The sequence below is a fragment of the Schistocerca americana genome, chromosome 4 (genome assembly GCF_021461395.2).
Source record: "Schistocerca americana isolate TAMUIC-IGC-003095 chromosome 4, iqSchAmer2.1, whole genome shotgun sequence".
Lineage (NCBI taxonomy): Eukaryota > Metazoa > Arthropoda > Insecta > Orthoptera > Acrididae > Schistocerca > Schistocerca americana.
This window is the reverse complement of record NC_060122.1, coordinates 119775002-120928434: the sequence shown is the minus strand read 5'-3', so window position 1 is coordinate 120928434 and position 1153433 is coordinate 119775002. Positions and strand designations below refer to the sequence as shown.

The following is a 1153433-nucleotide window of genomic DNA, read 5'->3' as shown; positions in this document are numbered from 1 at the left end:
TGGAGACGCAATCCAAGAACAACGACCAGAAAGGCTGTGTGAAGTGATGCTAACCTACGATAACATCCGCCCGCATTGTGCTAGACTGACAAAGAAACGCCGCACAAGAGATATGTTGGGAAGTCACTCAGCAGCCACGTTACGCACTTGGGTGTGTGCTCTGAGATTTTACCCTTTCCCGCTCTCTATCGAACAGCCTTCAAGGAACTTTCTTTACGGATGAAAATGCTCTCCGAACATGCATCTTCCAGTTCTTCGCCTCAAAACCACGTGATTTCTACAGTCGCCGAATGAAAGCTACCCCAGCGTTGGCAGACTGTTCTACATAGTGAAGGTGGATATATTATTGATGACTAAAATCACTGTTATATGTATCTGTTGTGTTTATTAAAGTTATGGATAAGCGCATATTAACAGACTATCTGAAAACAATATAAATAGGCCAAACTTAATTTAATAGCAGTTTCGTAAACCAATATTTAAAATTTACCGAATATCGGCTGGGTCCTATACAAGATATACAGGGAACAATTAGTGAACTGTATAACAAGACGTAAATTACGGCGTCCTCACACTTTAGTCAACATGTAAACGTCACAACAGATATTCGGATTTAGGTTATGAAATAACTGATATGCCTACTATCATTGGTCATGATGTGGAGCAGACGAACAGCGAAATTCTGCGTGACCCGCTGAAGTGTCGAAACATCGATGCTGTAGCTGACCTCCTGAATGACTGTTTTTGCAGCTCAGCAATGGTTTTGGGGTTATTGCTGCACACCATATCTTTAATACAGCCCCACAAAAAGGAGTTGCATGTATTCAGATCCGGAGAGTATGGCGGCCAATCGAGGCCCATGCCAGTGGGTCCTTGGTACCCCAGAGCCAGAATGCGGTCCCCAAAGTGCTCCTCCAGGACATCAAACTCTCTCCTGCTTCGATGGGATTGAAGTCTATCTTGCATAAACCATGTCTTGTCGAAATCATTACTTTGGGTAATGGGGATGAAATGATGCCGGCCGGGTTCGCCGAGCGGTTCTAGGCGCTACAGTCTATAACCGCGCGACCGCTACGGTCTAAGGTTCGAATCCTGCCTCGGGCATTGATGCGTGTGATGTCCTTAGGTTAGTTAGGTTTAAGTAGTTTCAAATCGAAACTGAAGAGTTTCCTTATGGGTCACTCCTTCTATTTTGTCGAGGAGTTCCTTGAAAAATTAAGATGATTCTCATTGTATTGCTGATGGCGTTTGCTTAAACTTATGGACTGATTTTCTTTCAGGTTCATGAACATTTATTTTTATCTGTTATTACTTTTTATGTTGTAAGTTCATGTACTGACACGTTCCATGACCTTGGAGATTTGCTCCTCAATTTGGTCCTACGGAACTTGACATTTAAATAAAATAAATAGTTCTAAGTTCTAGGGGACTCAGCAGTTAAGTCCCATAGTGCTCAAAACAACTCGAACCATTTTTTGATGAAACCATCTTCCAGAACCTTCAGCTACTGTTCTTCAGTCACAGGGCCATCAAGGAATATCGCACCGATTATTCCGTGGCTGAACACTGCACACTAAAGAGTCGCACGTTGAGGCTTAAGAGATTTCTCGATTGCGAAATGCAAATTCTCAGTCCCCCAAATGCTCCAATTTTGCTTGTTGACGAACCCATCCAACTTGAAGTGGGCTTCGTCGCTAAACTAAACCATACCACGCGCATATTAATTCCCATCTTGCCCTACGGCCAACCGTGCAGTTTGAACGTCCTAACGCAAACCGTTCACAGTTATGACGATTTTATATCATACAGTTCAATAATTGTCACTCTGAGCTTACGTATTGGTGTTCCACTGCGCTAAATATAACGCAAACGAGGTACTGAGTGAAAAGATAAATATATTAAAACTCGATGTATAGTTGTCATACAATATCCCTAGTGGTACTAAGACGTCTTAGAGGAGACACCGTTGCCATGGTGTCATGGTAAAAAAATGGCGGCCGGAAGTCAAAAAGTATGCTTCGTTGTTTGTTGGCAATTATATTTACAACAATACGAAGTGTGACACTGTTTGTTAGGGCCTAATTGAAGAATACGTTGCAAATTCTGCATGTGACCCCTAAGTACAGCATCGAGCGAAAATCACTTAGTGCTGATAAAAAGTTCTCAAAAAATGGTGACAAGGCAATGGCTAAAAAGAATCGCTTAAAGTGCCAATACAGTCATTTAAGCACTTCAGCCTGAGATCTGATCGAGTACTGAACCGTGTTGGTGGGCTCACCTACAAGGGATGGATACTAAGACACGAGCATACATCTTAAGATCACGTGAATATTGATAGCAAGGATTTTAACAGTTTCTGGAATACAGAAATGAACTAAGGCATGAAACTCTCCATTCCCTGACGTTAAGTGCACCTAGGAGCATTCGCTCAAAAAACAAAGACTATCTCACTAGTATCCTTGTACGCGTGCAAATGTTTGAAAATAAGCAAAACTATTTATTGCAAATAATTACTCCGTTATAAGTGAAAAACAACTCAAAGTATTACTTGATGAAATAACTACTCTAAACTACAACAGTAAGTTCATCAAGAATTCGATATCGAATTCACACGAAGGTCACCAGAAAAGTGTCTTCCGATTTCAACGGGGTCGTTTCTTCAGACTGGAGGGGATAGTCCCTACTGTTAACTGCCTTGCCAACCACAGGACAAAGTGGTTCCAAGCAACAAATCATCTTTGACCCTGTATTCTTCGTTACACCTGTGACTACCACATTATTGCAGTGTTGGTATACCTCAAGCGGGATGGAATTGAATCTCTGGTCGCCGCGGAACATTTGAAACATGTTCACTTATGCACTAATTCAAGAAGGCTTTTAGGATGGAAAGTGCAATATCAGATATCAATGGGTGATAAATTCTGCTCATCCTCCCTCCAGAGGCCCCTCTAACAGTAAGAAAGTCAGATGAAATGTTACTCACACGGAACAGTCACCCGTTTGGGCAGTGACAGTTTATATAACATGGAAATGACTGTGCCGTTTCAGTGCATAAGCAAAAGCAAAGAGAAGAAATTTTCCAACACTATCGCAAAGGAGAATCATAGAAATTTAAAATCTGACGAAAGATAACAACAAGTTTGTATTGGAAAAGTTCCAAGTTTCTTGTTTAAGTGAGGTTCGAATATTTGGGAAACTCAATCGACATGCTTGTTCAATTACCGCAAAACTGAGTCGCAGTGAATTATGTGTGCTTCCGCAGTTTCATGCACATCGCGAACGCAGCGGGTGGGATGAGGCGTGAAAACTGGTAGCGCCGGCGACGCGTTTGCGCTGCAGCGTTGGCTGTGAAAACCGTTTTTGAGCTGCCTTACAGCTCGTCGTACGTAGGAATTGTTCTCCTTTCGCTTCAGCAGAGCGAAAGAGAATTCCAATATTCGAGTGCACCAGAGTGAGTGCTTTTCTTTCCTCCGCTCTCGATGACTTCCCGTAGCGCTAGTGCCCGCAGAAAAAAAAAAAAAAAAAGTTCTGAGGAAGATATCCACTGCACGTCAAACGAGGTCCGCCAGTTCGAGAAGTATCCTGTCACTTAGAAAAAAACTCTGAGAAGCTTGTTCTGTCCCTCGGTGTGACCCACATACGGTCAGTCGCTACCCATCTCAGTGTATTTGCAGTCTGTATCGTTCTCGTATTGCATATACGTGCGCCATATAGGACGTTGTGCTGTTTCGGCGTAATCTTGCATTTTCAGTCGTAGTTCTCCGAGTCAAATGCTGAATGAAACAAGCGCAGTGAAAGAAGCAAGTTTACCTGACCCATCTAGTTGCGATCCACTCCCTGCCTCTGCAGGATCAATTCCGCTAGTAAATCTCTTCCTAAGAGGGTGGTTGTTGGAGTGTCCATGTAACTCAATCACATGACATCTCCCAGAAAACAGGGGTCCGTGTACGCATTGCGGATCAGTAGGTGGGTTTAATATGTCATGGTTTTTCACAGCAGCATACATTCAGCTTCAGAGCAAATAATGAAAGCTTACACAATTTTGTCGAAACTACAAAGCCATGTAAAGCACGTCTAATGAAGATATCACCGTCTAGATAACGTATTTTTTATTGTAATGACAAGTTTCAGCCGAATTAGCTGGTTTTGAGCACTATCTCATAATGGTGAGGGCTATTACGTTATTCACATTTTAGATCCCAAGATTGGCTAATTTGGACGAAACCCGCCTTCATAATAAATAATGTATGACCTAAACTATGCTTTGTTCACAAAAATTATGGAACAAGATCGCTGTGTACACAGTTAGGCACTGCTGTAAATAAAGCTGCCTTCGACAAAAACTTGACCAGTATCAGACTCGGATACGCAGTTGGAAAAGGTGATTCTTATTGCATGACACTATACAAACCTTTGCCACAGCTTAATCGTGGGTTCATCAGCAGAAGTTAGAACTGTAGGGGAGCAGTGTATGTTCTGGCAGGAATTTCGCTGACCTAAACATTCCTGGAAATGATGACATAACCATCTGTCGCTTTTCCATTTTCTGCTGAACAATACTCCCCTTGACTGTAGTCATACGCTCCTCCATTATCATTCCTTTGCATTCTTGATGTAGAAAGCTGTGAGCAACTTTCCCTGGTGGATGTTTACATCGAAGAGACTTCTTAAAGTCTTCTTTGTTCAATAGGAGAGTCTCGTCAGATGAACACATGAGGCCTAGACGTATATACAGACAGTGATTAAATGATGACATTCACGGAAAATGATTACAAAAATTAAATTTTGCTCAAAGGATAGAAGGCTGAGCTTATATGGCATTGGCGCCCCAGCACCCACCCACATTTCCCCAGATCGCGTAACGCCATTGGTCGCAGGGGGTTAGGGAAAAGGAGGGAGGGGGAGAACGGAATTCCTGGAATGATGTTACCGCCTGAGTTCTGGGCACTTGGGTCAGTGATTCTCAGAAAGCCAATGCTGAAGTCTTCAGTTTCAGGAATGCTGATGGTGAAGTCAGAGAAATTCCTACCACAACATACACCGCTCCCCTACTTAGGAGTAGGATCTTTGACTAGTAAACAGTGCGTCCTTGGCCCTGAAGACTTCCCGCATAATGAGCCACCTCTGTTCTGCCAATGGCCTTGTTAAACAGGGCGGAGGAGCGGACTGAGTTTCAGGAAACACCCCTGCCGTAGCGGTGGGCACACGCCCTCAAAACGCAGAAGAAACGGTAATGATGAACTGCATGAGGATGCAGAATGCAATGGAAACCACTGATTTAAAGTTACATAATACGCATCCACAGGATTTGTGGCCTATAGTTGAAGAAGTGCCATAATGACCTCTCCATCGCCGACTCGGTGACCTCTATGGTCTATGCTCCACCTGTAAGCATAACTTATTCGCAGCATCCCAGAGAATAGGTTACTAAATAACGACCTGAAAATCGACATCCTGATCGGAATTCTGTATTGAATAGCCTGAACGGTTTGTGATGGTGAATCTGGATTCACTCGCTACTGCTAAAGCAGAATGACTTTTTTGTACACTCAAGCACGTGCCATCGTTTAGTTTCTTGCATAATAATCTCCGTTAAGTCTCTTGCAGCATTGTAAGATAAATTTATGTTTCCTGCTACGTTTGAGGATAGTTAAGGGGTGACAGTTTTGGTGCCATGTGATCGCCAACGAAGAGGAAAGTTAATGATTGTCAAACGGCTGTTTAGTCCAGTGATTTGTTAATCACTTTTGACGGTCAGTTAATGTGCTTGTCATCGTTATATTCTTTTGTTCTCACCAGAACCTCCACTTGCGGTCAGCTGAGAGATCTTACGTCTTTATTTAACGTCGTACTTTCGGTTCTTCGCGTTCCGTCCGTGTTCTATACTCACTGTACCCATCATTCATTCCATTCAAACCGAGCAAGGGGCCGCAGTTAGCGAAGTCGGCTTCCATCCCGGAGAACGGCGGTTCAGATCCGCATCCCTCCGTTACGGTGTCCATGATTTCCCTAAATCGCTCCAGGAAACCGCCGGGATGGTTCCTTTGAAAATACACGGCCGATTTACTTCCCCATACACGAAGCAATACGACCTTGTGTCCGATTTATAATGACTCAGTTTTCGACCAGACATTAAACCCTAATCTTACTTACTTTTCATTCCATTCAACAATTCCTCTAATTCTTTTTCATTTTCGATAGGAGTAACAATGTCAACAGCGGATCTTAACGTCTACATTTTTCCACCCAGTATTCTAATCACTCTTTTGAACCGTCGTTTTATTTCCGTCATTGCTTCTTCGATATGTAAATGGAACAGTAAGTGTGAAACACCACATCTCTGTCTTATAACCTTTTAATCCGAGCACTTCCGTGGGTATGGGTAGAGGGCAGGCTAGCCGTCAGAAGCTGCAGACTGGAGGCAGAGGTTGAGTAAGTCACCAAGCGCAGGCCCTAAGCTCTATTGTTCGTGCAGCCCGGGAACAGCCGTGGAACTACAGGCACGTATATAATCTGCAACAGAAAGAGACTTCACAAAACAAAAGCTGACTAATGAACACATCCTGTGGTCGTAGGAGTATAAACAAAAAGCGATTTTTTTTTTCTGACAAGGGAACCTCCCCATCGCACCCCCCTCAGATTTAGTTATAAGTTGGCACAGTGGATAGGCCTTGAAAAACTGAATATAGATCAATCGAGAAAACAGGAAGAAGTTGTGTGGAACTACGAAAAAATAAGCAAAATATACAAACTGAATAGCCCATGTGCAAGATAGGCAACATCAAGGATAGCATGAACTGAGGAGCGCCGTGGTCCCGTGGGTAGCGTGAGCAGCTGCGGAACGAAAGGTCCTTGGTTCAATTCTTCCCTAGAGTGAAAAGTTTACTTTCTTTACTTTTGCAAAGTTATGATCTGTCCGTTCGTTCATTGACGTCTCTGTTCACTGTAATAAGTTTAGTGTCTGTGGTTTGCGACCGCACCGCTAAACCGTGCGATTAGTAGACGAAAGGATGTGCCTCTCCAATGGGAACCGAAAACATTTTATCGCAAGGTCGTAGGTCAACCGATTCCTCCACAGGAAAACGTCTGATATATTCTATACGACACTGGTGACGAAAAATGGCTCTGAGCATTATGCGACTTAACTTCTGAGGTCATCAGTCGCCTAGAACTTAGAACTACTTAAACCTAACTGACCTAAGGACATCACAGACATCCATGCCCGAGGCAGGATTCGAACCTGCGACCGTAGCGATCGCGCGGCTCCAGACTGAAGCGCCCAGAACCGCACGGCCACTCCGGCCGGCCCTGGTGACAGCATGTGCGTCACATGACAGGAATATGTTGTCGACCCACCTAACTTTTACACTTGGCGAATGGGTAAAAAGATTCTTCTACCTTGCCCGATTTAGGTTTTCTTGTGGATGTGATAATCACTCCCAAGAAAGTGATGAAAACATAAGAGTTTGTCATGTAAACCGAAAATAAAAAATTAAAAATTCTCACTCGAGGGAAGGCTTGAACCAAGAACCTCTCGTTCCGCAGCTTCTCACGCTAACCATAGGACCACGGCCCTTCTGAGCTCACACCTTCCTTGATGTTGCCTATCTTGCGCATGGACTACAGTTTGTATATTTTGCTTATTTTTTTCATAGTTCCACATAACTTCTTCCTGTTTTCTCGATTGATGTGTGTTCAGTTTTTCAAGGCCTATCCACTGTGCCAACTTATGACTAAATCTGAGGGGGGTGCGATGGGGAGGTTCCTTGTTAGCTTGGAAAAATCCGGTAGTTGCTGATGAACCAGAGCTGGCCTATTACATGCACTGACATGCCTGTTCAAACGTTCACAGAAAGCTTCACCTGTATGCCTGAAGTTAAGAAACGTCAACGTTTGCTGGAACGTTGTGATCGACTTTGCTTGTCTCTTTCTCTCTCTCTCTCTCTCTCTCTCTCTCTCTCTCTCTCTGAGTGTGTGTGTGTGTGTGGTGATCGCTGAATGACAGCGGCAACCATCACACTCGGTGGCTGATTGACCATGTCCATCTTGGCGCAGCTCCACTGCCGTTAGCCCTCACTCAGATGCCCCCGGGAAATCGAGCAGTCAAGCGCATCGCGGTCAGAATTGAAATCGTCCAGTGACGACACGCTATTAAGTACTCCAATCGTACTGCCAACGATTCTTTTGTTACATAGTAACGTTAACTAAAACACCGGTGCAACAATTAGAGATTTTAATTTATATGGCGGGCGTTTTTTAATTTCTTGTTTCAAACATAGTTAAACAAAGCTATTAACTGTTCCATAAATGTCAGTTCTAAAAAGTAGCCGAATTTAATTGCCCATGTTCAAAAAAATTTTTAATGCAAATAAAGCGGTCTAGTTGTCCCAATCCATTTATCTGTTAAATTAACTTCAAATGCCACACTCCAAGTGCTGTTACGTTTTTGTATCGGTCTACTCTCGGAAGACCGGTTTGATGAAACACTCCACAGTAGACTCTTCATCTCTACATAACTGGCGTAACCTACAACCGTTTGAACTTGCCTGTGGTATTCAAGCCTTGGTCTCTCTCTACAATTTCTTCCCTCTACGCTTCGTTCCAGCACCAAACCGACGACTCCTTCATGCACGATGATGAGTCCTGTCAACCGATCCTTTCTTTTACTCACGTTGTGTCACAAATTAATTTTTAACCAATATTATAGAGCACCTCCCGATCAGCAATTTGATGTACCAGCTAATTGTTAACATTCTTTTGTAGCACCACATTCCAAAAGCCACTATTGTCTTTCTGTCTGAACTGCTAATCGTTGTCAGCAGCTCGTGGTCGTGCGGTAGCGTTCTCGCTTCCCGCGCCCGTGTTCCCGGGTTCGATTCCCGGCGGGGTCAGAGATTTTCTCTGCCTCGTGATGACTGGGTGTTGTGTGTTGTCCTTGGGTTAGTTAGGTTTAAGTAGTTCTAAGTTCTAGTGGACTGATGACCACAGATGTTAAGCCCCATAGTGCTCAGAGCCATTTGAAACATTTTGCTAATCGTTCGCCTTCACTTCAGTACAAGTCTTCAGATATACAGCTTCAGGAAAGACTTCCTAACACTTCAATATTTGTTCGGCTTGCGAACTGCCCCGTCTTCGCACTAAGCATCCACGCATCGACCACTTGTCTGGTTTAGCGGCGACATGTACACAAACCTTCCTCGCGATTCAGTCAGTCTGTTAGTGAAAACTATATCAGTCCCAACGTTGGTTCATGAGATTTTCCTTCACATACCCACAGAAAAATGTGGGGGATGATTTTCATTTACAATGTGTATAGGTGATAACAAATTTCTCTTTCTCGGAGACGCTTTCGTGCTATTCATGTCAGCCTGAATTTCGTATCCTCCTCTCTTCAGCGAGGCACCTGGTATTTTGCTGTCCAAACATCAAAATTCATCGTCTTCTTTTTACTGTTACATTTCCCAATCTAATCCTGCCATCAGACCAGATTGTATTCGACAACATTCTATTACTTTTGTTTTACTTTCGTTCGTCATATAATCTATTTTCAAACATCATTCTTTAAATTCAACCGTTCTTCAAAGACTTTGCCATCACTCGCAGTACTACAATGTCACTGACAAACCTCAAAATTTAAATTTCTTCTTCTTTGAAGTATAAAAAGCAGAAATCGAGCCAAAAGAAATTGAAGACAAAATCATATACAGAGACAATATTCACAAGTTGAATGTTAGATCAGAGACTGGAGTCCCAAAGAAACCAGGGAAAAATAGGAACAGACACCTTGGGGGAAAAAAATGAGAGGATCGTGGAAGATGAAGCAGAATGCTTTGCGTGATCCTTCTGATTCTCGACGCATGATAAAATTGTAATACATGACAGGGTAGAATGAAAGAAAACAAATGACTAGAGTTTAAAAAACTAGATTTATCTGTTCGTCAAAATAAGTTAATCTTTCCTTACAAAAAGTATATTCCACTTGATGAACTAGTTCCTTTTAAAAAAGATATGTATGTGTTTCAATATAACAAAAACAGTATGCCTAAAATGTTGGATTTCTCGTAATATTTATTTCAACACACAGAAAGCAAGGCTAAAAAGCTGTATATATATAATATTTACATAAAATAAACTAAGAATTTACAAGAATATATACACAAAATAAGTATTGCAGTTTATGTTTTCCTCTACAATTGACTTGCCTTTCATCACCTTAAAATACTCGTAGCTCAGTTAACGAACAGTTGATGCTCTTGAAGTACCTGGGCTAGCAGGACAGAGCGGATTAGGTTGTGGGAAGGGGCCAAAATAACTTTCTGTCAGTTGTACCCTATATACAAACTTTATTATCAACACACAATGCCGGCCGTTGTGGCCGAGCGGTTCTAGGCGCTTCAGTCCGGAAAGCGCTGCTGCTACGGTCGCAGGTTCGAATCCTGCCTCGGGCATGGATGTGTGCGATGTCCTTAGGTTAGTTAGGTTTAAGTAGTTCTAAGTCTAGGGAATTGATGACCTCAGATGTTAAGTCCCATAGTGCTTAGAGCCATATGAACCATTTTGAACCAACACACAATAGTACAACAAGGATGCAAAGCACTCAAAACTTTAATCGACCTCCTTTGATTAACTTTAGATCGGCTGAAGGGCACACTCAAAATCCAAGACACAAGGTCTAAGCAAGAAATTCTTCTGGAGGTTTCACCCAAAAATATTTTCTAAATCTTCAATATAAACAGGCTGAAGGCCTTAGAAATTTAATTTTAACGGAACTTGGCTGGAGGCCGCATATTAAGCAATAAGAAGAGTTTCAATCAAAAGACAGAAGGCCTTAAAACATTTCATACAAAATTCAGCTGAAGGCCCCTATAAAGAATAACAATCTCATGCCTTAAGGGCAAGACAAGAACATTAACTTAAGAGATATTAATACTCGACTGAAGGCCACATATAAACAAAATATGTTTAACGGCATAAGGCCTTGAAAAACAGTTTCAGCTTAAAAGGGAGAAGACATTATCTTAAAACATCTCATGTAAAATTCGGCTGAAGGCCCCATATAAAAGAATAACAATTTCATGCCTTAAGGGCAAGACAAGAACGTTAATTTAAGAGATACTCATACTCGGCTGAAAGTCACACATCAACCAAATGACTAAAACCCAAAAAGGGAATTACTATGTAACACGCAAGGAACGGCGCTCAGAACTTTCCAAGGGTTGGCCGGAGATTGTAACACTAACGCCCGTTTAGGTGAGACAGGCAGCCTGTTCAACGACTTCTTAATCTGAAGACAACCCAACCGACAGACAGCCGACCGAGCAATCAACAAAATCAGTTCCGCTCCAAATACCAGCAAAACGAGCACAAGATTTCAATACAACGACACACAGAATATTGACGCCCACGACGAGCACCATCACCTCAGCCGTCGAACTACACGCCGCGCTGGACAGAAACAACACGACGAGGAAAACACACTGCCTAAAATTACGGCAACGACCAGTGCAGGTAACCGGAACATCAACGGCCACAAGGCAGAAGATACCGCTGGTCAGCTTCATTAACAGGGAATAAATTAGGTTAAACTCCACAGGAAGGTGGCTGGAATCTTAGCTGACATGAACACACACACGTTGTTGCTCGTGGGAATGGCTCTGAGCACTACGGGACTTAACATCTGAGGTCATCAGTCCCCTAGAACTTAGAACTACTTAAACCTATCCAACCTAAGGACATCACACACATCCATGCCCGAGGCAGGATTCGAACCTGTGACCGTAGCGGTCGCAGCACCCGCAGCAGCACCTCACACTGCAACCCCGCGCGCACACCGCCATCGGCCCTGGCCAGAGTACGCGCGAGAGAGACTTCCTTGCTGCTCCACGCCAACCAACCGACTGGTCCAACACCGCCAGTTGAAAAATATATACGCCACACCAAAGGTAGTACAGAAGTACTAGTATCGATACACGCTGCTGCTGCCATCACGGAGAGGACAGCAACTTTATCGCGATAACTGCAGGAGAAATAAAACCTAAGGACTGGAACCAAGGTTTAACCCAAGACAAGCATGACTCGAGACAGCCACGGCTTAGTACTTATATATTTTCTTTCAACAGCCTGGAAAAGTCGTAGCATAGTTTATGAACAGTTGAAAGACACACATTTTCTGCAATTTAATTACATTTCACATGTAATATTTCTTTGCAGTTTCCCTGCGAGACACGTCACTAATCTCAGTATAATCACTTTTGATATGGCCAGCAGCAGTGAAACTTAACATACTTTGTAGATAATACACATAGAGAGCAAAACAGTATAGCTCACAGTGAACAGAACAAAAAATGACATACATAGTTTGCAAAAAGAAATTCACTCACATACACAGTATGCAGTCACACACCATATACTCTTCAAGATTTATAAACCTATGTACGCAGGTGATCAGACAGGATGCATACGTACGTGTCACCTGTCAGAGTCGTATCTAGCACGAGTCCCATATCACTCCAATTGCACATGTCACACACCATTACAGAGCATCCACCACCTTGAACAGTCCCTTGCTGACATGCAGGGTCCCTGAATACATGAGGTTGTCTCCATACTCGAACGTGTCCAACCGTTCGATACAATATGATACGAGACGCGTCCGACTAGGCAACTTGTTTCCAGTCACCAACCTTGAAATGTCGGTGCTATCGGGCCCTGGCGAGGCGTAAAGCTTTGTGTCGTGCAGTCATCAAGTGTACACGAGCGGTCCTTCGGCTCATAGCTCACACTGATGATGTTTCGTTGAATGCTTGGCACGCTGACATTTGTTGATAGCCCAACATTGAAATCTGCAGATATCTGCGGAAGGGTTGCACTTCTGACACGTTGAACGATTGTGTTCAGTTGTGGTTGGTCTCGTTCTTGCAAGATCTTTTTCCCGCCGCAGCGACGTCGCAGATTTGATTCCTGATATTCATTGTACACTTGCGAAATGGTCGTACGGGAATATCCCCACTTTATCACTATCTCGGAAATGCTTTATCCCATCGCTCGTGCACCACGTTCAAACTCACGTAAATCTTGATAACATGCTATTGTAGCAGTAATAGCCGATCTAACAACTACGCCAGACACTCGTTGGCTTATACAGGGTGGTTCATTGATAGTGACCGGGCCCAATATCTCACGAAATAAGCATCAAACGAAAAAATTACAAAGAACGAAACTCGTCTAGGTTGAAGTGGGAAACCAGATGGCGCTATGGTTGGCCCACTAGATGGCGCTGCCATAGGTCAAACGGATCTCAACTGCGTTTTTTTTTAAATAGGAGCCCCCATTTTTTATTACATAATCGTGTAGTAAGTAAAGAAATATGAATGTTTTAGTTGGACCACTTTTTTCGCTTGGTGACAGATGGCGCTGTAATAGTCACAATCGCATAAGTACGTGGTATCACGTAACATTCCGCCTGTGCGGATGGTATTTGCTTCGTAATACATTACCAGTGTTAATATGGACCTTTTTCCAATTGCGGAAAAGGTCGATAGCGTGTTGATGTATGGCTATTGTGATCAAAATGCTGAACAGGCGTGTGCAATGTATTCTGCTCGGTATCCTGCACGACATCATCCAAGTGTCCGGGCCGTTCGCCGGATAGTTACGTTATTTACGGAAACAGGAAGTGTTCACCCATGTGTGAAACGTCAACCACGACCTGCAACAAATAATGATGCCCAAGTAGGTGTTTTAGTTGCTGTCGCGGCTAATCCGCACATCTGTAGCAGACAAATTGCGCTAGAATCGGAAATCTCAAAAACGTCGGTGTTGAGAATGCTACATCAACACCGACTGCACCCGTACCATATTTCTATGCACCAGGAATTGCATGGTGACGACTTTGAACGTCGTGTGCAGTTCTGTCACTGGTCACGTGAGAAACTACGGGACAATGACGGATTTTTTGCACTCGTTCTATTTAGCGACGCAGGGTCATTCACCAACAGCGGTAATGTAAACCGGCATAATCTGCACTATTGGGAAACGGAAAATCCACGATGGGTGCGGCAAGTAGAACATCAGCGACCTTGGCGGGTTAATGTCTGGTGCGACATTATGGGAGGAAGGTATGGTGCAATGTATGCTGATTTCCTACGTAATGTTCTACCGATGTTACTACAACATGTTTCACTGCATGACAGAATGGCGATGTACTTCCAACATGATGGATGTCCGGCACATAGTTCGCGTGAGGTTGAAGCGGTATTGAATAGCATATTTCATGACAGCTGGATTGGTCGTCGAAGCAGCATACCATGGCTCGGACGTTCACCGGATCTGACGTCCCCGGATTTCTTTCTGTGGGGAAAGTTGAAGGATATTTGCTATCGTGATCCACCGACAACGCCTGACAACATGCGTCAGCGCATTGTCAATGCATGTGCCAATATTACGGAAGGCGAACTACTCGCTGTTGAGAGAAATGTCGTTACACATTTTGCCAAATGCATTGAGCTTGACGGACATCATTTTGAGCATTTATTGCATTAATGTGGTGTTTACAGGTAATCACGCTGTAACAGCATGCGTTCTCAGAAATGATAAGTTCACAAATGTATATGTATCACATTGGAACAACCGTAATAAAATGTTCAGACGTATCTACGTTGTGTATTTTAATTTAAAAAACCTACTTGTTACCAACTGTTCGTCTAAAATTGTGAGCCATATGTTTGTGACTATTACAGCGCCACCTATCACAAAGCGGAAAAAGTGGTCCAACTAAAACATTCATATTTCTTTCAATACTACACGAATATGTAATTCAAAATGGGGGTTCCTATTTATAAAAAACGCAGTTCATATCCGTTTGACGTATGGCTGCGCCATCTAGCGGGCCAATCATAGTGCCATCTGGTTTCCCCCTTCAAGCTAGACGAGTTTCGTTCTTTGTAGTTTTTTCGTTTGACGCTTATTTCGTGAGATATTTGGCCAGGTCACTATGAGTGGACCACCCTGTATAGGCCTTGCCTACCACAGCGCTGTAGTCTGCCTGTTTACATATCTCTCTCTATTTGAAAAGGCATGCCTATACGAGTTTCCCTGGCGCTTCAGTGTATATTAATAGTTGTGCCGATTACTTTTGAAACACAGGCAATCATCATAGGCCGCACCACCCGCTCCTTTCGTCTCCATGATTTCTACCTCACCCTTTATGGTAGTCCTATCCAGCTCACCCCCACCCTGAGATACCTTCGCCTCACCCTCGACTGACACCTCACCTGGACCCCTCACCTCCAGACCATCCAGCAGAAAGCCCATTCCCACCTTCGCCTTCTGAAACTCCTGTCTGGCTGGACATGGGGATTGCATCCTTCTACCATGCTCCACATCTACAAATCCCTGTCCTATCCTCTGTTATGCCAGTGTTGCCTGGATCTCCGCCCCCACCCGCTTTTACAAGGTCCTCCAAATCCTTGAACGCCATGCACTCTGCCTTGCCTTCCGTATCCGCCTTCCTTCCCCCACACAGCTCCTGTATGACCTCATCCCCTTCCCCTACCTCCTGCTGTTCCTCCAACATCTGCATCCTTTACATTGTCTGCAGGATTGATGCCCCCCACCCCCTGGTTTCCTCTCCACCCCCCACCCATTGCAGCGCCTCTATCGCTGCATCCCTCCCTCTCTCCACCTCCTCACCCTCCATCTGCTTCATCAGGGCAATTTCCAGCACCTCCCCCTCCCGGGTGATGAACTTCACCATGACATCTACCCTTCCTTCCATCTATAACCTGGCCTTGTTCCCTCTCCCTCCCCAGGGACCCCTTCTTCCTCTCCCCTCCTTCTCCCAGAGCGGATTTTCCTCCTCACCCCCCCCCCCCCCCGAGACCCTGCACCGCATCCTTGCCTCTTTCCTTAACACATTACTCCCTACCTGGCCCTCTGCAGCGTGCCCCCTGCCCATCTCCCCCCTCTCTTCCCCTCCCTCCCTCCCTCATCTCCTTGCGCTTGGCAGATCCTCCGTTTTGATCATCGTCAGTGTGCCACATCAGTGTTGTGTTTAGTGCTGTTTCTCCTGTGTGTCGCCGGCCGAAGTGGCCGCGCGGTTCTGGCGCTGCAGTCTGGAACCGCGAGACCGCTACGGTCGCAGGTTCGAATCCTGCCTCGGGCATGGATGTGTGTGATGTACTTAGGTTAGATAGGTTTAACTAGTTCTAAGTTCTAGGGGACTAATGACCTCAGCAGTAGAGTCCCATAGTGCTCAGAGCCATTTTTGATCCTGTGTGTCAAGAGATGTGATTTGAATTGTGTGCTGCCTTGAGGTTCGCTGTCAGTGTTTGTTAGTGCTACGCCATCCGTCGATACTTTTATGCTCTGGTCATACTGTGCCTTGTGTCCTTTTAATTGCCCCAGTGTGTGGTTTTTTGTGTGCGCTACATTTTTACGGTTTTTATCTCCATTTTACAGTCGCCCCTTTTTTTGTCTAATGCCTTCCATGATGTTCCCCCTTTTTTATATCGATGTTCCCCATATTCTCTCCTTTGTATATTTTTAACTGTCTTCTATTGTTTGTTCTATGTCTTTCAGCTGAAGAGCAGCGCATATGCTGCTGCCAGCCCACCCCGATGGGGACTTGAAATACAATAAAGAAAAAAAAAACTTTTGAAACAACAAACAGTTTACTTAGTGTTTCCTATCTGTCTCACTTTCATTTAACTGCCGCTTGTAAAATAAATTAATTTATATTGTTCGTAAACTGTAACAGCACGACGGTTCCAGTACAGTGGTGGAAGTGATCCACGAACGAGTAGAAGTGCAACAACTGCTACTACCAGTAGCGCCATTGGCGTTGGGCCAGTATGACGGACCTGCGTTGACAGCCGCGGAGCACGCATCGGGGCTGGAGGCGTGACGCCGCCGGCCGGCTTGACGGAGTGGTTTAATTATCGGCCGGGAGGCCGGCTGTCCCGGATAACGCACGAGCCCCAAATACTCGGGCCACTGCCCGGACGCGCCGGCACGCCGCAGGGCGCACTCCCCCTGGTGACGTGTCCGCCCCGAACCAGTCAGTCCGCAGCCGCTCACAGCGCGTAGCCCGCTCTGGCTGTGTGACTCCGAAACTAGATCAAGTTCCATCGACAGTCCACAAATGCCTCTCAGCAAGGATGTGACTCTGGATGTGGAACAGACGCAGACGCACGTGACGGAGGGTTGAACCCTCAGCTGGGGTCGAAGTCTTAGCGCCTCTGGGCGCTTCTCCTTCTTGCATGGTGTGGTGGTGGGAAGATGACGTGATGGTTCTGGCATTTTACTTGGCTTTCCTGCTGGCGAACGGTCCGATTGACTGGCCGGCTAGGTATTTAAAAATGAAAGCTGACAGGACAATAGAAGGGACAGTGGGAGTTTGAGGAAAGAGAACGGCCCATTGGCTAGCCAGTAGATTACAACTAAATGACAGAGTAAAGGAGAGGAGGAGGGACAGTTGGAGTTATTGAAAGCGAAAGGCCATTATCCTGGCCTCATCTTCGTGGCGGTGTCAATGATGGCGGTGGCAGACAATCTTGAGGTGGTTCAGAGGGTGGGGGGGGGGGGGGGAGGGGGAGGGGGAAAGAGAAAGAAGTCAGAGAGTGGCAGGTGAAGATGTGAAAGAGGAAGGGCCTGTCTGGATTAGGCCAATGTTGGGGGAGGGGGGGCAGTTTGATCATAAGTGAAAAGCTACTGTTCCGACCATATCGTGTCTGTTCTTCCTATGCTGTATGACAAATACTAGGAAGGAAATAAACCATCGCTGTTGAAAGTTACCTAAATAAATAAAAAAAATGACTTACGTACTGCTTCTGATTATAAGCTCTGAGAAGCAATAATAGATGAACTGTCGTAATGTGAAGGAAAAGCTCCATTGTAAATATAATTAATTGTCGTAATGTAAAGGGAAGTCAGCACTGAAAGACCTAAGTCAAAACAAGGCCCCGGGAGTAGACAACATTCCATTAGAAATACTGACAGCCTTGGGAGAGCCAGTCCTGACAAAACTCTACCATCTGGTGAGCAAGATGTATGAGACAGGCGAAATACCCTCAGACTTCAAGAAGAATATAATAATTCCAATCCCAAAGAAAGCAGGTGTTGACAGATGTGAAAATTACCGAACTATCAGTTTAATAAGTCACAGCTGCAAAATACTAACGCGAGTTCTTTACAGAAGAATGGTAAAACTAGTAGAAGCCGACCTTGGGGAAGATCAGTTTGGATTCCGTAGAAATATTGGAACACGTGAGGCAATACTGAACTTACGCCTTATCTTAGAAGAAAGATTAAGGAAAGGCAAACCTACGTTTCTAGCATTTGTAGACTTACAGAAGGCTTTTGACAATGTTGACTGCAATACTCTCTTTCAAATTCTGAAGGTGGCAGGGGTAAAATAGATGGAGCGAAAGGCTATTTACAAATTTTACTTAAACCAGATTGCAGTAATAAGAGCCGAGGGACATGAAAGGGAAGCAGTGGTTGGGAAGGGAGTGAGGGTTGTAGCCTCTCCCCGATGTTATTCAATCTGTATATTGAGCAAGCAGTAAAGGAAACAAAAGAAAAGTTCGGAGTAGGTATTATAATCCATGGAGAAGAAATAAAAACTTTGTGGTTCGCCGATGACATTGTAATTCTGTCAGAGACAGCAAAGGACTTGGAAGAGCAGTTGAACGGAATGGACAGTCTCTTGAAAGGAGGATATAAGATGAACATCAACAAAAGCAAAATGAGGATAATGGAATGTAGTCGAATTAAGTCGGGTGATGCTGAGGGAATTAGATTAGGAAATCAGACACTTAAAGTAGTAAAGGAGTTTTGCTATTTGGGGAGCAAAATAACTGATGATGGTCGAAGTAGAGAGGATATATAATGTAGACTGACAATGGCAAGGAAAGCGTTTCTGAAGAAGAGAAATTTGTTAACATCGAGTATAGATTTAAGTGTCAGGAAGTCGTTTATGATAGTATTTGTATGGATTGTAGCCATGTATGGAACTGAAACATGTACGATAAATAGTTTGGACAAGAATAGAATAGAAGCTTTCGAAATGTGGTCGTACAGAAGAATGCTGAAGATTAGGTGGGTAGATCATATAACTAATGAGGAGGTATTCAACAGAATGGGAGAGAAGAGAAATTTGTGGCACAACTTGACTAGAAGAATTGATCGGTTGGTAGGACATGTTCTGAGGCATCAAGGAATTGCCAAATTAGTATTCCAGGGCAGTGTGGAGGGTAAGATTCACAGTGGAGGACCAAGAGATGATTACACTAAGCAGATTCAGAAGGATGTAGGTTGTAGTTGGGACTGGGAAATGAAGAGGCTTGCACAACATAGTGTAGCATGGAGAGCTGCTTCCAATCAGTCTTAAGACTGAAGGTCACAACAACATCAACAACAACAACAAAAGGGAAGTCTTTCATACTGTAAAAGTTAGCAAACTGACTGCAAGAATTCCGAACAGTATAAACTGGCTGATTAATGAACTTTGACATGAAACCTGCGATAATTAGATTTGCAAAACTCATCACAAAAATTGCCTCTGAATGAGATAAGTTAACCCTAATTGAATAAATAGAAAAAAATATTTGTTCTCACCTCTGTTCTGCGCAAATACGGATAATGTGTTACAGTACTGCTCTGTAATGCGCGCCGCTGTGCCAAAGCTGCAAATTACTGCATCTACACAGAGACACTAGAGAGGTGCAATGAGTTATCTGATAGTTGCAAATCGAAGTATTTGCCGAACAAACTTGGTGCCCTGATCAATTAAAAAATTGTAAGAGAGACGTTGGTAAAAAATGAAATATGCCCATGGATGACAACACTAAAATTTTTTGTTTACTGTGAAAAAGTGCTCATGGCTGATTTTAAATTTAATGAACGTCGAAACAATACACTTTCTTATCTCTCAAATCTAGCAACTCTCAGTACCAAGTACCAAGTTCGTCCAATGGCGCAGCAATAGTGAAAAAGAAAACGTCATTATAATATTTACCCCGAACATTCCATTAGACTTCTTGCTTTGCAAGTCAGTTTCCGTTACAATCTTAATATAATCATGTTCATTAAACACATTGGTAAATTGAGACTTTACATTTGAAACATAACATTGCCATTGCTTCCTCAGTCTAACATAGTTTAACATTGTGTGACCCACAGCGCCCTCGCGCACGTCAGAGATAATCACTTAGCTTCTGCGATACAGCTTTATAACATAGCTGCTCGCTCACAATTATGACGCCTATCACCATCGTATATGAATATAGAAAACAACACTTAGCTTGTATAAGCGACAGTCAAATGAAAACAAACAACCGCCACAACGAGAGCTTGGAATGGTCTGCACAGTATTGTAGACATCGACGGATAACGTATCTACTGAATACACTGACCTATGAAGAGCAGTCAACTGAAAACGGAACAGCCATCACAACGGGACTATGGAATGGTCCAATTCGAAAGTAATCACCACACGTGTTAAGACATTTATCCCACTGGGAGACGATCACTTCCTGTTCCGTTAAAGTCAATCGCCTGCTGACAGATCCGCAACCACACCCACTCTTGCACTCCTTCCTACGACTGAAACCGACGTCTACCCATGTCTTTCATCAGGTCGCCAAAGACGTGAAAATCGTACGGTGAAGGATCAGGGCTATACGGAGGACGTTGCAGTGTTTCGCAACCAATCACCGAAGCGTAGCCTTCGTCCGGTTGTCAGTGCGGGGCGGGTTTTATCGTGCAACAGGATGATTCCGCCCTAAACCAGTCCCACAGCCCGATGGCAGACGGTAAAGCCAACAGTGCAAACATCCCACATTCTCCCCGCCAAGGAAATCCAAAGATACTCGCACAAGCTCCCATTATGACCTTCTTCTTCAACTGCAGTGGTCTCTGCTCCCCATGTTCCTCAAGCGTCGAAGCGCAATTAGTACACAGCGCTATGAAAATACTTTGCGGAAAATGCCAAGCGCCTTGAAGTCGAAATGTCCAGGATTGCTGTGGGACGGAATCATCCTTTTGCACGATAACGCCCGCCCCACACTGCTAATCGGACGAAGGCTACACTTCAGCGATTTGGTTGGAAAACACTGCAACACTCTCCGTGGGCCGGCCGGAGTGGACGAGCGGTTCTAGGCGCTTCAGTCTGGAACCTCGCAACCACTACGATCCCAGGTTCGAATCCTGCCTCGGGCATGGATGTGTGTGATGTCCTTAGGTTAGTTAGGTTGAAGTAGTTCTGTTGTGGATTGGCAAGACAGCCAAACCACTATGAGAGGAAGCCGAAAGGCACGCGTTTTAGCTCACGCAGGCTGGCGTGGGGTCTGGAACAGGTCAAGGAAATGAGACTAACAAAAAACGTCCGTAGCTGCTGGAATACTTAACTTTAATCCACAATTGGTGAACATCGCTCTTGACGGCACATGTTTTACAGCATCAATAGTAACTGGTAATGGCGCCTTGCTAGGTCGTAGCAAATGACGTAGCTGAAGGCTATGCTAACTATCGTCTCGGCAAATGAGAGCGTATTTTGTCAGTGAACCATCGCTAGCAAAGTCGGCTGTACAACTGGGGCGAGTGCTAGGAAGTCTCTCTAGACCTGCCGTGTGGCGGCGCTCGGTCTGCAATCACTGACAGTGGCGACACGCGGGTCCGACGTATACTAGCGGACCGCGGCCGATTTAAAGGCTACCACCTAGCAAGTGTGGTGTCTGGCGGTGACACCACAAGTTCTAAGTTCTAGGGGACTGATGACCACAGATGTTAAGTCCCATAGTGCTCAGAGACATTTGAACTCTGTGAGCAAAATGATACTGAAACATAGGATGACAGACTAAAGGCCGAAATACTAAATGTCTTTTTCCAAAGCTGTTTCACAGAGGAAGATTGCACTGTGGTTCCTTCTCTAGATCGTAGCACAGATGACAAAATGGTAGGTATCGAAATAGATGACAGAGGGATAGAAAAATAATTAAAATCGCTCAAAAGAGGAAAGGCCGCTGGACCTGATGGGATACCAGTTCGATTTTACACATAGTACGCGACGCAACACGCCTCACTACTGGCAGCGGTGTACCGTAGGTCTCTAGAAGAGCGTGGCGTTCCAAAAGATTGGAAAAGGGCACAGGTCATCCCCGTTTTCAAGAAGGGACGTCGAACAGATGTGCAGGATGTGGTAGCGATAGGAACGATGCCACGGCGTAGGTGATAGTTCATGAGTTGGCGCTACGAGACACCGACGACAGCGCCCTCTAGCCAGCGCTGTGGCGCTGTACGAGCGTCGCTCCGGATTCAACCCATTTGATTCTGAGGAGACGACCTATCAACATTGTTTCTATTTCACAGTGGGCGAACCACTACTTGTACGCGAAGTTAAGTAAAGGTGATTTTAGTTCACACTGCAGTGCCGAGAGTTCTACCTCATCTGCTCCTCCTAGCTTCCTACCGCCTACCTTTCAGTTTTCAGGATCAGACCCAAAGGCCGCCTTCCAGGCGGGATATAAAACATAACTATATACCTCTATCTCTAACGTTGATTAGTTGTAGAATTTTGGAACACGTATTATGTTCGAGTATAATGACTTTTCTGGGGACTAGAAATATACTCTGTAGGAATCAGCATGGGTTTCGAAAAAGACGATCGTGTGAAAACCAGCTCACGCTATTCTTTCACGAGACTCAGAGGGCCATAGACACGGGTTCCGAGGTAGATGGCGTGTTTCTTGACTTCCGCAAGGCGTTTGATACGACTCCCCATAGTCGTTTAATGAACAAAGTAAGAGCATATGAAGACCAATTGTGTTATTGGATTGAAGAGTTCCTAGATAACAGAACGCAGCATGTCATTCTCAATGGAGAGAAACCTTCCGAAGTAAGAGTGATTTCAGGTGTGCCGCAGGGGAGTGTCGTAGGACCGTTGCTATTCACAGCGTATATAAATGACCTTGTGGATAACATCGGAAGTTCACTGAGGCATTTTGCGGATGATGCTGCAGTATATCGAGAGGTTGTAACAATGGAAAATTGTACTGAAATGAAGAAGGATCTGCTACGAATTGACGCATGGTCCAGGGTATGGCAACTGAATCTCAGTGTAGACAAGCGTAATGTGCTACGAATACATAGAAAGAAAGATCCTTTATCATTTAGCTACAATATGGCAGGTCAGCAACTGGAAGCAGTTAATTCCATAAATCATCTGGGAGCAGGCATTAGGAGTGATTTAAAATGGAATGATCATGTAGTGTTGGCAGAAGAGCCAACACTATTTTTCTAGAGGAGGCCGAAATGCACGCGTTTAATTACACGCTGACTGGCGTGAGGTCTGGAACAGGACAATGTCTTGAGAATTGCAAATAAAGCAAGTAGTTGATATAATACCTAACTTTAATCCACAATTGTAGAACATCTCTCGTCACGGTACATGCTTAATAATATTAATTATCAATTGAATACGGCGCCTTGCTAGATCGTAGCAAATGTAGCTGAAGGCTATGCTAACTATCGTCTCGGCAAATGAGAGCGTATTTGTCAGTGAACCATTGCTATGAACGTCGGCTGCACAACTGGAGCGAGTGCCAGTACGTCTCTCTAGACCTGCCGTGTGGTGGCGCTCGGTCTGTGATCACTGACAGTGGCGACACGCGGGTCCGACGTATACTAATGGACCGCGGCCGATTTAAAGGCTACCACCTAGCAAGTGCGGTGTCTGGCGGTGACACCACATTCCTCCCCCGCAAATCGGCGAACGGTTGTGTTATAAGGCTTCCGCCCGCCGTGGGGAGGACCCCATGTTGACGTATGCGACGAGGTGGGGAGCCTAACAACAGGCGAGGCTGTGCCACCCGCACCCGGCCATTCCGTCCGAGGGGAGCTAGGAAACGCCTGAAACCCTAGTCCAGGGTGCACGCCAACATGCGGTGTATGCGCCCGTAAAGAGACAGGAGGGGCCGTAGGGTCGACCTCCATCGCGGCGGGGCAGCCGACGGGCGAAGACGACATCTGGTCCGGAGCCGGCAAGAGTTCCAAGGCGGAGGACAGCTGGTCACGGGAAGCGATCGGCGGCGCGTGACCCAGGAAGGCGACCGGCGGCTGCAGCGAAGCGTCCACTGCGGGCGGCGCCGGCGGGAGAACAGGCGGCGGCGGCGCCGGCGCGTCGCCACGGGGCAAAATGGAAGGCACCGTCGGTAACACCTGGGGATGAGGCGAGCCAGCAGATGGGTCCCCAGGGCGCTGACCGGACGGCACCGTCGCTGAAAGCAGACGGGGAGCGGCAGAACCCGTGCGACGACAGAGGCGCAGCTGATTGAGATGCCGACGCACCTCACCAGAGGCCCCCAAAACCAGAAACATAGCGCGGCCGAGGCAGCGAAGAATGCGCCCTGCGAGCCAACGCCGTAAACCTCGATAGTTGCGATAGTATACAACGTCGCCTGGAGCAAAAGGAGGTAGCTGCCGCTGCACAGGAATCTGATGCGGCGGATGCAGCAAAGACATCAAGGTTCGATGAGGACGACCGTACAACAACTCAGCCGGCGAGCGACCATCACGGGGCTGAGAGCGATACGAAGACAAAAAGAGCAACAACGCTTCCTCCCGAGAATGCGACTCTTTCAACTTCAACATATGCGACTTGAAAGTCCGGACCAATCTTTCAGCGGCACCGTTTGACTGAGGCGAAAACGGCGCGGATGTCAGATGCTGAATACCATTGGCCTGGCAGAATGACTGAAATTCTGCGGCATGAATTGTGGGCCATTGTCGGAAACAATTGTCTGCGGAAGACCTTCAATATAAAAGATAGCGGATAACGCTTGGATGGTGGCAGATGACGTCGTGGAAGACATCCGGACAACAAAAGGAAAATGACTGAAAGAATCGACAACAACCAACCATCGAGCATTCCAGAATGGACCAGCAAAATCTATGTGTAACAGTTGCCAAGGGGAAGTGGCTTTCGGCCATGCAAAGAATTTCCGCGGTGGTGCGGATTGTTGTTCGGCACACGCCATGCAAGAAGAGCACATATTCGTAATCGCAGCATCGATTCCGATCCAAGTACAGTGCTGACGGGCAAGTTGTTTCGTTCGCACTGTACCCCAATGTCCTTGGTGGAGAAGCTGTAAGACAGAGGACTGTAACGAACGTGGGACCACGACCTGGGACTGATCAGTATCAGAACGCAACAGCAAAACACCACGTCGTACAAAAAGTCTCTCCTTGTGAGCAAACAATCGGCGAACCAACGGATCCTCGATCCGTGACTTTGACAAGGGCCATTGCGTAGCAACAAAACGCACAACGGTAGCAAGGACAGGGTCAGCAGCTGATGCTGTAGCTACACGACGAAAATCAATCGGAAACGATTCGACCACGTCATCGGTTTCCGAATCAATGAACATGCAAGCAAGTTCGGAAGAATCGAATGCTCTATCCTCAGCAACAGGCAAACGGGACAACTCATCGGCGTTTCCGTGCTTAGCAGTGGACCGATACAAGATATCGTAGCAGTATTGCGAGAGGAAAATTGACCAGCGAATGAATTTCTGCGCTGTACGTGGAGGTACAGGCTTGTTCGGATGAAAAAGCGATGTCAAAGGTTTGTGGTCTGTGATGATGGTAAAGTGACGACCATACAAGAAATCATGAAACTTAGTAACACCAATTACGAGAGCCAAGGCTTCTTTCTCTATCTGTGAATAAATTCTTTGCGCAGACGAGAGAAATTTTGACGCAAAGGCAATAGGGCGATCATGCGAACCATCGTTGTGCGCAAGCACAGCACCGATCCCGAAATCCGATGCAACTACCATCAACAAAAGGGGTTTCTGGGGATCGAATGGCGTAAGGCAAGTATTTGAAAGCAACGCCGATTTCAACTGGCGAAAGGTGCGTTCGCAGTCCGTCATCCAGACGAACGGAACACCTTTACGGTGTAAGCGATGAAGCGGAGCTGAAATGGAAGAGGCATTGCGCACATAGCGATGGTAGTAATTTATTTTACCCAGCACACTCTGTAGCTGCTTCAAATTCTGCGGCGAAGGCAAGTCTTGGATGGCACGGAGGTGCTCGGGACTCGGATGTATGCCTTGGGCATTGAGTACGTGGCCCAGATACGGTAAGTCACGAGCAAAACACACACATTTGTCCTTCCGCAAGCGAAGACCATTTTGTCGCAAGACCTGAAATAATGTTCGGAGGTTGGCCAAATGTTCTTCTTCCGTCTTTCCGGAGATCACAATATCGTCCAGATAGTTTGCTGCAGGAGGGATCGAGGCACAAACAGTTTGCAGATATTGCTGAAACAATGCAGGGGCGGATGCACATCCGAATGGCAGTCTTTTGAATCGGTACAAACCCAGATGCGTGTTAACCACCAAGGATTCGTCGTCTACTGGTATTTGCAAGTGTGCATCTGCTAGGTCCAACTTCAAAAAATATTTACCCAGGCACAGTTTGTCAAAAAGATCTTCCGGGCGGGGTAAAGGAAAAGTTGCAATCACTAGTTGTGGATTCACTGGAGCTTTGAAGTCCACACAAAGTCTCAATTTTCCGGAAGGTTTTGGCAAAATTACTAAGGGTGATGCCCAGAGAGAAGCCTGCACACGTTCAATCACACCTTGTGATTCCAAATCGTGTAACGTTCTTGCGACCTCATCACGCAATGCGTGGGGAACATTGCGCGCTCTGAAAAATTTCGGTTGCGCGTTTACTTTCAGTTCCAAATTTGCTTTATAGTTCTTAGCGCAACCAAGGCCCGGAGCAAAAATGTCTGCAAACTCTTCACATAGACGAGAAACACTGGCTGAAGGCACAGTCTGATTCACTGATAGGACCTGATTTACTATAGACAAGTTAAACAACTGAAATAAATCTAAACCAAACAAGTTCACTGCAGAAGAAGAACGAAGAACGTAAAATGACACAAGTTTTGTTTGTCCCTTGTACGTTGCAAGAAGACTGCACTGTCCTAACACAGGGATATTCTGACCGGAATAACTATTTAACTTAACATTCGTGGCACGCAATGGAGGTGTGCCCAGTTGTTTGTACGTGTCTTTATTGATCAATGAAACTGCAGCTCCGATATCGAGCTGGAATGGGATCACGTTGCCACGAATGTCCAAGTCTACAAAAAGTTTATTGTAAGCGTACGCTTCCGCGGCCGTTGTCTTCTTCAATAAAGTTCTTCAGGGTATCAGACCGCATCGTCATAATTTAAATTGCGCCAACGTTTCGGCCAGCGTTGCAGCTAGCCTTCATCAGGGCCTTACGTTAACTGCTAAATGAATTTTTCTTTTTTTTACTTTATTGTTATTTTAAAGCCTGTACAAAATCAGGTAGGCTGGCAGTGGCACACTACGCCGCTCTTCAGCCATAGTGTTTACAATAGTAGAAGAAACGGAGCATGAAAATGAAACAAAGTGACGGGCAAAAGAGAGAGGTCACAGAGACACAAAAAACACGGAGTCGTTCACACGTGACGATAACAACACTGAAAACACGTTGGCACGGCGCACAGAACACTGACGAATCCGACGGCACAAGTGAACGTAGTAGTGGGACGGCGGACACCAAAAACACTAAACGACGTCACACACACGAGACACAGAAGGCGATGATCTCCGGCGCGCGAATGTTCATTTTGCGTGTGCGAGTCCGGGGACCTGCCAAGAGAGGAGGAGGAGGAAGGGGAGTGGGAGAGCGAGAGGGGAGAGTAGAGATGCCACGGGCAGGGGAGATAGGGGGGAGGGAGGAAGGGGGAGAGGAAGCCGGGGGAATAGGGGGGAGGGAGGGGACTGGGAAAAGGAAAAAGAAGGGAAGAGAAGAGAAGGGAGGGAGGGTGCCGAAAGGAAAGGACACCGGAAGTGGGGGGTGGGGCAGGGTCAAAGTTGATAGGAGGGGTAGATGGAGGGGACGAGGACATCATCAGGGAGAGGGAGCTGGCGGAAGCCACCTTGGAAGAGGGTAAGGAGGGTGGAGAGATGGAGACCGGGCGGGACGTGGGAATAGAGGCGCGGCAGCGGGCGGGGACGGGAGAGGATCGGGGATACGAGCGGGTGAGGAGGATCAAGTTTACGGGAGGTGTACAGGATCCGTATCCTTTCAAGGAAAAGGAGGAGGTGGGGGAAGGGGATGAGATCATACAGGATCTGCGTGGGGGAGGGGAGACGGATACGATAGGCGAGGCGGAGAGCATGGCGTTCAAGGATTTGGAGGGATTTATAAAAGGTAGGGGGAGCAGAGATCCATGCTGGATGGGCATAACAAAGGATAGGGCGGATGAGGGATTTATAGGTGTGGAGGATGGTGGAGGGGTCCAGACCCCACGTACGGCCGGAAAGGAGCTTGAGGAGACGGAGGCGGGAATGTGCCGTGGCTTGGATTGTCTGGAGATGGGGAGTCCAGGAGAGGCGACGGTCGAGGGTGACGCCAAGGTACTTAAGGGTGGGAGTGAGGGCGATGGGACGGCCATAGACGGTGAGATAGAAATCAAGGAGGCGGAAGGAAGGGGTGGTTTTGCCTACAATGATCGCCTGGGTTTTGGAAGGATTGACCTTGAGCAACCACTGGTTACACCAAGCGGTGAACCGGTCAAGATGGGATTGGAGAAGGCGTTGGGAGCGTTGCAGGGTGGGGGCAAGGGCAAGGAAGGCAGTGTCGTCAGCAAACTAGAGAAGGTGGACGGGGGGTGACGGCGGTGGCATGTCCGCCGTGTACAACAGGTACAGAAGGGGGGAGAGGACGGAGCCTTGGGGCACACCGGCGGAGGGGAAAAAGGTGTAGGAATCGGTGTTTGGATGGTGACATAGGAAGGACGGCGGGAGAGAAAGGAACCGATCAGACTGATGTAGCTAATGGGAAGGGCGAAGGTTTGGAGCTTGAAGAGGAGACCGGAATGCCATACGTGGTCATAAGCGCGTTCGAGGTCAAGACAGAGGAAGATTGCGGAGCAACAGGAATTGAGCTGTTCGGAAAGGAGATGAGTGAGGTGAAGGAGAAGATCGTCGGAAGAGAAGGACGGCCGAAAGCCACACTGGGTAACGGGAAGGAGGCGGTGCTGGCGGAGATGCTGGTGGATGCGTTGGGTGAGGATAGATTCCAGGACCTTGCTGAAGACCGAGGAAAGGCTGATGGGACGGTAGGAGGAGACGGCGGATGGCGGTTTGCCGGGTTTAAGGAACATGAGGATACGGGAGGTTTTCCACAGGTCGGGCTAGTAACTGGTGGACGGGACTACATTGTAGAGCCTGGCCAGGGTGGAGAGAAAAGAGACAGGAGCTTCACGAAGGTGACGGTAGGTGACACGATCGTGACAAGGAGCGATGTTGCGTTTTGTGCGGAGTGTAGCAATGAGATCCTGTGTAGTGATAGGAGTATTGAGGTCCGTGTGTGCAATGTTGTCCAAGTACTGGAAACCAGGAGCGATGGGAGGGACAGAGGTGTCAGTTCGATCGCGGATGTCCGGGAAGAGGGAGTAGTCGAACTGGGGATCATCGTGGATGGAAAACACATCGGACAGGTAGGAAGCAAAGTGGTTGGCTTTACTAAGGGCGTCAGGGAAGGGGTGATCATCATGGAGAAGAGGATAGTAGGGGGAGGGCTTAGTTCCGGTAAGGCGATGGAAGGCGGACCAGAACTTGGACGAGTTTATAGGGAGGGTAGCATTTAAACGGGTGCATGTCTGTCGCCAGTCCCGGCGTTTCTCAGCCGCGAGCAAATTACGGATGTGTTGCTGGAGTTGCCAGTGGCGCCGTAGTGTGTCCGGGTTACGCATGCGGAGGAAGGCACGGTAGAGACGACGGGATTCACGGAGGAGGAGGGCGGCCTGTGGGGGTAAGGTAGGACGATGGGGGTGGATGGCAACAGTAGGGACGTGGGCCTCCACGGCCTTAGACAAGGTCTGCTGGAGAAAGAAGGCGGCATGGGTGACATCATCGGGAAGGCGATAGGTGAGAGGGTGGCTATCAACCTGGGTGGAGAGGGTATCCCGGTAGGCATTCCAGTTGGCACGGGAATAGTCATGGATGTACTTAGGGGGAGGGCCATTACGAGGGTCAGGGCGGGGGCGACGACAGTCTGAAACGGTGAGGAGGACAGGGAGATGGTCGCTACCAATAGGCTCCAAGACATCCACCGTAATGCGACCAAGGAGGTTGGGGGAGGAGAGAAGAACAGCGGGAGTGGAGTTGGATTCGGGACGGGTGTGCTGGGGGATGGGGATGAGGTCGCCTTGAAGGGAGGAGAGGAACCGATGCCACCACCGTAACTGGGCAGCGGAGCGACTGTGGATGTTGAGGTCGGAGGCGATCACATAGGAGGAGAAGGTACAGTCGATGTGGGAGAGGAAGTCGAAAGGAAGAGGGGCGTTGGGGCGGACATAGATGGTGGCACAGGTAATGGTAAGGCCGGGGAAGAAGAGACTAAGGTTCAGGTGTTCGGTGGGGTCGGGAAGGAGAGGTTGGACCCGAACGGGGATCTGGCGGTGGTGACCAGTGGCATCTCCACCACACGCAGCTGGGAGGGGATTATTGGAGCGGTGGAGGAGATAGGGGGAGGTGTGGATGGAGTGGTGGGGTTGGAGGAAGGTTTCATGGAGGAGGAAGGCATCCACACAGTGGGTAGCAAGGGTGTGCAGGAAGAGGTTCTTGTTGGTGGGAAGGGAGCGGATATTGTTGAAAAGGATACGGTGCTGTCGCGCCATGACAGGGAGTTAGACGAGGGTGTCAAGACGGGAGAAGGTGAAATGGGCCTGGTTGTTGGAATAGGTGGCGTACATTTTAAGGTGAAAAATGGAACGGGCGGCGAGGGAGATCTGCTGGAGGGTGTGGGGGCGCTGAAAGGGATGAACATTCTGGAGGACGATAGTGAGGAACGTGATGATGTCCTCAGCGGTGGGGGGGGGACGAAGGAATTGCCAGGAGGGGTGGGGGCGTCCAGAGGACGGACAGGTACGGTGAGTTCAGGAGTGGTTGGACGGGGCCGGGCTTTACACTTTTGGGAGTAGGTGGGATGGGGGAGATTGCAGGTATTACAGGAGGGAGGGGATTGGAGGTTAGGGCACTGCCGGAGGAAGTGCGCTTGCCGACAATGCGGGCAGGTGGGGGCCTCGCGGCACTCAGCTGTTGGGTGTGCATTATAGCGCAGAAACTCTGGCAGCGCAGGGATTGAGGAGGGGAACGGGAGGGGTCGACCTTGTACCGCTGGTGGTAGAGGAGGGCACCCTCCTTCAGGAGACGGTCAATGGAGGGGGCGTCCTCAGAGAAAACCCGCATAAGGCGGGTGGGGCCGGCCTGCTAAATGAACACACTTCCTTCCTTAAATAGCTGCACGAGAAAACCGTGTCGTTACTTGATTGGCTGTAAAAGGCGGAGGAGGAGAGGTGAGAGGTATGCTTTATTGGTGTTTCCTTTATTATCTGTCATTGGCTGAAATAGCTGTTTTCTATTGGTCTTTATATTAATCCACCCCATTGGAGGAGACGGACGAATAGCGAACAGGTGATGGCTGTGACGTCACACTGCTTCCATGCTGTCCAGAAGCTGGCTGCGGCGTGCCATTGCTTTGTGTGCTCGCGACCACTACTGCAGCTCTCCGCGTGTCTGCATGGGCCGCCACGGCTCTGCCACCGCTCCGTAGCCCTGCTATTGCAGGCAGCCAAGACCTCGGAAGCTTGTACCCGTCCTCTCTATTCATGTTGGCGGGTCTTTTGGCTATTTCTATCGCCTCTCTAATCTTTCTTTTGAAAGTGAGAGGCTGTTTCGCCAGGACGCGGGCTTCTTGAAAAAATATTGGTTTTCCGCACTCGTCTCGATGTTCCGCCCCCTGCTGACTTAGTGTGTTGTTTCAGGCGGATATATCTTTCATGTGCCTTGTGCTAATCGGACGTCCCGTCTCACCTATGTAGACTAATCCACACGCACAACCAATTTCATACATGCCAGCTGTGTGTAGTTTGTCAACTGCATCCTTGGTAGAACCGAGCATGTCTGATATTTTGTTTCTGCTTCGGAAAATTGGTTTGATGTCGGCTTTTCGTAGAATTTTGCCAATACGTTCGGTGACCCCTTGTACATATGGTAACACAGCAATACTCTGTGCCTCCTTCTCCTCTTCCCTATTAGTCTTCTCTCTTGTCGACATGGTGCTGTCTATCATCTGCTTCCCATAGCCATTAGTTCCGAAGATGGACCTGTGGCGTTCAAGTTCTGTCTTCAGATGTTCTCCGTCGCTTATCCTGTACGCTCTCTTCGTTAGCGTGTGCAGGGCGGACTTCTTCTGCGTGGGGTGATGGTGGGAGGAGGCGTGAAGATACCTGTCCATATTGGTTGGTTTCCTGTACACTTTGTGGCCAAGTTTACCATCAGGTTTTCGATAAACTTCCACGTCGAGAAAAGGCACCACCCCATTCTTCTCTGTTTCCATTGTAAACTGAATTTTCCTATGCTGTTGGTTAAGGTGCTTGTGGAAGTTCTGTAACTCCTCTTCTCCGTGGGGCCAGATGACGAAAGTATCATCGACATAGTGAAGCCAACAATTTGGACGTATAGGTGCGGACTGGAGGGCTGTTTCCTCAAACGCCTCCATGAAAATTTCTGCTGCGATAGGCGATAGGGGTGAGCCCATAGCTACACCGTCAGATTGTTCATAAAATTGACCTCTCCACTTGAAATAGGTGGTCGTCAGACAGTGGCGCACAAGCTCACATATATCAGGTGCCACGCGTTCTTCTAGGATGTTCACAGTATCTGACACTGGGACATTCGTGAATAGGGATTTGACGTCGAAACTAACCATCAGATCTTGGTCCGTAACACGCATTTCCTTTAGGAGAGACACGAAGTGAGTGGAATCCTTAACGTAGGACTCGGTTTGATGCACTAGGTGGCGGAGCCTAGGTGCCAGTTCTTTCGCTAGGTAGTAGGTCGGCGAATTTATACTGTTTACTATGGGCCTTAAGGGGAAGACGATTTTGTGTACCTTCGGTACACCATATATCCTTGGTGCCTGTGTCACTTGCGGGATGAATCTTCTGGCCTTGTCGAAGTTGATTCTAGAGTGCTTGAGCAGTGCCTGCGTCGTTTTGATTACCTTGGCCGTCGGATCTCCCTGAAGTTTCTTGTAGATAGGTTCTGCGAGAATATCTTCCATTCGTTTGTTGTAATCAGTTGTGTCCAAGACTACAGTGGCGTTACCCTTATCTGCCTGTACCACTACTAAGTGGGGGTTGTCCCTGAGTTCCTTGATGGCATGGTATTCCTCAGCGTTGATATTTTGCTTCGGTGGCTTAGCTTTATTCAGAACTCTGACCGTTTCCTGCCGGATCTTCTCCGCCTCGGCCTGTGGCAGATGACGTACCGAAGCCTCTGCGGATTCTATGATATCTTCTTTTGGTACTCGCTTAGGTGCGACTGCGAAATTCATCCCCTTGGCCAGAATTGCTGTGGTTGCTTCGCTCAAGGTGTGGCTGGAGAGGTTGACCACTGTCCGTCGCCTGTCCAGCGTCAATGTTTCGTCCGTGGCTTTCTGTTGTAGTTTGTCGTACTTTCTCATCTGGCGGTTAGTAATACTATTGCTGGTCCTTGATGCTTGCTGAAAGGTTAACCTGTCGACTTTATCCCAGTCTTCCATCTGAAGTTTTCCGGCCAGAAATAGGTGCAGATCACACAAATTCCTGTTGTGAGCATCGAGACTTATGCGGATGTGGCGGATCCCTTCCTGTAGCAATGCTTTACTGGCTTTAACACAGATATTCCTCGCCTTGTTCGTTTTTATGTGAGACGTCAACCGCAAAGAATATGGCACAACACTCGCGTCTCTGCATCTCTTCAAAAAAGCAAGGTCATTCAGCAGTTTACATCTTTTTAAACGCAGTGCTTCTAACTTCTTGATGTTTCCGTGGATTTCCTGCCCATACAGGTTGGTTAAATGTAAGCGTAGGCTTCCGCGGCCGTTGTCTTCTTCAATAAAATTCTTCAGGGTATCAGACCGCATCGTCATAATTTAAATTGCGCCAACATGAATAGAGAGGACGGGTACAAGCTTCCGAGGTCTTGGCTGCCTGCAATAGCAGGGCTACGGAGCGGCAGCAGAGCCGTGGCGGCCCATGCAGACACGCGGAGAGCCGCGGTAGTGGTCGCGAGCACACAAAGCAATGGCACACCGCAGCCGGCTTCTGGACAGCATGGAAACAGTGTGACGTCACAGCCATCACCTGTTCGCTATTCGTCCGTCTCCTCCAATGGTGTGGATTAATATAAAGACCAATAGCAAACAGCGATTTCAGCCAATGACAGATAATAAAGGAAACACCAATAAAGCATACCTCTCACCCCTCCTCCTCCTCCTTTTACAGCCAATCAAGTAACGACACGGTTTTCTCGTGCAGCTATTTAAGGAACCAAGTGTGTTCATTTAGCAGTTAACGTAAGGCCCTGATGAAGGCTAGCTGCAACGCTGGCCGAAACGTTGGCGCAATTTAAATTATGACGATGCGGTCTGATACCCTGAAGAATTTTATTGAAGAAAAAGTTTATTGTCCTGCCGACGACAAGAGCGACTGTCTCGTGCAATTTGAACAGACACTGGTACAGAAGCACTTGCTACTTGACATGATTTCGTGCGACGTCAACGCACTCTATTTGTGGGACGAACACAGTCACTGTTAGAGAGAGTGGCACTGGGCGGAGTGGTATTAACTACATGAATGTCCATGGGTGAAGGTTCACGAGCCTGAGTATTCTTGGTTCGATTCTGGCGCGAAGCAAAGGGTCTGGAATCGTTGTGAGTGTCCGATCTGAGCTTTTTCTGGCAAACACTCTGAACATGTCCGTTTTTATTACAGAAGAAGCAAACAGCTTGGCGTGACGGGCAATTCTCACGCGAATGTCTGGCTGCACACCGCGGGCATTATTTTAGCACTGCATTTGCTTGCTGCCACGGGACACGTGGTTGAGAGCTTGGCGACAGCTGCGCGGACGAGCGCGAGGGCTGTTTACTGTTCCGTGCAGCTCGCCCGGCGGGCCAATTAACGTGACACACAGCTGGCGAAGGTTCAAACGATTCCTGAGCAAAGTCAAGTGTGTCTTGCCTATCCAATATGTCTGTCACTTGTTGAAGGGAGGGATTGACTAGTTCCAAAATTTGCTCCTGTATAGAAACATCAGAAACGTTCTGTGCAATTGCATCACATACCATTGTATCTGAATAAGGGAGTCCACATTCACACTCAAACGCACAATCCCTTGTAAGGCCTTGCAAAGTTGCAACCCACTCCCGATTAGTTTGACCGGCTGTACGTTTTGTATGAAAGAACGTATACCTTTTTGCAACTACATTGACTGATTCCTTGAAATATGCATCTAAAGCAGACAAAATTTCTTCGTAGGACAGAGTTGCTACGTCGCATCGGGGAAATAATTTCACTACCACACGGTACGTCTGGACGCCGACACATGATAATAAGTGAGGCTGCCGCTCATTACCTTGAATTCTGTAGGCAGCGAGATGGAATCCAAATTGGCGTGACCACTCCATCCAGCTTTCCAGTGCCACATCAAATGGACGAAAAGGTGGTGCAACTGCAAGTTGTGGCTGCGGTAGCGGTGGAGCGGCGGCTGCCGCATCGGTTTGCATTGCACGTTGTCCCTGGACGAGCTGTCCAAGGGCATCCAATAAGGCCTGCGTCTGCTGATTCTGCAAGCGATAAAATTCGGACAGTACATCTGGAGATTGTGGCGAAGCCATGACACAAGTAAATTAGTTATATATATAAAGGAGACCGTTTGTATCCGAGTCGCCAATTTGTAGTGTTGGCAGAAGAGCCAACACTGTTTTTCTAGAGGAGGCCGAAATGCACGCGTTTAATTACACGCTGACTGGGGTGAGGTCTGGAACAGGACAATATCTTGAGAATTGCAAATAAAGTAAGTAGTTGATATAATACCTAACTTTAATCCACAATTTTAGAACATCTCTCGTTACGGTACATGATTAATAATATTAATTATCAATTGAATACGGCGCCTTGCTAGGTCGTAGCAAATGTAGCTGAAGGCTATGCTAACTAACGTCTCGGCAAATGAGAGCGTATTTGTCAGTGAACCATTGCTATGAATGTCGGCTGTACAACTGGGGCGAGTGCCAGTACGTCTCTCTAGACCTGCCGTGTGGTGGCGCTCGGTCTGCGATCACTGACAGTGGCGACACGCGGATCCGACGTATACTAATGGACCGCGGCCGATTTAAATGCTGCCACCTAGCAAGTGTGGTGTCTGGCGGTGACACCACAGATCATATAAAGTCGATCGTCGGTAAAGCGGATACCAGACTGAGATTCATTGGAAGAATCCAAAGAAAATGCAATCTGAAAACAAAGGAAGTAGCTTACAGTACACTTGTTCGCTCACTGCTTGAATACTGCTCAGCAGTATGGGATCTGTACCAGATCGAGTTGATAGAAGAGATAGAGGAGATCCAACGGAGAGTAGCGCGCTTCGTTACGGGATCATTTAGTAATCGCTAAAGCGTTGCGGAGACGACAGGTAAACTCCAGTGGAAGACTCTGCAAGAGAGACGCTCAGTAGCTCGTTACGGGCTTTTGTTTCGAGACCCTTCACCGAGGAGTCAAGCAGTGTCTTGCTCCCTCCTACGTATATCTCGCGAAGAGACCATGAAGATAGAATCAGAGAGACTAGAGCCCACACAGAGGCATACCGACAATCCTTCTTTCCACGAACAATACGAGACAAAAGGAGAACCGATAGAGGTATTCAAGGTACCCTCCGCCACACACCGTCAGGTGGCTTGCAGAGTATGGATGTAGATGTAGGTGTAGACGTCAGTTTCAGGAGTGCGAGAGTGGGTGCCGATGTGGACCCGTCAAAGGACGACCGTTTTCTACGTTAAGAACTGATCGTCTCGCTTCCCAGTGGGATAAATGGCTTAAGCCGTGCGGTGATTACTTTCGAATGGGACCATTCCATAGTCCCCTTGTGCCAGCTGTTCGGTTTTCATTTGACTGTCCCTCATATTTTAATGTATTTAGTTAATACGTTAATCGTCGATATCTACAATACTGTGCAAATCTTGACTACGTGAGATATATTTGTGTATCTGACAACCTGAAGAACTCAACGGAATAATATAAAATTCTTCACTGCACGAGGAAAGAGAATAGTGTGAGCTACTCGAGAACATTAACCGAGTCTACGAGAATGCACAAGACGTGAAGTACAAAAATGAGGTGATGTACTGTAGCGAACGAATCATACTTCACTTACGAGAAGCATTATTTTTAAATTTTATCTACTGTAACGGAGTATTTTTAAATTTTATCTACTGTAACGGAATTTGTAGTGTCTTGAAAGGAGAATATAAGATGAACATCAACAAAAGCAAAACGAGGTTAATGGAATGTAGTTGAATTAAGTCGGGTGATGCTGAGGGAATTAGATTAGGAAATCAGACACTTAAAGTATTAAAGGAGTTTTGCTATTTGGGGAGCAAAGTAACTGATGATGGTCGAAGTAGAGAGGATATAAAATGTAGACTGGCAATGGCAAGGAATGCGTTTCTGAAGAAGAGAAATTTGTTAACATCGAGTATAGATTTAAGTGCCAGGAAGTCGTTTCTGAAAGTATTTGTATAGAGTGTAGCCATGTATGGAAGTGAAACATGGACGATAAATAGTTTGGACAAGAAGAGAATAGAAGCTTTTGAAATGTGGTGCTACAGACGAATGCTGAAGATTAGATGGGTAGATCACATAACTAATGAGGAGGTGTTGAATAGGATTGGAGAGAAGAGAAATTTGTTGCACAACTTGACTAGAAGAAGGGATCGGTTGGTAGGACATGTTCTGAGGCATCAAGGTATCACCAATTTAGTATTGGAGGACAGCGTGGAGCGTAAAAATCGTAGAGGGAGACCAAGAGATGAATACACTAAGCAGATTCAGAAGGATGTAGGTTGCAGTAGTTACTGGGAGATGAAGAAGCTTGCACAGCGTAGAGTAGCATGGAGAGCTGCATCAAACCAGTCTCAGGACTGAAGACCACAACAACAAAATCTACTGTAAATGTTTGGTAAAAGCCTGCTTATGTAAAAGCAATGAGTTTATATTTAAAATAACTTTTTCTGCTACCCTTCACGGTTATCTTTCCTTTACTATTTTGCAAAACGTGTTTCAGGAAATTATCCCCATTTTTAGTGGGTTTTTCGTGTAAAATGGCATTCATTCGCTAGGTTTCGATGTGTGAGGTTCTGTACTGTCCTACAAACTCGCGAAATTTTATAATTAACGATCGATTTTTACAGAGAGTAAATGAGAATAAGTAACTGACAATAATTTCTACTTACGGATTTTTCCAGTTTCGACATTAACTCAAGACAAACATCGATCATTAATTACAAAATTTCGCGGGTCTGTGCACCGCCCAGTAACCTTAATGTGACCACCGCCCATGTTCGACGTCAGTGTGCAGAATGGCGATTGCGACTTGGGCCAAGCAGAGAACTTTCGTGGCGGAGCGGACTGATTTTCCGCACATGCGTCACACGTCGTCTTTTCTGTTCGGGTGTCCATGCCCTGCCAAGTACTCTGTCTACGCGCTAACTGTTCCGTACGAACAATCCCCCAGCGTCCTTGGTGAAGTAGCTACAAAGCATCTTTTTGCAAACCTGAGGGAATGCCGAATTGCGAAGTATCGGCACACTATAGGGATCTTTATGCTACGCAATGAGCGAGGCCAAGTTGAGCGAATGTGTTTTAGCAAAATATTCAAATCTGAATCAGCTTCCGTGGCCTGTGCAATTTTCCTATAGTTCATAGGAAAGGATTGAAGAAATTCAGAATCCTGAGCATCGATGTGATAACGGGACGTAGCCAAAGCGTCAAACTCTGCGTCAGGACAAATTGGAAGACGTGAAAGTGCGTACGCATTAACATGTTGAGCCGTCGGACGAAACACAATCTCGTACTAGTACTGAGACAACTACAAAGCCCATCTTTGCAATTTTTGTGCAGTTCGTACAGGAACTAGCTTCATCGGATGAAACAAGGACTGCAATGGCTCGTGACCCGTTACTAAGAAGAATTTTCTGCCGTACAAATAGTGGTGGAATTTAGTGGCACCATACATAATAGCCAATGCCTCTTTCTCTATTTGTGAATATTTGAACTGAGCTATGGGCAAGACTTCTGATGCGAAAGCAATAGGCCTGTTTTTATCACCAAATATGTGCGAAAGCACTGCACCGATTCCGTAAGAGGAACCGTCAACTTGCAACACAACTGGATTGTTTGGATGAAAGTGAACCAAGCATCGATCACTGAGCAACGCATCTTTAAGTTTTTGAAAAGCTTCTTGGCACTCATCTGACGAATCAAAGGGGACATTCTTGAGTCGCAAACGATGCAATGAAGCTGTGATTTGTACTGCATTCAGTATGAACTGAATATAATATTTCTTTTACCCTAAGACTGACTGCAACTCTCTGACATTGCGAGGAAGTGGCAGGTCACATATCAGATAACACACGATGAAAGAGATCCATGACTAAGGAATTTATTGCTAGCGCACTCGAGCAGATGTAATTTCGATGGATTGCTCACGCGCTGCCTGCGATATGTAAGCTATAAGAGAATCTCAGACCAGAGAGCAGTGCTGGCAGCAGTAGTAGTTGTAGCTTCGGCAGTAGGAGTAAGTAGTAGGTAGTAGTCTGGTGTATGGAGGTGGCGGGGCCCGTCATGGAGAGCGATGGCGGTGCCTGAGCGATGTAGTATAAGGTAAAAGCAGTCGCGCGCATATCTAATTTGTTACAACTAAATTTGTACTATTGTTATATCAAGTCCCATGTAAATTTTTTAAAGAAACATTTTAATAATAATTTTTTTATAAAATTAACTTTTTGACAATAATTCATCTGAATTTAAAGAATTTAGTAATTTCTGCAATCCATGGTCATCCCGATTATCGTAAAGAAAAATCAGTTGTTTCTTTTTATACATGACAAATCTAGTGGCGATCATGGCACTGGTGGGCTGTGCCAGAAGAATTTCTTATAGGACCAGGTATATACGCGTTATCCGGCGACTTAATTATGGTAAGAATTTTCAGTTTATTCAAAATGATCTTTCAGGGCCATGACGCGGCACTGCTGACATCCAAATTTACCATTTTAGATTCACAGTCAGTTAATTATTGAAAGGTTATATATGAAGCACACTTTTTATTGGGAGGTTAGTCACCTTATTATTGCAAGGCTACAGAATAATAAACTGTTGGGAGGTTACACTAAACGTGAATGTTATAGCATAATTTATATATTTCTGCTGTTGGAAGGTTACAACGAAACATAGCACGCAGATTTGCAATTTGTTCTTCAGGCGTACGACCTGTTACGACAATATCATCCTAATAGTTTGAACAGTTAGGTACTTGAGCACCCAGCTGTTCCAAATACCGTTGGAAAATTACTGGTGCAGAAGCACTGCCAAAGTACAAACGAAAATATTTAAACAAGCCGAAATGAGTGTTCACAACACTCACGGTTTGAGATTGTAATATTAGTCATTTTCGCCTCATAAACGTGAATAGTAAACACCTGATGGCCTAAAGTTGTCGAACAATTGTAAAGTAAAAGAAATGAACCATCGCATAGCACCGACAGAGTCTATTATTCTTTATCATTGCCGTTCTTGCGCGGTGCCTGTAAATCTCTATGTACATGTATCGATTAATGGTATAAAAAAAAGAATTCTATTGTTTCAAGACAAATGAGGCATTGGGCGCCTCACCTTTTACTGTTTGTATTCCATGAAAGGCGGATTAAGGTGATTAAAAAAAGCTTTCAGTGCATAGTGCTGTGGAATGCAGAAAAAACAGCAAATTGGCGCTCATAGGAAGAAGAACAAGACCAAAAATGCAACAGGAGCGTAATATGTAAGAAACTGTCTACGCAACCTGCCACTGATGATGCCTTGCAGAAAATAAAGGCGAAACGCGTATGGCACTAAAATTGTGTTTTATTCAGTTGCTGTCAGACGGTCCATAAGCGAAAATCATCAACATACCGTAGTATTACGCGCAACTGAGGAGGACAGGACCCAAAAATTGAAGATATCAGCTACATTGTACACGATCGCATCATGCAACATAACATCTGAATATAAAGCACCACAAGCACATCTGAATTTGCATTTCCTCGCCATACCCTGAAAATCTGTTACCCACTCGTGATAAGTTTGTTCTGACCTTTTCTTGGAACGAAAGAATTGGTACCTAGCTGCCACCACATTCACTTGTTGGTCATAATAGTTAGTTAGAGAACCTACAACCTGATCATAGGAAAGTTCTCTCGGAGCGGCGTTAGCGAACAATTTCTGAATGAAGCGAAAGACTGCACTTCCTACCGTTGACAAAAAGTAATATAGTTTCACAGTACCTGATACCCTTTGAGCAATGATGTGGGCTTCATACTGCTGCAACCACTCGAGCCATTCCTTTTCTATTTCATTAAACTGGCGAAAAGGCGGTATGGCACATGGAACTACAGTTGTGGCATGTTGGTCGGTTGATAACTGCATTTATTGCTTGGTCGGTGAGTAACTACTGTACATTGTTTAGAAGCGTTGCAATCTTTTGCGTCTGAAACTGAAACATATATGGTAGTTGCATTGCATTTATTGCTTGCAACTGAGGCGCCTGAGCACAGGGTGGGAGAGGTGGGTTGCTCATTTTGGAACAGACAAATGCGATAAACAGAGAATGCAAGCAACAAAAATAAGCACGCAAGCGAAGAAAATTTCTGCAATGCCCACCTGAAAGCACAGAACAGAAAAAGCACTTTAAGAGACATTTGAGCCGTGCGCGGCTGGTGTTCATGCCCTTTATTGTTTGTCATCTGCTCTTTACGATACTACCGCCTCGTTTTCTTATTCGATTTACTGGCATCACTAAGTTCCTGTCTTACGTGCCTGTGAGTGGCAGCAGCAGCGCTTATCGATAAGAGTACTGTCGTATTATCTTTGAAGCGACCGCTAGTGTTTCCGGCTCGTGGTGTGTCGGGAGTTCGGTCGGGACGCAGCAGCAGTGAAGTAGGGGACGGAGCGCCAGTGAAGCGCCGACAGCCAGTGCCCGCCGACCGCTGGCGACACACGCGAACTGTCCGACGGAAGGCGATTGGAGCGGGACGACCGTTGGTTGGCCGTCGGTCGGTCGTCTCATCGGGAGACGTTTATTTGGTCCTTTGACCGTTTCTGGGCCTCGTCGTCATCTGGCCGGACGCGGGTCGGTTCCTTCCTTGTGCAGAGATGTCTCGGCCAATGCGCAAGAGTTACCTCTGCGTGGCTGGGTCAGAGCCAGTGTGCCCGGGTCACCGTATCTCCGAATTCCGAACGGACATCGGGTTGAGTCGGGTTGGAGCTGCAGTTAGCTTCGGATAGCCCAGAATCGCCCGACCGTTGCCGACACTCATAACTTCAGTGGGAACGACCTGGGTTGGTCGTTCGATCGGTCGTCTCATCGCACGACGTGTATTTGGTCGCCGACTGCTTGTGGAAACTCTATGTATGTCCAATTCGTTCGTCCTTGTTGTCCCACAGAGATTACTTTTACGATTGTTCGAGTTCTTGTGCAAGTGTGTTTACGTGGAACCGTATTTAGCTTCTGTGATTACGGCTGAGTAGATGAATGCTGACTTAGTACTGGAGTAGTCAGTCGGTCGGTTGAAACAGAGCAGCGAGTGTGTCGGGTGGAAGGGAATTGATGGAATTTATTAGACTGTTGGTTGGTTCTTCAGCCGCCCCTACGTCGTGTTGCCACCCCATTGTTCAGTGTTACATTTGGCTGCCAGTCTCACCTATACTGTTGTTAGAGTTTCCTCCCCAGGTCGACCCTTGGAACACTTCTGAGCACCACTGTTGGTTAATGGCCAGTTTGTTTGGGCGCACGTACTGCGACAGGCCATCAGCCGGGTATTAATATTGTGTCTTTTATGAGTAGTACATGGCCTTCAGCCAAACTTCATGTCAACTGTTTTAAAATTAGGCCTTCAGCCGTCTTTTATTTAAAATTCTTGTTACTCTGTATTTAGACCTTCAGTCGAGTTTGTTTCAGAATCTGTGGCTTTAATATGTAAATCCTCGTCTGAAAGCCTACTCTTTAATTATCTTGAATTCTTGAAATGGCCTTCGGCCGTGTTCTGTAAATGTTTATCTTAAGGCTGTCTTTAATTATTTTTGAGTAATTGTTTGGACCTCAGCCGCACGCTGTGGCCGAGCGGTTCTAGGCGCTTCAGTCTGGAGCCGCACGACCGCTACGGTCGCAAGTTCGAATCCTGCCTTGGGCAAGGATGTGTGTGATGTCTTTAGGTTAGTTAGGTTTACGTAGTTCTAAGTCCTAGGGGCTGATGACATCAGATGTTACGTCCCATAGTGCTCAGCGCCATTTGAACCATTTGTTTGGACCTTCAGCCGACAAGATACTTCAAGTTTTCGTAAGATGTTTTTCTGTTGTACTGTCTAAATTAATTTGAATTTTCCTTAATATGGCCTTTAGCTGAAAGTTTTAAATGCTTGGCTTTTAAGGAATTTCCTTAGCTGATCTGAAATATTACTTCGGCCTTCAGCCGAGAAGATATTGCAATTTTACTTAAGTCAGGCTTTCAGCCGTTTCTATAAAGCCTGGTGTTTTTGAAGAAGTTAGTTGCACAAGCTACTTGGGTCCTCAGCCGTGAATTGATCTTTGTTGTTTTAAAGAGAAAACTGTGCATATGTTTCGAGGAATTGTGTGTTTTGATATAACTAACAGTAATTGATCTTGGCCCCTTTCCACAACCTGATCCGCTCTGTAATGCGAAACACCAGGTTACGTTTAAACACACCCCTGCAAAGGAAAGACAAGGTAGAATTCAAAATTGGCTCTGAGCGCTATGAGACTTATCGTCGGAGGTTATCAGTCCCCTAGAACTTAGAACTACGTAAACCTAACTAACCTAAGGACATCACACACATCCATGCCAAAGGTAGGATTCGAACCTGCGACTGTAGCAGTCGCGCGGTTCCGGACTGCAGCGCCTAGAAGCGCGTGGCCACCGCGGTCGGCTCAAGGTAGAATTATTGCGGCACCAAAACACAGAAGCCCACGACAAAAGAAGAGAGAGACAATCTGTGGCAGGTGGTGGCTCTGGTTTCGAAACGTTAACAGGATGTCGCCATGTTATTCCTTCTATATCGACGGCACCATGTTATGCGGACATCTCGTCGCCATGTTGTTGTGTCTAGGAATTCTGCTTACTCCGTTCGCTATACAGACAATCAAACAACTCTTATTAATGAGTTCTATTATAACAATACAAATTCAAATACTTAACTTTGACTGGCCGGTATGGCCGAGCGGTTCTAGGCGCTTCAGTCTGCAATCCCACGACCGCTACGGTCGCAGGTTCGAATCCTGCCTCGGGCATGGATGTGTGTGATGTCCTTAGGTTAGTTAGGTTTAAGTAGTTCTTAGTTCTAGGGGACTGATGACCTCAGATGTTAAGTCCAATAGTGCTCAGATCCATTTGAACTTCTTCAGAATAGACAAACACAAGTAACACTTCTGATCCTAGCGACCGCTTGAAACAAATATGGTGAACTGCAGTGACTGCTGATCTCTAAAATAAGAGAGATTGCTAATGAAGAGGCTACAATGCGCCAGCTAACGAAGTGGCTAACGTTGAAACTGCTATCGAAGTGGGCAGCCTCTAGTCGTGCGCGGCGCTTACGTCGACTTCACGTAGGGGCCGCTGCTGTCGCGTTGTCTTCCTGCAGGGAGGTCGGTCAGCGTATGTTTGCCTGATGTCTTCTCACAGCCTTCTCTTCTCTGTAGTTCCCGACTGGCGTGCCGGAGCTGACTTTACGCCGTGACTGTTATCGTAATGCCGAAACGGAGCGCTTTTTCTAACGTCCAAAAAGGCATCGACATAGGCTTCAGAGGGGCTTCAAGGGTGAAAGCCTTCCCGAAACGGCTAAGTTTGCAAACGTTTCGCGTGGCGCCGTGTTTTGAGTCTGTCGTGCATGTAAAAAAGGGTGAACCACGTTTAATGGTCCATCGGACTGATGGCCGTTGCATATACTGCCTCAGACGTTTGAAAACAATGAGTGAGCCTTATGGCTTGCCTTGCGGAATGTTCTCGGGGTATTCTCTGTGTGATCTCATTCTGGAAGGCGCAACGGATCAACGCAAGTATGCATCTATCCTTGAGCACCACGTTTACATGTACACTACTGGCCATTAAAATTGCTACACCACGAGAATGACGTGCTACAGATGCGAAATTTAACCGACAGGAAGAAGATGCTGTGATATGCAAATGATTAGCTTTTCAGGGCATTCACACAAGGTTGGAGTCGGTGGCGACACCTACAACGTGCTGACATGAGGAAGGTTTCCAAGCGATTTCTCATACACAAACAGCAGTTGACCGGCGTTGCCTGGTGAAACGTTGCTGTCATGTCTCGTGTAAGGAGGAGAAATGCGTACCATCACGTTTCCGACTTTGATATAGGTCGGATTGTAGCCTACCGCTATTGCGGTCGTATAGTGACAGTGCTGCATTGGTCGAGAACCAATGTTAGCAGAATATGGAATCTCTGGGTTCATGAGGGTGATACGGAACGCCGTGCTGGATCCCAACGGCATCGTATCACTAGCAGTCGAGATAACAGGCATCTTATCCGTATGGCTGTAACGGCTCGTGCAGCCACGCCTCGATCCCTGTGTCAACAGATGGAGACGTTTGCAAGACAACAACCATCTGCACTAACAGTTCGACGACGTTTGCAGCAGCATGGACTATCAGCTCGGAGACCATGGGTGCGGTTACCCTCGACGCTGCATCACAGACCGGAGCGCCTGCGATGGTGCACTCAACGACGAACCCGGATGCACAAATGGCAAAACGTCATTTTTTCGGATGAATCCAGGTTCTGTTTACAGCATCATAATGGTCGCATCCGTGTTTGGCGATTTCGCGGTGAACGCACATTGGAAGCGTGTATTCGTCATCGTCATACTAGCGTATCACTCGGCGTGTCATTGGTTACACCTCTCGGTCACCTCTTGTTCGCATTGACGGCACATTGAACAGTGGACGTTACATTTCAGATGTGTTACGACCCGTGGCGCTACCCTTCATTCGATCCCTGCGAAACTCTACTTTTCAGCAGGATAATGCACGACCGCATATTGCAGGTCCTGTTCGGGCCATTCTGGCCAGCACATTCTCCAGATCTCTCACCAATTGAAAACGTCTGGTCAATGGTGCCCCAGCAACTGGCTCGTTACAATACGCCAGTGACTACTCTTGATGAACTGTGGAATCGTGTTGAAGGTGCATGGGCAGCTGTACCTGTACACTCCATCCAAGCTCTGTTTGACTGTATCCCCAGGCGTATCAAGGCCGTTATTACGGCCAGAGGTGGTTGTTGTGGGTACTGATTTCTCAGGATCTGTGCACCCAAATTACGTGAAAATGTAATCACATGTCTAGTATAATATACTCGTCCAATGATTACCCGTTTTCATCTGCATTTCTTCTTGGTGTATCAATTTTAATGGCCAGTAGTGTACATGCAGTTTCTTGTTCTTCGGCAGGATCGTATCTACCAGTAGCACAGCTAGTAGTGCATGTGCGTGGTTCGAAGAAGAGTTCCACGATGAGTTTACTGTCCTTTGCCGACCAATAAACTTGCCCGATTTAAACCCAATCGAGAATCTATGGCACGACCTCGATGGGGCCGTTCGTACAGTGGATCTTCAACCGAGAAACGTTGCGCAGTTAGCCATGGTACTGGGGTCGGCATGTCTCCACGTCCCTGTCGGTACTTTCCAGATCCTCACTGAACTAAAGGTGGAGGCCCAGAAAGGAAAGTAAAGGGAAGGAACCAGTGATACTGGCTGCATCAGGGCAGTACGTAGAGTCAGCGGCAACCAGTGAAAATGTGCTGTGGATCCGGACACGAACCCGGGCTTTCCTGCTTACTAGGCAGTTGCATTAACCTCTGCACCACCCGGACACTGTGTTTATCTAAAATGTGCGGACCATCACGGCACGCTTCCAGCTTGCCCACGTTCACACCTAGCGCCTTCTATCCGAAGTTCCCGTTCTTGCTGCCAATGCTTGTTATTTTTAGATCCCTGCTGTTCTTCCGGAATTCACGTGGGATCCGCAGCTCTGACACATATTACGTAAATTGAAGATGGACAGGGAAGAAAGAAGAAAGGGAAGGGAAGGAACTAATGATACCAGCTGCATCAGGACTTTATGTAGAATGATTGGCAATGAGTGAAAAATTGTGCCGGCGCAGGACTCGAAATGGGTATCTTCTGCTTACATGTCTGAAGGAACAGACTCCACCGATTCATATAACTGACTCTCTTCCTGCATGCCTCACACCGCTCCTCGCATGCAGTGGTTATTCAGGCTTTCTGACAGGCGGTCGCGATAATGTGACTCTACAGAGTAAGTTACAGTAGAGACAACCGAACAGTGCAGCCCCTCACACATGGAAAACATCACAAAAGAATGGCAGTAGGCACGAAAAAAGCAACTGAAAATAGGAGTCATTTCCCAAAACTCGTCGTGCAAAGTTTAAATGAAGTGGAAATCATGGCTGCTAATTTTTTATTACTATTATTTACTTGGCGCCGTTTGCAAATAACTTGCCACCTTATTACTAAGTCAGGCCTTACTTTCACAATACGAAACTGTACACGTGCAGAATATGATACTTATTTGTTATTTGTTATTTTTAAAAAAGGATTAATAATATAGCAGATTTAAATACTTATAAACTTAAAAGCAATTAAGAAACGAAAATCTTAAAATTAGTGATTTATGAATGGGAGACAGGAATTTATGAAAACAGGGTTATGACATATTATAACTTATGGACATATTATGAATTCGGAAAAAAATTTCTAAAATAAAAAAAATTCTTACATTTAAGATAAATAGGTAAAAGATACTAAACACTTATGAAATTAACAAAATTTTGGAAAATTGAATTATAAATCTAACGATATTTTTAGGAAGACTAAAAACAGAAGTTAGGAAAGATGATAGTGGAGGAAGGTCCGTTCACCAAGTGTGTATGATGGTGATTCTCTTGGAATTGTCCATCAAGGCACCGACCACCAACCACAGCTCTTCATCTAATTCTAACATCTATTCTAGATTTCCTAATAAGTAACCTTAACCTCATGTTGTGTTGCTTATTTAGGGTATTTCTTAATTTTCATTTATGGTCGTGTCGGGATGAGTGTCATCACCTGATTCCATGTCGGAATCAGTGCCGTTTTCCAACCTGTGGTTTCCTTCCTGTCATTGCATGTAAGCTCATTGTCTGGCCCGGACATACCCTCTACTGGTCACTTTGAATATATCGTCAGTGAGTATGTCTAACGTGATCTATTGGTCTTCTTCCCTGAGCACTGCGTGTATGGTGCCCTGAATTTTTTCAGGTTTAAGTGTACTGTGTGTCTGATGTTGGTATATTGTCTGCAGAAAAAGACGATGTGTTCTGGAGAGCCTTTTTCCCCACATTTACACTTTGGTGTCTGCCTCAAACTCACGTGGTTTAAGCGCATGGGAGAAGGGCCGTGTCCTCTTAAGAAGTGGACCATACCGCGGCTGCGATCGATATGTTTGTTTAGGTCTCTCCCTTTCATCGGGAAATAACTGGTGTAGCCTGAGGCCCGTATCACTTGTGTCCCACTCACCTCGCCAGGTATCCATCCTCCAATTTTTCAGTTGGCATTTCGTGTCAACTGGTTCGCCAGTGATCTTTCGAACCTGGTCGTGCGTTCGCACCTTAAGCCACTACTTAGCCGCTCCATATCTTACCGCAATGTATATTGGTTAGATTCCGAGCAACACAGAGTGATTCCATTGAGGTGATGCCGAAAGCTCCCGATAGTCTAAGTAAGTCTAACAAGTGTCCAGTTTGTTGATAGGCTCAACTTGTGAGCCCATGTGCTGGCGGCGAGCTAAGTACCAACTCGAAGAGAACACAATGGCATGTCCGTGCAATTGACCATGGGACTTTAAATTGTTCTGACTTTAGTTTTGCCAGCTTGTAAAGTATTTTTCCTGCTTTGTTTGTGACAGTACGCATATGTTCGTGGAAATTTTGCTTTACGTCTACGTGTACACCAAGACACCATGTGGTAATTGTCCGTTTAATGTTAGTGTCCCCTATTTTTACACTAGCGTTTCTCTGGAGAGACCCTTTCAGTAAAGTGTATGTTCTTTTGCTATCGGCTATCTTGAGCTTGTTGTTGTGACACCATTGTGTTATTGTTTTGAGTGTTCCATTTGCTCTTTCTTCTAGCTAGAACCTATTGTTAACAGACACTATGACCAAACAGTCGCCTGTGTAAGCGACAACTCGATCTGTCGTTATTGTTCCCTCCAGTAGTTGCAGAGAGGTTCGACAGTGACGTCCCAGAAGATGGGGCCGCAGGTCGTCTCTTGGGGGAGCCTTTTGTAAATCGTTTGATTGTTTTTCGACAGTCCATTTGGCATATGACCACTCTCTTCTTACAGTAGTCTAGTAGACTGTTATGTAGTGTTTCGAGTACCTCCAGTTGTCTGAGCCTCTTGAACATCGCTGACAACCAGAGATTATCAAAGGCACCAGCAATGTCGATCACAACTGCCATTGCCTACTTAGCCCGAGTGTTGTTGGCAAACTGGAACGCTTGATTGATGACATCATCAATCGACTTTGACTCTCTGAAGCCGAATTACTGTTGGCTTAGGCCTTTGAAAGCTCTGTAAGCCTGTAAACGTCTGCACAGGAGCTTTTCCTGGAGTTTGGCAAGCATATTTATAAGACATATAGGACTATATGACCTGATGGATCCTTGTCAGCTACCGTCTTTATTACGACCCGCCTTGGAGACCTTCCAAACTGTAGGCCACTGGACTCGCATTCGTGAGGACGACGGTTCAATCCCGCGTCCGGCCATCCTGATTTTCCGTGATTTCCCTGAATCGCTTCAGGCAAATGCCGGGATGGTTCCTTTGAAAGGGCACGGTCGACTTCCTTCCCCGTCCTTCCCTAATCCGTTGATACCGATGACCTCGGTCTTTGGTCCCTTCCCCCAAACAGTCCAACCCAAACTGTAGGCACACGACCCAGCCGCAGAGCGTCGTTTAGCAGAGTTGTAAGGAATGCGGTGATCTGTGACGTTATCTTTTTTAATGCTCCTGAATGAATTCCGCCTGGTACAGGTACTCTGAGATCGCTTTCTTTTTTGTTTTTGAGCTCTAGTAATGCAAAAATTCTTTATGAAGTAACCTAAAGAGTCTTAAGCAGCAGTATAACGTGTTCTACAGCTACGTATCGTCGTCGCAGCTAGTGCGACATAATCTGAGGCCATTCGGTGTTCTTACGAAGGACGAATTCACCGTGCTTCGTTTGTGGCGACCATCGTTTTTCTAGCGGCGAGTGTGTTAACGGTCTAGATATTTTTGTTGCAAGTCCTAACAGAAAGCGAGGGTGTGTAGGTGAGGATGGAGCCTGTCCAGTGTTTCGTGGCCTCGCGGTTTTATTTACGCTCACGCTCTAGTTGTTTGGCAGTTGCCTGCCTGCGGTCGTGTCTGCTTGTTTGGCCTGTACGCTATCGAACAACACGAGCTCCGGCGAATGCACAGTTTTGCTGTCGCAGGCCTAGAATTACCGTATACACCGCTGTCGTAGCCACTGTCCGATCAGAAGAGCCTCTTTATGGTTTAGCACGCTCCTCTTTGAAACTGTGTTGCTTTGCTATTGCAACATATGCATTAATGCTGTATGTTAATATTGTTCATTCCTTATATTATCACTTTTCTAATGTGGACAACGCGCGTTTCTTTTGTTCTTAGTCCGCAGCTCGTGGCCGTGCGGTAGCGTTCTCGCTTCCCGCGCCAGGGTTCCCGGGTTCGATTCCCGGCGGGGTTAGGGATTTTCTCTGCCTCGTGATGACTGGGTGTTGTGTGATGTCCTTAGGTTAGTTAGGTTTAAGTAGTTCTAAGTTCTAGGGGACTGATGACCTGTTAAGTCACATAGTGCTCAGAGCCATTTTTTTGTTCTTAGTACTCTTTCAATCATTCCCCCAATCTCATCTTCGATGGTTATTTCCCAACAATATAGATAACACTTCTTTCAGGATGAAACAAGATGTTGGACGTTAGAAACGTTTAATTTCTTTCGATGCAGAAAATGTGGACAACATAATACTAGAATGCCCAAAACGGAAAGCCACCTCAGAGCGAATACTAAAACAGGTGAGTGCTATGGTGAACAAGAATCAGATACTACCTTATAACAATGTTGGAAACAGCAGACGCTAGAGTAAGTAAACTTTTGTACAAAGCTATTTGCATTTTCCAACTATTGGAAAACTTACATCCTATGAGTAAGCCAAATTACTGCAGTACGCATCGCCGGAAAGACGGTTTGGACCAGAACGTGCCGGAGAAGGCGTGCGAAGCGCGACCACTTGCGAATACGCCGACTCGGCGGTGCCTACATCAGGATGGTGAACAACCAACATGAAGTCAGATATCGCGTGTGTTGACTCCAACTGCAGAAAAGATAGAAGACGAAATGCACATACACACAGCGAATTTTACTATAGATGTATTAAAATCATACTCCTTATTTGTAAATGAATTTAATTTTTCTTTCTCGAAAATCTGGTGTCAAAAATCTGGGACATCACTACTGAACCCCGCCTGCAACTACTTGAGGGAACAATAACGACAGATCGATTTGTCGCATACGTAGGCAACCTTTTGGCCGTAGTGTCTGCTAACAATAGATCCTAGCTAGAAGAAATCGAAATGGAACACTCAGAACAATAACAAATGGTCTCACAACAACAAACTCGAAATAGCCAATAACAAAACAACATACACTTTCTCTACAGAGAAACCCTAACGTAAATATAGCGCTGCTGCTACGGTCGCAGGTTCGAATCCTGCCTCGGTCTAGGGGACCGATGACCTCAGATGTTAAGTCCCATAGTACTTAGAGCCATTTGAACCATTTGTAAATATAGGGGTCGCAAACATTAAACGGGCAGTAACCATAGGCTGTAAAATTTTATATTTTCCTGCGTATGTCATTCGTCTATTTCACAGAGGTAGCAGTAGGTCTTGAGTCGTCTCCCAGAAGAAAGGCAACACAGCAGCTTGACGATCGCTTGTGTGTTGGTTGTGTGAGAGGTCGGAACTTGTTTTTACTGTACTGAAAAAAATAGATATCATCTAATCTTTTATCTACTCCTTCTCAGATAAGGAGTTTGTTTAAACTAATACGTGAAAATAGACTTTAGTTATTGTCGTTTCATTTCGCTTTGGATTATATACATTTTTTCCTGTAGCGGAGTTATTCAGTTTTAATCTTAATATGGGGAGACGGTTCTCTGGTCCAACAGCGTCCTTCGGGGCTTTTGTAACATCTAACAAGTGCCCTCATTGAAAGTGAACAGTTTTTGTGTCCGTTTGTGCATTATTTATCATGTTTGAATGGTGTTATCAGACTATTCTTTAAATTTACAGTAGGCCGAGGAATCGTGAGCGTAAAACAGAGAGGGAACAACTGCCACGTGGAAGTATGCAAGTTGCAACTGCGGAAGATTCCAGTTCCAGAGGGTCGGTGAACTCTGTGGCGAGAGAATCTGGCAAATGTCACGCACCACTGCGTAAATGTTACTACAAAATGAGGAACAAAATGAGTAGACTATAAAACAAAGCGACGATAATTCAACTATAAGAGAAAGAACCTAATTTTTTTTTTTACCATCTACGGCATGCGCACACTTTATTCAAAATGTAAACGTCACTACAGATATTCGGATTTAGGTTATGAGGGTTCGATACGCCTCCCATCATAGGCAATAATGTAGCGCATACGAATAGCGAAATTCTGCATAACCCGCTGAAGTATCGGAATATCGATGCTGACGATGACCTCCTGAATGGCTGTTTTCAGCTCAACAATGGTTTTGGGGTTATTGCTGTACACCTTGTCTTTAATATAGCCCCACAAAAAGAAGTCGCTTGTATTCAGATGCGGAGAATATGGCGGCCAATCGAGGCCCATGCCAGTGGCCTCTGGGTACGCCAGAGCCAGAATGCGGTCCCCAAAGTACTCCTCCAGGACATCACTCTCCTTCTTCGATGGGGTCGAGCTCCGTCTTTCATGAACCTCATCGTGTCGAAGTCCGGGTCACTTTGGATAATGGGAATCGAATCATCTTCCAAAACCTTCATGTGCCGTCCGGTAGTCATCGTGCCGTCAGGGAATATCGCACCTATTATTCCATGACTGGACACTGCACACCACACAGCCAAACGTTTAGGGTGAAGAGACTTCTCGATCACGAAATGCGGATTCTCAGTTCCCCAAATGCGCCACTTTTGCTTATTGAAGAACCCATCCAAATGAAACTGGGCTAAACCAAACCATACTGATTCCCATTCCCAGCCGTGGAGTTTCAACGACCTAACGCTCACCTTTCAGCAGTTGTGACGATTTTAAAGTTCAATAATTGTCAGCCTGTGCAATAACCGAGTATTTAGTGTTGACCAGGAGAAACTTGCCTACTACATCAAACATTCTTCCTACTTGTACTAAGAGTTGTCGACAAGGGGTGTTAGAAAGTAAGCATGTAAGTGTGCTGTACAGTACGGACTTAAGGACCCCGAAGTAGGACGCGGAGAAATGGCCGGAGTACACTGGCTGAATGCCTTTCTAAAATGGAATAGGTCACTATCGCTTCGCCGTGCATAGGCAACTGATCTCGACCGAGTAACGAATATCAACGAATAAAATCTGCCAGCTTTATTTACGCGTCTATCAAAAGTATTAGATGACCATAAATTTCGGCCCCAGAATGTGTACAATGTAGTCTAGACTGGTGTCCATAACCGTGTAGGCTGCAATACAAATATTGTCAGGGAAAGGGATGATTCAGTTTGGAGTGTCCGCCCCCGGTAGCTGAGAGGTCAGCGCAACAATCCTAAGGGCCCGGGTTCGATTCCCGGCTGGGTCGGAGACTTTCTCCGCTCAGCGACTGGGTGTTGTGTTGTCCGAATCATCATCATTTCATCTCCATCGACGCGCAAGTGGCGTCAAATCGAAAGACTTGCACCTGGCGAACGGTCTACCCGACGGGAGGCCCTAGTCACACGACATCTACATTTACAGTTTGGGGTGTTACTTCTACAGAACGCGGAACTGTAGAGGCAGTTTGCGTTGCAATAATTGCTGCGGGAAGCTGTGTTCCTTCATTATAACAATTCTCTAGTAAAGTCTTCCTGGACGATTTTCTGCGATGTTCTTCTTTTACTACTTGAGTAACCTATGTCGTAACGTATTTTGAAGAAGATGTCACCACAACACCTCAGTTATCTACATCAAATGAATACGTTGTACTAACTGCTATGTGTGTTCCTGTTGACACATACCTGGGGGCAGACGTAACACACCACTCAAGATCGGATGCAAGGACAGAGACCTTTCCAAGGATTCACACTTAAATTTCGATGTAGTGATAGAAAGAAACGGTGAAAATATATCTTTGGATGACCGTTTCAGATTCCATCATCAAGTCAAATGAAATGAGAAGGAGAATAGTAAATTAGGCAGTATCCGTCTTTCTTAAGACTGCTTAAAAGATTTGCCAAGTATTACATATCATGAACATACAAAGGGCGTTCAAAAGGATTTGCACAGTCGTCTCAAATTTTTTTATTTCTTGCAGGAGGAGAATGAATTTTTTTGTGAATGTGCTTGGAACATTTAGGTATAAGTTGGTGTATAAAAGTATTTTTTTTATTTACAGGTGAGCCATAATGGACAGTGAAGTAGATGTCAGGTTGCGACGACGGTCGGTGATGGAGTTCCTCTTCAAGACCGGCGATGACTCTGCCACATCGATTCACAGGAAGTTGCTCCCTGTTTATGACGAGGACACAGTGGATAGCAGCAATATCCAACGGTGGTTGCAGAGGTTTGAAGGAGGTAATTTCCCTCCACTGGACAATCCACGATGCGGTAGACCATCGACGACAGTGAGTGATATGAATAAGCAGACAATTGATCAAACCATTCAAAATGACAGATGTGTGACGACATAACAGCTTGCTGAAATGACTCGTTTGTCATTGGATAGTCTGTATCACTGGTACAGTCGCTAGGATACAGAAAAATCTGTGCGCGCAAGGTGCCTAGATTACTGACAAGAGAAATGAAAACTATGAGGAAGAATGTCTGCGAGCGTCTTATGAAGACCTTTACTGGAGAGTGGAAACAGTGTTTTGACGGCGTCATTACGCAGGGTAAAACATGGTTGTTTTTGTCTGGACCTGAGTGCGAAACCCAATCCATGGAGTGGCGTCATCCGGGTCCCCCTCAGAAGAAGAAACCAAGACTTTCACGAACAGGGATCAGTGTGGTGTCATTTTCACTGACTTCTTGGAACTTGGCTCCACAATTAACCTGAACCGTTACTGTTTGTCATTGGACAAACTGCGACGTGCCATCAAGACCCACAGACCACAGCTTCAGGGTCAGCTCATCAGACTACACCATGACAATGTCAAACGCCATACAGCTCTTACGGCGCAGGAGAAAATCAGGATAATGGGTTGGAAAATTGTTCCTCATCCTCCCTACAGTCCGGAGTTGGCTCCGTCTGATTTTAACCTCTTTGGACGTCTGAAGGCCCACATGCGCGGTAAAACATTGGATAGTGAGAATGACCTGTGTTAAGCGATGGTGTAAAAGTTAACCCCCAAAATTTGACCAAAGTACAAAACATCATGGAAAGAAAGTTGGACCAAATGCGTCACATCTGATGGAGCCTACATTGAGTAGGCTCATTGTATAGCTAAATGTTCCAAGTATGTTCCAAAAAATTTCATTCTCATCCTGCAAAAAACGACTGTGCAAAACTTTTTGAACGCCCTTTGTATATTAAGCTTAAGAAACAAAGAAATAGCTTATTTGTTATTTCATGTTTCGTAAACTTTATCTTTGACTAGTGAGGGTGTCGTGGTCCATAAACACACAAAGTAGAACAAGTTATATTTCCGAATGGTCTAGTTTTCATTCGTGTTAACCTTTATGTCACAATCCCCTTCATCAATATTCGACACACACCCTTTTTTTCCTCGTGAAGCCGGTCAGTGTGGCCGAGCGGTTCTAGGCGCTTCAGTCTGGAACCGAGCGACCGCTACGGTCGCAGGTTCGAATCCAGTCTCGGACATGGATGTGTGTGATGACCTTAGGTTAGTTAGGTTTAAGTAGTTCTAAGTTCTAGGGGACTGATGACCTCAGATGTTAAGTCCCATAGTGCTCAGAGCCATTTCATCTTGAAGAGTTTTGTTACGTTTATGTCAAATTCTTTAAAAACATTAACCTCTGACGTGCTCTCGTAAAATGAGTTTCTTTCCCATGCTGAGAACAGGTGGGTCACTTTGAGATGAGACAGGGTACTCACTTCACTCAGGAAGACTGAACTGTCTCACACTAAGCTACAAATTTCCAGTTATAATAGCTCAAACTCTCATCACCTGGAACAATAACAGAATTAAAAATTTTGTTAAGTATTGATTTGAAATGAGAAGAATTATGTACCAGACATTTATTGTTGAGTTAGAGTTACGGACGGATACGCATTTTCAGAGTGTCACAAAGACGCAGTTGCCTGCACAGGCCGTTGCAGAATTACGTTTCAGTCTCGTATCGATTGTCTCATAAAAAGTAAGGAAATACAATGTTTTTAAATTGAAGTGTGACTTATTTACTCATAAGATAGTGTGACGTTACTGTTACATATCGCTATACCATATTTTCTGCTGCTATTTCGTGGTTATTTTAGTCAGAATAAGAGTGTCGTGTGCCTGGAAAGAAAGCCTTGCAACTTCCACGTGGATTGTCGGCACCATGTGACCAGCGTGGAACAGTCGCGTCCGCTCAAAAAATTTGATTCTGCTAGTCCAATTGGATCCCTCTAGATAGTGTTCTTTGTATGTGAGGCTGACCAGTCGTTCTGGCCCAGTATCAATTTCGTGTATAACTGTGTGCATGTAGTAACCAAAAGAGGGGAAGGTACGTGCGCCTTCCCATGCCTTGTAATGAATGTAGACAATTCTCGCCCGTGAACAATTTTTTTTAGATAGGACGTTGGGCAGCACCGTGTAAGTTAGATGAATCGGTGGCTAGCAACCGTCTGTGAGAGGTAATGCCCAGTGGTTAACTCCATTGTGTCGACGTTGTGCTTGTGCACTGCGGCCAAGTACAACAATAATTTACTTATTATTTTGTGAAAGCGACGAACAGATAACAGTACGATTTAGTTTTACTTGTTGTTCCTTGACAGCAACGAACGTTGTACGCACTCGTTTCACGTCACTACGATTTGTTTTCTTAAGAGGGGAGAGTTGAATCCACTTCCCTAGGAGTAAAAGCCGGTCATAGGCTAGCATTAATTCACAATTTAAACACTAAATAAGGAACTGCCAGGACGACCAAAATACAGTACCTACATTTTGCTGCTTTGAGTTTGCTGCAGTAAGAACGGCACAGTGAAACATCTCTTGGGGTACAAAAAGTTGTAACCACTATATTTCCCCATTTTACATTCATGTGTGCTTGAACCAGCAGATGCAGCATATGAGAACATGGCTCACGCAGACTTTTTTGTGCATTGTTATTTTGTATGTACCTTACTTTGGAGTATTCTGCTGAGTTCTTTTTATTTCGTGTGAGGATTTTGTATTGCGTGCGAAGATCTTTTTGTATTGCAGGTGAAGACTTTGTACTTTCGCGTGATAGAATTCTTGTGTGCAAGTTTATTTTTTCATGCTAAAATTTGTGGAGTAATTTTCAGTTTCTCCTCCATACATACATGGATAGGTTTAACCGAGTGCGATTCAGAGAAGCATGAAAAGTTTTTAGTCAAGACGATTCGATGAAATCGGGTCAAGCCGTGTCGGAAATTTCTGTGGGAAAGGCAGCAGCAGCAGCTTCGTTGTCTGAAACACAGGAAACTGTAGCGGCGAATCAACGGTGCGAAACTAGCGAGATTTGCGTACTGAAATCGACAATACGATACATCACTTCAAACTCTGGAAACATGTGGTCTATTCCATTGTGGGTAAAGCACATGGTAGAGTAAGCGGAGGCAGACTGAGACGAACCAGAAGCGTACAGTAAAAAGCATAGGACAGAGACTGAAAAGCCTAAGCGGGTAGGAAACAATCAGAGGAAAGAGAAAGAAAAGCTCACAAGATAGGATACGAACAAGGTCAGACAGAGAAAAAGCGGAATCAGAGACGAGATATTTTAGTGGAGGCTTGTTTACTTGGTACAAGAACGTTCCAGAGGTGCTCAACAAAATCCAGAGGCAGATGCTACAAGAGAGGGGCTGTGCATCACGGACAGGTTTGCTACCGAAATTTCAGGAGAGAAGTTATTAGGAAGAGTCTAACAACACATTCATCTAGCCCAAATATTCGAGAATTTAGAGCTAATGAAGAAGGATACCGACAATCATTCTTACCACTCGCCATTCGCGATTGGAACAGGTAAGGGGGCGTCAGTTGGTGGTTCCAGAATAATCTTCGGCCATACACCGTAAGATGGCTCCGCAGTATCGATGTAGATTCAGATTCAGATGGCGGTGTTACAAGGGGTTTGCTTTATGAAATCGGTAGATGAAAAAGTGGTTGAGATGTCAAAGACAGTGGAAATCAACGTTACCAGGCTAGTTCGGGCAGATAAAATTCTGAAGAAAGTGGAGGAGACGAAGAACTCGCTTTCCGAAAGGGCGCAGGTTACGGAGAAGTGTACGGAACCTGATGCAATAGAAACCGTGCGATTATCGGAAACTTAGGAGTTCGCCTCACTTAGATGAGGTTTTGGTAACGTAAGTAAGAGGACTAAACGGTCGCGAGTTGCGAAGCCATCACTGCCTCTGGCAGAGAGTGGGATAAGAGCTCATAATGGGCCGCTTGTTTGTGACAGTTGTGTAACTAGTGGCGTACCGCCAACGGCCCAAAATGGGTTTATTGTGTTCGAAATGTGTCCGTAATCAGAGTCAGTGCCTGTGAACAGAAGGCAGATAGTAAACACTTTTTTTCAGTAAGAAACTATCTCACATACACCACAGGCAGACACCTGTATATTAACACTTGGATACGGGAATTTAAGGAACTCCTTGAAAATCCAAAGATGGTTAGAATTTACAGGTAATCATATGAATGGAGCGTCTGTCTCAAGAGTTTTCACAGTCACCATACGGTGTACGAGCATTGGTAGGACTCGAATACCACGAAGCTGTACTGGCCGACTGTAGAACAAAACAGGGTACGGTAAAGTACAATGAAAGTCTCTTAACAGGCAGCAAGCAACACGCTTTCAACATTCTCTGCAGTACCTTGAGGAGACTCTAAAATGGAATAAGTAATGCCGAGCTGATTCAGCTCTTCATTAGTACAGTGCCAACAGAACACAAAGGATCCTTCTTCCGTTTTGAGAGAAAAGACATGGATGTATTTAAGTTACTCCTAGCTGATCTCGATGAGTAAGTACAAGAAAACGAGAAAATGAGCTCTGCATCAGAGAAAAATCGGTACAGAAACTCAAAAGACAATGACTGGACGAGTTATAATGTCAGGGAAAACAGCAACAGCAGTCCGCCACAAATGTGAGGAACAGCTGGCGCAACACATCAGCCAGGCGTTATGAGGTGAGGCCACGTCCTGGAGAGGCTGCGGCTTAGAAGAACAGCTGAGACGCGCCACTTCTCTAAGCACAAGGTTTCTGTATTATGGTGTTAGTTTATGGTGGGTAATTTCTGTATGTTAAGTAAGTTAGTTAATGATGCTCCTTTGCCGTAAGTTCTTGCTACCGGTTAGCAGAAAAATTTTGGCGTGACCTGCATCGCTGTTTGACTTGTAGTTACTATATTCTGTTCATCTCCATCTAGCCTTTACAGGCATGTATAAGCTAAACAGATACGTAGGGCGTTGGTGTTAAATGTTCCTCTCAATATCGTTCTGTTTTAAAATTCGTATGACCGTCAGTGCCCGCAGATCTCAAAATCGCAAGGCACGATAATTCCTTACGGCAAAAACATAAAGCCTGTTCCACAGACTTTTTAGATTGAAGCGCAATCACAATCAGTGAGAATGAACGCTGGATCCTGGAAAAATTGTAGTTTTGTTTCAGAAGTACGACATAAGGTAACAAATCAGGATATCATTCCTCTAAAATGGTACCTCACTTAGTTATTTTGTTTCTTAACATATAGTCTGTATGAAATAGGTTTTTTGGTGAAACAGTGAATTTCTTGTGACAAACGCCATTAGTTTCAGGCCCTTCAAATGGTTCAGATGGCTCTGAGTACTATGGCACTTAACAGCTGAGTTCATCAGTCCCCTAGAACTTAGGACTACTTAAACGTAACTAACATAAGGATATCACACACATACATGCCCGAAGCAGGATTCGAACCTGCGACGGTAGCTGCCGCGCGGTTCCAGATTGAAGCTCCTAGAACCACTCGGCCACTCCGGCCGGCTTTTTCAGGCCCTTGTCGTAGAGTTTTGTAGGGTGTAGCGAATCGTAATGAGTCGGAGGGAATGACATTTTTGAGTGTGGAGTGAGAAGGATTGATAGAATTCGTTATTTGCCTGGTCACAGAATGCGCTGCAGATGTGATAATGAGGGTTTGTTTTTTTTTTTGTTTGTTTTTTTTTTTTGGCCTGCCGACAACATATGGAAAGAGTGGTCTGCGGCTCTTGTTAATTTTTAGGATTTGTTGGACGCCAGTTTTGACAATAGAACGCTGAGCAGTCTTGAATATTTTCCTTGTTAGGTACTGTGTACCCCTCTACATCATTTTCTTCTACGTTCACCGATCAGTGCAAATGTTGTTGTTATTGTGGCCTTCAGCCCTGAGACTGGTTTGATGCAGCTCTCCGTGCTACTCTATCCTGTGCAGGCTTCTTCATCTCCCAGTATCTACTGCAACCTGCATCCTTCTGAATATGCTTAGTGTATTCATCTCTTGGTCTCCCTCTGCGATTTTTATTCACCACGCTGCCCTCCAATACTAAATTGGTGATCCCTTGATGCCTCAGAACATATCCCACCAACCGATCCCTTTTTCTAGTCAGGTTGTGCCACAAACTCCTCTTCTCCCCAATTCTATTCCATACCTCATCATTAGTTTTGTGATCTACCCATCTAACCTTCAGCATTCTTCTGCAGCACCACATTTCGAAAGCTTCTATTCTCTTCTTGTCCAAACTATTTATCGTCCATGTTTCAATTCCATACATGGCTACACTCTATACAAATACTATCATAAACGACTTCCTGACACTTAAATCTATACTCGATGTTAACAAATTTCTCTTCTTCAGAAACGCTTTCCTTGCCCTTGCCAGTCTACATTTTATATCCTCTCTACTTCGACCATCATCAGTTATTTTGCTCCCCAAATAGCAAAACTCCTTTACTACCTTAAGTGTCTCTTTTCCTAATCTAATTCCCTCTGCATCAACCGACTTCATTCGACTACATTCCATTACACTCGTTTTTCTTTTGTTGATGTTCATCTTATATCCTCCTTTCAAGACACTGACAATTCCGTTCAACTGCTCTTCCAGGTCCTTTGCTGTCTCTGACAGAATTACAATGTCAGCGGCGAACCTCAGAGTTTCTATTTCTTCTCCATGGATTTTAATACCTGCTCCGAATTTTTCTTTTGTTTCCTTTACTGCTTGCTCAATATACAGATTGAATAACATCGGGGAGAGGCTAAAATCCTGTTTCACTCACTATCCAACCACTGCTTCCCCTTCATGTCCCTCGACACTTATAACTGCCATCTGGTTTCTGTACAGATTGTAGATACCCTTTCGCTCCCTGTATTTTACCCCTGCGACCTTTAGAATTTGAAAGAGAGTATTCCAGTCAATTCCAGTCTGTGCAGATAGAAAATGGTATTTCTTTGAATTTTAGTTACCCTGCCCGAAGTTGGCGCACAGCACAAACCTCACTTTGGTCACCATGTGGTCAGACCCATTGTTGAGCACCAGTAATTATTTGTTTGACTGAAGACTTTTGGGAGAAACGACATTTTAAGAGTTCTTTTTTACAGTAAGGAAGATTTTTCAGTCAGGATACGAAACAAACTTTTGGTGTAGTAATTATGAATAATTTTGCTTTAAAATGTGGTCGAATAACTATTACATTCTTCGCGGCTCCATTATGTCATTCTTGGAAAATGTAATGACAAGATTATCATGTGCTATGCTGAGGTTTATGAAGTGGCCAAACTACGCCCATTGAAGTTTCTGAGTGTTTCAGTAGCGGGCGAGTTATGCGGAGATGCAAGAGGGAGGGGGGGGGGGGGGGAATCAGCTGGCAGATACCATGGGGAGCCGCTCTCCCTTGTAGGGGCACAAAGACCACCACCACAGCACGCTATCTTACTCTGCTCGGTGCTCAGCCCGGCAAATTGCAGGCACCAGGCTGAGTGGAACCATAGCCGCAGGAGTGCCAGTCCATTCACAGCCATTGTCACCGTGCGTGATGACATAAACGTTTTTCAATATAAAGGCACACAGCGAGCACATGCGAAGAAAATTCATTTATTCTGATTTCGCTAACGAAATGAATTGTAAAAGATACACTGTGTGATCAAAAGTATCCGGACACCTCCAAAAACGTTTTTCATATTAGGTGCATTGTGCTGCCACCTGCTGCCAGGTACTCCATATCACTGACCTCAGTAGCCATTAGACATCGTGAGAGAGCAGAATGGGGCGCTCCGCGGAACTCACGGACTTCGAACGTGGTCAGGTGATTGGGTGCCACTTGTGTCACACTCCTGTAAGCGAGATTTCCACAGTCCTAAACATCTCTGGGTCCACTGTTTCCGATGGAGACCGACCTCGTATGTTGACTGACAGAGACCGCCGACAGTTGAAAAGTATCGTAATGTGTAATAGGCAGACATCTATCCACACCATCAGACAGGAATTCCAGACTGCATCATGGTCCATTGCAAGCACTATGACAGTTAGGCGGGATTTCATGGTCGAGCGGCTGCTCGTAGGCCACACAGCACGCCAGTAAATGCCAAACGACGCCTCGCTTGGCATAAGGAGCGTAAACACTGGACGACTGAGCAGTGGAAAAACGTTATGTGGAGTGACGAACCACGGTACATAACGTCGACATCCGATGGCAGAGTGTTGGTATAGCGAATTCTGCAGGAGTGTGTACTGTCAACAGTAAAATTCGGAGGCGGTGGTGTTACGGTGTGGTTGTGTTTTTCGTGGAGGGGGCTTGCATCCCTTGTTGTTTTGCGTGGCACTATCACAGCACAGGCCTACACTGATGTTTCCAGCACCTTCTTGCTTCCCACTGTTGAAGATCAATTCGGGGATGGCGACTGCATGTTTCAACACGATCGAGCACCTGTTCATAATGCACGGCCTGTGGCGGAGTGGTTACACTACAATAACATCGCTGTAATGGACTGGCCTGCACACTCACCTGAATCCTACAGAACACCTTCGGCATGTTTTGGAAAACACCATACTGGATTCCAGCATTACCTACGGAGGGGGCCACGAATTTGTAAGTAATTTTCAGCCATGTGTCCGGATACTTTTGATCACATTCATATTTCTGCATAAAAACGTGGCAGTCCCTACCACATAAACCGGTGGCCTGCCATTTTTTAATTCATAGTCACTAGATTCTTTTAGAGTAATTCATTTATTTTATGTCATTTTTTATGCAGAAGGCAATGGAAACCACTGCATTAAAGACACGTAACGTGTATCCACAGAACATGTGGCCTGTAATTGAAGAAGAATCATGATAATCTCTCCATTGGCAAAAGATTCCGGAATAGTCCCCCATTCGGATCTCCGGGAGGGGACTGCCAAGGAGGAGGTTACCATGAGAAAAAGACTGAATAATCAACGAAAGGATAACGTTCTACGAGTCGGGGCGTGGAATGTCAGAAGCTTGAACGTGGTAGGGAAACTAGAAAATCTGAAAAGGGAAATGCAAAGGCTCAATCTAGATATAGTAGAGGTCAGTGAAGTGAAGTGGAAGGAAGACAAGGATTTCTGGTCAGATGAGTATCGGGTAATATCAACAGCAGCAGAAAATAGTATAACAGGTGTAGGATTCGTTATGAATAGGAAGGTAGGGCAGAGGGTGTGTTACTGTGAACAGTTCAGTGACTGGGTTGTTCTAATCAGAATCGACAGCAGACCAACATCGACAACGATAGTTCAGGTATACATGCCGACGTCGAAAGCTGAAAATGAACACATAGAGAAAGTGTATGAGGATACTGAAAGGGTAATGCAGTATGTAAAGGGGGACGAAAATCTAATAGTCATGGGCGACTGGAATGCAGTTGTAGGGGAAGAAGTAGAAGAAAAGTTACAGGAGAATATGGGCTTGGGACAAGGAATGAAAGAGGAGAAAGACTAATTTAGTTCTGTAACAAGTTTCAGCTAGTAATAGCGAATACCCTGTTCAAGAATCACAAGAGGAGGAGGTATACTTGGAAAAGGCAGGGAGATACGGGAAGATTTCAATTAGATTACATCATGGTCAGACAGAGATTCGGAAATCAGATACTGGATTGTAAGGTGTACCCAGGAGCAGATATAGACTCAGATCACAATATAGTAGTGATGAAGAGTAGGCTGAAGTTCAAGACATTAGTCAGGAAGAATCAATAGACAAAGAAGTGGGATACGGAAGTACTAAGGAATGACGAGATACGTTTGAAGTTCTCTAACGCTATAGATACAGCAATAAGGAATAGCGCAGTAGGCAGTACAGTTGAAGAGGAATGGACATCTCTAAAAAGGGCCATCACAGAAGTTGGGAAGGAAAACATAGGTACAAAGAAGGTAGCTGCGAAGAAACTGTGGTGTCACTGCCAGACACCACACTTGCTAGGTGGTAGCTTTAAATCGGCCGCGGTCCATTAGTACATGTCGGACCCGCGTGTCGCCACTGTCAGGGATTGCAGACTGAGCGCCACCAGGTCTCGAGATACGGACTAGCACTCGCCCCAGTTGTACGGACGACGCAGCTAGCGATGCACACTGACGAAGCCTCGCTCATTTGCAGAGCAGATAGTTAGAATAGCCTTCAGCTAAGTCAATGGCCACGACCTAGCAAGGCGCCATTAGTAACATTGCATGTATCTAAAGAGTCTCACTTGTATCGCCACAATCTCCAGATGTACCAAAAGGATGGATTAAAGTTAAGTATTCCAGAAGCTACGTACTTTTCTTTATAGCATTCATTACGTATTCTGTTTCAGACCTCACGCCATCCTGCTTTAGCTTAGCGCGTGCCTTTAGGCTTCCTCTCATTGTGTCTAGGCTGTCTTATCTAGACACAACATTTTTGGCGACGAGTCCGAAGAGGGTCTTGTTCTTTCTACTTGCTTACATTTACTTGTGTCATGGCTTCGCCAGATGTACTGTCCGAATTTTATCGCTTGCAGAATCAGCAGACGTAGGCGTTATTGGATGCCCTTGGACAGCTCGTCCAGGGTCAACGTGCACTGCAAAACGATGCGGCAGCCGCCGCTTCACCGCTACCGCAGCCACAACATGCTGTTACACCCACGTTCCGACACTTTGACCCAGCTAAGGAAACATGGACGGAGTGGTCACGCCAGTTTGGATTTCATCTCGCCGCCTACAGAATTCAAGGTAACGAGCGGCAGCCTCATTTATTGGCGTGTGTAGGGGTGCAAACGTACCGTGTGATAGTGAAATTATTTCCCCGACGTGACGTAGCAACTCTGTCCTACGAAGAAATTTTGTCTGCTTTAGATGCCTATTTCAGGGAAACAGTTAATGTCGTTGCAAAAAGGTATACTTTCTTTCGTACAAAACGTATGGCTGGTCAAACTAATAGGGAGTGGGTTGCAACATTGCAAGGCCTTACAAGGGATTGTGCTTTTGAGTGTGAATGTGGACTCCCTTATTCAGATACTATGGTACGTGATGCAATAGCACAGAACGTTTCTGATGTTTGTATATGGGAACAGATTTTGAAACTAGTTAATCCCTCCCTTCAACAAGTGATAGACATATTAGATAGACAAGACACGCTTGACTTTGCTCAGGAATCATTTGCAACTTCGCCAGCCGTGTGTAACATTAACCAGCCCGCCGGGCGCGCTGCGCGGACCGGTAAACTGCCCTCGCGCACGTCCACGCAGCTGCCGCCACACGCTAAACCAGGTGTGCCGTGACAGCATACAAATGCAGTGAAATCATGCCCACGGTGTGCTACTAGACATTCGCGTGAAAACTGCCCATCACGCCAAGCTATTTGCTTTTTCTGTAATAAGAAAGGACATGTTCAAAGTGTTTGTCAGAAAAAGCTCAGATCAGACAATCACAACCATTCCAGGCCTTTTGCTTCGCGCCGGAATCGAACCAAGAATACTCAGGCTTGTGAACCTTCGCCCATGGACATTCATGTAGTTAATTCCACTTCGTCCAGTGCCACTGTCTCTCACAGTGACTGTGTTCGTCCCACACAAAGTGTGCGTCGACGTCGCCAGAAATCACGTCAATTAGCAAGTGATGCTGTACCTGTATCAGTTCAAATTGCACGAGACAGTCGCTCTTGTCGTCAGCAGGACAATAAACTTTTTGTAGATTTGGACTTTAATGGCAAGGTCATACCATTCCAGCTCGATACCAGAGCTGTTGTTTCATTGATCAATCACGACACGTACAAACAACTGGGCAAACCTCCGTTGCGTGCCGCAAATGTTAAGTTACATAGTTATTCAGGTCAGAATATCCCTGTGTTAGGACAGTGCACTCTTCTTGCAACATAGAGGGGACAAACAAAACTTGTGTCATTTTACGTTCTTCGTTCTTCTACTGCAGTGAACTTGTTTGGTTTAGATTTATTTCAGTTGTTTAACATGTCTATAGTAAATCAGGTCCTATCAGTGAATCAGACTGTGCCTTCAGACAGTGTTTCTCGTCTGTGTGAAGAATTTGCAGACATTTTTGCACCGGGCTTAGGTTGCACTCAGAACTATGAAGCACATTTGGAACTGAAAGTCAACGTGCAACCGAAATTTTTCAGAGCGCGCAATGTTCCCCACACATTGCATGATGAGGTCGCAAGAACATTAAACGATTTAGAATCACAAGGAGTAATTGAACGTGTGCAGGCTTCTCTCTGGGCCTCACCCTTAGTAATTTTGCCAAAACCTTCCGGAAAACTGAGACTTTGTGTGGACTTCAAGGCAACAGTGAATCCACAACTAGTGATTGCAACTTTTCCCTTACCCCGCCCGGAAGATCTTTTTGATAAACTGTGCCCGGGTAAATACTTTTCGAAGTTGGACCTAGCAGATGCGTACTTGCAAATCCCAGTGGACGCCGAATCCCAGCGCGTCTTGGTGGTTAACACGCATCTTGGTTTGTACCGATTCAAAAGACTGCCATTTGGGTCTGCGTCCGCCCCTGCATTGTTTCAGCAATATTTACAAACTGTTTGTGCGTCGGTCCCTACTGCAGCAAACTATCTGGACGATATTGTGATCTCCGGAAAGACAGCAGATGAGCATTTAGCACACCTACGAACATTATTTCAAGTGTTGCGACAAAATGGTCTTCGCTTGCGGAAGGACAAGTGTGTGTTTTTTGCTCGTGACTTACCATACCTGGGACATGTAATCAATGCCCAGGGCATACATCCGAGTCCAGAACACCTCCGTGCCATACAAGACTTGCTTCGCCGCAGAATTCGAAGCAGCTACAGAGTGTGCTGGGAAAAATTAATTACTACCACAGGTATATCCCGCGTGCCTCTTCCATTTCAGCTCCGCTTCATAGCTTACGCCGTAAGGGTGTTCCGTTCGTCTGGACGACGGAATGCGAACGCGCCTTTCGCCAGTTGAAATCGGCGTTGCTTTCAAATACTTGCCTTACGCCATTCGATCCCCAGAAACCCCTGTTGTTGATGGTAGATGCATCGGATTTCGGGATCGGTGCTGTGCTTGAGCACAGAGATGGATCGCATGATCGCCCTATTGCCATTGCGTCCAAATTGCTCTCATCTACGCAAAGACATTATTCACAGATAGAGAAAGAAGCTTTGGCTCTCGTATTTGGTGTTACTAAGTTTCCTGATTTCTTGTATGGTCGTCACTTCACTATCGTCACAGACCACAAACCACATCGCTTTTTCATCCGAACAAGCCTGTACCTCCACGTACAGCGCAGAAATTCATTCGCTGGTCTATTTTCCTCTCGCAGTACCGCTACGATATCTTGTATCGGTCCACTGCTCAGCACGGAAACGCCGATGCGTTGTCCCGTTTGCCTGTTGCTGAGGATAGAGCATTCGATTCTTCCGAACTTGCTTGCATGTTCATTGATGCGGAAACCGATGACGTGGTCGACTCGCTTCCGATTGATTTTCGTCGTGTAGCTACAGCCACAGCTGCTGACCCGGTCCTTGCTACCGTTTTGCGTTTTGTTGCTATGCAATGGCCTTTGTCAAAATCTCGGATCGAGGATCCGTTGGTTCGCCGATTTTTTGCTCACAAGGAGCGACTTTTTGTTCGACGTGGTGTTTTGTTGTTGCGTTCTGATAATGATCAGTCCAGAGTCGTGGTCCCACGTTCGTTACCGTCCTCTGTTTTACGGCTTCTTCACCAAGGACATTGGGGTATAGTGCGAACGAAACAACTTGCTCGTCAGCACTGTACTTGGTTCGGAATCGATGCTGCGATTACGAATATGTGTTCTTCTCGCATGGCGTGTGCCGAACAACAATCCGCACCGCCGCGGAAAGTCTTTGCATGGCCACAAGCCACTTCCCCTTGGCAACGCTTGCACATCGATTTTGCTGGTCCATTCTGGAATGCTCGATGGTTGGTTCTGGTAGATGCCTTCAGTAATTTTCCTTTTGTTGTCCGGATGTCTTCCACGATGTCAACTGCCACCATCCAAGCGTTGTCTGCTATCTTTTGCGTTGAAGGTCTTCCGCAGACTATCGTTTCCGACAATGGCCCACAATTCATGTCCGCAGAATTTCAGTCATTCTGCCAGGCCAATGGTATTCAACATCTGACATCCGAGCCGTTTTCGCCTCACTCAAACGGTGCCGCTGAACGATTGGTCCGGACTTTCAAGTCACAGATGTTGAAGTTGAAAGAGTCGCATTCTCGGGAGGACGCGTTATTGCTCTTTTTGTCCTGGTACAGCTCTCAGCCCCGAGATGGTCGCTCGCCGGCTGAGTTGCTCCACGGTCGTCCTCATCGCACCTTGACGTCTTTGCTGCATCCGCCGCATCAGGTTCCTGTGCAGCGGCAATCTTCTGCTTTTGCTCCAGGCGACGTTGTATTCTATCGCAACTATCGAGGTTCTCGGCGTTGGCTCGCAGGGCGCATTCTTCGCTGCCTCGGCGGCGCGATGTATTTGGTTTTGGGGGCCTCTGGTGAGGTGCTTCGGCATCTCAATCAGCTGCGCCTCTGTCGTCGCACGGGTTCTGCCGCTCCCCGTCTGCTTTCAGCGACGGTGCCGTCCGGTGAGCGCCCTGGGGACCCATCTACAGGCTCGCCTCATCCCCAGGTGTTACCGACGGTGCCTTCCATTTTGCCCCATGGCGACGCGCCGCTGCCGCCTCCGCCGCCGCCGCCTGTCCTCCAGCCGGCGCTGTCCGCAGTGGACGCTTCGCTGCAGCCGCCAAGCGCCTCCCTGGGTCACGCGCCGCCGATCGCTTCCCGTGACCAGCTGTCCTCCGCCATGGAACTCTTGCCCGCTCCGGACCAGATGTCGTCTTCTCCCGTCGGCTGCCCCGGAGGTCGACCCTTCGGCCCCTCCTGTCTCTTTACGGGCGCATACACCGCATGTTGACGTGCACCCTGGACTTGGTTTTCAGGCGTTTCCTAGCTCCCCTCGGACCGAATGGCCGGGTGCGGGTGGCACAGCCTCGCCTGTTGTTAGGCTCCACACCTCATCGCATACGTCAACATGGGGTCCTCCCAGCGGCGGGCGGAAGCCTTATAACACGACCGTTCGCCGATTTGCGGGGGAGGAATGTGGTGTCACCGCCAGACACCACACTTGCTAGGTGGTAGCTTTAAATCGGCCGCGGTCCATTAGTACATGTCGGACCCGCGTGTCGCCACTGTCAGGGATCGCAGACCGAGCGCCACCACAAGGCAGGTCTCGAGATACGGACTAGCACTCGCCCCAGTTGTACGGACGACGTAGCTAGCGATGCACACTGACGAAGCCTCGCTCATTTGCAGAGCAGATAGAATAGCCTTCAGCTAAGTCAATGGCTACGACCTAGCAAGGCGCCATTAGTAACATTGCATGTATCTAAAGAGTCTCACTTGTATCGCCACAATCTCCAGATGTACCAAAAGGATGGATTAAAGCTAAGTATTCCAGAAGCTACGTACTTTTCTTTATAGCATTCATTACGTATCCTGTTTCAGACCTCACGCCATCTTGCTTTAGCTTAGCGCGTGCCTTTAGGCTTCCTCTCATTGTATCTAGGCTGTCTTGTCTAGACACAACAGAAACCATGGGTAACAGAAGAAATACTTCAGTCGATTGATGAAAGGAGGAAGTACAAACATGTTCCGGGAAAATCAGGAATACAGAAATACAAGTCGCTGAGGAATGAAATAAATAGGAAGTGCAGGGAAGCTAAGACGAATGGCTGCAGGAAAAATGTGAATACATCGAAGAAGATATGATTGTCGGAAGGACAGACCCAGCATACAGGAAAGTCAAAACAACCTTTGGTGGCATTAAAAGCAACGGTGGTAACATTAAGAGTGCAACCGGAATTCCACTGTTAAATGCAGAGGAGAGAGCAGATAGGTGGAAAGAATACATTGAAAGCCTCCACGAGGGTGAAGATTTGTCTGATGTGATAGAAGAAGAAACAGGAGTCGATTTAGAAAAGATAGGGAATCCAGTATTAGAATCGGAATTTCAAAGAGCTTTGGAGGACTTACGGTCAAATAAGGCAGAAGGGATAGATAACATTCCATCAGTATTTCTAAAATCATTGGGGGAAGTGGCAACAAAACGACTATTCACATTGGTGTGTAGAATATATGAGTCTGGCGATATACCATCTGACTTTCAGAAAAGCATCATCCACACAATTCCGAAGACGGCAAGAGCTGACAAGTGCGAGAATTATCGCACAATCAGCTTAACAGCTCATGCATCGAAGCTGCTTACAAGAATAATATACAGAAGAATGGAAAAGAAAATTGAGAATGCGCTAGGTGACGATCAGTTTGGCTTTAGGGAAAGTAAAGGGACGAGAGAGGCAATTCTGACGTTACGGCTAATAATGGAAGCAAGGCTAAAGAAAAATCAAGACACTTTCATAGGATTTGTCGACCTGGAAAAAGCGTTCGAAAATATAAAATGCTGCAAGCTGTTCGTGATTCTGAAAAAAGTAGGGGTAAGCTATAGGGAGAGACGGGTCATATACAGTATGTACAACAACCAAGAGGGAATAATAAGAGTGGACGATCAAGAACGAAGTGCTCGTATTAAGAACGGTGTAAGACAAGTCTGTAGCCTTTCGCCCCTACTCTTCAATCTGTACATCGAGGAAGCAACGATGGAAATAAAAGAAAGGTTCAGGAGTGGAATTCAAATACTAGGTGAAAGGATATCAATAAGATTCGCTGATGACATTGCTATCCTGAGTGAAAGTGAAGAAGAATTAAATGATCTGCTGAACGGAATGAACAGTCTAATGAGTACACAGTATGATTTGAGAGTAAATCGAAGAAAGACGAAGGTAATGAGAAGTAGTAGAAATGAGAACAGCGAGAAAATTAACATCAGGATTGATGGTCACGAAGTCAAAGAAGTTAAGGAATTCTGCTACCTAGGCAGTAAAATAACCAATGACGGACGGAGCAAGGAGGACATCAGAAGCAGACTCGCTATGGCAAAAAAGACATTTCTGGCCAAGAGAAGTCTACTAATATCAAATACCGGCCTCAATTTGAGGAAGAAATTTCTGAGGATGTACGTCTGGAGTACAGCATTGTATGGTAGTGAAACATGGACTGTGGGAAAACCGGAACAGAAGAGAATCGAAGCATTTGAGATGTGGTGCTATAGAAGAATGTTGAAAATTAGGTGGACTGATAAGGTAAGGAATGAGGAGGTTCTACGCAGAATCGGAGAGGAAAGGAATATGTGGAAAACACTGATAAGGAGAAGGGACAGGATGGTAGGACATCTGCTAAGACATGAGGGAATGACTTCCATGGCACTAGAGGGAGCTGTAGAGGGCAAAACCTGTAGAGGAAGACAGAGATTGGAATACGTCAAGCAAATAATTGAGGTCGTAGGTTGCAAGTGCTACTCTGAGATGAAGAGGTTAGAACAGGAAAGGAATTCGTGGCGGGCCGCATCAAACCAGTCAGTAGACTGATGACAAAAAAAAAAAAAAAAAGTCTTTTTTCAACGAAATCAATAGAACAAACTTTTGCTAACTTAGAAAAGAAACGGGAACTTTGTAGCGTCCTGCGAGCAGTTGACGGGGCCACCTGATGCTGTCTCCACTTGTGAAGTGGCTGATCCAGCTCGAAGAACTGTTGCCTGTGAATACAAGGTAGAATATTTGTAGGTAAGGAAACTACTTGGGAAGAAGACGAGGAACTCCGAATAATATTTGAGACACTGATGAAGGATAAGAACCTATTATCGAATCCTGCGAGACATTAACACACTGATAGAGGCCTCAGTCTATGCATTTCCGGACAGTAGATCTTTTTTGTTCCACATCCTCTCTTCGATCAGTTCCTAGAGTTTGTACACTGTGAAAAAAATTACCCTGTATAGGATCCAATGAAGCGCCTCCCACTCGATCACGGGTGTGTCCTCCTGACCTCGGCTCCTTCTGGAAGCTTCTATGCTGCTAGTCACGCAGACCACAGTACCCTTACCACAATAACACAATTCCTCGTACTTCCTAGCGTCCCTTTTGACGTTAGGTACTCCTTTACTGGCACACCTTGTGCGTCATTATACCTTTAGGTATACATTCTCAGCACTTCATTCTACTCATTCGCGATACATAAGCGATTTACCCCTCCCCGAGGTAAAACGTTACAGCCTCTGCCCTCGGAGGCTGCAAAATGTTTCTGTCAGCTGTGTTTGTTTGCGCCTCTTTGATTGGATTCTTTATTTACATTCATCTATACATTTTTCTTCACAAAATTATTTCTTTTTCTTCTTTTATCCATCCTTTCTTGAAAATGCACTTAGTTACCTCTGTTTGTATTTAGTTCGCCTTCCAATTAATCTTTGCCCTTATTGCACATATTCTATTTCTATGCACAATGAATTATATACTTCTTTCAGCATGTACTTCCCAATTAATTTTTTTACTTGTAATTATGTTATTTACAGCACTCATATAAAATCACTACAGTATTAACTCTTCACTTTAATTTACATAAATTCTTTCAATACATGTACAGCTGATACATTGGATACACAAAATAATTGTTTTATATTGATTTTCTGTACAAGGCTTACATTAAAACAAAACACCTCTCTTTACCATAAGCACAACATAACTAGTATTTAGCCAGAGCTACATACCAGTTTATACAAGAACTTCATGAATATGCCAAACACAATACACCTTTGCATAAACAAATTCTTCATGAGCACATCATGATCGCTCACCTATGAAGGGTGTAGAAACAATATCATTTTTCTCTGAAACACATTATAGTTTCTTGCTTGTAATAGGACACACTCGAAATCTTTCTGTTATGAACACGTCATGAATTCTTCCTTTTTAAGGGTTCACAAAACATCATTTTACCTACAATCTCATAACTTTTACCACACAATTATATATTTCTCTTATTTACCGCTTCCACTTTCCTGTTTGTCTCTTGTCTGTTTTTGGCGTTAACATGAAAAGCTCACTGGCATTCTTTCAAATTCAGTTTCCTCGGTTTCTCCCAAATCTTTTCGAGCAGACTGATATCTTACCAATTCTCTACATGGATACTTATTTACAATATTATTTTTTAGACATATCTTCTTACTACAATAGTCACCAATTGCTTTACACATATCCGAAAATACTCTTTACAATATTTTCAACATTTACAAATACACACTATGCTTGATCCTACATAACTACAAGCAGTTATGCTGCTTAACGAAAATCCACTAAAAGCAGTTCTTTGTTGTCGCAAAATTTGGCTTTCTAACTCGTCCACTTTATACCCTGCAGCATTTAAATCATCTAATTATTTCATTACATGTTCAAAAGGCAGATTCAAAATAAGTTTTGTTGCATTCCTGTTTTCCTGATTAACAATCCCACACTCTATGTCAGTATTCAAATTGGGAACTATTTTATTATTTGTTACATTTTTTCTAATAATATGTTAGACTGTAATTATATTTGAGCACCATATCTTCTAAGCTTGCTCAGAAATTTTCATTTTTCCTGTACCACGAATAACCACACTGTAGGTTTATTAGTGCAATATAATATTGCAATCCTTCATCCTTTGGTGCTACAAATAACCATTCATTACCTTTTATTTGTGTACAGACACTTTCATTTAACAGTATGAATTTAGATACAATCTTTCGGTATTTTAGTTTACAATCATCAAAAAATGGTTCAAATGGCTCTGAGCACTATGGGACTTAACATCTGTGGTCATCAGTCCCCTAGAACTTAGAATTACTTAAACCTAACTAACCTAAGGACATCACACAACACCCAGTCATCACGAGGCAGATAAAATACCTGACCCCACCGGGAATCGAACCCGGGAACTCGGGCGTGGGAAGCGAGAACGCTATACAGTCATTATTTGGATTAGCTGCTCATTATAACAGCTCTCTGAATCTTCTATCAGTGACATTTTCGAATTATATTATGTGCTGACTAAGCCTTTTCATTCCCTGTGTGATATCCTGTTCATTTCTGCTATGGAGCTTACTGTTTGCTAAAAACTCGTTAGTTTTGCTTTTGCTATGATAACCTGCTCCCTTGTTAAGCCTAACAACTGTTTCTGCTCTCCTTCTCAATACATCAATTTTTGCCTTTCCCAGTTGCTTTTATTGCCTTTCTTCTCGTCTGTAGCGGTTCTCAGATTTCTGATTCTAGATAGGGCATCTGTAACATAATTAGGCTTTCCACTTTTGTGCAGAATTTGATAATTATATTCTTCCAGTTTTAACCTAAATTTCAACAGTTGGGATGACGTGTGCGTAGTGCTACTGATCCATTTTAATGACTATTGATCAGTGAATATTGTGAATTTTCAGCTGAATAAATACGGTCGAAAATGTTTAACTGCCCAACATATGGATAATATTTCCCTCTCTATGGTGCTGTATGACTGTTCCGCCTTATTTAATGTACTGGGCACATAAGCAAGAGGTAGATCACTATTCAGTTTCCCGGTGCAGCCACGTCAAAGCTATGGCTAGCGACAGTTGTCACAATGAACTTTTGTCTAAAATCAGGATACTGCAATATTGAAGGACTTAACAGTTTTTCCTTCAACTGTTGAAATGCTTCCTCCTGTTCCCCAATTGTTTGCCACACCTTTCTTCTGCAAATCATATACGGAATTTGCAAATTTGCTCTACTTACGTATAAAATGACAGTAGTATCCGCTTAACCCTAGAAAGGCTTTTAAGTGTGTAGCACACTTTGGTTGTGGGTATTGCTTTACTGCCTTGGCCTTCTTTGGATCAGGCTTCAATCCCTCTACTGTAAGACCATGCCCCAGGAAAATAACATCTTTGCGCAAAAAATTCACATTTGTCTGCTTTAGCGTTTTAATCTTTCAAAGACCTTCTCAAGCCGACTATTATGCTCTTCTACTCAGCAGCTAAATGTTAATACATCATCTAGGGAAATGAATACTTTTTCTCCTTGCAGTCCCATTAGAACGGTATTCATTAACTTTAGGAATGCACATAGAGGTGTTTTCAAACCCACTGGCATTCTCTTGTACTCATAATTCCCATATGGTTTACTAAACCCTATTGTCACCCCTTGGCTAAATCAACTGTTGAGAAATACAGGGTGTTTCAAAAAGAATATACATGATACAAAGTATTCTTTTGTCCAAACTATCGATCGCTGTGCCTCGCCTCGGCTATTGGAGAAACGAATACATAGCCTAGTTTATATTAATAGCCGCCAGACGTCAGTTGTCTTCTGTTTGAACATGTACGAGATTTGCCCAAAGTCAACGTGTTTTGTGCGATATCCCGACATCTGTTTGCATCTCATTCTTCTCTGATGGAAACATGGTTAACGTCAGCAGTATCTTACTACATTACAAAACTGGTTGTTTCCGAGGCTGCACGAAGACAACTTCATTTTTCAACAAGACGGGGCACCCCCTCGTTGGAGTCGCCAAGTGCGTTAATATCTGAATGAAGCTCTACCGAACCGTTGGATTAGTCGTCAAGGACCTGGCTACATAGCATGTCTCAGCTGGACTCCACGGTCACCGGATTTGACACCCTCTGACTTCTTCCTGTGGGGTTTCGTTAAAGTCAACTTTTATCTACCACGACCGGATCGGTACAGCTATAACATGAGTGACGAAGAACATGCTTGCCCGAGTATGGGAGGAATTTGAGTATCGATGCGATATTGTTCGTGTCGCTGATGTAGGACATATTGAACATCTGTAATTTGAACTTGAGAGATTGTTAAATATGTGTGAAAAGTTTCATATTCGTACGTCTTAAAGTTTAATAAATATATGCACTCTAAATACGTATATTCTTTTTGAAACAGTCTGTACTTAGCTTTTCCTAGTCCATCCAAAATCTCGTCTATTCTAGGAAGAGGATACACACTATTAACAGATATCTCGTTCAGGCGCCTATAGTCTGCTACAAACCGCCAAATGGTTCAAATGCCTCTGAGCACTATGGGACTTACATCTGAGGTCATCAGTCCCCTAGACCTTAGAGCTACTTAAACCTAACTAACCTAAGGACATCACACACATCCATGCCCGAGGCAGGATTCGATCCTGCGACCGTAGCAGTCGCGCGGTTCCCGATTGAAGCGCCTAGAACCGCTCGGCCACCGTGGCCGCCTACAAACCGTCATTTTTGCTTCCTAATACCATCCATTTTCTTCGGAATCATTACAAGGAGAAAATTCCTCCGACTCCTACTTGTAACTATGATATTATCCTGCAACATTTCATCAATTTCCTCTTGAAAGACTTCTTTCTGTTCCTGTGGTATTCTATATGGCCTCAAACATATAATCCGACCTTCTGATTCTGTCATTAAGTTTATTTCATTCCTTTACACATCTGTATGCGTCAAATGATTTAATGGCAAGTGAAATAAATCATTGTAAAAATGGTTCAAATGGTTCTGAGCACTATGGGACTCAACTGCTGTGGTCATAAGTCCCCTAGAACTTAGAACTACTTAAACCTAACTAACCTAAGGACAGCACACAACACCCAGCCATCACGAGGCAGAGAAAATCCCTGACCCCGCCGGGAATCGAACCCGGGAACCCGGGCGTGGGAAGCGAGAACGCTACCGCACGACCACGAGATGCGGGCAAAATCATTGTATGGCGTATACATTTCCACTATGGTATTTCTTTCTTCACTATTTAAGTGCTCAACTCTGGGATTCTATCTTAACTTACCTGCCCTGAATTTTATGTCTGGCTTTTTTTTTTACCTGCATTATCCTCTAAATGCCTCTTCGGTTGGCGCTTCCACATCCACCAGTATCGGACACTTCATTGACAGATCCTCCTCTGTCGTCTTTAGCAAACTCGTTATGCATGTACCATATTTTAGTGACACCAGTGCTTCTGGTACATACAATCGTGACCTTATTTCTTGCATAGGAATAATAAATTTGTAACACATTCCTTAGGTCTACCTTCAATCGAAAAATTCGCAATTCTCTTAGACCCATTATTACTCTTTGCTCTTTTTTCGTCTTTTAGCTTACAGATTTTCTCACTCACTGATATTTCCCTAGTGTTGCTATTCCAACTGCAACTGAATCGTCTTCTTGTTTCACGGCTTCTGCTGTCATCGAACCGGCTCCAACCCCATTCCATAACACTGCTTTCTGTCTCGCGGCTCCAACCACAATTAGACCAACACGTTACTCTCTAGTGGCTCCAACAACTATTAAGTTACGTTTTCGCTTTTCTGCGGCTCATACCGCAATCGAAGCGGCGCCTACCCTGTTCGACACCCTTCTCAACGTTACGTGGGCCTGATCACAAACAAACAGATTGCTACCTTGCGGCTACCACCGCACATGCCGCCCTATCGTTTGCGTTTTTGTTTTGAAATTATCTCGTTCCCTTGCAGTTCGCAACTCGAATCGTTTGCCACGAATCCAGAACTTTTCATGTCGTAATTTATCACAGTATTCTGATTAGGAAATCTCTTCCTAACAGTCCCTCAAACGGTTGATCTACTTCTGCCCCTATTACATAAACTGTATGCCCTACTAAAAGGTCTCTTGTGACCTGTAATTCAATACCTATAATACCTTCCACGTTATCAATAATATTAGTGATCCCTCTGATTATAAAACCTGTCTCTGACATTCTTACATTCCATAAACTTTCTTTGTTCATTAATTTAATTTGTGCTCCACCACCTACTCACACCCTCATGGGATTCCGTTTTCCTTACGTAAACCACAATTCTACGAAATCATTCTAATTTGTGCCGTCGACAGTAAATATCTTGCTGATAAGGCGCAATGCGATGTCTCATTACGCCTCTTTTTAGTTTCTCGGTCTATTCTTTCTTTCTGCTAACCACGCGCAGTCATTGCTCTGTCATAATGGCCTCTTAGGCTGCACTTAAAGCATATTACGTTACTTGATTCTGCATATGGAGCTCTGTATCCCAGTAACTTGCACTGGGAACTCTGAAATGGCTTTACAGATTCCGTTTCTCTACAATGTCCTTTGAATTCTCGTTCAATTTCTGCTAGCTTTTCCGTGTTTTCGCGTTCTAATTTCATTAGCCTTTCCGCCTTTTCTTTTTCCTCCTTGATTTTGCTTTCTGTTTTTGTCTCAATTATTCTTACTCGTTTTTGGAGACGACAGTCTGTTGCCATATGTTCTGGTTTATGACAGTTAAAACAAGTTAGGTTTGTAGGTCTCTCTGTCCTCGGTATTCTAACAACGATTCTCTCTGTCGGCTTTTCCTTTGCCGATGCAATAGCACGTCCCTCTGTAGAGGCAATATTGACAGCCTCAGACACTGTTACTGTTTCTGCTCTAGCCCTCACTATTGTTTTAATTCTGTCACCACGAAGTCCTTGTATGAATATTGCCCTAAACAGTTTTAGAATCAGAGAAATAGTGCCAGCTCAATCGGCTCACTCAGCCGACTTTGATTGCCTCTGTAAAATGATGCTGCAAGGCATTAACGTGCAAAGCTCGTGCAATGCTTTCGCCATGTTCTTGTCTGCTTGCGAACATTTTCAAGCGGTAGTAACTCAAAGTCTGCCTGCAACAAAAGTGAACCGTGAATTTACTTTCAAAACCTTTTCTTAAGAATTTACTTTACTTACTAGCGATTCATCAAGAACATTAACACATTTAATAACACTATGTGAGCGTGGAAGTAGTTGCCAGTGGGTAAGTTATGTAAAACAAATTAAATTTCCTTCAACAAATGTGAATTTTATTCCTAAAAGCCCTTTCTTTTAAACAGATTTAAAATTATAATCAGAAAGCACCCTCTAAATATCAAGTTACAATTTATTCAGAGCCAGAAAGAACATATTTTGACAGTATGAGCTTTCGGGCTGAGAACCTTGGCGCTTCGTTTTGACACGGCCGTAGTCACGACCGCTCACAACAACCTCTGAAAGACTACACTGGTGCAAATCTGCAACATACCAGATTACTTTAAACTAAAAATTCTCACACAAGCACATAAACCATACACCCCGTAGGGAGGGATGGAAATGGTACAAAACATTAACATTTTAAAAAATTAACTTGCTACCAAAGATGTAAACTGATTAAAAAAAACTCTTACGGTGGAAGGGTGGCAACTTTATATACTAAAATGACCATTTAAATAAAAACCCATGATATGCAGTCTTACATAATATATATACAAACAAGCTCTACATTACGCATATAACGCCTGTCAAAATGATAGGCAAGATATATTTCAGGAATTCGGCCGTTACACTTCAAGCAATAAATTCGTTAGCACCGAATCCGACAAACATGACAGAGGCAGCTATTAACGTACGGCAGACCGACAGACAGACAGACACTAACTGCCTAACAAATGATAATACTGGAATATTGGCTGGATTAATATTTGTGGCAGACAAATTCGGATGTGGCGCTCTCGACTCGCTGCCTTACACAGAATACCTTTCCTCAAGCTGTAACCTTCGACTACCTCACCCGACCTAATCCGCTGTTTGATGGACATCCTGTTCCTGGTTTTCTTCGAGATTACTAAACAGATGGGGTACTTCCTCCAAAACCAAAAGCTGACGCTGAAGTGGACCCTGGTGGTGCTCCTCCGAGCAATCGGATGGTGGGTCAAACATCCGGCTGAGGGCATCAGCGGCCACATTCTCGGAACCCTTGATATGCCTAACATTAAATTTAAAGGCTGAGATTCTTACGGCCCATCGTGCGATCCGACCGGTCTTACGTGGCCTAGTCAAGACCTAACTCAAGGCTTGATTATAAGTCTTCTGCAAAAAAGGTTTGTGCTCAAGGTAAAACCGGAATTTTTCTAATGCAAATAGGACCGCCAAGGCCTCACATTCTTAGACTGAGTACTTCGCCTCAGCATCATTCAAACGGCGCGAGGCATAGGCCAAAGTTTGCCGCTGACCTTGCCATTCTTGTAATAAGACGGCTGACACACCCGCCCTCGACGCGTCCGTCTGAACTACAAAAGGCTTATAAAAATCAAGCACCCCAAGCACCGGTGGATTACCGATGGCGGTTTTGATCTGTTCGAAGTCCGCCTGCTGGGGGGGGGGGGGGGTACCCCAAGTAAATTTAACTCCTTTTTTACGAAGCTGTTTCAAAGGGGCAGCTAAGGTCGCAAAATTCGGAACGAACCTCCTGAAATAATTTGCCATACCAATGGACTTAGCGACTCCCCGCTTATCAGTCGGGGGTGGGAGCGCGCTCAAGGCTTTAGTACGATCTTGATCGATCCGAACCGCATCGCCTGAAACAACATGGCCTAAGAAGGAAGTCTGGAGCCTCGCAAGTGTGATCTTGTAGAGTTTAACGGTTAGACCAGCCTGCTGAAGTTTAGTGAATACTTGGTGCAAGTGACTCAAATGCTCTTCAAATGATTTACTGCATACCGCAAGGTCATCCAGGTAATTACAGACAAAGCGTAGTTTAAATTCACCTAGTATACTATCTAATAAACGAGTCAAAACAGCAGCTCCGGTGGCAACCTTTCTCCTTTCCCACCAGAGGGAGACACCAAAGCTGCGATTGCCACAGTGGCGCTACCGTCAGAAACGAGGGGCGACTGCTTCACACAACATGCTGCGGAGCGCTCTTCAAAACAGCCATTTTTACCACCCCTCACAAAGTTTTCCATCAAAATAGCATGTACAGTTGACCAAGTGACGTCTGATCCCTGATTAATAATTTACTGCTGGCAGCTCCAATTATTTGTTCCATAACGAAATTGAGTAACACGTCACACATGGCCGCACTTATCTAGAAATGCACTTAATTGTGTGTTATTACTATCAAATGATTGCGGCAATAACTTCAGAACATCACCTAAACTAATGTACTGCCTATCTGGTAAGGAATGTGCAACATTACTACATTTACTTCTGCCTGACCGTGTGATAGCATACTGTACCAACAAGTTTTCTTGCCTTATTTGAGTTTTTCTGGAGTCTGCGACGCCTCATGAGCGCCCTGTCTTGTTGCGTCGCCTTCCAGCCATGCTGCTTAACGCTGCCGACGGTGTCACAGCTGTCACGCACCTTCGATTACGTTATCTTCTTTCCTGCTGCTGGCTGCCACCTCTGGCCCGTCTGTTGAGTGATGTTGCCGCCTTCCTCTTTGGAATGGCGTTCTCCCACACCTCCTGCCGACACGCACCCCACAAAGTGTAACCTGTTGGGTGACGGACCTGTCCCATCCGAACACCTCGCGCCTCTACCTCTCTGAAGTGGCTTGCTGTCACGCCTCGTCGCCGACCCACCAATCACATAGTCGAAACCGAACCGTAATGGACCTCCCCGGTCCGTTAGAATCGTCTTCGCCTTTCTCCTCTCTTCTTTCTTTGCCTCAACATGCGTACTACACCTCGTTGCAGGTTTATATCTTAAAGCTGGCAGCCCTTTCCTGACTTCGGGCTGAGTACCATCAGAAACTGACAGCGTCCTACAAGTATTTTTCAAATCTGTGGACCGGGTAACGCCGGTACGGTGCAGAAACACAGCAACGTTGTGTCTCTGCGTAACCAAACCTGACAGAAACGAGGCCTAATGTGTGCTAACAGCACAGAACCGGATGCCACATTTTAGCCAACCCTAAACATAGTACCAAATAATTTCATACGTTTGTAGTGTCCTGTGTGCGGCTCAGGATGCAAATTACGAACTTTCTGCTACAAAAGATGATTTTAACCTAAAAAACAAGAGAAAGACCCGACAATACGTATTATAGCAGCATATTATATCTACCACACAATTAATTTATTGTATGCAAAAAAAAGGAAACGTGTGTTACAGGCCACTGTAGATGCTTCCCAACCAAATGAAATGAAAACGTGTATGGCAACAAACAAACTGCTTTCAATTGGTTGCGTAGACAGGACATACCTATACAATATAAAGCAACTAAAGGAAAGACGGAAAACAGGAAAAAATGACGTGAAAATTATCCGTTTCATTTTACATCTCTTAAGACAATACTCACTGTAGCAAGTCTGCACTGTAACCCAGGCCGTGGTCAAGTTTTGCAGACATTTATACCCTTTTTTATAACACAAACAATCTACACTGACGGAAAAAAGTCCCAGTACTGACAAGGAGTTGTGCGACATAAACAAAAGTTGGCACGCGTGTTTCTAAACCTGATAGATGAAGTCTGGTCGATAGCAGCGCCACTATGAGGATGTAGATCACATTTGCTTTAAATATGCACTGTACAGCTGGCTGAGCTTTACTTACCTTTAAGACTGGACGTGCCTCTGAGGCGACAAAGGCGGCATTATCAACTCCTCACGAGGTCATGCAATAGAGCTACGAGAAGCTGAATGTTCCTTCTGCGATATTGCAGAAAGATTGGCAGTAATGTAAGTCACTGCACATGACTGTTGGCAGCAGTGTTCACGACAATGTGCGGTCACAGGAAGACCAGGCTCCGGATGGTTACGTAACTCTACCGACAGGGAAGACAGTCGTGTTCGACGTATGGCTCTGGCGCATTGGACCGCATCTGCAGCAGCAATTTGAGCAGCAGTTGGCACCACAGTGAGACAACTGACTGTCACAAATTGGTTACTTCCAGGACAGCTGTCAGCCAGGTGCCCTGTAATGTGCACTCCTCTGACCACAAACATTCAACATTTGCAACTGTTGTGGTGCCAAGCGAGAGCTCATTGGAGGGTGCTGGAGATCTGTTGTGTTCTCTGATGCAAGCTCGCTGCCAGTTATGGCCATGTGTTGGTTATAAGGTGGCCAGTTTAGGGTCTGCAGCCAACCTGTCTGTGTGCTAGAAACACTGGACTTCCACGAAGAGTTATCATCTGGGGTGAAATTTTGTATGACAGCAGGAGCACTCTCGTGGTTATCCCATGCACACTGACTACAAATTTGTACGTCAGTCTGGTGATGCGACCTGTTGTGCTACCATTCATGCACAACATTCCAGGGAGTGTTTTTCAACAGGATAACGCTCGCTAATATACCGCTGTTGTAACCCAACATACACTACAGAGTGTCGACATGTTGGCTTTGGTCTGCTCGGTCTCCAGATGTGTCTTTAGTCCGAGCACGTATGGGACATCATCGATCAACAACTCCAGCGTCATTCAAAAATAGCGTTAATCGTCTGCGTATTGACCGACGAAGTGCATTAGGCATCGAACTCCGTCTAGCAAACTGCGGGCTTTCAAAACGACTACGCACCCACCGACTCAATGTTGCAATATTAGAAGTTTTGGCTGGTTTCGTTGTATAGGGGCTGCGATACGTAGTTGCCACATTACAGGCCAAATACTGCTGAGTCTACAGTACACGATAAGAGTGCACATATGAATGGTCGAAGGTTTCTATCACTCGGCAATTGCGAATTATGAAAGTAACATATAAATTTATAAATGAAGGATTGCAAGTAAATAAAATCTGCAGGTACTATCTTAACGACATTAAATGATGAGTACGATAGCAGAAGTACTTTTGAGAATGCGGTATATTTCTGCAAAACAATTATTGGTGTCGATGATCCAGCAATTAAAATATAAGTTGAATAACAGGGGAACAATAGATTCCTACTGCACGTAATTAGTTATGAACAACAACACAGCTCGCGAGATATTCACTTCTGAACGCACACTACGTCTTCACTGTAGAAGCCACGGAAATCTCACAAGTCGGCACTCCAAAGTATTTCTATCTGTCGCGACCACGCGCAAACCGCTCCAGACTCCAAGTCTCTGCCGCGACCGAGCGTCCGCCACGCCGTCACGTCCAGCACTTCTCGTCGCGTCTCGAAACGATGCTCTTCTCCCACTTCCATCCAGTCACCGCATTCACGAGAGCTGTGATTAGCTAGAGCGCTCCCTCCATGTCTCCAAGCTCACAAACGTATTGAAACACATACGAAATACTGTATTTACATTTAAACATCTTGACATTAAATAAATATCCCTACGGCTGGACCATAAACACGCTCTAACACGCATTATTAGATATATAAACAAATTAAATAAACATATATCAAAGGAATAGAACAAAAGGTAGGCCAGTAGCCTAATGTCTCTGTGCTTTCTAAAACACAGTAAATATTTGACCAATCTCATCATGAACAGCATAAAAATGGTTCAAATGGCTCTGAGCGCTATGGGACTTAACATCTGAGGTCATCAGTCCCCTAGAACTTAGAACTACTTACAACTAATTAACCTAAGGACATCACACACATCCATGCCCGAGGCAGGATTCGAACCTGCGACCGTAGCGATCGCGCGGTTCCAGACTGTAGCGCCTAGAACCGCTCGGCCACTCCGGCCGGCTCATGAACAGTATATATCGGATATAAACAAAGACATAGACGAATAAATACGTTTATAAGCATGCTGCTACCGTTTTTTCGTGTAACTGTGGAGTACTTTTGGCCTGACGCGATCAATAGTAATCGACCACTTTGACCTCTAATATCTCATGTACTATTTAAGTTACATGCCTGTAGTTCATACCATTTTCGGTTTACACAAATAGCTTTCTAAAGACACGTAGATCGAAGAAATCGGATGAACCGTTTAAATTTTGAAAGTTCGTTGCTGGGTTGTTGTTGTTGTGGTCTTCAGTCCTGAGACTGGTTTGATGCAGCTCTCCATGCTACTCTAACCTGTGCAAGCTTCTTCATCTCCCAGTACCTACTGCAACCTCCATCCTTCTGAATCTGCTTAGTGTATTCATCTCTTGGTCTCCCCCCTACGATTTTTACCCTCCACACTGCCCTCCAATACTAAATTGGTGATCCCTTGATGCCTCAGAACATGTCCTACCAACCGATCCCTTCTACTGGTCAAGTTGTGCCACAAGCTTCTCTTCTCCCCAATCCTATTCAATACTTCCTCATTAGTTATGTGATCTACCCATCTAACCTTCAGCATTCTTCTGTAGCACCACATTTCGAAAGCTTCTATTCTCTTCTTGTCCAAACTATATACCGTCCATGTTTCACTTCCATACATGGCTACACTCCATACAAATACTTTCAGAAATGACTTCCTGACACTTAAATCTATACTCGAAGTTAACAAATTTCTCTTCTCCAGAAACGCTTTCCTTGCCATTGCCAGTCTACATTTTATATCCTCTCTACTTCGTTGCTGGGTGTTACTTGTATGATTTACCAACAGACACTAATCTTTAAACTAATAAAGATATTGAAAATCTGATTACACCATCAGAATCGTCGTGCAAATAACAGTAACGTACATGTTTCTTTCTGAGGTATCGTGATTCATCTGGCTACTATCAATTTCTATACAAACCGAGAAATGTCTGGCGTTAAGGTCTCACGAAGTCCGCCGTCTTTGGCACCCCGGGCATAGACATCTCCTTCATCGACACAAATCACCGTCATCGTCACAGCGGAATTCCCAGCCACGTGGCTGGACCATGCGCTGGGGTTACCCCTCTCGTCCGGCTAACGGTCGGCACCATTTGTTTGCTGCCAGGTCCCGGCTGCCCGAGCAGCCCGTGCGGCCACGCCAACTTGGAATATTTTCAGGGCGCCACAATTTGTCCGTTACCTCACAAAAGTGACATCCGGAACCTAATGTTTACACAGATTATTAAAGTAGCAGCATTTCAAAGTTGCAATGACTTATGTCGCTTAGTCTGTGATGTTACCATGATAATCAGTTAGATATGTTACCTAGATAATGTATTCTCGAAATGCCATTACCCTATCGTAATGAATTATTTGTTTCGGTTGGTATATTTATGAATTTGAGGCTCTATATTCATCCTCATATTATGTGTAAATTATGAAACAGTCAGCCAATATACAGGGTGAGTCACCTAACATTACCGCTGGATATATTTCGTAAACCACATCAAACACTGACGAATCGATTCCACAGACCGAACGTGAGGAGAGGGGCTAGTGCAATCGTTTAATACAAACCATAAAAAATGCACGGAAGTATGTTTTTTAACACAAACCTACGTTTTTTTAAATGGAACCCCGTTAGTTATGTTAGCACATCTGAACATATAAACAAATACGTAATCAGTGCCGTTCGCTGCATTGTAAAATGTTAATTACATCCGCAGATATTGTAACCTAAAGTTGACGCTCGAAACCTCCGACGTTCAGTTGCGTGTTGTAACAAACAGCTGCAACATACATCGCGTTTCTACAGAATGATCTGCCAACGTTGCTCGAAAATGTCCCACTGGAAGCGCGTCGACGTATGTGGTATCAGCGTGATGGTGCACCTGCACATTCCGCAATTAACACTAGGCTGACCGTTGACAGGATGTTCGACGGGCGTTTCATAGGACGTGGAGGACGCATAAATTGGCCAGCCCGTTCTCCTGATCTTACACCTCTGGACTTCTTTCTGTGGGGTACGTTAAAGGAGAATGTGTACCGTGATGTGCCTACAACCCCAGAGGATATGAAACAACGTATTGTGGCAGCCTGCGGCGACCTTACACCAGATGTACTGCGGCGTGAACAACATTCATTACGCCAGAGATTGCAATTGAAAACGGAAACCACGTGTGTACGTGTACCTCACCCCTCATGGTAATGTACATGTGCGTCAGTGAAAAAGACCAATAAAAAGGTGTTAGCATGTGGACGTAATGTGCTGTTCCAGTCTCTTCTGTACCTAAGGTCCATCACCGTTCCCTTTGGATCCCTACGTAATTCAGTGCTCTCCGATACACACGATCGAACAGCGGAGGAGTGGTACTCAAGCGTCAACTTTCGGTTACAATATCTCCGGATGAAATTAACATTTTACAATGCAACAAACGGCACTGATTACGTATTTGTTTATATGTTCAGATGTGGTAACAAAACTAACGGTGTTCCAATTAAAAAAACGTAGGTTTGTGTTAAAAAACATACTTCCGTGCATTTTTTTATGGTTTGCATTAACCAATTACACTAGCTCCTCTCCTCAGGTTCGGTCTGTGGAATCGATTCGTCAGTATTTGATATGGTTTACGAAATATATCCAGCGGTAACGTTAGGTGACTCACCCTGTATACCTTCCTGTTCTTCTCCTACTGGAAGACTGTTAGTTTACCGGTTTTGGTGGTCATGTGAGTCAATCGAATTCGAAGCTGCCCATCCCATGTGATGAACGACTTTTGAAGTGTGGGGAGTTCTGTTTTATTGATTTCTTTTCACTTTTTTTGTAAGACTGAACAAGGGGTGATGTGACGTTACTGTCACATATCAATGTTGATTCATTTTCTGCCGCTATTTCGTGGTTATTTTAGTGTGAAAATCAGAGTTGTGTACTTGGAAAGGTAGCCTTCCACGATCCACACTACGGTGTAAACACTCTCCTTTCATTGGACAGACACGTCCGGTCCTCTTTTGTCTGTCGCCCGTCCTAACCTCCGAGTTGCAGCTGACACAAGAGAGCCTGTGTGTTATTCGTTCCCAGAAATAGAAACACACACACACACACACACACGCACACACACACACACACACACACACACACACACACATATATATATATATATATATATATATATATATATATATATATATATATATATACAGGGTGGTCCATTGATAGTGACCGGGCCAAATATCTTACGAAATAAGCGTCAAACGAAAAAACTATAAAGAACGAAACTTCTCTAGCTTGAAGGGGAAACCAGATGGTGCTATGGCTGGCTCGTTAGATGGCGCTGCCATAGGTCAAACGGATATCAACGGCGTTTTTTTTTTTTAAATAGGAACCCTCATTTCTTATTACATATTCGTGTAGTACGTAAAGAAATATGAATATTTTAGTTGAACCACTTTTTTCGCTTTGTGACAGATGGCGCTGTAATAGTCACAAACTTATAAGTACGTGGTATCACGTTACATTCTGCCAGTGAGGACGGTATTTGCTTCCTGATACATTACCATTGTTAAAATGGACCGTTTGCGGAAAAAGTCGATATCGTGTTGATGTATGGCTATTTTGATCAAAATGCCCAACGGGTGTGTGCTATGTATGCTTCTCGGTAACCTGGACGACATCATCCAAGTGTCCTTACCGTTCGCCGGATAGTTACGTTATTTAAGGAAACAGGAAGTGTTCAGCCACATGTGAAACGTCAACCACGACCTGCAACAAATGATAATGTCCAAGTAGGTGTTCTAGCTGCTGTCGCGGCTAATCCGCACATCAGTAGCAGACAAATTGCGCGAGAATCGGGAATGTCAAAAACGTCGGTGTTGAGAATGCTACATCAACATCGATTGCACCCGTACCATATTTCTATACACCAGGAATTGCATGGCGACGACTTTGAACGTCGTGTACATTTCTGCCACTGGGCAAAAGAGAAATTACGGGACGATGAGAGATTTTTTGCACGTCTTCCATTTAGCGACGAAGCGTCATTCACCAACAGCGGTAACGTAAACTGGCATAATATGCACTACTGGGCAACGGAAAATCCACGATGGCTGCGACAAGTGGAACATCAGCGACCTTGGCAGGTTAATGTATGGTGTGGCATTATGAGAGGAAGGATAATTGGTCCCCATTTTATCGATGGCAATCTACATGGTTAAATGTATGCTGATTTCCTATGTGATGTTCTACCGATGTTACAAGATGTTTCACTGCATTACAGAATGGCGATGTACTTCCAACATGATGGATGTCCGGCACATAGCTCGCGTGCAGTTGAAGCGGCATTGAATAGGGTATTTGATGACAGGTGGATTGGTCGTCAAGGCACCATACCATGTCCCGCACGTTCACCGGATCTGACGTCCCTGGACTTTCTTCTGTGGGGAAAGTTGAAGGATATTTGCTATCGTGATCCACCGACAACGCCTGACAACATGCGTCAGCGCATTGTCAGTGCATGTGCGAACATTACCGTAGGCGAACTACTCGCTGTTGCGACGAATGTCATTACACGTATTGCCAAATGCATTGAGGTTGACGGACATCATTTTGAGCATTTATTGCATTAATGTGGTATTTACATGTAATCACGCTGTAACCGCATGCGTTCTCAGTAATGATAAGTTCACAAAGGTACACGTATCACATTGGAACAACCGAAATAAAATGTTCAAACGTACCTACGTTCTGTATTTTAATTTAAAAAAACCTACCTGTTACCAACTGTTCGTGAGACATATGTTTGTGACTATTACAGCTCCATCTATCGCAAAGCGAGAAAAGTGATCCAACTAAAATATTCATATTTCTTTACGTACTACACGAATATGTAATAAAAATGGGGGTTCCTATTTTTAAAAAAACGCAGTTGATATTCGGTTGAGCTATGGCAGCGCCATCCAGCGGGCCAACCATAGCGCCATCTGGTTTCGCCCAGCAAGCTAGACAAGTTTCGCTCTTTGTAGATTTTTCGTTTGACTCTTATTTCGTGAGATATTTGGACCGGTCAACATCAATAGACCACCCTGTATATAGTGGGACCAACACTGAGATAAGTCATGGGATAGAGATATACACGATTACAGATGGCCATAGTACCGCGTGCACAAGGTGTAATAGGGCGGAGCATTGGCGGAACTGACATTTCACGTTCAGGTGATTCACGTGGAAAGGTTTCCGACGTGATTATGGCCGTACGATGGGAATTGACAGACTTTCAACGCGGAATGTTCGTCGGAGCTAAATGCACGGGACATTCCATTTAGGAAATTGTTAGGGAATTCTATATTCTGAGATCCATAGTGTTAAGACTGTGTCGAGAAAACCAAATTTCAGGCATTAAATCTCACCAAGGACAACGCAGTGGCCACCAGCCCTCACATAACGCGTTTGAGTAGAGTTGTCAGTGCTAACAGACAAGAAACACTGCCTGAAATAGCCGTAGAAATCAATGTTGGACGTACGACGAACCTGTCCGTTAGGACAGTGCGGCGAAATCTCGCGTTAATGGGCTATGGCAGCAGACTAATGACGCGAATCCCTTTGCTAACAGCACGATATCTCCTACAGCGCCTCTCTTGGGCTCGCAACCATATCGTTTATACCCAAGGCACCTGTAAAACGGTGGCTTTGTCAAATAAGTCACGATATCAGTTGATAAGATCCGATGACAGGGTTCGAGTGTGGCGCAGACACCACGAAGGCATGGGCCCAAGTTGTCAACAAGACACTGTGCGAGCTGGTAGAGGCTCCATAATGGTGTGTGCCGTGTTTCGTGGCATGGGCTGGGTTGTCTGGCCCAATTGAATCGATCATTGAGGGGAAGTGGTTGTGTTCGGCTACATGGAGACCATCTGCAGCCATTCACGGAATTGCGATCTGAAGTTTTCCCGGCGTATTTCCAATATGAACAGTTCTCGGGTATTCGACCGGGTAGCGTCTCTGCACCCCAACATACAGTTCACGATGGAGGTGGAGCAGAATGGTGCCCTACCGTTTCTTGACGTCCTGGTGAAACGGAGACCTGACGGCAAGCTGGGACACAGTGTATACAGAAAACCTACACACACCGATTTGTACCTAAATGCCTTCAGTTGCCACCACAACTCCCAGTGTGAAGGCGTTTTGCGCACACTTGTTCACAGGGCACGATCGATCTGCGATCAGGAAAGACTTCAGCAGAACTGCAGCACCTCGAGACAACATTTCGGAAAAATGGGTACAACCAGAAGCAAATAAGATACGCACTCAGACAGACTGCTCCAAGAGAACAAGAAGAAGAAACAGAAGAAAACAAGTCATTGGCGTGCATTCCGTTTGTCGGAAACACCTCAAGTAAAATCGGTAGAATCCTGGGGAAACACAATGTGAAATGTATATTCCGACCCCGTGCAAAAACCTTTACTGGGTTCAGTGAAAGATGACCTAGGCCTTCGAAAACCAGGCGTTTATCAAATTCCCTGTCAGTGCGGAAAATCATAAGTTGGGGAGACAGTCTGCACTGTAGAAGAGACGTGCCGCGAACAAAAGCGGCATACCGAATTACGCCAGGCCACTAAATCAGCCGTGGCTGACCATTGTATAAACGCTGGCCATACTATGGACTATGAGAAAACAAAAATACTCTGTCATTCCTCTTACTTCTGGGACTGCGTAACTAAACAGGCCATCGAAATCCCTGACTACAGGACGATCTAATTAACAAAGACGGTGCCCTTCAACTTAGTCATGCTTGGAAACCTGCACTCAACCTGGAGAGAGAGATGCGGTCCCAGAGATCGAGGACCGTCCCCGACAGCGGCAGCAGGGAGACTGTAAACCCCAATTCAGACCCAGGCGCCGCTTCCTCCACCACCTCCAGTAGGCGCCGCGCCGGCTGCACCGAAGACACGAGGAGAGGAACGGTGGAGGGCGTAACGGCTAGTAAATATAGAACGCCGAGAGGAACAGCACAGCATTAGTCAGGAACCATCTGAAGATGACAGCGTGTACGTCTACCGAAATATTGTAGAGAAATTACGACGCTACCCGGTCGGATACTCGAGGACTGTTCAAATTCACGGAATTTATGTTGCCAAACAACTATCACCGTTTCACTGGACCACAATGTTCGCTATTGCTTTGAAGATCGTACGGGACAATTCTATAGAATGATTTGGTCATCCATATCGCCCGACATGAATCCCAGCTAATATTTATGGGACATAATCGACAGGTCAGTTCTTGCACAAAATCCTTCACGCAATTAAGGACGGCTGTAGAGACAGCATGGCTCGGTATTTCTCCAGGGGACTCCCAAAGACTCGTTGAATCTATGCCACGTCCAGCTGTTGCACTACGCCAGGAACGAGGAGGGCCGACAAGACAGCAAGAGGTGTCCCATGACGTTTGTCAGTCACCTGTGTGTACGTCAGCCAATCAGATGCTCCTGGTATGGGTGAAACTTGCCGACAGGCCATGTCAAAAAAGGTGCCACGTTGGATCCTCCGCCTCATTCCGGTGCCATATGGTCCCCACATGCAGATAGTAGGCTTTGCATGGTATTGCACAACCGTATGACGACTTAGACAACTGTTACCGAACATAAATGTTAGTTGCGCTCGCTCTAATGATTGATTCTGCCAATAGAATTGTGTCGCTCTAGACAGTGTTCTTGGAGCATAACGCTGGCCAATTATGAAGACACAGCTTGGACCCCGTACCAATTTTGTATTTAAAAATGTGTGACTCGTACGCAAAAGAAGGAAAGTTACGTCTGCATTCCCCAGCTTTTTCGTGGATTTGGCAAGAATCCTCAACATTATCAGCAGCGTAGATTTACCGCTCCAACTACAGTTTTTTGAAATGGTAATTTGGGAAGGAGCAAGCAAAAGGAATCAACGGCTGGTTACCATCTGGAGACATGTTGGCTCTCTGCAGCTGTTCGGCACACTTCCCTGTCCTTGAAGAAATATAATGTCACGATCTGCAGTAGTGCGATCCATACTTTGAGCAGCTCGCTTACTTGTTGGTTTCTGGTACCAAATCAATTTATCGTAATCCGCAATTCCGAATTCTTTAACTTTGAATTTGCGAGCTTAAAGGTAAGGATCTTGGTGCTTTGTAGTCGATGGGGTCCTTCAACAAAATTTTTGTACTTCCCACAAATATAGATCTCCTCTTGGTCAGTTTAACTCAATATTCAGATAACCTTGCTCGGTATCAGTTGGTGTTAATTTCTTGAACCATACAGATTCCTTTTATATGCAGGCCTGACTTACATTTAAAGATCCTTTAATTTGCCGTACAACTTTTCTTGACAAGATAACCCAGTAAAAACTAAATATAGCCTGATGTATACCCAAGGCAAGTTAACCTCCTTTGTGGAAAGTGGTTAAGTACAAGGACTACAAAAATTGAAATGGCTCTGTGCACTATGACACTTAACATCTGAGGTCATCAGTCCCCTAGAACTTAGAACTACTTTAACCTAGCTAACCTAAGAACATCGCACACATCCATGTCCGAGGCAGGATTCGACCCTGCGACCGTAGCGGTCCCGCGGTTCCAGACTGAAGCGCCTAGAACCGCTCGGGAACACCGGCCCGCACAAGAACAATATACTTACTATTTTGTGAAGACAACGAGTTTTGCATACCATCATCTGGAATCAGTACGATTTAGTTTTCTTTGTTATTCTATGACAATAACAAGCATTGCATCAACTCCTCTTGTATTACTACTGTTTGGTTTTGTTGACTAATGAGAGTTCAGACCACTTCCGACAACACTGTAGGCTTGTCGTGGGCTGGCATTGATTCATAAATTAACCAACAGGCTAGGAACTGTCAATAGTTTTGGTCAAAAGACATAGAAATAGTGTTTCAAACGTATTTTCGGAAACAAATTGCTTTGGAAATACGACTTTTTGTCGAGATCGTTCAATACGCAGTGATTTAAAGTGTCTCCCTGTTAAAGTTCGTTCCTCCATTTAATAATAATTGTACTGGTCTCTTCATTCGACCCAAGGAACCCGGTGCTGATATCAGTAGAAAACAGAAATCAAGAGCTGAAGATCCACAGAGAACTGCTTGTATTTTTTTTTTTTTTTACAAATGATTCGGAATTCACACGGAATGGAATAATAACGTACAAATACATAAACACATATGGGCACACAGCAATCCTGGAACGTTCATAGCAACAAAGGTAAGATTCGCTGTAAGATCAACGTGTGGCCAGGAATGGTATGCCGGGATCATACCCAGTACAGTTTTAGTTCTGAATAACCGGTATTTTTAGGTGTATGTTTCGTCTCGGTTATAAGAGGTATTGTTATTTTTTACTTAGCCATAGCAACAGCGCTAAAAGTTTTCGTTTTCAAATAAACCTTTTTTTTATAGAATTACTACATTTTTTCAGTAAGATTTGCGTTGTTTTGAAATATTGCGTTATTATAGAAAATGGGAAAAGCTGCCAGTGCCGTTTTAATAACAATGCTGACAGGAACGAGCAACAAAGTCATGGCATTAGAAACAGTACAGAACTGCTGAAACAATAATGACGTGTTACCATGTGGCGTTGCCTATTAGATGGTACGTGTGTACATGGAGTGTGCAAGACTTTCTGCAGTTGGTCAACATGATATACTTCCTCGTTGCCGCCTTGTACATTAGTTTTGTTATAGAAAGGCACCATCCTTAGTCTCGAAATACAGGGCGTGGTAAATAAGAGCGTCCCGGAAGAGTGGTCACAACTGGACGTGAATGTAGGCTCATCACACACTCCGTGACAAGCACACTACATTTACGCCCGCCACCCCGATCCACTCCGATTCAAAGCGTAGTGCCGGCTATGTCAGTGTGAGTGGAGCACTGCACGGCGACGATGGTACTCACAGTGCAGTTGCGAGTGTTCATTACCGAAAACGACAAAGTCGTGAATACGGTGTGGTCTGTTGTTTGCTGAGAATTTTAATGGTGTCAGAGTGCCAGCAGAGAGTGAGTGCCATTTAACGCTTAGTCCTAAAATGTCTTCAGACAGGACCTGCTTTGAGCAAGTAAAAAAATTCCAGTACGTTCCGGCACACCAGTCAATGTAGCTCTAGTTCACCAGAAAAAGCTTCAGGGTCCTACCAAATCAACCCGTCGGCTGTCGCAAGAGACCGCTTCAAATGGTTGAAACGGCTCTAAGCACTATGAGACTTAACATCTGAGATCATCAGTCCCCTAAATTTAGAACTACTTAAACCTAACCTAAGGACATCACACACATCCATGCCCGAGGCAGGATTCGAACCTGCGACCGAAGCAGCAGCGCGGTTCCGGACTGAAGCGCCTAGAACCGCTTGGCCACAGCGGCCGGCCAAGAGACCGGTATATCACGGCGATCCTGCAGACGAAAACTCTACCTGGGCCTGCCAGGCATGCCTACAGAGCGTTTGTTGTTCATACATTAAAACCAGCAGATGCTTCTCAGCGCCTCTGATTTTGTGAGTAGCTGTTCATTGAGATAACAATGAATGGAAATGGATTTGTTCTTTATGTCTGATGAAGCCTGGTCTCACCTGAATGGTTATGTCATCTAACAGAATCACTGGTTCCCGCCAAGGAAGAACCCGCATAACTTCCACGAAACACCACTGCACGATCAGAAGGTTGAGGTTTAGTGTGTCGTGTCTGCTCGCCACATTATTGGTCCCATCTTCTTTCATTAGACGCTGATCTCGGCGGGTTACATTACCAACATTTTGAAACCATTTAAGGTAGCATTAACGGAGAATGAAAAGATCTACAGTTACTTCCAACAGGATGGAGCAACTGCCCATACAACCGGCCGAGCCTTGGATCCCTTTTACATAATCTTCACGCCTTACACAGTTGTTGCCAGAGACCAGTCTGGTCGCGGCGCAACGCAGCAACCCTTATAGTCTTCAGGAACTGCAGCAGAACATTTCGGATGAGACTGCAGCATTCCAGCAGTCTTGCTTCAATCCGCCTTCACCGACTTGCTGATCAGGGCCCAAAAGTGACAACATACGAATGGCGGTCACTCCCAACATCTAAAGACAGATAAGTACTGCATCTCCTTTCCTCTGCTGTGTTTCTTTGTACAATGTAACTTGTTCTCCGAGCCATTTTGTTTGACCCTCCCCGTATTTTACTAAGTGCAGTTTCAATGAAGTACAATGATCCATTTGCTCTGGAATATTAAAAACTGGAGGAGCCACAACCAGCTTGTGACAAAATGTAAGGGGAAGACATAAAACTTAACAGTTCTCTCACAGTTCAAAATAAAAATAGAAAGAAACTGATCTCCTGCATGTGTCTACATAACGTGCTTTTATCTGCCTGTAGCGCTGACAGACAAACTAACATTAAGAACAGAGCTATTCAACTACAGTTTTCATCCTTTAGCACTGTCTATTGGTAATTTCCAAATGGTGGTATGATCCCCGTTTATAACATGACTTCTGAGGCAATACTAGTGATTTTTTCTAGTAGTCAACCACTTATGACTTTTCGAGAAAAGAAGCGAACCATGGACGCTCTAAGTTTTCTTTTATTTGCCTTTTTAATTTAATATATTTGTTTACTATCTTGAAACCAAGTGAGTCAAAATTATTCAATGTATGTCGATTTCTGCATTTATTACAGGATATAAAAATAATAAAAGCCGATAGTCGGTTATTTTAGAAACCGGTTATTTTGAGCGGTTTTAATAGCCCTATTAAACTGGCTTTGAAAAGAAAACGATGCAATAGAAAACTGGTTGTTTCAGCGATAACCACCATCCCTAACGCAGCATTAGGAAGTTTTCATCACCAGTCTCTGTGCGGAAAATTAACCACAGTATCATAAACGTCATTTGTGGAAAAATAACAGATTTGTAAGGCCTCATGTCGCAGTATTATTAGTTTATTGTTCCGCTACCTGAGGACACCATATTTAGATACTGCTGGTGCGTGTTACACAAGTAATATGAGTATATGTTGCCTTTAAATTACCGCAACCCAAGACTCCATTAATCGCTCTTACACCCACAGGGCAGCCCTGTCCTTAGTAATCACGATTGTAGACTGTGCTAACGGGACAGCATAACACTTCCTACGTCTCTTACGATGCTAGCTAACATGACTGACAGACTTAGTGGTGGTAACGCTATGTAACACCTAGTATAGGATAAAATGGTCCATATCTCAAAAGTATTTATTTCCGAACGCAGATTTGGGGGACTTTAGTTTTAATATTTGGCCAATACTTCCTCCTGAAAGAATATGGAAGACATTTGTTAAAATACTGTGTATGAAGTAGTCAACAATTGCAATGAAATTGTCAGAACTCTAAAAAAATAGCCCTCTTGATTGCGGCTTTCATCAAGGTCGATCAGAGTCTGAAAGCGTATGAAATCCACACAATACCACAAAGCCACAGGATACCCGCGCAACACTCTCGCTTTCCAAAAAAGAAATTCCATTTCCGGCTGATGAACAGGACTGTCGGCAGTGGAAAGACGTTTGTCTTTCGGAGCCTCTTACGGCAGCCGTCCGAGGTCCTTTCCAATATCCGGCTCTCCCAATTTTCAGAAGAAACTCTGTCAATGTTTTGAATTTCCGGTCACCGCAGATTATCTCGCGACGCTGACATGCGTCGGGGTCTCTGTTATATAATGCCAGATAAGAACAGCCCGAAAAAAATTCTGTCTTTTTCTCTTCAGGCTCACATACTTATTTCTCGACGTAGCCATCCTAGTGACGAACACATCTCTCCCGACGAGAGAGCAGGTTGTTGATACCTTGACTGTAGAATGTTTGACTATATTGACGGAGCCACCTCTATTTGTGCCGCTTCTTCACTATCAAAGTGAACTCTTCGAAGGTTTTCTTTAAGTTTTGGAAACGGATGAAAATGGGATGGAGCCAAGTGGAAACTGTGTGTAGGATCATCGATGACAGTGAACCCAAGGCATCGGACTGTTGCACATGTCGGAGCAGTCGTGTGTGGTGTGGCATTGTCATTCTGAAGGAGAGGGTGTTTCAAGTATGGATGAATTCTTCGATTTGGGGACTCGATTACAGCGCCGACATAGTCACGCTACACGCAACCATGTTACACGCTACATTTCTGAGCCCTCAAGTGGCAAAGGGCTGCAGATTTGTAGACATGAAGATGCAGAATGTTATCAATGTCAGTTTTACATAAAAAGGTTCAAGACTTCTTACATAAAAATTTGGGAGGACTTAATTTTAAGCACCATACATAAGGACGCTTGGAAGTTCTTGAAAATGTGACAGAGATACTGGTACACTGTGGGACAGAACGAAATGCGGAAAACCAATGAAATGGGTCAAATGGCTCTGAGCACTATGGGACTTATCATCTGAGGTCATCAGTCCCCTAAAACTTAGAAGTACTTATACCTAACTAACCTAAGGACATCACACACACCCATGCCCGAGGCAGGATTCGAACCTGCGACCGTAGCGGTCGCGCGGTTCCAGAGAGTAGCGCCTTGAGCCTCTCGGCCACCCTGGCCGGCGAAAACCAATCAATAACGTTGACAACTGTACAGTTATCTCCTCTTGAATACATATTTATTTTGGATAAGACTCAGGTTAAGCTGTAGTTTGCTCCAGTGTCGTATAACTGAAATGGACAAGCAGATAGAGGAAGATTTAATTTTATGAAAAGGTACAGACAAGCCAGTGGACGTATTCGATCTGGTATTACAGTTATCGAATGATGATATCTGATATGGCAGGACAACAATGACGAACAAACCGGTGAACGACACAGAATGGATGAAACTCACGTCGCCTATCCTGCCGCACCGACTCTAACTGAGCGTAGGAAGGACCGGAGTGATCAAACAACTGAACATAACACACATACATAGCAGTGTGTTGAGCTACATTACAGTAGTATGGATTTGACAGTGCAAAAGATTGGACTACTTTTTATTCAGTTTGATGTGGAAACATACTGATGAATTTTTGGAAATGTACGAAGCCAATAACAGCTGCTGTAACAGATTGTTCTTCCCATTTTAGATGCTTATCCAAAAATATCCCGAGATTATATACTTTTTCATGAAAATATCCGTGGTTAGTTTTCGGTACGGTCTGGGGACGACTTCAGACTTCTTAGGGTTTAGATTAAGAGACAAGTTTTGCTTCCATCATGATACATCGTGTTGGCGCTCACACAAAATTGGATGTCGTCAGCATGTGAGTGGTAGTTGCGAGAACGCAGCTCAGATGAAATATCATTTATATACAGCGAGATACTCAATGGGCCAACTACTAAATTGTGCAAGGCACCAGAGTGTGCATGTTTCAACCATGTCTTCTCCGATCCCCACCTGCCGGACTACTGTACTAACATTGTTTGGGAAAATCAGCTGTACCATATTCGTAAGTAACAGAACTAAATCAACAGTGTAACAAATTTTGCTGAAACCAAGCAGTGTTAAAAGGGTTGTTTCTTGCCTGTCCTTGGCACGTTTGATGTCGTCGTTCACTTTGATTAATTCACCTGCTGCGCTGCATTGTTTTTGGAAACTTTAATGATATTTATTGACCATGTTACAAGTTTTAAGGTAATATATTAGCTATTCACAAATAAAGTATTCCAAGACTTTAGAAACTGTGTGCAACATAATCATCGACTCAGCTGTGCCTTGATTTTGGATGATCATTCTACGGTATTGTTCGAAATAAGCCTTGCTTCCACTCAGTATAAATATGTATTACTAGCAACAGAGAATCTGAACATGTCCGTAAAGCAACTACGGACAATATGATCACACAATTCAAGAATTCGAATAATAATATCGACAGACTCAATAATTACCTCCTGCCTTAAAAGAGATTCTCTTGATTGCTTCCGTACTGTGTGCATAGAAAAACAAATCTCTCGCAATTATACTGTCTTGTATCTAATAATTTATGGTAGCCTGAGGGCTGACTGCTGTTGAGAAAAAGACTTTTAATTTAGATCTAATAATACAGATTTATAATGGCCGTCAAAAATACATGCTTTAATTGCACCGAAAAGAGGACAGAGGGTGCTTCAATTATCCAACCACACTGCAAGAACAATTTCGGTAGACATGCTTCGGAAAACACAATAACGAAATTCACAGAGCTAAGAAAAATTAGATATTAAGCAGCAAGAGAGGCACGTAGATGAGCGTTCATACAACGGTAGGAGGGAGTTACTTGAGAGGCAGCTTGGTTGACCTCGAAGCTTGATAGCGATCGTGAATTGTGCTACCATCGTTAATTTAGTTAAAGAGTCATCGCACCTTACGAGTAACAAATCCATTAAAATGATTGGTCGTCTGGTGGTTGCTTTTCTTTTTAGCGATCTGATGTTTTAGCACAGTACGTCCTGGAGGAAAGTACCCGTGGTCTAGAGGAAGCGTCTTTGATTCATAATCGATCCCCACCACTGCCTAAATTTTGATAAATAATCAGCATTGGCGGCCGAAGACTTCCGGCATAAGAAGTCAGCCTCATTCTGCCAACGGCCTTGTCAAAGAGGGCGGAGGAGCGGATAGAGGTTCAGGGCACTCTCTTGTCCTAGGTATGGGAAATTGCCCCTAAAGGCGGAAGAATCAGCAATGATCAATGACATGAGGATGCAGAAGGCAATGGAAACTGTGGTGTCGCCGCCAGACACCACACTTGCTAGGTGGTAGCCTTTAAATCGGCCGCGGTCCGGCAGTATACGTCGGACCCGCGTGTCGCTACTGTCAGTGATTGCAGACCGAGCGCCGCCACACGGCAGGTCTAGAGAGACTTCCTAGCACTCGCCCCAGTTGTACAGCAGACTTTGTTAGAGATGGTTCACTGACAAATTAGACTCTCATTTGCCGAGACGATAGTTAGCATAGCCTTCAGCTACGTCATTTGCTACGACCTAGCAAGGCGCCATTATCAATTGATATTTATCTTGTGATGCATGTATAGTCAGAGCGATGTTCACCAATTATGGGTTAAAGTTAAGTATTCCAGCAGCTACGTACTTTTCTTGATAGTATAATTACTTTACATGTTCCAGACCTCACGCCAGCCTGCGTGAGCTTAAACGCGTGCCTTTCGGCTTCACCTCCTAGTGACTTGGCTGTCTTGCCAAGTCACAACAGAAACCACTGCATTAAAGACACGTAACGTGTATCCACAGGACATGTGGCCTGTATTTCAAGAAGTGTCATGATGATCTCTCCATTGGCAAAAGATTCCGGAATAGTCCCCCGTTCGGATCTCCGGGAGGGGACTGCCAAGGGGGAGGTTACCATGGGGAAAAGATTGAATAATCAACGAAAGGATAACGTTCTACGAGTCGGGGCGTGGATTGTCAGAAGCTTGAACGTGGTAGGGAAGCTAGAAAATCTGAAAAGGGAAATGCAAAGGCTCAATCTAAATATAGTAGGGGTCAGTGAAGTTAAGTGGAAGGAAGACAAGGATTTCTGGTCAGATGAGCATCGGGTAATATCAACAGCAGCAGAAAATGGTATAACAGGTGTAGGATTCGTTATGAATAGGAAGGTAGGGCAGAGGGTGTGTTACTGTGAACAGTTCAGTGACCGGGATGTTCAAATCAGAATCGACAGCAGACCAACACCGACAACGATAGTTCAGGTATACATGCCGATGTCGCAAGCTGAAAATGAACAGATAGAGAAAGTGTATGAGGATATTGAAAGGGTAATGCAGTATGTAAAGGGGGAAGAAAATCTAATAGTCACGGGCGACTGGAATGCTGTTGTACGGGAAGGAGTAAAAGAAAAGGTTACAGGAGAATATGGGCTTGGGACAAGGAATGAAAGAGGAGAAAGACTAATTGAGTTCTGTAACAAGTTTCAGCTAGTAATAGCGAATACCCTGTTCAAGAATCACAAGAGGAGGAGGTATGCTTGGCAAAGGCCGGGAGATACGGGAAGATTTCAATTAGATTACATCATGGTCAGACAGAGATTCCGAAATCAGATACTGGATTGTAAGGCGTACCCAGGAGCAGATATAGACTCAGATCACAATATAGTAGTGATGAAGAGTAGGCTGAAGTTCAAGACAGTAGTCAGGAAGAATCAATATGCAAAGAAGTGGGATAAGTTTGATGCGGCCGTTTGATGCGGTCCGCCACGAATTCCTTTCCTGTGCTAACCTCTTCATCTCAAAGTAGCACTTGCAACCTACGTCCTCAATTATTTGCTTGACGTATTCCAATCTCTGTCTTCCTCTACAGTTTTTGCCCTCTACAGCTCCCTCTAGTACCACGGAAGTCATTCCCTCATGTCTTAGCAGATGTCCTATCACCCTGTCCCTCCTCCTTATCAGTGTTTTCCAAATATTCCTTTCCTCTCAGATTCTGCGTAGAACCTCCTCATTCCTTACCTTATCAGTCCACCTAATTTTCAACATTCGTCTATAGCACCACATCTCAAATGCTTCCATTCTCTTCTGTTCCGGTTTTCCCACAATCCATGTTTCACTACCATACAATGCTGTACTCCAGACGTACATACTCAGAAATTTGTTCCTCAAATTAAGGCCGGTATTTGATATTAGTAGATTTCTCTTGGCCAGAAATCCCTTTTTTGCCATAGCGAATCTGCTTTTGATGTCCTCCTTGCTCCGTCCGTCATTGGTTATTTTACTGCCTAGGTAGCAAAATTCCTTAACTTCTTTGACTTCGTGACCATCAATCCTGATGTCAATTTTCTCGCTGTTCTCATTTCTACTACTTCTCATTACCTTCGTCTTTCTCCGATTTACTCTCAAACCATACTGTGTACTCATTAGACTGTTCATTCCGTTCAGCAGATCATTTAATTCTTCTTCACTTTCACTCAGGATAGCAATGTCATCAGCGAATCGTATCATTGATATCCTTTCACCTTGAATTGTAATTCCACTCCTGAACCTTTCTTTTATTTCCATCATTGCTTCCTCGATGTACAGATTGAAGAGTAGGGGCGAAAGGCTACAGCCTTGTCTTACACCCTTCTTAATACGAGCACTTCGTTCTTGATCGTCCACTCTTATTATTCCCTCTTGGTTGTTGTACATATTGTATATGACCCGTCTCTCCCTATAGCTTACCCCTACTTTTTTCAGAATCTCGAACAGCTTGCAGCATTTTATATTGTCGAACGCTTTTTCCAGGTCGACAAATCCTATGAAAGTGTCTTGATTTTTCTTTAGCCTTGCTTCCATTATTAGCCGTAACGTCAGAATTGCCTCTCTCGTCCCTTTACTTTTCGTAAAGCCAAACTGAACGTCACCTAGCGAATTCTCAATTTTCTTTTCCATTCTTCTGTATATTATTCTTGTAAGCAGCTTCGATGCATGAGGTGTTAAGCTGATTGTGCGATAATTCTCGCACTTGTCAGCTCTTGCCGTCCTCGGAATTGTGTGGATGATGCTTTTCCGAAAGTCAGATGGCATATCGCCAGACTCATATATTCTACACACCAACGTGAATAGTCGTTTTGTTGCCACTTCCCCCAATGATTTTAGAAATTCTGATGGAATGTTATCAATCCCTTCTGCCGTATTTGACCGTAAGTCCTCCAAAGCTCTTTTAAATTCCGATTCTAATACTGGATCCCCTATGTCTTCTAAATCGACTCCTGTTTCTTCTTCTATCACATCAGACAAATCTTCACCCTCATAGAGGCTTTCAATGCATTCTTTCCAACTATCTGCTCTCTCCTCTGCACTTAACAGTGGAATTCCCGTTGCACTCTTAATGTTACTACCGTTGCTTGTAATGTCACCAAATGTTGTTTTGACTTTCCTGTATGCTGAGTCTGTCCTTCCTACAATCATATCTTTTTCGATGTCTTTTTCCTGCAGCCATTTCGTCTTAGCTTCCCTGCACTTCCTATTTATTTCATTCCTCAGTGACTTGTATTTCTGTATTCCTGATTTTCCCGGAACATGTTAGTACTTCCTCCTTTCATCAAGCAACTGAAGTATTTCTTCTGTAACCCATGGTTTCTTCGCAGCTACCTTCTTTGTACCTATGTTTCCCTTCCCAACTTCTGTGATGGCCCTTTTTAGAGATGTCCATTCCTCTTCAACTGTACTGCCTACTGCGCTATTCCTTATTGCTGTATCTATAGCGTTAGAGAACTTCAAACAATCTCGTCATTCCTTAGTACTTCCGTATCCCACTTCTTTGCGTATTGATTCTTCCTGACTAATGTCTTGAACTTCAGCCTACTCTTCATAACTACTATATTGTGATCTGAGTTTATATCTGCTCCTGGATACGCCTTACAATCCAGTATCTGATTTCGGAATCTGTGTCTGACCATGTTGTAATCTAATTGAAATCTTCCCATATCTCCCGGCCTTTTCCAAGTACACCTCCTCCCCTTGTGATTTTTGAACAGGGTATTCGCTATTACTAGCTGAAACTTGTTACAGAACTCAATTAGTCTTTCTCCTCATTCATTCCTTGTCCCAAGCCCATATTCTCCTGTAACCTTTTCTGCTACTCCTTCCCCTACAACTGCATCCCAGTCGCCCATGACTATTAGATTTTCGTCCCCCTTTACATACTGCATTACCCTTTCAATATCCTCATACACTGTCTCTATCTGTTCATTTTCAGCTTGCGACGTCGTCATGTATACCTGAACTATTGTTGTCGGTGTTGGTCTGCTGTCGATTCTGATTAGAACAACCCGGTCACTGAACTGTTCACAGTAACACACCCTCTGCCCTACCTTCCTATTCATAACGAATCCTGCACCTGTTATACCATTTTCTGCTGCTGTTGATATTACCCGATACTCATCTGACCAGAAATCCTTGTCTTCCTTCCACTTCACTTCACTGACCCCTACTATATTTAGATTGAGCCTTTGCATTTCCCTTTTCAGATTTTCTAGTTTCCCTACCACGTTCAAGCTTCTGACATTCCACGCCTCTCTTGCAACCTATGTCCTCAATTATTTGCTTGATGTATTCCAATCTCTGTCTTCCTCTACAGTTTTTGCCCTGTACAGCTCCCTCTAGTACCATGAATGGAAGTCATTCCCTCATGTCTTAGCAGATGTCCTACCATCCTGTCCCTTCTCCTTATCAGTGTTTTCCACATATTGCTTTCCTCTCCGATTCTGAATTGGACCTCCTCATTCCTGATTTTCGACATTCGTCTGTACCATCACATCTCAAATACTTCGATTCTCTTCTGTTGCGGTTCTCCTACAGTCCATTTTTCAGTACCATGCAGTGCTGTACTCCAGGCGTATTTTCTCAGAAATTTCTTCCTCAAATTGAGGCCTTTGTTTGATTTTAGTAAACTTCTCTTGGCCAGAAATGCCATTTTTGGCTCTGTCCATCATTGGTTATTTTACTGCCTAGGTAGTAGAATTCGTTAAAATCATCTATTTCGTGACCACCAGTCCTGATGTTAAAATTCTAGCTGTTCTCATTTCTACTTCTCCTCATTACTTTCGTCTTGCTTTGATTTACTCTCAGTCCATATTCCTTACTCATTAGATTGTTCATTCCATTCAGCAGATCATGTAATTCGTCTTCACTTTCACTCATGATACCAGTGTCATCAGCGAATTATTGATATCGTTTCACCTTGAATTTTAATTCCACTCTTGAACCTTTTTTATTTCTATAATTGATTCTTCGATATACAGATTGAACAGTATGGGTGAAAAACTAAATCCCAGTCTTACACCCTTTTAATCCGAGTACTTCGTTCTTGGTCGTCCTCTCTTATTATCCCTCTTGGCCCTTGTACGTGTTGTATATTATACGTCTCTCCCTATAGCTTAGCCCTATTTTATCAGAATTTTGAACATCTTGCATCATTTTACATGGTCGAACGCTTTTTCCATGTCGACAAATCGTATGAACGTGCCTTGATTTTTCTTTAGTCTTGCTTCCATTATCAACCGCAGCGTCAGAATTGCCTCTCTCGTGGCTTTGCCTTTCCTAAAGCCAAACTCATCGTCATCTAGCACATAATCAGTTTTCTTTTACATTCCTCTGTACATTATTCTCGTTAGCAATTTGGATGCATGAGCTGATTGTGCGATAATTCTCGTGCAGTCATAGGAATTGTGTGGATGATATTTTTCCAAAAGTCAGATGGTATGTCGCCACACTCATACATTCTACACAGCAACGTGAATAGTCGTTTTGTTGCTCAATGATTTTACAAATTCTGATGGTGTGTTATCTATCCTTTCTGCCTTACTTGATCGTAAGTCCTACAAAACTCTTTTAAGTTCTGTATCTAATACTGGATCCCCTATCTCTTCTAAATCTACTCATGCTTCTTCTTCTATCACATCAAATAAATCTTCCCCTTATAGAGGATTTCAGTGCATTGTTTCCACACACCCGCTCTCTCCTCTGCATTTATCAATGGAATTCCCGTTGCACCCTTAATGTTACCACCCTTGTTAATGCCACCGAAGGTTGTTTTGATTTCCCTTTATGCTGAGTCTGTCCTTCCGATAACCATTTCTTTTTCGATTTCTTCGCATTTTTTCATGCAGCCATTTCGTCTTAGCATTCCCCAACTTCCAATTTATTTCATTCCTAAGATACTTGTATTTCTGTATTCCTGATATTCCACAAACATTTTTGTACTTCCTTCTTTCATCGATCAACTGAAGTATTTCTTCTGTTTACCCATGCTTTCTTCGCAGCTACCTTATTTGTACTTATGTTTTTCTTTCGAACTTCTGAGAGATGCCCACTCCTCTTCAACTGTACTGCTTACTGAGCTATTCCTTACTGCCTTAGAGAAATAAAAGCGTATCTCTTTTAGTACTTCCGTATCCTACTTCTTTGCGTATTGATTCTTCCTGACTAATGTCTTAAACTTCAGCCTACTCTTGATCATTAGTAAATTGTGATCTGAGTCTATATCTGCTCCTGGATACGCCTTACAATCCAGTATCTAATTTCGGAATCACTGTCTAACCATGATGTAATCCAACTGAAATATTCCCGTGTCACCCGGTCTTTGCCAAGTATACATCCTGAAATTTATTACAGAGCTCGATTAGTCTTTCCCATCTCTCATTCTTTGTCCTAAGCCCATATTCTCCTGTAACCTTTTCTTCAACTCCTTCCACTACAACTGCATTCCAGTCAGCCATGACTATTAGATTTTCATCTCTCTTTACGTACTATATTACTTTTTCAATGTCCTCATATACTTTCTCTCTCTTTTCATATTAAGCTTGCCACGTCGGCATGTTGGTTCAAATGGCTCTGAGCACTATGGGACTCAACTGCTGAGGTCATTAGTCCCCTAGAACGTAGAACTAGTTAAACCTAACTAACCTAAGGACATCACAAACATCCATGCCCGAGGCAGGATTGGAACCTGCGACCGTAGCGGTCTTGCGGTTCCAGACTGCAGCGACGTCGGCATGTATACCTGAACTATCGTTCTCGGTGTTGGTTTGATGTCGATTCTGATAAGAGCAACCCATCACTGAACTGTTCCCAGTAACACATTCTCTGTCCTACCTCCGTATTGATAACGAATCCTACTCCCGTTGTACCATTTTCTGCTGCTGTTGTTATTACCCTATACTCATCTGACCAGAAATCCTTGTCTTCCATTTCACTTCACTGACTCTTTCTATACTGAGCCTTTGCATTTCCCTTTTTAGATTTTCTGGTTTCCCTACCACGTTCAAGCTTCTGACATTCCAAGTCCCGACTAGTAAAGCGTTATGCTTTATTTGATTATTCAGTCTTTTCCTCCTGGTCACGTACCCCTTGGCAGCCCCTCCCTGAGAACCGAATGGGAGATTACGCCGAAAACTTTAGCCAATGGAGAGATCATTATGACTCTTCTTCAATTACAGGCCACATATCCTGTGGATACACGTTACGTGTATTTAATGCAGTGGTTTCCATTGCCTTCTGCATACTCACACCGTTCGTCATTGCTGATTCTTCCGCCTTTAGTGGCAATTACCTACCCCTAGGACAAGAGAGTGCCGTGAACCTCTGTCCACTCCTCTGCACTCTTTGAGAAGGCCGTTGGAAGAATGAGGGTGACTTCATGCCGCCAACACCATTGCTGAGCTGGAAACAGCCATTCAGGAGGTCATAGTATCAATGTTCCGACAATTCAGCGGGTCATGCAGAATTTCGCTATTCGTCCGCGCCACATTTTCGTCAATGATGCCAGGTACATCGAACACGTCGTAACCTAAATTATAATATCTGTAGTGACGTTTACATGTTGGTTAAAACATTTGCACACCTTAGTTCGTAACTAATTTACGTTTTTTCCCCATATAGCTCAATAATTGTCATCCTGCAAATTTCCTTTACAGCCGTGGTTGACTTAACAGTGGGAACAAAGACCATTAAGTTTATATAGGAACCCATGTCTGAAAAAGTACCATTTCCCCACTACACGCAATATGCCACGACACACGGTGCCCTCGGACACCTGCTGCTTGTCGTCTGGGTTCACTTGCAATTAGGGCTCGATGTGATGACCAGCAATGTACCCCTGTACCTTGTTCCGGTACACGCGATCTCAAGTCCCTGGTCCTAATGTAGGTCTTCCTTGCATGCCAGAAGGATGTTGTATATCAAGGATTTCATTTGACACCATAGGTTGTAGCGTAGCAGGTCAAGTCGGGAGAACGTGCAGGCCAAGCAATTGGATCACTCGTGCCCAGATCACTGGTCCAGATTATTTCGGACTGCATGAAAAATGAAGTGGTGCGCCGTCGTGTTTTGGCGTGGGTGCAGTGGTACATTTTCCAAGAGTCCATCCAGTATTCGGTCGACGAACTGCAAGTACGTGGCACCCGTGAGATGTGGTGAAAGAACGTATGGCCCAATCACACATCTGCCGAGGAACCTGCCCACTTGTTCAGAAATCCACGGAGGGGCGTGCAGCATGCAGGATTTCGACAACGCACACTTGACTTGTGAGAACTGAGAACACCTTCCCTGATGCACGGGGCTTCATCTTGCTCGTCCACAAAATGGTGAAAGAGCCACCTGCTGAAGGGGCTCGTGATGCAAAATTTCCTATACCTTCTGGGTGTGGTAAGGATGTAGACAGTGCTCATCCAGACGTACCAGACACATTGGTAAGTCACATTGAGTGAACCTGCTATGGATCTGGAGCTCGTTGTAGCGTCCTCTTCCACTCCATGGAGTAAATCCTCTTCAAACTGGGGTATGCAGCGTCGCCGTAGAGGTCCACAGTCTGCCGTGCTGGTGGTGAGTGTACCCCCCTCTGAGGCGTGCTGGAACACTGTAGTACAGATGGTGTGCGAAGTCTGGCGGTGCGGGAAACGCTCTACGTAGAACTGACGAGTAGCCCGCATTCCAAACATGTGCAGTTCATCATGGTCAGGAGCAACACTTTAGAAATGACATTATGTACTGCATTCATTCTGTACTGTCGTGACTGATTACTACTGTATACAAGCACAGTATGAACAAAGACCACACGCACAACAACAGGCACAAATATCTCCGGACAGATCTCAAGCTGAACTCAGTGGCATGTAAACAAGCCCATAGCGGGCGTGGGACATCAAGTGATCGGTGAATGATGTCCGTAATACCGTAGTCGGTGTCGCTGAAAATGTGGCAGATTAGAACATGTACTGTGATATTCTTATGTAGCGGAAACACGGTATCTTCCCGGACATGAGTTTCTACGCTAAACGTAGCCACACTGTGTCCCACTCCAAGTCCTCAACGTCTGTAAGGGCGACCTAGTTACTCCCTGTGTAGTAATAATGATGCAGGAAGAGTCACGGGTTATCCGATTTCAGACAATGCCAGTTGGCTATCGAGCGAACTCGGGAACAGGCATGGAACCAATTCATATGAACACGACATCCAATCATAACTCGTTTGGTGATAAACAACGAAATTACGAGAAGTGTTTGCTCTGGCGCTGCACCATATACAGGGTTATTACAAATGATTGAAGCGATTTCGCAGCTCTACAATAACTTTATTATTTGAGATATTTTCACAATGCTTTGCACACACATACAAAAACTCAAAAAGTTTTTTTAGGCATTCACAAATGTTCGATATGTGCCCCTTTAGTGATTCGGCAGACATCAAGCCGATAATCAAGTTCCTCCCACACTCGGCGCAGCATGTCCCCATCAATGAGTTCGAAAGCATCGTTGATGCGAGATCGCAGTTCTGGCACGTTTCTTGGTAGAGGAGGTTTAAACACTGAATCTTTCACATGACCCCACAGAAAGAAATCGCATGGGGTTAAGTCGGGAGAGCGTGGAGGCCATGACATGAATTGTTGATCATGATCTCCACCACGACCGATCCATCGGTTTTCCAATGTCCTGTTTAAGAAATGCTTCTGCTTTAGCCTTTTCCGTAAGATTTTCCAAACCGTCGGCTGTGGTACGTTTAGCTGCCTGCTTGCTTTGTTCGTCGACTTCCACGGCTACGCGTGAAACTTGCCCGCACGCGTTCAACCGTTTCTTCGCTCATTGCAGGCCGACCCGTTGATTTCCCCTTACAGAGGCATCCATAAGCTTTAAACTGCGCATGCCATCGCCGAATGGAGTTAGCAGTTGGTGGATCTTTGTTGAACTTCGTCCTGAAGTGTCGTTGCACTGTTATGACTGACTGATGTGAGTGCATTTCAAGCACGACATACGCTTTCTCGGCTCCTGTCGCCATTTTGTCTCACTGCGCTCTCGAGCGCTCTGGCGGCAGAAACCTGAAGTGCGGCTTCAGCCGAACAAAACTTTATGAGTTTTTCTACGTATCTGTAGTGTGTCGTGACCATATGTCGATGAATGGAGCTACAGTGAATTTATGAAATCGCTTCAATCATTTGTAATAGCCCTGTATAACCCTTGGCGGTCCTATGCCCCTTTCCGCAACCCCCCTCCCCCCCTCCGCCGCCAAACAAAGGAACTTTAATGTGTTGGTACCATGCATTACGAAATCCTTACATTAATCCACCATCAGATACGCTTAAGGTCGTCTGAGCAAGATGCAAAGTATTGCGTTGCACGTGAAAGTTCTTGGCAGTTTTTACTTCAGGACTCGATGATGAGGTCATCAGATACAACCACAAGCTGACTGGATGGGGAAGGATGTGAAAGGCAATCTCGTATTCACCTTAAACTATTAATGTAAATGGAAAAAGACAGTCAGACGGAGATTCTAACTGCTGTTATTTGGAATGGAAATCCAGTGTCTTAATACTGCGTGACTTTGTGGTGTCACCGCCAGACACCACACTTGCTAGGTGGTAGCGTTTAAATCGGTCGCGGTCCGTTAGTATACGTGTCGCCACTATCAGATTGCAGACCGAGCGCCGCCACACGGCAGGTCTAGAGAGACTTCCTAGCATTCGCCCCAGTTGTACAACCGACTTTGCTAGCGATGGTTCACTGACAAAATACGCTCTCATTTGCCGAGACGATAGCATAGCCTTCAGCTACGTCATTTGCTACGACCTAGCAAGGCGCCATGTTCAGTTACTATTGATATTGTGAATAATGTACAGTCAAGAGCGACGCTCATCATTAATGGATTAAAGTTAAATATTCCACCAGCTACGTCCGTTTTTCTAAATTCTAATTTCCTTGTCCTGTTCCAGACCTCACGCCAGCCTACGTGAGCTAAAACACGTGCCTTTCGGCTTCCTCTAATAACACGGTGTTGGCTCTCCTGCCAACCCACAACAACTTAGCTTGGCACACACAAAAACAATGCAAGACTGCAGGCCCTCTGACCTCCCCATACTCCTATTAAGAGCCATCAATCCAGCCTATGTTGCATTTCTAAAATCTGAATCTGCATACATGCAAATTAACGTCATTCCTCTACGGTACTACACTGTCACGCAAAGTAGATTATCAGTCGCTGTCACGCAAAGTAGATAACCAGTCGCTGTGTACCGGCATGTACCTGATTTGGAGTCGGATGCATGTATATCACAATTCTGTTAATTTCATGTTGGAGACAAGCGGAAACTCTTGGGCTGTGGGGAGGCTAATTGCTCACAATAGCAACGTGGGTTAAAAAAATGGTTCAAATGGCTCTGAGCACTATGGGACTTAACATCTGTGGTCATCAGTCCCCTAGAACCTAGAACTACTTAAACCTAACTAACCTAAGGACATCACACACATCCATGCCGAGGCAGGATTCGAACCTGTGACCGTAGCAGTCGCGCGGTTCCGGACTGAGCGCCTAGAACCGCTAGACCACCGCGGCCAGCAGCAGCGTGGGGTCAGAAGGCGGAAGAATCGGGTGACTGCAAATTGTGTATGGAGTCCAAACCCGTCGCTGGAGGCTTTATCTTTTGATGTTGGCCCCCATGGGTCAGAGCGTCTGACGCTCGATCTTTTTACAATGGCTAGGGGAAGTTTTCTCGCGAAAGCCTCATATTTTGGGCAGGAACGAGCCAGCTCAGCTCCACGGCTGTGCTACTGTTTGGGACGTTTAGGGTTAATGGTCGCTGAGCGCCAGGGGACAGCTGACAGAACTGCGCCACATATAGCACACCAATTATTATATCCCGTTGGCGGCCAGCACCAGTCAGCTTCCCAAGCAAAGGCCTGGCAGAGGCTGTGATAGGCTACTTGACTGTTACGTCAGCACATGTTTTCGGTCACTGTCGGCAACTGGGGAGAAGGAATGGTATTGGCATCTATGGTGGTGGCGTACGGTAGTGGGAGTCTATACGAATATGATGTAAGGCCATAATTGGCGAAAGCTGTAGAAGTTGGTTACTGGCCACCACAGGAGTCAATCGCATACTCTGCCAAACTTGCCCCATAGTAATTTCATTCGCAGTTTCATTTGTCCGGCCACCTGGACAAACACTTACTTTCTTCGCACTCGCCCTTCGATCGTCTCCAAGGCGGAGGCCATCTCCATGCACCAAGGGCAGCAGCCATCACCAGAATGCCACATAGTTCTGTACTGCCGGCAGTACACGCAGCTCCTGCCTGTAGGGTTTCAGTTGATCGTTCAGCCACCCAAAAGTCAAATTGTGGTTTCTCAGCGGTGCCATCCATAGAACTACTTTGCCTTCTTAGGTGATATCGTGGTACTGCATCCTATTACTCACTTGTTTATCGATATTATACATTTCACTACTTCTCTACGCTCCCTTTTCTCTTAGTAGAGAAGCAGACTACATTCCATGCAGTGTCGTTCTACTAGGTTCTTGGCAACACCTCTCTATCAGGTGAGGACCATTTACACGTTAATACACTCCTGGAAATTGAAATAAGAACACCGTGAATTCATTGTCCCAGGAAGGGGAAACTTTATTGACACATTCCTGGGGTCAGATACATCACATGATCACACTGACAGAACCACAGGCACATAGACACGGGCAACAGAGCATGCACAATGTCGGCACTAGTACGGTGTATATCCACCTTTCGCAGCAATGCAGGCTGCTATTCTCCCATGGAGACGATCGTAGAGATGCTGGATGTAGTCCTGTGGAACGGCTTGCCATTCCATTTCCACCTGGCGCCTCAGTTGGACCAGCGTTCGTGCTGGACGTGCAGACCGCGTGAGACGACGCTTCATCCAGTCCCAAACATGCTCAATGGGGGACAGATCCGGAGATCTTGTTGGCCAGGGTAGTTGACTTACACCTTCTAGAGCACGTTGGGTGGCACGGGATACATGCGGACGGGCATTGTCCTGTTGGAACAGCAAGTTCCCTTGCCGGTCTAGGAATGGTAGAACGATGGGTTCGATGACGGTTTGGATGTACCGTGCACTATTCAGTGTCCCCTCGATGATCACCAGTGGTGTACGGCCAGTGTAGGAGATCGCTCCCCACACCATGATGCCGGGTGTTGGCCCTGTGTGCCTCGGTCGTATGCAGTCCTGATTGTGGCGCTCACCTGCACGGCGCCAAACACGCATACGACCATCATTGGCACCAAGGCAGAAGCGACTCTCATCGCTGAAGACGACACGTCTCCATTCGTCCCTCCATTCACGCCTGTCGCGACACCACTGGAGGCGGGCTGCGCGATGTTGGGGCGTGAGCGGAAGACGGCCTAACGGTGTGCGGGACCGTAGCCCAGCTTCATGGAGACGGTTGCGAATGGTCCTCGCCGATACCCCAGGAGCAACAGTGTCCCTAATTTGCTGGGAAGTGGCGGTGCGGTCCCCTACGGCACTGCGTAGGATCCTACGATCTTGGCGTGCATCCGTGCGTCGCTGTGGTCCGGTCCCAGGTCGACGGGCACGTGCACCTTCCGCCGACAACTGGCGACAACATCGATGTACTGTGGAGACCTCACGCCCCACGTGTTGAGCAATTCGGCGGTACGTCCACCCGGCCTCCCGCATGCCCACTATACGCCCTCGCTCAAAGTCCGTCAACTGCACATACGGCTCACGTCCACGCTGTCGCGGCATGCTACCAGTGTTAAAGACTGCGATGGAGCTCCGTATGCCACGGCAAACCGGCTGACACTGATGGCGGCGGTGCACAAATGCTGCGCAGCTAGCGCCATTCGACGGCCAACACCGCGGTTCCTGGTGTGTCCGCTGTGCCTTGCGTGTGATCATTGCTTGTACAGCCCTCTCGCAGTGTCCGGAGCAAGTATGGTGGGTCTGACACACCGGTGTCAATGTGTTCTTTTTTCCATTTCCAGGAGTGTATATATGATTGTTGACATGTGGAATAATCGGGTCTACTGCCGGATGTTTGTGTCGCTCTGGCACAATATTTCGGTCACGTAACTCGTTGCCTTCTTCAGGTGCTACCTGAGACTGAGACCTCAGGAGCAGCACCAAGCGGGCGTGGACCGCGACCGGAGCGCCCGACACAGGAAAGGCCTCAGACAGCCGCCACAGATGGCGACCAAGTCGGGCGCGGATATCCGAGGGAGCACCGAGTAAGAGACAACACATTACAAACAGCGCCAGGCGGGCGCGGACGGCAAAGAGAGCAACCAGCACCCTCTGGGCATAAATACTGGACAAGATCCTCCAATAGTGCAGTCTCAGGTATTACCTGAAGAAGGCAACGAGTTACGTGTCCAGAGAGACACAAACATAGGGAGAAATTGATGATCAGTTTTGTGTTCCATTTAAATTAAATAAATGTAATTTTTTAAGATGTCATATATCTGCTGAAAAGTCCCACTCACCAGGATCCTACTCAGCGGAGTCCTTTCCCATCATCGTTTTTGGATGGTAACTTTGATCATTTAATTTAATGAGGACAGCCACCCCAAGTAGGATTTATATTAGGGCCATTATAATTTTGCATGTCACACCTTGTGAAGACTCCATATAAACCTACATCGGGGTAATTTGTATAATTTCGTGATTATACCCCTAACTTGCATGTCAGTCAGCGCTCCCATGATAGCAAATACGTGCTATTTTCAAACATAACCTCAATGATGGCACGTACCGAAGGCTTACTTCCTTTCGTTTTCTTTAATTCAAGGCATGTGCACAGGCATGTTTAATACGCTATTATGTAGAAACGAAGGCACTGGGACAGTTGTGACGTTCAGTAAAGAGGGTTCAAAGCAATTGCGTACTGCTTGTCTCGATATGCAGATGAACTGGGTAATTAGAGATGAGGGATCTTTCTTTCCCTTGACTAAGATCTGATAACATATTTGTGTTGCCATTGCGTGGAGAGAGACACGCTGTTCTGAGATACCTCAAGGCTGCTTTAGCGGGCTAAAATTCTGGGAAGGTGTAAAAATGCAGGTACAATGGCAGGGACTGTTCGGGGACGAGTGGCCGCTCTCACATCCCGGTAGTGGCTTGTGGATGGCCCTTGTGGCCGGCGAGTCACCCAGCGAATAGCAGCGTCGTGCTGTTAACGCCCTACTGCGTGCTTGCTCTCATTAGCCACAAGGGTTTTTTACAACATTCAGGCTTAATCGCACGACGGACTGGCGCCCAGGAGATTGCTCCTGTCAGGAGAGAAACTTTTTCGAAATCTGCAGATGCAGGGTGTCCCACATAATACAGGTACGCCTCACGCCCAAGATGCAGGTAACAGTAAACTAACCGAAAAAGAATAGATAGCACACAACGGTAAAAAACATAAGGTTACCTGTTTATAAGGGATTATGGAAGTGGTCAACATGGGCATTCAGGCATCACCGACTTCGTGTGGTGACGTTACCAGCGACACGCTGTTATTCTGCAGGAGTGATGTTAGTTTCTTTAGCAATGTCCCGTTTAAGTCCGTATGTTGTTCGAGGAATGCCAGGGTGCACTTGGCTTCTTAGGTGATATATAAATAAAAATCACGTAATGTTCAGTCCGGGGACCTCGAAGGACAGAGGCCTTTAGTGACAAATCTGTTTTCGGGGAACGCGTTGGTGATGTATTGCTTGGACGTGTTAGCGATTGATCCATCTTCTAGGAATACTGCATACAGATTCACTGCATATGTTAATTGCGCATAGAAAGAGTCAAGGGTCTCTAGATATCTGGCATTGTTCAAAGTGTAACTGAAAAATATGGGGCCAATAACGGGCATGCTGGGCAATTCACAAAAACACCCTTCTTCTGTCAGTAGAGAGATTCTTCATACAAAACATATGTGTTGTACTGTGACCAATATGTGCAATTCTGTGAGTTTACATAACTTGCCAAATGATAACAAGCCTTATCTGACATGAAGTTAGGGAACGGGTCCAAGAAAGAATCAGCAATTGACGATCACAGCCAGTTACACTAATGAACTTTTTCATGACTCTCAGATTTCAGCTCTTGGACCACACTCACACGAGAGGCTTTTAATTTCATATTTTTTAGCACATGATAAGATGCACGAGATGCACCATCCTGCTGTGACAACCTTCTTACAGAATTGCGCGTACTTCTCGTAACATCCGTGTGAATTCCGTGTTCAGGGGTCTTCACTCTCTGTCACCTATTCCTCTGCTCATTCTGAAGCGATTCTAGAGTCTTCATTTCTTGAACAGATCTTGAATAGTGCTGGTCGTGGCAAGTTTCCTACCAGGATATTTCGCTTGAAACATTTATTTACAGTCGGAGCTTGTCTTTACATAACACTCGACAACATCAATTCACTGTCCTAACGCAAACAGCCCCATTCCTGTAACAACTCAAAAATGCTACCTTCTCGCAACAACTGATGCACGAACAAAGCTGCACTCAACCTTCCGATGAAATGCAGGGTAGCCAACTTTCGAGGCGGCGTTGCCACTTCACAAGCAGTTCGACTAGAGACGATTAACCACTACGTAAGGCATACCAGTGTTACGTGGGATGTCCTGTGTTTGCGGGTTAGATTACGGATTGAGTTCATAGGCGAACTCTGATGCTAAAATGTGTTTTCTCATCGACCTTGTGTACATAATCATGTTTTATAAATGGAGATGATGTCTTAACTACTGACGACGCCTTTGGCACAATTGTTTTATTAATCTCCATTGCAGGGTGTAATTTTAGATATTTTACTTCAGATGAAGGTATATTTATATACACCGAAACCTTGGTCAAGAATTTTAATAAATCTTTATCCTGCAACTGTTCTGGCTATCATCATTTACCATGAAGTTGGATAACGTAGGCTTTTTTTAAAAAAGAGAATCATATATAATAGATTTCAGCTATCAGTCGTCCTTTTTAAATTTTATTGGCAGATCGAGATTTCAGCTAGAAACTAGCCATTCTCAATGCACTATCATTTTTGATCAATGAATGTAATGCCTATTGGTCGGGCTACATCCACAGTTCATTGAATATGTATCTGAATATTCAATGAACTATAGATGAAGCCAGACAAACAGGCATTACATGCGTTGATAAAAAATGATAGTGCATTGAGAATGGCTAGTTTCTAGCTGAAATATAGATCTGCCAATAAAATTTAAAAAGGATGACTGATACCTGAAATCTATTATTTACAAGTCAATATAACAGTCGCTGAGTTCAACAGCCTTCTCAATGGAAGGTAACCTGATGAGAATCGTACATGCTACGATTACAATAAGGTTCTGAAATAGCCACGCATGGAGGTTGCCCGACTGTGTGTCGCGAGCGCAGCCGGTTTTTCTTTTTTTTATGTTTTGGTTCCATTACCAAACGATTTTCCGTGCACACTGAAAGTAAGTCTCATGTCTGAGAGTCAGACGGTGATGTCAGAAGAGGTGTGGGGGAGTCAGTAATTTTTGACGGGGTGCCACTCTATTGGGGGAGGGATTTTTGCCCGTCTCATAGAAGGAAACTGGTTGCGTGTAGTTGATAATGTGACTGACGTGGAGAAATCCTGCCGCGAGCAGTTGGTAGTTATAATTTTGAGAGGTGCTCCACGTAGTGCGTTTCTCGGTGGTGGAGGATTTGGGACAGCTTTGGTTGTCGGTCCGGTGACGGCGGAGAGTGCAGATCGAGTGGTGCTGATCTAGCTGAAGTCCAACGTTCCATTCTCTCTCTGCATGGGCGCGCTGGTCGTGTACTTACGGATTTGTAGGACCGAGCACGGAGTTTAATCGTGATGGTAATTTTCAAAGGTACCATCCTTCTTTTGATGTGTAGCACCAGTTGTTCAACTAACGCGTGTAACACGACCTTACGGTTTAGTGGTTTACCATGTACGTCTACATAGATACTCCGCAATCCACCGTACGGCCCGTGGCGGAGGGTACTCCGTACACCTCCAGGGATTCCCATTTGAGTTCCGACAGCATGTCTGTAACACCTGCATGTTGTTCGAACCTACCAGTAACCAACTGAGCAGCCCGCCTCTGAATTGTTTAGATGTCTTCCTTCGACCTGACCCGGTACTGATCACAAACACTCGAGCAGTACTCCAGAATGTCTCGCACCAGCGTCCTATATGCTGTTTCCTCTACAGATGAAATAACTCTTTCCTAGAATTCTGCCAGTAGACTGAAGTCGACCATTCGGCTACCCTACCACAATCCTCACATGTTCGTTCCATTTTGTATCGCTTTGCAAAGTTACGGCCACATTTTTGAAGGATGTCCTTTCTACGATATTACAGAAAGACTTGGCAGGAAAGTAACCACTGTAAATGATTGTTGACAGTGGTCGCCACGAGAATATACAGTTGCAAGAATACAAAGCTTCGTCTTGCTCGGTGTATGGCTCTGGCCCCAATTGCTGGATCTGAAATTCGAGCAGCACTTGGTACCACAGTGACACAAATAACTCTTATAAATCTGTTACTTCAAGGACATCTCCGAGCCAGACGCGCTGTAGAGTGCGTTCCACTGACCCCAAACCACCGCCATTTGCAACTTCTTTGGGATCAAGTGAGGGCTCGATGGAGGGCATGGTGGAGGTCTGTTGTGTTTTCTCTTGAAAGCTGGTTCTGCATCGGTACCAATCATGGCCGTATATTGGGTATTCAGCGGCCAGTTGAGGGCCCTGCAACCTACACCTGGAGTTAAGGCCCAGGGTGCGATTTCGTATGAAAGCAGGAACACTCTCGTGGTTATCCCATGCAACCTGATTGTAGATTTGTACATTAGTCTAGTGATTGGAACTGTTGTGCTGCCATTCATGGACAGCATTCTAGGAGTCGCCCACAAACCGCTGTTGAACCCAACAAGCTGTATAGAGTGTCGACATGTTGCCTTGGCCTCCTCGGTCACTACATCTGTGTCCAGTCGATCACATATGGCACGTCATCGGACGACAACTCTGCCGTCATCCGCAACCAGCATTAACGGACTCGTATTGACAGACCAAGTGCACGGGGCATGGATCTCCATCTCACAATCTGACATCCGGCACCAGCACAACACAATTCATGTACGTTGCATGCTTGCATTCAATATTTTGGTCGTTACACCAGCTGTTAATTTACCACAAATTCACATTTGCCATAGCTTATGTCGTGCTTACGTAAACCTGTGATCTTGCAGTGTTAATCACTTGAATATGTTAGCACTTTCTTTGTTCAGATGTAAAGAAGGACAGCAGTCAGCAAAGAACCCGTAAGTTATTGCAGATCTAGATGTCAGCTATAACACAGTCATCATCGGTGCCTTACCAGAAGAGTCGTACGGGTATTAACATGTCAGACCATAAACATGTGACAACTGTTTACGCTCTGACATAGCTATGCCTATATGACTATTTTGGTAATGCACCAATGACGGCTATGTTATAGTGGAAATCTAGATCCCCAATACATTACGGAGTTTCCAACTGACTGCTGTCCTTCACATTTGAATATTCAATGGCCGCTCTGCACCACCAGCATCCAACGGACACCAATTTAGTTAACTTCCTTTGTTGGTTTTACAATAGGAAGGCAAACAATTGTACTGTATGCAGAGACCGTAAGGCGCCAGACCATTTCAATATGTTCCGTATTCACGCGAAACGAAGCAATAATACCGTCAGTGTCTGGATATTAATCATTTCATTTAGGTACTGACTACTATCTTGTTAACAGTTCGATTACTTTATACCAAAGGATTGGGAAAATTTTTCTCTATTTAAAGAGTAATTATTAGACTTCATAAAAGACGCGATAACGTCGAAAGAAAAGCCGGCCAGTGTGGCCGAGCGGTTCTAGGCGCTTCAGTCTGGAACCGCGCGACCGCTAAGTTCGCAGGCTCGAATCCTTCCTCGGGCATGGATGTGTGTGATGTCCTTAGGTTAGTGAGGTTTAAGTAGTTCTAAGTTCTAGGGGACTGATGACCTCAGATGTTAAGTCCCATAGTGCTCAGAGCCATTCGAAAGAAAATAATCAACAAATTTCAGAATTAATTGTAGTCATGGCGCCAATTCTAAATTCGCTGTAGTTAGTCATATGATGAGTGCGTCTAATAGAGAAGTTGGCAAACGTGTGTGACCACGATGAATCTAGCATGCAGCCAGCATTGGAGAATAAGCTGCATATTGCCGTATCATCAACTAAATTGCACAGAGGGCCTGAACTTTCGTTTGGAAATGTTAAAAATCCAGATGGAAACATATATCTAAAGAAATTACGAAGCCATTAAACACACAATATTGTGGTAGTATCGGCCGGCAGCAGAGACGTCGCCTCCGTCTGCGACGAAGCACTTTCTTCGCACAGAGACCGCCAGAAGACTTGAAGACTTTATCTAAAACCTCGTCTGCTTCCCGAGGTGCATAACCCAAATGCGCCTGCGGTACACCTTCTACAGTAGACGGGCAGGACCCACGTGACTCCCGTTTCTAAGATGGTGAAGAGTATTTCGTCAAGAACAAACGGAAAAGAGAATCAAACAATTACCATGATGTCAGAATTTACTGCAGAGGGAGCAAAGGTGCGCCTCTATGTAGACATACAGTGCAAAACTTTCTCCAAAGAAAATTTCGTAAGGGTTTGCTGTCAACGGGTTACCTCCTCTTTGGGTGAACTGCTCTGTAAGGGAACTATAGACTGAGGTGACAGAAATCGTGGGACACCTCCTAACGGCCGGCCGTTGTGGCCGAGCGGTTCTAGGCGCTACAGTCTGGAACCGCACGACCCCTACGGTCGCAGGTTCGAATCCTGCCTCGGGCATGGATGTGTGTGATGTCCTTAGGTTAGTTAGGTTTAAGTAGTTCTAAGTTCTAGGGGACTGATGACCTCAGATGTTAAGTCCCATAGTGCTCAGAGCCATTTTGGAACACCTCCTAACATCCTGTCGGAGCTCCTTTTTCCCAATGTAGTGCAGCAGCTCGACTTGGCATGGACTCAACAAGTGGTTGAAAGTCTCCTGCAGAAATAGTGAACCCACAGCAGGCTCTATAGCCGTCCGTAATTGCGAAAGTGTTACCGGTGTAGGATTTTGTGGGCGAACTGACCTCTCTATTACGTCCCGTGGACATTCGATGGAAATCATGAAGGGCGATCAGAGTAGCCAAATCGTTTGCTCAAATTGTCCAGAATGTTCTTCAAACAAATCGTCAACAATTCTGGCCCGGTAATATAGCCCATTTTTATCTATAAAAATTACTTCGTTGTGTGGGAACATGAAGCCCATGAATGGCTGCTAATGGTCTCCAAGCAGCGGAAAAGAAGCATTTCCGGTCAATGACCGGTTCAGTTGTACCAGAGTACACAGTCGCAGTCAAAAATGGCTCAAATGGCTCTGAGCACTATGGGACTTAACTACTGAGGTTATAGTCCCCTAGAACTTACAAGGGAACCTCCCCATCGCACCCCCCTCAGATTTAGTAATAATTTGGCACAGTGGATAGGCCTTGAAAAACTGAACACAGATCAGTCGAGAAAACAGGAAGACGTTGTGCGGAACTATGAAAAAATAAGCAAAATATACAAACTGAGTAGTCCATGGGCAACATAGGCAACATTAAGGATGATGTGGGCACAGGGGCGCACTGGTCCCGTGGTTAGCGTGTGCAGCTGCGGAGCGAGAGGTCCTTGATTCAAGTCTTCCCTCGAGTGAAAAGATTACTTTCTATATTTTCGCAAAGTTATGATGTCCGTTCGTTCATTGACGTCTCTGTTCACAGTAATAAGTTTGCGACCGCACCGTGCCTCTCCAACGGGAACCGAAAACATTTGATCCAGGAAAATACGTCTGATATATTCTATACGACACTGGTGACGGCATGTGCGTCACATGACAGGAATATGTTGTCGACCCACCTAACTTGCACACTTGGCGAATGGGATAAAAATATTCTTCTACCTTGCCCGATTTAGGTTTTCTTGTGGATGTGATAATCACTCCCAAAAAAGTGATGAAAACATAAGAGTGTGTCACATAAACTGCAACAAATGAATGCAACAGTTTCCCAGTCCCACAGCTTTCTCTGTGCTCTGTCAAAACATATGTTTTTAACGTTTTCAAATTTTTCCGTGTGTATACCGTCAAATCCTGCATATGTCCAAGCAAATCTGAACATGTCCTGGGATTTTGGAGAGCGAAATAGATTGTCTGTGAGTGCCTGAACTCTGATAATTGTCTGAAAATAAAAATTTAACCTTTTTACTGGAGGGAAGACTTGAACCAAGGACTGCTTGTTACGCAGCTGCTCACGCTAACCACGGGACCACGGCGCTCCTGTGCCCACATAATCCTTGATGTTGCCTATGTTTCCCATGGACTACTCAGTTTGTATATTTTGCTTATTTTTTCGTAGTTCCACACAACTTCTTCCTGTTTTCTCGATTGATCTATGTTCAGTTTTTCAAGGCCTATCCACTGTGCCAAATTATAACTAAATCTGAGGGGGGTGCGATGGGGAGGTTCCCTAACTAACCTAAGGACATCACACACATCCATGCCCGAGGCAGGGTTCGAACCTGCGACCGCAGCGGTCGCGTGATTCCAGACTGTAGCGCCTAGAACCGCTCGGCCACCCCGGCGGGCCAGTTGCAGTCCATTCCTTGTAAATACAGCCCACACCATTATGGAGACGGTACCACTTTGCACAGTGCCTTGCTGACAACCTGAGTCCATGACTTCATGGGGTCTTTGCCACACTGCGACAGTATCTTCAGCTCTTACCAAGTTGAATCGGGACTCATCCGACTAGCCACGACCTTCCAGTCGTCTAGCGTCCAACCGATATTGTCACGAGAGGCGCTGCAGGCGACGTAGCGCTGTTAGCAAAGGCACTCGCGTCTGATGCCATAGCCCATTGACGCCAGATTTCGCTGCGTTGTCCTGACGGGTACCTTCGCAGTACGGCCCACAGTGGTTTCTGCAGTTATTACACACGTTGTTGCCTGTCTGTTGGCACCGACGACTCTAAGCAAACGGCGCTGCTCTCTGTCATTAAGTGAAGGCCGTCGGTCACTACATTGCCCACGGTCGGACATAATGTCTGAAATTTGGTATTCTCGGCACGCTCTTGACACTGCCGATTTCGAAATATTCAATTCCCCACAGATTTCCGAAACTGAATGTCCCATGTCCCTATCGTGAGGCAATGACCACATCGGAAAACGTTTCACATGAATCACCTGAGTACATATAATAGCTCTCGTAATGCACTGCCTTTTTATGCCTTGCACACGCGATACTCGCACCATCTTTACATTTGCATATCGCTATTCGACGACTTTCTGTTGCCTCAGTATACTAGTGTTACATGCCTTAAACGATCAGCTTACAGATCATGTAGAGAATAAATTCCCTGCTCTGAAGGCGCACATAGTCTTTATATCCAGAGGTATGACTTGAAAATTGCGGGTCGGCTATTTCTACCTTTTTCAGAACTTTATAAAATCCTAAAGTGATGGAATATTATCAGTTTGGATGTTCTGTAAGTTATAGATGCCATTTTATAGTGTCAATCATAATATTTTATGAGAGACAATAACTTTTTACGAAATTTATAGCTAAGCATAAGCCTCGTTTTGTTTTTATTTAAAAAACAAAAGTGTTCTGACTTTGATGCCGTCCATTGTGGTTCGCTTGTGGTCCACCCGGTTGGCCGTGCTGTCTAACGCACGGCTTTCCGGGCGGGAAGGAGCGCCTGGTCCCCGGCACCAATCCGCCCGGCCGATTTGTGTCGAGGTCCAGTGAGCCGGCCAGTCTGTGGATGGTTTTTAGGCGGTTTTCCATCTGCCTCGATAAATGCAGGCTGGATCCCCTTATTCCGCCTCAGCTACACTATGTACGCGTAGCATTACTCTACCACGAAAACTTTGGGGTTACACTCGTCTGGTGTGAGACGTTCCCAGGGGGGTTCACCGGGGGCCGAACCGCACAATAACCCTGGGTTTGGTGTGGGGCGGCGGAGGGGTGAAGTGGACTGCGGTATTCGTCGTGAAGTTGCAGACCACTGCGGCTGCGGCGGGGAGAGAGCCTCTCCGTCGTTTCTGGGTGCCCGGTTAACATAACATGGTTCACTTTCCTGTGGAAATCACTTCTTCTCAAAGCAGCGCTTGTATATCTGGCATACCTATTTACGAATATACCATCTTCAATATGACCACTCGGACCAAGTACGAGGGCCGGCTCTTGGTTTTAACAAAGTCAGTGAAATAAACGAATTTTTGTGCAAATCGTTTTATTTTACCTCAAAATAATCGCCTTTATCACTAGTACACTGGTACATGCATTCAAACCAAGTGAAGAAAAAGATTTTACACACCAATATTTGCGCCTCAAAAATATGATTTTGAAATAATTCAGCAGCTGCTTGAGCTGGCGAAAATTGCCATCCACGAATTTTTAGTCTGAAACAAAGGAAAAAAAGTTGATAAGCGATAAATCTGATAAATGTATGTGTTAACTTCTGTAATTTTCATCGTCAAACAATGAATTGTTTGAGGTGCCGTGCGACAGCTGGTGTCACCATTATGAAGAATGATGCGACAGTTTTGGCTGTGTTTCCTCATTACGTCGATCACCTGTGGCAAAATGACTTTTGTACGCCATTCGGCATTAACTGCTCTCGCCTCTTTAAAGCAGGGGCTGCCAAAGAATTCGGCTCGCGAGGAGTGCGCTGGCTCACGTGCCGTAACTGTCAGCCAGACGGCACACTACCCTCACTGCATCGCCGTGCTGTCTGAGCTTGAGGAGGGGGGAAGAGGGGGAAACTGCGAGACCGCTTTATTTAGATGGGAATTTCCTTTTTTGGGTTTTGTTTCAGGGCGAAAAAGCAACTGAGGTCATAAGCGCCCATGTCATTCATAAACACTAGTACCAAAAGGAGGCTAAAATCGGCTACACGTACACGTTGAGACCAATCGGCGGAAGGAAAAAGAGCTAAGAACAAGCACTACCTCTTCGAGAAAGGTCCACAGAATACCCCGTAGAGACAGCGCAGGTCCCGAATCAAGGGTAACGAAGGATAAAAAGCAAAACGAGATCAGCACGCTGCATGACTTTCGCTAAAACGGCCGTTAATTCGGACAGCAAACATATACTAGAACGGTCGGTGGTTGATGACAATGAGCACAAAGTTCTCTGATATCACCACTTAATGAATGGCGATGGCTAGAAAGACAGTGCCCAATGCACAACCGAGCTAAAATGATCTCCACTTGGTGATAGCGCCGAGACGAGGTCGGCCAAGCCGCTGGGAGAGGTTTAATTCCCCGCTCCTCGTTCCCGTGAAAAGAAAACCAGTGGTGATGCCAAAGTGACACCTCCTGCCCGCAGACATGCATACTACTTGGTTTCATATTTCTCAACAACATAGATCAGAAGAAAAACGACTTTTCAATTTTATTTAATTATTGTCGACATGCTATAGACAAAATATAATTTTTATTTGCTAGAAAGTGTCTCCATATAGGAAGGCAGAGTCAGTTTCACATATTTTTGCTCTCAGCTAGCCAGATAATCGTGACTTATTTTGTTTCATAATCGAAAAAGCCTTTCGCTCATACATGTTAATCGAAATATTGTAGCATTATTGCAACCTGGTTGTGGAGACATGGAAGCTCTACATGACGAAAACAATGAAGACGTCCTGGACGATTTTAACGTACAAGGATATGTCTGTTAGTACGGGATTTACACTAAAGATTTATCAGTTGCGTCGGTACATGCACAGCGGCGATTTCCACAGGAATGGCAAAAGATCTCGAAAGCAGCTCGAAAACAGATGTAAGATTGGCATTGTCCTCAAAACGTTTAGAGAACTATCCTTGTAATTTTTTCAAGGCCACGATTAATTCTTCAAGCCTCTCGTTTCCTGTAAGGTCAGTTAGCTTAGGGACCTGGATTGTGTTTATCAGAATTTCTCCCTCGTACATTACGATTATCTTTTTACATGTTTCCCAATCAAATCAGAAATAAATTGTTAACACCTTGCAGTGTCTTTCTGTGGGGAGTGTCCAGAGAATTCACTTAAATTGCGAGGTCTGCAATCCATCCTGGATGTTCTGATTTTCGTTCCTACCAATTTTTCCCTTCATAAATTCAGCAGTAGCTGGTTTCTAATATAAAAAATCATTCCAGGCATGTCCACTGACTTATTCAACGTGGTGTGCAGTAATATACAGGGTGTATAAAGAAGAATCATCCGATTTCACACGTCTATATTTCTGAAGGTAAGAAATGTATACAATGAACTTTGTTTTTTGACAAACGGAAAACTCAAAATGTTTTTTTTTTCTTTTTCATACCTTTTTATAGGTGTTCAATATGACCCCCTTTGAGATGCACGCCATATGTCAATGCGGTATTCAAATTGTTCCCACACTGCAGCGAGTATTTTTTGAGTTAGTGGTTCTCCTGCTGTTATGCGATGTCTCAGTTCATTCATTGTTGTTGGTAACGGAAGCACATAAGCAGAGTCTTTTATAAAACTCCATAGAAAACTATCACATATAGTCAGGTCCGGTGACCTTGGAGGGCAGTAATGTATGGCCTAATCATTTGGTCCAGTCCGACCGATCCATCGTTCAGTAATCCCTTGATTTAAAAATTTCCGCAATTCCAGATACTATCGTGGCGTTGCCCCATCCTTTTGGTAAATGAAGTCGGTCGTATCAGTCTCCAACTGTGGGAAAAGAAATTTCTCAATCGTATGGAGATATGTGCTTCCTCTAACAGTGTTCCCGGCAAAGAAAAACGGACCATATAACTTTTCCCATGAAACTGGACAGAACATATTAAATTCTGGAGAGTCCCTCTTAGCCGGCCGGATGTCCGTGCAGTTCTAGGCGCTTCAGTCTGGAACCGCGTGACCGCTACGGTCGCAGGTTCGAATCCTGCCTCGATCGTGGATGTGTGTGATGTCCTTAGGTTAGTTAGGTTTAGGTAGTTCTAGGGGACTCATGACTACAGATGTTAAGTCCCATAGTGCTCAGAGCCATTCGAACCATTTTTAGTCCCTCTTATGTTGTACAACTTCATATGGTTGATTCGTATCCCATATTCTCACATTATGACAGTTCACTTTCCCGTTTTAATGGAATGTTGCCTCGTCATTAAAGACTAAGCGTAGAGGAAAACTGTCATCCTCCATCTTGCCAAGAACGAAATTACAGAACTCCACACGATGTTGTTTGTCACCTTCACGAAGAGCTTGTAGTAGCTGAATTTTGTGTGGTTTCATGTGTAAACGTCGACGCATAGACGCCAGACGAACATCGGGGGAATGATGGGCTGTCGAGCTGCACGGTGAACGGATTTCTGCGGACTCCTTGTGAAACCATGGCGGATGCGTTTGACATCGGTGTCAGACACTCGGGGACTGCCCGGCGATTCGCCTTTACACAAACAACCTGTTTCTCGGAATTGCTTATGCCATCGTCTAATGTTTTGTGCTGTGGGAGGATCCATACCGTACCTAGTACGAAAGTCACGCTGAACAGTTATTACTGACCCTCAAAGAGCAAAATGTAGGACACAAGGCTCTTTCTGTTGTCCTCAGTTTACTAGAACTGAAGTGGGCGCACACTCCTGCTGCCTAGCGGGAACCATAAAAAAGTCGAGACTTTGCTCTTTCCCGCAGTACGTTGTTCACAAGCATATCTCAGACAACATAATAGTTATGATTTTTTAAAATCAGATGCTTCTTTCTGATACGCCCTATAAAAGTCTTCATAGTATTGTTTCAACTCCATCGAAAACTGGTGCAACTGACAGAGGAATAACAGTGCGGCTTCAGAAGTTTTATAATTTGTACAACCAATTCCTTCAATGTCAAAACTCAATACTGCTTTTTGAAATCTCAGAATTTAAACGTCGTACCCGAAAATTTTTGCATCTACATCTACATAGATACTCCGCAAGCTGTCGTACGGCGCATAGTGGAGGGTACTCTGTACCACTACCAGTCATTTGCTTTCCTGTTTCACTCGCAAATAGAGAGAGAGGAAAACGTCTATCTGTATGCCTCCATATGAGCCCCAATTTCTCTCATTTTCGTGGTCCTTACCCGCAATGTATGTTGACGGCAGTAGAATGATTCGGCAGTCAGCCTCAGATGCCAGTCCCCTAAATTTTCTCGATTGTGTTCCTCGAAAAGAACGTCGCCTTCCCTCCATGGATTCCCATCTGAGTTCCCGAAGCATCTCCGTAACGCTGACGTGTTGTTCGAACCCATCGGTAATAAATCTAGCAGCCCACCTCTGACTTGCTTCAATATCTACATTCAATCCGACCTGGTACGGATGCGAAACACTCCAGCAGGTCGCACCAGCGTCCTATATGCGGTCTCTATTATTGATGAACCACTCCTTCCGAAAACTGACCCAATAAACCGGAGTCGACTATTCGCCTTCCCTACCACAGTTCTCACAAGCTCGTTCCATCTCATATGGCTTTGCAAAGTTATGCCCAGATGTTTAAACGACTTGACTGTGTGAAGCAGGACACTGGCAGTACTGTACCCGAACATTACAGGTTCGATTTTCCTACTCATCCTCATTAACTTACATTTTACCAAATTTTTGTCTACGAGGGTCACTCCAAAAGAAATGCACACTATTTTTGTAAAAATACAGTTTTCATTCTGCATCTGTGAAAGTTTTACAGTGCATAGATACACCCTTCCCGCTTGTTTTCCAACTTAGTTCAACCTGTTCCCGTGAGTGGCGCCGTCACAGCATGTCTTCAAGATCACTGCTACACTTGACGTTCGTCAAAAGCAACGTGCTGTCATAAAATTCCTGTGCTATGAAAACGAGACAGTGGGAAACATCCACAAGAGGTTGAAAAAGATGTATGGAGATGCTGCTGTTCGATCGCAGTACAGTTAGTCGATGGGCAAGCAGGTTGCGTGATGAAAGCGGGCACGGCAATTTGAGGATTGTCCTCACAGCGGCAGGCCTCGTACTGCACACACTCCAGACAATGTGCAGAGAGTTAACGAACTGGTGACTGCTGACAGACGCATCACAGTGAACGAATTGTCACGCTACGTTGGGATAGGGGACGGAAGTGTTTGCAGAATACTAAATGGGTTGGCGTTAAAAAAGGTTTGTATCAGGTGGGTTCCCAGGATGTTGACAGTGGCTCACAAAGAAACAAGAAAAACGGTATGCAGCGAACGTTGGGAACAGTATGAGAATGGTGGAGATGAATTTCTTGGAAGAATTGTGACATGTGATGAAACATGGCCCCATCGTTTTTCACCAGAGACGAAGAGGCAATCAATGGAGTGGCATTGGAGTGGCATCATGCAAATTCACAAAAGGAAAAAATTTCAAAAACCACACCTACTGCTGGAAAAGTTGCGGCTACGGTGTTTTTCGATTCCGAAGGACTCTTGCTTATGGACATGATGCCAAGTGGAACCACCATAAATTCTGATGCGTATGTGGCGACACTGAAGAAACTTCAAGCTAGACTGAGTCGTGTTCGACCACATTGGCAAAAGCACGACGTTTTGCTGTTGCACGACAATGCACGGCCATATGTCAGTCAAAAAACCATGGAAGCGATCACAAAACTCCGATGGACAACACTGAAACACCCGCCTTACAGTCCTGACCTGGACCCATGTGACTATCATCTCGCTGGGAAACTGAAAGACAAGGTTTAAAGATGATGACTCCTTTGTGCAAGCTGCCAAATATTGTCTCCAACAGGTTAGTCCAGAATTTTACCGTGCGGGTATACAGGCGCTGATTCCAAGATGACGTAAGGCAGATTAGAGGGATGGAAATTACGTGGAGAAATGAAAATATTGTTCCTAAAGGATGTACCTACACACTGATAAACTTTCAAACATGTAGATTAAAAGATGGATTTAAAAAAAAGTGTGCATATCTTTTGGAATGACCCTCGTACATCTTTAAATTCTTCTGCATGGTGCTGTAAAGTCGTTTCATAGCATATTTACCGTTCCCGTCGACTATACGACTGCATAAAAGATGCTGAGAATTCTCATCCCTCTCTTCTGTCAAATGGTTCAAATGGCTCTGAGCACTATGGGACTTAACATCTATGGTCATCAGTCCCCTAGAACTTAGAACTACTTAAACCTAACTAACATAAGGACAGCACACATCACCCAGCCATCACGAGGCAGAGAAAATCCCTGACCCCGCCGGGAATCGAACCCGGGAACCCGGGCGTGGGAAGCGAGAACGCTACCGCACGACCACGAGATGCGGGCTCTTCTGTCGTTCCCATTCATTTTTAAATGTCTGTGACGATAGATCGTTAGTTTACCTCTTTTTGTGCAAACAGCCACTGGACCTTGAACGTCCTGTATACAAAGAACAAGTACCATGCTGATGCCACGATTTTTCCGAACTGAAGAGAATCGTGCCGATCAAAAAATGCTGCACCTCAGTACTAAATGAAATATCGTGCCTTACCGGAGAGCTTATCGTGTACTTCTGAGAACGGCCGGAAAAAGCCGGCACAGGCCGAGCTTCGCCCAACTCGTGGCCCGCACACCTGGCAAGCGTGCGGTTTGGTGCTCCACGGCCAGCCCCGCTTTAAAGCAGTGCTCACGACGTGTTGAGCGTAAAAGAAGAAGCGAGCCATCAATTTCCTACAAATGCATTGCTAACGAATCCTACTCATACGAATGTACTCAAGTTTCGTCTCCTGTTGCGTTGCTGTATACGGATTTTGGTTTTCTCGATCACATGTTTGAAACATGTCCTTTTATAGAGTGACATGAACCAGTTCTTTATGTTTTTTTCTTAGCTTCGATAAAATTCTGCAGATTCCCTAGTAAACAGATCTTTCTCACAGCTAAATGTTGATACAAAATCGAATGCAGCCTTTGTCATACCTAAGGATGCCTGTCTCACATCCAGATGCTCAAACTTCACGTTGAGTCCGGCATCATGTTTTTGGGAACAGCAACCGATTTTTGTTTACCTTGACGAGAAAGTTTCTGAACAGTCAGTATTTTCACTATGACAAATTACAAATTTTGTAACAACAGTAATGTCACAACTCAATACAGCTTTTTGAAATCTCAGAATTTAAACGTACCTGGAAATTCTGTGGGAGTATTAGAAGAATGGAGCCAATCAGGTTAACTACGTTTGTGGAAAAAGGTGGGAATTTAAGGAGATGGGACCTGGATAAACAGACTAAACCAGAGGTTGTACAGGGTTTCAGGGAGAGCATAAGGGAACAATTGACAGGAATGGGGGAAAGAAATACAGTAGAAGACGAATGGGTAGCTCTGAGGGATGAAGTAGTGAAGGCAGCAATCAAGTAGGTAAAAAGACGAGGGCTAGTAGAAATCCTTGGGTAGCAGAAGAAATATTGAATTTAATTGATGAAAGGAGAAAACATAAAAATGCAGTAAATGAAGCAGGCAAAAAGGAATACAAACGTCTCAAAAATGAGATCGACAGGAAGTGCAAAATGGCTAAGCGGGGATGGCTAGAGGACAAATGTAAGGATGTAGAGGCTTATCTCACTAGGGGTAAGATAGATACAGCCCACAGGAAAATTAGAGAGAGCTTTGAAGAAAAGAGAGCCACTTGTATGGATAGCAAGAGCTCAGATGGAAACCCAGTTCTAAGCAAAGAGGGGAAAGCAGAAAGGTGGAAGGAGTATATAGAGGGTCTATACAAGGGCGATGAACTTGAGGACAATGTTATGGAAATGGAAGAGGATGTAGATGAAATGGGAGATACGATACTGCGTGAAGAGTTTGACAGAGCACTGAAAGACCTGAGTCGAAACAAGGCCCCGGGAGTAGACAACATTCCATTAGAACTACTGACGGCCTTGGGAGAGCCAGCCCTGACAAAACTCTACCATCTGGTGAGCAAGATGTACGACACAGGCGAAATACCCTCAGACTTCAAGAAGAATATAATAATTCCAATCCCAAGAAAGCAGGTGTTGACAGACGTGAAAATTACCGAACTATCAGTTTAATAAGCCACAGCTGCAAAATACTAACGCGAATTATTTACAGACGAATGGAAAAACTGGTAGAAGCCGACCTCGGGGAAGATCAGTTTGGATTCCGTAGAAATATTAGAACACGTGAGGCAATACTGACCTTACGACTCATCTTAGAGGAAAGATTAAGGAAAGGCAAACCTACGTTTCTAGCATTTGCAGACTTAGAGAAAGCTTTTGACAATGTTGACTGGAATACTCTCTTTCAAATTCTAAAGGTGGCAGGGGTAAAATACAGGGAACGAAAGGCTATTTACAATTTGTACAGAAAGCAGATGGCAGTTTTAAGGGTCGAGGGACATGAAAGGGAAGCAGTGGTTGGGAAGGGAGTGAGACAGGGTTGTAGCCTCTCCCCGATGTTATTCAATCTGTATATTGAGCAAGCAATTAAGGAAACAAAAGAAAAATTTGGCGTCGGTATTAAAATCCAGGGAGAAGAAATAAAAACTTTGAGGTTCGCCGATGACATTGTCATTCTGTCAGAGTTGCAAAGGACTTGGAAGAGCAGTTGAACAGAATGGACAGTGTCTTGAAAGGAGGATATAAGATGAACATCAACAAAAGTAAAACGAGGATAATGGAATGTAGTCGAATTAAGTCGGGTGATGCTGAGGGAATTAGATTAGGAAATGAGACACATAAAGTAGTAAAGGAGTTTTGCTATTTGGGGAGCAAAATAACTGATGATGGTCGAAGTAGAGAGGGTATAAAATGTAGACTGGCAATGGCAAGGAAAGCGTTTCTGAAGAAGATAAATTTGTTAACATCGAGTATAGATTTAAGTGTCAGGAAGTCGTTTCTGAAAGTATTTGTATGGAGCGTAGCCATGTATGGAAGTGAAACATGTAAAATAAATAGTATGGACAAGAAGAGAATAGAAGCTTTCGAAATGTGGTGCTACAGAAGAATGTTGAAGATTAGGTGGGTAGATCACGTAACTAATGAGGAGGTATTGAATAGGAATGGGGAGTAGAGAATTTTGTGGCCCAACTTGACTAGAAGAAGGGATCGGTTGGTAGGACATGTTCTGAGGCATCAAGGGATCACAAATTTAGCATTGGAGGGCAGCGTGGAGGGAAAAAATCGTAGAGGGAGACCAAGAGACGAATACACTAAGCAGATTCAGAAGAATGTAGGTTGCAGTAGATACTGGGAGATGAAGGAGCTTGCACAGGATAGATTAGCATGGAGAGCTGCATCAAACCAGTCTCAGGACTGAAGACCACAACAACAACAACCTGGAAATTTTTGTTGAAGAAGACAGATGGTGTAGATTGAAATCCAAAATAAAAAATATATATAATATCCCATTCATTATTAATATTCTCGTTCGGGCCCAACCGCACCACGCGATGTATAACGAAACTTTCAGTGTTTTGTTGTAGATTTCCCTTGTACACATTACTATTTTCACTCTCGCAGAATGGGCTATTTTTCGCTCGTCAGACCAATCCGTTCCGATCTTTCTGGGTTTCTCGACCAGGTCAACTGTCCAGTCGTGAACTTCCTGCCGAAAATTTTTTCTGTCCGTGCGTCAACTTGTGTTATTTCTGGTAAATTCGTGTCTTCTTTTACTGCACCAGGCTATTCTATTGTTTCATTTTTAGCTTTATTGCGGGTTTCGTAGAATTCCACAAACATAGTTAACCTGATTGGCTCCATTCTTTTAATACTCCCACAGAATTTTAGCCTATTTTTTTTAATATCGCAGTAAATGTTGGTATATTTTTCAATTTATTTAGTCTGTATGTTCCTTCTACAGTATAATTTTAAAGACAGTTTCCTGGTCAATTTTCATTCCCTCTTTTGGGTTTTTTCAATGTCCCTTTCTGTTTGAAATTAGTGTTTGAGCCCCATTTGGCGATACCGTACAGCTAAATGAGAAATGCTGTCGACGCTGTGATCATGGTTGTCTTTCTGACGTAAATATTTCAAACTTCTTTAAATATCAGGTTTCCTGAAGCAGAAACGAATCAAGAGACGCAAATTGGTGGCATAGATGTAACAGTAAACTGAATGCGTGTCGTAGTGTGACATCTGACTTTAAAGTACCTCAGTAAAAATGCAGGTCACGCCTGGAGATGGAAATACGGCATAGAACGCTTAACGCGTAATAAAAATTGCATAAATAGCTTACAACCGCCTCTCTGAATTCAGGCCAGCTTTGTACCGTTCTTAAAAGTCATAGTGTCCCAGCGTTTCGCTCAGGAAACCAGCAGATACAGCATTTCCTTCATTTTTGTTAGCCTTGATCCCTTTTTGCGCAGGCCTCATACACTTTTAACTCTCTCGTAACGAAAAGGAGTCGCCGGGAAGCAAGAGAGACGTGAGCTCCAGGAAACCGTACGGCGCCGGAGAACTGGCAGCAAGTGGAGCGAACGCCTGATATAAAATTCAGATAAATATGCAGCAGAGCGGGCCCGGAAAAACCCGCAGCGAGTAGCGGCGTTCCTAACACAGAACCAGTGGCGATCGGGGGCACCGGAGATGTCGTCACTGCTTATTGTTCTCCCGTGTGTGTGTGTGTGTGTGTGTGTGTGTGTGTCCTTTCCCGGACAAAAATACGTGAAGCAGACGTATCAGGACCTCGATGTTTACTGGTAGGTATCGCATCGCATACAATCAGTGACCAATAATACCGTACCATCATTTCTTTGCGGTTACTGAGACGTTCTATTGTCACTGAATAGTGTAGGTGCATGTCTAAGAATTTTGCGATCTGCATTCTGAACTTGAAGAACCACGAAACTTGAAAAATTTTTCAAGTAATGAAATACAGGGCGAAAAAAACACTGGTAAACTTTTGGGACGCATTCCTTACACCGGAACAAGAAGAAATGTCTAGTAAACAACGTAGATACAGCACAAGTTTATCGTCGATTCTATGAAATATATCTGTTCTATTGTAAGCTCTTTGCTTTTCATATATGGGAGACGGGGGGGCGAGGGGGAGGGGGAGGTAGTGAAAGGACCAAAATTACACTACTGGCCATTAAAATTGCTACACCAAGAAGAAATGCAGATGATAAACGGGTATTCATTGGACAAATATATTATACCAGAACTGACATGTGATTACATATTCGCCTCGTGATGATTGGGTGTTGTATGACGTCCTTAGGCTAGTTAGGTTTAAGTAGTTCTAAGTTCTAGAGGACTGATGACCATAGATGTTAAGTCCCATAGTGCTCAGAGCTATTTGATTACATTTTCACGCGATTTGCGTGCATACATCATGAGAAATCAGTACCCAGAACAACCACCTCTGGCCGTACTAACAGCCTTGATACGTCTGAACATTGAGTCAAACAGAGCTTGGATGGCGTGTACAGGTACAGCTGCCCATGCAGCTTCAACACGATACCACAGTTCATCAAGAGTAGGGACTGGCGTATTGTGACGAGCCAGTTGCTCGGCCACCTTTCAATTGGTGAGAGATACGGAAAATGTGCTGGCCAGGGGATCAGTCGATCATTTTCTGTGTCCAGAAAGGTCCGTACAGGACCTGCAACATGCGGTCGTGCATTATCCTGCTGAAATGTAGGATTTCGCAGGAATCGAATGAACGGTGGAGCCACGGGTCGTAACACATCCGAAATGTAACGTCCACTGCTCAAAGTGCTGTCAGTCCGAACAAGACGTGACCGAGACGTGTAACCAGTGGCACCCCATACTATCACGCCGGGTGATACTCCAGTATGGCGATGACGAATACACGCTTCCAATGTGCGTTCACCGCGATGTCGCCAAACACGGGTGCGACCATCATGATGCTGTAAACAGAACCTGGATTCATCCGAAAAAATGACGTTTTGCCATTCGTGCACCCAGGTTCGTCGTTGAGTACACCATCGCAGGCGCTCCTGTCTGTGATGCAGCGTCAAGGGTAACCGCACCCATGGTCTCCGAGCTGATAGTCCATGCTGCGGCAAACGTCGTCGAACTGTTCGTGCAGAGGGTTGTTGTCTTGCAAACGTCTCCATCTGTTGACTCACGGATCGAGACGTGGCTGCACGATCCGTTACAGCCATTCGGATAAGATGCCTGTCATCTCGACTGCTAGTGATACGAGGTCGTTGGGATCCAGCACGGCGTTCCATATTACCCTCCTGAACCCACCGATTCCATATTCTGCTAACAGTCATTGGATCTCGTCCAAAGCAAGCAGCAATGTCGCGATACGATAAACCGCAATCGCGATAGGCTACAATCCGACCTTTATCAAAGTCGGAAACGAGATGGTAAGCATTTCTCATCCTTACACGAGGCATCACCACAACGTTTCACCAGGCAACGCCGGTCATCTGCTGTTTGTGTATGAGAAATCGGTTGGTAGCTTTCCTCATGTCAGCACGTTTTAGGTGTCGCCACCGGCATCAACCTTTTGTGAATGCTCTGAAAAGCTAATCATTTGCATATCACAGCATCTTCTTCCTGTCGGTCAAATTTCGCGTCTGTAGCGCGTCATCTTCGTGGTGTAGCAAGTGTAACGGCCAGTAGTGTAAAAAAAAGTCCCTAGTAAACATGGGCTCTAAGATGCATACTTTAAGAGCTATGAGCACTTCTTCAGTAAAACAGATGTGGTTCACACTGGTGAAGATGAACAAATGGTAATAGCTCCCAACGAAAGCATTTTAGATCCCATACTACTTGACTTTGTTCTTGGTTTGGTCTGTACTTCTTCCTCGCATGGTATAGAAAGCAAAGACGTCGGACTAAAAGAGATCTGTTTCATAGGATCGAAGATGAACAAGTCCTCATACCTCTCAAGACAGATATATCAGAACCCACGTTTACTGGACTTATTTATATTGCATCAACAACCTGCCGGCCGTTGTGGCCGAGCGGTTCTAGGCGCTTCAATCCGGAACCGCGCAGATGCTACGGTCGCAGGTTCGAATCTTGCCTCGGGCATGGATGTGTATGATGTTTTTAGGTTAGTTAATTTTAAGTAGTTTTAAGTCTATGGGACTGATGACCATTTGATCCATTTGTATCATAACTTGTCCGTAAAGTTTTTTGGCGTTTATATTGGGACATCCTGTGTGTGAACGCTTTACTGTACTAATTTGGAATAGATCCGAATAATACTTTGTATTTGGGACAAAAAGGTAGCTAGGTGTGTCAAGATGCATGAAGTTGTTATTAGAGAGTTTGTGCATCACAGATAGCGAGAGGCCTCAGCACTTCACAGTCACGACAGTGAGAAATGACATATATAGTCTGTGGTTGGTTCTCTGTACTGTGTGATACGTTGGCCATAGCATCGCAAAAGCAAAGTCATCATCAGTGAGAATAAGACAGTTTTGGTGTGTGGTAAAACTGATAGTGATTAACAGACTACTCACATTTGTATTATTTATTTATACAGGGTCAACATTAATAAAACCGGCGGATTAAGGCGACGGATTCCTGACTGGAAATGGAGAAAAAACCTATGAACATGTATTCGGAAATGAATAGTTCTACTAAAGTATGAAAGTTCCCCTGACCAAGTGCCGCGTGTTCGTTGTGTGTTGCAGGCTGTGTGATAGACGCCGCGTTCTGTAAGCAGGGGAATGGTCCGGTATTCATAGCGGTAAGAAGCCGAGATGGTGTTCGTGAACGGCCAAGCAGATGGAGACGGTCGAGAGGCAGAACCTGGTCCTCCAAATCTGGTGTACACACAGTCCGCCACCTTCCTGCACGTTCTCTCACTGCAAACATACTTTCTAGTTTGTACCATACATATACGATAGCGAAATTAAGACGTATACAAATATTTGTTTCGTAAGTAAAACCGCCGTTTCTTGCTGCAACTGTAACATACTTCTGCCAGACGCGTTTCGCCTTTAGGCATCTTCAGTGGGTTAGTTTGTTGGCATCTGCAATTCCTCTCATCTAGTCTACATTAAAAGGCTAACATTAAATGGGTTTGTGGCCTTTAACTCTAAGGGATAATTCTAATGCTTGTAGTTGCTTTTCATTGCAAATTTTCTGTGTGTGTGTGTGTGTGTGTGTGTGTGTGTGTGTGTCTGTGTGTGTGTGCGTGCGTGTACGTGGGCATCCGTATGTTTGTTGCCGTTATTAAACATCTTAATTGAGTGATGTGACTTCTTGTCAATGGCTGATCCTAACAGGTTCATGTTACAGGCATCATTTTTTTTTTTTTTTTTTTTTTTTTTTTTCATCAGTCTACTGACTCGTTTGATGCGGCCCGCCACGAATTCCTTTCCTGTGCTAACCTCTTCATCTCAGAACAGCACTTGCAACCTACGTCCTCAATTATTTGCTTGACATATTCCAATCTCTGCCTTCCTCTACAGTTTTTGCCCTCTACAGCTCCCTCTAGTATCATGGAAATCATTCCCTCATGTCTTAGCAGATGTCCTATCACCCTATCTCTTCTCCTTATCAGTGTTTTCCACATATTCCTTTCCTCTCCGATTCTGCGTAGAACCTCCTCATTCCTTATCTTATCAGTCCACCTAATTTTCAACATTCGTCTATAGCACCACATCTCAAATGCTTCCATTCTCTTCTGTTCCGGTTTTCCCACAGTCCGTGTTTCACCACCATACAATGCTGTACTCCAGACGTACATCCTCAGAAATTTCTTCCTCAAATTAAGGCCGGTATTTGATATTAGTAGACTTCTCTTGGCCAGAAATGCCTTTTTTGCCATAGAGAGTCTGCTTTTGATGTCCTCCTTACTCCGTCCGTCATTGGTTGTTTTACTGCCTAGGTAGCAGAATTCCTTAACTTCTTTGACTTCGTGACCATCAATCCTGATGTTTAGTTTCTCGCTGTTCTCATTTCTACTACTTCTCATTACCTTCGTCTTTCTCCGATTTACTCTCAAACCATACTGTGTACTCATTAGACTGTTCATTCCGTTCAGTAGATCATTTAATTCCTCTTCACTTTCACTCAGTATAGCAATGTCATCAGCGAATCGTATCATTGATATCCTTTCACTTTGTATTTTAATCCCACTCCTGAACCTTTCTTTTATTTCCATCATTGCTTCCTCGATGTACAGATTGAAGAGTAGGGGCGAAAGGCTACAGCCTTGTCTTACACCCTTCTTAATACGAGCACTTCGTTCTTGATAGTCCACTCTTATTATTCCCTCTTGGTTGTTGTACATATTGTATATGACCCGTCTCCCCCTATAGCTTACCCCTACTTTTTTCAGAATCTCGAACAGCTTGCACCATTTTATATTGTCGAACGCTTTTTCCAGGTCGACAAATCCTATGAAAGTGTCTTGATTTTTCTTTAGCCTTGCTTCCATTATTAGCCGTAACGTCAGAAATGCCTCTCTCATCCCTTTACTTTTCCTAAAGCCAAGCTGATCGTCACCTAGCGCATTCTCAATTTTCTTTTCCATTCTTCTGTATATTATTCTAACGGGCATCATAAGTTAGTCTAATCAGAAGGGCCAAGACGTGGACTACTGCAAAGAGAAAAGCCCGAAAGTGTACTGAAGGACCTACCAATTTTGTAAAACTGTTACCAGTATTGTGGCGCATAAACTTCCTGCCCCCACAAGTTAGGTACTGTTGTTTATCTCTTGGTTTCCGATGGATTCACAAGGATTATATCTTTTGTATAATGCATTGTGTTGAGTGATTTCTTGAGTTAGCCGTTTGTGAAATTATGAGTTGTAATTATTTGTTTCAAGGGGAAAGGTCATACTTGAAGAATCTTGGAATTCTTTGTACATATTGTTTATTGTCAATATTATTTTACCGTCAGCAATCAGGGTTGTAAAGTTAATAGTGTTCTTTATTACTGGAAATAAGAGTTGGTTTGAAGTTTTTTTAACTGACCATCTGTGGTCAAGTGTTTAAAACTTAGAAGAGACTAACAATAAGTGGCTTGGTACCTTAGCACTCCCCTACCGCTCCTGTCATTTCAATGTGCCATTGAATTTATATTGGAAGTGGTGCAAGCGAAGAAGCAATAATCCCTTTAAATGTCGCACTGGGGCAATTTGCAGGAACCGCTGTCTGTACACATACATATACATGTACAAGGTGATTCCTTGATGATGTTGGGAACTTTCAGGGATAATGGAGAATGGTAAGTGTATTACTTTGAGGTAAGGAGCACTGGTCCGGCAAAGCCCCAGACGAAAGTTATAAGCGAGAATCGTTCTAGTACCTCTGACAATGGGCCTTTTCTACTGCAAGCTCCTTGCTTTCTACGTTTTGGGAAGAGGCATCATGGACTAAAAAAAGAAAAATGTCTCTGGGAACATGGGCTCTAGAGTGCGTACCTTGTGAGCTCTGAGTACCTGTTCATCTTTCCTGCTGTGTAACGCATCTCTTCTAAAGTACTGTGCGTGTAAGAAGCACCTAGCATGGTGATGAAACTGCTTGGTAACACCTGACATGTATTCTGCCATCACGAAAGGTATGTTGTGAACGTTATACAGGAATGCGTTCCTGGGGCTATAAGAGCGGATAGGCATGACCGAGCATAGTGAGGGGGAGGAGGATATGCTCAGTGAGTTAGGGAGGAATATGAGTTGAGAGAGAAACGTTGGGAGGAACAGATGGATCAACAGGAGGGGGTAGAGAAGACGGATATCTAGAGGTGGGAGGGACAGAGAGAGGGGAGAGAAGAAGATGGTCAGATGTAGGGGGAGGAGATGAACAGACGTAGGGAGAGAAGGAGATGGACAAATATAGGGGGAGGAGGATATGGAACGAATGGGGGAGGAGATGCACAAAAGGGTGAGGAGGAGATGATAAGAGAGAGATGGACAGGAGGTCTACTGAGATAGGGGTCAGATGAGTAGGACAAAGATGGGAAAAGAGAGGAGGGTAGTAGATGAGCAGGGAGAGGGGAAGGAGGAGATGGGCAGAGAGAGGTGGAGGAAGAGATGGACAGAGGAGGAGAAGTTGGAGAGAAATAGAGAAAGGAGTAGATGGACAGAGTGGGGGGGGGGGGGAGAAAGAATGGCAGAGGGAGGAGGTGGTGTAGGACAGAGAAAGGGGGGGGAGAGGGGATGTGAGCAATATATCGGTATGTGGTGTACGCAAACACTAGTGAAGCCGCCGGTGGAAAGCTAGCAAGAACAAGATAAAGATTAGTCAATACGTAGCTACAAAAAAAAAATGGCTCTGAGCACTATGGGACGTAACATCTGAGGTCATCAGTCCCCTAGAACTTAGAACTACTTAAATCTAACTAACCTAAGGACATCACACACATCGATGCCCGAGGCAAGATTCGAGCCTGCGACCGTATCGGTCGCGCGGTTCCAGACTGTAGCGCCTAGAACCGCTCGGCCGGCTATGTCTGAACCTCTGTACATGTGACTGTTTCTGTTTCTGTTTTGTAGTGAGAAACTACCGAGTCTGAATGTCTATATTTGTCGTACTGAGGTAACCTGTTAATACGATCGCTTGCAGAGTACCTAATTGTAGCTTTCAAATTACGCGAGATGTACTCCAGCCGTTGAGTTGCACATCCTCTGTTGCGGAGCGGTCGTCCATGACAGCCCCCAGCGCTAACGCCGCCCCCTCCCTTACAAGGGTGACTGCGCAGGCACGAACCAATATATTTTTAGAGCACCCTACCTCTGTACCTAGAAAGTGACTCTGTAACGTCATTTTATATTTAAAATTTTTTGTAAAGAAATTGCAGGGTTATGCGTAACTACCTCCAGATTTTCGGAAGACTACTGAACGAAAACTAGAAGACAACAAGGGAAATTGTTCATATCAACCTATAGAGCATATCTCCAACTTTCGCTTCTAGCACACACTGCAGTGTAGTTGAAGAAGCACCACTAGGGGCCGGTGTATCACAACGTATAGACGAATCATTCACTTTATACTGTAGATCTTCAAAGCGTACTGTAGTCATTATGCCTTCCCGGGCAGCAACAGCAACAACAGCCTGAATGAACGGCACGCACGTACACAAGCTTGGAGGGAAGCTCTACCCACTTATGTGTGTCTGTCTTCCGTATGTCTTGTAGTTTCCTCGCAGTTGTTAACCGAAAGCCCAGAGTTAGTTACGTCCAGTGCCACAGCTACATTGATGTACTACAATTTAATTATAGTCGTTAGATGGGAGGGGAATTATAGCTGTTCACAGGTTAAAATCTGTCATCATAGGAGAAAACCACAAATTTAATCAGAGGTTCAGTAACTTCTGACATCAGCAATGGTATTTCCATATTGTGTTGCAACACTCTAGCCCACTCCGAAATTCTAATGCGAAACGTCACCGGATAAGAGTACTGCAGATAAAATTAGGCGTTCTTATTCCCTCCAGGTACATCACACTACAAGAGATCTGGAATCAGCCTGGTCTTGATGCAAAGTACACTCGTCTCTGCAGGTTGTACACAGTCTAAAGTCATCTAATGTGTAAAATGAAGAAGTTAAACGGCAAGTAGAACGAGCAAAGGAGCGCCAGGACGGAACCCACACACCGCCGAAGTCGGTCGGTGCTTGCCAGTGAACTGCGTCGTCAGTGGCTTCGCGACCGCCTCTGTGTTGACGTGTCTGCCCCACCGAGCGAGCCTTTAGTGAGGCAACGAGGTCTGATTAGGGTGGCTAGGTCGTCGGCCCCAACCCAGAATTTTCTGTGCTGCTTTCTAAGGCCGACGTTAGCGAGACATCAGCACGAAGAAGCCGTATTGAGGGACGCACGAACCAGGCAGTAATGTGCCGTCGAGCCTGTGCTACCCCGCGTTGCACTTATGATGCAGACGTTTCTCGTAAATATTCTTTGATGGTCGGGCAGCAACAGCCAAAATTCGACAAGGTGAATAAAATCTTTCTCACTGCACATTAAAATACGTTCATTAAAAATACATTACCGGTTTCCCAAATGAGAGTCAACAAGTTGCAAATAAAAATGCCAGTTACGCAACCTGAAACTTAAGCACTACACATCAGTCATACGACCAGAAGCCCTGTATGCCATTGAATGTCTCTCCATGAACCGGACGGGTCTGATGGAGAAACTGGCACTCAGAGAGAGGAGAATCCTCTGGAAGATCCTATGCCAAATAGAAGAAGATGGTAAGTTCAGAAGGCGATATAAATCTGAGCTCTATGAACATATCAAGAGGCTATCTGTCTGTGCAAGAAAAAGATGGGTATCTTTGTAAAGCCATGTTGCAAGATTGCCTCCAAACAGATTGACTATCCGTCTATTCACCTTCTGGCAAACAAGAAGGTTCGCACCACTTGGCTGACAGACATTGAGAAGGACATTAAAGAACTGGGAATAACTTATCTCCAGAACAGACAGTCTGTGCGAAGTACCCTGAAGGAGGTCCGAGGATTTCAAGAAATGCCCCGAAGGAAAGGTACCTACCCCCTGGACAGAAGAAAGGAAGGAATTACATCGGCAGAGGATGCGACAGTACTGGGCAAAGATCAAAGCCCAACAGATGAACAAGCGTCATCCAAAGTAGGTGCATTCGAAACAAGAAGAAGAAGAAGAAGAAGGCACTACTGGTTTCGTATCAGAGACGCACCTTCAGGTTCTTGAAAACGTCATGACGCGGCATGGAGATTTATTACTGTTCCACGGCGTGACGTTTTAGAGAACTATCAAGTGAAGATCTATCTAGAAATAAAACACCAGATCCGGATGGAATCCCAGTTCGATTTTACAAAGAGTACTCTACGGCTATGGCCCCATACCTAGCTCTAGTTTATGTTCAATCTCTGGCCCATCTCAAAGTCCCACGCGACTTGAAAAAAGCGCAGGTGACTCCAGTATACAAGATGGGTAAAAGAACGCACCCGGAAAATGACATATCAGTATCCGAAAGTTCTGTTTGCTGCAGAATCCTTGAACATATTCTTAACTCGAATACAATAAACTCTCTAGAGACTGAGAAGCTTATGTCCACGAATCAGGAATTTAGAAAGTCCCCAGGGGACTTCATCTAAAAGTACGCGAGTGGCGACCGCAGGGCCCCGAGCTGAGTCTGACGCTGCTTCCACTTTTTTGTGTCAAGTTCTTTCTTTCTCCATCCCTGTCTGCCTCCCTTGGCCAACTCTTGCTTTTTCGACCCCAACGGTATTAGTTTTCGAGGCCCGAGGGTGTCTTTCCAATTTTCTTATTCCTACTTATAACCCAACTCCTGAGGGGAGCCCACCCCTCAAGAATAGCCAGCAGTCCTATAAGCTGTGAGGGTAACACCGCAGGTTGGACGGGAGGCCAGCACCCTCTCTTCGTAAAAAATTAAACATGCTTTCAAGACTACAAGTAAGCCTCGGAACATTACTGACAAAAATAGACGACGTCAATGGCAAAGAAACGGTATACAATTTGGAACGTGGAACGAAAGGACAGGAGCTGCAATCAGTGTGGTCAAAGAAATTCAGAGGTACGAACTAGACCTAGTTGCACTCAAGAAATCCGGTGGGACGATGCTGGCAGCACTGATGTTGAAAACTGTACAATTCTGTATGGAGCCTGTGAGTGAGGTCATCAGGTAGGCACTGGTTTCTGCGTCAGTAAGACATTGGCCACTTATGTTTCAGAATTCGTTTCAGTCAAACCAAGAATATCTGTTCTAACACTGAACGTAAAGCATATTAAGGCGACTTTTGTGAACTGTCATGTTCCCACGGAGGAGAGCTAAAGTGAAGTGAAAGACGAGTTCTATGCACAGCTAGAGGCAGTGATGGACGCTATGCCAAATGGACACCTGAGGATCCTCCTTGGTGATATGAATGCCAAGGTTTGGAAAGAACAAATATTCCAAGACACAACAGAAAGGCACAGTCTACACAACCTAAGCAATGACAATGCGGTTAGGTTCAACAGCTTCGCTACATCATTAGTGTTGTTCATCTCCAGCACAAACTTCCAGCGGAAAAACTTACATAAAGGAACCTGGGTGTCACCAGATGGGAGAACTGTAAATCAAATAGACCATGTTGCCATTGATCTCAGAGCCAAGAGATGGGTGTTAGACGTAAAGACAACGCGAGGTGCCGAAGATGGGAGTGATGATTTCCTGGTCACAGGCCTTTTAAGCATACAGTGTAAAGGAAGAACAGGGCCTAAGTTAAAAAGAGTGGAAAGGTTGCATGTGCAGAAACTAAAAGACGAGGCAACGAAGACCGGATACCAGTTGCAACTTGAAACACGTATGTATTCAGTTGCAGCGATGGCGAGGCATGACAGAATCTCTGACCAGAGGGTTGTTTATCGTGGCTAGTCTGCGCTTGACCGCGCGAGTGTTCAGTTGCGAGAAAGTTGTTGTACGTAGCGAGTCGCGAGAGCATGTAGTTGCAGTTGCCAGTCGGAGTTGTGTGTGAGGAGTCGGCAGGCGTCGACATGGGTCTCTGGTCAAGGTTCGGGACGAGGTATATTGTTAAGTAAGGTAATGAAGCAGCATTGCGCACATCTGATAATGTAATGTATGTTAATTGTAATTAATTTGTTCAAGAAATGCCCCAATAATAATTTTGTTTTCAAAGCAATCATTTTAAAGAAAAGAATCATTCCAATTGAAACAATATTTCCTATGCTTTTCCTCCCAGAATCCATTTATCAGATTAATTATTGCACAGGGCCTAGGGTCAGCGCAGCTGCCCTTATAAAATTTATCAGGTTGATCTTAACTATAATTTTGTGGGGACTTAACATTTTTGCACATTTTTATTATCATTGATATTTATTACTGTGGGAAGCTAACATTTGGCACTATTTGCAATACTATTCAATTCATATCATTTAAAAATAATTACGGGGAGGTTACACTTGGCACGATATCTATTCTCATTTAAATATTTTCATTTATTTTTGTAGGGAGGTTACAAACTTAGTAACCGCTTTGAAGCACTCAGTGAAATTGACGCGAATCAGGACCTTGAACTAATGTGGGGAAACATCTAGAGCTAAGCTATGGATACAGCAAAGGAAACACTCATGGGAAACCCAGAGGGTAAGAAGATCTGGTTTGGAAAAGAATGTGCAGATGCCCCGGAAAAGAGAAAAGAAGCCAGGAGCAAGTGGCTGAATGGGACAAATCTGGCACAGGGCAAAGCACAGTTTGAGGAGGTCCGAAAGACTACACAGGCAATTCTGAGAATAGCAAAGAGGAAATACATAAGGGATATCATCATCGAAGCAGAAACAGACTTCAGAGGACGAAAGACTAGGGAAATGTTTCTGAAGGTGAAGTACCTCTGCAAAGGTCACCAGCCCAAGCAGAAATTTTTCAAAGATTGCCATGATAAGATCCTTACGAACGATAGGGCCACAGCTGAGAGATGGAAAGAGTACTTTCGACAGCTACTAAATTGTGATGAACCCGAACTGCAGTTTGATTTCCAGTACCAAATTACAGCCGATGCAGAGTATCCCCCACCTACCGTGGTTGAGATAAAAACCAGAATCAGACACCTTAAACAGAATAAGAGTCCAGGTGAAATGCAATATAGGCTGAAACGGCCGTTGCAGGAGGAGAGAAACATGCAGAAAAAATACACCGACTGGTACAGGCAATATGGACCAAAGAAGAACTACCAGGAGAATGGAAAACGGCTCTGATTTGTCCAATATATAAGAAGGACGACAAACTGAAATGTGACAACCATCGAGGGGTCGCCCTGCTTAACGTCTGGTAGTAGATCCTGTCAAATTGCCTCATACATAGAATTCAGCCAGTGGCAGAATGGGTGATTGGGGAGTACCAAGGAGGTTTCCGGCCAGGACGTTCAACAGTAGATCACATCTTCAGTCTCCGGCAGCTGAGACACTGGGTGACTATGCTAAAGATTTCCATATTTTATTCGTTGATTTTAAGAAGGCCTATGATTGAATACATCGCAAGGGTCTGCTCAACTGTTTAAGGGAGTTTGGCATAGCAGAAAAACTCATCAATCTGATAAAGACTAAACGAAACACGTGCAAAGGTGAAGATGGGAAATCGCGTAACTGAGGAGTTTGCAATTGTGACAGGACTCAGGCAAGGAGATGGGTTGTCCCCTATCCTGTTCAACTTTGCCCTCGAGAAGATCGTACGCGAGACCTTCCAAGAGAACGAAGAGATTGAAATCGAAGGAAAGAGACTGGCATACTTAGCCTATGCAGACGACATCTGTTTACTGTCTAGGTCGGAAGAGGAGTTGCGCAAAGAACGAAAGCACTAAAGGAAGCTGCCAGCAAATTTGGGCTAAACATAAACGAAGCCAAGACAGAGTACCTCGTTATGATGCGTGGTCATTGTCAGGCTGCTGATCATCTACAATCACTGCAGGGTGGGGACCAGTCCTACAAGAGAGTGCAAGAATTCAAATACCTAGTGGCACTTTTCACTGAGAACTCGTCATGTGAAGCAGAAATTATTGCCAGAATACAAGCAGGAAACCGATCTTACCACAGCCTAGCACAACTGCTTCGGTCCAGATATCTCTCCAGACAGTTCAAGATTCGACAGTACAAAACCCTGATCCAGCCTGTTGTTCTATATGGCTGTGAGTCATGGAGTATCCGGAAACAGGACTTCCATATGCTCCTTGTTTTTGAGAGAAAAGTGCTTCGGAAGGTCTTCGGTCCAGTTGTGGATGCAGATGCAGGGGAATGGAGGATCAGATACAACCAGGAGCTTGAGGAACTATACCAGTAGCCCAGCATAGCAGGAACTGTCAAAGCCAAACGAATGCAGTGGGCCGGCCATGTGGCTCGGATGGAGGATGACAGATGGCCTCGGAAGCTCCTGGATTTCACACCTACAGGAAAGAGTCCGCCAGGGAGACCCAAGAAGTCTTGGAGGGATGGCCTGATTGAAGATTTAAACCAAGTGTCAATAGATGTGAACGGATAGCGGATAGCAGCAATGGACAGAATACAGTGGAGGAGGAAGCTTGTAGATGCGTGCGGTCCACTCGGCCTGATCACGTGGTAGTAGTAGTAGTATCGCTAGTGCCTCGTGATGACTGGGAGTTGTGTGATGTACCTAGGTTAGTTAGGTTTAAGTAGTTCTAAGTTCTAGGGGACTGATGACCATAGGTGTTAAGTCCCATACTGCTCAGAGCCATTTGAACCATTTTGAACCAGTATCGCTAGTGCGAAACGCAGCTTGTCCTTTCCTTACACGATGTACTGCGAACTATGGGCGAAAGGCAATAGGCAGATTGCATATTTCTAGATTTCCAGAAAGCATCTCACACGGCGCCCCATTGCCTGCTGTTAACGAAGGTACAAGCATGTGGAGTAAGTTCACAGATATGTGAGTGGCTCGAAGACTTCTTAAATAATAGAATCTAGTATGTTGTCGTCGACGGCGAGTCTTCACAGAGACAAGGGTATGGTCAACCGGGCCCCACGGAAGTGTGATAGGACTGCTGTTGTTCTCTACAAGCACAAATGATTGGGCGGACAGGGTGGGCAGCAGCCTGCGTTCGTTTGCTCATGGTGCTGTAGTGTACAATAAGACGTCGAAGTTGAGTGACTGTAGGAGAATACAAGGCGACTTAGGCAAAATTTGCAGTTGGTGGGATGAGTAGCAGCTAGCTCTAGATGTGGAAAAATGTAAGTTAATGCGCATGAGTAGGAAGATCAAACGTGTAACGTTCGGATACAGTATGGTTAGTGCCCTGCTTGACACAGTCAAGCTGTTTAAATTTCTGGGCGTAACGCTGCAAAGTGATATGAGATGGAACGAGCGCGTGAGGATTGTGGCAGGGAAAGCTAATGGTCGACTTCGGTTTACTGGGAGAATTTTAGGAAAGAGTGGTTCACGTCTCTGCAGATATCATGAGACCCTGGCACAAAATGGGGGTGATACGCGATTATAAGAACTCAGCAAGAGAGTTCTCACAGCCTCTGTCACCTCAATTCTCCAACTTCCTACCTACACGTGGTGCCCCTGTTAAGCCGAGCAACTCAGCGGAAGGTTGGGTAACCAACCCCAGCGGGAAACTGAGTCGGTGAGCAGATAGGAGTTGGAGGACAGTGGAAGGCAACGGGAAACCACCACTGAACTATCCCAAGAAAACCCCATCGCTTCGCTCAGCTCAAAATGTTCCGGAGTTTCAAGTTCCCCGATCGGATCTCCGGGGGGAACCAGGTTGAGAGGAGCTTCACGAAGAGTAAGATGGTGCAAAGAGAAGCACTGCATAGGAACATGGAATGTAAGATCCATGTATCAAGGAAAATTAGACATAGCGAAAAGAGAAATGGAGAAAATTAACATCGACATATTGGGAATAAGTGAAATGAGGTGGACTGGCATGGGAGAATTTGCTTCGGATGGCCATATGGTGTATTATTCTGGGCACGATAACAACAGAAGTAATGGAGTAGCCTTCATAGTTAGTGATAAAGTGAGAAAAGCTGTGATGGGATGCAAATATAAAAATGATAGAATGATGTCCATCAGACTTCAAGGTCAGCCCCTCAACATCACAGTATTCAAGTTTATGCACCAACAACCGATGCTGAAAAGGAAATTATTGACCAGTTCTATGGAGATTTACAAGAATTACTACTGTCAACACCAAAAAAGGATATCGTCTTCATAGTTGGAGATTGGAACGCAAAAGTGGGAAATGAAGCTGTAGAAGGTATAACAGGGAAATATGGTCTTGGTACAACAAATGAAGCTGGACAGAGACTCCTAGAATTCTGCCAAGAAAATTCATTGATAATTACTAATACACTGTTTCAACTACCAAAACGACGCCTATATACCTGGACTTCGCCAGATGGCCAACACTGGAACCAAATTGATTACATACTTTGTAAACAGAGGTGGAAGAGCGCGGTTCAGTCAGCTACAACAAGACCTGGGGCTGACTGCGGATCAGATCATGATCTCCTGATTGCAAAATTTCGGCTGAAACTTCAGAATGTACCAAAAAGTATCCCAACTTGCAGATACGACCTTAACTCTATACCCTCCGACTATGCTGCAGAGGTACAAAACAGATTTAATGTATTACAGCTGGAGGACAAAAGCTCGCAAGAGATGTGGACAGAAGTAGCTAATACTGTCAAGGAGGCCGCAGAGAAACACATTCCCAAGAAAAGGAACAGTAAGAAGGCTAGATGGCTATCAGTTGAGGCACTGCAAGTTGCAGAAGAACGAAGGAAAGCAAAAATCAAGGGAGATAGATCAGCTATGTTTGAATTAAATAAAGATTTTCAGAAATTCGCTAGAAGAGATAAAAATATATTCTTTAATGAACAGTGCAAGGAAGTTGAAGATAGTAACGTAATGGGGAAGACAAGAGATCTTTATAAGAAAATTAGAGAAATTAAAGGAAAATTCCAGGCAAAAATTGGAATGATAAAAGATAGAAACGGGAAAGATCTGAGTGAAGCAGAGGATGTTAAGGAAAGATGGGCAGAATATGTAGAAGACCTATACAAGAAAGAACTGCATCATGACAGGGCTCCTACTGCTGATGTTAATGTTAATTTAGAACTAGAGCCAGATATTTTGGAGAGCGAAATCCAGTGGGCCCTTGAAAATATGGCTGATAGCAAAACTAGTGGACATGATGAAATACCAGCAGAATTGTTTAAAGTCACTGGAAAGGATGCAGTGAAAGTGCTGCACTCAATATGTCAAAAAATATGGATCACGCAGCAGTGGCCAGAAGACTGGAAAAGATCAGTATTCATCCCCATTCCAAAGAAGAAAAGTTCTAAAGAATGTTCAGATTACCGAACAATCGCACTTATTTCACATGCTAGCAAAGTTATGTTGAAAATCTTACAAAATAGACTTCGCCAATATCTAGATCGAGAGCTGCCAGAAGAACAAGCTGGATTTAGGAAGGGAAGAGGAACTAGAGATCAAATTGCTAACATTCGGTGGATTATGGAAAAAGCGAGAGAATTCCAGAAAGATGTGTACCTCTGCTTTATTGACTACGCCAAAGCCTTTGACTGCGTCGATCACAACAAATTATGGAACGTACTGAAAAACATGGGTGTACCAGATCACCTCATTCATCTGATACGGAGTTTATACCTTGACCAAGAAGCTACGGTGAGAACTATGTATGGAACAACGAAATGGATAGATTCAGAAAGGGGTCCGGCAAGGCTGCATACTGTCACCGTACTTATTCAATCTGTATGCAGAACATGTCATGAGGAATGCGAGGCTAGATGAAGGAGAAACAGGAATTAAAATAGCTGGAATAAATGTAAACAACCTCAGGTACGCGGATGATACGATCCTATTGGCAGAAAGTGAAGAAGATTTGAGAACACTCTTACTGAAGGTGAAAGACGAAAGTGAAAAGGCTGGTCTTATGATGAATGTGAAGAAAACGAAAATTATGGCAACTGCACCTACCAATTCGTGGTATATAGCAGGAGAAACCATGGAGGTAGTGACCACATTCAGTTATCTCGGTTCCCAGATCTCTGCTGACGATGACTGCAGCCATGAAATCCGGAGACGCCTGTTGCTCGGTAGACAGGCGATGTCAAACCTTGACAAGGTTATAAGGTCCAGAGATATAACACTAGCAACAAAGATCCGTATTGTGAGGGCTATGGTCTTTCCAGTTGTGATGTATGGATGTGAGACCTGGACCATTAGATAGGCTGAACGGCGAAGAATTGACTCCTTCGAATTGTGGTGTTGGAAGAAACTTCTTAGAGTTCCATGGACTGCAAAGAGAACCAACAGATCAATATTGCAGCAAATTAAACCAGATTTCTCCCTGGAAGGTCTAATCTTAAAACAAAAGCTGACCTACTTTGGACACACAATGCGAAGGCATGCCTCGCTGGAAAAAACATTAATGCTGGGGAAGATTGAAGGAACTAGAAGAAGAGGACGTCAGAGGATGAGATGGATCGATGGCATCACAGAAGCAATGTGTTCCAACCTGGAAGGTCTACGGGAGAAAGTGCAAGACAGGAAAAAGTGGCGTGATTTGGTTCATGGGGTCACGAAGAGTCGGAACCGACTGAACGAATAGAGAGAGAAAGAGAGAGAGAGAGAGAGGTTCACGTGCAAAGGAAACTGCATATAGGATCCTGGTGCGACCTACTCTTGAGTGCTGCTCCAAAGTTTGGGATCCGTACCAGGTCGGTTTGAAGGAAGACATCGAAGCTATTCAGAGGCGGGATGCTAGATTTGTTCGAACAACACCTAAATGTTACGGAGATGCTCCGGGAACTCAAATGGGAATCCCTGGAAGGAAGGCGACATTCTTTTCGAGAAACACTATAGTCAAAGTTTTAGAGAACCGGCATTTGAAGCTGACAGCCGAACGATTCTACTGCCGCCAACATATATTGCGCGTAAGGACCACGAAAATGAGATACGAAAAATTTGGGCTCGTGCGGAGGCAAATTTGTCCCTCACTGTATTTGCGAGTGAAACAGGATAGGTAATGTGTAGTAGTGGTACAGGGTGCATTCCATCACGCACCATTCAGTGGCTTGCGGAGTATCTATGTACATATACGAGGGACACTCCAAAAGAAATGCACACTATTTATTAAAAAATCTGTCTTTTATTCTACATGTTTGAAAGTTTTACAGTGTATGTAGATACATCCTTTAGGAACAATATTTTCATTTCTCCACATAATTTCCATCCCTCTCAACTGCCTTACGCCATCTTGGAACCAGCGCCTGTATACCCTCACGGTAACATTCTGGACCAACCTGTTGGAGCAACTGTTCGGCAGCGTGCACAAAGGAGTCATCATCTCCCAACCTTGTTCCACGAAGAGACTCTTTCAGTTTCCGAAAGAGATGATCGTCACATGGAGCCAGGTCAGAACTGTAAGGCGGGTATTTCAGTGTTGTCCATCCGAGTTTTGTGATCGATTCCATGGTTTTTTTACTGACATGTGGCCGTGCATCGTCGTGCAGCAGCAAAACATCCTGCTTTTGGCGATGTGGTCGAACACGACTCAGTCGTGCTTGACGTTTCGTCACTGTCGTCACATATGCATCAGAATTTATGGTGGTTCCACTTGGCATGATGTCCACAAGCAAGAGTCCTTCAGAATCGAAAAACACCATAGCCATAACTTTTCCAGCAGAGGGAGTGGTTTAGAATTTTTTTTTCTTGGGTGAATTTACATGATGCTACTCCATTGCTTGTCTCTTCGTCTCTTTTGAAAAATGATAGAGCAATGTTTCATCACCTGTCACAATTCGTCCAAGAAATTCATCTCCACCATTCTCGTACTGCTTTAAAAGTTCGTTGCATACCGTTTTTGTTTCTTTCTGAGCCACTGTCAGCATCCTGGGAACCCACCTGGCACAAACCTTTTTTAACGTCAACACTTTCAGTATTCTGCAAACACTTCCTTCCCCTATCCCAACGTAGCGTGACAATTCGTTCACTGTGATGCGTCTGTCAGCAGTCATCAATTCGTTAACTCTCTGCACATTGTCTGGAGGCCTGCCCCTGCGAGGACAATCTTCAAGATTTCCGTGCCCGCTTTCATCATGTAACCTACTTGCCCACCGACTAACTGTACTGCGATCGACAGCAGCATCTCCATACACCCTTTTCAACCTCTTGTGTATGTTTCCCACTGTCTCGTTTTCACAACACAGGAATTCTATGACAGCATGTTGCTACTGACGAACGTCAAGTGTAGCAGTCATCTTGAAGACATGCTGTGACGGTGCCACTCGCGGGAACAGGTTGAACTAAGTTTGAAAACAAGTAGGTAGGATGTATCTACACACTGTAAAACTTTCACACATGCAGAATGAAAACTGTATTTTTACAAAAATAGTGTGCATTTCTTTTGCAGTGACCCTCGTAGATGTAAATGCGAAACTGGTAATGACATTTTAATAAAAGAATTTTAACGCCCACCGTGGGAGATTTTATTCACCACCACAGACCCTTCTGCCTCAACGGAGAAACAAACAAATACCTGTCGCCTATGCACCTGGGCAACGGCGGCGGCCGCGTGCTCGCCCACCGTCCAGAGAGAACGACGGGAAGATCCAGCCATCTCTACCCCTCGCTGGGGTAGCAATAAAGTTCGAGTATAATGACTTTTCTGGAGACTAGAAACCTACTCTGTAAGAATCAGCATGGATGTCGAAAAAGACGATCGTGTGAAACCCAGCTCGCGCTATTCGTCCACGAGACTCAGAGGGCCATAGGCACGGGTTCCCAGGTAGATGCCGTGTTTCTTGACTTCCGCAAGGCGTTCGATACAGTTCCCCACAGTCGTTAAATGAACAAAGTAAGAGCATATGGACTATCAGACCAATTGTGTGACTGGATTGAAGAGCTCCTAGATAACAGAACGCAGCATGTCATTCTCAATGGAGAGAAGTCTTCCGAAGGAAGAGTGATTTCAGGTGTGCCGCAAGGGAGTGTCGTAGGACCGTTGCTATTCACAATATACATAAATGACCTTGTGGATGACATCGGAAGTTCACTGAGGCTTTTTACGGATGATGCTGTGATATATCGAGAGGTTGTAACAATGGAAAATTGTACTGCAATGCAGGAGGATCTGCAGCGAATTGACGCATGATGCAGGGAATGGCAATTGAATCTGAATGTAGACAAGTGTAATGTGCTGCGAATACATAGAAAGGAAGATCCCTTATCATTTAGCTACAATATAGCAGGTCAGCAACTGGAAGCAGTTAATTCCATTAATTCCATAAATTATCTGGGAGTACGCATTAGGAGTGATTTAAAATGGAATGATCATATAAAGTTGATCGTCGGTAAAGCAGATTACAGACTGAGATTCATTGGAAGAATCCTAAGGAAATGCAATCCGAAAAGAAAGGATGTAGGTTACAGTACACTTGTTCGCCCACTGCTTGAATATTGCTCAACACTGTGGGATCCGTACCAGATAGGGTTGATAGAAGAGATAGAGAAAATCCAACGGAGAGCAGCGCGCTACGATACAGGATCATTTAGTAATCGCGAAAGCGTTACGGAGATGATAGATAAACTCCAGTGGAAGACTCTGCAGGAGAGACGCTCAGTAGCTCGGTACGGGCTTTTGTTGAAGTTTCGAGAACATACCTTCACCGAGGAGTCAAGTAGTATATTGCTCCCTCCTACGTATATCTCGCGAAAGAGACCATGAGGATAAAATCCGAGAGATTAGGGCCCACACAGAGGCACGCCGACAATCTTTCATTCCACTAACAATACGGGACTGGAATAGAAGGGAGAACCGATGGAGGTGCTCAAGGTACCCTCCGCCACACACCGTCAGGTGGCTTGCGGAGTATGGATGTAGATGTAGATGTAGAAAGTCCCTACTCAGCAGCACAAATGCTTTCTCAGCACAGTTTCCGAGCCTGCCCTATGCCATCAGTGCCATCCAGTTATAGTTGTACGACCAGTCGCCGGAGTGAAGACCGGCACACAGTGGAACCTCGTCCTCCCCAGACGCCGGCCTCCACATGTATCTGACGCACGGGGACTAACTTGGCGACCGCAGGGAGCGCCAGCAGGTGTTATTGAATTACTGCCGGAGCAGCCAGCCGGTGGCGCGCAAATCCCGGAGACGAGACGACAGGCGGCGTATATTGCCCGTCCGAATTACGCGCTTGTTATCTCACTCAGGGTAGCCGGCGGCGAGCGGCATTTGCATGTTGAAAAGCCTGCGCTCCTCCGCACCCGCCGCTGGGGTTTCGCGTGTGCTCGGCGCGTCCGAGGCGCTGGTTGACGTCCGCGCGGACTGCGGCGAGAACAATGCGTGCGTGGCGCCGTCTGGGGGCCATTGTGGCCGCCAAGGAGCAGCCTCTTTGTTCCAGCGCGAGTAATTACCGATAACATAAAGGCCCGGCCGCGGCGAAAAAAAGCCCCACCTCTTCCCACTCTGCTGCGGCTTTGCGACAGCGCCGCGCCTTTAACTGGCTCTCATGTCCTCCACTCTGCACTACCAACACGTTTTGCTCAGCTTTAAAAAGTCGACATAGGTATCTCCCGCGGGTGAATGCAACCGTGTGCACGCGAAGGAAAGCCAATTTTTAATTACCAAAAGGATTTCTAACCAACTACCATGTTTGCAATTATTGTGAGTCTTATGGAACAATAAGAGCTTTTTCGATAAACGTGGGCAAAGAAAAACGGGCCCAGAAAGTATTTCTTGCATCTTAAGATAGGCATCCGCCCCGGGTGCAAATAATGTACGTACTGTTGCCTATCTTAAGGTGTACGAAATATCTTCCAGCCCACTTATACCCGTATTTTGCTCACTGTGTAGGTGTGAGAAGGTAGAGTCTCAGATTCAGATATCAGGAAGTTTTTTTCCACTAAGTTATAGTGCAGTGCTAGCTGACAACTGGGCATTAAAATTGCTACACCACGAAGATGACGTGCTACAGAAGCGAAATTTAACCGACAGGAAGAAGATGCTGCGACTGCTGCGGTCGCAGGTTCGAATCCTGCCTCGGGCATGGATATGTGTGATGTCCTTAGGTTAGTTAGGTTTAAGTAGTTCTAAGTTCTACGGGACTGATGACCACAGATGTTAAGTCCCATAGTGCTCAGAGCCATTTGAACCATTTGAAGAAGATGCTGTGATATGCAAATGACTATCTTTTCAGAGCGACACCTACAACGTGCTGACATGAGGAAGGTTTCCAAGCGATTTCTCATACACAAACAGCAGTTGATCGGCGTTGCCTGGTGAAACGTTGTTGTGATGCCTCGTGTAAGGATGAGAAATGCGTACCATCACGTTTCCGACTTTGATACAGGTCGGATTGTAGCCTATCGTGATTGCGGTTTATCCTATCGCGACGTAGCTGCTCGCGTTGGTCGAGATTCAATGATTGTTAGCAGAATACGGAATCGGTGGGTTCAGGAGGGTAATACGGAAAGCGATGCTGGATCACAACAGCCTCGTATCAGTAGCAGTCGAGATGACAGACATCTTATTCCCATGGCTGTAACGGATCGTGCAGCCACGTCTCGATGCCTGAGTCAGCAGATGGGGACGTTTGCAAGACAACAACCATCTGCACGAAAAGTTCGACGACGTTTGCAGCAGCACGGACTATCAGCTCGGAGACCATGGCTGCGGTTACCCTTGACGCTGCATCACAGTGAGGAGAGCCAGCAATAGTGTACTCAACGACGAACCTGGGTACACGAATGGCAAAACGTCATTTTTTCGGATGAATCCAGATTCTGTTTACAGCATCATTATGGTCGCATCCGTGTTTAGCGACGTCGTGGTGAACGCACATTGGAAGCGTGTATTCGTCATCGCCATACTGGCGTATCACCCCGCGTGATGGTATGGGGTGCCATTGGTTACACGTCTCGGTCACCTCTTGTTCGCATTGACGGCACTTTGAACAGTGGACGTTACATTTCAGATATGTTACAACCCGTGGCTCTACCCTTCATTCGATCCCTGCGAAACCCTACATTTCAGCAGGATAATGCACGACCGCATGTTGCACGTCCTGTGCAGGCCTTTCCGGATACAGAAAATGTTCGACTGCTGGCCTGGCCAGCACATTCTCCAGATCTCTCACAAACTAAAAACTTCTGGTCAATGGTGGGCGAGCAACTGGCTCGTCACAATACGCCAGTCACTATTCTTGATGAACTGTGGTATCGTGTTGAAGCTGCATGGACAGCTGTACCTGTACACGCCATCCAAGCTCTCTTTGACTCAATGTCCAGGAGTACGAAGGCCGTTATTACGGCCAGAGGTGGTTGTTCTGGGTACTGATTTCTCAGGATCTACGCACCCAAACTGCGTGAAAATGTAATCACATGTCAGTTCTAGTATAATATATTTGTCCAATGAATACCCGTTTATCATCTGCATTTCTTCTTGGTGTAGCAATTTTAATGGCCAGTAGTGTACTTCGAAATACATTTATGTTATATAAGAACAGATTCGGATACAGCACATTGCTAAAATCTTAAGACAATCTGCATGAAGCGTTTCTAAAATATAGTATCATTTACACCTGCAACCTTCAAGCCCCGAAAACAATAACCAAAAGGGTTAGGGTTAACTGAACTAAACATTCGGCTTGCGTTATCATCATAGTACGAGAACAGAAACCTGTATACAAACTCATTCGTGAGTTACAGCCTCGAATACACAAATTTATATATTTTCATCATCTGTCGTTTCGTCTTAAGACCTTACGTTCAGATCCAGTCGTTCTAGCCATCTATACTTCTTTAGGTCGCCTGCTTCTCTCTCTCTTGTGTATTGTCCCTGCTCTAGCGTATAGGCCACTCTGCTTTAGGCTATCTGCCTGAGTCTTCCGTGTAACTTTCGCTTGCTCCTCTCTCTGTTATTCATCACTCGTCCCTATAATACCACTATTCCTTTCTGACATATTTTAACTTTTGGTTATAAACCCTGCGCACCCATGCAGCTGGCATATGGTGTAACTACATCCTTCTTGCAGTGTCCCTACGTAACCCGTAAACTGGAATAAAAGATGACATTTTATTTGAATTCAAAAATTTCAGTCGCTCCTGACAACCACTTGCTTCATGTTGTCCATGTGCCCACTCAACGTCCGGTACTCCAGAAAGAACATCTCACTGTTAACTTCGTTACAAAGTTGACAAAGTGATTACACAGCAACGTTGACAACATTCGACATGAGCACATTGTGTATAATATGAAGTGGTAAAGCAATCGAAGATGAGCATGGCAAAGAAGTAAGAAAATTACATGTTCACAGTACACGAAAAATATTTGATGATATAAACGAAGTAACTATGTAGATGAACAGAAAATGTGAACCAAACTATCTTCGGTCGTGGCTCCGAACTAAAACAGTACGGACAAAACAAAATTCCTGAAAATAACTGACCAAAGCAAACTATCTTACTTATTTAAAGCAGTAGAAAAATGAACCTACAGTAGTAAGCACACCGTGTTGTAAATAGCCGTGTATTTTGTAACTTATTTCTTACACCGTACTGCAGTTTTGCTTGGTACCTAGTGATGCGTGAAATATTTTCCACGCCAATTTTATTTTGCCCATTATGATAAAAATCCAGGGTGATTAAAGACTTTCCAAGACTCTCTTTCCCTTGGTTCACAGCTGAGAGTTTCTGTGCAGTTGAGACCAACCAGCCTCGTTTAGAAGAAGCTTCTTCAGGCCTTTGTAATTTAATCCTTTCTCATTGTTTTTAGTCGTCAGTCTTCTGACCGATTCGATGCATCTCCTCCACGAATTCCTCTTCTGTTTCAACCTTTTCAACATACGTTCTCCATTCTTTGTTGGATTCATTCCAATTTCTGTCATTCCCTACAGTTATTACTCACTACTGCTCTCTCAGGTACCATGGAGTTATTCCCTGATATCCTAACACACATCCTACGATCCTGTCCCTTCTTCTTGACAATGTTTTCCATATGTTCCTTTCATCACCGATTCTACAGATAACATGCCTATTCCTTATCTTATCAATTCACTTAGTTTTCAACACCGTTCTATAGCAACACATCTTAAAAGCTTTGATTCCCTTCTATTTCCCAGCTTTTCCAAAGTCCACGATAGTAGATTATCATTCCGTATTCTAGTCCAGACAATGCACTTGTCACAAAGTAATTGATAAAATAACGGGATATCAGGTTAGACATCTGGTGTCAGGTTACAACCTAGGGCGACTTGTAATCATGCCCCCCCCCCCCCCCCACCCCCGCCATACTCCCTTCCCTCCGAGGAACCACTGTGAATTGATCAAGATCACCCAGTGGAATACCCTCACCCTCACCCTCTCCTCTCCTGGACTAGTAGGAAGACTGGACCAATAGGAAACAAGGTCTCGCCTACACCCCCTTTATTATATTACGAATCCAGTAGCCAGGGGCCCCCTTCATTCGAGGTCTGACATTTATAGTGAGAGGATAACAAAGTTCCAGATGCAACAGCAGGATCCAGCAAACACCTCCACGCTCAAAAAGAATAAGAGTGTTGATTTTTAGACATCAAAATGGCTCTGAACACTATGCGACTTAACTTCTGAGGTCATCAGTCGCCTAGAACTTAGAACTAATTAAACCTAACTAACCTACGGATATCACACACATTCATGCCCGAGGCAGGATTCGAACCTGCGACCGTAGCGGTCGCTCGGGTCCAGACTGTAGCGCCTAGAACCGCACGGCCACTCCGGCCGGCTTTAGACATCACAATTGTGTGGAGCTAACAGCGATTAATTTACTTATAATCAATTATTCAAAACGACAGTCACAATCGCATTATTTATTTTGCCACCAACCTGTTTCAACCCGCAATGGGGTCATTTTCAGGGCAATTTACACTATTTGGTCGTTCTCTGGAGTCGTCACTCTGCAAGTGCACGGTTGGTAACTATCTAACCGTGCACAGGCAAGGTGACGACTCCAGAGAACGACCAAACGGTGTAAATTGTCCTGAAGATGACCCCATCGCGGGTTGAAACAGGTTGGCGGCAAAATAAGTAATGCGATTGTAACTATCATTTTGAATAATTGATTATAAGAGTGTTGGATTTTGAAGTTAGTATCTAATGATATTATTATTAATAAAACTAAACTCACTCTGAACAGGTCGCAGAAGACTCTAACGGTACTGGCCGACAACTGTGTCATCCTCAGCTTATAGGCATCTCTGGATGCGGATGTGGACAGGCATGAGATCAGCACACCGCTCTCCTGGCCGTTGTCAGTTTTCGTCACCGAAGTCGCTACTTCTCAATTAAGTAGCTCCTCAATTTGCCACACAAGGGTTGAGTGCACCCCACTTGCCAATAGTGCTCGGCAGACTGGACGGTCACTCATCAATCCCGACAGCACTTAACGTCAGCGGTCTGATGGAATCCGGTGTTACCATTGCGGGAAGGCCACTGGTTATTGTTATTAATACTGTTACTAAAAGAATTAAAAGTTTGAATAAATACCTTCCTTTCGGTCTGCAGTGTTTCCACTGTTCCTCCCGGTCCGTAGCCACCGCCAGCCACCCTAAAGAGTCCAGCCACACTCAAAAGTGCGTATGGTAATGAATTCATTGAATAACTTGTCGGTTCCTACAAGTACTTTAGATTGTCCTGTTTCAAAGTGATAGTAAATTCGCTTTATCGTGGACCAACTGCTTTGGCACCCTTGAGCATGTCTGTCTCAAATAAAGTGTATCAACTTGTCTATGATGGCCAAACCAGAAATAGTTCAGGATCCCCTCCTGGTTTGCCACTACGAGGCCATAAAGCACGTATACAATGTTTTGCTTCAGTTTTTCAGATTGCGGAATATTGCTGCTTTTGAGGAACAGCTGTTATATTGCTCCCTCAGTGTTGTGCAATGTCTCCTACAATAGCTGATATCTCTGTTGAATCAGTGTTTTTGAAAAAAATATATACACTCTCGAAACAGATCCCCGCAGGATGTTTTAACAGTATTAGAATAAGACTATATTCCACACAAGGTCCTGTAATTAGATCACGTATGTCTTCGGGAAGTAATGAGTCATTCTTCTTCTCCTTCTTCTTCTTATTCTTTCGGTTTCCATCAACATAGCAGGACCAATTGTTTACCATACCACTATTGTAAAGGGGATGTTTTGTCCACGCTGTCATGACGACTACGTGCTCACATTGGCATGGAGGGTATTCTATAGAGAACTCAAACACGTGTAACTCATCTTTTTTATCTTCAATTACCTGACACTGTCAGGACTGTAGGAGGTGATCAATAATTATCAATAGTGTAGTCGACCCTATTAGCCTGCATCACAAATATTTATACATAGATAATTACTTTCAACAACTTAAATCTCCATCCTCAGATCACTTACTACATGGCAGAAGTGCCATAGCGATCTGTACAGTCAGACAATTCAGTTCACACAAAAGCATTATGCTATGTCCCACAACATTACGTAATGCAGTGGGTACATTGAATAGATATAATAAGCAGGTAGCAAAGGCGTCGTCGAGACAGATCGCACGCTTCAGTTGATAATGGAAGCAAGACACGTTCACAGAATTTTTTGACCTGAAAAAAAGGGTTCGACAGTGTCAAATGGAGCAAGATGTTCGAAATTCTAGGAAAAATAGGGGTAAGCTATAGCGGAAGACGGATAATATACACTATATACAAGAACCTAGAGGGAACAATAGGACTGGAATACCAAGAACGATGTTTCCGGAATAAAAAGTGTGCTACAGAGGGATGTAGTCTGTCACCCCTATTTTTCAACCTATGGCATTCCTGGCCATTTTCTGTTACATTCAAACATGGGCCTTATTTTGAGGAAGAAATTTCTGAGAATGTATATTTAAAGCACAGCATTGTATGCTAATGAAATATGAGCTGTGGGAACACCAGAACAGAAGATAATCGAATCGAAGCATTTGCGATTTGGTGCTTCAGACGAATGTTGAAAAGAAAGTGGCCAGATAAGGTACGGAATGGGGAAGTATGTTCAAAATCGGTGAGGGAAGAATATATAGAGAACACTGACAAGAAGTAGGAACAGGATTGTAGGACATCTGTTAATACATTAGGGAATAACTTCTATGGTTCTACAGGGAACTGTAAACCGTAAAAACTGTAGAGATAAACAGTGATTGGAATACATCCAACAAATAAGTGAGGACATACGTCTGGAGTGGAGATGGCTGACCCACATTCCTGCATCCATGTGCAGATTCCCAGAAAAACTGAAAGAAAACCCCGAGGCAGAATTGGCCCCTCTAGGTGTGAGCACTCCCGCGTTGGAACAGGTTCGTCCAAGTAGATCGGTCTTGCGGCATATGACGCTCAAGAGGAAGCCGGTTGCAGCAGGGACAGCAGAGGATGCGGTGGCGACAACAGTAGTGGGGACACTGGTGGCTGAGATGACAGAGACTGTGACACCAGGGCCTCCCGCAGCTGGGTTGAGGGTGCAGCACCTATGGCTGAGGTGACCCAGGCACCAAAGGCTACGGCTGTGGCAACGATGCTCACTGCAGAGGAATCCTGCTGGAAGAGGAAGGTGGTTGGTATGGAACCTACCAAGGATGACTGCTAAGAAAGACACCATCTCTTGGAGTGTCTCCTGAAACAGAAATGTCCACAGCATGATCAGGAATAGCACGAGCCTGCTGCTGGTTCTGATGTTTAGACCTACTCTGTTGAAATCAATTGTGAGCCATTATCGTACACAATGGTAGTTGGTAATGCCTCCCGACAATCATGCTGGCATATATGTTGGAATTCAGAGGAAACCACAAAAGGAAACCTGTAAAAAGCGTCGACTACTATTAGCCACTGTGAAACCGAAAACCGCCGCGGGAAAACGGTATGAATTTATTGCCAGAAGACGTCTGGTCAGGCTAGTCAAAGACTGCTGGGAAGGAGCAGGGAAGATTCCTGCGCACTCCTTGCGGTACGAGATCACGCCCATGTCCATTCCCAGCCACGTACAGAGCTGCCTGGCCAATTGCTTTGTACAGGTGTCCTTCATGACATAACGCACCTGCTGCTGCGAAGATTCTGGGATCACACCTGGGTTTGTTCGTTTGATGAGTGTAAGAGCACAACTCAATTTCTGACCGAAAAGGAGTCCCCCTGGGAAAACCAAAGACGAAGACACTCAGTGAGCAGCGACTTCCTATCAGATGGCCAGCCTGACTGGATAAAATGACGAAGGAACTAGAGGGGGTCATTTTTTTTCCATAGCCGTGACGATTTCGTGGTGGTCAGACGGAAATGTAAGCACTTTGGCTGCTTCAATCTGGTCGATGTGAAAGCAAGATTCCTCAGGTGAATCAAATTCCAAATCTGATCAAACAGGAAGACGAGATAATGTGTCTGTGTTGGTGTGATGTGCCATGGAGTGGTAGAGAATTGCATGATTATATTTGGCCTAGATAAGCACCTAGTGTTGAAGCTTCTGCGCTGCCGAGATAGGCACAGGCTTGGCAGACTGAAATAACCTGTTGAGAAGCTTGTGGCCCATGAGCAGAAACAGTTTCAAACCATAAGGACACTGAAGGGGCTTCAACATGCTGTGGACGATTACCAAGGCCTCTTTCTCCAGCTGACTGTAATTTACCTGAGCAACTTGCGGTCCGTGGCGCTGATCCTGTGGGCCAGCACTACCCCAGTGTTACAGAAGGAGGCATCCACCAAGAGAACTAGTGGTTTTGAAGGATCAAAGTGGACTCGACATGTTATGCTAAGCAATGTTTGGAAAGGTGTTTCTTGCTCACGCAACGAGACGAAATGGAAATTTTTCCACCAGAGAGCATGCAAGGGTACATGATTCAAGTAGGATTAGGCATGAAGCGAAGATAATATAATATCTTGCAGAGGACAGCCTAAGGTTCGGTGAGATTTTTCGGGGAAGGGAGCTTCGAAATAGCTCAAAATGGTTCAAATGGCTCTGAGCACTATGGGATTTAACATCTGAGGTCATCAGTTCCCTAGAACTAAGAACTTCATAAACCCAACTAACCTAAGGACATCACACACATCCATGCCCGAGGCAGAATACGAACCTGCGAACATAGCGGTCGTGCGATTCCAGACTGAAGCGCCTAGAACCGCTTGGTCACAGCGGCCGGCTTCCAAATTGACTTCAAGTGTTTATCAGAGGGGCAAACATCATGGAATCGATGACAAGACTGAGGTATTCGATTTGAATGCAGAAAAATTCGCATTTCTCCCAATAGCATCTGAATCCTTTGTCTGTGAGGGTTTTGGAAGCGCATTCCAGGTTCTGGAGGTGCTCTGGAGTGCTCGTACTGCCCAAAATGAAGATGTCGTCCATATAATTGGAGCTGGCAGGCATCTTCGACGTTAGTTACTCCGAAAACCGCCGGAAGATGGCCGGGGTTAAGGCGCTGCCAAAGGGGAGACATTGATATTGGAACAGCTCGATGTACGTGTTGAGGACAAGGAAGGATTTTCTTGTGTAATCCAAAGAGAGTTTCAGATAGGCGTCCTTTTAGAAGAACATGCCCCCTTGTAATTTATCCATTATCAGTTCATGGCGAGAGAGAGGATATGAATCCACAACAGACTGTGCGTTAACGTTGGACTTAAAATCTATGCTAAGAAAGAGTTGCCCATTGGGTTTTCTACGACTGACGATGAGTGGCACCCACTGACTGCAGGAGATGGGCGTTATAAGCCCCAGGTCCTGCATATGTCTCAACCCTGCCATGGCATACTCCCAAATAGCGTGGGAAACCTCTCATGCTCTAAAAACTTGTGGGCGGAAAAGTCTTTTGTCATACCCAGAGAATCCTCAAAAAACTGACAGTTTTTCACAGAGTTACATGACGTTATCGTAGGGGACGTTGGAGTTAATCGTTTGTAGGCTGAAGGTGTCAAAGGCATTAAGGCTAAAAATGTTATGACTGTTGAAAGAGTTGAGCATCATGACGGGACTTGCCTCAGATGTAGATTGGTACTGCATATGTAGAGGGCAAGTGTCTAGGATCGCGATGCGATCGCCATTATATGATGTGATCCCCTATGAGCATCGAGCTGTGGGGAGCCGAATATCTCGAACATGGTCCTATTGCTCAACATCACAGAAGCCCCAGTATCCAGTTGAAAATTTACAACATGATTCTAATATGTAGCGAAATTAAAAGCTTGTGTGCTTCATGTACAAACACAGAGGGACGCTGGGGTCGACCAACAAACTGGTGTGACTCCTGCCGAGCCGAAATATTGTAGCAGGTCTGAAATGGGAACGACTGGTCAGAAACCGAATGGTTCATCGACCTGATGGACATCCGTTGCCTGAGAATGACGCATGACCATGGGAAGAGACAGGCCCTGCTCTTTGTTGGAGGAAACGTGTTGGATATGCCCAACTTTTTTGCAATGCAAACATTTGGCTCCGAGGAAACGATAAGCGTCCCTCTCATCTTTCATGAGAGATGTAGCACTAGGGCAGAATTGCAATTTGCCGCCACTATGGGACTGCCGCAAGTGTTGTAGATTGTTTATGGTGCCTGGAAGTAGCAGACATACTAAGTGGCGAAGACCGGCAGGTGGAAGAACGGCCACCACAAGAGGCGACATTTGTGTCAAGCAGTTCCTGTGCCTCCATTATGAAATCCTCAAGCAAAGGGTCCGGTAGCCTTAGGACCTCAGCCCGCTATCAGGAATCGGTAACACTCTGAAAAATAGCGTCCCGCAACATGGTGTTTGCGTAAGATTTACTACAAGGACATAAAAATTTGCTGGCACGGCTCATGCAGCGTAACTCCATGAGCCCCTACCGTTAGGAATGAGTAGATTGGCGCTTCATTCGAAAGAACTTATATCGAAAAGCAGACACCAACTCCTATGAGTCGAAATACTTATCGAGAGTGGCAGTGCCTTCTGGTAAAAGAATAAATTCAGGTTGAGTAAGGGGCAAAAGTTTAATGTACACGCAAGAACAGAAACATCACCCGAAATGTTGTGAAGTGCGAAGTGATGAAACAGCTGCAGTTCGTATTCATCCCACTCCTCTATGGCAGCGCCAAATTTGCAGAACGGTGGAGCTGAACGGTGCTGTTGTTATCAGTGTAGGCGACGCTTTGGAGCAGGGCTTTCTACAGAGGCTGTCGGTCCCCCAACAACAATGACATCTTGTACACCTGACTGCATCGGCTGAAACTTAGGAAGTTCGTGTAACGAGATAGACTCCTCTAGCTGAGCAGCCACCACGGAGACACGTATCTCAAGCCCAAGTACAAAGAGAATCTCTCCCGAATCTTAAAGCTAACCACCGTGAGCTCGGGAAACCAACAAACAAAAAAAAACAAAAAAAAAAAACAAAACAAAAAAAAAGCAGAGATCCCCCGTCAGAGGTGACGAGGTACAGCCACGAAAAGCAAGGACGTCACCAGAGCAGAAAACGGAAAACACTACTAGAACCAGCCTTTGTCACCGGTATTTGTTGTGTCTGTGAGTGGGGAACAACAAATAACAGGAGGCGTGCGTAGATATCTACATCTGCATCTACATGGATACTGTGTAAATTACATTTAAGTTGGAGAGGGTTCATCGAACCACCTTCACCATTCTCTATCAATTTCGTATAGCGCGCGGAAAAAACGAACACCTATAACTTTCCGTACGAGCTCTGATTTCCCTTATTTTATCATGGTGATCGTTTCTTTCTATGCAGGTCGGTGCCAACAAAATATTTTCGCATTCGGAGGAGAAAGTTGGTGATTGGAATTTCGTGAGAAGATTCCGCCGCAACGATAAACACGTTTTGATATGTCCATCCGAAATCCTGGATCATTTTAGTGACACTCTCTCCCGTATTTCGCTATAATACAAAACATGCTGCCCTTCTCTGAACTTATTCGATGTACTCCGTCAGTCCTATCTTGTAATGATCCCACACCGCGCAGCAGTGTTCTAAAAGAGGACGGACAAGCGTAGTGTAGATCGGTTACATTTTCTAAGCGTCCTGCCATTAAACACAGTCTTTGGTTAGCCTTCTCCACAACATTTTCTATATGTTCCTTCCAATTTAAGGTGTTCGTAATTGTAATTCCTAGTATTTAGTAGAATTTACGGCCTTTGGATTTGACGGATTTATCGTGTAACCAAAGTCTCACGGATTCGTTTTAGCGCTCATGTGGATGACCGCACACTTTTCATTATTTAGAGTCAACTGCCAATTTTCGCACCCGTACAGATATCTTTTCTAAATTGTTTTGCAATTTGTTTTGAACTTCTGATGACTTTATTAGTCGATAAACGGGAGTGTCATCCGAAAACAACCTAAGACGGCTGCTCAGTTTGCCTCCCAAATCGTTAAGGAACAACAAAGGGTCTCTAACACTACCTTGGGCTACGCCAGAAATCACTTCTGTTTTACTCCATGACTATCCGTCAATTACTACGAACGGTGACCTCTCTGACAGGAAATCACAAAGCAAGTCACATAACTGAGACGATATTCCACAAGCACGCAATTTCACTACAAGCTGCTTGTGTGGTACAGTGTAAAAAGCCTTCCGGGAATCCAGAATACGGAATCAAACTGTAATCCCTTGACAATAGCATTCAACACTTAATGCGAGTAAAGAGGTAGTTGTGTTTCACAAGAACGATGTTTTCTATATCCATGTTGACTGTGTGTCAATAGACCGTTTCCTTCGAGGTAATTCATAATGTTCGAACACAATATATGTTCCAGAATCCTGTTGCATATCGGCTTTAATGATATGGGCCTGTAATGTAGTGTATTACTCCTACTACCATTCTTTAATATCGGTGTGACCTGTGCAACTTTCCATTCTTTGGGTACGGATCTTAAGTCGAGCGAACGGTTGTATATGATTGTTAAGTATGGAGCTATTGCATCAGCATACTCTGAAATGAACCTAATTGGTATGAAGTCTGAACCAGAAGACCTGCTTTTATTAAGAGTGTAGTGTTGGCAGAAGAGCCAACACTGTTTTTCTAGAGGAGGCCGAAATGCACGCGTTTAATTACACGCTGACTGGCGTGAGGTCTGGAACAGGACAATATCTTGAAAATTGCAAATAAAGTACGTAGTTGATATAATACTTAACTTTAATCCACAATTGTAGAACATCTCTCGTTACGGTACATGCTTCATAATATTAATTATCAATTGAATACGGCGCCTTGCTAGGTCGTAGCAAATGTAGCTGAAGGCTATGCTAACTATCGTCTCGGCAAATGAGAGCGTAGTTGTCAGTGAACCTTTGCTATGAACGTCGGCTGTACAACTGGGGCGAGTGCCAGTACGTCTCTCTAGACCTGCCGTGTGGTGGCGCTCGGTCTGCTATCACTGACAGTGGCGACACGCGGGTCCGACGTATACTAATGGACCGCGGCCGATTTAAAGGCTACCACCTTGCAAGTGTGGTGTCTGGCGGTGACACCACAAAGTGATTTAAGTTGATTCACTACTCCGAGGATATTTACTTCTACGTTACTGATGTTGGCAGCTGTTCTTCATTCGAATTCTTCTGTGAAGGCATTTCAGTAACTCTGTTTTGGCAGCACTGTCTTCGATAATATCTCCATTGCTATCACTCAGAGAAGGCGCTGAGTGGGTCTTGCCGCTAGCATATCCCATATATGACCAGAATCTCTTTTGATTTTCTGGCAGGTTTCGGAACAAAGTTTTGTTGTGGAAACCATCATAAGCATCTCGCATTGAAGTCCGCGCTAAATTTCGAGTTTCTGTAAAAGGTCGCCAACCTTGGGGATTTGGCGTCTGTTTAAACTTGGCATGTTTTTCCACAATAAGGGAAATGTCGAAACACTTATACAACAGTGAGGGCCTAGAGAAGCCATTGGGACAGCTGTTAGAAAGGTCCGTGGATGACACCGAATTTTGAGTGCTGTGAAGCAGAATACCTAGGGTAGTCCAGTTCCAGAGCAGGGTTGAAATCCTGATGGTGGAGGATGTTGTGGTGTCGTGGTATCAGTGGTAGCGAAGTCCAAAACGACACTACTGAAGCGAAGGGCTGCATGCACTTACAAAGCCCAGCAAAATGTCCGTCGTCGATGTCTACTGCGACGGGGCATAGTAGCGTGATTAGCGCGGTACCTTCGTGTAGGAAACTGACAATGGGTACGCTGGCCGGGCGTTGCTACGTTACCGCGGAGACAGCTATGTGCATGGGCCACCCTGCACTGTCCGACTCGCCAGCACTGCAACTGCGCTAAGAATGGCCGGCCGTGGACTCTGCGACCTGTAACCTGCAGTAGCGTGGCAGTAGCGTTGATGGTACCACACATCTTGAAGTACAAATTGCCATAGCACATACGCGTCTTTCTCGCAATTTGAGAGGGTATGATGCCCACTTTCTCGTAAAGCACTCACGTGATTTCGAGCTACAGGGTCCTGGATTCATTTCGCTTTATTCAAGTATCTCTTCAGAGACTTTCTGATACACTGTATGATGAAGATATGCATATCATCTGAGTTGCATGTCCTAGTGAGCTAAGGTATCAGCTTGTGGCAAAGAAGGATGTTTTCCACACATATACCTGGGTTTAATGGAAAGATTCCATGAAACCATGTTACCTGACATAACCAGATTCTTTATATCACTAACAGGCACTGATGTGGAGTACGGGCAGGCAGTGAATGTTTAACAGGAGTTCGGCATACCTGAATTAGAAGAACCTGCTAGATTGTATATGAACACGTATGTGCACCTGCTCGCCGACATCTTCGAGGGATTTCAGAATGTATGCCTCGGCGCATACTATCTGGACCCTGCCTTCTACTTCAGTGCAACAAGGCTTTCATGGGACACAGTTCTAAGGAAGCTGAGTGTCAGCATCAAATTGTTGACAAATATTGATATGCTGCTCTTAAGCAGACGGCTCTCACATCGTGTGAGTTTCAAAAAGACTTTTACAAGTTAATGAACAATCCAAATTTATAACACAAACATGGGAAACATTAAAGAACGCCGTGAAATTCATTTAGTTTACAGGTCGGATGGGCGTTATGGCACAAGAGATTACTTCACCCCACCAAAGTTCAAATATGGCTCTGAGCACTATGCGACTTAACTTCTGAGGTCATCAGTCGCCTAGAACTTAGAACTAATTAAACCTAACTAACCTAAGGACATCACACACATCCATGCGCGAGGCAGGATTCGAACCTGCGACCGTAGCGGTCACTCGGTTCCAGACTGCATTGCCTAGAACCGCACGGCCACTCCGGCCGGCACAAAACTTCAGACTGACCACCATCTTCAGTAAAGGATTTGTCGCTCTCGAGATGCCCAAGCTTTCAGAGGATTGCACTAAGCCTGTCTGGACCTCTACAGAGTTCACATGTATCGATTTCACTATGACTTTGCGAAGCCAAATTTCGCCGACTCCAAGTAACAAACAGTTCATCTGTGGGGATGGGATCGGCACCTTCCTGTACTCACACTTTCACTGGAGTGATTGAGTGTGTGACTGTGTACTTATTTGTAATAGTTGGTGTGACAGAGTGTGTGTGAAATATTACGATTAAGTGCTTGTCATAGTTGTGTGTGTGTGTGAAATATTACGATGAAGTGCTTGTCATAGTTGTGTGTGTGTGTGAGGTCTTTCCTTCACTTGGTGCTGCTTGTCTCCTGTTTCCCAAGTATATTGTATACATGAAATAAAATTAAATAGAGAAAAATGATTAAAGTGCAAATACTGTATATAGAATGATGAGAAATAAAATGTGTGTATTGTATAAAAGAATAACAAGTACACATAGAAACGAAAAATGGAAAATTAGTATTTCTGTTCTTCTTCTCTACACCAGTGTAGTGTAAATAAACGTATCCGAAAGTCATAACTCATCATAATAAAATAGCTTTTCAGATGAAACCAGTGTACATATCTGTAAGAACAAAATAGCTGTGTAAAAAATTTGCTGCGGAAATTATTCTATGTAAGAAAAAATAGCTTTTCTAAAAAAAATCATTGTGAGCAACGTCATTATAAACAAATAGCCATGTACTATAAGTGAACTATAACGTGGCATATGGCGAGTGGCGGTTGTGAGAGCTGGTGGGGAATCGGGACAGCAGATAAGGTATCTTGCGAGGAGAAGTGGAATGTTGGGGGGGGGGGGGGGGGAGGGAGAGAAACTCAACCTCCATATACTGTAAATATGCAGTGCAGACAAGAGAAACCTGCGTTTTGAGTCTCCGTAAGCTCCTGTTAACAGATGTCCTTTACGAATTGGAGTAGAAAGTAACCCACCTGATGGGCAACCAACTGCATCACCACTCATTTTCGCAAACATCCCAGTGAAACTAGCTCGAAAAAAAACAGACATCGACAGCACAGCTCAGCAACAAAGCAGTCCGTTTCAGTTTGCAATAAACAACTGGAAATGGCTACAGCACCAAGTCTCCCGACTGCTGACCACTCCTTCCCATCAGAACCGTAGAGTTATAGTTCCACATAGTAGATAGAAGACACAATTTTTCAGCAAGCAACAAACAATTAATGTAAAAATTGTATTGTAAAAATAGAAATTATTAATAATAAACCATGAAGTTCGTCTGTTATATCAATTATCTTCAAAGTCTGTAAGTAGCCTGTTTAGGTTTTTATATTGGTAACGCCACGTAGCGCTCTGTATGAAAATCACTGGCTGTGCTGTGTGCAGTGTGTGGCTGGATGGCATTGTTGGAATAGTCGCTATTGTAGTGTTGGGCAGTTAGATGTGAACAGCGCGCAGCGTTGCGCAGTTGGAGGTGAGCCGCCATCAGTGGTGAATGTGGGGAGAGAGATGGCGGAGTTTTGAGAGCGGATGATCTGGACGTGTGTCCATCAGAGACAGTAAATATGTAAGACTGGATGTCATCAACTGATATATACTGGGTGATCAAAAAGTCAGTATAAATTTGAAAACTGAATATATCACGGAATAATGTAGATAGGGAGGTACAAATTAACACACATGATTGGAATGACATGGGGTTTTATTAGAACCAAAAAAATACAAAAGTTCAAAAAATGTCCGACAGATGGCTCTTCATCTGATCAGAATAGCAATAATTAGCATAACAAAGTAAGACGAAGCAAACACGATGTTCTTTACAGGAAATGCTCAATATGTCCACGATCATTCCTCAACAATAGCTGTAGTCGAGGAATAATGTTGTGAGCAGTACTGTAAAGGATGTCCGGAGTTATGGTGAGGCATTGGCGTCTGATGTTGTCTTTCAGCATCCCTAGAGATGTCGGTCGATCACGATACATTTGCGACTTCAGGTAACCCCAAAGCCAATAATCGCACGGACTGAGGTCTGAGGACCTGGGAGGCCAAGCATGATGAAAATGGTGGCTGAGCACACGATCATCACCAAACGACGCGCGTCGGACATTTTGTGAAAATTTTTTTTGTTCTAATAAAACCCCATGTCATTCCAAGCATGTGTGCCAATTTTTATCTCTCTATCTACATTATTCCGTGGTTTATTAAGTTTTCAAATTTATACTGACTTTTTGATCACTCGGTATATTATGACTTTTGAATACTATTAAGGTAAATACATTGTTTGTTCTTTATCAAAATCTTTCATTTGCTAACGATGACTATCAGTAGTTAGTGGCTTCAGTAGTTAGAATCTTTAATTTAGCTGGCAGTATTGGCGCTCGCTGTATTGCAGTAGTTAGGGTAATGAAGATTTTTGTGAGGTAAGTGATTCATTAAAGGTATAGGTTATTGTTAGTCAGGGCCATTCTTTTGTAGGGATTATTGAAAGTCACATTGCGCTGCGCTAAAAATATTGTGTGTCAGTTTAGTGTTGATCAGAATAAGTAAAGAGAGATATGTCTGAGTACGTTCAGTTTTGCTCAGCTGTTTGAAAATCAAATAACGTAAGGGGTTTATCAGCACAGTAATTCATAAATTTTTCTAAGGGGACGTTTCAAGCCTTTCACTATAGAATTATTGTTTATAGCTTAGCTGCACTTCTCCCCCCTGATGCTCAGACCTAGGTTGAAGAGGTTGAGCTAGTTTTAAAAGGTGATAGTAGGGGGGCTCGAATCTTATTGGTTCATGGGTTTCCGACTATTTTATTGTGATCCCATCACCTGAGTGACATAGGGAGGTGAGAGGGTTTTCTCGCCAGTTTTATATCACGCGAGCAGTATCGAGTTATGTCATGACCTTGGATGCAACGACTTCGTAATTTGTATGGGCGCTACTCCTGAGTGAACTTGATCGGTTCCTGGTAGTTCCCCAGGAGGAGGGGAGTTGTAGGTGACCTTGAATATAAGCTACCCAAGTGTGTAACCTGACACTGGATATGTAATCTTTACCCCCTTATCTTAGCAGTGATCTTGTGACAAGAGTGTTATCTCTGCCAGAAAGTCCACTGATAACCTACTAGCGATTCACTACCGTATAATGCTCTGCTTCAAATGTACATTCTCAGAAATTATTTCTTGCTACTAAGGCGTTAGATTGTTGCCAGTAGTCTTCTGTTGGCCAGCAACACTTTATTTGCCTGTGCTAATCTACTTTTCATGTCATCCTTGATTTGCCCATGATGGGTTATTTTGCTTCCAAGATACCAGCTTTGATGTTATGTTTATTGCTGATGTCATTTCTGCTGCTCCTTATTACTTTAATCTTTCTTCCATTCACCCCTACTCTACATTCATTAAATTGTTGATTCCATTCAACAGGTCCTGCAGTTCTTCTCTGCCTTCACTCGGGATAGCAACGACGTAGCGAGTCTTGTTCCGACGTAACCACAAGCGCCGGAATGAAGATGTGGAACGCTAGAGTAGAGAAAGGGGTGAGGGAAAGGCGGCCAATGGTGCGTGGAATTGGACCGCGTCGCGCTTAGAGCGACACCTGGAAGGAGGGAGTATAAACGCCATTCCTGCTAGACTCGGCCGCTCAGATCGGCACCGCATCGTGGGCGTTAGTTATGACGTGTGTCAGTTTGCCTGAAGAGTTCACCTATCAGGGACTCTAAATTATATTGGTTGTCGCCCCTCGTTTGCGACTACTGCTTGTAAATCTCCAAACTTAAGTATTGACAATTGCTATACAGAAATAAAACTACTAATGCTATTTGTTTGTGTTGTTGTATAGCATTGTGAGAACGCAATATCCCTTAGACACGCTATTAGCGACGAGTGGGAAAGATCCCACAAATCTTATCATTGGAGCCTTACACTCCAAATTTTAATTCCACTGTTGAACCTTTTTTCTATATCCTTCTTAGTTTCTTTGATGCAGAGACTAAACAGTAGGGTTGAATAACTAAAGCCCTGCCTTACAATCTTTTTAATCCGAGGACTTCATCCTCGGTCTTCAGTTCTTAATGGTCCCGCTCAACGCATTTTTTCTTCATGATGTGGGGTCACAGTCATAATATATTTCTTTAAAGTCAGTACAGGCATTAGACTGTTTTTTATTTGCATTGTTACATTTCCACGATCATGATTTCGGCTTTACAGCGTCATTATCAAGTATTTTATGAAACTTCCTGGCAAATTAAAACTGTGTGCCGGACCGAGACTCGAACTCGGGACCTTTGCCTTTCGCGGGCAAGTGCTCTACCACTGAGCTACCCAAGCACGACTCACGCCTCGCCCTCACAACTTTACTTCTGCCAGTACCTCGTCTCCTACCTTCCAAACTTTACAGAAGCTCTCCTGCGAACCTTGTAGAACTAGCACTCCTGAAAGAAAGGATATTGCAGAGACATGGCTTAGCCACAGCCTGGGGGATGTTTCTAGAATGTGGCTAAGCCATGTCTCCGCAATATCCTTTCTTCCAGGAGTGCTAGTTCTGCAAGGTTCGCAGGAGAGCTTCTGTTCAGTTTGGAAGGTAAGAGACGAGGTACTGGCAGAAATAAAGCTGTGAGGGCGAGGCGTGAGTCGTGCTTGGGTAGCTCAGTGGTAGAGCACTTGCCCGCTAAAGGCAAAGGTCCCGAGTTCGAGTCTCGGTCCGACACACAGTTTTAATCTGCCAGGAAGTTTCATATCAGCGCACACTCCGCTGTAGAGCGAAAATTTCATTCTAGAAACATCCCCCAGTCTGTGGCTAAGCCATGTCTCCGCGATATCCTTTCATGCAGGAGTGCTTGTTCTGCAAGGTTCGCAGGAGAGCTTCTGTGAAGTTTGGGAGGTAGGAGACGAGGTACTGGCGGAAGTGAAGCTCTGAGGACGAGGCGTGAGTGGTACTTGAGTAGCTCAGTTGGTAGATCACTTGCCCGCGAAAGGCAAAGTTCCCGAGTTCGAGTCTCGGTCCGGCACACAGTTTTAATCTGCTAGGAAGTTTCATATCAGCGGACACTCCACTGTGGAAATTTCATTCTACATAGTGTATTACCCGTGTTTCCATTTAGCTTCCTCCTGTTTCATGATTTCGAATATCATACACCACTCTCCATTGTTCCACACTTTTTTAGGTAGGCAAATTCTATGAATGTGTCTTGATTTTTCTTAAGTTTTACACAGGAACTTGGGTAGTTGCTTGGTTGCCATTTTCCCAGTGATTTCAGAAACTGCAAAGAAACGTTATACAACCCTTGTGTCATATTTGGTCGTAAGTCTTCCTAAGCTCTATTACATTCTGGCTTTGAGACTGGATCCCCCTTGTCTTCCCTGTTGACTACCATTTCTTCCCCAGTCTCGTCATCAGATACATCTTCTCTCTCGCTGAAGCATTCAGCATGGACTTTCCAGTTGTCTGTTCTCTCCCCTGCGCTTAGCAGTGGAATTTCCACTGTACCTCTTAATGTTGACGTTCTAGCTTTTAATTTCACCAAAGGTTGTTTTGATTTTTCTGTGTGATGAATCTGCCCTTCAGACGACAACTTCTCTTTCGATTTCTTCACATCCTTCCTGCAGCCATTTCGTCTTGGAATCTCTGCACTTACTATTTATTTTATTCTTATATGAGCTACGAGGGCTATTCGGAAAGTAAGATTCGATCCTTCGCGAAACGGAAATCACAGCGAAAATCAAAAATGTTTCGTTTGAAACAGTTAGCTACAGCTTCCAGCTACGTCTGTACATAGTCGCCGTTCTGACTGAGATATTTGTCGTAACCAACTATTCAACACCCTCGTCATAGAAGGCAGCCGCCTGTGCTTTCTGCCAATTCTCTACGCTGATCTGCAGCTTGTTGTCTGTGCCAGAATGCTGACTTCATAGCAGGAGGTTCACGTGAGCAGACATGACAACCAGAGGGAGCCGAGTCCGCTCTGTATGGTGGGCTATCAGACACTTCCTATCGGAAACGCTGCTGGAGTGTCATCATTGCCCCTGCTACGTGCAGTCGTGCATTGTCAGAAAGACGGAAATGGGCTGCATGAAATCAGGCGCAGTCTCTTACAGGTCCTCACTCTACACGGGAGACACTGTTTTCTACGCACCTTTGCGTGCCGACTGTTCGCTCAGGACTGAAAAGAGCGGCGACACGCGACCGGCGGGAATACTAGAGACACTGTTTAACAAATGTTTGCAAAGCATCGTCGTATTTTCACTGTGGTTTCAATTTCACGATCGATCGGACTTTGCCAATATCCCTCGCGTATTTCTGTATTCCCGAAATTCCCTGGACAGTTTTGTACTTCCTTCTTTCGTCGATCAACTGAAGTATTTCTTCTGTTACCGAAGGCTTTTTTCACGTATTAGTTACTTAGTTTTGTCTTCTTTTGACTTACTTCCTTTGTGAACTTCAGAAAAGTAGTCTGAGATCAGTAAATATTGATTTCTGTGATGTATAATTTTTAGAGTTCGTTCAGCGTTACCTGTAGGTCATTTGATAGCACGTACTCGTAGCAAAGTCTTCTTGTATAGATTTAGCTTGATGAGGAGACTCATGCTATGTTACAGGGCTCTAATAGAAAGCCTACCATATTGTATTACTTGAACTAAATGACGTTGTGAGGTTTTCATCTGTAGTCTCCGCAGACATATTCTTCAACAAGACGACTAGCTCATTTCGCTGATGCAGTGAAGATATACGTTATCAGAGCAGGCGACGTTTCGGATGTATCACATTATGAATTAATTGCCACGAAGAAAATAGAAAATAAAGATTAGGTTTTAACGTTCCGTCGAAGATGATGCAGTTAGAGAAGGAGTCGAAGTTCTTATTGAGGAAGAAAAGATAATGCCTCCTCTACAAGTTAGCTGTCCCGGCGTTTGCCTTTAGCATTTTCCGAAAACGATAGAAACTCTAAATCTGAAGGGTGAGACTGGCATTCAACCATTATACTCCTGAATACGAATGGTGTGGCGTATAGCGGAGCCATCACTCTTAGTTTGCCAGAAATAGGTTGCAGGTGAATGGCGAGCAGTTTACAGACTTAATACACAAAACGTTGGGCTGTTGCGAAACTAAATACTCTGTCAATTGCTGCGTGTCTTTCTCGTCGTAGCTGTGGAGCAAAACTAATCGACTACACTGAAACTACGAAATTAGCAGTGGTACTGCACAATCTAATAAGATATACGATCAAATAAGGCAGAAGGGATAGATAAAATTAACTATTCTGAAATGTCTGGAATTAGCAATGGTACTACACAGTCAAATAAGGTATACGATCAAACAAGGCAGAAAGGACTCATAAAGTTGCATTGGTATTTCTAAAAGCATGGGGGAAACGACAACCAAGTGACTATTCAAGTTGGTGCGTAGAATATATGAGACTGACAACGCACCATTAAAGTCTCTGAAAAATAACACCCCCACAATTCCGAAGATTGTAAGGGCAGATGAGTGACAAAACTCTCGCAGAATCATCTGAACAACTCATGCGTCAAAGCGGCTGCCGACAAGAAAAATATACAGTAGAATGGAAAAATAAACAGAGGATCTATTAAATGACGATCCATTTGGTTTTAGGATAGGTAAAGGCACCAGAGAGGCTGTTATCAAGTAGCATCTCATAATGGATGTAACGCTGCAGAAAAATCGAGACATGCTCATGGGGTTTGTTGTGGACCGGCAAGACAGCCAATCCACTGTGACGGGTAGCCGAAAGGCACGCGTTTAAGCTCACGCAGGCTGGCGTGAGGTCTGGAACAGGTAAAGTAATTGAGACTAGCAAATAAAGTACGAAGCTGCTGGAATACTTAACTTTAATCCATAATTGGTGAACATCGGTCTGACGGTACATGCATCACAAGATAAATAGCAAATGATAATGGCGCCTTGCTAGGTCGCAGCAAATGACGTAGCTGAAGGCTATGCTAACTATCGTCTCGGCAAATGAGAGCGTAATTTGTCAGTGAACCATCGCTAGCAAAGTCAGCTGTACAACTGGGGCGAGTGCTAGGACGTCTCTCTAGACCTGCCGTGTGGCGGCGCTCGGTCTGCAATCACTGACAGTGGCGACACGCGGGTCCGACGTATACTACCGGACCGCGGCCGATTTAAAGGCTACCACCTAGCAAGTGTCGTGTCTGGCGGTGACACCACAGGGTTCATGGATCTCGAAAAAGTGTTCGGAAATGTAAAGTGGTGCAAGATGTTGGAATGTCGTATTTCTGAGAATAGCAGTAAGCTGTAAGGAAGGGACGGGTAATATACAAACTGTGCAAAAATAGGAAGGGGATAATAATACTGAAAGACCGAGACGAAGTGCTCGGATTAAAAATGGTGTACGGCAGCTATGTAGTCTTTCGCCCCTACTGTTCAGTTTGTACACTCAAGAATCAGTGACGAAAAGGAAGGTTCAAGAGTGGCATTACAATTTAATGTGAAATGACAGTGATGATAAGATCCGCTGACGACACCGCTATCCTCCGTGAATGCGAAGAAGAATTACAGAGAGTGTTGGACGGAATGTCTAATGAGTAAAGAATATGTATTGTGAGTAAACCAGAAAAAGACAGAGGTAACGAGATGTAGTAGAAATGGTAATAACATAGGAATTGTAGATCACGAAGCAGACGTAGTTAAGGAATTCTGTTACTTTGGAAGAAACATAACCCATGAGAGACGAAGCAAGGAGAACATAAAAAGCAGACTAGCACAGGAAAAGAGGGTATTCATGGCAAAGGGAAATCTCTTAGTAACAAACATAGGCCTTAATCTGAGCAGGAAGATCCGGAGAATGTACGTTTGGAGCACAGCACTATACGGTAGTGAATCGTGGACACTTAGAAAACTGAAACAAAAGAAAATCGAAGCGATTGAGACGTGGTGCTACAGAAGAATGCTGAAAATTCGGTGGACTCATAAGGTAAGGAATGAGGAGCGTCCCCACAGAATCGGTGATGCGAGGAACATATCGAAAACATTAACTGTAAGAAGTGCAGGATGATAGGATACATGTTAAACCTTCAAGGAATAACCTCTTTAGTGCTAGAGGGAACTGTAGAGGGTAAAAAGTGTAGGGGGAGACGGAGATTCGTGTAAATCCAACAAATAATTCTGGACGTAGAGTGCAAGTGCTACTATGAAATGAAATGGTTGGAGCAGCAGAGCAATTCGATGCGGGCCGCATCAAACCGGCCAGAAGACTAATGACTCAAAAAAAAATCATAAATTACTCAGTCATCTTTTATGCAGCTGCTCTGTTACCTGTTCACCGAAGATATTTCCCATTATTGCGTAGAATTAAAGCAATACGTAAAAGCGGAAGATGTAAACCATTTAAATGTCGTCGGGTGAAGATGTCATTTTCTGTGGTCATCTATGTGCAAATAGAGAAGTCTAGAGTAAGTGCCAGTAGTGGTTTTCACCTACCCTCTTTTCCCTAGTCGCAGTCTTTTTTTTTTCAGCAGTCTTCTGTTTGATTATATGTGGCCCATCTTGCATTCCTCTCCTGTGCCAACGTTTTCATTTCGAAGTAGCAGTTGTAAACTACATCCTGTATTGCTTGTCTTAACTGATGTCCTACCATCCAGTCCTTTCTTCTTGTCAGAGTTTCCCGTATATTCCTTTCCTCGCAGATTCTGTGGAGAACTTCCTATTTTCAACATCCTTCTGTAGCACCGCATCTCAAATGCTTCGATTCTCTTCTGTTCTGGCTTCCCCACAGTCTACGTTTCACTAACACACAATGCTGTGCTCCAAACGTACGTTCTCAGAAATTCCTTCCTCAGTGTAAGGTCTATATTTTATACCAGTAGATATCTCTTGGCCAGGAATGCCCCTTTTCCCAGAACTAGTCTGCTTCTTTTTATGTCCTGCTTGCTTCGTCCGTCTTGGGTTATTTTGCTGCCTAGATAGTAAAATACGCTAACTTCATCTACTACGTGATCACGAATCCTGATGTTAAGTAGGGGACTGATGACCATAGATGTTAAGTCCCATAGTGCTCAGAGCCATTTGAACCATTTTGATGTTAAGTTTCTCGCTGTTCTCATTTCTGTTACTCCTCATTAGTTTCGGCTTCCTTCGATTTACTCTCAATCCAAATTCTATACTTATTAGACTGTTCATTCCAATCAAAACATCCTGTAATTCTTCTTCACTTTCACTAAGGATAGCAATGTCATCAGCGAATCTTATCATTGAAGGTCTTTCACCTTAAATTTTAATTCCACTATTTAACCTTTCTTTTATTTTCGTCACTGCTTCTTCAATGCATAGATTGAACTGTATGGGGAAATGACTACATCCCTGTCTTACGCCTTTCTTAATCCGAGGACTTCGTTTTGGGGCTTCCACTCTTTTTTCTTGGTTCTTGTGCATATTGTACACTACCGACGTTCCCTGTAGCTTACGACTATTTTCCTCAGAATTTCGTAGATCTCGCACCAGTTTACATTGTCGGACGCTCGTTCCAGGTCGATAAATTCTGTGAACATGTCTTGATTTTTCTTTTGTCTTGTTTCCGTTATCAACCGCTTCAGAGCTGCCTCACGGATGACTTTACCTTCCCTAAAGCCAAACTGATCGTCATCTAACACATCGCCAGTTTTCCTTTCCATTATTCTGTGTATTATTCTTGTAAGTAACTTCGATGCATTAGCTGTTAAACTGACTGTGCAGTAGTTCACGCACTTCTCGGCTCTTCCAATAGTCGGAATTGTGGTGGATGATGTTATTGCGAAAGTCAAGTGGTATATCACATATTCTCCACATTAACGTGAATAGTTCTTTCGTTACCACTTCCACCAATGATTTCAGTAATTCTGATGGAATGTTATCTATCCCTTCTGCCTTACTTGGTCTCCCACAGCTCTTTGAAGTTCTGCTTCTAATAATACAGTATTGGATCCCGTATCTCTACCTTGTCGACCGTTGTTTCTTCCTATAACTTCATCAGATAACTCTTCCCCTCATAGAGGCCTTCAGTGTACTCTTTCCACATGTCCGTCCTCTCCACTGCAAATGCAAGTGGAATTTCCATAGCACTCTTAATGTTCGCACCCTTGCTTTTAATTGCACCTAGGGTTGTTTTGACTTTTCTGTATGCTGTGTCAGTCGTTCCGACTATCATTTCTTTTTCGATTTCTTCACATTTTTTATGCGGCCATTTCGTCTTAGCTTCCCTTCACTTTTTAATTATTTAATTCCTCAGCGAATTGTGTTTCTATATTCCTAAATTTCCCTTAATTTTTTTGGATTTCCTTCTTTCATCGATCAACTGAAATATTTCTTCTGTTACCCGTGGTTTCTTCGCATTTGCGTTCTTTGTACCTATGTTTTTCATTCCAACTTCTGTGATTGCCCTTTTTAGTGTTGTCCATAACTTCAACTGTACTGCCTACTGACCTATTCGTTATTGTTGTATCTATTCCCTTAGAGAACTTTAAACGTATCTCTTCATTCCTTAGTTGAATCGTTGATTCTTCCTGACTAGTCTCTTAAACTTCAGCCTAATCTTCATCACTGCTGGATTGTGATGTGAGGCTATATCTGCTCCTAGGCCCGCCTTACAATTCAGTATCTGGTTCCGGATCTCTCTGCCTGGCGATGATATATTCTGCTAGAAATCTTCCTGTATCTCCCGGATTTTTCGAAGCATACCTCCTTTTCTTGTGATTATTGAACAAAGGATTCACTATTACTAGGCGAAATTTACTGCAATACTCAATTAGTCTTTCTCCTCTCTCATTTCTCATACGAATCCGTACTCTCCTGTAACTCTTTCTTCTACTCCTTCCCCCACAAACGCATTCCAATCCCCCCATAGCGATTAGATTTTCACCCCCTTTATGAACCGAATTACCTGGTCAATATTGTCATATATTTTCTCTATCTCTTCATATTCGGCTTGCGATCTCCGCATTTAAACCTGAACTTTCGTTGTCGGTGTTGGTTTGCTGCCGATTCTGATGAGAATGACCCTATCACTGAAATGCTCGCAGTAGCTCAATCTGTGTCCTCTTTTCCTATTCATAACGAATGCTACACCCGTTACACCATTTTCTGCTGCTGTTGATATTATCCTATATTCATGTGATCAGAAATCCTTGTCTTCTTTCCATTTCACTGACCCCGACAACATCTAGATTCAGCCTTCGAATTTCCCTTTTCAGATTATCTAGCTCCCCTACCATGTTCATATTTTTGACAGTCCATGCCCCAATGCGTAGAACGTTACCCTTTCGTTGGTTATTCATTGTTTTTCTCCTGGGCACCTCCCCTTTGGCAGTCCCCTCCCAGAGATCCGAGTGAAAGACCAGTCCGCAATCTTTGGCCAATGAGAAGATCATCGTGACACTGTTTCAATTACTAGTAGCATGTCTCTTGGATACATATTTTGAGTCTTTGATGCAATGGCTTCCATTGCCTTCTGTATCCTCATATCGTTGAATATTGCTGATTCTTCCACTTATAGGGACAGTTTGCCACCCTAAGGGCAAGAGAGTGTCCTGAACCTTTCTCCGTCCCTCTGCCTTCTTTGACAAGGCCGATGGCTGAATGGGGAGGGGGGGGGGGGGGGTGACATCTTCTCTCATAAGTCTTTGGCCGTCTTTTCGGATGATTTTTATTCAAAATTTAAGTGGAGGTGGTCTTCGAATCCGGCACTGACGACGTTTTCATTACCAATTAAAGACGCTACACCCAGACCACGGATGTCGTCATCGACATCAATGTTACGCTACGCACACGCTGATCTCAGTCACCAACATCAGATAACTACAATTACGACACGATAGGTCTTCAAAAGGTAGCGGTAATTTTGTAATTTCACGTGTTTTATTATCCTGGCATCCACGCTTTTTGCACTGTGCTGATAAACGTGCGTGGAAAGTATCTATACAGTGTTAGCCATATCAGATATTTAATCTATTGTCAGCTGTCAAAAAGGTTACATATGTTTTGGTAGTATCGGCGATTATTCATTTGTATAAAAATTGGAATTGAAACGTGTCATAACGGGTGATGGAATACGAATTCACAGATACGATGTCGAAACTATGGCTCACTCGTCACAGTGGAAATATTTTGGATCGCCGAGAGCGAACAAAGCTTAATAATTGCGATAAAATGTAAGGGCTATACTCACTGTGTTCTCCGATTCTAAAAAAATTATCCACTATAATTTCTTTCCAGCGGTCGGACGATGAATAAGGAGTATGACTTACACAATCAACAGCATTTGAATCAAGCAGTCCGAAAAAAAACAGCCGGATTTGTAGCGAAACAATTCTTGTCTTTTGCACCACTGTAGTACTCCTCCTAACACTTGGTTGCTTGTTCGTGCATTTTTGGCCAGAAACGATACTGCATTGATGCTCCATCGCACTCAGTCGTAACTCCATGGTGTTGTTTGATGGTCACAACAATAAAGAAAATCTTGAAGCGTCGTCATTTTGCTTGCGCAGATGAGATTAGAAACATCGCGCTGAGAGAGCTAAAAGCTGTGCCAAAGACCAAGTTCCACAAGTGTTCCTGAAATCGAAAAAACCGCTTAATTAAGTGAATAATATCTGATGAAGACTATTTTGAAGGGGTTAACATCGATGTGCAGGGATAAATGAAGGGCTTATTTCAATAGTGGTACAAGTCCATTACCTCCAGTTTTCTGGCTATAATGCCTCTGACATTAATGGTCCAAACAAACAGAAAGAGAGATTCATCTCTAGCAAGAAGCCATATGCTTGAATATTTCTAGTATCTCAACTGCAGATTTTTCAGCGCTCATTTAACTTTAGGACACTGTAACTCAGAATGAACAAAAATGGCCTTGTACCACTATTGCAACAAGCCCTTCAAATAAAAGTATTTCCGGAAATAGTTATCTCTTGACCACTCGTCGCACATGATGCTAATAGTGTGAAATATACGCACAATTGGACTGCTGTGTGCAAAATCATTTACGTTGTTGTATGCACACTCTTTTTAACGTTTGTCTTTGTTGCTGTTGTGTACAGCCGCGCGGGATTAGCCGAGCGGTTTAAGGCGCTGCAGTCATGGACTGTGCGGCTTGTCCCGGCAGAGGTTAGGGACTGATGACCTTAGCAGTTAACTCCCATAAGATTTCACATACATTTGCACATTTTTTTTCTTTCTCAATTTGTGAAGCGCTTTTTCGTGACTAAATCATACAATTTTCTGAAATTGTAACCATTTATGTCTGCAATGTACATCACGTCTTCTGATTTACGTACCATTCGGATAAATCCTACTCGGTGTGTCATGATTTTTTGTTTTTCTTTTTTTTACTTTTTTTGTCTTAGAGTTTATTTGTACAGGTTCTTTTTAGCGTAACGGTATTCCTTTATTCAACAGCTATCGAAAGGCGAACAGTTATATAAAGTTTCTCTTTTTAGTGTTTATAGATTTGCAACGCCTGACAAAAATTGCGCAAGACATTTATTCGGTCTACTCAATTGATGTAGGCCACATTCGTGAGCATTGTTACGCAAGCATTGCAGGAAGGAAAGTAAATCCGTCTGTTGGCCAACATTAATATTATTTCGAGATACACCTTTAAGTACATAACACTGCAGTTACACAGTTTAACAATATTGTTTCAAAGGATAGTAAATTCGTCTCTTATGGTTCTTCTCTTTCAAGGAATGTTAGTATGTATAACACATATTATTCACATCTTTTTCTATGTCTTCCTGTACTCTTTCGACTCACTGGCATTTAGTAGGAAACTGTTTACGTTATTCTGAAATTCGCCATCATATTGGTTTCCTCCACTTCTTTCTACCATCTTTTATTTTTTCATCAACTTTAAGCTCACTTGTGACTACATTGTTTCTTATCATATCACGTAAAATATATCATTTGATTTCTGCTGCTTCTGTCCCGTTTTCGATCTACATGGTAATATCCACAAGGAAAAAAGCCATTAGCTTGTGTTTCTGTTCTCGTTTCTCATTTAGGATTGCGTTTAATTGCTCCATAGTTAGCTTGGATTGTGTTTAGTTTCATCTGTTTATCGTTGTCGTACAATCTCATAGATATAGAAGGCGTTTGAAATGGAATTATCAGAAATATTAGTGGGTAAAACAGGTGGTAGACTTGAGTTCATTGGCAGGATACTGCGAAAATGCAGTCAGTCCACTAAGGAGATTGCTCGTAAATTGCTCGTACCTCCCATCTTAGAACATTGCTCGGATGTGTCGGACCAGTATCACATAGGACTAAAAGGGGATTTTGAACGTATACAAAGAAAGGTGTCGCGAATGGCCACAGGTTTGTCGATTCACAGGAGAGGGTCACCGAAACGTTGGAAAACACGGGTTGGCAGACTCTTGAAGATGGACGCAAATAATCTCGGGAAAGCTTGTTTGGATAAATTTCAAGCTTGAAGAATCGAGAGGACCCGTAGGGATCGCGAGCACAAGATTAGGTTAATCACTGCCACGCGCAGAGGCGTTTAAGCAGTCATTCTTCCTGAAGTCCTTACGCGACTGGGAAGAGATGAAAAGCTAACATGTGGTGCATCTACATCTACGTCTCCATCTACATCTATGTTTATACTCTGTAAATTATTGTGAAGTGCATGGCAGAGGGCACGTCCCGCTGTACCAGTTATTAGGGTTTCTCCCGTTCGATTCAGGTACTGAGCGTGGGAAGATTGATTGAAGGCTCCGTATCTGGTGTAATTAAGGTAATTTCGTGCTCACGATCCCTACTGGAGAGATACATAGAAGGATGAAGAATATCTCTAGATTCTTGAAACTCTATAAGTAGGCTTTCTCAGAATAATTTACATCTATCTCAAAGAGTCTACCAGTTCAGTTTCTTCAGCGTCTCAATGACACTCTCCTATGGATCAAACAGACCTGTGGCAATTTGTGCTGCCTTCTCTGTACAGGTTCAATAACACGTATTAGTCCTATTTGGTACATATTCGATAAATATTCTAATATGGGTTTCACAAGTGATTACTTTACCCACGACTGAGTCTAAGTGATTATTCCATTTCAAGTCCCTACAAAAGGTTACTCTCAGGTATTTGTATGACCGGTTCCATCAGAGACTCACTGGTCACAGGAAAATATGTGCTTTTCGTTTTGTAAGGTCCACAATTTCAGATTTCTGGACATTTAAAGGAAGTTACGTATCTTTGCACAACTTTGAAATTTTATCAAGTTCTGACTGAATATTTATACAACTTTCATACAGCATCTCATTATAGGTAACTGCATCATCTGCAAAAAGTCTGAGGTCACTATTAATATCGCCCTCAAAGACATTAATATACAACATGAGCAGCAAGGGTCTCAACACACTTCGCTGGGGTACACGCGAAGTTACTTACTTCTGTCGATGAATCGCCATCCAAGGTAGCTCGCTGCATACTCCCTAAAAAAAACTATCGAGTCACAAATTTCGCTTGATGCCCATCGTGTCTTTAAACGACGATCAGCAAAAACAAAACGAGGATGTTGGAATGTAGTCGAATTAAATCAGGTGATGCTGTGGGTATTACACTAGGAAATGAGACATTTAAAGTAGTAAATGAGTTTTGCTATTTGGGGAGCAAAATAACTGATGATGGCCAGAGTAAAGAGGACATAAAATGTCGACTGAGTATGCAACAGAAAGCGTTCCTGAAGAAAACAAATTAGTCAATGTCGAGTATAGATTATGTGTCAGGAAGTCCTTTCTGAAAGTATTTGTATGGAGTGTAGCTATGTAAGGAAGTGAAACGTGGACGATAAACAGTCTAGATAAGATGAGAATGTGGTGCTACACAAGAATTCTGAAGATTAGATGGGTAGATCACGTAGCTAATGAGGAAGTACTGAATACAACTGGGGGGAAGAGGAATTCGTGGTACAGCTTGACTAGAAGAAGGGATCGGTTGGTAGGACACATTCTGGAGCACCAAAGGATCACCAATTTAGTACTGGAGGGAAGGGGGTACGATAAAAATCGCAGAGGGAGACCAAGAGAAGAATATGCTATGCAGATTCAGAAGGATGTAGGCTGCAGTACTTATTCTGAGATGAAGAGACTTGCATAGGACAGAATAGCTTGGAGAGGTGCATAAAACCATAGTATTTCATGATAAGCCAATTTAGATGTATTTTAAAACTGATTCTACAAACAAAATTATTAAGAACATTCCTCTTTTTCACAATATTTTGGTTTATACACTTGATAGTAATTTAAAAGATTATTGTTACAATTCAAAAATTGTTCTGACTACAGAAATGTTTTAATCTCAATTTTATAAACTTAACATGTATAAGTTTCTTCATTCCAATTATGGACTATTTCCTCTGTATGTTCTAAACTATTTTTTCTATATTTTATGTTTCTTTTTATAATCAGTACAACCGATTTTTGAGTGTAAATTCTTTTTTCTTACTTCAATTGGCTCTTTAATTATTTGCTTCTTTACACAAAGGAGAAATCACTTGAATTTAACTCTCTATTATAGATAAAAAGTGTAAAAAATGAAAATAATAAAAATTAATAAAAAATTAGGAACAATAAGGAAACAAATGAAATAAAAATTATAAAAATTAATAAAAAATAAAAACGATTTCGAATATTCAATTAAGTTTTATTTACATTAATTTAGTTTGTTGTAAGAACATAAGGAAGGAAAATTAATAAAAAATCGACTTTGGTGTTAGACCTTGACAAAAGTAATTAACTGATCATTCATATAATTTTTCCTAATGTTATAATAATTTACATACATTTAAATATTATGACTTAGTTCTGCTATAGTTAGTTCATCCTTTGATATAAATTTATAGATTGGTTCATAATCTAAAATTATTAATGTTTCAGAATTAGGATGACTATTTTTAAATGTTTTTCAAAGTTTTCTAACGTAAATGAATTAATAAATTGCTTTTCATGCACTTTTTTATTTCCAAATATTTGTAAAAACAATAAATTACATTGAAAAGCAGAAACAATAGAATTTAATAATCAAATTATTGAAGCTAAGAAAAGTTATTGTTAAACATATTCCTAAAATTATTCCATTTGAATTAATCAATGTAAATTTTAATCATGCTAATAGAATTCTTCTACATCTACATCTGCATCTACATCTACATCTAGAGGGGAGAACCGATAGAGGTACTCAAGGTACCATCCACCTCACACCGTCAGGTGGCTTGCAGAGTATGGATGTAGATGCTGATGTAGAATAGAATTCTTGTGGCATATGCTGATAATTTTCATAAAGAAAGTAATGTTATTGCTTCATTCTAGCCTAATGACGATATTGGTGGTTCAATAATTTATGAGGGACATTACCTCATATATATATTCAAATTCTTCATTCTACACAAGATTAACAATTAAGTGTAAGTGATGAAAATATTTGATTGACTTCAATGGTGCTACTGTAACAGTTTGAAAGTGTTGTAATAAATTATATCCTTATTAAATGAATAAAATCCAAAGCTACCACTTTCATTCATTTCCTGTGGATGAGAAGAATAAAAATAACCCAAATATTCTCAACAAGGCTATGGATATAAATATAAATAATGGACATAGTTGGATTCATATTGATCATGTTCAACTTCATATTAGCATCAGTATTACTGGAACTGATGGTAAAGATTATCCAACACATTATGGGCAATCCAATAAAAAAGTTGATTGATAATTATGTAATGGAGCTGTTCAAGGTTATCGCCATGAAGAAAGGAAAGAACATTCTGTCTTGAGTGGAACATCCATTTATTTCTCCATCAGCCCATTTCCAGTTGTCTTGTCTAGCCACTGAGTTCACCATGGAAAGTCATATCCTTAATAATGGGAGGATAAAAAGTAAGACATACATGTGACCACACTTCGTAAGGAAGGAAAAATACTTGTAGTATCTATGAAAATATATGTTCCTCTAGTTAGACATGAACCAGAATACTCTCTCCAGGTGGTCCAGAAAAGACTAAAGATACAGAGATTCCCATATCTTTCTTTGAATCACAAACCATACAGATTGAAAGATTAAATTGAAACAGAATTTTTAATTAGATATCACCAACTACTGTAATTCTACAATATTTGATATGCCTTACTTTATCCTTGTTGTTTTTCTAATGAATGGAGAAATTATTCAGTTGATTGATTCTTTTCTATTCGATCATGCTACATTGCAGAATATATATATAAACAATGGAAGAAATGAAGATTTTCCTCGAGAAGTGCGAAATCTAGATCCTCCAAACTATTATCTGAAGACATATGATGCTTTTCTAGTTTTTAAATGAGCAACACTGTTGAACAGTGTTCCCATCTATGTCATAAACATAGTAAGTCTAGGAGAATGAAATTGTTAGGTACACAAATGTTTACTATCGAATTATGTGCTACTTACAATAACAAAATTCCTGATGATACTTTAGCTTTCATAATTTTCTATGGAAAAAAGAATTTAACTTATAATGCACAATATAGGATTCTAATTCAAAACTGTTAGGTAAAATTTTATTGAAACAATTAGAAAATATTATACTTATCTTTTGGATAGCTTTTTTGGTAGATTATGTGAACTTCTTGAATTTTTGAAATGAATTAATATTTCTCTCAGAAATTCAAGAAAATCGATCTGTTTGGCTGGCGCTGGAAGCTGAAAGGGGGAGCTGTTATGTAATTCCTGTCCCTAGCGAGCTTCCCTAGCGAGCTTTGCGCGTGACTGAGTTCTCTGGCACATACACCATCCTCACTATGAACGCTGTTTTCTTGTTCTGCAGAGCACAGCTGAATTGCTATATAACTGTTTCAGCTGTCCAATACTATTTTAATTTGCTACTGTCGTCCATTGTTCAAGTCGATCAAGAAAAGTCCGCCACTCTCAGCTCTACCATCTACACCATTTGCCGCCAAGACGCTGCCGGAAGATGAATATGGATGGATGATAATTAGCACCAAAGTCGCAGTCCAACAGTGAAGTTCAGCAGAAAAAAAAGGATGGAGTGAAATGAAATAAAGAGAGTTCCATCAAATGGTGCCATAGGTTTTTGCTGTTTTAAAATGAATTTATTTTTTTCTTAAAGTTAGTAGAAACTGGGTAGCTTAAGGTAATGTGAAGCTTTTTTATAAAAATGAAAATTGTGATGAATTTTAAACCAAAATAATTATTTTTGTTTAAATGTTATCCCATTTTTCATCTTTAAAAATCTAAATAATTTTTTTGCATATAAATAAAACCACCACACTTAGAAATAATACTGAAGAATTATCAAGCGAGTTTGATAGTGTAAATTATGGTTTCACAGGAGGGTTTACTAAATTAGTAGAATTGTAATAAAATTAAAACTTACAATATTTCAAAAACTAAATCTAAACTAGCTACATTCGGTAAAAAGTTACATTAGTTCCAGTATAGAAATTTAAAATTCCACTTCCAGATCTAAACTAAAACCTTTTCAGAAGATGAAAATAATCTGGAGGGTCTCATCAGTTTAACATTTATAAACTAAGTCAAAAACAAATTCAAAATTATTCTGTTAATGTTATTGAATTTGAATAAGTTGTTTTAGAATTATTTATATTTTTAATTTTTTTATTCCTTACTGTTCAGTTTTTTAATTCTTTAATTTTTTACTTGTTTGATTCATAATTTTGTATTTTTGTAATGCCTTAATTTTTAATTTTTTTAATTAATTAATTTTTAATTTTTTAAATTCCTTAATTTCTTCAATTCCTTAATATTTACTTCTTTAATTTTTAGTCTCTTTTGTTGTATTGTGTTAAGATCAGGAAGTAGTTTGGATTAAAAGGAGTAAATCTAAAAATTGTGGTTTATTCGAATTGGAAAAATTTTTAAATTTGCTGTTTTCTTTCTGCATTGGAGAACTATCATTTGGTATCGACTGACATCATCGTACAATAACCACTCACAGACGGCAGGTGGCAGCACAAGCAGAGAAGTGTATATAGAGCATGTCAGGGATATATAGGAAACAGTGCAGTTATTGTTCAAATGCAGAAACAGAGCGATTTATCTGACATCCAAAAGAGTATGATCGTTGGCTTTTAGGGCAGGGGTGGAAGTATTTCCAGGATGGATAAGTTTGTAAACTATTCGTGTGTTACTGTGCATGGCAAAATGACAATTTGCAGAGCAGGCATTCAGGCAACTGTGTTGCATCTTGGACCATAGATGACTGGAGGACAGTTGCAGAGACGTGTGTGGGTGAATAGACATGCAAATGTTGATCAACTGACCGCCCAGGCGAACGAAAGGGCTACCATTAGTGTCTCTTTCACGACGACTCAGCTAATGGAGCTGCACATGGGCTTCCACGGCAGCCTCCTGTTTCATGTAAACATGCTGACATCTGTTCATAGGTGACGAGGGCTGGTATTTGCGCGTCTATATCCCAACTGTATGTCCGCTGAGTGGCAACAAGTGGCCTTTTCAGATCAACCACGTTTTACCATTTTACATTCAGTCCGGCAGATGGCTGTCTGAAAGCAAACATCCTGTAACAGTCATCGGAATGGTAAAGGCCATAAGAGGAAGCGTTATAATCTGGGAAATGTCATTCCAGCCTGTGGGTGATCAATTTGGAAGGCATACATTGTTGGATACCATGTCCACCCCTACGTCCAGTGTGTTTTACCTCGGCATGATGGCATCTACCAGTAGAACAATTTAACGTTTCACACAGATCGCTGAGTGCGTGCGTGGTTTCAAGAGCACCAGAACGAGCTTACCATATTCCTCTGGCCAACACACTCCCCAGATTAAACAAGAGGATCTGTAGGACAACGTCGATCAGACTGCTGGCATCATGGATCTGCAACAGTTAAACCTAGTGGAGCTGTCGTAGGAAATGGGGTCAGCATGGCTCCACATCACTGTCGGTGCCTCTGAGAACCCCATTAACTGTCTTACTGCTCTTCTCATAGCTCTCTGTGATGCATTACGTGGTTATTAATGCTTTTGATAAGTGGTCATTAATCGGCCAGACAGTGTAAATAGCTCTACAGTAAGGAGGGGCGTACCTGTACAAAGAAATGAACTCCGTCCTTCGGTGAGTAAGCTTATAACCACCCGCCTCTTAGCTAGACAGATTTTATGACTGCAACAAGTACGTCTCCTGCGGACGCAGTGAGGAGAGGGAAGAGTGACCCCCGGGCGCAGCCCACGCGGGGTACTTACGGTCTGGTAGAGAGCGCCGACTTCGCTAATGTGTTCAGCCGGCTGGCCCGTGTCCGGATTACCGGAGCTTACACCAAACTCGCTGCGCCACTGTTGTCCCTCCACTACCCGCCAGCGGCTCTGCCCTGCTGCCCTGATGCTCCCAGACCTTCTGGTCCCTGCGGCATTGTTGATTTTGTTTATCAAGCGAGGAAGCCCCTCTCGCCGCCGGTGTTGTTTCTGCTAGAGCTCTGGACGATCAAAAACACATTGCAAAACTGTGCTCCGGGTGTGTTAAAATTCAGTAGAGCAGCTACACATGCATCAGCATAGTTTCATGTGGAAGGAATATTTAATAAAGAGCTATAGCCAACATAACGAGACAGTGAATACACAGTATATCGCAAAAATACCTTCCACAAAAACGAAGAAAGATGTCTAGTAAACATGAGCTCTAAAATACATACATTAAGATCTCATCTTCAGTATTACGCTACAGATCTCTTCTGCTGCAAGGACTTTGTTTTCCATATTTTGGGAGGAGGTAGTACAGACCAAACAAAGACAAAATCGTCCATTAAACATGAGGTCTAAACTGCATACTTCAAGAGCTATGAACACTTGAATGTCTTCACTGCTGTGAAACACATCTACTGAACAACTACTCATAGCTGTTAACGTATCCATTTTACAGACAATGTTTATTATACGTTCTTTTCTTCTATAAAGAACTTGTCCCTCAAGCTTGCCACTGTTTCTTTGAAACACACTGTAGATATCGCTTGTGGTTTCAATACCAGAGCATCTCTTGCAATGAAGAGAGAATACCCCTACTCGTTTAAGCAAATCCTATACTTCATGCAGTAATGTCGTTAAAAGGCTGTCAGTTTGCAGCAGTTTTCAGTGTTTTTGTAACCATAGCGCCATGACGCATAACGTCTCGAAAGAAGTCACCTTAACAACTCCAATTAATCTTCCTCTGTAGAACCACGTATGGGCTGGTCCCCAAACCTCGCAGAAAATAAAACAATACGCAAATAGTTAAAACACACGGAACAAAATTTTGTACGATTCACAGACAATGGTGGACATGACTTGCCTCCCTTATGTCAACTGACGATTGTGGCACTCAAAGGGCGTCCAACCAAGAAGCTAAAATAAAATTGATTAGTAAAATCACGAAAACAATCTACCTCATGTTATGGGATAAACTTCAAGAAAGAGAGAGATGAGCAACTACTTCCGTCTCACTGGGTCTTAATTCCTTTTGTACACTATCAGATCGAAAGCACACCCGTGTAATGCGGAACTGGACTCCAGATGTCACCACAGATTGTCCTGCCACTATAAAACCATCCCGGTAATGTTGTGTCGTCTTTCCTATTAAAATTATTCTGATGCTTATAAATTTCAATGGCTTCTCTACATAGTTGTGGATAATAATTTGACGCTACAGATAAAATCTCTGTTTCAGAAAACTTCACTTCGTGGTTTTCTGACTGAAGAGCATGCAGTAGCAGCAGAGTGGTTCGGTCAAAAGAACTCAGTAACATCGAACGTGCACTACTCACTGGACGTCACCCGAGTAACAGACACACGTGGGACACTTCAGCCCTTCTAAAAAGCCCTGATAGAATGAAGGCTTTCACGACAGGATGACATAGCTGCTGCTAAATCTTTCAAGATGTGAGGTCGTGGTCCAAGAAACTCTTCTGTTCCTGACGTTTCCTCCAGGTCTGTGCTCGACATAAATACTGTAGAAAAGGGGGCGTGGTCAATTTCGCCATGAGAATGGAAAATTATAACAGAATATCTTTCTTGGATGTTTTAGTTATGAGACAGTCCAATGGAAGTTTGGAACATAAAGTTTTTCCTAAAGTAACGCATACCCACAGATATTTGCATATAAACTCTGCCGGCCGTGGTGGCCGAGCAGTTCTAGGCTCTTCAGTCTGGAAATGCGCGACCGCTACGGTCGCAGGTTCGAATCCTGCCTCGGGCACAGATGTGTGTGATGTCCTTAGTTTAGTTAAGTTTAAATACGAGTTCTAGGGGACTGATGACCTCAGATGTTGAGTGCTCAGAGCCATAAAAACTCCAGTCACCATCCACAACAAAAGAGAGGTGTCATTGAAAGTCTTTCCGATAGAGCAGAACGGATATGCACATCGGAACACCTGGACGCTGAAATAAAACATCTGAAGCAGGCTTTCGACAAACGTGGCTTCTCAGGAAAAGAGGTAAAGAGAATTTTGCCACCAAAACAGAAGAGTGAAGGACAAGGATGAACCACAACGACAGAAAAATACAGTTTCTCTTCCCTTTCATTAAAAAAGTAGCGGATCAGATCGGTAAGATTTTTCAGAAACATGACATCAGACCGGTCACTAGACCAACAAAGAAAATAAGTCAAATACTAAAACCTGTGAAGGATAAACGCCCTCCTCTGTCATACGGTGTATATAAAATTCCGTGTACGTGTGGTATAGTTTATAGTCGAACTACCAAGAGGAGCATAAACACAGCATGATCTTCAGTCAGGAAACCACGAAGTTTTATGAAACAGAAATTTTATCTGTAGGGTCAAATTATTATGCATAACTATGTACAGAAGCCATTGAAATTTATAAGCATCAGGATAATTTTAACAGGCAAGAGGACGCATTGAAACTTAGCGACATCTCTACAGAATCACTAGAGAGTTTTTTACCTTTGACAAGACGACAATCGATAGTTAAGTTTTATCTCTGGCAAGGATTATCTCTGCTCGTCAAGCGTTACTTTGACCACGCCCGCTTTCCTACAGTATTTATGTCGGTCTCGGACGTCCGACCGGTCAGTGGGCAAGACCCAGAGGAGAAGCGCCTCAGAGGATGTCAGCGCAGTCCTGGACGAAACGGCAGGAACAGGAGAGTTTCCTGGACCACGACCTCACATCCCGAAAGGTCTACCAGCAAAGTTCTAAAGCTAAGTCGAGTGTTGGTGATGTGATTGTGAAGCGAAAACGCAAAGTAACAACCGCTACTAAACCAAAACAAGACAGACCTCCCGGACATAACGGACAGAGGACGTGGAGCATTGCGGGGTAGTTGTGAAAAATCGTGCACAGTCAGCAGAAGGAATCAGTCGCGAGTTCGATAGTACTACCAGCAGTCCAGCTAGCGCAACGACTGCTTAGCGATATATCTGGTTTATGTGGTGTATGTTCTTTTGGACATGTCCCAAAGAACTGATACCATTTTGATCCAACAGCCACTATGAATCAAGACACAAAGTTATAAATAACATAAGCTGCCAGTGGGTACTGATTTAAGTCAATGTTGAAAGTTGAAATACGTGCCCGACTCGGATTCGAAGCCAGTTCTCCTGCTTACTAGGCAGATGTGCTGACAACTACAACATCTAGACACAGTGGTCACTGAATACTGCATGCCCTACCCTAGCACGTCTCCTTTCATATCCAAATTATCTCCTTATCCACACGCTACTGATGTAGTCCCCCTTGCCCAGTATCGTCATTACTTGCAGCAATTCGCTGATTTCCATAAGAGTTCGAGCGAGGTGTGCATCTGCACTTTCAGGCATGCATCTCAGTGTCTATCTGTGTAAGAAACACCGTAAGCCGCGACGACAAAAATATTACGTCACTGATGCCAAACCAGCAGCCCTTTAAATTAATTATTCACCCTTCAGTCGTCTCGATGATTTAGAGAGAGCAGTACGAATTCTGGGTGCTACTCGTAAAACGACTATTTCATTATACCAGAGAAAATCGTTGACTCAGTACTTGACCTTTCACGTATATTTAAACTGCAACGTCAAGCTACCGCTAATAAAAGAAAGGGTAAACAATTTTTGGGAAATTGCTTGTTATTTAAATGGAGCTGGACAACCAATAAAATTTTTAAAAATATTTGAATTTCCTGTAAGTTTCAGTTTTTCTTATGACCTCATTTCTTTTACTATAAACGCACGTTTTGAATTGTCCGGTATTTGACAGACGTTTCGAAACAGATGTTTGAAAAGGGCGTTTAAGGATGCTTATAATGAACCCTTACCACAAGAGGCATTATTTCGATCGGAGCAATGCTACAGCATCCAGAAAAACTTCATTTGTTTCCCGGAGGAAGCGAAGGAGAACATAATTTTGTAGTATCGCAGAGGCGTTATGCTTTGGTCCAACTGAATATGCAGAAGGTTTTTCTTTTGTTGGCCCCTCGTCTTGTGGACGAAAAAGGACACGTATCACTATTAACACCATTTACTTGGCATGCAGGGCACTTTGAGCTCGCTGTCGGATAGACGAAGGCGATTCATTCTAATGGCGACAGGCATATTAGGAGAAAGTCTGTAGGTGGAAGGAACAGCTTTTGCTTGGAATTTTCGGATCAGATTAGCGTACATATGTAATTCCGAAAATAATATTATTGAATATAAAATCACACAAGATGAGGAGGAGTCCAGGTTTTAACATCCGCTCCAATCATTGGAGACAGATGCGCGGCACTTTGTCCTGGCTACCATACGAAATAATACAGGATTCACTGTTTACAGTATAAAACTACAGCAAATGGCATAGAAACTCACCTGCAACTACTCAGCATATATCAAAGTCTCGTCACTTCTGCTGATGCCCTTCACCATAGCTGTCGTAGCTGCAAACACAACTGCTTGATGTCTCTACACAGTTAAAATATCCGTTATGTGTTACCTTCTGTTATCTGCCAGGTGTAAATACTACTGTTAGCTGCCTGATACTGAGTTAATTGACTTTGTGAAGAATCTAATAATCATTGATATTCCAAGTAACGCACATTAGTTGTTGGGGTATAAATGCAGAAAATGTCATTGGTGACTGAGGACGATGTACTGATCAACATTAGATCAGTATTTAATTTATTTTCAGGCTAATAATCATAGCTATTAGGAGTAGTATGTTTGTAGGTAGGCTAATATCTGTCGCCTTCTGACGACTTAATTACTTGTACGTTACTACGCTTCAAGCTGCTGGGAGCCAAGAAGGGCACAATGCAGAGAGCTGGAACAAGTGGTGGCGTTTAGGTTACCGGAGCTAAATACTAACACTAGAGTCTCCTGCAAACTGAAGTCGCTTTGGGCAGCTGTCCCAGGGGAGAAGTTTCACTTCAGAGAATTAACTGGTAACTCCATACACCGCCTACACGCAATTGTAAGGCGTCACAGAAGCAGATGACCACGAAAAGGCACGTTTTAGCAGAGGCAGCAAGCTTGATACTTCCTCGTGAGAACTGCAATGTCAGTGGGTTTATAGAGGTTAGAGTGCTACTACAGCAGCCCTCAGCCACAAAAGAACAAAGTGCGGGACCGACTGACTTAAACACTGTCGTCGCTGGCCATAACAGGACTGACAGTGACTTTTAGCTTACAGATGAACGCTGTTGACACCAAACGTGGAGCTGGTTAAAGTAAAATCTAGAGGCATCCCTACCTATCGAAAAGGAGCAGGGAAGGAATCTAGATGTGGCTGGCTAGAGGCGCCCTGGAGGGGCACAGCGACTCGCCAGACTGTTAGGTGCCGGTGGATCGGCAATGTTGTTGTTGTGGTCTTCATCCTGAGACTGGTGTGATGAAGCTCTCCATGCTACTCTACCCTGTGCAAGCTTCTTCATCTCCCAGTACCTACTGCAACCTACATCCTTCTGGATCTGTTTAGTGTAGTCATCTCTTGGTCTCCCTCTACGATTTTTACCCTCCACGCTGCCCTCCAATACTAAATTGGTGACCCCTTGATGCCTCAGAACATGTCCTAACAACCGGTCCCTTCTTCTAGTCAAGTTGTGCCACAAATTTCTCTTCTCCCCAATTCTATTCAATACCTCTTCAGCTTTCTTCTGTAGCACCACATTTCGAAAGCTTCTATTCTCTTCTTGTCCAAACTATTCATCACACATGTTTCACTGCCATACATGCCTACACTCCATACAAATACTTTCAGAAACGACCTCCTGACACTTAAATCTACACTCGACGTTAGCAAATTTCTCTTCTTCAGAAACGCTTTCCTTGCCATTGCCAGTCTACATTTTATATCCTCTCTACTTCGACCATCATCAGTTATTTTGCTCCCCAAATAGCAAAATTCCTTAACTATTTTAGTGTCTCATTTCCTAATCTAATTCCCTCAGCATCACCCGACTTAATTCGACTACATTCCATTATCCTCGTTTTGCTTTTGTTGATGTTCATCTTATATCCTTCTTTAAAGACACTATCCATTCCGTCCAGCTGCTCTTCTAGGTGCTTTCCTGTCTCTGACTGAATTACAATGTTATCGACGAACCTCACATTTTTTATTTCTTCTCCATGGATTTTAATTCCTACTCTGAATTTGCTGTAGGAATGGAGAAATAGTGGGTCGCCACGATTCTTTAAAAATATATGTTTTTGTATTCTCTGTCAGACTGCTGGGACGCCGACTCTGTGTCACTCGTGGTCAGCCTCAGTAAGCTCCGACATATCTATTTTTCTCATCTGGAGTGCTGCTCTCAAGTTTGTACTTAACGTGCTGCTAATGTTCCCCACTTCTCCTAGCACCCACCCCCGTCGCTTCATACACTGACTTCTGTTGTGCGACCAGTTTCCTCCGTTTCTTTTTCTTCAGTGTAGCAGTTAGTCCGATCGCAGATAAATAACGATAAAAAGGCCCCTGAGTTCCAAGAGTCTCCTGCTGCAAGCATCCTATCGAGTCCCAAAATCGTGCGGCTGGTCCCGGCGGAGGTTCGAGTCCTCCCTCGGGCATGGGTGTGTGTGTTTGTCCTTAGGATAATTTAGGTTATGTAGTGTGTAAGCTTAGGGACTGATGACCTTAGCTCTTAAGTCAAATAGTTCAAATGGCTCTGAGCACTATGGGACTTAACATCTGTGGTCATCAGTCCCCTAGAACTTAGAACTACTTAAACCTAAATAACCTAAGGACATCACACACATCCATGCCCGAGGCAGGATTCGAACCTGCGACCGTAGCAGTCGCGCGGTTCCGGACTGCGCGCCTAGAACCGCTAGACCACCGCGGCCGGCGCTCTTAAGTCCCATAAGATTTCACACACATTTTTTTTTAACAGTCCCAGAATACGCGCCTCTCGTAGGTGCCCCGTGACAGTGTTTGGCGCTGATCCGTGTCAATCAACCTGGCTTCACTGGAAAATCTGTCTTTCGGCATTTGCTCCTCACACCTCGGAAACCGCGAACTGATCTCATACCTCCTGACTTTATGCTGTGTCAGGACACCACATATCTAATACTACGTGTGGCAAGAACAAGCCATTGATTCTTACTTTGCCCCATGCAGCAGGTCAGGTGTTGAAGTGTGGACATGTGGATGCGAAATGGTTAGCATTTTCTGCCAGGTGTAGTCTGCTTAGTGATGCAGTTATGAGCGTGCAGAAAACATCAGGCATCAAATTACACTACTGGCCATTAAAATTGCTACACCATGAAGAACTGCAGATGAATAACGGGTATTCGTTGGACAAATATGTTATACTAAAACTAACATGTGATTACATTTTCACGCAATTTGGGTGCACAGATCCTGAGAAATCAGTAGCCAGAAACACCACCTCTGGCCGTATTAACGGCCTTGATACGCCTGGGCATTGAGTCAAACAGAGCTTGGATGGCGTGTACAGGTACAGCTGCCCACGCAGCTTCAGCACGATAGCGCAGGTCATCAAGAGTAGTGACTGGCGCATTGTGACGAGCCAGTTGCTCGGCCACTATTGGCCAGACGTTTACAATTGGTGAGAGATCTGGAGAATGTGCTGACCAGGGTAGCAGTCGAACATTTTCTGTATCCAGGAAGGCCCGTACAGGACCTGCAACATGCGGTCGTTGCATTATCATCCTGAAATTTAGGGTTTGGCAGGTATCGAATGAAGGGTAGAGCCACGGGTCGTAACACATCTGAAATGTAACGTCCACTCTTCAAAGTGGCGTCAATGCGAACAAGAGGTGACCGAGACGTGTAACCAATGGCGCCCCATACCATCACGCCGCGTGATACGCCAGTATGGCGATGACGAATTGACGCTTCAAATGTGCGCTCACCGCGATGTCGCCAAACACGGATGCGACCATAATGATGCTGTAAACAGAAACTGGGTTCATCCGAAAAAATGATGTTTTGCCATTCGAGCACCCAGGTTCGTCGTTGAGTACACCATCGCAGGCGCTCCTGTCTGTGATGCCGCGTCAAGGGTAAGCGCAGCCATGGTCTCCGAGCTGATAGTCCATGCTGCGGCAAACGTCGTCGAACTGTTCGTGCAGATGGTTGTTGTCTTGCAAACGTCCCCATCTGTTGACTCAGGGATCGAGACGTGGCTTCACGATCCGTTACAGCCATGCGGATAAGATGCCTGTCATCTCGACTGCTAGTGATACGAGACAGTTGGGATCCAGCACGGCGTTCCGTATTACGCTCCTGAACCCACCGATTGCATATTCTGCTAACAGTCTTTTGATCTCGACCAACGCGAGCAGTAATGTCGCGATAGGCTACAATCCGACCTTTATCCAAGTCGGAAACGTGATGGTGCATTTCTCCTCCTTACACGAGGCATCACAACAACGTTTCACCAGGCAACGACGGTCAACTGCTGTTTGTGTATGAGAAATCGGTTGGAAACTTTCCTCATGTCAGCACGTTGTAGGTGTTGCCACCGGCGCCAACCTTGTGTGAATGCTCTGAAACGCCATTCATTTGCATATCACAGCATCTTCTTCCTGTCCGTTAAATTTCGCGTCTGTAGCACGTCATCTTCGTGGTGTAGCAATTTTAATGGCCGGTAGTGTATGTAACGTTTTCGGAGGAAGCCTGTTAGAAGCAGAAAACAATCAACCAATACACTGAAGTGGGCACATGTTGAGGTACCAATGATCACAATGTCTGCACTTATATTCCTAAAACCCAGTGTAATTATTTTCCTAGATATGACTTCAACTTTATCAATTTACCTGTGTACGAAAAGGTGTGGTATATGGAGGACAGAATACATATTGCAGAACACTTAGTGTAGCACATATGCAAAAGTGTAATATGCTTAGTACAAATCACTACTGTATTATACACTGAAGAGGCAAAGAGACTGCCTCATATCTTGTAGGGCGCCCTCGAGCACGCAAATGTCCCGCTACACGACGTGGCTTGGACTCGACTGATGTCTGAAGCAGTGCTGGAGGGATCTGACACCATGAATCCTGAAGGGCTGTCCATAAGTCCGTAAGATTACGGTGGGGTGGAGATCGCTTCTGAAAAGCACGTTGCGAGACATCCCAGGTATATTCAATAATGTTCATGTCTGTGAATTTTAGTGGCCAGAAGTATGCCAGTCAGGGGAAGTGTTTAAACTCAGATGAGTGTTTCTGGAGCCACTCCGTAGCAAGTCTGGACGTGTGGAGCGTCGCATTGTCCTGCTGGAATTGGCCAATACCACCGGAATGCACAATGGACATGAATGGATGCAGGTGATCAGACAGGATTCTTATGTGCGTGCCACCTGTGTGAGTCGTATCTAGTCGTATCAGGGGTCTCACATCACTCCAACTGCACACGCCCCACACCATTACAGAGCCTCGATCAGCTTGAACAGTCCACTGCTGACATACAGGATCCATGCATTAATGACGTTTTCTGCATACCCGTACACCTCCTTCCGCTCGATAGAATTTGAAGCAAGACATATCCTACCAGGCAACAGGTTTCAAGTCATCAACAGTCCAATGTCGGTGTTGACGCGCTCAGATGAGCCTTCATCAAGGGTACACGAGTGGGCCTTCGATGATGTTTCGTTGAATGGTTTGAACACTGACACTTGTAGATTGCTTAGCACAGATATCTGTAGCAATTTGCGGAATGGTAGCATTTCCGTCACGTTAAACGATTCTGTTAACTCGTCGTTGGTCCCGTTCTTGGATGATATTTTTCCGGTCGCGGGGATGTCGGAGATGTGATGTTTTACCTGATTCTTGATAATCACGATACACTCGTGAAGGGGTCTCACGGAAAATCCCCAATTCATTGCTACCTCGGAGATGTAGCGTCCGACCGCTCGTGCGCCGCCTATAACACCACGTTAAAACTCACTTAAATCGCGATAACATGCCATTGTAGCAGCAGCAACCTATCTAACAACTGCGCCAGACACCTATGATTTTATATAGGCAATGCAGACCGCAGCACCGCATTCTGCCTGTTTGCATTTCTATCTGAATGGGCATGCGTATACCAGTTTCTTTGGCGCTTCAGTGTGCATGCGAAGAGCACTGTGCGTGGAGTGCGGGGTGGGGGAGGTGGTGTGCGCCATCGGAGAGCGCCACAGGTCGGCGGCTGGCGGCCAAGGCCGGAGTCGGGGGTCGAGTCGTTTCATTAGTGGGGGACAGGCGTCGGCCGCGGGCCATTGATTGAGCCCAAATATTTCATCACCCGCCGCGGTCGCCCACTTATATTGGTTCCGCCAGCCCCCGCCGCCCCCACCTCCGCCCCCACCGCAGCGGCGGCACTCTCTCAAAATATTTGCGAACTCGGCCCGGCAGCCGGCGGCGGCGTCTGACGCCTCCGCCTCCGGGCCGCAAAGTGTTTACCGCCGCTGCAGACAAAATAGCCGGGTCTCTGCCCGAGAGAAAATGCGTCCGAGCCGGTCATGTCGCAGAAACTTCGTGGCTTTAATTGCTTATTGCTCTGTTCAAACTGACACTTCCTCTGCGGGCATTGGAGCGAGCTCGAAGCTCATGCGGGTGACGCTTCTAAGCTGAGATCATATTTACGTAAATTTTAAATTTCCTTCTCAATACTTATCAATGGCCGGCCATAGTGGTCGAGCGGTTAAAGGCGCTACAGTATCGAATCTCACGACCGCTACGGTCGCAGGTTCGAATCCGTGCCTCCGGCATGGATGTGTGTGGTGTCCTTAGGTTAGTTAGGTTTAAGTAGTTCTAAGTTCTAGGGGACTGATGACCTCAGAAGTTAAGTCCCATAGTGCTCAGAGCCATTTGAACCATTTGAACTTATCGAACTCCATGTGTCTCTAAAAACTCATAATTTCAATGACCAGTAACTCTACAATCAAAGTGAATTTTAAAAGTGCATGGATTTCTCTAATCTGTTAATAACCAGGCTTATACTATACCGTTACACATACAGCAACTTTCTGCATCACTTTATATTAGTATTTCACTATCGTCCATCGTTAAGTTATATTGATGGCTAGTATAGAATTATTCGTAAGTACCTGTGGGGTTTGCCGGCCGGAGTGGCCGAGCGGTTCTAGGCACTACAGTCTGGAACTTCGCGACTGCTACGGTCGCAGGTTCGAATCGTGCCTTGGGCATGGATATGTGTGATGTCCTTAGGTTAGTTAGGTTTAAGTAGTTCTAAGTTCTAGGGGACTGATGACCTCAACAGTTAAGTACCATAGTGCTCAGAACCATTTGAACCATTTGAATCTGTGGGTTTTCAGAAGACGACAGCGTGAAATCTCCAAGTCATGCAGAAAATTTATATCTAACCAAAAGAATGCATAACGTTGTATTTAACAGTTCAACCAGTGCAGTCCGGGGGCACTTTTCTTTGGGAGAAATCACGCATGGGGTTCCGCAAGACTCAGTGTTAACTTCGTAATTGTTGCTCATGTACGAGGGCAATTCGGAAAGTAATGTACGACCGACTACGAAATGGAAACCACAGGGAAAGCCAAAAATGTTTTATTTGCAACGGTTAGCTACACCGTCTAGCTACGTCTCTACGTAGTCACCGCTCCAACTTAGACGCTTATCGTAGCATTATACCAACTTTCCAATACTCTTGCCATTGAAGGCAGTCTTTTGTGCCATCTGCGTATTCTCTACGCTGATCTGCAGCTTGCTGTGTGTTCCAAAATGTTCTTGTCTTCATAGCCAGAGGTTCATGTGAGCACAGATGAACATCAGTGGCAGCCACTTCAGGGCTCTATGGTGGGTGATCAAACACTTCCCATCGAAAACAAATGTCTCAGGAGAGTCCTCACTGCCGCTGCAGTGTGCGGCAAACAATTCTGAATTAAGAATAAAATGCATGATAGTTAAGTTGTACAGCCTGCGTGAAATCAGGAGATAGCTCTCACCAGGCCCTCAAATTTGGCGTGAGACACTATTTCCTAGGCATCTTTACGTGCTCACTGTGCGCTCGGGACTGCAAAAAGCGACGGGAATACTAGAGACACTGTCCAACACATCTATCCAAAGTTCCGTTGGACTCTCACTCTGTTTTTGATTTCGCGATCGAGCGGAGGCTACTTTCCGAGTAGCCCTCGTGTGTTAATGATCTATCTAACATACAACAAGCATATGACACTAGTATTGTAATCAGTCCAAGAATACAAAGAGATGCAGAAGAAATGGTAACCGATGTTCTCAAAACTATTATTAACTGGTTTTCTGCGAATAGTTTAACACAGAATTTTAAAGAAGTGGTTGGATATTCAGTTCTGCCGATCTGGGAATACTAAACCAGTGATGAATGTAACACGTGGTGAGGAAATAACAAATAGGACGGAAACTTCAGAATTCTTTGGTGTAGATAATTTTGAGAATTTAGAGCGGAAAAATCATATCTTGGAGCACCTAAAACAACTCAGCTCTGCCACATTTGCACGATAAATCATTGCAAATATTGAGGAGGGACGAATCAGTAAGTTGACATATTTCGCATATACAGGGTGTCACAAAAAGGTACGGCCAAACTTTCAGGAAACATTCCTCACACACAAATAAAGAGAAAATGTTATGTGGACATGTGTCCGGAAACGCTTAATTTCCATGTTAGAGCTCATTTTAGTTTCGTCCACCTACGCTCAATGGAGCACGTTATCATGATTTCATTCGGGATACTCTACCTGTGCTGCTACAACATGTGCCTTTATAAGTACGACACAACATGTGGTTCATGCACGATGGAGCTCCTGCACATTTCCGTCGAAGTGTTCGTACGCTTCTCAACAGCAGATTCGGTGACCGATGGATTGGTAGAGGCGGTCCAATTCCATGGCCTCCACGCTCTCCTGACCTCAACCCTCTTGACTTTCATTTATGGGGGCATTTGAAAGCTCTTGTCTACGCAACCCCGGTACCAAATGTAGAGACTCTTCGTGCTCGTATTGTGGACGGCTGTGATACAATACGCCATTCTCCAGGGCTGCATCAGCGCATCAGCGATTCCATGCGACGGAGGGTGGATGCATGTATCCTCGCTAACGGAGGACATTTTGAACATTTCATGTAACAAAGTGTTTGAAGTGACGCTGGTACGTTCTGTTGCTGTGTGTTTCCATTTCATGATTAATGTGATTTGAAGAGAAGTAATAAAATGAGCTCTAACATGGAAAGTAAGCGTTTCCGGACACATGTCCACATAACATATTTTCTTTCTTTGTGTGTGAGGAATGTTTCCTGAAAGTTTGGCCGTACCTTTTTGTAACACCCTGTATACACTTAATAATGTCATATGGAATAACGTTCTGAAATAACTGCAGGAAAGAAAGTCTTTATAGCTCAAAAATTTGTTGTAATTATAATATATGGTGCTCACCCACGATTATCTTATAGACAGCTGTTTAAGGCTTGGGTATTCTTACTTTATTCTCTCACGATGTTTATTATAAATAAAACACGGCACATCAAGAAGGACAATGATTTGTTTGTTTATACCAGGAGGAAAAATAATACAGTGCTGCAACTAAAATTTTGGTCTTTCATCCAGTGGTATTTGACAGAAAGGAAACTGAAGAAAATTCTCCTTGACAACTCCTTCTATTCTGTAGCATAATTTCTAGTACTGTAATGTGTAAAAGGTGGTTGGTAGGAATTACTAACTCACGTCTGTATATCTAATAATAACAATAATAATATATAAAAAGTGATTATAAATGTTCGGCATGTAGCTAAGTTTACAAATTAATTAGCCAAGTGAAGGCAAAGTGACTCATTCCATATTATTACGATTTATCGCGCAAAATGATCCATGGAACATGAAAGTAAATAATTAACTAACACAAATCTCTCGAAGTTTGTGACTCACGTTATGAATACTCAAAACGGACTTAGTTTGAGAGACGGCAGACGTCAATACGTATTCTTTACAGTTGCTGACAGGAGCTGCCCCGACAACAGGTCACTTTGGAAATTTCTTCATTTGGTAGCCTATCTGCAGGCGCTAACCAATTCATTGTGACAGTACTGAACTCATGATTTGCCTACATGTTCTGACCCGCCTTGCCTCTCGCACAGCTACATTACGGCGCACATTAAGAACCGAAGCATACTGAGGCACGCCATTTACCTGTGTGTCTTGTAATTTTGTGCAGTCGTCTTCAAAAAATCTCCCAGAATTACTTAGGAATACGCCTGTACATTTTTTGGCTACAAGAGGAAAATTTTGTTAGAACTGTCACTGACAGAGGTATTGTGTATGCTGTCTGATACATATAAGTCTGAATTGCTATTGTCTCTAATTTGATGCCTTTACTACTAATGCAAGGAAAACACAACATAAACAATAAAAACTTAATTTTTTAATGTTTTATAGAAACGTTTACGAAATAATTTCACATTCTGCTAATATTTATTAACACGATGCATTTGAGCAGCATCGTCAGGTGCATTGCAGTTACTGTACATTGCTGAGTGTGCCAGTGCGGTTATGTAAGGAAATACAAACCTGTACAGAAAGATACATTTATATTAGTGTGAATCTTGAGTGAGTTGTATGATTAACCCATTAATGTATAAACGTACTTACATTTTTGCTTGAAATTTATTTGTTTAGCACACAAACCACATTAACAAATACATCACCACAACCCTTTTACATTCAGATGTTTACACCTTTCCAGAGATTCCTAACTCCTAAGATAAATGAAGATGAAAGCTTTTCTGTGTATGTGTAACTATGTCATGGAATGGCTTGGATACTATTGTCAGGCAAATTCTTCTACAGAACAGCAAAAATTTTCAGTCTGTACAACAATGACATTGCTTTCACAACACATAATAAAAACTGTTACACACACTGTAACACAGCATAATAGCACTGAGATAAAAATACCCAATTAAACATTTAGAAAATGGTATGTAGAACATGCAACGCCCTCTATGTAGCAAAACTGGTAGAAACTTTGAAAGAAGATACAACGATCACATAAATTCAAAGGTTTTCGATTACATTAGCTGCATTTGTGCGGTGAGATGAATCAGTGGTAAAAGGTGAAAATTCGTGCCACACCACAACTGGAAGCCAGATCGCCTGCTTAATGCGAGCAGTCGCCTTAACTGCATTGGTCATCCTAGTATACTTCCCATCTGACGAGATTCCAACCTATTGTTGCACACTACCAGCACAGTGTCACTTACTCGGAAACCTGTCACTCGCCATTTTAGATTCCCACAGGAGACTGCGCTGTGCGTCCGCACTCAGAGAATGGATCTTTGGTCGTTGCGCCTTATATATACGCTTGTGTTTTTGTGATTGTGTTCATTGTGTATACAACTGCAATTTGATAAAATATTTCTTATTTTGTTGCACACGAGGTTGCAGTCGCCAGCTTTAATACACCTTTGGGAATGTCCACCAGATCCCTGCACGTGACACCTTTCCTGTAGCTGAAGGAGGTACGGAACTTAGTTGCAATGGCATATTCCCCAAGGGCTTTCATTTTCTGCTTGTTGTGTACTGAAGGCTTCAACCAACAGTGTCCCACTGTGCAATCACTTCTCAGACTTTAAGCTGCCAGCAGTGCCTTTCAAACCTCTTATAATGGAGAAAAGTGAAACTCTGTCAAGATGCCCTTTTTCCTCTTTACTATTAAAAACACGTTCTGACTACCAGCATGCATTCTGTTCTAGAAACAGTGGCCACATGAGCCCTCTTATTGAACTGATTGTTGTTATCTACAAGAGGTACACTAGAGAATCTGATGCTCATTGACACCCCAGAGAATGTGTGAGTGTGTGTGTGTGTGTGTGTGTGTGTGTGTGTGTGTGTGTTCTGTATGTGTGCATGTGTGGTACATTATATACATATAATGTGCAGTTTTTCAGTAAGATTGTAACGATGAGGGTGGGTGAAGTGTAACCCTGCCCAATAACTGTGGACACCATCAGCAGTCTCTTGATACAGATCGGTGCAGCACCTAGTCTGCATGTACTGCAGATCAAAGTAATTTGGCTGTGAGAGCTCATAGGGAATGACACCAGTCACTGAGGAACTGTTTCTTAAGTAGCAGTTCATTTTCTCTTCTACAATAATAGTAACTGTTACACATATAATTGCATGCATTACTTGCGAGATGTTCTTGCTTCTTTCTAGATGCACTCAATGAAGATGTGACTACGGATGGATGGTTTGATGCAGTAGTCACAGATACCCAACTAAATACAGCATCACAAGCCGTGACACCATCCTCCAGTGTTATCTGATCGGAGATGGCTCCGATTGTTTTGAGGGACAGATGTATGAGTAGTAGTACTCCATTTTTCTACTCTACACCAGTAATAACTGCCGGCCGCAGTGGCCGTGCGGTTCTAGGCGCTACGGTCTGGAACCGGGCGACCGCTACGGTCACGGGTTAGAATCCTGCATCGGGCATGGATGTGTGTGATGTCCTTAGGTTAGTTAGATTTAATTAGTTCTAAGTTCTAGGCGACTGATGACCTCAGAAGTTAAGTCGCATAGTGCTCAGAGCCATTTGAACCAGTAATAACTTGTTACACTTGCATGCATTACTTACGAAGCTTTGATTATAGGTGCACTCGATAATAATATGAGTCTGGGTGAACAGACTGACGCAATATCTGTTGAGATACAACTGAATTTGCTACCTCAAGCCATTACACCATTCTCCCGTATTAGCTCATGGAGAATGGCACCAATTATTGAGTTCCAAATACTTAAGCACTTCATATTTCTTTCTGTTCTACATTCATAATAATTTTTTATCCACAATTGCAATCACTTCTTATGAGATTTTTGTTTTTGTTTTTCTAAGCACACTCGATAATAACGTCGTAATGAGTGAGGCGGATGTAGACCTATGTGCAGAATTGAATAATATACCGGACAGTATAATGGCAAATGATTATGGTATAAGATTTCAATGGATTGATAAGGATGACAATGATTTTACAGGTGGCTACTACTACAAACTATTATTGCAGATTTCTGTGTAATTTATATCTTTGTGGAATACTGACACATGATACACCGCTTTTTTATTTCTCTGTGGATGTGTTGCATGCAAGTGGAGGTATTGTTGTGCCTACAACTCTGCGTCTGGACCCAACAGTTACACGCTCACCACAGCTGGGCCAGCAAACAACGATGCATTCACTGCAGACAGGTCTGTCGACGATGCACTCCCCTCCGCTATTTCCAGTGACTAAGCATTCACTGTGCACTGGACCTCCTCAGCTTTGGATTTCTACTTGTCCTGGGTCATCACCTTGCCTTGGACTTGGCAGCAGCACTTCGGCGTACTCTGTTCCAGATCACAAAGTAAACAGCACGTCTGCATTGAACTATTCTGTGATTCCTGGCACTTTTTGGGATCGGATCCAAAAAGCTCACATAACCAAGTCTAATGCAGGCTGCCGAGACACTGCCCCTTTTCTGAATGCATGTCAAACCATTTTGAAAAAGTTGTTTCCTGATTTCTCAGTGAGCCATGCTATCCACCATAACATACAAGCCAATTATATTATATTGTGAGCTCACGAACATCCCAAAAGAGGTTGGTTATGATGGTAAAAAAAAAAGAGCACTGTCCACATTTGGAGGTAAGTGGTATGAAATTGTGCGACAAATCAATGACAGAGTGGTTCAGTACTTACACCAAGAGTTTTATACTGGGTCATTTCACCAAGATACAATACAGAGTGATATGATCCAGTAAATTAGAGTGCAATTTCACCCCTCTTTCGAAACACATTTCCGCCAAAGAGGCATGTATTAATTTTGAAAATACTGCTGAGGACGTGAATTTTGCTTGACACGGTTGCTTCTGGTTTGTGATCTACTTTAGCTGACAAATGCAGTGCTTGCGGGTACATACAAAACATGTAATGTCTGTCAGAACTATAACTACAGTTTCATTCCCCTTCAACATCCAGGACGTACCTAAATTTGAGAGGTAGTACACAGATTTTTCATTTCATTTTTACAACCTGACCAAGGATGCCTGCCAGGATAGCCGCGCGGTCTAACGCGCTGCTTCCCAAGCAGGAAGGCGTGCCGGTCCCCGGCACGAATCCGCTCGGCGGATACACACAGTACAAGCCCAAGGATGACAAAGACTATACTGTGTAGAACAAGCAGAAAGCTGTTAAGCATAAAGCAGGCAGTCCCCCTACATTTCCAAAGTAGCTGGTCAGTGCCACAGATATGCAGTTTTAGTGCTATTCTCTGACGGCGAGAAGCAACACTGCATCTGCATCAAAGACATATCCTGCCTACTTTCCTCGTAAGGGAGTAAACACAAGTACAAATGACATTTTTGTCATAGATGCCTCAAATAGGGCTTACCTCGTCGTATACAAGGACTTCGATTCCCTCCTACCTGCTGTGGCGCATTGTGAAGGTGACCCCATTGCCTCTCATAATAACTTCACTGACAGCATGTACATATGTGGCGTTGTATGAGGTTATATTGTTATATGACTCTCATCTTAACCAACTGGAACCATACGTTGGGGATAATACTGCTAGATAGTTGCTCTTTCAGCTCAAAAAAATTTCATGGTGTGTTGATACTATCTATAGCAAAAATACTTCCATGACCAAATCTCAGGAGAATTATGCTTTAGACGAACAGGCAGCTGACTGTCATACTAGTGGGCCGAAAAATGGACAGAAAAGTCGAAACTCCACATAAAAACCACCGTCCTCTAATGGAGAAATTCTGTGATGCAGCTAACAATGCATGTAGTTTGAAATACCATCTTCTACGACACGCACACGTCTCCTTGCATAATGAGGGTATTATGCTCATTTTATTGTTGAGCGCTTGGGTATTTTCGATTTTACAGTAATAAGGTCAGTTTCATTCCAGACGCAGCTGAAAAAGTACTTGTCATTTTCCAAGCAAATCACACCAAGAATAATGTTCCGACCACTGATTTCACTACGTTTCATGCGCACATCTCTTCAGAAACTTACTGAGACAACACATCAGGAGAACATGCATATCATCAGAACTTCGTATCCCAATGACGCAATTTTCAGCTTGTGTAAGAGACGATGGTCGTTCCTTATGAGTACCCGGATTCAACATTCGACATAATCACATTCTCTAGTAAAGTGACAGGCGTTGTCACAATGGATACGGATTACAGACGTGTGCTGAATGTTTGGCAAAGGTTCAACGTTCGTAATTCAGGGGAATACGTTAGATTGTACATCAACACCAGCGTAGATCTGCTCACAGACATTTTGAGAAATTTCTGAGTGCGTGGACACATACACTCTGGATCTTGCCCAACAGAGCTTTCATGGGTCGCAATGTTAAAAAAGAAACGAATCGGCATCGAATTTATGACCAATGTTGACATCCAGAATGATGGAAACAAATCAATTGTCCTATATATCGCACGAACCCTATCCCCCCCGTCTCGGAACAATCAGTTTGTAGTATTAGAATATGGCGCCAGATATGATGTAAAATTACGTAACTTCTACTTGAAAGTGGTTAAAGCCGATCAACTAATAACTAAAGCCTAATATCGAACGCCTAATGGCTAAAGGCAAACGCCTAGCACTAGAAGGAGTAGTATAAATTGAGATCTTTCCTTGTGATCTGTTCAGTCGTGATTGTGCACTGCAGTTGTCAACATGTCTCTGAATTCAACTGGCGGGAAGAGTTGTCCCATGAGACAGATGATGAAATCTCGAGGAAATATCCGTATTGCTTTAAGAAAGACTAGCTGAGGCTCCTGACACTGGGCTGGAAAAAATAATAGCATCTGTTTCTCAACCATGAGGTTGAAGAAGATGAATACATAGATGATAGAGACAAAGGTTCAAATGGCAGCACATATTTCGTTAATCCAACATGCAAACTGTGTGTTAACACGCATGGCATTACATTTGTACTAACAGCAAGTTTGAGGATGATTGGTGATTCACCAGTAGATGTAACAATCTGATATACCTGCGTACAAAATGATTACATAGCCTATTGTTTAAAACTAAACCTGTTGAAAAGATTTACATACCGTAAGTCTTCAAAATTATTGTAAAATTCTCAAGGCTACCACTGGTCATAAGCAAAGCTATCTCGCCTGCAGATAAATAAATTCAACGAAGGTTAGAAGTATATGCATATCGTTAAGGTTGTATTAGATAAAATTCGAGGATCATTGCTGAGAGATGATGAGATGTACATCAGTATGGGAGAAAACGCAATTCCAGCTGTACATCTACATCTACATTTATACTCCGCAAGCCACCCAACGGTGTGTGGCGGAGGGCACTTTACGTGCCACTGTCATTACCTCCCTTTCCTGTTCCAGTCGCGTATGGTTCGCGGGAAGAACGACTGTCTGAAAGCCTCTGTGCGCGCTCTAATCTCTCTAATTTTACATTCGTGATCTCCTCGGAAGGTATAAGTAGGGGGAAGCAATATATTCGATACCTCATCCAGAAACGCACCCTCTCGAAACCTGGCGAGCAAGCTACACCGCAAATATCTCTTGCAGAGTCTGCCCCTTGAGTTTATTAAACATCTCCGTAACGCTATCACGGTTACCAAATAACCCTGTGACGAAACGCGCCGCTCTTCTTTGGATCTTCTCTATCTCCTCCGTCAAACCGATCTGGTACGGATCCCACACTGATGAGCAATACTCAAGTATAGGTCGAACGAGTGTTTTGTAAGCCACCTCCTTTGTTGATGGACTACACTTTCTAAGCACTCTCCCAATGAATCTCAACCTGGTACCCGCCTTACCAACAATTAATTTTATATGATCATTCCACTTCAAATCGTTCCGCACGCATACTCCCAGATATTTTACAGAAGTAACTGCTACCAGTGTTTGTTTCGCTATCATATAATCATACAATAAAGGATCCTTCTTTCTATGTATTCGCAATACATTACATTTGTCTATGTTAAGGGTCAGTTGCCACTCCCTGCACCAAGTGCCTATCCGCTGCAGATCTTCCTGCATTTCGCTACAATTTTCTAATGCTGAAACTTCTCTGTATACTACAGCATCATCCGCGAAAAGCCGCATGGAACTTCCGACACTATCTACTAGGTCATTTATATATATTGTGAAAAGCAATGGTCCCATAACACTCCCCTGTGGCACGCCAGAGGTTACTTTAACGTCTGTAGACGTCTCTCCATTGATAACAGCATGCTGTGTTCTGTTTGCTAAAAACTCTTCAATCCAGCCACACAGCTGGTCTGATATTCCGCAGGCTCTTACTTTGTTTATCAGGCGACAGTGCGGAACTGTATCGAACGCCTTCCGGAAGTCAAGAAAAATAGCATCTACCCGGGAGCCTGTATCTAATATTTTCTGGGTCTCATGAACAAATAAAGCGAGTTGGGTCTCACACGATCGCTGTTTCCGGAATCCATGTTGATTCCTACATAGTAGATTCTGGGTTTCCAAAAACGACATGATACTTGAGCAAAAAACATGTTCTAAAATTCTACAACAGATCGACGTCAGAGATATAGATCTATAGTTTTGCGCATCTGCTCGACGACCCTTCTTGAAGACTGGGACTATCTGTGCTCTTTTCCAATCATTTGGAACCCTCCGTTCCTCTAGAGACTTGCGGTACACGGCTGTTAGAAGGAGGGCAAGTTCTTTCGCGTACTCTGTGTAGAATCGAATTGGTATCCCGTCAGGTCCAGTGGACTTTCCTCTATTGAGTGATTCCAGTTGCTTTTCTATTCCTTGGACACTTATTTCGATGTCAGCCATTTTTTCGTTTGTGCGAGGATTTAGAGAAGGAACTGCAGTGGGGTCTTCCTCTGTGAAACTGTTTTGGAAAAAGGTGTTTAGTATTTCAGCTTTACGCGTGTCATCCTCTGTTTCAATGCCATCATCATCCCGTAGTGTCTGGATATGCTGTTTCGAGCCACTTACTGATTTAACGTAAGACCAGAACTTCCTAGGATTTTCTGTCAAGTCGGTACATAGAATTTTACTTTCGAATTCACTGAACGCTTCACGCATAGCCCTCCTTACGCTAACTTTGACATCGTTTAGCTTCTGTTTGTCTGAGAGGTTTTGGCTGCGTTTAAACTTGGAGTGGAGCTCTCTTTGCTTTCGCAGTAGTTTCCTAACTTTGTTGTTGTACCACGGTGGGTTTTTCCCGTCCCTCACAGTTTTACTCGGCACGTACCTGTCTAAAACGCATTTTACGATTGCCTTGAACTTTTTCCATAAACACTCAACATTGTCAGTGTCGGAACAGAAATTTTCGTTTTGATCTGTTACGTAGTCTGAAATCTGCCTTCTATTACTCTTGCTAAACAGATAAACCTTCCTCCCTTTTTTTATATTCCTATTAACTTCCATATTCAGGGATGCTGCAACGGCCTTATGATCACTGATTCCCTGTTCTGTACATACAGAGTCGAAAAGTTCGGGTCTGTTTGTTATCAGTAGGTCCAAGATGTTATCTCCACGAGTCGGTTCTCTGTTTAATTGCTCGAGGTAATTTTCGGATAGTGCACTCAGTATAATGTCACTCGATGCTCTGTCCCTACCACCCGTCCTAAACATCTGAGTGTCCCAGTCTATATCTGGTAAATTGAAATCTCCACCTAAGTCTATAACATGCTGAGAAAATTTATGTGAAATGTATTCCAAATTTTCTCTCAGTTGTTCTGCCACTAACGCTGCTGAGTCGGGAGGTTGGTAAAAGGAGCCAATTATTAACCTAGTTCGGTTGTTGAGTGTAACCCCCACCCATAATAATTCACAGGAACTATCCACTTCTACTTCACTACAGGATAAACTACTACTAACAGCGACGAACACTCCACCACCGGTTGCATGCAATCTATCCTTTCTAAACACCGTCTGTACCTTTGTAAAAATTTCGGCAGAATTTATCTCTGGCTTAAGCCAGCTTTCTGTACCTATAACGATTTCAGCTTCGGTGCTTTCTATCAGCGCTTGAAGTTCTGGTGCTTTACCAACGCAGCTTCGACAGTTGACAATTACAATACCGATTGCTGCTTGGTCCCCGCATGTCCTGACTTTGCCCCGCACCCGTTGAGGCTGTTGCCCTTTCTGTACTTGTACAAGGCCATCTAACCTAAAAAACCGCCCAGCCCACGCCACACAACCCCTGCTACCCGTGTAGCCGCTTGTTGCGTGTAGTGGACTCCTGACCTATCCAGCGGAACCCGAAACCCCACCACCCTATGGCGCAAGTCGAGGAATCTGCATCCCACACGGTCGCAGAACCGTCTCAGCCTCTGATTCAGACCCTCCACTCGGCTCTGTACCAAAGGTCCGCAGTCAGTCCTGTCGACGATGCTGCAGATGGTGAGCTCTGCTTTCATCCTGCTAGCGAGACCGGCAGTCTTCACCAAATCAGATAGCCGCCGGAAACCAGAGAGGATTTCCTCCGATCCATAGCGACACACATCATTGGTGCCGACATAAGCGACCACCTGCAGATGGGTGCACCCTGTACCCTTCATGGCATCTGGAATGACTCCCCCCGGTACGCACACGGAGTGCACATTGGTTTTCTTCCCCTCTCTTGCTGCCATTTCCCTAAGGGGCCCCATTACGCGCCTGACGTTGGAGCTCCCAACTACCAGTAAGCCCACCCTCTGCGACTGCCGGGATCTTGCAGACTGAGGGGCAACCTCTGGAACAGGACAAGCAGCCATGTCAGGCCGAAGATCAGTATCAGCCTGAGACAGAGCCTGAAACCGGTTCGTCAGACAAACTGGAGAGGCTTTCCGTTCAGCCCTCCGGAATGTCTTTCGCCCCCTGCCACACCTTGAGACGACCTCCCACTCTACCACAGGTGAGGGATCAGCCTCAATGTGGGCAGTATCCCGGGCAACCACAGTCGTCGTCCGATCAGGGGATGCGTGGGACGAGCTGGCCGTCCCCGACAAACCCCCATCCGGACCACCACAGTGATGCCCATTGGCAACAGCCTCAAGCTGTGTGACCGAAGCCAACACTGCCTGAAGCTGGGAGCGAAGGGATGCCAACTCAGCCTGCATCCGAACACAGCAGTTGCAGTCCCTATCCATGCTAAAAACCGTTTTGCAAAGAACGTCTGAACTGATCTACAGAGAGCGCAAACAAATCGACAAAATTTAAACGGTTATTAAAATACAAGATTGCCTAGCAAATGCAGTAATGCTGCTACTTGCGCACTGCTGACACTTCTCGGCGGCGGAAGGAGACTACGCGAATTTACACTATTCAGGTACTAAAACGCGATGCTACACTCTCAAATACTATAATACGCCCGAAATTTATGAATTAAACAATGCAAGTACCAAAAACACGCAAAGAAACTAAGAATTAAACTATGTAACAAATGCGTGAGCTAGGAGTATACGACTTGCTGCTGCAGCTGCTTATCCAACGGCGGCAGGGAGCACACTGACTGTGACCAACCGACACTGGCCGTTCAAAACAAAAACAGAAGACAAACGACTACGCGAATTTACACTATTCAGGTACTAAAACGCGATGCTACAACTCTCAAATACTATAATACGCCCGAAATTTATGAATTAAACAATGCAAGTACCAAAAACACGCAGAGAAATTAAGAATTAAACTATGTAACAAATGAGTGAGCTAGGAGTATACGACTTGCTGCTGCAGCTGCTTATCCAACGGCGGCAGGGTAGCTAAAAGTATCGCCAGGTACTGTCAAAGGATACCACGGAGGTGCAATTCAACAAGTATGGCTTCAGCTCTCTTCTCAGTGATTAGGACAGTTACGCCAAAAGGACATTAACAGCGAAATATTTATGAAAACATTAGGTAGAGGAGAAGAAGACAATGATGATGGTTACTCCTAGGAAGATGAAGATTATGACGGAAAAGAAGAGGAGCAGGATGACACATTCGCGATTGCAAGAAAACGCCAGCACTTTTCGAAACGGATAAATGGTGGAGCGGTCTGTTTTCTTGCTGCCTTCTAAAGAATAGAGCAATAATTCGTGCGATATCGAAATATTATAGAAAATAAAGCGAATAGAGCTATTAAAGTGTACATATAACCACAGGAACCAGATAAAAACATCGACATTCGTTATACAAAAAGTATAAAATCCAAGGGAGACAATGACTCCATCAAGATGATGTAGCACGTGGTGTGGCTGAACTACTAATGTATTTGGGAAATAATGTTGCCCATCCTGTCGTTTACGATGGGAGCACGCAGCGTATTTAAAAGACGTAGTGTGAGCCACATTTGTCAGTCGTTGTCTGGATGTCGAACGAGTAACAGTTGTGGCACAGAACAATTCTCTCATTATTCGTTATAAATATAATCTAGGTAAGCTTTTTTGCATCATATAGTTTTTGATGACGAATAAAATCAGGCATTGTACATTCTCTTTCATGTTTCCAAATTGTAGCACGCTGCAAACGACTGCAAGAAAGAATGGAATGCAACGGTCGATACATTTCTGCAGTCGATACTAAGTAGTGCTGGAGGTGGTGTAAAGAGCCTCTCCACCTAGTAGCGGACTGGAAACGAGTGATTTGGAGCGGTGCACGCTAACTATCGTCAGTGAAGTACACTAGGTGATCAGAAGTATCCGGACACCTGGCTGAAAATAACTTACAAGTTCGTGGCACCCTCCATCGGTAATGCTGGAATTCAATATGGTGTTGTCATGCCCTTAGCCTTGATGACAGCTTCCACTCTCGCAGGTATACAGATGCTGGAATGTTTCTTGGGGAATGGCAGCCCATTCTTCACGGGGTGCTGGTCTGAGGAGAGGTATCGATGTCGGTCGGTGAGGCCTGGCACGAAGTCGGCGTTCCAAAACATCACAAAGGTGTTCTATAGGAATCAGGTCAGATCTCTGTGTCGTGTAACCACTCCGCCACAGGCCCTACATTATGAACAGGTGTTAGATCGTGTTGAAAGATGCAATCGTCATCCCCAAATTGCTCTTTAACCGTGGGAAGCAAGAAGATGCTTAAAACATCAATGTAGGCCTGTGCTGTGATAATGCCGCGCAAAACAAAGAGGGGTGCATGCCCCCCTCCATGAAAAACACGACCACACCATAACACCACCGCCTCCGAATTTTACTGTTGGCACTACACACTGGCAAATGACGTTCATCGGGCATTCGCCATACCCACACCCTGCCATCGGATCTCCACATTGTGTACCGTGATTCGTCACTCCACACAACGGTTTTCCACTGCTCAATCGTCCAGTGTTTACGTTCCTTATACCAAGCGAGGCGTCGTTTGGCATTTACTGGCGTGTTGTGTGGCTTATGAGCAGCCACTCGACCATGAATTTCAAGTTTTCTCACCTCCCACTTAACTGTCATAGTACTTGCAGTGGATCCTGATGCAGTTTGGAATTCCTATGTGACGGTCGGAACAGATGTCTGCCTACTACACACAACGACCCTCTTCAACTGTCGGCGGTCTGTGTCAGTCAACAGACTAGGTCGGCCTGAACGCTTTTGTGCTGTACGTGTCCTTTCACGTTTCCGCTTCACTATCACATCGGAAACAGTGGACCCAGGGAGTGTGGAAATCTCGCATAGAGACGTATGACACAAGTGACACCCAATCACCTGACTACGTTCGAAGTCCGTGAGTTCCGCGGAGCGGCCCGTTCTGCTCCCTTCACGATGTCTAATGACTACTGAGGTCGCTGATATGGAGTACCTGGCAGTAGGTGGCAGCAGAATGCACCTATAATGAAAAACGTATGTTTTTGGGGGTGTCCGAATACTTTTGATCACATAGTGACGTAGGTGATTATGGTGTTACGGTATGGGGCTGTTTTTCATGGTTAAGGCTATGCCCCGTTATTGCAACCGAGAAAACTCTAAACGCAGTATTGTTTTACGTACAGTAGAGAAGCAGTTCGGAGACAAAGAATGTTTTTATCAAAATCAACATCTGTGAAACGATAATTTACGGATGACAATATTTCTGGAATGGAGTGGCCGGCCTCGATCCGCGACCTAAGCCCGATGCAACACCTCTGGGATGAGTTAGAACACTGACTTCCAGAGCTGGCCATCCAATATCACTGATGGCGGCTACTGCGGGAGAATGGGCGGCCACATCTCCACAGACATTCAGCTAGGGAGACAGTCTTTCCAGCTGAATACAAGCCACCATAAAGGCAAAAGATGGGCACGTCTCTCATTAATTTGCGCAATGTCACAGTTTTCTTTTGCTAGGACAGTCTTCTGTAACATGAACCAATCGAAAGGGAAAGATAATATCATGTAATGAAGAGAGAAACATCGTTTACTGCCTAAACGTTTACGATATCTAATGAAAATACTGCTGTAAGAGACTCGAAGTTGCGTACTGAGGCTCTCCACCGATTGAGAGACGTCCACAAGAAGTTCGTTTCGCAGATTCGGAAATAATTCTCGTATTTATTGACTTGGATTCAACAGCACCGATTGGATTATGGGCGAGAGACTGTAGTCGCTTCCACAGTAGAACTGAAAATATTAGACAAACAACTGGGACAGTCTCTCATCAACAGAGTGTAGCGCGAGATGAGTGAGCAAGCACAGGTAACAGTCTACCGGTGGTAACACCGTGCCATTGTCACAAGGTCTCAGCCAGTGCTGATAGGGCTCCCATTACCATTGCACCTAACGCTTGTATTGTCATGGTGCACTCGTTAAAATATTTTTACCACAACTTCTTTTTGAACGCAACTTTGTGCTGTTGCAGAAGGGAGGTCGTCTGTTTAATCTGTTTTCTTCTTCAACACACTCATTCGGAAAGGCAGAGAAAGAGTGTGTTCTGGAAATATCTAGAGGAGGACCCTTTTTCCTTGGGAAAAGTGTGCTGCAAACAGGATACAAAAAAAAAAAACTTGGTGGCTAAGCCTAGTAATCACATTTTTGCCTGCCGTTTCAGCAGGGAGGCACATTATAAAACAGAGGAAAAACTCGGTAAGAAGTTACAAGGTGATGCTGAATCTTTGGAGAGTCAGCATCGCAGCCACTGTCTTCGCAAAAGATGTAAGTACAACAGGCATTTTTACTAATAGTAATCTACACATTTTGTTGACAAGCTGATTACTGTGTTGATATGAAATTGTTTCTTTACACAAAAATTTCAGTTTACGTTCACAAAGTATCACTCAATAGCGCAATAAGAGACGTAAATATTAGAGCTCTAAAAGAAGACTGTTCTGACTCTTTGTTTTATTTCCAAGAGTGTTTAGCTCTCATATATAAAGTCATTGGTGATCCAAAAGCGTTTACCGAAGTTAATGAGCGAATAATACAATCGCTTCAGAGAGAATGCTTTATCGTTTGCGAACGCGTTCTTGTTTTTGAAGCGTGCAACAGATACGAGGGTATTTACAATTTACAATACAAAACTGTTCCCGTTCGAGTATAGGAAGCCGGTAAACTGCTATGTGGTGTCACCGCCAGACACCACACTTGCTAGGTCGTAGCCATGGACTTCGCTGAAGGCTATTCTAACTGTCTCTCGGCTATGTGAAGAATGGCTGGGTGCGGGTGGCATAGCCTCGCCTGTTGTTAGGCTCCCCACCTCATCGCATACGTCAACATGGGGTCCTCCCCACGGCGGGCGGAAGCCTTATAACACGACCGTTCGCCGATTTGCGGGGGAGGAATGTGGTGTCACCGCCAGACACCACAATTGCTAGGTGGTAGCTTTAAATCGGCCGCGGTCCATTTAGTACATGTCTGACCCGCGTGTCGCCACTGTGTGATCGCAGACCGAGTGCCACCACAAGGCAGGTCGCGAGATACGGAATAGCACTCGCCCCAGTTGTACGACGACTTTGCTAGCGACTACACTGACGAAGCCTTTCTCTCATTTGCCGAGAGACAGTTAGAATAGCCTTCAGCTAAGTCCATGGCTACGACCTAGCAAGTGTGGTGTCTGGCGGTGACACCACATGCCACATTAAAGATATTATTCATAATGTACTCAGTTTGTCCGCAAAATCCTGTCAGTGTCGTTTCTATTTTATTACTGTGGATACAGTAGAGATATCTTGGTAGTCTAACGGAATTGTTTAAAATATCTACTCAGATTGCGAGATATTACTATTTGCAATACACGATGCTGTAAGTGTGGAGTGTGGTGTATGATGCGCTTTAAATTAGTATACTTCCACAGTATAAACCGCGAAAGTCCTCCCTGAAAATCTTTAAACAAAAGAATTATTATTTATATATATCTCTTGTTTCTCCTCTAATTACTCAGTAATATATTAAAATAAGAAGGTGATTTTGATACAGTTGTGTGTGTGTCTCAGACTAGAAATGATTACTAGACAACACGGTTGCGTATAGTATTTTTTGGTGAAAGAAATACTGAATACTCGTGTGTGTGAACGCAAATGATGCGCAACGTTTTGACCATGGAATCATTTTTTAATATTGTTAAACCAGAACTACCTATGGACATAACTTTGCCAACGGCATCACTTCAGTATTACGTGGAATATGCTGAAAAGAATGCATACCTTTGACTTTCATGAAATAATGAGACTTTGAAGTGGAAGTTACGTAATTTTTACAGCATATCTGGCGTCATTTTCCAGTACTAAAAACTGATTGGTTGGAGGCAGGAAGTTGAAGGGACTGGTTTGTTTCCATCTTCTTCGATGTTTCGTACTGCACTATGACTAAGTGGCGATAAGGAGGAGGGCATTGCTTTCAATTCCCCATTAACACGACTACTTTCTAATAGGTTTAAAGGTATACCACACAAATGGTATGTTTCCATCTTGTCTTGCATTTTTTTTTAATATTTTGCTTTGATTTACTGACGATGAGGAGGGGCAGGCGTGTGACCTGATGGTTACTCCAGAAATAATATTTGACGCAATTTTTACGCATCATTTTAATACTCTGCTGTGATTGGTCGGATACAGAGAGAAGGGGGGGGGGGTGCGGTATAAAACACACATTTGACCTGTTTCCATTATCTTGGTCTTTAAATCCTGCAAATGATTGACTGGAGATAACGAATGCTGTGCTGTGATTGGTTAGGGATGGGGGAGGGAAGGGTCTATTTAATTTCCTACTAATGCAACGGGGCTGTTTCAACTACGTATCTTGGATTTTTAAAACTGCGCTATGATTGGTTGGAGTTAAGGAGGGGCGAGGAGAGAAGGAAGAAAGGGGAGTGTGAAATCCCGTGGATAAGGATGATGGTATGAGCGACGGTATCACGCATGACCTTGAAAAAAGATCAATGACGAATTTCAGTATGTAGTGACGAATTTCAGTAGGTAGTGTATGAGTAAGGATTCTAACTGCGCCAGAGTCACCATAACTATTTTGTTGTTGTGGAGGCGCAGCTAGCATACGCTACTGAATTGCAGGTTGCTGCTGTGTCCAGAGCGCCTAGTCCTGCTCAATGGTATCATCCTCAAGCTCATACAATATTGGGAAATAAACAGAGATACATTCTGCACGCTACAGAAACCTCCAGCAATATCTCAGTTTAGGGATGAAACTTAGTAGAGTCACTCATAGCATCTCCCTCAAACAGGCATACTGGTTAAATGATTACATTATGTAAATACCAAAAAAATTATATTTTTGGAAAAACCATGTAAAAATGCAAGACACTGCAACGAAATTCTTTTAGATTACCACTGGGAAGGGGTTGTGGTGGAAGAGGTTTCGTTACAAGACAAAATTTCACGTGGACCACTATCTTCATTCAAGGACTAGTCGCTGTGGAGATGACTATGAGCGGGAGAAGCGTTATAGTGCAAGAGATTATACGTATCTCCAGGCCAAATTTTAAGTGAACCGCTAGTATCAGTCAGGGCTAGTCGCTATGGGGATGGCTAAGATTTCAGTGCAGTTCTCGAAGCCTGTCTATGTCAGTGTATGTATTCTGGACCTTCCCAGACTCCACATGTACCGACTTCATTATATGTTTGCAAAGCCACACTCTCCTATTTCATCGACTAGGTGAAAAGCTGCACTCCATATTAAGTAATTAGGCACCACCCCGAAACACTCAGTACATCTGTATATACGCCCGTTAATCCTTATGGAGTAACCCCACAACAACGGCCTGATGAAAGAGGAAGTCAATGGGTCATAGTTTGTGAAGTCTATGGCGTTCAGACTCAAATGTATGTGTGCAATACAGCAATAGTGGATTAAGGCTGAATATCACATGTTCTCAAACCCTCTAATGATCGAAGACTACAAGGAGTGTATACTCAAAAGTATTAGAGATATTCTGTCTCGACCTGGTCATATAATGCATCCAGTAGTCTTCTGATCATGAAGCCATGAGATACGTACTGTAATGCAACTGAAAGTCAGCCTGTTGTGACATGACGACAAACATTTGTTCCATGCGGCTAGGATAGAATTCCTACACTCTTCTTCAGAGAGACTGAGTGTGTGGATGGGTTTTATTTGTAAATAGTGAATTTGTGTGCACGAGTGTAAGTAGAATAGATGGATGCATTATTTGTCGTAGTTGTATACACTACTGGCCATTAAAATTGCTACACCACGAAGATGACGTGCTACAGACGCGAAATTTAACAGACAGCAAGAAGATGCTGTGATTAGCTTTTCAGAGCATTCACACAAGGTTGGCGCCCGTGGCGACACCTACAACGTGCTGACATGACGAAAGTCTCCAACCGATTTCTCATACACAAACAGCAGGTGACCGGCTTTGCCTGGTGAAACGTTGTTGTGATGCCTCATGTAAGGAGGAGAAATGCGTACCACCACGTTCCCGACTTTGATAAAGGTCGGATTGTAGCCTATCGCGATTGCGGTTTATGTACGGCGACATTGCTGCTCGCGTTGGTCGAGATCCAATGACTGTTAGCAGAATATGGAATCGGTGGGTTCAGGAGGGTAATACGGAACGCCGTTCTGGATTCCAACGGCCTCGTATCACTAGCAGTCGAGATGATAGACATCTTATCCGCATGGCTGTAATGGATCGTGTAGCCACGTCTCGATCCCTGAGTCAACAGATGGGGACGTTTTCAAGACAACAACATCTGCATGAACAGTTCGACGACGTTTGCAGCAGCATGGACTACCAGCTCGGAGACCATGGCTGCGGTTACCCTTGACGCTGCGTCACAAGCAGGAGAGCCTGCGATGGTGTACTCAACGACGAACCTGGGTGCACGAATGGCAAAACGTCATTTTTTCGGATGAACCCAGGTTCTGTTTACAGCATTATGATGGTCTCATCCGCGTATGGCGACATCGCGGTGAACCCACATTGGAAGCGTGTATTCGTCATCCCTATACTGGCGTATCACCTGGCGTGGTAGTATGGGTTGCCATTGGTTACTCGTCTCGATCACCTCTTGTTCACATTGACGGCACTTTGAACAGTGGACGCTACATTTCAGATGTGTTACGGCGCGTGGCTCTACCCTTCAATCGATCCCTACAAAACCCTACATTTCAGCAGGATAATGCACGACCGCATGTTGCAGGTCCTGTACGGGCCTATCTGGATACAGAAAATGTTCGACTGCTACCCTGGCCAGCACATTCTCCAGATCTCTCACCAATTGAAAACGTCTGGCCAGTGGTGGCCGAGCAACTGGTTCGTCACAATACGCCAGACGCTACTCTTGATGACCGAGCGAGATGGCGCAGTTGTTAGACACTGGACTCGCATTCGGGAGGACGACGGTTCAATCCCGCGTCCGGCAATCCTGATTTAGGTTTTCCGTGAGTTCCCGAAATCACTCCAGGCAAATGCCGGGATGGTTCCTCTGAAAGGGCACGGCCGAATTCCTTCCCTAATCCGATGAGACCGATGACCACGCTGTCTGGTCTCCTTCCCCAAACAACCAACCAACTACTCTTGATGATCTGTGGTATCGTGTTAAAGCTGCATGGTCAGCTGTACCTGTACACATCATCCTAGCTCTGTTTGACTCAGTGCTCAGGCGTATCAAAATCGTTGTTACGGTCAGAGGTAGTTGTTATGGGTACTGATTTCTCAGGATCTATGCACCCAAATTTCGTGAAAATGTAATCACATGGCAGTTCTAGTATGATATATTTGTCCAATGAATACCAGCTTATCATCTGCAGTTCTTATTGGTGTAGAAATCTTAATGGCCAGTAGTGTAGCAAGAAAGCGTTGACGATCCCCACCTGAAATTAGGCAGAACAATTACCCTTTTGTCAGGATGCGCCCCGTCCCGTGTCGATACTCCAAGGCAGTCGCTAGATACAGCGCTGGGTGTGGCGCGACAATCGGGCCAAGTATGATTACTGTCTTCTACTTGAGGCTTTCTTTCAGTTAAGTTCTCCACTATACTGTAGCAGTTCTTTCTATGAATGGTCCAAGTGTCATAGACCTACGTTACTTGGCAGAGACACACCATGCGGAAATTACTTTCATTCTTAAGTTTTTCACACCAGTCTATTCGATTTCTATTAAACCGATAAATGACGATATTTACTTATCAGCTAGGTTTTTCGTCACTATCTTAGACTTTCTGAAAACCCACTTTGCTGCTCTACAATTTTTCCCTTATACAATTTTGCTTCAGACTGCTCAATTCTCAGATATGTCATTATCATTCGAACATAGTAGAGTAAACGTAAAAGAAACCAGAGAGATTATCCTACTGTACACACTACCCCTTCCTCTCTCCTACATACTCTCGCCGACAGTAACAACAATTTCTGCAGTTTCCGTGAAGTTTCCAGGAAATACTTCTAAGCAGCTGGTGTATGAACGAACGTCGTCTCTCTATGCCTAGCCTCAGCAACTTAGACTATTAGATGGGGCTACCTAGAGAGGATATAAAATGTAGACTGGCAATGGCAAGGAAAGCGTTTCTGAAGAAGATAAATTCGTTAACAATGAGCATAGATTTAAGTGTTAGGAAGTCGTTTCTGAAAGTATTCGTATGGAGTGTAGCCATGTATGGAAGTGAAACATGGACGATAAATAGTTTGGACACGAAGAGAATAGAAGCTTTCGAAATGTGGTGCTACAGAAGAATGCTGAAGATTAGATGGGTAGAACACGTAACTAATGAGGAGGTATTGAATAGATTTGGGGAGAAAAGGAGTTTGTGGCACAACTTGACTAGAAGAAGGGGTCGGTTAGTAGGACATGTTCTGCGGCATCAAGGGATCACCAATTTAGTATTAGAGGGAGCGTGGAGGGTAAAAACCCTAGAGGGAGACCAAGAGATGAATACACCAAACAGATCCAGATGGATGTACGTTGCAGTAGGTACTGGGAGATGAAGAAGCTTGCACAGGATAGAGTAGCATGGAGAGCTGCATCAAACCAGTCTCAGGACTGAAGATCACAATAACAAAAACCTAGATTTGCAGATTACACTGCAATCGATTTCAAATTTTTTTTTAGCTTTTTGACCGTTTCAGGAACGGTGTGGACCCCTTAAATCTCCCCCCCCCCACCCCCCACCCCTCTAGCTATGACCGTGAGATTAGTAACAGCGGGCACCAGAGGCGTTGAAACAACCATTATCTCCAAGCTCTCTTCTTGAATAGAATGGGAAGAAGCCATAGGAAATAATGCAATGGGAAATAAACACACCCATGTACTTCACAGTGGTCTGCAGTGTATATATGCAGACGGATACTGATGTGCCGTAACATTATGACCTGCGTGCGACTGAATGTCATTTCGTGGCGTTGTGGGCACCTGATGCGGCAAGGAAATTATATGAGGGGAGCAGAGACGTATGGGGAATCATTCAAGTGGAGAGAAGGCCCGCAAAAATGGAAATCCGCTGACATAAGCAACTTTGACAAATAGCAGGTTATTATGACCCGGCATTTCGGAAACGACAGAGGTGGTAAATGTGGTAAGTGATGGACGTTTTCAGTAGTGCTCAGTCCACCTGTGACTGTATCTGTCGTAAGAAGGAAGATTTATTGTAAAGAACGGCATGGATGAATATGATGTATATATATTGGAAGGGGAATGGGATATAAATGTTGCATAATTTTATTGTTTTTGAAGAGAAGAAGTTCAAGGCAAGACTGCAGCACTGCGCATCTGGTTTCTTGAAATAATTATTGTCAGCCAGTTAACTTGCTCGGAGCTGAGACAAAGTCCACCCCGCTCCCCTGAGTCATGCGTTAAGATATCAATTATTTAAGCTGTTTGGTTTTATAGTAACTCTGTTTTAACATTATACCCTTTTCAAATCTTTTTAACTTTGTTACGCATAGTATTGTTCAGACCAATGTTACGTATGAAGATCAAGCGAAGCTTTAATCCGTCTTCATTCTAAAATCGTTGCCTTGGAATATCATTTAATTGGAATGGTCACTCTACCCTTCTCAATGATTATAGAAGGTTTATTATTAGCATTACCACATTGCACAATATGGTGTGCAACAGTAGAATATTGCTGGGAAAGGTTATTTAAAAATAGAAATACAGCTCAGCTGCTGCCTGCTTGCTGTTTCCTGGTGTTCTTTCGAGAAATCTGAGAAATCTTGTCAAGACGCGAAGTAGCGGAAATTTTGATTAAGGCCAGATAATTGTTTTAGTTCAGTTGCGCATTTAATATAACGACAAGTTGTATTCAGACCAGTTACAGTTCAGTTCATATTTGGTTCTGTTTAGTTAAAGGTTAGAAATCCAGTTTAATTTGGATAACAGTTTATGGATATGTAATTTTGTTTGTATGTAGAGTTTTTATAGAGTGGGAGGTTAAGTTAGGAGAAATTTCATACAGGAAGGTATGGTGGGGAGCTTACAAGGGTAATGAAAGTATAAATATATTTAATGATAGGAAATTGCGGGAATATCGAATAAATTGAAAATTATATAATTTAGAAATTTCTAATGAAAGAAATTTTCAACATTGACAGTATTACATGAAACTGATTTTGTCTGGGAAACGCTCAGTCACAGTGGCTAAACATTAGGTACTGAGAATGTGTTAACATCTAATTTATTTCAGAGCACGTAACAAGGTAACGTCCTTCCAAATTGGGGGTGTTATTAGGGCCTAATAATGTCTTACCTGCAATGGATGAACGGTTCTGGTCTGCATCAGCATAGCTGCCAGTGACAGTGTTGTTGCGACATAATAAGCTGAAAGAGAAAAGGGTTGCGCTGCGTGCCGTAATTTACCGCTTGTCGAGGAAGACAACACCCTATCCACTCACCGTTCTGTTCTCTTAACAACACTGCATTCAAAACGTGTGTCATTTAAGAAAAGGGAGAGGATAATTATGAATGAAAAATAAAGTTAAATCAGAACTTATTTAGTTTTTTTCTAAATTGCAAATATAACATCGAAATTCATTTTGATAAAATTACTCATGCTTATAAAGCTATCAAAAGAAGGGGCTCGAACTTGCTAACACAATGGACATATGACTGACAAATCGTCTCCTTTACCTAAAGCTCGAAATCGCTGAACAATGAATATTAACAAACCTCTATTGCACACAAACCAATATGTCAAAACAGGGTGCAACTATTCAACCATATGAAAAAGGGATGAGATAGTGAAGGCAGCAGAGGATCAAATAGGTAAAAAGACGAGGGCTAGTAGAAACCCTTGGGTAACAGAAGAAATATTGAATTTAATTGATGAAAGGAGAAAATATAAATGTGCAGTAAATGAAGCAGGCTAAAAGGAATATAAATGTCTCAAAAATGAGATCGACAGGCAGTGCAAAATGGCTAACCAGGGATGACTAGAGGACAAATGTAAGGATGTAGAGGCTTATCTCACTAGGGGTAAGATAGATACTGCCTACAGGAAAATTAAAGAGACCTTTGGAGAAAGGAGAACCACTTGCATGAATGTCAAGAGCTTTGATGGAAACGCAGTTCTAAGAAAAGAAGGGAAAGCAGAAAGGTGGAAGGAGTATATAGAGGGTCTATACAAGGGCGACGTACCTGAGGACAATATTATGGAAATGGAAAAGGATATAGATGAAGATGAAATGGGAGATATGATACTGCGTGAAGAGTTTGACAGAGCACCGAAAGGCCTGAGTCGAAACAAGGCCCCCGGAGTAGACAACATTCCATTAGAACTACTGACAGCCTTGGGAGAGCCGGTCCTGACAAAACTCTACCATCTGGTGAGCAAGGTGTATGAGACAGGCGAAATACCCTCAGACTTCAAGAAGAATATAATAATTCCAATCCCAAAGAAAGCAGGTGTTCACAGGTGTGAAAATTACCGAACTATCAGTTTAATAAGTCACAGCCGCAAAATACTAACGCGAATTCTATACAGACGAATGGAAAAACTGATAGAAGCCGACCTCGGGAAGATCAGTTTGGATTCCGTAGAAATGTTGGAACACGTGAGGCAATACTGACCCTACGACATCTTAGAAGAAAGATTAAGGAAAGGCAAACCTACGTTTCTAGCATTTGTAGGCTTACAGAAAGCTTTTGACAATGTTGATTGAAATACTCTCTTTCAAATTCTGAAGGTGGCAGGGATAAAATATAGGGATCGAAAGGCTGTTTACAATTTGTACAGAAACCAGATGGCAGTTATAAGAGTCGAGGGGTATGAAAGGGAAGCAGTGGTTGGGAAGGGAGTGAGACAGGGTTGTAGCCTCTCCCCGATTTTATTCAATCTGTATATTGTGTAAGCAATAAAGGAAACAAAAGAAAAATTAGGAGTAGGTATTAAAATCCATGGAGAAGAAATAAAAACTTTGAGGTTCGCCGATGACATTGTAATTCTGTCAGAGACAACAAAGGACTTGGAAGAGCAGCTGAACGGAGTGGACAGTGTCTTGAAAGGAGAATGTAAGATGAACATCAGCAAAACAAAACGAGGATAATGGAATGTAGTAGAATTAAATCGGGTGATGCTGAGGGAATTAGATTAGGAAACGAGATGCTTAAAGTAGTAAGTGAGTTTTGCTATTTGGAGAGCAAAATAACTGATGATGGCCGAAGTAGAGAGGATATAAAATGTAGACTGGCAATGTCAAGGAAAGCGTTTCTGAAGAAGAAAAATTTGTTAACATCGAGTACAGATTTAAATGTCAGGAAGTCGTTTCTGGAAGTATTTCTATGGAGTGTAGCCATGTATGGAAGTGAAACATAGACGATAACTAGTTTGGACAAGACGAGAATAGAAGCTTTCGAAATGTGATGGTACAGAAGAATGCTGAAGATTAGATGGGTAGATCACATAACTAATGAGGAGGTATTGAATAGAACTGGGGAGAAGAGAAGTTTGTGGCACAACTCGACTAGAAGAAGGGATCGGTTGGTAGGACATGTTCTGAGACATCGAGGGATCACCAATTTAGTATTGGAGGGCAGCGTGGAGGGTAAAAATCTTAGAGGGAGACCAAGAGATGAATACACTAAGCAGATTCAGAAGGATGTAGGTTGCAGTAGGTACTGGGAGATGAAGAAGCTTGCACAGGATAGAGTAGCATGGAGAGTTGCATCAAACCAGTCTCAGGACTGAAGCCCACAGCAAGTTTAAAAAAACGTAAATTAGTTATAAACTGCGGCGTGCACACACATTATTCAACATGTAAACTTCAGTACAGATATTCGGATTTAGGTTATAACATGTTCGATATGCCTGCCATCATTGGTGATGATGTAGCGCAGACGAAAAGCGAAATTCTGCATGACCCGCTGAAATGTTGGAATATCGATGCTGTCAGTGACCTCCTGAATGGCTATTTTCAGCTCCGTGATGATTTTGGGGGTTATTGCCGTACATCTTGTCTTTAATATACCCCCTCAAAAAGGAGTCGCATGTGTTCAGATTCGAAGAATATGGCGGCAAAGCGAGGCCCATGCCAGTGTGCTGGGCACCCCAGAGCCAGAATGCGGTCCCCAGCGTGCTCCTCCACGACATCAAACACTCTCCTGCTTAGATGGCTTCGAACTACGTCTTGTATGAAACATATGTTGTGGAAATCAGGGTCACTTTGCGTAATGGAGATGAAATCATCTACCAGAACCCTCACGTAGCGTTCGGCAGTCATCGTACCATCAAGGAACATCGCACCGATTATCCCGTGACTGTATATTGCACACCACACAGTCACCCGTTGAGGTTGAAGAGACTTCTTGATTGCGAAATGTGGATTCTCATTGCCCCAAATGTGCCAGTTTGGGATCTTGACGAACCCATCAAACGAAAGTGGGCTTCGAAAAAATTTGCATGCGCATGCTAATTCCCAGCATACCCCGCGGCCAACCGTGCACCTTCGACGTCCTAACGCAAACAGTGCAGAAGTTATGACGATTTTATTTCATGTAGTTCAATAATGTGACCCTGTACCTTTTGGCTGCTGAGTCGTTTCTGTGTCAAAATCAAATTCCTCCAATAATATTCAGTTCTTAGCTATTCTTCACTTCTCAAAATTTATCATTTTCGAAAGGGAACAATTTGCTCTGACCCAGAGCTTCTCAGCTAAGCCAACCGATCACCGGCTCATCTCGCCCGAGACTCGACTACGACTCTCACTCCTCGCTACTGCTGTCCTGCCTACTGTATGCTACTTTACTCAACAATGGTTTTTTTAATACTCAAAAAAACGTATCCTTTCGTGTATCCAAGCTTTGCATATGTATCTATGGAGTTAAACTCCTTGCAGTCAAATCTGTTACACAAGTGATTGATAAATTCGTGCTATGGAAAAGTATAAACGAACTATTATCATAAATAAAATATCTCCATGATACAAGTGGCAGACAATGTATTTTCTAAAGTTCTTCTGTAAATCAAGTCAGACTAATGAAACGTTTCCGTATGATGCAAAGTAGGTGGCTTTCTCTTTACACAAACCTTTCAACAGTGAAAGCCCGAGCAAGCAACAAGGCGTTGGACATGCACGCCTACCCACAGAACGTGCAGGCAGAAGCCTTACCCACTCTATAAATCAGAATAGGTGGTGAGTTGTGGCGCAGCGGGCTACTTCAATACTGATATGTGCCGGAATTGTTTCGGAGCGCAGCAGTCAGCGGACATTGTTGAACAAGGGGCGCCTCAGCATGTGGCCCCTGTGTGGTCCTATATTGACCCAACGACATCGTCAGTTATGACTGCAGTTAGCAAGAGTCATCGAGATTTGACCATGCATCAGTACAAATAAGTCGCCCGCGCAAAAAATCACGTTTTTTGTCACACCATCTCGATAGTCGTTTCTCGATTTGGCAAACAGGTGGTGGAAATAGCCCGGTGTGGGCAGTATTATGCTATGGAGGACATTCATATACCGCAAAATTTGACGCTGAATGTGTGTACAATTTAGAAGTTTTGTCCACAAGGTTTGTACTGTCATGCGCAGTTCAACTTTGGATACATTCCATTTCAGTCGCGCCTTCAGTCTGGAACCGCGCGATCGCTACGGTCACCGGTTCGAATCCTGCCTTGTGCATGGATGTGTGTGATGTCATTAGGTTAGTTAGGTTTAAGTACTTCTAAGTTCTAGGGGACTGATGACCTCAGATGTTAAGTCCCATAGTGCTCAGAACCATTTGAACCATTTCAGTCGCGCGCTGGAAATATGTATACTCTTCTGATATTACGCCACTCTAATTGAGCCATCATCCTACCTGTGGGATGAGATGTGTAACTCGCTTTTGAAGTGCCTACGTAGCCGTATGGTTCAGTTACATTCAGTCGGAATAACCACGCTTTGCAGTGCGGACGTGAAGGCAGATAGTCAGTGACGTTCTGGAAGGTACGGACAGGGATGTGACGTCACGCTGTCTCTAGAGCCGTGGCCAGCTGTGCTAGATTTCTTGGTTGAGGATCCAAGGCGCGAACGAGATGGTCCTACAGATCCTTACGTGGATTTAACTCCCAGAGAGTTTGGTGGCCAGGGTAGTACAGTAACATCATATTAGTGCTCTTCGAACTATGAACGTACACGGTGAATTGTGCAAGATGTTACATTGTCTTGTTGGTAGATTCGATAGTGCCGAGGAAAAAACAAATTGTATGTAGGAATGGATATAGTTCCCAGTCCGCCTGCTTAGCTGAGTGGTAACGTGTTTGCCTTCCACGCAGCGAGGCCACGTTCGATTCTCTGCCAGGGTGGAGATTTGCTCCACTCGTGAACTGCGTATTGCGTTGTCCTCATGATCCTTTTATCATCATCACCGACGCACAAGTCACACAGTGTGGCGTGACTTGCACCCTGCAGTTGAACTTCGCCAGATGGGGCTTCCTAGCCATCAATGGCACACTATTATTTCATTTTTTAATGTCCCAAGAATAGATGCATATTAGTGTAGATCCATTATGTCTTCGAAAATGACGACATCACCTAGGGAATGCCACAAGAACATTCCACAGACCGCAACGCTCCTTTCTTGTTTGCTTTCAGACGTTTCACACCGTACACACCAATTGCCATCTGTGGACCATAAAACGTGATTCATCTGAGAAGGCCACCTGTGACGACTCAGTAGATCTCCAGTTGCCGCACTGGAGTGCGAATTTCAGACTTCGTCGCCGATGAACAACATTCATCAAGGGTGCATGAACCAGACGCCTGCCGCGGAGGCAGGTCGTTCAGGAGACACTGTTGGTAGCCTCTTGGTTCATCTGGCTGGTCACTTCATCAACACTGTCACGTCTGTTCACCCATATACACCTCTGCTGCCGTCCTTCACCTCTGTCATCTATGACCCACGATGCATCACAGGTGCCTAGTCGCCGATTTTGGATAGCGCCATTTTGCTGTGCACGGTACGCCTTAATCACGGTGGCAAGAGAGCAGTTACCAAACCTAGCGGTTTCAGAAATGGTTCCACCTTTGGCCCGAAAGCCGATGATCATGCCCTTTTTTACGTCAGATAAATTGCTTCGTTTCTGCATTACGACAACGGCTGCACTGTTTCCCTCGTTCCCCCGACACCTGTTACATATCCTCTGCTGCTAGCGCTGCCACCTGCTGTCTGCTAGATGTTATTGCACGTTGACGGTGAATATGGACGGTGGTCACATTAATGTGACTGAGCTGTATAAGTAGTTTTGTGTTAGCAGAAGCCAACACCGTGTTACAAGTGGAGGCCGAAAAGCACGCGTTTTAGCTCACGCAGGCTGGCGTGAGGAGGGAAGAATTATACTGACGTGAGGTCTCGAACGTGACAAGGAATGAGAAATCAGAAAGCGGGCGTAATTAGTTTGATACTTAACTTTAATCCATTAATGATGAACGTCACTCTTGACGGTACGTGATTCACAATCTTATCTGTTCAGAATACATTCTGGAAGATAGCTCTTATAGTAACTGAATACGGCGGCTTGCTAGATCGTAGCAAATGACGTAGCTGAAGGCTATGCTAAACTGTCGTCTCTACAAATGAGAGCGTATGTAGACAGTGAACCATCGCTAGTAAAGTCGGCTGTACAACTGGGGCGAGTGCTAGGGAGTCTCTCTAGACTAGACCTGCCGTGTGGCGGCGCTCGGTCTGCAATCACTGATAGTGGCGACACGCGGGTCCGACGTATACTAACGGACCGCGGCCGATTTAAAGGCTACCACCTTGCAAGTGATACCGCTTTCGTTCATCACTGTATATAGTGTTTGTGTTCTAGGTTCCTTGCCGCAGTGGATACACCGGTTCCCGTGAGATCAACGAAGTTAAGCGCTGTCGGGCATAGTCGGCACTTGGATGGGTGACCATCCAGGCCACCATGCGCTGTGCCATTTTTCAGGGTGCATTCAGCCTCGTGATGCCAATTGAGGAGCTACTCGACCGAATAGTAGCGTCTTAGGTCAAGAATACCATCTTACGACCGGGAGAGCGGTGTGCTGACCCCACGCCGCTCCTATCCGCATCCTCCTCCGAGAATGGCACCGCGTTCTGATGGTCCCGGTAGGTCACTCGTGGCCTGCAGACGGAGTGATTGTGTTCTAGGTTGCTATCACTGCAAGTCAAGCTGGCTTATTTTGCCTGGAGTGATGCTGCAATCTGTAGTTATGTATTAATTTTATTCTCCTCTATGAATGTCGTAGCCATTTGTACTAGCGAGGGACGAGAGCCATTTCGACTAGGCAGACTTTGTGTTTTTAAGATCTGCTAATCCGAAGTTTTAAAAAGAAAACGCCGCACACTCCCCTCGAAGGAAATCGCACCATTGCGGAGAGGAACTTCTCCCGTTGGGCTGCAGATAGAGGCCCGAGAGAAGAAATAAAAGCGTGGGAAGCCCACCGTACGGCTTCCGCTCCCCGCTGCTCAGTACAGAGAGGAATCCGTCAGTTTGTCAGCCCTGCCGGGGCTGTATCGGGCGCCGCCCGTCCCCGGCTGCTGCGTTACGGTAATGACCCGCGTAAAAGTTGGCCGCCCTGGCGAGGCGCAGCGCGGCACTGAGTAACGCTCATCCCCGGCGACGGGGGAGCGCGCCCCGCCCCGCCCTGCCCTGGAGCTGGAGTTGGAGCTAGAACTGGAGACCGGGCCGATGCGATTTACGAGCGCCGAGTTTAGCTGCGGATCCCGCCGCGTAAATCATGGCCCCCGGCCGCGCCTGCGCGTGCGCGCTGCGCTACCCACTCGTTAGGCGGGCCCAGCCTGCGGCCGCTATCGGCACTTGATCGGCGCGGGCAGCAGCCGAGACAACAGGTGCCGCGGGGATAGGCTGGCTCCAGCTCCAGCTGTCGTAATCCGAGCGCTCAGCGCCAACTCCATTCCGCCGTGGGGCTCACCCCAACAGCACCCAGCCAGTAGTTATCACGCCGCTTCCAGCGCTGACGCACGGTGTACAATTTCACCGACCGCGGCAGTACTGTGAAACGTACAGTGGAATTGTAAAGCTATCCTACGTTACCATAGACTGTTATAAGTAGGTGTAGACTACGGTAGCTTTCCTAGCAGCTTTGGTCAATTAAGGTCGCACCCGCGTCACGTGTACATGTTGCATACCTATTAGGCGTTACCACATAACGATCGCTTTTTTTACGTATTCAGTCGGAGTGTTAATCCATTCCCATAAAAATCGGAAGGGGGGAACTGTCTAGGAACGGTGTGAGGATACATAAAGGGCTAGGTAACATAGGGAACATTTTTGTTCTTTATAATTAACCTCTTGTCTGCTACTTAAAACTAAACCGTCAATATTAATTCAATTTTTGTTCAAAAATTGTTGTTCTGTAACGTGAAACTGAGATGTTGTAGTGAAAGTGAAGAAAACAATACAGATTTATCATATAGATCTACAAAACGCAACCTCTTCAACGAAAAAATAAAATAAAATAAAGGTAAAAATATGTCAAACATCGCTTCAATGCATCGTCGAAATTATGTAAAAGACGTTTCTGCTATTCATAATCAACTTACACATTTATCAATAATAATGGGAAGCTCTTGAATTTCAACATAATGATGAACGTTCTACTGAGTATAAAACAAAACCAGTAAATATATATATATATTTTTTTTATTTTTGTACATATAAATTGTACTTGCATCAAAAGTACAGTTTGGTTACATAAAAGTGCGGAACTTACATGATCAAATAATCTTTATCGCTTATAAAATGCAATATATATTCTGTAAGGATATAAAATAAACGATGGACCAACACTGAATGACGTGCGGTTCTAACTATATGAAAAGCAAACAATAAAAACAAACAAAAACACAAACTGAAGTCGTCGACTCCCACTTTCTCTCTTACATATTCTCTTATGTTTCTTTCCCTACGAATGCTACCAATAATACCGGCAATCCTATCATTTACTACCTCATGTCTACCGAAAAGTAGTTTTGGTAGAGCGACATTCTACGTAGGAGCGTTATGCTCTGCAGGCATCGCATCCTACACTTGCGCGCCTTCCGTGTACGCTCAGTAAGACCTGCTTGCTGTTTTCAGTCTACGCGACCGTCTGAAGAACTATAAACGAATTACGTTCACAAGATAAGAGATATCACGTAGATACCTAATCAACAACCGCCGGTCTCAAATACGATTAGTGTATTACATAGCGTCCATTTTGCCAGTACCAGCACCAATAGTAAAAAGTCAGTTATCAGTAGTTAGATATCTCACATGCCCTGAAAATATTTTCAAACTAAACCACAACACACTAACATTGCCCTTTGAAGAAGATAGTATCGCATTAATAGCATTGGGTCAAAATGCAAGTCGTTTCTAGTACTCAATGTCCTTAATAAAGATATAAGTAAATAATAATTAATAAAGATTTAAATTAAACCTTACAATCTGAGCAGTATATTGTAACAGCAGTTCAGTCAGAAAGCGAAATTTTACCTGTCTATGTTAAAGGCATACATCTAAAGTCCAACTTCCTCAGAACCGCCAAGCCGGGGACAGCTCTGTAACCAAGGGATTCAAAATGTGCAGCGCAAAGAAGTGGTGCCAGCAGATTAAGAAAAGATCGGGTCCTAACGGGATGGAAACTAAATACCGTCATGCCAGTCGTCCCGAACAATCACAAGAACCAGCTTACATCGGACTTAGGGCAACACGGCCCAAAAATTCTCAGGCATGACTCCAGTGTACACAAAGCTATACGCTTTCCATCCTGCGGATTCACCAAATTGTGACAACAGATTAAAGTCCATATACTTATATCCCTATTCACATGTGACCACACACGGGAAAGCTACTTTCATCACTACTGAGTCGGGCACAACAATATGTCAAAACAGAACAAGTTGTGACACCACAGCAAATGTGACAACAGAGTAATCTTCCTATCATGTTAACTTCATCAGTACCGAGTTTAACGGAATTTAAGTGTAGAATAGCAAGATTATAACATGAAATGGAGAAAAAAGGAAATTATCAAAAGAACTTTGTGAACTATACAAGAACAAGTTATCTCTGAATCTCAGATACTAGGACGAATCCAGAGATTCCTGACTCATGTACTTTTTATTTAAGATTACTCGTTTGAATCATTACCTTAACTGTATTTTAGATGTAACTTAAGCACTTGAAGTATGGTAAAGGTGGTAATACGAACCTTTTTCTACAAAAACGGCGTTAATGCATGAATGTGCGGTTGCGTTTGATGGAGATATCATCAGTTCGAATCCTGGCACTGGAAGAAACTTTTACCTCCAGCGTTTGGTAGCTGAATAATCAGACGTTTTACATGCTCAGGTCCAGTAGATAGTAAATGAATGATGATCCGCTTCACTAATTACTGTTAGGACTTGTAGCTTGTAACTCTTCCTTTTGCAGGTTCCGAGCTAGGGCTTTTCTTCGACGCAATATTCTAGCGGTTTAAGTGCGTACTTCCGCGGATTTTCGGCAACGAAAGTTTCAGACGGAGGTACCAGTGTTAGCAGTGACATCCTACGTGGGCAAAACTAGACGTTAGACAAGTTCTCATTGTGGAAGAGAACTACCATTGAGGGACACGATCAAAATTCGTTAGCATGGTAATAGCTCCAGCAAGAAAGAGGTCGCAAGATAGAAAAAGAACCTGGAGTCCCCTTTGCAGCGAACGAGTCTTGCAGGTCACAAGGGGGCAAGTGTAAGTGGCAAAGAATAGCTAAGGCCCTTAGGCAGTGGCGCAGCAGATATAGAGGGTGAAGAAAAATTTGCACTCTCCGACTTCGCAGCGCGTTTCCTTGCATTCCAGCGTACAAAACTGTCTGTCACTAAATTTAGTCCTGCGCGTATTTCCGGCAGTAAATGTGCGTTAAAGACTGGCAATCTGGCAACAATGTAATCGCATGTACGGTAACTCAGTTTATAGTAGTAGTGCTATGTAGCTGGTGCAGGGGATGTCATTTTTGGTTAGCATGCAGGAGGGCAAGGGTTCGATACTGGGTCAAGCCGTATTTGTTTCTAGTTGCTAAATAATCTGCGTGGTACGGTATCTGGTGTCTTAATCGCCATACAGCGATTACAATGGGCCTTCCAGACAGCATCTTCACATATATACAACGAACACAGAAATGGAAATAAGAGGGCTGTTCGGAAAATAAGGTGTGACCGGTCTCAAAATGGAACCCATTGTGAAAACCAAAAATGTTTTGTTTGCACCAGTTAAATGGGTTCAAATGGCTCTGAGCACTATGCGACTTAGCTTCTGAGGTCAACAGTCGCCTAGAACTTAGAACTAATTAAACCTAACTAACCTAAAGACACGACACACATCCATGCCCGAGGCAGGATTCGAACCTGCGACCGTAGCGGTCTCTCGGCTCCAGACTGTAGCGCCTAGAACCGCACGGCCACTCCGGCCGGCTGCACCAATTAGCTACACCTGCCTGGTACTTGTCTGCATAGTCCCTTCTCCGGCTTAGACAACTGTCGTAACGTTGTACCAGCTTCCCAATATCCTCCTCATAGAAGGCAGACGACTGTTCCTTCCGCTAATTCTCTGTGCTGGTCTGCAGCTCGTTGTCTGTGCCTAAATGCTGTTTTTATAGCTAACAGTTGATATAAGCGGATGTGGAACCCACGGGGAGCCAATGATCGATTGTATTGTGGGTAATCAAACGCTTCTCATCGAAAACGCTGCAGGAGCGTCTTGTCAATAAGAATGAAGTGCATGACTGTTATGGTTAGGTTAGGTTAGTGTTTTTTAACGTCCCGTTGACAACGAGGTCATTAGAGACGGAGCACAAGCTCGGGTTAGGGTAGGATGGGGAAGGAAATCGGCCGTGCCCTTTCAAAGGAACCATCCCGGCATTTGCCTGAAACGATTTAGGGAAATCACGGAAAACCTAAATCAGGATGGCTGGAGACGGGATTGAACCGTCGTCCTCCCGAATGCGAGTACAGTGTGCTAACCACTGCGCCACCTCGCTCGGTATGACTGTTATGCTATGTGGGTTGCATAGCATTAGGCGAAATCCCTGGCCAGGCCTTCATGCTTGGCGGGAGACACTATAGTTCTACGCATTTTCACTTGCTCGCTGTGCGCTCAGAACTGAAAAGAGTGTCATAACGCAACCAGTGGGCGTACTAGAGAAACTGCCCAACATATTTGTGCAAAGCTTCATTGGAAATTTACAATGGTTTCCATTTCTCGCCCGATCGGAGATTACTTTCGGAACAGTCCTCGTACAATTGTTTTCACTGGTTAGCTTTTAAAGAAGCCTTTTGTAGATCGTGGACGCGAAATGTTTCACACCACTGCATCTACTAGATTCCAAACCTGTTTTCTGTGTATCCTTCCCTAATGGTCCCATCGATTAGTACCAACTACTTTATTATTCTTGCCATATTCAGGTCCATTACATTTCGTTATCGCCTTAACGTCATCAGTAGGGCTAGCAACAGGATTTTCAAATGATTTTGAAATGTGTACTATGTAAATATGGGATACATGTGGTTTAAGAAACGGTATCTACTATAGTATTATATGGCAGAATAAACTGGCAACAATTACACTTCAACCCAGTCTCGAACCCTCGACCTACTGCATGCTAGCCCAAAATGCTACCCACCGCATCAACTGCACACCACTACTGCTGTATCCTGACACAAGTAGTTACCATACATGCGATTACAGTGTTGCCAACTGACAATCTTTAATATCCATTTACAGCCAGAAATGTTCGCAGGACGCAATTTTGTTCAAATGGTGCAAATGGCTCTGAGCACTATGGGACTTAACATCTGAGGTCATCAGTCCCCTAGAACTTAGAACTACTTAAACCTAACTAACTTAAGGACATCACACACATCCATGCCAGAGGCAGCATTCGAACCTGCGACCGTAGCGGTCGCAGGATTCGAACCTGCGACCGTAGTGGTCAGGCGGTTCCAGACTGAAGCGCCTAGAACCACTCGGCCACACCGGCCGGCTGAAATTTTGGGACACATTTTTGCATTGCTGGTATGTCATGAATCGCGTTGCGAATTTCGAGTGCGCTGGTTTTTCTTCACCCTGTATATAACCTCCGGTCGTGAGTTCGGCTCAAGTCTGCCAGCAGCAACTCACATGGAATCCTTGAATATCCTATCCACTAGCGCTAGCGAAACGCACGAAAACAACTAAACGACCGTCAGCCGACAATTGCTAGTGGAGTACTAAAAGTGGAGGCATCAAGAAGTGGCCGCGAAACACTGACATTTTATCTTACTCAGTAGTAAAACAGATCTAGGCGTTCAGTGTCCTTCATCTGTTTCAGTTACTACCGAGGCATGTCGGGTTGTATCGATTTCTCTTCCGGGCGACTTCCTCTGCTTGGTTTCTCCTCTGGTCGTCCGGTGGCACTGCCGTCGCGCCGCGGCCGTTGGGTCGAATATTCGCGGCGTGCGAATCTCGTTTGGGCGCTGGGAGGAATTTGGGGCTCCGAGCTGAAGCGGTCCGGACGACGGTTGGCCCATTGTGCGGGAAGTGACCAAAGGCCTCGCTACGCGAGATACTGACGGCTACTGGTTTTCCATCGAAAGTGTGTTGCTGCCGCCGCCCGTTGTGAAGCCGTCCGTCGAAATGTCCTCTTGATAACATACTGTCAAATGGCGATTTTCCCTTGTCTGTGATATCAGTGGGAACAACCGTTGATTGGTCTGTAGGTCGTCTCCGCGGACGACGTGATTAATATACACTAATGGCGATTAAAATTGCTACACCACGAAGATGACGTGCCACAGACGCGAAATTTAACCGACAGGAAGAAGATGCTGTGATATGCAAATGGTTAACTTTTCAGAGCATTCACACAAGGTTGGCACCGGAGGCGACACCTACAGCGTGCCGATATGAGGAAAGTTTCCAACCGATTTCTCATACACAAACAGCAGTTGACCGGCGTTGCCCGGTGAAACGTTGTTGTGATGCCTCGTGTAAGGAGGAGAAATGCGTACCATCACGTATCCGACTTTGATAAACGTCGGATTGTAGCCTATCGCGATTACGGTTTATCGTATCGCGACATTGCTGCTCGCGTTGGTCGAGATCCAATGACTGTTAGCAGAATATGGAGTCGGTGGGTTCAGGAGGATAATACGGAATGCCGTGCTGGATCTCAACGGCCTCGTATCACTAGCAGTCGAGATGACAGGCATCTTATCCGCATGGCTGTAACGGATCGTGCAGCCACGTTTCGATCCCTGCGTCAACAGATGGGGAAGTTTTCAAGACAACAACCACCTGCACGAACAGTTCGACGACGTTTGCAGCAGCATGGACTATCAGCTCGGAGACCATGGCTGCGGTTACCCTTAACGCTGCATCACAGACAGGAGCGCCTGCTATGGTGTACTCAACGACGAACCTGGGTGCACGAATGGCAAAACGTCACTTTTTCGGATGAATCCAGGTTATGTTTACAGCATCATGATCGTCACATCCGTGTTTGGTGACATCGCGGTGAACGCACATTGGAAGCGTGTATTCGTCATCTACTCTTGATGAACTGTGGTATCGTGTTGAAGCTGCATGGGCAGCTGTACCTGTACACGTCATCCAAGCTCTGTTTGACTCAATGCCCAGGCGTATCAAGTCCGTTATTACGGCCAGAGGTGGTTGTTCTGGGTACTGATTTCTCAGGATCTATGCACCCAAATTGCGTGATAATGTAATCACATGTCAGTTCTAGTATATATTTGTCCAATGAATACACGTTCATCATCTACATTTCTTCTTGATGTAGCAATTTTAATGGCCAGTAGTGTACTTGGCCCTGTACAGAAACAATTTCGGCTTGTTCCCGAGATGAATATAGGACCACTCTGCTGCTTGCAGCACGTTAAGTCAATCACACAGCCTGCAACATACAAAGACCACACGTACGCGGTCAGACAAAACTTTCATTCGCCAGCGTCTTCTGGTGTGGCGACGATGTACACACATCACAAAAAGTTTTTCATTTACCTCGGTTCTGAGAGTTCCGGAACCAGTACAGAAAACTGCAAAAAAAATCAACATAAACACTATCTCCGCCCTTTTTACTGCTCATGAAAACCACACATTTCATGTCGTACCACCACACAGCGAGACCTTCGGAGGTGCTGGTCCAGATTCCTGTACACGCGGGTACCTCTAATACCCAGTAGCACGTCCTCTTGCATTGATGCATGCCTGTATACGTCGTGGCATACTATCCACAAGTTCATCAAGGTAATGTTGGTCCACATTGTTCCACCTCTCAACGGCGACTCTGCGTAGATCGCTCAGAGTTGTTGGTGGGTCACGTCGTCCATAAATAGCTCTTTTCTATCTATCCCAGGCGTCTTCGATAGGGTTGTTGTCTGGAAAACATGCTGTTCACTTTATTCGAGCGATGTCGTCACCCTGAAGAAAGTCATTCACAAGATGTCCACGATGGGGTCGCGAATTGTTGTCCATGAAGACAAATGCCTCGCCGATATGCTGCCGATATGGTTGCACTGTCAGCCGGAGGGTGGTATTCACGTATAGAACGGCGCATTCCATGACCACCAGCGACCTATGTCGGCCCTACATAAAGCCACCCCAAACATCAGGGAAACTTCACCTTGCTGCACTCGCTGGACAGTGTGTCTAAGGCGTTCAGCCTGACTGGGATGCCTCCAAACTCGTCTCCGACCATTTTCTGGATGAAGGCATATGCGACACGCATATATGAAGAGAATGTGATGTCAATCCTGAGCGGTCCATTCGGCATGTTGTGTGGCCCGTCTGTACCGTGCAGTGTGGTGTCGTGGTTGCAAAGATGAACCTCGTCATTGACGTCGGGAGTGAATTCACGCATCATGCAGCCTATTGGGCACAGTTTGAGTCATAACACGACGTCCTGTGGCTGCACGAGAAGCATTATTCAACATGGTGGCGTTGCTGTCAGGTTTCCTCCGAGCCATAGCGCTCATCCACTTCAGTAGTAGCCCTTGGGCGGCCTGTCTACTCCATGTCCGAACAACATCGCTTCACTCAGAGACGCCTGGACACTTCCCTTGTTGAGAGCCCTTCCTAGCACAAAGTAGCGATCGAACCGCGGTATTGACCGTCTAGGCATGGTTAAACTACAGACGACACGAGCTGTGTAACTTCTTTCTGATGGAATGACTGGAACTGATCGGCCGTTGGACCCCCTCTGTGCAATAGGCGCTGCTCGTGCACGGTTGTTTACATCTGTGGGCGGGTTTAGTGACATCCCTGAACAGTCAGAGGGACTGTGTCTGTGATACAATATCCACAGTCAACGTCTATCTTCAGAAATTCTGGGAACCGGGGTGATGCAAAACTTTTCCGGACAAATATTCATAGGACATTTTTTCCATTATTTCCAGTCAGGAGCCCGTCCCTGCTGTTTGTCGGTTTTATTAATGTTCTCCCTCTATAAACGGGCACAAACGAATGTGGAATAATTCTAGCGGCGATACGGGCCGCAAATAGGGAAATCGATCGACGTAAGTGAGCGGGGCAAAGGACAGATCATTAAGGCTCGTAACAAGCAACTCGTAAATGGGGAGACTGGTCGGCCATGAGTAACTATGATTAGTGGCTGAAGGACAGAGTAACCACGGGTAGACAATAAAGTATTCCACGTGCTCGCTTCAGCGCGGAACGTAAAGTTAAGAGTCTTGTGCGTTCTGCAAAGAAGGCCTCGGTGCGACGTGTGGCAATTCTGGTGATAAGAGTACAGTACTGGTGTAGGCAGAAGTGTTTCGTAGCACATGGGTCACCGCACATTGTTGAACATGGGGCTCCGCAGCAGACGTCACCTGCGTGTTCCCATGCTGACTCAACAGCATCGTCAGTTACTACTGCATTGGTGGTGGGATGATCAGCATGAGCTTGTGGATCAATAGAAAAATGTAGCCTGGCCGGATGGATCAAATTCCTTGGTGTACCAGATCGATGGTCGTTCCTGATACGCCACGATACACGCAAACGAAACTGGTAAGAATGTATATAAATGAACTAGTATAAAGCGCTGGAAGCTTTTTAAGAGTGTTCGCAGATGAAGCAGTTATCTATAAGAAAGTAGCAATGCCAAAAGACAGTATCGATTTGCAAAATAACCTGCAAAGGAACCTGGACGTAAATAAATGTAACACACCGCGCATACGTAGGAAAAGAAATCCGGTAATACTACTCTATAGCTACACAAATTGCTGGAAACAGTATCTGCCATAGTACATCTAGGAATAACTATCCAGAACGATCTTAAGTGCAATTACCACAGAATACAAATAGGAGGAAAAGAGGTTGCCAGATCGAGATTCACAGGAAAAATCTTAAGGAAATAAGCTCATCCACAAAGGATATGGCGTACAAGGTGGTTTTCCGACCGATTCTTGAGTCCTTTTCATAAGTTTGGGACCCTTACCAGATATGATGGATAGAAGAGATAGAGAAGGTCCAACGAAGAGCGGCACGTTTCGTCACGGGATCGTCTAATCGGTGCAAGGGCGTTACAAAGATTCTCAACAAACTTCAGTCGCGGAAACTACAAGAGACGCGTTGTGCACCACTGACAGACCACCTGCTGAAACTTCGAGACGGTATTTTCTGGGAAGAGTCAGACAACAAATTACTTCCTCACACGTACATCTCGCGATATGATCGACATTAGAAAATTTGGGATATTAAAGCTAATACAGAGGCCTACCGACAATAGTCCTTCCCATGGTCCATTCGTGAATGGAACGGGGAAGGAGGAACCAGTTAGGGGTACCAGAGGTACCCTCTGCCAGAGTATTGACGTAGATGTAGATGACACGGTCAATTTCACTGACATCGATTTGTTGTAGGATCATGGAACATATTGTGTGTTCAGACATAATGACCATTCTAGACGCTGAGAAGCTGATCTGCAGAAACCAACACGGTTTTACGAAACAGCAGTCATGCGAGACACAGCTGGCCCTCTTTGTGCATGATTTACAACAGGCTCTAGATACCGGCTCCCAGGCTGATGCCATATTTCGCGACTTTCGGAAGGCGTTAAAGTCAGTTCCGCACTGTCGTTTGCTACAAAAACTGCGCGCTTACGGTCTATCCAATGACATATGCGGTTGGATAGAAAGTTTTCTAACAGACAGGGAGTAGTATGTCGTCCTGAATGGGGTAACTTCAACAGAAACAAGAGTAACTTCAGGTGTGCCCCAGGGCAGCGTAGTAGGTCCTCTGCTTCTTACGATTTACATAAACGATCTGGTTGATGGTATTGAAGGCGGCCTTAGACTGTTTGCCGATGATGCTGTAGTCTACAGGAAAGTAGTATCACACGAAAGTTGTGAACAAATCAATGAGGATTTGCAGAAAATAAATGCGAGGTGTAATGACTGGCGGTTATCTCTCAATATTAGTAAGTGTAATCTACTGCGTATAACAAGGCGAAAATCCCCATTCATGTATGAGTACAAAATAAATGATCAGTCTTAGGAAGCGGTAACATCAGTCAAGTATCTGGGTGTGACTATTCGAAATGATCTCAAATGGAATGATCAGATTACACAAGTATCGGGTAAGGCAAACTCTAGATTGCGGTTTCTTGGTAGAATCCTGAAGCGATGCAATTCTTCAACAAAGGAAATAGCTTACAATATGTTACTTCGTCCAGTCTTATCGTTCGTCTGTATGGAACCCTTACCAGTTGGGTCTGATTCAAGAGATTGAGAAGGTCCATAGAAGAGCGGCAAGATTCGTGACTGGTACATTTAGCCATCGCGAGAGCGTTACAAATCTCATAGAAAGTTTGAAGTGGGACACATTTTCATATTGACGACGCGATAAACAGAAGGGGCTGCTCTCTAAATCTTCACCGATTATTACCACCAACTTTCAAATCGCGTAATGATCATCATTCAAAGATAAGGGAAATAAGTGTTCGTACTGAGGCGTTCAGACAGTCGTTTTTCTCTCGCGCGATCCGCGAGTGGAACAGAGGGGGGGGGGGGGGGGGGAGGGGGGGGGAATATGACTTTGGCGCGAATTGTGCCCTCCGCCAGACACCGCTTGGTGGTTAGCGGAGTCTATATGTAGATGTAGACACGCGCTATGAACGCAAAATGGTGAGGGCAGTATTATGCTACCTGTGATAGTAACTGAAGGCACCATTAAAGTGGGCTACCTGAACATCAGTGTGGACTTCCTGCATCCCTTCATTGTTGATGTTTTCCCCAATGACGATGGCATCTTCCAGGAGGAGAACTGTCCGTGTCTCAAGGCTCCTGTATTTTGAGAGGAAGCATGACTGATGTCTTAGCCATCAAATTCGCCTGGTATGAACCCAATGAAACACATCTGGGACGCTATCGGGCACCTCTTCTCCCAGGAGAAGTCCCATATGTTGACCGTAGGCTCGTTACTCGCTCAATGAGAAGTCGCCATGGATCCTTTAGAATTGAATAGCGACCGCAATTTACGGGAATGTGCGTAGACATCTGATGACATACACCACTAAAAACTTTTCACGGACTTTACGAATCCATGCCACGCAGAACCGCTGCTGAAGTCGAGCAACACACTGTCCAGCCGCTGGTCACAATGTTCTGGCTGATAAGCATACGTGTAATTGTTTCGTAACTGGAGACAGCCGTAACACACCTTCACCGCTTTGAGCGACGCTTTCGAGGAACAGGGTGTCTTTGTGTGAAAAATAATGGCGATGGAAGGCCCGAAACTGTAGGAACTTGAAGATCCCGTGATAGAGAGGTTTAGTAGTTACTTTGAACCAGAACACCTGTTGTGGCACAAGCTGATCACGTAACCGTTTGTAGGTTACTACTGAAAGCTTTTTAAAAGACATCATATTCGCCATTTAATGCAGAAATTATTTATTTTCGTTACTGCTGTTCCGGCCTTAAGGCCTTTATCAAGTGGTATACTCCAAAACATATGTGCTGAAGCACTGTATTTTGCAGTATGCTAATTTGGTAATGGTCTAAAGGTTGAAACTGCAAATCAACCGCATACTGCAAAATACACGTCCTCAGTGGTGTGGTATCTCAAAAGGTACGCTACAGTCTCAGTGTGTTTTAGCACCTGATGTTATTAAGACATTTACACCATTTTTTCCTTCCGTTACAGACAAATTCATGAAGTTTTGCTTGCGTCTACTGCAGGTTGTCGCGAGTGAAGCGTAATGACAACGATTCAAGAAAAGGCTGAGTGTGTGCAGCGGTTTATTCAGACAAAATCTGACGCGGGTAGAATTCCCTGGTTACCTAGGTCGCCTGCATTAAACTGATGGATGTCATTCTATGGGGCTATGTCAAGGACAGAAACTACCAAACACCTGTCAACCACCGAAGCGCTGCTGCCACTGCCACAGCTGATGCGGATATGTTGCGCCGAGTGCGGACAGTGCTTGAATACACACTGGATATTGTGTGCGCCACCAGAGGTACATATGCTGAAGGTGCCTGAATGGCACAAAACTGCGTGAGGTAGTCTGCCACATAGCCAAACATGGTGTGGATATGTTCATTAGTTTGGATGGTTCAAAATGGCTCTGAGCACTATGGGACTTAACATCTGAGGTCATCAGTTCCCTAGAACTTAGAACTAGTTAAACATAACTAACCTAAGGGCATCACACACATCCATGCCCGAGGCAGGATTCGAACCTGCGACCGCAGCGGTCGCGCGGTTCCGGACTGAAGCGCCTAGAACCGCTCGGCCACCTTGGCCGGCAGTTTGGATGCTACAACAGATTAAAGTTGTACTGTACCTTCTGAGCCACCCTGTACATGCTCTGAAACGCAGTGTTTTGCTGTATACTATATGATAATGGCCTTAAGCCGAAACTGCAAATGTCAAAATAAATTATTTCTACAGTCAGTGGCGGATATGATGTCTTCTGAAAAATATGTGTTATAGATGTGTGCTTGTCTGTCAGATTGCACAGTTATTTATTTTATAGCCTGCTAAACGAATGCATGATAGCTTCAGCAAGTGGTAGAGCATTTATTCGAAGTTACTTAAAACAGTGTAAAATATTGTTTGAGTAGTCACTGGAGTGCAAAGCTTTTTAATGACAGAATGTGTTAAAAAGTAGCAATTACCTCAACATTTACCTACTATCACAGATGCTACTCAGGATCAGTAGGCCGGTCGGGGTGGCCGAGCGGTTCTAGGGGCTATAGTCCGGAACCGCGCGACCGCTACGGTCGCAGGTACGAATCCTGCCTCCGGCATGGATGTTAGTGATGTACTTAGATTAGTTAGGTTTAAGTAGTTCTAAGTTCTAGGGGACTGATGACCTCAGAAGTTAAGTCCCATAGTGCTCAGAGCCATTTGAACCATTTTTTCAAGATCAGTAAGAAGTTAAGGAATGAGGTGTTCAGCTGTATATAGCACATGCGCTGCCGAAAGATTTGGAGCTGTACGCTGAGATGACAAAAGTCACAGGATACCTCCTGATATCGTACCGGACCTCCTTTTGCATGGGGAAGTTCAACAATTCGGCGTGGAAGTCCCCTGCAGAACTATTGAGCCATGCTGCCTCTACAGCCACCCATAACTGCCAAAGGATTTTCTGCACGAACTCACTTCTCGATTATGTCCCATCATTGTTCGATGGGATTCGTGCCGGGCGACCTGGGCGGCCAAATTATTCTCTCGAATTGTCCAGAATGCTCTTCGAACCAATCGCAAACAATCGTGCTCCGGTGACATGGTGCATTGTCATCCATAAATATTTCACGTTTTTTTTGGGAGCATGAAGTACATCAATGGCTGCAAATGGTCTCCGGTCAGTGACCGCTTCAGTTGCACCATAGGACCCAGTGCACTGCATGTAAACACAGCCCACGGCGTTGTGGAGCCACCACCAGCTCGCACAGTGGATTGTTGACAACGTGGCCTCATGGCTTCATGAGGTCTGCGTCACATTCGAACCCTACCGTCAGCTATTACGAACTGAAATCGGAACTCATCCGACAAGTCCGATGTTTTCCACTCGTCTGGAGCCCAACGGGTACGATCTAGAACCCAGGAGAGGCACCGCAAGCGACGTCCTGCTGTTGGCAAAGGTACTCGAGTCGGTCGTCTCTTGCCATAGTCCATTAACGCCACTTTTCTCCCCACTGGCCTAACGGATGCGTTCGTCGCACGTCCCCCATTGATTTCTGCGGTTATTTCGAGCAGTGTTGCTCATCGGTTAGCAGTGACAGCTCTACGCAAACGCCGCTGCTCTCGGTCGTTATGTGAAGGCTGTCGGCCACTGCGTTGTCCGTGGTGAGAGGTAATGCCTGAAATCTGGTATTCTGGGCGTAATATTGACACCATAGCTCTCGTAGAACTGACTTCCCTAACGATTTCCGAATTAGAATGTCCCATGCGTCTAGCTCCAACTGCTATTTCGCGTTCAACATCTCTTAAGTCCCGTGGTGTGACCACAATCACGTTGGAAACCTTTTCACATGATGATCTGAGTACAAGTGAGAGCTGTGCCCTTTTATACCTCGTGCACGCGACACTACCGCCATCTGTACATGCATGTATCCCTACCCCACCGAGCGAGGTGGCGCAGTGGTTAGACACTGGAGTCGCGTTCGGGAGGACGACGGTTCAATCCCGCGTCCGGCCATCCTGATTTAGGTTTTCCGTGATTTCCCTAAATCACTCCAGGCAAATGCTGGGATGGTTCCTCTGAAAGGGCACGGCCGACTTCCTTCCCCATCCTTCCCTAATCCGATGAGACCGATGACCACGCTGTCTGGTCTCCTTCCCCAAAACAACCAACCAACCCTACCCCATGACGATCGTCTCTTCGGTGTATTTGCTACATTCAGACTAAATGTAAGCGATTCATAGATCCAATGAGTGGAAATGGATCAATGAACTGACATGCTTTCCGTGATCGCCTATTTCAGAAAGTTAAAGTGGTGTTAAAAATTACAACCACTTTATTGTAAATGCCTGTCCTTCATCTTTGTCAATGTGTGTAGCTGTCTCAGTCATTTAGAACGTCACTTCTGTGGCACGCCGATTATGAAACAGTTTATTACGAATGTCAGCGTTTTCTGCAGAGTAAATATTTACTAGCGCGCTTACGCCGATTACAAAATTAAGCGGAAAGCTGCCTGTCGACCAGTGGAGAGCGCTTCATTAGGCAGCATGGCAACGTCCTTAATTACACGGCGAAAGCGATCTCTCCAGCAATTATCCGCAACAAGCACCCAACTTGCGTTTATCCCTGCGATATTGACATACCGGCAGCGGAACGTCGAGTGACTGCCTGCGGCCAATCAACGCATCGCATGTGGGAAGCCGTAACTTAACGGCATTAAGTGACTCACTCTATACATTCCAGTGCTCCGACTAGCGCCCAGCTGCTTCACATTGCGTGGTTTAGCTGTCTGTACCCGCCGCGAATTAGTTCACATAGTTTTAACAAACCGGTAGCTTCTTCAGTTACGGAAACTTGCGATATCACTTTATTTCAGTTACGATCGTACCGATTTCACATGACGTATCTGAATCATGTTCTTCCAAAACTACACAATGCATGAGCATTCTCGTGAAGTTCGGTATTATTCAAAATTGATCCAACAGACAATATAATTTTACATGCAAGGAATGTGCGACGAAAATTAGTTGTCCTATAAGTGTCTTAACGAAGTACAAAATACAAGCTTGTTTTTATTTCTGTATCATAAAATCCACGTAACATCATTCACAACAGATGCCACTTACATTTCATTAATTTACAAACTTGTTTTACGTGAACCTCGTTAGTTGGCATATTTCGGAAAAATAGTTAGTCTATTTTCAGAATCACATAAAATCTTTCGGTTCTGTAATAAGTCTAAAACTCCTATATTCATAAAAAATATAATTTTATTGAAATCTTTGTTCTCAAAAGCGGAAATGATCTTGTAGTTAAGTTGACTTACAGAATGTTCTGGTAGTTTACAGAAGGAAATGTAGTTTATATGTACAACGAAATTAGCGCCAAAGGTGTCACGTGTAACCCATGGACTCAGCTGATCACTTCAGGACAGTCTCCCCTTTTAAACTCTTGGATACTGCGCGTTTAGTCTTTGTTTGAACATTACGACATACGAGTTGCGGATTAGAAAATGTTTCTGTTGTTACTGTTGCTGTGGTCTTCAGTCCGTAGATTGCCTCGATGCAGCTCTCCATGCTACACTATCCTGTACACACCTCATCATCTTCGAATAATTACTGCAACCTACATCCTTCTGAATCTGCTTGCTGTACTCATATCTTTGTCTCCCTCTACGATTTTTACCATCTACACTTCCTTGTAACATTAAACTGGTGATTCCTTGATGTCTCAGAAAGGATCTCCTCTTTTTGCCAGGTTGTGCGATAAATTTCTTTTTTCACCAGTTCCTTTCAGAACCCCCTCATTAGATACGTAATCTACGCAACCAATCTTCAGCATTCTTCTATAGCACCACATTTCAAAAAGTACTATTCCCTTATTGTCCACATTGTAAATTGTCCATATTTCACTTCCGTATATGGTTACAATACATGCAAATATTTTCAGAAATACTTCCTGAGACTCAAGTTTTTTTCTATGTTAACAAACTTCTCGTCTTGCCATCATAAGTTATTTTGCTACCGAAATAGCAAAACATCTAGTACTTCAAGTATGTCGTTTCCTAATCTGATTCCCTCAGCTTTGCCTGATTTAATTCGACTGCATTCCGCTATCCTTGTTTTGCTTTTGTTGATGTTCATCTTACATCCTCTTTTAAAGACACAATCTATTCCGTTGAACTGCCCTTACAAGTACTTCGGTGTCTAACAGAAATATAATGTCATCGGCAATGCACAAGGCTTTTGTCTCTCTGGACTTTATATCCATCTCCAAATTTTTTCGGGGTTCCTATACTGTTTGTTCCATGTACAGATTGAATAGCATTTGGGATAGGCTACAACCGTCTCTCACTGCCTTCTAAACCACTGCCTCCCTTTAATGCATCCCGACACTTATAACTGCCGTTTGCTTTCCGTACAAGTTGTAAATAGCCTTCCACTCTCTGTATTTTAGCCTTACTACCTACGGAATTTCAAACAGAGTATTCCACTCAACATTTTCAAAAGCTTTCTCTAGCTCTACAAATGCAGTAAAAGTACGTTTGCTTTTCCTTAACCTATCTTCTAAGAGAAGTCGAAGGGTCAGTATCGCCTCACGTGTACCTACATTTCTCCGCAATCCTGACTGATCTTCCTAACGTCGGCTTCTGCCACAATTTCCATTCTTCTGTAAAGAACTAACGTCATTATATTTCAACCATTATTTACGAAATTGATAGTAAGCTAATCTACAGACTTATCAGCAACTACATTCTTTAGAATTGGAATTATTACATGGTTCTTGAAGTCCAGGGATTTCGCCTATCTCATACATCTTGCAGATCAGATGGAAGAGTTTTGTAATGGCTGGTTCTCCCAAGGTTATCAGTAGTTTGGAAGGAACGTCGTCTACTTCTGGGGCCTTGTTTCGGGTTAGGTGTTTCAATATTCTGCCAGATTCTACTTACAGCATCACATCTCCCACATCGTCTAAGAGTATGTGGTCTTCCATTTCTGTAATATTGCCTCCCTTTTACACACACGCTATATACTTCTTTACCTTTCATTTTTCCCATATTATTTGTGAAGAGTGAATACAAATAATAAGTGTAAATACCAAGAATCTGGTATTAATCTTCATTATTATCAAAGAAAAAACATCCTGGACCATATATAATTTCATCAAGGTTGTGTAGTGGAAGCTACTTTTGGACACTGAAGGCATTTTCAAATTAAGTAATAATATATTGTTACAACGGTATGTTGACAATTTTTGTTTTTTTGCTGTTTAATTTCAACTGAATGAAACACGGTTTTCGTGACATAAGTGTTTCCGCCTTTATTCACTGCAAGGCATCTTCAGTGGAATACGTACATATTTTTACTATTTAGTTTACATTTTGGGACAACGTACATACAGGGTGTTTCAAAACTGATGGTCAGTATTCAGGGATATGACAGGAATGATCATTCGAAACAAAAAGGTCAAGTAAACATGGGACCTAAAACGCATAGCTTAAGATCTATCAGCATTCCTTACCTTCGATGCTCTGAAACAAATCTCTTCTGCTGCAAGCTCTTTGCTTTCCATATTTTGGGAAGTGGTAGTATGGACCAAAACAAGAAAAAAAATCAGTAAACATGTGCTCTAAAACGCATACCATAACAGCTATGAGCATTGGTTCATCTTCACTACTTTGAAATACAACTCTTCTAATGAACAAGCGCTCATAACTTTCGTGGTATGCATTTCAGAGCAGATGTTTACTGGACTTTTTTTTTTGTTTTGCTCCATACTACCACTTCCCAAAACATGGAATGCAAAGAGCTTGCAGTAGAAGAGATTTGTTTCACAATATCGATAATCAATAATTGCTCATAGCTCTTAAGGTATGCATTTTACAGCCCATATTTACTTGACCATTTTGTTTCAAATGATCATTCCTGTCATGGCCATGAATATTGACCATCACTTCTGAAACACCCTGTATAGGTTATAAACAACTTTGGTGATTGGCTTTTCTATGGCGTAGTAATGTTTGAATTCTACTTACAAGTCCCATGGATGATGTTCTACATCATGCTTTATTTCTTTTTTCTTTTTTTTGTTCCATTTTTGGCGCTGTTCTTCTTCATTTGGGTTTACATTTTACACACTTCACAATACTAGTTCGTAGGCACTTTGTTTGATTCTACGTTTTGATTTGTCTTGCCGACAGTCGAATGTCATTCCAAAGATCGAACGTTATTGCCACCTTTCGAGCGGAATTTTTGAGATATCTGTGATTTGTTTGTGGATACTTGTGTGTGTGTGTTGAAAGGTGGCTACACTGAGCCACAGCGCCAGAGATTGCGCCAAAGAGTATTATTCAGCCGCCTCCACTAGCAGTTCTTGTCGAGAAGTCGTGGTGGAGAGTGCTTGTTGAGATGTAGCAGTGGTGAGTCGTTGTTGAGAAGTTCCCATGGAGAGTGCTTGTTCAGATGTTGTCATATTGTTTTGATGGGCTAGACACCAGATGTTGTTGGATTGGGGATGCTGTAATGATCAGAGTGTGCTTTTCGTCAATATATGTGAAGGTAAAAATTTCCTGTTTTTTTCATTATTTCAATGTCTTAAACAATAATGCCTCTTGGTCACAGGTTCAGTCAACAAAGCATCTGGCTCGTGTTCTTGTATTAGACTGTATTTCTGGTTTCTATGTGCAATTATAGTATTTTTTTGTTTTTTTTAATTACTTCAGCATAAATGGTGCTTAAAATATCTGGTCTTATTGAGGAAGAGCCGTGCCAGATGTGTACGTTGAATCACACTTCCACACACAATTAATTAATTGTGTTAACGGAAGTTTTCTTTCATTCTTTGTTGTTATTCTATGCAGTCAGATTGCGTACAAATACTGGTCAGGGCCAACCGGTTACGAGACCTCGTAATCGTACATACAGCGACAAAAAATTAAAAATTATTTGCATTATATTTAATTAAGCCCCCATGCAGTGTGTGTGTGTGTGTGTGTGTGTGTGTGTGTGTGTGTGTGTGCGTGATCAGAAGGTGCGAAGAGAGAGAGAGCGAGAGAGAGAGGAAGATATGTATTTGTTTCATGTGGCTGCATGCGCAAGAGGGATGATTTTTATCTGTACCGAAGTGTTTCTGTGCATTTATCACATGTTTGTTGTTTGTTTTCAGCAATGGTTTTCTGGATGTGGAACTTTTCTTACATTGGTATAAGGTATTTCTCACATTTAAAAATTTTAAACATGGCTGAAGCAGCAACTGTTGAAAATCTTCACGGTAAATGATAACAGCCGAACAGTTGCACGATAGAGATTTATCGTAATCCTTGAACACGGTTTCGGTATACCTAAATACACCTTCATAAGAAGCAAAATACACCTGAACAGGAAGTCACCTTCATTAACTGAAAATTTAGCATATGGTATTTTTACGGTTACTTAAAGCTATAAGTGTTTTTTCTCTCTCAGTTATGGTGCTAAATTTTTTGTTAAGGAAGGTGTCTTCCAGTTTAGGTGTATTTTGCTTCTGATGAAGGTATATTTAGATATACCGAAACCGTGGTCAAGGATTTCAATAAATCTTTATCCTGCACACTGTTGGGCTGTTATCATTTACCGTGAAGTTCCTCATAGTTGTTTTTTAGAGTTATTTTTGTGTGTTCTTCCATGTCTGTAGGCTGCTGGTTGTGGATTTTTTAAGTGCTCTGCAAATATTGCATGGTTTGTTTCATAATTCTAGTACCTGACGCGTCCTTTGTACCGCGTTTTAAAATTCGTCCATGTCATGCCTTTCTCTACATCACATCACAACTTCCTGGAATTGATGCTTCTTGGTTGCTGGTTAAGTTTGATTGTAGGGTTTGCACAGTTTTATATTCTGTTCGGGAACCCTGTTCTTTTAGTATATTTGCCACTCTGTGTGTTAATTTACGTATATAAGTCATAGTGTACCATCTGTTTCTTTCCTGTGTGGTGATGCCACTGCATATTTGTGTAGAGTGAATGAGTTCGCAGTTTGTGAGTTATCTTGTATTCTGGTAATGTTTTGTTTATTTTGTATTTGTGTTCTCAGTTTTCGTCCTTATTACGTGTCTTCTGTGTTCGTTTTATTACGCTTTTAAATTTTTTTCACTAATTTCCTTGTCATTCCTACGTCTATTTCACAATTACTTTGTTGTTCTTCACGTGATAAAATCTGTACAGTTTCTACAATGAGCTTTGCTATGTATTGGTTGTTTAACTTTCTTTTGGTGCAAGAACATTTTTACTTTTTCGTGTAGTTCTGTCTCGCTCAGGTTAACTACATGTGTGTGGAATGTGTGTTGGTGTTCTTGTCTCGTCTTGCCTTAGAACAATACAACATATATTTCAGAATTAGAGGGTAACACTAGACTGCAATAAGACTTTCACTTAAATACGAAATATCTAGGGGGGCGGGGGTTCTATGTAGTACATTTCTTTGTGTTTTAAACACATTATCGTCGTACGTCTACAGCGTTGAGATACAAAACAGGAACGTCGTTGTTCTGCGCGCAAACGTGCCTCGTCATACTGTTTCACACATCGGATCGTTCGACGAATGCTGCAACAGATTTAATTTCATCCGTACAAATTTAGGCTGTGCGAGAGATGATCCTAACGACTTTTTCCAGCGCCTGCAAATTTGTGGGTAACTGTTGGCTAAGATCAGTGTGGATAAAAACTTCATTTGGAATCTAAAGACGTCCGATTTGCACTTAGGCTTCTTTCACAGTGACAACGATGGCGGTTGCCAGAGGTCGCCCGGTAACACCGGCTAACAGCTTGGTCATGGTGCGTCCAGTCTGCTTCGACCGAATTAGGTGATCTGGATGCCACGACTCTTCTGCTCTTAGACGAGTCCTGAATGGTGGATTCTGCTATTAAAACGACGCCGAATGAGGTCCCTGTGAATGAGCTTTATTTGTCTCAAGAGAAATGAGGCGGATAGCATGCACTCTGTCCTCTGTTATAGAAACAACGAGACAAGTTTTAAGGTTATATTTCAACGAAGAGGAAAACATTCTGTAACATACTACAGATGATTCTTGGAGACGCGGGAAGGCAACCAATGTGAGATACACCGTTTCAGCGCAAGAGAGGCTTGTAACCATGCTGTAACCATTTTTTATTCATTTTAATTAACAGTTTATTTGCAAAATTGAGGCTGCTTTTCATCTGTTATTAACTCTATTTCTACAAGAGTACTACTCAGTAGAGCGTCTCACACAAAGTCTCGGGAGGTAATGCTATGAGCAGGGTAGAGTTTTTTAATTGAATCTGCTCGCAAATCACCTGCACCACACAGTTCATGGTCTCAGTCGACTGTAAGCGAATATTTGTATTTCATCAATCATAACAGACATTCCATAGTTAATATAGAAATAATGTTGCAGATTTGAAATGACAACAGAATGAAAACAGTTTTATTACAAAATATGAATCCACAGCGCAAAAAGCACACATTACTCATTCGGCCAAATGCAAGGTCTGAAGCAGAGCTTTCAACTTGTGGTTTCCAATGAAGTTGCGATTTTAGACCACAAATACGGAGATACACTACTGGCCATTAAAACTGCTGCTACAAGAAGAAATGCTGATGATAAACGGGTATTCATTGGACAAATATATTATACTGGAACTGATATGTAATTGCATTTACACACAATTTGGATGCATAGATCCTGAGAAATCAGTACCCAGAACAACCACCTCTGGCCGTAATAACTGCCTTGATACGCCTGGGCATTGAGTCAAACGGAGCTTGAATGGCGTGTACAGGTACAGCTGCCCATGCGGCTTGACCACGATACCACAGTTCATCAAGAGTAGTGATTGGCGTATTGTGACGAGCCAGTTGTTCGGCCACCATTGACCAGACGTATTCAGTTGGTGAGAGATCTGGAGAATGTGCTGGCCAGGGTAGTAGTCGAACATTTTCTGTATCCAGAAAGGTCCGTACAGGACCTGCAACATGCGGTCGTGCATTATCCTGCTGAAATGAGGGTTTCGCAGGGATCGAATGAAGCGTAGAGCCACGGGTCGTACACATCTAAAATGTAACGTCCACTGTTCAAAGTGCCGTCAATGTGAACAAGAGTTGACCGAGACGTGTAACCAATGGCACCCCATACCATCACGCTGGGTGATACGCCAATATGGAGATGACGAATACACGCTTCCAATGTGCGTTCATCGGGATGTCGCCAAACACGGATGCGACCGTCATGATGGTGTAAACAGAACCTGTATTCATCCGAAAAAATGACGTTTTTGCCATTCGTGCACCCAGGTTCGTCGTTGAGTACACCATCGCAGGCGCTCCTGTCTGTGGTGCAGCGTCAAAGGTAACCGCAGCCATGGTCTCCGAGCTGATAGTTCATACTGCTGCAAACGTCGTCGAACTGTTCGTGCAGATGGTTGTTGTCTTGCAAATATCCCCATCTGTTGAGTCAGGCATCGAGACGTGGCTGCACGATCTGTTACAGCCATGCGGATAAGATGCCTGTCATCTCGACTGCTAGTGATACGAGGCCGTTGGGCTCCAGATACGAGGCCGTTGGGATCCAGCACGGCGTTCCGTGTTATCCTCCTGAACCCACCGATTCCATATTCTGCTAACAGTCATGGGAATTCGACCAACGAGAGCACCAACGCCACGCTAGGATAAACCACAATCGCGATAGGCAACAATCCGACCTTTATCAATGCGGAAACGTGATGGTATGCATTTCTCCTCCTTACACGAGGCATCACAACAAAGTTTTACCACCCAATGCCGGTCAACTGCTGTTTGTGTATGAGAAATCGGTTGGAAACTTTCATCATGTTAGCACGTTGTAGGTGTCGCCACCGGCGCCAGCCTTGTGTGAATGCTCTGAAAAGCTAATCATTTGCATATCACAGCATCGTCTTCCTGTCGATTGATTTTCGCGTCTGTAGCACGTCATCTTCGTGGTGTAGCAGTTTTAATGCCCGGTATTGTATGTTCCTGTTATGATATTTGTCATCCTCAGGATGCAACAAACTCTGTGTTTCTCACAATCTGTGTTTTTCGTATGGGTTCGACTGAACAAATTCCCCCAGCCGTCGTCCGGTTACTGTACGTTATGGGGTTGAGATCGACTGCACTGAGACAAAGCACGATCTGGCGCACTGATCTGGAAACATCGGCCGAGTTTGGCCGACATCGGAACCCTCCGTTGTCGTAAACAGGAACAATTTAGTTACTGGGGTAAAAGAAACCCTGCTCAGCTTCCCCAGCATTCATTACAGTACTGTGTGCAGTATCGTGTTGTGGGGTGACAAGGTCTTTTATTTTTTTCGGATGAACGGGGGGCTGCTGTCACTACGACTTGTGAACCACCCCCCACCCCCCACACCCCACACACTTCCCTCCAATATTGACGACTCCTTGTTGTTCCAGAATGTGTCCCATTAAGCGATCCCTCCTTTTAGTAAAGTTATTCCACAAATTATTCTCCCCGGTTCTGTTCACTACCACCTTATTAGTTACTTGATCTACCTGTCTGTTGTTCAGCATTTTTCTGTAGCACCACATTTCAAAAGCCTCTAATCTCTTCTAGTCTGATTGCTTAACGTTCACGTTTCACTTCCATACAAGGCTACATTCCAGGCAAATGTCTGCAGCAAACACTTGCTAACACTTAAATTTATGGTCGAGGTTAACAAATCTCTTCTTCTGGATTGCTTTTCTCGCCCTTGCCAGTTTAAATTTTATATACTCTCTGCTTCGACCATCATCAGTTATTTTACCGCTCAAACATCAAAACTCGTCTACTACTTTTAGTGTCTCATTTCTTACTGTGATTCTTTCAGCATTACCTGATTTAATTAGACTACATACCATTACCCTTCTTTTGCTTTTGTTAACGTTCATCTTATATCCTGCTTTCAAGACATTATCCACTCCTGCCAACTGCTCTTCCAAGTCCTTTATTGTCTCTGATAGAATTACAATGTCTTGGGCAAACCTCAAAGCTTTCATTCCTTTAATTTTTTCTTTAGGCTCCTTTACTGCTTGTTAAATGTACGGACTGAATAACATCTCGCACTTGGTACGGCTCTGTCGCCTTTTTCAAGCAGCGCATCTATTTTACACTCTTTGAATCTTGCCTCCTGGTATCTATATAAGTTGTATATAGAATTCCTCTCCATGTGTTTTACCCATGATCCAGTACCTTCATAATTTCAAAGGTTGTATACCAGTCAGAAGCCCTCTCTGAGGCTACGAAAAGCTGTAAACGTAGGCTTGCCTTTCATTAACCTAACCTAAAAGTCGTTGGGTCAACACTGCCTCACGTGTTCCATCATTTCTCCCGAATCCAAACTGATCTCCCTCGACGCCGGCTTCTACCAGTGTTTCCTTTAATCTGTAAATGATTCGTGTCAGAATTTTGCAACCACGACTTAGTAAACTGACAGTTCGATAACATCCAACTGGCCAAAGTGGCCGAGCGGTTCTAGGCGCTTCAGTCTGGAACCGCGCGACGGCTACGGTCGCAGGTTCGAATCCTGCCTCGGGCATGGATGTGTGTGATGTCCTTAGTTTGGTTAGGTTTAACCCTTTGTTGCCTGATGGTACTTGAAAGTACCAGAAAGTTTTGACTCTCATTAATTTCTCGTGGTGCAGTTTCGTGATCTGAGAGCCTGTCGGTATGTAATAGTAACTCTGCTCTATTGTTTCATAGATGTTATTATGCAATACATAGACCTCTCTGCCTGTCAGAGCTTGAAATTGTTTTTCGCGTGCTTCTGTGAAAACAGAAGATTGTATGTGCTTGTTTCCATGGTGTTGCCTGAATTTGTACGCAATTTATTGAAACTTTCGCTGAGTATTCCATAAGTACTTACCTTCTTTGTTTTTTTATAATAGTTTGAAGCATTACTTTACAAGTGAATGAGATAAAGTGGAAAATATAAAGCGGACTTATTAGTACCGTCAGGTTGTGCGAACACTTTACTGTAGCAACAGTGCGTTACCTCTCACTAGTTGGTCTGTCCACTTTTTCACACACAGATGGACGAAAATCATAAAACTGGTGGCTACTTTCAACCTTTAAATGATGCAGAGATTGAAGCAATTTTGTATGAGGACATCCCTTCTGGTATTACAGAGGATACTGACATCGAAGATGATGACGAAAATGTTAATAATTTTGACAAAGCTTTTTCGTGCAATTTGCAAGAGGCAGATTGTGAAACAAACTCCACTTGTTCGGATGATGATGCCTCAGAGTGTTCTTTGCCGTTTACACCTTCACCTCAATGTGAATACTGGACACAGAATGAGGAGAGACAAACACATAGTAAGGTAAATTTATGCGAATTTAAAAAAAAATCAGAAACATCATATTTTTGTTAATTAATTTTCTGATGTAAAAATATTTAATATTTATGTGGAATAAAGTACAATTTATAAAAATTGGAGCATTTTTCTGCGCATGTTGTGATTCTGTCCATGGAGTCTGACGGTACGTCTGAGTACCAGGAGTGAAAAAAGTTGTAAAAAATAAAATAAAATTTTACAAAAAATCCTACCGTCACTTGAGGCCACAATAGCATAAATTCTGCAAAGAAAATGTTAAAAAGTAAATTTTTTCTTATGTCAGGAAACAAAGGATTAAGTAGTTCTGATTTCTAGGGGACTGATGACCTCAGATGTTAAGTCCCATAGTGCTCAGAGCCATTTGAACCATTTGATAATATCCACGCCAGTCTGCACCTGATTTCTTTAAAATTGGAATTATTACGTTCTTCTTGAAGCTTTAGGGTATTTCCCCTCTATCACACATCTTGCACACCAAGTGTAATATTTTGTCATGGGTTGCTCTCCAAGAGTATCGGCAGTTCTGAGAGAATGTCATCTACTAAATGCCCGTTGTTCCGGCTCACGTGTTTCAGTGCTTGTCAAATTCTTCTCGTAACATTATATCTCCCATCTCATCTTCATCTACTTCCTCTTCGTTTTCTATAATATTGCATTCACGTTCATTTCCCTTGTGTAGCCCCTCTACAGACTCCTTTCGCCTTTAAGATTTCCGGTCTTTGCTAAGTACCGGTGTTCCATACAACCTACCTACTTGTTCTCCAAAGGCTTACTTTTTCTCTAAAGGCATCTCTAACTTTCCTATAGGCGATATCTATCTTTGTCTTAGTTACATGCTTCTACGGACTTACATTTGTGCTCTAGCCATTCCTGCTTTGACATTTCGCACTTTTTGTCAATCTCATTTTTTATTCATTAGTGTTTCGTTACGCCCGCTTGATTCGCTGCACTCCTGTATTTTTCTTTTCGTCAGTTAAATTCAATTTCTCCTGCGCTGTCCAAGTACGTCTACTAGACCTTGTCTTTTCGCCTGTTTAATCGTCTGCTGTTTCATGTTACTCACGTTGCAGGGAGTTAGCGAGAGTTCCCTCTGCTGGTATTTGACTTTTTGTCAATCTCATTTTTTATTCATTAGTGTTTCGTTTCGCCCGCTTGATTCGCTGCACTCCTGTATTTTTCTTTTCGTCAGTTAAATTCAATTTCTCCTGCGCTGTCCAAGGACGTCTACTAGCCCTTGTCTTTTCACCTGTTTAATCGTCTGCTATTTCATGTTACTCAGGTTGCAGGGAGTTAGCGAGAGTTCCCTCTGCTGGTATTTGACTTTTTGTCAATCTCATTTTTTATTCATTAGTGTTTCGTTTCGCCCGCTTGATTCGCTGCACTCCTGTATTTTTCTTTTCGTCAGTTAAATTCAATTTCTCCTGCGCTGTCCAAGGACGTCTACTAGACCTTGTCTTTTCACCTGTTTAATCGTCTGCTATTTCATGTTGCTCAGGTTGCAGGGAGTTAGCGAGAGTTCCCTCTGCAGGTATTCGTGGGGCAGTCTCCATAAGATGGTCCACAAGTGGACGGACGCATTCGCTTGTGTATAGACGTTGGTGCGATAGCTGGAGCAGCTTAGTGTATGCCGAGTCGAGCCAGCAGTGTGCGGGTTGTGAGCTACGTTCTAGTATTAGCCGCTGTTTCTTCAAATGAACAAAAAGCCGCATTGCATCACACATATCAGAAAGGCGGATCTTCAGGGTGTTGTCCGACACTAGCTATCGTGTTGCCAATGGATGTTATTCGAAGGGAGTTTGTACACCATCTTACATCAGGGCCCCACTGGAATCATCACCAGCGTTCGTTTGGTACCCTGAATTTTGTTTACTTCTTTCTTCTTAAGAACATTATTGGTTACGCGCTCTCATAACAACATTGTTGATTACACTGTATGTTAATGAAGTTGTGGTCCCAGCTGTTTAAAGATTTTCTTTCTGGTTATTGGTTGTTCTGGGTCGTTTGTTTGCACATTTGCCTCGTAGAATAACGTAGAAAAAAAGCCGGTATTAGCTACCAGTTAATAATATGGAATATTAGTTATATGTGTACAAGACAGAGAGTATGTGAAGTCTTACAAGCAAGTTAATCATATGTGCAACATATTAATGTAATATTGATCTTGCGTACGCGTACAAGTGTATGAAAATCATCTGACTGATCAAGAAACTTTCATGTAATTTGAATTGTTTATTTTCAGTTTGTGCTTTTTAAAGCTCTTCTAAACAGGAGCTGACAAATTTTGCAACTTATTTTACATTTCCAATTTACACTTATGATTTTTTTAAAATTATTATGTTAAATTCAAAGAGTTTATCTCATGTATATTTATTGAATGTTGTCTTAACATCAGAAATTGTTAAATTAATATTTATTACATTTGTTGGTAAATGAAGTGGTAATGCTCTTACAGTTTACCTAAAGCTCTGATATTTTTCGAAAAGTGATTGGACACCGGAACTATAAACCGTAAATGTTTACCTTCAACTTATACTTACTCTTGTATAAACAGCAAAAGGTAACTGTTCTTTAACTGTTGTTAGGCAGAAATAGAGAAACCCCCATGTTCTACTTTCCACGCCCGTGTCTCTTCCATTTCACATGATGGCACTTTTCACACGTGAGTATAGGACAGCTTGAACAGGAGATCTGAATTCCTATTACGTTGCCAGCACATTGCATATCACGAACACTTACACATTGTACTCACACAAACATTCAACTGAAGACAGTCGATAGAAAGACGGCTTTGCAGTTTCCCTGTGTTTAAAGTTGTTTACGGTCAACTCTAGCAAGTGGGCCAGTTACGCGAGTAATAGCGCTGTGTGGAACTGCAGGAAAGAGAAAGTCAATTTTGTGCTCATTTTTAACGACGCCAGGTGCACATGATACTTTTTTGAACAGGTGTTGATGATCCTATTGCTTAAAAATGACATAGCCCTACAGCTGTTCGAAGTTTCGTAACTAGAAATGTTCCAAGAAATGGTTCAAATGGCTCTGAGCACTATGGGACTCAACTGCTGTGGTCATAAGTCCCCTAGAACTTAGAACTACTTAAACCTAACTAACCTAAGGACATCACACACATCCATGCCCGAGGCAGGATTCGAACCTGCGACCGTAGCGGTCGCGCGGTTCCAGACTGTAGCGCCTAGAACCGGTCGGCCATTCAGGCCGGCTGTTCCAAGAAAGACAGTCACGCACGTTAAAGTAGCCCTGATTGCTAAAAAACATTTCCTTGGTAAAATTTTTATCATGTTTCTGAAAAAAAAACTTGTTTGCTGTGGTCAAGAGAAATAGTACGCTATGCATTAAATTACATTGTGTGTGAAGTTGTAATATATACTGAAGGAAAAAAATAGCAAAACCGTGAGGAAGCTGTGCGACATAAACGAAAGTTGGTAGGCGTGTCTGTTCAAATTTCAAACCAGCCACATAAGAGTGGCGCAAGTAGTGCAACTACAGCCTGCAAATCAGGTTTGCTTTAAATACACGGTGAAATGGTCGTTAGTCATACTTACCTTGGATATTGGACGTCGTGAGTTGATCAGTCAAGAATGCCTTTAAGGCGACAAAGACGCCGTTCTCAACATGTCACTGAATTTGTACGAGGTTGCGTAACAGGGTAACGAGAAGCCAGATCTGCAATTTTGCAGAAAGACTTGGCAAGAATGCAACCACCGTACATGATCACTGGCAGCGGTGGTCACGGGAATGTATGGTCCCAAGAAGACTGGGCTCCGGACAGGCAAGTGGCATTAACGAGAGGCAAGAACATCGTGTTCGACGTCTCGCTCTGGCGCATCGTACTGCATTTGCAGCAGCAATTTGAGCAACAGTTAGCACATCAATGACTCAACGAACTGTTACAAATCGGCTATCTTAAGGACAGCTCCGAGCCATATGCCCTCTAGCACGCATTCCACTAACCCCAAACCTAGCGCCAAAGTGGAGTCAAGCGTGAGCTCATTAGAGAGAGGGGTCGAGGGAGGTCTGATGAGAGCTGGTTCTACCTAGGTGCCAGTGATGGCTATGTGTTGGCTAGGCAGAGGCCGGTTGAGGGCTCGCAACGAACCTATCTGCTTGCTAGACACACTGGACCTGCACCTGGAGTTATGGTCGGGTGCTATTTTGAATGACAGCAGAAACACTCTCGTGGTTACCTCATCCACCCTGATGGCAAAACTGTACGTCAGTCTGGTGATTCGAGTTGTTGAGCTGCCATTCATGATGAGCATTCCATCGTGTGTTTTCCAACAGGATAACGCTCGCGCACATGCCGCTGTTGTAATCCAACATGCTCTACAGGCCGTCCAGGGTGGCCGAACGGTTCTGGGCGCTACAGTCTGGAACCGCAGAGCAGCTACGGTCGCAGGTTCGAATCCTGCATCGGGCATGGATGTGTGTGATGTCCTTAGGTTAGTTAGGTTTAAGTAGTTCTAAGTTCTAGGGGACTGATGGCCTTAGAAGTTAAGTCCCATAGTGCTCAGAGCCATTTGAACCAACCATGCTCTACAGGGTGTCGACATGTTGCCTTGGCATCCTCGATCAGCAGATCTGTCGCAAATCGAATACATATGGGGGATTATCGCACGACAACTCCAGCTTCATCCGCAACCAATATTAACCGCTCCTCCATCCCAATCGACTAAGTGCGACAGGCATGGAACTCCACCCCACAGACAGACATCCGGCGTCTGTACAACAAAATATAAGCACGTTTGCATGCTTGCATTCAACATTCTGGCAGTTACACCGGTTATTAATAGACCAGCACTTCAAATTTGCAGTAGCTTATTTCGCGCTCACATTAACATGTGATCATGCAATGTTAATCACTTAAGTTTGTTACCTAGCCGCGCGGGATTAGCAGAGCGGTCTAGGGCCTGCAGTCATGGACTGTGCGGCTGGTCCCGGCGTAGGTTCGAGTCCTCCCTCGGGCATGGGTGTGCGTATTTGTCCTTAGGATAATTTAGGTTAAGTAGTGTGTAAGCTTAGGGACTGATGACCTTAGCAGTTGAGCCCCATAAGATTTCACACACATCTGAACATCTTTGTTACTTAGAGAAATGAATTCCCGAAATTTCATTACTCCACATTAACTGCTTTTTTTCGTTCAGGCTTTTCCCCGCCAGTGTACTTAGAGAGTACAGTATTGCATAATAAATGTAACTAACGGTAAGCCCGTACTTAAATAACGAAGTAGCGGTACGTATTGTGCCAGTGCTAGTCCCTGAGTTTAGCCGCCGCAAAAATAGATGACACGAATGACGTCACTGTCAGTCTGCAGAGACTAACGGTCCGAGCCGAGTGTAAGGGAACGTCTGCCTCTTTCACTTAGTGACGGGCCGCAAGCAGGGCGGAAGGCAAACAGAGCCACCGTCTGAAGACGATCCGGACACTTCAAAAGAGAATCGTCCCCTTAGCGCTGTCGCCGGCGACACAATAAATCAAGTATCCCAAGATGAATGAAGATAAATGCGTAATCCGTAAGGCGGGCGCCGCGCCGGCTCATATTTCAGCGGCTGTCGCCTGATGGATGGCGCGCTCGCACCTGCCAGCTGCCAGCTGCCAGCTGCACGGACCGGCGGACACACTTCCGGTTGCCAGCCAGCGTCTGCCAGCGAAGCTAGGGAGTCTACCGACCACGTCTTGATCCACCCTCAAAGCTTGAACGCAGTATCTAAACTACCAACGGAATTACCCCAGCCGAATCAGAACGATTTTGAAATCTTAAAATGTATCTATTCGTCCCTCATTCACAGCCATTATTCTGTAAATCTGTGTACAATCGATGCATCAAGGTTAAAGGATCTGAAGACTACATAAGCTCGTGATACTGTACAATCAATATTGGGTAACGGACAATTATGACCATTGGCTTTACAACAGTCTAAACAGCCGTGTACCGCAAGTCTCTAGAGGAACGGAGGGTTCCAAATGATTGGAAAAGAGCACAGATAGTCCCAGTCTTCAAGAAGGGTCGTCGAGCAGATGCGCAAAACTATAGACCTATATCTCTTACGTCGATCTCTTGTAGAATTTTAGAACATGTTTTTTGCTCGCGTATCATGTCATTTCTGGAAACCCAGAATCTACTATGTAGGAATCAACATGGATTCCGGAAACAGCGATCGTGTGAGACCCAACTCGCCTTATTTGTTCATGAGACCCAGAAAATATTAGATACAGGCTCCCAGGTAGATGCTATTTTTCTTGACTTCCGGAAGGCGTTCGATACAGTTCCGCACTGTCGCCTGATAAACAAAGTAAGAGCCTACGGAATATCAGACCAGCTGTGTGGCTGGATTGAAGAGTTTTTAGCAAACAGAACACAGCATGTTGTTATCAATGGAGAGACGTCTACAGACGTTAAAGTAACCTCTGGCGTGCCACAGGGGAGTGTTATGGGACCATTGCTTTTCACAATATATATAAATGACCTAGTAGATAGTGTCGGAAGTTCCATGCGGCTTTTCGCGGATGATGCTGTAGTATACAGAGAAGTTGCTGCATTAGAAAATTGTAGCGAAATACAGGAAGATCTGCAGCGGATAGGCACTTGGTGCAGGGAGTGGCAACTGACCCTTAACATAGACAAATGTAATGTATTGCGAATACATAGAAAGAAGGATCCTTTATTGTATGATTATATGATAGCGGAACAAACACTGGTAGCAGTTACTTCTGTAAAATATCTGGGAGTATGCGTACGGAACGATTTGAAGTGGAATGATCATATAAAATTAATTGTTGGTAAGGCGGGTACCAGGTTGAGATTCATTGGGAGAGTGCTTAGAAAATGTAGTCCATCAACAAAGGAGGTGGCTTACAAAACACTCGTTCGACCTATACTTGAGTATTGCTCATCAGTGTGGGATCCGTACCAGGTCGGGTTGACGGAGGAGATAGAGAAGATCCAAAGAAGAGCGGCGCGTTTCGTCACTGGGTTATTTGGTAACCGTGATAGCGTTACGGAGATGTTTAATAAACTCAAGTGGCAGACTCTGCAAGAGAGGCGCTCTGCATCGCGGTGTAGCTTGCTCGCCAGGTTTCGAGAGGGTGCGTTTCTGGATGAGGTATCGAATATATTGCTTCCCCCTACTTATACTTCCCGAGGAGATCACGAATGTAAAATTAGAGAGATTAGAGCGCGCACGGAGGCTTTCAGACAGTCGTTCTTCCCGCGAACCATACGCGACTGGAACAGGAAAGGGAGGTAATGACAGTGGCACGTAAAGTGCCCTCCGCCACACACCGTTGGGTGGCTTGCGGAGTATCAATGTAGATGTAGATGTAGATTATTTCGTAAAAGGTTACATATATTCTTGAAACAATGTAGATTAACACACAATAATACTTACAGCGACAGATTCCCCAAATGACAAATGGCAACGATGTCAAGAGTTCTTCCCTTGTTGGTCACGGAAGTGGAAATGGTGAAGTTTCAGTAAAGTGATTAAAACAACGCGGCGAGATTCTGGATACTGTGATCGCTATGGCTTCTGATACAGGCCTATTGCTGCAGCGATGCACAAGCACTTATGTATAACGCGCACGAGTTGCCGTTTTCAAGTCTACGTACTGCTCCATTCCATTCCATAATCGTAATAAACAAGTCAGTTGGTGTGTAAGGGACGGTGTTGCTGCTGTTGTAGTCTTCAGTCTGAAAAGGGTTTGCTCACGCTCTACATACTAGTCTGCCCCGGCAAAGTCTCTACATCTCTGCAAGCTACACTATTGGCCATTAAAATTGCTACACCATGAAGATGACGTGCTACAGACGCGAAATTTAACCGGCAGGAAGAAGATGCTGTGATATGCAAATGATTAGCTTTTCAGAGCATTTACACAAGGTTGGCGCCTGTGGCGACACCTACAACGTGCTGACATGATGAAAGTTTCCGACCGATTTCTCATACACAAACAGCAGTTGACCGGCGTTGCCAGGTGAAACGTTGTTGTGATGCCTCGTGTCAGGAGGAGAAATGCGTCCCATCACGTTTCCGACTCTGATAAAGGTCGGATTGTAGTCTATCGCGATTGCGGTTTATCGTATCGCGACATTGCTCCTCGTATCACTAGCAGTCGAGATGACAGACATCTTATCCGCATGGCTGTAACGGATCGTGCAGCCACGTCTCGATCCCTGAGTCAACAGATGGGGACGTTTGCACGACAACAACCGTCTGCACGAACAGTTCGACGACGTTTGCAACAGCATGGACTATCAACTCGAAGACCATGGCTGCAGTTGCCCTTGACGCTGCATCACAGACAGGAGCGCCTGCGATGGTGTATTCAACGACGAACCTGGGTGCACGAGCGGCAAAACGTCATTTTTTCGGATGAATTCAGGTTCTGTTTACAGCATCATGATGGTCGCATACAGAAAATGTTCGAGTGGTGCCCTGGCCAGCACATTCTCCAGCTCTCTCACCAATTGAAAACGTCTGGTCAATGGTGGCGGAGCAACTGGCTCGTCACAATACGCCAGTCACTACTCTTGATGAACTGTGGTATCGTGTAGAAACTGCATCGGCATCCAAGCTCTGTTTGACGCAATGCCCAGGCGTATCAAGGCCGTTATTACGGCCAGAGGTGGTTATTCTCGGTACTGATGTCTCAGGATCTATGCACCCAAATTGCGTGAAAATGTAATAACATGTCAGTTGTAGTATATTTGTCCAATGAATACCCGTTTATCATCTGCATTTCTTCTTGGTGTAGCAATTTTAATGGCCTCCATGCATTTGAACCAGTTTAATGTAGCCGAGTTTTTATCTTCGTCTACGATTTTTAGCCCCACACTCACGCCTCCATCACCAAATTAAGAATTTTTTATGCCTTAGGATGGCTTCTCTCAGTCTAACCCCCAAATGACAAAAGTGATACTTAAAGGTGATACCTCCTAATATCGTGTCGGCCCTCCTTTTGCGGCGTAGTACAGCAGCTAGACGTGGTCTGGCTTCAGCGAGTCGTTGGAGCTCCCCTGCAGAAATATTAAGCCATACTGCCTCTATAGCCGTCCATAACTGCAGAAGTGTAGCCGGTACAGGATTTTCTGCACGAACACACCTCTCAGTTATGTCCCATAAATGTTCGATGGGATAGCAGTCTACGATCCGAGTGGTCAAACCACTCGCTCGAATAGTTCAGAATGTTCTTCGAACCAGTTGCAACTACATCTGCTCTGGCGACATAACGCATTGTCATCCATAAAAATTCAGTCGCTGTTTGGGAACATGAAGTGCATGAACGGCTGCAAATGGTCTCCAAGAAGCCGAAAATAAACATTTCTTGTCAAGGATCGGTTCAGAGGACCCAGCCCATTCCATATAAACACAGCCCACACCATTTTAAAGCCACCACCAGGGTTAACGGCTTCTCAATGTCTACGTCACACTCGAACCCTACTAACAGCTCTTACGACGTGAAATCGGTACTGACATGGCCACGGTTTTCCAGTCTTCTATAGCCCAATCGATATGGTCATGAGCCCATGAGAGGCGCTGCAGGTAGCAAAGGCACCCTCGTCGTTCGTCTACTGCCGTGGCTCGTTAACGCCAAATTTCGCCGCATTGTCCTAACGGATACTTACGGAGTACGTCACACATTGTTTCCTGCGCGGTTGTTTCACACAGTTTTGCTGGTCTGTTATCCATGGCAATTCTACACAAACGCCGCTGCTCTCGGTCGCGAAGTAAAGGCCGTCGGCCACTGCGTTGTCCATGACGAGAGATAATGCCTGAAAGTTGGTATTCTCTCGACACTGTGGATCTCGGAATATTGAATTTCCTAAGGATTTCCGAAATGGGTTGTCCAATGCATCTAGCTCCAACTATCATTACATGTTAGTAGTCTGTTAATTCCCGTCTTGTGGTCACAATCACGCCAGAAACCTTTCCACACGAATCACCTGAGTACATATGGCAGGTTGGCCAACGCACTGCCCTTCTATACCTTGTGTACGCGATACCACCGCCATCTGTATATGTGCAAATCGCTATCCCATGACTTGTCACCTCAGTTTATGTCACCCTTCACGCTTATTTGTGTTAATTATATGTCATTGTGCTATGAAACTCGTATCATTTATAGACTGATGTTCATCTTTTTGTAAAGGTCCTCACCCAGTCTCGAGTAAGGAAGAATACGACCCTTTAAAGTTATTTATTTCGCTCTTGATGCAGGTCCATCCCTTCTACTTTTTACCACTGAACACATGCGTTTCTTGCAACTGGGAATGTACGAATGATTAACACTCTTGTAGGCACAGATGATCGGAGTGTTCTGGGGATGTAGCACCAACCTAGTCGTCTCATTTGCCTGGAAGGAATCGGAGTCACGGCAGAACGGGGAAGGCCAGGTTCAAGGTTGGCAACGGGTACGAAATTCCGTCCCCTCCCGCTCCGCAACATTGGTGCGGAACGGACAATACACAGCGGCACTGTGCGGTGAGACCCGGGAGATGAGTCTATGAGGATAATGGTACTTGGCCGGTGCTATTTGCAGAGACTTTAGATTTAACTCTAAACTCATCACGTTTTCTCTTTCGACTGCTAGCGATAGGAAAGTGTGCATCAGATACAATACACTAGATCGAAATTGTGCCTTATAGATTCGATAGCCTTCCGCCACGACGTATGTAATAGATAAGCTGCCGGTTCATTTCAAAAGGGTTATATATATGGGTGAGTTCTAAAATAAAGCAACACAGATGAGATAAGCCCACTGCGTGTGCGTAGATTAACTGAAAAAGCTGCCCAGATTTCAATCTGGTACTAGGAGCATAAAATAAGTTCTGGCTCATCTCAATAACGGTGCAGTTCTCAGTATCTGTCGGCAGAATGAAATGTAGCTACCGTGTGAAGCTCTGGGTAGTAATTTTGAGCGATTTCCCTTAATTCGGAGTAATGCTCAAATTGAGCGCATAGCAGCCTTTATGTGTTTCTTGTGTGAGCTTGTGAAAGCCATCGCACTAAATGAGAACCCACGTATCTGGCCGTTTCCTAACGGTCAATGGCTTCCAAGATTTTTGTGTCACTGTACTTCCGGTCCCTTTGTTTCATAATGTAATTTCGGTTCCTCCTAGCGGTATTCTGAATAACCCTCCACCACTGACATTAGTTGCATGCATTCGAGATGTAGTATATGCTTACGGTTGCGTAAATCTGTGATATGCATTTGGCACTTAATCCCCCATTTCCCGCCTAATCGAACTGCAACCAACTAAACTGTATCTAAAGAAATTAGTTGATTCCCAGCAAATGTTCATGTTAAATAATTCGGTTACACTACAAGGCGACCGTAATGTTCAGCCCATATTAATTGAATTATATGAGTGACTTGAAAGAGTTAAATTTCGTATCTAATATTAAATCACTATCACTATTAAATCTTTTTAAATGCACTGCACAGCCACAGCCACAGCCAATAAGCCAGTCCTACATTCCTTCCGATAGAACTGAAATCTAAGAAAAGATAACATTTGTCTTGAGATCTCATAGTTCGAAAGGCTGCCCGCTCATTACTCGATTAATAATGTTTTGCGTCATGGGGTTGTCTTCAAAGGGAGCCTGTATTCCTATGCAATCTTATACAGTCTTAAGGTCATTATACATTTCCCCATATAGGAGATTAGCTCAAATATTTTATCTGAATATCTTTGCCTGCCGAATAATCACCCCTATTTATGTTAAGGCATGCAGGCTACTGTAGAACACGTGGCTGAGCCAATTGCCATTTTTGAAGTCCTCATATTCGCACAGACGATCACGCAGACACAATAATCATCTCTGATAGCAAGTCTGCCCTAAAACCGATTATAATCCTATGTTGTAGTTGTACCAATGTATGAGTTGCTGCAATTATCGACGTTGTGTTTCGGATGCAAAGGAACTATCACGACATCTTGATGGTTTGCATGAAAGACCACGCTGGGGTACCTGGAAATGAACAAGTAGACGCCCTAGAAAAGCAAGCATCTCCACATGGAGCTATTAAATATGATAAGCTCCCTCGCACAAATATGACACCCATGCACAGAAAGCGGTTGTCATCATACTGGCAGGAAGAATGGTTGATGACATATAACATCATAGGCACTCACTACACACTAATTGATCACACTATTCCACGACTACCATGGTATAGTAAGACACAAACATCGTGGAGCTTCACTACAATTACAGCATTACTTAAGTTTAATCGTTAGAAGTTCAACAAATAACTCTATTGGTTCAACCTAAGCACCTCTTCTCTATGTTTTTGCGGCGACGAAGAATATCCAACCCAAATGTTCCTAGTATGTCTTCAGAATACGTATCACATCAATGTCCTTCCGAGTTAATCTCTGGGCGCTTGGTCATCAGTTGCCGAGCAGCGTCCAAACCTTGTTAGCACCCAGTAGGAAATCGTTAACAGAAAGGACGTCCATATATAGTTTCATGCACTGCTATCTACTGCTCTAGACAGAATGGCACGAACTGTTCAGGTTGTTCTTCAAATCACAATTGTGGTCCATTGTCAGCTCCAGCGTTTTTTGGGACCATAAAGTCCACGAATGGGTGCAAATGGTCTCCAAGTGGCCGAACACAACCATTTCCAGTCAATGATAGATTCACTTGCACCAGAAAACTCAGTCTACTCCATGAAAACACAGCCCCCACTATTACGGAGCCGCTACTAGCTCGCACACTGCACTGTTGACAACTTGGGTCAATGTATTCGTGCGGTCTACGCGACACTCGAATCCTACCATCAGCTCTTACCAACTGAAATCGGATTCGTCTGACCAGCCCACGATTTCCAGTCATCTGGGGTTCAACCGATACGTTACGGGCCCAAGAGATGCGCTGTTAGCAAAGACACTCGTGTAGGTTGTCTACTGCCAGAGCCCATTGACACCAAATTCCTCCGCACTGTCCTAACGGATACGTACGCCCAACATTTCATTTCTGCGGTTATTTCACGCACAATTGGTTGTGTGTTAGCACTGACAACTCTGGGAAAAAGTCGCTGCTCTCGATCGTTAAGAGAAGGCCGTCAGCCATTGTGTTGTCTGTAGTGAGAGGAAATACCTGAAATTTGGTATTCTCGGCACACTCACGACACTGTTGATGACGGAATGTTTAATTCGTTATTATTTCCAAAATGGAATGGCTCATGCGTCCAACACCAACTACCATTCCACGTTCAGAGTCTCGTAATTCCCGTCGTGAGGTCATAATCACGTCGGAAACCGTTTCACATGAGTCACCTGAGCGCAAATGAGAGCTCTTCCAGTGCACTACCCTTTGATTCCTTGTGTACCCAAAACTACCGTCATCTGTATATATGCTGTGACCTCACTTTATATGTAAGTGCCTGAATACTGGTGTATCTATTCGTATCGCTGTAATACCCAATCCTGATTACTGTTACTGTTCTCATAGTCTGTCTCGATAGTACTCATAGACTTGCACTAATATCTAGCCCAGGATTTTGAAACAATTCTTACAGGACTAGAAAAAAACATATTATTGTAAATTTGATACATAGTCACTAACATGTGCTAAATTTGGAAGATCCCAAAGCGCAGCAACAACGCTTCATGGTTTTTTATTGCGTTACCAGTAATATTTTAATTGCACACTACCTCTGTGTATCCTGTGCTGCATTTTTGTGTTGTTTAATCGTTTCAGAATGCTGTTCATGTACAATTTGTTTTATGTCACAGTCTGGCTCTGTTAAGCATACATAACATTATACCAGGTTACCACTTATACTCCATATTGGCACCAAATTTTACCCCAGTTTTGTCCATTGCCACCGTGGGCGTGTCACACGCTAAGAAGGTCACCACATCCCCCTTACCAACATCTTATCCCTTGTCTTGACGTTGTTGTGATGGAGGCTACAACCACGATACCCAAAGTTTAAAGCACGTGGTTTTCTTACGGGTGGCCGAGGTAAACATTCCACACACTGCAGCTCAGAATCGACACAAAAAGGCTTCAGCAGGCGACATGAAGGGCGTCAATGAAAGCAACCCTTCCCTTTCGACGTTCTTTTATACACATTTCACGGTCGAAAGTGACAGTTTTTAGTGTGATGTGTGTTGTGACCGTGACCTCTTGTAATTTTTTGTGGTTCCTGGTTGGATGAGGAAAGGGTGGTATGATAGGTAGGTGGCCAGATTTCTCTCATTACAACACAAAATGAACACGTGGTTAAATACGCTTTATTAAAGGAACCAACCTAGTACTTCAATGATGTCCAATCTGAATTTCTGTGGTTAACAGCAATCAAATAACATGTACTAGTTCTTGAATCTCGTCCGTGTTCATATCATAAGCATATACAATGACTAAAGTTCCCGCACAGCTAGCTAAGGTGCGAGGCGGCGAATATCAGTGTGGAAGACCAGAGCACAGTGCGGCGTATTGAGGTTCAATGCGAGCTGACTCCCGATGTGCCGTACTGAGGTACTCAGATTGAGAGAGCTCTAGTAGCGGCGGCGGCCTATATGCACGCTGCCCAGGGGACGTTATCGGCATGCAGCCTGGAAGCGTGTCTTTGTCTTCTCATGTAATAGGCGCGTCTAGTTCAGCGCCCGCTGTATACAAGGTTTCCTAGTGCCGACCGGTGTGCTGCTGAAGGCGTAAGCCAGCACAATGTGCAATAGAACGACTCTTATGACCACCTTTGCCACCATTGTGGTGCTGGGAGCCAATGAACATCATGTGACGCCTTTGGAATGTAGTGTGACCACAAATTTTGCCCAGATATACAGAGTGAAACCCTTGGAGACCATTCAAAACCATTCAACGAAATCTGAACGTGATCCAAAGCAGCAAATGGTTTTCACATTTTTTTAGCCCTTGTGGTTCATGTCTTCCATTGGCGCGATCAAAGAGTGATATAACATTGATGCTTGTGGAAAATAAAATGGCAAAATATACCTCTATAACACCCCACTTCATCAAGACCCGCAGTGCCACTGGCACACCTTTGTTGAGCATTTTAAAAATGCACCTGTAGGGAGACAAACCTTGACTGATTCCTAGGCGCCTGCAGGCATGCAACCCCATCTACACCCTCAGATTCCGTATGCCGAGAAGCAGGCGATAGAGCGGCAGTGCACTGCCAATCAATTGAAGGGTGTCGAGGAGTTACCTGCCCACAGGCGTCTAGACACTGTTCAGGTGTTGTCTCTGTACAGGTCAGCTTTTAAAGTGCTCGACAATGGTGTGCAGGTGGCACTGAGGGTATTACTGAACTGGGTGTTTTAGATGGACCCTTTGCCATTTGAATTAAGCATGTGTCGATGTTGGACTCTCCCCATTAGCACAGCTTAGGAGGACATGGGACAGAAGAGCTGAAAAGGCAAACACCCTTTCCTACTTCGGATCTCCTTCAAATTTCGTCGAATGGCTTTGAATGGTCCCTAGTGGTTCCATCCTGTATACTTCAGCAAAAATTGTGGTCGCACTAAAATACAAAGCAGTCAGATCATGTTCAGATCATGTTCAAAAGTATTGCTGCCCCTGACATCCTTAAAGAATACTGAAGCGTCCGGAGGGCGTTAGCTGTTTCAAAGGTTGTCAAGAACGTCGTTCTATTGTACATCACACTGTAAACTGGCGTCTGTTACCGTGAAATGTGTGTAAACGAAACCCCACAAGGGAGGTGGTGATTTCGGCGAAGGTCTTCAAACCACCTCCTGAAGCCATTTCTTGTCGTTTCGGAGGAGCGGCGTGTCTGAGTGTATTTCCCGACCACTCATAAGAAAACTGTGTGACTTCAACGCTGGGCAATGCGGTTACTATCTGTAACGCAAAAGCGTCAGGAGCAAGAGTGAGATGTGGGAAAAGATTATGTTGACGACTTTCCCATCGAGTGACACGTTCCCTACGGCTTTGGGCACAATTGTGGTGAAATTTGGTGCCCATGTATCACCATCAACCGACGTTACACCTCACATGAACTCCTGAGCTATGGCCTCTTGTCGCATGTGTCAATACCCATCTGTTTGAAGCGTCGCCGAGTCCGAAGGTGATGTCGCAGGCGCAATTCTTTTCTATCAATACAGAGGAAGGTTGTCGGCACCTTTGAGCCAAATTTCACATTTCTATTTCGCAAACTGGGAAAATGACGGAGCTTCAAAAAAGATACTCCTTAATTCTCTCGCGCAGTGCAGTGCAGGGTATACGCTTCCTGCCATGTTAGGAAACAGATTTCCTTACAAAAGTAAGTCCAGAACATGCCCAGAAATGAACAATGCTCTCTGATATAATGTTTAGACCAGCGATGTCCAACCTCTTAGCTTACCTGGACCATAATGGAAAATCGATTTATCGCATCTTTGATTAAACGGAATTCCATGTCCATTTCATGCACTGCAATGATACTTCCTTTAGGCCACCTGCAGCCCGTGGGCTGGACACACCTGGTTTACACACACGAATCAAATTTGTGACACGATCTGTCTGCAAAATTCATAAAATACGACTTAGGCTAGAAAGGCTTACCTTTGCAGCATATCAAAGGTCAACTGAATTTACTTTAACCTGAGTAGTAGTAACAAATATCTCACTTCACATGAAAACGTGTAAAGCAACGGCTCTTATCGCTCCGTGCCTTGCAATGGCCATGTACATACACACTGTTATGACAGCTCACAAAAGCAAGACACCAAATAATCACACTTCCTACAGAATGAAAGACTGCGACTTTGCCAGCGCATCAGACTCATGACACCTACCTTTTGTGTTGAAGAATCATGCATAGAAGCACGAAGTATAATGTTCATACTTACTGGGTCTTTCTTTAGATTAATAACAGTAAAAACACTAAAAAGTGACCACTTCTGCTGAACGCACGTTGTTCATGCTGCATTGAGTGCTACCTACTAAGTGTAATTACGTATATACTCGAACAAATAGGAAGGTGGTGCCATGGAAAGATAAATGATTTAAAAGATATTGAATATAAACCCATCCAATTATTGTACGTGCATAATTAGCGCTCAGAATACACTTGGCACACAAAGTTTTTTTCTTTTTTTTAACATGTATACGAAACCTATTCAAGTTATAAAATTTCGACAAAAGCCCATTGGAGGGAAGAGTGATGAAATTAAATGTTCTACCATTCGGATGGATTAATTAGCAAACACATTCCGTACTGAGCATGGAAACTCCTTCTCCTTAGAGAGCCATGAAGACCAGATCTCCATATCAAAGAAATGCTACCAAGTCATGATAGTGAAATCCTCTACCTTAAGCTTCACGAAGCGAATCAAGGGAACAAATGCCTGTGAACCTCTGTAAATGATTAACAATCTCGCATTGTAAACGTGCTCATCTTGCTCACAGCCAAATTGTATCCTACCACCGCCATTATTCAGAAAAGGATCATCATCTGCCACTGATTTCTAAATCAAAATCTGGACTTCACGACGGTGGAATGATCAAGTACCTTCAAATTTAACGGCGACAAAAATAGCCACGAAATTTACCATCAGTCAGAAGAAAGAGCAAGACAAAGCACTTCTGCAGCAAAAATACTTGCGATGGACCCATTCCTGAAACAATTATCAGTCGTTTTTTATATAAGAGTAGTTAAATGATACATATTCCGAATTTCTCAAATATACAGCAACATCATTGCTAGATGATATTGCATCACCAACACACTTGATAACGTCGTTGCAGTAAGATTAGTGTTCATCATTCTTTCCTTGGTAGAGATGAGTACCTCGCAACAGATTAATCCCGGTCACTGGATTGGCCGCCACAGACCCCAGGTGTAACTCCATCTCATTATTTCTTTTTGGGATGCCTCAAAGACACCGTGTATCATCAATGTCCCACAACACAGCATGTTATGCAGGATGGAATTCCCGAAGCATCCCAACTGCTCCTAGATGCCGAAGTATTTTTGGGTACGCAAAATGTGCGAATCGGGCATCACTGTGCAAGCCGGAAGCATTTTGCAGGACTATTAGCGTAAAGCGAAATGGAAAACTTTGATTGTTTTGTAATTTCTTATACGCAATAAAATTACAAACAAAATTTAATAATAGTGAGAAACGTAAGAACAGTTTTCCTTCACGGTGATAATAAATACCTCATTCGCTATAATAAATACCTCATTCGCTACTTCAATTTTTTTTCTTTTCTTATTAATTGTTCAAATCGTTAAATATAAATCGAGTTTTTTGCTAGTATCATCAAAATAGTGTAAATTACAAAAAAATTGTTTTGACTATAAAATAACGTTCGGTTTTCAGATTATTTTGTAGCGGTATTGCTTCGGCACAAAATAACTAACTATTCTATTCGTCCTTACTGGTTTTCCTTAAACGCATTCCACACACAAAACACTGGATACACGGTTTCCAACAAAGATGACTGTACAGAAGGTCTGAAGATTTGTGTATTTGCTTATCACATAGCATAATGCACTGGTGAGGTCTGTAAAACACAGTTTCAAATAGTTTTATTAACAATGAATACCAGATACTTGTGAAATTACAAACTGAAATTTGTTTCTTAATCGCTGAAGTCGGGCCTTGATGTCAACCAACCGCTGCCACAGATTATAGAATCACACCGTCATGTGCTATGGAGTTTGTTCCGCAGAAGGGCTGATGCTGTTTATTTATTTTACAGTAAGATCCACAAGGTGTCTAATATCAGCCCTGCTCACTTTCTTTTAAGAATTGTTTTTGTGATTTTGAATGAGGAGTTCAACACATACCACAAAGGGATCACTAGGTTGCTTTGACGGTAGAAAGTGAACAGTAAAACAGCTTCCGAAATGGAACGAATGAAAGAAACTAGATGCCTGAACCAGATGATCACCACAGAAGCCAATTGACCTCATGATGATACTTCATATTTTTCCTTGTCCCCATGTACGCTGCTGAGAGACTATTGATTCTGACGATGCTAATTGACTTCAATGTGGATAAAACATCAAAACATGCTTCACAGTTATGAAAAAATGAAGGCTATGTTATACACCCATGAACAACACAAACAGCTTTTTTTCTATCGAAAGAGAATCCGAAGTCTAGGAAATCACTCGCTATTTCAAATCGAGATGCCAATAACGACTGACGACAAGCCATGGACACCACATCCAAATCCTCTTTATGATTTATGGGTGCCGCAGCCTATCACCTCAATCCAGAGATGAGTGAAGAGCAGAGGCCTCACCACTGGTGCTCACTTCCCAGCCCACGTCCACACTGTCTCTACTGTACCCCAATAAATTTCAACACACGCTTCTTCCAGATCCTGAAATACTTGCTACAAGTTACAGCGCTTGCCCTCATAACTTTTCCTTACATCCAGACCCCCCAGCATCTGGTCTCACTGTAGCTGCTTTCAGTTCCAGCCTCCATTTATGACCCTTACTTCCCAACCCAAATGCTCACAGACATAGCGATAAATCTGGTGTTATTGTCTAGTTGCGCCTCATATTCCCTTTCCACCCATACAGGCTTTATTGGGAGTTAACCTCAAAGGACGTGGGTGGAGCAGCACTGCCATCATCATCATCAGCAGCAGCATCAGCATCATTACCACCACCACCATTCGTGTTTTTGTACCAATTATTCAGTGATGTAATTTTTTGCATTTCACTCCCGTTAACTGTAAAAAATCACGCGTATGTTGTAACATCATTCGCCTGAAGAATAGTAGTATTCGTGCTGCCAGTCCTACTTCCTTCCCCCTCAGCTCATCTTGACCAATACAGTAACAAAACATTGTCATTAGATGCTCGAAATTGAAAGAAATGGTCGCTTTAACTGTTGACTTGTGGTACACAATAGACCATGATGATGGGAGACCATGAGAACGAGGAAAACCACGTGGGAACATGCATCACATTTCCAATGAGGTGCCGTTCAAATAGGTGGACGAGGTATTCTTGTGTGCATCTTACAAAATTGCTCCCTTATTTATGTTAGAAAAATAAAACAAATTTCCACATACATGATAGTGACTATGTAATCCCTCAGTCTGTTGAAAATAATACTACTGAACACATCATAAGGCAATCAAGTTATGCAAATGGGCATGGGAGCAGTCTAATCCTCTTCAAAGATTGTGTAGAGGTTACAGATCAGGAAGGCACCTCATTGCATTCGGTATCTAGTAGAGTCCATGCCACTACCCACTGCCACACTTATCGGGGTAAAAAACTACACAGTACGTTCCTCTGCAGTAGCTCTTCAGTAGTATGGAAAATAAGGTATAGTAAGGAGTAGTACACAAAAAATACTTCTTTTCTTAATAGATATCAGACCCAACATACACCCTTCCTGAGAGTACAGTACCTCATACAACTAACTATTTATGCACAACATGAGCACTGTGTGGCATATTTGGAAATTAATACTAGATAGGCAAGCTGAGATTACCACATATGCTATGGCCTGTTCATTATACTGAAGCAGATGGTGCATTGGTTTTAGGCTAGACAATTTAGGAGTGCCCCTAATCACAGTACCTTTACACACTGGAGGGTGGTCAGTCAACAGCATCTTCTTTCAAAGCTGTGTGCAATCTCAAATGTCAATTGATAAGTATCTTCGATTTTTTTTTTCGTGAGTTCATACAAACCAATAAATGCAGTCAATCGTCATCAGAATAAAAAGCATTCCAGGATCATTCTCTGCATGATGCACAGACTGCAATAGCAGATACAATACTGATGTTGAGCTATAGTATCTGAATGGGCCAGTTGATTCACTACCATTGCTTTATAATGTTCCAATCTGACACTGTGAACCGCTCCACAAGCACCAGTCTGAATTTCATTTCACTGCCCTTGAAGTTACTCGTCAAACTGTAATGTAGATAGCGTATATGGACACAGGTAGCTAGTCTTTATGATATCCATGTTTGTTGCATATGCTGTGTTTTTTTTTAATTTGACACTTTGTTATACCTGATAGCCTATTTTTCCATTTGTGTATTAATCTCTGTTTACTGTTTCTGTTTCATTCAGTTTCTATATTCACTTTTCTTCATTTGACCATTACTATTTAAAACTGTAGTTCCATTTCTTTTCAGTCATTCTGTAATGTGCACGTATCTAGACAACAGTTAAACAGAAAAAAATGTGATGAGTTAGTTTTATTGATTTATAAGTAGCAGTAATGAAGTTGAACAATGATCTGTGAATGCAATGAGAAACAAAACGCAACTTCAGGTAAAAATATATATCTTAACATAACTTTCAATGGCCTGCATAAACATTTAATCATACTTAAGTAATAACAGTAAAACATGATAGAGTTAGTAGAATATATAGAACATTTTATAACTTTTATGATTCAAGATATGTACAATAATTCCATTGGTAATGGCACTTTGTAGTTCGGTGGTTGTCAAGGTTTGAGACGCATATATTTGCCCGCAGGAAACAGCCAATTACGCCTCAGGTGATGACTGATCCTTCATGAGACTTCTACGAGATCCTGAAACAAAAGCAGTTTGTTCAAAAATATACTCAATAATCGCACACAAACATTTATCAGGAACAAGGCAACATTACTGTGGAACAGGAAATATGTTACATGAAAGCTGAAATCATTTTTGTAGCAAATGCTTCCCTAATACTAAAAGTAATCCCCTTTCTCTCCCATTCTCACATCCACAAACACATACAAAATTTTACTCAAGTTCTACAGGTACTTTGCTTTGAAGTTTATTTTACACACTTAACAAAGCAGGAAACTTCCTGTTTCTACATCATCAGTCACACAGGACAAAACCAAATAGAAGTAATGTGGACAGTTGAGAAGAAAACATTCTCCACCCTTGGAAAAGCCTAATGAAATAGCTATGCGACAAGTCGTGTACAAATGTGTCTCAATGATGACATGGTTCTGTTTTGTTTTTCTTTGGTAAGAATTGATGTACTATTTTACACTCTGTAACTCTGTGGTAGAGCGCCATACCACAGTTTCAAAGATCTGGTCTTCGATCACATTTCAGCCATATGATATTGATCTGTCACTTATCATTTATTTTCGCCTCTGGCAATGTTTGTTGATGTGAAAAACGGCGAGCTGCATGGATATGGGAAAACCACTTTAAAATATAGGTCCTCAGTAAGAAGCTGGGTAAGCCAGTTCGTGCGTTGGAAGATGTCAGGGGCATACCACTTGCAAAGAACTGAACCTAGCAAAGCAATATGGCGTTCAAACCTACCTTTGGGTAGATGACAGTCACCCTTATTTCCCATAGGGGATAGCTAGCACTGATGGAGCGTAATCTTAACAATGGTCCTAATAATCATTCCAACGATGCATCACGTGTGTGTTCAAAATCCGGAACATTTAACACCATCATTCTTTACGCTACGCCACTTTGCAAAAACACTGGCGAAACAGCATTCAAAAATGCAACAATGTATCAACTATTTACCACTTTTATAAAAAGTATCGCCTGCAATACACTACTGTAACTGAGTGTAATGTGAGCGTATATTGACAGCTGAAAGTGTTTTGGAGAGAAAGAAAAAGAATTGTCACTTTATTTTCACAGCTGAATTGTTTTTTTTTAAAAAAACGTGAATTTCTGTTTTCACAGGTTTGACAGAACCCAGTATTTAGCAGAAGGAAATGCTGTCTACAAACCAGGCTTGTGCATCCAGCTAAAAGATATAGATGGTGTTTCGAGATGACACCGACTGCTACAGAGTGTTGAAGTAATAGGCACCGGTGCCATTATATTTATGTATATACAAGACAATTCCGTGATGATGTTACAGACTTTCAGGGATGATGAAACAGGAGAAAAGTATAAATTTCAGTTCAGGGACCGTGGTGTGGAAACGAACAAGTGGTAAATTATTAGTGAAAATCGTCCCGATACCTCTGCCAGTGGAAAACCTGTACCAGTGACGTAGTGGCTAAGATTCCTGGTTAGACAACTTTCAGGGATTTTAGTATGAACCACAGCTAGAAAAAAATTTCCAGTAAAAGTGGGCACGAAATGCATACCTGAGGAGCTAGGGAGAATGAGTACCACGTTTGAGGTTGTTCAGACCGGTAGCGCCGGGCGGAAAATTCCAAGGAAAACAGTTTTGTACACAGCTAGATGCGTTTTGCTCCGAAGAAAAGGCAAATGATTTCCTTTTAAGAAAAAATTCAGGGAGTTGGTAGATGCCTAAATTGTGTAGCGGGAACCGACTGAGGGCTAGATCAGATGAACGCTTGAGCATTACGAGAGATTTTCAAGTGTACAAAACAACAAGCGTTTTGCAGTTCTGTCAAATATAGACGTAACTGGAGATCATGGCTGTTCTGTGAAAAAAAAAAAAGCTGTTGATGGTGAGCCGGCAGCGGTGGCCGAGCGGTTCTAGGCGCTTCAGTCCGCAACCGCGCGACCGCTGCGGTGGCAGGTTCAAATCCTGCCTCGGGCATGGATGTGTGTGATGTCCTTAGGTTAGTTAGGTTTAAGTACTTCTCAGTTCTGGGGGACTGATGACCTCAGACGTTAAGTCCCATAGTGCTCAAAGCTATTTGAAACATTTGTTGATGGTGCTGATGTCAAATGCACTTACATCCTTTGCTTTCCATTGTTAAACACATTAGTTGGACTACAAAATAAGATACCAACGTGCACCATGTCTTTAATACTGAAAATCAACTTGTACGAGTGGAAAAATACAAACTACAAAATAATTGGCTAAATGGTTCAAATGGCTCTGAGCACTACGGGACTTAATATCTATGGTCATCAGTCCCCTAGAACTTAGTACTACATAAACCTAACGTAAGGACATCACACAACACCCAGTCATCACGAGGCAGAGAAAATCCCTGACCCCGCCGGGAATCGAACCCGGGAACCCGGGCGCGGGAAGCGAGAACGCTACCGCACGACCACGAGCTGCGGACACAAAATAATTACCGTTAGTTGAAGAACAATTGCAATAACATATTTCCAGACGGACATTTCACGCCAACTCACTACTAACCCAATATAACATCTGTTGTGACGGAAGATGAACCGTCTGATGATGAACTAAAAAAATATTCGACACCATAACGCTACATTTTTCATAAAAGTAACCACCAATCTGTGGCTGCTTACAGCTGTGCAACATCAACAACAAGTGTGCTGTATCTGCTCCGATCTTTAGTCTGATCCGAGCACAATCGCAAACTTACAGGATTAGAATGATTTTAACCAGGCAGCGACCGGTGAAAACAGCACTTTTAAAAATTGTACGCCGAGTTGCGGACTCCGTTTCTGGAGAGCTGCTCTGTGCAGACACCTCGAGTATTCTATGATGCGAACTATGTCGGCGAACTTTAACTTTCGTGGGTAGGCCTGTGACATTTTTAAAAGAGTGACATCGATCAGGGAATTTAAATAATTTTGATTGGATGTGTTCAAGTGTGGCACTCTGGCAAATTTTCGTATGGATTGCATGCCGTGCTATATAAACCACGTGTCAGTATTAATTTATATCGGACAATGATGAGCGTCAGTGTTTTCAGCCGAGCAAATATTCTATGATCTTGTATTATTTTTTATCCTTAACTCTTGCGATATTAGGATTTTGATCAATTTTATATTGGGTTGTTTCGAGTAAGAACCAGTGCATCTTCTACGAGAATATTTATAATATGAGGCCATAAAAAAGGAATACACCCACAACACAAAAATCTAAGAATATACATTACTGGTCATTAAAATTGTTACACCACGAAGATGACGTGCTATAGACGCGAAATTTAAACGACAGGAAGAAGATGCAGTGATATGCAAATTATTAGCTTTTCAGACCATTCACACAAGGTTGGCGCCGGTGGCGACACCTACAACGTGCTGACATGAGAAAAGTTTCCGTAAGGAGGAGAAATGCGTACCATCACGTTTCCGATTTTGATAAAGGACGGATTGTAGCATATAGCGATTGCGGTTTATCGTATCGCGACAATGCTGCTCGCGTTGGTAGAGATCCAATGACTGTTAGCAGAATACGGAATCGGTGGGTTCAGGAGAGTAATACGGAACGGCGTGCTGGATGCCAACGGCCTCGTATCACTAGCAGTCGAGATGACAGGCATCTTACCCGCATGGCTGTAACGGATCGTGCAGCCACGTCTCGATCAGTGAGTCAACAGATGGGGACGTTTGCACAACCATCCGCACGAACAGTTCGACGACGTCTGCAGCAGCATGGACTATCAGCTCTCAGACCATGGCTGTGGTTACCCTTGACGCTGCATCACAGACAGGAGCGCCTGCGATGGTGTTCTCAACGACGAACCTGGGAGCACGAATGGCAAAACGTCATTTTTTCGGATGAATCCAGGTTCTGTTTACAGCATCATTATGGTCGCATCCGTGTTTGGCGACATCGCGGTGAACGCGCATTGGAAGCGTGTATTCGTCATCCCCATACTGGCGTGTCACCCGGCGTGATGGTATGGGGTGCCATTGGTTACACGTCTCGGTCACCTCTTGTTCGCATTGACGGCACTTTGAACAGTGGACGTTACGTTTCAGATGTGTTACGACCCGTGGCTCTACCCTTCATTCGATCCCTGCGAAACCCTACATTTCAGCAGGATAATGCACGACCGCATGTTGCAGGTCCTGTACGGGCCTTTCTGAATACAGAAAATGTTCGACTGCTGCCCTGTCCAGCACATTCTCCAGATCTCTCAGCAATTGAATACGTCTGGTCAATGGTGGCCGAGCAACTGGCTTTCACAATACGCCAGTCACTAGTCTTGATGACTTGTGGTATCGTGTTGAATCTGCATGGGCATCTGTACCTGTACACGCCATGCAAGCTCTGTTTGACTCAATGCCCAGGCGTTTCGAGGCCGTTATTACGGCTCGACGTGGTTGTTCTGAGCACTGATTTCTCAGGATCTATGCACCCAAATTGCGTGAAAATGCTATCACATGTCAGTTCTAGTATAATATATTTGTCCAATGAATACCCGTCTATCATCTGCATTTCTTCTTGGTGTAGCAATTTTAATGGCCAGTAGGGTAAAGATATTAAAAGAGAGAAAGGCAACTTCACGTTAATTTTAGCTTGCATCCTTAAGACACAATCGCAACTAGAAGAGTACAATTCTATAATTCTCCGCCTTTGTTCTTATTTCAGCAATGGTAGTTTCGTGAGTACCGGAACCGCTGTTCAACTGCGACGGCCAAGTAAACCTTTTTCCCACGTCGTCGTCACAGTAGTAACTAACAAAGAATCCCTTCAGTGCGAGGTCAGAAGTTCAATCTTTAGTAGGACTTGTTTGAAAATTTGTTTTAACAGTAATGAAACGAAAAATATTAGCTGCTAATGTCCCATCATGTGCATCAGGAGAAGAACAGAGTGCTGGGATTGGAGGGGGACGGGGGGGGGGGGGGGGGGGCAGAGATCAATCTTCTATGGGATGTATGCACACTGAAGAGCCAAAGAAACTAGTACATCAGCCTAGTATAGTGTACCGCCCCCGCGAGCACGCAGAAGTGCCGACACACGACGTGCCAAGGGCTCGACTAATGTCTGAAGTAGTGCTGGAGGGAACTGACAGCATGAATTTTGCAAGGCACCCCGGATATGCTCAATAATGTTCATGACTGGAAAGTTTGGTAGCCAGCGGAAGTGTTTAAATTCAGAAGAGTATTCTTGGAGCCATTCTGTAGCAATTCTGGTTGTGTAGGGTGTTACATCATACTGCTGGAATTTCCCAGATCCGTTGGAACGGACAATGGACATGAACGGATGCAGGTGATGAGACAGGATGCTTAAGTACGTGTCACCCGTCAGTCGTATCTAGACGTGTCAGGGGTCCCATATCACTCCAACTGTACACGCCTCACACCATTACAGAGCCTCCACCAACTTGCAGACCCCTGCTGACATTCAGTGTTCATGGATTTATGAGGTTGCCTCCATAACCGTACACGTCCATCCGCTCGTTACAATTTGAAACGAGACTCGTCCGACCAGGCAACATGTTTGCACTCATCAACAGTCCAGTGTATGTGTTGACGGGCCAAGGTGAGGCGTAAAGGTTTGTGTCGTGCGGTCATCAACGGTACACGAGTGGACCTTCGGCTCCGATAGCCCGTATCGGTGATGTCTCTTTGAATGGTTCGCACGCTGGCACTTGCTGATGGCCCAGCACCGAAATCTACAGCAATTTGCGTGGAGTTGCACTTCTGTCAAACTGAATCACTTTCTTCAGTCGTCGTTAGTCCCGTTCTTGCAGGACCTTTTTCCGGTCGCAGCGGTGTCAGAGATTTGATGTTTCACCGGATTCCTGATATTCACGGTACACTCGTGAAATGGTCGTACGGGAAAAATCCCCAATTCCCCCAATTCATCGCCACCTCGGAGATGTTCTGCCGCATCGCTCGTGTGCCGACTGTAACACCACATTCAAACTCACTTAAAACTTGATAATCTGCTGTCGTAGCAACAGCAAACGATCTAACAACTGCGTCAGACACTTGTCTTATATAGGCGCTGCCGACCGCAGCGTCGTATTCTGCCTGTTGACGTATCTCTGTATTTTAATACGCTTGCCTATACCCGTTTCTTTGTTGCTTCAGTGTATTACACTTCACAAAATGGACATCGTCGACATTCAATAAATGTTCAAAGCAACCCATTAACTTGCACCACGAACACTAATGAAAATGGCGCGCTACAGTGACCATATAAGTTCGCACCATCAAGATCGAATGAGAACTGGGAGTTATAAACCGTGCAGGACGATCAGCTACTTCTCCACTCTTAAGGAATGGCTATAGAATCTCGATATTGTAGGGATCAGTGAAGTGAAATACAAAGTAGACCAGGATTTCTGGTCAAGCGAGTATATGGTAATATCAACCGCCTCACAACATGGTATAAGAGGCGCAGGGTTCGCAATGAATTGGCAGGTAGGACAGAAGTGTGTAATCTAACAGTCATGGGGGACTAAAATGCAGTTGTAGGGGAAGAAGTAGGAGAAAAGGTTATAGGTTAATATGGGCTTGGGACAAGGAATGAGAAAGGAGAAAGAGTAACTGCGTTCTGTAATAAATTTCACCTAGTAATAGCGAATATTCTGTTCCAGAATCACAAGACGGAAGGCCAGTAATACAGGAAGATTTCTGTTAGATTACGTCATGGTCAGACAGAGATTCTGAAATCAGATACTGGATTGCACAGCGTGCCCAGGAGCAGATATAGACTCCGATCACAATGCAGTAGTGATGACGAGCAGGCTGAAGTTTAATAGATTAGTCAGCAACAATCAATACGCAAAAAAGTCGGATAGGGAAGTACTAAGGAATAAAGAGATACGCCTGAAGTTCTCTAAGGCAGTAGATACGGCAATAAGGAATAGCTCAGTAGTCTAAACAGTAGAAGAGGAATACATCTCTAAAACGGTCAATCACAGAAATTGGAAAGAATAACATAGGAATAGAGAAGTTAACTGCGAAGAAACGATGGGTAACACAAGAAATACTTCAGTTGATCGATGAAAGAAGGAAGTACGAAAATGTTCTGGGAAATTCAAGAATACAAAAATACAAGTCGCTGAGGAATGAAATAAATAGGAAGTGCAGGGAAACTACGACTAAATGGCTGCATGAAAACTGTAAAGAAATCGAAAAAGAAATGATTGTCGGAATGACTGACTCAGCATATCGTAAAGTCAAAACAATCTTCGGTGACATTAAAAGCAAGGGTGGTAACGTTAAGAGTGCAAAGGGAAGTCTATAGTTAAATGCAGAGGAGAGAACGGACAGGTGGAAAGAGAACGCTGAAGGCCTCTAAGAGGAGGAAGATTTGTCCGATGCGATAGAAGAGGAAACAGGAGTCAATTTAGAAGATATAGGGGATCCGGTATTAGAATTAGAAATTAAAAGAGCTTTGGAGGACTTCAGATCAAGTAAGGCAGAAGGAATAGATAACATCCCAACAGAATTTCTAAAATCAATGGGGGAAGTGTGAACAAAACGACTAATCACGTTGGTATGTAGAATGTATGACTCCGGCGACATACCATCTGACTTTCAGAAAAATATCATCCACACAATTTCGGAAGACTACAAGAGCTGGCAAGTATGAGAATTAGCGCACAATCACCTTAAGAGCTCATGTATCCATGTTTCTGAAAAGAATAATATACAGAAAAATCCAAAAGAAAATTGAGGATGTGTTGGATATCGATCAGTTTGGCTTTAGGAAAGGTAAAGGCACCAGAGAGGCAATTCTGAAGTTGTGGCTAATAATGGAAGCAAGACTAAAGAATAAACAAGCCATGTATATAGAATTTGTCGACCTGGAAAAAGTGTTCGGCAATGTAAAAAGGTACAAGATGTCAGAAATTCTGAGAAAAATAGCCGTAAGCTACAGCGGCAGACGGGTAATATACAATATGTACAAGAGCCATGAGGGAATAATAAGAGTGGACGACCATGAACGAGGTGCTCGGATTAAAAAGGGTGTAAGAAAGGGATGTAGTCTTCCGCCCCTACTGTTCAACCTGTACATCGAAGAAGTAATGATGGAAACAAAATAAAGGTTCAGGAGAGGAATTAAAACTCAAGGTGAACGGATGTCAGTGAAACGATTCGTTGAGGATATTACTATCCTGAGTGAAAGCGAAGAAGAATTACAGGGAAGAAGAAAATAGTGAGAAGTAGCTGAAATCAGAACAGCGAGAAACTTGACATCAAGATTGATGGTCACGAAGTAGATGAAGTTGAGGAATTCTGCTGCCTAGTCAGCAAAATAACCAATGACTGACGGAGCAAGGAGGACATCAAAAGCAGGCTGGCACTGACAAAAAAGGCATCGCTGGCCAAGAGAATTCTACTAGTATCAGTCATAGGCCTTGATCTGAGGAAGATATTTCTGAAAATGTACGTTTGTACCACAACATTGTATGGTAGTGAAGCATGGACTATGGGAAAACCGTAACAGCACCGAATCGGTCTGAGATGTGGTGTTACAGACGAATGTTGAAAATTAAGTGGATTTATAAGATAAGGAATGAGGACGTTCTGCACAGAATCGGAGAGGAAAGGAATATGTGGAAAACACTGACATGGAGAAGGGACAGCTGTTAAAGACATCAAAGGACTGGCTTCCATGGTACTACGGGGCGCTGTAGAGGGCAACAACTGTAGAGAAAGACAGAGATTGGAATAAAATGGTTCAAATGGCTCTGTGCACTATGGGACTTAACAGCTGAGTCCATCAGTCCTCTAGAACTTAGAACTACTTAAACCTAACTAACCTAAGGACATCACACACATCGACGCGAGGCAGGATTCGAACCTGCGACTGTAGCGGTCGCTCGCCTAGAACAGCTCGGCCACTCCGGCCGGCAGATTGAAATACATCCAGTAAATAATTGAGGACTTAAGTTGTAAGTGCTAGTCTGAGATGAAGAGGTTGGCGAGGGGACAGGAATTCGTGGCGAGCCGTATGAAACCAGTCAGAAGACCGATGACTCAAAGAAAAAAATATCACACTGGTGTAAGGAAGCGATGAGAACGGATACGATGTGATGGAATGCAAACAAATGCGTAACAGTGTGGCGTGCAACTTGTTGTGAAACTGGCTGTCCTAAGGGGTGGCTGCAGGTAGTGCTATAATAAAACTTACAGGCACGGAAAAAACGAACACCCAGGGGCTGAATTTGTCCAGTTGTTTCAAATTGTATGAACTGCAATGTCACATACTTTTCAGGAGAGTTTTCGCTAAAGGAGTATGATTTTTACATGCAGACCAGGAACCAAGCAAAAACTATTGGCCAAAAGAAGCGCCCATTACATAGTTGTACTTCTCTTAAGCCTATTTTTCCACTTTTCCTTGCTGCGACGAGAATATTCCGCACTGTCCTTGCAAAGATACCGCATGCGAGAAAGAATCGCAGGGGGCAGAGCACCTTCTAACATCCTACAAATTGTACTGGGGATGATGTTCCACGTACGTAAATACGTATAGTATCCGCTCCTTGGAAAGCTATTATCCTTTAGTACGTTTCATTGGAGACGGGATTTGTGGCTACCTGTCCGACAAGGATGACGAAACACATGAGTCGACACCTGTTTCAGTATCACTTTCACTCGTTAAGCATCTATCCTCGCCATTGTACTCGTCGTGCACAGTGTCCGTACAGTCGAGCGCATACGACACCACACATTCCACTAACTCATCTTGTAGAAACACTAATTTTCATCTGCCACTTCTTTCTCACTCTGTGAAATTTCTTGGGTTCCCTTCTGATGAAATGTCTTCTTCGCCAAATGTTACTGTGAGTATAATGGAATGTTTGCCTGTTTTTATCGTTGCCACTGCTCTACTTTGGATCAACACCACTAGCACTGTAGGCCTGCTGTGAGTTACTCGTGGACTAAGCAGTTCAACTACGCTCCGTAGCCTCTAGCTGTGCTTACCATTGGATAACACCAGCCCCGCCCTCTTTTAGCATCAGCAGTCAATATTGTGGTTGCATGGTAGACAATACGTGGGGCGTTGTAAACCGTAAAGATCATTGGCCTTTTGCGACCTCGCGCTCATGGGGTTCCTAATGAGGAGATACCTTGTGCATAGTATCAACTAAGTAGGTACTCGCTGGCTGAATTTTAATACGTCCTACCTTAATATGGCCATCTGGGCTGAATGTAGTCGGAGGTATACGAATTATCTCCACCATTATTATTATTATTATTATTATTATTATTATTATTATTATTATTATTGATTTAATTTATTACATCTTTATCCCCAGCCATGGAGAGCGATTGAACTTAATTTTCCTGAAGTGCTTGATTTCTTCTTCTCAGTTTCACGTATCCAGTAGTTACTAATCTCCATTGACAGCGCAAGCCAGAGAATCCTTTTGGCCGCTGCATTGGCGTCCATTAAAATTTTAGTCGTCTTTCCTTGAAAAGTTTCTGAGGTTTTCTCCAGTGTTTTATAAACTCGTTAGTCTTCCGCCACGTCCAGATTCCCTCAACACAAATAGGACCAAAAACTTTCCTTACAAGGGAACCTCCCCATCGCACCCCCCTCAGATTTAGTTATAAGTTGGCACAGTGGATAGGGCTTGAAAAACTGAACACAGATCAGTCGAGAAAACAGGAAGAAGTTGTGTGGAACTATGGAAAAATAAGCAAACTATACAAACTGAGTAGTCCGTCAGCAAGATAGGCAACATCAAGGAAATTGTAACTTGAGCAGTGTCGTGTTCCCGTGGTTAGCGAGAGCAGATGCGGAACAAGAGGTCGTTGGTTCAAGTCTTTCCTCGAGCGAAAAATTTATTTTCTTTATTTTCGCAAAGTTGTGATCTGTCCGTTCGTTCACTGACGTCTCTGTTCACTGTAACAAGTTTAGTGCCTGTGTTTTGCGACCGCACCGCAAAACCGTGCGATTAGTAGACGAAGGGACGTGCCTCTCCAATGGGAACCGAAAACAGTTGATCGCAAGGCCATAGTCAACCGATTCCTCCAGAGGAAAACACGTCTGATATATTCTATACGACACTGGTGACGGCATGTGCGTCACATGACAGGAATATGTTGTCGACCCACCTAACTTGTACACTTGGCGAATGGGTAAAAATATTCTTCTACCTTGCCCTGGTTAGGTTTCCTTGTGGATGTGATAATCACTCCCAAAAAGGTGATGAAAACATAAGAGTTTGTGACATAAATTGAAAATAAAAAATTAAATTTTTCAATCGAGGGAAGGCTTGAATCAAGGACCTTTCGCTCCGCAGTTGCTCACGCTAACCACGGGACCATGGCACTGCTAAGTTCATACTCTCCTTGACTACTCAGTTTGTATATTTTGCTTATTTTTTCATAGTTCCACACAACTTCTTCCTGTTTTCTCGATTGATCTGTGTTCAGTTTTTTAAGGCCTATCCACTGTGCCAACTTATAACTAAATCTGAGGGGGGTGCGATGGGGAGGTTCCCTTGTTAGTATTTTCCTTTCTTCTATTTCTGTATCTTTAATTAATGACCTACCTCTAATGATTACTGTCTCTTAGGTATATAACGCTTCAGGTTTGCTTACTGTGACATTATTATTTATTTTTAGTGGTTATGATATGTAAATGAGTTATCATGATCGATTTCCAGAGCCGCAGATCGTTCGTACTGAACCGTAAATTTCTTCAATGAGTATTGTGCTACACCATTCGCAGATTCAGTAAATTAACACAAAATGGTATTATTCGTAAGTCATATTTAATCTGCAAACAGCGTACCTAGTGTAGATCGCACGGAATCTACTGAAGCGTCTTCCACAATCTCTCACTGACAATGTGCGTAACAGTGAGTGTTGGCCGATTTTGACTGTTCCAAGGAAAACTTACATTCAGTTTCCCTAATGAATACTTACTCACATGTAACAAGGCCAAACCCGCGAGGCGGATTAATGACATAAGGTTTGTATACTAGCCAGTTTGAGTGTGGTACTTCGGCGGTTTTCCCCGCCCGTTCAGACAAATGCCAGGCTAGTTCCCACACTCCGTCTCAGCGAGTACGATACACAAAACAGTTAAAATAGGTAGAACACGGAAGAAAGATTACGCGAAGCACGCGATTTCCCTCAAATGAGTCACTTCGATGTGGCTGACCGCGGTGGTCTAGTGGTTCTGGCGCTGCAGTCCGGAACCGCGGGACTGCTACGGTCGCAGGTTCGAATCCTGCCTCGGGCATGGGTGTGTGTGATGTCCTTAGGTTAGTTATGTTTAAGTAGTTCTAAGTTCTAGGGGACTTATGACCTAAGATGTTGAGTCCCATAGTGCTCAGAGCCATTTGAGCCATTTGAACTTCGATGTGCCAAATACGGTAAAAAGCAGACCTCGTACTAGACGGGATAAACGTGGGGAAAAATAAAAATGCGAGTATTCGTTAACACCTGTCCTGTTGAAACCGCCCTTCCCAACAGCCGGCCGACGTGGCCGAGCGGTTCTAGGCGCTTCAGTCTGGAACCGCGCGACCGCTATGGTCGCAGGTTCGAATCCTGCCTCGGGCATGGATGTGTGTGATGTCCTTAGGTTAGTTAGGTTTAAGTAGTTCTTTAGGTTTAAGTAGTTCTAAGTTCTAGGGGACTGATGACCTCAGATGTTAAGTCCCATAGTGCTCAGAGCCATTTTTTTCTCTTCACAAGAAATTCTCTGTGGCAAAATCGATTACACCATCTACGTCGGCAAACGTGATGTGCAACTGTCCACAGAACCACAACACCACTTTGTATTGCACTGTATGTTGACCGGGGGCCTAGAACGAAGGAGAGGCTCCGTCCCCGCCGCAGCCGCAGTGGTCCACAACCCCACGACGACCCCAGGACACGTCACCCCTCCGCCCCCCACATCGAACCTCTTATCCGGGGTTATTGTGCGGTTCGGCCCCCGGTGGACACCTCCTCCCCCCCCCCCCGCCCCCCCACCCACGGGAACGTCTCACAGCAGATGAGTGTAACCCCTACGTTTGCGTGGTAAAATAATGGTGGTGTACGTGTACGTGGAGAACTTGTTTGCGCAGCAATCGCTGACTTAGAAGTCCGCCGGGCGGATTCGTGCCGAGTACCAGGCGCTCCTTCCCAATCCGGAGTTCGACCCGATAGCTCAATGGTCAGCGTGGCGGACTACTGTCCTAAGGGGCCCGGGTTCGACTCCCGGCTGGGTGTTGTGTTGTCTTCATCATCATTTCATCCCCATCCGGCGCTCAGGTCGCTCAATGTGGCGTCGAATGTAATAAGACCTGCACCAAGGCGGCCGGACCTGCCCCGTAAGGAGCCTCCTGGCCAACGACGCCAAACTCTCATTTTTCATTTCCCAATCCGGAAAGCCGTGCGTTAGACCACATGGCAAACCCGGCGGACCACACCACCACTTACACTTGGTGCATATTAACAAGGGTGATCGCGCATTATTTAAGCCGCTGGATTAGTGTTTAGGAGGTTAGAGGATCTCAAATCATGTACGCTTTTATTTTTCACGGTATGGTTTCCAGTCAGTAGACTGACGACCAAAAAAAAAAAAATTTCAATGAACAGTTCGAGGCTAACCCTGGTGTAATTCCTTGGACTATATCACAGCTGATATTATTCCCCATTATTTCTGTCCGGCTGAGAAAATGCTCCATCTCGAGGAGTGATGGGTCATCAAAACGCCAAGCTTCGTCCATTCCTTCCTTGACAGCAAGCTTCTATCAACCTGTGAGACTTCTGTTCTCCAATAACAAAAATGTACAAGTTTCTCCACTCAGTGGCGTAACCTATAAAGCACTCACATGATGAACTGCTTTCCTCGAAAAGGACGGTAAATAATGCAGGTACCACCTCGACATGACAAAGGACACTGTTCACATTGCTCGTGAAAAATTTATTGTGGCTTTTAGAGTGCGACCTAAAAATAGGTCCTTACTCTCTGATTAAAATCTGCCAACTCCGTGGTACTCATGAGCAGTATACTAAAGACACGATCTCGTAGATGTTGTGTACAGCAGAAATTACGACGATGCTCTCAACTACTAAACATGTTGAGTTAGTATAAGTCGGCTGTTCACGTTCTTACTGTTCAATGCATTTATGGCTAAATTTTTCCGCGAAGCAGCGCAGTTGCTCCGCCCATCATTGCTTCCGACGACAACGAGCGCAAGAACATTCCATGTGCACTGCCACTGAGTCGGTCGATAATGATGGAACTTCTAATGATGTACGGATATAGTTCATGGTAAAAAAAATTTGGCACTATCCGTTACACCAAATAGTTCCTCAGTAATTTAAGTGGCACGGTTTTTTGCGTTGACTAACTATTTGTTAATTGTTCGCGAAAAGTGGACGTATGAAATAGCCGAACTACAAAAGGTGCGTTTGGTGAATGCGTCGATAACCAAATAGGCTCGTGTATTAAAAACACATTCATCCCCAACGGCAGGATGTCTCTGATTTCTTCGTCATGCTCGTTTCATTAGATGTATGTGGTAGGAAGTAGTACGTTGCCCGACTATTCGTGCGAAGCAAGCCCTCGTAACTTCACTGTAACGCACAACGCCTCTGTCGAAACCACATGGTCCTCTTTCGGATTGTTGTGCTGAATATCTGCTGTTTTTACACCTCTTTCAGTGACCGTTCCACTTCAGCTCGCTCCAGACACATACTGCTAAGTATGTTGTTGCTACACCTACTAGTTCCAGTGATCAGAGGCCAGTGATGTAACTGAACAACGTGAGTCCTTCTGCCCGTTTATTCTCAGTACGCAACATTGATTTATAGCCAAAGTGAGCGGGAAATGAATAAATGGAGTATCAAATTGACCATCGTGATTCGAAACAAATATTTACTTGGTAGGAATCAATCAGGGTAATTAAAAAATACTTAGTGAACTGAGGAAAAATTTATACAAGAATTACAAAGCCAAGAGAAGAATGGGAAATCGGGAAATGAGATATCAAACTGACCAGCCTGAGGTTTAGTATTAAAAAAATTACTTAATTGGTTAAGTCGCGTAATTAAGAAAAACTTAATTAGTGATTTGAGGGAAAAGTGCACCATTTCACGAACTAGCTATGTGAATAAAGTGTCAAAATTATCGATCACTGCATAAACAAACTTCTCTGCTTTCTCTTAATCTGCATACTTTTAATAACAAAAAGTATTCCAATCGATATTTAAATATATTTTGTCAGATTTCTTTGACCAAAACTTGAAAATAAAGAAATTGCATAAAATAACGGTCAAATGTTTCGTGAAATTACTTGTCTAAATATAAGAAATAAAATAGATTACAGAAACATTTGACGCGCCTTCGAATGTTGCTCGAAATCATGAACCGCAAATGAGGTACCGATGGAGAACTTAGGAGAGTTCAGATTCCAGAATGTTTCTTAAACTTCAGTGTTTAACTCAGAATTTTAAAGACTACTAGAGGATATTTGTGTAGGTGCCGATTTCTTTACTCTGCAGTCACTATTAATCAAGACACAAAGGAATGCAAGACATTAGCTGCCCGTGGAAATTGGATCGAAATAATGGCAAAATTTGAAAATATGTTCCCGACCGGGATTCGAACCTGGCTGTCCTGCTTACTAGGCAGATGTTGTGACCGCTGCTCCATACAGACACAGTGGTCATTGAAACTGCACGGACTACCCTAACTCACGTACCGACGGATCCGAATTCTCAACTTATCCACACGCTACTGATGTAGCCCAATATTCTCATTATTCGTGGCATTTCGCCGATCCCTGAAAGAGTTCAAGCTTTGTATCTATGTGCACTGAAGAGGCCAATGGCCGTTTCCGCCTTAATTACACGGGAATCAGCGAAATGCACGAATAACGAAGATAATGTGCACGGGGCACTATACCCAGAGTGTGTGAATAAGTTGACAACTTGGGTCTGACGAGAGGCATGCTAGGGTAGTCCGCGCAATCCCGAAGACCACACTGTGTCCGGATGGCGCAGTGGTGAGTGCATCTGCCTAGAAAGAAGGAGACCCGGTTTCGAATCCTGGTCCGGCAGAATTTTCAACTTTCTTCATTGATTTGAGTCAATGATCACTAGCAGCTAATGTCTTTAATTCCCCTGTACCTAGAAGATATTTATCTGTTGCAACTGCACTCAGCGAACTCGCGTCACAAGTGTATGAACATCTATTTTTTTATTTTTTTTTCTATTAACACGTCAAGTTCCGTAGGGTCCAATTGAGGAGAAAATCTCCAAGGTCATGGAACGAGTCAGTACATGAAATTACAACATAAAAGTAATAAAAGATAAAAATAAACTTTCATGAACCTGAAAAATGTCAGTCCATAAGTTTAACTAAACGCTATCAGCAACACAACAAGAATCAGCTTAATTTTTCAAGGAACTCCTCTACAGACTCATGAGGAAACTCTTCAGTTTCGATTTGAAAGCGCGTGGATTACTGCTAACATTTTTTGAATTCGAGTGGCAGCTTATTGAAAATGGATGCAGCAGTATACTGCACACCTTTTTGCACAAGAGTTAAGGAAGTCCGATCCAAATGTAGGTTTGATTTCTGCCGAGTATTAACAGAGTGGTTGGTTGGTTGGTTTTTGGGGGAGGAGACCAGACAGCGAGGACATCGGTCTCATCGGATTAGGGGCGGATGGGGAAGGAAATCGGCCGTGCCCTTTGAAAGGAACCATCCCGGCATTTGCCTGGAGCGATTTAGGGAAATCACGGAAAACCTAAATCAGGATGGCCGGACGCGGGATTGAACCGTCGTCCTCCCGAATGCGAGTCCGTAACAGAGTGAAAGCTGCTTATTATAGGGAATAAGGTAATATTGGTAACAAGAAACGACAATAAGGGATATACATATTGAGAGGCCAATGTCAAAATACTCAGACTCGCGAACAGAGGTCGACAAGAGGTTCGTGAACTTACACACTTATTGCCCGAACCGCCTGTTTCTGAGCCTAAACTATCCTTTTAGAATTGCAAGAGTTAACCTAAAATATAATACCATACGACAAAAGCGAATAAAAAGAAACAAACTAATTTTCGTGCCCACAAAAATATACCACCATACGACAAAAGCGAATAAAAAGAAACAAACTAATTTTCGTGTCCAATGATCACTCACTTCTGATACCGTATACTGGCAGTATTAAGTCTTTGAACAAGATCCTGAACGTGGGCTTTCCACGACAGCTTACTATCTATCTGAACACCTAGAAATTTGAACTGTTCAGCTCGACAAATCAATGCCCGTTCTGTGAAATTAAAATGTCAGGTTTTGTTGAATTGTGTGCTAGAAACTGTAAAAACTGAGTCTTACTGTGATTTAGCGTTAGTTTATTTTCTACATACCATGAACTTATGTCATGTACTGCACTATTTGAAACCGAGCCAACGTTGCACACAACATCCTTTACTACCAAGCTAGTGTCATCACCAAACAGAAATATTTTAGAGTTACCCGTAATACCAGAGGGCATATCATTTATATAGGAACAGGAGTGGCCCCAACACTGATCCCTGGGGCACCCCCCACTCACCGACTGAGACACCCAAGCAAAACTCACGAACCGCGCACACAGAGTTTCTTCCGCCAGTATCTTTATCTCCTACCTTCCGAAGTTCAGAGAATTTCTCCTATGTAACTTGCAGGACTAACACTCCTGGAGAAAGGATATAATGAACAAATTGTTTAGCGACAGCCTAGACCTATGGGGTTGTGTCCAGAACTACGTTTCACATCGCGCCAATTGGAAGTCAGGAGAGACATATTGTGACACGTGTGAGGCCGTGGGTCAGCATCCTGGAGTTTCCTTCGGAGCGTTTCGAAACGAAGGCATCGCGGACACTTTGTAGTAGCTTTAAAACTGCCCTGTAATTTGCAGGTTGCGTTTGTGCTACAATGGACGCTATAAGAATACATGGAAGTCACGGGTTGTTAGTGTCTATTTTCTTCAATTACGCGTATTGATTTATATATCATTATCAGATAAATCAGGGTTTGGGTGAACACTTCATACATATGCGTTGAGTCATCTGTCTTATCCATAAGACAATAACTACGTATGGAGTCATCTCTCTTATCCGTAAGGTAATACCTATTGTGTTGTCTTATGCGTAAGATATACGACTCTATACATATGTACGACGTGTTCACCCAAACCTTGATTTACCTTGTTATATCGTAACCACACAACCTGTTACTTCCTCATATTTTTATAGTCCATTCTAGCACTTCAAATTATGTAAAAATAGACACATAATTCTTACGTGACTTCACGGTACACTTACACTACTGGCCATGAAAATTGCTACACCAAAAAGAAATGCAGATGATAAACGGGTATTCATTGCACAAATATATTACACTAGAACTTACATGTGAGTACATTTTTACCCAATTTGGGTGCATAGATCCTGAGAAATCAGTACCCAGGACACCCACCTGTGGCCGTAATAACAGCCATGATAAGCCTGGGCACTGAGTCAAAAACAGCTTGGATGGCGAGTACAGGTACAGCTGCCCATGCAGCTTTAACATGATACCACATTTCATCAAGAGTAGTGACTGGCGTATTGTGACGAGCCAGTTGCTCGGCCACCATTGACCAGACGTTTTCAATTGGTGAGAGATCTGGAGAATGTGCTGGCCAGGGCAGCAGTTGAACATTTTCTGTAACCAGAAAGGCCCGTACAGGACCCGCAACGTGGGGTCGTGCATTATCCTGCTGAAATGTAGGGTTTCGCAGAGATCGAATGAAGGGTAGAGCCACGGATCGTAACACATCTGAAATATAACGTCCAATGTTCACAGTGCCTTCAAAGTGAACAAGAGGTGACCGAGACGTGTAACCAATGACACCCCATACCAACACGCCAGGTGATACGCGAGTATGGCGATGACTAATACATGCTCCCAATGTGCGTTCACCGCGACGTCGCCAAACACGGATGCGACCATCATGATGCTGTAAACAGAATCTGGATTCATCCGAAAAATGACGTTTTGCAATTCGTGCACCCAGGTTCATCGTTGAGTACACCATCGCGGGCGCTCATGTCTATGGTGCAGCGTCAAGGGTAACCGCAGCCATGGTCTCCGAGCTGATAGTCCATGCTGCTGCAAACGTCGTCGAACTGTTGGTGCAGATGGTCGTTGTCTTGCAAATGTCCTCTTCTGCTGACTCGGGTATCGAGACGTGACTGCACGATCCGTTACAGCCATGCGGGTAAGATGCCTGTCATCTCGACTGCTAGTGATACGAGGCCGTTGGGATCCAGCACGGCGTTCCGTATTACCCTACTGAACCCACCGATTCCATATTCTGCTAACAATCATTGGATCTGGACCAACGCGAGAATCAATGTCGCGATACGATAAACAGCAATCGCGATAGGCTACAATCGGACCTCTATCAAAGTCGGAAACGTGATGGTACGCATTTCTCCTCTTTACACGAGGCATCACAACAACATTTCACCAGGCAACGCCGGTCAACTGCTGTTTGTGTATGAGAAATCGGTTGGAAACTTTCCTCATGTCAGCACGTTGTAGGTGTCGCCACCGGCGCCAACCTTGTCTGAATGCTCTGAAGAGCTAATCATTTGCATATCACAGCATCTTCTTCTGTCGATTAAATTTCGCGTCTGTAGCACGTCATCTTCGTAGTGTAGCAATTTTAATTGCGAGTGGTGTATTAGTGACATGTAACTAGGTTTGCATTTTCTGTTCGTCCTGTACTCTTTTTAGGCACTCTGAGTACGTCATTGTCCTGCGACTGACAACACAGGGCACGTAGGCGAGTGGGCTGCAACGGAGGAGGCGAGGATGAGGTAAGAGGCTGGCAGCTCACCGCGTGGGCCTGCCGGCGCCCTTGGTCGGCGCCCTCGGCCGCTCCTCCGGCAACGCCCGCGCCCACACCGCGGCTCTGCGCATGCGTGCGCGCCGGCCGCTGCTTCTCCGGCGCCAGCTGCGCGGTCCCGTCGCCGCCGCCGTCGCCACTGCCGCCGATGCCGTTGCAGGCCGCCTGTGAGGGAGGGGGCGCTTCAGCCACCTCTGGAGTGCTACCCCCCTCCTCCTCCTCTTCTTCCTCCTCCTTCACCGCGGCATTGCCCGCGTGGGAGCTGCTCTCCTGGAAAAAAATTGCCTCGTTATAATTGGCCAGAAGAGGAGAATTGTCGTTTCTGAGCCATTCGCTAGACCCAACAGGTGGCTCCGGAAGGTTTCCACTCCCCATAAGATGATACGACGCGACGCAAACGTTACGTTTAACAACTCCAGCCTCTTTTTTTGACAAACGCTCCACTGACAACTCATTTCTACCAAATCGTTTTATCCATTTACCGGATATTTTACGACCGAAATAGGTCAATTATGACGCAACAACAATTACATGTATCATAAAACTGAAATCTTTATGAAGCTTCTTTAATTTCCATACGTCATTTTCATTTAGCAAAATTTGTGTAAGTATTACAGTAATAATATTAAGAACTACGCCACAGCGTGAAAATCTCGTAATCAAAAAATTGATTAATCCATCTTATATCATTGGTGTTGATATTCATAAAACCAGGGATTGCAACTGGGACTATCGTCACGCTGCCTCTCCACATCTTAATTACTCACAGCACGTACAGGTCTCGTATTCAGCTGGCTGCCATTTATTTCAGGAACCTTAGTTCACCAATAAAGTAAGCTGTTCTGCAATTAAGTTAATACACTGACGGAAAAAATATCGCAGCACCAAGAAGAAGTTGTGCTACATAAACAGATTGGTAGTCGTCTGATGGTGCCTGTTCAAATTTTGTGCCAGTCATAGAAGAGTGGCGCTAGTAGATTTGCTTTAAATACACGCTGTAACGGTCGTCACCGTTAGTTACTGTTTAGATTGGACGTGGTACGTTGATGATAGTGAAGAATGTCTTTAAGATGACAAAGACGCCATTATCATCAGCTCCTGGTTTTCAACGAGGTCGTGTAATAGGGCTACAACGAGCTGGCTGTTCCTCGTGCGATATTGCAGCAATTATGTACAGTAGCCACTGTACATAACCGCTGGCAACGGTGGTCACCATAACGTACGGTCGCGAGAAGACCGGACTCCCCTCTGCGGCACTGTACTGCATCTGCAGCAGCAATTTGAGCGGCACTTGGAACCATAGTGACACGACGAATTGATTGTTACACATACGTTACTTCAAGGACAGCTCCTAGTCAGACGTCCCGTAGCGTTCATTCCACTGACTCCGAACCACCACCGTTTACGGCTTCAGAGGTGTCTGGCGGGAATTCACTGGAAGGCAGGGTGCATTTTTGTTGTATGTTCTGATGACAGTTGGTTCTCCCTCGGTGCCATAGATGGTCATTTGTTGGTTAGGGCTTGAAAACAACCTGTGTACGTGCTAGACACACTAGACCTACACCTGGAGTTATGGTCTTGGGTGCGATTTCGTGTTAGAGCAGTAGCGCCTTCGCTGTTATCCCACGCACCCTGACTGCAAAACTGTACGTCAATCTGTTGAATCGGCCTGTCGTGCTGCCATTGATAAACAGCATTCCACGGGGCATTTTCCAAACGGTTAACGCTCGCCCACGCACCACTGTTGTAACCCAACACGCTAATAAAGAGTGTCGACATGTTGCCTTGATCTGATCGATAACCAGATCTGTCTCCAATCGAGCGCATATTTTACATCAACGGACGACAACTCCAACCTCATCCACAAACAGCATTCACCGAGCACGACAACAAGCATGGGGCTCCATCCTACAAACTGGCATCCGGCATCTATACAACACACTGCATGTACGTTTTCACTCTTGCATTCACCACCTTTTATTAATGTACCAGCATTTCTCATTTGCAATGATTTATCTCGCTCTTACATTAACCTGTCACGATAATCAAATATGTAACCTAGAGAAAAATATTCCCCAATACCGTTACTCTACATAAATTATTTTTTGGTGTTGCGGTTTCTTCCGTCAGCGTATTACCTGGGATAAAAGGCAGAAGAGAAAATTAACAAAGTGAAATTGATTTAAAAGGGACAGCACAGTGTTTCGGTAGAGTAGTCTGGGGATGGGGAATATGGTAAAGACGATGCTCGGAATGTAGGAAGCTACAGTGAAGTACACGATAGACGTCACGATGGTCGTACAAGCCAAGCCATACGTGACTTCAGAGGATAAAAACTTTTTTATCACTTGAGTAACTAGCTACAGAATCACTACACAGAAAAGCCTGGTGAGTTACGTACATGGAGAAGATATTTTTCTCGGGCGAGTATTGCTATAATACTTTTCATCGTGCTGAGGCCAAAGACAAATGACGAACAGCTGCACCAATTCTACGGACTGTAGAATAAATACAATACTGGATACGACGGAGTTTATATGTCAAATACTGTAACGGGAGTTGATGACTCCTCTACACAACCTCCTGCAATACTCAAAGAACGACACTTCCTCCTGTTGTATTTACTTCAAATGTTCTCACATCTTAAAGTCATGTGGAAATTTCGCATAACCATCAGTCAGTAGAGTTCCTATATCATGTAAGCGATAGCTGGTAAAAGAGAAATTCTGACAAAGTGAATACTATACATTTGTGAACCTAAATATGAATATATTTCATATGTGTGTGTTTATAGTAAGAAGAATAGCGTACGAAAGTGATACGAATTATAGAAACTAAAATCAACGAGTGAGAAACTCACAGTGCTTGAAACTTTAACAAATCTACACTCCTGGAAATTGAAATAAGAACACCGTGAATTCATTGTCCCAGGAAGGGGAAACTTTATTGACACATTCCTGGGGTCAGATACATCACATGATCACACTGACAGAAGCACAGGCACATAGACACAGGCAACAGAGCATGCACAATGTCGCCACTAGTACAGTGTATATCCACCTTTCGCAGCAATGCAGGCTGCTATTCTCCCATGGAGACGATCGTAGAGAAGCTGGATGTAGTCCTGTGGAACGGCTTGCCATGCCATTTCCACCTGGCGCCTCAGTTGGACCAGCGTTCGTGCTGGACGTGCAGACCGCGTGAGACGACGCTTCATCCAGTCCCAAACATGCTCAATGGGGGACAGATCCGGAGATCTTGCTGGCCAGGGTAGTTGACTTACACCTTCTAGAGCACGTTGGGTGGCACGGGATACATGCGGACGTGCATTGTCCTGTTGGAACAGCAAGTTCCCTTGTCGGTCTAGAAATGGTAGAACGATGGGTTCGATGACGGTTTGGATGTACCGTGCACTATTCAGTGTCCCCTCGACGATCACCAGTGGTGTACGGCCAGTGTAGGAGATCGCTCCCCACACCATGATGCCGGGTGTTGGCCCTGTGTGCCTCGGTCGTATGCAGTCCTGATTGTGGCGCTCACCTGCACGGCGCCAAACACGCATACGACCATCATTGGCACCAAGGCAGAAGCGACTCTCATCGCTGAAGACGACACGTCTCCATTCGTCCCTCCATCCACGCCTGTCGCGACACCACTGGAGGTGGGCTGCACGATGTTGGGGCGTGAGCGGAAGACGGCCTAACGGTGTGCGGGACCGTAGCCCAGCTTCATGGAGACGGTTGCGAATGGTCCTCGCCGATACCCCAGGAGCAACAGTGTCCCTAATTTGCTAGGAAGTGGCGGTGCGGTCCCCTACGGCACTGCGTAGGATCCTACGGTCTTGGCGTGCATCCGTGCGTCGCTGCGGTCCGGTCCCAGGTCGACGGGCACGTGCACCTTCCGCCGACCACTGGCGACAACATCGATGTACTGTGGAGACCTCACGCCCCACGTGTTGAGCAATTCGGCGGTACGTCCACCCGGCCTCCCGCATGCCCACTATACGCCCTCGCTCAAAGTCCGTCAACTGCACATAAGGTTCACGTCCACGCTGTCGCGGCATGCTACCAGTGTTAAAGACTGCGATGGAGCTCCGTATGCCACGGCAAACTGGCTGACACTGACGGCGGCGGTGCACAAATGCTGCGCAGCTAGCGCCATTCGACGGCCAACACCGCGGTTCCTGGAGTGTCCGCTGTGCCGTGCGTGTGATCATTGCTTGTACAGCCCTCTCGCAGTGTCCGGAGCAAGTATGGTGGGTCTGACACACCGGTGTCAATGTGTTCTTTTTTCCATTTCCAGGAGTGTATTTCACATTAAGAGCTGCCAGGAGCAGCTCTGGAAATAATGGTTGTAACTACGACCATATTCTGACAGAAGTGGAGCGTATTAGAGTAACAGAGTGAGTGGTCTGTCGTTTCGAAGATTATACATATGCATCATGTTATCTCAACACGGGCTCTTTGTTTTGTCATCTACATTTCAGTACGGTGGTATTGCACACTAGGAGTCCAGGCGGTACTTTTGTACAACATTGCTATAATAAGCTCTGCGTGTGGCGTTAGCTGAGTATCCTTTGAAGGTGGAGCGAAAAGCGCAGTTGCTGGGATGAATGGTGCAAAGTTGCTTTTAGCGACGAGGGAAGGTTCTACCTCCGCATTGTGCCGCGAACAATCAACATCAGGTATGTAAAATTGAAATGAAATCTGGACAATAGACATAGGTTTAGCACACCTATCACACAGTTAATTAGCTTTGTAAACGACTACATTGACTTCTACACTAACTTTTAATCGATGAGACGTTAATCCTGTATGAGAGTGTGCCACTGATAAGAAGAGCTGAAAAAACAATCGCGTGTACATTAAAAACCTTGCACGAAGGTTCCAGAGGCAATCAGAAACTCCAGTCTTAAGAACAACTAATTTCCCATGCATCTTAGTCTTGATGACATCGTAACTCCTAAACTATACGTCGTAAAATGATATAATATTGCACGTACGTTCAGTGGTATACGTGAATATTGCAAACAGAGGTAGTTATAAAGAGCTAATGAACAAGACGCGCATATTTAAATGGACCACACTTTGAAATACTGAAATGTGCGTCTTAAGGCAAAATCAGCATACTGACAAAATAGATCACAACGCCCTTGAACCGGAAATGTGATAATGACTTTGGGCTCGGAAAAGCAGCGTAGGAGATCAACAGGAAATGAAAACCAAAACCATCTGTCAATTCAACTCATGGATGTCACGGCAAAGGCCACTTTTCGCATTCTCGGCATGTTTGGCAGCTTGCTTGGCCAGCTCAGTCATTGTAAGTGTTCCTGACTAAGGATACGTAATGCAGAACTTGAAAGGGCGACTGGTTCAGTCTATATAACAGACGACATCTATTGCGCAAATGTGACATTAAGTAACGTGACGTCACCAACCACATCCACGTCTGAGTGCTTCGATTACGAGACTGGATTGTGACTCGAGAAGGTTATACAAGGTATTCAATCGTTGTCCAGGATAATATGCATATAATATTGGAAGATCAGCAGAGTACAGCGGATCTATACAACGACTGGCTGTTGATCCTAACCTAGTTATAACACACTGGACATAAATAGTGGAAGATATGTACAATTACGTGATTGCCGATGAGACACTGACAACAGCGCTGACCTAATATACTTAGGAAAAACCGTACAGAGAGGCCTGAAGTGGAATGAGTATACAAAAACTAATCGTAGGAAAAGCAGGAACCAGGCACATATTTATGGAAATAATCTTACGGCAATGCAATTTTTCTTTGAAAGAAGGTGAAGATGTCTTCAACCGGAAGGCTGGATTGGAAACCACAATCCACCAGGAATGGTGCTATTATAGGTGTTAACGAGAAGATTTTCCTCCGACCTTTGAACTAACTTCTTCGGCCATTTATGAGAGAGTCAACTGTTTATCTTGTACTCACAACTATGTCGCATTTTTAAATTATCAAAATTTCCAAAAGGCGAAAGAAAAGAAAAGCCGCACATAAAAATTGTAAGAATGACAGGGGATCGAACTGCAGCCCTTCAGATGTGAATCTGGCACTAAAGAACCGAGCCACCAAGCTACACAAGAATGAAAGAAGTGGTTTACAAAACCTTCATTTAACAGATTCTTGAGCATTGTCCGTCAGGCGACGACCCTTCTCCAGTTTGGTTTCACAGAAGAGAGAAGACCCAACAAAAATCGCTAGTGTTGTCACAGGGTCGTTTAGTGTTTCGTATCAGGTCAGCCACCTCCAATGGCAGACGCCACAGTAGAGACTTTGTACATCACAGAAAGATTTACTGTTGAAAGACGAGAGTGTATGTTCCCAGAAAGGTTGCCCACATTATTTTCTCTCACAAAGGTCTGTCGTAGTGATGGAGGCTTAACGACAACCACTGTTCTCAAGCACCATTCGTGAATGTAATGAGAGAAGATCTGGGATCTGCCAGAGAAGAAATTCATTGGGCTGTGGGAACTTTTCAACTGTTCAGTCACCAGATTCAGATGGAATCTTTTCACCTCTACCGCAATAAGCAGGAGGGAGTTCAATTAGACTCATATGTTTGGTTTTAACCTGGTAGCAGGAACCATTTCTAATGCTTGGAAGGTAGCGAAGGTTTTTTCAATTCTCGAGGGAGAAATAACTATAACAAGACTAAGACTGAATACATTATGAAATAGCATTTCACAAATTTGCTGGGACTGTGGAAGAACTCTACACTTTCAGGCAATTGCTCTGCATTTTTCTGGATACTGAGAGCACTTTTAGCAATACGGATACTGAGAGCACTTTTAGCAATACGATCTTCAAATCTATGTTCTGAGCTGCAAAAGAGCAATGCAATAAGACCAAAGCATGCAGGTGGATTACGAACATGCTGAGTAGATGAGAAGTAGATGGCACAATGATGAATGAGGAAATAGTGATCAACATCACCTGAGCATATCCACAAGCAGCGATTTTGTACCCACTACTGTATAACCTAGTGGTGAATGAACTCATCAAAGCGGTAAATGCGAGATGTTACTTTTACGAACGATACATACACGGTTTTGACACAGTATTACTTAGTATGTTTGTTAGGAGCATTAAAAAAATGGCATATTGCGCATTTAACGTAGTACAAGACTAGTACTGGACACTCGTGATGGGAACAACCGAATGAAAAGAATCGATTCATTCAGTTGTTGGAAAACAGCCGACTCATTCAGTTGTAGTTATATGTATAGTGCGCGCAATATGCCGTGGCGGCTAAATGCACATTCGGCTGGGGAAGCGTGGGGAGAGCGGCGGTGGCGGTGGGGGGGGGGGGGGGGGGGGGGGTGAGGGGGGGGGGGTGAGGGGGGCGGGGGGGGGGGGGGGTGCGCTCAGAGCGCTGCAGGGGAAATGCCCAGCACTGAAGGGGAAATGCCATTATAAACTTAAGCCTACACTCATATTTTTGGCAAATATTAAGCGGGGAGCCCTCCACACTCACACTTGCATGGTGACCATTCAAAAATATATCACCTCTTCTTTGGTTAATATCTAAAAAGAATTCCACCGAAAATGCAGATATATATTTTCGCCTAGTTTGTCAACCATTTGTGACTTTCAGAGAAGAGTCACGACTGGGAAATTTTGAGTAAAACTAACATATTTCTCTTCTTGCCACGTTAAAATGTTTCTTTTGTCAAAACTAAGCGGAATTTACACAGCTCACCTCACTAACATGTTGTGCAGGCGCAATTGTGAGAGAATTCTGAAACTGTGGTTTATTATGTTATTAAGTGAGGAACAGAGGAGAAGTAAGGTCAACATCTTATAAGAAGCACATCCTCGATACAAAATACACATTTACTGACTTCATTTATGTCTTTCCAAAACCCACAACATTTCTTCTTTCACTAGCTATTGAAGGTCATTAAAAATTACAGTCTTTCATGGGAAAAGTCTGTAGTTATTGGAATAACACGGTAGACGGTGAAGTCTTGCACAATAATCATACGGCAAAATACTCTCCCTCTTTGTAGGCAACCATTTGCGAAAATCTCATTTCGATATCTCAAACCGTTTATGAAGTATGAGGAATGTTGTGGATATTTCATTCTGGCTTTAGCGCTGGCACAGTGCGATCGCAAATGAGTGCACTACATCAGATCGATTTTTTCGAGACTGGTGACAGTCTAAAGAAAAATTCAACGAGTTAGCTACATTTCATACGCAGCAACGTATTATGTAATATGTACCAGACGCAAATTCTTTGCAACCACTATTTTTCATCGAAAACTTCTTCGAATTTCGCGCAGTGTCTTAAATCCACGTAAATATCACAATAACTATGATCATTTACGAAATGATGGGCACATCTTAATGAATCTGACACATAACGTTACACGAGGAAGGCAATGGCAAACCACCTTCATTAGGGCCTTGCCTAATACGGCAATGCGGGTCTCCCGCATCGTTCCCCTACGCTCTGTCATGGAGAACTACTGAGAAATATTGCACGTCGTGCGCGTCGTCTATGTCATCGCCAACCAGCCGAAAGGTGGCAAACACTTGTCGGCCTCTCCTTTGAACAAACGGATGAAGTCGCCCAGCTCTTTGGACAAAAACTTGTCACTGCCCATCGGCCGCCGTATCCAGCGCGATCTGTATAGGTTGAATTATTCATTCATTCTTTTGGGTGAAACCAGTCTGGGTAGCAACCGAATGAAAACAATCTATTCACTTTGTCGGATTACTCATTCGCTCTTTTGAAGGAAACCAGTTTGTGGGAGGAACCGAATGAAAATAATTATGTCAGACGGTTGTAGTTTTACCTGTCGGTTGGATTATTATTCACTTATTTTCTCTAGTGAAAGCAGTCACTGGTAGCAATCGAAGGACGTGTATTTCGTCTGTAGCACACAGGTTATCTACGTGATATTCCAGTTTGATGTGTCCGGCCTAGGATCCTCATTAAAGTGTGCTATTGCTGCTCTGACGTGAGCTCATAGTTTGTGCAACTACCGCCCAAAGAAAAAAATGTAACGGGGTTCCGCAGGACAGTGTCAGATCTAGTCTGTACCAACCACTCCACACGATAACTAACACGTGAAAACAAGAAAAAATCAGCTTTAGGTGTGTGTGAACATTATGCCGTTAACCGCACCTTTCTACCTATTCCCATTTCTAAAATATAATACTTGATCGAAGGTTTAAAATCGTTTTGGACCATACTGTATGTCTATAGGAGAGCGTCTAAACGTGCTTGCCGCTGCGTTTTTAATAGACTAAAACGAAGAAATTACGTATGGTTCGGTCCTGCTTTAATAAATTTTAACTAAGGTTTATTACTATCTATTTCAAAACAGAGCGAATTTCAACAGGAACGATAAAAGATCCAGGTTTATCCCTGACAGTTGTAAAAATTCCTTCCAGCACGTCTGAGGACGTCCTCAAAATTAGAGCCAATCCGGGGAAATCCGGACTTATTGCAACCCTAATTGGGGATGCAAAGATGAGCGCAGTGGTTTCCTTAATGATATATGACGAGGCAACGAATCTTGCCTCGTTTTAGCGACAGTTTTCATTCCATTATATACGCAATGTGTGATGTCATGATGTCCAGAAATACAAAATCATTTTATTCTTCAACCGTTTATTTATGTGGAAGATAAATATTTTGTACAGAAAATTACGTCACCAGCTAAAGGCGTCCCGAGACGTTTTCAGTTTTGCAGAGAGTGTCTCACTACCACATATTTTCAGGACTATCTGTACGACGTTAGGGATCTGTATGTGGCTAGGAGAGATTATTTATGCCCGTTTTAAAACCGTTTTATATTAAAAAGTTTCTCTATTTAAAAAGTTATTTTCTGCTTTTTAGTCTCGTGTGTGAGAAATTTTTCAACTGAATTAAAACATTTTGATGAGATTGCAACAGAGACATGTCCTAAACATCAGGTTTATTTCAGTTTCTCTTCAAATGAGTCAACAAAGATATTGCTTCCTCATATGCATATCTCGCGAAAAGACCGCCAATGTAAAAACGAGTGAGAATCGAGTTTACAGAGCAGCTTAGCAGCAATCGCTCTTAGGTGCGAAATATTAGCGGCTGGAACAGGAAAACAGGGAAACAGCACAGATACACCAAGTACCCACTGTCCGCATACACTATAAAAGAAGGCGAGTTAATATTGCATTTCCATCTAGTTCTGACTAATTTGAAAGTTTCAAGTCTTTAGCTTATAGGGAAATTAGTTTGAAATCAACTGCAAAAATTGTACTGAAAAAGAGAAGAAGAAAAAAACAGACAAGAAACAGAGCTAATAAAAACGGGTTGAAAAGCGATTGTTCATACACAAATCTATAGTGCAGTACAAGATATTAAACTTTTAAAAACAAGAAAAAAACGATATTTAATGCCACAATTATTTCAGTGAGTAAATAGAAGTACATGTATTTTTAATATACCTTGTTTTTAGAAATATACTTTTCATTCACATCTCCTTGAAATAAGATACTTTATTTGTTTCCAAATAAGTTGTCAACCCTAGTCGTGGTTCATGTATAACCGAAAAGGCAGAAAAGGATGTAAGTAAAATCTCTCAAACACGATGAGCGAGTGAAAACTCTCATACAGCTGACATGGCCGGAGAGACTGGTTTCATTCGGTTGTTTCATTCGACTGAAAAAAACGACTGAACTTAAGAAACAATCGACTGACCAAACGATTGTTAAATACAGTCGATTGTCCCATCACTAATGGGAGCAGAACATTAGGGTTAGTCCCAAGAAAACCGTTGTAGTGCAGTTCGTAAAGAAGCATGTCCAGGATACGTACTACAGTCTTCACATCTTCTATGACATTCTGCCAGTACAGGGAGTAGTATTCTAGGGAGAACCCTGAATGCGAAACTATCATAGATCGCTCACATAAAGAATATATTTTCCAAGGCAAAATGTGCTCTTATATGTAGTAGAAAAGCCTGTGGTAAAAGCTCGGCTCAAAGCCCCAGAAGTATGTACTGGATAGACACCTCAGTATTAAGATCTAATAAGACACCTTAGGGGCTACACGATAGTGGATTAACACATAGCAGAAATAGCCCTGTCAACGACTACCAAAAAATGTCTACTGTCGTAAAAATTCGTGCAGTCGCAAATTTCTGTATACTGGTAGAATGGGGAGGGGGGGGGGGGGGGGAGACAAGCGTCATCATCATCATCATCACCATCAACATCAACATCCTGTCCGGTGGGAGTGAGTGTGGGGACGGGTGTGACAGGGGTGTAAAAGTCGTTTTTAGGCTGTTCTTGAATGTTTCGTAAACAACAGCATCTAGTGAAATTGTTTCCCGGTACAACATTGAACTACTTTACATTTGCTATATGCGTTGCAAGGGCAGGAAAAAAAATAAGAATAGCGTTTTAACGGTATAAAATTGATGTTTATTGTTAAATGAAGTGGATTAGGAGCAAATACTGAATGTGTGTACCACAAAAAAAGTGCAGTAGAAACGTATTAACGGATAAAATGTTTTCTGGGACTGTAACAGGGAGGAGGGTAGAAGCATGTGAGTAGGTGCCTCGCCGCAGGTCATAAAAGCGCCTACATTGTATTTCAGAAAGTTGTACGGACCCTTCCGCAGCCCGCCTTATGAATCACTGGTGACGCATTGCGCAGACACTCCCGGGGCGTGGGGGTTATTTCCCACAAAGTGTGTTAACATCCCATTGCATACAGATAGCAGTTGGCAATAATACAAAGGCAAGAAGAGCTTGTGGAACGATTCTACGTATATCTCTGTACAGTGTGCTACAGTGCTCCAAGGGAAATTGATTCTCAGTCGTCCGATATGACAGTTGGAGCGTTCTTCCAGGAAAAGACCTTACTCTGTAATGGGTGCTGCTAGCTTTGCAGTTTACAAACTGTTCTCCCCACACATTGCTCCTCAGTTCTCTCAATGCAGCTAGACAAAATAAAGTCCTCGGCTTGTGTTTATGTAGTAGAGCTATTTTCAATTTATTCAGTGACTACTTACAAGCAATTGTTAATTAAGGTTTTACGTAAAATACATTCCTACGAACAATGATTGCGAAGTGTCTTATTTGTAAGAGCTATATTGTCAGTTATTTATGTAACGTTTGGTGGGAAAGAGACTAGACTGGTAAAAGTGGTATGTGCTGCAGTTTCCTGTTGACAGCATATTGTAAAGTATTGTAATCATAACGTAGTCAATTCGTAGTGAATTAATGAAAGACCTCGAAGTTACTGCACTTCTCTAACTATTAATTGTGTTGCATAAATCTCTTCCATGCAGAACACAAATTATCCCTTAATACCGTTCTAATGCTCTTAGACGTGTACGAACATTTAATATTTGTTCTTAATCCACGTTATTTAACAATATACACTAACTTTATACCACTAAAACGCTACTTTTAATCGTCTGCAAGAAACTATTAGTCACAGAGCAAAAAACCAACAAGTCGTTTTTTGTAGGGAATTTAATGTAGCTTAAATTGGCACCGGGAAACATTTCCGCTAGAAGGTGCGGTTTTTGGGACAGCCAAGAAATAAATAAAAACGTGACCATCAAAAGACCTCCATTCCCACGCTCATACCAAGCGGGACAGTATATTTAGTATATCATTCATTACACTCCCCCACTCGACAGTAGAAAAATTTGCGACTAACCGAACACTTATCCCAATTTTCCTTCGATGAATAGACTAAAAATGGCTCCTACAGAATTGGGAAGACGACTGACCTGCTTAGCTGTAACAGGCGGAATTACTAGCACATGCGCTGCTGGGATGGAGACCATGCTTCACATGCCCCCATTACACCTTTGGGTTACAATGGAGGCACTGACAAGGGATAAAAATTAAAAACTGAAAATAACTGGAAGCCTTTAGGATATCCAGAATCTCACACCAATATAATTACTGCAGTAAATGACAGAAAACGCAAACTATGAAGAAGATGAGCCAAAATCTCGAACCAAGAGAGTGGGGACAGATGAGCTGAGACGATCAGTTGGAGAGAAAATGAAGAAGTACTGGGAAGAAAGGAAGAAAAAGAAACACCATAAGTCTTAAGTTATATGCGGTCCATAGCTGGCCAAATTCATAAATAAAAAAAAAATGTTGTAAATACAGTTATGGTCGGGCAAATGCCGTCAGACTGTAGAATAACTTCCAGTTCCTGTGGCATCAACATTCACTCAGGCAGCCAAGCAGCTCTAAGATCTCTATCAATCCCTGCAACGAGGTCAAAGATGGTTGCAGAATGCCTTGAAGCTCTTATGGGAAAGCAACAGGATAACCTGCTGTTGTTTCCCTGGTCACATGGGAAGCAATGGTAATGAAGTTGATAAGCTGGTGAGACAGGCACGAAGTCTTCATTTCTTGGACCGGAAGCTGTCCTTTCCGTCACTAAGGCGACGGAAAAATCAAAACAATCTAGCTGGAGCAGTAGGCAGCACGCGGAATGTTGGACGAAGATCCAAACACAAAAACCTGGCGAGCTGATGGTTCTGAAGCCATGTTTCAAGAGGACTTCTGCAAGTCTACGTTTGATTTGGAGACAGATAAATTAATCTCATTATAGGAATAATGACTGGCCAATAGATTTTTAAACCACCTACACCCTCCTACACACGAACTGTACAGAGGAACAAATGTCGCTAAATGTAAACTACGAGGCGAGGGGGATGAAACCGCAATTCATTTAATCTCTCAAATGCAAAGTGTTAGGAGGTCAAAAGACACAGAATATTTTGGCTATTAATTCTGAAAATATTGTCTCTCAAGAAAAAATAGTACATGGGCTCCTACTACTCTTTTAACAGTACTGGCTAGTAAGAGATTTTAGGATGTTTTACAATCGAAGTCACAAGTGTGTTGTAGATAATGGTGATACTTTGAAAGCAAGTAAAGGTATTTTGTTTCAACTCCTGTTTCCTTTATTTTCTGAGACCATTCACCGGACTTTTCAGATGCATAACTATGCATAACTAGAATTTTGGAACGCTTATTATGTTCGAGCATAATGACTCTTCTGGAGACTAAAATCTACTCTGTAGGAACCAGCATGGGTTTCTAAAAAGACGATCGTGTAAAACCCAGCTCGCGCTATTCGTCCACGAGACTCAAGAGGACGATAGACAAGGGTTCCCAGGTAGATGCCGTGTTTCTTGACTTCCGCAAGGCGTTTGATACAGTTCCCCACAGTCGTTTAATGAACAAAGTAAGAGCATATGGTCTATCAGACCAATTGTGTGACTGGATTGAAGAGTTCCTAGATAACAGAACACAGCATGTCATTTTCAATGGAGAGAAGTCTTCCGAAGTAAGAGTGATTTCATGTGTGCCGCAGGGGAGTGTCGTAGGACCGTTGCTATTCACAATATACATAAATGACCTTGTGGATAACATCGGAAGTTCACTGAGGCTTTTTGCGGATGATGTTCTGGTATATTGAGAGGTTGTAACAATGGAAAATTGTATTAAAATGCAGGAGGATCTGCAACGAATTGACGCATGGTGCAGGGAATGGCAATTGAATCTTAATGTAGACAAGTGTAATGTGCTGCGGATACATAGAAAGAAAGATCCTTTATCATTTAGCTACAATATAGCCGGTCAGCAACTGAAAGCAGTTAAATACATAAATTATCTAGGAGTAGGTATTAGGAGTGATTTAAAATGGAATGATCATATGAAGTTGGTCGTCGGTAAAGCAGATGCCAGACTGAGATTCATTGGAAGAATCCTAAGGAAATGCAATCCGAAAACAAAGAAAGTAGGTTACAGTACACTTGTTCGCCCACTGCTTGAGTAATGCTCACTAGTGTGGGATCCTTACCAGATAGGGTTGATAGAAGAGATAGAGAAGATCCAACGGAGAGCAACGCGCTTCGTTACAGGATCATTTAGTAATCGCGAAATAGTTACGGAGATGATGAACTCCAGTGGAAGACTTTGCAGGAGAGACGCTCAGTAGCTCGGTACGGGCTTTTCGAGAACATACCTTCACCGAGGAGTCAAACAGTATATTGCTCCCTCCTACGTACATCTCGCGAAGAGACCATGATGATAAAATCAGAGAGATTAGAGCCCACACAGAGGCATACCGACAATCTTTCTTTCCACGAACAATAAGAGACTGGAATAGAAGGGAGAACCGATAGAGGTACTCAAAGTACCCTCCGCCACACACCGACAGGTGGCCTGAAGAGTATGGCTGTAGATGTAGATGTAGATGGTGGTTCAAATTGCTCTGAGCACTATGGGACTTAACTACTGAGGTCATCAGTCCCCTAGAACTTAGAACTACTTAAACCAAACTAACCTAAGGACATCACGCACATCCATGCCCGAGGCAGGATTCGAACCTGCGACCGTAGCGGTCACGCGGTTCCAAACTGACGCGCTTAGAACCGCACGGCCACACCGGCCGGCTTAGATGTAGATGTCCTGGAGGCGAGGTGAACGAGAGGAACTCACACAAGCCGTAACAAGGTGTTTAATTTCTCAGCGTTAGTGCCAGAGAACTGAAAGTCTTTGTACGTACAACAGCGCCGAGATCGTCCCAGGACACAATAGCTAAAAGCTCTGTGTGCTAGAGTTGCATCCCTGGCTGCAGCACCAGCAGCCTCAGTCCACGTGGATGAATCCCTACAGGATATAGGATACAGAGTCCACCTCAGTCGCCTACGAGCGGGCTCACCTGCTGCAGCTGCTGCTGCTGGCCCTCCTCGGCAGGAGCGTCGGCCGCGCTGTCGGGCAGCTGGTAGATGCTGAAGGCGTGCGAGCCCTGGGCGTGCACCATCAGCTCCCACGCGTTCGCGAACGACTCCTTGCACTGCGCGCACAGCAAGCTCGCCACCGACGACTCGCCGTCCTCTGCAAAAGTGCGCACAAGAAGCTGCTGACAACTTGTCTCCACCTTTCCTTCACATTGATTTTTTAATGCCTGTAGAATCTGCATCATCGCGAAACAACCTCACTTACGAGGAACTGAAATACATAGGAGCGTTGTGTTGCGAAAAGAGGATTGGCGAATGCGATTGTTCTGTGAGGGACGTTGAGTGGAACGTCGTCACAGCGCTGGAACTGGACGTCAATGAGACGATCACGCGCAGGATAGGCAAAACGTGCTGTCATACCTTGTGTGGGGCACGCTTCTTAAATGTGCTGGTAATAAACGGAATGTATTCCAACATTTGATCTTTTACAATTGAAGAAATTAATGTTTTACTGAAAATTAAAACATTTCCACTTGTGCGCAAACCGTATCTAATCATACTACCGTGTGCTGCGAGTAAGGGATCTCCTCGTTGCGACACAATATGATAAAATCTGTCCGAGCGTAACATGACCTGTACATATTACTGTACAAGTGCAACGAACGCGTGTGTTGCAGGGAAACATCCCCGGTTCTTTTGAAAGACGGCCTTTCTACTTTCGAAGTCGGTCTGTCTTTCCGATGCTTAGAGATGATGTACGAGGGCTGTCCAGAAAGTAAGTTACGATCGGTCGCGAAATGGAAACCACAGTGAAAACCAGAAACGCTTTATTTGCAACGTCAAGTTTTGTCGTATTGTTGTATCAACTTCCCAATATCCTCGTCATAAAAAGCAGCCGCCTGTGCTTCCCGTCAGTTATCTGCAACTGGTCTGCAGCTCGTTGTCTATGAAAAAATTTTGTCTTCATAGCCAGAGGTTCTTGTGGGCAGAGATGAGACTCAGGGGGAGCCAATTACGGGGTGTATTGTGGGTGATCAAACACTTCTCATCGGAAACGTTTCAGGAGCGTCTTCGTTGCCCCTGCACTGTGCGGCCGAGAATTGGCATGAAGAAGGAACTGCTCGACAGTTGTGTTATGTGGGCTGCATGACACAGGCGAAATCTCTAACCAGGCCCTCACACTTGGCGGGAGACGCTATTCCCTATGCATCTTTACGTGCTCACTGTTCACTCAAAACTGAAAACAGCAAAGCGACACTACCGATGAGCATACTAGAGACACTGCCCAACACATCTGTGCAAAGCTTCACCGGATTTTATCAGTGGTTTCCATTTCGCGACCGATCGTAACTTACTTTCTGGACAGCCCTCGTATTAAGATGGATCAACGTGATCTATGCTACTGGAAAGCAGACACTCAAAATGTTGTCTAGCGGCTGGCGAGGACGTCCCTGCCACTGCACCGAACATTTCTCTTGTGAGAAGGTGTGGGAGGAGCCCCACACGGTCTCGAAATAAAGAGCTGAGTACACAAATAAGCGTCGACCCTGACATTAAAGCCGCTGACGGGTACGCAGATTGGAGAACTGTACGTCGCTGTGAACCATACGTGCTTCGTTCTTTTGACTTCTTTCCGCAGATGCAGTGTCGCCCCCGACAACTGAGCTGATGCAATTCGTGAAGATATGAGAATAGCACTCAAGATCATCCTGTCAATACTTTCGATCAGTCTGATGTTCCCTTGGAGCTAAATTAGGGCACACAGCGTAAATTGACGCAAGCGATAAGTAACGAAATTTCGTTTCAATCGGAACGCCACTGACTTCATTTCGATCTGTTCCGCACACAGATTAGGATAAAAACATTTGCAGTACAAGCTGCCGAATTCCAATGAAACAAACGATAAACATGAATGAACTTGCTTACATGGCACTCTTTAGCGGCGGGAAGGCACAAAAGGCAATAATAAATAACCTTCAACGCTCCTCTGCGGACAATAAATTGGATTTCAGGAATAAATTAACGATAAACAAAGCATTGTGGCCCTTGTACCGCGTTTCACGTGGCTGTAACGATTAACTCAAAACTTTTTATTAATTAGAAGCACTGATGTGACGCATGCGCATTTCTGCAAGAATATCAGGGGCAGCTGAGCACTTTAATCGAATAGACAGACGCATCCATCGAGGAAGCTGAGCGATAAGACAGTGGACTCGCATTCGTCAGGGCCGGTATTCAGTACTCTGTCTGCATATCTATACCACTTGAAGCTAAACGGATGATGGGACATTTTAAAAGGTCACAGGCAGTGTTTTTCCCCTTTTCTGTGATGTCAGAGTTAGTGTTCCTTTATTGATGACCTCGTTATCCTTACCTGCTATAATATTTAGCTCCAGAAAAAGTACGTCGCAATTTCACTTGCTGAGAATGATATCGATTACATACACACACACACACACACACACACACACACACACACACACACACACACAGAGAGAGAGAGAGAGAGAGAGAGAGAGAGAGAGAGAGAGAGAGAGAAATCGGCAATGGGGCCAGCCATTTAGGAAAGCAGAAAGTGTGGAATCACCGAAATCGTGGGATACACAGAATGACGCACACATATCTTTCAGAGAAGAAGGAATAAATCCTTTTGTAAAAGACGATTAAATATATGATGTCTCAAATGACACACATAACTGCGCACAGTGACTTGTTAATGACAGCTATGGGAGACGAAGCAATATTTCAGGTTCAAAATGGCTCTGAGCACTATGGGACTTAACATCTGAGGTCATCATTCCCCTAGAACTAGAACTACTTAAACCTAACTAACCTAAGGACATCACACACATGTGTGCTCAAGGCAGGATTCGAACCTGCGGCCGTAGCAGTCACGCGGTTCCAGACTGAAGCGCCTAGAACCGCTCGGCCACAGCGGCTGGCTATATTTCAGGAATATGATAACTGGAAGTCTCAATTGGAGACTACTGAGGAATTTACACTCATTAGCCGGAACGTTATGACCACTTACGTAATATCTGGAATGTCCACTTTGGCATGGAGAACTGCGGCGACATGTCGTGGCATGAAGGCAATGAGGCTTGGTAGGTCGCTGGAGGGAATTGGCACCATATCTGCACATAAAAGAAGTCACCTAATCCCCGTAAATTCCGGGGAGGGGTCGACGGGTTCTGACGTCACCTTAAATCACATCACAGATGTGTTTCTTCCGGTTCAGATCTGGCGAGTTGCGAAACCAGCCCAGCAATTGGAGCTTGTCACTGTGTACCTCTAACCACTCCTCACACTCTTGTCCTCGTGACGCGGCACGTTATCTTGTTGAAAAATGCCACTGCCATAGGAAAACATGATCGTCATGAATAGGTGTACGTGGTCTGCAACCAGTGAACGACATTTCTTGGCCGTCATGGTGCCTTGCACGAGCTGCATTGGACCCATACATGTCCACATGGATGTTCCCCAGAGCATGATTGAGACGCTGCATGCTTGTTTTCGTTCCGCAGTACAGGTGTCAAGGAGCTGTACCCCTGGAAGACGACGATTCACGCCCTTTCATCGGCATACTGAAGAAAGTATCGAGATTCATCAAACATGCAACGCTCTGCCACTGCGCTAATGCTACCGAGGCCCATCGTTAGGAGTGTTCGATGCACTGTGTGTTCAGGCACGCTCGTAATTCGCCCAGAATTAAAGTCTGGTGTTACTATCGCCACAATTCGCCGCCTGTCATATTTCACCAGTCCGCTCAGCCTACGACGTCCGACATGTGTAATGAGGGTTGGCCGTCCAATTGCACGATGTCTGGACTTGGCTTCGCCACGTGTTGACGACGCTCACCGTAGCATTCCTCGAACACCCGACGGTTCGTGAAGTTTCCGAAATGCTCGTGCTGAGACTTCAGGCCATTATAAGACGCCCGCGGTGAAACTCGATATAGATCATGCGCCTTCCCCATTCTACAAACGGACAGAACGCTCACTAATACTAGATGCACCGTGCGTGTGTCTGACTAGCAGTTGTTACTCGCCAGGTGATGCTGCTGTCGCCTAGACGGGTTTATTTCGATAGTAGGTCGGTGGTCATAATGTTCTGGCTGATCATTGTACAGCCATATACTGTCAGTACGAATGAGATAGGTGACTATGCTGTGCTGTCTGAAGAAGTTTGGCATAACTGGATCAGACTTCGTTATGGACCGAACAGTAAAATGCACCACAGTCAAAGTTATTCCGGAAAACGACACCGTTGCGCAACTGATATGACGATACATTTTTCAACAGCTCTGTCTGCCTCTATATACCATCGGGCGCTCCTTTCTAGATGAAATATTTCTTGACTGCTCCACTGAGTCATTCAAGCCTACGCTCTGACCTACAACAATGACAGACTCTGTTCCCCCAGGATATCTTCTGTACAAGCATGTCGCACTCACATGGTTGTTGCATATTTTCCTCTCCGGACTCCAGAGGACAATGCAACAAGAGTTACCAATCGTTCCAGTTCATTCCTCCATAGCCTGTACCTACGTCTAAAACGTTGTCCTGAGATCACTGTACAGTGCAAGCACACACTATCGATTTTATTTTAGATCTTCTACGATTGCTCCGATACGAAGCCTGCTATTTATCATGATGTTCAGTTGTCCGAATGAGTAATGTAAATGAATACTTATTTATAACATCTGTACTGAATCTTTCACAAGGACACTGATCAAGCATATTCTTTACATTTAAAAGAAAACAAACAGCCTTCCTCCACCACCTTCAATCTGTAGAGCCCGGTACACGCCATGCTGCGTTTACTCTGTTGCACGCAAACAGATACTCTGGCCAGCACTGGGCCTTCATATATCTGTCTCGTTGTAATGTGACGTGCATGCGCGCGCGCGCGCGCGCGCGCGCGCGCGCGCGTTTGTGTGTGTGTGTGTGTGTGTGTGTGTGTGTGTGTGTGTGACATGAAGAGTGAATAGTAATAATCTCAGTTCCTCTGCATGAAAGAGCCTACATTAAAAGTAATTTAATGCTAATGAATGAACGATATATAATACAATTTGTTCCGCGAAATACGTATATCAGGTGTGACACTTAGCGTAAATGTACTGGTTGTAAGGGTTTGAGTTCAGAGGCCTTCCAACAAGATCTGAATGTTTGAAAACCTTTAAAAAATCCTCTAGTCACTACAGCCGTCCAAACAGAAAATACGACGCAATGAATTTGCGACTTCTTGGGTGTTAAACCGTCTCAGCTGTAAATGACGACAGGCACACATCGTCACACCTGTGTGCCTATACAACGCAATGCAACGAAAGCTCCACGCGTCGTGACTCACTGCCTCTACTGCACTACGAGAATTTGGGCACAGCTGTTTCACGACACTGTGCGCAGTTAAGGTGACACTAGGCTATTCTTTACGAGTACAAGCCTTACTGTTGGTCTGGGGACGACACTTGCAGGTGAAGCGCAGCTTGCAGTACGTCTTCTTGTGGTCCAGCAGTTCGTGGAGATCGGTGAACATCTCGCGGCAGTTGCCGCAGATCAGGATGTCGTGGTTGCCTACAACATAAAAGTAGCGATAATTATAATTTCAAACAACCCAGATTTCGTTACGAAATTACATATGTTCTCAAAAGGAGACGAAGGTAAGCTAACTTTCCACCAGCCTACTGTTCATTTCGAATGTTTCACACAGTTATGGAGGCTGCGAAAAATTCGAACGTTATCTTTATTTCCATCAAGGACCGGTCGGGGTGATTGATTGTACGAAGTACATAAACAGGTTGCTAGTGAGAGGCATGCCACTGTACAATTTTTACTGTTAGCAGCGAACTCTGTACGAGACACACTCACGCGAGGTGCTACCAACCAAAGGCGTATTTTACAGCTGCCCAGAGTGTCTGGCAGTTAGTTTAGATGGGTTTTACCACCATACAGGCTGTGTCTCGGAGAGCCTTTCGACAGTATACACTGCCCATTTGCGGATACCGATGTATGCGGCACAGTAGTTCTGATACTGGGCGGATTCCGGGCAGAAGGTTGTTCAAATACCCATCCAGCCACTATCGTTTAAGTTTATCGTTGTGTCCGTCAGTCATCAGTTGCGGCTGTCCATGTCTTCAAACACAATGGCTGAGACACACTTTTGACAAAATATTTTCTGGTACTTTCTTCCTAATTTTAAATAGCATTTTACTTTAATTGCACGCATTGCGGGAGACGTGTAAACTCCTGCAAAGCTGTCTATGACTGATGACATCAACTTTTACCAACAGACTAAATTTAAGCTGTCAGCTGAGAATTGTAATAGTATTTACGAAATGGTTGCATATCTTATAAGTATTATTCACTTACCATAAATTTCTCAGTGGTAAGTGTGCAAACAATCATAAAACTTCAATCAAACCGTTAAAACATTTCAGCTAGGATGAAGGACGAAATGCAGCAAAGAACGTACTGTGGAAGGAATGAAGCAGACAATAGTTTGGTAGTTGTTCACTGTTGAGCGGGTTGGACAAAGACGTGCAGCGGATGCAGTACCACACAGCGCGGAATACTTAGCAAGTGCAAGTCTGCGAACGAAGTTGTTACAAAATACGCTTATCAGAATTACAGCGGAGAGAGAGTCTACGTAACAGTAGGTGTTCGCTTAGAGTGACAGAAACTCATTTTTCTTTCATTAACGATTGGTAAATTTTTACTGCGAACAGTAACATTCCAAGAGTACGGTAGCGAGGTAACGTACAGCGGAACGACATTATAAAACCGACTATAGAGGAAGCATATTCCCAACCGAGTATCTCAAGAAAATTCCTCTTACGGCGTACTGTTCGGTATTGTTTGTTAAGTCTGTAATCCGTCCCACGGAGACTTAATAAAAAAACGCTGACAACACCCAGTGAGGCGAATTTCGTTATTGGTCACTTTAGGAGGCGCAAAAAAATATACGCTTCATATACAGTCGAGCACGATATTACATTCTCTTACATACATTACGCGAAATGACTACTATGGGAAAAAGAATCAACTATTTGAGAATGAAACAGGGACAGGGGGCGTGGGGGGGGGGGGGGGGGGGGGGTTAAAAGATAGGAGTAACAGGGGTAGCGCCTTTACTGACAGCTTATTTACATTCTAGGCCATGGACATAACACGGAATCGCCGACAATACAACAGTTAGTCGACCATAAATCTTAATACCATATCTACACACAAACTGTTAAGCGTCATTGGAATGAGTTCAGCAACTTTCAGAAATATGCTTCTTAGAATCAGAGCTGTGCTTTTCACTGCTCGTGTAAAAATTTGTTATAGCCAATACACATGATGATACCAATGACCTCTTCGTAATCTTCAGTATCTGAATTCCTATGGTATCCATTATAATTTCGTGACACCCTTTCTTTCAATACTGCGCGCTGAATGGTGTAGAACACTTAAGTATACAAGCTACATAATTACAACTAGCAGCTACCCACGGCTACGCTCGCATCAATCAAGTCAGCTTCTCTCACGTGTCTACTTGTTCAGCTAAGCGTAGCACAGTACATCGACGCCCCCTACGAACCGTGCCAACAAAAGACGGTGTGGCACGCGGTTAGCGTTGCCGCCAATCGGTGCAAGCAGATGGGCGTTTGCAGGTCCACGCATCTATCCACCGTTCTGTAAATATTTAATAATTATTAACATGGTTAATGTTCAGTGGTGTAAAAAATGTATTCCATTCCATACTTCACACTTTTAAGTGTCGATTTCTTTTTTACTCTCTAAAGTATCCTATTTTCTTCCTCGTGGTTAAGCCTACTCTCCAGACTAAATGTCATCTAAATTGGTTCAGTGGTTTCGTCGTAAAAACGAAACAAACAAAGTTACTTTTGTGTGCCTTTTATTACAGTTGATTATTGTATAAGCATTGTACTCGTTACGTTGGAGAACATGTAAATCAATAAAAGCACTTTCAAAAATATGATAAATTTCAAATGTCAAAGAATAAATACCGAATGATTCAAAAATAAAGGAGACGTTTGAAATGATTGCTACAGACAAGCCATAGAAGATAAAGGTTCAAATGGTTCAAATGGCTCTGAGCACTATGGGACGTAACATCTGAGGTCACCAGTACCCTAGAACTTAGAACTACTTAAACCTAACTAACCTAAGGACATCACATACATCCATGCCCGAGGCAGAATTCGAACCTGGGACCGTAGCGGTGCGCGGTTGCTGACTGAAGCGCCTAGAACCGCTCGGCCACACCGGAAGATAGAGGCACATTGCGCATCTCACTGGATAGAGCAAGGTTCGAAGTTTCGACACAGGTGCTCGAGCTGTTTAGTTGTAGCAACATGGCGACTACACCAAAAGAGAAATCATTCTGTGTGTTGGATTTGTGCGAAGTCAATACACTGTCCAAGTGTAACGTGCATTCCGCCGTCAGTTGATTGCACATGCAACGCGGAAGGAAACTGATCGGACACGCACGTCTGTTCAAAATGTCACAAGGAGTCCTCGGAAGTCTACATGGAGGGCAGGCCAGGAACTTCAGCTTCCTCAAACAACTGTGTAGCGTGTTACGACGCCTCCACATTAAGCCTTACAAGTTCAGTTACTGCAGCAATTGCGCCCCGCCGATCAGAACAGAAGGTACAAATTTGGTATTTCAAATCTCTATAACAGGGCAGAGGGCACTTTTTCCGGACGACACACTTTTCCGGACGAATCTATGTTGGATCTATGTGGTAGGACGTTAGGGGTCACAAAATATTGGCGTCGTCGTGGAACATGAAAGGCCTCACCGACACCGAATATGTTTACGATACTGCACTGCCTGCAATAACTTATTTATCCGCCGACATCGGACAAGCAACTTTAAAGTAAAATGTCTCATCTGTCTACATCTTCATCTACATTTATACTCCGCAAGCAGAGGGCACTTTACGTGCCACTGTCATTACCTCTCTTTCCTGTTCCAGTCGCGTATGGTTCGCGGGAAGAACGACTGCCGGAAAGCCTCCGATCGCGCTCGAATCTCTCTAATTTTACATTCGTGATCTCCTCGGTAGGGGGAAGCAATATATTCGGTACCTCACCCAGAAGCGCACCCTCTCGAAACCTGGACAGCAAGCTACACCGCGATGCAGAGCGCCTGTCTTGCAGAGTCTGCCACTTGAGTTTGCTAAACACCTCCGTAACGCTATCACGCTTACCAGTTAACCCTGTGACGAAACGCTCCGCTCATCTTTGGATCTGCCAGCCGCGGTGGCCAAGCGGTTCTAAGCGCTACAGTCTGGAACCGCACGACCGCTACGGTCGCAGGTTCGAATCCTGCCTCGGGCATGGATGTGTGTGATGTCCTTAGGTTAGTTAGGTTTAAGTAGTTCTACGTTGTAGGGGACTGATGACCTCAGAAGTTAAGGCCCATAATGCACAGAGCCATTTTTTTTCTTTGGATCTTCTCTATCTCCTCTGTCAACCCGACCTGGTACGGATCCCACACTGACGAGCAATACTCAAGTATAAGTCGTACGAGTGTTTTGTAAGCCACCTCCTTTGTTGATGGACTACATTTTCTAAGGACTCTCCCAATGAATCTCAACCTGGCACCCGCCTTACCAAAAGTTAATTTTATATGATCATTCCACTTCAAATCGTTCCGTACGCATATTCCCAGATATTTTACAGAAGTAACTGCTACCAGTGTTTCTTCCGCTATCATATAATCATACAATAACGGCCCCTTCTTTCTATGTATTCGCAATACATTACATTTGTCTATGTTAAGGGTCAGTTGCCACTCCCTGCACCAAGTGCCTATCCGGTGCAGATCTTCCTGCATTTCGCTGCAATTTTCTACTGATGCAACTTCTTTGTATACTACAGCATCAATCGCGAAAAGCCGCATGGAACTCCCGACACTATCTACTAGGTCATTTATACATAATGTGAAAAGCAACGGTCCCATAACACTCCCCTGTGGCACGCCAGAGGTTACTTTAACGTCTGTAGACATCTCTCCATTGCGAACAACATCCTGTCTTCTGTTTACTAAAAACTCTTCAATCCAGCCACACAGCTGGTCTGATATTCCGTAGGCTCTTACTTTGTTTATCAGGCGACAGTGCGGAACTGTATCGAACACCTTCCGGAAGTCAAGGAAAATGGAATCTACCTGGGAGCCTGTATCTAATACACTCCTGGAAATGGAAAAAAGAACACATTAACACCGGTGTGTCAGATCCACCATACTTGCTCCGGACACTGCGAGAGGGCTGTACAAGCAATGATCACACGCACGGCACAGCGGACACACCAGGAACCGCGGTGTTGGCCGTCGAATGGCGCTAGCTGCGCAGCATTTGTGTACCGCCGCCGTCAGTGTCAGCCAGTTTGCCGTGGCATACGGAGCTCCATCGCAGTCTTCAACACTGGTAGCAGGCCGCGACAGCGTGTACGTGAACCGTATGTGCAGTTGACGGACTTTGAGCGAGGGCGTATAGTGGGCATGCGGGAGGCCGGGTGGACGTACCGCCGAATTGCTCAACACGTGGGGCGTGAGGTCTCCACAGTACATCGATGTTGTCGCCAGTGGTCGGCGGAAGGTGCACGTGCCCGTCGACCTGGGACCGGACCGCAGCGACGCACGGATGCACGCGAAAACCGTAGGATCCTACGCAGTGCCGTAGGGGACCGCACCGCCACTTCCCAGCAAATTAGGGACACTGTTGCTCCTGGGGTATCGGCGAGGACCATTCGCAACCGTCTCCATGAAGCTGGGCTACGGTCCCGCACACCGTTAGGCCGTCTTCCGCTCACGCCCCAACATCGTGCAGCCCTCCTCCAGTGGTGTCGCGACAGGCGTGAATGGAGGGACGAATGGAGACGTGTCGTCTTCAGCGATGAGAGTCGCTTCTGCCTTGGTGCCAATGATGGTCGTATGCGTGTTTGGCGCCGTGCAGGTGAGCGCCGCAATCAGGACTGCATACGACCGAAGCACACAGGGCCAACACCCGGCATCATGGTGTGGGGAGCGATCTCCTACACTGGCCGTACACCACTGGTGATCGTCGAAGGGACACTGAATAGTGCACGGTACATCCAAACCGTCATCGAACCCATCGTTCTACCATTCCTAGACCGGCAAGGGAACTTGCTGTTCCAACAGGACAATGCACGTCCGTATGTATCCCGTGCCACCCAACGTGCTCTAGAAGGTGTAAGTCAACTACCCTGGCCAGCAAGATCTCCGGATCTGTCCCCCATTGAGCATGTTTGGGACTGGATGAAGCGTCGTCTCACGCGGTCTGCACGTCCAGCACGAACGCTGGTCCAACTGAGGCGCCAGGTGGAAATGGCATGGCAAGCCGTTCCACAGGACTACATCCAGCATCTCTACGATCGTCTCCATGGGAGAATAGCAGCCTGCATTGCTGCGAAAGGTGGATATACACTGTACTAGTGCCGACATTGTGCATGCTCTGTTGCCTGTGTCTATGTGCCTGTGGTTCTGTCAGTGTGATCATGTGATGTATCTGACCCCAGGAATGTGTCAATAAAGTTTCCCCTTCCTGTGACAATGAATTCACGGTGTTCTTATTTCAATTTCCAGGAGTGTATTTACTGGGTCTCATGAACAAATATAGCGAGTTGGGTCTCACACGATCACTGTTTCCGGAATCCATGTTGATTCCTACAGAGTAGATTCTGGGTTTCCAGAAATGACGTGATACGCGAGGAAAAAATATGTTCTAAAATTCTACAACAGATCGATGTCAGTGATATAGGCCTATAGTTTTGCGCATCTGCTCGACGACCCTTACCTGAACGGGAATATACACAATGAATGTACGACTACAGGAAGTTGACGCATGGTTCACGACATTTGGAAGTTTGGGTCGAGCTCTGAGCCGTGCGCGGACAGCCTAACGGTAAGGTGACCGCTTTCGATGAGCGGGACAATCCGGATTCGAGTCCCGGTCCGACACAAATTTTCATTGTTGTCATTCCATTCTACAGCTTGTGGTTGTCCCCATTGGCAATTTCTAATATATTTAATGTATACTGAATGTGTTCTGTGCCGTTCCTTTTCACAAAACTTTATGGACCTGCCTTTTTTGCGGACGAAACTGTGATGGTTAGGTCAGAACTGGACATGCTGCAAGATCGGTTGTTTTCACAACTTCACAAATATCCCAATGATTTCATTTTAATGTGTGACGGCGCCCCGCCTCGGCTTTACCTTGAGGTGTGCCGTTATCTAGACAACACCATCCCACAACGTTGGACTGGAAGAGGTGGACACCAAGATCTTGTTCATTGCTTTTGGCCACACATCGCGATTTTTTTCTCTGGCGGTACATAAGACAAGATTCTCTGCCTCATCTATGGTAGCCACTCTTCAAGAGCCGGCCGGAATGGCCGAGCGGTTCTAGGCGCTTCAGTCTGGAACAGCGCGACCGCTACGGTCGCAGGTTCGAATCCTGCCTCGGGCATGGATGTGTGTGATGTCTTTAGGTTAGTTAGGTTTAAGTAGTTCTAAGTTCTGGGGGCTTGATGACCTAAGAAGTTAAGTCCCATAGTGCTCAGAGTCATTTGAACCATTTTTGAACTCTTCAAGAGCTGAGAAATCGAATTCCTGAAGCTGTCGATTCAATTCACCGGAACATGTTGATTCCTGTGGGGAATGCAATGGACTACCAGTTCGATGTTACTTGAACAACGCATGGTACACACGTTGACAATATGGTACAGTGTCTGTGCGAACATAAAATTTTGAGCTTTTCTCTATCTAGTGTTGTACACCATGTGTTTCTATCTTTCACTGTTTGCCTGTAATAAACAACGAAATCTTTTTTTTTTCTTTTTGAAGCTCCCTGTATCTTTCACAAAGAGTAAATACATTATCCTAATTCGCAAAATATTCTACAAATCAATGAATATCTTGTACTGCACGCTTCTCGAGTAGCTTATGTTCTTCCTCGACGCTCCATACCAAACTTTACCAACATCGTTTCAGCGGTTTGGTCGTGAAAAGGTACCCCACAGACAATCTTTCGAGTTATGAAGCTTTAAATTACGATATTTTTGTCCGGTGATCCGATTTTGATGAAATAAAGTCGGTATCTTGCCCCAAGCTACGCTCATGTTATCTGTGAAAACCCCGTGAAAATCCGTCTAGTAGTTTTGAAGTTCAGCGTGTTCCGAGAGACGCGACGGTCTTAAGAGTTTTATTATCAGCATAGATATATAGACAGGCCCTTCAGACTAAAAAGGAACCCCTAGAGTGGAAGGTTGCAAAAGGCCAATGATGTTTATCGCTTTATCATTATCACAATGAAGTCCTGGACAGCATTTTGGAAACAGATGGAAACCGGCTGGGGCCTTTTGGGGACTGTATGGAGAATGATCAATGACCGTGAACCCAAGGCACTGGATTGTTGCAAATGTTGCAGCGCTCCTGTCATGCTGAAGGAGAGAGTGCTGCATGTGTGGACGAACACTTCGAATTCGTAAAACTCGATTACACCATGTTGTTCTTACACATCGTCGTAGTTAACGTCACATAACACCATGATACACGCTACAATTTGGAGCCCTCTCACGGCAGATGGTTGCAAATATTGAGACGCGAAGAATAATTGTGCAGAATGTTTCTTTTATTTATAAAAAAAACTCTAGGAGCTTTCACATAAAAAATTCGGGGGCATTGTTTTTCAGCACGTCCTCATATACTGAAATATTCTGGTAAGTTTAAACTTTCTATCTAAGGGGGAAATACGTAGGTGGGAACTCAATTAGTGGCAACACTGCTGTGGAGACACTATGCATTGGAATCTACTATTTTCGTTGAATGCACACGTTGCTGAAGTATCTACCTTACCTCCGAGCAAATGGACTCTCCCGTCCCACGTCACCGGCGTGCGCACAATCGAGGGAAACAGTCACTTGTGAGCGAGCGGTCTAACGTAGCGGTGTCACTATGTTTTCGAAACAGGAACAACGGAGTTGGAACAAGATTGAATGTGCCAGAGGTCCTACAGCACGACAGTGTCATCAAGGTCTTCAACAGGCGTGCGGGGAATCGGCATTGCCATACAGATCAGTGGCACGTTGGGTAAAAGCCTTCAACGAAGGTGGGCAAACTGTGGCAGACATGCATCGAGCACGTCCTCCTAGCGTCTCTGATGCCGCGTCAGAGGAAAGTGATCGACGCCATACGATTCGTGAGCTCGCCCACGACACCAAATTAGCGCTTACGACTGTGCTTCGCATCCTGAAGGAACGCCTGGGCATGTGAAAAATTGCATCACGATGGGTTCCGCATGTCTTCACGGAAATGCAGAAATGGACGAACTTGGAGTGCTATGAGCGCGAAGGAGAGGCTTTCTTACGCCGTATCGTAACACTGGATGAGACATGGGCCATATCGTACGAGCCAAAAATGAAGCGCCAATCCAACGAAGTCATTATGGGTCGCCGCGAAAGTCGGAAGTGCGTCAGTGCCCCAGTATTGTGAAAGTTACGGTGATTCTCGTGTACAACTGTGATGGTGTTATACGTTCCTCCACGGCAGACCGCCAATGCACAGTATTACTGTTCGTTTTTAGGGCATCACCTACGACCAACTTTGCGAAAGGAGCGGCGACACTTCCTGCGCAACCAGTCCATCATTTTGCACGACAAGGCGCGGGCGCATACAGCGCAAGCTGTGGCTGCTCTGTTCGCTTGATGGGACTGGGACGTACTGTACCATCCACCATCCTCCCCGAACTTAAGTCCTTGTGACTTCGATTTGATTCCGAAGATGAAAGAACCACTTCGTGAAATTCGCTTCGGATCTGTTACAGAGATTCGACAGGCAGTAGACCGTTCCATTCGCACCATCAACAGAACAGGTTCTGCTAACGGTATACTACGCCTTCCAACGGGTTCTACACAACGCTGGTGACTACCTTGAAGGGCAGTAACAGGTGCAAACACGTAACTCTTTTGTATCGGTTGTGAATAAATAGTTGCCATTATTTAAGTTCTAAACCTCGTAAAAACGGGTCAAGTGCCACAGTGTACCCACACGGATACGCAAGAAGGCTTTACATTAAGATCACGCCGTTTGATCTAGCATTACTCCCTGATACTGTTCCAGTCGTTTACTCAGTCTCTCCTCCACACTGCATTCTGGGAAAAAGTATTGGGGTGAAGCTATTATTTGCAATACACTGTGTTCCAGGTGTGTTAAACCGCGAAGTTCTGCTTTCGGCAGTAGGCTAGTGGTTGCTTCCTTATACGACAAATTGAGAGTAATATTAAGTCGTAGACAAATGATTTATTCTAGAGTATCTTAAATAAGATGTAACGCAGGGAATATGCATTTCATTGTTAATGCTAACACAATACAAGTTTAATGCGTGGTCGCCAAAACTGTTACATATTTATAAGTACTCTATTCCATTCCACATTATCTGAAGTCCTCTTAATATCTACGACTTCCTTGTTTTACCTAAAAATATCCTTTTACTAATTGTTAGCCACCGGCGAAAACGGCTTCTCGAATGCACTTCCTTCTCCTTAAACCAAACGAGCCCGCCTAATACACTTTGTTTTTTCTTCCATTCTTAGATGAAGTAGAGGTGGGTGTTTGCACCTGCAGATATGTCTACCTAGTGATAGATTTTGGAGTCACATCAAGGACAGCGCACTAGAGACTGCCATTAGTAGGTTCCGGCATTTTCTACTGTCTTTGTTGTTGTGAGACATGAAACTATTTTTTCTGCAGCGTTTGTAAATATTACAAGTTTTACATGTTTTTGGTGCTGTACAATATTCGCGTATTACAGCTATTAGGAGGATATTCCTACTTCTTCAGTTACAGATTCTTATGACGAGTAAAATTCTGATTATTTTTAAAACTGGTTACATAACGTATGGACGGTGAAGCTCTACTTCGCCAATCGTGCAATATCTTATTATCTTGAAACGGAAGGTCTTTTTACCAGGGACCACGTGGTATTTGCAAATGAACTGAGTTCCAAGGTTCCAAGCGTCAACAATTTTCTCTGTCTGAAAAATAGAAATTTGTATTAACTACCAATAGCTTCTTTTTAATAATGTTTATAACTTGTAACTGGTTTTTAATAATACTACTTCTTTATTTTAAATCACTTACTGATTACTGGTGTGCAGAAGGGTAATAATGTAACATGTACTCCGCTAAATACAGCACTGACAATATTTTCTCGATTTGCAACACTTTCAAATTTGAATAGAATATTTGTTCCTAGGTAGAAGACGATCGTGTACCTTGGAATAGTTTTTCACGTTTGGAAAACCTTACTTTTCGAGAGCAGTTTTTGTAATTTCGGATAACGACAAATGCACACATAAAGGGAATGCTATCATATCAAATCTGAATGAGAGAACGTACTGATAGTCTATTACAGATCTGGCAAAAGGTGAAAGACTGAAAAATGTTCCATGCAGAACACTCTACTCTAGCCGCACCCCTTAGCTCCTGGCACTACAAAAAAAAGACAACGAACAACATTCAGCAGTCTAAAATAAGTACAATTCTTAAGTGAGTAATAGGCAGAACAAACTTTCTACACAAGAAGGCAGAAAATTTAAAAAGTGAATCTTACCTCATTCGGTACCGTGAAAAAAATTTTGTTTGGCTGACAAACGCGAGACTAGATAAGTGCTCAATGATAACAATGGACGAAAGGGGAAAGCGCTCGTTAACGTCGATAAAAAAGGATTTGGTGCTGTTTTTTCTAGTATGTCTAAGACACTCAAGTAAGTATTACCTCTTAAGACAACGTTCCCCAAAAACTGAATCTAAGACCTCTAAGCATTATGAAGAAACAACGCTACACCGTCATGCAGTGTTACGTGCAACCGATGTGCAAGGTTGAAACATCGTTTGAATCTGTTTAGGAAGAAGTTTTACACACTCTTACAAATAAATATAGACTGAAATGAGGACCCGTAACGAAGAAACTTTTAAAGAGAATGAAATGTTTCATAAACAGAGCCGGACTTACATTCTACAGCCTCGGGAAGCGTAGGACAGAATAGATTTAAGGCGAAGCACTGGCACGAGAAACGTGTGTGGAGGCGAGTTCTCTATGGAAACGATTTCTGTGTCCGCGGCCGCAGGCGACGTATCGGCAGAGGGACGTCAATCTGGCGCGGTAATTCCTCGGAGCTTCCCGCGAATCCGATACAGGGCGTTCACGGATATCTCCCGCACTTAAATCAAATTGATCGAGTCTCGGGCCGAGTATAAATCTCCGGGGAGGAGCTCGCGCATTATGATGGCGAATCCCGTTTCCATTTTATCGAGGACGGCCACACGCCGCCGACCGGGAGTGTAGTCTTTTTGTATTCTTGCGCTGTCGGCAGCCTACAAACGTAAACAAATTTCATTTACGACGGAAAGGGCAGCTTATAGAATGTGAATGCACCTTCTGTAATACCCGTTCAGAATTTCACCGTAGTCTACTTCATGAAAATTGGAAATCTGGCGATCCATTCTCAGGCACTCTGAGTCCAAATATATTCAAAAGCGCACAAGGTTTCACTCTGTCAGAATGTTTTGCGTAACTGTTTTCTCTGCCGTATAATAGTAGATGTAATAATTTGCGGGTATAATAACGGCTCTGCCAACAGTCAGAGAGCAATATAATACTATATTTAAATGACTGGTCGTTAATACTGTCTACTCCTTATTTCTCATGATGATATGCATAGCAATCAAACACGAGAATTGATCACCAATAAGGTAAACTAACGTAAAAAGCGAGCGCTATCCCAAGTAGATGGCATCAAAGTCCACATGCAGGTAATGAAATCTTGAGAATGTGAGGTGCTGTTTCGTGAGGTCACACTGCCAGCCTGGGATCCCACACAGCAGATATTCATTGATTAGGAGGATAGTATAACATCTGAATTTCTTAGTCGGCCAGTTAACACCCGTTGTAGCCGTCTGACATTGACAAGTATGCTATAGAGCACTGATTCGCAACTTTTGTTAGACATTCAAACATTGGCTTATGTCTAACAACTTTTTTTATGTTTACTTGTTTTCAGTAAGTCCACATAATAAATCAAGTTCCAAATCCATTCAGTTCCTCGTCTTGATTTTCAATGCTGTCACAGTCAATAATCTACTTCTACATTCCGCAGCAGTTCCCTGTGCATTGGCAGTGCTGCCTACGGCTCATTCTCAGATAAGAAAGCTAACTATGCATAGTGAGAGCAGACATATGTTACAATACATGCTTCCCCTGCACTACACCTGCTTCCCCTACATTACTCCTTTCCCCAGTGGAGCTTGCTTCACCCACAACCTTCACCCTCATTTAAAATCAATTACTTTCAAACGGGTGCATTATATTTACTGTTTGTAAATCACTTAATTGCTAGACTCCTTCCTTCTGAACTGGCAGAACATGGAGGACGTCGGAATGGTAATGCTTTGTCCAAATGTTCAAATGTGTGTGAAATCTTAATGGACTTTTAACCTAACACCTGTGCACACACGCACAGTCCATGACTGCAGCGCCTCAGACCGCTCGGCTAATCCCGCGCGGCAATGCTTTGTCCGACCACGGTAACAATAACAACACTATGTACAGCAATACATCAGCCGTTACGTAGTTACCGTTGTGTTGTGCTGTCAATTAGTTCATTAGTCTGTTAACAAGTGGATAATCAAGCAAATTCCGGTCTATTGAAGGAACTATCTACAACGTGGAGAAGTTTTCATGAGACATTAAGCGTTTGTTGCCTAAATATTCACCTTTTACCATTACCGACGTATAGTACGAAGCACAAAGTACATGTGTAGTGGTGGACCCACGTGAGGAACCTAGGATCTCCATCGCATAGTGTCACGTATTAATGCTAGTAATTGGGTAGAAAGTAATTATTGATAAGTTATATCCTCAATAGATTGTCGAATGAAATACTGATAATAGTAATCATTTTTAAAGAATGTAGTTTCATGACAAACACAAGCACACCTTTTGGTTCAAATGGCTCTGAGCACTATGGGACTTAACTGCTGAGGTCATCAGTGCCCTAGAACAACTACTTAAACCTAACTAACCTAAGGACATCACACACATCCATGCCCGAGACATGATTCGAAACTGCGAACGTAGCGGTCGCGCGGTTCCAGACTGTAGCGCCTAGAACCGCTCGGACACCCCGGCCGGCAGACCTTTTTTGATTTTACCTCTAGAAAATTTCAGTATCCCATGGCTGGGAGACACTGCTGTAAAGAAATGTCACGTCCAAAGAGGGGGATAGCAGCAAGGGGGATTCAAATGGGCGGCACTAACATGTACATACTTGTAGCTTACCACAGTTCTCGAAGAGGGGGCAAAGTGAATGGAAGCCTTAGTATAAATACTGAATCCATGATCCTTCGTAGTCCCGCAAAGCACGTCGAAGAAAGCGTATTCTGTGGCAGCCAAAGACGTAATGCAACAGAAAAGGTGATTAATCTAACTGTATCCCTGGTTTAAATTATTCCACGATCCGATTACGATATTCCCATGCCCACTCTTGAGGTTAACTCCGGATACCATTAAACAAATAAATAATGACAAATTTCAGCGCCTTCTGGTGAGGACTTATTCAAAGGGCAGTGAATGATGATTCTCGCCTACCCACACTGCTCACCCGGGAATGCTTCCATATCCGCGTTTTGTAATGGGGCGTCGATTTCTGGAATACTGTCTTCTACTTATAGTTTCAGCAGACACTGATAACGTTAAGTGAACATCATTGCGTGGTCATGATCTGTGGAATTGTTTAAGGTCACTTAAATTAGCGGCTTTCTCTTTCTCAGTACGTTGACTGTACCGAAATAATCATATTTCAGGTAAGTCATTCTTTTGTTCGGCGTTTAAGCCTTGCTTGCTAATTACCAGATCAAATCCATGTAGCCGTGGACGGCGCTAGCCTCGGGCTACTGAGCGAATCCCCGGTTTATGAATTTGGGGGACTCTCACAACAGAAGAAGATGAGACTATGTTAAGATACCAAATTATGAAGAGGGACAAAACTAGGTGGCTGGAGGATAATGGAACTTGCACGTGCGACAAAAGTGCAGGAAAAGGAAGAAACGTTGCTGCCAACAAGATGTATTAATCATTGGAAAAAACATCAAGCAAATAAAATATGTTTTATACACATAAAACATTCATATTCATTTACAAAAAGTAATTTCCCCAGCACATTGCCTGAAGAATCGAAACCTGAAGAGTTGGGCGCATTTCGTTCCTAGACTTATTCGTAGCTTCTATTTAAGGTTATGCTCTTCGTTCATGATATCTCTCTGCTTTGAATTAACAACATTTTAAGATACTATTTCTCTGGTATTAAACACATTTTAACGAATTAAGCTTATATGCTTTTCGTAACAATTCCCTGTTATTAACTACAACCACATGTTTTCTGCGTCGTTTCATGGTCACATCATCCTGTAATATCCCACCAGAGAATGAAAGCCTAGGTTCATGACTACCAGATAAAATTTGATCTTCAGCCGTTTGATCTTCAGTTGTGTCACTGTCGTTAATTCGAGCTATCCCCTCGAAAACTTGTGGGATCGTATCAACAACTATTCGGCTTAAATCGCGTAACTTCGTCTGAGCTACTTCATCACCAGTTTGTAATTCTTCTCGATCACATTTAGTTTTCATTTTCTTCCCTTTCGCTTTCATGTTCTTTAAACTGCCCTACGATCTTTTTGTAAGAGCTTCTGCGTTGTATTCGACGCGTATTTTTTTCCAAGTATCCTTTTTTTTACTTTTTAGCATTTTTACATAGTACTTTATAGCAGTTATTTCAGCATTTTTTCACTTTTCTTGGCACTTAAACCGCCCTTGGCTACCTCCATGTCGCTGTTAGCTCGTATCTCAGGCTGCAAAAAAAATGCATTTGGTGCCACTTAAAGCCGCGCGGGATTAGCCGAGCGGCCCCAGGCGCTGCAGTCATGGACTGTGCGGCAGATCCCGGCGGAGGTTCGAGTCCTCCCTCGGGTATGGGTGTGTGTGTTTGTCCTTAGGATAATTTAAGTTTAGTAGTGTGTAAGCTTAGGGACTGATGACCTTAGCAGTTAAGTCCCATAAGATTTCACACTCATTTGAACATTTTTTGCCACTTAAATTAACACGTGTCACTCACCAAGAGTGGACGGTGGTAGCTGTAGACGGCGGCGTTGAAGATTCACCAACAGATTCATTCTGTAATAGCATTTTTCTTTTCCGTAACACACCGACCTCATCATTAATACAAAAGCTTTTACCTTCTTTAGCCGGCCGGAGTGGCCGAGCGGTTAAAGGCGCTACAGTCTGGAACCGCACGACCGCTACGGTCGCAGGTTCGAATCCTGCCTCGGGCATGGGTGTGTGTGATGTCCTTAGGTTAGTTAGGTTTAAGTAGTTTTAAGTTCTAGGGGACTTATGACCACAGCAGTTGAGTCCCATAGTGCTCAGAGCCATTTGAACCATTTTTTACCTTCTTTAAATTTTAATAATCCTTTCTAACACAAATGATTTTACTGTCAAAAGTTGGTTCATAAATATCTGCCGACAATCTATATTTTCTGACAGGAAAGGAAACGCACGCTCCAGCAGTGCGCAGAAATGGCTTATTACTTCTTTAGTAAAAAGGCGTTACTACTTTAGTTAAAACTAAAGAAAAAACAGAAACTGAGCTCCCCAACAGTTACTAAAAGAGTATATTACTATGGAAATAATTTACTAAAGTAGTCCACACTAAAGCAGTACGAGTTACAGCGAAAGTAACTTATACTAGTTTGGTGCTCGCCACCCTACGACTTGCGAAACAAATGCATAATTTTACATGCCAATATTTACCTTTCCTCAACCTTTTTCATCTACTCACCTCTCCGCTCTATTTTCTGTTTACAGCGACCATATTCTGAAATTTATGAAAAGCGAATCATCTGTCTGAAACTGTATTTCGTAGTTGACGTTCAGCTGTTCGGTACCAATTTCAGATTTTCTTTCGTTTTAAAGTAAAACGCGTTCTCGCCGCGTTAACTGTTATTGTCTCGACATCAGGCAGGAATAACCCACTGCCGCAGTCCTTTATAGCAGTCCCCAATTAATCCACGATCTTTAGTTTCCTTCGTGATTCCCATTTTTCCTCTCAAATGAGCACATGATTTTCTATTTTGTTAGTACTCCGTCTTTCTGCATGTGGACTTCTGACGTCTTATTACCACGACTTTTATTCGTCTCTTGTTGTTAACAAGATCTGACTCCCTACAGTTAATAAATTTAAGTAGTTTGATCGGCTGTTACGGAGGCTACTCTCTACAAATATTTTACGCTCTCCTGGAGCTACCTACTCACTCACTGCAAATCTATTGACTACTCAGCTTATTGACTACTCAGCTCTGATACTATAAAGGCAGGTTTGTTTTAGATCCGTAATCGTATACATGAGAGCCTACGAATTATGACTAAGACTGGCTTGAAACGGAACGCTCACACTGATCTAGAGCTTTCTTAGGTCAATGCCAACTTTCTGAGGTCGCAACAGTTTTGTATTGTCATTGAAGATACATTTTTAAGCTAGCAAGTTTCCGGACTGTCCAGGTCAATTTTTGTATTGTTCCATGGGCGTTTTGTGCTTAGTCTCTAAGCAATTTTGATCTTTTTATGACTTTTGCCAATATATAGAAAATACTTAAAACGAAGCATTATGTACTTCAATAAGAGATTACATTTTTCACAAAGAGATCAAGAATAAAATTGAAATACAATTTGAACAAAACGATTATGGAAGGACTAGTGTGGTAAGAACACGTACATGAAGATTAAGTGGAGACAAACAGACAGCTTTTTGTGATAGAACTACTTCCTCAATCTGAGAAACCTCTCTGTCAGCACTGTTCCGGCGTAACATCAAGCGCCAGCACGTCGGCCTGGAACGTTACATCAGACAGGGCTGTGAGAGGACGTCAGTCAATAGTACGCTGACTAGGACGACACTAAGACAGGAGCCGCCGCAGTGGAAGATCGGCCGTCATACAAACGCTACAGCAGTGACATGAACTGCATTCTTTCGCTTGCATTGAAATCGTATACACCGAAGGACACTGATTATTTGCATGTCGCCATTTGCTTGCGACCTACGTTTGTGAATACGCAAAGTATTATCAATTTGATTTACTGTAATAAACACAATTTATTTGCTTGAATTGTTGTCTAGCGATCCAAGAAAACAGCTTCCTAGGCATCCTATATTAGACGAGTGGGCCGGATACTACAATCACTTTCCATGAGTTTTGTTTCCTTACTTTGTAGAGGTAATAGCTTTTCTCCAGTCTCTTTCGTCTTTCTCTTATTTGCTGTCCCTTTTTCTGTTACTGTTTCACTGTATCTGTCACATGCATTTCGGAAGCTGTGTATTAACTGCTCCATCATACAGATCCGATATCTCCAGCGATCTTGACCGTACTGTGAACGATATAGGGGCTATGAGTCAGATTTCTGCCAAATATTTAAATGGAATTACCTGAGAAACCTGTTTCAAGGCTGGTCCCGCAGTGAAAGAGAATGCAAGCAAGCTTGATAAAGCTCTTCAAATTTTCACAAGTGCTCTTATGCCCAAAGACCACAGTCCGGAATTGATTTCCGATATCACGATCCCAGTCATGGATTTCACACTCCTGATCTCTGAACAATTTTGCAGCTTATGGGCATCAAACTTGTGAGCAACAATGCGCAATTTAACGTAGTGAGGTGCGTTAATGGTATGTTCTCTTTACGATTTCGACATTAAACGTCACTTCGGGATCTAAACATGTGATGCCTTTTGTATACGCCAACATGTGATGCCCTTTGTATACGCCACAATTTTGGATATCATTCGCTTCATAGCTGTACGACACTCATCCCGGAACCCGACGATACCTTTCTCTGACACGTCACACTGCCCCAGGGCTTTCGTGGTTCTGTACCCAATACCCACTTTCTGAGGTCACAACAGATTTATGTTGCCACTCAGATATATTTTGAAGCTAGTCAGTTGTCTACAAAGCTTCCGATTTGGAAACAAAATTGTCATTAATTCTCTGAGTGTAAACTGAAGGGAAGTATAGAAAAAAAAGGATCTAAGGGGCATCTGAAACGGATCAACATGAGCAGCCACGGTCTCGAAAAAGGCGAGATGAGCTCTCAGTATCTTGTCACTTAAGGACTTACGCACTACTTCGTTGCCATGACTCTTACATTCCATTTGCTTCACTCACATTTCAACGTCCGTTAATATTTACTGGGCACAGAATCCCAGCAATTTATTTTCCACTTGCTAAGCACTGCAAGACTTTTGTGGGAAACTAGACGTGTCTGTAATATTGATGAAATCAGCTCGGTGGGAAGAATCGTTTTTAAACAGATTACACGATGCTCTAAGAAGCCGAGTAAGTTTCCAATCAAAACTAGTGCAACCTGTCTTTTAAGACACCGTGCACGGTATATAAGCCACAATTCCCAAAGCACGGTATCGTCTGTATCACCCTTGACTTTAAGTTCCTTTTTCAGTTTTCCTATCCTTCAACTATATCTTCTGCAGCACTGAAGTAAGATACCTGCTCGTCACCTGACCCAACATACTGCATAACATGTCACGACTGCATAAGGCACTCTCTGCCTGCGCCTAAAGGTACATGGAGACTGATGAGAAATACAGCTTTTCTCTATTGACATTGGTAATTTTATTTTCCAGTGAAACATTCGAGTCGAGAGCGCCGTCAAGACTGTCCTTTCCACCATCAGAACTGGGATCAGCTGAGCGCGACCAGCGGTGCCAGGTGGCACCGGAAGGACTATGTGCATGTCCGATGCAGCAGCATCGGAGCTATGGCTTTTAGCACCGACAAGCACGGATACAGATACTGTAAACTTTCTAGCAGCCTCACGCCCAAAGTGCCTTTGCATGACTGAACAAGGTCCGCTTTCCGGCACTGCTGAGGAAGAAGTTTGCTGTACAAAGCGTGCACTAAACACCACATTTTTCAGACGTGTGATCTGCGATCCATCAGAATTCTGGATCTTAAGTCCAACGAGGATTGACTGCACATTTCCATTTCTTCCAGTGAACCCTGAGTTTCAGACACGAGAGCACACTAACAATTTTATGATAAATGTCCCAGCGTTCTCGAATATATAAGGCCACTAAGTATCTCTCGACTTGGGCTACTTTCTTTGCTATGAGTAACCTCCATCCCATCATCCCGTATACGACACTTCCCGACTGAATACAAAGGAACGCAATAATATCTTACTGCATGCATGTGTAATTGCAAACTGATTGTTACGACTAAGACCGACAGTGCTATCGGAAATGTTTGCCAGTGATGAGAGAAATGATGCGAAGGGGTGTACCTACTGCCCAGCCCCTAGCCCCCTACTCATACAGTCCCCACTCGCTCGTCAGCCACAAGCGTCACACTGCTACCGTTGCAGGCATTAGTTCAACGACAGTTCACGCAACGACCAAATGTCGAAGGCCTGAAGCATGCTTGGCAGTGTCCTAATGACACTATTTCATTTGTACCATTGAAGCTTTATAATTAGCCTTATTTGTATACAAAAGCACTCAGATCGAAAACTGCTAGTATGGTACAATAGCAATGACTGTACACATCCATCACAACGTACTGTATCAAACCTCTCACGCCCTTGTATTCCTTGTTGAGGTTAAAAATAAACCGACACAGATAGGCACAAACTGTCCTAAAATTATGCATCATCTAAATAAACATAGCGATATTTACGACTGAACAGAAGAAAATGTAAACCACATGAAGTATTCTTCACAGCCTCCTTGCTTTTCACGTCCCATCAAAGAAGTACAAAACCACAGCACATGCAGAAACAAGGGAACCGTGGCCAGGGCTGCAGCGGCAGGTGTGCAAGCTGCTCCATCTCAACAACAAACAACCGCCTTGAAAATGGCGGGGTGTTCTCCCGCCGAAATATCGGCGGTCGCTGAAAGTGTTACCTGGCTGAATTCCCGGAAGTTATTTGAAACCTTCACACAGCTTGGCTCAGTTCAGCAAGGCTAAACTTGGCCGGCCGCAGTCAGGAGTCCTATGCTGTATCTTACCCCCATTTTGCCGATCGGTTCGGTACGCGAGCGCACCGAACGGTCTTGTTTTCGAAACAGAGCCCTAACATTATTCAGTATGCATTTCGAAAGTAATGTCGAACGGTCCTAGGGAACCGAAACGCTGTTGTCAATTCTCCTCGCGCCAACCAATCAAAAGCAATCTCCCGCGCATGCGCATTGCAGCGCCACAGCTGCACGAAATCGAAGAGCCTAGCAGCCGACACAGGCATGTCATTCTTCACAGTACCGAAAAGTGTGGTTAGATAACGTAATACTGTTCAAATTTCACTGGTCACGGGCATCCATGAATGCATGATAATGACAGAATATTGATGGTGTTCTGGAAACTGTCGCAAATGTCACATTATGTCATTTTATTCTCATGGACATCGACGTCTTGTTTTGGATTTTACGTTTCGGAATATGAGTTAGGAATGGAGTGCATTACCACATTGTACAAATTAATCTATAGAAACACCCGAAAAATTCGCCATTTTTTCTGTTTTCCGTCATACCTTAGTTGCTTTAAAATTCATGGAGGTACGTTCCATCTATGCAACTAATTGAAGGCAGGTTGTTTACTGCCATACACGTTTCGCTTCCTTTATTCGTAATGCTTCACAAATAAAAGAAGCGAAATGCGTATGGGAATAAACTGCCTTCAATTGGTTGCCTAGACAGACCACATCTCCAAGGGCTCCAAAAATTGTTTAAGAGTGTCAAAGAATAAGAAGATGCATACAATGTGGTTGTAGCTCGCTCCTAGAAATTCAAATGATGAAGTAGCCTCCTTCCCTATATGATACATCAACGATTTGGTTCATAAAAACAAAATTTAAGAAATCGTCTTTTCGAGAGCGTATGGCGAGTGCAGCTATAGAAGTTCGTTGCAGTTTCTAACATGCATCTGAAGAATCAAAATGTTTCATATATGGTGGTATAGTCTGAAAATATTGTGGCGGGAACCCCTCATCTCTTGTCTGCTGTTGTTAACGATTCGATAGCAATAAATACTTCTGACAAGCTAAAGTATAAATACGATTGCTGCTAGTCTCATTAGCAGTAATTTACGTTGTAATGTTAGATTGCTGTCTGACCACACTCGCGGAAATCGCTACATATTTCAAAACAAGCCGGCCGGAGTGGCCGTGCGGTTCTAGGCGCTACAGTCTGGAGCCGCGTGACCGCTACGGTCGCAGGTTCGAATCCTGCCTCGGGCATGGATGTGTGTGATGTCCTTAGGTTCGTTAGGTTTAAGTAGTTCTAGGGGACTGATGACCATAGCAGTTAAGTCCCATAGTGCTCAGAGTCATTTGAACGATTTTTCCAAAACAAATAGTGACTTATTTGTGACAGTAAGAAGTATAAATGTCACTGTCAATTGTTTCATGCAGAGTAATTTCATCTTTCATTTCTTGAACATATAGAAGTCACGAAATCGGACATACTCGTAGCTGAGAATGCGCCCTCTAACGTGTAAACTACAACGAATATTTCAAAAAAATGCTTAACTTTGACGATTAACGAATTCTCAGAATGCGTTGCAAACACGAAGAGGAAAAAAATATTTTCACATTCAGCAGTACACGAAACTACGTGCTTTGCGACATCAGTTCGTCGCCTTACCCACTTCGCTATTACAACTTGCGTGCTACCGCCGCTTTATCTTATGTAGTTCCCAGCGAGAGAGACGCAGGCTGACTTCGTTGCCGAATGATGCGGGCGTTAGCCGTAAATGCATGAAATTTTGGAGGGTTTCCTCTACCAGGCTTCACAAAATTCCCTTGCATTGTTACTTAAAAGTTTTAAACGCGTTTTGATAATTAATAACTAAACCATTTGCGGAAAAAAGTACGCGAAGTCACTAGTAATTTCAGCTAACACTCATGTAATATACGTAATCAGCGTCAATGTCTTGATATTTAATAATCTTTATACTCTTTAATTTTATAAAAGAACAGGTATTGTGGGAGAATATTGACCGAAAAGTTTTTTACGGATGCTATAATCATTCATAGTAACAACCTAACCTAACCATATATGTAACAAAGGAAAATAGTCTATTATGAACTCACTTTCCACCCGCACGCGTCCCGTAGTGATTCTTTAGTAACACAATCACTAAATCCCACGCAAAACCGCTCAGTATGTTTAAAATAACAAATTATAGGTGTAAATAAGCCACAGCTACCCGAACGACACGGCCATACCGAAATCCAAAACCTCTCGGTACAGTTGTCGAAATATCGGCGGGAGGACCGCTCGGTAGCAGATCTCAGAAGCTTACTGAATAGGAGAGTCGGCTAAAGAACCGAAAATGACGTCACTACCGAGACTAACCTACTGCACCGATCGGTACGAACGATATAGAATAGAGCCCCAGGCCAGGCTGGCTGCTGTTTCACATGGCAAGTGCTATAACTGGATTTCCCAGGAACTTCGCTCAATGGAAGAGGAGCCACAATAAGCTAACACTTGTCTCGGCTTATCTGTAGATATTCGAGCGTTTCTGAGAAAACGAACGTCAAAGTATTAAACGTCTTTATCAGTTTTAGCGTGTAAGTTAGCCCAACTGGTGGCATAGTGGCTAGCGTCGCAGCCTGTCATTCTTGCGTTCTGTGTTCAACACACAATTCTTTATTCGATCTCTTTTCCATTTATCTATCCATGCCATTAGAAGGTACTAAGGTACTACACCAGTGAGTTACGAAATACAAGAGCGTTATATTAACTGTAAAATTACAACATGATTTCACAGTAAATGTCATACGTTTATTGTATATGTGTATGGTATATTCTGGGGTCACGATCTATTCAAGTTCTCGTATACTTATTCTTTTTATGTCAGGTCTTAATGCTTATATTTTATTCTCATATTTATTCTTCAGGAAGAGTTGGATCATTCCCTTGGGTGATAACAATCGTAGAACAACACAGAAATTCCAAACATCATGAGCATCGCGCGATGGCCAATTTGCCACACTGACATTTCTTCGTATGAGTCTCACTCAGAGAGGAATCGTCGTTACCACTGATGAAGTTTTCACACATTGGCAATAATTCCGCGGGAAACGGATCGCCTTTCCTAAGACTAGCGCTTGCAGTCTGTTATGAATCAAGATACACAACAAGTATTTTACCGAAAACCATTTCAGATAATTTTCTCATTCACGTTCGTTTTTAATTTAATTTTTAAAAAATTCATTTCCTAGACATATAATTAGTAGACGAATGAGGACAACGTTGTTTCAGTGTATTCTGGAAAACACGACGTGCAGTAATCTTCTATGGATATGCGCGAATATGGAAAACAAAAATTAAAATAACAGTCGGGTCTTGAACACGAGGCGCAACAGTAAGAAGCCAGCACGTTACCCACTGTGCCACTGCTTCGATGTAACTGGTTCTCAGCAAAAGTCACATAAAGTGCCTCGAAATTTTTTATCGTCGTTTTTTCAGAAAGTTTCTACAGAGAAGCGAAGACAGTGTTCGCATATTTCAACCCCAATTCCACTGTTCTGATAATAGAAACTCCCCATCGTACCCCCGTAGCATTTAGTGGTAAAATGGATCGTGGATAGCCTGTAAGAAACTGAATAGACATCAAGCACGTAAACAGAAAGGTGTACTGAACTGTGAAAAAAGAAGCAAAATAAAAACAGTGGACGGTCCAAGCTCAGCATGTCCAACGTCGAGCGTATTTGAATAGCCAGGCCGGTTTGGTTGTGTGGTCACTGTGTTGGACTGCTAACGGGGCGACCCCTTCTCAAATCTCCCTCGTGCTTTAAAAAAAATTAAAAATAAAAAATAATAAAAATTTCACAAAAGTATGAACTGTCTGTCCGTTCAGTGACGTGTCTGTTCTCCTTCTGTAGTCTTGGCAACTGTCATACTACTCACTGGTTACAGAATATGAGTCAAGTGGAAAGAACACATTACCGTCCCAAGTAATTGTGGTGAATAGTGAGTGTATGTGTGATGCTGTACAGAAGAAATTTTTTAAGAAAACTGGTGTGAACTGTGTTACAACAAAGGAATTCAAGAGTCAAAACTTGCAAAATGGAACGCAAGAGTCATAACATGTGGTACTTAAGTAGAACAAATATAGAGTACGTAAGTCTGCAGGTCCCTTCCTTAAACCCCGCTGTTACAAATGGACTTTACACCACAACACACATAAATTTGAGGACAGTGAACAGACACGTCAATGATCAAACGGACAGTTGATAATTCTATGGGGAAAAAAAACCGACGCACGAGGTAGATTTGAACATGGATCTTCCCCTTGCCGTGCGGTTCTAGGGGCTTCAGTCTGGAACCACGTGACTGCTACGGTCGCAGGTTCGAATCCTGCCTCGGGCATGGATGTGTGTGATGTCCTTAGGTTAGTTAGGTTTGAGTAGTTCTAAGTTCTAGGGGACTGATGACCACAGATGTTAAGTCCCATAGTGCTCAGAGCCATTTGAACCATTTTGAACCTTCCCTTCTCAGTCAAACACTGAGACCGCGCAACCACGACGCCATGACTATTCCGTGTTCTCCACGTCAGCGAAGAGTGGGGGTATGGGATACCGAAACATCGGTGATGGACGGTCGCACTGCATCGAGCTGAGGTTGAACCGAGTAAAAGAAAATCGGGTTAGGCAAAATAAGAAATATCTCCTGGATTTTCCCTGAAATTTCACCATCACAAAAATTCCCTGTAAATGTCATCAGGGGAGAAATTTTCTGACTGCCTTTGAGGAAAATGCGGTTATATTTTTCCTAACACCAGTGATCTTCCCCACCATTAACCATGGACCTTGCCATTGGTCGGGAGGCTTGCGTACCGCAGCGATACAGATGTCCGTACCGTAGGTGCAACCACAACGGAGGGGTATCTGTTGAGAGGCCAGACAAACGTGTGGTTCCTGAAGAGGGGTAGCAGCCTTTTCAGTAGTTGCAGGGGCAACAGTCTGGATGATTGACTGATCTGGCCTTGTAACACTAACCAATACGACCTTGCAGTGCTGGTACTGCTAACGGCTGAAACCAAGGGGATACTACATCCGTAATTTTTGCCGGGGGCATGCAGCTTTACTGTATGGTTAAATGATGATGGCGACCTCTTGGATAAAATATTCCGGAGGTAAAATAGTCCCCCATTCGGATCTCCAGGAGGGGACTACTCAGGAGGACGTTGTCATCAGGTGAAAGAAAACTGGCATTCTACGGGTCGGAGCGTGGAATGTCAGATCCCTTAATGGGGCAGGTACGTCAGAAAATCTAAGAAGGGAAATCGATAGGTTAAAGTTAGATATAGTCGGAATTAGTGAAGTTCGGTGGCAGGAGGAACTAAGACTTCTGGTCAGATGAATACAGAGTTATAAATACAAAATCAAATAGGGATAATGCGGGAACAGATTTAATAATGACTAAATAAATAGGAATGCGGGTAAGCTACTACAAACAGCATAGTGAACGCGATATTGTGGCCAAGATAGATACGAAGCCCGCGCCTACCACACTGGTACAACTTTATATGCCAATTAGCTCCGCAGATATTCATGAAATGTATGATGAGATAAAAGAGATTATTCAGATAGTGAAGGGAGACGAAAATTTAATAGTCATGGTGTCTGGAATTCGATAGTAGGAAAACGAAGAGAAGGAAACGTAGTAGGTGAATATGGAATGAGGGTAAGGAATGAAAGAGGAAGCCACCTGGTAGAATTTTGCACAGGACATAACTTAATCATAACTAACACTTGGTTCAAGAATCATAAAAGAAGGTTGTACACATGGAAGAAGCCTGGAGATACCGACAGGTTTCAGATAGATTATATAATGGTTAGACAGAGATTTAGGAACCAGGTTTTAAATTGTAAGACATTTCGAGGGGCAGATAAGGACGCTGACCACAATCTATTGGTTATGAACTGTAGATGAAATCTGAAGAAACCGCAAAAAGGTGGGAATTTAAGGAGATGGGACCTGGATAAACTGAAAGAACCAGAGGTTGTACAGAGTTTCAGGGAGAGCCTTAGGGAACGATTGACAAGAATGGAGGAAAGAAATACAGTAAAAGAAGAATGGGCAGCTTTGAGAGATGAAACAGTGAAGGCAGCAGAGGATCAAGTAGGTAAAAAGACGAGGCTTAGTAGAAATCCTTGAGTAACGAAAGGGATATTGAAATTCATGAAACGAAAAAAATAAAAAATGCAGTAAATGAAGCAGGCAAAAAGGAATACAAACGTCTCAAAAATGAGATCTACAGCAAGTACAAAATGGCTAAGCAGGGATGGTTAGAGGACTAATGTAAGGATGTAGAAGCGTGTATCATCAGGGGTAAGATAGATGCTGCCTACAGGAAAATTAAAGAGACCTTTGGAGAAAAGAGAACCACTTGTATGAATATCAAGAGCTCAGATGGAAAACCAGTTCTAAGCAAAGAAGAGAAAGCAGAAAGGTGGAAAGAGTATATAGAGGGTCTATACAAGAGCGATGTTCTTGAGGACAATATTATGGAAATGGAAGAGGATGTAGATGAAGATGAAATGGGAGATATGATACTGCGTGAAGAGTTTGACAGAGCACTGAAAGACCAAAGACGCAACAAGGTCGCTGGAGTAGACAACATTCCATTAGAACTACTGATAGCCTTGGGAGAGCCAGCCCTGACAAAACTCTACCATCTTGTGAGCAAGATGTATGAGACAAGCGAAATACCCTCAGACTTCAAGAAGAATATAATAATTCCAATCCCAAAGAAAGCATGTGTTGACAGATGTGAAAATTATCGAAATATCAGTTTCATAAGTGGCTAAAAAATACTAACACGAATTCTATACAGACGATTGGAAAAACTGGTAGAAGCCGACGTCGGGGAAGATCAGTTTGGACTTCGTAGAAATATTGGAACACGTGAGGCAATACTGGCCCTACGACTTATCTCAGAAAATAAATTACGGAAAGGTAAACAGCATTTGTAGACTCAGAGAAAGCTTTTGACAATGTCGAGTGGAATACTCTCTTTCAAATTCTGAAGGTGGCACGCATAGAATACAGGGAGCAAAAGGCAATTTACAAATTGTACAGAAACCAGGTGGCAGTTATAAGAGTCGAGGGGCATGAAAGGGAAGCAGTGGTTGGGAAGGGAAAGAGACAGGGTTGTAGCCTATCCCCGATGTTATTCAATCTGTATATTGAGCAAGCAGCGAAGGAGACATAAGAAAAATTCGGAGTAGGTATTGAAATCCATGGAGAAGAAATAAAAACTTTGAGGTTCGCCGATGACATTGTAATTCTGTCAGAGACAGCAAAGGACTTGGAAGAACTGTTGAACGGAATGGACAGTGTCTTGAAAGGAGGATATAAGATGAACATCAACAAAAGCAAAACGAGGATAATGGAATGTAGTCGAATTAAGTTGGGTGATGCTGAGGGAATTAGATAGGGAAATAACACTTAAAGTAGTTTTGCTATTTGGGGAGCAAAATAACTGATGATGGTCGAAGTAGAGAGGATATAAAATGTATAGCAATGGCAAGGAAAGCGTTTCTGAAGAAGAGAAATTTGTTAATATCGAGTATAGATTTAAGTGTCAGGAAGTCGTTTCTGAAAGTATTTGTATGGAGCGCAGCCATGTATGGAAGTGAAACATGGACGATACATTGATTAGACAAGAAGAGAATAGAAGCTTTCGAAATGTGGTGCTACAGAATAATGCTGAAGATTAGATGGGTAGATCACATAACTAATGAGGAGGTATTGAAAAGAATTGGGGAGAAGAGAAATTTGTGGTACAACTTGGCTAGAAGAAGGGATCGGTTGGTAGGGCATTTTCTGAGGCACCAATTGATCACCAATTTAGTATTGGAGGGTAGCGTGGAGGGTAAAAATCGTAGAGGGAGACGAAGAGATGAATACACTAAACAGATTCAGAAGGATGTAGGTTGCAGTAGGTACTGGGAGATGAAGAAGCTTGCACAGGAAAGAGTAGCACGGAGAGCTGCATCAAACCAGTCTCTGGACTGAAGACCACAACAGCAAGAACACCTACAACAACACCAGTGATATCAAAAATAAATAAAAGAGTGTCATTTCTTTGCATTCTTTTGAACAGTAATGAAATTAGGAAAAAACTCCTGGCGTATCTAGTTCTACAGAGATGTGCAGACAGCGTACTACAGCGCAGCTGCAAAACACGAGAATTGTGCATAGCACCGGCAGCTGTGACGAGGTAGCAACACAAAGGAACTTCTTTCTCTTCTTCACTGGTTGCTGAAATTGCTAATTCCTGCCTCCAGCATATAAGTAAGTCCTCTACCGAGACCTCTACTGGCATATGCATTTGTTGCGTTGGCGCAGTTGGCCGCAACGAGAGGGGACAACGTGTCACGGGCGTAAGATTGTGTTATCTGCGCGGCACAGCTGTCGACGGTGGCCAGATGGCTATCGTGTGGCTGCTGCCTGGCCAGCTGCGGACGAGGGCTGTGTAGTTGACTGGCATGAAGTGGGTCAGCTAGCTCCTACTGTGACAACTGAACAAGGTTAGCACACTGGAATCGAATGTGGTAAGACGACGGTTCAAACACGCGTCTGGCCATTCTGATTTAGGCCTTCTGCGATTTTTCTAAATCGCTTCGGGTAAATTTCGTGACGTTTTGTTTGCAAAGGCACGGCCGACGGCCTTCCCCATCCTTGACACAATCCCAGCTTTCTCTCCGTCTCTAATGACGTTCTGCGTCATAGGGCTGTGGCCTATGCAAGACAAGTAAGGAGATCTCGTCCCGTCGATGTGGCTGGAAGGCGGTGCGCCACAGCCGCGTTGTAGGCTTCACTAGACGGAGCTTATTGTCTGTCACTTTCAGCCACTCATCCTCTCATCGATGCAAGGCCCTGGGGCTCAACAGCGAGGCTATAGCATGCAGAGGTATGGCACACTGAAATAACAGAGGATACCGACACGCCTCTTTGGCTGCTAGATCCGCCCTTTCGTTCCCTGCGATACCGATGTACACTGGTACCTAGCACAAAGACACCTCCTTCCCCACACGTGGTTGCAGGAGGGCGTTCTGGATATTCTGGACTTTTTCTGTGCTGGGTACAAACCTTGTACAGATTGAAGCGCACTCAGAGAAACAAAACAGATACGGAATTTAGCAATTTAAGAATCACTCATCTGCTCCAATGCCTGAGAGATGGCATATAATTCTGCGTCGAAGACAATAAAGTCTTAAGGCAGTGGGACCTTGAAGAAACAGTCTGGGAAAACTACAGAAGACTCAACGGAGTCCCCCTGTTTTGACCCATCCGTTAAGACAGCTACAAATTTGTGGTACTCATTTAAAATGTCAGAAAATAACATCACGAAAACAGAAGCACGAGTGCAATCTCTGCCGGCCGGAGTGGCCGAGCGGTTCTAGGCGCTTCAGTCTGGAGCCTCGGTACCGCTACAGTAGCAGGTTCGAATCCTGCCTAGGGCATGGATGTGTGTGATGTCCTTATGTTAGTGAGGTTCTAAGTTCTAAGGGACTGATGACCTCAGATGTTAAGTCCCACAGTGCTCAGAGCCATTTGAACCATTTGAGCAATCTCTCCTGTACAGCACCAAAGCTAAAATTACTGTGGGCCTCTGCAATAACCCCAGCGGCGGGCATTTAAAACCCTGGATTTAGGGTTGTACGTGCTCCACGCCAAATGACCTCAGCACACGCTACGCGCGAATCCCAAATGGCATTGCCGCTCGCAGATAATTGGAGAACAGACGTTCCAGAAGTGGACGAGCAACAGTCTGGTATGCGGGTGAAGTCGAAGCTGCAAGGAACTTCCATGCCTGACGTACCATGAGGAACTGCCACCGTATGTTGAGTGTTGGTTCATCAGCCTCAGCACAGAGACTGGGTACAGGGCTGGTCAAGGCCTGGCTGCCCTGTACACTGTGCTACCATAGTCTATAGTCTAGCTGTGTATGCACAAAAGGACTATAAAACTGGTGCGGACATGCCATGTCTGCTCTTCGTGACCTGTGTCTAGGGCACTTTATGATATTCAGCGCCTTCTGTGCTCTAACTTTCAGATCCCTCAGGCGTGGTAACCATGATAATTTGGAATCAAAATTGAGGCCTGGAAACCTCACTGATCTTTAAAATGTAGAATGATGTCCGTTTGCAAGTCAGGTAAATTAAAAATACAACGAAAACGAACAAAATGATGACACACGCGGTTATCTGCAGAAAACTGAAGTCCTGTCATTGCAGCCCACTCCTACAACCTCCACCCTATTAAGTTTCAACTGACGAGTCGTTGTTACAACACTGGAGGAGGATCAGAAAACTGCAAAATCTTCCACTAATAAGGAGCACTGCGTAGGACTCCTTCCCGTGGATGTGATACTGTTTTTCGCTATGATACAGAGGTAACAATTAAAACACCATTCTCCTGCTTAAACAAATCTGACAGCACATCACCAACTCAGGATGTAGATGAGCGCTTACAGAGAAAAGGCCATATGTAAATTGGGAGGTTGCTACGAAAACCCCACTGATGGAGTTGCACCAGAATACTGTGTCTCCAAAAGTGTCACGCTTTTCTGATATCGGAGAATATATGGAGACAGTGATGTTTATGTAGGAAAGCCTGCTGCCTAGCTGCCTCTGGTAGGGTCAGGTTATCCACAGAGGTCCAAAATCTCCTGAATCCACGCTGAGAGCGGGTAATAAGTTGCCTGGTTTCTAACAATCAGACCAGGTGACGGTTAACCATGCGCTCCAGGATCTTTCCTATAAAACTTGTTAAGGCGACGCTCCAGTAACTAGAGAGGCATGTGCGGTCCTTTCCTGGTTTGAGAAGAGGAATCACAATTACCTCTCTCCATTAGTTGGGGAAGATGCATGTCTGCCATGTAAGATTAAAACATCTGAGGGGAATTTCCTTCGACGCTGGCGGCAAATGTCGAAGCATGCAGTACCAGATTTGGTTGTAACCTGGTGCAGTGTCACGAGTCTCAGCCAGTGCCGATTCCAGCTCCCAAATGGAGAAGGGGGAGTTGTACGTCTCCAGACTGTTGGACCTGATGTCCAACTGCAGTCTCACGGTAGCGGCGAAGAGCTGGATTCTGGCTGGAATCAGCAGTAATCGCTGCAAAATGCTCTGCCATCATCTGAGCAATGTCTCCGGGTCTTGTCTGAAGACACCCGCGTTTCAGCACTGCTGCTGCTCATAAACCACAATGTTTACCGGAAGTCCTCTGGATGGCTTGTCATACTTTTGTAGAACAAGTGGAATGATTGATGGAGTCCAGGAAAGCTTGCCATGACCTTCCCCAGTTCTCTTTAGTTACACATCGAGCCTTGACTCGCGGGACTCAAAGGTTGTCTGCTGTTGGATAGCATTTAAACCATAGAGGAGCCACACACCTGTCCCAGATTACTTAAAGACACTCATCAGTCCACCAAGGTACAGGTCGCCTCCTAAGATGACCTGCAAACTTTTAGATGGATAAGTCAGTGGCACGATGGATCACTCGCTTGATGTGGTCCACTCATTCATGGACGCCGTAGTGATGTTCAAACACAGCCCGCTGGCTGCACAGCATCCAGTTAGCCACGCTGACCATCCACTTCGCTGGCTTTTGTTCAAGCCTTCCGCTTCCAGTACATGAATGCAGAGTGGAAAGTGTTGGCTGGAAATGTAGGTCGTCAGGTCCTTCCACTGAACAGTGTCTGCGAGGTCAATGGCTGAAAATTACACAGTAACAGCACCGAAATGAGTGTAAGTACCTGTGTTGAAGATGCAGGGCTCGTGAGACGTCACGAGCCTCTCCAAAAGCAGACCCCAAGGGCAAGTAGATGTCAAGCCCCGGAAGTCTCCCAGTAGGAGAAATGGTCGGGGGAGTGGTCCATAAAGTCAGTGAGAGTCTCAAAGTCTGTTGCATCTTGTGCAGGAAGATACAGTGAACAAAGAGTGATCCTCCGACACACATCAATTTCAGCAGCAACTTCTTGCTGGTCAGTAAGCCAGGGGAGAGCATAGGAGTGGTGTGTGCTATCGACAAATACAGTTACCCCTCCCTTGGCCCTTTCCCCAGTCAGTTCATCCTTACAATAGACTATACAGCCTTGTTTCCTGCTAATACAAGCATAGGGATCGTTTCTGTGCTAACAGTTCAATTTCCTCCACACATATCCTGAATCTATTAATGTTCCACTGGAGGATGGGAGCTATCTATCGCGGGGGTAGCAACTTCATCCTGACTTTCTGCCAGAGAGGGGAGCTCACAACGATGAAGGCTCAATCTTGGGGCTAGCTGATTGCCCCAGTCTGACATTAAGGTCCATCTGCTCTGAAGAAGATTAGAGAAACATGTCAGACAGGATGAGGTCGACATCGTTGGACTGTGCAATTTCTGTCTCAGTGGGCACTCTTTGCCTTGGATTTCGTTTTTTTTGTTTTTTGTTTAGGCGATTTTGGAGCCACAACTTCAGAAGTGATAGTGGCATGCAGTGAGCCGGCCGGAGTGGCCGTGCGGTTCTAGGTGCTACAGTCTGGAGCCGAGCGGCCGCTACGGTCGCAGGTTCGAATCCTGCCTCGGGCATGCATGTGTGTGATGTCCTTAGGTTAGTTAGGTTTCATTAGTTCTAAGTTCTAGGCGACTGATGACCTCAGAAGTTAAGTCGCATAGTGCTCAGAGCCATTTAGTGGCAGGCAGCACAAGATGGTGGACGTTATCTTCAGAGCGGCAAGAAGCCCCACAATGTCAGCAACCACAGCTTTTTCTGAAGTTCTAGGAGGAGGAGCTGGCTTCGAAGCAACTGCATAAGTACAAATGCAGTTCTGGTACCGCGCGCCGCGGAATTTGAATCCCCGCCAGACATCATGGACGTCGAAGACACCTAGAGATCTCTGCACCATCGCGCCGTAAGCTGTGGCGGTGCGTGCGTCCTGGCCCGCATTTAGTGTGAGGGCGCCACAGTGCAACACGTGGTTCCAGCGGCCAATAGCGGCGCCCCCGATAGAGTATTTAAGTACCTGACTCTTGCTGAGCCAGCGAGTCTAATCGTTTCGTGAGTCTCAACACATCGCGTCGACAACAGACAGCGTGTTTATCGTTCTTTGTTTTCATTACGAGTGGACATATTGGATTCGTTTGGTTCACTCTGTCACTCCGTTGCTTCTTGCGTGTTGTCGTCGTAAGGTCTCTCTCTCCATCGTCCGTCGTTGCTTCGTGTCCGTCCTTTCCGTTCGTTTGTTTCTTCGCGGGTCGCTCTCCGTTTGGTCCCGCCGCGCTTTCTCGGCCACCCCGCGACCGTTCCGGTCGCGGTCACAACAGGTTACAATAGTAGTGACAAATGCAGGTACTAGTGCTGAACTAACAACCTTCGTTCGCGTAACAGCGCAGGTTTTCTGGACTGGCTGTTCAGGAATGGAAGCAAAGGAGGCAGTGAATATGGACAGCTGCATGGCCTTGTATAACTTTTTGTCTTCACCATACAAGGATGCGCTTCGTCACATTGATCTTCGCAATTTTCCGTTCTCCGAGTTGAACACTGCAGTCCGTATTCGAGACAAGGAGATCCTCATAGCAGTTGACGCACTTTGGAGGAGAGGTACAACCACCTCAGTTGGGGATGGCTTTGCCACATTTCCCATAAGTGGCTTCTCAGTTACAACCAAAAGTAATGTGCCCAAACAGTGCATTGGGTCTAGGAAATAAGGCCGTATGCTTAAGTGTAGGAAATCTGCCTTGACATGCTCTGGAAGTTTGGTGCTGTTAAAAATAAGGATAAAAGATTCTTTTGTCAAGATCGCCATCCATCGTTTTCATATTGTTTTGCACCTCTAAAATGTCTTCCTGGGACCACTCAGCTTTCAGTTTTTCTCAGGAAATGTCGACTAGATCTCTGAAGTCACAACACCTTTGCTATAGCTAAAGCTGTCGTGCATTTGAGTTTCTACTGCTTACTACCCGAGGTACTGAGCTTCCTGAAGGTTCTTTACTCGTTGGGAACTGAAGTTTGAGGACGAATGGCAATACCAAAGGACACCACCTTCTGACAGATGGCAACACAGAGATCATTTGAGGGAATACAGAAACTACTGGGCTGAGGTACGAGGACTGCAGCCTTGGCAGCAGCGTCAGCAGCCTCGTTTCCTGGGAGACCGACGTGACGAGGAACCAACATAAACTTCACAGTGGCTCCATCAAGAGTGAGCAAGTGGCAGTTTTCGTGGACCCGATGCACTAAGAGTTGAGCAGCGCTAGGTGAGACTGAGGAGAGGACACAATTGGAAAGCCTGTGTCGCCGGATGTACTCTGTGGCCTGATACAGGGCGAAGAGCCCGGCTGTAAATACTGAGCAGTGTACCAGAAGCCGATATCGAAAGACATGAGCTCCAATGACAAAGGCACACCCAACACCACCGTCAGTCCGAGAGCCATCAATGTACACAAAGGTACTGTCGCGAAGTTCCATGTGAAGGTCATGCAACTGAAGGCCAAAGAGCGAGGCTGGAGTAGTGTCCTTCGGAAGCGAATGAAGGCCAAGGTTAACAGGGGCCGATGCACAAAGCCAAGGTGATGAAAGGCTTACACCCACCGGGAAAGTTGCAGGTAGTGTGAAGTTAAGCTGCCGAAGAAAGTAACGAAAGCAGACTCCAGGAGGTAACAGAGAAGAGGGACGTGCCCCATACTGCCGATCAAACGAATCGTCAAAGGAGGCGGCATAGGATGAGTGGGGACGCACGGCAGACAAACGGCATGCATACTTGCTGAGAAGAAAGTCACGGCAGTAGGACAGTGGTAGTTCAGCAGCTTCAGCATACAGTCTCTCAATCGAGCTAGTGTAAAAGTTGCCAGTGGCCAAACGGATGCACTTTGGTGGATTGTGTTGAAACGGCGTCAGATGGACAGACGTGCAGACGCATAAACAAAGCACCCATAGTCGAGTTTCAAACTGACAAGGCATCGGTACAAACAGAGGAGGGCGGTTCGATCTGCACCCCAGGAAATTCCAGTAAGGACACATAGGACATTGAGGGACTGCATACGGTGGGCTACCAGTTAACACACATGGGAGGACCAAGAGTGTTTCCTATCGAACATGAGCCCCAGTAATTTAGTAGTTTCAACAAATAGAAGATGTAAAGATGGGTGGAGAAACCATTTGCACCGCCTAAATTCATACAGACGGTTTTGTTGGTGCAAAAACGAAAACCTTTACCGATGCTCCAGGAGTAAAGACGATCGAGGCATCGCTGATGACGCCACTCAGTGAGAAAGGTCCGTGCAACAGATGCCGAAATCATCAACAAGAAGAGAGCCGGAGATGCCCGGCGGAAGATAGGCCATTATAGGATTAATGACGATAGCAAAGACGACAACGCTCAGGATGGAACCCTCACACTCCGGTTTCGTTGATAAAGGTGTCCGATAAGGCAGGACCTATACGCACCTTGAAAACTCGATCTTCTAAAAATTTCTGAAGGAAACAGGGCAGGCGGCCACAGAAGCCCCACGTGTAAAGTGTATGGAGGATACCAGTTCCCCAGCAGGTGTCGTACGCCTTCTCCAAATCGAAAAACACGGTCACAGTCTGGGACTTCCGCAGAAAACCACTCATGACATTGGTGGACAAAGTAACGAGACGGTCAACTGCAGAACGTCGCATTCGAAATCCACACTGTGCAGTCGTTAGTAAATTGCGAGACTCGAACCACGATGCGAGCTGTGCACGAATCATACGTTCCATCACCTTACAAACACAACTGGTGAGAGAAATGGGGCGGTAGCTAGAAGGAAGGTGTTTGTCCTTACCAGGTTTAGGTATGGGTATGACGGTAGCTTCATGCCAACTTCCAGGAAATGTGCCCTCTGCCCAGATGCGGTTTACATATTAAGCAGAAAGTGCTTTCCCCCAAGAGAAAGGTGCTGCAACATCTGAATGTGGACAGTGTCTGGTCCTAGGGCGGAGGATCAGGATGAACTGAGAGACTGAGAGCATGATCGACCTTCCTTATAATAAAGGTGGGATTGTACCATTCACGATTCTGAGAAGAGAAGGGTATCACTGGAATCTCCTCCGCTCATGTCCGATGGAGGAAGGCAGGGTGATAGTGGGAAGAGCTCGAAATTTCCGCAAAATGTCGGCCCATGGTGTTGGAGATAGCAAGAGGGTCCCCGATGACATCAACTGCTACTGTTAGGCCGGAAATTGCCGAATGGATCTTGGTCTCAGGGAGTCGTCGGGGGTTGGCCCACACGACAGAGGAAGGGGTGGAACTGTTAAAAGACATAGTGAATGAAATCCAGCTATCTTTTTTGCTATCCCGAAGAACTCGTCGACACTCTGCACACATCTGTTTATAATGAATGCAGTTTACCATCGTAGGCTGGTGATGAAAAACGTGGAGAGCACGTCTCTGCACGCAAATGGCGTCGTGGCATGCCTCAGTCCACCAAGGGACTGGCACACAGCGTGGTAAAGAGGAAGTGGAGGAATGGAACTTTCTGTAGCAGTACGAATAATGTTTGTGAAACATTCTACTTGGTCATCACAGCTGGGGAAATGTTCGTCGAAGGTTGCCAGGGATGATTAAAGCCCCCAGTCAGCCTTCCGCTGGATTAGAGTCATGATGAGGAAGAAACAAAGGGGTGTCACCTCGGCGGCTGCAGAGTGACAGCCTGTGAAGACTCGCTGCTACAGGGCACAGAAGCAGGAGTATCCTGCTCCATGAGGTCCACAGAAGCATCAGCTTACTTATGCTGTCGGTCTGTGGAATACAATACAGAAAAATGGTTCATTGTGCGCACTGGCGACACGGAAGCAGACCTGGCAAAGCTATCACATGGCAACACCGTCGAAGAGGATCTTCGAGTCAAAAAAGGAAAAGATTTTTGCCTTTGTTGGACTTATTTGATCCTTTCCCGTTAGCAGAGGAAGACTCATGTGTTGTGTGGCTGCAGAGAGAGTTTTCACGGGAATACTCCTCCTTCGCCCCTTGAGGCCAGAGTTTGATGGCTTGTTGCATAGCTGGACGGGGGGGATGGCGATGCTACCTTGACACAGGGCGATTTCACAACATCAGAGCTGAATTTGAGGTTGCATAACTGCGTGGCCATGTCCTTTATGGAGCGAGAGTTAACAAGAATAGAGCTACAAGTCCTAGACGAGAGAACATAGGGTTTGCAACCGGCCAATAACTTGCTAGTGACTGGTATGGCACTTTTTCCTTTACCCGGATCTCCTTGACAGCCCTCTCATCAAGAAATACGGGGCAATCCCAAGAGGAGGCGGCATGGCTGCCATTGCAGTTCGCACAGCAGGGAGGAGGAGGCGGACAATCGGCCTTGTGCGCATCCCTACCACAGGTTACACATTTGGCTGGGTGTCGGGAAGACGTTCTAGCATCTTCGAAACGATGACACTGGTAGCAGAGCATCGATTCGGTATGGACCGTCGGACTGTGATAATTTCAAAGCCTGGTTTGATAGTGGATGGAAGCACCACTCTATCAAAGTGAGAAAAAAAGAGTACAGGGGAGCACTAAGGACGACTCTACATTTTTTATCACCTGATGGACGGCAATGACACACGGATGAGAGAGATAGACTGATTTCAGCCTCGGTCAGACCGTTGAGCAGCCTAGAGTAAATAACACCACGGGAAGAATTAAGCGTTCTATGGGCCTCTACACAAACAGGATAGCCGTGGAGAAGTGAGGTGGAAAGGAGTTTTTGTTCTTGAGAATCAGAAGAAGTCTCCAAAAATAAATAGCCAGTCCGTAAACGAGAGCAGGATTTCACAGAGCCGGCAATGGTATCACCACCTTTCTGAATAATAAACGAAATTACCGTTGCGAAGGAGTGACAATCTTCATTGCATGAAACCACAAGGAACCGTGGTGCAGCTGGAAGGATCTTTGAATCATTAGCCTCATTCTGTTTACGTTTCATAGACGTTAATTGTGAATAGGATTGGCTCACTGCGAGGAAATCCCCCATGATTACCAGCGTCTCCGATGGCGCGCTCCTTCCACGTGAGGGCCCCTTCACAAGGGCGCGCACCCACCATGGATGATTGTTCACACCTCAAGTCACACCTCCTAAACACCTGACAGAGGGATCAATCGGTTATTTGGGAAGGTAGCAGCCCAGGCAATCATCCCTGCCTACGCCTGGCCTGTACCAGGGGGTACGTGCCAAGCCTACCTGTGGCGTGGGTTGGGAATTACACGTTACCCAGTCACCTGTTACGCGTCAGACGAGTGGGCCGGTCGTCAGGAGCGCACAGGGAGGAAGAAGAAAAAGAGGAACCTCAAACGCCGGAGTGGAGGAACGAGAGAAGAAGGGAAAGAAAGGATGGAAAAGCGAGCGAAAAACAGTGGTGAGACTGTTCTTATGCAGCGACAGACAATGTGGAACATTCCCAATAACACCTCAGACATGTTCCCAAAGGGAGGGGAGAAAGAATAGCAAGAGGACAGACATGCAGGACGGAAGGAAAGAGATGATGGAAAGGCTGGGGCCCCGTGGTAGCTAAGCACGAACCCGCCAAAGAGTGCGAGCCCCATTGGGGGGCGGGGGGGGGGGATGTGAATGTGGTTGGCTGGTAACTTACACTGCAAAGGGAAAGCCAGCCATCATAAGAACATAGCAGGAGCTCCTTAGTTACAATTTAGACAGGTTTAACGCAACACATCCGTCGCACTGTCAATGGAAATGGGTGATGTATCTGCACACCACTAGCTGCTGTCCTGCACAGTCAACCTGAACTGCGCCGAAATCATTTCGGACGACGTTCGGCTAATTTTCTAAGTATTTTGGTAAAGTGTATCTGGGGGTCTTTGATGGCTCGTTACAGAGTACCAATGTCATTGTGACTTACTCGGTTTGCACACCAGTTACTTTTGTTTATGTGAAAATATCTTCACACTAGTTAAAAAGGCTGTAATATGCAGTTAACAAACGTACAACATGAGCTCCCAGAGAAAAAAATCCGAGACACAATTATTCTCTAATTAGCTGAAAGCAAATCAGGCCCGAAGAGTAAAGTTGGCATTAGTATTAACAGCAGCAAACACTTTGACTGAATCGAATAAGACTGTTTCCAAATGAGACATACAGCATATACCATCAATGCGCTGTTGTGCAGATATTTTCAGTGCAATGGAGATCCCAATGATAAGATGAGTAAGTAATCAAATGAAATACAATTACTCTCTAACTAGCTATCAAAAACCAAGGTCACTTATGCCAAAATAGTCAGAACCCGCATCTCAACAACCGTTGAAATTTTACAGTGCTGTTCACCCTGTAGGGCGTACACTCACTCATACAGAACCCGCTGTACAACACAGCCCTCGAGGCCTGGAGGGAGCTCCGTTACCATTAGCATGCTGACTTTTAAACCAACCTCCAGTTCCAATCACTCATCTTCTCAATTACGGTTAATTCTGTGCCCCAACTGCGAGATCTTTACATGTAATGGAGCTTTAGTTTGCGATACGGAGGGTGTCGTAGGGAAATGTCTGCTATCGATTTTCTTTGAACTTCTGTGACTACTTGACTGTACAGGATTCTTCATTGTTTCTGACATTACAAAATGTGGAATAAAGTCAAGAGCAAACGGGAGTGAGGAAACAATGTGATTCGTGTCATGTCCTGAACAGGGAAGGCCGATGTGGCAGTTTAAGAGAGCAAGAAACGCGAACCCATGCATTGCGGTAACATGGAGAGAAGAGAGATCTCTCTAATTACACGCACAGAATCGAAATAGAGTTCCTCATTCAAGCGTATTCGATATCGATAGACGAACGGAATTTCGGCAGAGGGCTCTTTGAGCCTCTATTTCCAGTAATGGGTCTGTGGCTCGCAGGACATCAGTGGTTCGGCAGATTGTGCGCAGCTTATCAGGCCGCTGGTCTACGCTGACGGCGCCTACAGTTTGATTTGGGTAATTTGTGACTGACGTTTCAGCGAGTCAGGAGCTAGGGGTAAGCCGCCAGTTACGTACATCCGTAGGAGTAGTTAAATACGCCCCGAAAGATGCAGCGGAGGAGAAAAGCTGCAGGGTTGTACAGATGATGCACAATGTTGGATGATCTCGGTACACGAGAATGAAAACATTACGGAAAGTATGGCATCGGACCAGTAAAAAGGCTGACTTAAGTCTTTTGTGGATTTCACAGATTCTATTACGAAAATTAAGATGTTTACTAGAGGTCACAGCTGCCAAAATTTTACACAGCACGACAAAACGTTCATTTATAGTCGAATTCTTCGCTTTTGTTCAAATACTGATGTTTCATACGTACTTAGCAAGAAACCTGTCCGATATTTTATCATGGGGTTGGTTGCAAAAATTGTATCTGCACAGTGGTTTTGAGACAGTCTGCCAATAACACATGGCGCACAGTGAACGAATTTCGGCACACTCACAACTTTCTAACAACTGTAAAGGCGTCCGTGAGTAATGACATTTTTGTTAGGATGTCAAAACTTAATCTTCCTTCCTTTGAACACTTCTTACGCAATTCCACCAGAAAGACTTTAATGGAGGTAAAAGCCAGGAATATTCACTACCAAGCAAATGAACCACATTTATCTAGCCATAAATCCCTCAATTTTGAGTCGAGATTACATTGGACTGAAGCTGTAAGACGCACTGCCGTGCCATTAGTATGGAAACTTTATTTATTCACGAACGTTGTTAACGGTCTCGCCTCGTGGAATACACCGGATTTCTTCAGATCACCGCAGTTAAGCAAACTGTATGGTATGAACTTGGATGGATAACCGACTGGGTACGCCATGTGGTAATATCAGTTTTCCCCCTGAATTTATGGCTGAGGAGTGGTGGAACGGTGGTGTAAAATTCCTGACCACCAGACTTTGTGGCAATGTCCTGCTTAGATTTGAAACCTCTCTGGCAGTGTCTCATGGTGTGAGGGCACGTGACACTGTTGATGGTCATCTGTCCGTTGGAGGGGAACACTAAGCTCGACAGCTCATTCTAGACGAGTAGGCTACGTGCCAGCACCGGATTTCACCCTCTCCGTTCTGTCATTGTCATCATCATGCAAAACTCATGATACCACAATATACACACACATTACAGTCACCTAAATATATTAAACTCACAGCCCTAAGACTTTGCGAAGGAGAGGTGCCATACTGCGCGAAGGACAGAAACACCTTTCCAATTAGGCGGTTGAACCTGCCCTTTGGGGTTTCACAGCCAGCACACCACACGACTTCACTTGTGTGTTTTCTTCCCACGAATACTCAGCAACACATTTTTTGACAGTGGCAATACTTTTTGCAAAAACATCAAGTAGCAGTGATCCGTTCGATTTGGTCGAATAATGAATAACCCAATCAAATCACCGTCCACGACATCTGCCATAGTACTGGCACCAAAGGTGTGCTGACATCTACAGCAATGTACAGCGTGGAGATCTGTTATCATACCACTCGAGGAAAGTACGTGAGGAACACCAATATCAGTGAAAGATAAAAAATGAGTCAGTTTTGCTTTTAAAGTTAAGACCGATACCAAACTTCTCGGGACATACGTTCCTGCATAAATAGTTACCTACGAAGACATTGTATAACATATGGAAGTCTGTAGTAAGAACCATGAAATACACTGTATAAGTAAGTAAGAGAGGTGTGCTACGCGCTAGTACTCACTGTAGGTCTTGAGCTGCTCCAGCTGCGATGCCGTCGGAGCCCTCGTGGAGGCGGTGGCTGGTGGAGGGATCCTAGACGTGGGGATGGTCACCAGCCGAGGCCGCTTCGGTGGGGGAACCAGCCGCGGCGCTGCAGCCACCAGCGTCGCCGTCGAGTAGTAGCTGGGACAACGCAAGGCAACGCTCCGTCACTACTCTGCTAGTCCAGCCTCTCTCACTCTCTCTCTCTCTCTCTCTCTCTCTCTCTCTCTCTCTCTCTCTCACACACACACACACACACACACACACACACTATCTCCCTTTAAATTATTATCTACCAGGAGACAATACCTTTATCTTCTCGTTTTCGGCAAGCATTCCGAACGTGCACATACAATAACCACTAACCAGCTCGAATGAATTCCCCTATAAATCACTGGCTGGATCTAGTACGAAATGTCTCACAAGGCATTGCATCAACAACACCCTAAGACCAAAGCAGTTCTTGTTTATGGAATGACCACTCGACTCCACAGCTCCACCGCGTTGTGAAACATATAAAAGACTGCTGCAATACGAGAAGTTGAGGGGGGCATTGTTCCTAGACATTAAAAGGGCTTTCGACCATATCTAGCATAACAAACTCAGTAGTGTGGCTGGCACAATACAAGTACAGTATGCTTTGTCGCTAGATTTCCTTACTCCTGTAACGCCATGCACTGTTGCCAAGATTGTCCCCTTCTTACAGGCATGTAGCCCAGTTTGCCTATGTGTAAAATGGTAGGAAATTCAAAATTGCCCAAGGTAGATCTCCTACGATTCACGTTTTAGTATTGTCCTGTTGGTGTGACATTAAAAAATTAAAAATTGATTGATTAATTGGGAGAGTATGGGACCAAACGGCGAGGTCATCAGTCCCGCGATTCCAAAGTACGTTACATAAGAAAGAGGGCCTTTTAAAAGTCGACGGATTCAGTCAGAGGAATCAAATTATAAAACAATGAACGTTAAACACACGCAGTAAAGGCATAAAAGGTGAGACCAAATCTAAAAATTGGAAAAAAAGGAGGGCAGTCATGGGGTCACAGACTGTGAAGACTGCAAAAGGAGTCCCAACCAAAACCAAACCACCTCTGCTCCAAGACTAATGGAGAATCTTATATCTGGAAATAAAAACCACTTCCACAGAGGAAATCGAGGAACAGGTCAACCATCTGCGGATTGTCTGCTAACATTAAATTTAAGGAAGCAGGAAGACTATACTTAGCACGAAGGGTCGTAAGGAGGGGACATGCCACCAATATGTCAGATATTGTCAGTCTGGCGCCGCAAACACATTGTGGGGGTAGTTCGTTACGTAGGAAGAAACGGTGGGTGAGCCGGGTGTGGCCAACGCGTAAACGGCATAAAATAGTGAACTGCTTCCGAGAGGGCCAGAAAGAAGTGCCCCAAACTACTGCAGACTCCTTGATTGCGCGGAGTTTATTACTATGAGCAATAGAGCTCCAGATGGCATTCCACTGTTGGGCAAAGAGAGATTTGACATAGATCCGAGTATCTGCAGCTGGAATCGTGAAAGGAAATGGGCTGTAAGTATCTGCTTCTCTAATCAAACGGTCAGCCAATTCATTCCCTGGGATTCCCACATGACTTGGGACACAGAGAAAGACAACTGAACAGGCAGGGGGTTACGAGAGTAGGATCGATCGATAGCCTGCAAGCTGCTCAGAGTCGAAAACATTATGGAGGGAGGCCTGCCGCACGGGATTAGCAGTGCGGTCTAAGGCGCTGCAGTCATGGACTGTGCAGCTGGTCCCAGCGGAGGTTCGAGTCCTCCCTCGGGCATGGTTGTGTGTGTTTGCCGTTAGGATAATTTACGTTAAGTAGTGTGCAAGCTTAGGGAGTGATGGCCTTAGCAGTTAAGTCCCATAAGATTTCACACACATTTGAACATTTTTGAGGGAGGCCTGAGAAACAAAAAGGATGGCCCTGTGAATGGCTAGAAGCTATGCTGTAAATACATTACATGATCCTAGCAACAAATGGTGCTCAAAGCCGGTAGGAGGCGTAAAAGCGTATCCCACCTTATCACTAATCTTAGAACCATCAGTGATGGTGGCGCCCTGGAACTCTACATGGAAGGCACATACAAGATGCCAGTAAACCATAGGAACAACAGAGACCTTAAGAGCCCGGATGAATCCTAATCCGTGGTCTAGGCACCGTACAAGGGGGGGAGGGGGGGTATGGGAGGACAGACATGGTGTGAAGTCCAGATGGAGATGGAAGTGCAGATGGAGATCCCATTAGAGGGTAATGAGACACAGGCCAACTGGAAATCCCACCCATGGGCGAGTGTTAGGAGGGAGACAACCCTCATTGGCGAAGAGCACTGGGTACACAGGCTGGTCAGGGAATTGGCGGATGGTGACTGCATAAGAAACAAGTAGTTGGCTCTGTCGGATGTGTAGAGGGGGGATCCCTGCTTCTGAGAGCAGACTATCAACAGGACTAGTGCAAAAGGCACCAATAGCCACACTCATCTCACAATGATGGGCAGGGTCAACAAGTTGCAAAGTGGAAGGAGCTGCTGAGCCATAAACCTGGGTACCATAATCGAGTCTGGACAAGACCAGAGCACAGTAAGGATGGAGAAAAGTCGAACAGTCTGCACCCCAAGATGTGTGGGCCAGGAGGTGGAGAGCATTAAGCTTCCGCATTCATGGAGTCTTTAGGTGGCGGATGTGGAGCAGCCATGTCAGCTTGTTATCAAAAATAAGATCCAAGTGTGCTACAACATCGAGGAGCTGGTTGCCTAAATAAAGTTCTGGATCAGGGTGTACTGTGGGTTGACGACAAAAATGCGTAACCCGCGTTTTGGAGTGGGAAACCTGGAGGCCATGGGCAGTGGCCCACGCAAAGGCCCATCAGATGGCGCCTTGGAGCTGGTGCTCAGCAGACACCACCGAGTGGGAGCTGCACCAGATGCAAAAATCTTCAACGTACAACACTGGGGTAACCAGAGGCCCAACAGAGGTTACAAGCCCATTTATGGCAAAGAGGAAAAGTGTGACACTTAGCACAGAGCGCTGTGGGATACCATTCTACTGAATCTGAGGGGTGCTGAGTGAAGTGCCAACTTAAACCCAGAACAGCCGATAAGATAAAAACTCATGGATAAAAATCAGAAAGGGACCATGGAAACTGCAGTCTTGGAGGGTAACTAAAATGTGATGACGCCAAGCCATGTCATATGCCTTATGTAGGTCTGCGAGGACCAATGGATCAGTGCACAGAGCTCCTTGGAGGTTCAGGCCCTGGACAGTTGACTGTCGCTGGTGCCCAGAACGCTGCAGAGCTTTGGCCATACCTGCGATGAAGAGGCATATGTCGCCAGGGAGGAAACATAGCGCTCCCAGTATTCCTTTCTACTCTGCTTAATAAGGTAAAGAGCCTTAGCTCGGAGACACTAAAAAGTGAGGAGGCTGGTCTGGGAGGGGTGTCGCTTAAATCGCCAAAGCGCCCGTTGACGGTCGTGGACAGTGAGTGTGGCGCCCTTGGTCCACCACAGTACCGGCCAATGACGAGGGGGCCTGTTGGATAGGGGGACTGCAGTGCCAGCAGCATGAAGAAGAGCAGCAGAGATCACTTGCACGGCAACATCAATAGAATTCGAGATGGAGGTGTCAAAGCGGACAGCAGACAAGTATAAAGGCCAACTGGCCGAGTGGAATACCCAACATGGGGGCCTGTCTGCCTGGCGGCAGCAGGTGAACTACAGTGTCACTGGAATGTGGTCACTGTCACAAAGGTCACCATGGGATGACCAATGTAAGGAAGCCACAAGAGTAGGGGAGGAATCGTGAGACTGATAGCAGAGAAGGTGCCATGAGTGGCACTGAAGTCGCTAGGAGAATCGTCTTTGAGGATACACAAATCGAAGTCCATGACAAGTTGGTCGATTAGGATACCATGACCTGTTGAAGTGACACTCCCCCACAATGGATGGTGGGCATTGAAATCCCCAAGGAGGAGAATCGGGGGCGTGAGTCCAAGGTAGGCATGACAGAGCCAAGGAAGAGGTCAGGTCACTTTGTCAGTAGTTGCCACAACAAGGATGGGATGACATCCATAAATGTCATACCCAGGTTGTGAGAGGGGAGTAGGTACCTCCGGGAGCACCGGGGGTGCCTTGTTGTGGGATTTATGTTTCTTCTTCTTCGCTTTGAGGTGGAGGAGGGGCAGGATGCAGGAGGAGTACAGTCGTCTGCTAGATCGGCGACTGAAAGAGAGTGGGCAACCTTTGGGCTCACAGATGGTGAGCCTCGTGGCCGAGTGGTGGTGAGAGTCTTCCGGCCTGAGAGATGCCGGGGAGAGGGTTTCTTGGAGAGGGTCCGATCACCGGCAGATGCCTAAGAAGGGGGGCACTTCTTCGGCCGGGGAGGGGGAGCGAATCCCTGACGGGAGGTGGACAGGAGAGTGGGGTGGTGCTGGAGTACGGGAGGAGGAGGAGGAGGAAAGGAAGTAACAGAGGCAAAAGGCGAAGACAGTGACACCAGATGGAGTCTCTAACACTTTTGGCGAGCCTCAGCTTAAGAGAGGCGATCCAGGGACTTGTATTCTTGTATCTCCTTCTCTCTTTTGTAAGCCGAGCAATCCGACGAGCGAGGGGTGTGGCGGTCAGCACAGATGACACACACAGGCGGCGGATCACAACGGCTTCATGGACTGGGTGGCCACAGTCACCGCTCTACAGCGGGAAGACATATGCCCAAAACGCAAGCACCAAAAGCACCGCATGTACAGCTTCACGTCGCATCTGTAGCACATAACCTTGATCTTCTCTGGGAGTGTATCCCCCTCGACAGCCAGAATGAAGGCACCAGTATCGGTGTGGTTAGCTTTGTGACCCTTCTGCACACGTCGAACAAAATGAACGCCACGCCGCTCCAGATTAGCGCGGGTTTCCTTATCAGTTTGCGGGATGAGATCCCTATGAAAAAAGACTCCCTAGACCATATTCAGAGATTGGTGAGGAGTAACAGACACTGGGACGTTGCCAAAACTATCATAGGCACAAAGAGCTGCGGATTGGGTGGCAGAAAAAGCTTTCATCAGCAGGGAGCCTGACTGCATCTTACTAATAGACTCCACCAAACTTGTCCTCGATACTTTCCACGAAAAACAATGGCTTTGTGGCGGTGAAAGTGTCTCCATCCATCCTAGTATAGACGAGGAAATGGGGAAAGAGTTTCAGCCCAAGATGGCGAACCTTGCCCTCCTCCCATGGGGTAGCTAGGCAAGGGAAGGCTGCCAGGTCATACAAGGCAGCATTTTAAGGATCCTTCACCATTTGGAGAGATGGCTGGGTGAGAATGGCCACATTCTTGCAGCTTGATACGCTTCAAGCGCCAGGCATCCGTCCTGATACCACCCACTCCGACCAGCGGCTCTCCCCATGGGCGCCACCCAGCCACAGCAAGGCCCATCTGGCATGGTACCCACTGCCAGGAGTTCTGATGCTCCAAGAAGACAAGCAACCACTCGTTTGCATACAAGGGGAGAATACAGCTCAAAATGGTCTGAGCACATTGGGAGGGGAGGCGACCTGAGGATACGGAACGGTGTCTGTGATGTCAGCACCCAAGACAGATGTTCCCAAAATACGAAAACAGTCTCTATAATGTCAAAATCCAAGTATCTGTTGTTGAAAACATCGATTCAGACTAAACTGCAATATTTATTTACTGAGGCACAAGGCAGAAAAACTACTTGTACAGAATTGTGCAGAAATATTTGCACTATTCAGCACTTTTCATTTTAAAAAGGTTTCCAGCGAATCTGAAAAAAAATGCTGAGTGATAAACCTGACTTATTCAGCAGTTCCTTCCAGTAGTTAAAAAATTTGTTAATTATTCTGTACATAAATTCTCTAAATGGCGTTCTGTAAAGTATATAAAAACTTGTTGCATGACCAAGTAGCTTTGGCTCACATGGTCCTACAGAACCTGATAAATAAGTGTAGAAAAAAATCAACCGAACAAAGAAAAAATATACAATTCATTAAGTACATAAGGTGTATGGATGACCAAAATGGGCAACCTCAAGAGGATCTGGTGCTACCTGAAGTACATTTTAGTTAGGCACTGAGATTGAAATAGCAGGAAGGCAAGCGTTTCATGACTTGTGCTTCTGACAGTCGATGTTTATAGTGACGATTGGCACTCACTAGATTGGAAATTACAACCTAGATCTTCCAATACCAAGGCACCCCATGTAGTTCACATCTCTTGGTCGACAGAGCAGACAGTTTCAAATGATTGAGGCCTATAACGATAGTTTATAGCTTGCACTTTCAACATTTCAATTCTTGCTTTGAATGGCGTCAGCTGCAAGATGTGGTTGCTTTTCATAAAACTACTGGAAATCCTTGAATGGTTGTTCCTTCTCCATGAATTCGATGTCTTCGTTATTCCCAAGTCCTGCAGATCTTTCTTAACTGCTATAAACCATATAGTTTTCTTTCTGTTCTTATCAAAGAAATTGAATTTTGTCAGCCTGTCGTTTCCCATTGTTTTTAAGTGATCATAAAATGTAGGCCCCGCTTTCTTATTTTGTGTAGTATGTTCTCAGTTTGTAATACATCTCCTTCCTAGCTCTCAATTTCCAAATCCCATTTTCAAACTTTGGACACAAAACGCCTCGAATAGATCAACGCAACTGTCATGTTCTAACCGAGAACTGCTGGAGAAGACAGTGTAGTTCACATGTGCTGAGGTTCACCGTCTATAACTTTATCGTGAAGAGGAAATGTGAGAGAACTAACGACTAAGCCAGTCTGACACACTAATAAATTAACAGACGGAACTTTATGATTTTCGAAGCGTGTTGCTCCCACATCTGAAGATATTCCAGTCAGGTATAGCACGTATGTCCATGTACAAGGGGTAATGAAACAGTCAGTAGCTGATCATAAGGACTTCGTTTTCATTCTGAAGCAACTCCCCAGGAGCTGCCGATCATAAGAACGAAAGCTAAACGTCATTTTGATAGGTACAATGCACGATATTATTAGTGCGTGTGATAAACTACTGGGATCCTGGCGATGGCTATTATGTGTGTCCGCTATGACGACAGTGAAATTCAACGGAGCGGTGTTTGATCATTAGTTTCGATTAATGTCAAAATTAACTCGACTGTTTATAAAAACTAAGTGATTTGCCAGGAATTGGATTGTCTCAATGTGTTCTTATAAAAAATCGTGAACAGCTTCACAGTGGTTCTACGATAATGGACAGCATTTACGCCGCTGGATTGCTCGAAGCGCAGACACAAACCGCAACGAAAGTATTTGAGGGAAGTAGCCAGCCGGTTACGCACCATTTCAGTTCATCTTATTATCACAGTTCACTTAAAAATCTATCATCTTCTGACAAGTAGTGGAAACAAATTTCATTTCTGCGTATCAGGGGATTCCCTAAAGACTGAACGTTGTAATAGTATCTAAAGATGATCTGCAACGCTACGTGGTCGACGCGGGTTTGATGCCCCCCCCCCCAATCCGATGACAGCTAAATGTATCCTGCCTAAACTCATTTACATAAGCAGCAGCGAAGTCCTTAAACAATGACATATCGCTTTTAATAAATTTACCATCGAAGCGTCGTTACTGAATTCATTTGGCGTATGCGAAGCACGGCCTCTGGCGGCTGGTTATAAAAATAATGTAATTAATATTTATTTTGTCTGTTACTGCTGTCGTCTTTGGTTCTGTAAAAATGCTTTCACAACAGCGAAAACGCCTGGATATGCAATCAGTAAAACGTACAACACAAAATGCCGAGTAACGCGACTACTCTTAGAGAACGCAAAAAAACTGTGGTATGGTTGCCGTCGCCACGGGAACAGCCGACCATGGCGTCGTTGCGTCGCTCTTCCATTGCACTCAGTGAACCCATACACGAGATGCACATTCACCATCTCTTCATCAGTAAACCTATCTAATGTACTGCTGTTTATCACTGTTAAAGCAGAACGAACTCTGCTGGTAAACGCAATCCTACACAGAACTGAGCTGAACTGAATGCCAACTTCAGGGCAACGAGTGAAGGATGGCAATTACATTTGTTGTCAGCAGGTTCCGAAAGCGAACGGAAACAAGACACACACCGCTTAACGTCGACATGGTCTACTGAGCACTATTTTCAGTGCAATACAGCTACAAAGCTAATTAGGGCAAGAACCAAGTGAACTGCAGTAACTCTGTAACAGTAGGCTGCAGACTGCGGGTTCATTTTATCAGTATACTCAGAAGCTATCCCTGAACAACATTGTTGGTGGAGTTCTGGTTCACTCTGTGTAATAGTCAGATAACTAGCCAGAGTTACGAGCCGTACAGCTTTACTGCTGCGGTGGCATCTGGTAAGAGGTGAGCGTAGAGCGCCACACACCAAGTTCTTAATAGCTAAATTTTGGTTGTGAGAAGTTCTTCCCTTCACGAGGATTCGAAACACATGCCACTGGATCGAGAGTAGAGCACTGTATCCGCCTGGCAGAACCGACTGAGCAGCGAATCACACGCGCTGCAGAAGCAAGGGTCCAGCAGTTTCCTCCCTAGGTGTTTTTTGTGGTTTGGTTAGAAGTGCTCCCTCCTCTTGGCTGGACTTCTTAAGTGTTGAAGGTAAACTGGTAAGAGTCTCTTTACTTACACGAGAGAATGATTCAAGGCTTACTCCTCCTGTTATGGATCTAGGCAGCCGAACACGTTCCCATATTTCAGTATTGACTAATCCCACGTAATTCAGGTCGAAAATAGTGTGACGCAGTCTTCCAACAGTGGTGACGAGTTTGTGCATCAAGGAGCGTATGGCATCCCGGATGGTTTCCATCATCAGTTCGAAATGCAGATTCCGAACTCTCGCCCAGTACCTAACACAAACTACGATTTTGAAGTGTTTGTAACGGCTATTAATTGATGTTGAAAGTGGTCCTCCCAAGAGGAGCATCCACAGAGCACTGCAAGCACGGTAATTGTTCTATAAATCGTGAGCTTCGTGCAACGGTTAAACAGCCGCACGGCTAACCAAGTGGTCTAAAATGTTGTGTATTACTCGTAAGGATCAGATTATTCACGATATTTTTAAATATACTTAACTGCTCACGAAGTTGAGTTTTATGCAACCAGAAAGAAAACTTTCATAACAAATGCGTTTTACATTTTGAATGAAATGCCACGAAATCTCGTTTTCGTTTCTAGTTTAAATTTCAATCCTTTTAGTCTTGTCGTCATAAGGTAACAACTTTTGCCAAGGACGACAATGAGTTTTTTCTTGTCAAGAACTTTTCTATGACCTCACATTGTTTACGATGCAGGAGAATGCCACTCCATCGCCTGTCGTCGAAAGAAGTGTAAGTGGAGAGCCTTTGGGAACTGAAAAGAGATGCCGGGGCGATTTAAACGTCAGGTGGTGGCAGAGGCAGCTAGGCGGCGGGCAGAGGGAGGCGGAGAGTTTGCTCAGCGCTCGATCCGCCGGCGGCCGGAAGTTTGTAATTACTTGTTCCGAAAGCCCCCGGCCCAGACCTATGACACGGCTGCCAGCGGCCTCTCGGCTTATCGCCGCATTTCCTGCAACACTACAAGTATTCTGCTAATTAGACTACTAAGCCCGCACTTAATCGTTATATCGTCGTCACACTACTCTGCAAATACATCTGCTGCTGCTACGAAGTTTTCGACACGGAATTCGTTAGCGCCCACGATCACAGACCCTTCTACGATTTAGGAAGCTATTTTGCAAAGGACATCGTCACGGTCTGTGGCGCAAAAAAGCCGACATTTTGCTATCATAAATGGAATGCGGAGTCCTATATACCAAGCATTTTCTCCATACCAGCTTAATTTCTGATGACCACCATGTATCTTATCTGAATACTTCTTACTAACGGGTCATCCGAAACTGGTGTGTCTTTTTCATAATAAGAATACTGTTTCTTTATTTTTCACTGTCGGATCGTTTTTGTGATAGTCCCTTACACAAAATGCCCCATAATTAATTATGGTGACTTCAGGAGTGCATTGTATTTTCAGTGTACAACTACAAAATTCACTTTTAAATTCCAGTTTAAGGTAAGGAAGTAATGAATCATGAAACACTTATAGCAAGACGATTCCCGGAGCACAGGTTTACAAATTGTAAAGTCAGACGACGACACACAAATAACTGTCCAAAGACTGCAGCAAAGTAAGACGACGACACACAAACAAATGTCCAAAGACAGCAGCAAGAACGACGACATTTCTATGAATGATGTAACTTCATTGCTTATTATGAATATTCGGGAGGACGACGGTTCAATCCTGCGTCCGGCCATCCTGATTTAGGTTTTCCGTGATATCCCTAAATCGCTCCGGGCAAATGCCGGGATGGTTCCTTTCAAAGGGCACGGCCGACTTCCTTCCCCGTGCTTCCCTAATCCGATGAGACCGATGACCTCGCTGTCTGGTCTGCTTCCCCGAAACAACCAACCAACCAACCTTATTATGAAACCATGTGTTGAAAATACGTGTGAGGATAATTTACTTGCTTACCATATATACACTACAGGCCATTAAAATCGCTACACTAAGAAGAAATGCAGATGATAAACGCGTATTCGTTGGACAAATATATCATACTAGAACTAACATGTGATTACATTTTCACGCAATTCGGGTGCATAGATCCTGATAAATCAGTACCCGGAACAAACACCTCTGGCCGTAATAACGGTCTTGATACGCCTGGGCATTGAATCAAACAGAGCTTGGATAGCGTGTACAGGTACAGCAGCCCATGCAGTTTCAACAGGATACCACAATTCATCAAGAGTAGTGACTGGCGTATTGTGACGAACCAGTTGCTCGGCCACCATTGACCAGACGTTTTCAATTGCTGAGAGATCTGGAGAATGTGCTGGACAGGGCAGCAGTCGAACATTTTCTGTATTCAGAAAGGCCCGTACAGGACCTGCAACATGCGGTCGTGCCTTATCCTGCTGAAATGTACGGTTTCGCAGGGATCGAATGAAGGGTAGAGCCACGGGTCTTAAAACACCTCAAATGAAACGTCCATTGTTCAAAGTGCCGTCAATGCGAACAAGAGGTGACCGAGACGTGTAACCAATGACACCCCATACCATCACGACGGGTGATACGCCAGTATGGCGATGACGAATACACGCTTCCAATGTGCGATCACCGCGATGTCGCCGAACACGGATGCGACCATCATGATGCTGTTAACAGAACCTGGATTCATCCGAAGAGATGACGTTTTGCCATTCGTGCACCCAGGTTCGTCGATGAGTACACAATCGCAGGCGCTCCTGTCTGTGATGCAGCGTCAACGGTAACTGCAACCATGGTCTCCGAGCTGATAGTCCACGCTGCTGCAAACGTCGCGAACTATTCGTGCAGATGGTTGTTGTCTTGCAAACCTCCCATCTGTTGACTCAGGGATCGAGGCGTGGCTGCACGATCCGTTACAGCCATGCGGATAAGATGCCTGTCATCTAGACTGCTAGTGATACGAGGCCGTTGGGATCCAGCACGGCGTTCCGAATTATCCTCCTGAACCCACCGATTCCATATTCTGCTAACAGTCATTGGATCTCGACCAACGCGAGCAGCAATGTCGCGATACGATAAACCGCCATCGGGATAGGCAACCATCCGACCTTTATCAAAAGTCGGAAACGTGATGGTACACAGTTCTCCTCCTTACACGAGGCATCACAACAACGTTTCACCAGGCAACGCCGGTCAACTGCTGTTTGTGTATGAGAAATCGGTTGGAAACTTTCCTCATGTCAGCACGTTGTAGATGTCGCCACCGGCGTCAACTTTGTGTGAATGCTCTGAAAAGCTAATGATTTGCATATCACAGCATCTTCTTCCTGTCGGTTAAATTTAGCGTCCGTAGCACGTCGTCTTCGTGGTGTAGCAATTTTAATGGCCAGTAGTGTACATACATATAGGAAACGTGTATTTCATTACGTATGGTCACAAAGAGCTGTGCATAATGAAAGGGTGAATGTTTTACATACACGGCTGTGCACTTCAAGCAGTAAAAATGGCTTTGATGAAACAATCCATTTTTATCATTCACAGATTTATTGATACAATCCCACTATGATATTTCATACGAAATGTCCCAGGAGGAATTGTCAATATTCACGGATATGACAGAACAAAGTTTCGAGGCAACAAAGTCTAGTAAACATAGGCATTAATATGCACACCTGAAGAGCTATGAGCATTACTTCATCTTCGATACTCTAAAAACAGATCTCTTCTACAGAAAGCTCTCCGCTTTATATGGTGTACTCTCTAAAACAACAAAAAATATTAAAGTTAAAGCAGTTACAACCCTCGGTCGCGAAAATTAAGTCTTTTGATGTGCTTTCGGCACTTCTATGAGCACCTTCATCAGAAATTAAAGATTCAAATTGGCCTATAACATACGAACAAGATCACGGGAAAATTTTTTTTTATATAGAAGCGTAGTACTGTCTAACAGTAAAAGAAACAGACAGTACTTACATGTCACGTATAAAACAAATATCAAGCGATAAAGCTATAGTCACAAAATTTTTAAAAATGTGTACATGGAAGGCGAGCCACTATGCGCTGCACATACATGTCAAGCCGCAGGTAGCAACAGACTGAGGCGCCCGCGTTATCAACTGCGGGCAGGTGAACATTACACCAAGAGTGCCATCTAGTAGCCACTACTATAAGTAGGATACTTAACATTTAAAATGTAGACGGATGAATGCTAAGATGAACATTCGTGGCCGAGGGCTGTAATTGCTTTAACTTTTATTTGTAAACGGTCGCTGACCACACAGCCACGTTTAAAATTTCAAAAAATATTAAATAAAAAAGACGCACCACTAAGGAATCGTTCTAACGAGACGTAAATCAGTAGATGCGATGTGCATGTACATACAAAAACTACAATTTCAGAAAAATTGGATGAGTTGTTCAACAGAAAGAACTTCACAAACTGAGCAAGTCAGTGAAACGTTTGTCTACTTCAGGTCCTTATGCAAACAGTTATTTGGCTTGGCATTGATTGACAGGGTTGTTGGATGTCCTTCTGAAGGATGTTATGCTAAATTCTGTCCAATTTGCGCGTTAGATCGCCAAAATGCCAATCTCAATTGGGAAGAGATCGGGCGACCTTGCTGGCCATGGTAGGGTTTGGCAAGTACGAAGACAAGAGCAGAAACTCTCGCCGTGTGCAGATGCGCGTTATCTTGTTGAAATGTAATCACAGGATGGCTTGGCTTGAAGTTCAACAAAACGCGGCGTAGAATATAGTGGACATACCGCTATGCTGTAAGGATGCCGCGAATGGCAACCGAAGGGGTCCTGTGCTTTGAAACTAAAGGCACTCCAGACCATCACTCCTGCTTATTGGGCGCTAAGGCGGGCGGCAGTGATTTTGGTGTCCCACCATTGTCCGGAAAGTCTACGGACACGTTTTGCTCAGCACTGGGGTTCACCGTAGACAGCTCGGCTACAGTGAACGAGATTCCAGGCCGAATGTTCCCGACACAACTTTGAAAACAAAATGGTTTCTTAGAGATGAGGTCTTTCGATGCAACTAAATGAAACATCCTTTCTTTTCTGCCATATACGTTTCGTTCCTTTTTATTTGTGAATCATCTTCAGTGGCCTACAATACATAGTTCTATTTTATATGTAATAGCTGTTATTCTATTATTGTTAGGTAAGAAACAACTGTTTGAGGTGCCTTGTTTCGCAAGGTTAAATTGCTGTCGCGCTCTACTTGCTACTTTGTGATTTCCTTTCTCTTTAGATGTATTTTGATGCTGTGAAGCGGAGTAGCTCATTTAGCTGAAGCATTCCACTAGCTTTCCAGTACTAGATAGATAACTTGAGAAGTTCCCACAATGTCTAGTGACATCGATACCGACACGTTAATTAGTGAAGTTGAAAGAATACCTCACATATGGGATCCACCTCGTTGGAATACAAGAGCCGTGCAATGTGTTTGAAGGCGTGGCAAGAAGTCACTGCAAATAGAATACTCGGCTCTGAAGGTCTGAACGAGGCAAGTCGCAAAATGCGGTAAGATAACGCAATTTTCCTCGTATAAGTATTTCTACGCGAAATACAAAGCATCATAATTAAAGAATTACATTCAGGAGTTCAGTTTCTGCAAGCACAATGGATAATTATGTAGAAAAATTGTACAGGTCCGGAAATTTCTATTTTTGAGATATGTGGCCTGTGTTCAGTGAATTTTTGATTCCTTCCAGGACACAGCTCCTGCAGCAACTAAATATTCCGCAAACTTATCTTGTACAGTATTATCCGATCTAGTGACAGGTGCAGTTTCTGTCACGTCTTCGAAACCGGTCTTTAAACATGGCTCCGTCTCCCACTCAAACAAAATTTTGGAACATGCAACTCGTTCTCACAATAGATACTGTTACATCAAAACTGACAATCAGCGGTCGGTGAAAAACCCTCCACTTGAGACTTAACATTCAGAAAGTGCATTAATAAACCTCCGGGCTACAGTAAGTCGGTAATAAGAAACCAGCATTTTGTGAGGCATGTTTTTTGGAGCATGCGGCAACACATGTTGCCTCAATGCGAAGCCTTCATGTCCCACAAGAATATGTGGCATTTCAGAGTGGTGTGTACCTGAGAAGGGCTTTAGTAGGTTCAACACTAGTGCACCTTGTTTCATTTTCTCCCAAAACACGCAGTTTTTAATGGTATCTGAATCACAGTTCCTTCTATATCCTTCGACATCACTTAACCTGAAACAATAATTGGTCTCAGATGGCCATGAGAACAATGGAGAAATAATTCTTGTTACTGAAGAACAGTGACAAACATTTGATAGGTTTTACTAGACGGATATGTTTTCCATCAAGGGCTCCGAAGCTATGAGAAAAATTGGCGACATTTAGGAAACCATTCCTAATTTCATTCCACTTGTCTATTGAGGGCTCTGGCATGCATTCTTCTATAAACTTGATGCAAATAGTGGCACACACTTGCCTCGTAATCTATCCAATTGCTGATGCACCCATTAAACAAGAGTAACGCAGATTCGTAAATACAGGGTGTACATAAGATACGGGATCGCATTGAATTATTTATTGCACAAGAACCAAAAATTGTACAGATGTCATACACACGTCATTTTGAAGAGAAACCCTGCAAGTTGTTTTTCTTCTTCTTTTTTCTTTTCATGTATACCGCCACAGTGTAGTTTGGTAATCTGCCGATAGTCAGCGCTAGTACCACACATGGCGGGCGAGTTCATGTGTGGAATTCGACAAAGACAAGTGTACTACAGCTGTTCAGCCGACGTTTAGAACCAAGTACGGTAAGAAGCCACCAACATGGAAGGCCATTTACCACTGGCATAACAAATTCGTTACGACAGGTTGCTTGTGCCCGACAAAGAGAAGCGGACGTCCCAGTGTGACTGAAGTGAATGTGCAGCGCGTACGAGAGACATTCATAAGGAGTTCAAAGAAATCGGTGCGTCGTGCATTCCGTAAATTCAAAAATGTTCAAATGTGTGTGAAATATTATGGGACTTAACTGCTAAGGTCATCCGTCTCTAAGCTTACACACTACTTAACCTAAATTATCCTAAGGACAAACACACACACCCATGTCCGAGGGAGGACTCGAACCTCCGCCGGGACCAGCAGCACAGTTCCGTAAACTCGAAATGGCTCTAATGACAGTGTGGAAAATCCTGCGACAGAAGCTGGCTGTGAAACCATTCAAATTGGAGCTAGTGCAGAAACTCAATGACGACAACAAAGACAAGCGTTTGAGTTTTGTTCGTAGGTGCAACAACTGAATGAGGATGGGAATGGCATTTTTGATCGCTTAAATTTTAGCGACGAAGCCACTTTTCACACTATTCGGAAAATGAACAGGCGCAATTGTTAAATCTGGGGTACAAAGCATCTACACGAATGCATTGAATTTAAGCATGATTCCCCAATGGTAAATGTTTATTGCGCCTTGTCACGTCGAAAACTCTACGAGCCATTCTCCTTCGCCGAGAGCACTGTCACCGGATATTCCTACAATGGCTGATGCCTCAAACGCAATCGGACTCTCCGTTCATCTTTCAGCAGGATGAGGCTGCACCCATTTTCATCGTGAAGTTCGTGCGTATCTGAACACGGAGCTGCCGCATCGATGGATCGGCCGTGCTACAGAAGGGAACAGCTGTTTCATGAAATGGCCTCCACGATCACCAGATCTCAATGCGTGTGACTCTTTTCTGTGGGGTCACCTTAAAGATCTGGTGTATGTACCGCCTCTACCACGTGATGTAGCAGTGCTCCGAGAGAGAATACGGAAGCAACTGCCACAGTCGACGATGCTATGCTGGAACGGGTATGGCAAGAATTCGATTATCGTATTGACGTCTGCCGGGTCACTCATGGTTCGCATATCGAATGTTTGTAAAAAAATTTCAGAGTTTCTCTTCAAAATACAATATGGATAACATCTGCACAATGTTTAGCTCTTGCGTAATAAACCGTTGAAAATGTTCCCGGACTTTATGTACAACATGTATGTCTACGCTTCCAAGATAGCTCTAACTTGTAATGCATATATTTGATACTTATGTACGTTCACAGAGAAAAATAGAGTTAATTTTAGATGTTGAGTCGGCTAAGCTGACATAAAACCTTAGATGTAAACCCCCTTAAGATAAGAGATGTACGTGGCCTTGCTAATAAACGACTTATCGGCTTTGTACTTGTTATTTTAGTTGCTAAGGAGCAGACGATACGGAAAACTGCACAGGATGCCTTTCAACTACATTTTCTTGATCGACTTCCTGAAGCACCAACAGAGTGTGACTTTTGACTCAAAATCAGTCATGCAAGATAACGATTATAACAACGATGCACTCGCAGAAAAAAAGTCGAGACGAAACCTGTGAAGAACAAATCGATTATGTCCGACCGAATGTGAACACCGAAAGAAGTGTACCAACTACCGGTATTTCAACTGTTTATGTCGAATAAGCTAACTAATCAGGCTAACTGAAACATACAGCCCCCCGTCCCACTCCGGCTCCATCTCTCGCTATCCACTGACCTCTTTCACGTACACTCCACTTTCAGTATTCCAACAGCATGGTAACCGCTCTGTGCTGTATCACGAGCATTCGTCCGTTCAGACGCAAGTTGTAACTCTACTACCCAATCAACGTCGACTTCATTTTGGGAGACGTTATAATTATTATAGGAATTCAGTTGCAAGACAAGTATCAAATAGCATACTACCATATATAATACATAGTTGTAGCATAGCTTAGAATCATTAAATATATTATTTAAATTAATCGTCTTCCTTACACTTATTCAAAATCTTACGTTATGGTTACTGCTACTCGTTCTATCGGACTAACAGCTATCCTTCCGAAATTTTCACGTGTCAGTATGTCTTGCATTTATCGACAAGCTCGTCAAAGGAACGAATTGCCAAACGAAAATTTGTATAAAATTTATCTTGGTTGTTGTGCAAATCTGAATACAATGTAACGAACACTCCTTTCGACAGCTTTGTTCCACCACAAGAGGCATCCAAAACGACCTTCTCTCGCATGTGGAATTTCTCTTTTTGTATATCACATAGGCTGAAATGACTTAATTCCGCGAGTTCATCTCCATACATGGGATCAAACAGAACGATATGTAAGAGCACAGATCACGAGCACGGTGAACAAAGTCCGCATTCGCTCAGGTGTACAGAATCTCGCGCATCCGCCAGTGTAAACCATCGACGCGGGTGCGCGGAACGCGGATCATCGGCGTTAAGTGTGCAGCAGGGCTTACAGTCTTAGAAATCATTTTCTGACATTCCCTCTGATCTCATGATTCTGGAAGGCACAATGGATCAACACAAATACGCATCTATCGTTGGGTACCATGTCCACCTGTACATGTAGTTTACATTTTATTTATTTATTTTTATTTACACGTCAAGTTCCGTACGACCAAACTGAGGAGCAAATCTCTAAGGTCATGGAACATTTCAGTACATGAAATTACAGCATAAAAGAAGAGATAAAAATAAAATCTTTATGAACCAGAAAAAAGTCAATCCATGAGTTTAAGTAAACGCAATCAACAATACAACAAGAAATCAGCTTACTTTTTCAGGGAACTCCTCAACAGAATGGAAGGAGTGATCCATGACGAAACTCTTCAGTTTCGATTTGAAAGCGCTTGGATTACTGCTAAGACTTTTGAATCGAGGGGTAGCTTATTAAAAATGGATGCAGCAGTATACTGCACACCTTTGTGCACAAGAGTTGTGGAAGTCCGATCCAAATACAGGTTTGACTTCCGCTGGGTATTAACAGAGTGAAAGCTGCTTATTCTTGGGAGTAAGAGAGAGAGAGGGGGGGGGGGGGGCAATGTCAAAATACCCAGATTCCTGAACAGAGGTCGACAAGAGGTTCGTGAACTTAACACCACTTATTGTCCGAACCGCCTCTTTCTGATTCAAAAATATCCTTTTAGAATGGGAAGAGTTAACCCAAAATATAATACCATGCGACATAAGCGAATGAAAATAAGTAAAGTAGACTAATTTTTGTGTCGAACGATAACTCACTTCAGATACCGTTCGAATACAAAAAAATGGCAACATTAAGTCATTGAACAAGATCCTGAATGTGGGGTTTTCAAGACAATTTACCATCTATCTGAACACCTTGCAATTTGAACTGTTCAGTTTCACTAATCATATGGCCATTCTGTGAAATTAAAACGTCAGGTTTTATTGAATTGTGTGTTACAAACTGCAAAAACTGAGTCTTATTGTGATTTAGCGTTAGTTTACTTTCTACAAGCCATGAACTTAGGTCATGAGCTGCACTATTTGAAACCAAGCCAATGTTGTGCACCTCCTTTATTACCAAGCTAGTGTCATCAGCAAACAGAAATATTTTAGAGTTACCCGAAATAGTAGAGGTCATATCATTTATATAAATAAGGGACAGGAGTGGCCCAACAATGATCCCTGGGGCACCCCCCACTTGACTGTTCCCCTCTCAGACTCCACATCACAGCCATTCTCAACATTGTGAATAATGACATTTTGTTGTCTGTTGCTAACGTAAGAGGTGAACCGATTGTGAGCTACTCCCCATATTCCGTATGGTCTAACTTCTGGAGCACTGTTTTGTGATCAACTCAATGAAAAAAAATATGCCTAGCGTTCGAAACATTTTGTTTAACCCATCCAGCACCTCACAGAGAAAAGACAATATAGCATTTTCAGTTGTTAAACGACATGAAGTCTCTTTTTCCTCGGAACGACAGCATCTACCAGTAGGAAAGGGCAACGTTTCACATAGCTCGCAGGGTGCATGTGTGGTTCGAAAAGCATCAGTTTACCGCACTCCTTTGGCCACCGAAATCCTCGGATGTCCACACCATCGAGAATCTGGGACAACCAGTATCGGGCTGTTTGCGCCATAGATCCTCAACGGAGAAACGTAGCGTATCTGTCCACGGCACTGACTTCACCATGGCTCCACATCCCCATAGGTACGTTTCAGAACCTCACTGACACTCTTCCTACATGTTTCGCCTCGGTCCGCGCTGTAAACGATGTTTAGTATCCCTTTGATTTCTTTACGCAAGTCAGAAATTAAAAAAAGAGAAATTTAAGGTTTACGACGTCATAGTAATGAAACAGAATCATGGATTAGACAAGGATATGAAGGAAATCGGCGGAGTTCTTGTTAAGTGATCTACAGAAACCACGAAAATCCAGAACCTGTATGGCTCCAAAGGAACTGGAAGTCTGTGCTTTGATCACTGCGCCATGTTACTCGATGTGCGATACACTCAGCTTACGTCTTTTAATTTTTTTTATTTTCTTTTTCATTTCATTTTATTTTATTTTATTTATTTATTTATTTTTAAAGAAAAAGGTAGACATCAATCTTAACGGTACAGACCGATATTCTTGCCTCCAATTACTTTAGGTTGAGCGTAGAACAGGAAATAGTGCGCAGCCTTTGGCCGAAATGTTGAATGCTGAACCTACACCTGAAAATTATCGATAAATTTTAAGAACAACAGAATGAAAACCGTAACGAACTGCCGAAGTCTGCGACCGACCACTCTCCAACCTTCTAACGGTTCGCCATAGTATTTTATCTGGTCGCGATGCCATTTGAACTGCACACTTCTACGACTAACAGCAGCCACCATCGTTCTACTCTCAAATTGAAACTGTTTGCTACATAAGATGACGTTCTTTTCGAGGAACATTACGAAGGAAACTTGGACAACCGGCTTTTGAGGCTGACTGAGGAACGATTCTACTTTCACCAATGCACCTTACTTGTTAAGATCCACGAAGATAAGAAGTTAGAATTTAGGACTCGTACGGAGCGTTTTAGACAGTCATTTTTCCATCGCTTTATTAGCGAGGGGAACAGGAAAGGAAATTACTAGTATTGCTAGAAGGTATCGTCCGCCACGCACCATACCGCGCTTTGCGGAGTATGTACGTAGATGTGGAAATCCTTAGGGGTTTTATCTATGATAGGTAGGTGAATATGATCCAGGAACAAACATCAAATGGACATACTTTAACTGAAGGATAAAACAGGTGGAGAACTTCAGGAGAATTGTTGTTCAACGTCGTACAAAAGGAAAGTTGCTCGACGATTTGGAAACTGTAGATGGGGCTGTGAAAGAGATCTGACAGACCTCACCGAGCACAAGAGGAATTGCATACTGCTAAAGAGACTGTGGAAGTACGAGAACATGACGATCTTGTCAACCAGGGCAGCAACTTACAACTGACTTCCACACTGGATGTGACGTTAGCAAAAATACGTCAGGAATGCCCTGATGTGAAAGCGAGCGGAACAGACAGTCAGCACCAGAACTCGACAACTGGACGCCCCCACCCCTCCGCCAGGAACTCCCATCAGCATCCGCGACATCTCTTCCGGAGGTACACGACTGGCCCACCTGTTGGGCTCTCCGCAGAGCAGTCAGCGGGCAAGCGACTATAGAGGCCCGAACTGGTCATGAACCTCGGACTTCGCACGAAAATTTTGACGCTGGTGCTGTAAGAAACGGAGAGACAACATGACGCCACGTCTCGGCTGATAACCTGAGAAGATTTCATGAATTACATTCGCCGAGAAGCTTGTACTACCATATACTCTAATTACTGAATTTTCTACGTTTGCCATTTAACATAATTCGTCACTGACTCATTTTACTAACCAGTGTCATTTTTTATAATTATTTCGACTAACACTAATAGCACAAAACAAAATAGATCGTTGAATGAATTCTACAGCTTCAGGCATCGTTAGCTCTCTTTGGCAGTGTAAGCTGATGAACAGTACCGTCACTGCATGCAATCAGGCAAACTTGAAGATGCCCTGTCAGTCGTTCGTTGAATAGAGTGACAATGGTAGCATACGTATTAATACTTTCCAGTCATACCGGCAAGTCCATTAATCTCCACAAATACTTGAAATCTCCTTACGAGGATGCTTATATCCATATGACGCCACAGAAATATTCGAAGTGACGAGAGGAAGTGACAAGTGTATCTATGTACGGTGTTCCAGTCGGAAGAAACAGCAAAGCCCTTAAAGGGTACACCAGCTAGAACCGTGTAAGGTGACGTGAGACATGCAGGGAAATTCACTATTACTTGTTGGTATGATAATGAGTGGTACCAAATCAACCACAGGTGACAGGTCGGCCACATTCAGCGATGGCTGAATGTCTACTGGAGGTCATGTCATGCATTTGGGAAGATTCCAGGAATGAATCAACATTCAATGGCATATCGGTAAAGTCTACGAAGAGCAACAACCAAATTCTGGAATTATCTTGCCTCGGCTGCCTGTGTGTGAAATATTTCCCGTTAGGCTGTATATTACCATAAATGGCTCTGAGCACTATGCGACTTAACTTCTGAGGTCATCAGTCGCCAAGAACTTAGAACTAATTAAACCTAACTAACCTAAAGACATCACACACATCCATGCCCGAGGCAGGATTCGAACCTGCTACCGTAGCGGTCGAACGGTTCCAAACTGTAGCGCCTAGAACCGCACGGCCACTCCGGCCGGCTATATTACCATCTTCAAGAGGTGGTTGCACTGTGTGCTAGGCGATCAACCAGGTGCATTCTCTTCATACAAATTTCCCGCGTGGCTCGGTGAATGTGATTTCATATCCACTAGAACTGGACTCAGCGTGAGTCTCTTTTCTAGGCGCTACAGTCTGGAACCGCGCGACCGCTACGGTCGCAGGTTCGAATCCTGCCTCGGGCATGGATGTGTGTGATGTCCTTAGGTTGGTTAGGTTTAAGTAGTTCTAAGTTCTAGGGGACTGATGACCTCAGATGTAAAGTCCCATAGCACTACGAGACATTTTTTTTAAGATGCTAATCGTAAGTCAAGAAATATTTCATCTACCTGACTACCTTGAATCATATTTTTCAGAATGTTCTGTGAGGAAAGACAAAGGTTGTCTGACGGACGTTTTCGGAATCCATGTCGGTTGGTATGGATGTCTTTTTGTTCGAAATACCTTATTACGTTTGAGTACAGAATATGTCTCAGGAGTCTGTAACACATCGATATCAGTGCCACTGGAAGGCAGTTTTGTAGATCACTTCTGTTACCTTTCTCATAGACAATTTTGGCCTGTATTTCTTCCAAGCACTGGGCACAGTTTTTTGTTAAAGCGATCTACGGTATACTATAGTTAAAATGGAAGTTAACTCAGCTGTAATTCTGTACAGAATCTGACAGGTATCCCATCTGGCAATGGAGCTTTATTTTTTTAGCATGGTGGTTTTAATGTTTCAGGTGTTCTGCATAATCTAGCCGCCGCCGCCCCCCCCCCCCCCCCCCCCCAAACTAGAGTTCAACGCACAGAACATTTATACAACCTTTTGAAACTTTCAGAAAAAAATCATTACTTCGTAGTTTTGCATTTCAATCAAGTAGCGGTAGGAATGCACGGTCACTACTTTTGTTTGAGAGTCAACCTGGGCTGGACGATCTTCGTGACTCTTTTCTCTTCTTCAAAAAATTGTGGAGAATATCTTTAACATTTCTTTAGAGATGTTGCTGAATTGCGATTCGACACACAACTACGTTGGCACACTACTTAAATTCGCCTGCTCACAACTGACAGGGCGAATGCACATCTGTTGTTTACAGTTATTGGCTCAGGCTGTCACCGTAGCTACCGCGCTGACGTCGCTTACACACTAGGAATGAAATCAATCTGACAACTTTTCGAGTGGGCTGTGCATGTCGCTTATCTCTGCATTAGGGGGAGAGAGGTTGGCCGGGGTAGTACATCTTCCTTCGTAAAGGAATAGCTGATAATGGAGTTCAGTATTTCTGCTTTCTGTTTTCTATACTGAATTTCCGTTCCCGTGTCATCCATGGGTTCCTGTGTCACCCAGTGACTCTGGTACCACTTACAGCTTTTACATATGACTAGAATTTCTTTAAATTTCTGAAAGATCTCTCGATAAGATTATGCTACAATACTCATTAAGTACGATTAATAGCTAAATCGGCGTTTGTTTAGGTCACTGAAAGTCTCATGTCATACATGAGGGGTAATGTGTACCTGGATACAAACTTCCTTACAGGCAAGCCGCATGAACGTGGCAGTTTATGGTTTGTTAAGGAGCTTTTGAAACAGTGTGGGAGTGCTACACTGCTGCCGTTTGCTAAATCCTATAGCGACGGGGAAGTTAGAAGCCTGCAACATGATGCGTCCTGTGCAGAGTGACGAAGGGAGAGAGGGGGGGGGGGGGGTTGTGGTAGGATAGGATTAGCATGAAGTTCTACGATGAGCGTTCGACGCATTCCTCATGGTGTAAGCAGAATCACCGCCAACAATGCTGTACCCACTCACTCCACGAGGCACTCAAAACAGTTTTGGAGTCAGCATTCATGCCACAACCTCTCCTTCCCTGTCTGGCCAGCTTGTAAAGGTATTACAGGATAGACGGTGCTGAGATATATTTGTTAATTCTTCCAATCCGTATGTGGCATACAGCAAACCAGTGCTTAACAGCATAGGTTAAAAACAGTCTTGGTTACAATTTTAGTTTTTTTTTTTTATTTTTCAACTACGCGTTTCGCCTTATTTAGGCATCTTCAGGTTGATCTTATTTTGGTATCATGTGCTTTGCGTTCGAAACCTTTTGTTTAACCCATCCAGTACCTCACAGAGAAAAGAGAATATAACATTTTTCAGTTGTTAAACGACATGAAGTTTGCTTTTCCTCGGAACGACAGCATCTACCAGTAGGACAGAGCAACGTTTCACATAGCTCGCAGGATCCATGTGTGGTTCGAAGAAAATGAGTTTACCGTACTCCTCTGGCCACCGAAATCCTCGGATTTCAACACCTTCTAGAATCTGGGACGACCAGTATCGGGATGTTTGCGCCAAAGATCCTCAACCGAGAAACGTAGTGTATCGGTCCAGCCACTGATCGTTCTCAGAAATACCATATTAAGATCAATCTGAAGATGCCTAAATAAAGCGAAACGCATAGTTGAAAAATAAAAAAATAAAAAAATTGCATCCAAGGCTGTTTTTAACCAATACAATAAATATTTGTTAAGAAAAATGTTTGATACGCTGCTCCGTTTCCGAGTTAATTAGCATTGAAGTTAGCCAATCAGGCCACTGCGAGTCCAAATTCAAGGAGCCCACTGGATACAGTTAGTGTTACGTATTCTCATAGCTTTAGACAATAGCGCACGACACTGCCCAGCCTCTGAATTAGGTTCGATCCTTACTTACGCCACATGTCCAACTATTGTATCGCTGTCTTGTCTAGATTTAGGAAAGCAAACGAAGAAAATGTTTGGCGCCACATTCTCCGGCGGGCCGCTTGGATTTGCGCTTGCTATGGCCAGACAGGCTAACTTCGATGGTAATTAAGTTGGGAACTAGACAACGTATCTAATTTCTTTCCTAACAAACTACCCTGAAACAACCTTACTAGCTTATCAAACTATTACTGACCACATTGTACTATACGTGTATAAAACTTTGAGAGCGATTTGTAGCAAATAAGCTTCCTGTCTTTACCATCTCAGTAGCTTCTTTTATGTCACTTTTTAATGAGCTGTTATTTACCTATTCTGACGCGAAGCACATTAATTGTGCGACTTGCGCATGTACATACAGTACTGCAAACGATATACAAGTTATTCGAAAATGAACTGTGGCGTTTCATGGGCCACATCAACGCGCTGTTACTTGACCCGCCTAATTACTGTACATTGTGTCCTTACGTTCATTATATAGTGGAAGATGGTCGAGATATATTTTCATTTTTGTTTCATCATTCTGCCTGAATTATTCAAATTGACTCCCTACTGGTATATAAACTACAGAAATCTGTTTTGTTGCATGACGCTTTTATACGTATAGCACGTGGAGTCATTGTTGTTTAGAGCCGTGTGTGTGTGTGTGTGTGCGTGTGTGTGTGTGTGTGCGCGCGCGCATGTTTATAGGCCCGAGGATAATGCCTTTTGCTCTTCAGCTCTTCACGTCTGTTCGCGCAATAAACGGTGCCAAATAAATACCAGTACAATGAAAGACCATCCTGCAATGACATCATTACCCGCTTTATTCAATGCAACTGACAAACTTGTACACAGCAGTGCAGACGTTTGTGGAGGAATAACACTGTATTTACTGATCAATATCTGCTTACATAGCCTGTAACTACAGCCAACACAACCTGTTGCACTTTGATCTGTAAGTATTCTATATAATTTAACGATTCAATGGTTAGATGTATCACATGATGTGACCACATATAACTGGAAAAAACGACTAAAGAGCAGTTGTACAGTAGACAACGTGGTTTCAGTTTACATAACACTCTCGTTTTGCGCAAAATATAACCTTCAGAAGTGTCAAAATTTCATCGTATAGCATCAGAATTATTGTAGAAACGATAATAACCGTTCATACATATTTCTCTAATTCGCGTTTGGAGTAAAAAATTGCCATACGTTGATAACAAGAATAGTAGAGAAGCCTATGAGATGTGTAATACAGAAGAAGTTACCAATATATCACTGTGAGATGCGTAAGAACGGCAGAGGAATGACTTGGAGAAACGCACTTTAAACATGTTACGCAAACAAACGGAAAGTTAACATACTATTTACTGTCAATGAAAAAGCAATGCTATAAGAAAATCGGTAAAGTAATGACGGGCAGATTTAAAACTTCTTGTCGACGTCGGCGCAATTAGTGACGGGCAGCCCGTTTTAAAAAGAAATGTAACACTACCGGTCACAACTGATTTAAGGTGTTCGTGGAAAATCTTCATCACGAACTCCGCTCTCCCAGAGTTCCGAATCGGAGAGCCAGAGTTCTACATCTGCACGTATAATCGACTAGTTATCTCACCGTGTGTGGCGGCGGGAACTTGCTGTATCACGGTCACTTGCCCTCTTTCCACTGCGCGCGAAGAACAACTCTTGGGAAGCCTCCATCTGAGCTTCAATGCCCTAATTTTACTTTCATGGAGTTATCGCGAGACACTTGCAAGACGAAGCAATATATTGGCTGACTCTTCTAGAAACGTACGCGGTCGGAAATTTGAAGTCAACCACACTTGAAGCGTCTACCACTAGAACAGAAGGAGCGTCTCAGTGAGGCTTCCACGTTCAAGGAGCCTGTGACGAAGCGTGCTGCTTTTCTTCGTACCTTCTCTATGTCCTCCATCAATAACAGCCCCATGCTGAGAAGCGATACTGTATAATCGCTGGAAAGTGTGTTTTGTGCGTCACCACCTTAGTACGTCCACTACGTTTAGAAAGGCTAAATATGGAGTCCACTGTCTTAATTACTGCGCCGCGTCGCTCGACGAAGTCGGCAATGTGTTCGCATTCTGAGACATTACGAGCTAGGTCACCAACGGTTGCAGAAGAGTTACTTATGCCGCCAACGAGCTGCTTATTTTGTAAGAAATAGCTTAATTCACAATGTATAGTAATGTTGATAGTAGTAGGTATGAAGTGTTACGGAAATACAATGTGGCGATTTGACAGTTGTTTAGAGGTAGCCAGTGACAGACGAGCAGACGGTATGGCCCCAGTAAAAAATTGAAGCTAACCTCTCGTCATCCTAATCTAATAACCAAAGGCCAGATTGATGTCCACTAAAATACCTGAACTATGCACGTGTTTATGCTCTTTTTTGTCATCATGTCTTCTGACTCACAGAATGAGATTTTCACTCTGCAGCGGAGTGTGCGCTGATTAAAACTGTGTGCCGGACCGAGACTCGAACTCGGGACCTTTGCCTTTCGCGGGCAAGTGCTCTACAAACTGAGCTACCCAAGTACGACTCACGCACCGTCCTCACAGCTTTACATCCGCCAATACCTCGTCTCCTACCTTCCAAAATTTACAGAAGCTCTCCTGCGAACCATGCAGGACTAGGCTTTGGCTAAGCCATGTCGCCGCAATATCCTTTCTTTCAAGAGTGCCTCTCCTGCATGGTTCTCAGGAGAGCTTCTGTAAAGTTTGGAAGGTAGGAGACGAGGTACTGGCGGAAATAAAGCTGTGAGGACGGGGCGTGACTCGTGCTTGGATAGCTCAGTTGGTAGAGCACTTGCCCGCGAAAGGCAAAGGTCCCGAGTTCGAGTCTCGGTCCGGCACACAAGTTTTAATCTGCCAGAAAGTTTCAGTCTTCTGACTCGTTTAATGCGAATCGTAGCAAATTCCTTTCCTGTGCCAACCTCTTCATCTCAGAGTAGAATTTGCAACCTAATCTGATGGGTCAAATATCGCGTCGGACCTCTTTTTGTCCGGCATCGTTCAGCAACTCGACGTGGTATGGACTCAACAAGTTGTTGGAAGACCCCTAAAGAAATGCTGAGACATGCTGCCTCTAAAGTCGTCCATAACTGCGAAAGGAATGTCGGTGCAGGATTTTGTGCACGAACTGACCTCTCGATTCTGTCCCCTAAATGTTCGATGGGGTTCATATCGGGCGACCTGAGTGGCTACGTCATTCGCTCTAAATCTCCAGAATGTTCTTCAAACCAATTGCGAATAACTGTGGCCTGAAACATGGTGCAATGTCATCCATACAAATTCTATCGTTGTTTGGGAACATTAAGTCCATGAATGGCTGCAAATGGTCTCCAAGTAGCCGATCGGTTCAGTTGGACCAGAGGACCAGTTCATTCGATGTAAACACAGCCCACATCATGATGAAGCCACCACCAGCTCGCACAGTTGACAAGTTGGAGCCATGGTGGTAGTGTTGAGATGCTCTGGGACCAAACTGTTGGAATCATCTGTCCCTTTACTTACACACTACTTAATCTAAATTAAACTAACTTACGTTAAGGACAACACACACACCCATGCCCGAGGGAGGACTCGAACTTTCGACGGAGCGAGCCGCGCGAACCGTGGCAAGGCGCAATAGACGGCTCGGCTACCCCGTGCGGCTTGGGGCCACGCTTTCGTGGCGTCTGCGCCACACTCGAAACCTATCATCACCTCTAACGAACCGAAATCGAGACACATCTGACCAGGCCACGGTTTTCCAGTCGTCTAGGGTCCAATCTATGTGGTCACGAGCCCAGGAGAGGCGCTGCGGGCGAAGTCGTACTGTTAGCAAAGGCACTCGCGTCGGTTGTCTGCTGCCATGGTCTTAACGCCAAAAGTTCCGCCGTACTGTCCTAATGGATACGTTCTGTGGTTGCTTCACGCTGTGTTGCTTTTCTGTTAGGACTGACAACTATACGCAAATGCCGCTGCCCCCGGTCGTTAGTTAAATGAAGGCCGTCAGCCACTGCGTTGTCCGTTGGCGGGATGAAATGCCTGAATCTGGTATTCTCGGCACACACTTGACACTGTGGATCACTGAGCATCGAATTCTCCAACGATATCCTAAACTGATTGTTCCATCCGCCTAGATACAAGTAGCATTCTGCGTTCAAAGTCTGTGATCCCCGTCGTGCAGCCACAATCACGTCGGACACCATTTTACATAATTCACGTTGAGTACAAATGAGTGTTCCGCCAATGCACTGCCCTTCTACGCCTTGTGTACGCCATACAACCGCCATCTGTATATGTGCATATCGCTATAACACAACTTTTCTTCACCTCAGTGTATGTCGTCAATTATTTGCTGGATGTATTGCAATCTCTGTCTTCTTCTACAGTTTTTACTCTCACCAGCCCTTCTAGTATCATGGAAGTTATTCCCTGATGTCTTAACAGATCCATCCTGTCCCCTCTCCTTATCAGTGTTCTCCATATTTTCCTTTCCCCGCCGATTCTGTGGAGAACCACCTCATTCCTTACCTCATCTATCCACCTAATTTATGCTCTAAAATGCCAAAAATACGCACAAAAATCTACTAAAAGTACATTACAATACAGGAAATATATAATAAAGAAACATGATCCACCTCCTTAAAAGGGTAGAGCCAATATAAAAAATTAACACCTTACAAATTCAAATATTTCGTTAGCAATTTCTAAATGAACAATAATTAGCTTGCTGGTGATTACATGTCGTGTACGTTAACACTAAATCACAACTTTTTTTTCGAAATTCCCTCAAATAAATGTCTGTCTATTTCTGTAGAAACATTTTTCAGGTATGAAAAGTTTACCTGGTCTTCACATGGCGTTAGAGGGAAGAACTTCAATATCGATAGTAGAGCAATCCTCAATATAGCAAGTCCGCTATTGCTGAACATTGTATTTTACTGGACATTCAATGGAGTATGAGAAAACAATGATTTTGTCCACACCAACGTCTTTCTGGGACTCCATTATTAAAGAATCCGTAGAAATACGATTGGCGGAAAATCTGTTAAATCGTGACAGCAGCTACCAGCTGGACAGTGCATGGAATCCCATCATCTCCAGGATTTGCTCTAATCGAAGACGACAGAGTGCGTCGACGGCCGCGGCAAACAGCAATGCAGAGGCCGACTGAGTTCTGCTATTCCACCAGCGAAGGCGCTGCCGGCGGGCAGTGTGGTTCATCTATCAAGTTTTCGACGCATGTGCAGAATAGTTACAGTACGCTATATATTGCGGAACGTATTGAGGACGTTTTCGCCAGTCTGCGACGGCTCACCTGAAGATGACTGGCAGGTGCCCAGTTGAAATATCGTGCGAAGTATTGAATGACGACCGGCTGCAAGCACGAAATTTGTTTGAACAGTCAATTCGCCGGGAAAATTTTAAAATTCAAATCCTCAATATGTTTTTGTGACCGACGTAACGTCACGGATAAAGCGTAACCCCAAATGCATCTCCTCCAATTTAACAATTCTAACAGAAATTGAGTCCGCAACATCGGTATATTGCTGCACCTTGGTAACGGGATTATTTATTTCCCCTAAAGTCAGTGGTCGAGCGGTTCTAAGCGCTTCAGATCGGAACCGCGCTGCTGCTACGGTCGCAGGTTCGAAGCCTGCTTCGGGCATGGATATGTGTGATGTCCTTAGGTTAGTTATGTTTTTTAAGTAGTTCTACGTCTAGGGGAGTGATGATCTCAGATGTTGTCCAATAGTGCTTAGAACCATTTGAACCCTGAAGTCACCAAAGGAAGTTCAGTTTCGTTCAGGCTAATATCTGATACACGTTATTGAGCTGTGATTTTATGTATGCAGATGAGCTTTGAATTATCACAATGGCATGCTTCAATGGCTACACGGAATTTATATGTTGTGTTCAGGATACACAAAATGTACCAACAGAGGTCACTCTCTGTGATATAATGCTTTGATTGTCGGTGAAATACAACTAGTACCACATGAAATGTGACAAAATGTGAGAGAGACGGGGCGTGATTTTAGTGTGTAAATGTATGAACACGTTAGGCATATTGTGCAGGCACTGTCTATTCGTAAATGATTTTTTCCACCCAAAGTCAAAGCGAACTGAACAGACGATTTATTAAAAAAGAAATATGCACTTCAAAATCTAACATAGGACTTATATGCATATATCCCAAAATACGTTTCCTACTCACTTCGTCATGGTGAGTTCAACATCTGACGACAACTTCTCAGGCGTTGATCAATGTTGGTCTCTGAGTGTTTCTATATGAATAATTCTCGATCTCTGAGTACGGAATAATTTGTTCGTCCAACTCCGTAGTTAATCGTGTTTTCATTACTGTATACAATACTGTACAGCCATGATTTCTAATACCTACACACCAATGTATATGCGTGTGATGTGAAGTTGCGACGTGTTCGTCAAGAAAAATTTCACACCCACTAAGCCATTAGCAACTGGCAACAACCTCGTCTTACGTCTTCAGCCCCATGCTTGTAGTCTACCAAGCTTACACAAACATAAATGGAAACTTAGAAAAGAAAAAGTAATGGAAACAATGTACAACAGTATAATTCCTCCGTATATACAGGGTGATAATTGTTTAACTATACGAAATTAGCACCGTCATAACTTCTGAACGGTTTGCGTTAGGCCGCGGGGCATGACGGTAATTAGTACGCGCATTTAGCGACGAACCCCACATTCATTCGGAGTGGATCGTCGACATGCAAAATTGGCCCATTTGGGTGACTGAGAATCATCATTTCGTGATCGATAAATCGCTTCACCCTCAAAGGGAAACTGTATGGTGTGCAGTGTCCAATCATGGAATAATCGGCGTGATATTCCTCGATGGCACGGTACGTTAAGGTTCTGGAAGATGATTTCATACCCATTGTCCAAAGTGACCCTGATTTCGACAAGATGTTGTTCATGCAAGACGGAGCTCGACCACATCGAAGCAGGAGAGTGTTTGACGTGGAGCAGCTTGGCGTGCCCAGAGGCCACTGGCATGGGCCTCGATCGGCCGCCATATTCTCCGGATCTCAACACGTGCTACTCCATTTTGCGGGGCTATATCAAAGACAATAACCCCAAAGCCATTACTGAGCTGAAAACAGCCGTTCAGGAGGTCATCGACAGCATCGATGATCCAACACTTCAGCGGGTCACGCAGAATTTCGCTATTCGTCTGCGCCACATCATCGCCAATAATGGCACACATATCGAACATGACATAACCTAAATCCGAATATCTGTAGTTACGTTTACATGTTCAATAAAGTAGTTTGTAACGAATTCGCCTTTTTTCCCACAGATCAATTATTGTCACCCTGTACATAAGGTAGTGAAGTGCAGAATCTCTAATGGTTCCTAAATTCACGCGTGCATGAGGAGGAGAGGCAAGTAGCATTACCAATCTATGTGAAATATCGCAAAGCGCCCGCTTCTTTAAAGAAACCTTAACCTCTATCTATCGCAAAAAGTAAGACAGTTTTGTTTTCTAAGTTTTCTGTGACTTCTTTGGGCTCTTTTCGCGAAACCCTCGATAAGAGAACCGTTCCCTTCAGGCGTCGCGTTACACTGACCCTCCAGGGGCGCAGCTTTCCGTCTGCACAGACGCGAAGTTGAAGGTGGGCGAAACATGGCGGAGTTGCAAAGAAGCGAGCGGTGAGACGTGTGGCGAGACGTTGCGCGCGGCGCATTTGTCGGCGGCCGGCGCCAGGATTGCGGGAATCAGTCCGGTGGCGGCGACCTGCCGCCCGCCACAATGGCGACGTCGGCCGGTTAATTTAGCGGCGGAAATTGAACGAGCCGGAGAGCGGCCGTGGCCGTGGGCCGTGGGCCGCCGTGGCAGCAGCAGGCGGAGGCTGCGCGCCGGCAGCTCACTCCGCGTGCACTCACTGCTGCTCAGGAACAGCACACGACTTGCTCAGTACAACTCGACTAACCAACTATCTACAATTACAACTTCAATCTTATTCCAGAAGTCACCCCTCCCACTCCATTATAGAACAGTGCACAGGGATTCTTCTGATTTCATGACAGATACACCGTACTGCGGAATTTCCTCAGCCTCACGTTGGTCGGAATTTGTTTCGGGTGCTATTCTGTCGTCAGCTTCGGGCGTGCTTTCCTTAAGCCCGCTCTTTCAAACGTAACAACTGTTTGGTAGCCTATATGTGTTACAAACATGGATTAATGTATGTATATCTTCTTCTTCTTCTTCTTCTTCTTCTTCTTCTTGCCTCTGTAGGATCACGGGTAGCCCCTTCGTGGACTGCATTTTCCTCTTCTTCTCCCGGAACATATTCATTCTTTCTCTCCCGCTCTTCTTCCGAGATCTTCAGTTTCCGTTTCTCCTGTCGGCTCCACTGGTGACACACTAATTTTTTCCCATATTCTTCTCTGTCATTGATCTCCGGCATATTTGTCGGTGTATATTTGTTCCTCCAATTTTCCTTTCCTTCGACCTTGATCCCCAATTCCAACCAGTCCTTCCGAAGTTCAACAACACACTTGGTTCCTGTCTTTCTCCTTGTCCTCCTTGTTGTTTCCCACACTCTCTTCGTCATTCTGTCCATACTCATCCAGCAAACCTTGCCCTTTTGAGTCTGATTTCCCCGGATATTGTCCTCATGTTCTGGTACAATTCTTGCCTAGGTCTTAGCATCCACCTCTTTTGGGACCTAGTATTTTTCTCAGTATTTTTCTCTCTTCTTTCTCTAGTTGTTCTGCCCCATTTGTTCCTAGTGTCATCGTCTCCGCAGCATATAATACTGCATTCCTCACCGTTGCCTTGTAGTGGCTTATCTTTGCCTTGTAGTGGCTTATCTTTGCCTCTGTGGATACATTCTTTCTATTGTATATCTCTCTCGTCATGCAGAAGGCTGACCTAATCTTCTTTATCCTCTCTGTTATTCCCTCCTTGGTCCTGTTCCTACCTGTTATAAATTCGCACAGGTATTTAAATTTGTCCACTATTTGCACAGTGCCTTCCGGTGTTTCCCAGTCTGCAGTGGTAATGTCTTTGTCTTGTTATAGTCGATCCTCAGTCCCACCTTTCTGGCTTCCTTACTTAAGTTGTCGAGTTGTGTCTTTGCGTCTTCTTCCGTCTCACTACTGCTATGTCATCTGAAAAGGCTAGGCAGTCCACTTGAGCCTTGTTGTCCTTTTCGTCCCTCCCCCCCCCCCCCCCTTTCCCCTATGGGTCTTTGGTATTCCCATTTCCTCGTTTATTGCCCTCCACTGCCTGATCACTTCGGCCAGTGCTATATCAAACGATAATGGTGACAATCCATCTCCCTGTTTAACACCAGTCTTGATCTCAAATTCTTCTGACAGTGCTCCTCTGCATCTCACCCTTGCTTTTGTATCTGTCAGAATTTATTTTATGAGTTCTTGTGTAGTTCCTTCAAGTCCTCTGTTCTTCAGGATACTAACAAGAGTCTATCTGTCGATGGAGTCATATGCCTTTGTGAAGTCCACGTAGGTTATTACTGTCTTTTTGTTTTTTTAAGGCCCTATGTTCTATCAGTTGCTTCAAGATAAATATCTGTTCTACACAACCTCTTCCCTTCCTGAATTCCGCTGGGTAGTCGACAACTGTACTTTCTACGTGTTCTTCTACTCTCTTGAGCAATAGTTTGTCAGCACCTTGTATCCAACCTCTAGTAGCGATATTCCTGTGTAGTTGTTTACAGCTCTCTTGTCCCCCTTCTTATGTATTGGTACTACAATTGCATTCTTCCATCCTTCTGGCAACTTCTTTCTTCTCCAGATCTGGTGAATTATGTTGGTCATGTTGTCTATTGCTTTGTTGCCTCCCCACTTTATCATCTCGGTTGCTATACCATCTTCTCCAGTTGTCTTATTATTCTTTAGATCGCTTATGGCATGTGCGACTTCATCCATGGTTAGAGGGCGTGGCTCTCTCTCTTCTGTGTCAGTCCACAGTTCCAGCTCTTCTTCAGGTGGTTCACAGTTCAGCAGGTCGTGAAAGTGCTCTGCAAAAATCCGACAGTTCTTCGCACTGACAGCCAGCTCCCCTTTGTTATCTCTTATAAACAGTTCTCTACCCTTGTATCCAATCAGACGCTTTTCGAATTTCCCGAAAAAATGTCTGCTGTTGTTTTTCCTGAAATTGGTCTCAATCTCGTCCAGTTCCTGCTTCATTTTCTGTCTTCTGGTCCATCTTATTGTTCGGGCCGCTTCCTTTCTTGATCCTAAGAAAACTTCCCATTTCTCCGGGTCCTTCTTGTTGCTCCAGTCTCTCCATGCTTTCCTGCGAGTCTCTACCGCTTCCTCACATTCCCTGTTCCACCACCAGCGCTTCCGTTTCTTTTCTTCCTTTCCCCATAGTTCAGCCTGTTTCGCCATATTTCGCTTCATGTCGTCCCATTCATTGAATGATTCAATTCCTTCCTTCTATATCTGTATGTACGAATGTATGTTCCCCCTCTCCCCCTAAGTCACAAGACTGATGTCAACGAAACTTGATAAAAATATCACTTACTGTCTAGAAAGAATGACAACCACCTACCAAACGCATGGGAGTGTAAAAGCACCGAGTATTTCAGAATGAGAGCACTTTGTGACTTGAAACAAACTTTACACAAGTTTAAACTTCTACGTAACTTTTTCTCACCGGCAAACACCACAAAACGATAGGAGGAACGAAGTTTATCGCTCACTACATTTTCGCTATTCATGCAGTAAAACTATTATATCAGGGATGACCTTTTAATTTACTACTTCTTTACTAATTATTGTATTAGTGACATATTTTGCAGACAGTATCCAAATATACCACTGAAGGTATCTGAAAAATTATACCAATGTATGGCACATTGCTCAGGAGATATGATTTCACAATGATAGAGCTACGTGAAGACGAAACTGCGGGCCTAAATTCCCTGGAGATACAGGTGAAGTTCTTGTACACGTATGTAAATGAAATATATGTAATATGTGCATACATAGCAAAGCTACGGACAAAAAGCTTCTCCTAAACCCCTGCATCGATTTCAAACTTCGTACACGTGTTACCTATTATCTGGAAAGAAATGCTGTGGGTGTAAGAACCAGCAACCTCGCATTGGCTCATTGGGATGAGATTATAAAGTAGAGAGAGAAGCGGAAGGAGGTCATGGACCGACAGAGGGGCAAGGAGCGGTGGAACACACACACACACACACACACTGGAGAAGAGAAGGCGCACACAGAGAGGCGGAGAAGGGGAAGGTGGGGGGGGGGGGTGACAGGAAGAGAAGAGGATGTGGTGGGCAGCGAGCGGAGAGAAAGAGATGAACTGATAGGAGATTGCGGTACATACCCAGTTAACGCAGTATACATAGTACATACCCACGGAACCTCGTGAATCGTCACAGTAGGGATGACGTCACGACAAATTAAGTCAGCGTTTGTTAAACAAGTGTCAAAGTGAAACTTCCTGGCAGATTAAAACTGTGTGCCGGACCGAGACTCGAACTCGGGACCTTTGCCTTTCGCGGGCAAGTGCTCTACCAACTGAGCTACCCAAGCACGGCTCACGCCCCGTCCTCACTGCTTTACTTCTGCCAGTACCTCGTCGCCTACCTTCCAAACTTTACAGAAGCTCTCCTGTAAAGTGGTCGAGCGGTTCTAGGCGCTAAAGTCTGGAGCCGTGCAACCGCTACGGTCGCAGGTTCGAATCCTGCCTCGGGCATGGATGTGTGTGATGTCCTTAGGTTAGTTAGGTTCAAGTAGTTCTAAGTTCTAGGGACTGATGACCACAGATGTTAAGTCCCATAGTGCTCAGAGCCATTTGAACAAATGACTGGGCTAACATAAAACTTTGAACCTTACTTTACCCAGTGACATACGCAATCTTTGTTAGAGCATCCTGAATCACCCTATAATCTGCTTTGTAAGAGTTTTAATCTGAGCTTTGGCCATCTCCTCATTTTGCAAGATTTATAATTTTTACTTCTGTGTTTCAAATTTTCCGAATCTGGATCTTTCCTAGATGTAGTTTTACCGACAAATTTTTATTATTGGTGTGGGCAAGTGGACCTAATGTTAAGCTTGGAAATTATATAGCAAATATACATGCGGAATACTCTGATTTGAAACCATCTATAGCGCTTCCGGTGTCGTCTAACTATCCACTGCAAAACATAATCATTCAGCAAGGCAGCGCCCCACCTTGTCCGCGGCTCAAGATCAGGGCAGCAAACATCAGACACCGATCATATCATGACTTGAAATGTCTGAAATAACTGCAACTGTGCGTGCTACTTTCAACCAGACATCATCATGGCCGCAAAAAAGCGCCACTGGACGCTTGAACCAACGAGAAAGGTGTCCCGAAGCCATGAATCGTGGTACAAGTTGGTAAATTCAAATGGCAAAGCATGAAAACTTTGAAAAGAATATGATACGTAGCATTTCATGCAGCGAAAGGGTCCAGATCATTAAACTGATGGTGATATTTGCTTGGAATGAAATAAGGTATCGTCTGTTATCGCTTCTTCAAGACGAAAGATACTGTACTTTTATCTACGCAATGCACTACTCAAACGATCGAAATGTGCCTCTTCAGGATGTGTGGAACACTCCAAAGACAAACCTGACACCCGACTTCAATCCTGTTTAGCAGATACACACATGGGATGATATACGTGCGCGCCTTGGAGCCAGCACCAACCCGCCTCCGCGAGTTGCCGGCAGCGATTAGCGTATCATCGGTAAGGATTGTGGATGCTACAAGCCGCCGTGTCGTCATGGATGAACAGGATATGGCATTCTACAACGTTGGTATCTAATTCAGCTACTCATGAAAGTAAGTTTTCAGTCGTTGTAACTACATCGGCTACCGGTGGGAACACTGTAGAACACCGCAAAAGAACTGTCGGTGTTTGCCTTTTTTTCCGTGTCGATTCAAACAAGTTCTTTCCATAAAACTGAGGTATATGGTCTTGTTAACTTCTTTGCGGTCTTAAGACCCTCCACTGAGCAACGTTCACCTACATTTCGCAACAGAACACCTGCTTCATCCGTGGAGGAGGCCCTAAATGCGCACATTTTAGTGCGACACTCCCATCTCATCATATTCAAAATACGCCACACAGGGTAGGTGAACTCCCCGCCACAGAATGGCTCCTCTCATCGTACGATGTCTTCGTGATCCAATCCTATCCTCTATCGTTCCACACCTGCGTTCTTCGCTCGAAGCTTTTCTTAGATCTGAGGGGGCTGCGATCCGTACATTTGATGGTGGGAGTCTGTTTACATCTACGTCCTTTTCACGTCTGACGCAGTGTCCCAGTGCACCAGAGGGTATACAATAAACGTACAATTTCTGGACTTGTGTTGGCATCGGGCATCCAGTTACAGCCCAAGCTACTCTTTTTAACTGTGGTGACCACCTTTTTTACAGTGCAGATGCGCTCCACACAGGAGCAGCGTACTCGGTATCACGGACAGCGCAAAAAATGACGGCCGCAACAGTAAAGGATCGGAATCCCACGTCCAGCTCATCGGGCCAGATAATGTTGCTACTGGCGCAGAACTCGGCTTTGGTGTGGACGCAAAGCTGTAAACGTGAGTACGTGATCCAGAGTCACGCCGAATATTTCGGTGAGCAGTTCTAGAGTCGTTCGCCTCACCACATCACACTGAATTCTCGCTACGCTTCTCTGTCACCGAAGCAGAGAGCGCAGAGCTGCAGGCTGTGACAATCGGTAAGGACAGAAGAGCGCGCGGCGCCGCTCGTCCGCAGTCAGACAGCGAGAAGGCAGGCGGGCGCTGCGTCAGCAGGGCGCGGGGCCAGACCGCACGTTAGCGCCGAGAATCCAATAGCCGTGCGCGGTGTCCGCAGAGGAATGCGCCGCTCCGCGTTACGTTAATGAATTGGAGGAGCATGGCGCGCCACATGCCGGCCGCGCTGGAATGCTAGTCGCGCGGCCCTGCAACTAGTCCCCAATATGCCTGCCGCTGCTTTGCCGCTCGTCACCTGCCTAACGAGCCAGCCCGCCCTAATGCGCTCACTGCTCTCGGCTGTCCCGATTAAGCGTACTGTACGAACGCGTACACGAAGTCACGTCGAAAACATACGGGTTCCGAAGCAGCAGGGAACGGCAAATTATGTAATGAGGATTTTACTCTAAGAATAGGATTTAGGTGTTTCATCTCTAGGGTGAGAAACCGTCGAAGTACTGGGCTACGGTTCGTCGAGACGAGCGGCAGGAGTTCATATGGCCAATAACCCAGACTGGTCGACAAAGAGGTTGCAAGAAGATCGATAGGCGTTGAATCAAGAGTGCCTAACAGGAGAGAGGCCAAAGACAGACTAGCAATCAATGTACCGCCAACACCCTCCCGACTGCAAGTATTTAGATCACCGTCACAGACTGGAGGGGTCAGTCAAGTCACAGATAGTCACCCCATCAGTCGCAGAGTCGCAGTTCTAGCTAAGTCACTATTCTAGTTGGCGTCTGTCAGTTTACATTACCAGCTACGAGAGTATAGTGTTTATAGCGGAACTTGTCCCTCACAAGCAGCGAGGCTAAAGTAGACTATTATGGAAGCACCTGTACCACAACACATGGACTAGGTTAAGATAAGTAGCTTCTTGTTCTTATGAAGAAAGAGCCCTGGTAACACATGTGTGCAGCTGTATTGTACGAAGAGGATACCGCCCACCAAGCAACATCCTCTCCCTGGCTTCCCCCGGTACAAGACTCTACAGTTTCAACGACGACACAAATGTGGCGACGACGATGATTTAGTGCAGAAGGTTTTGCTTGCTTCTCTTGTGCTTTAGCTTGCAGGGGTGTAATCATTTTACTAATCTGTTGTTGTGTTCTTGCATGTATTCCAGGAGGGGTCCACAGAATTAATCAAATTTATCAGGCTTTGCTTGCTTTTTTGCTATAACCTATTTGTGTAAACCATGGCTACCCCCCCCTCCCCCCCCCCCCTCTCAGCCATAGACGGCCAATGTGATGGATCTAACACTGGCTTTTCAGATTCAGAACCAACAAATAAGTGCCTTGTTGATGACGTTACTGGCTGCACAAGCTGTGTCGACCGCACAACACACGAACAAAACAGCCCAACAAGTGCTGCCGACCAGCTTACCAACATTCCGCCAATTTAACGACACAGAACAGGAATGGCTCAAATACCAGACTCAGTTCCAAGCACGCTGTCAAGTTCATCGTGCTGAAGGTACTGTAAAGCTACAACACTTTCTTTCTATTGCGGGGTCTCCCAACCGCGTCTGCCGACGAACTCAGCTGTGACGAAGTAATTGCTGCATTAAACCAAGTACTATGATCAGGAATTCCAAGTAGCTGCCGGCAGATATCAGTTTTTTCGCTTACAGAAAATGCCGGAACAGACGTGCCGTCAGTGGTACACAGAATCAATGGTCATGACTAGGAAGTGTAAATGTAAGTGTAGTTGTGGCAACTTAACAGTGATTTAATGATTAGAGATGCAATAACATTCAATGTCCCTCACCGATTCGGGTGCCACAGCGGCCGACGAATTTGACCAGACCCCAATTTGTCCGGTCGAGTCGCCCCTTGTTTGCGACAGCCCCAAGCAGCCACAACAACGAGCGCATACAAATCCGCGCGGAAAGTCACGTAGACAGGTAAACAGACCTGTGAATTTCGTGAAGTCTTGCCCCAGATGTTCTGCTAGCCATAAAAGACAGGACTGCCCATAACGTAACGCAACGCGTTACACTTGTGAGGAAGAAAGGCCATGTCCAAGCAGTTTGTTTGCAACGGCACAAAAACGCCAATTTTGCCCGCTCCCATAAAAAAAAAAACAGACTCGTGCGCATGCAGTGAACGGTGTGTTTTCCAAACCTGCTACAGGTTCTGACAAAAGTAAGATTAAGGTTGTGTCTCATCCTCGCTCTAGTGCTGCGCAACGACTTTCTAACAACTTATTTGTGTCATTACGCATTGCTGGCTGTCGTGCGAACTTTCAGATAGACAAACGTGCCTCGGTAACTTTGCTTAACGTGCCACGTACGAAACGTTAGGCTCACCACCCCTTTCTAAATCTGGCAAGCACCTCGCTGAATGCAACGGACAAATGGTTCAAATGGCTCTGAGCACTATGCGACTTAAGAGGTCATCAGTCGCCTAGAACGTAGAACTAATTAAACCTAACTAACCTAAGGACATCACACACATCCATGCCAGAGGCAGGATTCGAACCCGCGACCGTAGCGGTCACGCGGTTCCAGACTGAAGCGCCTTTAACCGCACGGCCACAACGGCCGGCTTGTAACGGACAGGAAATAGCTTGGACAGTGTAGTTTTCCTGCGAATTACAAATTTCACATTAGGGCAGTGAATTTTACTGTGATGAAATCAAGAGGCAGTGAGAACGTTTTCCGTTTAGAAGCTTTTGATTTCTTTGGCCTTAGCATCCACGACAATGTACTGTCAGTCTCTACATTTTCACCAGAGGACGGTGTCGCTAGCTTGCTTAAGGAATATCCTGAACTATTTTCAGAAGGAATGGGAACCATTTTCATGAGGAATGGGAACAGCAAGTAACCTCTTAGTGCATGTTATATTGAAAAACAATACACAACCTAAATTGTTTTAGAGACAAAGTAGCCAGTGAATTTAAAGAATTGCAAAGTCACGGTGTAATTCCTCCCATTCTAGCTAGTCAGTGGGCAAGTTATCTCGTTTTATTGTCTAATCTTTCTGGTCGCATCCGAATTGTGCTGACTTCAAGTCTACAATGAACCCACAGACAGCAGTTGACACTTATCCGTTACCTCGCCGTGAGGAACTCATGGACAGGCTTGCTGCAGGACGTTACTATTTCTAAGATAGATTTGCGTGATGCCTACTTGCAAAATCCATTGGATGAAAAATCACACAAAGTGTTTGTTGTAAATACACACTTAGGACTGTTCAGGTATTTCCGTTTTCCCTTCGGCAGTGCTTCCGCATCCGCCATTTTTCAACTTTACTTGGAACAGCTGACTGCAAAAGTGCTCTTTTGTTCAAACTACCTTGACAATATTGTCTCAGGTCGTACACCAGAGGAACACATTGCCAATCTGCGCACTCTTTTTCGAATGTCGTCAGAAGCAGGACTCAAGTGTCGGATTGAAAAGCGTGACTTTTTTCAAACTGAACTGCAGTACTTAGATCATGTGATAAACAGTAAGGGTGTGCACCCCTCCAATCTCGTTTGCTTGGAATCCACAGCCTGCCTGCCTGTTCCTCGCAATGTGTCTGAACTGCAGTCAGTACTAGGCAAGATGACATACTACATTCGGTTAATACCGAATGCGGCTCAGATCGTGGCTCCGTCGCATCGCTTGCATTGCAAAAATGTACCTTCTGTGTGGATGAAAATCTGTCAAGATGCGTTTCAGGAACTCAAAAAAGCTTTGCTTAGTGAAAGATGCTTACTGCATCTTGGCCCTCCCAAACCAGTAGATTTGCAAGTCGATGCGTCTTCCTACGGAATCGGCGCTGTGCTTTCGCACAAAATTGGTGCACAACATAGACCTATTGCTTTTGCCTCAGTGCAATTATAGAAAAATAAGACTTCGCTATGGGGTATGCTGTGACCTAGTTCCATAACTATTTGTGTGGTCGCAAGTTCTATTTAGTGAAAGATCACAAGCCTTTGCAGTTCTTGTTTCATCCGTCAAACCTGGTTCCTACACGCACTGTTCGAAAATTGCAACGATAGGCTTTGTTGCTTTCACAGTATCAGTATGAAATTGTGTACGGACCTACGGCAAAGCATGGCAATGCAGACGCCCTATCTCGCCTTCCGATTGGCCCAGACTCTGATTTTGATGCATCTGCCGCATCTTGTTGCCAAATCGATGCGCAGGACCCTTGAACTGCTGGAATCTTTCCTTTGCATTACCGAAACATTGCACAAGCCACGGAAGCAGACCCAGACCTCAAGATTTTGTTGCATTACATTCGCACTTCTTGGTCTCGTTCATTGAACAGTATCCAGCACTCAGTTATGCGCCGATATTTTGCACGTCGGCATAATCTTTCAGTTCAACAGGCTGTAATTCTAGTCCAAAATGAAACTGAACAATCGCGTGTGCTTATACCCAAAGTATTGCGAAAGGATGTGTTGCGACTGCTCAACCGAGGGCATTGGGGAATTGTTCGCATTAAACAGTTAGCCCGACGGCACAGTACTCGGCAGGGAATGGACTCCCACATTAAACAGATGACGTCACACGGTGGCGCATGCGTGAAGAACTACTCTGCTTCGCCACAGACATTCTCAGTTTGGCCTAAGACTTAATTGCCATGGCAGCGAGTGCACACTGACATTGCAGGACTACTTTGGAACACTCGTTGGCTCATAGCGATAGATTCATTTAGCAAGTTCCCAGTTGCGGTGCCTATAGCTTTTAGCACATCAAGTAGCACCATTCAAGGTTTGTCCTCCGTATTTTCCATCTAAGATTTGCCAGACGTACTTGTGTCGGACAATGGACCACAGCTCACTTCACGTGATTTTGAACAGTTTTGTGGCCGAAATGGGATTCGTCATCTAATAAGTACTCTGCTTCACCTGTAGTCCAACGGAGAAGCAGAACTCTTCGTACGCACTTTCAAGCAACAGATGGCCAAGGTTCGCGCCATCCACACATGAGAACGGGCGCTGCAACTCTTTCTCGCCTCCTATGGCTCCCACATATCACCGGCGAAACTTTTGCATTGCCGCAGTCATCGGACACTGCTACACTTGCTACACCCACCCCAGCATCTGGCGCCGCCAATGGTCCGCAAGTATCACTCTGCACCGCGCGATCTTGTTCTTTTCAGGGTTTATGGTAACCGTGGGCACTGGGAAGGAGGCATGATCCAGGAACGCACTGGCTCTTCTGTGTGTTTGATTGGAAATCCAGACGGTTTGCAACGCCGCCACCACTACCAGCTTCGCGGGTTTCATTTGCCCTGTGATTCTGTTTTTTCTCTTCCCCCAGATTCACGGCCTCGCGAGACCGTGCGGCCCTCGCAGCTGCCCGCTGGTGCTACCAGGTCACCCCAGGGGGAGCTGATGCGCCCTGCCCCCGCCGTTCCCGTTCGCCAACCCGATGGACCTGGACACGCCGTCGCCATCGCAGTCATCACCCCAGGACACGTCACTCAAGCCAGATGGCGGGTTTCGGTCGGGAGTACGTGTCCACCACAGCTACGGCTTCAGGCTCATCTCTATGTCCGGCGTAGTGCCTCCCTCCCCGTTGTCTTTCGCATCCTCACTACAAGACAACAGTGCGGCATGTACGGGGGTGCGGGTGGGGGGTGGGGTAGGGGCTAAGAATGTGCTGGAGTAAGCTGTCGCCAGCACAACGGTCGACAAAGACGTTGCAAGGAGCTCAATAATAGGCGCTTAATCAAGCGCGCCCATCGAGAGAGGCCAAAGACAGACTCGTAAGCAATGCACCGAAACGCCATCTCGACCGCCGATATTTCGATCGCCGCCTCGGACCGGAGCGCCCAGCCAGTCACAGTCAGTCACCCAGTCAGCCGCAGTCGGAGTCGCAGTTACAAGCTCAGTCGCCATTCTAGCTGGCGCCTGTCAGTTTACATTACTTGCTACGAGAGTACAGTATTTATAGCGGGCCTTGTCCTTTACCAGTGGTGAGGCTAACATGGACTATTACGAAGAGCTCGTACCACAACACATGGACTAGGTTAAGGTAAGTAGTTTCCTGTTCTTATGAAGAAAGAATCCTGTTAACAAGTGTGCAGTTGTGTTGTAGGAAGAGGATATGGGCCACCAAACAACATCCTCTCCCTGGCTTTCCCTGGTGCAAGACTCCACTGTGGCAACGACGACACAAAATAAACAATCGAGTTAAGTCTGTGTATGCCCTCACAGAGCGCCGAGAGCACATTTTAGCGTCTTTCAGGACCTAAGAGGTTGACTAGACAACTTATCGATTTTCAAACCAGTAACGAATAGCACGTTCGCCAATAACACCACCTTCCTATGGCATACGAGAAAAACTACTGCTAACATACAACACGAAGACGGGACAGAAGCTGAACAATTAAGCCTAGCGTGGTAACGCCTGCGAAGACTACGTCAGTTTACTTCAAGCTATTGCAGGAAAGTCCAGAAGCACTGAGGTCCTGTGAGTAAACATTCAATTGTGTTGAAGCGACATAGAAGGATAGACTCATATTCGAAAGAAGGAAAGCAGCTAGAAGCAAAACTTTGTATAACAGTCTCACCAAAACAACTTCACTGATCTCAGCGTGGAAGAAGACAAATCACATACGGCGAATGCATTACACGCCTGATACATTCTTCGGTTACGCGCCGGGCGTGCTGACTGCAGGTCTACAAACAATCACGCCAAACTGTGCGGAGCAATACCTGATGGACGTATACACCGACAGTGACCTATACAGTTTATAGGCAAATCATTCTGTGGACAGAGGCTCCAAAGAGTACAGGCATGGGACCGAATTACCGCACCAGGGCCCAAAGAACAAGTATAATTAGGCTACTTCCTGCAGCTGAAAAACAACTACCGCTCAGAATATTGCATGCAGTATGGCTTCCACTGAAAACTGGACACACTATAGCTATTTACAAGAGTAGGAAGCCGCTGGCTAAAGTGACATCACAGACTAATAATGAAACTATCACACTTCTGCTAAACTTTAGAATGCATGACCAAACACAGACTGGAATAGTGCCCACAAATAAGAATATTATCACAAGCGGCTGATACGGATTCAGAAAACGTAAAGGCAGCTCAATTTCCCATCACTTTAGTTACTAAGAGCCACTACAAGAAGTATATCCTAGCAATTTATACGGCCCTCACCATAGCCTACGACTGGGTCCTGGTCTCACGGTTAGTGCAGCAGATAAAGAATCTTGGCATGCCGACTATGGTCATTCCAACTCTACATCATTTATCGGATAATTAATTATAGGTCAGGAAGTAGGAAACATAGGGCTCCTACACACGATCAAAGGTTAGTCGCAATTTCGACATTATCCCTGCTACTTTTTAAGATCTTTATCGGAGATTTACATTCAATTCTGGAAAAAATATAAAGAAGCGACTTTACGGGAGGACGAATGCAGATCTCTCTCGGCATGAAAAACTTACTTAGAAACATCGCCAACGTGAACAGCAAGTGGGTGAAAGCGACCAGACTACCAGATCTAAGAAAAATGTTATTTTTTCCATTCCGTACCTCGGTCGAGCGAGTTGTGGAATATCTCAGCATACATACCGCACGGAAATTTGCTTAGTGTGCGCATTTGAACAAACACAGCAAAAAAAAAAAAAAAAAAATGAAAATTAATAACATTCGTTCGATTAAGGGAGCGCCTGCCAAAGCGCGTGCTTTATTCTGTACCGTACGCTAATCCGGCCATATACGAGGGTTATTCCAAAAGTAAGGTCCGATCGGTCGCGAAATGGAAACGACTATGAAAATCCGATAACGCTTTGCACAGATGTGTTGGGTAGTGTCTCTAGTATAGCCCCAGTTAGCATCACGTCGCTCTTCTCATTTCTGAACTCGCAGTGAGTGCGTAAAGATGTCTAGAAAATAGTGTCTGCCGCCAAGTACGAGGGCCTGGTGAGAAATTTCGCCTGAAGCTATGCAGCCAACATTACATAACTGTCGTGCTGTTTCGTCTTCACGACAATTCTCAGCCGCATTCTGCAGGGGCAATGAAGATGCTCCTGCATCGTTTTCAAATGGAAATGTTAGATTACCCACAATACAGTCCGCAATTGTCTCCCCCTGAGTTTCATCTCTGGTCACATGAACCGCTGTCTTTGAAGACAACATTTTGACACAGACAACGAGGTGTAGGCCAGCGTGGAGAATTGGCGGAAAGCACTGGCGGCTGCCTTCTATGATGAGGCTATTGAAAAGTTGGTACAACGCTATGACAAAAGTCTAAGTCAGAACGGCGACTACGTAGAGAAGTAGCTGAAAGGTGTAGCTAATTGTTACAAGTAAAACATTTCTGATGTTCACTGTGGTTTCAATTTGGCAATCAATCGGACCTTACTTTTGGAATAACCCTCGTAGTTGTTTGGACTTCCGTTACCTTTGTTATGCTCGCCCGCTGATTCTGTACTATAGACGGTTGACAGGTAACAGTATAAAGTCACCAGTTAGTCCGCGGGTGCACTGTAGCCAAGTCCTGGGAATGCTCTCCTCGTCGAAGCTATTAAGCCTCCACTTCACCTTAGTGAACAAACAGTAACCCCAGATTCTTTAAGGAATCCAACTCCCACTCGAACTGCGTCAGTGTCTTGCGCCAGGTTCCAAGAACACGGAAACAGGGTTACACATTCGCATGACTACACTATACAGGGAACCTAATACGAGTATGTTTATCAGACGATATGACTGAGTCGATGTTCTCAGCGAGAGTACTATACTCCATGGGACAAAGATGAATGGACATGTTCCTTACACGGACCTTCACCACGAGCATTATGGAGTAACAATTGGACCTATCATATAAATATAGAAGGCATGCAAATATAGTGCAGACCGTGTTTCTCTTTTCAGATATAAAACAGAAAGTTCCTCATGACAATGTTTCGACTCTAATTTAATCACTTTAGGTTCTGATTGCAGTTCTATTTTGTACAATGGATTGACATGGCCCTTTGTGACGAGGTGTGGAGATGGACACAGGCCGTATAATTTTCAGGTGCTCTCTGGGGTAAAATCCGACAAACAGTTAACTGTGGTGCTTTATGAACAAAAACAACAACAACCTACCAGGAAGAAAAGGTTACCTCCAACAATGATGTGTCCACATGTAAACATATATTCAGGTTATTAATGACTGGATAAATTAAGAGTATTTGATAACGTGACTGATATATGAGTGAGTGGGTGTATGCATGTGAGTATGTACGTATGAACGTGTGTGATTATTTTTATTTGAGATATCTCTATTTACTAAAACAAATGTTGCCCGTTATAATTTATAGAATATCACGAATATGAGGATATCAGAGCTGGGCACGTTCGAACGCGATGAATATAAAGTTTAAAAAAGAGATTACAAAAACCATTGACAAATGTTATAAGCAAAACCGAGTTTTTAATTATCTACGCACACTACAGTGTCAATCCTGTGTGGGAATTCATAGCAAATTGGCGAAACTCCTTCTAAACGGATGTCATGGTGTTTGTTAAAATGATGACAGGTCGTATCGTTTGTACTTGGTTCTATGTCAATGTTTCAACTGTTATGAAGACTTTTCTTTCTTCAGACTGCGAGGAATTGCAAGCAACTGGATGAAAAATTACAAACAGACTATCTGGGTATACAACTTTCAGTCTAGTACTCGGCATGCAGTTCTTATGCGTTCTGTCAAATATCAAGGGAATGCAGATCTTCGGGCACGATGAAGGTGTATCATTTACCATTTAGTAATAGAAACTGTTAATTTAATTGGATGCTGAATCTTCTTCCCAATTATCCGTTCTTTAGTTGCTAAATACGGTGAAAACACACAGCGTAACGAGTACATTCCACGCCTCTTTTTGACAAGTTTTACTGTACGCCACAAGAAATGCTGTATAATATACACTGGAATTTAAGGTACAGTGCTCTTTTTAAAGCACCATATTAAATACTTATCTTTTTGTATATCATTTTACTTCATGCTTCCGAAATACTCGTATATTAAGGGCAACTTAATCATTAAAGAGTTGATAAGGGATTTAATTTAGCTTCTAATGGAGCTCAATTAGGCAAACTATTGACACTTACACGTGTTCTTACATTTCATGTATGAGAGCTGGACTATGAACTTACAGCGACAGGATGAACTTAAAATGAAATGACAGCGACAGTGGTGACTGTGTGGGAATTCTTGGACTTTGCTCACAGAGAAAATGGTTTGTAAACCGCAGAGACACGTCTTCTTAATCGATACTAGTAATAAAACTATGGAACCGTCATGTCTGTTTGTCTGTCTGTCTGAACACGCTGATCCCCAAAACTACCCGACGAATTTTCTTGGGGTTTTCACATATAATTGGAGCGCAGCTTGGGGAAACCATGTTGGCCTTATTTCGTCAAAATCGGTACACGCGAAAAAGTATGGTAATTTAAAATTTTATCTAAAATCGTCTACTCAGATCGGTACTTCATATCTTAAATCATCACGGCGTTATACACCACAGAACGAATACATGGTGCTGTTAGTTTCGTAATACACCAAAGAACTAATACACGTCGTTTTTTTCTAACTTAGTGACAGATGTATTTTCGGAAATTTACTTCAGTAACGGAATTAGGCACTGCAATCTTATCTTTACGAATATAAATTAACATAAAATTTATTTGGCTACGAAATACGGACTTACTGTTTCCGCTTTGTTTATTAATAACTTAAGGACTTTGCTTTGCTTTTTTCGAAAGATTTTATTTATATTCTTTGCTAGGACAAACGAATTTATTAAGTTTTCTTTGTCATTTCGGTCCCTACTCATTAAATTTTGATTTAGTTCTGTTTGTGAATATAAATATCAACAAAACGGTCGAGTCTTTCTGAATGTACCTGAATGACTAAAAGAGGAGGACTATGCAGTCTACAGAATCCAGTGAAGACCGCGAGGTGGGACTTACTGCAGCCTGAGAACATCAGGCTTTATCTCTTCCTTTGAAACTCATTTCCAAAGCGAGGCACGAAGTAACTCTGATCGAGAGTGGCATGCATTATCTTGCTCCTCAGACCTCTTCACTCACAGAGGCTTACCCTTATTTATCTCCAACGCAATACCATAGAAGCGGACTTTTGATGGGAGGTGGAGCAAGTGGGCGAGTTTTCATACCCCGAATCCCACTTATTCCTAACAATTTACAAATTCGCTTTAAACGAGTTCAATTCCCGGTGTATGTATGTTATGCCATGTCCATAAACAAAGCGCAAGGCCAGAATCTGTGTGTTTTGGGCGCGGAGCTCAGTCTTAAACGCCTTCGCACTCCCAGCTCTATGCGGCTCTCCCCCGTGTTAGTGAAGCAAACAAGTTCGTCGCTCGTGTTCATAATCACACTGCTAAAACTGTTCTATATAGAGAAGCTTTAGAAGTTAAAAATACATTCCATGAAGATGAGGTCTCTGGCAAAACTATAAATAAATACGCCTTTGCACTCCCAGCTCTATGCGGCTCTCCCCCGTGTTAGTGAAGCAAACAAGTTCGTCTCTCGTGTTCATAATGACACTGCTATAACAGTTCTATATAGAGAAGCTTTAGAAGTCAAAAATACATTCCATTCAGACGAGGTCTGTGGCAAAATTACAAATAAATACGCACGCAACACAGTGTCTCTCTCCTATCACATAATAAAATCGTACGTTAATGGAATTAAAACGGTGTGGCAATGGAATTAACATGTATGCAAAAAAGAAAAAAGACCCATCGTGAGTCATAAGCCACGGAGACGCAGTGCCAACTGAAGTTAACGTTCAGGAGAACAGTGTAGAGCAAAGTCGGAATCATGGTATAATGGAGGAGCTGAAATCGTTAATGCAGCAAGCAACAGAAACTAATCAAGGGCTAAAAGAAACTAATCAAAAATCAAAAACTAGCTAAAAAGAAACTCATCGAGGGTTAAAAGAAAAAGTTAGTCACTGTGTTTAGAAAAGTTAATTATGAGTTATAAAAGAACTTAAAGAAACCGAAGATGCATTTAAAAAAGGTATACACGGTTTTGAGGCTAAAACTGCTAGCATTAGCGAGGAGATATGTGACGAAACGAAAGAATTACTTATAAGTTTAAACAACCTTAAGGGTAAAATAAATGAACAAGCTGACAAAAATGATGAAATAAATGTAATTCAAACGCTCACTGAACCAGCAGAATCTAAGATTGCTTAAACAATTCGCACGCCATGTGCAGTCAGTGAACTCAGCGCCACAAACGCACAACAGCAGAGCATAAATACCACGTCACTGTCAGAAGAAGAATCTGAACTTAGCAGTAACAATTCCACCTTAGAACCACTTGGTAACGACAAAACAAATGTGGTTGAAATTGGTATCGGAATGCTTGAGACTAAGGTCTGCGTGGATGCCCAAAACATAAATTGATATTCGTAGCACTAATTCTTCACATCACAATTCACATACTGATTCAGTAACTAAAGATTTATGTATACTTAGTAGTAATTTTTCCTATGTAGAACCATTTTGTAAAGTCAATGCAAATGTGAAAGTCAAGTGAGAGGAGTCGAGGAAGTAGAGAAATTTGCCGAAGTAGTAACCGAAACTGTGACCAATAGTGTAACCGGGAATAGAGAGACAGTAGAATTACCGTAAATGTCGTTAAACGAAGTATTACCATTTGTTAAGTTCGTGCTGAGTCAACAGAAAGCACAGTGCAATCACTAACCTTCATACATCCGTCAGAAATCAACATTTCGACTATGTGGACACGACAAAAACAATTTCAGAGGATTACTTCCAGATTCAATGTAGCTTAGATGAGAAATGTGCTTACCAAGGTAGACACAATGTTGCTGTTTTACAGATGAGAGCAGTAGTTATCAAAAGTGTATACGAAGTAGTTGCGCTGCAACGGTTAATTTGAGTGTAGTAACATGAGGGTTCTGCCACATAATTGACGATTACCTTATGCCCGACTTAATGGCGATACTGCTTCATTTTCTTTCCATATGGACAATTACGCCACTTCTTCCATTCGGAACCTCAGCTTCCTTCTTTATTATTATTATCATCAATAAGGAGTAACGAACTTCGTGATAATATTAAAAGAAACAAGGTACAGTCGAAGTGGTTAAAGTATCTGCTGATCTGATATGACGTATTACCGATGTAGGATTGTATCCTACTAAAATGTGACGATGTTCTGTAACGTGCAAATATAATGAACACAAACGTTTTTGAAACAAGATAAATCTACACTACGCTATAAGACACAAGCAACAATACAGGGTGTCTTACTCAAACCTTCTTGATTTCAAAGACCCAGGAAAAAACCCACAGTAGATACGACAATGAAATGCACCAAACTGTAGAGCATATCAAAGAATTTATTTATCATCAATACACCTATACATGTGAACCATTTGTACCACCAAGAAGATCGAGTCTAGATTCAATTTCTTGCCAAGTTCTTTGTAACATTTCCTCTGTTATTGTTGCAATCGCATCAGTGATACGATGTCGCAACGTAGGAATTTCGTCCACTTTGGTCGCATACACGTGGTCCTTCATGACTCCCCACATGAAGAAATCGAGCGGCGTAATGTCGGGTGAACGTGGTAGCCAGGCAATGGGTCCTCCGCGTCCGATCCAACGATTGGGGAATTTCCTATCCAGGAACTTGCCATCAGCCGTTGCTAATGCGGCGGAGCTCCATCTTGTTGAAAAATGATATTGGGTTGCAAGTCTTGTATCTGAGGGTACACAAACTGCTCGAACATGTCCAGATACACTGACCCATTCACTGTTGGTTCCGCTAAGACGAACGGTCCAACAATCCTGTCGCGCATTAGCCCGGAAGTGAACATATATTTACTTTGTATTAGAAGAGAACGTGCTCGTTAGTTGACTAAAGCTCATAATTTTAGGGCTCAAAACATACTGCAGAACAACTTTTCGTAATAAGCAAATATAAATGTGCTTGAGTTGCATACTACTTGCTAATCAATACATCTTGCGAAAGACTCAACTACTTTCTTACAGCAAAAGCAAAGAGGTAACGATATAGAGGGTGTATGAAAAACAAACATCTGATTTGGCACGTCTACATTTCTGAAACTAATAAACATATACAACGAATTTTGTTTTCTGATGAACAGGAAACACGAAAAGTTTTTTTTTTTTTTTTCCATACCTTTTCACAGGTGTTCAATATGCTCCCCTTTGAGATGTACGGCATATGTCAATGCGGCATTCAAATTGTTCCCACACAGCAGCGAGTATGCAGCTGCTGTCATGCGATGTCTCAGTTCATCATTGTTGTTGGTAACGGAGGCGCATAAACATATGGTTAAGACCCCACAAGAAATAATCACATACAGCCAGGTTCATGATCTTGGAGACCAGTAATGTAAAGCTGAGTCATTTGGTCCAGTGCGATCATTCAGTAATCCTTCGATTTAAAAATTCGCGCACTTCCAGTTGTCGGTATGGCGGTGCCCCATCCTCTTGGTAAATGAAATCGTTCGAATCAGTCTCAAACTGTGGGAATAGGAAGTTCTCAAGTATATGGAGGTATGCACTTCCTGTAACAATGTTCTCGGCAAAGAAAAATGGACCACCACCTTTTCCCACAAAACTGCACAAAACATATTAAATTTTGGAGAGTGCCTATCGTGTTGTACAACTTCATGTGCTTGTTCCGTACCCTATATTCTCACATAATGAGGATTCACCTTCTCATTTGAATGGAATGCTGCCTCGTCACTAAACACTGAGCATGGAAGAAAACTGTCATCCTCCATCTTTCCAAGAACGAAATTACAGAACCCCACACACACTGTTTGTCACTTTCACGAAGAGCTTGTAGAGTTTCATGTGTAAACTTCGACGCAACACACACCAGACGGACATCGGGAGCATGTTGAGCTGTCGAGCTGCACGGCGAACGGACTTTTGCGGACTCCTCGTGAAACTATGGCGGATGTATTCTGCATCTGTTTCAGACACTTGGGGACGGCCCGGCGATTTGCCATTACACAACCTGTTTCTCTGTTCATATCATCGTCTACTGCACTGTGCTGTAGGAGGATCCACACCACACCTGATACGAAAGTCACGATGAACGGTTACTACTGGCCCGCACTGCGCAAAACGTAGAAAACAAAATACTCTGTTGTTCCGACACCATTTTTATTAGAAATGGCCTTAAGCACTATGGGGCTTAACATCTGAGGTCATCAGTCACCTAGACTTAGAAGTATTTAAACCTAACTAACCTAAGGATATCACACACATCCATGCCCGAGGCAGGATTCGAACCTGCGACCGTAGCAGCAGCGCAGTTCCGGACTGAAGGGCCTAGAACCGCTCGGCCACAGCGGCTGGCTTTATTAGAACTGCTGCTACCTCGTGGGAACCACGTAAAACTCTAGCACTTGCTCTTCCCAACAGCACCTTGTTCACGCACGTATCTAAAACAACATAAGACTTACGATTTTTTTTAAATTTCTTTTTGATACACCATGTATAAATTCAGAACCATGAATGTAGTAAAATAAAATTTTAAAAGAAGGCACAGGATACCGCACTACTACACAGTACTTTTACAGATTTGTCGCAGCAGAAGACGTGGATAGCAAATACGGTAAGTGGGCATGACGTAACAACAAAACAATGCGGTAAGAGTAATTTACTAGCGTGCTACATCCGTCTCATGGTCAGAACAAGACTGTATTACGTATGAAAAATGGAATGCCGTTACAATGACATTATTAGACGAAGAGCGTTTCACGAGAGTAAGTAGTGTTGGTATTTATAGACAAGGGATGCTCCTGACACAGATGTTTATGGTATTTAGGAGAATTATTAGGCAGCAGGGGAGAGAGAGGTTGCGAGTATGTAGATTTTTCAGGTGACTTGTAAATCGGCCCATTAATTACCGTAGATAGAGATGTTGGGTTATAAAGCGCTTTAGTTTGGCCAATACGAGGTGCAGCATAAGCGGAACGAAGGCCACATGAGACGAAACATGAGATGAAACGAAAAACTGGTTCAAGTGGCTCTGAGCACTAATGGACTTAACATCTGAGGTCATCAGTCCCCTAGAACTTAGAACTACTTAAACCTAACTAACCTAAGGACATCACACACATCCATGCCCGAGGCAGGATTCGAACCTGCGACCGTAGCGGTCACGCGGTTCCAGACTGAAGCGCCTAGAACCGCACGGCCACCGCGGCTGGCACGGGAAAATTCCAAGAGTGTTATCACAGTGACATGTTAATATTAAGAGCGTGAAATATTTTACATCACGACAGAAAGGTGACGGAATATTAAGTAGCCTCATGATATGTAACGCGCTTTACATACGAACAATTTTTTTTTTTTTGAGACGGAAAAAAGATAGCAAAGAGACGTTGGATGTTTTGAAACAGTGATCTGTGGCTACAAGCGATGAGTGAGAATGTGTCCAACACTGGGACTCGAACCCGGGACCTTCTACTTACGAGCCTTTTGCGTTAACCGCTGCACCACCTGGGCGCAGTGCTTATCGCAACTGCGCTATCAGCACATGCTGCCCAGCCGACTAAAATTCCCACGTGGCGCCACCTATCCGGATACATGTTTTGATAGTGTACATAGGTTTACTGCTTAGTACTATTTTTCTGATTTTCGTCTAAGTGTGTGTGTTCTCAATGGGGAGAAAATGAACGAGGGAGTAAATTCACTCGTATCGTAACTAGGAGAAATCCGACGTCACGGCACGCAGCGTCACGCTGCCGTTGGCTGACTCAGGTCAAAACGATGAAGCGTGAAAGGGCGGCACTGTGCCGGTAAGATGATTATTTCGAGTAGCTATGCTATTCCGGAGGTAAAATAGTCCCACATTCGGATCTCCGGGCAGGGACTACTCAAGAGGACGTCGTCATTAGGAGAAAGAAAGCTGGCGTTCTACGGATCGGAGCGTGGAATGTCAGATCCCTTAATCGGGCAGGTAGGTTAGAAAATTTAGAAAGGGAAATGGATAGGTTAAAGTTAGATATAGTGGGCATTAGTGAAGTTCGGTGGCAGGAGGAACAAGACTTTTGGTCAGGTGAATACAGGGTTATAAAAAAAATCAAACAGGGGTAATGCAGGAGTAGGTTTAGTAATGAATCAAAAAAAATAGGAGTGCCGGTAAGCTACTACAAACAGCATAGTGAACGCATTATTGTGGCCAAGACAGCCACGAAGCCCACGCCTGCTACAGTAGTACAAGTTTATATGCCAACTAGCTCTGCAGATGACGAAGAAATTGATGAAATGTATGATGCGATAAAAGAAATTATTCAGGTAGTGAAGGGAGACGAAAATTTAATAGTCATGGGTGACTGGAATTCGAGAGTAGGAAAAGGGAGAGAAGGAAACATAGTAGGTGAATATGGATTGGGGCTAAGAAATGAAAGAGGAAGCCGCCTGGTAGAATTTTGCACAGAGCATAACTTAATCATAGCTAACACTTGGTTGAAGAATCATGAAAGAAGGTTGTATACATGGAAGAACCCTGGAGATACTAAAAGGTATCAAATAGATTACATAATGGTAAGGCAGAGATTTAGGAACCAGGTTTTAAATTGTAAGACATTTCCAGGGGCAGATGTGGACTCTGACCACAATCTATTGGTTATGAACTGTAGATTAAAACTGAAGAAACTGCAAAAAGGTGGGAATTTAAGGAGATGGGACCTGGATAAACATAGAACCAGAGGTTGTGCACAGTTTCAAGGAAATCATAAGGGAACAATTGGCAGGAACGGGGGAAAGAAATACAGTAGATGAAAAAGTGAAGGCAACAGAGGATCAAATAGGTAAAAAAGACGAGAGCTAGTAGAAACTCTTCGGTAACAGAAGAAATATTGAATTTAATTGATGAAAGGAGAAAATATAAAAATGGTGTAAATGAAGCAGGCAAAAAGAAATACAAACGTCTCAAAAATGATATCGACAGAAGTGCAAAATGGCTAAGCAGGGATGGCTAGAGGACAAATTTAAGGATGTAGAGGCTTATCTCACTAGGAGTAAGATAGATACTGCCAACAGAAAAATTAAAGAGACCTTTGGAGAAAGGAGAACCACTTGCATGAATATCAAGAGCCCAGATGGAAACCCAGTTCTAAGCAAAGAAGGGAAAGCAGAAAGCTGGAAGGAGTATATAGAGGGTCTATACGAGGGCGATGTACTTGAGGACAATATTATGTAAATGGAAGAGGATGTAGATGAAGATGAAATGGGAGATATGATACTGCGTGAAGAGTTTGATAGAGCACTGAAAGACCTGAGTCGAAACAAGGCCCCCGGAGTAGACAACATTCCATTAGAATTACTGGCAGCCTTGGGAGAGCCAGACCTGACAAAACTCTACCATCTGGTGAGCAGCATGTATGAGACAGACGAAATACCCTCAGACTTCAAGATGAATATAATAATTCCAATCCCAAAGAAAGCAGGTGTTGACAGATGTGAAAATTACCGAACTATCAGTTTAATAAGTCACAGCTGCATAATACTAACGCAAATTCTTTACAGACGAATGGAAAAACTGGTAGAAGCCGACCTCGGGGAAGATCAGTTTGGATTCCGCAGAAATGTTGGAACACGTGAGGCAATACTGACCCTACGACTTATCTTATAAAATAGATTCAGGAAAAGCAAACCTACTTTTCTAGCATTTGTAGACTTAGAGAAAGCTTTTCACAATGTTGACTGGAAAACTCTCCTTCAAATTCTGAAGGTGGCAGGGGTAAAATACAGGGAGCGAAAGGCCATTTACAAATTGTACAGAAAGCAGATGGCAGTCATACGATTCGAGAGGTATAAAAGGGAAGCAGTGGTTGGGAAGGGAGTGAGACAGGGTTGTAGCCCATCCCCGATGTTATTCAATCTGTATATTGAGCAAGCAATAAAGGCAACAAAAGAAAAGTTCGGAGTAGGTATTAAAATCCATGGAGAAGAAATAAAAACTTTGAAGTTCGCCGATGACATTGTAATTCTGTCAGAGACAGCAAAGGACTTGGAAGAGCAGTTGAACGGAATGGACAGTGTCTTGAATGGAGGATATAAGATGAACATCACCAAAAGCAAAACGAGGATAATGGAATGTAGTCGAATTAAGTTGGCTGATGCTGACGGAATTAGATTAGGAAATGAGACACTTAAAGTAGTAAAGGAGTTTTGCTACTTGGGGAGCAAAATAACTGACGATGGTCGAAGTAGAGAGGAAAGTGTTTCTGAAGAAGAGAAATTTGTTAACATCGGGTATAGATTTAAATGTCAGGAAGCCGTTCCTGGAAGTATTTGTATGGAGTGTACGGAAGTGAAACTTGGACGATAAATAGTTTAGACAAGAAGAGAATAGAAGCTTTCGAAACGTGGTGCTACAGAAGATTGCTGAAGATTAGATGGGTAGATCACATAACTAATGAGGAGGTATTGAATAGAATTGGGGAGAAGAGAAGTTTGTGGCCGAACTTGACTAGAAGAAGGGATCGGTAGGTAGGACACATTCTGAGGCATCAAGGGATCACCAGTTTAGTATTTGAGGGCTGCGTGGAGGGTAAAAATCGTAGAGGGAGATCAAGAGATGAATACACTAAACAGATTCAGAAGGATGTAGGCTGCAGTAGGTACTGGGAGATGAAGAAGCTTCCACAGGATAGAGTAGCATGGAGAGCTGCATCAAACCAGTCTCAGAACTGAACACCACAACAACAACATGCTTGTATTACTGGTTATGTTTTCACTGACTGAATGTAGTTTTGTAGAAAACTGGTTAATAAAATAGTTACAGCATTTTTGTAATGCATATGACCCGGTTGACAAAGCACTGTAGACCTGATAGTTTTTATTTGAAAAACAGTAATTCATTAATGTACTAGAGTGTAAGGACTGGCTGATGAAGCATTCCTGCCTTAAAAAGCTCTTCTTTCAAATAATGGATCATTTCAACTGCAGTATTCAAAACTTGATGATGTTAAATAATGTACATTTTTTTAAAAATATGTTAAACTTCAGAGGTAGCTATAATAAGATATTCGCTGACTGTATTAGTTCTATTTCGAGCATGGTTAAACAAAAAAAGTAATAAAATAGTTACTTTGAAGAAATTTTACTTTTCACTTTAGATCATTTAAGATTCATTACTTAACAATAATTAGTAATTTTATTTCTTTTTTATGTTATTTAAGTATTTGATTAATATTTTCAGCAATGTTGTTTTGCTTTTTTATATGTAACTATTTCATTACTGTTTTCTTTGTATTGCTCATTTTATTGTAGTGCGTTGCGGACTCATTTTGGGAATCAAGAGCAGTTTTACTACCAAAACACCGTTAATGAGAGATCCTTGTATTCGACCTCCGATTCATATTTCTATGATCACACCTCATTTTCGCCGGCCGCTGGTGGCCGAGCGGTTCTAGGCGCTTCAGTCTGGAAGCGAGCGACCGCTACGGTCGCAGGTTCGAATCCTGCCTCGGGCATGGATGTGTGTGATGTCCTTAGGTTAGTTAGGTTTAAGTAGTTCTAAGTTACAGGGGACTGATGACCTGAGATGATAAGTCCCATAGTGCTCAGAGCCATTTTTTTGAACCTCATTTTAAAAATTGTTTGTTGCCTACTATAAAATTCTAATTTTCTAAATCACGCAATCTATGGGATATTTAACGTTATTGGTTCTCGGAAACATAGCGTTCATTCCCGTACTTCACTCAGTAATTAGAAAGACAACCTTCTTTTATTAATATTCTTTTATATCTGAATTCTGATTTGATTGACAATCATCATGGCCACAATCAATACTAAGAGGGTCGTATATAATATTCAGTTCATTTTATTACATTTTTTTAATAATATAACCACGATGCGATGCGATTCAGACGAAGCACTTCGTGCATATTCGTCACGTCATCACTTAAAAGCCTAAGTGTTTCGGTCTGTGTTTGTTGGGGTCGACCTTGGGTTGTAAACAAGTGAGCGCGCACTTACAGGATTGGCTACGCGTTTCAGTGTCGGCAGTGTCGTGCACTTTAAGATCTTTTGCTCATCATGTATGTAAATGGTAATGTACTATGACTCTGTATACAATGCAGAGCGAATTGTGTGAATAGCACTAACTTTCGCGAGCGTTGTATAGCAACATTTTTAACTTTCACCAAATTAACGTGTGACTCAGTAATCGAACATTTACTGTATCAGTTGTAAGCGGCTTGCAGCTTTGCCCGCTAATTTATTCCGGTTTTAGTAATACTGCTGGCATCTCTGAACACAAATTGGACTTCTTATTCGGTAGTTTGAGAGCCATAGCTATTAACTTTAATCACGCTCTGCATTCAATGTACAAATACGCACAGGTGCGTATAATCGATAGGAATATCGAGGAGGCAACGTGCATGACGGTTACTACGGAGTGCTACTTGTGAGGAACATCAGTACCTGTTGCCATCAGGCGAAGGTAGTTATTTTGTTCACGGACAATTAGGGCCCAATACAATAGTGACCCTGTCAGTAGTATTTCGTCGTACAAAGAAGGGCCGTTCTGACAATTTCACATGGTTTTATGAACGCTTTCTGCATTGTACTGCCGGCCGGGGTGGCCGAGCGGCTCTAGGCGCTAGAGTCTGGAACCGCGCGACCGCTACGGTCGCAGGTTCGAATCCTGCCTCGGGCATGGGTGTGTGGGATGTCCTTAGGTTAGTTAGGTTTAAGTAGTACTAAGTTCTAGGGGACTGATGACCTCAGCAGTTAAGTCCCATAGTGCTCAGAGCCATTTGAACCATTTTTTTGCGTTGTACTCAAGCGTCAAACCGTTACCTTAACGTTTCTCTCTCTCTCTCTCTCTCTCTCTCTCTCTCTCTCTCTTTGTATTAACCCACTCTCGCAATTTTATGGATTGATGGGAGTATATCGTCAGGCCTTACGTGGCTTCAAAATAAGTTTAGCTGTAGAGGTAAAAGAATAGCTGTTCGCTACATCTCTAACCGACAAAAACTTTTCGACATAGGCTACGAAAACTGCCATGAAGAATCTCGGTGGCCGTCTTGTATAATTTTGTTCTATATATTGCTGAGGCAGCTCGTGGTCTCACGATAGCGTTCCCGCTTCCCGAGCGCGGGGCTCCAGGTTCAATTCCCGGCGGGATCAAGGATTTTCACCTGCCCCGAGATGACCGGGTGTTGTTGTGTCGTCTTCATCATCATCATTCATCCCCATTACGGTCGGAGGAAGGCAACGGGAAACCACCTCCGATTAGGACCTTGCCTAGTACGGCGGTGCGGGTCTCCCGCATCGTTCCCCTACACTCTGTCAAGAAGCATGGGACTTCATTCCCATATTCCTGAGGCTGATATAAGTAACAAAAAGAAAAATAAGAACTGTTGTTCTTGAATGAAAATATTTGGTTTGCAGGATTGTACACTGGTCGGGCAGACGGTCACACCAGCTCGGAAACATTCTCCGATGAATTAAAGTGAATTAATACAGTATCTGATTAAGAGCAAGCCGGAAAGTAGCGTGTTAGAAAAATTTGATATTTCTATTGAACGATGTGGAAGTGTTAATAAATTTAATACTCCAACAGCATGAGATCAAAGAGAGAGAGTTATCTCCATATATAAAAGACAATGTCCTAGCCGTGCGGTGTGGCCGCGAGGTTTCAGGCGCCCTATCACGGATTGCGCGGCGCCTCCCGCCGGAGGTTCGAGTCCTCCTTCGGGCATGGGTGTGTATGTGTTGTTCTTAGCATAAGTTAGTTTAAGTAATGTGGAAGTCTAGGGACCGATGACCTCAGCAGTTTGGCCCTTTAGGAATTCACACCATTTGAACATTTGACAATGTGCTGACTGACTGACTCACTCACATCTTACTCATCACCATCCAGCCCAAACCAGTGAGGATAGAAACTTGATTTTTGCAGAGGATGTTGATGTTAAATAGTAGAAGTTATTTAAGAAAGGATTTTTCGAAATTCCACCCCTAAGGGAATTCACGTTTCTCTCTCTCTCTCTCTCTCTCTCTCTCTCTTCCACCCCTAAGGGAATTCACGTTTCTCTCTCTCTCTCTCCTCTCTCTCTCTCTCTCTCTCTCTCTATCTCTCTCTCTTTGTATTAACCCACTCTCGCAATTTTATGGATTGATGGGAGTATATTGTCAGGCCTTACGTGGCTTCCATTTACCTAAGGGAATGGGATATGGGATGAAACCTTTTTTCAAAGTATGTCGCTATTAATGCAATTTTGAAGCCACACCAACTATTTGGTTTCCTGGCCGGAAATAAAGAAATACGTGTTCCGGCATTTTTGGGAGTTAAACCCCTATGGGGATGAAATTGTGGGCTAATTATTTCTTTAAAAGATATTTATTTAAAACATTATTAAAAAACTGTTAAAACATTTTTAAAGCTACACCTACGGAAATTGGGTAACTAGCTTGTCTGTTACAAATAACAAAATACGTGTTTCATTATTTTTTGAAATTCAGTCCCTAACAACGTGAAATTGAAAATGAAAGGGGGTGAAATAGGGCCCAACTGATTCACTGACTCATCAACGCAGCGCCCAATCCACTAGCGATACAAACCTGAATTTTGTAGACGGTGCTGATCTTATACTGTGGGCATCGTTTAGAAAGGAATTATTCCAAATTCCGACCCTAGGGGATTGGAGTAATGGATGAAAGGTTTTGGAAAATATATCGCTAACAAGGAAATTTTGAAGCGAGAACTACGAAAATTGGTATTTGGCTTCTCGGACCGAGATTTAAAATACATGCTTCAGTATTTTTGGGAGTTCAATCACTAATAGTGTAAATTATTGCGCAGAAGTTCTGAAAATAAATAATTATTAAAGTACTATTAAAGTATTTTTAAAGCCACATCTATGAAAACTGACATTTGACTTCTTGATTAGAAATAAAAATAAGTGTTTGAGTGTTTTTGGAAATTCAACACCTAAGGGGGTAAAATAGAGGGTGAAAATTTTAAGGAATTATTTCACTACACAAGCATTTTGAAATTAAATCTCTAAAAAATTGTATTTGGATTCTTGGTTAGAAACAAAAATGTGTTTCAGATTTTTTTTATTTTCCTTTTTTTTTAATTCAACATCTATGGGGTGAAATTTTCTAAGAAAATATTTCGTTATATTTAAACATATTTAAAACTAAATCTACTGAAATTGGTATTTAATTTCTAAGGACATTACAGGATGGAAGTTTTCATGGAATTATCACAAAAACACAAAAGGCACTATTAACAAAGCAAGCAAGTAGCATTTTGGTCAGAAGTACATTCCGAAGAGACTAAGCGTCTATGGCCTAACTTAGTGTTAAAGGTTTTGTTTTTGCAATTTAAGAACATAAAAATTCGTTAAAAAACTGTGCAGACCGTATACTCTACAGGAGCGAAGCAGCGGGCACTAAGCTACACTGAAGCGCCAAAGTAATTAGTATAGACATGCATATTCAAATACAGAGAAGTTTTAACACGCAGAATACGACGCTGTGGTCGGCAACGCCTTTATAAGACACTAAGTGTCTGGCGCAGTTGTTAGATCGGTTGCTGCTGCTACGACGGCAGGTCATCAAGTTTTAAATGAGTTTGAATGTGGTGTTATAGTCGCCGCACGAGCAATGGGACACATCATCTCCGAGATAGCGATGAAGTGGGGATTTTCGCGTGCGATGATTTCACGAGTGTACCGTGATATCAGGAATCCGGTAAAACATCGAATCTCCGACATCGCTGCGGCCGGAAAAAGATTCTTCATGAACGGGGCCAACGACGATTGAAGCGAACCGTTCAAAATGACGGAAGTGCAACTCTTCCGCAAATTGCTGCAGATTTCAATGCTGGGCCATCGGTGGGCTTTCGGAGCCGAAGGCCAACTCATGTACCCTTGATGGCTCCACGACACAAAGCTTTACGCCGTGCCTGGGCCCGTCAACATCAACATTGGACTGTCCATGACTGGAAACATGTTGCCTGGTCGAACAAATCTCGTTTCGAACTGTATCGAGCAGATAGAGGTGTATGGAGACAACCTCATGAATACATGGACCCCGTATTTCAGCAGCGAACTGTTCAGGCTGGTGCAGGTTCTGTAATGGTGTGGGGCGTGTGCAGTTTGAGTGATATGGGACCCGTGATAGTCTAGATACGACTCTGACAGGTGATACATACATTAGCATCCTGTCTGATCACCTCCATCCATTAATGTCCATTGTGCATTCCAAAGGACGAGGGCGATCCCAGCGGTACAATGCGACACCGCATAAGTCCGGAATAGTGGCTCCAGCAACATTCTTCTGAGTTTAAACACTTCTGCTGGCCAACAAACTCCCCAGACATGAAAATTATTGAGCGTGTCTGGGATGCCTTGCAACGTGGTGTTCAGAAGAGATCTCCACCCCCTCGTACTCTTACGGATTTGTGGAGAGCCCTTCAGGATGCACGGTGTCAGTTCCCTCCACCACTACTTCAGACATCAGTCGAGTCCATGCCACGTCGAGTTGTGGCGCTTCTGCTTGCTCGCTGGGGCCCTATACGATATTGGGCAGCTGTACCAGCTTTTCTGGCTCTTCAGTGTAGTTGTTAAAAAATTGGTACAGGTGGAGATATTATCGTGATGTCACTCATGCGACAAAATAGTTGTTTCGAGAAGTAGTGACATTTGTCAAAGAAACTGTTCCGATGTCTTGACCCATTCTGAAAATATTTTAGATTAACGGTTTACGTGTAACACCCGGTACGTGAAGAATACAATAATGCGTTTTAAAACATAAATTAATGACTATGTATGAACATTTATCATTTATATTACCACTCACCTATATTACTACTCATTCTGTGGGTCTCCCATCTGTCAACAAGGTTATTAGAATACTAGACCGAATGCAATAGACCTCTCTTTTAACATTAATCTATTATATTGTAAATTTGTGCTTACCTGTCGTAGTAGTAGTCCCTGAAACAGAAAAAATGTTCAAATAAGAATATGTCAGGGATAAAATTATACGTAAATGAACAACATTTTAGAAACTAGCAAGCTGTTACACAGCTACAAAATTTATCACATTGTTCTTACAATGAATTATTACTCTGTGAAGGAGAGCCTATCGAGAGGACAATGACGAGCCAAAGGAGAGGAAAATGGAAGTGATCCCTTCATGGCATATACCTATTGCGCGGCATAACTTCCATTTTTCGAATTTAATGCTGATCTACAGTTTAGCACTGCAAGCCACTCAGGAGAGTACTAGAAACGTATCTGTATTATTCGCCAGGAAATCCGCCCTCATGTTCTATACGTAAAACACACAACACTACTTTCCCCACTGGTACCAAAAATATTTCACTATATAGTATCTTTCTAATAATATGTGTGATTGAAGAATAAAACTAAAGTCGTCGCACACAGTGAATATTTGTCAGAAAAAAACATAATACCACTATCGTCCTGATGAAAATTTCAGACTGCCAAGTAACGTAGTTCTGTTTGAGATAGAGTTCATCATTTAACCATTTCTGTTACTATTATTTGCTTTATTTAAATTTATTTCATTTGTATTTATTGAGTAATACAAACTTACACTCAACATTTCTCTTTGTTATTTCGTTTACGGTAGTGATTCCGTTTTTGTTTGCCAACTATTTTATTAGCACACGCTTGTTAAGATAACTGATTAAAGGACCGAGTTTGCACAATTGGACTGGCGGTCAAATTTAGAAATAACTTCATTATTTTCTGTGGGTTAGTCAAAATTTTCGTGATACTGTTCGTTATCTTTGTTGTATATGATTTTTAATGCATGGTAAAGACTGTTCAAAATTCACGTAAGAAGGTGTATGAAGTTCCTTGTACAAGTAGCTTGTCAAACAATTGGCTTATTTTTCTAATTCCATTAAGATCGCGCGATTACGGTCACTTGCACAGCCGACTAGAGAGCGCTAAACGGCACAGGCTGTCAGCGCTTCGCTGCCTACAAAACATACAACTACTGCTAGTGTTTCCCACCTGCTAACGCTAACTATGCCATCTTCAAAACCCTCGAACGTCTTAGAGGTTATCTTTTCGTAGTCAAAACATAAATAAGAATATCCGTATCCTGCCACTCCACAGTTCGCTTTTAGTAGTCTTTAACATTTATCACGGGACATCATGCAATCGTCTGTCTTCATCCACCAATAAAAATAATTAATAGTTACACAGTATGATAAATTTCTGTACATTTAGACAGTTAGGTGTATACGAGGACGAAACAGAACAGGAAGACTAGCGTCCAAATCGGACCGACTTTTATGAAAAAAAATAGCAAAACACATGTCTTGTCTCAGATCACATACGGTTTATACGAAGTGTATTAATGAGCCGTATACGGCGTCACAGAAGGCATCATCTAATTTTTTACAGATATTAATAAGAAACTTAATATTGCAACCCATTAACAAGTTAGATAATATAAAATTATGACAATGTATGATAATTAGTCATCCACTGTCTTCGAACGTCTATTAACTAGCGCAGAAAATACCACCTCACTGTAGACACTGACAAATGGTGCTGTAGATGACAAAACTTTCCTCGCTTAAGCATCGTAACAATGAAAAAATATCCAACAATTGAAAATATTTTGCATGTAACAGATACTTATTACAACTTCGTCAACAAATAACCTATGAAACCCATTCACTTTTTCTGTGAGGTATTTCACTCATACCGACAGAAAAACGATACCCAACATACACACACCCAAAGAAGCTTTGCATCACCTCGGTTCCGTGTGTTCCGGAACCTGTACAGGAAATTGGAATAGAAATCAACATAAACATCATTTCCTCCCTTTTTGTTGCTCATGAAAACCACACATTTCATGTTGTACCACCAAACAGCGAGACCTTCAGAAGTGGTGGTCGAGATTGTTGTATACACCGGTACCTCTAATGCCTAGTAGCATGTCCTCTTGCATTGATGCATACCTGTATTCGTCGTGGCACTGTTGGTCCAGATTGTCTCACTCCCCACCGACGATGCAGCGTAGATCCCTCAGAGTGGTTAGTGGGTCACGTCGTCCATAAAAAGCCCTTTTAAATCTATCCCAAGCATGTTCGATAGGGTTCATGTCTGGAGAACATGCTGGCCGCTCTAGTCGAGCGATGTCGTTATCCCGAAGCAAGTCATTCACAAGAGGAGCACGACGGGGGCGCGAATCGTCTTCCATGAAGACGAATGCCTCGCCAATATGCTGTCGATATGGTTGCACTATCGGGCGGCGCCTTCCATGACCACCAGCGGCGAACGTCGACCCCATATAAAGCCACCCCACAACAGCAGCGAACCTCCACCTTGCTGCACTCGCTGGACAGTGTTACTAAGGCGTTCAGCGTGACCGGGTTGCCTCGAAACAAGTCTTCGACGATTGTCTGGTTGAAGGTATATGCAACACTCATCGGTGAAGTGAACGTGAAGCCAATCCTGAGCTGTCCATTCGGCATGTTGTTGGGCCTATCTGTACCGCACTGCATGGTATCGTGGATGCAAAGATGGACCTCGCCATGGACGTCGGGAGTGAAGTTGCGCATCATGCAGCTTATTGCGCACACTTTTGAGACGTAACATGACGTCCTGTGGCTGCACGAAAAGCATTTTTCAAAATGGTGGCGTCGCTGTCGGTGTTCCTCCGAGCAATAATTCGTAGGTAGCGGTCATACACTGTAGTAGTAGCCTTGGGTGGCCTGAGCGAGGCACGTCATCGACAGTTCTTGTCTCTTGTATCTCCTCCATGGCCGAACAACATAGCTTTGGTTCACCCGAGACGCCTGGACACTTCCCTCGTCGAGAGCCCTTCCTGGCACAAAGTACCAATGCGCACGCGACCGAACCACGGTATTGACCGTCTAGGCATGGTTGAACTACAGACAACACGAGCCGTGTACCTCCTTCCTGGTGGAATGGCTGAAACTCTTCGGTTGTCGGACCCCCTCCGTCTAATAGGGGCTGCTCATGCATGTTATTTACATCTTTGGGCAGGTTTAGTGACATCTCTGAACAGTCAAAGGCACTGTGTCTGTGACAATATCCACAGTCAACGCAGAACTAGCAATCACTAACAGTTCCATGTACTGGGAAAATAAAAAAAAATATCAACATTAAAGAATGTTTCTTATTTCTCATGGGACATCAAATTACAACCAGCATAAGTAGTGAATCAATGGACACAGTGGAATAAAGAGCCCACTGTTCTCATCGGCAGGGACAAAGGTAAATGTCCTCCATTCTGAGGCATATGTGTGACGTATCTTCAAGGTCAATGTCCTTGCCATTCCCTTTTCCCCTTCCGGAACCACCCCTTCCTAGGCCAGTTCTGTTCCGTTCAGCGTATTGGAAGGTTCAACATCATGAACGGCTATCACATGGACTCCTCACCAGTATTCTGTCTCTCGTCCCATCTCCACCAATGTTCAATACACACATATCTGACATGTGCATCAACCTTTTGTACAGTTTTTGCAATTTTCTGTAGAGTATTGGGCTCAAAGGCATTTTATCAGAAATTCCAATGTATGAGCGCCTTCTTCCATTGCTATATGTAGCTTTGGGGCTATTTGTTAGAAGAGACACTAAATGTTTAATAATCACTACAGTGTGTTCTTTAAAAAAATTTTACTGATATGTCAGGTTTCAACAATGGGTGATCGAATTTCAGATCTTATTCGAGAAAATTTCATACACTCTAAACGTTTTGTTATCTGAATAAACTGATAATAATCGTCAGGTGTTCTGGCACATATTTACATTTTAGTGTTTCGTTCAGTATCTGCAGTCAATATAAAGTAATACTGCTCATCGCCTCTTTAATACTATGCCAATTTTCCATGAAAACTGCCGGTTTGTTTCCTACTACACCAAAAAGACTTTAAAGGGGAATTTTATGCGATCTTTCGATAGTGTGTCACAAATTTGTCAAGTTCGATAACTGTATAATAGCTATGTATTAACAGGTAACTGCTTAAGTCTACCTCAGAGTCTCATATCTGATCCTCTAGTATGCAACCAAAGTTCTGTTAAACCATTATGACACAGGTTCCCACAATTTCACACTCCATGATGTATCTCCCAATCGACGTTGTTGTCTATATCGCAAATCAGATGTGCAATACCTCCTAATCACTTTCGAGTTTCTGGTGTAATTGCCCCTTCTGGTTATTTTGCGAGTCACGTCTGGTTCTCCTCAAAATGATCTCCATCGGATTACAACAGCAAAACCTTTCTGTGATACATAACGCGTTTCTTGTAGCGTATACAATAGAAGTCGCACAGACTTAATAATTGGCTAGCGGTGGTGGCCGAGCGGTTCTAGGCGCTACAGTCTGGAACCGCGCGACCGCTACGGTCGCAGGTTCGAATCCTGCCTCTGGCATGGATGTGTGTGGTGTCCTTAGGTTAGTTAGGTTTCAGTAGTTCTAAGTTCTAGGGGACTGATGACCTCATAAGTTAAGTCCCATAGTGCTCACAGCCATTTTTTGAACTTAATAATTGCATTAGTGTCACTCTTCGTCGGCCTTTATGTTGTTTCTGTTAATATGACCTGGTAAATGTTCCTGACTCGCGAGTAATACTTAAAAATCGGGCGAACAGGTGTTTTGTAAACCGTTCCTTTCACTGATGGATTATTTTTCCATAAGGGGGGGTTTACTATCTTTGGCCCGAAACAATCACGTTTTTTGAGAATTTTTTTCTCTGGATGTGTTATAGATATCAATGGCAAATTTGGCCAAAATGTTTATTGATATTTCCTTTACAAATTGGAATTCTGTCGACCGGAAATATCGAAGAGCAAAGGCGGAAGTGCCGTCGAAACGAAACAAAATTTCGATGTAGACCTCCACACGCGGTATGTCACAGATCAGCCAGCTTGTCTGATTCAAAATTGAGTTGACGTTAACGAAGTATATAAGATTCTTTAGTAGTTGTACCTCGCTTAAGTTGTTTGGACCATTTAAAAAAAAATGGCGGCCATTTGAAAAAAAATAGGGTTTCTTTACCGATTTTTCGACTTCGTTGGCCAAGAAAAAATATTTATAGCTGATGGATCGGAATAAAAGTGGTACAACTCCTACACAATTTAGCTTCGTCGGAAACAAAAAATCATGCCAATCGGTTCGGTAGATTTTAAGTTACCAAACCGCGCGATAAAAAAACATCATTTCGAGAAAAACGCGTTTGAAGTTTTGACTACATATAAATGCAATATTATGCAACGTACGTTCAATCTGCTATTCCGGGTCTATAAACTAGTCCTTCCTCTTCCTCATAGAGGGCGTTCTGCTCGATCCATCCTGCGCTGCTCCAGAGCCGCTCGTACGGCCGGTGACAAGCGGTTTTAGGCCGCTTGAATCCGGTGGTCGTCCGAATGCTTGGCGAACTGCGTCGAATTGAGTCCCAGGGTGACCTCCATCGTTGTCATGGTCTTCAGAATTGCTGAATACCCTTCGTTGAAGCTGCTCACTGCCAAGAATGCCGCAGTCTCCACAGTCTTCGCACCAGAATGCAAATTCTTGGGGGCTAATTTCCAAACACACGCGTTCAAACTTTTATTTGAATTTTGTGTGTTTCCTCCCAAGCACCAGTACATTAACTCGTCCTCCGAAAGAAAAAAACTGGTGCGTGAAAAAAACCGATTTCAGGCATGTGGATATTTTTGTTCAACCGCGAATAACAAACATTTCAGTTCCGTATTCGGGAAAACCGTTTCAGGGATCGATCTAAACACTTTTATGGATCCAAAAATACAATTTTTGAAAAATCGATGTTTCGAACCATAAGACAGGAAACCTACCCTTCAGCTACCTCACCGTCAGGCACATGCTTACACCTTCTACATCCATTCTACTGTACGTCCTCCTACGTATCTTCTATGGTAGTTTTCCAGCAATTGTGTGACAAGACAGTACACTATTTTTTCAACTATGTTTCATTTATTTAAATCTGGTCTCTTTACCAGTCATCAATCTCTCATGGGAATGCTATCTTCTTGGTACAGACAAAACTTTTGTACTTCACAACAATCAGCATGCATCAGTTTTGTACGCAAACTGCTACCTTACATCAGCAATACACTTATGGAGGGAGGACATTTTGTGGCATTTATGTATTAAAGCGACACATACAATGCATCCCTCCATGTTAAAGCAGTACATACTGCAAAAAAACGCTATCTAGTAGTGATGTTTTTCAGATAATTGTAATCCCACACAGCATGCAATGACTGACAAGTGTACTAATAGCTCGTTAGAGAAGTACATCCCTACTAATCTACACTTTCAATCCAAAATGTTCGCCGCCCGGGGTGGCCGAGCGGTTTTAGGCGCTACGGTCGCAGGTTAGAATCCTTCCTCGGGCATGGATGTGTGTGATGTCCTTAGATTAGTTAGGTTTAAGTAGTTCTAAGTTCGTCCGCAGCTCGTGGACGTGCGGTAGCGTTCTCGCTTCCCACGCCTGGGTTCCCGGGTTCGATTTCCAGCGGGGTCAGGGATTTTCTCTGCCTCGTGATGACTGGGTGTTGTGTGATGTCCTTAGGTTAGTTAGGTTTAAGTAGTTCTAAGTTCTAGGGGACTGATGACCTCAGGTGTTAAGTCCCATTGTGCTCAGAGCCATTTTCGAACCAAAATGTTCATTACAAGAGGTGACACCGAATGCATGCCGCATAAAGCTTTCCACTCGAGATGATGGTAATGGAGATTGCACCGAAAAATCAGGTGCCGCCATATGACAGGTTACGCACAAGTATTTTATAGTACGTACTGTTTCCAGCAGTAATGTAATAGAACACTACCAGATTTCTTCTATGAGTGCAAAATATGTTACCACCCAGTCTTTCTACCAATCGTAGAGTAGTGTTTTGTAAACCACTTCTTTCATGAAAGAGTTACATTTCATGCAGATTTCTCTTAGCAAGGCATCTGCTGCTGTTGTTTTATATACACATGACACATTAGGACCCTTACTCCTGGGTATTTTATGGTTTTACTGTCTCCAGCAGTAGTGTAATAGGACACCATCTCACTGCCACATAGCATAACAGTTTTTGTGGGAAAAGTAATAGTTTGTGATGCATTTTTAAAACCTATGGTATAACAAAATGTATAACATCCACCACATATTGTTCTACACAATCAGGCTGTAAAGCCCTCCCAATACTGTTATTTAAACAACTGGTGCGATAAACTAAGTTCATTAAGACTGCAGTTATAAGGGAACATTTGTTAAAGGGGAAGATAGATTAATAGTTCTCCGGAGTAATGATGAAATAGGCCTTGCGCTGCACCTCTAGTTATGAATTACTTATTATAGCCGACCTTCTCTTTATCCAATTTTAGTCTGTATTTATCCGTTATGTCAGATGTAAACGTGTTTCCAGCAGTAGTGTAATAGAACACTACCAGGTTTCTCCAGTTTTGTTTCTCCCCTCCAATTCCAGTTTTTTTTTTTTTTTTTTTTGCATACACAGAACACATAAACTACACTTAAAGAAGTATTCTCTTTAATAGGGAGAGTTTCAGTGAATTTGACACGATGTCTTCTTTTACTAAGACCTTATGAATACCCTTGTCTCTGGAAACCAATTATAATTTAGTTATATCTATGTTGGTGGTATTATCGAGAATAATGTCTTAAAGTAATACATGCTGCTAACCCCTCGTCTATTTGCAACGATTTTGATGACAATGGTTCAGAAGTAGAGATCTGTTATCATATGTTTCTCTTACGATTATCAACCTGCATCTGGTTTGTATGCACCCCACCACTTTACACCTCTGAAACACCTGCTTTATGAGAACATTTAGTGGTGTATTTTTATTAAAGTATCAGCCTTGGCACCTTAGCAACATAAGAAGGCACACCCTGAGTAAACGTTTTGTAGCCACTTTTCCTGCAATTTTTTCAGATGGTTCAAATGGCTCTGAGCACTATGGGACTTAACTTCTGAAGTCATCAGTCCCCTAGAACTTAGAACTACTTAAACCTAACTAACCTAAGGACATCACACACATCCATGCCCGAGGCAGGATTCGAACCTGCGACCGTAGCGGTCGCTCGGCTATCCCGGCCGGCCTGCAATTTGCATAATACATTATTTGCATTCATGGATCATCCCAGACGGGTTTCCAGTGCCAGTGATTCAACACTAACAGTGTAATAGAACAGTAGCGGGTCTCTTCGCATATTTATGTTCAGTAGTTACATTTATTAGAGTATAAGTTCCCGATCCAAGTCCATATAGTAATTATGCATCCTCTGAAATTGGTTACAGTCTTTCAAAGCTGCTATCTTCTATTGGATGTCCAGATACTCTACAATCATGCACAGTACAAGATACATGCTGCAAAACCCCAATCTACTTGCAATGATTTTGATGATTGTGATTCCACGCAGGAAACAGTGATTGCTTGCCTGAAGTCTTCTGATGACTCCTTAAAGAAACATACCTCCACCTAACCCATACTTGCAGTCCCTTATGTGAAGTCATGTCTCTCCTATATTGCTGTGCAATTTTATATGACAGCTTATGCATATATAGTTTTTCGAGCCATGCACTACATAATTTGATATATAAACTCAAAATGCTTTGTCATCTCTCTATTAAAGTATACTCGTATGTGTAATATAGTAAAGCTTCACATCTTCTTTTACAAATCCCAACTAATTCCTACATACACTGTTTTTTCTAAGTATCTGCAACGCCCTATAACCTAACTTTGGTATAGACAATGAATTCTAATTCTATGTTACAGTTATTAACAGAATCAGATATTTTTCCACTCAATGCACCTCAATTCAGCACTGAGCTGCTACTAGCTTCATGGAGCATACATTATGGTTCGGGGACGCTAATGACATGATAACAGATACTATATGTCAGTTTTCTGAAGGAAGTCTACAGAGAGTAGCCTTCATATCGAGATTTGAACCATCTCAGTATTACATGTCTCTTACTCGTAGAATGTTGATGCACTATATCCCAATTCAGCAAAAAAGGTTGCATCTCTTGGGCATACATAATTATGCAGAATTTTCTGCTAACTGTGCAGAATATCCAGAACATCCGCTTATGCTCCATGTCTCATATGTCCTGCGTACTATGTAAACTAGTGTACATTGCTAAATGTCACAATAATACCCTGTTTAATTACCAGAATGCTAAGAAGGTGGAGGAAATCTGCAAAGAGGTGGCGTAAACTGTGCTTATCATCGTATGCATACTAACACCTACTTCCTCTATATTTTCAATACGTGAGCCAAATGCATTTTTCTACTGTTATAGAACGAATACGTTACAATATTGCTAAAAATATTTTTGATACTCAACAGAGGGGCTGTTTTGAGCCATCTGATTTAGTAAATAATGTCTGTGTAGGACCACAGTCATCGCAAATGTTGCATGTAGGTGGGAGTATTGTAGTATGTGCAAGGTCATATATGATGCAGATGTCTGAAAGATGATAGCAGTGCTGGAAGGCTATGAGGAATTGTATAGGATGGATAATTGCTATAGGGACATTTATTCAGGTAAATCAATCTCTTGCACATAAACAGGCGCTGAGACTCACTACTGTTCTATTACACTATTGATCATAAATCACTGGCAGAAGTAAAATATCATCTGGACAAACAAAGTGTAACCACCATATAAGACAAATAGTAGGAAGAGTGGTTGGTCAGATTCATGTTCAATGAGTAATTTGCATGAAAATCGTAACAGTGTAAATTAGTCATTTTACATTCATACTGCCAACTGATATGTAAATATGACGACACACCGAACAAGAGATATGAGTTAGTATTCCCTCCCCCCACGTTTTACACATTATAATAATTGAGATTATTCCACAGAACAAAAGGAGCTGTCGAGCAGAAACTTTTTTACTTAGTTTTCAAATTTTACTTTGCTGTCTGTCAGAAATTTTACACCATCAGGTACGTTACCAAACACAAATAGTTACGGCACTTTGCACCCCTTTTGTGCTAAAGACAACCTTAATGTGGAGTACTTTTAATAAAAAGTCACTATTGGTTTCACGCCACTAGAAGACAGACCCTCCGGTGACGTTAATTTTTAATATGTCATCCCTGAAAGGTGACTGCCTTAGAGCCACTCCTCATCATCCACGTCATGTTGTAAACAAACAGCGTACTAAAGGCGGTACTGCCTTGCCTGCTGCCAATCAACCACCTTGCTGCTTGTGGAAAAACTCTGCTACCCTCTATGTTTTAAATAATGACTACTGCTTTTAGTGCGCTATTTTTCACAACATGCCGCGAATAGTGAGGAGTGGCTGTAAGATAGTTACCTTTCAGCGATGTGACGACCTATTGAAAAGAGTCTTTATCATTTGAGTATGCGTCTTCTGGCGGCGCGAAACCGGTTGTGACTTATCAAAGAGTACCCTACGGCCAATGTGGATTATTTCTTTCAAAATGTCGAAGTTTGGCTGTGATAGTCCATAATTTAAAGTAACATGCTTAATACGGAGTAATGCATTTAATTTTTCTCCTGGTGTTACAATTATGTACAAATTACACTTAAGAAAAAAATCATCACAAACTATTACTTTTCCCACAAGAACTGTCATTCTACAGGTCTCAACATATTGTGCAGATTAATTGAGGCGTATTAATTCCAAGAAACAGTGTTATTCAAAGGAACCAATGTGTCAAATCCGTTTAAACTCCCACTATTCGAAAATTGCTTTCTTATGTGTAATTAATGTGTTACGTGATTGCAAAAGAAAACTGTAATTGGAGGGGAGAACTAAAACTGGAGTATATGGAATAAACAACTATCATAACGGATGAGTACAGACTGCCACTGGATAAAGAGTAGGCCATCTGCACTACGCAATTTATAATCAGAATCGCAGCAACAAGATCTATTTGATCATTGCTCTGAAGACTGACTAATCCATCTTTCACCATATTTTCACCCTTAAAAATGTTCCCTTGTAACTATATCGTCTTTGTGAATTTAATTTATCACACCAATTGTTTAAATGACAGTAGTGGGAGGGCTATTACAGCCTAATTGTATAGGAAAATATGTGGTGGACTGGATATTGTACATCTTGTTATTCAATAGGTCTTAAGAAAAAAAGCATCACAAACTATTACTTTTCCCACAAGAACTGTCATTCTACAGGTCTCAACTTATTGTGCAGATTTATTACACTACTTCTCGAAACAGTAAAACTGTAAAATACACACGAGTAAGGGTCCTAAAGTGGCGTGTGTGCATGAAGCAATAACAGCAGATGCCTGGCTAAGAGAAATCTGCATCAAATGTAATTCATCCATGATAGGAGCGGATTAAAAAACGCTAATCTATGACTGTAACAAAGACTGGATGTAAAAAACGTAACATACTGTGCACACACAGAAGAAGAAATCCAGTAGTGTTGTATTACACTACTTCAGCAACCAGAAACTGCATTAAATTACCTAGGGGTCACCTATAGTATGGTAGAATCTGATTTTCGGTGCAAGCTACGACAGCACTGTCTCGGGTGGGAAACTGCATGAGGCATACATACAATGTTACCTATTATCTAAAAAACATTGCAAATAGATTTTTGGTGTGTAATATGTACCATTTTACCACACAAGTTCGAAATGTGAGTTTCAGTTTAATACATATACACTGCTATACGTCCTCCCTGCATAGGTGTTGAGTAGCACTGCGCATACAAAGAGATGAATGTTGATTGTCGAATAATGTAGTTAGACAAGATGACGACAGCAGTATCAATACAGATCGACAACTGCTACAGGGAGCAGATTTACATAAATGTAACATATTCCGCATACATAGTGGAAAAAAATGTTATTCTGTTGTTTTACACAATTGCTGGAATCAGTCACTACCACAGAAAATGCTTAGGAGCGACTTGAAGTTGAATGGATGCACAAGGTAAAAGCATATGCCTGGCTCTAAGATATCTTAAAGAAAAATAACAAAAAAAAAGGTTCAAATGGCTCTGAGCACTATGGGACTTAACATCTATGGTCATCAGTCCCCTAGAACGTAGAACTACTTAAACCTAACTAACCTAAGGACATCACACAACACCCAGTCATCACGAGGCAGGAAAAATAACACATCAATGAAAGAAATGGCTTACAGAACACCATTTTGTCAGAGTTTTGAGTATTGCTCAACAGTCTGGAACCCTCAGCATGTCAGAGTAACAGAAGATGCAGAGACGAGTTTATGAAGAGTGACATAAATGCAATCGTTAAGTCAGTGTGACTTTTGTTGTATATGCTGCGAGAGATTCTTGCTGTCCTCCGAACGAGGAAAACTTTTCTGCGGGTCCTGAACACACCGAAATTTCACTAATCTTTTCTCACTGTCCCTACTGAAAATATTTTATGAAGGCACTACCTTGCGCATAAGTTCTCCCAGTTTCACAGAATGACGTCGCCTTTCCGGCAATATCTGACATTTAACTTCTATGAAGTCTGTTATAAATTATTATTCGCGTAATACTACCTATCTGCTGCCATTTTAGCAACGCATCTATGAATTTGTTCTTCCTTCCGGGCCAGTTCGATAAGAACCTCCTACGTCGGCTACTCGATCCTACTCGAAGGGAATGAAATATATCTGTACATGGCGGAAAAAACATATCAATGATAATTAATTTCCGCATTTACAAACGAAGTTGCATATATTGCTGCAGAATACCTTCAGACCCAATGGATCTATCCTCAAGCTCCGTTTACGGTCAAACAAAGCTTACACAATAGCTTTCGACTGCTGCTTTATCGCAAACATTTGCAGGGGTTGAACAAACATAGCTAAGCACCAAAAATTCAACACACTGCCATGCCTAACACGATGTAGGAAACCCGTCAGAATTTGAAATGGATTCCAATTGTCTCGGAATGGATACATACAGGTCCTGTATGGTGTTCACAGGAATCTTATACCATTCCTTCTGCAAAATAGTGACACGTTCAGGTAACGACGATGCAAGTGTGCGGCCATCAGCCATCCTTCGTTCCAAAGCAGGCCACAAAGGCTCAATACTACTGACATCTGGTAACTGTAATGCCCAGGTGAGATTCGAGAATTTATCCTCGTACTCACAAAGCCACTCCTGCACTATGAGAGCTGTGTGGACAGAGACCGTGTCCTCTTGGAACGCAGTATCACTGTATGGGTTAGACCTGATCGGCCAAAAGCACTAATGCGACCTTGCAGAGTAGTCCCAATAAGGCTGCCCAAGTCATCACCGAACCCGGTGCAGATTTTGTGGCTTCAGCACCACGTTTTCATGTTACCGGCATTTGCATCACTGATTGGTGGTTTTGGATTTTCAGCTCGGTCTCCCGTTCCCTTCTGATGGAGCTTCCTTCGTGTTTTTTTGTCGCGACAAGTTTCGCGATGTGACATTCAGTTCTCCAGCGACTCTTCCAGCTGCCTTCCTCTTATTTCTCGTCGCAATTCTCTTCAATGGACGCCTCTCACAACCACTCAACACTCACTTTCGTCCGTGTGGTGACTGAGTGGATGATGTTTCCCGCTTTCCCTGTATGTAGTATGAAATATCGGTACGGTGTCCCTTGAAACACCAAACATTACGGCTATCTTGGTGACGGAAGCACCAACAATTTACGTACGTTCGAATCCACTTATCTCTGACATGATGCTCTGGCAACTACACATAACACTGTTCTGGGTACAGCTGACACTTGCAACGTATTGAGAACGTTGCACACGTGCCGTTTCTGGTCAAACACAGCAACGCAATATGCAGGATTACCATTTATGTTCAAGCATCCATTTTCGCTGTGTTTCCATGTTCTGGGACAACACCCGTACAATTAGTTTAGCAGCACAGGAAATAATCAACTTCACAAATAAATTTTGTCGTAAGTAACAAGTATTAACTGTAAACACTACCTGTAATTGTAACCATAGGGTACGGTGCTGCAAACAAACAAATGAATATCTGTGACTCACAAGTCTTTTTTAGATTAATATACATCCTGACATGGTAACTATTGTTAACATTTTCCTAAACGTACCACGAAATGTAGGTAATATCATTACAACGTGCAAAACTTGTGGTTCGTAATGTACAAAGATCCTTTCCGTAACCTGCATGAAGAAACTAGCGATTCCCTTTCCGTAACCTGCATGAAGAAACTAGCGATTCCCTGAAGTTCCACAACGGAGTGACCCGTTATCGTGCGTTGTTTATAATACGATGGACATGGGTAAACGAATTAGTCCTCCAGTACAGCGGAAAAACAGCGGGAATACATTTTGCTACAAATTTTTCGAAAGGCAGGCACTGTCCCCGCCACTGCTGCGGTCCCACCGTTCAGATATCACATACAGGTCTTCTTGTAAATTCAAAAAGATCAGAAAAAGAAGAATCTAGGTGGACGTCGCATCTTCATCATAACTGGAAAATGTATCTGCAGCCAACCAGCGTCGCCAGGCAAGACGCGGGAGCCGGCCGGCTAGGAGCAGAATGGAAGTTTAATTTTCCAGTCCGCTGGACGGCAGTTTCCGTGTGACAGACGTCCCGCCGCGGAGACAATAGCGCCCGCCGCAGATACGGAGCGCTCCTTCCCGCGAAACATTATCTCGATCCCTCGTTATACAACGCGCACAATTCTGGGCGGCTGCCCAAAGGATGCTGTTCCGCGGAGCGATCCACGACTACAGATATCTTTGAATAGTCTTTCCCTACCGCTGTTCCGAGTTAGCCTGGGGCCAGAGTCACGATCGTTAGATTGTAGTTACTGAATTTTTGAAGCCACAGTCATCGAGAAATGTGAAGAACGGAGTAGGAATGGCAAATAGCAATTTTAAGTTGTGGCTGAGAAATACATGTGGAACAGATCGCCTGTATTAAAATAATGATTAATTCATGTAAATTGGAAGACTAATTTCGCGGCCACTTGCTATGATTAAATTTCGACTAGCCTAGTCACCAGGATCCTAAGGAATCAAACAACTATCTTTCCTGTTCTTGGACAGTTACGATACCACATTCAGTTATTTCTAAGGTGGCGGACAAGTAATTCAAAAGATTTGTTTCTTTCATGGACATACGGTCGCAGGTTCTAATCCTCCCTCGGGCATGGATGTGTGTGATGTCCTTAGGTTAGTTAGATTTAAGTAGTTCTAAGTTCTAGGGGACTGATGACCACAGATGTTAAGTCCCATAGTGCTCAGAGCCATTTGAACCATTTCTTCCATGGACAGAAAATGGCACGCCCGAAACATCGTTGTGCGGAGGGATTTCCAGTTAGTTTCCGTTAAAAAATTGGCAATTAGGTGCTAACAATACGCTCCTCAGTTGCTTCGGATATGAGATCTAGATTGCGAAAGACAGGTATTATATCTATTCGGTACTGACCGACAAGACTAATGTGATTTTATTTCTAACATTAAAAATCGATCAAAAGAGGATAGAGCTTGGTGTACGGCTTTCGCACCTGAGAGGACTGATCTTTAGAAACTACCATCACCATACGAACTCACTGTGGCGCGTATATTGTACTACTTCGTAACTGAATTGCCACGTTATTGATAATATCAAATAAATAAAACGCTAAGGAATTACAAGGTGTCCGTAAGTTGAGAATTGTCGTTTGATGCGAGGCGTGCTACGGTATTCCGTACCATTACGATGACCACTGTGTGCCGGGGTCGAATCCCTGCCCAGCACGAAATTTCAGCTTTCCCCTTTGATTTCAATAGCCCACTTACAGGCAAAGTCAGTAACTCCTTTGTGTCTTAATTCATAATGACTGCTAACTCAAAATGGTGTATGTTGTTTCAGACAAGTCCAAAAGAACAGGCACCACATATAAATTAGAAGTTTATCAGAAATGCTACTTTAATTCGGATTAAGTATAAAGAGAGGGATTGTATTGTATTGTATGGAACTGGGGACCTAGAAACGACGCAGGAGCTTCGTCCCCGCCGTAGCCCGCAGCAGTACACAACTCCACAACAGGCTACAGCAGTCCACTCACCCCACCGCCGCCCCACACCGAACCCAGGGTTATTGTGCGGTTCGGCCCTCAGTAGAGCCCCCGGGAACGTCTCATACCAGGCGAGTGTAGCCCCAAATGTTTGCGCTGTAGGGTGATTATGGTGTACGCGTACGTGGAGAACTTGTTGGCGCAGCAATCGCCAACATAGTGTAACTGAGGCGGAATAAGGGGAACCAGCCGAGGCAGATGGAAAACCGCCTTAAAAAAATCCACAGACTGGCCGGTACACCAGAACTCGACACTAATCCCCCGGGCGATTCGTGCCGGGGACCAGCACGCCCTCCCGCCCGGAAAGCAGTGCGTTAGACCCCACGGCTAACCGGGCGGGTTAAGAGATGGATGCTTTTTGAACAAATGAGAATTATAAAACTTTATTCAGAAAACATACTTTTCCACCGCGGAAGTAAAAAGAAAGAAAATAGTGTTCCCTGGCGATTGAAGGGGTGACTGTCTGAACTCCAAAATACAATTATCAAATAAACAACTCAAGTAGACTCCTATTAATACATGAAACTTCGGAAATCAAACAACCAGTGTTTTCAAGATATGATTCATTCTGTAGAAAAATGTGCACTGTCGTAAAAAATTGTACAGCAGCACGACTCGAATTACAACCCTTGTACATATCAACATATTAAATACACACGGAAAACAAGAAAGCTAATTATACAAAGAAAAGCAGGAACCCAGAGGGCGCATAGTCGCAAACAAAGCTTATGAGTATACCCAAATATTGGATAAAACTTACAAGTCTTGGCGCTCGTGGTATTGGTGTTAACAGTGATAGAGCTACATATCTAAAAATGCAGTGAAGGATTTGGTTCAAACATTCGCTATTTACCTGTAGCAGCTGCAGGTTATCTACCTAACGGCTTCCAGGGCCAAGATTTGATTTTTCAGTATTTCGCCTAATTACGGACCGAATTTAAAAATTTAAAACGCTGTCTTAATCCACTGATTGAAAGGTACAATTTTACGCTGAAAGTTTAATACGATACCTGAAGTATTACAATCAGAAGCTGTGTGTTTTTTCTTGAGGCAACGTAAATGACGGCGCGCAAATGCCCGGTTTATTTTCAGCCAGTATTTAAGAATGGGAGCACTTAGCGACTTCCAACAAAGTTCACACATCATTTCAAAAATTTACGAAACACAAAATGATGAAATGAAAAAAGTTAAACCCTTAATGCATTTTCGCTGTTCTCGCAGTAAAACTGCCGCATGAACCACATAGTTTTAATTTACTGCTTCTTTAATACTACCTGTATTCGCGATAAATTCGGCAGTTATCACATATAACACTGAATGTACCAGCAAATTTTTATCATTGTAAGACACATAATGTGGAGACATGACGTCATAGAGGTTAAGCTGCGTGAAAACGAAACAGCATTCACTAGAGATACAGGTGGAATATTATACAAAGATGTGGGAAGTATGATAAATGGATATGTAATGTATGTGACATCTGCGTATGCAGGCAAACCCCTGGGTAAAGAGTTCCTCCAAACCCTGTATGGATTTCAGCCAAACTTTGCACGCATATTACTTACTATCGGGAATGTAGCACCGTGGGGTTAAAAACCAGCAATCGGTCATTTAGGTAGGGGTGATAACGTGGAGAGAAAAGGGAGGACGAGGAGGAGATGGATAGATGGAGAGGAGGAAAGAGGAGATTGAGATAGATAGGAGGAGAAAGAGATAGACAATCGACAAATAGAAACGGACAGAGAAAGGCATGAGGAGGAGATGGAAACAGAGAGGGGTGTAGGAAGCGATGGACTGAGAGATGAGAGAGGAGGAGGAAATGGACAGAGGGGAGGAGGAAATGGACAGAGAAAGAGGAGAGGAGGGCATGGACAGAGAGAGGATGGAGGAAGAGGTGGACAGAAAAAAGAAAGAGCAGGAGATTTACAGAGAGAGGATAGAGCAGATGGACGACAAGAGAAATGAGTAGAAAACGGACAGCAAGTGGGGGTGGAGGAGATGGATAGAGAGAGGGAGGAGGAGGAGGATATGGACGAAGAGAAGGGGTGGAGGAGATGGAGTTAGTGGGGGTGAGGAGGACATAGAGGTGGAAGAGGGGTTGGACTGAGAGAGAATGAATAGATGGTCAAAGGGGTCAGGAGCATACGGACAAAGTGAGGGGGAAGGAGGACATGAGCAGACAGACAGTGAGAGTAAGAGGTTGTCAGAAGAGTGGGAAGAAGAAGATGGACTGATAAAAGATGTAAAAAAATATATTTCCGAGCAACGTCGAGTATTCAGCTAGTTTATTTAATAAAACGTTGTCATCGTTTCTTCCACCAGCACTACTAGTGCCACGATTCGTAATCTTTACGCATTATTTCAGTATCAAACAATAAAAATTTCATAACTACACAAACTGCACAGAAGCTCCTGTACGTAACTTTCCCACTAGCACTCTTGGAAGAAAGGATAACGCAGAGAGACTGGTTAACCACAATTTCTTATCACTGTATAAAAACAATGTACGAAAGCCACACAAATAATAACTAATATCGCCGAACCTGGAGGAAACTGTCACAGAGAACAATAACTTTTGTCGGTTGAAAGAACAAAATCCTCATCTACAACCACAGTTTTCTAGAGCCATAGCATATAACTGCACACATCACAGAAGGAATAAATATTAAGGATTTAACGTCTCATCTCCAGCGAGGTCATTTGTGACGGAGTACAAGCTCTGACTGGACATGCATGGGGCAGTAAATCGGAATGGCCTTTTCAGATAAACCTGCCCTGGTTTCCCACAGTGTCAAAATCCGGATGAGCTCTGAAAACTACATTCCTGCTGAATGCCACGTCACACTTCAGAGCCTTAGCTACTACGGACTTCGTTCCGTTTCTGGTCTTAGAGACAAACATGAGACCTACCACCGCTATTACGATAGCGTTAGGAGAAAAAGCTTTTCAGCACAAACGCTACATAGTACAAAGCGTTTGAAGCAGTAGTATAGTCATCTGCGCCATCTATCTTCTTTCTGACGCATACTGCTAACGTCTAAAGGTGCTTATGCAGTGGACTACGTGTCTTCAACATCAGCGTAGAGACTGCTTCGTACCGACGCATGATATTCCTACCGTTTTGAAGTAAAAATTGTTCCGATGCAGTGCATTTAAGGGGCTCATGTACCTCTGTGGCCGCCACCGTACCTGCGGTCAGTCCGGCTGACTGCCATGTGAAAGATTCAACTTCGATCCCTAACGTCTAAAGGTGCTTATGCAGTGGACTACGTGTCTTCAACATCAGCGTAGAGACTGCTTCGTACCGACGCATGATATTCCTACCGTTTTGAAGTAAAAATTGTTCCGATGCAGTGCATTTAAGGGGCTCATGTACCTCTGTGGCCGCCACCGTACCTGCGGTCAGTCCGGCTGACTGCCATGTGAAAGATTCAACTTCGATCCCTAGTAATGCCACGAATTTTTCCCTGATGGAAACTGCGTGACTGATTGATTCATTGATTGAAAGAGGCTATGGGACTGAACAGCGAGGTCGTCAGTCCCGCAATTCAAACCATACGTGTGTAAGTGGCGTCCACGAAAAGTGGACAGAATCAGTGAGAGGAGTCAAACTATAAAGCGAGTAAGCTAAAAACACACACAGCAGAAGGCATAAAAGGGTGAGTCAAATCTAAAAACTGAAAAAACATGGATGAAAGAGCGATCTTTGTAGGGGAGAGTGGTCATGGGTTCCAGACCCAGGAAACACTAAGGGAGGCCCAGATCACAACCACCCGGCCCCTGCTCCAGGAAGAAAGGAAACCTTACAACTGAAAATAAAAACCACTTTCACGAAGGAAGCTGAGGGCCAGTTCAGCCATCAATGAATCGTTCGCTTAAAGACAAGGAATTTCGAAGGCCATATTTAGTACGAAGGGCCAACAGAAGCTGACATTCCAGAAATATATAGGGGATACCGTCAGTCTCACTCCACAGCCACAATGTGGGACTGGTGCGTTATGCAAGAGAAAACAATAAGTGCGCCTAGTATGATTGACGCATAGACGGCGTACGACAGTGAACACCTTCCGAGAGGGGCAGAAGGACGAGTGCCAAACTGCAATAGTCTCCTTTACTGTGCAGAGTTTATGACAGAGCAGTAGCGCACCAGATATCATTATACTTTTTGGGCAAAAAGAGATTTGATGTGAATCTGCATATCTGCACGTGGAATCGTAAAAGAGAATGGGAGGTAAGTATCTGCCCATCTAGCCAAACGGTAAGCCAGTTCATTCCTTGGAATGCCCACAGAAAGGCAACTGAGCAGGCAGCACAGCCAAGGGCAGAGAGGAGGTCATGGATAGTACAGACCAAAGGCTGACAAGTGTAGCATCAGTCTATAGCCTGCAGACTACTCGTTGAGTCCGTACACATTAAAATACTGTGGACGGAGGCTTGAATAACAACAAAATGGGTTCAACTGGTTCAACTGGCTCTGGCACTTAACATCTGAGGTCATCAGTCCTCTAGAACTTGGAACTACTTAAATCTAAGTGACCTAAGGACAACACACACATCCATGCCCGAGGCAGGATTCGAACCTGCGACCGTAGCGGTCGCGTGGTTCCAGACTGAAGCGCCTAGAACCGTTCAGCCACACCGGCCGGGCTCTGTTAATGGATAGCAGCTCTACTGTGAGTACACTACATGATCCCGGTAGTAAATGGTGTTCAATGCCAGTAGGAGAGGTAAAAGTGTATCCTGCCTTACCTATCGTTTTAGAATCATCAGTGTAGGAGATGGTAGCGGCCTGGTACTCCTCTAGGATCAAACGTACAGGATACTGGTATATCATAGGGCGACAAAGAACTTAGGACCCTGGAATAGGTCAGTTCTTACCCATGGTGTGGCACCATCTGGGGAGGGGGGGGGGGCGGGAATGTGAGAGGAAATATAACGGGTACATTCCAGTGACTGGAGATGGAGATCCCAACAGAGGGAAGTTAGATGCATTCCAACCAGCAATCCGACCCGAGGGTGGGTATCAAGAGGCAGACATCCCTCATTTGCAAAGAGGATGGGGTGCACAGTGTGGTCAGGTATCATCAAATGGTTATTGCGTAAGAAACCAGGAGTTGGCAATATCATATTCGTAGAGGGGGAATCCAGCATCTGCGAGGAAGCTGTAAACAGGACCACAGAGTGAAAGGCACCAACAGCCAGACACACCCCGTAATGATGAACAGGATCAAGTAGTTTCACAGCCACTGAGGCATAAACCTGACAACCATAACCTAGTTTGGACAAAACGAAAGCATGGTAAAGGGAGAAGAGTGGCACAGTCTGCACGCCAAGATGCATGGAGCAGGGAGCGGAGAGCACTAAGCTTCCACATCCATGTAGTCTTCGGGTGACTAATATGGGGCAGCCACATCAGCTTTTTACCAAAAGTAAGGCCCAAGAAATGAAACGGCGCTATACCTAGGCGCTGGTCGCCTTAATAAAGTTCTGGACTGGTATGTACTGTAGCTCTGCAGCTAAAATGCACAACCCGCGTTTTGGAGTGAGAAAATTGGAACCCATGGGAGAGAGTCCACCTAGAGGCCCATCGGATGACGCCATGTAACTTGTGTTCAGCAGATGCTACCAAGTGAGAGCTGCGCCAGATGCAAAAATCGTCGACGTACAATGCCAGGGTAACCAGACGCCAAACAGAAGATTCAAGCCCATTGACGGCGATTAGGAAGGGTGTGACACAGAACCCTGTAGGATACCGTGCTGCTGGGTCTGCAGGGTGCTGAGTAAGGTGCCAACTCGAAACCATAAGAGGCACTGGGCTTTCGCGTTGGTATGAATGGGGATCCAGTCACTAATAACATCAGTGTGAACCAAGGTGCAAATCACCCCAGTTGCTATATCAGGGCCGACACGGTTCTGACAGCCGCGCGGTCTAAAACGCCATGTCACAGTCCGCGCGGCTGACCCCGTCGGAGGTTCGAGCCCTCCCTCGGGCATGGATGTGTGTGTTGCCCTTAGCGTAAGTTAGTTGAAGTTAGATTAAGTAGTGTGTAAGCCTAGGGACCGATGACCTCAGCAGTTTGATCCCACAGGAACTTACCACCACCTCCTACAGAAAGCCCGATAACCAAGAAACGTTGCAGAGTGGTCGTCACGGAAGTGTGCTTCTCGAAGAACAAGACGGAATGCAGAATAGGAGGAAACAAGGTGTATTTCCGGTAGGTGACTATCACATCCGTTGTAATTCCACTGGATTATCGTGTGGCGGGAGTCCAGGGAAGGAAGGCAGAGCACAGAAGGAGAGTAGGCTTCGGCAAGATCCGCGACCGAGCGATTTGGGGCACAAAGACGGTACGTCTTGTGGCCGGGTTGTAGAAGAAAGCTTCCGGCCTGAGAGATGCAGGGGAGGGAACCCATCACTGGTGGGTGATGAAAAAGTGGGGCACTTCTTTGGTCAGAGAGAAATTAGTGCTCATACGGAGACATACAGTTGTTTCTCCCTCACTCTACTTGTGAGAGGAACAGGAATGGAAATAGCAAGTAGTGGTACAGTGTACCCACCGCTAGACACCATATGGTGGCTTGCAGAGTATGTACGTAGATGTAGATGTAGAACGGCACCCAGGGCGTGGGAACTGCAGGGGAGGGGTAGGGGAGAATGGGTTGGGACTGGGGTAAGGAAGAGGGAGAATGGGGAAAGGACGTAACGAACGCAAAAGTTGAAACAAGTGGCACTGGGCAGAGTCGGTCATATTTTTGACGAGCCTCAGCGTCAGACAAGCAATCCATGACCTTGTACTCTTAGATCTTCTTTTCTCGCTTGTAAGCTGGGCAAGCCGGCAAGCGTGGAGAGTGGCAGTATGACAATTTACAAAAAAAAATCAAATGTGTGTGAAATCTTATGGGACTTAACTGCTAAGGTCATCAGTCCCTAAGCTTACACACGACTTAAGCTAAATTATCCTAAGGACAAACACACACACCCATGCCTGAGGGAGTTCTCAAACCTCCGCTGGGACCAGCCGCACAGTCCATGACTGCAGCGCCTTTTGAGCGCTCGGCTGACAATTTACACATACTGATGGTGGAACACAAGGGCATCCCTCATGGAGAGGGTGGCCGCAGCCACCACACGTACAGCAAGAAGACACATGCCCAATATGCAAGCACAAAAAGCACACCATGGGTGGTGGGATGTACGGCTTCACTTTGCATTGGTAACATATTACCTTGACTTTTTCTGTGAGGGCCTTTCCCACAAAAGCCACAATAATGGCGCAGATATTGGTGCAGTTGTGTTTATGACCCTGCTGCACATGTTGAACTAAGTGGACGCCACTTCATTCCAGATTAGCTGGAGTTCCTCATCAGTTTGCAGGTTGAGGACCTGATGAAAAATCATTCTGGACGATATTCAGTGACGGGTGAGGCGTAATAGACACTGGGACGTCGCCAAGACCATCTCAAGCACGAAGGGCTCGAGACTGGGCAGCAGAAGAACTTCTGTTCAACAGGGAGCCTGACCGCGTCTTACAGAGAGACTCCACTTCGCCAAACTTTTCCTCGATATTCTCCACAGCAAACGATGGCTTTGAGGCAGTCAATGTGTTTCTGTCCGGCCTAGTACAGACCAGGTAGTGTGAAATGTGTTTCATCCCAAGACACCGAGCCTGGCCCTCTTCCCAGGGTGTATCTAGGGAAGGGAAGGCTGCAGGGTCATAAAAAGCAGCATTCAATGAACATTAGCCACTTAGAGAGAGGGTTGTTGGAAAATGGCCAGATCTTTGCAGCTTCATGCGCCAAGCATCTGCCATGGTATCTCCCACTCCCATCAGGGGCTCTCCCCATGGGCGCCACCCAACCACAGCAAGGGCCGCCATAGCGGGGCTTTCCAATGCTCCAGGACATGCAACCACTCCTTGGCATACATGGGGAGGCAACGGCCGGTTATCAGTAGTGTGATCCCAGTGTTGTTAATGGGCTCAGCCAGATGGGTACATAACAGCCCCACCACACAGACTGGTTACAAGTACTGGTGACCTAGTGGTCAATGGGGGGGGGGGGGCAAAAACGCCAAAAAGGATGAAAGAGAACAGACAAGAGGAAGAAAATTGCAAGGAATAAAGGGAACCAGGTGGGCAGCCAGGTCGCTATTAATCAGAATACCGAGAGAGGGGAGGGAGGGAGCAGCGGGGGAGGAGTGTGGATGGGGGAGGGAGGGGCACAGCGAAGGAAATGCGGCCAGACTTGGGGCCCTATGTCTGCAACGCACGAACTCACGAAAGAACCGTAAGCCTCCTGGGGGGTGGGGGTTTCCTTAGTGGAAGGACAGGAAACGGGTGCACTCAGCCTAGTGAGGTCAAATGAGGAGTTGTTTGACCGAATAGTAGCGGCTCCAACTCACGTGTACTGACAACGGTAGCTGACCGGTGCGCTTCGCACACACGCCCACCGATACCATATGCAATGACGCCTCGATAAGGCTTCACACAGACCTGCATCGGAATGATTTGACAGAAATACAGAGGAATTCCAAACCCTGACTGCACGCCTTTCCCACACTCCCCTTCCCGTCAGTAATCCCGTTTAAAAAATGTGGAGTACCTCTTGCCTGGTTTAGGTCAGAGAAAACAGTGGAAATTTTCTCTTCCATCATAGATGATGGGGCTGTAATTAATACCGAATGGTACACAATTTATAGGGGGAAAGAATGAGTAAGCTGCACATGTTCCTCGTTATATAGTCACAGCTGTGTATAAGATATCAAACACCATGATTAATATTTTAGTTCATGTAGGTTCCACATCTCCAGATTTCGATGACGTGTACAATGTCTGTTTGGGTCCTGAGCAAGTAGTTACATCTCTTCTAATTACTGCAACCTGCTTCCATTTGAACCTGATAACAGTACTTATGTTTTGCCTTCCTCTACAATGTTTGCTCCCCATACTTCCCTCAAATATTGAACTAATGATCCCTTGACGTCTAAGCATGTGTCCTATCAGCAAATACCTTCTTTTAGCCAAGTTATTTCACAAATTTCTTTTCTCCAATTCTATTCTGTACTTCGGCATTAGTTACAAGATCTTCCCATTTAAAATTTAGCATTCTTCTGTAGCACTAAACTTCAAAGCCTTCAACTGCCTTCTTGTCTGAAATGCTTCTCTTCCGAATTTCAGTTCCATAAAACGCTACACTTCCAGACAGATACCGTCAGAAAATATTTCCAACGACTTAAATTTAAACTATATGTTAACAAATTTCTCTTCTTCACAAAGGCTTTTCTTGGCACTGCCTGTCTGCATTTTATATATTCTCTAATTTGGCAGTCACCAGTTATTTTACTGCCCAAATAGAAAAATTCATCAATTATTTTCAGTGTCTCATTTCCTAATCTAATTTCTGCACCATCACCTGATTTAATTCGACCACATTCCATTATCCTGGTTTTGCTTTTGTTGAACTTTCACCTTCATTTCAAGGCAACGTCCATTCCGTTCAACTGCACTTCCAAGTCCCTTGTTGTTTCTGACACCTTTACGACGTCATCAGCAAACTGGGAATTTCTCCTTGCTTTCCTTTAAAGCTTGCTCCTTGTACGGATTGAATTATGACAGGGAGAGGCTACAATCCAGACTCACTCCCTACCTTCTCAACTACTACTTCCCTTTCATGCCTTTCGGTTCTTATAACTGCAATTTACTTTCTGCACACGTTCGTCAATCATGAACGCCCTAGTCAGAATTACAGACCTTTGTCACCTTCTTCATGTTCCATATTGAGACGTATTATCGACAAACTGCGCTCTCAAAATAGCTGTGACACACCTTACTGTATTGTGATTAACTAAATCAGACAATACAGTATTCCCTACTTCCGTCAAACACGCGTTGTATTGTCTCATTCCTCTGTTGTGTTTCCAGTGCCGCACAGGACAAGGATTCGTGCTTCTGATACCAACTGACGTGTACCTGGCAATCTATTATTTTCTTTTCCATACGTGATGCTTAAGAACCAGCAAATGGGATGGCTTCACATGTTGTCTGAGTGTACAGTGTGGACATGGTCTGTTTTCCTTTTTTTATGGTTTGAATCTGTCCTACATCTTGCCAAATTTTGTAACGAATCGCCGGGAATATATTAGTATTTAAGTTTCCTTGTTCAGAAATTACATAGCAAGCCTTTTCAAATATTCCATGTAGTGTTCGTAACAATGAAGTAGTCTTACTTTGTTTTCAATCGTAGTAAGGAGCCAACTTTGGCGTTAATCTTCATAGACTGTGCTCTGCGTTCTACTTATTATGAACACCAAAAAGAAGAAGGAAAAAATCAGAAGAATAGACGGAATACCTGTCTGTGTATGCATATCTTAATTAATACGTAATTGCTGAGTTATGGTTTACCATTGCAATTTTATGAAATTCTTGTACATTCGTGTAAACACAAAATACCCGTAATGCAATTTTTGCCGCACTCAGGGGAAAATACTATTCAGCTTCGTATGTTAAATTTGTGCCCTAAAATTTACTTCGAGTTAGCGTTTTGTCTCAAAATTCATATGCTGCGTAGTTAACTAATGTTTCGTCTTACTCAGGGTTCTTTTTATTGAGACATGTGGTTGGACTTTCTTTTTTCTAAATCTCTACTAAGACATGCACTGTAGTGAACAACATAGTCAGATACCGTCCGCTGCTGTGTTTGTTGAATGTCAAATACTTCGCGCTCCAGTCGCCACAGGCAGTGGGTTTTGGTCTGTTCCCCGTGTGCTGTGCGACGTTCCATGAATGTTACACAGAAAGATAATTTCTAATCAGTGACAAACACTCCTTGTAAAACATTATTCTAGCGCTATCTCGCCTCAGGTTCCATCGAATGGCTTTTTCTGTGTTTATTAGTGAACAAAATGTTGGTTATTCGTTCATGGTACAATCAAGTTTAGATTCCGCACAACTGGCTGTGTTTTTGGAACGCGCAGTTACAGCTATTTGGACATCAAGACCTTTGAAAACTGCCCTGATGACCCGCGGCATTTGCGAGCAGCATGTGTAGCAGAAAGCTGCAGTGACGTATACTAGGCCACCCCATGAAACGGGGCTCCGCGAGCGCGGATCTCGAAGTAAGAAGGCCGGCCGAGCAGCCGTTAAAATATAGCGCTGGCGCGCGGGCCACGGCGCCCGGGCTGTAAACATGTCCGCTCCGCAGATATACACTGCGCATCTCATCTGCGTGTTTTACGTAAATACCTTTCTGAACCTCGATTCATCATCGTAAACAATGGTGTTTCTTTCGCTGCAAAGCTTGCACAAGTCTATTCAGCTGACGGGTTTCCGAGAACCTATGTGAGTAACGAAGGCGAAATATTATTTCGATCCTTGACGTCTCAACTGCGTTGTTTAGTGATGCAGAACTACGCTCTAAAGCGTAGGCTATTCCGTTGTTTTATAACGCACTCGCCTCCTCAGACAAACACGAAGTTTATCAAAATATATTTCGCTTCGCAGAATATCTTACTCACCTAAAATGATAGATGTTGGAACGCGATAAAGCAGAATTATTGGACGTCTTTTCACAATCGCTGTTACTGTATGTCTTTATAGAAAAAAATTCTTGCGTTTCTTCGAAGTCTTGGAACAATGATGATTGTAAAAAATGAATTGATCATTTGTAATTGGTTTTCACGACAGATGAGTCAATAGCGTCCTACTTTTTTACTACGTGAGCAACATGGTTTAGAGATATAAAAATAATATAGACATATACCGTTTTATATTTATTTCCACAATGATTACAAAAAGACTGTTTCCTTGAAATTATCAAGTAACGTAAGTAAGTAAAGTCAAAGCTTAAACTATTACGTATACTGATGGGGAAAAAACCGCATCACTAAGGATGAAAAAGTCAGTATAAATTTGAAAACTGAATAAATCACGGAATAATGTAGATAGAGAGGTACAAACTGACACACATGCTTGGAATGACATGAGGTTTTATTAGAACCAAAAAAAATTCAAACGTTCACAAAATGTCCGACAGATGGCGCTTCATCTGATCAGAAAAGCAATAATTAGCATAAAAAGTAAGACAGAGCAAAGATGTCTTTACAGGAAATGCTCAATATGAGCACCATCATTCCTCAACAATAGCTGTAGTCGAGGAATAATGTTGTGAACAGCACCGTAAAGCATAAACGGAGTTATGGTGAGGCATTGGCGTCGGATGTTGTCTTTCAGCATCCCTAGAGATGTCGGTCGATCACGATACACTTGCGACTTCAGGTAACCCCAAAGCCAATAATCGCACGGACTGGCGTCTGGGGACCTGGGAGGCCAAGCATGACGGAAGTGGCGGCTGAGCACACGATCATCACCAAACTACGCGCGCAAGTGATCTTGCACGCGTCTAGCAATACTTTTTTTTTGTTCTAATATAACCCCATGTCATTCCGAGCATGTGTGTCAATTTTTACCTCTCTATCTACATTATTCCGTGGTTTATTAAGTTTTCAAATTTATACTGACTTTTTGATCACCCGGTATATGAAACCTGGCAGGCATGCTTCTACATCTGAAAGATACGAGCTTACGGAATATCGGACCAGGTTTGTGATTGGATTCAGGATTTCCTAGAAGAAAGAACACAACATGTCATTCTTAACGGTTCAAAATCTGCAGATGTAGAGGTAATTTCGGGAGTACCGCAGGGAAGCGTGATAGGACCTTTATTGTTTACAATATACATAAATGACTTAGTTGACAACATCGGTAGCTCCGTGAGGCTATTTGCAGATGACACGGTTGTCTACAAGAAAGTAGCAACATCAGAAGACTCGTACGTACTCCAGGAGGACCTGCAGAGGATTAATGCATGGTGCGACAGCTGGCAGCTTTCCCTAAACGTAGATAAATGTAATATAATGCGCATACATAGGGGCAGAAATCCATTCCAGTACGATTATGCCATAGGTGGTAAATCATTGGAAGCGGTAACGACCGTAAAATACTTAGGAGTTACTGTCCGGAGCGATCTGAAGTGGAATGATCACATAAAACAAATAGTGGGAAAAGCAGGCGCCAGGTTGAGATTCATAGGAAGAATTCTAAGAAAATATGACTCATCGACGAAAGAAGTAGCTTACAAAACGCTTGTTCGTCCGATTCTTGAGTATTGCTCATCAGTATGGGACCCTTACCAGGTTGGATTAATAGAAGAGATAGACATGATCCAGCGAAAAGCAGCGCGATTCGTCATGGGGACATTTAGTCAGCGCGAGAGCGTTACGGAGATGCTGAACAAGCTCCAGTGGCGGACACTTCAAGAAAGGCGTTACGCAATACGGAGAGGTTTATTATCGAAATTACGAGAGAGCACATTCCGGGAAAAGATGGGCAACATATTACTACCGCCCACATATATCTCGCGTAATGATCACAACGAAAAGATCCGAGAAATTAGAGCAAATACGGAGACTTACAAGCAGTCGTTCTTCCCACGCACAATTCGTGAATGGAACAGGGAAGGGGGGATTAGATAGTGGTGCAATAAGTACCCTCCGCCACACACCGTAAGGTGGCTCGCGGAGTATAGATGTAGATGTAGATGTAGATGATGTCTAAGAGTTTTACGCCAGTCGCATAAGAATGGCGCTGATCCGCCACTGTGAGGATGAAAATCTGGTTTGCATTACATACACGCTGCAACGGTCATGAGAGTTCGTTACCTTTGAGATCGGACGTAGTCAGTCAATGTCAGTCAGGAATGCTTTTAAGGCGACAAACACGCCTTTATCAACACCACACTGAGTTTGAACGAGTTCTTGTAATAGGCTTCCGAGAAGCTGTATATTCCTTCAGTAATGTTGAAGGAAGACTTGGCAGAAATGTAGCCCCTGTACGTGATTGCTGGCAGCTGTGCTCACGGGAATGCATGATCGCAAGAAGACCGCGCTCCGGAGGGCCACATGGCTCTATCAAGACAGAAGACCGTCGTGTTCGGTGTAGGGCTCTGGCCCATCTCACTGCAACTGCAGCAGTAGTATGAGCTGCAGTTGGCACCACAGTGACACAACGAACTGTAACAAATTGGTTCCTTCAAGAATAGCTCCGAGCTAGACGCTCCGTAGTGTGAATGCCACTGACCTCGAATGTTCAAATGTGTGTGAAATGTTATAGGACATAGCTGCTAAGGTCATCAGTCCCTAAGCTTACACACTACTTAACCTAAATTATCCTAAGGACAAACACACACACCCATGCCCGTGGGAGGACTCGAACCTCCGCCGGGACCAGCCGCACAGTCCATGACTGCAGCGCCCTAGACCGCTCGGCTAGTCCCACGCGGCCACTGACCGCGAACCACCACCATTTGCGAGTGCAGTGGTATCAAGCGGGAGCACATTGGAGGGCGAGGTGGAGGTCTGTTGTGTTTTGTACGGAAAGCTGGTTCTGCCTCGGTCCCAGTGATGGCCATGTGTTGGTTAGGAGGAGGCCAGTTGAGGACCTCCAACCAACCCGTCTGTGTTGTGGACACACTGGACCTACACCTTGAGTTATCGTCTACGGTGCGATTTCATATGACAGCAGGAATACTCTCGTCGTTATTCCACACACCCTGACTGCAAATTTGGTGATTCGACCTGCTGTGCTGCCATTGATGAACAGCATTCCAGGGTGTGATTTCCAACACAATAACGCTAGCCTACATACCGCTGTAGTAGCCCAGTGTGCTCTGCTGAGTATCAACATGTTACCTTAGCCTGCTCGATCACCAGATCTGTCTCCAATAGAGCACAAATTGGACATCTGTGGACGACAGCTCCAGCATCATCCACAAACAGCATTAACCGTTCCTATATTGACCGACCAAATGCAACAGGAATGGAACTCCATCGCACAATCAACTGGCACCCATACAACACAAGCCGGCCGCGGTGGCCGTGCGGTTCTGGGCGCTACAGTCCGGACCCGCGGGACTGCTACGGTCGCAGGTTCGAATCCTGCCTCGGGCATGGATGCGTGTGATGTCCTTAGGTTAGTTAGATTTAAGTAGTTTCAAGTTCTAGGGGACTGATGACCTAAGATGTTAAGTCCCATAGTGCTCAGAGCCATTTGAACCATACAACACAATGCATGAACGTTTACTTGCTTCCATTCAACATACGGCAGTTACACCAGTTATTAATGTACCAGCATTTCACATTTGTAGTGGTTTTTCTCGCTCTTACATTAACCTGCGATCTTGCAATGTTAATCAAATAAATATGTTACCTAGTCAAATGTATTCCAGAAATTTCATTACTGTACATTAATTATTTATTGGTGTTGCGATTTTTTTTTTTTTCGTCAGCGTAGATAACCGTAACTAGCCCATTACCAGTCTAGCGCGAAAAATGTCAAAGAAACACTCGTGGAAAGCATGAACGACATTAAAATACTCCAACACTTTGACCATCAGTCTCCAGAGTCCGCTAAACCTTAAAACATTCCACATTCGTCTTACAAAACGTGTAAAATACGAGTAGGTCATGGCATTATTTACATATATGCCTATTCACTCATAAAAACAAAAGAAGAGGTAATACTAAACTGGTAGGCTGGCTCCTGAAGTGACCTTACGCCAGAGGGCAGTGCCCTCTTCTTAAACGTGCTACGGATATTTCTCTTCCATCTGTGCACCAGGATGCGTCTGCGTTCTTGCTATGTAAAGGCTCAAATGGCTCTGAGCACTATGGGACTTAACATCTGAGGTCATCAGACCCCTAGAACTTAGAACTACTTAAACCTAACTAACCTAAGGACATCACACACATCCATGCCCGAGGCAGGATTCGAACCTGCGACTGTAGCGGCTGCGCAGTTTCAGACTGTAGCGCCTAGAACCGCTCGGCCACACCGGCCAACGCTATGTAAAGAATATAAGTTCGAGTCCCCACTTCTGGAATGGGAACGGGCTTTAAATGAGCTGCTATTGTCTGTACACTGTAAATATATTACAAAACAAATAATAATCTACATTTGCTACGGACTTTATTATCTGTGTCCTGTAAATACATCTGAATGTATTTCGTTGCATTCATTGCACACTGGATTTCAGTTGCTGAACTACTTATGATGGAAAATATTCAGAGGCCAAAAAATTAGAAATTAAAAAAAAAAAAAAAATCAACACATCCGTATTCCTTTTATCGTAAATGAAAAATTCTCTGTGAATCGCACCTCTGAAGAAGAACTACTGAATAAATGTGAAATCCATCACATTGACTTTCGTAGCAGACAGGGAATGGAAAGACAACAGAAAATTTGGGATTGCAAATAAATTTCCAAGAAGGGGTAGCGCGCACATGATAACTTCGCATATAAAATTTATTTTATTATTTTACAGTTGACGATTTACACGTGCTGGGATGATATAATTCCTAAAAACAGGGAAAGAGTAACTTTCTCGGTCGGTCTTCTACCGCATTTCTGCTGTGACCTGTCTGTATAAAGTTTCTATAGAAAAACAAAATTCTCATTGACTCCTCAAAATATTCTGCAAAAATTCGCGTTACTCGGTAGAGAGCTAGTAAGTGAATGAGCTCCGTACCTGTATCCCCAACGGCCGACGGGCCAAGTTTGCCTGCACCGAGAACCTATCGTTCGCGTGCAGCTGCCGAGGCTGCTCGACGGGCACAGTAAAACTAACAGGATATGCAGTTTTGTACGCATTAATTACAATCCCTTCTTAGAAACTTCTTGCAAAGTCCTCTACGATCTTCTCTTTGAAATTTAATAGCGGTCCTAAATTTTCCTTTGTCTTTCCTTTTCCCGCCTTTCATGAAAATACGAGGGTAATCCCAAAAGTGAGGTCTCCTATTTTTTTACAAGTTCAGAACTCTGTTTGTGTGACAGTTGGCCACACTGTTATGAAGAGTGCTTCACGCTCTGTGTGTAAACATGCGCACGCCGCGCTGAGGCGCCCAGTCTTGGCTTGGCAACCGTTGAGAATGTAGCTCCAGTTGGAAGTTACCGCCAAGTGCGAATTGCGCGCAGTTATTCGGTTTTTGAACGCAAAGGGCACTGCGCCGATTGAAATCCATCGCCAATTGACGGAAGTGTATGGTAAGACGTGCATGTATGTCAAAAATGTTCGTAAGTGGTGTAGCTGATCGGACCGAAATTCACGACGAACAAAGGAGCGGGAGCCCCACATTTTCTGAGGAGACAGTGTTGAAGGTTGAGCAAAGCATAAGTGAAGATCGGCGGATCACCCTGGATGATCTCTGCACGTTGGTTCCTGAGGTTCCCCGAAGCACAGCTCACAGAATTTTAACGGAAACATTGAACTACTGGAAGGTGTGCGTAAGATTGGTGCCACACATGCTGACTGAGGACCACATGGGGCAACGAGTTGATGCTTCCCGCGCATTTCTTCACCGCCTTGCAGCCGAACAGGACAACTTTCTGGATTCAATTGTCACGGGTGACGAAATATTTGGCCGGAAAGCGATTCAGCTCTGACGACAAGGTGAAGGAAGAGGTTCATAACTTTCTGAACAACATGGCGGCGAGCTGGTATGACATGGGCATACAAAAACTGCCACAGTGTCTACAAAATGCATTGACAGAAATGGTGATTATGTCGAAAAATAGCTAAATGTTCAAGCTGTAAACTGGTGTAAACCATTGTAGAAATAAACAGGTCTATGTACTTATAAAAAAATAATAGGAGACCTTACTTTTGGGATTACCCTCGTATGAACAAGTACAATAAACTGAGTGTTATTTCTGTCAATTTGCAGTGCAAGTAACGTGAAAATAAAAAGTTTCTGCTCATGAGACTCGAGCCCAGGACCGTCGCTGCCTACCCCAAGCGATAGGTGTAGCCGATCAAAATGGAGCTTTGTCGTAAGTACATCTGTTGAGTGTAAGTAACTGCCTGTGTAGCCGGCCGCGGTGGTCTAGCGGTTCTAGGCGCTCAGTCCGGAACCGCGGGACTGCTACGGTCGCAGGTTCGAATCCTGCCTCGGGCATGGATGTGTGTGATGTTTGTAGGTTAGTTAGGTTTAAGTAGTTCTAAGTTCTAGGGGACTGATGACCACAGATGTTAAGTCCCATAGTGCTCAGAGCCATTTGAACCATTTTGAACTGCCTGTGTAGTGCGCTGACATGTTAGTGTTGTATGAAGATGTGTGAAGGGGATAAAAGCCGGTTCCGGCACACATAGCAGCAAGAGAGCCGTCGAACTAAATGTCCAAATCCGACAGCCTAATCACCACTCCATGGGCCACTGTGGAAAGCTTTAGAATTCAATGGAGGATTGGCACAAAATCTGGTGATGCAGAACGTTATGACATCAACCTTCCTCCCTCTGCTGGCTTAATACTGATCGTGAAAATTTCCTCCATCATCGCTACTCGAGCCAGCCATCTTCTAATCGAGCATCAATAAGTACGCGTCAGCGGCAAGATGTTATCTGTCAAATTCCTAGAGCTAAACTACACCCTGACAAAGTCGAGTAATAAAATTATGGGAACACAGGCGTCCTTGGTGAAATTCGTTCACGAAATATTCTATTTTTACCATCTAGTCATTGGGTGGTGCTGTCGCAATGTTTCGAGGAATTTCCTACTCTCATCTTCAGGCGAAGTCATCGTCCGAAGATGAAGAATAGTAGACTCGGCGAAAACGTTGCGGCGACAAGACGCCACGACTCCGCTGATAACCCTAGAAGATTTCATCTACTTTAAAATAATTTCTCAGCTGGCAACTGAACGCAGCTTCTTTAAGGAGAGGGTAGGAAAAGCGGAGAGGGGGCTTCGAACGGTATCTCAAAACGCACACTAAGATTTAGAGCTCTCATGTCAAAAATACTTTACATCATTGATACACATTTTGTTGTAAGGTCAGCTGTTACGCGTTACTCATTCTCTACAAAAAGAGTGGATTAACATTGGTGTAGAAGGTCCGTCTGTCAACTGACGCAACAGCCTGTGGGCGGAGCCAGCAAACAGTGCCAGAGAGATAGACACATCTGCTGGAAATTAGCGCCCACAGTAAACAGCACGGTCCCTCCCACAAGCGCAGATATGCCCTGAGCGTCACGGGGCAGCAGTAAACATCGGTTGCGATTTCGCACCAGCCGCCGCCGGCCGACAAAACTGCGACTGGGGGCCGTTGCGTGGCTCAGTGACTCGGAAAACGCTTAAGACCAACAGTCTGGCATGCATTAACAACAGGCCGGATCTGTGCTACCGTAAGCACTGCAGTGAATCACAGAATACAAACACAGAACCGCACTGTTTCGACCACGAGGTCCACTGGAGCGTGATTGTATTTAACTCCTCTGCCACTACAGCGTCTCGGCGACTGAAGCCGCTTGGCAACGAACTAAACATGTGAACATGAGAATGCTCTCTGGCGATTTGCCCATCGCTCAAGAGAACACTGTCCGCGAAACGAGAGATCTCACTTAAAGAAACGGATCAAACAACAATATCGGAATAGTGAGTGCGCCTTAATGCAAAACACCTTGTTATTTGTTTACTTATTTATTTCTCAAATGTAGTTTCGGCGACAAATATCACCATCATCAGCGCGTTCTTTAAATCTAAACTATGCAGAAAATAGCACAGTTATACAACCACAGTAACAAATTATTACATTTTTACTGTTCGTTTTTTGAAATATAGTTTTCCATGGATACTTTCGTACTACCTTATTTATTGTATGTTATAGCATGTTTTTAAGACTTATTGTCGCTGTTTGCAGTGTATTTTCTGTGCTTTTTCTGTTTCTGCAAAAAATACACTGCAAACAGCGACAGTAAGTCTTAAAAACATGCTATAACATACAATAAATAAGGTAGTACGAAAGTATCCATGGAAAACTATATTTCAAAAAACCAACAGTAAAAGTGTAATAATTTGTTACTGTGGTTGTATAAATGTGCTATTTTCTGCAAATTTTAGATTTAAAGAGCGCAGTGATGATGTTGATAATTGTCACGAAACCAGTTTGAGAAATAAATAAAACAAATAACAGGGTGTTTTGCATCAAGGCGGACTCAAAATTCCGATGTTGTTGCTTTTCTATACAAACACGGACCAAATGGAAGAGTTCCAAGATAAAGTTATTGTTAAGGAAACGGATATTTATGTGGCAGGTACTGCTAAAGCAAATGTATATCGAAACAGTCATCATGGAATATAAAATTGCTATAGCATTTAATATAGTACATTTCTCACTCTCACATCAATGAAAAAATTACACAATATCGTCCTGCCTGACACTGATTGGTTCAATGGAAACTGATAACAAAAAATTGTTTCATCAGCACCGAAAGCGACTTTCGTCAAAATATACGAGTGTAAGCCAATAAATAAGCCGCCAAGGTCGGTTTACCTTATTCCCAAGTTTAAATCACGCTTGCACATGTAGGCAACACATGTATACTAATCTAAGAGGCTACTGGAGATCGCGTGGCAGTCAGTGCATAATCGCGGGTGTGCCTCATCAGTGTACACGAGTACAACAGTGCGCGTTCGTACTGTTTTTGTAGGCCAAGGGAATGTCCACAGAAGAATTGCATCACGAAGAGCGTCCGTTGTACCAGGTGTGTGAGAAACGTAATGAGACAGATTCTTTACCAACCGAAGCTTTTATTTTCTTCAAACAACGATATTGCCCCCTTCAAAGTAGTTTCCTTGGGCAGCTATATATCGCAGAGTCGTTGTCCCCATCCTCGGTAGGAGCGCTGAAAGGCTTCAACTAGACAGACCTTTAACGTGTCAGTCTTCTGAATGTTCTCTACAGTCCGAAAATTACGTCCTTTTAACACATTTTTCGGAAAAAGAAAAACCTCACAAGGACTCAGATCAGGTTAATAGCGGCTCCGCTGAACAACAGAAATGCCTTTTGAGGTCAAAAATACCGAGATGGAAATGGTCGTGCAATGTGGGGTGTTGTCATGATACTGCAAACCGCTTGTCTGCATTGTCCAGACCCACTCGATTCACACATTTCTTAAAGCCTTTCATAGACATCTTTGTGAAACACTTGGTTGGCAGTTAGCCCTGTAGGAACAATTTCTGTATGCAACACGATACCTCTACTGTAAAAAATGCAAATCAGCATTTTTTTACCTTTGATTTGCTCTTTCGGGCGCTTTTTGGTCGAGGAGACGTCTCAATGTGCCACTACTCACTTTGGCGCTTTTTTTTCTGGATCATCCTAAAAAATCCAGGATTCGTCACCTGTGGTCACATGACTGAACCATTGGCAATTCTCTCAAGAAAATCAACGCACACCTTCCTTCGGTGGTCCTTTACAGTTGTGGTGTCTTCCGAAATCATTGTTGCACAAACGTTTCGCAAGTGCAAAACATCAGTCAAAAACAGATGTACGGTGGAAGTGTTTAAAAGGTCACCTATCATCCTTATCGTTAAACGTCGGTCTTATCCCACAAGGGCATGCACATTATCGACGTGTTTGAAGTTGGAAATCTCCCTGAGGGAGATTCAACACAAAATAAACAGAATGGACCTGTCTTCGCAGCACCTCATTCGGTACTCTGAGGAAGCAACGGACATCACGACACGAACTGTTATAAAGCACGAGTTAAGAGTCCACCACTTTCTATCCGAAACCAGACGATCGTCCATGAAATACAACCCAAAACCTTCGCCAAAAACAAATCCAAGACTAATCCTTCAGACCAAAAAGTTATGTTCACCATCTTTTGGGACATGCTAGGGGTCTTGCAGATAAAATCCCAGCTTCAGGGTGAAGCCTTCGTATTGCACCATTCCGGGGGAAATTTGACAGGCCATAAGCCTCAAACGACCAGGCCTCCTGACATAGGGAGTGATTCTTCTCGATCCCAGTGCTCGCACTCTCACAGCAAGACGAACGCTCGTGTTGTCAAGAACATCTCACTGGGAACATTTGAAGCATCCTCCCTACAGTGCTGAGACAGCCTCCAGTGACTTTCATGTGTTAGGGCTCCTATAATCTCATTTTGCCAAAATAGCAAAACTAAACTATTACTTTCCGTGTCTCGTTTCCTAATCTAGTTCTCTCAGCGCCGTCTGATTTAAATCGGGTACTTCCATTACTCTGATTTTGCTTTTGTTGATATTCATCTTATATACTCCATTCAAGACACAGTCCATTCCGTTCAGCTGCTCCTCTAAGCCCTTTGACAGAATTACAATGTCATCGGCAAACCCCAGAGTATTTTTTCTTCCCCATGAACTTTAATTCCTTCTCCATATTATTCTTTGGTTTCCGACACTGCTTGCTCAATGTAGTCGGTAAGATTCCGATTTGCTAGCAGCGGTTCTTTTTTTGGAATAAGAATTATTATACTCTTCTCGAAGCCTGACGGTATTTTCTCCGTCTCATCCACCTTGCACATCAGGTACAGGTCATGGATGGCTCTCTCGAGCATATCAGCAGTTTTGATCAACTGTCGTTCAGCCCAGGTATTTTTTTTTTTTCCACGTAGGTCTTTCAATGCTTTGTCAGATACTTCTCACAGTATCACATCATCCATCCACTTTCCCCTCCCTTTCTCTAACATTGCCTTCACTTTTATTTCTGTTGTATAGCTCCTCTGTATATTCCTTCCATCTTTCAGTTTTCCCTTCTTTCCTTAGTACTGGTTTTCTATACGACCTCCTGATATTTATACAACTGCTGCTCTTTTCACCATAGACCTCTTTAATTTTCCCACAGTGGGTTTCTATCTATCCCCTTGCATTTGCACTCTAGCCATTCCACATTGGACATTTTTCATTTTCTGTCAGTCTCACTTTTAGATGTGTGTATTCCCGGCCGCCTGCATTTTTAATTTTGTTCTCTCGTCAATTAAATATAATATCTCCTGTGACATGCAAGGATTTCTACTGGGCCTTGTCTTTTTAACTATTGCACCCTCTGTTGCCGTTGCTATTTCATCTCTCACAGCTACCCATTTGTCTTCCACTGTATTCCTTTCCTTTGTTTTAAATCTATTGTTGTCTAATACTCCTTTTGAAATTCTCAACAACCTCTGATTCTTTCAGCTCATCCACATCCCGTCTGCTTAACTTCCTACCTTTCTGCAATTTCTTTAGTTTTAATGTACAATTTTTAACAAATAAATTGTAGACAGAGGTCACATCTGCCCCTGGAAATATCTTACAGTTTAAAATCTGGTTCCAAAATATGTATCTTACAATTATGTAAACGATCTTCAGGTTTCTTCCATGTTCACAACCTCCTTCATGATTCTTAAACTAAGTGTTAGCGATGATTAAATTTTGTTGTCTGCAAAACTCTACAAGGAAGCTTCCGCTTTTATTCTTTTCCTCCAGACCAAATTTTACAACAACTTTCCCTTCTCTTACTTTTCTTTGTATTGTATTCTATTCTTCATCACAATTAAATTTTCATCTCCCGTAACTATCTGAATTCTTTTATCTCATCATACATGTTTTCAATGTCTTCATCATCTGCAGAGCTGGATGGCATACGTACTTAAACTACTACTGTGGTGGATATTGAATTCGTGTCTATCGTACTGCGATAATACGTTCAATATGTTGTACATGGGAAGTTACACGCCTTCCTATTTTCTTGATCATTATTGGACCTAATCCTTCACTGTGACAATGAACTTCCCTAATTCCCACTGTAGCTAACTTCAACGTACTCACATTCCGCTTTAAATGATCTAAACCATCTACCCGATTGTGAGATCTAGTATTCGAACCACAGAATGAAGCATTTGGTTTTCCTGTTGCAGACATCATCCCAAATGGGTCTCGCCCGGAGATCCGAATGGGAACTATTTTGCCGCAGGAATATCACATCGAAGGGAATGCTATTATCATCATCTAACCACACAGCGGAGCTGTATGCCCTATGGGCTTACCCTCGTATATTATTTAAATATTCTTATGCTGTCACACGGGCACTGTTGAAACGGCATGCGTATTCTTAACCTCCGCAACTGTCAACTATATTTTTTTAAAGACAGTGTGACGGTACAGAACTCGGCCCAATTATTCGAACATAAGAAGCACTGCTCGTAAAACTGGTCAGAAACGTGGAAGATTCAACGAAATCTGCCGAAGGAGGTAGGGCAGTGGTGGTACGACACTTGTATACACGACAACAGTGGATTAATTCCAGTCCGACATCTATATTTAATTTTCGAGTGTCTTCTCTAAACAGCTCAAGGCGAATGCCCAGATGGTTCTTCTGAAAATGAGCAGCCGATTTTCCTTCCCATTCTTCACAAATCCTGCTTGTGTTCCGTTTCCAATGAGCTCGTTGTGGATGGGATGTTAAAACCGAATCGGTCTTCCTTCACCTAAACTGTGTTGACTATGAACGTAAACATGTAGGAAACAAAGGGGAAAAAAATTCAACATTTTGAGCGTGATGAGAAATACAAAATAGATACTCTTGACAGTACAGGTAAGAAAGTGAAACACACCGCTCACATATTTACTTGAAAATGTGTGTACATACATTGGCAAAAAACAACATACAACCGCATTCCTATGGAATTTATTGTCGGGGGGAACAGTAGTAGTAGTAGTAGTAGAGTAGTAGAGGGGTTTTTTTGGACGCACGACAGCAAGGTCTTCAGCGCCCGTTCAGTAACATAGTGAGACGGGTGTCAAGAAAAATCCCAGAACAGGAATAGAAAACGGAACACAAAACACGGGGAACAATCGTTGAAAAATATGTGCTCACCCACACCGAAGCGTGGGATGAAGCCGGGTGTCAGCAGTAAAACATGGACAACACAGGAAGAAAATGATAGTTTAGGCCAGAGTCCAGACACATCACAAAACTTAAAAACCCTAGACACACACGTCTCATCATTAGCTAAAACAGAAGGCAGATCCCCATCAACTTGTGCTTCCGCCCTTGCATCACGGTATAAAATGCAGTCTATTAAAATATGCTGGACAGAGATGTGCACACCACAAGCATCACAAAACGGAGGATCCTCCCGTCGTAATAAAAAGCTATGTGTGAGAGGACAGTGCCCGATCCAAAGACGTGTGAGGGCCACCTCTTCCCGCCTGAGCAACCAGCAGGAGGAACGGCACGGCCGAATGGTTGACTTTACCAACCGCAGTTTATTGGCCGTCACCGCCAGCCATTCGTCCTCCCACAACGCCATGCACTTCCGGTGGGGTGCAGCGATGACTGACTGCAAGGGGACTGGACCACATCCTGCTCTCTGCAGGCCTCCTTGGCAGTCCGATCGGCCTGTTCATTGCCCCATATTCCGACATGACCAGGCACCCAGCAGAAGGATACCTCTTTACCCCGCCGTTGGAGCAAGTACAGTTGGTCATGTATCAGCTGGACTATCGCCCCGGACACGATTCATCTGCTCTAGTGCCTTCAGGATCACGTGGAGCTCCGCTGCGAAAACGGTATATTCAGCATGGATGCGAATCCGGGTAACATGATCAGGGAACACCACAGAACAGCCAAGGAAATTCTCCTGTTTGGAGCCATCAGTGTAAACGACAGTAAAACCGCGATGCATATCTAAAATGTTAAAAAACAGAGATTGGAATGTAAAATCTGGTGTGCCATCTTTCTTAAAATTAGTCAAATCTAAAATAAGTTTGGGTCTCCGGAGGCTGCTCCAACCGCGACGCAAAACACGAAGACCAGCCATAGACATCGCACCGAGGCAATCCTGTGCGCGAATCCCATAGGGCTGCGTCGCACGTTGCCGGTTATGAAACAATCGTGCCAGAGGAGGCTGAGCAACGGTATGGTATGCAGGGGTGTATGGGGTGGACAAAGTTTTATACGCCTGGCGCACTGTAAGTAGCCGTCGCCGCATATGAAGTGGCGGTTCACCAGCCTCTGCACAGAGGCTTGGTATGGGGCTAGTTCGGAATGCCCCAGTGGCCAACCGAAGCCCTTCATGGTGCACAACGTCCAACATCCTTAAGTAAGAAGGCCTCGCAGACCCATACACCGTGCACCCATAATCGAGCCGAGATCGCACAAACGCCCTGTAAAACTGGAGCAGACAAGTCCTGTCAGCTCCCCATGTACTGTGGCTAAGACATTTTAAAATACTTAAAGCCTTAAGTGACCGCCGTTTCAGGTCTTTAAGATGAGGTAACCACGTGAGCTTTGAGTCAAAAATGAGCCCCAGAAATCTCACCGTGTCTTTAAAAGTAAGAATAGTGTCCCTCATCCTCAACTCAGGAAAGGTTAAAATCGAACGAGAACAGTGAAAAAGAACACATACAGACTTCTCGGTGGAAAACTTAAAACCACTCTTCTGCGCCCAGTCATCCAAACGCCTAATCGTAAGTTGCAACTGACGAGCTGTCGTTGCAAGGCTTGAAGAAGAGCAAAACAAAGAAAAATCATCCACAAACAAAGTACACTGGACAGGACTTTTCACTATGGACGTAATGCTATTAATAGGGGGGAACAGTGGGCGACTATTTTTCGTTGTGGTCTGCTTTCTTACTGTGTGACAAGTACCATCACGATTTATCAGTGAGAGTGGTAGTTTAGCACAGACTGCCTGATGGCAAATATATAGAAGCTCCTGTACACCCTAATGGAATGATAAGCAGAAATGCTCTGAATAGTGAAAGGAAAGATGGTAGACGTACTTAGGCTCCAAGGGTCCTCCTTCAAAAGCGTCCAACAGTAACTGAAGTTCGCCTCCATAGCTAGATGGCCAGTTTCCACGACTGCTCTGTGGAGGAACAGGTTTCAATTTCCGGTACTTTCCTCGGTGGGACGACTGGAACTGGGTGAAACTCAGCCTCGTGACACAAAATGAAGAGCTTCTTGAATGAGAAGTATATGCTCCACTGTCTGGGAAACTCACAACGGGCGAGAAGACAGTGTAGTTACCTCATGCCGCTACACGCAACTGGCAGAGGATGACACGGCGGTCAGTCGGTGTTGAATGGCCCGTCAGCGCCAGTACGCAGATCTGGTAATGTAATTACGAACTCAACATACTTCTTATTCGTCTTTCGCCCGTGTCAGCCTTTGTACAACATCGATGGCTTGACTGATTGTGGTGATTTTTGCCACAACATATGGTCGCAATTCTGAATCAAAAATACGCCACGACGGATAGTTTCATTTTGAACTGTACTGGCTTAAAGAACTTGATTCGTGATTATATCGCTACTTAGTACTATTTTTGTATTAGTCTGATGATTAAGAGTGGGGGAGGGGGGAGAGCGATAACCTCTACCAACAATATTCAACCTGTGTTTCGCTTACAGTCACTATGTTTCCTGAATTACAACAAATAACGAAAAATGCATAAAAATGTATTATCCAGGGCGATCTGAATTTCCCTCTACCCAAGAGTCCATTTTACTTACTCTAACGGTCTACCCAACAGTGGTATCTTACAGCTGCGCTCGCTAATCATTTGTTATTGTTTGTTTCGAACGCAGAGAACAATAACAGTGTCAGAGAAAGTACGTTACCGACCTTCATTATTCATTATATTTTCGTGACTTACGTGCAGGTTCGTTTTCTTTAGTCAAAGTCTCACATTTCATTCTTTATATCTGTGTACTGATTTTCAGATTAATACCGTTGAATTTCCTTTTGGTGGGAGTACCTGACGATAGTGAACTAGTTACATATGTTGGGAATTTTGACATTAAAAGAGGTTCGAGCGCTGAAATAGTCCTACTGCTCATATTCCCTCGAAATTAACCACAAAATAATTTAGCAACATTGCGATGTACGTGGAGAAAGTTTGGTAGCAAAAAAATTAACCCCTGATATATATGAAACATTAACACTGCTATAATGGTAGCCAATTTAATTACATCATGTACACTTAAGTCCCATCCTTTCAAAAAAAAAAAGTGAGAGGACAAGGGAGCTACACACACTCAATTGGTTTTGCACATGAGGAGCGTTGGTTATCACAAAGACGCATATTGACTCATCTTTTTGAACTGAAAAATTAGGTAAAATGTTACGTTACATAACTGAAATCCGATCTGGCGACGAATTTTGAATGTGAAGAGTGGATTTGCCATTTAGCTTACTTGGCGGATAATTTCCATAAATTTAAGAGTAGCTGCCGGTGATTATCTGCTAATGTGCTACAGCACACAGTAAATACCGTAGTAAAATCATGCTACTTCTCAGCGAATGCGAGCCGGAAATTGTACTAAAATTACGTCATTTCTCTTCGACTGCAAGCCGGAAGTCGCACTAGGATCACTTCAATTCTCTACGAATGCGTGCATGTCTGTCTGTCTGTATCCGAATCCCGCTCCAGCTACTGCCGGGTCTGGGTGCTGATGAGTCCTCTCCATTTGGCTCGGTCCTCCCACCACTTTTCTTCCTCCACGTGCTGCCAGGTCACACCTCTCCTTTCTACAGGTATTCTCACTCTCATTTTCCACCGTGTTCTTGGGCACCCTCTAGGTCTTTTCCCATTCATCTTTAGCTCTTCCATAATTTTGGGGAGTCTCTGCCCATGCATCCTCTTAACATGCCCATACCATCTTAATCTCTTTCTTTCAATTTCTTCTCTCTTCTTTAAGGTCCTTTCTAATCTCTACATTCCTTTCTCTGTCGATTCTTGTTTTTCCCTTAACTGCTCTGAGAAACTTCATTTCCCCTGCTTAGAGTCTGCTCCAGTCCCTTTCTGTCATTGTCCATGTTTCTCCACCATAGGTGACAACAGGGATGTAATAATTCTTATACATAAGGAGTTTTGCTCTTTCTGAAACTTCATTATTCCAAATCAGATGTTTTATTGTTTGGTAGAAATTGCCTCCCTTCTGTAACCTCCTACTAATTTCGTTAGTTATTCTTCCATCCCTAGATATTTCACTCCCTAAATAAGTGAAACTTTCTACCACTCTGAGGGGTTCTCCATTCAAGTTAATATTTCCGTTGATCCCTTTCTCTCTTCCAAATACCATTACTTCACTCTTATCTTTATTTATTTTTAATCCATACCTTTTCATTATTTCCTTCCACGCATCAAGCTGTAACGGTACATCTACCTCTTTATCGCCCCATACCACCATATCATCTGCAAAAATCATCTTTTTGTCTTTTTCTTTTACTATATCTTCAACTGCCCTATTCATTCCCTCCATCACAACATTAAACAGTGCAGGAGATAGAATACTTCCTTGCTTAAGTCCTTGTCTTATTTCGGAGTATTCAGAGTTCCCCAATGGTGTTCTAATTCTACAATTGTGTCCTCTGTACATTGTCTTTATAACATTAATATATCCATCTTCTATATCTATCTTCTTCATTTCTTCCCAGAGTCTTTCCCTGTCAAATGAGTCATTTTCTATGTCTATAAAAACCATTATCACCCTTTTGTTATACTCCCAACTTTTTTCCAGCGCGCATGTATGGAAAAAAATTATTGAAAAAAAGCTGTTCTGCGGTGCTGTCCCAGCTATAAACAGAAACCAGTGTCTCGTTCTGAAATGATGGTCAGCCACATTATGATCAACCAGAGAATTTTCAAGTGCACTTGCTCTGATGTGTCGTAATCGCTGCTGGCACTGATAGTGTTACGTTGTTCGTAACACCAGGTCAGTATTTTTCTTTGAGCACTGCGTGTAAAGTATTATGGAAGAGTAGAGTATGCGGGATTTTACAGAAGCATTTGTCATAACAGCACTGTGTCTGAATGGTTTAGCATACGGACTAGCAATTCGTCAGCTCCGGTTCGAATCCTGTTGCTACCAACAACTTAATCCTGTCACTGCTACAGACATGCTCTCTACATTCCATGTTGACAGCCAATTTGCTGTGTGCTGCTCAGCGAAGGCTCCTGCCATAGCTGCTGTGTTGTATCAGATTAACTAAAGTGTTTCACAACATTTTGAAGAGTGTGCAGAGGTGAAAACGTATTGCATAAACTTTGCGTATAATTGATTTTCATCTCAAACATTGCGGTATCGCCAGGTCCAGATGGAACACAAGTCGGTTTTTACGAAGAGTACTCTATGGCACTGTGCCCTTACTTAGTTTGTATTTGTCACGAATCTCTCGCCCAGAAGTTCCAATCGACTGGGGAAAAGTGAAGGGGACATTTACGCTATTTGTATACAGGCTGCATTTGTGCTATCACAGATCGATACCACAATCACCAGCGTCTCACAGTTAAGCAGTTGGCAACGGAAAGGCATATTTCTGACAGACGGTTGCGCGAGGAACCCGCAGGTCCGTGCCCACTGATCCACGCCTTTCAGCTCCTCCGACAACCGATACAAGATGTCCGGCGGCAGCTACATAGCCTAGCCCCAGTCGCAGTCTTCCCCAATCCCAGCTGCAATTTGCCACAGTCTACAGTCCTAGTCACCCTTCGAGAGTTCGTTCGTGCATTAGTAGCGGCAGCGTCTCACTGCACGATGCTCTTTAGTAATTGCATGACTTTATTGCTTTTTTTATTTTGTGAAGTTTGTTTGCAACGGTTGGAGAAAGCTATAAGCTAAGAAAGCTGCTGATTACTCTACAAGGGGGGAAAATACTACGAGGCGTGTTTTTTAAGTAGGTACCATTTGGAAATTAAAGAAGGACGTGCTAAGATATCTCAATAATTTTATTTTTACATGAAAGCCTGTACCTTAATCTACATTTCTACATAATTTCCGTCAATATTGAGGCACTTGTCATAACGTTGTACCAGTTTTTGAATAACCTCCTCATAGAAGTCTGCCGCCTGACTTGTTAACCACTGCATCACCACTGTTTTGACTTCGTCATCGTCTTGAAGACGCTGACGGGACAGGTGTTTCTTCAAGTGCAGGAACAGATGGTAGTCACTGGGCGCAAGATCGGGGCTGTACGGAGGATGATCTAGAGTTTCCCATCGAAAAGATGTGATGAGATGTTTGGTCTGATTCGCCACATGCGGACAGGCATTGTTTTGCTCAACTTCCATGGATTGTTTCTTTAATTCTGGTGTGACGTAGGCCACCCATATTTTATCGCCCGTAACAGTTTGGCTTAAGAAATCATCACCGTCGTTGTGGTACCACTCAAGGAAAGTCAATGCACTGTCTTAACGATTGGTTTTGTGTACATCAGTCAACATTTTCGGTACCCAACGTGTGCACAATTTTCGGTAATTCAAGTGCTCGGTCACAATGCCATACGAAACACTACGAGAAACATTAGGAAAGTCATCCCGCAAGGAGGAAATGGTAAAGTGTCTGTTTTCTCTCACCTTATTGTCCACTTTCTGCACCAATCTTTCATTAACGACCGAAGGACGCCCACTCCGTTGCTCATCATGCACATTTGTGCGGCCACCTTTAAATGCTCTCACCCACTTTCTTACCATTCCATCACTCATAATGTTTTCTCCGTAAACTGCACAGATCTCACGATGAATATTGATCGCTTTTAGGCCTTTAGCACTTAGAAATCTTATAACAGCCCGTACTTCACAGTCGGCGGGCCTCACGATTATCGGAGGCATCTTAAACACTCAGTACACAACGTAAACAAGGAAGAATCAGACTGTAATGGCGTCAGTGCGTAGATTAAGGTACAGGCTCTCATGTAAAAATAAAATTATTGAGGTATCTTAGCACGCCTTTTTTTTATTTTCAATACGGTAGTTACTTTAAAAAAACGCCTCGTTGAATAACATTGCCGTGGGCGGAGCTTGTGTAGTACGCATTTTTGCCGCTAGGCTTGAGGAGCGCAATTCACTGCCAGTTCGGTGCCGCCTGTGTTATAAACCTGGCTTGTTCTGTATATCTTTAGTGATTGTTTTTGCTAGCGCTATTTTGTTCTTGTCTCGTTTTATATGATGGCAAGCTGAACAACGTGCAGCTTGAAATTTTGTTTTCTTACTATGTAAAAACGCTAGTGAAACTGTTTTAACGTTGAAAACAGCTTACCAAGATGATCCTATGGGAAAAACTAAAGTGTATGAGAGGCTTGCTCGATTTAAAAATGGCGGCATGTCGATTGATAACAAACCTCGTTCTGGACGTCCATTAGCTGCCTGAATCGACGAAAATACTGAAACAATTCGAGAGCTTGAGCTCAGAGACCGTTGCAGACAATTGATCAACTGCCAGAGATTAGTTTGGAGCTCGGTTCAAAGCCAAATTTAATGGAAAATTTAGTGGCAGGCAGGAGACGGGTTCGTCCACCACAACAATGCGCATGCACACCCAGCCATCTCTATTAGTCAGTTTTTGGCTAAAAATGACACAGTTCCGCTGCCCCACGCACGCTACTCGCCTGACCTGGCTCCGTGCGAATTTTTCTTATTTCCACACATGAAAAGAGGCATGAAAGCACATTGATTTGACAACGTTGAAGAGGCTGTCAGCCATTCCTAAAGATAACTACAAATAATGTTCCGCGCGGTATTAGCATCATGGACTGTGCGGCTGGTCCCTGCGGAGGTTCGAGTCCTCCCTCGGGCATGGGTGTGTGTGTTTGTCCTTAGGATAATTTAGGTTAAGTAGTGTGTCAGCTTAGGGACTGATGACCTTAGCAGTTAAGTCCCGTAAGATTTCACACACATTTGAACATTTTGAACAAATAAAGTTTCGAACAGCGGAAGCACCGGCGGAACAAATGTATTAGTTATAAGGGAGAGTATTGTGAAAGGGATAAGGTTGTTTTGTGAACAATTTGAAAATATATAGTTTTTAAAAAATAATCCCAGTTGTTTTGGGTACCCCCCCCCCCCCCGTATTTACGTGTTATATAATCATTTCTGCTACTATCCAGCTTCCCTATGACGACAGTTGCTGCACCATCCGGTAGTCCACCTCTCCCTACCGCTTTGTATGAAGTAATGGTTCAAATGGTTCTGAGCACTATACCTACATACCATCCGTGGGTGAACATATACTATTCTTACTGCTCGCTTTTGTGCTATCAATACTTTCTTTCTGAGGCGTCCCAGAAAATTATTCCATACAACGTTATCGAGCGAAAACATGCAAAATATGTCAGTAGGCTGATACAGTTGTTTCTAAAATTAACAATTGTATGAAGAGTACAAGTAACTAACGTAACTCTTTAATAGGCTCAATAATATAGTTCCACTAGTTCAACTATTCATCAATATGTACACCTAAAATTTGGAGCATTCTACCATATTTACTGACTCCTGTTCATGTATTACATCAATTGTTGGTATGACTATTTGTTGTACAGAACTGAACGTAGAGTGCTTTTTCAAAATGGATCATTTTCAGAGATCCACTTAAAAATTCTTTGATAAGAACTAGGAGTGGACCCAGAATTGAACCTTGTGGGATTTTCCCAGTCACAAAAATTTTCTGTCTATCTGACACTGTCTTAATTATTCAGCACTACTTTTTGCATTTTGTTTCTAAAGTATGGTAGAAAACTGTTGTGTATAAAACCATCAATTCCACATAACTTGAGTTTTTCTAAGAGAGTATCATGATCTACACAATCAAATTCACTGGAAAGAGCACTAAAATACCAACTAGCTACATACCATTATTTAAGGCTTGCAATATTTGATGAGAATGTATAAATAGCATTCTCAGTCGTGAATGTATAAACAGCATTCTCAGTCTAGCAACCCTTCTGGAATCCACACTGTAATATGCTAAGCACATTGTTTCCCCATAAGTGTGCGATTCCCCATAAGTGTGCGACTACTCTTGAGTACATTAATTTTTCGAGCATTTTGGAAAAATATGTCTGTAAGGAAGTTGGACGATAACTGTTTAACTTGTCACCATTCTTATGAGGTAGTTTATTATTTGCATATTTTAACCTGCCTGGAAAAATTCTCTGTGCCAGTGATAAATTGCTTATATCACTAAGGACATTGCTTTTTAAGTTGGAGTTTTGGGTTTTTAGAATTTTTATGATTGTATTAATTTCAGTGAAGGATGTTTGCGCTACTTGTAGTTGCTACAATTTTGTGGAATGACATATTTAATGCATTCTCTTGCTTCTTCAACTGAACCATTGAACTGAAGACATGTAAATATGGTTTAAGGCAAATTTTTTGAAATTTTACCTATTGTCCGGATACCTACAACTGCGTCCTACGATATATGTGAAAACGACGTCAAACTATTAACACAGAACATTATTTAACAATGTGTCGAAATCCTAAGTTAAACAATTTTCGCAGTACATTATTTAACAACAGCAAACTGTAGGCGAGACATTAAATATTTAACCAACTACGTGGATATTCCGCATTAAATAATTTCTATGATGTATTATTAACAACAAATGGAATCTTCCAGAGGCTTTAAGTGTTAAATACCACAGTATGCCATATAAACAAATAAACTTCTGCTGTGTACCAAATCAACATTCTCCGTCCATTACTCTTGTGTGCGTGTGTTAAAATTAGCGCGTTGTCCAATTGGTAGACATTCTTTGATATAATGATGTCATAACATATCGCTAAATTTTAACAAAATTATGACGTGAACAGTTTGATAATACAATGTGTATAAATTAATGACGTCAACGCAAATTCTGTTAGCACTCCAATCATCCACTGCAGTTTACTGGAAACCAAGAGGACTCGGGATCGAATCCTGGTCGGGCCTTGAATTTTTCAGTCTGCGTTTTAGCCTAGCCTTGACGTCTCACCGATACGGGGCGTTGCCGTCAAACTGTAGCTCCCCTTTCCCCAATTAGATAACTTTCGTAGGTTAGGGGCACGCAAGTCGCTGAAGTGTCGTCTGATTTAAATGAAAAACTTTCACCAGGCCAGTGAGCCGCAACAAAATCTTATTACAATGAAGTAGGAGCAAGTTCCCTGTAGTCTAGGCTTGTTTTAGTAGTGCAGTGGTATTTGTTAATATATTATACTGTGCTACTTCTTATATGTACTATTTTTACAGGAGTCAATCTTGGTCAGTGGAAGGAAACCAATAAAATTGCAGTCTCGGTTGGAGTGCTCACAGAATTCGTTTAACTCAAGATATCAACATGATCTGTTAAATGATGCTATGCAGTAACTGCTTACCATTATATTTAAATATAGGGGAAGGTCGGATACAGTGAAACATGGGACACAGTGTAACATTTGGATTTATTTGTAAGTTATCATGATGGCAACCTTTTGTTTCACCTATTCACGATCGTCATTTATCACCGCTTCTGACCAGTATACTTTGGAAGTGAGCAGAATTTAGAAATTTTGTACGTAGTGAGGAAAACGTGTTTTGCTGTCTGTGAAGTAAATTTCTATCGCTAAACAATTTTTTTTGTTTATAATAACAAACAACTGCTTTAATTCAGAGTATTAATCACATAGTCATACACTTGTGTATAGTACAGCATATCGAAAATTTCGTAATATTTTGCCCTTTTTTTAAAACTTAGAAAACTATATAAAGTTGCTCTACAAGTTACAGCGTAATGTTTTATGCTGATAAAAAGTAGTTATCTGCCTCTAAAATTGTGATTATGAATACAACTGAGAACAGAATATAAATTAGCGCTCGTAAATTAAGATATTCAATTACAGATAGTTAACATGGTTCGTAAAAGACTACGAAAAACAGAAATAGCTCTCTTTACTGAGGACGATATGAGGGCGTTTGTTGAACTAGTGGTTTCTAAGACAAGTCTTTGCAAGGCACTTCTATTAAGAATGTGAATTTTGAAACCCTTTACAGGTGAAACGTTCATGGGGCATTTCTTTAGCAAATCAGCACTTAACGGGAAAAAACACAGAAAACAAATTAAATTTATATCTTTTACTTTTAAATATACCTGAGCGGTCCATTCGGCATGTTGTTGGGACCATCTGTTCCGCGCTGTATGGTGCCGTGGTTGCAAAGATGGATCTTGCCATGGACGTCGGGAGTGAAGTTGCGCATCGTGCAGCCTATTGGGCACACTTTGAGTCTTAACACGACATCCTGTGGCTCTACGAAAAGCATTATTCAACATCGTGGCTTTGCTGTCAGCCTTCCTCCGAGCCATAATCCGTAGGTAGCGGTCATCCACTGCAGTAGTAGCCCTTGGGCGGCCTGAGCGAGGCATGTCATTGACAGTTCTTGTCTCTCTGTTTCTCCTCCATGCAAACAATATCGCTTTGGATCACTTCGAGACGCCTGGACATTCCTCATGTTGAGAGCCCTTCCTGACACAAAGTAACAATGCGGACGCGATCGAACCGCAGTAATGAGCGTCTAGGCATGGCTGAACTACAGACAACACGAGCCGTATACCTCCTTCCTGATGGTAAGACTTATACTGATCGGCTGCCGGACCCCCTCCGCCTAATAAAAATGGTTCAAATGGCTCTGAGCACTATGGGACTCAACTGCTGTGGTCATAAGTCCCCTAGAAATTAGAACTACTTAAACCTAACTAACCTAAGGACATCACACACATCCATGCCCGAGGCAGGATTCGAACCTGCGACCGTAGCTGTCGTGCGGTTCCAGACTGTAGCGCCTTTAACCGCTCGGCCACTCCGGCCGGCTCCGCCTAATAGGCGCTGCTCGTGCATAGGTGTTCATCTCAGTGGACCGTGTCTTCGATACAATATCCACAGTCAACGTCTATTGTCAGGAGTTCTGGGAACCGGGGGAAGCAAAACTTTTTTAATCTGCGTATAACTGCCGGCGAATTTTCTTTGATGAACAAGAACATTCTTTGGTATACTACTTGGTGAATTGTTCTCATATTTGCTACGGCCTCGACACTGTAGAAGTAATGCGTTTGTCATTCCAAATGGTTCAGCACGACAAACTATAGATCCCGAGATACAGGAAAAAGAAAAATATGGGCTGGCATAGATTGGTTCTCTGCTTTTAGAGGACGCCATCCAAGCTTTGGCGTCCAACGTCGAGAACATGACGCCATCCAAGCCTTGGCCCCAACGTCAGTTTATCATTCTATAAAACTAATATTGAAATATTCTTCTGCAATCTAACAAATATTTTGAACCGTTATTCAGCATTTAGTGACGGAACGAGGATTTTCAATCTGGATAACAGTGGTATCTTAACAGTGGTCACTCCAAAAAGCAGTTGAACAACGTTACCAGTGGGGGAAAACGTACACCTGTGACCACAGTATGCGTAACAGGTATTTCTGGTATTGCTCTTCCTCCAGCAACGATATTGCATAGATTCAGTTTCAAGGGTCGCATACTTACAGGTGCTTCTCCACGGACACTGGAAGTTGCAGTTTCATCTGGCTTGATGAATAGTGAGTTGTTTCAACGTGTTAAGGAGCATATTGTGAAGCACACGCAGTCATCAAAGGAAAATCCTTCACTACTTATTCTAGACAACCACGAAGGCCATTCTGTTATAGCAGCACTAAATATTGCTAAATATGCTAACAGTTCCACTACACCGCAGCAGTCGAGTGCAACCTCTAGATGTTAGTGTGTTCATTTAAGGTTCATCACGATTCTGCTGTTGATTCAGGGCTAATGCAACACCCTGGAAAAATACTGTTTATTTATTATGCTGCTGGGTGTGTTGGCAAAGCCCACATTCGCTCAAGGACACCAACCAACATGACAAGTTTCATGAAAATGGACAGTTTTCCATATGACTGCAGTATTTCCACAGATGATGATTTTATGTGTATTTCTGTGACAGACCGTGTTTTCATCAACAAAAACGCCGCTCCAGGAGCTTCTGGTAATGCACTAACTGACAGCGCTCCCCAAGTCTCATCAAAGCCAAATTTAGTTCCTCTTCCCGTGACAGATGGTGACGTGGGCTGTGGAATCCCTGCCCTAGGAGCTGTTGACGGGCGAAGGTAGTCACAGGAAGATTCTTCTAACATGCTACCAGAGGATTCAAAATGGTTCAAATGGCTCTGAGCACTATGGGACTTAACTTCTGAGGTCATCAGTCCTCTAGAACTTAGAACTACTTAAACCTAACTGACCTAAGGACTTCACACACATCCAGGCCCGAGGCAGGATTCGAACCTGCGACCGTAGCGGTCGGGCGGTTCCAGACTGCAGCGCCTAGAACCGCTCGGCCACTTCGGCCGCCCTACCAGAGGAAGATCCACCATTGCAGAGTAGGCCTATAATTGGTCCTGAGATTTTAAGAGGTTATACTGATGCTGATGGAAGAGTAAGCAAGAGATACTCCATTTAAAGAGGTATTTAAGAACGTTCAAGATAGCAGAAGATGAAAAGGAAAAGAAGTGTACCGAAAATGTCAGAGATGTCTACTTTCAAAGCAGTCTGACTTAGTCGAGACAGTTGAAGATAAAATACGTGAACCTTTATTCAGGCAGTGAAGGTCTGAGAAGTCGAACTGCCGACGAAGACCCTCAGCTGTTCAAGATGATAGTAAGAGTTCCGTAGTAAGAACCCGGGTCACTACATAAGTAAAGTCATCAAGAATGAAGATGATGATAGGGACGATCAAGTGACGTTTCTCCACAAACGGGACAAAAATCCAAGGTGTTTCTATACCCATGTGTAGCTGACACATCTTATGTGTCACAAAAAAAGTGTAGTAATAGTCTTCACAAAAACCAAATCTACTAGTGTGGGGAAAACTAAAAGACAGCGTGAAGTTTTGAATCTGATATCATGTTTAAAAAATTTAATCTTCGGTGAATACTGTAAAAAAAGACCCTTGCTATTATTTTCGTAGATTCTGTATACACACATAAAAAAAGAGTTTTGCAACACCCTGGTTCCAAGAACTACTGAAAACAGACGTTGACTGTGGATCTTGTATCGCAGACACAGTCCCATTGACCGTTCAGAGATGTCAGTAAACCCGCCCGAAGATGTAAACAACCATGCATGAGCAGCGCCTATTAGACGGAGGGTGTCCAACGGCCGATCAATACCAATCATTCCGCCTAGAAGGAGGTACACGGCACGTGTTGTCTGTAGTTCAACCATGCCTAGAAGGTTTGAACCGCGGTCCGATCGCGTCCGCCTTGTTGATTTGTGCCAGGAAGGGCTCTCAACAAGGGAAGTGTCCAGGCGTCTCGCAGTGAACCAAAGCGATGTTGTTCGGACAGGGAGGAGATACACAGAAACAGGAACTTTCGATGACATGCCTCGCTCAGGCCGCCCAAGAGCTACAACTGCGGTGGATGACCGCTACCTACGGATTATGGCTCGGAGGAACCCTCACAGCAACACCACGATGTCGAGTAATGCTTATCGTGCAGCCACAGGACGTCGTGTTAAGACTCAAACTGAGCACAATAGGCTGCATGATGTGCAACTTCACTCCCGACATCAATGGCTTGATCTTTGTAACCACGACACCATGCAGCGCGGTACAGTTGGGCCCAACAACATGCCGAAAGGACTGCTCAGGATTGGCATCAGGTTCTCTTCAGCGATGAGTGTGGCATATGCCTTCAACCAGACAATCGTCGGAGACGTATTTGGAGGCAACCAGGTCAGGCTGAACGCCTTATAAACACTGTCCAGCGAGTGCAGCAAGGTGGAGTTTCCCTTCTGTTTTGGGATGGCATTATGTGGGGCCGACGTACGCCGTTGGTGGCCATGGGAGGCGCCGTAACGGCTGTACGATACGGGAATGCCATCCTACGACCGATAGTGTAACCATATCGGAAGCATATTGGCGAGGCGTTCGAAATCATGGACGACAATTCGCGCCCCCATCGTGCATGTCTTGTGAATGACTTCCTTCAGGATAACATCGCTCGACTAGAGTGGGCCAGCATCTTCTACAGACATGAGTCCTATCGAACATGCCTGGGCTAGATAGAAAAGGGCTGTTTATGGGCGACGTGACCCCACCAACCACTCTGATGGATCTACGCTGAATCGCCGTTGAGTGGGACATTCTCGACCAACAGTGCTTTGATGAACTTGTGCATAGCACGCGACGACTGATACAGGTATACATCAATCCAAGAGGAGGTGCTACTTGGTATCAGAGGTGCCGGTGTGTACAGCAATCTGGACCTCCACCTCTGATGGTCTCGCTGTATGCTGGAACAACATGCAATGTGTGGTTTTCGTGAGGAACAAAAAGGGCGGAAATGATGTTTATGTTGATCTCTGTTCCAATTGTCTGTACAGGTCCCGGAACTTTCGGAACTGAGGTGATGCAAAAGTTTTTTTATTATGTGTGTATTAATTTTGTCTCGCATTTAAATGTAGCCTATTCTCTGAATGTGTTGAAAATACTGGTTATGCCTACATCAATATACTTTTGCATGCTTGTTATACCGTACCCTACTACCCCACACTGGGTTACATTGTAACAGTCTGCAGTGATACTTAGTATTATTAATGAATACACCAGTTTCATAGCCAACCTGATTCTGTGAGTTTTAAATGATTGTTTAAGGGTCCTTAAATAAAGACATGCGTTTTCCAACAACATTTTTTGTTGTTAATTTCAAAAAACAGCTTTTCTGTTAGACTGTGCCCCACCTTCCCCTGTCTTAGGACGGAGATGTAGATTTATTGGGAAAAGCAGTAAAATTGCAAAATACGAGGGTTGGAACTTGAACAGTGGCAACTATTTATTCACAAACAATACAAAAGAGTTAGATGTTTGCACCTGTTACTGTCCTTCAAAGTAGTCACTAGCGTTGTGTAGAACCCGTTTCCAGCGATGTGGAAGGCGCAGTATACCGTTAGCAGAGCCTTTTCTGTTAATGGTGCGAATGGAGCGGTCTAAAGTTGTGGTGATTCTCGTATACGACTGTGATGGTGTTATCCTAACGCATTACGTTCCTCCACGGCAGACCGTCAGTACACAGTATTACTTTTCGTTTTTGGAGCATCACCTGCGACCAGCTTTGAGAAAGAAGCGGCGATACTTTCTGCACAACCCACCCATCATTTTGCACGACAATGCGCGGGCGCATACAGCGCAAGCTGTGGCTGCTCTGTTCGGTCGACGGGACTGGGAAGTACTGTACCATCCAACATACTACCCGAACTTAAGTCATTGTGACTTTGATTTGATTCCGAAGATGAAGGAACAACTTCGTGGTATTCGCTTCAGAACTGTTACAGAGATTCGATGGGCAGCAGACCGCTCCATTTGCACCATCAACGGAACAGGCTCTGCTAACGGTATACTGCGCCTTCCACATCGCTGGCAACGGGTTCTACACAATGCTTGCGACTACTTTGAAGGACAGCAACAGGTGCAAACATATAACTCTTTTGTACCGGTTGTGAATTAATAGTTGCCACTATATAAGTTCCAACCCTGGTATTAGCTAAAAACGGCAAAATAGCAATTAATTATGGGAAGAAGGGGTTAACTGTACTTACATGCCTTCTTACTCTGCCAGTGGGTAGTGGGTGGACCCTGACACCTCTCCCTATGGTACACAGACCTTGAATAACGCATTCCACGCTTTTCCTCTAGGATGAGAAGAGTGAAGGGAGCCTGTATGTTATTGGTCCACGGGGGAGGTGAGCGGGGGAAAGGAAATAGGAGTAGTGTGGCAGCACTATGTGCAACTTGATATTCAAGGTCAAGACCAACTAGAACTGGCAGTGGCTCAGTTGCATGGGCGGGCTGGGGGGGGGGGGAGCAGTATTGAATGTAACACATACAAGAGCATGGGTAGGCGTTCGGGAAAGGAGTCACCTTGAACGTACCTCACAATACTACCTCAGGTGTAATATGATACCTTCCTCACAAGGTCATCTTTATGCCCAAGTTCCTCAGCTACAACTGAATATGTAATCTAACCCCCGCTTTATCTTATCAGTGGAAAATGATGTGTTGCCCAATATTAATCTCATCCAGAACATATATTGTATAAATACTACTGGCCAGTAGTGCCTGTTGCACTAGGTACTCTTCAATGATAGTTTCAATCATGAGCTGAATTCGTTTCGTATTTCCATACTATTAGTCTCCTAGAGCATTCAGTTACTTGCTCATGCGAACCAGAGGGAAAGTGAAGAAGTATGGAGGTCTAAATACGTTTCAAAATACCTTCGCTGGTAGCAACTAATGTGTCAGTTGTTTTGAAAGTATCAGACTACCGAGCGTCATTGCCATGCCCAGCCATATTTTCAGTATAAGTCAGGCAATACACTAGGAATGCATGAAAACCAGTTCCAATCTACATCAGTTGTGGAATGTTACGGAAGACCGTCTACAATATTTGCAAAAACGTCAAAACCAGTTGAAAATACATCAAAAAAGAGGAAATGCAGGCTGTCACAGAGTGCTGTCAATGCTAATGGTGTTTATTATTTATACTTTGTCTACATCTACATCCATACTCCGCAAGCCACCTGACGGTGTGTGGCGGAGGGTACCCTGAGTACCTCTATCGGTTCTCCCTTGTATTCCAGTCTCGTATTGTTCGTGGAAAGAAGGACTGTCGGTATGCTTCTGTGTGGGCTCTAATCTCTCTGATTTTATCCTCATGGTCTCTTCGCGAGATATACGTAGGAGGGAGCAATATACTGCTTGACTCTTCGGTGAAGGTATGTTCTCGAAACTTTAACAAAAGCCCGTACCGAGCTACTGAGCGTCTCTCCTGCAGTCTTCCACTGGAGTTTATCTATCATCTCCGTAACGCTTTCGCGATTACTAAATGATCCTGTAACAAAGCGCGCTGCTCTCCGCTGGATCCTCTCTATCTCTTCTATCAACCCTATCCGGTACGGATCCCACACTGCTGAGCAGTATTCAAGCAGTGGGCGAACAAGCGTACTGTAACCTACTTCCTTTGTTTTCGGATTGCATTTCCTTAGGATTCTTCCAATGAATCTCAGTCTGGCATATGCCTTACCGACGATCAACTTTATATGATCATTCCATTTTAAATCACTCCTAATGCGTACTCCCTGATAATTTATGGAATGTCATGAAAACAGTCAATGACTGAGCCAAAATTCTAATGAGTTCGTCACGTATTACAGACCTTCTGTGAGTGTAAGGCGTGTCGAGATTGATGATCAGTGCCTATCCTGGCTGTGAAGATCTATATCACCAACTCTAACAGGGGAAGTATACCGGCTCCAACAACTACAATCAAATAGAAATTTTTTTAAATACGGAGATGTGTTCGCTTTTCTACACATCGTGATGATTTACCTGTTACACTCTGCATTTGTGTACAGTCGACGCTTGAAAGACTTCAGACCTCGGAAGTATAAATCGCCAAAGAAACATTACCGGATAACAGACAATTAAAACAAACAGACTCACAACAATCTTCAATGAGGTACTACTTGGCAGACAGCTAAATATTTGCATGAAATAATGTACATTATACCATTAAGTACTCACAATCATAATGCCGGAAATAGAGGTTGCTATGTTATCATACATTCTTCTCTTATTCTTCATCGAAGTGCAGGTCTGGATATTCAATGAATTTATGAAAACACGGGGTAAAAGAACAGTATGCACACTCGACAAGGGCAATATGTGGAATTGGTGCATTATTTTCGTGTATCTCTGCTGCAGTAGTCCAATATCAAAAAGCACAGTGACTAAATTAATGACATCTTTGTCACTCTTCACAGCAGTGGTAAATAATAATGTCGACCTATTAGGAAGGACGAAAGGAAGGTTAGGCTTTAGAGCCTCATTGACGACGAGGTCCTTACAGACTGAAGGCCAACCCGGACTAAGGGAGGATGGGGAAGGATCCTGGAATCACCACAGCATTCGCCTCAAACGGTTTAAGGAAACATCAGAAAACTAAATCTGGACAGGTCGTGATCCACTGACACGCCACTACGTCGCCTCGTCCGGTGCACAATGCAACATATGCTCAACGAAGACTGCATAGAGCAACGATTTGAACTTTAGACAGCACTTCCCTGTAGTACTGTTTCGTAATTTTTTTTACAACCTTCCAATAACAGATTACGAAATTGGAAGGCTTGTTTGCGATTTACTACTTTTATTCTGTACAGTGCCTCTCAATAGCAACACAGAGCCTTGTCTTTTAGTATAGTAGTCATTTATAAGCCCTACTGCAAACTTCTCGTTATTCGTGTTTTTTAATCAGCAGTATGAGAAAGAAGCATAAGAGCATTTTCTTTACGGTTGTTCCAGTCGTAGATAAAGCACGTGGTACACTGCCGCTCAGTGGTAGAACACTAGCGAAATGCAATCAGTCCACAAATGAGATTGTATATAAAAAGAATAAGAAATGACTGACTCTAAGACCAAGCAGTGACAGCTGAGAAAATCAGATGGAATATAAAAAAGTAAGTAAATGAAAAAGTAAGTTAGTAGGGTCACATCGGTCATTTGACGATCGTTGTCAGGAGGCTTCAAACATTAGGCAGAAACGCGATGGGTCTCATAAAATGGGTTGTGTCTTTTTATTAATACGTACAACGACTTTCAGCGTGTTTCTGACGTATTAATCGTTCGCTAAAGCGCGAAAACGTATGGCGATATGACATGTAACGATTACATAGTCACAGTTCCTCACCTACAGTCCACAAGCTAGCGTACGGTGTGTGACGGAGGGCACTTCTGGATCCACTATAGTTTCTCCCCTTCTCTTTTCCACTCGCAAATAGTGCAGAAAAAAAGATGAATGTCAATAAGCACCTTAAGAGCTATAATTTCTCTCATTTTCTCTCTGTGACCACTTTGTGAAACATATATGGGCTGAAGCAATATGTTGCCTGACACTTCTTGGAACATAGCTCTCAGAATTTCAACAGTAATCCCTCTCCGTAGTACAGAACTTATCACTTGAAGCACCTGCTAGAGGACTTCGTTGATCATCCGTTACTACGCCCTCCCGCTAACTACGCAGTCACGTGAGGAAACGTGCCGCCCTGCATTGGATCTATGTCTTCTATTAATCCAGTCTGGTAAGGGTCCCAGACCGACAAAGTACTAGCTTGTGTTCTGTAAGCCACTCCTTTCGGGAGCAAATTACATTTTCTTTACGGTTGTTCCAATCGTAGATAAAGCAGGTGGTACACTGCCGCTCAGTGGTAGAATACTAGGGAAATGCAATCAGTCCACAAATGAGACTGTATATAAAATAAGCGTGCGAGCTACATATATAAATGTAAATGTTCTTTTGTTCAGAAGCACGTATTAATTTCGGGATTTGTTGTAACGTTTCTCTGTTATTAAATTTATAAAAAATTATATATTAAAAATGTATACACAAAAACACACGCGTATTCCAAAGCAACGCTCTGTCAAAGTTTCAAAGCATTCGATCAATCACTTTCGGAGATATGCGATTAGGAACATTTACTGTTTCTACATAAGTACAGGGTGGGGCAAATAAAAGCCCCCGAAGAACAGAGTTCCAGGGTACAAAGAAACACAGCAAGGGAGAGGATATACGGTAAATGACCACCGTTCATCTCTTGGCACTTTTCGGCTCTGGTAAGCAAGTTGCTGAAGGCTGATCGAAGCTGGACTGCTGGAATTGCTGCAGTCTCATCCGAAATATACTGCTGCAGTTCTTGAAGACTACGAGGGTTGTTGCGGTACACCTGAGACTTGAGGGATTCCCATTCAAAGTAATCGTACACTGGCAGAACAGATGACCTGGGTGGCCAGCTAAGGCCGCGACCAGACTGACCTGTGCTAACGACTCTGTCAGGCGTGAGGAGTGTGTAAATGTGCTTCAACATTCGGCTGGTTGTATGGGCACTTGCTCCGTGCCTTGGATGCAACTGTACGTCTTTTTAAAAAAAAAAAAAAAAAAAAAAAAAAAAAAAAAAAAAAAAAAAAGGGGGCTCTGAGCACTATGGGACTTAACATCTGTGGCCATCAGTCCCCTAGAACTTAGAACTACGTAAACCTAACTAACCAAGGACATCACACACATCCATGCCCGAGGCAGGATTCGAACCTGCGACCGTAGCGGTCACGCGGTTCCAGACTGAAGCGTCTAGAACCGCAAGGCCACACCGGCCGACGTACGTCTTTTCCTCCTCCGGTAACGCTGCCACAAATTAACGTTCAATCGTATCCCCTCGACCAGGCTACATTTTATTTGCCCCACCCTTCATAAACGTAGAAGTTTGTTTCTTCAGAATGTCAAATCTCCGAAAGTTCTTCATGGATTGCTTTGAAATTTCGACATAACATTGCATTCCAATACTCACGTATTCTTATATACCTACTGGAGCGCCATATGGCACACATGTAATAAAAGGGGAAAGGTTATAAAAATGTAAATGTTTTCTTGAAAATCGCTAATCCCCGAAAGTTCTTGGTTGACATCTTTGAAATTTGGACACAACAATGAATTCTAATATGTGCCTATTTTTACGTTTTTATATAGGAAATCATCCTTACCAAAATTCTGGAACTGTACCTTTCCGATTTACTTCAAATTTTTTGTACGTTACTGTAAAAAGGATTAGACATATACGGAACATATGTTTTTAATACATAAAACACACAATGGTGAAATACCATTCGCAAACAGGGATTTTGTATTTATGCCTTATTGGTTAATGATTAGAATACTACTACAACACAATCCGAACTTGCAGTTACAGTAAACAAGGCTCGACGTCAGAGGGATGGGGGAAAAGGAGATAGAGGAGTGGAAGGAAACGGACATAGAAAACAGGAAGGAGTAGATAGGCGGAGAAAATGGGCAGGAAGAGATGGAGAGAGGTGGGGAGGAGATGAGTGACAGAGAAAGAGGAGGTGATCAACAACAAGAGGGGGAAGGACGAGAAGACAGACAAAGAAAGTGGGAGGGGGATCTGGTACCACACGCCGTGGAATTTGAATCCGCGCCAGACGTCATGGACGTCGAAGACCCATAGAGGTCTGTGCACCATTGCGCCGTAAGCTGTGGTGGCGCGGGCCTCCTGGCCCGCTTTTAGTGTGGTTCCAGCGGCCAATAGCGGCGCCCCGATAGAGTAATTGAGCACCTGCCTCTCGCTCAGCCAGCTCCTAGACCCTCCTTCCCCCCCCTCCCCCTCTCCGGACAATCCAAGCCAAGACATGCTCCCAACTCCATCTCCTCAAGCTCCTTTCTGGCCGTACATGGGGTCTGGACCCCTCCACCATCCTCATACCTATAAATCCCTCATCTGCCCTATCCCTTGCTACACTCACCCTGCCTGGATCTCCGCTCCCCCTACCTTTTACAAATCCCTTCAGATCCTAGAACGCCATGCTCTTCTCCTCGCCTATTGCATCCGTCTCCCCTCCCCCATGCGGATCCTGTACGACGTTATTCCGTTCCCCCACCTCCTCCTTTTCCTCGAACGGATACGGATTCTCTACACCTCCTGTAAACTTGATCCCCCTCACCCGCTTGTCTCTCCATCCTCTCCCACCCCCGTCTGCTGCCACGCCTGTATTCCTGCGTCCCACCTGCTCTCCATTTCTCCACTCTCCATACCTTCTCCCAAGGTGGCATCCACCAACTCCCCCTCCCTGATGATACCCTCCATCCCCTCCATCTACCCCTCCTATCAACTTTGATCCTCCTCTTCCACATCCTGTGTTTTTTCCTTAGGGCACCCACTCTGCCTTCTCTCCTTTCTCCCTTCCTCCCCTCTCCTCCCCCCGAGCTTCTCCTAGCCCTCATACCTTCTTTCCTCCCCCCCCCCAACTCCTCTGCCACTGGCGTCTACAATCTCCCCTCTCCCTCCTCCCCCGCCTTTCCCCTTTTGGCAGGTCCCCGTACTCGCACACGTCACGTGAACATTCGCGCGCCGGAGATCATCGCCATCGGTTCTGTGTGTGCGTGAGTGTGTCGTTGTGTTAGTGCTTGAGTGTTTTCGCCGCCCACGCTCCATCGTTCACGTGTGTCATCTCAATAATGAGTGTTCGTGTACAGTGCTGACAGTTTTTTATTTTTCTACGCCTGTGAAAGGCTTCCTGTTTTTTTCTCTTGTCTCTACTGTTATTGTTCACCGTTATGTTTTGTGTTTCTCTGTCTTCCTTGTTTCTATTTGAACTGTCTGTGGCCGAAGAGCGGCGTACTGTTGCCGCTACCGACCCACCTTATTATGTAAGGTGTTGAAATAAGAATAACGCGAAAAAAAGTTCAGCCAGCTAGCCTAATCTGTGGACACATCGCCTCGCGTTAGACAGTTTACTTACTTGTTCTGTGTACGAGTGGACGTGTTTGTTAGGTTTCCTTGTGACTCCGTTGTTCGATCTTGTTGTTGTTCGTTCTGTCCTCCGTTGGTCGTGTCCCTCCTCTCCCGTTGTGTTGTTGTTCGCGGGCCGCTCCGAGGGTCCTGCCGCGCTTTCCGTCATTTCAACCCCGCGACCGACCCGGTCGCAGTTACAACAGGGGAGACGGACAGAGACAGAGGAGAGAAGGGGATTAGGAGTACACTAATTTCCATACATATTAGAAACATGTGCTTTCCCTTTTTTTCTGACTGAAGCAGACTGAGTCACAGAAAAGCGTGGCCAGGTGCAGTTAGTTCTAGAATATTGCTGAAGTCAGTCTGACCTGCACTAAACAGAACTAATAGGGATAATGAATGACACAAGCAAGGGCAGCAAGAATGATCACAGGTTCGATCTATGAGAGAGTGTTACGATGATTATGAAGAAACTGAATTGGCAGACGCTTGGAAATAGACGAAAATTTTTCTGTCGAGGCAGGCTTGCTTGCTTACTTCCTTACTTCCTTACTAGAACCAATTTAAAAGATGCCTCTAGGAATATGCTACAACCCCTTACATGTCACTCCCATGGGGGTCATAAGGTAGAGATTAGATTAATTATAGCACGGCCAGAGACATTTGAACTATCATTCTTCTTACGTGATATACGTGAACGGAATGGGAAAAAGTCCTAATAACTGGTAAAATGGGACGTATTCTCAGCCATGCACTTCACAATGGTTTGCAGAGTATAGATGGAGAGGTGGTGTGTGAAAATTATCATATCGTGAGGCCTCTAATATTTCCACATTTGTGCAATATGACATTGAAATAAAGAACGATACTTAACAGTGATTTTAGTGTGTTAGAGGAGCCACAGGAAAGAGCCTGGAACGTATCTTGTAATGACAAAATCTAAACTATGCTCATTATGCATCGGATTGACATCAGTAGGTGGATGACTTAACGATTGTCGTAATCGAAGACACCCTCTCAAAGTGTCTAGATACTGCAAATAGCTCAATACTGACTTTGTTTGGCATCGTCCAACCATTTATCATAATCCCCTAACACGAAACGCGATGGTTCAATTGTCTGTCACGCCCAGCATCTTGAAGTCGGGTGTGGGTATTGAATGACGGGTTCTGGCAAACGGTTGGTACGTTCTTGGAACGTGCGTCACCGATAGGCCAGAATATGAACGGCCCTCACCTATATGTAGGCTCTTCTCCATTAACAAACTGAATATACCTTCTACTAGGGATAGGATAAACTATTAATTGATGTAATCGGACGCAACATTCAGATTCCAACTAGATAACAAATTTCATAAACCTATTAAATATTTAAAAGGGACCAGGTTGTGAAGCCCGCTGTAACCTAAGAAACATGAAAGTAAAAAAGGGAAGCATATGACTGCTGAACGATGACTCCGTATTACAATAGACAGCGTCTATTTGACCACAGACACATGGATTTTTAAAAACAATTAAATTTATGTGGATGTGACACCACATTGCTGAACAGGTTCCTCACAGTCGTTTCCAAACATAATGTTTAACTATAAATTACTCTGTACAATTTGTTACTTGCACTTCTTACTTAAAAATATCCTCACAAGTAGCTAGGTTTCTGTCCTTTGTTCACTGCCGACAGCCACATGCAACTACATACAAAACTGAATCCAGAATTTCTATACTTCAGTTTGATTTGGACTATTACATATAAATAATTCGGGAGGGCAAGACTACAATCATGAACGTCGAATACGTAGGAACGGTGGCACTGCTTGCACAGTGGAACGATTATCTACTCGGCAGTCCACCCCTGTTAACTGTTGAGGGAACGATTCACAATCTTCCTCGGTTGACCTATTAATGAGTCACGCTTGCAGCGCATGCAAAAACTAAGTCACTGGAGAGAACTCACCTGTTTGTGAACCACAGCCTATTAAAAATTTGTCAAGTGCAGCGTGAAACATATTATTTCGATAGTAGGTACGACTCAGCAACAGTGTTATTTTAGAAGTTGCGTTAAATATTGCCCATCCCTAGTCTCTAGGGTGACCGAGAGACATTATCTCGAAGACAGCAGCGAGAAAAGGGTAAAACGCGATCTGCTGTAAAACATCGGTTCCTTATTGCCTTTGTGCAAAAGGAATAATGCAGTGTAACAAGCCGTCTGCATGAAACATACTACAGCAAAATACGCTACCCGCAATGCTTCCGCGGCCAGCTCTCCACCGGTTTGGTTACGGCTGTATGAACCACCTGTGCTACTTTGTGGTTGTGGCACCAGAGGCGAATGTCCGCTGCCAGCTATCTAGCTCCTGTCGCTACTCCAGGAATCGATGGCCCACCCACGTCTAACGCCGACTGGTACAGTATCAGACATCGGAGCTGAGTGTAACTCCAGCCCGCCTGCGAGCGCGCGCGCGCGCACACACACACACACACACACACACACACACACACACACACGAGATCGGTACCCGAAACGTATCCGAACGAAGCGGACTGTGCTCACTGACTCAATTTTCAGCGCATTCCTGATTTCTTAAAGTATATACCGTATTTAAAATAAAGTTTTAGGTAAATGGTTGCATTTATTGTGAAAGAAGACTTTAAGCGTTATTCGCAGAAGGAAAAAGTAAACATACCGTCTCACGATCGTCGAGGTAATTTGAGACTAAGTACGAGCACAGCGGAAGAACTATGGGCGGGGTATCGACTGTGACTTTTCGAAATCAACCATTCACCCACAACTATGAAGGCGAACTACGGAAAAACATAAGCAGGAGTATCCTGTGTGTACTTCCAGTCCTTTCTTTGCGAGTTCAAGTGTATTACAGGAAAAGAATGACTTATTCACTTGTCTTATCCACTGTGACACAAAGGCTGTCGTTTTTATTACTGGAGGACGATTGTGGTCGTCTTGTCCTTACATAGGTACGAGTTAATAACGAGAATATTGTGTAAATCGTTCATTTTTTGAGAAAGTTACTGTTAACGGACGTGTTCGAAAATCGGTCATTGTTCGTAGGGGTATCGACATTCCAAGGAAAACACTCTCTTGCCTTTCTTAGCACCCTCTCAAGTGTTGATGCATTTAGCTCTGCCGGCTGAACATCTGCTAAATAGCACGTTGGTCCATCTTTGCAACACAGCGCAGCAGTGATGCTCCGTGGCATGGATTCGACAAGTCCTCACTACGTGGCACCACATGTCTAGGCAGAGGCTACGCATCTGCCGTAATGTATAACGGGTGGTTAGTCGGTGCTGACCTGGCGCCCCATACCACCCGAGATGTGTTCACTTAGGTTCAGATTACGTCAATTTGGTGACCAAGACATCAACAGAAGTTCACTATTATGCTCCTCAAAACAATGTAGCACGATTCTGACCACGTCACATGGTCAATTATCAAGCAGGAAGATGCTGTTACTCAGGTGAAACGCCGTCAAAGCTCGATGAGATGCAGGTGGTTCACAGTGATTTTCACGCAACCCGCAGCTGTCGGAAGTCCCACGGGAAAGTTGGGAGAAATCGGCCACCATCTCAGACGAATGGGCAAAGTCACTCCGACCAGTTCTAGCATAATTAAGACCTCAAAAATATCTGTGATCGCGGAACAAAAGAAAATAACGACGTAGAACAAGAAAGGAGCCAGACAGACGAATAGAAAATTCACTAAAATGCACAAAAAATGGGAAGCAGTTGATGTGGACGATCTGCTCCCTCACTACTTTAAGAATATTGGTGAAGATGGATAGAGTGGCTAGCATTCAAAAGTCTGGAGAGCACCTACAAGACTACATGCCGATTTCGCTGTTGTGACCAAGTCCTAGCCTTCACAACATATGTAGAGCGAGGTTTCCTAAACAATCGGCTTTACCTCACATCTTCCTATGACACTGTCTGAATTCAAACTCTTATCTACAAATTAATGAAGGCTCTGAAATGCAAGGAAATTGGGAAACTCCTAATGAATATGTGCAGAGAAGGGAAATTTACAGTAGAACTGAATGAGAGAGTAAGTAAACAGAAGGTTTTGAAAAATGGAATACCTCAAGCAATAATATTGGCACCAGCTCTGTTCAATCTCTACCTAATACCCAGATTTAAATTCACAGATATTTGCATACGCCGATGACCTCGCAATGACCTGTACAAGCACAGTCTTTCGAGAAATTAGAAGAAATAAATAGCGCTGATATGGAAACCCTTGCAAAACCCTACACTGGGCGATTTTTTACCATCAACCCAACAAAAACTAAGTATAGTGATGCACCTAAATAATAGGGAACGAAACAGAACTAAATCTGCCTTTAATGGGTCAAACGATTAGACACGCGACAACCCTAAGTATCCGGGAAATAAACTGGACCGTATGCTAACATGTAAGTATCGCTAAGAAGACGTAGCCCAGAAAATGAAAACAAGAAAAGGAAGCAGGAACAACGTGGGGCAGCTCAGCGGGGACATTATGCATTTCAGCACTGGTTCCTATATGTAGTGTTGGTGAGTACTATACTCCAGTGTGGGCCAACAGCATCCACACAAAAAAGGTTGACGTCCAATTCCATGAAAAATGAGGACAATCTCGGGAACACTACGGATAATCCCCATTCCCTGGCTGCCATATTGAACCTGCATACATCTGACGACAAGCAGCAGCTCAGAGGGTGACTATATCAGTCAGGGACAATTATACCCAATCCACCCACCAATATTTATACTCTACCCATCCAGCAACATTTTCGTACCGAAAACTATCCCGAAAACCTTTCAAGATGAACACACAAGAATGCGAAGACCGTATGGAGAGAAGAGTGAGAGCGGGAAGACGTAGAGAACAGCAGCCTCACGCGTGCCTCAAAGATGCAAGTGGCAGGCTTTGACCTGCCATGGCACAGCCACTGTGGCACTGGATAGACTACGAACCGGATTTGGGCGATGCAGACAATTAATGGCGAAATGGGAGCTTGCCGACGATTCCATGTGTTGCTGTAGAATGGAACAGACCATCGACCATATTTTAAGTTGTGATGTGTAAGGCTTTCCTAATGGACGTCTTAACGGCACCTACGAACTTACAGATAACGCCAAAGACTGGCTACAAAATTCCATGTTTACATTGCAATAATATGTATGTATGTGTTTCTTGCTCTTTGTTTAGTTTGAAACTTGTTTTCCGTAGTGTGGGTGTCGAACGCAAAATAAAATAACACCACGGAAGTTCAGATGTCACCAACAGCGTACTACTGCACCTACCGCCTCCGTCTACAGCACACAGCTTGTTTCTAGCTGCCGTTCCTCGTTTCATTTATCTGCCGTGCAATGTCGGGATCCTATGCCCAGTGCAACAGTAGGTGATGGTGAGTGAGCATGGGAACACGTAGAGGCTATCTGCTGCGGAACCTCATATTCACACGTGTGCTCCGATACACTTTTGCGTGCCCCAGCACTGCATTCTTTCATCAGGTATGCCACAGATCTACGACTACCCTACTTCAAAGAACGGGCAAGCCCTCGACTTCCATGTTTCGTGACGGGGCGCGGACGACCAACACAATATCTCCCACTCGTGACTTTACTGCCCTTGGCCAGCTGTCACAGATTATCACGACAGCAGCGCGCGAACAGTCGGCCACCGTCATCTACACCTACATGATTACTGTGCAATTCACACTTAAGTGTCCGCCATAATTTTCTTCGAGCGACCGTTAGACTATTCTCTCTACCGTTCCATTCTCTAACAGCACGTGCGAAGAATGAACACTTAAAATTATTTCCGTGCAGATTAGGATTCCTCTTATTTTATCACGATCCATTTCTCCCTATGTACGTTGGAGACAATAAAATGTTTTTACATTCACTGCAGAAAGTTGGTGATTCAAATTTCGAGATAAGATGTCACCGCATCGAAAAACGCCTTTATTTTGATTGCCACCGCAACTCGCTCTTCATATTCGTGTCACTCTCTCCTCTATTTCGCGATAATTCAAAACGAGTTACACTTCTCTATGTGATCGTTCCAATTAATTTAAGTTGATCATAATTGTAATTCCGGTATTTAATTGAACTGACAGCCTTTAAATTCGTCTATTTTTACTGTTACCGAAAATTAACAGATTTCTTTTCGTACTCATGTGGGTGATCTCACACTTCTCCTTATTCAGAAATAATTGCCACTTTTCGCACCACATATATATTGTGTTTAAGTCATTTGCCGATTGTTTTTGATCTTTTGTAGACTTCACTACATGCTAAATGACAGCATCATCTGCAAGCAATCTAACAGGATGCTCGGACTGTTTCTTAAATCTTTTATACACATGAAGCACACCAGAGGGCCTATAAAAGTTCCATGGGGAATGCCGAATATCACTTCTGTTTTACTCGATGATTTTTCGTCGATTATTATGCACTGTGACCTTTGTGAGTCGAAGTCACGCGTCAAGTCGCACAACTGAAGCGATACTCCACAGGCATGCAATGTGATTAGAAATCGCCTGTGAGGAACGGTGTCAAACGCTTTTTGGGAATCTACAAATAGGAATCCGTTTGAGCTTCCCCGTCGATAGCACTCATTACTTCATGCGAATGAAGAACTAGTTTTGTTTCACAAGAACGATATTTTCGGAATCCGTGTTGGCTATTTGTCGTTATGTCGGTAAATCGTTTCCTTCGCGGTAAGGCGTAATGTTCGAACACAGCATGTGTTCCAGATTCCTACTGCAAGCTGACGTCAGTAATATGGGTCTGTAGATCAGCGGATTACTCTTATTTCATTTCTTGAGTACTGGTGTGACCTGTGAAACACTGGTATGATCTGTGCAACTTTCCAGTCTGTTGGTACGAATATTTCTCCTCTTCTGAGAAGCTAGTTCCCAGGCGCCGGGCCATCGAATCTGACGTTTGTCAAAGTAACTTGTGTCAGTGGATTTTCCCACTTCCGGCCAATATCGCCACTAGAATGATTCCCCAACTAGAATAATTCCCCAGTCGCCTGGCTCCTTCATACACTTTCCCTACCGCGTCACGAGGCCGCACCAGGAGGCGCTCAGTCTCGCGGTGAGCAGTGGTCATAACGCTTTGACTCCAGTGTAGGGAAGTGCCTGTATGTTCCGCTCCATTCACATGATGCCGTTTATGTGGGCGATAAATCGGTAAGAAGATTAGGTCTTAACGTTCCATGGACGAAGAGGTCCTGAGAGTAGCAACACAAGCTCGGTTTTCGGATTGAATGTGGAAAGAAATAGTTTGTGTCCATAGAAAACCAACATTGCCCTTAAGTGGTTTAGGGACATCACAGGAAACCTGAATCTGAATTGCCCAACTGGAACTTCAACGAAGTCTTCCAGAATTTGAGTCCACCCACCCAGCATTTGGCCACTTCGGTAGCTACAGGTCGCTGCTGTAACAAGATTGCCACGTAACGTCGATCCTAACTTCCTGCTTCTGATTTGGTCTACTATGATACACAAGAGTAAACTCTGCTTTCCCTCTGTGTCTCTGTTTGCAGCTAGCGAGTGCTCAACGGTGGGGTTATCTGCGCCCTTGCACACATTAAAAGAAACGAATTTGGATAAAATTGCTAAAATTTTAACACGCGCCAAGACAACGTAGAAAGAGTAAATGTTACTACACATGAGATTAAAACACAAGTAAAACGACAAAAGGGTTAAGATAAAGGTACAGGGAAATGTCACTGGCTGACCACTTACAAGAAACATTGGTGAGCCAGTCACCCTGTTGACACATTAAAACCATCTCCCTAAAAACTTGGGAAATTGTTGGACAGTTCACAAAATTTTAAAACGCTAACCACATTCATTGGGACGTTACCTAAAACAGAGGGCTGATCCGTCGGAAAATCCGCGGACCGCTGGTCGGGAAATAAAACACAATCCAATTAAAATGTGTACACCACTAGTACCAACATTGGAGAGTCATCTCGCCGGGGCAAGAACCCTGTGGCCTATGCGAAGACGAGTAAGGATATAGCGCCCGTCGGTGTGGATCGAAGGAGTTCCTTCGTTTTGTTTTAGAGTGCAAAAACAACTGGGGTCATACGCGCCAAAGTCATAACTATGGAACACGAAGACAGAGAGGAGTTAAATAACGACTATAAATCAATCCCATTTGACCGAAGAGAAGACAGCTAAAAGCAGGGACGTGGAGAAAGGGCTACAAAACACACCATACAGAAAAGGAAGTCCAAAACCAAAAATTAAATGGCCTTCGCCGTACTGCATTGACAGTTAAAAAAGTAAAACGCTGTCGACAGACCGCACATCATTTGCTAAAACGGCCGGTAACTCAGACGGCAAACTCAAGCGGGAACGTAAACATGGACAGTCCGTCAGGAAGTGGCCGACAGTTAAAACTTGGGCGCACTGTGTACAAAGTGACGGGGGAGCGCCGCTTACCAAATGACGATGGCTAAAAAAGGCAAGGCCCAACATGCAACATAGTTAAAAAGGACCTCCTCCCGACGGGAGCGCCGAGAGGAGGTCGTCCAAGCCGCTGGGAGAGCCTTAATAATCCGGAACTTATTCCCACGAAGGGAGGAACAATGGCCAAGCCAAAGTGACACCACCTCCTGACAGACGGCAACACAGAGATCATTGGAGGGAATATACGAACTAGTGGGCTGAGGTACGAGGACTGCAGCCTTTGCAACAGCGTCAGCAGCCTCGTTTCCTGGCAGACCGACATGACCAGGAACCCACAAAGGCTAGAGTGGTGTCCTTAGTTAGCGAAAGAAGGCCAAGGTTAACACAGGCCACTTCACGAAGCCAAGGTGGTCCAGGGTTCACACCCACCGGGAAAGTTGCAGGTTGTGTAAAGTTAAGCCGCCGGAGCAAGTGCCGAAAGCGTATTCCAGGAGGTAACAGAAGAAGGACGCGCCCCATACTGGCGATCAAAGGAATCATCGGAGGAGGAGGCATAGGATGGGAGGCCACGCGTGGCAGACGAACGGCAGGCGTACCTGCTGAGGAGAAATTCAGGGCGGTAGGACAGAGGTAGTTCAGCAGCTTCAGCATACAGACTCTCAACCGTGCTAGTGTGAAAGGTGCCAGTGGGCAAACGGATGCCACGATGGTGGATAGCGTAAGAGGGACGGACGTGCAGACGCATAAACAAAGCACCCATAATCCAGTTTCGAACGGACAAGGAACCGGTACAAAAGGAGGAGGGTGGTTCGATCGGCACCCAACGATGTACCTTTGACGACACGTAGGACATTGAGGGACTGCGTACATCGGGCTGCCAGGTAAGACACATGGGAGGACCAAGAAAATTTCCTATCGAGTATGAGCTCCAGGAATTGCGTAGTTTCAACGAATGGAACAGCAACAGGAGAAACCAATTGCGCTGCCAGAAATTCATACAGACAGTTTTGACAATGGAAAAACGAAAGCCACTATCGATGCTCCAGGAGTAAAAACGATCAAGACATCGCTGAAGACGCCGCTCAGTAAGACAGGTCCGTGGAGAACTGCAACAGATGGCAAACTTGTCTACAAAAAGGGAGCCGGAGATGCCCTGCGGGAGACAGGCCATGGCGACGACGCTCAAGACGGAACCCTGAGGCCCACCGGTTTCCTGGATAAAGGTGTCCGACAAGGCAGAACATATACCTTGAGAACTCGGTCTTTTAAAAATTCCTGAACGAAACACGGCAGGCAGAAACAGAAGCGCCACGTGTAAAGAGTACAGAGGATACCAGTTCTCCAGCAGGTGCTGTAGGTCTTCTCCAAATCGAGAAACGAGGCCACAGTCTGGGGTTTCCGCACAAAACCATTCATGACGTCGGCGGACAAAGTAATGAGATTGTCAACTGCAAAACTGCGCGCTCGAAATTCACAATGTGCAGTCTTTAGTAAATTGCGAGACTCGAGCCACCATACCTGACGGGCTTGAATTATACGTTCCATCACCTTGCAAATACAGCTGGTGAGAGAGATGGGGCAGTAGCTAGAAGGAACGTTTCTTTCCTTACCGGGCTTACGTTGGTATGGTGGTGGCTTCACGCCAACGTCTGGGGAATGTGCCCTCTGCCCAGATGCGGTTGTACATATTAACCAGAAAGTGCTTGTCCGCCACAGAAAGGCGCTGCAACATCTTAACGAGGACAGTGTCTGGTACTGGGGCGGAGGATCAGGATGAGCTGAGAGCATGATCTAGCTCCCTCACTGCAAAGGCAGCATTGTAGCACTCATGATTCTGAGAAGAGAAAGGTGTCGCCAGAGCCTCCTCTGCTCGTTTCCGATGGAGGAAGGCAGGGTGATAGTGGGAAGAGCTCGAAATTTCCGCAAAATGGCGGACCAAGGTGATGTAGATAGCGATAGGGACCACGATAACATCGTCTGCTACTGTCAGGACGGAAATTGGTGAATGGATCTTGATCCCAGAGAGCCGTAGGAGATTGGCCCACATGACAGAGAAGGCACGAAGGAGGTACGACAGTCGCATTGTGATCTTTACCAGCCGGAGCTTATTTCCTGCTACTTCCAGGAAATCATCCTCCCATCGGCGCAAGACTTGATCTCAACAGCGAGGCTGTAGGATGCAGAGGTACGGCGCAATGACATAACATAGGTTCGCGAAACGCCTCCTCGGCTGCTAGATCTGTCCTTTCGTTTACCGCAATATCTGTGTACCCTGGTACTCAGCAGAAAGGCACCTCCTTCCCCAGCCCGTTTAGTTGCAGGTAGGCGTCCTGGATATTCTGGACTCCTTTATATATTGGGTACAAACGTTGCAGGGAGTGAAGGGTACTCAGAGGATTGGAACAGACAAGGAATTTAGCACTGGAAGAACGTGTCATCTGCTCTCGCGCCCCCAAAACAAGATCGCACATAACTCCTGCGTCGAAGACAGTACAGAGTACCCTTGTTTAGACCCTTCCATAAAGACAGCTACGTAGATGTGGTGCGGACAATCAACAGTGTCTCCTCCCCCCCCCCCCCCCCCGGTTTAGACTCATTCATTAACACAGCTAGCTCATGTAAATTGTCAGAAAATATCGCACTAAAAACATAATCTCTCCTATATTGCATTAAATCTAAAATCACCCTGGGCTGCTACAGTAACCATGGTGGCACGTAGTTAAAACCCGGGATTTGTGGCTGTACGGGCTCCACACCAAGGGACTCCAGCACATGCTGCACACGGATCCAATTCAGCGCATTTAACAAGGTCTAAGATGACTGCCCTAAAAACCATGATCTAGAGTCAGGTCTTTCTTTTCGAGATCTAAGATGCAGTCCCCGTTACGATATGGTCTACTAGTGTCACTTTCATATACCATCACAGCAAACTTCATTGGCTACAGCCATCTGAACAATCGACTACGAAACTGCAACTTTAATGTACTGCCTTCGGCCGTATGGGGAGAAACGTTGACGTAACGATGGCATCAATTCTATATAAGGATATTAACTTTTCCCCACCTCTCATGATGCTCCCAAAACGAACGAGCATCAAATATAGAGAAGAAGCAAGCAGGGGATTTCCACTTCAAGCAGTTGAAGATGTCTGTCAATTAAGTGTCACCCTCTCACTATTACTCATCTTCGCAAGCTAAATATTTTTGTTTCTCCAAGGGCAGAAAGTGGACATTCTATTTGTTGATAACTGAACTGGAGTAAGACGCAAAGTTGGTCTACGGAGATATTAATGAAAGTCTAACACCAGTCGTCGTATAATAAAAGTAACAGCGATCCAACACATGAGAAATGCTCTTCAAAGCCCTTGTTCTGATACTAATTTACTCAGCAAAATGTGTACAATTCGATGGCAGTACAGTGTTCTTCTCCGCAGTAAAACGCTTCATGATTATACTGATATTTCTAAAACGGAAACGGATAGGGCAGGAAACGCTCCTGTACCAAAGATTATATTCCGTTTAGGTAAATTATACGATGCTTAATAATAAGCTACAGGGTCGGCGAGTGCAGTAATAATTAACACGCATAGAACCCGACCATGTGGTGGGCATGAAGAGATAATGATAATTAACACACTGCACACAGATATTATTATTGCTACAGGGACTAACTTCCAGCCCTATAACTCTCACTGTCTAAAATTAACCGTTGAACGCCACTGATCGAATGGCATACTGCAAGATTTATGGGACGAACCATAAACTCCATAACAGAGGAATACTCCGTCAAATAAATTTGCAAATCAGTAGTTGTTATTACTCTTGGTTAGTTACCCTGTGCTTTTAGTATCACTTGTACGGTTAAAACAGTCACATATGCATCGACATTAATACAATAACATTTAGAGGAGTCATTGTACGAGCTGCTCTCATCTTGTACGAATTAATTTTTGTTTCAGTTTCTTGGTATTTTGAGAAAATGGAAGGCTTACTTATGCACAAAGGCACAGACCGTAAGCATTTAGATGAATCGGATACTTCTTAATATCTGCACATCGAAGGCAACTACATGTTTTGAATACAAACACAGAGGTTTCCATCCGTCTTAGACCGAAAATTTAACTCCAACTACCATGACAGACATATTTAGTATTTACAGATAGACGATGAGTATTTTAAACATTGACAGATATTTCGAGGCATTATGTGCACATATCCTACCTTCTTTCCATCAGTCATTACACGAGTTCTTCACAAAGCTTTCATACACGCATACTTTAAGTGACTTCCAAATCAGGAACCTAGGACAACGCCAATAACGTCTACACAATACTTTCTTATTTCGGTGCAGGTCGAAATTACTTTCAATGTAAATTTTTTTCTGAGTCTATCACTGATTCCCGTGAATCTGCAACTGGTAGCCCATCTCACGCACGGTTGACGGTCGATAAAGAGTCCAGAGCGATGGGCAACGCTGGGGGAGCGCTGCTTCATGTGGATCGCGGGTCGCCTCTGGCTGTACACGGCTACAGTGCCGCGATATTGACGAGCGGATGACAGCCAAGTTATTAAATTCTTTGTTTCCCGGAAACCGCTAGCTATGACGCAGTTTCAGGAAGATACGCAGCCTGCGGGTCGAACTCGATATTCGCTATATTTAGCGGTTTTTAGAGGTTTTACAATCGAGTAACTAAATTGCAAATTACTTTCACATGTCTGATTTTTTTCGAAAGCGTTCATCGCGCTAAACTTGGAGAAATTCAAATCGATCGGGACGCAGTAATACCTGGTAATTGTTTGGACACTGCAAATAATTATTTCTAAAAATGTAAAACCATTTCTGAAACCTAGAGAACGATTTTTAACAGATTTCTATAAAGAAAGTAACATATACGAAGGCATCATCTGGTTATTTATCAGTTAATTTTCTAAATCTTTGGATTCTACAGTTTAGCTTCTACGAAGTTGTAGTACAAGCAGACCATACTGTTTTTCGTATTCAAAATTCTGTATCGAATACATACTTCCCGATTACTGTGTACATAGCAACGACAAACTTTTGTTGTCCTTTACTGCTGCTGCATACAGGTCCTTGGCTTGTTCTGAATATTTAGAGAAAATAATTTTCGTGGAGAATTGATCTTTGATATACCATAAAATTGGTAGCATAGGTCATTTTCAAATGCTTCAGTTCTGTTGCAATCGTACTGGTCTCCTATGCACAAGGCTACATGCAGATAATACAGTTCCATGTTAGACTGTTTTATCATGCGATCCACATCTTTTGTTAACAAATGATAATTATAACTCGCAGTAAGCAAGATGGATACATCCGAGTGACGATACAGAAAGTGAAGTACAGGTCTTCAGCTGGTATACACCACTAGTTGTTACTGAACGTACTCACAGATCAGTATTAGGAGGAGGAGATCGTTGTTTACGGTCCCGTCGAGAACGAGGTCAATTAGAGACGGAGCACAAGCTCTGGTTAGGGAAGGATGGGGAAGGTAATCGGCCGTGATCGTGCGTTTGTCTTAAGCGATTTAGGGAAATCGCGCAAAACCTACATCAGGATGCCCACACGCGGATTTGAGCCGTCGTTCTCCCGAATGCGAGGCCAGTGTGCTAATCAATGCGCCACCTCTCTCCGTCAGATCAGAATTCCTATCGTGGAATGTGGATTGCTGTGTTTAGGACACATATAGCAAGAAGGCGTAAAGTGATGCAACTACGAGGGCAGTTCAATAAGTAATGCAACACATTTTTTTTCTCGGCCAATTTTGGTTGAAAAAACCGGAAATTTCTTGTGGAATATTTTCAAACATTCCCGCTTCGTCTCGTATAGTTTCATTGACTTTCGACAGGTGGCAGCGCTGTACGGAGCTGTTAAAATGGCGTCTGTAACGGATGTGCGTTGCAAACAACGGGCAGTGATCGAGTTTCTTTTGGCGGAAACCAGGGCATCTCAGATATTCATAGGCGCTTGCAGAATGTCTACGGTGATCTGGCAGTGGACAAAAGCACGGTGAGTCGTTGGGCAAAGCGTGTGTCATCATCGCCGCAAGGTCAAGCAAGACTGTCTGATCTCCCGCGTGCGGGCCGGCCGTGCACAGCTGTGACTCCTGCAATGGCGGAGCATGCGAACACACTCGTTCGAGATGATCGACGGATCACCATCAAACAACTCAGTGCTCAACTTGACATCCCTGTTGGTAGTGCTGTCACAATTGTTCACCAGTTGGGATATTCAAAGGTTTGTTCCCGCTGGGTCCCTCGTTGTCTAACCGAACACCATAAAGAGCAAAGGAGAACCATCTGTGCGGAATTGCTTGCTCGTCATGCGGCTGAGGGTGACAATTTCTTGTCAAAGATTGTTACAGGCGATGAAACATGGGTTCATCACTTCGAACCTGAAACAAAACGGCAATCAATGGAGTGGCGCCACACCCACTCCCCTACCAAGAAAAAGTTTAAAGCCATACCCTCAGCCGGTAAAGTCATGGTTACAGTCTTCTGGGACGCTGAAGGGGTTATTCTGTTCGATGTCCTTCCCCATGGTCAAACGATCAACTCTGAAGTGTATTGTGCTACTCTTCAGAAATTGAAGAAACGACTTCAGCGTGTTCGTAGGCACAAAAATCTGAACGAACTTCTCCTTCTTCATGATAACGCAAGACCTCACACAAGTCTTCGCACCCGAGAGGAGCTCACAAAACTTCAGTGGACTGTTCTTCCTCATGCACCCTACAGCCCCGATCTCGCACCGTCGGGTTTCCATATGTTTGGCCCAATGAAGGACGCAATCTGTGGGAGGCACTACACGGATGATGAAGAAGTTATTGATGCAGTACGACGTTGGCTCCGACATCGACCAGTGGAATGGTACCGTGCAGGCATACAGGCCCTCATTTCAAGGTGGCGTAAGGCCGTAGCATTGAATGGAGATTACGTTGAAAAATAGTGTTGTGTAGCTAAAAGATTAGGGAATAACCTGGTGTATTTCAATGCTGAATAAAACAACCCTTGTTTCAGAAAAAAATGTGTTGCATTACTTATTGAACTGCCCTCGTACGTTTACTGGGAGACATGATATGCTTCGTTTGAATTCCTTCTCGTTGTATTACGATTTAGCGCTCATTCGGCATTATGATTATACATCAAAAGTAGAAAAAGAACACAGTGAACACGGTGAAATGTAACATACATGTGCGAGTTGAAAAAATCGCCTCAAAGTGTCGCTTTCTTCTCTTTTTTTTTCACTTTTCATTCTCAGACCGACCTGGTATGACACTGCGTGGCAGCCCACCTTGTTCTTTAGAACCAAAGCTCAGTGGGCTAAAAATACGGCTAAGGGGTCCCACTTGGAAATACTTCGGACGGAAGTAGCAGTCCCGATGCCCAGAGCAAGTTCCCTAAATGCCTGGTCAGAACTGGAGATGTATGACCTAAATAAATCTCTAACCTGTTAACGGCTACTCTGTAAGTACACATTGTGCAGTTCTGCCCTAAATGTATGTTCCGTTTCATTGTACGTTTCTGACTATACAACCAGTGAAAGCAACCAGTAATGACCATTCTTCTACCGAATTCGCTGTATAAAGATTGCGTTGAGGAAAATGTTACAAGATACAACGGGTGGTAAATATTGCTATAAGTTATGCCATATACTGAATAACGAAGATTCTAGAGTCCTATCGAGGAAAGCATATTTCAGAACTACTGAGTTTTCCAGTGGAAAAAGTGGTGGTAACTGAGTTGCTACATTCCTTTTAGAAAATTTATAGAACGCTGATACGTAGCGACTGAACCTTATGAACATGCGGGATGTCTACGCACGGTACTCAAAGATACCTATTTTTAAATTGCGGCAATGGAATATGAAGGAAGAAAGAGTTTAACGTCTAATCACCGAAGAGATTATGAGCGTGCACAAGCTCGGATTGTGGAAGGAAATCCGCAGTTTCCTTGAGACCAGAAAAAAATATTTTAGTCCTGAATGCGAGTCAAATGCCTTAATCACTGTGCCATCGTGTTAAGTGGCAATGGAACGAGTATAACAGAGAGAATTTAACATTTGGTAGGTGAAAAGGACTGAAGCCTAATGCCACGCATCGGCACATCGGTACTACGATTAATTTTTGAAAGTGTTTAGGAGCGTAAGACATTTATATGCCATTTTATTTGAGCGGAATACGGCCACATGTAGAAGTGATGAAAGCTACTGATGAAAGGTTTATACCACAAAGACTCGGTTAGTCGCCACAGCACAAGGCAAAATACGTCAACATAAAACATTCATGAACGTGACTGTTGCGTGTTGACCCTGTGGTAGAGGGCTGTCTGCACAGCTATTTGGATTCATAATGTATCAACAGCTACACCCTGTTCATCGTTAACTTTAACGTGGAAGTACACATTCCGGTGTTTATCCTTCAGCGTTTGGCTTTATCTTGTTGAAGTCTCCTTTTAGCGGAACGGAGATTACGTCTTGTCGAGTACAGTTGCGCACGTGCGATCATTACGGCACGTTTGTGCTGCAGCGTAGCAGCTTTACTGGCGCGTAACGTATAGCTCCGCAGCCCTCCCTGCCGCTGCGATCCAACCAGACGTGGATTACGCTACAGCAGCAATATTAATGTATAGCAACAACGAAACGTCAAATTCTCTGTATACAGGGTGTTCCCGTTATATATTTCTAAGATCTGCAGAAGAAAGTGAATGCATAATTTTATGAATAAGAATTCCTGACCGGAAACGTAGTGTTCGCGTTTTACGACGATTTAATTCAGATGTTTAATTCATCCACTTCTGCTTGAGGAATTTAATTAGGCGTGACGCTGTACAACTGCTATTAGGTAACGACTAATGAAGTCTTCTCGGGTTATCAGCCGAGTGGTGGCGTCGTCTTGTCACGTGATGATGGGTACGAAACTTATTGAAACGTGCGACAAGACGACACCACCACTTGGCTGATAACCCGAGAAGAATTCATCAGTGGAATACGCCGAGAAAGACTGCAATCACATACGTTAGGTAACGATTCGAAAGGAAACACATCGAAACACCCGTTTATCACTTGACCACAAAACTCATCGAAACGTTGCGACATGACGACGCCACCACTCGGCTGATAACCCGAGAAGAATTCATCAGTGGAATACGCCGAGAAAGACTGCCATCACATACGTTAGGTAACGATTCGAAAGGAAAACATCGAAACACCCGTTAATCACTTGACCACATTTCTTGTAATATCACTTAAACATTAGTGTTTACACGATTCCAAAACACAAAAGGATCACATTGTACATACAGAGAGTACTGTTGCTTTAAACAGCAATCGATATGGCGACCACCAACGTCGTGACAGACACTGTAATTACGATCGTGTTCTGGTACACACTCTCCAACCCACTTGGTGTCCCTTCGATTTCTAGTGCAGTGGCCAGAACTTATGTCCGCATATCATCGTCTGTCTCTACTGGAGTCTCATTCAAATGTTCAAATGGGTGTGAAATCTTATGGGACTTAACTGCTAAGGTCATCAGTCCCTAAGCTTACACACTACTTAACCTAAATTATCCTAAGGACAAACACACACACGCATGCCTGAGGGAGGACTCGAACCTCCGCCGGGACCAGCCGCACAGTCCATGACTGCAGCGCCCTAGACCGCTCAGCTAATCCCGCGCGGCCACTGGAATCTCGTAAATTAATTTTGCATACAATCGCACAGGAAATAGTTCACAGTTGGAGCACCTCGGCCTATCCATCTTTCATCTCATCGTCTATTGAGATGTCGCCGAACCCCAACTGAAAAGTGAGGTGATGCATCATCATACTGAAAACCAAGACGGACATTCCGTGGCACAGCTTTCCAGAACGGCTCCAATACGTCTTGTATGCAGGACCAGTTAGCATTAGCGGAAGGAAATATGGCCCAATCACATGACCGTCCAGAATACCGCCCATACGATAATACCAAACCGGTGCTTAAATACGTGAACACGGGTGGCACGAGGATTCTCGTCTGCCCAGACGTGGTTGTCTCGCGAATTCAGAACGCAGACCCTGGTGAAATTACCATCATCTGTGAACACAATTCGACGTGGAAACTGGGCTGTGTCGATGCAGCGGAGCAGGAACCATGTCCAGAAGGCAACGCGTTGCGGAAAATCGGCTGTATCCACAAGCGTTTACCCAGTAGGTGGTACGGATGTAACTGCCCACGTAGAACGTTCCAGACGCTACTGCGACTAACACCCACTGCTCACGCAATTGTTAGAGTACTCGTTGACGGGTTCTCTTCAACGCGATGTAGTACATCATCGAATTCTGGGGTGCAGCGTTGCCGTGAAGCACCACAATCCCGCCTCCTCACGGTGAACGTGCCCGTTTCTCGCAGCCGCTGCGTAATTTGGGAAAAACGTTTGTGCGATGGCGTCCTACGTTGCGAAAAACGTTCGTGGTACAGCCGACTAGCAGCTCTTCAATTACCCCGAGCTTCACCATACACAAGGAACATGTCTGTGTATTCCGAAAACGAGCACCGAAGAATGTTTACTGTCTCGGGGACGCACAGGCATTGAATATATTTGGCACCAAAGGAAGACGTCAAGTGACATCAGATGACCGCCTGACGTCACCCTGTATGCCCTCTCGCATACCAGACAAGCAATTCCGAGACTTTTCCCTTTCCCTCAGCAGACGTGGGCACTTACACATCTGAACTGAAACCGTCGTCGAGGGAAACGGTACGCCGCGCGGGATTAGCCGAGAGGTCTCAAGCGCTGCAGTCATGGAGTGTGCGGCTGATCCCGGCGGAGGTTCGAGTCCTCCCTCGGGCATGAGTGTGTGTGTATGTCCTTCGATAATTTAGGTTAAGTAGTGTGTAAGCTTAGGGACTGATGACCTTAGCAGTTAAGGGGGGTACGACGTCAAACTGGCCGACTTGGAGCAGGAGAGGCACCACAGGACATTTTAATTTCCACCGTCTATAATTTTACAAATAAATTCATAAAACTTTGTCACCATGACCAGGAAGGGTTCAGGATCCACGCTCATAGCAGTGGAAGTTCGAAAATATAACAAAATATATTTTTTACATCTGGAATGTCATCATTTTTTCACTTACTATTGGCTGCATTCGTTGCTATAGGTACACTTTTCTTCATAAGTAAGGGAGATCCTTCGATGCATTTTGCGCAGCATACAAACCATACTTACAGGTGTATGAAACTCTAGAATTTTCCAAATCTATTAAAAACTGTGCTAAAAATTGAGATAATTTTAGTTTTTTCTAAACATGAAGTTTAAAATGTAACAGCTCATTCATTTTATCATTAATCAAATAAATTCTAGAGTTTCATACACCTGTAAGTACGGTTTGTATGTTATGCAAAATTCATCGAAGAATCTCTCTTACTTGTGAAGAAAAGTGTACCTATAGCAACAAATGCAGCCAATAGTAAGTGAAAAAAATGATGAAATTTCACACGTAAAAAAAATTATTTTGTTATACTTTTGAACATAAATTGCTATGTGTTTGAATCCTGAATCCTTCCTGGTCGTGTTGACAAAGTTTTATGAATTTATTCGTAAAAGTATAGACATTGGAAATAAAATGTGTGGTGCCTCTCCTGCTCCAAGTCGGCCTGTTTGACGTCCTACCCCCCTTAAGTCCCGTAAGATTTCACACACATTTGAACGTGTTTGAAACGGTACGTTTGCACACATGGGTTCGCATTCAAAATATTGTACACTCATTCCCCTTTACAAGCCCTACAAATCTGTAACGGCATTATCTATACAGCCTGTATGTGATTCGTAAAGACAGGGAAACGTAGGAAAAATGAAATAATGATATGCGGCAGAACTCTGTAATGTGCTTTGCACGGGATATTGCGAGAATCGAAAGTTACGAGAGACAACGATCATCACCAGACGTCGGTAGTATCGCGTACGCAAGATATAAAAGAGCAGTGCGTTGGCGGAGCTGTCATTTGTATTCATGTGACTCAAGTGAAAAGGTCTGCGACGCGATTATGGCCGCACTTTGGGAATTAACGGAGTCTGAAAGAGCAATGGTAGTTAGAGCTAGACGCATGGGAGATTCCATTTCGGAAATTTTATGGGAATTTAATATTTCCAGAGCCACAGTGGTAAGAGTGTGCCGATAAGTTCGTGGACAAAATTCTGCTCCGGCATGACTTTCGCAAATTATGGCTGGCGATAGAGGCAGCATGGTGAAATATTTCTGCAGGGGACTGCCAATCATTTGTTGAGTGCATGCCATGCCACGTAGAGTTGTTGCGCCACGTTGGACAAAAGAAGGTCCGACACGGTATCAGGAGGTATCCCATGACCTTTGTCGCCGGCCGCGGTGGCCGTGCGGTTCTAGGCGCTCAGTCCGGAACCGCGTGACTGCTACGGTCGCAGGTTCGAATCCTGCCTCGGGCATGGATGTGTGTGATGTCCTTAGGTTACAAATAACTTCCGGGAATTCAGCCAGGTAACACTTTCATCGACCGCCGATATTTCGGCGGGAGAACACCCCGCCATTTTCAAGGCAAACTGCAACGGACAGGCGGCGTACATGCAAATTTAATACCTCGGTTCTCCGACAGAAGCAGGAAAGATAACACACACACACTGAACACTAGTGCCACCAAAGATGACCAAAGTCAGAGCTATCGATAGAGAGACTATGAATTCGCAGGTGGGGCAGCATTGACTCTGTTCCTCTGTTTTTTGACAAGGGAGAGAGCCGGATTCCAGAGTTTAAACAGAAACCTCCATCCCTGTTAACGAGGTTGCTCGCTAATTTAATCTCAACTGCCTCTCTAATGACACTGTCCCAACAGCTGGACGTGCATGCCAATATCTCGGTGTTATTATATAACATGGGGTGACCAGTATCCAAGCAATGTTCGGCAATAGCAGATCTATTTGGCTGCTGTAATCGTGTGTGCCGTTTATGCTCAGTACATCTGTCCTCCACGTCCTGATAGTTTGACCAATATATGCCATGCCGCAGCTACAAGGAATACGATATACACCCGCCTTACGCAGTCCAAGATCATCCTTAACGGAACTCAAAAGTGCTCTAATTTTAGATGGAGGACGGAAGACAGATGTGACATCGTATTTCCGTAAAATACGACCGATCTTATTGGACGTGTTTCCTACGTAAGGCAAAAAGGCAGTAGACTTAGGTGTTGACTGAGAATTATCATCAATCACCCGATGTACAGTTGGTCGATAGCGCAACGCACGTTCAATATGTCTATCACTATAACCATTTTGACGAAATGTAACTTCAAGATGGAACAGCTCAGCTGGCAAAGTCTCAGTGTCAGAAACGACATGTGCTCTGTGTACCAAGGTACGAAGTACCCCTTCACGCTGAGCCGAATGGTGACAACTATTAGCTTGTAAGTACAAGTCGGTGTGAGTACGTTTCCTGTAGACTGCATATCGGCGGTCGCTGAAAGTGTTACCTGGCTGAATACCCGGAAGTTATTTGAAAGTTGTATACGCCAGGAGAAACTCAGGTCTCAGTCCTTAGGTTAGTTAGGTTTAAGTAGTTCTAAGTTCTAGGGGACTGATGACCACAGATGTTAAGTCCCATAGTGCTCAGAGCCATTTGAACCATTTGAACCTTTGTCACCTCAGTGTGTAAAAGGGTATTGTTAATATTTCACCGTATTTCTGAAGACCAAAGCCACAGTAGACAATACTTGCATACAGCTGTCTCGTAATCTCTAATATCCTTCTGTGCCAGAATTCGAGGAATCCAATTCAGAAATGGTGCTGTCATCTGCTACAGTGATGAGGAGTCAATCAACAACTCCATCAAGCCATCCACATCCTACGCATTCACCTTGGACCACACGTTATTTTTCGCAATATCGTATTTTTTTAACATATTCCCTCGTTGGTAGGCTACCAGTTTCAAAGTTGCAGCTCTCTACCTTGGACTTGCAACGGAAAGGAATAGGAAAAGCAAGCGACGACGTAAATTATTCAACATTCGTATTGTGACATTTTTTCTCAGAAATGACGGTGGGGTGGATTACAGTTGGTAGGATAGCTAGACTTCAGTGACAGAGGTGGGCCATGCTGCTCTGGGAAGGGATGTGGACTATCTGGAGGCAAAAGGAAAGCGAGGTTTGTTTAATCAAGTTAATGGGACGTTATATCCTAACATTCCTTCTCTACGAACTACACAGTCTTGATCTAATGTTATCTTCTCTGATAGAGATAATTTGAATGTTATGTCCGCCAGCATGGTTTACAAATGGGCGAAATGAAATCGATAAAACGTACCCTAAAGCCTAATTTACACAGACACCGGCCGGCCGTAGTGCCCGTGCGGTTCTGGGCGCTACAGTCTGGAGCCGAGAGACCGCAACGGTCGCAGGTTCGAATTCTGCCTCAGACATGGATGTGTGTGATGTCCTTAGGTTAGTTAGGTTTAATTAGTTCTAAGTTCTAGGCGACTGATGACCTCAGAAGTTAAGTCGCATAGTGCTCGGAGCCATTTGAACCATTTGAACACAGAGACACCACACTGCGAAACACTTTCGAAACTTGCTGCTAGTCACTGCGCATGTGCTGCCAGTTGTGGCGCCTTTGGCCAAACTGTTCAGTCTCGTAGCATTCCATCTTTAACGACACAAAACTAACAGTTGCATTTGTTTTACTGTCTCAATAAATGCGGCATGGAGTGGCGATATGAGAAAAGGGTAAGGTTTTCGGGAGTTAACGCTACGCATAGCTGCTTCTGGGATGTTAATAACAAACATTACAAGAAAAAAGTGCTACAAGGCGCTGCACTTGGGACAATTTTCTGTGATATGAGCATAGAAGCATTACCGATGTCGGAGTTACTGATAAAAATATACTCTCGCTCCATTTTAAGCAAAAGTAAGTTTTTGACGAATCTCTATGTTTACGAAAGATCTCTTGAACTATGTGTCATACAGTGATGTCATTGTCAGGTACATTCCGTGGTGTATGTGAATCTGTCTACAAACTGTCTTGCGAATACAGTTAGTGGTAAAGAAGTAATAAACTAAAACTTCACGCCTGATGCTGAAGTTTTACTGCCCGAACAGCGAAAATGTAGTGAGCAATAATTTATTTTTCTTTCGTAATTGTGTGCGGGCAGTAAGCGAAAAAGTTTCGAAAAGATCTGAAATTATGTGTAAAGTTTGCTGGAAGCCGCTAAGTGCTCTCTTTCTCAAATACTGAAAGAATGTTATGTGGGTAATTGGACGCGTTGAGTTACGCCACTTCAACACATATACTGTAATTTACGTCTTACTGTGTTATACCTTTGACATGGCAGTATACCTCTTCATGTGTAAATTTTGCGAGCATGTCACATTTTAAAATTCGGTCAATAATTACGCGAAATACTGAAAATCAATTTTTTGTTGCCCCCGGACGTCGATAAATACGGAACCTGCAACTGCGTCCGTGAACCTTGAACCCGTACAACCGTTTATTCACAAAGCTTAATATGAAATCTGGCACGCATTAGTGTATCTTCTTTTCTATCTTCTTTCCGTATCGCACTCTGTTGCGATCCTCGAACTGTTCCGACGCCTCTTCGGTGGCTGAAGTACCTTCTGGAATAGCCCACAAAAATTTTATCTCTCTTTCTCCAGTCACAAAATCAAGTATGTTTATCAATTTCTTTTGTACTCAATTGAAGCAGACAAGCCTGAAATCCGCCACTACTCAGGGAAGAAACTGAAACGCCCGCTGATGTCGCACGGTAGACAGACATTTACGAAACTAATTTCCGCAACGCCGGTTTCAAGATACGAGTTTCTCAGCTTCCTGTCCCCGTGTAAACTAGGCTTAGCGCAACAACCAGCGGTGGACGCTTTGTTTTGATCCGTGCTGTACCGGCAGCAGCTGCGCATGACGTACCGATCTGGAAAGCGGCGTCAACAGGTGGGCAGGACACGGTGCGGAGTGCAGTCCTGCGGCCACACTCCATACCTGAAAGCTTGACAAGCTTTGCGTGCAACCGTGAGCAAACTCCCTTTACCCGCCACGCAGTACAAGCGCGCATGTTCAAGCACCAGTTTGTGCTTCGAAGACGTGGAGCTCGGACAATGAGGATTTGCCGGTTTTTCCTAGCTTGGAGGAAACGTGTGGCATAATGACTGTTTAATGAAACGAACAACTTACTCTCGCATTAAATTCATCTTTGGGTTGGAGATATATCCATACGATTGGTATAATTATTTCAAGATCAATGGAGTATATTATTTGAATTACATATAACGCTTAAAAAGTACGATAAAACATGGGAGGTTATACAGTGTCCAATCACAGTAATGTGACAACGGGTCAAAAGTCTGAATAACCACCTTTTGCAGCGTGCACTACTGCGAAACGTACAGCAACAGAGTCGGTGAGGTGCTGGAAAGTACTCACGGGATGTACAACCACTGCTGTGCTAGGTCTCTCGGTCGAGAATCCATGGCGCGAACAGCCCTATCTTCTCTGCCTCGTGATGACTGGGTATTGTGTGATGTCCTTAGGTTAGTTAGGTTTAAGTAGTTCTAAGTTCTAGGAGACTGATGACCATAGATGTTAAGTCCCATAGTGCTCAGAACCATTTGAACCATTTCTTTTGAACAGCCCTATAGATTGGATTAACTTTGGACAGTTTCATGGCTAGGGAAGTACGGTAATGCCCTTCAAACCGCCCATCTACAATGCGAGCTGTATCATATGTTACACTGTCCTGCTCGTATATGTCAGAAACTCAATGTAGCTGTGGACATAGTTCCCAAGGACAGATGCATACTTGTGTTGATCCATTGTCCCTTCCAGAACGACATCACCCACGGAATGCCCAGACCATTACGCTTCGATCTGGTTGCAGAGTGTGTACTTCAGACGTTTCACGCATACACGCCTACGGCCATTTGTCCGATGGAGCATAGGTCAGCTGCTCAACAGTTACACGTCTCCTCTGTTACATTGTCCTGCTCGTATATGTCAGAAACTCTATGTAGCTGTGGACATGGTTCCCAAGGACAGATGCATACTTGTGTTGATCCATTGTCCCTTCCAGAACGACATCACCCACGGAATGCCCAGACCATTACGCTTCGATCTGGTTGCAGAGTGTGTACTTCAGACGTTTCACGCATACACGCCTACGGCCATTTGTCCGATGGAGCATAGGTCAGCTGCTCAACAGTTACACGTCTCCTCGCCCATACCCATCTACGCAGCCGTCATTCACCATATTTGCCTCGGCAGCGGCTTTGGACAGAGCCAGTTTGCCATGCACGGTGTATTTTAACCACGGCGGCACGTAAGCAGTTTACAAACTTAGCTGTTTCGGACGTGCTGCCACCCTTGGTCCGAAAGCCAATGATCATTCCTTTTCGGATGCCAGACAAATCGCTCCCTATCCACATTACAACGGCTGCATTGTTTTCCGCATCACACTCAACATGGTTTATACACCGTCCACTTCTAGTGCTGCTACGTGCAGTCAGTGGGTAGTTCTTGCACATTGATTTCCAACATAGGCGGTAGTCACATTAGTGTGATTGGACCGTTTATAACACTACACGAAACACTTGTAGCAATATTGCGATTTCTCGCGAGATGAAGCGACAATGAAACCTCAAACACGCATCAATACGCACGTGTAATAGGTGAGTGCTGACGCATGTACATCATCTCCCCCTGATCTAGGTTAAGACACTGAAGGCCCACTCGTATACCCTTGATGACCGCACGACACAATGCTTTAGGCCTCGCGTGGGCCCGTCAATACCGACATTAGACTGTTGATGACTGGAAACGTGTTGCCTGGTCGGACGAATCTCGTTTCAGATTGTGTCGAACGGATGGACATATACAGGTATGGAGACAACCTCATGAGTTCATGGACCCTACATGTCTGCAGGGGACTGTTCAAGCTCGTGGGGCGTGGGACCCCTGATACGTTTAGATACGGTTCTGACAGGTGACACGAACTGTTTCTGATATGGTTACTTGCTTCCTAATTTCTTAAAAATATAAAATGTGCAACAAACATCTCGGGATTTCATGTTTCCAGAATTTTTGATGTACTCGAATAAGTTTTTCCAGCAATATGCAATTCAAATACTTCACATCAGTCGACATTACACCGCTGTGGAGGTTGCGTCCAACTGACGTGTTTGCCTGTACAAAGCTGCACACTGATGTTACACACATTCAGTCATGTGCACTTGGTAGATGATTGAGCGCACATTAAGCCGAACCCAATCGTTCTTGTTCACGAACCTGCGCTGTCCACCCGAGTCAGACAGTTTGCGGTCGTAGCATGTATAATTTTGCCTGGTTCCACTATTCGTGTCAGATGTTCTACTTGTGGTTCGCCTGCTTAGCTGGATGGTAACGAGCTTGCCTCCAATGCAAGCGGGCCATGGTTGGATTCCCGGCCGGGTTGGAGATTTTCTCCTCTTGTGGACTGAGTGTTATGTTATCCTCATCATCATTTCATCCTCATCACCGGCGCGCAAGTCGCCCATTGTGGCGTCGAATGAAATAAGTCTTGCACTTGGCGGCCGAACTTCCCCGAATGAGGCCTCCAGGCCAACGATGCCATTCGCTCATTTCCATTTCTACGAGTGCAACTAGAAGCATAAGTATTCCCTCGCAGCCATTGCTTATTGTTTGCTGAGGATGCTACGGATTGACTGTGCTCCTTGTTAAGCCCATTGGGCGTGCATGTGTTAGTGTAATACATCATAATCCATTGTGACGTAGTAGATTTTTTTCTCAGTTCATTCCGAAAGTGCATGGGTTTGTCTCCGTTCGATGCATTTAGGACATGCTTTGTCTGTCGGATGCAACGACCTTGCCGCAGTGGTGACATCGGTTTCAGTCAGATCAACGATGTCAAGCACTATTGGGCTGCACTAGCACTGGAATGGATGACCATCCGGTCTGCCGACCGCTGTTGGCAAGCGGGGTGCACTCAGCCCTTTTAAGGCAAACGGCGGAACTACTTGATTGAGAAGTAACGGCTCCTATCTCGTAAACTGACATACAGTCGGGAGTGCGGTGTGCTGACCACTTGCTCCTCCATATTCGTATCCAGTGAAGCATGTGGGCTGAGCATGACAAGGCGGCCGGTTGGTACCGTTGGGCCTTCATGACCTGTTCGGGCGGAGTTGTCCGTTGCATGGTGCGCATCTTTGCAGTTTGCGCTCGTGACCTTATCTGATTCACAGTCTGTCGTTCTGTGGCCAGCACCATGCATTTCACACCTGGTTCTGCTACGGTACTGCCTTCCTTAGTGCTCAAAACGTAACCAGTCAGAGCATATGGGCACAGGTACCGAGTGAAGTTTCAGTGAACATCGCGTACCGTAAATGTATGCATATTGGAGTAGTCTGACCGACAGCAGTTACAACACATGTGCCATGTTTCAAACTTGGAAATTTGTTATAAGTTCTATGGGACCAAACTGCTGAGGTCATCGGTCCCCAGGCTTACACACTACTTAACCTAACTTAAACTAACTTACGCTAAGGACAACACACACACCATGCCCAAGGGAGGACTCGAACATCCGACGGGGGGAGCCGCGTGAACCTTGTCAAGGCGACTTAAAGCGCACGGCTACCCCACGCGGCTTTCATGTTTCAAAACTGTTTTAATACTACTTTTTAAGATTAACAGTATAGTTATAAGATCGATTTATTGCTTGTCCGAACCTCCAGTACTTCCACTACGACCTTATTTCTTAAATTATTTCGTCTATTTCAAGATGATTTTCCTTGCGGGCCTGGGGCACGTTTTCTGCTCTATTCAAATCAGAGTTGCTACGGTCCTATTCCACGCCTGACCTCACCTGTGGCTCAATGCTTAAAGCTTGCACTTCTTCCTCGGCTACCGTTGATGACGTCACCGTGTCGTCTGCGGGGGCCGACCGGCCTGGTGGACTGCCGCCTCCTTCTGCGTAGCGCCCATCAAACATCACTTCCAGTCACAGTTTCAAACCATTCTGTTTAGTTGTTTAACCGTGTGTCCCGTTAGTCAAGATTCCCTTCGCGAGATACTGCACGCGAAGTGAGACACTTGCTTCCGGAGAGCTAGGCGCAATGCAACTGGCTTTCGCCTTCCTTATTACCATTATATTGCGAGATCGTGGTATACAACCTGGCTCGTTCGCGATGATGTTTGTAACTACATAATGTTCAAAAAATGGGTCAAATGGATCTGACCACTTTGGGACTTAACATCTGAGGTCATCACTCCCATAGAACTACTTAAACCTAACCTAAGGACATCACACACATTCATGCCCGAGACAGGATTCGAACCTGCGACCGTAGCAGTCGGTCGGCTCCGGACTGAAGCGCCTAGAACCGCTCGACCACATGGGCGGCCTTCCAGAGAGCGCTCGAGCCATGTTTACTAGACTACAAGTCAGGTAACGCCGAATTTTAAAAATATCAGGGGGTCGAACGAGATACATCGTATCTGATTTTACAAAACCCGAAAAATTATTTATGGCACCTGTCTCCGTCCTGTCGCCGTAGACGTCTTTTATCCTACCTTGGATTCCCCACCAAAAATGAAAATATTAAGTGCACTGAATCGTGAGGCAGATTTCATTGATCCCTAAAGAAACGATATTACAGTAAATCGTTTACGTGATGTTACTGGATGTATTACTTACGGATTTATAGTTAAAATATCATTACTATCGCTCTTTACTTTGGAGATGGGTGGTTTTCCGTTTTGTACACAGTGCTAAAAAGTTTTTCCAGTTAAAATGTTTTCTTTTTCAAAAACTGCTATCCTACAGCGACCAAATATTTACTGCTGTTTTATCACATAATAGCAATCACACAAATAATAATACAACCGGAAAAAAAGGGTGCTCATTTGGTCTCCGTTCAAACAAAATTTTTTTCCCGGTAAACTCGGTGGCAAAATTGGTCCGCTTGATTCCGCGATAATTCCCGATTGTCAACACTTAATCAACACTTACTAACTAGGATCCAACAGGAACAAGACAAGGCGAAAACGTATGCGCACTCAGAATTGATGTAAGTATTGCCAGTCGGGAGTTTCCGCAGGACAATACTAACCGATTCTACCACAGAATTTACTGCGGGAAAAAAGTGTTTGAGAGGCGACCAAAAGAGTAGAGTTTATTCCCGGATTTTATTATTATCTTCATGATAGCGCTGCAGCAAGAAAACGGCAATAAAAATTGCGTAGCTGTAGGGCTAGCAGTTTTAGAGAAAAAAACATTTTAGTCGATTTTAGGGTTTTTTAGCAAAAAAAAAAAAAAAAAAAAAAAAAACGAAGCATTAAAGTAGTGAAGCTTTAACTGAAAATCGCCTCCATCATTCAGATGTCTAATAACATCATGTAAAACACTGTTGTTGTAGAGACACATACTGATACGACATTTAGACCTGTCCCTGAACTTGAAGCACAATATAAATCGATAAAAAACGAAAAATTATTATCAAAAGACGATTGAATAGTTTCTTTATGACAAAACAAAAATATTTTCCCCCAGATTTGATTTGACAAGTTCCTTGACATAAATCCTTCGTGTCACGAAAGTGACAATTCGGTCAACACTAGTTAACCAAAAATGTTACAAATGATGCGACTTGGTAGGCGTCAGGCTCATGGAGGATTACAATAAATAATCTGCAAAAGAAACCACAGAACAGTATGTTCTTCAGGTTGTATCTGAGTATCATCATAAGTTTCCACAAGGTTTTATCAAAGAATAAGAATTTCTAAAATAAGATGTTAATTTCTTGTCGCATTTGCCTGAACAAAGACTTTTATAGATTGTATTATTAAAGTTAATTCGATAATATTAACAATTATATCGACTGTTATAGGTTACTGGTTAAGTAGTGGCCATGGGGGCCACCCTTCCTCTCTTCCTATTGAGCCCAGATTACACGTAATTCAAAATTGGTTCAAATGGCTCTGAACAGTATGGGACTTAACATCTGAGGTCATCAGCCCTCTAGAACTTAGAACTACTTAAATCTAACTAAGCTAATGACATTACACACATCCATGCCCGAGGCAGGATTCGAACCTGCGACCGTAGCGATCGCGCGGTTCCAGACTGGAGCGCCGAGAACCGCTCGGCCACACCGGCCGGCCACGTAATTCAATTTTCTGTATAGTGGAACCAAAGGAACAAACAGCATTCGAAAATAAGAGCCATCCTAAAGAAGACGTTGCTACTTTTGCAAAAGCTTGCATCAAATCTCATGCAGCTTGAACTGTACGAAAGATTGCACAAAATTACTTTGCAGACATTCGAGAACGTTTGCAGAAAGTGCTCGATCCTTCTCGCGTATCAAGCCTGCTGTTGCGTGTATAGCCGCCTTAAGACATAAGACGTTAAGCAGTCGACACATATTTTCTAGCTAGGCTCTCCAAATGTTGGTGTTAGCATTTCTGACAAGCCTTCCCATTTATCGCAAGCAAGAGTACCACCAAAAAGTTCGCTCCTAGTGAGTTCCAACGCTGTTCCGCTGCGATGAAATATCATCCTGTCTTAGCAGTTGGCATCTGTCGCAACCGCTTCGTGTATCGTGTTTCACTTCCATTAATGTCGTTGGTCCAGTGGACGTACACAGGGCTGGTTCGAAAACATTTTTCCACACAACCGACATACCATTTGCCGCCCTCACCCCACCACTCCCCTGAACGTCTTAGCGCTCCCTGGAACATTAGCTGCTTCTCCTTCGGCTCTTTTCTCGCTAAGACCTATTAAAGCAAATCTAAATCTAGGTATCATGGAAACCGTCTATTTTTTTCTTTAAATCTGGTTCATTTAAATTAAGTTTTATGTAGACATTTCTATAACAGAACCACATTTTTCAGTCTTATTCAAGTGCTAAATATCGAAAGAACAACAATTCATTTTCATTTACGATAATTCCAGAGACCTTCAGAAGCCCTCGATTCTATTCATCTCACAGATGAAGGACCCTTGGCGTAGTGACCATTTGTATACCTATCGGGAGACTGAGCATATAGTAGTATCCAGCAATATAAAAAAAACTGTGCAGTCCTCCAGCCAGCAATTTGAGCAAACAGGTTGGTTCTTTTGTGTTAATTGTGATCTAGGGTGGATACTAGTTGGTTTATAAAAGCACCATTTGTTCGTGGGCAGTTCCTGAGAAGATGAGAGGTACTGGCGGAAGTAAAGCTGTGAGGATGGGGCGTGAGTCGTGCTTGGGTAGCTCAGATTGTAGCGCATTCGCCCGCGAAAGGCAAAGGTCCCGAGTTCGAGTCTCGGTCCAGCACACAGTTTTAATCTGCCAGGAAGTTTCATATCAGCGCACACTCCGCTGCAGAGTGAAAATCTCACTCTGGAAACATCCCCCAGGCTGTGGCTAAGCCAAGTCTCCGCAATATCCTTTCTTCCAGGAGTACTATAGTGTCCCGCAAGGTTCGCAGGAGAGCTTCTGCGAAGTTTTGAAAGTAGGAGACGAGGTACTGGCGGAAGTAAAGCTGTGAGGACGGGGCGTGAGTCGTGCTTGGGTAGCTAAGATGGTAGAGCACTTGCCCGCGAAAGGCGAAGGTCCCGAGTTCGAGTCTCGGTCCGGCACACAGTTTTAATCTGCCAGGAAGTTTCATAATAAGTCATGTTCGCAGTTTCATCCACAATGCGCTTCCAATTTTCGTCCCGGGGATGAAATTCGGAACTATTATTAAAAGTTGATTTTATTTCCTATTTATTTGATATGGGAAAACTCAAGGGAAGAGAAATGGATTTGTTGTACGAATGCTTAGTTTCTAATCACGAAACATGCTCGTCATGTACACAGGCATACTGCTACATATGTGACAACTTTAGAAGACTGAAAGAACTCGATAACATTGATCATTCATGGTCTTCAAGTCATTTATAACAGTGAAAGTGACTGGCTATGTAAGAATGAGAAAATACATTTAAATTAATTGTACTTTTGATCAATTTTTATACGAAACGAAATTAGGAACACGGTCACTTTGTATTTTTGTTTTTTCCATGTTAACGTTTATGACAAGTACTGACTTTAGTGTGTTATAACAGTTTTACTGAAACTTGTGCAGCATAAATTCAGGAATCTTCACTAACTAAAAAAAAATTGTAACACCAACAAATACTAACGTAGCGTAACGAAATTTCTGGAATACATTTGACTAGGTAACATATTTAACTGTTTAACACTGCACGAACACAGGTTAATGTAAGCGCGAGATAGGCCATTGCAAATGTGAAATTGTGATGCATTATTAACTGCTGTGACTGCCAGAGTGTTGAATGCAAGCATGCAAACGTACATGAATTGTGTTGTACGGGCGACAGTTGTCAGATTGTGCGATGGAGTTCCACGCCTGTTGCACTTGGTCAGTCAATACAGGGACGGTTAATGCTGTTTGTGGATGACGCTGGAGTTTTCGTCAGAAGATGTCCCATTTGTACACGACTGGACGCAGTTCTGGTGATTGAGCAGGCCAAGGCAACAGATTGACGCACAAATTTGCAGCCATGGTGCGCGGAATAAACACGAGAGCGCTCCTGCTGACATACGAAATCGCACCATAGACCATAACTCGAGGAGTAGGTCCAGTGTGTCTAGCACACAGACACTTGGTTGCAGGCCCTCAACTGCCCTACTCCTAACCAACAAACGGCCATCACTGGCAGCGACGCAGAACCAGCTTTCATCAAAAAACACAACAGACCTCCACCTTGCCTTACAATGAACTCTCCGTTGACAGCACTGAAGTCGCAAATGACGGTGGTTTGCGTTCAGTGGAATGCACGCTGCAGACGGCCTGGCTCGGAACTGTCTTTGAAGGAAACAATTTGTTACAGTTCGTTGTGTCACTGTGGTGCCAAATGCAGTTGAAATGGGTGCTGCAGATGCAGTACGATACGCCAGACCACACGCCGAATACGACGGTCTTTCCTTTCCGTAATGCCACGTAGCCTTCCGGGGACCGATCTCCTTGCAACGATACAGTCTCATGTCTATCGCTGCCAGCAATCGTGTACATTCCTGCAAACCCTTACTGCAATATCGCGGAAGTAAGATCCGGTTTCTCGTAGCCCTATTACACGATCTCGTTCAAAATCAGTGAAGTGTTGATAAGGACATATTTGTGGCATTAAAGGCATTCTTGACTAATACCAATTCATCACGTCCAATCTCGAAAGTAACGAACGCTCATGACTGTTACAGCGCGTATTTAAAGCAAGCCTGATTTGCATCCTCATAGTCGCACTATTAGCGCCAGTCTCATGCCACTGGTGCGAAATGTGAATAATGTGAATAGACATGATCTTTAAGATGTAGAAACACGCCTGCCAAATTTCGCTGACATCGCACAACATTGTCTTGGTGTTGTGATTTTTTGTCATCAGTGTATATAACAGTTTGTAACCTTTTCCAAAACCTTTCAGGACTTACACAGGTCCTAACGTACTAAGGTGGTGATATTTGGGCACCCTGCCTTGTATAGATTTTAGAAAAATTTACATGTAAGTAACTAGAAGATTATCATTACAGTTCATAATTTTTAGGTGTGCAACATAAAATAATAACCTCAACTTCCACGTGATACAAAAGAGGAATTACATGAGGGACTTAGACTGGACTACTGGTAACAGCACTAATTTAAACTGACTCACCCTTCACTTATATGCTGTCAGATGAAAATATTTACACCAAATGCTGAGCTATACGACATTTATTATTTATTGGCCTACAAACATAAAAAACTTGTTATGTATACATGGCGGATAAAAATAAATACTGAAAATGTAGGATACCAGAAGCCAAAATATTTATCCTCTTAGCATGGGTCCACACGAGCGAAGTGTGCTTACTATCCGCCACTGACGTCCGTATCAGATACTGTCCTGGGCACTAGAAATGTTTGAGATGCACCATCTAATTCGATTCAAATTCCAATTGCAACAAAGTTTGATACTGAAGTCAAGGGAAGCTCGTAAGCGTACATTCGCAATTATCTCGCAGACCGTTCATTTGAGGATCCACGCTTCCTGGAAAGTCTTTGCTTGCGTTGTGCACACTTTCACCCGTGTCCGCTTTTGCAACTAACTGTGATACGCTATGTACAGAAATCCTGAAGCTGGGTCGCCCTAGCAACCCTTTTCAGCTTGGAGCCAGCGGCCGCTCGTGCTGCTTGGGCCTCAAGGTGGCCTGAATTTAGAAGCTCTTACTATTTCAGGAGAACGCGAGGTCGTCTCTTAGAGATTAAGAGACAGACGTCCCACCATGAGAAACTGCACGAAATCTTTATTAGTCGCTAGTGCGAGTAACAGCAATCAAAAAGTGATGCGTATCTTGGTCCTATTGCGAAATTCTACTGAGGGAGGTTCAGGTGCTTACTTTTGGCGAACACGTGAAATGAACGCTTTATCATATGCGCTGTAACAAAGAACTCTAACGCGCCAGAGCGAACTAAAGAAAATCAGTTACTACGACAAATGCGTTCGAACCTAAAGTACGTGTCAGACAACAGGCGAATATGAAGCAAAATTCGACTGTCCAGCAAGAGTCACGTTCTTGTGTGTGCGCAGTGAATCCGCGCAACTCGTCGCCAATGTGTTGAAGTATGAAGTGGAATGAAACCAAAATGATTGTTTTTACCACTGTTTAAACAAGAAAATTGGTTCTCAATCGTGGTACGAAACTTCACTTTCATTTGTAATTTGTGTCGTTTAAGGATGTAATGAGTTTCTGGCTTGTGTTCATCGATACTAGTTTGGGCTCACGTTACTTACAGTCTAAACTTTCGTTTTCAGCTATAATGTTGGTTTCGACACGGTACATGATTCGCGGATGTGACTTCCCTACAGTGCGTGACGCTATGACACATACACAAGCTTCCGCGGTCGGGCGAAGGTGTTACGTCATGCATGCCGGTGTTTCGTTCTGTAGAGGGGTATAATATGCCTATTTCAATTTCTCCAGAGAAGAGAAGACTTCGAAGAAAGGAATGGAGAGGAGCAGAAGCAGCGTTTCCTGATCGGTAAAAACAGAAGAGGAAGATACCAGTTTGGATTAAGCTTACGGAAGATTCTCATTTACCTGTTTCTCAGATTCATTAAGCACCGATTTCCATTATTTTCGGAAGGAGGGGAGTTCAAACCCTATTCGGTCATTCTGAGGTATTGCCTCTGTGATGTTCTAAATAGCCGACGACTTTTTACTCTTTCTTCTCTCTATCTAATGATTTCATCTCAGTGTTACGTTAAACGTCAAACCAGCATTTTCTTATGTTCCGCACATCAGGTGATATCGACTTCCGGCGACTGTATTAAGTTGGAGTCCGTTGGCTTAAAGGGTATTCCTCCAATGGATCCCAAATAATCCTTCACATTTCTTGCTGGCATAGTAAACACACAAGACCACATGCGACAATTAGTGGTAAGAAGATGTCCTGAACCCAAAAGCTGCATTACTTGTGACATATTCCGCCACACTAGGGAATTTGTTTCTCCCTGTAAATGTAATTCTTCGTGTCTGAAGACCCGCTTTACTATCTCCCTACCAGCGACAAGAGCAGCAGTATCTGGATATCAGCAGCTTGCCCGTGGTGATATTTGTGCGGAAGCACACTGGAAACAAGTTATAAATCGAATACGGTGTCCGTCGACGTATATGGCGCCATGGTGATCAACAGGATGGCGCTAAGAACTACTCACATGTATGCATAGAAAACGGAGATTCCGGTTCGACCCACTTTGGGTACCCATCTCTGCGCATAGTTATCGCTTTTCTGTCTTGTGTTAGGGATGGATGCTATCCGGAGAAGTTGGAACGTTTTACTTTATCGATGACACTCTCCAGTTACTCAGTCTGGAAGAGGATACTCCGCCTTCTTTAATATATTATCGCTTCTTCTTGTTCCATCTGCGTATTGTCACAAACTTCCGAATACACTCTTGATGAGAAACAGGTCAAGGAACGGAAAAATTAGGACATGTTGCACTATCTGTTAGCATCTACACTCCATCTAAGAGGAAACTGTTTCCGAATATAATGCTGTCAAAATTTGTAGATACAAAACTGTAGCTCACAAACACTGATTTGCTGTGAAATATGTTTCGCGCGACATTCGAATATTTTTGAAGACTCTAGTAATATGATCTTAATCACATAGATATACACTAATTTTAAGAACATGCTTGTCTGAACGAGAATACTACCGACAATATTTGAAAAAAGCACTAATATACTGACACAAATTATGTTTTGTGGGTAACGCGTGAACGTTTGCAATTAGTGGAAGATAACGAAGGAACTATACATGGTGGTATATATCCTTAGAGAATACAAGATACACTGAATTTAACTGACGAAAGGACAAAATGTAAAAATGCAAGAATTGAAGTAGGCGAAAGGGAATACGCTTGTCTAAAAATGAGACTTACATAAAGTGCAAAATGGCTAAGCAGAAATGACTAGTTAGCTCACGTAAGGCTGCAGAAGCATGCATAACAAGGGGAGAGACAGATGCCGCCTCTAGGAAAATTACAGAGGACTTTGGAGAAAAGAAGAAGCTGTATGAATGTCAAGAGTTCAGATGGCATGTAAGTACCAAGCAAAGACGTGAGAGCGGAAAGGCGGAAGGAATATATAGATGTCCTATATAAGGAAATTATATGAAATATTATACACAGAGAAAAGGAAGCAGGAGCATATGAGACGGGAGATATAATTCTGAAAGAGCAATTTGCCACAGTACTGAAAGAGTACAGCAGAATGAAGACTCCTCGTACAGGCAACGATCACTCAGATTTATTGATATCTTTGGGAGAGCCAGCCATGACAATAACATTCCACACCATGTGCAAGATATACGAGACAGATGAAATTCCCTCAGACTTCAGGAAGAATGTAATAACTGCAACTGCGAAGAAGGCACATGGTGATACGTGTGCACGCTGCCGAAATGCCTGTTTAATGAGTCGGTTTCAGAACACACGAATTATATACATAAAAATGGAAAATCTGAAAGAAACCAACGATAAATGTAAGAACAAGCGCGGTAATACTGATCCTGAGACGCCCCTTAGAAGAACGGTTTAAGAAAGGCAAGTCTATGTTTACAGCTTCTTTACACTTAAGAGAAAGGTTTCGACAATTTGACCCTACTACAATCTTTGAGATTCTGGAGGTAACAGGGGTAAAACATCGGGTGCGGGATGTTTTTTAAAACTTGTACATAAACCAGACGGCAGTTATAAGAGAGAAAGGGCATCAGAGGGAAGCAATAGTTGATCAAAGAATGCGGCACAGTTTGAGCTCCTCCCTGATGTTACAATCTGTACAATGAGCAAGCTGTGAAGAGAAGCAAGGGCAAATTACGGAAGGGACTGAAGGTCAGGGAGATGAAATTAAAACATTGAGGCTCTATCAGAGACTGCAAAGTACTTGGAAAAGCAATTGAACGGGATGGACAGGGTCTTGAAAATATATTAAAGGTATTATAAGAAGAACATCGAAAAAAGCAAAACAAGTATAATGTAATGTACTCTAAGTAAATCAGGCGATGCTGAACTAGCTAGATTAGTAAATGAGATTCAAAATATTAAATGACTTGTGTTATTTGGGCAGCAAAATAACTGATCATGACGGAAGTGGAGAGAATACAAAATGCAGAGTGGCAATAGCACGGAAAGAAATTCTGAAAGAGGAATTGGTAACCATCCAATCCATACATACTACACTGACGAGCCAAAGAAACTGGTACACCTCCCCAATATCGTGTAGAGCACGCAGAAATGCCGCAACACGACGTGGCATGGACTCGACTAATGTCTGAAGTAGTGCTGGAGGGAACGGATACCTTGAATCCTGCAGGGGTGTCCATAAATATGTAAGAGTAGGAAGGGGTGCAGATCTCTTCTGAATAGCACATTGCAAGGCACCCCAGATGTACTCAATAATATTCATGTTTGGGGCGTCTGGTGCCCAGTGGAAGTGTTCAAACTAAGGAGAGTGTTCCTGGAGCCAGTCTGTAGCCTTTCTGGACCTGTGGGGTGTCGCACTGTCCTGCTGCTGGAGTTGCGCACGTCCGTCGGAATGCACATCGGTAATGAATGGATGCAGGTGATCAGACAGGATGCTTACTTGCGTTTCACCTGTCAGTGTCGTATCTAAATGTATCAGGGGGACCATATCACTCCAACTACATACGCCCACAACATTACAGAGCCTCCACCAGTTTGAACACACCCCTTCTGACGCGCAGATTCCACTGATTCATGAGGATGTCTCCATACCCGTACACGTCCATCCGCCCAATACAATTTGAAACGAAGTTCGTCCGACCAGGCAACATGTTTCCCGTCATCAACAGTCCAGTGTCGGTGTTGACAAGTCCATGCGATGCATAAAGCTTTGTGTCTTATAGTCATCAAGGGTACACGAGTGAGCCTTCGGTCACGAAAACACATATAGATTATATACTTATATGCATGTCCGAAAGAGCAGACACCATTGATGAGCAGCAGCCGTCTAGAACGAAATTAGAATTACATATTAAAACCTTCAGCTGCTGACGGACGTTGATATATATATCAACGGGGACAGGTGAAAATGTGTGCCCTGTCCGACATGTCCGAAAGAACAGACATCATATCCATATAAGTATACAGTTCCGGCAATACCGGCCATGACCTTCCACTTCTGTGCGGATGAACACATATTACCCGAACTCTTACGGGACTCGGTAAGAATGTCTTCCATGAGTAATGAGTGTATTGGATAGGGACACTACGAATGTAGTGTGTGGACATATAAGGTGAGAATGTGGGTCTCGCGGGAGGCGTGCGCGAGATAGTCCCTGCACTCACAGGATCCTCTGTGCCCTCGGCGGCTCAGATGGATAGAGTGTCTGCCATGTAAGCAGGAGATCCCGAGTTCGAGTCCCCGTCGGGGCACACATTTTCACCTGTCCTCGTTGATATATATCAACGCCTCGTCAGCAGCTGAAGGTATTAATATATAATTCTAATAACATATAGATTATGTTTCGTTGACTATTTCCCACGCTGACACTTGTTGATGGCCCAGCATTAAAATTTGCGGAAGGGTTGCACTTCTGTCACGTTGAACGATTCTCTTCAGTCGTCTTCGTTCCCGTTCTTGCAGGATCTTTTTCCCACCGCAGCAAAGTCGGAGGTTTGGTATTTTACCGGATTCCTGAGATTCACGGTACACTCGTGAAATGGCCGTACAGGAAAATCCCCCCTTCATCGCTACATCGCAGATTCCGTACCATCGCTCGTGCGCAGACTATAACACCACGTTGAAACCCAAATCTTCATTACCTGCCATTGTAGCAGCAGTAACCGATCTAACAACTGCACCATACACTTGCCTTCTTATATAGGCGTTGCCGATCGCAGCGCATTTTTCTGCCTGTTTAGGTATCTCTGTATTTGAATACGCATGCTTACACCATTTACTTTGGCGCTTCATTGTATAAAAAGTGATGTGTTTATCTATGTATTTTCCACATCTCCTCCTAAACCACTTGCCCGATTTCAACCAACCTTGGTGTATCCCTTACTGCCAGATAACATCGCTGTGGGGGTAACAACTACCTATCTATCATAGTTCAGGAAATATGACGTCATAAGCAATGATGTGCGAGAAAAACTGCGGCGCCATGCATGACTTTTAAATTTATTACTTCTGTGCTTCTATCTATATTCGCAATATTTTGGAGACAGTGTCCACGTACGGGGCTAAATGCACCTCAAACGTTATTATCAAGTTGCCACACATAGATCAGGAGATACGACTTCACATAAACACTCCTCTGCGAGAAACAATGCCGCGTTATGCATGAAGCTTTATTACAGTTATTCGTTACCACTAAGACGCACCTATAGAGGAGTCAACTTCAGGAAATTCCTGACGCCTGGCAGCGCTTTTGACAGCTTTTAACAACGAAGCGTAAAATATTCTGGGCGAAAAGAATACCCGTTTGAAAAGCTATGAAGAAGCGTTGCCATAGAGACGTTTACAAACTCGCGTTTTAGACAATCGAAGAAGCCTCGCCCAGCGTACAGAAACTGTCTGGGATCAACTCACATCGAGCTTACTGTTGAATTTCAAAGGTATTTTCATGACTATATGGAAAAGGAAATTTTTTTCGATTTTACATTACAAACACGGTATTTTTTTTTTTTTTGTTTTCGTTTCTGATAGAAAATTGCCAAAATTAATACCCAAGTAGTGCCGGGTTTGTCGGCTAGTCTAATATAAATTTAATTGTTAGGAAGTCCTTTCTGAAAGTATTTATCAACACTGCAGCCTTGAATGGAATTGAAACGTGGACGATAAGCAGTTCAGACAAGAAATCATGTGCTTTTGAAATGTGATGCTATAGAGAAATGCATAAGATTAGACGGGTAGTTTGAATAACAAATGTGGAGGTACTGAATCGAAGAGGGGTCCACTGGAATCCAATTGCGGATTCGTATTGCTTAAGTAATAAAGTGTTCAGTGATGGTAGCCACGGGCCTATAACTCAATTAGCTAAAAAGTTGAGGGATTCAGTAGCCATTTTATACGCTCAAATTAATTCTTCCCGGCCACGTGAAACCACCCAACGGCACGCCTGAGTATGAGACCATCGATAGCCAACGGGGGGGGGGGGGGGGGGGGGGGGGGCGGGGGGGGGAATGCAGTTTCCATGTTCACTAATCACAGAATTCAGAAGAAAAGTCACAAGCTTGTGAGAATCTTTTTTAGTCTGGAGCCGTTAGTTTCAAATTCAAGATTCAGGACTAGTTGCTGCCTTCGGCCGAACTGCCGCCACCGCAGCGTCACCAACCTTCCGGCAGTAGACGCTGTTTGCATTGCCACTTTCAGTCAAGTGTACTACTGTTTGGCCACGATGACTCGACGATTTCACTAGTGCTACTAGAAGCGGAGAAAATCGCACTAGCTGAAAGACATTCATTTGTCTCGGAGCAACGCCAACGTTAATCTGCCCAAGACGGAAGTATTATTGTGCACATTGAAGGCTTGGGTGCACTAGCAAGTGACTTCTGCAAGCACTTGCTGAGGAGTTTATCTTAGCACAAAAACTAACTGAAGTCCACGTCTTCAAGCCGATGGGGCAAATTAATTTCAGGGACTTATTGCAGAAGCGCAGTCGTGTGTAAAAACCGGAGCAGCCGCCACCGTTGTTGCATTATTGTTAGTGAACAAAAATCGTCATGAAACACAAAAATAATGAAACAGAAAAAATGAAACGTTAGGTCGAAGAAAAGGATTCAGAGGAACAGTACTGGTGTTATAAAGAAACACTACCGAATGAACTAAAATCAGAGGACCTGACTTACATTTAAACTTTCTTAGGTTAGATTTAAAACTTTCTTAGGATGTAGTATGGAAATTTTCAACACATCTGGTCTACTGTACAATCAAATATTCGATAACAGCGTACAAAAATGAGGCAAACTACTTCATCAAGAGCCTGCCTTTTCATTGCTATTCGATTTTTGCAAGTGGTATTCATCACTTCTTTTTGTTATAATATAAGTACTCCGTCTTCAGGCCACGAGTGGCCTACCGGGACCATCCGACCGCCGTATCATCCTCCGAGGAGGATGCAGATAGGAGGGGCGTGGGGTCAGCAGACCGCTCTCCCGGTCGTATGATGGTATTCTTGACCGAAGCCGCTACTATTCGGTTGAGTAGCTCCTCAATTGGCTTCACGAGGCAGAGTGCACCCCGAATAATGGCAACAGCGTATGGCGGCCTGGATGGTCACCCATCCAAGTGCCGACCACGCCCGACAGCGCTTAACTTCGGGAACCGGTGTAACCACTGCGGCAAAGCCGTTTCTTTTTTTTTTTTTTTTTTTTTTTTAATAAATGAAATGTATTTATGTTTACGGTAACATAAAAAAAAATCCGCTAACATCAGAAGACGTCTGATGTGTGTATTGTGTTTCTACTTTTCCTTCTGGGGCAACAAATTTATTGGTAAATTCATTTCGTACTTTCTTGGCTGGTGGTACCAATTATGTGTGTTTATGGCTTCCAATGGTATATTCGTTTCGGTCCTGCGTCTCTGCGCCGTTCTCCTTTTCGACACTAGCATTTTCGCATCGGTGCTCGTCATGCACTTCTGTTAGTTTCAGAAAAACTTCCAGGAACTGGCGGATCCAGCAAGTACTTGCAGCAAGATGCAAGAGACTAGAAAGAAATGTCATCCTCCGCAATGATTTGGAGCTCCTGGTAGATTAAAACTGTGTGCCGGACCCAGAGTCGAACTTGGGAACCCGATCTGGCACACAGTTTTACACTACCAGGAAGTTTCATGCAAGACACTGTTTCCACTAACCTGTGGAAAGAACTTCTTTAAGTTTAAACTTGCGGACGTCGGCATGGTGTAGATTGGGAGGAAGGTTCACTTTAAAGAATTTTCTAAAGTAGCTACAATAGTACTGCACCACTGTTTACTGCTGTGTGATGCGTTGCTGTCGTGTTGTGTTTTGTTCGCGTGTCTTTACGTTATAAAATGGGTCAACAGGCCGTCCCTGGACCATCACGGCGTTCTTCTGGTTCACTGCTGATTTCTAAGAGGAAAAGAAACATGTAATTCGCAGCGGTGAAAGTAAAATCATGGAGAATATATTAAAGTACTTCGACGCAGAAAAGGAGAAGATGGGCCTAGTACATTCACTTACGCAGTCTCAGTTACGAGCTACTGTGTAAGTACGCAGGAAAGTACGTTTCCAGTTTTACACGGCTGAGGAGGTTTTCCAAATCTCGCCTAGTACCGCTGGAAAGAAAAGGCAACTACTCGTTATATTGTTATACTTCCAAATTTCCATTATTTACCCCTGTTTGTCAGTAATTCGAAATGAGTGCTTATTCGCAGTTGCTTACAGATGCATTTTTCATTTTCCAGCAATATGTATTATATTATTCCTAAACCTAGCAAAATCGCATATGTGAAGGATTACTGTAGGCGCACCGTAGTTGGTGCATCGCGTAGTTGTGTGAGAATGAATGTGCAGCCGCCTCCTATTCCTCCACTCGCACCATTCCCGTGCAAAGCGCCAAACTGCAGTGAGCGTATAGTTCTGTTAAATCTTTACTTTTGACATACTTTCAGTGAAGTCCAACTAGCTGATAAATATACTTTCTTCAACTCAGGATGAGGCGCGGCGATGTCATGTACGAAACAAGCGACTTCATTGGTCATTATATTCGAAAAACTCTTAAGGAGTTTTATAACGTCAGATTGTGTCCACCTCGCGGAAGCTTTTGCCAGTCTTGCAAGAGAGGACTGGATGGAGATGGGGACGCACATCCCTCGCAGATGTATTGAAATCAATGGGTTTGGTTTAACGTCGAGTGCATAACGAACTAACTACATTGGTGGAATGTCCTGACATTCACTCTTCGTTCCATTTTCCAAATGGCTCTGAGCACTATGGGACTTAACTTCTGAGGTCATCAGTCCCCTAGAACTTAGAACTACTCAAACCTAACTAACCTAAGGACATTACACACAACAATGCCCAAGGCAGGATTTGAACCTGCGACCGTAGCGGTCGCGCGGTTGCAGACTGTAGCGCCTAGAACCGCTCGGCCACCCCGACCGGCTCCACTCTCCAGGTACAGATGAAAAACATCAGGCAAGTTGCCCGTGAGGTGTTCAACTTCGACGAGTTGTGGATAGATAACAACGTGACGTTCGGAAAATGCTGACAAGCAGAATTTATTACTGAATGAGCTAGCACCTCAAAGAGACTGGCTGCTGCTAGCGTGGGATCCAAGAACAGATTAGTCAAGAAATCGCATCTCTAGTTCCGGGCGAAGGCCGAACATCCGCTAATTTTGAAAAACGGATTGCAGATATAGTATATAATATTCTGTGACTCCAATGTATAATGTGCCATACCACAGCAGGCAGATCGACAGCACGGCAGGCCCTTTTCACTGCAGTTCTTGGCTGGCTTCACTACATGATTAGTAGCAATGCGAGACTAACCGCCATTGTATTTCACATATCGGCTTCCATCAGTCTGGAAGCGACCGTGTGCAGATTCGATCACCTTCACTCTGGATGCATTCGCGTTACAACTATCGTGGCATCCACAGCCGTGATTACGATTCAAATACGGTATCTGCACCGCGAGCAACCAGCATCATGATTTTATCGATGTCAATACGGCAGACTTGGTCTCGTTGCACCTGTCTTTGCGTTCGCAGGTCTGTAGTTTTACCCTATCCTCTTCATTAAGTCAGCTATCCCGGAAAAAGAATCCTCTGCTGTAGATAATGAAGGCTGATGTCTCCACGCTACAGGGAACAGAACATTAGGAAAGGTATGTGTCTGATGAGAGCAGAGAGACAGTATATCTCATTTCCATCCCATATACCTACAGTCCAAAACCAAACGTCAAGGTTCAACAATATGTTCAGCAAGCTTCCTGCAGTAATGAAACAGACGGCAATCAGCCTTAAAACATAAACCGACTTCTTCTGAAATATGTCTTTTATTGTATATACAAGTTCAGTGGAGTAGTTTAGAGATATTAGTTAAAATCTGTTACCCACATGCTTTTTATTCCTGAGTCCCTTGTTCATAATGACGATTCTTAATCTGCATTTGCGACTGTTTCCGAGACGACGTACTTCTGGATCAGATGGACCCATGACATCTGGGAAAATAAATTACGAACGCAAGAATTATTTTCTTGTCGATGTACGTCAAGGAAATGCTCCTTTTTCCTAATTACTAGGGCGTACTGAAAAGTGACGCGAACAAATTTTTTTAAATTTTGTTCTCAATATCGCTTGAGATATTACATGTCAAGTTTCGTTGACGCAAATGCAACCCTCTGTCGCTAGAACTGTAGCGTATCATAGCGGTAACTATGTCAGTGCGTGCGAAACAGCGTGCTGCAATCGATCTTATATCCGCAGCGGCAAAAAACAAGACACGAATTCGAGCAGTTCGTCCACAAATGAAGCACCGTGTACTTCATCATCATAAGGTAGACCTCATACGAGCGCTGCGACACCTGTAACAATCCGACGCCGTGGGTTCATTGTCATCGATCATCCACCACACGATTTTCATCTGTTTCCAAAACTTAAAGGGCAACTTCGAGGGGTTCCCTTAGATTGATAGTGATGAAAGGGTGCAAGTGAAGGTGACGTTCTGATTCCCTCAACAAAGTCAGGCATGTATCTACAGTGATGTTATCAGCCATCTGGTCTCTCATTGGGAGACATGCGCTCGTCGCCAAGATGACTATGTTAAGAAATAAATACGGTGACATGAAGAATAAGGATATTGAATGTAAATTAATTTTGTTTAATTTAAAAAGCTTTAAGAGTTTCCACATAAAAAGACTGAGTTGTCTATGTTTTCACCATGCCTTCGTATTACCATGATCTACCAAGCGGCAAAGGAGAATACAGTTGACGTTCTATACTTTTATTCTTATTGTTGTTGTTGTTGTTGTTGTGGTCTTCAGTCCTGAGACTGGTTTGATGCAGCTCTCCACGCTGCTCTGTCCTGTGCAAGCTTCTTCATCTCCCAGTACTTACTGCAACCTACATCCTTCTGAATCTGCTTAGTGTATTAATCTCTTGGTCTCCCTCTACGATTTTTACCCTCCACGCTGCCCTCCAATACCAAATTGGTGATTCCTTGATGCCTCAAAACATGTCCTACCAACCGATCGCTTCTTCTAGACAAGTTGTGCCACAAACTTCTCTTCTCCCCAATCCTATTCAATACCTCCTCATTAGTTACGTGATCTACCCACCTTATCTTCAGCATTCTTCTGTAGCACCACATTTCGAAAGCTTCTATTCTCTTCTTGTCCAAACTGGTTATCGTCCATGTTTCACTTCCATACATGGCTACACTCCATACAAATTCTTTCAGAAACGACTTCCTGACACTTAAATCTATACTCGATGTTAACAAATTTCTCTTCTTCAGAAACGATTTCCTTGGCATTGCCAGTCTACATTTTATATCCTCTCTACTGCGACCATCCTCAGTTATTTTACTCCCTAAATAGCAAAACTCCTTTACTACTTTAAGTGTCTCATTTCCTAATCTAATTCCCTCAGCATCACCCGATTTAATCTGACTACATTCCATTATCCTCGTTTTGCTTTTGTTGATGTTCATCTTATATCCTCCTTTCAAGACACTGTCCATTCCGTTCAATAGCTCTTCCAAGTCCTTTGCTGTCTCTGACAGAATTACAATGTCATCGGCGAACCTCAAAGTTTTTACTTCTTCTCCATGAATTTTAATACCTACTCCGAATTTTTCTTTTCTTTCCTTTACTGCTTGCTCAATATACAGATTGAATAACATCGGGGAGAGGCTACAACCCTGTCTCACTCCTTTCCCAAACACTGCTTCCCTTTCATGCCCCTCGACTCATAACTGCCATCTGGTTTCTGTACAAATTGTAAATAGCCTTTCGCTCCCTGTATTTTACCCCTGCCACCTTCAGAATTTGAAAGAGAGTATTCCAGTTAACATTGTCAAAAGCTTTCTCTAAGTCTACAAATGCTAGAAACGTAGCTTTGCCTTTTCTTAATCTTTCTTCTAAGATAAGTCGTAAGGTTAGTATTGCCTCACGTGTCCCAACATTTCTACGGAATCCAAACTGATCTTCCCCGAGGTCCGCTTCTTCCAGTTTTTCCATTCGTCTGTAAAGAATTCGTGTTAGTACTTTGCAGCTGTGGCTTATTAAACTGATTGTTTGGTAATTTTCACATCTGTCAACACCTGCTTTCTTTGGGATTGGAATTATTATATTCTTCTTGAAGTCTGAGGGTATTTCGCCTGTTTCATACATCTTGCTCACCAGATGGTAGAGCTTTGTCAGGACTGGCTCTCCCAAGGCCGTCAGTAGTTCCAATGGAATGTTGTCTACTCCGGGGGCCTTGTTTCGACTCAGGTCTTTCAGTGCTCTGTCAAACTCTTCACGCAGTATCGTATCTCCCATTTCGTCTTCATCTACATCCTCTTCCATTTCCATAATATTGTCCTCAAGTACATTGCCCTTGTATAAACCCTCTATATACTCCTTCCACCTTTCTGCCTTCCCTTCTTTGCTTAGAATGGGTTGCCATCTGAGCTCTTGATATTCATACAAGTGGTTCTCTTCTTTCCAAAGGTCTCTTTAATTTTCCTGTAGGCAATATCTATCTTACCCCTAGTGAGACAAGCCTCTACATCCTTACATCTGTCCTCTAGCCATCCCTGCTTAGCCATTTTGCACTTCCTGTCGATCTCATTTTTGAGACGTTTTTATTCCTTTTTGCCTGCTTCATTTACTGCATTTTTATATTCTCTCCTTTCATCAATTAAATTCAATATTTCTTCTGTTAACCAAGGATTTCTATTAGCCCTCATCTTTTTACCTACTTGATCGTCTGCTGCCTTCACTACTTCATCCCTCAGAGCTACCCATTCTTCTTCTACTGTATTTCTTTCCCCCATTCCTGTCAATTGTTCCCTTATGCTCTCCCTGAAACTCTCTACAACCTCTGGTTCTTTCAGTTTATCCAGGCCCCATCTCCTTAAATTCCCACCATTTTGCAGTTTCTTCAGTTTCAATCTGCAGTTCATAACCAATAGATTGTGGTCAGAATCCACATCTGCCCCTGGAAATGTCTTACAATTTAAAACCTGGTTCCTAAATCTCTGTCTTACCATTATATAATCTATCTGATACCTTTTAGTATCTCCAGGATTCTTCCAGGTATACAACCTTCTTTTATGATTCTTGAACCAAGTGTTAGTTATGATTAAGTTATGCTCTGTGCAAAATTCTACAAGGCGGCTTCCTCTTTCATTTCTTCCCCCCAATCCATATTCACCTACTATGTTTCCTTCTCTCCCTTTTCCTACTGACGAATTCCAGTCACCCATGACTATTAAATTTTCGTCTCCCTTCACTACCTGAATAATTTCTTTTATCTCGTCATACATTTCATCTATTTCTTCATCATCTGCAGAGCCAGTTGGCATATAAACTTGTACTACTGTAGTAGGCATGGGCTTTGTGTCTATCTTGGCACAATAATGCGTTCACTAAGCTGTTTGTAGTAGCTAACCCGCACTCCTATTTTTTTATTCATTATTAAACCTACGCCTGCATTACCCCTATTTGATTTTGTATTTATAACCCTGTAATCACCTGACCAAAAGTCTTGTTCCTCCTGCCACCGAACTTCACTAATTCCCACTATATCTAACTTTAACCTATCCATTTCCCTTTTTAAATTTTCTAACCTACCTGCCCGATTAAGGGATCTGACATTTCACGCTCCGATCCGTAAAACGCCAGTTTTCTTTCTCTTATTATGATTGTGAAAGTTGGTCCTGTAATGAACTAGGGGTTAACATCACCTAATCAGCTGCTGTCCGTACTTGTCAGTAGAGGATAATATACAGCAGACCAATTAAACTGACATAAACTGCGTTACAGTATCTCAGAAACTGGAAGCTCATTGAACCTGAGTCTCACCGAAAACTTTCGTTTACGTAGTTTCCAAACAAGACACGTCACGCATTCCGTGGATTTAATTTTTCATTAAAATGTCGGTCCCTCCCGATAATACTTCTTCTAGACAAGAGTGAGTGGAATTACTTAAGCCACAAATTTTTGCTCAAACAGAAAGAATCGAAATTTTTAGGTTGACAGACGATACGTGTACACTAGAAATTCAAATAATGTTCGCACAGAACCCATATTACACGAAACCAGTAACTTTCTTACCGAAAATTTTTCTTTCCACGAGTAACAACTAAGAATAAACTACAGTCTTTGATTAGTGTTAGTGCTACTAACAAGTTAAATAGCCAACTTCATGCGTGAAGAATTTCACATCGTCAAAAATCTAACTTCATGTAATGAAACATCCGAACATATTTCTATCTATTTAAAAAATTACAAGTAAATTAGTTTACTTATATTTTGTAAAAAAACTCACCAGTCATTTCCAGTTTTTGCCATATTTTGCCTTTTCCTACCAGTCTGATGGGCTTTAGGCTCTGCAACCATGTTTACATCTGTAAAAAACACTGACAGTTACATGTCAGCCAAAAAATCTGCATTTTAAGGTGGACTCAAATACAAAACCAGCTTCTTCAAAATACAAAATAAAAACTGCACATTCCACTGTTAAGTTTAGAAAAAAACACTTTGTATGTTAACGGTTGTCTTCCTCTGCTGCAGCGGTAGCACCATGTAAAAATAAAATACAAAAATATTTCTTAAAAATTATGCACATGTTGTTAAAAACTACAGTTTTGTGTTAAATTAAGAGCTCAAAAGTCAAAAACGAAAATGTCTTCTGTACGTCTCCATTCAACGGAGCGGGTATAAGGTTGCCGAAAAATTCTGGAATTCGTCAAAAGTTCTAAAATCGATAGTTCTATCTCCGACGCAAGTGCGTGTTTCCCTGGTTTACAATCGAGTTAAGAAAAACGCCGGGCAATATTTCCGCGTCTTCTCAACAGGAACGCTGAACGCAGCTTGCGTGGCGAGCCGCTTCGCACGGCTAACACGGGGCGCTTATCGCCCGCTAGATGGAAGTCAAACAGAGATTGTGATGCAGACGGGCCCGCTGCTATGCAAATGAAGAGATCTGCCGCTGAAGCCGGTTCAAGGACAAGAAGCGAACTGCGGGCCGGCGCTTCTTGCGCTGCGTCAACACGCCCGCCGCCCGGCCTTCAGATTATCGGATTTGCGAAGACGTCGGCGAATTGTCTTAATTTGGGAACCAAATGACGGCTCCCCGCTGCGATCGTTACAATCGTGTGACATTAGTAGGTGCCTCCGCAGGGTCTGCCCCTCTGTTGCTTTTACTCTGTCCCGGCAGGAGCGCTATCTGCACCTACCTTCAGTCTGCGACGAAGCAACGACGAAGCTGAAAGCACAGGCACATCACATAGAGTACGTCAAATCAACTGATATTGTAGCCATTGAAAACTCATATGCGCTAAGACGGAAGTTCTGTGCTAACAATACTACTGCAGCAGGTATATAACGGTGTAAGAGGCAAGTCTAATTCATTCTTCCTTCTTTTCCCTAGCGTCCATCCTGTCTAAGGCGTGGGTCACTTCGTCAGGATTTGGTGAATTTTATTTTATTATTTAACTTTGTGGCCGGATGCCTTTTCAAGCGCCACATCAGGTAACCCTAAGGGGGGAAGTCCGTAAGTGAATCTATGAACTTTGTGTTCTATGTTACAGTATTTTAACAGTTTGCATATCGTATTTTCTGAAGCGTAATTTAGAGGCTATTTGCCTACAAGAGCTTTGGAAACCCTAACAACCACACTGAGGCTGTCCATTGTACCAGTTCGTAGTCGTTAATTCGCTGCGCGCCCGCGATCCGGGTGTTTGCTAACCTCCTAGTACCGCAAGCTAGCGCGTGTGCGTTACGTCGTGTTGTCTGTTTAGGACGCCCGACATCGTGGTCATCAACGACGCATTACACAGTACGGCTAGCTATAACGATCACTCTTGCAGCATTTTAGCGTGATGTCGCTACACCTAGAAACACACAGCACTAGCTGAAAAATCACTCAAATGATAAAAACCGACAAAATGTGCAAGTGCACCAAGATAAAGTGTGCTAGTTAATTCTTCGATAGGAACAAGAGTGTTTACAAAAAGTTCCCATTGTACTGCCTAGTGCTTTCAGCTTCATATTAGCGTGAAGAAGGCAAAACAGAAAGTGAAAGTCTGTGGGACGAAGAGATCTACAATTATTTGATAGGGCCTGAACACACAGGAAAAGCTACTGCGTCTTATGCAACAGCAAACGTTTGAAAGCGAAATTATGACATGATAATATTTATTCTGTGAATAAACCACACTACTTCCATTATTAACATAGATTCTTTCAAAAAATTCGTACAAACGAAAAGATACAACGTATCCACTTCAAACCTTAACCTTTTAATAGCAAGACTTTTCACTTATGACCGCAATCTCCTTGCTGTAGCCTGCTGCCGCCAGATACTGCTAGTATAGAAAGAGGCAACTATATCACAACAGAAAGTCCTTCAGTTAATAAAATTGGCCGGCCGAAGTGGCCGTGCGGCTAAAGGCGCTGCAGTCTGGAACCGCAAGTCCGCTACGGTCGCAGGTTCGAATCCTGCCTCGGGCATGGATGTTTGTGATGTCCTTAGGTTAGTTAGGTTTAACTAGTTCTAAGTTCTAGGGGACTAATGACCTCAGCAGTCGAGTCCCATAGTGCTCAGAGCCATTTGAACCATTTGAACTAAAATTGGCCAACGGCAAATAGGACAAGGGGATGAGAGATCCGTACAAATTTAATTATATCTATAGACGGTTCATCCATCCCGGAAATCGAAAATCTCTACGATTTTTGTCTGTTATCGATACCGATAGTGGCAAGTATGAGTCCTGCAAATTCCGAGACTATTGAGAATATTTTAAAGTTTCCAGTTAAATTTTTTGTGCAATTTCACTCTTGCTAAGGTAATTTTTCATCTACTTTAGTAATTCTGGAGTGATATTAATATGATGTGCTAATTAGCAACACCAGTTATTTAAACTTCTTTAAAATTAGTTATCGGATTTTTTTCCCTTTAGTTGTACTGTGAAATATTTCTTCTTGCCATATTTCACGATTTTAGGTCAATGGGAAGTACCCTGTAGGTTTTGATAAGTGGGTTGGTGAGTGTCAAAATATGTGACATGTATGGCCACACTTTTTACTGAATTCAGTATCCGTTCCTGAGAAAAAGGAGTCTTAACAGTGGGACGGACGGGCGATGAAGAGAACTTATAAGGGTCCTGTTACTACTGAGACACGGAACCTGATACTGCTCAACATGTATTTCGCGTACACTTTCACGGAGCCACCCAGCAGGGTCTTTATTTATGCCTGGCACAAAAAATTTGAACGGAAGGGCTGCATTTCCAAAGGCAGAAGTCCTGGTCGGCCTCTTATGTCGGAGCAAAATGCTAATCGCGTTGCAACACCATTCCAGCGAATGTTCACTGAAATTAATATGTCCAGAAAGTCGTTAGCTTCAGATCCCACACATAATTCTTTTCACATGAAAAGGTATGTATTAGTCTAGGCACTCATTCCAGGCCATTATGCTGCACGATGTGCCTCCTGTACAGAAATGTTGTTAAGGACGAGGCAAAACTTCACACCGACGGGAAATTTAACGGGCGCAATGGTCGTTTTTGGGGAATAGAGAATTCCCATTTTATCCATCGAACGTCAACGAGATTCGCCAAAGGTCAATGTGTTCTGTGCAGTGTTGAGTGAGATTTGCCGCTGCTGCTTTGTCAAGTAGAAAACCATTACAGGATTTGGTACGTCGACACGCTTTCTTTGAGGCTTTTGTCCCAGCTGCAAGAAAACTCCAACAGATTCATCTAGGAACAAGATGGCGCACCTTGTCCCACCGATTTGTCTGTAACGCAAGACACAAACACATGATGATGGCTCGACTGTGCAAAATTCGGACAAAGAGGTGAGGTGCACATGGCCACCACCATCATCAGACTTAACCCCTTTGTGATTTTTTTATGATGTCAAAGGCCAAGTGTGCGGCGTCCCTCCCCCTCCCCCTCCCCCCACTGCGAATCGCAACTGCGGTCGAGTCCATCACCACCAGTCTATCGCACAAGGTTTGGTGAGAGTTCGAATATGGTCACAACGTGTGCCGTGTAACCTGAGTCTCTGACACCTGTAAAACGAGGTACTCTGATTAACAGATAAGGTTTGAAGCTAGTAAATTGTATCGTTTCCTTTGCACGAATTTTTGAAAATGTGAAGTTCTTTTGCGTTCATCCTGTATAAATTATTTCAGTCTCGCAATAATAACACGAATTTCCGGATTTTGTAGAAAGCTGCGATGCTTTTGTGTTTTATTGTCAGTGCCTTGTCAGACGATTCGGTCAGTGTTACAGTCATGTGTCTGACCCCTTACAGCACGTCATTATATTTGATGTGGCAAATGTCTATTCATTTCAAGCAGCAACAATAACAATAAATAAACAAGTAAATAAAATAGAGCTTGGAAATTATCTCCGACCTTCGGGAAGTTCTTGAATATAATATTGAAATATATCCCATTTAATATGAACATAAATTTCCAGTGGAAAATAATCAGAAGTAATGGAACTAATATATTTTCCCCACGTTACTAATTCATTGATGAAAAACGGCTTCCATGTTGTTATAGTTTAAAGCGAGTGCAGAAATTCCCGTGTTGCATGAAATATTTACACTTTCCTTCTTACTACCGCATTTACCTCTAACTTTTTAGAAGAAATCTGATGTATACAGAGAAAATTGTGGTTTAAAAGTTCCTCATTTACTCGTTGCCTTCTACATTTGTTTAACTCGGAAATAATGAAGACCACTGTTATTAAAGGCACTGAAGGCTGATACACAGGCAAGTTCCACCGTTACTTCAGTTTACGAGTGGTTAGTAAAGCAAATGAAACTACGGATCACATCGAATACAATTACTTCATACTTCTTGTATGAGACAATGTACGTGACAAAATTAATTTCCAAGTGAAAACGAGGATTATATGATGCAGAATAACCCCAAGTAAGTAAGCCACGAATCATGCTGAATGTCAACAGTCAATATGGCTAGCTCGTCCATAATAACAGCATTAGCTCAATGATAGTTTAAGTACGCGAATTCTCTTCTCTTTTCATTTTTATTCAACCACTTTGCATGGCCAATGACTTGGTTATTTCTTCTTCAAAACAAGCATGGAAAAATTCTGTTTGTATTTGCGCTCGCAGTGGCGTATTATAATGAGGTGATGGATCTACTTTGTTCGACAACATTTATTGTGACGCCTTTCGTAGGATTTCGGTACTGCTCCTACACGGAACTGAAATGTATTTTACATTTAAACATAACGTACAACAGAGGTGAAATTACACGAACTTCCGGCTACAATGCATGTGCCCAAACTATGACGTATGTATTATTAATGCTGAATTACTACGCGATGAATTTGCTTTGTTCTGGTCCTACATCGCTTCGAGGAACAATCTGACTAGTTATAAATGAAGAATTTTCTAGCATAAAAGATCCAGAAAGAAAAAACTAAGCGTGTGAAATAGGAAACCATGATCAAAAGGTGCTAGAATCTGAAGCATCATCCGTACAAAGCTTTGAAGATAGTTTAGACGCAAATTATTGGAGGAGTGAGAGTCGAAGTGTAAGGAACTACAGTTCTGGAACAGGCATCCTGTTTGATTCAATGTTCAGTTAATGCAGGAACGCGGATATATAAGTATCTGTGCTGGCAACAAAAAAAGCGCAACGATCGATAAAGTCATTAGTTCTGATCTTCCTATTTCACATCGACGATATCTCTGCTCTGTTGATACGTGAAAACCTGATGTATCGTTTGGTAAACACTCTGCATAATACTAGAGATGTTGTGACCCATGTCGGACATCCTAGGAATTAGTCTTTTTAAATCCCGATATCTGTTAGATGCAATGGGCCGCTTCGTAATAAATAAAGCCATATAAGCCAGAGTGAAATTACTTCGGCTGAAATAACTGTGCTTGTAGAACGGTCCACTGAAAAGGCAATTTCGTACTCAATGTCCCTCGCAAAGCAGTAGTGGCTACCAACATTTCGCGCGTGTAGCAGATTACCAGTTGGAATACGCATACTGACATCTGCATGAATGCAGGTAACTTCTTATGTTACATTTTCAGATATTGCCAAATCTTAACAAAAAAATCTCAGCGTGCCCGGCGGCTGCAGACGTAATTCGCTTGTAATCAGTACATAAAACTGGATCAAATGCTGCCTACTATTCTGACATGCATCATGTCAAAGAGTTACAAAAAAGAATTTCGTAACATTTTTCACGACCGAGAAGGTCGGCAGTTGAGCAGCTACTTACCTCCTTGACCGTCGTGTGTTTGAGGGGTCGGCTCACCGTGACGGCGGACGAGCTAGCGCCTAGAACAAGTGGGAAGCACTCACCGAGAACTTGGCCCAGCACGGTGCGCGCGTCCTCCCCCAGACAGGCGCTGCGGGCGTCGAAGGGGTTCGTGAACTGCACGAACGCGTAGCCTTTGTGCATTGAGATGCCTGCAACACGGCAGACGCCAATCACGTTCGCTGAGACAATATCGTCGACACTAATCACACACAAACAAATTATTCGTGCAGTTAACACTGTTGCGTAAAGCGAGATAGTATATTGCAAAAAGCCAGAATCAAAATTTCAACAGTGAAATAATACCCTGTACATGTGTTACTCTGCAGTTTGCAATCACGGTTAAAAAAATATACCGGGTGATCAAAAAGTCAGTATAAATTTGAAAAACTGAGTAAATCACGGAATAACGTAGACAGAGAGGTACAAATTGACACACATGCTTGGAATGACATGGGGTTTTATTAGAACCAAAAAAATACAAAAGTTTAAAAAATGTCCGATAGATGGCGTTTCATCTGATCAGAATAGCAATAATTAGCATAACAAAGTAAGACAAAGCAAAAATGATGTTCTTTACAGGGCCGGCCGGTGTGGCCGAGAGGTTCTAGGCGCTTCAGTCTGGAACCGCGCGACCGCTACGGTCGCAGGTTCGAATCCTGCCTCGGGCATGGATGTGTGTGATGTCCGTAGGTTAGTTAGGCTTAAATAGTCTAAGTTCTAGGGGAATGATGACCTCAGATGTTAAGTTCCATAGTGCTCAGAGCCATTTTTTTTTTTTTTTTGTTCTTTACAGGAAATGCTCAATATGTCCACCATCATTCCTCGACAATAGCTGTAGTCGAGGAATAATGTTGTGAACAGCACTGTAAATCATGTCCGGAGTTATGGTGAGGCATTGAGTCGGATGTTGTCTTTCAGCATCCCTAGAGATGTCGGTCGATCACGATACAGTTGCGACCTCAGGTAACCCTTCAAAGCCAATAATCGCGCGGACTGAGGTCTGGGGCCCTGAGAGGCCAAGCATGACGAAAGTGGCGGCTGAGCACACAATCATCACCAAACGACGCGCGCAGGAGATCTTTCACGCGTCTAGCAATATGGGGTGGAGCGCCATCCTGCATAAACGTTCCAGCAGGTGTTTATCAGCCAGGCTGGGGATGATGCGATTCTGTAACATATCGGCGTACCTCTCACCCGTCACGGTAGCAGTTACAAAACCAGAATCACGCATTTCCTCGAAGAAAAAAGGCCCGATAACGGCAGATGTGGTAAATCCAACCCATACCGTGACTTTCTCGTCGTGCAATGGAGTTTCCACGACAGTTCTAGGATTTTCGGTAGCCCAAATTCTGCAGTTGTGGGCGTTGACAGACCCTCGGAGCGTGAATTGAGCTTCGGCGGTCCACAACACGTTACTCAACCAATCGTCATCTTCCGCCATCTTTTGAAACCCCCAAAACGCAAATGCCCTCCGCTTCACTGAATCGCCAGGTAACAGTTCATGATGCCGATGGATTTTGTACGGATAGCATCGGAGGGTACGCCTAAGTGCCAACAAAACAGTAGAGTATGGAATGCCGGTGCGACGTGCGACTGCACGAGCGCTGACTTCCCCGTGCATAGACGAACCCGCTGCAGTCTCCATTTCTTCCGGAACTGTCTCAGCAGCATTACGCCTGGTGCTCGGTTGGCCACTACGGGGGTCCATCGTCTAAACAACCCGTGGCTTCGAACTTCGAAATCATTCTCGCCACAGCTGCATTTGTCAACGGACCTTTACCCGTTAGAATCCCCTTCCTATAACGATAGGATCGTAACGCTGAACTAGCACATTCCCCATTCTGATAATACAGCTTCACTAAAAGCGCCTTTTCAGGTAACGTCAAAATGCTGCAACTGCTGGCGCATCTGATTCTCTCTCTCTCTCTCTCTCATTACAGCTCCTTTTATACACGATTGTCATGCGCAGTCACTGACGTTTTGCTATCCAGCGCCATCTGTCAGACATTTTGAGAACTCTGTTTTGTTTTTGGTTTTAATAAAAAACCATGTCATTCCAAGCATGTGTGTCAATTTTTACCTCTCTATCTGATTATTCTGTGGTTTATTAAGTTTTCAAATTTATACTGACTTTTTGATCACCTGGTACATCCCAACATAAGCTGCTCAACAGAGCGTCGTTTTATTTTTTAACATTGTTGACGATGTAGTACCAGGCACATACCCATCATTAACGGTATTTGCATCAAAGAAGCCAAAACAGTTAAAGGCTTAACTCTGCCGTTTAGCGTTGTGTATGAGCTGTGCGACTGACTTCTTATCAGATGACGTAATTTCACTTCCTGTCTTACACATATAGATAGGATATATTATCAGATCCCAAAAATATTTGGTGATAATACAGACCTACGTTTTCAGTCATATCCTGATGAGTACAACATATTTTTTTCTGGGCTTTGGGCAGCAAAGACCGTACAGCCAACAACAGTTACAAAAGTGCCATATTAACATGACTGCAATGTCCATAATAGGGCAATAAAAAAAAGTTCGAGTTCGGCCGCTATTACATTACCATATTTTCTCGTCAAAGCTGATACATCAAACATTTATGTCAAATAAATTTGATGGTGTAGTGGGGAACTTTGTCAAATCTCGCCGATCGTCAAATAAATATGATCAAGTACAGGGTCTCGCAGCAAATTTCATCATAAAAGTCGTTCGTCTTCTGTTCACTGCAATGTGAAATGTAACCACTTCGAGTGCTGGCGTCGCTACAGCTATTTAACGTCCCTGAATTGTGTTTGCAAACATGGCTTCAAAGTTGGTTGGTACCTTCGACTGGTGTTTTCTTTTAATAAACTTGCTTCGAACAGGGTGAGGGGTGAACAAGGGGCACAATGCATGCTATTAATTGTGTGTTGATGGGCAGCTGAAATATGCTACAAGCGACTTCATGTTCACAAACACACCTACAGCCATCCAGCTATAGCCATCTGGAAACATCCAGGCAGCTTTTCAGCAAGCCGGGATAGAGGATGTGATCAAACTCTAAAACCAAAAATTCTTTCTTAGCTTTCCATCCTACTTTATCTATTTTTGAACTCTGGATGCCACAAGTTTAAAGCGCTTCATCTGTTTTGCACTTTTAATTAATTTTATAGTTGTTGGGACACTAATCCATAAATTATATTACTCAAAATTAAAAATAGTTCTTATTGCCGATATAGGGTACTAAACAATTATCTACCTTCACACATTCTCTCTTAGGTGCTTTATAAATCGCTTCACATGGGATTACTTTGGTTAACGTGCAACGTGATATTAGAGTGCTGTGTCGTCAACTAGAGTAGCTGTTTTATGTATCAAGAAATTGCAGTGTCACTGTTTGCCTGTCTTCCCGCACATATAGCATTTCTCAAGAGAGTATTCTGTTTTGTAATATGAGAAGACTTGACTTCCTCCACTTGCAGCTCTCGTAACAAATTTTGGTGAATGCCTTTATTACCTCGATGTAATCTAAATACTTTATCTAAGTATGTTTCCTTTTTTAGGCTGCATTTTTTCCAAATACACAAACAATGCAATTGTGGTACTAGAAACTGCAGCGCATAATAACCAAGTTGTCGTCCGTGATCTTGAAATATGACGAAAAATATGACGACTGTGTAATACTCCTTTCTAGCGCCACGTCAAAGATCTTTGTCAAAGAAATTTGACGAAAATTTGATCGTATTTTTTGTCAAAGAAATATGAAAGTAAAATGTCGGTCTTATGCTAACAGTGTGAAGTACAAAGGTAGGCTCGTTATATAAATAAAAAAATAAAAATAAAAAAAATTACGACCCAGATTTTGAATTGGGTAGGTTCCAGAGGAGAATGACAGACACAGAAACTTACAAATGAAAACTGGGCAACGGCGTCGTTTTCAAAAGAAAGTTCTTACTGCAAGCCGGCCGCGGTGGCCGTGCGGTTCTAGGCGCTTCAGTCCGGAACCGCGGGACTGCTACGGTCGCAGGTTCGAATCCTGCCTCGGGCATGGATGTGTGTGATGTCCTTAGTTGCAAAATGATTTAGGTAAGATATCTGTATGGTGCGAAAAGTGGAAATTGACCCTGAATAAAGAAAAGAGCGAAGTTATTCACATGAGTACTAAAAGAAATCCGCTAAATTTTGATTACGCGATAAGTCACACAAATCTGAGGGCTGTAAATTCAACTAAATACTTAGGTATTGCAATAACAAATAACCTAAACTGGAACGATCACACAGATAATATTGTGCGTAGAGCAAACGAAAGACTGCGATTCATTGGCAGAACACTTATAAGGTGCAACAGGTCTACCAAAGAGACTGCTTACACTATGCTTGTCCGCCCTATTCTGGAGTGCTGCTGTGCGGTGTGGGATCCGCATCACGTGGGACTGACGATGACATCGAAAAAGTACAAAGAAAGGCAGCTCATTTTGTATCATCGCGAAATAGGGGAGATAGTGTCACAGACATGATACGTGAATTGGAAAGGCAATCATTAAAACAAAGGCGTTTTTCGTTTTGACGGGATCTTCTTATGAAATTTCAATCACCAGTTTACTCCTCCGATTGCGAAAACATTCTGTTGGCACCCACCTACATAGGGAGAAATGATCATCACGATAAAATAAGAGAAATCAGGGCTCGCAATGAAAAATTTAAGTGCTCGTTTTTCCCACGTGCCGTTCGAGAATGCAACGGTAGAGAGACAGCATGAAGGTGGTTCATTGAACCCTCTTCCAGGCACTTTATTGTGAACAGCACAGTAACTACGTAGATGTAGATGTACATGAGGGCGTAGCTCCTCGCAAGCAATCTTTTGTACATGACTGTTTGTGTGGCCGAGTACTTGGTACACAATAATGTGACACGGTTCAGATCCGTCATCGTCATTAGGTCCTGATCAGAGTCCAGAAGCGATGACTTTCGACCGATGGCAAATGAGAGAGGGGGACCACGGCCGAGAGAAAACATATCCGCAATATAGACGCCAGGTGGCCGCCCTTATAGTGCTGGGGTACATTCCATCCATAATTCTTGTGATAAGCAGCTTTCTCGAGCGTGGAGTTGAAATTCGTATAAAGGACAGGTGTTGGACGGCACTTTCCTACGGTAACACTCCTATTAGAGAGGCGGTCAACAGATTCACTATGGAGAAAGCCTTGATGACCTTTCATCGAAAGTAAGCTAACGTCAATGCCCACTGTCCGCTCGACTATAATGCCCTCCAAGACATCCAAGGGATATCTGTTAGACTCTTTACCAAACGCAGGATGACGCAGTTCCTGAAACACGCTTTGGGAGTCCGTGAGGATCAATAAGAACCGGAAAGTATGCATTCCATAATAAATAGACGCCCTGATGGTCTGTAATTCCGCCGCGTTGATAGACGATTCAGGCGGAAGTGCAAAGATAAGGTATGTCGCCAGAGGAGCTGAAGGAGGCGTATCCCACACCCAGCTCATTCTTACAGCCATCCGTATAGATGCGAGCATACTGTGGCGAATGTCGGGCAAGCAATCGCTCCAGGTAGTCATTAATGTTCGTCCCCGTCCTGATTTCGAATGCTAATGACAATACCGCGGCTGAGGTGAAGAAAGTACCAAACGGATAGCGAAAGCAAAGGAGTTTCGAGTCTTGTAGGGCTAGTGGATGTCGCCATTTCTCATAGATGCGAATTAGTGAAGGAATTTCCTCCATCCTTCGCCTGCGAGGTGCCTGCGTGAGCCACCGTCTTGAGGAAGGCACAATCAAACATGGAAAACCGACCGAAGGGAAAATTATCGGACAACATCTACCAACGATGGTGAGCGGCGCTGCAGACGCTTCCACTAACAGTGCGTTCGTGGCTGTTGATTTCATGGTTCCAAGAGCAAGACGAAGCACCCTACAGTCGAGGACTTTCAAGTTTACGCGAAGTCGATCTCGTCGCGTTGCCACAGACGATGCAGCCGTAATCGAAGACAGAGCGGATCAAGATCATGTACATAGTTAAGAGGACTGCCCGTTCATCTCCTCTCCAAATTCAGGCTAGCATCCGCAATATATTTGCAGTCTTTTCCACCTTGTCTACGAGGTACGTAACGTCAGATCGCAGTCAGATGCCAAGTAGCTTGGCATGTGAGTGAAAAGGAAGTTTGTACGGTCCAAGTTGAAGACCAGATCAGAAGTAATTGCGTCGTTTACTCTTGAATACCACCACTTCAGATTTTTCGCGCGACAAAATTTCATTTCCTAACTCTCATCTGGCCAGCTTGAAACATGCGTTGTGAAGGCGTAATTTTGTCATTCAAAAGCAAGGCGAATGGGTGTAGTACAAAGGTCGTCGCGTACTAAAGAACTTTGTAGATGGGGTAAAATAGACGTGCGGTTACATAAAGAGTGTACAGTAAGGGACACTTACCTCACCCTGTGGAAGGCTACGGGACACTACCAAAGCCCGTATAACAAGTTGTCCAGGTTACAGACACAGACGGCACGACAATCGAGCAACCATTGATGGGCCGTAAAGGCGATATTGGAAGATCTACTAGTTTCAATTTGTTAATGAGCCCTCGTATAATAACACTGTCATTTTTCAATACCCACAGAAAGATATTTGATACTGTCAATAGTACTTCTGCCCTTAAGAAAGTGATACTTTGTCTGGGATGGCCAGTCCTTGTTTTCAATACCATTCTACACAAAACTTGGGTAGACGTTCAAAGGTCTTGCACATACATGACGACAAGGCAATAGGGCGATACGACGTCGCTCTACCAGGGTCCTTTCCAGGTCTCAGTATGAACACCAGTATTTGAGACGTCCAATCTGCTGGAGTGTTCCCGTTATTATGAATGTCACTGAAGATCCTCATAATAACGTCTATGGGTTATCCGACAAAATGCAGATCATGGAATAATGGATATGGTCGTATCCAGGTGACGCGTACTTTGAGTACTTCAGAGCCCTTTAGAGTCGGCACTCTCATCTGTGCAGGTCTGCAACAGCTTGGGAGGCACTAGTTTCCGTTTGCAAGAGGAAACCATGCCCATATTCGCCCAACGGGCATGTTCGTGGAGAGATATTCACAAAACTGACTCCAGCGTTCTTCTCAGCAAGCCTTGAGAAGGCGGTTAATAGCTGCATCCGCCTGTCTGTAAGCAACGTAGTTCTCATTCTTGGTCCCACCAGGGAACTGTCTGTCTGTTGGTGCGAAGGATAACCCTCTTCTGTGGGACAGAAAGCGATGCTGCTACGGAGAGATGATTCCCAAAAATAATGTACCTCATTTGCGAGGGCGTCTCGGTGGGGAACGATGATAGTTATTCACCCATTATTGCGCCATAAAGGGACCAATCTGCCTTAGTCACGCCCCTTTTATGAGGCTGCCTGTGGACTGCTACAGAGATCTGCTTGAATGTTGATACAAGGAGCGTAGTAGTTCAAATGTTGAAATGTGTGTGAATTCCTAAGGGACCAATCATCGGTCCCTAGAGTGTCACACTACTTAATCTAATTTACGCTAAGAACAACACACACACCCTTCCTCCAGGGAGGGCCCGAATCTCCGGAGGCAGGGGAGTAGTGATTACACCCCATAAGATACGGAATAGTGGTCCATGAAAGAAGCGAGGAAATGGAGACCAAACACAGGTTTGAGCCGCCAACAGAAGTAATGTAGAGAAACTTATCATTGAAGACAATGAGAATGAACTGTCGAGAATCTCCAGAATACCAGCACCCAATCTCTCATTGAACGCGCAACTCCACAGTCAGTTGCGCGCGTTATAATCCCCATAGAGTACGAAAGGATGTTCCAAATACTGTATCAAAGCTTCGATGAGCGATTTAGGGAAATCACGGAAAACCTAAATCAGGATGGCCGGACGCGGGATTGAACCGTCGTCCTACCGAATGCGAGTCCAGTGTCTAACCACTGCGCCACCGCAGAAGAGCCTGACCACTATCGTTCGAAAGCTGTCGCTGGCGTCGTAGGACATCGGTACTGGGTGTAATACAGCACATTACTGATGGAAGGGCAACTCTTCCTCAGCTGTCCTCTCAGTCTTGTTGGTATACCTGATAACTTCAAAGGCGGACAACGGTATCTGGTTGAAACCATAAAACAAAGATGCACTAACTTACCAAACGAGAAAGCGATGGCATGTTGATTTTTTTTTAATTGTGTCTACCAACATACCATCGCTTTCTCGTTTGCTAAGTTACGGCATATACAGGGTGGTCAGAAAATGTGTGAAATGGTTGTAGGGATGTTACAGGGCAGGTTGTAATGAGACATAAATGTTAAGAAAGAAATTCGATACGCTGCTCCGTTTTCGAGTTATTTAGCATAGAATTTAGCCAATCGGGGCGTCGTGCGCGTAAATTCAAGTTTCAGCTAACGAGACAAAGCACTCGTTGGGCAACACCGCCCGCTTCCTAGGGACTTGTATGTGTGTCTTTATATGTATCATTCTGTCCAATTTGCTAAAACACTTGATATTCATTGTGAAAGCATATATAATGTTCTGGAAGAACGTATATTATCATGATTGTCAGGGGATTGTTGTCATAACAAAATTATGTACAGGTGTTGAGTTAGATGTTTAATCAAGAAATTTAAGTGTTAAATATTTGGCAGCAAATATTGAGACGCTATGAAAATGTTGGCATAAGTGGATGGCGCCTCTAATTACCTTAATTGCAGTTGATTGGTTGGGTGACACAGAGAACCTCTTTATCTTGATAAACGGCTTTAAAGTTATTACCTGGCGGTGTATTTTCATTTGTTATCTAATTTTATATCCTCCTCTGTAATTAATATCCTTTGTAATCACGTTTCTAATTAACTCTGCAACTGTTTGCACCACACAACTTTCTTATTTTCAGAATTTGATGCCTTATTTGTAAATTTTACATATGTAGGCGGATAAAGTACGATATTTGCTCTGTCACTGAATGTCAGTAACCAAATCCCAACTGTAATGAATTACGTAACTAAAATAATACAAGAGACATTATTTAAGTAAAGTTCAGATCGGTTTCCATATTTAAAACTAGTGATGACAGTATAAAAATTATGTCAATTAATATTATATTTTATACCTTATTCGGCTGTAACATCAGTTTCTTTACGTTCTGCAAATTTTAACTATAACATCAAAATTGTACAAATTTAATACTGGGTTATTTTGAAATTTATTGTTAAAATTATATATAAAAAAACAGAGATGCTGCGGGAGAATTGGTTGTTGAGTTGTTTTGTCAGTCAGTCAAAGAGATCTGTGAAGTATATCAGTCAGTGTTTTGTTAACGTGACGAGTATGCAGTTCAGTTGTCAATAAATTTCGTTAAGTTGGAAACTATTATATTAATTTATCACATGAAGTCCAAGCAACAGAAAGTTAAGTTAAATGTAACGATCCGAGAGGAACGTTATAAAGTTCCAGATGGCTGTGTCTTCATGTCTTCAAGGAGGTGTAAGATAAACCAGATTTTTTTCTTTTGATGGAATACTCGCTGCGGTGGTGGTTGTTGAAGGTACTGAGGAGAATATGGGTTGTGTGGTAGAGGGACTTGTGGCAAATGGTGAGAGACAGAATATTCTTGACTAATTTCTGAAAAACTTCGTCGCCAGGCTGGTCTGGGAACGCGCCATTTCGATGAACCTCTCGTCGCGGAGACGGCACCCGATCTGTCTATTGACTAAAAGTCATTCTCATTATGCCCCATTTCGTGAGGAAGAGGAAACAATTGGCGTGATAGCGGCGGTAGCGGTGCTTGTGTAATGACTGACGTTTGTCGTGACAATCTTGAAGGTGGTGGCGGAAAATCCATGAGACTTTGGGGACAAGGAAGCTGTCGTAGAGTAGCTCAATATGTGTGCTGTGAGCAACCAGTTACCCTTTCCTAACTGCCATACATTCTTGCACGCTGTAGCTCTTGTTGATGGAGAAATACCGCGTACGATCTATGTGTAACTTGGTAAAGACCTGAGAATTTCAAATTAGTTCGAACCGTCGCCGTGCACGAATCAGTTGGTTGTTGGCCGCCGCACCTGATGCAACGAGTATGGCGTCTGCACTGGTTCGCCAAATGACGAAAACGCCAGCAGTTTCTACATTGAATGACTGGGGCGATGCACGGTTCCACCGAACGGCAAGTATCCAAGATAGTAACACGTAGCGGTAAAGTTTGTGAACGAAAAACTACCATGCAGACTGGAATTAGCACCGTTAATTCGGGATTAAAATTATGTTACTTAGTAAAGCGTTTGAGAACTGCCACAGGCGCAAGCTCTCCATTTCTTCGACCATCTCATTATCAGTCAGATAAATGTCAACATCGTGAAAAATGCCACACGTGTGGAGCAGGACGTTGGGGATATAGACGTCAAACCTATGGTCTCAGAGAACGGACTATATTAAATTGTCGGCAGCCGCAAAGCACTTCCTTTCAATCTTGTCTCACATTCTGCCCAACAGGCTGATGTTGACAATATCGTGCTTTAAATGAGAGCTAAAGGCACAGCACAACGTGCCCACCGACATACACTACTGGCCATTAAAATTGCTACACCACGAAGATGGCGTGCTACAGACGTGAAATTTAACCGACGGGAAGAAGATGCTGTGATATGCAAATGATTAGCTTTTCAGAGCATTCACACAATGTTAGCGCCGGTGGCAACACCTACAAAGTGCTGACATGAGGAAAGTTTCCAACCGATTTCTCATACACAAACAGCAGTTGACCGACGTTGCCTGGTGAAACGTTGTGATGCCTCGTGTAAGGAGGAGAAATGCGTACCACCATGTTTCCAACTTTGATAATGGTTGGATTGAAGCCTATCGCAATTGCGGTTTATCGTATCGCCACAATGCTGCTCGCGTTGGTTGAGATCCAATGACTGTTAGCAGAATATGGAATCGGTGGGTTCAGGATGGTAATACGAAACGCAGTGCTGGATCCCAACGGCCTCGTATCACTAGCGGTCGATATGACAGGCATCTTATCCGCATGGCTGAAACGGATCGTGCAGCCACGTCTCCATCCCTGAGTCAACAGATGGGGGCGTTTGCAAGGCAACAACCATCTGAACGAACAGTTCGACGACGTTTGCAGCAGCATAGACTATCAGCTCGGAGACCATGGCTGCGGTTACCCTTGACGCTGCATCACAGACAGGAGCGCCTGAGATGGTGTAATGGTGTACTCAACGACGAACCTGGGTGGCAAAACGTCATTTTTTCGGATGAATCCAGGTTCTGTTTACAGCATCATGATGGTCGCATCCGTGTGTGGCGACATCGCGGTGAACGCACATTGGAAGCGTGTATGCGTCATCGCCATACTGGCTATCACCCGGCGTGATGGTATTGGGTGCCATTGGTTACACGTCTCGGTCACCTCTTGTTCGCATTGACGGCACTTTGAACAGGGGACGTTACATTTGATGTGTTACGACGCGTGGCTCTACCCTTCATTCGATCCCTGCGTAACCCTACATTTCAGCAGGATAATGCACGACCGCATGTTGCACGTCCTGTACGGGCCTTTCTGGATACAGAAAATGTTCGACTGCTCCCCTGACCACCACATTCTCCAGATCTCTCACCAATTGAAAACGTCTGGTCAATGGAGGCCGAGCAACTGGCCCTTCACAATACCCCAGTCACTGCTTTTGATGAACTGTGGTATCGTGTTGAAGCTGCATGGGCAGCTGTACCTGTACAAGCCATCCAAACTGTTTGACTCAATGCCCAGGCGTATCAAGGCCGTTATTACGACCAGAGGTGGTTGTTCTAGGTACTAATTTCTCAGGATCTATGCACCCAAATTGCGTGAAATGTAATCACATGTCAGTTCTAGTATAATATATTTGTCCAATGAATACCCGTTTACCATCTGCATTTCTTCTTGGTGTAGCAATTTTAATGGCCAGTAGGTTCTTATCTAAGCTCTCCACGAAAACAATGTGCAGTCCTGCATCAGATCGATTGTACCAGTTGTTGACACTCGACCGCGCAACCGCATCGTGAGGGGTCGAGGGGTGATCCTGAGAGTGTTCTGTTTGCCTGCACTGTGCCGCCAGCAGAAGGGGGACCCGCACACAGCATCTCAAGCGTACCACAGTCCGCGACAGTATTAGAGTCGACATAGAGTCGTTTGTTAACCGGGCCGCTTTGCTGTTGCTGATGGTGCAGCTGCATCGGCGTCATGGCTGTCTTGCTCACTCCTGATGTAGTTGCTGTTGTTGATGATGATGTAGTAATAGTTGTTGTTGTCGTTGTTGCAATTGCAGCTGCTCGAGCTGTTGCTGCTGGGCCACTTGTTACTGTTGAAGTTTTAGTTGCTGATGATGTTTTAGCAAGAGATGCTGTTGCGCATGGTGTAGTAGCCCCCTTTGGTGTAGAAACTGCAGGTTCAGGGACAGGTGTTGACCCTGCTGGATTGCAAAAGGAGTTGCAGACATCGTCGACAACCGGACATCCGACAATGCATTCTTGATGGCAGATTTCCATCACCGACAGCATGACCGGACCAGTGTCAGGAGGACTAGTCGTTTGTGAGGTGACAAGTTAATCACTACCGCCCACACAACGATTATGATATGGGTACAAATACACTTACAAGAATATGAGTACGAATCGACACATTCGTCCGAGAAACGTAAACAACACAAGACCTTGCGGAGCGCACCAGGAAGTACTCGCTACGAGAGCTCGCCTCAACCTGAGGCAAAACATTATGACCACCGCCCTTGAATGACGCCTGCTGACACTGCTGACACGTGAAGCATTCAAGAGATCTAGAGAGTAACACCAGATTTAGGGATGCTGCCCGATTGCGAATTCTGACACGACAACAATGACTAACTACAGTCGCACGTCATCTACTTAACACTGCCAGCTCACTAATGACTGGTCAACTGCTCATCTGTTGTTTATATTTGTTACCTCTAGCTGCCACCGTAGTTACTGGTGTAGCGTCTCTTACACAGCAGTAATAAAAGCAGTCTCGAAACTTTTTCGGCGGAAGGTGTAAATAAGCGGAGACGAGGCGAAGGGGGGAATCGTTGAAGCGACGATGTGTTCAGTAGTCGAGGGTGATTCAGATTCACCGCCTAGCCCGAGTATCGCTAAAGAGGACACGTCAGAGATACCAACCAAGAAGGCGCGGCTAGCGCCCACACTGGGCGCAACAGGCGCGGAAAGCACGTTAGGTGGCGCCGCCCTGTGACTAGTGTTTACCACTAAATACCGCAGCCGACGATTGCTAGTCAGCCTTTCGCTAGTCACTGAAGCCTTACGTACGTGCCACTGGATAGCAAAATGTTCTGACCTTGTCTGACTTAACGTTTTTGTGATTTGGACTTTTCGCTGAATTGTAGTATATTATTAGATGACATTGTTACGCTCTGGACTTGTCATGGTTAACTCACACCGTAATCTCTGCTATCAGTCCCCAATGGGAACCGCATGTTTTGTTCCGGGGTTTACCCCGTTACCCCCCCCCCCCCTTGCAAGAATCATACACTGTGTTTCCTACGAAGAGCGGGATAGAAAAATATGGGCCACAAATGAGGAAATCCACTGGCATAAAGGAATCTCACAAAAGGGCAGATCGTCATGGCCCGGCACCTGGGAAAGAGCACCTCGAATACCTCGAAGCTGATCGGCTGTTCGCGTGCTGCAGTAGTAAAGCATCTACGAAAAGTGGCTGAAGGACGGTGAAACTAGTGAGGGTCGACAAGACATGGGACGTATACATCTCATTACTGAACATGGAAATGGGAGGTTGGTTGGTTGGTTTGAAGGCGGGAGAAGAGACCAAACTACGAAGTCATCGGTCCTTGTTCCTAATAAAACAGTGCCAAAAGTTTGAGAAGAAAGCGAACGCAACATATAACACAAAACGGAAAGAAAGGAAAAGCCATTTGCACGAAGGGAAGGCAACGATCACTAAAAGGAACATAAGAGGACAAGAAAACAGAGACGCTAGAAACAGAAGAGAGTAAAACACGAAAACAAATTACAGTGGCTGGCAAACCACGAGAATAAAAAGAGAAAGCCAGCCATTCTGCAACACATTAAAACCTCCACCCAAATAGCACTAGGGTGGAAGACACAGAGGGACAAATGACATGCGCTAAAACTTACATAGAAGTATAAAACCCATTCTCATGGATAAAACGTAAAACTAAAGGTGCTGTGGAGGCACTGTCGCCCAACACCGAAGGCAGGGTGCTGGGAAAGTTAAAAGTCTGCCGCAGAGCGGCTAAAAGTGGGCAGTCCAGCAAGAGGTGGACGACTGTCATTTGGGAGCCACAGCGACACTGCGGTGGGTCCTTACGACAGAGTAGGTATTCATGCGTTAGCGACATATGGCCAATGCGGAGCCGGCAGAGGACAACTCTTTCCCTGCGAGAGGACCGCATGGAAGACTTCCACACATTCATAGTCTCCTTAATGACACGCAGTTTGTTATGCGTGCTGTTATGCCATTCTGTCTCCCAAGCCGGAAAACCCTGAAGTGGGGGCACTGTCCGCTCTGTGAAACAGGGCTGATTCTGATTTATGGCAGATCTGACGACAGAGTACAAAGCTGGTGCCGGCACAAATGTTTTGGAGCAGACTGTTCGTGTACACTGGTGAATACTGAGTTTCGCAGCACACAATCTGCAGTAGTTGTCATATTGGTCCAACGACATCATCAGTAGGCACAGTATCATCAAAACTGGACCCTAAATTAGCAGATACACCGAGCGAGGTGGCGCAGTGGTTAGCACACTGGACTCGCATTCGCATCCGCGTCCGACCACTGATTTAGGTTTTCTATGATTTCCCTTAATCGCTCCGGGCAAATTCCGAGAGAGTTCCTTTAAAAAGGTCACGTCCTATGTTCTGCCCCATCCTTTCGTAATACGAGCTTGTGCTCTTATGACCCCGTTGTCGACGGGACTATAAACTCTGACCTTTATTTTTCTCGCCACCCCCCTCCTCCCCCCAATAGATGCGTGCCGTCTCCTCAGATGAACCACGTTTCTTTCTACACGGTGTCGATGGTAGTGCCCGGAAACGCTGTCATCCAGGCAAATGGCTGCTCGAAACACGCACCACTACATGAACGCAAGTCATTCGAGGCAGTATTATATACTATACTCTAAGGGCACTCACTTTGGATCCTGGAACCTGTTGTGATCTAGGGTACCATGACAGCTGCGAACTACGTTCACATTACCGCGGGCCTCCTGGATGCCTTCATGCTCCATGTCTTCCCCGACAGAGATGCCATCTTGCAGCACAACTGCCCGTGTCATAAGTCCAGAATACTGATAAACTGGATTGACTACCATCATAGTGAGCTCAAGCCGACAACTTTTCACCAGATTTGAGCGATGGCACATATCTGGACCGCTATCGGCCGCCAGCACCACAAACACAAGCGCGTAATTTACGCGAACTGCACGACTCATCTGTAGAAACGTAGACCTACCAAAGGCTTTTCCTATCTATGTCACGCACAACGGTTCCTGTATTGCGTTCAGAAGGTGCTCCAACACGCTATTATGTAACTGCTCTTAATGTTTAGGTTCAACTGTGTACGTGCGATATTTCAGTGCCTATGATGCTATGCTCCTTCGTGCGGCGACTACAGTTTTTAGGATATAGGTGAAATGTATTCGCAGTTATGAATATGGTCAACTGTCAGCTTTGTAATGAAGTGACGACAATGAAAATTTGTGCCGGATCGGGACGCAAACCCGGATTTCCCGCTTATCGCGAGCGGTGGCCTTACGATTTGGCTATCCGAACACGCCTCAGAGCCAGACCCAAGCTTTCATATGTCGTCAACAATTGGTCTACATGTGCATTTTCAACTTTTCGCGGCGCAGTGGATAGTCCATTAACTTTCAGCCATGCAGCCGCGCATCGCGTATCGTCCGGTCATCCTCAGAGTGTGTCGCAAGACTGATGACAAGGTACCAAGCGCAGCCTTACATGCTCCACCGCGGCGATACGCGCCTCGAAGGCAAAGTCTTATTTGCGCAGCTGCATGCCCGAAATTTACTGGAAAATGCGTCTACATTCTGTACTCCCACATTCATTATGCATATTTCCGCACAGGGAAGACATTTTAATTGAAAGTCGCTTGCCAGGTGTCGGTGGATAAATACTACATTTGAGATATGCATGTCCGAAGAAACAATGTATCGTACTTCTGGACAGCACAGTCACTGCAATATCTTATTTATCCGCCAAGACCGAGCAAGAGATTCTCAATTAAAATGTCTCCCCTGTACGAGCATGTACGAGGATCATTCAATAATGATAGAGACAAATTGATCTGAAGAAAGAAGCGTTTATTTTTACAAAATAATACTTTTTCTGAAACTTCCTGGCAGATTAAAACTGTGTGCCGGACCGAGACTCGAACTCGGGACCTTTGCCTTTCGCGGGTAAGTGCTCTACCAACTGAGCTACCCAAGCACGACTCACGCCCCGTCCTCACAGCTTTACTTCTGCCAGTACCTCGTCTCCTACCTTCCAAACTTTACAGAAGCTCTCCTGCGAACCATGCAGAACTAGCACTCCTGAAAGAAAGGATATTGCGGAAACATGGCTTAGCCACAGCCTGGGGGATGTTTCCAGAATGAGATTTTCACTCTGCTAGTCTTCCCAGCCCATTCTGTGGACGGTTTCACGGGTTAGTCGAGCAATATGAGGACGTGCGCTCTCTTGCTGGAGAATTACACCTCTCCTCTGAGATCCACAACGTATCTCTCTCATGGCTGCCTTCACAAGAAACTGGACCTTCAGCATTCCAAAACAACGTCAACATGACTTTTCCTGCTGATGCTTGGGTTTTGGATTTTTGCTTTACAGGTGAGTTGGTGTGCTTCCGCTCCATGCTTTGTCGTTTTGATTCTGACGCATAATAGTGAACCCAAGTTTCATTACAAGTCCAAATTTTGTTGAGGAAATGCTCAGCTTCTCTTTCATAACAGACTCCTTGTTTCCTTGTGTAGCCGCGTCAACTCCTTTGGGATCAATCTTCCACATGTTTTGCGATACTTCAGCTTGCTACATACAATGTTATGAACTGTACCAGTACTAACTTGAACTTTATCAACTATCATTTCCACAGTCACATGGCGGTCGGCACGAATAATGTTATCAATTCGACTTTGAAGTGGGGGGAGTCGAAACTGTAACTGGTCGGCCAGAACGATGTTCTACGAATAACAGAACGTTGTTCAACTAAGGTGGACGTTTCAAGCGGACTCGCCATCTTGAAATGTATTTTTCAGGTCATAAACAAAACAATGTTGATACATCAACTGATCAGGGCTCATTCCAGCGATGCCAACTTAAAGCCATAGAAGTACCAAACTTGCCCTACTAACAGTTTTTTCCTAAAACCAATTTGTCTCTTTTAGTTATTGAATGACTCTCGTATATAATGAATGTACGAGTGCGGGTTGTCGACACATTATTGACTACATATGGAAGTTTGAGTCTGTCTGTGAAGCGTTCCTGGATAGCTCAATGGTAAGGCGACCGCTCGCGGTAAGCGGAAAATCCGGCTTAGAGTGCCGGTTCGGCACCATTTTTCACTGTCGTCATTCTATTATACTGCTGATCGTTGTCCGTATTCGCAACTGCGAATACATTTCATTTACACGTGTAAACGTTTGATGTTACGCATTAGGTGAGAGCTACGTGATTTACATCCACAGATAACGACTGTTTTGTGGTTACTACAGATTTCTAATGTGTCTTATCTGTTCTCCGAGCACTTGAAACGAATTACAAGATAGCAGTGACTAGCCCCACACAACACTGTACGCCCCGGATAATTGTATTTTGCCTTCTGAAACGCAGATGCCGTCGAAGATCGGCATATAACCGACACTAGCAACAAGACAACATCAAAAAGTTACAATATATTGAAGCTTATGCCAGGGTATGTACAATAATATGACATTTCCTTAACTACTGCTTTTTCTTTTTTTACATGCAACTTTCGACACCGCATGATGATCTTGAATTTTATGTTAAGAATCAATTCTGAAAAAGAACCAAAGACAATGAAATACTAGACAGTCGCAGTACAGAAAGAATCCCTCTCCAAACCAAATAACAAAGAAAAGAAGGGAAGTACTAATGAACCCGACGGATCAAAAGTGTTTACCGCATACAATCGAACCCGAATCATTGCCAGTCCCGCAGAATCCTCTTATCAATTGAGCTATGCAGGCAAGACCCTAGCTCCGCCTTCGCCGTTGCAATTCTAGGAAGTGCAGGGAAGCTAAGACGAAATGGCTACATGAAACATATGAAGAAATCGAAAAAGAAATGACTGTCGGAAGGACTGTCTCAGTATAAAGGGAAGTCAAAAAAACCTTCCGTGAAGTTAAAATCAAGGGTGGTAACATTAAGAGTGCACCGGGAATTCCACTGTTAAATACAGAGGAGACAGCGGATAGGTGGAAAGAATACGTTGAAGGCCTATATGAGGGGGAAGATTCGTCCGATGTGATAGAAGAAGAAACAGGAGTCAATTTGAAGAGATGGGGGATGCAGTACTATAATCAGAATTTAAGAGAGCTTTGGAGGACTTAAGTTCAAAATGGCTCTGAGCACTACAGGACTTATCATCTGAGGCCATCAGTCCCCTAGAACTTAGAACTACTTAAACCTAACTAACCTAAAGACAACACACACATCCATGCCTGAGGCAGGATTCGAAGCGCCTACAACCGCTCGGCCACACCGGCCGGCACTGAAGTTCAAGTAAGGCGGGAGGGGTGGATAACATTCCATTATAATTTCTAAAATCATTGGGGGAAGTAGCAACAAAAAGAGTTTTCACGTTGGTGCGTAGAATGTATGAACCTGGCGTCATACCATCTGACTTTCGGAAAAATGTCATCCAAACAATTCCGATAACTGCAAGAGCTGACAAGTGCGATAATTATCGCACAATCCGCTTAACAGGTCATGCATCCAAGTTGCTTACAAGAATACTATGGAGAAGGCTGGAAAAGAAAATTAAGGATGTGTTGGATGATGATCAATTTGGCTTTAGGAAAGCTAAAGACAGCAGAGAGGCAATTCTCACGTTGAAGTTCATAATGGAAGCAAGAGTAAAGAAAAATCAAGACCGTTCTTTGAATTTGTCGACCTGAAAAATTGTTCGATAATGTAAAATGGTGCAAGATGTTCGAAATGCTGAGGAAAAAGGGCCACCAAGAACGAAGTTGCTCGAAGGGTGCAAGATAGGAATGTCTTCTTTCGCCCCTACTGTTCAGTCTACACATCGAAGATACAACGATGGAATAAACTCAAACGTTCAGGAGTGGAATTAAAATTCAAGGTAAAAGGATATTATCAATGATACGACTCGCTGATGGCATTGCTACCCTCAGTGAAAGTGAAGAAGAATTACGTGATCTGCTGAATGGAATGAACAGTCTAATGAGTACAGAATAGGAGCTGAGAGCAAATCAAAGAAAGACGAAAGTAATGAGAGCTATCAGAAATGAGAACAATGAGAAACGTAACATCAGGATTCATGGATGAAGTTAAGGAAGGCAGCAAAATGACCAATGACGGACGAAGCAAGGAGGACATGAAAAGCAGACTAGCACTACCATTAAGTGCATTCCTAGCTAAGGGAACTCTACTAGTATCAAACACAGGCCTTAATTTAAGGTAGCAATGTCCGAGAATGTACATTTGGAGAACAGCATTGTATGGTAGTGAAACATGAACTGTGGGCAAACCGGAACAAAAGAGAATCGAACTATTTGAGATGTAGTGATACGGACAAATGTTGGACATTAGGTGCAGATAATAAAAATTATTTTCAATAGAGCGTTAGTGACAAAGCAAATGTATACACCGCTTCAGAGGGGGTTACCAATTGTGGCTAAGTTCTTTATAATCTGAAGATGACTACATAAGCATTAAAACCTGTAACCAGGTCTCTAATTAATAAATCTTAGATCAGTAAAATATAATGCGAAAAAGTATCCCAAAAATAAACACACAAGATGTAAATTGGAAATATTCCAGTCTATGACAAGTCCCAAAGTAAACAATAGGATCCTTTCTTAAGATTTAACGAGGTACGTTTAAAAGAAATTGTGCTGTTTTGATTTTAAATGGTACAAGCTAAGTAGTATAATTAGCTAACTGTCCAATATATCACATTCAAGATAAACGTTACTGATTTGATAATGTCAGCGAAACTAAGGCTGCACGATTTTTAAAAAAATAAATGTTCGTCTGGTTATATATTTGTAATTTATTACATATATGGCTCTGAGCACTATGGGACTTAACATCTGAGGTCATCAGTCCCCTAGAACTTAGAACTACTTAAACCTAACTAACCTAAGGACATCACACACATCCATGCCCGAGGCAGGATTCGAACCTGCGACCGTAGCAGTCACGCGGTTCCGGACTGAAGCGCCTAGAACCGCACGGCCACCGGGGCCGGCATTTATTACATACTTCGAGTCAAATATTTCTCTGTGATGTACAAGGAGCTGTTAAAGAGATGCAACTGTAATCTACATTTCAACAAACTATAACTGTCTGTCAGACATTTTATTTCTACGAGAGATTACGATTACCAAAGAGTACCAACGTCAAGTTCGCCATAAAAGAACGTATATTTTACTTGGGAATATCACTACTATACAACGTATAAGTGTTGTGTTCTCTTGAACTACAAGTACTCTGAGCGTTATTGGACAGTGATTAACTTGTCGGTGGCTAACATACCCAATCTGAAATCAGTGACTGAAACGGGCTTCACCAGAGCTATGTAAAAGCTTCCCCGACCGCCACTTGTTACCCCCCCCCCCCCCAAATTTGTAATGTTTACCCTCTTACTGAATCATGGTCTTTCTAGCTCAGTGGTGAAGTAAATGAATCAGGGCCTCCCATACGATAGTTTGCAGGGTAAGGAGAGGGAGGCTACACCGGAATTTGGAGTATTTTTTAATATTTTGGAAGGCGACTGCGACTCTTAAGTATCCGCGAAAAGTTCCAGTTCCGATCCTGTTGAAAAACTCCGTAATACCGACTTTTAAATCATTTTCTTGAAAGAAAAACACCTGACTACACTATATTATTCCTTTCAATGAGAGTTAGTGGGGTGGTCCCCCCCCCCCCCCCCCCCCCCCCGGGTATGGGGGAACTGAATGAAGTAGGGCAGCCTATTCTGCAACAATGCGGATCACTTATGCTTGCTTCACTTCAATATATATCAAATCGTTGGACATAATTCCTCACACCTTCACAACCTGCAGCTAACATTTCTTTCTTTGCTTTACAAGTGGAATAAACTGTTTTGGGATCGTCTGTCCGATTTCAGAAGTGGGTGCATTCCCTGAATGACTTGTATTGCGCTATGGGAGTTCGTGTTGCCGCTTTTGGGAGTTCATGTTGCCGTTTTCCTTAACCAATGTTTGGATTAATGCCAATTTTCGTTCCTTCTGGGGTCTTCCCTAAGAGTTCATCATAAATTAAATTTATTGTACGATTTTTTGTTGATATCACTTTAAAAGCTCAGTCATTATCGAATATCCCCCACAAGATTGTCTGTTTTTTGGGTTTTAATTGCTACCTTCATTTCATCATCATCTCCTATTTGACTGCCTTGAATCTCTGAGAATTCTAGCTTAAAACATTGTTGTGGAAATCTAGAAGCTCATGTAAGTAATTAGCACATATGTCACACTTCTCTATAATGTTTAAGCTAATTATAGGTTTTTCTGCTACGCATATAATGAGTAGTGTTTGAGAGCTACTGTGTTGTTAAATATTATTACCATCACTTTTGAATCTGAAACCATACAAAATATGTTTTTCTTATGGACTTCTGTAGTCCTATTAAAACTGGCACACAAGTAGCAGAGTGTTTGCAAATTAAATTGCAATAACTAGGGGTGCTCAAAATCTGCCCTAACTGTCATTCGTAACTAACATTACGTAAAACATAAATGCTACATTTAACTGCCGTCAGAACTGTTGTATATGAGCTTGTCGCACGTACACAGGAGATCCATACCAGTTGATGTGGCTACTAGCTTTTCTTTCCGCAAGCATGGTGGACGAGTAAGGCAATTTTGTTATTAGAGCACGCACTAGAAAAACAACATCGCTTCAAGATCCTGTTAAAAACGGAAGCAAATATTTGGACATCTCTCTCTCTCTCTCTCTCTCTCTCTCTCTCTCTGTTAATTTCCAGTAATTGTTTCAAAAACAATGTTCTGATTAAAATTAGAGCTAAAAACTTTGAGTGTTATTTAATTTTTACTTGCAACGTACGTCTACAACGGACGGGAGGTGATTTCAGAGAAATATCAATTAAATTTTTTACTTAACTTTCAAATAACTCAGACATACGTGTGGAACGACGGAAGTCTAGAACTACTACATATTGGTTAATGTGTTAGTTGCCGTTTTCATTCCTTATAGTACATCTGCGAAAACGAAGGTGCGAACAGAAAGTCGATCGAAAATAACACCGACATTGTGACCTTTTTTTTCTAAAGCCAATCAGAATCCATAAGTTTAATTAATGTCATTTTGCGCGAATCAATGATAGTATTACCAACGACAAACGTGCAAAATATTTTGTATTTTTTCAAGTTGAATGACTTATTTAGCGTAAAATGACGCGTAGAAAGAATAGAAAAACGGAACTAGTAGCTAGTAAGATTGAATTGATCAAAAATTGTGTGTCAGATCCACAGAAAAAGGTCTCTGCTATCCATAAATCTTAGTTGCATAATCTAAATAGGGGTAATCTTTAAAAAGAAATGTGAATTAAAATAAGTGTGGAATACGAGCAAAAAAGACCAGGCCCTGTGCATTACCTATGAAAAGTCGGACCAAACGCTGCAAGGTCAGTGCTGTGTCTTATTGTAGTCTGCTCGAAGAGTGGCACAACTGTAACGCTGACTTAACTTTTTTCATGCGTCGGGCGCTTCTGCTTACTGTGATCAAATCTCATTTCCTTCAACGTTCTCGAACAGCCCACGGAAATTCTGAACATTGTCAGCCTGTTTTCTGAACTTACTCTGTTAAAGACGTAAGGATACTTATGCTCCTACCAAGTTCGACAGATGTTATACTCCGATTAACATTGCTTTCTGAATGGTGTTTCAGCGCGTGGAGTAATAGCGACCACCGCCACCCAGTCGCAGTCGTTTGTCGAGCGTCACGTGCTCGCCGTGTTGCCAGTTTGGTACGTCCAGTATGTCTTGTGTAGCGGACTGGCAGCAGACCGGCAACGCTGCTGCCCGCCACTACGATCTGTCGGTCACTGCTCATTTTAATCGCCGCGTAGGCTGGAAATTTTCCCGTTAGAGCAATGGACAGCAGAAAGGTGGTAGGAGTACATACAGAGTCCATATAAGGGCCTGAACTTGACGACAATATTATGGATATGGAAGAGGACGTAGATGAAGATGAAATGGAAGGTATGATACTACGTGAAGAATTTGACAGAGTACTGAAAGATCTACGTCGAAACAAGTTCCCAGGAGTAGACGACATTCCATTAGAACTAATCATTGCCAGACATGACAAAACTGTTCCATCTGGTGAGCAAGATGTATAAGACAGGCGAATACCCTCGGATTTTGAGAAGAATATAATAATTCCAACCCCCCCCCTCCCCCCCACAGAAAGCAGGTGTTGACAGGTGTGAAAATTACCGAACTATCAGTTTCATAAGTCACGGCCGCAAAATACTAACACGAATTCTTTACAGACGATTGGAAAAACTAGTAGAAGCCGACATCGGGGAAGAACAGTTTTGATTCCGCAGAAATGTTGAACACGCGAGGCAATACTGACCCTACGACTCATTTTAGAAGATAGATTAAGGAAACGTAAACCTACGTTCCTAGTATTTGCGGACTTAGAGAAAGCTTTTGACAATGTTGACTGGAATACTCTCTAATTCTGAAGGTGGCAGGGGTAAAATACAGGGAGCGAAATGCAATTTGTACAGAAACCAAATGGTTCTTGTAAGAGCACAGGAGGCATGAAAGGGAAGCAGCGGTTGAGAAGGGAGTGAGACAGGGTCGTAGTCCATCCCCGATGTTATTCTATATGTATATTGAACAAGCAGTAAAGGAAACAAAAGAAAAATTTGGAGTGGGAGTTAAAATCTATGGAGCAGAAATAAAAAGTGTGAGGTCTGCTGATGACATTGTAATTCTGTTAGATGTCAAAGGACCTGGAAGAGCAGTTGAACAGAATGGTCAGTGTCCTGAAAGGAGGATGTAAGATGAACATCAACAAAAGCAAAACGAGGGTAATGGAATACAGTCGAATTAAATCGGGTGATGCTGAGGGAATTAGATTAGGAAATGAGACACTTAAAGTAGAAAACGAGTTTTGGTAACTGGGGAGCAAAGTAACTGAAAATTATAGAAGTAGACATGTTATAAAATGTAGACTGGCAATGGAAAGGAAAGCGTTTCTGAAGAAGAGAAACTTGTTAGCATCGAATACAGATTTACGTGTCAGGAAGTCGCTTCTGAACGTATTTGTATGGAGTGTAGCCACGTATGGAAGTAAAATATGGACGATAAACAGTTTAGAAAGGAAGAGAACAGAAGCTTTCGAAATGTGGTGCTACAGAAGAATGCTGAAGATTAGATGGGTAGATCACGTAACTAATGAGGAAGTACTGAATAGAACTGGGGAGAACAAGAGTTTATAGCACAACCTGACTAAAAGAAGGGATCGGTTGGTAAGACACGTTCTGAGGCATGAAGGAATCACCAATTTAGTACTGGAGGGAAGCGTAGAGGGTAAAAATCGTAGAGGGAGACCAAGAGATGAAAACACTAAGCAGATTCAGAAGGATGTAGATTGCAGTAGGTATTGGGGCATGAAGAAGCTATCACAGCATGGAGTAGCATGGAGAGCTGCATCAAATCCAGTCTTTGGACTAAAGACCACGACACAGCAACACAGTACTGGTTCAAATGAATCTGAGCACTATGGGACTTAACTTCTGAGGTCATCAGTCCCCTAGAACTTAGAACTACTTAAACCTAACTAACCTACGGACATCACACACATCCATGCCCGAGGCAGGATTCGAATCTGCGACCGTAGAGGTCGCGCGGTTCCAGACTGTAGCGCCTAGAACAGCTCGGCCATCCCGGCCGGCAAACACAGTACTGGATTTTGCAAAAAACCAAAAGAAAAAATTGTCACTGCGGTTTTATAAATCTACTACCATTAAGACATTATTAAACAGCAACCACTGACAACTATGAATTTTCATCTCCTCGTTTTAAAAACACGATATAACATGCGTTGTATTCCTGAAAATACAGGATGATGTTATCTGTCGCGTTTTCGAATTATCACACGCTGAAAACATGCGGATCCTGCTTGAATATGCTCCCAACTACATAACCTGCTGTGTCTCATTGTGCATAAATTGTTCGTCTTTGAACTTTTTTTTAAGCTTATAATAAGTAGCAACCCAAAATATGCTCTTGTGGGATAGCACTTTATTCCGTACGACCCCTTCAAACTGGATGCTCACGGTTCATAAGAAACGAGTTGTACACTGCAACACAATTTCAAATTTCTGAAACCGCTACATGGAATACATGTTGGTCTATTGGAAATCTATTACATGTATAATTTACTAATGTGAAATAATTGTATAGATGAAATATAAACTGTATTTGTCAACACAGACACAGTAATCTTTCGATTCAGCACATCACTGTGCAAACCAATCAGAGGAGTAACAAAAGGGCGCAGAGACCTGTAGCCCAAGTATCCGTCCTGTATATTAAACACTTTCAGGATTAGAAACTACGCGAAAAACACATACTTTATTCATTCTTGATTAACTTCAATTAGCAAACAAAATATTGCACACGGATTTTGAAAAAATTGACAATCACTGCAAAACAAAAGAAGACTGAAACTAGATTTTAACATAATAGGACGAACCATTCGTTTGGAATTATGTAGTTGGGCTGCTGTTCATAACCCGTAATGAAAGGAGAATACATCAACAGACTGGTTCAATGTTTTCGTTACATACAGCTGTATCAATTTAAGACAAACCATTCGTTTGGAAGCATGAAGTTGTGCTCCTGTTCATAACCCGTAATGAAAGGAGACTACATCAGGAGACGGGTTCAATGTTTTCGTTACATACAGGAAGAGTATCCGTCAAAAATCATCAACATAACAGCGGATGGACTGAATGGATTTTTCATATCACTGCTTGGCTGATCTGAACTGACCCCTAGAAGTTGTGATTCTTTTAGGCGAGAAAGGTACGAATGAATAATAAAGGCATTTTTCTTGTACTGATGCTCATTCCACATGCTGCGTGGTTGAGCTGAACTGCCACCTAAGTTGATGTGCTTCTCTTCGGGTAGGAAGTTAGATAAGAATGAGTAATAAAGCCATTGTTCTGATACTGATGCCCATTCCACAGGCGTGCATCCTTTCCCCTTGGGTGCACTTCACATAGCATAGGGTATGTCAAATCCGTCTTTGCAACTACAAAAATGCGTACTTTTCTTTCCGTATACGTTTCGTTTCGTTTACTGCATCTTCATTCCTGTCTGGTTTCTCTTCACAACAACACGTAGTCCGCATCCCCATTTTCTACGCATTTTAGCGTTTGGCACTAATGTTAGTGGCTTTGATTTCCTTGATGCAAAACACAATTATATATTGGACCACTAATTTTTATTTGTGGTTCTTTGACTAATTGCTAGCACACATTTACACACATTTTAGTAGTTGCAAAGGCGGACTTACTCGTCTTATTTAATTGTATTACTTATTTGTGCCATCGGCGTTTCGTCACTCTCGTAGTATCTCAGCTGTCTTCCTTCTCTCCAATGGCGGATCAGTATTTCTACCACATGGTCAACAATATATATGCTTTCGTCAGTCGTATCAACTGCCGCTTTGTTTCGCCCATCTGAATTCCTGCCCTTACACTACTTGTTCTTGTTCTGGTAACTGACCTTTATTAAGTATGGTGTAATATATTCATTAATCTCTCTCTCTCTCTCTCTCTCTCTCTCTCTCTCTCTCTCTCTGCCCGTCTAACAGGAGGCCTGAAAACCCTAATCTTATTAGTTAAAATAAAATAATTATACACAACTATGTGTGCACAAATTAAGTATTAAAAACGCGAAATACACGGCAAGTTTTGCCACTAAAATAACTTCTGTTCTTTGCAGCTTACCTGCGATTCTGCCATATCGTTGGAACATTCGTTCAACGTCTGTCTTGGAGCACTGGAAAGTGTTGAGGTTGCCCACAAATACCCGCGAGTTGACAGCTTGCGGGTCTTGCGAATTTGTCTGGTTGCCCACTTTGCTCATCTTCATAGCGAGGTCGGGAAGTACGGCCTGGAACAGGACAATCAGTTCTAAGTTACATGCTTCCGGTTTGTGAAATCAGCCTCAGCTTACTGAGAGGAGAAACGTTGACATCGGAAACTACAATGACATACATCGAACAAGGCAGTGAATCTGAATAAGTCAGCGGCCATGACAATGAAGAAAGAACCATAATTTGTTACTCCATAATCGCACGATAACGCACGCAACAGCTACCACACATAAAGGTGGAGAGCGAGGAAGTTACACAGTGACGCAAGCTAACACAACAATAACACAACAGTATTTTTACTAGACGTGTTTGTGTCTGAGGTGGCGCACCTTTCCTTCTTTCCTTCGCCTGATCTTTGAACGCTTACGCACCACTTAAAGGGAGACGTACGGTTTAGAACGGACTCTGAATAACAGTGTAATACGACCTGAAACAAGTAAGTGAGAGGAAAAGGTTACGGCTGACATGACTGCCCTCCGAACCTTTGGCTCTGACATCTGGCAGTTAACCCACTTGGTCACCGAGTCATAGAAACAACTTTAAAAAATTGTATATACAGCTATAAAATCAGATGAATTGACAAACTTACGAGCACGAAAGAGATGCAAAAAATGTATGGGTTTATGGGTTTTGGGATATTTTTGAGTACCATTAAGCTAAATAGTGGACAGCGAGTGAAACAATGGGTTGCATTGTCATCCATCACACTTGATGGATACATCCACAATATTGGGTAGGGACTTACGAACGTCTCGACTTTTGTGGAGGAATTCGCAAGGGTGGTTACGAAACTGCACTTTGCCTCACTGGCTCGAAAGAAATAAACATTAGCCAGTTCGCGAATTCAGAGGTCGCAGAATGTTTTCCTTCACTTCCATTTTTCCTCCCAACGATGCACGGCCATGAACCTCGTAAAAGACGGAACGATGGAAGATTAATGTTTAAGGTCTAATCGTCAACGAGTTTGAGAACAACAGAATCTCGAATTGGGATTTTCCAAATTTGAGTGCAGTGTCTTGAATACTGTTACACGTTTCTAGGTATAAACAAGGAGATTTTATTGCATACACTAAGGAAATACGCACGGTGTTACAATTTCTCCAGCTGTACTACTTGAGAAATGAACATTCGAGATTCCTTACAAAAAAGTTTGTAATCCACATACACGACGGCAATGTTGCTTCTTGGACTTAATACACGGCTAATGTATTCTAGCACAGCAGAAGATAATTTGCTGTTAGGGACAACGAATTTTACATCTCACGAGCAGAAAGCACGCATAGATATGGAATAATTCATTAATAATCCTCTTTAGGAAGGAACTTAAATAATTGTAGCAGTAATTAAATTTTTCGTCGTACGTGGCAGAAATGACTGCAATAAGAAAATACAATTTTAAGGAAACAGTCAAAGTTCAGAGATTAAAATCTGATTTTATTTAGACACATTTAAAGTCATTAGCGCAATTAAATTATCTAACGAAAATTGAGTATAATAGAAAAATGACTCGTTAGTACTTCAGTTTGAATAGTCTTAAATCAACTAATTCAGCAGCAGATTCGGTTCTCACTTATGAAGGAAAGATTTAACAAGCATTTAAGCTAAATATTTCGAACACACGCATGAAGATTATCACTTACGCGAACTGTATTCACGATGTCACTGAAACTGTTGATAAGATATTTACCGTATCTTTCAGGTGTGCTTTAGGACATCCACAGAATACTCGTACAAATGGGAGATGGCGTATAGCGGCACTCGAGCCGCTAGCCTAGATACAAAATTCATTCAAAAGAAACTGAGTTATTCTTTACGCGGATTCAAGAAAAAAAATCCAAATATTACATTGCCAACTGAAACTACCTGAACAGCTCTTCACAGAACTATTTAATGACCTGAAAATTCTTGGCAATGAGTCGACATTGGTCAAAGTATCACAATTTTTTCTTGATTGCTATATAGTTACTTGACGCACAACTAATAAATTCATATAATATGCATGCAGATTTACCTAGTAAACAGTCTTTAAGATGCGATAATTCACTGCAAACTCTAAATGGTTTTAAATACTATCGTTTCAGTTATTTTAGTGCAACCCTTGCAAGCGCCAACAATGAACTAGCATTGCTGTTAACAATCACACAGGAGCAGCACAATTAGAGCAGCAGAAATACCATAATTTGAATGCCATTCCCTCGTCTCTCGAAATATTTGGCTGTAGTGACAGATTGATCCGCAGCGCAGCTAAGTATCTGACGTTAACTTATTATAAACGTAGAGCACATTACTTGGAATCAGATTCGAAAAACTCTAACTCATTGCTAATCGACGAGAAGTCACACAAATCAGGTTTTTAACACCAGCATTGTAAACAAGTTATACATTAGGCACTACCATACCAATTGAACAGTAACAAAAAAAACCTGTACAGTTTACGGGAATCTGTGGGTGGGTTACGTATCCCGACTCCAATGAATGACATAAAAGGTACTGCAAGTTCAATTTAAGAGAGATAATGATATATAATAATAACACACACGATTCGTAAGTAGGGGTTGCGAAAAACTGGCACAACTAAGGGAATGGGCGTTCATTTACCACTCCTACACGTGAATCTTTGTACAATATGCTTCATTGAAAGCCACAGAATCGATTAACCATGTAATAACAATAGATTGCGCTTCGTAAGCCTGTAGCAAAATATGGCAGCAAAATATACCCTAGTGAACTGTTGCACTAAATAACCAGTACGAAGACAGAATTGTATGACGTTAGGGCGCACATTTGACAATTAAATTGGTAATCTCATGACAATGAAGAAACAAGGCGGGATTAATACATGAGGAAATGCGCTTGTGAACGCTCATTATGTAGTCAAGATAAATGGCGTAATTTGCTTACCACGTCTGTCCCAAATTTGGAACAGAAGCTTCCCAAAGCGATGTAAAAGCCTTACGCTGAATTGGCCGCACAACAACGCTGAAATTCGCCTGTGGAAAGAGCTGTAATAAGCGTAATATTTCCGCAAAGGCTAATCTCAATTAATTACAGCGGGCAGATATCCAAAAGAATCTACACTAAGCAGAGATTATTCTTAGTCTGCAAAGGTTAGCTTTTGCTAAGCGGTACTCAGTAAATTCATTGTTATCTGAATGTCATTTGTTGGACAAAGATTAATTATTGTTTCGTTGAATTCTACAACCGTAATTATGAGGCGATCAAAGATAATTATATCGTGTGCATGATAGAAGCATGAATAGATATCTTCCATAAGCAATGTTTCCTTCCTAACAACTAACGGCATTTTTCGAGTAACCCGTAATTAACACATCTTCAAAAATCAAAGAAGAAAATAGTGTTTTGTTCACTATCGCCTCTCAATGTATAAGGTGGCTAGTACGATTATTACAAAGATGTTTTTATAGAATTAAATATTTTCGGTTCACAGATGACTAAACTTGAAACAGAAGAGGTCAGCAAGAACAAACAAAGTATAATGGAACTTCTTCATTTAATTTATTCGTGGCAATCACGAGAGAGAGGCAGTATGAACGTAGCAATCACGGACCAAGTACCACATTTTTGCAACTTTAACAAGCAGGTCAATGTGAGTGACGGTACGACGAACCGTGATAACTTTCTGGATGTATTCGGCATAATCTACGTGAAAAGTCATATAAATACGAGCAAAAGTTATTGTTCGGTTAGTACCAATAATATCAGTGAAATCAAAATATGAAAGAAAATCAATGTGCTAAATTGCAGCAACCAATTGTGAAGCGCCCGCCTGTGGTGAAATTTTGCTATTTCGCGTGATTCTTGTAAAGCATGCCCTTTTACTATATTAACATAGGCAAAAGCATGTAAATTAATTATTACTTCGCACTCGTCATTATTTTATGGAGTACCGACTTCTCGGAAGAAAACAAATCAATTTTTATAGTTTAACTCATTTCCTGGAAACAATTCGCTTTAAATTCGAGGCTACGACCGGTAATTGACTTCCAGGAACCGCTTACCGAATTCCATTTCTTTTTATCGTGGAGGGGTACCTGATGCATAATTTGTGGTTTTTCGGTGGACCAATAGTGATTAGTGTGACTGTTGACGTCAGCAGAAAGGGGCAATCCAACTGGTTTCAGGTGTAAGGACATAAATACAGAATTACAGGATGTGCTTTTAACACCTCTCTGTTGCGAATGAGGCCTAGATGATGTTATTATTATCATTTTCTAGTAATAATTTTCCCCACGACGTTCCCAACCATTTCCGGAATTCGAGGAATTATGAATACGATTAATATTAGAAACATGGCCAATGGATTGCCATGTTCCATTTTGTTACCAACTTCTAACCACTGATTTATGTACAGGCAAAATTATTAATACAATTAATATTAGAAACATGGCCAATGGATTGCAATGTTCCATTTTGTTACCAACTTCTAACCACTGCTTTATGTACTGGCACTTTAGTTCAGGAGTTGTTTGTTAATGGAGAATTTTACGAGAGATTTTAAATATATCATTATGGATGTGTCAACTGTACACGCTCTTTCATTCACGGGGTACGGCATACTTTACCTACAGCGTTCGAACAAATAGCTACAACTAGCGGCAAAAGAGTAATAGCCCACCACACAGAAGGAGAACCATGGTGAACGGTGTGCAATAAAATGTTCGCAATACAAAATTGTACTTATGTTTCGGAAATGAAGTGGTAGTACGACCTCCAGAGCAGATGAGAGGAAACACAGATGGCAACAAACTATCCCACTGAAGATTCAAAAAAATGGCTCTGAGCACTATGGGACTCAACTGCTGCGGTCATCAGTCCCCTAGAACTTAGAACTACTTAAACCTAACTAACCTAAGGACATTACACACACCCATGCCCGAGGCAGGATTCGAACCTGCGACCGCAGCAGCAGCGCGGCTCCGGACTGGAGCGCCTAGAACCGCACGGCCACCGCGGCCGGCCACTGAAGATTCCTCAGAGTAAGAAAAAGGCGAAACACCTCTGGGAAAAATAAATTAAGTTTCAGCAAGAAAAGGCGGTTATATTTACAAAACAAGTATTTCTGTGCTTGCTGCGGAAGACGAGCACGCAAACGAACGTTTGTTCCACGGTTCCCTTCAGCCTAGGGAATAGAAAGAAGTCGCAAGGTGCCATGTCCAGCGAATGCGGTGACTGAGGCAACATAACGATTTTATTTTTTGCCAATAAATCACGAATGACCATTGGAGGTGTGAGCGGGAGCATTATCGTTGTGCAATTTCCACAAGTAGTTTTGACACAGTTCTGGTCGTTTTCTTACGATTGCTTCACGCAAACGGCGCGTCACTTCCTCGTAGTATTCCTTACTGACCGTAGGACCAAAAGGCAGAAACTCATAATGCACGGTCCCACTGTAATCGAAGAAAATACCGAGAATAACTTGTACACGTGATCAAACCTGTCAGTTTTTTTATCCCCAGTCTTGGGCTCTTAATGCAGTTTCCATTGAGACGATTGGGCCTTGATTTCGACGTCATACCCGTATACACACGTTTCGTCACCTGTTTTGTCCTTCTTTAGAAGTTCTGAATCGTTGTCGACCTTATTCAACAAAACTTGAGCGATGTCTACGCGACGTCGTTTTCGTCTAATTCAACAGTTTCGGAACAAACACTGCTGTTGCACTTTTCATGTCGAAAACATCCGAAAAAATTGCTTGGCATGAGGCAAAGGATATGTTGACATCATTAACAACCTCCATGATAGTGATTCCATTTATCAAGCAACATCTGTTGCAAATTCTTTGATCGATTTTTTTCGGAAGTAAAAATTTGCCGAGCACTAGAAAACACGCAAAATCTTTTCGACTGTCAACAATAAACCAAATATTCAAAACAGATGAAAATGTAAACATAAATCAGGAACATGTGTTGCGAGGTTCTAAATTTTTTTTCTGAAAATCGAATGTATAAAGCCCTTTACTTTCTGATCACGCCTCGTACGTTACTGCTTACGGAACATGGACATGTTTCTGAGTTTGGAAATGCAATGTTACTGTTGTTGACAGTGAACATAATGATATTAGCTTGACATAACCCACCTAACAAGCGACTGTCACAGTCTAGCTTCGGTATCCGGGGTTATACCGAATATTTGTTAATCGACGATTTCTGTAATAAAAACCGAAATCTAAAGAGGTAGGTGTTGGGTTGGAGGGTGGTTTCAGCCAGTGCCCGTGACTACGCTCGCCTAGTTTTACCTTCATCCGTTACGCCCAAGGCCCTATCACGCCCTAGTGGAGAAATGAGCCACGTGTTCCCGAACTGAAGGCCCCCATTTGCAGCGATGAATATGATACTTAGTGAGTATAACGTACAGCGAAAGGAAACCGAAGAACAACGTAAAAGTATGTTTATTTCACAATTCCTATTGAGAAACCAAATCTGTCTTAAATGAATGTAGTTTCCTAATTTTCTCTACTAGGTCTACACCAAAAGTCGGGGCGTAACAGAATGTTCAAAAAAAGGAGGATTCTGTTCATATAAGGAGGAGCGAGAACGCGTCAAGTGACAGGTAGAAGACTGTTGCACGAAAATTGTGGTGTCACCGCCAGACACCACACTTGCTAGGTGGTAGCCTTTAAATCGGCCGCGGTCCATTAGTATAAGCCGGATCCGCGTGTCGCCACTGTCAGTAATTGCAGAACGAGCGCCACCACATGGCAGGTCTAGAGAGACGTCCTGGCACTTGCCCCAGTTGTACAGCCGACGTAGCTAGCTACAGTTCACTGACCAATACGCTCTCATTTGCCGAGACGATAGTTAGCATAGCCTTCAGTTAAGTCATTGCCTACGACCTAGCAAGGCGCCATAGCTTTGATAATTAATATTGTGAAGCATGTATCATCAAGAGCGATGTTCTACAAATGTGGATTAAAGTTAAGTATTACAGCAACTGCGTCCATTTTCTAAGTTCTCATTTCCTTTTAGCTGTTCCAGACCTCACGCCAATCTGCGTGAGCTTAACGCGTGCCTTTCGGCTTCCTCTCGTTGTGACTTGGCTGTCTTGCTAAGTCACAACAAAAATTATGAAGTAGCAGGCAGTGAGATTATTTTATCATTAAGTTTTTCACTTTGGATTCCTTGAACATATTCTGCGTCTGTCATCAGCGCTTATGTTTCAGTCTTTAATTTACTTTTGTATGGAACAGTGAGCCGTGGTAAAAGTTGCTGTTTTGAACAGCGCGCCGCAGCGCGTATTGTGAAGCAGTCGCCCTCCGTTTCTGGCGGTGGAGCCGCTGTGGCAATCGCGGCTTTGGTGTCACCCTCTGGTGGGAAAGGGGAAAGGTTGCCTGTTCACGTGCATTTAAGGGGCGCTATGCTATAAGTGAGTGAGTCGCCAGTGAGTCAGTCTGAGTCAGTCTCTCGTCCGCATTTGTTAGGCAGTTAGTGTCTGTCATTCGGAGTGCTAGTATGTCTGTGGTTCGGATCAACCTTTAAAGCCGGCAAAATGAGAGTCTTTCCACTCCGCCAGTTAAGAGAACTCTGCGAGTGGTCGTCCGGTCGGGGCTTAATTCCTGCATCTGAGTCTGCGCGTTAGGCCGCCAGTCTGCTCGAGTTTGCGCAGGCAATGGTCATTGGCGGTTGGATCGATCGGTCGGTCGGTCGCGCACTGGGACACAAGATAACTTGTCCGCCTTGAGAGTCGGCGCATGTGAGATCGCCACGTGGGTCCAGTGGGCCGCGGCGTATAGCGAAAAGTGACTTCACGGTCGACACGAGAGCAACAGGAGTCAACCCACGACATCAGTCTGGCCGATGCGAGCTGCGGCGCCGTGAGACGGGAGATCGGCGCGCCTTCCTGCGTCCGTTGATGCTGCTGCAACGGACGGTTCGGGAGAGCGATTTGGGGGTACTGCGCCAGGTCTTCTCGAGAAATCGCAGTTTATTAGAAGTTAAGTGATTGGTGATATGTTGTTTGATTCACTCTTGTTAAATTCTACTCGTTTTGTTGGTGAGGTCACCAGCCGTTTTGCTTTGGGGTCGTCCCACCATTCTTCTCTGTTTGCCCACCCGCGGGAAGGTGGTTGTTTATAAATTGGGTGGTCTGTTTTTCACTTGTGGAGTAGGGGCGGGTTAGAGCAACCAGCGGTTCGTGTTGTTCGGTAATCTCCCTATCAATCTACCGTACGTTAGTAGCTGCCTCTGTCATGTTTGTCGGATTTGGTGTGTTAACGAATTTATTGCTGGGTGTGTAACGGCCTAATACCTGAAATATGTTTTGATCTTTGGAAACTTTGATATTATTGTCTATGACCTTGAGAGGCGGTATCTGTGTACTGTAGAGCATCTCAACTATTGTTTGGCCAACCTTGTAGAATTTTATATAAGATTCCATTTCATGGGCTTTTATTTAAATCATCATTTTAGTATATAAAGTTGCCACCATTTCACCGTAAGACTCTTCTTAGAAGTTAAAATCGAGTTGCACCTTCGGTGGCAAGGTTAATATTTTAATTGATAGTGTTTTGTACCATTTCCATCCCTCCTACGGGGGGTGCATAATTTGTGTGCTTGTGCAAATTGTTAAAACTCTTAGTTTAAAGTAATCTGGTGTGTTGCAGATTTGCACCAGTGTAGTCTTTCAGAGGCTGTTGAGAGCAGTCGTAACTACGGCCGTGTCAAAAGGGAGCAGTAAGGTTCTCTCCTGAAAGCTCATACAGTCAAAACTTGTTTCTTTCTGCATCTGAATAAATTGTAACTTTGATATTTAGAGGGTGCTTTCTGATTAAAATTTTAAATCTCTTTTAAAAAATGCTTTTAGGTACCCTCCCTGGCAACTACTTCCATGCTTACATAGTGTGATTAAATGTGTTCATGTTCTTGATGAATCACTAGTAAATAAAATATATTCTTAAGAATGTTCTTTGAAAATAAAGCACGGTTCAGATTTATTATCTTCCTTTCCACAATTTAATCGTACTTTTTCTTCCAGTAGCTTCGACTTGAATAATTGTAATCTCCAGTATAACTAACTATACATTTCATTTTCACACTTCTTTCTAACAGCAAGGTACAGAGTCCTTATGAAAGTTGTTTGCATCTTCTATGTCATTCTGTATACAACGTTTCGCCCTGCAAATGGTGGCTTCAGTAATGGAAGGCTACACTAGTGCCAGTGCAGGTCTAGTTATTTGTAGTACGTCTATGGTTACATCGTGCCCGCACGTGAACGTGAAAGGCAGTACAGCTTTTTCCAGCGCGCTGGAGGCGTGTGCCAGAAACCTCGTCACTCGCCTCGCATTCATGAAGCGCTCACATAAGCAGAGTTCTACGCCCATCTCGTCCGTATGTTACGTCTGCTTATGATTGTTAACTATGGGGATACTTAAAAGAAATTGTGTACGAAAATAACCCTGAAACGGTAGACCAACTGTAACAAAACGAACGCCTGAGTCCAGAAACCATCTTCCAGAGTAAAGTGAGTTCGAATGTTGTATTACGAGCGCAATACTTTAAGGAAGAGGGAGACCTATTTCAACAGTCATGTGTAATTCGTAAATTATTGTCTTCAAATAGCCGGCCGCGGTGGTCTAGCGGTTCTGGCGCTGCAGTCCGGGACCGCGGGACTGCTACGGTCGCAGGTTCGAATCCTGCCTCGGGCATGGGTGTGTGTGATGTCCTTAGGTTAGTTAGGTTTAAGTAGTTCTAAGTTCTAGGGGACTGATGATCTCAGTTGTTAAGTCCCATAGTGCTCAGAGCCATTTGAGCAATTTTTTTTTTGTCTTCAAATAAAATGTTTGCTACGAAAGAATATGCATTTTAGTAATGGCGGGTAAGAGTGCATTGATGTTTCTCACGTAATCTTTGGTACAATGCAAAATTTAATCAATAGGATCCCACAACACGCCAATAATTATCTATGTTATGAAACACAGGACGCACGATCCAAGCTGAAGGCTGCCTATGTACCGGCTTCCAGAGGCAACAAAAATTTGACATTCTGTATTTCATACGCGTATTCACCAAATTTTAAAGTTTGAGATGTTGTGAAAGTTTCTTCATTAAGAGGTGCAATCTTGCTTTAAATGTTTACCACAGTAAGTAAGTTAATGTTAGAAACTCTGCGTATGTCTTGCAGCAGCGAAATCACCGTGCGCGAAATACCCTGAAACGCCAAAGAAACTGGTATAGGCATACGTATTCAGATACAGAGATATGTAAACAGGCAGTGTACGGCGCTGCGGTCGGCAACTGTGACGTAGTTATTAGATCGGTTACTGCTGTTACAACGGTATGTTATCAAGATTTGAGTTTGAACGTGGTGTTATGTTCGGCGCATGAGCGATAGTGCACAGCATCTCCGAGGTAGCGATTAAGTGAGGATTTTTCCCGTACGACCATTTCACGAGTGTACCGTGAATAACAGGAATCCAATAAAACATCAAATCTCCGACATCCCTGCGGCCGGAAAATTATCCTGCAAGAACGAGACCTAAGGCGACTGAAGAGAATCGTTGAACACGACTGAAGTGAAACCCTTCCGCAAATTGCTTGCTGGGGCATCAACAAGTGTCAGCGTGCGAACCATCCAACGAGACATCAGCGGTACGGACTTTCGGAGCCGACGGCCCACTCGTGTGCCGTTGATGACTGCACGACACAAACCTTTACGCCTCACCTGGATCCATCAACACCAACATTGGACTGTTGATGACTGGAAAGATGTTGCCTGGTCGGACGAGTATCTTTCCAAATTGTATCGAGCGAATGGACGTGTACGGTTATGGAGACAACCTCATAAATCCATGGACCCTGCATGTCAGCAGGGGTCTGCAAGTTGGTGGAGGCTCTGTAATGGTGTGGGGCGTGTGCAATTGGAATGATATGGGACCCCTGATACGGCTAGACGCGACTGACACCTGACACGTACGTAACCATCGTATCTGATAACCTGCATCTATTCATGTCCATTGTGCATTCCGACGGACTTCGGGAATTCCAGCAGGACAATGCGACATCCCACGCGTCCAGAATTGCTACAGTGTGGCTCCAGGAACACTCTTCTAAGTTTAAACACTTGCGCTGGCCACCAAACTCCCCAGGCATGAACATTACTGATGCTTTGCAACGTGCTCTTCAGAAGTAGTCTCCACCCCCTCGTCCCCTTAGAGGTTTATGGCGAGCCCTGCAAGATTCACTGTGTCAGTTTCAAATGGTTCAAATGGCTCTGAGCACTATGGGACTCAACTGCTGTGGTCGTAAGTCCCCTAGAACGTAGAACTACTTAAACCTAACTAACCTAAGGACATCACACACATCCATGCCCGAGGCAGGATTCGAACCTGCGACCGTAGCGGTCGTGCGGTTCCGGACTGTAGCTCCTTTAACCGCTCGGCCACTCCGGCCGGCCGGTGTCAGTTTCCTCTAGCACTACTTCAGACGTTAGTCGAATCCATGGCACGTCGCGATGCGGCACTTCTGCGTGCTCGCGGGGGCCATACACGATGTTAAGCAGGTGTACCAGTTTCTTTGGCTCTTCAGCGTGTATCAGCGATCGTCAAATTGCGGCCAGTGTGCTGCATTCGGCTTGAATCAAATTTTCGTGCGGCTCGTGGTTTTCGAGTATTTTATAGTAATAATATCCATATAGCAATTAGCAGCCGAATCCAAATCGTCAAGTAACGTTAAGAGCTTTCTAAAAGTGTGTTTTTCTTGTTCAGTAACAAACAAAAAATACAGACAGTAATATTTTAAGATGTGCTTCATATTAATTAAAGTCGGTGATTTTGGCCATGAACCAAGCAAAGTCGACTGCTTACCTCAGCGGCTGCATGTGCAGTAGCCCGGCCCTGCGGAGAGAGAGGGAGGATATTTTACTGTCTATCAGTGCTGTCAATACACGGGCGTGTATAACTCACACTGATTAGCTGCTAGGACACAGATTTCAAACGGAAGTAACAAGGATTCGTGAATGCGAATTATAGTGTTGGTCATCCTCAGAAGATGCGCGTATTTGTAGCAAGAAATATGAAATTAAATTAAGGCTGTCTTGATACAACACAATCAGTAGAAGAAAAATGACATTCGTGATTCTTTACTGTTATTGATCAGTTAATTACTCGTTCATACAAACAAAACATTACCACTTCGTCAGGCAATTACAGTGTCCCATTTTTTAGGCCATTGAAGGTGGTAGCAATCTGTAACAGAAAACAGTCGACACTAAGTGCCTTAACGATCAGTGTTTGGGGGCAAGAACGGGGGTCAGGGGTCATATTATCTTGTCCATACTATAGCTAGTCTATTAGGGGCTCAGAACGGACTAATTTATGTAGGTTGCCAAATAATAATAAGATCGGTACAAACGAAACCACACACGGCACCCACAGCGTAGGTATTGGCTCCTGAGCACAGTGGTATGACGCCCACTGGTATATACGAGCACGGTCCGTGCCAAGACATCTTCAATAAGATGCAATAACGGGCCAAAACCAGTTCTCGTTAAGTGGGACCAATGAAAATGATTGGACTGCTTCAAAGAACCTCAGACAATAAACGTCGAGAACGCATCTCAGAAAGACACTTCCTGTCTATTAGCACAGGCAAAAGAATTAGCACGAAGAAAATGACCTACACAATAGGAAGCGTGTACCAACAACCACTGTAAAAGATCAATGTCATTTCAATCTCATTTCAAACAGCTATCCTGGTTTATGTATGAAAGACGTTTATCTGGTTAGCAGTATCACGGTATTCCGTTGACGCTGCTTTTGCTCTCCAAGGTCAAGAAACAAGAGGAAAGTTGTGAATGTGGGCACGTTCGTTCCCGACAGCGATTCACTTGATCGCAGGGCCACATTTTATACCATTAGCTCTATTCGCATCTGGAGAAAAACGGCCTCGCGCGCACAATTTCAATTCAGTGTTATTCAGTACCAAATTCGGATTTACGATAAAAATGAGAGTGCAAGTTATCGCAAATTGTTCATTGAATCGCAAATTTTACACAACCTGCCTACAAGCAATGCAGGTAAATGAACTAGTAAAATGCATTGGAAGCTCTTTAGCGCTGTTCGCAGATGATGCAGCTATCAGTAAGTAGGTAGCAAGGGCATAGGCAGTAACGATTTGCCGAAGGACCTACAGAGAACCGATGAATGGTGCCGGGGCTGGCAGCTGATCCTGAACTTCCGTGGGGAAAGAAATCCACTTTTGTACAACTACACTATTGATAAATTTCTGGAAACAAAATATCTACAGTATGTATCCAGAGCGACCCTAAGTAAAATGACTACATAAAACAAATACTAGCAAAAACAGCTAAAAGAGATTGGGACTGATAGGAAGAATCTTAAGGAAATGTAATTCATCCGCTAAAGAACTGGCTTACAAGGCGCTTGACCGATTCTTCAGTAATGTTCATTATCTGGGACCTTTACCAGGTAGAACTGGTGGAAGACATAGACAAGATCCAATTAAGACGCGACGGCGTTACACAGATGCTGAAGTCCAGTGACAGACGGTACACGAGAGATGTTGTGCATCACTGAGAAGTTTACTATTGAGCACTTTCCGGGAACAGTCAGACAATGCATTACTTCCTCCCACATACGTCTCGTGGAATGACCAAAACGAGAGAATTCGAGAAATTAGAATTAATACATACGTTTACCGCCAATCATTCTTCGTGCGCGCCATTCACGAATGGAACAGGGTAGGGAGGATCAGTCAGTGGTACCTTCTAAACATACCATACTCACTTGAACATAAATTGGTACGAAACTACGAAGCCTGCTCAAAAAATTCCGGAGCAGTCGCAACTTGGCGCCAATGGTGTGTTGGAGCGACATGAGGTTTGCATCCCTGCACACGCCTGTGTTTAATATCAGTCGGAAGTTTAATTGTTCTATGTCTGTTAGTTATTGTTCAGTGCTGTATTCAGTAGAACAGTTTGCAAATTTCGAGATGGGGAGAGTTAGAGGAGCAATACGTCTGCACTAAGTTTTGCGCGAAACTCAAGAAAACCTTTACATAGAGACACCGAATGGTGCAGAAAGCCTACCGTGATGAGTGCTTAATCCGTACTCGGTGTTACGAATGGTACACACGGTTTAAAATGGCCGGAAAGAAGTTAAAGATGACCCTCGTTCAGGATGCCCTTCGACGTCTAACGACAATGCTTGCTTCAGGAACGTCAACTGTGTTAGCCAATCGAAGACAGACTGTCCGAGAGATTGCAGAAGAATGTAACATTTCAGTTGGATCATGTCATGAAATCCTGTGAGAAGGAACCGGCCTGGAATGTGACGAGACAATTCATGGCTTTGCATCACGATAACGTACCCGCACGTCCATCCTTGTTGTTTCATTATTGCACAAAAACGAAGTCACTGTGTTGCCTCATCCTCCGTTCTCTCCAAACCGTTCCCTGCAGACTTTTTTTTCCAAAGTTGAAAACCCCGTTGAAAGAACGTAGATTTCCAACGATAGATGAGATACACTACTGGCCAATAAAATTGCTACACCAAGAAAAAATGCAGATGATAAAAGGGTATTCATTGGACAAATATATTATACTAGAACTGACATGTGATTACATTTTCACGCAATCTGAGTGCATAGATCCTGAGAAATCAGTACCCAGAACAACCACCTCTGGCCGTACTAACGGCCTTGATACGCCTGGGCATTCAGTCAAACAGAGCTTGGATGGCGTGTACAGGTACAGCTGCCCATGCAGCATCAGAATGATACCACAGTTCATCAACAGTAGTGACTGGCATATTGTGACGCGCCAGTTGCTCGGCCACCATTGACCACACGTTTTCAATTGGTGAGAGATCTGGAGAATGTACTGGCCAGGGAAGCAGTCGAACGTTTTCTGTACGCAGAAAGGCCAGTACAAGACCTGCAACATGCGGTCGTACATTATCCTGCTCAAATGTAGGGTTTCACAGGGATCGAATGAAGTGTAGAGCCACGGGTCGTAACACATCTGAAATGTAACGTCCACTGTTCAAAGTGCCGTCAATGCGAACAAGAGGTGACCGAAACGTGTAACCAATGGCACCCCATACCATCACGCCGGGTGATACGTCAGTATGGAGATGACGAATACACGCTTCCAATGTGCGTTTACCGCGATGACGCGAAACACGGATGCGACCATCATGATGCTGTCAACAGAACCTGGATTCATCCGAAAAAATGTCGTTTTGCCATTCGTGCACCCAGGTTCGTCATTGAGTACACCATCGCAGGCGCTCTCCTGTCTGTGATGCAGCATCACGGGTAACCGCAGTCATGGTCTCTGAGCTGATAGTCCACGCTGCTGCAAACTAGTCGGACTGTTCGTACAGATGGTTGTTGTCTTGCAACGGTCCCCATCTATTGTCTCTGGGATCGAGACGTGGCTGCACGATCCGTTACAGCCATGCGGATAACATGCCTGTCATCTCGACTGCTAGTGACACGAGGTCGTTGGGATCCAGCACAGCGTTCCGTATTACCCTCCTGAACCCATCGAATCCATATTCTGCTAATAGTTATTGGATGCCGACCAACGCGAGCAGCAATGTCGCGATACGATAAACCGCAATCGCGATAGGCTGCAATCTGACCTTTATCAAAGTCGGAAATGTGATGGTAAGCATTTCTCCTCCTTGCACGAGGCATCACAACAATGTTTCACCAGGCAACGCTGGTCAACTGCTGTTTGTGTATGAGAAATCGGCTGGAAACTTCCCTCATGTCAGCACGTTGTAGGTGTCGCCACCGGCGCCAACTTTGTGTGAATGCTCTGAAAAGCTAATCATTTGCGTATCACAGCACCTTCTTCCTGTCGGTTAAATTTCGCGTCTGTAGAACGTCATCTTCGTGGTGTAGCAATTTTAATGGCCAGTAGTGTAAAAGAAAATTCACAAACGGCGCTTCGCACGATCCACCACGAGGCGCACCAAGACTGCTTCCGGACGTGGAAACGGTGTTGGGAGGGGTGTATCAATTGTGGAGGAGAGTATTTCGAAGGAGACCATGCACTGTAAATAAAAGGTAAGCGCAGAAAAATTTTGTGGCTAAAGTTCCGGAATTTTATGATCAGACCTCGCACAGTTGATGGTGAGCTATCACAGGTTTTAACTTTACCTAAAGAGCGCCTCGCAGAAGCAAAAGAACTGCCAACGCTTAACGATGCGACGCGACCACAGAGGTGCTGACGATGGAGTCTTTCTCATCTGAATCCGATTGCTTTTTATGAGAATTCGGCCATTAGAAGGCAAGCATTCTCCGAAATGTAATGCAATTGTTTGGAACGACGAAATAACAAGCAATTCCGAACATATGGATGGTCTCCGTGGTGGAACGGTGATCACGGGAGGCCGCAGGATTCAGTGCTACGGACCTCGCAACCTGATTTATGGGCTAAAGATAAGGCGTTCGGGCCGACTCGCCGAGCACTTGTTTCGCAGGCTTTTGCTGGCATTTCAGACAGTCACCGCCCGCACATTTTCGAACTTACTTTTTTTTTCGTCTGCTGGGCTCCCGCCCAATTTATTGCCCTCTTTCCCTCTCCATCGCCATCCCTCGCCCGCTGCCTCCCTGTTTCTCTATCACGGCTCTGGTTTCGTGTGCATCTCGTGTTCGCATCGTCGGCAGCCCATCCGCCGCGGACCGGGTAGCTCTGCTGCGCGAGCGAACGCCCTTATCTGCGCGCTACCGCGAGGCCGCCCACTCTCGTTAAGTCCAACGGCTGCAGCAAACACGGCAGCCAGACAGCAAACAGCCTCATAAGTCACTCGCGTTACAGATTTACATTCCCACGGCCGCCGCACTGCCTGCCTGCGTCTCCGCGCTTGTTCGCGGCAGGACTTCACACTCCGAAAGCACGATCTTCCGGCGACACGGACGCCCTCATGCTTGAAACCAGACTCTTCATCACATAGTATATCGCTTTTATCTTCTCTGGGGTTTGCTTCACAGTCACGTAACACTTTTTGGGAACTATCATTTCGCCGTAGCTTGTTAAAATATTTTTATTGATGATGTCCACGATTGAAATTGCACTCTTCTGCGAATTTGTGTTGGGAATCTGTTAAGAGTTAAAAATATCAGACAATTTATACACGTTGTCATCACATGAACACGTATACAGGGTGGTCCATTGATAGTGACCGGGCCAAATATCTCACGAAATAAACGGCAAACGAAAAAACTACAAACAACCAAACTTATCTAGCTTGAATGGGGAAACCTGATGGTGCAATAGTTGGCCCGCTAGATGGCGCTGCCATAGGTCAAACGGGTATCAACTGCGTTTTTTTTTAAATACGAACCCCCATTTCTTATTACATATTCGTGTAGTACGTAAACAAATATGAATGTTTTAGTTGGACCACTTTTTTCGCTTTGTGATAGATGGCACTGTAATAGTCACAAACATATGGCTCACAATTTTAGACGTACAGTTGGTAACAGGTAGGTTTTTTAAATTAAAATACACAACGTAGATACGTCTGAACATTTTATTTCGGTTGTTCCAATGTGATACATATACATTTGTGAACTTATCATTTCTGAGAACGCATGCTGTTACAGCGTGATTACCTGTAGCCGGCCGAAGTGGCCGTGCGGTTAAAGGCGCTGCAGTCTGGAACCGCAAGACCGCTACGGTCGTAGGTTCGAATCCTGCCTCGGGCATGGATGTTTGTGATGTCCTTAGGTTAGTTAGGTTTAACTAGTTCTAAGTTCTAGGGGACTAATGACCCGAGCAGTTGAGTCCCATAGTGCTCAGAGCCATTTGAACCATTTGATTACCTGTAAACACCACATTAATGTAATAAATGCTCAAAATGATGTCTGTTAACCTCAATGTATTTGGCAATACGTGTAACGACATTCCTCTCAACAGCGAGTAGTTCGCCTTCCGTAACGTTCACACATGCATTGACAATGCGCTGACGCATCTTGTCAGGCCTTGCCGGTGGATCACGATAGCAAATATCCTTCAGCTTTCCCCACAGAAAGAAATCCGGGGACGTCAGATCCAGAGAACGTGCGAGCCATGGTATGGTGCTTCGACGACCAATCCACCTGTCATGAAATATGCTATTCAATACCGCTTCAACCGCACGCGAGCTATTTGCCGGACGTCCATCATGTTGGAAGTACATTGCCATTCTGTCATGCAGTGAAACGTCTTGTAGTAACATCGGTAGAACATTACGTAGGAAATCAACATACATTCCACTATTTAGATTGCCATCGATAAAATGGAACAATTATCCTTCCTCCCATAATGCCACACCATACATTAACCCGCCAACGTCGCTAATGTTCCAATTGTCGCAGCCATCGTGGATTTTCCGTTGCCCAATAGTGCATATTATGCTGGTTTACGTTACCGCTGTTGGTGAATGACGCTTCGTCGCTAAATAGAACGCGTGCAAAAAAACTGTCATCGTACCGTAATTTCTCTTGTGCCCAGTGGCAGAACTGTACACGACGTTCAAAGTCGCCGCCATGCAATTCCTGGTGCATAGAAATATGGTACGGGTGCAATCGATGTTGATGCAGCGTTCTCAACACCGACGTTTTTGAGATTTCCGATTCTCACGCAATTTGTCTGCTACTGATGTGCGGATTAGCCGCGGCAGCAGCTAAAACACCTACTTGAGCATCATCATTTGTTGCAGGTCGTGGTTGACGTTTCACATGTGGCTGAACACTTCCTGTTTCCTTAAACAGCGTAACTATCCGGCGAACGGTCCTGTTTGACATGTGGCTGAACACTTCCTGTTTCCTTAAATAACGTAACTGTCCGCGAACGGTCCTGGCACTTGGATGATACTGAGCAGCATACATAGCACATGCTCGTTGGGCATTTTGATCACAATACTCATACGTCAACACGATATCGACCTTTTCCGCAATTGGTAAACGGTCCACTTTTAACGCGAGTAATGTATCACGAAGCAAATACCGTCCGCACTGGCGGAATGTTACGTGGTATCACGTACTCATACGTTTGTGACTATTACAGCGCCATCTATCAGAAAATATGGTACAACTAAAACATTCATATTTCTTTATGTGCTACTCGAATTTGTAATAAAAATGGGGGTTCCTACTAAAAAAAACAAAAAAAACCGCAGTTGATATCCGTTTGACCTATGGCAGCGCCATCTAGCGGTCCAAGCATAGCGCCATCTGGTTTCCCCCTTTAAGCTAGACAAGTTTCGTTCTTTGCAGTTTTTTGGTTTGACGCGTATTTCGTGAGATATTTGGCACGGTCACGATCAATAGACCACCCTGTATACTGTCTGGTATTTTGAAATTTTCACATTTGTCATAGGACAATTTTTTCGTATTGTTCCACTTGAAAATGGCCTAAGGTCAAAACTGAACTCGCGAACAATTAGATGATTTTAATAGTCGAAGGCCTCCACGATCCCCTTTAAGAAGTTTAAATGGTTCAAATGGCACTGAGCGCTATGGGACTTAACTTCTGAGGTCATGAGTCCCCTAGAACTTAGAACTACTTAAAGCTAACTAACCTAAGGACATCACACACATCCATGCCTGAGGCAGGATTCGAAGCTGCGACTATAGCGGTCGCGCGTTTCTAGACTGTAGCGCCTTGAACCGATCGACCACTCTGGCCGGCCCTTTAAGAGGTGTCACCTTAAAGATTTACAGATACGCCCAACTGAAAAGGAGACCTTCGCTGTAGTGGCGTTGCATGCAACCCCAGGGTATGAATGTGTTTGCCGAAAAATGGATGGCATGTTGGTACTCTCGCAGTTCAAAAAAAAGGAGCTGACGGCTTCGCAGGAATTCTCTCTTTTCTAGAGATTTGTTTCCGCAGTTCGTTGCGTTATGTGTTCCTCCAGATCAGCATGAAGTGTGCTTGTCCACTTTCTACACAGAGTGAGGTGGCTCAGTGGTTAGCACACTAGACTCGCATCCGGAAGGATGACGGTTCAATGCCGCGACCGGCCGTCCTGACTTTAGGTTTCCCGTGATTTCCCGAAATTGCTCCGGGCAAATGCCGCGATGGTTCCTCTGAAACAGCTTGCCCTATTTCCTTCTACATTCTTGACACAATCCGAACTTGTGCTCTGTCCCTAATAATCTCGGATTCAACCTTCCCCCCTTCCATTTTCTACGATTTACAAATGTATCGCAGAATGAATGAAGTACACACAACTTAATGTCTCGCACTGTCCACAATATGCCGGTTGTGTCAGCATCACGTGGTAGAAGGTGTAAACGTAAACGACGTGCCACGCCCTGGTGAGGCGCTCATCAGCAGTGCCGCGATTTCGGCTGAGAAGGAGCTCATATTGATGAATCGTCGGACCACTATATGTGACACTGCTGTTGAATTGTCGATAACCAAAGGAAGTGTACACCATATAACCCAGGAGAAGCTTCACTGTGGCAAAGGTTGTGCACAGTGAGCGCCCAAGCCTCTTTCGGAAAATCAGAATACGGCAAGAAACGGTGTTTGCCTCATCCATACGTTGAGATACACATAGTAAGGAACGGATTTCCTTGGTTATCCTATGGTATGGATGAAACGTGGTGTCATCACTTCGACCCTCCTGCAAACAGATGAGCATGGAGTGGCGGTAGCACTGCTGCCCGCGTCGAAAATAAAGGCCACTCTGCCTCCAAGGGCCGAAAGGAGGTGCTCGCTTTCTTTTCGAACGAAGAAGGACCTGCACTCATCGACTGGCGACTACCGGACATAACCGTTACAGCTGAGCAGTACTGCAACACGTTGCTGAGGCTCGGTTTTGAACGACGGCAGGGGTAAACTGTCGAATGCGCCAGTACCTCTCCAGCACAAAGCTAGGTCACACGACGCCATGGAGATCCTCAAGCTCCTTCAGGAATTTCGGTATGAGGTCCTGGAACGTCCATCTTACAGTTCCGATACATCCTCACGTGACTAATATCTTCAGCCCCTTTAAACAATTTCTGTAAGGTCACAGGTTCGCCTGTGACAAGTGCAGCGCACCATGGAAAACCAGGTCCCTCAGCAACTTAGGACTTTCGGCACTAAAGCCATACACTCCCTTCCTACGCGTCTGCACTAAGGCCACACACTCCCTTCCTGCGCGCTGAAAACAATGTATCCATGTGAATTCCAATTATGTATAGTTGAACTGTTCCACATGACCTGTAATTCGAATATTATCATTAAGATTCTTCTACATAGAACTGTAGTCCCCTTTTCACTTGGGCACACCTTTCACAACACTGTCTGTTACCTACCTTACTCAATATTTACGCTGAAAAACTAGAAACAAAATACTAGAAAAATCGAGAAGTATAATAGCAGGAAGAGAAAATCTAAAGGCAAATAAACACGTCAAAAAAACTTTTACATCACCCCGATTTCCAGAACTCCTGTAGACAGACGTTCACTGTGGATATTGTATCTCAGACACTCCCCTTCACTATTCAGAAATGTCACTAAATCCGCCGAAGGATGTAAACAACCATGCCCGAGCAGCCCATTAGTTCCAGTCATTCCGCCAGGAAGGAGGTACTCGGCACGTGTTCTCTGTGGTTCAACCATGCCTAGACGGTCAATACCGCGGTTCGATGGCGTCCGCATTGTTACTTTGTGCCAGGAAGGGCTCTCAACAAGGGAAGTGTCCAAACGTCTCAGAGCGAACCAAGGCGATGTTGTTCGGACATGGGGGAGATACAGAGAGACAGGAACTGTCGACGACATGCCTCGTTCAGACCGCGCAAGGACTACTACTGCAGTGAACGACCGCTACCTACGTATTATGGCTCGGAGGAACTATGACAGCAACGCCACCGTGTTGAACAATGCTTGTCGTGCAGCCACATGATGACTTGTTACGACTCAAACTCTGCGCAATAGGTTGCGTGATGCGCAACTTCACTCCCGACGTCCATGGCGAGGCCCATCTTTGCGACCACGACACCATGCAACGGGGTATAGATGGGCCCAATAACATACCGAATGGACCGCTCAGGATTGGCATCACTTTCCTTCACTGATGAGTGTCGCATATGCCTTCAACCGTACAATTGTTGGATACATATTTGGAGGCAACCCGGTCAGGCTGAACGCCTTAGACCCAGTGTCCATGGAGTGCAGTAAGGTATAAGTTCCCTGATGTTATGGGGTGGCATTATGTGAGGCCGACGTACGCCGCTGGTGGTCCTGGAAGGCGCCGCAATGACTGTACGATACGTGAATTCCGTCTTCCCACCGGTAGTGTCACCATATCAGCAGCATATTGGCGAGGCATTCGTTTTCATGGACGACAACTCGCGCCCCCATCGTCCAAATCTTGTGAATGACTTCGCTCAGGATAACGACATCGCTCGACTAGAGTGACCAGCATGTTCACCAGACATGATCCCTACCGAACATGCCCGGGATAGATTGAAAGGGGCTGTCTATCGACGACGTGACCCACCAACCAACCTGAGGAATCTACGTCGAACTGCCGTTGAGGAGTGGGAGAATCTGGACCAACAGTGCCTTGATGAACTTGTGGATAGTAAGCCATGACGAATACAGGCACGCATCAATGCAAGAGGAAGTGCTACTGGTTATTAGAGGTACCAGTGTGTACAGCAATCTGGACCACCACCTCTGAAGGTCTCGCTGTATGGTGGTACAACATGCAATGTGTGGTTTTAGTGAGTAAAAGTTCCGTAAATAGCTTAATCCAAATTTTGGGACAGTTCTCCTTGAAAAGGAGACGATTGATTTCCTCAGTCACTCCTGCCCAGTCCAGCACGTGGTCCATTTCTAATGACCAAGTCATCGACTACACATTAAACCGCAAAATTTCATCGGTTTGGAAACTTGATTACTTTCACGACTGTGCCACACACCTAGAGCCGGTTAGACACCATTTTTCCATACAAGAGGCAAATCATTTGGCGGCCATCACCCTCCCATCCCCGAATTCCCTCCTTCAGAAGTAATTTGCCTATTCTCGCGTAACACTTTTCAAATAAATCGAAATATAGAGATAATAGAAACTGGTTGTTTTCTAAGTACTACTACACATCAATTTTGACTCTTATCTAAATGCTGAATATTAGAAGAACACAATTCCATTTAACGTAATTCCTGTGATCTTGAGAAAGCTGTTGCGGAAAGCAGAAGTAACAAGACAGGAGTCTGTAAAATCTTTCAAAATATAATCTTTATAAATTTTTCAAAATATAATCCATATCTACTGACTTCAAGGTATCGGTTTCAATTGCTAAAGTTAACAGTCCATACAATCGTTTCTGACAAAGAGTCGACCAACTGTACGTCTTTATCAACTTGAGTTTTGAAGAACTTTTTTACCACTAGCTACAGATATGGGTAGAATCAGGACGAATCATAAGCTTACATAACTATTCGGAAGAATACCAACAGAATCTCTCATGGTAATATAAGATAATGTCCTTTGTGAAGAACTACCATCAGAAAAAATGTGCGCTAAGAACAAAATATCACCGTTTGCATGGGGCTTTTAGTTTTCCACCATCCATTTTCTGCAGATCAAGAAAATCGTACACAAAGCTGGATCTGTTACTATGTCTCTCCATAAACTCTTATCTGACTTTTTCGACAATCTATCTTTACCGACAATAGTGGCTTTAAGGAACCTAGTAATTTACATTCACCAACAGCTTCATCGTTAGACTCATAAGTAAATTGCTTCTTCACTCCACTGGGATGAATTTTAATTTCATTTTCAGTTCCTGTCTGCAAGCACTTTTATATCCGTTATCACACTACTGAAGCTCTCTTCTGGTCTCATCTTCTTAAGAAAAAAAAATGCCTAAACACTTTCAACTAGATGCACAGCACTCTTAAGTTCAGCGTATCCTTTTGAAGTGCTTTTCGACCTGGTCAATCATAAACGTAATATCATAGCAGACCACTATACACAAAGAAATCTGAATTTCGGCAGCCTTTTCAGCATGGGGCGCGACTCTGTGTCGCTTGGGCCTTAAACAAGCCCTGCACACACCAGTGCAAATGCATGGAGTAAGGAGTACATGTGAAGTTAAGGCAAAAATGAATCCATAGACTTGTAGTGCTCGCAATTAACAACGAGATTCAACGTTCACTTGGCTCTGTGCCCCCAGATTCAGCTCTGACAATGATAGACACAAAGCAAATGCATCATCTCGCATTACTAAAGAACTATTTACCGTCGAGTATTATACTGCTGCGCAAGTAAGAAGGCACGTGCGTGATTTGTTCTACGCACAACGAGAGATAGAGACAGGAAATACGTTGCGCTGGGATGGGGAAAACCAAGCGGTATTTTTCGGCATTTGTTTGGTCTCGGTTATTGAAAGACTTTTTTTTCATTTTCTACTAATAGCGGGGTAAGGAAACGGATATCAATACGCCGTAGCAGCAGTGTTAAAACTTTTTTTTTAAAAAAAAGTGTAACTTTATTCGTAAAATTCCCATATCAGGTACATCTCTGCAGAGAGAATGATGTGCCTTTTGTTTTGTGGTGTGGTCTATTAGACGGTACGCGTGTACGCGCAGAGCCGGCCGAAGTGGCCGTGCGGTTAAAGGCGCTGCAGTCTGGAACCGCAAGACCGCTACGGTCGCAGGTTCGAATCCTGCCTCGGGCATGGATGTCTGTGATGTCCTTAGGTTAGTTAGGTTTAACTAGTTCTAAGTTCTAGGGGATTAATGACCTCAGCAGGTGAGTCCCATAGTGCTCAGAGCCATTTGAACCATTTGTACGCGCAGAGTGTAAAGACCTGTGCCCTACCTGATCTATACGGTAGTTTCTCGCTTTTGTCCACGGACATTAGTTGTATTGCACAATGGTACCATCCATTGTTTGCGGACCTATTTTAGGAAATGCGCTAGCACTATGTTCCATTTATTTTAAAAATAGGGATGGTAGTTATAGCTGAAACAACCGACTGTCAGTTATACCGGTTTGTTTCACCTTCAGTTTAACCTGACTATTAAAACCGTGCAATCTCTGAAATAACCGATTTCCGGCTTTTTGTTGGTATTATTTTGAGTAATAAACGCAAACCCGACGAGATTTTCAAGACTTATTTCGCCGGGAAAGCCTACGAAGTCACAGCCTCTTTAAACTGTTACAAGTTTCATCAAAACTAATGAACTTAGCAGCAGTTGATTAGCGGTTTAATACAGACGTGTCTTGTGCTCTGCGGAAAACGTCGTGAACGAATTATCACGCAGAAGGAAGGAAGGAACGATGCGTGCTTAGGGTTCAGGGCTTCGTAGACGGCAAGGTTATTACAGACGGAGCACAACCTCGGAGATGGCAAGGGAAGGGGAAACCTATCTCGGTTGATGATATGGTAAAGCAACTGTTGCGAAGAAACCATCTGTTTCATCATTATTGTAGCACTGTGGAACTTTCTTTCGGAGCGAAGCACTCTGGACAAAGAAATGCTAATACGAAAGGAACCACGCGCTATCTCGTTCTAGCAGCTGTAGTCACGTGTTTACCGACAGAGTGATTTGATCATAGTGTTTTGTGCAGTATGGAAAGGGGGGGGGGGGGGCTTCTACGAAAACTGTGATCGAATAAAGTTCACTTGCCTTGAAGTACTAATTTTCCCTGCTGATTATCGGATCCAGCATGCTTAAATGTGTCCGCTGGAGTTGGAATTTCTGATTAGTTTGTGCTGTGGGTTAAGCCAAGTGAATCAATTTTGTTATGCCATAATATTACGAGGTGTGCGAGAAGTAAAGGACTTTTTCTACTGGAATGCTGCAAGCACGTGCAGTTGGCAAAGCTGTGGGGCAAGAATCGTAGGTTTCAAACTGCGTCGCCGTGTAATTCTGGAACAGTGGAACGCGATTTAACCGTAAAAATGTTTTAGAAAAACAATAATGGCTTCGAAGTTGCGTTGATGAAGTTCTGGCGTCGTTTTATTTTTCATTTTTTCCCCGGTTACGGTTTCATGGTCCGGTGCCCAAGAAACAAACATTAAATTTATTAATTTCAAACTCTGAAAACCAGTTCGTGCTCTCAATGGAATATTGAAGTTGTACGCATTTCAAATATACGGGGCACAAGCAAGCATTTGTGGTCATGTTCGCCCGAGTGATTACACGGCGAATTCTCCGTGAGATTCAAAATTTCAGCTGTGAAAACCGCACATCATATAAGAACCTAAGAATAAATATCATCTATAATATTAAATACTTCGTAACACGTCACTGAACATAAATACTTATTAATTATGACATGTTTCGAAGACCTTGCCTGTCACCAGGTCATACAAACTTAGCAGGAAAATTCTTTTAATCTGCATTGTGTTAATTTCCTCGAGGGCTCTTCACGGGAAAGTAACACACACTCAGACGAACTTCTTTGGTACAATTTGTGTTCAAAGATTACGTGTTACGTTATAATTCTAAGTTGTCGAGGAAAACTAAGCAACGAAGAAACTACTACATTACATAGTTGTTTTCCAGCTGTTGAGCTAAAGTATTTACCTTACGATGCTCAATCTCTGAAACACTTCGTTAACTAATACTAAAGTTTACTAACTTAATGTTGTGCTTCAAGTATTTAGTTGGTCCCGGCGGAGGTTCAAGTCGTCCCTCGGCCATGGGTGTGTGTGTTTGTCCTTAGGATAATTTATGTTAACTAGTGTGTAAGTTTAGGGACTGATGACCTTAGCAGTTAAGTCCCATAAGATTTCACACACATTTGAACATTTTTGAACCTCGGTTCTGAGAGCTCCGGAACGAGTACAGAAAATTGGAATAGAGATCAACATAAACATCATTTCCGCCCTTTTTATTACTCATGAAAACCACAGATTGCATGTTGTACCACCATACAGCGAGACCTTCAGAGGTTGTGGTCCAGATTGCTGTACACACCGGTACCTCTAATACCCAGTAGCACGATCTCTTGGATAGACACAGGCCTGTATTCGTCGTGGCGTATCATCCACAAATTCATCAAGGCACAGATTCTCCCACTCCTCAACGGCGTTGATCCCTCAGAGTCGTTGGTGGATCACGTCGTCCATAAACAGCCCTTTCCAATCTATACCAGGCAAGTTCGATAGGGTTCGTGTCTGGAGAACATGCTGGCCACTCTAGTCGAGCGATGTCGTTAACCATGAAAGAAGCCATTCACAAGATGTGGACGATGGAGGCGCGAATTGTCGTCCATGAAGACGAATGCCTCGTCAATATGCTGCCGATACGGTTGCACTATCGGTCGGAGGATGGCATTCACGTATCGTACAGCCGTTACGGCGCCTTCGATTGCCAACAGCGGCGTACGTCAGCCCTACATAATGCCACCCAAAAACAGCAGGGAACCTCTTTCTTGCTGCACTTGCTGGACAGTGTGTCTAAGGAGTTCAGCCTGATCGGGTTGCCTTCAAATACGTCTCCGACGATTGTCTGCCTGAAGGCATATGCGACACTCATCGGTGAAGAGAAAGTGATGCCAATCCTGAGCGGTCCATTCTGCATGTTGTTGGGCCCATCTGTAACTAGCTGCATGGTGTCGTGGTGGCAAAGATGGACCTCGCCATGAAACTCGGTAGTGAAGTTGCGCATCATACTGCCTATTGCGCACAGTTTGACTCGTAGCACGACGTCCTCTGGCTGCACTAAAAGCATTATTCAATATGGTGGCATTCCTGTCAGGGTTCCTCCGAGCCATAATCCGTAGGTAGCGGTCATCCACTGCAGTAATAGCCATTGGGCGGCCTGAGCGAGGCGTGTCTCCTCTCTGTCCGAACAGCATCGCTTTGGTTCCCTCCAAGACGCCTCGAAACTTCCCTTGCTGGGAGCCCTTCCTGGCACAAAGTAACAATGCGGACGCGATGGGACCGCGGTTCTGACCGTCTAGGCACGGTAGAACTACGGACAACACGAGCCGTGTACCTCCTTCCTGGTGGAATGACTGGAACGATCGGCTATCGGACCCCCTCCGTCTAATAGGCGTTGCTCATGCATGGTTGTCTATATCTTTGGGCGGGTTTAGAGACATCTTTGAACAGTCAAAGGATATAATATCCACAGTCAACGTCTATCTTCAGGTCTTCTGAGAACTGGGGCGACGCAAATTTTTTTTATGTGTGTAACATCTCTGTGACTCTTGTGCGCTTACTAAATGAGACTGTGACACGGCTGCCGTTCTTCGGATCTTTCACTATTTCCAGTATCTCGTGAGGGTTCAAATGGCTCTGAGCACTATGGGACTTAGCATCTGAGGTCATCAGTCCCCTAGAACTTAAAACTACTTAAACCTAAGTAACCTAAGGACATCACACACATCCATGCCCGAGGCAGGATTCGAACCTGCGACCGCAGCGGTCGCGCGGTTCCAGACTGACGCGCCTAGAACCGCTCGGCCACACTGGCCAGCCTCTCGTGAGGGTCCCAGAGAGACGACCAGTACTCTAGAAACGGTCGACCGAAGGTTTTGTAAGTTACTTATTGCGTTGATGGAATACACTCTGTGACAGTCATCCCACTGAACCCCAGCCTGGCAATGTCTTTCCCACGATTAGTTTCATATTGTCCATCCATTTTAAATCGTACAACACGCTCTCCCAGATACGTAATGTGTGTCACTGCTTCGACTGATTATTCGGCAATGGTGTAAGCATACAACAACGCGTATTTCCACCTATTTACGCGCAGTCCGTTACTTTTGCTCATGTAGTGTGTGACGGTCAACTACAAATACCTGCAAAAAACGTGTATCCTCTGATGGTCTCCCAGTATTTCTCTTCAACTGTGTAACGTCGCTTCTTCTCTCTACATCTTATATATAGCAGCAGCATCCGCTAACAGCGTCCTGTATGTATCTTCCGGCGTTATCCGCTACGTCAACCAGAGGGGGTGTTAGAGGTATAGTACAGATATCGTGATAATTGGTACCTTAATATACGCCCACCTCAGTGTATTAGTGGTTTTTATCTGCGTCTAACAGTTTTCCCGTACAAATACATTACAGAAGTTTATACCTCATGTTTTCTGTATCGTCATAACTGCGCCGTTAAGTCTACAATGTCTATGTTTATAGACTAACCGTTCTGTGTTCACACTTTAATACCTCACGTGGAATACATGGGACCATAAACATTAATGACTTGCTTCCCCTCTCCCCCTTGCTCCGCGGTACTAACCAACCTAAAAACATACTCCTCTTATTAGCTACAATTATTAGTCTGCAACTGAACTAAACACATATGTAATATTGTTCAGTACACTGTCCTGAGTCATTTGTATTCTATTTGCTAGGAACTTCTCAATCCAACCGATCTGGTCTGATATTCCGCGCACTCGTGATTTTGTTCATTTGGCGACCGAGCGGACCAATTCTTGTAAACACATTTATTTGTAATGATCTATAATTATTTCGATTAGCATTTCACTCGGAAATATAGACAAGGCATACAAGTTAACAAAGGATTTGCGGACAAGGGGTAGAGACTGTAAGATCCATCCGTCCATTCCCATCTCTCGGATACAGTAAACAAGCACAGGTACCGTTACCGGACACACATGAGGGCTAATGGAGTTCATAACTGCCCTTTTCTCAGCTAGACGGTGATGGAGTTTCGTCACTGCGATTATTCGCAAATGAAGTGCAGATTTCACAAGTTGCCACCGTTAGTAAACGCGCCGAGTTGCTGCAATCTCCTGTCATGCCTGTATTTCACGTCTTTACAGGACTTCACGACAACCATATTCCACAAAATGGCATTCGGGCTCCCTCTTCCTTCTCTATATTGATGATACGTAACGCGGACGTCTTGGGTCACCTGCCTAAGAACATGGGAGTGGGTCTTTTCTACGCCCCGGTTGTGCAAACATGCGTTACAGAAATGGCTGCTAGGGAACAAACCTATTTGTACTGGACGTGAGCCGATGAAAACTGCCCTAAGCGTAAAGTATAAAGGCGTGTCCATCTGCTCCAGCCAAACTACGAAATAGTAGTTTGGAGCTTGTGGGCGTTCAGCGGCGAGAACATCGGCGATAGTGAGCAGTGTGCTATTCTTCGAAGTGTGAATTTTTACTCAGCACGAAGTATGTATCATTGACAACAGCTCTACTCCACGCGGTGTGGGGCTGTTGTAAATGATACGCACTTTTTACTGGCAGTGTGGTTTCAGTTGCTTGAGACTATAGTCGTGTGTGTGTGTGTGTGTGTGTGTGTGTGTGTGTGTGTGTGTGTTGTTGACAAATGCCTTAATGGCCCAAAGCTATAATTGTAAGAATATTTTTGCTCTGGCTATCTGCAACTCAGCATCTCCGCTATATGGTGAGTAGCAACTTTCCTCTCATAATATTGCACTTCTTACTGAGTAACATATAATCAGTGAGACCAGGTGTTCTCACTCTGTACCCGTTAAATCGTTTCGTTATTAGCACGTTTTCTTTCGCGTCTACTACTCGTACCCAACTCGAGCCCAGGCTGTACCTCTCGTACTCCCATTCGTTAAGATATACTAAATGTACACGTTATGGCAAGCTCGACATCTTGCATGTGCAAACGTCTTGCAAGAGGATGCACAAACCGTCCTTGCCGCCCACACAGCTGAAGCACTGATTACACAGTTTGTGTAATCAATAAGTCAAACCCAAGCGGACGACACGACCGATCTGCTCGCGTTTGTACTTGTAATGGAATGACCGGGGAACAGGAAAGACGTGATATCTGGTCATAAGAGTAGCCAACGATACGAAAAACGTATTGGCTCTCTCTTAATTTAGTCACTGAATTGAAAATATATTCATGAGGCTGGTACAATTATCTAACGATGAATAAAGGGACGTTCAAAATGGTTCAAATGGCTCTGAGCACTATGGGACAACATCTCAGGTCATCAGTCCCCTAGAACTTAGAACTACTTAAACCTAACTAACCTAAGGACATCACACACATCCATGCCCGAGGCAGGATTCGAACCTGCGACCGTAGCGGTCGCGCGGTTCCAGACTCAAGCGCCTAGAACCGCTCAGCCACCAAGGCCGGCTAAAGGGACGTGTCTGGAAATTAAGTCACTGTTATCTCTCTCCACTGAAGAGCTATGTGCAGCTACGAGAGAGGCTGTAATTCCACACACAAGATTTGACAGCAACATTGCTATTTTTCGCACGAGAAGGAGCTACAAACACCTCAAATCTGCAACTGTCAGTTCACCACAGGCAATAAACTGTTAAATTATCAATCAATCTACGACGTCTTGAAAAATAAGTAATATCACAGCGTGGTTTTATATACCCTATCCATGCCACAGGCGTGCTTCTTTCCCTTCCTTTCCTTAACACATGTCCTAAGGGAGTCGATTTCCCTTAATGACGGCATCTTTGTCGGCAGTCGGATCAACTGCTTGGTATCGGCAATCAGAAAAAAGTATGCTTGCGCAAAATGCTTGTACTGACTTGCATCTCAAGCTTGTAGTAACAATCATCGCGCTTTATCGATACTGACTCGGGTTAACGACCGCGAGTATGTCTCGTTACTCGCGCGTTTTCTTTACCGCTTCTATTCGCGTTCGACTCGCGCAAACTCAGAAAACTGTCACAACTTTGCCTTGCTAGTTTACTTCGTTAATGGTTTTACCTCTTCATACAGAATAATTTTTTCAGACCCAGGAACCACCCTCTAATACGACTTAAGTATTGGCATGTAAGAGTGTTTCCTTCAGGATCTACAAAGAGAAAGTGATCAAAATGGAACACTGGTCTTGTTAAGACTCTCATCTTCAGGGATCTCCAAACTCGGTCTTTCCCATTTTTTTGTGATATTCCTCTATTACGTTTCCCTATTGTTTTGTAATCTTGCATTTTTCAAGGATATTTATTATTGGACATTCATTTAACCATCTGATCTGATGTCGTCTGATTTCTTCCAGTGTACTCTTTACAGTTAATTTTCTTCTTATATCTCCATGTGGAATCCAGTCAGCTTTTGTGCATCCTAAAGTCTAGAGAAGTACAATTAATTGTGCTGCATAGTTTCCTCTGTTTTTCTTTTCTGTCGTGGTCCAACACACTGCTACATTATGGGCTGTAGGGACAATCATCGTTCTTCTAAGAATTTACCATTGCATCAACGCTGTCTTTGTAATTTCAGGTTCTTTTAATTTTGTCACATGAAATACAAAATTATATGATTTTGCTGTCAGTATCACTAGAATTGTTTAAACTATGACGAAGGTATTGAAATACAATGAAGCGCTCGACAGGTATGTCCTCTATTAACTTTTTGATCTTGTCAATTGTTTCCCAATTGTACATTTTTATGCATGGCGTACATTTCGTGAACTGGCTACTGATGTTGTTATGGTTTGGAAAGCCAGTCTCTCTGTGCCACCACCCAGGACAAGGTGGGAATAATACAGGAGTATTATTACGTCCTTAGAAACAGTCCAAATGGACCGTCTTTATGTACCGTACATTGTAAGGACACCTTGTCGGAGGTTAAGAGAAGATCTCAACGGCAGATCTGGTTGACATTGACTCCTTTGGAACGGGGGAAAAGGCATAAAAAGTAGGGAGGGGGCGAGGAGGCGGGCAATACACAAGCAAGCTTGCAGAAGATCCTCCAAACCTTGTTACTGTGCCTAACGCAGGTGACGTGACCGTGGTTTATTTATAGTATGCTTAACATTCAAGGAAGGTTGAAAATACGATGTACACGGTTTAGAGTGTTACATAAACATAAAAAGTAATTTTAGATGTTTCTTGTTCCTTCGTCGCTTCTTAATTATTGTTATCTCAAAATAAGACAGCATTTTTTCCCTTTAACAATTAAAGCACGATAATGAGTTTCGGTTGCTTTCTGCAACCGTCTTCAGGTCGCTCAAATCGTATAAAAAGCAGTGTTACCTTATGTAGTTACAAACATCATCGCTAACGAGCCAGTTTGTATACCACGATCTCGCAATATGACGGTAATAAGGAAGGCGAATGGCCAGTTGAATTGCGGTCCATCCACTAATGTAATTTACGAAACAAAAATTTTTTAATTCTAAAAATTTTTAAGGCCGCCGTCTTCACACTGACGTTGTCAGGCTTTTTTTCACCTCCAAAGAAGTTTTAACCTTGGTATTTGACAAAAACTTCAAATTGATACCTGTACCCGTTCCTGAGATGTGGTGGTTTAACAGACAGGCAGACGGACGGATGGATGGACAACAAACGGCAAAAAACATTTCGTAATGGGATGTGTTTAAAAATTTCGGGTTTTTCCCCTCTCCTTGTACTGCGAAACCTTGCTTCTTGCGAAATTTTATGATTCTAGGTCAACGGGAAGTACTCTATCGATTTTGACGAGTAAGCTTGCGGAGTATGAAAATACGAGAAAATGACATAAAATGGGTGTCTTCTGATTGTACTGACAAGGGTAGGCCGCCAATTGTGAAATTCAGATTCGATTCATACTGCGCATAATACAAGCTCATGGCCAGAGGTGTAATGTGGCAAAGCACCAAGATGCACTTCTCACTCGTTGTCGAGAAAATCGACAGTTAAAGGAAACCGTTGCCGTGAAATACTCTCTACGACTAATAATTTTCTACAGCGTCGTGGCACAGCGGTAAGCGCTCGGGATCGTCAGTCTGCTTTCGGCCGGTGAGCGGCGAGGACGTCTTGTTTACGTCCCGTCCGCAGTGTCGCGGTCCCGTCGGCAGAGTCGCGAGCGCGCGTAGTTTGTTTACTTCCTCGCCGCAGCTAATACTCGCGTCCGTTAACACTGAGTCGCCATGGCTCATTCGTACAGAAAAGCTACCATCAAGATCAGCTTCCAGCCCGACTACGCACGACCACGAGCCTTTGAAGTCGAACGATTTATCCGTGACGAAGTTCAAATACCAACACAGCACATCATCGGTATCCACCTATCCATCACAAGCAGCGTCGTTTACGTCAAGATGGTCGATGACGAGTTATGTCACGCAGTTGTGAACAGATGCGCGAACACTCTCAAGTTCAAACACTCCGATGGTCACATCGGAGAGGTTACTGTTGACCATGCTGGACTAGGATTACGCACACTAAGAGTCTTCCAACTCCCTTTCGAAGTACCACCGGACGTCGTTACCTCAGCTTTCCGCCCTTATGGGACGGTAATTAGCCACGTGGCCGAAAAATGGAACACCTTCGAGACGTACCAAGTCCTCAACGGCGTCCGACAAGTGAAAATTGAATTAAAGAAACATGTGCCGTCCTACTTAGTCATAGGTGGCTGTCGAGCAATAATAATGTACGACGGCCAACCTCGTACTTGTTCTGGATGCGGCCAGGAGGGTCATGTCCGCTCGGCGTGTATTCAACGTCGGATTACACAACTTTGGCCATGACACGACACCACCTCCTACGCTCACGGCCCTCCCCCTCAATTACGCAGAGGTGACACGATCGACCGTCATGACAGACGACAACCCCCCCGGAAGACAGGAAGCGTTAGAATGCGCACCTGTCGCCGGTCCTGGATTGACCAACACCATTACGGTGTCTGCAGGGGTTGAAGAACGCCGCCCATCGACTCCACAAGAAGGTTCGGACGAGAGAATGGAACTCGACGCTAGGGTTGTACCGACCTCTGCCTTTCACCCTGAGGGGGATGCTATACGGGAACCACAAACTCTTTCGGACTCAGAAACCCACGTCCGCAAACAAAGGTCACCGAGAAAACATAAAAAGCGACGTCGCACACCCTCAGACGATTGCCTCCAGCGGACGTCTTCTCCAGTTGACGACCGGACGGCCGACGAAACGACGAGGAGAATGGATGACACGAGATCGCCCTCACCTGTCACTTTGTCTGATTTTGACAAATCCGTTTCCGCTCCCTCGGACAAACGGATGGCCAGCACAGCGCCCGCCGTTGGTACACAACCGGAAACAACTGCGGATTCACCCTTAGTCACTCAGCCCACAAGTGTTCTGCCGCAGCCACCGTTAACTTGCGGACCTTGGGCGGATGACATTGAAGGCGATTCTACGGCCGCTGTGGTGGATGAGGAGAGGAGTCTCTCCTCCCACACCTCGGCCCCTCCCGAGTAGCAACAGATGACGGCGCGGACGCGGCCAGCAGATCACAGGCCCCACCTTTTACGGCGACACTGACGGCAGCCCCCACCGCAGGAGACGATCTACAAACCTATCGCTTAACGACCATCAACATTAACACCATTCGGACACGTACGAAGTTGTCGCTGCTCCAAGACATGCTCAATGCAGCAGACGTTGACATTGTCTTTCTCCAAGAAGTCTTCGTCGAAGATTTCCCGGGTATGTATGGTTATACGGCTCATGTGTCCCACGCCTCGCCAACTAACAGTGGAGTCGCCATTCTCCTCAGAGAGGGCCTCGAGGCGGACGAAGTCCGATATCTCCCCGACGCTAGAGGAATGGCCGTAACGGTGCAAGGCGTCCGGTTTATCAATGTGTACGCCCCTTCCGGAACGAATCGCCGTCGTGACCGATCGCTCTTCTTCGCAGAAGGAATAGCACCGCTTTTTCAGGGCAGGCACGATGACTTGATATTAGGGGGCGATTTCAATTGCACCCAAGCACCTAAAGATCAGCTGCCACGCCATTCACCGTGCCCCGAACTTGGGACACTCATCGGCGATCTCCAGCTAGTAGATACATGGGAACATGTCCGAGGAAATAGACCGGGATACACCCATTTCACGAGTCACTCGTCTAGTCGCATCGATAGGATTTACGTCTCCCGTTCTCTCGCGGCAACGGTGAGAGACGCGGAGGTGTGGCCAGTAGCCTTCTCTGATCACGAGGCCTATATATGTGCCGTCACCCTTCGTCGCCAACGGGTGTGGCGCAGCCGACATCCCTGGAAATTAAACCTTGCTCATCTCGCTTCTCCGGATTGTCGACGCGCCATCGAAGACACGTGGAGTTTGTGCGTCCGCCGCCTCCCAACGTATCCTACGTCGATTAGTTGGTGGTTAACCTGCGCCAAGCCGGCCCTACGGCGAACCTTTATTACGTATGGTCGTGAGACTGCTGCTTGGAGACGGCAGACCCTTGATTTTTATTTCACCGTCCTTCGCGAATGCGCCTCCTTGCCACCCACACCGGAACGACAGCTGACAGTTCAGCGTGCGAAAGCACAGATCGTAGCCCATATGCGCCGACACCTCGAAGGGACGATCGTCCGAGCGCGGACACAAGACAGACTCGCAACGGAACGACCCACCATGTACCACGTCATCCGAGAACGTACACTGCGAAGACGGGCGCTGATACATGCCATCACCACTGAGGACGGCCTTCATCACACCACACAACGCGATATTGCTGCAGCCTTCTTCGACCATTACGCACGACTTTATTCTGCTCAGTGTTCCGACCCGATAACGGTGACAGCAGTCTCACAACTGGTTTACGGCATTGTCCCACAGGATTTACAAACTGAATTATTGAACGACATTACGGAAGATGAAGTTATCGACGCCATCGGTAAAGGAGCGGCGAATAAGTCTCCTGGCCCCGACGGGCTCCCTGTGGAGTTTTATAGAACTTTTCAGTATTTACTGGCTCCCAAGTTAACAGACATCTGTCGGGAGCTTATGTCCCCCGCGGTGCCGCTCCCTGCGACCTTCGTAGAAGGAATAATTATACCGGTTCACAAGCCTAAAAGTGGGGCTCGAATACAAGATTACCGCCCGCTAACACTCGTCAACTGCGACATGAAGATATTCACCAGACTATTAGCAAACCGTCTACGACCTACCCTACCTTACGTCATCTCGCCAGATCAGACTTCCCTAGGGGGTATCAACAACATCCACACAGCACTGTGTCGATACCGTGACTTAATAGCCCTAGCCAGGGCACGCCGCGTCCCGGGAGCGCTGGCATCACTAGATTTTAGCCAAGCGTTTGATCGAGTGGATCACGCATACCTAACGTCCGTTCTCCAGCACATGCAGTACCCACTCCAGTACCCTACTCCGAGGAGCGACTTCCAAAGTGTTCGTTAACGGGCGTCTCTCGCAGTCCTTCCCGATTTTCCGCTCCGTCCGTCAAGGCTGCCCCTTGTCGACGATACTATATGCTCTGGCACTGGAACCGCTCCTCTGTGGTCTCCGTCAACGCCTCACCGGTCTTACCCTACGTGACGTCACATTTCGCTGTACAGCATATGCAGACGACCTGGTTCTCGTGTTCCGCAATCGCGATGAAGTCAACAGAGCACTAGAATGGATTACCACGTACGGTGTGGCTTCCGGCAGCTGTCTCAACGTCGCCAAATCGGTCGCCATGGCCATAGGAGACGGGTTGACCCCAGCGTGTGTCGAACCCCTACAGCTTCGTGGCACTATCAAATGTCTCGGGATAGAGTTTCACGACGACATACGGCGCACCGCGGCTCTTAACTACCGCCGCTTATTACAACAAATTCGGGTCCAGATCTTCAACCTTCGTCTGCGGACCACGACATTCTCCAAAGGACACACTTCGTTAATGTTTACCTCGCATCGCGCCTTCCACACATAGCGCGTGTTCTCCCAATACCGTTACTGATGGCTCGACGTCTATTAGCGGCATTCGGAGCCTACGTCAGTACAGGCATGCTCTTCGAAGTCAGTTATGAGTCACTGACCCTTCCCCCAGAAAGAGGAGGTCTTGGCCTAGTCCATGTCCACGACAGAGCTGTGTCCCTGTATGTCAGCTCACACATCAAGCTGTGGCGCCACCACCCGGAAAGTTTGACAGGTTTGCTGTTGGAGTCCTTAGCTCCGCCGTCCATTATGCCCCCACTGACGACGCAAGACATACCCCCACCCTTCTACTACTTCGGGAACTTTTATATTGAACACAGCTATTTCCGTATCGCAGTACCACCGACGAAACAGGCGTCGGCGCGGGATATATATCATGTCCTACAGCAGAGGCGCCCACCAAACATCGTGGAGACGAAAAGCCCTCAGGTTAATTGGAAGGTGGTGTGGAAGACGATTCACGCAATTCCATTGGACACAGCCGTCCGATCCACGTGGTACATCACAGTCAATGGTAAACAGATCACCCGATCACGCCTCCACAAGATAAACATGGCGGAATCGCCTCTCTGCGTAGACTGCAGGATACCAGACACGGACGAACACCGTCTCACATGTGGCGCGGCAGAAGACGTATGGCGCTTGGTGCGACAAATTTTGTCGTATTTTCTACGAGTGACTCCGGAACACATTACACCTCGGTTTCTACTATTTCCGGATCAACAGTATTTCCCGCGCGCCAAGACCAACGCTGTCACGTGGATCCGTGCGCATGCAGTACACTACTTATTTCACGATGGACCTAAAGATGTATTAGACTTTTGGAACTACCTACAAGAACGTCATTGCAAGATCGTACGGAACCCAAAATACAGACAGTATTTTTCTAATTACTTAGGGAGTGCCCTACGCGACCCTCCACGCAGCTGGATCATCAACAGGTAGGAGAAGATACCCATTGAGTGAGCTGACATGACTAAGTTCGATTCTCGGTGGAACACCATGATATACGTGAAGACGTACCTGGATGATGAAGCGTAAGGAGAGTAGCGACACACCCTTCTGTATCCTGTATGAAGCACTTTTTTTTCGTTTTCCCCATATACATTACCTCGGTGTAGGAACGTGCCGAGATATTGTTTTCTTTTTCTCAGAGCACGATGCGGTGCTAGATACATTTATTTTTGTTGTGGTATAAAGTAAAATCACATTAAGAATGTATTAAAACAGTAAATAAAATAAAAAAAGGGGAAAATTTCAAAAAAAAAAAATAAAAAAAAATAAAAAAAAATAAAAAAAAAGATCGAATCTCGCGCCATGCAACCCTTTTTTTTAGTATTTGTTTTTTGTAATTCAAATATATATATGTAATTCCCGTCAATCACTTGCAACAATTCTGCATACAATAAGCTGCTGAAAGTCGTTTGTCGTGGAAAAACTGGCGACTTTGAACATCATTATGTTTTCCGCGAACAAAGTTGTATTTCACAAATGTTATTAATTGTCTTCATAATGTTAACCACGTATAGTTAACGGAAGACGTAGAAACGGTATTCCGAAACGAATAAGTACAGTGTAAGTCAAGCGTTCGAATTAGAATAGAGACCCCACGAACACAAATTTGCTGCGGCAGGTATGAAATATAAACTCCGTTACTCGCTCGTTACACTTGAAGGACAGATGTTGAATGGGCCGAATAACAGCGGAGTTGCCTGCTAACTTCGAAAGAAGGTAGATGCGGTCCCTAGCGCAGCTTATAACATCGTCGAAAATCAGTGCGGACGGGAGAGCTTTGGTACACCCTGTTAAAAAAACGGAAAAATGGAGGCGGTACAATTGGAGAGCGATCCGCCTTCACCAACATGCATAAGCAATTCATTAATTGTTTATATATATATATATATATTTGAATTACAAAAAACTAATAATAAAAAAATTGCATGGCGCGAGATTCGATCCGGCGACCTTCGGATTACGAACCCGAGCGCTTAACGCTGCGCCACGGCGCTGTAGAAAATTATTAATCGTAGGCAGTATTTCGCCGCAACGGTTTCTTTTAAGTGTCGATTTTCTCGACAACGGCTGAGAAGTGCATCTTGGTGCTTTGCCACATTACACCTCTGGCCATGAGCTTTTATTATGCGCAGTATGAATCGAATCTGAATTTCACAATTGGCGGCCTCCCCTTGTGAGTTAGAAGCTTAAATTTCTTACACCTCAGACCATAGACCTTAATATTTTATATAAATTTCAACTTGATACCTCTACCCATTCTCGAGGATAAGATATTTTGGCAGACCAACTGACATGCACACAACGAAGAGATCCCACAGGAGTTCCATGAGGTGCGGAATCCTGAAACTCTGGACTAAAGAAAGAGAAACAGCTCACAGTGAGATGAGAGCCACGGATACTAGTAACCGTGACGTGTACCATATGGAAGGGCAAAGAAAATTAATCTAAAATCAAACTACTATACACTCTTGCTCGCAAGGATTTATTACAAACTAAAAATCACACGCCAAAAAGGTAACCCATTTGGATTTTATCAAAAATCGGCTTAAACCACGTCTCCTGATGGGGTGGGCGAAGAAGACGGCGGATCATTGGGAAGTGTCGAGGACAAAACTGGTCACTGCGTCAGAGAAACAAAAGAGCACCGTCAGAAACACCGAAGAAAAGTTTCTCCCTAATGTCCAATCGCTCATTCAGTAGGGCAGATGGCTGTCTTTTTTAAAGGGTATAGATTTCGATCTCTTCCAGGGCTACTTCGAGGTAGTGTAGGCAGGATCTTCGTTGCAAATTACAGGAGGTATCAAAAAGAATTATCCGTAGTGGCGCGTCTATATTTCTGAAACTAATAAACATATAGAATGACTTCTGTTTTTTGATGAATGGGAAACTCTCAAAGTTCTTTTTTTTCATACCTTTTCATAGGTGTTCAAAGTGCCCACTACTTATGGAAGGCATCCTGGTGAAACTATGGCGGATGCGTTCGACGTCTGCGTCAAGACACTCGGCGACGGCCCGGCGATTTACCTTAACACAAACAACCTGTGTCTCTGAATTGTTCATGCCATCATCTAATGCTCTGCGCTACACGAGGATCCACACCATACCTAGTACGAAAGTCACGCTGAACAGTTATTACTGACCCGAACTGCGCAAAATGTGCAACACACAACGCTTTCTGTTACCGCAACGCCATTTTTACTACAACTGCAGTGGGCGCACATTGCTGCTATCTAGCGGGAACCATGTAAAACTCGAGAGTTTGCTCTTTCCAACAGTACGTTTTTCACGCACAAATCTCAAATAATGCAATAGTTACTATTTTTTAAATCGAATGATTCTTTTTGAAACACTCTTTATTGAGCTGCACTGAAACCGTTAGCTGTAGCTGCAGCCAACAGTGTTGTCCGAGACTTACTAATGCTCTGCTGTTGACTCTGCTCATCACCACCCGATGAGACAAGATCTGAATATGATTTTTAGCAAAATCCAAACCGGTTGCCATTTTGACGTGTGACTTTTAGTTCGTAATAAATCCTTGAGATCGAAATTTATTAGTGTTTTAATCATCAATCAGATTGCTGTTACTTTTCAATGATGTTTTCAAAGGTTGTGGATCTAAAATCACTGCGAGATCCAAGGTTCATATCCAAACAATAACAATAATAATTAATAATAATAATAGTAATCGTTTTTTGCAGCTGTAGAGTTACGCTGCGAAAGAAAGAACTCGCCTGCCCGGTTTTTCGCTAAATTTTCTCGCACCAGTCGTCACAACTGTCATTCAACCAGCAGCTGAATTCCTCTCGTGGGAGGGGAGAATTTGTATTTAGCGACTTCGCGCGGAATGACCAGCGGAGATTCCTGCCGTAATGAATTGCGGGCGTTTAACAGCGGGAGTGGCTCGCCGGGTCACGGCGAGCCGAGGGCGGCATCCGGGCAGACCAGACCCGTCTCGGCGAACGGGGGCAGTAGTCGGCAGCAGAGGGTGCTTCCGGCGCTCGATGACGACAAATGGCCCGAGCCGAGGCCGGCGCTGCGCCGCGCGGCGAAATTAAATGAAATTCCAGACACGGCGCCGCCAAAGTTTTTCGCCATTGACCGCTAAGGAATTCCGTAAAAAACGGCCGCCAGTATGAGATTGCGCCGCCGGTCGGCATTCCTGCAGCAACGAGTGTCACCCCGCTCCGGATCTCACGCTCTTGCTGCGAGTGGAAAAAAAAGAAAGAAAGAAAAAAAACTTCTACTTTGGTAGGTGACCCACAGCCAAAATGGCTCCCATACTACTTTTTTTCCATCCGCGAGAGATTCTTCGGACGTACATATGAGAGAGCACTAATAAGTGAATCATATCTTATCTCTTTAGTAACATGGCCACTGCTATGTTGACAATGCGAGGTTCTTCATTCGAGTGCGCACGTTAATTCAGACAAAGCCGTAGGTCGCTTGAACGGAGGCAGTTAGAAATTTTGCGTTATTCACAGTTACATTGCTAATGGATACGAAATATTAGAATATGTAGACAAGAAGTAAAACAGGGAAAAGGTGATGAGAGAAACAATATTAATTACTAATATTGAATAAAACATGGTGAAAAGGAGCCCTTATAGAAGTATGAGTAATAATTAGCCACCGAAAATATTAAAGTTAAAAACCGTGTGTGAATAATAGGAAATGGTATTCGTCATGTACGGGATGTAAACAATAGTTTAGTCGCCTTCGTACGGAAAATCCACAATGACACTAATCGTATTGAAAATGCAATCTTAACAGTAGTAACGAAAGCGAACTGTAAATATTAGGGTTGAATTGCTTGTCGAATAAAACGTTAAATGTTGTTCAAATGTGTGTGAAATCTTATGGGACTTGACTGCTAAGGTTATCAGTCCCTAAGCTTACACATTACTTAACCTAAATTATCTTAAGGAGAAGCACACACACACACACACACACACACACACACACACACACACACCCATGCCCGAGGGAGGACTCGAACCTCCGCCGGGACTAGCCGCACAGCCCATGACTGCAGCGCCTGAACCGCTGGGGTAATCCCGCGCGGCAAATAAAACGTTAATGAATGTATTTTGTTCGTTTTGAAGTAGTGAGTATAGACCGTTCGCGTACTATTAATTATCTGAATTTTAAATTAATAAACCATATTTAAATCGAAGCTGGGGCACAGTATGAGAATTCGCCGCATATTCCTGCGTTTACCTATATGTGAGTTCTATCCTCCAATTTAGTTTCGATTGCCAGTGATTAAATTTGGGACCGATAATGTCCATCGAAGTCCACCTCCGTAGTTGACTAGCCACAGAAGCTGGCAGTCACTGGGTTTGATTCCCAGTACTTCTACGAATGCGTCTTAGGGGGGAGGACTGGAACCCGACAACGACCGGGAAGACAATGTGTTGAATACATGCCGCTCCGTAGCACATTCGATGACTCCACTGGCAGCAGATGAGACGGCGGTCAGTCGGGCCATATTGGCCCGACTAGGCACAGAATGCAGAACATAATTTTGCGTTAACGTCCAGTAAATACAGGTCAGACTAGGGGTTTCAAGCTGGCACGGTTCAAAATAGATTGTACCTAGCAGCAAGAGCAAAACGACGTCGACTAGTACAGGGTGACAAAGAATAACGGGAATGTTTGAAATGAGTAGTGGCAGCCATGGGCAGGTGGCAGCACTGCGGGTTCGTGACAGCGAGTAAAGAGTCCGCCATTTCAGTAATCATGGATCAGTGAACCGGACAACAGCGTGCGTTAGCCATGAAAATATTTTATAAAAACAATGAATTTGGTAGGTGTGCAGAGGGAGTTTCGACGTTTTTGTAATTTAGAACGACATGATGCCGTTCCGTCGAAACACGCGATGAAGTGTTGGGTTAATAATTCTTAAGAGACTGGATCTGCCCTCAAGAAGAAACCAACAGGACGACTAAGAAGTGCGTGTACAACAGTCTGTCTTACGGAGCCCACGGCGTTCAATTCGTGAGCGAGCAGCCGAGGTTGGGATGCCTCGAGAGAATTTTCGAAGAATTCTTCATCTTGGTTTAAAATTTCATCTGTACAAACTACAGGTGTTGCAACAATTGAAGCGCGACGATTACCGGTTACGATTACGATTCTGCAACGAATGATAACAAAAATAAACAATGACGATGAATATCTAAACAAGTTGTGGATGTCAGATGAGGCATATTTTCACCTCGCAGCTTATGTGAATTAACAGAACTAACGTTAGTGAGCAAACGCAAATCCTGATGACGTTCATGAGCGTCCTTTACACGCTAGTAAAGAGACAGTATGGTGTGGCGTTTTATCACATGTGATTATCGGAGGGTATTTTTTCGCAAATGAACAGGGAAACACAATAACTGTCAATGCCGATCGTTTCGTGGGCATGTTAGGAACATGCACTGAGCAACTTTCCATGCATTCAAGAAACCTGGTTTCAACAGGACGTAGCGACATCACACACTGCACGGCAACTAATGGCATGTATGCGAGAATTTTTTGGCAACCGTGTGATCTCACGATTCGGTAACGTTCCCTGGCCTTTTAGATCGCCAGATCTATCAGTTTGTGAATTTTTTTCTTGCGGGGCTACCTCAGGAGTAAAGTCTACACGACCCGACCAAGAACCCTGGATGAGTTAAAACAGCGCTTTCGGGATGCAATTCACAGTATCCCAGCTGGGATGTTGCAGCGGTCAATGAAGAATCTCAACAGCAGATTTCACGAATGTATCAGTACAGGAGGACGCCGTGTAAAGGACGTAATTTTTTTAAAAATGATAAATGTCATTAATGTTTTCTAAATGGTAAAGTTCTAAGGTTTCAGTTACTATGAATGCAATTTCTTTCCTTCATCACTTCTAGTTTCATTGGATTGTGGAAATCACGTTTTTCTGTGTCACCCTGTACTTACAGAACGCGTAAAGGGCGCCTCAAGCGAAGTATCACTTCATACATCTAAGACCTTCATTAGACCAGTTTTCGACTATGCAGTGGCCGTCTGGATGGCTAGCCATCAGCTCAGAGAGAAGAATCCCAAGAATAGCTAGCAAATCTAGCGGACAGACGCCTAAAAACGCCACATACGAGACTACCAGTATAAAACCGGACTACTTAAGGATAGAGGCGCGAAAAATATTCATACGAGGGCAGGATGTGTGCCTGTATTGCCCAATGGTTGGTTCAAAAGTCTGGCTGACGCCAGGTTGAGGAGGCATTGTCAACGACGACCGCATCCAAGTGATTTGTGAGTACTGTGGTCCCTGCCCACTTTGTTTGCGCAGGCCTGAATCTGACGGTCACCTCGTCTAATAGAGGAAATATCTAAGTAAAGATAGAGCGGCACCGGGATCGATTCTCGGTACCGGAAATTCACCATTTTGTTGCTTCTCTTTGGCGACTTGCCCCGACTAAGCTCGTCTGACGCTGAAATTCACCATTTTGTTGCTTCTCTTTGGCGACTTGCCCCTAAGTGGGACAGAACTCGCAGACATGGACAATCGGCATAAACTTAAAGCTGACACACTTGGAAGTACTGTGTTTACAACAGGACTTCACCGTGAATGTGGTCTACTAGCTAGTGATAAATGATGCGATTTGCGGTGGGTCAAGAAAATGTCGCCATGGCACAGCGTAATTCTTTTATCGAATGTGTCGTCGTTAATTTTAAAGTTTCAGATCCATAGAATGGAATTAAAGAAATGAGAATGTCTTAAAGAAACACATCTTGATCATTTCCGTCTTGTTAACTAAAATGGTTCTGAGCACTATGAGACTTAACATCTGTGGTCCTCAGTCCCCTAGAACTTAGAACTACTTAAACCTAACTAACCTAAGGACATCACACACATCCATGCCGGAGGCAGGATTCGTGGTGGTGGTGGTGGTTAGTGTTTAACGTCTCGTCGACAACGAGGTCATTAGAGACGGAGCGCAAGCTCGGGTTAGGGAAGGATTGGGAAGGAAATCGGCCGTGCCCTTTCAAAGGAACCATCCCGGCATTTGCCTGAAACGATTTAGGGAATTCACGGAAAACCTAAATCAGGATGGCCGGAGACAGGATTGAACCGTCGTCCTCCCGAATGCGAGTCCAGTGTGCTAACCACTGCGCCACCTCGCTCGGTGGCAGGATTCGTACCTGCAACCCTAGCGGTCGCGCGGTTCCAGACTGAAGCGCCTAGAACCGCTCGGCCACACTGGCCGGCATGAAACTTGGAAGTAAGTAATGAACTCATAGGTGAAAATGATGAGTTTTTGTATTTATCGCATCTGTAATGAACTCATAGGGCAAGCTGATGAGTTTTGGTATTTAACGCATCTGGAGATCACTACTAAATCAATAGAAAAAGCCACAAAGCTAAAAGTACTCTCGAATATTTTTGCTGAAATAAAAAGCGTTTTCATAACAACGGGAAAAGTTGACAGTCACTATGTATTGTAAGATTCGATTTTTGAGAACTACATCATAGTCTTTTAATGAAATTTATTCGTAATCGTGGAATATTTCTGACATTGAAACTTCCTGACAGATTAAAACTATGTGCCGGACCGAGACTCGAACTTGGGACCTTTGCCTTTCGCGGGCAAGTTCTCTACCAACTGAGCTACCCAAGCACGACTCACGCCCCGTCCTCACAGCTTTACTTCTGACAGTACCTCGTCTCCTACTTTCCAAACTTTACGGAAGCTCTCCTGCGAAACTTGCAGAACTAGCACTACTGAAAGAAAGGATATTGCGGAGACATGGCTTAGCCACGGCCTGGGGGATGTTTCCAGAATGAGATTTCCACTCTGCAGCGGAGTGTGCGCTGATATGAAACTTCCTGGCAGATTAAAACTGTGTGCCGGACCGAGCAGGAAAGCTTCTGTAAAGTTTGGAAGGTAGGAGACGCGGTAATGGCGAAAGTATAGCTGTGAGGACGGGGCGTGAGTCATGCTTGGGTAGCTCAGTTTGGTAGAGCACTTGCCCGCGAAAGACAAAGGTCCCGAGTTCGAGTCTCGGTCCGGCACACAGTTTTAATCTGCCAGGAAGTTTCATATCAGCGCACACTCCGTTGCAGAGTGGAAATCTCATTTCTGACATTAGTTGCATCAGGTATAAATTTATTAAGTATTGGTAACACTTAAAATTTAGTCCCATAACGAGAATCGAACTTCGATATCCCACTTGTGGCGAGTCGTCGCCTTAGTCTTTTGGGCTGTCCGAATACACATGCGGTACCAAGACGGACTTCCACAGGTCGTACTGGTTACAACCCATCGCTCGATTCCAAGGAGACAAAAATATGCAACGCAACGTTAGTACTGCGATCGTCATTTTGCCAGTTGAGCCCCGTAACACTTAAGCCATGACGGGACCGGCGCCGGTAGTATCTCTGACATGAGTACGATCGATTTCCTAGTAAAGAGGTTTGTCTTGGGGCTTGGACCGGCTCGGGATATAAGCGAGTGCAGTCGGCGATTGGGTGGCGGGCAGAAGCGAAGACGGCGTGCGGGCGGCGGTTATCATCACCATCAATTCTGAAAAGACGCAGGCGATGCTGATCACCCGTAGGCTCGGAAGGCGCGAACCTCCTCAACGCCCCCCCCCCCCTCCACCTTCACCTAAACGGAACCCAACTCCCCTGGCGCAGAACCGCCAAGTATCTTGGCGTAACCTTGGACTCTCGTCTTACGTGGAAACCCCACATAGACGAGGTCCATAGGAAGGTCTGCGCCAGAATGTCCATCCTGTACCCAATCCTCAACTCATCCAGCTCCCTTTCCTGCTCAGTAGGAGTGAACGTATACCAGGCCCTGATCCGGCCAGTCATGGAACACGCGTGTCCTGTCTGGGGATACGCGGCGAAGCAGCACCTGGACAAACTCCAGAGGCTGCAGAACCGCGCCCTCAGGAGGGCACTGCGTTTACCCCTTGGATTCCCTATCGACGATTTGCATGCCGCTGCGGAAATCCCACTCCTGAGAGAGCGTTTTCAAGGCCTGGCAAGGGCCTTCTATGAAGGTACTTCCAGGTCGGGAAACGCCCTCATCCACTCCCTAGGTCGGTATGACATGTCCCGCGATAAACACAATCGCCCCATGACGATCTTCGACGACTAAGTCGAAGAGAAAAATCCCAATATTCATTCCCAAATCCTGCTCCTACCCAAATTACTACAATTATCTCGCCAAACCTCAGGCAAGTACCAGACTCACACAGAACAATCATCACAGTTCACAGACACCAAAAAAGTACAGAAATAATCACACACACAAGTACACAGGGGAGTAAAAGCCGAAAGGCTACAAACTCCCCCTCACACTTCCCCAAAGAGGGGAAAGTACTAGATGAAAGCAGCAGCGGCGGTTATCACGTGGTTACACTGGAGGCGGAGGGAGTTGGCCGGCGCTGTGCATTCTCCGGCAACCTCGTGAGCTGTGGATGTGCCCGCTTCCTTTGAGGTACATGCTGTTATGGTATTGCAAGTGATGGTCTGACATCTTCGAAAAATCGCCCCAGCATCAAGACACCCTATTCACTCTTAATTAGTAAGGGCGCTTAGTTCACTGTGATTGTGATCGCTCTTAGTGCAGTAACACGTTGCCGGGCGCGTGATGTTATGTGTGTTCGATTTCATTTGATGCCTCTGATTAAGTGTGTGCTCTGCTTCCGCATAATATTGATGAATTTGCAGAATGTTAGTTCATTAGCTATTCTTAGCAAGTGTTTAATTTGCTTACGATATCGGTTAATCCATGTCAATATGTCCTCTGCGGGCAATCTGAGTTTTTATTTCTAAAGGTTACGGTGTTGAGCTTTGCATGTGTACTTAAGGTGGCCAATATGTGTACCATTAAGTTCTAGTGAGTGTCGGTTCTCGTGAGCCAGTTCATTTGTTTATCACGTACTGTTTCACTTAAGAAAGGACTCGGTGTTAATTTACTGATCAATCTTGAATGTTAAAATTAAGAAAAGTTTTTTGGCTTCCTGTTGTCAGTGTGGTCTGTGTTTCAGTGTGATGAGGCAGCGGGCAACCGAAGCGCAGAGCTTCCCTTTAGATTACAAGTTTGGCTTACGGGCGGTGGACTTCGCCTGAGCTCGTGTGTTCCTCTTCGGTAGCGTTTGCTGGGTTCACATTTCGGTGACCTACTCGATGTAGGGTTGCAAACGGAGCCACGTCTTGGTTCGAAGTTAAGTATTACTTCCCTCAGTCGGTTCCACCGTTCGTGGTTCAACTTCGGCCTTACAAGTTTGGGCCTTGCTTCTGTTGTTACACATTTATGATTTACAGCCCATCTTACAAGCAAATGGGCATTTGAATAATTTCGTGGTTTGCTCTGCAAGGTTCTCTAGTAATTTGCAAGACTGACCAAGTGTTCTAAGTATTCGTGTTAAAATTGAGGCTGTGTGTACACTGTTATTTTACATGTAATGTTGAAGTATTGGAATTGAAAGGGTCTGAAATAACGTGTCTTAACTAGAGTTGTTTTGTTAAAATTATGGTCAGATTCTGCCTTAGTGGCTTCTGTCAATTTTTGTATGAGATCGTTGCTAATGGTTTATTGGTTTATTGAAGACTTCATGCAATGAGAGATCCTTAAATATTTTGCCTGAGTGGCGTTTCTCAGTGTTTATGGGAGATCGTTGGCAAATGATTTATTAACTTGCCTACGATTTTATGAAATGAGTGTTTCGTAAATAATCTTACCTGAGTGCCATCTGTCAGTTTTTACGTGAGATTGTTTTTTGTAGTTAATAAACACATTGGAATGGAAATGTCCACTTTATTGGGTCAGCCATTCCACTCCCTTTAAAGGTTAAACAAAGCAGGTGTTAAGTAAAAGCGTTCCAACACATTTTTAATTTGAGGACGATTATAATACTAACGATGAATACGTTTATCTCCGTGTCAGCTTCGCTAATGTAGAACACATCTCCTCTCTTGAACTAGTGCTCATAGCTCTCAAGATACGCGTTTTAGAGCCCATCTTTCCTAGACTTATTTCCTATTTTGCTCCATACTACCGCTTCTGAAATTCGCATACCCTCAATTCTTAGCAACAACAGCACAGGTACATGCACTCAATTGTCAGAGGTATCAGAACAATTTTCGCTTATCGCTTTCGACTTGTTCGTTTACAGACCACGGACCCTTACGTCAAACTGATACATTTCTCCCTCTCCATCCTTCGAAGTTTGTAACATCATCACGGAACCAGCGGGTTTATACATACATTTACAGGAACCGGCGCCTACAACTTTGACGCTCTGTAGCGTCGCTGAGTGACGTTACTGGATATGGGTTCCTTTTCAAAATATTATGTACTCACTACCAAGTCCTAGAAGTTTGTAATGGAAATTTCCGAGCACGCTGTACAGTTTACTGACGTACGATGCGTTGACTTGCTATAGGTCTTCTGTTGCCTTTTCGGGGCACCAACACACAATGTCATCTGCGTATAATGCTGAGACCTCGTTCCAGTGAGCTGGCCGAAATACACTTAAATGATAGAAGTAACGGGGTAGCGATATGCACATATACTGATGGCGATAATAACGCGTACAGAAGGTATAAGACCGAATTGCTATGGTGAAGCTGTCATTTGCACACATTCAGGTGAATCAAGTGGAAAGGTTTCTGACGTGATTCTGGTCACACGACGGGAGTTAACAGACTGTAGACGTGGAACGGTAGTTGGAGCCAGACGCATAGGGCATTCAATTTTGGAATTCACTAGGGAATTCAATATTCCAAGATCCACAGTGTCAAGAGTGTGCCCAGAATGCCAAATTTCAGGCATTATCTCTTGCCGTGGACAACGCAGTGGCCAGCGGCCTTCACTTGAACGATAGTAGCGCCGTTTGCGTAGAGATGGCAGTGCTAACAGACACACAACAATGCGTGGAATAACAGCAGAAATCGATGCGGGACGTACGACGAACGTGTCCGCTTGGACAGTGCGGTGAAATTTGCCATTAGTGGGTAATGGCAGCTGACGACCGACAACATCGCTTGCAGCGCCTCTCCTGGACTCGCGACCATGACAGTTGGACCCTAGAGGACTGGAAAACCGTGGCTTGGTCAGATGAGTCCCGACTTCAGTTAGTACGAGATGATGGTAGGGTTCAACAGCGGCGCAAACCCAATGAAGCTATGGACCCACGTTATCAACAAGTCACTGTGCACGCTGGTGGTGGCTCCATAATGTGTGTGCGCTGTGTTTACATGGAAAAGAATGTGTCCTCTAGATGTTCGGGTAGTTTGAGACCATTTGCAACCATTCATGGGCTTCATGATCCCAAACAACGATGGGTGCAATCTTTATAGATGCCATGTCATCTGGCCAAAACTGTTAGCGATTGTTTTCAAGAACATTTTGAACAGTTCGAGCGAAAGGTTTGGCCGCCCAGATCGCGCGACATTGAGTCCCACGAATTTCTCTCTAAGGAACAAGATATCACACTGGACTTGAATTCGGGAGGACGCCGGTTCAAATCCGCGTCTGATCATTCAGATTTTGGGGTTCGGTGCGAACCCTAAAAGTACTTTCCTTTTATTTCGGTATGTGTTAAGTTCAGAGTCACTTGCGTTCTTATTGTTAGCTGGTACTTCCTGTCTCCCTCTGCACGATAGAAGTAATGAACGTTCCTGTATAAACGGTAATATACTTTCTATGATACGGGATGCACTACAATGAGTCATTTGCATTTACTGTGAAAGACGCGGAACGTGACGTAAATGATGTAGCTGCACTGCTTAGCCAGTAGGATCAGCACTTAAGCGACCAGATAAACGTTTGACCACAGCAAAACATAATGCACAAATTTGCGGCACGGAACCCTCATAAATGCGAAATTTTACTGTTTAAGGTTGGTTAAACAGTCAGTGAAGTCTACCATTTTAAATTAGGATGACTGAAAGTAGATGGAAAGGTTTCTTGGAAGTATGTATCACGTCAAAGATATTGTGCGGATACTGAGTGCTGTGGTGTCAGTTCGCGAACTTCTTGTGCGCCGTTATACAGATGTCTAGAAATTCTATCCATGCCACCAACGTAGATATATTCCCTCATGGGATTTGTAGTTGGACAATACTGACTTGCTGAGAAGAAACTGCATATTTCTTTTTAACAGGTTACATGTTTCGGTCACTTAGGATAATTTTCAGATCTAAAACAATGTAAATATAATTTGTACCATCTTTTACAATACGTAGAAAGACATATAGTTATTACCTAAGTAGCTGCGTCAGCAAATCCTCTTACCCGAACCGCATATCATTGAACCGCGTTTTGTAACCGCGGTCAGTGTTTTGAATAGGTGTATGTTGGAGCGAAGAGGGGAAGCGGTAGGGGAATGAGGATGATCAGGGGAGGAGAAAAGAATCAGGGACATTGACGACAGTTGTGAAACACCGTAGTCTAATACGTCGTTCTGAGTTGACACGTCCAGTTGATGACGCAACTACTTAGGTAAATTCTACATTTACGTTAATTTATCTTCACCAACTGCGACATAATCGCTTACACAGTGATCCAATACTGTCAAATGTTTTTTATTCCAGTCTCTGATCACAATATCAATTCTTTAGACGATGACCGGTTTCAGTTCGTAATGACCATCCTCAGATCTTTTTTACACCATTATGGCCTTATCACTTCAGGACATGGTGTAAAAAAGATCTGAGGATGGTCATTACGAACTGAAACCGGTCATAATGTAAAGAATTTATATTGTGATCAGAGACCGAAATAAAAAACATTTCACGTTAATTTATATTTTCTATTTATTATAAAATATTTGATGATACATGCTTACTTTTACTTCGTTTTAAATCTGAAGACGACACTGAGTGATCAAAACATTTTATCTAATTAAAAACGTGCAACTGAGGACGAACAATAAATGAGACGAATCTTAAATATCAACATAGCTACCCAAGTAGCTCAGTCGGTAGAGCACTTGCCCGCGAAAGGCAAATGTCCCGAGTTCGAGTCTCGGTCCGGCACACAGTTTTAATCTGCCAGGAAGTTTCATCAACATAGTTGTACTCTCGCGACTATGGTGACTTCTTTATGCATTGTACAGTAGGTCTTACACTAGTCAGCAGGCTCAACTTTCAATAGGCTGCCAGCAGAACTAAAAATGTGTAGTACGGCACTGGTAGTCCTACTCAAGTGGAAAGATCTACTTGTAGCATATTCTTATTTTTTACTGAGTCCCCCGCAATGGTTGAAAACATTTCTCTATAATATGTAATTATTCCTATGCTCTCACAATATTGTTTGTGTTTTAATAATTTTCTAATCAGCAGTTTGCAAAACATTTGTCGACACGTTGCATGTCAAATAGCTTTGGCTCGCATTGTCTCCGCACCGCCAGCAAACCAAATTTGATCGGCTGTGGTAGGTAGTCAGTATGTCTACTGCTGCTTCATTTCGAAATTGAAGCATGGCATCGATGTTTCGTCGATTGTGACACCTGATGAAAAGAAGAGAACGATTCACGCAATCGTCACACGTCAACATCACCTGCGAAACTGCCTCCCGTACAACCTTGCGATCGTTGCTTAGCATTCGTCGTGAAACCATTTCTTTGCATTATCGGTTACTCGTGCAGAATAATCTGCACTGGATCGTTGGAAACACTCTCTTTGGAGGAACATATCCCACCCATAACGAGCATTCCCACAATACTTCTCTCTCCCTGTACAATAGCACTGTCACTCCGGCTGGTTACTGGACCCTCGGCTCCGGTTAGTTGCCCGACAAGGTTCATCCTCCTCAGTGTAGTCGATTACTTTTCCAGGACAGTAACTCTTACTTCGAGAGCAAGCTCTCTGAAGGCAAAGAAGAGGAGCTTCCACTGGTACACTTACCATATGTAAAAGGCGTCAGTGAACGGCTAGGCAACGTCCTCCACCGACGAGGTTTCAAACCGATTTTTCGAAGCAGTCACAGGATCCACGAAATGATGGGTTCCACCAAGGATGTAGTCAACAATCTTAACACTGCAGGGGTTTGCGAACTACGGTGCGAGTGCGGAGCTGCCTACATAGGATAAACAGGGAGACCTGTCAGCTTACGAGTAGCAGAACACGAACGCTATGTACGATTACAACAACATAATAAATCGGCGATAGCGGAACACCACCGTGACTTTGGACACCTATCAGGTTCCAGGAAGCCCGAGTATTGGCGAAAGAATCGTGGATGCGACAACGCAAAATACGGGAGGCGATCGAAATTATTAAGCAGCCTGACAACATCAACAGAGAAGATGGCTGCAAACTCCCGGCGTCCTGGCTGCCGGCCATCCCGGTCCAACGGGCCGCCAGCGGTCGCGGAGCAGAAGCTACACGGGACACGGAAGTATCTGCACAAACAGCTGTACAGCAACTGTCAGTCCAATTCCGCGCACACCAGGAGGAAAACTTGCCGACCAGAAGCCGAACGCTGATTGGCGGACAGCTACCAATCGTTGACGACATAGACATCCACGAATAGCCTCTTTCCTTCCATCTTCCCTTACGTCATGACTAGCCAATCATATTAGAGGGCCAATTAAAAGTTTTACAACAGTGACGTCAGACGTCGATAGTCTGTAATAAATAGAAGCACCTACCCCAATGCAAAACCAGTCGTGCTCTGAGGAAGGCCGTTGCAATTAGGCCGAAACGTCGGTTTTAGTTTATTATTGTTGTTAATTTTTAGCAATGACGCGGCATAATACCCAGAACCGTTTTAATCACTATGACACCGGCCACGGAAACCCACGTTCTTATATCAAAGACAGAGATATTTGAACAGGCGCAATACGGCGCTGCGGTCGACAACGCCTATATAAGACGACAAGCTTCTGCCGCAGTTGTCTGATCTGTTACTGCTGCTACAATGGCCAGTTATCAAAATTAAGTGAGTTTGAACGTGGTGTTATAGTCGGCGCACAGGCAACGGGACACAGCTCATCTCCGAGGTAGCAATGAAGCTGGGATTTTCCCGTACGACCATTTCACGAGTGTACCGTGAATATCAGGAATACGGCAAAACATCAAATCCCCCACATCGCTGCTGTCGGAAAAAGATACTGGAAGAACAGGACCAACGACGACTAATCAGCATTTTGCAAAACATTTGTTGACACGTGAAATAGCTTTTGCCTCGCATGGTCTCCGCACCGCCAGCAAACCAAATTTGCCAGACAAGCATTCAACGTGACAGAAGCTTCAACCCTTCCGTAAATTGCTGCAGATTTCAATGCTGGGCCATCGACAAGTATCAGCGTGCGCACCGTTCAACAAAACATCATCGATATGGGCTTTCGGAGCCGAAGATCCGCTCGTGTACACAAAGTTTCACGCCTCCCTTGGGACCCTCAACACCGACATTGGCTTGAGGATGACTGGAAACGTGATGCCTGGTCGGACGAGTCTCGTTTCAAATTGTATCGAGGGTATAGAACGTGTACGGGTAAGGAATCCAAGAATCCATGGAACCTGGATGTTAGTAGGGGAGTGTTCCAAGCTGGTGGAGGCTCTATAATGGTGTGGGGTGTGTGCTCTACAGAATCGTTTCATTAAAGCCAGCCAGTGCATCTGTGAAGTGAATGGGAGTTTTTCAGAGTGTGCCTGATTCGTAAAGACGTTGGACATAAAGCATGCCGTACTACAAAAAAATGGTTCAAATGGCTCTGAGCACTATGGGACTTAACAGCTGTGGTCATCAGTCCCCTAGAACTTAGCACTACTCAAACCTAACTAAACTAAGGACATCACACACATCCATGCCCGAGGCAGGATTCGAACCTGCGACCGTAGCAGTCGCGCGGTTCCGGACTGCGCGCCTAGAACCGCGAGACCACCGGCCGTACTACAAGGCATGGCTTAATTTCGGGCCGGAACGCGTTCCGGCACCTCCCAGAGACCCTATTTTTTAATTGTTCATCGCCGGAGATTTGAAACAGTACACGTGTATTAAATCACAACATAACTATAATTTGGCGCCTGGCCAGCAGAAGTGAACGTGACAATGGGTCGCCAACGTGATGTGACGGGCAGGAGGTACTGTATGCAATTTTTACACGTAGAGTCTCATGTCAATTAAATGGTTAAAGACCTTCTTCTTTGGCGAGTAACATAGACACTACTTTTTTATTTTACGAGTGTAAAAGTGACTCATAGATATTTTTTATTCTATTAGTTACTTTTTACATTTAGATGCGAATTTATTTACTACCTGTATAAATAAAACTTGTGATTTCTTTTTCACTCACTATCGTTAAAGTTTCAAATGACAAAATCTGACTGAAGAACATCACATATTGTCTTTCGCCATGGCAGTGTAACATGATGTGGGGAGGAGAGGAGATGAGTAAGATCACGGCAGCCTCAGGGTGAGGAGGGGCTAGGAGGAAATGTTTTATCTTTATCTTGCATTGTTATCAACTCAGGCGCGATGCAACGATCAGTTGCTATGGTACAAAATGTACACGGAATTAACGTTTCGTGAAGACGTGAGAAATCGGAACTGTACGAGACCCAGATGGAAGAGGAATATCTTCATCGTCACTAACTGCTAAATGCCTTGTTGATAATACTGAACACACGTTCATAGAGCAGCGTCAAAGCAACTGTTCGAACGTTGCGACTGGCAATATATTGAAGCAAAACTATGGAGCAAAGTGACACTGTTACGGCGGCAGGCGGTGGCAGCTGTATTGGAACCTTGTGGTGTTATGTTTTTGTTTATAAGATATTATGGTTTAAGCCCTGAATTTCATAACAGTATTTTCTAAAAAATGATTTCTCATTGTAAGTCTTACCACAAGTCTCTCTCTGTGGCCAGGGGGGGATGGGGAGTTTAGAAATTAAACACTGCTATAAGGGGTACTCAATAAATAAAGCAACACTTTTTTCTCGACCAATTTCGATTGAAAAAAATGTGGGAACTGTTGTGAGACACTGTGGAATATTCCCGCTTCTGCTCCTATAGTTCCATGAAGTTCCGATAGGTGGTAGCGGTATGCGTAGCCTTCAAAATGGCTTCTGTAACGGAGGTGTTTTCCATGCATAGAGGTGTCATTGAGTTTCCTTTGGAGGAAAACTAGAGCATCGCAGGTATTCATTGGCGCTTCCAGAATGTCTATAGAGAACTGGCAGTGAACAAAAGTACGGTGAGTCGTTGGGCGAGGCTTCCGTCATCATCGCAACAAGGTCGGGCAAGCATGTCTCAAATTCCGCATACCGGCCAGCTGTACACTACACAGTTCCGTCTCGCGCAGTTCTGGAACGTATGGACGCACTCACCCGAAGAGTTCGGCGGAACACAATCAGACACCTCGCTACACAACTGGACTTCCCTGTTACAAGCGCTGAGACAATCGTCAACCAGATGGGATACCTAAAGGTGTGTGCCATCTGAGTTGCTCGTCTTCTAGACCACACACATAACGAGCGATGAAGGATCACTCCGACGTTGACAAGTAGCCTGGTACCAGGAGAACATCAAGCCCTTCCTGTGCCCTGGAACTTCCGGACAGTTTCAACGTAAAAGAATTTGTCTTTTAGTGGGGAATTACGTTGCAGATCAATCAGAGCTATATGCAAATGCAGAAGGGCGCCCTCAAATGAAACGGGCAAAAAGTCTCGAAAACAGCTCAAAAGCAGAACCAAGATAGGCAGTTTTCTCAAAACGCTTAGAAAACTACCCTTGAAATTCTTTCACCACCGCAATGAATTCTTCAAAATTCGCATTTTCTTTAATGCCAGTGAGCTTAGGGGAATGGATGGTGCTTCCTGTGGGACGATGTCACTCCCACAATGCGAATTTCTTTTTAAATGCATTCCCACCGAATCAGAAATAAGTTGTTTCTCACCTTGAGACGTGTTACTGTGGGCACTGTGCAGTCAAGTTCACTTAAAATGTCAGGTCTGTAATCCATTATAGACGTTGGAATTTTCGTTCCAACTTTGCTTTTTTCCTTCAGAAATTCAACACTGGAGGGTCTTAATTCGACAAATCGTTCCAGAAATGCCCGTTGACTTAAGTGATATATAACGTGTATAACTCTTCATACATTTTCATCAAAACTGTTGGAACTGACAGTGTAATGGCGCATGCGACATTAAAAAATTTACTAATCGTACCACCAATTTAATTACGTGCTCCATGCCTGCAAATTTCGTTCAAAGTGATTCTTGAAGTACATAACAATGAATACCATGCAAATCTTCTATCGATCACTTTTTTTTGTCGCCAAGTAAATCTTTAGTTTCTTTTTGTATGACATTCCATAGCAAATCAGCGTTATAGATACTGAGAATTCTCTTTCTTCTCTTGTGTTATAACTATAAATTTTAATAGCTTGTGGCGATAGATCGCTAGACTGCCTTTTTCGTGTATACAGCCACTGACACTGTGAACTTCCTTTATACTATGAACGTATAGCGAAGGATAAACGGCGCTGATACCATGATTCTCCAAACTGTAGAAGTTCTGCCTACTGAAAAACGCCGCACCAAATGCCGGCCGGCCTGGGTGGCCGAGCGGTTCTAGGCGCTACAGTCTGGAACCGCGCGACCGCTACGATCGCAGGTTCGAATCCCGCCACGGGCATGGATGTGTGTGGTGACCTTAGGTTAGTTAGGTTTACGTAGTTCTAAGTTCTGGTGGACTTATGACTTTAGAAGTTAAATCCCATAGTGCTCAGAGCCATTTGAACCATTTTTTGAACCAAATACCGGAAGAAACAGCGTCGCATCGCACTGTGAAATGAAACGTCGCGCTTCTCCGAATAGTGCCGAGACACGTCGATCTACGGGCCGTAGCGATGGCGGTTATCGTTCAAACAACAGGTTTTAGGTTATATCTTTTTTTTTCATGCCCGTTTAACGTGAGTGTTAAAACCGCTCAATATAACGAGTTTCTGAAATAACCTGTTTTCTGTTTTTATTCGTATTAGTACCTGTAATAGACGTAGAAATCGAACAAAGATTGAAAAATTTTCACTCTGTCAGTTTCAAGATACAGAGTCAAAACATTAAATTAAAGAGGCAAGTAACATGAAACGTAGTCCGTCCACTATTCGCACTCTTCTCGTAAAGGGATAAGCGGTCGAATATTACAAAAAATCTCCAGCATTCTCGTACTGGTCCTAATTCTATGAAATTCCGCTCAAAAATCGTCTGGTAATCCGGCATTATAGCTCTTTCGCACATTCAAATACGCGAGCCGCGACTTACGCCTTAGCGTTTCCTACAGTCTTCACCGCGATGCCACGAACGAATACACCGCTGCCAATGAGATCGAAGCATCCCCTCTCCGGAGCTCCGGTGGCGGGTGTACTTAAAAGTTCGAACATTCATGCTCTGACCTCTTCTTGTGTGCTTACCAGCTGAATAACATTTACAGACTTCCGTAGTGACCAGGGCCCGACATCTTCTGAACAAGCATGGTATTGAAGAGTGTATATTTGTACATTCAAATCTACTGTTGGCAACTGACGCTGCTAGTTCAGCAACTAAGTTATGTATTTTTTCCTATTTGATATTACATGTAGAATAATTAACTTCTCAATTCTCTGTCATGAACAGCATCTGTTCCTCCCTCTTATTCACTATAGAACCGCACAGCCTGTAAAGTAAGGCACAACAAGGGTGAAAACTGAGGTTATGTGGCGGCCGAAGTGGCCGTGCGGTTAAAGGCGCTGCAGTCTGGAACCGCGAGACCGCTACGGTCGCAGGTTCGAATCCTGCCTCGGGCATGGATGTTTGTGATGTCCTTAGGTTAGTTAGGTTTAACTAGTTCTAAGTTCTAGGGGACTAATGACCTCAGCAGTTGAGTCCCATAGTGCTCAGAGCCATTTGAACAATTTTGGGGTTGTGTCACTTTGTCCGTTTGGGTGGACTGCAAACAAATGCATATTCCCTTAGACACGCAGCAGATTAGTTACTTTCTGTTTTTATCGTATACTATGAATGAATTGTTAAGTTTTTAATTTATTGCTGTTATCATAATTTCCTTCCTCTTTTAATATTTAATAGAAATGGCAGACAACTCATTTCAGGGAGGTAGGACATCAAAAATTTAAAAAAAATCGATTTTTCAAAAATATGCCTACTTTGTAAGGCACATTTTTCTGAATAGTTTGATGTATAACACATATATATTTGAGAGATTATAAGACTCGTCAATCGGTCTTAAATGTACCAAGATGCAGCGCCACACCCCTTTGCCCAGCATTCTTCTATTACACATAAGTGTATTTCGCTGTGTAGAATTCGAATGTTTATATTTGCGCCAGAGGTGGTCATATATGCACCAAAGGACTACTGATAACGATACTTTCTCTGCTGCTGTCGACGTGCATTGTTTTGATCGCTGATTCTGTTTGTTCCCTGTTTTGAAAGTCTTGCAGTGTGGTGTTCTGAATTCCCGAACGACTTTCATCTGGCTGTGTTTTGTGTTTGTTTGTGACATATTATCACACAAGTTGCTTCAACCGTAAACAACGTCACCAGGGCAACAGATATGCAGTAAAGGGTGCTACGACAAATGTTACCCAGTGGCTCAAGACTGCGACCTCTGAGAGCCGGTAAACAAACCACTGCCGAGTGCTTCAAGAAGGAAACTTGTTTTTGGTGCTAAAGACAATGGAGGCTGTGAATCTGAAGGTTCCTCTAATATTACTGTTATGTTAACATATTGCCGGCCGGTGTGGTCGTGCGGTTCTAGGCGCTTCAGTCTGGAACCGCGTGACCGCTACGGTCGAAGGTTCGAATCCTGCCTCGGGCATGGATGTGTGTGATGTCCTTAGGTTAGTTAGGTTTAAGTAGTTCTAAGTTCTAGGGGACTCATGACCACAGATGTTAAGTCCCATAGTGCTCAGAGCCATTTGAACCATTTGTTAACATATTGTCACAGTTAATGTTGGACAATGTTATGTGCAAGCGTTGTTTTGGTGTGCGGTGTGTTTCTGTGTTGAAAGGTGGTAGTGCCAGGAAGGGCCTTGCTATGAACTTATCTGTGATAAACTGCAAATGCAACATTGGCGCGTCTTGCATGACATCTAAAATCGTAAACAAGAGTTATGATCTGAGTTTGAGGGTGGCATATGGCGCGCTGTGTTGGTAAGGGACAGAAGGCAACAAGAACACTTTGGCAGTGATGAATCTTCCGCCTCCTCCAGCAAAATTTGAGAGATATTATGTCTTACTGCTTGGGACTGTAAAAGAAGTTCCATAATCGTCAATGAAAAGTGCCGCAGAGGAATCTATTATCGAAAATGGTGACAGGGACATAGTGGCCGCTTTTTATGGATGCTGGAGAAAAAAGAGGGCATTGAATGGTGTTATAACAACATCTGTTGACACTGGCAAAGTACTAGATGTTTAAGTGTTGAACACATTTTGTCATAGTTCTGTGAAAGGGATTCCAGATCACGCATGTAATATGAACTATAAAGACTCAAGTGGAGATATGGAAGTGCAGGGAGTTGTCGGCTTGTTTACCACATTTGTTACCTCCAGTGGCCTGCGATATGTGAAGTACGTTGGTGGCGGTGACAGTAAAGCTTTCCTTGAGGTTCAATAATGTGCTCCATACGGAGCTGAGACTATTGTGTAAAAGCTAGAATGTGAGGGACATGTACAGAAAAGATTTGGCACTACACGTAGAAGACTGAGACAACATTTGTCAGGAAAAAATATTATCTGATGAAAAGGAATAAAAGGGAGAGGGCTACTGACGGATGCAGAAATTGACAAGCTACAGACATATTATGGCTTGGCAATAAGAAGGAACACAGGGGACTTAAAAAAATGAAGCAAGCATTTTGGACCTTAAATTTCCACAAATTGTTCACAGAAAATAACCCCACCCACAACTTGTGCCCAAAAGGAAGTGAATCATGGTGTGGCTACCAAAGGTCAACTGATGGTGGTGAAGAACATCGTCATAGGATTCTCTACCAACTGCTGTAACGGAAGCCATTAAACCTATATTCCGGAACCTTGCAAATGCAAACTTACTTTAGAAATGTCTTCATGAAGGTACCGAAATCCCAAATGAAAGTTTTAGCGAATGTGTATGGGAAAACAAGTTTGTTTAGGTGGATATCCTCCGCAACAAACATAAAATACTTGTTATGCAAATAAAATCGCCTTTTTCTGCATACACTTAATTTATTCATCCCAGACGCGTTTCGCCTTTTCCTTGTTCTAAGGCATCATCAGTGGGACGATTTGCTGATCTGTGTTTCCTCTCATCTGGTCTGCACGTCGCACTACCACTTTATTACTGACATGTAAGTACAACTCTGCGTTCTGACCTCCTTCACACTGTTCACCATGTTCCTCCTTCCTTTTTTTGGTATACTATTGTTCTTTTGCCACTCGATATAACTATTTCGTCGGACACCGGTTATAAAAACGTAAATATTTCAACTCCATTACGTGTTACGTGTTAAGCAATGCTCGACCAATTCTTATGCCATGTTTTGTTGCTCATTTCTGTCGACATTGTTAATAAAATAAGACTGATCGCTTTTTACCATATTCATATTTCAAGCCGATGCAAATTTTACGAATAAAAATTTCAACTTTCTTAAAAAGAAAGTTTCTTTAAAAACGTAAATTTTTAGAACTACTGCTATGGCTAATTGATGTTTCGGTTCCTTTACTTGGTTATTAGTAAAAAATAAAGACTTATTACAACTCAGACCAAATAAGTACGAGTTATTCGGAACTAAAACAGCGGTATCGGTTTTAAGTGGTCGGTTTTTCCCACCCCTATGGAGCTGCCCACCTGCAGCGCGTTGTTTAGTTTCGCACGCTGTGGCCGACCCCCTATAGAGAGGGCGTCAATTTATTTATTCTCTTTCGCCACCTTTACGTCGCCTCGTAGTCTCAGTAGAGCTGTACCACGGGAAACAAGGAGAGGCTCGTTCTATAACACAAACTGCACGCAATTAATATCTGGATTCTTTATTCATAAACAAAGAGCTATTTAACTTGAGATTCTATGTACTGTGGTACAAGCTTTCTTCCGTATTGTCCACGTAGTTCAATGCTGTTGAAATACAAGGCCGGTCTGTTCACTATAAGGTCGCTATGTGCTGCCTGTCTCTGTTTGGATCAGAATAGATTAGTTTTTCGTTCCATAGATCCGTACTGAGGAGATCCTTGTGGATGTTGGACATGTCAATTTTTTTAAGCTGAAATAACAATAGTAATAGCATGAGTATATACAATACACCATTTGTTTCCATTAAAAAATTCGTCAATTGAGTAGAAGGAGTTGGCCACTAGTAAGTCTTTCAGGCTCCTTTTAAACTGATCTTTATTTGCAACTAAATTTTTTATGTTTGCTGGTAAATTATTGAAGATGAGTGTTCCTGAGTAGTGGACCCCTTTTTGAACTAAAGTAAGTGCTTTTAAGTCCTTGCGCAGATCATTTTTGTTCCTGGTATTGTATGTATCAACTGAGCTGTTTGTTGGAAAAAAATATATATTATTTAGGACAAATTTCATTAAGGGGTAAATACACTGAGAAGCAGTAGTTAGTACACCCAGTTCTTTGAAGAGGTTTCTACAGGACGTCCGTGAATGTACTTCACAAATAATACGTATTACACGCTTTTGGACTCTGAAAACTTTCGTTTGACTTGAAGAGTTATCCCAAAATATTATACCAGATGACATTACGGAATGAAAGTAGGCGAAGTATGAAGCTTTTTCATTTTTATGTCGCCTATGTCTGCTAACACTCGAATTGCAAATACAGATTTGTTAAGGCGTTTATGCAGTTCTGTGGTGTGCTCCTCCGAACTGAATTTATTATCAAGTTGTAATCCCAGGAATTTATGAGTGTCAGCCTCTTGTATCTGTTCTTCTTCATACTTTATGCATATGCTGAGTGGAAATCTCTTACAGGTTATGAACTGCATATAGTGAGTCTTTTCGAAGTTTAATGTCAGTGAATTGGCTTTAAACCATTTATTAATATCCATGAAAATATCATTAGCAGATCTTTCTAGAACTACACTCGATATACTATTTATTGCAGTACTTGTGTCATCTGCAAACATAACGAACTCTGCTTCTGGCAGTGTAACTGATGAGAGATCATTAACGTACACAAGAAAAAGCAATGGCACTAAGATGGATTCTTGAGGGACACCACATATAATTTCTTCCCATTCTGATGATGACTTAATTCACTAGTCCCTTGCACTGACATCCTTTGTTTCCTGTTAGCGGGGTATGACTTTAATCATTTTGCAGCACTGCCCGTGACACCATAGAATTCTAATTTATTTAAAAGGATGTTGTGGTTCACACAATCAAATGCCTTTGACAAATCACAGAAAATACCTGCTGCTTGTTATTTGTTATTTAATGAATTAAGTACATTTTCACTGTAGGTGTGAGCAGCCTTCTCGATGTCAGAACCCTTCAGAAATCCAAACTGTGTTCTTGATAATATGTTATTTGTGGTCAGATGGTTGAGAAGCTGCCTGTACATTACTTCTTCTAAAATTTTTGAGAATGCTGGCAAATGTGAAATCGGTCTGTAATTTGATGGTATCTCTTTATCCCCTTTCTTGAATAGAGGCTTAACATCTGCATATTTCAGCCAGTCAGGAAATGTCCCAGTTATAATTGACTGGTTACACAGGTAACTTAGAATTGTACTAAACTCACAAGAACATGCCTCAATTAACTTTGTTGATATTTCATTGTAACCAATAGAATGCTTTGTTTGTAATAGAATGCTTTGTTTGTAAAGTTTTTACTATGGAAATTATTTCTTTTGGTGAAGTGAGTGACATATTCTTATGTACCTGAAGCTGTTTGTAAAAGTCTAGTTTCAGATATTCAAGGGCATTATTTACTGATTCTGACAATCCCATTCTATCAGTAACGGATATAAAGTACTTGTTAAATAGATTTGCCAGACTATGCCCATCTGTTACTAACGTATCATCTACCATTAATGCTATTTGCTCCTGTTCCTTTCTGGTTCTATCAGTCTCCTCTTTCACTATATCCCATATGCTGTGCTAGAGGCCAAGTCTAGGCTCCGTCACAGTGACACGCTGGAAGTCCACGGCGTACAGACTCGAAATGGCGCAACAGGCTCAAATTGACTGGCTAAACTGGCCCTCCGGTCCGCGGCGGTCCTAAATACTGGCGGCTTGAGAAGACATCGACGGCGCGATTCCAGCGAGTCATGTCGTTGTCCTCTATCGATACTGTCGTAACACCTACACCGCATGATGTGCTGGTGCCAGCGTACGCCAGCACAAATTTTAATGGGTGTTTCGCCTTCGAATGGCAGTAGAACCGAGTCAAATTGCAGCAGTAGCTCTTGCCGGCACAACAAATTGTCGGAAAAATACTGTGCACCAGCCGGTCACTCGTTCTCGTGTTACCGAGAGGCAGCCAAGGCGCTGGCAGCTGGTGCGCTAACGAGCGCGCGGTTACGGCTGCGGCCCCACTGAGACCCACTTGGCGAGCGGCGGCGCGCGCGTGGGCGTCGGCGTGCGGGAGTAGAAGGGGACGGGACGGGGCGGGGCGTCTCTCTCTCTGGCCGCCGCTGGCCCGCCGCCCGGCTGTGACTCACCCGCGGGGCGGGCGGCGAGAGAGGCCTAGTCGCGCAACACCGCGGCCGCCACAGCCGGGAATGCAGCTCTGTGGCCACCTGCTGCAACTGCACAGTGTAATCGTGGCACTCTCACACAAGTTAAGCCGTGAGTCTTGGAGGGTTTCAAAATTTTGGAAAGTTTTCTCGACTGGAGCACAGCGATCGGTATAAAATGTCAAGAATCAATAAAAACAGCAGTGACAACCGTATTTCTACTGATCTCGCTCCGTCTGCCGCCACCAGCAGTGATAATGGCGGTGAACGGGTTGCCAACAAATAACATCTTGGAGGGTTGTCGAAGACATGCTGCTTGCTTTCAGTAAAAAAAGAAATGAATGCAGCATTTCATTCTCAATGGAGAGAAGTCTTCCGAAGTAGCCGTGATTTCAGTTGTGCCGCAGGGGAGTGTCGTAGGACCGTTGCTATTCACAATACACCGGGTGATCAAAAAGTCAGTTTAAATTTGAAAGCTTACTAAGCCACGGAATAATGTAGATAGAGAAGTAAAAATTGACACATGCTTGGAATGACATGGGGTTTTATTAGAACAAAAAAAAAAAAAAAAATTCACAAAATGTCCGACAGTTGGCGCTGGACAGCAAAACGTCAGTGACTGCGCAGGACAATCGTGTACAAACGGAGCTGTAATTAGAGAGAGAGAGAGAATCAGATGCACCAGCAGTCGCAGCATGTTGACGTTAGCTGAAAAGGCGCTTTTAGTGAAGCTGTATTATCAGAATGCGGAATGTGCTAGTTCAGCGTTACGATCCTATCGCCGTAGGGAGGGGATTCGAACGGGTAAAGGTCCGTTGACAAATGCAGCTGTGGCGAGAATGATTTCAAAGTTCGAAGCCACGCGTTCTTTAGACGATAGACCCGGTAGTGGCCAACCGAGCACAAGGCGGTAATGCTGCTGAGACAGTTCAGGAAGAAATGGAGACTGTAGCGGGTTCGTCTATGCACGGGGAAGTCAGCGCTCGTGCAGTCGCACGTCGCAACGGTATTCCACACACTACTGTTTGGTTGGCACTTAGACGTACCCTCCGATGCTATCCATCGGTATCGTGAACTGTTACCTGGCGATTTAGTGAAGCGGAGGGCATTTGCGGTTTCGGCGTTTCAAAAGATGGCGGAAGATGACGATTGGTTGAGTAACGTGTTGTGGACCGACGAAGCTCATTTCACGATCCGAGGGTCTGTCAACGCCCACAACTGCAGAATTTGGGCTACCGAAAATCCTAGAACTGCCGTGGAAACTCCATTGCACGACGAGAAAGTCACTGTATGGGATCGATTTACCACATCTACCGTTATAGGGCCTATTTTCTTCGAGGAAATGCGTGATTCTGGTTTTGTAACTGCTACCGTGACGGGTGAGAGGTACGTCGGTATGTTACAGAATCGCATCATCCCCAGCCTGGCTGATAGACACCTGCTGGAACGTATGATGTTTATGCACGATGGCGCTCCACCCCTTGCTAGACGCGTGAATGATCTCTTGCGCGCGTCGTTTGGTGATGATCGTGTCCTCAGCCGCCACTTTCGTCATGCTTGGCCTCCCAGGTCCCCAGACCACAGTCCGTGCATTTATTGGCTTTGGTGTTACCTGAAGTCGCAAGTGTATCGTGATCGACCGACATTTCTAGGGATGCTGAAAAACAGCATTCGACGCCAATGCGTCACCATAACTCCGGACATGCTTTACAGTGCTGTTCACAACATTATTCCTCGACTACAGCTATTGTTGCGGAATGATGGTGGACATATTGAGCATTTCCTGTAAAGAACATCATCTTTGCTTAGTCTTACTATGTTATGTAATTATTGCTAATCTGATAAGAGGAAGCGCCATCTATCGGACATTTTTTGAACTTTTGTATTTTTTTGGTTCTAATAAAACCCCAAGTCATTCCAAGCATGTGTGTCAATTTTTACCTCTCTATCTATATTATTCCGTGTTTCATTCAGTTTTCAAATTTATAATGACTTTTTGATCACCCGGCATATAAATTACCTTGTGGATAACATCGGAAGTTCACTGAGGCTTTTTGCGGATGATGCTGTAGTATATCGAGAGGTTGTAACAATGGTAAATTGTACTCAAATGCAGGAGGATCTGCAAAGAATTGACGCATGGTGCAGGGAATGGCAATTGAATCTCAATGTAGACAAGTGTAATGTGCTGCGAATACATAGAAAGAAAGGTCCTTTACCATTTAGCTACAATATAGCAGGTCAGCAACTGAAAGCAGTTAATTCCATAAATTATCTGGGAGTAGGTATTAGGAGTGATTTAAAATGGAGTGAACATATAAAATTAATCGTCGGTAAAGCAGATGCCAGACGGAGATTCATTGGAAGAACCCTAAGAAAATGCAGTCCGAAAACAAAGTAAGTAAGTTACAGAACACTTGTTCGCCCACTGCTTGAATACTGCTCACCGGTGTGGGATCCGCACCAGAAAGGGTTGATAGAAGAGATAGAGAAGATCCAATGGAGAGCAGCGCGCTTCGTTACAGGATCATTTACTAATCGCGAAAGCGTTAGAGATATGATGGATAAACTCCAGTGGAAGACTCTGCAAGAGAGACGTTCAGTATCTCAGTATGGGCTTTTGTTGAAGTTTCGAGAACATACCTTCACCGAGGAGTCAAGCAGTACATTGCTCCCTCCGACGTATATCTCGCGAAGAGACCATGAGGACAAAATCAGAGAGAATAGAGCCCACGCAGAGGCATACCGACAATCTTTCTTTCCACGAACAATACTGGAATAGAAGGGAGAACCGATGGAGGTACTCAAGGTACCCTCAGCCACACACCGTCGGGTGGCTTGCGGAGCATGGATGTAGATGTAGAATGCGTGAATGTGTCTTACAGTGAGACAACACAAAACCACAGAATTTCACTTGGAAATTGATTAAATTACATAAAATGCACAATAAGGAAATGAAAATGACAATTTATATTTTCATACATTTGGGTAGTAGTTAGGAGGTGGCTTCATTTAAAGCCACTGTGGCAAACAAACAAAACAAAAAAAACAAAAAAAGGAACAGTGGGGGTGGTGGGGGCCAGTGAAGTGAAATGGAAAGAAGACAAGGACTTCTGGCGCGACTGCTACGGTCGCAGGTTCGAATCCTGCCTCGGGCATGGATGTGTGTGATGTCCTTAGGTTAGTTAGGTTTAAGTAGTTCTAAGTTCTAGGGGACTGATGACCACAGATGTTTGGTCCCATAGTGCTCAGAGCCATTTTGAGCCAAGGACTTCTGGTCGTTTGATTTGGCGGAAGGGACCGAAGTTAGAGGTCATCGGTCCCATCGGATTAGGGAACGATGGGGAAGGAGGTCGGCCTTTCAAAGGAACCATATCAGCATTTCCCTGGAGCGGTTTTGGACATCACGGAAAACCTAAATCAGGATGGCCGGACGCGGGTTTGAACCGTCGTCCACCCGAACGCCAGTACAGTGTGATAACCACTGTGCCACAGCGATCGTTCATAAATAACAAAAAATGAAAAAGACAACGTACTTTGAATAGACTCAAAATAACTAATTATAGTAAGCAATGAAACAAATCCCATCAGATGACAAGCATAAACTAACATCACATGTTTTACAACTCCAATGAGCGGACTTTTTCGTACTATAGCACGCACGACATTCTGGACTCCACTGCTGCGGCGTAAAGGATCATCGTCATCATTGCTAAAATCGTCATCATGATCATTTTCACTCTGAACATTATTAGGCCTCCTGGAATCTTGAGTGGTGGCGTCTCGATGTCGCCCTTTTCAGCAATAACATCCGGAAGAGTATCAGGACTGGCACCAAGGTCACTGTCATCACTTTCTAATTCGGATTCAGATGAAACTTCGTAGAAAAGTTCTAGTACTTCATTCTCATGCAGCGTTCTCCTAGGCATCTAGGCATCGCGTTCTGGGGAGCAAGAAATATGCGTTAGGTTTGAAAACACGTGGTCAAGCACGCAGTGGCCTCATGACAAGCCACCATATTATTGCACATATTGTGCTCACTATATATATATCGTTTCGTCTATAAACATATTGCACATTGTATCTGACACATTTTCAAATATAAATATCTTGGAACATACCTTATTTTTTGAATAAACTGAACAGCAGCCACGAGAACTGAACACCAGTATCGTCTTATGACAACGAAATACACTCTGGTGCTGTTACAAAAATTCCCGTAGATGGCAGCACTATGTAGGGCTGAGAGCAAGTGGATTCAGGCTGAGGAAAAATAAAAGCTTACGTGGACTCAAACGAAGCCACTATGCCTCAAAGGGTTGACAACTCGTTGATTTTGAGCGTGAGCAGTGGCGCCTGCTCACGCTACTGGTCGCGAGCAGAGCAGTAGCGACGTGGTGTGGACTTAGGGAAAACACGCGCACGCCATGTCGGAATGGACTCGCATTCGGGAGGACGGCGGTTCAATCCCGTCTCCAGCCATCCTGATTTAGGTTTTCCGTGATTTCCCTAAATCGTTTCAGGCAAATGCCGGGATGGTTCCTTTGAAAGGGCACGGCCGATTTCCTTCCCAATCCTTCCCTAACCCGAGCTTGCGCTCCGTCTATAATGACCTCGTTGTCGACGGGACGTTAAACACTAACCACCACCCCCACCACCACCACCATGTCGGAAGCGCCAATTACTGTGAAACAGGGGAGGCTCAGTTTTGGTAGCGGTGCTCTCTAAAAGCAGCAACAGCTAGTCAGCAACAGCTAGTCACCGACAATGTCTTCTTACAAACTGCAGTGCGAAGAACCATAATGTTGCAGAAAAAGGCGTTGTTTAGCGCTTTCGTAAGACACTGAATGCCTTCAGGAATTTCAGTTTACAAAGACACTAGATGTCTTACCACGTCAGGGAATACAGAAACGGAAAATGTGAACGATCTGAGCGTGTACAAAGGATTTTAAAACTTAAACGGAAGCTCTCTGATGTGCAGGGCGAAAATTTAAATCAGCGTGCCGTTCGGATGCGCTACAAAACTGCACAACTTTAAGAAAAGACAATGCTCTATTTCATGGATAGTGATTTAATAAATGAATACTTCACAGCTGCTGCTGTAACAAATTCGCGTGGTGTCGTTATCAGACACGATAATCATGCCTCCCGCACAAGTTATGACAGACGTTCGGACGGGTTTCCGCCCGTAACTCTGCTGTGGGCAGCAGTCCGTATACGATCAAACTTGTTTGTCAAATTCGTTGTTTTCGATCCACGAGTTTGTCAAACTAGCCTGTACACGTACCAACGCAGACAAAGCGTCTTTTGCACTGAATTTAGCTTGTGTATGAAGAAGACGAAGTCGCCGTCAGGAAAAACGAAACTGCCAATCTGGGAATGTTAGACCCCTTACTCGGGCAAGTAGGTTAGAAAATTTAAAAAGAGAAATGAATAGGTTGATGTGTAGTGGGGATTAGTGAAGTTAGCTGGCAGGTTTCTGCTTGGGTGAGTACTGGGTCATGAACACATAATCAGGGCAGGTAATGCAGGAGTAGGTCAAATAATGAATAAGAAAAGAGGAAAACGGGTAAGCTACTACCAGCAGAACAGTAAACGCATTATTGTATCGAGGACAGACACGAAGCCCACACCCAACACAGTTTATATACTAATTATCTTCGCAGCAGATGAAGTGATTGAAAAGGGTATGATCAGACAAAATAAACTATTCAGATAGTTAAGGGAGACAAAAAATTTAATTGTGATGGGAGACTGGAATTCGACAGTAGGAAAAGTAAGAGAAGGTGAATATGGACTGGGGAAAAGGAATGAAAGAGATAGCCACCTAGTACGAGGGTAATCTCAAAAGTAAGGTCTCCTATATTTTCATAAGTAAATAGACATGTTATTACTACAATGTTTTACATCAGTTTGCAGCTTGAACATTTAGATATTTTTCGACATAATCACCATTTCTGTCGATGCATTTTTGTAGACACTGTGGCAGTTTTTGTGTGCCCATGTCATACCAGCTCACCGAAATGCTGTTCAGAAAGTTATGAACCTCTTCTTTCACCTCGTCGTCGGAGTTGAATCGCTTTCCGGCCAAATGTTCTTTTAACCTAGGGAACAGGTGTTAGTCACTGGGCGCCAAGTCAGGACTGCAGGGTGGGTGGGTGATTATGCCCCACTGAAACTGTTGCAGGAGAGCTACGGTTTGCGAGCGATGTGTGGGCGAGCGTTGTCATGGAGACTACGTCCTTGCTCAACATTCCTCTTCTCCGGTTCTGAATTGCCCGTTTGAGTTTTTTCAGAGTCTCACAGTACCTGTCAGCGTTAATTGTGGTCCCAGCGATTCAGCTCTGACGACGAGGTGAAAGAAGAGGCTCATAACTTTCTGAACAGTATGACGGCGAGCTGGTATGACATGGGCATGCAAAAACTGACGGTTCTACAAAAATGCATCGACAGAAATTGTGATTATGTCGAAAAATAGCTAAATGTTCAAGCTGTAAACTGATGTAAACCATTGTAGGAATAAACAGGTCATGTACTTATAAAAAAAAATAGGAGACTTTACTTTTGGGATTACCCTCGCATAATTTTGCACAGACTATAATTTAAACATCGCTAACATTTGGTTTAACACTCATCAAAGAAGGTTGTATACGTGATAAAGACCTGAAGACCACGTAGATTTCACATTGATTGTACACCTCTAAGACAGGGATTTAGGATCCAGACGTTAAACTGTAAAACATTTCCAGGGGATGATGTGGACTCTGAACAGTTAGTTAATTACGAACCGTAGATTAAAAGGAATAAATTGCAAAAAGGTCGGAAATTAAGGAGATGGGAGGGGGATTAGTTGAGAGAACTAGAGGTTATTGAGACTTTCAGAAGCAGCAATGGGTGACAAACACAGTAAAGGAATGTAGTAGAAGTGGGTAGCTTTGAGAGATGAAATTGTGAAAGCAGCAAAGGATAAAATAAGTAAAAAGTTAAAGCCTAGTAGAAGTCCTTGGATAGCACAGGAGATATTGAACTTAACTATTGAAAGGAGAAAATACAAAAATTCAGCAAATAAAGCAGACGAAAGAGAATAGCAAGAGCAGAATGGCTAAGCAGAAATAGCTAGAGGACAAATGTAAGGATGTAGAAGCACATGTAACTAGGAGAAAGATACATACCGCCAACAGGAAAATTGAAGATAACTTTGGAGAAAAAGAAAAGCAGCTATATGACTGTCAAAACCTTAGATGGAAAACCAGTTCAATGCAAAGAAGGGAAAGCTGAAAGGTGGATGGAGTATATGTAGACTCTATACGAGGGAGACGAACGTGAAAGCAATATTTTAAAATGGAAGAGGGCGTGGGTTAAGATGAGATGGGGGATATGTGATACAGCAACAAGAATTGTACAGAGCACTGAAACAAATAAGTTCAAACAAGGCCCCTGTAATAAAGGACGACATTCCCTAAGAATTAATGGCTCTGAGCACTATGGGACTCAACTGCTGAGGTCATTAGTCCCCTAGAACTTAGAACTAGTTAAACCTAACTAACCTAAGGACATCACAAACATCCATGCCCGTGGCAGGATTCGAACCTGCGACCGTAGCGGTCTTGCGGTTCCAGACTGCAGCGCCTTTAACCGCACGGCCACTTCGGCCGGCCCCTAAGAATTACTGATGTCCTTGGGAGAGCCAGTGTAATAAAAGTGTTCGACCTGCTGGGATGTATGAACAGGAGAACTACACATCAAGAAGTAACTCCAGTTCCAAATAAAGCATGTGCTGACCATAAGTTTAACAAGTCATGGCTACAAAATACTAATGGGAATTATTTACGGAAGAATAGCAAAACTGGTAGAGGTAGACCGACGGAAGATCAGTTTCGATTCCGAAAAAAATATAGGAACACGCGGGGAAATACTGAACCTTCGACTTATCGTCGAAGATACGTTAAGGAACGGCAAACTTGTATATAGCTTTTGTGGATTTGGAGAAAGCTTTTGACAATGTCGACTGGAACACATTCCTTCAAATTCTGAAGGTAGCAGGGGTCAAATATAGGGGGCAAAAGGCTATTTAAAACTGGTCCAGAAACCAAGATGCAACTGTAACAGACGAGTGGTATGAAAGGGAAGCACTGGTTGAGTGAGAAGTGTGGGAGGTAAAAGTTATTGAGGGAGGCCAACAGATCAATAAAGTAGGTTCAAACGATGAAGGTGGTAGTAATTACTCGGGGATGAAGGGGCTTGCACACGGCAGAGTAGCGAGGACAACTGTATCAAACCAAGATCACAATATAGAGGAGTAAAAGGAAACAAGACGCTGGTACAGGTAATGTTTGACACAAGAGAGAAATATGCCCATGAAGACCTGATCAAGGGAATACTGCACACAGAACCTGTCTCTTCTACTTGGCCATCCAATGACAGGAGCTTTGACTTTTTTTATTCTATTGTACTCTGGCTTTTATGTTTCGAGTAGAATAGTGATTTTCTTAACCTCTTCCTGTGTAACATATAACTGGGAAGATGCAACACTTCAGCACTTTGGTATCTGCCGGTACTCTTTTGTTCCTGTCGTGGATCGTAGTTTTCATAGTTGTGAATACTTACCAAACAGTGAGGTAAACTGTCATAAAACTCTTTTTCGCTAAACATGCAAACAAACAAAGTCTGCCACCTGATCAAATCTTCTGTCAGTCACAAATTGCCTGAAACATTCTCTATGTTTCACAAACGCGTCAAGAAAGCTCAAACATTCGACACATCTTGTTAAGTTTGACGAACTGTTTGATCACACGACATTTCCATTTCCATGTACTGGGACAGCTTATGATTTGAAACCAACATCTGTATCACGTGACGTATCTCAGACCGTCTAAGAACGGAACCCTTAGAGGATCAGTTTGCTCCTAGTCTGTCAGTCTCTCTCTGTCTGTTAAAACCCCTTTTTCTCAGGCGCGGGTAATCGTATCAGATAGAAATGTATGTCACATATTAATGTCTGCGGTCCCTTGGCGACGGAAAAAAAGGGAATCTCTTAAGTCAGTGCAATCAAGAGATACGGCCATTGATGTCACACATTTTGATACTCGCAAACTTGCTCATCAAAACTTATAGGGTACTTCCCGTTAACCTGGAATCATGAAATTTGGCAAGAAACAAGGTTTCACTGTACAACTACAGAAAAAATCCGATAGTGATGGATTTATAATTATACCATTGTTATTTGCTAGGCTGTCTGTCATTACTACCCTTTCTTCTCAGGAATGCTTAGACGTGTTAAGTTGAAATTTATATCACATGCTAAGGTCTATGGTCCTTTGGCGGTATAATAAACGTTAGCTTCTAAGGCTATGTAATCAAAAGATACGGCCGTTATGAGACGTATTTTGATATTCGCTCACTCACTCATCAAAACCTATAGGGCATTTCCCGCTGGTCTAGAATCATCAAATTTCACAAGAAGAAAGGTTTCACAGTACACGTAAAGACTTTTAATTTGTCATTATACCATACGAAAACTATTTTTTTGTCATTTGTTATCGGACTGTCTGTCTGTCCCTCTGCCAAGACTCCTTCCTCTCAACAACCGGTAGACGTATGGCATTGAAATTCCTGTCACGTCTGAGATCTATTGCACTTTTGTGGTGTAAATAGTTAAGCTTCTAAGTAAATGCAATCAAAAGATATGACCACTCAGGTCACATATTTTGACACTCGCAAACTCACTCATTAAAACCTATTGAGTATTCCCCCTTGACGTACAATCATGAAATTTGGCAACAACAAAAGTTTCATAGTACAAGAAAAGGAAAAGAATGAGAAATCGTTAATTTGTACGAGTAATTATATCACACGAAAAAATCATTTATATCCGACTTCAAACTGAAAATTAAAATACTCTCGGAATCTCCCTGACTGACATCTTGCCAGTATCCATGTTGATAACAGGCAAAAATCGTCGAATCCTCGATTCCCGGAACTTAATTAAGTTTGTGTGGAACCATTAGTACGGGAGTTCTACTCGCATCCGTCCAATTTTATCTACGAGTATATACGGGGTGATTTCTTCCGCCAAGTACAAACTCTACGGATTCTTTTACAATATAGCTGCGCTGTGTGCGATTCTTACCAGATAGGATTGACGGAGTTCATAGAGAAAGTTCAAAGAGGGGCAACACGTTTTGTATTATCGCGAAATAGGGGAGAGGGTGTCACTGAAGTGTTACAGGACTTGGGGGTCTACATCATTAAAATAAAGGTGTTTTTCAAATGGTTCAAATGGCTCTGAGCGCTATGCGACTTAACTTCTGAGGTCATCAGTCGCCTAGAACATCACACACGTCCATGCCCGAGGTAGCATTCGAACCTGCGACCGTAGCGGTCGCTCGGCTCCAGACTCTAGCGCCTAGAACCGCACGGCCACTCCGGCCGGCAAAGGTGTTTTTCGTTCGGCAGAATTATCTAAGGGAAACCAGAGATCGCACGGGAAGATATAGCTGTTGGTTTTTTTCTGCGGGCTGTAGGAGGTTGATATAGGCGTTCGTTTTTTTCCGCGGGCTGTACTAGATTGGAATAACAGAGAATTATTGTGAAGGTGGTTCGATGAATCCTCTTTCAAGCACTTAAATTTGATTTGCAGAGTATCCATGTAGATGTAGATCAATAAGAGGATTCGGATCGGAAAAGGGGCTATTGAACTTATGTCCGGAATGCATGATTTCCATGCTCCATTTATTCAACCTTACTTTGTTACAGAGACTGCGGTCTAATACGCGCTGTACCATGCAGTTACAGTAACAGTACGCATGGATTCCTCCTAGAGGGTGTTACTGCTCCTCACACGTCATGCCTATCCTACTATTGTCAGTGGTAATGTTGTATCCGATTCATTTCTCTTGCAGTCTCACCTTATAGTCGATGTGATACAGCGCTACATACAATGGTTCCGTAGTCGAATCGAGAGCGTACCGATATGATGTTTACTTACGGAAACGCAAATGGCAACTGGCGCCGGGCAGCAAGGCTGTATCAGGAGACCTGTAACTGCCGACAACAATGACAGCATTCAATGTTTGCAACAGTGCTTGGCCGTTTGTCTGAGACAGGATCGTTCCAGGATGCAGGAGATCATGAAGGACGTACCAGAAATGCCAGAGTTGGAGGAAAATGTGATTAACACTGTGGAAGGCCACCACCGTTTCAGTACCAGGCAGTTGGCCAGGCCTATGTAGCGCAAGCCAGACGACCGTGTGGAACATTCTCCATTGCAACTGTTCCTACCCTTATCGCTTGCACAGTGTGCAGGGTTTACTAGCGACAGACTTTCCACATCTGGAACCGTTTCGGCACTGGCTTCAACAGGCAACCACGATTCCTGGATTTGTGCACCCACCGTATTCACAGATGAGGCTACCTCTACGCGGAGTGGTATCTTCAGCTTTTCGTAACAGTCGTCCGTGGGGTAGTATGGGTAACCCGCATGGTACTATGACAGCAAATTATCGGCGTCGACGCAGCTGGAAAGTGTGGGCCGGGATAACTGGAGAACGTATTTTGGGACCTGTCTTCCTTCCACTTCGACAAACGGGCCGGAACATTCGGCGTTCCTTGCGCGTGACTGCCTCCCCTGCTGGAAGAAGTGCCATCGATGATTCGAATGGTTATGTGGCTGCTACATGATGATGCTCCACCCCACTTCGCCGTTTATACCCGGACGCATCTGAATCGTGTCGATGGACCGGAGGAGGGGCACCAGATGCATGGCCTGCTCGTTCACAAGATCTGAATCCGCGTGATTTCCGGTTACGGGGCCATCTCTAAAGGATCATGTATGCAGAGGCCATTCAAGATGTGGAGACACTGGAGCAGCGCATTCATACCGCCTTTGACACTATTCGGATGCAGCCTTACCGATGTGAAATTGTGAGTCAGAACAAGCTATACGCTTGCGCGGAGGGACATGAAAACCACTTTCAGTTCAAACTGTAACTGTGGCTGCATGGAACAGCGCGTATTATACCGCAATCTCTGTAACAATGTATGACTGAATAAGTGGTCTCTAGCATGGAAACTATCCATTTCCAGACGTTAGTTCATTTGATCTTTTTTGTTCCGTATCCTCTCATCGATCAATCTCCAGAGTTTGTACACAGTGAAAAAAAATCACCCTGTATAAAAATACAAACTTTGTATACAATCAGTTTTCAGCCCTCCTCAGCACTGTTAAGATTTTCCACGATTGGCGAGAAATACGTGATCCCTCATGAAATACATCAGCAGTAATTGCAGAACACTTCTCGAGTCTTTTTCACTATAAACAGACACACTCATCACCCAAGATCAAAACTGTTTCGTTGAAGTTCTTTTGGTATATCGACACCACACCAGCTATTGGAAATCATAACCTTTGAGCATAGCATTCGTGAAAATGTTATACGTAGTATTTGGGGCAATTTAAACAGCTGTAGTGTCGATGACTAAAGTGATTAGGGAATCGGGTGATACTGTCCCAAATGCCTTATGAGAAAATTACCGCCGGCCGGAGTGGCCGAGCGGTTCTAGGCGCTACAGTCTGGAACCGTGCGACCGCTACGGTCGCAGGTTCGAATCCTGCCGCGGGCATGGATGTGTGTGATGTCCTTAGGTTAGTTAGGTTTAAGTACTTCTAAATTCTAGCGAACTGATGACCTCAAAAGTTTAGTCCCACAGTGCTCAAAGCCATTTGAACCATTTTTCTGAAAATTACCTTCAGAAAGTAACAACAGAATGTAACACAGGCCTATTACATTTCCAAGTTGCAAATAGGCCATGACGTTATAATTCTGTTACGTTAAGCAGAGAAAGCCGATATAGGAGACTAATGGTGTCACGAAGAATGTAATTAAAGGTTGTGACGGCTGGCCAAGACACGTATTTTTATTCAAACATTCTGAACGATCAGGTGTTGCCTTTATGAGTACGCTACTGTTACCCATGTTTTTCAAGAAGACAACAGCAAACTTCATCTGGCTGGAAGATTATGTGACTGGTTTCCGGAACACTGCCCCACTTTATCACTTCTTGACTGATCTGCAATATCCTCTCACTTGAACCCCTATAAAAATTATGGAACGACGGGTAGAACCTACATCAACATCCTCGAAGTTTGGTGGAACTTCGCCATAAAATCCTCAGCGAGTGGCTGGCTGCGAGGTACTTTCACAACCTTGTGGACTCATTTTCTAACCAAATTCTGTCGGCTATCAGGCCCCGGGGCGCAATTACACAGTATTAAATGATGCTTGTAACGAATTCTCTGGGGGAGATCAATTTCTTGTTCGGTGAGTTTATATCTATATCGTAAAAATATGCTGGTTTTCTGTTCTGAAGCTCGACATATGATGAAGAATTTGAGACGACAGGATTTTAATATTTAATTCAATGCAGGCGTTTTCCCTATAATCATCGTTTTCTAATACACTATGTTTCTTTTTTTGATGCTGTTTCGGTATATGTGCTGGCTTATGCAAAACTAATTAAACATATGCGCTCATTTTATTTGAAAAGTGGATATTATGAAGAGAAACGAAATTTCTTATAAAAGCATAATAAAACATCTCACAGGTATTGCAGAGAATTCGGCAGAAAATTAAATGTCCCCTCACACATTCTTACTTATAATAGCTTAAGTCGAAAGTGCTTCTGGAAGCCAAGGTCGACTGATGTCAAATCTATGGAGCACATCCAGGATGTGTGTGTGTGTGTGTGTGTGTGTGTGTGTGTGTGTGTGCGTGCGTGTGTGTGTGTTTCGCAACCTGTCTCGATCAATGTCCGATAACGTAGATCGTTCATAAGCGCGCATGCACTTAAATGTCTCCCCCACTCCAGAGTCCAACTGATTACCTACACCATCAGGTTCAAATTGTGCTTCACGCGATTGGGGAACTCTTCACAATTTAATCTGGTTGTCGTTTGACTACAATGGAGATGCATTATTTAGAATGGACACGAAAACTTTAGTCAATTCACAAACCTTAAAAACAATCCAGACATTGTCTACAAAATGGTTCAAATAGCTCTGAGCACTATGGGACTTAACATCTATGGTCATCAGTCCCCTAGAACTTAGAACTACTTAAACCTAGCTAACCTAAGGACAGCACACAACACCCAGTCATCACGAGGCAGAGAAAATCCCTGACCCCGCCGGGAATCGAACCCGGGAACCCGGGCGCGGGAAGCGAGAACGCTACCGCACGACCACGAGCTGCGGACCATTGTCTACAAATACAAGTTAAAACACTAAAGAATCAAGGAGAAAGAAAGGTTTCTGATAGCTGGGAAAACGCCGGCGAACTGGAACTAACATAGGCAACTGCTAGAGAGAAAATTTAAAGCAAAATAGCGACAAAATAAAGTTATTGTGGCACGAAAGACGTAGCACACGAGCGATTCCTGCGCGAATGTTACACATCTAATTTAATCACCTGCGGTGGGTATAGAGATATCGAACTGTGGAAACTACAAAACTTTATTTATAGCTGAGCTTGCCATTGCGTTCACAGTAATCAACTAGGATGTACTGCCTGTATTACGGGTTGCCTCGCCTGTGGTAATCGTTTACTACATGGGAAGTCTCGTACGTCATACCTCGTACGGAAATTAGATAGCTGAATCAAATAATCCGATCACCTTCTTGTACATTGGATTCTGCACAACTTCGTCAGCGACACATCCCACCGCCGTCCAAACGAAACTGGTGTCAAAAGAGAGAGCTGCAATCATTCGAGAGCAGTGGTGCTGCTTAAGCAGGATAAACCAGAGTATATGAAGTGAATATGTGTAAGACAATCTGGGTCACTAGACAAAATATTAGCCTCCCCGAAGAGACTTGACGCGAATACAGCTAAAATGTCTTCAATTCGGCGAAAAGAGCGTCCACAGGTATGCTTCACGTATGTCACATCCAACTGAAGCCACTCATTGAAGATTACACTGAGGAAACAATACTCGTGGGTACTCATATCGTGTCGGACCGCCTCCTGTGCAGCGTAATCCGGCAAATCGACATGGCATGGACTCAACAACTCGCTAGAAATCCCCTACGGTAATATTGAGCCGCACTACCTTCTATTGCGGTCCATAATTGCGAAATTGGAGCCGTGCAGAATTTTGTGTACGAACTGACCTCTCGACTATATGGCAAATGCCCGATGGGATTTAGGTCGGGCGATGTAGGTGATCAAATCATTCGCTCGAACTGTCCAAACTGTTCTTCAAACAAATCGCGAACAATTGTAGCTCGATGACACGGCGCATTGTCATTCAAAAAAATTTCATCGTTGTTTGGGAACATGATGTCATGAAAGGGTTCAAATAGGTTCCAAGTAGCTGTACATAACCATTTCCAACCCATGATCGGTTCAGTTGGACCAGAAGACCCAGTCCATTCCTTGTAAATACCGCCCACACCATTACTACGGAGCCACCAGCAGCTTACACAGTGCCTTGTTGACATCTCGGGTCCATGGCTTCTTGGGATCTGCGTCACACTCTAACCATAACACCAGTTTTTACCAGCTGAAATCGTGACTCATCTGACTAGGCAATGGTCTTCCAGTCGTCTGGGGTCCAAGCGATATGATCATCGGCCCAGGCGAGGCGCTCGAGGCTATGTCGTGCTTTTCGAAAGGCTCTCGCGTCGGTTGTCTGCCGCCATAGTCCACTAATGCCGAATTTCGTCGCACTGTCCTAACGGACACGTTCGTCGTACGTCCCACATTGACATCTGCGGTTATTTCGCGCAGTGTCTGTTCGCACTGACAACTCTTCGCAAACGCTGTTGCTCTCGGTCGTTATCCATAGGCCATTGTGTTGTCAGTTGAGAGGAGGTAATGCCTGAAATTTGGTATTCTCGGCTCACTCGTGACGCTGTGGATCTCGGAATATTGAATTCCGTAACGATTTCCGAAATGGAATGTCCGAGGCGTCTAGCTCTATTCTGCATTGGGGTCATGGACTGTGCGGCTCGTCCCGGCGGAGGTTCGAGTCCTCCCTCGGGCATGGGTGTGTGTGTTTGTCCTTAGGGTAATTTAGGTTAAGTAGTGTGTAAGCTTAGGGACTGTTTACCTTAGTTTTTTTTTTTTTTTTTTTTTTTTTTTTTCATTGGAAGTCTTAAGTCCCGTCGTCCAACCATAATCACGTCGGAAACCTTTCCACATGCATTACCTAATTACAAATGAAAGCTCCACCAATGCACTGCCCTTTAATACCTTTCGCATGCAATACTACCGCCATCTGTATATGTGCCTGTTGCTATATCATGACTTCCGTCATCTCAGTGAAATGCATGGAGATTGCACCATAGTCAGGAATCGCGACGCAACTGGGAGCCGCACGCCAAGTTGCGCTGCAAGTGCGTTGCAGATGCGGCAATGGGCGAGGTAGAATTCAGTATAATGGGCCATGACTCAGTCGTCTGGTGTCCCACGCTCAGGCGACATTGCGTTGCGCCAGTGGGCGAACGGGCTTAAGAATCACCTGCCGTGGAAAAACATCGACTACTGCGCAATGAGCACTTGCGATATGGGCCTCACTGCGGCAAATCAGTGCCGGACAGAAGCAGCCACCGGAGTAGCCAGGCAGAACTGCCTCGCTCTTTTGTTACAGCACTTCACAGGGCACAAACATCAGCACGCGTGTCAGCGTGTCCACAGCAGTGTGAGGCGTTTGTGGTTCGTGGGGCGCAGGTGGCGTCGGAGCGCCGACAGTGACAGGTCGACATCCGGTGCAGTGATCGGGCATCGATCCAACACTGTGGAAGAGGTGTGGACAAGAGGCGGCTGTGGACACACTGGACGGCCCAGCTACCCGCTCGGTGCTGCTCATTACCGCCTTCCTTCCATCCACCGCGTCCACACAAGTTGCCCTCTATTGCTATAGTTGGGCGAAACGTCACTTCTCAGTAAGCAATCATTCTGCCCTTTGTGTATACGCACTGCAGTTATTATCTGATGCAGCTCTCCACTGTATTTCAAGCTTCCCTTCATAGCTACGGCTACGTACATCCACTTGAAACCACTTACTGGCCCATCCTTCGTCTCCATAATTTTCGAACCTCATGCTGCCCTCCATTATTAAACTTATCATTCCGAGTGCCAGAAGATGTGGTCTATCAACCAATCCCTGCTTTGGTCTGTTTGTGCCATAATGCATTTTATTTCCGATTTGATTCAGTGTCTCTTCATAATCGTATATAATCTACCAATCTAATCGTCTTCATTCTTTTGTAACACCACCTTTGAAAACTATCTATTGTCTTTATAACATCCCTGTCTATCTTTCATGTTCGGCTACATTCCTGACAGATACTTACAGAAAAGACTTCTTGAGACTTAAATTTACGTTAAAAGTTAAAATATTTCACTTCTTCAAAAACACTTATTCTGTAAGGTGGTGTTTCATATTCTCTTTACTTCTGCCATAGCTCTTTTGCTTCAGAAATCCCAGATTTCTTGTACAATTTTCACTGTCTTATCTCTAAATCTTACTCGCTCAGCATCGCCTTATTTCATTAGACTAAATCCTAGTTTTACTTTTATTGATGTTCATATCAGAGCCTGTTTTCATGATACTATTGATTCCTTTCGACTGATCTTCCAAGTCCCTTGCCGTTTCTGACAGAACTACCATGTCACCGGCAAAACGTAATTTTTATTCCTTCTTTCTGAAGTTAAATTCCCTTTGCATATTACTCTTCGATTCACTTCACTGCTTGCTCACTACAGAGAGAGAATAACATGTTTTCAAAACACTATACACTCCCTTCATATTATCTTCGAAGCCCTTTGCTGACACTGACGCTATTAGAATATTATTGATAAACATTTTTTTTTCGTCTCCCACAACATTTATTCCGTTCCCAAATGACATTTTGGTTTCTTTTACCGTCTGCTCAATGTACAGACTACAGACAGAATAAAATCTGGAGTAAGGTACAACCGTTTCTCACTCCCTTCTGAACCACAGATTACCTTTTATGTCATATTCTTACAAGTGCAGTAAGTTTTATGTACAAGCTCTGGATAGGATTTTTTTTTCCTTTATTGTAATTTTCAGCACCTCATACAAGGCGGGCTGGCAGCAGCTTAATACGCCGCTCTTCAGCCTTATGGGGTACAATAATATGAGATAGGTGACACAGAAAATACAAAAAATGGCGGGCAAAGAAAGTAGTTTAAAAAAAAAAACAAAAAAACAAGAAGCCGTTCACGTTGGACGATAAAAACATTAACACTTGTTGACACGGCGCACAAAACACGGAGAACTGCGACGGCACATGCGAACAGTTGAGTTGTAACTGCACGAAACACAAAACGAAGCACACACACTAGACACTGACGGCGATGATCTCCGGCGCGCGAATGTTCACTATGCGTGTGCGAGTCCGGGGACCTGCCAACAGAGGAGGAGGCTCTGGATAGGACTTCGTTCCCAGTATTTCTTCCCTGCTGTCTTCAGAATCTCGAAGAGTACGATTCAGTCTACAATATTAAAGGTTACTTCTGAGTCTACAAATGCTACAATGGTAGCTTCCCCTGCCGTAGTAACATGATTATATCGCACTCGTTGGTAAGGAAAAGTGGTAACGTTCTATAATTTTTCAGAGACGTATGACGGCTCTTCATTTCCTGAGCCTGGCGCCTAACACTGGTCTTATCACACGACAGAGGGCGCTGGTACACTTGCATGTGTTATCATCTGTACAATCTTATACCTTCTCGATACACTGTTCTACATATCCTTCAAAATCAGTAATCATCTGCATCTGTATCTACATGGATACTCTGCAAATCACTTTAGTGCCTGGTAGAGAGTTCACCGAACCACCTTCACAATAATTCTGTATTCTCAAAGAACGCGCTGAATAAACGAACACCTATAACTTCCCGTGCGAGATCTCATTTCCCTTATTCTGTTATGATGATCGTTTCTCCCTAGGTAGGTCGGCGTCTACAAAATATTTTCCCATTCGGAGGAGAAATTTGGTGATTGAAATTTCGTGAGGAGATTCCGCCTTAACGATAAAAGCCTTCCTTTTAATGGCGTCCATCCCAAACCCTGTATCATGTCCGTGATACTCTCTCCCCTATTTCGCGATAGTACAAAACGTGCTGCTCTTCTTTGAACTTCCTCCATGTACTGTGTTAATTCTACCTGATAAGGATCCCAGACCACGCACCACTGCTTCAAAACAGGACGACCCAGCGTAATGTAGACAGTCTCTTTAGTAGATCTGTTGCATGTTCTAAATGTTCTGCCAATAAAACGCAGTCTTTGGTTTGCCTTCCCCACAACATTTTCTATGCGTTCCTTTCAATTTAACTTGTTTGCAATTATAATTCCTAGGTATTTAGGTGAATTTATGGTCTTTAGATTCAACTGATTTATCGTGTAACTAAGTTTAACGGATTCGTTTTAGCACTCATGTGGAAGACCTCACATTTTTTGTTCTTTAACGTCAATTGCCATTTTCGCACCATTAGATACATTTTCTAAATCGTTTTTCAGTTTGTTTTGGCCTTCTGATGACTTTACTAGACAATAAACGACATCATCTGCGAACAACCTAAGACGGCTGCTCAGATTGGCTCCTAAATCGTTTGCATAGATAAGGAACAGCAGGGGGTCTTTAACACTATCCTGGGGAACGCCAGAAATCACTTCTGTTTAACTCTACGACTTTCCGTCAATTACTACGAACTGTGACCCCTCTGACAGGAAATTGTGAAGCCAGTCACTTAGCTGAGACGATATTCCATAAGCACGCAATTTGATTACCAGCCGCTTGTGAGGTACAATGTTATTTGTCAATAGCACTCAACACTTCGTGTTTTCTAAATCAGTGCTGACTGTGTCAAATGACCGTTCTGTTCGAAATAAATCGCAATGTTCGAACACAATATATTGTTCGAAAATTCTACTCCATATCGACGTTAATGATATGGGCCTACAATTTAGTGCATTACTCTTTCTACATTTTAGTTTAGCGTTTTAGTGTTACACATGCTTCGTGTTTAAGATCTTAGCACTGCAGTTACGGTAATAAGAAACTCCAACGTATTTTAAATCTGACTGTTACACAGAATAATTGTGTTGATAGTAATTAGTTTACAGGCAGACACCACACCAAAGACAGGAGAATGAGAGCGGCCAGGACTCCTTTTCCCTTCATCGCTGTCTTCTCGTTCTGCTGTAAGTGCCATTTACCACAGAGTAGACTATTACACACTACTGGCCATTAAAATTGCTACACCAAGAAGAAATGCAGATCATAACCGGGTATTCATTGGACAAATATATTATACTAGAACTGACATGTGATTACATTTTCACGCAATTTGGGTGCATAGATCCTGAGAAATCAGTACCCAGAGCAACCATATCTGGCCGTAATAACGGCCTTGATACGCCTGGACATTGAGTCAAACAGAGCTTGGATGACGTGTACAGGTACAGCTGCCCATGCAGCTTCAACACGATCATCAAGAGTAGTTAAAATGGCTCGGAGCACTATGCGACTTAACTTCTGAGGTCATCAGTCGCCTAGAACTTAGAATTACTTAAACCTAACTAACACACATCCACGCCCGAGGCAGGATTCGACCTGCGACCGTAGCGGTCGCTCATTTCCAGACTGTAGCGCCTAGAACCGCACGGTCACTTCGGCCGGCTCAAGAGTAGTGATTGGCGTATTGTGACGAGCCAGTTGGTCGGCCACCATTGACCAGACGTTTTCAAATGGTGAGAGACCTGGAGAATGTGCTGGCCAGGGCAGCAGTCGAACATTTTCTGTATCCAGAAAGGCCCGTATAGGATCTGCTACATGCGGTCGTGCATTATCCTGCTAAAATATAGGCTTCCGCAGGGATCGAATGAAGGGTAGAGCCAAGGGTCAAATGGTTCAAATGGCTCCGAGCACTATGGCACTTAACATCTAAGGTCATCAGTCCCCTAGAACTTAGAACTACTTAAACCTAACTAACCTAAGGACATCACACTCACCCATGCCCGATGCAGGATTCGAACCTGCGACCGTAGCGGTCGCGCGGATCCAGGCTGAAGCGTCTAGAAACGCTCGGCTACTCCGGCCGGCAGCCACGGGTCGTAACACATCTGTTCAAAGTGCCGTCAATGCGAACAAGAGGTGACCGAGACGTGCAACCAATGGCACCCCATACCATCACGCCGGGTGATACGCCAGTATGGCGATGACGAATACGCGCTTCCAATGTGCGTTCACCGCGATGTCGCCAGACACGGATGCGACCATCATGATGCTGTAAACAGAACCTGGATTCATCCGAAAAAATGACGTTTTGCCATTCATGCACCCAGGTTCGTCGTTGAGTACACCATCGCAGGGCCTCCTTTCTGTGATGCAGCTTCAAGGGTAACCGCAGCTATGGTCTCCGAGCCGACAGTCCATGCTGCTGCAAACGTCGTCGAACTGTTCGTGCAGATGGTTGTTGTCTTGCAAACGTCCCCATCTTTTGACTCAGGGATCGAGACGTGGCTGCACGATGTGTTACAGCCATGCGGATAAGGTGCCTGTCATCTGACTGCTAGTGATATGAAGCTTTTGGGATCCAGCACGGCGTTCCGTATTACCCTCCTGAACCCACCGATTCCATATTCTGCTAACAGTCATTGGATCTCGACCAATGCGAGCAGCAATGTCGCGATACGATAAACCGCAATCGCGATAGACTACGATCCGACCTTTATCAAAGGCGGAAACGTGATGGTACGCATTTCTCCTCCTTACACGAGACATCGCAACCACGTGTGACCAGGCAACGCTGGTCAACTGCTGTTTGTGTATGAGAAATCGGTTGGAAACTTTCCTCATGTCAGCACGTTGTAGGTGACACCACCGGCGCCAACCTTGCGTGAATGCTCTGAAAATCTAATCACTTGCATATCACAGCATCTTCTTCCTGTCGGTTAAATTTCGCGTCTTTAGCACGTCATCTTCGTGGTGTAGCAACTTTAACGGCCAGTAGTGTAATATGCTATGTTAACAGCCGTGACTTGTTTTCGTGCCGGCCGAAGTGGCCGTGCGGTTAAAGGCGCTGCAGTCTGGAACCGCAAGACCGCTACGGTCGCAGGTTCGAATCCTGCCTCGGGCATGGATGTTTGTGATGTCCTTAGGTCAGTTAGGTTTAACTAGTTCTAAGTTATAGGGGACTAATGACCTCAGCAGTTGAGTCCCGTAGTGCTCAGAGCCATTTTTTGAACTTGTTTTCGTTATTTGCACTCTTTCTTTGTGGGGCGGTTTTCTTTTAGGAGCCAAAAATGCCTACAACCAATATCGAAAGTGTGCTGAAAAGTGATGATGACGCCGTCCACTATGGGAACCCAAACCTGCACCTTTCTGTACCCTGCTATCAGTTACAATGATTTACAACGAAGGGACACTAGCAGTGGAGAGCGAGTTAGCCGCAGTATTAAGACATGGATCCGAACTCACACTGACTCACGACACAGTGTTAGCTTTCGTTTGTTTCTGCAGTTCTCCTTGGCTACCGAAGGCTAGAGAACAGTAACCCGCCTGAAAACGATATGAATAAATAATGGCGCGCAAGTACTGCTGGTTGATGTGCTACTATCACGCAAGCTGCAGACCCACTTCCAATATTGGTTTTCTTGGACGAGGAATACTACGAATACTTGTCTTACGAAAGCTCACTGCTACCTCCGACTAAGTGCACGAGTTCGGTCTGAGAAAAACTGGAGAGGAAGCGGAGTAACCTGACTTCCCGGTACTCTCTAGAGATACCCGCAACAATAATAGAACAAAGGGGCCGTCTTGCCTCTTATCGGAACGTGCAGAGGCCAGTGGGTTCTGGGGAACAATAGAGCTGGCAGCGTCAGAATGCAGACGATGGACGGGAATGTGTAAACTGTTTGCCGGGGCGACCTTCGGGCAGCTGCAACGGCCGCGCTGGCCGGACTCCAGGTTCTGCGAAACCCGGCACCAGTCCCGCGGGACCCATCCCGCCGCCGCCGCCTGCATGACTACGCGTGCGTCCGTGCGTGCGTAATTACCCCGACATCTTGTAGGCTAACAAAATCAGCGCTCGCTTAGACTATGCTCAGAGGCGAACTACTTCATCCACATCTACCTCTACATCTACATGATTACTCTGCAACTCACATTTAAGCGCTTGGCAGAGGGTTCATCGAACCACAATCATACTATCTCTCTACCATTCCACTCCCGAACAGCGCGCGGGAAAAACGGACACCTAAACCGTTCTGTTCGAGCTCTGAGTTCTCTTATTTTATTTTGATGATCATTCCTACCTATGTAGGTTGGGCTCAACAAAATATTTTCGCATTCGGAAGAGAAAGTTGGTGATTGAAATTTCGTAAATAGATCTCCCCGCGACGAAAAACGTCTTTGCTTTAATGACTTCCATCCCAACTCGCGTATCATATCTGCCACACTCTCTCCCCTATTACGCGATAATACAAAACGAGCTGCCCTTTTTTGCACCATTTCGATGTCCTCCGTCAGTCCCACCTGGTAAGGATCCCACACCGCGCAGCAATATTCTAACAGAGGACGAACGAGTGTAGTGTAAGCTGTCTCTTTAGTGGACTTGTTGCATCTTCTAAGTGTCCTGCCAATGAAACGCAACCTTTGGCTCGCCTTCCCCACAATATTATCTATGTGCTCTTTCCAACTGAAGTTGTTCGTAATTTTAACACCCAGGTGCTTAGTTGAATTGACAGCCTTAAGAATTGTACTATTTATCGAGTAATCGAATTCCAACGGATTTCTTTTGGAACTCATGTGGATCACCTCACACTTTTCGTTATTTAGCGTCAACTGCCACCTGCCACACCATACAGCTTTGCAACTGATACTAGTCTTCGGATGACCTTACTAGACGGTAAATTACAGCATCATCTGCGAACAACTTAAGAGAACTCCACAGATTGTCACCCAGGTCATTTATATAGATCAGGAACAGCAGAAGTCCCAGGACGCTTCCCTGGGGAACACCTGATATCACTTTAGTTTTACTCGATGATTTGCCGTCTATTACTACGAACTGCGACCTTCCTGACAGGAAATCGAATCCAGTCGCACAGCTGAGACGATACCCCATAGGCCCGCAGCTTGATTCAGTAATCGGTATGCAATCTGTGTATGCGACAGCATGCGTACTTACATATTCCAAAACGCCGCACATAAAAACGGGATTATTCCGTGCTCATACCTTCAGTTTTGCTGGTGATAAAAGAAGTAGGGTCCAGTGTTTTGGATAGCCCTTGGTGTAGGAAACCTTTGCATACCAACAGAAGGATCGTCTTAGCGTCACTATCCTACGGTATACGGTCAAGGCATGAATATTACACACGTCTTCTTGCTAAGGGAAATGGAGCATATCGGTTAGTTATTTTCGCATTCGATGTGGTCTACCGTGGGCTTGATGGGACTTACGAAGCCACCACCTTAGTTCGCCGGAGGTTACTTACTCTGAGAACTCAAGGAAAAGGTTTTTTTATATTTTCTAGACTGGTGTTGACAGATGTAAAAATTACCAAACTATCAGTTTAATAAACCACGGCTGCAAAATGCTAACACGAACTGTTTACAGACGAATGGAAAAACTGGTAGAAGCCGACCTCGGGGAAGATCAGTTTGGATTCCATAGAAATGTTGGAACACGTGAGGCAATACTGACCCTACGATAGGGTGGTAGCCTGTCCCCGATGTTATTCAATCTGTATATTGAGCAAACAGTAAAGGAAACAAAAGAAATGTTCGGAGTAGGTATTAAAATCCATGGAGAAGAAATAAAAACTTTAAGGTTCGCCGATGACATTGTAATTCTGTCAGAGACAGCGAAGGACTTGGAAGAGCAGTTGAACGGAATGGACAGTGCCTTGAAAGGAGGATATAAGATGAACGTCAACAAAAACAAAACCAGGATAATGAAATGTAGACGAATTAAATCGGGTGATGCTGAGGGAATTAGATTAGGAAATGAGACACTTAAAGTAGTAAAGGAGTTTTACTATTTGGGGAACAAAATAACTGATGATGGTCGAGGTAGAGAGAATATAAAATGTAGACTGGCAATGGCAAGGAAAGCGTTTCTGAAGAAGAGAAATTTGTTAACATCGACTATAGATTTAAGTGTCAGGAAGTCGTTTCTGAAAGTATTTGCATGGAGTGTAGCCATGTATGGAAGTGAAACGTGGGCGATAAATAGTTTAGAGAAGAAGAGAGTAGAAGCTTTCGAAATGTGGTGCTACAGAAGAATGCTGAAGATTAGATGGGTAGATCACATAACTAATGAGGAGGTACTGAATAGAATTGAAGAGAAGAGAAATTTCTGGCACAACTTGATTAGAAGAAGGGATCGGTTGGTAGGGCATATTCTGAGGCATCAAGGGATCACCAATGTGGTATTGGAGGGCAGCGTGGACGGTAAAAATCATAGAGGGAAACCAAGAGATGAACACACTAAACAAATTCAGAAGGATGTAGGTTGCAGTAGGTACTGGGAGATGAAGAAGCTTGCAGAGGATAGAGTAGCATGGAGAGCTGCATCAAACCAGTCTCAGGACTGAAGACCATAACAACAACAACATTATATTTTCGCCGTTAGCAGTGGACCAAGTCTTAGTGGAGTATTCAAGGATGATTATGCACAGCAAATGCATAAAATTTTTAAGATATATTACTAAGTTCAGAATATCGAACAAGCTTGAAAATTTTCTTGCCGTTTTCAAGATACAGAATTTTCCTACTCGTACACGTAAATTCGGTATGAGGTGAAATCTAAATAAATAACCGCAGCAAACTGCTCGAATTTTAGCGGTGCTTTCTCCAAAAATTTGTCTACAACAGCCATCTCCCCGTGTTCAAAAATATTTATCCGTCATCGAAAAAATAGTTTTTTGGGTACCGAACCAGCCGCAAAATCCGAGACGGCTACCCACAGCAAATGGCTATAATTGCTACGATATATACCAAAAATCCCGATCTGGAACAACCTTGAAAAATTTCGTCATATCTTTATTAGTTTCTGCGACACAGCGATTCAAAGTTACCCTGGTTCGTAGACGTAAAATCGGTGCGAGACGAAAACTTAGTTTATGAAGAGACGTAGCACGGATAAATACGGCGTAAAGCGTCTCTGTCATCATACGGCACCCCATGTTTCAGTGCTGAAGCACATGCAAGATTTTTGTGCACGTAAAATTCGGTGACAAGTGTAAAATTTGTTTCGTGTTATTTCAATTTCACATTCGTAAACTATCTAAATTTTACTGATTAATACATTTCTTTTCATAGGAGTTACATGCCCTGCTACAGCAGGGAAAATAAGGGAACATGCGGTAAAATGCTCCTGAAATGCGAATATGCTCCTGTTTATTTAAAAGATTGACTGAAAAGTGGGGTACCACCTGCCTCATTCTACCTTCCTTGGCGCCTTTAAAAATCTTCCCAAATAATTTTGGCATGCGAAGATATTCACGCTTGTTTATGCTGACAGAGAAGACAGTGGCAGTAACAAGTAGACGAAAAAGTAATAAATAATGGAAAATAGTAGAAGGTGGTTGTGTTATAGAAAGAGTGAATGACACAAAGGCAGCGTGACAGAAAGAGACGACACAGTGACAGAGGAACAATGACAGAACAACGCTAGAAGAGTGAATGAAACAGTTCCATGAGGTGGGAGGGAGAGGGGGATAAAGAGAAAGTGGAAGTAAGTGAGAGCGAGTGATAATGACACAGGCAGAGTATATGGTGATGATAACGAGGAAGAAAGCAATAGTGAAAGTGAGGGTGAGAACAGACAACAGCAGTAGGAAGGAAGGAAGGAGGGAAGAAAGGAAGGAAAGAAGGAAGGAAGGAAAGAGAGATTGCAGTGATAGGAGAGACTAGTAGTAGGACAGAACTGTGGATGTGAGACAGGAAACACTGACAGGGAGACACAAAGAAGTAATCAGAACGAGAATGAGTTAGGTTGCATGAATCAGTGAGAAATGGCAACTGAAGGGTAGGGTATGAGCGACTTACACAGATGGAGTAGTGGGTATGAGTGAGTTACAGTTAGCGGAGCGTGTCAAAGTTGTTAAGGAAATTCTCAAAGGTGTTAAAGGAAGGACAGGATTTGTGACTGGTATAAGGAATGGCAGCTAACTCTAAATATAGATAAATGTAAATTAATGCAGATGAATTGGAAAAAGAATCCCGTAATGTTTAAATACTCCATTAGTAGTGTAGCGCTTGACACAGTCACGTCGATTAAGTATTTGGGCGTAACATTGCAGAGCGATATGAAGTGGGACAAGCATGTAATGGCAGTTGTGGGGAAGGCGGATAGTCGTCTTCGGTTCATTGGTAGAATTTTGGGAAGATGTGGTTAAAGGAGACCGCTTATAAAACACTAATACGACCTATTCTTGAGTACTGCTCGAGAGTTTGGGATCCCTATCAGGTCAGATTGAGGGAGGACATAGAAGCAATTCAAAGGCGGGCTGCTGGATTTGTTACTCGTAGGTTTGATCATCCCGCGAGTGTTACGGAAATGCTTCAGGAACTCGGGTGGGAGTCTCTGGAGAAAAGGAGGCGTTCTTTTCGTGAATCGCTACTGATGAAATTTAGAGAACAAGCATTTGAGACTGACTGCAGTACAATTCTACTGCCGCCAACTTATATTTCGCGGAAAGACAACAAAGATAAGATAAGAGAGATTAGGGCTCGTACAGAGGCATATGGGCACTCATTTTTCCCTCGTTCTGTTAGGGAGTGGAACAGGGAGAGTAGATGCTAGTTGTGGTACGAGGTACCCTCCGCCACGCACCGTATGGTGGATTACGGAGTATGTATGTAGATGTAGATGTAGGTAGAATGAAGCAGCTGGTACCCCACTTTTCAGTATGTTTTTTAAATAAGTAGGAACATATTAGCATTTTTCGAGCTCCGATAGGAGCGTCCATCCGTCTGTTTCTTTTCTATCACTGTCCTTATTGCTTTGGGCATTTATTTCGTCGCTTGTCGCGCGTACAACGTAATGTAGGGTGGTCCATAGGTGCCGAACTACCACGACAGGTGGATGAATGGAAAGTCTGTCAGGTAGAGTGAGACAGACAAGGGGGAAGACCTACCAACACTTGGGTGCAAAACGTAATGATGAAAGTAACTTTCGCATGATATGTCAATGCCAAGTAACACAGATCGATCAAACTTGCACCATATGTAGAAACAGCTGCTACAGTGTAGTACACAAGCTAACTGAAAGAAATACACAATGATACGAACAGAAATGGCTCTTTTGTTGAAAGTTAGTAATCACACTGAAGTCAGTGAAATTCACGATGATGCCTTCGACACTGCAAAAGGTGTTCAAACGGCTCCAAGCACTAAGGGACTTAACATAAGAGGTCATCAGTCCCCTAGACTTAGAACTACTTAAACCTAACTAAACTAAGGACACCACACACATCCATGCCCGAGGCACGATTCGAACCTGTGACCGTAGCAGCAGCGCGGTTCCGGACTGAAGCGCCTAGAGCCGCTCGGTCACAGCGGCTGGCGCAAAAAGTGTGACGTCGTTCTTAATAGTGTGTGAGATCATCAATCATCAGCTGCGTTGTAAAATGCTAGATGGTGCATGTGGACGTACTGCTACACGTCTGCCCAACGTATCCCATTCGCCGAACATCCTCTTGTTCCAAGAGCTCCCTCACCTGCGCTGTTCTGGATGGTAGTGGACTGTTATCCGTAAAAACAAACTCGGGACCGAATGCGGCCCTGAAAGACGCACACGCAGAACAAGTTCAGCGCCACAATAACGTTCATCTCTGAGTGTTTAAAGATGTGGAAGTCAGCACACAGATGCACCATTACGCCTCCATACACCATAAGGCTTGGACCACCAAAACGATGGTGATCGACCATGTTGCTGGGAGCATTGCATGTTCCAGAATTACTACGCCGACTATGTGCTTCCACCCGAGATGAACAAGCGACCTACTCCCTATAGTACTGGCACCGCCGCAAACGGTGCAGCCGATGGCGATGTGCGGGCGTCAACACAACACAACGTATTGGTCGGCGGGCGGCAGATCACCCTCATGCAACTTGCGTACCACTGTAGAGCGTGAGATTGCGTGCCTTGCAGTACTGTGAAATGTGGCTGCAACTGCACTGGCTCTCTGACGCGGGTCCTTTCTTGGCTGTTGCACAATGAAGTGGTCACCCGCTGCTATAGCGGACACTTGACCACCATCCCCGACCCGCTCTTTGGACAGAAGTACCTGTGGTTCGGAACGCTCCGCACGCAAGTAAAGAAATACGAACCTCCTCGTTACATACGTCACAATTCGTCGTTTTCTAACTTTTCGATGATTATTCTGATTATTCCCCGTACGAAGCCCTACAGATGTTGCCCCTCTGTGAAGCTGTAATGAAACACACACACACACACACACACACACACACACACACACACACAGGGCAATTCCATAGTTACGGGTGTTACACGTACACACCTTAAAATCAGGAAAAATAATGTAAGGAAAAATATTTATTGGATTTAATATTGAAAACTCTTAAGGCTTACATTATATTTCATGTTATAAATGTTGATAATGGAATTGTTTTATTGTTCTCCTGGTTATTAATCAAAAAAGCAGTGTTACAGGTGTTACCAAAAGTAGACCTGGCCCCTGTTATGAGTTAGGGAATTCTCTAATTTCTGCAAACTTGATGAAGCTTTTATTCTTGTAAAACAACTGTTAAGAGGTATTGCCCCAAATTTTACTTTCAAATATAAATTTTTATTTTTTTGGACATCATAACTCAGTATTTATGTATTTTTTGCTGTTACGGGTGTTACATTAAATGTTACGGGTGTTACATAGTTGCATCAGATTTCACTCTTAAAAGAATAAATCTACCTCTTACAATTGCATAAAAAGAAGTATTATGGTTTATTTGGAATAAAAGTATGTACTTAAGAATACATATTTGAAGGATAAAGCTATTTATTACACAAAAAATTTTGTTACAGTTTTAAAGCACAACTAGGCCAAGATATCGTTACTTACATTTACCTCATTTTGTAGGCCTAACAAACTTATGACAAAAATGTTTTCTTATTATTGATAGGTTTCAAAACTTTTTAATAATCTTTTTCAGCAACATCCAACTCAAAATTGAAGTCATAGTACAAACGGTTACCTTGTTTGATTTCTGGTGTTGTTACCTTAGATAGTACTTGACTGAATTTCACAAAACAAACATCAGTTTCATCTAGTTTAAAAAGTGTTTCACTTTTTCCTACTGACTTCACATCCTCCTCTTCATCAACCTGACTCTGGCAGATTCCCAAGTAACAGTATTGAATTTTGGATAGGGTTGGCTTCTTTTTGTCACTTGGAATGTCAACCAAGACAAATAACCCAAATTTTAAATCAGACTTTTCAATTTTATTAGTTAGGCTTAACTCACAAGCACTTCCAATATTGTCTTGTGATTCAGATAGTGAAACAGTCTCCTAATCAGAATCATCAGAACTGCACACTTCATAGCAGTTTATGCATCTTTTTGCATGTATTTTTTTTAACTTTGGCCTCCTCAGTAATAAATACTGACACCCTTATCATTAATGACTCTGCTGTTTTTGAAACCAGCAAATCAGTTGTGTTATAAGGCCAAAAGTGATGGCAGCCCTGAATTAGAGGAATCCCTTGTAAATTTTTCCACCTTTCATCCAAAATAGGACTGTTATGCTCCACTGTTATGTTATCAATCCATAATACCTTAATTTTAGAAAAATTCTTCAGAGTGTAGTCATAACAGTCAATTGTGTTGTTAATAATAATTTTCCTAGATCTAACAGCTGTACACATGCTCCTCTTCAGTGCACCTCCAATGCCATCCATGGCTCCTTTACCATGTGAACTGACAAAAAATTCCACTCAACTGTCAGTCCAAAGTCTCTCTCACAATAACATAGATTGGACAGAGTATATTTGTTTTTAACTGCCCAGCACAGTCATTGTTAAACATAGATTCTTATGAATGACTAGAATTTGCCTCAATAAGCAGTTTACTGGGCCTATATAAAATTTAAAACTGAGGTTAGAAATATTGTTGTTCTTGGAAAAGTTAGAATGGAAAACATAAACTATATGTAATCTAAAGAATTTTGGGCTTAATTAACATTTTAGGAGAATGTCAGTTGAGTCAGGTTAATGCTCTAATTAACTTTTATAATGCAGGTGTAGTGCTTAAAGAAGTGCATGCAGAGGAATAAAAATTTTAGTTTTCATGCTTAAAACTGTTTTAATATGTAATAAACATAGTTAAAAAAACTTTTTTCATTCATAATAATACCTTTTGGTTATAATTTAAATGTAGGGCCTAGGCCTACTAAAGATGAAGGTGCACCCGTAACAGCTCTAAGAGTGTTAAATAAGATTTCAAAATGCCATGTAATGGTATGATATTGTAGAACATGTGCATAACCTCACATTTACAGAAAGGTATTCTACAGAACAAATTTACTAGATTACAAATTAAACTTCTGTATATTTTTTGTTATGGGTGTTACAAGCTGCATATATATTATAAAACTAACAAAATAAAGAAATGCAATTAGCTTACTTCAACAAAACGAATTATTATGAGCTATAACAATGTTGACTTCAATATTCTTTGCAACAATAGAACAATCAGCCATAGATAACACAACTAATACTCATCTGGAAATAGCATAAAACATACCTCTCTGTGGTGCCATAGAGTAGTGCACTTCAAACGCTTAGTGAAGGTAGAAATTTAATTTTTTCATGTTCATGATTATTTTGCAATGAACAAATGTACTTTTAACTTGGCATTTTTAAGGTTATATTTGTAATATTGTCATTTTAGTTTTTTTGTCACAAAGTCTCTTTAACATGGAATGACCCCTCCCCCCCCCCCCCCCCCCCCACACACACACACAGTCCATTATGGTCATTCAACTGCTTCGTGTTGTGGGCCCAGCTCCATTTGGCGCTATAACGTTGACCACGCACCACGTTACGTCCAGATTCCTACGCACAGCCTCTGGCAACATGTTGCCGCACTTTCATTGCCACCTAGTAGTTCACACGTTACGTTACTTTATCTATCTCGTCCTTAAGTTTTGCTGATCAAGGATTTTTTAAGCCCGTTCAGTGGTCGTACCAACAGACAAAATTACTCGGTTTCATATCCGCAAATACAGGGTGACAATTACTGAACTACACGAAATAAAATCGTCATACCTTCTGAACGGTTTGCGTTAGGACGTCCAAACTACACGATTGGCGGCGTGGCATGATGGGAATTAGTAGGCGCTGTATGGTTTAGTTTAGCGACGAAGCCCACTTTCATTTGGATGGATTCGTCAATAAGCAAAATTGGAGCATTTGGGGGCCCGAAAATCCGCATATCGCGATCGGAAAATCTCTTCAACCTCAACGGGTTCTAACAATAACCACCACTTGCAACATAGGTTAGAAATCAGATTAATAATGTTGCTCACGCAGCATATGTTCGCTTTATCGGGCAACAACGAAGTTATTGACTGTGGATGGTATCGTCAGAATGGAAATAATGAAGTCACTGTAAAACAGTCATTAATTTTGGCACTTACCTTCAATGGATTCCCACGTAGATTTCGTCGAAGTTGTTATGGCTCATCTTGTTGATTCTAGGGTGATTCCACTTTGACCGCTAGAACGTCCAGATCTGTATTTTCGCAATATTTGAAGACCTAACAAAGGCGTTTTTCAGGAAATTCTTAATGATCAAACAATCCCAGATCAGAACAATGGTATGGTTGAAATAATTTTTGACATGGTGTTCACGATGCACATTTTTATTAAACTTCTTGTATATTCACATATACTTCTTCTTAATTGTCACATCATCAAGAAAACAGTTTCGTATAAATCTTCATATATATAATTTCCACTTTAACCAAACACAAGACTTGACTGTTCTTTTACAAAGCGAAATAACAACTTCTGCAAAGTGAAACAAAGACTGCCCTGTGCGCATTCGCGCCAAAACGGTTACAAGTCGAAGAAAATACAGTCTCACAGAAATGAATACGCACAAGAACCATATCATTGTAATATATCGATACATCGGAGTACCTATACATTAATAAAACCAAATGTGAATATTGTCACAAAAATATGTCTGTTACTTCGCAGAAAAGTAGTACCATATTAGTGGTATCGAAAACTGGGGTTGGAGTGCCGTAATGCCTGTCATTATTGGCAGGGTGACTGTGTGATGTGCAATGTTCAGTCACGGATAACTGTTGCGATATTCCTTGATGACATGGTGACTACCGAACGGCACATAAAGGTCCCCATTATCCAAAGTGGCCCTGATTTCGACAAGATGTGGTACACGCTAGACTGAGCTCGACACAGTCGAAGCAGGAGAGTGTTTACCGTCCTGGAGGAGCACTTTGGGGCAGCATTCTGGCTCTGGGGTACCCACACGCCACTGGCGTGAGCCTGGATTGGCCGCCATATTTTCCTGATCTGAACTCATGCGACTCCTTTTGGGGGCTATATTTGAAGACAACGTGTACAGCACTAACCCCAAAACCATTTCTGAGCTGAAAACAGCCATGCAGGAGGTCATCGACAGCATCGATATTCCGACACTTCAGCGGGTCATGCAGAATTTCGCTATTCGTCCGCGCCACATCATCGCCAATAATGACAGGCATATCGAACATGTCGTAACTTAAATCCGAATATCTGTAGCGACGTTTACGTGTTCAATAAAGTGTGTAAACGCCGTAGTTTGTAACTAATTTGCGTTTTTCTCATATAGTCCAATAATTGTCACAATATATATATATATATATATATATATATATATATATATATATATATATGTTTCTTAGGTTGAAACACAAGAATAAATATTACACCCTAATTAATGTTCACGCACCCTGCAACGTTGACAATAGAAAGGACCTAGACAATGTTGATAAATTTTTGGAACGATTAGAACTTGAAATGTCAAAGATACCGAGGAATGATGTCAAAATACTTCTTGGAGATTTCAATGCACAGATTGGCAGAGAAAAGAAATACAGGAAGACGGTTGGGCTATACCCAGCACACAAATTGACCAACAAAAATGGCATGCGACTAATCCAACTTTGTCAACAATTCAACATGAAAATCAGCTCAACGTCGTTCAATAAGAAACCAAGAAAACAGAAGACCTGGAGATCCCCTATAAGCCAATTGGGAGAATTTCAAATTGACCATGTGGCCATCTCATATAACTTCCAAAAAGAGATCAGAGATATCCAGGTTAGGAGAGGTACAAACATTGACTCAGATCATTATCTCACAAGAGTTCGGGTCCAATTCACCCCAAGAAGGAAAACACCAAGAATTCCACCAGCAATCCCAAAATTTGACCTACAAAAACTAACAGAATCAGAAACAATTAAAAAATGGGAAAATTCTCCCGCAAACAACTGGGAAACATTCAAGGAAAAAATCACAAAAATAGCGAAGGAGCAAATACCACTGAAGAAGAAGCACAAACATCCATGGTGGAATATGGAATGCGAAAAGGCAATTCAATTTCGTACAGAAGCGTTTGCGAAGTACAGTTCAACTAAAAATGAGAAAACTCTTCAAAACTTTTTAGAAACACGGAAACTTTCAAATAAACTTATTAGACAAGAGAAGAGAAAGTATGTAGCTCAGCAACTGGAATCAATAGAAGCAGATTTTAAAAACTGTAATACGCATGGGTTCTACAAAACTTTTGCAAACCAAATTAAAGGGTATATCCCTCAAAATGTCTGTTTTCGGAAATCAGATGGGAATCTGGCACTAAGCGACGAAGAAAACTGTGAAGAATTAGCCAAATATTTTGAAACGCTACTAAACTGTCCAGAACCAACAGAAGCTCTTCCAATATCCAGCACTAAAGCCCCGCAACAGAAAGACTCTGTACCGCCAACTGAAGAAGAAATTATCAAACACATAAACAAACTCAAAAATAACAAAGCATCAGGAGAAGATGGAATTGTAGCCGAATTTCTCAAAAGTCTAGAGTCTAACTCAAGAAATGAGCTAGTTAAAATTATTCAAAAATATGGGTTACTGAAGAAATACCAGAAGATTGGAAATGTGCCCTAATACATCCGTTACATAAAAAAGGGGATAAATCGGATGTGAACAACTATAGAGGAATCTCCTTACTTGCCGTCACATACAAGATATTATCAGCTTGTCTTCTTGAAAGAACACAAAAACTGCTAGAACCCAAAATCTCAGATTTCCAAGCTGGTTTCAGACCAAACAGATCATGTCCAGAACAAATTTTAAACTTGAAATTAATTACAAGGATGAGACAAATGCGAAGGAAGCCTACAGTATATGTCTTTGTCGACTTAAAAAAGGCATATGATTCAATTCACAGACCCACACTATTTAAAATTCTTGAAGAACAAGGACTGGATAAGAAGACACGGAACATCATAGAGCAGACATTAACAAATACAAAATGCAAAGTGAAATTCATGGGAAAACTTTCAAAATCATCTGAGATAAAAACTGAGGTTAGACAAGGTGATGGATTATCACCTCTGTTATTTAACTTAGTTCTGGATAGAGTCATGGCAGAATGGGAAAAAGAACTCAAAAAAGAAAAGTACTGGAAACCAATATCACTGGGAACCAAAAAAGATGACCTACAAATCCCCTACTTAGCCTACGCAGACGATCTTGCAATAATGGCAGATTCTAGTGAAATGGCAGTCAAACAGATAGAAACCTTAAAAGAGTGTGCAGGAAAAGTTGGCCTACAAATATCTTTTGAGAAAACGGTGTTTACAACAACAAATCTAGAAATTTCTAAGTTACAAACCAAATATGGAGAAATTAAGAGGGTACCATACTTTAAATATTTAGGAGAGATAATTTCTGAAAAATACTCACAACAAGAAAGAATATTAAAAGCTCGTAGGGGTCTAGGGCTGGTCCAAAACATTTACAATAAAAAATGTCTATCTATAAATACAAAAATTAAACATTATAAGTCGGTAATTAAACCAATAATGCTATATGCCAGCGAAACCTTGACACTTAAAAGGAAAACAGATATGGAAAACCTGAAGAAAGAGGAAAGGAAAATCATTAGGAAAATTCTGGGACCAAGATGGACCAAAGAGGGGTATAGATTACAGAAAAATTCTAAAATTGAAGAATATTCTAACATAGAGATAGACATGAGGAAGAGGCGTCTAAAATTCTATGGCCACATAATGAGACTTCCCGATCACAGACTTACAAAAAAAATAGTAAGATATGTAGCATCCCTTGTAAATGGAGGAGAATGGATCAAAAATGTAAAGAAAGATCTGGAATTAGCCAACATTACTACTGAAGACATGAACAAAAGAAACAATTTCAAACTTAAAGTTGACAAATGGGAGGTCAAACCAGAGACAAAAGCGCCGAGAACTGGAACAAAATGGAGCGAAGAAAGAAAAGCTGAATTCTCGCAAAGAATGAAGACCTGGTGGGCAAACAAGAAGAATAAGAAGCCCCAGAAGTGAACCATCTTTACTTAGCGTCTTCCATGTTGGGAGCTTTACGACTAATAATAATATATATATATATATATATATATATATATATATACACGCATTTTTCTTTAGTTCTGTAAAATGTCAACAGGTCTTAAATTATAATTATTTTAACGAAATTTGAGTGTGTACTATTATTCAGTCCCGAAAAGTGAAACATATCTTAAATAATAATTATTCTAACGAAAATAGGAATAAAATACTTTTGGTCTGTAGTAATTATTACATTATTTTTTCTACATTGTTGGGTAATGAAAAGAGAGCCTTACAAAACCCAAAGTAGGTCTTATTTCGTTAGAGTCATTATTACTTGAAACATGTTTACATTTTACAAAATTACATAAAAGTATCCACTGTCGATGACACTGAAGTGCTCAAACAAGTTTGGGAATTTATCACAAAATAAATGTTCACACAATAGGCGTACCTAAAACCCAGTAATTATTGGCCTACATTACAGACATGACAGCCATTTTGGGAGCCGTTACCTTGGACGCAACTCGTAATTTTCAAATGAAAAGGGGTGATGTGACTAACAGTCAGATGGAGAACTACAAGAAGAAAAGTACGGTGCCTTTCATCCGAGAATAGCTGTATTGATTTTTGAAATAACGTCGCATGTGCCCCGTGTTTTTCCCAGCGGTTGTTGTTAGCTGCTGCACCCACTTCCCATGGACTTTAACCGAGATATTTAAGTCGAGCCTCGTAGTCCAGTGGTAAAGCGCGTGCCTGAAAACCCAGAGACTGCGAGATCGACTCCCTACCGACACGCGGAAATTTTCCAGTCTTTCTTTGATTTAGCCTGCACCTCACAGTGATGCTATAATTCTCCAGGAAAGACGCCTCGTTCGCATTGCACATTAATCTGTAGGACCTTTTGCTCAGTAGGATTGCTGGGGCAGGTTAGGGACACACTAGTCGCCGAAGTGGAGACGGATTCAAAGACTTGCACCAGGCTGATGACTCACACGACATTACTTTTATTATTATCCTCAATTCATGTACCAGAATGCGAGCACAAACATCTGCTCCATGTGATGTGCAAGGTTTCACCGCACACACAATTGCCTTCGCATGTCCCCATGGTTTCCCCGGAGATGTGTAGGCAACAGAGGACCAGCTGAGTACCTGCCACATTCCCCGGCTCAAACATCAGTCGTCTCATTGTTAGTGTGATAAGTGGATCAACGTAGGCAGTTAGGTTGTAGCGGTGAAACCGGTTTATACGGTTACAAGATGCTGCAACTTCTGGTGCGCGTATACTAGTCATACTGCCGAACTGAGCTATAAGGGGAACAGTCATTGTGTTGTGAACAAAAATCCTCTTATTGCATTTTTCAGTCTCACCATCATAAACGGTATTCACTTTGAAAGAGTAATAGTCAGATGACTGTTGAAAAAGAAAAGAGTAATAGAAAACACTTGAAGCTACATTACTAAAAGTAAAATAATCTATGTAATGTAATCAAAAGTATCCGGACACACCCAAAAACATACGTTTCTCGTATTAAGTGCTGCCACCTACAGCCAGGTACTTCGTATCAGCGACCTCAGTAGTCGTAAGGCATCGTAAGAGAGGAGAATGGGGCGCTCCGCGGAACTCACACGGACTTCGAACGTGGTCAGGTGATTGAGTGTCACACGTCTGTACACGAGATTTCCACACTCATTAACATCCCCAGGTCCACTGATTCCGATGTGATAGTGATGTGGAAACGTGAAGGGACACGTACAGCATAAAAGCGTACTGGTCGACCTCGTCTGTTGACTGACAGAGACCGCCGACAGTCGAAGAGGGTCTTAATGTGTAATAGACAGGCATCGATCCAGACCATCACACAGGAATTCCAGACTGCGTCAGGATCCACTGCAAGCACTATGACAGTTAGGCGGGAGGTGAGGAAAATTGGATTTCACGGTCGACCAGCTGCTCATAAGCCACACATCATCACGGCGGTAAATGCCAAACGACGCCTCGCTTGGTATAAGGAGCGTAAATGTAGGACGATTACACAATGGAAAAATGTTGTATGGAGTGACGGAACACGGTACACAACGTGGCGATCCGATGGCAGGGTGTGGGTATGCCGAATGCCCGGTGAACGTCATTTGCCAGCATGGGTAGCGCCAACAGTAAAATTCAGAGACGGTGGTGTTACGGTGCCTTTCATCCGTGTCATTCATGGAGGGGGCTTGCACCTCTTGTTGTTTTGCGTGGCATTATCACAGCACGGGCCTACAATGATATTTTAAGCACCTTCTTGCTTCACACTGTTGAAGAGCAATTCTACATCTACATCTACATGACTACTCTGCAATTCACATTTAAGTGCTTGGCAGAGGGTTCATCGAACCACAATCGTACTATATCTCTACCATTCCACTCCCGAACAGCGCGCGGGAAAAACGAACACCTAAACCTTTCTGTTCGAGCTCTGATTTCTCTTATTTTATTTTGATGATCATTCCTACCTATGTAGGTTGGGCTCAACAAAATATTTTCGCATTCGGAAGAGAAAGTTGGTGACTGAAATTTCGTAAATAGATCTCCCCGCGACGAAAAACGTCTTTGCTTTAATGACTTCCATCCCAATTCGCGTATCATATCTGCCACACTCGGGGATGACGAATGCACCTTTCAAGACGATCGAGGACCTGTTCATAATGCACGGCCTGTGGCGGAGTCGTTACACGACAATTACATCCCTGAAATGGACTGGCCTGCAAAGAGTCCTGACCTTAATCCTACAGAACACCTTTGGGATGTTTTAGAACGCCGACTTCGTGCCACACTTCACCGACCGACATCGATACCTCTCCGAAGTGCAGCACTCCCTGAAGAATGGGTGGCCATTCCCCAAGAAACCTTCCAGCACCTGACTGAACATATACCTGTGAGAGTGGAAGCTGTCATCAAGGCTAAGGGTGAGCTAACACCATATTGAATTCGAGAATTACCGATGGAGGGCGCCACGAACTTGTCAGTTTCAGCGAGCTGTCTGGATACTTTTGATCACAGTGTTGGTTGGTTGGTTGTTTTGGGGAAGGAGACAAGACAGCGAGGTCATCGGTCTCATCGGATTAGGGAACGAAGTCGGCCGTGCCCTTTGAAAGGAACCATCCGGGCATTTGCCTGGAGCGATTTAGGGAAATCACGGAAAACCTAAATCAGGGTGGCCGGACGCGGGATTGAACCGTCGTCCTCCCGAGTGCGAGTCCAGTGTCTAACCACTGCGCCACCTCGCTCGGTAATCACAGTGTATTTATTCATAAGAACATGGATATATTTCATAGTAACTTGGCAAAGTTCAATCGAAGATACAAGGTCATATGTTCACAATGTACAGGGTGTCTCACTAAAGACGCCCGGGAGGGATCCGCGGTTCGTGCGGCGCGTTTGATGGCTGTTGCCGCTGTGTCTGCCAGTTGTCGCTATGCGTAGTTCTCGAACACCAATACTCTGCCCGTTCCCCCTCCATTGTGCGACTGAATGTGGTGGTGTTTTCTTTTGAGTTCTTTTGTCAAGTTTAACCGCTTCAGATACTGTTGCTTGCATCGAGTGCGGGGCTTTCCCTGCCCTTATGTCGCTCGGCCCTGTTCTCAGATAGAAACACCGTGCGCGTTGTCTTCTACCCCGTGCGACAGAGTATTCTGGTGTTTTGTTTTGGGTTTCCTGCCGAATTTCCACTCGGTATGGTATACACGAGAGATCAAAGAGTGTTGAACTACGCAAAAACAGAATCGAGTGCGGAACGTCGGCTTGATTTCATACGGAAATTTGCCGGTGTGCATGTTGCCAATGATTCGACGATACAGTGCAAAAATTTCGAGACACTAGATGTGTGTTACATAAACGAAGGCCTAGGAAACCTAGCGTTTTAACCGAAAATAAATTAGACGAGACAGAAGAGACCTTGGAATGAACTCCAATAAAATCTCTGCACTGCTTGGTACTTCAGACTGGTGTGTAAAAGGCAGCTGCTAACAGAGCCGTGCACAGACTGAAATTGAAACCAAAACTGCATAAACTGAGGAAGTCAGATACTATTGCTCGATGTCGTTACTGCAACTGAAGCATGGCTGCATTTGTCACGGTACGTAAATTCTCAGGACAATGGAAGCTGGAGCTCCGAAAATCCTCATCAATGACACCAACGACCTCTGCATGGTGTGAAAACAGGATTGTGGTGTACAATTAGTGCAAGACGAATTACTGGGCCAATCTTTTTTTTTCGGAAAGGTATGTAAACAATGTAATATATTTCGAGAACTAATAACTAACGATGTACAGTTATATAATGCAGGGCAACGCAGGACCACACATCGTCACATCGTCAATGCTTCTACGACGAAGTGTTTTTGATAATAGTATAATTGACTCGTCTCCTCGTTCTCCAGATCTAAATCCGTGTGATCTTTATCTTTGGGGAATGTGCATCCAATCCCCACACGGACGAAGAATTAGAAGACAGGGTTCGGCTAGTCATTTCCAAGTTGTAGGGAGCCGAAATTCGTCGAGTGGTTGCTGATGTGTTCAGGAGATGTCAGGCTGCTCTTACCACATCATTTTGGCGTCTACTACAAATACAGGTACGCCTAAGTTCATCAGATGGCAACGTTGTTTATGTTTGACTCGGGGGAAGAGCAAGCGCAGCCGTCTACCGGCAGATCAGTGGCTGAGAGTCGGGAGCGACGGCGGACGGCATATAAGACCCACATACCCCTCCTGGGCGTCATTCGTGAGACACACCCTATACATCACAATATGCTATCTGGTTGTCAGGGATGAAGGCTACAGATTACGTAAGAGAGTAAGACTTACATGGCTACAAAATTAAAAGTAGTCACAACACAAAACTGACAATGAGATACACTCTTTTCGAACTGAAAACTACAGGGTATATATTTCAATTATTATTGCACAAGAACTAAACATTGTACAGATGTCATACAAATTGCATTTTGAAGAGAAACTCAAAGTTTTTCTTACGAACCGTGACTGACCCGGCAGACGTCAATACGGTAATCGAATTCTTGCCATACCCGTCCCAGCATGGCACCGTCGACTGTGGCAGTCGCTTCCCATATTCTCTCCCGCAGCTCTGCTACATCACGTGGTAGGGGCGGTGCATACACCAGATCTTTAGTGTGTTGCCACAGAAAAAAACTCACACGGAGTGAGATCCGATGGGGGATGCCATTTCATGAAATAGCTATCCCCTTCTGTAGCACGGCCGATCCATCGATGCGGCAGCTCCGTGTTCAGGTACCCACGACCTTCGCGAAGGAAATGGGGTTGAGCCCCATCCTGCTGAAAGATGAACGGAGAGTCCGATTGCATTTGAGGCATCAGCCATTGCTGCAACATGTCCAAGTAGGAATATCCGGTGACTGTGCTCTCGGCGAAGAAGAATGGCCCGTACAATTTTCGAAGTGACAAGGCACAAAAAACATTTACCTTTGGGGAACCAGCTCAAATTCAATGCAATGTGGCTGCTTTGCACCCCAGATTCGACAATTATGCCTGTTCACTTTCCCATTAGCGTGAAACGTGGCTTCGTCACTAAAAATTAAGCGATCAACAATGCCATCCCCATCCTCATTCAACTTTTGCAACTGCGAACAAAACTCAAAACGCTTGTCTTTGTCCTCGTCACTGAGCTTCTGCACTAGCTCCAATTTGAATGGTTTCATAGACAGCTTCTGTCGCAGAACTTTCCACACCGTCATTGGAGCCATTTCGGGTTCACGGGATGAACGAAGCAACGATTTCTTTGGACTCCTTACGAATGTATCTCGTGCTCGCTCCACATTAACTTCACTCACATTGGGACGTCCGCTTCTCTTCGCCGAGCACAAGCACCCCGTCGTGACGAATTTGTTGTGCCGGCGGTAAATGGCCTTCGTTGTTGGTGGCTTCTTACCGTACTTGGTTCTAAACAACCGCTGAACTGCTGTAGCACACTTGTTTTTGTCGAACTCCAACACAAAGAAAGCTCGCCTGAACTCGCCATGTTTGCGACTAGCGCTGACTATCGTCAAATTACTAAACTACGCTGTGGCTGTATACATGAAAAAAAATACTTTCAGGGTTTCTCTTCAAAGTGACGTATGTATGATATCTGTACAATGTTTGGTTCTTCTGCAATAACTAATTGAAAGAGTTCGCGGAGTTTATGTACACCCTGTAGTTAAAATTGCGCCATGTACTCATGTACTGAACAAAAAGCGGGTGAACATTCTTATATTATATTTACGAGTTAATAGTTCAGCTTCAACCTATTACGTGATTAACTTCAGCCTTCAGCTCCAACAATCTGTAATTTAGTTTCTTAGGATATTATCCCTCTTTTTCTTTCTGGTTTTGAACCGATCAGTAAGTGAGGTCATGCGAAGATGTCGAAACCGACTCGAGGCAGAAGAATTCAATTAAATATTTCCGATACAAATTTATAATTTTTAGGAGATGGAAGTCTGTTTTTGTCCTTGACTACAGCAGTCTTCTAATCTCGTAAATACCAAGAGGACTGACGCGCCTTTACCAACGAGGAATGTTTAATTCATGGCAACACTATGATGCCGAAAGTTTAGGTAATTATTTGAACCGTAAGACACCATGGCACCATTTCAAAAGTTACGGAATTTTTTGACTACTAAACATCTACATCTGTACTCTGAAGTGGACACTATGAACTGCACATTTCTCAACATTTAAAACAAGTTGCCAATCTATGCACCACTTTCAAAATCTTATCAAGATCTGACTGAATATTTAAGCAGCTTCTTTCAGTCAGTACTTCATTACAGATAACTGCATCATCTGCAAAAAGTCTGAGGTTACTAATAATATCGTCCGCGAGCACATTAATATGCAACATGAATAACAATGGACCAAACACACTTCCCTGGGGCAAAGCCGAAGTAACGTCTACGTCTGACGATAGCTCTCCATCCAATGTAACATGCTGCGTTGTTCTGTACCAAAAAGTAATCAGTCCAGTCACAAATTTCTCTTGATACCCCACACGATCGTATTTTTGACAGTAATCATACATGTGGTACAGAATCAAATGATTTTCGGAAGTAAAGGAATATTGCATCTGCCATATGGCCTTGATCCAAATCTTTCAGTATGTCATGTGGGAAAAGTGAGAGTTGGGTTTCGCATCATTGATGTTTTCGGACTTTAGGATGGTTGTCATAGAGGAGGACATTCTGTTCTCTGGGAAGTGCAAAATTGTTCTGTAAAGCCTCCTCTTTCTTCTTCTCTAATTTCCAGTGGTTCATTCAATAATAATGTATGAAAATCTGCTTCAAAATATGCAAAACAGCACGAAGATTTAAGTTACCCGTTCGTATCGAACAAGGGCTACTTTGCTACTACACTTGTCTATTAATTTGCAGAATATCCGAAAGTATGCTCTTCTACTGTTATTGCTTTGTTTCCTAGTCTAGTGGTTGAAACGCAGTGTATACTCTGCAGTTTAAGATACCTATTGTACAATCTTAGATGCGCAAAACAAGACGGAGCTGGACACAGCGAAGCACTTTAAGCAAATGTTTCTCTTTGAGTTCAACTGGGAGACAAATTCTGTAAAAAATACGTCATGGGGCTTCATCTTGGTGCAAGGCTTTTGATCTGAAGTGGCTTCGGCGGCTTTTGCGTCAGATCCACGACTTGTAATGCAGCTCTCATGTCGCTTCACGAGGCAGAGTGAACCTCGTTCCCGACGTTCCTAGCACATCATGACATTTGAAGAAGCCGCAGGTGACGAGCCTATGTGTAAGAAAACGAGGTGATGATCAAGAGCGGTGAAAACTAAGAGCTGGTCCAATAATACACGCATCTGTGACGAGGCAAATATTTTCTCCGTCGTTAAGTCAGGAACAACTGTCAAAAAACGCGAAATTTTGTACTACGTACGGAATTTGAGGGCTCAACAGCCGTAAGCGAAAAGTGAACTACGGTCTATATTTACCTCACTACCCTACATTTAAATACCTAGCAGAGGGTTCCATTGAACCACTTTCACAATAATTCTGTTATTCCACTATGTAACAGCGGACCTAACAAAAGAGCACTTAAATCTTTCCGTTCGAGCTCTGATTTCCCTTATTCTATTATGATGATCATTTCTCCCTGTGGAGGTCGGCGTCAACAATATATTTTCGCATTCGGAGGAGAAAGTTGGTGACTGCAATTTCGTGAGAGGATCCTGTCGCAACGAAAAACGCCTTTGTTTTAATGATGTCTATCTCAGATCCTGTATCATGGCCCTGACACTCTCTCCCCTATTTCTCGACAGTACAAAACGTGCTGCCCATCTTCGGACTTTCTCGATGTATTTCGTTAGTCCTATCTGGTAAGGATCCCACACCGCACAGCAGCACTCAGACTTGCACCTTGTAAGTATTCTGCCAATGAAACGCAGTCTTATTTTCCTTGTCCTGAACACTATATATGTTATCGTTCTAATTAATTTAAGTTGATAGTAATTGTAATTCCTAGGTATTCAGTTGAACTGACAGCCTTTAAATTAGTGTGATTTATAATGCAACCAAAATTTAACGGATTTCTTTTGGTACCCATGTGGATGATTTCATGTTTCACCTTATTCAGAAACAACTGCCCCTTTTCGAACCATAGAGATATTGTACTTAAGTCATTTTGCAATTTGTTTTGACCTTCTACTGACTATACGCTAAATGACAGCATCATCTGCAAATAACATAAGAGGGCTGCTCAGATTGTCTGCCAAATAGTTTATATAGATAAGGGACAACAGAGAGCCTACAAATGAAAACTGGGCAGCGGCATCGTTTTCAAAAGAAAGTTCTTAATGCAAGCCGGGCGCTATGACCGAGCGGTTCTAGGCGCTTCAGTCCGGAACCGCGCTGCTGCTACGGTCGCAGGTTCGAATCCTGCCTCGGACATGGCGGTGTGTGATGTTCTTAGTTTAGTTAGGTTTAAGCAGTTCTAAATCTAGGGGATTGATGACCTCAGATGTTAAGTCAATAGTGCTTAGAGCCATTTGAACCATTTAGAGCCTATAACACTACCTTGGGGAACGCCAGAAATCACTTCTGCTTTGCTCGATGACTTCCCTTCAGCTACTGCAAGCTGCGGCCTCTCTGAAAGGTCACGAATCTAGTCACATAACTGGGACGATACTCCATAAGCACGCCATTTGACTACAATCCGCTTCTGAGATAAGGTATTAAAAGCATTCTGGAAATAATAAATACAAAATCATTTTGAATGTTTTTGTCGATAGCACTCCAACACTTCGTGTGGGTAAGGAGCTAGTTGTATTTCACAAGAACGATGTTTTCTAAATCCGTGTTGATTATGTGTCAATAAACCGTTCTCTTTGAAGGCAATTCATAATGTTCCAAAATTCTGCTACATATCGACGCTAATTTCGTGGATTCCTCCTACTGCCTTTCTTGAATTTTGGCGTGACTTCTGCAACTTTCCAATCTTGGTGGTGGGTGACTCACGTAGACACGCGAATGGATGACAGATGGAAATACTAAGTTCTATGCTGAATTCCAGAAATAACAGGACGTGGGGAAGGTGGACAGACGATATTTGAAAGTATGCAGGAGTAACGGGTCGATGCATAATAATGTCTGAAAGTGATCTTTATCTAGCAGTTTTTTCATATGATTTATGGTGATTAAAGTTATTAAACAATCCAAAGAACTCAACTCAGAGCGAAACCAAACAAGATAGAACACAATTTCCTTGAATGAACTGCGACTCCCTTGGAAGCGTAAGTGACGATTCCCACGAAGTCTGCTGCTACCAGCACAGCTGAATGAATGACGCACAGGCTGTGAACTTTTAATTAAGTTCTCGACTGCCTAGTTCTGAATGGAAGAAAGACGGAAGACTTCTCCCGCTGTAATTGAGTCGAGGTTAGGTTGAGCCCTAACAATTGTAGCGGATTGGGGGCCACAGCTTCTTGGATCTATCTCAACTAGAACCAATAATGAAACGCGATTTTGTAAATGCTACAGTGTTGTTACAGCTCTGTAGACGGCTACTATTTACTTTTGCAGCCGTTAGCGTCTCGCAGGTGAAGGTTGGCAACAGTGCGACGACCCGTCATGGCTACTTAACGCCGTCTCGACTATGGTGTCTTGTTTTAGCCCAGTACCAACAATTAGCGCATTTGCACGGTAGTAGCGACTGTTGAAAGCTTTTTTGGTTTTATTTCGCTGTCATTTGGGTCTCTACACTCCGATAAAAATACTTTGATATTTCAGCGAATGGAATAATAGGAGCCAGTTGCCATCCAATCACAGGTATTTGTAGAGCGCCACGTGCTCCCTGACTCATACTGTGTTGTAGGTTCGCGCAACGTCTTAAGTAGCGTGTCTGGCAACACTGGCCCCCCACTGCAATCGCTAAGCAGTTTTACTCCGAGTTTAGCGCCAGAATGCATAATGAAATAATTCTATTCCCTCGCAGGTGTTCTTCGTGAGACGATACATCACTATCGAAGTCAATCGACATCTGCAGTATCGAAGTCAGTCTAGCTGTCCAGAACCAATCACATACCACCCATTTCCTCAGACCTCTGTAACGTTCTCTTGTTGGTTTGACGTAAATGTTTATATGCGAACTGTAACGTTTGCTTTTACTTGCACTCCAACTTACTGTATGAAGGGATGAGACAGAGAAAAATGCGGACATTGAATTACCACGGATTAACAGATCGGAAACAATACCGGTGACGTATTTCTCATGTGACAATCTTAAGTAATAAGGATCACATTCCCACTCGTGCAGAGAATACCATTACTGAGCGGTACGGCGTCGCGTACTGCAGTTCGATGCAAAAATGTGTGATATTTTTAGCTCCGCTCTGCATTACACTGTTTAACCACAAAGCCAAAGGCAAACGCAAACGGTGTACAGGGTGTTCAGAAATTCTCGTTACAAACTTCTACGACTTTTAGTGTCCCGGACATGGGTTTCTATTCAAAGTATTATGTACTCACGAGTCAAAAGCTGTAAGTGAAAATTGTTCTGGTACCTCTAACAGTAGTGCTACTCCAGTTGCTAAGATTCTAGCTTAGGCAACTTTCAGAGTTGTTAGTATGGACCAAAACTAGAAAAAATGTCTAGGAAACATGAGCTCAAAAATGCATGCCTTAAGAGCTATGAGCACTTGTTCAGTGGAGGAGATGTGTTTTAAAGTAGCGAAGATGACAAATGCTCGCATGTCCTCAGGTATCCGATTTAGGACCCACGTGTACTGAACTTTTTTTCCTTGTTTTGGTCGATACTACCGCCTCTGAACGTTGGCTACCCTACAATTTTAGCAAGAACGCTACCACCATAAGTATTCCACTGTCAGAGGTTTGCTTAATATTTCGACTCGCTCGTTTCCGCTACAGGGACCCTTACTTCAAATTGATACATTTATCCTTTTCCATAACCCTACGAAGCCTGAATCATCATCATGCGATCACATTTACAGGCGCCGGCGCGCCAAAGAGACTTGTACAGGCATGCTGATTCAAGTAAACAGGCAGAATACGGCACTGCGGTAGGCTCCACGCCTATAGAAGACGGTTGTTAGATCGCTTACTGCAGCTACAATGGCAGGCTCTCAAGATTTAAGCACCAGCGATGGGGGACAGCGTCTACGAGGTAGCGATGAAGTGGGGAATTTTCCCGTGCGACCATTTCACGAGTCTACCGTGAATATCAGGAATCCGGTTAAATATCAAATCTCCGACAACGCAGCGGCCAGAAAAAGATCCTGCTAGAACGGGAGCAACGACGACTGAAGAGAATCGTTCAACGTGATAGAAGAGCAAGCCTTCGTCAAATTGCTGCAGATTCAATGAGGGGCAATGAATGAGTGTCAGCGTGCGAACCATTCAATGAAACATTACCGATACTGGCTTTAGTAGCCGAAGGCCCAGTCGTGTACTCTAGACGACTGAAAGAGACAAAACTTTACGCCTCGCATGGGCCCATCAACACAGTACGACTGGAAACATGTTGCCTGGTCGGACTAGTCTCGTTTCGAATTATATCGAGCGTATAGACGTGTACGCGTATGGAGACAACCTCACGAATGAGGTAGCGATGAAGTGGGGAATTTTCCCGTGCGACCATTTCACGAGTCTACCGTGAATATCAGGAATCAGGTTAAATATCAAATCTCCGACAACGCAGCGGCCAGAAAAAGATCCTGCTAGAACGGGAGCAACGACGACTGAAGAGAATCGTTCAACGTGATAGAAGAGCAAGCCTTCGTCAAATTGCTGCAGATTCAATGAGGGGCAATGAATGAGTGTCAGCGTGCGAACCATTCAATGAAACATTACCGATACTGGCTTTAGTAGCCGAAGGCCCAGTCGTGTACTCTAGACGACTGAAAGAGACAAAACTTTACGCCTCGCATGGGCCCATCAACACAGTACGACTGGAAACATGTTGCCTGGTCGGACTAGTCTCGTTTCGAATTATATCGAGCGTATAGACGTGTACGCGTATGGAGACAACCTCACGAATGAGGTAGCGATGAAGTGGGGAATTTTCCCGTGCGACCATTTCACGAGTCTACCGTGAATATCAGGAATCAGGTTAAATATCAAATCTCCGACAACGCAGCGGCCAGAAAAAGATCCTGCTAGAACGGGAGCAACGACGACTGAAGAGAATCGTTCAACGTGATAGAAGAGCAAGCCTTCGTCAAATTGCTGCAGATTCAATGAGGGGCAATGAATGAGTGTCAGCGTGCGAACCATTCAATGAAACATTACCGATACTGGCTTTAGTAGCCGAAGGCCCAGTCGTGTACTCTAGACGACTGAAAGAGACAAAACTTTACGCCTCGCATGGGCCCATCAACACAGTACGACTGGAAACATGTTGCCTGGTCGGACTAGTCTCGTTTCGAATTATATCGAGCGTATAGACGTGTACGCGTATGGAGACAACCTCACGAATGAGGTAGCGATGAAGTGGGGAATTTTCCCGTGCGACCATTTCACGAGTCTACCGTGAATATCAGGAATCAGGTTAAATATCAAATCTCCGACAACGCAGCGGCCAGAAAAAGATCCTGCTAGAACGGGAGCAACGACGACTGAAGAGAATCGTTCAACGTGATAGAAGAGCAAGCCTTCGTCAAATTGCTGCAGATTCAATGAGGGGCAATGAATGAGTGTCAGCGTGCGAACCATTCAATGAAACATTACCGATACTGGCTTTAGTAGCCGAAGGCCCAGTCGTGTACTCTAGACGACTGAAAGAGACAAAACTTTACGCCTCGCATGGGCCCATCAACACAGTACGACTGGAAACATGTTGCCTGGTCGGACTAGTCTCGTTTCGAATTATATCGAGCGTATAGACGTGTACGCGTATGGAGACAACCTCACGAATGAGGTAGCGATGAAGTGGGGAATTTTCCCGTGCGACCATTTCACGAGTCTACCGTGAATATCAGGAATCAGGTTAAATATCAAATCTCCGACAACGCAGCGGCCAGAAAAAGATCCTGCTAGAACGGGAGCAACGACGACTGAAGAGAATCGTTCAACGTGATAGAAGAGCAAGCCTTCGTCAAATTGCTGCAGATTCAATGAGGGGCAATGAATGAGTGTCAGCGTGCGAACCATTCAATGAAACATTACCGATACTGGCTTTAGTAGCCGAAGGCCCAGTCGTGTACTCTAGACGACTGAAAGAGACAAAACTTTACGCCTCGCATGGGCCCATCAACACAGTACGACTGGAAACATGTTGCCTGGTCGGACTAGTCTCGTTTCGAATTATATCGAGCGTATAGACGTGTACGCGTATGGAGACAACCTCACGAATGAGGTAGCGATGAAGTGGGGAATTTTCCCGTGCGACCATTTCACGAGTCTACCGTGAATATCAGGAATCAGGTTAAATATCAAATCTCCGACAACGCAGCGGCCAGAAAAAGATCCTGCTAGAACGGGAGCAACGACGACTGAAGAGAATCGTTCAACGTGATAGAAGAGCAAGCCTTCGTCAAATTGCTGCAGATTCAATGAGGGGCAATGAATGAGTGTCAGCGTGCGAACCATTCAATGAAACATTACCGATACTGGCTTTAGTAGCCGAAGGCCCAGTCGTGTACTCTAGACGACTGAAAGAGACAAAACTTTACGCCTCGCATGGGCCCATCAACACAGTACGACTGGAAACATGTTGCCTGGTCGGACTAGTCTCGTTTCGAATTATATCGAGCGTATAGACGTGTACGCGTATGGAGACAACCTCACGAATGAGGTAGCGATGAAGTGGGGAATTTTCCCGTGCGACCATTTCACGAGTCTACCGTGAATATCAGGAATCAGGTTAAATATCAAATCTCCGACAACGCAGCGGCCAGAAAAAGATCCTGCTAGAACGGGAGCAACGACGACTGAAGAGAATCGTTCAACGTGATAGAAGAGCAAGCCTTCGTCAAATTGCTGCAGATTCAATGAGGGGCAATGAATGAGTGTCAGCGTGCGAACCATTCAATGAAACATTACCGATACTGGCTTTAGTAGCCGAAGGCCCAGTCGTGTACTCTAGACGACTGAAAGAGACAAAACTTTACGCCTCGCATGGGCCCATCAACACAGTACGACTGGAAACATGTTGCCTGGTCGGACTAGTCTCGTTTCGAATTATATCGAGCGTATAGACGTGTACGCGTATGGAGACAACCTCACGAATGAGGTAGCGATGAAGTGGGGAATTTTCCCGTGCGACCATTTCACGAGTCTACCGTGAATATCAGGAATCAGGTTAAATATCAAATCTCCGACAACGCAGCGGCCAGAAAAAGATCCTGCTAGAACGGGAGCAACGACGACTGAAGAGAATCGTTCAACGTGATAGAAGAGCAAGCCTTCGTCAAATTGCTGCAGATTCAATGAGGGGCAATGAATGAGTGTCAGCGTGCGAACCATTCAATGAAACATTACCGATACTGGCTTTAGTAGCCGAAGGCCCAGTCGTGTACTCTAGACGACTGAAAGAGACAAAACTTTACGCCTCGCATGGGCCCATCAACACAGTACGACTGGAAACATGTTGCCTGGTCGGACTAGTCTCGTTTCGAATTATATCGAGCGTATAGACGTGTACGCGTATGGAGACAACCTCACGAATGAGGTAGCGATGAAGTGGGGAATTTTCCCGTGCGACCATTTCACGAGTCTACCGTGAATATCAGGAATCAGGTTAAATATCAAATCTCCGACAACGCAGCGGCCAGAAAAAGATCCTGCTAGAACGGGAGCAACGACGACTGAAGAGAATCGTTCAACGTGATAGAAGAGCAAGCCTTCGTCAAATTGCTGCAGATTCAATGAGGGGCAATGAATGAGTGTCAGCGTGCGAACCATTCAATGAAACATTACCGATACTGGCTTTAGTAGCCGAAGGCCCAGTCGTGTACTCTAGACGACTGAAAGAGACAAAACTTTACGCCTCGCATGGGCCCATCAACACAGTACGACTGGAAACATGTTGCCTGGTCGGACTAGTCTCGTTTCGAATTATATCGAGCGTATAGACGTGTACGCGTATGGAGACAACCTCACGAATGAGGTAGCGATGAAGTGGGGAATTTTCCCGTGCGACCATTTCACGAGTCTACCGTGAATATCAGGAATCAGGTTAAATATCAAATCTCCGACAACGCAGCGGCCAGAAAAAGATCCTGCTAGAACGGGAGCAACGACGACTGAAGAGAATCGTTCAACGTGATAGAAGAGCAAGCCTTCGTCAAATTGCTGCAGATTCAATGAGGGGCAATGAATGAGTGTCAGCGTGCGAACCATTCAATGAAACATTACCGATACTGGCTTTAGTAGCCGAAGGCCCAGTCGTGTACTCTAGACGACTGAAAGAGACAAAACTTTACGCCTCGCATGGGCCCATCAACACAGTACGACTGGAAACATGTTGCCTGGTCGGACTAGTCTCGTTTCGAATTATATCGAGCGTATAGACGTGTACGCGTATGGAGACAACCTCACGAATGAGGTAGCGATGAAGTGGGGAATTTTCCCGTGCGACCATTTCACGAGTCTACCGTGAATATCAGGAATCAGGTTAAATATCAAATCTCCGACAACGCAGCGGCCAGAAAAAGATCCTGCTAGAACGGGAGCAACGACGACTGAAGAGAATCGTTCAACGTGATAGAAGAGCAAGCCTTCGTCAAATTGCTGCAGATTCAATGAGGGGCAATGAATGAGTGTCAGCGTGCGAACCATTCAATGAAACATTACCGATACTGGCTTTAGTAGCCGAAGGCCCAGTCGTGTACTCTAGACGACTGAAAGAGACAAAACTTTACGCCTCGCATGGGCCCATCAACACAGTACGACTGGAAACATGTTGCCTGGTCGGACTAGTCTCGTTTCGAATTATATCGAGCGTATAGACGTGTACGCGTATGGAGACAACCTCACGAATGAGGTAGCGATGAAGTGGGGAATTTTCCCGTGCGACCATTTCACGAGTCTACCGTGAATATCAGGAATCCGGTTAAATATCAAATCTCCGACAACGCAGCGGCCAGAAAAAGATCCTGCAAGAACGGGAGCAACGACGACTGAAGAGAATCGTTCAACGTGATAGAAGAGCAAGCCTTCGTCAAATTGCTGCAGATTCAATGAGGGGCAATGAATGAGTGTCAGCGTGCGAACCATTCAATGAAACATTACCGATACTGGCTTTAGTAGCCGAAGGCCCAGTCGTGTACTCTAGACGACTGAAAGAGACAAAACTTTACGCCTCGCATGGGCCCATCAACACAGTACGACTGGAAACATGTTGCCTGGTCGGACTAGTCTCGTTTCGAATTATATCGAGCGTATAGACGTGTACGCGTATGGAGACAACCTCACGAATGAGGTAGCGATGAAGTGGGGAATTTTCCCGTGCGACCATTTCACGAGTCTACCGTGAATATCAGGAATCAGGTTAAATATCAAATCTCCGACAACGCAGCGGCCAGAAAAAGATCCTGCTAGAACGGGAGCAACGACGACTGAAGAGAATCGTTCAACGTGATAGAAGAGCAAGCCTTCGTCAAATTGCTGCAGATTCAATGAGGGGCAATGAATGAGTGTCAGCGTGCGAACCATTCAATGAAACATTACCGATACTGGCTTTAGTAGCCGAAGGCCCAGTCGTGTACTCTAGACGACTGAAAGAGACAAAACTTTACGCCTCGCATGGGCCCATCAACACAGTACGACTGGAAACATGTTGCCTGGTCGGACTAGTCTCGTTTCGAATTATATCGAGCGTATAGACGTGTACGCGTATGGAGACAACCTCACGAATGAGGTAGCGATGAAGTGGGGAATTTTCCCGTGCGACCATTTCACGAGTCTACCGTGAATATCAGGAATCCGGTTAAATATCAAATCTCCGACAACGCAGCGGCCAGAAAAAGATCCTGCAAGAACGGGAGCAACGACGACTGAAGAGAATCGTTCAACGTGATAGAAGAGCAAGCCTTCGTCAAATTGCTGCAGATTCAATGAGGGGCAATGAATGAGTGTCAGCGTGCGAACCATTCAATGAAACATTACCGATACTGGCTTTAGTAGCCGAAGGCCCAGTCGTGTACTCTAGACGACTGAAAGAGACAAAACTTTACGCCTCGCATGGGCCCATCAACACAGTACGACTGGAAACATGTTGCCTGGTCGGACTAGTCTCGTTTCGAATTATATCGAGCGTATAGACGTGTACGCGTATGGAGACAACCTCACGAATGAGGTAGCGATGAAGTGGGGAATTTTCCCGTGCGACCATTTCACGAGTCTACCGTGAATATCAGGAATCAGGTTAAATATCAAATCTCCGACAACGCAGCGGCCAGAAAAAGATCCTGCAAGAACGGGAGCAACGACGACTGAAGAGAATCGTTCAACGTGATAGAAGAGCAAGCCTTCGTCAAATTGCTGCAGATTCAATGAGGGGCAATGAATGAGTGTCAGCGTGCGAACCATTCAATGAAACATTACCGATACTGGCTTTAGTAGCCGAAGGCCCAGTCGTGTACTCTAGACGACTGAAAGAGACAAAACTTTACGCCTCGCATGGGCCCATCAACACAGTACGACTGGAAACATGTTGCCTGGTCGGACTAGTCTCGTTTCGAATTATATCGAGCGTATAGACGTGTACGCGTATGGAGACAACCTCACGAATGAGGTAGCGATGAAGTGGGGAATTTTCCCGTGCGACCATTTCACGAGTCTACCGTGAATATCAGGAATCAGGTTAAATATCAAATCTCCGACAACGCAGCGGCCAGAAAAAGATCCTGCTAGAACGGGAGCAACGACGACTGAAGAGAATCGTTCAACGTGATAGAAGAGCAAGCCTTCGTCAAATTGCTGCAGATTCAATGAGGGGCAATGAATGAGTGTCAGCGTGCGAACCATTCAATGAAACATTACCGATACTGGCTTTAGTAGCCGAAGGCCCAGTCGTGTACTCTAGACGACTGAAAGAGACAAAACTTTACGCCTCGCATGGGCCCATCAACACAGTACGACTGGAAACATGTTGCCTGGTCGGACTAGTCTCGTTTCGAATTATATCGAGCGTATAGACGTGTACGCGTATGGAGACAACCTCACGAATGAGGTAGCGATGAAGTGGGGAATTTTCCCGTGCGACCATTTCACGAGTCTACCGTGAATATCAGGAATCAGGTTAAATATCAAATCTCCGACAACGCAGCGGCCAGAAAAAGATCCTGCTAGAACGGGAGCAACGACGACTGAAGAGAATCGTTCAACGTGATAGAAGAGCAAGCCTTCGTCAAATTGCTGCAGATTCAATGAGGGGCAATGAATGAGTGTCAGCGTGCGAACCATTCAATGAAACATTACCGATACTGGCTTTAGTAGCCGAAGGCCCAGTCGTGTACTCTAGACGACTGAAAGAGACAAAACTTTACGCCTCGCATGGGCCCATCAACACAGTACGACTGGAAACATGTTGCCTGGTCGGACTAGTCTCGTTTCGAATTATATCGAGCGTATAGACGTGTACGCGTATGGAGACAACCTCACGAATGAGGTAGCGATGAAGTGGGGAATTTTCCCGTGCGACCATTTCACGAGTCTACCGTGAATATCAGGAATCAGGTTAAATATCAAATCTCCGACAACGCAGCGGCCAGAAAAAGATCCTGCTAGAACGGGAGCAACGACGACTGAAGAGAATCGTTCAACGTGATAGAAGAGCAAGCCTTCGTCAAATTGCTGCAGATTCAATGAGGGGCAATGAATGAGTGTCAGCGTGCGAACCATTCAATGAAACATTACCGATACTGGCTTTAGTAGCCGAAGGCCCAGTCGTGTACTCTAGACGACTGAAAGAGACAAAACTTTACGCCTCGCATGGGCCCATCAACACAGTACGACTGGAAACATGTTGCCTGGTCGGACTAGTCTCGTTTCGAATTATATCGAGCGTATAGACGTGTACGCGTATGGAGACAACCTCACGAATGAGGTAGCGATGAAGTGGGGAATTTTCCCGTGCGACCATTTCACGAGTCTACCGTGAATATCAGGAATCAGGTTAAATATCAAATCTCCGACAACGCAGCGGCCAGAAAAAGATCCTGCTAGAACGGGAGCAACGACGACTGAAGAGAATCGTTCAACGTGATAGAAGAGCAAGCCTTCGTCAAATTGCTGCAGATTCAATGAGGGGCAATGAATGAGTGTCAGCGTGCGAACCATTCAATGAAACATTACCGATACTGGCTTTAGTAGCCGAAGGCCCAGTCGTGTACTCTAGACGACTGAAAGAGACAAAACTTTACGCCTCGCATGGGCCCATCAACACAGTACGACTGGAAACATGTTGCCTGGTCGGACTAGTCTCGTTTCGAATTATATCGAGCGTATAGACGTGTACGCGTATGGAGACAACCTCACGAATGAGGTAGCGATGAAGTGGGGAATTTTCCCGTGCGACCATTTCACGAGTCTACCGTGAATATCAGGAATCAGGTTAAATATCAAATCTCCGACAACGCAGCGGCCAGAAAAAGATCCTGCTAGAACGGGAGCAACGACGACTGAAGAGAATCGTTCAACGTGATAGAAGAGCAAGCCTTCGTCAAATTGCTGCAGATTCAATGAGGGGCAATGAATGAGTGTCAGCGTGCGAACCATTCAATGAAACATTACCGATACTGGCTTTAGTAGCCGAAGGCCCAGTCGTGTACTCTAGACGACTGAAAGAGACAAAACTTTACGCCTCGCATGGGCCCATCAACACAGTACGACTGGAAACATGTTGCCTGGTCGGACTAGTCTCGTTTCGAATTATATCGAGCGTATAGACGTGTACGCGTATGGAGACAACCTCACGAATGAGGTAGCGATGAAGTGGGGAATTTTCCCGTGCGACCATTTCACGAGTCTACCGTGAATATCAGGAATCCGGTTAAATATCAAATCTCCGACAACGCAGCGGCCAGAAAAAGATCCTGCTAGAACGGGAGCAACGACGACTGAAGAGAATCGTTCAACGTGATAGAAGAGCAAGCCTTCGTCAAATTGCTGCAGATTCAATGAGGGGCAATGAATGAGTGTCAGCGTGCGAACCATTCAATGAAACATTACCGATACTGGCTTTAGTAGCCGAAGGCCCAGTCGTGTACTCTAGACGACTGAAAGAGACAAAACTTTACGCCTCGCATGGGCCCATCAACACAGTACGACTGGAAACATGTTGCCTGGTCGGACTAGTCTCGTTTCGAATTATATCGAGCGTATAGACGTGTACGCGTATGGAGACAACCTCACGAATGAGGTAGCGATGAAGTGGGGAATTTTCCCGTGCGACCATTTCACGAGTCTACCGTGAATATCAGGAATCAGGTTAAATATCAAATCTCCGACAACGCAGCGGCCAGAAAAAGATCCTGCTAGAACGGGAGCAACGACGACTGAAGAGAATCGTTCAACGTGATAGAAGAGCAAGCCTTCGTCAAATTGCTGCAGATTCAATGAGGGGCAATGAATGAGTGTCAGCGTGCGAACCATTCAATGAAACATTACCGATACTGGCTTTAGTAGCCGAAGGCCCAGTCGTGTACTCTAGACGACTGAAAGAGACAAAACTTTACGCCTCGCATGGGCCCATCAACACAGTACGACTGGAAACATGTTGCCTGGTCGGACTAGTCTCGTTTCGAATTATATCGAGCGTATAGACGTGTACGCGTATGGAGACAACCTCACGAATGAGGTAGCGATGAAGTGGGGAATTTTCCCGTGCGACCATTTCACGAGTCTACCGTGAATATCAGGAATCAGGTTAAATATCAAATCTCCGACAACGTAGCGGCCAGAAAAAGATCCTGCTAGAACGGGAGCAACGACGACTGAAGAGAATCGTTCAACGTGATAGAAGAGCAAGCCTTCGTCAAATTGCTGCAGATTCAATGAGGGGCAATGAATGAGTGTCAGCGTGCGAACCATTCAATGAAACATTACCGATACTGGCTTTAGTAGCCGAAGGCCCAGTCGTGTACTCTAGACGACTGAAAGAGACAAAACTTTACGCCTCGCATGGGCCCATCAACACAGTACGACTGGAAACATGTTGCCTGGTCGGACTAGTCTCGTTTCGAATTATATCGAGCGTATAGACGTGTACGCGTATGGAGACAACCTCACGAATGAGGTAGCGATGAAGTGGGGAATTTTCCCGTGCGACCATTTCACGAGTCTACCGTGAATATCAGGAATCAGGTTAAATATCAAATCTCCGACAACGCAGCGGCCAGAAAAAGATCCTGCTAGAACGGGAGCAACGACGACTGAAGAGAATCGTTCAACGTGATAGAAGAGCAAGCCTTCGTCAAATTGCTGCAGATTCAATGAGGGGCAATGAATGAGTGTCAGCGTGCGAACCATTCAATGAAACATTACCGATACTGGCTTTAGTAGCCGAAGGCCCAGTCGTGTACTCTAGACGACTGAAAGAGACAAAACTTTACGCCTCGCATGGGCCCATCAACACAGTACGACTGGAAACATGTTGCCTGGTCGGACTAGTCTCGTTTCGAATTATATCGAGCGTATAGACGTGTACGCGTATGGAGACAACCTCACGAATGAGGTAGCGATGAAGTGGGGAATTTTCCCGTGCGACCATTTCACGAGTCTACCGTGAATATCAGGAATCAGGTTAAATATCAAATCTCCGACAACGCAGCGGCCAGAAAAAGATCCTGCTAGAACGGGAGCAACGACGACTGAAGAGAATCGTTCAACGTGATAGAAGAGCAAGCCTTCGTCAAATTGCTGCAGATTCAATGAGGGGCAATGAATGAGTGTCAGCGTGCGAACCATTCAATGAAACATTACCGATACTGGCTTTAGTAGCCGAAGGCCCAGTCGTGTACTCTAGACGACTGAAAGAGACAAAACTTTACGCCTCGCATGGGCCCATCAACACAGTACGACTGGAAACATGTTGCCTGGTCGGACTAGTCTCGTTTCGAATTATATCGAGCGTATAGACGTGTACGCGTATGGAGACAACCTCACGAATGAGGTAGCGATGAAGTGGGGAATTTTCCCGTGCGACCATTTCACGAGTCTACCGTGAATATCAGGAATCAGGTTAAATATCAAATCTCCGACAACGCAGCGGCCAGAAAAAGATCCTGCAAGAACGGGAGCAACGACGACTGAAGAGAATCGTTCAACGTGATAGAAGAGCAAGCCTTCGTCAAATTGCTGCAGATTCAATGAGGGGCAATGAATGAGTGTCAGCGTGCGAACCATTCAATGAAACATTACCGATACTGGCTTTAGTAGCCGAAGGCCCAGTCGTGTACTCTAGACGACTGAAAGAGACAAAACTTTACGCCTCGCATGGGCCCATCAACACAGTACGACTGGAAACATGTTGCCTGGTCGGACTAGTCTCGTTTCGAATTATATCGAGCGTATAGACGTGTACGCGTATGGAGACAACCTCACGAATGAGGTAGCGATGAAGTGGGGAATTTTCCCGTGCGACCAATTCACGAGTCTACCGTGAATATCAGGAATCAGGTTAAATATCAAATCTCCGACAACGCAGCGGCCAGAAAAAGATCCTGCAAGAACGGGAGCAACGACGACTGAAGAGAATCGTTCAACGTGATAGAAGAGCAAGCCTTCGTCAAATTGCTGCAGATTCAATGAGGGGCAATGAATGAGTGTCAGCGTGCGAACCATTCAATGAAACATTACCGATACTGGCTTTAGTAGCCGAAGGCCCAGTCGTGTACTCTAGACGACTGAAAGAGACAAAACTTTACGCCTCGCATGGGCCCATCAACACAGTACGACTGGAAACATGTTGCCTGGTCGGACTAGTCTCGTTTCGAATTATATCGAGCGTATAGACGTGTACGCGTATGGAGACAACCTCACGAATGAGGTAGCGATGAAGTGGGGAATTTTCCCGTGCGACCATTTCACGAGTCTACCGTGAATATCAGGAATCCGGTTAAATATCAAATCTCCGACAACGCAGCGGCCAGAAAAAGATCCTGCAAGAACGGGAGCAACGACGACTGAAGAGAATCGTTCAACGTGATAGAAGAGCAAGCCTTCGTCAAATTGCTGCAGATTCAATGAGGGGCAATGAATGAGTGTCAGCGTGCGAACCATTCAATGAAACATTACCGATACTGGCTTTAGTAGCCGAAGGCCCAGTCGTGTACTCTAGACGACTGAAAGAGACAAAACTTTACGCCTCGCATGGGCCCATCAACACAGTACGACTGGAAACATGTTGCCTGGTCGGACTAGTCTCGTTTCGAATTATATCGAGCGTATAGACGTGTACGCGTATGGAGACAACCTCACGAATGAGGTAGCGATGAAGTGGGGAATTTTCCCGTGCGACCATTTCACGAGTCTACCGTGAATATCAGGAATCAGGTTAAATATCAAATCTCCGACAACGCAGCGGCCAGAAAAAGATCCTGCAAGAACGGGAGCAACGACGACTGAAGAGAATCGTTCAACGTGATAGAAGAGCAAGCCTTCGTCAAATTGCTGCAGATTCAATGAGGGGCAATGAATGAGTGTCAGCGTGCGAACCATTCAATGAAACATTACCGATACTGGCTTTAGTAGCCGAAGGCCCAGTCGTGTACTCTAGACGACTGAAAGAGACAAAACTTTACGCCTCGCATGGGCCCATCAACACAGTACGACTGGAAACATGTTGCCTGGTCGGACTAGTCTCGTTTCGAATTATATCGAGCGTATAGACGTGTACGCGTATGGAGACAACCTCACGAATCCATGAACCCTGCCATATTAGCAGGGGGCTGTCAAGCTGGTGGAGGCTCTGTAATAGTGTTGGGCGTGTGTTGTTGGAGTGATTGGGACCCCTGATACGTCTACGTAGACTCCGACAGGTCAGACGTACGTAAGGATCCTGTCAGATCAACTGCATCCATTCATGGTCATTGTGCGTTCCAGCAGGAGAATGCGACACCCCACGCGTCCAGAAGTGCTACAGAGTGGCTCCAGGAACACTCTTCTGAGTTTAAACACTTCCGCTGGCCTCCAGACTCCGCGACATGACCGTTCTTGAGCGTATCTGGGATGCGTTGCAAAGTGCTGGGCAGACGGGATCTCCACCCTTCGTACTCTTACAGATTTATGGACGGCACTGAAGGATTCATGGTGTCAATTTCCTCCAGCATTAATTCAGACATTAGTCGAGTCCTTGCCACTTGTGTTGCGGCACTTCCGCGTGCTCACGGGGACCCTACACGATATTACACAGGTGTACCAGTTTCTTTGGTTCTTCAGTGAATCAAATTATAGACTTTAGTTAGTCAAAGCACATCAACAAAATACATATACATGATCGTAACACTTTTCCGTTTAATGTATGGAGAATGTCTCGCAAATGACCACCACTGCGCTGGCATGCAAGAAATTCGCTATGGCTGCCAGACAAGATCTAATTTCGATTTCGCCAACAACACGGCGAATTTCCTACTTTCACTCGCGATGTTCAATTTTACTGACATACGTCAATGGTTTAATTTAACCCCAAAGAAAAGGAAGTCTTAAGAGTTTACGTCTCGTGACCTGGCGGCCATCGTTGGTCATCATTACGAGAGACGAGGCGATCCGGAAACGCTCACACACCACCTCAATGGTTTCTCGTAACGGATGACAGGTGGCACCATAGTGCTGAAATCACAGTCTTGAATGTCTATTCCACTGAAATGAGGCCACAAAATATTCCTTATCATCGCTAGGTATCGGTTTCCGTTAACTGTCACAATTTGCCGTGCCTCATGTTCAAAAAAACATTCGCCGCTGATACGGTACCGCCTACCCAAAAGCCACACCAAACCGTCACTCGCTATGAATGCATTTCCATCACTTGAACCACGCAAGCATTTTCTGACACCCGGATACGGAAGTTCTGTTTATTCACGAATCCAATTACGTGGAAGTGGCCCCGTCATTAAAGATGACATACCTAGCAAACGCGTCCTCTTCTCAGAAGCCAGTTACCCAACTGTCATCTGTCCTTGTGATCGGCTTCTTTCAACTGTTACGTTAACCGAATTCTGTAAGGATGATAATTGGGTGAATTCTCCGAACTGAAGAATATCTTATGCCTAATTGCTGAGAACGTCGAACAAACTTCACGAGACTAACAGACTCTCACGAACAACTGCAATGTTTTGCGCATATCGGCCAGAACGAGGGCGCTCTAATGCAGACGTCACCAAACCTTTTCACAGCTGGCCGGATAATAGACCAAATCACGAGCGCAAGATCCACCATCATTCTGTACTACATCTAAATACAATAATTTAAAACTGAAAATGATAAGTTTAAGGCACATGTCAGGAGATCTCCTATTATTGTAACAATAATCTCAAGATATCCTTTTCTTCTGTAAATAATGTTTAAATCTAAACTGTTATCACAACATCTCGTGTTCCATACGTTTTATGAAGCACATTGTAGTACCATCGGCGGGCCAGATGAACTGCATCCGGCCCGTGGTTTGGCGACCGTTGGATGCGTCACTGAAATTTATAATAATTCTGCGAAGTACGAACTGTTGATTCATTCGCTAATCTCTCACAGTTGCCGCGTAGCTTTCTCCGTTCTGATAAAATGTTTTTACTTCAGGCATGTGCGGCGTAATAGTAAGCTACTCCGCGGTTACACAGACAATCAAGCAATGTGAGAAATTCAGACCCCGGCGACATTTGGAATGGTTACAGAAGGAGAAATGAGAGACAACAATGTGGTCAACCGACAAATAAAGACGTATTACGCGGTTCAAAACTGGTGCTCTCTTCGAAGGCTGTGAAGTGTAAGGATTTTTTGCAGCGCAGCAACGTGTCTGTGAGATGTTATCCTGGCACGTGGGCGAGTCCTGGACTGGCCTTCCATTACAGATGGAAGAGAGAGAGAGAGAGAGAGAGAGAGAGAGAGCGGAAACCGTCCCACGCCTTGCGTCAGGTGGGTGCAGCAAGGCGACTAACCCAAGCCTCTCCGGCGACTTTCGTCTGTTAATCCACCGCTTCATCTTCTAGTTACCTGCACAGATTACGCTTGAAAGCAACTCTCACGAGAGGAATCACTGCTATTGTGAATGCTTCGTTTGTCGTGTCATGTTGGACAAAATACTGTTTTTTTTCAGAAGCAATGTAATTTATCTTCGCATTAAGGGTGGCCATACATACATTCGTTGTTTAAGAATTTCGCTCTTTATGGTTAGGTAATACGAGTCGAATCCCTTGAAATATACCAGATCTGGTATGTTTTATGATTTTTATTTTTGTGCACGTGACATACGTTACGGTTTTCAATACTCCTAGCCCACCACTACCATCATCACAAAAAAGAAATTAAATGAATGCCATGTCCATTACACATCTCGCATGAACTGTAAATGGCAGCAACCGCTATCGATTCGATTCCTAAAATGCTACCAATTTAAGCTGGGGAGTATGCGACGCCGCAAACTGACAAAGCAATATTGTGTTGCTGGCACCCATATAAACAGTACATCAACATCTACGTCAGGGCGAATTTCCAGTGTCATAGGCGTCTAAAATTTTTTTCGTTAAAAATTCTGAGATGTTTTCATTCATAAAACGAGTTTATGATGTATTGTGTTCTTTATACCAATATTTTAGAAATAGTGCACATACAATTCAGATCGATCTGCGAAATCACTTACAACCGCCAAAATAGCTAGGGTTATCTACCTAGAGAAATTTAAGACGGACTTCTCGCATAAATTTTGTGGTGTCACCGCCAGACACCACACTTGCTAGGTGGTAGCCTTTTAAATCGGCCGTGGTCCGCTAGTATACGTCGGACCCGCGTGTCGCCACTATCAGTGATTGCAGACCGAGCGCCGCCACACGGCAGGTCTAGAGAGACTAACTAGCACTCGCCCCAGTTGTACAGCCGACGTTGCTAGGAAAGGTTCACTGAGAATTACGCTCTCATTTGCAGAGACGATAGTTAGCATAGCCTTCAGCTAAATCAATTGCTACGACCTAGCAAGGCGCCATTTATCCTTTGCTATGTATCTAATGAAGCATGTACAGTAAAAAGACCAATGTTCACCAATTGAGGATTAAAGTTAAGTATTCCAGCAGCTACGTACTTTTCTTTATAGCATTCATTACGTATCCTGTTTCAGACCTCACGCCAGCCTGCGTGAGTTTAAGCGCGTGGCTTTCGGTTACCCGTCACTGTGGATTGGCTGTCTTGCCAGTCCACAACATTTTTAGTTGTGGGACACACAGATACCGAAATGAGATTCATTGGAAGAGTCTGTAGAAAGAGGAATCCATTTAAAACGGCGACAGTTTGCATAATTTCTGTCCTACGTATTTTTAAGAATCAAGTTTGTCTGGTAGACTGAAATCAGATGTAGAGATAATATTCAAACAGGAATTGCCCTATTCGAGTATTTTTGATGGAAGCGAGAGAGTTATAGTATTCTCAACGTTAACACCGGGAGATGTTACAAGAACGGTGCCGCGAACATTAAAAATATTGTGAACTGTCGATAAAAAAAATCGACTGATTGTTTCCCGTACTAATTTCACTTAAAGAAAACGAAGAAAAAATAGAGCTTACGCGGAGGATCATTGATTATCGTTTTCCCGCGAACAATCCACAAACAGAACACTTTGCAGTAAATGACGGCAGGATACTACGTATTTCTGACTGTACAAGTGGCTACCGTGGTTAAATAACTGCTGGACTGCGACTAAAATGTGCCCCACTCCCTCCGTTTCAGCGAGCCACGATTTTATTTTCAATAATTTTGCAAAATAAATTGAATTAAATCAGTGACATGAAATGGATCAACTCGATGGAAATAAAGTGAAGCGAATTAAGTTTTACGAATGAGGTAAGCTCAGAAACGCTGTATTCCACTGTAATGAAGATACCGCGACTACCGAATATTTGTACTACACGCCAGGAATCAATACCAGTCACTTGAGCTATTGGGATATTTCAGCATGCTCCTCTGGTGGTCCTGTTCAGAAATGGGCAACCTTAGGTTGTTTCTTTTAAAGTTACAGAAGGAAACATCAGTGACAATAAATGATTAAGTCAGACCTGTAGGCACGCTTTGACCGCATTGTTGTACACGCTAATGCTAGCGGTATCTACAATTTTTCATTTGTTACGACATATTCATTTCCTTCAACTACTCACAGTAAACACCGACACGATTATATCTGATCATGCGACCTCCGATCTTGCTCACATCCTTGTCCAAATGAAATATCCAGGCATACCAAAATTCGCGCAAACCAACAGCCCAGCGCAGATACAGTACAAAATGTCGCTTACAAAATTTCGTGCCGTGCATATTTTCAGCAGAAAATGGACGTGAAAGAAAGACAGCTTGGCGACGCCGCAGTCATTCAACACTGTATACCTATGCTGTTCATTTATACTGCGTTCATCATAAGAATAAACATCGTACCATTTATTCCACCGCGTTTGCTTGAATCTCACTGGATTTCGTTTCACGTGGAGCGGAAGCCGAACTGTGTCCAATATAGACAAGTACGATCATAAGGATACGTTTTATGTTGTATTACACGCATACAGACGGCACGATAATGCGGGCCAACAGCTTAACCGACGCACTGGTAATATCTTACCTCCTTCTTTATCCCAATCCGAGAAATACATTTCGGTTCTGTAACTCTCATCCGCTACGTTGATAACGAGTCGATCAACAACAGAATCGAAGAAGCCGCATAGGCGCCACATTTTCTCCACTTCTTTTATGACGTGCCATTCTATATGCCGCCAGCGTTCGGCAGTTACATGTGAAAAAGCTGCGTGGGTTAATTCCAGTACGCCTGACAGCTTATAACAGTCTCCTTGTTCCTCGCAGAAAATCCGTTAACTTGGCTACAGATCAGTTCTCTTGCGTTCATACTGTAATGGTTCGATGGCAAATGTAAAAATGCAGCATTTGTATTGTGTGCTCGATGCTGTGAAAATTATTGTTTTTAATGTTTAAAGGACAATTAATGCGCTGGTTCGTGAGAGATTACATCTTTGGTATAAAAAATGGACATAGTTCAAATAAAGAGTATTTACTTCTCATTTTTGTAGCAAAAAACTAAATTATTTTTTTTTTTAATCTGAGCAATTTTTGGTAGCAATCTTTTATAAAATATCAGTAATTAAGAATTTATAATTGAAATGAAAACAGGAATTTTGCGTACAATATGCAATTAGAAACAGGTTTGCAATATTCATAAAGAATGTTATCGAATTTTACAATTACGAGATGTAGGTATTTCACATTTAACGAAAAAAAGGATGACCAAGGCGAGACCTGAAGCAGTGATTAATAAACTGCAGCAAATTATTAACCTTCTACGCTACCGGTACATACATACAATATGTATCTCAACTGCATGAAATACAGTTTCTCGGAAAGCTTCAACGCCGATTTTTCTTTTGGAAATTTATGAAAACCATTAATACAGCCTATTTCTCGGCACTTTTTAACTGCGTCCCACACGCTTGTTTCACTACGGAACAAGGAGCAGCCTCAGCCACTTCCATACTGCGTATTAACAAAGCGACAATCTGAGCACAACAGTAAAGTGATCGAGTGTTCACGATTTTTGAAATTAAAACTACATAACTAAAGCGTGATTAAGAAAAAAAGGTTGATGGCTGTTAATACATTTGATTATCTTAAAGTTTCATTTAACGTAACTTAGTAATAAGATAGTATTACACGAGTAGGACCTACTTCCAAGAGCGTAACAACACCAGAGTACGTGTGCTACGGCTTCTGACCAATCATAGCGTTTGTGTTTGTTTACATCAGGTTTATTCTTATGATGAACAAAGTATAGCGCAGTGGATAGAGTTTCGCGCTAGAATATAGGAGTTGGTGAGTTCGATTCTGGCTCTATGTGTAGCTTTTTTTTCTAATTTTAGACCGCACGATATATGTCTTCTTATTCGTAATACAGCAATTAAAGCAGGTCTTATTCAAAAGACGTGCTGCTATTTAGTACTAAAACAGAACGAGAGTACGTTCGTTTTCATTAGACCTAACTTATTCTGCTTTAAACCGAAGAGTTCGGAGAATCACATTAATAGTTGCGATATGTTTTCGTATGTCGGAGGTGTCGATTTGAAGCATCTCTCTGAACACTATTTTTTGTAGAAAACATTCTATCGCTGACAGTTTACTGGAAATATTTCAACTGGTCGTTCTTACCAAATGTAATGAGTTTAACACCTCCACAATGGTATGTTTTGATATTATTTTTGTGCTATGGCATGTACAATACGTAATTTTCAACTGATTATTACTCTTCATGAATATTTCTGACATTTCTGCCCAATAACTGTTATGCTCAACATTTAAAAAATGTATTTGTAAGATACATGTCGTTTACTAAACTATGTATACCGGTACTACAAAGTTATTTGGCAGACGAAAACTAAAGAATAAAAAGAAATATACCTAGGTCCGGAATAGAAGTCGTTAACTCGACTATTCTGTTGCAAAACTACTCACTACTGTAACTCGGAAGGGTGGCTGTATTTATTTAATGAAGGACATGTGATTAGTGTTAGCAAATTACCTCTCTCTCAAGCCTATTTTTCTACCGGAAAGATGCAAAGGCGAATCTTTGTAAGAGACGTTTTTGTACCGCTGTTTTGCAACGAATCTTGCTATAGCGGCCGACAGCACAAAGTTTGGTGCACCCTGTATATTATGAGTTAGGACTGATAATACACTGGTGCGACTGACTGCTGAATGGTGAGAAGCAAAGCCAAAAGAGGGCTATTCACCCTTTTAGTACAACTGCCCAGACAGTAGATTTTAAATATTTTTACACAATTTGTACTAAAAATATGAATCGATCTTTTGTCTGGGCTAATCCAGAGTATCCTCTCTATATTTATGATCCTTTTACATAAAGACATTGTTAAGACCCACCGACTTGCGGAATCGATAGACGTGACATTGTTACTATTATTGCAGCCAAGCAAATTCACATATTCACCGGTTACCTGTTCTTCTCTGTTTTCACTGAACCACCTACTGATGATGGTACTAACGTGTGTTAATAAAAGAAGTTGTAGTATCCCACGCAAACGGAGGGGGCTCGCAGGGAGCGATAAAGTAGGCAAGGAACCGAAATACAGACCATTACGTCGTCTAATTGAAATATTTAAAAACGCGTAACTCTTTCATTTATTTCGAATAAAAAATGCTTTCAGTGATGGGATATTAGAGCCTCCTCTACACACCGTCCAGCAGCTTGCGGTAAGCGACAGACACCAATGAAGATAGTAACCAAGCATGATGAAAAAGCAATAGACAAAGCAGGTTGTATAAATTTCTGTCAAACGGCTCTCATAAAACGGTGGTAAAGACAGTAACAGTTACGCACTACAGCAACTCGCACAAGACACCAAGCAACACTGGGCAGAAGCAGTCTATAACGAAAGCAATCGACGGTTATCTCCGCGGGGTTGTGATCGTCACTTTTTTTATCTATTCTTCGTCTACGTGATACAACGAAGCACACTTTTTTTTCTTAATATGTCGCAGCACTGTCGTTTCAAGTATATCAAACTGATCGGCAGTCACCAGCCACTCGCAACAGTGAAGAAATGCGGCACGCGCGGTGTTGGCGTGACTCACCAGCATGTCGCGGCCAAGACGCGCTGACGGGACGCAGTCAGCTGACGCACTGAGCTCGCGCGCCCGGCTTCGCTCTGCGCACGTCCCACTGGCGCTCGCTGCGCATGCGCGGGGGGCGGGCCGGCCGCGCCAGAGGGTTTATCCGCGCCCGAGTGGCCATCAGAGTTCTGCGAACCATCTCTGCGCGCGCCGCCCCGCGTCAGCTGGTCGCGCTGTCCGCGAGCCATTGTCGGCCGCGCGCGCCGCTCAAGTTTCGCTGTCACAAAAGGCGATTACTGAATAGTGCCGGGCTGAGAATTCGGGAATGCTTTCCAGAGCCAAGTTGTAAAGCGCATCGGACTGAATTCGCTTCTCTCGCGCTGGGTAAGGGGGAGAGGAGGAGGGGGAGGAGGCCACCAGCGGCAGTAGAAGAGGCCTCTCGACCGACTGAGTGGGACAGAACACGGTGGACTAGCTAGGAGCACCGAAGCGACTGTGAAAGGAGCGCCGTACGAAAATATCTGATGCGATCAGCAGCCAGTACCTTGGTAAAAGTCACAGACGCCTCCTCTGGCCCAGTTCTGTAACAGTCACTCGGCGGAGATGTTCCCCGTCACATTCACTGGCCTCTTCACTCGTGGGAACCTGCTGGATTTTTTTGAAACACTGGACTCTTGCTACTTATGATTAAAATCGAACGGCCATCCTGCTTTAGATTTTCGATGTCATCTCCAAATTACTTTAAACTGGTAAGTGGCCACTCACTGGCGGATTTTAGAGACTGGCCACCGATATTTCTGGCGTATTTAGGAAAACCCGTGGCTCTCCCACATACCGTATATTACCTGTTTTGCCGCAGCTTGCACTTATTTTCCTGAGGATTTCGAACATCTTCCACCATTTTAAACTGCCGAACATTTTTTTCCGGGTCGACAAATCCTGGTGATCGTATCTTGGTTCCATTACAAAACGGAACGTCAGAACTCTCTCTGTGGCGAAGTTACATTCCTTAAAAATAAACCGATCGTCATGTATCCTCAACTATCTCTCAGTGATTTTTATAAAACTATAGAACCTGGAAATGCCTCGAGAACCGATCTATACAACGTGCCTTCGTAAAGCCCAAACGTTGCACGGTCACTGCCAGAGTTGTGATTAATTAGTACTGACTACATAGAGTAATTTGAGACAAAGTTGGACACTCAGTAAGGTGTCACAGTTTTTGCTGCTTCATTCATCTCTGTAGTGGATGAAAAATCGAGATGAATCCAAGCGGACGGCATTCTGAGACGGGATGAAAATAAGGCTGAGATACTGCATAAGGTGAAAGACCATAATGTTATTCTCGAGCCATTTGGTCTCACGATAAGCCAGGAGAAACTTTATTTTTTGCCTCTTTGTTGACAGAATATCCGTATTAACATCACTCTGGCATGACAAACAATGTTAGATCCACCAAATCAATTTCGTTATCTTGCAGTGTAATAAAAACACTTAATCAGCCATCTGCAGAAGTTTTGTTAGCTTCTGGGAAGTTGTCTGTTGGATAAAACCAAAACTGATGCTCTACAGGATTCTTGATATATGAACCATTACACGCAGTCAAGAAACCTGCATTCAAACCAACTGGAATATCAGCGAAATACAAATGGTGGCTCTGAAGTACTTATGAACTATGATTTAGAAAACGAAATGAGGAAAATAACTAACGACGATATAGGTATGTTGTGAGACAAACGCTTGATGTTGCCTGTGCTGAATCCAGGCTGAAATGGTTTGGTTATCTCAAGTGAGTGGACCAACAAAGCTCGGACGGAGTGTGATTTGAAAGGGAACCGAAAGGCAAGAGTCCTAGAAGACGGCCAAGGAAAAAATGGATACGTCAGATTAGAAATGATCTATCTGGCGTGGACTGAATTTGGAGCGGACTATTGCTGTAAATACCTAAATGGACAGAAAAAATGTGGAATTTAATTGCGCAGTTATATAGCGCAATCTAGTGATAGAGATGTTCTTGATTTTAAGGTGTTTCGGTTGTTCTGGAAATCCAGTGACGAATATTCCAATAAAATTACCGAGGACCAGACCTCACGTTTTCCTTTACAGATCGGCTTGTACCAACGGCACTCGAGAAAAGAAAGACAGTCATTGTTGCCTTTATTCTCAGAAGTTCACCTTCTCAAGAAAAGAATGCTCGATTTCAGAAGTACCTTGTTCATTCTTCCGTCGCTGCCTTCTAGAAGCCTTCATGTTTATAGATAATGATAGTAATTTCGTGAAGCTCAGTAGCCGCGTGCTAGTCTTTCAACTGGACGCCATTTTGGCGGTGTGCGTGTCTCTAAACAACGCCTGTCGGCCAACCAAGCAATGGGGACTTACTGTTTGTAAGACACAAAATGCGGATGTTCTCAGGCATTTGTGTAGTCAACTGGTTTTCGGCGTACAATGCCATTCACTGCTAGAGAATAAGAGACTACCATCACCAGAGAGGACGCGGTACAGCAAAAAGATTGCAAAATATATTATACCTAGAAAATGTGATGTAGAAATAGATTAAATACCGTCTTTGGTACTGTAGTTCTGACATAGCTGAAATATGCTGGCATGTTCCTTTGCATTTATCAACTGTTTAATTACATGTGATTACGAAGGCTTTCCCGGCGTAATAATTGATAATATTCTTCTGCGGTGTGCAGCCGGATCATAACGCCATCTTGACACAATATTTCAGCGGCCCATCTGGCCGCCATATTTGTATGTATGGAGTGTAGCCATGTATGGAAGTGAAACATGGACGATAAATAGTTTGAACAAGAAGAGAATAGAAGCTTTCGAAATGTGGTGCTACAGAAGAATGCTGAAGATTAGATGAGTAGATCACATAACTAATGAGGTATTGAATAGAATTGGGAAGAAGAGGAGTTTGTGGCACAACTTGACTAGAAGAAGGGATCGGTTGGTAGGACATGTTCTGAGGCATCAGGGGATCACCAATTTAGTACTGGAGGGCAGCGTGGAGGGTAAATATCGTAGCGGGAGACCAAGAGATGAATACACTAAGCAGATTCAGAAGGATGTAGGCTGCAGTAAGTACTGGGAGATGAAGAAGCTTACACAGGATAGAGTAGCATGGACAGCTGCACCAAACCAGTCTCAAGACTGAAAACCACAACAACAACAACATCTGGCCGCCATCTTCAGGTGATAGTGCTGGTATACGATCTCGCCGGAACTGACTTCTCAATGCAATTTTTTTTTCTTTGTTGTTATTTTAAACCTGTACAACAGGCAGGCTGTCGGCAGCATTCTACGCCGCTCTTCAGCCAGAGGATACACAAAGAGAAGAAACACTGAGAAGACACAGAAGTTACAGAACGGTGGGCAATAAAACATTAGACACATAAAGACAAACACGGAGCCGGTCACACGCGACGATAATCCACACTGCAAACTGTTGATACGACGCACAAACACTGAAGAAGACGATGGCACAGGTGAACGATGGAGTGTGACGGTGAACACTGAACACTAAACACGACGGCACACACGAAACACCGATGGCGGTGATCTCCGGCGCGCGAATGTCCACTTAGCGTGTGCGAGTCCTCAATGCAAGCGGCGGCTCCTATTATATAGGCCGCAGAAGGCCCACAACGCGTGCGCGAGAAGGTGCCGTAACTGCCCTCTAGCGCAAGTAAACAAATTGCGCCGCCAGTAGTGTTTAATTACAGATTTAATGTACATTACAGTTTCACTATCGAAGATAATATATAATCTTATTTTGCTCGAAACACTCTATGCGTGACGTTTTCTGCATAGTTGTTCTTCGTTACTGTATCCTTTTTGATGACGATTGCTAGTTACTGTCTGAAGATAATCTTGTAAGCCGGAAACCGCTTCACTTAATAAATTAATACTGTAGGATACCCACGTGTTATGTTTGTCGTCTGTAAATACTAGACATTTCTCTCATTGTCGTGTATATGGTAGGCTGGTGTTCTCCTCAGGTCCGAAAAGAGCTTACGAGCCAGTTGTAGAGAAAGTTACAGTTTATGTTATACTTACAAGTTTTTTCTCATACAGAAATCGTGGTTAGACATGGAACTGTGACTATTTGTCGATAAACTGAAATGTAAAAGAAAACCCTTCATCTGCTGTAATTCTGCATTATGTTATCTGCATAAAGTAAACATCTTACGTGGATTTTGTTTGACGGAGATAAGGATTATGGCTGTAACGGGATTCGAGGGTGGGGCATATTTAATGCTTGTAGCTTTCACCTGAAAACTGCACAGTTTTCTGCTGCCTAGCAACGCGTTTGCGGCTAACATTGTTGTACACAAATTTGTTGCTTGGACGACTTTGTCTGTGTGTAAGAAGCTTCACGTTTCAATAAAGACAGAAGGTGAAAAAGTCAGGAAAAGGCTATACGTGAGTGCAGAGAGGCAGTAGCTTGCTTCTCAGTATTGCTGTTGTGGTCGAAGAGAACTTTTTTCTTCTACTACAATTATATGTAGTCTATTCGCTTTTATGATAGATTTTAAAGTCACTCCCGTGTTTAGTACGTTAGGTTTCGTGTTCTAAGCTCAGTTCAACTCGGTGCTTTTCGCTGAGATTGCCGCTCACAGAGGGACCGATAGAAGTCGCCTCACTGACTTGATTTCCTCTTGGTGCCAACCTTACTGAACAAACAATGCTGCATACAGTAAAGCAGCATAGACTGTTAGGTAGCTCGTCACATAATCGCCGAACGTAGTAAGTGCAGTTCCACCACTGAATTTGTGTTACAGCAGTTAAACTACGCGGAAAGCAAACGAAATGGTGCCGCTGGAATATTCAAGAGAAGCTAGGCGAGAAGTGTAAACAAGGTGGCGTGAGTATTCCCCGTAGGTTTCTCCTGGTGTAAGGACGTCTCCAGGAACTGGCAGATAAGCCGGGCTAGAGAGCTTGCGGATTCTCGAGCCGACTTATTATAGCGGCTTAACGACTCCTGAGACCTCCAACACATTACGCGTAGCGTGGATAATACGCACACAAAGAGAGTGAATTTTCTCACCACTAGGTGGAATTGAGGGTAAAGAGGTCCATAAAAAGGGAATCTGCAGGGGTGGGGCCCAAGGGTGATGTTTTCATAGTTTAGCAGGGGAGGAGAACAGCCCTCCTACAAATATTGTTCTTGACAATTTCGAAGCAACCAATTTGCGCTTTTACAGTAGGTTCTGGGAGGTAGGCATTGGTGACCTGTTCATGGAGGAGGAGAAAAAATGGGGAGCCGAGTGGAGGATTGGGACATGAAACTGCAGCTCAAAGCTAAGACAACGAATCATTTCATCGCTGTGAAACAAGTGCCCATGTGTAAGAAATACTAAGACATTCTGACTAAAGGAAAGAGGTACTTGCTACCACCTAAAAACTTCTGCTCTGTTGTTGAACTTTGACTACAGATTGTGATTAATACTAAGACAGAGCCATTTTCGAAGTCTGCGACTGCTGGAAAATGTGTGAGATAACAGGCTCGGGTTTATGTGACACATTCTGCAACTGAAAAGTAATTATATATTTGACGCCGAGGAAACTGCGCAGCTCCTTCTCGTTGTACGATGCCATTTTTTTTTAATGCGTTGAAGATGTGCAGCATTCTCTACAGAAAAAACTATTAAAATTAATATAAATTAAGGCAACTGGTTATTATACTAATTGTTATAAATATTATATTTTACTGATTATTATACGTAGGTTGGAACTTAAATAGTGACAACACTGTTGTGGAGACACTATGCCATTGAATCTACTATTGTCGCTGATAAAACACGTTGTTGACATACCTACCTTACCCCCGATAAAATGGACTCGCCCGTTCCACGTCACCGGCGTGCCCACAATCGAGGGAAACACAGTCACTTGTGAGCGATCGGTCTAACGTAACGGTGTCACTGAAATGAAATGATCGTACGGCATTGTTGGCCGGGAGACCCCAAGCGGGGTGTGCGGCCGCCGAAATTGCAAGTCCTTTTTAGCTGACGCCACTTCGACGACTTGGGAGTCAATGATGGTGTCGCTATGTTTTCGAAACAGGAACAACGGAGTAGGATCAAGAACGAATGTGCCAGAGGTCGTACAGCACGACAGTGTCATCAAGGTCTTCAAGAGGCCTAGTCCTGCGGGGAATTGGCATTGCCGTACAGAACACTGGCACTTTGGGTAAAAGCCTTCAGCAAGGTCGGCAAACTGTGGCAGACATGCGTCGGGCAGGTCGTCCTAGCGTCTCTGAAGAAAACGTGCATGCTGCTACCGCGTTAGTGGACAGTGATCGACGCCATTCGATTCGTGAACTCACCCACGAAACCAGATTAGCGCATACGACTGTGCTTCGCATCCTGAAGGAATGCCTGGGCATGCGAAAAATTGCATCACGATGGATTCCGCACGACTTGACGGAAATGCAGAAATGGATACGTTACGATGCTGCTCAGACGCACTTGGAGCGCGACGGAGAGGCTTCCTTACGCCGTATCCTAACAATGGATGGGACATGGGCCACATCTTAGGAGCCAAAACTGAAACGCCAATCAAACGAATGGCGTCATTAAGGGTAGCCGCGAAAGTCGAAAGTGCTTCAGAGCCGCAGTATGGTGAAAGTTATGGTTATACTCGTGTACGACTATGATGGTGTTATCCTAACGCATTACGTTCCTTCACGGCAGACCGTCAGTGCACAGTATTATTGTTCGTTTTTGGAGCATCACCTGCTACCAGCTTTGCGAAAGGAGCGGCGACACTTACTGTGCTACCCAGCCATCATTTTGCACGACGAAGTGCGGGCGTATACAGCGCAAGCTGTGGCTGCTCTGTTCGGCCGATGGGACTGGTAACTACTGTACCATCCACCGTACTTCCCGGACTTAAGTCCTTATTATTTGATTTGATTCCGAAGGTGAAGAAACCACTTCGTGGCATTCGATTCAGAAGTGTTCCAGAGACAGGCAATAGACCGCTCCATTCGTATCATCAACAGAACAGGCTCTGCAAACAGTATACGCCTTCCACATCGCTGGCAACGGGTTCTACACAACGCTGGTGCTCCAGAGATAGGCAGTAGACCGCTCCATTCGCACCATCAACAGATCAGCCTCTGCAAACAGTATACGCCTTCCACATCGCTCGCAACGGGTTCTACACAACGCTGGTGCTCCAGAGACAGGCAGTAGACCGCTCCATTCGCACCATCAACAGAACAGCCTCTGCAAACAGTATACGCCTTCCACATCGCTGGCAACGGGTACTACACAACGCTGGTGCTCCAGAGACAGGCAGTAGACCGCTCCATTCGCACCATCACTGCACTGCGTTCAGCTATGATTCGTCGTTCTGTTCCCACCCAGGGCATCCATTGTCGCCGACTGTGGTGAAGATCAGGGAAAGATCCCTTTTTTCTAATATTTTTGAGAGACACGGCGGTGTCACGAGCGGTAGTGAGCGTCCTCACGTGTGCCGTGACGGCATTTTTCAATAGGACAGTGCTCGTCCGCTCATGGCCCGTGTCATTATGAACTATCTGCTTGACGTTGACTTACTCCTGTGGCCCGCAAGGGGCGGCTCGAACGTCAAATGAGTCACAGTGCCAGTATCCTCGATACCAAGGACCAGCAACAGCATTTGTGGACCACCTTGCCTCAAGAGAGGATACAAAGGCTTTCCAAGGGCATCAGGCCGTAGGGGGTGCACGTCATACTAATTAGTGTGCTCATACTGTCAAGTTCTTTGTAAATTTAACTCGATTTTTTTATCGCTGAAATCACGTGCCCTCCCAGCCCTTGAAGTTTCATTTCGTTTCCTCCTGCTCTTCCAGGTGCTTCACTTTAGCTGTCAGGCAGTGTGTGTAAAACGTCTACGAGTGGCATCTGCAAGGGGAATTTTTCTATATGAAATGATTTTTACTTCTACAGAAAACTGAAGAGCGGTACCAAATTTCATTCAAGCATCATTCATTGATAAACTTTTATGGCTGGAACCTGTGAGGGGAAATTCGCGTAACAGTCTTAACTGCTCACCATGATGCTAAAATTCCCTCATCTGTCGGATCTTTTTTTTGTATAGTAGACCTGGTTAGATCCTTGTGCCTTGCAAGTCTCTTTTGAATGCGTTTTAAGCTTCTGCGCTAAAATTTAGTTTCACATACATTTTACACCCGATCCTGTTGAGATGATGCTGTATATTTGCTACGGACTGTGTGGAACTGTCTGGGATTTCTTGCCTGGAGGCATATAGACAGTCGTTTTTTCATCGCTCTATTTGCGAGTGGGACAGGAGAGGAAGTGACTAGTAGAGTCACAGCGTACGCTCCGCCACGCGTCCTCAGTCCGTGGGTCCACATATGTGGACTTCGCAGTTTTATTTCGTATAGTTTATGAACAGTATCTGTGAACTGAAGACCTCCAGTACTCGTTTGTGGAAGTGTCGTAGTTTCTGTCCATGCCACTAGATTGCACCACAATCTGCTTGCACTGTGATGTTTGAAGATACGAAATAGCTACAACCAGCGTGCGCTCTGAAGGTAATTCAGAATAATACCTTATTGTGTATGCCAAATTTATTTTCTTTTTTGCTTTACATATATAAAAATACTCGCAAATGTGACTGATATACGTTCTTTCCAAAACTATCTCTTATTGTGAATGCAGTGGGCATCGAAAGTCGGAGTACACGTATGCGCACTTCAGGTCTCAACCTCAAAGTTTTTCTGTTAACCTTATCCATTGTAAAGTTCTAGTTGGTATGATATTGTGTGAGGAAATTCTCATAATTATCCAATTGTTGTGGCAAGATGTTATATAATTTTTAGGATCTCGAGTGCTTAAACATCAACAATTAATTTATGAAGTTATTTTCAGTAATCAACGATGAAAAAACACTTCGGTTGCTGGAGGAGAGTGACTTCATTTCACTTTCAGACAATGAGAGTCAACAATTTTCAGATGAGGAAGCTATCCCTGAATCTGCAGTCATTACTGAAGACGCAGATATAGAAATAGAAGGTCGCAGGGCAGTGTAAGTAAACATAAATTATAATGGACTTGCTCACAAATGGTAAACAAGGAACCAGGTGAAGATAATTTCGAAGATCCGACGGATGGTGTGTTAAGGGATCCTGCTGAATACTTTTTTGAATATTATGATAAGAAATTTTGGAACAAACAAATCTGTATCATGTGCAAATTAGTAGTGAGAATTTAAACACAAACATGAACGAAATTCTTTGCTTTGTTGGAATTGGAATTCTAATGGGTACACTCAAGCTACTACAAGCCAAGATGTACAGGAGTAGGCTACTTGATCTGCCTCTCATCACTGATACTATGACTAGGGACAGGTATTTCAAGTTACGAAATAGCTTACATTTCGTAAATAGTTTACACGATCATGATAGGAGTGACAAATTTTGAAAAGTTAGGCCTTTGATCAATTTTTTCAGGAATAAGAGTCTCGTCTTGCCACGACCTAAACATATCTCAATTGATGAGCAAATGATTCCATTCTCTGGCAGATGTGCAATGAGAACTTATGTGCCATCTAAGCCTAATGCTCTTGAGTTGAAGAACTTTATTTTGGTAAAATAAGATGGTTTAGCTCTTGACTTCATAATGTATACTGGCAAAGAAACAGTGCATGGCACTGAATTTAAAGAAATAGGTTTAGGTGCAAGTGTCATTAAGCTTTTGACTGTGACAGTTCCAAGAAATGGATTGCATGTAATATATAATGATAGATTTGTTTTACAGGCATTAAATCAGTTGAGCTTCGCTTAGGCAACAATGCATATCAAACAGGAACTGGAATGAAAAACAGAAATTGTGACGTGGTTTCAAAACTCCAAACTGATTGTGATCAGAGATGAATGGTATGAATATGTCACGGAAGACAAAAAAAGGTGTGTGCACTTAAATGGAAAGATAACAAGTCTGTTATTTTGGTATCTTCTTGTGTTGGGAGTGAGCCGCTCATTAACTTATAAACGATGATCAAAGGCTCAGAAAAGAAGTATTGAGGTACCACAACCAGGTATTGTGAAGAGTTACAATTGCAACATGGGCGGTATTGACCTGTGTGGCAGATTCATGGCCTGCTACAGGTCAAGTACTAGAACAAGAAAATGGACATTCAGTCTATTTAACCATTTTCCTGATTTAGCTATTATTAGTTGCTGGATTGTATAGCAAAGAACCTGTGCAAAAGAAGAAGTACCAAAGTGTGACAGACTGTCCCTAATAAACTTCAGACTGAATCTGGCTAATGTACTGATAAAATGCCGTCATGTCAGAAGTCGCTCACAACTCTCCAAAGAAATAACGTTGGATGAACAGGAGGTCACTGACAGTTCGGGGGAAGATAAAGACAATAAACTCAAAAGAAGAAAAGTTGTGTCCATGCCAAAGAAGCCAACTCAATGTGACCGGGTTGATCGTGTTCCACAAAATGTAGAGGAAAAAAATGCTTCTAAACGTCGCTTGCAAATCCCGCACAAGAACTTTGTGCAAGAAGTGTAATGTTTATTTATGTGTGACTAAAAACAATTATTTCGTAAAATTTCGTCAACAAAAACTTTAATATGTTTTTCAATGTATTATTTATTTACCGGTTAAGACCTGAAATCCACATATGTGTACCTCAAATATTTTAGACTGCACAAAAAATAAAAATGCAAATGTAATCCTGAATGTAATTATGTGTAAGACTAATAAAAATAACACTGGAAACAATTTTCCCCACTTATTTTATCTTCGGGACTCGAGAGGTTACAGTAGCTTGCCGAGTATGTATGTAGACGCAGACGTAGACTACAGGAATCAGGTCCTATGTAATCACAGCACGAACAATCTTTATTTATAGCATTTGTAAATGATTCACTAAGCCGTAACCTAATACATGTCTACTGGGCTTCGTGTGACGTTATCTCGAACAGTCAAATTTTCCTTCATTGCTCTGGGTAGTCCAACCGTCTACCCGCAGAGGCCATCCTTGTCCTGAAAGTATCCAAGTTCGGTTATATTATGGCAAATACATAACAATCAACAACATTTTGCGCAAACACTTTGAAACGTTTTCAAACTTTCTGATCTCCACTGCTAACTCTCATTATGGTTTATCTGTTTAAAGAGCAAAGCGATTCCCTTGTTGATTCTAGCGGAGTAACCGCATGTAATTACACCTTAGTAGTTTGCATTATTTCAAATTACGTTTAAACTGACGGTCAAAAGATGGAACTCACGGATGTAATAATTCGTAGCTGTTTTCTTCAGTCCGAAGACTGATCTGATGCGGGTCTTCGCGCTGCAACGTTCCCTCACTCCCGCCTCCGCGTAAACTCCTGCAGCCGACATCCACTCGTAGCCTTTTCCGGTACTCATGCGTTGGTGACCCTCCACATATTTTATCCGTCCATCACCTGTCTGACACTATACTGATTATTAAGGTTGGGTTCTATCAACCAGCACCCACTTTTAGTCAACTTGCGACACAAGTTGATTCTTCCCTTAATACAATTCATTTCTTACTCGAATGGTTCAAATGGCTCTGAGCACTATGGGACTTAACATCTTAGGTCATCAGTCCCCTAGAACTTAGAACTACTTAAACCTAACTAACCTAAGGACATCACACACATCCATGCCCGAGGCAGGATTCGAACCTGCGACCGTAGCAGTCCCGCGGTTCCGAACTGTAGCGCCTAGAACCGCACGGCCACCGCGACCGGCATTCCTTACTCGATCTACTCAAATAATCTGCACATTTTAAAATCTTCTACACTTGTCTGAACTCTTTATTGTCCACGTTTCACTATCGCCCACGGCTACAATCCGGACAAATACTTTCAGAAAATACTTCCAAACATTTGAATTTGTTCTTTCTGGGGTAGCACTAAGTACCCCTATGGCCGGACGACTTGTCTAGTGATACGATAATAGCTATACAAGACTTCCTCGTTAATCAGCGTGTTTGTTACTGAAAACCGTATCAAAATTTCTACAATACTTCCTGAGGTTAGCCTTCACATACGAGACACGTTCTAATAGTACGTTTCTTCATTGTTTTTGAAAGAGAAGATGGTACACCAGGTGACACAAACAAACGCCACAGAAACCCAAACCCGTTGCTGTTTCAGTGACGCAAGGGACGTCAGCAGAGGAGGGATGGCGTCTGCGTAGAGTGCCGAAGGTGCAAAAGGTGCAAAAGGGTGTGCTCCAGGTTATTCGAGTACACATCACGATCGCAGGCAGACGTGTATGATGACGTGGTTGCCAACGGAAGTGCGTGCTGTTATCCGGTGTGAATGGGCTTGTGGGACTATAGTCCGATTAGCATTACTTGACAGTTAACACTTCACGCGTTGGAGCTGCTTTCCTCCAATCAGAGCGACCAACGTCAACCCCGAACCGTTGCCAAACTGCTACGACAGTTGATCAATTCATTTCTAATTCCTTGTCCGGCATTCTTTCTTGATGTCTTTGGATCCCAAATCATCGATCCGCTCTTTTACTTCATAGCTCATCACACATGATAACCAAGTCAAAAACAACGCACACACACACACACACACACACACACACACACACACACACACACACACACACAACGATGCTAATGAAATCCACACGTTTCTTGCACAATACTAACCAGATAGTTCTGCACAAGACACGATTCAGGGTAACATACACAGTTATCATGATCACTTACATTCGATAAGCTTCGCATGACGTTGCGTGAAGCCGAATTTTTGAAGGCTACAGTTCATCGTGGCGACTGGGTCACCACAGTTATAAATATAACTAGTTATTTGTGGTGACTATTTTCGCAGCAGCTGTATATAAATTTCAGCAAGCAAAAGGCGTTTTTCATTTCAACTACTACAGTTTATAAATATAACAACTTATCCAAGTGTTGTGACGTAGCGAAATGGTTAACGTATGAATCCGACATATAGAAGGTCGTAACTTCGAATCTAATCAGATATAGCCAATTTATAAATTTCGAGATCTAATCGAAACAGGTAGATTTTCAGTTTTATTCAGTTAACTAGTTTAACTACATGCTGCGACCCTGTCTAACTCCATTATCATCTACTGCTTCCCTTTCATGTCCTTCGACTCTTATAACTGCAGCTTAACCTTTGTACAAGCTGCAGATAACCTTTCGCTTCTTGTATTTTATTCGTGATCCCTCCAGACTTTCGAAGAGTGTAGCCCAGTCAGTATTGGAGTATTGGAAAAACCTTGCTCTAAATCCGAAAATGTTATAAACGTAGGTTTGATTTTCAACAGTCTATTTTCTAGTACAGGCAGTAGAACCATTATTGCCTCACGTATTCCCACACTTCTGCGGAAGGCAAACAAATCTTCCCCGAGGTCAGCTTCTGTATTTTGCAGGCGTCATCTATTAACTGATTTGTGGGTAATATCCACACTTTTTAGCATCTATTTCCTTTGAAAGACGAACTACCACAGTCTTCTTTAACTCCGAGAGTCTTTTGCGTGTCTCATTACATCCTGCACACCGCGTGGAATAGTTTCGTCATGGCTGACTCTCACAAGGATCGCAACAATTGTGAGAGAATATCTATTTCAGTAGCTCTGTTTTGACGAAGGCCTTTCAGTATTCCGCCAAACACTTCTCGCATTAACGCATTCATCTGCTTCCTCTTCTCTCTATATAACATTGTCTTCGTGTTTATTTCCGTTCTATAGACCCTCTGCGTATTCCTTCCGCCTTTCTGCGTACCCAGCTTTGCTTAGTACGGATTTGCATGTGAGCTCTTAATGCTCATACAGGCGCTTTACTTTTCTCTCAAGGTTCCTTTTATGTGCTCCTCGTCTATCCGTTCCTGCGTTCTCATTTTGCAATTCCTATCGGTCTCAAGTTTTTGGATGTCTGTATTCACTTTCGCCTGCATAAGTTGCTGCCTTTTTATATTTTCTTCTTTTGTCAGTTAAATTCAGTATCTTGTATTTTATCCAAGGATATCAACTGGGGTTGTTTTTTGCTTGTTTGATCTTCCGCTGCTGTCACTAATTACTTCATGTCTCGAAGCTACCTATTCATCTTCAACTGTATTCCCTTCGTTTGTATCAGACAATCCTCATCTAATGGTCTCTTTGAAACTCTCCACAATCGTAATTATTTCACTGTATTCCTGTTCCATCTCAAATTCCCTCCTTTCTGTAATATTTCTTTAGGTTTAATCTGAAGTTTATCACAGATAATTTATGGTCGTTGGAAATGGTATGCTGTTAAAATAAGATCTAGTTTCTATACATCTGTCTTACTATTATGTAACCCAAATCACATCTACGTGGTAGAGGTGTGTTACTCGTACACAACCTTATTTCATCAATCTTAAACAAACTATTAGCAGTTCCCCCATTCGTTCCTCTCCTCGGTCTATTTCCTCCTACTAATTTTCCGTCACTTCCTTTTCCTGCAATAGAATTCCAGTCCCCAATCACTATGACCCCCTATCATTACCCATTCTTTCAGTTTCTTCATCTGCAGGTTAATAGACATATAAACTTGTGTTACTGTAGTGTGTCTTGGTTTTGTATCTTTCCTGGCTACATAATACTTTCACTAAACCGTTCATTGCAGCTTAGTCGCTATTTTCTAGTTCGCTATTAGACCTACTCCTGCGTTACCCGAATTGGTTTTTTGTGTCGATAACCTTGTAGTGATCTGACCAGAGACCCTGTTCTTACTACTACCGTACTTCACTAAATTCTTTTAAATTCTCTAACCTCTTATCCGATTAATGTAGCTCACATTTCATGCTCCTATCGATAGAATGTCAGTTTTGTTTTTCCTGCTGACGATGTCCTCCTAAGTAATAGCAACCGGGAGACCCGAATCGAGGACTATTTTACTACCGCATTATTTAACTTCTGGGGTATATTATCATCATTGTCCGCCCCCGTTAGCTGAGTGGCCAGCGCGACAGAATGTCAATTCTAAGGCCCGGGTTCGATTCCCGGATGGGTCGGAGATTTTCTCCGCTCAGGGACTGGGTGTTGTGGTGTCCTAATCATCATCATTTCACGCTCATCGACGCGCAGGTCGCCGAAATGGCGTCAACTCGATGGACCTGCACTCGGCGAATGGTCTACCCGACAGGAGGCCCTAGCCACACGGCGTCTACATCATCTCATCATTAGCAATATAGTAGAATTGCGTGTCCTCGGGAAATGTAACGGCAGCAGCATCCCCTTGCTTTATCTGTGGCAAGATCATATTGGCTGATATTGCAATGACCAATCAATCATCCACACTGCTGCCCCTACGACAAAGGTGCTGACCCTCTTCAAGAACCATTTTGTTTGTCTGTCTTGTCCGCAGTTACCGCTGTCACGTCTGGTGGTCTAGTGGTAAGATGCGCGCCTGGAACTTAAAGGTCGCAGGATAAGGACACAGTCGGACAGCGGGTTTTTCCAGTCCACCTATCATCGACGTGTATATGTGGCAGGAATGAGATGTGGATCGGATTCCGTATTCAACTAAAGGTCCTTTCCCAGGTTGGATTACAGGGGCCGGTTTGGGACACACGAGTGGTAAGTGGCGTCCAATTGAAAGTCTAGCACCAGGCCAGTAAACCGTACGAAATTAATACACGGTCCAATCACATTAATATGACCACCTGTCAAACCTCCGAATCGAATGGAGTTCGGACCGCTTTGAGACGAGCAGGAAGATAATCAATGAGGTTCTGGAAGGTAGCGACAGGGCTCTGGAGATGTGCTGACCCCAGTACCGTGGGCAGCTGCGCAAGGTTTTCTCGGTTGAGGATCCATGGGGCGATCAGCCCGATCGACCTGGTCTCACTGACTCTCAGTTGCATTTAAACGTGGGGTCTTCGAAACACGCACGTACACTGCTCGCTGTGTGGCACGTTGCCTGATCTGCTGGCAAACTGCCTTCGTGCCGAGGAGAAACAAAATACATGCAGGGCTGGAGATGCCGCACGAGGATAGCTGCGTACTTGTGTTGATCCGTTGTGCCTTCCAGAGTGACGAGACAACCCAGGGAATGCCACGAAAACGTTCACCAGACCGTAACGCTCCCTCCTTCGGCCTGGATGCTTCCGACGATTGTTGTAGTGTGTTTGCCGTCTGTCCGATGCAGCCAGTGAGTAGATGTCCAGATGCGGTACTGCCTTTCAAAATGCAGCCTTCGACACTGATGAACAGCAATCAGCATGGCTGCATGAACATGAACAGGTGGCTGCTTCGGAGGCCCGTACCCAGCGACGTTCGCTGAACGGTCGTTGAAGAGACACTGTTAGTAGCCCCTCGGTTCATCTACATCTACATCTACATTTATACTCCGCAAGCCACCCAACGGTGTGTGGCGGAGGGCACTTTACGTGCCACTGTCATTACCTCCATTTCCTGTTCCAGTCGCGTATGGTTCGCGGGAAGAACGACTGCCGCAAAGCCTCCGTGCGCGTTCGAATCTCTCTAATTTTACATTCGTGATCTCCTCGGGAGGTATAAGTAGGGGGAAGCAATATATTCGATACCTCATCCAGAAACGCACCCTCTCAAAACCTGGATTGTAAGCTACACCGCGATGCAGAGCTCCTCTCTTGCAGAGTCTGCCACTTGAGTTTGCTAAACATCTCCGCAACGCTGTAACGCTTACCAAATAACCCTGTGACGAAACGCGCCGCTCTTCTTTGGATCTTCTCTACCTCCTCTGTCAACCCGAGCTGGTACGGATCCCACACTGATGAGCAATACTCAAGTATAGGTCGAACGAGTGTTTTGTAAGCCACCTCCTTTGCTGATGGACTATATTTTCTAAGCACTCTCCCAATGAATCTCAACCCGACACCCGCCTAACCAACAACTAATTTTATTTGATCATTCCACTTCAAATACGCATACTCCCATATATTTTACAGAAGTAACTGCTACCAGTGTTTGTTCCGCTATCATATAATCATACAAAAAAGGATCCTTCTTTCTATGTATTCGCAATACATTACATGTAATGTTAAAGGTCAGTTTCCACTCCCTGCACCAAGTGCCTATCCGCTGCAGATCTTCCTGCAATTCGCTGCAATTTTCTAATGTTGCAACTTCTCTGTATACTACAGCATCATCCGCGAAAAGCCGCATGGGACTTCCGACACTATCTACTAGGTCATTTATATGTATTGTGAAAAGTAATGGTCCCATAAAACTCCCCTGTGGTACGCCAGAGGTTACTTTAACGTCTGTAGACGTCTTTCCATTGAGAACAACATGCTGTGTTCTGTTTTCTAAAAACTCTTCAATCCAGCCACACTGCTGGTCTGATATTCCGTAGGCTCTTACTTTGTTTATCAGGCGACAGTGCGGAACTGTATCGAACGCCTTCCGGAAGTTAAGGAAAATGGCATCTACCTAGGGGCCTGTATCTAATATTTTCTCGGTCTCATGAACAAATAAAGCGAGTTGGGTCTCACACGATCGCTGTTTCCGGAATCCATGTTGATTCCTACAGAGTAGATTCTGGGTTTCCAGAAATGACATGATACGCGAGCAAAAAATATGTTCTGAAATTCTACTACAGATCGATGTAAGAGATATGGGTCTATAGTTTTGCGCATCTGCTCGAGGGCCCTTCTTGAAAACTGGGACTACCTGTGCTCTTGTGGATGTTCAGTAGCTCAACAGTTGAACGTCTACTCGCCCATACTCATCTTCGCAGCCGTCGTTCACTCCTTTCATCCGTGACATAGTTCCCTCGACACCGGTGTGGACAGCGTCGTTTTTCTATACACGGTGTATTTTAACCACGGCGACACGCAAACAGTTTAAAGATTTAACCGTTACGGAAATGTGTGCACCCTTGGCCGGAAAGCCAATGATCATGCCCCATTGGATATCAGATAAAGCGCTCCATTTCCGGCAAACGACTGTACCGTTTCCCGCGTCTCCCTAACACGCTTTATGTACCGTCCCCTGCTACTGCTGCAACCTGGTGTCTGTGAGTGGTTTTTGTACGTAGACGTCCAACATATGCTGTGGTCGTATCAGTGTGACGGGATCGTGCATTCTACAGATAATCCTCCGATGTGGTTGTTTAGCTACATATATTGTTGAAACACGCAAGCCACAGCACACGGTAAGGTTGATTGGACGTGTGTGTGTGTGTGTGTGTGTGTGTGTGTGTTTGTGGGCGGGGGGGGGGGGGGGAGGGGGGGGTGCGTTGGAGGCTGTAGAAGATGTAATGTCCTTCTTCTCCTTCCATGTAAAGGAGTGCGTGTTCTTCCATTCCGAACTGTTGTCTCCATCTCTTCATTGGCTGTTGTGTATCTCGTTTTCCGGTTAGGTCAGAATGTAATGCCTGCCATGGTAGCGGCATAGAGTCTGACGTTTAGTGAAAATAATAGGAGCTTACCGAATATCGATCCAGATTTGCAACTGGATGCAAGGCTCCCTTGCAGATGGTACTCAACACGTCGCTCTTAAAGGAACAAAATCGACAGATGTAAAAGTAATTTCGGGAATACCACAATAAAGTGTGATAGGACCGTTACTGTTAACAATGTATGTAAATGTTATAGGAAGCGTCGGAAGTTCTTTAAGACTGTTCTCAGTTGATGCAGTTGTCTATAAGAAACCAACAGTGCCACAAGACAGTATCGATTTGCTGAAGGGCCTGCAGAGGGTTGATGAATGATGCAGACACTGCCTGTTGATCCCAACGTAAATAAATACAACATATGGAGCATACAAGGAAACAGAAATCCCCTACTTTACAACTACGCTGTTGATGACAAATTGCTGCTAACAGTATCTACTGTCAAATACCAAGGACTAATTATCCAGAGCGAGCTTAAGTGGAACGCCCACATAAAACAAGTAGTAGGAAAAAGAGATGCTAGCCTTAGATTCATAGGATGAAAGTTAAGAAACTGTTACTCATCCGCGCAGGAAGTGGCATCATACAAGGCGAGTGTTCAACCGACTCTTGAGTACTGTCCATCAGTCTGGGCCCCTAACTGGGTAGGACTGATAGAAGACATAGAGAAGATCCAACAGCGAGCGCCGCGTATCGTCACGGGATTGTTTAGTCGATGCGAGGGCGGTAGAGTGATGCTTAACAAACTCCAGTGGCGGGCATTATAATAGTAGAGGTTTACTACCGAAACTTCGAGAGAGCACTGTCCGGTAAGAATCCATCCAGATACATCTCGCGAAAAGATCACGGCGAGAAAATTCGAAAAATTAGAACTAACACAAAGGCGTACCGACAATCTTTCTTGCCACACGCCATTCCCGGGTGGAACAGGAAAGGGGTGATCGGTTAATAGTACTTGTACCATCCGCCACATACAGTTAAGTAGCATGCGAAGTATCATGTAGATTCACGTATTCACTTCGCACTATGGCACTTAACGCTAATCCAAGAAGGACCTCAGAATCTTCTTCTGATATGTTTCAGTTCTTGGTTCTTCTCCTTTCCTTAGAATCCAGTTTTCACTGCCATATCTGAGAACAGTCTTAACAATTATGAAGTGCAGTCTTAGTGATATTACTTTCACTATAGTTCTCTCAAAGTACCTCCTTATTCACTGAAGCGCCAAAGAAACTGGTATAGGCATGCGTATTCAAATACAGAGATATGTAAACAGGCAGAACACGGTGCTGCGGTCACCAACGGCTGTTTAAGTCAAGTACCTGGCGCAGTTGTTAAATCTGTTACTGCTACTACAATGCCAAGTTATCAAGATTTAAGTGAGTTTGAACGCACGAGCGATGGGACACAGCATCTGCGTGATAGCGATGAAGTGGGGATTTTCCCGAACGACCATTCCACGAGTGTACCGTGAATATCAGGAATCCTGTAAAACATATAATCTCTGACATCTCTGCGGCCGGAAAAAGATCCTGCAAGAACGGGATCAACGACGACCGAAGAAAATCGTTCAGTGTGACAGAAGTGCAACCCTTCCGAAAATGTCTGCAGATTTCAATGCTGGGCCATCAACAAGTGCAAGCGTGCGAACCATTCAACGAAAGGTCATCGATATGGGCTTTCGGATGACTGCACGACACAAACCTTTACGCCTCGCCTGGGCCTGTCAACACCGACATTACGCTGTTGATGACTGGAAACATGTTGCCTGGTCGGACAAGCCTCGTTTCAAATTCTATCGAGCGGGTGGATATGTACGGGTATGGAGATAACCTCACGAGTCCATGGAATCTGCATATCAGCAGGAGATTGTTCAAGCTGGTGGAGGCTCTGTAATGGTGTGGGGAATGTGCAGTTTGACTCATATGGGTCCCCTTATACGTCTAGATACGACTGTGACAGGTGACACGTACGTAAGCATACTGTCTGATCACCTGCATCCATTCATGTCCATTGTGCTTTCCGACGGGCTTGGGCGATTCCAACAGGACAATGTGACACCCCACACGTCCGGAATAGTGGCTCCAGGAAAACTCTTCTGAGATTAACACTTCCGCTGGCCACCGAACTCCCCAGACATTACCATTATTCAGCATATCTGGGATGCCTTGCAACGTGCTGTTCAGAAGAGATGTGCACCTCCTCGTACTCTCACGGATTTATGGGCAGCCCTGCAGGATTCATGGAGTCAGTTCCCTCCAGCACTGCTTCAGACATAAGTCGAGTTTATGCCACGTCGTGATGCGTCACTTTTGCGTGCTGGCGGGAGCCCTATACTATATTAGGCTGGTGTATCAGTCTCTTTGGACCTTTAGTGTGCCGGCCGTGGTGGCCGTGCGGTTCTAGGCGCTGCAGTCCGGAACCGCGGGACTGCTACGGTCGCAGGTTCGAAGCCTGCCTCGGGCATGGATGTGTGTGATGTCCTTAGGTTAGTTAGTTTAAGTAGTTCTAAGTTATAGGGGACTGATAGCCTAAGATGTTATCCCATAGTGCTCAGAGCCATTTGAGCCACCTTTAGTGTGCAACGATTTACAGCGTTATATTTCTGTACGGATGGAACTATATCAGAATTACTTTTGTATATTGGTACTACTGTCTTGAAATATTAAACGAATTTTCGGGTTCTATTATCATTACGTTTATTGCTTTTTTGGATTTTCTTGCGTTTCTCTTCCGTTGCCATCATTTTTGTTTTATTTACAGATACAGCCATTCGATAACTTTTTAAAACATTGTTCAGCTTGACCATATTTTTTTGTAAAGCCGACTTAACTGTCTGCTAGGAGAACCTGGTCGTTTGCAAATAAAACAGAATTAATATTCCACAAGACTTCTTATTGTTAAACGATCTCACAATTGTAGCTGATTTCTATCCAATGAATTTTTGAGTCAGTGCCCCAAGTAACTCATGAACAGTTCTGAATACATTACAGGAAAAAGCGACGCAAATATCTTGCTTCATTCCCTACGTAGAAATTTTCAGAAACAGCGGTGTGGTCAAGGCTGGAAAAATGCCAACCATCTAAAGAAGGAGAGTAACGAAGAAGAACAAAAAGAATCCATTAGTCTTAAAAAATTTGAAAATGCAGTACCTTCACAATTTCCATGTCTGCGTCAGACAGCCTTGTTGTAGTGGTAAATAGAAGGCAATGTTGATTTTCATAGATTGAGAGGTGCACTGTAGCCGTTATCTACTTAACTGGCTTACGTATATGCAGCAATAAGTGAATGATCGCATTAAGTGGTATATTGCGCTCTCCTCTAATGCCATTGTAACATTATTATTCTAACGCAATAATAGTCTGACAAATGTGTAGTGGAGCAAATATCCATCGGGCGGCATCCTCCTTTCCCTCCGACATTAGCCTCACTAATATAGGGTGATAATATTTAAAGTGCAGCTACTCACAGAGCTCCAGTGTGAGCTGCGATTATCGAGTGGCGTCCAAACTTCAGAGGTATTCTAATTCGTTAATGCGGAACCGATTTATGCTGGGAAAAAAATTAGTTCCAATTTTGGCAACCAGGAGCAAATATGACCTGTGAATACGAAAAGACGTACCACATAGAAATATTTCCTTATGTAGTGGATTAGGAACGAGACGTGAGCAGGTAAGGTGCAACAAATCAGAAACGGATAATATCGATTTCATTATTAACAGCTGTTTGTCCAATATGAGCCTGGAGATGTCGATAAGATATTGTACAGCGGCAGATTTACAACTGGTGGCCGAAACTGGAACTAATTTTTTCCAGTGTAAATCGGTTCCACATTAACATAATAGTATATCTACCAAGTTTCGCTGCCATACGATAATTGTAGCCCATAGTGGGCTTCCGTGAGTAAATGCTCTTTAATTACAACCTCCCGGTACATCCAGTTTTTCTACCTAATTAAAGTAAAAGGGATATTACTTCTGACTAGTCTCTCTCTGAAGCGGAGTACTCGCGGAAATAATTAAACTTCCATATATAGGAATTAGGAACATGCACTGTGCTAGAACATCACTCAGTACCTCGAAGGAACCGATCTGTTAACACATAGCAGCACGGATTCGGAAAATATCGGTCACGTGAAGCACGACTGGCCTTTTATTCGCACGACGTGACGAGTGCTATCAAAGGGGGATCTGAGGTTCATTCCTTATTTCTACAGTGGATTTCCCAAAGGATTTCGACACTTTTCGTCTCAAGCATCTTCTAATCAAATTGCGTGCCGATGTAGTATCGTCTCGGCTGCGTGACCAGATTAGTGATTTTCTTCAAAAATGAAACAGTTCATAGTAACTGATGGGAAGTCATCGAGTGAATTAGAAATCATACCTGGCCTGCCTCAAGGAAGTGTTACAGACCCTCTGTTGTTTCCGATTTTTATAAAGGTTTCAGGGATGACCTGAACAGCTCTCGGGTTGTTTGCAGGTGATACTGTCGTTTACCATGTAGTAAACTCGTCAGAAGTCGGATACGAATTATAGTCTGATATACAAAAGATATCTGCGTGGTGCGGAAAGTGCTCACAAACAACAAAAAGAGTGAGGTCCTCCACATGAGGACTAAAAATTTCCGTTAAATTTCGGTTACACGATAAATCATAGAAATTTAAAGACTGTTCAATCAACTAAATACTCGAGGATTACAATTGCGAACTATTTAAATTGGAACTGTGTTGTAGGAATGACGAACCATAGACTGTGTTTTACTGGTAGAACACTTCCAAGATGCAAGAAATCTACTAAAGCACTCCGTCTGCAGGCCACAAGTGGCCCATCGGAACCATCCGACCGCCGTGTCATCCTCAGATGAGGATGCGGATAGTAGGGGCGTGTCGTCAGCACACCGCTCTCCCGGTCGTTGTGATGGTTTTCTTTGACCGGAGCCGCTACTATTCGGTCGAGTAGCTCCTCTATTGGCATCACGAGGCTGAGTGCACCCGAAAAATGGCAATAGCGCATGACGGCTGGATGGTCACGCCCGACACGCAACTTCGGTGATCTCACGGGAACCGGTGTATCCACTGTGGCAAGGCCGTTGCCAAATCTACTAAAGAGATTTCGTAAACTACGCTTGTCCGTCGACTCTTGAGTACTGCTGCACAGTATGGGACCCTTACCAGACGGGACTGACAGAGGACATCGAAAAAGTTGAAAGAAGACCAGGTCATTTAGTATTGTCGCGAAATAGGGAAGAGATCGTCAGGGACAAGCGAGCTGGACTTGTAATAATTAAAACAAAGGTGTTTTTCCGTGCCACGAGAACTTTTCACGAATGTTCATTCACCAATTTTCTCTCTCGAATGTGAAAATGTTTTCTTGACTCCCACCGTCGCTATTAATCACGGCTCACAGGGAAAGAGTTCGGTCTTAATTTAACCCACGTGCTGTTCGAGAGTGCAACGGTCGAGAAACAGCCTGAATGTCGTTCTGTGAATTAACTGTGGCCACACTGTCTAAGTTTGGGAACTGTGACTGTGCGCAGTAATTATATATTTGCATTTTCTGCTGCCAGTCACTTTTATTTGTTTTATGTTTCAGTTAACACAATACAACGCATTTCGAGCGTTACGTCAAAAAATAGTGCCAAAATAAATAGTGCAATAGCATAATGCTACATAACAGCTCCGCCAATATACCACTGATGCAAACGAAGCTTTGGGACGCCGGAAACGTAAGTGAACAACAGTGATATAAAAACGTGTAGCAACAATTTTTGCACCACAGCAACCGCTGGAAAACTATGTGCATCCAACACAGGCTGTGGCGTCAGTCATAATAGTCAACGAGATACAGCTCAACACCAGCAGAAGTCATCACTGCACATCATCAATTTCTGCTCCACTCCCCCCCCCCCCCCCCCAATTCTCCCTTCATATCAGAACAGTCCTTCCAGCAGTGAACAGTAAACAAGAAGTACTATGTTATTTTACTTTAAGACTATTTATTTTTAAGTGATAAGTTTCTGCGTGCGCCTGAAGATGCGCAGAAAATGCTCGAAATGCGTTGCAATACGTTCAGTTAAACATAAAACAAACATAAGTTACTGATTGCATAAAATACAAATAAATAATGGTTATATGAACTCTTTGTCGAGCATTTACTTGTGTATTGCAGAGTAGTCGTACAGATGTAGACGTAGATGTACAATTAAGTGGCAATCAAGCGTTTGCAAACGATTGTCAGTAAATAATTCTTCTTTCTCATATACCCTTAGAAGATAGCTAACTGTCGGGGATTAATTCTTAGAAGCTGGCTTTTTCGTAACTGAAAATGAGTCACATTTCATTCGTCGCAGCGAAATGCTCTTCCGATTCATCAGCTGCAATTCTCCTGGATAGCCTCCCAGCCTACGCAGTGTCGCAGCAGACAATACCAATAAAAGTGCGCTCACAGCAGTGAATAGCGACAACGTTGCTCTGCTTCACTAGCTTGGCAGGGGCAATGCGACACGAGAGAGGGGGGTCCTTTTTCAGATATAATTGTACGTGCAATTTAAATCCGGTATTACGAGTCAGCAGTAACGGTTATTTTCATGTAGTTAGAGTTCGCTTTCCAGGGGGATTCACCAGACACCCTTCTAAAATTTCTCTTGAAAAATGTGTTGGAAAAAAAAAGAATACATGGGAAATAACAAAACCCAGAGAGTGGAACTGCGAGCCATTGTTAAGTGGAGCGACGTTGCGGCAGCGTGCGTATCGGATGGCAGGGCCAACTGCACGGAAGGGGGGGGGGGGGGGGGGGGGGGAGTGGAGAGGGCTGGCGTTCAAACAAAAACCAGTGTGCAAACAGCCCGCCCAAAAAGTGACAATGGCGGCGCGAGCTAATATTTGTACGCGCGTTATGCAGCACACCAGCGGCGCGCTCGGCAAACGGCCAGTGGCGTAACTAGCGAACTAGTGAGTGGCTCCGGCTAGCTGCTCGCCATACGGCGGTCATTCGTCTTGGCTGTCTCCCTCTGCGGATTCCTCGCGAGTCGCGACTGATTGAAACTCAGAAGGGAGTCTGGCATTTGACTGAAATCGTACGGCGGTCACGTGACGTCTCTCGCTTGTGTGATGCCATCATCGTCCTTACCGACAAATACACAAAAAATGGTTCAAATGGCTCTGAGCACAATGGGACTTAACATCTGAGGTCATGAGTCCCCTAGACTTAGAACTACTTAAGCCTAACTAACATAAGGACATCACACACATCCATGCCCGAGGCGGGACTGAAGCGCCTAGAACCGCTCGGTCACAGCGGCCGGCGACAAATATACAAAAACGATGTGAAGGAATCGATTGCAGATAAACATTTGGGACTGCTCGCTTCATTTACAGCAACTTATATTGGCTCTTAGTTCCTACCTACCTACACCCTCGAAAGTCGCGACGTTTTCGCAATAGACAGCAAAGTGTTGATGAAAACCGAGACCACAAACATAACTGCCCCTCGTTTTGGGCACAGCAATTTAAGCTGTACTCTTAGGTTCCTGTCTATCACAAAATTCGAAAATAAACACCCAAATATTCGTGATAGACAGTAATATACAATCAATCATTGCTGCTCCTTTTACTAGGTACAGTTTAAGCTGTACTCTTAGATTTCTGCATAAACATATCTTCGGAAATCGCGTCATATATTTGTGACAAGAGGGAACAAAAGTGTCAGACCTCTCAGCAATTTTATCTTTTGTTTTTTCATCATACTGAAGTCACAACTGGAAGGAGCTCGTTACCGAAAGAGCGTACTCTTATACACACTGTCCACTCACATTAAAGTGACCACCTGTCAAAAACATGAACGAACACCTTTCGCAGCTCGGACCGCTGCGAGACGAGTAAGAAAAGAGGTATTGAGGATTTGGAAGGTACCGACAGGGATCATCATACTCAATGCTTTCTCAGAAACTTATTTTGAACAATTAGTTCGTGAGCCCACTCGAAGCGTAAATGGTTGCGAAAGCATACTTGATCTCTTAGCAACAAATAATCCTGGACAAACAGTGTGTATCGTGACGAATACAGGGATTAGCGACCACAAGGCAGTTGTTGCTAGGCTGAATACCGTAACACCTACAACCATAAAAAAGAAACGCAATCTATTTAAAAAAAAGCTGAGCAGAGAGTATCGACAGCAATTGAGAGATATATATCACATAAATTAATAAGTGATGGTACTGATCCCCCACGGTACACAAAACGGGTCAGATCGCTGTTGCAGAAGCAAGATCGCAAATTCCCCAAGACTGCCAAAGTTTTGCAGAAGTTCGAAATATAGCGCGTACTTCAGTGCGAGATGCTTTTAATGATTTCGACAACGAAATTCTGTCTCCAAATCCGGCAGAAAACCCAAAGAGATTCTAGTCATACATAAAGCACACCAGTGGCAAGACGCAATCAGTAGGTTCACTGCGGGATAACAACGGTGAAGACACCGATAACAACGCCACTAAAGCAGAGTTATTAACACGGTTTCCCGAAACTCCTTCACCAAAGAAGACGAAGTAAATATTCTTGAATTCCAATGAAGAACAACTGCCAAGATGAGAAACGTAGCAGTAGATATCCTCAGTGTAACAAAACAGCTTAAATACTTAATAAAGCCAAGGCCTCCGGTCCAGTTGTATACCAGTCAGGTTCCTCTCGGAGTATGCTGATACAATAGCTCCATATTTAGCATTTACATACAACCTCTCGCCAACAGGCAGATCCGTACCTAGAGACTGGAAAATTGCTCAAGTCGCACCAATACCTAAAACGGGAAGTAGGAGTAATCCGTTGAATTACAGGCCCATATCTCTAATGTCGACTTGCTGTACGGTTTTGGAACATATACTGTATCCGAACATTATGAAGTACCTCGAAGAAAACGAGTTATTGACTCATAGCAAGGATTCAGAAAATATCGTTTCTGCGGAACACAACTAGCTCTTTAAACTCATGAAGTAATGAGTGCAATCGACAGTGGATTTCAAATTCATTCTATATTTTTAGATTTCTGGAAGGCATCCGACACCGTTCCTCACAAGCGTCTTCTAACCAAACTGCGTGTCTATGGAATATCGCCTCAGTCGTGCGACTGGATTCGTGATTTCCTGTCAGAAAGGTCACAGTTCGTAGTAATAGACAGAAAGTCATCGAGTAAAACAGAAGTAATATCCGGCGTTCCACAAGGAAGTGTTATAGGCTCTCTGTTGTTCCTGATCTGTATTAACGACACAGGAGACAATCTCAGTAGCAGTCTTAGATGATGCTGTCATTTACCGTCTTGTAAAGTCATCAGATGACCAAAACGAATTGCAAAATGATTTACATAAGATATCTGTATTGTGCGAAAAGTGGCAGTTGACCCTGAATAAAGAAAAGTGTGAAGTTACTCATGTGAGTACTAAAAGAAATCAGCTAAATTTCGATTACGCGAAGAGTCACACAAATCTAAAGGCTGTAAATTCAACTAAATACTTAGGGATTACAATAACTACATAAATTGGAACGATCATATAGATAATGTTGCGGGTAGAGCAAACCAAAGACTGCGATTCATTGTTAGAAAACTTTAAAGGTGCAACAGGTCTACTACTGCTTACACCAGTATTCCTATGCGTTGTGGGATCCGCATGAGGTGGGACTGACAGATGACATCGATGAAGTACAAAGAAGGGAAGCTCGTTCTGTATTATCGTGAAATTGGAGAGATAGTGCCACAGACATGATACGTGAACTGGAGTGGCAATCATTAAAACAAAGGCGTTTTTCGTTGCGACGGGATCTTCTCATGAAATTTTAATCACCAGTTTTCTCCTCTGATTGCGAAAACATTCTGTTGGGACCCACCTACATAGGGAGAAATGATCATCACTATAAAATAAGAGAAATTAGGGCTCGCACAGAAAAACTTAAGTGCTCGTTTTTTCCCGTGCGCCGTTCGAGAGTAGAACGGTAGAGAGACAGCTTGAAGATGGTACATTGAACCCTCTGCGAGGCACTTTATTGTGATTAGCAGAGTAATCATGTAGATGTAGATGTAGGGATGTGGAGTCATGCTATCTCCAGTGCTGTGGCCAGCTGCATTAATTTTGTCGCCTGAGGGCCTATGGGTTTAAGTACGGGGAACTTGTTGGCCTGGAATGGAAAATTCACAGCGGTGCTCTTTGAGCCACGAATGTACACTGCGAGCTGTGTGAAACATTGAATTGTCCTACTGATGATGACAATGTGTTGAGGTAAAACACTGCATGTAGGACTGGACATGATGCCCAAGAACAGATGTACCCAAAACATTCTCCAGACCATAACGCTCCATCTTAGTTCCAGAGTGTTAGCTTTCAGACGTTTCACACCCTACACACAGTATATGCCAACAGTCATTTGTCCGAAGGAGCATAACAGGTGATCCATCTGACAAGGCTACCTGTCGCTACTCAGTGGATGTCCAGTTCTGGTACTGGGGTGCAAATTCCACCTTTCGTCGCCAATGGACTCGTTCAGCATGGGTGCACGTCCGCCCCTGGTAGCTGAGTGCTCAGCGCGACGGACTGTCATTCCTAACGGCACGGGTTCGATTCCTGGCTGGGTTGAAGATTTTCTCCGCTCAGGGACTGGGTGTTGTGTTGTCCTTATCATCATCATTTCATCCCCATCGAAACGCAAGTCGCCGCAGTGGCGTCAACTCGCAAGACTTGCACCGGGCGAACGGTCTACCTGACGAGAGGTCCTAGCCACACGGCATTGACATTTTAGCATGGGTGCATGAACCAGGCCTGTACGCAATAACGTTCACTGAATGGTCGTTGAGGAGACACTGTTGGTAACCACTTTGGTCATCTTGGTGGTCAGCTGGTCAGCAGCTGCACGTGTGTTCGCCTGTACACATCTTCACAGCCCTGCCATCTAAGGTACCAGATGCACCCCAGTTGCTCCGGCATCGGTTCTGGATAGCTCCATTTTTCCATGCGCAATATACTTCAGTCACGGCTGTATTTGAATAGATTACAAAGTTAGCCCTTTCGGAAATGCGTTCACTCTTGGCCAAAAGCCAAAGATCATGCTCTGTCGGATGTCAGATAAATCACTCCATTTCCACATAATAACTGCATGCACTATTTTACGCATCCCTGTGGCAAGTATTATATACCCTACACTGCTAGTGCTGCCACCTGCCAACTTTGAGTGGTTGTTGCATATTGATGTCGAACATAAGCGGCGGTCACGAAAATCTGACTGGATCGTGTGTAAACAACAGCGAATATTGCACAACCTACTTCTGTTACATGAATAAGATACTCGGAACGTGTTACAAATTGAAAACTGAAGTATTAACAAGCGCATAGTCTCAACCCTGCTGCCTTCGACTCGACAACGACATAGACCACATCACCATAGGAGGTGCATAGGACATTGTACTTTAAAACTCTTCATACAAAATTTTCTTAAGACTTTTTACAGATAGTGTATCAGTTACCGCAATTTAATTATAGCAAATCGCACCTCAAGTCATAAATCTTCATTGTACCTTTGCGGTAAAATGGAAGACTGTCGCTAACACGCAAGGAACGGTACAGAAACAACCGAAATAATATGAACCCAATATGGCGTCTCAAACGCAGGGAGTGAGGGACATAATGTGACCTTTATCGAATTCAGCCAAATGCAGACACATTTCCGATTTTTAGTCATTTTTACGTTCTCTGCATCACAGTTACTAGTCGTCTATGTTTTATTCCATCGTGTTTCAGGCGCGCATCCAGGATGATATTATTTACTGTTCTGATATCTCGGCTAGCAAAATTACAGCCACCATAAAGGTGGCAGAGTTTAAATCAGTTTACACAATACTGTGGAGTAAACGTGCATGCGTCAGAGATAACACTGTCGGCAAGAAGAGCGTCAGTCACAGATAACATATATGCGTCCAAGACTAAAATAAAGTAAGTGCAGTCAGCAAATCCACGTGGTTCGCGTATTATGTTGTGTAATGGATGGCGTGTGTTAGAATGCCAGCCAGTTAAAGCTCAGAAAGATTTATACTTCCAGGCGTCTAGCTGCCACCAGAGTGAACTGGAACACTTGGAAGAGGTGTTCAGCACGCATGGATTTAAGTAACGCAATCATCAATCCGAAGATTGTTTTGAACACCACAGTTCTTTACTAAACGAGTGGTGTGCCGTTGCCTTCCTCCGACCTATGAACTGACTTCCCGGCCAGTTTTATGGGGTGCTACAGTTGAATATGGATCCTTAGCGACGGTGCAGCACAGCATTTTTCACTTCAATAATCATTGCCAGAGATGAAAGAAATGATAAGTGATAGATAAATATTCTAGGACTGACCCGGGAGCGAACCCGAGACGTTTGGACATGTAGTCCAGCACTTTACTACTGAGACACTGAGCACGGACACCAAGTTAAGAGAGCTCTGCAAGCGAAGATGCAAAACCAAACAAAGGGAGAGCGTAAAGAAAGAGATGTAAATTCTGCGGTCTATCTACCGCATGTGGCAAACATTTCTTCAAAAATAGCCAGAATTATGAAGAAGCATAGAGTAGATGTTACTTTCCACCCACCAGACAAGACAGTAGCTCTTGTGGGGCCTGTTAAAAGATGACATGAAATCCCTTGTGAGTGTCGTAAACAGTGTATACGACGGATAATACGCACTGTACAAGAACAGTGCATCGAACAGTACCGATACACCCGTCTTGTACAGACAAACAAATCTGCGGCGCCTGAACTTTGTATTTCCATTCCAAAGATAATGGAAACCCAAGATACTGGCCGCGGCCGCAACCTATTCAGATTCAGTGGTCATGGAATCTGTGTAAATACAGGGTAGGGCACATTAAAGTGTCCCAGACGAGTGTTTAGGATTTGTGGTAGTATCAATGGAGGAGAAAAAGACCTACAGTTACTTCCAACAGAATGGATCAACTGCTCATACAGCTGGCCAACCTTGGAGCACATTTACACAATCTTCACGCCTGGCAGAGTTGTTGGCAGAGGTTCTAGCTGGCCATCCAGGGCACGTGTTCTGTCAGTGTAAGATTACTTTTTGACGGAAGCCCTCAAGTCTAAGGTGTATCGCTACAACTCTTATACTCTTCAGGAACTGCAGCAAAATATTTCGGATGAGACTGCAGCAATTCCAGCAGTCAAGCTTCGATCTGCCTTCAGCAACTTGCTGACCAGGGCTCGTGGGTGTCAAGAGATGAATGGTGGACACTTTCAACATGTGTTACAATCATATTAATACTGTATTTCATTTCCTATGCTATGTTTCTTTGTATCTTAGATCTCTGATCTCCGAGCCACTTTTCTTTGCTCCACCCCGTACAACTAGCAGACAGCTTTGAAATAAACCCATTCTTAGTCGTTTCCATACATAAAATTTAAATTGATGTTTATCATGCACTTCCGCAGTATAGTCCAATGTAGAAAATAAAAATCCCATCTTCTTATGGCCTATTTGTGGCAGTTGTCGACTTCAGGGGGGATTTCAGAGGTCCTCGGTTGGTATTTATAGACAATGACAAAATTAACACTCGATCATTTTCATAATTTATTGAGAAACGCAAATGTAAACGTAATCATAACGGTATTATTCCCGCCATTTTCCATAACCTGTTTTCCAAAGTACTTCCACAGCGTTTCAGTCAGAAAACATTTGCCTAACAAAAAGCTAACAACAATATACTTTCACAAGTGAGATCTACATCATGCCTGTCCGAGATCACGACTTACTGTCTTTGACATCGAGTGCTAGTATAAATAATAAATTGCGTTGTTCTAGAAAATTCTTGAATAATGCTATCAAATTAACTTACATATTTAATATCTGGTAATTACAAAAAGTGAAAAGAAATGTGCAAAGTACGTTATTGTTCCTTAAACGGTCTGTAAATCATATTCATGGCGATAAAAACAACACCAGAATAACAACAAAATTATTCAAACTACCCGATTCTGAAATTTTGTGTACAGCTTGCAAAATCGCAATTTTTATGCTGATGACAAAATTTTGAATGAAGTTACGTACGTTTTACAGCATGTGATTAAATGTTAACCAGTGAATAATTAAATATTGCTGGATACGTTATGAGACAGATTTTGAAATTCATAAATACACGTGTTTTCTTTGAGCCTAAAAGTTATTAACTTGAAAGTAAATTAAACAGTTTTTGGGATGCTAATGTACTTACCAGTTATGTTTTTGGACTGTTTTAGTGCATAATTGATAGGATAGCTATTATCTTGAGACTTTATGTTTGGACGTCGAGCATCATCAACAACCCTGAAATTTACGTAATTTGACAATTTAGCTTCGTGGATCGGATTTCTTATTTAAAATCTGGTACAATGCTGGTATCGTTCTCTTCATTGTATCAGTGTCCTCTGGTTACCGGCTGTTACAAGCTGCTCAACCGAGACGTTGCTTTCAAACACGACAAATTGAGGAAACCCCTCATTTCTCGTCTGCCCTCTCAGGCGAATTGTTGTTCTGAGCCTTCACTTCATGGCATTCCAACAGATTGCATCGATAATAATCAGCGACATAATTCATAATCACTTTGGATTTGCTGACTCTGCGCCATGGAAGTAAAAAGGAAGGGAGATGGCGCTGTAGACTTCTGCTGTACGTTGTTTTGCAATCAACGTGGGTGGAGCTTGCCGCCATCTTAAACACCCCAAAATCTTAGCAGACTACTGTTACTATTGCTTCTTGTTCGTTATCTTTGTGATGTGCACGCAACAGCTATTTTAAACACTAAAATCTACAATGCTTGCATGAATAACATAGTGTCAGAAGGCAATTCAAATGTTTTTCTGTTCTTCAATGCGTATTTGCACTAGTAATACGACACATTTGCCCTCATTAATGTAGCTTGTTATTTATCGATATGTTTCGAATTACCGAAAAGAGAAGGATGTGATGTGGAAAGGATGCTTTCGTAATCCACTGAATTCCACTTTTACTGTATTTGTATGGTTATCAAATGAAGTTGGAACCTACGAGAACAACGTTTGCTTACTGGAACTGCTTCCTGCTCGTTACATTTTTAGCCTTCAATTCGCATGTACATTTTTAACCCGTAACTGGTACACCTATAAATTGTAACACATAAGGTACATCTGGGTCCTCGGGACCCACCCAAGTTTTGAGTATATTTTGGTAAAAAAAACACATTTAAATGAAATTTAAATATGAAACTTTTATTAATGTTTTGTTACTAATGTTTTAAAACCACATTCCTCATTTATGGTCATACCTTAAAGATGTTACAAAAAAGGACAATAAACTGCATAAAATACGAAATGTGAAAAATATACTTTTGGAAAGTCCTGCACATCAGTTACAAATAGTAAGATAGACAACTGAAACTTCACGTTTAAACACAAAATGTACTATGCTTCACAACAGTAAGCCAGAAGAAAAGTTCAAAATCAATATAAAAATTTCTGCAGGCACAACTTTTGGATAAATTTTAGTACATTTCTCAGCTAAATGACTATGTGATCTTTGAAAATAGCAGAAATTATGACAAAATATTAGGTTTCAATTATACAGCATCTTCACCAGTCCATTTCAGTTATTTCATTCATCCAGACTACCGAAACAGTTTGGACATAAAGCAGTGGAACATTCCAAACATAATGGTGTTCGACATCTGGCACACGCCCGGGATGCTTTCCTGTCTTTTTTAGATGGGCACACTGAGCATCTTTTCCTCTTCGATTTAGTAGCACCAGCTTCACTGTGAACCTGGGATGTTCCTGATGCCTTGGAGGGGGTCATGCCTAGAATATCACAAATGGAATTTCGGATATCTTTTCTCAAAAATGGAGAATCCAATCTTCTTTTCATACAATCACTTATGAGTTGTGTACCTAGTTCAATGAGGAATTCTCTGCGTGTCACATCATCAGTATCTTCTTTCCCATGGTACAAAACAAAAGCATTTACACCTGCTATATCTAGCATAGTGTAGAAGACTGCCATAGGCCACCGCCTTGTTCTTCTAGAAGTCGTGTAATTATGCGTCTTTTCGTCAAGTGCGTCAACTCCACCTTTTGTTTTATTGTAGTCATGGATTATTTCAGGCTTATTTTCCACCATACATTCTCCATGGTGCATTGTCGATATCAGGTTGACAACCTTGTTCTTTTTGGGGACGTGTGAAAGTATTGTTACAGAACCAGAGTATCCGTAGATTGAAGAAGACACATTTCTGCCCTTTGCTGTTGAAAAGCTTGGTGGTAGCTCAGCCTTGTTCTTTCTCATGGTGCCAATATAAGTCAAATTACAGTTCGACAACTCATTGACCAACTCCACACTTGAGAACCAGTTGTCCCCTGTCACATTTCTGTTACTTCCCTTGATTGGTTCAACCAACCGCATGACAACAGCTGTTGGTAAGAGGACACGGCGCGGGATGGCTACAGCTGATTTTCCCGAATATATCTCTGCATTCAAACAGTAGTGCATTTTGGCATCAGCTAGAATAAATATTTTTATACCGTATTTCCGTGGCTTGGATGGAATGTACATCCTAAATGGACATCTACCACGGAATCCTACAAGCATTTCGTCAACAGTGACGTACTCTCCGACTGAATAGTTTTCTTGACAAGCTTCTATCAATGAATTGAAGAGCCAAGAGATGTGGTACAGTTTATCTGTGAGTTTCCTTGCGTCACGGGTTGCTGCATCATCAAAACGAAGGCAACGTAATAAAAACAGCAAACGTTTCAAGGGCATAGTTGCCCTAAAAATTGGTCTACCAGTGCCGTTTGTAGCATATAAACCATTCAGATCTTCGTTGTTTGACTTGAAGGCTCCCCACAAATAACAAAGACCTATGACAGCTTTTATTTCAGTACTGTCTGTTAGATTTGAAAAAGAATTCTTTTTTGACTCAGGTGGCAATGACATAATCTTTTCATTGGTTCTGAGTACTACCTCTGCAATCATTTCTTTGCTGAAAAGTAGTTCCCAAAATGCTAGAGGGGTCTTTTCTGTTACCTGTCTAGCTGCATTACGTATGCCAGGAAAGTGAATTGGAGCAATGATGTTGGTTTGAGAGGTTCTTCCACGTATGCTGGGTGTTGTTGACCACTTGAATCTGTTTCTTCCATAGATATAATTAGTTCCAGATTGTTCGTTGTTACTGTCTCCATCATCACTTTCATCACTTCCAGTTTCATGTTCACTAATTTCATAGTCACTGTCGCTTCCACTTATGTCTTCAATATCACTGTCCAATGGTTCGTTCAGATTATCTGTAGTATCTTCCTCGCTCATTTTTCTGAAGCACTACACCGTAAATCCAAGATACCGGAAATAATGCCACGAAAAGAAAACTTTCACTAACGGTACACCTGGGTCCACGGGACCCGATCACCTTTATAGAAACAAAACTAACAAAGAAACGCCTGCAACAATGTTGTGGGCTGGTAGCCAGTTGATTGTTAGGAGAGTACAGGGAGAGGGAAGTCAGTGCTACCACACACATCACGGAGCTGGAAAAAAGAAATTTCGCTCGGGTCCCTGGGACCCAGGTGTACCAGTTACGGGTTAATATTCACTTTTACACAAATTTTACGTAAGTGTTCTTTGTCCGTCCATAAATTTATGCAGTGAGGAAAGAAGCAAGCCATGCTATCGTATGTTGTGGCTGTCAACAAAGTGAACGATTATTGAAATTTATACCTCCAATTAGAATAGAGCTCTTGTTATATTAAATTATCAGTGCATTAGTCTCTCTGTAGTTTACATATCTTCTCACTTTGAAATCTTAGATGCGTCATTGAGCGTGTGGTCAATAATAGCAATTTGCAGAATAAAAAAGAACGGAAATAATTTTTTAAACTTGTTCCAGCATTGTGCAGTGCTGTAAAAGTGATTAAGGGAATGGTCTCTTCGATTTCGTAAAATGGATATTTCACTTTAAATTGTATGTAGGTCATTTTTTTTATTAATGATAGCCTAATCTGTGTAACATGTAGCCCGATCGTTCCAACAGTCGCCTATTCTTTCTTTTGCAGAAATATATCTCGCCAGTAACTGTGTCAGTTTTTCAGGAATAGCCAAACATACCGTTATTGGAAGGCAACGAAAAACACACGAAAGAAGAGAGAGAATGGACATGGACAGAGGATGGTAACAAAGGAAAACATCAGTGGTTTATGGGACGGAAGAAAAGCCTTTAGGCAAAGTCAAACACTGGGTTGTCCATGTTGCCAAGTCGGAATATCAACAATATTCACTGAATCTGCTGACAGCAGCCGGAGACAGCCGTCCTCTGTGCATAAGTTTTGTGTGTACGATATATCAATGTGTGTGTGTGTGTGTGTGTGTGTTTATCTTCCTTTCTGAAAAAAGAGTGTGGCCGAAAGCTTATGTGAACACGCTTTTCGTCGTGCCTGCTTACTGTTCGACGTGTCTTCATTACGGTGAATAGCAACGTATTGTTTGCGCGATATTGTTGATATTCCAACTTGTACTTTCTATTCTACTGTTTGATATACTGGGAAGCAGCAGTCAAAATACAAAACGCCTTGTATAGATGCCCACGAGATGATCGTTGCTGAGCACTACATCATATTCTTACTGCACGTCTGTGAACACTGAATAGCTTCTTTCTGAAAGATACGTTACCGCAGAACATTATTCCATATGCTCCGCTTGCGAATGAAATGTGATTTCCTGACCTTTAGATTACACCCTTAAGTGACGAAAGCTGGAATTTTTGATGAAACAACTACGTCTCCATGCAATCAAAGCATCAGATGCTACTTGAGATACGGCCAAGAAAGGCGATAGATATTACTATTGGTCGATACCGGACATGGCTGCGTCAGAGTGACGTCACGAGGAACAATCACTGCGGTAAACGATGGAGGAATAAATGCGGTGAACCGAGTGTTTTGTGCTATGTAAGGTGAGGGATTCGGGTTCGTTTGTTACGTAATCACAGCTCCCTGTTTCTTACGTCCATGCTCTGCGCTTGCTTTGTTTCACTGTTAGAGGCTTAAATTTTAACAAAGTTTTACTCCACAGTATGGTGTAAAGTAGTTTAAATTCTGCCGTAGACTGGCCTGGAAGGCGTCTGTACGTTACTAGCTGAAATTCGATAGAATCAATAATACTGTTCCGGAAGCACGCCTGAAATATAATGGAATATTTTATACACCGGGAGAATTTCAAGAAACGAGTCTAGATAATTCCACTGTCTAAGAAACGTCGACTCCTCTCAGAATCTATATTTATAGAATACAAATTATTATCAGTTTTATTTATTTAGACTATAGCCGACATATTCGTCTCGTGAAAGTCAGCAACTGCATTTTTATTTGAGATATAGTTCTCATTTGTCGTTCAGTCTCAGTTGCACAGCCGGCCGCTGTAGCGGAGCGGTTCTAGGCGCTTCAGTCCGGAAACACGCTGCTGCTACGGTCGCAGGTTCGAATCCTGCCTCGGGCATGGATGTGTGTGATGTCCTTAGGTTACTTAAGTTTAAGTAGTTCTAAGTCTATGGGACTGATGACCTCAGATATTAAGTCCCATAGTGCTTAGAGCCATTTGAACCATTCAGTTGCACATTTTTAATTAGATTACATGTTTGGATCGCTCTGGAGTATCTTCAGATCTGACTAGTTGCGTCAGTAACATCTTGTCTATTCAGAACCACGTATCCGAGTGCAGTACGCTGAGTATCTCGCCTGATAGAAATTGTCTGACAGTTCGGAACATTAGATGTAACGGACAGTGTTAGTTGAGGCTTTTGAACGGAATGATCACTAGAATGGAGGCATTCGTTATCAGTGAGACCGAGTTTGGAAATTCTCGTGCGGGTTTTGTTGCCACTGCCACTATTAACACCAACAGGGCCGGTTTAATGTGGCGCGACAGCTGTAGCGCTGATGAAATGCGGGACCCTTGTTCAGTAATATGTACTCGTATTTTTTTAAATGCATTATTTTACTTCCATGCATGTGAATGTAGCCTACAGTAAAATTTTATTTCACTAATGTCAGCAGTAACAGATGTCCCGTACCTTTATTTTTATATCATTACCTGACAGAGATAATCAACATACTCAAAATACTAAAGCTACCTGTCACAATTGACTTACTCAGATAGCAAAGAGGAAAGACAGTGAACAAATAACAAGACTCTCCAACATAAAACTAAGGTACAATTTTTGAACCGTTACTTTCTTAGGTCGTGTGTGACGTGCTACTGATCAAATGATCAGGATGCGTCTATCTCTGTATTCGTTAAAAGGAAAGAGTAAGGTAACGCTGTTCCAGATTTTTTATCATCACCGTAGTTATCGGCCAGCAGTACTAACACTTGCCCATTGTTACAGGTGCTCATTTGTACAGACTGTCTTGACGTTGATTACAAATTATTACAACTCGCTCTGAAAAGAAAAAATCCAGATAAGTGCGAATAGGGCCCGCACATCGAGGGTTCCACACAAACACAATTATTTATATACATAGGTCATCCATGCTGGGAATCGAGAATCGAGACGATTTTTCCCTGTTATCGCTATCGATACAGGTAGGTTACATTCGCACTTATCTGGATTTTTTCATTTCAAAGCGAGCTGTAACAATTTGTAATCAACGTCAAGACAGTCTGTACAAATGAGCACCTGTAACAATGGGCAAGTGTTAACTGGGAATGGAGAATCGAGACGATTTTTCCCTGTTATCGATATCGATACATGTAAGATATACATATACCCATTCCTGAGAAAAAGGGGTCTTGACAGGAGAGACAGAGACGGTCGTACAGCAAATGACAAAAAAAAAATTTTTTTTGTGATGTAATTACATATCCACAATATTCGAATATTTTTACCTTTGTTGTATTCTGAAACCTTGCCAAATTTCTTGATTCTAGGTCAACGAGAACTACCCTGTAGGTTCTGATGAGTGAGGTGGCGAGTATCAATATATATGATGTAAGTCGCTGTATCTTTTGACTGTATTGACTCTGAAGCTTACATTTATTTGACCGCCAAAGGACTATAGCGCTTAGTTTCTCACATAAATTTTGAATTGATACGTCAATCCGTTTCTGAGAAAAAGGGGCCTTAACAGACGGATGGATGGACAAATGGTGGAAAAAATAATTTTTTTCTTGCGATGTAACTACAGATTAACAATTTTCGGATGTTTTTCCTTTAGTTATACTGTGAAACCTTGCTACTTGCTAAATTTCATGGTACTAGGTGAACGGGAAGTACCCAACAGGTTTTGATGAGTGACTTTCCGAGTATCGAAATATGTAACATAAAGGGCAGTATTTTTTCACTGGTCCAAATCCTTACACCTCCACGAGACCGTAGACCTCAGTATGTGGCACAAATTTCAGCTTGATACGCCTACCAGTTCCTGAGGAAAAGGGTTTTCAACAGTCAGACAGGCAGACATACAGAAGAACAATAGAATTATTCTATAAGGATTCCATTTTTACCGATCGAGGTACAGAACCCTAACATTGCTTGTACGCAGTAACGCTGATATCTCCCCATATTTACTAGAAGTACGAGCTCCGAGCTCATCACAAATCCAAAACTGCTGTCGATATACATGGTCGTTCATTGCCGAGGTTTGCAGGTTCGCAGATTTGATTCATATTTGAAGGGATCTTAGCGGTATACGTAGCAATCCAATACCTTCATAAATATTTCATTATTATTGTTCAGTGCTTAAACAATAACACAAGTGAGATGCATTTAAATATCTCGTTGTATCATTGTTGCCACCTGCGCAGTAGGCTGAAATAGTTCAGCGCCAGCTGGAAAATTGTGCATTTCTATAGTTTCAAAGTGTCTACTTGCTGGAAATCGCACAAAATAACGTACGGTCCCAGGGCGGAAGGGGGGGTCGCCGCCTCAGCAGACTGCCGCCTGCTGACCTGCACTCTCCTCGTGCTACCTCTTCAATACATAAAATACCTCTGCAGGCTTCATGGACAGTAGTTCCAGCGCTCAAAAGCCTTCTAGAAAAGTCAAAGGAGGAAGCAAATATACTATCTGATCAAGAGCCTCCAGACGCCTATTAGTGGACATGGGGTGTGGCTACACTTTACCTTTATGACCACTTGAACTGTGCTGGGGATTCTCTCAGTGAGGTGTCTGAATGGCTGTTGAGGAGTGGTAGCAGCCCATTATTCCTCATGATCAGAAACCAGAGAAGGTAGTCAACCTGGACGCTTGTAGTAGGGCACAGCTGGTGTGGCCCCACTCGGCATTCTCGCCAAATATACTCAAGATGGCAGATCTATACAGGGTGTTACAAAAAGGTACGGCCAACATTCCTCACACACAAATAAAGAAAATATGTTATGTGGACATGTCTCCGGAAACGCTTAATTTCCATGTTAGAGGTCATTTTAGTTTCGTCAGTATGTACTGCTCAATGGAGTACGTTATCATGATTTCATACGGGATACTCTACCTGTGCTGCTAGAACATGTGCCTTTACAAGTACGACACAACATGTGGTTCATGCACGATGGAGCTCTTGCACATTTCAGTCGAACTGTTCGTACGCTTCTCAACAACAGATTCGGTGACCGATGGATTGGTAGAGGCGAACCAATTCCATGGCCTCCACGCTCTCCTGACCTCAACCCTCTTGACTTTCATTTATAGGGGCATTTGAAAGCTCTTGTCTACGCAATCCCGGTACCAAATGTAGAGACTCTTCGTGCTTGTATTGTGGGCGGCTGTGATACAATACGCCATTCTCCAGGGCTGCATCAGCGCATCAGGGATTCCATGCGACGGAGGGTGGATGCACGTATCCTCGCTGACGGAGGACATTTTGAACATTTCCTGTAACAAAGTGTTTGAAGTCACGCTGGTACGTTCTGGTGCTGTGTTTCCATTCCATGATTAATGTGATTTGAAGAGAAGTAATAAAATGAGCTCTAACATGGAAAGGAAGCGTTACCGGACACATGTCCACATAACATATTTTCTTTCTTTGTGTGTGAGGAATGTTTCCTGAAAGTTTGGCCGTACCTTTTTGTAACACCCTGTAGATGTGGCAACATCGCACTGATGTCTTGGCGGGAAAATAGGTCAGTTGGGCTACTCCACCCTTCTCCCTTCCCATCCGCCGGTCGCGGTGGCCGAGCAGTTCTAGGCGCTTTAGTCCGGAACCACGCGGCTGCTACGGTAGCAGGTTCGAATCCTGCCTCGGGCATGGATGTGTGTGATGTCCATAGGTTGGTTAGATTTAAGTAGCTCTAAGTTAAGGGGACTGATGACCTCAGGTGTTAAGTCCCGTATCACTTAGTGCCATTTGAGAGCCTTCCCATCCACTCTCACCTCTCCTGCCCTCCCCCATCTAGAAATTGGAGGACTCATTTTGTGCTGGGCTGCTGGATATGACGGACATGTCTTTACTTTGTATGCATTGCGGTATATTGGTTATTTAAACAATTTGAGTTGTCATAGACAGTAGCTCTATTCAGTGTGATCGCCTTGAGGTTCAGAGTCCAGTTGACGTAGTTCACAACACCCCCCCCCCCCCCCTCCCCTGGATCCTCAAGGGAAAAATGTCGGGAATTCGCACAGTGTGTGTTTAGCTGCTGGACTGAGAAGATCACACATCGGTAGGTTAATACAGCATACACAAGTCAATGTTTAAACAATTTGTTTTAGAAAATTGTTTATTTCAGAAATCGCAATACCCCTCGAAATTGATGCACGTGTTTTCAACAATTTAGACGACAATAAACAATTGCGGCACTTTTTCGTTCCGATCACATAAGGAGCCATATAGTTACACTGTCACGGATCATCTCGCTTCTCGCCACCTGCGCAGGCTGCCCGGAGTCGGAGAGCATCGGATGGACTTAGAACTGCCGGTGTCCATATAGGTCGCTGAAAGGAGCCACACACCGCTTCTTCTTACATGTTCCATGGTGGATAATGGTGCTGGTACAGGGTGGACAGTTTACCCCCCGCTAGCGGGAGCTATCGCACACGGTGGCCGCACTTCCTGTCACGCTGGAAATACGTGAAGCCTTCCTCCTTCCTCCTTCTTATCACTGGTGCACAGATACACCTTCTCATTAAACACGAACTGCTTCTGGAGTTATTAAATCTGGTGTTCAAGCAATGTGCGGAATATTGTCACATACATATCTTGAAGATGTCATAGGAACTAAACGTACCATTGCACAAAAAGCACAAAGAGAGAGAGAGAGAGAGAGAGAGAGAGAGAGAGAGAGGGAAAGAGCGCTTTGTAGATGATGCAAGAATATTTAAATAATTTGCTAATTTGCAATGTAAATTAGACATCTTATTCCGAGGAATACCACCACACTTTAACAGCGACTGTAAAAAAAAAAAAAAAAAAAAAAAAAAGATCGCATGAAACCATCCCTGAGATACTTCGCGCACTTTTGTGGGAAATACCACATGCCTCCCTTGTCTTCGAGCACGAGCTGACTCAGGAGTTACTAAATCCAGTTGAATATGTCACTAAATACACTTTCAAAAAGATCGCTGCACAGTAGTTTGCTTCAATTTTGCAGTGTATACCACCACACTTGTAGAATTATTCTCATATAGATCACAGCACACTTGTGAAATCCCCCCTTAGACACTTCGTGCGCTTTTGTGGGAGATAACACATCCTTCCCTTATCTTTGAGCACGAGCTGCTTCATGAGTTATTAAATCCAACTGAATATGTCTCTAAATCGACTTTCAAAACAATCGCTGCACAGTAGTTGCTTCAAGGTGTGTCATAAATAAATTGTTAAACAATCTGCTGGGATGCATTTCACAAATTGAACATTAACTTATGCAGTAGAAAATGTTCATTAAAACTACATATCGACACTGCTCTGCAATATTTGCATGCATAAACATGTTAGGTGAAGTGTTTAATGCCCCAGTACATTTGCAAATGTTGCCTTAAACAATTTGTTTCAAGTACACTCGCACATAAAACACTGCATTGTCTTCCCAGGTGCACGTGAAACGGAAATATATTATGTAAAATAAAAGAATGAAAATACATCCAAAAATACATCGTGCGGGAATATTGTTCATAAAGTGAAACTAAAATAAATGAGCGCAAATACACCGCATTGGAACTCTGAAGACGATCCTACATCACGTAAAAAATACTGTTAAATACACTTTCACAGTAGTTTGCTACACACGGCATGGCCATAACTCGGGACCCGTGAAGCGCCGGCGCGTCCATCAGTGGCCACAGCTCGCCACAAGTGAAGCGGGTACCTGGAACGGGGGTACTATGGCACAGAGAACGGATCAGCAGAACAAGTTGGTATTTCCAGAACCCCATATGCAAAATCGCGGAAATTCGTGCCCGGCAGATAACCACCAGCTTGCCCTGTGTGCTCAGACCAGCATTCATCAGTAGGCGCGGTGAAATGCTGCACTCCTACTGGCTTCCAAAAATACTGTTCAGCACAGTCTGTCAACTGCCGTTCCTGTTTGGTTTCCACCAAATCAGTGTGCCTATACAACTTCTACACCCTCCACTCCTGGTCTCATTCAGCCAGCATCAGTTCACAAGTGCAGTTGTTCTTTTAGTTGGGTGTGCGCCCATTTGTTGTTGAAAATGAAACATTCGGTGACATCAAGTATCATCAGCGTTAGCGGCAAACGATGTCGAATTGTAGGAGGAGAAGAATATGAACTACTGTGTAAGTGAATAATTTGTTTTTGCAGATATGTGGTTATGGTGTTGAAGATGGGAAATAAATTAGTGTGTTAAAAAATTCTCGTTCTTTTCCTTGTTTTAAAGCGCAAATCCAGTATTTTATCCTGGATTGCGAGGGCGAACCGAAGGAGGAGGAGGCTGTACCACAACGAACTCTCCTGTGGAAAGCGTGCAACTAGAGCTGCCACATGAATGTTAAAAAAAATCATGGCAGTAGTACTGTAAATTGTTTTTGTATCATTGGTTTATTTCTTGTTTCACACTTGTTCTTGTTGCAGATCACATGGTGAAAATGCAAATGAGGCTATAGGGAATGCTGGAGGCTGAAAAAAATACCTCAGCCACACGCTGGGGAACAGCCTCGAGCAGCAAATTCGCAGCTCCAACAAAGTATAGAAAAAGAAAGACATATCTATGTAATAGTGGCTATGTTACTCAAAAATAAAATATTTTGTCTTGTTACAGCAACAATTGTAGAGAGGTTAGACCTACTAAGACATGCAGCTGGAGCCTATTCCCCAACCGCAGCAGAGGTGTCCAGCATCCAGTGTCAGAGCAGAGCAGTTCTGTAAATGAGAAAAAAAGAATTCTATTTTTGGTTTGTTTGCTTTTTTATGATATATCTTCCTGTTGTAGCAGATGGGATGGATTGGAGGCACCATATCGCTTCTGACGAGAATGGGATACTTGAATGGGTCAGGGAAATGGCCCTAGTTGGAGCTGCAAAGGCAGCATGACCTGCGCCTTTTAGAGGATGAGTTTTCTGAAGGGGTAGTAGAGATACCTGACAATGTCGTTAAAATATTCACATCTTGGACCCAGAACGTGAAAGGTAATTACTCACTCTACTTACAAATAACCCTTGCAGTAGCAGCAGCAGCAGGAAACAATGTCTAGAGCTTTGTACTTAATTGTGTTCGTTATCCCTTCTTTCTTCTACAGTGGCTACATCCCCTCAACCACAGCACACTACGATGCGTATACCGGTGACAGTGAAGCCTGTAACGTTGAGGCGACGTCCTGTGCTGCACGCTTCCCCAGCAAGAGCGCCACCAGTTGCTACGTGAGAGGCCGCAGCCGCCACAGCCGCCACAGCCGCCCCAGCACCACGTCTCTGGATGGAACAAGGAGCTACCACCCCGCAGGATAGCGGGTCAGGCTTACAGCAGCGCCAGCACCATTGGGAGTCGTCGCCACAGCCGGGCTGTTCTCGCTACCTTACCCAGTAGCGCCGCCTCACACTCCTTCTCAGCCTCGTCAGAATCATCGCTAGGAGCGAAAGATATGTGTGCCGCTGTGCATCTTGTCGTCACTATCATCAACAGGATGCCCCTCGTCGCCCTCTAGTTCTCTTTTTTTTTTTGTCATCAGTCTACTGACTGGTTTGATGCGGCCCGCCACGAATTCCTTTCCTGTGCTAACCTCCTCATCTCAGAGTAGCACTTGCAACCTATGTCCTCAATTATTTGCTTGACGTATTCCAATCTCTGTCTTCCTCTACAGTTTTTGCCCTCTACAGCTCCCTCCAGTACCGTGGAAGTCATTCCCTCATGTCTTAGCGGATGTCCTATCATCCTGTCCCTTCTCCTTATCAGTGTTTTCCACATATTCCTTTCCTCTCCGATTCTGCGTAGAACCTCCTCATTCCTTACCTTATCTGTCCACCTAATTTTCAACATTCGTCTATAGCACCGCATCTCAAATGCTTTGATTCTCTTCTGTTCCGGTTTTCCCACAGTCCATGTTTCTAGTAGTAGTGCTATTAATAATAAAGATGATCCTGTGGCTAGCGGCAGTTCCCTCTCCTGTCCTTTTAGTGAAGGACATCAGGTCAGTGACAGCATACGGCAGTTGGAATACTCGGTGATGGCAGACGCCTTTGAGGAGCGAATCTCGTTCACAAGGATCGAAAATCCCGCAGGAAGGTACCGCGACCTTGTCGAGTCTCTGAGAGCGTGCCCTCCTGTCGTGGAAACGGAGCTCAATGATCCGTGGTATCCTGCCATTAACTGCAGTGCGGTGCTCTGCGTCGAACTATCGCACCCCCTCAAAGTTGCATCTGGCGTGGAAGAGACAAGTATTCATTATCTTTGTGGGGAAAATCCCGTGATGACGTGGAGCATGTCAATCACCGAGTGGTTTCCTGAATCCACCTTGAGTGCTAAACTGGCCCAGTTTTCCGAGATGATAGTGAGAGGGAGGCACTACACCTGGACATCCGTGTTCACTTCTGTGGTCCGGTAAATGGAAGTTCTAGCTATAACAAGCTCCCTAAGGATATAGCTAATACGAGGTCATGCATTAATGTCGGAAATGGAAAGGATCAGGCACGTTTTGCATGGTCAGTCCTGGCTTACGAGAGAAATTACAATCGTAGGGATCATCCTGAGCATCCCGGTACATACCATGTAGGTGATAAAACTCGTGGGGTGTTATAACTTGGATGGTATCGAGTTCTCCGTCAAGATCCAGCACATACCTAAATTTGGGGCGCAGAATACCGGAATATCGGTTCATGTTTACGGCCTGGAGAAGGAAAGCAAGCGAGATGAGCAGGACGAGAAGATAATCGTCGGCCCCCTCTGTTTCTCAAAATTGTCTGGTGAGTGAGAGATGCATGTAGACATGCTACTCTTCTCTGAAGGCGATAATTATGTTTGATTCAAAGACTGTTTCGCCTTCTCACCTCCCATGTGAGGGAACAAGCACAGAAAGAGCATATTTGCTTATGGTGCCCCAGTGCCTTTTCCTCAGATGAGTTGTTAGCAGAGCATCTGGTAGATTGTGCTTCCCAGAACTTGGTACATGTTGTTATGCGAAATTCTTAAAGTTTAAAAATACTCATCACCGGGAATGATGCCCGTTTGAGTGTACGCCGACTTTGAATGCCTCCTCGCTCCTGTGACATGCTGTGAAGGTGATCCTACGACCTGACTTATCATCTTTATGTAACAACACATACCATATGCGGGAGTGTACTAAATTGTATCATTGTATTGTTGTGTCCAGAAACTTAAAAGTTGTGTACACCCAAAAGAAACACGAGAAACAGGAAACTGTAGAAATGTGTCTCTGACTCTGGCAACCTATGAAACTTGTTTTAATCGGAGCGGACATATTCATTTCAACACAGTTTTTCTGTTCGTAACTCGAACGAAAACTTAATGCCACTTTATGAAACTTTGATGTGGAATGACAATTTCAACCTTCGAGAGAGCGTGCACGGCGTCGCCGACTTGTGACATGGAAGCGGATCCTTTGCGGTCCATCGGCACACGCTTTGTGCCGGGAGGGGTATGTTTATAAAGAACAAATCCAAAATAAAATACACAAATTTTATCGTCACTTCGTCAAGCGTTGTTGCAATCTCGCACGGAGCTGTTATTCATTTGCCTTGTAATAAGAGCAAGCTTATGACGTTTCTTTGCACCGATATCGATCATAAAATTCGTAAAAATGATAGTGAAAGTAGGAAGTTTTTGGCAGAGTTGACTGAAGAACCTTTTTTTAGGCTGTGTGATAGGCTTGGAGCTGTTCCAGTTCGCCTTATTTGCAGCAAAACACTCGCTTATGTTAAACATGGCAGTTTAAAGCGACAGTACCGAACATTTCATCAACAGTTCCATAAAAATTTTCCTCTGGGTACTGTAGCTCGGCAAAAAAAAAAAAAATTAACTCTAATCATATTCGCTTCCTTACAGAAGAAGCACGGCCTTACAAAATCGCTCTATGAGCGGGCGAGCGAAGTCTGTCGGAACAGTGCTGCGTGCATGTTGGGCGTTTCATAAACAACAGAAGCCATTTTCAGATAGAAAAAAAATAGTGTTGGAAGCGGCCGTGGCACTTTTTGTAGAGGAAAACCACAGTTCGTGGTATTCATTGTCAGTAACAAGCAATATACGAAGAACTGAAATTTTGACTGCTGGCAGTAAAAGTAGTTTGCTCGAACTTCTACAGAAGATGTTTTGCCACGCCACAGCATTTGATGAATCGTGTGACATCTTCGATAAACAACGAATTTGCACCATCATGCAATTTTTCGATATGGAAAGTAAAGAATTTAGGGAAGAATTACTAACAATATTCCTGTTAAAAGACAAGATTCGCGAACAAGATTCATTCGAGACTTTAGATAACTTCATTACAAAATCAACCGTTAGTTGCAATGAAATGATGTCTTTTTCAACCGACGGGCCCAGGGATGATCGGTAAGAAAAGGGACCAGTAGAGAGGAACAAGGGTCAGAATTCTGGGCTACTCTCTTATCAGTGCGTAATTCACCCAACAGCCCTTTGTGGCAAACTTAGTGCTACTCTGAAATAACTAATGGACAACTCTATCAAGGTGATTAATTTTATAATGTCTCGTACTACTCTTCATACCAGACAGTTAAAAGAGCTTCATTCGGTACTTGGATATAAAAATAATTGTGAAGTAGGTATTGAAGTATTTTCAGATTTTATGTCATACCTTAGGAAGGACTGTGCAGCAGGACTCTTAGACTTCGCAGTATTCTTAAAAGCACATTTTGAAGTTTCACCAGCAGCAGAAGCCCTGAAGTTGTTTCGCCTTTCAAATCCATTCCTCCAGATGGAGATAGTGGACTTGAAGAAAGACATTTCCTTGCAGACGTATAAAACTGCATGCACCGAAGAATTCTGTAGCAAATATGTCCCAGAAAAATATAGAACTTGCAAAAAATTAGCCATTTACTATGTTTAGCTCTAAATAAGTTTGCGAAACTTCATTTTCAAAAATGAATTTTCGAAGAACTAATATCGCTCAAGATTAACGACCGTCTGCCTCGCAGACACTCTTCGCATAAACTGTACCCCTCGTGAACCTAACTTCAAAAAAACTGCCTTAAGACCGCAAATGTAATTTCTCCCATAGATTCGGTAATACATTTACGCCCAACTGTTGCCTTTCGTATTACTTTGTGAGTGATAATTAAAATAAAAAATAGTAAAGAATATGAGTTGACCTTCTTTGGATTTCAATGAAAATTTTCAAAAGTATCCGGACACCGCCTAAAATAACTTGCTAGACCCCTGTTGCTCAGTTTTATTCAACAGAGATGACCAAAGCTATTTAGGGTACCAATAGCAACTGCGCTGGTTCACTTCTGTGCCATTGGCAAATAAATTTCTCAGTGATCACTCTGTGACAATGGTGGGAACAATGAAATCAAGCAAGTCAGAAATTTTTCCATTATCTACAGAATTTCGTGGCCGTAAAAGGAACGGTGCAATACTCACTTTCAATGGCGAAATGACTCCTCTGTGCTACTGTCCCCCCCCCCCCCCCCACACACACCCCAAAGAAGAAGAAAAAGATCGTGACAATATTGCCTACAATGAATAATCGAAAGGATGAGAGCGGAATCGTCAGAATTCCCGAAATCACAGAGATCTACAATGCCACAAGGGATGGCGCTGATTGCTTTGATTAATTATGCCATACCTACTCAGCGTCTAGGGCGACTGGCAGATGGCATCTGTGCCTATTCTGTGGGTTGCTGATTCCCTTCGGAATCAACTGTATAGTACTTTTATTCAGTTCTTATTCAAAACCTAAAGAATCTGTGCCAAATCGACGAAAATACCTAATGAAGTTACCTACTGGTTTGAAAAAGCCACTTCTTGAGGCAAGAATGAAGATCCCAAGTTTGTCTCGTAATCTGTAAGAAACCGTCGCAGGGAGTCAGGGCATACCAGTACAGTAGCAGTTGCCTATCAAAAGGAACAGCAATTCAGACAGATGTATATGTACCAGAAGCAACGACCGTGAAAGTAAAACTTGCTGCAACATATGCAAAAAATTCATATATGCAGAACATCGAGTGAAAATATATTACAAATGTGCGAATGAAGGACAATAAACAAAGCAAAGGCTTCTTTGATGTTATTATTAGTTCAACTGTATTGTGAAAAATACCCCACGTAGGGGTAATGTAATATCTGGGATGGGTAGTAGTTGAGTGTTAAACAAACTGGGTAATAACGGACACACAATCCTAAACTGTGTTGTTATTCGCAGTTCAAAACATCTAACGAAATACTGTGACTGAAGCCACTATCCACACAGATGCACCAGCTGGAGAGGTGTCTCAAATACTCTGCAGCCAATGATCCCAAACGATTTACTCATTCATTCTAAACGACTTCATTTTCAAATTAAGGTTTTGTTTGCAATAACAATAAACAAAGGGTCAAGGTCAGAGAGAGGGCGGGAGGAAATGAATATAGAAAATGAATATAGAGAGGGGGAAAGAGGAGATGAACAGGACAGAGAGAGAGAGAGAGAGAGAGAGAGAGAGAGAGAGAGAGAGAGAGAGGGAGAGAGAGAAAGAGAGAAGGGAGGAGATGGAGTGAGAGAGAGGGAGGAGGTGATGGACAGTGAGAAGAGGTGGGACGAGATGGAGAGAGAGAGGGGAAGGAGGATATGGAGAGAGAGGGAGGGGTAGAAGATTAGGAAGGATAACCAATTTCTATACATATTTAGCAATTGCTACGCATTGTCGGGTTCGCTAGTCTGCAATAAAGGACGCTTCTTCCTCGTCGAATAATCCCTGCGCGTAACAAAACTTGTTGGATGTGACTGAGTATATTAAAAATGTAAACGGAATAGAAAAAAGTACTTACATCACTGAAACTTTTTTTAATTTTTCAATGTAGTCTCCTTGTAGATTAACGCGCTTAGTCAACGATGTTCCAGTGTCTTGATCCTATCTCGAAAATGACTTTCCTACAGGCCTGCAAAATAGTTGTCAACTTCGGCTATCAATTTTTCATTTGAAGTGAATCTTCGTCCACGAAGAAAAAGTTTCAGTTTTTGGAAGATATGGATGTCTAACGGAGCCATATCAGGTGAATAAGGCGGGCGTGGCAACAATTCACACCTTCGATCGTGTAATTTTGCTATGGCGACGGCACATGTGTGCGCGCGCGTCAGGAATCGCGGCACCCGTCCAGCAGATAATTGTTTTCATTTCTAGTTCTTCAGTTAAAATGTGATATACCCTTTCAAATGATATCTGGTAAGCTTGAGCAATTCGCACTTTTGCAATGATTTCTGGAGCAGTGACACATCTTGGCCGACCACTGCGCGGATCATCATCTAAGCTCTCCCGACCAATTTTAAATTCATTTGTCCACTTGGCAACAGCTGAATATGAAGGAGCAGAGTCCCCCAGTGTATTCTGGAAATCGGCATGAATGTCCTTTGCTCTCATATCTTTTTTTACGAAGTATTTATTCACTGCTCGGATCTCGATTTTTTTCCATCTTCGCAAATCATTACGCTGGAACAACAACAGAGCCACGTCTCTTCCAGGAGCACTGGCATGGCACGTGTTTACAGGCAACAGCCCAATGAATATCACGTGAACAACTCGTTACGCTAGAGCTGACCTCTCGTGGTGATTCCGAGAACTTTTCAAACCACCCTCGCATCACAACCACACTTCACACTTCGATGGCTCTAACCTGAAAAACATTATTTGTGTGGAAGTCTGATGAGCTCCATTGACATGCACAAAAAAGGGGAAATAATATGAAATTGAAGTCCAGCCACAAGTAGCAGGTAGTGCACTTTTAAACTCCCTAATACTGCTGGTGTAACTCAGCTCCATGCTGGGGAAACCCGTAATTGTGCGATGGACACGATGCAGTTACACGGGAAACTAGACCTGACACCACAGCTGGCAAATCCTGATCAGCACTGGAAACAGAACAGGCGGAGCTTACAGTTGAGTATTTTCGACAGAGTTTGACGTTTCACGAATAACAGCAGAGGACGTATACAACGCGAGCACTGGGGCAGTAATACAACCAAGACTGTGCCAACTATACTGTATCTATGGCGGTACGTATATATCGGGAGGCGAACGATCATCGTTAATTCTGAATGCAAACGCTGGGCGAACACGAATTGAGATCAGCTCCAGACAGGCGTGGTATATTCCGTGCAATTAGTTATTAGCTTCAGTCGAACTGTTTCTATTACATGCCAGCGTATCTCTGCAGTATTGCCACGAATCACGAACGCAGTTCACTGGCATTTGTTCAGGTCATCTTCAGTGCGGTATGTTGAACAGAACGTAAACGTATTTAACTTCGCAAATTGAAAATTTAAACGTATCTTTACATTACGACAGCTACACTTTATTAGACGCTAGTTTATAAACAAAAAATTGTTCTTAGAAATATTAATCAACCGCATTTCTCCTGATGTTGCTTGTACAATTCCGCGTTTAGCTCGTAAAAAGCAGGTTCTCATCGAGATTAACAGATTTTGATCGGTTACAACGCACAGTTCTTCTCATCCAAACAGCCAAATGCAAAATATGTGTGTTAGAATATCGCAGAACGACTAAATCGTGGAACTGTCTTTTTTATTCGTCATAATCACGGCAATAAACTATACAGTAACTTCATACAGTCTCTTATGACAAGCACAACACGAGAACTGCAACAACTTTTTGCATCATCACATGTTCAGAAATTATTAAGGTGTTATTACACTGACCATACAAATACTTGCAGAGTGTGCGATTTCCGTTTGCAGCGCATGACACACAGTTAAGAAACACACAGATTACAGCCAGCCGACATACTTGAATTCCTCCAGATTACGCTGGGGTGACGTGTAAGGCATAGCAGCTTTACGGATGTCCCTATGCCTTACCTCTTGTAGTGAACGAGTAATTCTGTTTTGATGACCTCATTTCTTATGTGGCCTGTATTGCATTAGCCATATACTGCACGTAGTCATTTCTGCTGCTTCATTGTTATATCGGCTGCTCCATTCTGCATCACTCTGTTTTAAAAACTGTGTTACCTTTCTGCAGAGCCTTTCCAAAGCCGTACGTACTGTGCTATATATTCTGCTATCGTTAACTTACCTTGCGCGACAAGTTAGTCTCTTAAATAAAATGCTTACTGAGTGTAACCTTTTGTATTAACTCACGGGCGAAATACATCGTGTAACAAAACGATTTGGGTAAAATTAGAGGTATTGTAAAGGGTACTCATCAGGATCAAATTGACTATGGGAATCGTCGTCAGGATACGTCATCCCACCCTACATAACAGGCAGGCTGGCCGGCGTGGCCGAGCGTTTCTAGGCGCTTCAGTCTGGAACCGCGAGACCGCTACGGTCGCAGGTTCGAATCCTGCCTCGGGCATGGATGTGTGTGATGTACTTAGGTTAGTTAGGTTTAAGTAGTTCTAAGTTCTAGGGGACTGATGACCTCAGAAGTTAAGTCCCATAGTGCTCAGAGCCATTTGAACCATAACAGGCATCTGGTGACTCATACAGACGCACTGCACGCCAGCGTAATGTTGATCAGCAGTCGGTAAATCGTGGAACGCGAAACCATTCCGTGCTGCCCACAAAAACATCTTGTCTTTGTCACGATGCACGAAGGAAAAAATACCAGAGGTTGTATTTCTTTTTGTGCAGTAAATGTTTTGAAAAAAAAAAAAACGAGTTGAAAATAGCAGCAGGCAGTTACGAGTGGACCTGCAAAATTACATTCCACATTATTTTGGCAGACCAAGTGATTTTTATTAAATGCCGGTCTACATTTGAAAGCGCCACAAACACATGACACTATTTTTGCTGTTAAAAAATTCCAAAACATTCGTAATTTAGCGCCATTGTTGTGTTGGAGCGAAGTGCGGTTGGCATCCCTGTAGAGGCCTGTGTTTAATGTGTAACTGCCATAAGTTTCATTATTATATGTCTATTAGTTATCGTTCACTGCTGTATTGAGGATAATGTAGTGCCGCATAGTTTGCGAATGTCAGGTTGGCAGAGTTGAGGACCAACGGGTCTGCTTTAAATTTTGCTTGAAACTCAAGAAAACCTTTATAGAGTCACACAAAATGATGCAGGACGCCTACACCGATGAATGCTTAAGCCGCACTCGGTGTTACGAATGGCTCACACGACTTAAAGATGACCGGATGAAAGTTAAAGGTGACACTCGTTCAGGACGGCCTTCGACGTTACAGATGACGCTCTTGTGATGAACGTCAACAAAATTGTCGGTGCGAATCGGAGACTGACTGTCCGAAAGATTGCAGAAGACTGTACCGTTTCAGTTGGATCATGTCATGAAATCCTGACACAGCATCTTGGAACGCATCGTGTTGCCGCCAAGTTCGTCTCACGGCTCATGAGTCAAGACCAGAAAGACCTTCACCTCGCAAGCTGTGAAGAGCTTTTGGATGGCGCAAATGAGAACGAGATGTGCCTTAAGAGAGTCATAACTGGTGGTGAGAGGTGGGTTTACGGTTACGATGTTGAAACTAAGGTTCAACGTTCACAGTGGATCGGGAAAAGTTCTCCAAAACCAGAAAAGCTCGTCACGTGTGGTCAAATGTCAAAGCCATGCTGATAGTTTTATTTCACTTTGAAGTTCATCATGAATTCGCGCCAAACGGGCAAACTGTGAATCGATGATACTATAGGGACGTGTTGCGACGCCTGCGAGAAAAAGTGAGAACGAAACGGCCTGAAAAAGTGGCGTGACAGTTCGTGGCCCTTGCATCACGATAACGTACCCGCACGTTCATACCTGTTGGTACGGGACTATTGCACAAAAAACGAAATCACTGTGCTGCCTAGCCGGCCGCGGTGGCCGAGCGGTTCTAGGCGCTCAGTCCGGAAACGCGCGACTGCTACGGTCGGAGGTTCGAATCCTACCTCGGGCATGGATGTGTGTGATGTCCTTAGGTTAGTTAGGTTTAAGAAGTTCTAGGGGACTGATGACCACAGGTGTTAAGTCCCATAGTGCTCAGAGCCATTTGAACCATTTTGAACCACTGTGCTGCCGCATCTTCCGTACTCTCCAGATCTGGCCCCGGAGGATTTTTTTTAATTTCCAAAGTTGAAGACATCGTTGAAAGAACCATGATCTGCAACAATAGAGGAGATAAAAGAAAATTCGCAGACTGCGCTTCACGCGATCCAGCAGGAGGCGTACCCAGACTGCTTCCGGAGGTGGAAACGGCGTTGGGAGCACGTACAAATAGTACAGGAGAGTGTTCGAAGGAGACCAAGCACAATAAGTAAAAAGTAAGCGTAGAAACAGTTCGTGGACAAAGTTTCCGGATTTTTTGAACAGACCGTGCAGTAACCAATTCTCTGTAAAGAGCTGTCAACATTGTAGCGACCGTTCCGTTCCTCGACGACAGAGATCCGCTCCTTGGTCACGCAGCCATTCGGGTAACCTGCGATTGCTGCGAATCGATTACTCGAGTGCCTGAGCTTTGTCGTCTGTGGTGCATGTAGACGGCTTTCGTTCTCGATCTGCACATCCCACGTTTGTGTGCGGCCTTCTGCAAATTGTTGGCACCGTTCCACTACGGGTGGACGCGACGTTCTGTTTGGCACACATACCGGTAAAAATGTCATGGTGAACCTGTGTGCAATTTAGACACATTTCCTACAAGAATCGAACAAACCCGCGTACTGTAACTTTTGAGTACGTTTACAGTCGCTGCACCATTTCACTCGCACGCTATGCTATATGTGTTGTCCGTACCGCGGCAGGACACGCATAACACGTCCACTCTTCTGACAACACTCCGTTGTTGTCGTGCAGTAGTCCTAGCGTGGTAAGACGCGTCTAACTTGAGTTTGCAAGTCCCCTCGTATGACACAGTCAACTTGTTTCACTGACAAGTAAAATGCGTCTGCATATCGATATCACCTGCATAGTGACTCGACGACAGACGTGATCCGCATTTCTCATGCAGCACACAGGATTCGTGACATGTTCTTACCAACACACAATCACCAGGAGGACTTTCATTCGTTAAAAGTCTGAACGTATGCTTACGGAGTTTTTGGTAGTGGAAGAAGCACCTACAACTAATCATATGGAAGCCAGACACCAGGATGACACTGTGAGATTTTTTGGAAGAATCCTCAGGACCTGTAGTCAGACCACGAAGGAGTTAACCTGCAGAACACATATTTGATCCACACTCGAGCATTACTTGTGAGCCTCACTGCATCACGAAATACGATTCACGGAGAAAACTGACAAGATCCGTAGAAGAAAAGTACCTTTTGGCACAGCTTCATTTCGCATGCTCAACAGACTCCAGTGGCAGACGCTACAAAAGAGGCGTTATTCATCACAATGTGATTTATTGTTGAAATTTCAAGAGCTTACATACCTGGGAGAGGCAAGCAATGCGATATGGATAGTTGATAATCAGATCATAGCCGGATAGGGGAAAGTGAATCGAGCAAAATTTTGCAGTTAACGATACGAGAAAACTGCTGTGTTACGAAGCTAGAGCCATAAAACGACGGTCAGAGACAGGCGCGACGAAGCTTGTCCAGCAAGTGGTCATGTTCTGAGGTTGCGACGACCATTCAGAACACACCTTGAATTTTTGAGAGCGTACGCCAATCATTTCTTGTTTGTGACAATGCTGTGGGTGAGAATTATGAACAAATGCCATAAAACTGTGATGTCAGGAAAATAAATTTCTGTTTTGTCCTTCTAAACACTTACAGATACCCTAAACTTGTTACATTAAAAGTTAATTTAAGCTCCCTGTAAATGAGCAGAAATGTAGTTATCGGTAGTAGTGGAGCTAGGCTGATGTCACGCCACTATCCATTGTTGCCAGATGCATATAAGATGGCGGCGATGACATCATAAAAGTTGGCAGCTAGTAGACTTGGCAACACCGCATGACGTCATCCAAGATGGCGTTCTTGCCTTGTTTTGGCAGCATGTCTTCAAGAAGAGAAAGTATCCTCAAAAGGTGTGACGTCATGTGTGTTTTTCGGCCTGTGGGAAAATTTTATGCCAACATAATTTTAAGGAGGCCATACATATCCATACAGCAGACAGTCTTATCAACAGGGATGCAGATTTTCAGTGGAATCTAGCGCTGGCTGCCATTAAATCTGAGCCGTTGGTAGGTTGGCATCTTGTAATAGGGATAGTGGCATCTCGTTTTCTTCTTGTGTTTATTGGCGCCACTATGTTTGCTAGCGCTGTCTGTTCGCGAGTCGCAGCAGCAGTGTTTATAGATATCTAGTACTGTGGTACTACCTTTGGAAGGACGTCTAGTGTTATCCAGGTCTGTGTGTGTTGGCAGTTCACTTGGGACGGAGCAGCAGTGAGGTCCGGAACTGCTGGCGGAACGCAGGCACTACCAGATCGAGGGTCTGTAGTTGCGAGGACCACAACCTCGTTGTCCACTGGACCCAGGTTGTTTGAGTTGAGTGAACATTAACCCAGTAGTGAAACCTGCATTATTTTGAATCATGCCATTTGTTTGCACGTTGCTCCTCGCTGGGTCGCTGAGACTAAGAGCAATGAGTGGAGTGTTTAGAGTTGGCGAAATTAGTTAGCTGTCCTCCGCTTCTTATTATTAATCATTGAATTCCTTGTGTTTATTGGTGTTCAACCAGGGGTATTTTTCTGGCTAGTGGCAGCTAACGCCCCAGTTACCTGCCCTGGAGTTTAGTGTATTTTCGCAACAGTGTACCTTTCCTAGCTTTGCCACTCTGTCCGGTAAGGCACGTAGTTCGACAGCCTCCTTGATTGTGGTTCGGATATTTTGCTCTTTTGGACTATCTTGGTCGTAGTGGTTCCTTCTGCTTCTGCATGCTCTGAACACCGGATTCTGAATACGCTGTGCTGTGCGCCAGTTCCGCCTTGCCTGGGTTATTCCATCATTGTGTTTGTTACCAGACGTTAGGTAGATTGTGCAATTGTGTTGGTCTGCATTTAAACTGTCACTCGTTTGAGTTGCCATCCAGTTAAGTGAATACAACTATTGGCTGCCTGTCTCATCGGTTTCGAAGTTGAGCGACTTTCCCAGGCTGATCCTAGGAGCACTGTCTGAGTACCACTTCTCCATTTGTTTGATCAGACTGTAATGATCGTTTAAAAAAATTAATTTTGAGTTATTACTATTGGGGCCTTCAACTGACAAGTAATTTGAATTTCTTGTCAATAAGGCCTTCAGCCGTGAATGGAACTTGTCTTAAGAATGTTTAAATAGATATTGTCCCTGAATAGTGAAATTTGGATGATTGTGTCTTTTTTACAAAAAAAAAAAATGTTTTAGTATCTCTTGGAGAGAAGTTTAACTGTTTTTAAGAATTTGCTATCCAGGCCTTCAGCTTTCAACCACAGGAGCGTCCAGCGGCACAGTCATCATCCTCAGCGCAAGCACAGAAGGGCTTTCTGCAGCTCCCTGCAGGAGGGCACTAGGAGCGCCACTTTCCTCCAACTGCGCGCGTCTTCCTACTCACGCACATTGCCCACTCCTTGCCGGATAAATTTCGATGCCGCCTCGCGATAACATGAGTCGCGTCTTGCAGCAGTGACAGCGGCAGCTACCACCACCTTGAGCAGTTGCATCGACGAAATGTATTTGCAACAGATCCGTCGGGAAAGCCTGAAAAGTCGCGAGAGGAGAGTATTTGGCATTCGTTTATTACGGAAAACTTCATTATCTACCGTATTATTCCACTACCTAAAGACTTTTTTAATGAAATAATTAAAATTTTAAGGGTCCTCGACAGCTGGAGCAACGAGAAATGCTATGGGTTTGGGATCAACATAACTGGAGACGTTACACGTTTATTTTATACTGAGGATGTGCTTTGCATAAGTTACTGACCTTACTTTTCTTCAGCTCCTCACTTAATAAAATTAATACACCAACATTTCAGAATTGTCTCACAACTGTGTCTACACATCATGTTAGTGAGGTGACATTTTGTAAACTCCGCTGGGTTTTGACGAAAGAAGCAAATTTTAACATGGCAGCGAGAACAATGTGTAGGTTTTACGCAAAATTCGCCATTCATGGCACTTCTCTGACAGTTACAAATGCCAAGCGAAAATAAATCGCTGCATTTTCAGAGGAATTCGTTTTAGATACTAACCAAAGCAGAGCTGACAGATCTTTAAGAGTGGTCACTGTGCAAGTGTGGTTTGGAGGGGTTCCACGTAATATTTTAAAAAATGTAAACTTCAGTAGAGAACAGCACTTCCCCTCCAGCACTCGGCATTTCCCCTACAGCGCCTCCCCGTAACCCCCACCGCTGTCGCTCTCCCCACGTGTGCCCTGGCTACTACGCGTCTACCGCCCATGAAATGGTGCACAGACTGTACTGTGCGGCCGGCACGCTACGAGACTGCAGTGGTGATGGTAGCGGGTGTGCCGTTCGTGTCTCCGTGCGGGCATTCCGGCTGCGCCTTGCGAATTGGACGGTGATTGCAGATCCTGTGACTCAGTTAGTTAGTTAACTTGTATTGCCACAGATTCCCTTTATGACGCTGTCCTAAAAGCCAGTTGCTGGGCAAAGCACGTTGGTGTTCTGAAAATCGAACATGTGGGCTTCTGCAGTCCTGTGCTCCACTGTCGCTGATTTCTCTGTCTGATTAGGCAGCGGTAAGTTCCTATGGGACCTAACTGCTGAGGTAGCGGTCCCTAGGCTTATACACTACTTAATCTAAAATTTACGCTAAGGACAACACACATCCGAGGTAGGACTCGAACCTCTGACTGGGGGAGCTGCGCGAACCATGACAAGATGCCCGTATCCCTCGCAGCATTCCGGATGTAGCGCTGCGATTGCTCAATCGACTGTTGGCCCCATTAGCAGGCGGTTCTGTATGTTCCAGGTGAGCTAATTTTTAGCGGGTCTCTCATAGTGCCAAACCACTCTTTCGATTTCGGCGGTGGTCGGAAGACGGTTTTAACGTAGAATTTTTCAAGTAACCTCGCAATTTTTGCTGACAGTGGTCCAAATTCCGCTAGTATAAATATTACAGTAACCGCTTACCTCGACATTTCGCCAGAAAATGGTTAGTATGAGACTCGTCGAAACGTCGCAGTGTTGTAACACTAGGGTTTCTGACCAGCCTTATTAATGTTAAACACCACCGTACTCTTTTTGATAACAATTAAACACTGGTTTCTCGGCTTACCTAAAATGCAGATAAGAGTTATTTCAGAAAACTGGCTATGAGTAACAATTATAAAAGGTTGTTGTGAACGGCTGTTTTCCAGGGGCCGGGAGGGGAGGCAGAAGACAGGGCAGAGCGATCATTTACATACATACTCCGCAATCCACCATACGGTGCGTGGCGGAGGGTACCTCGTACCACAACTAGCATCTACTCTCCCTGTTCCACTCCCAAACAGAACGAGGGAAAAATGACTGCCCATATGCCTCTGTATGAGCCCTAATCTCTCTTATCTTATCTTTGTGGTCTTTCCGCGAAATATAAGTTGGCGGCAGTAGAATTGTACTGCAGTCAGTCTCAAATGCTTGTTCTCTAAATTTCCTCAGTAGCGATTCACGAAAAGAACGCCTCCTTTCTTCCAGAGACTCCCACGCGAGTTCCTGAAGCATTTCTGTAACACTCGCGTGATGATCAAACCTACCAGTAACAAATCTACCACCCCGCCTCTGAATTGCTTTTATGTCCGCCCTCAATCCGACCTGATAGGGATCCCAAACGCTCGAGCAGTACTCAAGAATAGTTCGTATTAGTGTTTTATAAGGGGTGTCCTTTACAGATGAACCACATCTTCCCAAAATTCTACCAAGAACCGAAGACTACTATCCGCCTTCCCGACAACTGTCATTACATGCTTGTCCCACTTCATATCGCTCTGCAATGTTATGCCCAAATATTTAATCGACGAAACTGTGTCAAGCGCTACACTACTAATGGAGTATTCAAATATTACGGGATTCTTTTTCCTATTCATCTGCATTAATTTACATTTATCTTTACACCAATCACAAATCCTGTCCAAGTCATCTTGTATCCTGCTACAGTCACTCAACGCCAAACCTTCCGGTACACCACAGCATCATCAGCAAACAGCCGCACATTGCTATCCATCCTATCCAAAAGATCATTTATGTAGATAGAAAACAACAGCGGACCTACCACACTTCCCTGGGGCACTCCAGATGATACCCTCACCTCCGATGAACACTCACCATCGAGGACAACGTACTGGGTACTACTACTAAAGAAGTCTTCGAGCCACTCACATATTTGGGAACCAATCCCATATGCTCGTACCTTAGGAGTCTGCAGTGGGGCACCGAGTCAAACGCTTTCCAGAAGTAAAGGAATATGGCATCCGTCTGATACCCTTCATTCACGGTTCGCAAGACAGGCTGGCAGCACATTTCTTGGGAATAGGTAAATTCTGCAGTGATGCGGTTGTATTCGCAGATCCCGGTGTTCACAAGTCACCGTGTTGGCATCTGTTACGGCACAGAGCAATACAGATTCCAAGCTATAAAATATTTAACGGAATTTAACCACCTTGACATAAGGTAGGACGGTTACGCCACGATTAGCGGCGGACCAGGAAGCACGGTGATGCTAGACAGACTGGCAGCAGCCTTCGCAGCTCTGCAGTAGCTGAGTGAGGGAGAGCACACGTATTGGGGAAAACAGAAAAGGACAACGACTAAGCACAATAACACGCACGCTCGTTCGCGCGACGGGATGCCGCAAGAAGAAATAGACACGGCTAGGAAAAACACTCATAGACCGATTTAACTAGCTGTTGGGAGAGAATTAAAGCAAGGGTAGCAGAATAACGAAGCTACATCCCGTACGTCACAGAACTATGAGATCTAAGTATCGGAGCCCCAGCTCCAAGTAGCGGAGGGTGGTTCAGGTCAATGGGAACGATGGAGTCTGTGTCGACGACTTTCTGTTCCCTGGCCATGTCGTTTTAGTAAGTCTAGTCTCAGATCAACCAGCGCAGTACCAGCTAGCTGTGGAGTGTCGCAGGGATGAACTCCACTGCTGTGTCACAGCAATCACTACTGGTGGGAGAGCTGATGAACTACCAGCAGCAGTGCAGCACCAGGTGCTGTACTGCCTGTGGGACGCCTGAGCGCCTAAGAACCTCCAAGTGCGGGGCCTACCAGGCCCTCAGTACTGGGTTGAACGCCTGCCGCCTACACCACACCGCAGATGGGGTGGTCCAGAGAAGAAGAAGCGCGGTGTGGGATCGAGTGTACACCCACAGCTGGTAGCAGCCATCCATGCTGTACCAGGCTGGGCTAAGCATCCGTATCGATGCGAGAAGAACGACGTCTCGCTAGGACGCAGGCGCAGCGTCCGACACCGAGAGAGTGTCCGTGACCGGGGCACGAGGCAACTAACGCCAACAGTGCACCACCCTTTGTAAAAGTTGTCAAAATAAACGATTCAATGAATAAACATATTTTCTTAGCGCCACGAGCGCTTCCAGATGACTTCTGACATCGTACAGAGGCGTCATCCCCTCGGCTCCCCTGACCATCTCTCCAGAGATACTTTGAAGTATTTGTTTTATTTATTTAGCGTATGGTGCTACACATATGGTTTACACTTATTACATTATGAAATTATTTGATAAAATACACTATAGATTACATAAGTGAAGGATACATATTCAGATAAAATATAATACATAAACACAATAAAAAGTAACATCTCAGCAGATATTTTACGCTACGGAAGTCTTACAATTCTGACGTCCAAATTGGCGATCCATTCGAGGCAGGGCGGTGTGGCGTTGAAGAAGTCAGCCCGACTACCCTGGTAGCCTCTTAATTCACACTCCTGGGCGATGTGCTGTATTGTTTGATTAGGTGCCCCACAGTCACAGCTAGGGCCGGGAAGCTTTCCCCATTTGTGTAGATTGTGTACACATAGTCCATGTCCTGTTCGGATTCTCTTTAGGCTTTTCCATAGCTGTCGTGGAAGTTCAAAGCCCTTAGGTTTCTCTGATGGACCGATAAGTTCACGGTTGTCAGGGGAGGCACTATCTCTCCATCTCTCGTGCCATTTAGTATCCATGCTGAAGTTGTCAGCTGACAGTTGTTGGGCCAGTCTTATAGGGGGATTTCTGGAGCGGAGTCGTGTTCTTTCCAAAGTTGGGACATCTTCATGGATAGGAAGTAGGGGGTTATTTATTATTTTTGTGTACTCCTTCATCAGAGCTTCCTGTCTTCGTAGGGAAGGTGGAGCTATATGACTGTTAGAAACCAAAATAGTGGGGTAGTCTTTATGCATCCAGTTATGGTTCTCATAGCAGCATTGAGCTGGGTGTCCACCTTGTTTATATGCTTGCTGGTTAACCACGCTGGTGCACAGTACACGGCTGCAGAGTACAGTAAGGCGAGTGCAGAGGTTCGTAGTGTGTCTGCTGCCGCTCCCCAGTTAGTGCTGCAGAGCCTCTGAATGAGGTTGTTCCGTGAGCTTATTTTGTTGGACACATTTTCCAGGTGTTTTTTGAAGGATAATCTAAAGTGACCCCCAGGTACTTTGGTTATGGCTGATATCGAAGTTGACTGTTATTCATATGAACCTTCAGCTTATATCCCACCATTCTGTTGTTCAAATGAAAACAGCTGACTTCAGTCTTGGTAGGATTTGGTATTAGCCTCCATTTGGTGAAATACTCATGCATTTTGTTTAGGTCAGATGTCAGGATGTTTTCAGTGTCTTCAAACTGCCTCCTTTGGATAGCTAGGGCCATATCATCAGCATAGCTGAACTTCCTTGAGATGGTTTCAGGCAGGTCAGAGATGTAAAGATTAAAGAGCATTGGTGCTAAAACTGATCCTTGGGGCAGTCCACTGTTCAGTTTATTCTGTTTGCTTATGTCATTACCCCGTATCACCTGGAAGTATCTATCCGAAAGCATGTTCTTGATAAGTCTCAGTGTCATACGGCAGGGGATTACTTTCATCAGTTTGTGTAGAAGTCCTTCCTTCCATGCAGTGTCATAGGCAGCTGTTAAGTCTATGAAAGCTTTGAACTAAAAAACGCGTAACGGGACACTGTAATAACGAAAATATTAAAGGAAAATCCCATTTTTTTGCTTCCCTTGTCTAGAATATATAAAAACACCAAACGATTAGATGAAATAACACTGGAGTGATTCCAAAACAAAACTGTTTTCTGGATCCCTGCCATTAATCACATGAGACATCACAGCACTAGACTTTTTAGCTGCACTACTGTTCCGGCATTACGAGCTTATCTTCCGGCTTATTTTGAGTGAGTAAAAACCGTTAATATCAGCAGAAACTGCAGCTGGCTGAACTCTTTGAGGAAGGAAGCCAAAGAACAGAGAGGGGAACGACAGGGAAGTGGGAGCAAAGGGGGAGAAAGAGAGAGGCAGGTGGGCAGGGTGAGGGGGGGGGGGGCGGATTCCGTGAAAAGAGCGGAGCGGCTGCAGGCGGTGTTGTAGTCCAGCTAATGAACAGCCGCCGAAGTGAAAGAGATTGATGAAGCCCGGAAAAGTTTAGCGGCGCATCGGGCCCGCGAATTAAATGCTGCTCGCTCGCCCGCTCGCCTGGCGCCGGCGGTCCACTTAGCGAACAAAGGACGAACGCCGAGCCTCGTCCGCTGCACCGCACCGCCGCGACCCGGCAGGCAACTGGGGTCAAACGGCACGTGACGTCACCGGCGCCTGCGGGCGGCCCCTCCGCTTGAACTGCTGCGTGCAGACGAGGTCGGCCGGAAGGTGATCAGGACCAAAAGACGACATGTACCACACGCGCGCTCCCACCTCTTCCGTGTTAGGGGACCATCACACACTCAGTACTCATTGCGCAATTCTGAGCACTGAAAAACACCAGGGTCGTTCAATAACTAATGCAACACATTTTTTTCCGAAAGCAGGTTGGTTTTATTCGGGATTCCAATACACCATAACACTCCCCACTCTTTTGGCTACAAGATCCTACACTACTGACCATTAAAAATGCTACACCACGAAGATGACGTGCTACAGACGCGAAATTTAACCGACAGGAAGAAGATGCTGTGATGTGCAAATGATTAGCTTTTCAGAGCATTCACACAAGGTTGGAGTCGTTGGCGACATCTACAACGTGCTGACGTGAGGAAAGTTTCCAACCGATTTCTCATACACAAACTGCAGTTGACCGGCGTTGCCTGGTGAAACGTTGTTGTGATGCGTCGTGTAAGGAGGAGAAATGCGTACCATCACGTTTCCGACTTTGATAAAAGTCCGATTGTACCCTATCGCGATTGCGGTTTATCATATCTCGACATTGGTGCTCGCGTTGGTCGAGATCCGATGACTGTTAGCAGAATATGGAATCGGTGGGTTCAAGAGGGTAATACGGAACGCCTTGGTCGATCCCAACGGCCTCGTATCACTAGCAGTCGAGATGACAGCGGATGGCTCTAGCGGATCGTGCAGCCACGTCTCGATCCCTGAGTCAACAGATATGGACGTTTGCAAGACAACAGCCATCTGCACGAACAATTCGTCGACGTTTGCAGCAGCATGGAGTATCAGCTCGGAGACCATGGCATCACAGACAGGAGCGCCTGCGATGGTGTACTCAACGATGAACCTGGGTGCACGAATGGCAAAACGTCATTGTTTCGGATGAATCCAGGTTCTGTTTACAGCATCATGATGGTCGCATCCGTGTTTGGCGACATCGCGGTGAACACACATTGGAAGCGTGTATTCGTCATCGCCGTACTGGCGTATCACCTGGCGTGATGGTATGGGGTGCGATGGTTTTACGTCTCAGTCACCTCTTGTTCGCATTGACGGCACTTTGAGCGGTAGACGTGTTACGACCCGTGGCTCTACCCTTCATTCGATCCCTGCGAATCCGTACATTTCAGCAGGATAATGCACGACTGCATGTTGCAGGTCCTGTACGGGCCTTTCTGGATACAGAAAATGTTCGACTGCTGCCCTGGCCAGCACATTCTCCAGATCTCTTACCAATTGAAAACGTCTGGTCAATGGTGGCCGAGCAACTGGCTCGTCACAATACGCCAATCACTACTCTTGATGAACTGTGGTATCGACCTGTACACGCCATCCAAGCTCTGTTTGACTCAATGCCCAGACGTATCACGGCCGTTATTACGGCCAGAGGTGGTTGTTCTGGGTACTGATTTCTCAGGATCTGTGCACCCATATTGCGTGAAAATGTAATCACATATCAGTTCTAGTATAATATATTTGTCCAATGAATACCCGTTTATCATCTGCATTTCTTCTTTTTAACGTATTCATTCAAAGAGACAGCCCTACGGCACCTTACTATGAGGGCCTGTATGCCCCTCATGCCACTACTGTACTGGTCGACATCGGAACCAATGTCTTGCGGCATCAATAATTTCCCCATCATCGACGTACTGCTTCCCGCAGAGCGCATCTTTCATTGAGCCAGACAGATGGAAATCGGAAGGTGCGGGATCCGAGCTGTAGTGCGGAAAAGGACGAACAGTCCAATGGCGTTTTGTGAGGTCCTCTCGGGTGTGCAGACATGTGTGACGCTTTACTTTGTCACGGAGACGGAGAAGTTCGTTTGCATTTTTGTGGGGACGAGCACGCTGAAGTCGTCTCTTCAACTTCTTTCGAATAGCGCAGTACGCTTCAGAATTGATCGTCGCATCAACAGGAAGGATACCAAGTAGAATGACAACCCTTTCAGAGACCCCGATAGATCGACGCCATATTACTGGCTCAGGGTGCAGCTTTGAACTTTTTCTTCTTCGAAGGAGAGGTGGTGTGGCGCCGCTCCGTGGATTGCCGTTGTGTTTCCGGTTCGAAATGATGAATCCAGGTTTCACCGTCTGTGACGATGTTGGACAAAAACTGTCGCGTGCAGCCCAGTAGCGCGCAAGCAATACCGCACACGTGGTTCTTTGTTGCTCTATATTGTCTTCTGTTTGGCGGCTAGGAACCTGGCGGGCACACACCTTTGAGCACCCCATCTAGTGGACGAGTGTGTCAGTACTACCAACATAGACGCACAGTTGAGCAGTGAGGAATTTGATTGTAATCCGTCCATAACCTCGAATGAGAGTGTCCGCACGTTACAACATTACAGGGCTCACAGCCACGCGGCAGACCGGACAGGTTCGCGCGACTTTGTTTGCGACGATGACAGACGCCTCTCCCAACGACTCACCGCGCTTTTGCAGGTCTGTGTAGACATTCTGTAAGCTCCTTATAGTATCTGCGATGATCTGGTTTTCCGCCTGACGAAACTCAGTGACAGATCTCTGCTTGGAACACACTTTTGTTACAGACACCACTTTGAACGCCACGTACAGTGCCGCTGCCGGAACATCATTAAATAGGGACTGGACCGGGAATATTCCGCGATGTACCACAACAAATTTCCCATTTCTTCAAGCGAAGCTGGCGGAGAAAAAATGTGTTGCATTACTTAATGAACAACCCTCGTAATATTTGATTTGAGATTGCTATTGACAGTATGGCCAATATATTAAAGAACATTGGAGAACATAAAAAATGCAGACGCTCGCTCAGTACAGTATATTGTGTATTATACTATACTGTGTAAGGGTCGTATTCACAATACACGGCAGTACCTACAAAGACCGTTCTAAACGAATTTCCACGATGGTTCAAATGTCTCTGAGCACTATGGGACTTAACTTCTGAGGTCATCAGTCCCATAGAACTTAGAACTATTTAAACCTAACTAACCTAAGGACATCAAACACATCCATGTCGGAGGCAGGATTCGAACCTGCGACCGTAGCGGTCGCGTGGTTCCAGACTGTAGCGCCTAGAACTGCTCGGCCACTCCGGCCGGCTTTCCACGATGAACTGAAGCAGTATGCCGTACTTTGGGGAATGAAATTCCTGATTGATCAGGAAACGCCAGAGACCTCGTCTTCTGCAATAGCATAGGAAATCAAAGATTACGGAGTCATGATAGACAAGTGTTATTTTACTTGTTATAATTCTCAGATTAACTAATTACATCAGATAAGCTGTCTATAGAGCATAAAAGTTTATTTTTCTCTCAACAGTTGTCATAGCATCGACGTAATACAAAGTAAGCTTTCAAGTAGTGATCACGAAGTATGGTTTTATCTCGTTTGCAACGGTTGCTATAGTAGAGAAATAAATATATATAAAACAACGCATGCACACGATAAATTACTTATTTCATTCGTTATTAGTCACTGTTGTGGTTTACTAATCTATGGTGACGTGAAAGAGCTCCTGGTCCATTGAAATGTGCACTGGAAGCTTCTTATGCTTACTCCCGCGTTCTGCATAATTTCTACTTGTGTTTCGCGTGGCAAGCAAATCAGTCACAGTAGACACGAGTTCCGCACCGTTGAGAGCCGCCGACATGTTTGCTATGAAGGTGGAGTTCTAAGAGAAAGACGTAACCATTACCCAGTAGTATTTTGTCGTGTTTGGCATCGCACATCCGCGGAATGTACTATGTTGACACAAAATGTCGTGTAAACAATGCTGAGCGTGCGAGGGCCGCTTTAAGGTTTGAAACCAACGTCCAAGTCACGTCACAGAAAACAAAATGAGTAGTTTGTTTGTGTCATTCCGCACTGTGCCAAGTGGAGACGTCAGAGTTTCTCTCGTTTATGTCTGAAATCAAGCATTTATTTTAACAACTGAACAATTTCCTATTACTATTATTCATGTACTTCAACAGTTAATCATTCCTCCGAAATGTGATGCTTATTGTTTTTACATTTGGTAAGGTGAAAGGGTGACAAACATTTTGAAACATAGTATTGGCGGTTTTGTTATTTGTACAAACGACAGAACTACGGTTCTTTAGCGATTTCCTGTATTTGTTGCACTGCGAGTCACCTAATTCACCGACTTCACAGGAGTAAAATACAAACTATCAGTTTTTCAGCAAGCGTTCAGTTTCTTGATTCCTCACCAACACGCAAGAAAAGTTTTACTGTGCTTTCTAAAAATGACATTTGTTTCTATATATAAAGTCTAGTTCGTACGAAAAGAAGCGTTTGTGAATTATGGCCTTTCCTTAAACCAGTACAGATGCGAGAATAGTGTCTAAATAAGAAGCATAATGTGTCAGAAAATGCTAATTACGGAGAAAACTGTTGTAGTGGGTAAGATATCAACTGTCGTCTCAATATTTTCATCATTCTTGTAGTTTTACATCTGAGGGAGGACGTGTTTTTGCTAGTTATATAATGGCCGTTATAATTCAATTAGTATTATTTAGATACAAACAAATACTCTCAAATAGAAGAACATTCGCTCCTGCTTGCTAACGATTTCACCCCTTAACTTCAGCCTTTGAATTCACTGACATGTTCGGGAAAAAATATGTTCCCGATTTTTTCTGTATTTTATAATTTCCAAACGACGTGATCTGTGGAACGCAATATTACTTCCTTTCACACATCTTGCGGTGCAACCAAAAGCTACGAAAGATTTCGCCACTGAAATAAACAAACCTGTACTGAAACTACTATAATTACAGGGCGACAAATAATGAACTATATGAAGAACAACGTAAATCAGTTACAAACTACGGGGTGCGCAAGCTTTATTCAACACGTAAACGTCACTACAGATATTCGGGTTTAGTTTATGATACGCCTGCCATCATGGAGCCGATATGATGCAGGTGAATAGCGGAATTCTGCATGACCCGGTGAAGTGTTGGAAAATCGATGCTGTCGATGATCTCCTGAATGGCTGTTTTCAGCTCAGCAATGGTTTTGGGATTAATGCTGCACACCTTAATAGATCCCCACAGAAAGGAGTCGGATGTATCCAGATTCGGAGCATATGGCGGCCAATCGAGACCAGTAGCAGTGGCCCCTGGGTAGCCCTGAGTCAGAATGCCACCCCCAGAGTGCATCTCCAGGACATCAAATACTCTCCTGCTTCGATGGGGTCGATCTCAGTCTTGCATGAACGACATCTTGTCGAAATCAGGGTCACTTTGGATAATGGGGCTGAAATCATCTTCCAAAACCTTCACATACCGTTCTGTAGTCATCGTGTCATCATGGAATATCGCGCCAGTTTTTCCGTGCCTGGACATTGCACACCACACAGTCACCCGTTGAGGGTGAAGAGACTTGTCGATCGCGAAACGCAGAGTCTCAGTCCCCCAAATGGGTCAATTTTGCTATTTGACGAACGCGTCCAAATGAAAGTGAGCTCGTCACTAAGCCAGACCATAAAGCGCGTACTAATTCCCATCGTGCCACTCTGCTAAACCGTGCAGTTTGAAAGTCCTAACGCAAACGGCTCAGAAGTAATGACGATTTCATTTCATGTAGTTCAATAATTGTCACCCTGTACGATGAATGGTATTGAAACGTGGTATTTCATGGAATTAAGGAAAACGTGTGAAGGGAGGACCCACGAATGCAAGTTTCTTTTCACACAACCTGTTTATTTAACAATAAAATATGTCCGGGAACGCTTTCAATTATTTACTGTACAAGAACCAAACATTGTAAAGATATCATAATACGTCATTTTGAAGAGAAACCCTGGAAGTTTTTTTTCATGTATACCACCACAGCTTAGTTTGGTAATTTGCCGATAGTCAGCGCTAGTCGTAAACTTGGCGAGTTCAGGTGCGGAGCGAACTTTCTGTGTGTTGGGGACAGCTGTTTCATGAAATGATCCCCCGATCGCCAGATCTCACTCCATGTGACTTTTTTGTGGGGGACACATTAAAGATCTGGTGCATATACCGCCTCTACCACGTGATGTAGCGGAGCTCCGTGAGAGAATACGGGAAGTGACTGCCACAGTCGACGATGCCCTGCTATGACGTGTATGGCAAGAATTCGATTACCGTACTGATGTCAGCCGGGTGACTCATGGTTCGCGTATTGGGAAGTGTTTGAAAAAAAAAAAGAAAAAAAATCTTTGCCGGCCGGAGTGGCCGAGCGGTTCTAGGCACTACAGTCTGGAACCGCGCGACCGCTCCGGTCGCAGGTTCGAATTCTGCCTCGGGCATGGATGTGTGTGATGTCTTTAGGTTAGTTAGGTTTAAGTAGTTCTAAGTTGTACGCGACTGATGACCTCAGAAGTTAAGTCGCATAGTGCTCAGAGCAATTCAGCCAGGTAATTCCGTGGTTTATTAGGTTTTTTGATCACCCGGGAAGTTCTAGGAGACTGATGACCACAGCAGTTAAGTCCCATAGCGCTCAGAGCCATTTGAACCAGTTTTTTAAACTTTCGGAGTTTCTCTTCAAAATGCAATATGTATGATATCTGTACAATGTTTAGCTCTTGTGCAATAAATAATTGAAAAATATTCCCGGACTTTATGTACACCTTGCATAACCATAAATTCGTTTTCTTTACAAAATTAACAAATTTCTAGATTGAATAAGCTTTTGCAAGAAAAATCAAAACAAGAACAACGTGACAATAATTACAAGGCATGGAAGCATATCCGAAACGGCTCACCGGATTGAAACCCAGTCGAGAATTTGTGAAGCCATCTCGAGCGGCCTGTTCGCGCCCTGGAACCTCAACCGAGAATCGGCCATAGCACAGGAGTCCGCATGGCTCCACATCCCTTTCAGCCCCTTCCAGAAACTCATTTACTCTCTTCCTGCAAGTTTCGTAGTGGTCCGCCCCGCAAAAGCTGATTATTCATGGTTTTACCAGGTGATCACGTTAATATGAATGGACAGTGTGTAAGTCAACAGGATACTGCACCTGCCGTGTGTGTCGTACAGACTCACTGCATTTAATATATTCTGAGAATGCTGACTGTTTTCAGTTTTATCGCTATTTATTCGATAAAAGAAGACATGATGGCAGAAAAATTCCTGTATGATTTTATTTGTTCGGTGACTAGTTAAGTGGCATTAATACCTCCAGGAAGACGCTAGTAGTCTTCCCACTGCGTGTTTCTTAACTTTGTGACATATTTCACATTACTATCTGTCTAGGCCAATTTCACAGGATGAAATACCACTTGCATTCAATTGCGGAAAGTTGCGATAGTAATAATCTCTACCAGAGCGATAGCAGTAATCCAAAGACGCTTCACGCGCAGGTTTTGAATATCTGTCAGCCTTTCCTTCCGTTGTGAAATACATGAAAATAAAATGGACGAGCCATCATTTGGTCTTTGAGAGATGGACGATGGATGTAAAGTCTCGTTGACACTTCAAAAATGAAAATTTCGACTCTATTAGAGACACATAATTGTGATTTGTACTAAAAAGCTTAGAAGCTTTCAAAGACGCTTCCGTTCGCCCGCTGTTGCAGTTATCTGCTATGCATGACCCATACCTGTGACAACGGCACTGCGCCGTTGTCAACGCCAGTACGGCATGGCACCGCCGGTAAAAACTGGCGTAAAGAGAAGGTTCAGAAACTCTGAAGAGACAGCCGGTGTCAGAGACCTCCCATAGTAAGACGCCTGCGCCTTCCCGGTGGCACCCCATTACAGTCTTTTGTGTGGCATTACGTCAAGGATGACGTGTACGCAACACCAGGCAGTGACATCGCTCCCTTCGTGCACGGATCAATGAGGCGTTCGGATCTGGTAGTACCTCACAGCCGACCCGTACATGGGCAGAACTCTAATATCGCCTACATGTTCTACCAGCGACGACTGGGACACAGGCTGAAATTCTGTTGCAAAATGAAAATGGCCTTGAGCAGCGTTTTACGAGAACCCACAATGCGCTGTCTCAAAAAGTTATTGATCTTTTGGAATTATAGCGATACTTTATGTACACCTTGCAAATAGGATAGCCGAGTATTAAGGCCAAATTGTAAGCTGCATTGCACCAATAAGATGACTAATTTATTGGTGCACTGTAGCTTAGAATTTGCCGTTAATACTCGGCAATCTTACGATTTTATACAAAATCGCAAACAATCTGAGAAGTTTGTGAGGGTGTTGCAGGGTAGACTGTGGTGAGAAATAACTGTTAAGAACAAAACCGCATATGCTACGCCGTTTCTGAGTTAATTAGCGTTGAAATTCGTCAATCCGGTCGTTAGATGCGCAAATTCAGTCGGCCTGCCAGTTACACTTAGTATCAGTTGTTCTCATCGCGTAGACGATAGCGATCGAAACTGCTGAGCGTTTGGCTTGGGTTCGACCCTCAACTGTCCCATGTTTAATTTTCTTATCGCTCCCTAGTTCTTTATTGGGAAACAGATCTATTCTCCAACACCAAAGCAGATATTCAGACTGTTTCTGACGACCGTAAATATAGATGACGTTGACGAATGACAGTTCGTCTGACCACGTGCCGTGTGTTCCTTGTGTGTTGCAGACTCTGTGATTGACGCAGCGTACTGTAAGCAGCAGAATGGTCCGGTATTCGTGTCAGGAACGAGCTGAGATGGTGTTTTTGTACGGCCAAGCAGGTGGAGAAGGTCGAGAGGCAGTGCGACTATATCAAAACAAGTATCCTCACAGGCACCAACGATATCACACAATATTTCAAGCCCTTTTTGGACGATAGTGCTATTATGGGTCCTTTCAGAGAGACGAAGGTACGGGGAGAAGGTGGGCTGTGCATACACCAGATTTGGAGGACCGGGTTCCACATGATTATTGAGACGAACTCTAGTACAGGCTCCAGACAAGTGACCCGCCAATATGGTGTAGGCCAAAGTACGATAGTGTGTGTTGTACATGACAACCGCTACTATCGCTATCAACAGCATTCCCATGCAAGCGAGTCTGAAGATCTATTGTGATGTGGATGCGATGCAGCTCTGTACTGTGTTGTGGGACGATTTGTTCTCGAGGCACACACACTGTCCATTTCCGGAAGCATGCTCATAGGACCGTTTTTGCTTCATTTCCAGTCAGGAAACCGTCTCTACAGTCTGTCGGTCTTATTAATGTTCACCTGTGACAAAAGTCGTGGATACCTCCTAACATCGTGTCAGTGTTCGGCGTAGTGCAGCAACTCGACGTACAGTGGGCTCAACAAGTCGTTGGAAGTTCCTTGCAATGCTGCCTCTATAGCCTCCCATGGTAGAAAAAGTGTTGCCGGTGCAGAATTTTGTGCACACACTGATCTCTCGACAATGTCCCATAAATTTTCGATGGGATTCATGAAGGGCGATTTGTATGGCCAAACCGTTCGTTCGAACTGTTCAGAATGTTCTTCAAACCAATCGCAAACATTTGTGGCCGGCTGACATGGCCCATAGTTGTTTGGAAACATTATTGGCTGCAAATGGTCTCCAAGTAGCCGAACATAACCATTTACAGTCAATCATCGGATCAGTTCGACTAGAGGATCGAGTCCATTCAACGTAAACACAGCCCACACCATTAGCAGCGTGCACAGTGCCTTGTTGACGATTTGGCTCCGTGGTTTCGTGGGAGTCTGCGTCACATTCGAACCCTAACACCAGCACTTACCAACTAAAATCGGGACTCATCTGACCAGACCACGAGTTTCCAGTCATCTACGGTCCAGTCGATAAGGTGACGAGCCCAGTAGAAGGCTGCAGGCGATGTAGTCGGTCTTCTGCTACCACAGCTCACTGTTGCCACACTGTCTTAACGTATGCGTTCGTGATAGGTCCCACATTGATTTCTGCTGTTATTTCACGCAGTGTTGTTTGTAAGCATTGGAAACGCTACGCAAATGTCGCTGCTCTGAGTTATTAAGTGAAGGTCGTCGGCCACAGTGTTGTATGTGGGTTGGTTTGGTTTGTTTGGAGGAGGAGACCAGACAGCGAGGTCATCTGTCTCAACGGGTTAGGAAAGGAAGTCGGCCGTGCCCTTTCAAAGGAACCATCCAGGCATTTGCCTGGAGCGATTTAGAGAAATCACGGAAAACCTAAATAAGGATGGCCGGACGCGGGATTGAACCGTCGTCCTCCCGAATGCGAGTCCAGTGTGCTAACCACTGCGCCACCTCGCTCGGTGTTGTGGTGAGGGATAATGCCTGAAATTTGATGTTCTCGGCGCATTCTCAGCACGCTGGTGACACTGTAGATCTCGTATACTGAATTCTCTAATGATTTCAGAAATGGAGTATCCTACACGTCTGTCTCCAACTACCTCCAAAGTAAGTTAATTACCATAGTGCGGCCAAAAACACATCGCAAACCTTTTGACATGAATCACTAGAGTACAACTGACAGTTCTGCCGAAGTACTGCCCTTTTATACCTGGTGTAAGCGATACTACCGTCACCTATATATCTGCATGTCGCTGCCCCATGTCTTTTGTCACCCCAGTGTATATAGGGCGTATCGGGTATAACTTCAGATACTTTTATATGTGGCACATTAATATGAACACGTATTAGTGTGGTGGTTGTTTTTTCTGTTCGGCGAACAGTCTTGCCACAAATATATCATAAACTTTGCGACCTGTTGTTTTCTGCACAGTTGTACTGCACCAGGAAGCGGACAATGCCTGTCAGTATAAACTAAGCGTTTTTCGTCCACGCGTCCACACTTCAACACCTGACCTGCTGCCGAGATGAAAAGGAGCATTAATGAACGGCATGCTCTTGGTGCAGGTACCGTGTGACAATCATTTAACTATATGAAAGAAACGTAATTTAGTAACAAACTACGGCGTGCACGCACTTTGCCGGCACGGTAGCCGAACGGTTCTAGGCGCTACAGCCTGGAACCGCGCTACCGCTACGGTCGCAGGTTCGAATCCTGCCTCGGGCATGGATGTGTGTGATGTCCTTAGGTTAGTTAGGTTTAAGTAGTTCTAAGTTCTGGGACCTCAGAAGTTAAGTCCCATAGTGCTCAGAGCCATTTGAACCATTTGCACGCACTTTATTCAATATGTAGAGGCCACTACAGATATTCGGACTTAGGTTACGACAAGTTCGATATGCCTTCCATCATTGGCGATGATGTGGCGCAGACGAATAGCGAAATGCTGCATGACCCACCGAAGTGTCGGAATATCGATGCTGTCGATGACCTGCTGAATGACTGTTTTCGGGATCAGCAATGGTTTTGGGGTTATTACTGCACACCTAGCCTTTAATATAGCCCCACAGAAAGGGGTCGCATGTGTTCAGATCCGGAGAATACGTCGAAGCCCCTGCCAGTGGTACACCACAGGCAGAATTCGGTCCCCAGGCCAGTGCGTTGTCCTCAGACATCAGTAGAAATATCTGCACTGATACCTATACGGGTCGTAGAGACTTTCCAAGTACCTTTTAAGTGTTATTGTTGTGTGTCTGTCTGATGATAAAACAAACTGAGGCAATGAATATTGAGGTGATGAACATTGAGGCTACGAACACTTATTCTTATTCATTTAATTGTACTTACAACAGACATCTACCTGCGAGTGTTCCGAAGATTGTCTTCAGTTTAACTTACAATGTAGTCAGTTACATTAAATTTTATCAGTCATAAGGAGGTACAGACATAAACACTAATAAGAAACTTCCTGGCAGATTAAAACTGACTGCTGGACCGAGACTCGAACTCGGGACCTTCGTCTTTCGCAGTCAAGTGCTCTACCATCTGAGCTATCCAAGCACGACTCACGCCCCCTCCTCACAGCTTTACTTCTGCCAGTATCTCGTCTCCTACATTCCAAACTTTACAGACCACTTGCCCGCGAAAGGCAAAGGTCCCGAGTTCGAGTCTCGGTTCAGCACATAGTTTTAATCTGCCAGGAAGTTTCATATCAGCACACACTCCACTGCAGAGTGAAAATCTCATTCTGATAAACACTAATAAGCCAGAAAATTACGACCACTGAGCTGCTGTCGATATAAATCCGTCTAGGTGATAGTACCTTCACCTGGCGAGGATTGACTGCTAGTCAGATACAAGCACGGTGCATGTAGTATCAGTGAGCGTGCTGTCCATGTGTACGGCGGCGAAGATGTGCAATCTATCTGAGTATGACCGAGGGCAGATTGTGATGGCCCTGAGGCTCTGCACGAGCATTCCGGAAACTGCACCACTTGTTGTGTGATGGAGCAAGTCTGTGGTGAGTGTCCTCAACCACGTCCATACGTCGTGGGATTGGGCGGCCACCCTCCATTACACATATCGGACGTCTTAGGCTGGGCAGACTGGTAAAACAGGAAAGGCGGTGAACTGTGGTGGAACTAACATCAGACTTTAATGCTGGGTAGAGTACAGCTGTGTCTGAACACACAGTACAACGAACACTCCTAATGTCGGCCTCCGCAGCCGACGATCCATGCACGTCACCTTCCTGCTTCTGCGACATTATGTTTAGTTTTTATGTCAATACAGTATTTGATTAATTTAGTGTTGTACTAGATAGTTTGTTAATTTCGTTTCTAAAGGGCTACTCTCACTGCAAGTAGTCCTGAAATGGGTCTTTTGAATGATAAAGGATTTCATGTAGACACAGACCACATCGTGATCGAAACTATAACTAAGTAATGGGTTAAGTTTTTAGCAGGGTTATGTTACATATATTTTTGCTGCATTTAAATATACATTCTCATGAAACGTTGTACTCCATTTGTGACAGTACATGTTTTTAAAGCGATTTTCTTTAGTTTATTGAACATAAAGAAGAAAAATGAAAGGGAAATCAATCAGTGTTAACTGACAAAAGTCTGACAGCGCTTGAGCAGTTTTTCGATTCCATTCTTATAGAAACATGCTGGTTTGGAACTAAGACATTGTCAGGCAAAGTATGAATGAGATTTTCATTGGGAAAGTAATTTTATTTGTGGTAATTTGAGACGGAGCACAAAAGGTAAATATTTGGTAGCACAACAGCAGAACAAGAGGTGTGGTGCTCGAAGACCTCCCAACCATTCGGTTTGACAGCTTCTTTTGTGAAACCGGCAGTGTGCAGGCGAGCGTTGCCGTACGGCAGCAACACTTGATGCGGTGTTCTTGGTCGCGTTTCTTGCACAGCGTCCGCAGGCCGCTCCTGTTGTTAGTAACACATACCATTTGCGATGGAAATTTCTTGCGGAGCAGTTCGTACTACACAAAACCCTCTTGGTACCAGCAAGTGCAAAATATTGATTTATGTGGACACATACTGTACTTTGTTCGAGAAGATGCTTTAAGGCTCAGCCATTAGCTATTTTTTGTGAAGTCAACATTCAGGGTGGTCCATCTGAAGTTTCGGATGAGATTATCTCGAAAACTATACTTCGAGTAAAAATAGTGGGTAATAAAAGTTCGTAAGCTCAAAGGGGGACATCAAATGATACTACACGTGACCCCAAACCCCCGCCCCTTTGGGTGGAGCGGGAGACAATTTTTAAATCTTAGATGGAAACCCCCATTTTTATTGCAGATTCGGATTCTTCACAAAATAGTAATCAAGTTTTGTCTGAAACATTTTTTAAACCATTAACAGATGGCGCTGAAATCGAGAAAAATTAAAACTGGGGAAGAACTCCTATTTATTTAGAATGATTCGAGAAGGACGCATCAAATCGATATAAAATGTGCACCAATTCTTTCATTACGACAAATTAAGCTATTTTTTTTTTTACAAAATATGTCCTACCCGCCACAGTTTTTGATGGAGGGAGGCGGAATGGCATTAAGATCTCGTTAGGGAAGTCTTCACAATTGCATTACTCACCCGACTGTGGCGCTACCGTGGCCAACCTGCGAACTATGGCTCAGTATAAAGGTCGGTGCAATGCGATCAGACGTCACTTCACTTTCAGATTGTGAATCGTAAACATCAACTGATCAAAGCAAATTATTCTTTAACAAAACATGGCTCACTATCTTGCTACAGAAATTGTTTAAATAATGTTAATTTTAGGTGAGTGCCATAACAATTGCGCTGCAGCTGCGCAATAGTATGCGGATCAATTCCCAAACAGATGACATCCAAGTGAAAACATTATTCGAAATTGCACTCAACGAGCTCGAAATGGATACTTGCAACATCCACCTTGTCATCGCGAATACAATGACAATGACGCCTGTACCCTTACCGTTCTCGCCTGTGTTCAACTGGATCCCGAAATGAGTAGTCGTGCGATTCAGGGACAAACTGGAATACTGAAATCAACTATTTTGAAAATTTTGAAGGCACATAAATATCATGTGTATCACACTGACACAGGCATTAACGCCGAAAGATATGCAAATGCGCGTGCCCTGGAAATGATAAGAGGTGACAATGATTTTTTTTAGATACGTTATGTTCTCCGATGATGCCACATTAAAAAAGAATGCGAATTAAATCGTCATGATTGTCATTATAGGTCCCCTGTCAATCCACACTGGCACAGACCCGTTGACAATCAACACAAATGGTCGTTAATGGTCTGGTGTGGAATTTGAAACTATTACTTGATAGGAGAAATGTTACTGGGAAATCTTATTTACAACTTCTCCGCCATGATTTGTTGGAGCTAATGGAAGATGTTGATTTAGAAAGTAGGCAACGAATGTGGTTCCAACAGGATGGAACAGCTCCCCATTATGCTAAAAATGTGAGGAACGTTTTGAGTTTACGGTACCCTGGTCGGTGAATAGGACGCGGTGGACCAATTCAGTGGCCTCCACGTTCACCAGACCTAACATCTCCTGATTTTTTCTTGTGGGGTTATTCAAAAAATATTGTTTATGAAAGACAGCCCACAACCCGAAACGATATGGAGCAACGCATTCGAAGAGCATGTGCAGCCATACCACGGGATGTGCTGCTCAAAACTGAGGACAACTTTCGCAGACGATTGACTTTATGCATTGAGGCAAATGGGGATAATTTTGAACAATTTCTTCGTGGCTAATTTCATGAATTAGGCACCCCAAATTGTAAGAGGCAAGGGGACTCACACTAATGAAGCACCCCATGGGAACATCATTCTGCTACGTCCATGTCGTTGTTCCTGGGTAACTCTAAAATTAGGGTACAGTAAATTTTGTACAAAAATAGCTTAATTTGGCGTAAAGAAGGAATTGGTACACATTTGTCATCGATTTGAGGCGTCTTTCTCGGATAATTCTAAATAAATTATTCTTCCCCAATTTTACTTTTTTCTCGATTTCAGCGCCATCTGTCAATGGTTAAAAAGTATTTCTGACAAAGCTTGATTACTTTTTAATGGAGAATCCACATATGCAATAAAAAATTGCTGTTTCCATTTAAGAATTAAAAGTTGCCCCCCACCCCGCCCAAGGGGGCGGGGGCTGGAGGTCACGTGTAGTATCATTTGATGTCCCCCTTTGACCTCAGGAACTTGTCTTACCCACTATTTTTACCCGATGAATAGTTTTTGAGATAATCTCATCCAAAACATCAGATGGACCACCCTGTATATCCACCATACGTCGTCACGAACGATGAGACTGGACAGAACTTTTGGATGAGCGAATTGATGACTTTCATGCAGAATGGCAGGCGTGACTTGACTGTTGCTTCAATTTTGCTATCAAGTACAGCATGCAACCAATACCACTCCACTCGATGTTTTTAAAGCTGTCCATAGAATGAAAACGTGACATGGAGGTTAAATGATTAAAGTCATTCACATTTGTCAGTTGTCGGGAACCTAGTGAAACTGAAAAAAATGAAGGGAGTCGTACCCTCGACTTGGTATTTACGTTGCACCCCCGCATACCACTAGACCACTGTAGACCGGCATATAAACACAGTACCTGCAGTGGAAGACAACACCTGTTCCTGTTGCCTTGGCATCCTACAGTGTTGCCAGTCCGTGGAGGTAGCTGTACAAAACTGCGAGGGGCGGCCACTTTTATTGGCTCTTTCAGTGGACGACTCGAACTCTGAATCCGCAGCCGCCAGTCGCTAATCAGTACGTCAAAGACTGCACATTTCTTCAGTCCTCGCACACAATGAAACCTTGCCCCACAGCTTCGAGCACGCCGCTAGAGGAGTGAGAACGAAACGGCTCAGGCCATTGGGGAAGTGCAACGTCGCGTACTACTTCGTTTTTTGCATTTGAAAGAGAACTACGCTGCAAGTTGCCGGCCGGGCTGAAGTGCACGGCGACAGTGCACCATTATATGATGTAGCAGACGGGTGACCGAAACTCTCATAGTGTAGTCAAACAAGTTTGAGTGACGAGTGACACTTCAGCCACCAAATCACCAGGGACCGGTGGTAGATCCATCATCTGCAGACAAGTGAGCGAAGATAGGGACGGAGGCATGTGGATTGACAACTTCTTAGAAATATGAAAACCGAACCATCGCCGGGCAAAGTGATATCCTTTGTTGCTGGAGCAGGCTGTCGCACGGGCATTCTACAGAGTGGTTGTACAGGCGATCCAAAAAGATCGTCGCAGCGAGGGGTGGAAGCGGTTTCTGCTCCACCGAAACGCCACAGCCCATTTTGTATAGGACAGTTGGTGCTTCTTCGGACTACCAGATTTTGCGTTGTCCCACAGGAACTTATTTCTCTTTCCAGAATGAGATTTTCACTCTGCATCGGAGTGTGCGCTGATATGAAACTTCCTGGCAGATTAAAACTGTGTGCCCGACCGAGACTCGAACTCGGGACCTTTGCCTTTCGCGGGCAAGTGCTCTACCAACTGAGCTACCCAAGCCGACTCACGCCCTGTCCTCACAGCTTCTGCCAGTACCTCGTCCCTACCTTCCAAACTTTACAGAAGCTCTTTCTTAGAATGAAGAAAACATTGCGTGACAGACATTTTTAATGCCGACGACGTGGTTTGCTAGGTGGAACATGCCAAGAACAGCTAGAATGCAAGCATCTGCAATAAAATCCTCCGACAGGTCGTCTCTCGTTGGGAAAAAAGTGTGGTACTGAAGGCTGAATATTCACCGTCAGCAACCTGCATGTTGACATATTGATTCTCTGGACGTGAAAATTAAAACTTCGCGACTGCGTTTCATAGAGCCTTCAGTGGAAAACAGAAACTGGGAGTAGAGAAATGCAGCAAAGACATATCTGTCTCGGGAGGACGGTTCCAGCGCGCCATTAAATAGAGAAGGGCTGCCCAGCTGACACGAACGCGCGAGATCAATAGATTGCCCGGAGAGGGGGAGGCGGAATCGATTCATACTCGAGTGGCGGCCGGCGGCCGGTGGCGCGCAAATGCCGCCCTCAATAATTCCACCCCCTGGCGGCTGGCGGCTGTCCGTCGCCCGCCCCCGCGCACCGCCCCCGCACGGGGGCTGCTGACGGCCGTGAATCCCTCCCTGCACTCGCTATGAGGCGCGCTGGCTCATCAATCAGTAACGAGCGCTGGCTAGCCAAGGGGCGGAACCTTGGTGTCCAGATGGATTCGGAGGCAGCTCGCGCACAAAACTCCAGCCGTAACACAGTATTGGCGACAAAAACAAAAGGACTGTAATAACATTGGGAAGAAACTAGGCACTTGCTGTTCTGGTAGTTCCCTTTAGGCGCTCAATGAAAAAAATATACAGGTTGTTTGAAAGTCTTTGCAACAAACATCTACAAACATCTAGGGGGCGACAGACCACGTCACGGAACAACCTTTGTTGGAAAGAAAACGCTCCCGACGACGTGATGCTGCGTTTAAGTCTGGTTATGCCACTAAGTAATGGCAGAGCATAGGCACTCCGTGGCAATTATATGCAGTATGTGTTGCCTATCTTCCAGTCGTCAGCTCTGTGTCGGAGGTGGTAGGCCGGCCAAATCTGAAGTTCCCGATTCGCTTCTAAAATTCTTGAAAAGCACTCTATCAGTTTACTGAGGTGGGCAGTATGCTGGGCACCTGATTAGCAGACTCTTGCTAGTTCGCTGAAACCTGGTCTCCTAGTGTTGCTCGCAAACGTCAGCGAACATTTTCTCTCTAACAAAAGATAATCTCCATGCGTGATGTGTCGTCTCTGGGCATTTGTCGCAAATACTTTTAAACACCCTGTACATACAGGAGATGGGCAAAATAGTGTGAACATTGGCAGTAATGGGATGGTCGGCTGCGCTGGCCGAGCGGTTCTAGGCGCTTCAGTCCGGAACCGCGCGACTGCTACGGTCACAGTTCCAAATACTGCCTCGGGCATGAATGTGTGAGATGTCCTTAGATTAGTTAGGTTTAAGTGATTCTAAGTTCTAGGGAACTCATAACAGATGTAAAGTCCCATAGTGCTCAGATCTATTTGAACCATTTGAAATAATGGGATGGTTGTGTTTGAAGGACAACAATGCAGGTAAGACATGTGACGCTCTGGACTGTGCGTGTTCAGCACGGACTAGGCATCAGTGCAAGTTGTTTACGAGTAGTGCACAGTTCGTATTTGCACTCAGATGCCGAGGTCGACGTGCAGGGAGAGACCAAAGAGAGTGCCAGAGAGGACAGGTTGTGGGGGGGGGGGGGGGGGGGATCATTAGCTGGAGCATCGGTAACGAAGACATACGCGTTACTGAAAGTTTCAGGAGCAACTGTTTCAACAGTCATGACAGCCTACACGAAACATGGAAAGACATCATCGTATAAATTTAATAGTGGGCGCAAGTCAAAACGAAGTGACAGAGATCGTCGTGACTAACACGGCCGGCCGGAGTGGCCGAGCGGTTCTAGGCGCTACAGTCTGGAGCCGCGCGATCGCTACGGTCGCAGGTTCGAATCCTGCCTCGGGCATGGATGTGTGTGATGTCCTTAGGTTTAAGTAGTTCTAAGTTCTAGGGGACTGATGACTTCAGAAGTTAAGTCCCATAGTGCTCAGAGCCATTTGAAACATTTTTTAACTAACACGAATTGTGTCAAAACAACACAGAACCGTGGCGGCTAAAATGCCTGCAGAGCTCAACAGCCATCTTCGAGACTCCGTATCTATCGACACTATCCCCTGAGAACTCCATAATGCGAATATTCATAGACGAGCTGCTATACCGAAACCATTAGTGACGACAAGCAACAGAAAGAAGCGAAAAACATGATCTCAGGAACAGAAATCCTGGACGGCTGATTAGTGGAAATACGTCATATGGTCCGACGAGTCAACATATTCGCTATTTGCAACATCGGGCCGGGTTTACGTCTGGAGAACGCCAAAAGAGGCCTACAATCCTGACTGCTTGATTCCAACGGAGGTGAAAGTGTGACGGTGTGGGCAGCCATATCACAATAATGTGTCGTCTTAACATTACTCTCAAAGGCCGTGTTACAGCCAACGATTATGTGAACATTTTAAGTGATCAGGTGCACCCCTGATTCAAATGTTGTTCCCCAACAATGATGCCATACTTCAGGACGATAATTCTCCCATTCACACAGCCAGAACATTACAATCGTGGTATGAGGAGAGTGCAACTGAACTGTAACGTCTTTCCTGGCCAGCACAATCCCGGTCTTGTACATTGTCGAGCCCTTGTGAGCGGTATTGGAGCGGAGACTCCGGAGAGGATTTCCGTCTCCCTCGTCACTCACTGCAGGAGTTAGAAGAGGTTCTGATCAAGAGTGGCACAACATTCCAGTGGATATTGTACAATCATTATATGCCAGTATCCCAATCGCAACTGTATTACGGGGGGAAGTGGGTCCAACCCCTTATTAATAAACAATTCCCAATTAAGTATGGTTGTTCACATTCTTTTGCCTATCCCCTGTACACTGATTAGTAGAACTTTTACGATCACCCGTTTAATAACGTGTCGATTTACCTTTGATAAGCAATAAAGCAGCGAATCTGCGTACATGTACATTCATGCGACAAGTCTTTGGTAGGTTTCCAGAGGTATGTGGCAGTAGATGTCTACACATTACGGGCCGGTGGCTTGTAGGTGTTAACTAGACGCACAACAATGTCGCAGACATTTTCCAAGGGATTCAGATCACGTAGATTTGTTGGCCAATACATCAAGAAGATATCATTATCATGATCCTCAAATCACTGTAGCACGATTCTACATCTACATTTATACTCCGCAAGCCACCCAACGGTGTGTGGCGGAGGGCACTTTACGTGCCACTGTCATTAGCTCGCTTTCCTGTTCCAGTCGTGTATGGTTCGCGGGAAGAACGACTGCCGGAAAGCCTACGTGCGCGCTCGAATCTCTCTAATTTTACATTCGTGATCTCCTCGGGAGGTATAAGTAGGGGGAAGCAATATATTCGATACCTCATCCAGAAACGCACGCTCTCGAAACCTGGACAGCAAGTTACACCGCGATGCAGAGCGCCTCTGTTGCTGAGTCTGCCACTTGAGTTTGCTAAACATCTGCGTAACGCTATCACGCTTACCAAATAACCCTGTGACGAAACGCGCCGCTCTTCTCTGGATCTTCTCTATCTCCTCTGTCAACCCGACCTGGTACGGATCCCACACTGATGAGCAATACTCAAGTATAGGTCGAACGAGTAAGCCACCTCCTTTGTTGATGGACTTCATTTTCTAAGGACTCTCCCAATGAATCTCAACATGGCACCCGTCTTACCAACAATTAATTTTATATGATCATTCCACTTCAAATCGTCCCGTACGCATACTCCTAGATATTTTACAGAAGTAACTGCTACCAGTGTTTGTTCCGCTATCATATAATCATACAATCTTTCTATGTATTCGCAATACATTACATTTGTCTATGTTAAGGATCAGTTGCCACTCCTTGCACCAAGTGCCTATCCGCTGCAGATATTCCTGCATTTCGCTGCAATTTTCTAATGCTGCAACATCTCTGTATACTACAGCATCATCCGCGAAAAGCTGCATGGAATTTCCGACACTATCTACTAGGTCATTTATGTATATTGTGAAAAGGAATGGTCCCATAACACTCCCATGTCGTACGCTCCACTTTGATTTCTGCGGTTATTTCACACGACGTTGCTCATCTTTTAGCACTGAAAAATCTTTGCATACGCCGCTTGTCTCGGTCGTTAATTGAAGACCGTCGGCCACTGCGTTGTTCGTGGTCAAAGGTTGTGCCTGAAATTTGGTATACTCGGCTCACTCTTGACACTGTAAACCTCAGGATACTGAGTTTCATAACGATCGGGAATGTACTATGCATCGAGCACCAACTGCCATTCCGCGTTTAAAGTCTTTTAGATCGCGTCGTGGGGCCACAATCACGTTGGAAACGTTTTCACACCAATCGCTTGAGTACAAGCGACAACTCCGCTGATGCACTGCCCCTTTACACCCTCTATATACGTGCATATCGCTCACCTCAGAGAGAAACGATTATCTTCCGGACTGCTACCACGGGTCCTTAAGATGGACAATGTCAGAACAATCAGTATTATTCTTAATGCTGTCTCGGGTGCCTTGGGAGTCAGCACCGACACAAACAAGGAAGAAGTTGCGATGACCGGTGGCATGAATCCAAAATGACCTGTACGTGCACTTACAGATTAATTGAACTCTTTTTTTCTAAAAAGGAAAGAAACATAGCTTAACTTCTCGTTATGAAGTGGCTTGATCTGCTTGATTTGCCTCCTGTCCCTGTTACGTGCAATTCCTTTACCCACTATAACTATTAGCAGAACGCAGGCTAAGTATCGTCTTCTTATTACGGTGTGCTGACGCTCTCGAAGTCTGCGACCGAACTGGGCCTGACCAGCGATGGGCGGCTGGCTAATTCAGGGTTAACACGGGAGGGGGGGGGGAGCTGAACTTTGTCTTCTTGGAGGTTCGGCGGTGCTCGCTCTTTCTATTGGCGTGCGGGTCAGCGACTTCTTAATGCCGTTTCGTGGCTCTGCGCTGGTCGGTGTCCAGACGATGATTTAGGACTGCACAGTTAATGCCCTCTATTATTTTATTAATCTTTTTATTGCCAATTATTATATTAACAATAGTAACAAGTTATAATTATTGTCATTATCATGCAATATCCCGGTCAGATTTAATACAGCGCCTATTTACAGTTTGTACAGAAACCAGACTGCAGTTATAAAGGCAGAGGGGCATGAAAGGGAAGCAGTGGTTGAGAAGGGAGTGAGACAGGGTTGTAGCCTATCCCCGATGTTATTCGATCTGTATATTGAGGAAACAGTAAAGGAAACAAAAGAAAATTTGGAGTAGGAATTAAAATCCACGGAGAAGAAATAAAAACTTTGAGGTTTACCGAAAACACTGTAATTCTGTCAGACACATCAAAGGATCTGGAAGAACAGTTGAACGGAATGGACAGTGTCTTGAAAGGAGGATATAAGATGAACATCAACGAAAGCAAAACAGGGATAATGGAATGTCGTCGATTTAATCTGATGGTGAGAGAATTAGATTAGGGAATGAGGCACTTGAAGTAGTAGATCAGTTTTGCTGTTTGGGGAGCAAAATAACGGATAATGGTCGAAGTAGAGAGGATATAAAATGTAGACGGAGTACGGCAAGGAAAGCTTTCCGGGAAGAAGAGAAATTTGTTAACATCGAGAATAGACTTAAGTGTCAGGAAGTCTTTTTCTGAGAGCGTTTGTGTGGAGAGTAGCCATGTGTTGAAGTGAAACATGGAGTATAAATATTTTAGACAGGAAGAGAACAGAAGCTTTCGAGACGTGGTGCTACAGAAGAATGCTGAAGATTAAATGGGTAGATCACGTAACTAATGAGGAGGTACTAAATAGAACTGGAGAGAAGGGGAATTTGTGTCGCAGCGTGACTAGAAGACGGAATAGGTTGGTAGGACACGTTGTGAGGACAAGGGGATCACCAATTTAGTATTGGAAAAAGCGTGGAGGGTAAAAATCGTAGAAGGAGACCAAGAGATAAATACACGAAGCAGATTCAGAAGGATGTAGGTTGCAATAGTTCTCGGAGATGAAGTGGCTTGCACAGGATAGAGTAGCATGGAGAGCTGCGCCAAACCAGTCTGCGGACTGAACACCACAACAACAACAAGGTCCTAATCTGGTCAGGCTAAATAAGCAATATGTAAATAAAAGTAAATAAAATATTTCTTCAGAAATGGTGTGGAAGTGGGATTCAGCAGTGGGTCTGGGCTTCTAAAAGTGCACTGTATTAAATTCTTACTTTCGTCCAACATAGCTTCAGCAATATTTAACATACGTTCGTAACTTCAGTGAACCGTTACCGCAATGCTGCAGCTACGTGACCCAGATGGACACCTCGTGAATCCGAACGGAAAGCAAACGGCCGCGGTGGGACAACACGGAGGCAGCGGGAACGGCGGCGCAGCCGGACACAGGATGTTGGCAGAGCACCAGGGCCCCACTATGACCAGGCCGCCCACGAGCCCCACCCTGCTCCGTAATTGGATCGTACTCCAATCAGGGAAGGCAGCCCTGCCGCGATGCCGCCCTCTCAATCTGTACGCAAGCAAGCGGTATTCATGACATAAGTGCTCGGTGAGAATAAATCGGTGCATAGTTAAATAACGCGCAACTAACGCTGTTACTGAGAGCTCAGATGTCGAGCCACCTAAAAACCGTCAGTGTTTGGAGAAAAGCTTTTCCCAAGCCGAGAATAAAACCCCATGACGTGATAGGAAGTGAAATAGAGATTGAATGATGGCTGTATGTTGATTCCCATTGTCACATATCCAGAGAATGGTAACGCTGAATTTACTTACGGCAAGTTTACAAAAGATATTTCCTCGACATTCTTCACTACAAGCACTAATAACTGCCTATCTGTGCATCAGCGCTCTTTTCAGAACCTCTGGTCATTACGAGGGTCACTCTAAAAGAAATGCACACTATTTTTGTAAAAATACGGTTTTCATTCTGCATGTGTGAAAGTTTTACAGTGTGTAGATACATGTTTCCCGCTTGTTTTCAAACTTAGTTCAACCTGTTCCCGTGGGTAGCGCCGTCACAGCATATCTTCATAGCGGCTGCTACAGTTGACGTTCGTCAGAAGCAACGTGCTGTCATACAATTCCTGTGCTGTGAAAACGAGACAGTGGGAAACATCCACAAGAGGTTGAAAAAGGTGTATGGAGATGCTACTACCGATCGCAGTACAGTTAGTCGGTGGGCAAGCAGGTTGCGTGATGAAAGCGGGCACGGCAGTATTGAGGATTGTCCTCGCAACGGCAGGCCTCTTACTGCACACACTCCAAACAATGTGCAGAGAGTTAACGAATTGGTGACTGCTGACAGACGCATCACAGTCAACGAATTGTCACGCTACATTGGGATAGGGCAAGGAAGTGTTTGCAGGATACTGAAAGTGTTGGCGTTAAAAAAGGTTTGTGCCAGGTGTGTTCCCAGGATGTTGACAGTGGCTCACAAAGAAACAAGAAATACGGTATGTAGCGAACTTTTGGGACGGTACGAGAATGGTGAAGATTAATTTCTTGGAAGAATTGTGACAGGTGATGAAACATGGCTCAATCATTTTTCACCAGAGACTAAGAGGCAATCAATGGAGTGTCATCATGCAAATTCACCCAAGAAAAAAAAATTCAAAACCACACTTTCTGCTGGAAAAGTTATGGTTGCGGTGTTTTTCGATTCCGAAAGACTCTTGCTTGTGGACATCGTGCCAAGTGGAACCACCATAAATTCTGATGCAAATGTGTCGACACTGAAGAAACTTCAAGCTCGACTGAGTCGTGTACCACCACATCGGCAAAAGCAGGATGTTTTGCTGTTGCGCGACAATGTAAGGCCACATGTCAATAAAAAAACCATGGAAGTGATCACAAAACTCGGGTGGACAACACTGAAACACCCGCCTTACAGTCCTGACCTGACTCCATGTGACCCTCATCTCTTTGGGAAACTGAAAGACTTTCTTCGTGGAACAAGATTTGAAGATAATGACTCCCTTGTGCACGCTGCCCAACAGTGGCCCCAACGGATTGGTCCAGTATTTTACCGTGCGGCTATATAGCCGCTGGTTCCAGATGGCTTAAGGCAGCTGAGAGGGATCGAAATTATATGGAGAAATGAAAATATTGTTCCTAAAGAATGTATCTACACACTGTAAAACTTCCAATCATGTAGAATGAAAGATGTTTTTTTTTTTTTTAAAAAATAGTGTGCATTTCTTTTGGAGTGACCCTCGTATATATGAAGACGGCATCTGTTCCCGAAAGAACATATACCAATGATGACCGCGCAGCTTCTCTAGAATGAAATGATAATTAATTGAAACCTTTAGCTGCCTACACGTATTGTTGATATACATCGACGGGGACAACTGAAAGTGTGTGCCCCGACCGGGACTCGAACCCGGGATCTCTTGCTTACATGGCAGACATTTTCGGCTGTCCCCATGGATGTATATCAACAACACCTGTCGGCAGCAAAGAGTTTCAATTAATTATCATTTCATTCTATAAATTACTTTCAGAACAAGAGAAGAAAATATTTATTTAAATTTTTCCGATATGCACGCATGGAGTTCAGAAAGTAAATTACAGGCGTCGTCCCATGCTAAGTTCATTGTGCATCGCGATGGTGAAGTGTGAGAAGAAAATATATGTTCTGGGTCTCTGTAGACACAGTATTCTGTACAGTATGGATGACAGGTAACCGGAGCAACAGAGTGTCGGATGGAAGTGATGCGGAAATTGGAAACGTACACCAACGGTGAGCTACGCGCTACAGTACGATTCTTGTGGACCAAACGTCCAAACTGCACAGAGGTTCGCGTCCAGCCATAGTAAAACGGTTCCAACAATTTCACCAACGCCGCACAGACGTGAGTGACGCTGGTAGGGAACTATCTACATCATATTGGCAAGATGAATGAACGTCTCAGGGGAAAGAGGATTTCCTGCGGTGAGGGCTCCGTGACCAAGGGCCGGACTTCCACGGTTCGCACAAGTTCCGTCCGTTGTTTACAGGGACTTGGAGACTAAACTGAAAAATAGTTCCATGTATCGGTGTCATTTTGAAGTGTAGTGCACCATTCAATTAAAAGTTATTCGACCTGCCGTAGTAATGTGTAGTTCGCTATTTCAAGTCCGCTTGTAAAAAGCTGAGCGTCAGTCTAGCAACAGATACTAATGAGCTTTTTTCCACTGTGTTGCACTGGCTGTAAAAATGTCGTAAATGGTAGAACCGTTTCGGCTTCCACAGTTTTATTCCCTGCTAACCTTGCTATATTGATTAGGGTTGTTGATAACATATCAGAATATCGATAATAATACAAAAGCAGTCGATAAACACCGGCGTTGTTCTTTCGCACGACATGTCGATACCGTCGAAGCAATATCGAATGCCTATATTTTTATTTTGTATTGTAGCTTTTTCACAATTTTCGAGAAATATTTTCAGTTGTTCTTTTGAAATTATAGTAGGACGTAATTTTACTTTCACTGTGTGGAGCAGTCTTCGTACTTTTTGATCTTTCGTCACGTTCAGTCTTTCACTTTGACTGTGTGAAGAAAGTATATGTGGCACAAAAGAAGCCTGAGGGATTTGCGGGAGGGGGGGGGGGGGGTCACGGAATAACAAGATTTCCGACGTGAAAAAACAGCACACACGTTAAAAAAAGAAGCAATTTTTAACGCAACTAGTGTCTATTTCCTCACATCGACATTCTTCAGAAACAGTTGCTGAAAAAGATGAACAAAAATCTGATTGACAAGACTAAACGTTGCGGTGGGCGGGGATGTCTGATGGTAAATTCTGGGCGTAATCGGCCCTCGGGGCTGTTAACAGAAACTGCAACATTTAGCTTCTTCACGTCATTTTGACAGTTCAACTGCTAGGTCGCTGCCGTTTGCAGAAATGAAGAAACAGGGAAGTCGACATGAAATGTTCCGGACAAATCGAATATGTGACGAAAGCGGAACGATGGACCCATGAGACACCTTTTATTGTGCCACTTTCATGCAGTTCCACTGTTAGCAGAGTGGTTATCGCCCATATATCGATACTTCGATACTTTTCTCGACAAATCGAGAGACTTTGATGATACTGCTTTACATAACGACATATCAGATTCCACAGTTTTAAAAACATCAACAGTCCTAATACTGACAGATTTTCAAGTGAAAAATAGGTGAGATGAGTGCGTCAGTTTTTCGAGTCGGAAACCAGCTGTCTGTGATGATATAAACTGCACGTCTACGAATGTGTGTGGCTTAGATTGACGGGGAACAGGGAAGACCTGCATAAACCGTATAAAAACTAAACATAAAAACACTGTTTCCACTCACGATGCCGGCCGAGCGGTTCTAGGCGCAACAGTCTGGGACCGCGCGACCGCTACGGTCGCAGGTTCGAATCCTGCCTCGGGCATGGATGTGTGTGATGTCCTTAGATTAGTTAGGTTTAAGTAGTTCTAAGTTCTAGGGGACTGATGACCTTAGAAGTTAAGTCCCATAGCGCTCAGAGCCATTTTGAACCACTCATAACACCTATCAGAAATTGATAACGAAGGAAGAATATTTATTTAAATGAAAATATTTATTAATATAACACTTTTTAAGACGGTCTAAAAAGTGTAATACAATTTCTTCTAGCCCCGTACAGATTAGCCGGCCGGAGTGGCCGAGTGGTTCTAGGCGCTACAGTCTGGAACTGCGCGAGCTCTACGGTCGCAGGTTCGAATCCTGCCTCGGGCATGGATATGTGTGATGTCCTTAGGTTAGTTAGGTTTAAGTAGTTCTAAGTACTAGGGGACTGATGACCTCAGATGTCCCATAGTGCTCAGAGCTATTTTTTTTTTTTTTTTGGCAAGTAAAGCGTTTCTGAAGAAGAGAAATTTGTCAACATCGACTATAGATTTGAGTTTCAGGAAGTCTTTTTGTGAATGTGTATAGAGTGTAGCCATATATGGAAGTGAAACATGGGCGATAAACAGTTTAGACAAGAAGAGAAGTGAAGCTTTTGAAATGTGGTGTTACAGAAGAATGCTGAAGATTAGATGGGTAGATCATTTAAGTAATGAGGAAGTGTTGAACAGAACTGAAGAGCAAAGGAGTTTGTGGCACAACCTGACTAGAAGGCATTGGTTGGTAGGACATGTTCTGAGGCATCAAGAGATCGCCAATTTAGAACTGGAGGGAAGTAGGGGAGGGGTTAAAATCGTAGAGGGAGACCGAGAGAAGTGTACAGTAAGCAGATTCAGAAGGATGTACGTTGCAGATGAAGAGATGCTGGTGGATGCAGATGAAGAGGCTTGCATAAGATGGATTAGTGTGGAGAGCTGCATCAAATCAATCTGTGGACAGATGACGGCAGCAAGAACAATACGTCCAGTTCTGAGCTATGTTGAAAGTTTCAGGTCTCTAGCTGCATCGGGAAGCGAGTTTAAAAGGAATTGCAAAGTTTGTACCAAACAAACAGGCAAGCAATTGAACTAATAAAAACATGTTGGCAACCTCCCCACAGTATTTGTTTCTGTATGAAATTTAGCCCAACTTTACCTTCCATTCTATAAAAGTCTGCACATTACCAAAACTATGTCCCCACAAACTGTTGTCGAAATTAAACTCGTCTGCTAACGTTTGACCAAACAGAACGTAATTTGAACCGAACTGTAACTGATCAGAATGCAGCTTGTCTTTATATTAAATGCGCAAGTGAAGTAAAACAGTTATCTGGTCGTCAAAATTTTCACTTACCTCGCGTCTTGACAACATTGTAGCAGATTTCTCGAAAGCACCACAGAAAACAGCAAGCAGGCATCGGCTAAGCTGGATTTCTGTTTCTAAATGCCTATTCAAGCTGTTGCATGTGGTAATGTGTAATGACAAACAATGGAGTGAGGAGAGTAACTATTCCTATGAAATGGTATTCTAAGACAATGATTTTAGAATGTAGTATGCATTCAAAAAGACAAAGTAAAACTTCGCGTGGTCTTTGCAGATAACAGAAGTCTGAACAATACTATGCTTGTCGAAGTGCAGAATGATTTAAAGAGGGTAGTATTTTAACAGACAATTTCTACAAAAAATCAAGCAGCTTAATCAATTAATATGCTAATGCATGACCCAGGGAAGACCAATAATTGTTTAACAGTAACGTAACTTGCTCTCTTTCTGAAGCGCACAACGATAACAAACAGAAACCAAAATGACATGACCACCTCTCATGTTAAAACGAGTACGCGCTGACTGTGTAGCGCGCTCGCTATGCACTAGAGAGCAGTAATAAAACTGTGTGAAAGGCAACGCCTGAATGACCCATTTTCAGTTTTTGGACGGCAGGTAGCAAAGCGGCCGTGAATACGACACCACGAGCGCTCGAGCCCGAAAGGGGCTGCATTCTTATTGGTGAAAGGCTGCGTAACAGCAGGTGTAGTGGCGGCGGGGAGGGGGGGGGGGGGGGCGGACACACTGAGTGGGTGCCGTGTGTGTGTGTGCGTGCGTGGGAGGTGGCGCTAGCGCTTGCGCTTAATTTACACGGCAGAGGGCGCCGGCGGCGAGCGGCCACAATGCAGGGCTTAGCCGGCGCGTGTGAATGCGCTGATGGAGCGGCCCGCGGCCTTGTCCCGCTAAATTGGCAATACATGCGTCAATTAATGCTTAAATAGGCGGCTTAAAACAGCCCTGCCGCTCCTCTGCTGAATGGGCTTTGTGCGGCCTCGCTTCTGCGGCTGCTGCTCCTGAGGGCGCGTCGTGCGCCAGCGCCAGCAACTCGGCTCCCACTCTACTTGCGGCCTCTCGAGTCCCACGGTGTATTGCGGAGTTCGGCAGAAGCACGCTCTCTCCGCAGCGTCGTCGCCACAACAGGCTATACCAGCTTTCCGTAGTTCCTCGTATGACCACGTCTTCTTGTTGTAACTGAAACATGTCAGCAGAACCTCACAGAACCCCTTCCGAGCTTTTCTTTTCTCCCACAGTCTGTCGTTCAGCAAGATTATGAATTACCTCCAAGAGGACGATCTATTGACACACAGTCGACACTGATTTAGAAAACATCTTTCTTGGGAAGCACAACTAGCTCTTTACTCGCACGAGGTGATGTATGCTATTGGCAATGGATTTCAAATTGATTCCGTATTTCCAGATTTCCAAAAGGCTTTTGACACTGTACTACACAAGTGGCTTGTAGAGAAATTGCGTGCTTATGGAATATCGTGTCAGTTATGTGACTGGATTCGTGATTTCCCGCCAGAGAGATCACAGTTCTTGGTAACTGATGGAAAGCTACCGAGTAAAACAGATTTGATTTCTGGCGTTCCACAAGGTAGTGTTATAGGCCCTTTGCTGTTCCGTATCTATATAAACGATTTAGAAGGCAGTCAGGTTGTTTGGAGATGATGCTGTCATTCATCGTCTAGTAATGTCATCAGAAGATCAAAACAATTTGTAAAAAATGGCTCTGAGCACTATGGGACTCAACTTCTGAGGTCATTAGTCCCCTAGAACTTAGAACTAGTTAAACCTTGCTAACCTAACGACATCACACACATCCATGCCCGAGGCAGGATTCGAACCTGCGACCGTAGCGGTCTCGCGGTTCCAGACTGCAGCGCCTAGAACCGCACGGCCACTTCGGCCGGCAACAATTTGCAAAACGATATAGAAAAGATATCTGTTCGGTACCAAAATCGGCAGTTGGCCATAAGTAACGAAAAGTGTGAGGTCATCTAAATGAGTGCTAAAGGGAATCCCTTAAACTTCGGATACACGACAAATCTGTCTAATCTAAAGGCAGTGAATTCAACTAAATACCTAGGAATTACAGTTACGAACAATTTAAATTGTAAAGAACACACAGAAAATGTGAGGAAGGCGAATCAAAGACTGTTTTTTTCTGGCAGAACACTTAGAAAATGTAACAGAGCTACTAAAGAGACTGCCTACACTACGCTTGTCCGCCTTCTTTTGGACTACTGCTGCGCAGTCTGGAATACCATATGGGATTAACGGAGTACATCGAGAAAGTTCAAGGAAGAGCAGCACGGTTCGTATTATCGCGAAATAGGGGGGAGAGTGTCAGGGACATGATTGAGGGTTTGGGATGGACACCATTAAACCAAAGGAGTTTTTCGTTGCGGCGAAATTTTATCACGAAATTTCAGTCACCACTTTCCCTTCCGAATGCGAAAATATTTTGTTGACGCTGACCTGCACAGAGAGAAACGATCATCATAATAAAATACGGGAAATCAGAGCTTCCATGGAGAAATATTGGTGTTCGTTTTTTCCGCGCGCCATTCGAGAGGGGTGTAACAGAGAATTATTGTGAAGGTGGTTCGATGAACCTCTGCCAGGGTCTGAAGTGTGGTCTCCAGAATATCTGTGTAGATGTAGATGTCTCTTCCACTGTAGTCGTCTTCGGTACACATCACCCTGCAACTCGTCTCTCCATCTTTTTCGTAGTCTTTCAATTCTAGATTCTATCCATTTCAGAGCTGCTCTTGACAATCTTTTAGTGCCATTATTTTAATGTGGCCAAATTATTTCAGCACGGTTGTCTCCACTGTTTCTTTTAGGAGACTGATATGAAGCGGTTTTCGTATTGTTTTATTCTTTATTTTTGTCCCTTTCATTTATCCAGGATGCCTCATAGCAGGCGTATCTCTGTCGCTCTTATTGTGTACAAATCTTCCTTTGTCCAAACCCAAACTTTCTGATCGACAGATACGGCTCGTAGATAGGTACAGGATGTTCGGAAATTCCCGTTACAAACTTCCAGGACTTGTAGAGGGGAGGGAGTTCAAATGTGTGTGAAATCTTATGGGACTTAACTGCTAAGGTCATCAGTCCCTAAGCGAACACACTACTTAACCTAAATTATCCTAAGGACAAACACACAGACCCATGCCCGAGAGAGGACTCGAACCTCCGCCGGGACCAGCCGCGCAGTCCATGACTAGGGGAGTGAGTACATAATTTTTTGAGCAGGAACCCATGTCCAGAAACATACCGTTTCCCTTCTACGACGCTTTCAGTTCAGATGTTTAACTCATCCGCATGTGCTTGAGGAACTGAATTATGTGTGTCTCAGTACTGTCATTAGGTAACTGTTCGAAAGGAAACACATCGAAATATCTATTTATCACTAAAGAACATTTGCTTGTGTCAAGACTTAAACATTAAGTGTTCACATTATCCCAAAACAAAAAAGAAACCAGCATCCTGTATAACACAGCAGTAATAATTCGTTACAACAGCTGCTCTATATGGCGACCACCAGCGTTGTTATACTGTAATGAGTCGTGCTGACCCCGGCTGATGCGTTGGTTTAAACCTTGACTGTTATTCTGCGTTTGGTTTCCCGCGGTTATTGCGGTTATGCCGTGGTTCTTCCTCTTTCCACGTGTGGCAGCAGCGGTGTGTATCGATATTCGCAAGATCGGATATAGTTGGGCCGACTACCTGTCTCCCCTATGCGAAAGGTAATATTCCAAGTGCAGACCGACCCCCGGAAACTTCTGAGCTCGGCTGGCTGTACTGCCTTTTCTTATTGGTGTTTGATTGTGTATTTTAATGGCTTATAGCCGATGGTTTGAATTTGTATGCTTTTAGTTGGGTTATTAAATAATGGGTCTTCAGCCACTTTAAAACAGAGAGTTGCTTACTTGTCAAGTGTTGCATTGTTTGGGCCTTCAGCCTCATTTAAAATATATTTTGGATAAAGTTTTGGGCCTTCTGCCTTTTGAAAATTTGTTGTAGTTGTGTTCTTCAATAACGGGCCTTCAGCCACTATAAATTTTAATTCCTTACTTCTTAAATCTTAGATTGTTTGGGCCTTCAGCCTGTGCAATATATTGCTTAAAGATAAAGCTTTGGGCCTTCTGCCTAATAAAAATTATTTTAGTTGTTTTAAGTAATCGGCCTTCAGCCGTTTTTAAATTAAAGTTCTTGTCTTGAAGTATCAGAGTGGGTGGGGGCTTCAGCCTAATTGAAGATAAGGCCTTCTGCCATGTGTTTTTTTAAAATTAATTTTACCTGCAGTCTTAAATCATGGGCCTTCAGCCATCTTTAAATTAAACTTGTTTGCTTTTCAAGTGTTAGATTTGTTGGGCCTTCAGCCACGTTATAGAACTTACTTACGTGAGGCCTTCTGCCTTCTAAATATTCTGTTTTGAGTCTGAATTTTAAATTAATGGCTTTCAGCCGTTTTTAAATTTAAGTGGTTGTGCCCTTAAGGCATAAGATAGTGTGGCCTATTCAGCCGATAACTACGTTCTGTGATGTTTGGACAATTAAATAAAGTTATATGTGTTTCAGTGTAACTGACAGTCCCCTTTTGGCCCCTTTCCACAATTTCAGCTACCAGTTCTGCCCTGCGGACTTAAGCAGGGCTTTTCATGTACTTAGGAAGCACATTCTTTTACATACTCTCCATCCCACCCGGTGTCCCGTCAGATTCCAATGCAGCGGTCAGAACTCGCGCTAGTGGAGCTTCCTCTGTCACGCAAATTAAACTTTGCATACGACCGCACAAGAAGTGCACGTCATCCTGTCTGGCCTACTGCACACCACGACAAGCAATTCTGAGACACTTCTCTTTCCCACAGAAGACATGGACGCGTTACGCATCTGAAATGAAACCGTCGTAGAATGGTAGTGTCACGAACGCAAGGTATAGAAGGGCAGTGCATTGGCGGAGCTGTCAATTGTACGCAGATGACTCATGAAAAAGGTTTATGACGTGATTTTGACCTCACGACGGTAATTAACAGACTTTCAACGTAGTTGGAGATAGACGCTTGGGACGCTCCATATCGGAAATCGTTAGGGAATTCAATATCCGCGATCCACAGTGTCAACAGTGTGCTGAGAATATCAAATTTCAGGCATTATCCCTCACCACAGAAAAACAGTGATCGACAGCCTTGACTTAATGACTCAGAGCAGCGACATTTGCATGGAGTTTTCAGTGCTAAAAGACAAGTAACCGAAGGAATCAATGTGGGACATATCACGAATATATATGTTAGGACAGTGCGGTAAAATTTATCGTTAATGGGCTATGGTAGCAGATGACCGACCTGAGTGCCTTTTGCTAACAGCACGACATCGCCTGCAGCTACTCTCCTGGGCGACTGGGAAATCGTGGTCTGGGCAGATGACTCCCGATTTTAGTTGGTAAGAGCTGATATTAGGGTTCGAGTGTGGCGCAGACCCCACGAAGCCATGGACCGAAGTTGTCAACAAGGCACACTGAAAGATGGTGGTGGCTCCATAATAGTGTGAGTTGTGTTTACATGGAATGGACTGGGTCCTCTGGTCCAGTTGAACCGATCGTTGACTGGAAATGGTTATGTTCGTCTATTTGGAGAATTTTTGCAGCCATTCATGTTCATGTTACCAAATAACGATGGAATTTTTGTAGATCAAAAAGCACCATGTCACCGGGCCAAAATTGTTTGCGATTGTTTTGAAAAATATTCTGGCGATACGAGCGAATCATTTGGCCACACAGATCGCCCGAGTTGTATCCCATCGAACTTTTTTGTGAGATAATCGAGATATCAGTTCGTGTAGAAAATCTTGCCCTGGGAACAGGACCGTCGCTCAATATTTCTGCTCGGGAGTTCCAGTGACCTGTTGTACCCATGTCGCATCGATTTGCTGCCATACGCCAGGCAAAAGGATATTAGAAGATACCCCACGAGTTTTGTCATGCGAGTGTATGTAGAATAACTGCCTTTGCCTAGTCACCAGGAATGTCTCCATATGTCCATATTGTCCTCATTATTCCATAGAGCCGCAGAATTCCGATAGGTCACGCGGCTTTAATCATTTCAACTGTCATGTCGTCTACTCCAGGAGCTTTGGCATTTTTCTTCCCTAATCAAATATTTGCATAACTTCTCTTTCTACCTCTTTTGTAACAGTGATATTTCTTTCATCTTTCTCTACTTCATTACATATATTTATTTAATCCGGTCTTTTATATTGATTTTGGCAGTATACCATCATTACTTTCAAAACTTTATTTAATCTTATTTAAACTTTCCTGCCTGCTTTAGTTTTCCTCTTCAGATCTCCGTTTAGTGTGGTCATAAAATGCGTTGTCTCAAAGACGCTGCATGTACCTTCAAAAAATTTTTCAAATGGCTCTAAACATTATGGGACTTAACATCTGAGGTCATCAGTCCCCTAGATTTAGAACTACGTAAACCTAACTAACCTAAGGACATCACACACATCCATGCCCGAGGCAGGATTCGAACCTGGGACCGTAGCAGCAGCGCGGTTCGGGAGTGTTGGGCCTAGAGCCTGTATCTTCAGTTCCCTTATCTATACCCTATCTATGCCTTATCTATGGTGTCTGGAAACGTCTCTAGATCAACCGCAAAGGCTAACAGCCGATTGTAAGATTCGTGTACTTTAGTATTACCGCAGTTTCAACCCATGAATTGTCCATTTCTTTCCTCCATTTGCGGACTACCTTTTCTAAAGAACAGTTGAAGATCAGAGACCGAAGGCGATCTCCTTGTTTCACCCTGTACTGTTTCAAAAACATCAGATATCTGTCTCCTTAACTTCACTTTGGAGGTGGTGTTGGTTAAGGTTTGCAGGTTAATCGATTTTGTATTGTTATCTAAGCAAAGCCCTTCAAGGAGTTGTAATGGCGTGGTTCGGCCAATTGAATCATACGCCTTCCTGAAGGGATGGACTTCAGATGCACAATCTGCTCGGCACATGATCGTGTCTCCAGGAACACCCCCCCCCCCCCCCCCCCCCGCCTCGTATTTCCTCAGTTGTTTGTCGATTTATAGTTCCGTCCTATTCTTAGAGCCTTCTAGAGGACCTTGTCAGCTACTGGTAGGAGAGAGATGTCAGCGTAGCTGTTCACTTCTGTCCTTTCCCCCTTTTTGTGTAGTGAATGAATTACGGCAGAGATCTATACACTTGAAAGTTTTTCGCTTTCCCAGATCTCTTGAGTAATTGCAACTTGTTTAACGATTGCCTTATACTCTGCTTGCTTCCACAATTGAGTTGCTGTCCGATCGTCAACTGGTGCCTTGTTGTTCTTCAGTGCTTGGATGATCTTCCTGATTTCTTCCTTTCTACGTGGAGACGAATCGGGTGGTCGGCTGCAGTGTAGTTTAGCCGAAGAAAATGTAGACGAGTTACGAGCGCTTTGGAGAGAAATCTGACAAAATCGTTGTGGCATTTAGCACTTCAAAGTAGTGTGTCCGCTGAATCTGCTTACATCTGCTGCTCGCAGAGAAGCCCAGAACTAAAACTGAAAATTTACTAAGTGACGTAAGACCATCGACTGATCACTTAAGGTGCGATTACTCGACGTCAGCTGCCATTTGTACATGATTCAGAACTGCTCTTTCTTCTGATGATGTTTGGTTTGTGTGAGCGCTTAACTGCGCGGTCATCAGCGCCCGTACGAAGTCCCAATTTTTACATAGTGCAATTTTTTACACAATCCAATCTAGCCGCTGTCAGAATGATAATGATGAGTGCGACATAAACACCGAGTCCACTGGCGGAGAAAATCCCCAACCTGACCGAAAATCGAACCCGGGACTCCGTGATCCAGATGCAGCAACGCTGGCCACTAGACCATGAGCTGCGGACTCTTTCTTCTGATGAAGCACTGCCCTCACATTTAAAATTACTGCTGTTGTAGAACATACGTATACTTCTAATCTTTGTTGTAACAAGATGGTTCTTTTACGTTCATTTCTGACTTACCACCCTTAGCTACCTAAGTGAAGTTGATCTCTTCTGGCTGTCTTTAAAACAAACCCTCCTAACACTGTTAACTAAATAACTGGGTCGCTACTCTCACTATAAGGTGTTGACGGCCTGAGAGAAAGGTAATTCACTAGCTGGTGACTCGCCAGGCCCAGATCAAAGAATGACTTGTACGGAGATTACTGATATTTCAGATCAAAGCTTCATTAAAGAGCCGTCACACATTCTTGCAACGGGCAGAAGCACTCAATTGAAGATGAATTTTAGAGGGAATCAGGGAGTGAAATATAAGTAAAAAAAGAGTTGCTTTCTGTCACCTACTTCTCATTCCTGGCAGATTCAAGTAGCTGCAACTCGAGAACGGTGTCGCCTGTAGTGCGTTTAAAATTTATTGCGACTTTTGACGTTTGGCTCCCGGACGGGACGTGACGTCGTCGTCCAGGTAACTCCAAGTAGCTAGACGCCTTCCCTATCGTCGCGCGAGGTAGCCGCGCTGTCTCAGGCGCCTTGCCACGGTCCGCGTGGTTCACTCCGTCGGAGGTTCGTGTCCTCCCTCGGACATGGTTGTGTGTGTGTGTTGTCCTTAGCGCAAGTTAGTTTAAACAGTGCGTAAGTTTAGGGCCCGATGACCTCAGCAGTTTGGTCTCGTAAGACCCTCCCACATATTTCTAATTCCCTTCCCTGTCGTGCCGCCAGTACTTCGCTTGGTAAAGCGCCCTTGGTGCCACGCCATGTGGAAACAGTACCGCATGGCGTCATCGCATTAGATTCTACCACGTTCTTCAGCTCTCGTTGTGAAGTAACATTTTTTAGCGTTGAAGTGTTCTGCAGCAATTGTGAACAAGTACTTTTTGTTGGCGTTGCATTGGTAATAACTGTGCAGTACGTCCAAATACGAGATTCGCAATAAAATTTTCGTCCAATAACACGTTCACCGGCTGTGAAGATAATGCTCTGCTGTAAAGTAGTCCTCCTAATTCGACAACATTAATGGTCCATACACCGTATCACTTTGTTATGATTATGAAGCTCCTCCAACAGTGCAGGAGAATAACGCGGATAGTTTCCTCTGAGTGCAAAGAAATGTTCCATGAGATAAAGCTGAACGTAGCACGTATAAGCCGAAGTTAGTGGAACTTGTAGTGCTGTGCAAGCTAAAAAGTCCACGCTACCAGTTCTGGTGAACCGGCCACTCTGTGGATGGTTTGTAGGTGGTTTTCCATGTGCCTTTCGAATGCGGGCTGGTTCCCCTTATTCCGCCTCAGTTACACTATGTCGGCGATAGCTGCGCAAACAACTCTAAAAGGTATAGTTTACTCAGGTCTCCTCCGTATAATGTTCGCTTAAATCCCACTGAGAATGTGTGGGCCTAGGTGAAAAGTAACGTGGCAAATAGCAACAAGAAGTTTACGCCCTCTGAGGCTGAAATGCTGACAAAAGAAGCCATTGCAAATCTTACACCATGGAACTAGTCTCTAGTTGTCAGCTATACCAAGAAGGTAGTTAAGGAGACATGGATTCATGAAGAACAGTGATGAGTTTTGAGGGCTACGCAATTTCCCTTGTGCCTTGTTAAAATATTTTTCTTTTGCCAAAACACAGCAAAGTTTATAAATATTCAACATTAACATGTAGTTTACATTGCAAAAGAATCCCAAAACCGTGTATTATTAAACTAGCAACAGAGGGCAAGACAGGTGAATAGGATGGAAAGGTTCATTCCCAGTATATACTGTTGCAAAACCCACAGCAGTTCTCGTTTCACCAGCTATCGCTGTACCTTAGAATTACATTACTTCACTGAACAAATCTGTAGTTGCTTGAATATCGCGGTAGATATAGAAGTTTCCCATATTAATCGTATGGAAAGCACTCTTCCTCTTCATTTGTTATTATTTGCCAAAATGTTGTTTTGATGTCTCATACTGTTTATGAGGTACGAGGGATTTGCGAATATTTTATTCTGGCCTTTTCACTGATGTGCGAGTTCGTGACAGAGCGCTTTACATAAATTCCATTTTCTTGAGAGTGGAAAGAGATAGCGATGTCCCTTCACATTTAAAGAATAATTTAATATGTTATCTACGTATTATAGGTAGCTACATATGACTCAGCACACAGCTAACATAAATTTGTAATGAACCCTATTTTTCACTGCAAACTTTAAATATTTCTTGTAGTAGTTTACTAAATATCGAAAGCCCGCCAGGACAGCCGTTCGGTCTAATGCACGGGTTTACGGAGTGGGAAGGAGTGCCTGGTCCCCGGCACGAATCCGCCCGGCGGACTTGTATCGAAGTCTGGTGAGGCGGCCAGTCTGTGGATGGTTTTAGGTGGTTTTCCATCTGCCTCGGCGAATGCGGGCATTATTCCGCCTCAGCTTCACTATGTCAGCGATTGCTGCGCAAACAAGTTCTCCATGTACGCGTACACCAACATTACCCTCTACCACGCAAACATTGGGTTTACACTCGTCTGGTGTGAGACGTTCCCCGGGGGAGTGGGGGGGGGGGGGGGGGCACCGGGGGCTGAACCGCACAATAACCCTGGGTTCGGTGTAGGGCGGCGGAGGGGTGAAGTGGACTGCGGTAGTCGTCGTGAGGTTGTGGACCACTGCGGCTGCGGCGAGGACGGAGCCTCTCCGTCGTTTCTAGGTCCCCCCGGTTAACATACAATACAAATATCGAAATATCACAATAACTACGACTGTTAACGGAATGATAGGCAATTCATGATGAAGCAGATAAACAAAGCTGTAAGAGGTGCGAGATTCAGATTTTGTAGAGAGTAGTTTCTTTGAAATCGTTTGAGGACTGCAGATAGGCCGGCATGCGCGATTTGCATTTCACGCCATCAGGCTAGCCTGCCAGGCAGTCCCGGTCACCTGGTGTCTCCCCCAACACAAGCTGGCAACTGCGCTTCCTTCCACTCGCTCCGCACTAAACTGCCTGAAGTCGCAACTAATTTTAAACGGACTTGTAGTGCTAGCAGTGAAACGATGTTTCGTTCAGACTGGTTGACACTGCCATCGTTTAGTGTATGTTGAGTTACTACTCAAACAACCTGTATCAGTATGCATTTTTGTGTGCAGTAGAGCGTCGATTATCCCAAGTAATTGGGGGACATGGGTGTTCGGAAAACTGGTTTGTTCGGATAATCGAACTGTACATGTTTATTTGCCAAAAAGAAGTACTGTACAGTAAATTTATTCATAAAAACAGGCATCTCTTTTAGTATTACAAAGTATCATACAAAGGCAACTTCAGTAGTATGTGGCACAGTTTATTAAACAAAAATATATACATATTACATACGCATTTTGCATGAACAATACACACAGTATACAAAATTAACCTTTAAAAAAATCATTTATTTTGGTCTGTCTAAGCAAGCCTACACGCTTACGAGCAACTTAAGTCACGTACTTTTTTCATTACAGATATCTGAAACTGGTCACTTTCATCTTGGGCTTCAAACCATCGCAAGGCAGTATCTAAACAAGTGAACGCCTCAGAAGCTGTTGGTATACTTTCATCTAGATCTGTGTTAATGGCGAGCTTCATAGTTTTACGGCTTGTTGATCAATCAGTAGAATCAAGCATAGCTATAAAATTTGCTATGCTCGTATTTTGTTTTTTTATATCTGTAATTGTCGACTTCCCCACCTTGTACTCATTGGATAAAGTGGTTGCAGATTCACCATCTTCTAACCTTTTAATAACCTCGTACTTGTCCCTCATAGAAAGGACAACACGTTTACGTTTAAGCATTTTGTATCGTCAAGTTCACTTCTTCACGCAGCAGCACACAAGTGGTCGTAAAAGGGAACAGAAGGTGACTGTTGGCACCGTGAGAAGCTCTTCTTGGGGGCGCGCAGTACTTCAAACTGCGCGGAGCGGCACGCCTCAACTCTAAGCTGGCGCAGCTGTTGCTGTGAACAGCTTTGATACTGCCGCTACTTCTACTGCCAGTGCCAAGCCGACAGAAGTGTGCTGATTGTTGAAACACAGCGACTGGCGGCTTGGCTGGTCAGCAGCGCCTTGCGAAGGCCCCATTAGAGGCAATGTTCCGCCAGCGGTGGCCCAGTGCGGCGGCTACTGTGGGAAACTTGGTTTGGGAGTGAGGGGGATGATGGACGGTAGGGTGGGAGAGTAACAGGTGCGAGCGAGTACACAGTTCGGTTAAGCGGTCGTTCGGTTGACCGACGTTCGGATAATCGACGCTCTACTGTATTTGTTTTCGAACGTGTATAGAGATTTACGTTACCAAGTATTTATGAAAAACCTGCTAAGACGGGTTGAGGCAAAGCGCTGGGAAGGTATTTTACTCAATTTTTCACGAAACAGTGCAGACATGATTTAACGGACGATTTCGCAGAATTATGGGTTGTGATTTACCTGTGGGTCCAAGCTGTTCCTATTTGCATTATTACAAAGAGGTAACTTATGCAGGAGGTAATAAACAATTTTTTTTCCGAGCTGTCGACATTGCTGGATTAGAAAGTTAAATTAGGTCGCCGCAGATGAATAAATCAGGCGGCGGATTTTGAATTTCCTTTGAAATATACTGACCGGCCGCGAAGGCGGCTCAGGTGCAGCGCCTCCGGCCGATCCTTTAGTCCACGCAGACAGCCTGTACAGTATACAGGGAGAGGGAGGGAGGGAGAGCGAGGGTGGGAGGGAGGTGGGTCGACGCAGCACCCCCTGTAGAGGAAAGCCTGCGCGCCCGCTCAGTGACGTCACGCACATAGTCTGGTGCCGGTGCTCGCAGTACGTTTGGCCACAGCAATAGACTGCTACGGGAACCGCACGAGGAAAATTCGTATAGAAATCTGACATACCTCTCTCATGAATTACAAGATTTCCTTTCTCAAATGACCCAGTTCTTTTGTCTGTAACTTATTTCTGCATACCTTTTAGCCCCGACGTAAAAAGTGGCTGTAATAACTTTCATTATCTGAGGCATCAAAACTCCCAAATGAATGGACCCATTTCATTGTAGTTTATTTTAAAGTTGCTTTAATGAGGATTGTCACGACTTGTTTGATGGCAGTCTGGTTAGCCGTTCAAAGATCGTCAGCTACACAAAGTGCAAGTGTTTGCCACCAGTGTGCTCTTTTCCAATACCATTTCTAAACTGTAAGTGCTGTATTATAAATTGTAAATCTCGAAAAGGCCAATCTAAACGTCTGCAACGGTATACATTTATCTTTTATGGCTGATCACCATTCACCATTCTTCCGTTTTGCAGTTCCTGTGTAAGACGATTTTTAATGACAAAAATTTTGATTGAAAGGCACCCGCGAAAGATTCTCGTATGCTCACGCGGACTTTCTATTAGGGTTTTTGTTCTGTTTTTAAGTTAAATATTGCATCACATTGACGCAGGACTAGTAATGTGGACGGCACTTTGCAAAGTAGCACACTGGCAGCTAACATTTTACGGACACTGTTATTGCCGCTGTTTATTCCTTATGTAGCAAAATCCATTTTTAAACCTGATTGGATGATATACCTGTGAATTAAAAAAAGAAACACGAAAATTGGGCAAATAGTGTTCGAATTATAACACCCCCTATAGAGAGGCACTGGTAATAAGCAATTGTATGAGTCGTTTCAAAAACTAACACTGCCCTGAAAGACATGTTCTACATATGTTTTAGTCCACCATTTCAGCAACCTTGTATTCATGCTTTTAAAGAAATTTCTCCTGTTAATATTTTTTAAGTGAAATGCAGTTCTAATGAATGATATGATATCTCTTCTCAGTTTGTGCACCTTTCCCTAAGAAACTTTCTTTCCATTAAGAAAATCTCACTGACCTAAGATGAGTATGTAATGGTATTGCCATAAAGTTTTGGTATGCCAATACAAATTTCAATGAATTCTCTTTTCTCAGTAAGTTAACTAAATTTCCATTATGTATTGAAATTACATGAGGTCTCAAAATACAGATTACCAGATTAGAATTTCGCTGCTCTAAACTGAATACCTTTGAAGAAAGAATGTTTCCGTACTAAGGAGTATATACTTTGAAACAAACTGTTTGCATGAACTGCACATAAATAAATTTCGACTATGAAGTAAACTTTCATTTCATCTGTTGAGAAGTTTTATGACGTGATGTGACCTGTGTTGAAATAATTGTGAAAAATGAACACTCACCTTCATTTGGCATCACATTTGGGCTGCACTCACCAGTGGCTTGGATACTTCATCCTTCCATAAGTTTGGGGAAAGGGGTGGGGATGGTGGTTCAGCTCTATTTAGTTGCAATACTTTAACAGATCATCATTCCAAAATATATATACTGGTAATTGTTTAGAAGTGGAAAACAGGTTTCATCTACTGACCATGCTGATATGAATGAATGCAAATTAAGTAAAAAAATTCTGTGTATGAATGAATTTATTTATTTCTTTTGTTCATCTTCCATATACTCTTGTCAATAGTCACTAACACATGGAATGAGAAAAATTTTAGATTATAGTGGTTCACAATAGAAAATTATAGATGTACAGCATGAATACTATGTAGGGACAAAATAATTAAGACTTATGAACACCAAGGCCAAACATTAACAATAACCACATTCTTGAGACATAAGTTTCATAATTTTAGGAATAATAATGATAAATTTTAACAACATTAATTATTAAATTGCTATTTTATAATCTCCAGGGTAGTAATGGAAGGTCTTTAAGTAAGTGGGACACTAAAAGAATGCAAATAAAACACTGCACCATAAAGTTTTGTGTAGGAAGAATGCATATGAAAGCGCTGTAGTAGAAAAATGGCGATGCATATAGACATTATATTAGGTCACCCTGTAAATTGCAAGTAATTACCAACTGTGAGTGTATGTTATGTGGCAAAAATGTGTCAAGTGGTGTTGGAATATGATCTGTTTACATTAATTAGATTAGGTGAGTGAAAAGCAATTGTGACAGGCTTAAGCTTTTTTAATATTCTTTTATAAACAAATATATTCAAAAAGCCAACAGAAGGTCATACCTGAGAGTCCACCTCAGATATTTTCCTCCTCAGCAAAGATGAGCCATCAAGAAGACACTTTATGGCACAGAGCAAGCATCTATTTAAAGAGCTCAGTAATTAGTCAACTTGAGGATTAGTGGCACTCAATAGTGCTTGTAACAGAAGTGAGAGCTGTTCCACAATTACATTACTATTAGATGAGGAGACCTGCCAATCATTATACACAAAGAAGGCCATGAAAGTACTGCAAAACCCTCCCCTACCAGCTTCTCTATTTGTATTGGTAGTAAAATATATGCAAACATGATCTACATAAGAAAATGTTGAGAGAACAACAGTTATAACAGCTGCAGAGAAAGTAGTAAACTCAGAAAAAGAGAGGCAATTGTCACAGCATGCACATCTGCACTCATAACAGTGACAGTAGTAGAAGACAGAGGAACACCACAAACACTACGTGAAATCGAAGTTTGTCTACCTAAAGAATGCATAAATACTATAGTAGCTTTTTCAACAGTAACAATTAAGGAATCATTACAAATTTGCAGATTTCTCACATGTATCACAAGCTAAAGTAATAACTTCAGTATACAAAGAAAAGTGTTGCAGAGAATGTAGAGAACTATAGAGCAATTTTGCTCTTGTCTTCCATTTATCACCAAAACAAACTAACCTTGTTTGCAAAAAAAGTGGTCTGCTATAGCACAGTTTGTGTAAGTTTTTCTCAAAATAATAAAGGAAAGTGATCAAAATGGGATTGCCTTGTCTTTGTCAAAGGCATGTGCCATGTTGGGCCACATAACTTTATTACACAAATTAGAAATACTATGAATAAGGCATGCAGCAAAGAAGTGGTTTAAGTCATACTTGGAAAAGCAAGCGAATTGATTTTTAGGTTTCACATACTATAAAAAGATTACTATTGGTCCTCTCTGTCTGCCACACCCCCTCCCCTCCCTCCTGTATGTATCATTCACCACCCAACTTCAATTGAGAAAGACTTAGTGTAAGATTCTTTATATTAAAGATTAATTTCTTTGGTAAAAATTTCACGTTAGGCTATTAGTGTTGATAGCTGTTAGCAGCTGTATATTAAAATATTTATACAAACTCTCAGCCATAAGTTGCAATTTGGTAAATTTGACTAGTTTCAGATTAACCTGACTAGTTCAGCTTAAGAGGAATTTGTTGATGTGGCAATATTACTGATGACAGGTTTTGTATTAATGATTTAAAAAGAATCTGTAACACTGGAAATGCATATCCTCCTATTTCCATCTATTGTACTATAATTTTTTTCCTTGTTTTGTTACCTCAAGATATGACATTTCTCTCTCTTTATATATTGTAATTGTTTTACTGTTTGTATATATATATATATATATATATATATATATATATATATATATGTCGATGTATAATTGGTTGTTTTGTAAGTATTATTTGTATTTTACGCTGGGACTTGCCTAGGGAAAACTATCCTATCGAACGAATACATCGATAGGTCGTGTGAAGAACGAAAGTGTGTAGGATCTTTGGTAGTGTTAACGCTGTCGCGTGGGGCAGAGCAAGAAGGAGTCTGGCTGGAGTAGCGAGCGGAGCAGGTGTGTTGTGTGAAGCTCCCGCGAGTTGCCGCGCTTTCGGGGTTTGGCAGCATTTAATTGCGCTCGACTTGCGATGATAGTTTCTGACATGCTGTCGCGGACGGGAAGCATTAGCTGACGGACATCAAGAGCCCGTTTCGCCTGGTGACCGTGTTGAGAAGAAGACAATGAGTGACTGTCGCCACCTCCTCGATCGACGACTTCAAACCTTCAATCAACCAACAAGGAAGACTAAAAGCACGTAAAGTTTCAGAACTGTATGGCAGACCTCAGCTTTTCAAACTATTCAAATCGCAAAATTACAGCAACTTAGCATGAACCTTTGTTGCTCAGTGTCCCAATTGCATTGCCAAGCAGGGTCCCTTCCTCTTCCGAAATGAACCTGAGTGTCGTTGAAATTCAAAGGCCAGCATTAAAATAATATAATTCAATTTCACTGCTTTAATTTCAAAGTTCAGTTAAAGTATTCATAGCTGGCTACAATGTTTAGATTACACGAGCACAAATTAAGAGTGCGAGTTTTGTTACCATATTTTAGCTTACCTGTGACTGCAGCTCAGCTTGGTACGTACAAAATTTTACTATTGTTAATTGTTCAGAATCATTTAATTCAAGTTCAAAGTTAAATCTCTTATTTCTAAATTGTGTAGAGTCAAGTTGCTTTTGAAATGATTGTCGAGGTAGTCCAAGACTAACCGTATTTTACTGAATTTCGATGTGCTTCAGAAAGAAAGCTCACTATTAACGTCAGTCACTAAATTAACTTTCGATTTTCCGGTTTTATTAATTCTTTTGCTAAATTATGTCAGAGTGTAGCGAAATTTATTACTTCTGACAAACTTCCAGTTTTCACACTACACGTGTCAACATTCAGTTGCCACGCTTCTAGTGCTAATTATATGTGTAATAACCTTTCTTTTTCAGTTACTATAGTAATTGTCCTTAGGACTGGCGACCGAAATTTCCCCCAAATCTCAAATATCTAATTACCGCTAGTTAATTGTTAACGTAACGGCCGCACATTTACTTTCTTTATTAACTTTACCCCTTTTCAAAATTAATTTCCACCAGTTTCATTTGCATTTTTCCTTTCATTTAGATGTAACCCTTTCCTCCCTCTTTACCGACAAATTAACTTCGGTGACGATTGCTTTTCCCAAATTTCCATTAGGTACACGCGGTTTAATTTTTCACTGACATTAAGGTCGATAAGTGAGGGGGAGGTTACAAATCTAAGATAAAGATTTCAAAATTATGTTGTAAGAGTTTGCAGTTTTCGCTGAGTGTGTTTTGAAATTTTTTTTCCATTAACCTTTTTACAGTAGTTGTTTAAAAATATATTGACACCAACCCAAACAACACTTTTCATTATTGCCTGGGATGAATGTCCATTGCAGCATACCCCATCAAATAATAAAAAGTCATTTTCGTGAAGAGTAGCAAGTGCTACTGCACAGGCAATAGCACGTTGATTCGTACAGGCAAGAAAATCTCTTTCATGTTCTTTGAGAAGTTTGCTGATGACAATATACGTGTAGACAATCATATTTAAAATAGTGTCTGATGGGTATTTTAGTCCTCCACGATCAAGTCTCTGTATCAAACTAAAATGTTCGTTTATTGGCAACTCCTTTTCAATCACAATTTCATTAAGGCAACTCTCACATTCCGGCTTCTTAATCACTGCATGAGCACAGTAGCCTGCAATGAAAGTTAAAGACGTTGCAATATCTTTCACTGAAAGAACATCGTCTTGAGTTACACTGACTTCTATGTCTAATGTGTCTGTTTCTTCAACTTCAGAAAACATAAAAATTTTTATGGCCCCTACTGTGATATTGCCATAGGAAGGAGAACATAAAACTAAAGGCATTACACTTTGAATTCGAAGCTTCTTTTCTGCTTCATAGACTTGTGTCACTGAAACATTGTATTGGGAACCTGCAAGCTGTCTATACTTTCCAAAACGCCACTCAAGCACATCTGTTTGTAGCTTGGCTGTCAGTAAATAGCTCATACCTAGCTCTTCAGTTCAGTATCGAGCAATCTCTACAACGGCATATGTTGTATGCTGAATAGCAAAAAATGTTTCTTTTGTGAGTAACCCATCTGACAAACCCTTTGCTTTCCACACATCAAGCCAGTCTAGAAAATCTAACAAAAATTGCATAGAAACGCTATCAGTTGTCAACGGATCCATATAAGGATTCTGTTTTTGTTTCCCTTTAAACACTGATTTCACATTCATGACATCAAACCATTTTGTTATTATTCGAATGTATTCTGCTGTTGATGGTGCATGTCTCAAATCAAATTTATCACTAGCTACCCCAAGGCTGTCTGACACATGTCGATTGAATATCTGCAGCACTAGTTTCATGCTCTGTTTTTCTAACGATGTAGGGAAAAGTGATTTGAGAGACAATGTGTGACAATATTTTACTAAAGAACTGGAATCTATGTCATAAATCTGTTTCAGTGTTTTAAAAGAAGCCACAGAAAACTTATTTTCATCCACTTATTTTCTAACTGGAAACTGAGGATAAAACATATCTTTACCATCATTTTTTTGGTTCAGCCACACATTTCTTACGCATTTAACAATGTGTATGGCATCAATTAAAAAGAAAAGTGGGCGATTAGGATCAGATGGATGTTTAAAAACTATATTAACAGCTTTATCCAGAGAGAACATTGACATAGTTTTGCTATTGATTTTGTTGTTGTCAGTTACCACACAAAAAACCCTATAGCCTATTAGTTCAAGGCCATTTATTGTGGCCAGTAGCACATCGTATAATGCATTAGATGAAATGGTTTTCACCGGTAAAATGTGAACAACATCCCTGTACAAAGACTTGACATTCTGCAACATAAATACAAATGCTGAATTTGCAGCACATTCCGAGTTATATGACATGCCCAAAACACTACCTCCTTTATATTCCAAATAAGAATTTAGATGAATTTCATCTACACTCAAAGCAACATTGACATCATCGCTGTTCAAGTATTGAAATTTCTGTCTTGCATAGGACAGGAATTTACTTCCCCCAAGCCTTTCGTGAGATGGATTCACATTAAATTTGCTGCAGATCCTACACAGAGTGCTTGGATGTGGCATTTTCATTAATGAGCTGCTACGTAAAAAATTGTAAGCATGAGATGAAATTGAAAATAGCAAACAACACAGTATCATAGATGTAGAACTAAACCTATGATTAAATTTCTTTACATTTATGAGACTAACTTGTTCATATATAAAGTCTACTATCTCCTTTTCACTCTCCTGTAAACTGTCTTTCAGCACTCCTAGACTGTCTTTCACTATCTCTACAATACTATCTATAGAAGTTTCTGAGTGCCCACAATCTGTGTCTGAAAACTCCTGCAGTACACTGACATTTTCAAGGATATTGGTTACAATTACAGGAAAAGATCTTTTTCCTAATGTCTTAATTTGTACATCTTTCTTAAACAATGAAACACTTAAATTACTATCTATAATGACAGAATGTGTGATTAATGGTGCTGGATTTCTTATTATCTTTAAAAAACAAACAAAATCACTGTGTTTTTCGATCACACTCCACTCGTTGGGCAAATCCACTTCCTTCATATGCAACATCAACTCTTCTAAAGAACTGAAGCTGAAAGTGTTTTCATAGTACTTCTGCGATGCTAAACTATATTGTAACGCTGCAGCTAACTGCTCATTTTCAAGCCTTTGCTTTTTCTCCTCTGGCCCTTCAAGTCTACTTCCTTCCTTTGAAAGGTAGGAAGGACAGTTTGGGAGTAGTGATGGAACTGCATCTGGTCTCAAACGTGGTTTGAGAAGGGGGGCTCTTAATAACTGACCAGTCCTTTCATCCACAATTTGTGTTTCCCAAATAACATCATCCTTGTGGAAGTGAACATGACATACCTGTAATTAAAAATGAATAAAAAATGAAAAAGGTGCTTACAACTGAATGTGATGACAATATTAATAGTGTGAAAACAATTTATGAATATAAAGTTAGTTTCTAGCTCTAAAATACAAATAGACTCCCAACCAAAATGCAGAAGAATACTCAAGTGATAAATGTGGCCATGGCATAGTAACTCTATAAAACAATAACACTACAATATCAAAACACATGCAGTTACATGTCATGGCAACAAGCTCTTAAAGAGATGGTGAAATGAAGAAAGTACTTGCCCCATCAAAAATTACAAACATTGACTAATGTTTGTAGCATAATTCAATAACAGTGATAATTTTTTTTATAATTTAGCCTTGAAGCAAATATATTCACAAGAGGGGTGGGATTTTTGCTTAATGTCTTGCTCTATTCCCTCCCCCCCCCCCCACCCCACACACACACCTCGGACACAAGAAAACATGATGACACCAAACTCACACAGGTGTAATCCATAGAAGCAACTGTGACACAGTAACAGAATAATACAAAGTAATTGTCACACTGTGTAACCTTTGGAACTATGAAATACTTAAAGGTAGTGCTTTTTATCAGATAGACACTGTTTTGCTTTTGATATCAGTTCATAACTTACATAAAAACTGACAGTGTGATGAACTAATACATTACCACTTATGTGCTACCTATTAGGCTAAACATGAGCACACAATTGCTTTCAAGTACTTTAGCTGTGTATCTATAAGACAGCTGTGTAGGCCACTGGCATGTATCTGAAATTCCAGACCCAGAAAGTAAGAATTTGTAAAATCCACAAGTATTTTTTATTTTTTACATGTATTCACAGTTTCTTCCTTTGCATTTTGTGATGGCCTGTTAATCCATTCATGTACTCATTCATTTTTCCTGTCTATGGTTCACTGTTAAGTCTAAAGCCTACTATATTCCCTAATAGTAACATTCCTTGCAATGACTTCAAATTCCCACCAATAATTTATTAAAAACAGGCGACTGAGACACTGTTTTTACTTCATTTTCAACTTCTGGGTACACCACATTACTTGTTTTTGAACAGGCAACTTCCTAAAGACTTTTATAGCAAAAAGAAACACTAAATACAGAAGCAGAATACATCGAAAGTCGTCTGTATCTTACGTGCACGTACGTAATTATAAACCGACTTTTATTCCTAACAACAGGCAGCATAAACAGTAAGTATAAAGATATACTGAGATATTTAACTACGTAAGTATGACTGTGCTTAGGCTATACTGGTTGAACTTGCAGAATACAGAATTCATATAACCTATACCAGCTAAACTGTAGAATTGCCAAGGCAAGAAAACGAAACGCTATTTTCTTCGGCACTTACTCAGTTAAGATCTGATATATTAGTCAAAATGTCGCTGACCTTCCTTACTGCATAAGTGCCTATTCTTTGTTAGCACACTTAACCTCTTTTAAGAAACAAACAAAACAAATACTTACTCTTGAACTTGAAGAAGGAGTGAAGTTATCTCTGCAAATACTTGACAACCATTTCTTCCTCGTTGCTTCATCCTCCGGAAATTTAAACACGGTTACTTTTGGTCCACCGTCGTAATTTCCTCTACAATTAGGCACACAACAACGATACGGCATTTTGCAGGCAACGAAATTTTCACAGGCAAGAAAAACAGATCACCAGTTTAGTGCACAGAAACTAAACAACCAAATCACGTACACTAACGCAGGAACACCATTCACTATAATAGTAAACTGACGCGAAACTCGCCGAACGACTATTCACAAGCACTGTTCCGTGAAACTGTTGAAGAAGGGACTATGTGTGTAGCCATCTTGTGACGTCACGCACTACGTAGACAGGCTTTCTTTTACAGGGGGTGCTGGTCGACGCCGCCTCGACCACCATGCTTCCTCCAAACTGCCGCGGAACGAATGGAGTACTTCGAGAAATACTCTGGTAAACATTTCCTGAACTGTTGGGTCGCTTCTTGATTAATAACACCGGCTCACAAAATTTCATTTTTTATTTTATACAGAAATAAAAATAGCCATGCTTTATAGATTCAGATGCGCTGAACACTAATATCAGCGTTGAAATTGTCCCCTAGCTGAGGGTGAGTAGTAAATAAGGTGTTTACGTTTCACTGTCGCATTTATAGGACATTTCAAGATCTACGTCCAAAGGCATTGTGACAAGGGTTCCTCTGCCATACGTCACTGAGGTGGGTGTACACTTCCATTACAATTTGGCGACACTGCTTTAAACCATGACCCATGTGCATTGCATCCAGTCACTGAGCATTATCGAATGTAGGAACCAAATGCGTTTTCAATCGTCATTTGCCACGGCTGCGTTATATTGCGCTTCGTTACTTGCTACTGGAAGGAATGTCGTGGCTGTTGGCAGTGAATATATGTGAGCAGAAGTGTTGAAGAACAGTGTACTGTGCGTGAACACGCTTTCAAAAAATTCCTCGAACCTACAGTAACAAACCACATAATATTCGGTGCATTTGTGCACTTGCTATTTATGGATCAATGAGTCAATGATTAATTAAAAGAAATTGCTACTAACGAGATTCGAACCAGCGGCGTCACAAAATGGTTCAAATGGCTCTGAGCACTATGGGACTTAACATCTGAGGTCATCAGTCCCCTAGAACTTAGAACAACTTAAACCTAACTAACCTGAGGATATCACACACACCCATGCCCGAGGCAGGATTCGGACCTGCGACCGTAGCGGTCGCGCGGTTCCAGAGCGACGTCGCAATCATTAGGTTTAGGTTTTGATGATAAGCATTCAACTGCCGAGTGTTATGTTAATGACGACCAAGTGCTTTACACTTAATATCAGTCAGAAATTTTCAAATGTCATTTTTGCGTTTTTTGAGAATTTTGTTGTACAGTTTCTGGAGACTGCTGTTTAGACAATGACTGCCAAATACTGTAAGTATGAGGAAAATAGAAGAGGGCGACTCAGTAAGGTCCACTTGTGAGATAAAAGCTCATATTTGGAGACTTAACATCTATACAACTATCTGTCTGACCAATATGCAAGCGTATACGGAGAGCATTACTCATACGAAAATAACGCAAAGACTATCCAATTTTTTCACAAATCTTGAAATTAGTATCCCAAGACTTAAAAGCAACGCTAACATACGAATCGAAAGAGACCCCCAGACGAAACTAGACGTCAAAGCTGATCAGCCAGTCACGTGGGACTACACCTGCGGCCACTCACTTTCTCTCTCTCTCTCTCTCTCTCTCTCTCTATCTATCTATCTCTCTGTCTGTTTTTGGATACAGGCTCTCTAAGGCTGGTAGTGACCTCGCGCTGTTCTACTACATGCACAGTCGAGGCCTTCATGAAAGGAAGCCTGCGACTACCTCGTGGTGCATGAGAAAGACAGGCTGCAGCACGTATGTTACAGCACGTGGCACGACAGGTCTTACAGTGGCATTGGCTGTCTCCGGCAGAGAGCGAGTAACTATTCAGACGAGTTTAATAATTTTTAACTGCGCGTTTAAAGGCATGCAAGTTTTCGACAGCACACGATGGCATTCTACGGATCGGAGCGTGGAATGTCAGATCCCTTAATCGGGCAGGTAGGTTAGAAAATTTAAAAAGGGAAATGGATAGGTTAAAGTTAGATATAGTGGGAATTAGTGAAGATCAAGTAGGTAAAAAGACGAGGGCTAATAGAAATCCTTGGGTAACAGAAGAAATATTGAATTTAATTGATGAAAGGAGAAAATATAAAAATGCAGTAAATGAAGCAGGCAAAAAGGAATACAAACGTCTCAAAAATGAGATCGACAGGAGGTGCAAAATGGCTAAGCAGGGATGGCTACAGGACAAATGTAAGGATGTAGAGGCTTGTCTCACTAGGGGTAAGATAGATACCCCTTTAATTAAAGAGACCTTTGGAGAAAAGAGAACCACTTGTACGAATATCAAGAGCTCAGATGGCAACCCAGTTCTAAGCAAAGAAGGGAAGGCAGAAAGGTGGAAGGAGCATATAGAGGGATTATACAAGGGCGATGTACTTGAGGACAATATTATGGAAATGGAAGAGGATGTAGATGAAGATGAAATGGGAGATAAGATACTGCGTGAAGAGTTTGACAGAGCACTGAAAGATCTGAGTCGAAACAAGGCCCCGGGAGTAGACAACATTCCATTAGAACTACTGATGGCCTTGGGAGAGCCAGTCATGACAAAACTCTACCATCTGGTGAGCAAGATGTATGAGACAGGCGAAATACCCTCAGACTTCAAGAAGAATATAATAATTCCAATCCCAAAGAAAGCAGGTGTTGACAGATGTGAAAATTACCGAACTATCAGTTTAATAAGTCACAGCTGCAAAATACTTACACGAATTCTTTACAGACGAATGGAAAAACTGGTAGAAGCGGACCTCGGGGAAGATCAGTTTGGATTCCGTACAAATGTTTGAACACGTGAGGCAATACTAACCTTACGACTTATCTTAGAAGAAAGATTAAGAAAAGGCAAACCTACTTTTCTAGCATTTGTAGACTTAGAGAAAGCTTTTGACAACGTTAACTGGAATGCTCTCTTTCAAATTCTGTAGGTGGCAGGGGTAAAATACAAGGAGCGAAAGGCTATTTACAATTTTTACAGAAACCAAATGGCAGTTACAAGAGTCGAGGGGCTTGGAAGGGATGCAGTGATTGGGAAAGGAGTGAGACAGGGTTGTAGCCTCTCCCCGATGTTATTCAATCTGTATATAGAGCAGGCAGTAAAGGAAACAAAAGAAAAATTCGGAGTAGGTATTAAAATTCATGGAGAAGAAATAAAAACTTTGAGGTTCGCCGATGACATTGTAATTCTGTCAGAGACAGCAAAGGACTTGGAAGAGCAGTTGAACGGAATGGACAGTGTCTTGAAAGGAGGATATAAGATGAACATCAAGAAAAGCAAAACGAGGATAATGGAATGTAGTCAAATTAAATCGGGTGATGCTGAGGGGACTAGATTAGGAAATCAGACACTTAAAGTAGTAAAGGAGTTTTGCTATTTAGGGAGTAAAATAACTGATGATGGTCGAAGTAGAGAGGATATAAAATGTAAACTGGCAATGGCGAGGAAATCGTTTCTGAAGAAGAGAAATCTGTTAACATCGAGTATAGATTTAAGTGTCAGGAAGTCGTTTCTGAAAGTATTTGTATGGAGTGTAGCCATGTATGGAAGTGTAACATGGACGATAAATAGTTTGGACAAGAAGAGAATAGAAACTTTCGAAATGTGGTGCTACAGAAGAATGCTGAAGATAAGGTGGGTAGATCACGTAACTAATGAGGAGGTATTGAATAGGATTGGGGAGAAGAGAAGTTTGTGGCACAACTTGACTAGAAGAAGGGATCGGTTGGTAGGACATGTTTTGAGGCATCAAGGGATCACAAATTTAGCATTGGAGGGCAGCGTGGAGAGTAAAAATCGTAGAGGGAGACCAAGAGATGAATACACTAAGCAGATTCAGAAGGATGTAGGTTGCAGTAGGTACTTGGAGATGAAGAAGCTTGCACAGGATAGAGTAGCATGGAGAGCTGCATCAAACCAGTCTCAGGCCTGAAGACCACAATAACAACAACAACGATGAAGTTAACAGCTTTAGTGGATACATTTTCAATGACATATTAATTTCCCATAGGCCTTGCACGGAACTGAGCATTTGCACAATATTTCGGACAAGGCAACTAGCGGGACGTCACACGTTCGTTGTGCCCCAGACTGCCTTCGGTGACGTCACATTCCCGATGCTAACCGCAGGTATGGGCGCAAATAGTTCACGGGGCGGCTTGCGACAGTGTAAAACGTCACGTAACGTGCAGCAGATCAGAGTACATGACTTTAAACGCAACTTACCTTCAAGGTAGCACAGAGAAACATCCAGGAGGGAAAAGTAGTAAGGGAAAGTATACACCAATACACAGTAATCGACATTTTGTAAATTTAAGTTACGACTATTGTTGTTCACAAGGCGATTGTCATTATTGTTGAATAACTGTCTGTAAAAATATTTGTTGATCCATAATGGATAAGGGACAGCGCCGGCCAAACATTTACCACCGAAAATCGCCAGACAGCCATATGTTTTGTGCAGCCATTTTATTTCGACAACCAGTGTCGGCATCTCAGTACTGCCATCTTCAGGCCCATATGCACTCTATGTACAGACTTTTGTTTCAAGTCTTCAGAGTAACACTATAAAAACGAATTCACAGAATCGAGATATTGATGGCCCCAGTTATGCAAGTATCCATATATCTGTCTGTACACGGAGTCCATCGGGGACTGAAGACAGCATTACTCAAAACATACGGCTGTTTGGCCATTTTCCTCGCTAAATGTTAGTAAAAATATTTCCCAAATGTGACATATGTTTGGAAGTGTCTTTCACATCATTACCACAAGTACACGTGTGTGTGGCGACTCCCTTTTCTAAAAATTCGAGTTGGAAATGTAACTTGACTCTAAAGTTCAAGTTTTTATAGTTTCATCTTGCTGAGACACCACTAGATCGGGCTGAATAGAAATACCCTGTAAATATTAATTTAATAGTAAAAAATCATGACTAGGCCCCTACAATGCAGATCTGACTTCTGTTAATAACCAGCCGCCTGAGTGCTAACAGGCGATTAACAAAAAAAGAACTATAAACTGCACTCAGTTCCTGGAAACAAAATTAGAATGTTTTCGATTTATTTCACTCTGTAAAGGAAATGACGGAATGCTGAACACAAAGTAAAAATATAGTCTGTAAACAACAACAGAGGGACTGTGCCTCGTACAGTTAAATTTCCTAATGGTTCTTTAAACAGGGTTGTTAAGTGCAACACCTCTAGGCTGACACAATTATAAATACTTAAGTCGAAAATAGACAGTGCTAAGGTTGACGAATACTGCGTTTAATTAGTCTTCTTCAGTTTGTCACAATGGCGTGTTTTGGATGCTGTGTCTCTTAGACGAATTTGTCGTGCCTGCTGCTTTCACCTCAGTACTGCTTTCCCCGGAACTCGAAGCTTGGTGGCAACTTGGGAGTACTTGGATAACGATATTGAACAATTTCTGCCACAAAAATTAATAAAAAGGATTTCCCCCCCCCCCCTTGCTGCCCTTCTCCCATCAGTCAACGATTTGAAATTAACATTTCCCTAACATACTGTACATTTGAAATTAATGTTTTACAGGGGCACTAAAAAAGTTTTTAATTCGATCGTTGCATCTCTCATAAAATCTAGAATGGTTAACTGTAGTTTACAGAACCTACTTACATTTCTCTGTGATTTGCGCTGCTCAGAAGCGTACTTTCAATCGGATGGATGTGTTTAAACAAGTAATATGTTCCAACAACAGTTTGAAATGTTAAATCAGACTGTTGCGATACACGACTTGCCGTGCTTGGTTGCCCTAGGATCGGAAGGACTGGACCGAAGAGGCATTGAACGTAATTCGTGGCACCAAAAAGTTTTAAAATACATTTGTTGAACATACACCAGGCAGTCAAAGCACTAGGCTTTCCCCCACAGTGATTGTGAGGACTGACACAATACAGATCTCAAACATAGAATGATGAAAGTGTATAAAGTGTATTTCATATCAAATCACAAAACCGATACTTTGATTTAGACCCTAATGCAATTATTTAAGGCCGCGCGGGATTAGCCGAGCGGTCATGGACTGTGCGGCTGGTCCCGGCGGAGGTTCGAGTCCTCCCTCGGGCATGACTGTGTGTGTGTCTGTCCTTAGGATAATGTAGGTTAAGTAGTGTGTAAGCTTAGGGACTGATGACCTTAGCAGTTAAGTCCCGTAAGATTTCACACACATTTGAACATTTGAACATTTTGAGCAATTATTTAAGGAAAAGTATTCAAAAGGTTATCACTTGTGTGAGCAACTAGTTGTCCTTGACAATTGCTTACGAAAATCACCGATAACTTTACCGGTCAAAGCAAGTTATCGAAATTAGGAAACATAGGATTATAAAGCCAACTGGTTGCAGATAATTGTTAGGTACGTTGACCTTTGCCATGTGTGCCCACCTGGGAACAACATCAGAGTCTGATATTATTCCCAGCTGGGCATACGTGGCAAAGTCTGTAACGTTTTATTTCACTTTTGACTTGAGCATAGCCGCTCTAAATTATGACCATTGTTATTTAGCAATGTAGTTTTACGATTTATCAATATTTCATTCTGTTGAAGGCACCCATAGTAGGTGTCGAAACATGGGTCAAAGTACCCAACAGTTATCTGCAACCGGTTGTCTATATAATCCTAAGTTGAGCTAGTATACGGTTGCTGAGTAACAGCCATGTCTAAAACTGTAAGAACTTAGCAAATCTCATATAAAGAACAGGAAAAATATGTATCTAAGTAAACTCTGCTTGCGAGTAAGCCACTTCCGATGTCGCCCAAACTTTCGGGGCGTCAGTTAGTAACATGTTCCATGGATCATTTTGCATGATAGATCGTAATGATGTGCGACGAGTCATTATACATTCACATCGCAAATTAATTTGTACATACAGTTAAATTCTGAACATTTCTAATTATCTTTAAAAAAATATGCAGATTTATTTATGTATTTATTGTTGAGCTATTTCAGTCTAGACAAAAAGTAGCCTCTTTAAGGTATAAAATACCTGTTTAAGAGGTGTTTCCATGTATCTCTGTCCACTGCTGTTTTCTGCCCGTTGAAGCGCGCACGTTTCCTGAGTTCCTTATCCCAGCGATCAGGTGGTCCCCCAGGTGGTCTTCCTTTTTCTCTGGGACTCCACTCTAAAACTGATTTTGTCCATCTTCCATCCTTCGTTCGTTCAATATGTCCTGCCCACTGCCATCTAAGAGTCTTAACCCGTTCTGTAATATTTTTTACACCTGTTATTGCTCGTATGTCTTCACTTTTCTGTTCATCTTTCTTATTGAGACCTAACATTGATCTTTCCATAGCTCTCTGAGCAGTTCTAAGTTTACTTTTGAAAAATTCATTTAAAGTCCAAGTTTCACCCCCTTACATTAAAACCGGTAGGACACACTGATCAGAAACTGTCCTCTTTAAGTAGACTGGCATGTTAGATTAGAAAACTGTTGCATTCCTTCCGTAAGCCCTCCAACCCAGTTCAATTCGATTAAAAATTTCAGGTTTCAAATCCCCTTTTGTTTCAATTAATTGCTCCAGATAAACGTGTTCTGTAACATTGTTTAGGATGTTGCCGTTCATTGTTTCTTGTCCTGCAGCTACCCACTTATTATGGATAGCCTTAGTTTTAGTGTATTATTTTAAGTCTCACTTTCTGTCAGCGATCTGTTAAGTTTTTTTTATAGAGGACTGCATTTCCATATTACTGTTAGCTAGGGCCACTATATCATCAGCAAATCTCAGGTTGGCGAGCCTTTTACCATTTATCCTTATTTCTCTGTTGTTCCAAATAATTTGGGACATGGCCATATCGGGAACTGCTATAAATAACTTTGGGGATATACGATCGCCCTGCTTTACTCCTTTTTCAGCGAGTAATTCGCAGTTGTTTTTTCCTATATTGATAGATGCTACAGACGTGTCATAAATGTTGCACAATATGTTTATATATTTTGTTTCCACTCCTTGCTCGGCCAGTGATTGTGTGACTGCAGTGTGGCTGACAGAATCAAAGGCTTTTTCGAAGTCAATGAAGGCTATGCATAGTGGCACTTCATACCCATTGGTTCGACTAATTACCTCACGCAGTGTGTTTATATAGTCAATTGCACGGAAACCACTCCGGAATCCAGCTTGTTCTATGGGCTGTGCAGTCTCCACTACTATTTTAATGCGATTTTTCATTGAACACTTTATATATAACAGATAGTAAGCTGATGGGGCGGTAGTTCTTCAGATAGTTAATCATTCCCTTCTTATGAAGTAAGGTTATGTTTGCTTTGTTCCAGCAGGTTGGGATGCTGCTATTCTGTATATACGAAGTAAAGACTTTAGCCAGATGTTTCCCTGTTTCCTTTCCTCCAAGCAGGAGTATGTCAATTGTCAGGCCATCATGAGCCCCTGCTGAGGATTTTGGGGACCTCATCATCATCTGCGTAAGATTTTCCTAATGGTTCATATTTTCCTTCATATAATTTACTATAGAAGTTCTTTATTACTTTAGAATTTCTTCCTTTTCCGTTATGCGCCCATTATCATCGTCAATTGCTGTGATTTCATTTTTACCAATTATAAGCATTTGTTTAGCTTTCTTGCAGCTCCTTTTATTCTCTAATTCTAATTTTATGGTATCTTCATTATATTTTTGTATGTCGGATTTCATATTCTTCCTTATACACTTACACGGTTCTCAATATCCTATCTTGTCACAAGAAGTTGTAATTTTCATTTTTACAAGTAAAGCTTTGGTTTCTGACCTTAAATTTCCTGGTTGTTTAGTAATTATTGTCAGTCCACCTATTTGCTTTGAAGTTTGCATTATCGTTTCAGCTAGATTTTCTTCTGTTGACTCTTCTAATCTCTAAATGTGCAGAGCTGAATATAGTGAGTCTGTTTAAAACTGACAGTGAAACTATTTGCAGAAAACCAGTCAATGATACTTTTAAGAACTATGTTTAACATTTCTTCTGTTTCTACGGATATGCGTGGATTGATTACAACACTAACGTCATGTGCAAAAAGGACTAATTCCACTTGTTGTATACTAGATGGAAGATAGTTTACATGTATGAGGAGCAATAATGGACCTGAGATTGAACCCTGAGGAACCCCATACGTGATTTCACCTCAGTCACAATTGTGTCCCTGGACAATATTACTTGAGTTATTAAGTACAAGTTACTGCATTCCTTTGGTTAAATATGACTTTATCCATTGGTTGGCTATGCCATCGATCCCATAAAATGTTAATTTATAAAGGAGAATACTGTGATTCACGCAGCCTTACAAACAGTCACCCCCAGCACACGTGCTCCACCTCTCTAAATCATAAATGCCAACAGATCAAATTCACGAACATTTACAGCCATTGTCGGACCTGTCCCGAAGTCCAGTTAGCTTGTTCTGACAACAAGCAATGAAAATCCAAAGGTCGGCAAGTTTTCTTAAACTCCAGACCGGAACAAAAGAATTATTTCCGACCTAATTAAATGTGTCGTATGTATTTCCAACGACAAGACATCGACTCTAAAGAGTACGGGACCCCACAATGACAGAATTACCATAACTCTCGCACATCATAAAGGCAAAACACAATAATAACTATTTCAAAACGTAATAGCTCAAGCCTAGTTGAAAGATAGGCGCCACATACACCCAAAAGGTGAGATTAAGGCATTAACGACTGATTTAAGAGTGGAGAAGGAGTAGTCTATTTTACAATTTTAACAGCTGAGACTTGCACTACAGGCCAGAAACCGTTATTAATTCCTGTAAAAGTTTACAGTCTTAAACCGATGGCCAGCCAACAAGGCAACACAAGAAAATAGTTCACTCAAATGCTTAATACATCTATTAACTACTTTGTAGTCCGCAGCTCGTGGTCGTGCGGTAGCGTTCTCGCTTCCCGCGCCCGGGTTCCCGGGTTCGATTCTCGGCGGGGTTAGGGATTTTCTCTGCGTCGTGATGACTGGGTGTTGTGTGATGTCCTTCGGTTAGTTAGGTTTAAGTAGTTCTAAGTTCTAGGGGACTGATGACCACAGATGTAAAGTCTCATAGTGCTCAGAGCCATTTGAACCATTTTTTGAACTACTTTGTACAAACCCGCGGAATACGTAACATCCGCGGTATACGTGACAACCAGACAGTTACAAAACTTCGGCTCTGGCGATAGCGAACAGAACTGGAGTAGCCACGGGCAACTCGCAATTAAGACCAAAGCATTTTTACGGAACCGTTACCGCGCCGAGTGGCAGCGCGGTTTGAGGCGCCATGCCAAAGACTGTGCGGCCCTCCCGCCGGAGGTTCGAGTCCTTTCTCGGGCATGGGTGTGTGTGTTCTTCTTAGCATAAGTTAGTTTAACTATTGGGTAAGTCTAGGGACCTATGACTTAAGCAGTTTGGTCCCTTAGAAATTCACACACATTTGAGCATTTGAACGGAACCGTTACCAAAATATAGCTTTCAGCAAGATCTCACAAAACTTAAGGTACACAGCAGACACCTCGTGAGATCAATCGGCCAAAATACGCAATCCACGTATCAACTTTAAAGTCAGTACTGCCATTAGACGGTTATTTATTTACAGTGTTACATTTACACTTACACAATCATGGTTTCGGCTTCAAAGCGCCATTATCAAGTGTTTTAAGCGTTATAAATAGCCTAAGATGGCATACTGTCGCAGACAATTTATAACATTTAAAACACTTGATAATGGCACTTTGAAGCCGAAATCATGATTGTGTAAGTCTAAATGTAACACTGTAAACAAACAACAGTCTAATGGCGATACTGACTTTAAAGAACTATATTTTAACTGTGACCCCGCATTACGAAAAAAAAGTATCAACGGTTCCACTTATTAAAAAAAAAAAAATTCCAATACTAACACTTTGCAAAATTGTACATCAACACCACTTGAAGTTACGTTGCAGGATTGCAGTTCGACCGCTACTGTTGTTACCCTCAAACTCTAGGTAAAACGAAAAACAGTTTCAAAATTAAAAGGAAGATAGGCCGTGGTGACGGTACTGCAAACGACCCCTTGCGAAGAAATACTCGTATGTGCTCAACGATAGCGTGTCAGACGGCTTAACGCCGAACATGAACATTTACAAGGAAGAATGTTCTCGAAGTCGTTCACCAGGCGTAATGCAGAAAAGTGACGGCGGAAACGAAGAAGCTCGCAGAGGCCAAATGTGCTCCCACTAACTCGGGATTAAACTGCTTTCCAAAACGATGTCCCACGGCAGAATTCCGCAGACTAACGGCGGATGTCCTCCCGCTGCGCAGACGGATCCAACTCAACCCTTCCTCAACTGCCAGCGAAGTAGACCCTGTGTACTCGGGCCAACACCAGGCAACGAACCCACGGACCTATAGAAGAGACCCACACGGCCACAACACTGAAAGACTCGACCGTTACTGTCTCCTTTAAGCCACTTCCTATCTCTGCGTAAGGTTTACCGGCCACTGCCCATATCATTCCAACTCTCTCGATGCACTCCCGCCACGCCTCGCGCCCTCTTCTCAGGTCAAAGATAATTAGAGTGAGAGCGTGAAGCGAGATATCGAACGCGACGCTGCTCAGGTTACTCCGAGGTGCATCTACACGGATTGAACAAACTTGAGTTAATGTCACTGTTACACATGCAGTGAACACATTAGCGCTGACAGAAAGTGTTCCACATTCGTTGCACCCATTTATGAATTATAATAAACATTGTGATACGTTAACCCCTGCAGTATGCTTTACTCGTTCTGAGAAGTTTCTATTTTACTTTCATCTTCAAGAACGTGCCATAAATGTCCGATAGACATTAGCTCATCAAACGTATCTGCAGAACCCTGTGACTGGTCTTTTATAAAAAAGTCCACAAACACCACAGATCTCATTTTTCACTCGTTATTTTCAGTTTCATTCCGCAGTTTGACCTGCGAAACTGATTTTTGGTAATATACACCAGAGATCCGTGTATAGTGAATAAACCTACTTTGGAGAAGATCTGTCTGAAACTTCCCGGCCTGCTAAAAAAAAGTGAAGCATGGACAAGGGGCAGAGGAAACGAAAGCAGACTTCGCAGCTCGAGAGGGTGTGTGGTATTATTTCAATGATTACAATATCGACTCAGATTTGCAAAAGACCTGACAGTATGTGTCGTCTTATCAGTATGACGTTGTACCCTCTCTAGATGGCGTATCATAAAACCGTTGTATCCTCTTCTGAGGCAAACTGGCCCACAATTCTTCATATCCTGGATCCTTGTCTTGGGATGGAGTTGACATCCAAGCCGATCCCACACATGTTCTATGTGGCACATCTATGAATCTTGTTGGCGCCAGGAGTACCAGACATTTCATAGAGACACATGCCACACGTAGGCGAGCATTGTCATGTTAAAAAATGGCACCACGATACATTCTCATGAGAGGTAGCAAATGAAGACGCACTGCATTCACGACGTATCGTTGTGCAGTTAATAGTTTCCCCAATCACTGCCTACCGCGACGTGGAGACATATGCGACGTTTCGCAGTTCCACGACTCCAGGAGTGACCCCTCTCTGAAGCTCGGGAAGAAGTTGACCTCTTCCCACGCACCGGCACACCAGCCGCTGATGGATGATGGTCATCTGGGAAAGTGTTGACCCGCCATTCATTGCTGAATACAATGCGAAGCCATCCACCAGTAGTGAATGCTTTTCGGTCGCGGCACCACTACAAAAACAGTCCTCCCTGATATGGTGGTGACGGCAACCTACGCGTAGGATGATAATTCACTAGTCCGCTGCCTCTAGTCCAAACTACTGGTGCGGGACGACGCAGAGCGTTGTCCGAAGGCAGGTACGGGTGTATGTAGGGGTTGTGACTGGCTCGGTGGGCAATGAGGGGATCTCTCTTCTGCCGGTCAGACATTGCCAGCTGGAACCTTGACGACTAATATCCCCGTCCTCACGTTCCAAAGAAGTGCGATGTCGGGCCACCGTCACAGCCAAATGCTGCACTAATATGGATACTGAACAATACGATCAGCTGGACAAATAGATACCAACAATGAGGTTCTTCAGAATGAAATTTTCACTCGGCAGCGGAGTGTGCGCTAATTTTGAAACTTCCTGCCAGATTAAAACTGTGTGCCGGACCGAGACTCGCAGTCGGGACTTTTGCCTTTCGCGGGCAAGTGCTCTACCAACTAAGCTACCCAAGCACGACTCACGATCCGTCCTCACAATTTTACTTCCGCCAGGCGGAAGGTAGGAGACGAGGTACTGGCGGAAGTAAAACTGTGAGGACGGGTCGTGAGTCGTGCTTGGGGAGCTCAGTTGGTAGAGCCCTTGCCCGCGAAAGGCAAGGGTCCCGAGTTTGAGTCTTGATCCTGCACACAGTTTTAACCTGCCAGGAAGTTTCAAAATCAGCGCACAATGCTCTGCAGAGTGAAAATTTCATTCTGGAAATGTCCCCCAGGCTGTGGCTAAGCCATGTCCTCGCAATATCCTATCTTCCAGTAGTGCTAGCCCTGCAAGTTTGGTGGTTCTGAGCACTATGGGACTTAACATCTGTGGTCATCAGCCCCCTAGAACTTAGAACTACTTAAACCTAACTAACCTAAGGACATCACACACATCCATGCCCGAGGCAGGATTCAAACCTGCGACCGTAGCAGTCCCACGGTTCCGGACTGAGCGCCTAGAACCGCTAGACCACCGCGGCCGGCCTGCAAGTTTCGCTGGAGTTTGGAAGGTAGGAAACGAGGTACTGGTGGAAGTAAAATTGTGAGGACGGGTCGTGAGTCGTGCTGGGGTAGCTCAGTTGGTAGAGCACTTGCCCGCGAATGGCAAAGGTCCCGAGTTCTAGTCTCGGTCCGGCACACAGTTTTAATGTACCAGGAAGTTTCAGTGAGGTTCTTTTCAAACTCTGTAAGGTTCTGACATCGGTGTCTCACAAACGTACGTGCCATCTCTGTGATCTCAGTCAGCATCTGATGCTTTTCACGCTGTTATATATCCTGTCAGGCGTGATAACAGCACTAAACGTTGACAACGCTATTGCACTGTGAATGCAATCCTACCTATCAGAGAGAACTGCAACTCTTTAATAATTTACTTACCCACCTGCAGTGTGAACGTGCACGGAGTTACACTCAGCCGGCCGTTGTGTCCGAGCGGTTCTAGGCGCTTCAGTCCGGAATCGCGCTGCTGCTACGGTCGCAGGTTTGAATCCTGCCTCGAGCATCGATCTCTGTGATATCCTTAGGTTATTTAGGTTTAGGTAGTTCTAAGTCAAGGGGACTGATGACCTCAGAAGTTAAGTCCCATAGTGCTCAGAGCCATTTGAGCCATTTTTTTAGTTAACTCACATCTGACCATGTGTTCTAGTCGCTTGACATTTCTTCTAGTAAGTGTATTTGCAACCTACAAAATTTCCGAAACCTTCGATTAAATAGATGATTGTGATTGTTGTACGCAGCAAAGAAAAAAATAAATGTGATGTGTAAATTTTCCAGTATATTCAGATGAACGTACAGGAAGGGATAAACTTTTCCATTTGATTAGGAAGTTTTCTCAAGTAACGAATAATTCTCAAGTAGTGAGTACTGGTGTCATGGTGAGTATGGAGGCCACAGCCTGTAGAAATAGGACTCAGGCGTAGCTTGTTGTGTTCCCAAAGCTACAGTGGGATTTCACGCAGGACTAGCCATGCTGCAGCACCGACTTGTGACGTCAAACGGGTTCCAGCCAGTTATGGCAGGCTCTGCACTGATGCGACGAAGTCATAATACAGCGATATACACATAGTCGAGCGTACACAAGGCATGAAACGGCAGTGCAACGGCGGAGCAGTCATTTGTTCAGGTGATCCAAGCGAAAAGGCGTCCGAAGTGACTGTGACCCGACGACGGGAATTAACAACCTTTGAACGGAGAATGGTGGTTGGATCTAGAAGCATACGATATTCCATTTCGGAAAACATTGGGACATTCAACATTCCGAGATCCACAGTGTCACGAGTGCACCGAGAATAGCACATTTCAGGCATTACCTCTCATCACAGACAACACAGTGGGCGACGACCTTCACTTAACGACCGAGAGCAGCGGCTTTTGCGTAGAATTGGCGGTGCTAACAGACAAGCAACACTGTGCCGATGTGGCCGAGCGCTTCTAGGCGCTTCAGTCTGGAACCGCCCGACCGCAACGGTGGCAGGTTCGAATCCTGCCTCGGGCATGGATGTGTGTGATGTCCTTAGGTTAGTTAGGTTTAAGTAGTTCTAAGCTCTAGGGAACTGATGACCTCAGATGTTAAGTACCATAGTGGTCAGAGCCATTTGAGCCATTTGAATGCGGCGCGTACGACGAAAGTATCCGTCAGGACAACGCGGCGAAATTTAACGTTAATGGGCTGTGGCATCAGACGACCGACGGGAGTGCCTTTGACAGCAGCACGACATCGCCTACACATCCTCTCCTGCGCTTGTGACCATTTCGGTTAGAGCCTACACGACTGAAAAACCATGTCCCATTCAGGTCCCGATTTCAATTGTTAAGAGCTCATGATACGGGTCTTGTGCGACTCAGAGCTCACAAAGCCATGGCCTTACATTATGTACAAGGCACTGTGTAAGCTGGTGGTGGCTCCATAATGGTATTGGCTGTGATAACATGGAATGTAGTGGGTCCTCTGGTCGGACTGAACTAATCAGTGATCAGAAATAGTTATGTTCATGGTCTTCATGTTCCCAAACAACGATGGAATTTTTATAGATGACAATGCGCCATGTCACTGGGCCACAGTTGTTCGTGATTAGTTTGAAGAACAATCTGGACATCCTGAGCGAGTTCAGTAGCCACTCAGATCGCCCGACGGGAATCCCGTCGAACATTTACGAAATATACTCGGGAGGTCAGTTCGCGCGCAAAATCCTACGCCGGAAACAAACATAGCCGCAGTTATGGACGGTTATAGTTGCAGCACTACCCCGTACTTTTAAATTGGGGTTCCAAAGACTTGTTGAGTCCATGCCACGTCGAGTTGCTGCTTTACGAGCCGGCCGCTGTGGTCGAGCGGTTCTAGGCGCTTCAGTCCGGAACCACGCGCTGCTACGGTCGCAGGTTCGAATCCTGCCTCCGGCAGGCCCACAGTGATCAGAGCCATAGTGCTCAGAGCCATTTGATCCATTTCTAGGCGACTTAACTTTTGAGGTCATCAGTCCCCTAGAACTTATGGCTCTCAGCACTATGGGACTCAACTGCTGTGGTCATAAGTCCCCTAGAACTTAGAACTACTTAAATCTAACTAACCTAAGGACAGCACACAACACCCAGCCATCACAAGGCAGAGAAAATCCCTGACCCCGCCGGGAATCGAACCCGGGAACCCGGGCGTGGGAAGCGAGAACGCTACCGCACGACCACGAGATGCGGGCCCCTAGAACTTAGAACTAATTAAACCTAACTAACCTAAGGACATGACACACATCCATGTCCGAGCCAGGATTGGAACCTGCGACCGTAGCGGTCACACGGTTCCAGACTGAAGCGCCTAGAACCGCACGGCCACACCGGCCGGCGGGACTGATGACCTCAGATCTTAACTCCCGTATTGCTAAGATCCATTTGAACCATTTTGAGCTTCTTTACGCCGCGCAAAAGGAGGTCCGACACGATATTAGGATGTGTCCCATTACTTTTGTCACCGCAGTGTAAAATGTTTGAAACATTCGATTAAAAAGGTCATTGTGTTTGTTGTATGCTGTCTAAGTTTTCCAGTGTATTTAGATGAAGATATGAGTAGGGTTAACCGAGCGAGGTCGTGCGTGGTTACCACACTGGACTAGTACCGAGGAAGACGACGGTTCAAACTCACATCCGGCCATCCTGATTTAGATTTTCCGCCATTTTCCTAACTCGCTTCAATCTAATGCCATGATGTTTACTTTGAAAGGGCAGCGCCGATTTCTTCCCCATCCTTCCCTAATTCGATGGGATCGATGACGTCTCTGTTTTGCCCCCACGCTCCAACCAAACAACCAACAAATGGCTCTGAGCACTACGGGACTTAACATCTGAGGACATCAGTCCCCTAGAACTTGTTGGTGTTGTTGTTGTGGTCTTCAAATAGCTCAAATGGCTCTAGACAGACTTAACATCTGAGATCATCAGTCCCATGGAACTACTTAAACCTAACTAACCTAAGGACATCACACACATCCCTGCCCGAGGCAGGATTCGAACCTGCGACCGTAGCGATCGCTCGGCTCCAGACTGTAGCGCCTAGAACCGCTCGGCCACTCCGGCCGGCAAACAACCAACAGGTAGGGTTAAATTTACCCAGTTCATCAGGGACTTTTATCAAGTAACAATAATTTTCAAGTAATAATCACTGGAGTCATCGTCAGTATGGTGCCCTCAACATGCAGGAACAGGACTCAGCCTGTAGTGTTTCCAAAGCTACGGTGGGATGTCGTGTAGGACTCTCCGATTAGATGACTTCACACTGGCCACCTGTCAGTGAGGGCAGGCTCTGTACGTCGGGATGGCTGCGGGCGGAGGCGCTGCGGTGACGCTAATTATCGGCGCGGGTGATGCGCGAGACGGACTGCCTGCGACCGCCGGCCGTCGATCGCGGCGCGGGTCCGCCCCCGCAGCGCCACGCCCACATTTCGACACCTGGCAGGCGGGCGGGCGCCATGAATAAGTGAGGCGGCGCCGGCGCGCGCGGACATCCAGTATTCATGCGGCAGCCGACCCGCTCTTATTACTCACTCAGCCGCCCTGACAAACACCACTCGACTCGACTCGCAGCTTTCTGCGCGACGTGCGTCTGTTTGCGACGTCAGCGCTCGCGGCAGAGTGCCAGCACAGAGGCCGCACTCGATTTGACTCAACTTCTCGTCTCGAGGGCGCGCAGATACTTCACAGCTGGGACCTACGTGCTTGGGTATGGTACACAGATTTGAATCTTTTTAAAATACACTTGGAAATTATCTGAAGCAGTCCATGGTGTTGTGCTACGAGACATTGTGCTATACTGCTCTCCGTTACACTGACGGGCGAAAACATTGTCAGCACTACCCCAAGGGAGACTCGATGGTTGCTTGGTTGGTTGATTTGGGGGAGAGCAACAAACAGCAAGGTCATCGGTCCCGCCCGATTAGGGAAAGATGGGGAAGAAAGTCGGCCGTGCCCTTTTAAAGGAATCATCTCGCAATTTGCCTGAAGCGATTTAAGGAAATAACGGAAAACCTAAATCAGTATGGGCGGACGTGGGTTCGAACTGTAGTCCTTCTCAATGCGAGTCCAGTGTGCTAACCACAGCGCCACCTCCCCTAGGTGAGATTCAATCTCATTTGTGAAAAACATGAAACATATTCACAGTTGCGGCTGTAATCGCGGCAGTGCCTGTTCCTTTGGCGTGAGTGCATTCGTGAAGAAACACTTCATTGTGCACGGTTCTAGGCGCTTCTGTCTCGAACCGCGCGACCGCTACGGTCGCAGGTTCGAATCCTGCCTCGGGCATGGATGTGTGTGATGTCCTTAGGTTAGTTACGTTTAAGTAGTTCTAAGTTCTAGGGGACTGATGACCTCAGATGTTAAGTCCCATAGTGCTCAGAACCATTTGAACCATTTGAACACTTCATTGTCCTTCTTAACAACACAGGCATTGCAATATCGTAGGAGGGTCACTCCAAAAGAAATGCACACTATTTTTGTAAAAACGCAGTTTTCATTCTGTATGTGTGAAAGTTTTACAGCGTGTAGATACATCTTTCCCGCTTGTTTTCAAACTTAGTTCAGCCTGGAAACATCCCCCAGGCAGTGGCTAAGGCATGTCTCCGCAATATCCTTTCTTTCAGGAGTGCTAGTTCTGCAAGGTTCGCAGGAGAGCTTCTGTAAAGTTTGGAAGGTAGGAGACTGAGATACTAGCAGAAGTGAGGCTGTGAGGACGGGTCGTGAGTCGTGCTTGGGCAGCTCAGTTGGTAGAGCACTTGCCGGCGAAAGGCAAAGGTCCCGAGTTCGAGTCTCGGTCCGGCACACAGTTTTAATCTGCCAGGAAGTTTCTTAGTTCAACCTGTTCCCGTGAGTGGCGCCGTCGCAGCATGTCTTCAAGGTGGCTGCTACACTTGACGTTCGTCAGAAGCAACTTGCTGTCATAGAATTCCTGCGCTGTGAAAACGACACAATGGGAAACATCCACAAGAGGTTGAAAAAGGCATATGGAGATGCTGCTGTCAATCGCAGTACACTTAGTCGGTGGGCAAGCAGACTACGTGATGAAAGCGGGCACGGTAATACTGAGGATTGTCCTCGCAGCGGCAGGCCTCGTACTGCACACACTCCAGACAATGTGCAGAGAGGTAACGAATCGGTGACTGCTGACAGACGCATCACAGTGAACGAGTTGTCACGCTGCGTTGGGATAGGGGAAGGAAGTGTTTGCAGAATACTGAAAGTGTTGGCGTTAAAAAAGGTTTGTGCCAGGTGCGTTCCCAGGATATTGACAGTGGCTCACAAAGAAACAAGAAAAACGGTATGCAGCGAACTTTTGGAACAGTACAAGAATGGTGGAGATTAATTTCTTGGAATAATTGTGACAGGTGGTGAAACATGGCTCCGTCCTTTTTCACCAGAGACGAAGAGGCAGTCAATGGAGTGTCATCATGCAAATTCACCAAAGAAAAAGAAATTCCAAACCACACATTCTGCTGCAAAAGTTATGCCTACCGTGTTTTTCGATTCCGGAAGACTCTTGCTTGTGGACATCATGCCACGTGGAACCACCATATATTCTGATGCATATGTGAGACACTGAAGAAACTTCAAGCTCGACTGAGTGGTGTTCGACCACATCGGCAAAAGCAGGATGTTTTGCTGTTGCACGACAATGCACGGCCACATGTCAATCAAAAAACCATGGAAGTGATCACAAAACTCGGGTGGACAACATTGAAACACCCGCCTTACAGTGCTGACCTGGCTCCATGTGACTATCATCTCTTTGGGAAACTGAAAGACTCTCTTCGTGGAACAAGGTTTGACGATGATGATTCCCTCGTGCACGCTGCCAAACAGTGGCTCCAACAGCTTGGTCTAGAATTTTACCGTGTGGGTATACAGGCGCTGGTTCCAAGATGGCGTAAGGCAGTTGAGAGGGATGGAAATTATGTGGAGAAATGAAACACCAACAGCGCGCGCGCCTGTCAGTCTGATGCTGCTTACAGTGCCGGCCGCACACACGACCCTTAGCGGCGCGTCTTAATCGAGTTGGTCATTCCTAGGAAAATTTTATAATGTACAAATATATTTTTATCTTTAACGTCAGCACTGTTGCTCTAAACCATTTCTAAACTATCTACTCTATGTAAGTATGCTTTCTTTGTCTACTGTACCGTAGCAGTTAGCTATGATATAATTTTATTACATATGTTTAATTTAATAATTTTTATGTTATTCCAAAACTCTGTTATAGGTAATGTAAAATTTTTTTACTTCTGATGAAGGCTGCCTTAGAGCAGTTGAAACCTAGGTAAAATTCAAAATTTTTTACCTGTGCAACCGAAGAGCTGTGTTTTCAAGTAATATTATAAATGAAAATATTGTTCCCTAAAGGATGTATCTACACACTGTAAAACTTTCACACATGCAGAATTAAAGATGGATTTAAAAAAAAATAGTGTGCATTTCTTTTGGAGTGACCTTCGTATTTATCTCCCAATACCAGGCAGCGACTTTCAATTAAAACGTCCTTCTCTTCACGAAAATTACGTAATATATGTGTACGAGTGCAGGTTGTGATGCAGGAACGACGACATGAGGAAGTTTGGGTCTGGATGTGTATTCTGCAGATGTAGCCAAAGCTGTCTAGGCGACCACTTGCATAGAGGGTGAAATCCGCGTTCGAGTGCCAGCCCGGCAGAAACTTTCATTATAGTCAGTCCCTTATACAGCTGATGGTTGTTCGTATTCGCAACTGTGAATACATTTTCTTCTTTTACAACAGGACAACGCTCGCCCACATACCGTTGATCTAACCCAACACGCTCTGCAGGATGTTGACGCATGGCAGCACAACAGGTCGAATCTCCAGACTGACTTACAAATTTTCAGTCACGGTGCTTGGGGTGATCACGACAGTGTTCCTGCTGTCATACGAAATCGCACCGCAGACCATAACTCGAGGTGTGGGTCCAGTGTGTCCACAACGCAGACGTGTTGGTTGCAAGCCCACAACTGGTCTCCTAACCAACACACGGTCATCAATGCCATCAAGACACAACCAGCTTTCGTCAGAAAATACAACAGACCTCCACCATGGCCTCCAATTAACTCTATCCTGACATTAATTAAGTCGGTGGTTCAGGTCGAGTGGCATCCACGCTACAGGGCGGCTGGCTTGAAGCTGACCAAGAAGTAATCGATGTGTGACAATTCCTTGTGTGACAGTGGTGCCAGCTGCTGCTCAGATTGCTGCTGCATATGCAGTACGATGCGCCAGAGCCATACACCGAACACGATGGTCTTTCCTCTCGGTAGTGCCCCGCGGCCGTCCAGAGCCCAGTCTTCGCCGCCCGCGGTGGCCGAGCTGTTCTAGGCGCTTCAGTCCGGAACCGCGAGACTGCTACGGTCTCAGGTTCGAATCCTGCCTCGGGCATGGGCATGTGTGTGATGTCCTTAGGTTAGTTCGGTTTAAGTAGTTCTAAGTTCTAGGGGACTGATGACCTCAGATAGTAAGTCCCATAGTGCTCAGAGCCATTTGAATCATTTGAAGCCAGTCTTCTTGCGGCCATACGTTTCCGTCATCACCGTTGCCAGCAGTCATGTACAGTGGCTATATTCCTGCCAAGCCTTTCTGCAATATCGCGGAGGGAACATCCAGCTTCTCGTAGCCCTATTACACGACGTCGTTCAAATTCAGTGATGTGTCAATAATGGCGTCTTTGTCACTTTACAGGTAATCTTGATTCACATCAACTCAATATGTCAAATCACAAAGCTAATTAACGCTCACGACCGTTGTTGTTGTTGTGGTCTTCAGTCTTGACACTGGTTTGATGCAGCTCTCCATGCTGGTCTATCCTGTGCAAGCTTCTTCATCTCCTGGTACCTACTGCAACCTACATCCTTCTGAATCTGCTTAGTGTATTCATCTCTTACTCTCCCTCTACGATTTTTATCCTCCACGCTGCCCTCCAATGCTAAATTTCTGATCCCTTGATGCCTCAAAACATGTCCTACCAACCGATCCATTCTTCTAGTCAAGTTGTGCCACAAACTTCTCTTCTCCCCAATCCTATTCAATACCTCCTCATTAGTTACGTGATCTACCCACCTTATCTTCAGCATTCTTCTGTAGCACCACATTTCGAAAGCTTCCATTCTCTTCTTATCCACACTAGTCATCGTCCATGTTTCACTTCCATGCATGGCTACACTCCATACAAATACTTTCAGAAACGACTTCCTGACACTTAAATCTATACTCGACGTTAACAAATTTCTCTTCTTCAGAAACGATTTCCTTGCCATTGCCAGCCTACATTTTATATCCTCTCTACTTCGACCATTATCAGTTATTTTACTCTCTAAATAGCAAAACTCCTTTACTACTTTAAGTGTAAAACTCCTTTCCTAATCTAATTCCCTCAGCATCACCCGACTTAATTTGACTACATTCCATTATCCTCGTTTTGCTTTTGTTGATGTTCATCTTATATCCTCCTTTCAAGACACTGTCCATTCCGTTCAACTGCTCTTCCAAGTCCTTTGCTGTCTCTGATAGAATTACAATGTCATCGGCGAACCTCAAAAGTTTTTACTTCTTCTCCATGAATTTTAATACCTACTCCAAATTTTTCTTTTGTTTCCTTTACTGCTTACTGCTTGCTCACAACCGTTACAGCGTGTATTTAAAGCAAATCAGATTTCCATACTCACAGTGGTGCTACTACGAGTGTCGTTCAGTAAGTAATGCCCCATATTTTTTAAAAAGTCATTAACACACACAGACAAAACGTCCTTGTTGCTGATTAACATTTGATGCTTGTTCTGTGCCCCGGTGAAGCTTCGAACCTTTCTGGCAGATGGCAGAACCGTAGTACCGCGTCAAAATGGCATCTACATACGACTCTCGTTAGAAGCAGCTTGCTGGTATTGAATTCTCGTGTGCAGAAAAAGAAACCGAGGGGAACATTCATAAACGTTTGTGTGCAGTGTATGACGATGCTGCAGTTGATAGTAGCACAGTTGGACGAAGGGTAAAGAAAGTTACAGCCTTAGGAAATGCAGAAACAGAGCTCCATGATCAGCCACGCTCGGGACGTCCTGTCACAGCCACTGCTCTAGACGTGCTGAATCGTGCTGATGTCATTATTCGCGCCGACCGGCGCATCACAGCTCGACAATTGGCTCTACAGTTGTCGGTCAGCAGTGGAAGTGAGTCTGCAATGATCGAGACTCTCCGATATTCAAAGAGGCGCACCTCGGCAAATTGGGTTGGATATCATTGCCTCGTCCATCCTGCAGTCCAGACCTGGCGCCCTCTGACATCCATTTGTTTGGGCCGCTTAAAGATTCTCTACGGGGAACACACTTTGAAGATGGTGAGAGTGTCAGTCATGCAGTGAAAGCATGGCTACGTCTACAGGACAAGTGTTTTTACCAGCAGATCTTCCACAACGTTGGGGTACGGCCATAGAACGTGATCAAGACTACGTAGAAAAATAGGACATGGACAAGACATGTTGACGTATATTGTCACCAAATTCTGACTCTTAGCAATACATATGTTCTGAGAAAAAAAGTGGGGCATTACTTATTTAGCGATCCTAGTAGCTCCATTCTTATGCGACTGGCGCGAAATTTGGACAGACACCATCCTTCAGATATAGAAACACGATTACCAACTTTAGTTTATGCTTCACAACCCCTTCCTGTTGTTGCGCTTCATTCAATCAGTGTAAGTTCTACTGGGAAAAAAATTATGTGATATAGTTACGGTTTAACAATTTTCGAATTCTTTCCTTTTACTCGTGCTGCGAAACGTTGCTTCTTACCAAATTTCGTGATCCTAGGTCAAATGAACGTACATTGTATGATTTAACGAGTTAATTTACGATCGTCCAAATTTGTGGCATAAATGGTCGTATCTTTTGTTTGCATTGACTTTGAAGCTTACATGTCTTACACCGCCGAAGGACTGTAGACCTCAATGCGTTACGGAAATTTGAACTTGTTACATTGACTGGTTCCTGAGAAAAAGGGGATCTTAACAAACGGACAGAGAGACGGGAAGAAAGACAGACAAATGGACAACAAAGTGATTCTACGAGGGTTCCGTTTTCACCGACTGATGTACGGTATCGTAAAGGTTGTCTAAAACAAGCAAAGAGGGCATTCTTGGCCGGTAGAAGACTATTAGTGCCAAAAGAAGGCTGTTATTTGAGGAAGAAATTCATGAGAATATTCGTTTGGAGCACAGTTGTGAGTTATGGGCTGTGGGAAGTCCTGACAGGATGATAGTACGTGCGTTCCGCAACGACGAATGGATGACCTGGCGAGGCCACGCTCCCTCAGTGCCGCAGCGCCACCACAAGGGGGGCCGATATACAGGAGAGCAGAAGAAGGCTCGGCCCAGTACGAGACCTCCGATCGAGCAGACAACATGGTCTAGTTAGGACACAAGTGTTGTCGTGGTGTCTAAAACAAAAAAAGATTGTTTTTCAGAATTTCGTAACTTTTATAGAGTTAGTAAAAATGTGCATGAAAATATTCAAAGACAGTTGTAAATACACTACTGGCCATTTAAATTGCTACACCACGAAGATGACTTGCTACAGACGCGAAATTTAACCGAAAGGAAGAAGATGCTGTGTTATGCAAATCATTAGCTTTTTAGAGGATTCACACAAGGCTGGTGCTGGTGGCGACACCTACAACGTGCTGACATGAGGAAAGTTTCCAACCGATTTCTCATACACAAACAACAGTTGACCGGCGTTGCCTGGTGAAACGTTGTTGTGATGCCTCGTGTAAGGAGGAGAAATACGTACCATCACGTTTCCGACTTTGATAAAGGTCGGATTGTAGCCTATCGCGATTGCGGTTTGTCGTATCGAGACACTGCTGCTCGCTTTGGTCAAGATCAAATGACTGTTAGCAGAATATGGAATCGGTGGGTTCAGGAGGGTAATACGGAACGCCGTGCTGGATCCCAAAGGCCTCGTATCATTAGCAGTCGAGATGACAGGCATTTTATCCGCGTGGCTGTAACGGATCGTGCAGCCACGTCTCGATCCCTGAGTCAACAAATGGGGACGTTTGCAAGACAACAACCATCTGCACGAATAGTTCGACGACGTTTGCAGCAACATCGACTGTCAGCTCGTAGACCATGGCTGCGGTTACCCTTGACGCTGCATCACAGACAGGAGCGCCTGCGATGGTGTACTCCACGACGAACCTGGGTGAACGAATGGCAAAACTTCATTTTTTAAGATGAATCCGGCTTTGTTTACAGCATCATGATGGTCGCATCCGTGTTTGGCGACATCGCGGTGAACTGGCGTATGACCCGGCGTGATGGTATGGGGTGCCATTGGTTACACGTCTCGGTCACCTCTTGTTCACATTGACGGCACGTTGAACAGTGGACGTTACATTTCAGATGTGTTACGACCTATGGCTCTACCCTTCATTCGATCCCTGCGAAACCCTACATTTCAGCAAGATAATGCACGACCGCATATTGCAGGTTCCGTACGAGCATTTCTGGATACAGAAAATGTTCGACTACTGCCCTGGCCAGCACATCCTCCAGATCTCTCACCAAGTGAAAACGTCTAGTCAATGGTGGCCGAGCAACTGGCTCGTCACAATACGCCAGTCACTACTCTTGATGACCTGTGGTATCGTGTTGAAGCTGCATGGGCAGCTGTACCTGTACACGCCATCCAAGCTCTCACTCAATGCCGAGGCGTACCGAGGCCGATATTACAGCCAGAGGTGGTTGTTGTGGGTGCAGATTTCTCAGGATCTATGCACCCAAACTGCGTGAAAATGTAATCACATGTGAGTTCTAGTATAATATATTTGTCCAATGAATACCCGTTTATCATCTGCATTTCTTCTTGGTGTAGCAATTGTAATGGCCAGTAGCGTATTAGGCACATTCCTGTGGCCACGGATTGTATAAAGTTATGTAAATGTTTTATGATTCTTGTTTAAAGTAAAGAACACCAGTGGCAAAAAACATTCAATACCGTCACTGCTCGATAGCGATGGAAATGTTACCTATGATGGTGTCACTAAAGCCGAGTTACTTAATACAGTTTTCCGTAACTTCTTCACGAAAGAAGATGAAGTAAATTTTTGTAGTACAAGCGTAAATTTTGTGATATTACAAAAATTTGCAACTACACATCTTGTTACATTAGCAACCTCTGCGCAGGTTAATTGTCATACTGGACGTGCCTCTGTGTCTGCAGCGTGAAGCGTCGAGTTGCAAAGTAGTTCCGGGTATCTTATCGAATGGCGCGTGTAAGGGATTTCGCAAATCGCGACAGGCGTACGTTTTCAGGAAAATTCTATGCGTTTCTTCATTTACTTGACGATAGTTATAAATATGTTTGTTCTAATAGTGAAATTTAATTAAAAATAGTAAGTAATAAAATAATACGAAAGTGACTAAAACTACATGCAAATACACATGGGGTTTTTAAATTATATTACGTCTCAAACGTCATACAAATTAAATAATATAACCAGTGATGATAAAAATAAAGTTTCAACAGGAGTCGAAACGTTGCCACATACACTTTCGTTTACAAAGCACGAACGTTAACCATAGTTTTTTTTTTTTTTTTTTTTTTTTTTTTGCGGACGCCACATGACATCCCTTGAAGTTCGTAAGTTCGTTGGTGATCCCTTCACTCAGTAGTTATTTTTTATTAAAGAGCCCAGCCAGATCTCTAACCAAACACGCTGAGCTACCGTGACGGCGACCACTTGACCACAGAGAGCTCTAACATCTTGGCACAGATACATCAGTTATGTAAGAGTCGCGTGAAACTTCTCTCTCGATTTTCTCGGAATTGCCAGAGTAGTGCAGATTACTGCTTGCACATTATGTGTTCCAGCCTAATGACAAGCGCCGTCACGAAGAGGAAGAACGCAACCGCAGAGAAGGCTGTGACACGACGTCAGCCAGTAGTCCGCTGACTTGGACCGAACCACGACGGGAGCGGTCTTTATACGAAGAGAATACGAGGCGTGTTTTTCAAGTAAGTACAGTTTTGAAATTAAAAAAAAGACATGCTAAGATATATCAATAATTTTATTTTTACAGGAAAGCCTGTACCTTAATCTACGCACTGACACCATTACAGTCTGGTTCTTCCTTGTTTACGTTGTGTACTGAGTGTCTAAGATGCCTCCGATATTCGTGAGTCCCGCCGACTGTGAAGTACGGGCTGTTATAAGATTTCTTAGTGCTAAAGGCCTAAAAGCGATCGATATTCATTGTGAGATCTGTGCAGTTTACGGAGAAAACATTATGAGTGGTGGAATGGTAAGAAAGTGGGTGAGAGCATTTAAAGATAGTCGCACAAATGTTCATGACGAACAACGGAGTGGGCGTCCTTCGGTGGTTAATGAAAGTTTGGTGCAGGAAGTGGACAATAAAGTGAGAGAAAACAGACGCTTTACGATTTCCTCCTTGCGGGGCGACTTCCCTAATGTTTCTCGTAGTGTTCTGTATGGCATTGTGACGAACACTTGAGTCACCGAAAATGGTGCGCACGTTGGGTACCGAAAATGCTGACGGATGTACACAAAACCAAACATTTGGACAGTGCACTGACTTCTCTCGAGCGGTAGCATAGCGACGGTGATGATTTCTTAAGTGAACTGTAACGGCCTACGTCACACCAGAATCAAAGCAACAGTCCAGCAAGTTGAGCAAGGGTTCAAATGGCTCTGAGCACTATGGGACTTAACTTCTTAGGTCATCAGTCCCCTAGAACTTAGAACTACTTAAACCTAACTAACCTAAGGACATCACACACATCCATGCCCCAGGCAGGATTCCAACCTGCGACCGTAGCGGTCGCGCGGCACCGACTGTAGGGCCTAGAACCGCCGGCGTTGAGCAAGGGCATCGTTTTGCTGCAAGACAATGCCCGTCCGCATGTGGCGAATCAGACGAAAGATCTCATCACATCTTTTTGATGGGAAACTATAGAACATCCTCCGTACTGCCCCGATCTTGCACCCAGTGAATACCATCTGTTCCTGCACTTGAAGAAACACCTGGGCGGTTAGCGTCTTCAAGACGATGACGAAGTGAAAATAGTGGTGATGCAGTGGTTAACAAGTCAGGCGGCAGACTTCTATGAGGAGGGTATTCAAAAACTGGTACAACGTTATGACAAGTGCCTCAATATTGACGGAAATTATGTAGAAAAGTAGATTAAGGTACAGGCTTTCACGTAAAAATAAAATTATTGAGATATCTTAGCACGTCTGTTTTTAATTTCAAAACGGTACTTACTTAAAAAACACGCCTCGTATAAACGCCGGTCCTGCCAGCCTCGGTGGCAGTAGTAGACGGACACTAGTAGAAACCACGCCTTACAAGAGAGCCCAACGATAGCCGTTGTTAGTGATCCACAAACTGTGTGACAAACTAACAGCCGACCGGTGTGGCCGAGCGGTTCTAGGCGCTTCAGTCTGGAACCGCGCGACCGCTACGGTCACAGGTTCGAATCCTGCCTCGGGCATGGATGTGTATGATGTCCTTGGGTTATTTAGGTTTAAGTACTAAGTTCTAGGGGACTGATGATCTCAGATGTTAAGTCCCATAGTGCTCAGAGCCATTTGAACCATTTGCCACACTTGCATGAACGTTGCATATGGTAAATGACTGTTTGCAGGTCGCCCATCGCTTGCGACAACTCGTTGTAAATCCAAAGTATTGTCAGTCTTCTTTATTGTAATAAAACCTATTAACGTGATTTCCTTGAATTATTGTATAACTATCCTAGAATGCAGCACCCTTTAGGCATCCTGTAAGAGAAGAGTGGGGAGGACCCCACGTTATGTTGTTTTGATGGCCAGCAAAGGTGAACGAAGTGTGAAGTGGATCCGTGACGGCAACGTCGCTGACTCCCCCTGTTAGGCTATGTACACATGATAGCGTTGCATCGCGCGTCAGAAAAAGTGGCGTGTTCACACGTACGCCGTTGACGCCGCGTTGAACTCCAGTTTAGCCATGGAAGTTGAAGAGGCAGCATGTATTTGGATTATGCAGCGCAGGCTTAAAGAACGGAGACGAAGGCAAAGACGGTACTGGGTACATCCGATTTTACGTGACAAATTAACTCACGGATCATTTGTAACTCTGTACCCAAATCTAAGAAAACATGGGCCAAAGTTTTTTTATTACTTAAGAATGTCGATTGCGTCCTTTGACGAGTTATTGAACATAGTTCGTGATAACCTGGCACCTAGTGGGAACTACGTTAGGGATAGTATTTCACCAGAAGAGAAACTCGTAATCACATTGAGGTAAGTTTATTTATAAACTGATATTACAGGGTTATTACAAATGATTGAAGCGATTTCACAGCTCTACAATAACTTTATTATTTGAGATATTTTCACAATGCTTTGCACACACATACAAAAATTCAAAAAGTTTTTTAGGCATTCACAAATGTTCGATATGTGCCCCTTTAGTGATTCGGCAGACATCAAACCGATAATCAAGTTCCTCCCACACTCGGCGCAGCATGTCCCCATCAATGAGTTCGAAAGCATCGTTGATGCGAGCTCGCATTTCTGGCACGTTTCTTGGTAGAGGAGGTTTAAACACTGAATCTTTCACATAACCCCACAGAAAGAAATCGCATGGGGTTAAGTCGGAAGAGCTTGGAGGCCATGACATGAATTGCTGATCATGATCTCCACCACGACCGATCCATCGGTTTTCCAATCTCCTGTTTAAGAAATGCCGAACATCATGATGGAAGTGCGGTGGAGCACCATCCCAGATTCGCACATTGTGTCTGTTCACTTCACCATTAAGAAAAAATGTTGCTTCATCACTGAAAACAAGTTTCGCACTGAACGCATCCTCTTCCATGAGCTGTTGCAACCGCGCCGAAAATTCAAAGCGTTTGACTTTGTCATCGGGTGTCAGGGCTTGTAGCAATTGTAAACGGTAAGGCTTCTGCTTTAGCCTTTACCGTAAGATTTTCAAAACCGTCGGCTGTGGTACGTTTAGCTCCCTGCTTCCTTTATTCGTCGACTTCCGCGGGCTACGCGTGAAACTTGCCCGCACGCGTTCAACCGTTTCTTCGCTCACTGCAGGCCGACCCGTTGATTTCCCCTTACAGAGGCATCCAGAAGCTTTAAACTGCGCATACCATCGCCGAATGGAGTTAGCAGTTGGTGGATCTTTGTCGAACTTCGTCTTGAAGTGTCGTTGCACTGTTATGACTGACTGATGTGAGTGCATTTCAAGCACGACATACGCTTTCTCGGCTCCTGTCGCCATTTTGTCTCACTGCGCTCTCGAGCGCTCTGGCGGCTGAAACCTGAAGTGCGGCTTCAGCCGAACAAAACTTTATGAGTTTTTCTACGTATCTGCAGTGTGTCGTGAGCATATGTCAATGAATGGAGCTACAGTGAATTTATGAAATCGCTTCAATCATTTGTAATAGCCCTGTACATGTACGGTATAAATTATTGTATATAAAATAACAAATTGACAAGACATCAATTTAAAATTTTTATTCTTTCTTAAAGTAAAGAAAATCCTTCAGTTTTAGTACAAATCCAATATTTCAGAACTTTGTAGAGAAGTGCAACTACCTGCCGGTGAGGCGGCCTCTTGTGGTTGTCGTGGGGTCTGAGTTGCATGTGTTGGAGAAGCTCCTGAGTGTACCTGGCCATATTGTATATTCGGCAATTGTTGATGTTCAGACCCTGGTTGTGAGGTGACCGGTACTTGTGGAGACTGAGAAGCTTGGGCTGGAAAAGCACCTGGGTATACTTGGCCATGTTGCATACTGGAGAATGGTTGGTAGTGCACAGGTCCACGTGTCTCATTAATCGCAGTTGCGTTGTAGAAATCTAGGGCTCTTTATATTGTTTCAAGTAACTGAATTTTCGATCTAATTTTACCGTGCTCAGGCACTCTTCAATTCCTTGTACAGAGAGAGACAGAAGAGTTTGTCCTCATCTTCGTTATTTTTTTCCATTTCTCTTTGTTCTCTTAGCAAAATACTTTCGTTTAAAATGTCCGAAAAATGTTTATCAACTGGATTTAACTTAAGTTTTTTCTTACTTACTGGGTTTTCGGTACTTTGTTCAGGCCTGTTCAAATCGTCAGTAGCTGCTTCCTCCTCCTCCAAGATGACTGTGCCCTGGCCATGGTCTTCAAGATTACTGGTAGTCTCCTTATTACTTACTGTATTTTCTAAAAATTGGAGCCGTGAGAAATATATATAAGGAGTAGAGCTGCTTGCTCCAGATCCTGATATCTTGGTCTTTCTTCTTTTTAATTCTCTGGCAAAATTGTCACGCAGACACTTCCATCTCTTTCGCAAAGTTATTCCTAAAAAAAAGTTTGTAAACTTTGTAGTCAATTAACACAGTAATAAATTAACATGTTTTTTCCAGGTATCTGGCAACAGGATGTTCTTTTGCTGAACTTCACTGCAATTACAGAGTAGGAAAGTCAACCATAGGGAACATAAGCCGTCAAGTTTGTTCAGTAATATGGAACAAATTGAAAACAATTTGTATACCGCCTATGACAGAAGACAAGTGGGAACAAGTTAGTAACGACTTTCTAAAGTATGCCAACTTTCCTAACTGCCTTGGAGCACTGGACTGTAAACATGTTCGCATTGTGCAACCCAATGATTCAGGGTCCCTTTTTTTACAACTACAAACATTTTCATTCAATTGTACTACTAGCTGTTTGTGATGCTAACTACCGTTTTTTGTTTGTGGATGTTGGTTCCTATGGCAAAAGTAATGATTCATCAGTTTTCGAGGAATCAATATTTTACAAAAGACTCATAGAAGATACATTGAATATTCCACAGGCAAAACCAATTTCAAATGTGGACATTACACCATTGCCTCATGTTTTTGTATCAGATGATGCGTTCGGTCTGTCGAAACACATCATGTGTCCATACGCTGGAAAATTATTGTCTCATATTAAAAGAGTTTTAACCTACCGATTGTCAAGATCTCGCAGGTATATTGAATGTACCTTCGATATTATGGCAAACAAATGGAGAATATTTCATGGGCCTCTAAATGTCAGTTTAGAACTTGCAGAAAGTATAGTTTTGGCATGTTGTGTGTTGCATAACTATATTCGACAACGAGATGGGTACAGGTATGAAGAAACATTATATAAGGCGCCATTCGTTGACTTGTCTGGAGTAACTTCTCCACGGGCCAACATGTATGCAAAAGAAGTAAGGGACAGATTTGCTCGTTGCTTCATCAGCGAAGGCAAGCTACCATGTCAAGATAAAATGGTGTAAACGATAGTGCAATTGCGAACACTTATGAGACAAGTTATTGTTAATAATACATTACATTGCCCATTAGAACAATACAGTGTAATTATGCATAATTAAATTTTTATCTATCATGCATTTCTCTGTAGATATTGATTAAATATTATACACTATTTGTAATAGACATCATGTTAACAACTTTCTGTAAATAAAATTAAGATAACATAAATAAATAGCTTTAGTTACCTTTGACAGGTATTACATCCAAATAGGCTTCGTCAGTATTTACATATACAAATGTTTATTTGTATGTTAATTATTCAATTTTACACATAATTATTCGCATTATGCTCTATTACAAGTAATGCTATTAAATAGTAACTGCTTTAACTTACGACTAAATTTAGAGTCACAAGGTAAAACAGTTACTGATGTGTAACTGTACTAATCTACTGTGTAGTTTAACCTTAATATTGAAGTTGCCTCTTACCAAGAATTTTCTTCTGTTCGTCTGAACAACCCTCTCCAGCAAACAAATCAACCAATTACTGCCACGGTGATGTTTTTAATACTCTGTTCTTGTAGTCCGCACTTCCCATATCCCATATCACAGGACGACTTTTCACTTCTTCAATGAAGATCTCAGTGTCAAACGTACGTTCCTCCATGATGAGAGCACCAAAGCGCGCGCTAGACTGAATGCATGTGTACACCCAAACCCACTACTAGGAACTCGAGGCGCGCGGCGGACGCGCGATCCTCGAGGAACCTTCGAGACGCGCGTTACGACGCGGCGTCATTTCGAAGTGCGCGTTGGATGTGCACGCAGTCAACGGTTTATTGTTTTTCAACAGCGCGCGTTGTAACGCGCTGCCCATAACGCGCGTTGCAACGCTGTCATGTGTACAAGGCCTTAGACGGCCACGCCTCCCGGACGCGAAGCACAACAACCCGTCGCTCCGTCAGTCTCTAGTTCCGCTCCTCCCACGAGGCGACAGCCCCCTCCCCCCCCTCCTCCCCCACCCGACACCTGCGCTCACGACAACACGTCCGCGCGGTGCCACGCGGCTCGCGCCGTCCTCTGCCGCAATTCGCTGTGATATGCAGAATCCTCATCCCGCGTTCGGTGTCCGCGTTCTGTCGCAGTCCGGGTAACGAGAGGAGTGCTACCGTGTTCTTCCGCGCCGCCTTCCCGAACTGCGTATCCTCGAGGTGCTTCTGCTGACTGCTCGATGCCGAACGGCTGGCTCGTCCTCGCGGTATCAGCAACTGGAATACTGCGTTCAGTGTAGTGCAAATAGTGCATCAACTGCAGTGCGTGCCAGGAATACCACGCGGGTTCATTACCATTCCATCCACGGCCGTCTTGGCAGTCCTTTGCCTCAAAGAACATTCCCGCGCCGTCAGACGACACCGAACTAACGTTGTAAGCCATTCAAGGTCCACCACGAGCGAAGGCTCTCCTTGATTGAGAGGTATTAACTCGTTGAATTTTATTATAGTCGTTAGCTTTAAGGTATAGTATGTTAGAACCAGCCGGCGCAGCTTTTCCAGCACGCCCCGTCATCTATTGTCATGTTCCTTGTCTAGCACATCGCTTAGGTATGGAACCCCCTTAGGAATACAGAAGGAAACATAAATCGTTCCCTCAAATTATACCGTAGGATTGTAGTCTCATCAGGACCTAACACCATTTCCGTGTGATCACCTGTGGACGCTAATCAGTAATTTAATTCGACTACATCCCATTACCCTCGTCATACTTTTTTCGTTATTCACCCTACAATTTTATTTCAAAATGTTGTACAGGCAGATTTTTTCCATCATGTACAAAATCTAGCTATTGATCGATGAGAGGATACGGACCAAAAAGGTCTAAAGAAATTACGTCCGGAAATCCATGGTTTCCATACTAGAGACCATTTATTCAGTCATACATTGTTACAGAGACTGCGGCCTAGTACTCACTGTACCATGCAGCCACATTTGCAGTATGCGTGGTTTCCTCTTAGAGGGTGGTACTGTTCCTCATACGTCATGCCCTAGCGCCTCTCCTGCCGAAGTAATTGGTAATGTTGCGTCCGATTCACTTCTCTTGCCTTCTCACGTTTTATTGGTCCGCTCCTGCTAGCTGAGTGGCGCCGGCACGGTAACTCAGCGTGTTCGGTCAAAGGGTTGGCTGCCCTGTGTAATAAGAAAAAACTGAGTTAATGGATCAACGGCGCACTGAAACGGGTGTCTTGCGACGTCCGCCCCGAGCAGATGCAACGAACGAAAACGAACAAAAAATGCCAGCTCGGTAGCTCAGCGTGTTCGGTCAGAGAGCCGGTTTGCCTCTGTGATAAAAAACTGAGTGGAAGGATCAACCACCGAACTTGAACAGGATGTTATGCCTAAGAGCCCGGGTTCGATTCCCGGCTGGATCGGAGATTTTTCTCCGCACAGGGAAAGGGTGTTACGTTGCCCTAATCATCCTCACTTCATCCCCATCGACACGGAAGTCGCCGAAGTGACGTCAACTCAAAAGGCTTGCACTAGGCGAACGGTCTATCCGACTGGACGCCCCAGCCACACCGTATTTCCATTTTATTAACTTGTAGTGGATGTGATACAACTTTGTACACAATGGCTCCATATTCGAATCGAGAGCTTGCCGATATGGTGTTTACTTACGGAAAGGCCAATGGCAACGGGTGGCGGGCAGCGAGATTGTATCAGGATACCTACCCCCGCCAACAACCACCACAGTATTCAATGTTTGCAACAGTGTTTCGGCGTTCGTCTGAGACAGGATCGTTTCAGGAAGCAGGAAATTATGAAGGACGTACCCGAAATGTTCGGATACTAGATTTCGAGGAAAATGTGATTAATACTGTGGAAGGCAACCGCCGTGTCAGTAAGAGGCAGCTAGACCACCAGTGCAGGGTATGCTAGATGACCGTGTGGAATATTCTCCTTGGCAATAGTTTATCACTTAGAGCAGGCTTTCAGCATCTGCAGCAGTTTTGTCACTGGTTTCTTCACCAAGGAACCTCGATTCCGGGATCTGTGTCATCCATCCTGTTCACAGATGTGGCAACGATTACAGTCATCTGTTGGGTAGTATGAAGAACCCCCACGGTATGGTTATAGCGAATCATCAGCATCGGTGTAGCCGGAATATGTGGGCCGGGATGATTGGCGACCGTATTTTGGGATCATCTTCCTTCCATCTCGCCTAACAGGCTGGAACAATCGGCGGTTCTTGTGGGTCACTTTGCCTCTCCTACTGCAAGAAGCGCCATTCGTTGGTTCGAAGGGTTATGTGGTTGCTACATGATGGTGCTCCAGCCCACTTCACCACGTCCGGATGCATTTCAGTCGTATCTTTACTGGTCGATGGATTGGAAGAGGGGGTTCAGTTGCATGGCTGCTCGGTCGCAGGATCTCAACCAGTAAGATTTCTGGTTATGGGGCAATCTTGAAAGTGTCGTGTATAAAGAGCCCATTCCAGATGTGGAGACCCTGGAACAGCGCATTCATGCTGCCTTTGACACTGTTTGGTTGCAGCCTGGCCGATGTGAACGTGTGAGACAGAACACTCCATAGCGTGTACACGCATGGTTTGAGGCACAGGGAAACCATTTTCAACAAATACTGTAACTGTGACTGCATGGTACAGCGTGTATGAGATCACAGTCTCTCTGGCAATGTATGACAGAATAAATGCTCTCTAGTAAGGAAACCATGCCTTTCCGGACATAAGTTCACTAGACCTTTTTTTCCGTATCCTCAATGGCCATAGAGAAGGGGAAGGAGGAGATGGATAGATAGATGGAGGAGATGTAGAGAGAAGGAGGGTGTAGACGATGGACAGACAGAGGGGCAGGAGGTGATTGACAGAGAGAATGGCGAGGATCATGAGGTGTACAAAGAGAGGGGAAGGAGAAGGATGACGGAGAGAGGAGGGAGAAGAGTGTTAGATGTCTCGAATTCCCATCTTTAGCAGTTACGAAGCACTGAAATAAAAATAACAATAATATTAATAACTTATGGGTTGGCTACAACCCTCTCTCACACCCGTTTCCACCACCGTTCCCCATTCAAGTCCTTCGACTATTGTAATTGCAGTCTAAGAATAAAAAAATATATTAAATATATTTCATATGAAAATAGAGTTTTCGTTTTGGCCGCTTCCTGCATGAGCATAGCTTTAGCGAACGCTAACTTTTGCGTGTAGCTTCTTCCTAGAGTGTAAAGAGATTGGCAGTGAGCATGAGCAACTTCTTATTCATATAGAAGTAAGATGGCTTTCTCGAGGTAGGATCTTGTCAAGATTTTTTGAACTTAGAGACGAGGTTCGTGTCTCCCTTCTTGACACAAGGTACGCGGATTTTCTCACTAACTTCTCTTGGCTTTGCTCAGTTGCGTTCTTAGCTGATGTGTTTGAACACTCGAATGTGTTGAGTTTAGAAGGAAAAAGTGTAGACATGTTCAAAGTTGAGGATAAGATTAGTGATATGGTCAAAAAGTGTCAGATCTGGGCGTCAAGGATAGAAAACGAGTCACTAACTAACGTTTCTACTTTAAAACAATTTTAGGAGTCATCAGAGGAGAGTTTGCCTGACCAGATCAAGATCAATGTAGCCGAGCATCTACGCAGCCTAGCCACCACTTTTAGAGAGTATTTCGCTGAACCTGACCCTGACGACAGATGGGTTCGAAATCCCTTCAGCTGTGAAGAAATAGACAAAATCCAAGGCCTCACTGAAGAAGAGCAAGATCAAATTGTGGATCTGTCCAGCTGTGGTACGATTATAAACATTTTCATCGGTGATTAACTTGCAGACGTCTGGGCATCGGCACGCAAGGACTACAGGAAACTTGGAGATAAGGCAATGAAAAATATTCTTCCATTTGTAACCACATATCGGTGTGAGCAAGAATTTTCTTCCATGTGTTTCATGAAAAACAAATATAGGAATCGGCTGGACATGCGGTCAGATTTGAAAGTGAATGTTTCAAGTTTGGAACCTAATATTTCAGAAGTAATGGACTCAAAGGTCAGATTGAACTCATCTCATTAAGAACTGAAAATAGAAACTAACTGTATACTGATGGAGTACTTTGTTGTAACTGTATTTTTTCAAATAAATAATACATTGTATGAGATAAGTATTTTCTTATTTTTCAGACATGTCTATTCAATGCAATCTCAAGTGTAGCACACTTGAAAGACCAATAGACTCAGATTTAATTTTTTCCTGTCATTTTCAGTTCATACTCAATTTTAATTTTTTTAAAGGCGTTTGTTATACTAAACACCCAGATTTGAAGACAAAGATTTTGAGCAATAATCAGAAATTTAACAAAAAACAATGATGGCTAAATTGGAAAAGTTTTAAGCTCAATATTTTTTCGATAATGAATATGTCTGTGGTGTGCGTACTGTAAGACCTTCAGTATACACACCATCAGATTATTTGACTTGTCGCTCTGTGCGAGTGTCAGCAATATGTCTCGTGGTCTTATCGTGGTGTGTTTATCTTCTGCCGTTAGGTCAGACGATAGACATGCCACTTGCACGCTTAGTGTAGCAGATTGACAGTGACCAACTTTAAACAGAACTTGATTAATTTTCGTACACATTTATTAAAATAATAAAAATCGTAGATATTACGTAACTTGATTCTGGATGCTGTTTAGAACTGACAATCTGAAGTTCCTTTGGTCTTGGTACATTAATCTTATTCTCACATATCTCTGATACTTGACAAAGTGTCTATACATTTCTCTTCATGGCTATGTACAGGAATATGGTAATCTTATTAGGCGCAGACTGAAACTTGACTATAGACTGGTACAGACTAATGCAGACTAATGCAGACTGATGCAGACTGGCAGACTCACTAATCGGAGGTCTGTACACTCGTTATAATACCTCAAGCGTTCAGGTATCACTGCGCGAGTATGATCCATGAGGAGAAAAGGTTCTACGTTAGCAGCAATCTCACTGGCTGCGTTACACATTAACACGCGGATCGGCGGAAGCAGAATTTGGTCCGTCTCTATGGCAGCGCCATCTCGTAGTGCGGAGACGGACGAGCGCTGTGCCTGCGCTGTTGTGCTTAGCGGGGAGCGCTGTAGTGGGAAAGTTGTGTACGCGCTAACTATGCGGAACTATGTACACAACAATGTCAATGCTTTTTCTAAGTACCAAAAACAGAAGAGGTATAAAAAGAGTCTTAATTTGACTGTTTTAGGTACTTGATACTGTGATATGACAAGGTACCAGTCATGCTCAATGAGGGGGTCCTCGAGGAAATTTTGTTGGGAACCTCTGCTATAGTGAATAGCTATAGATACCATAGTGATTGGCACAAAATCCGCTACTTCGCCGGAGCTCTCGTGCAGGACTTTATCGGTCGCCTGTCAGACTGGCGAGGACGCCCGGCAGCCGCGCTCAGCCTGTGGCGGCCCGTGTGACTCACAAGGGAACCTCCCCATCGCACCCCCCTCAGATTTAGTTATAAGTTGGCACAGTGGATAGGCCTTGAAAAACAGATCACTCGAGAAAACAGGAAGACGTTGTGTGGAACTATGAAAAAAATAAGCAAAATATACAAACTATGTAGTCCCTGAGCAACATAGGCAACATCAAGGATATTCTGAGCTCAGGAGCGCCATGGTCCCGTAGTTAGCATGAGCAGCTGCGGAACGAGGAGTCCTTGGTTCAAATCTTCCCTCGAGTGAACATTATTTTCGCAAAGTTATGATCTGTCCGTTCGTTCATTGACGTCTCTGTTCACTGTAATAAGTTTAGTGTCTGTGTTTTGCGACCGCACAGCAAAACCGTGCGATTAGTAGACGAAAGGATGTGCCTCTCCAATGGGAACCGAAAACATTTGATCGCAAGGTCATAGGTCAACCGATTCCTACACAGGAAAACACGTCTGATATATTCTATATACGACACTGGTGACGGCATGTGCGTCACATAGCAGGAATGTGTTGTCGACCCACCTAACTTGTACACTTGGCGAATGGCCCGATTTAGGTTTTCTTGTGGATGTGATGATTACTCCCAAAAAAGTGAAGAAAACATAAGAGTTTGTCACATAAACTGCAACAAATGAATGCAACAGTTTCACAGTAGCACAGTTTTCCCTGTGCTCTGTCAAAACATATATTTTTAACGTTTTCAAATTTTTCTGTGTGTAGACTGTCAAATCCTGCATATGTCCAAGCAAATGTGGACATGTCCTGGAATTTTGGAGTGCGAAGTTGATTATGTGTGAGTGCCTGAACTTTGATAATTGACACACGATCACGTAAACAATACTGCTCTGTGTGCCTGTGCAGCTTCGCAAAATAATTGTCTCAAAATAAAAAAAAAAACCTTTCACTCGAGGGAAGACTTGAATCAAGGACCTGTCGTTCCGCAGCTGCTCACGCTAACCACGGTACCACGGCGCTCCTGTGCTCACACTCTCCTTCATGTTGCCTATCTTGCGCATGGACTACTCAGTTTGTATATTTTGCTTATTTTTTTCGTAGTTCCACGCAACTTCTTCCTGTTTTCTCGAGTGATCTGTGTTCAGTTTTTCAAGGCCTAGCCACTGTGCCAACTTACAACTAAATCTGAAGGGGGTGCGATGGGGAGGTTCCCTTGTCAGTGTCAGAGCCTGTGCGGAAGCCGGCCGAGTCCCACTCGCCGCCGCGGCGTCCGGCGTCGCACCGCCCAGCGGCGGCCTCATCTGCATAGCCAATTATATGTAAAGCGGCCGGCGCCGGCGCCGGCGCTAACTTATTCATTGCAATTTCATATACATTTGAAAGTAGCCGTTAGGGACTCTGGGCGCCGGGATTAGCATTTTCTTGCGGGGAAAATTAATTCAGAATTAGTGGTGCAGAATCGCTAAAAAAAAAAAAAAAATTACACGTGTTCTGGTAGGAAGCTGTTAAAGCAGAGACGGTGCATTAGTTTACGGTGACGGATTGCCTTGCCCAGTGTAGGACTACACGTACTGGCCGTGCTGTCTCAGAGTCGTGATAACTTCGTGCTGTCGAGGACACATGCGTGCAGGGTGTACTACGTCGTCACCAGAATCGGCTGATACGGACTGCACCCTTTATCTTCTGTTGAATAATGGATTTTCGTCTGACAGTGAATGGCGTTGCGTGTTTCGAGAGGCCAACTTAATTGCCAGATTGGCCAGTAACGTTGCTAGTGTTGTTAGTCTAGTCGGACATTCATGCTGCTCTTACCGTTACTACCATTAGAGCTGGATACTCGCTGGTGTAGCCCTTTGTCGTTTTAGCTCGTCTAGGATAAGTTATGAAAGGAGGCACTACGAACTTGGTAAATGGTTAGAAAAGTACTTAAGATGCATTCATTACATGGCCGGAACCGACAATACACTGTGTTACATGATGGGCACGAAAAAATCAAACCACTAAAGAAAATTACACGTAGATATTATCAGTATCAGAGAATTAAAATAAGGTAGCATACACCATAATTTTCCAAAAACATGGTCGAGCGGTTCTAGGCGCTACAGTCTGGAACCGCGTGACCGCTACGGTCGGGGGGTCGGATCCTGCCTCGGGCATGGGTGTGTGTGATGTCCTTAGGTTAGTTAGGTTTAAGTAGTTCTAAGTTCTAGGGGACTGATGACCTCATCAGTTAAGTCCCATAGTGCTCAGAGCCATTTGACCCATTTTTTTTCCAAAAACAGGATGTGAGATGGATCGACAACTGCAAGACTGAAGTCCAGACTACACGCCCAGTCAATACGAATAAATCAACTACTTATTTTCAAAAACGTGCGAATAAACAGACTTCGGTAATTTTAGAAATCTGTGGTAACGTCTTATGGGACCAAACTGCTGAGGTCATCGGTCCCTAAGCTTAGGCACTACTTAATGTAACTTAAACTAACTTACGCTGAGGACGACACACACACCCATGCCCGAGGGAGGACTCGAACCTCCGACGGGGGGAGTCGGCCGGACCGTGACACGAAGCCTGAGGCCGCGCGGCTACCCCGCGCGGCCCAAACAGACTTTGATGACCGTCTTCCAGCTCTACTAAATTTGTTCACAAATTGCGGAATCTTCCTGACATTAGCTGCATGGAGGTATTACCTATTGGTGACACACGAAAATTTGTGCCGGTGGCCTAAGCCTCTTCGGCTATTCGAGCATGCTTCCAGGACAGACCCAAATATCTACGTGTAGCACTATCTACGACCCCAACGCTCCCAACTTTACTTGAATTGCTGCTGCAGGGTTTTGAGACATACGGAAGTTTGATTCGGTGCTGGAAGCCAAACCGTTTAAGACGACTGTTCGTGATAAGATGGAAATTCCGGTCTGATACAAATTTTCATGTGTCACCAGTAGGTAATATCGTCATACCTAATCCAACTAATATCAGAAAGATCAGGTAATTGTGAATTAGTACAGCTGCAACAAAGCCACCAATGTCTGTTTCTTCAGAAACTGTTAAAATAAGTATTACAAACCTCGATAAGCAAAACGATCATAGTACAAACGTTGAATACGTCTGTCTCCTTGAAACCGCGAGGCTGGAATTCTTGTAAAGTTACGAGCGGTGAGGTTGTCGACAGTGTGACTTACGAAAGTTTCTGTCGGTCCTGGAAGCACGCTCGTACAACCGAAGTGGTTAAGGCGACTTCTCGCGACAAGCGGGAAATCCGGCTTTGACTCCCGATCTGGCACAAATTTTTATGAGTCACCAACAGGTAATACCTTCACACGTAATATAGCTTATGTCAGAAAGACTGCAGAACTACAAATAAATTTCACAAAAAATACATGTTTGTAAACGTTAGGGCGAAGCGCCAGAGCAGGCTATTTTGTTATGCTAAAAATATCGTTAGCACAGTTGTTATTCTGATTGTTTATAACATTCAAATAGCATTTACGGTCAATATTCTAAAAAATATATGTTTCTTTACTTAAAACTTTAAAATAATTAAATATCACGTGATCGAAAACGCCCTGTTTTTGGCTGACGCTCTGGGACGTTACGGACTAGGAGTAAGACGAAGGTATAGGTGTGTTACACGAGTCTTCGCCGAAGTTACGACGTTTTTACGTACTTTTGCAGCAAACGTTGTAGATATTTACTGATGAAAAAAAATCACAACTTTTAAGTAACAATAGAAACGATTTTTGTGAACGCTGATAGTGGAAACCTTGCGAAAGTTGATGCATTTGTACTCAACACATTTAGAGAGGCGATATGTGCAAAGACGGACCTTCTTTTCCTTGCTCAGTGCAACATCATGAAACTCGTTCAAAACTAAGAAACTTTAGACCTTTTGCATTTTTGAGGTTTGTGTTGTGAAGTAAAAAGTGAAATACACCCCTCTCCAGGTTCCTGACTATCTTATCCCTTTCACGGGCTGTGGGTGATATACGTCCCACTAAACGTATCTTCAAAGTGTTAGAAGGAATATGTGTTGCCACTTCTGTACGCTCCTGACATCTAGTGGCAGTCCATTGCACCAGCTGTGGTTTCTGTTTGATGTGAAATATAGCCTTCAGGACTGGAGGAAGTATTTAGAAACAACCGGTGTTTTAATGATTATTGGGAAGTACGGTTACCACCAATGTAGTTTCCGGATGGGGCTTGGGAACTATGCTTACCATAAAATTAATTTGTCATTCGTGGCCGGCCTGGGTGGACGTGCGGTTCTAGGCGCTACAGTCTGGAACCGCGCGACTGCTACCGTCGCAGGTTCGAATCCTGCCTCGGGAATGGATGTGTGTGATGTCCTTAGGTTAGTTAGGTTTAACTAGTTCTAAGTTCTAGGGGACTAATGACCTCAGCAGTTGAGTCCCACAGTGCTCAGAGCCATTTGAACCCAGTCCCATAGTGCTCAGAACCATTTGAACCATTTGTCATTCGTGGCTCTCGGGAAGCATCCTTAAAACTAACTTAAAGATATCTCACAGCTTTTGGGACTATGTTTGACCACCTCTATCTATGTCGAACGTCTTGGGGTAGTACACTGCACCAGGTCTACGAAAACTGCTACAACAATCAGTTCCTTTTTGTCGTGGGATCGCTACTGTTGTTGGAACCCATTGTTATGCTTCTGCAGTATACGTACATTATTGTGACATGTATCAGCTCATACCTTGATTGAGTGATAAAGTTTCAAGGATTGTTTTCACATTAAGTAAAGTTCAATATCGATAAAAATATTTTTTATTAAAGTGAAAGAAAACATAAAATAAAAACAGAAAACAATGTTCATTATCTTTTTACTTGTAATGCCAACACATAACAGCACACAAAAGGGAAGTGGGAAATCCATTTACCACCAGTTTTAATACCTCACAAAGATGCCATAGTGATATAGGTGCCACCATAGTTTTTGGTCCTGAGTCACAAAAATAAAATTATCAAAAAATAATCACATTTCTAGTGGAACAGCAAAAAAATTATCTTCACTGATTTGCTGCAAGAAAAGTGCCCGTGAAAGGTTTATACAAGTTGTGCAAAGTAGAACTGTCCCGGAAAATATTTCATGCAGTTTACGACACGCAACCCCACCTACATCATCGGCCCCATGAGCGGTTGGTGTAAGGTGGGTTGCCTGTCGTAAAGTGCATGGTTTACACTGGCGGAAAAAAAAGTCACAACACCAAGAAGGAGTTGTGCAACATAAGTGAAATTTGATAGCCTTATTTCTACATCTAGAAGATTATGTCCATTCAGATTTCACGCCAGTCAATGAAAGTGGCGCGAGTAGCTGTCTTTGTTAGTTACCTTCGAGATTGGACGTGGTGAGCTGATGTTAGTCAAGAACCTCATTAATGTGACAAAGATACTATTACCAGCACATCACTGAGTTTGAACGAGGTCATGTACTAAGGCTACGAGAAGCTTGATATTCCTTCTGCGATACTGCAGAAAGCGTGCATGATTCCTGGCAGCAGTGGTCACGGGCTCCAGACGGCCAAATGCCACTACCGAGATGGAAACCCATCGTGATCGGCGTACAGTTCTGGCGCAGCGTGCTGCATATGCAGCAGCAGTTTCATCAGCAGTTGACACCACAGTGGCACAACGAACTACAACAGATCAGTTACTTCTCGCACAGCTCCGATCAGACGTCAAGTAGCATGCAGTCCACTGAACCCCTACCGCCGCCATTTGCGACTTCAATGGTGTCAAGCGAGAGCTCATTGGAGGGCACGCTTGAGATCTGTTGTATTTACTGATGAAAGCTGGTTCTGCCTCTGTGGCAGTGATGGTCGTGTATTGGTTAGAAGGAGGCCAGATGAGGGCCTGCAAGCAATGTGCGTGCTGGACACACTGGAGCTACAGCTTAAGGTGTGGTCTGCGGCGGGGCGCGATTTCTTATGACAGCAAGAGCACTCTCGTGGTTATGCACCATGAGTGTAAATTTGTGTGTCAGTATTCATAAACAGCATTTCAGGGGGTGTTTTTCAACAGGGTAACGCTCGACCACATAATGTTGTTGTAACCTAAAACACTCTACAGAATGTCGACATGTTGCCTTGTCCTGCTCGATCACTAGATCTGTCTCCAATCGAGCACATGTGGGATATCATCAGACTATAACTCCAGCATCACACACAGCCAGCATTAACCGTCCCTGTATTGAACGATCAAGTGCAACAGACATGCAATTCCATTCCTAAAACTGACGTTCGGCATCACAATGATCACAATGCATTGACGTTTGTACGCTTGCAGTCAACATTCTGGTGTTACACTGGTTATTAATGTACCAGCATTTCACTTTTGCAATGGCTTATCTCGCACTTGCATTAACCTATGATCATGCAATGTTACTTAAATATGTTCAAATGGTTCAAATGGCTCTGAGCACTAGGGGACTTAACTTCTGTGGTCATCAGTCCCCTAGAACTTAGAACTACTTAAACCTAACTAACCTAAGGACATCACACACATCCATGCCCGAGGCAGTATTCGAACCTGCGACCGTAGCAGTCGCGCGGTTCCGGACTGAGCGCCTTAACCGCGAGACCACCGCGGCCGGCACTTAAATGTGTTACCTAGACAATTCTATTACCGCAATTTCATTACTATACATTAATTTTTTTGGTTTTTTTTTTTCGTCTGTGCGCATCCTGAGCCTATTTTGTGTTGCTCAGTCTGTACTGAATCACGAATTTTCGTTCCACTTCGAACCACACGTTACGTGAGCATATTATTATCGAAAGAATTCCACAGATTTACATTTTATGGGTGTGAAAACTGCAATGAAAATGCGGTTTCATATAAAGGCAGCATCTACTTATACAAATATACTCCGCAAGCCACTGAATGCGCGGAATTGGGTAGTTAATCCCAATATTTGAACTTAGTATTCCTACTACGTTCCTGTATTGAACGAGGGATATTTGACTGTCCACACGCCACTGTACGCAGATTAAAATCACTTAGTGTTGTGGTCACTATGAAATATATTTCGCAGGGGCAGCATGTCTGTCTCACAGTCTACTTGAATACAGGTTCTCTAAACTAAACAACAATATTTCTGATAGAACAATGTCACATTTCTTCGAATGATCCCCATTTGTTGGATATTTTGCCCTCTGCGGTTTCTTCTAGCAGCATGGAAGTTCTTCCCTGAAGTCTGTACAATAATTTATTACATCACCATCGCTTCGATGTGTACAGTATTCACATTACTTTTTTTACAAGTATTTGCTATTATCAAATGTGCAGAAACCAGTAATATGAATATTTTTCTCTATCTAAGCGATCGTGACGTAATATGTTGCTACACAAACATTTACAAACGTCACATACTTCCAATTGGCATTACCACAATTCTTAAAAAGTCGCTTATGTCTTAACAGATGTCCTATAATCTTTATTCGTTCAATGTTTTCCTCTCCTCATCGACTCTGCGGCTAATCTGCTAATTTATTATCAGTCCACTCAGCTTCCAGAATTCATTTGTAACACCACATTGAAAGAGTTGTTTTTGAAACTTTTTCATTAATGCTGTGACTTTCGCCTTAACTCGCTGGATTTATGTATTTCTCCATTTGGTACAATGCCAATCCGACACAGAGCTTCTGGAGGTGGAATGAGTGCTCTTCTACGTTAATTTATTAATTTCGTTTCTGAACCCCATTTAGTCGTTGTGTCCTCTAGCAAGGCATGTGCTCCATCCTCTGTCTCTCACTGCAGTAGTATCATAACAAAATAACTGCGAGTATAGCGATGGACCATTTCTGTGTGATATCTTGTAGCTTTAACTAGTTTCTTTTGTGAGCCCCACTTTGCTATGGTAACCTTCAGCCGAGCTCGTGGTCCTTAATCTTCTCACTGCGGTAGATCCATAATAAAGTGTTGTTTGTGTGTTATAATAAGCACTATGCTATGCAATTTGCGTGTGGAATTTCGCAATTTTAAGCAATTTTATTTATAACTGGTATTTTGCTGACGTGGGTTTCAGGCAAGCACGTGGTCCTAACTGAGTCTTTTGTCACGCTAGAATCATAATAAAGTGACGTGTTATAATAAGCACAATGATATACAACTGGTGTGTGAAACCCTCCAGTTGCGAGTAGCTTCCTTTGGGATTAGAACTATGACTTCGGGTCACGGTCCAAACGCATAGTGACTACCTTACGGTTAGTTGGTTAGGAACGTGAACAAATAATTGCTAGGATTCTGTTTCAGCAGTACATCAATGGAGGTTCGCCTTTTTGTCTTTTTATCACTTTATCCATATTTTCTTCTCTGTGCTCGGTATCGAGATGAAGTTTGCAGGTGAAGCATGTTTGAGTACAAACTCAGATCCCACCAGCAGCTTTTATGTATCAGCATCTGGTACGTAATTAAGTTCAGTATCATAGTGGGAATCTATCGCTGGATGTTTGAGAAAATGAATGTTTCTGCTGTGTACTGCTTCCCACACAATGGCAACGAGAGGTGGGCCACAGAGTGATGCAGCTGGACACGAGCAGAAATGAATAACGAACAGGTTTTTATGGGAAGCAGTACTTGAATTGTAGCCTTCTCCAAGCGTTGCGAGGAACCTTTACAAAAGAGCAAACAGCAATCCCATCCTTGGAGCACTAAATTCTTTTACGACAGCAAATTAATATATGATCAGAAAGTATAACTCTAGATAAATAAAACACCATTATTTGTTTGATCTGTTGCTGTTACAGGTCTTCTTCTTCTTCTTTCACTTCCAGTTGTAGCAGGTGTTATTACCATGCCGGCCGGGGTGGCCGAGCGGTTCTAGGCGCTACAGTCTGGAACCGCGAGACCACTACGGTCGCAGGTTCGAATCCTGCCTCGGATGTGTGTGATGTCCTTAGGTTAGTTAAGTTTAAGTACTTCTAAGTTCTAGGGGACTGATGACCTCTGAAGTTACGTCCCACAGTGCTCAGAGCCATTTCAACCATTTTGCTATTACCACACTACTCTGAAGCGCCAAAATAACTCTCATACCCATACGTATTGAATACAGAGATAAGTAAACAGGTAGAATATGGCGCTGCGGTCGGTGACGCCTATACAAGCAAGCGTCTGGCGCAGTTGTTAGATCGGTTGCAGCTGCTACAATGGCAGTTATCAAGATTTAAGTGAGTCTGAACGTGATGTTAAGGCGACTCGCGAGTGATGGGATACAGCATCTCCGAGGTAGCGATGAAATGGGGATTTTCCCGAACGGCCATTTCACGAGTGCAGCGTCAATATCAGGAATCCAGTAAAACATCAAATCCCCGACATCGCTGCGTCCGGGAAAGATCCTGCAAGAACGGAACCCAAGTCGACAAAACTGTTCGACGTGACAGAAGTGCAACCCTTCTGCAAATTGCTGCAGATTTCATTACTGAGCCATCAACAAGAGTCAGCGTGCGAACCATTGAACTAAACATCATCGATATGGGCTTTCGGAGCCGAAGACCCACTCGTGTACCCTTGATAACTGCACGACACAATGCTTTACGCCTCGCCTGACCCATCAACACCGACAATGGACTGTTGATGATTGGAAACACGTTACCTGATCGGACGTCTAGTTTCAAATTGTATCGAGCGGATGGACGTACACGGGTATGGAGACAACCTCATGAATCCATGGACCCTGCATGTCAGCAGTGGATTGTTCAAGCTGGTGGAGGCTCTGTACTTGTGGGGGCGTGAGCACTTGGAGTGATATGGGACCCTTGATACGTCTAGGTACGACGTATTAAGTATCCTGCCTGATCACTTGCACCCATTCATGTCCACTGTGCACTCTGACGACTTGGGTTATTCGAGCAGGAAAATGAGACATCCCGCACGTCCAGAATTGTACAGAGTGGCTCCAGAAACACTCTTCTGAGTTTAAACACTTCCGCTGGCCACCACACTCCCCAGACACAACAGTATTAAGCATATCTGGGACGCCTTGCAAGGTGCTGTTCAGAAGAGATCTGCATCCCATCGTACTCTTACGGATTTAGGGACAGCCCTGCAGGATTCGTGGTGTCAGTTCCCTTCAGCACAACTTCGTACATTATTTGCGTCCATTCCACGTCATGTTGCGGCACTTCTGCGTGCTCGCGGGGGCCCTAAACGATATTAGGCACATGTACCAGTTTTCTGGCTCAACATATAATAGTCCAACCATTAGAGGAAGCAAACTTAAGAGCATTGTGCCGTGTGAGGCTTTGCTACTGTCGATGTCTGGTTAAGGTTGATGATTGTCGTAATCGGCTACTGAGACTGGTTGTGTCAGAATTCTTTAATCCTGGCGGGAGAGGGCGCTTGTACTCGGAGCCGCAGAAGAAGTGGCTCAGCGGGCACACGTCATTGGATTCACCAGGTTCCCGCGTGACCGCTATCGGCGCCTGATGGAAGCAATGCCGGTGAAAGTGGTATCGATCGATGATACCACAGTTTCCTTGTTTTTGAACCCAGGAAAAATTACCGCTTCCTCAGCTAGCAGTGCAAGGTTAAATAAATCTAATTTGAATGTTTAAATTCACGTGAAAGGATCACTTTTGTCATAAATATTTTTTTTTTTTGCATTGAAAATTAGTTCAAGGAACTCAAGCTCGCACCATGTCAAGTTTGCTTTTTCTATGAAAGAATAAAACGTTTCAATTTGAATGAAGTCAGTTCAGGTGCTAATTAAGCTGAATTACTTCTTTCCCCTTCATGTTACCCCTGTAAGCACCTTAAAGACACATATGCGTTACGATATGATGTGTGGTACAAATGATAGGAGCCAATTACCTGTATTAAAGAGGGATAGAAAATCGCTCTTGTACATGATGCCACTGTCACCAGTCCTTGCACGCCTGTAATTATTCATGCAGATCAATATCCGTGTTATCCATTGCGTAAGTAAACTATTTATCAGTGATCATTTCACATTTTTTATCTTGCCAAGCTTTTGGTCCTTCGGCTACAATGTATGACTGGAAAGTGAATTTGACGTAGTTAAATGCAAAGAGAGCGATCTTAGACAGTTTTGGTAGCAAACATAATATCAAAGCAAGACAGTGCTCACATCTCCCATTTAAGATTGCAGTCTAATCTCAGGACAGGCACAGAAACCTTTCAACATCTCAAACAAGTCGATTCTCTTTGTTTCTGATTGTCCCATCCAAGATTCATTTCCACGCAGTACTGTGATTGAACCATATATTCTCAGAATTATAAGTCTGTTAGAGTTCATGTAGCGCGGTTTTCCCTCTCTGGCTTAGCTAGTCTACTTATCATATCGCCCTTGGTTCACACATCATGCGTCATTTTGCTTCAAAGGTAGCACAATTACGTACTTCCTATACTAGGAGCTCCCCAGTTTTGTTGTTCAATACATTGCTAATCTCATTTGTGCTTTTCATCACTGTTTTAAATTTCTTTGGTTTAAATTTATTTTGTGGTCAGTAGACTGTTCATTCTGTTCAACAGATGTTGTAATTCTTCTTCACTTTCACATGGAATAGCAATATCTTCAGAGAATTTAATACTTAATATCCTCTCACCCCTAATTTTAATCCAATCGTCAAAAATCTTATATATTTCTGTCCTTGTTTCTTCTTTGTACAGGGTGTTCAGTATGCAGAAGAATGACCGCTGCCTTAGGCTCGTTTTTTAATCTCAGCACTTGCCTTCGCATCCTTACTATTCTCTCCTAGCTCTCGCAGACGTTGCTTACTATTAGTCTTTACATTTATTTTCTAAGAACGATTTCCACCGATTCATGTTGTCGAAAGCTTTAGAGTGAGTCTTGATATTTCTGAAGTCTCCCTCTTTTTTTTCAAGATGCTTTCTCTCTTGTGCCTTTACTTCTCCTAAAGACAAACTAAACATCATGTACACTATGTTCGCGTTAGAAAAAAAATATCCGATCACTACCAAATGGTTTCCATCAAAATAACCTCCACTGATCAGAATGCACGCCGCAGTCTCAGCTACAAGAAATTACACCTACCCCACCCTTCACGATGTATGTAAATCAATCTCGGTAATGGATTGAATAATGCAAGAGATATACGTATTCCCTTGGACTCAATACCTTTCAAGAGTCTTAGTTGTGTCTGTTATTGTTATTTTGATCTTCATCCCTCAGACTCTTACCGCAATCGTAGAGTAGTTGCCATGGCAAATTTTGTGCATTAAGAAAGACGTCGGCTATCCGTGCCGACTCCTTTTATTACGGAGCAAAATACGCCACACCTACCTCTTATGTTTTCTTGCCAAAGTATGGCAGTTCTGCCAGGCTGCATTTTCTCTGTTCGCCTTTCGCAGTATCAATAGGCAGACCCACTGCGTATGTTGCTGCCTCACGAGAGCCAATCTGAGCCCAAGCTGCCAAATTTCAGTTTAGGGACAACGTGGTCGACACTATAGACATACCTGGCTGCTGGATTCTGTTTAGTGTGGACGCTGGTCTGTCGTTTCACCACCCAGTACATACTTGGCTGAGACTGCTTAATGTTCTTAGCTTAAACTGCATTAGCACCTATGCTTCACATTACCAGTGTTATGATTTTGGTATATGTTCCTTGCGGAGAGATTTCTCATTTTACGTGTTTCTTCAAGTTCAATGAAACACAATATTCCTTTGTGTTCTGTGAGGAAACATGGACCCACGTGCATTCAGATATCCAGTTGTGCATCTCAAATCCGCGATCTCTTGAAAGAAATTGTCCTCTTCTCTCTCAACTAAAAGCAGGAAGAATGATTTTACTGTATTATTGGTCTCTTTAGTACAAGCGCTACTGATAATCGTTGTGAAATATTTGAAATAAATTGTAAACATCTTTATAGGGTTGTTTACTATGTAAAGAATTTTTTGGAACATTAGAATATCACTCTAGCAGAACTTGCAATCCTCTTTTCAACACATTAAAAGGTTTCCGTTTGTACTCATCATCCAAGTGACTATATATTTTTGCAGCAGTGTTGGGTTTCCTCAAGCTACCTTGTCCCTTTAAAATGTGGTTGTCGCTACGAAATGAGCTTGCCTTAATTCGGCATGCACTCCTCTGCTTTTATCGTGACATTTACGGCTGTCATACAAGTCAGCGTGATGCAGTTTGCTGAAGCATGCAATTCGGAGCATCGAAGCCGTCAAAACGGTCCCTTGAACATAAATTTTGTCAGTGCCTCTCAGTATTTGAACGTGCTTATCCTGCGTGCTTAGTTTCAGAAGACATAGATGGAAAATATGAAGGAAAGTCAAACAAATGGAGACAGGTGGAAAAAAATAAGTAAACTGTTTATTATTTGAAAAGTAATAGCCATAACCGTTAACTCCTGTGAACGGGAACGCGTTATGCGGATCTTGGTGCCTCCGGCGTCCATTAGAAAAGATAACCTGAAGATGCCTAAATAGGGCGAAACGCGTCGTTGAAAAATAAAAAAACTAAAATTGCAACCAAGACTGTTTTTAACCAATACTGTTAAGCACCGGTTTGCTGTTATGCTGCCACATATGGACTGGAAGAATTTCTAATATATTTACCCCTGTGTGAGACAAGACGGTTAGCGCCTTCACAAAAACACAATAAGTGTTTGGAGTTGTCCGCAATCCCCCCCTCCCCCCTCCCCCCTAATCTTGCCAAGGTTGTTTCGACTAAGCTGCAGAAGTTTCGCTTGGAAGCCCGTACAATCCAGATCTCTCCCCCTACGATTTACACACTTTTGGAGCCCTGGAGAAAGTACATTCGTGGGCATCGATTTGCTTCCGACGATGTGAATGGTTCTGCAGCCAAAGGCAGTCAGTTTTCCATGAAATCACTGACCTGCTTCTCTCATAGTGGAGTAAATGGGTAAACAATAATAAATAGTGTACTTCCTTTTTTTTACATTTGTCTCGGTTTCATTTGACTGCCCTTTAAACATTGTATGGCAAGGATTTTGTGTACAAGACGAAGTTCGTTACTTAGGTATGCATTAAAAAACAGACGGCCGCTGTGGCTCTTCAGTCCAGAACCGCGCTTCTGCTACGGTCGCAGATTCGAATCGTGCCTCCGCCATGGATGTATGTGATGCCTTTAGGTTAGTTAGGTATAAGTAGTTCTAAGTCTAGGGGACTGATGACCTCAGAAGTTAAGTCCGATAGTGCTTAGAGCCATTAAAACAACAGCCTTCCTTGTCCAGACTTATTAATCTATTTCTCTCAGAAACTTCTAAATGAAACTGCCGTAGCACTAGCTTAACAATAGAATTTGCGAGTTAGCTTGCGGTAGCATGGAATCAAGCTTGAAAATTGGCTGAAAATTAGGGAAGAACTTTATTAATAACTTTAATTGAGCACTTAGCACAATTTTTCAAGACTACTGTAGGCTTTCAAGTACCTTTAACGCAATCATAAACCAAAAGTGAATTCACCATCTCTTTAATACGATATGCATTTGCTGTTCATTTTTCCTGGGTTGCAGTAACGTGCATTCCCCCGCAGAGGTAAAATATATATTTCAGATTCCAATGTCCCTTTTCATTACAGTGAGTGTTTTCATTACTTGACTCGCGTCTACGATAAAGATGCTTAGCTCTGTAACGGAAAGGAATGAATGTTACGGCTCAACGTCCCGTCGACGTCAGACTCACTACAGGCAAGCTACAGGCTTCCCCTGGAGAACAGAGGGAAATGTCGGCCGTGTCCTCCTCAATGGAACCATCCCAGCATTCGCCTTAAGTGACCTAGGGAGTCACAGAAGACCTAACTGTCGATGACCGGACGGGGATCTGAACCGACGTCCTCCCGTCTGCGCCACATCAGTCTGAGTAACACCATAACATCAAGGGACCGCACAGTTGGTCAGCAGCGCCGTAATTTTACCTCACAGCTCTGGAGTCTAAACGTGAAGGGTAGTGGGTCGTTCTACGTTTACAACGGGGCAATAACGTCTTAACATCTCAGAAATACTGTCGGACTTGGCAACAGGTGAAGAAGAAGTACATTTTCGTCTACTGCGATTCAGTGTAATAGCGACACGGTAATCTAACATAAACCTTGGAGGCTCATGGTCGGCGAAAATGGTCGCGCTGCGATATAACTGGATGTTAGTCAAATTGGATCGTGGCTATAAGAATTACATATTTAATGGTCCGCCTCTAATAACTAGTGTGTGTTCTTCCGACCAAATCAAATTCCAGGAACTACCCAAAGGGTTCCCGTGCAATGTATTTCACTACAAATTGCCCGTGCGTTGTGGATGCTAAATTTGTCCACTATATCGTCATAGTATGTAAACAGATAATCTCATCGCAATGATTTTTACGGTCTGAGAGGATATAAGCATATGATTAAAATATTACGATGGGAAACATACACGTCGTAGACAGGCTGTTTCATTATCATACGTGCAAAGGACTGGGCGAATAGAGAACAAGCAAATAATGCTAATAAACCAATGGTTCCCGGACATAATGTATTTCGACTGAGTACAGAACACCTTATAACAGAGTTGCCGATGATCTAAACTGCAGATATTCACCTGAGAACAGAAGCATTAGAAAAAAAGAGTTCCATATAGCTACGGTTCACGTGAAGGCAGCCTCTGGCACGCCTCTGCATCGATGCCCGTACACGTTCAAAACTCCCGGGCATATACCGAATGCATTGACAACCATCAACAATGCTTTCCAGGAGATCCTGGACACTATCAGCAGGTCAAAACTGTTCTTCAGGCAACTGTCAACAGCACCGATGTTCTTGGAGAAATACATGTTACACACAGTGCTGTCTTACAGTACAATGATTTACAAACATATTGTAAGACAACATAGTGCGTATCATCCGTTTCTCCAAGACTATCAACAGTGCTTGAATACACCACAGCTTTTAAGTATCCCCACAAAAAGCCAACGAACTCCAGTCCGGGGACCCGGCGGGAGTGGTAATGGCGATACGTGTTTTGTTTAAGATCCGTGGCACATATTCCCTAAGAGCGACATGAAAGTATACCATCACGTATGTACCGCAAATGCATCCTTTCAACATAACGAACATCATCCGAAAAGACATTACCGCTATTGTAACAGTGGCAGGACTGCAGCTGAGCATACATCGTGTCGGCGAGACAGTTGGTTACCGGACGTATGTTTATTGGGATTGTTTGGTTATTTCATTGTCCTCTACTTGCCCGTTTGTTTGATGTTTGGCAGGGCGTGTTGAAAAGTAACGCCTGCGTATTTCTTATGCGAAAACTCTTCAAGTTTTTTAAATAAAACAAACGTTATTAGAATTCTACATATTTGCAGCCCTTTGTCGCTAGAGTGCTCCGAATTGTAGCGTGTAATACGACAGTGCTAACGTAACTATGTCGGTGCGTGAGAAACTACGAGCCGTAGTCGCATTCCAAATTCGAATAGTTAGCCCACACTGCAACACGACCATGCCAGACCACACACGGTCGTTGCAATATCTGCAACAATCCGACGCCGTGGGTTCACCGTCATCGAACATTCCCCGTGCAGTCCCGAGTTGGCCGCGTCCGATATTCATCTGTTTCCAAAACTTAAGTGATATCCTCGAGGAATTCACTTTCATAGTGATGAAACGCTACAAGTGGAGGTGAGGTTGCAGTACCGTCAACAGAGTCAACAGTTTCACAGTAACTATATCAACAAACTGGCTTCTCGTTGGGAGAAAAGCGTTCCTGGTCAGGTTAACTATGTTGAGAAATAAATATGTAGACATGCAGAATTAAGCATGTTAAGGAGTTTAAAACATTAGGAGGCATTGATTTTTCACCAAGCCCTCTTACTGTAGTCGAACCTCCGAGAAGACTGCTAAAAAAATCGTCTCTGATGAACACTCACCGTCGAGAACAACATACTGGTTTTCATTACTTAAGAAGTCTCCGAGCCACTCACATATCTGTGAACTTATTCCATATGCTCGTACCTAGGGAACTTATTCCATATGCTCGTACGCTGCCGCGCGGGATTAGCCGAGCTTTCTAAGGCGCTGAAGTCGTGGACTGTGCGGCTGGTCCCGGCGGAGGTTCGAGCCCTCCCTTGGTCATGGGTGTGTGTGTTTGTCCTTAGGATAATTTAGGTTAAGTAGTGTGTAAGCTTAGGGACTGATGACCTTAGCAGTTAAGTCCCAAAAGATTTCACACACATTTTTTTTTTTTTTTTTTTTGCTCGTACCGTCGTTAACAGCTTGCAGTGGAGCACCGTCTCAAATGCTTTTCGAAAATCCAGAAATGCAGCAATGCAATAACAGTTCTGTATTGTAATAAGAAATAGTAAAACAGGTTATCGGTTACGATCAGCATACTGAAAGGATTACCACAGTGAAGATGTACACCAAGCCACGAGCCACCCACAGTAGTATTACGTGGCTCCTACCTCTCCAGATGATAAACACATTGTGGCTTGGATTCGACAGTCCGGAGATGGAAAGATAGAAATTTGATACGAGGGTTCTAAATAAAGCAACGTAGTCCACACTCTCAGGTGAGCGGTAATGAGCAAATAGGACATGGTGGCGGTCAGGTGGCGGTGTTGTCGATATGTAGAGTGCGTCTGAGGGGCATCCAGGCGGGAGTGTTGGTGCTGTGTGACGTTGAAGTGAAGAGTGTCGATTTCATCGCTCGAAAGTGTATTTTCAAAAGGCGATAAATGTTCATCGATTAAAATCTAATTTGCCAATGGCAAAAGTGCATCATAATGTTATAAAGGATTACGTGAAGCCAGTGACGAGAATGCATTACCGTGTAGGAGGGTTGTGCAATTGGTAAGGGGGATAGTGCGGGTCGGAATGAGACTGCGGATTTTCACGGCACAGGTCGGCCATCGATGCCTCAGGATGAGAGTGACTTCGTGAGAAGTTTCGTTTCCACCTCATGCGAGACCATCGATGGACTGTCTGCGATTTATCAAAAATGGCTCAAATGGCTCTGAGCACTATGGGACTTAACATCTGTGGTCATCAGTCCCCTAGAACTTAGAACTACTTAAACCTAACTAACCTAAAGACATCACACACATCCATGCCCCAGGCAGGATTCGAACCTGCGACCGTAGCAGTCGCGCGGTTCCGGACTGAGCGCCTAGAACCGCTAGACCACCGCGGCCGGCACGTCGCTCCCACTGTGGTAAAACTCAGTCACAGTGATTTCTTGTTCAGGTATTTATGTTTCGGAAAATGGGTTACAAATCATGTGTAGGACCATATTATACAAATAAATCTATAAAAACTTCTGAGAAACTGTTTTAAGAGATTTCCAAAGAATGAGAAGTTGCGTAAAATGTCGTTGTAAACTGCTCGTAGTTATCCAAATGGGATAGTTGTCATTGCATGTATTTATTTCTGTGAAGGTCATTTTCATGTAACCATAATAACACGTTGTCGCATGTCGCAAAGTAGGTAGCGTGGTGGACTTCTAATGCTGCGTGCACAACATCGATACTCATTTGGAGCAAGTGCTTCCCCCTCCCGTTTTCTTTGCTTAATGCTACTGCCTTCTTAAGTCTGCTTTAATTGTAATACAGTTACTTATGGACTGTAAATTCTTTATCATAATACATTTTATTACCTACTTTCATTTATTAGCTTCGTTTACCAACTCATGAACTCTGCTGGACCTGCAACTTTCGTAACTTCATAATATGACTTCTTCTTTATACTTTTGACAAAATGTCGATTACATAAGTTCACGACAAACTTGTTTCGGCATATGTGTCATTATCAAGTGTTTCTGTTGATATTACACTTATATGCCAAAGCTATGCAATACGTCTATGTAATAGTACCATGAGATTTTAGCTTATATTATACTTACGTCTAGATGGAGAGATGTCCATAAATCATCTTGGAACGTAAGTTCTTCTCTGGTCTATGTTGTTAATGTAGGTCACATATTTACGTTCTACAGAAACTGTAAATCATGCCTCGTGTAGTTCCCATTCTGAATAATCTGAGAAACCATTTAATATTCTCCACCCACGTTATTCTTCTCCAACAAGTCACTGAAGACAATAATTTGCCACTCCCAGCTCTCTCCATTGAGCCTGTTGTAAAGGTGTATGATATTGACGAAGAGAAAAATTGAACATTGTGTGGAACCTACGTAGAAATGTAGCAAAACCAGGGCATTACGATGAATGAATGTTGGTGCAGGCTTAAGCGCTCTTAAATCATAGTGTTTCGGCGGCAGTGAGGTATGCAGTAGAACTACGAATACTTTAAGGTCATTCTGCGTCACCTGCATCTTTTGCAGAAATAATTTTCATGTGGTTTAAATTAACGACCTGAAGGAACACAAAAAACTTCAGTGTCTAAAGTTGTTAGAGGCAAACACGATGATGCTCTGCAGTTCCCCACGAGCGTTATTAGCCGTCTGAAAATTGGAAAATTGAGAAATGAGGTGCCTGGAAGACAGTAGTAGTACTGGCAACAATCACAGCAATTAACAATCAGAATTATCTACTGAATGAACAAGTTTCCTTTGTGTCTTATTGAGCAGATCCTGACAAGTCGACCTGGAAAACCTTTCCAGAATGGTCAGAGTAAATAATCCTAGTTCCAGATTGCCTCAGTTTTAAGACAATTCCGCACTTATTGCTGCGTCCCAGTACTCCCGTCCCAAATGCAGTGTAATGCAGTTTTTTGAAGAACGAAGAGATTATACAAGCATCAACTTTCGGAAGGTTTCCGCTGTCAGCGTTAACAGAATTCCTTTCCATTGTAACTTACGAAAAGTTGTAAATGCGTTTTCCATTACTAAATAACTAAACTGTTTGCAGTGAAAGTACGGAGAAGCACTGGCACCTTCAGCTGATACTCCTATAACATATTCATAGCTTCGTCTTATTTCTAGCCCATGACGTAACCAGAGCTTGAGCCAATAACAGAGCGTAATCAATCACGTGACAAAATCTTGAAATTTAATGACTTTTAAACTTCAGTTACATAAAAATAACAGGTATTTTGTGAGAACAATGGCCGAAAATGCTATTTGAATGTTACAATCATTCAGAATAACATCAACCCGAACTTTATTTTTAACACAGGAAAATAGGCTATTCTGCTTATTAGTTCATTAAATATTGCGTTCTATCGATGTTGCCAGTACTTCATTTGCAGCTCTCTCCTGAACTGCGTAAACGAGCGAAAGAAGGAATTTCAGAAAACTTTGCACAGTTTGTGCTCAGGGACTGTACAGATTAAAGGTTTAATAGATGTGGTAGATGAGCCCTGTGGGTCATGCCAGGGTCTCGATGTTGACCTCTCCGGCCCTCCCCCTTTGCCTCCCACCACCCATCTTCTTCTCGTCGTCGGACGCTAGGATCACGTTCGGAAATGCATTTTGAAGCAAGAACTCCGCAATCAGTTGTGTTATGAACCAATTTTATTAATCCACAACCGCTATCGTGGATTTAGGCTCAACACCAGGTGCATATCTAAAACACAAGAAATAAAAAAATGACAGTGATGCGACCCCTATTCAGCCAAGTAATGGCACAGACATAAGCAAATAGTTATGAGAATAGATGAAAAAACATGTGTACTTACAAACATTAAAACATGGTAAAGAATATGGTCGAGAATATAGTGGGCCCAATCTTCATAATTAAGACCGTAATGTCTGTGGGCGGACAGTTAGTATATAAACATTTCGGTGACGGAAAACATTCAATGTGATGTAACAAGGATGCACCTGCAGTGAAAGCAACATATGGTCGATGCAAGAAGCACAATACTTACCAGCAAGTCAGCACATATGAAAGTTGGGGCTTCTTTACATTAATTTTGATAAAACAAGGGTAACAAAACAAGGAGGTACTAAGTATGTGAAGTATAGAGGATAGACCCGGACACAAAAGCAAATTGCATTGCACGTATATTGGTGGCACGACCAAATACATAGTAGGGAAAATATATCGCAAAACCAAGAAATGCTGAGGAGTCAACAAGGGAGATGAGCAAACTGTAATAAACCAGGTGCTTATGACTCTAGTATGACTTTGATGTATTGGAGTTCAGGCACTATCACTGCTCATTTCTTGTTGTTTATGTATGCACCTGATAATATGGCTTTTTATTTTATTTATTTATTTTTGATGTGACCTTTACCTCCTGTCAGACATTTTCATCTCAGATTAGTACTTGCAATCTAGATCCTCTCCAATTCCCTCTAGTTATCCCTGACGTTATTCTCTGATATCTTAACAGATTTCCTACAATCCTGTCCCTTCTTGTCAGTATTTTCCATATATTCCTTTTTTTTTTTTTGGCGTCCCGTTGTCGCTGTGGGGTCTTGTACCATGGGAAGCAAGAAGAGGATATTGTTTGGTGGCTGGTATTCTCTTTCTATAACACAATTGCACGCATGTATTAACAGGGTTCTTTATCAATCAGGACAGGAAGTTACCTATCTTAAACTAGCCCATGTGGTACAAGATCTTCTGTAATAGTCCACGTTATCCCATGGCTGGTGAAGTACAAGTCCTGGTATGTACACTATTCTGGTCGCTATGTGCTGTCTGAGACCGAGAGTCTGATTGGGCCTGTAACTGTCTGCAACTGCAAGTGACTCAGCTGCGACTGATGACTCTATCTGCGACAGACTGGACCCTCCGGTCTGCGGCGGCTATCTCAATACTAGCAGCCGAGATGGCGTTGGCGGGGCATTTCTTGCAAGTCTGTCTTTGGCCTCTCTGCTGATAGGCTCACTTGCTCCATTGCCAATTATCGATCTCCTTGCAGCCTCTTTACCGATCGGAGTGCTGGCGACAGCTTACAGCAGCACATCTTTCCTCACCGATTCTGTGGAACACTTCCTCCTACCATCCTGTCCTTCTTGTCATTATCTTCCATATATTCCTTTCCTCGCTGATTCTGTAGAGAACTTCCTCATATCTTATCTGTCCGCCTGATTTTGAACATTCTTCTGTAGCAGTAATTCTCAAACTCTTCTATTCTCTCCTGTTCAGGTTTTCTTGCAGTCCATGCTTTACTACCCTCCCTACCAGTGTTCTTGTTTTATTCCACCATTTTGATAAATATAACACCCTCACAAGACAATTTGAAAGCAACCGGCACCAAAATTTAATTTATGAGTTGCTGATGTCTTCATGTTCAAATAGGGTCTGCCTGGTTCTTAATTGGATGCGTAATTTTGTGTTTTAACTTGAGTAAGGACCTCTATATGTACATTACATTTTCATTGTTGCTCTCTTGTGCATTTTATGTCACTGTTCTACAGGAACTATTGCACATGCCGTTGGCTGTATTGTTTTTTTCATTTTGGATTTTTATTTTATTTTATGTACCAGTACATCTATTTGTGTGCTATAATTATCACATTGTTGCATGGTGTTATTTGCAATTCTGTTCTTGAGCTATTCCTGTACTTATTGTGTAACCTCCCCACCGCAATTTTTTTAAAGAAAATATACCAATACTTAATAGAAATGGGGAGCCAAGTGTAACCTCCCTACAAAAATTTTAAAAGAAAAGGACGATACTAATTAGAAATGCTGATGGACATGGCTCTATGCGTAACCTGCCCACAATGAAATGTACTGACAATGGCAACAAAAAATGTGAAATTCGCAATCTGACTCAAATATAAATCCTTCAAAAAATTAAAGTCCATTCAGTGACAAAAAAATTCAATTAAACCGAAATATCGGTCTTTGGCCCTGTGTAAAACAATCAGAATTAAAGTCTTACCTCAGAATAAATGGATGTCACATATCTGCTCTTGTTGTTGCGCACCGCTTCGAGGAACTGCATTGCAAATAATAATATTCTCTTTTTTTTTGTGATTTTAGTGGAATTTTTCTTCAAAAGAAGTGGAATGAAATGGGAAGTGCAACGAATTCTTTAGTTCAATAAAAAATTAAATTTTTGAGAAAATGCTTTTGAAATAAAAAAATTATTATTGGGAGACTTGTTGGAGAATAATTACAATAAATAAAATTTTTCATTATCTAATGATTATATTAATTAACAGTATACCTTATTCCTCATCTTGACCATTGTTGCCGACCGCCTACATCACACAACCGCACTGGGCTGCTACTACTGACCGACCGCTCTGCATGACGACTACAAACTGAGTACTGCTCTCAACTAGACAGAGCTACAGACTCGCAACGACTACTGTACTGCACTGGCCTACAGCTACTAACAGACTGAGAACCGCTCGCAACACTCGCGCGGTCAAGCGCATACTCTCTGGTCACAGATGCTACAATGCCTCGCCATCGCTGCTGCGTTACATACGTGTTTCATAACCCTCCACTCGGGGGGCAAAAATTTGGCAGCGATGGTGAGTCATTTGGACTTGCCAAGCGCGGCAAAATTTTTCTTTAATTAACAAAATCCTACAACTTACAGAATATTTAAATGTTGTGCACACGCACTAAGTACAAAATATATCAGACAAGGACAAAATGTGAGTACAAAACATAGTAGCAAATCAGAAAAGTATATACAAATTATTTGACAGATAAAGTGCACAGGCACTGAAAAAATTCTTTAGCATATTCAGAACAAATAAACAGACTGGCAAAAAAATATTATGTTGACAAGTGTACATGCACTGAAAAATGTCTTTAGCATTTTCACAACAAATAAACATAATGGCAAAAAAAAAATTCATGTCCAAAGTGCACATGCACTGAAAAATGTCTTTAGTATTTTCACAACAAATAAACATAATGGCAAACATCATGTCGACCAGTGACATAAGTGTACTCACACTGGAGTTTAGCGAATCGAAAAACGTATAACCTATGAACATAAATGATGTTACCAAAAAAAAATTTTTTCTTTATGTGACAAGAATCAGGATAGGAAAGGGAAGGATTGCATCATGGTTGTAGCACTTTAGATTGCACACAGCTGCTCTGAAAGTCCATATCTTTCCACAGTAGTACAACACCAAGTGACACAACTTGAAGTTCTTTTCCCATCAGAATTTATCAGTGTAGCCAAGACACTGAACTGTCGTAGTAATGTTCCATGTTTTCATTTTGGCAGTACATTAGGTACACCAAACAGTGGGACCATAATAATGTCTTCATCGCTCATGGTGGTGGACAGCATGTCGTGTCAACACCACACTCTTACAAGGCACACCAACGTAGAATTAGTGCAAAACCAAATATAGTGCTCCATGATCACTGGGATAAACAGGACAAATGGACATTGCAGTAATTCAGGGTAGTCAGCTTATGAGGTGAAGGACATCAAGTCACATAATATTGACAATTACAGTCTTCATTGATAGTTCGTGGCATTCATAGCCCAGTTATTGAACATTTCTGTACCAAGTATGTAGTATTACAGAAAAATGTTCATTAATTGTTTTACATAGAATCAGTAGCCTTCTTTTCCTAGTTACAAAGCATTATTAAATAATCGCATTCTTTTCCAGTTACAGTGTATAATTAAGAATCATTAGCCTTTTCCTAATTACAGTTAATTAATCATTTGTCATTAATTAATCATTTGTCTAATTACAGTTAATTAATCATTTGTATAATTACAGTTAATTAATCATTTGTCGTTAATTAATCATTTGTCTAATTACAGTTAATTAATCATTTGTAGCCTTAATTAATTACAAAGCATTATTAAACAGTACCATAGTTAATTAATTATGTGTCATTCCAATCTATTAAGAATCATTAGTCTTTTCCTAATTACAAAGCATTATGAAACAGTCACATTCATTTCCAACAACAAAGTATCAACATTGGAAACAAGAGCTAATCAATGGCATAATTAATAACAATTCGTGGTGTGACATTAATTATTGGCACTCAGTGGCCAGCAAGTATTGAATAAAATCATCATTCAGTATTATTCAGATTATTACGAAGTCATTATTAAAAATCAGTTAATTACAGTCAAATCATTAGTAATCACAGGCATTACAATAAACAGTGGCAGTTATTAGCTAGTGACAAAGCATTATTTTGAATATAGTCTCATTAAGAGGTCATTACTCGAGTGACATGCTATTCAGAGTTGATCAGTATTATTCAGAATTATCATAAACTAGTGACATTATGTGGGACTGGTAATACATTTTTTGGTAGCAATGCATTGCGTTGGGATCGATAATTAATTGCTGAGGCATAATACTTTTTGCTTTTGACCTATTGCTGCAAATGAGGATAGGTAACGTCATTCGTCATGAGTCAGCTGTAGCAAGATTATGTAACAAGGCAGTACATGTGATCACATTTATAAATGATAAACACAAATGGGTAAAAAATATAAAAATGCAAGTACTAGAACAGGTATAATAAGTAACAGGTTTAGGAAGTGTCATGAAAAACTTCTCCTGGAAAAAAATACAAAAACGGATTAAGGACAAAATGTGACCTGAAAGAAGAAACGCACACTATGCTGAAAAGTAGTGAACTTCGAATTAACAAGTAGTGAAATGTGTATAAAATGTGTTCCATAGCTGTCCTTTCCAAAACTTTCCGTCATCCTACTATGCAATGTAACACCTGCTGTCAAAGCAAACCGCAACAAATACTTAAATAACTACGTAGCATAAATACATTACTTCAACATTATCCTCATCTGTAAAGAAAAAACTTCATTATCCATATCATCATAACTTCACCATTATCATCACCTGTAAAGAAAAACTTCATTATTCATAATACCATATCCTTCATCATTATTCATCAGTATTCATTATCATCTGCAAAAAATCACTTCATTACTCATTTCATAACTATTCCTTATCTCTAGCATATTTCATCACTAAAACTAAGATGTGTAGTTCTCTCTGACAGCCTGCATCAATCACCTTGTAATCTGAAAGAAAAAAAATTAGTTAAGACTGCTATTCTGTGATGAGTATAGTATATTCTTGTTAATGTTTGTTAATCCTGATCCATTTACTCTTCCTCATAAAGTTATTGCATCTCCTTTCGTTTATTCCGTAGGTGAAATTCCCATTTCTGTTGAATTTATTTCTTAGAATCATCATTCCTTTCTGAAATTGATGAACAAAGATTAATGTCTTGCATTTAAATCCTATACCCACTAAATAATGACTGGTTTATGGTGACACAATTAACCATACAGCATAACATGACAGAAAACGTAATATGTCCAAGACATTGACAGTGTTCGGATGCGAAAAAATGTACACAGAATAATACAATGCAGTAGCAAAAAAAAATGTGGAACAGTCACGATGTTGAGATGTCATAAGGCAAAAAAAATGTCAAAGTCGACTGGTGTGTGTTATATCTTAACTATTTCATAGTGCATACAAACAAAACTGGAGTACAGTCATATACACAAAAAAATGGAAAATGTGCACGGTCTGATGTGTAACGACAAGAAAAGCGACCTGCTAACCTTACCTTGCCGGGCACTTGCCAAGAAAAAATATACGATAATCATCAATAAGTAGTCACATAAATATAATTGCAGAAATAGTCGTAAATGTGTAAATTCATCTGGAAAAATATGCACGGTCTGATGTGTAACGACAAGAAAAGCGACCTGCTAACCTTACCTTGCCGGGCACTTGCCAAGAAAAAAAAATACGATAATCATCAATAAGTAGTCACATAAATATAATTGCAGAAATAGTCGTAAATGTGTAAATTCATCTGGAAAAATATGCACGGTCTGATGTGTAACGACAAGAAGAGCGACCTGCTAACCTTACCTTGCCGGGCACTTGCCAAGAAAAAATACGATAATCATCAATAATTAGTCAGGTGAATTAATTGCATTAGTAAATGGCATCATAGTGTGTTGAATCATACAGTGGTTTCACTCAATAAACGGTTTAATGTTTGAGATATGGTGATTGCCTTTCGATTTTCTGGTTCTCAAAGTTTCGACGTGTACAACATTGGGGTGAGGGATGCTGCGAATCCGATACGGACCTGCGTATAGAAGTTCAAATTTACTGCACTTACCTTTTAATTTGCTGGATAAATAGTGTGTACGTACTAATATCTTCTGTCCAACGTGAAAGTCGCGGCGTGTACAAACCTGTTTTTGCTGTCTTCTCCGGCGCTCTGCGGCACGTTTGATGTTGTTCAGCGCAATGTCAATTATTTCGTGGTGTCGTAGGCGACGATTTTTGGGGAATTCTATTAATTCTTTAATTTTGTTCGGTGGTTCAACGTTTTTCAGTATAACAGTCGGAGATAGCATAGTGGATTCATTTGGAATGGAATTAATTACATCTTGGAATGAGAGTATGTGTATATCCCAATCAATATGTCTTTTGTGGCAGTATATTCTGCACAGCTTACCAATTTCCTTCATTAATCTTTCACAAGGGTTCGAAGAAGCGTGGTACTTGGATATATAGATCGGAGAAATGTTTCTAGCTCGTAACATGCGTGTCCATACACTACTACGAAATTGAGATCCATTATCAGAAATTACTTTCATTACATGCCCTACATGAAATAGAAAATGTTTTACAAATGCTTTCGAAACAGTTTTAGCAGTAGCTTTGCGTAACGGAGTGAAAGTAACAAATTTTGAAGTGAGCTCAACAGCGACAAAAATGTAGCAAAAACCTCTGTTAGTTCTCGGAATCGGACCAAAAATGTCTACTGCGGCCATGTGTCTTAATTTCACAGGTATAATGGGATATAAAGGAGGAATATGTGAAGTGGTGTCTGATTTAGCTTTCTGGCAAATTTTACAAGACGCTAAAACTCGTCGTATACGTTTTTCCATGTTGGTAAAATAACAGTTCTGTCTCAGTATAAGAAAACATTTTCGTGCTCCGTAATGTGCGTAACTTAAATGAGTGTACCAAATTAGTTTGTTAACCAGTTCGTCAGGAATGCATAATAACCAAATGTTGCTGTCAGGATGAGAGCGGCGAAACAGAATGTCATTGCGTACAGTGTAGTGGTTCCTAATCGTAACATTTTTCCTATCTTGCCAAAGGTGTTTAATTTCTTTCCACACATTGTCCTTATTTTGTTCTTGTGCTATGTCCTGTAATGACGATGAAATAAAATTTTCAAATGCAACTTGCTGAATGTACATGACACTGAAATTTGCTTTGCAGAAGTTGGTTGCTACGTCTTGCTGATTGTTGCCGAGAGAACGCGATAGTGCGTCTGCTATAACATTTTGTGTGCCGGGAATGTGAACAATCGTAAAATTAAATTCCTGTAAATACAGTTTCCATCTACTTAATCTATCGTGAGTGAATTTGGCTGAAAGTAAAAATTGTATCGCTCTGTGATCTGTGTAAACTGTGGTATGTCTGCCATAAAGAAAATGCCTAAATCTCGTGAAAGCCCATACAACACATAATGTTTCAAGTTCTGTAACAGAATAATTTCGTTCAGCAGGTGACAAAATGCGACTTGCAAATGCGATGTTTTTAATTATTGTAGAACCATCTTCTTCTATTTCCTGGAAAATGTGTACGCCTAAGGCGGTGTTGGAACTGTCGGTAGCAATGGAAAAATTTCTAGTAAGATCGGGGTGCGATAACAGTGGAGCATTCAACAGAGCATGTTTCAGGTTCATGAATTCAAAATGTGCTTGCTTATCCCAAGACCAAATACTGTTTTTACCTGTTAATTGACATAATCTGGGTGTGTCTAAAGCAGAATGATGAATAAATTTACGAAAAAAGTTAATTAAGCCCAAAAAACTGCGTAATTGTTTCTTCGTCGTAGGAACACTAATGTCACGTAGAGCCTGAAGTTTTTCTGGATCAGGCGCAATGCCTTCTGCTGAAATCACGTGTCCAAGAAATTTTATAGAAGTTTTGCCAAAGTGCGATTTACTAAGATTAACTGTAAGTCCTTGTGCATAAAAAGTTTGTAACAGTTGTTCAAGAACCAGATTGTGTTCAGACCAGTTAGCTTCTGCGATAAGAATATCGTCTACATACGTCGTAATTCTGTCTTTAAGTTCTGTCGGAAGTATTGTGTTCAAACCGCGAATAAAAGCTGCAGAAGAAATAGTTAAGCCGAACGGTAATTTGCAAAATTGATAACAGTCGCCGAAACAGAGAAAAGCTGTATATTTTCTACAATTCGGATGAAGTTGAATTTGCCAAAATCCCGATTTCAAATCTAATGTAGAATAAATAGCTGTACCATGAAATTTCTGTAAAAGTTCCTCTAGTGTCTGTGGTCGATCTGTTTCATTAATAATAATGTCATTAATGTGACGTGAATCAAGTACAAGGCGAAGTGAGCCATCTTTTTTCTTAACAATATGCAGCGGGTTTATGTACGGACTAACTGCTGGTTCAATAATTCCTTGATCAAGCATATCCTGCAATTCTTTTTTGACTTGTTCGCTGTGAATATATGGAATGGGATAATGCTTTGCTTTAAATGTGTCGTGCGGTTTGACTTGAAATTCATACATAAAGCCGGACATAGTACCAGGAATGTTGTCAAAAACTGGAGCTTGCTGTAAAAGAATTTTGTGTAATTGCGTTCGTTCGTCGTCTGTAGTTGCACTGCTCTCTTTAACCTTATCAGAAATTAACTGCATAACGTCGTAGTCAGCTTCGTCTGGAGTATTATAGTTACGTACGTACGTATCCGTGAACAATGTGGGATTACAGTCTATGTTACGTGTTGCGGAAATGACCTCTGTGCGGTTAATTGTTTGTTCTTCCGTAGATAAAGAGTGCTGAAATTCTAAAGCAAGTTGTACATTTTCATCCTTTAACATTAAATAAGAATTCTGAAAATCAATAACTGCGTCGTGTTGTACCAGAAAATTCGTACCTAAAATAATGTCTGTTGTCAATAAAGGCACAATCCAAAAATTCGAGTGGAAAGTATGACCTCCAATACAAAATGATAAATGCGTCTGTAGTTTAACGTCTACACCTTTACTCGATACTGCTCCTTTCACTTTTGTTTTGCCTAAAGGTAGTGTCGGATAGGTATTCTCTTTGTTGCACTCATTAAAAGTCTCCTCATTTATTACTGATATTGGTGATCCGGAATCAATTACTGCTGAAAATTTCGAAGAACCAATTTTGATTTCAATAACAGGATGTGAAATGGTTTTCTGAATAACTGGTCTTTCCTGTAAAAGAGTGTCTCTGATGTCGTCAAAAGTAATTACATTTTCGTGAACAACATTTTGCGTGTCAAAGGTAGTGCTTGTGTTATTAGAAGATGCGTCCTGTGTAGTATTTAGTCAGATTCTATCTGACGTGTTATTATTATTAGGAGGATTCTGTGGCATTTCGACTATTTGAACTGTCCTATTACTTCTTCCAGGCGTGTTACGCTCTGGATGGTACCTACTGTCAGGTTCATTCATGAGAATATGTTCTTGCGTATGATTTTGCTGTTGGTGTGACCGACTGTTGTTAGATGTTCGCTGAAAAGTGTCTTCATTATTTTTACGTCTGTCGTAATAGTCATTCCTATACGGTGCATTACGATAGGAATTGAAATACTGTCTTCTTTGTACGTAGTTGTTTCCTTGCTGACGTACGTTACTATTTGTTGGACCAGGGGCTATACGTCCACGCGGCGAAACATTAAAGCCTGGTTGACCTTGTGTATTCCATTGTTGGTTAGGTATGTTAACCGGCTGGTTTTGATGTTGTTGTTGTGAAACACCTCTATTGTTACTAAAGTGTTGTTCCTGTTGCTGAAAATTTTGACGGTATTGATAATTAGAATTTTGCCTGTTATTAAAGTTTTGGTAATTGTCGTTCCTAAAACGTCTGTTATCTTTCCGATTGGAATTACGTCGCTGATCATAATTGTAGTACCGTTGTTGACCTTGGTTGTTACTCAAAAGCTTTTTGTTTACAAAAGAATAATCAGATTGCTGTACTTCCAAGAGCTGTAAAAGATCTCTGAATGCTGAAATGTTTTCTTTTTGCTGGCCCGTTAGAAGTGACACCCGTAATGACCGTGGTAATTTAGAGATGCATAGTTGTATAAGTGCGGATTCACTGTACGGTTCACTTAGGTACTGGTTTTGTTGTACCATATGCTCAAAAAATTGCGTTACACTGGGAAAATTTGAGTTTTCATAGTTTGGCAAACTAATTAGTTGGTCTTTAATTCCGCGCTGTGTCGTCTTCGACCAGTACGCTGACAGAAAAGCATTCTGAAATTCCTCTACCGAGTAACACTGTCTCGCGATCGGTCTCATACGAGTTGCCGGTTCGCCTTCCAAAAAACTGCAAATAAATTCAAGTTTATGTGTTACAGGCCAAGTCGGTGGAAGAGCAAAACTAAACTGTTGAATCCAATCCAGTGGGTGAATCTGCGTTCTATCGTTTTTAAATATTTTGAACTTTCTTACTGACAGAAAATGTTTATAGTCGAAATTATCATCTCTGTGTAATGAAACAGGTTCAGGATCGTAAGAGAATCTATTGAACTGCGGTTGATCGGAATCTAAGTCCCGTACTCTCTGTAGATTACCCAAATTATACGCGCTGCGTGAGTCTGACACATGTTCATAAAGTGGCGTCTGTTGTGGTATGTTATTAACTGACATGTTTTTCATCTCTGTTACTTCTTGTTGTAAATTTGATAACTTCCGACGTAACGTGTTGTTAGATGAATCGATTTCATTAATTGTCAGCTGTAAATTTTGAAATTCAGGTGTTTGGATAAAAGAAACCGGTGCAGTATCGTCTGATTTATTGTCATTAGTATTTTCGATAACATCAATACGACTGGCCAATTCATCACATTTTTCAGTCAGTATTTTAACCTGATCATCGGTTTTAGAATCAGACGCATTAATCTGTTTTTGCAACTTGCGCGTAGTTTCGCTCAGTTTTTTAACATCACCTTTGATAACATCACAATCCTGTGTTAGATCTAATTGTTCGAATCTATCTGTCACTGTTTGAATATTTACTGTGTGAGTATCTGTTTTTGATTTAAGGTCAGAAATTTCATCCCGTAATTCCGCGTTCAATTGTTCTATGGTATTAATTTTGTCGGACACTGTAGTAATATTATTGTCTACATACGTCTTCGCTTTCGCGAATATTTTACGTTTGTCCTCTTGTCTTTGTGCAGTGATTGTTTCCATGACTTGTCGTTTTACTTTGTTTTGATCTTGAATAAATCTGCGGAAACGCGTATCACTGTTCTGTATGTGCTGACTAAAGCGCTCGTTAATCTGAGTGTTCTGCTGTTCGAATTTCGCGTCTATCTTTGCGTCCATAGTGCGCGAAAGTTCTACCGTCATTGCTTTAAACTCGTCCCGTAATTGTGCAGCTTTTTCAGAGCATTGTTTAGCGACTCCGCTAATTTCGTCTCTGAGTGTTTCTGTTGCGACTGTTTGCATTTCTCTTAATTCTTGCGCAACAGATTTAATTTCTTCGCTGTTTTTTTGTGAACACGCCTCAATTTCCGCGCGCAACTGTTCCTTAGTGTCATGGCACTGCGCGGCAACCGCACTAATTTGTTCACTAAGCTGCTTGAGGTTTTCATTCTGTTGTTTGTTATCTTCCCTAAGTTGTCTGAAATCTTCACTCTGTTTGTCTAATTTTTTATTCTGTTGTTTATTATCTTCCCTAAGTTGTAGCAGTATTGCCATAATTGGATCCGAGCCAAAATTACCATTTCTATTATCTGTACTGTTCAATAGTGGATCTGGAATTGTTTCACTTTCTGTAACCATTTGGTCATTTTGAAATTTACAAAAAGGTTTGTCAGTCAAATGTATACTATCAGTCATTGTTTCGGAATTAAATACATCTGTCCTACTTTGTGTGATCTGTTCATTTTCATTAGACAGATTTGACTGTACATTACTTGAATTTTCCAAATCGGGTGTGTTAAGCTCTACAGCGCTCATTACCATAGAGCATTCTGCGTCATCAATTGTCGTCAAGTTAACAGACGAGACAATTGAGTTCGTTTGTTCATCATTAAGGTGAAAGTCATCATTAGTGGTTGGAATGCACTGATTGTTAGTGAACGCAGGATTGTCATCATTACGTTGCGTATCACAATTACTATCGGTCACGTTGTTTAAGTCGGTAATTTCATTCACAATACTTCGCGATACACTATTCACAGTCTTTCGCGGCATTTTTACAATAGTCAAAATTTTTCACAAAGCAAATAAGCACAATGCAAAAGCAACACACAAATACAACAAAGCAGCAAATTGCCGTTGACCTGTAGAAAGAAAGTCACAATATTATTAAAAGCGTTGCGCCAAATCCTAATTATCTAAGCAAATAAGAGCAGATATCTGACTGTCGCTCAAAAGACTCTCAACGAAATACGATCCTGGACTGGGTGTCGCCAAGTGTAACCTCCCCACCGCAATTTTTTTAAAGAAAATATACCAATACTTAATAGAAATGGGGAGCCAAGTGTAACCTCCCTACAAAAATTTTAAAAGAAAAGGACGATACTAATTAGAAATGCTGATGGACATGGCTCTATGCGTAACCTGCCCACAATGAAATGTATTGACAATGGCAACAAAAAATGTGAAATTCGCAATCTGACTCAAATATAAATCCTTCAAAAAATTAAAGTCCATTCAGTGACAAAAAAATTCAATTAAACCGAAATATCGGTCTTTGGCCCTGTGTAAAACAATCAGAATTAAAGTCTTACCTCAGAATAAATGGATGTCACATATCTGCTCTTGTTGTTGCGCACCGCTTCGAGGAACTGCATTGCAAATAATAATATTCTCTTTTTTTTTTGTGATTTTAGTGGAATTTTTCTTCAAAAGAAGTGGAATGAAATGGGAAGTGCAACGAATTCTTTAGTTCAATAAAAAATTAAATTTTTGAGAAAATGCTTTTGAAATAAAAAAATTATTATTGGGAGACTTGTTGGAGAATAATTACAATAAATAAAATTTTTCATTATCTAATGATTATATTAATTAACAGTATACCTTATTCCTCATCTTGACCATTGTTGCCGACCGCCTACATCACACAACCGCACTGGGCTGCTACTACTGACCGACCGCTCTGCATGACGACTACAAACTGAGTACTGCTCTCAACTAGACAGAGCTACAGACTCGCAACGACTACTGTACTGCACTGGCCTACAGCTACTAACAGACTGAGAACCGCTCGCAACACTCGCGCGGTCAAGCGCATACTCTCTGGTCACAGATGCTACAATGCCTCGCCATCGCTGCTGCGTTACATACGTGTTTCAATTGTATGATGTATGTTGTTTGCCCTTTAATGAACTGTCTTTATATAAGAGTGTATCTATGTTTGTCATAATGTTGCTGAATAGTGCTATTTGTAATTCTTCTCCAATGTCACTGTCATCACTTCCGTTGGCTCTTTGGTGTTTGCCAAATTGCAGTTTTATTTTATCTTAGAAGTGGATCAATAAGCTACCATGGTCATTTTGAGCTATTCTGCTTTTTTGTAATTATGTTTCTTTGGTACTTTGTAACTGTTGTTGCTGTCAGGTCCTTGAAACACAAAGCCAAAATAAAGGAATTAAAAACAATGCTTCATTACCATACGGTACTGTGCCCCAAACGTATATTCTCAGAATTTCAAAATGGTTCAAATGGCTCTGAGCACTATGGGACGTAACACCAGTAGTCATCAGTCCCCTAAAACTTAGAACTACTTAAACCTAACTAACCTAAAGACATCACACACATCCATGCCCGAGGCAGGATTCGAACCTGCGACCGTAGCAGTCGCGCAGTTCGAGACTGAGCGCCTAGAACCGCTCGGCCACCACGGCCGGCCACTCAGAATTTCCTCCTCAGTGCTAGTCTGCATTTTATTTCGTCTTCGCACCATCCATCGTGGATTTTTTTGCTGTCTAGGTAGCAGATTTCCTTATCTTCATTTACTTCTTAATCACCAATTCTGACAAGTTTTTCGCTGTTCTCATTCCTAATACTTCTCATTGCTTTCGTCTTTCTTCGATTTACCCTCAATCCACAGTTTATACTCATCAGACCATTCAATCCATTGAATCCTGTAATACTTCTTTACGAAACCCCGGAATCGGTATTGCCTTAATGTAATTGGTTGAGAACATAGCTGTGTCGGAGTTCTCGCTACAAGATGTACTACCACAGTTGCGACACGAGACTAATTTGTGATGTTAACAAGTGTCGGCGCAGACCCTGGAGTGCAGTAACTGTCTGTTCGATACTACAGCACGTAGGAGCCTCGCCGAAGCCGGGTTTGGCCGTGGCAGCGAGCATCGTGCGCCCGAGGCCATTCGGCGGGATTACATACTGGCGGGCAGTGCGTGACGGGGCGGCCCGCGCGCCTTGGGACCGGCGGCACGGAACGCGGGTTAAGGCCGCCGCGCCGTATCGCGCCCACCACACACGGTGGTTAGCGGCGGCCGGCCGGGCGCGATTACTTGCCGTGGCGACGCGTCGCGTGGCTGCGCAGGCCCGCGCCGCCCAAATTGATTCCCGCCCGCGATACGCCGACCGCGTGGCTCGCGGTGCATTACGCGTCGCTCACCAGTCGTCACTGTTGTCGTAGTCTTCACAAAAGAAAAAAAGCCCCCGTGTGGTACAGCTCTCCAAGTCTGTCCGGCACGAGTCTCCTTTCCTGCTTAACTGACACAGTCTACGCCTGCAGGGGGTGGCTAAAATATGGAACATCCACAAACGCAACGTATCACCGTGCCTAATATGCTGCAGAAAAACCGTTGGCATTCAAAACACTTTACCAGTCGATACTGCAGTGCCCGTGTTATTACGAATTGCGACGCTAAGTTCCTTCAAACTTCCGTGCAAATCTGTAGGAACAAGCACTGCAGCGACTATAGCCTTTATGAAATACGAGACATGTATCCGCAGCTGCGAAATGGACAGGCACTGTAGTGTCCTACGGTCGGCAGAAAAGAACTAACGATCAAGTTGGAACACACTTTATTTAACTAAAATGGCTTCTTCTTGGGCGCTTATTTCTAAACTCAGGAACAACAAGAAACACAATAATTCTTGCAGCGCCAAAAGCCACATAAAAGTTGCAAGACGATGAAAAGAAATAATAACAACCAACATACCACACTTCACAATTCCAAAGTGGCGTGACGCCCAAGAAGATACAAATTTCTACAGAAAGAGTACGGCGAGCGTCTACTGGGATAGAGCCAGCGTGGGTATTGGCTAGAGCTGTCCTAGCTGTAGATACACACTGCAGGTCTGACTCTGCTGGCATGCTTATAACACCGATTCTGCGGAGTGCTACACTTGTTAGTTATGTTATGTTATGTTAACGGGGGACCTAGAAACGACGGAGAGGCTCCGTCCCCGCCCCAGCCGCAGTGCACTCCCCCCTCGGCCAGGGATCGTCTCACACCAGACGAGTGTAACCCCTATGTTTGCATGGTAGAGTAATGGTGGTGTATGCATACATGGAGAACTTGTTTGCGCAGCAATCGCCGACATAGTGTAGCTGAGGCGGAATAAGGGGAACCAGCCCACATTAGCCGAGGCAGATGGAAAACCGCCTAAAAACCATCCACTGACTGGCCATTCACTGGACCTCGACACAAGTCCGCCGGGCGGATTCGTGCCAGGGACCAGGCGGTCCTTCCCGCTCCGAAAAGCCGTGGGTTAGACCGCTCGGCTAACCAGGCGGGCATGCTACACTTAGTCTCATTATCCCTATTGGTGGATTTCTGTCACATGGCTTTTCACGAAGTAGTGTCGTGTTTATGCAGAAAGTTTGTTGATGTTTACATTCACTGGCGATGTTTTGATATGAACTGTTGAAGGGAGGTCGGCAGCCCACCTTGCTCGTCTGTTGTGCAGGCCCTCTAACTCATATGGGGCCACTACGACAACCATCAGCTGTATAATGGAATGACAGTAGTGAAGACAGGTTGAACACACGTGGCAGACGACGTATGGAAGTTTGGGTCTGGCCGTAACTTGTGCTCAGATAGCCAAATGCTAATAATAAGGGAGAAATCTGGGTTTGAGTCCTAATCGGCACAAATTTTCATGGTCGTCATATTATTATACAGCTGATGGTTGTCCATATTCTCAACTGTGAATACATTTCTTGTATTTTTCCAGCCGTCTTGAGATGGATAAATACAGGTCCTGTAGTGTTGAAACTAGTAGAGTTGATACAGGTAGGACAGAAGCGCACTTTTCGTTTTCATACTTGCCGGTAGAGTTGGAAAACTACCGTAGACTACCGTAAGTGAAGTGTAAACAACGGTAGTTTCCCTAGTATGTTTAATTGGACAATCCCGCCGGAGGTTCGAATTCTCCCTCGGGCATGGATGTGCGTGTTGTTCTTAGTATAAGTTAGTTCAAGCACTGTGTAAGTCTAGGGACTGATGACCTCAGCAGTTTGGTCCCTTAGGAATTGACACACATTTGAACATTTGTATGTTTAGTGTGTCGCACACGTATTGCCTGTTATCTCATTTCGATTCTTTTGTTTGTGTAGGCGATCGACGTCTTTCTAGATTCCCCTAGAAACCAGAAGCGATGAACAGTCTACAATCGGAATGGGGACTGATGACCTCAGATGTTAAGTCCCGTAGTGCTCAGAGCCATTTTTTTAAAATCGGCGTGAGGATATACAAGAGGCAGTGTAACCTACGGAATATTTTGCATGTCTGTTACTTCAAAATAAACAGTATTAATAGCAAATTTTTTAAATGTAAATGTTTAATTTAAGTTTTGTTCCAAAACTGTTGAATTGTATTGTGAAACAGAGGGATGTTGTAGCAAAAGTAAAAAAGAATGCAGATGTATCATAGAACACTAGAAAACCCGATTTCATCAAAGAAAGGTAAAATTAAAAAGAAATGCCAAACAAAAACATGCCAAATATCGCTTCAATACTTCATCGAGCTTTCATAAAACGTGTTTCTATTATTCACGAACATTTCTCGCATTTATCAATAATAATAGGAAGCTCTTGCCTGTGATCATGATGAAGAACGTTTCAGTAAGAATAAAATAGCAGCAATAATTATGAAGGTTTTTTATGTCTGTGCACGTAAACGGTACTTGTATCAAAAGTAATTAATTACTTTGGTTGCATAAAAGCGCAGAAGTTACGCTATCAATTAATTGTTGTTACTTATAAAATGCAATTTATTTTCTAAGGGCATAAAATACACAGTGGACTAAGAATCAACGAAACGCGGTTGTAATTACATGTAAAATAAACAAATAGAAAAAAACAAAGAGAAGTCATTGGCTCGCAGGGTCTCTCGCACCCATTCATTTATGATTCTTTCTCTGCACATGCTATCAATGAAGCGGTAATCCTACCACTTACTTCGTCATTTATGTACTGTGTGGAAACTACGAAATCTAAGTTTTGGGGCCGTGAGTCGTGCACAGATAGCCGAATGATAAGGCGACCGCTCGCGATAAGCAAGAAATCCGGGATCGAGTCCCGATCCGATAAAATTTTCATTGTCGTCATTCAATTCTACAGATAATGGTTGCGCTTTTCCGCAGTTATGTATACATTTAATGGAATTCAATAAAGGTGAATGTGTAGACTGTCTGGAACTTCATTCTGAAACCCGATATATAGCTGACTGCCTACAATACGTATTGTGCAAACTATGGTTGCGTGAACATTGTTCAGTTTACAACAACAAGTGGAAGAAATGAAAAGTCCCAAAAATTATAATTATACAAAAGAAGAATGGTACTTCCTACCTTGTAATTTCTTCATTCGTTTTGTTACTTACCTATGAACAATTTCATTCACTTTTTACCTTAGTATCAGTTACCACGTGCATTTATAATAGTTAAGTGTTATTCCGACTTACTTCCATTCAATTGAAATGGTAATAAAAGTTTCTTCCGTCAGTTGAAAACCAGAAGGCTAGACTTGGTTTTGTAATTAAACGAACCAGTTCCAAAGTACTATCTTGAGGCATATGTCCTACCCACAGTGCGTCATCCTACTTACCCTAGAAGGATGCCAAACATTTGGCGAGCATTTATACTTTCACACATGCACTTTTACTGAATTTAAACAATGGTTTCGAAATATTCGCTATCCTATGGTTTTCAAGGAAATTTCATACCGTTCTCCCGCAAAAGAGTAGCAAGATCTGGTAACTGTGAAATAGGCGGACAACGATCACCAACCTTTCTTTTCAAATTATATCTCGAAGTCTCATTAATATTGAGATCTGATGACTGTGTTGCCCTGGTGCGATGCGACAGTTGATCCTCGTGCTCACAAGACCAGTCCTGGACGAGGCGAACTGTTTGAACTGGGGGCATTGTTATCACAGAAAATAGTACCACTTTTGGGGAACAAACGTTGACCCATGAGATGAACCCGATCAGCCAAAATGGTCATTTAAACCTTGGGAGTAATACGGCCTTACGAGGTACCCACGGGGCCCATGCCACGGTATATCTGCCCAGATCATCACCTAACCCCCCCCCCCCTCCCCCCCCCCCCCCCCATGTTTCACTCTCGGAACGTAAACTCGGTCAGAAGATGGAAACAATACAGAACAAAACTCATACCAGTAAATGACGTTCTTCCATTGTTCCACAGATCAGATTTTGTGCTTTAGCTCCACGTTTTCCTATTACGAGCAACTGCATCACTGACGTTAGGTCGCTCTGCAGTAGCTTACATGTGGAGCTCCCTTCTGTTGTTTTGTCCTGTCATGGTTCGCGAGTGCGACATTCAATTCTGCAGTGAGTTTCGCAGCTGTCATCCTCTTATTTATCATTACTTTCCTCTTAAATGACCATTTGTCATGGACACGCACGTTTGAGTTGTGACTTACCTGATGATGTTTTTCTGCTTTCCCTGTATGCGGTATCGATACGGTGCGTCTTGAAACACCAAACACTTCGTTACGGAAGCACCAAACATACGAGATACCAATAATGTGCCCACATTCGAATTGACTTAGTCCCGACATAATGCACTCTCAACTATAGAGACCACTGTTGTGACCAAGACTGACGCTTGCAAAGTATTGAAGACACTGTACAGATGTACGCACCCGGTAGCTGAGCGGTCAGCGCGACAGAATGTCAATCCTAAGGGTTCTATTCCCGGCTGGCTCGGTCATTTTCGCCGCTCAGGGACTAGGTGTTGTGTTGTCCTAATCATCATCATTTCGTCCTGATCGACGCGCAAGTCGCCAAAGTGACGTCAAATCGAAAGACCTGCACACGGCGACCGGTCTACCCGACGGGAGGCCCTAGTCACACGACCATGATGATGACGGCACAGGTGCAGTTCGTGGTCAGACACAACAGAGTGAACTGCAGGTTCGGAAAGCATCTTAATTTATGTTCCAGCATACATCTGTCGTGGTGTTCCCGAATTCTTGCAAAACCGCTGTAACTGAACCTTCTAACTGTAGCTGAAACTTGGTCTCTCACTCTACAGTATTTAACATTCCACAAGTCCCTCCAGTACAGAGTTACATTCCTGCATAACCAATTTAACATGACTTTGATGTCTCAAATTGTGTCCTATCCACATATACCTTCATTGAGTTACTTTCCAGATCGATTTCTTGTCTCATTATTCATTATCCGAGCCTCTTATCTAACCTACGTCATTATTCTATAATATCACATTCGCCCACGTTCCCCTTCCATATAATTCAACATTGTCAATAACTAATTTCAAAAATGGTTCAAATGCGTCTGAGCACTATGGGACTTAACATCTGAGGTCATCAGTCCCATAGAACTTAGAACTACTTAAACCTAACTAACTTAAGGACATCACACACATACATGCCCGAGGCAGGATTCGAAACTGCGACCGTAGCAGCGCGGTTCCGGACTGAAGCGCCTAGAACAGCCAACTAATTTCAGAAACTGTGTCATGACAATTACATTTATAACGTTTCTTATAGTGGCACACACACACACACACACACACACACATTCACAAAACAGTTGGTAACACTTAGAAAAACAAATGAGTCTCTGTATTAAAAAGATGGCAGTTACAGTGATGTGTAATGAAGACAGTGAACTGAAAGTGAACTGTAAGATGTCCACCTGGTTGCCAGATGAGGAAAAGCAAGCAGTTTACTTAGATGCAGTGAATTAAAAGTTACCTGTAAGTACCTTTCCATTTCGTAAAAAAACGTTGAGGAACGGTTTTTAAGTCTATAACCTAGATATGAAACCATAACCTATGTGTAAAAAGGACAAATCATGTAGTATTTCAGGACACTCACTGAAGATGCCTTGTAAAAAGGGCATAAATTAAAATACAAATTTTACGTGCAGCATGCAAAAGGCATTTTCTTTGAAAAACTGCAATTTAATTACATTTATACCGAATGTCAACAGTTTCTTTTTGTTTTTCATTGAACTTTTCCTGTTATTGTCAGTTTTATGTTTTATTTACCAAATACCCTAGGTGTTAAACATAAAAATGTGGCAGTAACAGAACCTCCTGCCACCGAAAGTAGTTGCTGTTAGGCAGTGGCTTACTTGCGCGCACGCATGAACTATAAGGTCTCGCCACATGCCCAAATAGGGTTAGGCAAAATTACTGTGACAGCACAGATTAGGAACAGTTTACATTAATTTATAAATAGAGGAAGAAGAAAGAAAGGTTACAGTTTAACTTCCAATCGTTTATTAATAGATCATTTACATTATTTGACTATGATATGTGTGATACGGTATCACCCGTGGTCTAGGGGTAACGTCTTTGATTCATAATCAAAACATCTTCGGTCCCGGGTGCGATCCCCGCCACTGCCTAAATTTTGATAAATAATCAGCATTGGCGGCCGAAGACTTCCGGCATAAGAAGTCAGCCTCATTCTGCCAACGGCCTTGTCAAAGAGGGCGGAGGAGCGGATAGAGGTTCAGGGCACACTCTTGTCCTAGGGGTGGGAAATTGCCCCTAAAGGCGGAAGAATCAGCAATGATCAACGACATGAGGATGCAGAAGGCAATGGAAACCACTGCAATAAAGACACGTAACGTGTATCCACAGGACATGTGGCCTGTAATTGAAGAAGTGTCGTGATGATCTCTCCACTGGCAAAAGATTCCGGAATAGTCCCCCATTCGGATCTCCGGGAGGGGACTGCCAAGGGGAAGGTTACCATGAGAAAAAGATTGAATAATCAACGAAAGGATAGCGTTCTGCGAGTCGGGGCGTGGAATGTCAGAAGCTTGAACGTGGTAGGGAAACTAGAAAATCTGAAAAGGGAAATGCAAAGGCTCAATCTAGATATAGTAGGGGTCAGTGAAGTGAAGTGGAAGGAAGACAAGGATTTCTGGTCAGATGAGTATCGCGTAATATCAACAGCAGCATAAAATGGTATAACAGATGTAGGATTCGTTATGAATGGGAAGGTAGGGCGGAGGGTGTGTTACTGTGAACAGTTCAGTGACCGGGTTGTTCTAATCAGAATCGAGAGCAGACCAACACCGACAACGATAGTTCAGCTATACATGCCGACGTCGCAAGCTGAAGATGAACAGATAGAGAAAGTGTATGAGGATATTGAAAGGGTAATGCAGTATGTAAAGGGGGACGAAAATCTAATAGTCATGGGCGACTGGAGTGCAGTTGTAGGGGAAGGAGTAGAAGAAAAGGTTACAGGAGAATATGGGCTTGGGACAAGGAATGAAAGAGGAGAAAGACTAATTGAGTTCTGTAACAAGTTTCAGCTAGTAATAGCGAATACCCTGTTCAAGAATCACAAGCGGAGGAGGTATACTTGGAAAAGGCCGGGAGATACGGGAAGATTTCAATTAGATTACATCATGGTCAGACAGAGATTCCGAAATCAGATACTGGATTGTAAGGCGTACCCAGGAGCAGATACAGACGCAGATCACAATATAGTAGTGATGAAGAGTAGGCTGAAGTTCAAGACATTAGTGAGGAAGAATCAATACGCAAAGAAGTGGGATACGGAAGTACTAAGGAATGACGAGATACGTTTGAAGTTCTCTAACGCTATAGATACAGCAGTAAGGAATAGCGCAGTAGGCAGTACAGTTGAGGAGGAATGGACATCTCTAAAAAGGGCCATCACAGAAGTTGGGAAGGAAAACATAGGTACAAAGAAGGTAGCTGCGAAGAAACCATGGGTAACAGAAAAAATACTTCAGTTGATTGATGAAAGGAGGAAGTACAAACATGTTCCGGGAAAATCAGGAATACAGAAATACAAGTCGCTGAGGAATGAAATAAATAGGAAGTGCAGGGAAGCTAAGACGAAATGGCTGCAGGAAAAATGTGAAGAAATCGAAAAAGATATGATTGTCGGAAGGACAGGCTCAGCATACAGGAAAGTCAAAACAACCTTTGGTGACATTAAAAGCAACGGTGGTAACATTAAGAGTGCAACGGCAATTCCACTGTTAAATGCAGAGGAGAGAGCAGATAGGTGGAAAAAATACATTGAAGCCTCTATGAGGGTGAAGATTTGTCTGATGTGATAGAAGAAGAAACAGGAGTCGATTTAGAAGAGATAGGGGATCCAGTATTAGAATCGGAATTTAAAAGAGCTTTGGAGGACTTACGGACAAATAAGGAAGAAGGGATAGATAACATTCCATCAGAATTTTTAAAATCATTGGGGGAAGTGGCAACAAAACGACCATTCACGATGGTGTGTAGAATATATGAGTCGGGCGATATACCATCTGACTTTCGGAAAAGCATCATCCACACAATTCCGAAGACGGCAACAGCTGACAATTGCGAGAAATATCGCACAATCAGCTTAACAGCTCATACATCGAAGCTGCTTACAAGAATAATATACAGAAGAATGGAAAAGAGAATTGAGAATGCGATAGGTGACGATTAGTTTGGCTTTAGGAAAAGTAAAGGGACGAGAGAGGCAATTCTGACGTTACGGCTAATAATGGAGGCAAGGCTAAAGAAAAATCAAGACACTTTCATAGGATTTGTCGACCATGAAAAAGCGTTCGACAATATAAAATGGTGCAAGCTGTTCGAGATTCTGAAAAAAGTAGGGGTAAGCTATAGGGAGAGACGGGTCATATACAATATGCACAACAACCAAGAGGGAATAATAAGAGTGGACGATCAAGAACGAAGTGCTCGTATTAAGAAGGGTGTAAGACAAGGCTGTAGCCTTTCGCCCCTACTCTTCAATCTGTACATCGAGGAAGCAATGATGGAAATAAAAGAAAGGTTCAGGAGTGGAATTAAAATACAAGGTGAAAGGATATCAATGATACGATTCGCTGATGACATTGCTATCATGAGTGAAAGTGAAAAAGAATTAAATGATCTGCTGAACGGAATGAACATTCTAATGAGTACACAGTATGGTTTGAGAGTAAATCGGAGAAAGACGAAGGTAATGAGAAGTAGTAGAAATGAGAACAGCGAGAAACTTAACATCAGGATTGAGGGTCACGAAGTCAATGAAGTTAAGGAATTCTGCTACCTTGGCAGTAAAATAACCAATGACGGACGGAGCAAGGAGGACATCAAAAGCAGACTCGCTATGGCAAAAAAGGCATTTCTGGCCAAGAGAAGTCTACTAATATCAAATACCGGCCTTAATTTGAGGAAGAAATTTCTGAGGATGTACGTCTGGAGTACAGCATTGTATGGTAGTGAAACATGGACTGTGGGAAAACAGGAACAGAAGAGAATCGAAGCATTTGAGATGCGGTGCTATAGACGAATGTTGAAAATTAGGTGGACCGATAAGGTAAGGAATGAGGAGGTTCTACGCAGAATTGGAGAGGAAAGGAATACGTGGAAAACACTGATAAGGAGAAGAGACAGGATGATAGGACATCTGTTAAGACATGAGGGAATGACTTCCATGGTACTACAGGGAGCTGTAGAGGGCAAAAACTGTAGAGGAAGACAGAGATTGGAATACGTCAAGCAAATAATTGAGGACGTAGGTTGCAAGTGCTACTCTGAGATGAAGAGGTTAGCACAGGAAAGGAATTCGTGGCGGGCCGCATCAAACCAGTCAGTAGACTGATGACCAAAAAAAGAAAAAAAGTGTGTTAATGGGTCAGTATTCACTTGCACTGACTGTCATTAATCCAGTGACAGATAACTATATCTACACCTAAATCGATACTCCGCTATCCATCTTACGGCGTGTGCTAGAGAGTACCCCGTCATTTTCTTTCCTATTTCACTCGCAAATAGGAACCGGGAAAAATGACTGTCTACATGCCTCCATATGAGCCCTAGTTCCTCATATCTTATCTATGAACCTTACGGCCAGTGTATGGAAGCAACACCATCGTTCTGCGGTTAATTTCAAATGCCGGTTCTCTAATTTTTTTCAATAATGTTCCTCGAAAAGAGTATCTCCTTCCTTCCATGGATTCACACACGTGTTGTTCAAACCTACCGGTAACAAGTCTCGCAGCCCGCCTCTGAATTGCTTCGATGACTTCCTTTAAACCGTCCTTGACAGGGATCCCAAACACCCAAGCAATACTCGAGAATGCATCACGCTAGTGTTCCACATGCGCTCTCCCTTACAGCTCAAACACACTTCCCAAAAAGTCTCTCAATAAACCGAAGTTGACCACTCGACTTCCCTACCATAATCCTCACATGCTCATTCAATGTCACGTCGCTTTGCAGTATTACGTCCAAATATTTAAATGACTTGACTGTGTCAAGCAGGACACTACTAACGCTGTATCCGAACGTTACAGATTTGTTTTTTCTACTGTCTGCATTAACTTCCATTTTTCTACTTTCAGAGCTACCTATCATTCATCAAACCGAATAGAAATCTTGTCTAAGTCATCTTGCATCCTCCTACAGTCACTCAACTTCGACACCGTCCTGTATACCACAGCATCGTGAGCAAATAACATCAGGCTGCTGCCCATCCCGTTCGCCAAATCGTTTATGTGTACAGAAAATATTACACTTTCCTCGGGCACGTCTGACAATAACCTTGTCTCTGACGAACACTCGCTGTCGAAGACAAAATACTTGATTCTATTATTCAAGAAGTCTTCGAGCCACTCCTTTCTGTGAATCTATTCCCTATGCTCGTAACTTCTTCAATAGCCCGCAATGAGGCACCGTGTCAAACACTTTCTGGAAATCTATAAATATCGAATCTGCCGGTTGCCCTTCATCCATAGTTTGCAGTATATCATATGAGAAAAGGGCAAGCTGAATTTCAAACAAGCAATGCTTTTTAAAACCGTGCTGATTCATGGACATAAGCTTCTCGTTCTCAAGAAAATTTATTATATCTGAAATGAGGACATGTTCCAAAGATTCTGCAACAAACCAATGTTAGAGATATTCGTCTGTAATTTTGCGGGCGTATTCTTTTGCCCTTCTTATACACAGAGTCACCTGCACTTTTTACCAGTTCCCCCACCACTCCCTTCCTCCCACGCCTTCCCCCCGTACACACACACACACACACACACACACACACACACACACAAACAATAAAATAGCTTGTAGAATTTCCACTTCGGACCTTCTTGGTGGCGACCATAGAAAGGCTCTGACGCCGTATTGAGATACGTTTGATGCTTTTGGTACTATGCTGATGCCGCACTGCCTGGGTGGAGTCGTATATTCACTTACATCAGCTTTTGGCGGATTGGTGTCAACTGGGAAACAAATTGTGTAACGACAGGAGGATGTATAAAACAGTGCTAGCCACATGGCCTTCTTCTTTCAAGCTATTCGCAACTCGCAAGGAGACCACAGAGCAATAAGGTTTTTGAAACTTTTTTTATATTTATTGTCCGTGAAGTTCAGAGCTCAAATATAAATGGGCCAAAGCAAGACGATGCAGCTCTCAAAGACTCTTTGGATAACCGACTGTGAAGTTTTTCTGCCATATTTAATACTCCAGAGACAGCATGGCTCTGTTGTTGAATTCTCGCCTCCTATGAGGGGTCTTACGATCGAGTCCCAGTAACGAAAATTCTTAAACAGAGGTGCATTTTCTACTGACACTTCCATGAAGCGTAAAATACGCAGAACAGGGAAAAATCAGTAGCACGAAAGATAGCTGGTTCGCATCTCACTTAGGTCATTACTTTTGCGTTTTTCCGCGCTGTTTGATCACTTATGTTGTTATTTAATAGTGTCAGATAGCGAGGCATTAGGTGTTTATTTTAAAATGTTTGAATAAAAATCCTAATAAGGAACACCTTGGATGCGAGGTCACAAATTCAGGTTCACTTGTAAGTGTTAACATAATAACAGGAAACATATTAACTGCTAATGGCTCACCGCGTGCATCAGGAGGGAGACAGAAAATTGAGTGTGTTGGAATTGCAGGGGTCAACCTCCTGTAGAATGTATGTATCCTTCACAAAATAGACACCGTCAACATTCAAGAAATGTTCAAAACAAACTATTAACTTGAACCATTAACACCGAATGGAACATGGCGTACCACAGTGATCACGAAGGTTCGCACCGTCTGGATCGAAGGCGAACTCCCTGTAAGTTACAAACCGTGCAGGACGTTCAGCTAGTTATCCACTCTTAAAGAATGTATACAGAATCACACTGGTGTAAGGGGATGATAAGAACTGATAGAATGTGATGGCACGCAACCGAATCCGAAACAGTCTGTCGCGGAGCTTATCGTGAAACTGGCTATCCTTTAATGCGTAGCTGCAGACAGTGCGAATAGACATAACTTAGCAGCCGGAAAAACAAGCATCCAGAGACTGAATTTGTGTAGCGTAGTGGTTCAAGATGGTTTGAACTACAATATCATACACTTTTCAGGAGCTATAGTTTGCTCTAAAACAGGATGATATTTATACGGCGACCAGGAATCAAGCTATTGGCCAAACTCGGCTCTCATACTATAATTGTAGTTCTGTTACCCCCATTTTCCCACTCTTACTTGCTGTGACGTAAATTTCCCTTCTGCCCCTGCGAGACCACGCACACGAGAAAGAATCGTTGGGGGCAGAGGGAATGGTTCAAATGGCTCTGAGCACTATGGGACTTAACATCTGAAGTCATCAGTCCCCTAGAACTTAGAACTACTTGAACCTAACTAAGGACATCACACACATCCATACCTGAGGCAGAATTCGAACCTGCGACCGTAGCGGTCGCGCGGTTCCGGACTGAAGCGCCTAGAACCGCTCGGCCACATCGGGGGCAGAGGACCTCCAGCTTCTCGCAGAACAATAAATAACTTAGCAGCCAATTTTCCAACCACATTAACAATCGACGCAATTATATACAAATGTGCAAAGGCATTGATGTTAGTTGACCTTAATACAACTCTCTTGGTACCTCTAATTTGCAGTGTACTTTTCATATGCATTTCCTCTTCAAAACCCCATTGGTCGGAGATGAAAACAGATTCCTTACTGAAAGACTGGATAGTTCGTGTATCTCATCTGCAAATTTCGGGCCGATTCCACAATTTGCTGTGCATCGTCAAACTGTGATCGTCTGAAGTTTCGTTATCTTACGTCTTCCAGTTCCGTAGCACTGTTTGAAGCTATGCAAGTATCCACTGTTTTACTTGAAATCTCTGTAATGTATGTCGCGTGCAATTTTATGTGCATAACGTAGTAGGTCACTACAATTCATATACTGTAAACTGTATGGGGCAAACACCAGGGTTTGTAACAAGTGTTCCCTATCCTCCCTTGAATATCTGTAGTTTTTCTTATGCGTTACACGGTCTAGTGCTTTATACGTATTCTAAATCTGCTCATAATTATTTTCCTACTACACTGTGAAATATCTCTTGTACGTAGTTATGTTTAGTACCTACTCCTTGCTGGCCGGAGTGGCCGAGCGATTCTAGGCGCTACAATCTGGAACCGCACGACCGCCTCGGGCATGAATGTGTGTGATGTCCTTAGTTTAGTTAGGTTTAAGGAGTTCTACGTTCTAGGGGACTGATGACCTCAGAAGTTAAGTCCCATAGTGCTCAGAGCCATTTGAACCATTTTTACCTGCTCCTTGGACAACTATTGCCATTTAGTACGTTCCACTGGAGACGAGATTTGTGGCTCCCTTTGCGACAAGGATGATAAATTGCGTAGCGCGAGATCTGTTTCAATATCAGTTTCACTTGTTAATCACGTATCGCCATCACTGTACTCCTCATGTGCATTGTCTGCACGGTCTAGCATATACTACATACCACACATTACACTGATTCATCTTGCAGAAACGCAAATATTTCGTCTGCCACTTCGTTCTATCTGTGCGAAATTCCTTGGTTTCTTTTCTGATGAAATATTAACTTTGGCAACTGTTGTTGTAGATGCAATACAATGTTTGTTTTATTTATCGTTGCAATTGCTTTGCTTTGTATCGGTACCACTAGGACTGTAGAATTTTTTGAGCTACTCGTCGACTAAGCAGTTCAACTACGCCCTGTAGCCTTATGCCGTGCTCACCACTGGATACCTCCACACCCGCCTCCTGTTGCCATTCGCAACCAATCTTGTGGTTGCATGGTAGGCGTATGTGGGCGTCGAATGCCGTGAACATTATTGGCCTTTTGCGACCTCGCACGCAACGGATTCCTTGTAAATCTATTCGCATGACTGGAAATCGTAATGATACGCAAAAGCGTTTCCATTACCCTTTCCGTTTTCAATTTGAACTAGTCGCGGATAATTTTGTGCCGTTGCTCTCGTTTTCGATAACATCAGAGTACGTGGTCTCTGAATTAACCATCCACAGATTCAGCTGACTACAGTTTCTCTCCCTCCCAAGGTAATGAAAACCAATTTTGTAAATTTTAAATTTGGGTTGTTTTTTCGTCCCATGTTGTTCGTATGGAGTATTAAATGTTGTCATCCGATGTACGTCTTAATCCAGTTGGTTGGTTGGCTTTGTATATAAGGTATGTTTATACGTTATTCTAGATCTACGAGACCTTAGAGCTTGTCAGATTCATTATTTTACACCTTTCCGTTGTTCAAAACTTTAGCCTCGTGCACCTTGCACCAGTGTTTCGGTATTTAATGTTTGGTTCGTAAAAAACGTACTCCATTCGGTCATACTGCAGTGTGCTACAGATGCTTACAGCACTTGTGAATATCATCAGTAAGGACTCTGCAGCAATCCGAGTAAAGGTGTCGCTAACGCAGCCCTTCGATTTACGCGGCAGCGGCGACAGTGCCATCATGAATCATTGCTTCCACCAAACAAGCTTTCCATTTTCAAATTATTGGATAGATTATGTAGCAGATGAGAAACACACCTGTGGTGCACAAATTGAGGCTACGAGATCAAATTTTAATATACTTTCGGGCAGCACGGTATGTTGTTGGTTAGTCAGTGTTTTAATCGAAAACTAAGTTTTGTTACATCCGACTAAGCCCCCTCTCAACCGCTTTTTCGTTGAGCCTTGCGTGAGTTTTGCTATCTCCGAAACTTTGACTCTGAAGTCAGAATGTGCTATTCGTGGCTCATATTTCAGAGCAGAAATCGGTTCATACCCATCTACGAACATAGGAGTAGCACGCTACAGTGTTTCCACGTATCTCCGTGTTCAGTTATTTCTTCATTAACAGCATGCACATTCAACTTATTCCGAACGTTGTCGTTTTTAATTAAGGCCCTTCCTGTGCAGCCTTTCACTCTCCCCAAAATACTCATCTCTGGAGTTCGTATGTTGCTACAGTCTGTTTTTTTTTTAATTATCCAACTGTCAATTTCATACAACAGTGATGATATCGTCACAGTATTATGAATTAAAAGTTTTCCATTTTTCGTATTTTTTTTCAGTTTCGTGATAAGCATCTCACATGTTGTTAGCACCTTGTGTAGCTTTTCATCTACATCATTATCATAGTCATTATGCAAGTAGCCTGTTTGTAGCCTGTTTGGCAGCGCTATAGACGGTGTTGACATCGCTTACAGGGCTCTGCGCCCTCGGTAAGAGACTCTGTGGTTGGACGGATTTGCTGTTACCGAGTGGATGGAGAAGTGTATGGACACGTTTTGATTAGTGGAGACTCTGTGGTGGTAGGACGTGCATTGTAAAGTGAGACGCAAGAAAATGTAAAATGAGGATGGATGTTGTTCGTAATGTTTAGGTTGTGGAATTATTGACAACTATATAATTATTAGAAGTGAATGTCACATGAATAAGACAAAATTTTCTAAATACATTGTTTGCTCTTCAAATAAATCTTTCTTTTGCTAACCATATGCCTCCTAGTACTCAGAATCTACAGCAGTTAGAATCTTTTTATTTAGCTGGCTGTAGCTGCTGCTTGCAATAATTGCTGTAGCACATGTTACGAAAATTTTCTGTGAGGTAAGTGACTTAAAAAAAAAAAAGAATGTGGTTCATAACTGAAGTGAGTTTAGGCAATTAACAGAGTTGGAGGTAGTTTCATATTTCCTTAATTTCGTATTTTTTGGACTTTTATTATAGTTGGGATTTCTTGCAATTCAGGGTCATTCTTTTATGTTAATTATTGGAAGTTATGTTGTCACTGTATAGCAGTCAGATGGCGTTGGGCTTGTATATTGTGGGTAATAAATGAATAGGTTAAGTCTGAATTGTTGCTGTCGGTGAAAATTCTGTAGGTCAGTGTTTAAATGATAAAAATAATTAAAGACATAATTTAAATTACAGTTATCGTCTTGTAGATTTACAATTACTTTATCATCTGAAATTGTAATACATAAAGATCAGTGTTTTTGTCCAACATAACTCATAGGTAATTATCTGATTTCCAGTTTTAAAGGCACTATGAATATATACTGAAGAGCCAACGAAACTGGCATACCTAGCTACTACTGTGCAGGGCTCCCACGAGCACGCAGGAGTGCCGCAACACGACTTGCCATGGACTCGACTGATGTCTGAAATAGTGTTGGAGAGAACTGGCACCAGGAATCCCGCAGGGCTGTGCATCAATCCGTAAGAGTACGAGTGGGTGGAGATCTCTTCTGAACAGCACGTTGCAATGCATCCCAGATGTGCTCAATATTGGTCATGTCTAGTGAGTTTGATGGCCCTCGGAAGTGTTTAAATTCGGAAGAATGTTCCTGGAGCCACTCTGCAGCAACTCTGGGCGTATGTGGTGTCGCATTGTCCTGCTGGAATTGGCCAAGTCTGTCAGAATGGATACGAATGGATGCAGGGGATCAGACAGGATGCTTACGTACGTGAGATTCGTATCTAGACGTAACAGGAGTCCCATATCACTCCAACACTACACGCCTCACGCCATTACAGAGCCTCCACCAGCTTTAACAGTCCCCTGTTGATATGCAGGGTCCATGGATACATAAGGTCGTTTCCATACCCATACACGTCCACCCGTCGATACAATGTGAAACTAGACGTCCGATCAGTCAACATGGTTCCAGTCATCAGCAGTCAGTGCCGGCGCTCAGAGGACCAAGCGAGGCGTAATGCTTTGTGTCGTGCTGTCATAAACGGTACTCTAGTGGGCCTTCGGTTCCGAAAGCCCATATCGAAGATGTTTCATTGAATAGTTTCCAAGCTCACACTTGCTGATGGCCCAGCATTGAAATCCGCAGCAATTTTCGGAAGGGATGCCCTTCTGCAACTTTCAACGATTCTCTTCAGTCTTCGTCGGTCCCGTTCTTGCACGATCCATTTCCGGCCGCAGCGATTTGAGTTTTACCAGATTCCTGATATTCACGGTGCACTCGTGAAATGGTCGTACGGGAAAATTCCCACTTCATCGCTACCTCTGACATGCTGTGTCCCATCGATCGTGCGCTGGCTATAACACCATGTTCAAACTCACTTAAATCTTGATAACCTGCTATTGTAACAGCAGTAACCGATCTAGCAACTGTGCCAGACACTTGTTTACGACCGTAGCGCCTGTTTACATATCTCTGTACTGGAATGCGCTCGCTTACACCAGTTTCTTTGGCGTTTCAGTGTAAATACAGTATTACAAAGAGTAGATGAAAGGGAATAACTCTGAAGCGAGGTATTTACTTTCAAAATCTTTCCTTATAGAATTTACTTTCTTTACTAGCTATTCATCAAGAACATTAACACATTTTACCACACTAGGTGAGCGAGGAAGTAGTTGCCAGGAAGTAACTGATGGAAAATTACTTTTAACAAATGTGAATTTTATTCCTAAAAGCCTTTTCAAAAACAGATTTAAAATTATAAGCAAAAAAGCGCCCTCGAAATATCAAGTAACAATTTTATTTAGAGGCAAATAACAATATTAACAGTAGGAGCCTTCGAGTTGAGAAGCTTGCCAGCTCCCTTTCAACACGGCCGTAGTCATGACCGCTCACAACAACCTTTGAAAGACTACACTGGTGCAAATCTGCAACACACCAGATTACTTTAAACTAGAAATTTTAATAACTCACACAAACACATAAACTATGCACCCCGTAAGAGGGATGGAAATGGTACAAAACACTCACATTAAAATTATTTGCCACCGAAAGTGCAACTTGTTTTTAAAGAACTCTTACGGTGGAAGGGTCGCGATTTTATAAACTAAAATAACTATTTAAATAAAATCTATGAAATGCAGACTTACATCAAATGTACAACATGCTCTACATTACACATATACGACCTCGCAAGATGATAGGTAAGATAAAAACATATTTCAGGAATTCGGCCTTTAAGCAATAAATTCGTTAACATCGAATCCGACAAACATGACAGAGGCAGCTATTACGTACGGCAGACAGACAGACAGACCGACACTAACTACCTAACAAATGCGGACGGGAGACAGACGAGCAAGCTGGGGACGAGAGACTGACCAAGAAAACAAGTAGAATTTAACATGTAAATGAAACAACATATCACCAATTATTTAACTTCTAATAAACTGCGAATTCTCTAGAAGACCTGGCGCAGCACCCACAAATCGCTCTCCCGAACCGTCCGCTGCCAGCCGCTTCAACGGACGCAGGAAGGCGCTCCGACCTCCCGTCTCACGGCGTCGCAGCTCGCCCCGGCCACACTGATATCGTGGGTTCACTCCTGTTGCTCTCGTGTCAACCGCGAAGCCACTACCCCTCGCTATACGGCGCGGCCCACTGGACTGACGTGGTAACCTCACACGCGCCGGCGCTCAAGACGGACAAGTCATTTTGTGTCTCAGTGCGCGACCGACCAACCGATCGATCCAACCGCCAATGCCCATTGCCTAAACAAACTCGAGCAGAATGGCGGCCTAACACATACTAGCACTCCGGACGACAAACCGACACTGACTGACGCACAGATGCGAACGAGAGACAGGCCAGCAACTGGTGACGCGAGACTGACCAAGCCACACTCCGACTGACACCCTTAATGTACGGCAGACCAACAGACAGACAAACACTGACTGCCCGAAACTGAGCCGGCTGACCAACTGACTAGACTCAGACTCACAGACTGACCCCGAGTGACTGGCTAACTGCCGAGCTCATAGTGCCCCTTAAATGCACGTGAACAGGCTACCTTTCCCCTTTCACGCCAGAGGGAGACACCAAAGCTGCGATTGCCACATCGGCGCCACCGCCAACAACGGAGGGCGACTGCTTTACACTACGCGCTGCAATTTTTACTACGGCTCAAACTCATCCAAACTCCTCGTCTGATTTTGCATACTGTAAGGCCTTCGGTACACACACCATCAGATTATTTGACTTGTCGCTCTAACAAAGTAGGCGTGCGTCAGCAATATGTCTTGTGGTCTTATCGTGGCGTGTTTATCTTGTGCCGTTAGGTCAGACGATAGAAATGCCACTTGCGTGCTTAGAGTAGCAGATTGACGGTGACCAACTTTAAACAGAACTTGATTAATTTTCACACACATTTATTAAAATAATAACAATCATAAACCTTACTTAACTTGATTCTGGGTGCTATTTACAATTGACAATCTGAAGTTCCTTTGGTCTTGGTACGTTAATCTTATTCTCACATATCCCTGATACTTGACAAAGTGTCTATACATTTATCTTCATGGCTATGTACAGGAATATGATAATCTTATTAGGCGCAGACTGAAACTTGACTATAGACTGGTACAGACTAATGTAGACTGGTACAGACAGGTGCAGATAAATGCAGACTAATGCAGATTGATGCAGACTAACTAATCGGAGGTATGTACACTCGTTATAATACCTCGAGCGTTCAGGTATCACTGCGCGAGTGTGATCCGCGAGGGGAAAAGGTTCTACGTTAGCAGCAATCTCATTGGCTGCGTTACATATTAATACGCTGATCGGCGGAAGCAGAATTTGGTCCGTCTCTAAGACAGCGCCATCTCGTAGTGCGGAGACGGACGAGCGCTGCGCCTGCGCTGTTATGCTTAGCGGGGCGCGCTCTATTGGGAAAGTTGTGTACGCGCTGACTGCGCGGAACTATGTACACAACACATACAGTCTTTACAAAGTGAATGTTGACGAATCTATTCGTACAGGGACCTTCCGCGACAAGGAGAAACAACTTATTCCCTCTTTAGACACGGGTACCCGCTACTGCCTTAAACACAGGGGTACGTGTTGGGATTCCGGCGGCCAGACGACAGGGCTACAGTACAGGCAGAGGGAGAGGAGGGCCTCTGGCCGTCATTAGCTGGCGGCCGGCTCGCGTCTCTCTGTCCGGCCGCACTGGTGCCACTGCCGCACTGCACTGGCCGCCAGCCGGGCTGGCGCCAGCAGCGTTCCTGGCGTGCCGAGCGCCGCTGTGGCCCCGCCGTGGCATCCGCTGCGCCTCTGCGGCCGCGAGACGCGAACCCCGGGTCCGGTGCAGACCCGGCCCGTCCTCTGGCTGCGAGCATCCAGCTCCGGGCAGTCTGCCCAGCGTGTTCTAGGCGCGCCATCTCCCAATACATCACGGGCATTAGTACGAGGGTGAGTCAAATGAAAACCTTAAATCCTTTTTTAAACATTATTTATTCTGCAGAAGTGGTACAAAACTGTATCACTTTTCAACATAATCCGCCTACGCTCAATGCAAGTCCCCCAGCGCTTACAAAGTGCATAGATTCCTTTACCAAAAAAATCTTTTGGTAGTCGGCGCAACCACTCATTCACCGCGTGGCGTACCTCTTCATGAGAACGGAACTTCTTTCCTCCCATTGCGTCTTTGAGTGGTCCAAACATATGGAAATCACTTGGGGCAACGTCTGGTATGAGCAAGACACTCAAAATTCAGGTCTGTGATTGTTGCAACTGTTGTACGGGCAATGTGGGGCCTTGCATTGTCATGTTGCGAAAGGACACCTGCTGACAGCAATCCACGTCGCTTTGATTTGATTGCACCCCGCATATGATTTTTTGGGAGATCTGTGTATGATGCACTGGTGACAGTGGTCCCTCTAGGCATGTAATGACCCAAAATGATGCAATTTTTGTCCCAAAAGAGAGTCAACATAACCTTCCCTGCTGATGGTTCTGATCGAAACTTCTTTGCTTTTGGCGATGAGGAATGGCGCCATTCCTTGCTCGCTCTCTTCGCTTCCGGTTGGTGGAAGTGAACCCAGGTTTCGTCCCCAGTATCGATTCTTGCGAGGAAGCCATCACCTTCTCGTTCAAAGCGCCGAAGAAGTTCTTCACAAGCATCAACACGTCGTTCTCGCATTTGAGGAGTCAGCTGCCGTGGCACCCATCTTACAGACAATTTGTGAAACTGGAGCACATCATCCACTATGTGGTGTGCTGACCGATGACTAATCTGTAAACATGCTGCATTGTCATTCAGTATCACCCGGTATTTTCCTTCACTATGTCTTCAACTGCTGCAGTGTTCTGTGGAGTCACAACTCGTTGTGCCTGACCTGGACGAGGAGCATCTTCCACTGAAGTCACACCTTTTGTGAATTTCCTACTCCATTCGTAGACTTGCTGCTGTGACAAACATCCATCACTGTACTGAAACTTCATTCGTCGATGAATTTCAATAGGTTTCAAACCTTCACTACGCAAAAACCGAATAACTGACCGCTGTTCTTCCCTGGTGCAAGTCGCAAGTGGGGCGGCTATCTTTATACTGATACTGCGACAGTATGTGTGCATCTGCACTATGCTGCCATCTACGGGACATTCTGCACGCTGTTTGTAGCATGCTTAGCAACTTACAGGATAAAGGCGCGAAATTTCGATTTGTTATTACAAATTTAAAGTTTTCATTTCACTCACCCTCGTAGTTCTACGTTTTGATAAAAACCACCGCAGCTGTATCTCTGGTACGCGTAACTAGGAAAAAGATACTTGCAGCCTGCAGCAAAGAGCATAAAAGTTGTTGATATTCGTGAAGCGTAATAATTAGTTGAAAATTACTTACTGTACATCTCATAGCATAGAAATAATTACAAGAAATGGTTCAAATGGCTTTGAGCACTATGGGACTAAACTGCTGAGGTCATCAGTCCCCTAGGACTTAGAACTACCTAAACCTACCTAACCTAAGGACATCACACACATCCATGCCCGAAGCAGGATTCGAACCTGCGACCGTAGCGGTCGCGCGGTTCCAGACTGAAACGCCTTGAACCGCTCGGCCACACCGGCCGGCTTCTATACTGTTGTGCTCAGATTGTTGTGCTGTTAATACGCCGTATGAAAATGGCTGAGTCTGTTTCCCGCTCCGTAGTGATACACGCGAGTGGAACGCAGTTAAAAAGTGCCGGGGAATAGGTTGTTCTTAATGGTTTTCACAAATTTATAGAAAAAACGTCAGCGTTTACAGAAAAAATAATCATTTATATATTGTATATACGTTTCTGTACCATATATATTATACGAATACCTAGCTTATATCCATCCGAATTGATGTTAGTGTGGTCTCACCGCCAGACACCACACTTGCTAGGTGGTAGCCTTTAAATCGGCCGCAGTCCCTTAATATACGTCGGACCCGCGTGTCGCCGCTGTCAGTGATAGCAGACCGAGCGCCACCACACGGCAGGTCTAGAGAGACGTACTAGCACTCGCCCCAGTTGTACAGCCGACGCTCATAGCAATGGTTCACTGACAAATACGCTCTCATTTGCCGAGACGATAGTTAGCATAGCCGTCAGCTACATTTGCTACGACCCAGCAAGGCGCCGTATTCAATTGATATTTATTATGTGAAGCATGTATCATCAAGAGCGATGTTCTACAATTGTGGATTAAAGTTAAGTATTATATCAACTACGTACTTTATTTGCAATTCTCAAGATATTGTCCTGTTCCAGACCTCACGCCAGTCAGCGTGTAATTAAACGCGTGCATTTCGGCCTCCTCTAGCAACCCAGTGTTAGAGCTTCTGCCAACACTACAGTTAGAACATCAAGTAAAAATTTGTACGAAATTGGTCAAGAACGTTTCGAGATTTTTGCCAAAAACTTTACCCCTTTATGTACTATATATTTCCTTATATACAACATATACATTTAACAAAATATGTAGCTTGTGTCCAACTGAACGCTTATGTGAGATAAATCTGTCCAGAAATTTTTAAGTTGTTTGGTAGCAACGTTAAACGGCAACTTATTTTTATACAGTAGTGTAGATATAGGTTTTTGTATACCATATGTATTTAAAAATGTAGAGCCTATGTCTGTTCGACTGTTTATTGGAGCATCGTGTACGTATTTGAAGTGAATCAGTAAAGAACTTTTCAGGATTTATGCTAACAATGTTTCCTCATTATATAAATATTAGCATAGCCTGTAAAAATTTGAAATAAATCGATCAAGAACTTCTGGAGAGAATTTAATAACGTTTTAAAGAATCGTAGCCTATGTCCGTTTGTACATATATTAGACTACGGCATAAAAATCTGAAGTACTTTCGTAAACAACTAATCGAGTTTTTTGTTACCAACCTTTCCAATTTGTATAGTGTATATATACGTATATCCCAGATACAGGGTGTCCCATTTATCGTGACCGCCCTAAATAACTGTTCGTCCAGATGCAAATTACAAAATGTTTCAAGCAAATGTTCTTTAGCCGTCAGGGGGTCATCGATCAGCATGATTGCCTTTCATGTCCATTATAATTATCCGGGCTGTTATGCCGTGGTCGGTTGATGAATTCTGTGTCAATTCCCAACGTTTCGTCTCCGACTGCGGGAGACATCTTCAAGGGGGTCCATAACTCTATGGAAGGTCTAACACACCCACTGGCTCGCTACTGACTATGCTGCAGTCAGTAGCGAGCCAGTGGGTGTGTTAGACCTTCCATAGAGCTACGGACCCCCTTGAAGATGTCTCCAGCAGTCGGAGACGAAACGTTGGGAACTGACACAGAATTCATCAACCGACCACGGCATAACAGCCCGGATAATTATAATGGACATGATATTTCCGGCCGTGAAAGTCTACATTTTAGTATGATTGCCTTTGTTGTAGCTTTGTATTTTACAAAGGTATGAACAGCGGTATGCTGTTTTTAAATGGCAACCTGTGTTTTTAATTCGGTAATTCATTTCTGAACCGTGGATTTACTTTCAAAATCTTTTCTTAAAGAATTTACTTTATTTACTAGCGATTCATCAAGAACGTTAACACATTTAATCACACTATGTGAGCTTGGAAGTAGTTGCCAGTGGGTAACTGATGAAAACAAATTTCATTCAACAAATGGAAATTTTATTCCTAAAACCCTTTCTTTAAAAAAAACAGATATAAAAATTATAATCAGAAAGCACCGTCTAAATATCAAGTTACAATCTATTCAGAGGCAGAAATAACAATTTTTTTTTTTTGACAGTATGAGCTTTCCGGCTGAGAACCTTCCGCTCCCTTTTAACACGGCTGTAGTCACGACCCCTCACAACAACCTCTGAAAGACTACACTGATAAATCTGCAACTCACCAGGTTACTTTAAACTAAAAATTTTAACAACTCACACAAACACATAACTATGCACCCTGTGGGAGGTATGGAAAGGGTACAAAACACACACATTAAAAAAAATTACTTGCCACTGAAGGTCCAACTTGTTTTTAAAACAAAAATTCTTGCGGTGGAAGGGTGGCAACTTTATATACTAAAATGACCGTTTAAATAAAACCCATGAAATGCAGTCTTACATAAGACATACAAACATTCTCAATATGATAGGCAAGATGAAAACATATTTCAGGAATTCGGCCGTTACACTTCAAGGAATAAATTCGTTAACACCACTTCCGACAAACATGACAGAGGTAGCTATTAACGTATGGCAGACCGTCAGACAGACAGTAACTGCCCAACAAATGCGGACGAGAGACAGACGAGCAAGCTGGGGACAAGAGACTGACCAAGAAACACGTAGAAGAAGTAAATGAAACAACGTATCATGACTCACTTAACTTCTAATAAACTGCGATGTCTAGCAAAGACCTGGCGCACGACCCCCAAATCGCTCTCCCGAACCGTCCGCTGCCAGCCGCTTCAACGGACGCAGGAAGGCGCGCCGATCTCCCGTCTCACGGCGTCGCAGCTTGCACCAGCCAAACTGATGTCGTGGGTTGACTCCTGTTGCTCTCGTGTCGACCGCGAAGTCACTACCCCTCGCTATACGCCGCGGCACACTGGACTCACGTGGCGACCTTACATGTGCCGACGGTCAAGACGGACAAGTCATCTTGTGTCCCAGTGCGCGACCGACCAACCGATCGATCCAACCACCCATGACCATTGCCTGAACAAACTCGAGCAAACTGGCGGCCTAACACATACTAGCACTCCGGACGACAGACAGACACTGACTGCCCCACCCTGACCCGGCTAACCAACTGAGCAGGCTCCCAAGCTCATAGCGCCCCTTAAATGCACGTGAACAAGCAACCTTTCCCCTTTCCCACCGGAGGGAGACACCTAAGCTGCGATTGCCAAAGCGGCGCCACCACCAGAAACGGAGGGCAACTGCTTCACACTACACGCTGCGGCGCGCTCTTCAAAACAGCAGTTTTTACCAAGGCTCAATTTCGTCTCCTAAAGACCTATTCAAAAATGTATCACAGTGTACCATTCACTGAAACACAACGTTATTAATTACATAGCACACCTCTGACTTTAAGCCCGGGATCACAAACTCATCCAACTGCTGGAGCTGTCAGAAAACAAATGAAAACCAAGTAAAAACATAGCACAAAATTGACTTTGACTCTGCTGTACCACTGCGCAGCGGTAGATCATTTAAAGGTGCTCAAAGTAGTGACCCTGGACACCGATACACTGGTGCACTCGTTGAATGAAAGAGTTATTTACTACTTCCATTGTTGCCTGCTGAAAAGAATTACATGCAAGCATGATAGGTTACTGCATGTCCTCTGGAGTTGTTGGAATATCGCGATAGATAACGTCTTTAAAGAATCCCCAAAGAAAAAAGTCCCGAGGATTTAAATCAGGAGAACTAGCAGGCCAAGTAACTGTTCCTTCTCGACAAGTCCTTCTGGCAGGATACCTTCGGTTCAGAACACGACTTGCACGCAAGGCATTATGGCTCTGAGCACTATGGGACTTAACATCTATGGTCATCAGTCCCCTAGAACTCAGAACTACTTAAAACTAACTCACCTAAGGACAGCACACAACACCCAGTCATCACGAGGCAGAGAAAATCCCTGACCCCGCCGGGAATCGAACCCGGAAACCCGGGCGCGGGAAGCGGGAACGCTACCGCACGACCACGAGCTGCGGACAAGGCATTATGTACTGGACATTCATCGTGTTGACACAACATAAGCATTCTGGTTCTTAGCGGCACTTCATCCAGAAGAGGAGGAAGAATTCGTCTGAGGTAGATGGCATACGCTGTGTCGTTTAGACTGCCATTGATGAAACAAGGGTCAGTAGTTGTAGTACCAAGCATCCCACACCAGACGTTAACTCTTCATTGTCGCTGATGTTCTGTCTGTCTAAGCCATAGTGGGTTGTCGCTGGACCAATAATGCATGTTCCTTGTATTTACCTGTCCTTTGTTTGAGAAGGAACATTCATCGGTAAATAGAACTTCGGAAAACAAGTTTTGGTTGGCGAGGATTTGCTGCTGTGCCCATTGACAGAACTGTAAAATTTCTGGAAATCATTCCCATGCCATTCTTGATGTAGGTGTACCTGGTAAGGATGGAACCGGTGACGTGTAAGAACACGATGTACACTGGTCTTAGGAATGCCAATCTCGTGTTCAATCTGTCGTGTGCGCACATGTGGATTCATAGCAACGGAAGCGAGAACATTAACTTCGTAAGCTTCGTCCGTGCGAGTGCTACGACGATTGCGTTGTCGTGGGTTGAAACTTCCCGTTTCCTGAAGCGTTGCAACAAGACGAGAAAACATCCGTCGGGAAGGTGGGTTCTTGTCAGGACATCGCTCTCTCTACAGATCCGCTGCCTGCGTAGCATTTCGCCTACCTTCAACAACAACGATAAAAGAAACGTTAGGAAGGGCAGTCTTTACTGTACGCCTACTCTAGACAATAGTATTTAAAAGGACTAAACTACTGTACTAAATGTACCTGTACATAAGAAAACAGTATTGCAGTTACTGTTCTGCTAACTTACATTTCCCGTAGACGAGTAGCATTTCTACCTTCTCTTCCTTGGAGTCCGTTCTACTCACACAACTCTTCAACTGAAGATGGTTGACGAAAGGACGTGTGTGCATTCTACTTTATGTTTACATTTGTCCTCTGTCGACGTCAGCACGTGGATGTATTCCATTACCCCGAGTACCTGCACTAAGCCCTTGGAGCGTCAACGTCAGTGTTGTGTTATGTAATTAATAACGTTGTGTTTCAATGAATGGTACACTGTGAAAATTTTTTGAATAGGTCTTTAGGAGAGGAAATGAATTACCGAATAAAAAATACAGGGTTCCATTTAAAAAAGTCATAACGCTGTTCATATCTTTGTAAAAAACAAAGCTACAACAAAGGCAATCACGGTGATTCATGTCCCCCTAACGGCTAAAGGACATTTGCTTGAAACATTTTGTAATTTGCATCTGGACAAACAGTTATTTAGGGTGGTCAAGATAAATGGGACACCCTGCATATTTGAAAAAAGGTGTAGTGTATGCCCTACCGGATTGGAATACCGTAAAAAAATCTAAAGTAAATCGCTCAAGAACTTTTAGTGAGTTCTCGGAACAATGTTAGACTACAATATGACTTCATATGTAAGTGTTCTAACGTTTAGTAGAGTATCGTGCAAAAATTTTAAATAAATTGGTCAAGAATTTTTCGTAACAAAGTTAAACTACAGCTTGTCTTTATGTAGTAGATAACGTTGTGCTGAACAGTTATGTGATTCCCATCCTTTCATTGCTGCTTCCGACACTTCATAACCTGTTTTGAGACGAAACCACTTCAGTTAAGACTGTGACTATTATACCAATCTCGTAGGTGAAGAAATGGAGCCATCTGGTTGGTCGGTTCAGCTTCTTTCCTAGCAACAGTAGTTCGGCCATGGTCTTTTATATTTGGCGATATTCATCTGGGCGTTGTTGACCTTAGTAACGGTACTTCCATAATCGATTGTCGAATTTTATGGAATTGCTTGAGGCACCTGTATTATAATATGTTGTGAATTACGTCAGGAAATGCTCATCAGCTTTAAAGTATTCGACTGCGTGTTCAGGGTGACTTTTTATGTGCGCATCAAATCAAATTATCTACAAGATAATCATTCACGAATGACGGTTATACAGGCATGCCATTCTTTCAGGAAGTCATAGACTCTCGTAAGGAGGAGATTTAGAGTTACCTTCAAGACTTGAAAACAAATATGTCGTCGGGCCTGGATGGAATCCCATTTCCGTTCTACATAAAAGTACATTTCAGCACTGGCTCTCTCGCTAGCTTTCAATTATCGCAAATCTCTCGCCCATTGGAAAATCCGCAGCGACTGCAGAAAAGTTCAGGTGACACCCACAAAATTACGGACCAATATTCTTCACATAGGTTTATTACAGAACTCTTCAGCGTATTTTGAGTTCGAATACGATAAATTTCCTTGAGGTGTAAAAAGCTTGTGCCCGCAAATAAGCATGAATTTAGAAAGCATCGCTCGGGAGAAATTAATTTTGCCTTTTTCTCGCATGATACACTGCAAACCATGGATGGTGGGCAACAGGTGGATTCCGTATTCCTAGAATTCGCGGAGGCGTTTGACACGGTGACCCGCTGCAGTCTAATGGCGAAGGTCAGAGCATACGGATTAGGTTCTCAGGTATGTGAGTGGCTCAGTGGCTCGAAGACTTTTTAAGTAATAGAACGGAGTGCGTTGTCCTCAACGGCGAGTGTTCATGACAGATAAGGGTAGTCTGATAGGATAGCTTTTATTCTATGTAGACGTAAATGATAAGGCGCATAAGATGTTCAGCAAATCTCCGAATGTTTGCTGATGACGCTGTAATGTACAGGGAAATGTCGTCTTAAGCGACTGTTGACTGGATGACAGATATAATATTCGTTTGATCTGATGAATGGCAGGCTGCTCTAAACATAGATAAATGAAATGCGTGTTGGTTCTAGAAAGAATCCCGTAGTGTTCCATCACAGTACTAGGAGCGTGCTGCTTGACACAGAACGTTGCAGAACAGTGCGAAATTGAACGAGCAGGGCCGGCAGAAGTGGCCGTGCGGTTCTAGGCGCTGCAGTCTGGAACCGCGAGACAGCTACGGTCGCAGGTTCGAATCCTGCCTCGGGCATGGATGTTTGTGATGTCCTTAGGTTAGTTAGGTTTAACTAGTTCTAAGTTCTAGGGGACTGATGACCTCAGAAGTTGAGTCCCATAGTGCTCAGAGCCATTTGAACCATTTTGAAAGAGCAGGTGAGGTCAGCATACGGAGCCGAGTCGTCGAGTTTGGGGTTTAAAGGTAGAGCTCTAGGAGAGTGTCGCTCTTCTATAATGGAGACCGTGTATAGAACCGAAGTACGACCCATTCTTGGGTACTGCTAGAACGTTTGGGATCCCCTGTAGGTCAGATTAAAGGAAGACATCAAAGCAATTCAGAGGCGTGCCGCTAGATAGAATTCTACTGCCGCCAACCTACATTCCGCGTAACTACCGTGAAGACCAGGCAAGGGAACTTTGGGCTCCTACGGAGGGATATAGACAATCGTTTTTCCCTCGCTTTGTCTGCTACTAGAACAGGAAAGGAAATGGCTAGTAGTGGTACAAGGTACTCTTCGCCATGCGCCGTACGGTGGCGTATGGATTATGCACGTAGGTATAGATATATAGTAAAGCTGTAAACAAAGTAGTTATCGCACGAAGATATAAAGCTGGCCGCTGTGACCGAGCGGTTCTAGGTTCTTCAGTCCGGAGCCGCTACGGTTCTGATGTCTTTAGGTTAGTCAGGTTTAAGTAGTTTCTAGCGGACTGATGACCTCAGATGTTAAGTCCCATAGTGCTCAGAGCCATTTGAAGATTTAAAGATATCACCCAGAAAATATCACTTTTTCTCAGGTTGACTACATTGTACTGAACATTGCTCTTATTTTTGGAAAGAATCATCAAAGGACAATTTACTTTACAGATTTTTTTTTTTTTTTTTTTTTTTTGTGGTACTACGTTGAATTTTTACGTCATTGTATCGCGGTTCGAGACCGAATTTTCACGTCATCGTAGTGCTTAATTCCTCACCTCACACAAACATTCTCCTTGTATTTTTAGTTTAGGGTAGCGTCTTTACGCCCTAACCTTGAAACGGGTATAATGATAAACCACGCCTGCTCCATGCGAAATAATCCAGTTAGTTCCCACAAAAGAGAAAGCCGGCAGAACAAAGCCTTTACTTCCTCTTCCCGGAAATTCGATACCACTCTTTAATCTTTTTAAGCCACGTTGGACACAAAGAGCATTGGTTCAATATTTCATTAATGTGGCTAAAAGCCAGTTTAAGTGAATATTTTGGAGCACAAAAGTCTGCGGTAACCAGCTTTTCGAATTTATTCTTAAAATATATCGAGGCCCATATTCGCAGAAAGGGGAAACTGCAAAAGAAGGAGCATAAAAACGCTGAGTTCTCTGTATCTGCGAAATGAAATTTTTAAATCTTTTTGCCGTTGCTCCCCTTAGGAGCATCTGTGCGCTACCAGCGTATAGTCCGGAGCCTCAGAACCACCAAAGGGACGGCGTTAGCGTGCGTATAATTTTCTTCTCGAACGATACGTGTAGGCACCAGTGGAAGAAAATAAAATTTAGTCAGTAAAAGCATTCCCGTAATATAAGAACACGGCGATGACTTACACTCGAGATGTGCTTTCGTATTACCTGTACTCTGTTATTCTGATGTCAGCGTTAGGAGATTCCGAACTGTTACCTGGTATGCTGCTGGGATCTACAGCTGTCCCCGATTTCACTTTTATTTTTCGTAGGGTTGACGTAATCGTTTGAGGCATCGGAGTTTTACATTGTCCTTAAAGTCAGAATGCTCATCAAGCATTAATAGTTATTGCTACACGATATAGTATCCATTTCGATGCAGTTAATTATATTGACTGAAATTTTGTGACATTATCTCTGTAATTTAGCATGGAAATTCGTAATGAGAAAGATATTTTGTCACTGGTGGCAACAGATGTTCTGGTGCTTGTTTTTAATTTATAACTCAATAATAAGTAGTCTGGGTGATCGAAAAAGAGCGCTTACGACTTCCAGCTTCTACTCGTTAATGGTTCAAATGGCTCTGAGCACTATGGGACTCAACTGCTGTGGTCATAAGTCCCCTAGAACTTAGAACTACTTAAACCTAACTAACCTAAGGACGGCACACAACACCCAGCCATCACGAGGCAGAGAAAATCCCTGACCCCGCCGGGAATCGAACCCGGGAACCCGGGCGTGGGAAGCGAGAACGCTACCGCACGACCACGAGATGCGGGCTCTACTCGTTAAATTGCTGTTTTATTGCGTGGAAGAATATCAGATACGGTATCATTGACTGTGTACTTGCGCTTTCAAACGTATTTTAACTGCAAAGTCAATCTACGATAATAAATAAAGGTAACCCTATTCTCATTCTGTAGTTTGGTCGAGACACAAATCTGAATTAATACTATTGACAAAAGATATTATATCACTGGTGCCAATGCAAGTCCTGGCCCTTGCTTTAAATTCATTATTCAGTAACCAGTCGACTGGGTGTTCTGAGGAGAACGACAGAAATTCTGGCCACTACTCCTGAAGTAGGTGTTTTATTACAGTGACAAATGTCAGGCACTGGGTCATTGATGGCTCTGAGCACTATGGGACTTAACATCTATGGTCATCAGTCCCCTAGAACTTAGAACTACTTAAACCTATCTAACCTAAAGACATCACACAACACCCAGTCATCACGAGGCAGAGAAAATCCCTGACCCCGCCGGGAATCGAACTCGGGAACCCGGGCGCGGCAAGCTAGAACGCTACCGCACGACCAAGAGCTGCGGACACACTGGGTCATTGACTCGGTACTTTAGCTACCAAACATATTTAAATTGCGTCAGTTTACGACCTTAAAACAAATGTACAGGATTGATCCTATTCACCATCTGATAGTTAATCATACTCACTGCCAAATTAATCACGTTCTATGTTTAAGAGTTTGTGACGTCTCTATATTAAGTGACCATGACCACTACTGCTGCGAAAGAAGTATTGTGTCTTTTATGATGTCAACTATCTGGGGTACCTGGCTTCGATCAAGAAGTTGATCTGAGACTTTGTGGCTGTTGGAATAAAAGAATTAATTTTAAAAAGTAAGAAATAAAACAATTTTATTGCAAACATATTCTACATATTTACAATAACTGTTTATAAACAACATTTTTCATTTTGTTATCCGGGGAATATACGGTATGTACAAATTTTTCGAATTTCCTGCTCGAGAGCAAGCTACGTTAGTTGACCGTGAGAGAAGCAGGAGTCTCCGAGGTTGATGACGCAATGTTTTGAAGTTTGTCCTTGGTCTTTGTTAATTGTAAAACTGTAGGCTAATTTCATTGGAAATTCCAGTCTCTTAAATTGGAATGGCAGTTCAGTAGAGATCTGTGGTTTTCTGGGGTAAACAGTTTGTGTCCTTTGCACATTCGAGACCTAAGTTCGGGTTCGATGATGTAATTCGATAGCTGTCTGACGATCATCGTTGTTCCATTACGTAGTTTTGGAGAGTTGCTATTTCTGAGTAGTATGGTCGGATATATAATTTTAAGTCGAAGGCAGTGTAATGGCATTCCTGGTACTTGCAAAGAGTTTAGAAATTTTGTAGAGAAGTTCGCACTTTTGAAAATTAAAAGTGATATTGTCGACAACATTATTTTTAGTTGCCACACTTGCCCTTTCAAATAGCCAGTCCGTATTGGTATAGTTGTGAACAATGTCTAGTTAAATTTGATCAATGAGTTCGTTTTCAGCAGTGACTATTTTGCAGATATCTATGTTGAGTATAATGAGGCCGGTCGTCTGGTCAGTAGGATATGTGTCTTCGCCTATTTGTAAAAATTCTTAAGCAAAATGTGCTGTTGTTTCGTTTTTCTATAGTTCATCTCTCATGTTTCTTGCTAGTCGCAGTATTTGTGTGTATGGCCAGATGTGTGATTTTTGTAAGCGTGCATTGATCTCGTCTGCTGGTGTTGACTTGGGGCTAACTGGTAGTGTTTGTCGAAAATCTCCTGGGAGTGAGATTGGAGCGCCTCCCATGACCTCAGAGTTTTCTCGCAAGTCTTGTAACGTCCTGTCCATTGCTCCGGCTTTTCATCTTTGTAATTTCGAAGTTTACCACACTGATAGCATCTTTTAGTGGTGCTTGCATCCCAAGTTGAAAAAAGTGTGGTGTCACCGCCAGACACCACACTTGCTAGGGGGTAGCCTTTAAATCGGCCGCGGTCCGTTAGTATACGTCGGTCCCGCGTGTCGCCACTATCAGTGATTGCAGACCGAGCGCTGCCACACGGCAGGTCTACAGAGACTTCCTAGCACTCGCCCCAGTTGTACAGCCGACTTTGCTAGCGATGGTTCACTGACAAATTACGCTCTCATTTGCCGAGACGATAGTTAGCATAGCCTTCAGCTACGTCATTTGCTACGACCTAGCAAGGCGCCAATACCAGTTACTATTGATGCTGTAAAACATGTACCGCCAAGAGCGATGTTCACCAATTACGGATTAAAGTTAAGTATTCCAGCAGCTACGTACGTTTTTTGTTAGTCTCATTTCCTTGACCTGTTCCAGACCTCACGCCAGCCTGCGTGAGCTAAAACGCGTGCCTTTCGGCTTCCTCTCATAGTGGGTTGGCTGTCTTGCCAATCCACAACACAAAGGTTTCGTTGTTTCTTGCTAAACATCTTATCTTCTAGGCGAATAAGTGTTTCATTGAAGATGTCGTCGTTGAATTCGGTGGTCAGTTCAGGATGAGCTTGTTGGATCTAGTACAGTATGTCATCGCTCATACACTGTAAGAAGGAGTCCCATAGCTGTTTTGTATTCCGTCGTTTACGTGTTGTCAGAGTTATGGCGAATAAGGCTCTCGTTTGTTCAGCTGAGGCTGTGAATGATGCTTCTTGTAGTGTTAATTTCCAGTGGCTGTCGTTTTCCAATAGTCCTAAGAGTAGGCATGCTTCTCTATACGTTTGACATAGGTAACCGTCAATAGAGTTGTGATCTGTGTAACTGTTGTTTCCCGTATTTCGAGTAGCAATATCCGGAGATAGAAACATTCGACATTGTTCGGATGTACGGTGTATAATCGGCCTAGTGCACCAGTTTTCATGATTCCTGGATGATCTTTCACTGGAATCCCTTCTTTCCGTCGTTGAAAGATTTTTCTTGTTGTGTTCCACGTATAATAGGGGGTCGTTGACGTATAGTACGTTTTCGCGCACGGATCCGTGTGGCACAGTTGGTAAAAAGCTGTTAATGTTGTGTTCTGAGTAGGTTCTCTTGCAATTTTTCTGGCTGTGTCTTTTGTGAAGTAAACTCTCTGTCCATTCTTATAGACATTCTTGATGGATTTGACTGAACTGCGGTATTCTACGTTTATGTGTGTTTGGAACATTTTGGAAACTAGTGTGTCACATGGTACTACTCATTCATTATCTAGTTCCAGTTCGTCGCTGCCTCGTATTCGTATTTTTGCTGTGAAGCCACCGTTTTTGGATGATCGTCTTCCATATTTGGGATATTAATCAACTTCGGTTTATGTGTCGCCCAAGTATGGTTTTGGGTACTTTTTGTAGATTTCCATCACTCATACGTGGCGAGGTAGTGTTTAACGGCCCGCATAGTCCGTGAATCATGTTTTTCACTACACGTCCGGTTCGTGTTGTGGATCGGGAAATTCAGTTTGGATGACTTTGTCGATGTCCGAAGGATGAATTCTGTTATGTAGCCATATGAGATTATGTGAGTGAGACAGTCCTCGTTTTTGCCATTCGATTTTGTAAATCTGCCATTTAACTGTTCTAAAGATGTAGTATTTTGTGATGACTTCAATAAATCTCATTGGTTTTTGTGGGCAACTCGGGCTGTTACGTCGTGACGATGCATGGGGGCTTGACCGAATGTTAATTGTTCTTAGATTTCCGGCTACGACGTGTAGCATGTGAATGGTATGAAGAGGTCAGGTCGTCCATATTTTCTTATGTAGGTCGTGGCATCTTGTGTCTATTTCTGCATGTGTCTCGGACTTCCTATGTATGATGAGGGTAAAATTACCATTGTTCCAATGTCGTCAGCGTTTCCGTCATTTATGATTGTGTCTCGAAGGTGATATATTCTTCTGTGCATAGTTTCTTCTGATTCAGTCTCATGAGAAGCATCCGTATCGCTTCTGCTTTTGCATACATATCTACCAGGAGTTGTTGGAATGAACGGCGAGTGTTGAGAATGCGATTTTAAGTTTCATTGACTCTGTTTGTTACGCAGTACGCGTAGAACTCTTTCGAGGTGACTTTCTTCTTTGTTTCTACGTCTGTTTGAGGTTGGGTTTCTTTCACAGTAAAATGATATCCGTCTTCTGAGTGCAGAAATATTAACGCATATCTGCAATGCGTTGTAGTCCTTTTCTTCTTCGTTGTATAATTATGTCAAAGCTTGTGTTATCATTGTCCACAATTACGATGGCGACTTCGTCTATCTGAGGTGCATTAAGCTGACGTTCGCGTTCTGCAGGTGGTCTTTTGCTGTCTCAAATTATTTTATAGTCATCACAAATCATTCGGTCCAGTGCTATTGTGGGTATGTTCGTCAGTTGACTGTATTTGTGTAAGGTACTCTGTACATCTTGTGGACTACTTCTCGTCCCAATCCACTGATATTTGTTCTCGTTGGTCATTTCTGTTTCTTTATTTCCGGTGAAATATACTTGCAGAAATTTATGCTTTCGGTTTGGTAGTGGTAGTAATGATCCCATGTTGTGATTGGTTTACCCTTGGATGGAAAAAAACATAATCGATTTCATCTTAACACCCAGAGAAGTCACTTGGAAGCAGGCGTTGGAGGCTTTTATATTTTGAAGAAAGTGTTTTGATTCTGGAGATGCCCCGACCATGTAACGTAAAAATTAGTGCGGAAGTGCTTCCGGCGATGGTAATCAAAATTTTCCATTCATGCAACAGAATTCTGGTGCTTCTCTATGGAATTTTTTGTTGCAAAATTGGCAGATGTTATCCATTTTTTCCGATTACGGCGTGTTTGTATTTATATATTTCGTCGGGTGGTAGTGGAATGCTTCGTTTGTTAGGTTGTACAGTTTACTTGTCCTCGTCCGCGCTTCTCATAGGGTGATATTTTCATGGTTGGCTTGAGTTCGCAATCTTTTACTGTAACATTGTGTCGCAATTTTTGATTCTTCAATCCCTTCATTTCGTTGTTATTCGATTCCTCTACTTCTCACGGTGCTCATTTTCGTCCGTTGGGAACGTAAACGAGCCTCGCGCTGTTCCTCTGTTTCGTGTTTTCGCTGATCTTTTTGTGTTCACCGTTTTGATTCAGAACTGGCGAGATCTCTCGCTCTCTTACGTTTTGGCATTCAGCGTTTTATTAACAAATGCGCTAAGTACACTTTACACACGTTTCGCACTTTATTTTCGATTCATATTCAGGTATTGTATCACTTTGACTGCTCAAATTCTACTGTTCGTTTTTATTCACTGAAATGCTTTTTCGGTTCCTCCCTTCGTCACTGGCAAGAAACTGACGTACGAACCCACGACGGGTCTTTCTTTATATATGCCTACCAATGGGTAGCCCCACCAGTGCCGAATTCCAGAACATACCAAAAAGGCTTCGAATGGTCCACAGTGTTCCAGAACATTCCACAACGTTCGAACGTGTTCCGGAACGTTCCACAATGATCTGTAGTACTCCGAGATGTTCCCGAACATTCTGGAATCTTCTCTAATGTCCCAGGGTATTCCTGAATATTCTAGAACATCCCGGATCGTTTTGAAACATCCTGGAACATTCTGGAATGTTTTGGAATGCTCTCAAATACTCAAGAATGTTCTGGAATGTTCTCGAATACTCTCGGATGTTTTGGAACGTTGTAAAATTTTCTAGGGGACGAAGCTTCCCAACCCTTATATCTTCAAAAACACGCAACCCTGGTGAGAAAGGAATCCTTGTTCATGTATCGGGGATAGAGGGCTACCATACTACATAACTCCCTTGATCGTATCGGGTCTCGTTTCGGAGTTTTAGCGGCACTCGCATTTTACACTTACTTTCATGACTACATGTTCAGTCCCGCATGGAAACAGACATAGATTTCGGACCTGCTGCGAGACTGGTAAAGGAAATGAAGTAAGAAATATTGAAACTTGAATCATGTCATTCAAATATTCATTCATTTCTTTAATTCATGGCCCAGTCCCATTGATATTATTGATTTTTTTAAAATTAAAGACATCACAACGAGACCGCTTCCTAGATAACGCATATTGTGAGTGATTGGATTGGTGTTCAAAAATGGCTCTGAGCACTATGGGACTTAACTGCTCAGGTCATCAGTCTCCTATAACTTAGAACTACTTAAAGCTAACTATCCTAAGGACATCACACACATCCATGCCGGAGGCAAGATTCGAACCTGCAACCGTAGCGGTCGCACGGTTACAGACTGTAGCGCCTAGAATCGCTCGGCTACTCCGGCCGGCTGGATTGATGCAATTTGCTGTATTTCTGGAATGTGTTAGACGCCAGTTTCGATTTAAGCAAAGAAATCTTTTCACTGGGCTGTATTTGAAAATCGTGCTATGCTGAATAAAGAACGATTTTAGAATACAGCCCGGTGGAACGATGTCATTCCTCAAATATATAGAAGATGATGTGCCTACTTGTTCCTACCCAGAGGGGAATAAAAGTAGTTTTGGTCTCACTTGTGCTCAAAAATTGGTAAATATATTCTCTAGTGCACGCAGACCCTGACAACAGCTTCCGTCTCAGCATCAGATGCATGTCAAACTCTTCGTGTATATATCTTCTCTGCGGTGTCCTGTCTCGTGTTTACATCTGTATATTTATTCCACACGCTATTTTAGCGTAGTTGGTGGAGAGTAACTAGTACACTAATTTCATACTCCCTCCCCTCGAAGCCGAAGAACGAGAAGCCAAAGCCTCACTAATCTGCTGTATGTCGACCATAACAGCGCATGAGATTGTAATCCCAACAGAGACGTCAACGGACTTGGAAGAACAGTTCAGTGGAGTGAATATTGTCTTTAAACGACATTATAACAGGAGTACCAACAAAAGTAAACGAGGGCGATAGAGAGGTGTGAAACTAAACAAGGAGGCGCTGAGGGAATTAGATTAGGAAACGAGACATTTAAGGTAGTAGATAAGTTTTGCTGTTTGGGCAGCAAAATTACAGACGACGATGGATATGTCAGAAGACAAATTGAAAAGTATATAATTATTCGATGGTGCAACATGGCGGCGTACGCACCTTACAAGAAATCATTTTCCCCACAAAATTCTTTGTACTTGCAGCTCAAACACTATTTTTAGACATGCTGTATGTGCAGCCTAAACATTTTGTGCATTTTTATGCAAAATAGTCTAAAGTGTATTTTTTTGGATGGGAGCCGATTTTGAGTTAACCTCACATTATGCGTAATTATTTGTTGTTTATGTGTGTGAAAATATTTAAATATGTCGAAATATATAAATAAACTGTTAATACATTACTGACTTAGAGAATTCATTTCATATAAGCAGAATACCCTACCTTAATAGGGAAAAGAATGGAATCAGCACAAAAAAGGCGAATATGATCATTTTTAAAAGACGCCGAGAGAAACGTGGATAATCAGCTGCCTGAGTCCTCTTTCCACCTTCCTTATCAAAAAATTTGATATGTGAACATCCTATGCTGAAATACACCAGCAGAAAGACAGTGACGGTGTGAGAGAGAGGAGACAGCGATGGTGAGGGAGAGACAGGAGAAGTGAAAGGAAAAGAAAGATGGATAAATACAACAACAATGGGAGTCAAAGAGAGAAGAGATAATAGTGGTCAGTGAGAGGCAGTGGAACGCAATAGAAAGACATGATGGAGACGGCAGCAATGGGGGACAAGACAGAGGAGATAGTGGAAATGAAAAAAGAGACAGGACTGGAGACCATCTACAGGCTTTGGAGAGTCTGAACCTCAGCCCCTCCGCCTCCCAGATTGGCGGACTTCAGCAAGAAAAATCTTGCCCACTTTCCCCCATCCTGTAAACCCAGGTGTTAGAAGTTGTGTTAATGTTTCCCACTCTAGGGGTCAAAACCCAAGCAAGCCATCAACAAGGACATGTCGAAGGGAGTCAGCAGACTGTAAGTGCCAAAGATACAGACAAAGGCAATGGGAGAGAAAAAGAACTGGGCAGTGACCATGGCAGTGGGACAGGGAGATAGTGATGGTGCCAGAGAAGGACGCAGTTGTAAGGGGGAGCCCCTGCTTTCTTTGGAATTGGAATTATTACATTGTTCTTGAAGTCTAAGGGTACATCGCCTGAGGACGTTCACATTCGCAGGACATGCACATTTGTATGCTCTGAAGACATGTTTAGTATATGAATGATGTTGGCCCACTGGTTCAAGGTCAACATCGATATAGTGGCGCAACACCACCTACCGGTAAAATGCGCCTGCGGCTCTCGCTGTCGCTATAAATCGAAGGTAATGGATCACTGTGAGCTGAGCAGACGTGAAGGATGTCTCGCAGACGTATGAGCGAACCGTACCGTCAAATGAGTGAGTTTCAGAGACGGTGCATTATAGGAATTCGGCAAAATGGCTGCTCGTGTAGGACCAAGTGTTTCGGCGGTGCAACGGGTGTCTGCAGAATTGTTCACGGGAGGCCGTAGAACATGACGAGATGGGTCACGTCGCACCACCAAGAATACCCCCCGAGAAGAGCGACACCTCATCCCAGTGTCAGTGCAGGACAGATCGCCCTCCTCCTCGGCTCTGGCGCAACAGTGGAACAGTGTAACACATCGTACACTATCAGCGGTGACAGTCAGGTGGCTTGCGGAGTATGGATGTAGATGTAGATGTAGACAGTCTGTCCCCGCTTATCACTGCATGGGTTACGTGCGCGTCGTCCTCTTCTCAGTCTACCTTTGACGAACATGCAGAAACATGCTAGACGGCAATGGTGTATGGAATGACATCGTTGGAGACAAGAATGGCATCAGACAGTGTTCTCGAACGAATACAGGTTCTGTTTGTTTGAAAATGATGGCCGCGCTGTGGTTCGCCGCTGACGTGTGGATTGGCATCACAGTGACTGCATTCCCACAAGACGTACTGCGTCAACTCAAGGCCTTATGGTGCTATTATGTACAATCACAAATCACAGTTGGTGCGTGGGCACTGTGGCCAGTGTGAAGTAATCGGATAACATCCTGCGGCCTGTAGCCAGCAACACAATGCGCGACCACACGTTGCACGAGAACGCGCCTTCTTATTGTCACGAGATGTTAACCTTTCGTCCTGGCCTGCCGCACCACCAGACTTGCCGCCAATCTGAAATGTGTAGGATACGGTGAAACGACGGGTGCAGTGCTGTGAACCAGTACCATCCACTACAGATGAACTATGGAACCAGGTGATTGCAGGATGGATGGCTGCCGGCCGGAGTGGCCGCGCGGTTAAAGGCGCTACAGTCTGGAACCGCACGACCGCTACGGTCGCAGGTTCGAATCCTGCCTCGGGCATTGATGTCTGTGATGTCCTTAGGTTAGTTAGGCTTAAGTAGTTCTAAGTTCTAGGGGACTTATGACCACAGCAGTTGAAAGGTCTCTGTTGGATTCCTTTCATGTTAATTTATTAAATCTGTTGTCATTTACGGCATAAATTCCTCTTCTAAATTTACTGTGGCGTTTCTGACTATCTGGGAGGAGACTGAGTAGTGGAACGTGTTACTTTTACACATAAACAAGAACGATCTGTCACACTACTACACTTTAAAACACAGTTTATATGTAATTCATGTCACACAGTCTCATACGGAACCTACATCCGCTTTCTTTTATATACTGTATATGATAAGATACTGTCAACCCCCTTCCCTTCTGTGTGAGAGGATGAATGAGCAAATGTATTTCTAGTTGCATGCCTCAGGGTAGCAGACAAGCCTGTCTGCTAGAGAACAGTAGGACCAACGTCGGAACAAGTAGCTACGCTTTCTAAAAGCAAAGAGGTTTCTATCCTTAGTATGGTCCTGTCTGTCCTTTGTCATGTTGGTATAGGAGGCTGCCCCTCTGGCCACTTCCGTTTGTATTTGGGAGCCAACCCTCAGGAAGGGACCAGGGCAGTCTGTCCGCGGCGAGCGTCTGAAGTGGTAAGATCTCCGGCTAAGCGCGTGTCTGCTAAGTCCGTAGGACAATGGATTTCTTAAGTTCAGCCTAACTGAAAATTTAGTCACCTTTATTTCAGGTTTAGCTCTAAAATATCTAATGTTATCTTAAATTGCAGCGCAGTGTAATTCTCGTGTGAAGGTCAGAATATATTCCGGTAGTTGCTTTGTCACTACTTTGTGAGTAAAGTGGAACCACGTGTTGATCAGTAACTCTAACTAAGTTCATCAATCTTAAATGCGAATGTGCGGGAGATTATAGCGTCTCGTCTTGACAATATTTTTCAATATAGCAACTTTTCTTTATGTTCAACCCACGTGGGGTGTACTTTGTGAAACCAGTACCACGTGCTTATACAATTGTTTGACTCATCAGGTTAATAGTAAGACGATAGTAACCAGTTCGAGGTTTTTCTTTTGTAAATTGCTTTTCGAACTAATTTATTTTAATTATCAAAATTATTGTGGAGTTACACTCTTTGTGTAAACCAAGTTGACCACGTGAAGCATGTGGTGTAATCATCAAAGTAGCCCTCAGCTATTCTTTTCGGGAAGATTTCACAAAGAGTTAATATGAATTTAGTATACCAGTGTGTGGTAATTACATGACGGACAGGATTGTGCTACGAACGTAACTTCTTTGGTGAAAATTGAATCGGTTGGTAGTGGTTAATTTTCTCTTGCATATGTTTCAACGTTCCTTGTGTGTTATTTTATGAAAGCAGTGTTGTATGCAGTCTCCCAATCTTGGCTCCATATTTGATGTGCTCCATAAGATTACAAACTCACATTTTCACAGTCCTAAATAAGGCACCAGCTTAGTTATGACTCACGTTTAATATGCTGAAATTTCAATGATCAATGTTAAAATAAATTTCCAAATATAAACTGGTTTATTTCTTTTTATTTAAATTCTCTCTATATATATATCACCGGTTGTCATATGACTATTAAAAGATTATAATTAATGTTAGTCTGGTTGGGAATTTGGTAAGCTAGACTGGATACCTGGTGAAACAGTTGCGCAGCAATGCAAGGTTAACTTCCCCAGACAGCTCACAGCTTTTAACCCGCTTTTATTGGCTAGCAGTACCGCTTTCATAGCAAAATAAACCAACAACGTTATTCAGTTGAGTCCCATAGTGCTCAGAGCCATTTGAACCATTTTTGATGGATGGCTATATGACAGGACACCATTCGCGCCTTATAGGCGTGGATGCCATCACGCATCGAAGTTGTCAGGGCTCTTAGCGGAACCTGTGTCTACTAGGCAACAGGACACATGCTGCACCGAGGTGACTGAAATGCTAATCATTTCTATAGAGTATACTAATGTTCATGTCCTGTGAATATGAACGTCCTGTCTCCAGTCGTTCAAGGTGTTTTGTTTTTTCTGATCATGAGTGTACATCTTGCACAGCAGGAGGAATAGTTTTGTTATGGCTGTCAGTAAGTCTGATGGAATGTCATGTACTGATGGGGCCTTGTTTCGACTTAGGTTTTGAAGTGCTCTGTGAAATTCTCGCTTTGTCATGTCCTCCATCTCATCTTCAACTACGTCCACTTTCCTTTCTACAATATTTCCTTGAGGGTCATCTCCCTAGTCCCTCTCCTTCCGCATTCCAGCCTTCCCTTCTTTGCCTCGTACTGGTTTTTCTTATGAGCTCTTAATGTTCATATTGCTGCTTCTCTTTTCTCCAAAGGCCTCTTTCACTTTCTTATAGGTAATATCTATCTTACCCTTAGTGCTATATGCTTCTAAATCTTTACATTTGTCGTCCAACTATTTCTGCTTAGTCATTTTGCACTTCTGTCAACCTAACATTTAGACGCTCGTATTCACTTTTACCTCCTTTATTTGCTGTGTTTTTATATTTTTTTCCTTTCGTCGATTGAATAAAGTATCTCCTCCGTTATTGAAGGATTTTTAGTAGGCCGTGTATTTTCACCTATTTGATCGTCTGTTGCCTTCACTACTTCATTCCTCGTAGCTTCTACTGTATTCCTTTCCCCCGTTCTAGTCAATCCTTGCCTAACGCTCCCTCTGAAATCCTTAAAAACTTCTCGTGTATAACGTAGCTTCTGCTATATAACGCATCTTACTTCAGTGACAGGTAAGCGGGCTAGGTGAACTCAAGGCAATCATAAGATATTTTTATCGGCCATTCGGCTCCACGGTAACAGTAGCGGGGAAATACCCTGGTGATGCAATATTAATTGGAGGTAAGTGTACTCTACCAAGTGAAGACTGGAACATCTATGGAATGCAGCTTTTGCAGACAGGCAGTGTTCTGAAGTTTCGAGCACGTTTTCCAAAAACTGTCTTGAGCAGCTTTTTCGAAAACCCACACACAATTGAAATATATTAGACCTCGTAGCTACAGACAGGTCTGATCATACCGACGGTCAGTGTAGAGGCATCATACCGACGATTACTGTGTAAGTTAATAAATCTGTTACTTTGGAGAGCCTTTATACTGGAAAGAGCAACCAAACCGACGTTAGCATTCTACACTACTGCCCATTAAAATTGCTGCACCAAACGCAGAGGATAAACGGGTATTCATTGAACAAATATATTATACTAGAACTGACATGTGGTTACATTTTCACGCAATTTGGGTGCATAGATTCTGAGAAATCAGTACCCAGAACAACCACTTCTGGCCGTAATAACGGCCTTGATACGCCTGGGCATTGAGTCAAACCGAGCTTGGATTGCGTGTACAGATACAGCTGCTCATGCAGCTTCAACACGATACCACAGATCGTCTCGAGTAGTGACTGGCGTATTGTGACGAGCCAGTTGCTCGGTTACCACTGACCAAACGTTTTCAGTTCGTGAGAGATCTGGAGAATGTGCTGGCCAGGGCAGCAGTCGAACATTTTCTGTATCCAGAAAGGCCCGTACAGGACCTGCAACATGCAGTCGTGCATTATCCTGCTGAAATGTAGGGTTTCGTGCCGTCAATGCGAACAAGAGGTGACCGAGACGTGTAACCATTGGCATCCCATGCCATCACGCCGGGTGATACGCCAGTATGGCGATGGCGAATACACGCTTCCAATGTGCGTTCACCGCGATGGCGCCAAACACGGATGCGACCACCATGATGCTGTAAACAGAACCTGGATTCATCCGAAAAAATGACGTTTTGCCATTCGTGCACCCAGGTTCGTCGTTGAGTACACCATCGCAGGCGCTCCTGTCTGTGATGTAGCGTCAGGGAGACCGCAGCCATCGTCTCCGAGCTGATGGTCCATGCTGCTGCAAACGTCGTCGAACTGTTCGTGCAGATGGTTGTTGTCTTGCAAACGTCTCCATCGGTTGACTCAGGGATCGAGACGTGGCTGCACAATCCGTTACAGCCGTGCGGATAAGATGCCTGTCATCTCGACTGCTAGTGATACGAGGCCGTTGGGATCCAGCACGGCTTTCCGTATTACCCTCCTGAACCCACGGATTCCATATTCTGCTAACAGTCATTGGATGTCTACCAACGCGAGCAGCAATGTCGCGATACGATAAACCGCAATCGCGATAGGCGACAATCCGACCTTTATCAAAGTCGGAAACGTGATGGTACGCTTTTCTCCTCCTTACACGAGGCATCACAACAACGTTTCACCAGGCAACGCCGGTCAACTGCTGTTTGCGTATGAAAAATCGGTTGGAAACGTTCGTCATGTCATGTCACCACCGGCGCCAACCTTGTGTGAATGCTCTGAAACCTAATCATTTGCGTATCACAGCATCTTCTTCCTGTCGGTTAAATTTCGCGTCTGTAGCACGTCATCTTCGTGGTGCAGCAATTTTAATGGCCAGTAGTGTACTTTGACAACGAATTGACATAATGTTGGACGTGGACGAATAATGCATAAGTTTGAAATCGCTCTATGGAGAAGTATATGCTGAGTACGCCTAAGTGGATTAAGGATAGAGAAGACTCCACTCGTGTGAAAGTCACCTGGCTTTCTTCTCACATGACATCTCACAAACCACGGATGAAGGGCGACAGGCAGATTCCACATTTCTAGATTTCCAGAAAGCGTTTGAAACTGTACCCCATTGCAGACTCTTAACGAAGGTTCATATACGTGGGAGTGGCTCGTGGACTTCTTAAGTGAGGCCACACAGTAAGTTGTCCTCGACGGCGAGTGTTCATTAGAGACGAGGGCATCGCCAGGAATGCTCCAGGGAAGCGTGAAGGGACTGCTTTTTATGCTTATACATGAACGACCTGACAGATAGTGTGAGCAGCAATCTGCTACTGTTTCCCGACAGACGTCAATGTTCGGGAAAGTATCGTCGTTGAGCAACTGCGGAGGAATACTTAGACAGAATTTCAATTTTGTATGATGAGTGGCAGCTTGCTCTAAATGTATGAAAATGTGAGTTAATGCAGGTGATCATGTTCGAATACATTGTCAGTAGCTACTGCTTGTCAGTCACGTTGACTAATTATATACACGCAACGTAGGAAAGCGGTACGAAGTGGAACGATGACGTAAGAATGGTAGTAACGAAGGCGAATGGTCGAGCTAGACTTTTGGGAGAATCTAAGGAAAATGTAGCTCATCTATAAAGGAGACCGCACAATAGTGCGACCCATTCTAGGATACTGCTTCAGTGCTTGGGATTCCCACCAGGCGTATCGATTGAAGAAATGGAAGCACTTCAGAGGTGTTCTCCTAGAACCAGTGCCAGTAGGTTCGATCAACACGCTAGAACTACGGAGATGTTTTAACAACTCAAATGGGAATCTCCGCAGGAGAGACCACGTTCTTTTCACGAAATACTTCTTAAAAATTTAGAGAACCGGCATTTGCGTGCTGACTGCAGAACGATTCTAGTGGCGCCGATGTGAAGTGCATGGGAAGATCGCAAAGTCAAGGTAAGAGAAATTAGGAGTCGTATGGAGGCTTAATAGGCAGTCACGATTCTCACGTCCCTTTCGGAGTGGAGCAGGAAGGGAAATAGTATGTAGTAGTGGATAGTAGTGGTACAAGACACCATCCAGCATTCACCAACCGGTGCCTTGTGGAGTGTTGATGTAGATTTAAATAAAAAGATTTAGATGTGGAATTAGATGTAGATTTAAGTAAAAAAAATAAGTCTTTAAGAGTGAAATATTTTCAGAATTTATGTGTTTATTTAGTTCAGTACGAAGTTTTGGTAATTCTGGCGTTAAACAGCAATTTTTCGTTGGTTTTATAACTTTAATAACAGGTGCTACATTGTTAATTTTTATTTCAATGATTTACTTTTTTAAATTACATTCATTGAAAGTTTGTCTCTCTCTCTCTTGCTCTCCGCGTGCACCCGCTACTGGTAGTTCTCTTTCGGTAAATGGTGCGGTGGGGTGAACGGAAAACATACATCGTAAAATTCCTCAGGATGTTGTTTAACCAAATACTGTCACTTGTCAAATATGTCATTTCACGGTAAGTTTTGTAATAATTACTTAACAAACTTTCAATGATTAGCCATTCCAGCATTCGCCTGGATGAGTGTGCAGAAATCGCTCAGTTTGAAAAGAGAGCATAAATAACTTGGTGAATATGCGAAGTTACAGCGGACTGCATCCACTGCAGAGGAATCAATGAGTTCATTAAAAAGGTACCTAAAATTATAATCAGCTGAACTGAATGTTTTCATTCGGTGGTTTCCGCGTACTGGCGTAAAGCATGAATGAATAAAGCACGCGATACGGTAGGTTGGAGTGAAGCCACGCAATTTTCAGTTTTTATGATATAGTGATGAATGAGGGGTAGATTTTCCTGCGATTTCAAACTGAAGTCATAGGCTGCGTTGTTACTTATTACCTATCGAAATTCCAGTTCCAACTGATTATTAATCACAGACAAATTTGCAGTTTAGCTAAAGCAAAAAGTGCGGGATCTTACCCTACGAAATGGGATAAGCCCATCACTGCGGATCTTTGGCGTATTTGATATAAATAAGGATAAAAATGGATGGTTGCATGATAAAATCACTTGACATAACCATTTGTAAACATTATTGTACTGTAGTTAAGTTACCCACACAATTTTGAAGTGTCTCGTAAATTTGTACAAAATGGTTACAAATATTTGTCCTAAAGTAATGATTTCTTTTCCATGAAAGGAAGATTAATAGGGTACCTGACAGAGTTTAATTACTAAGTTTAAGTTATCTAGGTACCTAGTAAAAAGTGTACTTTGTTAGTCTTCTGATTCCTCCTCAAAGTCCCATGCTCTCTTATCCTCTTCTTCGGATATTTCTTCGACAAATAGTAGGTCCACATATACGTGATAATTAATGAACTGTTTATAAAACGTATATTAATTACAAACTACGGAATGCACGCATTTAATTCAGTATATAAACGTCACTGCAGATATTCAGATTAATGTTATGTCATGTTCGATATGCCTGCCATCCTTGGTGGTACTGTGGCGCAGACGAATGGCGAAATTCTGCATGGCCCGCTGAAGTGTCGGAACATCGATGCTGTCGATGACCTCGTGAATGGCTGTCTTCAGCTCAGCAGTGGTTCTGGCGTTATTCCTGCCCATCGTTTCTTTAATGTGGCCCCACAAACACTCGTCGCATGTGTTCAGATCCGGAGAATATGGCGGCCAATCGAGACCAATGCCAGTGGCCTCTGGGTAACCCAGAACCAGAATGCGGTCCCCAAAGTGCTCCTCCAAGGACATCACTCTCCTGCTTCGATGGGATCGAAGCATGAACCACATCTTGTCGAAATCAGGTTCACTTTGGATTATGAGGATGAAATCACCTTCCAAAACCTTCACACGCCCTTCAGTAGTTACCGTGCTATCAAGATATATCGCACCGATTATTCCGTGAATGGACACTGCACACCACACGGTCACCTGTTGAGTCTTCTCGGTCGGGAAATGAGGATTCTCAGTCCCCCAAATGCGCCAGTTTTTCTTATTGACGAACCCATCAGAATGGAAGTGGGCTTCCTCGCTAAACCAAACGGTATTCACATCAGAGTGCTGTTCGTCACTTCTGTGGACAATAGTTTTGGCAAAACACGGCCGCTGTTGCATGGCCCTGGCGCTTAGTGGCCGATGCGTTTGAATGTTGTATGGGAAGAGATGCAGGTCTTCAACAACAGTTTGTCGCAATATCTCCCGTTTGTTTCGCACCTGTTGTGCAGCTCGTTTGATCGATTTCCTGGGGCCTATTTTGCAACACAGTGCGTCTCTTCTCAATGTTTTCAGGCAATATCACTCTTTTTGGACGCCTACATTGCCATCACTGTCATAACTAACATTAAGCATTCTCTCAATCCTGCGAATCAAATTCTTGATTATTAGCACACTTGGACCGATTGTCTTCAGATAGAACCCGGTCGGAAACTTCCTTGAGCCGCAGATGGGCTGTTATTGCTTAGGCCTTCAGAAGCACTATACGCTCAGACACGCTGTACCCTGACATTCCACGTGCAAATGGCCGACAACAACAAGGCGCGTGCGCATGCGCATACTAATTCCCATCATGCCCCGCGGCCAACTATGCAGTAAACATTCAGAAGTTGTGACGATTGTATTTCATATAATTCAATAATTGTTACCCTGCGTATCTGAGCTACTGTTATGACGAGAGAAGCCTGACTATAACTCTGAAGAATAATCAACTGGCTGTTTGATTATCTTCCATTTTTTAACACCAATGTAGTGAAATATAGCCTAGGTCCTTTTGTTTATAATAGCGCGATCTTTTCTTTCTTTGTCACTCCTTCCTTCTCAGTAGCAAGCTTTTTCCCATGCGTTGTTCTTCCATGCGATCTGTGTTGGTTGTCGGCGTTAGAAGCAAAAATTTCAGTACTTTGCCAGGAAGTTTCGCATAAATATTTTAGACGGCGGAATAATATCTTCAGGTGAGTGATCATTGAAAAATTCTCGTCACATTGTCGGAGCTGTAGGGATTTACTCTGAAACAATTTCAGAGATTTACCCCATTTCGCCGTTACCTAACAAACGCGCCATTGGTAACTTTGGGGACTATGTGGAACAAATGTTTCCTAACGAAAGTGAAGCTTAAATTCAGTACTGTTAACAAATAACACTTTGATTCATTTTTTTAAACCCTGCATTAGGCAATGTTCAAGGACACCACAAGAAAAGTTACATGTAAGTAGTAAAATACACTACTGGCCATTAAAATTGCTATACCACGAAGATGACGTGTTACAGACACGAAATTCAACCGACGGGAAGAAGATGCTGTGATATGTAAATGATTAGGTTTTTAGAGCATTCACACAAGGTTGGCGCCGGTGGCGACACCTACAACGTGCTGACATGAGAAAAGTTTCCAACCTATTTTTCATACACAAACAGTAGCTGACCGGCGTCGCCTGGTGAAACGTTGTTGTGATGCCTCGTGTAAGGAGGAGAAATGCGTACCATCACGTTTCAAATTGGTTCAAATTGCTCTGAGCACTATGGGACTTAACATCGGTGGTCATCAGTCCCCTAGAACTTAGAACTACTTAAACCTAACTAACCTAAGGACATCACACACATCCATGCCCGTGGCAGGATTCGAACCTGCGATCGTAGCGGTCACGCGGTTCCAGACTGAAGCGTCTAGAGCCGCACGGCCACACCGGCCGGCCACCATCACGTTTCCGACTTTGATAGAGGTCGGATTGTAGCCTATCGCGGTTGCTATTTATCGTATCGCGACAATGTTGCTCTCGTTGGTCGGGATCCAATGAATGTTAGCAGAATACGGAATCGGTGGGTTCAGGAGGGTAATACGGAACGCCGTGCTGGATCTCAACGGCCTCGTGTCACTAGCAGTCGAGATGACAGGCATCTTATTCGCATGGTTGTAACGGATTGTGCAGCCACGTCTCGATCCCTGAGTCAACAGATGAGGACGTTTGCAAGACAACAACCATCTGCACGAATAATTCGTCGACGTTTGCAGCAGCATGGACTATCAGCTCGGAGAACATGGCTGCGGTTACCCTTGACGCTGCATCACAGACAGGAGCGCCTGCGATGGTGTACTCAACGACGAACCTGGGCGCACGAATGGCAAAACGCAATTTTTTTCAGATGAATCCAGGTTCTGTTTACAGCATCATGATGGTCGCATTCGTGTTTGGCGACATCACGGTGAACGCACACTGGAATCGTGCATTCGTCATCGTCGTACTGGCGTATCACCCGGCGTGACGGTATGGGGTGCCATTGGGTACACGTCTCGGTCACCTCTTGTTCGCACTGACGGCACTTTGAACAGTGGACGTTACATTTCAGATGTGTTCCGACCCGTGGCTCTACCCTTCATTCGATCCCTGCGAAACCCTACGTTTCAGTAGGATAATGCACGACCGCATGTTGCAGGTCCTGTACGGGCCTTTCTGGATACAGAATATGTTCGACTGCTGCCCTGGCCAGCACATTCTCCAGATCTCTCACAAAGTGAAAACGTCTGGTCAATGGTGGCCGAGCAACTGGCTCGTCACAATACGACAGTCACTACTCTTGATGAACTGTGGTATCGTGTTGAAGCTGCATGGGCAGGTACACCTGTACACGCTATCCAAGCTCTGTTTGACTCAATGCCCAGGTGTAGCACGGCCGTTATTACGGCCAGAGGTGGTTGTTCTGGGTACTGATTTCTCAGGATCTATGCACCCAAATTGCGTGAAAATGTAATCAAATGTCAGTTCAAGTATAATGTATTTGTCCAATGAATACCCGTTTATCATTTGCATTTATTCTTGGTGTAGCAATTTTAATGGCCAGTAGTGTACATTCGAATAAGCAGACTGTTTTCCAACGACCGACCAAACTGATTCTTTTCGTCCGCTGGTTGCCATCCGTGGCCCGGAGGCAGCCAGTCGGAGTGCAGAGTGTATCGGGCTATTAGCCGTGTGGCGCGGTGTGTGGTGCGGTCCCTGCCCCCTCCCTCTCGCCGCTCGTCTGGGCTGTTTCTCGGCGGCCGCCTCCAGACTCTGAGTCAATGTTTGATGCCGCGGCCTCCTCCCCTCCCCTCCCCTCCCCTTACCACACTCGCTTCCGGATCTCTTCAGTGCTCAAGAGCGGCTGAAAGCGTTTGCCCGATGTCGTGCGCTCCTCCCAGCTGCCATTGACTTCGTCTTTGCCGCCAAAGAAATGTCACTTGGCGGTCGTCAGTTGTCCTGATGCTTCTCAGCGACGTTTCTTTCTGTCGTTATTATAAAAATGGTTCAAATGGCTCTGAGCACTACGGGACTTAACTGCTGTGGTCATCAGTCCCCTAGAACTTAGAACCACTTAAACCTAACCAACCTGAGGACATCACATACATCCATGCCCGAGGCAGGATTCGAACCTGCGACCGTAGCGGTCACGCGGTTCCAGACTGTAGCGCCTAGAACCGCACGGCCACTCCGGCCGGCTGTCGTTATTATAATCGTCGACTTTTCGGAGCGTGTGTTTCATTCCCGAATTCATCAAAATGTGCATCTGAATGCGGCAGCAGCAATCCATATTTCTGAGCGTTTGTAACCTTCGGTCGATCACCCAGTCATTGATGAAGGTTGCCCATCTACTGGGTTCGAGGGGCAAGAAAAATTGTATTTCAATATTTCACAAAATGTCTCTACAAACTTTAAAAATCTGATATTAGTAGGTAAAACCTTTCCTTAAAGATTTGACACAGTAAGTCAAATATTAAAGCTAGAGACTTTGTACAAAGAGTGACTTACTGTGTGTAAATTGCCCAGACGTTATTCATCCAGTGTTTGAGTATGAGTGCGCCCCTAGCAAACTTAACACATTATTTAAACTCTTACGAAACTTTTCTCGGTGACACCCCACTCAAAATAATATCAGGGAAAATTTGTCACGTGCTAAATTTTCGCTTTCCAAGCAGTAAGCCTTCAGCATCAGTCACGACGCTTTAGTTTATTACTTCTTTACTACTAACCTCATTCACAACACAGTTTGGAGACAGTTTACCACAGAATGTACCTGTACAATTATATCGTTGTAAGACTCTTAGTTCAGGAGGTATGCGTCAAAAAATAACTTTTCTCAAGACGAAGAGCAAGTTAGTCATACTGTAGTCATCCACTGTTCGATGATGAGAGCTCATTACACGTAATTTCAAGCCTTATGCAGTTTTGTACGCCTTACGCGTCTTTAATGCCGTTTGCGGCGCCGGTGTGTCAGGTTGACAATGGCGAGCGCACGGAGTCAGCTCCGCTTTTAAAATTAGGAGCAGTTGTGTTAATATCTACGTATAGAGTCGCTGGAAATGGAAATGTGAAAGTTAGGGCGGGAAGGAAATTAAGCAGTTCCATATATACACTGAACAGCCAAAGAAACTGGTATGCCTGCCTAGTATCGCGAAGGGCCCGTGCGAGCACTCGGAATGCCGCAACACGAAGTGGCATGGACTCGACTAATGTCTGAAGTGGTGCTGGTTGGAAATAACACCAGTAATCCGTAAGAGTACGAGCGGTTGGAGATCCCTTCTGAACAGCACGTTTCAGGGCATCCTAGATACGCTCAAAAATGTTCATGTCTGGCGAGTTTAATGGCCAAAGTAAGTGTTTAAACTCAGATGAGTGTTTCTGGAGCCACTCTGTGGCAATTCTGGACGCGTGGAGTGTCGCATCGTCCTGCTGGAATTGCCCAAGCCCGTCGGAATGCACAACGTACATGAATGGATGCAGATGATTAGACGGGATGCTTATGTACATGTCACCTGAGTCGTATCTAGACGTATTAGGGGTTCCATATCACTCCAAATGCACACGTCTCACACCATTACAGAGCCTCCACCAGCTTGAACAGTCCCTTGTTGACAAGTAGGATCAGGGATTGATGAGGTTGTCTCCATACCTGTACACGTCCATCCGCTCGGTACAGTTAGAAACGAGACTCGTCCGACCAGGCAACATATATCCAGTCATCAACAGTCCCATGTCGGTGTTGACGGGCTCAGGCGAGGCGTAAAGCTTTGTGTCGTGCAGTCATGAAAGATACACGAGTGGACCTTCGTCTCCGAAAGCCCATATCGATGATGTTCCGTTGAATGGTTGCCACAATGACGTTGATGGCCCACCATTCAAATCTGCAGCAATTTGCGGAAGGGTTGCACTTGTGTCACGTTGAACGATTCTCTTCAGTCGTCGTTTGTCCCGTTCTTGCAAGATCTTTTTCCGGCCGCAGCGATGTCGAAGATTTGATTTTTTGGGTACACTTGTGAAATGGTCATACGGGAAAATCCCCTTTATCGCTACCTTGGAGATGCTGTGTCCCATCGCTCGTGCGCCGACCATAACACCACGTTCAAACTCACTTAAATCCTGATGGTCTGCCATCGTAGGAGCAGTAACAGATCTAACAACTGCCCCAGAAACTTGTCTTATACTGGCAGAAGTAAAGCTGTGGGTACCGGGCGTGAGTCGTGCTTCGGTAGCTCAGTTGGTAGACCACTTGCCCGCGAAAGGCAAAGGTCCCGAGTTCGAGTCTCGGTCGGGCACACAGTTTTAATCTTCCAGGAAGTTTCATATCAGCGCACACTCCGCTGCAGAGTGAAAATCTCATTCTTGTCTTATATAGGTGTTGCTGACTGCAGCGTCATAATCTGCCTTTTTACGTATCTCTGTATTTGAATACGCATGCTTATACCAATGTCTTTGGCGCTTCAGTGTATATACAGGGTGTTACAAAAATGTACTGCCAAACTTTCAGGAAACATTCCTCACGCACAAACAAAGAAAAGATGGTATGTTGTCATGTGTCCTGAAACGCTTAATTTCCATGTTAGAGCTCATTTTAGTTTCGTCCACCTACGCTCAATGGAGCACGTTATGATTTCATACTGGATACTCTACCTGTGCTGCTAGAACATGTGCCTTTACAAGTACGACACAACATGTGGTTCATGCACGATGGAGCTCCTGCACATTTCAGTCGAAGTGTTCGTACGCTTCTCAACAACAGATTCGGTGACCGATGGATTGGTAGAGGCGGACCAATTCCATGGCCTCCACGCTCTCCTGACCTCAACCCTCTTGACTTTCATTTATGGGGGCATTTGAAAGCTCTTGTCTACGCAACCCCGGTACCAAATGTAGAGACTCTTCATGCTCGTATTGTGGACGGCTGTGATACAATACGCCATTCTCCAGGGTGCATCAGCGCATCAGGGATTCCATGCGACGGAGGGTGGATGCATGTATCCTCGCTAACGGAGGACATTTTCAACATTTCCTGTAACAAAGTGTTTGAAGTCACGCTGGTACGTTCTGTTGCTGTGTGTTTCCATTCCATGATTAATGTGATTTGAAGAGAAGTCATAAAATGAGCTCTAACATGGAAAGTAGGCGTATCCGGACACATGTCCACATAACATATTTTCTTTCTTTGTGTGTGAGGAATGTTTCCTGAAAGTTTGGCCGTACCTTTTTGTAACACCCTGTATATACTGTCCCTTCTGCTCGTCAGTGTTTTCCAGACATAATTATTCCCTAATTGAGTCTGTGGTGAACGTCTTCAGTCCCTTACCTTAATCAGTGTACCTAATTTCAACATCCTTCTATAGAATTACACCTTGTTTTGCTACTTTCCCACATTCCGTGATATACTTTGTGAGGTGACACCTGTTTTGAGGGGTACTAATTTTTCCAAATCGTACGCTTATTGAAACTTGGCAGACAGCGGAAATCATTTCGTTGTGTTAAGCAGTGCTGCACCGTAAGCTGACAGTGAGCAGAAAGCTGTGTCCCACGGGGGCGGCGGTAACAATTGGACCGACCATACGCGCAATGGTGAATCTCGAGAGTGAAGAGGGTAACGCGAACAAGGGACGGTAAAAAAATATCGACAAACTGAAATATCGATATTTCTTCAGAACATTAATGACGATGTTTAACTATTCCGTTACATTATTCATAGGCTCTATAGTTCTCACCAGCAAAATTCTTGCACTGTCCAACTTTAACCAATCTCTGCAATCTGACAGTAAATGTCTCACAGTGGACATTACTGCACAGGTGTTTAACGAAAAATAGACTCTGAAACTTTTAGTCATCATTTCTCACCTGTTTTGTCGGAAATTGCTCAAAAAATACTTAATATGCCAAGCCACTTCCGTTTCGTCCGAAAGAGTGGCTTCCTTAGTAAACTTCATTGTGCCAGATAACAGAAGCAGCCTGACTGAGGATCAAATTAAACAAAAAATTCTGTGAATGTCTATCGGTCATGATTACTTGTTTCATTAATTAATTTTTGTAAATAAGTTATTTTATAGTACATTGTGAGTCTTTTATTGGTAAATGCTGGTTATAATAAAGTGTTTGTCGATTGTTAATTATTTGTTAATCATTTCTATAACTTCGATCACTTTTCTAGGATTCTGTTATGTACTGAAAATATTAATCCCTATAGGGAAATATCGTTATTTCTGTTTCGATAGCGCCGAACGTTTATAAATATCGATATTACATACATCGATATTTATAATAATTTTCTCAAACTTCATGAAAGCCGTGAAAACGGATGCTACTCGACAGTACCGCTACTGATCTGCTGTGAAACACCGATTTTGCTTTATTAAATATTAATGATTAAAGTCCTCAGCACTTCACTACAATAATAAAGTTATTCAATAAACCGATGAATTCAATATACAAACGGATATTGTTAATCTACCGAAGATGTGCGAAGGGCTACGAAGTGTTACGATGTGAGCAATAGTGTTTGGGTGTGCGCCATGCTCGTAAGTCAGCGGTAGGATGTACTCTCGGCCTTTTCGTATTAGAGATGGGAAAAACTGTTCTTTTCGGAGATCGGATCAGAACTGGTCACTCCCTCGAATGAACTAGTTCATCATGACCCTCCACTCATCATTCACTCACAAAAGTAGATAAAGCAAAGGGACATTCCCTTTTATTACAGGTCGCTAAACCTGTATTTTTATCTGATTTGACACTAATTTGAAACAACATACAAAGATGGGTAATAATTTTGTATTTCCCTAATGATTTTCGAATACATAAGTTTTAAATTAAAAATTAGAAATATCACAAAAAATCGTAATAATTTTTTATCAAGTGGAAAAATTTTAAGAATGAAGAGTAATTCATGTTATATTTTGCTACTTTTATTGGAAAAAACATAGTACAAGAATTACAATCCGTAATTGAAGTGCATCTGCAGTCATGATTTACGTTCAGTATTACCACATCTGTACGCAAAAGGGGAAAATTAATCTATATTGTCGTTTATAAATAAAATTTGACTCATTTTAGTCGCTGTCAGATTATTTCTCGTCTCAGTGCATATTTGTCCTGCTTCTGAAAATATTCATTCACAGGCTACTGATGTTACTGTGACATACAATACTCTTAGAATCAATTGATACAGCGTTATCCAAGCAATTTTCTTGTTTCCTGCACGTTTAAGGGGTCGCTGTTTCTAGTCAAATATCTTTCCGCTAAATACACTCCTGGAAATGGAAAAAAGAACACACTGACACCGGTGTGTCAGACCCACCATACTTGCTCCGGACACTGCGAGAGGGCTGTACAAGCAATGATCACACGCACGGCACAGCGGACACACCAGGAACCGCGGTGTTGGCCGTCGAATGGCGCTAGCTGCGCAGCATTTGTGCACCGCCGCCGTCAGTGTCAGCCAGTTTGCCGTGGCATACGGAGCTCCATCGCAGTCTTTAACACTGGTAGCATACCGCGACAGCGTGGACGTGAACCGTATGTGCAGTTGACGGACTTTGAGCGAGGGCGTATAGTGGGCATGCGGGAGGCCGGGTGGACGTACCGCCGAATTGCTCAACACGTGGGGCGTGAGGTCTCCACAGTACATCGATGTTGTCGCCAGTGGTCGGCGGAAGGTGCACGTGCCCGTCGACCTGGGACCGGACCGCAGCGACGCACGGATGGACGCCAAGACCGTAGGATCCTACGCAGTGCCGTAGGGGACCGCACCGCCACTTCCCAGCAAATTAGGGACACTGTTGCTCCTGGGGTATCGGCGAGGACCATTCGCAACCGTCTCCATGAAGCTGGGCTACGGTCCCGCACACCGTTAGGCCGTCTTCCGCTCAAGCCCCAACATCGTGCAGCCCGCCTCCAGTGGTGTCGCGACAGGCGTGAATGGAGGGACGAATGGAGACGTGTCGTCTTCAGCGATGAGAGTCGCTTCTGCCTTGGTGCCAATGATGGTCGTATGCGTGTTTGGCGCCGTGCAGGTGAGCGCCACAATCAGGACTGCATACGACCGAGGCACACAGGGCCAACACCCGGCATCATGGTGTGGGGAGCGATCTCCTACACTGGCCGTACACCACTGATGTTCGTCGAGGGGACACTGAATAGTGCACGGTACATCCAAACCGTCATCGAACCCATCGTTCTACCATTCCTAGACCGGCAAGGGAACTTGCTGTTCCAACAGGACAATGCACGTCCGCAGGTATCCCGTGCCACCCAACGTGCTCTAGAAGGTGTAAGTCAACTACCCTGGCCAGCAAGATCTCCGGATCTGTCCCCCATTGAGCATGTTTGGGACTGGATGAAGCGTCGTCTCACGCGGTCTCCACGTCCAGCACGAACGCTGGTCCAACTGAGGCGCCAGGTGGAAATGGCATGGCAAGCCATTCCACAGGACTACATCCAGCATCTCTACGATCGTCTCCATGGGAGAATAGCAGCCTGCATTGCTGCGAAAGGTGGATATACACTGTACTAGTGCCGACATTGTGCATGCTCTGTTGCCTGTGTCTATGTGCCTGTGGTTCTGTCAGTGTGATCATGTGATGTATCTGACCCCAGGAATGTGTCAATAAAGTTTCCCCTTCCTGGGACAATGAATTCACGGTGTTCTTATTTCAATTTCCAGGAGTGTATTTGTCCAATTCGACAATCTACACTCTTTCTGAGTTGTGACTTGCTTGAAGCTGACTAATAGTGTCACTAAACTCCTCTCAGATTGAAAAACTGTCACGCGTTACAGTGGTAATTGGTTGAGAAGTGAGCTGTGTTCTTCTTACTGAACAACCAAAGCTTACATTTCTGCAGTAGCCTTCATGTAGCAGTCCTTAAATGTTTTGTCGTCTGTAAATCCTTGCCTTTGAATCGAGGTTCCAGTAACGTTGCCTGGCTAATCAAATTCGTTGCTGGTGATAACTCCAAACCGATCTGATAACCCTTCAAGCAAATTATCAACCAGTGACAATATTCTTTATTTTTGTCTTTAAAAGGTTTCAGTTGCCGTTCCATTAATCTCGGCAAGATTTTCATTTTTGAAACAGACTATTATTCTGAGGACACTTCTTTGGTTACCTCATCGAAAACTTTCAAAATCTGTAAATCCTGTTGCATTATCTCCCAGTATCTAACTTTAGGTTTAAGGTGATCGACTTTCCACCTAAAATAGGGGGGCAAGAAATTACAGGATTTTTATTTAAAGTAAATCTGTGCAAAACTTATTAAGTAGAGTTCCATCTGGTTGGGACATCTTGTTTTGGTTTCATTCGGTCTTTTTTTAAAATTTTCTTGCATTTCAACAAGTTTGGATGAGGCAAAGAGTCTCTCCTTAAAATAACATAGCAACTCATTTGACCTCGTCCACAGTTTTTGTATCGACTTCTGAACTGGGTGTTGCACAGTAAGATTTAAAAAATGTCGAAAGCATGGGATATGTGGAAGTTTCAAAAATATGGCAGTTAAATTCATATCTGATCTGTTATTACGGAAGTTATTTTAAAACTGATGTTGCATTGTGGATAACAGACTTTATCCAGTTTCAGATGTGTTCTGTTGTGAGTCTACCTTCGAATTGCGAACACTCTAAAATGTATGACTTCAGTTCAGTCTTCTCATCTATTAAATGTGCAGTGAGCGCATAGAAACTAATGTTATTTTCACTCACGCATGCATCAGACCTAAAGCACACTACCTTTGGAAAATTTGGAAATTTGTGGTAAGGTCCCATGGGACCAAACTGCTGAGGTAATCGGTCCCTAAGCTTACACACTACTTAATCTAACTTAAACTAACTCACGCTGAGGACAACACACACACCCATGCCCGAGGGAGGTGCCGCGCGGACCGTCAGAAAGCGCCTTAGACTGCGCGGCTACCCGGCGCGGCAGACTGTCTTTGCGGTGGCCAAACCATTTTTAATTTTATCAAATAACGCATGACGCAAACTGGGTATTAGAAAGTTTGACAACGTTTTTCGACTTGGTAAATAATAATTTGGGAAAAGGATATATATATATATATATATTGCCCAAATTTTATATACCAGGTGTACCGGTATGAAATGAGCGTTAAGATACAAATGTGTCGATAGGGAACATTTGTTGTGAACGAGCGTTAATTTTTTTTGTTTGGTTGGTATGACGTCTGTCAAAGATATTTAGTATACATCAAGTCATGGAGCAAACAACATCATATGTTTTCATCGCGTTAACATTGCCGAATTTCGTACCAGAAAGTGGTGATTAGCGGAAAGCATTAATTTTTTTGTTTTCTTTTGAAAAAAGTGCTGCAGAGTTGTATCGAATGCTTGTCGAGGCATATGGTGATCATGTTCTATCAGAAGCAACATGCAAAAGATGGTTTCAACGGTTCAGAAATACTGATTTTGATGGAAGAAATGAAGAACGTGGAAGACCACCAAAAAAGTGCGAAGACGCCGAATTGCAAGCAATGTTGGATGAAGATGATACTTCGAGTCAGAAGCAATTGCACAACAAATAATTTCTGACCATTTGAAAGCTATGGGAAAGATCAAAAAGTGTGGAAAATGGGTGCCACGTGAATTGAATGAAAGACAGATGGAAGACCGAAAAACCATTTGTCAAATTTTGCTTCAGACACATGAAAGAAAATTGTTACTGGCGATGAAAAATGAATTTATTTTAAGAATCCTAAACGGGAAAAATCATGGGTTAATCCAGGACAACCATCAACATGACTGCAAAGCCAGATCGATTCGGCAAGAAGACAATGCTCTGTGTTTGGTGGGGTCAGAAAGGTGTGGTGTATCATGAGCTTCCAAAACCCGGTGAAACTGTGAATAATAATCGCTACAGACAACAAATGATCAATATCAGCTATGCATTGATCGAAAAAAGACCGGAATGGGCCAGAAGACATGGCAAAGTAATTTTTTTACACGACAATGCACCTGCACACAAAGCAAAACTGTTTCAGGATACTATCAAAACACTTGGCTGGGAGCTGCTACTCCACCCGCCGTATTCACCAGACCTGCCCCTTCCGACTACCATGTTCATCAATGAGAACACGCATTGGCTGAGGAACACTTCGATTCCTACGAAGAAGTCGAAAATTGGATGTCTGATTGGTTTGCTTCAAAAGATGAACATTTCTATTGGTGTAGTGTCCACAAATTGCCAGAAAGGTGGTCAAAATGTATAGAAAGCAATGGTCAGTACTTTTTTTAAAAAATTGTTTTTACTTTTCAATTCAAAATTAGTGTTTCATTTTCACAAAAAAAACCCTCATTTCATACCGGTACACCTGGTATCTTTTAAAATCCTGTACTTATGGGTTGTTGTAAATGAAAAGCAGGATAAGGGCATCACAAAAGGAAATAAATCAGGACTTGGACCAAAACCTGACAACACTGATCGACTTGATAGAGCTTGAGACACAGTTTGCCTTTCTGGGAGGATACTTTTCACGGGAAGTAGAAGCAGCCGTCAGTAACGATGGTTCATGGGAAATGATTTCTCGAATTTCTGCATCGATTGATGACGATCTTTATCGACACATCGTTCCAGAGGTACTGCAGGATGTTACGATTTTAGATGTCTCTTCAGGTTTTAAGATGAGCCTGAGGACATGGCAATTACCGGTTGACAGTAGCGGCATTTTCCTTTTTCATCCATTTTGGTAAAATGGTACTGTACAATGTTCGTCATTCTTCTCGGCGAAGGCAATGTGATTGACATATTGTTGTGCAGCACTGAAAGGTACGCTGGGAAAATTAAAATCTTTATTATTAAGACAGACGTTTTAAACAGCAAAAGTTTCGTGTGAGAACAAACTTACAGGCGGCACATTCTATAACTCGAAGTTATAGTGTAGGATGAAGAATGTTGTGATGTGCGAAGCTAAAACCCACAATCGTGAAGTTTGTGTCATATACGAAAAGGCCTGAAACAGTGTTAGTGATTAAGAAACTTGCAAAGATAACTCTGGCAATACACAAGGACTTCTACATCTACATCTACTTCCATACTCCGCAAGTCACCTGATGGTGTGTGACGGACGGTACCTTGAGCACCTCTATCGGTTCTCCCTTCTACTCGAGTCTCGTATTGTTCGTCGAAAGAAGGATTGTCGGTATGCCTCTGTGTGGGCTCTAATCTCTCTGATTTTATCCTCATGGTCTCTTCGCGAGATATACGTAGGAGGGAGCAATATTCTACTTGACTCCTCGGTGAAGGTATGTTCTCGAAACTTCAACAAAAGCCCGTACCGATATACTGAGCATCTCTCCTGCAGAATCTTCCACTGGAGTTTATCTATCATCTCCGTAACGCTTTCGCGATTACTAAATGATCCTGTAACGAAGCGCGCTGCTCTCCGTTGGATGTTCTCTATCTTTTCTATCAATCCTATCTGGTACGGATCCCACACTGGTGCGCAGTATTCAAGCAGTGGGCGAACAAGAGTACTGTAACCTACTTCCTTTGTTTTCGGATTGCATTTCCTTAGGATTCTTCCAATGCATCTCAGTCTGGCATCTGCTTTGCTGACGATCAACTTTATATGATCATTCCATTTTAAATCACTCGTAATGCCTACTCCCAGATAATTTATGGAATAAACTGCTTCCAGTTGCTAAGCTGTTATATTGCAGCTAAATGGTAAGGGATCTTTCTTCCTATGTATTCGCAGCACATTACACTTGTCTACATTGAGATTCAATTGCCATTCCCTGCACCATGCGTCAATTCGCTGCAGATCCTCCTGCATTTCAGTACAATTTTCCATTGTTACAACTTCTCGATGTACCACAGCATCATCCGAAAAAAGCCTCAGTGAAATTCCTATGTTATCCACAACGTCCTACGACACTCCCCTGCGGCACGCCTAAATTCACTCTTACTTCGGAAGACTTCTCTCCATTGAGAATGACATGCTGCGTTCTGTTATCTAGGAACTCTTCAATCCAATCACACAATTGCTCTGATAGTCCATATGCTCTTATTTTGTTCATTGAACGACTGTGGGGAACTGTATCAAACGCCTTGCGGAAGTCAAGAAACACGGTATCTACCTGGAAACCGGTGTCTATGGTCCTCTGAGTCTCGTGGACGAATAGCGCGAGCTGGGTTTCACACGATCGTCTTTTTCGAAACCCATGCTGATTCCCATAGAGTAGATTTCTAGTCTCCAGAAAAGTCATTATACTCGAACACAATACGTGTTCCAAAATTCTACAACTGATGGACGTTAGAGATATAGGTCTATAGTTCTGCACATCTGTTCGACATCTCTTCTTGAAAACGGGGATGACCTGTGCCCTTTTGCAATCCTTTGGAACGCTACGCTCTTCTGGATACCTACGGTACACCGCTGCAAGAAGGGAGGCAAGTTCCTTCGCGGACTCTGTGTAAAATCGAACTGGTATCCCATCAGGCCCAACGGCCTTTCCTCTTTTGAGCGATTTTAATTGTTTCTCTATCCTTCTGTCGTCTTTTTCGATTCTACCGTTTTGTCATATATGCGACAATCTAGAGAAGGAACTACAATGCAGTCTTCCTCTGTGAAACAGTTTTGGAAAAAGACATTTAGTATTTCGGCCTTTAGTCTGCCATCCTGTGTTTCAGTACCATTTAGGTCACAGATAAATATTTCGCGTAATGGGATATCCGAATTTTGGCTACATAGCGTATGAAAAAGAGATGGCAGGATATTGTTGCGGATAAAGTTTGGAAAAAAGTAGTGCTTTTGTGATGTACGAACTTGTCTATTCATGCAGGCACTAGTTTTACCAGTGCGTATTGTTAGTGTAAAGCATTGTTGGCTACCTCTTTCAAATCATATCGACGACCGCCGCCATATATTTCAGAATATCGACATCCATGTCTCTCTTGTAACGACGGGGACACCTGGTTCAAGGCAAGCATTGTCTCCACTATTCTAAGACACCACAGAAGTAGCAGATGACGAGGGGAAGTAGCGGCATAACAAACACATTGGCTTATTATCCACCGTCCTACTCACATACAACAGTAATGAAGACAAAAAAATCAAATATATGTTCGAAAATATCAAATTTCTTAACAAAATTTGTCTAATGTGCGTCCTCTACAGACCTCCGACAGTAGGCGGGAAGCCTGTTTCAAAACTGACCTTTCAAACTTCGATTCGACTTAGGAACTTGCAAATAATGCTAATATTCTGCCCCTTCACTGTGAAATTCAAGTGTGTAGCTTTTTCTTCAAACGTTACAGTATTTCAGCTTGCACCTACCCATAATGCAGCCTATAGGCACACCCGCATACATATATTTGCCACGAAACCCGCAAGCAAAATCAACAGATTAAAGACTACAGGAACAACTGGAATGATTATGTCACAAGAATGGAAGATGGAAGATTACCAAAACTGATGATAATTATTATCCACCAGACAGAAGATATTTAGGAAGACTGCGGAAAATTAGCAGTTTCAACCGAGAAGGCGTAACAGGGAAATGGCTAATGCAGGCAGAGGGAAGAAGAAGAGATGCCAAATTAAAACGTTATGATTTTTACGTAACTGTGATTTTAATAAATTTTGTAATGATATATAAAAATCTGGTCTGATATATCTGATGTAAAAGGGGTTCTGAAGGCATTAATGTGTTCAGGTTAAATGAATAAATAAAAAATTAAATGTAGTATACAAGTTGTCCCAGGAAGAATGGTCAGTATTCAGGGATATGACAGGAATGGAAGCAAAAACTTTACGTTGACATATGCGCTATTTTGATTAGTTTCTGAGATGGAACATATTTAATGTACACTGTTATTTATTTTCTTTATTATTCAGTACACTGTCATTGTTTACAGTGTACCAGATTAGTGTAGACAAAGTCGAATAATTTTATATAGCACATGTGGTCTGCCAAGTCAGGAAACTACTTCATATTGGCTTAAAAAACCTACCTACATCTCACCACATGTGCATCGCGGGAGATTTTCAGTATTCGCTCGTTCCCCTTACGCGACGTGTGAGAAAAAATGTGTAGGACCTTTTTATAGGAAATTAATGTAGTTTAATTTTGTATTGTGACAGGTTTTGGCTAGAGGTCGCGGATTTCGTGTTATTCAAGGAAAACTTATAAAAGTAACATTAAATGTGTTCCATCTCAGAAGCCATTTGAAATACAGCATGTCCCTATTTAGTATTCGTGCCTGTTATATCCCTGAATATTGACTATTTCTCCTCAGACGCCTGTATACATGCACTATCATGTATGTTAAAATAATTATGTTTTATGCATACTAGTATTTTTGTAAAGAGCTGAATTCGGTTGGAGAGGTGCTCAGTCAATAAAGCAAACTGCAAGCTGTATCACTGTGCCAAGAGCGCAGAGAACAGAGTGACGCAGTGTGAAATGCTCTGCGCGGTCTCGCGTGTGAGAGTGATGGGGAGCAGTGAGCTAGTGGGATGGCTTATGGTCTGATTTGTGAGAGTGGTGGTGAGCGATGGATGAGCTATAGGGAGGGAAGTGATGCCTGGGTCGCTTTGAGGTACGCTTTGACCGCGCGGTGGCTGAACACCGCAGCTTATATGTTTGCTGACAACACGTTCCGAATGCGATGCTAAGTCAAAGGATAAGAAGTAATAACTCACTTAAAAGTATGTAAACGCTTATTGAGCTTCTAAAATTTGAGATATTCTTTTTCAAATCAAGAGCCGAAATATGAGGCTGGGAGTACACTACTGGCCATTAAAATAGCTACACCACGAAGATGACGTGCTACAGACGCGAAATTTAACCGACAGGAAGAAGATGCTGTGATATGCAAATGATTATATTTTCAGAGAATTCACACAAGGTTGGCGCTGGTGGCGACACCAACAAAGTGTCGACATGAGAAAAGTTTCCAACCGATTTCTCACACACAAACAGCAGTTGACCGGCGTTGCCTGGTGAAACGTTGTTGTGATGCCTCGTGTAAGGAGGAGAAATGCGTACCATCACGTTTCCGACTATCGCGATTGGTGTTTATCGTATCGCGACATTGCTGCTCGCGTTGGTCGAGATCCAATGACTGTTAACATAATATCGAATCGGTGGGTTCAGGAGAGTAATACGGAACGCCGTGCTGGATCCCAACGGCCTCGTATCACTAGCAGTCGAGATGACAGGCATCTTATCCGCACGGCTGCAACGGATTGTGCAGCCACGTCTCTATCCATGAGTCAACCGATGGGGACGTTTGCAAGACAACGACCATCTGCACGAACAGTTCGACGACGTTTGCAGCAGCATGGACTATCAGCTCGGAGACCATGGCTGCGGTTACCCTTGACGTTGCATCACAGACAGGAGCCCCTGCGATGGTGTACTCAACCACGAACCTATGTGCACGGATGAAAAAACGTCATTTTTTCGGATGAATCAAGGTTTTGTTTACAGCATCATTATGGTCGCATCCTTGTTTGGCGACATCGCGGTGAACGCACATTGGAAGCGTGTATCACTCGGGCCGATGGTATGGGGTGCCATTGCTTACACGTCTCGGTCACCTCTTGTTCGCCTTGACGGCACTTTGAAGAGTGGACGTTACATTTCAGATGTGTTACGACCCGTGGCTGTACCCTTCATTCGATCCCTGCGAAATCCTACATTTCAGCTGGATAATGCACGACCGCATATTGCAGGTCCTGTACGGGCCTTTCTGGATACAGAAAGTTTTCGACTGCTGCCCTGGCCAGCACATGCTCCAAATCTCTTACCAATTGAAAACGTCTGGTCAATGGTGGCCGAGCAACTGGCTCGTCACAATACGCCAGTCACTACTCTTGATGAACTGCGGTATCGTGTTGAAGCTGCATGGGCAGCTGTACCTGTACACGCCATCCAAACTCTGTTTGACTCAACGCCCAGGCGTATCAAGGCCGTTATTACGATCAGAAGTGGTTGTTGTGGGTACTGATTTCTCAGGATCTATGCACCCAAATTGCGTGAAAATGTAATCACATGTCAGTTCTAGTATAATATATTTGTCCAGTGAATACCCGTTTATCATCTGGATTTCTTCTTGATGTAGCAATTTTAATGGCCAGTAGTGTATTTTCTTTAATGTACTGTAACGAAAAAGTGATCTGTCGTTTGCCTCGGTAGGTATGTGGTCAGTGTGGTGGAATGTTAAATTATAGGGCCCAGATTCGATTACTGACCAGGCCGCACATATTTTTTTCTTACACTTGGAGACTGGGTATTCTGTTGTGCATACTCACATACCGTCATAACCTGGATGGCGGAATGGGTATGGCCTGACAGCCAATAAATTGAAAAAATACCTGAACTTTTTTATTTTCTGTTGCTTTTGTCTAGTGGCTAGCATTGCTGCCTCTGGATCATCGGGTCCCGGGTTCGACTCCCAGCCGTGTTGGGGATTTTATTTGCCCGGTAACTGGGTGTTTGTGTTGTTCTCATCATTTCATCATGATCGTCATCGTTCGCGACAGTGGATAGATTGATTGTGAAAAAATTGGACTGCTTAATAATTGGGACTTTGTACGGGCACTGATGACTGTGCAGTTGAGTGCACCACAAACCAAACAGCATCATCTATTGCTTTCATGGGTGAGAAAACCAACATGTACCAACGAGGTATGCAAATCTACTTGTGCACGTACAACACACTTTTTGTAGCTTGTGAAACGTTTTCCTAAGGGTGTGGCATGGGGCACTGTTGCAGCAGAGTAGCACAAAATTTTCATTCTTCACATTGAAGCCACCAGAGGGGCATTATGAAATCAGATGAGCTACGTATCATTTTTTCCGAATCACGCATCATCTACTCTTTAGAAGGATCTGGCACTTTGGATCAATCTCTAGTTCCTATGTGTGAGTCGTGATACTGCTCATTTACATTACTCGGGTTTATCATGCTCTTGAGATTTATTAACTTTGTGAAAGGCATCGCTTCATATTCTACACTGCTACTGCTTTACGGTGTGGGCAAATAAAAGCAATGTATTGGCTTCCTGGGACATGTTTCATAGAACTAGCCATCTTCAACACTTATTAGAATCACATATCGTCTGCTTGTATCTTGTGAAGACTCCAACGCGATACCAGATCTGTTTTTGTGAACTTTGCGTATGACACTGAAAACAAGTCACACACAAGTCATAAGTCACAACAACACACCCATCCAAGAAAGAACGATCTTAAATATCGCAGTCTCTGGTGGGAAGGCTTGTTCAGTGTACTACTGTACGTCACCTGTACCACTTTCTACTATGGAATCGCAACTGAACTGGGAAATTTGTATGGAAGTCTAAATGAGTGAGGGAAGCTTACAATTTTCATAAAATGGTGTGCACCCGACAAAACATCTCCGAATATTCTTCCCGAGATTGAGGCCGATTTTTGATGGCAGCAGGCTTCCGGTCCGGAATTCCACCTCTGATTGACCTAGTCTACTTTATATGTCCTCCTTGGTTCATCCATCAAGTGTATCTTGCTTTCAAGGCAGAAAAATTCCATTTCTTCGCCTGCTTAGTAGTGCGCAGTTTTGATTTCAAGTTTATCACTAATCTCATTTCACATTTCTGTTACTCCTCATTACTCCATGTTTCTCCTTTTTTCATTCAGTCCATGTTCTGTACAAATTAGACTGTTCATTCTATTCAAAATGTCCTGCAATACTTCGCACTGTCACTAAGGACAGTAACCTTACCAACAAACCCTATTACTGATATACTTTCACAATGGAATTTAATCCCACCTCTGATCATTTGGGTCGCTGAACCTTCATGTAAAGATTCGACAGCAGGGACGAAAACTTATGTGGCAGGAGTCGAACCGAAATCCACAGCGCTTGTACGAGTTTATGATGCATTATCTGCGGAGTGTGGTGCTATTTCTCACTGGCAAAATTGTTTTCATGACGCCTACGTCATCGAAAGCAGCGACATAAGACCAGGTGGTGGTTGGTGGTTGTTAGTGTTTAACGTCCCGTCGACAACGAGGTCATTAGAGACGGAGCGCAAGCTCGGGTTAGGGAAGGATTGGGAAGGAAATCGGCCGTTCCCTTTCAAAGGAACCATCCTGGCATTTGCCTGAAACGATTTAGGGAAATCACGGAAAACCTAAATCAGGATGGCTGGAGATGGGATTGAACCGTCGTCCTCCCGAATGCGAGTCCAGTGTGCTAACCACTGCGCCACCTCGCTCCGTAAGACAAGGAACAGCTGAAATGTGAAAATTGTGAGAAATGTCTGAAACTACAGGTATTCTGTATTCTGACAAACTAGTTGAACAAAAGGATAATTCCTCCCGATTGCTGACCAAAGGTGCTAACGCTCGGACTTTGGACTCTTGCTAAAACTTAAGATTTGACGTTGAAAGCAACGTTTTGTTGCATCGAATCGCCCCTCGATAGTAGGCAAAGAAACCCTTGTAAATCAGTTTTGCTAAATTTTGCAGCAGGAGCAAAAACGGTCTCTTAAAAATATATGAAGTGATTCAGATAAAGTTGCCACATATGTAACGATACAGTAGAAGCCTATTTATTGACAGATTAGAGACATCCATGCACTTTCATATCTCTCTTTGATAAAGGAAGTAATGGTTACAGTAATTAAGGGTTTCGACAATCAGATGGAGTTACGAGGTTGTCATAGCCTACCATTAAACTATTTGATGACACCTGGATTAGCCTTTGAGCCGGTGTTGGATTCACAGTCTGACGGATGAAGGGCGACGTATATCTTCCCTCACGATCCACCATCTTTATCGAGTACAACCAAAGGTACTTATAGTTTTCATGGAATCCTCTTTACAGCAGTGCACCATCTGGACGAAGTGTCGCAGGAGGGTATTAGCGTGAATTCTTCCAAGTATTAAACAGAACAGTGCACCACAAAGCCCCGTCTCGATGTCTGGAGTCCAGATTTCTCATTCTGGACGACAACGTTCGACCCCAGACACCGCCAGTGTCGTCACTGAAAAAAAGTGTGAAGATTGGGCAATGTTTCCGTACTCAACCTACGGGCCACGCCTGACTATTCCCCGAGAACTGTACTTATTACCGGAGGTGAAAGAGCCCATCCAAAGACGCCACTGTTCACCACTGGAGATAACCGCCACCGTTGTCCGCGCCATTCGTCCCATTTATAAAGCGTGGCGTGTTGGATGGGAGACGTGTAAAACTTCCACGACGTAGGGCCACGTTCACTGGAAAGCGGGGAGAGTTTGTTGAAAGATTGTAGCGAGTAATGTGAAAAAGTAATGCATGTAAATAAATTTAAAGAATGAGGAATATTAAAGCACTGGCCCCCGTAATACAGTGAAGCTAAATTAACATTTTACATCTTGACGTTAACTTCGTATAACGCAGTTTGTTCCAAAAAGCCGCGCTCGAAAATACGGTTTTTGAAAGGATCGTATCTCCGATTTGTTGATCGCAGAAATAAGATTCAAATGCTTTGGATAACCCATGACCTAGCCACCGTGTGTGTACCTATCGGAAGAACGAGCATGCTGTAACTATCCTACACTTCAGGGTTAAAATTTATACTTTACATACTACCTCCAGTCCAGGCAAATTGAGCAGATCGGTTGGTTCTTTTGAATTAAGCATGATATAGGTCGGGCCTTAGGCTTGCAAAAGCACCATTTGTTCTTGGGAGGTTTCTGAGAAAACACCGAAAAACCATGATTTTTGGATACGAAACGTACCAATTGTTGAATTGGCCGCTTTTGTAATTTTTATTCACGGCAGATCGTCGGAATTTTTACCAGATTTTCTTACCTTATTGTTCTCGGTGAACCTTGAACCTTTTTTCGGTTTTATTATCCGTTATCGAAATGCAGAAGTTCAAGCTTATCGTACTTACGCATGTAAAATATGCTCGTAATATCCGGTCTGGATAGCATGGAGAGCTGCATCAAACCAGTCTCAGGACTGAAGACCACAACAACAACAACATCCGGTCTGGACGTAAATATAGTTTTAAATAGCGTAGTGAACACGTGTACGTCACCAAACTATTTTTAGACACATTTTTTCACGAATAAAACTTCATGACGCACTGTCTCTGTATAATGGTCACTTCACACATATACAAATTTGCCCAAAGTGGTACTGCAGCGACACAAATTACGTTAAAAAAGATTCTTAACATGCCTGAAATAAAACTTAAAATGATTGGCAAAAGTTATATAAAACTAGAGAAACTGCAAATTCAGTAATAACATTTTTACTCTTTCAAGATACAGGTAATAAACCGGGCGTTTTCGATGAATTGCGATCGGTGAACGAAGTATCCAAAAAAAAAAAAAAAAAAATGTAACGATTTTGTATTAACGTTGTATTACAGGTTGAAAAAAAATTCGCGCACTCGGACTTCTCACCGCGATTACTCACATACTAGCAATATAAAAATGTCTGTCACAAAATACCTTCGTGCACATATTTCCGGCAGTAAATGGACGTTAAAGATTGGCAGTCTGGCAAGACTGTAATCACATGTACTGTAACTACCTCTATCAGCAGACACGAAGAACATCGTGCAGTGGGTAGTGTTTTAGGTTGGCATGCAGGAGGTCGAAGGTTCGATCTTCCGTTGAGGCTTATTTGTTTTTATTTGCCAATTAAATTTCACCGTATAATACTGTAGCTACACCGTTTCTTAAGCCCCTTGTACCCGACATTTTCATAGAACATGTTTGGAAATTATTTGCAAAGCACTTTACTAGCGCTACTGGTGACGTAAGGCCATAACGAATTATAGTGGACCCGAACGTGACGAGAATGATAATTGGTACTAATCGATGGGTCCACTGCGGGAGAGTACGTGGAAAACAGAATCTAGTAGATGCAGTGGTGTGAAACAATTCGCGTACACAACGTGCAAAAGGCTTCTTTAAAAGCTGACCAGTGAAAACAATTGGGCTTTCATTTCTGTATTGGTATCATGTAAGTTGAAGAATACGCACTGTAATTGCTTTATGACGATTACAACACCAGATACCATACCACGCACACTACGTTTAGCAAATAAAAACAAATACGTCTCGGCCCAGAATGGAACCATTGACCTCCTGCATGCTAATCCAAAACGGTATCCACTGAACCAAATGCAGAGCACTGTGGATGGCAGCTGACAGAGGTACGTACCGTACATGTGACTACAGTGTTGCCAGATTGTCAGTCTTTAACGTCCATTTACCGCCAGAAATATGTGCAGGACAAAATTTTGTAACATTTTTCTATTGCCAGTATGTGAGGAACAGCGCTGCGAAGTCCGAATGCGCGAATTTTTTTTCGCCCTGTATAAATAAACTGCCAAACTTTACTGACCTATAGAATTCGTTCTACATAAGCAGCGCACCATGCTGCAGCAGGTAGTAGAAACGAACCAGCGCTGTTTATAAACTGACAGAAAAGTGGGGAACCAGCTGTGTCAGTCCTCGTTCTGCCTTTATCTCCAAAAATTTTAGCATGTGAACCTATTCTTGCTTTTTGCGCTGTAAGAGAGTAGCAGAGGTACAGTGATGGTAGAAGAAAGAGAGGATACAGTCCTAGTGGGACAGTAAGAGAGAGAGTCATGGTGGGAGAGAGAAAGTTGCAGTTAAAGAGATAGATAGGTAGATGAAGACAATAGCGGTGAGAGCCAAAGAGAGAGGAGACAGTGGACATGAGTGAAGACACAGGGATTGGGGGGGGGGGGGGGGGGGGTTCTGGATCCTCCCAGACCGGCGATCATTAACGCATAGGTGTAGGGAGGTGGGCATTTTGGACCGAAATTTTAAGGACTTGGGATAGGGCAAAAAGTTGTGGTGGTCCCTTCCACACTTTTTGAGCTGCCAAGAAATGATGGAGGCAGAGGCTGTGGGAAAGAAAGACGAAAGCAGACAGTGCAAGTGAGAGAGGAGACAGTGGCAGTGGGATAAACAGAAAATTGATGTGAGATAAAGGAGACAGTGGAAGACACGTATACAGACAGTAGCAGTGATAGGTAGAGGCTATGAATGCTTAACTGTAAAGAGAGACTGGGTAAACCTATTTGGAATGTCCTGTGTCAAAAGAGAGCGAGTATGTTCCTATGGCCATATTTTTGACGAGGAAGGCGGAATGAAGATTTGAGGCAACTGGTTCCCCACTTTTCTGTCAGAGTGTTTCATAGAGGAGTATCTTCACCTTTTTTGTGCTACGACAGGAACATTTCTTCCGCTGGCATTACATGCAGTCAATTATTAATTGAGGAATTCCAGGTCCATTAAAAATTTTCAGAAGTCGTCATACTTTGTAGTTCTTCTCCGATAATAGTGACATTATTGAAGTTGATAAGGGATATGAGACCTCACAATAAAGGGTTTGTGCAACACGGCATTGTATGCAAGCGAAGAAGTTACGTTTGGTGTGTAGGTTTTTCTTGCAGCAACCATGACGGAAGCTCAGCCGTACAATGGTAGTTCTGTAGTTCAATCAGCATCACTGGGTGTAAACAATGCTTCTTTACAACGTATCACAATGGTGCATGGGAAGTCGAGACGAGCAAGAACATTCAAAGGACAACGAAGCAGAGTCGTTTTTAACTGCAACTTCAGAGGCTACAAGCGGTAGGCTCATCCGAATATTTGCCTAATGGTCGCTTTCCTCGCTGTTGAACCGTTGTCTCTTAAGGGGAGGTTGACTATCTTTTCGTCCAAAAAATCGATTTTTTTAAAATAAATTTTTGAATCCATAAAAGTGTTTAGAATCCACCCCTGAAACGGTATTCCCGAATACGGAGCGGAAATATTTGTTATTCGCGGTTGAACAAAAAAATGCACCTACCTGAAATCGGCCTTTTTCACGCACCAGTTTTTTTTCGGAGGACGAGTTATTGTAACGGAGCTTGGGAGAAAACACACAAAATTCAAATGAAAGTTTGAAAGCGTGTGTTTGGAAGTTAGCCCCCAACCATTTGCATTCTGGCGCGAAGAATGTGGAGATTGTGACTTTCCTGGCAGTGAGCAGCTTCAACGAAGGGTATTCAGCAATTCTCAAGACCATGACAACGATGGACGTCACTCTGGGAGTCTGTTCGACGCAGTTCGCCAAGCATTCAGACGACCACCGATTACAAGCGGCCGAAAAGCGCTGGTCACCGGCCGTACGAGCGGGTCTGGCGCAGCGCAGGATGGCCCAGATCGAGCAGAACGCCCTCTGTGAGGAAGAGGAAGGACTAGTTTACGGAGCCGGAATAGTAGTTTGAACGTAAGTTGCATAATATTGCATTTATATGTAGTCAAAACTTCAAAAGCGTTTTTCTCGAAATGACGTTTTTTTTATCTACTGAACCGATTGGCATGATTCTTTGTTCCCGACGAAGCTAAATAATTGTCTAGGAGTTGTACCACTTTTATTCCAATCCATCAACTATAATTATTTTTACTTGGCTGACGAAGTCGAAAAATCGATGAAAAAACCCCTATTTTTTCAAATGTCCGCCATTTTGATTCCTATGGTCCAAATAACTTAAGCCAGGTACAACTCCTTGAGAATCTTATACACTTCGCTAACGGCAACTGAATTTTTATTTCAGACTAGCTGGCTGACCTTTGACATACCGCGTGTGGAGATCTACATCGAAATTTTTTTTCGTTCCGACGGCACTGCCGCCTTTGCTCTTCTACATATACGGTCGAAAAAATTCCAGTTTGTAGACGAAATATCAATAAACATTTTGACCAAATATCTATAACATATCCCGAGAAAAAAATTCTCAAAAACATGCTTTTTTCGGGCCAAAGATAGTAAACCTCCCCTTAAGTGTATGTGTTGAGTGTATATGGGTGTTATGGATATGTACACTGATAAGCCAAAGCATTATGACAGGTGGCCACAACGACGTTAGATGCCGCCTGGTGGCGCTGTGGGCACGTGACGTGGCAACAAAAGAATGTGAGGCGAGCAGCCCTGGACAGGGGACCACCCTAACGAAGATATGAACTGCAGACGGTGAAATTCATTGAGATAAACGTCTCTGACAAAGGGCAGGTTATTATCACGTAGAGCCTGTCAACGAGTATCTCGTGCAACTGTCATGAGCATCTACGCAAAGAGGAAAGGACAGTAAAACTACCGCTAGGCGCTGAATGGTTGGACAACCACGACTCTTCACAGAGCGTGGGTTTCGGAGGCTTGTCTGCTCTGTGAAGTACGAGGGTGGTTCGAAAAGTTCCCCGAATCACCACGAGAGGTCAGCGCTAGCGCAACGAGTTGTTCATTGTTGTTCATTGGACTGTTGCCTGTAAACACTTGCCACGTCAGTGATCTTCGAAGAGAGCTGTGGCGATGACGTGACTCTCTTGTTATTCCCACTTACTGATTTGCGAAGATGGAAAATAAACGAGATTCGAGCAGCAAGAAACGTATGAAAGCAAAGGACATTCATGCCGATTCCCAGGATACACTAGCGGACTCTGCTCCTTCATATTCAGCTGTTGCTAAGGGGACAAATGAATTTAAATTTTGTCGGGAGAGCTTAGATGATGATCGGCGCAGTGGTCGGCCAAGATGTGTCATTACTCTAGAAATCACTGCAAAAGTGCACAGAATGGTCATGGAGGACAGCCGATTGAAAGTCCCTGAAAATGTTCACGCTTGCCAGATGTCATCTGAAAGGGTATATCACATTTCAGTGAAGAATTAGAAATGAAAAAAATCATCTGCAAGATGGGTGCCGCGCCCGACACACGTGCCGTCGCCACGGCAAAATTACACGAACTCCACAAATGCCGTCACCGAGGTGAACGGTGGCTCGAAACATGCAGCGTTCTACGGACGCAAGCTGGTGAGAATAGATTTATGCTGTGGGAGACGTTCTTCTGCACTTGCATGAGGCCTCTGGTAGTAATAGAAGACACGCTGACAGTTGCGAACCATCCGCATTCCTTCATGCTCGATGTCTTCGCGATGTCATCTTTCAGCAGTATAATTATCCATGTCTCAGAGCCAGAACCGTGATACAATTGTTTGAGAAGCATTACAGTGAACTCACGTTGACGTCTCGGCGGCCAATATCGCCTGGTGTAAATCCTACGGAACCCATCTGGATCGCTACCGGCCGCCATCACAGCAAACGCCAATCAGTGGCCCGTTATTTACGCGACTACATAAACTATGCGTAGACATCTAATGCCACATACCTCCGCAAACCATCCCAAAAAACTGTTGGATCCATGATCAGTGATGTATTTCGTTCCAAAGACGTACAAACAAGCTGTTCAGCAGGTGGTCATAATGTTTTGTCTCTTCAGTGTATACAGAATGCTGCCACCAGGTTAGTGATTTGTGACGAGAAAATTGGGAGGGTGGAATCCGGTGCCGATACGTGGACCACACTGCTGAATAGCATGAAGGGTGTGGCCGGGCTTACCGTTTCCATTTGATGGGTAGATCACCAGCAAGAGTGTCACATGTCCTCACTCCAAGTTCACACTGTGGAGAGGTTTGGAATTTCACACAGGACGTAGTCGCATTGGCCCTTGGTGGGGAACATTATGCCACCACCGTTGCCTTTTGCTGAGCAAATAATGGCGGTGTTAATTTCTGACACGACCAAGATTTGAACCGGCTACCTCCAAGTCGAGCATGACTGCTGTGCCAGCTGTGTTTGTGCGTGGTTACCGTACTTAAGTGGTGCCAGCGATTCAAGCAGCAAGAAACTGCTCCCACCCTTCAGGCGCTCCGTCGCTAGCCCACCAGACAGAATGTAGCAGCAGTGCCCCACAGGGGAGTAAAATTCTCCAGCCAGTAGTTCTGAAACATGAATCATTCGAGAATTTCCACACTATCATTCTTCTCAGAGTCTACTAGACGACTGCTTCTGATCTTCGTCATTTTGATTGCCCATTTAAGATCTGTTATTAAGGACAGGGTACTTTTTCGACTCTATGTTATGTGAAAATCAGCACCTATTTTTTCTTGAACTGTTTTATATGTTTTACAGTTTTGTAGCTTATCAGAATTATTGCAGAATTCGTTCTAAACAATTTACAAGTATTTTGATCAATTTAGCAAGTACTGATATTTATAAATCACAACAACATCAACATTTACGCACAATTTTTTTTTAAAACGCTTCCTCAAATCCACGTATGCTTTTATCCCATAAGAAACATGCGTATGACGTATTGGAACAGATAGTAGAGCTATCCTATTCAGCACATTACGTATATTAACCTGAAAAATATTATTATACTTTAGATTCAAATTTTTAGAATATTATTCCTAGTAAAAAATTTCATTTCTCTAAAGTTTTGTTGAAACTGCAGTAAAGTTTAGGTCTACTGGTTAGGTATAGGCAATTCGCAAGTTACAGAAAAAAGTTAGTGCAGTGGTTTATGAAGTTAAGAAGATATGTGAATTCTAAAAAACACAAGTTCTTAGAAAATAAGATATTGGTCATATTAGATTGTGTTTCAGGACATTCCTGAAGCATAGTCTTCATTTAGCTGCATTTCGTCATCCCAAAGCATCTTCTTGACATTACTTTTAGCAGTTTCAGAGCGAATTTTAAGCTCACTGCACCCGTCGTCTGTCAAAGGCAAGCTATTGGTCTTTCACATCAGAACAATAGTTAATGCCCAAATTTCTCAACACTTCTAATCTGGCAGTCACTTCATTATTGAAACATATCACAGCAAACAGCAGAATATCTACGCCCACAAATATCTGTAGCACATAGACAACAAACTTTCCGCAGGCCATAAACAAACACTGCTTCAAAGCAAAACTAATCGGAAGATGATCACGTACAGATGCTGGAAACCACCTGTCTTACTAACATACACCATATATCCCAAATAGAATCACTGGTAGCAAAAATTTTCCAACTGTTTTGCGAAATATTAATCATTTTCTGTAATTAAAATAAAGCGGGTGTGGCAATTACACTACTTTAACATTTAGTACGTAGCGGTCATTTTTCATTCTCAACCCACTAACGTATATATCAATGCAATCAGTACAGCTTATCAAATTAAAAGTTATAAAAAATAATAAGGTTTTTTCGTCGTTAAGAAGTACCCTGTGTCGCAAGTGTAATCATTTGGGGTTGTAAATGCTGTGAGCAGCAGGCTGCTGTGTGCCGTGCATGAGAGACACGACACACTGAAGATGTCCTCTGTAAGGTGGGAGGAAACGTTGTATTATACAGGATGATCTATTACTCCATGGCATAAAAGCTAGGAAAATGTTAATTATTATTAGTTCCATGCATCCAAACGTTTGTTTTAATTTTACTTCTTATGACGACTCATATTACCAGCTGAAAAGTGTAGTTATTATATTTCCTAAACTTTTTTTTTCAAATCAGTTCAATATTTTTTGTTCATCACTATCATCATCTATTCCCGTCACACTTGCAGGGTAATAATTAAGAAACGTTTACTCTACAGAAATAGTTTTTTTCAGTCGATCTGCTGCTCTTGACCTATCATCCCTCTTCTCCGTGTTTAGTTGCTCAGATGCCCATAAACGCTCTTCTGGGTCTTTCCTGTGCAGGTACAAGCTGGGCCCTTGAATGCATGTCGTTAACCCGCATGTTGCTCTTTCCAGCACAAAGCTTTTCCTTATGACGTCGTGCTAGCCTGTTCCTTGTTGCAGTAGGCATTTTTCTGCTACAATCTCTGTAGCAGCTGCCAGTCTGTCTCTATGCGCAACGCATTTCTTATGACGTGTAACATCTACGTTGTCTGCTACCTAACTTCTTCCCAAATTCTGTTTTTCTATAATCGCCTACGCAACAAGATCATCTTATACTAAAAACGCGCTACGTTGTCTAATTCATATTGCCAGCTTGTTTGCTGGTGACTGCAGTTATAAAAGTCGAAGAACATGTTACGCAGGCAGTAATTGTCAAGTTTTTCTGAAAATATGTCAGATATGTCAAATATCTCAGATATTTAAACGCAGTATATAATAGAGTAAGAAAAAGCAAAGCTTACATATTATGTGTAATATATAACCGCCCAAGGGAGAAATCGGTAGTGGACTCAATAAAGGCCCCAACAGCAGATGGAGCGGTTTTTCATTAATTAAACAAACCCCCATATTCTTCTATGAAATGTTGGATTTTTGGGGACGTTGCTGAGTACGGGATACCACCTCCTTCCATCAGCTTCTTCCGATTTTACTTACCAAAAACATTCTACTGTATAAAGTGATTGTTAATTTCCTTCAGAGTACTGTGAAAAATCTGTAGGTTTTAACGGTATGCATTATTCATCTTTACGTCTTACTTGTAATGCAATTTCCGCAGTGGTGTGAAGTGATAAATCGCAACTGTCTAATTTATTTCTGAATCTATTTCTTATCAGTTTATGGTGGACAGAATTGTGATAGATGGAGCTCTTACATCCCCAAATGTGAATTTATGTATTTTTACGTACAGTTGTGTGTACATTGTAATCCTATCTCTTACAGGGCTAAACAGAGCAGATAACCTGGAGGCCAAACAAATAAAAGAAACACAGTCTCGAAATCAGCAGATGGAGAAACTAGTATCCCCACGTTACTCAGCCTGTCCGCAAGCCATAAGAAAACCATGGAGTAATTTTGAGAAGGAAAAGAAATCTTTAAAGTTTGCCGATGGCAGTGTAATTTTCCAGGTGACGACAAAGAACTAGTTAGATGAGTTGAACAGATAGATACTACCTTCAAAAGAGTTTACACAAGGAACGTCAACAGAAGTAAAATACGGCTAATGGAGTGCGGTCGAATGCAATCAGGTGATGCTGAGGAATTAGAGTAGAAAACACCGACGCTTATGTCACTTATTGATTCTTCTGTCGCTTCTTGGTGTAACAGCTTCATAATTATGAATGAAAAGCACAATATTGTGGATGCTCTAGAGTATATATTTATTTCGTTAACCGGTATTCGGCTCACAGGGCCATCATCAAAGTTTAACTGCTTATCATCGTCAATAAGAGTACAACATTACGTTTTTACTGCAGTGTCAAAGATGATATTTACTCTGCGTTTGTATCACATTCTCGATGTCTAACATCTTTATCAATATTGCTGGTGACTGTAGGAAAAGTAACTCTGAAAAAGAGAAATTTGTTAACATGGAATACCAATTTACCTTTTAGAAAGCGTTTTCTGAAAGATTATATGGAGTGTAGCCTTACATGGAAGAGAATCTGTAGCGTCAGTGTTGGATGATTGGGTGAATAGCTGTAGCTATGCCTGGTGTCTATGTCATCCCTCCTCTTAAGGATTTTACTTAATTTTACCCAGCATCATTGTTCTCTGGCACGTCGCTCATCTGCTAATCTTCTGTTCTAAGCATCCAAGTTCGTTTCTTACAGCAGGTGTTATGTCGCCTAATAAAGATTCGGTTAAAGGGACAGCAGAGAAGCAACAGACAAATGGAAGTCAATATAATGCATCCTTTCAGAAATGGATACATAAATGAGATGTATCCCTGTCTCAATTTTTCTAAGTTTCACTCACAATAACTCAGTCCCCGAACAATGGACACTCACCCCCCGAACAATGGACTTGCTGTAAGACAAGTCGGCCGGCCGAAGTGGCCGTGCGGTTAAAGGCGCTGCAGTCTGGAACCTCAAGACCGCTACGGTCGCAGGTTCGAATCCTGCCTCGGGCATGGATGTTTGTGATGTCCTTAGGTTAGTTAGGTTTAACTAGTTCTAAGTTCTAGGGGACTAATGACCTCAGCAGTTGAGTCCCATAGTGCTCAGAGCCATTTGAACCATTTTTTTGTAAGACAAGTCAAAACAATAAAAGTTCATGTCTTCAGAACAGCGATCAATTGAAAGAGAGAGAGCGCTAAAATGAATTTATATGAATCACTACAACGAAAAGAACTAGCTATGGGTCAAGGATGCGGTCACAATAGCAGAGTTTGGACAATAGAACTTACCATACTACAGATCGATTTGCAGCGCCGGTATCTCGCGGTGCAAACGTAGCGACAGCACATTCACAACCTTCGTAGCTGCGTCGTTTTAATTCTAAACATCACCAGCTCGCGGATGGCTAATACAAGGCTGGTCCCAATAAACACTCGGTACAAGATGGCGGCAGCCGCTGCGGTATGAACATTGCGGTGTTGACAGCTCTAGTAACTGTAACGAAATGCGCTGGATAGCTGCCCCGTGGCTACTTAAAGGCTCAGTAGACGAGCTGCAGGACACCTTCGCGCAATGCAAAAAGGTCATTGTAGCCAACCTAACGAAGATGGAGGTACAACCTGCCACTCTGGCTGACTGGCTCGGCGAAGTTCTTGCATTCAACCTGGGTGGTTTGGTCTGGCATGGATTCGCAGAATGCAGGTGAGTTTGTATGTCTCGGACACCGCGTGGCCCCGACGACGATTCGATAGAATGAGCGGGGAACCATGCCAGATGTCGCCTCCTTGAGCATTTTCTATATGAAGGGGTGTAGGACGTCAAACGGGCTGACTTGGAGCAGGGGAGGCACCACAGGACATTTTAATTTACACTGTCTCTACTTTTACAAATAAATTCTTTGTCAGTGTGACCAGGAAGGATTCAGAATTCACACTCATAGCAGGGGAAGTTCAAAAACATAACAAAATATTTTTTTTTACATGTGAAATTTCGTCACTTTTTCACTTACTATTGTCTGCATGTGTTGCTATAGGTACACTTTTCTTCGTAAGTAAGACAGATAAGAGAGATTCCTCGATGAATTTTGCACAGCATACAAACCATACTTATAGGTGTATGAAATTCTAGAATTCATTTAATTTATGAAAAAATGAATGAATTGTTACATTTTAAACGTCTTGTTTAGGAAAAACTCAAATTTTATAGTTAATTATCTCAATTTTTAACACAGTTTTTAATAGATTTGGAAAACTCTAGAGTTTCATACACCCGTAAGTACGGTTTGTGTGCTGGGCAAGATTCATCGAAGAATATCTCTTACTTATGAAGAAAAGTGTACCTATAGCAACAAATGCAGCCAATAGTAAGTGTAAAGATGATGAAATTTGACGCGTTACAAAACTTACTTTGTTATGTTTTTGAAAATTCCACTATGAGTGTGAATCCTGAATCCTTCCTGGTCATGCTGACAAAGGTTTATGAATTTATTTGTAAAAGTATGGATAGTGGAATTTAAAATGTCCTGTGGTGCCTCTCGTGCTTCAAATCGACCCGTAAAAAGGAAATGCCAAAATTATCCAACCGGCTCCAACCGATGACCCTCTACGTAGACAATATTCGGTAATGTCTGCGGTCCTGGGGAACATTGGTTTAGTGTTGGTAACTGAGACTGACGACTTGTTGATTACTTTTCTGTCCGGTCTCTGTTCTGTATCGATTTACTCAGAATTTTGTTGGGAGTTCGAAACTGTGATCGGAATTATGGGATCAGTTTCGTTACTCTCTGTCTTCCTTTGTGGTGAGTACTGGTCTGGACAGACGCAGTGGCCTCGCCACGTGCGTTATATTCTTGACAAGTTCAAAATTGTTCAAATGTGCGTGAAATCTTATGGGACTTAACTGCTAAGGTCATCAGTCGCTAAGCTTACACACTACTTAATTTAAATTATCCTAAGGACAAACACACACACCCATGCCCGATGGAGGATACGAACCTCCGCCGGATCCAGCCGCACAGTCCATGAATGCAGCGCTAAAAAATGTGGTCGACAAACATTACAGAAGAGAGGACAATGAAAGTTTCGAAATGTGGTGTTACAGAGAGATACTGAAACTATGTACAAGGTGGTTATAATGAAACTTTCGTTTCTTGAGAGGGGGCTCCAGAAACTTTCGTTTCTTGAGAGGGGGCCCCAGAAAAAACGAGTGAGTGCTGGGCAACGAAATTTTGTGGAAATATTTGTAAGGACATGCGAAAGAGAAAGAACGAATAAAACATTTAAAGAAAAACACTTTAATTTCCACTTTCCAGGGTAACATTTTCAACTGCGTACCATATTTAAGTTCCAGGGTCAAAACGTCGCTCGCCTGCAACTACTTCACAGTTGTTCTCAGCACTTTTCGAACCATGCAATGCTCAGCTGTCGTGACACAGCTCGTTCACTGCTTGAAACTCGCAAATTTCGTCCACCATTCTCAGCCATGGCAACAGAAGCTTCAACAGTCGCATAATTGACCGTCGGTCTCTTCCAGGAGCAGTCCCCAAATGACGAGTTAATCCGAACTACCGAATAATGTTCTGCAACCACGGTACGGAAAGAGGACCATTCCGTATTCGTTTAATGCGGCTGTATTCGTGAAGAGCGGCTACACTATTGCTGTCGTTTTGGTAAAACAGCTTTAAGACTAAAGTTCCGCTCACCTCGTCAAGACCTATAGTGACTGTCTGCACCTGTAATGCACACTGATGCTTGTGTTTCATCCCTACGTCAGCTTACTAGAACCGAAGCCTAATGGAAAGTAAATACTCTAACACTACTGACAAAGGAAATCTCGCAGCGCAAAGTCTGAACATCATTCCAATAAAGTCGGATACCCATACGGTAAATAACCCATACGGTAAATGATTTTCCGTTTAAACTGCATCAAATAGCGGAAGTGTAATTACGAGGGCTATTCAGAAAGTTAGGCCTGGTCGGTAGCGGAATGGAAACTTTAGCGAAAAACGAAAATGTTTTATTTTCAAGAGTTAACTACACATTCCAGCTTCTCAGTTCCGAATGAGACATTTGTCGTATCATTGTACTAACTTATCAATACCCTCGTCATAGAAGGCAGCCACCTGTGCTTTCTGCCAGTTTTCTGCACTGATCTGCGATTTGTTGTCTCTTCCAAAATGTTGTCTTCATAGCCAGCGGTGCGTGCGATCACAGAGGAAAACCAGGGGGAGCCAAGTCCAGGCTGTATCTGTGGGTGATCAGACACTTCCCATCGAAAACGCTACAGGAGCGTCCTCATTGCCTGTCCAGCGGGCGGCTGAGAATTGTCGTGAAGAAGTAAGTGTGTGACAGTTACGTTGCGCAGGCTGCATGAAATCAGGCGAAATCTCTCACAGCCACTCAGAGTGGGACATTTTCAAGCCATCTTTACGTGCTCACATCGCGCTCAGAACTGGGAATAGCGACGTGACGCGATCGACAGGCATACTAGACAGTGTTCAACTCTTTGTGAATTCCTAAGGGACCAAACTGCTGACGTCATCAGTCCCTAGACTTACACACTACTTAAAGTAACTTGCGCTAAGAAAAACACAGACACACACACACACACCCATGCCCGAGGGAGGACTGGAACCTCTGGCGGGAGGGACCGTGCAATCCGTGACATGGCGCCTCAAACCGAACGGACACTCCGCGCTGCCATACTACATCTACATCTACATGGATGCTCTGCAAATCACATTTAAGTGCCTGGCAGAGGGTTCATTGAACCACCTTCACAATTCTCTATTACTCCAATCTCGTATAGCGCGGGGAAAGAATGAACACTTATATCTTTCCGTACGAGCTCTAATTTCCCTTATTTTATCGTGGTGATATGTCCGCCCTATGTAGGTCGGCGTCAACAAAATATTTTCGCATTCTGAGGAGACAGTGTCTCTCCCATATTTCGCAATAATACAAAACGTGCTGCCTTTCTTTGAACTCCGTCAGTCCTATCTGGTAAGGATCCCATACCGCGCCGCAGTATTATAAAAGAGGTCGGCCAAGCGTAGTGTAGGCAGGCTCCTTAGTAGGTCTGTTACATTTTCTAAGTGTCCTGCCAATAAAACTCAGCCTTTGGTTAGCCTTCCCCACGACATTTTCTATGTGTTCTTTCCAATTTGTTTGTAATTGTAATACCTAGGTATTTAGCTGAATTTACGGCTTTTAGATTAGACTGATTTATCATGTAACCGAAGCTTAACGAGTTCCTTTTAGCACTCATGAGAGTGACCTCACACTAATCGTTATTTAGGATTAACTGCCACTTTTCGCACCATTCAGATATTTTTTATAAATCGTTTTGCAGTTTGTTTTGATCTTCTGACGACTTTATTAGTCGATAAACGACAGGCGTCAGCTGCAAACAACCGAAGACGACTGCTCAGATTGTCTCCCAAATCGTTTATACAGATAAGGAAGAGCAAAGAATCTATAACACTACGTTGGGGAACGCCTGAAATCACTTCTGTTTTACTCGATGACTTTCCGTCGATTACTACGAATTGTGACCCCTCTGACAGGAAATCGCAAATCCAGTCACATAACTGAGACGATATTCCATAGCGTTCTCGCTTCACGGGTTTGATTCCCGGCGGGGTCAGGGATTTTCTCTGCCTCATGATGACTGGGTGTTGTGTGATGTCCTTAGGTTAGTTAGGTTTAAGTAGTTCCAAGTTCTAGTGGATTGATGACTGTAGATGTTAAGTCCCATAGTGCTCAGAGCCATTTTGAACGATATTCCATAAGCACGCAATTTCACTACGAGCCGATTGTGTGGTACCGTGTCAAAAGCCTTCCGGAAATCCAGAAATACGGAATCGATCTGAAATCCCCTGTCAGTAGCACTCAACACTTCAAGCGAATAAAGAGCTAGTTGCGTTTCACCAGAACGATGGTTTTTAAACCCAAGTTGACTGTGTGTCAGTAGACCGCTTTCTTCCAGGTAATTCATAATGTTCGAACACAATATATGTTCCAGAACCCTGCTGTATATCGACGTTAATGAAATGGGTCTGTAATTAGGTGGATTACTCCTACTTCCTTTCTTGAATATTGGTGTGACCTGTGCAACTTTCCAGTCTTTGGGTACGGATCTTTCGTCGAGCGAACGGTTGTATATGATTGTTAAGTATGGAGCTAATGCATCAGCATACTCTGAAAGAAACCTAATTGGTGCACAGTCTGCACCAGAAGACTTGCTTTTATTAAGTAATTTGAGTTGTTTCACTACTCCGAGGATATTTACTTCTACGTTACTAGAGACACTGTCCAACGCATTTATGTAAAGCTTCATCAGATTTTCACTGCGGTTTCCATTTCGCGATCGATCGGATCTTATTTTCCAAGTAGCCCTCGTATAAAAACCCTGTAGATGCAGCTTGAGTTCCATGGTGCGCAGCGGACTGTTCTCGCAAACTTTGCCCTGGATCTTCATAGGCCGCTTGGCTCGCCGCATCTAAATATACGCTGCGCGACAAAATTGCCCCATTAGGAGCAGCACGCTAGCTTTTCTGTGTCTGCCTGCTAATAGCCCGCTAGCTCTCACTGTGAGCGCAATCTGTAGGCCGCAGTTAACATCAAAGCGCGACGCACTCCAGCGCTGAGTACAACTCTTGGCCGTAGCAGTTTTCCCTCCATCAGCTCGTATGAAACAGGTGCGGTGAGGGTGAACACCTGTGTGGTGAACTTGTGAAAGAATCATTTCACTATCACCAAAATGTGATTTTTATTCCAAGCGCAGAAGGCAACTCTTTAGAGGCGACAGAGATAGTCTTAAAGCCTTAAAACTCCAGCATCATTTCCAGTGGCATCCTCACCTACTACTACTGACAAAGTGCTGCATCTACCATATCTCGACACCATCTCGCCACTGCCCAATTTAACACAAGTTTGTAAAACTCCATCCACTTGTCCTTGTTGTTAAACCAATTACCTCATCTGTAGTAACTGTCGGCGTCGTCAGTGCGAGTTCTATGATGATTGCTTTGCCTTCAGGTGGAGCTTTCCCTTTCCTGAAACGTCAGAAGATGAGAGACGTCCGCCGGAAATGTGTGGGTTCTTCTCAGGATATCGCTCTCCGTTGAGGTCACCTCCCTGAGTACGCCTACGATCTGCCACAATCAAAGAAAAGATGTGATGATGCAATTTTTAATGAAGGACAAAATATAGTCCAAAAGCTGTACGGTAGTGTACAATACCCGTATTATAAATAATAAAACGTTACTGCCACTGATGTTATGCTATCTTATTTTCTCCATAGATGAGCACCATTTGTATCGGTGAGTTAAAAGAAAGGCGCACCTGCTCTGAGAGGTCCAGTCCGAACTGTAATTACCATATGACAGCGAAACTTGGTGGATAATGCGTTAATGTGGAACCGATTTACGTTGCAGAAAAAATAGTTTCCATTTTTGCCATCAGATGCATATCTGGTGCTGTCGGCGTCTCTGGTGCTCATATTGAACAAACCGAGCATGTGGTGGTTAATTATAAAATCAGCATTATGACTTTCTGACTTTTTTTACCTTTTCTGCCCATGTCCCGTTCCTAATCCATTACATATGCAATCATTTCTGTACCTCTTTATTGCATTCACAGTGCCAAATTTGCCCCTGGCGGCCAAAAGTGGTATTAAATTTTTTCCAGCGTAAATCGATTCTGCATTAACACATTATAATATCTACCAAATGCTGGACAAACCATATTTTGCGGTGGTCAAGATAAATGGGACACCCAGAAAACTAACAGTAAACTCTCCTTTTGAAACAAGTTGCATGTGTAGTTCTTAGAATCATAATTTACGAAAGGAATTTTGAGCTATTTTCTGTATACTTCTTTCGTGCCCTTGCTGTTGTTGTTTGTAGTTGCACTACATGCAGAAACTCATCAACCCATTCTATGGCATCATGGTTAATTAACACTTTTTTTCAATATGTTGGTTATTTGATTATAGATTCTATTCTAATAATATAAGGAATTGTAGAACAGTATAAGAAATTCTGTTATAACAATTAACTTTTGTGACAGCTTTCAAACCATTTAATGTACGCAAACAAGGTTGTTGCCCTACTATTTGTTTGTTAGTTTTCGTTACCTGTCAATGAACACATCAGAGCGAGAAGTAGAATGGTGTCTGAGAGGCATGAGAATACGGGTCTGTTTCGCCAGTTGCAAGTAGCATCAACATTTATATTTAAAGCTGTCCTACAAGTACACCTTCATCCATACCCACACCTGTGAAACCACTGAGAGATTCATCACTTAATGTTGGTTCTAGGAACTTTCTAGTTAGGCTTTCACGAAATCTGTACCTTCTATCTTCAAGTGTCTGCCAGTTCCGTTCTTTCAGCGTCTTCGTGACACTCTCTCATGGGTGAAACAAACCTGTGACAATTCGTGCTGCCCTTCTTTGTATCCGTTAACTATCCCCTGATAGTTGTATTTGGAACGGGTCCTCCACACTTGAGAAATTTTCTACGATGAAGCACACTGTAGCTCTGTAAGCACCAACCTCTGTAGACTTGTGACATTTACCATGCAGCCTACCACTGAACCGAAGTCTTCCACTTGACTGACCCTATGTGATCGTTCCAGTTCATATCTCTACAAACTGTTACACCTAAGCATGTCTATGATTTCTCCTATTCCAGTTTAACTCGCTGATATTTTAGTACTAGAATACTAAATTTCTTCGCTTAACGAAGCCCACAATTTCACATTTCTCAATATTCAACGCAACTTGCCAACCTTTGCAATTTTTTGAAATCTGTGCAGTTTATTTCAGTCAATACTTCAGTATAGTTAATCCAATCATCCGCAGAAAATCGGAGGCTACTACTACATAATAACATGGTCTGCAAGGTCATTAATATAAGACATGGGGAAACCCTGAAGCTACTTCTACTCTCCATCTATACTAAAATGGCATCAGGCAGTTGGGAACTTTCACATCCAAAACTGAACATTATTTTCATAAAAGTTGGTTCTGGTGTACAATAAAGTCGCAGTGTTAAAAAGAGTAAAAACTGAACATAATTACTCTAACCAACCTCTGCAGACGAACAGCCACTTGAATCAAAACATTAAGTAAACAATATCTGTCAACCTGTGAACGTTTTAATTTAGAATTCTGACTCCCCCTCTACTAGCGATCTAGGTTCTGATGAAAAATATATACTTATTTCGAGAAACAGCCTTATGTGATCCACGAGTGAAAGGTAAGTTAGCAAGAGAGGATTCCCAGAATCCGATAAGTACATCTGTTATGAACGGTACAGGTCACACATGAAGCATCAACATTGCTCATTGATACGCGACCAGACGAAATTATTCGCGTTCTTATTCTACACTAACAGTGATTTTGGGTGTCAGTTAAGACCGAGTTACTCATTGTAGACCACCCGATAGCGTTGAAAGTCACTGTAGTGGAAATGGAGGTACCGTGTCCCATTGGTAATGTATGTGTGTCCCATTTAACGAAGGTAACTTTAAATAAATCTAACCTTACCCTGTAAAATCCTAAAAAAATCCCTAAAAGACCGAGATCATCACTGTATGATTTTAGGACCTAAGAAAATAGTTCGGCTGAGGGAAGGATCTTCTTCTTCTTCTTCTTGGTTGGCTCTATAGTCCTTGAAGAACCTTGGCCTCCTGTATCAACTGACTCCATTCTTTTCTGTCGATCGCCTTCCTTCTCCAATTTCTTATTCCCATCGCCTCTAGATCTTCTTCCATATCGTCCAGCCACCTTTTTCTGGGTCTACCTCTTCTGCTTCTCCCGTCAGGTTTTCCCATGAAAATTTTCTTGACACTCCGAGTTTCTGGTATTCTCTGTACATGTCCTGCCCATCTGAGTCTCCTCTGATTAATTTTAACAACAATATCCATCTGTCCAAAAAGTGTTTGTAGTTCCACAGTCGTCCTTTCTCTCCAGCCATCTTCCTCTCTCACTGCTCCCCAAAAATCCTTCTGCGTATCCTTCTTTCCCATGTCAATAACCAGTTCTCTTTCTTTGATGTCAATACCCAGTCTTCTGATCCATATATTACTATAGGTCTTAATATGGTCGTGTACATTTTTATTTTTGTATTCCTACGAACACTCCTGGACTTAAATACATTCTGCAAGGCAAAATAGCAACGATTTCCACTCGCTAACCTTTCTCGAATTTCTACTGCTACTTTATTGTCCTCCGTTATTATAGAACCTAAATATTTAAATGTTTTCACTCTTTCATATTATTTCCCATTCATTACTATTGAATTCTTTTGTCCTTCTATATTGGGCTCCCCCATCACCACATACTATGTTTTGTTTGTTTATGTTTACTTCTAAAGCTACTTCTCTTGCTGCTTCCTCTATCGTGGCTCCCCTTTAGTGCTCTTATATTCCTTGCCATTAATGCAGAGGGAAGAATTCAGAACCTAAATCTGAATGTCCAGGCGGGCATCTGAACCCTCGTCCTCCGGAATGCGTTGTCAGCCTGACGATCACCACGAGATTTGGCTGCATCCCAGTCATACCACACACAGTATTCTGTCTCTAATTTCCTCGAAACATTATTGCGGTTAACTGAATCGAGGAGTGCCATCTTTCATACAGGGACGATGTTTCAAAACAGACGAAAGAAAGTTACTTCAGTTGTCGCTACTCTTCCCTGTTTGTGTCTTACTGCAGCATGCCGGCGACTCTGCCACGTGGATCTAGACGAGATCTGTGCTCGTGGCGACCAGCATCGGGCTGCTGGCGGAGTACAGAAAGAGAGTAACGATTTTACGCTAGAGCCGGCCGGCACTGAATACAAACAAAGGAACGGCGCGCGCTCGGGCGGCTGAAAGTATTCCGGTCAGCTACACGGCACGCCAGACGGCCCGGACTATTTCGATTCGAGGGGCGGAGCAGGGGGCGGAGCGGGTGCGGGCCACTCGTCTTGACCCGCGCCGGCCGGTAATCGAATCTGTGCTCGCAAATGATCTGGCCGGTTAGGGCTAGCGTTAGGGCTGGCTAGGGCTACGCCGGGGCCGGAACAGATTCAACAGAGTGCGGCACGTGACGCGCCGCCCAATGCTGCCGGAGGGGGGGGGGGGGGGGGGGCTGTGGCGCCGTGCCGGGTCGCCAGCGCCGAGGATTTACGCCGTGCCGAGGGCCGAGACTGCTACTACTCTGCACGTAGTGCCGGCGACACAGGTAAGCCTCAACGTCCTGACGCCGAGTTACAGATTGTGGCGAACATGCAATTCCTACTGTGTCTGGTGAGCCGTGGTAAAATTTGCTGTTTTGATCAGCGCGCCGCAGCGCGTAGTGTAAAGCAGTCGCCTTCCGTTTCTGGCGGTGGCGCCGCTGTGGCAATCGCAGCATTGGTGACTCCCTCTGGTGGGAAAAAGGGAAAAGTTGCCCCTTCACGTGCATTTAAGGGGAGCGAGGAGCTCGGCAGTAGGTCGGTTGGTCAGTCGGAGTGAGTCTGGGTCAGTCTCGCGTCACCAGTTCCTGGTCTGTCTCTCGTCCGCACTTGTGCGGCAGTTAGTGTCTGCCTGTCGACAGAGTGCTAGAATGTCTGTCGTTTGGATCAAAGTTTAAAGCAGGCAAATGAGAGTCTTGCCACTCCGCCAGTAACAGAACTCAGCTAGTGGTCGCCCGGTCGGGGCTGAGTTCCTGCATCTGAGTCTGCGCGTTAGGCCGCCAGTCTGCTTGAGTTGCTCGGGCAACGGTCATTGGCGGTTGGATAGATGAGTTGGTCGGTCGCGCACTGGTACAGAAGATGATTTGTCCGCCTTGAGCGTCGGCGCATGTGAGGTCGCCACATGAGTCCAGTGGGCCGCGCCTTATACCGAGGGGTAGTGGCTTCGCGGTCGACACGAGAGCAACAGGAGTCAACCCACATCAGTCTGGCCGGTGCGAGGTGCGACGCCGTGAGACGGGAGATCGGCGCGCCTTCCTGCGTCCGTTGAAGCGGCTGGCAGCGGACGGTTCGGGAGAGCGTTGGGGCTGCTGCGCCAGGTCTTCGCCAGAAATCGCAGTTTATTAAAAGTTAAGTGATTGGAGATAGGTTGTGTCATTTACTTGTTAAATTTTACTTGTTTTCTTGGTGAGGTCACCAGCCGCTTTGTTTTGGGGTCATCCCACCATTCTTCTCCGTTTTCCCACCCGCGGGAAGGTGGTTGTTTATGAATTTGGTGGTCCGTTTTTCCCTTGTGGAGTAGGGGCGGGTTAGAGCAACCTGCGATTCGTGTTGTTCAGTAATCTCCCTCTCAATCTGCCATACGTTAATAGCTGCTTCTGTCATGTTTGCCGGATTCGTTGTTAACGAATTTATTGCCTGAAGTGTAACGGCCGAATTCCTGGAATATGTTTTTATTTTGCCTATCAACTTGAGAGGCGGTATATGTGTAATATAGAGCATGTTTGTATATTTTATGTACAACTGCATTTCATGGGTTTTTTATTTAAATGGTCATTTAGTATATAACGTTGCCACCCTTCCACCGTAAGAGTTTTTCTTTTTAAAATTAAGTTGCATTTTCGGTGGCAAGTTAATTTTTTTAATGTTAGTGTTTTGTACCATTTCCATCCCTCCTACGGGGTGCATAGTTTATGTGTTTTTGTGAGTTGTTAAAATTTTTAGTTTAAAGTAATCTGGTGTGTTGCAGATTTGCACCAGTCTAGTCTTTCAGAGGTTGTTGTGAGCGGTCGTGACGACGGCCGTGTTGAAAGGGAGCGGCAAGGTTCGCAGCCCGAAGGCTCATACTGTCAATATTGTTCTTTCTGCCTCTAAATAAAATTGTAACTTGATAATTCGAGGGTTCTTTTCTGCTGATAAATTTTAAATTGTTTTAAAAAGGCTTTTATGAATAAAATTCCCATTTGTTAAAGGTAATTACATTTTCATCATTTTCTGGCAACTACTTCCACGCTCACCTAGTGTGATTAAATGTGTTAATGTACTTGATGAATAGCTAGTAAATAAAGTAAAGTCTTTAAGAAAATATTTTGAATGTAAATTCACGGTTCATCTGGGTCATCAGTTTTCCGATTGGTTGCATACAGATCTCGACGGATTCGTCTCCCGTGCCAACCTCTTCATCTCAGAGTACCACTTGCACCCTACATCCTCAATTGCTTGTAGGATGTACTACAAACTCTATCTTCAACTACCGTTTCTACCCTCCACAATTCTCTCCAGTTCCGTGCAAGTTATTCCATGGTGTCCCAACACATGTCCTACATTCATGTACCTTCTTATTGTCAATGTTTTACACATATTTCTATTCTCGCGGGAGCCGTGCGAAGTGGCCGTGCGGTTTGAGGCGCCATGTCACGGATTGCGCGGCCGTTCCCGCCGGGGGTTTCATGCCTCCCTCGGGCATGGGTGTGTGTTTTGTTCTTAGCGCTAGTTTAAGTAGTGTGTAAGTCTAGGGACCGATGAGCACAGCAGTTTGGTCCCTTAGGAATTCACACACATTTGAACATTGTTCCTCGCGGATTCTGTGGAGAATCTCCTCATTCCTTAACAGACTGAAATAGTGTGTCTCAGGGAGAATGGTAGAATTGGCTTGAGACGCAAGCTAAACCCGCTGGGAAGAACAGGTAGTTAGGATTGTGGAAAGGGCCAAATAAGATTGGGGTCAGTTCAACCTTCTAATTGTAATTTATTGTAATTTAATAAGACTTTCACAACCAAAGAGGCACATGACCGGACCTTTACCAAATGCAACTCTTTCACGGCTGGAGGCCTCCAAACAAGAAATCTTAACAAATCAACAAGATAAAAATCCAATTAAGACAGCAATAAAATAATTTAAAAAAACATCACAGCAAGGTAGATAGAACAAACATATGCAAGGTGCAATACCAAAGGCTGGAGGCCACAATTAAGTTTCAAAATTTTAGAATATATTACCATAGACTTTTAAAGGCAAAAGACCGGAACGTTTGAAAACAATAAATCTTAAAAACAAAGAAGATAAAAATGCAATTAAAAGGCAGATAAAATAAATAAAAAAACATATCACGGCTAAGTGGAAAGCCTTAAGGCAAAGTAGATAGAACAAACATATGCAAGGCGCAATACCAAAGGCTGAAGGCCACAATTAAGTTTCAAAATTTTAAAATATATTACCATAATCTGTTGAAGGCAGAAGGCCGCAATATTTAAGCTTGAAAGATAAACTAAGGAATTAATTTTGCAATTTTTTTAAGAAAAATAGAAAAAGTAACCTTAAGCGTTAAATGTTAAGCAGCTAAAAACAGATAATTAAACACCTGTGGCACTCAGAAGCCTCCAGGGAAGTCGGTCTGCACTCGTTCACTCATGCGAGACAGATGGTGAGCCTAACTACACTCGATCCGTCGGAACCCAACCAGGGGACAGCCACGGACCGACCGACGCAACGACTTGCTTCCCATCAATCAGTATATGAGAACTCAAGCAGAAAAGGTTACAAACGTGATAATTGACAATGGAGTATGTATTTGCTGTCAAAATTACACACCATGTTGGACAGCTGCAACAGGTGAGGAAAGGACGCTGCCTGCAATTACGTTAGTGCCCAGGGAAGGTAACCAGAACACTAATGGCCACAAGGCAGAAAATTCCACTCGTGCACTCGAATTGTAGTCAATCAAAATAGTTAATTGCACCGCATGGCGGCTAGATCTCAGCCGTAGAAATACTCGGTGTTGCTCGCAGAAAAACTTCCCCAACAGCAAATCACCGAAACGAACCACTACAACATTAAAGGATGTGTCTTGGGTAGTTGAAAACAATACTGGGTCGGTGAACCACGAAGCTCGTAGCGATCGGACACGCTCCGACACTGCGCAGGGGCTGCCAGCGGACGCAGCCGACTGCACCGCGCGCAGATAATTTTCCTCGTCCGCAACAACCGACCGACTGGTCTCAGAATGCCGACAACATCTATAATCGTCGTCAGTGGAAATAACGCCAAGTACACGCACAACCTGACAAACACTTGCACGAAGACCTCAATAATACACAACAGTAACTAAGCACGCACAAAGACAAATCGGGAGTCGATGCACGCACACACACACACAGCCCACTCATGAACGATCGGCGAGCCAAAAGGCGTCGTCGAGTAGGACGACCGACCAACGATCCACCAAGACCGCGGCCCGGCTCAAGTGATGAATGGCGGCTATGGTCGGGCAAACCATGTCGACGCAGACCTCACTGCTGCTCCAACCAAACTGCACGAATGCCGCATTGCAACTCCCAGACTGGCAGGTCCGGACTGCGCTCCAGATGCGTTCCAACTGACTGGCAGATCCGAACCCGCCACCCGAACTTGCCACCCGAATTCTCTCTGACAGACAACGACTGGGAAGTAATAGCAGCCGAGCAAAGATACTACGAGAGAGAATGTATTGACACGTGCTGCTAGCGCCGCTCATGGTCAGGCAAAGCAGCAACTCAGTGACAATAGTAATTTAAATTAACGTAGTGAGGTGGAAGTATGTTAAAAACAAGGTGTAAAATACATGATGGCGCGAACAAGAGCCACGCACGGCTCTTGGTTAACTGTCAATGTGATTCCATTACATGGAAGTAACACTGGCACATTTTTCTACATACAAGTTCCTAGCTACGATGCCCTATCTCAACATTCTCTAAGTCCAACAAGAGATCCACTTTAGTCGAAGCTAGCGAAATAAACTAAGTCCTGATCAGACTGACAAGTGCTACGGAGACGGCATCATCCGGTCGTAACTCGTCCCGCACTCCCCACCAGTACGGGAGAGTCCTATTTATACGGTTTCCGTCGGACTCGCACCCCTACTAGAAGGTTGGATGATTCTACGGTACACTTGGAATTTTCCTGCCTTACATCTTTGGACTCTGCAATCGAGACGCCAGTCACATACCACTGTTGCGCGTCCAGGGTTCGTTATCGAGTTCAAATCTTAGCTCGCCTCATCCAGAGTCAGACCAAAGGCGCGGCTGTTTCTCGGTCAGGAACTTTTTCATAAACGGAATTAATTCTTACGTTTGCGACTCCAAGACTGGGATTCGGGAGCTTTACCTTTCGCGGACAAGTGCACAACCGACTTTTCTAACATTTTTTTTTTTAATTTCAACTTTATTTTGTTCTTATGGCTGATCACAAATTAAGTTGTGACGCGGAGGGCAGGTGACATAGCGGACAGGAGTTGCCACCCGAGACCTGGCCGCGACGTGCCCATCCCCTCCCGCTACGACGTATGTGACGGGAAGGCAGTAGATCATGGTAACTGACAACAACGGCTTCTTTTCATAAGACGACAGTGGACAGTGGCTCACCGTAGCACGCCTTTTCTAGGAAGGGGAGTGGGAGTGGGAGGGGGGGGGGACGAAGAGCCGAACGGGGCGACGTCTGTGTCATCGCAGGAAGGCAAACGTGTAAGCTAAGGTATAAACTCAGGAAAAAAACGTAGTAGTCGACCGCACAATACCCCTGCACAAATTCAACTCGTCAACCTGGTCATGTTTGTAAGGCGTAAACGTTGTCTCTTTTGCAGTGTTGTAAAACATCGATTGAGATACGCAAGCACGACTCACGACCAGTTCTGATATCTTTACTTTCGTCATTACCTCATATCCTACCTTCCAAACTCCACAGAAGTTCTCCTGAAAAACTTGCAGGATCCTGGAAGAAAGGATATTGCGAAGACTTGGCTTAGCCACAGCCTGGGGGATGTTTCCAGAGTGAAATTTTCGCTCTACAGTGGAGTATGCGGTAATATGAAACTTCGTGGCAAATGAAAGCTTTGTGCCGGACCGAGACTCGAATTCGGGACCTTTGCCTTTCGCGGGCAAGTGCACTGCGTCTGTACATCTGGAAAGCTTTAAATCTCAATTTACGGTATTCCCACAGTCACTTCCATACACAGTGGCCATCTGTTCTGATGTTAAGTTTGCCACTAATCTCATTTGTGTTATTCCTCATTACCTTCGTTTTTCTCGGTTTACTTTCAGTCCATATTCTGTTGTCCGCCCCTGGTAGCTGAGTGGTCAGCGTGACGGAATGTCGTACCTAACGGCCCGGGTTCGATTCCCGGCTGGGTCAGAGATTTTCTCCGCTCCGCTCAGGGATTGATTGTTGTGTTGTCCTTATCATCATCATTTCATCCCCATCGACACTCAAGTGGCCGAAGTGGCGCCAATTCGAATGGCACCAGGCGAACGGTCTACCCGCCTGGAGACCCTAGCCCCACGGCATTTCCATTTCCATTAGACTATTCATTCCATTCAGTACGTCCTGTAATTCTTCTTCACTTTCACCGAGGAGAGCGATGCCATCAGAGAATCTTATCGTTGTATCCTACCACCACGAATTTTTGTCCCAGTCTTCAAACTTTCTTTTATTTTCGTCTTTGTTTTTTCAATGTATGATTGAACAGTAGGGGCGAAGGAGCGAATTCTTTCGTACACCGATCGAAATACAAACTCTCTGTTCTTAGCCTTCCGTTATTATGACTCTTGCTTTTTGAACATATTGTATATTATTCGTCTTCCCTTCTAGCATAAATCTATTTTTCTGAGAAGCTAGAACATTTTGAACCACTATAAATTGTCGAAGGCTTTTTCTGGGTCCACAGATCCCACACGCGTGTCTTGAGTTTCCTTAAGTCTCTCTTCCATTCTCAAGCACAATGTTAGGGCTGCGTCCTCACTGCCTCTACCTTTCCTAAAGCCAAACTGACCGTCATCCAACACATCTTGAAATCTCTTTTCTTGCTATACGAGACCTATACCTTAACACGGAGTGCGGGATGGGTGTTAAAAAATACATCGATATTGTTTTCGAAGCAATATATCGCACGGTGGCACGAATGTATGACGATATGTTGAAGCTTCCGTATATCGGTTTGTTTTTTACGATCGAATACGAACATTGTTCAGATATGCCTGAAATCTAAAGAGAATAGATACGTTCATAATGCTCAAAATCTTCTGTTAGAAATTGCAGAGACTACTGGAACAAAAACATAGTATCTTAAAAAAAAAATGAGAAGCGTACGCCACCGAGTCGTCGATATAACGATCCCAAGGAATAGCACATGTACGAAAAATTTAGGCACGAAAAACTACCTGAAATGTTCGGTTTTAGATACAGAAACTTTGAAATACACTCGTGCGCAAAACGTAAGGACGACAGTGACTTTCGGACGTGTCATTGTCAAGTAACATAGCTCGATGAATCTTGGACCATACATAGAGAGAATTGCTACAGACTGCCGACATCGCCATTTATTGTGGTCCCCTGGACACTGGAAAAGACGAAACATCGCTCTTAATAGGATCTGTGAACACCACGGATAGCAGTGCGTAGTCTGGAACGTGCTCCTATGCTGGCCGCAACATTGGTAAGTAGTTACCATGATAGGACGTTCTACCAGCGTGAGCATGTTCGACAGTATTCCTGAGGGCACTACGTCTTTCCACCTCTCGCCACACGAGAGTGTGTCCAGAATCATTCCTCATACTCAATCTGCTCTCGACCGAAAACGGCGCGCGATCCCATTCCTCGCTGGTCCAGTGCCTCTCCTCTTGGCACCACTGCAGACGGTGCCGTCGATGTGCGGGTGTCAACGACGCAAAACTTACTTATTGGTCGTCGGGCAAACAAGGCACCCGCATGAAATCGCCGTGTCGCTGTGGAGGGTGGGATGATGCGACTTGCCGTCTTGTTAATTGTGGCTGCAGGGGCATCCGCTGGCTGACGTGGATCCACTCTCGAATGTTCCACAGTGTAGCGATCATCTGCTGCTGTAGTTCACAAAGGTCGGCAGTCTCCTCTCCTTTGCTCGAACGCGCCTGTGGTTCGGAACGCTGTCCGTGGACGTGAAACAATGCTGTGAGCAATACCATACCGCTAGGCTACACTCGTCGCACTTCTCCCAGTTTCCCGATGATTCTACGCCGTGTGAACTCACCCAGTTTCTTTTCTCCGGGCCACCTTGAAATGAAGTACGCTCGCAGTTTGACACTGACTGTGTTTTCCCGTTCTTTCAGCTGCCTCGTTTTGCGATACCAGTCCCGTATGGCGCTACAGTCACGCATGTGCCTTTCAACTTTCTGTATGCTACTGGGAGTCTTCTGGAGACATGCTCCAGCACTTACATCGTTCCCACCGAGTAGATAATATGTCTAACTACCAGGTCTTTAAGGGAAGATGTAGGGCAAAATTGCGAAAAAACTCTAACATTTTCTCTTGCGTAATTTATCAGATTGATTCTTTAAGAATAACATCGCAAAGATTCATCAACGAATTCTGCCTATAAATATGTTTTAAAAAGTTTGTTTGGGCATCCGCAGCTGCTTTCTACGCTGTGATCCGCACTCTCTCTACGCTATAATTTTTTTTTTTTGCGTTATCGAACTGCGTATTAGGCTAGAAGGCTATGACAAAGATTATCTTTGCTTCTTCCTTTGTTTACAATGTGTTTTTTTTAATAGTACGTGTTACCGGGTCGGGATATGCAGGAGAGGGGGAGGGGGCAAACCGGGGTACCTGCCCCGAGTGGCAATTTCAGGGTGTGCCAAATTCATATTATTGAAGAAATAATCTTGTTTCACAAAGCGCCTAGCATCCAGCGCACGTTGGTCTATTAATTATTCATATGCTTTTGAAAAACATATCAGTTGGTTTTTGAACATTTTTGAACACATTCTAAGTTGATTTCTAAACGAATCACAAGTTGATTTTTGAATGTATGCATAGTAGACGTGATGTCTCTGCCAGGGGAATCCCCGACGCACCTAGCAATAAAAACTTTGCCTCAGACAAAAGGGTCGGGGCTATACGAGGTGAGCCGAATAAACCCGAACGGGTGAATGCCAATCGCTGTTTATGTGGTTGACTGGGCATGTGAATGACCAGTGTTGTTATAATTCTTAGTGAAAACCATAGATTCAGACTACTAGAGCGGAAGTAAACTACTGACAGGAATAACAGGTAAGAAAGATTACACATTAATCTTCTAGGTGTATCCAAAAAATGAAATTTTGACAGAAAATCTTCGCCAGATCGTTACACTACTAGGGTCTAATAATACAGTCCCCGATTAGCAGCCGCGTAAGTTCTATTTTCGAAAAAACGCGGAAAACGAGTTATACGAACACGTAATAACGCTCAACCGGAGAATAAGTGCGGGGTAACTGAACTAGTGATTCCGGCAGCGTTATCAGAGTTAACTGGAGAATAAATTTAGACAATGGCAGGAATGGTTACAGAATTAGTGATGACGAGATTGTTTTGTTAGAAAGAGGTAGGAGAAGAAACGGGGACATCACACAAATTATATGGAAGAATTTGACAATACCAAATTCATATAAAAATTTCGTACTACTTAACGTTTCGATCTCATGCTTGAGTAACTGGAGCGTATGAATGAAATGTGAAACTATTTCCCAACATGAACGCCTTATAGCATTTAATGTTGGTGGTTTGTGAATTATATTCTGTAGCGTTATTTATGTAAATGAGGTTGATAAAAATGATCATTTGTGCCAAAACAGTCCCGGTTATTTGCGGTGTGTTACAGTTGCTGTTTTTTTATCTAGCAGACTGTGACAAAATAGACATAATCAAATCGAGACACCACATCGGTCTTGGGTACTATTCGTATTAATAGCTTTCTCAGTATTACACAAAGACACTTTGATTTTTCATGTATTAGAAAGTTTGACGAACTTTGATGAGATAGTAGATTCTTTTGCAGAAACGTAATCACACCGTGTAAAGCTGTAGCAAAATTAGAGAGGAAAAAATGCTGGGACCTAAGAATTGAAGAAATGTGTGCTCTCTTGATTATCTCTGGTCTGTACTGGTTTTTTTTTATTTCCTATATTTTATTTTATGTCACAAAAAAGAGAGAGTTATTAACTGATAGACAATAAAGAATGCCAATTTTCTGAAGAGTTCTTTTTCTCCCGGCCACAAATAATCTCACCCAGTATTAACTGTGAGTCTTTTTAAGTGGGATAGGATGTCAAACCGGCCGACTGGGAGCAGGAGAGGCACCACAGGACATTTTAATTTCTACTGTTCTGAATATAGGTTTCATAGCTTCCATTATTAAATATACACTTTTCAATTCCACAGAGCGAAATACAGTGACGGGCGATAGAAGAATGCTGTGTGAGGAGGCGTGGCACTGCGCTATGGCACACTTACGACCAAATAACATGTCTTACATTTCGTCGAATGTTAATGTTTTGTACACCAAACTCTTTAAAAAGATGGAGAGGCAGATGGAAAACTGCCTTAAAAACCGGCACGCCTTCCCGCTCGGAAAGCAGCGCGTTAGACCGCGCGGCTAGCCGAGCGGGCTAACTTGGTGATAATAGCAGGGCGTCTGTTACTGATAACAGATTAAAACGCAATTACCTCGTCGCTCTATGGGCGGCGTTAATTAACTTACGGAAGGGAGACAATATGTCAACAGATTTCACGGCATGAAGTTTGCGTGAAGTATTGTGGCAAGTGTTGCTTTTTCGAAGACTCTGCACGTGCATTCCTCTGGTCACACCGTGTCGTGTCTTCCATACAGCAGCGTGATAGACCATCGCACAGCAGTGAGTGAGGCTCTCACACTGTGCCCAGATGTAAGAAGGTGATCCATGAGTTCCAGTACGACACTATACACGAAGTCTAGCTAACCTAGACTCATGCGGAAAACAGAGACTGAGAACATGCCATGTTACATGAGTCTTGGTACAGTAGTAAAAAACTAAGCCTTAAGGACACGGATGACTACAGTGATGAAACGAGGGCCAGACGGTGGGAAGTGAAAACGTGGGGGTAGTTCCATAGTCTATCATTTTGATATAGGAATGGCATCAGTAAGGCAATTTTAGAAAACTTCTATCCTCGTATATACAGCCGCAGAGTTTGCAGGCGATAGTAGGATCTCAAAGCAAGCTCTTACACAGCAAGTCACAGCTACGAGGGCGGGACGTGACTGATATTTCGATAGCTCAGTCCATAGAGTACTTGTCTGTGCAGGGTAAAAGTCTCAGTTTGTAGCTAATGTTCCCTGTGTATCTGTGTTGTCGTGGCGTATGTCGTGTGGCAAACTCTGAACTTGATCACATTATTATCAAGCGCCGCCCATTGCGACCTCTGACAGATGCTGAAATTCTCAGAGATTGCATGCCGTATGGACTGGGCGAGGGTGATTAAATGAGCTGATAATCTTGTTTTCCTGCGTTTGACCGTTTGCCTTTATTCCGACGGCCTCTACTGGGTCTGACGATATCTTTATCAGTGTGACAACCCGACTTATTCGATTAGTCGCATTACAAGAGCGCTCTTTCTCTCCAGCACGCATGCATGTCTAATTGATTGCGTGTGCGTTTACTGTTCCGTATACGACGGCCGAGAGAGAGAGAGAGAGAGAGAGAGAGATAAAAAAGAATCACACAGATAAGCGCACGGGTGGGTGTCCCTTCTTGCAGACTATCTGCTAATATAAAACGAGCGTACGTTGTAATGGTTCAAAACGTCCGCTACGTCCCAACGGCTTTCTTGCTTATGGGAAATTTCCGAATGCCGTTTCTGTGAGCTGGTGCTCAGCTAGATGGACTGTATGGATGAAGATGACTTTCGGGTGACATCTCAGTGGACTTAACCACATGGTTACACATTTTGGCATTGATGGAGTCCGTTACCTGGTATCCAAAGCTTTGCTCTTTTTATTGCTGAGGTAGGTTGAGAGGACGAATACAGCATCATGAGGGATTTAAATTTACCTTCTGGACTGGAACTTGATCCCATAGATATGGTTACAGTCTGAAGACTCTTTCTAGCAACGACGTTTGCTGAGATTGGTTATGTGTCTGATGAGATTTGGGGGAGGGGGGGGGGGGGGTGGAGTTAGGGAGCCTGTAATATTTGGAAGTTACTAATGTATAAATTGTGGCTTCGACACCAATGGCAGAATTCTATGTGGTTGGGAAAGTCATCTGTTGATGGGTCTTGGACTTTCTGATACTTCTGTACATCCCATTCGCGTGCAGGCTGTTCCACACATTGCTTGGAGGCATTTAAATCCTTGGCTGTAGATAGTGTTCCATCGAGGGCATGTGGGGAGGGGTGGTAGCTATCGGTATATTGCAACCAGAGGAGCTGGTAGTTTAGGCGTTCTAGGGGCGTTGAGGAGATGGAAACTGAACCGGTCTTTTGGACATTCATCACGCTGGATAAGAATAATGTACTAGATATCGTAGAAAGAGAATCAGTGGTCCACAGGAAGATGTATTATAAGTCAGTTTTACTGGAATGCAGGAGCAGGCTGTTGTACTTTGAACAAGATGCCAGTCTACCATACAAGATTCTTTTACATTGAGGCACCAGCAAGTGCTTCATAGGCGTTTGCTGTCGTGTAAGTTTACGAAGTGGACCATTCGGAGGAGCCAGTTGTCTGAGCAATGTCTTAGACGGAAGTTACATTGTGTGTTTGGAAGGGAATATTTGTGGATGCGCTGGGCTCGAAAGCAATATATATGTCATCGCTTCTTCAATATACTGGTTGAAAAGTACGGGAGAAAGACAGCATCCATGCCTTATTCCCATTTCAGTCGCATCACTGGCCGTTTGCTCTTTTATTCAGATGTTATGAAACCGAAATCCTTCACGAACTTTTAATAAGATGTAATTTTATTTTATTTTATGACATTCTTGTAGTATGATAATCGACGTGTAAGCCTTTCTATGCCGTTACAGTTCCAGAAGAACGACACGGTTCCACCAAATTGCCTTTCTCTACGTTCGTCTTTTATACGAGAGAAGTTACAGGACGTGAAAAAATTACATTTACTAAATTTTATGTCGTTTAGCTGAAATGAGACATTTTTTTGTGTGACAAAAATATCACAGTTGTTCCGTTTACCCGGTGGGGGGGTACATGAAAGTGTTGACACCACTACTGTTCAGTGACGGTGTTCAAATTACCATGGGATGACTACTGGAGATAGTTGAAAATTTCATCCCGTTACATTAATGGTCAAGTGGTATCTCATGCTAATGATTTTCTAACGGGCTCAAAATTCATGGCACTGGGCCATCCGTCACAAACCAACAACTGGGGAAAGCAACCACTTTTCATTTTACTTTATTAATCTGATGTTGAACTATTAATTATAAAATGTGAATCTGTAACATACATAAAATTAAGATATTCAGTTCAGTCACGGTTACTCCCTTGCAAGTAAAAAGGCTGCAGGCCACAGCATCGTAGCGCACTACTATGCAATCGTAACCAACGCCTGACTGCTAGCGGAACATACTACAGACCTTTTGGTAGTACGTCAAGGAGTACGATAAGGTAACTGCCTCCGGCGAGGTTGTCAGGCAGATGAAACAGCCCAGTCAGATGCTTGCGAACAATACCAACCCAGACACTAATGGTAAATCCCTGTTGATGACTGAACACAGACGTTCCCTTAGAACTTTCCCTGGGGAGGGCAGCCTCGTCCGTAAATGAAATGCATGTTTGGAAGTCAGGGCTATTTAGAGTTTGACGTAGATGTCATTTGCATAATTGTAAGCTCTGGATAAGGCATCGGCCGATATGTGTAGTACCTTCTGATAACTGAATTGATGGTACGTCCCACTGATTGCCGTTGGAGGTATTTAGTACTATGGCAATGGATCTTCAATTTCCCGTCGGTCTGGTGTAACAGATGGCGGCCATCAAATCTTCGAAATTGGCCACAATTTGGGCTCTGAAAGTCGCTCTGTCTGCTAGACTGTTGCTCAGTGCCTCCCCATAAATAAGATGCACGTCAACTAAGTCGGTTACAGTGTAATCAGCCATCAAGTACTTGTAAACATGAATAAATATTTTCATGGAAACACAGCATTTCATAATCAGCAACTATGTAATTACGCTCTAAAATAAGAAAAAAGCGACGCACGGAGAAGGAATTTTCTGAATGGGACGGAAATCAGTAGATGTGAAGACAAACAAATGATTACATTTTCAGAAAAATTGGATGATTTATTCCAGAGAAAGAACTTCACAAATTGAATACGTCAACAACGCGTTGGTCCACCTCTGGCTCTTATTCGAGCAGTTTTTGAGCCTGAGATTGATTGACAGATTTGTTGGAAGTTCTCCTGAGGGACGTGTGCCATATTCTGTCCAATTGGCGCTTTAAATAGTCAAAGTCACGAGATAGTTGCACGATGCTGCCAATGTTGTCTATTGGGAAGAGATGCGGGGATCTTGCTGGCCAAGAAAGGGTTTGACAAGCATAAATACAGGCAATAGAAACTCTCACCATATGAAGGCGGCCATTATGTTGCTGAAATGTAAGCCCAGGACGGCTTGCCATGAAAGGCATCAGAAAGGGGGTCAAAGAGTGTTGTCGGCGTACCGTCGTGCTGTAAGAGTACCGTGAATGACAGCCAGATGGCTCCTACGATGAAAAGAAGTCGCATCCTAGACCATCGCAACCGGCTGTCTGCTCGTATGGCGGTATCCCACCTTTGTCCGGAGTGTCTCTAAACACGTCTTCGGCCTGGTAACTCATTGACTAAAGTAGAATTGCCTTCAGTGAATTTCAGAGCAGGACCCCTTGCATTGTCATCCGCGGCATATTTACAGCACCGCACTACGCCGACCACACTCCACGCTCCGTTTTGGTTTCCTTCGTGCCACGCCGTCCTGGGCTTACATTTCAGTAAGATAATTCCTGCCCACATATGGCAAGAGTTTCTACCGCTTGACTCCGTGCTTGTCAAACCCTACCCTGGCCAGCGAGGTCGCCGGACGTCTCCCCAATTGAGACCGTTTGTTGCATTATGGACAGGGTCCTCCAAAAAGCTAGGGATTTTGAAGATCTAATGCGCTATTTGGACAGAATTTGGCATGATGTCCCTCAGGAGGACATCCAGAAACTCAGTCAATGCCGGGTCCAATAACTGCTTGAATAAAGGCCAAAGTTGGATCAACGCGTATTGATTTGCCCAATTAGTGAAGCTTTTTCACTGAAATAATCCTATTTTTCTGAAATCGTGATCATTTATCTGTGCATGTACATCACATCTACCGATTTCCATCCCATTCTGATAACTCGTTCTTGGTGTGCCGTTGTTTGCCTTAGAGCGTCGTTATCCAGAGGTGCAACTGACTCTTCCTAGCAATAATATTTCATATTGCAAATTAGATTTCGTGCCAACGTGTTCTACATCTACATCTACATCCATACTCCGTAAGCCACCTGACGGTATGTGGCGGATGGTACCTTGAGTACCTCTATCGGTTCTCCCTTCCATTCCAGTCTCGTTCGTGGAAAGGATTGTTGGTATGCCTCTATGTGAGCTCTAGTCTTTTTATCCTCATGGTCTCTTCGCGAGATGTACATGGGAGGGAGCAATACACTGCTTGACACCTCGGTGAAGGTATGTTGTCGAAACTTCAACAAAAGCCCGTACCGCGCTACTGAGCGTCTCTCTTGCAGAGTCTTCCACTATCTATCATCTCCGTAAAGCTTTCGCGATTGCTAAATGATCCTGTAACGCAGCGCGCTGTTCTCCGTTGGATCTCCTCTATCTCTTCTATCAACCCTATCTGGTATGGACCCCACACTGGTGAGCAGTTCAAAAATAGTTCAAATGTCTCTGAGCACTATGGGACTTAACTTCTGAGGTCATCAGTCCCCCAGAACTTAGAACTACTCAAACCTAACTAACCTACGGACATCACACACATCCATGCCCGAGGCAGGATTCGAACCTGCGACCGTAGCGGTTGCGCGGTTCCAGACTGTAGCGCCTAGAACCGCTCGGCCACCCCGGCGGCCCGGTGAGCGGTGTTCTAGCAGTGGGCGAACAAGTGTTCTGTAACCTACTTCCTTTGTTTTCGGACAGCCTTTTCTTAGGATTCGTCCAATGAATCCCAGTCTGGCATCTGCTTTGCCGACGATTAATTTTATATGGGCATTCCATTTTAAATCACTCCTAATGCCTACTCCCAGATAGTTAATGGAATTAACTGCTACCAGTTGCTGACCTGCTATATTGAAGCTAAATGATAAAGGATCTTTATTTCTATGAATTCGCAGCACATTACACTTGTCTACGTTAAGATTCAATTGCCATTTCCTGCACCATGCGTCAATTCGTTGCAGATCCTCCTGCATTTCAGTACAATTTTCCATTGTCACAACCTCTCGATATACTACAGCATCATCCGCAAAAAGCCTCAGTGAACTTCCGATGTTATCCACAAGGTCATTTACATATATTGTGAATAGAAACGATCCTACGACACTCCCCTGCGCTATACCTGAAATCACTCTTAGATGTGAAGACTTCTCCCCATTGAGAATGACATGCTGCTTTCTGCTGTCTAGAAACTCTTCCATCCAATCACACAACTGGTGTGATAGTTCATATGCTCTTACTTTGTTCATTAAACGACTGTGCGGAAGTCAAGAAACACGGCATCTACCTGGGAACCCGTGTCTATGGCCCTCTGAGTCTCGTGAACGAATAACGTGAGCTGCGTTTCACACGATCGTCTTTTTCGAAACCCATGCTGATTCCTACAGAGTAGATTTCTAGTCTCCAGAAAATTCATTGTACTCGAACATAATACGTGTTCCAAAATTCTACAACTGATCGACGTTAGAGATATAGGTCTATAGTTCTGCACACCTTTCGACGTCCCTTCTTGAAAATGGGGTGACCTGTGCCTTTTCCCAATCTTTTGGGACGCTACGCTCTTCTAGAGACCTACGGTACATCGCTGCAAGAAGGGGGGGGGGGGGGGGGGGGGCAAGTTCCTGTACTCTGTGTAAAATCGTACTGGTATCCCATCAGGTCCAGCGGCCTTTCCACTTTGGATCATTTTAATTGATTTTGTATCCTTCTGTCATCTATTTCGATATCTACCATTTTGTCATCTGTGCGACAATCTAGAGAAGGAAATACAGTGCAGTCTTTCCCTGTGAAACAGCTTTGGAAAAAGACATTTAGTATTTCGGCCTTTAGTCTGTCATCCACTGTTTCAGTACCATTTTGGTCACAGAGTGTCTGGACATTTTGTTTTGATCCACCTTCTGCTTTGACATTAGACCAAAATTTCTTAGGATTTTCTGCCAAGTCAGTACAGAGAACTTTACTTTCGAATTCGTTGAACGCCTCTCGCATAGCTCTCCTCACATTACATTTCGCTTCGTGTAATTTTTGTTTGTCTGCAAGGTTTTGGTTATGTTTATGTTTGCTGCGAAGTTCCCTTCTTTCCGTAGCAGTTTTCTAACTCGGTTGTTGTACCATGGTGGCTCTTTTCCATCTCTTACGATCTTGCTTGACACATAGTCATCTAATGCATATTGTACGCTGGTTTTGAACTTTGTTCACTGATCCTCAACACTATCTGTACTTGAGATAAAGCTTTTGTGTTGGCCGGTCCGTAGATAGCAGTCAAAAAAACTGTGAACGTTGGCCTTAGGCTAGTCGAACATCAAATCCTTGAAGGATTCCTAGCGGAGAGACGGTGCACCTGTGACATTTGTGTCACGTAAAAAAATGTTTCTTTTTATCTCGTGCAGTAACCAAACAGACTTGTGTATGTAAATTTTTACACCATCTCTGTAGGAATTAGTTGCAGTTTGAGTATTTCTATCTATCAGCCGGAACATTCCGTGTGCGCCAATTCTCCACCGCCGATTACGTAACGTGACAAATGCGACCAGCCAGGTACAGGCCGTGTCATACTGTTTTCGTGTGCCGACGGAACTAATTCGCGAATTACCGCGCTCGGCAGTGCCAGTCGCGATGTCGAGAATAAATGGTTGCAAATGAGACGGCATAGCGCAGCTGATTTGTCGCATTGCGGTTTGCATAGTTCCCCTTTCCCGAGCGCGAGAGATGATTTGCAATACCGCGTTACCGTATCGAACACGGGGCCGCGTTGAATTAGCGCCATATTGTGGCTGCGTCCTGCGCCGTGCCAAATCGCGTATGTGGCCGCGGTCGACGCTGATGGGGGCGTACAATGCGACGCCCTGGAGTAGCCGACAAAGGCGAGCATTGCGGACACGACGCCAGGACTTGTTCGACGCAACCCAGGCGCCACCTGTCATTCGTGTAGCGCAGCGCAAGCGGCACAATATGTGGACACATCGGACAAAGTACGGGGTATTTGTAATGTTCTCAGGGATTGCAGAAGATGGCTGCCAGAAAACTACACTACTGGCCATTAAAATTGCTACACCACGAAGATGAAGTGCTACAGAAGCGAAATGTAACCGGCAGGAAGAAGATGCTGTGATATGCAAACGATTAGCTTTTCAGAGCATTCACACAAGATTGGCGCCGGTGGCGACACCTATAACGTGCTGACATGAGGAAAGTTTCCAACCGACTTCTCATACACAAACAGCAGTTGCCGGCATTGTCCGGTGAAACGTTGTTGTGATGCCTCGTGTAAAAGGTCGGATTGTAGCCTATCACGATTGCGGTTTATCGTATCGCGACATTGCTGCTCGCGTTGGTCGAGATCCAATGACTGTTGGCAGAATATGGAATCGGTGGGTTCAGGAGGGTAATACGGAACGCCGTGCTGGATCCCAACGGCCTCGTATCACTAGCAGTCGAGATGACAGGCATCTTATCCGCATGGGTGTAACGGATTGTGCAGCTACGAATCGATCCCTGAGTCAACAGATGGGGACGTTTGCAAGACAACAACCATCTGCATGAACAGTTCGACGACGTATGCAGCAGCTCGGAGACCACCTGCGATAGTGTACTCGACGAACCTGGGAGCAAGAATGGCAAAACGTCATGTTTTCGGATGAATCCAAGTTCTGTTTACAGCATCATGATGGTCGCATCCGTGTTTGGCGGCATCCCGGTGAACGCACATTGGAAGCGTGTACTCGTCGTCGCCATACTGGCGTATCACTCGGCGTGATGGTATGGGGTGCCATTGGTTACACGTCTTGGTCACCTCTTGTTCGCATTGACGGCACTTTGAACAGTGGACGTTACATGTCAGATGTTTTACGACCCGTGGCTCTACCCCTCATTCGATCCCTGCGAAACCCTACATTTCAGGAGGATAATGCACGATCGTATGTTGCAGGTCCTGTACGGGCCTTTCTGGGTACAGAAAATGTTCGACTGCTGCCCTGTCCAGCACATTCTCCGCATCTCACACCAATTGAAAAGGTCTAGTCAATGGTGGCCGAGCAACTGGCTTGTCGCAATACGCCAGTCACTACTCTTGATGAACTGCGGTATCGTGTTGAAGCTGCATGGGCAGCTGTACCTGTACACGCCATCCACGCTCTGTTTGACTCAGTGCCTAGGCGTATCAAGGCCGTTATTACTGCCAGAGGTGGTTGTTCTGGGTTCTGATTTCTCAGGATCTGTGCACCCAAATTGCATGAAAATGTAATCACATGTCAGTTCTAGAGTAATATATTTGTCCAATGAATACCCGTTTACCATCTGCATTTCTTCTTGGTGTAGCAATTTTAATGGCCAGTAATGTACTATACATATATACTCCTGGAAATGGAAAAAAGAACACATTGACACCGGTGTGTCAGACCCACCATACTTCCTCCGGACACTGCGAGAGGGTTGTACAAGCAATGATCACACGCACGGCACAGCGGACACACCAGGAACCGCGGTGTTGGCCGTCGAATGGCGCTAGCTGCGCAGCATTTGTGCACCGCCGCCGTCAGTGTCAGCCAGTTTGCCGTGGCATACGGAGCTCCATCGCAGTCTTTAACACTGGTAGCATGCCGCGACAGCGTGGACGTGAACCGTATGTGCAGTTGACGGACTTTGAGCGAGGGCGTATAGTGGGCATGCGGGAGGCCGGGTGGACGTACCGCCGAATTGCTCAACACGTGGGGCGTGAGGTCTCCACAGTACATCGATGTTGCCGCCAGTGGTCGGCGGAAGGTGCACGTGCCCGTTGACCTGGGACCGGACCGCAGCGACGCACGGATGCACGCCAAGACCGTAGGATCCTACGCAGTGCCGTAGGGGACCGCACCGCCACTTCCCAGCAAATTAGGGACACTGCTGCTCCTGGGGTATCGGCGAGGACCATTCGCAACCGTCTCCATGAAGCTGGGCTACGGTCCCGCACACCGTTAGGCCGTCTTCCGCTCACGCCCCAACATCGTGCAGCCCGCCTCTAGTGGTGTCGCGACAGGCGTGAATGGAGGGACGAATGGAGACGTGTCGTCTTCAGCGATGAGAGTCGCTTCTGCCTTGGTGCCAATGATGGTCGTTTGCGTGTTTGGCGCCGTGCAGGTGAGCGCCACAATCAGGACTGCATACGACCGAGGCACACAGGGCCAACACCCGGCATCATGGTGTGGGGAGCGATCTCCTACACTGGCCGTACACCACTGGTGATCGTCGAGGGGACACTGAATAGTGCACGGTACATCCAAACCGTCATCGAACCCATCGTTCTACCATTCCTAGACCGGCAAGGGAACTTGCTGTTCCAAAGGACAATGCACGTCCGCATGTATCCCGTGCCACCCAACGTGCTCTAGAAGGTGTAAGTCAACTACCCTGGCCAGCAAGATCTCCGGATCTGTCCCCCATTGAGCATGTTTGGGACTGGATGAAGCGTCGTCTCACGCGGTCTGCACGTCCAGCACGAACGCTGGTCCAACTGAGGCGCCAGGTGGAAATGGCATGGCAAGCCGTTCCACAGGACTACATCCAGCATCTCTACGATCGTCTCCATGGGAGAATAGCACCCTGCATTGCTGCAAAAGGTGGATATACACTGTTCTAGTGCCGACATTGTGCATGCTCTGTTGCCTGTGTCTATGTGCCTGTGGTTCTGTCAGTGTGATCATGTGATGTATCTGACCCCAGGAATGTGTCAATAAAGTTTCCCCTTCCTGGGACAATGAATTCATGGTGTTCTTATTTCAATTTCCAGGAGTGTAGAAATCAGACATTTAACAGTGGATACATCACCTCTCCAAGTCCTTAATCCACATTACAGGTCACCAGTACAAGCACCGCTTGTGACGCGGCAAACGTCAGTACAATAGTCAAACTCTTGCCGTACATGTTCCAACTCGTCAAGGTTAATATCAGCGGCCACGTTAATTACATTTCCTGCATTTTTTCCAAATTTTCTGGCAGTAGAGCCAGGAACTCACCATCGCACCACAAAAAGAAATCACATGAAGTCAGCTGATTGCGTAGACACTAACTGCCCGTTTAACCGACTTGGGTCTGCCGTTGGGCACGACTAGATTGTACGAGCGCAGAGAGGAGAAGAGGGCACAAGTTCGCGCGTTAACCAAGGACCCGCGGCGTTGCCTCCACATACACAAGCGTTGGGCATGACGATTATCACATTATATTATATGTCAATGCAATGGCTGATTGGTTAACAGTAAATCTTGTGTTATAGATTAGTATTCTCCACACAGCTTTGCTCGCATTTGCGTTTGACACGCATCTGCCCTCCTTCTTCCTCTGTACACCTCTTCCTCTCTCTGTATACCTGAACTTCTTACCTCCAATTTCCATGGTCTCTGGCCCACTCACTCGGTCTCTCCATATGCTGCACCCCTCTCTTCTTGTCCATCTCCTCCACCCTGTTTCTCCAACCACATCGTTCTCCCACCTCCATCTCTCCATATGTTCCGTCCTCTCCCTCTGTCTACCTCTTCCTTTTCACTCTGTCCCCTCCTTTTCATCCTCCACCCCCTGTGTACAGCCCCTCCTCGCTTCTCCCTGTCCATATCCTCCTACCTCCTTTCTCCGCCCACTTCATCCTCCCACCTCCCTCACTATCTGTCTCCACGCCCCCCCCCCCCCTCTCTGATCAGCTGTGCCCATCTGCGTGTGTAGCTCCTGCAAAACAAACCGCTAAAGCAGGCCGGTATTTCTTCCACAACATACTTGTTGAACATGGTGGCCTACATGGCAGGAGCTTGAAAATAATTATCCCCAACATGTATGCTGCCATGCGTATCACTTCGACAAGGTAAGCCGATACTACTCCCAACTCAAGATGCCTGTCGTATAGGATAGCGTATCCGTCGGAGTCTGGAAAACCGTTTGTTGTCCATAGCGTCTAGGGTGCCCTACAAAGCATATGACCTTACCTGTTTTTGCACCCTAAAACAAAACAAAGTAGCTTAAAAAAATGGTTCAAATGGATCTAAACACTATGGGACTTCACATCTGAGGTCATCAGTCAACTAGACTTAGAACTACTTAAACCTAACTAGGAAATCACACACGTCCATGCCCGAGGCAGGATTCGAACCTGCAACAGTAGCAGCGGCGCCGGACTGAAGCGCCTAGAACAAGCCGACCACAGCGGCCGGCCAAACAAAGCAGGTTGACAAGGCAGACTCATACTGTCCACACACCAAACAGTGGTTGTGGAGGCAGCCTACAACGGAAGGATGAAAACCGTATTTTGGCTAGATCTCTACTCCAATGGGAACTAGGAGCTTCTAGACCCACAGTGCTAATATTCGTGAAGTGTGCTGTTTGTGTGCATATTAAGTTCCAGGCGTTGGGGCAGATTCTGCACATTCAAACAAACTTACTGTTATGTATATACACTGAAACGCCAAGGAAACTGGTATAGGTATGCGTACTCGTATAAAGAGATATGTAAACAGGCAGAATACGGCACCACGGTCGGCAACGACTTTATAAGACAACAAGTATCTGGCGCAGTTGTTAGATCGGTTTAGCTGCTAAACTGGCAGGACATCAAGACTTAAGTGAGTTTAAACGTGGTGTTATAATCGACGCACTAGCGATGAGACACAGCATCTCTGAGATAATAAAGAAGTGGAGATTTTCCCGCACGACCATTTCACGAGTGTACTGTGAATATCAGGAATCTGGTAAAACATCAAATCTCCGACATCGCTGCAGACGGAATAAGATCCTGCAAGAACGGGACCAACGACGACTGAAGAGAACCGTTCGACCTGACAGAAGTACAACTCTTCCGCAAATTGCTGTAGATTTCAGTGCTGGGCCATCAACAAGTGTCTGCGTGCGAAACATTGAACGAAACATCTTCCATATGGGCTTTCGACGCCAAAGGTCCACTCGTGCACCCTTGATGACTGCACGACACGTAGCTTTATGCCTCACCTGAGCCCGTCAACACTGACATTGGATTGTTGATGGTTGATGACTGGAAACATGTTGCCTGGTCGGACGAGTCTCGTTTCAAATTGTATGGAGCGGATGAACGTGTACAGGCATGGAGACAACTTCATGAATCCATGAATCTTGCATGTCAGCAGGGGACTTTTCACACCGGTGGAAGTTCTGTAATAGTGTGGGGAGTGTACAGTTGGAGTGATGACTCCAACGACTCTGGCAAGTGACACGTACGTAACCATCCTGTCTGAACACCTGCATCCATTCATGTCTATTGTGCATCCCGACGAACCTGGGCAATTCCAGCAGGACAAAGCCACACCCCACACGTCGAGAAATGCTACGTAGTGGCTCTGAGAAAACTCTTCTGAGTTTAATCACATTCGATTGCCACCAAACTCACTAGATACGAACATTATTGAGCATATCTGAGATGCTTTGCAATATGTACTCCCTCGTACTCCTACGGATCATGGACAGCCCTGCAGGGTTCATGGTGTCAATTCCCTCCAGCAGTACTTCAGACATTAGTCGAATCCCACGTCTTGTTGCGGCACTTCTGTGTGCACGCGGGGGCCGTACACAGGTGTACCAGTTTCTTTGCCTCTTCAGTGTGTATGTGGAACTGCTTTCTTCTGTTGCTTTTCTTCATTTTGTTGCCAGTATTTGTTTTAAAATAATAAGAAATCTCACTAACTGTAATGTAAAAGTTTTTTTCTGCCCCCCATCTAAGATTGCCGACATACTGGTATCGGTCAAGGACAGTTTGTTACTGCGTAGGGCTGGAATTAATAAAATACTTTGCCAGTGGTATAGGTTATATGGACCAGGCCCCACGCGCATTGAAAGAACGCTGTGCCAAAAATCAACGCTGCAAATAGCCTTTTGCAACCAAGCAAGTGTGCTACTGGCGAACATCGTATCTTCACTGGACATTAGCTGAAGTCTTCGCGTGCTTAGCTGAGTGGTAACCATTCAGCGGGCCCGCTTTCGTTTCCCGGCCGGGTTGGAGATTTCCTCCGCTCGTGGACGGGGCGTTGTGTTTGATCATAATCTCACCGTTTCCAACACGCAAGTCGCCTAATGTGGTGTCACCTGAAATAAGACTTGCAACCCGGCGGCCGAACGTCCCCGGATGGTGCCTACCGGCCAACAAGGCCACACGATCATCTCATTTTTCATTCGATGAAGTATGACAAATTAATAATATCGCCACGGCAACATTTTTGGTACTCCATTATTGAACCATGACGAAAAATTTGTTATGCTGTTCACAATGATTACATTTTTATCTCATTCTTTGATAATTCACCTGTTAATATTTACAAATGTAATTCTGTTATCCACTTTCAAATTTCAGCTCTTTCTTACACGTCGTCATTTCTCTTGCTGACACGTAGGTCATCTTTCCATCTTTCTTGTTTTTAAGGTAGGTGTACGCAGCTTGCAGATGTTTATCGAGAACCGTAATGCACCGCCATACGCTGCTGTGGAAACCTTTATTATCTTTACGTTTCAGTTGCTAGTAACATCAGACACAAACGAATTTCAAGTACGGTATCTGAGTGTAGACACATATGGGGTTCCAGCCCACTCTATACAACGCCCACAAAACGAACTGGACGTCAGAACTTCACTTTAAGCGAATAAACTGTGAAAGAACTAAGGGGAATGCGTAGGTAGTATAAAGACTCTTTTGTGTTTTGAGGAACAATTTAGCCTCTCAGGAGAGTGCACTGACCTACTTGCTGCTAAGCGCTCCCTCTCTACATTCTTTCCGTTTTCCAAAACAGTTCACTGACAGAATAGTACTTTATTTTTATTTTCTACCGCATTGTAAACGACTTTGCTCTATAACGAGGGAGGTACGTTAATAACAAAAGTAGCTGGGTATTAAGCAGCATCTTCAAATCGTTGTTCAAGGCTGCTCATTATTACAAACTGAATATGAAGCTGATTTGTATATCCACGATACTTCCAGGTGCACAAATAAAACTGAAAATTAAAAATCTTTGTTTTTAGGCAATGCTGTGTTACCAGTTTTTTAACGAGTGATGCTCAGTTCAACGTTGTGAGCTTTATTTCCAGGAACATCAGTCTTCCTACACGACATTTCAGCTAATAGTGCCTCTAGAAAATTATACCAAAACTCAACAGACAAGTATCAACCTTGCGGCATTTGTTTTTGGATCTTAGGCACCACAATAGTAAAATGTGTCTTGTCATGTCGCTAGAGAGAGAAGAGAGAGAAATATTAATCTGTTACAATTTTTTTTTTTTTATTACGTACCAGTTTACCGGACGGAAATGTTCGACTGGTGTTGGCGTGTTATTTTGTCGTGGTAGCTCCGATGCAGAAATGCCCTGCGTTTCTTTTTTTAAAGGCAGTAACTCACTTATTTTCCTGGAAAACCTCGACTGACATTTAGACTCCTGGATAATTTGCCCACGTATTCAACGCACACAACCCCAATCAGACACGAGCGAAGCCACAGACGAGCACTTCCAGGTCCGTAATGACCGTCAGCACTGTAAAACGGTTGAGATGCTAATTTCCCTGTTGCGGACTTCTACATTCCATAGATAAAAGCTACATGTTTTTCCCTTTTCGTTTTTAGTCTAGTGTAATATACACTTTTGCTGAAGAGAACATTTTAATACAGTGCTCCTGTATTACAAAAGGCTTATTTCTGAAGAGACTGTACCTTCTACTTCGGGATATTCCCTGCTAAACCCTGCCTGCAATATGTATATTACGATTTTTTGGACGGCCTTAAAGCATCTGTGTGGTTTCGTCGTCGCAAGACATGACAATTAAACAAAATCGTAATCACTTACACGATAATGAAATAAGCATGCATTAAATATTTCTACTTTTGTTGGTTTGTTTTCAACCGTTCTTTGTTGTCGTTGTCTTCAGTCCAATGGCTGCTTTGATGCAGGTCTGCATGCTACCCTATTCTGTTCAACACTCGACATAGCTAGTGCAACCAACATCCACCTGAATCTGTAATAAACAATGTGTGATGTACTTCTTCAGTGGGCGTCGAAGTAACAATATTGGAATGTATGGTGCTGAATGGATGACATATTAGAGTACTTCATGGAAATCGCTTTTATTCAGCAAATAATGACGGACACTGTTAAGCAATATGATCAAAAAACGTCTGTTTTTACGTACACCTACTGGGGGCGGCCTGGCAACCACTGGAATTCTTTCATTTGTTTACAGGCAAGGGTAATTTAAGAAATAAGTTCTAGTGAGAGAAGACTGTGACATTGCACGTCAACTGTGCCTGTTCCTGCTGCATGTTAATAGAAATGGCCGTGATGGCTGGGTGTTGTGTGATGTCCTAAGGTTAGTTAGGTTTAAGTAGTTCTAAGTCCTAGGGGACTGATGACCATAGATGTTAAGTCCCATAGTGCTCTGAGCCATTTGAACCATTTCAATGGAAATGGCGATGGTGCTAATTAAATCACAGTTACATATGCTACTATTGTGGGTGTGTTTTCTGAGCAACCACAACATTTCACTGGTGTCAGAGTATCTCTCTATTGTTTGTTCACTTATATTCATGGATTTATTCGTGATCACTATCATTTGCATATCACACCACGACACATTGCTCCATCATTCTCGGCATATCTGACTGTGTGGGTTACTAGTAACGGCAGTGACTCGAGGTGGTCAATAGCACCGTTTACATGTAGCTTGATCTCTGGAACATTCGGAGCAGGGCGCGCCATTTTCTTGTTGTTTCTTTCAATAAATCCAAACGCTACTGGCTTACGCGTCCTTTTGCTAGGTTAGGGCAGCCGATTTTCAGGTTTCGCATGGAACGCAGTCGAGTAGTTTCAAAAATATGTGAACAATGTACAGACGTTGGCAAAATATGAGTTTGGAAGTTTTACATCGAATACTAGGACAACAGTAAGTGATTAACTGACCTACTGTGGAGGGTGCGCGTAGTTATGTACGAAATCAGTGGACAAAAGTTATCGTCGTTCTTAGCCAGTAGTATCCTTTGGCGGGCTAGACAAGGATCATTTTGAAGTCTACCGTGATCTGTTATAGGATGACAGTTTAATTTGATAAAGCAATACTTCAGTGTGAAAGTGCAGGTAAATTTAACTGCTAGTGCAGTATGACTGGGGCCACTCATTGTTGGTCTGTGTGTTACTTACGAACCCAATAGAACTAGTTAATTGTATGATGTGTTATCTGAGCGAAGTAACCTTTCTAATTTAAAGTTAAATTTTAATATTCGTGAAGAAAAGAGACACCTTTTAGTTTTAGGCAATGTGTTCAAATTTCATTCGTTCCGTTACTCATGTCCGATCGCCGCAAAGCAAAATGTTTCAATTACGAATCAGTCAAATGTGGCAGGAGAGAGGTTACACGACAACTATTCAAACCTCTCTCGCTATCAGCACTTTCATTCTCACTCACCTCCTGTAATTCGTTATTAGCTCTCAGACGTGTGATCCATGCTCTATTGCTGATATATACACAAACAATAGTTTTGCATCACTTTGATATGGCGTGCAGGTATGCTGCTATTGTGATTGATCTTGTACCCGCCGGAAGGTCACCCATGACGTCGTTTGTAAACATACACAACATGACCATGTCTACTACTTACGGGTAGAATGGTGCAATGGTGCATTTGAATGGACTGTAGCATTTCCATTGAAAATAAAGCACCAGTGGAGTGAACATCCATCATGCCACAAAGGTCCATCACGACCAATGGTCGAGTCTGCGTCATCACGTTACACACAGAACGTTTGTCAACCAGGGAAGATGCTCGATGTTTGCTACGGAGTAAAACTGATGCGGTGCGGCCATGAAATCCGTTCCAGTTAGACAGCATTGAGGACTTACACCGCACAGCCCGTCCATGTTCAACTAGTGCAGAGAATGACCAATATCGACGACTTTTGCATTAAAGGAACCATAGGATGAGTGCTATACAACTGAAATCAACATTCTAAGAGGCTACAGAAAGTCATGTATCGCATCAAACTGGTATGTCATAAAGAACACCACACTGGACTTCGTTACAGATGGGCAAGAAATCACCAAGAGGATTGGTGTCAGGTCTAGTTTACGAAACCTAAATTTGTCTGTACCCTGATAATCGCCGGCCGCTGTGGCCGAGCGGTTCTAGACGCTTCAGCTGGGAACCATGCGACTGTTATGTTCGCAGGTTCGAATCCTAACCTCGGGCATGGATGTATGTGATGTCCTTAGGTTAGTTAGATTTCAGTAGTTCTAACAAGGGAACCTCCCCATCGCACCCCCCTCAGATTTAGTTATACGTTGGCACAGTGGATAGGCCTTGAAAAACTGAACACAGATCAATCGAGAAAACAGGAAGAAGTTGTGTGGAACTATGAAAAAATAAGCAAAATATACGAACTGAGTAGACCATGCGGAAGATAGGGAACACCAAGGATAGCCTAAGCCAATGAGCGCCGTGGTCTCGTGGTTAGCGTGAGCAGCTGAGGAACGAGAGGTCCTTGTTTCAAGTTTTCCCTCGAGTGAAAAGTTTATTTTTTTATTTTCAGACAATTATTATCTGTCCGTCCGTCCGTCCGATGCGAGGTAACTGCGCCGTAGTATGGGGACGATACACCTAAACGGAAAAATTTGAAAACATTAAAAACATATGTTTTGACAGAGCACAGGGAAAACTGTGCGACTGTGAAACTGTTGCATTCATTTATTGCAGTTTATGTGACAAACTCTTATTTTCATCACTTTTTTGGGAGTGATTATCACATCCACAAGAAAACCTAAATCGGGCAAGGTAGCAGAATTTTTTTACCCATTCGCGAAGTGTACGAGTTAGGTGGGTCGACAACATATTCCTGTCATGTGGCGCACATGCCGTCACCAGTGTCGTATAGAATATATCAGACGTGTTTTTATGTGGAGGAATCGGTTGACCTATGAGCTTGTGATCAAATGTTTTCGGTTCCCATTGGAGAGGCACGTCCTTTCGTCTACTAATCGCACGGTTTTGCGGTGCGGTCGCAAAACACAGACACTAAACTTCTTACAGTGAACAGAGACGTCAATGAACGAACGGACAGATCATAACTTTGCGAAAATAAAAAATTAAAATTTTCAGTTGAGGGTAGATTTGAACCAATGACCTATCATTCCGCAGCTGCTCACGCTAACCACGGGACCACGGCGCTCATAGGCTCACATTATCCTTGATGTTGCATATCTTGCACATGGACTACTCAGTTTGTATATTTTGCTTATTTTTTTCATAGTTCCACACAACTTCTTCCTGTTTTCTCGATTGATCTATGTTCGGTTTTTCAAGGCCTATCCACTGTGTCAACTTATAACTAAATCTGAGGGGGGTGCAATGGGGAGGTTCCCTTGTAAGTTCTATGGGACTGATGACCTCAGATGTTAAGTCCCTAGTGCTCAGAGCCATTTCAACAATTTGATAATCGAAGACAATAGGTTCGGTCATAACTTGTTAATATGGAATGCCTGAAACACAGTGTCTCACGTGTGCAAAGATGCAGTGGGTGGTTATGGAATAATGTTCTGGGGTGGCATTACATGGAACCGCCTTACGCCTCCCGAGCTTTTGAGGGAAATGTCAGGTACAGGGACGAGATTCCACAACCATTAATGGGGCCGGCCGTATCGCCAACATTGTAGTGAGAGTTTCATCTTGGTGGATGATCAGTAGCGGGTTCGTCATACGGCTCTCGTAAAGACGTTCCTTCACCACGCAAGGTTGGCCAGAGTGGTGTAGCCTGCCCGTTCCCCGAACATGAAACCAAGCCGAACATTAGTGTGATCGATTGAAACGAGCTGTTTCTGAACGATAACAGCGACCACGTACTCTCCGCATCTTACGCTGAATCGCCAGTGAAGGGTGGGACAATTTGGGCGAGGGATGGGTTGATGATGTCGTCGATGGTATGGCATCGCAGATGAGTCCTGCGTCCGAGGAACGGCACGTTTCACCATGTACTGATGTTGCTCAGGCGGTCTGTTAAAAACTCCTATGGCAAATGGGTGACTTCGTGCTTACATAAACGTTTCCTTTTATGTCCTGGTAATGTGAACACATCGCAAATAAATATTTACTCACATGGAGGCGTGCTGTCTGTTCTTTCGGACATGTCCGAAAGAATACTCACGACACAGGATCCGCAGCTGTGACACATTGTATGTACATTGAAGATGGATAGGGGGAGAAATGAAACGAAATGAAGGGGATAACTGTTGTCAGATACATCGGGACATTACGCGGAATCAGCGGCGACGAGTGAAAACGTGTACTGGGCCGGGAATCGAACGTGGGATTTCGGGCTTACTAAGCAGGTGCGTTAACTACTGCGCCATCCGGGACACAGCGCGGACTATCTGGGCACGCCTCACTCTGTTTCACATTCCCTCGAGCACCCCCTATCCCCTGACCACTTCCTCCAAGCTCGCTACTCCGAGACTTCCCCAGGAGGTCGGACGTACTTGTGCATCCGCACAGAAGGAGGTGGATCCGTTGCCCAGCTAGGCTCAATTGATTTCATGAACATGCGGCGTCTGTTCTTCCGTACATGTCTCCAGGGGATCCGAAACGGTACACATTTTCACTCGACTTAATGTCCTGATGCAGCTGACAGCAATTATCCGTACCCTTTCATTTCTGCCCCTGTCGACCTCCAATTTACGTAGAATATTTACTCATTTACCGAGAGACAATTTTTGTTTTCTCTGCCATGAATTTTGAAATAAAGGTGTGATGGTGGTAAGTTTCTATGGGACCAAACTGCTGAGGTCATCGGTCCCTAGGCTTACACACTACTTAATCTAACTCAAACTATGTTACGCTAAGGACAACACTCACACCCATGCCTGAGGGAGGACTCGAACCTCCGACGGGGGAGGGAGCCGCGTGAACCGCGGCAAGGCGCCACAGACCGCGCGGCTACCCCGCGCGACTAAAGGGGTGATACAAAACTTTCGTTGATTTCTGTAAGTAGTCTGGAATTAGGTTCCTTTCTGAATCTGTTGTATGTTACAAGATTCAGCGACGTAAATGGATCGGTATATCTAATTAGCACAGCATTTTTCGTTGAGGGGGATTATGCATCAGTACTGTTTCTCCTGGGTGGACTTGGGTTTTAAAAAAATGTAAACTAAATATTACGATAAATTTTATAAATAATCGACAAGTACGCCAAAGAAGAAGAGATAGAACTACAATGGACATGTTATTCCATGGACTCTTGCGCTTATATGCATGAAGTATCTTTCATTTGTTTTTTGATTTATCTTATCTGCCTGGATTCGGAACTAAGAGGACGTTCTTATGTAAAGCTCATCTTGCTGTACCAGCTGATAATGTAAGTTGTACTTAAAACCCGAAAAAATATAATAGTTATTTTGTCAAAAGACTTTGTGTATGTGGTCGATCAATTGGTAGTCTGATACCTGGATTATCTTAAGTAGATATGGGCCTTAACAAAGAATTTTCATTCTTAGGCGCCATCTGAGAAAAATCTTTAACATTTTTCTTTTAGCTCATCTACGAGACGTACCGACGGTTAGGACAATTAACCTTATTTCAGATCCTACGAGACCGGAGTCAGCTACTAATAATTTAACGATTTTAGTTAGAGATTTTCTTTATATTACGAGATAACATCCCAGGCATAAAAGGTCTGGTCACAGAATTCCAGTTCCATTACAGGATTTCTTTTGTAGATGCTACTCTTGTTATCTTATATTGGGGAATCAAGACGCAACCACGATGTTAAGTTACGCATTGCAGTAGTGTAGACTTGGTAGATATTCTCTGGTGCAATAAGCATACGACTACCCACGATTCTGGAATAATATCTGTAGTGTTGGGCAAATAAGAAAAGGACAATTAATTATCAACGGTTACGTAACTACCCTGAGAGCTGAGGCCTGCCGGAGTGGCCGTGCGGTTCTAGGCGCTACAGTCTGGAACCGAGCGACCGCTACGGTCGCAGGTTCGAATCCTGCTTCGGCCATGGATGTGTGTGATGTCCTTAGGTTAGTTAGGTTTAATTAGTTCTAAGTTCTAGGCGACTGATGACCTGAGAAGTTAAGTCGCATAGTGCTCAGAGCCATTTGAACCTGAGAGCTGAGCTAGTTTACTGAGTGCTTATACACGTGGGGCTAAATTAAACAACATATTACACTGTTAATAATATTCCTACATTAGTTATTTCTCTTTTTTGCTGAGGCATTGCATTAATGTGTTCAACAATGTTGAAATGTGTATGAAATCTTATGGGACTTAACTGCTAAGGTCACCAGTCCCTAAGCTTACACCCTACTTAAACTAAATTATCCTAAGGACAAACACACACACCCATGCCTGAGGGAGGACTCGAACCTCCGCCGGGATCAGCCCCACAGTCTATGACTGCAGCTCGTAGACCGCTCGGCTAATACCGCGCGGCCATTAATGTGTGTTTCCTTTTTATATAAGTCACGGCTCGTATTCATTTTATTACATTACACTGATAGCAAAGAAAAGGAGTCACAAACAATTTTTATTTCATTACATTACGCATGCCAGATTATAATTGGAGAGTGTATCTGGAAACCACATGCGCTGATGATCCTATAGTATCCCAGTTACACGGCGCTGATGATCTGTTATCTGTTTCGTGTTTAGTATTGCGAGTGTGGGCAGTCATGCAATGTGAACCATTCCGCTGTTGCAAATGCTTGATTCATTCGTTGTCTCTGTTGGAATGAGACTGTGTACGCGTCGTCCTGTAATTGCGTTGTCCCAGTCTGCCGATAACTGTAGTTTGTTTTCGTGTAAATAGGTATATTGGTTGTATTTGAAACGTCAGTGGAACTGCAAGCAGTTACCAGAGCTAACCAAACAGTTACCGCTAACTGTTAGTACCGGGTGATCAAAAAGTCAGTATAAATTTGAAAACTTAATAAACCACGGAATAATGTAGATAGAGAGGTAAAAATTGACACACATGCTTGGAATGACATGGGGTTTTATTAGAACCAAATAAAAAAACAAAATATTGCTAGACGCGTGAAAGATCTCTTGCGCGCATCGTTTGGTGATGGAAATGTCGTGTGGCTAGGGCCTCCCGTCGGGTAGACCGTTCGCCTGGTGCAGGTCTTTCGATTTGACGCCACTTCGGCGACCTGTGCGTCGATGGGGATGAAATGATGATGATTAGGACAGCACAACACCCAGTCCCTGAGCGGACAAAAATCTCCGTCCCAGCCGGGAATCGAACCCGGGCCCTTAGGAGTGACACTCTGTCACGCTGACCACTTTTTTTTTTTTTTTTTTTATAAAACCTTTATTAAAAAAAACAATGTTGCACATTGCAAATACATACTAAGTTATACATACATGAAGTTATTTAAACAAAGCGGTTTGATCATTTCAATTGCGCTGACATTAAGGAAAGACAACAGAAGATTGTGTTACTGACTAAATCACCAGAAAGAATTAAATTAAACATAAATACTTGAGAGTGGCGGAAGGAGATATATAATAAAGTTGACTAGCCTTCCAACTACACTTTCTGGACATTAATTGAATCTAAGTATTTCAAGTGATCAGATCTATATAATCAGTCTTTCACTGCAAAAATGAACAGGGCAATGTGCCAGCCATTGAATATTACATTTATCGGATAGGATCTTATGGTTTTAACCAATCGATAAGGAAATTTCTAGAAAAAACTGTCTGTTTCCAAATTTCTAGTATAAGCCAATAATGCACCTTTCATGTTTTGTGTTTGGCACTATTAGACACACAATCTCAATGTCACATAAGTTCTGTACATTAGCTTATAAATTTCAAAAAACTACTCTCTGAAGTAGACAAAGCACACATAATAAATATACTGTAAAATCTTAAATAGTATCCTTAAGGTAACTATAATACATCACTGTCAACACAGTCTTCTTTTTTATATTAACCAATGCCCATTCTTTCAAATACAATTTTTAGCATATTACCGAACTTTTTCTTGTGATTCGAATAGCTTCTAATTTTGTGGCACTCACACAGCATGTGTACCTTGAACTCTATGATGCTATCGGATCCTAATTTGTTAAGGACGTAGTTAACAAAATTTCCCAGCAACCAGTACACAGCGTTATTTTTTGCTTCTGGGAAATAGCGTGCTTCAGGCCTGTTTATCAATGACAGCGATATATACTCAGGGGATGTTCTCGTAATCAGAGCTATTTGCTCCCGGATCCACTTCCAACTATTCATGTGACCACTGCAAGTATATCTATGAATTACTGTGTCAACTAGATGGCATTGTTGACATAAATTTGTTTCACAGAGTCCGATTGCGTGCAGTCTTTCATTGGTGCTAACTATGTTGTTAACTGTCTTGTACCATGACGTTTTTATATTAGACGTGTGCACATTAGAACTAATGTTCTTCCAAATCTCAGTCCACTCAATGTTTGGAAACTGTCGTTCTATTTTGTTTCTTCCTTCGCTTTTCTTTCGTTCCCGCATTATGGCTCTCGATGTTAAGTGTCGGGACTGCCTGAGTTCGACACTGACATAACTAAACTCAACATAGAAAATCCTCACGTGCTGTAAGCGACTGTTGATATTCTGCACGTCAATCGGGGGAAGCAGGCTTGGAGGTTTAATGATCTCGAAAAGTTGGCTGGTTATGCTTTCTCGCGAGTCTCTTATTAAATTAACTTGTCTTTTGATAAAAAGAGCAGAGGCTTTATCCGTTATGTCAGTTAATCCTAGTCCACCATTTTTAGGATCTAAAGTGGCTACTTTAGCAGGTACTCTGAACACTTCACCTCTCCACAAAAATTTTGTGATTTTGGACATTATTCTTCTCGCTATCATTCTCGGTATTGGAAACAGCTGGGCAGTATAATAAGCCTTAGCAAGGATGCATGAGTTGATATACTGTGTTCGTTGAACTTGGTTCATATATCGAGTTAAATTCTCTACAATGGCTCCTTGCACTTTATGTGCTGCAACTTTCCAATTTAAAGCCGTCATTTTCATAGGGCATGCTGTCAGGGTGATCCCAAGTGTTTTATGTTGTCCGACTAATTTTGCCCACTCGACGTTGATATTATCAAAACCTCTGAGATTTAACATCTTACTTTTTTTTCCGTTTGCATTGGCTCCAGATGCTCTACAGTACGAATCAATCACTGTTGCTAGCGTGGTTACCTCGTCATTATTCCTTATAATGACCCCTATATCGTCAGCATAGGCTCTTATAGCTGTTTTGTTTCCTGATAATGTTAAGCCTTTTAATGTAGCATGGACGTGTCGGAGGAAAGGTTCCAGCGAAATTGCGAAGAGCGACATGGACAGAGGACTTCCTTGAGGAACACCTCGTTGTATTTGCATCGGCCTGGATTGTTGAGAATTCACCGCTATTTTAGCATTTATTCCAGTTGCTATGTTCTTAATCAACTGGATAACCCTATCGTTGAAACCTATTTTCTTCAATGTCTGTAGAAGATATTCATGGTTAACTACATCGAACGCCTTATAAAAATCTAAAAACAATAAAGCACACTTTATGTTTGTTACAGAAGTTATTGCAATGATATCCCTGAATTCCGCTAGATTTTGAAAAATGGTTCTGCCTTGCGCACAGTTCTGATGTTGACTAATAATTTTATCTGTAAGGCATGAAATTCTCTTGTTTATTATTCTAGCTATTAATTTATAATCAGAATTCAGCAGTGAAATTGGACGAAAATTATTTAAATCTTTGTTTCCATTATTTTTTGGCACCAGAACAATTTTACTCTCCTTAAACTCAGCCGGAATCATTTTACCCTGCATAACCTCATTAACAATGTCCGTAATTTTCGCACCTACTATTGGCCAGTAACGGATGTAAAACTCTGCTGGCAGACCATCCGGTCCTGGGGATTTTTTTGGTGGCGAGGCGCACAGAGTCTCATACACGTCTTCTTCACTGACAACCTCGAGAAAATTTTCGTTGTCATCTTCTGTCAGCTGTGGGGCTAGGATGTCAAGGAATTCTTCCAAGGAAGCATCACTACTTTGATGTACAGAATATAGCTCGCAATAATAGCAATAAATCTCGTCCATGATATCCTGCTGGGTTCTGAGAATCGTGCCGTGTTTTGTTCGAATTTCTTCAATAAAAGTCCTTCTCCCGTTTTTCGTATGCTTCACTAAATGATATAGGGAAGTAGTTTCATCTGCTGACACCGAATTTGCCTTCGATTTTATTTTCAACCCTTCCATTTGACTTCTCTTGATATTAAGTAACTTGGCTTTGACTTTTTTTATGTCTGCTATCCGAAGTGAGGAACCTGCTGAGACTTGATCATATAGATCTCTCAAAACGGAATAGTAATACTCTATAGTACATTTCATTTCCCTTGCGCTCTGGGCACTGTATTGAATAAGAACTTTCCTCAACTTTGGCTTTGCCATTTTAACCCACCAGTCAATAGCAGTGGCATATCTACTAAGGGCTCGCAGGCATATTGCCCATGTTTCTTTAATCAGATCTTCTAAATCATGATTAACTAACAAGGAAGTGTTCAAATTCCACTGATTCTTGAATCGGCGAACCGGCTGTCTTGTTAGATTTATGCAAGCTAAGACACTTGAATGGTCTGAAAAGTACGTAGGAATGGTTTCTACTTTTGTCACGGAAGTTACAAGATTTTTAGAAATATATAGTCTATCAATCCTGCTACGTGATGTTGCCGTGACATAAGTGAACTCAACAGTGGAGGGGTATTTGATTTCCCATATATCCTTTAATTCTAAACCAGTAACTAATTGTTTTAGTTCACTTGAGAAATTAAAATTAGGTAACTGATCTTTTCGATTTAAAACACAATTAAAATCACCTCCAAGTAATAACTGTCTTGGTGATTTCCTTAACAAGTATATCAGGTCATCTTTGAAGAAACGTGCCCTGTCAGCTCGATGAGAACTTCCTGAAGGGGCGTACAAGTTGATGATAGTCACATCATAGATATTTAGTCCTATTCCCCTTCCGGATTCCAGTCGTTCCACCTCGCTTACTGTAATCCCTTCCCTTACCAAAATAGCTGTTCCAACACTTGTTTCGGGAGACACATTTATGTAACTGACAAAACCGGGAATTACCAAATCCGAAATTAGAACTTCTTGTAACAGGGCAATATCAGTCGCGGATTCGTACAAAAATTCCTTAAGGGCCGATAATTTCAAACCGGTCGTGATTTTATTTATGTTTAAAGTGGTGACAGAATAAGATTGCGTCATTGTGTTGTCACTATGTAGTTGTTTTGTTGAACTAATTTAGTTTACTGTGGTTCAGGGTTCAGTTAAGCTGTAACAGTTTTCTCGGAAGGCTGAACATGGAATAAAACTTCAATCAGTTTATTAGTTACTGTCCCGTTTTTTCCTACTTCTGATGTTTTCTCTTGTGCCGCAAGCAGACTGATTTCCTGGTAAACTTTCTGATTTTTCCTCCAGTGATTCGTGTACGACCGTTTCGGACTGAACATTCTTTGGGCTTGGGTCGCCCCTACTGGATTTTCCCTTCCCTTGGTTACGAGCTACATTCTCATTTGGTTGCGTCGGTATTTTACTTCTCGGCTTATCTGGAGCAGCAGCAGACGCTTTAGCAATTTCGGTTGCCGGCGCCTGCCCTGAGGTGTTGACCGTGATTTCGGTTTGGCCACCACTTCCTCGTTCTTTATTAATTTCACTCACTTTCTGATCGAGGGAAACAAATGGAGACTGCAGTTTTGCATCCTCTCCCTGAATTTGTTTATTAACAGATAGATTCTGATCTTTGCAATCGGCTACTGCACCTGTTGTTTCTTGCAAATTAATGCTACTTACACCCCTTTCATTTTCTGGTACCGTATGTGTATTATCTTTCTGTTCATTAGTTTCCATTCGCATTTTGCCTTCAGGTTCCTCTGCCTTCTCATCGCACTGTTTTTGCTTGCGAAGTGAGGGAGTGGGACAAGACAGCTCGTCCTCTGAGCAACTATCAGTTATCTCCAGAGGTCGTTTTTTCGGTTGCATTTCAGTTTCACGAGTAGTGGCAACGGGGTTTCCTTTTGTTGTTAACGGGGGAAATTGACTGTTATCGTGAAGGGAGACATCAGCTTGTCCCGCTGCGTAAACATCCTCAACCAGTTGTTCCGGGCTATTCTTTGGTAACAGATCATTTAAGGTAAGCTTCTGACGCTGTATCAAATTACTTTTAAGCACAACAGTTCGCCGCGGACATTCCTGTCTGAAGTGGCCGGTTTCGTTACATATATGACATGTAGCTTCCTGACCTGTATAAACAATTTGTGCCTTATACCCACAAACAGTTATGTGAGACGGAATATTCGTCTTAACGTCCATCTCTACACAGCGGACCCCGTTAAAACACTGCAGTTTAAAGCGAGGCGACCATCTTTCATTTGCAATTGATTTAACGTCTCCGTAGTTTAAAAGAGCTTCCTTAATCTTATCATTTTCAATTTCAATGGGGAGATTCAAGACACGAACGGTTTTGTAATGAATGTCCGCTCTATAGATGGAAACCTTACTTTTATAACCATTTCTATGCACAAAATCTACTTCATAGCCCCACTTTCGTAACACTTTATCAACAGTCGAAGCACTGATTAATTTGACAAAAACACAGTATTTTTCCTGATCCAGTTGCCAGGTATGAACGGTTTCAGAATTTAGACCAATTACCTGTGTAATCCAGTCATCAATTTCCACGGATGTCGGCTGAACAGGACGGGATTCTTTGTCAAAAGCAAATACCAGAGTATTCTTCCTGAGGTTTGTAGCCATGGTTAATCCAGCGAAGCAATTTCGGTTAAACAACCGAAATTCCAAGTAGCAGCAGCAAGACCAGAAAGAGCGATCAGATCACAAGGAACAGGAACGAACACGGAGATTAACGGACGGACGGCACTCGGCGAAGCACAAGTACAGCGATGTAAACACTGAAGTGCAGCGCAACAGTTAACAGCGGCCACTCGCGAGCGCGGCTGAAACGGAACTGCCACTCAGCTACCTGGGCGGACGTTTGGTGATGATCGTGTGCACAGCCGTCACTTTCGTCATGCTTGGCCTCCCAGGTCCCCAGACCTCAGTCGTGCGATTATTGGCTTTGGGTTACCTGAAGTCGCGAGTGTATCGTGATCTACCGACATCTCTAGGGATGCTGAAAGACGACATCCGACGCCAATGCCTCAACATAACTACGGACAATGGACATGCCTTACAGTGCTGTTCACGACATTATTCCTCGGCTACGGCTATTGTTAAGGAATGATGGTGGACATATTGAGCATTTCCTGTAAAGAACATCATCTTTGCTTTGTCTCACTTTGTTATGCTAATTATTGCTATTCTTATCAGATGAAGCGCCATCTGTCGGACATTTTTTGAACTTTTGTAATTTTTTGGTTCTAATAAAACCCCCATGTCATTCCAAGCATGTGTGTCAATTTGTACCTCCCTATCTACATTATTCCGTGATTTATTCAGTTTTCAAATTTATACTGACTTTTTGATCACCCGGTACATCTACAGCGCAGATATTACATCAGTAATTTTCCATATGTCACAGGAACAATGCTCACGTTTATTGCTCCTTCGTGATTCGGCCAATTACAGTCGTAACAAACTCAACAACACACAGACCCTTAGTCACCGGGTGTTCGTAAACAGAGCAAATCAGCGTATATCGTCCAGCATTCGTTTCCGCGCGCAATGCTTACTACGTACATTCAAGGTCACGAGGGCGAGCCCGTGCTGGGAGAGAATACAGTCGGGCCGGACACGCTAGCGGGAAGTTACGGAGGCCGACAGTTCCGATCGCCACTGCCCCTCCGGACGCCGGCCGCCGCCAACAGAAGAAGCGAAGACACGGCCCGCCGGCTAATGGCCACCGCACTCGGCGACCGGCTTAATCCGGGCGGCCGGATGGGACCGGGTGATTGCGGGCGAGTTTAACGGGTCAGCGGGCCGCGCTCGTCGATGTGAATTATGGTAATAACGGCGGCAAATTGCGCGGTGCGAGCCGGTGCCAGCCGCTGGGGCGCGCGCCCGCCGCCGCACGCCCGCTGGTCGATGGGAGTCGCCAGCGCAGCGCCAGAGCGCGCTAGGGCTCCGCGGCCAAGCCGGCTGTCGAAACACCGGCCGCCCCGTCCCGTATCATGGTAAACAGTTACTCTTTTGCCCCGTCTTCTACCTTTCTTTCGCAGGTTTCATCTAAACGTATCCCAAAACACTGTAGGGAAGACTGGGGTACATTTCCGCGGACTTATTTCCGGAATGTTTTAACTTTTTTGTTACATTTTTCGTGTTTAATACTATTTAATATTATAACATGGTTATTAAAGCATTGATACGTGTTACAAACCGGGCGCAATAAGAAGGACCAGTCTCCTTTGCTTTTTTCTTTTATCGCTCGTTTATTACAACAGAGAAATGCACATTTTAAAACAAAATTTAACTACATGAAATATTGCTCCCAGTAAAGGTTAACATAAGCAGTGACAAAACTTAGTCCTCTTAAGGGTTTCTTCTGGCAACAAATTTTAAGGAGGCAATGTAATCAATTTAGCTCAAACACGTAGCTAGTGATTAAATGAGGACACAAACACTTTAACAATTTCGGCAACAAATAAATAGCGTGAATTTGTACTCACAGTAACCAACTAACCAACAGCCTTGCCATTGAATAAGCAGTAGGCCATTTGGAACGAATTAGCAACACCCAGCAACTAGTGGAGTTAATACCAACAGTCTGTAAATGTCTTGCTCCCCATTAGATAAACAAACTTACAGTAATTAAATGAATAACAAATCAAACACACTACGCTCCACTCAAACCCTTCAGTGGAAGCCAAGCCAAAATGAAGATTCCATTAATGTCGTTTCTAAAGCTGAGATTTTGCCAGCTGAGCTGTCCCATCTTGAAGTTACATTTCGTCAAAATGGTTAGAGTGATAGACAGATTGAACGTGCGCTGCGCTATCGACCAACCGTACATAGGGTGATTGATGATAATTCTGAGTCGACACCTAAGTCTACTGCCTTTTTGCCTTACGAAGGAAACACTTCCAACAAGATCGGTCGTATTTTACGAAAAAACGATGTCACATCTGTCTTCCGTCCTCCATCTAAAATTAGAGCCCTTTTGATTTCTGTTAAGGATGATCTTGGTCTGCGTAAGGCGGGTGTATATCGTATCCTTGTAGCTGCGGCGTGGCATATATTCGTCAAACTATCAGGACCGTGGAGGACCAATGTACTGAGCATAAACGGCACACACGATTACAGCAACCAAGTAGATCTGCTATTGCCGAACATTGCTTGGATACTGGTCACCTCATGTTATATAATAACACCGAGATATTGGCATGCACGTCCAGCTATTGGGATATTGGGACAATGTCATTAAGGAGGCAGTTGAGATTAAATTAGCGAGCAACCTCGTTAACAGGGATGGACGTTTCTGTTTAAACTCTGTTTGGAATCCGGCTCTCTCCCTTGTCAAAAAACAGAGGAACAGAGTCAATGCTGCCTCACCTGCGAATTCATAGTCTCACTATCGACAGCTCTGACTTTGGTCATCTTTGGTGGCACTAGTGTTCAGTGTGTGTGTGTTATCTTTCCTGCTTCAATCCGGGAACCAAGGGTTTAAACTTGCATGTACGCCGCCTGTCCGTTGCAGTTTGCCTTGAAAATGGCGGGGTGTCCTCCCGTCGAAATATCGGCGATCGCTGAAAGTGTTACCTGGCTGAACTCCCGCCAGGAGGAACTCAGGTCTCACCGTGTACCCCTTATTACAGTAATGTTCTCTGTTGACACGAACTGTCTACACTGCAACTGATACTCCGCCAACAGCTTACATGAGGGCTCCTTTGACTGCGTTCTGTGCCAGCGTATCAGCAATTGAACTTCTCGAAAATGTAAACGAAGACCACACCACGAACTGGCATGTCGTATTTACATAGAATCACGTCAGTAGTGACTGTTAACCACGAGGTCGCAATGATCTCGCAAACGGTTCGTTTACGGACCTGTATTTACTGAGACTTTTTTTGCTTCTAATAGAGTGTTCTTTCATCAGTGCGCATTTACGCCATTAATAATTATTATGCACGCTGTATGGAATGCCAAAATGTATTAGGCAGGATATGAAATGCATCCCCCCCCATGAACCATGGACCTTGCCGTTGGTGGGGAGGCTTGCGTGCTTCAGCGATACAGATAGCCGTACCGTAGATGCAACCACAACGCCCGCATCTCGTGGTCGTGCGGTAGCGTTCTCGCTTCCCACGCCCGGGTTCCCGGGTTCGATTCCCGGCGGGGTCAGGGATTTTCTCTGCCTCGTGATGGCTGGGTGTTGTGTGTGGTCCTTAGGTTGGTTAGGTTTAAGTAGTTCTAAGTTCTAGGGGACTGATGACCATAGATGTTCAGTCCCATAGTGCTCAGAGCCATTTGAACCGTTTGAGCAACCACAACGGAGGGGTATCTGTTGAGAGGCCAGACAAACGTGTGGTTCCTGAAGAGGGGCAGCAGCCTTTTCAGTAGTTGCAAGGGTAACAGTCTGGATGATTGACTGATCTGGCCTTGTAACAATAACCAAAATGGCCTTGCTGTGCCTTGCTGTGCTGATACTGCGAACGGCTGAAAGCAAGGGGAAACTACAGCCGTAATTTTTCCCGAGGGCATGCAGCTTTACTGTGTGATTAAATGATGATGGCGTCCTCTTGGGTAAAATATTCCGGAGGTAAAATAGTCCCCCATTCGGATCTCCGGGCGGGGACTACTCAAGAGGATGTCGTTATCAGGAGAAAGAAAACTGGCGTTCTACGGATCGGAGCGTGGAATGTCAGATCCCTTAATCGGGCAGGTAGGTTAGAAAATTTAAAAAGGGAAATGGATAGGTTAAAGTTAGATATAGTGGGAATTAGTGAAGTTCGGTGGCAGGAGGAACAAGACTTCTGGTCAGGTGACTACAGGGTTATAAACACAAAATCAAATAGGGGTAATGCAGGAGCAGGTTTAATAATGAATACGAAAATAGGAATGCGGGTAAGCTACTACAAACAGCATAGTGAACACATTATTGTGGCCAAGATAGATACGAAGCCCACACCTACTACAGTAGTACAAGTTTATATGCCAACTAGCTCTGCAGACGACGAAGAAATTGAAGAAATGTATGATGAAATAAAAGAAATTATTCAGATTGTGAAGGGAGACGAAAATTTAATAGTCATGGGTGACTGGAATTCGAGTGTAGGAAAAGGGAGAGAAGGAAACATAGTAGGTGAATATGGATTGGGGCTAAGAAATGAAAGAGGAAGCCGCCTGGTAGAATTTTGCACAGAGCACAACATAATCATAGCTAACACTTGGTTTAAGAATCATGAAAGAAGGTTGTATACATGGAAGAACCCTGGAGATACTAAAAGGTATCAGATAGATTATATAATGGTAAGACAGAGATTTAGGAACCAGGTTTTAAATTGTAAGACATTTCCAAGGGTAGACGTGGACTCTGACCACAATCTATTGGTTATGACCTGTAGATTAAAACTGAAGAAACTGCAAAAAGGTGGGAATTTAAGGAGATGGGACATGGATAAACTGAAAGAACCAGAGGTTGTACAGAGTTTCAGGGAGAGCATAAGGGAACACCTGACAGGAATGGGGGAAAGAAATACAGTATAAGAAGAATGGGTAGCTTTGAGGGATGAAGTAGCGAAGGCAGCAGAGGATCAAGTAGGTAAAAAGATGAGGGCTAGTAGAAATCCTTGAGTAACAGAAGAAATATTGAATTTAATTGATGAAAGGAGAAAATATAAAAATCCAGTAAATGAAGCAGGGAAAAAGGAATACAAACGACTCAAAAATGAGATCGACAGGAAGTGCAAAATGGCTAAGCAGGGATGGCTAGAGGACAAATGTGAGGATATAGAGGCCTATCTCACTAGGGGTAAGATAGATACTGCCTACAGGAAAATTAGAGAGATCTTTGGAGATAAGAGAACGACTTGTATGAATATCAAGAGCTCAGATGGAAACCCAGTTCTAAGCAAAGAAGGGAAAGCAGAAAGGTGGAAGGAGTATATACAGGGTCTATACAAGGGCGATGTACTTGAGGACAATATTGTGGAAATGGAAGAGGATGTAGATGAAGATGAAATGGGAGATATGACACTGCGTGAAGAGTTTGACAGAGCACTGAAAGACCTGAGTCGAAACAAGGCCCCCGGAGTAGACAACATTCCATTGGAACTACTCTGGTGAGCAAGATGTATGAAACAGGCGAAATACCCTCAGACTTCAAGAAGAATATAATAATTCCAATCCCAAAGAAAGCAGGTGTTGACCTATGTGAAAATTACCGAACTATCAGTTTAATAAGTCACAGCTGCAAAATACTAACACGAATTCTTTACAGACGAATGGAAAAACTAGTAGAAGCCGACCTCGGGGAAGATCAGTTTGGATTCCGTAGAAACACTGGAACACGTGTGGCAATACTCACCTTATGACTAATCTTAGAAGAAAGATTAAGGAAAGGCAAACCTACGTTTCTAGGATTTGTAGACTTAGAGAAAGCTTTTGACAATGTTGACTGGAATACTCTCTTTCAAATTCTAAAGGTGGCAGGGGTAAAATACAGGGAGCGAAAGGCTATTTACAATTTGTACAGAAACCAGATGGCAGTTATAAGAGTCGAGGGACATGAAAGGGAAGCAGTGGTTGGGAAGGGAGTAAGACAGGGTTGTAGCCTCTCCCCGATATTGTTCAATCTGTATATTGAGCAAGCAGTAAAGGAAACAAAAGAAAAATTTGGAGTAGGTATTAAAATTCATGGAGAAGAAATAAAAACTTTGAGGTTCGCCGATGACATTGTAATTCTGTCAGAGACAGCAAACGACTTGGAAGAACAGTTGAATGGAATGGACAGTGTCTTGAAAGGAGGATATAAGATGAACATCAACAAAATCAAAACAAGGATAATGGAATGTAATCTAATTAAGTCGGGTGATGCTGAGGGAATTAGATTAGGAAATGAGACACTTAAAGCAGTAAAGGAGTTTTGCTATTTGGGGAGCAAAATAACTGATGATGGTCGAAGTAGAGAGGATATAAAATGTAGACTGGCAATGGCAAGGAAAGCGTTTCTGAAGAAGAGAAATTTGTTAACATCGAGTATAGATTTAAGTGTCAGGAAGTCATTTCTGAAAGTATTTGTATGGAGTGTAGCCATGTATGGAAGTGAAACATGGACGATAAATAGTTTGGACAAGAAGAGAATAGAAGCTTTCGAAATGTGGTGCTACAGAAGAATGCTGAATGGTGAAGATAACTAATGAGGAAGTATTGAATAGGATTGGGGAGAAGAGAAGTTTGTGGCACAACTTGACCAGAAGAAGGGATCGGTTGGTAGGACATGTTCTGAGGCATCAAGGGATCACCAATTTAGTATTGGAGGCAGCGTGGAGGGTAAAAATCGTAGAGGGAGACCAAGAGATGAATACACTAAGCAGATTCAGAAGGATGTAGGTTGCAGTAGGTACTGGGAGATGAAAAAGCTTGCACAGGATAGAGTAGCATGGAGAGCTGCATCAAACCAGTCTCAGGACTGAAGACCACAACAACAACAACAAATGAAATGCATCTTACATAATACTTTACCTAGGCATTTAATAGAATGGTGGTTACATAGGAGAAGTATGAAAGAAAGATAATTCAAATATTTTGACGATTACAATATCCACAGAACTAATTGTTGCACCAGTTTCAGTCCAGTTCTGTTGGAGTTTAGTTATATGAGAGCGTCATTTTCGTTAAAATGGAGACTGCGCGTGATGACTGTAAAGATTTGTGGAGTGCGTGTATAAAAATAAGAAACCTATTAAAACTCTTATACCTCAGGATAAGCCTATTTTCAGACACACATAATTGGGATACGTTCCAGGCTTTCTATTTTAATTTAACTGTTATTAAGTATATGAATTCCCATTTTGAATGTGCTGTTTCACCGTAATTTTATACTTTACCTGTGTCCATTTAGCATTTTATAAATATCTAGGCGTTTTATACATTTCCTAGGAAAAGTATTAAGATAAGCTTTGTGATTTACCTATGTCCACGTAGCATTTTATAATCTACGTCGGTATTTTTTACATTTTCTATGAAAAAATTTTACATATAGCCTAGGCATTATGTTCTAACACTTTGCCGGTAACATAAACTTTCTTTAATTAAATCAGATGGAAATGCAGGGTGAGCATAAACTCTTTCCCTGATTACAAGAGAATCTTTGCAACGATCTGTGCTGGATACTATTATGCGAATGGTTAGAAATGGTGGCGTGATTCCTAATGGTTTTTACGGATATATTTTCATATATCTATTAATTTGTTTTCCAAATTGAACCTTAACTTATGAAGTTTTTATGGATACACCTATACATCGTGAGAAACAGTCATGTCTCCAGAGAAACAGGCATACCTCACTTTGCGAAGATTTTACACAGAGGGCTGCATTCTAATACGTGCAAACTGCGACTTCTGCAACCAGTACTCACACAGTTTTACTGACTCAGGGATTATTACACTCTGACACTTCTCCATATTCCAAACGATGATGATTTCCATTTGGGAATTGTATTTTGTGGGTAGTTCATTGAAGCGTGTGAAAATGATTCATGTTTCCAACATCCAATTCTTTCCTTTAAACTTAACGGAACGATAACCGCCGTACGCCAACTGTGTGTAATGGGGCTAGCGAAGACCCACACGTAACTGGAGAAAGACTTGTTAATCTGCCAGGACTATGAGGCTGGTGTAGTCTACCGGGTAAAAGGTGAAAAGAAACTAAAAAAATGTTGTAATTTAATCTCAAAGATACAAGAAGAAAATTTGTTCGACTGTCATACCAGAGGAATACTCTAAAAAACTTTTTTATCATTGAGAGACAAAGGACTAATTTCGAGATTCTTTTATTACTTCTAGTATTAACTACCTTTTTGTTCTGATGCGCTGGCGTAAAGACGTACTGTATAGTTTCATATCTATGTGTGTGTTAAATGAAGGTGTTAAATGATGAAAAATGTGTTTTATAATTTCTGTCAAGATCAAGCCTAAATCCCATACCAATGGAATACAAATTATTCTGTTAATTCGAGAAGGCGAATTTTAGATGGAGGCGACGATCTTCACGAAGGCGCTGCTCAAACAATAGAGGTACGTGATTGTGCTCACTACTTTCCTTTGGTGGCCGCTAAGATTAATTTCGATGTGTTTTTGTCGAGACATTCAGAACCTGCAATCTTCCTTTTCGTATAAAAGTAGGAGTCCGATTGAAAAAGAAATATTCTTAAATTTAAATAATTGCACTTCTTTTACCCAGGCCACGGGGAATGATAGAAAGTACGTGCCTCTACCCTGATTGTACTTTCGCAATCTCCGAGTGTGTTACGACGTAATTATTTTACACAAAAAAATTAAGATAGATCTTTCTCATCAGATCGCAACCACTCGTACGCGAATGTACGTACTCTCTGAATGTGTCTAGTCAGTCGTGTGCATTGTTCTAAAGCATTTCTGTTAATATTCTGTGGTTTGCATCTCCGCAATTAATTTTTGTTTATGCCGCAAGTCGCACTTCACGCGAAGTACGAGGGTTATTCCAAATGTAAGGTCCGATCGGTCGCGAAATGGAAACGACTATGAAAATCCGATAAAGCTTTGCACAGATGTGTTGGGTAGTGTCTCTAGTATAACCCCAGTTAGCATCACGTCGCTCTTCTCATTTCTGAGCTCGCAGTGAGTGCGTAAAGATGTCTACAAAATAGTGTCTGCCGCCAAGTACGAGGGCCTGGTGAGAAATTTCGCCTGAAGCTATGCAGCCAACATTACATAACTGTCGTGCTGTTTCGTCTTCACGACAATTCTCAGCCGCATTCTGCAGGGGCAATGAAGATGCTCCTGCATCGTTTTCAAATGGAAATGTTAAATTACCCACAATACAGTCCGCAATTGTCTCCCCCTGAGTTTCATCTCTGGTCACATGAACCGCTGTCTTTGAAGACAACATTTTGACACAGACAACGAGGTGTAGGCCAGCGTGGAGAATTGGCGGAAAGCACTGGCGGCTGCCTTCTATGATGAGGCTATTGAAAAGTTGGTACAACGCTATGACAAAAGTCTAAGTCAGAACGGTGACTACGTAGAGAAGTAGCTGAAAGGTGTAGCTAATTGTTACAAGTAAAACATTTCTGATGTTCACTGTGGTTTCAATTTGGCAATCAATCGGACCTTACTTTTGGAATAACCCTCGTATTTATTAAGCAAGTTTCAGGCTCCATTTAATGTCAAAAAATTCCGAAGTACAGCTGACTAAGCAAACCGCTACAATAATTTCATATCTCTACAACTACAATAAAAGAAAACAATAACAAAAAAAACAATAACAGAGAGGGTTCGTTACAAAGGTTAATCGGGTAGCACTTTTTCGAAGAGACTGTCAAAGGTGGCTCTTGCTTAGAAATGTTCCGCTGTACGAGGTGCATTCAAGTTCTAAGGCCTCCGATTTTTTTTCTAATTAACTACTCACCCGAAATCGATGAAATTGGCGTTACTTCTCGACGTAATCGCCCTGCAGACGTATACATTTTTCACAACGCTGACGCCATGATTCCATGGCAGCGGCGACGGCTTCTTTAGGAGTCTGTTTTGACCACCGGAAAATCGCTGAGGCAATAGCAGCACGGCTGGTGAATGTGCGGCCACGGAGAGTGTCTTTCATTGTTGGAAAAAGCCAAAATTCACTAGGAGCCAGGTCAGGTGAGTAGGGAACATGAGGAATCACTTCAAAGTTGTTATCACGAAGAAACTGTTGCGTAACGTTAGCTCGATGTGCGGGTGCATTGTCTTGGTGAAACAGCACACGCGCAGCCCTTCCCGGACGTTTTTGTTGCAGTGCAAGAAGGAATTTGTTCATCAAAACATTTTCGTAGGATGCACCTGTTACCGTAGTGCCCTTTGGAACGCAATGGGTAAGGATTACGCCCTCACTGTCCCAGAACATGGACACCATCATTTTTTCAGCACTGGCGGTTACCCAAAATTTTTTTGGTGGCGGTGAATCTGTGTGCTTCCATTGATCTGACTGGCGCTTTGTTTCTGGATTGAAAAATGGCATCCACGTCTCATCCATTGTCATAACCGACGAAAAGAAAGTCCCGTTCATGCTGTCGTTGCGCGTCAACATTGCTTGGCAACATGCCACACGGGCAGCCGTGTGGTCGTCCGTCAGCATTCGTGGCACCCACCTGGATGACACTTTTCGCATTTTCAGGTCGTCATGCAGGATTGTGTGCACAGAACCCACAGAAATGCCAACTCTGGAGGCGATCTGTTCAACAGTCATTCGGCGATCCCCCAAAACAATTCTCTCCACTTTCTCGATCATGTCGTCAGACCGGCTTGTGCGAGCCCGAGGTTGTTTCGGTTTGTTGTCACACGATGTTCTGCCTTCATTAAACTGTCGCACCCACGACCGCACTTTCGACACATCCATAACTCCATCACCACATGTCTCCTTCAACTGTCGATGAATTTCAATTGGTTTCACACCACGCAAATTCAGAAAACGAATGATTGCACGCTGTTCAAGTAAGGAAAACGTCGCCATTTTCAGTATTTAAAACAGTTTAAAACAGTAAAATTCCATCTGCCGTACGGTGCTGCCATCTCTGGGACGTATTGACAATGAACGCAGCATCATTTTAAAACAATGCGCATGTTTCTATCTCTTTCCAGTCCGGAGAAAAAAAAAATCGGAGGCATTAGAACTTGAATGCACCTCGTATAACTTCAGGTCTTAATGAAATTTTTGGCAATGAACATCATGACTTTCAACGGGATGGAGTGCCACCCCACTATTAACCTGATGTGAGGGAATTTCTCAGTTATGCATTCCCTTCGATAGGGACAGGATGAAGAGGCACTACTGTGTGGTATCTAGATCGATCACTTGATTTAATACCTTTAGACTCTTATCTTTTGCATACCACCAAGAAGACAAGGTACGTCCCAAAGTCACAAACACTGGATGATCTAAGATAGGAAATTCATCAAACCTGTGATGCTATTCCGTTAAAACTAATACAGTTCGTATGTCGCACCGTTCCAAGTCGTTTTCGACGACCCATTGCGCTGTGACGTGGTCATTCTGAGCGAACACCATCTTACGTCAAATCCTAACCTATACGAAAGCAAAAGCTTTTCATTTCTATCTGCCTTAATTAAACTGATATTCAGTTTGAAAGAGTGGATAGATTAATTTGGGACACACTGCATTAACGAAATTGCGCCAGAAATCCACGTGTATTTTGTTTAGGTCGATACGTAATGACTGGGCAGTCTGGTTGTACGATTCAAGAACCTACTTAGTTGCTCTCTTTGCTTTTCGTTTTCATAACTGTGGCTATTGACGTAACAGCAACACGATCTTGAGATAGGGCGCTGACGAGAACGATGTTTAGCGCCGAGCAAGTTTAAATCCATCAATTTAGTGTCACAAATGACTTATTCCGTACCAGAAAAAAGCATTTTTCTATGCAAGTATTAAGAAACTTACGAGTAGTACTATAACCTGTAGTGCTAATTTTAGGTCGTTGGCTGGCAGCTATGTAATAATGGATTTAGTTAACGTCCCGCCATGTGAATCTAATTAATGTAATCACGTTTATTAATTACGAGATAATAACACTTCAGGGTGACAGTTGTAATTGTTTAAAACACTAATGGGATTAGATGCGCCAGCTGCAGGAATGTAAACAAAGTATTTTGTAATCAGTTTATCTGCATAAAAGTCTACTATTGGGACGCGACTAATCACGTTTGGAAAATATAATAACGAAAAGAATTAATATCGGTTCGTCACCAAATTTGAAGTAAGAAAACGATACTACACTTATTAGCTTCATATAATCTCTCAGGGCATGTTACCTATGCTTGTAGGTGTTGCTACTGTCAGACCAAGTGAAGGAATTCTGATACTCTGGAAGCAAAGTACTATGTGACGGACGAGGCAAGGAAGACATAAAATAACACGTAAGTACATACTAAGAGGGCACTCATGGTCTTAACATAGAAAGAAATTTCCGAGAATGTTTGTTTAGATCTTACCATTACATATAACTGAATTGCGGACTCCTGAAAAACCGGAAAAGAAGAGATGCCAACCGTTTGGGATGACGTACTTTAGAGTGATGTAGGAAATTAGATGAACAGATGAGGTAAAGAATCAGAAGTTTCTCCACTGAATCGGCGAAGAGAAAAATATGGATATCATTGACAGAATCATGCGATATGTATTAAGACATTACAAAATAAGAGATAATTTTAAAATAGGACAGCCACGGATGAAACAGTTATACGTGACTGATTGACAATTCATACAGTAAACATTTTTTATTGCAGATTTTAAATTTATTAAAGATAAAACTGAATGAAAAGTCCAACACTCCACTGTAGTTGTATTTGTTCAAGTCAATTACAACAGGTTTCGGAGCTTTTAAGTCGCATTTTGCTATGTCATATGGTGTGGGGAGTATTTACAGAATGCCGTAAAGTAACAGCTGGTGTGGCTAGGCAAGGTTCTCAGCCCTACTCAATTAATAAAAATAACCATCATCAACTGATGAAAAAATGGCTTCAAATGGCACTGAGCACTATGGGACTTAACATCTGAGGTCATCAGTCCCCTAGAACTTAGAACTACTTAAACCTAACTAAACTAAGGACATCACACACATCCATGCCCGAGGCAGGATTCGAACCTGCGACCGTAGCGGTCGCGCGGTTCCAGACTGAAGCGCCTAGAACCGCTCGGCCACTCCGGCCGTCTATGATTTCATCCTCATTATCCACCGAGCGAGGTGGCGCAGTGGTTAGCACACTGGACTCGCATTCGGGAGGACGACGCTTCAATCCCGTCTCCAGCCATCCTGATTTAGGTTTTCCGTGATTTCCCTAAATCGTTTCAGGCAAATGCCGGGATGGTTCCTTTGAAAGGGCATGGCCGATTTCCTTCCCAATCCTTCCCTAACCCGAGCTTGCGCTCCGTCTCTAATGACCTCGTTGTCGACGGGACGTTAAACACTAACCACCCCCCATCCTCATTATCCAAAGTGATACTGATCTCGACGCCGTAGCTTGTAACTAATTTTCGTTTTTTTCATATAGTTCAATAACTGTCACCCTGTATTAATTTTATCATTGTTTTTACACTTCTAACTCATCCGCAATGGTTCCTTCTACTACTGTCATCCGACCCACACTGATCTGGCGTCACTTGACGCCTGTGTCACGTGAGCATCTTGTAGGCGGCGAGAGATGTGTGCTGCACGTGTTCGTCAGAAGAGCGTAATACACTTCTGGTAACTTTCTTTTCTCTACGGTACTGTTATAATCAAACAAGTACGTCAAAGAGACACTTAGTTCTCGGGCAGATTTAGATATTCATTTAAATATAAAGCATTATAATCCTCTGTGCACTAATAAAAATGTGAGGTGACATCTGAGCTCTTCGAAGGCAAGGTCACCTCACAACAATGTGTCGCCAGGAAGGTGTGTTTTTTCTTAAATAGTACTGTTCGATGTGACTGATGTTTCCTCCCTCCACCATGAATGGAATGTTTCGGCGTGTCACAGTTCTGGGATGACGTCAGACTTCGTACCGTTCGTTGGCGTGACTGTCAGCGCCGAAAGGGCGAGTCACGCGATGTCAGCGCCCTTGATCGCTGCCGGATAGGTGGTGCCTGACATATGGGACTCTCCATCTGTGAGGCGGTGCAGGCACCCGCCTGTTACCATACGTACTGCTGAAGGCTGTACCACGAGTATCGCCACGAGTAAAGCCCAACTGCTGTGCGCTGCCACTTGTAGGCAAAAGTGTGGACGTCAGCTGCAGTGCAGAACATGTTACCAATATTCAGTTCTGGACAACTACAACTGCAGAATGGCCATTTCACCCCAGACCACATCTTCACTTATGCGATATGGATGCGCAAACACTCACATAACTTCGTCTGTTTCGCCGACCCCTACAGGGTACACAAACTAAACTCCGCCCGATCAGGCAATGAAGGCCCAACGGTACCGACCTGCCGCCGTATCATTATCATCCCGAAGGGGTCAGCGGATGCGGATGTGGAGGGGCATTTGACCAGCACAATGCTCTCGCGCCGTATGTCTGTTGACGAGACCGGAGCAGCTACTTCAAGTAGCTCCTCAGTTTTCCTCACAAGGGCACAGTGCACCCGCTTGCCAACAGCACACGGCAGAGCAGATGGTCACCCATCCAAGTGCTAGCCCAGGCCGACAGCGCTTAACTTCGGTGATCTGACGGGACCTGATGTCACCACTGTGGCAAAGCCGTTGGCCACGTGTACAGAATGGACGCTCGAAGCATACTGAATGGTCTACTGACGAGTCTCTGGACAAATTGGTACATAACGATGGGAAACGGAAGGCGGTTCCTGACACTTCTGCCATCGTTACACTGGACGTACTATCTGAGAGTCCCATCGATAATCTCTTAAAGTACCATGTCTCTATTAGCCCAACTCGTCACTTTTTGTTTCTTCAAATGGTTCAAATGGCTCTGACTGTGGGACTTAACATCTATGGTCATCAGTCCCCTAGAACTTAGAACTACTTAAACCTAACTAACCTAAGGACATCACACAACACCCAGTCTTCACGAGGCAGAGAAAATCCCTGACCCCGTTAGTTTCTTCTTTGTAATATTGTTGTCGTCTGCGATCATGTTTATGCCCTTGTACACAACCATCTTCTCTCTAGGCTGCACTTTATAATTTCCAAATCACACGTTCTGGCACTCAGCCATCCTCAAATCAAAATGTTAAAGAACCAGTTCACTGTATTACACCAAAAGTACACGATTGTACCAATATCCGTACTGCAATATAAAGAAAAATCGTTGGTTAACACTGCTACCAAAAATTTTGAAAAGTTCTTGACCGATTTATTTCAGATTTATACACGATACTCTAACAAACGTTCGAACGGATTTAGGCCACATGTTTTGTTAATGTTCGTGATATACAAATCAATACATATTATAAAAAGTGTATGTCTGTACGTGTATACATATGTGTGTAAGTTCCACATCTCCTCCTAAATTAAATCAGAGAATCGATTTCAACCAAACTTGCTACACATATGCCCTACTGTCAGACAACAGTCGCTGTATAGGTAACGACAACCTGTCTATCATAGCTCAGGAGATGCATCAAAACTGCCGCGTCGTGCATGCCTTTTCTATTTACTACTTCTTTGCTACTTACTCTATTCGCAACGTATTTCGCAGACAGTATCCAAATATGATGCTGAATGTACCTGCAGAAACATATCACTGTACGACACTTGGCTCAAGAGATACGATGCCATAAACACTGAGATGCGTGAAAAATGGCGCATCATGCATGAAGTTTTAGGACATTTATTCTTTACTGCTAAGACACTCCTACAGTCAATTCAACTTAAGTACATCCCTCATTCCTTTAAGGGTTTCATCCGCGAAGCGTAAATGGTTGTACATGGAAACAATTTGCCGTCTATACACCTGCGAAGATGCGTTGCCATAGTCACGTTTACCAAATCGCGTGGTACACACGCAGCTTTGTCCAACATATAGCAACCGTGCGGGATACTGTAGTAATACATTTGTACATTGTGCATATTTCTTTGTATGACAGTTTCTTACTTACAAATTTTTTTCGATATTACACTACAAACCCAGTTCATTTTTTACTTTGGTTTCTAATGTAAAATTGACAAATGAATACCCGGGAACACTAGGTTTGTCAGCTTACTAGCGAACCCAGCAATGCTTCGCAATCGATAAATATGGATGGGAATTGGATGTACATACAAAAGCTCTCCCTGCCCCCTTTCTCCCTGCCAGTACCTTCCCAACACCTCTCTTTGTTCATCTACCCCCATTCTCCCCCTGTCTGTGCGTCACCTCCTCCCCATCTCCTTGTCTATCTTCTCCTCCCCCCTCTCTGTCCTTGTACCTCTCCCTCTGACCTTGAGCACTGTTTATTGTTATTACAAACCAAACCTTTATTGAGAAAGTCTGTTGAACTCAGTAGATGAATGGGTTGGGATGATTGGCATATTAAGTATGAGAGAAACGTCACCTGTTCCTGCATCTGTGAGGATAGTACAACTGCGTATCGCATGGTTCTATTTTGGGAATTTGTATGATTTCAAAGTTTCGAACAGTTCAGATTCTGTAGTGGTAGCCCAGCCATAAACCGATAAGACCTAAATACATCTTTTCTGTAAAACAGGTGGCGAGAAAGAAAACAAACTAGCACATTGGTCTCAAATGGTTTACATGCCCTCCTTTTGCAGCTGAAACTGACTGTCAGAAAGAAATCGAAACCGCATTTTATCACCACACAGAATTTTATTTCTCGCAGTCGGTTTTAACAGCAACCCTGTAGCTGCATCTCCTTCAGAGTACTGCGTAATAATTTGTACATCAGTGAAGATCTTTACGAGATTTTTGGTTATAAAGTTTCCCCTTAATTCATTATATAAATATGTTAACGGTGTGAGTGTACATAGATCATTGGTACCTCGGAATGTACCCTTTCAGTGCGCTAGTTGTTCTTACTCTGCGTCTAACAGTCTTCCCGCAAACAGGTCACGTAATTTGCTACCTGATGTTTTCTGCGTGGCCATAGCTGCGCCACTATGTGGGCTATGCCTGCCAGTATAATTATTTTTCTTCGAGGCGTCCGAACTTCAAAACCTCACCTACTGCCCAGAGGAAAATATGAATTAACGGCTTGCTCTTGCCATACGCGCTTACAAGTACTAGCCAACCTAAAAGCATACTACTCCTAGTAGATGTAATCGTTAGTCTGCGAATCAATTAAATAGTTACGTAATGTTATTCTGTACAGTTGTAATCAGTTATCAGTAGCAATAGCTCCACTTATAGCCCTAAAATACCGTGTATATTAAAACTATATAGCCTCAATCTGTCAGAATGTTCATTAGAGTATCGTGTAAAAATTGGAATCAAATCAATCAAGAGCTTTTCGAAATTTTTGGTACCAACCTATCTCGAAAGTTGACTACACTGCAATTTAATTAAAAATTGAGTGCAGCTGTGTGTTCGTGCACCAGTTTGCTGTGCAAAGGTCGTATTGTTGTTACGGAAACGTGGTAGTTTGCATAAGGATAGTGGAGTGATATTGTGGAGTGTTATACAAAGAGAGGAATGTAAAGAAATGTTTCAAGCGAAGTATCCTGGTTTGAAACTCCCCACGACCAGCGCTACTGAATATCTGTACAAGAAATGAAGGGCTCTAAGATCCATTCAGAATGTGCAGAGGAGTAGGTGACCGACAACAAGGACGCCTGAAACTAAAGACAGAATTCGCATTAATATTACAAGTCCCCTCAAATTAGTAAGGATGTTATCGTAGCAGGTTAGTGTATTTCGTACATCGTGTCATCATGTACTAAAATATATGAAATTAAAAGCCTATAGTGTGAGTGTGGCGCAAAAGCGAAACTTGAGGATCAGGAAAAAGGGGGTTCATAGCTGTAAATGCCTGTTAACATCAACTGCCAACGGTTACTTGCACACCTTTCTTCAGTTCATGTCAAATGAGGCCTGGTTTCATTTGTCAGTTTAACTTCCAGAGTTGCAGACACTGGAAGTAGAAAAATCCACCCAGAGAAAAGAAGTGAGTGATGTTCGCTGTCTGCCATGCGCATTATTGGCACCATATTTTTCAATTTCTCCTTAAACAGCGCCAGATATCTAAAGATGTTTGACTCCTTCTATGCACAATTAACTGGTGCAGAGAAGCCGTATGCAATATTTCAAGAAGATGGAGCAACCGCTCACCCATCCAACCAATTCATGGCCCATATCACCATCGTGGTCCCTGAAGACAAACTTGTCAGTAGAGACCTCTGGTCCCCAAGGTTCCCTGACGTAATATCATTTTTATTTATGGTTCACACCGAAAAGGACAGCGTATGCTGACAATCCCCGTTCAGCTTGTTGCTGTTTCATGTCATCACACCAAGTCAGTGGAGTCTGGGTACCCATGGCCACCACTTCCAGCGTCTCTTATGAACGGGTAACTACATGTTTCTTAATGTAAATATTATCTGCGCTTTTTTAGTTAATTCATTGTGTCTTGTGTCTTAATTATATGGCTGTACATTATATATACGACAAAAATGCATAACCTGTGTCCGTCCAATGTTTATTGGAGCATTACGTAAAAATCAGAAATAAGCTGGTCCAGGACTTTTCGACATTTTCGCATATAACGTTTCCCCTTTATGTAGTACATATATATTTATGTACCATGTATATTAAGGATATGTGTAGCCTGTATCCGTACGCACGTTTATTAGAGTATCCTTTAAGAATATGAAGAAAATCGCTCAAGAATGTTTCGAGACTTTTATTAACAATATTCCGCCTGTATATAGTGTATACATATTTATATACTACATGTATTAAAAGAATGTTATCTGTGCCCGTTCGAATGTTTATTGGAGTATCGTGTAAAAATATGAAGCAAATCGGTCAAGGATTTATCGACGTTTGTTCTGACAAAGTTTCCCCTTTGTGTCTATAGTGCAGCATAAAGACAAGTTGTCATTTAAAGTTGTTCCCAAAAATCTGGATAAGTGCTTGCGCGATTTACTTCAAATTTTTACATGGTACTCTGATAAACGTCTGGACGGACAAAGGCTACACATTTATTTAGCGAATGTGGTATATAGATATATATGTAATATATAAAGGGGAAAGGTTGTTAGCAAAAGTCTCGAAAAGCTCTTCACCGCTTTAGTTCAAATTTTTACTCCATATTCTAATAAATATTCGAACCGACATAGGCTACATATTTTCAAATATATATGGTGTATGAATATGTATGTAAAATTTGTTCTACTGCATAAAGTCAAGTTGTCGTTTAACATTGTTATCAAAAATTTACATCATATTTTAACGACACACTAATAAACGTTCGGACTGACGTAAGGTACATAGTTCATGTGTAGCGAAACGTTGTGCCAAAGTATCGAAACGTGCTTGACTGACGTACTTCAAATTTTTGTATCTCTACTAAACCTTCGGACGGACAGTAGCTAGATAACTTTTAAGTATACTTGGTACATAAACATATATGTACTGTGTAAAGGGAAACGCTCGAGAAGCTCTTGACCGATTGATTTCAAATTTTCACGTGATGCTCTCATAAACGTTCAGAAGGTCATAAGCTACATTATATACACATATAAAGTAGCTTATGACCGTCTGAAGGTCTATCTTATTGTTATTATTATTATTGGTGTTTTGCGCTTAAAGAGCGCAATTAAACTGAAGTACATGGCCAATTCGTTTTGCTGCCTTCCTTGCTGCCGAAACTTCCCTCATTCGCTCGCTGTGTTTCTGTTCCCGGTCCTCTGTCCATGCTTCTTCTCGGCTTCGTGTCTTAGGCTTCATCTCGGATGTGTTTTTGGTTGCCCATATATCTTTCAGCTTCCGGCTGTGATCTTGTTTGCGTTTTTCCGTCTATTTTACGCCTGTTCGCACTGTGTATCTCATGTAGTTTACTTTTCTTAATGATGTTTCTGAATGTTATTCTGTCGTTTATTGTGTCTGGTGTGATGAGTTGGTTCAGGTCGTTTCTTTACCTCTGCCAACCATTTGTTGTTTCTAGTAGTTACCCAGTCAAAGATCTGTTTGGTCAGTCTGTGTGATGGCATTCTGTCCAGGTGTCCGTAGAATTGCAGTCTGCGTATTCTAATCTTTTCGGTGATTATCTCCGTATTTTTCTATAGTTCCTCTGTAGGAGGTACAGTCCTTCATTATTACCAGTGACCGAGCGAGGTGGCGCAGTGGCTAGAACACTGGACTCGCTTTCGGGAGGACGGCAGTTCAATCCCGGGTCCGGCCATCCTGGGTTTCCCTAAATCGCTCCAGGAAAATGCCGGGATGGTTCCTTTGAAATGGCACGGCCGACTTCCTTCCCAGTCCTTTCCTAATCCAAGGAGATCGATGACCTCGCTGTCTGGTCTCCTCCCCTAAACAACCCAACCCCCAGTGTGCCGGTAATGGAATGACAAGTTTTCAGTATGCGTAAGTGATTTTGTGGAGTATGCGTTTTCAGTAATCATATTAGAATTGTAATGAAAACCAGTTGTTGTGCTGGAATATTTTAATTCTGAATCGTTAGAACATTTACTCAGTGATGTAGACGCAGTTCATTGCATCGATGTGACTATGGATGTCATAGTCTTATTAATAAGTCTACCCAAAACGTTGTAAGTATGAACATGGAAGAGTACTTTATCCTCGCGCTGGGAGTTCGTTGTTTCATACACCTGTCTTTAGCAGTTTACCAATTTCAAACAAGGAGGAAGCAAATGTGCATGTCTGCAGTTCCTTTATCCACTCGTGAGAACTTCTGCTCTGTTTTCTGAAGCAGAGAGCTGTGCGTGTGAAGGGCAAATACAAAGGGGTAAAGATAATCCGTTTTAAAATCGACTCGCGCCTGATGCCAAGAGGATAGAGCCGAGGCGCTCTGTTGTTAGAATCAACAAAGCGCGTTTTCATTCGAAACAGCGCCTGCGGTACGGCCCTCTTAGCTCGCTGAGCACCGGCCGCCGTTCCTGGGCGTTGCGTAAGTTAACAAGTGAACTGCGCCGGACGCGCCGTCTCGGGCGCGTTTGCCGAACTTGCCTGCCTAAAGCTCGGCGTGTTAGTTTTAAGTTGCTCGTCGCGTGCGAGTGGATATAACGGTACCTAAAGCAACTATACTTTGTGCCCTCCTTTCTACTAAATTCGCAATGAGATGCCGTAAGGTAAGAGATATTTGTGGAGCAACTTCGGCCTTCATACTTCACTAGTGAAGCTTGAGTCTACCTACTGTCATCTTCTTTCATACATAATATTTCAGCTGCAGTCTACTATCGTGTCTTCTCAGACCACAACAGACTTGCATTTATTTTTAAAATAGTAACAGCTTTAGGTTCCACTTCAACCAACATCAGATCAGAATGTGTCGGTTACAAGAGTAACCTGTCCAATTAGCAAATTTACATGCTACGTCGCAGGACAATACAGTACGAGTCACAGTCTAACATAACAGTCGCGACACTTACTGCTGTAAAAGTTGTTGCCGTTTGACAGATGGAGCGACACTAGCGCTCCAAGCGGCAGGTAAGGTGAACGTCAGACGCGTCGTAAGCATAATGTTTGTTTGCATCCATTTCCTACGTAATTTCCGAATTATTCGAGTTATTTTCTTGCCTCCAAGAGTTTATTTAGCATCAGAAGGCATATATGTTTCTATTAATGATTCTAAAATAAGCGCAAGTATGGACAAAAATCATGAATAGAGTGACAAGCTACAACACATTCGTGAAGAAACACTTGTGAAATCGGACAGAATCGCAGCTTACCACGTTGATATCAAAAGAATATAAACACACAGATTCACATGCAAGAAGCACAGACATGTACCTCTACATGCAAAAGCGATCGACAGCTCGTTTATCGTTCTGTAGCCCTACTGTGTGTGTCATTGTCGCCTGTTGCCACAAGTACGACCTTAATCTTTATATTATTCTAAGTGGGTCAAGCAACTGCCAAATAGTGGCAGAAACATGCTGAAAACATTATAATGAGCTGATTACATTACATTTCACGAAAAACCAAATATTTGAATAATTTTCAAACAATGTGTCTGTAGGCACTTTCCTTGTCCCGTAATAGTTTCGCTCGATCTGCACAATCTGACACTTCACACGCTTTTGTAAGACACGAACAGCTGCACTTAATCTAACCACTTTATCGTCAAAGCACGTCTGTGGCGACGATTCGCACCAATCTGGCACTGATACATGGAGAGCTGAACTGGCTGTTTCTGTGTCATACGATTGTTCTACAGCTTTAGATTGACTGTCGAATCTTTGTGGCAGTTTCCTCTTCATCGTCAGTAGAAGTGGCTTATTTGGGATGTCAAACAGTGTGGGTACTGCATTCCACACGAGTTTGTTATTGTCTGCGCTCATGAACTGGTTTTCTTCGAAATGTAGCGGACAAAACCTAATATTATTAAACAGGTAAACTGGGTCTTTCTTCATAAGGTATTCTCGTCTGCTATTAACTAGCCATTTTCTACTCCTAAAACGAAACATTTATCATTTATACACACATAGTTTGCAAGTGAATCCTGACGATACAATTTAGTAACATGATGATATATACCTCTCAGGATCCTTAGGAAATCTAAAAAGACAGCTGTGGTGTCTTTTTCCTGTTGTTGCTGCAATTTATTGCATTACAAACGCTCTCGATGGTAAAAATCATTGTATAAATCAAAATAAACAATCACTATTTGCTTTCACGATCGCGCCGAACTCACAGTTCAACCTACCAGCCGCTTGGGGCGCTGCTCGCGCTGTAGGCAACAAAATCGAGGCGAAGTGTCGCGACTGTTATGTTAGACTGTGGTACGAGTACTACACCTACAGGGTGTTCCAGCAAAGTGCCACCTCATATACTTCTGAAACGAAATGAAATTGGCCAGGGATGCACCTATGGCAGGGACTCGCACAGTAGGCAGGAGTGCACAATTCATAAATGTAAACAAACACCACTTTCAACACTAAGTTTTTTAAACGGCACATGTGTTTTTTCTACGGATATGAAAACTAGAGTTACAATTAGCGACGACAGAGTTATCTTCACTTCCCTTAACCTCATACATTCTGAAATAGCTCTGAGCACTATGCGACTTAACTTCTGAGGTCATCAGTCGCCATAACGTAGAACTTAGTAAACCTAACTAACCTAAGGACATAACACACATCCATGCCCGAGGCAGGATTAGAACCTGACACCGTAACGGTCGCTCGGCTCCAGACTGTAGCGCCTAGAACCGCACGGCCACTCCGGCCGGCTCATATATTCTGAAATACGTAGACTTAAGAAGAAGGCAACTGCCCCAGAATTTCTATCGTAATAAGCAGAGGAAGAGTTCCTACAGCAGGCCTCAGGATGGCCCCATCCAGCAAGTACAGTAACCTCAGAAGAAAATTAAAAACTCAAGGAATATACTATAGAGATTTATACCGAGAATGAAACAGGTTCAGGACTGGTAATAACGATTAATAGGACATCTGCGTATCAAATAAAGTACACACTATAGCATGGGTGCAGCATCAACCAAGTAGAACACTTAGTAACCTTACGATCCTTAGAGAAACTAGAGAACTTACAAGAAGAAGACGTTAAAACAGCAGCTGTAATGGGCGTGTACCATACGATTTCGCTGGCTTCATTAAAAATTGGAATAATCATAAAAAAGAATTTGAGGAATAATAAATATTTAATAGAATAGATCACAAACAAAATTAGGGAATTGCGGCAGAGGAAACAGGATATTAACCTCGAATGGACGAAAGCACATGAAGGAACTCCTGGGAATGAACTGACAGACAAGCTTACCAAACTAGCAGCTAGAGAAAAGGCAACAGGAAACTACAACAGAATCTCCTCGTCTGTGATCAGAAGGAAGTTAAGATGCAGTACGAAAGAAAAATGGGAAAGAGAGTGGGCTCAAACTACAAAAGGGGCGATCACAGAAGATTTTTTTCCGACTGTCCAACATTGTTTTTCTGAAGTCATCTGATCTTACAGAAATGTTGTCTGGGCATGGAAAATCAATGTCTTACTAGTGAGAGAGGACGAGTCGTGTCAGGGACAGAATTCTGGTCCTAATTCCTCGCACCGGTGAGCAGACAGTGCTGAAGTGGCAGCAAAACTGCGTACCTCAATCTACCCGTTAGGCGCCTCTAGCCACGGCAGGGGCAGGGGCATAAGAGAAATCTAGGTCGGCCAGCAAAGGTGTTTCAACAGAGTCAAATGGTTCAAATGGCTCTAAGTACTATGGAACACATCTGAGGTCATTAGTCACCTACACTTAGAACTACTTAAACCTAACTAACCCAAGGACATCACACACCTCCATGCCCGCGGCAGGATTCGAACCTGCGACCGTAGCAGTCCCGTGGTTCCGGACTGACGCGCCTAGAACCACTCGGCCACCGCGGCCGAGGATTCTGGTTTTGACCCTTGTTATGAGTCGGTTGCACTTGGTACACTTGTCCTGAGCGTGACTTCGCACCAGATTTGGTCTTGACTGGGGAGCCTGTGGTGAGGACTTGTCTGTAGCAACCGTTTAGACATCAGTCATCTAGGACATCTCGCTGTGCCAAGGGCAATCTTATTCCTGTCAAGTCAGTTGTCTTGACGTTTGATCTCCTTGTGCGCACTGCCGTATAAGTGAGTCAAATTGGTCCATGGTATGACCGTAAAACGGGAGTGTCACACCCTGGAATCTGCAGAAATTTCAGAGTAATATCTATCTAACAGATCACCAGCTGCGACTTTGCTTATTTCGTGCCCGCGATGACGAATTACAGGCGCCGCACATCGAGAAACGGGTATGGTATTTCTGCTCTAGCTTGCAAGGTCAAACAGAACTACAGTCTTGCCATTTGTTCGCAGCTGCCCCAACTTCTGTGTACAGTTTATCCATTTAAATCTGTTCAGCGTTAGATAATTTCAGATTCCGTTATCCTTGTTTTGCACTCCGTCTTCAGGCCAAAAGTGCCCCATCGGGACCATCCGACCGCCGTGGCATCCTCAGTTGAGGATGTGGCTTGGAGGGGCACGTGGTCAGCACACCGCTCTCCCGGTCGTTATGATGGTTTTCTGTGACCGGAGCCGCTACTATTCGGTCGAGTAGCTCCCCAATTGGCATCACGAGGCTGAGTGCACCCCGAAAAATGGAAACAGCACATGGCTTTCCGGATAGTCACCCATCCAAGTGCCGGCCATGCCCGACCCAGCGCTTAATTTCGGTGATCTGACGGAAACTGGTATATCCACTGCGGCAAGACCGTTGCCCATCCATGTTTTGAGCCAGAGTAAATAGTTTGATCAGACAAACCTTAGTCTTTGCAACCAATCGGCATCCAGTGGAGTGTTAACTATTTGCTGTGTCTGTTTGTGCCACCAAACATGGTCTGTTTGTCATCACGCTTAACGTGTGTGGTTTGTCCTATTTTATGACCGATAAACTTGTGCTGTAATTTTTATAGAAGATCAGTCCCATGTTGATATATTAATCACCAATCAACAGTTGGCTGCAATGATGACGGGACCACCATATCATTAAATTATTTCAAGTTCATTTAGATTCTGATAAAAATGATAACCTCTAATGCAAGCTAACAACAAAAACCACAGTCAAAGAGCAAAATCAGTTTAGCAGACACCTGAGGCAGGTAGTCAAGTGGAAGGGCTACCAGTTCAAGTGATTGCTGTCAGGGCATAAACTTATAGCCACCTGATGCCTTTCATATCATTCCGAAAGACCAGTGCAGTCTTGCATTTCAATCGGTTCAGGTTAGTCCCAAGTGCTGCTTGTACGTGTGGAGAGGGTGATCAAACGGTAGATCCTCTGTTCTGGGTGTGTTTCGAACTTAATACGGAGATAGAGACCACGAGGAACAGTAATACAGGAAAGGGATGAACCAGTTTTAGTAGAGCAATACATGATCGAATTTCATAAATTTTGCAATTTAATAATGTTTCTCAGCATATGAATATTTATGTTACTAAAAATTTAAAAAATGTGCTCTAACTGAAAAATTTATATCGATCATAGAGAAGTTTACTTTTGTCAATATAATCAATAGTATAATTTTATCATGTTCCACCTGGAAACCTTATATCCATCATATACAAGTTTTATATTGTAAACACCTTCATCCATTCTACTTATAATCAGACTTATTGTTACTTATCTTGGTGTCTAAACATATAGTATTACAAATACTGTAATGGAGCACTTTAAATAAATGAAATGAAAAGCAGGTTCGAGGACAGTGCAGGCAACTCGCATTACAGAAAAAAAAGAAAAAAAAAGCAATTAATAAGAGTTAACATAGCAATGAATGTAATGTTTGTTTACTTGTAGGGATTATGCGTTCCTGTTCTGTGTGCGACTCCTGACATATAGGCGCATCCGTGGCGAACTGCATTTTTCCCACTAGTTTTCATTTCGGAAATACGTGATGTGCAAAGTCAGATGGGACACCCAGTATATATAAAGTGTTCTGTCTTAAGAGTTGTTAGGCACGTTTTCTTTACTTTTTCAGTAGGTATTTCCAATTCGATTTTAGCAATGTGTGGCTGGAGTCAGCCCAAAAGCATCCGTTTCTTTTTCGTTCCAAGCAAAACGGTTTTTAAAATGAAATTTTACGCTCCCATTCGATAGAGCGGTCCAAAACTAGCCTCGTGAGATATTCTGTTTAGCCATATGTGGTACCAGCGGTAGCAAAGCACGAAGAGTAACCACTACCCTCCTCCAGCAGCCACTGAGTAGCGTTGTTGCATGGCGGTAGCAGACAGCGAGGAGCAGCGCTAGCCACTCACTGCCTGAGTAGGCTATCAGCTATTCTTTGTGCTTTGCTGACACTGGTATAACATACCACGAAACCGAACATCGCACTAGCCTAAATGTGTACCGTGTATTGAACGGGCACGTAAAATTCCACTGTAAAAAGCATTTTACTTCTAGCGCGAAACAAACCGACACTTTCCGTTGACACTAGATGTAACATGAAGCATGTGATGGGCAGTATTTATTTGCGCCGACTCCGGCTGCACATTGCAAAAATGAAATTTCAGATTTCTGCTTACACACCTGATGAATCTCACGAGAATCATTAGGCGTTTTTTCTCTGTGGTTCCATAGACTTACACACTACTTAAACTAACTTATGCTAAGAACAACACACACATCCAGGCCTAGGGAGGGCTCGAAACTCCGCCGGGATGGGCCAGACTTTGGAATAATTGTATTGGTACTGTTGTTGCTAAGAGTGTAGGGTAGGCAACTTTAGGAGGTGGTAGAATGGACGAAAACAAGAAAAATATATCTATTAAACATGGGATCCAAAATGCATAAGCTAAGAGCTATGAGCACTTATTCCATACGGGAGATGCGTTCCGCAGTTACGAAGATTAACAAGCACTCTTGGCTCCTCAGGTATGCATTTTAGAGCCCAAATTTACCAGATGTACTTGAATCTTTCTTCTTTGTTGCCCACCCTACAACCTTAACAACAACAGTACCAATACATGTATTCCACTGTCAGAGATTTGGGAAGCATTTTGACACATATCTTTCGACTCGTTCGTTTCCGGACTAGGATCCCTTACCTCAAAGTAATATATTTGTGCTCCTCCATCATCACGGAATCATCCTCTATATACATACATATATATATATACAGGCGCCTGCACCTATAACTTTGAAGCCCTATAGTGTCGCTGGATGACGTTTCTCGGCACTGGTTGCTATCCTCACTTTGTTTCTCACGGCACCTTCTACACGTTATGCGTATGTAAGGTGAACATTAATAAAACAGACAAACTGCAGGGGCAGATTTCCGCGTGTGTTAGCGTTCTCACTTCCCGTGCCCGGGTTCCGGGGTTCGATTCCCGGCGGGGTCAGGGATTTTCTCTGCCTCGTGATGACTGGGTGTTGTGTGATGTCCTTAGGTTAGTTAGGTTTAAGTAGTTCTAAGTTCTATGGGACTGATGACCATAGATGTTAAGTCCCATAGTGCTCAGAGCCATTTGAACCATTTTGAACAGATTCCCAACTGGAAGTGGAGGAAAAAAGATCCTGTGTCCGGAAATTGATGGTACTTAAGCAACGACAGCAAATTGTCCCGGAATAGTACAGAGATGCATCGCATCCACGTCAAAACATATGTTCAAAGTGGCCCTATGGGATTTCAGGTGGTAGGGATAGTAGCAGTTGTTATGGAGGATATACATAATCGTGCTTTGGATTACACCATGTTGGAGGACCACTTGCTTGGAACATATACTAGGATTCGTCTCAGTATCTTGTAGAACCTAATCCTCCAAATCCGGTGAACTCACAGTCCACCACCTCCCTACACGATCGTTTGAAAGGCCCATGATTATACAATCGCCCAAATAGGGCTTGAAACATTATATGATGTCGTGGATGTCTGTAATGGTACTTGTTTTGGTGTAGCCGTTCTGCCACTTGACAGTTTCAACTTGCTCGGATTGTTCCCGAGATGAGTTCTGGACCACTTCTGCTACAGTACGCTGCGTCAACCACACAGCCTCCAGCACACAGGGAACACACTTATCCTACGTAACACTGGTGATGGTAGGGATACCCGACATTTCGGGCTATAATGAACCGAGAGTGACCAACCAGTTCCGTTTGGGTTTTGGATAGGTTGAGATTATATTCTGCCCCCATTTCGATAGTGCACGCAGGTGGGAACTGAGATTCCCGATAACTGTCTTCAGGTTAATTGATTCTGCGCTTTGGAAAAACTGGAGTTCATAAGCGTACATGTGGCATTTGCTGCAGGACAAAATTGATCACACATCATTGACATACAGTGAAAAGAGTATAGGACCTAATACTGTACGTTGGTGGACGCCTGGCACTATCTACTTCCACTGTGACTTGACGTCGGACACATCGCAGTGCTGGTCAGGTAGTAGAGAAACGACTGCGCTTCACTTTGCGAGAAATTTAGTCTGCTAACTTTGGCATGTGAAATGTCGAAGCGGACAGTGTCAAAGGCTTTTCTGAAACCTAAGAAGCACATGATAGTCACTTCTTGTGGTTTCGTGCCTTTATTAAGGCATATGTCGTGCTGGGATACGTTGTTTGTCGTTAGGTAGTTTGTTAGGTGGTCGTGGGCTATATAGTGTAAGGCATTTGGCGGTGTAGGAAGAACGCAAATACGCCGGTAATTAGAAGGTGTTGTGCAAACGTCTTTTCTAGGCAGTGGCTTCACCAGTCGCTGTTCCTAGGTCTCACGGAAAACATTTGTGGTTAAGGAGTGGTTGAAGATAGCTGCTATAGTGGGCAGTAGTTGGTCAGTAATAAGCTTCATCATTTGGAATGTGATGACGTCGTTTTCAGTAGATGCTGATCTAATACGAAAGATAGCTTCTTTATGGTATTGGAAGCAATATGCTTTAGATAGAATGTGTCGTGGCTACAGTTGTTTACCCCCACGAAGAAATCAACGAGTCTGTTTCGCTTGTGGTTCAGTTATGGTTGTAGGTAATGTGAGTTACTGGTTGGGTTAGTCGGATGCTGATTCCACTAACCCAGCCTTGCCTGTACCAAGACCACGCAGGTTTTTCCATAAAACAGCTGGTCTGTTATCAGTTAACGTATGAGAATGCCCCAATGTAGCATTCCTCATAACTTAACTGACAATTCCGCTTCTTCTCGGAAGAAGTCAAGGTAGTTTGTTTGTGCGCTGTGCCAGAGTATCTGAGATTCATGAGTTGTCTTAATTCCTCGATCAGCCAAGATGCTGGTTTATTTCTCACTTTTCTGGTCGTTAGGGGGGCATGTGTGTCATATATTTGAGAAAGTTTGTTATTAAACCCTTGCAGTTCATCCTTTATGTCCGAGAAGGGAACAGAAGCCCTTCCCCAACCTATACCTAAGCATCAGTTGCAAGGTAAGATACATTAATGCGTTTGAAGTATCAGTATGTAGTCAGTTGTCGTTTCTTTCTGGGAGGTTCTAGTGAGTATGTCATGAAAATTATGTCACGAAAAGACACGCTAGGTGCAGATATTTGAGAGAATTTCGTTGCAGAGTCTGACTACTGTTTGTGTGATGGGTAGCAGCTAGCTGAAGTAGCATATATTGGAAGAAGAAAGCATCCGCTTAAATATCACACTTGAAGGATTATTGAACAGAAAATTTATGTTAGTGTCACGCGGTATAATTACATGCTCATATGTCGATCTGAGACGAGAAAGAGCATTTCAAAAGCAAGCAAACCCGCCTACTTTAGGTGTTGAGGACATGTTTCAGGCTCTTTCTGTCAAGGGATTTGATCTCTATGAACACGTATTTCACTTGTTTACCTTTATTATCATTGGATGCGTGTGGCATAGTAGGTGACAAATCAGAGCACATGTATGGCCCTTCTACACCCTCTCGTCTGCTACATCTGTCGTGTCTTAGAACGATGTAGCCGAGCTCGTGGGAATACTTGATTCCGCACCAGGTACGGTCTGTACAATACATTAAAATTACTATATTTTCTAATTGATACATGTGTGTGGCTGAATATGACGAGTAACAGTGCTGACGCTAATGCATGTGTGGACGACCTTATTTCATTATTGTTTTCAATTTTATTTCTTGAGACAGTGCTCAAACCGAAGTGATACCCTGACGCTATGTTTTATTTTATCTATTTGATTAATCCTATCTGCGACCAATTCCACAGTCGGTTATTAAAAACTGTAGACTTTATGACATGCAGATCTAACCTTAAAGTGTGTCACTGTTCTGCAGAAATATTTTATTTTGACAGACAAGTTGTCAGGACGACTCATCATAGGCCCAATCCAGTATTACTTCACGCAAGAATTTTACAACTGCTTTTCTATTACGTGGACTGTTCGTATGCCGTAGCTGGTAGACGAAATGCTGTGATGCATATGCGGTGTCGGATAATCCGAAGACAGCAGACACGTCGCAAGCTCTCTGGACAATGTGATGGTATGGTGATGGGAATTGTGAAGGGAGGAGACTGAATTGCAGACGAGTCTGTGGATGAGGTAACTGTTGTGACACGTGGACAATTAACTGCCTTTCGAAGTTGGAAGCGACGGTAATTTTTCTGATGGTTTTGCAGGACACTATCTCAAAGTACGACTGCTGATAGGCTGGGAGACCCTGAGGGTTAGGTGAAGCCACCTCTTGGGAAAGCGTTTTCTTTTTCCTCACAAGCGTTTTATGAAACTAGTGAGAAGTTTATCTGTACAATGCATGTAAGTCTAATAGATGTGTGTGTAATTATGAGTGTGTGTGTGTGTGTGTGTGTGTGTGTGTGTGCTTAGAGAGAGAGAGAGAGATAGAGGGGGGGGGGGAGGAAAGGGTTGGAAAAGAAAGGGAGCCTGAGGCAGAGGGGATAGAGAGAGAGAGAGAGAGAGACAGGGAGAGAATCATATCACTTTAAAAATTTACCTCCAGAACTAAATTTCAAATTTTTAAAACTGTGCAAATTTTTCTCTTCTTTCTGATTGTCTACATTTCATTGCCATATAATTCCACACTCGAGACAAAACATGTAGGAAATCTTTTTCTTAATTCTATCACAATTCCTTGAACTGTCAACAAACCTACCGTCTCAAAGGCTCTTTGTCCATTCTCATTTCCGCCACACAGTTTCCATTTATTGTCACCTCGTAAATATGTAAAAGATTTTACTTGTTTCAGTGTCTCTCTTTCCGAAGAATTTTTTATGTAAATTTCTTGTTGGCTGATTTTCATCAGTTTCGTACTTTCTACATTTGTCGTCGTTCTATCTTCCTTTCCCACTATCCCGATCGTCTCCATCATAAGTTTCAGTTCTGACTTTGATTCAACCAACACTGCTTGGTTATCTGCTTCCTTATTTGTCTTCATCCTTTTCCCTGCTACACTGTCCAGTCACATTAAAGTGACCAACTGTCAGTAGCCTGAATAACCACCTTTTGAGGCGAGAAACGCTGCGAAACGTGCAGGAAGGGTGTTAGTGAGGTTCTGGAAGGGGCCGACAGGGATGTGGAGAAATTCTGCCTAGAGCGCCACTGAGCGCTGCGCTAGGTTTTTCGGTTATGGACCCATGGCGCGAGCAGCCCGATCGAGATCGTCCGGGTTAAAGCCTGGTAAGGTCGTTGGCCATGGAATACGGTGAATTCATACTCATCCTCTTCGAACCACTCACGTACACTGCGAGCTGTGTGACACGTTGCGCCGGCCGAAGTGGCCGAGCGGTTCTACGCGCTTCAGTTTGGAACCGCGCGACCGCTACGGCCGCAGGTTCGAATCCTGCCTCGGTCATGGATGTGTGTGATGTCCTTAGGTTAGTTAGGTTTAAGTAGTTCTAAGTTCTAGGGGACTGATGACCTCCGCTGTTAAGCCCCACAGGGCTCAGAGCCATTTGAACCATTTGACACGTTGCTTTGTCCTGCTACTAGATGCCATCGTGCCGAGGAATAACAAACTGCATGTAGGGGCGGACATGGTGTCCAAGGATACATGTTCTCTTGTGTTGGTCCATTGTGCCTTCCAGTTGGAAGTAGCCCCAGAGTATAGGGCAAAGACAGCTTTTACTGTTCCTGGGGGACATTATCAGTATATATGTGTGCCGTTCGGGTTGAAGAATGCACCGGCAACTTTTCAGCGATTATTAGATGAGATTCGAAGGGGACTGAAACCAAAGACATGTATGGTTTACCTAGATGACGTTATAGTATTTTCGAAGGAAATACCGGAACATGTATCGCATTTAAGAGAAGTCTTTAGAAGATTGTGGTCGGTACCGTTAACATTAAGTTTAGAAAAATGTAATTTTCCGCAGACGCATATCAAATATTTAGGTCACGTATACTACTGGCCATTAAAATTGCACGTAGATGTGCTACAGACGCGAAATTTAACCGACAGGAAGAAGATGTTGTGATATATAAATCATTAGCTGTGCAGAGCATTCACGCAAGGTTGGCGCCGGTGGCGACACCTACAACGTGCTGATATGAGGCAAGTTTCCAACCGGTTTCTCATACACAAACAGCAGATGACTGGCGTTGCCTGGTGAAACGTTGTTGCGATGCCTCGTGTAAGAAGCAGAAATGCGTACCATCACGTTTCCGACTTTGATAAAGGTCGGATTGTAGTCTATCGCGATTGCGGTTTATCGTATCGCAACATTGCTGCTCGCGTTGGTCGAGATCCAATGACTGTTAGCAGAATATGGAATCGGTGGGTTCAGGAGGGTAAAACGGAACGCCGTGTTGGATCCTAACGGCCTCGTATCGCTAGCAGTCGACATAACACGCACCTTATCGGCATGGCTGTAACGGATCGATCCCTGAGTCAACAGATGCGGACATTTGCAAGACAACAACCATTTGCACGAACAGTTCGACGACATTTGCAGCAGCATGGACTATCAGCTCGGAGACCATGGCTGCGGTTACCCTTGACGCTGCATCAGAGACAGGAGCGCCTGCGAGGGTGTACTCAACGACGAACCTCCATGCAAGAATGGCAAAACGTAATTTTTTCGGATGAATCCAGGTTCTGTTTACAGCATCATGATGGTCGCATCCGTGTTTGGCGACATCGCGGTGAACGCACGTTGGAAGAGTGTATTCGTCATCGCCATACTGGCGTATCATCCGGCGTGATGGTATGGGCTGCCATTGGTTACATGTTTTCACCTCTTGTTCGCATTGACGGCACTTTTGAACAGTGGACGTTACATTTCAGGTGTGTTACGACCCTTGGCTCTACCCTTAATTCGATCCCTGCAAAACCCTACATTTCAGCAGGATAATGCACGACCGCATGTTGCAGGTCCTGTACGGGCCTGTCTGGATACAAAAAAGTTCGACTGCTCCCCTGGCCAGCAAATTCTCCAGATCTCCCCCCAATTGAAAACGACTGGTCAATGGTGGCTGAGCAACTGGCTCGTCACAATACGCCAGTCACTACTCCTGATGAACTGTGGTATCGTGCTGAAGATGCATGGGCAGCTGTACATGTTCACGCCATCCAAGATCTGTTTGACTCAATGCCCAGGCGTACCAAGGACGTTATTACGGAAAGATGTGGTTGTTCTGGGTACTGATTTCTCAGGATCTATGCACCCAAATTGCGTGAAAATGTAATCACAAGTCAGTTCTAGTATAATATGTTTGTCCAATGAATACCCATTTATCATCTTCATTTCTTCTTGATGTAGCAATTTTAATGGGCAGTAGTGTAATTAGTGAACAAGGTGTTCAAACCGGTCCTCGGTTAACAGAAACCGCTCAAACTTTTCCAACACCATGTACAACAAAGCAATTACAATCGTATATTGTATTATGTTCATATTATCGTTAATATGTAAAAGATTTTGCTAAAATAGCCTAGCCGTTTACAAAAGACAGGGGTTAAATTTCAATGGATGTTGGAATGTCAGGAAGTTTTCGATGAATTAAAGATGAGATTAGTTTCTGGTCCGGTGTTGATGTTTACGAATTTTGAAGAAGACTTAATCTTATCATGTGACGTTTCAAATGGCGCAGTAGGATGTGTTTTGGGGCAAATGGTGAATGGACAGGAGCATTCAGTGGTGTATGCTTCTAGACAGTTAAATAAGGCAGAGCGCAATTATTCCACAACTGGAAAGGGGATGTTGGCTGTAATATATGGAGTAACGTACTTTCACTGTTACCTTTATGGTAGGAAGTTTAAGCTCGTGATGGATCATGCAGCGTTGAGATGGTTACTGGGACTCAAGGATCCTTCTAGTCGATTAACACGGTGGGCTCTAAAATTAAGTGAATTTTGAAGTAATTCATAAGCCAGGGAAGAAACATGGGAATGCAGATGCATTAAGTCGTAAATTAGACGCATTAGAAGTAACGGGTAAGAGTGTCACGGATTGGCAAAGGGCACATGCAGAGGATGAGGAGTTCCAGGCTTTAGAGCTCAACCACATTTCATTGTGGAGGGAAATTTGTTGTGTAGAGTTACCAGGTGCGGACCATGGGTAGAGAAGATGTCTTAAATGAGGCCCATGATCATGTGCTCTTGGGGCATGGTGGTCGTCGAGCAACAGGAAGATGAGTAGCGGGACGAGTTTGGTGGTGCACTCGGAGAAGGGCTGTGGAACAATACGTAGAAAATTGCGTGCCGTTTGCACAGTGAGCGGATGTGATAAGTGCAATTCCATTGTAATGAAACCATTCGAGTTTATCGGGCTAGATATTTGCGGGCCATACAACAAAACACCGGCAGCGAATCGTTACGTTTTAATTATAATTGATCACTTTTCGCGGTTTCTAGCCATGGTCGCAATACCAGACCAATAGGCAAGTACGGTAGCACAAGCTTTAGTCAATAACTGGTTACTGAAGTCTGGGGTGCCTGGTACCACAATTACGGGTCAGGGAACGAACATCATGTCCGAATTAATGTCACAGTCGTGTTGTCTATTGAGAATTAAAAAATTACGGACCAGTCCATTTCATCCGTAGGTGAATGGGAGAACGGAGCGAGTACATAGGACATTTTCGAGAATGCTAAGTTATTATGTGAATGGAAACCATGATAACTGGGACGTTTATCTTTCATACGTGGTATCGAGTTATTACACTAAAATACATTCGGGGGTCGGAATGTCACCGTTCGACGTGGTCTATGGAAGAAAGACGTTCTATGTCCGAAATCGGGATATAAAGGGGGACAGTGAGGGAATTTTGGAAGTTTGGAAGAGGGTACAGAAGGCCAGTACGAAAGCGTTAGAGAGGCAGGAAGAACCGAATAAGCGGTTGAGACCTTTACTACAGTACAGGGCAGGTCAATGGGTACTAATCACGAATCCATATACACCTAAGGGAAAGACGAAAAAATTCTTGGCGAAGTACCACGGACCATACCGTGTCATGGAGATGACTTCACCTGTGAATATTAAAGTGCAGCTGTCAACAGAAATATCCATTATCCAGGTGAGTAGAGCCTTTTAAAGGATTACCCCAATTACAAGGAAGTGGCTCGATTGCAGAGGCTAGGCAAAACAAACGGAAGAATGTCTCAGGGGAAGGACAACAGCAGACGCATAACATTCCGTATACGTTTCGGACGTGGAGGGAGTAAATTATTGTATGTGTAATATCGTATGGCATGTTTACATTTTGTGTTTCTGTGTCAAGGTATAATTTGCATTTTGTTTTGTGTGTGTGTGTTTTTTTTCTTTTTTCTCTCTCTCTTTCTCGCATTTTGGTGGGTCCGATAATAGTTGCGTTTTTCTTGTTTGTTGTTTTAGTTTTTTTTGTCATTGTATGGGGAGACTTTTTTTTGTTTACAGAATTCGATAGGGGCAGAGTGAACTATCGGGAATTTTTGAGGATGTCGTACGATGTTGTAGTAACTTGTAGTGGAAAAGAGGTGGTACATGCATGTTTTGTTCCTTTTCTTCACGGGGTCAAAACTTATGCGGATGTGCTGGATGATAGCCATGGGAATTCTGATCTGTGGTCACAGCAGTGGAGCCAGCCATCAACGGATAGATGCAGGCGTTGCAGTCGGGGGTACTGTATTCACGGCATCCAGATATATTAGTAACAAGTCATAAGAGGTCACTACGAACAACAATAGCGGTATAGAAGATCAGGAATTAAGTACGGAAATTACAGGAATCATTCTCGGAATTGTATATCGAGGGGGAAAGGAATCACATATTACAAGAAGTGCAAGGGGAGTATCAAGGATTACAGTTGACTTACAGTAAACTTAATGAGCAATTGTAACGTTTAGTGGAGAGTGTTCCACAGGCGGTAACTAGGCGCAAGAGGGGATGGATAAATGCAGGGGGAAAGATATTGAAAATGGTGTTAGGTACAGCGGATGACAATGATGTCCGAGCATTGAATCAATCGGTAATGCAGGTGGAGCAAACAGTCAGTGAAGTTAGAGGAACCATAAAGTAGCACGCAACACGCTTTTCAAGCCTAGAAATGAGGGTCTTGAATAACACCAAGCTCATACGCACCTTAGCGCAGGAGATGACTCGATACGTGGGAGAGACGCGGGAAATAATAAATAGTGATTTAGATATACTGCAGAAAAGATTAAACAGATCTGATGGTAAATTGGCTATTGCCAGGTTGATCAGGGCATTAGCAGACCGATTAAGTGACGCAAGTACAGAATTTACGATGTAGTACATGTAAGGAAGCAGTATGTCATGCCATAATTGGGCATCTTAGTCCAGTGTTAATCTCAACAGACGGTCGTTTCAGAGGATTACAATTAGCGAAAAGGCAATTTCCACAAGATATAGAACATGTAGTGGAGGTAACACGGGCCGCTATACCGATGTTCATTCATGCATTGTTGTTACAGGTGAGGAGTGTTGGGGCACGAGTTTACATCGATGCCAATTTTCCAGTAGTCGGAGTTGACTGACGTTATGAGTGTTACACTATCCATTCATACCCAGTGAAATGGAAAGAGATGGGTAAATGGGTGCAGATTAGGACGCGAGACGTACTTGTTATTTCGGCGAACAGAGAAGCTCACGGGGTACTACCATTGTCAGTGTTGGAGCATTGTACGCAAGGACGAGTGACGATTTGCCCTAATCGACCAGTTTTTTCGGATAGTAGTACATGCAAAGTTGGGTTGTTCCTGGGGTTTATGAACGGCTCACATTGTGAGAAAGAGGTGTTATCGACACATTCCTACTTCCAGAAGGTAGGGAGGCATTGGTTATATTTGGTATTGACGCCGATATGGGTGATTGTCATTTGTTATACCAATAAGAGAGCGGATAAAATAAGGATGCTGCAACTGAGGGAGAGTGGTATAATTATAAATGGTACGGTATGTGAGATTGTGGGGGAGGATTTCCGTCTTCCAGGATCACGTACGGGTGAAACAGCTTTAATTTTGTCACAGGGAACGTATTTTTATCCGGTAGGGTTTCTAGAGATATTATCAGTGCAGAATCTGACATATTTGAACTCCACTCTAAACCCAGGGTTTTTGGAAACGTTACATTCCTTTATTAATGCACAGGAAGGATCTATCGCGGTTAATAAAGTATTGGAAAACGTTCGAACGTTACAACAGTATCAGAGCAACAGGAAAATGACAGTGAGCATTTTAGCCACAGGGTGTACTATTTTTCTTTTTCTTGAGTATAACTTGTGGAGACTGTGGAAATGTACAACAGTGGAGGAGGTGTCAACACATCAGCTGCCTTCGGCCTGAGTAACCAGTGTAAACAGTGTATAGGTGTAGAGTTAATGTTTTGATGTTTTCGTTAGTTTTAGTCTGTAGAATGTAAGTTTTGTGAGCAAGGTATGTTTACGGAGCCACAGGCCACGTCTGTTTTATCTCGATTCGGGAGGAATATTGTTGAAAGGAGGGAGGTGTGCTGTCCTTAGGTTAGTTAGGTTTAAGTAGTTCTAAGTTCTAGGGGACTGATGACCTGAGAAGTTAAGTCCCATAGTGCTCAGAGCCATTTGACCCATTTTGAATTAAGGCGCGGTTGGGCGATGAAATCTGGAGCCGCTTGCAGTGTGGTAACAGTCGGCAGCCAGCAGGCCAGGCAAGGTAAACATGGCACTCGCAGGCGCGGAACTGCGACGGCGGTATTGCACACACGAATTGTTTTGAGTGGAGCAACAACGAGGCAGGAAACTGCAGCGTTGTTTTAAGTTATTGCGATGTATGAGGCGGGGCATTAGGCCAGAGCCAAGAATGGCGATTTGTAAATGGCTGACGTGTGGTAATTTAAAAATGGCTCTGAGCACTATGGGACTTAACATCCGTGGTCATCAGTCCCCTAGAACTTAGAACTACTTAAACCTAACTAACATAAGGACATCACACAACACCCAGTCATCACGAGGCAGAGAAAATCCCTGACCCCGCCGGGAATCGAACCCAGGAACCCGGGCGTGGGAAGCGAGAACGCTACCGCACGACCACGAGCTGCGGACTGTGGTACTTTATCCCTGCCATACTTTCTGTCTGACTCTGACACTACGTCAGAAGCAAGGGAGAAACAAATATAAATAGATTGGCAATTTTAGCTTGGGACAGAGTGTGCCAGGTTAGTCGAGTTTTGGGACAGACCTGTGCTGGTCTACGCTTATATGGGCCAGTATGGCAGCAATGCTTTAAGTATTCTGTATTGACTTGTATTATGTTTCCTACGTACTTGTTCGGGCTGTATTCCACCTCCGGGGACACAACACTGGGGCAGGACGGAACGACAGCCTGGAACTTGGAGATCGCATGGTCTGCTTGAAAGAGGGCAGTGGCAGCGGTCTGCAGTGGGACCAGGAGGGGCTCGGCTCCTCTACGGGCCCCGTTCGCTTCCCACCTCCATACCGGGGTCCGGGCATGGTGTACGCTGCGTGAGGCGCAGCAGCCCTGCGACAGCACCAGCGACGGCAGCGGGTGTTGCCGTCCGGCAAGCACCACTAGCGGCAAGTTGCGGCGCAGTGTCCAGCAGGCCGCGGGTTCGAGTCCGGTCCTGTCCTGGGAGCAACACCGGCCCGAGAGCCACAGGTGACCCGTACACCCACCTTCGTCCCACGGTCGGACAGAGCAGGCCAAACGGGGTGCAGGGCGGCGAGGTAGAGGGACTGTAGGAGTCTCCGGAATCGTGAGCAGCAGAGCGGCGCCAGTCGCAACGTTCCGGCGGGCGGCGACCAGGAGAGGGCGGACGACTTCCAGCAGGGTGGCCTTGATGACGGCAGCAGCCACGTCGGCATACCAGGAGTCTGCTGAGCCAGCTGGACTCGTGCGACAGTGCGCGAACAGCACACTGACACTACACTTCAACCATCGAGTAGTGTAAATTAGCTGAATAAACGAATGTTACCGAATATCGCTGTATCACTCTGCACTGCCCCCCGACTTTCTTGAACTTGCTCGGCCTCCCGACAAAATACGGCGCGGTGGGTACCGGCTTCAGCTCGGCCAACTAGAGTCTTGGGTTCGACCCAGCGACCCCGCAACAACATAAGCGTTATGCTATAATATTCGATATTACATAAATGTAAGTGCGCCCTTTTTGAGAAGTGAGTTTCTTCGGTTGGCTTAATCCACAGGGCATCTTGCGCTACTTGCAGTAATATATTTTTCGCTTTGCTTTAGGTTTTGTAATTTACACGTACAAATTCTGCTACTGAGTAGGAACAGTGTTAAGAATCACCTTAGGGTTTTACTAAAAAGTAAAAACCATGAAATTATTTTTATGTTATGTCGAGAAGTGTTGCAAACATGTATCGCACTATTTGTAATCGAGCTTTTAAAAGCCAATGTCTTTATCGACTGGAAATTGTACTTCCCTTTTTGCTTTACAATATTTTTTGACCCCCCTCCCCCCCCATGAACCATGGACCATGCCGTTGATAATGAGGCTTGCGTGCCTCAGCGATACAGGTAGCCGTACCGTAGCTGCAACCACAATAGAGGGGTGTCTGTTGAGAGGCCAGACAAACGTGTGGTTCCTGAAGAGCGGCAGCAGCCTTTTCAGTAGTTGCAAGGGCAACAGTCTGGATGACTGACTGATCTGGCCTTGTAACACTGACCTAACCGGCCTTGCTGCGCTGGTACTGTGAACGGCTGAAAGCAAGGGGAAACTACAGCCGAAATTTTTCCCGAGGGCATGCAGCTTTACTGTATGGTTAAATGATGGCGTCCTATTGGGTAAAATATTCCGGAGGTAAAATAGTCCCCCATTCGGATCTCCGGGCGGGGACTACTCAGGAGGACAGCATTATCAGGAGAAAGAAAACGCGTTCTACGGATCGGAACGTGGAATGTCAGATCCCTTAATCGGGCAGGCAGGTTAGAACATTTAAAAATGGAAATGGATCGGTTAAAATTAGATGTAGTCGAAATTAGTGAAGTTTTGTGGCAGGAGGAACAAGACTTCTGGTCAGGTGAATATTAGGATATAAATACAACATCAAATAGGGGTAATGCAGGAGTAGGTTTAATAATGAATAGGAAAATAGGAATGTGGGTAAGCTACTACAGACAGCATAGTGAACGCGTTATTGTGTCCAAGACAGATACGAAGCCCACGCCTACCACAGTAGTACAAGTTTATATGCCAACTAGTTCCGCAGATGACGAAGAGATTGATGAAATGTATGATGAGGTAAAAGAAATTATTCAGATGGTGAAGGGATACGAAAATTTAATAGTCATGAGTGACTGGAACTCAATAGTAGGAAAAGGGAGTGAAGGAAACGTAGTTGGTGAATATGGATTGGGAGTAAGGAATGGAGAGGAAGCCACCTGATAGAATTTTGTACAGAGCATAACTTAATCATAGCTAACACTTGGTTCAAGAAGCATGAAAGAAGGTTATATACATGGAAGAAGCCTGGAGATACTGGAAGGTCTCAGATAGATTATATAATTGTAAGACAGAGATTCAGGAAAGAGGTTTTAAATTGTAAGACATTTCCAGGGGCAATTTCGGACTCTGACCACAATGTATTGGTTATAAACTGTAGATTAAAACTGAAGAAATTACAAAAAGGTTTGGAATTTGAGGAGATGAGACCTGGATAAACTGAAAGAAACAGAGTGTGTAGAGAGTTTCAGGCGGAGCATCAGGGAACGATTGACAACAATGGGGGAAGGAAATACAGTAGAAGAAGAATGGGTAGCTTTGAGAGATGAAATAGTGAAGGTAGCAAAGGATCAAGTAGGTAAAAAGACGAGAGCTAATAGAAATCCTTGGGTAACAAAAGAGATATTGAATTTAATTGATGAAAGGAGAAAATACAAAACTGCACTAAATGAAGCAGGCAAAAATGAATACAAACGTCTAAAAAATGAGATCGACAGGAAGTGCCAAATGGCTAAGCAGGGATGGCTAGAGGACAAACGTAAGGATGTAGAGGCGCATATCACTAGGGGTGAGGTAGATAGTGCCCTACAGGAAAATTAAAGAGACCTTTGGAGAAAAGAGAACCACTTGCATGAATATCAAGAGCTCAGATGGAAACCCAATGCTAAGCAATGAAGGGCAAGCAGAAAGGTGGAAGGAGTATATGATTGGTCTAAACAAGGCGATGTTCTTGAGGACAATATTATGGAAATGGAAGAGGATGTAGATGAAGATGAAATGGAAGATATGATACTGCATGAAGAGTTTGACAGAGCACTGAAACACCTAAGTCGCAACAAGGCCCCGGGAGCAGACAACATTCCATTAGAACTACCATCTAGTGAGCAACATATATGAGACAGGCGAAATACCCTCAGATAATTGCATTCCCAAAGAAAGCAGGTGTTGACAGATGTGAAAATTACCGAACATCGGGGAAGATCAGTTTGGATTCCGTAGAAATATTGGAACACGTGAGGCAATACTGACCCTAAGACTTATCATATGGAAAGGCAAACCTACGTTTCTAGTATTTGTAGACGTAGAGAAAGGTTTTGAAAATGTTGACTAGAATACTGTCTTTCAAATTCTGAAGGTGGCAGGGGTAAAATACAGGGAGTGAAAGGCTATTTACAATTTGTACAAAAGGAGATAGCAGTTATAAGAGTCGAAGGACATGAAAGGGAAGGAGTGGTTGGGAAGGGAGTGAGACAGGATTGTAGTCTATCCCCGATGTTATTCAATCTGTATGTTGAACAAGCAGTAAAGGAAACAAAATAAAAGTTCGGAGTAGGAATTAAAATCCATGGAGAAGAAATAAAAACTTTGAGGTTCGCCGATGACATTGTAATTCTGTCAGAGACGGCAAAGGACCTGGAAGAGTAGCTAAACGGAATGGATAGTGTCTTGAAAGGAGGATATAAGATGAACATCAACAAAAGCAAAACGAGGATAATGGAATGTAGCCGAATTAAATCGGATGATGCTGCGCGAATTAGATTAGGAAATGAGACGCTTAAAGTAGTAAATGTGTTTTGATATTTGGGGAGCAAAATAACTGATGATGGTCGAGGTAGAGAGGATATAAAATGTAGACTGGCAATGGCAAGGAAAGCGTTTCTGAAAAAGAGAAATTTGTTAACATTGAGTATAGATTTAAGTGTCAGGAAGTCGTTTCTGAAAGTATTTGCATGGAGTGTAGCCCTGTATGGAAGTGAAACGTGGACGATAAATAGTTTGGACAAGAAGAGAATGGAAGCTTTCGAAATTTGGTGCTACAGTAGAATGCTGACGATTAGATGGGTAGATCACGTAACTAAAGAGGAGGTATTGAATAGAATTGGAGAGAAGAGTAATTTGTTGCACAACTTGACTAGAAGAAGAGATCGGTTGGTCGGGCGTATTCTGAGGCATCAAGGGAGCACCACTTTAGTATTGGAGGGCAACGTGGAGGGTAAAAATCGTACATGGAGACCAAGAGATGAATACAATAAACGGATTCAGGATGTAGGTTGCAGTAGGTACTGGGAGATGAAGAATCTTGCACAGGATAGAGCAGCATGGAGAGCTGCATCAAACCAGTCTCTGGACTGAAGTCCACAACAACAACAATATTTCTATGGATACTGAAGTTATTATTTATTTATACTACAGGCAGGACAACCTGACTAGTATGTGGACAAGGGAGGAAAGTACCTCTTAATACATCTAATATTGGAATTTTACGCCCGTCCACTTCGTAAATGAACAATGTGATTTACGAGCCAGATACGGCCGACAACTGCCACTGGAGTGGGTTGCGATCGCGTGTACCTCGTTGGGGCCCACGTACCGTGTGAACGAGTCGCATCGTCTCTGAGCGTTGAGCAGCATGTAGAACTCGGCACGTTCAACGTTGACGTTCGACAGCACGATCCGTGTGCCGACGGCTTCGTTACTGCTGTGCTGTGGAGCGGGCGTTCCAGGAGACTTGTGAGCAATCAAGAAATGTCTACTCTGAAGGCGGTGACTGCTCAGTGTAGATCTGTGTTGAGGACGCAAGTCTGCAGTCCAACTTGGTAACCGAGTGTTCAGCTAGTCTGGCTGAGGCGCGCAGCAGTCGGGCCCAGTTCCAGATTGTGGTGTTGTTGTGGTCTTCAGTCCTGAGACTGATTTGATGCAGCTCACCATGCTACTCTATCCTGTGCAAGCTTATTCATCTCCCAGTACCTACTGCAACCTACATCCTTCTGAATCTGCTTAGTGTATTCATCTCTTGGTCTCTCTCTACGATTTTTACCCTCCACACTGCCCTCTAATACTAAATTGGTGATCCCTTGATGCCTCAGTTTCCGATACTACTAGGAATTTCCTTTCGTGGGAACACTGGGACAGAGTGCAGTTAGCCTACTGAGGCCAACTGAGGAGCTACTGACGTGAGAGGTAGCGGCTCCAAGGTCTGGGAAGGGCAAGCTGAAAACGAGGTGTACCGACCCCACGCCCCTCCGTGCTGTATCCAGATGCCGCACACTAGAGGATGACACGGCTGCCTGTCGGCATGGCGTACTCCTCTGGGCTGGAATTTCGGGTTACTCTTTACACACACTTTGCAGTTAACGTTTGCGTCATATCTCAGACGTCACAATTTCTGTAGAAAGGCGCGTCTGCTACGAAAAAGCTGATCGAGGAAGCTGAAATTTCAGCCACCAAAAGGACATAACGCGAGATCGAAGAACAGTCGTGCACTCGTTCGCTACGACAGATAGTTGGTTAGCAATGTAGGCAGTTTCCTTTCACTTATCCTTATTACTCATGTACTGTCCAGTCACATAAATGTGACTACCTGTCAAAAACCGAGCTACCACATTTTGCAGAACGGATAGATGCGAGAGGTACAGGAAGCAATTCGGTGAGGTTCTGGTAGTTACCGACAGGGATGTGGCGCCATGTCGACTCCAGTGACGTGGTCAGCTGCACCAGGTTTCTCGGCTGAGGAATGGCGCGTACAGCCCGACTGATATGGATCCACAGGTTGTCTATTGGGCTTAAACACGGCGAATATGGTGTCGAGGGCTGTACGGTAAACTCCCACTGGCGCTCTCCGAACCACACACGTACACTGCGAGCTGTGTGAGGCGTTGAACTGTCCTGCTTGTAGATGCCATTGTTCCGAGGAAACACAAACTGCGATTAGTGGTAGACATGGTCCCCGAGCATAGGGGCAGACTTGTGTGGATCCACTATACCTCACAGAATGAGGAGATCGCCCATCGATTCCGGCGAAAGCATTTCCAGACCGTAGATGTTGCGCCGTTTGCTTTCAGACATTTTACGCTGAAGGACCATATATTCATCTTGAAAGCCAGCCTCTCACCACAAACTGAACATTCAGTTGCGACATTGACGTGCAAATCCCGGCATGAAGGAGGAGCCTCTAGCACCATCGTTCGCTGAACACGCGGTCAGGACACACTGTTGGTGCCGCCTTGGTTCGTCTGGGCATTTTGTTACTCAACAGTTGCAAGTCTGTTCGCCCGTTCACATTTTCCCAGCCGTTGTTCACTCCTTGGTGTACCACTGTTGCCTCGTTTCCTGTTTTGCAAAGCGCCGTTTTGACATGCACTGTGTACGTTAACCACACCGAACAGTTTACGAAGTTAGCCATTTCGCAAATTCCAGCCTTGGTCCGAAAGCCAATGATCGTGCCCTTCTGGGAGTCAGGTGAATCGCTTCGTTTCAGCTGTAGGACGACGACTGCGCCGTTTTCCGCCGACACACTTTGCATACGCTCCACTGCCAGTGCTGCCAACTACCGTCTGTGAGTGGTTACTGCACTCTGATGTCGAAAACAGATGGTGACCACATTGATGTGACTGGGATCGTGCATTTGCATTTTTCAACATTTTGTTATAATACTAAACGGATTTATATTTATATCTTTTATTGACAGTCTGTTTTTACACCACAGACTAATTCTCAGCGTTTTCTTACTCTTTTAGATCTCGTTTTTCTAATTTTTGTCCACTATGAAAGGAAATGTACAGAACACGGCGCAAGCACATCACAGAAAGTAAATTGTAGTGGCGGACAGCGTTCTTCAAACTGACATGTCAAACGAAATACAAAAGCATGAAGCAATGATCAAAGGAATACCGGAAAAATAGAGAGTAGCGCGAAATTAATATCGGATATTTTCCAATAGCATCTGAGCGCTAGCGTAAATGAGATTTCTCTTCAAATACACTATACTTACTGCAGATAACAGGGAAGTCCATCATTTGCGAAATCCATAATGAGCTGGATTAGGAATTAGCGTTCGTTATCTACCACAATACGAAAGCAGACACCGAATTAATTATATTCGTTTATCCAGGTGAACGTATTAATACTTGGTCAGCTATTGTATACTGTCATTTTGGAACAAGCTGTGTTGTCCAAATGCAGATGACTTTCCGGCATTTCTAGCGGCATGCAGGTACCGTCTGATTCACACGGTCAGCTGTAACGAGGTGTACACTCCGATCGGTTTCAGTTATTTAACCCGGCTGCCAGGTGACGATGTAACTAATTCGTGTGAAACGTGAAAATATTTGGGTGGATTTCGATTGTACTGTTTATAACAGAGAGAAACAGCGAGGAACTAAATTACTAACACACACACACACACACACACACACACACACACACACACACATATATATATATATATATATATATATATATATATATATATATATATATATATATATGATGGTCGAAAATTCCCGTTACAAACGTCTAGAACATGTACAGGGTAGTGATTACATTTTGAAAAGGAACCCATGTCCGGAAACGTATCGTTACCGTTATACGACAGTTTCGATGCAGATGATTTTCTCATCCACACCCATGTGAGGAATGCAAAAATGGTTCAAATGGCTCTGAGCACTATGGGACTTAACATCTACGGTAATCAGTCCCCTAGAACTTAGAACTGCTTAAACCTAACTAACCTAAGGACATCACACAAAACCCAGTCATCACGAGGCAGAGAAAATCCCTGACCCCGGCGGGAATCGAACCCGGGAACCCGGGCGCGGGAACGCTACCACACGACCACGAGCTGCGGACTGTGAGGAATGTACTTAGGCGTTACCCAGTACAATTGTTGCAATCCATGTGAAAAGAGTACTGTCCCGTTCCGTTATTACTTACGCATTTCCATTACAACTTACATCTTATGGTTTACATTGGTCGACAACAAGAACCCAGCATCTACGGCACCAGCACCAACGTTGTTACACACATTGTACCTCCGAGGCATGTTCTGGTACACTCTCTCCATCACTCCTGGTGTCTCTTCAATGTCTCGTGCAGCGGCCAGAACTCGTGCCAGCAGATCTTCCTCTGCCTCTACAGGTGTCTCATAAATTAGGTTCTTCACACGACCCGAAAAGAAGTAGTCCATAGGGGTTAAATCCGGCGTTCGTGGCGTCCATGCGGTTGGATGACCACGGCCATCTTTCACCATATGGTCTGCTGAGATGTCTTCGGACAGCCAGTGAAAAGTGAGGTGGTCCTCCATCATGCAGAAACCACATTTCCTGACGGACATTCAATGGCACAGCTTCCAAGAAGGGGTCCATTACGTGTCGTAGGAAGACTAAGTATGTCAGAACCGTGAGATTGGATGGAATGGGGTATGGTCCAATCACATAACCGTCCACAATACCTGCCCACATGTTAATTCCAGACCTGTCTTGAAATCCCTGAACATGCGTGGCATGAGGGTTTTCGTCCGCCGAGACACGGTATTTCGAGCATTCACAACACAACCCCTTCTGAACCTACATTCGTCTGTGAAGAGAACTCAACGTGGAAACATGGGCTCGTCGATGCAACGGTGCAGGAACCATGTGCAGAAGGCGACGCGTTGTGGAAAGTGTGCTGGGCCAATAGCGTGTGCCCTTTGCAAGTGGTACGGATGTAGCTGTTGCTCATGCAGGATGTCCAAGACGGTACTGTGACTAACAGCCGTTGCACGCGCCGTTGTTCGCGAACTCGTTGACGGGCTATCTTCAATGCGACGCAGTACACCTTCTTCAAATTCGAGAGTGCGGCGTCGCCGTGGAGCACCACAGCCCTGCCTGCTCACGGTGAAGGTACCCGTTTCTCGTAGCCGTTGTGTAACTTGAGCAAACAGTTTGTGCGATAGAGTGCGACGGTGTGGAAAACGTTTGTGATACAGCCGACTAGCAGCTCTTCCGTTACCTCCAGCTTCGCCATACACAAGGAGCATGTCTGTGTATTCTGCACCACGTGTCCTCTTTCGGTGATGCACAGGTGTTGACTCGGTCTCACAGCAAAGCGGACAGTAAGTGACATTTGGGGATCGTTTGACGTAGTACACGTCATCGTGTCTACCCTGTTTCATAACAGGACAGGGAATTCTGAGACGTTTCCCTCGCCCTAAGCAGACGTTGACCAGGTACACAGCTGAATTCAAACTGTTGTAGAACGGAAACGATACGATTTCCTTTTCAAAATGTTCTGTACTCACTACCCTCTACATTTCCGACCACCCTATATATATATAAGTGTACAACACACATGATCACGGTGAGAGTAAAGTTAGGAAGTAATGAATGTGACAGCAGAGAAAATATAACGAGTCTGTACGTTTCATCAACGACAGACATAGCAGAAGGATTTAAGTAGGATCTCTCCATAACAGAACTATTTTCTTTTGGAAGACTGTTTAACAGTTATCGAACCAAACAGAATTTTTTGAGTGATTCTACAATGTCGATTTTGTCGAAAATCATGCTGTTGCACCTCGAGCTGCTATGAAAAACCTTATATATATATATATATATATATATATATATATATATAGCTTACAAGCAAGGCGGTGTTCTGTGCATGGCGGTAATGTTCTTACTTTGCCTCCCGCTCTATACACCATTGGTAGAGATAGCGAATGTTGTAAAACCTCGGTACACTCTTTCAAATTCCAAGCGTTTCGAAATCTGATCTCGAGTACTTTCGTACAAAATTTATGTGCAAGATTGTTTTGAGTCTCTGTCAACATCGTGATAAAAGGTCAGTGGCTGTCAATCAGCTGTACCAGAGAAGGCAGGCGTCTAAATTACGAAACCGGATAAGTACTCTAAATTGGGTCTTATCGAATATTCGGCTTATCTTACACGATTCAGTTAGGTTATCCGAAAATTATACCTACAAACCAGATCGGTCTGAGGGACTTCCTCATACTCGGTTTTACGGGTTAGTTACACGACTGCAAATGAATGGAAATTAATCGATGTTCCTGTTTACGCACGTGCGGCAGTGACGCCTCGGAAGCCCTTCTTCGCTATACGTATGAATGGCTCGATGTCTGTACGTGCAGATGTGTTACAGTGATAAGACAACATTTTACGCGAAGTACCGAAGTTTCTTGTATCAGGCTGGGGAGCCTAATGTCCAAACGCTGTCTAAATTTCTTCCAGATCATTGCGGATTCATTTAGACATTTAGAGGGGAAAAGTTAATGAATAACAGTGTTATCATCACGCAGTACGCGGGTTCTGCTTAGTCCGCGTGTAGTATCGTGAACATACGAGTAAACGTTCCTCTACAGTTTTATTTCAGGCATACCACAAGCTTCTGAGACCTTTGAAGATTCTCTGCTAGGCATGTTATTACTATCGTTGGTTTCCAGATGTGATGCTTTTAATGCACTGTATACCAGATAAACTATACTCAACTGTATATTATTGCGCTACGCGTTTCGCAAACGGTCTTCCATCATCAGACTTTTACTTACGTACTTGTCACAGTTATATTCTGTAATTATTATATATATTACGTCAGTAAAAACTAATTGGATTCGTGATTCGAAGGTTCTTGATTGTTGCTGTCACTAGTGATTCATCTATCGAAACGGCTGTTGACAGGATACGATCCCGAATTCGCACAACATAGTACGCAGGAAAATATAAATAAATGTAATAAACAAATCATTTATAGAGTTGGTGGGTTACTACTCATTAAAGAAAGAAACAAAATTTATTTGCCGTCTAAATAAAAACAATCTTATAATGTTGTTATCACTTTCCTTATGTGTATGGGGTCTCTAAGCAAAGTTTAAGACTAAAATAGCTTTGTAAGTCCTGGAGATAATACGTCAATTACTCATAAACAGATATTTGTTTCCCACAGCTATCGTGTAAGTGTACAACACACATGATCACGGTGAGAGTAAAGTTAGGAAGAAATGAATGTGACAGCAGAGAAAATAGAACGAGTCTGTACGTTTCATCAACGACAGACATAGCAGAAGGATTTAAGTAGGATCTTTCCATAACAGAACTATTTTCTTTTGGAAGACTGTTTAACAGTTATCGAACCAAACAGAATTTTTTGAGTGATTCTGCAATGTCGATTTTGTCGAAAATCATGCTGTTGCACCTCGAGCTGCTATGAAAAACATTTATTATTGCTAATAGTTTCGAATGTTACTAACTACCATCAGAGACACGAAGCTTTTAAACTGTAGTTTCTGTGTGGATGCATATTTGCTGCTTCATTTAGCTCGACATAACGTCAAGACACAGGAACAGGACAGGAATTTAATCATTGTTCGAAAGATCCATTGTATCAGCAATATAATGGTGCACCGCGTCCCAACACGTGTGTTCTGTAAGTCACCGTTCAGGCGTCTTGCAGTTATGTCGCTCCAGCTGTGTATAAATCTGCAGGTGTTGGTTGTAGTGTACTGGTGCATTAATGACATGTTGGGTCTTTAAACAAAGTTTACATTTTTGTATTAAGCTGTCTTGTCCGTTTCGTGTTTCTGACGTCATTAAAATGAGATGGGACGTTTGCATCCACACATATGCTGAATGGAACAAACTCTGCTGCTTGATGGTGATTTCCAACAATCGGAACTTTAGCAATAGTAAAAGATTCTGATGGAAGGATGGCTAAACATAATTTTCGACTGATGCTACCAAGCCCTTGGGTGCCATTTGCTGAAATGTACTTATTGTCGGCAATTACGGTCAAAAAGTGTTAATGGTGTCTGGGTCCAGTGCCAAACATGAAAGTTATTGGCCCATGAACTGTGTGCTGGAAACCAAAAAAAGCAATTCGGCTGCGGGAAGTGTGGAAAAAATGTTAATTGAAACTCCTCAAATGAGATATTTTTAAAAAATAAAATGTGAAAATTCGCGATAAAACCCAAACAGAATATTGACTGAAAGTGTTTACTTGTGAGAATGTTCGCTTATTTCAAACATCTGTTAGCCTATATTGGTCGATATTAAATTGCCTCGTGTATGGTTTAGAGTATTTCCTATTAGTCACTATGTTCCCAATATTGAACAAGTGCACATTTATAAAATACGGTTTACTGCAACTAACGTTACAGTTTGTATGTCTTGTGCTTTGTATATGATTTTGCAAGTGATTGAGGGATTGTTCTGTAAGTTACCACTCTTACATTTCAAACGTAAGTGCAATAAATAAAGTGAAAGTTCCACATTTCGATTCCATTGTTGAGCTTAGAGACGAAGTGAGGTGCAACAAAATAAATGTGGTGTAAGGTTTTAGATCTTTTTGCGCTAGGGACGCCTCCGGCAGAGTGTGCGGCAGCTCGCGGAGCCCCGGGACGCCGACTTACGTGCAGCGGCGGCGGCGCCAGCAGGCACGCCGGCCGCGGGCGGACGCCTCGGTGGCGCCGGAAGCGCTGCGTGCTGGCGGTGTGGCGGCCGCACAGTGGCAGCCGGGCCTCGCCTCGCCTCGCCTCGCCAGCAGCCCGTCTCCTCGCGACCGCACCTGCTGCTCGCCGAGCGCCCACTGGCCGCCCGCCGCCGACCTTCGTCCGTTTCCGACGCCCGCCGGCGCCGGCGTGACGTCACGCGCACAGGCGCCCGCCCCCGTCGCGCCGCGGGGTGGATCCGCACAGCCTCGTGGCTGCTTCCCTTTGCGGTGCCGAGTCTTGGCATGTTGCTCCTGTACACGTTGGCTAGCCCTCGCCGTGTCATTACTACCACCTTCCCGATACGATGCTTTCACTATTTAATCAAAAGTATCCGCACACCCCTACCTAAAGTGGGTCTGATCACTGTGTGTGGACCAGAGTGCATTAAAGGAGGTACACTACTGGCCATTAAAATTGCTACACCAAGAAGAAATACAGATGATAAACGGGTATTCATTGGACAAATATATTATACTACGACAGACATGTGATTACATTTTCACGCAATTTGGGTGCATATTTCCCGAGAAATCAGTACCCAGAACAACCACCTCTGACCGCCTGGGCATTGAGTCAAACAGATGGCGTGTACAGGTGCAACTGTCCATGCAGCTTCCACACGACACCACAGTTCATCAAGATTAGTGACTGGCGCATTGTGACGAGCTAGTTGCTCGGCCACCATTGACCAGACGTTTTCAGTTGGTGAGAGATCTGGAGAATGTGCTGGCCAGGGCAGCAGTCGAACATTTTCTGTATCCAGAAATGCCCGTACAGCACCTGCAACATGCGGTCGTGCATTATCCTGCTGAAATGTAGGGTTTCGCAGGGATCGAATGAAGAGTAGAGCCACGGGTCGTAACACATCTGAATTGTAACGTCCACTGTTCAAAGTGCCGTCAATCCGAACAAGAGGTGACTGAGACGTGTAAACTATGGCACCCCATACTATCATGCCGGGTGATACGCCAGTATGGCGATGACGAATACATGCTTCCAATGTGCGTTCACCGCGATGTCGCCAAACACATGATGTTGTAAACAGAACATGGACACATCCGAAAAAATGATGTTTTGCCATTCTTCCACCAAGGTTCGTCGTTGAGTACACCATCGCAGGCGCTCCTGTCTGTGATGTAGCGTCAAGGGTAACAGCAGCCATGGTCTCCGAGCTGATAGTCCATGCTGCTGCAAACGTCGTCGAACTGTTCGTGCAGATCGTTGTTGTCTTGCAAACGTCCCCATCTGTTGTTTCAGGGATCGAGACGTGGCTGCACGGATCTCGACGAACGCGAGCAGCAGTGTCGCGATACGATAAGCTGCAATCACGACAGGGCACAATCCGACCTTTATCAAAGTCGGAAACGTGATGGTACGCATTTCTCCTCCTTACACGAGGCATCACAACAACATTTCACCAGGCAACATGTGAGAAATCGGTCGGAAACTTTCCTCATGTCAGAACGTTGTAGGTGTCGCCATCGGCGCCAACCTTGTGTGAATCCTCTGAAAAGCTAATCATTTGCATATCACAGCATCTTCTTCCTGTCGGTTATATTTCGCGTCTGTAGCACGTCATATTCATGGTGTAGCAATTTCAATGGCCAGAAGTGTAGTTTGGTACTGTGTTATAAGTGGAGAAATAGTAGCTACAAAATGGGTGGGTCAGGACACCTCAGTGGCTTCTGAAGAGTGCATCTGTACTCGGTGGGGTGAGTGGTGGTGGTGATGGGCCAGAAATTTAAGTGGAAACACTGCTGTCAGTAAACATCAGTGAGGCATAACGTACCACACTCTGTCGGCTCTGGCTGGCAGATTCTGCCCCGGTGACCACATGCCGTGAAGACACACTGCTTGTCTGGCGTCTGGTCTGTGGGTGGCTGACAGCCTCTCTAGGCTATGACTGCAACATCAGCAGCCCCTACTTCGCCATTGGTGACGGCTCCTGGGGCAGCACCTCAGCTCTGTATGTGTTAACCATGGTGGCCTGTGGGGACTGCTCTGAATGGGATTAGACCTGGTTGCTGGTGCTGAGGCCTAAGTCCTTTGTAGAATTCAGTGCTGGAGGAAGCAGTTGTGGGCAGTAGTAGTACAAACATACCGCCGTCTGAGTCTCGTACAGGTTGCCGTATGGAGGACATAGACATCCCTGGTGTTGTGAGGCAGCTGAATGAGTTTAAAATAAATAAATCGCCATGTCCTGTTGGGATTCCAATTCGGTTTTTCAGAGAATACTCTACTACATTGGCTCCTTACATAGCTTGCATTTATCGCGAATCTCTTGCCCAACGTAAAGTCCCGAGCGACTGGAAAAAAGCGCAGGTGATGCCTGTAGGCCGGCCGGAGTGGCCGAGCGGTTCTAGGCGCTACAGTCTGGAACGGCGTGACCGCTACGGTCGCAGGTTCGAATCCTGCCTCGGGCATGGGTTTGTGTGATGTCCTTAAGTTAGTTAGGTTTAAGTAGTTCTAAGTTCTAGGGGACTGATGACCTCAGATGTTAAGTCCCATAGTGCTCAGAGCCATTTGAACCATTTGAGACAGAGAAGTTGCTGTCCATGCATCAGCAAGGCTTTAGAAAGCATCGCTCCTGCGAAACGCAACACGCCCTTTTTTCACATGATATCTTGCGAACCATGGGTGAAGGGTATCAGGCGGATGCCATATTCCTTGACTTCCGGAAAGCGTCTGACTCGGTGCCCAACTGCAGACTCCTAAGGTACGAGCATATGGGATTGGTTTCCAAGTATGTGAGCGGCTCGAAGACTTCTTAAGTAATAGAAACCAGTACGCTGTCCTCGATGGTGAGTATTCATCGGAGGTGAGGGTATCATCTGGAGTGCCCCAGGGAAGTGTGGTAGGTCCGCTGTTGTTTTCTATCTACATAAATGATATTTTGGGTAGAGTGGATAGCAATGTGCGACTGTTTGCTGATGATGCTGTGGTGTAAGGGAAGGTGTCGTCGTTGAGTGACTAGGAGAATACAAGATGACTTGGACAGGATTTGTGATTGTTGTAAAGAATGGCAGCTAACTCTAAATATAGATAAATGTAAATTAATGCAGATGAATAGGAAAAAGAATCCCGTAATGTTTGAATACTCCATTAGTAGTGTAGCGCTTGACACAGTCACGTCGATTAAATATTTGGGCGTAACATTGCAGAGCGATATGAAGTGGGACAAGCATGTAATGGCAGTTGTGGGGAAGGCGGATAGTCGTCTTCGGTTCATTGGTAGAATTTTGGAAAGATGTGGTTCATTTGTAAAGGAGACAGCTTATAAAACACTAATACGACATATTCTTGAGTACTGCTCGAGCGTTTGGGATCCCTATCAGGTAGGATTGAGGGAGGACATAGAAGCAATTCAGAGGCGAGCTGCTAGATTTGCTACTGGTAGGTTTGATCATCACGCGAGTGTTACGGAAATGCTTCAGGAACTCGGGTGGGAGGCTCTAGAGGAAAGGAGGCGTTCTTTTCGTGAATCGCTACTGAGGAAATTTAGAGAACCAGCGTCTGAGGCTGACTGCAGTACAATTTTACTGCCACCAACTTATATTTCGCGGAAAGACCACAAAGATAAGATAAGATAAGAGAGATTAGGGCTCATACAGAGGCATATAGGCAGTCATTTTTCCCTCGTTCTGTTTGGGATTGAAACAGAGAGGGAAGATGCTAGTTGTGGTACGAGGTACCCTCCGCCACGCACCGCATGGTGGATTGCGGAGTATGTATGTAGATGTAGATGAAGATGTAGGTTGGTGGTGGTGTGGTGCCAAGTCCTGTGAGGAACTTTGTGCTGATGGTGGCAGGCGCAGCCTAGTGTCAAACGTGTAGCTGCTACTGGTGATGCCCAGTTGCCTTGCTGTGGCACTTGCATCATGGTGGTACGGCTGGACTCTGGGAAAAGGAAGTGCCTGTTGCTGAGAATTAGGATGTATTTATATTGCTCTAAGGTGCATTTGTTTCACTAACCCCCGACACCTAGTCACGTCACACATAACGAGAGACTTGCTCTGCTGGAGCGACATCGAGCTAGCTAATAATGTTACTACCACGTTGTGGTGTTGGTTTCCCACCAAATGTGTCTAGCCTTGTCTTGCAATCCCCTTTACATGTATGTTATTCTGACCCATATGTTACCACACTACGGCCTCTGTCCTACGGATTCTAATGCAGCACTTCACGGCAGCTTTCTCAGCACTTCTTATTACTTTTGCTAAAAGACTGGTTAGCGACACTACATTTCGAACGTTTGCTAGTGACCTTAGAGACAAATCCATCAGGGAAATTACAACCCTTGTGACGCTGTCAAGTCGACTGTTAGTGAAGTGACTGATGTGGAAATGCGAAGGAAGAACCACAGATAATCTGAGATGGACAAACCTACTGTACTGATGGACAGAATCCATCAGGCTTTATGAAGAAGGGATGCAAAAAATCACATGATGTGCTAAGAGCAACTAGCATAATGACTGTGGGTAGGGAGTTAAGAATGGGGTACGGTGGTGTAGAAAGGCCCTCATAACCCACAAATATCCGGAGTCAATGCTAAGAAGTGGGGTACTATTCCTCCACGGGCATCGGGACACTTCGCTGAAAGCTTCTACAACTGCGTTCTCACACTTACACTGCTATTGAAAACTCTAGAGGATGGAACAAAGACATTCGATAAGAAGTTGGTAGCGTCTATTTTGTACCACACTAACCCCACCTTTGTCCTGAACAAAGTAGCAGATACCTGATGAACCCCCAGCTTTGGATATCTGGGAAATATTCCGTAACTCTACCTGATTGATTGAGTAATTAATTAAATCAGTACCTTTTCGGAGCAGTCAGTTTTTCCTTGCATCCTGTTGGTGGATACTAGAACTGGTATGTTTGGCGGGATTCAATTCTGCATCTGCCCAGTTTCTAAACACTTTCCAGATTTTTTCCGTTGCCTCCTACTGGGGGACACTGGCACAGTTATATCAGTGGGTAGGATGTCCAGTATGTTACAGGTAGCTGAACATTTCAAATTTCAGCTCAATTTCATGATATTTTCTGTTAGTTTGGGTGCTTTCAATATCACTATCGGAAACAATAAATTGATCAGTTGGGAATTTGATGTCGTGATTGGGTTTTTGAAGCACTATATAACCGCTAAGTTGAGTTCCTCACCTACACCAGGATCAATAAGGAGGAGGAAAGACCTACAGCCGGCCAGGGTGGCCCAGCGGTTCTAGGCGCTACAGTCTGGAACCGCGGGACCGCTGCGGTCCCAGGTTCGAATCCTGCTTTGGGCATGGATGTGTGTGATGTCCTCAGGTTAGTTAGGTTTAATTAGTTCTAAGTTCTATGGGACTGATGACCTCAGATGTTAAGTCCCATAGTGCTCGGAGCCATTTGAACCATTTGAAGAAAAGGCCTACTGCATGATAGGATAGTAACAACAACAAATACTACTGCAAGACAGAGTCAACCTTGGTGTAGTGGGAAGCACTAAACACGATACTCTTAAAAAATGATTCGTAGTAATTGTTGTCATGGCTAGATGTCAGAGAGCGCTCAAACACTTGTACATTCCCTGTGTTCATGTCGTGATGTCCACACGCAGCGCTCCAAGCCAGACAGTTGCAGAGCGCTAGTTACCACCATGTAGACGCATCTCAGTGATCGCGCCAGTCATCTGCCCGACTCGGCCTACCGGAGAGGCTGTGACTGTGAAGAGTGTCTGGGCGTAAATGGAGTGGTAGGAATTCGGATGTTATCAATACCTCCGGCTCCAACTCTTGTCAAAAATCTGTATTGAATTTCTCAAATATTCATGTAAAAATCAGAGAATACTCGCAACACACATGATCACGAACACTGCTCAATACATACTTAACATTAGTTCACTATTCACCCACCTAGAGGGCGACATAGTTGTATCATGTCTGACTGATTCATGAGGATTAGTGATGGCTCGGACCTTAAGCCAGAAATGTCAATTCATTCCGGTGACTAGCTACCTGCGCTATGCACCCTGTGCGCCAAACAGTGCCGACCTAGAAAACCAGCCACATATTTATCACTGTAATTACAATTAAATATTACGATTGCAGCCCCACTCTGGTGACATTCGGCAATGTGCGAATTTTCGGAAATACCTCCTCCTGGCAGCTGTGGTCTGGGATGAATCTGACATTGAAATATGAATATCTATATCCCCCTTATGACTGGACATAATTTTCCACCTAAAGTATTTCATTCCCTTTAAGGTTCTCAATGCGCTGAAATGGCAGTTTTCCACATCAAATCCGTATATACATTACGACCGTACATAGTCATTCACTTTTTACATGTTGTAAAACTCCAAATACATACTTTGTAAGCCTGCTGATCACAGCGAGTCTATCACACGTCCTGTACTAAAAATAATGCTTCGCCAGTACCTGAATTCTGGTGGCAACAAACAATGTTGACCGAAAATCAGTGACCGATGGATACGCTCCATTTGTTTTTCTTTTGAACAATACCAGTGTGTCTTAGGAAGAGAGACATAATCGTCTTATAAGTGATCAATCTTAATGACCATGCTACTATCAGCCTTCTTAAAAATCGGTCTTTATTATACAGGTACACACAAGTATCGCTGTCGATATCCATCCTAAAAACTATACATGTTTTATAAATTGAGGTGCGATATAGCTTCCAATGAAGTGGTCTTCCGTACAAATACGACGACACTGAATGTAGATAGTGACTGCAGGGTGTGTATTGACAGACTGGAAGTGCGGATGCATGTCCCCTAATATATATATAAGCTTGTAATAAAATCACCCTTATCACCGAATTTAGAAAGTGTTTCGGCTAAGGAACGTGGTATTCACCCTTTATTTGCAACTTCATCATGCCACTGCTGTATATTTTCCACGCTAACAAACAGTATTTGTAATGAATTCTATCTTGATACCATGTAGACAGTGTGTCAAAGGTTCTGCGATATATCCAGGAGTTTATAAGCAAGGGAGGATGATGACTGATTGAGAATGATCACGTACAGTAGATTGCGTGCTCTATGATAATCACTTTAAAAATGCAACGTTAGATTTAAGTCGTGAGAAATGCACAAAATCTGATGACCAGTACACTGGCTTTTCAGACCTATAGTGCTACGCTTTCTGGTAGAAACTCTGTCTTCAATTTGGAATCAAGTCCATCCATTCAACCACACACTTGCACTGGATCCTACAGATATGTTTTTTAATGATTACAGCCGCTGGTGAATCATATTTGTGGCACTCTCGTACCTCAAAAAGAGACACCTTTTTCGAACCTATTTACAAGGAGCACATACAGCACAACTCAGCGTAGTTTTAAACAGTCTCTATGCGTCTTTTATCTGTTCCTCAGTCTTTTCACCACCCTCCCTGCAGCTTTCTCCATGTGATCATTCCTGGTTAAGCCATAACTGATAGGAAGACCAAGAATGCCTATATCTACCACCTTCTGCATCCTGTGGAGAATTGGGGTGGGCTGAGTTACTGTGACAGGAACACGTTTTGACCACTCGATGGAAATGGAACTTGTTATCATAGCTCTGCCAATCATGTACAATGTGTAAGACCAGTGCCAAACAAAGCATTCTCCTGCAACACGAGGTAGTGGGAAAAGTACGAGCAGTTGTGGTGGTGTTTCTTTTCAGGAAAATTGAGAAGACTTCACATCATATGGCAACTGGAAGAAGAATGGGGATTTTGGTACTGCGTAGCGGTGCATTTCCAAAGTACATACAGATACTTCAGTCTGAAGGAGATCTCAGGGTGAATTCATGTCTGCCTCCCAAATATTCTCATCCTCCTCCTTATTTTGTACCATCCAACAGAGAAAAACTACGAACTATAAAAACTTTGGTACATCACCCAGTAGAGAACCCGAAAAAATATTACTGCATCCCTCTGTTTCGATTTATCAAAAACAAATACCCTCTCCATGCTGACATAGAGCATATGTGGTTATCCTATTGAAATACAGGTCTTGTTCCACTGAAGCAGGTGGCCAGTGACCATAATCGCTTGCACAGGTCAGTGCAATGTATCGTTGCCCGTACTGTAGGAGGACCATATCCCATAGATTGTCAATCGCAAGAGAGGGCTTCTGTGTTGTTTTTTGATAAGCAGTGTGATATATTGTTTTTCTGCTGTAACACACCCAAGCATTTTGGTTTTCCGCTATGGCTTCGAGGTTTGCATCAGGTGCTAAGCCTACATTAACATTTTTCGATCCATTGGCTGTCACAGAAAGCTGGACATGACATGGTGTAAAATATGATGCTCCCACAATTCACAGGACGATTGAAATAAAAGACATATGGAGGACATCACAATGTAAGGAAACTCAGAGATTGTACCATTGTGGAGCGTTTCCAAACAGCTGTTGGAAGGTGATAACTTCTACATTTAATCTCATCTTCCACAGTGTTGGGTTAGTAGAGTTCCAGGCATTCGTTTTGAAGAGACCAAGGGCATTGTTTGCTCATAATGCTGACCATCCCCACAACGTGTTGCTTGCACCAAGACTCTCTCCATCTCAAACAAATCGTGTCATTCGATCATTATGTGGTAATTAACAGTGTTCCAGTAGACAGATGGGATGGAAAAGACACTGTCAATAGTGTGATCAGTTTTAGCAGTTTTACCAATTTTTCCATAATTTCAGCACTGACTGACGACATGGCAGCACACTTCCCTGTTTTTGAATCATCACTGAACAACCCCTCCACTACTTTGCGATTTCCATATCCTAGATTGCAAATATAGATAGATGGCTGTGCAGTACATCCATTCACGGTTAATTCGCGGACGTATACACCAAAGTATACCAGACAGCGTCCTATAGCGATGCAGTTAGGTTTTCTACAAATTTCTAGCAATTCATAGTTCAATTATAGTGTGGAATTTACGATTACGATTTCCCGTCATTCCCTTTGTAGATGGGAGCCACAGAGTATTCTTCCATTAATAGGATAAAGTTGGGGATTGAGGGATCTCCTTGCATTGTCTTTGGCCAACCCTTCATGCAACATTTTCGTCTCTTTAATTTGCAGCTGACCAGAAGTAGAAGGGTTTTATACCCACCTCATTCCATGTCTTGTGAAGGAATAGAGGGAGCAAAGGCACATGCACATTCAGAAATGTAGTGCATTTTCCCTAGATGTTGACAACTATACTACACTTAGTAGCAATTGTAGATTATGTGGCGAGAAGTTATGTCATGATCACATGGGTAGGAGTGATATAAAATCCATAAAATTACAAAAATTGACGGAAAATACGTATAAATAGAGGGAAAATATGCCAAAATGCGGGAAAATTGATGGGGAACGAGGTAGTATTTGCATGTCTTCGGTTTGGTGCAGAAAAGTTCTTGTACATTGGACGCATATGAGACAGCAAGAGGAATATGAGAAAAAGTTGACAGGGAAGCACCAGGAACCAGGGGAACAGTTATTTTTCATGGACAGTGATAAGACAGCTGGAATAGATTGTTTAATGTGGATAACCACCAAATACAGAGAAATAAATTTATGTATGTCAGATCACAAGCCCAGGTGTGACCCCAACGTTATTGGCAATGTAATTCTTAATAATTATCCTAAAAATATAGCCTTCTCATAGCCTCAATGAGAACGCAAGTGGATGTGAGCGTCCTCAAATTACATACAAATGTTAAACAAAAATTATGTAATAGAAAAAGAATAGGAAGTTAAATGTATTTTATAGTCAGATCACTGTGATAGCACTGCCTCACAAGTACACTGTTGCGCAAAACCTAAGGACAAAAGTAACTTTCTCATGATGTGTTACTGGCAAGCAACATAGCTTGATGTAAGATGGATCATAGTGAGATGAATATTAGGGGACGGTGGCGTCAGCAATCGTGGGAAAACTGTTGCTGATGTCATCAATTCCAGGAGTGCTGATGCTTACATCAGCTAATTCCTGGCCAGAATGCCTAGTGATCTTCTACCCATAAATGACACTCTTAATCAAGAACAATATCTCCACCAAAATCACCATGATTTGCGATGCTCCCCTGGAGATTACAAAGGTGCGACATAGTTCTTAATAGGATGTGTGATCACTACAGATGGCAATGCATGCTCTGCAATGTGCTCCATGCAGGTCACACTGGTGGTATGCATTTCTTGGGATAGGAAATTCCATTTCTCCTACAACGCAGTTCACAACAACAGCTGAGGTGGGTGCATGTGGGCATGCTGCAATACATCTGTCCATCATATCCCAATCGTGCTCAAAGTCTATAGGTGCATTGCGTGTTCCCATATTTGGGCACATGAGCGTATGACCAGCATTGTCGAATACAATCATTTTGATGGTCCAGGTATTTTGGTGTGATGAGGCATAACATTGCATGGGTGTACTAACTTCCAAATCTTGGAACACAGTACACATCAATCAATGTAACTGTGACGCTGTACTACTTCCTCATGTGCGTATTTCCAGGGGTGCATTCGGTCGTGACTTAATTTTTGTGAATGATAGTGTGCAACCACATCAAATGGCTTAGGTGAGGGAGCTCTTGGCTTGAGAGGAGATTCATCAACTAGACTGGGCTGCCCTTTGCCCTTGACTTAAATCCAATCGAGCACTTTTGGGATGCATTTTGGAGAATTACTGCAGCAGTCTGCATTCATCAACGGCTATCCAGCAATTGTGAACCACGAGGATGGACAAACGTAATACTCTACCATTACATCTCCTTACCAAACGCCGGCCGGTGTGGTCGAGCGGTTCTAGGCGCTTCAGTCTGGAACCGCTCGACCGCTACGGTCGCAGTTTCGAATCCTACTTCGGGCATGGATGTGTGTGATGTCCTTAGGTCAGTTAGGTTTAAGTAGTTCTAAGTTCTAGGGGACTGATGACCACAGATGTTAAGTCCCATAGTGCTCAGAGCCATCTCAGCCTTACCAAACTTGTGGCCAGGATGGGAGCGTGTTACAAAGCATGCTTCTGTGGTGATCTCACGCCCTGATAAGAACCATGTCTAGCCTTCCAGGGGACCAATACCAATTGCGGTGATTTCAATGTAATTATCGTCACTGAATAAAAGTGTCATTTCTGTTCTTCTCATTGCATATTTCTTTCAGGTTCGTTCTATAGTATGGTCCAAGTGTTCTTGAGCTATATTACTGGGCAGTGACACATCATGTGAAAGTTAAATTTGTCATTAAAGTATGCACACCAGTTCATTACCTAGAGAACAGACATTTAACTCAACTCTTCTTCTCAGGACGTTAAGTATTTAAAGCAATTGAAAAATATATGAACATGGAGAATTGGCCATGTGGATTCATCAAAAGTGTATAAAAATCATGGACATAACTTATCCCAGTATAAAAGATTTATGAAAATGTGGCTTATGCACCCTTAAGAAAGGCTGAACAAAATTACATCAATATGGCCAAGGTAGGGTCTCTTCGCCTTGTTGCGTCGTGTCATTGATAGGGGACATGTACTGTCCCTGTGGCGATCGTCGGGCCGACGTCATGGGGTAGGTAGGACTCAGAAGTCTGACGTCCAGATACTTTCGCCAGAACGTGTGTTCCGAGTGCGAAAACCCTCATTCAGGACACTGACAATTCAGGTGGCTGTAAGCAGCACCTCTGAGTGGTAAACTGGGAAAAAATGCTACAGAGTTTGGAGGAGCTGACCAAACAAGAAAACCTGAGAAACTGATGTCAACGCCATCCAATGGCGAGGATCTGAGCACTATGGGACTTAACATCTACGGTCATCAGTCCCAATGGCGAGGCCCTACGTTCCAAGGATGGCAGAGCGAGTGCTGAAGAGACGTAAAATCTCGCCCCCCCCCCCCCCCCACTTCCCCAAAATCAGACTACCACTGTCTGACGTTCAGATATGTCCGTTATGACCAGCAGTATCCTGGTATGTACATGACACCCAACGCCGCGGTCTTCACCAGCTGTTGACTTTGAGATGAAGAATGTAAGAAAAAGCAGTGACCCACCTTCCACGATCATTGACTCCAGTAGCTGCAGTTATCTGCCTGAGCCGTGGTACATATAGACAATGCATCTCCTGATGTGTGTCCTCCTTCAGCTGGCTACGGTCTCCCTGGTTGGTCGTGAGTTTGAGCCTGAAATGGAGGCCGTCCGACTACAGTGTCGCTGTTTGCCGGTTCCAGAGTGGGCATGCACCTTCAACTATGGACATTTAGGGTACTGTAGCCACAGAGCACCCGCGATTTTGGCGCCTGCATGAGGACTCCAAGGCAGTGTGGACATCAGCAGTGCCAATAATCTACCTTCCGGCTACGACCCCATCCTTGTAATTGGCATTAATAAAATATTATTATAACCAAGGATGTTTAATTGCCAGTTCACTGTACAAGTACTTTCATCACCTCTGCACTCTATCTTGGAATGCCATCAGCCATTTCACGCGTCACTTTAGGGATCGCGTGCCGACCCCTACCTCCTGGCGTCAGAATTGGTCATCGCAACACTGACAACCACCAACAGTAAATGAGGAATTGGTTTCAGCCACCCCTACATTCGCCGGCCTGGGTAGCCGAGCGGTTCTAGGCGCTACAGTCTGGGAACCGTGCGACCGCTACGGACACAGTTTCGAATTCTGCCTCGGGCATGGATGTTTGTGATGTCCTTAGGTTAGTTAGGTTTAAGTAGTTCTAAATTCTAGGGGACTGATGACCTCAGCAGTTAAGTCACGTAGTGCTCAGAGCCATTTGAAACATTTTGAACCCCTACAATCTACAGAACGTCAACGGGTGCCAGGCGTCGGGAGGACACAGCTTCGACTATCACCAGATCTGATTTGCAGCTTTCACGGTACGACTGTTGTGACTGAACGTGTTGTTTCTCCTGGCCTCTTTTGCTTCGACGTATAAGCGTGGTAAGGTGAACTGACTGCCTCACAAATCTACAGGTGTGATTTGTGAAAATTCAAGGACCTGCGAATGTGTCTCAGTTCAAAGATAACGCTAGGTAAGACTATTTACGGCCAGCAGGAAGCCAACGTTAGTTGCAACTGCCGACCAACCGGTTGGTGAAAAGATGTCGGGCTGGAGTAGTTTTAATTCGACGTGGTACCACGGTACTATAGTTTTAAATTTTAATTTTTGACTGTGCCTTACTCTGACATGTTATATTAATTTTATGCTTCTGAAGAAGGCTAGATTAATTTAGCCGAAACCTGGTAAAGACCAGAAAATTTTGTGCAACTGAGGCTGATTCCTCAAAATATTATAAGAGTCTTAGTTTGTGCCTTTTGGAATGGGCAATGTTTTGTGTCATGAGCAGAGTATGGCTCATTGTTTTTCAGTATGTAATGTAGTAAGAATGCGTATCCACTCAGGAGGAAAATGTTATGTTATAATGAGATGTAATATGTTTTTAGTATATTTAAGGGTCTTCTTCGTCATTTTGTTTTGTCCTGTTATCGACCGTTGCTTTTTGTGCAACTAACAAGGCGTCAGCTATTTCGTTTTCGATACCCCAGGAGCTATCCTTGGCGAAACGTTGTAAATTTTAGCACCTGATGAAGATCTGTTGCAAACAAGCAAATGCAAATATGTCCAAGCTGCGGGAACAGACGAGGTGGATGCTGCGGAGGAAGTAAGGGTTGAGAGAAAGACAACTCTGCACCCTAAAATTACTCAAGAGGAGGCGGAGAAAATACAGCACGAATCTGAAGATTGATGCGTCAGGCACAGGCACGTGTGTAGAAATCTACCAGTAATTTATGACAGGTTTGTGTAAAGCATTAAGCGATTAAAGAGAACAGAACTTTTGCTGGAGTAGAAACTAAGGAGAAAGAAATTTTCAGTGTAGCTGAAGCGCAAAGTAGGAACGTTGTAGCAGTTAGGGAAAATAAGGTGGAATTATCAGACCGCAAAATATCGCGTGAAAACGTGGAGTCCGAATCAGCTGTAATGGCAGACGAAGTGAAGGCACTGATGTAACTGAGTGTGTGACTAGCAACAAGAGTGATACTGATACTGGTGGAGTAGTAACTACGTCCCTGGGCGATAACTGGGTTATCCGGAGGCCGTGGAACCTGGGCAAGATGTACAAGGAAGTCATGCGCCGAAGATTTTTGCGCCGGTCAGAGTGGAACTGCAGACAGTAATTTTGTAGCAGATACTGCAGTCGAAGCACAGGTAACTATTGACGATGTCAGGTATACTGCACATGTTGTAGATAACGAAATCGTATGTGCGCGTTTATTTATGAAAGATGCAGATTCACCGCGACCAGTGATGTTGCCGCCTCCTCAAAACGGCTGATGATCGAACTGATAAGAATCCTTGAATTTGACCTGTTGATCAGGCTGTTCATAAAATTGATGATGCTTGCAATTTAACAGACACTGAGGGTAAGAGAAAGCTTCGTGGGGACGTTGTTCATTAGCAGCGAACCGTCAGTACTCGAGGAGACATGATTTCTGTCGAGAGTTACTGATGCAAAAGGTACATTGTCGCAAGGTTCTCCTGCAATGAGACTGAAACAACTAAATAGCTCACGACATCATTAAGACTCAGTTCACACAGGGCCTCAGGGAACAGGGAAGGCGATGTGGTTGAACAAACGTAAAAAATGGTGACTAGCATTGCTAGAAGTAGCCTTTAGTGGTTTTTAAAGGAAAAAGAGTAAGGGGAACTAAAGACCAAAATGTTGCATATGAAGTACCATGAATGGTTTTTATATGTCCATAACTTTAAGGATGTGTGTTTTTGACACGACATAAGGGAAACTTTTATTGCAAATACAAAATTGGCCTGCCGAGGTGGCCGAGCGGTTCTAGGCGCTACAGTCTAAACCGCCTTACCGCTACGTTTGCAGGTTCGAATCCTGCCTCGGGCATGGACGTGTGTGATGTCCTTAGGTTAGATAGGTTTAAGTAGTTCTAAGTTCTAGGGGACTGATGACCTCAGAAGTTCATAGTGCTCAGAGCCATCTGAACGAAATACAAAATTCTGGGTGGTGTCTTAAAACAACTAGTTAGGAAGACACTTGATAAACAAGGGGAAATGCCGCAAATCAGTGGAACCATTTGCTATTGAGTCTCTGTCAAACAATTTGTTAAGAACTGAGTATCTCTTAGTTTTAGTATACTAGTACATTGTGTGAAGATTCGAAGTAACACTGAAATTGAGAGATAACCAATGAACAATATGGCGTATGCTAAATTAGAGTAAGAAGGAATGGAGGACGTCTCAGTGAAACGTCTTAAGATTCTTCTGTTCAATAACGTAAACAGGTCACAATCGGAAGACCAGATTTTTCAAAGGAGGGAGCAAGTTATGCGACAGGGCGCCGCCATTGTCAATGCACTGTTCCTGTGATCCCCAGCAGAACGACGTCATAGAGGAGGAAGCAGTTGTCGAGTTGAAGTCCAGACACGGTTTTGCAGGGAAGGCGTGTCAGAGTGAAAAGGTACTCATTCAGGATGTCGACAACACGAAAGGCGCCGAGCAGCTCTTCTGGAAGGCAAACCTGGCGGTGGCTCCATAATGGTGTGGGCTGTAATGGACTGGGTCATCTGCATTTTCGGCTACTTGGAGATCATTTTGAGCCTCATAAACAGTATCACACCAGACCATTTCGCACCAACAACAATCATAGCACCAGACCTTACACACCCATAAGAGATCTGCCAGCGCATGGACAGCCACCCACACAGTTTGCAGCGCCTATTACCTGCAACACATGGAGATGTTACAATTTTTAACTGATCGATGATACCAACATAAAACAGAAGAAAATGACATCAGCTTCAAAAATCAAAGGAAAAAAGTGTCTGAAATCATTGTATCAAGAAAGGATTGCATAAAGGCATAATAAACTCCATTGAAGATAACTACCACAAAGCCAGTTCCAGGAACTACTACAATATATTTGGGAAACAATACAACAGTATGAGTCCCATACGCTGATCTTGAATGATGGGGATGGAGGAATGCACACAATAACAAAGAAAATGCTGAATTCTTGGCAAAAGCGTATAATAAAGGTTTGAACTACGAAAAATCAATTAACGCTTACAAATCAAAGTAAACTCCCTAAAAAACAAAACTTAACATATTAGAACCTACAGCTTTCCAAGAAGTACGACAAGCTCTCAAAAGAAAAAAAAATTATAAGGCATCTGGAGAAGACCCGGTCTTTCTTGAAATGTGGAAATATTCAAGTGACACAGTCAAGACTCCCTTACGTATGGCTCTAACAAATATTTGTGTAACAGAACAAGTCCCTGAACATTGGACCGTGGCCATCATCCACCGACTACACAGGAAGGAGGATGAGAGCAGTCACGACAACTATAGAGGAATCTCCGTCCCAGACTTAACACACAAGATTTTTTCCGACATCGTACACGGAAGAATCGAGGAACAACTAGAACTAGAGTTAAGGGGATACCAGTGAGGTTTCATACCACGGAGACACTGTGCATTACGGGTCATTAGTTTGAAACTGGTTAAGGAATACTACAGGAAATGGTACAGATTTCTGGCAATAACATTTGTAGACTTTAAGAAGGCGTAAGTCTATGTCCGTAGACATTTCAAGGAATCTAGGAATCCATCAAAAACTATTTAAACTAACAGAATTTATTGTAGCCAACGCCAAATCGAAAGTGAAGCTTAGAGGAGAAATTTCTGAACCATTCCTCACAAAAACACACGTAGCACAAGGTGATTGCCTATCACAATTACTGTTCACCTGTGTATGCAATACTTCATGAGATAATGGCAAAAGGGTAACGCAAAGAACATAAGAACTGAAAGTGCAAAAAGTGATACAAATTTAAACTGCTTAGGATTTGCTGATGATCTTGCTCTCGTAGCCAACCAGTCAACTAGTCAAAGTACTAGAAGAAATAGCAGACAAAATTGGGCTTAGAATATTATTTGAAGAAAACAGAGATTATACCAACTGATCCACTACATACAAACAAAATTACTATAGAAGAACAAAAAATCTATATTGTTCATAAATTGAAAAATTTAGGTGATATCATAACATCAGGTCAAAATGAGAAATCAACAACAAATTATTGATAAACTGAAAAATTTAGCTGATATCATAACATCAGATAAAAATGAGAAATCAACAGCGTGTTCAGGAGGAAATGCATCTCATTCTTTGAACATCTCGTAAGATCAGCTGAAAATAGACCTGGTTAAAGATTAATAGAAAAATTGTAGAACAGTAGGAGCAATATTAAAGAGCTTTCAAAATTAAGGGACATAAAAGAGAAATCCGAATTAAAGTACATGACCTAAAAAACCAAATAAAGAAAGCCAGAATGCCTCAAGACACACAAACCAGACTACATATAAGATCAATAAAAGGACTACAGGTAGAGCTACCTCAGATAAAGAGAGAAAGAAAAAGTTGTGAAAGAATGAAGAAATATTCGGTAGACACAAGAGCAAAACAATAACAAATTGTAATAATCCTTGCATAATCACTGTGTTATTGCATTGTCTTATTGAATAATTATTGAACTGAATTGTATTATTGAATAACAAAAACTTTTATAAACAATTGTATGACTAGAGTGGACCAGTGAAGGCCATAAAATAAATAAATAAGTAATAATAATATTGGAGGAACTATGAGAAAACAAGGAACATACAAAAATGTGAAGAAAATTTTACAGATTTTTTGTGACTGCTTTAGACAAAGGCTTCAAAAAGAGCCTAGGTGAATGACAGCTGCCTGACCGGTCGACAAACTGTTTAATAACAACAAACCAACAGGCTCCTATCAGCACCGAGATTCAGCAACAGTCGGACGCAAGATATCTCTCTCCATGGACTCTGCCTCCCTTTACCACCTGGCCGCAATGAACTTTGTCATATGTCATACCACTTCCACTTTACTGAGTTAAATTGACTATACAAGTTCACGAGAGAAAAATGGAAAATACAAATGAGCGTTTGGCGTCATTGGCTGGGAGGCCCCTTACGCAGCAGGTCCGGTCGCCTTGGTGCGGGTCTTACTACATCCGACGCCACAATGGGCGACCTGCGCGCCGGATGGCGATGAAATGATGAGGAAGACAACACAACACCCAGTCTCTGAGCGGAGAAAATCCCCGACCCAGCTGGGAATCCAACCCGGGCCCCTTAGGACGGCAGTCCGTCACCCTGACCATTCAGCTATCGGGGCGGACGAGAGAAAAATAAAAGTATATTAAAAGAAAATGACGTGACTTACCTAGTCGATTAAATACGAAACTAGTGTTTAACATGCACTCACAGCCACGGTGCAGCTTAGCAGTTTTGACAATAGCTAGATACTGGTAGAAGTGCAACGAGCCAAGAACGGAAAAAAGCCCTATGACTGGCTGAAGCCTTACCCCGAAACTTTGGTTTAATGATCTGACACTTACCCACTTATCTACGAAGCCATGTTGAACCTAACCTGCCACTAATAGGGACAGATAACACCAAAAAATGAGATTGTTGTCCTCTCGTTGGAAAGATCCAGTTTCTTAGAAAACAGTGGCTGAGCGTCGTATCCTCGATCTGTTGTCAAACACGAAATATTTATAATACTATTTATCAAAAGAAGTGTCGATACCCCGAAAAAACTGGAAACACGACGCAAACGTGTGACAAGACATAGCTATTCCTCCAACAGAAAAACAAGGGGCGAAACACCTAGAAAATGCGCGCCGCTGTGACCGAGAGGTTCTAGGCCCTTCAGTCCGGAACCGCGCTGCTGATGCGGTCGCAGGTTCGACTCCTGCCTCGGGCATGGGTGAGTGTGATGTCCTTAGGTCAGTTAGGTTTAAGTACTTCTCAGTCTAGGGGACTAATGACCTCAGATGTTAAGTCCCATAGTGCTCAGAGCCAGTTGAAACTAGAAAATAATGGCAGTCACAGAAACCTTGTCTGTAGGGAAGAAAGAAAATTCAAATACGCATTCCGCTGAAACGAGACTATTTTGAGCTGATAACAAAAAGGACTGGAATAAGCCACTCAGAAATGAATTCAATGTCAAGCGAAAGCGAGCGAAAGCGGAACATCTGTAGGCAACATTCGCAGAAATCGAAACGGAGATAGTCGTCGGAAGGACAGGTTAAACATACAGGAAATTCATAACAGTTTTTGGAAGAATTAAAAGTAATGGCATAAAGATTACGAGTATAAAGGCAATCGACTGTTACCCGCAGAGGAGACCTGGTTATATATATATATATATATATATATATATATATATATATATATATATGCTGCCGAACAGGCCATGTCGGTCGTAGTGGCTTTCGCCAGATCGCTACACTACTAGGGCCCAATAGTACAGTCCCGCCGGCCGGAGCGGCCGAGCGGTTCTAGGCGCTTCAGTCTGGAACCGCGCGATCGCTACGGTCGCAGGTTCGAAACCTGACTCGGGCATGGATGTGTGTGATGTCCTTAGGTTTAAGTAGTTCTAAGTCTAGGGGACTGATGACCTCAGATGTTAAGTCCCATAGTGATTAGAGCCATCTGAACCATTTGAACAGGCCATGGAGGCCCAACGTCGCATCCTCAGCCCATAGGCGTCACTGAATGCGGATATGGAGTGGCGTGTGGTCAGCACACCGCTCTCCCAGCCATAGTTACTTTCGGAGATCGGCGCCGTTACTTCTCCATCAAGTAGCTCCTCAGTTTGCCTCACAAGGGCTGAGTGCACCCCGCTCTACTAGTCATATGAAAACTTCACGATCCATTATTTCGGATACTGTTAACAACAGCGGTTTAATATTTTTCCAATATGTCAACTAAACTTTTGTTTGTAACTGATTTCATTAAATGGTTTTGCATAACACTAAACGTTCTAATACTGTTGCACTCAAATAAAAATTTTAACAGTGTAAAAGTATGTGGCATTAAGGCGACGGAAGGTATATTTATGAGTGCTGGCACAGGGGTTAGCGAATTGTTGTGGAGGGAGCTGCGTGGAGGAATCTGGAAAGGTTTCGTAACAATAAGTTGAGAAGTTTATGTGGAACCTAGCGTGTGTGCTAAAACGTTTACAAACATAGAAAAAAAGTATTTAAAATTTTGACATGAAAAGTGAGGTGCAAATAGAACACAAATATGTATTTCGGATACAACACCAGTCGTTGGTAATACAGTATTACTACACTATCCCAAAAACAACAGCTCACTGTTTCACTTAGAAAATAAATTCGGACAAACAGCAGAATGTATTGGTCACCATGTCTCATATACGACGAAGTCCACTTTCTTCCTTTGATCTGACGGGTGGGGTACTCACTGCAATTTGCCTTCTAACCGCTACCACTCACTAGTTACTGCAGTTACTCTAATTGAAATGTTGCTAACAACAGGTACAGATGTTGTGTAAATGTTGTTAACTTTTGCACACTTCTGAAATAGTCCTGTCGGTTTCGTCATTAGTCTCGTGCAAGGAAAAAAAACTACAAAACAGCGGAAAGCTGCACCTTCCACAGTAAAGTATTTCGGGACATACCTGATCAAATGATTCAACATGACAGGAAACTGTTTACTACAGTAAATATTATTTATGCATGTTCAGGAGATACAATATATTTCTATGAAAAAGAACGAAAATCGAATGTTTAATTTTCTCCCCCACTTCTCCCGATGAAGACGTATTTACTGCACAGTATACTACATTAATCGATAAATAGCGTTATCGGTGGGTTACACGTTTCTTTTTACGATTTGCAGGCCTCCAGTATTGCGCTACTATTCACTTCAGCGCAGTAATGTTTTGGAACGGAGACATGTAGTTCCCCCTGTGCCAACTGTGGCGCAGTGGCTGTGTCAACAAATACTGGCGCCCTCGCTGGCCAGCGGTACAGCGACGTGAGACGTGTTACACCATTTGCAAACGGGAGAGTTTTCTTCGCAAACAGCCGCGTCTTAATAGCAGCGCAGAACATACGGTGGTACTAGGACGGCGCACGGTTATTCCAGCGGCGGTGAGAGGGAAGCTGGGTAATCCGTCATGGCGAGTGAATGCCGGCTCGCCACTGAACTACTGGCGCCGGTGCGCTGGCGCTCTCAGTTGGAGGGCGGGCTCTCGTGGGAATTTACTGTGCACACGCGCCGTGTCGCTGCGTGCTGTCCGTGTCCGCCGGGCACCACTTTCTGGCGCACCGGCCTGTCGCCAGTGGTGGAGTGCAGCTCGACGTCAGTGCGCACTGTCTACTCTAGGCAGTACTAGGTAGTTCATCTACAACTACACTACTGGCCATTACAATTGCTACACCACGAACATGACGTGCTACAGACGCGAAATTTAACCGACAGGAAGAAGATGCTGTGATATGCAAATGATTAGCTTTTCAGAGCATTCATACAAGGTTGGCGCCGGTGGCGACACCTAAAACGTGCTGACATGAGGAAACTTTCCAACGGATTTCTCATACACAAACAGCAGCTGACCGGCGTTGCCTGGTGAAACGTTGTTGTAATGCCTCGTGTAAAGAGCAGAAATGCGTACCATCACTTTCCGACTTTGATAAGGGTCGGATTGTAGCCTATCGCGATTGCGGTTTATCGTATCGCGACATTGCTACTCGCGTTGGTCGAGATCCGATGACTGTTAGCAGAATATGTAATCGGTGGGTTCAGGAGGGTAATACGGAACGCCGTGCTGGACCCCAACGGCCTCGTATCACTAGCATCTTATCCGCGTGGCTGTAACGGATCGTGCAGCCACGTCTCGATCCCGGAGTCAACAGATGGTGACGTTTGCAAGAGAACAACCATCTGCAAGAACAGTTCGACAACGTTTGCAGCAGCATGGACTATCAGCTCTGAGACAATGGTTGCGGTTACACTTGACGCTGCATCACAGACAGGAGCGTCTGGGATGGTGTAGTCAACGACGAACGTGGGTGCACGAATGGCAACACGTCATGTTTTCGGATGAATCCAGGTTCTGTTTACAGCATCATGATGGTAGCATCCGTGTTTGGCGACATCGCGGTGAATGCACATTGGAAGCGTGTATTCATCATTGCCCTACTGGCGTCTCGCCCGGCGTGATGTTATGGGGTGCCATTGGTTACACGTCCACGTCTCGGTCACCTCTTGTTCCACTGGAGGCAGTTTGAACAGTGGACGTTACATTTCAGACCCTTAATTCGATCCCTGCGAAAACATACATTTCAGCAGCATAATGCACGACCGCATGTTGCAGGTCTTGTACGGGCCTTTCTGGATACAGAAAATGTTCGACTGCTGCCCTGCCCAGCACATTCTCCAGATCTCTCACCAACTGAAAACGTCTGGTCAATGGTGGCCGAGCAACTGGCTCGTCACAATACGCCAGTCACTACTGTGGTATCGTGTTGAAGGTGCATGGGCGGCGGTACCTGTACACGCCATCCAAGCTCTGTTTAACTCAATGCCCAGGCGTATCAAAGCCGTTATTACGGCCAGAGGTGGAATCACATGGCAGTTCTAGTATAATATATTTCTCCGATGAATACCCGTTTGCCGGCCGCGGTGGTCTCGCGGTTCTAGGCGCTCAGTCCGGAGCCGCGCGACCGCTACTGTCGCAGGTTCGAATCCTGCCTCGGGCATGGATGTGTGTGATGTCCGTAGGTTAGTTAGGTTTAAGTAGTTCTAAGTTCTAGGGAACTGATGACCAAAGTAGTTAAGTCCCATAGTGCTCAGAGCCATTTGAACCATTTTTTTGAATACCCGTTTATCATCTGCATTTCTTCTTGGTGTATCAATTTTAATGGCCAGTAGTGTAGGTGGAGCTGTTTGGGCGAGACATGACGGTAACTATCTCGGGCTAGAAACGTTTCGACCAGCCCTTGTGCGTGTCACACGCGCACACTCCATAAGACACGAAAGCTAGTGGACATAACTCAGCATATAGGCGCAAACAGGACCTCTCCTCTCCTTATCGGCGAAATACTGGTTGTGGAATTCTTTTCCAACAACAGGATAGCTCCGAGTAGACCTTTTAGGAATCTTGTCTACGGTGGAGTGTTACCAAACAAGTACTTTGAGTAGACTGTAAGAGACCACTAAATCTATCATTGAAAGGACGTTGATGATAATCACCATTAGTTGTGTGCGGCTTGGAAAAGATTGTGTTGCAGTAAAGTGATGTGACTAGATATGAAAAATTACCAAAGTTGTTATGTCTGGACAATTCTTATATTTTTTTACATAAGGCAATTGTGTTATCGTTCGTGACCGGCTACATACTCGTCCACGAAAGTCCTGCGTAGCAGATATTACACGTTATCCCAAAGCGATTGGCTACGAATGCATCAAATATCCTTCATAAATACAATTAATTTGCAATGAGTCTCCAGCCATTGTTTTAAATTCCCAGCGGCAGTTAAACAACATCGCGTGCGTGATCATTATCATACACGTTTCATTGACTGCAGTGGGAATTGCATCACGCGCTCGGCGGCGTGCGCACACCGCCACTTGCGACTGACGGCCGCTGTCGCCGGGTTCCACTCGCCTGCCGATGACTGCCCCGGCCTGCGGCTAAATTGATATTCAAATTACCGTTACGTAAACTGCGTGCGCTGCGCGCCGCAGCCGCCGCCCGATTACCGGCTGATACGTTAGCGCGGCCAGCTGTTTGGCTTTGTCAGTCTGTGACACAGAGCTGACTACTACTTAAAAGTAAATACTGTTCCCATGGCTGACGACAACTCGTGACAGCCCACCTGCCAATATATGTAACATATGTAGTTACTCAATTGTAAATTTTCCGACGACACAACAATATTATTTCACATTCACACGGCAGTAGACAGGTGAGACATATCAAAATATAGACTAACGAACCTCCTCTTCGCTAAGATTGTAGAAATGCATTACATTTCATTCGGGGTATGGAACAAACTGAAACCGCTTCTGGACTCGCTGCAGTTAACTTCGTCGCTGTCGCTGTTGTACGTCGTAAACATGGCTGGACATGGCAAGGGAGGCGAAAGCCAAGGGGAAGTCAAAAGCTCGCCTTCTCGCCGTCCTACTGGAGCACCTGGCCGATGAAGACGCAGCAGTGCTACAAATTCCAACAACTGGGCCATGTAGCAAAGTCCAGCAGCAAGTGTGCGAAGGCACATGATACACGCGACTGTAATAAGCCACGAGATGCTGCTCCGAAGTGCGTCAACTGCGGCGGCGCACACGCTGTAAACCATCGTCGTTGCAGCTACATAAAGAATTGGAGCAAGCAGAAGCGGGATGAGAAGACTGAGGCCGCTAAACTTGAAGAAGTGGCCCAACAAGACAAAGCGGCCGCCCCGCCTCCTTATCGAAGAAGGGGAAGCGGGCCGCGCCGCCGCGAAGAAGACGACTACGTTAGTTTCCGAGAATAGCTACAGAAAGCCACCGACGAAGCCGTTGCCGCCCTTAAATTCACCATATCGGAGGAGAGGGCGGAATTGGAAGAGGCGCGCCGTCAGGTGTGGCAACTGACGGAGGCCTTGACCCTTGCGACTCGCTAAGGAAAGGCGCCGATCCCAATTGGTAAGGGGGTAGATGCAGAAACACAGACGACCGCCTCTCTGACCGACGCGGAAACGCAGGTTGCTGGAGAGTTTTTTGAGGAAATGGAGGAGGTAGTACAGCAGCCAGAAGAAGAGGACGATGCAACACAAGTCGCTGCTGTCACTGCTATGGTCCGAGAGGAGGCTGCAAAACATGGCAAACATGACCACCTGCCGCTGCCGGACAACCAGCGAGCGGCTAAGCTGGTGATGGACATGCTAGCGCAGTCGCTGCGAGGTGGTACATATCCGTACCTCTAACATCCATACCCTTTTACCCCCTCCCAATGTTCCCAAACACCCTCTTCCCCAGCAACCATATGACTTCAGTTGGGCAGCCGCTAACATGCACAACGTCGTAACTAAAAAAGCTCTGATTAATTATCATCCGATCTTCACGCCCCGTGATTGGCAATGCGTCATAGATGTGGTGTCAAGAGCCAGGACCAAGAAGAAACCTCGCTACATCCACTAGCACATACATGTTATTTTGTCCTGCCTTGCTCGGGCAAGTCCAGTTTTTCCTTTGTCCCAGTTACAACTTTCAACCCATTGTTTCGGAGTAAATGTCACAGGACAAAGGCTCCTCTTTTTTTAAGCAACCTCTGGCAGGCTGTCATTCATAGTGAGCAAGGAGAGAGGCTGTAGAAGGCTGTAGAAGGCGGTGTGAGGGTCGTTGAATAAGTAATGCCCCACATTATTTCCTCAGAAAATATTTATTGTTAAGAGTCAGACTTTGGTGACAATATACATTAATATTTGTCCATGTCCTGTTTTTCTACATGGTCTCCATCAAGTTCTATGGCCGTACGCCAACGTTGTGGAAGAGCATGTATTGCCTGCTGGTAAAAGCTCTTGTCCTGTACGCGTAGCCATGTTTCCACCGCATGACTGGCACTCTCGTCATCTTCAAAGTGTCTAACCAAAATGACGTCTACATACGACTCACATGACAAGCAGCGTGCTGTCATTGAATTCTTGCTTGCAGAAAAAGAAACCGTGGTGCGCCGGTCGGCACGAATAACGGCATCGGCACGATTCAGCATGTCTGGAGCTGTGGCTGTGATACGACGTTCCGAGCGTCGCTAATCATGGAGCTCTGTTTCTGCTCTTCCTGAGGCTCTAACTTTCTTTACCCATCGCCCAACTGTACTCCTATCAACCGCTGCCTCACCATACGTGGCACACAAACGTTTATGAATGTCCACCGCGGTTTCTTTTTCTGCAAGCAAGAATTCAATGACAGCACGCTCCTTGTCATGTGAGTCGTATGTAGATGTCATTTTGACGGTGTACTACGGCTCTGTCATCTGCCAGGACGGTTCGAAACTTCACCCGTACACAGAACAAACGTCGAATGTGAAGCACCAACTTGCTGAACGACCCTCGTAAATCGCGTAAGGCTGCACCGGACGAGTACTCTTCTTTATAGCCATACATGCAATCCACATCTGCATCTACACTGATGAACCATTATCAGCACTGCCCGCTGCAAGGCTGCATAATTCCTGGTGGCGTTGAGGTCACGTGACGCACTAAGGGAAGTAAGTACGCGACCAGAGACGGATGGAGGATTACCCTAGCGAAGATATGCGCTACAAATCAAGCATTCCACTGAGATAAGCGACTTTGCCAAAGGGCAGATTATTGTCATGCAGAGGTTGTGAACGAGTATCTCGCAAACGGCGAAGCTGGTGGAATGTTCACGCGCTTTTGTCGTGAGCATCTACGGGAAGTGGTAAAAGGTCAGCGAATATACGGCTAAGCGCTAAGTGATTGGATGTTCACGATTCTTCACAGAACGGGGGGGCTTGGAGGCTTGCCTGCTCTGTGAAGTAGTATACCTGTGTGGCACCTCTGGCAAAATAGCACAATGCCGGTGGACGCGCATGTGCTTCGGATCAGACCACTCAGCGCACATTGTTGAACAAGGACCTCCGCAGCAGACGATTCCTGCGTGTTCACGTTGGTCCAACGCGATCATTGATTACTATTGTAGCGGACCCGGGATCATCGAGATTGGACCGTGTACCACTCCGCTCTTCGATGCACCTTCTCTATTTCTTTTACTAATCCAACCTGATACGATCTTAGAGATATGAGCAACATTCGAGAACCCGTCTGATAAGTGACATGTAAATCTCTTCTGTCGTTTATGAATTACGTTAGATTTGTTCCAATGAATCTTAGCCTGGCACCTGAATTTTCTGAATGTGAACATTCCACCCAAGGTTGCACAGAGCCATTAATTCTCGGCATTTTACTGTTGCTACGGTTACCAGTGTCTTGTCACCAATAGAGTAAATAGACTGCAGTGGATCTCTTCGGGCAACTCAATAAACTTTGATGCTCTGTTGATCTACGTGTTGTAACCTTGTTGCGCTGCAACCTCCTACTGTCAAATGGTTCAAATGGCTCTGAGCACTATGGGACTCAACTGCTGTGGTCATAAGTCCCCTAGCACTTAGAACTACTTAAACCTAACCAACCTAAGGACAGCACACAACACCCAGCCATCACGAGGTAGAGAAAATCCCTGACCCCGCCGGGAATCGAACCCGGGAACCCGGGCGTGGGAAGCGAGAACGCTACCGCACGACCGCGAGTTGCGGGCCCTCCTACTGTACAACAGCATCGTCTGCATACATCTGTTAAGAACAAGGCACTGAATCCTGTCCGCTATAAAGTACTGAAACCACTCCCAAACCTGGTCCATTACTCACTGAGCTCGTATTTTTCTTCCTAAATGATAGTAGGGATTTGTTTGTAAACAAAACGTTATGCTGTGGAAGATGTAATTGAAGTACGCTCATTGAAGATGCGCGAAAGTCCGACACGTGTCTTGGTATTAGAAAAGATATACGAAAAGGCCCTGTTTGCTAAATTTCTTCAAAAAGATAACTGACTGAATATTAAGGGCTCATATGACAAGTCTTTACCTCCTAGACAAGCGAAGGCAGAAAGGTGAGAGTAACATACAGCAGGGCTATACAAAAGCAAGGAGCTTGAGAATAATTTAATGGAAAACGAAGAATATGTAGATGAAGATGAAATGGGAATGCGATGCTCTGTGATGACAAACCACTCAAAAACTTGACTCAAAAAAGGCGCCTGGAATAAAAGACATTCCCCTCAGAAACACCGAGATCCCTGGAAAAGCCAGCTGTGAGGACACTGTGAAACTTGCTGAGCAAAACAAGTTGATAAGTCCAAACATGACGACCGCTTGGTTGATAGTGTTTTGGTACACCGTTGAAACGCAGTGCAGTAGCGATTCTGTGTGGCATGCATTCCACAAGTCGTTGCTAGTTTTCCGGAGGTCTACGTACAGATCACAAAATTTCTGTTAATTACGAGCCGGAATTTTTTGGGCGCGAGCTGGCATCCGACAGTGCCCACACTGTGTTCTGTCGAGTTGAGATCAGGTGAATTTGGTGGCCATGACATCAGTATGAGTTCAGTATCATGCTCCTCAACCACTGTAGTTCCGATTCTCGTGTTCCTTGTGGAAGCAGCAAGGGGCGCACTTGGCCTGCAGTAATGTTCACGTGGACCACAACAGTCACGATGCCTTGCTTCGATTCCTGCCACGGGTCTCGTGGGAGCCCATACCGTAATACTCGTATTGGCCCAGCCGGTCTGTACCTGTGGCGGCGTGCATTTCGAGTAGTCGCGCGCTTCAATGACAGCTTGTCTGGACACGGCTTTTGACCTGGTGCGACAGGAAACGTGATTCATCCGTCCAGTTGAGAAGTTTCCATTGCTTCGCGTATCAGTGAGGCGAGGATCCAACCCCTCGCCGCCCATTCATGCTTTCACAGTCCTTCTACCAATTTCCGTTGACGGTCAAGAGAACAGCACATGCTCATGTGACTGGCTTTTCTGCTTATGGGAAGCTCGTTTCCTGGCACCGGGCCATAAAGATCTACCCTTTCTCAAAGTCGCTTAAGTCAGCGGATTTCTCCTTTGCGGCCAATACCGTCGCTAGAAGCATTTTCGAATCCTCTCTGCCCCTTTATGTACTTTCCTTGTGCACCACTAGGTGGCGTTCAGTATCGTGGCGGGCAGTGGTCATATTGTTTTGGGTAGTCACTGTATATTAGCCTATCAAAACACTCTCTGATCTCTAGAAGAATGTAATAATTCAAATCCCAAATGAGGCAGGTGATATCATGTACTGGGCGCACGAGACACGTTTACGCAGAGCAATTTTCTCGGGAACCGTTGTCGCTAGACCTCTTCCGATAATGGATGAATAGTACTGCCATGTACTGAGAGATCTGACGAACTTCACGGCACCTCTTTAGAACGAAGAACATACACTATGTGATAAAAAATATCCGGACGCCCGCAAAAACGTATGTTCTTCATATTAGGCGCATTGTCCTGCCACCTACTCCCAGGTACTCCATATCAACGACCACAGTAGTCATTAGACATCATGAAGAGCAGAATGGGGTACTCCACGGAACTCACGTACTTCGAACGTGGTCAGGTGATTGGGTGTCACTTGTGTCATACGTTTGTACGCAAGATTTCCACACTCTTAAATATCCCTAGACCCACTGTTTCCGATGTGATGGTGAAGTGGAAACGTGAAGGGACACGTACAGCACAAAAGCGTACAGGCCGACCTAGTCTGTTGACTGACAGAGACCGCCGGCAGTTGAAGATGGTCGTAATGTGTAATAGGCAGACGGCTATGCAGGCCCTCACATAGGAATTTCAAAGTACATCAGGATACACTGCAGATACTATGACAGTTAGGCGGGAGATGATAAAACTTGGATTTCATGGTGAGCGGCTGCTCATAAGCCACACATCACACCGGTAAATGCCAAACCACGCCTCGCTTGGTGGAAGGAGCGTAAACATTGTACGATTGAACAGAGGAGACACGTTATGTGGAGTGACGAATCACGGTACAAAATGTGGCGATCCGGTGGTAGGGTGTGGGTATGGCGAATGCCTGGTGAACGTCATCTGCCAGCGTGTTAATGCCAACAGTATAATTCGGAGGCGTTTGTGTTATGGTGTGGTTGTGTTTTTTATGCACCCCTTGTTTTGTCTGGCACTATCGCAGCACAAGCCTACATTGATGTTTTAAGCACCTTCTTGCTCCCACTGTTGGAGAGCAATTCTGGGATGGCGATTGTGTATTTCAACACGATCTAGGACGTGTTCGTAATGCACGGTCTGTTGCGGAGTGGTTACACGACCATAACATCCCTGTAATGGACTGGCCTGCACAGAGTCCTGACCTGAATCCTACAGAACACCTTTGGTATTTTTTGGAACGCCGACTTCGTGCCAGGCCTCACCGACCGACATCGATACCTCTCCTAAGTGCAGCACTCCCTGAAGAATGGGCTACCATTCCACAAGAAACCATCGATCACCCGATTGAACATATGCCTGCGAGAGCGGAAGCTGTCATCAAGGCTAAGGGTGGGCCAAGATCATATTGAATTCCAGCATACCGATGGAGGGCGTCAGGAACATGTAAATCATTTTTAGGAAAGTGTCCGGATACTTCCGATCACATAGTGTATTTGGTTTTTCGTACAATATGAGTAAATATTTTTACTTAAATATCGAAGCCTACTTTACACTCCTGGAAATTGAAATAAGAACACCGTGAATTCATTGTCCCAGGAAGGGGAAACTACATTTTAGAAATGTATGTTGGTTTATAGGAGATTATTTTACATTACAGGACAGCTGGTATAATTTGATATCTTGAAAGCTAGTAGTGCAGTTTCGAAACTAATTCAAACATTTCGATGAGCACGTGGACGCAGTTTCGTTTGGGCACGTTTACGCACTATTTTACAGAACTATCCTACATGATTCCTGATTCAAGAAAAATGAAAGAAAAAACCAGTTGAAACGCGATCTAAAAAATGAACGCACAAGAGAATGAAAGTTAGAAATCGCTAAAAAGATATTTGACCGTAATGAACGCCAAGCAGAAAGAATTAATTTTATGAGAGCAAGGACTTACAAGCCTAAGACCTACGAGAAACTTGGATAGGTTCACTTCTGATGTCATCTTTGCTTTCCCATCCAGAGGCAGATTTTCACATGGTAACTCTTCATCCTCTCTTGTCTCCTACCATCCTCTTCTAGTCCTCGTAATTTTCACTTCCCTTCATGTCGTTTGTCATTTTATGTCTCCTTCTTTCCCTCAGTCTCTTTTCATAAATTAGTCCCTCCAAAGCGTCTGTTAGCAAGCACTCCCGCCTCAATGAATTTCCCGTCAAGTACTTCTTCCTTCCTCTTATAACCTGCAGGAATCAGATGAAAATTATGAATATTGCATTTATGTTTACTGCTTGAAACGATACAGCCAATCAAAATGATATCAACAATGTATCCAGTGCCTTAGATCGAAAAGACGGGCCTAAGACGACTGTGGACAAGAAACACATTATTTTTCGCGTGCATAAATTACAACTCGGAAAGTGATGATGAATGGGCCTTTAACTAAACGCAGTCTTCTATGTATGTCATATTGTGATGGCAGGTGGAAGTTCGTGCAAAATTTGTTTATCGCCAGCGAAACTGCTGTATTTCATCACGTTAAGTGGTGTTTGTAAGTCTGTAAATTTGTCTACAAAGCATATTTCAAACGTTTAATAGTTTGTTTTGTCTACTCGTTATTGTGTTCTATGATATGCGTAAACCTGCCATATACCCGGGGAAGATTTATGCACCCAACTACAACCTGTAGTTTTTTTTGCACTCATAAATGTAAAGTTGAGTTATAAATATCTATACCACGTTACACTTTAATAAGTACGCTATACGACTAAACAATTTTAAACACGAGAAATGTAACCAAAAAAATCTAAAAAATTCCGAAAAAAAAATCCGCCTAAATGTGCCACAGTCTGTCCTATGAACTTAACCGTACTACCAGCTTAATAATAATGGTTGCAAAATACTGACACGAATTGTTTACAGAATAGGGTAAATGTGCCACAGTCTGTCCTATGAACTTAACCGTACTACCAGCTTAATAATAATGGTTGCAAAATACTGACACGAATTGTTTACAGAATAGGGTAAAAACTGAGAACATCCGACCTCTGACGTGTTCATTTTGGGTTCCGGAGAAATGAAAGAACACACGATTAATGCTGACCGTTCGACGTGTCTTAGAGGATAGGTTAAAGAAAGACAGACCAAATATTATTGAATTTGTAGATTAATAGAAAGCTTTTGAAAGTCTGAAGGTAGCAGGGATAAAGTACAGGGAGCGAAAGGTTACCTGCAACTTGTACACAAGCCAGTCTACAGTTACAAGAGACAAAATACATTAAAGTGGAGCCGTGAGAGGGAAGGGAGTCAGGCTGGGGTCAGCCCTATCCCCGTCTGTACACTGAGTAGACAATCAAGTGAACCGAAGGGAGCTATCAGAAAGTGGGCATTTAAGCTCGAGTGAGTTAGTTGATGCGGAGCGAAATAGATGAGGAAATGCGACGCTTTAATGTAGCAGTAATGTTTACTATGTGGGCAGCTGGATAACTGATGATGGCCCAATTAGAGAGCATATGAAATGGAGACTGACAACCTGCAAGAAAAGCGTTTTTGAAAAAGAGTTATTTTAACATCGAATATAAATTTAAATGTTAGGAAGTCTTTTCTGGCAGTGTCTTTCTGGTGTAAAGCAAAGGAAGGATGGACCGTTAGCTGCGCATACAAGAAGAGAGTAGAAGCTTTTGATTTAATTTTATTCACTGCTGTCAGTATTTCTACGTGACTGTATTGAAAAAGCGTCCTTCACTCGCAAATATTGATTTTTTTTTCAGTGCACGATGCATTTCGAGCCAGAGGGGGCATCTTCAAGTCCTTCATTAGGCTGTACCAGTTTTCGTCCTTGGGTTACTCCTGGTCTGTTTCCAGTAGTCGTTACATGGTTCTTCATTACAATATGGGTAGATATATTAAAATACTGTACATATACACTCTTTTCATTTTAAAGCACATTTTTAAACAATTCAAAGCGATTCAGAATAGAGCTGTTTGAAATTGTGTTTACAAGTGTGGTGGAGGACTAGGGTGGACCACTTAAACGTCTCGGTGCTAATATCTCTCTTACAACAACAGATATTAAGAAACGACTATCATGGGTATCAGAGTAAGGCAGGGTCTCATAAAAGTAAATACTACGAGACAGGCAAGCAACGGTACGCAAAGTTAAGCAAATATTAGTCTCAACACAAACTTCTTTTCTTTACACGAACATTCGGTATTTTTTCTTAAACAATCATTAACACGAAAAATCACAAAAAGAATGGCGTTGCTGCACCACAATACGTCAATTACGTCCCAAGAAATTGCAATGCGAAGCTGAAGCTTGAAATAAGCTGTTGCACATCCACACAACATCAGTGTTTGTAGCAGGAAACCCTATTATTACTTTCAGCCCTCGTGGCAACAGTGAAATTAAGAATATGTTTGTCAATAACACCGCGAGTCACAGATCTGTGGGGTCAGGGATTTTCCCTGCCTCGTGATGACTGGGTGTTGTGTGATGTCCTTAGGTTAGTTAGGTTTAAGTAGTTCTAAGTTCTAGGGGACTGATGACCATAGATGTTTAGTCCCATAGTGCTCAGAGCCATTTGAACCATTTGAACCACAGATCTACAAAACTTTTTGAAAGTTGTCTGAAATTTGTTAGCTGAATTTTATCTACTTTTCAGCGCTGATCTCAAAAATCCAATTCATTTTTTTCTATCACATCAGGTTTTCTCACTAAAAAGGGAGTATTTTTGGGTATAATAAAATTTAAGCAATTTATCACATTTTTTCCAACGTTATAAAATTTTATTTTATTTATAAGTCATTTTGCAAACAATATTTCCAGTACATTTCCATTTCTCTTTAAGCTCTTAAGTCCTTATAATAACGCTTTCGCTTTCTGTCAAAGCTTCTTTATCGCTTTTCCGGCTGTGGAGTCGTTGGGGATCATCTCTTTTTATCATCCAGCAGTAGTCCGCTATCATGTTGACGATCTTCCTTGATATCTTCTTTCCATTGCTTTGATATCTTGGTGGAATCTTTCGCCCTGCTCTTCACTTACATCACCAAGGTTTGCAGGGAAGTAGTCAAGATGTGAGTAGGGAAAATGAACTTTAATGCTCATGTTACAGCCCGCTTCTTAAAGTTGCCGAGCATGTCTGCGACGATTGTCTTGTAGTTTGGATGTCTTTTGTTTCCTAGGAAACCGGTAACAGCTAATTTAAATGATGTCCATGCTGCCTTTTCTTTTGTTTCGATTTTGTCCACAAAGTTGGGAACTGTCGTTAGTTTTGTAATGTCTGGTCCGACAAAGATTCCTTCCTTTAGCTTTGCCTCACATAAACCAGGAAACTATCTGTGGTGTCACCGCCAGACACCACACTTGCTAGGTGGTAGCCTTTAAATCGGCCGCGGTCCATTAGTATACGTCGGACCCGCGTGTCGCCACTGTCAGTGATCGCAGACCGAGCGCCACCACACGGCAGGTCTAGAGAGACGTACTAGCACTCGCCCCAGTTGTACAGCCGTCTTTGCCAGAGATGGATTACTGACAATTACGCTCTCAATTGCCGAGACGATAGTTAGCATAACCTTCAGCTACGTAAATTGCTACGCCATTACCAGTGTATAGTAAAATGGAGATTATATCTGTACAAGAGCGATGTTCTACAATTATGGATTAAAGTTAAGTATTACAAGAATTTCGTACTTTATTGCAATTCTCAAGACATTGTCCTGTTCCAGACCTCACGCCGGTCTGCGTGTGTTTAGACGCGTGCATTTCGGCCTCCTGTAGCGACACGGTGTTGACTCTTGAGCCAACACTACACTATCCACAAAGATATCTCAAACATTCACCTTCTTTTGGCAATGCCTTAACAAATTGTTTCATCAGCCCCAACTTAATCTGAAGTAACACCTTTTTGGGATCCACAAGGCTTTTCCTCTCTAAATTTTGAACCTCAACCTATTTTTTCTCAAGGGCCAAGCTTTTTTTATGTAGTGTTGCTTTCTCTCTCTACTGTCCCATTCACAGAGAAAGCAAAGGAACTTTGTATAGCCACTTTGTTGGCCAAGAAGCATTGAAATCCCTTTTAAATCACCACATAGTGTCCATTTGTGGTCGGAATAGCAGATTTTGCTTAAAACCAGTTCAAGGTTTTCGTAACATTCTTCTAAGTGAACAGAGTGTCCAACTGGTATAGAAGCATACTTGTTGCCATTGTGTAGAAATACTGCTTTAAGGCTTCTTTTTGAAGAATAAATAAAAAGTCTCCACTCATCAGAAGAATATTCTCTTTTGAAACGTGCCATAAGTCCAGGAGAATTACTGCAAAACACCAGGCCACCTTCTTCAGAGAAGAAAGATACAAATTCCTTTTCCTACGTTCGATACCAAGAAAAGGATGTACCCGGAGCCAACATATGTTTATCTTTTAATCTAGATCCTAAAACCTATGCCGATCCTTTAGAAAGGTCTAGGTCTCTAATTAAAGGAATGAGATCGGCTGTGGCAGGATAGTGGCAATATCTGTCTTCTTCACGATCACCTTGCTGAGCCAATGGCTCGTGATCATCTATACCATTGAAGGAATCTGGAGGAGAGGGCATTGGTACTTCAGGTCCATGAGGAACAGGGTGAATGGCTGATTGAATGTTAGGGTAAGAAATATCCTTTATATGTTTCAAATTGAAACCTCGTACGTTGAGAACAAAAATAGCAGTCTTAACTATGATTTTTTGGCTGCTTCCAAACCATTGGTATTCCAAAACGTAAGGACTGCTTTTTCCGTTGAAACCATTGCCTCAGTTCTTCAACACACAATGAACAAACTTTGGGTGGGGCCCAAGGCTTATCTTGATCCCCTAACTTTGTACCAAAATAGGCAAAATGTACTTTTTCAACAAAATCGGAAATGTTTCTTTGTTGCGTTTTAACTGTATAGTTACCACAAATGTAGCAGAAGCAATCTGGTGAGTTTATACATCCTCTAGTAGCCATTGTCCATTGTACACAAAACAACACCACAGGACAAGAAAACAGTCACTACTTTAAAGCACTAGTAACGACAACACGTGAACAGCACAGAGTGAAGAGGTACTGTGAAATGAAGGACAACACCAGAAGCTCACTGCTTGGTGATGGCGGGGAAGGGACAGCGCGACAGACGGGCACTACATGAAATACTTCTGGTTTCTCCTAATTACTCACTATCAAAATATCGAAAAAAGATGAAACTAGAGAAGCAGTTTGTGAAATAACTGTACTTGATGGAATTTTTCCACGATTTTTCTCGAGATCAGCGTTGAAAAAACTGTAAAAATCACTTAATAAATTCGGAACAATTTTTATGTCGCAGACGTGTTATGAGCAACGGTAGGGGTACATATTTGCATCGCGAGGTGGCACGTTTCGTTCATTTCAAGCGTTAACTTGGCTTTCCAATTTCTCGGGATGTAATTGACGGATTGCGATGCAACCAATGCCATTCTTTTTGGGATTTGTCATGTTACTGACTGCTTAAAAAATGGGGTGTCCATTTAATAACCTAAGTTTGTGTTGTAACTAATATTTACTTACGTTTTAGAATGTGGCATAATATTTATCTTCGTGATCCCCTGTCTTACTTTCATATAAGTGAAAGTCATTTCTCTATATCTGTTTTTGTTCCAGTATGTCTATTCATACTGTACTCATGTAACTACTGATGGAGACAGACCGGTATGGACGTAAAGTCGATAACTGACATGGACCGATGAAGCACCAGAACGACAACTGCGCCTCTCCCCAGGCTCGAAATGAATCGTGCGTTGAAAAAGAACGCTGAGGATAGGAGAAAACTGCACTGAGTAAAAGAAGAGACCAGTCGATAGGAAACATGGTGAGGTATCAAGGAATAGTCAGTTTGATTAAGGATGGAAGGATGGAGGGTGATGGTGTGGGAATGACCATTGTAGATAGAGACGAAATGCCTGCAGTGAGCAGTTTTTACTGGATGTAGGCTCTGGCATCTACCCAGAGGTGAGGAATCTGGCACACAAGATACCATCGCAGAGAGCCCCATCAAACCAGTCTCGCGAGGTGACCTGCACCTTCGCCTCGTGTTCGCTTTTGAGGTGTTGGACCGGACTCGGCAAAACTCCAGCTGTTTCAGGAATGTTCTATTCTCTGACGAAGCAACCTTCCACACATTGCACCTGGGATGCGGAAAAGCATCACAGTTTTTGGGAACATGTCAGAGACAGCGAAAAGGTAAATGTGTGGTGTGCTCTGATGAATTACTTTTCACTATGTCGCAGATAGCAAGCATTTGTGTCTCTCAATTTTTTTAAATTGCACTCGAAATTCTCGGAGTTTCCTGGTGGCCAACATGCATTTTAAAGAATACATTCATAAAGAATGGTTCAAATTTTCTTCATCCGCGTAGTGAAACAATCAGAATTCAGATTGGAGTCAGAACACGTGTCACCTGAACAGTTCTAACGAAACTTCTCAGATCATTAACCCAGAAAAACGAAGGAGTACGTATTAATTGAACATTCTAGACGACCTTGCGTTACTGATGGAACTGCACTGTGTACTTTGCTGTAAATCCAAAACCGATGTTACGTGCATGCAAACCAGCAATGACACCGCCCCGCGCCTTGTGCCGAAGGTGCAGTTAATTCAGAGATCATACAGTGAAAACAGAGAGCAAAACGTTATGAATTCAAGGAAGTGATATGCAAATAAAACAAATTAATTCGAGGGTTAAAACATGAAACGTTTTCCTTTATTACAGAAATTTTTATACAAATAGATAAAACCGGAGATAAGTTCAGCCGCAATTTTTGCTCCGACAGGGTAGGCTAAACACAGTTGGCTGTGACGTGTTTGTTGCTGTTAGAAGTAGTTTATCTTGTTGCGAAATTGAGGTAGATAATTCCTATGAGATAGTGTGGGCAAAGGTCATTGTTGGCAACTGGAATAAAATAATAATTGGATCCTTTTACCGACCTCCCAATTCGTATGATACAATTGCTGAAAGTTTCAAAGAAAACTAGAGACTGATTTCAAACACGTACACGACTCATACATTTATAGTTGGTGCGACTTTAATTTACCCTCGATATGTTGGCGAAAATACGTGATGAAATTCAGAGGTATGCATAAAATATCGTTCGAAATTTTGCTAAATGCATTCTCTGAAAATTATTCCTAACAGTTAGTTCATCAGCCCACACCAGTTATAAACGGTTGTGAAAACACACTTGACGTCTTAACAACAAATAATCCCGAGCTAATAAGAAGCATCACAACGGATATACGGATTAGTGAACACAGGGTTGTCGTAACGACTGAATATTGTAACCCCCAAATCCTCCAATACTAAACGAAAAATGTACCTTTTTGAAATACCAGATAAAAATTGACTTGATGCCTTCCTGGGAGACAATCTTCACTACTTCCAAATTAACATTGTAAGTGTAGACCAGATGTGGCTTGAATTCAAAGAAATAATATCGTCAGCAATTAAGAAATTAATACCAAATAAATTAACAAACGACGGAGCTGATCCTCCATGGTACACAAAACGGATCAGAACACTGTTGCAGAAACAACGAAAAAAACATTCCGATTTTAAACGGACGAAAAATTTCGAAGATTGATCTTCTGCAGAAGCTCAAAATTTAGAGCGGATTTCATTGCGAAATGCTTGTAATAGTTTCTACAGCGAAATTTTGTCTCGAAGCTTGGCAGAAAATGCATAGAGATTCTGGTTGTATGTGAAGTATGCAAGCGGCAAGACACGATTAATGCCTTCTCTGTACGATAGCAATGAAAATACAATAGACGACAGTGCTGCCAAACACAGCCTTAAGAAATCACTTCACCAGATAAGACAAAGTAAATATTCCAGAACTGAAATCAAGAACAGCTGCCAACATGAGTACCGTAGAAGTAGATATCCTCGGAGTAGTGAAGGCTTAAACCACTAAACAAAAACAAGACTTACGATCCAGACTGTATACCAGTTAGGTTCTTTTCAGAGTATGGTGATACAATAGCTCCATAGTTAAGAATTATATACAACCGTTGCCTCGACGAACGATCCGTACGCAAAGACTGAAAAGTTGCACAAGTCACAACAATATTCAGGAAAGTTAGTAGTAGTCATCCACTAAATTATAGGCCCATATTATTAATGTAAATACACAGCAGGATTTGGAACATATATTGTGTTCGAACATTACGAATTACCTGGAAGAGAAAGGTACGTTCACACACAGTCAACACGGATTTATAAAACATTATTCTTGTGAAACACAACTGGCTCTTTACTCACAAGAAGTGTTGAGTGCTATTGACAATGGATTTCAAATTGATTCCGCATTTCTAGATTTCCAGTACACGATTCGTGATTTCCTATCAGAGAGACCACAGTTCGTAGGAACTGACATAAGGTCATCGAGTAAAACAGATGCGTTTTCTGGCGTTCCGCAAGGCTGTTCGTTATTTATATAAATGATTTAGGAGACAATTTGGGCAATCGTCTTAGGTTGTTTGCAGTTGATAGTGTCGTTTATCGAATTATCGACTAGTAAAGTCATCAGAAGATCAAAATAAATTGCAAAACGATTTAGAAAAAGTATCTGTATGGTGCGAAAATAGGCAGTTAACCCTAAATAACGAAAAGTGTGAGGTCATCCACATGAGTACTAAAAACAATTCGTTAAACTTCGGTTACACGATAAATCAGTCAACTCTAAAGGCCGTAAATTCAACTATACACCTAGGAATCACAATCACCTTAAATTGAGAGGAACACATAGGAAATGTTGTGGGGAAGGCTAACCAAAGACTGCTTTTTATTGGTAGGACACTTAGAAAATGCAACAGATCTACTAAGGAGACTGACCACACTACACTTGTCTGTCATTTTAAAATACTGCTGTGCGGTGTGGTATCCTTACCATCTAGGACTGATCGAGTACATAGAGAAAGTTCAGAGAAGGGCAGCACATTTTGTATTATTATGAAATAGGGGAGAGGGTGTCACTGAAATGATACAGGATTTATGGCGGACATAATTAAAACAAAGGCGTTTTTCGTTGCGGCGAATCTTCTCCCAAAATTTCATTCACATATTGTATCCTCTGAATGTGAAAATATCTTGTTGGCGCCGGTCTACATAGGGAGAAACGATCATCACAATAATATAAGGGTAGAAATTTATTGGACATTTATCTACAGCGGACTAAAATTCTTCAAAGTATGATCCTTCAGCAGCAACACAGCGGTGCCAGCGCGTCTTCCACTGTTCATAGCCCCCCTGGAAGGCCTCGGGTGTCATGCTGTCAAGGGCTCTCGTCGAAGCTTGTCGGATGGCGTCGATGGAGTCGAATCGCTTCCCTTTTAGGCCTGTCTCGATTCGGGGGAAGAGGAAAAAGTCACTTGGAGCCAAGTCGGGGCTGTAGGTTGGCTGCGGCAGTGTTGTCACGTTGAACTTGACCAAAACTTCGGCGGCGGCGCGCGACGTGTGAGCGGTCACGTTGCCGCGATGGAGAATTCAATTGCTGGGCGGACGCGGCGAACTCGATCCCTCAAGATGATGTTCATTGTTTGAAAGTTCCTGCACTCTCTCCACATTTGGATCCGTTCGGCTTGATGATGGCCTCCCAGAGCGGTCGTCGTCTTCAACATTCCCGCGGCCATCTTTGAAACGTTTGTGCCACATGAAAACCATTGCACGGGACATGGCTCCTTCCCTAAAGGCCTCTTGAATCATACCGAGAGTCTCCGTGGCGGTTTTGTTCAGTTGAACGAAAAAATCGCATAACGCTGCTCCAAGTGCTGCCCCATTTTCGCCTCTCCCACTTTTCGACCGAGGCCAATGACACACATTCACGCTGTAAGCGATGTGCACTCTCCAGGGTTCCGGAGGCAACTGCCCCAGCGTCAGTTCGTTCTCTGAGACCCCGCACTACTTCCCCCACCTGGCGCTACCGGTCCGTGTGCGCTCCCCTACTCAGAAATGAATCAGTCTTTAAACTTCTGAATCACACCTTGTATAGGTGTTCGTTTCTTTTTGCATGCATACATGATTGGAATAACAGAGAATTATTGTGAAGGTGGTTCGGTGAACCCTCTTCCATGCACTTGAATGTCATTTGCAGAGTTTCCACGTAGATTTATATGTAGATTTGCAAGCCTCACTTCACTGGGCGTGGACAGACACAGTTATTAAGTGGGCTGAGGGGTGAATTAATCGTCTCTCCACTCTTCGTAGTCATTTGGTCGCTTGATGGTGTGGGCGGCAGGCGCAGGGTCCGTGCGGCTTTTAATGTCGTGGCTGGTGGCGGGAAGCAGGCAGTCATCACCTGTGTGTCCCGCGACTTTGCGGCGAGTCTCTGGACGGTTCACATGTTGACTGGTGCCTGCGGCTGCGCTGCAGAAGCAGCCTTGTCGCAGAACTAAGAGGCAGATGTCAGGGGCCCTATTCTGTATCGTTCATACCGACTGGTGCAGCAGGTTAGTCTCGTAGTGACGTCATTTTCGGTTCTTTATCGAAATATCCTATTCAGTAATCTTCTGAGACTTGTTACCGAACGGTCCTCCAACCGATTTTACGACAATTGTACAGAGAGGTTTTGGATTTCGGTCTGGCCCTGTCGATCGGTGAGCTGTGGCTTATGTACACCTATAATTTGTTATTTTAAACACATTTAGCGGTTTTAACTTTGGATTTAGTGATTGTGTTATTAAAGAATCACCAGAGGACGCATCCATTAGGAAAGTGAGTTCGTAATAGACTATTTTCCTTTGTAAGAAATTGGTTATGGCAAATGGTTCAAATGGCTCTGAGCACTATGGGACTCAACTGCTGAGGTCATTAGTCCCCTAGAACTTAGAACTAGTTAAACCGAACTAACCTAAGGACATCACACACATCCATGCCCGAGGCAGGATTCGAACCTGCGACCGTAGCGGTCTCGCGGATCCAGACTGCAGCGCCAGAACCGCGCGGCCACTTCGGCCGGCGAAATTGGTTAGGTTAGGTTGTTACTGTGAATGATTACATAAAAAAAAGTTTTCGGTCACTATTCTCTCGAAATACGTGTTATTTTTATGCAAATAAGAGTTTAAAGATAATTAAATATCAAGACATCGGCTCTGCTTAAGTATATTACATGAGTGTGAACTGATGTTACTAGTGCCTTTGTGTACTTTTTTCCCACAAATAGGTTAGTTAGTAATTATCGAAACGTGTTTACAACTTTCAAGTAACAATGGAAAGCAATTATGTGAAGCCTGATATTGGAAACATTCCAAACTATAACGCATTTATGACTTACGCAGCACTGTTTGGCAACGAAGTCAGCCTAAGTTCCTCTACACAAAACTATAACAAATGAGCAGTGAGTGTCTGTTGTGTGGCGGGGCCAAATGTTGCCGGCACGGTAGCTCAGCGTGCTCGATCAGAGGGGTAACTGCCCTTTGTAATAAAAAAACTGAATTGATGGATCAACGACGAACTTAAACGGGTGTCTTATGACGTCCGACCCGAGCAGATACAACGAACGAAAAGGAACAAAGTGAGATTCAATTAAAAAAAAAAGTGGTTAGCGCGCGGGAATGCGATACCAAAGGTCACGGGTTCGCGCATGAGTGGATGCAAAAAAAATTTTTTTTCCTCTTCATGTATGCAACACGTTCTGAGACATTGTTATTCGTGTAAGTTAAAATTTTTCTGCAATTTTCGTTATTACTTACATGTAAGAGCGCACTTCCTCAGTAGTGGTTTCGCGATTTCTTTGTGTTTAAAATACGAAATATGAAATCGTTGGAGATGAAATTGCTGTGAGTGAAACAACCGACAGTGACCTTTGTTTTTTTTCTTGCCAGAAATAATTCACCATATTTTCCGAATATGTAGCAATTTCCGAGTATGCGGCTAGACAGGAATCTAAGAGCACAAAAATTACTGGGAATGTAACTAGCAGCAGTCATCTTCATAATCCTGCTTGTCACAGGTATTTGTCTGCGATAGAATCCTCAACAACAGTAGACAGAGATGAAACATCTCTGCCGTAATATTTTTAGACTGTAGCACCATATACGAAACATTTTAATTCGTGAGATGCATGTTATAAACTTCGACGAACTGCAGAAGCCCTCGAAAATGCGTTTTCTTTTCAATTTTTGTTTTTAAGACCCAAATCGTTGACGCATCATATACGGAAGTTGGCTACTTAATAATTTGGATCTCTAGGAGCGTGTTATAAACACATTCTGTTTATCTTCTTTCTCTTTGAAACTCTCAGAATCAATTTCTTTGTGTTTTTATAAATGTATTAGTACAATGTGGTACTACACACTATTGCTAATTCATTTTCCGAAACGTAAAATCCAAAACACGATTTCAGTGTGAATGAGAATAAGATGACAATCTGCAGAATACAGTCAAATACGCTATCGTTATTATGCATGCATGGAAACATGCGGTCAGAGACACTGTAAAATTATTTATGCATTTCAGCTGAGAATCATGGAAATGAATATACTGCCCCTGATACTGTTAAGGAGAGGCAAGGCCGATGAAGGCGGGCACGTCAGCTCGATGGAATGAGGCGTCATGCGTTATGGCAACGCAAACGCAATTTTCGGCACTTGGAACAATAGCGCGCCTGTGTCGTCTGCTAGCTGCTTTGTGTTGGTGGCGCTGTGCGCGCTGCAGTGCGCGTGCGCGGATCTGTGGCAGCTTGCTTTTGATTGGCTTGCGTGACACGAACCGACAACAGCGCTTCGGTTCTGTAGACTCGAACGGTGTCGCTAGCGAAATGCATACTGAATAACGCAGAGACTCTAATTCGAGTACTAGACCGTTCGGTGCTATTGAGTACCGAAACGATCGGCACAATGGCGGAAAGATACAGAATTGGAACCCAGACGAAGAAACTGGTATCTGCAGTCGAGAGCTTACGTCCCAAGCAATGGACAACTAGGATTCTTCCAGTCAACACGGAGCAGAGAAGAACAAGTCACAAGACTACGAACATGCAGACGGAACTGAGGATCGGAATGAAAGCTAGAAGACCAAGTAGTCAGTGTGTTGACGCCCCCCCCCCCCCCCATGTCCTATTGCTTTCTCGCTGCCTCATCAACTGTTCGCATCAACTCTCCTGCCTCCCCTTAACTCACAGACTGTCCTAGATCTTTGTCCTCTTTGTCCTCTCAGTCTCAGGGTACCGACTGCGCGCGAAAAGGTTTAATGTTTTTTTTTTTTAAATCTTTATTGATAACATCTATAATATTTATACAAAATGAACCCACCACCTTAGTGATTGGTGGGTCATGATAATATTACAATGTTATATATTCAGCAGCTATTTTTATTGTTATTACAATGGCACTATGTTTATTATTGTGAGCTACAGACAGTGTAACAGTACAGGTTAATAGACAGACTACAGTTATTAATCTATACGCTACTAGCTAATTGTTAGTTTTCTTACCTACTTGTTAATTCCTAACTGTCTGCAGCGTTACAGGATTGTCAGCGTAGACATAAACCTACTACTTTAGGCCCTGCTCATCGAGCTAATCCCGATGAGCGTGCCCCCAACCCTGGGCAGGCCAAGATTGTTTGTCGCTGCAGGTTCCTAACTTAATATCTATATCTATATCTAATGCTACTAACTACTGTACTAACCTACGTCAATTCCGGTGCTATTTGGTCTAGATTAGTGTACCCTGGTCCCCCTTGTCCTGCACGTGGCGGATTGCAACTGAAAAGTCGATCTCTCCACGCACAGGCGGTATAGGATCAGGGTAATTGGACGCGTTCAGTATTTGTCTTTAGTCATGAAAGTCCCTCCAGTATGCTGTCAGTACTTTCCGTCATACCTCGTTTGCCGAACTATTTAGAGTTTCAAAAGTCTCTTCATGTCTTAATAGGTCGTATGTATTGTTATGTGGAAGTTGTTGTCTTAATGTCAATGCTACATCATCGAGAAGGGGGCACTCGTAAACCACATGGTCGGGAGTGCCCTCCGAAGCACCACAGTCACACTCGGGTGTAGCCTTTTTCCCAAACCGACACAAGTATGTCGGGTAGGGCCCATGACCAGTGAGAAAGTGTATTAGACGCCGTGTTGGCTAGAAATACTTCATCCCTAACCTTTCTTTCACATTTGGCAGAAGCCAAAGGTTCTTCTGCCAGTTTCATCCGTTTCCCAAGACTCCTGCCATAAATCCTCACCCCTTCTGCGTATTTCTCCCTTGTCCCTCACCAGAGCTCCCAGGGTATTCTCTATTTTCATGTTGCTCCCCTTCTTAACCCAATACCATGCTGCTTGCTCTCGTATTTTTATATCTAAAGGACAGAGCCCCATTATTATTAATAGGGCACTTTCTGGGGATGTTCTGTACGCCCCTATAGATCTTATCAGCATGTTTCTCTGTACTCTTCTCACTGCCATGGCGGGCACCACCCTTGTGAGCCTGTGTGCCCAGACTCCCGATCCAGAACCCACTATTGAAGTTAGTGTTGTGATATAGCTTGATTAGGTGTGGAGGAAGGTGGAATCGTTTGTGCCCTATGGAAGTAAGGTTGTTAGGTACTTGTAGTGCTTTTTGGGTTACAGACTCAATGTGCTTTCCAAAGTTCCACCTTTCATCGATGATGACGCCCAAGTAGCGAGTCTCTAGTCGTCTTATAAGTGGTGAGCCTCCGATCCTGACTGTAGGGTTCCTTGCTAGCTGTCCCTTCAGCAATAAGTAAGTTGATTTTGTTGGTGAGATCGTCATCTTAGTATTTGTACACCACAGTTGTAATTTGGTCATAGCTCTGTCTATTTTTGGCTGGATGTCTTCGCGGCTCCGGCCGCCGACCAGCAGAAGGAGGTAATCTGCGTAGGCTATCACCTCTAGCACTTCTTTACTCTGCTGCAAACTATCTAAAAGTGGTTCCAGATGGATGTCCCAGAACAGGGGACCTAAGACGGAACCCTGGGACATCCCTTAGCTATAGTTCTTCCTACTCTACCGCTAGGGGATGATAGCCAGACCTCCCGCCCTTCACAATAGCTCCTCAGGCAACCATATAGCGACCCTGGACACTCCTTCTCCCGCAAGCAGGAGAAGAGCGAAGGCCACCACAGGTTGTCAAAGGCGCCACTGATGTCAACCATGATGCCAACAACGTACTTGTACGGGGTAGAGCCGCAGACCTCAGCCGCCAGAGCAGTCGCGTCGGTTTCCGATCGCCCCGGCCTGAAGCCGAACTGCCTCACTACCGCACAGCACTCGGTGTGCAGTCAGTCTGTCAGCTAGCAATTTCTCGAGTAATTTCCCAAAGATGTCCAGTAGGCAGATCGGTCTATAGGACTTGACATCCGCTGGGTCCTTGTCGGGTCCCTTTTTGATGATCACAACATTTGCCTGTTTCCAAATTTTTGGGAATTTTTTCTGTCTTAGGCATTCATTGTATAGCTGGGTTAGTGGCGCCACCAGTTGGGGTGCCAGGAACTGCACCACCTCCGCCAAAATGCCGTCTGGGCCGGGGGTTTTCCCTGTTTTTAATGCTTTGATGTGGCCAGCCACCTCCTCTTCAGAGAAGGGGTAGACTGCCCTATCGTTTGCTATTCTGTCTGGATCTTCATTTCGTAGCTGGGACTGGCCTTCAGTGTCGCTAGCCTCATCGTTATCAGGCAGCAGGGACCGGAGAAGGACCTCGGCAGTCTCCTGCCAGGAATCTGTCATCCCATCCCTGTGCCTGACCGTTGAAAGCATCATTGGGGATCGGATGTTTCCCTAACTAATTTGTAGGGTACTCCCAATGGGTCCAAGGCCAACTGGTCCAGTACAAATCTTTCCCAACTTCGTATTCTAACTTCTTTTAGTTCTTTTTGAAATTTCTCTTTTGCCCCCCCCCCCCCCCCCTCTTATTGCAGTAACCATCTTTGCTTTTCCCACCAGACGACACTGCGCTGGTAGTGCCTCCTCAGCCTTCTGACAGAGTGACGCATTTCCTCAAGTTCAGCTGACCGTGGTGACGGGGAGGCCGCCATGGCCCTCCTCCTGGTTGGAACAGCTGCCTTTACCGCTCTGGTAACTGCACCCACCAGTTCTTCGGCCCGCTTGTCTATGTCCGGGTCCTGTTGTGCGTCACCTTCTGGCAATGGAGGAATGTCGCACTCTCTCGCATTTCCTCAAGTTCAGCTGACCATGGTGACGGGGAGGCCGCCATGGCCCTCCTCCTGGTTGGAACAGCTGCCTTTACCGCTCTGGTAACTGCGCCCACCAGTTCTTCGGCCCGCTTGTCTATGTCCAGGTCCTGTTGTGCGTCACCTTCTGGCAATGGAGGAATGTCGCACTCTCTCGCTAGTCTCTCCCAGTCAGCTCTCTTGAAATTCAGTTGTAGCTCCCACCCCATGGCCCAGTGGCACCCTCTATTTCCTAGGCTAAAAGTAATAAGATTATGGTCACTTGTTGTAGCGTTCTCTTTAACTTCCCAGTTCTGGATGATGTTGGCAGTATTTGGTGTAACTAGCGTTACGTCTATGTTGGTGCCAAGGCCCCCTCCCGCCGCATAGGTGGGAGGGTTGCCAGGTCTATTTTCCACTACAAGTTGTAACGCCATGATCATATCCTCCACTTTTTCGCCATTTTCATCTCTTGTGCCACTGCACCATAGGGGGGATTTTGCGTTTATGTCAGCTGTTATAACCACTTTGCGTCCCCGCAACGCCGTGGCTACTCTTGTTAGGTGATCCAGATGTTGTTCAATATTGTCTCCATATTGGAAATACATATTTATAAAGGTTATAATTCCCATGGGATCCTGTATCTCCACGACGTTGCAGTGACTGGTGGAAAATTGTGCGAGTGTTGTTACTCGTAGAGACTGGTTCGTAATGACAATTGCAGCTTTGGGGGCATCCCCACTACTAGCTATTTGCCACGTAGCGGCTGCAAATGAAAGTTTCCCAGCTTGAGAGTACGGCTCCTGTAGGCAGAGTACGTCAAGCCTCCTCTCCTCCACCTCCCTTCGAAGCTCCTGCATCACAAGTCTGCTGTTATGCGCGTTTAGTTGTCCGACAGTTAGTTTAGTCATTATGGGAAGTAAGTATGCATTCTTTCGTCAGGCCAAGTCTTACTCCAATCATAGGCGATTCGACTGTGAGCTAGGACTGACTGGGTGTAGATGTCGTCTAAGTCAAATTTCTCCCCACGTCTTTCAAACACTTTCTTGAGTAAGTCTCGCAGGGCTCCGAAGCCAGTGGGAAGGTTCACTGACTTTAGTTGTATTCTATCTACAGCCTCCATTACCGAGAAGGTGACCTTTCTTCCATTCTCATGTCCTACCCGGACCTCATGTCGTAAGGCAGTGGTCAGGATAGTCGGCTGCTCCAATCTTGCCAATTGCATTGTATATTCAATGTTAGGATACACCCTAACCGGGTCTACAGGCGGTAGCCTGACTACTGGGGTATCTGACACAGTTGGATGTGCACTGGTGCTAGTAACTATGCTTTCTTGGAGTGGCTGTCGTTCAGTATGTTTAGGTTCTTGGGTAGGGGCCAGGGAGGCCGCCACCACCACAGGATGCTTCTGCCGCTGTAGATCTTTATTCGGCCTTACCCCCCGGTTTTGGGAAGGGGGAGCTGTGATCTTTTCCGAGAAATCAGTTTGTATACATCTGTCCACCATAGGGGGATCTGTTTGAATTTCTTTCTCTACTGTCGTAATTTTTTCGGTCCCCGAAAGCGACCTTAAAAATTCTCTAAATCTATTGACCCTCCTCCTTTTGCTCGGGGACTTGCGTTTAAGCATCCTGTTAACTGAGCCCTGCTCAGCCATAGTCAGTTCTAGAAATGAGGCGTTGTTCTAGCATCCGGTAAGTGGGGCAGTTCCGTCCCGTGGCACCACAGGATTTCTTCCCGCGACTTTTGCACGGAATGCAGACCCCTGTTGCTTTAAATTCTTTACGGTTATGTCCACTCTCGCCGCACCTGGAGCAAGCCGACCTCCTGGTGCAGTGCTTCAGAATGTGGTCCAGGTCGCCACAGTTGTGGCAACGAGGTACCACGATGTAATCTCTGGTGTTAATGGCGTGAAAGCCTACATATAGTCTGCCCATTGATCTGATTCTTTTCCACAATTGCGCAGAGACCTCGGCCACGTGGTGTTCCACATCACGATGTCGAGGCCCTGTTTTGAATTTTAACTTGAAAGAGTTTTTAAACTCCTGTTCGTCCAAGTCATCGAAATTTTGTGTTCTAATTGTCTCGTGTAGCTCCTCATTCGTCATTACTGTTGGTACGTCATATAGTATTATTAGTGGGTTTCTCTTTCTGGGTGGTTCACATTTCACAACTGAATTTAGTTTTTGGTTATTTAATAGTTTCTCTTTGTCCTCCTCACTAGCGTGTTCCACAATTACAGAGTTTCTACTGGGCTTAACTCTCTTAATCTTAATTTTATCCTTAACTGGGTCAATTGTTGTTGTTAGCAGCTCCTGTATTCTTTTAACACTAGTATCTTGGCCAGGCAGGGTCCTCAAGAAGACTGCCGTGTCTGACCGTTTTACAACTCTTTCAATAGGTCTTTGGTTGTGATTTGTTTTGTTGGCGCCTGTGCAGCCACAGCCGCCCAAGTCTTAGTAGGTTGCTTCCTTAGCCTTTCGTTTTCTTTTTCTAACTCTATAACGCGGCCTTCAAGTCTTGCATGAGCTATGGCCCAAGCCGATAGCTCATTCTTGATTGTATTTAGAGCCGCTTGACTGATTTTCCCGTTTTTAACATTTTTCTCTGAGCATGGTAATCCTAGCATGTCTCTGCACGACACTCTCATCCTCTGCCTGTACCGTCCCGTCTTGTAGAGAGGGAGCAGACATCGTAGATGCCCGTAAAGGCGCACTCGAATCACTCGTTTCGTTTTCAGCCATCATAGGTAACGAGTGATAAAAGGTGTGGGAGCCCGTCACTAGCCCCGGACCGGCTCGTCTGGCATGGGGGAGGGGGGGGGGGGGAGGCACTGCTGCAGCTCGCCCACCGACCTCGCCCCTAGGTCAAGGGCATTCCCGAGCTGCTGGGTTCAACGCGCCGTTGCCAGCGCACTGGTCCCCCTCGGTGGCCCCGTCATCGACGATTTCACGCGACGCTCCTCGGCAACTGCACCCCGCACTCCGAAGAGGCGGATGCACCTCTCGCCCTTCGCCGCCTACTTGCCCGAGTTTCCACCTCTCGGCCAAGGACCCACTCGTCGGTCCCCCAGTCGTCGGTCCCCCAGTCGTTCGGCGGTCTGGACCCATCTAACCTGGCCCAGGCGATGTCACCAGCTCCTGGGTTTGGCAGAACACGCCCCGGTTACCCAGGGGTGCGGCGAAGCATCCTTGCCGACTCGCGCCGCGATCCCACGCCGACAAACGAGGTCGCCGGCATGCAGAGCACCTGCTGGTCTGTGCCCTGCGAACAGAAAGGGACTGGTGTTCGGTCCCTTGACACAGCTCCCCCTGTGCCACGCACCCTTCGCTTTCGCATCGGGTTGGGTCGCAGCTCTCCCTTTTGTCGCAAGGCAGAATGCCGAGTTTAATATCTGGTACCACGGGAAGGCGGAAAGAGCCACTTGGGAAGGAGAGGCTGTGACAGTCGCATCACTTCCCCTTGTGAGGACTGCCGCGGCACGCCTGACTGGAAGCGATACGCCCCAGTGCGAGCCTCCGTGCCTTACGGCGCGCCGGCAACGGGCGGGCCGGCGCCGAACGCGCCGTCAAGCGACCGACCTCACGCCAGACAAGGTTTACTGTTTGCTCAACCCCGGGAGAGCAGGCTTAGCATTACGTCGGCAAACAGGTCGACTGCTCTCGGTACGATGTAAACAGGTCGACTGCGCGCGGCTGTTTCATTTGCTGCTTGGTAATGTTTACGCTGAACCGTCGGCAGCACTGTTATCATTAGTCGCTTTGTCAGAGTGCCGCGTTGTCTATGCAGTTCCTAATTCTCGTATGTGGGTAGTAAATTTCCTGTGGAGGACGTAACAGATGAAAGAGGCTATTAGTTGACTGTTCTCGGAAAAAATAAATTTCGGAAAGATAAGAGATACACAACCTGGAATAGCTTGGGGGGGTCATAATAAAAACGTACGTCACGTATTTACTTAAAACTTCAACCCACTTTCCGTTTACTAAATGAGTGCAATTCAAAAATGTTCATATGTGTGTGAAATCTTATGGGACTTAACTGCTAAGGTCATTAGTCCCTAAGCTTACACACTAATTAACGAGCCGGCCGAAGTGGCCGTGCGGTTAAAGGCGCTGCAGTCTGGAACCGCAAGACCGCTACGGTCGCAGGTTCGAATCCTGCCTCGGGCATGGATGTTTGTGATGTCCTTAGGTTAGTTAGGTTTAACTAGTTCTAAGTTCTAGGGGACTAATGACCTCAGCAGTTGAGTCCCATAGTGCTCAGAGCCATTTGAACCATTTGAACTAATTAACGTAAATTCTCCTAAGGACAAACACACACACCCATTCCCGAGGGAGGACTCGAACCTCCGCCGGGACCAGCCGCACAGTCCATGACTGCAGCTCCCTAGACCGCTCGGCTAACCCCGCGCGGCAATGAAAGCAGTCCTAACCACGAAGCCATTGATAACATAAGCAGACCAGGTAACTACCAGTAATACAAAACAAAGACTATTACTGAATCATATGCGAGCTCCTTAAAATCAATTCGTAAAGAAACTGCCTCCAATGGACTCATTATTTCCAACCAAGATGTTGACATAAAAAATGTCTTTATTGGGCCAGAAGTTCTATTTTGCCGCTGTTAGCAAAACGTGAAATGAAGCGCATAGTGTTTGCAGGAAATGCCCATTTTAAGCGTAAAAGGAAAATGTTATTCTCATCGACGATTCTGGCTTTAACATGGTGTGCTTTTGAACTGACGGAGTCACCGATGTAAACGTGAAAAACGTATTCAGTATACACAGGAATTGATTTTAAATTACTGAAATGGAACTACGATTTTTTTTAATTTTTAAAAGGCGTTTCTTATTATTATCGTAAGGAATGAAAATAATTTGCATGTGTTTTGAAATACCTTCGTGAGTGCCTCATTATGGTCGCGAGTATTTTATGAAGCATGTGTGATGTAGCTTAGCAGTCACGTAGACTTTGAGTCAGTGGCAACAGGAAGGAAAATGCGGTAGTGCTGACTTAAGGTGTGTTTTCCTCCGCACTCAAAAACTGACCACCACACACGCTTGACCTGTTTCGAAAAGTAATCGCACGGGCAGCTGACCAGTTCAAGAGCAGGTCAAATCTTGGGTCTATGCCCACACTGGATCGCCCGGGCATTCGCGACCGGAATTTGGAGCGAACGCCACCCAATGACTGGTCTCCGTTTAGTGACCACGCCTCCAGTGCAGGGTGGAATTTTCCGATCCCATATGTGATTTCGGAGCTGGCGTTTCCCTCAGGTGTTTTCTGTCAACGCCGTTCCCAACAGTGGTTAAAATCAATCCAGCACACTGGTCCGATGTTTCGCTGCATCTTGTGATATTCCTGGATGTCGCCGCCAGTATTTTATTTTGCTAGAAACTCACTTGATGCAACTTGATAGACGCGAAGTAGCGTATGGTACAAAAGTGGAGTGAGGTACAAGCTACAGATGGTACAGTATGTACCAGCCCCATGGAAGAGGCCACCATTTGTACCGAACGTGCTTCTGATTAGTCGGCACGTTCGGGTGCTGGGTACCAAAACAGCTAACTTATATTAATATACTTTTATATACTTTATACTGTGAACTTATATACTTCTCATTCTACTGTACCAAGTTTTTAGTATGACGGTCTCTCATGGCTACCCTACGAGTCTATCGTATTGAGAAATACAAGAGTAACGATATTGCAACCGAAGTGCTTCAGACACCTTCGGGTCTCTTTGACTCGCCAGGTAGACGAAGTACTTTCGCTGCGTTAGTCACTCTGTTTCGGGCGTGCTGGAGGGCCGGACACGTACGTACCTCCGTTTCGGGCGTTCTGCAGGGCCGGACAAGTATTTCAGTATCGTGCGTCACTTAGATGTCTGTATGTAATAGTCACTCTGTTTCTGGTGTTCTTCAGAGCCGGACACATTGTACTCTGTATCGGGCGTAACTTAGTTGTGAATATGTAATACTCACTCTGTCTAGTGCGTACTGGACAGCCGGACATGTATATCATATTTCTGAAGTTGGATGGAAAAGTTTGCATAAATTAAAAAAGCTATGTCGAGTGTTTTAAAAGTCAGTGCAAATGTGTGAATATATAAATAATAACCAAACAGGATAAATTATAGAGAAGTGTCACCACCCACTATTGTCAGTACTACAGCTCTTGCCCTCTGTGGATGCAGAGATTAACCTGGGCAAGTGGCGTCCCGCAAGAAGCACAATCGCAGATTCGAAACGACTGCGTAGCAGCCTCCTCCGAAGAAGGTCCCACAACCTACGAGCTGTCTTCTGCGCTGGGTACACAACTGTAGAAGGCGACAGGTTGGTGGAAAGAACGATCACGGACTCTTATTCAGTCTCTCCAGATCTCTCCAGTTCCCAGATCTGACTTACAAAGAACACATAATTTATGATCTCCAAGCCAGTGTGAAAACATCGCCCCAACAAATTTACTTCGCTGTAACGTCAGTCTCTCCATGAGGCCCGGGCATTCTTATGTTAGTACTTGATCATACAATCTTCTGGTGCTCCTAATTTATAAGCGTCTTGTCGAACGCAAAAGTTTATGTACACAGGCCAATTCTACTCCAGCAGTTCCGAAGTTTCACACGCTTTCCTGGCGTGCATTCTTGGCTCTTTTGTGTCTGCGCTTCGTCTCAGTGTCTGCAGGTCCACGAATTACGAGCATGTTTCTTATCGTCAGCTACAATTGTTTGGTGTTCCGTATCTCAACTGGTAAAAACGAAGCACCTATGGGATCAGTTTTCGTGTCCGCCTGTCTGCCTGTCTGTTTGACTGACTGACTGTTAATAACCCTTTTTTTCACCAACGGGCAGAGGCATATAGTTGAAATTTATGTCACATGCTAACGTCAACCATAGACCTTGCCTTTGGTGGGGTGGCTTGCGTACTTCCATACTCCAGGTAGCAGGACTGTAGGTATAATTACAATGAAAGGGTATATGCTGAGAGGTCAAACAGATTGTAAGTAAGCTATTTAGGTTTTCATGTTGGTAACGCCACATAGTGCTCTGTATGAAAATCACTGACTGTGCTGTGTGCAATCTGTGGCTGGTTGGCATTGTTGGAGTATTCGCTATTGTACAGTTGGGCAGCTGGATGTGAACAGCGCATAGCGTTGTGCGGTTGGAGGTGAGCCGCCAGCAGTGGTGGATGTGGGGAGAGAGATGCCAGAATTTTGAGAGCGGACGATCTGGACATGTGTCCGCCAGAAAAACGAAATTCGTAAGACTGGATGTCATGGACTTTTGAACATTATTAAGATAAATACATTGTTTGTTCTCTATCAAAATCTTTCATTTGCTGACTATACATATCAGTAGTTAGTGTCTTCCGTAGTTAGAATCTTTTATTTAGCTGGCAGTATTGGAGCCCACTGTATTGCAGTAGTTCGAGTAACGAAGATTTTTGTGAGGTAAGTGATTCATGAAAGGTATAGATTATTGTTAGTCAGGGACATTCTTTTCTAGGGATTATTGAAAGTCAGAAAAAATATTGTGTGTCAGTTTAGTGATGACCAGAATAAGTAAAGAGAGAAATATCTGAGCACGTTCAGTTTTGCTCAGCTGTTTGAAAATCAAATAACGTAAGAGGTTTACCAGCACAGTAATTTATAATTTTCCGAACGGGACGTTTCAAGATGTATCGTTCCTGAAGAGGGACACAAGCTTCTTCAGTAGTTGTAGGGGCAACAGTTCAAATGTTCAAACGTGTGTGAATTCCTAAGGGACCAAACTGCTGAGGTGATCGGTCCCTAGACATACACACTACTTAAACTGACAACAACACACACACCCATGCCTGAGGGAGGACTTCAACCTCAGGTGGGAGTGGCCGCGCAATCCGTCACATGGCACGTCAAACAGCGCAGCTACTCCGCGCGGCTAGTGGCAATAGTCTGGATGATATACTGATCTGCTCTCGTAATATCAACCAAAACGGCCTTACTGTGCTGGTATGGCGAATGGCTGAAAGCAAGGGGAAACTACAGTCATAATTTGTCCTGAGGACATGCAGCTCTAGTGTATCGTTAAATGATTATGGCATCCTTTTGGATAAAATATTTCGGAGGTAATGTAGTCCTCCATTCGGATTTCTGGGCTGGGACTACTCAGGATGACATCATCAACAGGAGAAAGGAAACTGCTGTTCTACGGATCGGGGCATGGAATGTTAGATCCCTTAATTTAAGTAGGGAACTGAATAGGCTTAAATTAGGCATGTTAAAAATATTCATAGTTTTATAATCGTTATAGGGTATATTTTTACATCATTGGCATCCCTACGTAATTTAACACATTTACTTCTTTTATTACAGTGAAAACTCTGATGATGGCCCGTAATTAAAAAGGCCGAAGCCGGTCAGAAGTTTACATCAGCTGCGATCAAGTCTGCGTTTAAATAATTTTATGTGAAAAATAATTTTTCAGTGTATTTCAATACATTAATTTTATTAGTTTTCATCAGTAACTTTATTTTATTCTTCACTCACTCGAGGACTCAAATTTTCCTGGATACCATTTACGAGGTGCATTGTCTGTTGCTTGACATAGGCCCACAGGACATATTTTACTCGTTAAAGTGATGGAAGTTCGTGATTTCAACGCATGTCAGTCCCATTGTTGGCAGTTGTTCCACCTTACAAGATGGCTTTCCCCATTTCTTTCCCATTTTAGTTACCATTTCACTGTTTTTAATCAAGGATCAGTTTCTTATTCATAATTCTATTCCTTGGCTTTTTAAACTGGACTTTGATCACTGATGACGATTTTTGTAACCCTCTTTTGGTATGAAATTACCATCTTTATTGAAAGAAATAAGCCCATTCTTGTGAGGCGTATGTGATCCACCCGCGGTTTTTAACTAGATGCGTAATATTGTCTTCCTTGTTCAACTCCATACTCAGTACTTTAAGATATCTCCGATAACTTCTTTTCCTATTATCAGAGTATTGATTTATAAAATTTTCTGTACGCCAGACGGAGCAACTTAAAAATTACGAAATCTGTTGTGTGGGTCTCGAATCGATTTAAATAAATACCGCTACAGCGAGCTATTGAACTTTTCATTCAGTTTTATATTTTATCAGTTTTAACACCTGTACGTGTGTGTCTGTTAAACTCTATGACTTGGTCAAAAATTATGTATAAATGAGATATAGTGTGAATTAGTGAAGTTTCGTGGTAGGAGGAACAGGACCTCCAGTCAGGTGAGCACAAAGTGATAAATACAAAATCAAATAAGAGTAGTGCAGGAGTGGGTTTCATAATTAATAAGACATTAGGTACGCGGGTAAGCTACTATGAACAGCATAGTGGACACGTTATTGTAACCAAGAAGATAGACCGAAGCCCACACCCAACACAGTGGTACAATTTTATATGCCAACTAGCTCCGTAGATGATGAAAAGATTGAAGAAATATATGACGGGAGAAGAGAAATTATTCAAACAGTTAAGACAGTCGAAAATTTAACTGTGATGTGGAGGACCAGAATTCTATACTAGAAAAAGGAAGAGAAGGAAAAGAAGATGAATATGGATTGGGACGAAAGAATGAAAGAGGTAGCCTGCTATTTTGCACAGAACATAATTTAATCATTGCTAACACTTTGGTTTCAGAATAATGAAACAAGAATGTATACGTGGCAGAGACCTAGAGACACCAGAAGCTTTCGGACTGATTATATGATGGTAAGACAGAGATTTCGGAACCAGGTTTTAAATTTTAAGACATTTCCACGGGCAGATGTGGACTCTGACCACAATTTATTGTTTGCGAACTGTAGATTAAAACTGAAGAAATTGCAAAAAGGTAGAAAACTGAAGCGATGGGACCTGCATAAGTTGAATCGAACAGAGGTTGTTGAGAGTTTCAGAGCAAATATTAGGCAGGGGAAGGAATACAGCAGAAGACGAACCGGTAATCTGAGCAGCAGAGGCTCAAATCGTTAAAAGGTAAGGCTAAGTAGAAATTCCTGCATAACACAGGTGATATAGAATTTCATCGATGAAAGAATAAATATAAAAATGCAGCAAATGAAGTAGGCGAAACGGAAGACAAAGGTACCAGAATGAGACTGACGATAAATGAAAAATGGATAAACAGGAATGGCCAGAGGACAAATTTAGGGATTTAAAAGCATATATCACTACGGGAAAGATAGATACCAGCTACAGGAATATTAAAGAGGCTTTCGAGGAAAGGAGAAGCAGCTGCTTGAATATAAGAGCTCAATACATCGACCAGTCCTAAGCAAAGAAAGGTGAAAGGAGTATTCAGGGAGAGTTATACGAGGGGTTTGAACTTGAAGGTAGTGTTATAGAAATAGAAAAGGATGTAGATGAGAGGGGAGATATGATGCTGCGAGAAGAATTTGATAGAGCACTGAAAGACCAAATTCGAAACTCGGCCCAGGGAGTAAATGACTTTCTATCAGAACTGCTGATAGTCTTGGGAGAGCCAGCCATTACAAAACTCTTCCACCTGATGTGAAAGATGTGTAAGACAGGGGAAAGAACCTCAGACTTCAAGAAGACTATAATAATTCCGATTCCAAAGAAAGCTGGTGGTACAGGTATGAATTTTAGGGAACTACCAGTTTAATAATTCATGATTGCAAAATACTAATACGAATTTTTTTATGGACGAATGGAAAACCTGGCAGATGCCGACCTCAGGGAAAAACAGTTTGGATTCCGAAGAAATGTAGGAACACATGAGGCAATGCTTACCTTACTACGTATGTTAGTAGATAGGTTAAGGAAAGGCAGATCTACGTTAATAACATTTGTAGAGTTAGAGAAAAATTTTGACAATGTTGACTGGAAAATTCCCTTTCAAATTCCGAGGGTAGTGGGGGTAAAATACAGGGACCGAAAGACCTTTTGCCAGTTGTTCAGAAACCAGATGGCCGTGATAAGAGTCGAGGGGAATGAAAAGAAAGCAGTGGTTGAGAAGGGAGAGAGAGAGGGTTGTAGGCTATATGTGATGTTATTCAATCTGTACATCGACCAAGCATAAAGGATACCAGAGAAAAAGTTGGAGCAGGAATTGAAGTCCAGGGAGAAAAGTAAAAACTTTGCCGATGACACTGTAATTCAGAGACAGCGAAGGACTTGGAAGAGCAGTTGAGCGGAATGGACAATGTCTTGAAAGGAGAATATAAGATAACATCAACAAAAGCAAAACAGGATAATGGAATGTAATCAAATTAAATCAGGATAAAGTGAGGGAATTAGATTAGGAAATGAGAAAGTGGTAGATGAGTTTTGCTTTTTGGAGAGCAAAATAACTGATGATGGCCGAAGTAGAGAGGACATAAAATGTTCATAGTACAAGTAAAAGAAAATCCGCAAACTGTTAATCTGTAATTACGTCTCACGAAAAAAAAAGTTTTTTGCCATTTCTGTCTGCCGGTCTGTTACACCCTTTCTTCTCAAGAACGGGTAGGCGTCCATGTTAAAATTAAGTCATGTAGCAGAGTCAACGGTCTCTTGGTGGGTAAAAAATTTAAGCTTTTAAGTCAACAGAATTAAAAGATGCAGCTAATTATGTCATATATGTTGATACTGGCAAACTCACTCATAAAAACACGCAAGGTGCTTCCCGTTGGCCAACAATCGTCCAATTTGGTAAGAAGTAAGGTTTCATAGTACAAGTAAAGGAAAAAACCCCGAAAGTTTGAAGTTGTAATTATATCACATATCTTTTTGCCGTAAGAATTTACATTGCATGCATCATACATGCATAGCAGGAAAATATTATTGCTAGGTAACTTAAAATAAGCTGTATTGATATTTTGGTTAGTATATAAAAATATTTTATTAAGTCTTCTCTCTTTATATATATATACTGAAGTTCCTTGCCCATTTCTTTTTGTATATCCGGTCTAGTCTCAGGAACTAATGAGGAGAATTTGACACGTTCTTGAAAGTCCCGGGACCGATATCTTGTCATTATCGATATCGAAACAGCCAAAAATCGTTGAGAGTCTCGATTCACTGTATAGATGAACTACCAGCACACATCATTAAGTTTGTATAGAACCCTCAGCGTGCGAGTCCTACTCGTAGTTGGCCAAGTCTTTTTTTTTTTTTTTTTTTTTTTTTAAGTGATTCGTATCTTGTCTGATGCTTCACTCATCGCTCCACGTGTGTTCTGAATGCTGTTGGCTTAGTGCGTGCTAGTGTGCACAAGTGCACAACAGCGGCGTTCTCCTCGCTGTCGGTGAGTCTCCGCGCAAGGTGTTGCTTCTGAAGTGAGCCAGCGGCTTCCACGAGCCTCTCCCTGCGTGGGGTGGGGAACGCCCCCATGTCCCCATCCCCAGTGCCGGTCGCTGTCGGCGATCCAAGACTCCCTCCTCATTCTTAGCCACCAGCGCTGACCGCCGGAAGTATTTCAGTTTCTAATCTAGTTCGTAGGATTCGTTGTTCTGGAGAAAGCATTCAACAATGTAAAATGGTGTAAGATTTTTCGAAATTCCATAGGGAGAGAGGGTAATATACGACATGTACAAGAGCCAAGAGCGAATACAAAGAGCGGACGACCAAGAACGAAGTGCTCGGATTAAATAGCGTGTAAGACAGGGTTGTGGTCTTTTGCCCCTACTGTTCAATCTACAGGGTGAGTCACTAGCGGTTGCCACCAAAAATAACTCCGAAAGTATGATAGTAGCTGACTATTTTGTGGACAACTGTCGCATGGGACAACGGGGGCCTTGATATGACGTTGGGTTTTTGTTGCTAGGTAGGGTCGCGTCAGAGGTGTGATGGTCAATTTTCTTTTTTTAAATAGGATGCTATAGATTATCGCGGCTATCGGAAGGCCTTTGAAGGTGAACGAAGTTCACGAAGGTAGCATGAACGTCCATTTACAGAAGGTGTTCCAAGTGGTGACCATTGGTATCAATGCAGTGCTGCAACCTCCTTATCATGGGTTGAGTGATTTTCCATATCAAATCGGCATTTATCGAAGCACATGCTCTGATAGTTCTTCTCGCATATCTTCAGGTGTAGTTGGAACGTCTTTATAAACAATGTCTTTTCCGAATCCCCTCAAGGAAAAATCCAGAGGCGTCAAGTCTGGCGAACGAGCCGGCCACGACACATCTCATCCACGTCCTGTCCAACGGCTTAGGAACTGTCTCTACAATTAGCCACCGGAGAAAAATGTGCCGGACACCCATTGTGTTGATACCACATTCTGTTCCTTGTTCCTAAAGGTTTTTGTTCCATTAACAGACCTAACGTTTCTTGCAGGAATGTGGTGTACCATCAAGATTTCCTTCGATGAAATAGGGGCCCATAATTCTTTCCCCCAGAATCCCGCACCATACATTCACCGACCACTGTTTTTGGTGTGCAACTTGCCGCAGTCAACATGCATTTTTAGTTGCCCGATAATGCATGTTATGCAAATTAACATTTCCATGGTTCTTGAATGTAGCCTCGTCAGTAAATAAAATCAAATTAATAAATGTGTCGTCCCTCTGAATCTGAAGTTGAGCCGATCGGCAGAATTCAGTGCGACGTATACAATCCGTACCAGTTAATTCTTGGTGGAGACTCACATGGTAAGGATGATATTTATGGCGATGCAGAACACGAACAACACTACTCTCGCTCATGCAATATTCCCTTCGATTTGACGCGCACACAAGGATTCCTAACCACAGTGGCAGGAGTACCAATTCCCGTTTCCTCGTTAGTAACTTTCCTTTGCCGGATATGTTTCTGATGCTTTAAAGATCCAGTTGTTCTCAATTTACTGTACACATTTTTAAAAGTACGACGTGTAGGATGAGTACGCTAAGGATATCTTTCAGCGTATAAGTCTCTAGCTCTCACTGAATTTCGTTGGTATTCTCCGTAAATGAGAAGCATATCCACTTGTTCTTCGAAGGAAGATACAGATCACATTCGCTTGATTCGACGATACTAATCTTACCGTTCCTGCTACACTTGTATTGCGAAACCGTCGAATGGTGTTTACATGTCAATGGCACGTTAGACGGATACGCCGTATTCGGCGAATATTTACTACTTGCACGATATACGAGAGAGAAATGTCAGAGCATGTGATTCGATAAGTGCCGAAGTGATCTATAATAAGAAGATTGCAGTAATGCATTGATAACCATGGTCATAGCTTCAAACACCTTCTGTGAATGGACGTTCATGCCGTCTTTTTGATCTTCGTTGACCTTCAAATACCTTACTGTTGGACATAATTGGATTCGTCTCGATAGCCGCTATCAGAAAATAAGTACCAAAATATAGCGTCCGAATAAAAAAAAGACCAAATTTGACCTTCATATCTCTGACGCGACCCCACCTAGCAACAAAAAACCAACGTCATATTATGGCCCCCGTTGTCCCATGCAACATTTGTCCCACGGAGTTTCTAGCTACTATCATAATTTCGGAGTTATCCTAGGTGTTAAAAGTTAGTGACTCACCCTGCATACATCAAAGAAGCAATCATGGAAATAAAACAAAAGGTTCAGGAGTGTAATTAAAATTTGGTGATAAAGTTCGCTGACATTGCTATCCTTAGCGAAAGTGAAGAAGAGTTACGTGATCTGCTGAATGGAACGAACAGTTTAATGAGTACAGCATATGGATTAAGAGTAAATCGAAGAAAGACGAAACTGATGAGAAGTTGCAGAAGTGAGAACATTGAGTAAGTTAGCATTAGGATTGATGGTGACGAAGTAGATGAAGTTAAGGAATTCAGCTACCTAGGCAGGAAAATAACCAATGACGGTCGGAGCAAGGACGACATCAAAATCAGATTAGCACTGGCAAAAATGGCGTTTCTGGATAGAGAAGTCTGCTAGTATCAAACATAGGCCTGAACGTGACGAAGAAATTTCAGAGAATGTACGTTTGAAGCCCGACATTGTATGGGAAACCCAGGAGAGAGGAGAATCGAAGCATCTGAGATGTGGTGCTACAGACGAATGTAGAAAATTTGGTGGACTGATACGGAAAAGAATGAGGAGGTTCTGCGCAGAATCGAGAGGAAAGGAATATGTGGAAAACACTGACAACGGGAAGGGACAGGATGATGGGACATCTGTTAAGACGTCAGAGAATGACTTCAATGGAACTAGAGGGAAATGTAGAGAGCAAAAATGGTAGAGAAAGATAGAGATTTGAATACATTCAGCAAATAACTGAGGACGTAGGTTGCAAGTGCTACTCTGAGATGAAGATGTTGGCACAGGAGAGGAATTCGTCGCGGGCCGCATCAAACCAGACAAAAAAAATCTAGTGTACATGTATGTCAACAACGAATAGATGAACTTCACAGCGCCAGTTAGACAATAACGGTGAAAACCGATTACATTTAGATTAAAACAAAGCAAAAGCCAATGCATTCAGAAATGAAAAAAAAAAACAGTGAACGATTCTTTGTCCAAGGGCAGTTGAAGACAACAACGGAATGGCCAGCAAAGTAAATTAACGGAACATTCCAAATGGACTAAGACTCTTTTTGCTAGTGTTAATAAGGTTTTCACAAACTCTGCGTCTGGTCTGTCTCCAATAACAAGTTAACAGTTGGCGTGAAGTCCAGTTTTGACTAAATGAGGGGAGACAATAAATGTTGACGCGATAACCAGTCATAAATCGAATGCTGCTGAGTGAGATATGTGACAGATGCGTTCTCTGAACAACTAGGAGGGACAGGAAAACGTACAGCTGGATTACGGTACGCAGTAGACAGGAAGACGTAAGTAGACCTGTAACAGAACGGCTATACCCAAACAGATTAATGACATTTTTTTTCAGTATCGCTTTCGATATACACTATGTGATCAAAATTATCCGAACACCCCCAAAAACATACGTTTTTCATATTAGGTGCATTGTGCTGCCACCTACTGCCAGCTACTCCGTATCAGCAATCTCAGTAGTCATTAGACGTCGTGAGAGGGCAGAATGGGGCGCTCCGCGGAACTCACTGACTTAGAACGTGGTTAGGTGATTGGGTGACACTTGAGTCATACATCTGTAACGCGAGATTTCCACACTCCTAAACATCCCTATGTTTCCGATGTGATAGTGAAGTGGAAACGTGAAGGGACACGTACAGCACAAAAGCGTACAGGTCGGCCTCGTCTGTTGACTTACAAGAGACCGCCGACAGTTGGAGAGGGTCGTAATGTGTAATAGGCACACATCTGTCCAGACCGTCAAACAGCAATTCCAAACTGCATCAGGATCCACTGCAAGTACTGTGAAAGTTAAGCGGTAGGTGAGAAAACTTGGATTTCATGTGTGGAAAGACGGATCACGGCACACAATGTGTCAGGGTGTGGGAATGGCGAATGCCCGATGAACATCTGCCAGCGTGTATAGTGCCATTAAAATTTGGAGGCGGTGGTGTTATGGTGTGCTCGGTTTTTCATGGAGGTGGTTTGCACCCCTTGTTGTATTGCGTGGCACTATCACAGCACAGGTCTACATTGATGTTTTAAGCACCTTATTGCTTCCCACTGTTGAGCAATTCGGAGATGGCGATTGCTTCTTTCAACACGATCGAGCACCTGTTCACAATGCACTGCCTATGGCGGAGCGGTTACACGACAATCACATCCCTGTAATGGGTTGGCCTGCACACAGATCTGTTCTGAATCTTATAGAACACCTTTGGGATGTTTTGGAACGCCGACTTCGTGCCAGGTCTCACCTACCTACATCCATACCTCTCGTCAGTGCAACACTCCGTGAAGAATGGGCTGCCATTCCCCAAGCAACCTTCCAGCACCTGATTGAACGTATGCCTGTGAGACTGGAAGCTGTCATCAAGGCTAAGGGTGGGCTAACACGACACTGAATTCCAGAATTACCAATGGAGGGCGCAACGAACATGTAAGTCATTTTCAGCCAGGTGTCCGGATACTTTCGATCACATAGTGTATGATTAAGGCAGTGCTTTTGGAAGAGTAGGTGAATTTTATGATCGAACCCCTGCATGCATCAGTTACTTCGGAATACTGACAATGCTTGGCGCACTGAACGATATTAGCATTTGCAAGAAACCGTTGCAAGACGAAATAGTCACAATGGTACCGCTTTCATAACAACTGTCATATAAGTAACTTGAAGCAATTATATGCAGCTTGTTGCCCCTTAGACAATCGCAGACCTTAGGGAGTATGAGGTGGATGTGCGTGATACATGTTACCTGGCTATAGGTGGACCAAGGAAGTTCGTTCTTTGCTGGATGACAGAAGTCATGAAAACACAGAGAAGGCGATGTAAGTAAAGGTGAGCGAACGACATCTGAAAACAAACTGTAACAACGTGAAGACTGTAATGCATGGAAAATTGGAGAGAAGACCCTTGTCATCCAGCGGACATCAGTGACTGATGACGACAATTTTTTCGTTGAGAGGAACACCATGGTAGTGAATACAGACACGCAACCATGCATATACGAGGATTTCACCTTAATGGAATGGGAAGAGAATCAGGAACTACAGTGCAGGCAAAGCAAAACTGACCATAAAAACAGAGAGTTGCCTGTTCACTCGCCAATTTCATTACTTCACGTTATATTTTGCTTTTGCTGCATCGCGACAGTTATCATTGCAATACTTACACGTATCTGCTATACTCAGCTACGATTGATCAACGTAAGTTATCCGAACAACCTCTTTGGATGCTCACTAAGACTATTTCACATCTTTCGGAAGTCAGTTTGTGTTTCTGACAATGGGAAACCTCCGCGGTATAGAAGCATTCACAGTTCTGTGTTCTGATAACGAAAATCTAATTCGCGGTGGCGTATTTGGAGCACTCCTGCCCTGTGTTTTTACTTAGGAGGGATCTCTGGTTTTGGTCTGGATTGACTGTGATCACTTCGATTATTTGCTTAGGCGAAACTCAGGTGAAGTGGTTAGGTTGTTTCGGCACGTACAATTAGCCCGCAATTAAGGATACGGCAGCATCCTTCCGCATGGTAAAATGTAAACTGGAAGTTTTCTCGAACTTGACTGAATTGCAGTTAATTATAACGACACACATTATCTTTCCAATCCGTCCTGCTGTAGATTCAAAGTTATAATCCTCTTCTAAATTATGAAAGTGTTACTGCATTGTTTAAAGTGGTGTAGTGGAAACCTAATATGTCGATCACTCGCTGTGTAATTGAATTCTAGTTTCGTTGTTTTTTCAGCTGAAGTGAACTTTTAAATCAATTCTTTTCCTTGGTAACAATATATACTTTTTCATCAACTAATTTCTGAATTATTTCGATCCAAAGCGAGTAATTCTTTGTTATTTATGTATGACAATACCACGTTGCATTGCCGCGGATTCGACTTACAATGTACGAATATTCTAATGCCGTGGAAACCACATACTGAGTTTCAGTCACTAAGTTAGTAATAAGTACTTTCTCTTCGGACGCAATCAGGTCAAAAGTACGTACAAGGGAATTAAATGAGAGATGCGTGCTGGATTTGCTGCGAAGTGATGTCGCATATTGCTGTGATATTAGGTGGCGATCATATGTTGATTCTGACAACTTACTTATTCCTTTTACTTTAAAGTCAGTGATTGCAAAACTGAGAATACATCCTCATTAGCACATGTGGATGCTATAAGCAGAGAAGTAAAATTTGTTCAATTCGCAATCACTTTTTTGACGAATCATTACTGACTGCTTACTATTCAGATAGTGCCTATGAGAGCCTATCTCCTGTGGCCATGGATTATGGAAATGCCTATGTGTGCATGGGTAGTTATATTAAACGAGTTAGATTTTACTGCCAAATGGTTTTTTGCGGTATAAGATTTGCCAGCGGAGCACAGAAAAAGCGAATATGCTCCTGTTTATTAAAAGACTCTGAATGAAAAGTGGAGTACTAAATGTCTCATTGTACCCTCCTCCTACCATCCCATCTTCAAAAATTTTCCAAAAAATTTTGGCGAAAGAACATGTTCGCGTTCTTTCTAACATGTAGCTCACCTCTAATTTCCATAAGTTAACCAAACTTTAGCTCGCTCGCACCCACAAGTCCATCACCGTAAGTCGCTCATACCTATCCACCCACGCATACCATTCTTCCTCACTCATTTAGCCCAGCTCTATCATTTTCTCTTTCTGTCTCCCTAACTAACACTCTCCCCTGTCTCACAGCCATGTTCTCCTGTCTTATTAGTACAGTCGCCTCTCACTGTGACTCTCTTGTTCTCGTCTACTGCTACTACTCATTCATTCCTTCCCACTGCTGCCCTATCTTCTCACTTTCACTATCTCTCTCTTCCTCGTTGTCATTGTCATAGGCTCTGTCTCTCACTGTCACTGGCTCTCACATCCACATTCTTCTCTGTATTCCTCTCACAAAGGCACTGGCTGTCTCCTTCACTCTTTTCCCAGCACTTTTATGACACTGTTAATTATTTTCCACTGCCACTGAGTCCCTCTCTTTCTTCCACACTATTGTCTCCTTCGCTGTTCCTATACCACAGCCACTGTTACTGTGTTCCAGTATTTATCACTTTTCCGTCTCTCTCCTACTGGGCCGGCTGGTGTGGCCGAGCGGTTCTAGGCGCTTCAGTCTGGAACCGCGCGACCGCTACGGTCGCAGGTTCGAATCCTGCCTCGGGCATGGATGTGAGTGTTGTCCTTTGGTTAGTTAGGTTTAAGTAGTTCTAAGTTCTAGGGGACTGATGACCTCAGACACAGTGCTCAGAGGCATTTTTCTCCTACTGGCATTGTATCGTTCTCTTTCAGAGCGAAAAACGCGGATATGATCGCATGCCGAAATTTCTAGGAAAATTTTTGAAGGTGCTGAGGAAGGCAGAGAGGGGCAGCGAGTATCCCACTTTACAGTGAGAGTCTTTTAATAAACAGGAGTATATTCGCCATTTTTTTTGGTCCTATAGGAGCATTTTTCCGCAGTTTCCCGTCTTTTCCCTGCTACAGCAGGGACTGTCACTCGTATGGAAAGAACTTATGGGTCAGTAAGATTTTGATAGTCTACTTATGTGAAATTGAAATAACGATTACTGTATAATTGTACACCTCAGACCGGATTTTATATACACAAAAATTTTGTATGTGCTTCAGTACTACAGCAACAAGGGGTTTCCAGATTCCTTCTGATGACACGGGTACAGTTTGTAGCGTATTTGTCCGTACTACGTCACTTTGAAAACTACGTTTTCACTTCACACTGGATTTTAGGTCGGTGTTTTTCGCGTACAATTAGGGTAAATGTGAACCTCTGTATCCCGGAAGCGGATAAAGATGTCAAAAGTTTTAAGATTGTTCTAGATCGGGATCTTAGGAACATACCGTAAATATTTAGCCATTTGCTGTCCACAGTCGTCTTGGAATCCGCCGCTGGCTTTTAGTACACAAAAACCATTTTTTCGGATTCTCAGGAAATCTCCCATGAACTAAATGGTGCTCCCGTGAGCCCCTTAAGGCACACCATAGACCACATATGCAAATAGAACGGACAGATTTGTTCCATGTGCCTAAGCTGGAGGAAGCGTGTAATATTCAAAGTTTGACCGTATACTGTAGGGCAGTTATAGTAACACGATCATCCTGTTAGGTATTCAAATGGTCCCTAGTCCAAGGGCTCTCCAAAATACTTGACACTGTCTTTCTATCACCAATAGAACCCGTGGTATGAGCCCCTGAAAAATACTGTTTTTCTGTTCTGTGTTTTGGAACATATTGAGTAGGACATGCTGTCACATGCGCACCAGTATGTACTGGGTACCCTAAAGGCTCATGGCTTAAAAATCAGTACTTATGGGAGTAGTTCATTCCTTTTTGTCACAACAGAAACCTTTCATTTTACATTAAGGTAGGCAAGCCAAATTCCGCCATCTGCAACCCAGGCGGATGTTGTAAGCTGAGTTGCCTATGTTGACGTGTTTGAAATATTCACTCTACCGGTCTTATGTTGCCAACCCCGTGTTATTATTATTAGCTTTTCTTCCAGGAGTGGAAAATGAGAAGTGCACAAGACACGGCTCTGTAACAC

The 1153433-nt window shown here is 43.8% G+C and overlaps 1 protein-coding gene and 1 non-coding gene across 2 annotated transcripts; one reads left to right on the top strand and one right to left on the bottom strand.

The window, feature by feature from the left end:
* Nucleotides 1-285430: 285430 nt before the first annotated feature.
* LOC124613294 (heterogeneous nuclear ribonucleoprotein C-like) lies at nucleotides 285431-1106060 on the bottom strand. The gene is made up of 12 exons (XM_047141989.1): nucleotides 1105952-1106060; nucleotides 1085661-1085931; nucleotides 1085538-1085610; nucleotides 580631-580796; nucleotides 553378-553485; nucleotides 547342-547420; nucleotides 433740-433757; nucleotides 369136-369296; nucleotides 326745-326870; nucleotides 321279-321454; nucleotides 305537-305815; nucleotides 285431-285673 (listed from the first exon to the last, which is right to left on the bottom strand). Exons 1-12 carry the CDS (start codon nucleotides 1106058-1106060, stop codon nucleotides 285653-285655), a joined length of 1587 nt encoding a protein of 528 aa, XP_046997945.1. The 3' UTR covers nucleotides 285431-285652.
* On the top strand, nucleotides 396830-396904 carry Trnas-cga. The gene has a single exon. It is a non-coding gene; the product is annotated as a tRNA-Ser (tRNA).
* Nucleotides 1106061-1153433: the final 47373 nt, after the last annotated feature.

What these genes read in the sequence shown, in the direction of transcription:
- LOC124613294 (XM_047141989.1), bottom strand. Translation starts at nt 1,106,060, where the DNA reads ATGACGAAACCGACAGGACTATTTCAGAAGTGTGCAAAAGTTAACAAC. An exon ending in TAGAGTAACTGCAGTAACTA is followed by an intron (nt 1,085,932 to 1,105,951) that starts GTGAGTGGTAGC and finishes TTGATTAAATAG; the next exon opens with TGAAAGCATCGTATCGGGAA. An exon ending in CGTGCTGGGCCAAGTTCTCG is followed by an intron (nt 547,421 to 553,377) that starts GTGAGTGCTTCC and finishes TGTTTTTTACAG; the next exon opens with ATGTAAACATGGTTGCAGAG.